The sequence below is a fragment of the Onychomys torridus genome, chromosome 17, assembly GCF_903995425.1.
Source record: "Onychomys torridus chromosome 17, mOncTor1.1, whole genome shotgun sequence".
Lineage (NCBI taxonomy): Eukaryota > Metazoa > Chordata > Mammalia > Rodentia > Cricetidae > Onychomys > Onychomys torridus.
The window spans coordinates 12,576,023-13,729,455 of NC_050459.1; the positions used below are offsets into that span (position 1 = coordinate 12,576,023).

General features: G+C 40.9%; 1 protein-coding gene, 1 long non-coding RNA gene and 2 pseudogenes across 2 annotated transcripts; 2 read left to right on the top strand and 2 right to left on the bottom strand.

Annotated features, from left to right (window-relative positions):
• Positions 1-271,135: 271,135 nt before the first annotated feature.
• Positions 271,136-871,953, bottom strand: Csmd1 (CUB and Sushi multiple domains 1). The gene is made up of 64 exons (XM_036209300.1): positions 871,842-871,953; positions 837,350-837,427; positions 772,483-772,570; positions 736,945-737,069; positions 722,706-722,827; positions 663,135-663,238; positions 644,104-644,216; positions 603,872-604,054; positions 602,907-603,233; positions 601,270-601,464; positions 596,969-597,107; positions 593,915-594,102; positions 586,662-586,850; positions 576,357-576,473; positions 574,233-574,448; positions 568,319-568,507; positions 562,036-562,205; positions 555,975-556,131; positions 526,974-527,165; positions 525,949-526,075; positions 505,935-506,137; positions 469,005-469,196; positions 463,157-463,295; positions 461,289-461,476; positions 457,230-457,424; positions 453,849-453,965; positions 450,678-450,791; positions 449,374-449,469; positions 442,477-442,680; positions 441,530-441,654; positions 439,957-440,053; positions 429,980-430,084; positions 414,262-414,380; positions 410,576-410,645; positions 405,775-405,891; positions 399,730-399,939; positions 388,049-388,237; positions 380,591-380,768; positions 378,551-378,696; positions 377,799-377,879; positions 376,745-376,858; positions 369,371-369,559; positions 365,475-365,621; positions 362,039-362,227; positions 343,622-343,807; positions 334,213-334,407; positions 323,924-324,097; positions 311,190-311,363; positions 309,606-309,779; positions 307,061-307,249; positions 304,366-304,539; positions 303,244-303,426; positions 299,715-299,891; positions 298,985-299,164; positions 296,225-296,398; positions 295,427-295,600; positions 294,210-294,283; positions 291,295-291,406; positions 289,429-289,608; positions 285,274-285,435; positions 281,957-282,069; positions 281,086-281,173; positions 278,310-278,442; positions 271,136-273,464 (listed from the first exon to the last, which is right to left on the bottom strand). Exons 1-64 carry the CDS (start codon positions 871,942-871,944, stop codon positions 273,305-273,307), a joined length of 9,822 nt encoding a protein of 3,273 aa, XP_036065193.1. The 5' UTR covers positions 871,945-871,953; the 3' UTR covers positions 271,136-273,304.
• Positions 645,201-660,023, top strand: LOC118597672. Its single transcript, XR_004946880.1, has 3 exons — positions 645,201-645,439; positions 656,656-656,810; positions 659,786-660,023. It is a non-coding gene; the product is annotated as an uncharacterized LOC118597672 (long non-coding RNA).
• Positions 796,614-797,005, bottom strand: LOC118568840 (annotated as a pseudogene).
• Positions 871,954-936,305: 64,352 nt separating the features above from the next.
• Positions 936,306-937,101, top strand: LOC118597671 (annotated as a pseudogene).
• The last annotated feature ends 216,332 nt before the right edge of the window (positions 937,102-1,153,433 follow it).

Here is a 1,153,433-nt window from a genome sequence, read left to right on the forward strand (position 1 = left end):
GGTACTTGAAGGGTTCTAGCAGACCTGAGCATGGCAAACATGGTGCTGGCAGGCCTTGCCCTTCCCCCTTCCCTCTCCCTTGCAAACCATAGATTTTATACCTAAAGCTATCCACCAAGTCCGATTCCCTTATTTGGACACTTTCTTATACCAGACTCATTCCTAAGGCTGATCACCAAGGTCCAGCTATCAAAGCATTAAAGTCCAGCAATCAAAAGCCCCCTTTTGGTTACCCTAATTGACATGTCCAATCCAAACTTACTGCATCCTAGCCCATTCTCATATGGACCTCCCTTTTGTCATCTTAAAAAATCATACCTTCAAGGTGTTTTGTGCTGTTTTCCGCCTAACTCAGAAATCACCCGCTTCACTTTTCTTTCCACTCAGTAAAGGATCCCTCCATGAAAATAGGTGTGTGGGTGTGGCTTGTGCCTAATCTGTGCGCAGGAGGAGCAACCTGCTGTGTGCCTGCGCCTTCAGTGGGAAGATCAAACCGAGGGCCTTGTGAATACAAGGCCCATGGCAATGACGAACATACAGAATACACAAGACGGTACCTCTTTAAATGCAAACACACCTTAAAGCCGATGTGTGTTGACCTCTTGGAGAATGTGAGCACAGATGGCCATATCCTACCTGTTCCTCTCAACACAGTGGTTCAGCAAGCACTATTCAGTGCTCAGGGCATATTCGTCTGGCACACTGGCAGGAATAATACATTATCAGCCATAAGTGCAGCCCACCACAGGCGCATATTGTTAAGAGCCAAGTGACAAATGCCAAGAAGGTATCTTGTCTGTGTAGGTCACATGACACCAAAAGCTTGTCCTTAGAAAGGGAGCTTGTGTCCCTCTTGGCAAGCTTGGAGGGTGGGGAGGGAGACAGCATCACTCTTTGTTGTAGCTGTGCTCAGTGGCTCTCAGCAGTTGAGAGAGAGAGAGAGAGAGAGAGAGAGAGAGAGAGAGAGGTTCAGGGCCTGTTCTGCAATTGTAGAGCTTGCTTCTCCGCTCACGCTGTCCCAATTGTTATTTTAAGTTTATTTATTTATCTTTTGAAAATAACACTGGGCAATTTATTATCATAAATTATATTAATGAGGTTTTTTTTTCCCAACAATTAATCACATGATGTTCTGGTTACATATAACAGTTTGACTTGAACTAGTCACTGGGCTTCAGCAGCAGTAAGTTTTATGGCAGGGACTTTGTGACAGATCAGCAGCGGAGCACAAGGCCCAGCTGGTCACCAAGAGAACCAAGAGAAGCTGTCCGAAGAGTCAGGAGCAAGGAGAGGAACCCCCCAGAGTTACTTTATATGGGAGGCCAATCATCACTTAAGGGCAGTCCTGAATCAGGGGACCTCCGACAGAGAGTGGGCATCTGGAATACCGGTGTTCAGTTCTGCCATTAGAGCACATCTGGAATCTTATAGCCTCATGCAGGGAATAGCTGTCCCTAGGGTGAAGACTGCTGGAAGCCGCATCCCAGAGAGACAACAAGGAAATGAAGAATTGGGATCCTGGATGCAACAGACTTAGAACACGTAGCTAGCAACATATCTTAGATATGTTGCCAAAGCGTGCAACCTTTATGAGCAAATGGAGATTCCACTGTGATTCAAATTTTAAAAGAGCAAGGCATATGACGTTAGCTATGTACTTACAGGAACATCCTTAAACTCTAATTTCAGGTGTCATAGAGGTGTGCTTTCAGATGTCTGTCTGTTTGTTGACAGTATTAGAGCCCTCCTCTAGATGACTCTCGTGACTCTTTTTGACATGCACAGGCACAGGCCCTTCTACTTCATACAATGCCTTCCATTCACTTATTTCTCTGCATAGGCAAATTCCCACGGAGCTTCGCCTAGAAGTATACACCCTTACTTTCTTAAATTCACAGGGAAGGTCGGAGGGTGATAGAAGTGTGTGGCCTTCTCTGGTGATCTGGAAGCATGCTAAATTGGAACAGGCAAAAAAAAAAAAAAAAAAGGGACAGAATGTAAAGAGGGTGACTTGGTGATTTAGATAGCCAGTGTGAGGGGCAAGCTTGGGCTATGTGAAACCCTGTGTAAAGAAGAACAAATACCAAACAAAATAAAAACTTACCAATACCAAAAAACAAAACAACTAACTAAAAACAAGGAAATCACACACACCTTCTAATCTGTCTATGGGTCTTTAAGCTCATGTCTCTCTTTACCATATTGTTTGAAATCACTGAGAATTTGAATATGATTCTTATCGCACTGCATTTCAATCTTTGGAAACCTCCGCCATAGAATTCCAATGAAAATATGTTAATTATTGGAAGAGGTATAATATGTTTTTACAGCATACTCTCTGAGATAAAATACCGTAGCCATGTCAGTAAGTTAGAATACATGCAACAGTAAAGGCAGAGTATAAAAGGATGGTTTATAGTCCTGTAACAGTTTTAGAATGCAGTTCTGTTTATTGTAACATTCACCACGTGGTTTGATAAAATCACCCTGTAAAGGACATTAGTGCCCAAACCCGTGGGATCTGAGACTACTCCTTTCTTAGTCCATGATCTCCAAGGGGCTTTCCCCTCACGGGGTCAAAAGGCTGCATGTTGAAGGAAAAGATGTTGAGATGGTGGCTTGTCCTAGATTATCCAGGGTCATTATGAGGTCCTCCATGGGAAAAAGATGAAGAGATCTAACACAGAGTGGAACATTAGAGGCACACAGCATGAGACAGTCTAGTGTCAGTGAGGGCTGTCTGGAACTAAAGAATGCACAAGGCTCTGGGAGCCAGAAAGATAGGGAACCAGATCTCTGCAACACTTGTAAGGTGAGGAAATCCTACCTACACTTTGAGGTTGGATCTCTGGCATCAAGGACAGGTTGTTCTAAGCAAACACATTTATAGCAGTTTGTCATAGGAGAAATAGAAATGAATGAAACACAAAGGAAGAAACTGAAAAGCTGCAACTCTTCAGAAATATAGCACACATGAGTTGTAAAAGCCTTTGAGTGTCTGTGAGTTGGTTAACCACTATGAAAAATCCCTTTACTCATACATTGAGACTTTGACCAATCAGAGACAGTTATGGATAAGAGCAATCACAGGACAGAGTACTAATCCAATAGTGTGGCTCATTTTTCAAGAGCTATCAAGTCCTTCTGTAGCACAAATTTTTAATTGGTCCTAATAATAAAAATCTGGAACCAGATATCTGTGTAAATTCTGAAAGATCAGAGAAGCAGAGCAGCCAGCCACTAAAAAGACTTACCTCTAGGAATACTCAGACTGAAAGGGGCTGAGTGCCTGTCTCCACCGCACCTTATATTCCTCTCTGCCCAGCCATATTTCCTGTTTCCTCCTCACAAGTGCTGGGATTAAAGGCATGTGCCTCCCAAGTACTGAGATCAAAGGCATGAGATCCTAAATGCTGGGATTAAAAATGTGTGCTACCACTGCCTGACCTTTATGATTAACTAGTGGCTAGCTCTACATTCTGATCTCCAGGCAAGCTTTGTTTGTTAGAGCACACACAAAATATCATCACATCCTCCTCCATTGCTCAGATGGAAGATGTAATCTGCAAGCTACAGAGGAGCCTCCTCAGAGCTGAATGATCACACACCTTGGCCTGGCGCTGCAGCCTTGGGGTATGAGGAGTAAGACCTGCTGTGTAAAGCCCTCTGGGTCTGTGATGCACTGTGAGAGCACCCTGAGCTAGCTAGTCCATTCCTATGAAGGCAGTTTTTCTGGGGGATGTACTTGATATCTTCCTATAGCTTCTAGAGCTCTGTTCTATCACAGGAACAGAAAGCAAAGGTGGGCAGATATTGACATTTCAACCTGACAAGGTTATTGCGATGGAAAAGGGCCAAAGAATGTGAATGTGTCAGTACTGAGAGGCCCTATTAATGTGTGATTAGTAAATGTAATGTATAGCTGGCAACTGAAGTCAGTGCTGTTCCTACATCCAGGGAACACAACCTAGCCCGTTACATTTTCTCACATTTAGTCTGTTGTTTGAGAAACCCCAACACTCTTTTAAAAAAATGACCTGTTGGCAGTTGTATTGTGGGATTTTTGTCTGCAGAGCACTCCTGACTTGTTTCTGTGCCTTCCTGACACGGAGGCAGGAGGGCTGCAGGCAGCTTTGTTCCATGATGGGCCCTGGAGAGCCCCCGGTTACGGAAATAAACCAAAGACACCTGGGTCGCCTCTTCTGGGAAATCATAGAAGGCAGTGCTGGCCGCAGGAGAGTGGCGCTTTGCCGAGCGCTACTTCAGGGTGAATATAGAACAGGCCCTGCAGTTGCTGCCACAGACCCTGGACCTGTAAAACTGAATGGCTGCTAAGACAGAGGACTGGTCTTCAGAGACCCACACATTCATGTGTCCCTCCATAATTATACCCTCACCCATCCTTTCTGCCTCCTCACCTACGTTTTGTATTATCCTGCTGCATGTCTTTACAGTTTGGTTTGTTTGCATTGTCACCATTTTATACGGGACCCAGAGTTGGAACGGCTTCTAGGACTGGGGCCGAGTGGCATAGTCGAGCAAAGCTTACCTATGAGTCGTTTTGGTGTCCAGTTGCTACGTCTGCCTCCTAACCCTGTCTCCTGTGGTTGATTTTCATATCACTTACCTTTCAAACTATACTGAAATATATAGTGGGTTTGAGATGAATCCACGTCACCCAAGTCTGGGCATGATGCAAGAAATGCAGGCCTTAGTTCAAGCTGCTTCTGGTGACTTGGTGGGAGAGACATTTCCTCTTGCTTTTTTTTTTTCCTGACAGAGTTTCTCTGTAGCTTTGGAGCCTGTCCTGGAACTCGCTTTGTAGACCAGGCTGGCCTTGAACTCACAGAGATCCACCTGCTTCTGCCTCCCGAGTGCTGGGATTACAGGTGTGTGCCACCACCGCACACCTTTTATTGAAGACAGTTTCCTTGTAACAGGAGTGAGAAGTTCAGTCTGGTTAGAAAAGAAACTTAAGCTACAGACACAGTGTGTCTGGAGATTGGGACCAGGATGAGAACTAGGAATTATGTGGAACATGAACTTTCAGGTGGGAAATTCAGAGGATACAGGAACCTCAGTGCTTAACGTATATTTGAAAGTCTGAAAAGTGGTGCACAAATACACAGTGAACCCACCATCAGGATTTTAAATAAAGCTGGGATTTTTTTTTTTTTATTATGAACCAACATCTGTAAAAGCACAAAACTTAGTCTTTTTCTCCCCCAGGAGTTAAAGCAAATCTGCTGTGTGCCAATTGAGAAAGCTACAGCAGGATGCAGACATCCCCTTAGAGCTCCTATATGAGTATAGCATTTGTGACTCCAATTTGTAAGTTTTGAACTTTTTTTTTGTAATACAAAATGAGCTACAGTCAACCTGCCCTCATTTAACTGAAACAGTTGATAATTAGAATTTTGAATTCACCACACACACACACACACACACACACACACACACACACACACACACACACAGCCATTAGCCCTGAGTCGCTGGGATTCTCATTACCGGTAAACAGCAGGTTGCTTGTCTTCCCAGAAGGGAAACAGGCTCTTCAAGGAAAGCAATCCATTCCCAGCACAAGATTGATGTCTGTGGGAACAGATGGATCTCAAAATTCGAGACTGCAACCTCAGCTGCACCTTGCCCTCACATACGTGGGGTGTGGGTGGGGTGGTGAGTGAGCAGAATGCGTATGTGTGAGTATGAGAAACAAGGAATTCTTGTGTAATACAGAGACAGACACTGAAGAAGAAAGGTGGGAGAAAAATAAAGAATAAAGGAGGAGGCTGTAGAAAGAGGAAGATGAGGACAGATGAATAGATGAGTACTTTGAGACCTATAGAACACTGACAGGACCATGGTGCTATCCGAAACTGAGAGCACGTTTCTGCTCTTCCAGGTAACATGCACTGTAGGAATACAGTTCAGGGAAATAAACGTGATGGATAAGGTGAGGGGCTTGACAGAGGTGATGCTGGGATGCTGGCCATGCCCCACTGCAGCGGATTTCTCAAATAGATGCACAGTGTCACCTTAAATCTGTTTTATGTCCTCATTCATTTCGGGAAACGAGGCTAGAGAAGATCTCAAAGGCTTGACTTCAGAGATGGCTCTTACAGTGGTGGTGTTTGCAGCTCACTGTAGAGACCTGCGGTAGTTTTAAGGCACCCTTATCTAAGAGGAAGAAAGCTTTGGAGGATGGGGGCATTGGGGTTTGGCTAAAGAGAGTCCCTGCAACTGACTCATAAGCACATGCTTTCATTCTCATTAATACTGAAATGATTTGATCAGACATGACCACACTTCTAATTAGAATTTCAGAATAATATTTAAGTAAAATCCTTCTTCATTATCAGACTGAAGCAAGAATAAGAAGTGATGGAACAGTTTCTATGGATGTCTGCAGATCCTAGCTTCCCCATGCAAGGGAGAGGGAGAGGGGCAGGATGGACACTGTCTGCAGGGTATGCAATGTCATAATGCCCTTCGAGTTCCTTTCAATGCAGGAAATCTTGCTAGCTATGATTAATATGAATCTCCTTCCTTTTCAGATTCAGTCTTCCAGCCTGGAATGGCTAACACACTTCTCTCTGAGCAGGCTGACTCTTTCCTCTCCTCCTCACTTAGCACAATGATCAGATTCTTCCTTTTGTAGTTAGTTGTCCATTGTCTCTAAGGTGATGCTTTGTGGGTAGGATCCTGGTCCTTGTTTAGTCCAGAAACCAACCAGCCTCATCAAGTGTCTTTATAATGAACATTTGCCCATGTTAACTATGCCTTTAGGAGTGTTTTTCATTCTCCATAGTATTTAATGCAAATGAGCCTGGAAGGAGGTATGTAAGAGTGAAGACACACACACACACACACACACACACACACACAGACACACACTCACACACTCTCACGCACACTCACACATTCTCACACACACTCTGATACCCACACCCTCACATACTCTCACACACACTTACAGACATACACACTCACATACACACAGAGTGCAAATCTCTATTAAGTACAGATGAGGGTGTGGTTCACAGTAATAATTAACCAGCACAGAATTCTCTATGCTCTTTAACTCAGATGGGTGAGTTCCTGAGATATGACACGTTGGAAGAAGAATAAGCAAGATATGTGCTTTTACTTTTTCATATTCTGATAAATTATTCAGAATTCCAGGTACATCTTAGGGATGGGATGGAAGAGCCAGAAGAAATTTCAATAGTACTATAAAACATAAAATAAATTAGTAACTTTCATTGAAGTAGGTAATAAAAATGAAATTACCAATAAGAAGAATGATTTTGAGTCTTTCAAAGGACGTCAGGGCACCCATAGAGGCAATACTTATGCATACTTATTGTGTTTATGAAGTTTTACCCATTCCACAAAGCATTTGAGAATTGTTAGAGAAGTATGATTAACAACAAAATAACCTTTCAGTTCAGAAAGCTGGTCACCAAGGTAGCGGAGAAATAGAACAGCTTTACTGTTGGATGAGTATCCTGCCAGAAGGTGAAGCCTATTGGCGGTTACACACCAATACTACATAGGCAGAAATAAGTCTCAGCGCTTATTACAGAGCAGCAAAACCCATTCCATCAGTGCTCTTAAAGTGAGTAGTAACTGGTCTTGAGGAGGAGATTCCAATAACACTGTTGATTACACTTGGATCACCCTAAATTTACCTGAAAAACTCGTAGATTGAGCTGACTGGCTTTATCTAAGAAAGACAAACTTCTCTGACCTTGACAGGTGGCGTTTCAGTAGGAAGAAATACCTGCACATATATGGTCATCACTGACCTATTCATGATAGAAAAGAAGAGATAAGCCTAGATGTCCATCAACAGATGAATGAATAAAGAAAATGGTAATACACATAATGAAATTTTATTCCACTGCAAAGAAAAATGCAATTATCAAATTTGCAAAGAAACAGATGCAAATGGCAAATATTTTATCAAGTGAGTTCCTAAGAAGTGACAGACTGGAAGAAGAATAAGCATGATATGTGCTTTACTTTTTCATCATTATGATAGCAAAGAAAAGGAATATGCCTATATGTCCAGGACCAGAAAGAAAAATACTGCATGCTCTTTTTTTATGTGTGGATGCTAGATTCTATTTTTTATGCATTCACATTTCAGTTAGAATGAGCATGCACAGAAACCAGGAAACTGGAAAGGGGCCCATGAGAGGACAGAAAGGAAGATTGGAGGGAGGAAGGTATAGAAAGTAATAGGGAACACAAGATAGCAGAACAGAAGCAGGGGTGGGGCAGTGGGAATGGAAGAGTTTAAGCTGGGGTGGAGAGGGCAAGAGAGATACTATATGCAGTGGGGGGAAGTGAAGTGAAGGATCAACCCAAACCATGTACAAAATACATAAGGAAACCTGTAACTTTATATGCGACTTAAAATAAACAAATAAATAAACAAGGCAATACAGGGGCCAGATGCTGACCCTAAGCCCACCATATGTTTAAACATGCACCATCTTTTCAAGAAGACCAAAGTCCTCACTGTGATGAGGTCTCTCCCAAGTAAATTATCTCAGAAAAGCAAGGAGATGGAATTCTTCCTTTACAGAAAGAAATGACCCTTGTTTTCAATTTGATTTCCCTTCAAATATAGAATGGGTTGTATGATTTCATGAAAATGCCAAGTTTAAATCACAAAGAATTGTGAAATTATTTTCTAGATTGTTGGAACATGCATTTTCAGCCTGTTGGGGGAAATAATGTGACTGTTAAGTTATCCTCAGGCATGAGGATGGGAACGAGTGGACTTCTAGGTTGAAAGACACCAGCATGCCATTCAACCCAAGTGGGCACTGGGCTTCTGTGGCTTCTCTTCCAGAGTTGCTTTCCATCTTTCTGACTCGCAGAATGAGTCCTGAGAAACATCTGGAAGAGCAGGACCCAAAGTATACAATCAGATAGAGTCAAATCATCTCAAATCTATGCAGCTGCAAGAGCCAAGCCATGGAATTAGCCAAGGTATCCAGCAACAGATCCGTGATGTGATGGAATGTTCCATACATACCTAGTGGAGCTGCATTCAACCATCAAGATCATTTAAGGATGCCGCTTGAAGTAAAGTGGATGCAACAGGTTTCATCAGGCCAAGTGAACTACCTGAGACCCAGAAAGACGAGCTTTCTCTCCTGTGGAGCCAAGAAAGCAGAAAGGAAGTGGACTTAGTTTTTGTTTGGGGTGGGTAGGAGAGTGTATTAGAAAATGTATATGGTCAAAATGTGTATTATGTGCCAATAAAACATCATTAGAAAACCCTTCTCATTATACCAAGACTCTACAGTATAAATATTTAAAAATATGTCCCTGATTAATCACACCCAGGGATTTTCCTGCATTTACTTACTACAATTTAGAAGTCATAGAAATTACTAGTTGACATAACCAGGCCAGGCTGAGGGAGGAATTTTGCGGCCTTAGCCTTCACTGCTGAATGACTGACAATCAGCACGTTCGGGGAGAGGAATCATTGCCTTAGGTGTGTAACCACCGCTGACCCTACTCAACGCAGTGATTGCACAAACTGGCTGGTGGGGCCGTCTAAATATCACCAACCAAAACCAAAAGTCATGAACATGAAGAAGGGACTGAGCGAGGAGGAGCATGAGAGGGATGGGAAGGAGATGAGGAGGGGAGAGAAATCACAATGTGGTAAATCCATGCAAAAAATTGTCAGAGAACTAAATTAAAAGGGGGAAAAAACTTACATGTTTTGCTTTTAAACCAGTTATCTAAAATTGGCCTTCCCTCTTTTCCCTAGAGTAGTGTGATTCCTGAGCAGGTTTTAAAATGAAAGTTCCCTCCTGTGGTCCTGAACCAGCGTTGCCAGGCAACCTGGGCTGGGCCCCTCCCATCACTGACGCTTGTAGGGTTCCTCCAAGAGCTCTCACTCCACACCTGGGTGCCAGGCAGGTGAGTAGAAGAGAAGCCTTCTTTGGAGAACATTTGCCTTTAGGAATTCGTTATTACTATTTAGAATTTCAGTTTAATCAAAGCATATAAGATAAGCTTTAATAGCCTTGAAGGTATAATTATAGCTTTGTAAAGTACAGGCTTTATGGAATTGGATAATCAGAATGGAGAGAGGATTAAATCTAGACAAGAAGACAGCAAGATGCTGGTGTAGAAGGCCTTTCAACTAGCAGTTTAAGATAATCACTTTTGAAATTCAGCCCTTGTGGAGTCTAAGCAGGAGTCTAGGTGGCTCTGATGCAGACAAGCAAGATGCAACAGAACAGGATATGCTTTTAATTACTGTGATGTGAAAAATACAAAATACTTGGGTGAGCTTTTTCTTATTGAATTATGAATCTTTGCCCAAGCTGTCTAATTTAACTTTGGTAACTTAATATGATAATTGTATGTCATGAATTAAAAGCAAATTTAGCATCTCAGTAAAGAAAAGAGGTTGGTTAAATATTTTGTACTAAAATAAAATAAGGACAGCGATTCGGGCAAATTTAAAACAATTGGCAATGTGAGTTGTTTTTTTTAATCTAAATTAAGAAGAAGCTGATATTTTTCCTTCTGTTCATCTGACAAATTTAGAAATTAAAAAGCATGTTAATGCAATTATAAAGCAAATGTGAGAAGTTAATGTTTAGCTTCTGAAAGTGCTTAATGAAATAGTACCTCAGTTAACATGCTTCAGAATTAGGATTCTTTCTCATCCTGGTCAGGCTGCAAACCTGACAAAGGCACATTGACACCCTTCTGCCTAAGGTTTCGGGAATTGACCAAGGAAATTTGGAGAGGCAATCACACCACATGAGTAGGAGGGGCCTGATCTTACATGAGTGAGTAAAATCTTCATTAAGACGGAACATTAGACTCAGGTGTGCGAGTGTGCACAGCAGGATGAGCCACAGCAAAGGCGAGTACAACATGAGAGCCCCTGCTGTGGAATACCCAGTGCATGGGGCTAGGAAGTTGGAAGAAGGAAACACCTTTCACTCATGTGCTACATAGAAGGTGTGCTGTCCTGCTGCCTTCTTGATCTGGAACTTTTAACCTCAGACTGAACCAGCTGACTTCTGGCCTAATCTGCACACTTTTATTTGCACTAGCAACCCTACTTGCCTCTAATGAGATAGTAAGGCATCTTCTTAGAAGAGCATATCACTATAGAAATAATCCTGGCACTAACAGCAAGAGGAAAAGAAGAGTTTTCACAATGCAGGGGCCCGAGAAAAGCCTGTTCTGGTGAAGACTGACCTGTGTGTGGATTTGCACAATCGTGAAGGATGAAGACAATCTAGAAGGTCTTCTATCAAAAGCACGGGATGGAACACTTCCCCTCAGGATGTGTGTGTATTTCTTCTGATTCATATAATACTTGTACTTCTGGATCCTCAAAGCAAGTTCTAAAGATATAAATATTCTTATATTAGACTCACATTCCCTCATTATAAAATTAGAAATCGGGCTGGAGAGGTGGCTCAGTGGTTAAGAGCACTGGCTGCTCTTCCAAAGGTCCTGAGTTCAATTCCCAGCAACCACATGGTGGCTCACAACCATCCATAATGAGGTCTGGCGCCCTCTTCTGGTCTGCAGGCATACATGCAGGCAAACACTGTATACATAATAAATAAATAAACCTTTAAAAAAACTAGAAATCTTTTCCATGAGGCTAAACACCACTACTTGAGTACAACGGTGTTGTGATGTCCAGAAAATGCTGTTTGAACTCAGTCTACCATCACCTATGGTTAACAGTTTTCTGTCCCTCTTTCACAGTGACGCCTGCGTTTTTAAAGGAGAGGTGATAATATTGATGTCCCATTTGAGGTTGAGCACTCCACAGTCTCTCATGCTTTGTCCAGTGACTTGTCCTTACTTCCTCTATTAATCTCTATCGACTGCCAAAACAACTTTCCCTGTTGAGGGTTGAGAGATCTGCTAATCTATGGTTTCAAGAGAAGAACTTTGGGGACAGTTTCTTCATTTAGCAGAATAACAGTGGTAGGTTTTCCCCCTAGGGACTATCACCTACCCAACTGAGTGACTGGGACCATATGCACAAGACCCACACAAGATCAAGCCAGTATGGATTGAGGAAGGACTTACAAAGCCCTACACCTAGCTGCGGAGCTACTGGAAATGGATGGTTGTTGGGGAAGGGAACGTCAGTTTCTCTCAGGGATGCAGTCTCTGATGGGATGCCCAGTTTCCAGCGGACGGCTCTATGCTCATGCACATTCCTACAGCACTAAATTCGGTGGGTTTAAAAGAGAGGACATGGAGTGGGACGGAAAAAATGATGAGAGGGTACGGAAGGGTCTGAAAGGGGGAGGGTGGGGGCTGCACTTGCCCCAAACACGTTATAGTCATCTATGGAGTTCCCAAGCGAAAATATAATAATAAATCAAATAAATACACATTTGAAATCAAATACTTAGAGCTTGTCAGTTCTGACAAATATCCAATGGGACCGTGCAAAGGATAGTCTTGAGTTGGCAAGCATTTCTGGAGGAAGAGGGAAAGGCCCACTGTGTGGATACAGCCTCAAGTGGCAGGAGTGTGAGCAGGCAGCAGCTGTGAGTCAGAAGCAAGTCACCCTGGGACACTCTCCATCTTGATGGGAGTATTGGGGGTTGGCATGAGTGTGCAGCTAGTTTGCAGTCTGCCGTGGGCAGTGCCAGGTCAGTTGGCAATCCTCTACTCTGTGTGTAAGTGCTGGGTCTATTTAGTGAGGGCATATCTATTCAGTGTGAAAATTTCCTTTTCTACTACTTTTTATTCTACCATTTCCCCAAAAGTTTTAGTATTTTGACTACATAGTTAAAAAAACTATACCTTTAAAATGTGACATCCTAATTTCTGTCCTGATTGCTTATTGATGCAATGCTGGTGAGAGGAACCATCCTCTGAACCCCTTCTGTGTAGGTATGGCAACTTGAGCATGGGAAGAAGCTGTGGGAAGAAGCCCTGTCTTAGAGGAGCCCCCCATGCACTCTTGCAAATGTATCATAAACACCTGCTCCTGAAATAGTACATCGCATTTGCTATTCAGTAATGCCAAGAAAGTATACAGTGGATAAAGAGGAGAGAGAACATTATGTGTCAGGTACAAATTGTGATTAAACCTCATAAAAAAAAGTGAGACAAGAAAGTGGGCTTTTTTTTGTAGCCTCCTAATGAACTGCGTTCTGAACTGCATTGATCACCCATCACCAATTCCCTCAGCTTGGAGTTAATGTGCATTTGTTTTTAGGACTAGAAATGGTTTTCTAAATGCACTGCACAGACAGGGAGCTCAAAGCTGTTTTTACTCAACAAATCATTTTGAACAGCCACTTTGGACAGACTTTGGGTGACAACCTGGAAATAAAAAGAAGAGAGCAGAGTCGAAGTTCTGCCTTCCCTCATGTGTGACAGCTAAAGATGTCAGCTAACTGTCCCAGCTCAAGTTGTGCCAAGTTACAGAGTTACAATGCCTGGAGATGTGCTGCAGAAAGTCTCAACCTGTAAGCTGAGCACAGAGCAGGCACACCTGTCTGCTGCTGTCAGGCCCATGTCACAAAAGCAGAGTTTTCCCACTAAAAATAAAGAGGTCTGGTAATCAGTGCTTTTGACCATTCACCGGCCAGAGGCTCTGTCTTGCCATTATAGTTTTGTATGTCTTAGCACCCCCAAAGAAAGAGTCACAGCTTCAAATCTGGGTTGTGAAGTTGCCAAGTGATTTCAGAAAGCATGGCCTGAGGAGAGTCCAGTTTTAACATGCTATTCCTATCACCAATGAGGGCGATCTTAATGCATGCACGAACATGGTGTTCAACTCCCTTCTAGCCATGTTGAAAAATTCAAGAGGAACAGGTGGGGTAAACTTTAACAGTAGATAACTTTACCCAATGTATCTGAGACATTATGATTTCCACAGGAAATCAGCATAAATTATTAATGTCCATTTTGCATTCTTTACTCAGGTCCAAGTATAGGAAATGTCAGGTACATTCACACTCATGGGGACTCTCCCTGATGCTAATTTTTCCTACATAAATATTTTATCCAATTTAGATTTGTGGAAATTTGTAGTTGTAAAGCAAATTCACAAACTGGTTGTTCGGCCCCCCTCGAAAGTTATAGCATACTGTAATTGGATATACATTATAACATTTCATTACAACTAAATACAATTACGATTTGGCTCCCAGTACAGTTGCTTAATAATTACATGTGGTAGGGGCTGTCCTTCAGACCTGGCCATTCTACCCCAGCATATGCAGAGCTGGTGTGATTTAAATAATTTAAATATTTTTAAAGCTACACACAGCTTCCTAGTGAGCAGATCTCCCATGTCATCTGAACGGTCCACCTGCCACCCTCATTGTGAGCAGGAGAGAATGATTTTACATTGAAAAACAGGTAGATCCCAAGGTAAAGAGACATATTGCTACTCAGACTTTCAGCTTTCTTCTCTGATTCCTTGTTTATTTCAGGACAGCATCTTGCCCATGTGACCTCAGATCTCAGGGACACAATGACCTAGGAACTCAGGGTCATGATGTTCTCAGAGCTGGGGGACACAATGGTTTCAGACGGGGTTGCTGTGTTTGGTAATCCCACATGTTTTGGTAATGTCATCTTATTATTTCCATTTAGTTCAAGATATTTTCCAATTTCCTCTGTGGATTCATTCTTAACCCCAAGGCTGTTTTTCAATACAACTTTTCCACCACACATCTGAGGGTCTTCTTGATGTCTGTTTCTATCTGATCCTAACCAATTCCTGTGCTCCTGGCTGTCAGAGTCTTTGGGCCCAGCATGTGGTCCATCTTCCTTGATAGCCATGTGATCCTGCAAGGAACATGCACACATTCCTGTTTACCGAGTGAAGGAGTTTATATAGCCATGCAGCTGGATTAGCTGGTTGATAGTTTGTTCAAATGGTTTCTCACACACACCCCCAGTAGTTGTTATGTGTATTAAAATCTCAAATTGTGGTAATGAATTAGCCTCCTCAGGTTTCTCCATGTTTGATTCATGTGTTTTAAAGCTGTATACAACACATATGTATTTAAGACTCAGCTATGGGCCTTAAGATAATTTGATCTCTTTTATCATTATGGATTGTCTCTCTCAGCCCCTGACTGTGTTCCTTGTCCTGAAAACCATATTATCTGATGTTAGTACAGATGCTTAACATTCCTGTTCTCTGTGCTTCCAATATATATTGTTCTTTTATAAAATATAGGCATGACTAGTTTAATCTGTGTATTCATTGATTACTATTCTTGGTCTTTTTTTTTTTTCGGTTAGTTTCATCTTTTTGTCCAGTTTAATAGTCACTGCCTTTTAATTACAGTATTAAATCCTTTTAAATTTAATGTATTTCCTGTTAACAGTTGGTTTAAATCTTCCTCTTAGTGTTTACTGAGTAGAGATCTTGTGTTTTGTAGCTTTTATTTTTCTAAATTGAAGATAGTTTTGAGACTTGTTCTCTGCCATGTAGCTAGGCATGCATGTGCACATGTGTGCATGTGTGTGTGTGTGATTTATGTCCTTTGGTATTTGAACTTACACTTTATATCAGATTGAGGAAGTTCAGGACTGTCACTTTCTCAAATATTTCTTCTCATTTTCTTCTGAGACTTCCATTCACGTGCCTAGGAACATCCATTTCTGCCTCAAGGCTCTTAAGTATTTTGTTCTCCTTTCCAGTATTTTCTTTTCCTATTAAAACCTCTCTGGTATCTATCTGGGAACTAGGCTGGGGTTAGGTGGGCTTCCCAGAACTTCTCGAGGGCTTGTGGCTCTTGGGAGGAAGGACTTTCCCCCAGTCCTTCTTCATCATGTGAAGATCCAGTAAGACCCTTGGGAAAGCTGAGAGGTGTGTGGAGGGGAGAATGGGGGGGGGGGGAGTAGAGCTTTAAAGATATGGAAATGAAAAATGTCCAGGACACTTGTTAGAAGAATATTTGCATTTAACATGATGAAGTCATTAACCCTTGTGTTATTGGGGGTTAGGCTATTTGTACAAGTAAGAGAGAGGTGAGAGAGAACCAAACAAGCCTTCCTGCACAGACTCTTGACCAAGTGGCAGGACGCAGCAGGGGCAATGAGTATTCAGGAGTCATGCCTAAGAAAGTGTTGGCCGCACCCTGGTCTGTGAAATTGGTGACATTTCACCTCACTCTCCTTTTGGACATTTTAAGAAAGGCTGGTGAAATCTGATTTTACTTGGTGGTATCCCTACTCCACAGCAGAGTTAGACTTGATCATTAGAGTATCACCAAAACACAGGAATGTGACAACACTCCATCTAAAGCTTGCTCAGAATGTCAGTGGCAGTCACACATGGCTACTGAGTACCTGTCCAAAGCTGACACAGGTGGAGATGCCCTTAATGCTTTACATACACACTCATGTTCAAACTCAGGATGAAAAAGGCAAATATCATATTAATTTTCATGTGGGTCACATATGAAAATGATATTTTGGCTACATAAAATGAAATGAAAATATATTATTAAATCATTTATTGTAATATTTCATGCTATTAATTTCACATGTTTCTTTTGGTGTTCATAGCACTACTAGATGAAACTAATTGTGTGGCTTACATTGTACTTTTTTATTATAGAACATAGTGACCTTTGTGGCTTAAAATGCATTTCTTTTCTCAGAGATTTCCTGTATATAAACCATCCTAGCTTGGGAAGGGCTCACCACCTCTGTCTGTAAATGAGTGGCCTTTTCCAAGGAGATCATATTACCTTTGCCAGCTGGCTTTTGCCACCACACAAGTCCCCTTTCCACTTCCCCCTGGGTTTACCCACACCCAGAAGTGTCTATCTCATATGATTTATGTTCAGGCCACTCTTATAGGATGGGTCTTAGCTGTGGTTGTTTATCCACTAAGCTATCTTTGAGGACCTGTGTCCAGGACCTGCTGGGCACCAAGCTGCATGCCATCCACCTCTCTACCCCTGTTGTCAGAGTTCTTACCAGTGGAATCTGCTCCTTCTCCCAGATCTCTTCCTGACCCTCTGATCCATGCAGCATTTCAGCTGCTCAGTATTTCCTTTTCCACTCCCTTCTCAGTGGTTCTCTCTGCTCACTCACCTTGCTGATGCCCCTGCCACAGCTGACGTTTCTTCATCAAGATTTCTGTGGCTGCCACAAAACACCAGGACCAAAATGCAAGTTGGAAAGGAAAGGGTTTATTTGGCTTACATTTCCATATTGCTGTTCATCATCAAAGGAAGTGAAACAGGGCAGGAACTGATGCAGGAGCCACGGAAGGGTGCTGCTTATTGGCTTGTACCTCATGGATCCCTCAGCCTGCTTTCTTTTTCTTTCCTTTCCTTTTTTTTTTTTTTAAAGATTTATTTATTTATTATGTATACAGTGAGTGTTTGGCCTGCAGGCCAGAAGAAGGCACCAGATCTCATTGTAGATGGTTGTGAGCCACCATGTAGTTGCTGGGAATTGAACTCAGGACCTCTGGAAGAACAGCCAGTGCTCTTAACCTTTGAGCCATCTCTCCAGCCCTCAGCCTGCTTTCTTATAGAACCCAGGACCATCAGCCCAGGAATGGCACCATGCACAATGGGCTGGCCACCCACTATCAATCACTAATTAAGAGAATCCCTTGTGGATGGATCTTATGGAGGTATTTTCTCAGTTGAGGTATGCTTCTTTCAGATGACTCTAGTTCTGGTGTGTCAAGTTGACGTAAGAATAGCTGGTGTGTGGTGCTAAGACACAGGCACCAAGCACACACAGGGCAGTTCTGTTTTCAGTCCATCTCACAACCCCTCAGTATCCAGTGCTGGCTTGCTTGCCTCTTTGGTTTGCTCTGCCACTATTCTGCTTTCTCAACTAAATTTGCACAAGTCCTGACTTTCCATTGGCCCCACAGGAAGTGGGGGCCAGTCTATAAAACCTTAAAGCCTTTCCCCAATCACATACTTCCTCTGGCACCTTGAAGGTTCCATAACTTTCCAAACGTTCAAATCCAAGAGCCTATGGGGGAACATTTTCACATTCAAACCAAAACACCGTTCAGTCCATGCCCTGCCAGGCCATCCACCACTGGTCTGCTCTCAGCTGTCCACTGTTGATTTAACAGTGTGGGAAGGACAGCCAGTCATTGAGAAAGACACAGCAAGCACAGTGTGTGAGAGTACAGCCAGGCTGTATATTCCTGATTGCAGTGGGAACCAGGTCAGCCCCAGAGTGGTGGCTACATCGCCGGCTCAGGCTTAGCAAGTTCCTCTAGTTCAGAACATCTTTCAGTGTGTTTTCAGAGACTTTCTCTGACTTTGAACTCAGTCTGCATGCTTCATGTGTGGTCCGCAGTGAGAAAACTAACCCATTTTAGCCCTGGAAAGACTTTAAGCCAGGCAGTTGCCAGATTTGTGGATGTTGTAGAGAGCACCACACCAAACCAGCTCTCTTCAAAGGCCTTTCTTTCAGTCCCTCTAGGCTTGCCCTTCCACAACACCTTTCTCAATCCATTCCCACTGGAGTCAATTAAGTGATTTGACTGCAAAAGTTCCCCTTCTGCCTACTGGAGTTCAGCAGGTTATTGAAGCACACTTCAGACTTCTGAGCGAGCGTCTGTGCCTCTCTGCTGCCTTCAGTCTCCACAGAGCTGCTGGTTGGCTACACTGAGCAGAACTCCTGGTTTGGATTTCTTATTTTCTAACTCTGCAAACACTCCTCATTGCTCCAAACAGGGGGTGGAATATTAAGTATTAATCGTCAGTAGTCTAGATCAGCTAAGCCTCACTGAGATGCATGGTTAATGTCAAATGCTGCAAAGCAGCATTCTGTTTCCTGACCACAACTATGATGGGTTTTAAAGCCAGTGAAAAATTCAGAGTTGCATGTGTTTCAATGTTAAACAACAGTGAAGGATCACACCCCCACAGCTGTGTCTAAGCCTGTGTAGCATCTTCTTTCAGAAATTTACTATTATCTTGTCCTATGTTCATGCCACAGCTACATAGCTATTCCTTAGCTAAGATGGTTAAAAATTACCCCCCTTCTGAAGAAATTTCCAAGTATGTGTAGAGCAGTGATGGATCTCTGTGTCTGATTTTTGTGATTGTGAAGAATGATTACCCTGCATCGTCTTGTGACCCTGTTTTCTTCACTTTTATTAATGACTATAAGAGTTGTCATCACTATTTGGCTGGCTGGTTTAAAATCATATGACCACTGTAAGTTTACAACAGTGAGCTTCCATTCTAAAAGACATGAAATATTATGACAATATCCTAAATCTCCTTTCTTGGGGCATGAGGAAATGAGTGTGACAGAGTCCTGGGAGCTCACCTCTAGCTACACTCTAATGTACCATTCTGTAAAGAGGCTGAGGAGGAAGGAGAGAATGAATTCTGCCACAACCAAAGTGTGTGCTCTAGACTTCGTGACAAAGGTCTGGCTTGTAAAAAGCAAATGCAGTCTTCCTCGGGATTGAATTCTAGTGACTTGACGAGGTAGCATGGCTCCTCCTGGGTGACCCAGGGAGGCATCAGGTGCTATATGCATACGTCTGCCACCTGGACTCTTCGAGCCAGACGTTAATCACTGGGTAAAATGGAAGAAGCTAGTCAGAAACATAGATATATCTGTATGACAAAGTCATATACCCACCAAAGGGTTTTCGCTTCAGACTTGTATCTGTTCATGGTAGACTACCTTTTAGGCTGCTTTGTGTTCCCCTCCTCAACTTCTGCATCCTCCCATCTCTCCAGGACTGCTGGACCATGATGGCCAACATCCATCATCTGAACAGTCCCTACCTGTGTCCCTAAGCTGAGCATAGTACCAGAGTTAAGCTGGAAGATCCACAATGCTCAACACTGGGTTTTTCAGTGATCTCTTATCTAACTCTGTCTGTAGCATGAAAAAGAGAAAAGGTCTTATTAATAAAAACAAACCTGGAGCCCGGTATTGGGGTGAATGCTGAAAGTTCAGAGAAACAGAACAAGCCACATCCAACCTCACCTTGCCAACTTCTCAGCTGATCTTGTTTCCTCAAAATGGAAGCTTCTGAGTCCGCCACCCAAATGGATCTCAGCTAAACTGCTGCTGCTCAAAAGCCTAAAAGCTTAACCAGGCTCTAGTTACTGGCTTTTGCGCCTTATACACCTTTCTGCTTCCTGCCATCACTTCTTGGGATTAAAGGTGTGAGTCACCATGCAAAGTTATTTCCAGTGTGGCTTTGAACTCACAGAGATTCAGATGGATCTCTGCCTCTGGAATGCTACAATTAAAGGCATATGTGCTACCATTGCCTAACCTCTATGTTTAATATTGTGACTGTTCTGTTTCTGACCCCAGATAAGTTTATTAGTGTTCACAATATATTGGAGACACAATATCACCACAGAACTCTACATTGAGACCCTTCATTAGTGAGTCTTTGCTCTCCAGTGTGAAGCTCAGACTATTCAGACTTGGAATTCCCAGTAAGACTGTAGATACAGCAGAGGTATTTATTCAGCCCCAGAGTATGTTCTTACAAGATAACCATGGCATTTGAGAAAGAAGGAAGGACTGTTTGCAGGAACAGAGAGCTCATAGCTTCAACCTGGTGGCTCCACCTGGGTGATGATAAACAGTAGGTGAGCTGTTAGTTCCTGCAGGCACAAATCCCAGCCACTCCAAACTTGACCATAGGCTGGAGCCCCTTGACTCCACTCCCCTGAATTCTTTGGTCCCCATGGCATTACCTTTCACTCTGAGCCCTTCCTTCCTATAGAGGCTGGATCAGAAGATCCCCCTAAAAAATATTTGCTTGACTAATCATCATTCAAAGACAAAAGTCATCAAGAGATATTTGAGAGTCCGAAACAATGGGTTTTATTTGTACTGTGTTTTGTTAAGGTCTTTCTGAGTGGTCCCAGTTTTGGGAGTCTTAGGAGAATCCTTTCTTCCCCCAGGAGGGAATGTTTCAATTCATAGGACACAGCCAACACCAGGGACATTGTAAGAAAATTGTGTTCTGACAGAAACTTCTGACAGTGGAACCTCCGCTTCAAAGAGAAGATGTCAACCAAAGATGATATAACACTACTTGGAGGCTTATTTGTGCCACCTGCTTCTGATAGCTCATCCCCTGTGCTCCAGACTGACTAGGAACCCTGCTTTCTCTTTAGCACTGAAGAAGCATCCTCCACAGGCCTGCCACTGAGTAGGAACAGACATGGACTGCCCAGGGTGTCATACTCTGCCCTTACTATAAAATAATTCTTCCCCCTTTTTAATAAGCTATGGAACTCAAAAGAAGGAAAGCAGAAGTTGATGTATGATTTATAATTATTTTGTATGTTCTCAGTCATGTTAACCACTTTTAAATATTACTATCATCACCAAGCCCATGCCTATGCATTCATGGATATATTATTTCTTTCTAGAAATACATAATGATACCAAGAAACACTCAGTTTCATTTTTTATGAAAAGAACTGAAAAAGGATATAGCATTTTTAGGTCTAGTCTATATTTACTATTAATAATGACTATCCTGCCCTTACAATACAACTTCTGTTGCTTTGTGCCATTATTGTATCTCCTAATAAAATCAATTCCTCCTACTGGTAGACAGTTTTCCAATGCTAATTCTCAAAATACTCACCTTGAAGTTTCCTGAGCATTGCCCTCCGAGGTAAACAAGCCAGTAGCCATTGCAACAATCAATAGCATCTAAACTGCAAGTAGCACATTTTATGACATCTTTCTTAACTTCATTGCTTAAATTCCTGTAAGAACAAAGAAAACACAATAAAGCTGAATTTTCCAGTGATGTTTTCAATGGTTAGTTGGCACAAGGACCAGCTATCCATGGAAATACACCTAAAGATTTAATTTGTTTTATTTTAAATTAAATAACAGCCTAGGACCTCAAAGCTTTAAATCACTAATGGCTCTCTGCAGCCATTTGGAGGGGAGGGGGTGAAGTAAGAATAGTCTTCATAATAAAACTAAGGCATGATTTGCTTTTCTTTCTGGTTTGTACATATCTTCAGTGGAGATTCCCAAGGCTTCACTCAATGACCAGACACTGAGGGAGGGTGTTATCCATCAAGCTAGGACTTAGAAAACAAAACCACCCAAGCAGTTAGTAATTTTGCCTTTGTTTTGAAAAACAGGGTCTTTCTTAACAAAAGTATCTTTAGATGTTCTGTTAACAGGTGAATTAGTAATGTGAATACAATGGCATGCAAAAGATAATATACCAATCTCAAACTTTCCTGGTGTAACTTTCAGTCTTGGATGATAGTTACGACTCACATAAATGGAAATTGGGCACACCTGTAATCCCAGACCCAGAGAAGTGGGCACGAGCAGATCCCTGGGGCTTGCTGGCAAGACAGTCTAGCTAAATAATGAACTCCAAGGTTATTGAAAGGCCTTGTCTCAAAAAATACAGTGGAGGGTCACTAAGGAATGTATTGACATCTAGCCCCGTGCACACTCACACACACACACACACAAACCACACAAAGGACAACAATTACTGCTTGTTACTCTTTGTATGGTTTTATTTCTTGGATTTTAACTTGCTCCCTTACTGCAAAAAAAAAAAAAAAATGGTATAATGAATCCTGTGTCCTTACCTGATGTTCATGTTAATTACTCATGGTTCTTGCTTCACCAAACGAAAACATGTTCAAATATCCTCCCGGCTAGCTTCAGCTATCAACTTGATACAGCCCAGAATTACCCGAGAGTCTCAGTTGGGGGATTTCCTGAAGCGGACTGGACTGTGAACAAGTCACTGGGGATTTGTCTTGATTGCTAATGATGGAGGGCCCAACCCAACTGAATTGTACCATTCTTGGGAAGGTGGACCTGGGCTTTATAATGAATCTAGCTGAACTTGAACCTGGGAACAAGCCATCAGTGTTTCTTTATAGTTTCTGCTTCAAGCTCCTGCCTCAGGTTCCTGACTTGGCCCTTTCCTTTCTCAAGTCATGGTGTTTATTGTGGCAACAGAAAGCAAACTAGAAGAGAGGCCGTGACATTCCATTCCCACATACTGCAGCACATGTTTTCTATCTCCTACCTCAGCCCAACGTTATATCAAATGCCATCAATTTAATACCAATACAACATTGGGGCATAGACAATGTGCATGATCCAGCTGCCCAGGTGAATGAGTAATGATCTCTACACATTCAAAAAGGAAGTATTTATGTTAGGAAACGTTCTTAAGAGGAAAAGTATTGACATGATGGTTAGATATCACAAAAGGGTATCAATAGATATGTTTGCAAAATAGTGTCTGAGTAGACCAACAATGTCTGTCTCTATGCTAAGAGAGGCTGAGAATATATCAGCTGCTCAGCCGTGAGACTGGATGCCCCAGCAGTACAGATCTAACCCTGACAGTGTGGAGAATCCCAGAGAAAGCCACAATCAAAGGCTGAATCACCTGGGTTCTTTTATCAGCAGAAGCTACAAGAGGGATAGCAATACTCAGCATCAGGACATGGGGTGGGCTGGCAAAGCCATGTATCCTCATGCCTCTTTCCATTGGGGTCACCTGTTGGAAGGTGCCACCACATGCCTACGTGTAGGTACTCAGCCCCTCAGGTAATCCTTCCTGGAAAAGTCTTCACAGACAGTCCTGAGGCATGTCTCTCAGTTGATTCCAAGTCTTGTCAAGTTGACAGTCAAGATTTATCATCACGTTCTCCATCCAAGCTGAGCTTCATGGTCAAATGACTTTCACTTCTTGATTCTCTAACCTTGCTTCACTGGCACTTGGGTTTTATGACATTCCTTATCATGAAGACAATTTGTCTAAGTTTTTCACAAGTCTCTTTTTCCATATATACTACATATATTATATATATTTCTCATATAATATATATATATATATATATATATATATATATATATATATATATATAAAATTGCTTTGTAAAATGTATCCAAATATGAACTCTAACAATTGACAAGTTCTCTTTATATATATATATATGTTGCAACATCTTTCTTCTTAATGTTTTTCCTCATTTTACTATGACCATTCTTATGGGCAATCTTCAATTTTAAAAAATCATTTTAGCACAGCATATACATTTATTTAAAAAAATGAGTCACAGGTAGCTGGGGCAGCTGGTACCTAGCAGTGGGAAGACACACTTTTGTGATAACATGGCATCCAACTTTCCAGATGTTCTCTATGGTACAGGTAATTGAAGGGATTTTCATTAGTGCTTTCATAGAAGAAAGTGAAGAACATGATGCCAAAGGCATAGAAAATATTTTCACAGGTGTCCTATCTGATGTGTGACCAAATTCAGGTAGAAAGCTTTAGAAATGATGCTGTGCAGCACTTCTCTGTAACACGAATTGCTAAACGGTCTTATTAATAAAATACCTGGAGCCAGATATTGGGGTGATAACTGAGAGATCAGAGAGACAGAACAAGCCACATCCAACCTCACCTCAACAACTCCTCGGCCAATCTTGTTTCCTCACACTGAAAGCTTCTGAGTCTTCACCCGAATGGGATCTCAGCTGAACTGCTTAAAAGAAGCCTAAAAGCCTCTAGTTCCTGGTCCTCACGCCTTGTATACGTTTCTTCTTCCTGCCATCACTTCCTGGGATTAAAGGCGTGTGTCTTCCCCAAGTAAGACACGAGATCTTAAGTTCTGGATGAAAGGTGTGTGCTACCATGTCTGGCTCTGTTTCAGTATGGCCTTGAACCCACAGAAATCCAGATGGATCTCTGCCTCTAGAATGCTAGCTGGGATTAAGGGTGTGTGCTTCCACTGTCTGGTCTCTATGTCTAATCTGGTGGCTGTGCTGTTCTCTGATCCCCAGATAAGTTTTATTAGGGTACACAATATATTGGGGGCCACAATATATCATCACACTTCTCTTCTGCTCAGGCCTATGTAAGAGACTTGCGGAGTCTGAGTTTCCATATGATGGTCGAGCTAAGGTTGCTTCCCAAATACTGTACCTTCTGGCTGCAGTGAGGAACTCAACAGCCATGTTAGATGCCAGTGAGTCATGACTACTCCATTCTCAAACCAACTTTCATTCAATGATTTTTGCATCAGTTGAGGATAGAATCTTTAACCAGTCAAGTGCAGTGAGGACTGGAAATTTAGGAGGTAGCTAATTGCTTTTATTTCTTCTTCTACCAAGAAAGTATTTCCCACCTCTCACCCTACCCATCAGGCTTCCTGAGTTATTGATGTCATGATGGACATTGGCTGATGCTCCAGGCCAAGTTTTGGTCACTTGACAAGACTATATTGACAAGCAACCCCCATACTTGAACTGGGCACAGGGCTGACCACCATGACTATCACCTGCAGCACCATGATGACGATGATAAGGATGTAACTGAGCAAGTCGGGAAGGAGCACAGGGAGACTTGAGAGACCAGATATAACTCTCTGGTGGAGCTAAGTTTGTATTGGAAAAAATAGCTTTGCTTATTCCGTGCTCTGGTCCCTTTACAGGGATGTGAGAGGAGAAAAACATAAAAATGTAGAAAAACAAAGGGAAACTTGTCCTTGGGAAAACCCCAGAAAGTTCTTCACATGCCCCAGAGCACGTGAGAGTAAGTGGAAGACTGGAAGAGGGACCATGCAGAGGTGGCGGCAGAATTGGAGCCCTTATCCTTCCCCTTGCTTCCCTGTCCCCATTCATAGGAGATAAGGATCTAGAGGAAAGAAGAGGAAGAGCAGGCACCTATGTTTGCTGCTTTCCCACCCCAGCATCTGCTTATCTCCATGGCAACACTGCAGCTACTGTCTCTGTCTTTGAACAAGAATCTTATTGTCCTATGTCATAAGGTCCTGGATTAAATATGACATACTACCAAACTAAAACATTAATTTTTTGATCATTTGAAATGTACCTGGTACCACAGTATGTGTACATAGACTATCACGATTTGTCTTTTATGTGAATGCCAAATGCTGACATAAAATACATAGCAATTTGTAGTCGCAATAACTATCAATGTGGAAGCTGTTCTTGGTCGGTTTAGCAGCCATCAATGTGGAAGCTGTTCTTGGTCGGTTAGTGCTTAGAACAATTGACCATCAATGTCTGTATTTTAAACCAATTGAAGCTATGGTTCCATTTTTTTTTTTATCAGACACTAGACTGACATCATCTGAATATGTGTATGGAATATTATCAACACATGTCAGCATCACCTAGATTACAGCAACATCTCACATTTGGATCATGAAGTTCTACACCTGGGAGGCTGATAGGCTCAGTCTACATTGTGGAGAAGCACCACACTTGGCCACATCGAAGCACAGATAGAGACATGATGCTGAGGCTGACTGGAAGATGCCAACTCTGTTTGTACATGTGTCCACTGTTCTCAGCAAAGCCAATGCGTGTGAAGCTTTGACTTCTCTTTCTCCAAATTCAGTGTGTAAATGCCAGACAAAACTCACCTCCAGTTGCGTGGAGATTGTTCTCCAGCAGTGCCAGGGGGAAGAGAAGGTTCTGGCAAGGTAACTTGAGCTGATTGCACTGAGAGATGAGGGTCCTGAGATCTCAGTGAGAAGCAGCACATGAGATGGAAGGAGAGAGCTGTGAGCCCAGGAGCAGAGCAGTGGGAGCGTTTAATGAGGCAGGGTGTCCTAAAGTGGCTATTGGAAGTGATTTTTAAAGTGATTTTTAAATTGCACAACTTAAAGTTTCAGAAAACTCAAGCCATTTTGAGAGAAATTGAACTTGGGAGCAGCACCTGCCCCCACTGCTCTTTCTGGTGCCAGGGAAGACTGTCTTTGCTGGCTCCTCATGCTTGATTAAAAGAAGGGGCCACTGCTATCATTCAGGTAGATGAGATGTAATAATAGCAACAAGCACTGCTTCTTTAAGAAATGCATCTGGGGAAAATATAAAATATAATGAGAGTCTCACTCATGTTATCAGAGAGAAATGGAGTTTACTGACTGAAGATGTGCATGGCATTCTGGGGAGCACACGTGGGCTCTCCTCTCCAGAGCACACACATGATTCCATATTGCCAGCCTCACACAGCACACAGTAGGATGGCACACCCATCACAGTTTCCTGAGGACATTGGGGCTGGAATTTTGCTTTCTGTGTCTGCTTTCAGGCTAAGAGTAGGTCGTGTTGAATAAAGCCTGAACTTTGAAGTCCTTTGGGCTTTTCCTTTACTCCTTCTTTTTATTCTTACGCTCTTCCTGGTAAGCCCCTGCATTTGATTGGCTTTGTTGGTTTTTCTCCCCTGTTTTTTAAACACCAGAACTGTACATTTCATGTATAAGGACAGAAAATTACTCCTTTGATAATTACTGATCCTGTTATGTTATCTACTTGTCTATTGAGTCCCCTTAGAATATTATGTCAATGAGGATGGAGTCAAAATCCATCTTATGTAACCACTGCATCATCAGTACCCAACCCAGATCCTCAACATGTCTGGTGGTACCAGGACCATGAGCACCCATGTCTTGAGGGAGGACAAAGGGCAAAGGGGTGTATGAGTATAGTATCCTGTGAATCATGGGTTTGCAGGATTATCTAGCACAGAGAAAATCTGAGCTGTCCAGTGAGATGTGAGATACATCATGCTGCCAGGTTCCCATGCTGTTCCATAGAGAGCACCCTGCTTATAGTTATTGACATTGGGAAACCGGGAAGGGCTGGCTCCTCTGTGGGCATCTGCAAACCTCCTCTTTCAGTGGAAGGAGACTGAAGTGTGGAGATGGCATTTCATCAGCTTCTCCACTGTTGGATTATAGGTGCAGCTTCCTGTCTACAGATGCTGCTCTTCTGAGAGATGAGCAAGTTGGAAGAGAGGAGAAAACTGGAGCCACATAGGTACAGGCAGTAGGGTTGCCAGATGGGAATGAGGGAATGAGGTGTCCAAGTTAATTCATGGTAAAAATTCAACAACTATTTTAGCCATTGTGAAATTAGGAAGTCTTCTTCTAACCGTCCTTTTATACAACATTAAGCAGAAAACAAACAGAAGTTTTAAAGGATAGAATTCAGTGACGGACAACACACTATATTCTAAAGCAAAGCATAGTAGAAGAGGCTTTGGTGTAGGAAATACGCTGAAGTCTCCCTGCTGTTAAAGCATATCAGAGCAACTTTGCCAGAGGGATCCGAAGGGAAATAGAGTAGAAAATGGAGATGATTTCAAATTATAAAGTGTCATACCAAAATATAACTAATAAGAACATATAAACCTGACCTTTAAAAAGAACATTAAACAGATCATTCAAAGCAAGAAAATATAATTAGGGATGAGAAATACATTACAATACAATGTCATGCATTGTATGCCAGTGTGCCTGAGATTAAATACCCTAGGCTGGAGTCACTACCACTCTACTGTGTCATTGGCTTTGAAAGCCTGGACAGAGCAGTTCATTTTCTACACATTATCAAATTGACTGAGAGAACTACTGAAAATTTAGGAGCAGTGATTGAAGATAATGTCATTTGAAGAAAGATAGATTTATCACTAATTGAAACTTACAGCAGCTCGTTGCCCCTGCTGCTGCAGGTGCTTGAAAGGTGGGACAGTTCCAGAGTAGTTCTGTACCACAAGAACTTCCTAGGGACACAATCTAAATAACACACCTCCCCCTCCACCCCCCAAAAAAAAACAATTAAGGAAACTCAAAGAGACTGGTCTCTGAGGGAAATCCTTTGTGTAACTGCTGTGTGGGTGTTCTTAATCTTCCTGAGCTACACCGACTGCTCACGTGAGATAGACACACTATCCCACCCCCAGGAGCACCCCCTCTCTATATATATATATATTATATATATATTATATATATGTGTATATTATATATATGTATATAATTGAAAAATAGAAAAAGAAAAAAGCACTGAGGCACTTGTGTCTTCGTCACACTGTTTGCGGGCCATCCAGCAGCAGGTGACCTGAAAACGACTGTAGACCAAGAGTCACATGTGTGCCCCCTTGATGTCACACAGTGGTAACCTCGAATTATGACCCTGGCTGAGAGCTCTATATCCAAGCCTACTCATGTAGCAAATTATAGTATCTAAAATAAAGCACCCAGGAGAAAAGGGGCATTGTAGGTACAAGAAAATGGACACTTAATTCATGTTCTTACTGATTTATCAGAAGCATCAGGGAAGCCAAGGGATGGAAGCTGGAGTTTGAATGAAAACACAATGCAGAGATGATGCTGTGGAGATGCCGAGCCTGGAGGCAGAGGGATGCACACGTGCTGCCCATAGGCAGTCAGTGGACTGATGGCACTGGTTCCTGAATAAGGGTGGAGTCAGTTTCTTCCCCACTCCCACTCCCTTCTTTCTCTTGTTTCCTTCTTTGCAGTCCCCCCTCTCTCTCTCTCCTCTCTCCTCTCTCTCTCTCTCTCTCTCTCTCTCTCTCTCTCTCTCTCCTCTCTCTCTCTCTCTCTCTCTCTCTCTCTCTCTCTCTCTCTCTCTCTCTCTCTCCTACGTCCTTGGCTTCCATCCTTTTCTTGCTCTACTTCAACTATCCTAGAGACAGTAGCCATACACAATGTTTAAAATCATTTCATCAGGCAGGCATGTGTTGGTCTTTGAAAAATATTATCCTCTTCTCTCATGATACTGAACAAGAGAAGGGACTTTCTAAGAGCTGCTTCCACCTTTTGATTTATGCAGGCTTTCCCCACAGACACTGTTATTTATAATTCCTGTGATGGCATACATCATTTTGAAGGTCAAAGAAGTTGGGGGCCTAACTTATACTCTTTACTGTTCTGGTAATACATTATATAAGCCCGGTTCAAACTATTTTAAACTCAAATTGAATTTCTGTCAAGTGATTCCTGTGATGTTTAGTCTGACTTATAAACCATCAAGTCTCAACAAGTATCAGCTGTAAAAAATTATATTAAAAGAAAACGAAAAAGATGATTTTTATCAGTTAATTTGGCAATTATCACATGATGATAGGAAATAATACTTTTCATTAAAATTTCTTAGAGTGTTTATTATTTCCTGTAGATGGAACATAATGTTTTGCTTTTATGTGAATCACACTGGAAATTGGAAGAAGTAGAGAGGGTATTGACTAATTTCACTGTTATATATATATATATATATATATATATATATATATATATATATATATTTAAAACAGGAAATCAAATTCAATTTCTACATAGGCAAATGGACTTTTGAGACAGAACTTTCAATTTTGCTAATATTTTTTGTCTTACTTAGGGCAAGGATAATTTAAAAAGAGGCATCGTATAAGAACTATAACAGGTTAAAATGAGGTTAGAACAGACCCCAGTGCACACATGTTAGAAAGGGTAGTCTCCAGCACAGGACCAGGCTCTGATGAGGATGTGCAGGGCTGAAAACTAACTGCCAGACCAGGCAGAAGGACTTGACAGGACAGAAAACACTCCAAACAGCATTGTCATGGTAGATACATGTCTGTCCTGACACAAGCTATAAACAACATCAAAGGGAGCATGCTGGATAGATAGTCCTATGTCAACTTGACACAAGCTAAAGTCATCTGAGAGGTGGGAAACTCAACTAAGGAACTGCCTCTGTGAGATCCCGCTATAGGACAATTTCTTAACTAGTGATTGATGTGGGCAGGCACAGCCTATTTTTAGTGGTGCCATTCCTGGGCCGGTAGTCCTGGGTTCTATAAGGAGGCAGGCTGAGCAAGCCATGCAGTGGGGGAAGCCAGTAAGCAGCACTCCTCCATGGCTTCTGCATCAGCTCCTGCCTCCAGGTTGCTGCCCTGTTTAAGTTCCTGTCCTGACTTCCTTCAATGATGAACAGTGATATGGAAGTGTGAGCCAAATATACCCTTTCCTCCCCAATTTGCTTTTTGGTCATAGTGTTTCATCACAGCAATAGTAACCCTAACTAAGATAGGAACCCTGTTATAAAGTTAGAGCCAAGGGATAACCCTGTGCTCATTGAGGCTGTCAGCTCTAATGGATGCACTATCAGGGATGTGCTCGTATTCGGGGCTGCTGTGCCAAGGTAGTGCTGGGGCCCGGGGTTGTCCAGATATTCTGCTTGGTTTTGCTGTGAACCTAATTCCTGAATTTGTATTGGCTTTTCAAAATGAAATCTATTAAAAATTAAAACTACAGCAACTGTTAGGGGTTGAGAGGAGAAACAGGTTCTTGACAGAACTCTGAATTGAGTCATCCTCTAGGCAAGAGCCATATTACTGGAAATGCCAGAAAGTAGATGATGGAGGTCTAAAGAAGTTTCCAGCCTGCCTACGGAGAGCACAGCCCACTCTTTTAAGGTCCCTTGTGAATATGAAAGTAGGGGTTAGGGAAGGGCCAGGCATTGTGAGTTTAACAAACAGATCCAAGCTTACTGTCTAGGCTAGAAGATACTGTATTTTCTTGTATTTTTAGCTGAAGCTGGTGTTTGGAAAGTCCTAAGGACATTCCTGGATCAGGGACACCTAGAAGAACAAAGGGACTGGTTAATATGTTGTGTGACCAATATCATCTGTCCTGCCTCGATTCCTTTCCTATTTAGGGCTTTGCAGTCCATAGAATAGGTCCCCGGCCTCTGTGATCTCACAATATTATACATACTTACTTCGGTAAAAGTATTAAAAGAGTAAGCATCAGAAAATGAGATAACATTAAAGGTGCTGACATGGAGAGCTACTCTGGGGCATTTAGGAGGTTTTCACAGCTCTGGTTCTGTGTGTGCCTTGGCCTGTGAGGTCTGTGCTGATCTGCTTTTCTGGGCATTACCCTGCACTTGAGCATTGTAATCTGTTATCTGCACATTTGGATCTGTACACACCGTGGTGTGACGAACAATCTACATGCTCATCACCTCCTATGGGAACTGCTGTGAGCAAGGAGATTACGGGCTACATTGTAGAGTCATGCTTACCGCTGAAAACTAAGTCCATTTTAACATAGATGCTTGTTTCCAACTGTAGCCCAGGTTTGAAACTGTGCACAGAAAAACCAATGAGGGGAGCCCTGCATCATTTTAGACAACATTAGAAATGTATTCTCAAAGCTCACTTGAAAATCATCAATAAAAGGGAATTTATGACATAGGAGGCATGTGTCCACTGTTGTAATCTGAATTTAACTAGTAGGCTCTGGTCCTCACCTAAAAGGAGCTTTACATACCATTGTGCCATTTTTAATAGAAAAACTCTACATAGTTTCTACTGTGCCAACATGTAGGGTGGTGGAGGTTTTATTTTAGGATAAGTTACTAGAAAATTTGCAAGCATTAAGTCAAAATGTAAAGCAGGTATAAGCCACTTCACATTTTATGAATCAACTGACAAGCAATCATGCCTTTGGTGTTTCAGAAGGTCTAGGGGGCAGGCTGCAGAACCTGCATGGTCTGTTTCAGTGACCAAGGGCAAAGGAAGATGACCCATTCACACTGTTTGTGATGTCCTAAGTCAATGATGGAATGAGGCCATGAAGGCAAGGTGTCCAAGTCCCTTGATTGGTATTCAGTTAAAATTTGGAGGACCTGTTGGTTCCCTGTGTAGGTTAAGCTTCCCAAACATTGAAAGTGTAGAAGAGTGCTAATTCAGGCTCTAAGTGCTGCTTTTGAAGATGTTCCTATTTCTTAGGGTGTGCTAAAAATAAACAAAAACAAAAACACCTGGAAATGGACCCACCTAAATGTCAAACAGGCATTCTTGGTGCCCAGGTTTTACTGTGAGTTCAGAATCCTTGTCTCTGTTCCTCTTTATTCAGAGATCTCAGCAGGGCCATGTGTTGCTGTCCTTAAGCAACATGGGGACTTGTGGGCACAAAGGGTCACGGCCAGATGTTCTTATTTGCTTGACTTATGAAAGACAGTTCTTGGCTTTCTGCGTGATGTCCTCTGACTTGATAAAGGATGATTTAGAACTCAAATCAGCATGCTACTCAGAACAGCAAACAGCTCACACTCCTATGAAATGTATTTGTGAATTGGTGTAAATTTAGCCAGCATTTTGCAAACCTCATAAACCTTGTCTAATTTTCCTCTTTGGCATTTTAAATAGGGAATAGATTCACAAATACAAAATAAAAAGATAAATTCTACTATATAAAAATAATTTTTCAAAGCAAAGAAATTCTCCAAATATCCTTTTGTGATAAAAATATGAATATGTATTTAAAGTAGCCATCCAACCAAGACCAGTGTTCTCAAGATCACCCTGCACCCTGCGCATCATCTTTGAAGGTGAGGAGAGCAGAGCATTTCGAGATGAAATGGATGTGCAATTTTGGGTTCAGATGTGATATTGATTTCTTGGTTTTGTGTTGATTGTTCTCATTTCAATTTTGCTTCTATTGTTCTCAGGTATTTTCTGCCCATTGTGAATGCAAAATGCTGAGGCACCCCCGTCCTGGGAGCTTACATGGTGAAGGATTTTACACCACAAAGTCAGAAATAGACTTTGATGAAAAGAGGACAAGAGGCAATTAAGTGTTTATCTGGGAGAAGTGATTATGAACTTCCAACTTTGCTACACACATGCCTTTTGTATTTGTGTGTGTGTGTGTGTGTGTGTGTGCACTGTGTAGAAATGTGTCAATAAAATATGTTGCATATTTATTCTCATAACCCAGTCATTTAATAGTTTCTCATTCATGCTTCTCTGCCACAAAAAGTATAGTTTTATAGGAAATCCAAAGTGATATTTCCAAACAGAAAATTAATTTGTATTTTTCATAACCGGGAAAGAGTAGTTAAAGCAGTTTTAAAAATCCATTCTTAATCTCAAGTGAAGAAGCCATACACATTTAAAGGAGATAACATGAGATAACTGACATGACACTATTTTTGCTAATTATTGACTTCAGCGATTAATTAATTCCCTTACAACATTGGTTCTCAACCCTCCTAATGCTGTGACCTTTCAATACAGTTCCTCATGCTGTGATGACCTCCAACCATAAAATTATTTTCATTGCTACTTCATAACTATTATTTTCTACTGTTCTGAATGGTAATCTAAATATCTGATATGTAGGATCTCTGATTTATGACCCCCTGTGAAAGGTTCATTTGACCCCCAAAGGGGTTGAGAAGCACTGCCATACAACAATGTATTATGAAATCTACTCATTTAAACAAGCCATCAACAGAAGACCATGGTCCATCTCTGTGCTTCTCACTGCATATCTGCACATTTTTTCATTGCCTTGGAAATAAAGGCATCTGGTAATTGTCTACAGTTCATAAGATTCATGATATTTAAGAAACTAAATTGATACTTACTGATAGAGCTAGAGCCAAGTGTGGTCACACACACACACACACACACACACACACACACACACATCTTTAATCTCAGATACTTGGGAGGTTAAGGATGGAAAATCACAACTTCAAGGCCTCACTTGGCTGTGGAGTGAGTTTAGAATCAGCCTGAATAAATTAGTGAGACAGTATCTCAAAAGAAAAAGTCCAGAGTCTGAGTCTGATGACGTAGCTCAGTGATAAAGCACTTGCCTTGCATGTGGATAGATATCCTAGGCTCAGTCCTCAGAACCACACAAGAAAGGGATGCAAGCAACACCCCCCCCCCCCCAGTTCTCATATTAGTTTTCTTTCTATTGCTGTGCTAAACACCATGAACAAAATCAACTTGGGAAGGAAAGGTGCTGAGACTACATGATTGTTGAGAGGTCAGCTCTAACAAGGATAGTTATGCTGATCTCTCTAAAGCTCAAGGAACATTGGAGAAGAAGGAGCAGAAAGACTGTAAGAGCCGGAAGATGGGGAGGAGGGCTGGAAAATACCAGTTTCTAGTCACGCCACAGCTGTCGCAATCATGAACAAGACTGGCCTTGTTAACCATCAGATGTGGGTGGTGGAGGGCTCGTGGGACTGTTCCCCTCCCCAAAGTCATTGGCTGCTGATAGATTTGAAAGAGGAAGAGACATTGTTTTCAGGTGTGTGCCCATTGGTGAACTCCATAGATGTTTCAAAACTCATGGTCACTCAAGCACCCCTGGTTAAATTGAAGGGTTTATAAAACAAAACAAAAAGACATGAACACAGAAGTGGGCGCTGCAGGGAGGAAAGAGGGCTGATAGTAGGAGAAAAAAAGAGGGAAGAGCTGAGAGCAACTGGAATGCACATATCCATGCATAAAACTGTCAAGGAGCAATTTTAAGTAATATAAACACCATTTACAAAAAGACATTAAAAAAAAATACAACCAAAATGAACTTAAAATTGACTTAAATTGTTGTTGTTGTTGCTGCTGCTGCTGTTACCCTGTGATTGCTTCCTTTTTATTAGCAGTTTTTGAATTAGTTCTTTGAGAATGTATACAATATATTTTGATCGTATCTATCTATAAACCGCTCCAACTCTCCCCAGAATCCCCTTGCCATGTCCCATTCCAGACTTAGGATTCTCTTTTCTGAACCCATTGAGTTCAGTGTTTTCCACATGGGCATAGGCACAGGGCCATCCTCTGGAGCATGGGCATCCAAAGAGGGCCATTTCCATGCAGAAAACTGACTCTCCTGCCTCTAGAAGGAAACTCAGCAAGGGGTGGAGTTTCATGAGCCCACACCACCCCAACTCCATATTTATGTTGGATTTTTTTTCTGGCTTGACCTTGTGTAGGTCTTATGTAGCACTGAAAAACAAAATAGATAACGTGTTCTTGATGCTGTTGAGTAATTCTTGAAACCCTTGGATGCTTGACTCTGATGGCTTCATGGATGAATGGGATTTTTATTCTCCCTCTGGCTCAGCTGATGCTATCTGAGTAAATTCTGTGCTGTCTCTTCAGTCCCCTCAGCCCTCTCAGGACCTTGGGGACAGGTAGGCACTCTTTAATACAGAATGGGACTTGGGAAGCCCATGATCAGTGAAGTAGATTCTCTCTGTCTGTCTCTCTCTCTCTCTCTCTCTCTCTCTCTCTCTCTGTGTGTGTGTGTGTGTGTGTGTGTGTGTGTGTGTGTGTGTGTGTGTGAAGTGGTTTATTTGGTACACCACAACAGGGCAGCAGTGTGACAGTTACATATGGCACCTGCAGCTCACTGTGATCTTTTTCTCCACATAAATAGAAGTAAGGAAATACTCTTCAAGTTAGCTGCTGAGGAGAAGGGAGGAGGAAACAGATCCCTGACTAATTTTGGTATTTCTTTAAAATGGACCTCGGTAATGATAGAATATAATGAGGCCAAAATCATGAGGACTGAGTGTGGCAGACAGAGGCATCAGTGCAAGAGGAGCTGACATAATTACACATTTTTATCTCTTGCAATGTCAATGCTGAGGTCAAGGCTAAGAATGCTGATGACTTACTCAGGACATGTTCATTATAATAAATGCAACTAAAATTAACAGACAACATTAATGACAGCACTGTTAGTTCAATTCAGCCAAGTCATACTGGCCAAAGAATTGTTGAAAGCAGCATACTCTCTTCTTTATTTGCTTTATTCTATATTGGCTCTGCAGTGGAATGTACCTTAAGGAGAAAGGAGATGCCCCGTTCTTCCTGTCCCTTTGAGGCTCTCCACCTCTGAGCATGTTTCCCACACCTGCTCAGGGTGACCATCATTCAGCAATTTACCTTTATCCCTCCCTAACTTTAGCACCTATAAAAAAAAAAAAAGTGCCTGCCTTACAGCAGATTAAACCACTTCTGTGATGAAACCACACAAGAAGGCTACCAAAAAAATGCACTAGCCTAGAGCAACAGGGGATGCATTAATTCAGTATGCCGAGATGAAAAATGAGCTGGGGAGTGTGTCGTTTATAACTGCTTATTCTGAGGCACTGACTAAATTATAATTTGTTAAATAAATTTGAGTGCATCTGGGAGCTTCTAGGTGACTTGATTTTGACACTACAAAGTTCTGTTAAACTGGCAAAAAGCACTTTAATTCATCTTGAGTTCTCTCTTAGCAAAGCTATAAAACATTGAAAAATGGAAGGATTGTTTTAGGCCATAGGAACCAGCGTTGTATCTTAGGAAATAAAGCATCCTGAGAACAAGAGAGAATAGATGAACCATAGAGCTCCCACCACACAGGAGCTCCTGGGCATCTCTAAGCTCTGCTGCCCCTCCTAATGGAGGGGCTAGCCACACAGAGCACCCAGGAGGAATCCACTGAGGAATACTGGGGTGGGGCTGTCATCAGGATGACAGAAAAGATGTGGGAGGACCCCCGTGAAAGTTGACAAACTCCATTGATCATGAGGTAAAGGGTATGAAGACTAACTCAGTTGAAAGGAATTGCTTATAGAAAAGAGATCTGGGGTACCTTGGTTGTAACAGAATATTTAGGAAAGAATTCAACAATCCATGCACTCAGGGGCCACTGGTACCATGTCCAAGTTCTTTGGTTACTACCTGAGCTAGTGTCAGGCTTCAGTGTTGTTCACAGGATGTGGGCAGTACAGAGACGAAGAACATAAAAATTGTGGGGGAAAGAAGTTTTAAACCAGATTTCAAAGGAGCGCCTAGGAGGCCAGGCAATGAGTAGCAGGGTCAGAATCCCTGTGGGAAGCCATTGTAAGGAAAGCAGAATAAATGAAGTTCTGAAGCTGGTTTCAGTCTAAGCCTCTGTCTGGGCATTTCATGGGAACAGGACAGAAGGACAGCATGCAGACTTTGTACACTGGTCATCAATACTCTACATTACTGCTTTTCACATGAGTGTTGAATATACATCAATTCACTCCTCTTCAGTTGAAGGTGTCATCTATACATTTGATAGATCAGCGCTCCACAAGAGGATACATTGCATTATAAAGCACACTGATAATAGAAAATCACCTTTGGTTATCCACAAAAATGACTTAAGCCCTCCTTTGTCACTGCCACACTTTAGAGTTCTTGTTGTGGTGTGTTCTTGCTGCACTTTGTGCTTTTTAAAAAATACATTTAAGTGTGTGTGTGTGTGTGTGTGTGTGTGTGTGTGTGTGTGTGTACATGCATATATGTGGGCACATGCACATGCCACCACACATGGAAGAGTTCATTGGATGACTGTAGGTGTTCATTTTTCTCTTTCTCTTAAGACACTAGGAATCAAATTCAGATCCTCAGGCGTGGCAGCAGGTGCCTGTAACTGTTCTTTCTTTGGATTGCCAGCTCCCAAATAATGACACAGACTTCTTTTTAAGTATAAAAGCTTTGCCTTAACTTAGGCTTGTTCCCAACTAGCTCTTAAAACTTGAGTTAACCTGTTTATATTAATCTACCTTCTGCCATGTGGCTCATTACCTCTTCTCAGTACCATACATCTTAATTCTTCTATACCTGGCTGGTGAATCTTCCTCCTCAGATTCTTTCCCAGCATTCTTATCCTCTCCTGCCTAGCTATTGGCCATTCAGCTCTTTATTAAACCAATCAGAAGGTTCCTTAGGCAGATGAGGTTTAAACAGACACATCTTCACAGTGTACAAAAAGATTATCCCAACAGGTGCGTTGACACATTGAGACATCGCTCTTGTTCTGTTCTTGTTCTAGCCAGAGATCCTCCAGTAGTCTAACACTATGATGCTGTCTTAGTATGTAAATAAAGGTGGAATATATATAACAGGTTTCTTTTCTCTAAGCCTCTTGACTCACAATGAATTCAGCTTACATAAAACATATATGTAGAATCAGTTCTATGTGGAAAAACAACATGTTCTGGGCTACAGACTTGATTTCTTAAAAAGAAAACAATGTCATGGAAATTTGGGGCCAAGTGCACTTGGAATAACCCCTGAGTGGGGAACTTCTGTGTTCCCACTCAGAAACACAGTGGTGAGCCATCACCATGAGCCATTTCTGATCCGAGATAATAAATTAGAACAAACTATATAAATAATTTATCTAGTTAGCCTCAGAATAGGCTTTTTTATATAAGAAATTTATTCTTTAAGAAGAATAAAGGAAAAGATTATTCTGGAATCATTTGATGTTTCAGTTGTCACAGGAGCACAATGGTTCTATTTAAGCCCTGGTTATTAAAATTATATGAGCAGAATTCAAAGAAATATATTTTGATATCTGCTATTACGTAATAAGGTATTTATTTTTCTTCTTGACAGAAGAAAAGCTCTGTTTTCACTGTGAGGCAGGTAGGTCAGAGAACCAGAGAGAGTCTGTGTCCTAACTTGCTTCTGATCATAGCTTTGGCTCACTGCCTCATACCAGGCCAGCTGCACTAAATGGTCATTGGCTTCATAACTCTAACAGAAATTCTAAACATAGACTACAGAGGGCTAGAGGCTCTTTAAACACTGGGGCACTTTGTTCCAATTATGGGGAGATTTCCAATTTTGTGCATGGGTTCAGTGTTAGTACTCTTATGGCTTTTCTCTGACAAAATGCTTTTCATATACGTTTGGTCTCTCAGGATCGATTCCTTTGTTTGAAAATAGCACCTAACTGAAGCCCTGCAGAAAGGGGAAAACGGAGGAATCACAGGTACCTAGCTGGTCTGTAGTGGTGTGATGGACCAATCAGTGACCCTGGGTTTGACAAAGACAAAATAGGCTTCAAAGCCCAGCTGATAGGGAAACATAGCTGAAAAATCAGCAGTCCTGTCTACTGTTGTGAGAACTGGTATACTTTTAGAAAAAAACACACAATACTTACACAGGAATAGTATATTATATAGATTCCTTCATCCACTATGTGCTTACTAAACATGCTGCGATGAACCTGAATTGATGCTCTGCTAATTGGTTAGGGACCAGAATGGAAAGAGGCAGGAATATTCTAGAACAACATGGAAGGCACCCAGGAAAGTGTTGAGGATGTGAACTATTTAATCAACAACAACATTACACCCCTGCAGAGAATAGTTACCAAGAACACAGCATGTAGTGCCCGAGGGCTCTGTGACCATGGTTGGACCTTAAACAAGACACAATTTCATGTAAGAAAATAATTCTATTAAAGAACAGGGAAAACAGTGGCAATAGCTGTCACAGATGTTTGGTGCTGGCTGGTCACTGAGTTTCCCTCCATCCTCCCTGACTCTCCTAGCACTAAGAGTTTTTCCCAGGGTCATGTCCCAAACAGCTGCTGGCTTTCAGCCCTTTGCCTTGGAGAACACCATCCATAGGCAAACTCAGTATGCTGATGATGAATCATTTATCCTGTGTGAGAGAGAACAGCAGGATTAAGTCTCTCTGGGTACCAGATTTGAACCATTAGCTTCAGGGCACTGAGAGGGTCCTGGGATAATCTTTACAGACTTTCTGGGGTCATTACAATTGAAATCTCATGTTCTAGTTGTTTACGGGATTAGGAGCTGACCTGCTGACCCTGTCTTTGCATCCCAAGGAATGTCTTCCTGATGGTGAGGATGTTGGATTCCTGGCATGTCAACTCCCTCTTTCCTTTCTGAAGAAGCTGTGGAATATTGCTCTGGGCTATTTTTGAGGGGTAAAACTATATTGTAGTGTCAACAAAGCTTCATGCTGTCTCTAACCTTGACTGGTGACAGAGCCCTGGGTTCAAGTCAAAGCCCCTGAAACATGGATGGAAAACATCCACTGGAGTGTCCAGCAGAGGGAAGTGTCCTTGATGCTGTCCCTGCATCTCAGCACAGAAGAGGCATGTTTTCAAACTTTGGCATTTATGTTAGTAGCCTGATAACTCTAGGTTCTGTACCTGTAAACAGCAGAACACTCAATTACTTTATGTGGTGAGAACCAAATGTTCTCATTTAGTCCAGATATGTCAGTCCAAGGAAAATCAATAGGTTTAGAATAGGAATGATTAGGGAAGTAGTTATGTTTGAAGCTGCTTCTACTTTTGATCACTGAAGTCATTACCGGTACCAGGCTATTACTTAACTGATAGCTTCATTCTTCTGTTTCCTTAAGTAAGGAGAACACTGACCCAAGGAGGAAATACAGACTGGACTGGAAAGTTCTGAAGAGAGAGGGTTATCAGAAAGCCACTTACTAAGTCTGACTATCCAGGAAGGAAAAGGGAATGTTCTTTCAATGGTGTCTGTAAAATATTAATTAATAGTTCAAAGTAAGAGCATCAATGCAAATTTCTGCTTCCTGCAGGCACCTACAAGTTTTCATTGTGGTAATTTTACAAAGGAAATATGAGTTTATTGATTAAAAAAAGGTTTCACTAGACAACAATGCTAAAAAGGTTGGCAATAATAGAGAAACTGTGGAGTTAGAGATTCTCCAATTTGATGAATTGCATTTTAGTGAGAGAGAGAACATGAACAAAGAAAGTAGGTAATGATTTCTGGTCAGATGGGGCTGTATGTGAATCCTCTGCCACCACTGCTCTGTCCTCAGGGAGGCCTCAGAGCCTCTGCCCAGGGTTGACAAGTGGACTCCAATGTTGGCTGCTACTGCAGTGGGAAGAGTTTCTTCTCCTTTCTTCCATATTTACTTGCTCTTTTGCTTTGTTTTTCATTGAAATGAAGAGCAAAGGAAGGCATCTTTTGGTCCAAATTCAGTACATGTTTACATTATGATTTCCTTCCTGCGTCCCTTTCTTTCTTTTTTGAGATAGGATCTCTCTATTAATCCCTGGTTGTCCTGGAACTCTCTATGTAGACCAGTCTGTCCTTGAACTCACAGAGACTCTCCAGCATTTGCCTTCCAAGTGCTGGGATTAAAGGCATGGGCCAACACACCTAGCTTACATCATGATTTCTTCTTAAGGTTTACTTGAACTGAGTCAGTTTGAAATACATTAAGAAGAAAGAGAGAGAGAGAGAGAGAGAGAGAGAGAGAGAGAGAGAGAGAGAGAGAGAGACATAGGAAGAAATACATCTTGTCTAAACACTGGCCAATATTGACAATCCACTCCCAACAAGCCATCCCTCCAACCTTCCCAGCTCCTTAATGAATGTTTTCTTGAGTTTTTTTTCTCTAAGCTTGTCATCATTTTGTTTGATTCTACAAAACACAGGAGTTATTTACCATTTAAATATTTTGCTCCATTAGAAACCATTTTGTAATTTTTTTATCCTTCTTCTCCTAAAACCAGAGTAAGTAATCCTTTATCCAAGAGTGTCTAATAAACCTTGTCATCAAACCAATTTCTATGTCACTTAAATTACAGCCTTGTTTATTGGATTCATAGAGCTTTTCCTGGGATTCTTGGGATATTTTTGTTCCCAACTTAGGTCACAGGAGTGATACAGGTATTAATTCTTCTTTTTTTTTAAAAAAAATTGTAATTAGTTTAATTTTACATGTCAGCCACCAATTCCCCTGTCCTCCCTCCTCCTGGATCCCCTCCCCCAAGTCAACCCCCATTCCAACCTCCTCCAAGGCAAGGACTCCCCTGGGGATTCAGCTCAGCCAGGTAGATTCAGTTGAGGCAGGTCTAGTGCCCTCCTCCCTTCATCTAGGCTGAGAAAATTCTTAAGAATTTTGATGACCTTCTCCTCCAAGGCTGATATAGAGCACCTTGGCATTCATAAGACTATCATAAACTTCAGCTCTCTGTTAGAGACTCCAGGAGCCTTCAGATTCACTCAGGGGTAGAGTGAGGGTCAGCCTCCCAATGCCTGATTTGGAGCAAATTTGTCTTGCCATATCTCACCAGGGACTGGGGCTCACGGACAGGCATTTATTCTCTCATAGTACTGGAGCCTGCAAGCTCATGGCCAAGGTAGAAATGACCTCTAGAGGATGCTTTCCGATTCTTAGTGCACATTCTCTGTGTCTTCACATGGTGCATGGGCTGAGCTCTTCTTTCTTTTTACTTTTAATTTATTTCAGTTCAAGTCATACCATCTTACAGATGTGTCTCAAACTCCTTGACTATAACATTCCTCCTGCTTCTGTGTCCCCATCTGGCTTGGAGGCTCTTTAACAAGTGCTAGAAATCCAGTAGAGGCTCCAACCTCATGAGCTCATCACCTCTCAAAGATCCCCAGCTATCTCCATTATAGTATGGGACAGGATGTTGGAACTTGGGTCTGGAGGATACAGCACCAGGCCTGTTCCACTGTTATGCAAAAAACAAGTTACATAATGTAGCAGGCTTACTTTGGGGCCACCAACCAGCTCCCAAATAAATAAAGACACAGAGACTTTGTTATGAATGCTTGGCCTTATTTTATGCTTGACACACTAGCTCTTGTAACTTAAATTAACCTGTTTCTCTTCATCCACTTTTTTTTGCCTCAGGGCTTTTTAGCTTTATTTCATTCTGTATCTTTCACTGCTTCCTCTATGTCTGTCTGTCTGTCTGGTCCTGTGCATCTCCTTTTCTTTCTCTGTCATTCTCTCCTCCCTTCTCTCCTTTCCTCTCGAGCCTAGATTCCTCCTCCTACATATTCTCTCTGCCTGCCAGTTCTGCCTGTCCCTCTGCCTACCTATTGGCTATTCACCTTTTTATTAGACCAATCAGGTGTCTTAGGTAGGCAAGCAACAAATCTTTACATTGTTAAACAAATGCAGCATAAACGAGTGTAACACACCTTTACATAGTTAAAGTAATATTTCACAACAACATAATTAATGACAATTTTAGAATGATGTATTGATAAGACCATAAGAGTGTCATACACCAGCATCAGGGGGTTTATTTCCATGAGCATACTTTAATGGTATATTTTTGTATGTAGGAAAAAAGCATAACTATTTAGCATGTTTACACATCTTGATATCTTTGTGTGTAAGATTGGAATAGTTGAGTTTTCTTACTTCAAATGTCAGTAGTGAATATTGTAAATTAATGGCAATGAAAGTAAAAACAATTCAAACATTGGTACTCAGCCTCTATACTGATACTTGAACAATGAGTTAGGAATTAGCAGACAATGAATAGCAAGAGTCTGATGTGTTCTACATTCAAGAAGACTTAGTATGGAAGAGGGAATGTTTTCTAGATTGTTGCATGGGCTGTGTACCCTTCAGACACAAGAAGGTATGTGACATAGATTGAGTGTAGACAACACCATGGCTCTAGACAGAGGGTGCTGAGTAGGGGTTGTGCATCTGGGGAGAGCAGCTATAGAGTACAATAATATGGGGATGTAACAGAGACCTGAGCATGAGACTTTCAGAGGGGTAGGGTGCAGGGGCAGTATCAACACTGATAGTATCATTCCCTGCTCAGGGATGTGAGGAGACAGAGGCGTAGCTATATTGAAATGATTAGCTGAGTAATGTCTATGTTTATTGGTTTGTTTGATTTTTAAGGTAAGTAATGTAGATATAGTAGTCCAGTTCAGCTAGGGAGGGATGAAGCATGCCTTACATGAGATAGATGGACAGATACATGACAGTTGAACTATAGAGAGATAGATGATAGACACATAAATGATGTGGATGTCTTGGATAGTTTTATGTCAACTTGACACAAGCTAGAGTCATCTGAAAGGAGGGAATCTCAATTAAGAAAATGCCTCCATATGATCCATCTGTAAGGTATTTTCTTAATTAGTGATTGATAGGGGGGGCAGCCATTGTGGGTGGGGCCAACCCTGGGCTGATGGTCTTGGGTTCTATAAGAAAGCAGGCTGAGTGAGCCATGAGGAACAAGCCAGTAAGCAGCACCCTTCCATGGCTTCTGCATCAGCTCCTGCCTCTAGGTCCCTCCCCTGTTTGAGTTCCTGTTCTTACTCCCTTTGATGGTGAACAGCTATGTAAGTATGAGCCAAATAAACCCTTTCTTTCTCAACTTGCTTTTTGGTCATGGTGTTTCATTACAGCAATAGTAACCCTAACTAAGATAGTGGATGGTAGAGAGATTATAGAAATATTATAGATGATAGATAGATAGATAGATATGATATGATATGATATGATATGATAGGGATAGGCAGATAAATGATAGATAACAAAGAGCAAAAATATAGAAAATTCATGGCTGTAAGGATATAGTTGAATTTCTTGCTCCATATTCTGTTTTTACTCTTATTTTAAAATTGTGGGAGGGAGAGATAATAAAGAAAGCTTAGTAAATAAAGATTTGAGAGATGATTCTAGAAAAAAATAGTGTTGAGTAGCTGCTTACCTAGGAAATTGCATAGGAGACAAAGCACCCCAATTGGAGACATGTTGTCAACCCTCAAATGCCAGCAGTGTGAGCCTTCTGACCATAGGTGCAGCAGGAGGCAGACTGGCAGCACCATGCCCTGTGAGTGAGGCTTCCTCCACAGTCCCAGAATTAGGTTCCCACAAAGAGAAATGGGTGCAGGCACAGTGTGAGGGAGTAGAGACTCATTCCACAGGACTTGGACAAGGAGTTACCCCCAGGGTGGAGATTCAGAAGACCATCCAGGGTCCCATTATGAGGCTCACAAGGCAGCCTGCTTGCCAATCTATTAATGCACATTGGTCTTGGGAGGACAGACATCTTGTCCAAGAGTGCCAGACAGCTACATGTGTACTGGGGAGGCAGGCAACAACTGGAAGTTTTAGATGTTGGGTTGGATGGTGTGCAGGATGTAGTTTCTCACAGTTGCCCAGAGAAATTACAGAATGGCCTGTGTGTGTAAATGAAACACATGCGGGGGTTCTTGGGGTGGTAGCAAGCTGCTACCTGGTCCCCAGTCCAATCTCCATAGCAACCACTGCAGTTGAGTTTCAGATGACCACAAGATCAGTCAACAAACACTGGCGTGTCTGCCCCAGCCCTGCAGTGCTATAGAGTGATGATGGCTCAGTCCTCCAGGTTGGGATGGAGCACTGAGGGTCTCATTTTCTCTTTTAGGATTAGGAAATTCAGTGGTACAGATCCCTTGTGACCACAGGACAGCTGCAAATGTCAGGAGGAAACTGTGTGACACAACATTGACCTTAACAGGTTTCCTCACTGGCAAAGCCCAGATGGACATACTGAAAGCACACAGGTTCTAATCTATATATCTTTCTTATCTCCCCTGTGCCAACACACCTGATCTTTAGCAACAGTGTGTCTGGGTCAATCATGGCAATTTAGCACCAGGTCTCTTCCCCCATGGCTCCAGAGGCTCCTGCATCGAGGACAGCAGCACCATGGACAGATGCACAGCTCTTTGGGGGTTTCTGACACATACACTTATCTCCTCTGTGATGAACAACAGAGAGTTTAAGCGCCTGAAACTAGGATGAAAACTCAGCTACTCACTAGAAAATCCCCACATTCTCGTTTGCTTCATTATTATGGAAATGGCCGCCATAAAAACAATCGTGTTTATCATCTCACGCTATTCCAGAAATCTCTTCATACTGTGCCTGCATTTCTATAGGAAATTGTTTAAGTCAGCCAGTCCATGGAAGAAACTTAATGATCCATTAATTATGCAGAAAAAGATGGTGGGGGTGGGGTGGGGGAGGCGGGATGCTGAGACAGGAAATGCCTTCGTGATGAGGGCTGCCTGAGCTGATTAGGTGTAATGGTTATGTCCATTTCCCTCCTCACACCTGAGGCAAGTCTAAGTGCCTGGTGAGTTTGGCTTTGTTCCTCTGTCATCCCTGTAGTGGGAAGGTGGGATATTTCTGGGTTGTTTCTGTTTTGTTTTCAGTGATTGTCAATGTGAGGGGTGGAAAGTGCTAATAAAAGGCCAAGTTTAAGGTGATTTGAGACAACTGGATAAATTACAGCTAAAGGAAGACTCTGTGTTAGCATGGACATAGCCGCCCGATCAAAGGCCCCACTCTGCATGTTTACACACACACACACACACACACACACACACACACACACACACATGCACGCACGCACGCATGCAAGAGCAGGTAAATTTTTGGAACTTTTTTTGTTCGTAGTGTAAGGAGAGACTTAATCTGACATGATTTCCCTGCAATCATCACGTGTGTCACATGAGGATGGCATCCAGGAGAGAACACTCAGTCGTAAAGTCTGTGTTCTCTTTTTCCCTCATTCAAGCATAAATTTGGGGCTTGATGTTGGTGAGCTGGCTTTTAGCGACTTCAATTTGTTGGTGGTAAACAGCTCAGATTTTGTCACCCGCCCCCCCAGGCTTCAGGATCCTGCATCACGTTGGTGTTCAGGCAGAAAGGAAGAAGAGTTTGGGTAATTACTGTCTCTAAAAAAACTCTTTTCTAGTACACGGGACAAGTATAGAACAAATCCCCACAAACATTATTTAATGAAGAAATTTAAAGGCACAATTTGAAACACCTAACATCTCTAATATTCCGTAATTGCGCATGATGTTATATGAATTCCTTCCAGATTATCTCCAGAGATGGTGCCTATCTTGCCTGGAGATTGGGAAAGTGAGCTGTGGGTACTCTACTTATTTAATTGTTGCCGTGACCTTCATCACCAGCACTATTTTTGCTTAGTGTGTCATTCGGCCTCAGTGCTCCATCCTCATGCAATTTGGTCCGCAGAGTTCTGTAATCTCATTTCTGCAGACACTGAGTAATTCTTCACTTCCCCTCTCCCCCTGGGACTGCTAAGGGCATAATCATCTGCTACTCAAGCTATTTTCCTGCTTTAAGCTGAGATGTAAGGTGTTTGGGGTCAAATCCCCCTAGGTTGTTGACTCCTGGATTATCCAATTCCATGTCTTTGGACACAGCAGTGAGATAAGATGGGCTGTGTTGCATGAAGCCTCAGAATAACTATTTGGATTTACCTGGGAAAGCGAGGGCAATTACAGATAAGCAGAATTAGTCACAGCATAAGCTGTTTATTTTTTATTTATTTATTTATTTTATTTTCCTGTGGGGGTAGGGGACTTTATCCAAATGTAACTGCAGAGCCCCTGGGAGAAGCAATATGGCCAGCCATGCCCAGGCAGATGAGGACTTTGACGGCAGGGAGGTGATTATACTGCTGCAGTGTTTGAAAGATCAATAAATGATTCGTTGTTGTTTCAGCTAAAAAAAAAAAAAAAAAAAAAGACTCTAAAACCAGGCCCCAAAGCAGCTGAGTCACACAAGCATTCATTCGTATTTTCAACCAAGTGATTGAGGATCACCCTGCTTACCAGGGGCCTTTTCTTATTTCTCACAGAGTGATTCTGGTTCACGGCAACAATGAATCAATTCTAAGATCCTCAAATGGAGGTATGAGAGCCTAAGTACCTCATGTGCCTGTCAGGGAAAAAAGGCTCCATGTCCCGTGTATTCCTTCCTTGGGTGCACCAGCTACCCTGATCTTGGAATATGTTACCGGGCTGAGGGACTCGATGTAAATCCAGAGTGGTGGCCCACTAAGTCTCTATGTGGTCAGATGCACCAAGTCTCTGGATGGGGTCTCAGTTTTCTCAGCCCCATATGTGAATTTAATGATGTACTCTGCTGGCTAGCAGTTTCGGGGGAAACATTTGAAGAGAGAAAGATCGTGTGCATCATGCAGAGGTTGGTAGGGCCTGTTCTCACAGAGCTGACTACTGAAAGTCAGAAATGAACTCTCTAGCTGGAAGGAGACAGAGGTGGGTGGAGGTGGAATGGGGCAGGGAGTGGCTCCACTGGTAGTCCTCAGTGCTCTTGCTTCACAAAAGTGCCTCAGATTTGCATCTACCTTCTCACAGGGTACTTGTTTATCTCCATAATTCCTTCTAGAAACCACTGCATTCACCATTTCATAGGGGCTGCCCAGTGTCACAGGACCTCACCTAAACCCCGCCCATGATCAGGACTCATTTCCGACACAGTCACATTTCTGGGAGTTAGGATTTGGCAGAGGGATACGTGGTGCGTGGCAGTTTGTTGTGGCTGATTTTCAGTGGCAACTTGACTGGATTTACAGTCCTCTGGGAATTCTGGGCGTTTCTTTGAGGATCTTTCCACAAAGGACAAATTGATACATAGGCATGACCAGCCTAAAATGGGGCCAAAGTATCCATCATACGAGATGGGGCCCCAGACGGAAAGAGAAAAAGGGGCCAATTCAGGTGGGATCCTGTGTCCTGCAAGAGAAGGCAGTTTAAGAAAGAGGCTGTGGGATTTAGCAGGCTACACTGTAGCAAGGAGCCGGCCCAAGCCTATTGGAGCACAAGTACACAGCACATGTGCAAGTAGTTAGGCTCTTTCCTTCTGAGTTTTGGGTTTTCGTGGGTCTCAACCCTTCTTTTTCTGTACTCCTTCTTCTCTTTTGAGTCAGGGATGTTTATTCTATAACATTGTATATAAGGAAGGAGTATAGAATTTGTTTTAGGTTTTGCAGTCACACCTGATAGTTTCCCTTGAGTCTCAGAAGAGACTTTGGACTTGGAATTTGAACAACGGTTGGCCCTGTGTGTGTAAGGTGGGAGTAGTGAGGTGGACTGAATGAATTTTCCCCTGTGAGATGGACACTGTTTTGGGGTGTGTGTGGAAGGATTATAGAGCTAGGGATTCGTTTTTGTGTTAAGTTAACAGGAAGGGGAATTGTGATGTTTAATCTTCAGGGTGGATTTGATTGGATTTAAAATAATTTAAGAAATGGAGGCACATGCCTGGGAGTACCAGTTAGGTGTTTTCAGAGGATGACCGAGTAGGAAAGAGCCATCTTAAAGGTTTCAAAGAACAAATAAGGACAAAGGTTGTGCTGATATTTTGTGTATGCTCTAACAAATAAAGCTTACCTGAAGATCAGAGGGCAAAGCCAGCCACTGGTTAGCCATAGTTGCCAGGCAGTGGTGGTACACACTTTCTATTCCCAGCACTTGGGATCTCATGCCTTTGCTTGCAGTATTTGGGAGTCACACACCTTTAATCCCAGCACTAGGGAGGTAGAGACAGGAAGTGATATGGCTGGGCAGAGAGAAGAATGTAAGGCAGGAGGAGAAAGGAGCTCAGTCCTTTTGGCTGAGGAGTTGGTGAGGTGAGAGTTGGCTATGGCTTGTTCTCTGATCTTTCAGCATTTACCCCAATATCTGGCTCTGGGTTTTTATTAAGACCAATTAGGATTCTTGCAACAAAAGTAATGAACCCCATGTTCTCTGCTAATGGTGGTGTTTTCTTACCACAGATGGACTGACCTCTTCCAATCATGTGAACAAAATAATCTTTCCAGTTTTAAGTAGTTCATATTTTAGACACAGAGACAAGAAAGTATAACCAGTACCCACTTTAACCCACAGGGGTGTGAAATTTAATATGGTTAAGGCCTTTTTCTCTCTTTTTCACAGCTTAAATTCTATTAAGTTTGGTACAAATTATTTTATCCAACTAGAATGAACACTCTTCTTCTAAGCAAAATATGCTTATTTTCTTCTGGAGTAGACAAGTCCCCCTCACTGATAAAATACACTGTCAGTATGCCATTTGTTACCAAAACCCATTTTCTACCTTTGTTTATATTTAGAATGTTGATTTTTGGTATTTAATATATTTGCTAAAGGTTTGAACAGTGCAATGTTTGTTTTCTTCAGCACAATGAAAAAATATCCTGTCAGACTTCTCTGTGCTATAGAGAGGCTGTAAGCATGTTGACAGCTGTTCCTCTCAGGGAACATTGCACATTCAGAGCGAAGCCTGGGAGAAAACTGAGAAATCATATTCACATGTCATGAGATCACATGCTCATTGACAGTGGCTTTTCATAATGCCCATGTGTCTGTATCACAGTTCTTTGTTGTTGTTTTTTGAAGCAAAATATAAACTTAATGTGTATACTTGTAGGTATCTCTAATTTTAATTTTATGCAGCAAACAGTTTATTCTTGACCACATGTTATTTAAAATCATGTTCACACTGGTCTTAGTAACTGTTGTCCTAGCTACTTGGTAAGCTGAGGCAGAAAAATTGAAAATTCAAGACCTGCATGGTACAAAAATAGATCAAGGGCAGACTGGGCCTCAGGCTTTAGTCTCAGAATAAACCACAACATTAAAAAGGGATGGAGATAGCACCCAGTGTTGGTTTACTTGTCTAACGTGAACACAGTCCCCAGTGATGTGAGGAAAAAATAAAGTCATGATACATGTAATAAACTAAAGAAGAAAAATATACTATTTACTTCTCTATAATTAACCCACCAAAGAACACCAATTAAAAGGATACCCAGATGTAATTTTCTGTGGATCCACATGATAATTAATATTTATTATTTAAATTCATGTGTAAAAAGTATCTTCCTGTGAAACCATATACATCATATCCAGGACCCCAGAATAGCCATGTGACCCTTCCTTCTGCTTCTGGAAGAAGATAACTTCTAGGATCCTTCTTCATGCTGTCCTGGTGTGTGTGTGTGTGTGTGTGTGTGTGTGTGTGTGTGTGTGTGTGTGTGTAGTATAGGTGTGAGAGTGTACACAGCAGTGTAATTATATGTAGAGGCCAGAGATTGACATTGGTTTTCTTTCTTTGTCACTCTCTACCATGTTTGTTGAGGCCAAAGTCTTTCAGTGAACCTGGACTTTGCTTACCAGCTAGACTAACTGATGGGAGATCACCCAGAACCAACCTATCTCTATCCCCAAGCACTTGTGTTACATTCTCGTGCCACTGTGACAGGCTTTTCCTTAGGTGCTAGGAGTTGAAATTTGGGTCCTCCTGCTTATATATTTTGCCCACTTGGCCATCTCCCAGGGCCCTGCATATTGTGTTGATGGAGCATCCTGTGTGGCTTCTTCATCTTTTCCCATGAGACTATTCTTTTAAATCTAAGACCTTGTCACTGATTCTGATAAGAGTCCCTGACGTTACTCCATTGAGCATATGTAAGAGTCAAGTAATACTTTATTCATGGATGGTGGCATTCAATGGATAATAAGGGATAAATATGTCTTCTTTTACAAAAGAAGCCTCTCCTGGCAGCAAAGCCAGGGCACTGACACTTACATGAAGGGCCACAAAGGAACACAGTAATTTTGAAGTCAATAAGAAAACAAGCAGCCAGGGTTTTGATTTGCTTGGGCAAGGAGGCATGTCATGCATAAATACTTATGACTCCATGTGGACTAGACCCTTTTCCTTTGAAACAAATGATAGAAGTCACTGTGCAGAGACTTCTGAAGTTGAAACAGGAACATATGCTAATTTCCTACATGCTTGAAATGACAACACCTTGCTTGCCCTAATTCTTTCTGGAGTTTTCATGTCAGCCATCTTGTTCTGATGTAAACCCCATCCTTCTTGTTCTTCAGGCAAAGTGGCTTGCATGATTCTTAAGCAGTCAGCTGGAGCTAAAGTGTGGGCCAACTCAGAGAGAATCAATGGGCTAGATTTACAACCTCAGGGCTGTTACACTGATATGTATACCTGGGTTCTATAAGCACTGATGGGAACATGACCCATCAAATGCTTGCATGTGGGCTAGCATTTTCATGTACGCTGTCACATTTAGTTATTTGAAGCATCAGAGCAGACAGGTGGCAGAGACCTTTGGTGTGGCTTAACATTCTTGTGTTTGCTCAGTAAATATGCATTGGATCTATCCTATGTGTTTTAGAAAGTACAGGGAAAGCAAGGGTCAGTCTGCAGGACCTTTGTACTGGATTTGGGCTACTCCATTGTGAACAACTAAGCATACTCTATTAGCCAGTTCTCTGCTACTGACTAATTTCAGTAACAGATTTCAGTCCACAGCCCCATGGTTTTTAAACCTAGATAAGGCTGCATCCTGTTGTAGGAGCACATGGCAGAAGAGTAATGCCATGAAACGTCAGGAGGCAATACATTTGGTTCTGGAAGTGGTTTCAGAGGGACACTAACAGGAAGTAGTTCTTGAGCTGAATCTAGGAGAATGAAACAGTTGGAAGAAAGAAAGTTGTATTCACAGTTAGTGGTCCTGGGTATTTTAATGACATAACTGAGATAAAAAGATCTGGACCTTGGGCCATGGTGTCATTCAGGCCAGAGCTGCTGCCTAGGGTCATAGCTGCATCCATGGCCCACATCAGCCAGGGTCTGTGTTGATGTCCATGGCTCTTGTTACCACCTGAGACCATGTTGGTGTTCAAGGGCCATGCTGCTGCAAGGGCCATTGCTGATTTGAATAGCCTATGCTACCACCTGGGGCCATGGTGACATCTGGGGCCAAGCTGCTACTGAGGACATGTCTGGGTCTGTGTTCCTGCGGCAGTTGGGGTCTGTGATGATGTCCATAGCCCATATTACCACAAGGGATCATATGATCCATGTGTGTTGAAATCTAAGGGTCATGCTGATCCAGGCCCACCCCTCACTGGCCATGGGATACCTGACCCTGTTTCTCTCTGGACTCTGCAGCAGAGAGCTGGTCCATCCCTCATGGAGAGCTATCCCCTGCACTCAGGAGAGATGGCCCCAGTCCTCATTGTGGGCCTGGAAGAGCTGGCCCTAATGACGGACCTAGAAGAGCTGGTTTCACCCCTCACCTGAGAGGGGCAGCCCAAGTGGCCTGGAGTAACCAGCTCAGCTATCACACAGACCCATATCCTGTACCTTGGGTTAACCACCCTAAACATCTACCCCATCTATGACCTACTGGATGGCATGAAGGGTAGTTGCAGGATCTTCATGACTCTGGCCAACAACAGGATTTCCTAGATGAGTCTCCATAGGAGTTCAGAGAAGAAAATGTGGGCAGAGGCCGTGAATTAGACCAGTGTCTCATTGCAATGAACATTTGCAGGTGGGGCTGACTAGACAGTAGGATATACTGCCTGATACACCACAGCTCTCAATGCCATCAGGATGAATGAAGAGGTATTGGAGAGATGGGAAAGATGGAGGAGACAGGTGGTTTTGTTTTGTTTTGTTTTTTTGGGTCTCTCTTTGGAGAGTGATACAGGGGTGAAGGGTGGATATGGAGAGACTGGGAAGTGAGTGGGATTGGGATGCATAATAAAAAAAATTTTCCAAAAATTCAATATAGAAATTTTTTTAAAGAAAAAGATTTGGACCTGTAGTCTTATGGGGTGGGATGATCAGTAGAGAGAGAATCAGATACAGTTCCTGGTTTTGTGGAGATGGGACGGTCATTGGAAAGACCTGGACCTATGGTCACACAAAATCATAATCCAAGCCTATCTTTGTGTTCTAGTTTCCTTTTGGTTGTTGTGAAAATACCCTGAGTGCTAGAAACTCAGGAGAAAAGATTCATTTTAGTTCACAGTTCTAGGCCACAGTCCATGATGTTGGTAAGCCAAGATAGTGGGAACTTAGCTAGTCATAGCACACCCAGAGTCAAGAACAGAGAGGAACGAATGCATGCATGCTCACTTGATTGTTTGTTTGTGCTAATATGGACTCTCCATTTTTATAGTGTTCAGGACCCTCTGCCTGGGGAATGGCACCACCCACAATGAGCTGGGTCTTCCCATGTCAATTAACTTAAGGAAACTCCCAACAGATATGTCCATAGGCCAACCCAGTATAGGCAATCCTTCATTGAGACTCTTGGTGACTCTTAGTTGTGTGAAGTTGGCATAGCTAATAGTAGTTTCTTTATGGAGAAAAATGGAACCCTGGAGATAAAAATGTGGAGATACACTGAGGAAATGAAACAGAATTGATGAGCCTAAAGCATCATTTCGATAAATTAAAGAGAAAGTGGAAGTGGTCCACCTCATACAGAGGTACCCTGCTTCCTATGCTCAGGGCCCAGCAAATCCAGAGCTCCGTCACCAGAATAATCTATGGACAGGTTTTAGTAATGAACACAGATTTCTCACAGATTAACTTACTTTCTCAATTATCAAATGGATGCATGATCAAGTACTAATTAAAATTTTAAATTATCAGGGCTTTAGTTGTCCAGTGACATTAGATGGTAACTATACAGAACCAAATGGCAGACACAATGAACTAACTATCCACCAACAGGTAAATTGATAAACAAAATGCTTTATACACATAAAATGAAATATTTTCAAATTACATATAAAAAGAGTAAAAGAAGACCCACAAAGCAGTCCAAATAACTTTCTAATCCTTTAGTGAGAAGTAGCTTCCCTTACTACCCTAGAACACACCTTTCTTCCCATTGGAAGATCTCATTAGCCCTTCTAGGATGTTGAATTGTGTGTGCAATAAAGGCTGCAATCTATGCTGTGGACAGACCTTGGAAATTCTACAGGGGTGCTGATGCTAAATGTTGGTTGGAGATAGAGATTTCTAGAGCATAAACCTAAGACAGAAAAAGACATGGAAACAGATCTGCCACATGTCTAGAAAATTCTTCCCCAGTGTCTTCTTGCCTCCATGATCAAACCCAGAGAAAGCAGTACTGCTCATTTGTTTTACTGGGCAGTGAAGGGCATTGTTACTAAGACACTTTGCAATTCCAAGATCAAATGGCATGATAATGTCATTTAACTTTAAAATTTTTTAAATTAATTTAAAAGAAGGTGGGGAATACCAACTATGGTGTTTTCCATGGGTATTACAAACATTAGCAGTTCACTGCCACCTATAGGAAAGAAGTATTGTGTAGGATAATTCATTAGACAGTGGCAGACTCTTCCATTACTCCATAATTAAAGTTGCTCTCCTTTAAATATCTGTATATGGTCCCCAAGTCACAGAGAAGCTAAAGGACTCTGACAGAGGAAAAAGCCCATGTGTTAGAGTAGGTGGTGTCTAATGTTTATACACACATAGATTTTATGATCTCAGCATTAATACTTACCTCACAAGAAAAAAGACAGAGATCACACACAAACATGTAAAGATCTAGTTTCTGTATGGATCTGGCTTGGCAGAGCCAGTGGAAACCCTGCCTCTAGTGTTTCTGTTTCTCAGAATCTGTGTCCTGTTCTGCTTCTGTGAAGCTGACAGTCATAAAGGGACCATGTGTATGAAATACTGAAATATCTACACATAAAAAAATAAGACTTTCAATTGTCACCAGGGACCATGCACTACAGAGAACAGAAGTCTCCATTCAGCCATTCAGAACAGTTTCTGATGCAGCCGCATTGGCTGCTTGGCTGCAGCCTACATATTATCAATAGAACATTGGCCTTGGATTTTGAGAACTGTCAAAAGGCTGTTTTGTTTTATATTTTAGTTATTTTGTGAATTTAGCCAATAACATTGCAGTACTCATTAAGTAAATTATAATACAACTTAGTATTTTGGCAATTGTTCTCTTTTGGAAATAAGCCATCCTTCTCAAAAGCTCACATTTTGAAGGTTTGTTCCACAATGCAGTATTCAGAGAGGACTCTAGAGAGGTTGTTGAATAATGACAGCTCCCATCAAATTGAAGGGTTAATCCATTGATAGAGTCCTGATGTGTTGACATCGTGGGAATGAGGAGGTCCAAGTGGGTCAAGTGGTTGTTCCTTTAAAGAATATAACCTGTCTCTCATCCTTCTTCTCTCTCTTTGTGCTCCCTGGATGATAATTGGGGAATAATCATACCTTTCTACCATGAGGTATCTACCTGTCTCAGGTAGAAAACGATGCAACCCGCTGAGCAGATATTCAACCCTCTGAAACTGTGAGCCAACTTAGATCCTTTACCCATTAAGTTGATTTTTCTCAGGGATTTTGTCTGAGTGACCGAATGTGAGTGTAATTCATGTTTTCTAACATACTATTAAAATACAGAGAGGACGAGTTCTTAATGGGTAAAATAATTCTAGTACAGACATGAGGACCTGAAGTCCATCTCAAGAACTTACACACACACACACACACACACCATACACACACATACACATAACATACCAACTGCATGCTCACCCCCCTCTCTTTCTCACATACATACCACACACACACACACACACACACCACACTCAAAATCCTCCATACACAGAGGTTTTTAAACAGTAAATAGAATAAAGTAAGTCGTCATTTCTCAAATCTATAGTTGAGAAAATAATCTCCTGGATAAGGGGAGGGCATATGTGTCTTCTAGAATCTTCTGGTCTGTTATCAGGGCATATGCAAATAAAAGCCAGACAGGGCATGATTTCCATATTGTCTAGATTATAAACAAATGATTTTTGCAAGATACATACCAGCTTTTCTAAAGTTATGAAAAGTCTGGTATTGACAGTGCTTTTATCTACTAAGTATTAATTTGGTATGTAATTCTAGTAGTTGCTAACTATTTCTATTTTATAACTTCTATGAATATTTAAATAAAAGAAATCTTTTACAATTATTGAAATATTTTAGCTAGTGGTGGGCTTATGCAGTTAAGATATGTGACTTAATAAAGGTGGGTAAAAGATACAGCTATATAAAATTAGCCTTGAAGATTTATTTATTATTATTTTATGTGTATGGGTATTGTTTCATATATGTGTGCGTATCATGTGAGTGCAGAGCACACAGAGGCCAGAAGAGGGTATTGGATGTCCTGAAACTTGGGTTACAGATAGTTAGAGTTATCACATAGGTGCTGGGAACCAAACCACAGTGCTCTGGAAGAGCAGTACATGCTCTCGCTGTTGAGACTTTTCTCTATAGCTGAGACTGGCTTTTAAATGACTCATTATCACCTATAGCAAAATTCTGTGGATAAGAATTGGGAAAATATATTACCTTTCACTTTTAATTTCTCTTCATTGTTTCTGGAAGTCTTTTGAGCACAGTAAGAGTATTTTTGCCTTTGCAATGTCATGACTTTAAGCAATTAAGTCGTTTTAATCTATTATTTCAGAAAAAGCCAGAAATATGCCAGAATATAGTTGAAAACTTTAGAGCCAAGTCCAGAGTGTTAAATTTGTAAGTTTTTGCAAATAATGCTTGCTTGTACTGAAAACAAATAATCTACTGATTTTCAATAGCTATCCTTAATAAATAAAACATGTATATATTGGTTGTCTAACAATAGCTTTATGAATAAGTCATAGATAAAGCATGAAAAAACCCAAGAAATGAAATGTTGGGGTTGGGGAGACAGCTCAGTGGGTTAAACACTTGCCTTGCAAGTATGGTAGGACCTGAGTTTGAACCCCCAGAACCCATGTAAATCCAGAGGCAACAGTGCACACCTGTAATTCTTGTATATAGGGTGAGGTGGAAGGCAGAGTCCAGATCCCCAGAAGCCCATAGACCAGCAAGTTTGGTGGGCACAGCACCAAACAACAGGAGACCTTGCCTCAGATGGCTAGAAGGTAAGGACCAACATCCAAGATTGTCTTCTGACCTCCACAGGCTCACCATGGCACATATGTGTCCATATGCACATGCACATATGCACACACACACACACACACACACACACACATACACACACACACACATACACACATATACACACGCCTTTAAAAAAGACTTGAGATCTGAAAAGGAACAGGTTCGAATAAAACAGAATCCCTCAAAGAGCAAAGATTGGTATGGTTTGGTCTTTAACAGCCACAGAATGAAAGCATTTTTCAATCTAATAAATGATGCCTATAGACCAAACAAAGTAAGTCAAGGCCTCGCAATTCAAAGCACTCTACTCTGACAGTGTCCCCTTAATACACATGCTGTGGCTACAGAACTCAGTGCTCTGGAAAGCTCCTTTATCTTGCTCCTCTTTTATGACAAGTGGTGGGGACACTGGACTTTGAACATAACACTCAGTTGACAAGAAACAACTAGTTTTTCTAACCATTAAAACTTTTTCATGATGGGTCATGCATGTTGAATGCAGCACTTTAAAAATCCCTTTTTTTGGCTTTCTTTGGGGACCTGCACCTTAAAATTAGGCAATATCAAATGCCAATCAAGAAGGTGGATGCAAAAATGTCATTTATGTTCATAACTCAAATTCTAGTGCAGGGCACCATGGATTAAATTCTAAGTATAGATTTCAGCTCTTAGTCATCCAACAACATTGGGACTGTAATTTATTCCCCATGAGCATGTACTTTATCATCTGTTATATGAGTCATAGTATATTTTTATCATAACTCATAAGGTTCTGACTATGAAATTACAGTCACTTGGAAATTCTTGTTCAAAACTTTACAAATAATATTTACTATTGCTGGGAATTATCCTTTGGAATTGGAAGTTTTTGTTGCTGCCAAGAAGACATGGGGTTAGAGCATTTAAGAACAGTTGTCAAGAACGCTTACAGCTTTTCCAGAGTGCCTAAGTTCAATTCCCAGCACCAACATGGCAGCTCACAAATATCTGTAACTCCAGCTTCAGGGGATCTGATGCTTTCCTCTGGCTGCTATGAGTACTTGTACATACATGGTGTACACACACACACACACACACACACACACACACACACACACACACAACCACAGAGAGAGAGAGAGAGAGAGAGAGAGAGAGAGAGAGAGAGAGAGAGAGAGAGAGAAATCGTCATTTAAAAGACAAAATATAAAGTAACTGCACACCTGCCTGTAATCTAATCACTTCACAGGCTGAGGTGAGTTCTAGGCCAGCCAGGGCACCATACTGAGACCTTATCTTTTAAAACACATCAGAATTGGACAAAACAAACAAAGGAAAGGAGATCAAGAGTAGGCACGAGAATCAGAGACCCTCTCATTCTCACTCAGGAGTCCCATAAAAGCACTAAATTCTAAGCCATAATTATATACACAAAGGTCCTGCTATAAGCCCAGGCAGGCCTTTGCTTACTGCCTCAATCTCTGTGCATTTGTAAGACTTTTGATTATGTAGATATAGATGCCCATGTTATCTTGGTGTCCTCCATCCCCTCTGTTTTTAAACTCTTTCTGCCCCCTCTTCTGCGAAGTTCCCTAAGCCATGAGGGGAGGGATTTGGTAGAGACATCCTATTTAGAGCTGAGTGTTCCAGGGTGTCCCACTCTCTGTATAATGTCTGACTCTGGGTCTCTGTTTTTGTTCCCAACTGCTTCAGGAGGAAGCTTCTCTGATGATGGCCTAGCAAGGCACTGATCTAGGAGTACAGCAGAATGTCATTTGGAGTCATTTTACTGCTACTTTTTATTTTTTTAGTATTTATTTTTACTAGTATTTGGTTTGACCTTAGGTCCCTCTACCTGGGCTATCTAGTCTCGTGGGCTTCTTTGTCACGCAAGCAGTGTCAGACTGTGGAGTGTCATGACTTCTCCCTAAGGAAAGAGACCAGATGACTTGACAGTAGAGAGAGAGCTCCCATCATGCTTTGCTCGTGTTAAGTGTTTTCTTCTCTGGATGAAGGAGAATGTCCTGCTGTCTATACACCTAGGCTACCCTTAGCCTTGATAATTCCCACACAGATTTTAAAATCACATTGTCTCTTGGCACAAGCCTTCCTGCTGTGATCTCTGACACGCAGTGCAGTGTCTGTGGATGCTCATTTGAATCTGCCAACCCATTAGAGTGACAGCTGTCTTGGTTAGGATTTCTACTGCCGTGATAAAACACCATGACCAAAATCAACTTTGTGAGGAGTCACAATGGGCTGGGCCTTCCAACATAATCTCTAATTAAGAAAGTGTCTCATAGGTTTGCCTGTAGGCCAATCTTATGAATCATTTTCTCAGTTATGGTTTCCTCTTCTCAGATAACGCTAGCTTGTGTCAAGTTGCCAAATAGCCAAACAGGATAATATATCTCCTCATTGAAGTTATCTCCACCCAATTAAGTCTTGTACAATTGTTTTGGCATGTTGTAAGATTTGCCATGTTGGTTCTTCTATGTATTTTGCTGGATTTACTCTTAGCCATATTAATTGCAAATCATGCATTTAAATTTTGTTTCATGATTTTTTTGTTGCTAATATATTGAAAAACACAGGTTTTTGTGTATTTTTATGGGGCGGTATTTCATGTGTGTGGTGACTGTGTGTATCTATCTGCACATGCAAATAGGATAGGACAACCTCTCATATCGTTCCTCAGGGGCCATTGTTGTTGTTGTTACTATTATTATTTGACAAGGCATCTTATTGGCCTCAAACTTGTCTAATAGTCTAGGCTGATTGGCTAAGGAGCCTCCTGTCTCTACCTTCCTAGCTATCATGTGTAGCATGAATTTTAAAGAGTCTTATTAATAAAGTCAAATCTGAGCCAGGTGTTGAGGTAAATGCTGGAAGATCAGAGAAGCAGAACAAGCCAAAGCTTCCTCACCTGCCAACTTCTCAGCTGATCCTGTTTCCTCAGACTGGAAGCCTCTGAGTCCTCATTCAGAATGGATCTCAGCTGAACTGCTGCTCAAAAACCTGAATGTTTAACCAGCCAAATGCTTCTAGTTTCTGGTCCTCATGCCTTATATACCTTTCTGTTGTCTACCATCACTCCCTGGTATTAAAGGCTTGCTTTCTGGGATTAAAGGCATGAGTCACCATGTTTGGCTGTATCCTTGAATAGATGGACTTCTGCCTCTGGAATGCTAGGATTAAAGGCGTGTGCTACCACTGCCTATCCTCTATGTTTAATATTGTGGCTGTTCTGTCTCTGACCCCAGATAAGTTTACTAGGTGCACAATATTTCAAGGAACATAATACCACCACAGTCATGCCTAGCTTTCTAAATGAATTCTGGGATCAAATTTATATCCTTATGCTTGCAGGGCAAGCACTTTACCAAGGGAGCCATCTTTCCAGCCTTAGTTCCCTTCTAAACTTTTCTGGAAGAATTAAGCTTAATAATATATTGTTCTCTGATGCTCTGAAATGTACTGAATAGACAATTTTCATTTAGCTTCTTGTACAGGTGGACTGCTCCTAGGTCTTGGCAGTAAGTCCTCAGAGGTCATGAACATAGGATGTGAACTGAGCACTCAGCATATGGTTGTAGTGTAGAGACATAAGAACCTGAAGAGGGACAGTGTGGAAGCTGGAGGTGTCTTCAAGAGGAGATGTGTTTGCATCTGGGGATTTCAGCTGTGGTCCTATGACCTCATAAAGAGCTCCATGCTTCCTCGGAGTGTGGAGGACTCAGAGTAGCAGTATTAAGATTTGCTTATTATCTTTGTAAATCACAACCACATGAGTGTGGGGTGTAGTATATGGCATATGCCAAGTAATAATCAAATCTCACCCCATGGTCATCAATTTTTGTCAAAGAGATTAAAAGTTTCAAATAGGTGAAATTTTCTGTTAACCACCATCACCCTGTATGACTGCATATCCCAGCCCTCCTAGGTACTTGCAACTGGGTGCTGCTGACCCACAGACAGACCTGCTATGTGAATGTCCCAAAGTCACCCAAGCAGAGGTCCCATCAGCAGAGGGAGGGCTACAGGGAAGAACAGAGGAAGAAAGAAAATCAGTTGGAGGTAGAGGTTTAAACAGCTGTCCAGGAACCACATTAGTTCCTTGAGACATTTCTGGGTCACCTGCTCCTTCACTGTTAGTCTTTTAACTGGATTCCAGAAAGTGTCTCTGTCTTTGCAGGGCCTGGGTACCCTCTTGTCCTTGTATATGTTTTTCTTCCATATATGGTCATTAATTCACTTCCTAATACCATCCCAAATAAGGGAAACTTGTGATATTATCCACTCTATATCTTGAGTAAAGTCCAGTATTCCATGACAGCATCTGAAGAGTCCAAGTACCAGATGCTGTACCAGGAATCAAAGCAAAGCCACACAGCTCAGTGCTTCCCAGTGTAGCAGTAATTCACTTGTAAAACAGTGTCAAAGTGTGTTATCCCAATTTCAGTCATTATGTCTGCATTTCCTATGTAATGGCAACACCCTTAATGGTGAATTCAGATATATAAAGGCTTCTAATCCGCTGAGCATGTAGTGCTTACAAGAGAACAAGCTATGAGTGTGGAGGAGTCCTCTGATTACCTTGCCTTGTGTCAAAGACAAGGCTCATGAACTGCAGCTCATTTGGTAGAGTGCTTCCTCTCATGCACCAGTCCCTGGGTCCAACCTCCACTACCACATAGACCCCGTGGTGGACACCTGTCTTACCTAGGTGGAGACAAGAAGATCACAGGTTCAAATTTATCTTTGGCAATATATTAAGTTAGAGGGTAGTATGAGATATAAGAGACCTTACTAATAAAAAACAATGTTATCCAAATTGAAAATGCAGTGATTTATTAAGATAATTTTTTAATACTTAACAGAAGCTTCTCACTTTTTTAAATTTAGGCAACTGTGGGATGTCATTAAAGAAAAGAAAAATTGTCACATTAATGAATGGTTACTTCAAGCTCCATGTGACACCTGCTAGCAGACCATAGCAGTTGGTGCCAGAAGCACACTCTGGAGCCAGTGAGATAATTCACAGATGATGGATGATCACAAACACTTAGTGAGTGTGTAAGAGAGGGGGGACCCTGCCTCAGCCTTCGCATATGTGGCTTAACCTTTGTAACTGTCCTTTGAGTCAGGAACTATTACTGTTCCCATTTATAGAGGAAACTAAAACTTCTGATGGATGACTCACACAGTGTCCTGCAGTGACCAAGGGTCTGGGATGTACTGTAACCCACTGCATCTGACTCAGTTTCCAGCTGTTTTTCCCAGCTGCACCACAGCTTCCCAAAGACTAGGATAATGAGGCACCTTGCGGTTCACCTAGAACCTACTCACCACATTGTAAAGTGGACGGGGCCACAGGTCAAGAGTCAAAGGCCTGTACATCAGCAGGAAAGCCTTTGCATGCTCCTCTGAGATACCTGGCATGGTTCCTGGAGGACGTTGTGCTGGCGGCTGGCATTGGCCTTTGGACAATTCCCCACTGAAAGAACAGAAAAGCATGTGGTGACCATATGGTGCTAAGTGAGAAATTACAGACAAGTGAATAAAATCACAAGGCAAAGCTGTTTGCAAACAGGAGTTGACAGGTGGCCAAGACATTGGCTTATTCTCCAAATGAAAGATCTGAATGTAGAGTTGGATGGAGACAGAGGCTCAGTGGCCTTCGACCTCCACTAACTTGACAGTTCCTCCCCTGGTAGGAAGTGGCTACAATGTGTCCATTCTGAACTCTCAGCCCACAAGCATGACTGTGGTGACAGTAGTTGTCAGAAGATGTGGGGACTCGGAGATTCTGAGCCTCGTGCAAACTTTGAGTACAAGTCTTGAAAGTCAACATTTTTAACAAGCCACTTCATTAATTGGGTGGCCAGACACCACACAATGATGCACAGGTACATAGGACCTGGTATTAACTACGATTCAGGGAACAGCATGAAGTCACATTGAGAAATATTACTGTATACAGCCAACCATGCCATGGCAAGGGATTTAGCCTTGTCAGTAAAATAATTGGAGCACATCCTCTGCTGCAGGTGTTCAATAATTGGCCCTCCAGTAGATAAGTGCAAGCATGAATTTGCTTAGATAACTGGGTAATTTTAATGTGTAATGTGACTTCATTTCTGATGCCTTGACATCTTTTAAGCCTGGCCTTTCCCACCTTTCTGCCTGCCCTTTGTTTAGTTGAGATACTAAGAACACTGGGTCTCATTCCGTTGTCCCCCATGGAAGAGTCACACCATGAAGCTGCTCACCATAGCTTCTGTTTAGCCTGACGCTATAACCACTACATCCAGCTAAGCTGCACGGCCATGGGAAGGCTCTGGTCCATCTAGGAGATGGGATATTATTCAACAGCAAAAATAAATGAGTTCTCAAGCCAGGGAAAAATGTGCATGGTGGTGGTAGAGATGCTTATTACTGTGTGAAAGAAGACAATATGAAAAGATTCCATTTGCCTGGTTGCCAAATATTTGGCATTATAGAGCATGTGACAGATACAGCTAGCAGGAAGAATTCACAGAATTTTGAGGATGACTACATCGTCTTCTGTGTTCTGGTGAACAAATCATCATGTACTTGTACAAACACCGGGGATGCCTCTGAGTTAAGGACTGTAACAGGAATTGATAAATGGTCTTAGAAAGAAATCTCGAGCCAGATACTGGGGTGAAAGCTGAAAGATCAGAGGAACAGAACAACCCAGCCATGTTCTTACCTCTACGAAATCTCAGCCTCAAGGGAGAGACTTCCTGTTTACCCATATCTTATGTACCTTTCTGTGCCCTGCCACCTTCCTTCCTTCCTAGTGCTGGGATTAAAGGCATGTGCCACCATTTCTGGCTCCATTCCCAGTGTGGCCTTGAACTCACAGAGGTCCAGATGGATCTCTGCCTCCTGAATGCTAGGATTAAAGGCCTGTGCTACCACTGCCTGACTCCTATGTTTAATATAATAGCTGGCTTTGTCTTTTGATCCCTAGGCAAGTTTTGTTGGGGTATACAATATGTCACCACAGAGCACTGTCTGTTTAGGAGTTTCTTTGTCCCCAGCCCCTTTGGATTTTACTTGTTTTGAGTGAGAGCTGTACCTTCTAGGCTGGGTGGTGTGGGCTGGGTCAAGCCAAGCTCCCCATGATGGCACCTGCTGTTCTAAGTAGATTTCTTTTTCTATCTGTTGCCATCACTCCCAGACCAGAGGCTACAGACAGAGGTCATCTTGCCTCTGACTACCCCAATTCTGCATTTAACTAAGTGCTTTCTCTAATGCACTGTATCTCATAGCTCTATCAACTGAAATCCTGCTGCTGTAGTGAATGCACTATTGCTCTGCCTTGTGACTCTGCAGTGTCAGGGAGAGTGGGGACCCCAGGTCAGAGGATTGCAGTTAGTTACACCCCAGCTTCTCAGTAATCTACTGTCTATGGCTAAGGACCTGCACAGGGTCCTTCTGTCATAGGTGATCTCTACCCTGCCCTGTACAGGGCAGAAAAGTATTGTCCTGAATGCTATCCAGAAGGCTCTACCCAGTCCTTCACCTGAAGGGGGGTTGTCTCTTACTCCCTAAAGGCAGATGGAGTGGAGAACCTCCTCCATTATCCAACATTAAAGTGCATTGCAGCTTCTCTATGATGAGTGCCAGAAGCATGATTCCATCAGGTATCAAGAGTCTGTCACTGGCTCATGCCTTCACTCAGCCTACACAGCAGTGCAACCCAACACCTATGGCAATGGGTGGCACCTTTTGCTTCTCCCTAGGGACTGTTTATGGTGCTTGTATGTGTCTCTGTCTCTGGGTGTGAGGCTGGCATTTAACTTATGACTTCATTTCTTGGCTTGGTAGGAAAACCATTACTGACTTGAGTTTTTTCAGACTGGTCTTATTGATAGAAAAAAAAATGGTGATCTTTAGCACATTTATGTTGAACTCAGAAGTTCTTATTTGACTTTGGATCAAAAGAAGTTTTGTTTTGTTTTGTTTGTTTTTTCTTAAATGGTGTCAATTGGGCTGGATAAACAGCTCAGTTGGATAAGTGCTTGCCTCATAGGCATGAGGTACCTGAGTTCTTTCTCCAAGAGCCCATGTAAAAAATCTGGGCACAACATGGCAGGCCAGCCAGGGAAAAATTCTGGGGTGCTGGAGACAGGAAGATCCCTGGGACTTGTTGGACAGCCAGCCTAGACAAATCAGGGAGCTTATGCTTAGTGGGAGAACCTGTCTGAAACAACAACAACAAACAAACAAAACGAACCCCCCAATAATAAAACACAGAAGCATTCAAGAAAGTCACCAATATCAAATCAACCTCTGATCTCCACAAGGATGCATATTCATGTGCATGTAGATGAACACACACACACATCACAGTATCAGCTGAAAATTCATTCTTCCTCTATCTATCCTATTGTCTTCCATGTAATCAGTGGTTTCTAGGTTTTTAAAGTCCTAGTCAATCAACTATCTCCATCTTTATTATTTTATAACTTAATTATGATATATAATTTGAATTGGATTTCCATGATAACAAATATTGCTAGCCAGTATCAACACAGTGGCTATTGCTTTTTAATTTGAGAGGAATGTTAATAGATTCTGAATTAAGGCTCTAAGAGCAAGACTTTGATAAGTTAGGGAAATCAATGTTCAATGCTAACTAAGTCTCTTTACCTCCAGGCATTGGAGTACCACTTTTTCTACACAGAACAGGATGAATCTATTGTTAGGGACTTCTCCTTGATGTTTGTAGTATCCAGGCTAGGTGTCCATCTGCTGTAGAGTTCTGCACCTGACTACCCTGTCTGTCTCTTGTCTTTGACATTTAACTCAAAACGAAGGTACTACCATGGATGGTGTGTGCGAACCTGTCCATGAGATCTTCCCAGTGGAACTTATGGAGCATGTTTGTCTCCTGACCTGGCTAGTCCCTGCATCTCCAGGTGTGCTATTTGAGCTTCTATGTAGCCTTCTAATTCTGGATACAGCCTGGCAGCTTTCCCATAACCTGTGCTGCTATCCATCTACGTGGGCTGGGACCATGGCACAGAGCCGCATTCTTGCTGCATGCCTCAAGGCTTTCACGGAGATGTTCATGTCCTTCCTGTAGTACTGGTATCTGCCTTCACCTGCTCTTCCTTATTCTGTTATTGTACAGGAAAAGCTAAGATTTACCCCTTGAGCTCTTGAACAGATTGTTTGCATTTAGTTTCTGTGAACAGATGGGCTCTTTTACATGTATCGCCTTTCAAAATATCCGAGGAAATGAAATACACTATCAACACACAACCACTCAGTTGACTCAATTGTACTGAATTTTTATAAAGTGATGTACATAGATCACCTGGCCCCCTTGTTTTTATGCTCCTGAAAATTTTCTGTTGATTTTTGTTCCCAGGTGTACTCTGTAAATGTGTCCCTGACAAACAACCACCCACTAAAAATGTAATACTGAGGAAGAGAAAAACCACATAAACTCTGATTCTGGCAAGAGGCATTTCCTGTGAGTCTCTATCCACCATTTCTGGTGAAGCACAGCAATCAATCACTGACTGATGGCTAACACCACAGACCTTGCCAAGCACTTACCCTCTTCTTCATAGTTGTCTGTGGAACCCCACATATCTATTCTGTGGCTGACAGTGCATATTGCATTGCCAGAGAGCCAAAAACCCATCTTGATAGTTTTTGTAAGACATTTTTCCTTCCCACAGTGGAACTTGGACCATTAAATGTGGATTTTTGCCTCTCTACTATCAACAATTTTCCCCGATTGGACATTAAACCAAATGTTTTGTTTGTTTGTTTGTTTTTTAATACTTGAAAATCACTTTTGTTATATCATTAATAAAGAACTGACATTTACATTTTAACATGAACAAGGGGCCTCCTTCTATAGCCAGATGTGAGGTAGACTTGTGAAGGAAGTTAAAAATAATGAGCTTAGGGTGGGTACGGTAGGATACTTGGGAGGCAGAGGTAGGCAGATCCCTGATTTCAAGGCCAGGCTGATCTACAAGATGAGTTCCAGGCTAGCCAAGGCTACATAGTGTGACCTTGTCTCACTCTCTCTCCTTTACACACACACACACACACACACACACACACACACACACACACATGCTTGGTCTCTGTAAAATCCCATCTTGCAAAGACAGAGGACCACACTTTGAGTGACACCCAAACTAAGAGAAACCATCACCTACCAGGAATTTCCATGTCTTCCATTAACACTTAAATAATACCATGAAAAATGTTAATTCCAGAAACATAAACTCCCCAGAAAGTGTTATTCCTTAAAATAATATATTATTATATGACCACTTAATAAATACAATTTCTTCATTCATTCATATAGCCATGTATATAGATATTTTGTGAGTATATAATACACACTATAATATTGATTAATAATTATATTTATAATACTTATTTAAGGTTTATAATGTTAATTATAGTAAGTTATTTCACAATAGTGCATCATATAAAAAGTCATTTGTGACCAAAACCAAACTAAGTTCTTTGAATTTATTGAACTTTCTGCTTTGGCTAAGTTCCTCAAAACCTGAACTTAAGTTTCTGTAGGTATTGAATTTGGGACACCATAGCTTGTAATAAATCATAGTAGTGAAAGGATTTATTGTACCAGAGATTGATCTTGTGGGCAACTGCCATTTTTCTCCAAGACAAGTTATTTTGAGTGCCAATACATTGCACCACACACAAATATAAAGTAGTTTAAGCTCCACAATTCAGAATTGATTTCTATCAACTTTTCAGTATCATGTAGTCATAAAGACAGTTTTTGAACAATGAAGTACAAAACACTGTGAACAGATATAATTAAAATAGACAATAATCTATTTTAATTGCTAGTTTGTGAAAGCATGTGTATTTGTTTTAACCTCTGTCTGTTGGTAGTGGATACTTTACTTCTATGAACTGACTTACAGAGTCACCTATTTTAAGAATTATCCTGTTTAAATGAGTCCTCAGGGGTGTCTTGGTCCTGGAGGACATGGGAATGGAGGGGAGGGGCTGGGGGGAAAGTGGGGGTTGGAGCAGGAGGGGGGGAGGACAGGGGAACCCATGGCAGATATATAAAATTAAAACACATAATAATAATAAAAAAAAAAACCCAGTCTACCACTAAAAAAAAAAGAAAAAAAAGAATTATCCTCCTGAAAGGATGAATTCTAAAAGAACAGGAATCAATAGAGTTGTGGGCAGGAATGCAGGCCTGCTCCAAGTCTTCCATGTATTCAGGAAGTTGCCTCCCTCTGTCTGAACCTCTGTCTGCTCTCTGTCTGCTCCGTGCTTTCTTTAACTAGTAACTGTTTAGTCACACACTAAACAGAACCTGACATGTAAAATTATTGGTTCCACGAAGAGCTAGTTTCTTGTTTATTTTATTTTTTTATCAAACCCAGTTCTTTCCTAGAGTCATATTGAGGTCGTAAGTTCCTCTGCTTCAAACAAAACATCTAGGACCACCCCTCCCCCTCCTCCTCCCTTCCTGGGAGCAGAGGAAAGTCCAATGAAAACCTGAACAAGTACGTAAAATACATTTGGGATTTTATTTTATTATTTATGCTGGTGCTTAACAGTGAAGGATATTGATGCTAACATCCATGAAGCCTGCAGAATCATTCCCTCTATTCTCAAGCCCACCATCTCTGGACCTTCTTCCTGTGACCCACATAGTCCTCTGAGTCTGTGGTCTGAGTCTGTGACTTTTGTGGAGCACAGTTGCAAATGTCCTTAACAGGACTCATTCAAAAGACAAAATGAACCAAAAGAAGGTCAAGGTAAGGGGACAGTGATCTTAAACATTCACTAATGATTAAGCCTGAATGGCCAAATCAAAAACAAGTGAATTGGAAGTATCAGCCATGATTCCCTGTATGGCTGACTTGGTCTGGGAAGAGCATGTGGTATTTTGAGCACATTGTTTTCCACACCAACACTTTACTAAATCTCTCTGAAATGTAGAGTCAACATAATTCTTCGTTTTCTTTTTACTTCTGTAGATTGCCTATAATCTTATAGAAGTGCTGGCATAGTCCCCTCTTGAGCAAGCATGGATAATAGAGTGATGAACGCATGGTTCCCTTCCTTGTCTACCACTGTGTTGCCCAGGAACCACATTGATACAAAATCCTCCCATAGCTCTTTAAATAATGCCAACACATCCTACTATAACTATGCTGTAACTTCCTTGACATTTTAATTTTGGAATATCTTGAGAGTAAGCCTTAACAGGTGCGTACTTTGCTATGTAATTTTCCAAGTTCTGTTTTAATAATACTTCAGTTCTATATCCTTTTTCCTGCTTAATAATAATTCGTATGAGCTTCATTCTGCACACATGTATGGAAATCATGCTTTTCCAGTGATATCCTCCTGATGAGAAAATTTCCAACACCCTACATTTTAGAATTGACAAAGTGAAGGTGGGTACTTTTATTAGTTAGTACAGTAGATTTTCCTTGGTCAGACCAAAGCCAAGAAGCACAGCCTAGAGGCAAAAGAGTGAAGAGAGGGAGGATAAATGTGTCAGTGGGATGAAGAGACCTGGGGACCATTCTCACAATGGTGTCTCCTCAAGCAAAGCATCAAAGGGTTTGACTCAATTCACTTTCACTGCAGGTCAGGCGGTATGGTATGTTCTGAGCATGTTCTGAGGCCATGTCACGTGGTCATATGAAGGCAGATGAAGTTCCCTTGGGTAGAGAATGTAGTTTTATGATGAGCAAAGTTAACTTGACCATCTAAAAACAGAGAGCAATGTTAGTCAGCACATTTGACTGGGCCCTTGCAACAAGCTCAACTCTGAAGGAACGTGAACAGTCAGTCACTCAAAATGACAGCAGATGACGAGTTCCCTGAGGAAGCCATTATTTCCTTTGTCACATGGCTGTACTATTTTAGGAGACTGCTTTTGGCATCTGTACTTGTTGGCTTCTGTAGAAGCCTGAGCACGTCTTGGAAGCTGGTTTTCCCTCTTCCTCATATGACACTCTCTTGTTCGTGACCAGACTGGTAGCCTTATTCCTGACCCCATCCCTTTTGGAGGCCATCCTGACCTTCTGGTCCACATTACATTACTCTACAGCCCTGCTTAGTGTGGGGCAAAATGTTTTTGCACTCAGCTGTCCTTTACCACATTTAAATACACAGAATACCCTTTCTCCTTCCTGTCTCAGCTAATAGGAAGCAGACAGGATTCTCCCATACTCATATTAGCACGTGAATTGAAAGTACACATGGTGATTGCTTTTACACAAATGCCCCCAAATCAGACATAATAAGATTAGCAAGAGTGATACAAAGTTAGGCAAGATCTCTATGGGTCCATTGCTGTGGATTTACACAGCTCTCAAGTAACTTCCTGGCAAGTCTGCAGAAAATGCTTCTTTTTCTCATGCGCTTTTGAGATTTCACTTTAAATTCCAATGTAGTCTGCTAAGCCATGCTGAGAAGTATAATATTAAGATACAGCTAATTTGAATCTAAATATAATATTGGCTAGGTTTATAAACTCACAGTTGCCAGATGGGACTTCACTACCAGGGCAGCAAAATGCTGACTTTACTATCTTTGGAGGTAAGAGGAGGGTTTGATTGCTTTAAGAAATCGAATTTCACACACACACACACACACACACACACACACACACACACACTGTTAGAACTCACAGAAGTACAAATTTCAGATTTCAGAACTGTGCATGTTTGTACACAAAATCATGTTTTGTTTTGTTTTTTTAACACTAACAATGAACAATTAGGACAGGGAATTAGAAAAAAAATAGTTTAGATATTCCTAGAAATATAGTACTTTGCAACAAAGTTAGCCAAAGAGGTAAAACATTTGTATAATGACAGCTACACAATACTAGTAAAAGCAATTAAAGAAATCACAAGCAGAGGTGCTTGGTTGTAGATTAGAGGAGTGAGTGATGTGAGGACCTTGATTTGATTGTCTGTAGAAAATTCACAAAATCAATGTAATCTCTGTCAAGAGCTGAATAAAGTCTGCCACAGAAAGAAAATCCTATCCTTGAGTCATGTAGAATCTTGAGGACAACACTGAAAATGGAGTTGAAAGTTCAAGGTCTCATCTTACTGATGGAAAGTTACTGTGAGACAACAGTATTAAAGGTGTGGTGATGACAGACAGACTCAGACCTGCAGACACTGGAACTGAACAGAGACGCTAGAAAGAAAGTCTCACCTATGCAGCCAGATGCTTTTCATCAAGTTCCAAGAAACTTTCATTGATGACACTTCTCAAGAAAAGAGCAAGGAGAATACTGGAGAGCCACACGCCACAGCATGAGGTGAAGCATGTCATCGCACCATATGTAAGCATGGCCTTAAAATGGAGCAAACTGTAAAATAGGGTCTATCATAGAAGAAAATGTAGCACAAATGCTTTATCCAGTTGTTTTTGTTGATAGTTTTATGGATACAACATGAAAAGTATAGTTAGGAAAAGAAAAGTCATGTGTGTCTAACCTCGATAAAGTTAAGCCTTGGTTGGGTGTAGTGCCATGCACCTGCAGCCCAACACTTAGGGCTGAGTAAGCAGGATGGTGAGTTGGAGGCTAAAGTAAACTATGTATGGAGATCATGTCTCAAAAAAAAAAAAATATTACCCGACAAGGAATTCTATTATCTGAAGGAAAAGGCAATTTGTAGATTCCGTGCACATATTTGTAAAATGCATTAAAACATTTATACTGAGGATATGTCAAGATTTATATTACATCAACTAAAACACACTAAAAGAAAAGCATTTGAATGAACTTTATCAAATCCAGACTCATATAAATGCATGAAAAAAGATCAACACCTTTAATTACTAAGAAACGTAAAACCACAATGTGCTATCTCTATGAATATATCATGACTATTAAACAAAGCATGCTTATTTATTCTTTTGAAAATTCTCTGTTCAGATCCCAGGCATTTTTAAAAACTGGGTCTTTTGTTTCTTGACTCTTTCATTTTTTTTAATTCTTTGTGTATTAATCCTCTGTCAGATGTAAAGTTGGTATATATTTTCTCCTGTTCCATGCCCCTTCCTTTTTACTTGATTGTTTATTTAGCGGCACAGAATCCTCCTCCTCCTCCTCCTCCTCCTCCTCCTCCTCCTCCTCCTCCTCCTCCTCCTCCTTCTTTTTGAAATGAACTTTCACTTGTCAATCATTGGCCTCAATTCTTGGGAAAAGTCTCTTCATACACCTATACCATGTAGAGTACTGCCTATTTTTTTTTCCTCTTTTTCTGGAAAAAGTATCACTGTTTCACATTTAGGGCTTTGATTCATTGGGAGTTTTCATGCAAGACAATAGGTACAAGTTTAATTTCTTTCTTCTAAATGTGAACATCCATTTTCTTCAGCAGCATTTGCTGGAAGATACTCTTTTCTCCAGATTATGTTTTTGGAATTTTTGTGGGACTTTCAAACAAGATCGACAACCAATACTGATGGAAGTTTTCATTTTGGTTAGTTGGGTCAAGAGGCTATCAATCTTGTTTATTTTTTCAAAGAACCAGCTCTTACCTTTTGTTGATTCTTCATATTATATCCTTTGTTTTTATTTCATTAATTTCTGCTCAGATTTTTATTAATTCCTATCATCTATTGGATTTGGGTTGTATTTGTTCTTATTTTTCTAAATTTTTCAGTTACATCAGTAATTCATCTATTTATGCTTTTTCTGATTTTTCTTTTTGTTATTTAAGTTTTTATAAACAATATATTTTGACCATATTCTTTTCCTCTCCCCTAACTCCTCCCAGATCCTTCCCATCTCTCTACCTGCCCAACTCCATGCTTTTTCCTGTGTCTCTAAAAAACAAATAAGCAGTCAAAAAATAAAAACCAAATGTCAAAACAAATAAAAGACCAATAAGACAAAACATAATAAAGCAAAACAAAAATTAAACAAAATCATGAGTCTGTTTTGCGTCAGCCAACAACTTCTGGGCATGGAACCTGCCCTGGAGTATGGTTGATATACCCAGTAACACTCCACTGAAGAAAACTTATTTTTCCTTTCTCTTACTTGCCCTGCCCCATGTGGGCCACTGAGGCCTTGTCCAAACTGCCACCAAGAGGGACATTGGTCAGTTGACTGCCTCCATGCACCTTGTGGCTTGGGGACATCAAATGTAGACTACCCTACAGCCGAATTTCTAGGCTTGGCCATGGATGATTGAAGGTGCCCAGGCTCTGGCCCAACAACTGTCATCTCCCACAAGGAGCCTCAGATAGCCATTACAGTATTGGGGTGATCCATTCCTTCCTTGTGTACCCTAGGGCCACTTACTTGGTCCTGGCGAGTTTTAGGGACCCACCTCTCCTTCTCATCTCCCTATTGTCAAGTTAGGAGTATAGCCTTACCTACCTCATCAGACCCCACCACTTAATTGTATTTTTAGGGGTAGCCCTCTTACTCACACATTTTTGATCATGCCAACTTGCTCTGTGCCCCTAATGCAAAGAGATTTTTTTAAGCCAAGGTAGGAGCTTTGATTTCATTTGCTCCCCCCATTTGCCTAACCCCAGACTTGCCAGAAACTCCTCTCCTCTTCCTCCTAGCCATTTACCCCCCCCCCAAGCCAGGGGAATTCTTCCTCATACATGATGAGACAAACTGAGCCCTGCTCTATTAATTTCCCAAGTACACCAAGATCAACTGCCTTATCTCCAATTCCAGAAGAGTGAGGTTTCATCCCAACAACAATACACAATCTAATAGGATTGGAAACCTCATATGTTTTTCTTCCTGATGCCCCCTCAGCATTCTCCTGTTTCTACCAACCACATTCTGATTCATCAGTTTCCCTATGTGTTTTCTCTAATAACATTCAAATTTCTAATTAACTATTCAGCTAACTGTTATAGGACCACCATCAGCCAGAGGTGCAAGGATCATCAAATATACCCAGGCAGTAAGAAACAGTAACATGCCAGAGGTATTCATATCCCCAGACTCAAAAGGGTCTGGACTCTGAAAAAACAGACTTCAATATAACAGCTTATTACTGTCAAATGCCCTCATCAATCAATCACCTGTGTCTCCTGGATGCTGAAGTGAGACCATGATAATGAAAGGAAACAGGTGCCTTAAGGTTTATATCAGGTGAAGATAGGAAGCCTAATTGACAATAATAGAAAAAAGAAAGCATGGTCCAGATTTCTCTCTTGCTATATGACTCCATAGCTTTAACACTAATCAATAACATTCTGATAGCAGAGTACTGAACACTATAATATCATAGTTACCAGCTCAGGATTTTAAATTCTCTTTGGTTTCTTCCTAATATGTCTAAAATTTATCTCCTTCATAAACTTAAAAATTCTTCTGAGCTCCAGGGAGTTGGCTTGTACCCACCTGGACAGGTCAGATCCACTTCAGCTTGTCAGGTCCAACCTGTCAGATCCAAGCAGTGTTGGATGACTCCACCGGGCTCAAGACAGCATCGAAGATAATCAGCTACCTCAGAACATCCAGCTACCTCAAGAAAAGCCCCTCCCCATTATTATCCCACCCCCCAAATTAACCGATGCCCACCAAGTCAGCTGAAAGCAGTTCCGAGAGACACAGCACCCTCATTCCTGTTCACCTGCCACTCCTAAACCCTTATTTTTTACAATGACAAAGAGGGTGGGATGTTATTCTAGCCACTTCTGGAGTCATGTGACTGTGTATGCACTGTCAGTAGTTAGGTAAAACGCTTAGTCACTCCAGGACCTTATGTCCTGTGTAATCCGTGCAGCATGGAGACATAATCTGCATGCAGTGTGATCATGTAATCTATGTGCATGCATAGTGTAGCTAAATAAGCCAACATACACATGCATGAGGTGACCTATAAAAACAGCCTCTACCCACTCCCTGCTCTCTCTCTCCCTCTCACCAGAAGTAACATGCACCTCTCTCTCTCCCTCCCCCACCCCACACCTTTCTTTTCAGTAAGCCTACCCACTTCCATGCTTTCCCTTCCCTAATAAAAACCCTTATAGTGGGTTCCATTGTACCTTGTGTTTTCTTGAGCCAGGTTAATAACACCAACAAATAAATAACATATGTGCTCTCTTTTCTGGAGAACATTGTTTCCTTTGGAATAATTCACCACTTCTGACTCTGGAAATCTTTCTGCCTTGTCTTCCATGAGGCAGATTTCTGAGCTTTGAGGAGAAGAGTTTGATAAAGATATTCTGTTTATGGCCAAGTGCTCCCATGTGTCTCACTGTCTACAAATTGGTGAGTTGTGGATCTCTGTGTTAATTTTTATCTTCTACAAGAAGCTTCTTTGATGAACATTGGGTAAGGCACTGATCCTATGGGTTTAGCAGTATGACATCAGAAGTCATTTGGTTGCTATGTTTCTTTAGCAGAATAATAGTAGTAGATTTTCCCCTGGGCCCATGATGTATAGTCACAGGTTATTGACCGCTTCAGCAGTGTTAGCTGTGGGTTCCATCCCATGCAGTGTGCCTTAAATCCAACCCCCCACAAAAATGATTGCTGACTACCATGACATTTTGAGTCACTGTTACACCAGTATAACTAACAGGCAAGCCACTGTTGTAGATTGCAGGATTTATAGATGAGTGATATTGATTGTTACTTCTCATCTGGTAGTGTGTACAGGACTTTCCTGCACCATGAATGCTATCCAATAAGGGTAAAGATTCTAATTTATGGACCAACTCAATTTCTCTGTGTTCAATTGACAAGAAATAAGTGTTATCTTCAAAAATAGGGCTTTACCATCAGGTTATGGATAGTAACCAATAGCTTTGAAAATAGTCAGTGGTATTTTTTGATTTTGTGTGTGGGGGACATCTATAGGAACTGTGTGGCCCCCATTCCTGGCACTGGATGTTTTACTTGGTGTCTAGTTGAGGTATTGTCTCTCCATTATAGGGTGATTCAATTTAAATTTCTTTCATGTGTGTACATATTATAGGAAGTCTCTACAGTAGTAGACTTCCATATGGCTTATCTAAAGACTTTTAGTGTTAGTTGTCCCCATATTCTATTCTTTCCTCTGTCCTCCCATCCTCCCTTACATCTAATCCTTCCCTTTATCTGTTTATACCACTATATTCTACTTTCTCTTCCTTAGAAGATCCCCTCCCCACTCACAACTTGATCCCTTACTACCTAACTTCTGTGGTTATTCTAATAGACACACACACACACACACACACACACACACACACACACACACATCTAAAGCTTAAACACTATCTTATACACATAATGGAAAACATGCAATGTTTGGTTTTTAGTGTAGGAGCTTAGCGGAATAAATTCCCTCACAGGGCTGCTTTAAGTGTGTCCCAGAGCTTTAGTTGTGTTGTTTTCATTTTCTTTTAGGTTAAGGGAATTTTTAAATTCTTTCTTGATTTCTCCTTTGACCTTCTTTAGCAATGAGTTGTTCAGTCTCCAGGAGTTTCTGCATTTACTAAATACTTGTTTGCTGTTGGTTTCATTTTATTGCATTGTGGTCAGATAGGAAACATGGAGTTACTGACATCTCTCTGAATCTGTAAAGATTTGTTTTGTGTCCTAAAGTGTCATTTGTTTTAGAGACGCTCCCATGGGCTGCTTAGTACAATGTAGGCTCTTTGATGTTTGGGTGAAATACCCTGTGGATATCTGTTAGTTCTCTTTGAGTATGTTGTCATTTAAGTTGATCTATCCTTTCACTTTAAGGTGATGTGGATTCGTTTTAACACAGAATATGGATGTTTGCCAGCCATCCAGCCTGTAACAGATTCATTTAATCATTCATTTTTATCAATCCCGTGCAGATCTTCACAACCTGAGTCATCTAATAAAGGCCGGGCAAGTATTTCTACCACACCAGCTTGCTCACCCACTCTCCATGTTAGTGGAAAAGTGTTACTGATTTAGTTCAAGAAAGACCGTTTTAATTGTGATTATTTATAAAATTTTGAAAATAATACGGAGGAAAAAATGGAAGCACATGGAATGTTTTTCCAACTAAAAGGTAAATAGAAGTAAAATTCCACATAGATAGAGGAAGATGAGACAGTGGGAAAAGGAAGAGGTGTTGAAGTTTTTACATTGCTCCATGGTGTTGTGGTCACCAAAAATATTGGGCAGCTTTCATAACAATCTTTGAATACCCATGGCACAGTGGATATAAGCTAGGTATGCCCAGAAAGACTGTTCACTCAAGAATAAAGAGTATATTGTTACAAAATGTCAAAAAGTAGACCATAAAAAAGTGTTTAAAATGGAGGGTATAAAAGATACAGATAGAGAGATAATGCATTCAGAGTTACTGAATAGAAAGGAAAGGGGTGGAGATCTTCAGAGATGGTAAATTTTACATAATTATATAGGTACAACATACATATTATTGAAGCATTAATTTTAGTGGGGGAGGAGTTATGAATAAATAAGTCCTTAAAGAGAATTCTAAACCCAGAAAGATGCTTTGAAAATATTTAAATGTTTTATTTAAAATTTAAATTTCATATGGATTATTAAAATATTGAAATAAATCACATTTAAGCAATTGAGGGTATGGAAATAGAATTCAGATGACTGAATGATAGACAAGACATTATGAGGGAAAAATGTAACTAAGATTCAAAGGAATTTTACTGGGTAGAAATGCAGCAGTTTGCTTTGTGATAATAGAGGGGGCAAAGTGTGGCGATTACAAAGGATGACTTCTCAGTTAGTCAAGTGCAGAGTGGGGGCCTCAGGAAGAGCCACACAAATGAGAATAAATATGAACCATTAGATATGGGTCAGCAACTTGATGAGAACAGGGCAAAGTACTCCAGGACTGAGAACAGAAACAGGTTACCAACCCATATCAATGGTGTCAGAATCTCAAGAGTCAAGGAAAGCACCAGACAGTTCATCCATAAATGAACCGACATTCGAAGGACGTTTACAAAGCAGGAAGCAAACAGCTGAACAGCAGGCCTACGTCACTCAGAAACAAAAGTCAAACTGGGATCTACTGCAGAGGAAACTGAACGGGGAATAGCTAGGTGGAAATTAGGGACTCAAAGGAATGATAGGAAACTTACCTCTGTCCATACTTCTGATGACAGCTGGATAGAGGAGCCATGACAAAACCTGGAGTTGAGGGTCCATGCATCTTTCTGTCGTCGCCATGACAAACTGTTCACATGGGAGATTATTATATAATTACATTATTTACCCCTTCCTTTTCTTCGCTTCACCCCCACCCCGACCCTGCTCACACCCTCTTTTAAATTCACAGCCTTTTTGCTTTATTGTTGTTGTTGGTGGTGGTGGTGGCAGTGTGTAAATGCAGCTTGCTCAGACTGTGTGGTGTTACTTGAATGTATGTGTTTTCAGGCCTGACCATATTAGATAACCAATTGATGTGCTTGTTTGTAAGGAAGACTCTTTCTCCAGCTCTCAGCATTCCTTGTTTTCTTGTAGTTCCTTTTTCTAGGGCTGAGGTGCCATGAGCATTCTCCTTTCCATGTTAGTATGTCTATTGGTATCATGCTTGTTTAGATCATATCTAGGTAGCCATGTTAGTGAAACTTCATGGGTTTAGCTTCTGACCCCTCTAGGAGACATGATCTTGTTGGAAACTTCCTGTTCCTCTGGTTGTTTTGATCTTTCTGCTTCCTCTTCCACAATGATCTCTGAGCCCTAGGTCATGAGTGATGTTGTAGACTAGCTGGGAGTAGGCTCCACAATTGCATTTTTTATTTGTTGTGCTTTTCTATAATGGTCTCTATTTGTAGCAAAGAGAAATTTCCTTGATGAACAGTAAAAATTATACTTATTTGTGGATATAAGGATAAATGTTTAGAATGTAATTAGGGATTATACTGGTTTCAAAAAGTAGCACTTATAGGTTCTCTTCCAAGATCCATGATTCATTAGCTCTGGGGTAGCTGACTATGTTTCCAGTACCAGGCATGCGTTCCCTCCTGTTGAGAAGCCTTGAGTCCAATTAGAGAGTTGTTGTTTACTGCCAGTGTAAGCATGCTGCTATTGTGTCATGATGGTTGTCGTTATGGTTCATAGACATCATAGTTAGGTAGGACTTTTAGTTGCCCCCCTCCACTGAAAGCTTACAGAGATCCTTCTAGTACTTTAAGAGTTGATCTCCTTCAAGTTAGATCCAACTCAGGTCCTCTGGGCCCCGTGTCTGAAGTGCATGGTGTAATCAGCAATAGGGACTTAATTTACCTCTGGGGGACAAACAAGGGCAATAGCAATAAACTGTCATAATTTGGGAGTACCTGGAAAACTCTGACCAATAGCTCAAAAAAGAGTTTTACATGCTTGGTGTTGGAAGTGGTCTATGGCTCTTGTGGGGAGCATTGTCAACCCAGATGTGACAATTTCATTTAAGATTAGTATTTTGTACATGTATGTATGTGCATGTGTACATATATGATGTATATATTTACTTATATGTATTATAGTCACTTAAAATATATAATCAATTGTATAATTTGTGGTATTCACTTCTCTATCCCCAGCCATACACAATGGTACCTTTTTACTTTCCTGGTTTCTGAGGTTACTCCAGTATATGACTCCTATTGAAGATTTGGAGCTAGGACCTCAGATAAGAGAGAATATGTGACATTTGTCTTTCTAAGTCTGCATTACCTCATGCAATTTGATTTTTTTGGTTCTATACATTTACCTGCAAATCTCATGATTTCATTTTACTTTATAGCAGAATAGTATTCCATAGTGTAGATATACCATGTTTTTTATTATCCATTCATCAGCTGAAGGACATCTGTGTTGTTTCCATTTCCTAGCTATTGTGAACTGAGCAGCAAGTATCTATGACCAAGGGTCTGTTGATTTTCTTAAACAACTGACTCTTGGGTTTATTGATTCTTTGTATTGTTTTCTTTGTTCCTATTTAAATAATTCTGCTCTGATTTTTATTATTTCTGGATTTTGACTATTTGATTTGTTCTTGATTTTTTAAACTTTTGAGTTGATTTATTAAGTCTTATTTGTGATTTCTGATTTTTTTTTAGTATAGGCACTTATATCTATAAATTTTCCTTATTGGACTGCTTTCTTTGTGTTAAAGAAATTTTGTTGTTTTGATTTTGATTTTCATTTAATTCCAGGAAACATTTTCTTTCTTTCTTGATTTATCCTTTGACATCAGTTTGTGATGAGGGGCTCAATCTCCAGAAGTTTGTATATTTACCAGAGTTTTGTTGACTGTTGAGTTTAAGTTTTATTGTACTGTGGTCAGATGGAAAACATTGAATTATGGTCAATCTGTCTGAATTTGTAAAAATTTGTTTTGTGTTTCAGAATGTGGTCTGTTGTAGAGAAGCTTTTGTGTATAGTGAGTAGGAGGATCAGAGGAGCTCACTAGGATAGATTCTGGAGAGGGGGTATAAGATCTGGCTGGGGAGAGAGGCTGGATATAGGATGGGAGGGACCTACAGGTCTGGAGCAGGCAAAATGGACCCTGCAAGAAGGTCGAGCAGGGGTGGCCAGACTCCAGAATTTTAAGTAAGAAAAAAAACAATGTTTTAACTTACTGTGTTTTTCTTGAGAATAAGAAACATTGCCCACTGCCTTTGCTTGTGTAAGTGGCAACGCCGACCAGTTCCAAGTCTTTGGTCAGCCTTCCTACTCAAGAAGCTCCCACCATTGGTAGAAGTCAGGCAGACGAAGCTCACTGTACAGAGAGCACTCATATGTGTGTAAAGGGTCTGTTCTCTTTCCCGGGGGAGAAGTCAGTTGAAAAGGAAGACCAGAGGCTGATGAAATAATCTGTGATTGTCCAAACACAGCTTTAAGCTGAGATTTTCGGGGTTACTTGCTGATAATTTCTGTCCCTTTGCTGAAATTCTTCATTTCCTTTTTTTTTAGGGAAGGTTTCTCTGTGTAGTTCTGGCTGTCCTGGATCTCACTCTGTAGCCCAGGCTGGCCTTGAAACTCACAGAGATCCACCTGCCTCTGCCTCCTGAGTGCTGTCATTAAAGACGTGCACCACCAATGCCTGGCTTGAAGTTCTTCATTTTTTAAATCTTTGTCTAGTAGCGTTTGTTCACAGCTACTTTCGAATCTTTATCAGGTGCTTCAAATGTGTAGTTTCATCTGGATGCTATTATGTACTGTTTGATAAAATCCACCCTAGGAGCTTCCTGGATTTTAGTTTTTGTATGACAACAGTTAACAAGACTCTAAGTATTTTCATAGTGTGCTATGGGCTCTGGACTCTATTGGAGTCTTCTGTTCTTCTGGCATTGCCTGACTCAAGAGTGGAAGTCACACTTTACTAACATTCAGTAGACATGGAAGTCAGGTCCCACTAGCTTCTGTTCACACCCAAGAAGGGCTGTTCCATTCCTGCTAGCCTGGGCTGTGACCTGGGCTGAGCCTGTGGGCCTGCTGGCCATGGAGAAGGTTATTCTCCTTACACTAGTATGTTATGAGCAAACTATGTCAGGAATAAAGACAGACACTTCTGTGTTCTTCCACAGTGTCGGGATATGTTTAAGAAAGTTCAATTTACAAGATACATCAGCTTCACTGGCTGCAGTTTGCCAAGTTGTCCCAATTTGTCTTGATATCTGCCTGTTGGCAATCACGGTTCTTTTATTTGGATCTTCGGGGATGGTGTTAACTCTCGGATCACGCCTTGCACATCATCTGTCTCTGTCTGTGTATATGGAGGTTACAGAATGGCTACAAGAGGCCCCAGCAGAGCTCAAAGAGACTGCATTGAAGGAGACAGAGAGCTGAGGGATTCCAAGGAAACCTGTGTGGGGGTGGGGGTGGGATAAGGAACCCTCTTAGAGATCTGTTGGAGGTTTTGTTGCAGAGAAGAGCCTTGGGGCTGAGTCCAGTTGTAGGAGTGAGGTGTGGGGCATGGGAGCATTGAGGTAAAGTATAGAAGCAGGTCCAGACAGATGAATGGGAAGATGGACAGCCTGCATCAAATGGAAGTCCACAACAGCATGGAAGTCTGCAACAGTAGCGACTGTTATCTCTGTGGGTAGGAGAAGCATCCGGCCCTGCCTGGTGGGCTCTCAGCCCAGTGTGCCACAGGCCCCCAGTGGCTGGCGGCTAGCAGCATCCATTGGTGTTGTAGCTCCCACAGTTGTGGAGATTCGAGGTACTGAACATTTCTTTTGCTTGCCCAACCTCTTGGCTTTCTGTTGGCCTTCACAGGCACAAGGCTTCAGGACAGGCTCTCAGAGGTGTCCTGTTCAGCTGACTTAGAGCTTCCCGAGAAAGTTTTCCTTCTTTCCCAGATTATCCTCTCCCTTCCCTTAACTGCCTAGATCAGCCATCTGTGGGACTGTGTTCCTCTCACTGAACCCTGTGATGGCTGTGTTCTTCAGTTCTGAGTCTCAGATGTAAGAGGGAAAAATCGAACCACTGGCCCTTGGTTCCCAGCAGCTTCCCCTTCCTGAGCTGGCTTGACAGTCACACACCCGACCCAGGGCAGTTGGTTGCACTTTGTGGAAGAAACAGAAAGCAGTAGTGGATGTTGGAGGGATTGATCTAAAGTGAAGTGTTCAAGCCCTTTGGCTCGGTGTTTCTGCTTCTTGACGTGTTTGCTTGGCTTTGTCCTCCCTAACCATTCATCTGCTTCCCCTCTACCTGTCACCACCTCCTCATACCCCTCATGCCATCTTTCGGCAACATGCCCGCCTCTGGCTTTCTTCTCTCAAATGGCATTTCCTTCTGGAGGTCTCCCTGGCTTCCAATCTTTTTGCCCAGTGTCTTGCTTATAGCCTCTCTCAGGGATCCTCGTGAGCACTCCCCTCTATCTGAGCTCAGTGTCCATCAGTACATACATCTGTCACATGTGTACATCTCCCCCGTGTGGCACAAAGTCCAGGGTGGAGCAGGTATGAGCTGTGGACCTTGGTCAGGGGCAGCAGAGTGAACTCCTTTGCCCCCAGCTTCAGTTTGCAAAGAGGATAGGCACTTTTAGGTTTTTCTTGGTAGGCTGCATACACTCAGAGTATGCATAAGTCAGTTCTCCAAATAGACAGGTTTCTTTTTCTTTATTTATTTAATGATTTTGCAATCAGAAGTTACTTCCTCCCCTCCATAAGCTCTTAAACTAGGAAACCCGCATATTACAGTCATTTGGTTTTATTTTAGACAAATATTTGCTGCAATAAAAAAGCTACTTACCAGTAAATATAACGTCTTTTTCTCTTTTATTTCATTTCAAATCTTTAATCATTGTGAGTCAAACTGAATTATTCATAATTCTTAAAACAACATAATGTTAGGCATGTTTACTATAATTTAAAGTGGCAATTTAGACTGGAGGAAAATACTGCTATTAATTCTCCATTTCCACATGTAACTAAGGAATTAATCTCAGTTCAACTTGATGTCACTGCTGGGTAGTAATACCTTCCTACCCATTTCCATACTTCATGTGCATTCTTGAAGCTTGATTTTTACTTGTTTTTAGTTAGAAAAATAGCCCTTGGGCAAAATAAATGAAATTATTCAATTTTTTTTTGGAAATGCTGCAAACTGTAGCTCAGAGGATGTTCTGGGGACTTCCTCAGGGCTGTGGATCTTCAGTTACTAGCGTTCTGCTCATCGCCCCATGAGACCCTTATGCAAGAACCAAAGCACTAATTGAGTAACTATCATATGTCTCATTTTAATAAATGGTCTTATAAATTCATTATCACTGAAGACATGAGTTATGAGAAACGTGCAATTGTGAGCTGTCCTTTGATAGGTTGGCATCTAAATGCCTGACTTGAATAAGGTATACAATTACAGCCACTGGTATCTAACCATTAATAACAGAGTTATGGACTTGCAAAAATAGAAATCCTACTTTTAATGGGAAATGGTCGTTTAAAACCTTCCCTCAGGAGACCTCCAAATAACTCTAAATTTAGGTTCTCTGTGTCAACCTACATCAGAGGCACCATCCTCCTTCCACATGCCAGGATTGAAAGCAGAGGGCTTGTTGCCATAGCAATTCGGACCAATGATTTTCTAATGAATTTTTTTCATTGTGGTTAAATTTACTTGGCTCCTATAACAAATATGATTCAGAGCAGAAATGCCCTGAAGCTTTCACCTGAAGACTAACAGCCAGCTGATAGCAATATCTTAAGGCCGGCAGTACTGAGAGCAAAGACTCCACCTCAAGAATCAGGGATGGAGAGATGGATCAAATGTTAAGAGCACTTGCTGCTCTTGCAGAAGACCAGAGTTCAGTTCCCAGCACCTACATAGGGCAGATCATGCCTGCTTGTAACTCTAGCTCCAGGTGGGAGAAACAATGCTCTCAACTGGCTTTTGAGACCCCTAGAGAGCAGCTGCCTGCATTTCAATGAATGCCTCCTGCTGGAAAGAACTTAACTGAATACAGATACATCCTCAGGAGAGTCAATTTCAGAAGCCTCTATAACTTGATGTAGATCTCTAAGCAGCACTCCTGGTCTACCCTGCCCCACCCCCAAAGACTTTCGTCTCTCTAGACAGAGAAGCAGACTGCCAAGAGGTATCAAGTTCTGTTGCCCCTCTGTGCCCTTGCCCCTAACTACCCTGGGATCTCAGGCTACATGAACCCCAGAAAGAAGCATTACAAGTCTTCTTAGCATTTGCTGGTTCCATAGAACAGGTTTCAGAAGTGTGTTCTCTCTTTGTGCATGAGAATCTGCAAAAGCACTAAGTAGTGGGGTTTATGGTACACAGACTTTCTGCTGGTTCTGCCTGAACTAACAGGGTGGCTTAAGAGTCTTCCACTCCATATACCAGCCCTTCCAGTTTCCACCAGGAATCCAAGTCTGGCCCATTCCATTCCCTAGTGCTATTGACTTACATCCATTCTGTAAGAAATATTCATAATTCTGAGTCATTTGCCAATCATGGATATTCACAATATATCAAAGTTTATTTCATAAATAGGAAAAAATATTAATGCAGCCAGTATTTGTCCTATGGATCTGTCTTTAAGTGGGGTGACTTTTATTTGTCTGTTTTGTGGCTCATTTATCACATCTTAACCGTTTAAGTCATTTCTGAGATGCATCTAACTAGGTTATCAAGGATGCCAAAAATTCTTCAAAATTCATACTTCATATTACCGTGATGTATTTGAAACATTTAAGATGAAAAACATTAATAAAACATGACATTTTTTCTTTCCTTTTCTTCTTTTTTTTTTTCTCTAAATGGAATTTGAAGTCCCCCTTCTTCCCATTAATTTACCAATGGTGGAAAAAAAAAAAAAAAAAACAGCTCCTCAGAGGTCTATCTATTCGTAGCAATTTTTCTGTGGTGCAGAGCTTTGGGCGCTTAAAATAAGAGCCTTTGGATAACACTCTTTCCCAGACTTCATGGGTATGTCTTTCAAAATTGAAACAAGAGGGTTGGAGATCGAACTCAGTTGTAGAGCACTTGCCTAGCAAAAGTGAAACAAGAGGCAACATACAATCCCAATGAAGACTATGCAGAGTACAGAAGACTGACTGTTGTCCTGGAGATGTTCCTTCACATTGTATATCTGGCACCACATCCCGAAACTTGAGGAATCTTTATTTGCTACTTTGGTAGGGGGTGGGGATTTGTACTTTTCAATTCAGTCCCTCATCATCTGTTAGTTCAGCATGTCAGGTTCATTTGCAGATATTGTATGAGTACTGTCTTTGCTCTAGACCAAGAGGTTTAATTCCACGTACTTCTTGATGGTTCTAGATAGGATACCATCTATTGAAACATTTGTTCAAGCCTGCCATATTCAACAGAAAGGATTTATATATGAGCATTTAAATGTTACCTTTGGAGAAAAGATGGGGAGCCAAACATCAGGACTCTCTCAATATTGAAATATTCCTGCACGCTGTGAAATCTAGGCATGCTGGAAGTAACACCCACTGTTCTGTACAGCACACCTCCTGATTATTTCATTAGATGAATGACAACTTATCACTTATTATTCAACTCAGATCATTGATAGGCCTAGCTCCTTTGCATACAGAAAACATATGGAGTGCATTTTAGATTTATGTCTCTGTGCTTTCTTCTAAGATCTCAGCGTCCAGTGGAAATCACTAGACACATGATAAATTTCCCTTTAGATACAGCATCTAAAGCAGGCATCATTGTAGAAAGGAAGTTGAGGAAACATTTTTCTTAAGCTAGCATTGTCTAGTTTTTCTTAGATATAGTTCCCAACGGGAAATATACATGTCAAAACAAAGCAGGTTGGAGTAAAAGAATTCACATGGAGAGAGATTTAATTGCAAAGGGATTCGGCACTGCCCCGGGCCCGTTTGCAGTGGAGTATTAATGATGGAATGAGACACATGGATGAGAAATATCAGATGTTGCTCAAGGAATAATAAAAGACTCACCAACCTGCCTTAATTCAATACCAGGAATAACAGTGGCATACTTTTATTGACTTCCATAAATTCTTCTCTACTGCAGCTCAGACTAGGAGACTCAATACTATAGAAGAAATCAGTACTGTAGGAGAGACAGGCCAGGAAAAGGGTACATGGATTGGAGGAGAACACCAACATCCTTGAATACAGCTCCCTCCTGAAGGCTGCACTCCTGTTGATGGACTTGTGGATGGACAGATCCTGGGCCCCACCCATACATATCCTTTAGTTTAGGATTACATTGTATTTTCTAAATCTAAAACCTGAAGCGCGGTTACTCACTTCAGATTTTCCTTCTGTATCATTGGACTTTGCATTTCCTGCGGCTGACACACAGATGTTTCTGTCTCAGTCCCCAGAGTCTTTGGGAATGTGAATGAACATCTTGGGATCCCTGCTCTGTCTTTCTAAGGGGACAGTGAGTGCAAGCTGTAAGGCTCTGGCTGGGTTTTTGATTCAAGAAAGACTGGATGAGCTGGGTAGACTATGGACCCCTAACCTTAACCAGCAGCTCCTGCACAGGTCACTCATCTGAAAGGTTGCCTCTTTCAGGCACAACTCGTATATGTTATTGATCTGTGTGGAAACTAGAAGGATGGGGCATTGTGCTAAGTACAAGAAGATTCTGAAACGTTGTTGTAATGTCACCACTTCTGTTGAGTTTGAGAATGTTGGGTAATAGATGTGAGAATTAGCTCAAGCTTGCTTGATGCTTCCAGGGGACCTGAGTGAGTAGAACTAGTGGGAGTGGTCAGCAAACATGGTGGCAATGGAGATGAAAGAGAGATGCCTGCCATGTGGAAAATAGTCAATGTTTCATTTAAAACTCCAGATGTACAATCAAGGGAAATAACAGCTGGCACCACTTGCCAAAATCAGGCCAGCCAAAGAACCACAAACTATACAGAGCAGAAACTACAGTGGAAGATGTGAAAGCAAGCCACAGAAGATAAACACAAACTAGGCCTGCCTCTACCCCACCTGTCTTCAGTATGCCTGACCTCTCCCAGAGGGCAGGGGCACTAGCACTCTTCAGAGTTTTAAGGACAGTTAGATGGCTACAGTTGACAACACAGGCAGATGGAGGAGGGAGGGGGACATGGTGGAGAGCATCCTCTGAATCCTGGCCTTTGAAGTGTGTGCAAGTATACAGGAAATGCTGAAAGCCAGAGTAAGGACCATCCAGAAAGATCAAAGGGAACATTCTGTGCTCCCAGGAGGCTGGGCATGATGCGTGCTCCTCTGCTGACTTAGAGAGCAGTTGAGGCATCAAAGCATGTGGGGTGATGCTGGGAAATGATGATTCCTAAGTTGTCTTCTTGTGGGTTGACCACAAAAGGATCAAGCTCAGTACAGGTGATTTAATTGCACCTCTCAGAGCCACTTGGACACATTTAGAGAAACATGAAGCACACAATGGAGTGAAATCTGTGGAGAAGAAAGGGATTGGGGAGCAGGAAAAACAGAGATAAGAGGAGTCGGGGCATGGATAAAATCAAAGTGTTCTATGAGAATGTATGGGATTGGGGATTTAGCTCAGTGGTAGAGCACTTGCCTAGCAAGTGCAAGGCTCTGGGTTCAGTCCTCAGCTCTGAAAAAAAATAAAAGAGAATGTATGAAACACCCATGTGAACCCGTTTTTCTGAATAATTAATATATACTAATAAAAACCAGTGAAATTAGATTATTAGACATGCCCCAAATAAAACATATTCCAGAAAGAATAGAAACACCAAGTAATTGGGGCTCATACAGAATTCACACAGCTGTAATTTAACACAGTAGGGATATTAAGATAGTGAAAATAGGAGGCCAGGGAGATGACTCAGTCAGTAAAGCATATTCCATGTGAGCATAAGGACCTGAATTTAGATTTCTAGCACCCTTGTACAATGTTGAGCTTGGTTGCATGTGCCTGTAATACCAGTGTTGAAAAAGTGGACTCAGGCAAAATACTGGAGCTTGTGGCCAGCTGGTGTAGTCAAATCAGTGGGCTCTGGATCAGTGTGAAATCTTAGAATAATTAAGGTGAACCCCATGTTGTCCTCTGATCTCCACAAACATGCATGTGCACATACATGAGAACATTTACAGCTGTGCACACATAAGATATTTTTGAAAACAATCATATACTATGTAAATTGAAACGAGTTAGAGACTTGGTGTATATAACAAGGAAGTTCCACTTGCAATTTAAGAGAGAAAAGCTTCAGTTGTGTAGAATAGAAAATCAAATAGCATCAACATCTGTCAGAAGAGACGTTGACGAAAAGGCCACTGGATACAAAGATTCAGTAGAACATGAAAGCTAAGAACAGCTTGGCTCTGAGAGTGAAAACCTCTATGAGGCAGAAAGACATGGGAAAAACCACTTGGAGCAATCCATATGTGGCCTGACCTAAGAAAACATGAGTATTTAGATCTGTTCATCACACATCTATGAACAAATATACATGTGAGAGATGAATGTGACCATTTATGGGTTATAGTCATCACAGCAAATTTAGGAAATTGACAGGAACCAGAAAAGGGAAAGCGGAAGAGTGAATGACTGTGAATGTGTTGAGACATTGTTCTGCCTTGAAAACAATGAGTGTGTCAGAACGAGGAGGCTGTTTCCTCTAGAAGGTCGGATGCACATGAAGGTGGACAGTGTAAGTTTAGGGAGGGAAAGGAGGGATGGGAGGAAGAAGAGAAGGAAGAAGAAGGAAGAGAAGGAACAAAGAGGAAAATGTAGAACAGAAAGAAGAATCCAGAGGGTAAGCAAGTACCCCAAGGTGCCTTGCACAGGGATGCCTACAGAGGGAAGCTGGAGGCAGAGTAGCATCCTCTTGTAGCTTTATCTGTGTGCTGTTTTATGATTTTGGAAGCTTCCAGTAATAGGAAATCTGGCTGAAAAATATATGTATATATACATGAGCTTGATGTTTGTGTCTGTCTTCCTACTTACATCTATGGAGCACCAGTATGGGGGAAAAAATGAAGTAGAATACTGTTTCTGCAGTAAGGGTTTAACTATGTCTACTACTAAGGGCCAGGGTTGGCAGATGCCAAGGAACAAATAGCCACTCACTAGCTTTTCTGTTCTGGAGGGGATCACTTCATATACAAAGGAACATCTTCCTGTGTTGTCTCTAGGATGCACTGGACACATACTCCTCAGCTTCTATGTATGTTGACTATGATATTTAGAGTTGCTAATTTGGTGAGGAAAACCCTCCAAAGAAATCAAAACCCATAAAACTGTGCCATACAAAACTATAGAAAGTGTGTGTTTTTCTCTACATGCACTATGAAATATAAATGGAGGCAATTTGTGCACATCTTGTGTATTTACACAATCGGTAAATTACCACCAAACAGTTAAATTACGTGTGATGGCTAATCTTAGTTATCAGCCTGACACACCCGAGAAGATGGGATGGTCAATTAAAGAATTGCTTCCATCTGATTAGCCTGTAGGTGTGTCTGTGGGACATTATCTTTATTGATAAACTGATGTGGGAGGACTCAGCCCAGTGTGGACAATGTCATTCCTAGGTGTAGCTAGAGTTTTCCTGCCTGGCCCAATCAGGACAAATCTCTCTTACCCGCCAGTCCCACAGTCGCTCAGACCCAACCAAGAAAGCACACAGAAACTTACATTGTTTACAAACTGTATGGCTGTAGCAGGCTTCTTGTTATCTACTTTTTCTATCTTAAATTAACCCATTTCTGCTTATCTATACTTTGCCACATGGCTTGTGGCTTACCAGTGTCTTTACATGTTGCTTCTCATGGGGGCAGTTGGCGGTGTCTCTCCCTCTGCCTTCCTGTTCCCAGAATTCTCTTCTCTCTTGTCCCGCCTATACTTCCTGCCTGGCCACTGGCCAATCAGAACTTTATTTACACAGAGCGATATCCACAGCACCTAGGCAAGTAGTCCTGTGCTGTGTTAGACAGACAGGTGAGAACAAGGGGGTGGGGTAGGGGACAGCCAAGAAGTCCTGTTCTTCCATGGTCTCTGCTTCAGCTTTGGATACACATTCTTGCCTTGAGTTTCTGCCTTGGCTTTCCTTAGTGATGGACTATGACCCGACCAAATTGCTTTTCGTCATGGTGTTTACCAAAAGCAACAGAAACCAAATGAGGCATCAAGGGTATGTTTTCTTCTGTGAATTGAATTTTAACTTAACATCTTGTAAATTGTGAGCTGCTACATTAAGCACACATGTCCACACCATTGCCTTCCTTTATGTGAGCAGGGGACACACTTGCTACATTTTATTCTCAGAGGGAAAGAATGTTTTATTTTCAGTTGTTAATTTTGCTTTTATTGTTTTTTATACATTTCCTGAACTCTACCACAGCACCTCCCTCTCCCTATTGATTAAATAAATGTGTAGTTTCAAAAGAAGCTGAGAATTGATTACCAATGTACAATTCATCAATGATCTGACTTAGCCTTTTATTCAGTTACTAATTACTTAACAGTAATTCTTGCTGTTTCTTGGGTGTGTTCAGTTTGTGTTTGACACACATAGGATTCTGATTGGCTCTATCCTCACCTTTGAAAATGGACCATTTTTGTCTTACACACTTATAGCTCAGTCAGTAATTCACTCAATGGATATGTGGTTTTACATCTACCAATATTTTGCCAGGCACAGTGCATAATCCTTTCTGCAATAGTGATGGGTCAACAGCACAGTTACATGGTATGCTAACTGCAAATTGTGTGAGAAACATTCCAATGTGACTAGAGAAATGGAATAGAGGATAAGAAGTGAGCTTACAGGAGCCATGAGGTCACCGGGGGTGGGGGCAACAGGCAGTCTAGCGTACTGTGTTGCTTTCCTTAAATGTTTTGTGAATGAATTGAGTTCATGATATATTTTATCTTCTGCAAGTCAATGAGCAACCATATTTTCATGGGGAGCCAGACCCTGGTCTACCAGGCAGAGTCAATGAGAAAGTACTAGGAATAAAACAGAATTAGTTCAAAGAGAGCAGAGAAAGGAGAAAAATGGGTGACCCAGAAAGAAAGCAAAGAGCAAGATGATAAATTCAAATTGAACTCTGTAGATAATAATGTTTGATGTAAACGGTTAAACACAGCAACTTATAAAAAAAAAGGGGGGGGATTGACAGCCAGGATAAAAAATATTCAGTTGACTTTCATGTATCAAAGACATGCACTTTACTTGTTGATGGAGGTAATAGTGAAAGGACAGATGTGTGAGTCAGTGTGAACAGATGTGAGTGTTTGTGTGTACGGCAGAATCGAACAGCAAAGGAACGTTGGAGAGGCTCTGCTGAGATCAAAAAGGATATTACATCCAAAGATATAAAGACATATATCACCTAATGATAAAGGAGTCAGTTCAAAGACACAATAATTCCACATGGGGGTACAGAAAGAGAGGACTTCAAAATACATAAGAAAATGGTCGTAATGAATGGATAAATAATGGAATTCACATTTGGGTAGTTCTGAAATAGTGTCATCCATAATTAATAGAACAACAAAGCAGAAAATAACATAGAAGGCCTGAATATTAGTATTAATTACCCCCAGTCATGTGACTTCCACGCACACAGGTGAATCCCTCAGAATGGTTTCTTTCAGCCTCCAGGGACCAAATGGCTTAGCTCAGCTTCTGCCAATTAGAATGCTCCTTCTGGAGATGTGGCTACAAGTGGGTATAATTAACAGGAGATGCCACAGTGGGAGAACACTGTCTCTCGGGTGAGACAGTCGTGGGGCCTGAAATGGTTACCTGTAGTTGGGGTTGGGAGTGTATCTAGGGCTTGCATCCCTTTCTGGAGGGTGTAGTGGGTAGCCATCCCAGCATTGGCCTGGAAGTTCCAACCCCCACTGAGGCTTTGGTAATGGTCACACCCACAAGGCAGGGCTGAGGGAGGAAGCAGAAGACCCAGGATCAAGAGGAGAGGTCTTACTTGGTTTTGGGACCCTGGACGCTGGAGGTAGACGGAGCAGAGTTCTCCAGAGAACACCGCAGGACTGCACCATACCTTTGCCAGACCCTACAACCTATCCTTTCTTTTGTAAGTTACCCCACAAAATAAACCTCCCTTTTAACTACGTGGAGTGTCCTTAATAATTTCACCAATATCTGGCACCCAATGTGGGGCACCAGATGTAGTATGAATCTTAAAGGTACTTATTAATAAGAACAAACCTGAGGCCAGTTATTGGGGTGATTGCTAGAAGATCAGAGACACAGAACAAGCCACAGCTATCTCACCTTGCTAGTTCCTCAGGTGATCCTTTTTCCCCAGGCTGGAAGCTTCTGAGTCCTCATACCAATGGCTCTCAGCTGAACTGTGCTGCTCCAAAACCTAAATGCTTATTCAGCCAAAATGCTTAACCAAATGCTTAACTAACTACATGCTTTACTCACTCAGTTCCTGGTCCTCACGCCTTATATACCTTTCTCTTTCTGCCCCCACACCCTGAGATTAAAGGCTGGGTTTCTGGGATTAAAGGCATGGGTCAACATGCTTAGCTGTTTCTAAAGTGGCCTTGAACACACAGAGATCCACCTGGCTCTGCCTCCCAAGTGCTGGGTTTAAAGGCATGCACCACCACCACCCAGCTTCTGCTATGGCTTGTTCTTCCCATTTTCTAGCCACCATTTGTGACTCTGTATCTAGTGGCTGTCTGTTCTCTGACCCCAGATATGTTTATTTTGGGGAACACACGATATTTTTTGGGGAACACAATACCACAGGAGGGTCTGACTAGGAGCCTGTTCCTCTATGTCTTAGTCACTGCCTATTGCTCTGAAGAGACAACATGATCTAGGCAACTCTTATGAACAAAAACATTTAATTGGGGGTTTGCTTCCAGTCTCAGAGTCTTAGTCCATTATCATTGTGATTGAGAGCATGGCATAGTGCTGGAGAAGTAAGTGAGATCTATATCCCCAGTGACATACTTCCTCCAACAAGTTCATAATTTCTAATCCTTCTAGCCCTTTCAAATGGTGCCACTGCCTAGTGACAAAGCATTGAAATATATGAAGAAGAAGAAGAAGAAGAAGAAGAAGAAGAAGAAGAAGAAGAAGAAGAAGAAGAAGAAGAAGAAGGCTTTTGGGGTCCATTTTTATTCAGACCACCACATATATATTTCATGACCATGATTCTGTAAGCACTTGCTAGTCAGTCAATGTCTCTGGTTGACACAAAGGCAATTAACTCCAGAAACCACTGGTTCAAGAGAACATCCAGAAGGGAATGCCATAAAAGAAGACATCCTAAAACCTAAATGAGGATAGAGAAAGAGAGAGTGATCCACAGAGAAAGATAGTGTGTGTGAGAGAGAAGGAGAGACTGTTTACCATATTAGTGAGGTAAATGTAGTTGCTGGGTGAGTTAACACAGCAGGGGACAGAGAATCAAGTTCTAAAAGAAATGACATCTAATATACACTTATGTATAGTAATGTTCATTGCCTTGTGTGATCTTTAAGTCAGAAGGGTATGGCTGGCTCAAGAGAGATGTCTGTTTTCATATAATTGGCTGTAGAAAGCATCAAAGCAGCTGGAATTGTTCATGGAATCTGTGGGTACTGTAAGGAGAGCCCAAGATATATTTGAGGATGTTTTCCTTTACACGTGTTCATCAGAGGGGAAACGTCATAAGTTATGAAAAGTGTCAGTGACCAGAGGGGCTGGAACAGCCAGAGGCTTGTCACAGGGGTATGAGAGGAGCTTACTTCAAATTTAGAGTCACTGAGGGGAGTTGATGATAACCTTGGTGGAAGGGATGGAGCCAGGAGGCAGGTTGTTCCTAATGACATGAAATGGATACATGATAAATGTGGGCACTTTTAAAGATGTTCAGGTACAGGGGCTAGGTAGATGGTACAGTGAGTAAAATACTCTCTATGCAATTGTGAGGACCTGAGTTTGGCCCCAGAAACCTTTTTAAAAAACTGGGCAGGGTGGGCATGCACCTCTAATGCTAGCAATGAGGAGACTAAGACAAGAGGATATCTAGAGCATCCTGGCAGGCCAGCCTGCTGAGTCAATGAGTTCCAGTGAGACACACTCTGGGTCAAGAAAAGAAAAGGAAGAACAATAGAATATACCAAATTACATTACAAACCTTAAAAGTTCCTATTAATAGAAAAACCCAGAGCCAGATTTGGGGTAACAGCTGAAAGGTCAGAGAGACAGAACAAGCCACAGCCCACCTCACCTCGCCAACTCCTCAGCTGATCCTGTTTCCTCAGACTGGAAGCCTCTGAGTCCTCACCCCTGAGGGTCTCAGTTGAACCGCTGCTAAGAAGCTTCTAGTTCCTGGTCCTCATGCCTTATATACCTTTCTGCTTCCTGACATCACTTCCTGGGATTAAAGACATGTGTCCTTTCCAAGCAAAGACATGAAATCTCAAATGCTGGGATTAAAGGTGTATGCCACCACTGCCTGGCTCTGTTCCCAGTGTGGCCTTGAACTCACTCAGATCCAGATGGATCTCTGCCTCCCACTGTCTGGCCTCTCTGTCTAATCTAGTGGCTGGCTCTGTTCTCTGATCCCCAGATAAGTTTATTGGGGTGCACAATATATCAGCCACACCAAATCTCTACCAGTGGCCTCCACATACACATAAGCATCACACATGCATACACACACACACACACACACACACACACACACACACACACACACACACGCCAGACATTTGTTTGCAGAGGTAATAGAAGAGGTGTACCAGGGGTGGTGGAAGTGAGAATACTGAAGGTCTATGCTTCTTGATTCTTTTCTTTCGAGGATGAGACAGTCTATTTAAATCCTGACTGAAGACATCCACCGACAAGGAGGGGGAAATGTAGAACTTCAGGAGAGAACAAGTGATCGTCTTGCACCCTCTCTATAGTGCACATTCCTTCAGCACACTGCCATTCCTGTTCACATGGCCCATAATGTGCAGACACTTAGAAGAAAGACTTAACAATTAAATATATTTGTCTTAAAGCCCCATAGAAATGTCCTAAGAGATAAGAGCCATCCATGTCATAGAAACAGAAAATAAACTTCAAACGACAGTGCTGGTGAGCTATTTCAAATTGTCAGACTTCAGAAGACTCACATAAAGAAACAAAAGCTGTATTTTCAGGCTATAATTAAAATTTTATGACATCCAGTTGGGGACTGTAACTGTGAAGATCTTGTAGAGTTTTTTTTTCTTCCAGAAAGTCTGAACCTCGAAGGCATCCTCTAAGTTTCCAGAAGAAGCAGACTACTCAAACAGAAACTATCACATTCCACAGGAGCGTGGGGACCAAGGCTGCAGCAGCCTGATAAGGGGGACAATGGCAACTGAAGATGGTTCCAGGGAATATGAACTACTTAAACTGAGCACAATATGAACCTTCAAACTCTGTCAGCACATCACAAGGAAATTATTTTAGAATGTGTATGAAGAGGAATTTAGGAATTAAGGCTGATGTAATAGAGGTAGTAACAGAATTCAACGGCATAGGATGAGGTTCAAGGATGTCCAAGTGATGGATCTATTGTCCAGGTGCTGCTGTTGTTGTTAAATAACTTGGGGCGGTTATGTAGCTGTGAAATTGGAAGAGAAATTGAGTCTTCCCTTTTTATAAAGAAAATATATTCAGCAAGGTATATTGAGCAACCCAAGGAGTGTGCACCTGGAAAAATAGTGAGATATGGGAGTTTAGCTGAAGACAGTGTTTTGAAAATCACTCTGATTTTAAGATGGAAGTATTTCAAGTGTGAGTCGTCTGCATTGAGTCAGAGTTTCCTTGGTGGAAGTTTTAATGAAACACTTAAAAAAAAAAAAGTAATCCTGAAATATTTCTAAGCCCAGTGCAAAACATAATTGAGAGTTAGTTCTCAGAAATTTATCTCAGATAAGTATGCTAGATGTAGGCAGTCCACAAATAATTCTATTTACAAAGAGTAGAGCTAATTATCATTTACTATTATTAGAGTAAAACGTGTTACTTATTTGAGACCTTACTAGTGGAGCTTATGAAATAAGGCTTGGAGTCTGGAATGTGAATTTTCGGCAGGAGAGGCTGAGGACCCAAAGAACATTGTGGGAGCTCTAGGAACTCTTCCTGTGCTGAGCTTGTATTAGGAGCAAGTGCATGCAAAGATACTATATAGTCACTCAACTGTGTTTATAAGGACTGAAAGGTAATGTTTAATACATCACTTGGGAGGACAAAGACAAGGGAGTGTGGATAGAGGACTATATGGGAATAACAAGTCTTTATGTCTTAAGAAATAGCACATTCTGCTCTTCTAGAGGTGGAAACATCCACTTTACAGATCATTTCCCTCTGTCCTTAGTGTGCTAAGAGTCACAGTGCTCTCAGATGCAGAACATTTCTTTCTCAGTAGAGGCTGTTGGCAATATCTTTGGGTTGAAAACTCTCTCTCTCTCTCTCTCTCTCTCTCTCTCTCTCTCTCTCTGTGTGTGTGTGTGTGTGTGTGTGCGCGCGCGCGTGTGTGTGTGTGTGTGTGTAAGAGGCTACACTCAGAGCATTGACCTTACTAGGTTTGCATTCTACATACCCCCTGCCTTTGAAATTTTATTTTATTTTACATGTGAAATGGCTGGTTTAAAGCATGGCTTTGTAAGCCTGCATGCTCCTGCTTTACTAGTGAGATGACAGGGGAATGGTGGAGTACAGACATGTGGGGAGTTTTGAGAACTCTGACAACTAGAGAAAAATCATGTTGGCAGGATCTGACAGCTAATGAGGGTATGACCCACTCGGTCAGCACTTACCAAAGAATGGCTGAAGCCTTTGGAATTGATTTAACTTGTGTTTCCTCCATCCTCTCCCCATGCCCCTGATACACTTGAAACCCAGGTGCCAACTCTACAAGAGTAGACAGAGTTGAGCCAAAGAACTTCAAAGGTCCTGTTTCCAGAGCTCTGTTGTCTACTTGCCTGGAGCCTTTCTGGGAAACTTCCTTACAAAGCCGGCTGGATGTATGACCTAACTTACTTTCCCTGTGTGAATGCCCTTTTCCTTGGTGGGGGAGGATTTGCCAACCCAATTACATATATTTAACATTATATCTGCTTGCATATGACATACTTGTTGGGAGTAAGGGACAAGCTAAACAAAGCAGTCTAATGGAACAGCTGGCATATGAGGTTCCCAAGAGAACACTATTGGAAAACTTGGGCATACCCAGAACTTTGGAGACTCTGTGTAGGCAAAGTGCAGCTTGCATGCCCTGGAATGTGAACAGCTTTACAAGGTTCCAAAAAGCTAGTACCTCTGGCTAAATGTGCAGGAAGAAAGGACAGTTGCGGTTGCCTATCTGAGTATCATGGTAATGCCCAGCATAGCAGACACCAGCATCAACACTGGGAGATGTATCAGCTTTGGGAATTTGAAGACAATTACCTCAACCTTAGTTGATTTCTTTTTAACTAGCTAAGCAGAGTGTTCCACTGCCATATACAACAGAGAGTGCAGACTGTGACATTAGATTTCAACGTTCTCTGAATAGTTGAAGAACAGCAATACACAAGTAAAGGGTTTCCTTACTTTTGGTTTTGTCACCTGAACTTGTGGGGTCAATTTTTTTTTTTTGTTTTTTTGTTTTTGTTTTTTGTTTTTCAAGACAGGTTATCTCTGTGTAGCTTTGTGCCTTTCCTGGAACTCACTTGGTAGCCCAGGCTGGCCTCGAACTCACAGAGATGCACATGGCTCTGCCTACTAAGTGCTATCCCTATCTCCCTATCTCCATGATGTCTTCTTCTGTCGTGGTATCTCTTTCATTGCTCTTCCATTCCATCCTGTTCCAGATTGACCATGCCATTCCCTTTTATTCTTATCCCCCACCCCCTACCCTCCATTGCTCCTCCCCACCCCCAGTTTACTCATGGAAATCTCATCTATTTCCCCTTCCCAGGGAGATCCATGTGTCCCTCTTAGGGTCCTACTTGTTACTAGCTTCTCTGGAGCTGTGGGTTGTAGTCTGGTTATCCTTTGCTTTACATCTAGTATCCATTTATGAGTGGGTACATACCATGTTTGTCCTTCTGACTCTGGGTTATCTCACTCAGAAAGATATTTTTTCTAGTTCTATCCATTTGTCTGAAAATTTCATGATATCATTGTTCTTACTGCAGAGTAGTACTCCATTGTGTATATGGACTACATTTTTTTTATCCATTCTTTGATTGAGGGACATCTAGGTTGTTTCCAGGTTCTGGCTATTACAAATAATGCTGCTATGAACATAGCTGAGCATGTATCCTTGTGGTATAATTGAGCATTCCTTGGGTATATGCCCAAGAGTGGTATAGCTGGGTCTTGAGGAAGATTGATTCCCAATTTTCTGAGAAACCACCATACTCATTTCTAAAGTGGCTGTACAGGTTTGCACTTCTACCCACAGTGGAAGAGTATTCCTCTTGTTCCACATCCTCTCCAACATAAGCTATCTTCAGTATTTTTTATCTTAGCCATTCTGACAGGTGTAAAATGGTATCTCAGAGTCATTTTGATTCACATTTGCCTGATGACTAAGGATGTTGAGCAATTCCTTAAATGTCTTTCAGCCATTTGAGATTCTTCTGTTGAGCTCTGTAGCCCATTTTTTAATTGGATTGTTTGGTATTTTGATATCTAGCTTCTTGAATTCTTTATATATTTTGGAGATCTCTGTCAGATGTGGGTTTGGTGAAGATATTTTCCCAACATAAATCCAGTTACACTGAACCTGATAGAAGAGAATGTAGGAAGTAGCCTTGAACACATTGGCACATGAGACCACTCCCTAATATAACACCAATATCACGGACACTGAGAGCAACAATTAATAATTGGAATCTCCTGAAACTGAGCAGCTTCTGTAAGGCAAAAACACAGTAAATAAAACAAAATGACAGCCTACATAATGGGTAAAGTCTTTGAATTTTTTTTTTTTTTTGGTTTTTTTGAGACAGGGTTTCTCTGTAGCTTTGGAGCCTGTCCTAGACTATCTCTGTAGACCAGGCTGGCCTCGAACTCACAGAGATCCACCTGCCTCTGCCTCCCGAGTGCTGGAATTACAGGCGTGCGCCACCACCGCCTGGCCCAAGTCTTGAATTTTTAATGACTATGGGATTTTAAAAATTGGAATGTTTATATTGATGTGTGGTCTTGGGGAAGAAAAGAAAGGAAAGGTTATGGCTTAACAGTGATATGTTTACGTGTTGGCTGGTTTTGTGCTAGCTTGACACAGATGGGAGTTATTTGAAAGGAGGGAGCCTCATTTGTGAAAATGCCTCCATAAAATCCAGCTGTAATACATTTCTTAATTAGTGATTGATGGTGGAGGGCCCAGCCCATTGTGTTCAGTGCCATCCCTGGGATGGTGGTCCTGGGTTCTATAAGAAAGCAGATTGAGCAAACCTGATGAGCCATCCAGTAAGCACCCCTCTATTGGGGTATTTATTAAGGCAATTCCACATAGTTAAAAGGTTTATTTTTGGGTAACTTACAACAAGTAAAGGGATAGGTTACAGGATCCAGGAGAGGTAAAGTACAGTCCAGCGGTGTTCTCTGGAGAACTCTGCTTTGTCTACCATCCAGCATCCAGGATCACCAGGAACCAAGAGAGCTGGCACTTCTGGATCTTGGGTCTTAAGGGCTCCCATCTTGGCCCTGCCTCAGGGGCAGGTCATAGGTGGGTGTGATAGTTACCAGAAGCCTCACTGGGGGGTAGTACTTCCCAGGACCCCCAGCCCAAGGATGGCACTGAACACAGTGGGCTGGGCCCTCCACCATCAATCACTAATTAAGAAATGTCTTACAGCTAGATTTTATGGAGGCATTTTCATAAATAAGGCTCCCTCCTTTCAACAGGCAACACCCCCTCCAACTGCCCTGAATATGTCCATCAGAGAAAAAAAATAGAGTTTGATTCCCTTCCGGGTCTGAGGCCTTGAGTGGCTAAGTCTCCTTCTGGTGGACAACAAAGTCCCTGAAGTCCATTATCTCTGGGCCTTGAGGGAAATGCCACTTGAAACTGGGTTGAATTCCAAAGTGATTCTCTCAAACCCAACACCCTCTGGGTTGAACTTCCTGCTTTAAAGTATTGATCCTTAAACCATTTGTGCATGCTTAAAACCACCTGAGCATTTGCTATAGGAAACATTGGGTTCAGTGGGCAAGGTCCACTCAGGAGAGGGCTCCACTGCAGGTGGGTGTGGCTAATTGTGCAGCTCACAAGAACAGCTCTTAGTTAATCCCTGCATTGGTTCTTTCAGGAATTATCATATAATATGTTTTCTTTTTCTTTCTTAAAACATATTTTAAATGGTTAGACTTCTGGATAATTGGGTGCTAATTTTGTGTGTGTTTGTGCTGGGGTTATGCATGCATGTGGGTGTGCATATAGAGACCAGAAGATTGTCACTACTCAGAAACACCATCTATACCAGTTTTGGTATGATATCTCCATTGACTTAGAGCTGGCCAATTAGGCTAGCCTAGGTCATCTGTGAGACCCAGGGATTTGTCTGACTCTACCTGCTCAGTTCAAGGGTTTCAAATACACCGCCATGTTCAGTTTCTCTTATGTGAGTTCTGAGGGTCTGCATGGTTGCTCAGTCAGCACTTTATTGAGCTAGTCATCTCTCTAGCCCCAGATGCTAATTTTGAATCCATTGATGTTGAGTAGAACTTGAGTTGGGCTGGAGGAGCTACTGAAATCCAGGCTTGCCATTCACATTCCTGTCTAACAACACCCCAGGAGCCTTGATCATACCGCCATTTTTTTCTTCCTCCTTAAGTTTCTCCAAGATTTATAACCGGTGGCTTTCTTACCTAAGTTGTCAAAATCATGGCATCTTGTAAGAACATTTTCATAGTTTATTTCAATGTAAGGCTATTCGTTATGTTCTTCCTGGGCATCATGACAGCTTCAACTTGTAATAGAGGTTGAAGTCTGATATTTATGCATGACTCTAAGCACCTGGTCTGTGGACAAGTTGTTGATCCAAACAAAAACAAGGCAAAGCCAGCCCTGAAAACCCACCTTCTTTCCCTAGGCTGCCATAGGTACTGTCCACAAGGGTTTGACGGAGTGTTGGGTCTATTTAACAGAACCCCAGAGAGCCTGTGAAACAGGAGCTGACTGCCAGAAGTTAGTGAAGGCTAGATGCAGCCACTCTGGCCCTGACCCTATGACAAGTGGGTGAATAGATGCATCGTCCTCACATAGAACCAGCGCAATGAATCACCTCATTGCTAAACTGAGGGATGGTATTCCAGGGGATGGCTTGACGATTGCCAGTTGTCTTGTGTCTGAGACATCCCAGCAAGGCAGCATCCTTACCTCTGTGTAAATGTTCCTCATGGAGTTACTTGGTCCTAAGTGTTTAAACACGAGGAAAAATTTAGCCAAGAGACTCGTGCATGCCATGGTGATTATAGCCCAGCTTCCCTGGGATGCTGGGTGATCCTTAGATACTTATCTACCACTCCTATGCACATTAATGCCATATGGACTACCATTCCACTGTCACTGCAATCTCTTCAGAGGGGATTAATTTTTATAGCTGTAAATGTTTGTTACCTTTCAAAGAAAAATAGCATGGCCTCAGTACCATTTGACTGAGGAGATAGGGAACTGGGTAGTGCAAGGGGTAGGGAGATCCCAGAGCTGCTGTCAGGAACCCAGAGATGCACAGTTATGGAACATGGTAATCAGGAGTAAGTCTTACAGAAGATGTGAGCTTCTGGTCCAACTCCATATCCTTGTCTGCAGAATAGCTATCCTAATGATGGGTGTGTGAGAACTTCTGTTTTCTAGTACAGTGATCTAAATCAGCTTAAACACTAAACTTCTAACTAACTGGAAAGAAAGATCAAAAGAGCAAATTTAATGCATCTGGATGGGGAATAAAGTTTAGGGTAGCCTTTCATCTTAGCCCAGTGAAATTTGAGTGGAAGAACTCGCCTATGCCTCATGTTTCTTAAAAGCAGAGTGAGCGTCAGTCTTGTGGCATTCTGGTTTGGGGGCAGCAGGGACTGTTGGTCATTTTAAGAATTTGGGGGGACTTTCTGACCACACATGCTTCTCTCACTTCTTTTTGTAGAGTCCTTGTATGTCTTGACTCTGAGACACAGCCCAACTTTAGGAAAGAAAAATCTCTTTCAATGGTTAGAATGAATGAACTGCATGAGTCCTTGCTTCAGTGACACTAACTACCCACAGCGTACATGGAGAGCTCCTGGCCTATGACACAACAGACCTGTGCAGGCATGGTCTGAATCAGCTTCAGATCCAACTTGCCTTTACCATGCTCTCCCCAGAAGTGGATTCTCCAACCAGACCTCAGCCATCTCTTTGTAGTCTGTGATCTGAGGATAACACTTCAGCATATACATGTCTGCAGAGGGAGAAATGAAGAGATCTTCACCATTCACATCAGGGGTATTCATCATGTGCACCCCCCATCCCCCATTTGGATAAGGTTGGGCTTCTCTGACATTCCCAGTGTGTCTCGGGTCTGTGGTTTCAAACACTGGCTGCTCCACTTCCCACCATCCATTAGCCAAGCTGCACCCCCCTCGTGTTCCCATGCTGTTACTTACCCTGTTCCACTGAGCAGGAATGGAGCTTAATTGGCAGAGTTGAGCTCTTTCCGGCTACTGCAAGCTTTTCTTTCTTGGACCATTTTACAAACACCCAATTCCGTCAATCCTTGGAGCTTAGCTATGTTCCTTGCTCATGGGCCAATTAGTTATCTGTGTCTGATACTTATTTATTTATTTTTTTTCACTAAAACCTTTTGACCTTTGTTTAAAGGTAAAAGCCACACCTTGGGAAGAACTGTGGAGGGATAAGCCCACCAGCCCCACCTTCCTCCAGAAACTGCCAATAAGAATTCAGAAGTGGGGCAGCCCTGGATGTTATGAGTCCTTAGTCTCAGCCCATGGTGGTATCACCAATGTATGATTTCCAGAACTCGAGCACATAAGCTCAGTCCAGAGCAAAAAGGAAGACGTGGGTTGTTGTTGAAAGACAGTTCTTTCTTCTGTATTCACTGTGGCATAATACAGACTGAAGGCTGTTCACATAGCAACAAAAGTTCTCCCTATGTGGGGGCTAGGAGTCGACCGTGAGGGCAGCAGCCAATTCAGCGTCAGGTAGTGTCTTAGTTAGGGTGACTATTACTGTGATGAAACACCATTAAAAAAGCAAATTGAGGAGGAAAGAATTTTTTGGCTTATACTTCTGTATTGCTGTTCATTACCAAAGGAAGTCAGGATGGGAACTCAAACAAGGCAGGAACCTGGAGGTAGGAGCTGATGCAGAGGCCATGGAGGGGTACTGCTCACTGATTTGCTCCTTGTGCCTTACTCAGCTTGCTTCCTTATAGAACCCAAGACCACCAGTCCAGCATGGGCACCATCCAAAATGAACAGGTCCCTCTCCCATCAATCACTAATTAAGAAAATGCCCTCCAACCAGTTATTATGGAGGCATTTTTTTTCAACTGAGATTCCCTCCTTTGAGATGACTCTAACTTGTGTCGAGTAGACATAAAACTAGCCAGGAAAGGTAGGAAGCAGTTTCTATGGACAGTGTCATCCAGGCATGACTGAAGCCCCTCTATGAGGACATGGATACCATTCATAACCAAATCCTCCTCACTGAAGCACTTTCCCAGCTCTTAATACCTTTGCCTTAGAGCCCTGGCATCTGAGACCTGTAAGAAGCTTGGATGGCTATACCTTCAAACTGGTGAAGCCATGACAACCTTGATGCTCTTTTATAGTACTCTTTCCTTTCTGATGAGGAGGGCCAGAGGGAAGGCAAGGACCCTGCAGCCTTAGGAGGAGAACCCTACACAGGAAAGAAGTGAGGCAAACTCATAGATGAAGCCTTGAACTGTCCACAGCTACCTTCTTCAGCCTGGTACAGATTGTGACCTCTAACTGGCACTGGGAAAACCCTGGGTGCTCACTGTGTGCCTGGGCCTATAACAGTATCCAGAGGCTGTGCTGGGGAAACAAGACTCTGGAAGTTGGAGAAACTTCACAGTTGAGCATGAAAGTACCATGACTTCAGGCAGCACAATCAGCCCCATGTTCTCAGGGCAGACTAAGAGGCTTAGGAGGAACACTTCCTATAATCCAGCCTGGCTAAACACACACACAAAATTAAAATAATTTAAAATATTGAATTTGCTGGTTACCCTAAGAGCACAGTTTTCCCCCAAACTCCCTGGTGACTCTAAGACATTAACAGTTTCATTTGGTCCTTCTGTCTTCAAAGCTGTGGTCTCAGAGAAACACCTTACCACAAGATCCCCAACAGCTTCTACTAAGACCCACAGGCTCTGGGGACACTTGGCTCCTTAGCCCTGATTGAAAGGTATATGTGCATGTCCATTGTCCACCAGGAAGCCCCTCTGCTACACAGTGCCTCCCTCCTACCTGTTCCTTCCAGGCAATAGATCCTTATCAAGAGAGCAACACTCCTTAGGGGTAGAAGAGAAACATTGAAAATACATTCTCAAACACATTATTTTACAACATTGACCCAGAGGACAAAATATAGGCATGAAAAACATGCCAGAAATATTAGGTGGAGTAATTTATGAAAACTGAGGAAACTTTACTGCCTGAACAGTGTTTCCTAATATACTTCATGTGGTGTCATTTGGTACTTATAAAAGCTGCTCCATTTGTATCTTGGAGAGATAATACATAATTGAATGCCTTCTAAACATCAGCCAAGAAGAGAATCTTAATGTGGTTTTAAGACTCAGTTCAATTTTATTACCAATGTCAGTGGCAAACCACATCTTTTCCCTAACTAGCATCATGTTTCAATGTTTAAAATTTGATACTTTAAAAGTATTTATCAAATGGATTTAAACACAGAACACACACAGATAGGTTGATAAGTAACATGTTTAAATTCACAAAACAAAATGAAAGTTTAAGAGGCAGCTTGGCCCAAAGATACTACTATTTAGTATCAGAACTTAAAAAAAAAGGTGTGCAGTTCACAAGTATCACAGTGCACAATTGTGCTGTTGTGCATTCCCACATGGGACGAATAAGATATGCCTAGGGAAAAAAACTGCCATGCTGACACAATGGGAGTTATTACAATTTCAAGGTTTAAAACACAAACACAACCATAGACACTTCTCTAATAAAAGCATGTGTGTGTTGATTGCTTTTCTGCTTCTGGATGAAAATGCACTGTTTACTGGCTGGTTGTTGTCAACCTGACACAAACCTAGACTTGCTTGGGAAGAGGGAATCTGAATTAAGAAAATATTTCCATAGGACTGGCCTGAAGGCAAATCTGTGGGATATTGTCTTGACGTGGAAGGTCCTGTCTCATGTGGGTAGATGTTATTGAGTTGTATTAAAAGTCAGTAAGCAGTGTTTCTCCATGGATTCTGGTTCAGTTCCTGTTCCAGTTTCTTGCCTTGAGGTCCTGCCCTGACCTCCCTTGATGATGGACTCTGATTGGTGCATGAAACCCTTTCCTTCCCAGGTTGGGTTTGGTCAAGGTGTTTTATCACAGCAATGGAAACTTAATTAAGAAGGTGTGATAGAAGCAACTTAAAGAGAAATGAGTTTATTTGGTTCAGAGTTGCAGGGTTCAGTCTGTTCCAGTGAAGTCATGTAGCAGGAGCTGAAGGCAGCTGCTCACGTTAGTTCCACAGTCAGGAAGCAGAGAGGCAAATGCTTGTGCTGAGTTTTCTTTCTCCTTTGTCAAGGACTCCATTGCATGGGATGGTGCTACCCACACCTTTAGGATGGTTCTTTCTACCTCAACCTAACCAAGATAATCACTCATAGGCAAAATCCTTTGGAATAGTATAGATACCAAACATTTGAGTCATTAATGCCCACTGAAATGGGAATATAGATCCACTAAATTTACTTTCATATCATAACCTGTGAACATCAACTCTCCAGAATCAGCACTGATTCATACTCATTTAAGCTGTCTTCATTGGGGCCGGAGTGACGTTTCAGCAGTTGAGAATGCTTATTGCTCTTATAGGGAATGTGAGTTTGTTTCCCATCCACATGGTAGCTCATAATACTTCGTAATTCCAGTTCCAAAGGATCCCCAAGAGCCTTGGGGCTGGGGAGATTACTTAGTGGTGAAGATCACTGGCTGCTCTTCCAGAGGACTTGAGATCAATTCCTAGTACCCACATAGTGACTCATAGCCATCTGTAGCTCCAGTCTCAAGAGACCTAATACTCTCTTCCGGCCTCCACAGGTATCAGGTATACACATGGTCCACAAAAATACATGCAGGCAATACACTTATATACATAAAAATAAATGAATCTTCCACAATCAAGTAAAAATAAAACATGTATACAGAACTTGGGTGGACAAGGCAATAAATCACACACTTTGAATTTTTATAAGAAATTTTAAACAGAAAGAAAAATAAAGCTATTTATGATCAAGAGTACTGAGCACTCATTTTTTGTTATGCAATCATGCTAGACTTTAGTGTCCGTATCACACTCACAGTCTTCTCACAGTAAACTTCATGTTTTATAATGCTGCAGATATGCTGAATTGGGTGTCATATTTCTTACTATTGAGTAGCTATTTTGTCTGAACTGAAGCATTCTCTCCTGGAAGGATCATCAATGTGACTGAGAAAGTAAACCTTTCTCAAGAAGTTAACACAAGATGTCACAGGAAGTTCCTGAAACTTGTAAGATTCGTGGATCCCTTCCCTAAGGCTACATAAGCAGTTAGGACAGCCAGGTAGAGATAAGACTCTCTGACTAGCCAAACTGTCTGTACAGGGTACTCCTGAGCTGATACTCAGGCAGGGGTAGGTGGTCATCCAGCTACCGCTCAGGCCTCCTGTATGTAATCCCAATACACCAGGCTCACTGAGCTCCCCTGGTCTGCTGTAAGTGCCCCATCTGCAGTGAGTACATATTTGTTCACTTTACTCTAGGTAAAGTCTGGCTACACCTCAAACAGTATTGGGCCTGATCAGACAATCTGTTAAGTGGAAAACTGACCATGCATACCATACATTATTATGTTTCCTATTTGATTCATGTCTGTGTACATGGAGCTCAGTTCTCAGATAAGAGCTAGCACAAACACTGATAAATATTTTCAAATTAATAGATATCTCAAGAGCCTAAAAATGTCAGAAAATCAATATATCATCTTGTAAGACATTGGATTCATTTCCACACTTTGATGCTTGGGTTATACAAAGGATGTTTGGGTCATTATTTTCTGTGCAGTGGTAGCGACACACACAAATTTCGTGTTCATCAACATCTCCCTGCTCAGAGGCATTCCAGAACATACTTCCAAGGCTGGAGTCTGTCACCTCCCATGGTTGGTGCAGTCATTTTAGCAAACAGGGTAGACTGTTTGGCTTCTGCTGCCACATCCAGATATCAGTAAAAAGCTTGATATAGAACATGGGATGGGATGTTCTAAGAGCCAAAAGCAAGGTAAGGTACCGTGGAACCTGCTTAGCCAACTGGAGACAGGTTGTGGGAAAAGGCCAGGCAGGAGATTGCCCTGGTTTCTCCTTCAGCTCATGTGCTCTGAGCAGTGCGTTTTCTTTGCTGGCTAACAATTTGTGTCTCCAGTGATTTATTTATAAGCAACTGTGGGCACAGCTATATATTGCTTCACAGGACTCTTTTAAAAATTGCATCCATTCCCTAGTTGCTCATTCTTGCTGCTCAGAATTGGCAGTTGCCTAATGACGCCTTAGCACTTAATCAGTGTGCCCGTCTGTGTTGTGGAGAATCTACAGCCATGATGATTAGTGTTGGGAGAGATTCCAGAGACAAGCGCCACTCTGCGAGCTTAAGAATCTATTGATGGTTATAAATGAGGTGTTAATAAACTTTGGCATTTTATAGCATAAAAATTTCCTAAGATGTAGTTAATTAGCCATAATTACAGGTGAAAATATAGAAGGACCCTTCGCTTACATAAACACAATGATGGCTTCAACACAAGAAAAAAAGAAAGAGGAATGTGCACAGTACTGTCAATCTTGAAAATAAAATGAGTTCATTTCAGTTAGTCGCAAAATAAAAGTAAATTTAAGAATACTCCAGGGCCATTCTGAAAGGCTTAACAGGGATACATGTGTACTATGGCTGCATGGACCCATGCCAGAGATAAGGCTGATGGTCTGATAACAGGCAGATCGAAATTGTAAAGGGCATCAGATACACACACACACACACACACACACACACACACACACACACACACACACACTGGAAGTATATGCAAGGGATTCTGGGTGTGCAAAAGGCATTGGGCATGTATATGCAGAGAAGACTATGTGTGTGTGTGTGTGTGTGTGTGTGTGTGTGTGTGTGTGTGTGTAGACAGTGGAAATAAATACAGAGGAAACACTGTGTATATACAGGGCACACTTAGCATATATGTGCAGAGAACATTGGCTATGCTACATAGATGTAACAGTCCCTTTGTAGATTCTGGAAAATCATGGAGAACACAGGAAATGTCTAAATAGAACAATTAAGTTTAATATCCTCATACATCCTCATCTATCCTAGCCAGAAAAAAAAATTACCCTTTTGCCCTCCTAGGAGGATCTACCTTGGGTTTGAATTTCAGACCGAGCAGGCTATTTTCTTCAAACCTGGGGATGAGAGCTGCTTCTCCTACTGCGTTATGATGGAGGGCAGAGGCATAATGCTATCTCTGATCCTTATTAAACTGGCAGTTTTCATTGACTGCACATGACCCTCAGACTGATCATATAATGTCAGCAAAATCCAGACAAAGTACCATAAATGGCCATTCATATCAGGAGGCTGATGCTCAGGCTCCAGGCCGCTAGGTGGCTGTTTATTTAATCAAGTGGTAGTTCCCTAAGTCTACCCTCATTTTTCCTCTACCCTGGAGTCTCATGGAATCCTCCTAAATCCCTTGAAATGATGCATTGTGGAGAGCTTATCAGATCCACGGTGGTTAGCATTAGTTGTCTATTTGACAGGGTCTAGAAGCACCCAAGAGGCAAGTGTCTGAATTGGGTTAACTGGAGTGGGAAAGACCCACACACACCCAAATACACAGAGCACTTGGCCTAAGCTTGAGTTCGGACTGAACAGGAGAAAGCTAACTTACTGCTCAGAGCCTCATCTTTGTCTGCTTCCAGATCATATGGCTAGCTGTCTCTCCCTTCTGCTGCCTCGACCTCCCTACTATGACAAGCTACTCTCAGAAATTATGAGCTAAACAACCCATGTATTCCTTAAGTGACTTCTGGCAGGTCATTTTACCCCAGGAATGGGAAGAATGACTAGCTCAGGGTACCCACCAGTTTAGAGTGTTGTGGGCAGATCAGAGTGTGGCGTGGGGGCCAGCCCAGCTAATCTCATCCCCACTGTCTAGAGGAGTGGTATTCAAAGTATGCCATGCAGCCTGGCTGCCAGTTTCACTGTGATCTCCAGTGGAGCTCAGCAGCTGGGTTGATGAGAATATGCAATATAAGGCAAAAAAAAAATGTTCCCGGGTAGCTGTTTAAGGGAGAGTTGCCAAAACATAGACTAACTGGTCAATGATATCTGCATGCACAGAAGTGAAGGATACTGCTAGTTCTGCTAAGTGGAGGAAAACTTTACAAGAGTGGTTACTATTGTGTATTAGAGGCAACAAGGCCAACTACAGCTCTACGTCAGTGACCCAGGGCTGGGGGACTGTCCTTATGAGTTGGCACAGGTGAGACCACCTTCTGATGACACTGTGTCTCCTCTGGCTGGGCCCACAGCCCTGGTGTTCCTGTGCCCAGCATGCCTTCACCTACCTTCCCCAAAAGTGAGTGGATGCACTGTACCCTGTGCCCCAGGGCTGCCTACAAGTGGTGACCATATGATTCCTGTTGGGGGGCAGGATTTCTGTAAGCTACTGTCCTTGCAGAAAGGTGTGCTGGCTTCTCCCTCATTTTCTGTAATACACATCACTTCAAAGGCCACTGGAACTTGAAATTACCATAGTAACATGTCAGTGGTCTGCAGAACTGATGAACAGCTCTGAGTTCTAATTCAGCCTTGGGCCAAATCTCCATTGATCTCCTCATCACGGTGATTCTTTAATTTGACTTTGTGCACCCTGAAACAATGAATATCACATATATACATATGTGTCATTGTGTACTTGTGCATGTATATATGCATGTGTGTATGTGTATTTCTATATGCATGTATTTGTATACACGTGTATATAATATGTATATGTATTTTTCCTTCTTTAAGTTATCTTCAGATGGAGCAGTTGGAACAATTAAATATTGTGGTGAGAAAGAGTACTGTATATCTTAGAGACTATCAAATATGTCAAAAAAAAGTTGGTGTTTGTGTCCAGTTACCCAAAGACCATGAAAGGGCTAATAGTGGTCAGAGGCAAATGGAATTTTCACCCCATTTTGTGGTTCTCATTAGCCTCAGCATGTAAGAGTAATTTCATTTTGAGTAACCACAAGAGGATACATGTAGGGTCACCCCAGGAGATGACTGAGCACCATTTTCTAGCAGGAAGAGTCTCTGTGCACATTAAAGACCAAGGATGACTGCCAAAGGCTGGCAGCATCCTGCCTTTTAGAGCTGATATTTCCTGCTGATGGGAACAGCTGCCTTAGCAACTGTCCAGCAAGATGACAGAGGCCACCAAGGACCTTTCTCTCCACAGTACTTTTCGGAGAGGACAGTACAGGGGGAGAACTTGGGCTGAAACAACACTGGGGACCACCACATGTCCGCAGTGACTCCTGAAGGAGTCTTTCCTCAGTAGAGTAGCTAAGAGAAGGCCAAGAGCTCAGAATAGCTCAGCTGAGGGTGGAGCACCTGGGGTAAGACCCTCACTTTATCCCTGGTTCCCTCCTCAGAGGAGGTGAGCCCACCTATGTAGCTTGTAAGCACTAAGGGCCCTAAGGAGGAAGAGCCAAATATAAGACTCAGGGTCTACACAGCTGCTTTTGATGATGTCACTCTCACCCCCAATTCTAGATGACTCAAAAAAAAAAAAAAAAAAAAAAAAAAAAGCTGGACTCTGCCAACAGCTGGCAGCATTGGGACTGTGGCTGCTGCCATGTTTTAGGAATGCAAAGCAGCACTACCAAAAAGGATCCTTTTCCTATCTGCCACCACACCTTTTCTTTTAATAGTCAGACACTCCTTGAGGACTCTGACTTTGGGTAAAGGTGGTCTTCAGGGGACATTGCAGAACTCCTGCATGCAGGCATGTGACTCTGGCTGCAGGAACAGAGGTGTGTAGTCAACAGTGAGCTATAATACATTTCTATCTGTGAGAGATCCTTGTGACTGCTGCGTGGAGGAGGGTGAGATGTAAAGGACAAATGCACAAGACAGAAGACTGCCCATTCAGGTTTTGCATTTATGAGACAAGCTCCTTAGTAAGAAAAAGTTAGCAAAACGTGGGAAGGTCATTATGAAATCATACAAGAAATAACATTTTGGCAAGCAAATTTCTCGTGGAGAAGTTAAGTGCATGATAACAAATTGCCCCTGTATTGCCTCTCGTAACTTATTAATGAAAGATCATGATACTGAAAAATTATCTTTGTCATTTTAACAATGAGAGAAATCTGAGTAATGTCCCCCTGGTGAGGTTAGTTTGGTTCTGTTTGTTAACGAGGCTGGATGACAGATAGGGCTGCATTACAGATCCTTTGGTGAACCAGAAGGGAAGTCATATTTATAGAGAAGGAATCTGATGCTTTCCCCAATAACTGAGCTCCTAGGAGCTCAAGCTGCTCTCCTGGGAACTCAGACCTGTCTACAGCAGCCATCATTTGGGAAAGGGGAGAGTGTGGCTCTAGGGACACGCTTCCATAAGAAACTCAAAATGACTTGTGACAAAGAGAGACAAATCCAAACCTAAAATTTTGACTCAGTAACAGTGACTGAAATGATCTGAGGTCTCAGGTGCTGACTTTGTGTTGAGCATTTTGTGTCTATTATTTTATTTAGTGCTTACTGTTCGACTACTGCAGCGTGATAGATTGACCCTAAGAGAGAAGAGAAATAAGGCTCAGGGAGTTTGAATGGTTTGTGCCCAATCACAGTTCATAACTGTCAGGGCCAGACTGTGAAGTGAAGCTGACTGCGGGTCTTAGCTGTCGCTGCTGGACAAGCCAGTAGAGTGTGTTGCAAAGCTGGTCAGTCCCTCCTTGCATCCTCACAACAAGAAGAACTGAGGCACAGAGTCTTTTTATGTTAGACAGTCAGGCAACAGCAAATGTGAGTAAAGAACGGAGATGCTGGTGCAGTGGAGTGTGCCTCTATACTAGACGGCTGAGTGGGGGAGTCATGCCAGTCCTCTGGGAAGAGACTATGGCTGCCTTGTACTCTAGCCATCAGCTCACAATATCCAGAAATGAGTGGTGAGCCACCCTTTTCCAGCCAGCCAGCAGATATCTCACTAGCTGGCCACAGGCCCACAAGCAAGCCCAGAAGAGACCAGGCTCTACGGAATAGAGGAGGCACATGATCTCCCAATGGGACACAGAAGACAACACATAGCCTCTCCAGAGAAGACAGGACAGAGGCAGAAGACATCGACAGGCCTAGGTTCATGAGGCACCTGAAACAGAAAGATAAACACACGTGAAATGTCCTGCAGATTCAAGGAATTAGTCACTCCCATGATGCAACCATTAAACATGGATTAAAACTAAAAGACTATGTCAACATTCTATGACTATGAAAATGGTTAGAGAGAGTTATGCCCACATGGTGTGACTCTAAAGCACAAGTGTGTGATACGGCTACAAGAGACCTGAGTTCACACCTATGGTATGCTGTTTGAATGTACAAATAAAAAGCATAGAGGAGGACATGTATATGACCTCCCCACCTAGGGATTGACAGTAGAGTAGGACATTGGGGTACCCAAGGTGTGACTGACTGGGGCTCACTCCTACTTCTTTGTGTTGGGAAGTACCAGAAAAAAGCTGAACCATTGGTGGCTTGCCATAGAGAGTCTATAGGATCTGTAAATGGGATCCAGCTCAACCATTTCATCATTGCATTATTGAAGTATTATAGAAATTGTTTAATAAGATGTGTAGACACTTGCACTACATCAAGTAAAACAGGTCAGGACCAAACTAGATCTTAAATTTCAGGTTCAGGCTATTGCCTTAACTTAGTTTTCTGAGGGTTTGTCGTCTGCACTAAGATTTTCTCATCTGCACACTCCTCTGACACCCATGTTCACTCTGCCTCAAGTGTGGTAATGATGCCTTGGTGCATAGAATACAGAGTTAAGGTCACCCAGGGGCTGGGGAAGAGAGGTATAAGAAAAATAACAAATACATAGCACAGGTTTTGCTAATATCCCTACTGCTTGTGTGCACAAGGCCAGTACTTACAACAGAGCAAAGAGGCCCTCTGCAGAGGTGCTGGGAAGGCCATGGACATTAGCATCACCAACATTGTGGAGTTTGTGGGACTCTGATGCAGGTTTCCAGAAGAATGGAGAAGGTCAACCCTCATGGAATTGTCTCTCTATGCCAGGGACACAACTTCCCATGGCAACGTCTTAGGCACTGCAAAGGTGCCTTTATTTTACACAATTTAGATAGATGTGATAATTATGTTTTAGAAGATTGTTTGACGACTCAAACCCTAGCCGTCAAAGTTCAGAATGTGAAATGTCAACATGCATGTAGAAATTTTGAGTGAAATTACCTTACAAGGCCTAACGGTAGGAAATATAATATTTATAAACTAAATTTACATAATGTGACAAAATTTATGGGTAACCAAATAGAATGCTAAGCAATATAAATTGACATGGCCATTTCTGCCATGCTCACAAATATTTATACATTAGAATTGCTTGTTGTGTGTTTTGGGTTTTACGGTGGTGACTTTGAGTTGTCAAGGTGACTGGAGGGAGGGATACTCAGGGAACTGGCACCCCATACTTTCCATTGAAGTGTTTTCAGAGAATATTACCATGTGGGTGAGTGATGTGGCGGGAGGGGGGGGGGAGAAACCTGCTACAAATGTGTGAGGCACCGTCCAACAGACAGGAGAAGGGGGGCTATGCCCCCTCGAACCCTCTGGAGCTACTGTTTCTGGATGCTGGCATTGTGAGCCTTGGACTCTGGGCTCTTCAGCCTTTGAAACCAGAACAGCACCTGGGGCCCAGTTAAATTGGGAAACAGTGGAAGATTCTTCATATGCATCCTGCTTATTAACAGGAAATATTTTTCTTTAATAATCAAAAATCATTATCACTTTAAGAAAATTTGTAGCAATGTTATTTTTAAATGCTATTAAAATAAGACTGACTCTGTACTGATTGCCTGGTTAGCCATGGTGTACTTTGTATATGTGTGAATGTAAGTGTGAGTACGGGCATGTGGAGGTCACAGGTCAACCTTAGGTATCTATATTCCACAAGAGACTAGGAACTTGCTGAGTAGGCTGACTGGTGAGATGTCTCCACCTCCCTGGTCATGGGATTAAAAGCATGCACCATGACACTTGGCTTTGTATGTAGGTCCTGGGGATTGAACTCAAGTTCTCATGCTTGAATGACGATTATAGACATAATATCACTAATAGAGACATTCCCTCAGCCCTGCATGTAATGTTCTGTGTTCCCTCAACACCGAAAATGCCATTCAGGTGTGGAAGTGATTTGCAGATGTGGAAGTGCAGATGTGGAAGTGCAGATGTGGAAGTGCAGATGTGGAAGTGCAGATGTGGAAGTGCATTGCTACCTGACCTGTGCTTATCTGACACAGGGAAAATACAGTAGGGAGGGAGGTATAAGGAGAGCAGCTCTCACACTCAAAGCACCACAAAGAGAACCCTCAGCCCTTGGGCTTCACTTGCTCTTAGCTGACTTTAGGATCAGTAATTTGGAGGTTAGACCTCAGCGCAGAGCACGATTAGTCCCCTACCAGCATCAGAGACTCTCCACATGAAGATCACAACAACACTTGCCTAGGTGATTTCTCTGGGACCTAAAAGCCTGCAGGTGTCTGATGTGTGCCTGAAGGAGATGAAATGGCGTGGAGTCTCTGTCCCCACATTGCAGCTGTCTCCTTTGCTGCCTTAGCCACTGGGTCAAATTCTACCAAACTCTGCATCTAAACATGTTGGTCCTTTGATAAATGTCTTGTTCAGATCTGTGATGCAAGGCTGGCTTGCCCTAGACTGGCCTAGATGCTCTCACTCTGTTCAGTGTGAAAGACATCTATCAACTGCCCTGATCTGGAACAAGGGACCTAAAAAGAAGGGAGCAAAGGTGGTACAGAGCTTCAAAAAGATCCCCACAGATCCTTAAAAGCCCTGCATCTCTCTTCTCTGTCTGAGCCCACCTGCCCCTCATGATTCTTGTCCTGTGCCTGAGGCCCCTCAGCCTAGACAGAACTGATTTGTGGATGCTGCCTCTCTTCTGCATTCTTGGTCCGGTGAGCAAAGCCTGCCTTTACCCCAGTGTTCTTCCCTCAGATGCTGGTCGCTATGTGAGATGAGCATTTAGACCTGTGTGTCGTCTAAGAAACTGGATTCCTCCTTGTTTAAGATCAAAGAGATGGGAGTCTTCCCCCAGCTTACCATGTCATGCACAGGAGCGACCAACTCTAATGAGTTTTATCATCTCCCCATAATCAACTGGAGTTGTGAGATAAAACAATTCCTTCTGGTTCCTGTTGTGCTCTGGTGTTCTGTTATCACACAACTGGTCTTAGTCCCCTATCATGCAATGGAGTTGCACCCTAAAGACCTTTCTGGGCCCCCACCTCTTTAGCTACTTTGGCCATGAGTGCCAGACAAGTGAGGTCTTTTGATAGCATAGGATTTAGACTGGATCCCAGTTGAAGACCTCTGCATCTTGCGTGTGTGTGTGTGTGTGTGTGTGTGTGTGTGTGTGTGTGTGTGTGTGTCTGCTTCTCTTTTCTCCTGCTGTTTCTGTTTCCTCCAGTTGTCCGTGAATAACTCCAACTTTTTCTGTAGTCAACATCAGCCGTTAAATCAAAGCAGAAGTGAACTAGCTCCCTCAGTCAATGAAGAAGTTTTCATATTGAACTCTCTGCACAAAACAAATGTGTGGACAAAAAGTCCAAAATAAATTTGTTCTGTAAACTTCCCAGTCTCTCCTTCCTGCTAGACCTTTCACAAGTTAACGTTTGCTAGACAGCCTCCTAAAGATGGTAACAGGCTTCCTGCTGCCTGAGAAAAAGAAACAATCCATTCATGTGTCATGAGGGTGACAGGAGTCTGCTATTGGTGAAGATCGAACTGGATGGTGGTTAACAAAGGGGAAAGGAGCAGAATGGAGTTTGTTTGGATTGATTTATGGTGGCAAAGGCAGACCCAGATGTAAATGGTTCAGCAGAGAACAGCAAATGCTGATAGGTCAGAAGGTATCAGGTTGCCTCCTTGCAAGGATAGCTGCCCACAGCAAAGGTAAGTATAGTGTGCGAGCTTCACTGCAGGGTTCTCTTGTGTAGCCAGATATACTGCTGAAGGAAGATCAGAGTTCATGGAGCACTTGCTGAGGTGCCCATCCATTTGTAATGCACACATTAATGGTGGATAACAAAAGGAAACATCCATGTTGTCAGAGGAAATGCCAGTCTCTTTGAAGCTCAGTGCTGTACATCTGAGCTCAACAGGGTAGGGCAAAGCTCACACTTTATTATGCAAAGTACCTAAGAAGTAGTTGACTGATTTCCTAACTGCCTGTTTGTGTGTGAAAAATAGAGACATGGAGGGAGACACAGAGACAGAAACCCACTAGAGAGAAGAGATAGAATGTGTCCGGAGTATAGAAGGCTGAGGTTTGACATGCTTTTATGAAGACAATAACCATCAGGAAAAAATCAACTGTAGAATCTCAGTATGGTGAAATACTAGAAATTTCTCACATTTATATAATCAAATTTGCATTAGGACAGGGGAAGTGGGAAAGCTATACCAGTAGAGTAACTCAGGGACCTCAGCTCCTAGAGGTGACATCTGTAACAATGGTTCAAAGTCTTCCTAAAAATACAATTCCTTGGGGGAGTGGTAGAAGAGAAGGACTACAAGAAAAGGAAGGGTTGATGTTTGTTTTATTTTTGTGCCTGATCTGCAAATATCGCAAGTTACCATTTGCCCTTCCACCGAAAATCTGGTCCATAGGGAAGCATTTACCTGTAAGGACAGCAGGGCATGCATGAGAGCTGTGTCCACAAGGAAGGATGCACAGCCATTATCGAGGGATGTCAGGGTCCCAAGGACTCAGTACTGTCCACTGTGGTCTGCCAGAGCTGAGGTAACCTGTAGATAGCTGATAACTGAATTGAAATAAGTATTGAGTAGAGGAGGGGCTAAAGAGGGCTTCAGAGGCACTGGAGGAAAATGAAGTCGATACAAACGTATTTCTATGTATTAGATTCATGGGATAGGAAACCGTATGTATCATAAATATCCTAAGTTTTATAGATGCACTTTGTGTAGTCCACTTTCTTCCCTGGTATGAGGCAACAGGGTTTCAAATGTTAGCAATTATGAGTGATACTCCTCAGAGAGAGCCTAAGGATGGTCTGTCCACCAGCAGTAACTAACCCTGAGGACTAAGAACACAGTCTGGGCAGCTGAGAACTGTTCAGCCTACTCTCCACACCCCAGCATATTGGAGGCCATTATGTCAGGGAGGCTCCTGCCACAAAAGCCAGCCTTGGTTTCTTGACAATTGAAATTTTTGAAAGACTTTTTTTTTTTAAAGAAAAATACACAAAGAGTCTTGTTCTAGTTGGATGAGATGAATCACCCTTTGCCCAACAAGCCAGTCCCCCACTCCCACCCCTTTTCCCATTGTCTGGAAGGAAGCTAACCTGGAATGCACCCACAAGTGGTGTTGGGAGCTTGCTGTTATGCCCAACATACCCAGGGGACAGGGCTGGATTTGCAGTGACTCTGGACAGGCCTTCACTTTGTGTACACTAATGTTTCAGCTTTAGACTTTCCAAATTGGATTTTTTAAAAAAGCATTCACCTATGGTGATCTATTCTATAGATTGCTAGAACTAACCTCCTGAGCAGTTCATTTCCCTTTACTGTTCATTCAAGCCTCATGTGTGTGGGGTGCATGCATGCCTGCATGTGCCTACTTCTGCAGGTGTATGTGTGAGGACAGAAGGCAACCTCAGGTGTCATTCTTCAGGGGTTATTCACATTTTTTTTTGTGCCAGGATCTCACTGGGTCCTAAAGCTCACCTGATTTGACCAGTGAGCTCCAGCTTCTACTTGTCTTTACCACCCTGGCTCTGGGATTATAAGTATGTGCATTTATTTGTTGGTTTGGTTTTTTTATTTTTTGTTTTTGTTGTTTGCTTTTTATAGATTCTAAGTATCAAAACTCAAGTCATGACACTTGTATGGCTATTTCCCTTGTTCCCTACCCCCCATTCTTTTCAATCCTTTTTTGAAGATTTATTTATTATTTTTATGTGTAGATGTGGGTGATTGCTGAAGTTTATGTGCACCACATGTGTGAAAGAGGCCAGGGAGGTCAGAAGGAGGCATGGTATTCACTGGAACTGGAATTAAAGGCAGTTGTGAGCTTTCATATGAGTATTGGGGACCAAACTAGAGTGTTCTGCAAAAGCAGCAAGAGATTTTACCTGCTGAGCCATCTCTCCAACCTCTTCATGCTCGTTTTTGCATAATGTTTTTCCTTCAGGAATTCAGCTCATTCCAATGAGTTCACCAGCATATATAAAATACCATGATGATACACTAATATTCTAGCATGAAAAGAGGAAAACTCCCATTGTCAAGGAAGTTGAGATTTGGGAAGATCAATAATGCCTTGGTGTATTTACAGACTTGTCTGAGAGAGGAGCAAGGTAATCCTCTTTCATAAGAAGATGAAGGTACCCTGGAATGGTGACTTATATCACATTGCTTTGGCCCCATAAAGACATCCCAGGGCTCCTAGTTCATGGACCCCACAGTGAATGCTCTTAGTGAAAAGCTAGACTAGTAAAAGGAAATTGGAAAAGATGACACTCAACAGTGAGGGAAGGCAAAGCCATAGTGTGCTGTGTACATATGCTTTATGGGCTTCATTTATCAGGCTGTGGGAGCCCTTAGAATTTCACGAGCTTGGAAATGTTGAGTTAAGAAGTATTTGCTTGGGCACAAAAGATCTTCAAAGCCTGAATGACTCACAGAGCTATCTATTTCCTGGTTTAGATCTTTTAGAAGGAGGTGGGTGGTGGGTGGTGGGTGATTCCCAAGCCAGGATTGGGCCATTATACTGTTCCAGAGCCAGAGGGACTCAGGTTTCAAAGCTCCATCTGCTTCATCCTTCATGGAAAGCTGGAGAGATTATAAAATACAGAATGACAAAATACATCTTAGGACTTCAATGGGGGTCCAGCATGTCTAACTTCTCCCCCCTGACCAAAGCCCTTTGCATGTAAACTCAACATTAATGGTAGAGGTAAGGCCTGCTTCCAGGTCACTTGGAAGGGACATAGATTCAGGAGAGTGAAGAGAAGGACCCCAGTGACCTTGGTAACTACAGTGTGATGAATTAAGTTTGCCTTAAGAGTCTTTGCTTTGACAGAAGTGTGATTAACCCATGGTTAGAGCAAAGGGCCAGTGGGATTCACAACTATAGCATAAATGGAAGATTCCATGAGGGTAAAATGGTCTCCATCTAGTTCCACCTTCTTCCATTATCCAGGGCACTTCTCCTCATCCATCCGTCATGATCTTATCAGTAACTGTGGACTGCATCAGATTCTTCCCTGTGTAAAAAAAAGTACTAGTGACCATGACCTTCAGGCTGTCACTGCTCTGCCCTGTCACCAGTGTGCTGTGGGATGTTCTGTATGCTGTAAATGTGTTGCTCTGATTGGTTGGTAAATAAAATGCTGGTTGGCCAGTAGCCAGGCAGGAAGTATAGGTGGGATAAAGACAAGAAGAATGCTGGGAAGTGGGAGATTAGTCAGGAGACGACAGGCCACCGTCCAGGGAGCAGCATGTAATGGCACACAGGTAAAGCCATGGAACACATAGCAACATATAGATTAACAGAAATGGGCTGAGTTTAAATGTAAGAGCTAGTCAGTGGTAGGCTTGAGCTAATGCCTGAGCAGTTTTAATTCATATAAACATCTGTGTGTTTTCTTGGGTCTGAGCAGCTGCAGGCCAGGCAAGCCATAGGAAAAACTTTCAGCTACACCAGTGGAGGCATGGAGATGGAACCTGGTGTCACCTGCTGTGCACCCTTCTGAGAGAGGACACATTTGTGAGGATAATTCCAAACAAGAGACCTGCCAACTATAGCTTAGATTTCTGGACCACTTTACCACAGGCATTTTCATTAGTGAAGCTGCTGGTTCAGCCCTCCCTCCCCCTCAGCCTCCTTCCTCCAGCTGGGAAAGATGAGATGGGCAGAAGATTTTTCCTGTTCAGTTTCCTTTATACAAAAGGGTTCATTCACAGACTGGCTTTGTGGAAAAGTCACAGAGCTCTTAAAGTTGTCTGTACACATCTATCTGCCTCTTTTCAATTGAAATGCTTTCCTCTGCTTGCCTGGCCCCACTGCCATAGAAACAGAGGGAATTAAATGTCCATGCAGACAGTCTAAGGGCAAGGTGTTTAGCAAGAAGACCTCTCAAGGTAAAATGAATGAGCATGTGCTCTCTGGCTATTCATGCAGTGATTTGGCAAAAATGAATAGTCACCTAATGGATAGGCATCATTTATTTCTATGACTAGTCATGGTAAATGCAGGTTATAAAATATAACTACATTTTCTAAACATTGGTTTCCAAAATTAAAAACCTACATATATTTAAGTAGAATGCAAAATTAAGTAAAAATTATTTAATAATTTCTCAGAATTGTCACACACTTTATAATAAGACAATGGAACTTAAGAGACAAACACAGTGTGCAAAATAGGAATAGGGTCTGTGGTCTGCCACTTGCAGAAGAGTTCCAAAAGAGTCCTTGAACCCTTGGTACATCATCTACCATGGCCACAGGAAGCTTCTCTTTCTGTATTGTCAGCTTCCCCACTCTAAGTCAAAGTTGGCCAAGGACAATAGTGACAGTAGTGACTCTTTCACCATCATGAGCTCCATGTAGCTCATGGTTTCATCTGGCTAATCTCCAGTCACCTCTTCAACTGAGATACACCAACCGCATGATAGAAATGGGTTGCCCTTCTCTGTGAAATGCTGTAGTACTTCTAATTCCTGTAGACATTCCCAAACTATGCAACTGTCATAAGAGCAGCTCATGGATATGGGGACTTGAAGCTCATCTTGAATCCCTGAAGTCAGCTACTAACTTTTGGTTGTCATGCTATGAGAGTGCTTGGGTGTGGTCTCCCTCAGTTAGTGATCTTTGAAGCGTCCCTGGAGAAGTGTAGTTACAATGTTTTAAGGGAGAGAGAGAGATACACTCAGACTTTTGACAGCTTAAAAGAAAATCCAGGGGAACTTCTCAGAACCTAAGAGCACACACTTCCTTTCCAGAGGTCCTGGGCTCAGTTTCAAGCACCCACATAAAGTGGCTCATAACCTCCTGAAACTCCAGCTCCAGGTGATACAATGCCCTCTTCTTGCCTCTGGAGGCCCCTGCTCCTGGCTGGATACAGACGCTCAGACACAGATACACAAATATACACATAATTGAAAATAAAACTATAGAGGGCGGGGAGTGGATCTGGAAAGAATTGGTTGAAGGGGGTGAATATGAATTCTCAAGGAACTAATAAAATGAGAAAAAAGTTAAAACAATAAATGCTGCCTCATTTCTTAGTTACTCATGACAGACTGAAAAGGATTGTTGACTTTAGGGTGTGCTAAGTAAAGTGACCCAGAATTCCTATTCTAGAAAATTAGAAAGCTGATTATCAAGTATGTGGATTTTGAATTCCAAAGCAATTGACCAAGTTTACCATGAAGGTCTGAACCATGGCACCTGAGAGAGGCATGTTAGGTAGACAGCCATGATGGTGCCTGGGAAGCCCTGCTTCAGAGACCCCATTAAGCAGCACCACCTGGTGGCTGCAGCAGCAATAGCTGGTGGATGACCCAATTCCTAGAGGATAGAACTTGGGGTACCCTGAGAAGCTGGTGATCAAGCAGAAAATCAAAGGATATATCTATAGTTCATAAAGGGTCTGGGAACATTTCACCCATTTTGGATACAAATTCCCCATTGAGTGGCCTTCCTTCAACTGATGACTAGTACTGAGGAACGCATTTCAATACAGTGGTATTCTAACCAAGCATGTGATGCTACAAGTAGGTGAGTTTAAAAGCCAAACACCTCTAGCTGCAAGACCTTTTCAACCAGCCAGGAAGAAATGTTTTGAATGCATTTCATAATCAAATTTAATGAGAGCATTTATTTGGAGCCTAATGATAATCGTTAATGGCAACTGTAAGACAGATGCAAAATTAGCTTTGTATTAATGTGTTAGAGAGCAAAGTGTTTTCTAAACAAGTCAGCTAACTAGGGGAAAATGCCTAAAGTACTTAGGCTAGATGGTGGCAAGATATTTGGATTTGGTCTTCCTCAAACAATTCCTTCCCTAGTAATTTTTTAATTCCATTATATGGATTCCTAAAATGTCTCTATATTAATTTCTACCTTTGGTGTTTGAGATGACTTTCAAAATCCCATTGGTGAATATATTCTTCCTAGTGTGGGGCTGTTATAAACAGAGATCTGAACATTTAAATCCATGTGTTTTTCTTGGTCACATGGTTTCATTTCTCCTGAATAAATGCTAAGAAGTGTGATTACAAGATCCTGGGTGAGATGTGTGTTTAGCTTACCTTCATATTAGCATCACACAAAAAGTATATGAAAATACCCATTACTCCTTCCCAAATTCTGTGCCACTTACAGATTTTGTTTTAGCCACTGTAGTAGATATAAGAGGCTGCCTTGTTGTGGCTTTAATTTACCCATTGTCATTGATATTTTAGCAATTTTCAATTTGTTTTATGAAGTCTGTTTCTGAGTCATTTGCCCACTTGCTGTTCTAGGGTTTTCTTTCATTGACTTGGGGTTTAGGGGTGGTGGTTGTTTTGTTCTGAGACAGGGTCTCACTCCTTTGCCTTCACTGGTCTGGAACTATGTAGACCAGGCTGGTCTTGAACTCACAGAAATCTGCTTGCTTCTGCTTTCTGACTGCTGGGATTAAAGGCAGTCACTATCATGACTGGCTTTACCATTAACTTGTAAATATTCTTTAGATATTTAGTGTGGTGGTCTCTTCTAGATAGATGACTTGCTCAGATAATCAAATGACAGATATCTTTTCCCAGAGTCCTTGATGTCCCTATTTCTTTCTTAATAGCTAAAAGCAGAGTGTTTTAATTTGATAGGGATAAGTTAACCCCTTCTATGGTTCTATATGTATCCACACTAACATTTTATTTTGTTTTTGTCAGAGGTAAGCTGTGTTTTTCTAAGTTGTTTATTTGAATGCTTAGATGTTCATTGATTCCCAGTGTTGTTCCATGAATGGGGTAAGGTAAGTCTCGGTGACTTGTAGTTACAAGAATGCAATGGCATGGCAGCATTTGTTCTGAACCCCTCCCCATCCTCACAGAGTGCTCTTCTCCACTGTGTCTGTTTTTACAGTACCATTGGATACTGTTGCTGTGGCCACAGGAGGCCCACAGCTCTGCTCTCCTTTCTGCAATGATTCTATGTAGTACCTTCATTTCTTATGTGACTCAGAAAAGTCTCCCTGAGTGGGAGTCCTGTGTCAGTTGAAGGAGAACTGACTTTATTCTTCAAAACTACAAAAATACAAGTAATGAAATAACATGATTACCATGGATTTACTTAACAGTGTCTTGACATTACAGTGGTAAAAATGGTAGTTTCAATGTTCTCATGTCCACTCTGGCAGACTAAGGAAGGCAGCACATATTCAGCAGGACTCAATCTTTCAACTTACATTTTGATTTAACCATAGGTAATCATGTTCAGTGGGATAGTCTTGTGAGTTGGAACAGTGCAGAGAGCCATGGATACTGTCAGATGCTTGTGACCCTGAGGTTGAATACCCATTGAAAATTTTGCATTGCTCGACTAAGCCCTCAGCAGGCTCTTCCATATTACTAACAGCTGCATTCTGTCTGCTAACAGTTACCTAGGATTATGGCTTCTAGGCTTATTCTTTAAGTATCAGTACTATACTGTTCTCAGAGAGCCAGCTGAGAGTCAAACTGCCTGAAGGATTTTCGTAACCTCAAAAGTCATGGTGGAGTATTCCTAAGAAACTTAGCACACCTCTTCTTCCTGTGTGACCCAGAGAAATTAGAGCTTCGATATACTCAAAACCTTGACAACGTTCTCCACTGCAGCTTTATTTCAACAACCAATTTGGTCTGTTAAAAATAGCTAGGTGAGGTTCAAGCATTCCTACCACAAGGTACCACTTAGCTCTCAACGAAAACATCTGCAAGGCTCTGTGGTATGGATGGATCTCATAGTATGTTGAGTGAAAATGGCCAGTTTCAAAAGGTTTCATGCCCCGCTATTCTGTTTGTATAACATCCTTGAACTGAAAAAAAATTACAGAGAGAAAAAAATTGGTGGCTGCCAAGGTCTGAAATCGAGAAAAGGAGTTCAGGTATTTCTATAAAGTGGCAGCTATAGAGTAGTATGGCTGCTTTCACAGATCTTCACAGTGTGAAACTAATGTTGTGGCCATGTTGGTTTCCTGCCGGGTCAAGGCACCTTGGTCACATGATCATGTGGACCTACCTACACAGTGGGTTGATGGGACCTCACTTCCTTATCTTTGCAACTGTTTTTATTAAATTTTATTTATAACATTATTTAAAATTGTATTATTAAAATAAGCTAATTTTTTATAAAAGTAGGGTAAGTAAAAACCCTATGACTTATCTCAATACCAATTCTTTATTCATTAATTAATTTGAGAAAGAGTCGTATTTTTCCATGCTGGCCTCAAATTCACTATGTAGACAAGGATGACCTTGAGCATCCTGACTCTGTTGCCTCCATCTCCTAAGTGCTGGGATTACAGGTACGCACCCTCACAGAAGGTGATGGGTTATCTCAATCATGCAAGTCAGCTACAGACTGAAATAAAGTGACTTTTACATGTGACCCAGAAGCTTCTGAGAACATAGCAATAAAGGATACTGTATCCTACACCACTTGCTTTTGTGTAACTATTTGTACCTATTATCCAGGTTTGATTTTTTTGTCACTTTGTGAATGAATGTGATATTGAATTGCTTATACCCGTTTTCCAAAAAAGAACTCAATTCAGAAGAGACTAATGAAGTAGACACTGTGAAAAGATTTCACCAAGAAAAAATGGAATGAGCAGAGGCCTGAGATCCATCCCATCCACGTACACATACATACATAGACACATATATGTGGATGCGAATATATAAATTATTCAGATACATAAGAATATAGGCTAACTTCAGAAATAGCAAAAAGCTGTGTCTACATTAAAACCTGTCAACAGCTACATAGCTGGAAAGGATTAGTCATTGAAATCCCTTGAACAACTATCTCAAAAGCTTGGAGTGTGTTCTAATGAGAACTGGGCAGTGGTGGCAGAAATAAAAAAATGTAGTGTTGGTGCACACCTTTAATCTTAGCACTCCAGAGGTAGAAGCAGGTGGATCTCCATGAGTTTGAAGCCAGCCTGGTCCAGGACAACCAGGATTACAAACAAAACAAAACAACAGAAAGAACAGGAGTAGTTGGGTAGACAGAGCAGGATATTGGGTTTGTATTGTGAAGTATTGTTGTGTTGGACAAGGTGAGGTGTGGTAGAGAGTACTGACTCTCTTGCTCCATTCCTGGTGTGTGTGTGTGTGTGTGTGTGTGTGTGTGTGTGTGATGGCTTCCACAGATGAATGGTAGGTAATCAGTCAAGTCAGAGAAGAGCCCCATCCACTCCATATTTTGATAAGAAGGGCATACTAGGAAGCCCCTGTTCCCTACACCGAAAGAAGAATAATTATATGATTGATGTTGATCAACCTGAGACCCAGAACCTGATGAACTGAGGAGCAAAGTAGACCACATTTAGTGACCTCAGGCAGTTGATGCTTCTCTATGACACGAGTCAGAAAGGGGAGAGGCTTTCTGCTCAACAGATCTCAACCAAGCTTGGCAAAGAGCAGTGGTATACTCAGAGTTTCAGGACAGAGATGCTTCTTCAGTAGAAGCATCACCCATGTTAGAGCAGTAGGCAGGCCTGTCTAGGAGTAGAATGTAAAGAATGTCTAATAACCTTGTTAGGCAGTGTGCACAGCCAGCTGCTTTTCTGCATGCATCCTGTACAAATGAGCACAGCCTTGTTCCTCCAAAGCTCCAGATCTGTCATGGTCCCTGGGGTGATCTGCCATTGATTTCACTAAACACTGGGTGTCACTGTTGCTGCTTTATGACAGAAAGTAATGCATTGAAAAGAGCTTCCCAGTCAACCTCAAATGCACAATAACTCCTGTTTAATTCTTGTCATTGAAGAGAAAGGGGTGAGCTTTTCAGGCAGGCTAGTTTCTTCAAGATGTTTTAGGTTGTCTAATCAGTACCTGGTGGATTCCCAGGGATCTTATCTGAAACTTTCTCTGGACAACAGCAACCAAGAGAGATGGTGCCTTGCTCTCTGTGAAACTAGAACTGCCTCTGTGCATTAAGCTCACAGTGACCCTTTCTGCCACCATGACCAGCATCCTGAATCTGTGCAGCATCTTCTGGTTGTATCTCTATAATGCGGGAAGCAAGCTAATTGCTGGCCACTTTCTGTCAGCTGAGATAGAAAGTTGTGTTACATTACCACACAGACAGAAACAGAATCACCTGACCTGCACAAAACTCAAATTGCCATCTCAAGTGTGGCACCAACGCAAGACAAAATGATGCATTGTGGATAATCGAACTGTCAAAATGCATTATGACATTCACATGGTTCTATCTGTTAATTAGCTTTTGTGTGGCAGAGTGCATTTATGAAGTAAATAGTAATAACTCAATACTCACTCACCTGTGAGATCGTTGCTGTTAGAGCTCTAGAATCTGATTTTCAGAAAAGTAGCTTGTTTAAAGTGAGGTAGTGAAAACATCACACACTGTAGCAACATCCATCCACATAATTAGCACTTGCATAATTGAGATTTTGTAAACATTCTTACTATAAAATGCAGTTGAAAAGAAATGATCCACCTGTATTTAGTTAAAGCTGCAAAGAAGTGTGTGTAATGGTTTTCCCATGACCAGGAACCATCTCAACACTCATTAGGCCTGAGGAAACTGGTGTTTGCTGCAATGCCAAATGTGCATTTCCTGTTCTAACTGACTTTCTGTCTCTTGGCTGAAGCCCCAGTTGTGAGGTAGCAAACGTGTGTCAGAGACAGTGTCTGGTAAGAACTCCATATCCAGGAAGTGAGAGATAAAACTCCCCAAGACCATGTGAGGTGAGACTGGGTCAGGCTGGATTTCCTTCAAGATTTTAAAATGGAGCTCCTAATTTGAAAGTGCAATTGAGTAAGTCTACATAAAGGAGGCATTGATCTCGCCTTCAATGAATAATAAATAGACCTTCACAGAACAGAAGACAAAAACCCCTGTGAACAAAAATGGAGGTGGGAAGATCATGTGTGGCAGTTCAGGGCTTTTGCTGGTGATTGTCTCAGATCAGTGCAGGTGGGGAGACCTGGAAAAGAGAAATGGAGTTGGAGATCCTCAGTGAGGTCAGGCTGGACCAGTATTCTGTGTGTTAAGGTCTCCTTTGTTCTTCTGTAGTTCCCATCTAACAGTCACATAACAGCACCATATATTGGTGGAATTAATATGTAAATGCATCAATAGCTAGCAACACCCCTTTTTTTTTCATTTAAGAAATGGGTTATACAGTTTCCATGCTAAATTTGAAGACCGCTGGCCCCTTTTGCCTGTAATGAGAGTCAGCTCTTGGGGTCAGTTACTGATCCTCAAGAGCTATCAACTAAGGAAGCTTCAGAGATTGAAACTCGACACTTAACTCATGCCGAAGAAGCAGACATTTTCCATTTCGACTTATAAATAATGTCGAGCAAATCTGATGTTTAGAGATGTGTCTGTGATAAATCATCTCAGCAAGCTCTTCATTGTGAGAAAGGAATTCAAGTGGAAACCCTTCTGTCACCTTCCTCAACGTCCATACAAAGTTGAATCTACTTCTTTCTTTTTTATTTATAGGGTTGGATTCAAAATAATGCAGAAGCTAGAATCCTCTCTACAATATAGCGTGAGCTTTCTTCTGTGGCCCATGGATATCTCCTCCCTATCACAGCTGGGAAAGCAACACACTTTCTAATGCTATGTGGGGTGTTAGCTCAGGACACACACAATTAGGGTTTTGTTTTTTTTTTTCTTTCAAATATGTCTTTACAACAGCAGTTGAAGTTCTAAAATCATTTGCAGAGTTCTGACTCTTTGTAGATGGATCCATCCTTGGACCAGGACCAGACATGTGATTTCAGGTGCATTATGGGTAAGACAAGTGAGTGGGCATAACATAGCCCTGAAGGTGGAGGAGGTGGAGTGTCCAATGCTTTTGGAGACCTGTTCTTGGTCTCTATGGTCCTCTTCTCTGTCTCTTATGCTCAGAGACACTTAGTGATGTACCTGGGACTCAAGAAGGGGAAGCTATTACCCTACTGCTTTGTTTCCAGCTTGAGGAGCTCCAGTGAGCAATTTTTCAGTATGGCCTAGTCTATTCCATAGGCTCTGGCTAACCTGAGTCTCAAGCGGATGCCCTCCACTGGATTTAGAACTTTGAGCAGGTAATATTACACTGTGTGAACCACGTGTTTACAACATGTGAGAAAGGAGACCTGCAAACCAGAGCCATGCAGAGGAACATTGCATGTGTCTTGTGAACTTCACCTTCCATGGCTCCTCACCTGTAATGGTCAAGCTTTCTTTCCAAACTGATACAGGGCAGTGATGATAGTGACTTCTCTGTGTTAGGGAAATGAGAAAATACCAACCCCTAGATGAGAGCTATTGACAGTTTCTAGGGAGAGAGTCAACTTTCTTTAAGGATATGATCTGTGGTAGGTTGACCATTGTCATGGTTTTAATGAGCTATCTCCCAGAGTCTTGGGCATTTTAGTGCTTGGTTCCTGATTGATAGCCCTATTTGGAAAGTTTAAGAGGTATAGCCTTATTGGAGGAAATCTGTCACTGGAGGTGGGTGTTGAGAATTTAAAGACACAAGCCGTGTCAAGTTCACTCTCTCTGCCCCATGCTTGGAGTTCAAGGTGTGAGCTCTCAGCTTGTTGTTCCAGCCAGCATGCCTGCCTGTTGCCATGCTCCCCACAGTCTTAAAGCCTTGGAGCCTTAAGCTCGAATGAACCCTCCCTTCTTTAAGTTGCCTTGGTCCATGTGCTTTATCACAGCAGTAAAAGAACAACTAACACAACCATAACTCATACCCATAAATATATGACAATCAGAAATCAGACTTCATAAGATTTTTTTATCTTACAAAGTTGGGAGGGGATAGAAAGTTGGGGGCAGATCTTGGAGGAGTTACATAGAGGAGTGGGCACGAATAGGATCACAATGTGTTATAGTCATGTAAAAATACCATCCATATACATATAGGTTTGTATTGCTATGGCACATACAGCAGTAACTGCGTGTATAGAAGATCTTGGAAGAGTTATGTAGAGGAGTGGGCATGATTATGATCACAGTATGTTATAGACATTTTAAAATACCAGCCGTATACTTATGATTTGTATGTGCTATGGCACATACAGCAGTAACTACATGGGTGGAAGAGATGGGATGAAAGGCATAATAAAAGTCCACACAGGCCCACATGTTTCTGTGGTTCCTCTATGCTTATCTTCTCATAGCAAAGCTTCTGGTCCAACTAGGGTCCTCATCTCATTTTACATTTGGTAGCCTAAAGGGAATGAAGGGAGAGGCTGCAACCTCCTGGTCAGCTTCAGAGGTATAGTCCAGGGCTCAGAGGAGATGAAGTGAAGTATTTGTAGGTGAAGCAGCAGGCAGGAAATTCCAGGAATGCATCCTTCTGCAGGATGCGGATTTTTGGGTTCTGCACTGAATATTCATAACACTTGATTCCTGATGGCATCAGCCTCTGTGTGTTTAGAGTCTAATTATAGGAGTTTCCACGTACTGTTCAGTCTTTTTGTCAAAATCAACACAAACTAGTGTCATTAACGAAGAAGGAACTCAAGTGAGTAGTAGCCTTTATCAGATTGGTCTGCAGACAAATAGGACATTTTCTTGATCTATGCTTGATGTCAGTGGGCCTAGCCCACTATGGGAAGTGCCACCTCTGGGCAAGTGGTCCTGGGTTCTATAAGAAAACAAACTGAGCAAACCAGGAAGAACAAGCCAGAAAGCAATATTCCTTCATCATCTCTGCCTCAGTTCCTGCCTCCAGGTTCCTGATGTGGTTTCCTTTGATGACAGACTGGGATGGGGAAGGGTAAGCCAAAGAAGCCCTTGGCACTCCAGGTTTCTTTTTCTCATCGTGTTTGCCACAGCAATGAAAGTAAAGTAGGGCATACCACCACATCAGCCACTAGACAATTTTCAAAAGAAAATTTAGGCAAATAGCATCTGGAAGTGGAGGGAGAAAGGGAAACTTTAAACAACATCGATGGTTAAACCAACTACAAGTTTCCTGCTGAAAATGGAGCTGAGACTCTGCAGGATTGCACAGTGATGGGAATATGCAAAACTCCAGAGCCTCTAGCCTTTAGAAATAGCTCCCCAGGATCTGGGCTTCTAGCTCCTCTCAATGCCATTATGCTCAGAGAAGGAAGCCCTCTTACCATTCCACTTGCTGTGTCCCCATCAGACTTAGAACTGCGGGTTTAGCAATCTGCTTCTTCTTAGGATGGGAGAAGGATCCTAATAAAGAATACTGCTCTTTGCAAGCAGCTGCCATTTAATGGCACTTCTAAGAAGCACATATGATCAGGGAAAGCCCACCAATAATTGAAACTGATAACAGTGATATAGGGAAGGCAGTGTCAAGACCCTTTCAAAATGCAGTACTAGTGGGAGTGAGTCTGTGCTGTCTAGGTTCTAGACACATACCCTGTCTAGGTCAGACAGCAGGTATCATTTATGTTCGCAGCTTCAGACTCCTGCCTGGAGAAGGCTGCTAACTGCAGCTCCTGCTGTCTTGTTCTCCTGCACATACGCTCATCTCTGGATTAAGCATTAACCCGGCAGAGTGCATTGTCTTTGGTTTCCCAGAGGTGAACTGCAGTGAGAAGCATGGACTTGAAAGTGTGTATTCCTTAGTCCCCAGGAGATTCTCAGTGCAGGCAGTCATTTGCCTCTGAGTTAGGTGAAGTGATTTTATGAAGTAAATAAAATGAAAACAGAATTTAGACTATGAAGTATTTCTTGTTTGTGTCTAATGTACCAATGGGCGCTTTTGAGAAAAATCTCCTAAATTTGATGGTTGCTGATCAATCACCAAGAGTAACTGGTGCATTGGGTTTTCATGCTATCCCACCTGGAAGCTGTGCATTTTAGGGTTCCTTTCAGAGAGTTGCCATCTATAGGAGTGCATACAATACTCATCAATAAAACTGGGAGGTTGTGTTTCTTGTTTTGTTTTCTGAGGTGACTTGTGACACTTTCTGATTTAAATGGGCACTACAGAAGAATACTTGATCAGTCATTATAGTGAATGTAGTTCAGATCTAAATGTCTTTGTGGGGGGATTCATGAACCATGTAGTCTCCATCTGGAATGGGAGGAGAGTGAACTTTGTGAAGAGGAAGCAAGGAAATGGAGAAACAGCAGCAAGTTGACTGCATAGCAGCAATGCCAGATTGGTTTGGGGGTCTCAGGGGTGTCAATAGCACAGGGACTTTCTTACAATCCTGCCTGACTCAGGGAAATGGAGTCTCTACAGGAAATGCCCAGTTGCTCCAGGGCGTGTCTGCTTCCTTAAAACTTCAGTGTAGAGATATGCCGCTGAGCCTGAGGGACTCTACTTGGCTTTGATGCAGTCTTTGAGTCCTAGAGTCAATCCATAACGGTGGCCTCCACTGATTTTGTTTAGCAGCTTTGAATCAACCCTGATTTGAAAAGCACCAGCACATGGTAATGGGAAGACTATGGTAGGGGATACAGATTAGGCAGGAGGGTAGCAGCTTGAGTGGGGATCCTGCCTCCAGGCCCACGGGAGTTAGCAAGGGACCTGCTATAAGGGACCTATGGTTCTAACATCCATAATCCATGTTTGTCTACACTGGATATCACCATGCCCATCTTCACCAAATGCTTTCCACCCTTCTGCCATAGCCACAGTTTTCTAAGAATGTCACTTTGATCTAAGGGAGATCATGGTGGTATCCAATATTCATGCACAGATAGAACTTAAAAAAGACAGAGTTGGGGAGATGAGTAAGACATAGTATGGACTAGGAAGCAGGAAGACTGCCTGTTAGGACATCACATAGCTAAGCTGAGCTGTGAGAAGAAAGGGCATTGAATCAATGGCACTAGAGGTGCCAGGGCACAGAGAGTATCAACCACAAATCAAGAATCTAGAGATGCTGGGAAGATGGGAAATAATGGTGAGGGACCTTGTCCATAGGAAAGTGGCATTGAGTTAGTAATAGTTTAAGACAGACCTCAAACAGATTCCTAAGAGGATTTGGAAGGCTGGAAATGAGGAATGTGATGAATATATGACCGAGGGACTTTACTGTTTAAGTAAGAACGCGTGCATTCCAGTCCAGCAAAGAGGCAATGGCATGTTGGCTGCATTGAAGGGAGAACTGTATAGTGCCATCGAAGTATCATATTCCAGTCTGACCCTGTTCAAAGGACAGCTGACTTGTCCTACTCTGTCTTATCTGGGTATATTGATAATTCCTTGACCCTCCTCCACAGTGGTTCTGGAGGGCTTTGTGGTTACTTCGCATCTCTTTGAATAATGAAGAAGAACTTTCAGAATAAGAGACAGACTTTTTCAGTGGCTAGGTGTCCTTTCCAAGGACACTACCTGCCATCCCTGCTTTGAATGACTTGTATCAAGATCTGGGTGCATGTGGCATTCTCTTTCTTAGTTGAGGTACCTCTTATATGACTTATTTTGAAGGTTCCATAGAGATACGTCTTACCACATATGAATAAAGAAGTAAGCCATATATATATATATATATATATGAAATTTACTTTAATTATTGCTATGAAAAAAGCAACTTAAGAGAGAAAGGGCTTGTTTTGACTCACAGTCCTAGGGTGCAGTTTATCATGGTGGATAAGGCAAGGTTCCTGGGGTTTGAAGCATCTGGTCACATGGCACCCACAGTCAGAAATGATTAGAGAGTAATGAATGTTGGTGCTCCCTTTCTTTCTCCTTTTATTTAGTCCAGGAACCAAGCCCAGGGTATAGCACCACCTACATTCACATACCTTCAGCAAGGGTCTTCCCACCTTAGTTAATCCTTTCTGGAAACACCTTCATGGACACAACCAGAGTTTTTTTCCATAGTGATTCTAAATCTGCTCAAGTCAACAGTGAGATTAACCATCACACTACAGAAAAAAATGGAGAACTAATACAAGGTCTGAGAAAAAACAGATTCCTGGAGGGACTAAACAGTCTGTGGTACAAACATGGGAGCTTTTATCACAACCTCTGGCAGGGAGGCATATTACCACTGGCACTGGGACTCCATCGAGGCAAGTTCACAACAGCTGATGGGCATCTAGAGGATGAGAAACCCAACCCTAAGCTCACCCTTGTTTCTTCAAGACCAGTCTGTGGAGATGATGGAGACAGACAGTGAAGCCTGGGCCAGAGGGCTCTGGAGGCACACCAGGTGTCAAAGCTCATTTTCTTTGACATTTCTTATGATTTTTTCTTTACAGTATGTGTTAGTCACTCAGCAAGGACAGAAGGACTGGGTATTTACTTTGAAACTTAAATAGGCAGAGATTTCACAGAGATCCAGGTGACGGCAGAAAAAGCAGTGTGGAAACTATTGGAACTGAGGGAACAGATTGAGCACTGATTTCTAAGGAAGAGAATTATGTCAAATTTAAGACTTCAAAAGGTAAAATAGATTAGAAAGGAGTCACGCAGTAAAAATGACATTTTCTTTTCTAACTCAGTTTGAGGAACTCTTAGGGGTCATAAGCTTTTTGGCAAGGATGTGACTGTCTTGGGTTTTTACTGTAATTTTGGGCTGATCAGCTATGCTCTTTAAACTTTTCCTATTTTTTTAATGTGTCTGTATGAGTGTGTGAAGTTATGTGTGTGAGTGTGGCAGGGTGTGCATACCAACACACACCTGGAGACCAGAAGCATCATATATTCTTTATCACCCCCCACCTGTTCCTTTGAGGCAAAGTCTCAGACAGAGCCTGGGGTCCATGTGGAAGCCCACAGTACCCAGTGGTCCTCTTGTCTCTCATCCCTTCTTGGTTCTGGGGTTATAGGTGTGTTCACAATGTCTGCCTCATTATGTGTGTGCTGGGGTCTAAACTGTGATCCTCATGTTTATGCACCAAGCACCCTTCCTTAGCCACTAGTTTATTTTGTTGAGACCACACGGGAGAGAAACAAAGCAATTGATAACATGTGTCCAACAGAGATACCCTGGGGTGACAAGCAAATAAGTCCGTCCTAAGGTGACAATGTGAGGTGAAGATGATTGAATGCACCTGACCCACCAAGCATTCTGGCTTGCGCAGAGTACACTGGGCAGTGGGACTGCTGCCCTTGTGATTGACTGCATCATTCATACTACTGTCCAGCTTCAGGAGGGAGTATTGTACCCCACAGTTCAGCCCCAAATTCCAATGCAATATGAGTCATATGGTTTGTGCTGAGTGGATAGTACTTTCATGTCAACATCCAATCTAAAAGTCCTTAGTGGCAACATCTAAAGTCAGTGGCCATATCGGAAGATGTCTGAGTCCCATTTCTGTTGCTGTGATAAAACATTCTGACCAAAAGCAACACAGAGGAAGAAGTGTTTATTTGGATTACAATTCTACTCAGCATGTAGTCACATCATATCCCAAGTAAAGACCAGAAAGAAATTAATGCACCCACTCAGCCTGCTAGCTTGCTGTGTATACTCTGCTAGCCTTCTCCTGTTTCATCTCTTAGGACCCCATGCCTAGGGAATAGTGCCACCCACAATTGACTGGGTTTTCCTATATCAATTAAAAGGCAATCCCCCAGGAACATACCAATAGACCAACCTGATCTAGGCAATTTCTCAACTGAGGCTTTCTTCTCAGATGACTCCAGGTTGTACACATTGACAGTCACAGAAGAGATGTGAGACACACACATGGTGACTTCTGGAAATCCTAAGTTGATTCCAAATGATGTGCACCCCCAGGCCAGTGTTCCTGTCACCTGTGTGATGATGTCAGGAGGCAGGTACATGGTGAGGTCTATAAAGGTATCTGTAGTGCCATCATTCTTGGTTCCATTACTGCCTTATCAATCTTACTGTGTGGTTCAGTATCATGGAAGCATTATTTTTCTCTTTGCATTAGAACACAGTCCCATTCTTCACATTTTACAGCATACCTCTCTAGCTTGTGTTCCCTAAGTGCAGTTTTAGTAAGTTCAATCCCATCCAGGGCAAATTCTATTTCCATGGAATACTGTGCCATAAGTCAATCTATCATTTTATATTCATACTTCATAATGATGCTCAAAATCGTGACCCAAAAAACATTGTTCAAAAGGAAAATAAATCATACTGTTTTGTTTCTACTTGACATCATGGAGTAAATAACATCTCAAACTTTCATTACAGAGCTGATAAAAAATTGTCAAGTGGTCAAAAGGAAAGAAAGGTAAATGTTCTGTGTTGGATTTTCAGTGACTTTAAAACGTCTATTTGCTCCAAAATATTTGAATGCACTATATCTGTGGTTCACCATCATTTAGGCTTTAAATTCCTAAGTGGACATTTCAAAGGCTGGCTGAACACACACTAAGGAAAACACTTGATGGAGGGTACATATCTGGAGGTCATGGGAAAGTGACAAGGGAATCCCCAGAGAAGCTGTACAGAGGAGGTAGCCATGGTCAAACCTTCACACAGTCACATGCTGCCATCACACCTGAGCTTTGTTTTCACTTTCACTGTTCATGCAGATCTTGCAGAATAGAAATACCAAAATTGATGGTCTGTTGTTTATTGTCAGCCATGCTGACTTTTTCTGGTGCGACACAAAGGAATTGTTAAAGAAACATTTTTGTACATGTAACGTGGTGCACACCCAAGGGAAGACAGTATTTTGGCATGCCCACTGGTCTGCCTAGGCCACACATACTGGAAATAACAGTGATATAAACCTAAACAATGGCTACAACCTTAGACGTTTCAAGATAGAGTAAATAATTATGTTTTAGCAATTGTGATAATCCTTGAGAAAAGTTAAAATATTTCAGTTTAATTCTCATGAACCCATATCACCCTTTCTCTCTTGTGGTACCATCTCTCCTGGCTCGATTCTATAGGGTCAGTAGTGGCCCGCCCCATGGGGGAGACCTGGCCTGCTTTCCCTGTTTTCCTGGAAAGGTGCCATCACAAAAACACATCTTTGATCTGAATTTCATAGCATATTCATAGATATTGACTTTGTCTAATTTCTGACCCTTCAGTCAAGTCAATTCAAGAATATCTACACATAAATTTCCCCTAGATTCTCTATTGTGAATGTGGTGATAGTCTGAGCAAGAAAATGAAAGATCTCAAAAATAAACTTGCAGCTGAGAAATAAAAGAGATAAAAGGGTTTTTTGTTGTTGTTGTTTTTCTGTCCTGTGTTACAGCAAGAGTCAGATCCAGCACACAGAGTAGGTTGGAGGGGAATTGTTGCTCCACTCACTGACTTTTAAATCACAGTTCTAGAACAAGTACCCTGCAGGAGTCAAAGTCACCCAGCAGCATGGATCAGCTCAAAAGTCAACTCCACAAAAACCAGGTTTGAGAATTTATTTTAGTATATTTTAAATGGACTCTTTGAGAACTTTAATCAGGTATACAATGTAGTGTGATCACATCTACTTTCCACTCCCAACTCTTCCCAGACCCCCTAATTGCATCTCCCTTCCAACTTCATGTGCCCTCTTAAAAACAACAACAACAACAACAACAACAAAACCCGAAAACAAACAAAAACACTGAGTCACTGAATCACACTCAGTTCTGCTGGCATGCAAGGTTGTGGGGCCATCCTATGGAGAAAAGAGTTATCTCTCAGGGACCACATGCCTGAAGAAGACGGACTTGCCCTCCCCGAGTAGCTGTCAATGGCCAGTGTTCCTCAGCTAGGGGTGAGATCTGTGAACTCCTCTTCCATCCATGTTGAAACTGGGAGGACTCAGTCTTGTGCAGGCTTTGTGCGCTCAGTTTCAGCTGTTGTGAGTTCACGTGTGCAATGGTCCTGGCCCTGTCATGTCCAAAAGACATTCCAAGAACCCACTTTCAATCCATGATGGCAGCCTGAAAATTCCAGAAGGTACCTTAACCATAACACCAGGGTGCTAAGACTGCTGGAATGCTTAGATAAGGAAGCTAGAGACCCCTGAGGCATCATGCACAGCGCCACGGGACAGCCAACCTGAGTGGGAATTGTTAAATCTCCAGATTCTTGTCAAGCTGTCATTCAGAAACCTGTGGTTTATGAAAAGAATACTGTTTTTCTATGCAGTCAATATTTCTATGTTTTGACAGACAGAATCAATAAGTTCCATCTGTTCAGCTGGGTCCAAACTATCATACTGCCACTCAGTGTTCAGATATTCTTGGTTCAAAATAATATTGTAAACCTAAGATTTGTAAAACCCCACTTAGTATGTATCCTCCACATCACCCATGCATGCAGAACCCAGAGCAGGCATGGAACCTATGGATGCTGTCTCCAAGGTCTCTTCTACCCTCAGATGTGAAGGACTTGGATTCTGATGTAGCACCATGACTTTAGGCCTTAAAAATGTATTTTTATTTATATCCACTGTGTAGACTTAAAGATTTACCATTAAAAATAGCTATCCTTTTTTAAGGTTGAAAATCGGCTTTGAAAGTAGCTTATTGCTTCCAAAAGTACCCTGAGATTATGCCTTTATTTTAAAAATGTATTTTATTCAGATAGGTATTCTGTACAAAAGTCATCTAAATGCCTCAGATTAAAGGCACCCTGAAAAGGTTTATCTCTTGCAATCTGATCCCTCCACATCACTCCTGACGTTTGGGGGGTTCAAAGATTATATATATAAATCTAATGTCATCGTGCTGGGCACATTAGAAACTGGACAGTGGAAATAGTTCTCTAAAAGAAATGAATTTGTAGTGGTGCCAGTGAAGTTTCTGTCAACCTGGTGCAGCTTAGCTCATCTGGGAAAGGGGATCTCAAAGGAGGCACTGTCCCCATCACATTGGCCTGGAGGCATATCTTGAATCATAATCGATGTGAGAGGGCCCATCCCACAGTGAGTACTGCTATCCCTGTGCATGTGGTTCTGGATTGTATGAAATGACCATTGAGAGCAAGGCAGTAAGCAGTGTTCCTCCATGGTCTTGGCTTCATTCCCTGCCTCCTGAGTGCTTCCCTTTCCAAGTCCTGCCCTGACTTCTCTCAGTGACAGACTATGACATGGAGGTGTAAGCTAAATAATCCTTTCCTTCCCAAGGCTACATAGAGGCAGTGTTTATCACAGCAACAGAGAAGCAAACTAAAACAGAAACCCAAGACAGGAGTGCATTAATTTCCATGCCGTTCCAGGCCTAGATATTAAAGCAGATTATGGCTTCTCCCTGTTCTGAGCAGAAGAGAGACGTGGGGTTTGTGCCAGTGCTTCCAGGTTTCTGAAGCTGAGCGCAGAAGCTCAAAGACAGACGTGTAGAACCAACACAATTAAGACAAAAGGCCCAGAAACAAACAGCCATGGCCCTGTGATCTTCAACAAAGGGTAAAATACAAGCATTGTGTTAAAAGACTACCCTTCAACAAATGGTGCCTGTAAAAATGGATTTGCATGTGTGGAAACTAGATCTGTATGTCTCACCCTGGACAATAATCAAAATAGATCAAAGACCTTGATAGAGTTGAAACTGTAAAACTGGTACAGGGAAACACTTCAAGATATAGGTCTAGGTGTGCCTTCTAAAGGAGATGACCCTACTATTTCCTGGGATGACCTGCAAAGAAAATGGATTTCTCTAATTACCAGAGAAAATGGACAGCCCCACAGGATAGGAGAAATATTTTCTAATTACACATCAATGAGATTAATATCTAGAAATATAATTTTTTTAAAGAAATGTAAAATTGAGATTCTTAAACTACCACTAAGTCATCAAATTAATCAATGGGTAAATGAACTGGACAGACTATTCTCCAAAAAGGAAATACAAATTGCCAATAAATACATGAAAATTTATTTTAATAACCTGAGCTATCTAAGAAAAGCCAACTAAAACTCTCTTGAGATTTCCTCTACCTCTGTCAGAATGACTTCCCTCTGTAAAATAAATGACAGCAGTTACTAGGGAGAGTGCACACAGGTGCAGCCACTGTGGAGGTCAACACAGAAGCTTCTCAAAAACCAAAATACTGTCTAACTATATAATTCCTCCGTACACACCTAAGGACTCTTTGTACTACCACAGAGAAACTTTTACATCCATGATCCCACTGCAGTATTCTTTTTTAAAAAAATCTTTTATTATTATTATTATATTTGTTTTAATTTTACACATCAGCCATGGGTTTCCCTGTCCTCCCCCCATCCTGCCCCCATCCCCTACCCCCGCCCCCTCCCATGCCCACCTTCCCCCCAGTCCCTCCCCTCCATTCCCATCTCCTCCAGGGCCAAGACTCCCCTGGGGATTCATTTAAACCTGGTGGATTCAGTACAGGTAGGTCCTGTCCCCTCCTTCCAGACTGAGCAAAGTGTTCCTGTGTAAGCCCAAGGTTCCAAACAGCCAGCTCATGCACTGTGGGACCGGGACCTGTCCTTAGTGCATGAGCTGCAGTATTCTTAACAACTAAGGGAAAAACAAAAAACAAAAAACAAAAAACAAACAAACAAAAAAACCAGCCCAAATGTCCATTTACATATGCCTTATGGGCATATGTGTATGAGAGTGTGTGTTGTGGAATATTAACTATGTAAAGATGTGTTACATTTTTTTATGCTGCATTTGTGTAATTATCTAAAGATGTGTTGCATTTGTTTAACCTTGCCTACTTAAGGCATCTGATTGGTCTAATAAAAAGCTGAGTGGTCAATTGCTAGACAAGATAAGAGGGGGATAGGTGGGGCTGACAGGCAGAGAGAATAAGAAGGAGGAGAAATCTAGGCTCAGGAGGAGAGAAAAAGGAGGAGAGAATGAGGAGAATAAGAGGGGCATGCCCAGGGCCAGAAGGAGGCAGCTCCCATGCAGTCATGAGAAGTGGTGAAAATAAGATACACAGACGGAAAGAAAGGTAAAAGCCCCAAGGCAAAACACAGATGAAGAACAAGTGTGGGAATGTGTGTGTGCGCGTGTGCATGTGTGCGTGCGCGTGTGTGTGCGTGTGTGTGTGTGTGTGTGTGCGCGTGTGTGTGCGCGTGTGCATGTGTGCGTGCGCGTGTGTGTGTGCGCGCGCATGCGTGTGTGTGCGCGCGTGTGTGTGTGTGTGCGCGCGTGTGTGTGCGTGTGTGTGTGCGTGTGTGTGTGCGTGTGCATGTGTGTGTGCGCGCGCGCGCGTGTGTGTGCGCACGCGTGTGCGCGTGTGTGTGCACGTGCGTGCGTGTGTGTGCGTGCGTGTGCGCGTGTGTGTGCGTGTGAAAAGCGTGTGTGCATGTGTGCGTGTGCATGTGTGCGTGCGTGCGTGCGTGCGTGAGAGAGAGAGAGAGAGAGACAGAGACAGAGACAGAGACAGAGACAGAGAGAGAGAAAAGAAAGCATGATTTTGAGTAAGGAGGGATTTGGGGAGGAACAAGAAGCTGGATTAACTTTTATACAAGTTCTAATAAAAGTATTTATAAAAGCCAGACATTCTGGCATATTTCTGCAATCCCAGCACCTGGGAGGGAGATGCAGAGGATTAGAAGTTCAAGATCAGCTTGAGTTACACAAAATTTTATCTTAAAAACTTAAAACCAAAGCAAAGCAAGGCAGGGTGGAGACAGGAGCTTGGACCCCTTTTCAGGTGAGGATTCAGCAGAGGTAAGAAGTCTCTCTAGTGGCTGGCTCCTTTCCTTCTCTGATCTTTCAGCATTTATCCTGATATTTGACTCTGGGGTTTTATTAAGACCAATTAGAATTCATGCTACATTTGTCAATAGTCCTGACGTCTTTGTGCTCCTATTGCTCTGACCTTTGGTAATGGTCCTGAGGTCTTCGCTGTCTCTTCAGATTTTTCTGCTTCAAAAACTTGAATTGAGGATGCTTGTTAAGTTTAACTTTCTTTGATGCTAATTTTGGAAACCTGGGTGAAAATTGAACTGCTGTATTTGTTCCTTGGATGGTTTGTAATTTTTGTGGCAAGATAATAGAGGGTATGTGACCATAGATTTTCATTTGAGACAAAAATAAGTAAGTGAAATGAATTAAAATCAACCTGTGATCTCAGACGACTCCAGTCTGTGAATATGTTGGATAGAAGTTAATTTTAATTAAAATTTAAAACTTTCAAATGTGAAGGTTTTGTTTCAGAAAATTTTAATGAAAGTAATTAAATTAATTATACTGACTAGATTTTGCTTTATTTTTTTAAATGAATAGTTCCTAATTTTTCAGACAATTATGTTCTCCATGCAAGACAAAGGATCTTGGCCAGAGTGTCCCATTGTTTTAATTGATTAAAAGCTTTGGTTTTGCCTGGGGATTGTAGTACCCTCTATAAACACATGTGTATGAACAGGACACTGAGGGAAGATCTGAAAAAGGTACAATCTAAGGCAACACACATTTCTAGCCCAGGAAGCTTGCTGAGTCTACAAAAGGAACTCAGACCTTATGGATGGATCCCAAGGTCTGGTGAAGCCTTGGAGAAGTCTAGGACTCATACCCACAAACCCACAAACCCACAACAGCCTAAACAGTGAATTCCCCTTTAGCCAAGAATTGCTTTGCATATACGCACCAGCAGCACACACAAGTCCTTTCTTAAAGTAGATAGTGGTGTGTAGTTCCAAATAATTATCTGGAGAAAAACAAAACAAAACACTGTAACAATTTGCATTCAATACTCTTCCTTTTCTGTGACATGATGCCTGATATCATCTTATAGGTCAGAGGTTTATTTTGGCCCGAAGTTTAGTCTACAGCCCATCACAGTGGGATGGTATAGCAGAAGTATATACTGTCCATCACAGCGGGATGGTATAGCAGAAGTATATACTGTCCATCACAGTGGGATGATGTAGCAGAAGTATATACTGTCCATCACAGCAGGATGGTATAGCAGAAGTATATACTGTCCATCACAGCGGGATGATGTAGCAGAAGTATATACTGTCCATCACAGCAGGATGGTATAGCAGAAGTATATACTGACCATCACAGCGGGATGGTATAGCAGAAGTATATACTGTCCATCATAGCGGGATGATGTAGCAGAAATATATACTGTCCATCACAGCAGGATGGTATAGCAGAAGTATATACTGACCATCACAGCGGGATGGTATAGCAGAAGTATATACTGTCCATCATAGCGGGATGATGTAGCAGAAGTATATATTGTCCATCACTGCAGGATGGTATAGCAGCTGGAGCATGTCAAATGGCCTCTGACATCCTGGCATAGGAGATAGAGTCCAGCCAGGCAGAGGGACAACCTAAAATATTCAACACCCACAACACTTCCCTACCTCGGCTCACATGCCAATGCTTTTCTTTTCTTTCTTTCTTTCTTTCTTTCTTTCTTTCTTTCTTTCTTTCTTTCTTTCTTTCTTTCTTTCTTTCTTTATTTATTTATTTTTTGCCAGAGCTGAGGACTGAACCCAGGGCCTTGTGCTTACTAGGCAAGCACTCTACCACTGAGCTAAATCTCCAACCCTTTTTTTTTTTTTTTTTTTTTTTTTTGCCAATGCTTTTCAAACAGAACCACCAGCTGGGGACAAGCTGCTGAATTGTTTTCAATGGATTTATTTTCAGTCTCCTAAGAATCACATTTTCCTGCATGCCGTTCTTCATCCTTCAGTTCCATCTGTCCTTGAGGACCACCCTCACCCTGCTGTCTCCTTCAGCCCTCCTGTCCAGCTGCATTTCTTGTAGACAGTCTATGAAGCCTGGCTTCACCTTGTGGACCGTTTTCTGTCCTTGCTTGAACCGTTGCTTTGTCGGTCTCTGTGTGTGTGTGTGTGTGTGTGTGTGTGTGTGCGCGCAGTATGTGTACATGTGCATGAGTGTGGGGTGTGCATGCTAGGGTGCTCTCCTCACGTTTTTTGACGCAGGGTTTCTCCTGGGCCTGGAGGTATCTGGTTCAACTAGATTGTCCAGCCAACAAGCTCCAGGTATCTATTTTCCCAGTGCTGGGATTACAGGTGTGCCATGTCAGCTTGACTTTTGTGTGGGAGCTGGGGCTCCAAACTTAGGCCTCCATGCTCACACAGACAGCACTTTGTCACGAGCTGTCGCCCCAGACCCCTACAGAGTTTTTCTCTAACATAATCATCAAAATTAAAGTATATTATCGCTTATATTCCATAATTATTGTTGTGTGTTTTCTGCTTATCCAAAATGGTTTTGTTCCTTTTATCCTCTCAAGGTCTAACTTCAGATAATAATATGCTGCTTTTATGTAAAACAGAAACGCAACAATTTAATTTTACTTTCCGTCTCACAATGTGTATGGTGTAGCTGAAATATTTTATGTCTCTTTATTTTCTTGGCGTTATAAATTAACAGCCATAAATTAGCCGCAAACCACTTTGCCATCTGCATACATACCCTGGTGACTTGTTTCGGCTTCAATTCATCTCAGAATAATTTCAAACATTGTTCTGGTTTGTTCTTTGATATACTGATTGCTTAGGAGTATTGCTATAATTTCTACATATTTGTGAATTAAAATTACTTCTGTTGCCTCTTTTTAACTTTAATCTGTTGTGATCAGAAAACTTATTTCATAATAATTTTTCTTATTTTTTTTGAGATTATAATTACCTCATTTCCCCTTTCCCTTTCCTCTCCCCGGCCCCTGACCTGATTTCTTCTTTCCTGAGGACTAGATTTCATTGTACCAGAAGGCACCATGCCAGGTTCCAAAGGACGGGTGCAAACAACAGTCCTATCCAGCTGTGACACCTACAAACAACCACCACAACAAGCACGGCACGACAATCCTAAGGATGCAATAGTGCCATGCATACCTTGGCAGTGACCTACATCTCTTCAACTGGACGTAAGGACTGCTCAACATGTAGGAAATCGTGCCTGGTATTGGAAACATAGCCAACTACCTAGAGATATTAAAGTCATGAGTCTTGGTTGGCAGAGAACAACCACCACCACTTTACTAAACCAGCACAATCCCTAACTAAATTCTAAATATTTATCCTTATACCCACCTTGTTTTTAAGATCAATTGTTGTTTTAACTTTGGCACAGTGGCTGTGCCTTAATTTAGTGCTATCTCAGCCAGCAATTATAACTCCACACTAACGGGCCTGCTTCTCTAGTAGTGTCCTGACAGACTGATGGGAATTCTAATCCTGCAGTTACCAGCTCCGTTGATGCCACTAAAGGCAGCTGTAACTAAATCATTCTATTTATTAAATAAGTCTCAATAGTCAAAGGCTGGGTTGCAATTAGCTAACCTTCCTTCCTTGCTGGTATCCCTGAAAGACCCATGCATCTGCTTCACAAAACCAAAAAAGGCTTTGCTACTCCAGACCCCACTTCCAGTGCCTCTCTATCCCAGAGGCCTTCTGATGCTCTATGATTACTTTCTGTCACCTAGTTGCTAACACAGCCTGCTCACCCAAGGGTAATTTTAATGATTGCAAAATAATTATGTTTTTAAGGTTCTTCTTACATTTTTAGTGTGTTTATATGTGGGTACTTATTTGTACTCGTGTGCCATAGCATGCATGTAGAGGCCATAAGTCCGTTCGTGAGAGTCAGTTCTCTCATTCCATCGATGATTTCCAGGGGTGGAGCTCAGGCCATCAAGCTTGGTGGCGGGCACCTTTACCCACTGAGCCATATCTCTAGCTCATGTTTTCAAGTTTATTGAAGCTTGTTTTATGTCATATTATTTCTATCATGGAGAATGTTCCGTATATGTTCCTATATTACTGTGGTTTGGGGTACTCCTAAATGTCTGTTAAAGATCTTTTGCTTATAAGGTGGATAAAATACTTATCAACTTTGCAGTCATGTGTATAATAAAACTGACTACTAAAATCTCTCTTTTTGTTGTACTGTCTGTTTCTCTCTTCAAATTTGACAACTTTTGCTTCTTGTGTTTTGCTTCAGAATAGTTTATCGTTGCTTATATATCTATAATTGTCTTTTCAAGATTCATCTTTTTATTATTATGAAACATACTGATACAGAATCCTTAGTTATGGTTTTGATACAAATGTCTATTTTGTCTGATATTGGAATAGTTTGATCAAATCTTATAATTTCTGTGTAAATGGCACCCCCACCTACTTACTATACTAAATGTATTTAAATATTCAAATTTAAAGTTGATCTCTTTAAGTAGCATGCCATCTAAATTTTTGATCCTGCTTGACAGCCTGTAGGTGGCTTAATGTCCCGCACTTCATCAACCTTGCTGCATCATCTCAGCCGCTCACATGATTCCTTTTCTGTTTTTGTAGGAATTGAGGTGGCAACTCATAAAACATCTGTTTATAATTCCATACCATTTGCAAACACTGACAGAATAAATGATGACAGGGGTGTATTTGTAGGATTGACTATATTGGCATGCTTACTAACCATATATAGTTTATTCTCTTTTTCTAAAACATAATTTTTTTTTTATTGATTCTTTAGGAATTTCACATCATGCACCCCAGTCCTACTCATTTCTCAGTCTTTCCCTATCTACCCTCCATACTTGTAACCTTCCCGCAAAAAGAAAATTAAAAATTAAAACAAAAACAAAAACAAAGAAAGAAAGAAAACAACATATTTTGCAGACCCCTCTGGGCACCGATCTGCTCCTCTATAAATCCCAGGCTTCTTTTATACCAGTCACAACTGTCTTGTCTCCAGCTCCTCCATCCTTGCATCACTCCACTGCTCCATGTGTTCCACCTCTCCATCACATACTCCTTCATTGTAGTGGCCTTGGGAACTCTGTTGAGTCATGCACAGTATACCCTTTTGCCCAAAAAGCTTTACTTGGCAAATGTTCATTGCAGTGAGTTGCTGGTCTGGTTCAGGGCTTCCAGCTTTTGCTACACCATCAATACTGCACCCTCACCAAGACTCCTCTCAGATATCCTGCTGTTGCCCTAAGTCATGGAGAGCCTGTGACTAGACCCCTCTCCCATTCTAGCAGTTCATAGGTGGGGTAGGTCTTGGTGTAGGCTGGCTTAAGTCTCTGGATCTGGACCTGGCTGATAGCTGAGTTGGTTAACTGGGATCCCTGCTTCCCACATGGGGTAGAACCAGCTCACTGGAGCCCACTCCACTGCCTAAGCCATTGCAGGTGTGTGTGGGGGGGGTTCATGTGCATGCATGTGCTTATGTGTGGAGGCCAGGGTAGAGTCAGGTATCATGGGGCTACACTTTAAATCACCTAAGAAGGGAGAAGAAATTTCGTCATACACAGTCTCCTGGGATTATTTAAGTAATTACACATGCTAGTTTTCCTTTGTGAGTTCATCTTCAACCTAGCTCACTGCTTTTACTATTTCTGTCAAGGCAGATTGCTGACAGTTTGTTCTTTCAGTTTTTGACCAGCTAGAAATGTGTTTATTTTGATTAATTTTTAAAAGATGATTTTTGGTGACTATAATATTCTTGATTGTAAGCCAAAGCAATATTGTCTGCTAATACTGACTACTCAGAAATCCAGAAGGAACTCACAGGAGCTCAGAATGGTGAGAACAACCTGGGCAGCATGAGGAGATTGTGTCTTAAAAATAATAAAGAATACAAGATTTATTGGTTGACAGTCTGAATATTTCTTCCATCGCCTTATAGATTTCATTGTTCAAGATTACAAGTCAGTTGTCAATCATTTTGGTGTTACCTCCTCATGTGACAACACAGACAACATGCTCTGCTGTGTTCTGTTTCCAGCAGCTGTTAGCTGGGGCAAAACTCCCCTCAGAAGGAGCAGAGATTGGTTGAAACTTAAACCTAGCCAAGACACTAAGAAAATATGCTAAGTGTCTTCTGAATGCATTTCTTCTCATCCAGAGATCAAAATGATAATTTGTGCAGATAGAGAAATGGATCCCCAGCCACAAACCCCAAACAACCATGAAAATTGTGAAATGCAAACAATTGGATTCTCTCCGGAGCCTCCAGAGAAAGTCCTGGTACCAACTTTCCTCTCCACTTAAACTGACTTCAGCCTTCATGAGAGAATAAAAGTATTATGATTTAAGCCACCCAGGTTTATGGCAAGATGCAAAGGAGTCATTGGATTAAGACTCATATAGGACGCTATGCTGAAAGTCTATCCATTGTTAATAGGTTATTTATTTCTTATCTCCAAACTCTAGTCTACATAATGAATGATTTAATCATTATTTGTCTATCCACTGGAGATGAAATGGATTTTGAAATGATTTTAATTGTTTTTTTGTTTTGTTTTTGTTTTTGTTTTTGTTTTTTAAATCACCAGAACAAAGAGCCTGTGAAGGTTCAGGTTTTAGTGGTAACAGTCTTCACCATCTTATGTGCTTTGAGGTCACTGTTGCTGAAACAAGCCAACTTGGGGACGAAAGGGTTTGTTTGGCTTACATTTCCACATCACAGTCTATTATTGAAGGAAGTCAGGACAGGAACTCAAACACAGCAGGAACCTGGAGACAGGAGCTGATGCAGAGGCCATGAGGAAAACTCCTTACTGGCTTGCTCCTCATGGCTTGCTCAGCCTACTTTCTTACAGAAACCAGGACCACCAGCCCAGAGGTAGCACTATCCACCATGGGCTTCAGCCTTCTCCACCAACCATTAACTAAGAAAATGCTCCACATCTGGGTCTTATGGAAGCATTTTCTTGATTCATGTTCCCTCCTTTCAAACGACTCTAGCTTGTGTCAAGTTGACATGAAAGTAGTCAGGGCATTGGATAAATATCAAGTAGTGAGATTGCTACCTGGCAGAGTAGACGGCATTTAGGAAGCCCGATAAAATATTGTATAATTAGCTCTATCCCTCTTCCATCCAAAGTAACAGGGTTATGGATGCCAGCCACTTCCTCCCACAGCCTGGATAACATCAATTCATCTCATTTTTAAATTTTGTATCCCAGAGTTGATCATTTCATTGTACCTGCAGAGAAATATAAATTTAACTTCATTCAAGCTGAAGACATTTCTAAAATGCTGACTTCATAGCCATGGGATCTGGAGTCCTTTTAAACCAGTTGCATTTCAGGGCAGTCAGGCTATGAGATCACTTGGATGTAGCTACAGGAGTAAAGCCAAGTGACAGAGTTCTGAAGTTAGTGCTAGGCTGGGAAGGCAGCTGAGAGACTGGGTTTTTGCCTAGTGTGGGAGGCCCTGGGTATGAGCCCTAATAGCATGACTGAAGTTCTGCTTTGGTGGCATAGAGAAGGATTTTACAGATCTAATTCTGTTTGTTTGTTTGTTTGTTTGTTTTGTTTTGTTTTAAGTTATCAGTGTTCCCATTGTGCTGTGGTTGACAGCATGCTTATCACTTTACATCTTGTGCTGGCTAGTTTTACGTCAACTTGACACAAGCTGGAGTCATCTGAGAGGAGGGAGCATCAATTGAGAAAATGCCTCCATAAGATCAGCCTACAGGAAAGTCAGTAGGACATTTTCTTAATTAGTGATTGGTGGGGGAGGAGCCAGCACATTGTGGGTGATGCTGTCCCTGGTCTATAAGAAAGCAGGCTGAGCAAGCCAGGGGAAGCAAGCAACATTAACACTCCTCCATGGTTTCTGCATCAGCTCCGGCCTCTAGGTTCCTGCCCTTTTTGAGTTCCTGCCCTGACTGCCCATAGGTGATGGACTGTGATCTGGAAGTGCAAGCCAAAATAAGCCCTTTATTCCCTGAGTTGCTTCAGTCACGGTGTTTCATCACAGCAATGATGACTGTTACTAGGACACATCTTACAAACTGAAAACAGCCCTGCTCCTCACAGCCCACTGGGACTTGGGAACATCTAAAGCTCCTCCCACCCTCAGCTCCGTAACACATTCAACTCCTGCATTTGGTATTCTACGAGATCAACATCCATTATCTGTGAGCAGGTGGAGGGTGTGGTTGTGATTTCCAGGAATGTTATAAAGAGTCTTAAGTTGTGCCAGGACAGAAGTATATTTTAAACCCCAGGAAACAAATGTAGTATTTCTCCAATACTTTCTCCATGACACACAATGTGCCAGGTGCACACAGCAATCATTTAATTTTTATGAAAACCAATGACATGTAACTGTGCATTACCCCCATTAAACTGACAAAGAAACCAATATTTATAATGGTGTCCTGCCAATGTCACAAAACTAGTAGAATAATAGGATTTCTGCCTTATTAAATCAAAGCAAAAGGGACGGCATTACTGAAAGTATTGAGGCAGATAAACTTTCAAGGGGTCCTTATTACTTGTAAAATGGCTTTAATTTCAAATGGCTACTTCCAGGAATTGTATTTGTATGAAATGATGAGGACTGGAATTTTTGTGGCACCACATAAAATGTGCAGCTGAGGGGCTATGATTTGTGTAGTCGTGCCAGGAAAATGTATTGAGGATGGACTCAACCCCCAGGTAAAAAAATTGTTTTGTTAATAAATGTCAACAAGAAGACCAGCAAGATGGATCAGTGGGTCAGACTTCTGGTGGCCAGGCATAATAGCCTGAGTTCAATTTCTGGGATCTATCTGACAGAAAGGGAAAACTCACCTAAGTTGTCTTTTGATCTCTACTTGTGCTATGGCATACCTGTCTCCCTCCCGTCGTGCTTGTGCATGCACATATATGCAGGTACACACACACGCACACGTACACGCATATGCACACACGCCAAGAAGAGCCATGGGCAAAACTAATAGACTTTCATCCCATTTTCCACATATGATTATTATCTTACATCATCCTCATAGCGTGTTATGGGGATTATTCCTGTGAGCTCAATAATTCAGGGGAAGAGATGGAGTTGCAAGATTGAAGGCTGTGCAGGTAGGATAGTTCTCTAAGAAGGGAGCCTGCCTTGGAAGTCTAGACTTTCTGCACACCTGCTATGTGCATACTGCTTCATTATTTGCCCAAAGCTCTGTCTTTGAAGTCCAAAACACAAGAAATGGATTTAAACTGTGCACCACATTGACCTCTGGTGGGTGCTGAGGCAAAGGTGTCTGGGACCAATGAACAGGAGGGAGGGATGTTTGTGCCCATGAGGACTGGATTGGGGTTCTCACAGTTTTCCTGAGTACTGTGAAAGAAATTACTCTCTTTTCAGGAAAAATGGATGGAAGTGGAGACCATTGAATTAAGTCCAATATGCTGAGTGCCCAGCTTTGCAGGAAACTAGGAGCGTCAGAGAGCTCACTTTGTCCTCTGAGCATTGCTGAATCTTAGAGGTGCTTTAGCATATGCGTGGCATAAAACTGCTGACTTGCTCCCTTAGAGATCTCTGTTATTTTCCCAGAATGAACATGGGATGTGTCTGAGATGCTGTGAGTACAGTGGATATTCTAGGTGCACAGGTACCTCAGAGTGGGCACCCAGCTCATGATGGTGCAGAGTTTTCTTTACTATTTTCCTTTTTACCTGAGTACAGTGAGAGAGACAGAGAGGATTGTTGGTGTCAGAAACTTGGAATGGAGAAAAGAATGGGTCATCAGGGAGAGACATGAAATCATTCACATCTGTATAGGATTCTGGTGCTGCTGTATTTATCACTTGTGTACTACTGTCGCTAACCTGGGTTCTATTTCAAAGCTGTAGAATTCATAGAACTGGTAGACCCGGACTATGAATCCAGTGTTTACACAAATAATTTCTAGAGGTTTTCATCTCCAGATTCCATGGTATGAAAGAGGAATCTTGGTTGCTGAGGAAAACACTAGGTTACAAGTGTGTAGAGAGGTACACGCTGAAGGCAGAAAATTTCCAGAGGTAGAAGCCACATCTTGATGACTTTTCTTCAGATTTCTCACAGAAAGCCTCACTCAGGCAGAGAATAGACTGAGTTCAGTACCTCTTAGCCTTTGGGGATTCAAGGCAAATTAAATCTAAATAAAATTGAAGATGAAATACAGTGTTCACATCTCTGCTTTCAGATCTGTGGCTTCAAACTTATAAGTCAAAAATAATAAAATTAAATGTTAATTATGCAAATATGAAAAAGGATAAATAGCAAAAAGGTTTATCACAAACAAAAGCCCATTTTGCTAGTGTTTGGTGCATTTATCATGCACAGGTCATTTATCCATCCAATAACCAGAACTGCACATGAGCACAGAGGCTTTGTACTTTTCTCCCATACCCCAAACCTGAGAGTCATATAGCAGGTAACTCAGTCATAAGGTTCCTTCAAAGGTATAATAAAAAGTAATTCATGCAGGAGAATGTCTTAACAATACTATAAACTATAAACTAAGACATGAAACCCAGGGAGGGTATGCAGTAATATATTTGTAGTAATGAAAATGTAAGATATGGTTTTGCATAATTATAATTTTCATTTACTCTTTGAAAATGCACCTATTCAGGGTATTTTGGTTATATCCACCCATCATCATCTCTCTCCAACTATTTCAAATGCTCTCAATACCATCAATCCTCCAGCTTAATGGTCTCCATTTATTTTTCTTTCTTGTTACCTCCTAAGTCCAACCTGTGATGCCCACTGGGTAGATTAGACAGCAGATCTAATCCCCACACTTCTGGAGGCTAGAGGTCTCAGGTCAAAAAGCCATCAAGGTGAGGAATTAGAGGGTTCCTGTCCTGGTCACCTTGTCTCTTCTTGAGGCGAGAAGAAAACTCTGGTCTCTTTCTCTTCTTGTAAGGACATTAATTGTATCATCTCAAGTTACCTCATGACCTCATCTAACCAAGTTGCTTCTACAAGACCCACCTGCGAGCACCATCAAATAGGATGTGAGAATTCCAGCCTGTGGACTTTGGAGGCACAAACATTCTGCTCACACTAGGAGTCAAAGTGCTTAGGTGTGAGCCAAGAGATGAGCTGGGGCCACAGCAAGATGCCCCAGGACTGAGGCACCTTCTTTGGCCTTGGCTGCTTTACCTCTCACTTGAATCTAACCACTGCCAACAAGGTGTGGTTGTGTTCTCCTGACAGCAGTAGCCCCCGGGTGGCCTGGAGGATAAGGGTTACTGGCTGCCCAACACCCGGCGTGCAGTCCTTCTGGATTGCTCATCATTCCTAGTAATCCCTTTCCCATAACTACTCCTTTCCTCTGAGCAAAACAACCTCCATTCCTCAAAACTCACTGTTGATTTTTCTCATCAGACCGATGAACATGGATGGGCTCATGTGTCCTCTACAGCTACCTTTCCCCATTTCCTTCCAGCACTTTCTGGCTCCTCCAGCTAAGCCTATATCTGGCCAGTCAGGAGTAAGCTCCCAAGCTGGGCTTTGTGGCACACTTGTATTCCCAGTATTCAAGAGGCCTAAGGTAGGAGGGTTATCTCAAGTAGAGGACCATCCTGGACTACCTACCAAGACCATCTTTTGGAAAAATAAAACAAACTGAAAAAGAAAATTCACTGCCAGCGTTGTGTACCTGCTCCAATCTTTCTTAGCATCTGTGGGCATCTGCTAGCCACAGACTGATGTTCCAAACACTGTACAGGGCTTGCATCCCATTCCAAATTCTGAAGATTTATATATAATGGAAATCACTAGACTCTAACCCCAAATAGTTCATAGTACCTCATTCTATGCATGCTTTTATTCCCCGTTCAGCTTTAAAGCATGCAGGTTAAAAGCTGGTTTTATGTATCTCAAGTTTATGAACAGAGCACTCACTTCCAAAGGTCAAATATCAACACGAATCTGACAGGCTGGAATAGCTCATAAAAATAAACGAGGTAAATAATAATAGAATCTAAACTGAATGTACGTCTAGATACAGAAAATGGCTTGGCATCAGACATCATTTTAGGATATTAAATAGGCTACTATACATTTTTTTGTAGTAAAAGCTTTGACTAAAAGCTTTTCATAATGCAATTATTGAGCAAGTGATAAGATATAACTCCAGGGCTAAACATTTCATCCATGTTTTATTTATATTTAATTTTTGTTTTTAAAGGTATGATTTGAAGTCTCTTGGACAGAACCATGTTTTTTTTTGTTTTTTGGGGTTTTTTTGGTATAGGTTGTTTTGTTTTTGGTGTGTGTGTGTGTGTGTGTGTGTGTGTGTGTGTGTGTGTATACACTGCATTGCTGGTAATGCTACATAAAAGTGCTTAGTGACTTTGAGAACATCAGCTGACTCAGACAGACCAGCACTGGCACCAGGAATACAGAGCTAAACCCATAGGGACATACATGGGTATCAGACATTACTAAACAAAACTAGGAAGGATCCAGGGCTTGCAGTCAGCTGGTGATCAGTTACTCAGGTTTGCCTTCAGCAGACTTGATGCCCAGGTGTTGAGACAGGTTGCACTTGGTGTCACAGAATTCAGGAGGGGACAGACAACCAGCCGTAAGCAGGTACCCTCGGGAGGACAAGGTCAGGAGGGACATCATGGAGCTGAGCAAACTGCACCTACAACAGATCCTTTAGTGCTCTGCCAGCCAGAGACTCAAGTTAAGAAAAGAGCACTATGGTGGTATTGTGTTCCCCAATATATTGTGCCCCTTAATAAACTTATCTGGGGTCAGAGAACAAAACAGCCACTAGATAGACCTAGAGGCCAGAAAATGGTCGCATACACACCTTTAATCCTAGCATTCTGGAGGCAGAGATCCATTCAGATCTCTGTGAGTTCAAAGCCACACTGAAAAAAGCCAGGCATGGCGACACATGCCTTTGATCCCAGGAAGTGATGGCTAGAAGCAGAAATGTATATAAGGTGTGAGGACCATGAACTAGAGGCTTGGTTAAGCTTTTAGGCTTTTGAGCAGCAGTTCAGCTGAGATCCATTCTGGATGAGTTCACAGAGGCTTCCAGTCTGAGGAAACAGGATCTGCTGAGGAATTGGTGAGACCTTCTAAAGATCCGTGCTACAGAGCACCATAACACTACTCTGCTAACTCATAGCCATCAGGAGCTGCACAGGGGACTATGCTTATAGAGATGGTTAGTGTGGTTATCTCAGAAGCTTCCAGAAGAAAACACATGGACTGTCAGTTTGGTTTGTTTTGTCAGTTTGACACAAGCTAAGGTCATCAGAGTGGAGGAAACTTTAAATGAGAAAACGCCTCCATCAGATTAGCCTGTAGGTAAGTCTGCAGGGCCATTTTCTTTATTAATGACTGATGTGGGTGGGCCTAACCCATGGTGGATGAATACAAGCCCTGGGCAGGAAGTCCTGGATTTTATAATAAAGCAAGTTGAGTGAGTCTGTAAGCAGAAGTTCTCATGCCTGCTGGTTTCAATGCCTGCCTTGACTTCTGCCCTGAACTTTCATCTCAACTGAAACTGGAAGATGAAATAAACCTTTCCCTTCTTAAGTTGTTTTTGGTCACGGTGTTTATCAAAGCAATGGAAAGCCAACTAGAATGACACAGAACCCTAGAATTATATAGGCTCCTCATGGGTACAGTCTCATTTAGTACCTTGGTAGATGTGATAGGAGAGAAGATACCTAAATGCCCTTAGGATCCACCCTTAGGATGGAGCTTTCTAGGTCACTAGGCAGCACATCTTTAAAACCCATTCTGGTGCATTTCTCTGGAAGTCTTTTGAGCCAGGCTGGACCAGCATCTGAGAGAGTTGTCACCAACTTGGTTCCCTCAGTCCACAATGGCCCCACCACACAGGAGGTAGTCCTCAGGCTGGCCTTTACTGCTCAGCACCCAGCTGCACACTATTCATCTTCCTTCCTGTCCATGGAACCATGTGATGAGTGATGTCTTAATTACCCAGGAGCCTCCAAGTCAGGTTTATCTGTAATATAATCTTATTTTGGTTAAAAATCTTTTATCAAGGAGGCACACAGCTTAGTGATTTATTCTCCAGTTGATGGCAGGGCTGTTTTGTGTTTCTATGTTGAGTTTGTGAATATCTGTGTAAATCTGTGAGGGATGGAGGAGCATTACCACATGTACTTTCTATGCTTTACACATTTGTTGGCATTTTTCTGGAGTGTGTGTTATCAGGAGGAGCAGCTGAATTCCTTCAGGAACTGAGCACTGGTTCTTTCCCTCAGCCTGGTGGTTTTTCAGCATTCAGGCCACCCTGTCACCACGTCCTCCCTGCCAGTTCCTGATTGATGACTGTGGTGGTTTGAAAGAAAGTGGCCACCAAGGGAGTGGTACTAATGGGAAATGTGGCCTTGATGGAGTAGGTACAGCCTTTTTGGAGGAAGTATGTCACAGTGGGAGTGGGCTTTGAGTTCTCCTTTGCTTAAGCTTCACTCATTGTGACTGACACTCAGGCCACTCCCCGTTGCCTACAAGCCAAGATGTAGGACACTTGGGTAATTCTCCAGCACCAAGTCTGCCTGCACTTCACCGTGTTGCACCATGATGATAAAACTTCTGAAAATGTAAGCCATCACAATTTAATGTTTTTCTTTTATAAGAATTGCCATGCTCATAGTGTCTATTCACAGCAATAGAAAAACCCTAAGACAATGACCTTAGTTGAATGGTTGATTTTAAGTTGGGCCTCTCTTTTAGATGCACATATAAACATAATCCACTTCCATTCCCATACCCTTGGTGTATAGCACTGGTTTTCTCTCCTTTTGTGCTCCCAAGGACACTGGGATACTGCATTTATTTTTGATGTAGTTGGTCTGTGGTCTAATTCTTTTTTAACTTTGGTTTTTCTATTTTGATTTATATACATTCTTCACATATCCTTTGCACAATCTTCTCAGAACCTTTCACACAGTAGCCCTGCTTCTTCAAGGACCTCTGGGTCCTTCAACTTTACCTCAGGAGGGTCTCTCTGCAACCTAGGTAGAACTCTGGGGTTACCATGGGTGCAAGTCACTGTAGATAATGATGTTGACCTAGATTTTTCCTCTTCAGTTTACTTCTGACCCAGAAAGAAAATAGTGGAAAATGCACATGGTATGACATAAGGGACAATACAGAGCTCTGAATATGACTGCTTTCAGCTGTTTCAGGGGCCATGACTTTGTGGCTCTTGGTGCTCATACAAAGGCTCTGTCAGTGGCCCGGGTGCTCCTGATACTGAACCTCATGAGATAATGCCCCCATCAATAGATTTGGTACTGAGATATGACCCAGAATACATTATCTTTGGCATTTTTTGAGTAAATACCCACTTCCTCAGATTTACTTTTATTACTAAAATGAAATGAACACAAATAGTCAATAGTCTTGATGCATTTAAACTGGAAAAGACATTTCTTAATTTTTTTCACATACAAATAGTAAATAGTCTTGTTGCACTTAAACTTGAAAAGACATTCCTTAAATTTTTTTCACACAAGCACAACATGAAAAATAATTCCCATCCATGTGTGACAACCCCAAAGATAATTAAATTCCTCACTGAGGAAATTATTATGACAAAAATCATCTCTTAGACTGGTTTCTAGCTGCCAGTGAGTGAGACAGTTCCCTCTGTGACCTTCTTGGTTTCCTCCAAAAGCATTTCAGCTATCATGGAGGATATTAGTGTAACTGTGTTGGCTATTGAGTCTAAAAATATGGGAGGATTTACACAAAGAAAGCAGCCCACCTGAATGTTACACAATGGTTGATATCTTCTAGTCCCTACCTATGTTCCAAGAAAAAAATTGGGGGTGAAATGAAAGATCCCCCAAATTTAACACAAACAAAAACAAGCTAGTATGTTTTCAAAAGAGGTCTGAGAAATCCAACTTCCTGTGTGTACTCAGTCTATTTTATGTGTCTTAAATCCAGCTAATTACATCAGGTAGTTGGTATCCTTCCAGCACCAGGCTTACAAATAGAAGGAGAAGTGAATTCCATTCATAGAATTGTGCCTCTGACTGGTAGGATGGATTAGCCTCGAACTAATGTGAGGTGTGGGTGTGCCTCTAGGTCTTCAAATATGCCTTTGAAATGTCTACAATTTTACTTCCGTATTTAAAAACAAGAAATATGCACTGAAACACTCAGCTCACCACATTCATCCTGTCCAGGCAGGAGTCAGAGAGCAATGCAGATGGACACTGGGAAGATCATATCTACGAAGAACAAAGAACTCAAAAAACAACTTTACATAGATTGTGCACTTGCTACATGAAGCATGTGGTGTTGGTAGGCCGTATGATTGATATGTAAGCTATATAATTGGTATGTACATTGAGTGGTCTTATTTCTTGAAAGGCATTAGCATCACCTAAGAGCGACACTTCTGGATGTGTCCATGAGGGCATCTTCAGGGCAGTGTTAAGAAGCACCCTGATTGTGGGTGACACCATCTGCGGGGGTGGGGCCCTGAACTGAGTGGAAACGGAGAAAAGTTGCTTGCAGAGCAAGATTGTGGGCACAATGTGACCAGCCATCTCACACTCTCACCAGCATGATCTCTCTACCACAGTAGACTGTATCACCCAACACTGCAACACAAATACCCCTTTGTCCCTTAAGTTGCCTTTATCAGGTATTTTGTATCAGCAACATGAAAAAATCATTAATGCAATATATACACATCAAGTTTACATCTCCCATTGTAGAATATCAGGCCTCTCCTCCATCACTCCCTCTTTCCAAGAATGGCAAGAGAGGTCAGAAGTTCACTTCCCAGAGAGACCTCATTACACCTCAAACCACACTCTGTGACTCTCCAGTGTCATCTAGAGACACGGGTACATACTGACCCATACAAATGCTAACAAATATTCCACCTTTAGGTCTTTCTACTTTCTCGTCAATACCTAACATTGCTTCTGTTATCACAAAAAAACAACATTAAATGCAGTTTTTCTAAGTAATTTTTGGATTGCAATATAAAATGGAAATTATTTTGTTAAATGTACAAATGTTTTGAAAAGAATTCTTTCTGCATTGAGTTTAGTGATAAAACAGATTTCTGACCCCTATTTGAGTTCAGATTCTAGCACATAATAGGTGTGGAGGTTTGGGGGAGAGGGGCATATCTATACAAAAGTGCTTACTGTTTGTTTGAGAAACAAGATCTGTGTTTACCAATCAATGTTGCCAAATATTGAACATGGATAAAGAAGACATCAATGGGGATCAATTGTTTATGAATTCCTCTGCCTGTGGGCTCTAGAGCTCTGGGCCTCTTCATGCAAGTCACTTAGGATCACATACAGATGCAAGGACTGGTAGCTGAAGAAAGCAATTAATGTGAAGACCTTACATTTAGAAGGTTAAAGAATATTAAAAAGGTACTATAAATCAGTTTAATCCAGCAGTAAGGAAATAGCAGGTTTGAGACCCTGGATACTATTTGGGGTAGCTATAATAATATTTAAAAAGAATGAACAGAGTCAATAATCTATAGTTGAAGTGGAAATGTGTTTTAGAAAATAAAATGGAACACTTCATTTAGACTAAAGGCAAACTGAGGCAACCATACAGAGAAGTAGCTTCTTGAGCTGACTAGCAGTGGGCACTGACTCTCTGCTAGGTCTTAACAGTGCAGGGTGTATAGGCACCCTTAGTGTAGAAGGATACATCTACTGAGCCATTAAGTCCCATTGTGACTTCTGAGAGTTTTTCTCAATGCCAGTGGGAAAGATCATAGATGATCTTTCTTCTTAGTGAGTTTCTATAAGCCTACTGTATGAGATCGCTCAGCAAGACAAACTTTATGCTAATGGCAGAACTGTTTTTCACACTATGATAAAGACTCTAAGTCTGATTGACAAATTACACAGTCATGTGGAGAGTAAGAATACTGCAGATGCAGATCCAAATTATCTTGGACTTCTTTGGCTCCTTTAATATCCATTCACTTTCCAGCATCCTGTGACTATCAAGATCACCCTCATTCTGTGTTTCTTCATTGTGATGCTCATCAGGTAGCCTGAGTGATGACTATTAAACTGTTTCAACACTGAAAACAATGCTAGAACAAACACCTAATGAGTCAGAGATACCAGTGAGAATAGTCCTTGGTGACCCCACCTTGGTGGAGAAGCTGAGTTACATTAGGACCTCTTGTTAGTTTCCTGATTCCTGGAACGTTCAAATGTAAGCAAGTGCCCACCCCCATAGTCAGGGCTGCTCCAATCACTATACCTTCCCCAACACAATGGGTTGCACCCTTAGCTCCTGAGCCACAATGGACACTTATTCCCTTGAGTTTCATTAACCAGGCATTTTATCACATCAACGAGTGAAAAAACAAAACAAAACAAACAAACAAAAAAAAAACAACTAACCTGTCTTTCCCACAAAAGAAAGCCAATGCTTTTCAGTGATCAATACTTGTAGAATTAGAAAAGCTGGGCGTAATTGAAAATATTCCAATAAAGAATTGCACCCCAACCAAAAAAGAGAAAAAAAAGAAAAAAGAAAAAAAAAAGAAAGAAAGAGAGCTGGGCCAAAAACCCGCCAAAGAGGAATGAGGAAACCATTGCTTGACTGGCATCATGGAACACGCAGGTTCTGGAGCATAGCTCTGGGATTCCAGCCTGAAAGCAAAGACTGTAAAGGTTTAATTGGCCTTTGGGGATGGTCCTGATGCTCAGAGGAGGAGACAGAGTGCTGAAATTATGGAAAGTGTATTATCCCACAATACACTTTCCTCCAGGGGAAATTCATGCAGTTCTGTGTAAGAGATGAAAACCATACCCTAGAGACACAGTATTTTTGGTTTATATGTAATATTTTAGAAATAGAAAACTGACCCCCACCAAACTTCTAGTTTTGTGTTTTTATACAACATTAGGAAATTCTGGGAGCATCGAGCAAGGAAGTCAGTTAATATCCCTGTTTGGATGTATCCCTCTCTGTGTGGGGATAATACTTCTTGTTGTTAGTACTCATCTTTCTTTCTTTTATTTATTTGTTTGTTTGTTTATTTATGTATGTATTTAGTTAAATGTAGAGAGAGGCAAAATTGAATTAGAAATTGAACTGACTGTTTTTAGTGGAATGTATCATAAATCTGATATTAGGGGTACCTGCAGAGAGTCAATTGTTACAGAGAGTTGTGTCTTTAATCTTATCACCAGACTTTTGTAAGCAAAAAACTGCCACTAAAGATGTCTCATACCTGACCTTGCTTCCACAATTAGACACCTGGGAACTTGTCCTTGTGCATTTCATTTGCAGGGGCAACTAGTCTGCTTTGACTTGGCTCTGAGGTTTTAAATCAGCTAATGGTGTAAAAAGCTGTCTTTGTAACTGAGAATATTGTTACTTTCTTATGTTAGTCTGAGACATAAAAAATATCCTAGTATTCTTTCTATTTGCCAAAACTGTACAGCTTAAGAAGAACTCATCTTCCTAACCATCTGCAGATATATTGTGCCCAGTAGAATATATATATATATATACACACACACACACAAGATAAACACACAGGCAGTAGGAAAAATACTCATAGCTGGTTTGGGGGAAGAAATGTAGTGGCACATGAGAAAATTACAGACAGAAGCAACTAGATTCCACAGCCAGTAACCTTACAGACTTTACCTAGTGGGACTCTCTCTCAGAAAGTTATTCATCTGGTGGTTTGACCTGTATTATTAATTGTCATCTGCTGTATTTATGTTATGGCCTATGACACTGAACCTCTGAAACTCTATGGGAGCCACCCCAATTAAATGTTTTCCTTTATAAGAGTTGCCTTGGTCATGGTGTCTCTTCACAGCAATAGAAACCCTAACTAAGATAGTACCCCACGTCTGTGGTGGCACACGCCTTTAATCCCAGCACTTGGGAGGCTGAGACAGGTAGATCTTTGTGAGTTCAAGGCCAACCTGGGCTACAGAGTGACTTCCAGGAAAGCTACACAGAGAAACCCTGTCTCAAAAGCCAAAAAAGAAGAAAAAAGAGGTATAGACAGTAATTTCAAGGAGCATTTAACAAACAAAGAAAAGCTTTGCAAATATTACAAACTAAAACAAGTGAGGAGCTGAGTGCAGGCAATTGGATTTGAGAGTTAGCTGTGGACACACACAAAAACAGTTGTTTGAATGCAAAGGAAGTCGATTAAAATGCAAATATTATGCATGTTCTCTATTAAAAGAGCAAGGAAATTAAGAAAACAAGCTAAGGATTAAAAATTGATTATATGTTTTAATTAAATGATAATTTATGAAGTTCACCAGTGACAGTGGGTTAAAAGTTAATGCTGTATAAAGGTTATAGAGGATGGTGCTTTAGAATACTTCTGAAGCATTTTAATGCATGCTCCAGAAATTTAATGTTTTAATTAATCCATAATAACTTCATCATTATCAATAATATAAACTCACTATACCTTGTGTCCATTTGGGAGAAGCATTTTCTCATCTGGACAATGCATTGCTTTTCAGAACCTTTACTTTGTTGGGGATGGTCAGGTTTTACCTGCTTTGAAAGGAACCAGATATGAGCCTGTGAACCCACGATTTCTAGTCTGGCCAGAGGTCAGACTTCCTCATTCAACCTTGCTCCATTCCAAGGTTTCCCATCCCTTTGTCTTTGGAAGCATGTAAGTCGGCAAGAAAGCCCCACTTGCCAACAATGATCAGCCTAGATCCATATTTCCAATGAGACTTGCTCAGGAAATACAGATGGTCCAGGCTTCAATAGGACCCTCCCTCTCTCTCTTTTGCTGTGGTCAGCACCTGTGGTAATTTGAATGTCATGGAAGCAAGCCAGTAAGCAGCAGTCCTCCATGTCTCTGAATCAGCTCCTGCCTCCAGGTTCCTGCACTGTTTGAGTTCCTGTCCAGACTTCCTTCAATGATGGACAATGATATGGAAACACAAAACAAACATGTTCTTTCCCAACTTGCTTTTGGTCAGGATATTTCATCACAGCAATCAGGACAGAAATTGATACCAGGATAGTGGTGTATAAGTGTAACAGACCTGACTAAGTATTTTTTGGGCAATTGTGGAAGGACTTGAAACTTTGGGCTAGAGTGTTCAAAGCTTGGTAAGCTTTTCTGAAGAAGCTTGGAAGATAAGAATGTTGAAAGCAGTGCAGAGGACAGATAACTGACTTGGGAAGTGAAGATTATACTGGGCCATATGTGTGAAGAATCTGTGGTGTCTGGTCAGTTGGGGCTGAAGAATCAGCTGTGATTAAGAAGAGAGCAGCATCACTGAGGTGAAATTTTCTGCAAAGTTGTTTCCTCAGGGTCAGTACACAGAGGCTATGTTCCAGACTTGGCCAAGGTCCTGCCATGAGCTGACAGCTTGGTAATGTGCAAGAGTCACCTATGTGGTGGTATTGTGTTCACTGAAATATTGTGCACCCTAATAAACTTATCTGGGGTCAGAGACAGAACAGCCACAATATTAAACATACAGGATAGGCAGTGGTAGCACATGCCTTTAATCATAGCATTCCAGAGGCAGAAATCCATCTGTTCATGGATACAGCCAAGCATGATGACTCACGCCTTTAACCCCAGAAAGCAAGCCTTTAATCCCAGAGAGTAATGGTAGAAAACAGAGAGGTATATAGGCGTGAGGACCAGAAACTAGAAGCATTTGGCTGGTTAAGTTTTTAGGCTTTCGAACAGTAGTTCAGCTGAGATTCATTTGGATAAGGACTCAGGCTTCCAGTCTGAGGAAACAGGATCAGCTGAGGAACTGGCGAGGTGAGGTAGCTGTGGCTTGTTCTGCTTCTCTGATCTTCCAACATTCACCCCAATAACTGGCCTCAGGTTTGTTTTTATTAATATGAACTTTTAAGATTCATGCTACAACTAGGTTTTACTGGTTTTGAAGGCTTGAAGAGTTTGTGAAGAGTAGCTGAAGCTTGGCACTGGGAAAGGCCAGGTGAGGCTATTGGTGAAGGTGCAGCCTCAGTGGCAGTTGAAGCCCTAGGATTGAAGGGGTCATGCAGAAGCTGGGGCTGGGCATCATGAAGGGAGTCCAGGAGAGGCTATTGGTGAAAGTGCAGCCCAGTTGCAGCAGAAGACCCCAGCATTTTGGAGATGCCAGTACCATGACCACCAAGAACAGCTGTGGGGTAAAATGGAGCCTGCCAAAACTTAGAAGATAGGCTATGTGTGCTGCAGAAGGTGGAGCCAGAGAAGTGACCCAAGACCCTTAGAGAAGCCCAGATTATCATAAGTGGATCCCAGACATTGGACACTGAGTTATTTATACTCTTGGAGTTTGTTGTTGTTTTTTCACATTGTGACTTTGTCCAAATTGGTAAAGACTGTGGGACTTTTACATTTGTAATATGCTTTATATTAGATATTTATTAATTGGGGATGAATAAAAAAGAAAGGTTATATCTTCTGTTATTGTTTGTTTTCAAGAGAGCATTTCTTGTTTTTGTTTGTTTGTTTTTTGTTTTGTTTTGGGTTTTTTTTGTGCAGGCTTGGTTGTTCTGGAACTTTGTAGACAAGGCTGGCCTTGAACTCATATGATCCAGAAAGGTTATGTCTTAATTAGTGTAGTATTTGTATATCAAGATGACAAGAGGTCAGTTGCGTTGGCTAATTTTATGTCAACTTGACACAAGTGGATTGTCTGAGTAAAGGGAACCTCGATTTGAAAATTCCTTTCTAAGATTAGGCTGTAGGTGACATGAATTCACAACATGCCCCCATGGTTGGGCATGGTCACACATGCCAGGCAGGACCTAGTCACTTCTGCCTAGTCAAACGTCTTGTATGACCCAGGACCTTGGCTTTACGCAGTTGCGTAAAGTGCACCATGTGATCTATGTTCATGTGTAGAATAGCAACATTGGGCTGTGTGCGCGGGCACAGCCCAGCCTTTGCAAGCTGGCACCATGATTCCCAGCCCCCCTTCACTCATGTGTCTTTCCGCAGGTCTGTGCACATCTGTCCCTCTCCCTTAATTAATAAAATTCTTGTTAGTGGGTTCTGTCGTGTTTTGTGACTTTTCCTCACAGGGTAAGAGCACCGCAGAAAACAGCAGCAACCCTGCCGATCGTATCCCTAATTAGTGATTGATTTGGGAGGGGCAAGTCTATTGTCAGTGGGGCCACCCTTGGGCTGGTAGGTATGTCGACTCTAATCCCAACACTCAGGAGGACAGTTAGGAGTTGAAGGCAAGCCTCGAGTACAAAGCAAGACTTTGTGAGGAATAAAGACATCTTACTACCAACCCCTCAGCAACTTGAATAAAGTCTGATACCCCCTGGAATTTTGTGTCTTGCAGTTCTTATATTCAACAGGACGCTGAAGTTAACTCTAAGTTATAAAGCGTTCCAGGAAGTGGTAACATTCTCTTGTGTCATGTGTAACTTCCAAGGCTCTAGTGGTCACAGTGGTATTCTCTAATTTACCTGATGCACACTGTAGGATCCAGGGTAGGTTGGGCTGTGGAGAGAGGAAACACAGACAGGGAAACATGGAGACAACTTCTTTGTGACATTAACTTTGCAATGGAACACATTGGCACACTTTAGAGTCTGACTTAAGTGCTCTTGGCTGCCATTTCTTTGACTGGTTGGTCCCATCCCAGGATCACCCATCATTCTGCCATCCCCACACCCATCACATCTCTATAAGGAAACAGTACGGCAGGACTAGCTGGAAACCTGCCTATCATTGAGTAACGTCTCTTATGCTCCTCTCTGACACTGGGGCAGCTGTTGGCTTGTCCCAAGCCAGCCAGAAAGGAAAACACCTGTTTTTATCTCTAAAAGCAAAATGTAGCATGTTTATGAGGTCCTAAATCTCTCTCCCAACAAGCCAAGCTTTTTAATTCCGTTCTTTTCCACTTGCCCTGAAGGAATATGGTTTAAAAGCAACATCAGCTTTTCGCTGCTTTGTTCTGTCTGTGGAACTCATCTTGGGAATGAAAAGCACACTGGAGACCTGCTGTGAAATGGAAGCCATGCTGGGTTTATTTGCTGAGGTTGTGTTGACTCTAGGGGTGATCCGATTTGAACTGGCTTAACGTCATAGGGCCAAACCCTACGTCCTAATAGGCCCCTCTTGTCCTTCTGCCATGGAAGGCCCATTAATTAGACCCCATGTTGACCCTCGGTCTCTTCAGTACAATGTAAATAATACTAGACTGTATCGTACTTGCCTGTTACATAGATTGTGTGTGGGGCTTGTTCAGAGGGTCAGAGCACTGGGCAGGGGGTTCAATCCCCAGCACCCTACTTGGAGGCTCACATCTTCTGTAACTCCAGTCCCAAAGGGTTGTCATCTTCTTCTGGACTCCAGGGAAGGTTGGCCATGGAAGAAAAAAACATCCACTTAAATAATGAAAAAAAAAAGGGTTTTTTTTTGTTTGTTTGTTTGTTTTAATGTATCAGGTAGTACTACATATTAACACACTAACCCTTGGAAGTCCCCAACTTGACAAAATGGAAGAGGAGAGCTTTCACCTTTGTTTCTTGAGCCCAGCAATGCTGATTTGTCCCTGGCTTGGGTGTCCTGAAACCATGATGAATGAGAACCTGAGGTCACCAGGCTCAGGACACCATCTCTCCAGCCGCACACTGCCTTCTCTCTTCCATGAGTGTGGTGGATGTTTAGACACCCGTCGGTGGGATTTACAAATAAGGATAACAGATTTCCAGACACACGTAGTGATAGACGGCTTCCTCTTAGCGGGAAGCAGGGTCACACAGCTTAAATTGCAGTAATCGTGGCAGAGGCGTGTGAGTATTCCCATTCAGGCTATTAGAGATTTGTTGGGCACAATCAAAAGAAATTACTCACGGATTTGGAAGCGGTTGCCTCTGGTGGAGAGAGCACTGATCTGGGAGCCTGGCAAAACTCCTGTGTGCCTATTCCACAGGGATGCGTTGTAAAGGAAAAATAAAACAGTAATCACTCTGTGAATTTTAAAATGCTCATTCCTAATGAAGACCAACATGTAGAGAAAATGTCAGGAGCAAAGCAAATTTTTAAAGAAAGGGCTTTGAAGAAAATTACCCTTTCTAAATAATACTTTAAAATACATATATTACCCATTATGACTGAAGGGCTTCAAATGCTAGAATGCAAGACATGTTTATTTTATAATAAACCCATCATAAGGTAAACTTCCTGAGATCGCCACACAGGCTCTTGTTTTGCAAGTTTTCATGAACTAATTTAGAAACTAAAGCAAAACTGGTAGAAACTCCCATGTCTAAAACTTTGAAGGAAATAACTTTCTCTTTATATTATGATTCTCTGTCAAAATGTTGAATCTTCACAGCCCCATTGAAGTGGAATACACTGGACTGTGAGTGAATTCTGAAGAAGCAACTGTTTCATTTTTACCTGAAGTTGCCTTAGACTTGAGGTGTTATCAATTTTCACGAGATGGGAGACTCATGGGGGAGCCACTCGGGGTCCAAGCAAGCATGACAGATGCATCAGAGTCTAGCAGGGCTCAATCAGAAAGCAGCACAGATGAAATATGGCTCTATCGGTTCAGAACAATGCACACTTCCTATGTTCCCAGGGTGCTCTGCTGTTGACTGCAGGCAGAGCCCTGTGTTAACCTGGTCTACCTGCTCAGGAACCTCACAGTCAGAAGGTGTCAATCAATGAGGCCACGAAGGATGGAAAGGCAGGAAAGCTGGAATTTGTAGGAGACTGTCTTTAAACTTTGACTATGCTCTGTGAGTCACACCAAAGGAGCTTGTAATCTCTCTTGATACAAAGATGCCTTCCAAGTTACCTCTGATGATGTTTGTCCAGCCTGGCATAGGCAAAGAAAGGTCCTTCTGCTCAGAATCAGGAGGAGGAAGGTAGAGGACAGAAGTGAACACAGGTGGCAAAGGCCAGAATCTCTTGGGGGACAGTTTTCCAGTGGGTAATTATTCAAGTAAAAGATTCCTGTTTGATGATGAGAAGAACCATCAAACAGAAAGGTGTGACAGGAATAGGAAGTGCAATTATTTTTTGGGGGTGGGATTGAGACAGGCTAAGAAAAACAAAACTGTAAGAGATGATATTTATATACCCATAATTTGCCAAGACCTGCACAGCTCTGGATTTGATTTGGTGGGTGTGGGAAGGGAAGGGAGGAAAAATAAACACAGAGACACATGTACAGAAAAACTGGCATCTGGTGAGCCATGGGCTCTAGTGGAGACATAACAGCATCTGGTAAGCTCAGCACAGCTATGATAAACTGACTGGGGAGGTTGGTTTATTGTGGACAGTTGAACAAGGAGGAGGAAGGAGAATTAAGCTTGGTATGAGGTCTCAGTATAGAAGCAGTCTCAGGTGTAAGTCATCTGGAAGGAAGATGCTGTGGTTGATAGTTTCTCTACACACTGGTTTTAGTTTAAGGCCAATCATTTAAAACATCTGTGCTTGGGTCAGGGGAAGGCTTTGCCATTCCAGTGGGTCTGAGGCATTGGGATCCTCAACATGGCTGTGCTCATGCCAATAATATACATTCACCCAGAACTTCGTCCACTACTCACAATAATCCAGTCAACTTTTCCATGAAACTGAAATTAAAAGAGGAAACAAATTACAATAATTCTGTGATTTTTATTGATGTGTTATTAAAATTTTAAATAAGTTAACACCTACATAGCAACAATTTTGATTGACCTTCTTCCTAAAAAGGCTAAGTAAAAAAAACTAGAGATTTGTACTGTAATGGTTAAAGTGAGGTGATTTAACAATGAGGTCTAAAGAATTTTGGGTTCTGACATGATTTATTACAGACACCTGTGAAATAAATCTTACAATTGAGTTAAGCTCTTATTGAGAACACATGTCGTTGAATGTCATACTACCTCAATTAAACATATCTGGGCAATCTCCTTCATTGTTGTATGTGACTCTATTAAGCTTAAGTTTGGGCCTTTGGAAGATGAACAGAATCATAGCCAACACTCTCTGTGGGCCTCTAAGCTGGGGCTATCCTGGTCCTCAGAGCTGCTTGCAAAAGAATCTGAGATATTTAGCTGGGAGAGAATTGAGCACATAGGGCTATGCTTCATCCTCTACTGACATGTTTACATTTTTGTGAGAAGCAGGAAGTGAAGAGGGGATGTCTACTGCTGCCACAGTGGCAATACACCTAGCTGATCATCAAAACAAGCAAGACTTGCCTTATCTCATGAACAGCATTTGGCATGGGGTCCACTGGCTGACTCCTGTTAGTTTAGGCAATGGGTGTAAAATATGCAGACCACCGTCTTCCACAAAAACAGCCATAATTATTAACTATGTTTGGTAAGCTACTCTTTCAATTGCTGAGAAGAGCATTTACTTTGAAATAAAAAATGAATTCTTTCCTTTTTTAAGACCTTTGACAAAAATTCATTGTAGGTCCTGTATAACCAACAAGCTGTTAATTTTCAAACAACAAAGATATATTAATATGTACATGGGTAATTAGAGACAGATGGTAGAGTACAGAGATAGGTAGATGATACATAAATAGATGATAGATGATAGTAGATATATGATATAGCTAGATGATAGCAAATAAATGGGTGATAGATATAGACAGACATACAGAAATATAATTAAATGATAGAAAGTTGAGTATATAGAAAGATAGGTAATGGATGGGTGATATCTTTTGTTAGCTTATATTAATTATTAATTAATTAATTAATTAATCCAAATACATAAATCTATTCTATTTTTTCAAATATACAACAATGGATAGTTTTTGAAACAATAATTTACTTTTAATACAACACAAAAATTTACTTGATAGAATAGAATGTAAAATCAAGGAAAAAGAAACCCTTCAATTGGTGCAGCCACACCCAGTAAAAGATGGAACATGAGGGTAGAGATGTGTCATGATTCAGGAAATATAGTCAGGAAAAGGGCTTACAAGCTCACAGTTTGTGTTCTGCTTCTTTGTTCTCCAACTTTGCCAACTTCATTAATATCTGCACATTTATCTATTTTCTAATTTTAAAATCCGCTGACAACAGCCAGTGGACACCCCACAAACTTCTCCTGTGGAACCGAGCACATTCTCCTCCAAAATGCTCAAAGAGAACAGTACACAGCAAAAACATTCTTAGCTCTGTAGGAAACCACTAACTGTCATCTACAGTAAATGCACACTGTATTCCCACAGCTGAGTGTGTGTGTGTGTGTGTGTGTGTGTGTGTGTGTGTGTGTGTGTGTGTGTGTCATGTCTTCTACAGCTGATGCACCCTCATGCATTCCCACAGCTGAGAGTGGGGGGTCTCAGTGCTCCATAGCTCTTCATCTATTGCTGAGAGTGGGCTCTATGATTTGTCCTCCTGGGCTGAGTTTGTGTACACACTATCTCTTTGCTATTTTATTTTGTGGTTCCCCTACAGCATGAGATGCAAAGCATTTATCCCATCTCTGCTTATCTAACATCTGAATAACTTCTGAGGTAAAGTGTCTGTTGAAAGTGTTCCCTCATTGTTAACTAAGGCTGTTTCTTTTCCATCTCTGAAATTTAAAGGACAACTGTGTAGTTTAATAGTCATCTGATCCAGTATGCTGTCTGCAAATCTTTTCTCTCAGTCTGTGGCTTTTCTTTCGTTTTCTTGACTGAATTTCACAGAATGTACTACTTCAGTTTGCATAAACTCTAGCTCATTTGTCCCCTCACTTGTGGATATCTTTAATATTGCATCCAACCAGTTCATTGCTACATTGTTGTTCAGATCTTCTCCCTTGTTTCCTTCTAGATCTCCAGAGTTTTGCATTTTGTGTTAAGATGCATGGTTCTTTCAGAAAATTACTTGTAAAGATTGAAAAGTCCATGTCTGAATTCTATGGGAAAGGGTGGGGATGGGAATGAGGGTGGAGAAAGGGGTAGGGATGGGGGTGTGGATCTTACTGTCCCAGCACATTTTGTTGAAAAAAATGACCCATTTTCTTTGCACTGCCTTTGCTCAGTGTAGTGGCATTTGTCCCTTGTCTGTCCCATTGATTCATTGATTATTCCCAATATTGATCACTTGATTATTATAGATTATTTTATCTCCAAAATTGTGTCATGTCAGTCTTTTTTCCCCTTCAATGTTGTGTTGACCATTAGGGACTTTGATCTCTTTATATAAATGGAACAAATAAACTGTAGATATCTGTGTCTTAGTGAAGGTTTCTATTGTGAAGAGACACCATGACCATGGCTACTCTTATTAAGGAAAAACATTTAATTGGGGGGACTTACATTTTTAGAGATTCAGTCCATTATCTTGGTGGGACATGGAGGCATGGAGGCAGACATGGATCTGGAGAAGTAGCTGAGAGTCCTACATCTTGATTTGTAGGCAAAAGCAGGCTGAGAGACTGGGTGTGGCTTGAGCATATATGAGACCTCAAAGCCCACCTTCACAGTGACACACTTCCTCCAACAAGGCCACATCTCCTAATAGCAAATCTCATAGTTTGCTTTCATTTTCTGTGATTTTAGTTACCATTGATTAACTACGGTTCAGAAATGCTAAATTCAGCATGCTATAAATAAACAATTCATACATTAAGGTTGCTTGCCATTCTGAGCTGCAGGACAGCACCTCACACTGGCCTAATCAGTTCCTCCCTGGTGAGTTATGTCTCCATGCCTCATGAGGTATTGCTCTGGAGTTACCTGGATGGAAGTCATCTCGGTTAGTAGGTTGTCAGGACATTGCATTATCTTCTGTTAAAGGGAGCTTTGTTCTCAGTGCTATAGAAATTCTGTGAGTGATCAAATGACCAAAGAGAAGCCACTTACGTGCTTCCTTTAGTGAAAAAGTAAAAGCAGTTGACTTAATAAAGAAGAAAAATTGCATGCAAGGTGGCTGAGATCTATAAGCACAAATCAACTATCCATGCCATTGTAAAAGAAGAAAAAGAAATGTATGAGAGCTTTGTTGTCACACTTCATACTGACAAAGCTGTGACCAAGGGTGGGGCAAGGGATTCATTAAGATGTAAAAAACAGTACATATTTGTATTGTATTAGAAAGTGCTGAATATCCCAAATATTTTATTGACTGATCCTCTGAGAGAGAAAAGCAGAATGGCTGTGTGGGTATACTTTTGTAAATTGTAAATACTAATGTAAAATAAATACAAAATTACTATCAAAAGTCACATATTATCTGTAATTGAAAGCAAAACACCCTGACAGGGCTTGATAATTGAATCCAGAACTCCAGTCCAGTTGAATTAAAAATGACACAGAACCATAATGATTTGACTCTTCTGCTACACAGTGTAGCAGACTACCAAAAGGCTGAATAAATGAACATAAGAATAAATTTGACTATGTATGGTAAATAACCAATTACGAGAAGCTCACGTAACTATATCAATAATGGAAAAATATACTTATATAGATGAAGAGAAAGAAAGAAGTACTCTCTCTTCCCCAGAGTGTTTTGTCTACTTTATGGCATTTGGAGTTCCTCATTAATTGTACAGTCAGCTTGTCAGGCTCATTGTGCAAAGAAGCTGCTGGAATTTAGTCTGGGAATAAATTCACTCTGTATCAATTTGAAGGAGACTGACATATTAAGAACACCACATCTCCTAACCCATAAAAGTGGCATGTTTTCTTTCATACAGACTTTCAAATTTTCTCTCAGAAATATTCGGCAGTTTTCAGCCTAAAACTTTTGCAGGCAATTTGTTGGACTTATTTCTAGATATTGACTTGTGCATGTAGAGATGGCTCCTGGACAGTATTGCCAACATGAGGGGATGTCCCTAAATTTTCCATCTGGCTTTAGTTCAATGGTCTTCCTTACCTATACAAAGAGTTCTTTGTATGTCGATTTTATTTCATGCGTGCTGTCATATACTCTCCTCATTACACTGTAACTTTTCATTCTGATTCGTTTCCTGTCAATGGCATGCAGTAAATATTGCCTGTAAACAATGATACCAAACACCCTTACTTAGGGCTTCAGGATGAAGTGCTCCACATTTATTTCCCAGGTACCACAGGAGCTGCCTCTTCTCAGCCAGACCTTTGTTTTGATTGTTTTCTTTGGCTGTAAATATTTGGACAGTTTTTACTGCATGGGATCACAGCATTTCATCAGTTCCTATCTCAGACCATTAAAGTCAGCATGTATATGTGTTCCCATTTTATCAGGGGGTTGTTTGTAAGGTAGGTTCTATCAACTGTCTATTGAACAAGTTTATACTTTCCAAGACTTACACTTGCTTTGTTTTGCTGGTGTTTAACAATTGTATGCACAGTCTGTGAGAAGCCTTCTCCTCCTAGGTGATAACTTTTGAAAATGTATCTCAAGATTGTGCTGGTTCACAGAGATGCATTTTTTGAGCCTCATTATGTTGCTGTGATAGTGAGATCACTGTCATATACACAGAATGAGGTAACCCGGAGATGGTGACAAGGGACATGCATGTCTTTCTTTATGTTTATTGATTTATGTGCATTTCCCCCTGGGAGGATTGACTGAGTTTTGTTCTGGAAGGTGGTGAAATTATCCAGAAATAATCTCTTTGAGACTTTGGAAGGCTTGACTAGGGCCATCGAGTGTCCACTTTGGACCCATCCTGCAGTTTTATTTCAGATAACCAGTTCCTTGCAGAGCCTCCCCAGCACTCTCAGAATGGCCCATGCTTTCTGCTTCCAATAACCCCCCAGATGATTGTCCAAGTGGACAAAAGCAGACATAAGTTCTTATCCTGTCATTTCCTGTCAACAGTTTGAAACCTCTCTCAAGTAATCGGCAGCTGTACACTCTTCATACATCCTTGGTTCCTCCCCAAAGCACTGCCCCCTGTCTTCCCAACTCTATCTTCTGCACTCTAAGCTCTCATTCACAGCTTAGTGTGACCCAGACCCAGCCCTGACCCACTGTACCATCCATATCGTGGGATCAAATGGCTCACTCTACCTGGTTTAGTTTTTTATATTATTGAAATATTTTCATCTATTTTTTCAAAATTATTTCTCAGTGCTGGTGATGAAACCCAAGTCTGGCATGTGTTTGATAAGCGTCCCCCACTGAGCTGTAGCCAAGCACAGACTGATGAAATCTTATCCCTCTGGATCCTATGGTAGAGGAATGGTCTCTCAGATTACCCTTCATCTCTGAGAATTGATACTTCCCTGGGTCTGATCCTCGGCAGCAAGAGCAGTAGTTCTCAACCTTCCTAAGGTTTTGACCCTTTAATACAGTTCCTCATGTTGTGGAACCTCCCAACCATATTTTTTTTTTGATGTTACTCATAACTATAATTTTGCTACTGTTATGAATCGTAATGTAAATATCTGTGTTTTCCAATTATATTAAGGTGACCACTGTGTAAGGGTTGTTCAACCTCCAAAGGAGTCGACTGTAAGGATTATGTCCTTAATTACGTCACCAGCCTGCAACCCAGTCCCAGCCTAAAAAGCAGGCGTGTTCTGTCTGTGTTCTCTCCCTGCCCCCTGCGGCCCCCCACTCTCTCCTTCCGTATTTCTCCCCACTCTTTGCTCTCTCTCTCTCTCTCTCTCTCTCTCTCTCTCTCTCTCTCTCTCAATAAAGCTCTAGAAAGGTAACCATGGCTCGTGATTCTTCTGCCAACCAGCACTCTCCTCTGTTGGCCTGGCTGCTGCTGTAGTGCAGCTTAACCAACATTGACACCACAGGTTGAGAACCACTGAACAAGGGTTTTTTTCCTCAGCAACCTGGAACACTGATGCAGTAGCACCCATGTCCTCTATATGGAGCTGCAACATGAGACCCTAGCAGGGAGTGGGCTCAGTATCTACCACCATTTCCTCCGAGCCTAACAACCTTTACACCCTCTGCATAGACAAATGTCTCTGGCTCGGGAGCTACTCCCCACTCACCCTTGAAAGTGTCATGAACATCTCTCCTGGGGGAGCAGGGGCAGGTCTGAGTTTACAGTCCCTGACATGCTTCTACCTTCATCTTCCCTGTAGGAGAACTCAACCTCAGGGAGATGAATTGTCACCTCCCCAGTGGGGCTTGTCTCTGTCCCTCATCTCAATAAAATCCTTTTGGAATTTTCTTCCCAGGCAGAAACAGCAGCAGTCCACTTTCTGACAGGTAATGTACTTTGTGTTCCGCTACCGCCAGCGCTCTATCTTGAGCATGCTTGGTGCCTGATTAGCCAAACCTAAGTAGAGAGTGGAGGTAGACTAGGTTGGGACAAAGCAGAGATGGTACCTTCAATTCAGTGGATGGTGTTATCACCAAGATTTATACCTCCTCTTCCTCTTCCTTCTCATTTTCTTCTTCTTCCCATTCACCCTCCTCCTCTTCACTTTTTTCTTCTTTCTCTTCCTCTTTCTCCTTTTCCTTCTCTTTATTCTCTTCCTCCTTTTAAATTCTGTCTGCCCTCTGTCTGTCTATAGGATGATGAGACACTCAAAATGACAGTCTTTGTACTAATAATTATGCAATTACAAATTTGGCAAATACCAACAATCAGCTCAAAGACATTTCACATGGAACTAGATTCCTTGTTTTGAATTGCATGGTTTTTAGATTAGTCTCTCTTTTCCCAGTCAAATATCACACTCCCTTTCATGCCTTTTAATGAATCAAGGCTTCTTCACAGTGACTCAGTCTTGAGGTCTGCAGCAAACTGTAAGTTATAAAACTTCTTTGAACTTCTTTGAGAAAAATTCAAATAGAACCGAATAGAAGGAATTTTAGGAACATCTGCCAAAGTGGATATTCAGATAGTCTGCCATGCATTTTAAAGAGGTTGATTTCTGCATTTTCAGATGAAAGACTTTGCTCAGGGTCTTAGAAATATAAATAGAAAGAGAGAGAGACAGAGACAGAGAGAGGAGAAAGGGGGAAACTTAGTTAAGCTGATTTCCAACAGAGATGAAAAGGGAGTCACAGACCCTTTCTGCTCCCTGCACTTCCCAGGGGTTTCCTCTACTTGTTCTAGTGAAGAAACACTGGTGTGTACCCTAGGAAGACTCCCTTTGATGGCAGGAGGTGGTTCACAGCTTGTTTGTGGGCTCTGGCTTCAAAGTCCACAAGGAGAAAAACAAATCTGTTTCTAAACACTTGTGATAGGCTGAGGGTGCAGCATGCTCCCTCCGCAGCACTGACATTGCCTGTGCTGACACCAGACTCTGCTGCTCACACTTGCTCAACACAGAAGTCACCACAAAAGAGATGCTGAGTGACTTGTGGAGAGCTGCCCTGATTAGAGAGGTGGCTGGTAAAGGTAGGCCCCTGGTTGTCTGCTTATTGGAGCTGAGACAAGTTGCTGCTGTGGTCCAGCCAGACAAACCTGGTAACCCTTCCAGCTGGATTCCTGAAAGAATGTAAGCCAACAGATCAGTAGGGAACACAGCTGGAAACTTGGACCCTGAGAACAAGATGAGAAAGGGTGAGGAGGAGAAGGAGGAGGAAGAGGGTGAGAAGGAGGAAGAGGGTGAGGAGGAGGGGAAAAATGAGGAAGGTAAGGATGTGGAGGAAGAGGAGAGTGAGAAGAAGAAAGTGAGAAGGAGGAGGAAGAGGAGGAGGAGGAGGAAGGCAGGAGGAGAAAAAAAAAATGCAAGTTTGACCCAATGGTGCAGGCTTTTGCGGAAAATGTGGCGCTGTGAACTTCCTGGAACAGGACATGGAAGACAATGTTCCCCTCCCCCAAAAGAAAGAGACTTTCCCATCCTGGACAAGTAAGTGAAAACATGCACATTACAGTCAGGCAAATCCAAGAACCTGCCTTCCTGGCATGTGGCTTCATTCCTGCAATTCAATCCTGGTGTTCTGAGCTAGGAAGGAAGGGTCACCTGCCTCCAACAACAGCCTCTTTTGCTGTGGGATAATGCTTTTGTACTCTGATAAATAAAATGCTAATTGGCCAGTAGTCAGACAGGAAGTGTAGATGGGGCAAGCAGACAAGGAGAATTCTGGGAAGAGGAAAGGCTGAGTCAGGAGTCGCCAGCCAGACACAGAGGAAGCAAGCTGACAAGGCAGAACTGAGAAAAGGTACCAAGCCACATGGTTAAACATAGATAAGAATTATGGGTTAATTTTATTTTATGAGAGGCTTTGGGACTGTAGGTGACAGATTTGTCCCGACCAGGGGCCAGGCAGGACACAGGAAAACTTCCAACTACACTCCTTGTCATATAAAACTGGGACATTGAAGTGTTGAGTGTCTTTTCAGCTCATGGTGATTTTTGTTTGCAACCCCCAACCCAAGTTCCTGAAGCTTACACCAGTTTGGTACCTGTGACTCCTTGTTATGAGAGCAGGAAAGTGAGTCATCACATTTACCTTCCCTATTGAAGTCAAGGTATCTCTGACTATGCTAGCTTACCTGGTGCTTGGGAGACAAAGGCCTATGTAAGTATGGAATGACCTGTCTCCAGAGAAAGCCACATGGCTGGTCTTCAATCTGTCCCCCTTTCCCCACACCCATTGGCTCTTCTTCTGCTGGATCTCTGGTGGCAGCAGCCATCCTTGGAGCCAGAGCTCACTTACATCCAGCTCGGCCTTCAGAAGTAAACTTAGCCAGCTGGCTTTCCCCTTTCTCTTAGGTCAAGCAAAAGGAGCCCCCATTTCCAAGAGAAATAAACTCTATTTAGAACCACCAACTCCTTTGATTTTTCTGCTCCAGGGAACAATAGCCTCTTTCATTTTGTTTTAGCATTAAGAGAGGAAACCCAAATACCCAAAAAGACATGTCTCTCCTTTTTAAGACACAACGATAGCCTAACACAGAGAACTGAAAAATAGAAATGGTTGGTTTTATTGCTGGTGTCCATGTTGGAGTTGGCACCCCTAATATCCTTAGGCTGTGTATGTGGTAGCTGGACCTGGAAGAAAGGCCTTTGCATATGGGTGGTGAGAAGACTCTTCATACCAACTGCTTTCTGAGTGCTTGCACACACACACACACACACACACACACACACACACACAGTGGGGGGAATACATGTGCACACACATGCACACATTCACCTGTTCATAGACATGCATACAAATCATATGAGCACAAACACATATACATACACACATTCACACAGGTATTTACATGGACATGTGTGCAAACAGACATTCATGTGTACACATATGTACTCTTGCACACATCCACATACAATTGAGTTTATGGCAAACCACAACTTACTAGAGTCCACTATGTATGTGTATGTATGAACACACATGAGCAACTATGTACAAGTTGAGGTGAAAGAAGATGTCAAATATCGGGTGTCTTAATTAGGGTATTTAGTGCTGTGGAGAGACACCATGACCACAGCAACTCTTATAAAGGAAAACATTTAACTGGGGCTGGTTTACAATGAGAGGTTCAGTCCATTGTCATCATGGCAGGAACATGATAGCCCATGGGCAGACATGGTACTGGGGAGGCAGCTGACAGTTACAGAAGCAGATCAGTAGGCAGCAGGAAGAGAGTGCCACACTGGGCCTGGCTTGAGCATCTGAGACCTCATAGCCCTCCCCCTAGTGACACACTTCCTCCAATAAGGCCACACCACCAACAGTGCCACTGCCGATGATTCTATATATACAGAGAGGTTGTTTTTATTCAAACCACCACATGAGATATCACTTTTATTTCCTTGAGATGAGGTCTTACTGGACTTGAAGGTCGAGTGGCAGCCAGCAAGCTCCATGGTTCTCCTGTTGCTGCCCCCTCCCTGTCCCCACCTCAGGCACTGGCGCTCATACGTACACAGCACAGTCTGCTTTTTATGTGTGTGCGCTGGGCTTTGAACTCATGCTTACAAAACATGCTCTCACCTGCTGTACCATTTCCCAGTCCTGGGACTCACTTTTAATAATGATTGTAATGGACGTTGTTGGAAATGAGATAATAACAAATTCAAGAGATTAGTGGAAGCAAAGCCATTTTTAATCTACAGTTCTGCAGTGAGGGATGCCAGCAGAGAGAAAAATCAAAATACAACAACAACAAACAGGCAAAAACCTAAAAACCTGGCTAGAGTGCTGAGCCCCCCCCCCGTCCCCCCCCCTTCCCCCTGCCCCATCTCAAGACATCCTGTCTTCATTTCTTCACCTACAGGGTGGTATTTGCCTCCATCCAAATCCCCCATATCATTGGTTAGGACACAAAACCTTATCTAATAAATAATTTGGGGCTTGAGACCACCCCCTTTTTCTGACCCTGGGCTCAATCACAGAGCAGACACTTGTCTCAGACAAGCAGGTGCCAGGTAGCAGCTAAAGGAAAGATGTCCCTGGCACATCCTGCTTGCCTGAGACTCTGATGACTCTCAACACATCTCATTCTGAAAATGGACAGTCACAGAGTGTCTTACCAGCACCTCCTGAGATGTGACAAAGAATTCACTGAACAACTGAGATGACTTGCCTGGGAGATCACTGTGTTGGGTCCTGAGAATATGTGAATAACAGGGACCAGACCACTTGAGTCTGTTAACCAGAAGCAAACTTTATTCCAAAACACCATGGGACACCAAAACTTCAAGCCAGCTAGGGCCACGGGCAGAATTTGGGCTTCTGACACTGTGACACTGAGAGGTCTCAAGCCTCTTCTTAGAGTCAAAACCAAGCACCAGGCAGTGGTCAAAGGGATTTTTATAGTCTTGAGGTTAGACCTTGAGGATAGTTAGAGGAATTTTTACAATCTTGAATTTAGGCCTTGAGTCACGTTATGAGATTTACAACTTTTGATTACAGGGAGTTAGTTCAAGATATTTGCAAAAGTCTGTGGCTCTCTTGACACTGCTGCCTTCCCCTGTAGCTGAAAGGAATGTGGAGTGGAGGGTCAGGTAGAGGCAACAGTTAAGGGGTTAATCTTTGTCCACAGCCTTGTCAGCTTCTGCTTTCCAAGAATATGTGTATAGGTTATGGGCATACAAATTTTCAGTCCTGGACTCTTCAACTGTTACCCCTGAATCCTTGTGTCAAAACCCAAACTAGCAGCCCAGAGTGCTTGGTGACATCTGGCTGTTTGGAATGCTCTTTCCTTGCACTTGTACCAGGAAAGAGAGTGCTGGCATACCCTAGAACAGGCCTCAGTTAGTCAAACAAAGTTCAGTCTCAAGCTAAGTTAACACTTGCTATACTTTGAAGAACGTGAAGAATCACCTTCTTGTTCATATTTCATTTTCAGAGCTTTGGGAAAAGTACATATTTAAATGATAGGCTCTTTCTAGTACACATGATGGGAATTTATTACAGTGACTGATATGGAAGTTTATTTTCATCTTTAAGTCATGCTCACAAAACACAGAAAGAAAAACAAAATTATGATAGTCCTGATCCGTGATCTTGGCCCAGGAAGCTGTGTCTTTATGTTACTTGTTTAACACTCTGGAGTTTCACTCTAAGAGCATCATTAACGGGAGATGAGACACAGAGAGATCAAAGCGTTGAAGTCCTCTTCCTCAAAGAAATGTCAAACCTAAGGAAAAGAGAAGTCAGCAGACTTAAGGCAAGTGTGCCCCACCCCAGAGGCAGCTGAGAGGAGATCTGCAGAGAACAGGCCATGGGCTGCTACCTCCAGCCATAATGGCTTTAATGTTGGCAGTGTGTTGAGATGTCAGTCCAGGACACACTGACTACAATAGTACATGTGGAAGACATAAGGGACACACTCATTGCACCCTGAACTCATGACACTGGATACACACAGACCGTACTCACAGCCTCTGGGTCACACTGACCACACTGACTACACCCATACCCTCAGGGGACACAAAGAACACTCAGCATCCATACCTTCAGGGGACACGAGGGATATACTGAATACACCCATAGCCTCAGGGGACATAGGGTAATACACTGACTACACCTATACCCTCAAGGGACACACTGACTAACCCATACCCTCAGGGAATACAGGGGTTACACTGACTAAACCTGTATTCACTACACAGGGTGCACTGCCTGGTTCTCATAAATAGTCAAGATCTTCTTGAGACAGGCCATCTTTTATTCTTCCCCACAGCCTACCAGCATCTTTCAAATTGCCAGGCATATAATGGGTAGGATAAGGCTGTGACTATGAAGTCCTCTGCATGCATTTAACAGAGACATAGGCAAGTAAGGCTCCTCATCTCTTACTGCAATGACTGTTATTCAAACATCTGTTATTCTACAGCACAGGGCTGAACATAATCAGGAAAGTTCCTATTTAACTAGAAAATGGGTGAAAACTAGAGATCATATAAAATCTATACATATATTTCCAAAACATAAATACACACACCTTCATTGGCCAGCATCCTTTTTTGGATAGGCTTGAGAGAGCTTGCATGCCAACAGTCACACATAATTTCATGGTCACTTGCATTTTCCATATTTAAAATTTTTGATGAAACTTTTGGATACATTCTTACATTCAATAGAAGGACTGTCTCTTTAATTATTATAGCTGGAATCTTAAAAGGTCTTGTTAATAAAATCAGGGGTTGGGGATTTAGCTCAGTGGTAGAGCACTTGCCTAGAAAGCGCAAGGCCCTGGGTTTGGTCCTCAGCTCTGGTAAAAAAAAAAAAAAATCAAATCTGAGGCCAGTTATTGGGGTGAATGCTGGAGGATCGAAGAAACAGAACAAGCCACAGCTACCTCACCTCAGCTGATTCTGTTTCCTCAGACTGGAAGCTTCTGAGTCCTCATCCAGAATAAATCTCAGCTGAACTGCTGCTCCAAAGCCTGAATGTTTAACCAGCCAAATGCTTCTAGTTTCTGGTCTTCATGCCTTATATATCTTTCTCTTTCTGCTGTCACTCCCTGGGATTAAAGGCGTGTGTCATCATGCTTGGCTGAATCCTTGAACACATGGATTTCTGCCTCTGGAATGCTAGGATTAAAGGTGTGTGCTACCACTGCCTATCCTCTATGTTTAATATTGTGGTTGTTCTCTCTCTGACCCCACATAAGTTTATTAGGGTGCACAATATTTCAGGGAACACAATACTACCACATTTCCCCTTTTCTGTCTAAAATTTTAAAAAAGCTTATAACTAATACAAGAGAAACTATTCAATAAGTATATACAATATATACAGTCAAGAATTACATTAACAATGTCTAGTCCATTAACATTTGACAGATTCAGATAAACAACTCCATTAATATATAACAATGTCCAGTCCAGTAATATTTGATAAACTCAGACAAAAATTTCATTACTTATCCTATTTAAAACAAGTAGTTCCTTTTTAAAAGTATTTGTCTTTTTATAATAGATTCAGTAATCTATCTTTTGTCATTTTTATATCTTCTCATTTTTCTTTTTACAGTAGATTCAATTTTCTACCCATTTATTCTATGATCTACCTCATATCTATATTCTCTTTTTCTTTATTTCTTTCTTCCTTCCTTCCTTCCTTCCTTCCTTCCTTTCTTTCTTTCTTCCTTTCTTTTTCCAACAGAAACTCTGAATACAATCTCCTTTTTTAACTTTTTTCCTGACTATTAACAGTAAACAACGTGTAACCAACCATTGTAAACAATGACAATATTCAAAACTCATTAAATGACCAAAAACCTCCCATCCCACCTCTTGGGAATGTGGGCGTTGTTTTCTTAAAATTACTTCCATCTTTAGGGGATCCTGAAAAGAAAATTTTGGGCTTAATTGTCAAGTCTTGTATCATTTGTCCAGCCACTACATAATGAGAAAGTGCAGGGCTTGTTTCAAGTCCTTGTTCAAGTAGTCTGTCCAGCTGGGTCATCTCAGCTAGCCATCTCAAAATTGTCCTAAGCAGTTTGTAGTCCAAAGTTGATCTTTCCGTTTTGTTAATCATGGCTTTACCATAGTCCATGTGGTATCATCATTGTGGAGTCTCATCACCTTTTGAAGATTTCAAAGCTGCTGTTAGGCGTGGTCATGGTTCCCTTTAGATTTTTTTTTCTTTCTTTTTTTGGTGCCTCCTCTATGTTTTGGTGCAATCACAGTCTGATAAATGTCTGTCCCTCGGAACCATGAATGTTCTTCCCTTGAAGAGAAAATCTTCCCAGCAATTTCTCCCCACCATTTGTCTTGCCAAACTTTTCCAAACTGACTTTTGCTGATGTTTTCTTATAACACAATGGTCTTGGCAATTCTCTGAACAAGGAACAGTAAATCCTTAGTCCCAGGTAGCAGCATCACCACAGTCACCAACATGATTAGTAGGAGCCAGAAACTCAGAGTAGCAGCTGCTGCCTCCATGGTCCCACTGCTACGGTTTAGCAAGCCTCCTAGGCCACCGGCCTCAACTTGGGATCCTCCTGCCTCTGCCTTCTTCAGTAAATCCTACCTGTGTGCGTCACCACAACTGGCCGAGTGTAGCTTGGGCCTGAGCTGAGGCCCGCAAGGCCACAGGCAAGAGGCTTTTTTGTGAATTCGTACCACAAACGTTGGGTGCCAGATGTAGCAGGAATCTTAAAAGTTCTTATCAAATAAAATAAAATCTGGCTGGGCGGCGGCGGTGCACACCTTTAATCCCAGCACTCGGGAGGCAGAGCCAGGTGCATCTCTGTGAGTTTGAGGCCAGTCTGGTCTCCAAAGCAAGTTCCAGGAAAGGTGCAAAACTACACAGAGAAACCCTGTCTCGAAAAACAAAAAACAAAACAAACAAACAAACAAAATCAAATCTGAATCAGAGGCCAGTTATTGGGGTGAATGCTGGAAGATCAGAGAAACAGAACAAGCCACAGCTACCTCACCTCAATTCAATAGAAGAACTGTCTCTTTAATTATCATTTTTTAAAGTCTGTAAAGCTAATGACAAAGATATGAAATATGTCACACAGGGTGGGACCTTCAGTCACAGGAAACAGGGATTAGCCTGGAGTCATGTATTCTCTTGTATCATGATATCCATCCAGACATTCTGCTATGGGATGTGGACCAACAATTGACTCTGTGAAGTCACATTCATCATCGTATCTCAAGTACACAGATTATAAATTATTCTGTCACCATGCACTGATTAAGAGACATCATTTCTCTGGAATTACTGTCAATCATATTAAAGGACACAATACAGAGGTAAACAGTTGTTCAAAGTTTAAAATCCCAACACCCTTCCCACTGCCCTGTTATCAAGGCTTTCTGGCATGAACATACACTGTCACTTACTATTGATGGCTACACTGGGCCCCACAGTTTGATGGACAGAATGCTAATCCTGTAATGGAATATTCAGTTTTAAAAGACTCCGGGTCTAAAGGGAATATATTTTTTAAAAAATACTCTTCACAGAAGATGTGGCATTAAATTAATAATTTAGGTGGGCATGTAAAATTAACAAAAAAGTTCTAGAAAGAAAAAGATGAGAGGGAACTGTCATTTCTAGACAGACACAGACTCCTGATCGCTAGGCCTTGGACTTTAGAATGTGATAGATCAGATGGCTCATCTCTAACTCTAGTGTTTGGCTAACAGTAGAACACTGTTAAATAGTACTTAAAAACCATTGATGTTAATACCAGACCTTTAATGTACACATCTTTTTAATGGTTTTTTTTTTTTTTTTTTCCCTTTAAACAGGGTAAGATGTTGGAAGTTGGGGGAAAATGACTCACTATTTCATAGACATCAGCCTTTTCCATACGGCCTGGATGTTCTCACCCAAGCTACTCTTCTTTGGTGGTGGCTGAACTACGCTCCTGCAGTCCTGTTGCTTTGCATATCCTACAGAGACATCTTTGCAAAGCTATACTCCAACAACATCTGCTAGATGCCAAAGCATGACTTGGGTTGCAGAGGGCAGTATCCCACCGATGGCTTCTTCAAAGAGCTTCTGCTGGGCTTCCTGTTAAGGCATCCTCTCTGAACTCAACAGCCATTCCACTCAAGCCACTGCTTGCCTTGATGACCCAACAGAAGGCCTATGATTGGTGCAAGCACAGTTTTCATTTGCATAAAGGCCCATGTGGTGGTTTGTGCAGATTTTCCTGTCACCCCGTTTTCAGGTGACTTGGTGACTCAGTGAGGGCACACTCCCCTGTGCTGTTCCCTAATGCTGCAGCATTAAATGCAATGAAAGGCATGGCTTGTGCTGGGAACTTGACTCAGTCTAAAGTAACCCTGAGAAAGAGTCTCAGTGAGGGATTGCTAGATCAGGTTGGCCTGTAGCAAGTCTATGGGGGAATTGTCTTGGTTATGAGGTGGGAAGACCCAGCCTGACAGCGGGTGGCACCATTCCTTAGTTTAGGATCTGAGTCTGTGTGGGACTAAGAACAGCTCATGAACTTATTGTTGCTGTGACTGCCTGCATGAGACTTCCAGAGGGTCAAGGCAGTCAACATTCCAGTATGGCAGGGAAAGGGATTCATGATCTCCAACTGGTAACTGAGGAGTTATAGGCAGTTGGTAGCAGTTGGGGAAGAGAAGATAGTTTTCTTTAAGGCTGTGGCTTCTGGTAGGTTGGCCATGCTCTAGAGGGTGGCCCCACACCAAGGCATACATAGACAGTACAAATTAGTCAATGAGCTTTCAAGAAAGTCATTGACATAAGTTTTTTTTTTTTTAAAGACATGAAGCTGGTGCTGTTGTCTCTCCTCTCCTCTGTCTATTCTGTGTTCTCAGCCATGACACCTTTGAGCAAAGTCAGCTTCTCCTTGGTTCTACTCTGTGACTTTGCCTCCCTGGGGAAACACAGATGTGAGAGGAGAAAACATGAATGACTAGATGAGGAAAAAAACACAGAAAGGATGGTACTCTGCTGCTGTCCAAGCCTGTGTCTCAAGTGTTCCTCATCACCTCCCCTACATCCTTCCTCATACATATGCTCACTTGGTCATTTTTGCAATTCCAAGTTGCCTCATGTGCTGGTCTGGGCTTTGGCTTTGTTGAAGAGAGCTGTTCCTGGTCCTTGACTATTCAAAACATGAGGATCTCTGTCTTAAATTTCTGAGTGGGACCCCCGCTTCCAGCTTTGCCCTGTGTGTTCCATTTCCTTTCTGCTTTGCATTTTCTGATGGAGTGCCACATGGTTTAAGGCAGACATACCACCTCTGTGAGCATATCAAGCAGGAAGGGAAAGAACAGAATTCAGTTCTGAGAGACGAGAATGAGGAGATTCAATCTTCCCCTGATCATTTTACTAGATCAAAGCATCAATTTCTTTGCCATTCTTAGAGACCTCCATTCATTTGCATTTTCAATCAGAAGCCTATATGTCATGTCTGTGGGGCTAAGACATGTTCGGGGTGATAGAGATTCAATCACCAGACAGATGAAGCCTTTGTGTATTAGGATACCATGAGCAAAAGTGAATGGAAAATATCCTCTTTAGGTATCTGTAGCTGAAGTTTTCTCCAGTCCTGCCCAGCACCACAGACCCTGCAACTGCTTATAAAATAATCACTCAGAAGCTTATATTAATTAAACTGCTTGGCCATTAGCTCAGGCTTACTACTGACTAGCTCTCACACTTAAACTCAGCCCATTTCTGTTCATCTGTATGTCGCCACATGTTCTGTGGCTTTACCTGTTGCCTTTACATGCTGGTGTCTCCTTACTCAGCCTTTCTGTTCCCAGATTTCTCTTCTCTGCTTTTCCTGACTATACTTCATGCCTGGCATTTTATTTATACAGAGCCATATCCACAGCAGGTATCTGTATTTGATCTCAAGTGCTGTGGAAGAGAAGATGAACTGCCCATACCCCCTCACTAGGGTGAAAGTCTCCAGGCTCGATAGTTACACTCCAGTTTGTCTTTCTCTTGCTTGTCTGACCTCCATTCCACACTAAACTCAAATGCAAACTGCAGTCAGCATTCCACATCTGCAGGTGCTATGTCCTTAAAATCCACAACGATAAATTGAGAATATCCGGAACAACAAAATTATGTCTGTACTGAGCACATGTTGCTGGCATGATCTCACAAGTATTCAGCCAGCATCTACACTGTGTTCATCATCATGGGTCCTCTACAGTAATTTAACATATGTCATAGGCTACATGCAGCTGGCCTGTTAAACCTATTTCATGTAAGTATCTATGGATCCAAGTATCTGCCTGGGGTGTTTGTCCTGAAACCAGTGTTACAGATGGACACTAAGACAACACATATATCAATTTTAATAACATGCTGTGTAGAATGTTTCATTGACATTCTCTTTGAATAAATTTCATTTGCAGAATAAACCTAGACACTTCTAACAGTTCATGCTTGACAACTCATAAGAGCATTAAAAGCCAACCTGGTATAAGTAACTAGCTGTCAGCATTTGCTAAGCTATTTATTGGATATTAATGTATAAAGAAGTTAACTCTACTACATGTTGCTGAAGATTTTATATTTGATTTTATTCATGATAATGTATCTTGAGAATGAATCTGCTTGAATAAAAAGAGAAAAAGAATCTTTTTTTTTGGTATCTCCTTAAGGAAATTCAAATGTCTCAGAAATGATATCAAATTCAACACAGTAGAGATCACACTGATTTACACCTGACGTTCTGGGAAATTATGACTTAATGCAATGACATTTGGCAAAGCTTCTTTTCTGCACATCTTTAAAAAAATAATTCTGTGTGATAAAAGTTAATTTGAATCTTGATTGACTACATAGCTATTTGAGGAGCCAGAAATACATGGAGCTAGGTTTCATACAATGTGTGTGTGTGTGTGTGTGTGTGTGTGTGTGTGTGTGTCCTTAGAATGATGGATAAATTCACTGGTCGCAGGAATTTGTATAGTCAACATCACTTATAGGATGCTGTTAGTGGTCAGGGTATCATGGTCCATGAGACAGACGATTCTTACCTATCAGGCCTCAGAGACTGGCCTCTTGGCAGCAGGTTGCTGTGGGAGGCTGCTAGGGTACACCAAATGAAACAAGTTGGGTGTTAGACTTTTCCTAGGTTGATGTGAACAAACTTTTGCTTATCTCAGGTGGGGCCAAAGATAAGCTAAAGACACTGTTCTATTGATGTTTATCTTTATATGGCTTTGTCATGATACATACAGGAGCGTGGGTAAGGGGTTACTTACAGAACTAAGGGTGAACCTGGCAGACATGTCATCCAAAAGCGCTACCCTGGCATGAGTGATGCTCGTTAAAGCTGTACCAGCATCCTGTCCAACTTGCAGAGCAAGTTTGTAGGCTGTGTGGAGTCTCTTGTTCTTCCCAATGGCTGCTTCTGTAACCTTGCAGAGGGCCTGATGAGTCCTATTGCTCTCTCTGCTTCCTGGGTCTTTGCAATTTGCTTTCTCCCTCCTCAAAGGGAGTGTTGCTATTTGAGGAAATAGCCACATGATCAAGTCCAATCCCATGAGATCTATAGGCAGGTATGGAGTGGCTGACAGACACTAACCTCCTTACTATGTCAGTGGAGAGAATAAAAAAGAGGTCACACTGTTAGAGAAACAAATTGCAAAGAACAACACATGCCAGACTCTGCCCTTCTCCATATGGATTCCATGATGCACGGACAGACATGTTCCCACAAAACCTACAGAAGCAAAGGAATGACAGGAGAAGTTAAGGAGGTGAAGGAGTAGAGAGGGAAACTGAGGCAAGCCTCCAGGGACCCAGATGTGGATGCCAGCCAGTGCAGGCATTTCAGAAAGACCAGAAATACATTTAGCAACTTACCAGAAAGGGTTAAATGGCTGTGCAATTATACGTGAGAATGAGAAGAATGGGCTGAGGTACAGTCTATTACTTAAAAATGCATTGTGTGAAATAAAAATAAAAATTAAAAAAAGCTCTCACACTGGGAACCAGGGGGAAAAACACTGAAGATCTGTGTCGGTGAACCTCGAGTGAGTTCAGTAAAAATCATCCAGAATGAAGCGCAAAGACAAAAAGACGAAGTTGAAACAGCTGAATGGCCACTGGGGGGGCCACGTCAAAAGCCAGCTCCCAAAGGATGGACAGAGAAGCCCGGGTACACATTGGAGAAATGCTGTGACGTTTACCTGTTGTCAGGTTCAAAGGAAACTTCAATCGCCACGCCCCCAAAGCAGTGCAAATATCCAGAAATGAGCTCTACTTGGACTACAGGAGGACGTCTGGTAGTTAGAGAAAAGCCAGCATTCCACAGAAACTTGTGAGATTGGTTCCCCTCTACCAGAGGGAGTCATTTCTCTTACCTTCAGCAGAAGGGACATATGGCTACCTGTGGCTCTTTGCAGTGTATCAAAGCCTGTCCTGGTATTACAAGTACCTGTTATACATTCCAAAGTCCATTCTAGCATCTTAGTCCTTTTCACCTCTCCAACCTAAACTCCCTCCAGCTCACAGGCTGCCCTCCCCACAGCTACTCCCTCTCCTTACAACCCTGCTGTTCTCACTAAATCCTCTCTCTTCTCTCCTCCTGCTTCTCCCACTGTATTTTCTCTGTCTTCTTGTCCTCTGCCATTCGCCCTCTCCCACAGACAACCCTGCTCATGTCCACACTGCTGGCCATGTTCAGTCTCCTTTCTCTCCCTGCTCTAGATTCCTCCATATGCCTCTGGCTGTTCCCGCTCATATCCTTAACCATATCACGGAACGGTCATGTTGTTAGATTATCCACCTGTAGATGAGCAACCTGCCTAGTTCATGTGAAGTGCTGAATAAGGCATGCATCACGTGGAACACAAACAGAAAGAGAAGAATCCCAGTTCCTTCAGCTTTACACTGGGACAGTTGGAGGCATAAAAACAACTAAGGACAAAGAGCAGAGAGAAGAAAACCTCGTTTCCTGACAGGCAGTTGGCAGGTTGATGAGGAGGTCTCAGGAGCAACAGTGGATGACAGCCTCATGCGCTAAAAGAAAGGAAAATCAACAGAGGAGCCAGGACTCATGAACACGTGATTTTAAATGAGAGAAAAACATTGTTAAATCAGGGAAAGGACCGGGAATTTGCCTCGAGGAGGCCTGTGCTATACAACCCTACTTACAAATTGTTCCACGTAAATCGCAGCCATTCCTGCTGGAAATGGGGATGAGGAGAAGGGGGCTGATAGGGTACAGACACAGGCTGTGAAGCATGCCCTATCTGCTCACTTTCTTTTCAGTTCACCTGTTACACAGGCATGGATGGATGCACTGCAAAGAGATGTAAATAAGGCAAAAGATGTACACCAACACAGCAAATACTTCTCTTTTGGTACTTTCTGTTATTTCCCCAGATGAATTTACCTATAATTTACTACAATTTTAAAATCCCAGGTTATTTAGCAAAAGGTAATGATGGTAACCCCTCTCTCTTCCTCTCTCCATCTCCCTCTCCTTTTCCTTCTCCCTCTTCCCCCACTTTCTCTTTGGAGTATACAGGTATGTGTACATGAGTGTACGGGTGTATGTACCCTTCGTGTGCAGCTACTCTGTCTATTGCTCTCTACCTTCCTCCCTTCGTAGACCCTGAAGACCACTATTTCAGTCAGGTGTGCCGGCCACTCAGTTCCTCCCACAACTGATCTGTGTCTGCCCCCGACACTGAGGTTACATGTGTGTATATCTATGCCTAGATTTCTACCTGGGTGCTGGGATTAGAACTCAGGTCCTTTGGCTCTCACGGCAAGCTCTCTTACCCACTGAGCAATCCTCCTGGCACCACTCCTTTAAATGATGAGGTGTTCCTTGTCTTTTCCAGACTGACAAAGCAGCCCTGACAGGAAGGCAGTAGGTTACCACTTCCAACGCCGTGATGTAAACAAAAGCCTTAGGGCATCCATCACCAGACACAAAAAACTTCCTCCTCTGCAATTTAAAGAAAAACGTGTTTAAAGGGTAATGCGTCTAAATTTGCCAGGTATCTTATTAGATTGGTATTAACGACTTTCTGTCTCAAGCTCTTAGAAGTTTCAGGTGGACAGCGTAACAAACAAGGGATCACTCATAAAATCGATTATTGGATAAGTCAAATAGTTTGAAGGAAAATGCCCATTTTCTGTGAGAAAGCATTTGTACAAGATCAGACACAGATCCATCATTTCTTTTTTGCACCAAGATCTAGTTAAATTTCCAAGGAACAGAAAATTCATGGTTAAAAAGCATGTGTCAGGATAATTACTATCGTTTATAACCCTAAAGATTGCATTATAGTGTAAAAGACGTCTCAGAAATCTCCTGTAGAGTTGGCACTTACATCAACATGTCATAAAAACAGAGAAAACTCTGTAATTGCCTCTCACTTCTGTCTGTCATGACTTATTAGTAATCTGATATTTGAATATTTTTCAAACTGTGATCAGAGGAGAGGAAATGGTCCTGGCTTCTAGAATCGTCTCCTGATCAAGAGGTAAGGTCTATGTTTCTGATGTTAGCGTGTGATAGGAGGCCAGAGAGAGCTTTACATCACTCTTTAGTGGATGTCAAAAGCCAATCAATACAATTGGGCAGAAAATGGTGGCTGAGAAATTTAATGTTTAAATTTTGTTGAAGAATTACTAGGGTCTCTGTAACCACCACAGCAAGCAGAGTAACCAGAGGGAGACAAGAAGGTCATTTGGGTTCAACACAGCTAAGTAGTCATTGTTCCTTCAAATGTCAGGAGTCTGAACCTGAGTAGTTTATTTTATGTAATTAAACACAACACAATTTGGTGAAAATGTTTCTGATGATGATTAACTTAATCCCATGTGCACGGTGAAGCATACATATATCACCTTGAGGAACACAGTAAGCTAAATAAGATAAGATGTGATTACATTGAAACTCTTTATAAAGGACAAATGACACCTTCCATAAAGACAGGTTCTACATGCTGACTGAGAAAAACAAGGTCATGATAAGGGTCTAGGGAAGAATCTGGTGTGCTTTCTGTCACACAGAGAGTGTGAAGGTCATCAGGCCGTTAACTTAGGCTGCTCCCAGCCTTCTGAGTAGAAAACAGGCTATGCATCTCTTCCTTTGGAGGAACTACTATGCCTGTTAACATTCCTGGCTTCCTTCCCTGGAGAGACAGAGAGGGGGGGGAGAGAGAGAGAGAGAGAGACAGAGAGAGAGAGAGACAGAGACAGACAGAGACAGAGAGAGACAGACAGAGACAGACAGAGAGAAACAGAGAGAGACAGAGAGACAGACAGAGACAGAGAGACAGACAGACAGAGACAGAGACAGATAGACAGGCAAAGGAGGAAGAAGAGAAGGAGGAGGAGATGGAGACAGAGAAGGAGAAGAAGAAAAGAAAGAGAAGGAAGGGGCAGAGAGGGCAGAAGATGTTGAACATGGATAAGTGAGTGATGTGTTTGAAGGAAATGGTTCCTTGGTTTTATAACGCTATATTTCATTGAGAAGTTAAACCAAGTCTAGATTATTTTACCCTGTTGTCAGCCTCAGTAGTAGAAGCACTCCATTCTGCAGAAGTGTACCTGAAGCCACACAGGTTTTTCTCCTGTGTTCACTGGCTCTGGGGTTTCCTTTTGAGGAAGCTTTTGTTATAAGGTGCTTACAACTCTTTAAGGAAGTACGCAGCCCTGGCTATGCAATTCTGGATCCAAAGAGACTCTACCGATGTGAAGCCCCACTCACCATTCATAGCCTGCAGTTTTTTCTAACCACAGTTCCCCAGCCCAGAGCCCCCACCTCTTGTATTCCACATCGTCCCCACAGCTACCAGTCACTGCTGTCCACAGCTCCCACAGCTTGTTCCCTGTAGTAGAAAAGCCAGTGGTACCCAGGGTCTGCAATGTTCCTAGGGACCTAGTGGGCTCTTCTATTAGAGTGCCATGGCTGAGGTCTCTTCCCATAAATTGCTACCCCAGGAGTATGGGGAAATGGGCAGAGTAGCAAGGCATGATCCCATTCCCAGGCATAACTCTGGCCTCCCAAGGGTAGGCGTTCATTAAGAAGCATTGACACAATACCTGGGTCATTCTCTCCATCATACTCTCTGTCATGGGGGAAGAGTCTATACTTTAGACAGTGTCTCAGCCTGAGAGAGACTGCTTACCCATGGACCTGTTATCTTCAGGGTTCTCCTTAAGTCTGACGTCAGGGTCTCCAAATCTCCAACAGTAGCTCCTTATGGTAAATTCATTCTTGTTACTCACCATGTGGTTTCTGTCTCTCTGTTCCTTCCTGGCTGATACATCAGAAGAATAATTAGGGGAACATGTTTCATGCCCCACAGGTACCTACAATATAGATGCAGGAGGACACAAAGGACACTTGCATTGTAACCCAGGGCAATTAGGACACAGTAACATTACTATATCACAATGGAAATAAAGTGAGATGAAACACACATGACCAGGTCAGGTCAGGACCAGCTACCAAAGAAGGCATGCGATGGTGAAGGAGATCCAGTCAAAGCGGAGGATCACCTGGTCTTGGGACCCTAGTTGGATGCTGGCCAGACCTTAGTGGGGACAATGAACACACATTTAAATGACCTCCTGTTGACACCACAGCAGCCATGCCTTTACCCTTGGGCAAACAGATCATTAAACCTGAAGACATTTTACTGTTTACACATCTGCATTTGCTATAAAAATTCCCACGAGAGGAATCATATAAATATTGAGGTTTTTCCAAAGTCAAATCAATTTTTATTGATCACTACTAAATCATTTCACCAGCCTTTTTTTCCCCTTAGAAGTGGGGGGAGGGGCAGTCACATTGTAATGAACACTTTGCAATCTTGCTCCCATTAGCTGTGCACAAGGTGCTTTTCCTGAATTAGTTGCCATCTTCTGCAATATCAACCCCTGCCTGCTGATGGAAGAGCTGAATCATTGCTTGGTAGAAAGCCAATCTACCATGCCTCCAAAACTAGAAGAAAATGTGTCTTGTCATCAATGCTGCTGGCCTTCTCCTTGACACATCAGGCCTGTGGCCTTCACACATTGCCAACTGAACACTGACTCCCATCTCATTCTCCTCACATGTGTCTCAAACTGGACCATTCCAATCAAAGTGCCAACAGAGCTGCCTCTGGAATCTTCTGCCTGCTGGTAGCTAGCTTTCCATTCTTGGCAATTATGTAGTGCTTGGCCCCAAGATATTCTCCCTACCCAAACCGTACAAAGTTCCTGGCACTCTTTGCTCTGAAAATGTAAGCACCTTAACCTACAGAAGTACACAGCTCTTATGATTTGGGGGCGGGGGTCAGAAAAGGGATGGGTAGGAAAGCCATTACTGGGGGTTACTGCCTGGGCTGGAGTTAGTCAAGGACAGACAGTGTTACTCTTTCAAGCATAAAGCCATGTGCTCAGATAGGTCCTGACCTAGAAAGAGAAGGGCCTCCTTTCCAGGAAGGCTTGCCAGTGTTTCCTTTGAAAAGTGGTACCCATCCCAAGAGTGTGGACACAGCAAAGGATGACAGGAAAGAGCTCATCCATTACCCCCAGGAAGCTCTTCTGCATCTTCCTTCTAGAATGCAAAATCCCTGTTATTTGAAACTGAATTATTCAAGTGTCTCATCCAGTAGGCAGCATATAGTCTGTTCTAAGGAAGCTGCCAGCTCATCCAATAGGCAGAGCAGAGCCTGCCATAAAGATATTGCTATCTCTGATTACAGATGCAGCTTAAACTTCAAAATGTTCAACTTCAGCAGACATCCCTTTAGTGTAAGAGAAAGAACAAAACATGATTCCCAGAAGACTAATTTGTTGTTACTTTCTCCAGTGTCCTTCTCTTTATGGAGAGAGTGAAGAGAACCTGGAGGAAGCAGAGTTGAGAGTGGAAACTACCCACAGGAATGAGAGCCAAAGAGCAGCAGCCAGAGGTGAACTCCCATCTGCAGGGTGCAGTGAGTGGAGGAGAGGCCCATCTCAGGCTTGCATCTGTCCTGGGCAACTACAGTCCAGGCAGCGGCACACAGCGACGGCATTCTTATCCCATCCTTGACCTGGCCTCCCTGTATCAGAAGAGCTGTGTGCTCATTCGTGTCAGGGTGTTTGTGGTTACAGAATATGTGTACCAGGCAGAGGGCAAGTAGGTAGAAAGAGGAGGAGGAATGGAAAGTGCCCTCAGCATTGGCTGCCCAGGAATCCTACCCTGGGGTCTCAGGAGTGAAGCGAACACACTTGGACATGTTTTGGTTTTCCTCTTAACTTTGAGCACTAGGAAAATGTCATAGACAAAAATCATCCAATTGTGTAATTATTGTGCATTGATAATTATGACAAATATCACATAGAAAATAAAAATAATTTGAACAGACAGGACTTGCTGGTCTCTTGAATCTGTAACATGAGCTCATGTCCCTTTCTTCCAAACACAATCTGCAGTGCTATAGCTTATCCAACCTAACCATAAAAATCAGCAGTTTCCCTGGATCTCTGAGTCTTCATTCTGAAAGAACCTTCACCTAATAATTTGCTGTACTTTTCTGGGGTTAAGTAGCCTTCCCTCAGAGTGGTGTCTCACAAGACTCTAGAGACAAGGGAGTATGGTGGTTTGAAAGAAAGTGGCCCCCAAAGGGAGTGGTACTATTTATTAGGAGGGGTGGCTTTTTTGGAGTGGGTGTGGCTTTGTTGGAGGAGGTATGCCACTGTGGGGGTGGGCTTTGAGGTCTCCTTTGCACAAGATATTCCCAGTGTCTTGGACCATTGTCCTGTTGCTTTGTGGTCAAGATGTAGCCAGCACCATGTCTGCATGTCTGCCAGCACGCTCCCTGCCACAGTGGTACTGGACTGAACCTCTGGACCTGTAAGCGAGCCCCACCGAAATGTTTTCCTTTACAAGAGTTGTCAAGGTCCTGGTGTCTCTTTACAACAACAGAACACTGACTAAGACAGGGAGGGACTCCCCTTCTCCTCCCTCCTGCTGGGAGCTTCCTGACATTCTGTGCTTTATCTCTATACAGGAGTGTATTAGTCATTGTTCGGTTGCTGTGATAAAACACGGCTGAGGCAATCTGTAGAAGGGAGGGTTTGCCAGGACTTAGTGTTCCAGAGTCCCTCACGGCATGGGGGTGTGAGAGCAAGACAGGAGCAGGCTTCTGAGAGCTCACAGCTTGAACTGCAAGCAGGAAACCTAGAGGGCAAAATGGAAGCAGATGAAGCGTTTTACTCTTAAGGCCCCCACCCTTGTAACATCCTTTCTTTTACCAGGTTTCCCTCCTAAACATCCCCAAACAACGACTGGGCAACAAACACTCCAAGGCCTAAGATTCTAGAGACAGTGCTTACTTACAAAACAATAGCCAGATCCATGTTATAAAAATGTAAATCTGACCCCTCCAGTGCCCATTCTAAATAGCATGGAGTCTTCCAGTAATACTGGGAATAAAACCTCAGATTCTCCTCCTGACTCGAGAGAGTCCACCCTGTCTGACCCATTACCTCCTTGCTGCTCCTGGGAAACCAACACAGTTTGGTCTTGAGCCTTCCAAGTTTCTGTCCCCCATGCCCACCCCTGAGTGTCTCCTTCAGCTGCAGCAGGACAGCATTCTACAAGTCTTTGCTCAGAAGTAAAGGTTCCAAGAGCCCTCACGGTGGCTGTGGACTAGCTACCTTCGATCTTTTGTGATGAAATGCTAACCACACCATGTATTTGCCTTACCCCTTCACAGAGGTTTCTGTTACAATTCTCCAGATGTTATTTCTAGCTGATGCCATCAAGGTGCCATAATTAAAAGTGTCATTTGTTTCTCTCCCTAATTGGACAACTTTCCAATGTAAGATGTGAGCTTACATTAATGTGTGCTCCTGCATTTGAGAACGTGCCCACACTACTCAGAACAGACATTAAACCATCATGCTCTGGAAATACTGAGTAAACAATACAGCTGAAGCTAAAACGGTTGGTACCCCCTAGCCTCTGTTGCGAGGTCACTGCAGTCTCCGTGGGAAAGCCTGTCTTCATTCTGACCCGTCCCTAAAGTTCTAAAAGTACCAAAGGAAGGCCCCCAGGTTGCATTCTGAAATTTAGGCTGAGGATTCATCAGGCTTTCAAGTCTGTCCTGATATGTTGTAATTGGTCCATGTCATGTGCCTTGAGAGAAGGAGGGACCAGGGATGAATGGACAGCTGCTGATCTGCTCTCAAATGATGGGCAGTAAAGACATTGCCTCCATACAGCATACTCAGGCTCCTTTAGTTCCACAGGAGGCCCAAAGAAGAGCTGCCTGAATGTGGAGTAATGTGTTCACAGACCTGATTATTCAGACACCCCTCTGTGCCCGCCCCCCTGCAGGCATTTTCCCAGGGTTCTCTGTAATGAGGCATAAAAGCCAATTACATCCTGAACAGATTTCCAGAGGCCACTCTGGAGGCTGGGTCAGGAAACAAAGACCACAGCTCTACCAGCCCACAGAACTGCTAGCCCAGAGGGCAAGAAATGGAACTTAGGTTCAGTGACTTGTTTACACCATGCCTCAGTGGGTTCAGCCAGTTAAAGGAGACATCTCCACCACCTAAGTCCTCAAACCATGCAGTGTGGACAGGCCTGAGGCTGGAGGGGCCCTGTGTCCTGCTGCTGGGTTGCGGTTCTCTGCATGCTTGGTGAACTGAAATGACAGTGACCAGTTCAAATTGGAGTATACCTCCTGCCATCTGCCGTCATCGGGCAGGTGCTCCCTTCATGAGCCTTCTTTGCTAATGCAGTTTGGTTGTTTATATAACCTCTCTGAAGGAAGATTCTTTTTGTGTGCTGTGAGCTGCAGAGAGTTCTCAGATGCCCCAGGGGCTCCTATGGGAGAGGGAAGATCGATCATTTCTGAGATGTGCCCTAGGTCCCTGTGTCTAACTCCCTTGTCCGGGCCTTCAGAGTCTTTATCTAGTATGCATATATTCCCCACGTCACTCAGATAATGAATCTTCTGCCTCTAAAGCATAAAGAGAAGGATTTTTACCAGGTTTGATGACAATCTCAAGGGTCCACTTGCTGCCTGGCTGCCCAGTGTGCTAGTCTCTGGGGACAGCACATGCTCCCTGTTCCTGATGCTATTCACAGCCTCACGAGTGCATGCTCCCTGTTCCTGATAGTATCCACAGCCTCACGAGTGCATGCTCCCTGTTCCTGATACTATCCACAGCCTCACGAGTGCATGCTCCCTGTTCCTGATGCTATCCACAGCCTCACCAGTGCATGCTCCCTGTTCCTGATACTAATCCACAGCCTCACCAGTGCAGGTTCCCTGTTCCTGATACTAATGCACAGCCCCACCAGTGTATGCTCCCTGTTCCTGATGCTATGCACAGCCTCACCAGTGCATGCTCCCTATTCCTGATGCTATCCACAGCCTCACCAGTGCATGCTCCCTGTTCCTGATGCTATCCACAGCCTCACCAGTGCATGCTCCCTGTTCCTGATGCTATCCACAGCCTCACCAGTGCATGCTCCCTGTTCCTGATAGTATCCACAGCCTCACCAGTGCATGCTCCCTGTTCCTGATGCTAATCCACAGCCTCACCAGTGTATGCTTCCTGTTCCTGATGCTATCCGCAGCCTCACCAGTGCATGCTCCCTGTTCCTGATACTAATCCATAGCATCACCAGTGCATGCTCCCTGTTCCTGATGCTATCCACAGCCTCACCAGTGCATGCTCCCTGTTCCTGATACTAATCCACAGCCTCACCAGTGCAGGTTCCCTGTTCCTGATACTAATGCACAGCCCCACCAGTGTATGCTCCCTGTTCCTGATGCTATGCACAGCCTCACCAGTGCATGCTCCCTGTTCCTGATGCTATCCACAGCCTCACCAGTGCATGCTCCCTGTTCCTGATGCTATCCACAGCCTCACCAGTGCATGCTCCCTGTTCCTGATACTAATCCTCAGCCTCACTAGTGCATGCTCCCTGTTCCTGATACTAATCCATAGCATCACCAGTGCATGCTCCCTGTTCCTGATGCTATCCACAGCCTCACCAGTGCATGCTCCCTGTTCCTGATACTAATCCATAGCCTCACCAGTGCATGCTCCCTGTTCTTCATACTATCCACAACCTCACTAGTGCATGCTCCCTGTTCCTGATGCTAGCCACAGCCTTCGTTATCTTCCACAAGGGACTGTATACCCAGTTGCACAGGACAGGTCTGTCTATTGAACACTGGGAACTGCTTTGTCTTTGCTTCTCATCTTGCAACATTCTGACCCTTAATGGTCACTCACAGTGCCTAATTTACAGGTCAGCTAGTCTCAAGTGGTCCTCTACCTACCAGCGAGAGCAAAGGTTTCTGTTGTCCATTGTTTCCTGTCATTCTTCTTTGTCTTGTTCAGGGTGACTTTAGTCCTGAACTTCCTCTTTTGTCATGCAGATGGAAGAGACATTCATGACCCTCAGCCACAGGAGTACTTTAGCCTCTCCCAGAGAAGCTGGAGTCTTTACATAAGAAGGAAGGAAAGAACAGAAGGAAGGAAGCAAGAGAGGGAGGGAGGGAGAGAGGGAAGGAAGAAAAAAGGGAGGGAGGAAAGAAAGAAGAGAGGGAGAGGAGGAGGGGGAGCATCTAATTTCTGTGCAATTACTGGATCCTTGTTCACATAGAAGCAATTCAAAAACATAGTAAAGTACCAAGCATAGGAAAGAGAAATCACTTTCAGGCAGTACCTTGGACTGGGGACTTCTGGACTCTGTCTTCAGGTTGTGCAAACCCCTGGTCACTGTAGGAAGCCATCGTTTTCCTATTCTCTAAGCAGAGTGCAAGCTCAGGTCAAGACAGAGCAGAACTCTCCCATCACATCAGGAAGCTTATCTTGGATGCAGATATGGTACCAGCTAGAGGAGATTGATCTCTGTGCTGGTGTGGTCATAGGCACAAAGGGGGAGCGAAACCTCACTGTGCACTTCCTTGGCCTGTGGAGAGCTTTGACATTCCCCAGCACTTCAATTCTTCCAAATGAAGAGTCTGAGCTCTCAGCTCTGGGAATTGTGGTCTAAAGGAGGGGATCTTCCATGACATTCTCAATCATCATCCTTATCATTATTGACATGGGGCTCTCATCAAATCTGGAGCTGGCAGTTCTGGCTATGTTGGCCAGCAAGCTTCCAGGATCTTCCTTCCTGGGCCCCACACACTAGAGTTGTAGGTATGTACAGCCATACCTGGCTTTCATGTGGGTGCTGAGGATTTAAATGCAAAACCCCTTGCTTGCCTAGCAAGCACCATAACTCTCCCTGATTTTAAAAGATGATTTTATTTAAAGCTATTTGGTGTTTTCTGAGTGGCACAGACCATCATTTGCCTTTCATATGTGAAGTTTTGTTCAGTAATAGTTCCTCAAACTAAATACTACTCGTTAATATCTATATTATTTTATTTTATTATAAAATCTTGGGACCCATCGCAATTTCCAATGAATTACAAGCAAGGCAAAAAACTAAATGTAGTTACAGTGACTCACTCCTTGCGCCCCTAGTGGATGCAGGGGAGAACAGCAGGGGTTTGCATATGCAAATGACTTCCACAGCATGGAACTTAGATATGGAAGGCTCTTAGGGAGGATATCAAATATCTACATATGTAGATGAGAGCTTGCCAGGTGAGTGCCCTTCTGGCAGAAAGATTTGCATTTTGCTACGGTTAAGCAAGCATAGCAAGCTGATTTAAAGGATTCACCGAAAACAGAAAATGTCAAAGCTGTATTTAGGGAATTGAGTTGTTTCTTCTAAACCAGTATTAAATCAAGGGGAAATCAGCAACAGAATGAAGTGGTGCTATATCTATGGATCTAATTTGAAATTTTACATATGGTAACAGCTATTGTTAAATTATCCATAGCTAATTGGTCTTAAACTGGAAAAACAATTAAACATGTTCTGGGCTATTAACCACCCATATTTTAGGTGTTTGCCTAATTAGACATTTCCAAAATTTTTCATTTGCATTGGTTAATTTTTCTGGAAATTAGCTTTCCTGGTTTTTTTTTTTATTTATTCTTTTTAAAGTTATTTCTGTAAAATCCTTTGGAGTTATTTCTACAAAGACACGGACTTGATATATTATATAATATTTTATAACCACTGCATCAATCTTTGACTTTTATTCTATACAGAAAAATGTTATACAATAAGAAATGGAATATATGCTCAAGTACCAGGCACTTAGTCAATGTCTTGATGTTTATCACATATGTGAACATGTGTGTGTGTATATATATATATATATGTATAAATCATATATCATTGTATGTGTATATATATGTATGTGTGTATATAAATGTGAGTATGTGTATGTATATAGAATATATAAAAATATACATGTATACATACATCTATAATTTTTAAAAGGATAAAAATAACTTTATTCTTGTCTTCAAGTAACACAGGTTAAAATAAGCCTTTATAATCTAAGGCACTTTTATTTTATTTATTTATTATTGTGGGCTGAATTTAAAAGGAAAATAGCTCTTATCTATTTATTCCTCAGAGCTGATTTTTCTGCAGTGTCATAGAAATACACAGAGACAAAATTCAGCATAGCCTGGAAAAGATGGGACAAGCAGAGACATGTCACAGCAAGCCTTTGCCCAAGAAGGACACTTAGTCTAAGTTTCCATACTATCTCTTAGATTCTATTTTATTTTTCTATCAATTAGATATATTATAGATCAAGTTTTCCAGTGACACATATGGCCCATTATTAATATCCATTAGCATGTTAGATCTTTTAGAACTAATAATCCATACTAATGGTTGTCAGTGAAATTTCTGGTTTACTCAGTTTCCCTTCATGTCACCCAGTGCCCTTCCCCACCCCAGGGGATGGATACATCACATTTAAGTTCCATGACCTGGAAGCTCCTCAGAATGAAACAGTTTTCACTCCTTCCTTTTCAGTGGTTTAAAGCAGCAATTCTCAGCCTCTGGGGTGGAGTGACCCTTTCACTGGGATCCCCTAAGACCATGAAAACACAGCTATTTACATTACAAAATCACAGGGATGAAGTAGCAACAAAATAATTTGATGGTTGGGGGTTACCACAGCATGAGGAACTGTATTTAAGGGTTGCAGCATTAGGAAGTTTGAGAACCACTGCTCTAGAGTTTAGAAAGAAGTCCAGAGTCTGGTAGGAACTCCCCTGCTGGGATCTGCCAGATAGCTTTCTTGGGATTTGGCTGTGGTTATTCACTCCAACCTCTGCAGAAGTGGAATTTCCCAGACCCCATTCTCCATCTTGTTCTTCCTGGGAGATGTTGACACACACAGGCATACCTGCAAGGTAGGAAGACGGATTACTCTGTGAAACAGAGAAGCTGTTACAGAGAAACTTATACTCCAAGGAAATGTTTCTATTGGTAATTTTTATATAGTTGAGATTATTTAGCTCTTGGTGAGCATTATACTTTGGATTAGATCCTAACACTGCTTTATTTTTATTTATTTGTTGTCTTTATTTATGTGTGTATGTGAATATATTCCACATGTGTGTGTAGTTCCTGTGGAAGCCAGAAGAGGGAGTCAGCTTCCCTGGAGCTGGAGTTACAGGTGGTTGTAGGCCACCTGGTATGGTTGCTGGGAAATGAACTCAGGTCCTCTGGAAGAATAGGCAACATTCTTGAACAGTAAGCCATTTTTCTAGCCCCATATTACTTTCTGTTGCTCAAATTATTCCCTTTTTTCCCATTTGGGAACTTACAATTTTTGATAAATTCATAATGTCATAATGACCCAATTTGTCATAATGAGGACTATGAAGGAAGACTATGAAATATAATTGCATAATTAGAAATCAAAAGCAAACAAATAAAAATGAACCAGACCAACATCAAAGACGAAATCCCTCAAATGTGTTCTATATGAGGAGATGAAGTCAAAGACATAGGGGCCTTTGTGGAGTTCCACTTTGTGGTAATACCACCACAACCACCGAGTCTGGCTACATCTATGCTTTGGAGAAAACACATTGCCAGGAGTCTCAGGCATCTTTAGAGTACCAAGGACTCATCAATGAACCATAGCCTGTGACTACTTCTGAGTACATCTCACATATTTACCCTGCAACTCTATGTAGAGTTAATTGTTCATTTGCTTCTGGACTTAAGGTTAAAAAACTTTATATCACTAACTAAAACTAAACTTCCAAGTCATCCAAAAGACCCCTGGTCTCTTTTGGTTGCATATTTTTAAATATCCTTGAAATCTTAGGTAGAACAATGAGGGACAAGAGAAGGAGATATGGGGGATACAAAAAGGGAAGATTGGTGCACACCTCGGCTTTGGGGAGGCAGAGACAAGCAGATCCCTGGGCTTGCTGCCCAGCTGCCCTCGCCAATTTGGAGAACCACTGGCAGTGAGAGAGACCTTGTCTTAAAATAAGGTAGATGCAGCCTGAGGAACAACACCTGAGGTTATACACTGCTGTTCGTACATTGCATATCCTCATAAGCGTGAATACACACACATATCATATACGGGTAAACTCATAAACGTAGCCCACCCATATATACATGTGCACCCACATACATGTCACACACATCTGCTACAATGCACATATACAACAGGTACCCTCACACATATCATACACATTGCAGACCCCAACACAAGAACCAAGGCAAGTGCCTGACGAGCTGCACTCCACAAGAAAAGAGGGCCAAACCCTTCTCATTCACCAGTAAAATTACAAGGATGCTATTTATCTCACATTTGGATTAGCAAATTGAAGGCTTCAGGGTTCTTGGAAACTGTGTCACACCACACACCTAATGAGACACAGAACATGTCCTGTAGGTTGAGTGCAGTTCATTCAAGCTGGGGTTTGGCAGATTTTAAGATTTCCTTTTGGAGCTGACAATTCACGAAAGCTAGGGAGATCTGGAGCGGAGGTATCACCGAAAGTTGAATCACAAAGCACTTTGCTCAACATCAAGATGAAGTAGGGAAAATTCCACTGGGTAGATGAGGACCGATGTCTTGCTGGTTCTAGTGTAATTGGAGAAACTCTCCATTGAGCACAAAACCCCCTCTCAGAGGTCTTCAGGCAACATCCAGAGGGTTCACTCTCCCAACAGGTCTTGAACATCTCAAACTAAGACGAAGTTTAAGGACTTCTTCACGGTGATTCAGGAAACAAAACCATATTCTGCCTAGAAAATTGCAGTGTGAGCCTCAAAAGATTCCTACAGACGAAAGTCTGCAGAAATTGAGCAGCAGAACAAAAGGCAAGCCAACAAGACCTTACCAGTCAGCAGGAGACTGAACACAGATACACATCCATGTATATTGCCTAGAGTAAGGCCAAAGAAGCTGGCCCATAAAGGAAGCTGCAAAGATTGGGGCTCTACATTGGAAAAATAGTCAAATGCAGCTTATTTCAGAGTATAAAACAATGCTTAAAATACATTGTGACTAAATACAATAGATGGGACCAATTTTTTTGAGTTAATGAACTAGAAACCTGATTTAGGAATATGAATGTAAAACTATTGCACCGGCAAAAAAAAAAAAACCCACAAAAATAATTAAATAATAATTATTACTGAATAATAATTAAAACTGAAAATATGAAAGATGAACATAGAAAAGCCTGAAAGACGTGAGGAGATCAAACAAGTAGAAACCAGGCAGTGCTTTAAAACGCAGTCATTCATGATATTCCACAGTTTCCAAACAGATTAATTTTATATTTAAAACACTAGAGGAACCAGCAACATACTCATTAAGAGAAAACCTCACCTAGAGAGTGGTGTAGTGAAGCTGAGAAACATCAAAGAAAATGCAGCCAAAAATGTACACAAATGAGTGGCTAACCTCCCTGGGACATGGGGACCACAGGTGAGAAGCATCAATGGAAAGGACCTCATGGCAATGCAGACAGAGACACAAGATCAGGTTGCAATTAAGACGACAGCCAGCTTTCCCATGTTGCCAAGGCTAACCTATTTCTGTGAAAAGTATAGCATTAAGGTCAAAAGATCTAATTAAAATTTTCTAAAATTATTTTTAGTATAAGAAAACATTTAAAATGGAAGTATAGAGAATCTAAATTAGAGCTTTCAATATGTTACCTAAAATACAATATCTGAAAAGAAAAATTACGATAGATATTAGGATGCTGAGGTAGTCTGAGTGAGAAATATCCCCCAGGGGCCCATGTATTTGAACACTTTGTCATTAGTTGGTGGCACTGTTGGGAAGGTTCTAGAACTTTTAGGAGGTAGAGCCTTGCTAGAAGAAGTGGGTCGCTGGGCAGTGGTGGCGCACCCCTTTAACCCCAGCACTTGGGAGGCAGAAGCAGGTGAATCTCTGTGAGTTCAAGGCCAGCCTGGGCTACAGAGCAAGATTCAGGAAAACTACACAGAGAAAACCTGTCTTGAAAAACAAAAAAAAAAAAAAAAACAAACAAAAAAAAAAAAAAAAAAAAAAAGAGGAAGAAGAAGTAGATCATTTGAGGAGAATTTTGGGAGCTGATGAACTTGCCCACTTCGGGTTTGCTCTGGGCCTTCCCCTATAGACCTTGAAGCCAGCGTAAACTCTTCTTTGCATAATTTTTTCTGATCATGATGATTAATCACCACAATAAAGGGTAAACAATACAGACGTACTGATGGTATGGAATTTACAAAGGATTAATAAAAATATATTTTAAAAAGCTGATTTTTCTAATATCCTTGTGCTGTTTATGATGTGAGAGAAGTAAAGATATTGACTAACTTCATGCAGTATGAGGATATTATTTATTTTAAATCTACAGGCAAGCCATAAATTACTCAGATGATTACTAAATTATAGGAGAGAGAGCAAAAGCTACTAAAGGAGTTATATAAATATGAAGACTTATTTATTTATATTTGAGTAGCTGTGGGTCTATGTGAGGGTGTGTACATATGAGTGGAGGTGTCACAGGGGCCAGAAAGAGGGTTCTGGAACCCTGGAGCTTCGGTTGTAGGTGGTTGTGAGCCAGTCACCTGACTTAGGTGCTAGGAATCCAATTCAATTCCTCTGGAAAAGTAGGAGGTGCTCTTTCCCATTGAGCCATTTCTTCTGTCTCAAAATATTGTTTAAAAAAATATCAACTTCAAACCAACAGTGGTAAGGAAGTGATAAAGGAAATCTACCAACATTGCACTATTGATATAAATGGGAGTCAGTTTTCAAGAGAGTATTCATTTTTAACTGAGCCAATGCTAAGAAAAAGATCATTAGGATGAAGTTGAAAACTAATAGATGGGTGACTAATGCTGTTTTGCTATATGGAAGTGATATCAAATTGCCTTCTGAATATTTGTTTACATCTGTAGATAAGTGTCACTGCCAGCCTTGGCCAATGAGGAATGCAGACACTCTCAATTTGCCCAAGTGCTGAGAATAAGTGACAAGTGGATGCTCACCCCTAAACAGAACATGTATATCACTTCCTTGAAGGCAACATCCTGGAAGAGGGGTAAACATAAGCTAACAGCTGGAGGATGGGAGAGTGTTGGGAGATGCATCACGACATGGCATTGCTCTCTGGCACTCATAGTAGCAGTGGCTACCTGCACAAGGTTGAGCCCCTCAGCATTCCATCACAGATGGGGAAGCAGCTTACAAACTGCCTGTGATGATTTGAATAAGAATGTCCCCCAGAGGCGGCTCCTCACCAGGAGGTGGGACTGTTTGAAAGGATTAGAAAAGTTAGGAGGTGTGGCCTTGTTGGAGGAAGCATGGCCTTTTTGGTCTCACCCCAGTCTCCTCTCTCTCTCTCTCTCTCTCTCTCTCTCTCTCTCTCTCTCTCTCTCTCTCTCTCATTCTGTGGATCAGGATGTGAGGTTCTCAGCTTCAGGACTGTACCTGCCTGCATCTGCTTTGTACCCCACCGTGGTGATGATACTGGACTAAGCCTTTGAAAGCATAGACAAGCCACCAACTAAATCTCTTCCTTTTATGAAAGTTGCCTTGGTGAGGATATCTCTTCACAGCAATAGTAACCCTGACTAAGACAGTGCTACTTCCTTCTGGGAGAGGGGGAGTCATATCCCTCAGTGGTGTAGGCACCTGTAAGTTGTCTTTACTCCTACCCATCTTCATGCAAACAATTCTCATTAAATACAGCAGGGACACACACCACACCACATCACACACACACACACACACACACACACACACACAGAGAAAAGAAGGAAGGGTACTTGTTAGGAAAAAGAAGGGGTCCAGAGGGATTATAAGAAAAATAAAAGAGGGTAATAAAGAGGGAATAGAATCAAAGTACATTATATGTGTGATTAATTATCAAAGATTAAATACATCTTAAAAGTTAGAATAGCTATAAGTGTGATAAAATCTTGGAAATAAAACAACTAAGTGTATGGATTAAAAATATTTCAGTTACATATACAGATACATAAATAGCCTGAATTATAGACTTTAACATAGATTCAGCCTTCATGGATACATAACATACATATTATGTTGTTGTATAATAAATAAATTACTGCAGAGGATGTAGCAACAAAAGTAGTATGAATTTCCCATGCAAAATTCCAAAGGAAGGAGGCAGCCAACAGTCCTATCCACTCATGATACCTGTGAACTACAGCATTGACTAGTGTGGCACTATAACTCTAAGGTGCAGTAGTGGCACACTTATCTTGATGGTAATCAACAGCTCTCTAATGGGATTTAAGACCTGCTCAACAAGGTGGAAATCATGTCTAGTACTAAAAACTTAGCAAACTACTAATCATGGACCCTAGAAGAGAACCTGCAACTGTTTCTTCACTAAACCAACACAATACCTAACTATAATTTTAATAGTTGTCTTTATCCTCACAGATAAGTGTAATTCTCATCCCTCAGCAAGGAAATTTCAGTTTGCAATACACTAAGATTATTATAGAAAACCACAGCGGATCAAAAGGCAGAGCTGTGATGCCCAGTCTCCACTGATACATCTGCATCACAACTTTGTACCTAAGGCCCAGAGATCTTGAAAGATGAAGTGGTGGAAAAGCTGTAAGAGCCAAAGGAACAGTGGGTTTGCTGTGTGACTGTATCTCCTAGAAATGTCAGAAGCTACATTCATGAAGTTGTGTCAACATAGCTGCCTACACATGCCCTGAACTATGATGACACCAATATACATGTTAACATGGATAGGGGAAGCTCACAAGGCCTCAACACAACACAAAGAACTTTAAGCAACTAAGGAATGCTGAGAGCAGAACAAATAGTCTTCTTTGGGGAGGAACATACCAGTTGGTTATCCAATATGAACTGGTCATCCCTGAAAATATACACATACTAGCAAGCAACATTATATAGGATGAACAAGTTTATAAATTTATGAATTCATGCACACACAATTAAAGAAAAAGGTATTTGTTTGAGAGAGAGGAAGGAGGTGTACATGGGAGGTCTGGAGGGAGGAAAGGGAAGGGGTAAATGATTTAACCACATTATAATCTCAAAAAATACAAAGCATACATTTAAAGATCATAGACAAGGGGGCTGGAAGGATATCTCAGTGGTTAAGAGAGCATGTTGCTCTTCCAGAGGACCTTGGTTCAGTCCTCAGCACCCACAGGGTGGCTCACAATCATCTGTAACTCCAGTTTCAGTGGATCCAATGCCCTCTTCTGGCTTCTGTGGACTCTGCATGTATGTGGTGCAGTACATACACACAGACAAATACTCAAACACATAAAATAAATTCTAAAAAAAAATCATAGAACAAAATAGAAAATCTTCAAAAACAATAGAATTAGCAAACTTGAAATTTTGGGGGGTGGGTGGGACATTGGAGGTTGGAGATGGAAGAGTCTCACACAACCTATGCTCAAACTCACTATTTAGCCAAGGATGACCTTGAACTCCTGATTCTACAGCCTTCACCTCTGGAGTGCTGGTATGACAGGCATTTACTACTTTACCTATTTTCTATGGTGTTGGCAATGAAACGCAGGGCCTTGTGTCTGCCTGGCAAGCCCTCTAACACCTAAGCTGTATTCCTAGTTCTCTAAATTCATATTTATACAGTTTTTAAAATATACTTATTGCTCATGTAGATCTCATCCATTTCTCTGTCTTTGGGTGATCCTTGGGTCTTTCCTAGGGTCCCATTTTCTAGGTAGCCTCCCTGGAGTTGTGTAGCAGTGGGAGTAATGAAGGGCAAGATTTGACGGAAAGAAAGCTTAGGGGAGCAGTAGGTCCCAACTGGATCAAGAACAGAAAGGGAGAATGAGGAACAACAGACCATGATAAATGAGGACCACATGAGAACAGGAATAGGCAGAGTACTCGAGAGGTCCCCAGAAATCCACAATGATATATCCTCTGTAGTCTGCTGGCAATGGTCGAGAGAAAGCCTGATCTGACCTAGTCTGGTGATCAGATGACTAAACACCCTAACAGTCGTCTTGGAACTCTCATCCAATAACTGATGGAAGTGGATGCAGAGATCCTCTGCCAGGCCCCAGGTGGAGCACCAGGTGTCCAACTGTCGAGAAAGAGGAGGGTCTGCAAGAGCATGAACTGTTGAATCCAAGATTGGAAAAAGCACAGGGACAAATAGCCAAACGAATGGAAGCACATGAATTATGAACCAAAGGCTGTGGAGCCCCCAGCTGGATCAAGCCCTCTGGATAAGTGAGACAATTGAATAGCTTGATCTGTTTGGGAGGCACCCAGTCTGTGAGACCAGGATCTGTCCTTAGTGCATGAGCTGGCTGTTTGAAACCTTGGGCTTACACAGGGACACATGCTCAGTCTGGAAGGAGAGACAGGACCTGCCTGTACTGAATCCACCAGGTTTAAATGAATCCCCAGGGGTGCCTTGATCCTGGAGGACATGGGAATGGAGGGGAGGGACTGGGGGAAAGGTGGGGGTGGGTTCGGGAGAGGGGAGGACAGGGGAACCCATGCCTGATGTATAAAATTTAAAACACATAATAATAAAGAAAAAAATTAAAAAAAAAAATATATATATATACTTATTGCACATGTACCAGGAAGACTAAATGTTTAGTAAGGTAGAAGATATTTGAATAACTCAACACAATCAATAGAATGTACCAAGAATCCAGTAATTACAGAACACATATTATATCCAAGTGTACTGGCCCTCCTTATGGAAAAAATATTTCATATTGAGCCCATGACAAATCTCAACAATTAGAAAATACTTTGTGTTCCTCAACAACACTGTTTAAATAGAAATTAATATGAGAGACATTCCTAGAGAAATTTCATGTTTAGAAATTAAACTTACATGTAAAACCATATTAAATAAATAACTTGCTTATAGATCATGTATGTACTAATAATTCATAAAGCATAATGGTAACACAAACTAGAAAGAAAATGAGAAAATATCATTAAGGTAAAAATAATGTTATAGTAACATGAAAATTGAGCTTAAAATTTAAGGGTCTAGAATAAAATAAACAAAGAGAAAGAAGAAATTAAATAACAGAAATAATAAAACAGAGACTATCAGATCAATGAATAAGTCATTAAGATATATAAATGGGTTTTTATATAAATGGGTTCTTTTTTATTATTATATTTGTGTTTTAATTTTATACATCAGCCATGGGTTCCCCTGTCCTCCCCCCTCCCGCCCCAACCCCCACCTTTCTCTATCCCCTCCCCTCCATTCCCATCTCCTCCAGGGCCAAGGCTTCCCTGGGGATTCATTGAAACATGGTGGATTCAGTACAGGCAGGTCCAGTCCCCTCCTTCCAGGCTGAGCAAAGTGTCCCTGCATAAGCCCAAGGTTGCAAACAGCCAGCTCATGCACTAAGGATAGATCCGGGTCCCACAGCCTGGATGCCTCCCAAGCAATTCAAGCTATTCAATTGTTTCACTTATCCAGAGGGCATGATTCAGCTGGGGGCTCCACAGCCTTTGGTTCATAATTCATGTGCTTCCATTCATTTGGCTATTTGTCCCTGTGCTTTTTCCAATCTTGGGCTCAACAATTCATGCTCTTACAATCCCTCCTCTTTCTCAACTATTGGACACCTGGTGCTCCACCTGGGGCCTGGCAGAGGATCTCTGCATCTACTTCCACCAGTTGTTGGATGAGAGTTCTAGCTCCACTGTTAGGGTGTTTGGCAATCTGATCACCAGGCTAGGTCACGTCAGGCTTTCTCTCGACCATTGCCAGCAGTCTACAGAGTGGATTTCAGGGGACCTCTCCAGCCCTCTGCCTATTCCTGTTCTCATGAGGTCTTCTGTAGGGAGCTGCCATTCTAAGATGGTGCCGACTTCCTGACAGCTTTGCTGTAAACAACTCCATATTTGGCTGTGCTTGTTGGGCTGCGCACCTCGAGGCTTGAGCATGTGTGTATATGGTAATTTGGCCTTATGTCCTCAGCCTATCCCGTGGCTCCCTGTGCTTGCATTCTGGTGGGATCCAATCACAGATTGACCCATTCGCTTGGTTCCCTATATAAGCAGCTGCCTTTTGGTTCTTGGGGCCCCTCACCTACCACTCTCCCTTAATCAAGAGGCGCTCCAATAAAGTGTGATCTGAGAAGAATCCTCGAATGGTGGTCGTTCTTCCTCGCTGGTCGAGGAGCTCGCTGCAGCTGGTGCCGAAACCCGGGAAACTTGGACACCGGGAATCTTAGACACCGAGTGAGGGGTCGAAGGGGATTCAGAACTCAACATACGGAGCGGCGACGTCATTATCTTCTAGAGTCAGAAGTCAGAAGATTGTTCAAGGTTCCTGAGTAAACTGCTGAAAGAAGAGCCTGGTGTTGCGTCTTCCTTGAGGCGGGTCACAACAAGTGGTGGCCTGTACGGGGGATCTCAACAACGGCTCAGAACTTTCTGCAGTCAGGGTGGTGCACCGGTAAATCCCAGGTAAATTGGGAACCCGCGACAAAAGCAGGGTTAAAGGAATTCCGAGGTGAATTGGGAACCCGCGACAAAAGCGGGGAGGTTTTTGCTCTTCTCTGTAAAGAAAGAGCGGGAACAAAGGGATAGTCGATAGACTTTTGGAACTGGTTTTTGTGTTGCAAACAGAACTGTTTAAATGGAAAAGTTTGGGTTTTCTAGCTAGGCTTGAGACTTTGTTTAAAAAAATTATAAAGAAAAGGGAGAATTAATATTCTTTAGTCTATTTAATTTAAACAAAAATTTTCTTGTTTGAGTGGATTAGTGTCATTTTGTTAGTAAGACATGCAAATGGAGTATATCAAGAGACTACTTTTAAAGTGTAAAAAGTTTTATTAAGGAACTGCTTTTGGATGTTTTGCTAAATGTTTGCAAAGTTAATGGTTAGATTGAGAATATTGCTTTTCAATATGGGTTTGTAGGAATTGTATAAGTTTGGGTTTTTTCTAACCAGGTTTGAGATTTTGTTTAAAAATTATAAAGAAAAGGAGGAGTTATGAGTGAATTACGGTTGAATGCATGTTTGCAGAAATATTTAAGTTTGATGTGAATACATCAGAAGTTTTTCCTATGTTCTGTTAGCAAGAAAATTCAAATGGTTCTATTAAGAGTTAAAGTTGTAAGACTGAGAAAATTGTTAACTATATATATCACCATACATGTTAATTCAAATGATTCTGTAAAGAGTTTGCGTTGAGTTGTAAGACTGGGAGAATTGTGACTATGTATAGCAATATTTATGTTAACCTGTTAATGGTAATGATGAAGCTAAGGGATTCTTTAAGTTTGCAATTGTATTAAGTTTTTTGTTTAGAGAGGGCTTGATGCAGCTAAAGACTGCTGTAGTCACCTTGGACCAAATCCAAAAGAGAAATGCCATCTTTATCATCCTCTCCTCCCACTCTGGGAGGTATAAAAGCTATGGAGATTGCTGTAAGCTATTAATAATGAGTTATTTTTTTATATATTAAGAAAAGGGGACCTGTGGGAGCCCATTTTTGGGTTTCTCGTGGCTTTATCCATCAGGTCCACATAGAGAATGATTAGGGCCAAGAGCCTGAGTTCAGGTGTCTGTCCTGATTGAGTTTGCTAATGAAGAGGCTGCGGCCAATAAGAGCAAATTGACACCCTTTGGCAGATTGCCCAGCTCGGCTGTCAACGGAAATATGCTGGGTTGTGTGTGACTAGTATCCAGTATGAAAACTTTACCCATGCTGTAAATCTGTCTAAACAGTTGTCCAGTTATCTTTTAGGCAATTGGATGGGAGAATTCGACAACCTGTTGGAACAACTGAGGGTGGCTATCGTCAAGGTGAACTCGATCCACGTGGACACCAGACTGGCGGAGGGATTAACTTCCTGGATTTTTTCTGCCCTTTCCCTGTTTAAGAAGTGGGTGGGGGTGGGTATAATTTTGGCATGCTGTCTTGGAGGGTGTGTGCTTTGTCTGTGGTTGGTCTGCCGTTTGCGAGCACATACAAAAAAGGACAAGGTCATTATCACTCAGGCATTGGCCGCTCTGGAGTGTGGCTCCTCCCCTCAGATCTGGCTTTCTGCCATAAAGAACAAATGATAAGTTCACATAGCCTTTGCACCCCTAGGACTAGTTAGTCCATTGCACTCGGGAAGGTATGTGGATAATTATCTTGTTTACTCACCTTCGATCAGTCAACACATCATGAGGTGGGGACCTGATTGGGTGAAGTATTTGTATTGGGCACAGGATGCCAGGCTCGTGCACTGCACTTGGAGAGTAGGATGTTTTCCTTCCTTCAAGGAGAGCAAGTCCAATTGCATATGGGTCAGTACCAATATCCCATCTCTGAAAAAAGGGTACTTGAAGGTCTTATCAGAGATCGGACCTCTACTCTCTCCTGTTGCTTAATTAATAAAGAAGGGGTAGATGTAGGGAGCTGCCATTCTAAGATGGCGCCGACTTCCTGACAGCTTTGCTGTAAACAACTCCATATTTGGCTGTGCTTGTTGGGCTGCACGCCTCGATGCTTGAGCATGTGCGTATATGGTAATTTGGCCTTATGTCCTCAGCCTATCCCGTGGCTCCCCGTGCTTGCATTCTGGTGGGATCCAATCACAGATTGACCCGTTCGCTTGGTTCCCTATATAAGCAGCTGCCTTTTGGTTCTTGGGGCCCCTCCCCTCCCGCTCTCCCTTAATCAAGAGGCGCTCCAATAAAGTGTGATCTGAGAAGAATCCTCGAATGGTGGTCGTTCTTCCTCGCTGGTCGAGGAGCTCGCTGCAGTCTTCATTTATCATGGTCTGTTATTCCTTGTTCTCCCTTTCTGTTCTTGATTCAGCTGGGATCTCCTGCTCCCCTAAGCTTTCTTTCCCTCAAATCTTGCCCTTTATTACTCCCACTGTCATCCAGGTTGTTCATGTAGATCTCATCCATTTCTCTCATTGGGTGATCCCTGTGTCTTTCCTAGGGCCCCGTTTTCTAGGTAGCCTCCCTGGAGTCGTGTAGCAGTCTAGTCATCTTTGTTTTACATCTAGTATCCTCCTATGAGTGAGTACATACCATGTTTGTCCTTCTGAGTCTGGGTTACCTCACTCAGGATGATTTTTTCTAGATCCATCCATTTGCCTGCAAACCTCATGATGTCATTGTTTTGCTCTGCTGAGTAGTATTCCATTGTGTATATGTACCATATTTTCTTTATCCATTCTTCAGTTGAAGGGCATCTAGGTTGTTTCCAGGTTCTGGCTATTACAAACAATGTTGATATGAACATAGCTGAGCAAATGCCCTTATGGTATGATTAAGCATTCCTTGGGTATATGCCCAAGAGTGCTATAGCTGGGTCTTAGGGGAGATTGATTCCCAATTTTCTAAAGAAGAGCCATATTGATTTCCAAAGTGGCTGTACAAGCTTGCATTCCCACCAGCAGTAGAGGAGAGTTCCCCTTGCTCTACATCCTCTCCAGTATAAGCTGTCTTCAGTGTTTTTGATCTTAGCCATTCTGACAGGTGTACGGTGGTATCTCAGAGTCATTTTGATTTGCATTTCCCAGATAATTAGGGATGTTGAGCAATTCCTTAAATGTCTTTCAGCCATTTGAACTTCCTCTGTGGAGAATTCTCTTTAGTTCTATAGCCCCTTTCTTAATTGGACTGCTGGGGATTTTGTTGTCTAATTTCTTGAGTTCTTTATATATTCTGGATATCAGCCCTCTGTCAGATGTGGGGTTGGTGAAGACCATTTCCCATTCTGTAGGCTGTCGCTTTGTCTTGTTAACCATGTCCTTTGCTCTACAAAAGCTTCTCAGTTTCATCAGGTCCCATTGATTGATTGTTTCTCTCAGTGTCCGTGCTACTGGTGTTATATTTAGAAAGTGATCTCCAGTGCCAATGTGGTCAATACTTCCTACTTTCTTTTCTATCAGGTTCAGTGTAACTGTATTTATGTTGAGGTCTTTGATCCACTTGGACTTAAGTTTTGTGCATGGTGACAGATATGGATCTATTTGCAGCCTTCTACACATTGACATCCAGTTATGCCAGCACCATTTGTTGAAGATGCTTTCTTTTTTCCATTGTACATTTTTGGCTTCTTTGTCAAAAATTATATGTTCATAGGTGTGCGGGTTAATGTCAGGGTCTTCAATTTGATTCCATTGGTCCACATGTCAGTTTTTATGCCAGTACCTAGCTGTTTTTATTACGGTAGCTTTATAGTAGAGCTTGAGGTCAAGGATTGTGATGCCTCCAGAAGTTGTTTTATTGTATTTAAGATTCTTTTGGCTATCCTGGGTTTTTTGTTTTTCCATATGAAGTTGAGTATTATTCTTTCCAGATCTGTGAAGAATTGTGTTGGTGATTTGATGGAAATTGCATTGAATCTGTAGATTGTTTTTGGTAAGATCACCATTTTTACTATGGTAATCCTGCCTATCCATGAGCATGGGAGATCTTTCCATTTTCTGACATCTTCAATTTCTTTTTTCAGGGACTTAAAGTTCCTGTCATATAGGTCCTTCACATGCTTAGTTAGAGTAACCCCAAGGTATTTTATATCATTTGTGGCTATTGTAAAGGATGATGTATCTCTGATTTCCTTCTTAGCCTGTTTGTCTATTATATATAGGAGGACTACTGATTTTTTTGAGTTGATCTTATAACCTGCTATATTGCTGAAGGTTTTTATTAGCTGTATCAATTCCTTGGTTGAATTTTTTGGGTCACTTATGTATACTATCATGTCATCTGCAAATAGGGGAAGCTTGACTTCTTCCTTTCCAATTTGTATCCCCTTAAGCTCATTATTTTGTCTTATAGCTCTGGCTAGAACTTCAAGTACTATATTGAATAAGTAGGGGTAGAGGGGACAGCCTTGCCTTGTTCCTGATTTTAGGGGTATTGCTTTGAGTTTCTCTTCATTTAATTTGATGTTGGCTGTTGGCTTGCTGTAGATTGCCTTTTTTATATTTAGGTATGTTCCCTGGATTCCTGATCGCTCCAAGACCTTTATCATGAAGGGGTGTTGGATTTTGTCAAATGCCTTTTCTGCATCTAGTGAGATGATCATGTGGTTTTTTTTTCTTTGAGTTTGTTTATATGGTGTATTACATTGATGGACTTTCATATGTTGAACCACCCTTGCAACCCTGGATGAAGCCTACTTGATCATGGTGGATAATTGTTTTGATGTGTTCTTGGAGTCTGTTTGCCAGTATTTTATTGAGTAATTTTGCATCTATGTTCATGAGGGAGATCAGTCTGTAGTTCTCTTTCTTTGTTGCATCTTTGTTTGGTTTAGGAATCAGGGTAATTTTAGCCTCATAGAAGGAGTTTGGTAATAACCCTTCTGCTTCTATTGGGTGGAACAATTTAAAGAGTATTGGTATTAAGTCTTCTTTGAAGATCTGGTAGAATTCTGCCGTGAAACCATCTGGTCCTGGGCTTTTTTTGATTGGGAGACTTTTAATGACTGATTCTATTTCCTTAGGGGTTATTGGACTATTTAAATGGTTTATCTGGTCTTGATTTAACTTAGCTTTGTGGTACCTATCCAGAAAATTATACATTTCTTTTTGATTTTCTAGTTTTGTGGAGTAGAGGTTTTTGAAATATGACCTGATGATTCTCTGGATTTCCTCATTGTCTGCTGTTATGTCCCCCTTTTCATTTCTGATTTTGTTAATTTGAATGCTCTCTCTCTGTCTTTTGGTTAGTTTGGATAAGGGCTTGTCTATCTTGTTGATCTTCTCAAAGAACCAACTCTTTCATTAATCCTTTTTGTTGTTCTCTTTATTTCTATTTTATTGATTTCAGCTCTCAATTTGATAATTTTGTGGCGTCTGCTCCTCTTGGGAGACTTTGCTTCCTCCTGTTCAAGGGCTTTCAGGTGTTCTGTCAAGTCACTAGCATGAGATTTCTCCAGCTTCTTTATGTGGGCATTTAGTGCTATGAATTTCCCTCTTAGCACTGCTTTCATAGTATCCCATAAGTTTGGGTATGTGGTGTATTCATTTTCATTGATCTCTAGGAAGTCTTTAATTTCTTCCTTTATTTCTTCCTTAACCCATTGGTGATTCAGTTGAGCATTATTCAGTTTCCACAAGATTGTAGGATTTCTGTGTTTTTTTTTTTTTTTTTAAATCTAACTTTAAACTATGGTGGTCTGATAGAACACAGGAGGTTATTCCAATTGTTTTGTATCTGTTGAGATTTGCTTTATGGCCAAGTATGCGGTCGATTTTAGAGAAGGTTCCATGGGGTGCTGAGAAGAAGGTATATTCTTTTTTGTTTGGGTGGAATGTTCTGTAGATATTGATTAAGTCCATTTGATCCATAACATCAGTTAAAACCATTATGTCTCTGTTAAGTTTCAATTTGGCAGATCTGTCCAGAGGTGAAAGTGGGGTGTTGAAGTCTCCCACTATTAATGTGTGGGGTTTTATATGTGACTTAAGCTTTAGTAATGTTTCTTTTACATATGTGGGTGCCCTTGTGTTTGGGGCATAAATGTTCAGAATTGAGACTTCATCTTGGTGGATCTTTCCTGCAATGAGTATGTAATGTCCTTCATCATCTCTTTTGATTGATTTTAGTTTGAAGTCTATTTTGTTGGATATTTAGGATGGCTATACCAGCTTGCTTCTTAAGACCATTTGATTGGAAAGTCTTTTCCCAGCCTTTTATTCTTAGGACGTGTCTGTCTTTGAATTTGAGGTGTGTTTCTTGTATGCATCAGAAAGATGGGTCCTGTTTTCATATCCATTTTGTTAGTCTGTGTCTTTTTATAGGTGAATTAAGTCCGTTGATATTAAGGGATATTAATGACCAGTGATTGTTTGTTCCTGTTATTATTTTTATTTTTTGGTGGTAGTGTGTGTGTACTTCTCTTCTTTGGGGTTTACTGCTGTGGTGTTATCTATTGCCTGTGTTTTCATGGGTGTATCTGCCTTCCTTAGGTTGGAATTTTCCTTCTAGTGCTTTCTGTAGGGCTGGGTTTGTGGATAAGTATTGTTTAAATCTGGTTTTGTCTTGGAAATTCTTGTTCACTCCATCTATGATGATTGAAAGTTTTGCTGGGTATATTAGTCTAGGCTGGCATCCATGGTCTCTTAGTGTCTGCATTATATCTATCCAGGTCCTTCTGGCTTTCAAAGTCTCCATTGAGAAATTGGGTATTATTCTGATGGGTTTGCCTTTGGGGCAGGGTGTGGAGAATGCAGGGTCTGCCTGCAGTCTTGGAAAAGGGGAGCCTGCCTGCAGGGCCTGATGATTGGCAGGAAACTGAGGCCATGTTGGGCAGGTCCTCCCAGGATGGCTGGTGCCCATGGGTGGGACCCAGAAGTGGTTGCATCGCTGACTACAACCCCAGGCACTCACCTCTGGTCCAGATGGGAGTTCTGGGACAGGATGAAAGCTGGGGGCTGGTTTCTAAGTCTCGGGAAGTGGCTGGGGTCTCTGGCAGATGGGTGTGGGGGCAGGGCGTGGAGGTTGTAGAGTTCACCAGAGGGTCTTTTAGAGGGGGAACTTTCCTGGTGGGGATGGGGGCCTGCCCTATGGCTAGAACCTGGGGCCAAGTTGGGCAGGTCTTCCCTGGAGTGGCTTGTGCCCTGGGCTGTGACCCAGATGCAGGCCTCTCTGGCTGTGACCCAGGCACTCACCTCTGGTCCAGGTGGGATAAATTGGTTCTTAACAAGCTTGAAGAAAAAGATAACTGATGTTAAGAAACAAATGTCTATGTAAACTAAGTTCGGTACCTTATAACTAAAGAACAAATCGTATATTAATTGCCTTAAGATCTCTGAGCAAATGAGATCAAAAGTTAAGATCTTACCAGAAAGGAAATACATGTAGGGTGATTTTGAATGCTAACACACCATTTCTGAATAAGAGATCACAGGAATGGTAATCACTTTTTAACAGAAATAAAAAGAGCAAATAGAAGTCAATTTTTCTTATAAGGCTAACATAATCTTTATGTCAAATTGAATAGAGCAATCAAAGTAGAGACTGTAGACTCTGTCCAATGATAAATGTAAGTGCAAATTCTCAGCAAAGACGAGATAAAAACCATTGACCTACTGGTAAACCAGGAATAAAGATTAATGCATATTAATAAACTCATCACATGCAACTTGAAAAACATCCATATGGTAATTAGTAAGATTTTATATTATTTGTGGAAGAAATAAAGAAAGCAAACCTGTTAGGAAATACTCATGACATGAAACTAAGTGAAGCACAGGCGCACTCTCTCTCTCTCTCTCTCTCTCTCTCTCTCTCTCTCTAAGAGTCATGTTAGTTATTAGCTGCTATCCATCTGGAACAATATGGGGAGAACAACTAATATTACAGCTTATATTTTACAGGGCTCTGACTGACACTGTTTGCCAGTGTTACTAGACAGAAAGGGTAAAAATGGAGATTAGTTATGTTCCTCATTTCTATGACCAAATGCTGGACAAAAGGAACCTAGGGATGGAAGGATTTGTTCTGGCTTGCAGTGAAGATGTGGTCCATCATGGTGCAGAATGCATGGTGGTGGGATTCTGAGGTCCCTGGTCACATTGCATCTGCAGACCGGAAGCAGAGAGACATGGGATGCTGGAGCTCTGCTCACCTCCTGATACTCGGTCCAGGACTGCCCACATTTAGGATCAATCTTCCCACCTCAACTGACCGAATCTAACAGATCTCTCAGAGACATGCCAAGAGCTTTGTCTCCTGGGCGATTTTGGATGCTATCAACTTGATTGTGTGTATTAACTATCATATACAGGTACTGTGAAATGTCATTATATGAAAACGTAAACTTTCTGATAGTACTCACAAAATCATCTGCACTTTCAATTACCAGGAAAATTTGCAGAAAAGATAAATTTTCCCTGAATATCATAAATTATAACCTAGAGACATGATCTTGAGAGTTAATGATTTTACAAAAAGAACCCAAATAACTAAGAATGAAGAACACCTCACTCTAAATTCACATTTATCATGAGTGAAGTTTCCCATTTCCCAAGGAGCTGGCTGATAAACAGTCTTAGCTTCTTTACTGTCTGTGGAGCTGAGGGAGCAAATACTGAGGCAATGGACTTCTGAAAGAAGGGGAATTGATAAGCTGTGTGTTTGTTTGTTTGCATTTGTTTTGTTTTTATTTTTGAGACAGAGTCTTACTATATAGCCTTGGCCTAAAACTCACTATGTAGACCTGGCTGGCTTGGAACTCATAGAGATCTGCCTGCCTCTCCCTCCTGAAAACTGAGATTAAAGGTATGCACCAGCAAGCTCAAATATTATAAACTTCTGATACATTGAATTTAGATGCCAAAGGCCCAGACCATGCCTGTTACTTCTTTGAATTGCTGTGGCTAAATACCTTCTAAAAATAGCTTATAGAGAGAATGGTTCCTTTTGGATCACAGTTTCAGGGATATTTCAGTCCACCATGATAGCAAGGCATCCTTGGCAGTTACTTCTATGTCACGGGGAAGCACAAGCAAAGAACAGAATAGAGCCAGGGGTGGGTGCAACCTTCAAAAGGCCAACTTCTGTCAAGATACTTCTGCCAGCTAGACCTTACCTCATGAGGTTCCACAGTCTCTCTCTATAGCAACCTCTGCTGGAAACAAGCTTTGAAAACATGAACCTGTTAGGGAACATTTCAGATTTGACCCATCACTATGAGTAGATATAAACAAAAATATACTGTCCTTAAAGAAATAGTCCTCATTTCTTTAATAGACAGGATTAGGGACAGTCTTGCTTGCTGGCACCTCTAATCACGTGCTAGAAGAAATGGCATGGCTGGAGGATGGTAGTATCAGCTGAAGTAATGAATTCCCTTCATTTGTTCATCCAGTTACTAGTGTGCATTCAAAATAGCCAGGTGCATTAAAAACAAATGCCAACACAATTTAAAACAAAATTTTTTTTTCTAAACCAAGTTAAATTTATTTCTGACACATAGAGAGCTAGAGAGTCATTACTCCTGTTTTACAAGAAGAAAGGGGAACAAACTGAAAATCAATGGAATTTCTTGGTCATCTGAGAGAACTGAGATGGGAGGGCAAACTGCCAACCTGAAATCTGAAGTGATGGAATGCAGAGACTCATGGTGAAGATCTATTTGCTTGTAATGGAAGCCACTAGAGGCATCCATTGTGTGAATGCCTAAATGATGATAATGGTGAGTTTCTGGAGGCTAGGAGGTCAATAATAAGCATAGGAAGCTCCTGGGATGTTGAGGTTAGGATTCTACCACATGTGTATGGGTCACACCTCCAGAAACACTGACACACTATCACAGAAAGAAGGAAAAACCACAGGAAACAAATCATTGCAGCTATCCCAGGTGTTTTCTAGGATAGACTCTATCTTGGAGAAGAATTCCCTCAGAGCCTTATCCCAGTTGGGGCAATAGAACCCCTAACTTTGGCTGCTGTGAGTTTCCTGTCTCAGAAGGGTGGAAGAAAGAAGCTTAAAACACAAATGTGCCATGAGGGCCATGGGCCCAGGGAAAAGAGAAACTGAATGATAGATTTTCACTATGAGGCAGGTAGACAAGGAACATGGTGCTTAGAAAAAATGGTAGCATCTGGGAGATATATAAATCTATAATCTATGCATCTATTGTTGATTTTTCTATGTCTAGGTAGATATAGACAGATAGATGATAGATATACAGAGAGAGAGATAGACAGAGGAAATAGTTATGTATTTAAAAGTGTATAAGTTTTGCCCAGCAGTAGTAGCACATGACTTTAATACTAGCCCTTGGAAAGCAGAGGCAGGTGGATCTCTGTGAGTTTGAGGCCAGCCTGAGTTAGAGAGTGAGTTCCAGGATAGGCTCCAAGGCTACACAGAGAAACCCCATCTCGAAAAAAACAAACAAACAAGCAAACAAGTATACAAATACATAAATTTAAAAAGCCAAGTTAAAATTAAGTGAACTCCAGTTTTACCTTTTAAAGTGAAAGAAAAAACAAAACAAAACAAACTAGTAACTTTGGTAAAAAAAATTAACATCTCAACTATTGTAATATAAAACAAAACATAAATAGAAATTAATGTAAAATTTTGTTCTTTCAAAGAATTATTAAAAATGAACCTATGGCGAAGTCTTTCCTAACAAAGGAAAATTGAATAAACTAATAAAACCATAACTAGGAGGGAAAAGATGCAACAAGTCCAAAAGGAAGGGGCTGATTGGCTCAGGGCTGTACCAAGAGAGCATGGTCTACTTGTAAACTTCATGGCATGTTTGATCCTGGGCATCAACAAGACCAGAGAATGCTCCAGTTTGGTTCATTTCAGGCTGATGTGGAGGGTGTGGAGTAGATCCTGATAGCACCAGGATTCAGCCAGAAAGCAGTAGGCAGCATGCTAACACTCTCATTAACTTAACACGTACTGGGAACCTTTACAAGGAAAGCCCATAGAGTTCTCAGAATCTGTCATGGCAGGTAGGACTCAGATAGCTGCACCCCTTCAGCCTGTATTCCTGGTCCCCAGTGAGTACTCTGCAGGGATGGATATGTGCCATCTAGATATACAGTATAGAGATAAGGCTAGACGTCACAAATGCATAAGCTTGCATGAAAGAAGAAAGAAATTAAGCAATATCCATGCAGTCAAATACATCTATTTTATGTTATAAGATAGACAAACTATTCTAATTTATAGGGTGGGAATATTGATCAAATCAAGGAGTTATGTGCTTAGTCTCATGAAGAAGAAGCAGAGATGGTTCTGTGAGAATGAGATGTCTGTTTAGAACCTAGGGAGTTCATGAATAGATTGGGCTTTCAGATAATTAAGCTATCTCAGTTCTGCACATTTATTTTTTTTTAAATTTTTTTAGTTTCCAGTAAAAATTATATATTAACAGTTGAGTATTTCAATGGAATCTGTTAAAAGGCTTAAGAGTAGTATATATGCACAAGAACTATTTGAATGGAACATAGGATGAGATTAAGTATTATAGCAAAAATTCAGGAGCAAGAACAGAATGTAATTGGTCTGGGGTGTGTGTGTGTGTGGCAACATAAATAGGAGAACCTATCTGAGGGAAGTAAGGACATTGAACCTATTAAACCTATTCCATATGATGAATGCAGATAGTGTCAATCATCTCTTCACCAGAATCCATTGCACTGGGAAGAGAGATGTCTCAGTGAGACAGATGAACATGTTGTCCCAAGGGAAGTCAAACCCATCTAGATAGACAAATGAAACAAATTTTATTTAGATATAAAAATGATCAAAAGACAGATGATAATTGAATGGATAAATGATATATGGATGGATAGATGACATCTTGATGGAAAATGATGGATGGATGATGATGGATGGATAGATAGATGATACATTGGTGGATGGAGTATAGATGGCTAGGTAGATAGATCACACATAAATGACAGATGATAAATAGATACATGATAGATGTGTGCTAGAAGATGGATGATGAGATAATGGATAATAGGTAATTAGCTGAATGGATAGACAAGGGATTAGGGAAATGGATAAGTGGATGGATGGGTGGCTAGATCATACTTGAAGATCTTGACAACAGCTTAGCCACAACAATCAAAAATTAAACATACTTTGTCAGTTTTCCACCAGAATACCTGAGATAACCAACTTCTACAGAGGAAAGGGTTTGGGGGCTCACTTTTTCAGAAGTTTTCACCTCAGTGCTGGTTCCCACATTGCATTAGGCTCTGTAGTATGGCAGCATACCATAGTAGAAAAGTATGACAGGAGGTCTGTTCACTTTGTGATGGTCAGGAAGCAAAAGGAAAGACTGGAGAGGACTGGGGTCTCATAAACACCCTCAGGAGCATGCACTCTGACCAAGCTCTCTGTTGACCCCTATATCCTTATTTCCATAACACCCAAGTAGTACCATGAGCTAATGACTGAGGTGTCAACTCTTGGGTCTATGGGAGAGATATCCAAAGAACAACATCTACAATCTACAAATTCATGTAAACAAAATAAACAAGCAAAACCAAAAACAACAAAACAAAATAGGTCCCCCGCTATTCTTTAAATGTTTCAATATAATATGGAAAAAGAGACAACATTCTTTTCATGCTCTGAGAAGAGGCTAGTAAAGATGGAAATTATCCACTTATAGGAACTGAGAGGAGGATTCAGAGAAAATGTAAAGAGCAAAACATCAAAGCATGATTGGGTTCTTTGTAGAAGGCAAGCATCTGAGAAATTTACCTGTGAATCTAGAGTTGATTCTATTTCCCATAGTGTAGTAAAAGAGATGGAGAAACAGATAAGGGAGGAAAAGCTAATACTTTCAGTAGACCAGTGCAAGGTCCAATATCTGAGATGTTCAAGGCAGAACAGTTAGAAAAGTGATTCCTGAATTAAGGGACTCATGACATAGCCATTACAGCCTGAAAGGGGACCCAGTCAAGGTCCATCACCTCAAACTTCAGAAGATGGACCTGGGAGGTCCATGATAGTGATGAGGAAAACTATGTGAATTAAGGGAATCTGAAAATCAAAAAAAAGAGAAGACATGGCCTTTAGGAAGGGAGCCCAGGGAAGCATGTGAGAATTTGACCCAGGCAGAGCCTGTAACAGGTCTGTTAGAGGTCACACACTTCATGAAAGAGTTTCTGTACAAATAGACCAGGATCAAATGTCAACTTGGAAGACAATTTATAGTGTATGCAGTAGGGGCTTGTGGTGATATATTGTGTACCCTAATAAAATATGCCTGAATATCAGAGAGATGAAGGAACAAGCCACAACTCATCTTAGAAACTCTACAAATCCTCTGAACGAACATCTCTTAGTCTTCACCCAAAAGGGCTCTACCCAAATGAGCTTCCTCAGTCAAAAAGGCTTCAGCCAAAAGAGCCTCTAGCTAAAAGGGAAACTTCTGCCCAAAGCCTCTAGTTCCTGTCTCCTCATGCCTTATATTCCTTTCTCCACCCAGCCATCACTTCTTGGGATTAAAAGCACGTGTGCTTCCCAGTACTGGGAATTAAAGGTGTGTGACACCACTGTCTGCCTCTGTTTAATCCCCTAAACTGACTCAACCTCATGTAGTCCAGGGCAGCTTTAAATTTACACAGATCTGGATGGATCTCTGCCTCCCAAGTGCTATGATTAAAGGTGTATGCCATCACTGCCTGGCCTCTATATCTAATCTAGTAGCTGGCTCTGTCTTCTGATTCTCAGGAAAGCTTTATTTGATACACAATTTATCACCACATCCGCCTTTTTTGTCTAGAATAATAAAAGGATATAACTAATATAAGAATAATTATATATAAGTATATATAATATATACAGTCAATAATTATATTAACAATGTCAGTCCATAAATATTTGACAAATTCAGAATAAATACTCCATTTTCTATAATATTTTGGTGAGTCCAAAGTGTTGTATACCTAATTCACTTTCTATCCTAACTTGTATTACCCACTGAATACTATCTTTTGGTGTCTTTCAAACTTATACACTTTACACCTCTTTAGTGAGTTTCTTTTCTGAATTTGTTAACAAGGAAAACTATAACTATAACTTTCTAGTCTTCACCTCTCTCAGAGACCCAAGAAGGAAATAATATTACCTAAGTAAGCAGGAAGTGCAAGCAAGCAACTTCTAAAAGATGTGAGAAATAACAGAAACAGCTGGCTATGTGGACAGACACCCAAGATTTCTCTGCAGTGCTGGGGCATCCATCTTCAATCTTCAGCCTAAAGGTCAAGTATATCTAACAGACTCATCAGCAAAGCAGAATTTTCTAAAGGGACTTCCTACTTTGTCTTGGCAAGGTTCAACAGTCCTTTCTTTTATGTCGTACTTGTCCATTTGGATAGCACACTATCAGCAGTTGAGGCAAATGCACTTTCTTGCTTAGTGACTAACTTTTGTCATAAAAGTAAACTCCATATGGAGTTTCTTTGATGCCCATAATCTTCTCTGAAGTAGATTGGTGCTTCCAGGAGCATACATGTCTCATAGTCATTAAAAAAAAAAATCTATGTTATTAAAACATTTTAAATGTCATATTCTGCAGATCTCTGAAGTATTTGAAGATGACCTGTCTACCTAGAATATATCTGTTTGACCTTGGAAACATACCTAATTTGACTACAAGTTCAATTGTAATAGGTGACTAACTACTAACTTGTATTTCTTTATATACTCATTAGTTGGTAATAATTACTTTCAAGGACTAGAAATTTGCATTACATTGGTAAATGAACTGTATAGGTATGATACCTTGAACAAGAGTAGAATTATATGTACAATATATTCCAAAAAATATTCTCAACTTTGTATCAATATATAAAATTTGTATACAATACACAAAAATCCAGTCCAATATAAAATATTTGAATTTAGTAGTTACGGTTTTAAAAGTAGATTCAATAATTTACCTTTTTATCTTATCATATCTATATCCTCCCTTTTTTCTTATCAGAGTAGATTCAACAATCTATCCTTTTATCCCATCATTTCTATATCTTTTTTTCAGAGTAGATTCTAAAATCTACCTCTTATCTAGATCCTCTTCTTTTCTTTGTCTTTCTCTCTCTTTTTTTTCTTTCAAACAAGAACCCTGAATCTAATCTCCTTTGTTTATCTTTTTTTTTCCTGGCCATTATCATTAACAACCTGCAAACAACCATCCTAAACAATGACAATTATCTATAATCCATTTTATTTTTGGAATATGGGCATAGTTTTCTAGGCTACTTTCTGCTGATTGGGGGCACTGGTAGTCTTATGGGGACACAATGAAAATTTAGGATTATAGTCAAGTCATGATTGGAGTAGTCTGTGAGGCTGTATCATTTCAGCTAGCCATCTACTAGTAGTTGCTTTTTTAATAATCTACCTTTTAATTTTGTATCTATATTCTTTCCTGGTTTTTCTTTCCAGAGTAGATTCAATAATCTACCCTTTTATCCTATCATATCTATATTTTTTCCCTCAGAGTAGATGATATAATCTATCCTTTTATCTTATCATATCCATATTCTCCCTTTTTTTCTTTTCAGAGTATAATCAATAATTACCATTTATCCTATCATTTCTGTATCTTTTTTCAGAGTAGAATCAATAATCTACCTCTTATCTACATCCTCTTTTTTTTTCTTTTCAGAGTAGATTCAATAATCCACCCTTTTATCTTATTATATATATTCTATTGTTTTTTTCAAACAAGAATCTGGAATCTAATCTCCTTTGTCTAACTTTTTTCCTGACCATTACCAATAACAACTTGTAATCAACCACCAAAACAATGACAATTATCCATAACCATTGAATGACCAAAAACCACCTACCCCAGCTCTTGGGAATGTGGGCACCATTGTTCTTACAATTACTTCCTGCAAAGTAATCTTTAGGGGGCAAAGGCATCTTTAGGGGACCCTGAAAAGAAAAATTTTGGGTTAATTGTCAAGTCCTGGGACAGGTAGTATATTATTTGTTGTCCAGTCTATGCATAATGGGATAGTTCAGGGCTTGTCTCAAGTCTTGGCTAGAGTAGTCTGTGATGCTGGATCATCTCAGCTAGCCATCTTGAAATTGTTCTGAACAATGTGCAGTCCAAAGCTAATCTTTGGGTGGTATTTGTCAGCTTAATGGTATTAACATCATCCTGATGGAATCATTGTTGTGGGGGGGCCCAACATCTTTTGGAGACTTAAAAGTCACTGTTAGGCATGGTTATGGGTCCCTGCAGAAAATCATTTTTTTCTGGATGATTTGTCCTGTTTCTTCAGATGTCTCATTTGTCCAGTGTTCTTCAGATTCCTTAGGCTTCATTCTACTGAAAGACATAAGCAAAACCCTTCCCCAACCCTAACTTTGGGGAGTTTCCAAATCTAATTTTTATCAATTTTGATTTATTATTTCTCTTGAATTTTTTGTCCTTTCTTGATAGCTGTTATATCATCCAGAGCAGTATGTTTTTTAACAATAGGCATTAGGTTCTTTAATTGTTCTGGGAAGGAGTTTCTTCCATGATGACAGAAAAAGACTGAATGAAATTTGACATGGAGGCCTGCAAGAGGTCCCTCAGGACATTTCATGATGGTAAAGGCAAGTGATTACCTTGCCTGACCCTTGTTGATCTACATTTGTTAGTCCAGTGTCTGCCTTTGCCACACCTTCTGCATAATCTCAAAGGGAAGAGAATTCTGTTGGGATTATTCTTTGAAAAAACTTGTTTCTTGGAACACTCTGTTTACAGTCCCTTTTTAAATGACCTTGTTTACCACATTTGAAACATTTGACATTACTAGTTTTCTTCAAACCTCTGGAAATCACCTTCCTATCCAAGTATCATCATGGTCATGAGATTCAATATTAATTGCATCTCAGATCCATTCCTCCAAGGGTGCTGATCTTGCCTTTAATGGCCTAATTATCCTTTTGCATTGTGTATTAGCATTTTCAAAAGCCAGAGATTCAATTATTATCTGTTTTGCTTCTGAATGATTTGGTATCATTTTATTTACTGTTGATGTCAATCATTATAAGAAATCAGTGAAGGTTTGTTTGGGCCCAGTATAACTTTTGTAAATGATTCAATTTTCTTTTCTACTTCTTCAGTTCTGTCCCAAGTATTCAAGTCTGCCATAAAACATAAAGTTAGGATATGATCAACATATAAAAATTGTCTTTGTATATCAGAATAATCACCTTGTCCAGGAAATTGATCTTAGGAAATTTTCATACCTCTAGCTCTAATTCATTGTTCAATAATCTTAGTCTCATCCTCCTACCAGGTCCTCCATTGTAATTGGGGACCAGCCTATAGGACTGCTGTAACCAAATCTCTCTAGTCTTGAGGGATAATTCTATTACAAGTTGACCACAAGTGTAATATCTGTTTCATGAAAGATGAGTGTATGTCATATGAAACTATTGCTTCTTTGAATTTCCTCAAATATAACATTTGCACAGGAGTCCAATCATCCTTGAGGATATTTATCATCTGGTAGTTTCTGTAAGGTTACTGGATAGATTATGGTTTGATGTTTGAAAGCCTTGGGCTATTTCTCTTATAATGTGATGCTGAGATTGTTTCTCTTTTAAATTCTTCTGTCTGGGTCTGACTATCTCTAAGATCTGTTTTAATAAGTTTTTCTAAAACTTTTATCTTGGCACTCATACCAACCAGCTTTTTAATGATAAAACAGAAATGATCAAACAAATAATATTCACAATTGATGTTATGTAAATCCCATCAACATTAGTTATCCTCTCATTTAATTGTTCCATTTTCAGACCATCAATTGTATTATCAAACAGAGACCAAACTTGCTCCATTGTAAAAATGTTTCCCAATTTTTAATGTGGTAAAAAACTTTCTTTTAACTTATTCTGCCCTTTAAGAAATCCCAATGGACTCGCCAAATCTGCTGGCAATGATGATTCAGGTGACATTTTGGCAGCAGCCCAAGGAGGGGGCCCAAGGAAAGTCAAAACCTACCAGGAGAGGAAAGAAGCAAAAGAACCAGCCATCTCATAGGGGAAGTGTGCAAAAGTGGCTAACTCCTATGGAGTTTGCTGTAACAAAATTTAGGTGGTGGGACTCTTGCCTAGGTGGGGTGGAGATTCTTGCTGTGTGTAGCAGGTGCCTGAGCCAGGGAATGCAAGGCCATAGGCAGGCAGCTTTTTTGTGAATTTGTGCTCCACAGGCTGGATGCCAGAGGTAACACAAATTTTCAAAGGTCTTATAATTAAGCATAGAGGCCAGGCAGTGGTGGCACACACCTTTAATCCCAGTACTGGGAAGCACACTCACCTTTAATCCCAGGAAGTGATGGCTGGGTGGAGAAAGGTATATAAGGTGTGAGGAGACAGGCACTGAAGACTTTTTGGCAGAAGCATCCCTTTCACCTAGAGGCTCTTTTGGCTGGAGCACTTTCAGGCTGAGGAGTTGGTGAGGTAAGAGGTGGTGGCTATGGCTTGCTCTGCTTCTTTGATCTTTCAGCTTTCACCTCAACATCAGGCTCCAGGTTTTTATTATAAGACCAATTTAGAATTTGAACAACAGGGACTAGAATCAGACCCTTGAGATCCATAGGCCAGTTCAGGAAATGCTCAATGGCCAGTTACAAATGGTATTTCGACTGTTTTGGCCTCGGCAGTAGCACTGCAGTGGGTGTCAGTGCTGAACTCAGAAAACCTATGCCAAGGAAGATGAGGAGAAAAGGAGATGGATTTTACTGTAGAGGAAGAGCTAGCCAAGTGAGCCACCATTCCCCATAATTACAGTGCAGTAAATGCCACAAAGAGGAAATGAATGAGCACCACTGAAGTATCAGTCAGGGCACCTAACGATGTAGAATACTGAAGGCAGGCTGCACAAAGTAAATGCATGTTTAATTAATAGTTTAATGAGAATGCTTGACAAACACAGTCCTGAGTCAATCTCAGTTTCTAATCCATTCAATGATTCTGGGATATGAGTTTAAGGAGAGAACTGTACATACTTGATGTAAAACATAATGAAATCACACAATAATTACAGTTTGTTTCTACTGAACGATAGAGCCATTTGGATACCTTTAGAGTTAGCAATTAGAGTTTTATGCGCAATTAAGTCCTGTGGCTAATTATGGCACTGTGAAACAAAAAAGGTCAGCCAGTGAACAATGGAGAGTTACTTTTGAGTTGTGAACCCCATCATGAGGCAAGGGCTTCCACAAAATGTCATACAACCATGCAGCTATAGTAATAAATCACATTTACATTTCTAGTCTCAAAATGTTCATTTATTCCTAATCAGCTAATTAGATAGTAGTTTTGCAAGAAAAGGATTAGAAGTACTTTGTTCACATACTGAGGTTCTCAGCCAACAGCCACTACTTGGAAGGATCTTAAATAGTTTATAGCACATCACAAATGCTCAACATTTATGAGCTATTATAGTCACTGCTTAGTCTCATGATGCAACTGCCTTACAATAGGCTTGCACAAGTAAATGTTACTATTTAAGAAGCTACACAGAACAGAGAGTGGAATTTCTTTATTCACATGTATCTCTCAGTGCTCTCTAGAGGAACAAAACTGATAGGATGAAAAATATCTATCATCTATCTATCTATCTATCTATCATCTATCTATCTATCTACCTATTATCTATCTATCTATCTATCTATCTATCTATCTATCTACCTACCTACCTACCATTTATCTATCTATCATCTATCTATCTATCTATCTCTATCATTTATCTATCTATATCTATCTGTTGGTGAAATTATTAAGGCCACTACATGTAGTTAAAAGGGAGGTTTATTTTGTGGGGTAACTTACAAGTGAAGGGATTGGTTACAGGGTATGGTAAAGGCGTAGCACAGTCTGGTGGTGTTCTCTGGAGAACTCTGCTCGGTCTACCTCCAGCGTTTAGGGTCCAGGAACCAAGAGAGCTGGCACATCTGGATCTCGAGTCTTCAGGGTTCTCTCTTGGCCCCGCCTTGTAGGTATGACAGTTACCAAAGCCTCAATGGAGGTTGGAACTTCCAGATCAAAGCTGGAATGGCTACCCACTACATCTATCATCTATCTATTATCTGTCTATGTATGTATGTATGTATGTATGTATGAATGTATGTATGTATGTATGTATGTATGTATGTATGTATGTATCTATCTATCTATCTATCTATCTATCTATCTATCTATCATCTGTCTATCTATGTATCTATCTTATGGTAATATTGTGTTCCCCAATATATTGTGCACTCTAATAAACTTATCTGGGGTCAGAGAACAGAGCAGCCAGCCACTAAATATAAAGGCCAGAAAGTCGTGGCACACACATCTTTAATCATAGCATTCCAAAGACAGAGATACGTCTGGATCTCTGTGAGTTCAAAGCCACACTGGAAACATCCAGGCATAGTGACACACACCTTTAATCCCAGGAAATGATGGCAGGAAGCAGAAAGGTATATAAGGCATGAAAACCAGGAACTAGAGACTGGTTGAGATTTTAAGCTTTTGAGCAGCAGTTTAGCTGAGATCCATTTGGATGAGGACACAGAAGCTTCCAGTTTAAGGAAACAGGATCAGCTGAGAAGTTGGCAGGGTGAGGTTATCTGTGTCCTGTTCTGCTTCTCTGGTCTTTCAGTGTTCTCCCCAATACCTGGCTCCAGGTTTGTTTTTTATTACTAAGACTATTTAAGATTTGTCTACATCAGCTATCTACCTATCTATCCTCTAACCATCATCTATCTACCTACCTATCTGTAAATCATCTATCTATCTATCTATCTATCTATCTACATATGTGTATGTAAAGAATTTACTAAATCAAGCTACTATGAAATAGTGACAATTGCTGACTTATGCCCTAGGGCCTGAGAACCTGGTAGTTGCTTGGTCCTTGTCGTGGGTGCCTTAGTGGTTCCAGTCTGATGCCAACTACCTGAAGGGTTCTTGGAGAGCAGCTGTTCCTTAGTCAACAATGGAAGTCTGAAAATGTTGGTTCTTTCTAACACCAGCAAAGGAATCGCAGAAGAATCAAGTCAATGTCAAGAGAGAAAGTCAAATGAGGATTAATCTTCCTCCTGCCACACTCCTTTTTATGTGGATTATAAGCAGAAGGTTCCACCCACATTGGGCTGAATCTGGCTACATCAGTTACGGCAATCAGGACAATTCTTCAGCTGAGGCTCCAGCTCAGGGGATCCTAATTTGTGGCAATTTGACAAAACCAACCACCACACATTTTGATGTCATAAACACTATCTTACTTGTTTCTGAATTATTTAGTGACAATTACACTTTGAAACAAGCTCCAGACACCTCCTAAATCCAAGAATTGCCAGCTGTTTCCTGCTCTTACAGTTATCTTTCAGCACAGAGTTCTGTACTAACAAAGATGCCTTCTGTTTCCTTTGTAGCTCCATCTATTTCTTTCCCCTGGCTCATTTTTCTGAGATGGCGCTATGCTGTCTGTGTGATGGATTCCATGCTAGGATTCTTCTCACACTTTAACTCATCAAATGTAAGACTAATTTCCTTCAAAATGTCATCAAACTGATGAAGACTTAGGTGACTTTAATATGTTACTATGCATAGGTAATGTGAAATTTGAGAGACACAAAAAGTGGAAGCTGAAGGTATGGGATTTTGTGTATTTTGTTATATACTTTCTGCTCTTAGTTTAGCAAGCTGAAAGCTGAGGTACATCTCCCAATCACAAATGTTCATTATCATAATTAGCATCATTCTTTTCTAATTTTACTTTTTAGAAGTACATAAAATGACAATGAATTTTAACACTGATTTTTTACTTGGATACCCTGAAGCATAAAAGTCCACAATATCATGCTGAAGATTCTGCTTGCTGATGTATAACTATATATGCTGCTAGAGCATTGTATGTTCCACACATATGGTAAATTAATAGGATTATATTGTTAGCAATCTACAGAGTCTGCTTAATGATAAAGGAATTTATTTGGGGGTTAACTCACAAGACAGAATAAAGAAATTTGTCATAGGATCCTGGAAGGGCAAGGCATGGTCCAATGCTGTGCTCTGGCTAGCTCTGCCCTAGTCCATCCCAGAATACAAAACCATGAGGTAGTGAAGAGAGCCAAATCTGTGCATCCCAGGTCTTAAGGATTTCTGAGCAGCCATGCCCCAGGGTCCTGTACCTCAAGGTCATGTGCAGGTATAACAGTTACCTGCTACCGCACTAGAGGTGGTGCTTCAGGGCATGGCTCAAAGAGCTACCCACTCATCCTGTCCTTTTGTCTAAATAAGAAAGTTCTAACCTAACAAAAAAACTATATACAATAGAAATAATTAGTAAGTATTACCCAGGAGAAATAATGGGTAATGACCTAAGCAAAACAGAACTACAACTAACAAGAACAACATCAAACAAAACACATACTAAAATCCAGAGATATCCAGAACATAGGTAAATGGTTACGTTAGGGAGATTATTCCAAAAGCTGCCCTTTCCTGAAGAATCTGAATCTAGTATTTAATATGTTCTAGGTAAGATACAAGAAGATTGTAACTGTAATTATTGGTCTTCAACCCCATCAAAGACCTGAGAATGAATATAATACTACCTGAGAAAATGGGAAAATGGACACAATCAATTTTCAAAAATCTTTTGAGAATAGACAGAGACAGCAGCCTGGACAGCCACCTAAAGTTTCTCATCATCACTGGGGTATCCAATTTGGCTACAGACCTAGAATATCTGACAGAACCTTTTCAGAAGCAGGAATTTTGAAAAACCATCTTACCCTGTCTTGGCAGAGTTCATTAGTTGCTTTACCTTGTGTCCTGCTCATCCAGAAAGGACAGCATGTGTACAGTTGGCAGTGGAGACAAGGGCAATTTTTTGCTCAGCAGGCCATTATGTACCAGGAAGAAGATAAACTTCCAAATGGAGTGTCTTAGAAGCCTAACATTCTCTCGGGATCAGATCAGTGCTGCCAGGAACAATTTTGCCTCATGTCAACCGAATTCTAAGTTATTTAAATGCCATATTCTCTAGGTCTATGAAGTGTTCGAAGATGTCCTGTCCATCTGACCTATGTATCTGAAAATCTGGACAATGTAACTAACATAACTACAGAGATGACAAGCATGGGTGACTATAAATCTGTAAGTCTTATCTACCTAAATAATCTAAAGATTAAGGCTTCATATAAACAAGGTAAACAGTCTATAAACAGATGTACCATAGAAGGACAATGACCTCAATATTGTGACAATACACAAAATATCTTAGATGGAGGTAGAAATTATAGTGCATTATGCAATATGACAGTAATCTTAAATATGTATCAATATACAAAATACCTTAAACAGAGGTAGAGCATACATATGGTATGACAAATATAATTTTACATTTGTATCAATATATAAGATATTTCAAATAGGAGTAGAAATATATGTACAATACAACATACAGTTTTGTATTTTTCTCAATATACAAATTACCTTCAATAGGAATATAAAAATAGTTTACATTTGTACCAACCAACATATAAGAATCCATAGCTGTGCAAATTATCTAAGGCTGATTATTTCACTAAATTAGTTTACTAGTATACACAATAATTTACCTTAACACTATATACCTATCCATTCCCATTTTTCTTTTCTTAAGGAGAATATTGAGTCTAATTTTTGTTCCCCTCCTAACCCTATATCCATTATCCATAACCCTGAGAAACATAAAACTTTTGAGAGAGGGGGCATTTTCTTTTCAGAATTGCTTCCTGCTGGTTAGGGATCAATGGTATCTCTGTGTAGCCCTGTAAGAAAGCTCAGATAATTAGGTCTTAATAGGGCTAGCTGTAGATTCTGCAGCCAGTTTCAGAGTGATGGGTTAGGTTGTCTGAGATTCTGGCTAGAAGTGTAGTATGATGAACCATCTCATCTTGGAACTACCTTGGATAGTTTTCAGTCCAAAGTCGGTCATTAAGTAATGTTCATGGGTACCATGCAACATTCTGGATTGGGTAGAGTTATTGTTGTGGGGTCCCATCTTCCTTCTGGAAACTTCAGAGATTATTGTGGGAAAGACTTATTTTTTACTGTAGAAAACTTGAACATTTTTAATATCAAAATGGATTTATTCTGGATAGAGAAAAGATTCTCCAAAAGCAAGGACAAGTATGGAAAGAAATAGAATCTTGATGACAATGGTCCCTAAATTATTGATTTTCTTCTGTCCCACACCAGGTGGCTCTTCTGATATGAAACAGAATCTCTTAATTTTTTCGTTTAGCAATGTGCTTGTGTTTAGAGAAGGAGAGAGCCACATTCCAACTACAAAGCCAGTTTAAGTTATAATTGAATCAGAATCAAAGCTTTTCTACAGTTAAAGAGATATAGATGTTAGGCAGTGAGATATTACCTGTGTATATTGGTACCAGTAGGTTCTTTCCTTCTTTTGTAGATGTCTGGGTATCCAAGGCCTTATGATTTCTGAAAGATGGGTATTTCTATTATGTTGTAAAGACAGAAAATAGAACCCTGCTCCAACCCTTGTTTGCTAAGTTTTTCTTATAACTTGTGGAGAGGTCATATAAATGAATGAGCTATTACTTTTTCTTATCAAGAGGTTTCTCCTGTTCTAATCAAATTTTTTATTAATTTTGTTGGTATCCATAGCTTTTCTTCTCCTGCAGAAACAAAAGCAAAATCTCTTTCCCAATATATGATGTATCCTGGCTTCCATTCTGAGGTCAACACATCTTTGAAGTAAACCGGATGGTTTAGCTCAGGAGTTTTTTTCTGTTGTCCAATGTCTTCCTGTAGCTGTTGTTCCTTTCTCATCAGCATTGAGAAAATTCAGGGTTAATACAGCATTATGTAATCTATTTCTATGGGTCATTGTTACCTCTTTCTGATTATTTAGCATATTCTTTAAAGTTCGACTAGATTTTTCTATGACTGCTTAGCCTGTAGGATTGTGTGGTATAGTTATAATGTGCTTTATATTGTAATATGCAAAAAAAATGTCTCATTTTATTTGAGACATATACTGAGGTATTGTCAGTCTTAATTTGTACAAGTATTCCTATGATGGCCATAACTTCTAATAGGTGTATAATCACAGAATCAAAAAGTTGCCCATTGAAATCCTGAATAGGTGTCAATGGCATGGTATACGTATTTTAATTTTCCAAATTTTGTGAAATGAAACAGCTACCCACTACACTAAATTATACTTTTCTTTTTCTTTTTTTGGCTTGGGAGCATGGAATGTGTCCCTGGAGCCTAGGGGTTAGGCACCTGGTCTTCCCAGTACAAAGATGGGACCTTACCTATTCCCAATCAGTTCAGGGTGGGCTTATGTCTCTGGTTTTCACTGGTGTCACAGGGGGGATGTTTTCTTGGCAAGGTGGCAGGAGAAGGGGCATCTGGCTGGTCCCTGGGGCTCCAATGGCTTGAGGAAGGGGCACAGGATGTGCCCCCAGGGCTTAGGGGCTAGGGACCTTGTCTGCCCAGTCTAGAGATGGGGCCTTACCTGTTCCCAATCAGTGCAGGGTGGGCTTGTGACTCTGTTTTTCACTGGTGTCAGAGGGGGCTGTTTTCTTGACGAGGGGATGGGAGGAAGGGTGTAATTATTGTTTTATCTTTGTTTTTTATTCTTTCTCTCTCTTTTTCTGTGAGTATGCATGAGCACATGCACACACATTCCATATTATATGTATGGAAGTTTGAGGGCAAGAATCATGGTGAAGTTTACCGTTCCATGGGGCAGAGTAGCCACCAGCCACAGCAGCATAGAGGACACTGGTTTTATCTTGTGGCATGTTCTACTGTCTAAAAATCCTGTCCAAGACTCCCTTCAGACCAAGTAGTGATGTGAACCATCTCTAATCATGGGCATCACTGTGTGTAGCCCTAGCTGAAGTTCCCTAGCAACAGAACTACCAGAACTCCCCACTGGCCATCTTCCTCCTCAGCAGGGCTGAACCTGAAGTGGAGGAACAACAGAAAGGGACAAGAAGCAGGCTTTGTGGAGTCCTCATCATCCCAACCCATCATGTCTCAACAGGACTGCTCTTGAAGCATGGATAGGCTTTTACACCCCCAAATGTGCACAGGGGCCCACATCTTCTCTCACCTGAAAGCCATGCATCTGTCTACATTCAGTCTTTTTCCTCAACTGCAGGAGTTCTCAACCCCCTAATGCTGTGACCCTTTAATACTGTTTGTTCTTCATGTTGTGGTGACCCCCAACCATTAAATTATTTTCATTGCTACTTCATAACTTTAATTTTGCTACTGTTATGAGTAGTAATGTTAATATCTGATATGCTGGATATCTGATATATCTGATATGTGACCCCTGTGATAGAATCATTTGACTCCCAAGGGGGTCATGACCCAGAGGTTGAGAACCATTGTTGTTGTCTCAGGAACTATGGAAGTCTGTCTATCTTTCTTCTATTTCCTCTCTACCATGTTTGTCTGGGAGGTGATATCAGACTCCATGCTTAGAAACAAAGAACTTGATCACTCACAGTGCATTCAGCTGTCAAGTGCCATGCATGACTCTGTATTGTCTGGAGTTCCTCCTGACCCAAATCCCAGGGGTGACATGGGCACATCCAGGAGGAAAGATAGGTACATGTCATATCAGGGGAGTACTTCAGTCTCTTGGGGACCAGTGGGAGATGCTGATGACACCCTGAGTGGATGCATATTGTTGACATCAGCATGGACATGTCAAGGTTCCCAATGCCTCAGACCCATGGAAATAACAAAGCCTTTCTCTGTGGGTCTGTGTGCAGATGTTCACAGTGTGTGCAAAAATTGTCTACAGTAGTGTTGTCCTCCTCCCAGATATTTATAGCCAGAGTCTGCTCCCCTACAGAGACCTCCTACTGAGAGGAGGTAAACCCACTTCCTTCTTCAGATGTACAGAACAAATGTGCTATAAGGCCAACCTTCGCCCAGCTTTTCTCTTTGTGGGTCTGTCATTTCATCTGTACCTGATGCCTCAGCTAGGTCAATGCTTATGCCATGCAGATCTTGGCAGCCTTTTTTTTTTTAGAATAGCTGTCTGCTATTCTAAATGCCTAACCTTTTTCTCTGCTGGAGACATTAGCTTCCAAATGCTATCTACTCTATAATAATTTCTGAAATGACTTTTCTGGAACAAATGCCAAGCAACACCTTCATTCCAACTACAAGGATGAATATGCGAAGCCCCAGAGAGCCATCACCAACACTGAGGTGCCACCTTCTGCTGAGAATTGCAGTGCTGCACCTGTCAGGGTCCAGTGCTTGTAAGCAACTGTTTTGTTTTTTTCCATCCAGGTTTTACCATGCCTTTAGCAGAGGCTAAATTTACTCACAGGTAATTTCTCATCCCTAGGACCAGAAGTCTCTGAGATAATTTTTAAATAAAACTTATTATGCCTGTGCTAGACAGAAGAGAGCACAGACTTAGATATAATTAAGTTATAAGAGCCCCTCAGTGGGGTACTGAATTCCTGGTAGAAATGGCCACATCTCCATGTAGTTGCTATGGACACATCCCTATGTAATCACTATGCAAAGCAATCAGTATCATAAGAGCAAGAAAGAGACTTGCACTGCTAATCTGCAGGAGAGGAGTCACAGCTAGAAAAGCCTGAGCCAAGCCCCAAGGTCAACAACAGTGTCCTCACCACATTAGAGGCAGGTTGTCCCAGTGGAGGATGAAGGGCCACAGGTGCACACAGCAAAGATAATGTATGTGATAGCTGAGATAGCAACATGGCTGAAACGCTGTTGGCTTTCACTCATGTACAGTTTTGTTTATCCATGCCTTGGTGCAATCATCCATATGAACCCCATAATTGTCTCTGCCTAGAAAGTTCTCATTCACATGCTAAGACAGTGGTCTCAAATTGTCCTTATCAGCACTCTGTGAATCATGCTGATTTCTAAGCAGGAAGACTGCAAGCTTCCTGTCACATCTATTTTAATTCACCAGCTCCAGTCTCTCAGAAGATCATCTTCATTCTACATCTTCAGTATCTTGGACTCTTGAGTTTCCAATGTAACATTCTCACAGTCAATGAGAAGATGAAGTATGAGGAGACATTCTAAAGGCAAGGCAATGGAGAACTGCTGGAGGATTATTCATTCACATGGTTTATGTGTGTATATATGTATATGTGCATGCACATATGCAAGGTATACATCCATATGTATGTATACATGTCTGCATGTGCATATGTGTATGTGTGTATATATATATAGATAAATATGGACCCAGGGTTTTTTGCAGGCTGAGTACAAGCTCTGTCTACTGAGCTACAACAAATAGATGAATGAAGGAATGGTCTAGTTTGGTCTACTGAGCTACAGTGAATGGATGAATGAATGAATGGCCTCAGCTTAGATTTGTATAATCACTGCATTTCAGTTCTTTTTTAATTTAAATTTTTAAAAATGTATTTTTTATTTTTTATTTTTGTTGTACAGCCTGGCTGCGTTCTCATCCCTCCTCTCCTCCCAGTCCCTTTCCCCTAACCCCTGCCCCTCTGATCGCACCCCCAATCCACTCCTCTATTTCTGTTCAAGGGCTGGTCTCCCATGAATACCAACAAAACATTGTGGGTGAATTTCTAAACGGTCTTATTAGATAGAAAACACAGAGCCAGATATATGAGTGAAAGCCTGAGGGAGATCAGGGAAATAGGGAAAACCACAGCTAACCTTACCTCAACAACTCTGCAGCTTCCAAATTTGAGTTACTTCCTGTCTACCCACGCCTATATGTCTTGCTGTTCTGCCATCTGATTTGCTCTCTCTGTTCAGTTGCATCACTTCTTCTTCCTGCCCAGCTCTGTTACTTCCTGTCTGTCTGTACAGACCTCCCAGTGTTGGAATTTAAGGCATGTGCCTCCACACCTGGCTCTGTTTCCAGTGTGGCCTTGGACACACAAGAGATCCTGTCTGGCAAGTGATAGGATTAAAGGTGTGTGCTAACACTGAATGACTTCTGTGTTGTGCCTGGCTTTTTTCTCTGATCTCCAGGCAAGTTTTGTTTATTAAAGCACAAATAAAATATCACCACAAAACGTGGCCCATCAAGTTGCAGGAAGACTAAGCACCTCCCCATGTATTAAGGCTGGGTAAGGTGGCCCAGTATGAGGAGTAGGGTCCCAAAAGCCAGTAAAAGTGTCAGAAACAGCCCCTGTTCCTACTGTTAGAAGTCCCACAAGAGGACCAAGTTGCACAACTGTCACGTAGATGCAGAGTAATCGCTGCATTAGAACAGAGAGAAGCTATGGAAGGACATGATCACAGTTCAGAGACAGATAATGAAATGTTCACACAGGTGGAGCTGGTGGGTTGAGTGGGGAACAGTGACAACAGGACCGGGGCAGCGGGGTGGGGTGGGGGGGTATCAGATGGCAGTTGTGGGAAGGAGGCATCCCTTTCTAGGCAATGCTGGGTGTGAGAACTCTGCTGGCTTGCTTGGCAGGGCAGGAGGTCTGCTGTAGCCCAGGGGGAGGCAGTGGCCTCAGGCTTGTCCCATGTTCCTCCCTGGAGGTCAGGATGGAAATGGCTGTGTCCTTCTTAAGCTCCTGAGCTGAAATCAAGTCACCAACAGAACCTGGCCTCCAGTGCAGATGAGAGGAATCAATGCCCTCCCCTTCCATTGTCTATCTCTCCCTAGGGCACAGAGAGCAAATCCCACAGGTCCCTGCCTTCACTCTCTGCTTCCAACTTCTGGAACCGTGAAGAATGAATTTTTATTATTGATAATTGCTTTGCCTATGGTATTTTTTAAATTACTGATAATTGCCCAGTCTGTGTTATTTTTCCCACTACTATTCTGGAAGATTGAGAAAATTGGACTCCCAAAGCACAAACTAAGAATTTGCATGGCATTTACCTATATTGAGTATTTTTCTCATATTTCTTGGTCGATATTTTTGTTGTATTTAAGCTTAGAAAAAGGGATGTTTTTACTAGATGTGAGTTCCAAAAGGAAACAACCATTGTGTGTGGTGAAGGTTTGTTTTCCCACTTGAAACAAGGATCTGAGCCTCAATCTGCCTGTGGAAATGACCTTTATTAGGCAGCCCAGATAATGAAATCATTTTGTAGGATAGTCATGGTTTCTTAGTTAGTGTTTCTATTGCTATGAGTAGACGCTATAACTATGGCAACTCTTATAAAGGAAAACATTTATTTGGGGGCTGGCTTACAATTCAGAGGTTTAATCCATTATTGTCTTGTTGAGAAGCATGGTGGGGTGCAGGCAGACCTGGTGCTGGTGCTGGAGAGGTAGTTGATAGTTCCATATCCAGATCAGCAGGCAGCAGGAAGAGAGTGCTACATTGGACTTGGCTTGAACATCTGAGGCCTCAAAACCCACACCCAGTGACACACTTCCTCCAACAAAGCCACACCCACTCCAACAAAGGCCACACCTACTCCAACAAGGCCACACCTACTCCAACAAGGCCACACCTCCTAATAGTACCACTCACTACGGGCCTATGGGAGCCATTTTATTCAAACCACCAAACATGGCTGTTGTGGAATATTATTTTAAGATGTGTTGCATTTGTTGATGCTGTGGAACATTTGTTTTAATGATGCAAAGATATGTTGCATTCTTTTATGTTGCATTTGTTTAACTCTGTGAAGCTGTGTTACTCTGCCTGTCTAGAACACCTGATGGTCTAATAAAGAGCTGAATGGCCAACAGCAAGGCAGGAGAGAGGGATGGGCGGGGCTGGCAGGCAGAGAGAGTAAAGAGGAGAAATCTGGGAAGAAGCAGGAGAGTTCAAGGAGTGAGAAAAGAAGAGGCCAGACACCCAGACACTCAGCCAGCCATGGAGTAAGAGTGAAAGTAAGATTACAGAAGTAAGAAAAGGAAAAAGCCTGAAGGCAAAACATAGATGGGATCAATTTAAGTTAAGAAAAGCTAGCTAGAAATAAGCCTAGCTAAGGCTGGGCATTTATAAGGAATAACCTGTGTCATGATTTGGGAGCTGGGTAGTAGGCCCCCAAAAGAGCAACGAGCCCTACACATGGACTGTGTCTTGGAGCTTCTATATTACAATTAGGTGTCACACTGTAAAGAGTCTTCTGCTTCTTAATAGTAACAGTCTGCACGTGGTCACCACTTGTTTCACAGGAGGTATATGGTCTTCAAGAGATAGGTTAAGTGATGTGCCTTCTCCAGCATTGCCTTGTGTTTAGGTTGCTTTATCTAAGGCAGACAAGGAACTGGATTTTGCTATAAACACTTCCATCAGAGGTGGAATTTAGTTGCCTGGTAAGCATGCACTCAAGTATTCTAAGATATAAATGAACAGAAGCCAGATCTGCAGTCTGTGGAGTTATTCCCACAGGGTTCATTTATCTTTCCCTGGCAAGGCTGTGGGCACAGGCTGCACAAGGGGACTGGAAGGTATGACTTGTCATAGCCCTAGCAAAGGTGGACAAGTGGCTACTTTCACCAAGGTTCTACAGAAACAGTTCATGTCATAGTTTCATAAACATTAAAAATATAGTATGATGATGACAAAGTCCAGCATTATAATTCCACAGGACAGGTCTTTTTGGAGGGCGAGACCTATAGTGATACCGACAGGTAGACGCGCTCTCCCCACCTGCTCTTCATCCTCTGCTCATATTTGTCTCAGCTTCCCTCTGCTGCAGTGACCCAAGCTAGCTGAAGTTGCCTGGAGGTTACTCTCCAGACACCTATGCAGAGAAGGGAGAATGTTTTTAAATCAACATTTAAATTAAGAGTTTGAAGCTCCTTTTCTTGTTTATTCCCTTACCTCCAACTGAACCAATGACGATGTATGAAGGTCCTCATGATAATGAAGGACTGAGTCCTATGCTGTGGTTTTGATCTAGATGTACCATTCCTGACCCACTAAGGGACACAGAATTCTGGGGAATGGGCAGTGAGGCAGCATTAATGCAGGAGAGGGAAGAGAAACTGGGAAGACCAGCTCAGAAGTCCTCCACTACAAAGAGCAACTGATTAATGAACCCATAAATTGTGTGTCTGGCAGCACAAGGGGCCACACAAGAGTTAGTTTCTTTCTGACTGTGTCTTAGTTTTGTTTTTACCACTGTGATAAAATACTCTGACAAAAACAGTTTCAGGACAAAGGGCTTATTTTAGTGTCCAGGTCCAGGTTATACAGTCCATCATCACATAGAAGTCAAGACATCAGGAGCTCAAAGCAGCTGGTCACATCCAAGACAAGAGTAGAGAGAATTACTGCATGGAAAAAGATTAGCTCATTTTCTCTACTCTTGCACAGCCTAGGATGCTCTCTGCTTAGGGAATGATGCAGCTCATAGTCATGATGGGTCTTTCTAATATAGTTAATATACTCTCATGACAATCCCCACAGACACACCCAGAGGCTACTGTGATCTAGACAACTCCTCACTGAAATTCTCTTTCTGGGTGACTCTAGATTGTGCCACAATGACAATGAATATTCGCCATCACAAACTGTCATACGGTTTCTGAGCTGCATGGGAACATACCCAGGATGCCTGTTGCTGTAGACAGTTGAGTTGTACAGCACCATGATTTGAATATGTTTACATGATGAAAGGTTAAGAAATGAAGTAACTAACGCATCCATTGACCCACTTAACTAATTACTTGATGCCTGCTCTCAGAAGTAACTGCAAATATATACTAGAGCATTAGGGGGAATATGCTTCAGAATCCTCTCTGGTGATGTACTGGTTTGTTATCACATCACTTGCCTTACATGGGAAGGTCATGGCTATACCCTATACCCATGGCCATGAGTTTCTAGTAGACAAATAGAGAATACCAGACTCTTGCCACAAATGTGACTTCCTTCCACAGGTGCTCATGGGGCCCAGGAGGCTGGGTATCCCCAAAATCAACCACAGATGGCAGAAGAAGTAAAATAGCAGAATCAGGGATGCGATATCCTTGCTGTTATTTCTCTGTGGGGCACAAAAATGATAGGAGGCTTGGGAAACTAATACTGAGTGTTTCCTTGGAGCCTGTGTGTGTCAAGATCAGTTACTAGGTAGAGGTGGGAGGGCAGGGGGAGCAGGCATAGGGAAGTGGTGAGGACAGCCTGAGTTCCCCTCAGGGCATTTTGCGCCTGGACATATAGGAGCTATGGAATGTGAACTTGCTCAGCCTGCTTAAGTTTTCATTTGACACTAGTGTTGACTGCATAAAAGAACAGGACAATAAAACTTCCAGTAATCATTTAGAAATTTGGTTTTACTTGCATTGGAAGGACACCAAATGAGGTGTGAAAAGACCCTTTCAAATTGACCTGGGTAGAAAGGGGAGAGCTACACAGTCAAGCTCTTGAATAGCACTTCAGTCTTGCTCCCCTGCAGGGCCTTGCTTGGCTGCTATTACTGGGTGGGAAAATAGGGTGCCTAGCACAGCAGGAGGTGAGTGACATCAACCCCATGAAGCCATCAGACCTCAGCTTAACCCTCTAGGGCAGCTGTGGCAGGGCTAGAGTGTGGGGGAAGGGATGGACTGATGCTGAGAACCAGCTTTGGGGACCCACACCTCAAACTCATCTTTCCTTTTAGTTTTCTCACAGTTCATAATATCTGAAGTAATACTGTATCTGCGCCTTCACTAATTTATATCCCAAGGCCATCTGGTGGGTTAATCACAATGGTAGCTAGCATGAAAATTATCTTTCCCTTTCAGGATGTTACCAGAGGAGAGCCAGGGATACAGGGTTTACACAGAGGGGACATTTATACCAATTCTAAATGACAGATTTGCTTTCGCTAAGATATGATTGACAGGCAAATGAAATTCGGTCTTGAATAAGAAATTTGAGCCAAGTAAGTGAATCATTGCAAAGCTGAGGACCTGTCAATATTTTACAATACATTCTTAGTATCTTTCAAAGATCCATGTAGAACTCTCTGGTTTTCAGCCCTGGTTTCTTTTGCCTTGCATTTTTGCCTTAGAGAATTTCTTAACCATAAGTTGGAGCATTTTCTGGGTCTTGCTGATGAGCAGCTACACACATATCAGCCACAGCAAGAAAGGTAGTGAAGGTCTCCTACGGCCTGGCTCTGAGAAGGCACTTAAGTGACCATACAGCACAGGCCCCACAGGCCCCACAGGCCCCACAGGCCCCACAGGCCCCACAGGGGACTGTCATGGTGCTCGTAGACCACACAAGGGTTTACCTGGGAGACATGAGGGTGTTCATGTGTGACTGTGAGTTATACATGTGTGTGACTGCATTCTTCTGTGATTTTATAAACCACTCACATATCCAGAGAATCCTTCCTCGTTTGTGACATGAACTGTACACAATCTGTCCTGCTTGCCGTTCAGACTTTGACTTTAACACACCTTTACCTTCAAATGTCCTACGTTTCTGTTCAGCCTAAGTCTTCAGTCTTTTGTGGATTCTGGCAGTTGGAATTCCTGGTCACTCCCCCAGCTACATGACCACACATGAGCAGTTCAGTAGCTAAGTAAGGGTTCTTACATCCTATGTAATCCGTGCACTGCATGATCAAATAATTTGTGTACAGTGTGATCACGCAATCTATGTGCATGCATGGCATAGCTCCATTAGCCCATATGTGCATGTACAGGGGAATCCATAAGAAGCTTGTCACAGACTCCTCCCACTCCTGCTTCACCCCCCTTCTCTCTCTGCACACGTTTTCCACAGGCCTGGTCATGCTTTCTTTTGTCCCTCTCTTCTCCTAATAAAGCTATGATAGTGGGTTTTGTCATGCCTAGTGGCCTTTCTGGCACGGTAACAGTGCCACTTAATGAATAACACAGCACTGCCGCATTAAAACCAACACTTGCTATTGAACAGTTGAAGGAAATATGTTTCTTGGGCCTGAGGAGATGGCTAGGTGGTTAAGGGAATTTGTGGTTATCACAGAGAGCTTGAATTTGGCTCCCAGCATATATGTGGGGCGCCTCACAACTGCTCACTCTAACTCCAGCTACAGGAGATTCAATACCCTCTTCAGTTTTCCATACTCCCCCACACAGACATGCACATGTGTACATGTACACAGACACATGATGACACACAGATATGCACACATATGCACACACAGACACATACACAAACACACAGATATGCACATGCATATGTGCACACACATACATACACATGTACACACACATACATGAAATGTGCCTTTTCACTTATATCAACATCAAGAGTATTGTTTTCTCTTCCTTTCCCCTCTTATTTTCTTACAGAAACCCCAAGAGGATGTGTTTACATATACATTTTTAAGGTATTCAGAATCTAGCTGTGTGAGCAGGCCAAGCATTATTTTTCCTGATTTCTCTGCTTTAGTGAAATTTCTTCAATGTGTGCCTTACTGCTACGATTCATGTCCCTTTTTCCTATTTTAAGTTTCTTTGGACATAACACCATCTCTGTTTTCTTCCTTTGTCGGATGTACTCAAACACTGCACTGTTATGCTTTCATCAACATGGTTCATAGTCTAGTTTAAAATTTGATGGCTCTAGCCTTCACTCCAAGTTCTTCCTTTTAATATTTTTTCTCAAAAAGTTCCCTAGTTTCTAGTTTCCATATTTCTGGTTCCAGAAAAAAAATATGTTTGCCCATTCATTAGGTTCATGACAAATTCCCAAACGAGCAGTTTTGAAGTATTCTTGATGGCAAATTTTCCTGTGTATTACTGTATTCATCTTTCTTATGCATCCCTCTCCTCTCAGACATTTCCAAGGTCTGTTAAAAATATGACTGTAGAGGTTTTTATCAACTTTATTGGTCCATCATTTCTCAGGAGTTTATATTTTTGATTGCTACTGTAAATGAAACATTTTGTTGTACTTTATCTCCTAATTTTTCATTATTCCTACTCAGGCAGCCCATAGCATGTCTATCCTTACCACAAATTCACTTCTACACAAAACTGTCTTTTAATTTCTTGACTGAGCTGCCTAGGCACATTGCTTCTCACTTCACATCTTTCCTGTTTACCTAATTGCACTGGCAATGTGTAGCCCGAATCTTAAGGAGTCTTATTAATAAGATCAAACTCAGAGCCAGGTATTGGGGTGAATGCTAGAAGATCAGAGACACAGAACAAGCCACAGCTTCCTCACCTCGCCAGTTCCTCAACTGGTCTTGTTTCCTCAGACTGCAAGCTTCTGAGTCCTCATCCAAACAAATCTCAGCTGAATTGTTCTGCTCAAAGCCTAAAAGCTTAACCAGCCAAATGCTTAACCAGCCAATGCTTCTAGTTTCTGGTCTTCACGCCTTATGTTTCTTTCTACTTTCTGCCATCACTTCCTGGGATTAAAGGCTGGATTTCTGGGATTAAAGGTGTGAGTCACTATGCCTGGCTGTTTCCAATGTGGCCTTGAACTCACAGAGATCTGCCTGGCTCTGCCTCCTGAGTACTGGGATTAAAGGCATGTTCTACCACTGCCTATCCTCATGTTTAATATTGTGGCCATCCTGTTCTCTGACCCCAGATACGTTTATTTCAGGGAACACATAATATTTCGAGGAGCACAGTACCACCACAGCAATGTCCCTACTAAGACCAGCAGCAAGGGTCACAGCTCAAGACCCTGTATCATTGCCAAATGTGTCCTGAATGACTGCCATTCTGTGTAGGGATGATAGTGGTGTAGGCTGACATGTCACATCTTGCCTTCTCTGCCATGGGAACACTTTTTGGGCACTTCAGGATGCAGGAGTGGATGTGCCATACCTAGGGGGCAGGAAGAGGAGTCTTTCCCTGGAGAATATTCATAGCCAAGATTATCTGGCTGACGTGGGCCTCTTAGAAATGGTCCCCTCCCAGATAAGTCTGTTTCACTGACAGTAGGGTCTTCTTCCCTGCATCAGGTGTACATAGCCGGTGAGCAGATACCATCTCATGGGAGTAGCTGTATTTGCTGAACCTTTCCACCTTCCTTTCTGTTCAAAGAGCAGCTCACAGCTGCACAGCTATGTCCTCCCAGGCAGCTGAAGGAGAGATAAGTCCATACTCTGGGTGACCAAGAGTCTGCTTTCCACTGGCAGCAGAATTCAAGCTTTACTCTCACTGGGCCAAGACACAAGAACAAATATGCAAGGGAAGATGATGTGTGGCATCTGATAAAGTGTTCAGATGGTTGCCTGTTTGGTTGGCTGCTTAATTAACTAGAACTCTCCAGGGGCATGGTGTACTCACACCAATAACCAAACTACCAATAAGTGTTCAACTCTTCCTGTTAGAAGTTGGAGATATTAGGAATAATTCACATCAGACCTTACTGTTAAAGAAAGCTGGGATATCAGAAAGATGCTAGGGGATGAGTGACTGGTAAATACTTCTCAGTATGACAGCCAATTGTCCCCAGTCACAAAATTCACAAGTGGGGACAGAATATTGAGTCAGATGACACTCATACTGCTGCTATGGCCTTGATAAATCATTGCACCCAACAGTGGAGTTAGATCCACTTACACCTGCTCATATGTTATCCTAAAGTGTTGGGAGCTTTCCTGATGGGCAGATGAAGGCATGTTTCTGGTCTTCCATTACAAAGATGGACAGTAATTGGTGATAGACTGGTAGCAATGCTGAGACAAACAGACTTGCAGAAGAGAGATACATGGTTGAGAGTTTCTGACTTGGCTTGACACAGGCCAGTACATTCTATCCTGTGGAATTCATAATTTATATTGGAAAAATCTAACTTTATAATCTGCCAGGCTGAGGTTTAATGGAAAACCCAATGAGACAAAGTCTTCCAACTTGGCCGCTACACTGCTGATTAAATTCTCTCCCTGGAAGTACAGACCTGCTTGATGTTTATAATGTGTTTGGGAGATGCCAACTCCATTGGCCCAGGTTTGACAGGTCCATTTGTCAGTGTCGTGCACCCCACACTCTATCGATTCCAGCAAGGTCCCCTCCTCTCCAGAACTGCAATCAATCAAGCCCAGAGTGTAGACCCAGAGAGGGAACTCCATTACAGGGGCTGCCTTCTTTCTCCATGTCCAGCTTAGACTGAGATAGTGATGGCGTGACTGCTCTCCTTCTTTCTCTGTGGTTTACATCAGGGGCCTGTCACCTGTTCTTGTCAAGGTTTCCTAGATTTAGTGCCTCCAAGGACCACATCTGGAATGCCTGAATACTGCATCCAGAAATCACCATTGAATCTAGGATGTGTTCAGATAGATGTATCTAACATCAGGGAGTGTCATGTGGGAACGTCCCAGACTTGCTGTTCTTATCATGCTGACCCTGTATTCCTGAGGAGGACTCCATGGTCAGAAAGATCAGCACAGAGTAGAGATGAAGACCCTTACCTAGGAGACATAGGGAGAATAGATACCAAAGGACTCTCTGCTGGCCCAGATCACAGAAATTATAACTTCTAAGGTCACTGCTGGCAAAGGTCTTGTCACTCTTGTGCTCAGACTGCTGGGAAATTCACTGGTTCTTTTTATGTCAGTGCTTTTGGAATGTGGCTTGTTCACTGGTAAGCAAACTCTTGGTTGTGGTTGCTGATATTCCAAAGGCAATTTGTTAAATCTCAAGCATGAACAGGCTCTGAAAATGCTCCCAGCTTTCATTGCACCAGGGAGATGCTCCAATAAGACAGCATTCATCCCAGTCTCCATAGCAGGAAGAGGACGATTTCTGTTTCTCTCTTCGAATCCATGCTCCATCATGAACTAGCCACACTTCAGATGTGATGGACTTTCTAGCCTTTTCATGAATTAGTTTTTATTCTTATAATTTAGGGGGTATTTTTCTCTTATCTATTTTCATGTCCTTTGATAGTCCAATAGGAACCCAACCTTTAGAAAATTTAGCAACAGTAGATGTGAATGGAGATACTTACATGAAAACTCATTTAAAGTCCCTCTGTGTTTGTTACATTTTCTCTGGACATTGATTTAGGCCATTTTATCTAGACCTTATATCATTTCAGAAATGCAAATTCTGTGAGTCATGGAGGAAAAGACTAGCAATTATAAAGGAACAGGTTGACTCCACTCCAGCCCTTTATCCTATCTAGCATCTTGCTTTGGTTCTCAGAAAAAAAACATTACCAACAAACATGAGCACTTTCTGACTCAACCCAAGACCTCCTTCAGAACCCTAATACCCCAAGTGATATTGGGGATAATATGCTACACAAAAGCAGTTGGGATCCTGATTTACCTATAGTATATTCTGTAAACAATGACACTGGAACACTTGAGGAGAAATTCTGGCCTCAAATCCCCTACCATGGATTCTTTTCCTACCAGCCCATTTCTCTCCTATCAGTCACATCATTTGTCTAAGGCAGTTTCTAAATAACACAGAATACTAAAGAGTCGATGGCAGACACACAAGCTCTTGAAACACCCCTCTCTTCTAGGTCCAGGCCAATGACATCTACATCAAGTCCATGGCTTTCTGCTCTGGTGCTGACTCTTAACACATGTCAGAGAGCTACAGGCTCATTCTGTTCTGGAAACTTAGAATCCAATGGCAATGTGAGTGTTCCTTAAATAATTGCCCAATCTTTCCAAATTAAAGGATGGATTTTATCTAATCGTGTTTAACTCTGATTAGAAGTTTTCTTCAGGGCTTAGAAAAATCAATCAAAATAAGTACTCTACAAACAGAAGCGGATGAGCCCTTCTCCCAAGAGGGCAGAATGAAGAGGTCAGAAGTTTTCTTCCTCTCCCCAAACAAGAATAAACATTGACATAATGATAAAACCCAAACAATTCAGTGCTCTAGAGATGGGCTCAGAGCAAACAACAAATTGAGAAATGTTTGTCCAAGATGAGCTGCTGGACTGAGAGTCAAAATGATAGGAGAGTGTGGGCTCCTGTCCAGGACCACACTGCCTCCACCTCCGCCCTATCCCAGGCATTTACTAGGAATTACTGGCTTGGAAAAGCCAATGACCTGGAGCCTGAATGTGCTGAAACAGAACAGAAGGTAGGGAAACCAATGGCTCTGTACCAGAGTGAGCATGCATTAGGCTATGTCTCCTATAAATTGACCACAATAATGGAAAGAGAGCCAACACAAACATCAGAAGAGGGAGATACACAATTACTGATTTACAATCTACTTCAAAGCCTGAGTCATCAGAACTAATGTGACAAAGGAATACAGATATATTCTACTTTAGTAGAAGAGAGAGCTCAGAAGTAAACTTGTGCATATATTGTTACATGACTATCTCTTCCTCCTCTTCTTCCTCCTCTGCCTCTTCCTCTTCCTCCTCCTCCTGTTTTTTTTTTTTTTTTCTTTTAAAGATGAGACCACACAGTTGGGTCAGGAGAGCCTTTATACACAAAGCTGAGAGAACCCACACCAATGCACAAAAGTGCGACATGGCCCTTATCTTACCCCATATACAAAAGTAGCACAAACAGATGAAGCATGTAAAAAGTGAAAGTAAGACACTCAAAAGTAAATGTAGGGGACAATTTTTAGATTATTGATCTTCATAATGATTCTTTCACTGTGACACAAAAGCACAAACAAATGACTCATAATTAAGCCACATAAGTGACTTTGGGCATCAAAAGGCATCGAGAGATTGAGAGGATGAACACAGTAGGGACAAAAATTATGTATCAGAAGAGAGATCAAGTTTTAGAATGTATCAAGGATACCTGTAATTGCACAATAAAAATAATAACCTATTAAAAACTGCTCAGAGGGGCTGGCTAGGTAGGTTAGGAGGTAAGAGCACTTGCTGCTTTTCTAGAGGCCCAAGTTTAGTTCCCAGTACCCAAATCAGGTAGGTGACTCACAATCACCTGTAACTCTGGCCTCCCCTGCACATATGTGCTGCACATACCTAACACAGGCACACACATACATATAATATAAAAATTGAAAACCAAATAAGCACCAGAGCCTCATACTTTTTAATACTTAAAAGTTAAAAATCTTAAAAATGAAACTGACAAGATTATTTGCATAAAAATTTCTCAAAGTTCACACACAAATGATGAACACAGGACTTGGAAGGATCCTTGTAATTGAGACCCATTGGGTTTGGGGTACATCAAGACCACAATAAGCACCTTTCACACTGACTAGGATGATCATCTCCAACAAAATAGAATCCATCTCATTTAGCAAGGAGGCAGAGAAACTGAGACCCATATGACCCCACATATAGGAATGAAAAATCAAGTAAAGTGTAAACTTATCACCTGACCTCCCCGTTCCCCATAATTCTCCAGCACAGATTCAAAAAGAGCTGAAAAAGAACTGGAACAGACATTTACATCTTGATGCTTACACGAGTGCTGGTCACAAAAAGCAAAGGCAAAAGGCCCTCAAATTCTATAGAAAGACTATACAAGACAGTGGAGCAGCATTCAGCCTTGAAGATGGCTGTCTGATAGAGATGAACCTTATAAACGTGAATAAGCTGGTTACAAGAGGACAGATGCTGCATGACCTAACACACAATAAATTCACAGAGTCAGAAAATAGAATAAAAGTAATAAGAGGAGAAGCTTAAGAACCTGGGGACTTGTTCCATGGACACAGGATTTCTTACTTTGGGAGATGAAGGGCTTTGGAGAGATGGTGTTGCTTTTGTAGCAAGGCAGATGTGGTGAAGGCACGTAAATGATTAAAATATTTGTTTTTATGCTATATATATTTTTCCATATAGACCTATCAGGGAAAATGATAATTAAGAGACTCTAACTTGGCCCAGATGTTTAATTTTCAACAATAATTTTGCAGGATAGCTTCATAAACTGTTCTTAATGTGTTCCAAAAGATATTAAGACATAACAAGTCTAATTAATTAAAGGAAAATGCAGTCCTGACTCAACACTTAATTCTCTTGTCTTCTGTATTTTGAAATTCTAATATCTGAGACAAATGATCCACTTTGAACTGTGGAATTCTGAGTGAGTGAACTCTGAGGTGGATCAGTAGGACAGATCCAGTATACAGAAGAGAGGGATGTGTACCTTGAGCCTCTCACCTTGCTCGTTTTGGTCACAACTGCATTGGATGTTCTGGGTCTTTTGGGTTTCTATGTGAATTTTAGGATTGTTTTTTCAATTTATGTAAGGACTATCATAAGAGTTTTGATTGAGCATTTAAATTGTAATAATTGCCTCCAAACCATCTCCCTCCAAGTAAATCACTCTCATATAAAAGCATTTGTGTATCAAAATTACATTTTCTATCTATATATCTATGCTTTTATATTTTTTTTATTCCTGGGATGAAAAAAATCACACTGTGACTTTCTATTCACTCTAACCTTCATACAGAAAAGTGCATATACACTTGCTGCAGTATCAGCTACAGAACTGAAATGTGATGTTCTATAGAACGTGTTACAGAAGTTCTTGTATTGTTTTAGTGTTGTCACCTTGGATTTTTGTTTGGGGTTTGTTATGACTGATGCTTTATAAATGTAGTAAGTCAATGTGTATTCACCATATAGGAAGTTTTGCATAAATTTTTTTCCGAGTAAAAAGGAGGATCTAGAACCATTTATTGGTATTATGACTCCAAAGTCCTGTAGAATCTAAGAGAAGGTAAAAAGCATAACAGTTAGGATGATCTGAACTCAACCTTTCCCTAGCAGGTGACCTGTGGGAACTTCTCATAGTCACAACTTCTTCTTCTTCTGTACAAAGAGGCAATATAAATACATCACATGATGGTTGCATTGTATACCAATTAAATGGAAAGTAATTAAGACAGCATATAAATCACTCTGGAACATATGTCAACTAAATAGTCTGAGAGCTCATTTGATAGAAACACTGTAAACTAAAGGTGACAGTTCTTTTGTGGAAGATTTTAAGAGTGGTTTGGGTATTGCTTTTAATTTTTTTAATTTATAAACTGTATTATTTACAAAACAGCTTAGAAATAAATAAAATGTTACTATATATATATATATATATATATATATATATATATATATATATATGTGTGTGTGTGTGTGTGTGTGTGTGTGTGTTTTAATATATCCACAAAAAAAGAGTTTTGATTGACATTGAATGAAATTCACATACTATTCTTGGTAACACAGACACAGCAACAGTATTTGTTCAGCCAATCCAAAACATGATGAGGGTCTTTCTATCATCTCACGCCTCCAGAATGTCTTTGGTGCCTGACTGTTTTCACTGTAGTGATATTTACCATTATTTGTTAAGTTTAGGCCTATATTAAATGTTTAGGAGCTATTTTGATGGGGGTTATTTCCTTTAGACCCCTTTCAGGGAGTTGGTATTGGTACATAGAAGAGATGATGACTGTTGAATATTAATTCTGTATCCTGATACTTCACTGTAAGTATTGAGCTGACTTACAAGTCTTCTGAGTCTGTTAAGTATGGATCATAGCATCTGTGAGGATAAATTGGCTTCTTTCCTTACTGTTTGTATCTCTTTTAATTTCTTTTTCTTGCCTTGTTATGCTAGCTAATATTTCAACCACTACACTGAGTAAGAGTAATGAGAGTAGACATTTGGTCTCATTTCTGACTTAGGGAAAATGCTTTTAATGGTTATTTATTTCATTATAATGTTGCTATAGGCTTGTCAAACATAGCTTTTAAATTTGTTCAGGCTTATGCTTTCTTTGAGTTTCTTCGGGGATTTTTATCATGAAGGGTTTTGGAAGTGGATGGTCTTTTTCTGCATTTATTGTGATGATTGTGTTTTTTTTTGTCTTTGATTTTGTTTATTATGGTAGATTATGTTTATTATTTAGATGAATTGAATGATCACTGCATTCTTATAATTGAATTTAGTTTGTCAGGGTTATATTGAAGTTTTGCACATATAGTAATCAAGGAAATGAGATTATAATTTTTTGTTAATCTTATCTATTTGGGGTGTTAGAGTGATCCTGGCTTTGTAGATTGAGTTTGGGAATGTCCCTTACCTTTCTATTTTTTAGAATGAGTTGAAGAGGACTTATAATCAATATTCTTTAAGGGTCTTTTAGATTTCAACAGGGAATCTGTTTGATCTTGGGCTCTTCTTTGTGAGGAAGTTTTCTTTATTAGCATTTTATTCTCATTTGTTACTGATCTGTCTACTTTGTTGACATTTTCATTGTTTAACTTTGGGATCTTAGATGTGTCTAGACATTTATCTTTAAACAATTCTGCAAAGGCATGATAATAAAAGCAGCATGACACTGGCACAAAAGGCAGACATATAGACCATTGGAATAGAACAGAAGATCTCAACATAAACCCAGGCAACTCCAATGCAGTTGATTCTTGAAAATTACATAGTGGAAAGATACCACCTCACCTGAGAATAGCTATCATCAAGAAATCTGACAATGAATGCTGGAGAGGATGTGAGAAAAGAGTAACTCCTATTCATTGTTTATGGGAGTGTATGTAAGTACAGCCATAATAGAGGTTCCTCAGAAAATGAAGAATTGAAGTACTATATGATCCAAACATACCACTTCTCGGCATAAACCCAATGATTCTATATCCTACCATAGGAGGAGTCAAACACCCATGTTTGCTACTGCTATAGTCATAATAGCAAGGAAATGGAACCAACTTAGATACCCATGAAAAGATGAATGGATAATTAAAATCTGGTATATATACACTGTGGAATTTTATTCAACTGTGAAGAGAAATAAAATCATAAAACTTTTGGGGAAATGTGTAGGTGTAAAGAACATAAAGTTAAATGAGGTGACACAAACTCAGACCAAAAACAACAACAACAAAAAACAGATGTTCTCTGTCCTATGTGAATCACAGCATATACCATATCGTGAATATGTATCAACATGTATAAGTGTGGGTGGAGCCTAAAAACCTAAACAGGAAACCAAGGGGGGGTGGTAACACTGGACAATGAGGAGTGATGGGGAGGGGACTGGGCTGAAGGACACATGAGACATGAGGAGGAAAAGAGTTTGGTGGGTGAAGACACAAAGGTGAGATAGGGGTAGCAGAGGTGAAAGAGACTAGGTAGAGAAGAATCATAGCACATATCTTGTTTAAATATATCACAACTGTGTCTAACACTCATCTATAGGTAGTTACAGGCTCTATAAGAAAGCAGAGAGTAAAAGCTATGAGGAACACCCATTAGTAGAGCTCCTCCATGGCCTCAGCGTCAGCTGCTGCCTCCAGGTTCCTGCCGCGCTTTGCCAAGAGTAATAAAGAGTGTGTTCACTTGCTGGAGTCACCAACCTGCCTGCACCTTGATTTAAGCTAGGGAGATTCACAGTCCTGATTTGTGAAGCACAGAACTACAGAAGTTCACGCAGTTTCAGCCACCAAATACCTGGCAAGTCACAGCAGCAATGGGAGCCGGATGCAAGCATTAGTCGTTATCAATGCGACATGGAAATGATTTCCTGAAATGCGTCTCATGGCCTTCAAACTTATTTATACTAACTTTAACATTTCCAAGAGGAATGTCTGCTTCCATAGAAATCATATTTGACACATTATTGTTTTTTTTATTATTATTTTTTAAAATGGATTCTGCAGTGCTAAAAGACAAATACAAATAGTCTAGGGACAAGCAAGGGGATGCTGGGTAATGGGGTAAAGAGAATAGAATAAAAATGGGTTGGGGATTTAGCTCAGTGGTAGAGCACTTGCCTAGCAAGCGCAAGGCCCTGGGTTTGATCCTCAGCTCAAAAAAAAAAAAAAAGAATGTGTAGAATGAGGGTAGACAATGGAACAGTGAAACTCAGTGTTAGTAATTATAAAGTAAGTATAAAATGGATTCTGGAATTTCTTGTTTTCTTTTCCTTTTTTTGTTTTGCTTTGTTTGTTTTTCTCTGTGAAGCTCTGGCTGTCCTGGAACTCACTATGTAGACCAGGCTGGGCTTGAACTCAGAGACTGGCCTGCCTCTACCTACCAAGTGCTGGGATTAAAGGCATGTGCCACCATCTACTGAAATTTCTTAAAACACTTTGAAATACCAGCTAAAACACTATTGTTTTTGTTTATAGTCTGCCTTTTTCAGTGTTAAAATTTATCTTTATTTGGAAACAAAGGTTTGTTCAAAATGTGTCTGGGCTCTACTACCCCATTGCCTGACTCAGGGTGGGACAATACATGTAGAGGCGAGGCTTTCTTATACTTAGTTCAAACATGTGGGTGTGATGCACACACTGCAAACCATGGTGGCTACTGTTCCAGATCCCAAAGCTGTCTCTTTCTTTGCAATGGAGATATGGTTCTAGCCCTCAGTCTAATGAGATATTGGAGAGATGTCAGAAACTGTAAATAAAAGGAATACACCTCTACTACAAAAGGAACACTTCAGCAATCCAAAAATACTGCTGTCAGCACTGCTGAGAATCAATGTACAATATTCTAAATGCATTACAGGATACTCTTCTGATAAAAATGTCAGTTATCCCTGAATCAGTATTTAAAACTCATTTATTGTTACCCTCCATATGAATCCAAAATGAAGTACAAAAGGAGTCAGTGGCTATATGTTCATTACTATTAATAATTATCCTGTGTGTTCTTGTGTTTATTATTTTACTATCCTAAAACAGGTCGAAAAGGAAGTTTCTAGACACTAATCAAACAACACAAATATAGTGAGTACTGTGTTTTCATATTACTGTAAAATTCTGGGAGGGAGAATTTTTCCTGCTGAACCATTGCTCTATAAATTTACATAATTTCACCACCGAGTATTAAATAGATGATCAGTGCACAATAAACCTGTGATGAAAAGGAGCCCTTCCTGGCAAATGAAGCCAGTAGAAAAGCTTGAAAACTCCTGTGAATGATTAGTTTCCAGCCCATGCTGTGCTCTGTTGGTACCTGTTCTATTCCAGCACAATATGTCAGAGAGCACATAGACCCCAAGGAAGAAAATTACGAGTAACAGAGGCCCAGGAGGGCCACTGTGTGAACCTGCTACCCCATCACTTGGGAGGTAGAAGCAGGAGGATTGCTCAAGGTCAGCCTAGGCTACATAGGAAGTTCCAGGTCAGCCAGTGGTATATAATAAGACCCTGACTCTAAAATCAACCAATAGTTTAAAAAGGAAAAAAAGAAGGAAATTAATTCACCCCATTAAAGAGAAAAACAAACCATTCCCCGCCTAGATAACCTACATGTATCATAGATGAGGTTGTATTTAAGTACTCCTTGATTTAAATAAAACTTTGAAATGGTACAATATTTTTTTTTCTATGTTTCTCCTGAGGAAATAATTTTTAGAAATCTACAATTAGGTTTTATGAGGTCATACTTTCAAAAAAGAAAAAAAAAACCTTGCTAGGCATAGGAAGTTGTTCTGCAAACATGCCAAGGAGCTGTGCTTGACAGTCACCTGGACTATCAGGTTCCCTGGATGTAGATGTAGAAAGATTAGATATAAGGACTACTGCAGCAATGCATATGCTTAAGACTTTGAACAAAATCTGTAACACAAATTGCTGAATGGTCTTATTAATAAAAACCCAGAGCCAGATATTAGGGTGAAAGCTGAAAGATCAGAAAAATAGACCAAGCCAGCTACAAGTTCTTACCGCTAAGAAATCCTCAGTCCAAGAGAGAGCTACTTCCTGTATACTCACGCCTATATACCTTTCTGTGTCCTGCCATCTTACTTCCTCTTTCTGCCCAGCTACATCACTTCCTCTTTCTACCCAGCTCTATCACTTCCTGTCTATACTGACCTCCAGACCTCTATGATTAACTAGCACTGGGATTAAAGGCATGCCTGGCTCTGTTCCCAGTGTGGCCTTGAACTCACAGAGATCTGGATGAATCTCTGCCTCCTGAATGCTAGGATTAAGGGTATGTGCTACCTCTGCCTGACCTCTATGCTTAATATAGTAGCTGGCTTTTCCCTTTGATCCCCAGGCAAGCTTTGTTTTTAGAGCACAAATAAAACATCAGTACAAAAACCTGTTTCTCTGTGAGCCCTGCTCACACTTTCATCCCTAGGCTCTAATGAGCTCTATGGGAGAGAGGAGGCTGTATACACTTTGCTGGCCCAGATTAGGACATGGCCACATGCTTCATTATCTTGGGGTTTCCCAGAAATTGGGCAGAACAGTGTTTCAGGTTATACTTTCATGGGGCCTAATTTACAAAGAACAATGCCAACACATTACCCAGAGTTTACTCAGACGGTAACATGTTTTAGCATTGAGGTATTGTCACTCAGTTAAGTAATAGTAAAATAACACTAGCATAGAATGGACACCAGGGCTGGACATAAGAGAAAACTAGAAAACAAAAGGTGAAGAACAGTGGTCCGACCTCCCAAAGATAGTTCACAGTAAAATGACATGCTATCAGTGGTAAGTTCTAGTGCTATGCTCAAGTACTCTATATGTCATGAGTAGGGAAGAGCTGGAAGGCTCCATGCAGAGAGCAATGATGAGGAGACAGCAATGTCAGTCATCAGGTCTGATCAGAGCACCCTACTGTATTTGTGGACATGTCACACTGATGGACTGGGCAGTAGCTCAGTGCTTTATTTAGCACTTGTAGGTACAAGATCCTGGGTTCTGTCCTCAGTACTGCCCCAAAGTCCCACTGTACTCCATGAATATGCACAGCTTATTTTACAAAAGTAAAATAAATTATGGTTCAAGTAATTAAGAAGGCAGAACTGTTACAATTAGGTTTTTCTTCTTTTGTATCAAACATGTCACTATTCCCTCACATCTTATTGCTCTTTGTTTTGAACTATAGGAACAAGGCAAGACTCTTACTTAAAAATATATGGATATTTAAATCAAGGATACCTTATGATTTTATAATTATGAAATAACAACATGAATCAGGGTGGCTGGCACGTGCATGTGTGTGTGCACGTGTGCGTGTGCGTGTGTGTGTGTGTGTGTGTGTGTGTGTGTGTTTTAGAAATTGACATTAAATGTCTTCCATGTCTTCCACAGCCCCACCATCCCATGTTCACTAAATATGGCCCATAGTTCCACTGGACTAAGTGGCCATCACTCCCCAGGATCCTCTTGTCTCTGCCTTTCTTATACTTGGGAGTACAGACTGGTATTGATGTGTCCTGCAGTTTCTTAGGTGGGTCCTGGAGATTTCTTTGGGTTCATGCTTGTATGACAAGGGGCTCTGGGCACTTTCTCCCCAGCGCTATTACAGCTTATTCTCATATATTCTTGACTTACCAACTTAATCATGTAATACCACATTAAGGTCAAGGTTGGTTTTAACAGCCAAGGACACAACAACAAATGGAGAGACAATGGCCATGTTCCACAAGAGAGGAGAGACATCCAACATAGTGCAGAAACCACTGATAACCACACAGGCTGGACTGAGCTATCTGTATGAGGTGAAATCCACAGCCAAGTTGGACAACAGGTTTAAACATACCTCACATGACATTTAAGTCAGAAGATGTGGGAAGACCATATTGGGATTATAGCATTACTCAGAGGCCCCCAGGAGAACAAGGAGCAAGACTGTGAGTGAGTTATGGAAGAAATTCCAGGTGGAAGAGCAGGGAAAGGCAAAGACAGCACCATGGGGTGTGTGTCCTGTTGCAAAGGTGGAAGGACACCAGGTGGTGAGGTGACAGTGACCCAGTGGACAAGAAGCATTTACAAGACACAGCCTGGACCTGCATCACACTGGGTCTTTCAGATGACAATGTCAGGATGTACCATTACCCTGAAGCACTGGGGACCCCCTTGACTATTCTAGGCATGACCATTTAACTGGCTGTAGTGACTCTTGGATGCCCTGATTATCCTATGGCTGTCACTTTCTGTTTAAGAGGGCAGGTTCCCTCTCACTGCCAGGATGGGTAGGTGTTCTACTTGGAGGCAATTTGGATGGCATTGGACCCTTATCTCTCATTACATTGCTTGGATAGGAATCATGTTTAAAACCATAAAATGTATCTGAATAAGTTTATGAAAAAATGAAATAGACACGAATAAAATTGCTACAAAATTTTAAGGCTTAAATCTCACTTTTTACTTTTTTTAGCTTTTCCACTGGAATCTGTGGCTGCAACTTAGGAGTCAGAGGAAGATAATCTATTTTCCTAGTGGTAACTTCTGCTGACATGAAGGTTACCACAGCAACTGCTTCTTGTAATGAAATGATAGTCATTAAGGCTTCATTGTCTATATCTATATCCATCCTGAAAAACCCAGGCCACATGCCAGCATGTTCAAATGGTCACAGGGACATGTGTGCTTATAAAACTTCTACTTTAATTCCAAAGCAAACATCTGCTCTAGTGTTCCAAGCAATCAAGCAAGCAAGCCAGCAAGCATTTACACAGGCATGCATAAATGCATGTGGGCACCCTGCCCCCTCCCCTGCAATAATGCAGCTTAATCAGTTAAACACATGTGGCCATCATCATTTCTGCATTTCTGTGTCCTTTCATTTCAAACCTCAAACAAAGAGGCAAGGAGATGATACCCTGATGAACTAAGCCATGGTACTGAATCAGGGTTAAATGTGGATAGGTAGAAATTTTTCCAATGGAAGAAAATATTTTAAAGTAAATCACCTCCTAAAATGCAAATTGTAACTGGGGAATTCCTGGCTTTTCTGCAAGTGGAGAACCCTGATGCTATTGAGCATTTATACTCCACAGCTTTTTCTACTCCCTTTGCATTTATGGGTGGCCTGTGGCTACATTGTAGTTGAGGAGATGAACATGGGAACCTGCTGGAGGTGGGAGAGGAAGTGGGAAGCAACCTTGACACCATGGCTTCTATGGACATGGGAGATTATGGGATGGCTGTTGCAGGTTTCCCTTGCTTCTTGCTTGAACTGTCCACCTTTTGTGATGACCATTGGGAGCTAATCTCAGCCATGAGGTCAATTTGCACTGGGCGATTTGTCCCCTTTAGACAATATATAGATCATTCTGAATACCAGCGATTTCCAGAGAAGCCAGTAATATCTCAGGACCTAGCAAATGGAAGACCCGGGGAAGCTTATACTGGGCTGCTGTGGGGATACAAACTACATGGTGTCTGCGTTTTTATAGAAAGAAATGAGCCATAAAGCTACAGAAGGGAGCTGCTGAGTTGAAAGGAAGAATTGAAATTTGATGTCAACACAACCTTCGTTTCATTCACCAGCTGAGGTGGCATGGGGCTGTTAGGGTCATCATGAAAGTACTGGTTCAGGATTCTTCATACCATAGCCATCCGCTCTATCCACACATATATTTAGGCATCATTTCTTCCTGGTCCCAGGATGCATTTCTCAATGCAAATATGGAAAGGAGTGTTCAGCACATTTTGTTATACCTGTTTGCACAAGCAACTCTCCAGTTGGGTTGGGGTTTCTAAGAGGCTTGTCTCTGTGTCACTCACTTTGGGCTCTGTGAGCCTCACCTGAGACTGGACATTGGGTGGCTGGCCTATAAATACCCGTTAACCATACTGATTTTTACAACTTACAGGATCCCAAAGGATGCTTGCTGCAGAAAGCTAATCAGGGGGAGTTATGTCATGTCAGGAAAATCTTCTAGGACAGATTTATCAGCACCCCACAGAGTGCAAACCTTGAAAGTGGATTAATTCTTTACAACCTTAACTGGCCCAATTTCTGCTTACAGTGACTGAAATGGACTGGTTGATGCTTACCTCTTTTTCAAAATTTCCTTTCGATTACTGCCTTACTTCTAAGATACACAGCACGAAAAGCAAAAATTAATGCAGTTCAGCTTGGCTTTGTCCAGTTGCTGTAAAAATTCTCAGAACAACTGAACAGACACATATGGGACTCTATGAAAACAGATGGACTTCTGTGGCCCCAGGCCCTTCAAGGGGTGCAGAGCTTACCAATATGAACTGTAATGCTCTCCAAGTCCTACATGGTTCAGCTTGTTCCTAAGATCAAAGACACAAGGCAATATTGGATACAGAGTCACAATCATCTTACCCTACTAAGAGTGAATGTGTTTGAGGTGGTACAAATGTCCAACATCTAGCATAGGTTATATATTTGTATTTGAGTTAGTGTATGTATTCAATTCCTTGAGGAGGTAACGATGCAAATTATAGCCTGTACAATTTTACAGAGGAGGATGGGAGACAGTCTCATCTTAGATTCTCCCAGCAGTGAGAGCTAATGCTTACTTCTTCTTAGACATTCTTTTATGTATATGCACATTTTCTGTATATGTGCACACATGCATGTACATTTGTGGGCATGTGCATGCCAGAAGTTCACCTCAGCTATCATTCCTCATGTGCTGTCAACTCTACTTACTTTGAGACAAAGTCTATGGTCACTTGAATGAGAATGGCCCCCATGTGTTTAAGTACTTGGTCCCCAGTCAGTGGAACTGTTTGAGAAGGATTACAGGATGTGGCCTTATTGAAGATGTGACCTTGTTGGAGGTGGCCTTGCTGGGGGTATGGCCTTGCTGGAGGTGTGGCCTTGTTGGAGGTGTGGCCTTGTGGGAGGTGTGACCTTGTGGGAGATGTGACACTGGGGGAAGCTCTTGAGGTTTCAAAAGGTTCACACCATTCCCAGTTAGCTCTCTCTCTCTCTGCCTCCTGGCTGTGGATCAAGATGTGAGTTCTCAGCTGCTTTTGTTCTACTATTGTGGTCTCCAGTCCTCTGGAACTATATAAGTTGCCTTTGTCACAGTGCTTTATCACAGCAATAGAAGAGTAATTCATACAAAGATCTCTCAGTAACCTGGGACATCTCGAGTAGGCTAGGCTGACTTGTCAGTAAACCTCAGGGATCCTCCTATCCCTCCCTCCCAGCACTGAGATTACAAGCTCAGGCTACCATGCTCAGTTTTTTTTCCCAATAGGCTTAGAGGATAAAGTCAGACTCTTGTAGGTGAGCGTTTTACCTGCATGACCTGCCTAGACTGGAATCCACTAGAGATGCATGTCTACCTCCAGTTTAAGTTCTTCCCCAGTTTAGCAGATTACAAGAGACACATTAAAATCCCTGCTACCAAATTCCACCAAGTCAACACCAGGTATGAATAGGCTTCCCTTCACTTACATTCTTCCTCTAATACATCTCCTTGAAGGCAGAGGAACTGCAGACAAAATAACCCACCTACTGTCTACTTCCTTGTTTTATGGCTATAATGATACCCAACAATCTAGTTTATAAGTAAAAGAAATATATGTACTCACAGCTCTGGAGGCAAAGACATCCAGGGTCAAAGAGCCAGAGTCTGCTTGGTCCAACATCTCCTGACAGAGTAATGGATGCTCTCCCAGGGATCTCTCAAAGCTGTACAGGACTGATATACTATACATGTTGATGGGTAGGTCAGGAAAGGGCCTGCAGCTTGTCTCCAGATGAAGTCCTCCTTACTGAGCACTCATGTGGAAAGAAAGGACAAAATCCTCAGTATGTCCTCTGTAAGGTCACTGATCCCATCCATGCTCCCCATTCAGGACCTCATCTGAGCCTGAGCACCTCCCACAGGCTCATCTCTAATACCTCTGTACCTTGAACATCTTAAGACATCTGCCACTGAGCAAGACTCCAGCACTCTGTCCAACATGGGCTTAGACATCCAGCCTATCCAGGAATGATATACCAACTACAGGGAAACATTTGGATACAGAATACTGACCAAGCTCAGCAAAGGTATCTTCAAACCTCACTGAGATGGGAGTATTTCCAATGAATTTACAAAAACCCTCATAAGTTGATGCTATTGACAAAAGGACAGAGCTTTGTAACTAAAACAAGATACTGTCATGGCCACGGTTTACAGTTTAGAAAAGGCTAGCTCAGAAGAGGAGGCTTCTGTCTCTCAGAGACGGGACAAAGGAGAGATGGTTCAGAACTCTGCCATGTTTCACAGCCCATTATTTTAGGATGTAAAATAAAATATACTTAGAATTAGTTATACAATACAATGAGTTGGAAGCATACAATGAAATTAATATACAAGAAACTGAAAAAGAAGTACAAGGCAATAAATAATTGGTGAGGATTGCTTCAGATTGTATTTTTAATATTGATGACAGCTATTCAGGTAGAGATGAGTGAAGATCCAAGGCTGATAATGTGAAGACTGGCAGGTAATGTAGATGGATGACAGACAGGTGACTAAACTTTTGTGTGCACAAAACAAAACTATAGTTTTTAATATGTATTGTCGCATATTTTCCTCATAGCTGTGTGAAAGAGGGCATGTTTTCAAATCATGATAAGTACCACAGTGGGACTGCGCCACAGACTCCACTCAGACCAAGGGGGGTGTCTGCTCTGACCTGCCTCTTAGTTCCATTTATCCAAATACAACATTTCAGTCCCTCTATTTCTACTAATTTTACCAAATGTGGAATCAGAGTGATTTTAATCATTTTACAGCACAGAATCATGTGGCCCATGTTCTATTTCTGTACTGTATTCACAGGACCAAATGATTGTACATATAAGCACTGGAATATAGCCAGGTTATTCCTGACTGTTTATTAGAAGATTCTGGGAAGGAAAGATGGCATTAGAATTTGTCACAGACATCAGCAGGAAGACACCTAATATCCTCTATGCACATCCACACAGCCAGGGCTGACAACACAGGTGCTCTGGGACTTAAAACCAGTCTTACATCCATGAACTTTCAGTGCCTGTACATAGGGAACATGCTCAGATTGGGAAGGAATTCTATCTTAATTTCCTTGGTATAGTTCTTGGCCTGGTTACATTCTAAGTTTAGATACAATCCTCTTACCTGTCTATTATGAACAAACAGGACATCATCTGAAATAACCATGGTAGTGATGCTGCACTCTTTATGTTGGGATAATGTAAACAAAACACAAAAGCCTTCTGAGAAGGATTATAAAATTGGTCTGGGTTTCCACTTTAGGCAAATATTTGTCCTCATTGGAAAGCTTTACCGTGAATATCATCTTGCCCTTCAAAGATCCAAAATATTTCTGGGAGTCATTTTCCTCTCAGGTGGCTGCACACACAAAGGAATTATGTTCTCTGAAAATATACAAATTCAATGTTCTTGAATGGTGCTGGTGACTTCTTAGCCACAAGAGAAGCAGCTCTGTCCTTACAGGCCTAATATTGGGCAGCTCCTGTACATGTAGACACCTGAACTGGGCCTCGGTTTGGAATGGATAGACCACTTTGAGGGTCTCTCTCCATCTCTGTCTATTGCAGGTGTTGTCTCTTAAGTTAAAGCACAAGTAACAAAGCCTGCGAAGTTGGAGAAAGAGAGAGAACTTTGTGAAGTATAGGCACTTGCTCTAGAATCCCAACTAGCAAGTAGTGGGTGAAATGAATGTTGGATCTGGCTGGGCTGGGTGGGTATATTATTCCGGGTTCTCTACAGTAACAACTTATAGAATGAATACCTCTATATACATAGAAAGGGGAGTTATTAGAATGACTTATGGGCCTGGAGAGATGGCTCAGTGGTTAAGAGCATTGACTGCTCTTCCAGAGGACTTGGCTTCAATTTCCAGCACTCACATGACAGCTCACAACTGTAATTTCAGTTCCAGGGAACCCGACACACCTGGCAAAACACCAATGCACATAAAATAAAAAAGTAAATAAAAATTTTTAGAATGACTTACAGTTTGTGGTCCAGCTAATCCAACAATGACTGGCTGTGAATGGAAAGTCTAAGAATCCAGAAGTTGTTCAGTCCATAGGGCTAGATGTCTCAGCTGGTCTTCAATATACACTGGAATCCCAAAGAAGTAGGCCCTAATGCCAGTGAAGGAATGGACCTGATGGCAAGGTGAGGCCAAACAGGCAAAGAGCAAAAGTTTCCTTCTCCCCATATCTTTAGCTAGACTTCCAGCAGAAGGCATGGCCCAGATTAGAGTTGTTTTTTTTTTTTTTTCCAGCTCAAAAAATGCAGATTAAAGGTGTGTGTCTTTTGAGCTCAAAGATCAAGATTAGAAGTGGATCTTCTGACTTCAAAGAAAGCAAAAATCTTCCATTTTGGGGGTTTAGTTCCAGATGTAGTCAGGTTGACAATCAAGAATAACCATCACAGTTGGCATATCAAGGTAAGTTCAGCTAGACATGCTATGCCTACACCATGTGGCCTAGGGTCTGGTTCAAGGACACTGCTCTAGTTATCACAGGTGAATGTCCTATTACTCCTGACCTGGGACAGGTAGTGAATAGTAACAGACATCCATCTAAGCTGATTGTCATCGGGGAGAGAGACTCCAAAGGATTAATGGATTCTGTTCATACCAAAAGGAGGGGACATGCTGGGTTTCCAAAGCCACATCCATGCTGTGGATGTTATTATGGCTTGCTTTGTTCCAGTTCCTATCATCACAGTAACCCTACAGTCCTATAAAAACAGGCCCATGAGTGCAGAGAACAATCAGATGACACTTTTCTCTGAGGACCATGGCTTCAGAAAGTCTGTGGTCTCACTCTTACAGGTACAACCCAGGCCTAGGCTCTCAATCTGAAAGTGCTTTGAGAAAGTACACAGTCGTAAGTACAGAGCTGACAATGTACTTGTTTCAAGTTCCTCAGCTGTTAAAAGACCTACCTTGTACAGAGAATCCTGCCCCGGAAGATCACCCCAGAGGTAGGAGGCATTTGCTAATTCATAGGCAACTTCTGAGACGTACTGGTAGAAAATTAAGTTAAAGATAGAGCTATGCTGTGCCTTCCTTCTGGAGACTCTCACAGGTGCTGGCAGAGCCGCTATGCTCCAACCTCAGCCATCAGATGGCCCTGGAAGGCACATAAGGAATGACAATTTTAAGAGATATCTGAACTCAAATAGTAACAAATACGTGTTTCTCTTAGGAGTCTTAATTTGCAGTTACATCCAGCTAAATGAGGGAAAGATTTACAGATAGAGTAACAGAGACACTCAGGAAAAAAAAAATGCCAAAGAATGGGACCATGATATTAACAGTGTTATACCTGTGGTGAGAAATGAGAATGTCACAGCTAGAGAAACCTACCTTTAACTGGGTCTGGCCATATGCCTATACATGTGTCTGGGGGCGAATGGGATTTCTCTGAATTCTTGCTTCTTTACGTATCTTATCGGAATGGCAAAACCTGCCTCGCTTTGGTCATTGAGTGTCATTAACAATCTCTACAAGCCACTCAGGTCTCCAATGCAGCCAACTCCCAGTCATTGGAGCCATGGGCCATCAGGGGCCCAGAGAGCCTGGGAGTGGCTGGATGGTGGCAACCCAAGCTTCTCACTGAGAAACTGGAGTGGGGGTGTTTTTTATTATAGGTTATTATTTATTTTTGTAATAACTTGATTTTCAGGGAAATTATTACACCCTCCTCCTTACCTGGTAGACATTCATTCAGAGAGGCTATTAGTGAAGGGATAGGTGTATTCTTCTGATCTCTTAGCCCAGAAGCAGGAAGACAAGGTTCTCCCTGTCTCCCTGTCAACGAAGGTGGTTCTCTGCTGAGCTTTCCTCTAGAGTGGTACTGGATGAGCTATTATAGACATCTATAACCGTCTGACATGCCACCTCTCAGGGTTGTAAAAGTTCACGAAAAGACTTCACAACTGAAGAGGCAAAAACATAACCATTCCTTCAGCCCCATCGCACTCACCATTTTACAGGATGCTGGGGACTGAACTCAGGTCCTCATTCCATATGGCAAGCCTTCACAACCCAAGCCACCGCCTCAGCCCCATGTGCTAACTACTCTTGGGGACCCTGATGGACAGTCTGGCTGGGGAAAAGATGGAGCTTCATCTCAACGTTGAAAAGGCTTCCTAAAAAAAAATCCACTTCTTTTCAGTTCCGCTCCTGCCAGAGACTTCCCTGCATATGGTCAAGTTAAAATAAATCCACGCAAAAATAGAAATCTAAAATTAAATATTTAATTAGAACTCTGATTTGCTTTAAAGATAGGTGGCATTACACAGGTTATGTTACACTCTCTTTATAATTTTTTCTTTGACAAAAAAGATACTGTTCATTTTAACAGGCCGTTTTAATATTAATACATGTCGAATAGGATTGGAACTGAAAATCGGCTAGAGAGGGTAATTTTACATTATCGGGAAAATTACAGTTTTGTATTGTAAAAACATTTATTTTTTAACAATTTACCTACATGAATCAAAAAATTACAGCATATTTAATAATTTTACAAATTCTTCATAAAAAATATATCTCTGTACAAAAAGGTCTTCCGCACCTACGTTGTGACAGCAGCGTGTGGAGGGAACAGGAGGGGGGGGGGCAGCGACGATGGATGGTTTTCCTGATCATAATGCCAGCTTTCTTTTTCCCCTTTTTTATAATAGCTTTTGTTGTTGTTGTTGTTGTTGTTTACAAAATATTTTACAGAAGAAAAAAATTATTGCAGCTAGCCTGAAGGCAAGATGGGCAAAGACAAGCAACAGTTGAACAGCTTTGAAGCACATAACCTGTCACACATAGCGTGTCTCCTCACTGTGCTCTGGGGGCTTCAGGGAAAAGTCTTTCAGACCTCACTGAGGAAGGTATTCTTGACTGCCCTGCTGGGTCTTCAATGCCTCTGAGACCTGGTGAAACACCACACACAAAACACACACACACACACACACACACACACACACACACACACACACACAGATGCACGCACGCACGCATGTGCGTGCACTCATACCTTAGGAAGAATTGGGCCAGACTCTCACCTGAGAGTGCCACTCAGTGTTGGTGTGTTGGTTTGAAATACCTTGATGCAGTCTGGTAGCTGTAAGTCAGTTTTCACACAAAGGAAAACGACACTGGTCTGATAATGTGGCTCCTTGCATGTATGTATGCCCTGTCTGAGTTGTCTTCTTAATGTAACTGGCCAGCAAAGAGGCCAAGGATGTGGGGACAGAGACGTTAGTTTAGACTCCAAGATCAGCATTTTGCACCTAGTCAGAGTGACTCAAACTTAGATATGTACAATATATATATATATGTGTGTGTGTGTGTGTGTGTGTGTGTGTGCGCATTTTTCTATATACATCTAATATATATATTTATATATATATAGTGACCCTGTTCTCCCTTGTGCACTACAGTCCTTGGACCTTCTGACATTTTCTGTTTTGTTTTGGCTCAATGTGTAGTTAGGAGCACATTCTTGATGACATCATCTGAATTTCCCAGGGAGCCAATGAACCTCTGTGGACACAGAAGAACCCCAAGGATGTCAGCTTGGCCAGAGGAACCTGTGCCAATACCCCTTCACCTAGGACACAGACTCTTGCAACGTGGAACTCAGTGGACTGAGTGTCACCAGAAGCGGTCAGGAACCCTGACATACAATAGACAGCCCTTGCAACAAGGCAGGCTGGAGGGAGCCCTGGAGTACCCAGAATTCAGACCTTCCAAAGCAGCAAGCTGATATCCTAGTTGGCTCCTTTCCTCAGAGGTCCTCTGAGAAGTCCTGCATTTAATTATCATGTAGATAGACAGATATTTCCGTCTTAAAGCTAGGCATGAATGTAGTCACCATAGCAAACAGAACATCAGCATGACATCCTGACCCATCTATCAGTGCAAATCTGGAATGTGCAAAGGGGAAATTGTTACCAAGTTGACTGTGCATGAAACATCAAATAATAAAATAAGCATTATCTTTCCAAAAATACTTTTATCAAACAAATATAAATAAAAATAAACATGATCTTCTCTTTGAATTTCTTACAGACATTTCTCTGGCCCTGCCTTCTCTATAGACTGTTTATTTTATCCTTGTTGGCCATGCCACCTGTTTTATTTATTTATACCATAATGGATAGTCTATCAATAAGGAATTTTAGGTTTGAAAAATCATTGCAATGAATTCTTTTTTTTTTTTTTGCAAGAAAGGCAAATAATCTATAAAACAGATCATCATGAGGGTGTGCGAGCAACGCTTGCCCTTCCGATTCTGATTTTGACTTTGATTTCCTCTGAGCTTGGGTGTGGCTGTGAGATAGACTTTCAGTGCAGCACAGAAAGGTGATGCTACAGAACAGAGAAAAAAGACAACCAGAAGGAAAGACTGCCCTGTGAACTGAGACCCAGGAGTTCATGAGCTACTTAAAATAAATTACTATTCACATCTGTACATGGAAAACAGACATTGCTGGAGACCCCCTTGTTGATTAGTGTGGCAGAGACAATGCTTGTATGCCCGTGAGGAGGGAAAACAAGGGAGAAGGAAAAGTCTTCATGTCAACCATAGGAAGTTGGCAATGAATTTGACACATAAACCTGGCTAACAGAAACTAAATGATAAGATAACAACATAACTTCTTCAGAGTACTATCTCCTTTTCAAATTCTGTGCCGCATCTGGGGATATTTTGCCTTAAACCCAGCTTAACTGATGGTGGCATCTTTTGCTTGACAATACAGTATGAGGAAATGCTTATGTACAATGTATCATGTATATAAACCCTGTGTAAATAGTTTGTTTAAAAATCAGACTGAGTCATTCTTAACACACTAGTGCAAAATGTTGAGAATCAAAAATTCTGGGATGGAACAGCTGACTTGTGAGATCTGTGAACATCCCTCGTGATTGGTGGATGCCCAGGGGAGCCCAAAAAGCCTCAGAGCTTGCTTGTCATGTCTCAGGCAGGGCAGAGTGAAGCAAGTGTATGCGTACACATTTTCCAGAAGGAGTCTTCTCCAGGAAGGTGTTTCTTTTGTAGAGAACTCACATCCAATGAGCAGGGTTAGAAAAGAAAAGAGAAACACAAAACACATATCAAGTTGCTACCATTTCGTCGCTGCACCTGAAGGATGTATCCATGTGCTCAGAAGACTACATCCAAAGGCATCCTGGCCACACAGAGACACAAAAGTCAGAGGCATTAAGTACCACCTGTCTGTCAGACCCCACGGTCTTCTTTTCCCTCACTGGGGTTGGCATCTTGATTTCTGGTGGAGGCAGCAAGGCTTTTACAATCCACTTTCCAGATGAAGATGTGTTTGCAAGTTGATCCTCAAAAGACTTGGTCATGACTGAGAAGAAATTTCCACTGCGTTATGCCAGCAGATGATGGCCAAGGTTGCTGCAGCAAGGCAAGAGTAAAAGGGAAGGTGGTATATGGCACCAAAGGATTTTACTGCTTGTCCATCAGAGGTATGGCTATGAATTGGTCCTAGGGGGCACTGAGGGCTATACCACTGTACACACTGTGTTCAGAGTCGTGTCAAACCTCACAGCCTTGGCCTCTGTGGGTTTTAAGTTTGTATCATACATGGGGTTTTCAAATGAAGCTTGTCCATTACTGTTCTCGTGGCCAGCATAGCCATTATACTGAACTTTTGGTCTTGTTCTAAAGAGAAAAGAGAGCACACAGTCAGATCCTTAACTGCAGAGGCACAGGTTGGTTTCCTAGCCTCCACTCAGTCTCTAAGACTTCCTCAGCAGGAAGTATTCCTGTAAGGTTAGGGAGAGGGTAGGGGGCACAGCAGCTACTTCACCACAGTTGACTCTTTAAAAATTGGTAGTTGGGATTATAAATAGAACATAAAATTGTAAATAATTTCCAAAATTAAAAAAACAAAACAAAACAACTCTCTATGCACTGAAGGACGGTTTGGTGCACCTTCTAAGGTGGCAGACAGGGAGATGTTGGATCTGGAAAGCTATCCATCACCAGCAAGCTCAAGGACTTGGTGAAGCCACCGTGAAATTCATCCTCACCCTATGAGGTGGTGTCACTCAAAGCCATGTCAACTTCAAATAAGTTCATCACCATTACCACAATTCACTGAGTGCTGATTACTTTTGCAATGTAATTTTTTTCTCTTGTGGGTTGAATATAAGCCAGTTTAGGGCTGGAGAGAGAGCTTGGCAAGTTCAGAGCACTTGCTTTGGGGGGTCCAGATTTGGTTCCCAGCACCCACATGGCAGCTCACAATGGCCGGTACCTTCCATTGTCTTCTCCTGGCCTCCATGAGCACAGCACACACATGGTGCACATGCATACAAACAGGCAAACACTCATACATAAAACAAAAGAAATAACTATTTGTGAAGAGCCTGTTTATTGTAATGAAACTCAGCATTAAAATGTTTCTATACTTTGTAGTTAAAGGAGACCCCTCTATCCTAGCAATGAGGAGACAGAGACAGGTAGGTTGCTGGAGCTCTCTGGCTTCCAGTCATCCTGGCCAAATGGGTGAATTCTAGGTTCAGTGAGCAATTGTGTTTCAAAAAGAAAGTTGGAGATCTATAGAAGAAAAGACCCATTGTATACCTCTGGCCTACATATACAGATGAATGTATGCCTAAGCACCTGTATGCATACCTCTACACACTAAAAAAGTACATATAATACCTATGTACCAGAACACACTACCCAAGAAAGAAAATGGAAAAAAATAATCTAAATACATCTGGTCATCTTCCCCCTCCCTTTATTTCAGAAGAAACCAGATAAGAACAATATGTCATGTGAGAAAAATATCACATTCATGTAAATAAGCACACATTTGTCACAACCACCTGAGAACAAGTAGAGAAAAAAAAAAACCAAATATTCATCCCTAATGACTTACTCATTGATCATCTCAGGTTTTAATCTGTTCATTAACAGAATGATAAATAGAAAGTGTGTGTGTGGTGATGTATTGTGTCCCCCAACATACTATGTCTCCAATAAAATAAAACTTGCCTGGAGATCAGAGGAAAAAGCCAGCCACTATATAGAAATCAGGCAATAATAGCACACTCCTTTAATTCTATGACTTGGCAGGCAGAGATCTGTCTGGATCTCTGTGAATTCAAGGCCACACTGGGAACAGAGCCAGGTGTGATGGCACACATCTTAAATTCCAACAATAGTTAACCATGGAGGTCTAGAGATCTGTACAGACAGACAGGAAATGACAGAGCTTGGCAGGAAGAAGAAGTGATGTAACTGCCAGAGAGAGCAAATCAGAGGGCAGAACAGCAATAGGCATGGGTAGAAAAAAAGTAGTTGGCCTTTGGAAGCTCTGGAGTTGGTGAGGTGAGGTTAGCTGTGGCTTTCCCTAATTCCCTGATCTCTCAGGTTTTCACCCCTATATCTGGCTCTGAGCTTTTTATTAATAAGACCATTTAGCAATTCATCTACATGTGTGGTTTTCAGAAAATTGGTCTCTGTCAGTAGAACACCTCTCTGTAGCTGCCCCAGGAGTCAGAGACACCAGCGACATTGAACTTGGAAAATGCTTGAGGAGCACTAGTCAGCAAACAAATCTCATTCAGCATTAATGAACAAAAGACCTGTCTGACATTTGGACCAGAGTGACCCTGTTCTTTTTCTGCTAGAGAGATACAGGGACAGAGGAGGAGATGCAGCCAGAGTCCAGGTCTATCTCATTGAGGCAGGTTGTGTCAGAACCATGGGTTCTGACTGAGAACCTCTTCCTAATATAGAAGAATGAGGGAAAGGAACTCCAGCCTACTGGGACTTTGGGGGGTATCTGTAAAGCAATGTCCAGCCACATCATTATGGAATGTCTTTGTCTGCTGGAGCTGAAAGATGAGCACTATATGAGCACTAAAAACTTGGTGCTCATAGCAAGAACTCAGAAGAAAATCACCTGGTGAAGGGCTGGGACATTGACTCTCCACATCCTTTCTTTCTCAAAAATTTTCATTTTGTTAATATGGCCAGGAAGTAGAGAGAGAACAGATCCTATGGAACTGCTCATCACAGTGGCGTCACTCTATCCCTGGTGAGCCTGAGAGAAAAACCTGGCTTCTTCCTATATTCACCATGCAGCCCTTTCAGTTTATATGGATTAAGGGGGAGGGATCCACCAGTGTCACCAAAGGCTCCAGTCACTGGAGAAGGCAGCAGTTCATTTTCTTGCCAGCTGGTGTCAGTGTGGGAGCCATCCCCCACATCCCTTCTTGGAAGTACCTGACCACTGAGATTTAAAGATGAACACTGTAATGTTCTAAATACACCCTACGCTACCATGTCTAGGACTTCAGATAGAGTCAGAAGAACTTATTTAACTCACACATGAATACAGATGATTGGACAGTATTGTCATTGGCAATGACAATTGATTCTGATCCACAGAGGTGTCAGCCTCTTAGGGACAGCCTAAGGACTCATTCTCTGACACACAGGGAATTGTCCATCTGGTCTCAGGGCTGAGAGAGGACCAGAGTCTCTCACCTGACAGGGTCAAAAAGCAAGTAAGCCTTTCTAATGGTGCAGACCTGCGGTTGGGGTGAGGACACTAGATGGGTGAAAAATAATTTACAGGGATTATGAGTTCTTGTTTTTGCTGTTAACACCTAGGGCATTCTGAAAGCAGCAGCATTTTAATTTCCTCATCTTTAAAATAAAAGTGCCTCCTGCTGTGGGACACATGGTGGCTGTAACATCAGCAGAAAGAGAGATGAATTCTCCAAAGACTTGTTGTCTAGGGTATATTTTCTTCAAAATAAATAACAATGTGGTTATATGTCTGTGGAGAGCAGAGGGCGCCTTGTATACATGTGTATTTCTTTTTCACATGGGCACAGCCATATTAAGGACCCAATGACTCAGGCACATGGGTGTGGCAAAGCTTTCCCCATAGGAGTCAAGTTTAAAGAGATGGAAAAGCCTTCATTTGGTCCAAGTATGAATGTTCACAGTGTGTGCAAAAGTTAGCCGCTTCCTTTTCCAAAAACTACAACCTGAGAACGCACCCCACCATAGACCTCCTTCCAAGAAGAGCTAGCCTCTCTCTGTTGTGCTGTGTGTAATAAATATGCTGAGGTTCTGGGTTATTTGATGGTTGGTGTTGTTCCAGGTAAGCAAATGTGAGCCAGCTTTTCTGTGCATGGATTTTCATGTCTGTTCTTCCTTCATTCCCTGATCACCTTAGTCAGGGTTCCAAGACCAAGCTGTGCAGGAAACAGCCAGTATCTGGGACTTCTTTCATGTGGTTGTGTTTTTACAGGAATAATACTGAGAGCCACAGGCAACTGAAGACATAGCTGCAAACTACTGAGAGTCTTAGAATCTTGTGTTGTCTTAAGTAGAAGGCAGTATACATTTAAAGAAATTCATTACATATCTTATTTTAAACCTCACTTCAGTTTTGTTTGTATAATAAAGATTGAATGGAAAATAGTGTATTATATAAACAAATATGTGATACACTTAAGAACTAACTAATCTTGTTTCAGGGGGTTATAATTGTGCTATTTTTATAAAATGCTACTAATCAAAAAACTCAGCATTTTAGAGTGATTTGGCATATAACAAGTTTTCCCAGAATTATATTATCCAAATTGAGAAAATGCACACAAGGACTTTGAATTCTCCACAACCAGTGTTTGCTTGTCTATTTTATACAGGGTCTTGTGTAGCCCAGGCTAGCCTCAAAATATCTATGTAGATATGTTGAAGATAACATTGAACTGCTGGTCTAACCTGCCTTCACTTCCCAGATGCTAGGATTACAGAAATACAATGGGAATAGGACCCAGGGTTTTGTGCATCCTACACAAGTTCTCTGTCAACAGAGGTGCATCCCTATCCTGGCTAGAATGTTCCTTTTGTTTATTCATACATACATTTTTAACCCTAAATAAAGAACCCATTTATTCAATTTCTCCCAAAACCTCTAAGTTCTGACATTTTCCCATTAACAAGGATTTTCAAGTTAATAGATATCAATGCGTCTTTCCAAGAGATAGAGCACAGATAGCTACTCAGACGTATTAAGAACTTTCTAATTTGCTGAAGGAAGAAAGCCACCACAAATATATAAACCTTTGATTCATAGAGTTGAAAGGGCCAAAGAAACTTTTTTTTTTTTTTTTTTTTTTGCCTCTCCTGCTAAAAGGTTGCAACTCTCCCAAGGCTCTGATGTCCTTTGGGCTTGCTACCAGCATACGCTTATATTTAGACCAGTCATTCATTCCTTTAAAGCTGATTACTTAGACATGTCCTGCTGACAAAACAGATGAAATCAAACAATGAAAAAAAAAACAGAACAAAACAAAAATCATCCGCAGAAATTCTGGAGTCTACACGTTCCTATCTAAGGAAGCATACCTGCATTCTGTGTCACCTGTTTGGCAATATGAAACCTATGTGCATGTGAATTCAAGCATGCCATTGCTCAAGTCAACACACCACACCAACAACCCTTGCAGGGCACTCACACCTCTGCAGTACCTGTGTTTGTAGAGGTAAAATGCAAACCCTGATAAAATTAGAGCAAAGAAGGGAACAAGGATCGCAGCTGCCACAGAGCCGCTACTGGTGCCCTGGTAATGATTTGAAGACTCTGCATCAGAGTTGGAAGGATCTAGAAGACAAAAGGAATTGGAATTTGAAGTTATTATATATTGCTTAGGCAAAAGAAGAAAGGTGTCTCTGACATATATTAAAGATGAACACAAGAATCAGAATTTACATCCCAGAGGAAAGCCACCCAGTGTCCTTTCCTGAAGTCTGCTTGCTCTTCAAGCTTGCTCTCTGGGGCTTTTCCTGTGCTGTGTTTGCTATGCAAATGGAATCTTCTAGACCTTTCACTTAGGTTCATGGCTCACAGGTCACCCTATCCTATCAAGCATCAGTGTTTTACTACTTTTCTGATGCTGACTGATATTCCATAGTATCAATGTATGCACCACATTTTCCTTATTTTATTCCTGGACTTTTCATGAGTTTCCTCTTGAGCAATGATAAAGAGGATGCTAGAAGCATCTGGAACATAGATGTAAGGACGTGCATTCTGTTTTCTTTGCAGGGTAAGTGGGGTGCAGTTTTCTATGACACTCTATGTCTAATTTTGATGAACCTCATTTTGCATACCCAGCAGTTGTACTGTTGTGTCACATTCTACTGACAGAATCTGAACCCCAATCCCTCTGCCTCTTTGACAAAACTTATTTTGATTTTGTCTCCCCCTATAGTAGGGCCTACAAAGTAGTGTCTTGGTGTAGTTTTGATTTGCATTTCCGCAATGACTAATCTTGTCTGGGATGTTCCTCTCAATGGTCAGCTTGATGAGATCTGCAGTCATGGGGCAGATAAGGCTCTGGGTATGCCTGTGGGGAATTATCCTGATTGCATTAATTGAGGTGGGAAGGCCCACTCCCCGGAGCTGATGGTATCATTCCTTGACTGGGACACTGGACTGTATAAGTGGTAAAAACAAACTGAGAACACACTCATCACTCTCTGTTTTCTGATTGTATATGAGATGTGATCAGCACCCTCAAGCTGCCACTTGATTTCCCACCACAATGCACTATAACCTGAACCATGAGCCAGAAGGAAGCCTTTCTCCCTTAAGCTATTCCCGCCAGAATATTTGATCCCAGTAATGGGAGAAGAAGCTAACAAAATGTCCAACATCCTTTGTGGGCTTGTTGTCTATTTGTACATAATCTGGGAAACTTATGCTCCCCACTTCCTATGTTATTGGCTTGGTCATCAACTTCTATGATACAGAGCCAGGAGTCCTTTATGTATTCTAGATACAAACAAGTGTTCACATCTACCATGTTCAAAGATTTCCTCTCATTCTGTGTGTATTGCGGGAATTATTCATTTTTTCCTGTGGAAACCAATTCATACTAAATTTCTTGTGGATGCTTCCACATTCAAGTTATCTTTCAGATTAACTTGATTTCAGTATCCATTCAACCATAATCATGTTTATTTGGTTTATCTACTGGAGACAATTAGGAGGTTGTTATTCTTATCCATAAAAAACTTAAAAAAAAGTTTTATCCAGCATTCTTAAATGAATGATGGCCTCTGGGGCATCACTAAAACATTGGCTTTTCTAATTAGCTGAAAGGGAGGCTCACTTGGGATCCAAACTATTTTCTAAAGCAAATTGTTTCTTTCTGACAATAAGGTCACCATCCCAGGAGAATAAAGATTTCTTGCTAATACAAGCTGTTCTTTGGTTCTGTTAAAAAGAATGGGGTAATTTGAAGAAGACACACCAGAATCAATGATGGTTTCCATCCTCCAATGGATGGGTAAACACTGACATGCCTGTGTTCTCTAGAGCAGCTCCCTGGTGTGTGTGTGTGTGTGTGTGTGTGTGTGTGTGTGTGTGTGTGTGTGTGTAAGAGGAAGAGAGAGAGAGAGAGAGAGAGAGAGAGAGAGAGAGAGAGAGAGAGAGAGAGAGAGAGAATTGCCAGAGGGTGGTAAACAGAGAAAAAAGGAGGACAAATTCAAGCTGGATTTGGCCTAGAGCAAGAGAAAAACTTCAGCCATGGCTAGTGTTCCGCTAACACATTTATTTGGTTCCATCATGCCCAGATAATACAATCCACTTTGAAAGATTGTCTCAGCCTACTGACACTCATTTATGTTCTTCTGATTAGGAGATTGAGGTTGGGATGGCAGAAAGATAACATTTTACAATGGCTTGCCCTTACTGACTATTTTTGTTTAGTTACCTACAGGTAGGTGACCTCTTTCCTTCCCCGCCCTGGGTATCTGGCTTCCTATGTATCCAGGATCACAGTCTACATAGCAATATTCTTCTCCACACAAGTCAATGCCGTGATGACAGTATGTAAGTAAGGAAAGCAGTTTATTCTGTTCAGGGAAAAATATGGCGCTAATCTCATTTCACTAGTGTGTCCGCTTTCTTGTTGGTGAACACGGATAATGGCCTCCATGTGAGCAGAACTTGGAGTGCACAAAGCCAGCACTGTTTGGAATCTAGCCTAGTGAGTCACTCTAAAGTTGGGTGGGTAGGGAGGTAAGGGTGGATCTGGGAGGAGTTGGGGGAGAAGAGGTGAATGTTATGTATTAGATGAAACTCTCAAATAATTAATAAAAATCTATTTATAAGACTTGGCGGGCACCTTGATCACTTCCATTCACCTTTTTGAGTCACCTCTTTTCAGTTTCTCCAAAGGACCATTTAAAGGACCAATTGATCTTTGCTTTAAACAAACAAACAAAAAGGAAAGCTTACCTTGTCTTTCCAGCTTGAACTTTCCAAAGTCTTTTCCATGTATATCACCCTGAAAGGAGAATCCTCCTCTTTCAAGTCCCGAGGACACCTGGTTTGCAGAAAGGAGGGCAGAGCAGAAGAAAAAGAGAAAACTCAGCTGTCACTCAAACATCACTAATACCACTCAGACTTAGATAGTGCATGCCCAGAGTATAATTTCCCCCAACTTTCTTTAACGACATATGTAAACTGAAAATCAGTATAGAGTTCAATTGAAAGCAACATTGGAAGGGGCATGGTCCCAGTTTTACCCCTAACATGATCGATCATCCATTCTACAAGGTCACATGGCAATGGCATTCCCTAATGAGGAACACTGTGTATTAGCACACAACTCTCATTACGTGAATTCACTTTAACCATAAGATCATTCCAGGATTCTGTGTAACTTTGTTAGACAGCAAACTGGAACGCAACAAATGTCAGACTCGCAGAGAAGAACACCAAGCAGAACATGCTCACTTTGCTTTCCACGTTTAGTGATCATGACTCTTGGAACCTTCAGATAATATTCTAGGTGGTCTTGAAATATCCACAGTTCTGATGGGGAGGGCTGTGCTGTGGTGTTAGCAGAGCACAGCCTAGGCTGATGAACCTATTTGCCCTCAGCAGCAACAATCCCTTCACTCTGGACCAACTTATTTCTCATCTCAGAGATTTGGTTACTGCCAGTATCAAATGTTGTGAATGGTGGCTATACTTCAGGGGTACCTTCTGAGTTCCAGAGGTATGGACAGTGTTTCCCCTGCCTAGAATTCTCAGTGGATCACAAACTCTTCTGCCCCACCTCAAAGTGTGATGACCATGTGAAAAACTTCTTGACAGTACTTACATAACCATCAAGTCCCCAGTTGTCATTTTCAAACTTGCTTACAAAAATATCTGCTGGGCCTTTGATATGAAAGGCTTTCAGAAGTAGGTGGGCCTCTTCCTTCTTGTAGACCCCTGAAAAAATGTCACAGCTGTCAGTCCTGAGGAATTCGGAGTCAGTGACTTGACCATTCACCCATCCAATAAGGACCAGTTACAGTGGGGAATCATGTCACAGACAACAGAACATTTAAACACAAGTTTTATTTTTAAGATTGAGCCTTAATATTTTTTACCTTTGTGGGGTTGGAGAAAAACCACTTCTTACCAAAGTCCTTGAATGGCTCTTTCTCAAACAGATATATCATTGCACTACACTCAACATCGCTGTCCAATAAAAAAAAAATTAATATGAGCTTTAACCTGAATTTTTCATTCATATTTTATTTGCTTCTGAAGACAGGGGTGTGTAGAAAAAACAGTCCAACATCCTAATTCAAAACACAACTCCAGGGAAGCTACCTAGAAAATGGGACCCTAGGAAAGACACAGGGATCACCCTATGACAGAGAAATGGATGAGATCTACATGAACAACCTGGACGAAGGTGGGAGTAATGAAGGGCAAGGTTTGAGGGATAGAAAGCTTAGGGGAGCAGGAGATCCCAGCTGGATCAAGAACAGAAAGGGAGAACAAGGAATAACAGACCATGATAAATGAAGACCACATGAGAACAGGAATAGGCAGAGTGCTCGAGAGGTCCCCTGAAATCCACAATGATACATCCTCTGTAGACTGCTGGCAATGGTCGAGAGAAAGCCTGATCTGACCTAGCCTGGTGATCAGATAGCCAAACACCCTAACAGTGGAGCTGGAATTCTCATCCAATAACTGATGGAAGTGGATGCAGAGATCCTCAGCCAGGCCCCAGGTGGAGCTCCAGGTGTCCAATAGTTGAGAAAGAGGAGGGACTGTAAGAGCATGAATTGTTGAGCCCAAGATTGGAAAAAGCACAGGGACAAATAGCCAAATGAATGGAAGCACATGAATTATGAACCAAAGGCTGTGGAGCCCCCAGCTGGAGCAGGCCCTCTGGATAAGTGAGACAACTGAATAGCTTGAACTGTTTGGGAGGCATCCAGGCTGTGGGACCTGGACCTGTCCTTAGTGCATGAGCTGGCTGTTTGGAACCTTGGGCTTATGCAGGGACACTTTGCTCAGCCTGGAAGGAGGGGACTGGACCTGGCTGTACTGAATCCACCAGGTTGAAATGAATCCCCAGGGGAGTCTTGGCCCTAGAGGAGATGGGAATGGAGGGGAGGGGCTGAGGAAAAGGTGGGGGTGGGAGTGGGAGGGGGAGGACAGGGGAACCCATGGCTGATGTGTAAAATTAAAACACAAATATAATAATAATAAAAAGAAAAAAACCCACAACTCCTTTTTAGAGACAGCTTGCCCTGTTCATAGGAAAAGCATCATGGTGGGGGATTTTGAGGATAGCATGAGAGACAGGCAGAGGGAGCTAGTAGCTCCACCTCTCAGCTATACCTGCATGGGGCTGACTGTCATGCTGCCCAAAGAGATGTGATAGGAACATGCCTTGCACCAGCAATTAGGGCCCCACCAAAGGAGGAATACACACACCACAGACATTAACAACTAGTACTGAGTCTGTCATGTCCCACAGGCAGAGAGGATACAGGGCTAGGGGCCATGATTTGTAAAGTTGCACAGTAAACACAAGAATCCACTACCAATTTACTGGAGAAGCAAACTCTAACATCCCGTGAATGAGTTCCACAAGCAGACACCCAAGTGGGCGGGACCCACCGCCAACTGACCAGAGTCTCCTTTCCTACCACAGGCAATGCTGTGATTTTTTTTTCATGCATTTAGCTTCTAAAACGTTGAACTTGGACCCCAGTTCTACAAGCTGAAGGGAGAGATAACAAACCTATCTTCATGATATTTTTCATGGTTACAAAAAAAAATCCCTACAAACAAAACAAAACAAACCAAAAACCACATCCAGCAAGTGCTCCATGGATATCACTTCCGTCCTCTGGCCACTCCTCTTTAGATATCCCACTGTGGGAGGCCTGAGTGTCCCTGGATTCAAACACCTCCCGGTCCAGACCATTGGATTCCCAACAGCAATCTATGGAGACAGAGGCCTTAAATCCCCTCCCCCCCCCCTCTCTCTCCCTCTCTCTTCTCTCTCTCTCCCTCTCTCTTCTCTCTCTCTCCCTCTTTCTTCTCTCTCTCTCCCCCCTCTTCTCTCTCCCTCTCTCTTCTCTCTCTCCCCCTCTCTTCTCTCTCCCCCTCTCTTCTCTCTCTCCCTCTCTCTTCTCTCTCTTCTCTCTCTCCCTCTCTCTCTTCTCTCTCTCCCTCTCTCTTGTCTCTCTCTCCCTCTCTCTTGTCTCTCTCCCCCTCTCTTCTCTCTCTCCCCCCCTCTCTTCTCTCTCTCTCCCCCTCTCTTCTCTCCCTCTCTCTTCTCTCTCTCCCTCTCTTCTCTCTCTCCCCCTCTCTTCTCTCCCTCTCTCTTCTCTCTCTCCCTCTCTCTCTTCTCTCTCTCCCTCTCTCTTGTCTCTCTCTCCCTCTCTCTTGTCTCTCTCCCCCTCTCTCTTCTCTCTCTCTCCCTCTCTCTTCTCTCTCTCCCTCTCTCTTCTCTCTCTCTCCCTTTCTTGTCTCTCTCTCTCCCTCTCTCTTCTCTCTCTCCCTCTCTCTTGTCTCTCTCTCCCTCTCTCTTCTCTCTCTCCCTCTCTCTTCTCTCTCTTCCCCTCTCTCCTCTCCCTCTCTCTTCTCTCTCTCTTTCCCTCTCTCTTCTCTCTCTCCCTCTCTCTTCTCTCTCTCTCCCCCTCTTTCTCCCCCTGTCTTCCTCTCTCCCCTCTCTTTCCCTCCCTCTCTCTCTCCCTCTTATCTCTTTCAAAGGGTATATGATAAAGTTATTACACCACAGCATCCATGTAAAAATGAAAATGACACTGCATGAGAAGCGCTTGAAGTATGTCTGACCCATAAACCAGAGCTTCCTGTGTTACTTGGGCCTCTTTACCAACCTATGATGCAACTCATAAGGAACATGCACGTCAAGAAACAAGACACCCAACCAGCTTAATTGAGAGCCATGGAGTTCTGGATATAAATGGAAGATTTCTAATTTACTATGTTATTCACATAATTAAAAAAAAAAGTTCCCTTTCTGTGTTAGCTCCACAATCCTTGGAAAGAAAAACTGGCAGGAACAGACCATGGTGGCTGAGGACTCCAACCGCATTCAGCATAGGCAAAGCTGGAATGGTTTTAGTTAGATGTGCTGTGAGGTGCCATGGCACATACCTGTCAGCTCCAGCTGCACCTGTGAGGATGTGGTGAAGGTCGCATTCACCTTGCTGCTGGTTGCATTGAACCAGTCCACAGTGAGGGTCGCAGGCTGTCTTTTCCCCAGATATTCGTAATACCCCTTCCACACCGAATTGATGGAAAACACATCAGAAGGAACTGTTGGTGGAAGTGGAGACAGACCCACATTAAGACAGGTGCAGAATCTAGACATTTTCAAAACACAAGAAGGCCTAAGATTGCCCAGTGAGGAAGTACAGCCAAGGGCAACCACGAGAACTTGCTCCTAGTATGTGCAAAACACCAAAGGAGCAGGAAGACCAAATCTGTGGCTGGTGGTGAGGCTCTCACTGCTCTTTGGGAAGTTAGTTAGAAGCATGGCTGTGCTGGATTTGATGGACATGCCAGGTACAGAGGGTTCAGTGATTTGGTTCTACCAGTGTTATATTAGTTTTAGCCAGTAAGAAATGCACTCTACTGACCCCTGACTACTACTGCTAAATCACTGTCTTCCAGATTTACTCTTTGACAGTCATGGAAAATCTGGAGGAAATGACACTAGCAGTCTGTCAGGAGCCCCTGTTCCCAACAAATTGGCACTTTCCAGTACTTGATGGCTCCTGCCTTGAGAAGACAAAAGGTGTACCCATAGATTGTACTCTATGCTAACTTCTATGAGAAAATAATAGTCTAGTGTTAATTTTGAAAGGCAGACATGACAATATCAACTGTCACTTTTATATATGTTGGTTAAATATGGATATAAAGAAGCAGAGAGTCTTTGTAACATGACATTCCTCTGTGACAAGAATTGGTATAAAGGTAATTGGGATATTTCCTTAGTTTTAATTTGTCTTTTATATCTCCCTGGCAATGGTCATATATAAATTACTGTTCTACTGATGATATTAATATAAAACTGAACAGTACAACACCCTGTAAATACCCACCAATGTTAGCACTGAGACTCTCAGTATTTCTACCGTATAACATGTTTCTATCATTTAATTAGACAAAATCAACTGTAGATCGCATGGGTCTCAACAGTGTTGGAGTTGTTGGGGAGAAATATTTATTTCTCTGTCAATACAGAGCCTTTGGCAAACCCGACGATGTGATAGATGGTGATGTCAGAGCTACATCCATACTTCTCTTTCACTCCAAGTGACCATCTTCCCATCTTACTAGACCAACGAAGCCTACAGAACCCAGACTAGCAAATTAATCATTATGGACAAATCTAGTCTCATAGCTGCCTATGGCTTGGGTACACCTAACTTACTGATAAAGTTAAGAATGGAATAAGTTAAATTAGTAATGGGCTGATTAGTTATCAGCACAAGTATTTAAGATACTTATCAATAACCAACATTCAACATTGCTAATGATACACAGAAATTTTAACCCAAACCCACAAAATATCTTACTTTAGGTTACAATTGCCCCTAAAGTAACCATTTACCCATTAGAATCTACATGCTTGGCTGAGTATTTTGCTGTATATGGTACAACCACTGCCCTGAGCCACCACTGTGGATACATCACCATGACAAGCCAGCCTGGCTGTGTAGGATTAGGAAGAACCTAGGGCTTAGATCATTTCTCAGTCTCTGAGTTGAGATGTGATCATTGGTCATGGAGGAGACACTTTCATCTGGGGTCCCTTCTCAACTCACTCTCTTGCTGATGATCATGTGTAAGAATAAGGCAAGGATTAGGTCACTGAGCTCTATTATAATATACTGCCCTGACCAACATCCATTTTAATTAGCACTTCCCTTTCGAGGACATGATCAAAAGGTATATATTTATGTTTGTCCCTACCAAGGTGTTTGTAACTATTTCAACACCTGTAATACAAAGTTGGCAAATAAAAGTCAGGCTGAAAGTCTACAGTAACAAAAGCATATTCTGTTTTGTTTTCCCAGGGTAAATGTTGCCTTGCAAAGTGTTGACTTTGTCATTAATTTAGAAGTTATAGTTAAATAAGATAACTAAAGATCGAAGCTTATTTTCACTACTTGTGTACAGATTGGGGAGAGCCCCCTAACCTCACTGGCAGGCTTCTTCCTCGTCTGAGAATCAGAGAAGTAGGTAGCATTTTGAACTATCTAAATTGCAAACTGCCTTCCAGGTAGCTTCTGAAATACAGTTTTATATCCAAGAAACTAGGGCTAAAACTTGAATAAGGAAAGTACTAGTCAAGTATTTTGTATTTTTACAAAGTTTTCCTGTTTTTGGTTAAAAGCAAAGTCAATCATGGCTTCAAACGGAACTTTGGATACATTTTGTTTACTCAGTGCACATTTAAGCTTCTGACACAGATCTGCTATGCAGATGTTTCCAGCTGTGACACCTTTCCCTGGGAACAGCACGGCATCTATTGGATTCTCCACATGAAATATTATCAAGGGGCCGCATCTGATGGCAGGCTAAAACCTTCATTCTAGAAGACAGAAGATGCCTGAGTTATGGAGATACTGGAAAAAAATAGGGCTCCACATTTGAACTGCTCAAATAATGACTTTGAAGCTGTCAAATGCCTTGAGTGTGCTAACTCCCTCAAGGAGGGGGATTGCAACCCTATTTATAAGGCTCTCCATCATACCACATGTGGGGCCAAAATGCCCAATGTGTCTTCTAATGAAGCCTTGTACAGATCACACCAAAGGCTTCCTTTTATGTGGTGACATTCCACTAACAAGCCACTAGGGTGAAGGAAACAGAGGTGTGTGCAGGTGTGGTGCTTAACGGGGGAACCGACAGATTCAGAAATTTAAATTCAAAAATCATTTCACTGTGCAGGGCTGAGAACACATGAGTTTGGTTGAAAGCTAGAGCTCTTCTGGTATACGAACCTGGAGTTTTAGTAACTGTTTCATTAACTTCTCTCACTCCTTTACCTACAAGTAAAAAGACACATGATCATTTTAAAAAACATTGATGTTTTGGAATCAGGTTGAAAAAAATTGTCAGATTGAAGCGATTCTCCTTCCTCTGGATTTATAAAAATGTACAAGATAAATATTGTATGCGTAAACACTTCCGACCCAGGTATTCACAGCAGAATCTCCTTGCGTTTGCAGCAATGCTGAGCTCAGTGGTGAGGCCCGTGCTGTGCCTCTGGAATGGAGGTTTGCACTAAGGGTGCTACAACAGAGAGCCTTGCAAATGAGGGTGGCCAAGGGGGAGATCCTGACAGCCTCTGAGCGGCCATGACTGATACCAGCAAGAAATATCCCAAGTGAGGAAAACGTCACAGTCCCTTGTTAGTCAATCCCACTACATCTGTGTATATATAGGATAATATTGAAGAATATCAACTTCCTTCCCCAATACATTATTGAGTTTGGTCAAAGTTAGATTCCTAAGCCCTCAGCTCTTATAGCATTGTACTAAACTGCAAATTATTTTATAAATATCTGTTCTCCTCTACTTATGATAAGGAATGAGACTCTAACTTGAGAACTGTGAATGTATGGGCTCCAGGAAATTCAAGATGAAGTTGGGATGCCTTGGTTCGCTGAGATGTCTGCACCCATTGCCAATGATTGTCACACTGGGGGTCCTGGGTCAGATGCTGGTGGCATTTCTCATCAGATCTGGCCCAGACTCAGTTCTCCCTTCAGTAAACACACACATTTGTGAGTGATTCAAGGCACTGTTTCCATGCTGATTGCAATTTTGCAGTAGAACCAATATCAGTAGTAGAAAAGCTGGTGTTTCACCACCCATTGCCTTGTGATCTTTAAAACAACACTGCTCATTTTATATATGCTCAGATTGCTGATGACATTTATTGACACTTCTTATTTCTAAAGATAATACTATTTCCCAACATCATAGCGTATATTGTTCTTTTAACACAGAGCAGAACACGTTTTTTCAGCCAAACAGCTTTCCTCTGCAGCTTAAAATTCAGTTAACAATGAAGTATAAACATCCATCTACTCTTGGCCCTTCTGTTGGACACTTTCTCTGCACACATCTAAGCCCACAAAGCCCAGGCACTGTGGAGCATTGCCTATGGGGCATTGATGCTCCATCACAATGTCACATGAGGATCCCTTGACCTGCACACTAGCCTGACCACAGGGGCTACTCTTTCTGGCTCTTCAGAAGTATGTTTTCACACCTCAACCAAAGACTTACTTTTACAAACAGGTGATTTCCCTGTCCATTTCATATCTGCTTTACATGTCCTGTGTTCGGATCCACCAGCAAGGAAAAATCCCGGATGGCAGGTGTAGACTAAAGTGTAGCCGAAAGCTGGAAGATCGATGGCTCTCACATCTGCATGGGCTGGGGTTTCTGGCTGCCGGCAGGCATGGGCTGAAAAGGCATTTACTCCGTTAAAAAGCTCTGGGGCTCTCTGTTCATTGCTAAACTGCTACATTACATGTATTCATGGGGACTAAAAGAGGAAAATTCTACAAAGGGTTATGAATTAGGGATTATATACTTGAGAAATATATACCACATACATACAAACACAAACATATATATGTGCACATATAATTGTAAAATTATGTATGTAAATTTAGAGGAGATCCCAGCTTTCATAAAAACAGAATACACTGGTATAATACAAAAAGAAATGCTATGTTAAACATCCCTAGGGTGGGGTGGGAGAGATGGCTTTGTGTTTAGGAGCACTTCTTACTCTCCTAGAGGACCTGAGTATGGCTCCCAGCATCCATGTCAGGGGGCTCACACCCTCCTAGTACTCCAGCCCCAGTGGACCGTCTTCTAGCCTCTGTGTATACTGGCATACACATAGAACATATAGATGTGCAAAATAAAAATGAAAGTAAGTCTTTACAAATCTGTAATAACCACCCCAATAAGCTAACATAATCAGATATATGCTTGGATTCTTGGCAGGCATCATCAAAAATATTTATTGCTTATCTAAATAAGTGTTAATTTTTGACATGTTTTGGAAGTTTAGTCATAATTGTAAGTTATATAAGCCACAATTATAAGTTCTTATATCTTTTAAAATTATAATTTGGGAACAAATAAAGTTGAAATACTAGTGTCCTACCATAAATAAAACCCATGCATTTTATAAAAACCATACATGTCTTTAGTGAGGACTTATAAGCCTCTAATTTTACAGTTGTGAATTTTGTTGCTTTAAGTATTATCAATAGTTTGTATTTTGGCAAGTTTTCAATCTTTATTCCTGCATGATAGCCACCTTCATAATGCACATATACACACTTGAGTGTGTGAGTGCATGGCCATGTGTAGGTATATACATAGCTTCTCCACATGGTTGAGAAGTGAGATAGATATATCAGCTTTGAAATTAGTGCATATCTGATCATTCTGACAAGGGAAGACACAGTAAATTATACCTTACCTGCCATAACAATAACTTTTCACAGCATTCAGCTAATGCTTTTATGCTCAACATAGCAAGGTATGGGGTTGCCTAAGATAAGCCGTGGGTGACATGAATCATTCAGTCCACATTCCCACAGCACTTCCTCATTCTCATGATTGAATCACAAAGTAAATGTCAATCCATCCATCACTATTCCAATGATCAGTTGTTATACACTTCCAGTGAGTCTCTAGCTACAACTCCATGCTGAGTGCATATACTGAGTGCCTGGTTCATTCTTTGATACAGTAAATGGAGTGTAGACAGTTGGAAGGATGGTTGCATGCTCAGGGCAGTGCTGAGTTTGAAGTCACTCTGTGTCCTGGGTTTCTGGCATTTGCCTCACATCAGCTGGGAACCTAGTTCCCTGTCACCTGCTGCCTCTTCCTATCCACCTGATGCATTGAATCTTGGGGTTGAAGACCATCATTACGATCAAGCCCTCAGTCTGGTTGGTTTGACTGGTCTAGGAACCTTAAGTGCATTTTGAGAAATGCACACATTTAGAATTAGAGAATGAAAAACAAACAAACCCATTGCTCTTCACAGTTTCCCTGGGAACTGTGACTTCTTTGCAGACACTCGCCAATGGTTCTTGCAGCTATGGGGGAAGAACCTGGACTTACGTATGCATTCTGTCTGTATCCCACTCCATGTGAGGTTTGCAAGGCAAGTTCGTGTGGTCGAGCCTTGGATATGGTAACCCTTCCTACATCTGAAGAACACGGTGCTTCCAACCTGAGGAAAAAAGCAACAGGGCTGCAGAGGAAGGACAGCACCCCAGAACCAGGGGAGGTGGTCCTGAACCTCCACAGGGATCAACACACCACCTCTATATGCATCGCAGAGCATCACACTCAAAACAGACTACTTGCTGAGTAATGGCAGCTGAAGAGTGGAAGAGGGTGGAGGATGATGTTAAAGAAGAGAGAACAGGAGCGGGATTGGACAACCAACATGGTTGTTTATTTGTGTCAACAGAGTATGCTTAGCATCATGACAAATGCCTGTTACAGGAGGCTAAGACATGAAGATTGCAAGTTCAAGGCCAGCCTGGACTACATCATGAGTTTCAGGTTACCCTGGGTTGTAGGTTGTAAGCCTGGCTCAAACAACAAATGCACACACATGTTTGCATTTTAGAAGTCTCCTTCTTTCATTTATGCCTTTTGGTGTATTTTCCTTCCCTCTGCTCCTTGTATTTGAAACCCCAGACAGCACCAGGGGACTGCTTTTATTAGGGCTCTGGAGGCTGGCCACCAGCTGTGCTCTCCTGGGATCCCTCACAACACAATGTGTCAAGATGTGTGAACTATGTGGGTTTGCTGAGTCCTGCTTCATCTGCAGACTTCCCTTCTGCCTGGGCTCTGTTTCTTTGCTGCTTTCTTTCCACACAGGAGCCTTGCCATTCACAGGCCTTGGTCTGTGCCAGAGTCACTGGCCAGTCAGAGCTACAGTTCCCTCCACAGTCGTCTGTCTCCTGTTCCTACCCTAACCAGGGCAGATTTCTAGAAAGCCAGATTTCTTTTAGACAATTACCCGTGGCCATGATGTATGATCCCACACTTGAAACACAAACACAGGCGAGGTGGAGAGAAGAAACAGCTGCCTTGAGAGGGCTGATGGTTGAGGGCAGCCCTGCTGGGGCGTGATGCATCCACAGCATTCTGTTAGCACCAAGCAAGAGTCCAAAGATTCAAAAACCCATCTTCACCCAGCTTGGAGATTTCCAACTGTTCTTCGTCTTCTTGAGAGCACTAGCCAACCTTATTCCTTACTCCACCCTCACCCCCACTGGGGGATTTTAGGGAAACTATAATTAAACCACAAGAGCCCAGCTTGCATGTTGAATGAGAGATGCGATGTGGTGTGCTCTGATCATGTGATAAAGTAGAAGGGGATTTATAATCCAAGAAAACCAAATGTATCTAAGGTTCTAATCAAGAACTGGTACCAAATGGAGAGAAATAATAACCTGCTCCCTTTCTGGCAGGGCTGACTTCAATCAGACATGACCTCTCAGACTTCTTGGTGACACACTGATAGGATGCAGTGATAGGAAGAAGAAGAGAGTCCTGCCACTTCCTGGCACAGGAAACCACTGCAGCACCCTGTTCGGTAAAGCAGTTTCAGCCAGATGTGCCAATTCATGGGATGTGAGTGTGCCTGACCTAGACTGTGACTATGTGATAGAGTGGATGAGACAGGCACCAAGCCTCTCCATCCATTTATGCAATTAGCATAGTGCAAATGGAGCATTCCAGAACTTAAGAGGGTCCCTTCATGGAGGTGGTGTTTCACAGTGCAGCTCAAGAAGACACACATCAGGTTCTAATGAAGAAGAAAGTAGACTTGGGGGAGGCTGTATCTCCCAGTTCTAGCCTTCACTTTCAAAGGTCATGCCTGTGTCTTTTAAATGATAGTGAGTCACATTGTTGGGTGCTGTCCTTGGTTAATTCTCTTTGAAGTGGGTGAGTTATTTCTCTAACTTTCTCAGCTCCTTGTGAGGAGACAAGGACTGTGGTGACTTTGCCATCTCTGTGACTGCAGGCTGTGCCCACATAGGCTAAGAAATTCTGAAATCTGTGGTGACCACCAATAGTAATCATTTTCCAAGGTGAGCCCATGAGAACAATATCCATTTGCCCAGAAATTTAGAACCGAATATTGACCTGTCAGAAGGCATTTATCTGAAGCCTGAGGACATACATGGATCATCATCCACAATGCGCTAACCCATCTACTGTGAGAATTACTCTGTGGTACTCCAAAGAGAAGTGACAAAATGGCAAGAGAAGATGGATAGGACCAGTGAAAATAGAAACCCTCCAGTGCTCTTGAGAGCTGCGATGAAGTGGCTGAGGGAAAAGACTTTAATTCTAAACTGGTGGGGCTATTAACTTGAAAACAGCAAACACATCTAACTTTGGGTGTCTGAGTCATGTCACAGACAGCCAGGTGTCACCTGGGGGAGTCACACTAAGGATGGGTGGTACTTGCCATATCAAATTCATCATCTTCCATTTGAAGTATTTCTCCATTAATGGTAGCAATAACACACATTGTATTAAAGGCAAAAGAACATTCCAAAGTGATACTCGTGTGCCAACAATTCAAGGTTCTTTACAAGATCATATTGAGAATGGATATCATGGCAAAGCTTGGCGTGGGGCTAGAACACATTTTTTTTTTCTTCTGGTTTTGCTTTTCTTTCTGGAAATGTGTGCCATTTTCTATTTATATCTAGTCGTCACGTGGAGTTTTTTATGTATCAGTAACAAGTCACACTGACTTGGTAATTGTTGTTTATGTCACTAAATCAAAAGTACAGAGTCATATGTGCTACTCAGTGAAAATTAATACAGCCATTGGCACAATGCTAACAGATAGGGAAACTGGTTCCTGTGTAGACATCCTGGTTGAAAGAATTTTCTGTGCAAAAATGTAATATGAATAAGTTAAGGAATATAGCAATGTACACATATGATTGCTATTGGCTAGGTCTCATGCCTCCAGAACATAGAAAATGAAAATGAAGTACCTCATATCCTTTAGAGCTATTCTGTATTCCAAAGTGGGGAGTGCCGGGGTCTGGGCAAGCGGTGTGTGCCGGATCTGCAATTCACAATTAAAAATAAATTATAACACCTTTTATTGAAAGATCTTTTGAAATTAGGAAATGTTTTCAAAATGCCTATGATATTTTATATGAATTGTTAAAGTAAGTGGCTGCCTTCATCTCCTGGGACATCTTTGATGCTTTATCAATTTTAAAGTAGATTTGCATATTCACACCTGATCTGCATGCTCACATCCAATCTGCATATTTGCATCTATTTGAGAATAAGCCATTCTTCCTCACTCTCTGGTGTATGTCTCTCTGCTGACAGATACTTGTTCCTGAAAATTAAAGTCTCTCCAGTCGTTTTTGATTTTTTCTTTTTTGGTTTGTACAGATTTTACTATCACAGACGCTCATCCAAATTAGACTCTTTTTTTTTTGATAATTTTTCTTAAGTTTTCAAAGTGAGAAATATACACTATTTCAATGGAGGCTTCTGGTAAAATATCAGGGCCATTTTCAAATGCGTGGGATGTAAACAGAGAAATGGATGCACTGCTGCTGTCTCCAGCTGCTTATACAGAATAACATAGATAAGGTCTTCAAAGCATTTTCCTAGATCTACTGAAGAGTCTGGGGAAGGAAGACCTGTTAATACATAGCAGTCTTCCGTGGAGCAACCACATTCAAGCCAAATCACAGGAAATAGTCCTTAAGCTAGAATGAAGAGTTTCATGGAAATTATTTGTAATGCTACCTTTAGTTTTAGGTATAAACAATTTGATTGCTGAGAAAATTGCTGAGACTAAAGCTCTTAATTATTGTAAATTTGCCCAGGAATCTTAGTGAAAGTGGGTGGTCAATATTAACTCACAATAAGAACAGCCTCTTTGCTATGGGGACGGTTGCTAGGAGATGGTAATAATTGTCTCATCCAGAACACCCCTTCCCTATTGACAAAGCTGTAAGCTGAGCTGGTTGGAGATGGAGATGCTCAGGTGGGGAAGAATCCATCAGGTTTCCAACTCAGTTTACATGGTTTGAAGGAGGCTGAACTTCCCTTAGCTGTCCTGACTACATTTGACCAGGTCCTGGAACAGGACGTTATCTAAGACATAACCGCAAATGAGCTTGAGCCTTGTAGGAACATCATTCCACAGTTGCCCCCCACACCTTCAGCTGTGCCAGCGCATTACCTATACAGGTGGGCTGGACTCCACTCCACATTCCGTCCGCCTGGCAGGTTCTCCTGGAGGAACCCACTAACACGAATGGGGGTTTGCATTGGATGAAAACCTCAGACTTAAAGGTGAAGCTTTTCCCACTGAGCCGCCCCTCTGCAGGAGTGCCGGGATCACCACAGAACACAGCTGGGGAAATAAACAGGCCATGTCAGTCCTCAGCATGTCTAGACTGGGCTAGCTTATTAAACCTGCTTAGATCTTATAGATTCTTCAGATTCTGCCACTAAACCAGCAAACTCCTAAGGAGAAGGTGCTGTGATTGGCTAGTGTTATGTTGATGGCTAACTTGATCTTTAAAAGTTTAAAATCTCTGTGTTTAAGAGACATATAAAGCAAAATCAGACTTCCAATTAAGGGATGTTAGGGATTAAATGTTTTTGCTGCTCCTGCTTCTGTAAACAAGCCTGCTTTGTAGGAAATGACCTGCTTGCTAGAACAAATTGTAACAGTACTCTTTGCCTTTATAAACACCTGACTGTGGTAGCTGGGCTGGGTGCTGTATTTAGGAATCTTGAGTCCCTGGTATGTAGACTTGGCACCAGTGTCTAAATAGAAGCCTTTTCTTTGTTGCAATTTATTCATGGTAAGACTGGTGAATCTCTGAACCACCCCAGACCCATAATAACACCTGCCTTTGGCCACACCTGCTCAAGTCTGAGTTTACACAATCTGACCACAGCTACACTGTGCTGCTGAAAGTACCCCCTTGAGTGTCTGCCGTCACAGGGCACACTCTACCCTAGGACTTACGCAAGCACTGAGGGACTTCTCCTTTCCAAACTCCACGCCCTTCACAGGACAGGATGGCCGAGTGGGAGAGCTGGTAGCCGTCCACACAGCTGTAGCTTATGCTGGCACCCCAGTGGAAGTCTGATCCCTCCACCTTCCCGTTTGGCACTGGAGGAGGCTGATTGCATAGGACAGCTGTTGCCAAGAATAACAAGTCAAATACTGATGGACACACCACTGGGGCTGTTGTTCTCCCCACCACATCTCTCACGGTGGTTCTTATCACAGCTCTGACCACAGCTTGTGCCATAGCACCCATCCAAGAGCTTGCCATAAACCATACCACCATAGCACCTGCCATGTCCCCCCGCAACTACATCTCTGACTCTGGCCCCTGTCATGCCCACCCCCCTCCCTGCATCACTGATGCCTTTTAAAATAGAAACAATGTCTACAAAAACATTAACAACACGAGGGTTTTCCTCCAGTTATTTCTTCTTTAGTCCAGACCAAATATGTAAGAGTAACAATGAAGTCCATCTGCAAGGCTCTGCAGGATGGAACAGTATTCGATCCTCTGTGCTGGTCACACACATGGCCAAAGGGAAAAAAGTCCTAGGTCATTTCATTCCTGATACTAGGAGCAAACCTAAGGAGAGCTTGATCACACACCATCAGTGAAACCTTCAAATACATGTTACAGCTGGCAAGACTTTCTCCCGACATCCACGATTGTATTTATTTAAAGATAGCATATGATTTATCAAAGATACTCATGCATTCATGAATAATTATTTTCTAAAAATTTTAATTACATGTATTTTTGTGTGCATATGTGCATGTGAGTGCAGGAGCCTGAGGAGAACCGTCTCCCTAGACACCCTGAGTGACTTTGAAAGAGCTAATCCATAAAGGGCTGAACACAGTCCTATGAAATGACACTTGCAGAGTTTAATTTGAGTTTGGGGGTTCAACATTCATTTTCTGGGATACTGCAAAGACAAAGCAAGACCACTGGGCCATTCTGTGATGATGGCTCATGGGTCTGTCTATCATCCCCACTCCAGAGATTATTATAAAATGGGAAAATTCCCCAAGAAACATGTGAGAACCCACTTTGAATATGAGAAACTTTCAGACTCAGAGTCTGTCAATGGCACTGTGGAGGGCAGAAGGCTGCAGGGGAGGACATGTTTGCAAGTGTTCGTTCTCACCCATGCCAGCTCATGGGGGAAGCACCTGCAGGGCACACAGCAGCCACCACATGCACCTAGCAGGTAGAAGAGGGCCCTGGCTCTGACACTCAGCTGTGGTGATATATTGTGCACCCCAATACAACTGATCTGGGGATCAGAGGACAGAGCCAGCCACCAGATTAGACATAGAGGCCAGACAGTAATGACACACACCATTAATCCTATCATTCTTGAGACTCTGTGAGTTCAAGGCCATACTGGGAACCCAGCTAGGCATGGTGGCATACACCTTTAATCCCAGCATTTGAGATCTCATGCCTTTGCTTGGGAAGCACACATGCCTTTAATCCCAGGAAGTAAGATGGCAGCTCAGAGAAAGGTATATAAGGTGAGAAGAAGCAGGAATTCAATCTCTTTAGGCTCAGGATTTTGTAGGGTTAAGAACCACTGGCTGGCTTTCTCTGCCTTCTGATCTTTCAGCTTTCACTCCAATATCTGGCTCTGGGTTTTCTATTTATAAGACCATTTGGCAATTCATGTTACACTCAACCCTCTGCCCATTTAGTCATTTGCTCAGCAAATACTTCTTGAGAAATTCTCAGAGCTGATGATTGCGGCAGGGGGTGGGGGGGGGGGTGGGGGGGCTTCCCAGCACCAGCCTTTCTTTCCCCTCTTGTCTCATTCCAAGTCAGTAAGAGGAGAACATACCGGGATGATTCATCTTCTGATTATGGGACATCCTGACCATGAATGAAGATCCCTTGCATCCACAGCTTCCCTGTGACTGCACCAAGCTACCCTACCTCATCTGGCCAGAACCTGCCTATTTGCTGAGTGTCAGGCTATGTAATCCACAAGCCTTCCTGATCCTTCTAGGGTATATCTGTCTTTCCTCTGACCCCAGAACATTCCAGTGCTAACCCTCTATCTGTCATTGTCAGATGGCCAGCTGGGTGTGCTTCTTCCTCAACATTCCTGAAACTATACTCACCATCACATCAACCATCTATGTACCATGACCACCATCAGCTTATTTATCAAGAGTGCCTAAATTTGCCATATCCAAACATACTCCTTAGAGCAGTAGTTTTCAAGCTGTGGGTTATGACCCCTTTGTGGGTGGAATGACCCTTTCACAGGGGCTGCCTAAGACCATCAGAAAACACAGATATCTCCATTACATTCAAAACAGTAGCAAAACTACAGTTATGAAGTAGCAATGAAAACAGTTTTATGGTTGGGGGTCACCACAACATGAGGAGCTGTGGAAAAGAGTCACAGCATTAGGAAGGTTGAGAATCATTGTTCTAGAGGTTGGATGAGTCACATAGACCTCACTTTTTCCACTCAGGGAATTCTAATATTGAGCCATTCACTGTAGCCCTCCATGATCCAGTTTCCCCATCAGGAAAACTGTCACCAATTGGTCAGGAAAATAAAGTGAGTGGATATTTACAAACAGGTTGGGAAGAATTCCTGAGACTTCCTCCTGGCTGCTGGAACTGCTTTGTAAGCACAAAATGAATGCAGCACAATCCTGTAAAGACTTCTAAACCCATAGCGCCAAATAAATGACGGCACACACCTTTGCAGATGGGCCTGCTCTGATTCCATGTGCCATCTTTGGTGCAGCGGATGGTCGGTGATGCTGGGGGTTCCATCAGGTAGCCGGGGTTGCACTGATAGCTCACAGTCTTATTGAAAGTGAAGTCTGTCCCGAACTGGATGCCATTGGGCAGCGTGCCAGGATCCCCACAACTGATGACTAAGAGGCAGGTAGCAGAAAAGAACCAGACAGATGTAAATTATCACAATAGGAAGCAAACTGTGTGAGCACTCTTCTAGGATACAGCAGGGAACCAGAGAGGTGCCAGGAACCAGAGAGCTGCCCGGCTCCAGAGCACCGATTCCACCCACCTGCTGCCAAGGGGCTGTGTTTGGCATTGTGAACTGCTGTTCTATCTGATAGGTGGTGGTGTGGTTGCCAGCCCTTGCTGTTCCTAATCAAGACACACCCAGAGCTATAGACAAGAATATATCTTATTTCTCTTGAAACTAGGCTGTCTGGAGCCAGAGAAGCCTTGCTTTTCTCTATGGTTCCTCCTTCACTGCACAGCCTAACTGACCCTTTAATTAGCTCCAGCTGTGTACATCAAAGAAGTAGGCTCTTAAAGCTTCCAAGAAAACAGAGCATCACACCAAACTTATAGTAATCTTTTATGGTGATTTTACAGGATCAGTAGATTTGGAAATTCCACTGTCTCTGTTGGGCTTCCTGGACCCCGACCCCTGGCTCCACCCAAGCAGGTACTGACTTGTACAGTCAGGTGCTGTGCCTGTCCATGTCCCGTTGGCTGTGCAGTGCCGAGTCATGAGCCCCGAGGTTTTGTAGCCTTCCCAGCAGGCGTAGATGACTGAGCTGGAGAAAAGGATGCCATCACTGCTCAGGATCATCCCATTGGTGGGGGTGCCTGGGTTTCCACAGGACACGGCTGTCAGGAGGCAAAAACAGTGGCCCAGAAGGGAGTAAGCCAAGACCGAAGCTTAAGACAAAGGAGACCCATGAGCATGAGTTTCTAATGGTATTAGAACATTTGTATAGGATAAATTCAGCCTTTGTCTTACATGACCCTCAGATTTATTTGTTAGCCACAAAAGTAAAACCTGTATTTTTACATCTTTCCTCATCAAAACATGAATTTGAAACATTGAAAATCCAAAGCTTTGTTTATCTAAGCTTGAACATACTTTCCAGCAATGCAGAATTATCATGAACTTTAAAATGTATTATATGTTATTAGAGTTCAAAAACATCTTCCTTTATAGCATTCTTTATTTGTTTGAAATCTGGAAAATTAAGGCCATATGTTCTATCTCCAGCAGAGTTCACTTGGGGAGTAGAGAATACCTCAGGAATGCAAGTAACTGTACCTATCAGAACAGAGTCTCCCTCATATTATCAAATATACCCACAGCTATATAATTAGTTGTCACATGGTTTCACTTTACATTGTTCTCAAAAGTATCTTAATGTTCCCTACAGTCCCAGAGATCTCAGCTAATGGTGCTCAGTGCAACAGGGCAGGACTCTTATTCACTGTGTGCACCTTAGCCACCAAGAAGAGGAAATACCCCCTTCTACTGGGGACAGATCACAATGATGGCCTCAATGTTGAATATTTTGTCATTTGTATTTGAGACCATTATCAGAATAACTGTTGTATTTTCACATCAGCCCTGTCACAATGATGTGTAGGAGAAGACAACAGGTCATGAGACCATTACTGGATAATAAACAGGAAGACTACAGCATGACATTCTCTGAGTATTTGAAAACATTCTTGTATATTTAGTTGTTCCACTTTTAAACCTAGTTCTGAGAACAAAGAAAGATGCATTTCTCTTAAAATACAGAAGAAAGTAGTCAATTCTTATTTCATGTAGAATATGCACATGAGCTTAAGTTGAGTTTATTCTTGTTTGCAAAACAAATACAAAACACAAATATCAGTGTTTCTCTTCTTGTGTCCATGGCAGGCATAACTAATCAATAATAATTCACTTCTACAATGAATGTGATTCTGAACCTACAGTTCTTCCTAAGGCAGACCTTTCAACAATATCCTGTTTGACATTTATGTTGAACAGTGTTTACCAATTCACCCGTTTCCCTAAAATACAAATTAAAATTTCAAAGTGAAAAGACAACAGTGTTGGACTATTTGGAGCAATTGCTCATTCAATACACATTTGTTTAGCAGTTAGAATATTGTAGCTGCTGATAGAAAGTCTCTCAAAGAAAGGGATCACATGTAGTCCAAACTAGAACCTAAGAATCAACAAAGAATGGTAGTGACATTTCTACCTGATAATACTTGATAAAATACCCATGTGTAGAGCTTCCTAAGTCACCTATGCAGGACAAAATTAATCAACTAATTGATGAGAATCATTCACTTTATCTTAGAAGCAAATATATGTTAGTGAGTTTCTACCATGATGATGCTATCTGAACACTGAGACATTTCTCTTCAAATATTGCATTCTATAAAGTAAGACTTATAATTACATTTCTCTATTTCACAGTAAAAAAACACATTTATTGCCTGTTATACCAGGGAAATACAGATAGAAGGCAGTGTCAGCTTGTGTTTTTGAAGTGACTTTGATGACACACAACAGAAGAGGATGTGATACTTAAAGCAATAGGTTCTATTTGTAGTTACCAAAAAACAAAGATAATTTGTAAATTAAAAGGTAAAAATTAATCATAGTCTATGTTTTCAGGTTTTGTTTTTTTTAAATACATCTTCTACTTTATATTTTGTTCCTGTGTTTTGTTTTGCTAAGACACAATTTTATCTTACTTAATTTACAGTAAGATATTAATAAGATCAATAGAGCCCACTGAGGATGGTACATGAGACAGATGGCAGCAGCATTATACTGAAATCTGTGATTTTTTTTTTTCTGAGTTAATTTATAAAGACAATGGCTTCAAACTCTACCTGTAATATAATTAACTGTAAAAGGCTTGTTAAAGCACACCCCATCACTGTAATGTGTGGAATGTCACATGACCTGGCTATTAGTGGCAATGACAAGGTTGTAGCTCAGGTTATCTCCCATCAATACCACACTTTTATGCCTTTAGTTGAATTTAGGGTTTATCAAAATTATGAGGAATCAATAAAGAATTGTCCAATGCAACTGAAATAAAATGACATCATTATAGTGAATCAACTTCCAGAATGAGGGCCTTGGAAGCATTTGTTAATAAGCCTGTATTCAAAAGATAGATTACTAACCAAAGCCAACATAATGTCAACAAAATCTACAGGCATGTACTATTAAAATATCATAGCTATATAAATCATTTGATCTTTGTGAATGTTTTAAAAGCTTTTCTTGTTTTGGTTTTCATGACTTGTAAGTTCCTTTTACAATTCATTCCAGTTTCTCCTGGGGCTGTAAAGTTTTTAGTAGATTAAGAAGAGGCAATCACATCAGGATGGAAATAATCCCGACTAGGGAACCTGTGCTTGAAGCCTTGCTTAACACTTCTAGAGATCCAGTCCCCAGTGGTTGACACTGTAAGAGCTTTTTCAAGCATTTCAAATTGCATAGAAAAAAAATTTATCCATATATCATATATCAGCATAATCTTTTTGAGACCCAAAACTTGAGAAGTTGGCTTACGTGGGTATCTGTTAGTTAATGGCATCTCTGCCTACATTCTGATGCTATTTTATGAACTTTGAGCAAATCATTATCAAACACATCTTGGTTCATCTTTGCCTAAGGCAGACTTTACAATCACCTAGCCTGGTACTATAAAGGACTCATGATGGCCACCGCTGAGAGTTGGACCATCCTTACCTCCTATGGAGATCAGATATACTCATTCTGGAATGCCACACAGATTATACTCTTAGATGGTTTGCAGCTGTTGTGAATGGAGGCACCAACAGGAGGGAACCTGTCGGAACTGAGATACTCCTGCCCATAGAGATTATGTCTTCTGATTGAGCTGCTTCTCCTCATTGCCTCTCAGCCTCCACTCACCTCAAGGATCCATACAACAAGGCATCAATCATAGGCTACCATAAGATTAGAAACCTACTTTTGTGTGATAAACATTCAAAGGTTAAGAGCTAGTGTGATAGGTCCTTTGGACAGTCAGGACATCTTTAGGGCTCACTCATAACCTGGACTGATGCTCTTAAAACTTTTGGGAGAAGGATTCAAGTGATAAAATCCTCTAGCGATCCCTCCAGGTGGTCCCAGTCACTTAGGGATGAGTCAGTGGTTTGAAGAGCCATTGGTTGGGAGGACTTTACTTACCCTCGCACACAGGCTGTACCCCTGACCAGGACCCATTCACCAGGCATGTACGCTCTGCAGAGCCCCGCAGCTGGTGGCCCATCTCACAGGAGAAGCGCAGGAGACTCTTTGTCTTAAACTCATCCCCAAGACGAGACCCATGTGCAGGGGTCCCTGGGTCGCCACAAAATCCAGGACTATTTCCTGGGGAGAACAAAACCCAGAGAATGCATGGTTTGTTTAAATCAAGTTGTTTCATGTAAAACTTCTTAATATGCCTTTAAGACAGTCTATGCTTTCACAGTACTGTGGGATCTGGGAAGAAATATTATCTTCATCAAAATAAAAAGTGTGGTTAATGAGAAAATGTGATTCTTTGAGAAGAAGTGAAATACTGAGATGTGATCATAGAAGCATCCCAGGGCAGGTAGTGTGGGCAGCAAGTCAGAAATGGGGGCTTAGGTCTACCAGCTACACAGGAACCTCAAGGTTTCTACTCTTCAGAGCTTCATCCCACGTTAATAAGTGTCATATCTTACTTAAAGATCACCCATAGAGAAATTAGGACAATTGGTGACAGTGACTACTGACACTAGAGGTGAAGTATAGGAAAATAAAGTGGAAGCCTATAAAAATTCAACCAAGGTAAGCAAGAGCTCCAGCAGAGCAATCGGAAACCCCTGCAGAAGGAAATGTAGAGATGAGTCTGTGAGGACAGGGCAGATGCTACTACCAATTGAGTGGTAAGAATCAGGGGTAATGACAGAGATGCTGAAGCAGATGATACAGACCTATGTGATGTGGCTTAGTGATGAGATGAGGTTGAAATCATAGTGATCTATGTGGTGGGGACCATTTATACTGGTGAGGATGATGCCGATCATGACTTACATAATGTGGCCTGCAATAAATGGATGGTGCTGATGATGGGGATGGTGGTGGTCTATGTCATGGGGACCAGTGATGATAGATAGTTAAGATGATGCTGATCTATGGGGTATGGACCAAAGGCTGTGGTGAAGATGTCAATGCTCCCTATGGTGGGGACCAGAGATGATGGCAATCATCTAGATTAGTGGCATATTTTGCATCATTACAAGCATGCACATGGCTGTCCAATATTCTGAATGTAGGGCTCCTCACCTGAGCAGTGGGGAAGGGTTCCACTCCAGTGACTGTCTTCTTGGCAGACTCTTGTGCTATTGCCTGTGAGGATCTGGCCCCCTTTGCAAGAGTACTGAACAGTGGCTCCATATGTAAACAATTCTCCAGTTAGGACAGCATTAGCAGGGACCCCAGGATGCCCACATGATATAGCTGAAGATAAGATTAGAAAACATGAAGATATATATTTTGCATAGTAAGGCTCCCATTCAGACCACCCCCCCAACACATACACACATTACCCATTAAGGAACAGGACTTAACTGTGTCCTCTACAGATAAGAAATGCCTTTTTCCAGATGGTATTTACATATCTAGTTATTGAAAAAAAGGAAAAGTAATGGTGATGTAATTTTTTTTTTTTTAACTAAGAGAGCTTTGCTTAAAGTTGGAATTTCCATGTCAGCCTTCAAGGAGAAAAACATCTCCCTGACTTTATTTGCCTGGCTCTTATTCTGTGTGAGCAGAATGGGGATTTTTTTTCAAGTGAAAAGCCATACAATTCCATCAGAATGATTTCCATTACTTCGTCAGTTAACATGATAATCATACAGTTTGCTCAGAGACAAGATTGTATTAAATTTACCTAATTAAGCTCATCTGTCTAGGAAAACAAGTCTAGTGAGCATACTTTTAGTGGGCTGTGATCCAAAATGTGTAAGTAAAAATAACAAATGAAAAATTGACTCCCCTTCAGCATAGTCTAAAAAATTATCTCAGCATTTTCATTCATATCCTTAAAATTATACCAAACTGAGTCCATAATCTATTGTCAACATCCTTCAAAAAGACAAGTTCCAAAAAAACAAACAAACAAACAAACAAAGACAAGTTCTAGGATTCAGATGAATAGAGTACTGAGTACTGAAAACCCACTCTCCACTTGCTCATGAATTACAAATACAGCTAGGGACAGATAAACTGCAATGCTTCATGCAAATGACTAGCTAGGTGGAAGCCTCCAGGTACTTATTCAAAGGCATGGATTCAGCATCGAAGACTAACTCCCTTTTGATTACTAGCAACACAGAAGTGATATGGACCAGAGAGGAGGGGCTGGAGCTGGACCGCAGAGCCCTCCCCTGGGTCACCCTCCCCTGGGTCACACTAGCCCTCATTATCCACCTAGCATTAGCATTCATTCAGTGCAGACCCAAGTTTCATCCAGAGTCCTAAAAGAAAAGAGCTAAAAGGAAGCCAATTAGATCCCAAACACTGAAGTGTTGGGTAAATGACCAATTCTGGCTAAAATAAGAGAACAAAGGAAAACAATCCAAGAAACAAAGCAACAGCAGCAAGGAGACAAGGCGGAACCTCTCTGGAGCATGTGAAGCTGTCCTCTGAGATGCTCCTTCCCATGCTCTCCTTGTTAAGGATAAGCAGGACAAGGAGGGATGGGGACCAGACGGTCAAGGGACAGGGAATTGGTTAAGTCCCAGGGCCTGCAGGTGGAGCACTAAATGAGCATCAATCAGTACAAAGGCTGGTGGGAATTTCCCAGGAGTAGGAGAGGACCATGTAAAAGGGAAGGAACGGAGACAACCAAGTTCCCTGGAAAATTCCCCAGCTTGGAACTGCAGAATGCCCAAGGCGAGAGACTGTGGCCCATTCATAGAGGAGCCAGCCCTGTCTACAGTCACTGAGCACTCAACACTCCTGGAAGCTATCGTTCACTTTCTCTGTGGAAAGAAACCATAGTGTCAAATTTAGAACTGAAAGCTGTTTCTGTGCAGGGCTGGGAGGCTAATGCCCCTGAAGTGGGGGTGGGTGCAATTCTCCCCTACCTACCCACCCACCCGCAAAGCCCTGCAGCCCAAAGGGATAGAGGGCCCTTTGTAGCGAGGAATCTCCTGCCAAGGTGCCACCTATTTTCTGGGCATTACTGTGAAGGTGGCATTTTGATTTTAAGGACTGCTTTGCTTCTGCCTGACTTGAGAAGCCCAGACAGCGATGTTTTCTAAATGCACAGATTAAATTTGGAAGATGATCTTTCTGTGCTGCAGGATTGTTTTGTTTTCAAGGGGAAAACACCACAGTATGGGGCACGCATAGACAGATACATTCATCTTCTTCTAAACGGAGAAGAACAGATTCTTTGGGACCTTGGGGGCCATTTGCATCTTTATCTGTGCCGAAGAGCACCTCTACCCTTCCCAGAGCTGTCCTTTCTGCTGGCTCATATGAGGTTTGTCTGAGGCTGTCTGCCAGCTGGGGTCACAGCTGGCTGCACTGGAAGGGCTGTGGGAGCCAGATCCATTCTCTGCGGCAACATCTCCCTCTCAGTCATGGATGCTGGGTGAGCAGGTCAGAAGCCTACCTCAGAGCCCTTGGCTGATGTTTCAAATCTGGAACTTCAGAGAGTGAGGCTGGGGTGGGGGAGATGGGGAGACACGGATATGATGGAAAGTAAAGAGTAAGCCCGTCTCACAGACTAAAGCAGGCAGAGGTGGTCATACAGAGGCAGAGGTGAGAGGTCCGTTTCTCCCATCTTACACTCATGTAAGTCATATTTGGTGATTTCTGTCTGACCCATGATAAGGACCGGCACAAACAGTGATAGGAGAGGGAGAAGGAGCTAAAATTTTGTGTTTACATGACTATGTAGAAATGCATGTCTATTGCTGCCATTTCCTTTGGCTCTGTGGCCAGGAAGCCTGGGAGAAGCCTCGCTTACCTAGACACTTGGGTAAGGAGCGATCCCACAAGCCATTTGCCATACAGCTCAGGGCAGAAGACCCCAGCAGGTAGAACCCCTTCTTGCAGTGATACATCACACTCATCCCATATTCGAAACTCTCAGGAAAGTTCTGTTGCCCATGGCGCACTGCATTTTCCACAAATCCAGGATCCGAACAGTTTACCACTAGGAAATGAAACATTTCATTAGAGATAAAGCTTCCCCCCCCCCAGCTGAAAACAAGAATAAAGCTACATCCTTTGCAAGAGAAAGAAGGCAATGGTAGATTGTCATACTGGACAAATCAAATAAGTCTCTAAAAGACAAACATTATCTTCTCTCATTTGTGGTCCCCATATTTCATATGGATATATAAAATCATATATGTATATAGGACAGGAAAATATGTGTGAAATTGTTCAGATAACAAAGGGGAACAGAGGGTGGGGCTAAAAAAGAAGAGATACAGAGCACGGGGAAATATGCTCAACATATAATATATAGGTATGTGAGAATGTCCTTATGTAAACAGTATCTTGTACAATGAGTACACAATGAATTAAAAAATAAATGCATAAATTACAATAGGAAACAAACAAACAGACAAATCCTATGCCAAAGTATAAAAGTATAAATTTTAAATCAATTTAGATAGTTTATGAAGGGAGAAGTTGATCTGGGAACTTACGCATGAATTCTTGATTCCTCTGCTGTGGAGAGAATTCCCACAGAGCTATACTTGGTTTGACTCCAGAGTATTAATACCTAGCCTTAATCCACCTTTTGTTTCTCTTTTTACCCTCTATGTGAATCTTGTCTGAGAGTTTCTAAAAGGTACAAAGCCTATGCACAACTCAGTTGGGAAAAATCCAGCACACTGTGATATTCCTTAATTGAGAATTTGCATTTGGCTTGTCCCTTTGGAAGCTTAGTTAAGATGTTTTGGGGATATGGAAATCTACTTGCTACAAGTGTAAATTGGAGAACAATAAAAAAGGCCCTTGGCTGAGGGAGGGTGTCTCTGTCTGAGAGGCTCAGTCCCCCTGTAACCAGGAAAGACTAGAATGTCTGCCTTGAGGTGCCTCTGTCTCTTGATTCCATGGACCCTCGTGAACACCCACCCTGTAGATTGTATTGTATTTATTCTTTGTTATAGACATGTCAAGCATCAGATTGACTACTACCATAGTTCTGAAGTTATGGGGCCAATCTACTATTTCCTAAAATTATGATTCTTCAATATAAATTCTAGATCAATTTTCTTCATTAAGTTTTTACGTTCTAAAAAAATGGTGAAATGGAACTGGCTGGCACTGGTTTGATTAGGTTTATTCAAGGATAGTGTTTGAGATCTGGAACAAACTTTATTTAGCCACACCCACCTATACATATTTATGTGTGCCCCTAAGGGAATACTGCTGTCAATACACCATCTATGCAGCTGAAAATGGCAGTTCTTCCATCAACACCTCATGGAAATGTAGATTAGGCCACCTCTGATGGGACTCCTCTTGCCTCAGGAGGAGAGAGGAAGGCATTCTCAGCAGTACAGGACACGCTCTGGTTATGCTGAATGGCTTCCATTAGCCCAAAGGCCCATGGGCATCTTGGGAGAAATTAGCAGCAGGCATTCTCAGGTGCAGAATAGCAAATGGCCTGATTACCTCGTACTTCCCCTACCATGCCAGTGAATGGGACAGCTGTCGTGGAGCACCCTCTTTAGATTATTTCTGGCTCAGAAAAGAGCTGTGCACTGAATTCTCAGCAGCCACTGCACACAGTGAGTTCTTGAAACTGAAGGCAAACCTCTCCCCCTGTATGGATTTGATTCCTTTGCTGGGATGGGAGTGGGGAGGTCCAGACAGGGATGGGGTTCATCAAGACCTTTTTGGTGCAATGTTCTCTGAATTTCATGAAACTCTTGAACTTATGTATGAAAGCTTTGATTTCCCTGAGCTAAAAAAAAAAAGTTTATGGATCTGAGGAGGATATTTTTTAAGGTTTCACAATACTTTGTTTCTATAACTAAGTTGTAATCCAAACTCTAACCTAGCAGGGATGACCTAGCTGGAGGCAATCAAATAAACCTGAAAAATGATTTGTAAAACCTGGAATATCCTAGGCCAATGCTTGGCATGGCAAGCCTAATTTTAGATGAAAAGAAAAACGGTCCCTTGAATAGAGAAGCACTACCTCTATGTACTCTGAACAGACAAAGGGCAATTAAAGTATCCTGTGATCCATAGGGCACTGTTGACATACTGTGAACTCCTCAGTGGAGTCTTTGGGGCCTGTGCTAGACAGGACATTCCCTCAGTGTGACCTGTGCTGATGTACAAAAGTCTGGAATCCTATGTTCTGCACAGTGCTTTGTGAGCATGTACTGAGTATAAGTTATGACTCCCTGCATAGGGACAGGGTGTGTGTGTGTGTGTAAGCCTTTTCCTTTGCCTGTACCTCAGGGCAAATATACCCTTCCTAGACACGTGTTTGGGGTTTTTGTTTGTTTGTTTGTTTGTTTGTTTGTTTGTTTGTTTTTTACCTCGACAGGTAGGCAAGGAGCTACTCCACTGGCCATTGCTCCGACATTGAGCCCTGGAAGCACCCTGCAGCAGGTAGCCCGTGTGGCAGGTGAAATTCACAAGGTCGTTCAGGTTGAACTCGCTGCCATTGGTGAGCCCGTGGGCAGGATTTCCTGGATGTCCACATGTGATGGCTGTGGGAACAAGGTCTCTATTACTACTACCCATGTTTAACAAGGCACCACGCCCACCTGGAGTCCCTGGGAACAAATGGGTAGACCTGATAATGTGTGGAAAGGGTTGCTAGAGACATTGAGGACCTTTAGCGCCTTTTGTTGTGATGGTAGGAAGTGACCTCTACCAGCAGAGGCCTCACCCATTGTCACCTCAGTACTAGTGCTGTTTATTCAGACCAGCAGAATGCCAACTGACTTGGTAACAAAGCAGCCAAATGCAAGTTCAAATCTTTTTCTTATCAAGGATTCTGAATATTTCCCACTTGGTACACACCAGCTGATGCCCTGAAGCTTTCATTTGGAACCACTCTGGGGGTCTGTGTTCAGCTTCAAATTATAAATTACTCTAGTATTAAGTTAATCATAGACTCAGTATAATAACTCTACGTGTACCAGTGTTCTCCTTAGCAATCCCTATTGTGTGACCTTAGGAACTGCTGTGGTGGTCAGGCTCTACACAGCAGGCGTGCAGGGCAAGGTGGGGTCTGTCACAGCAACTTTCAAAGGAACATGTAGCAGACACCAACTCTCCTTTTCCTTTATCTTGTCAGCATCTTCTTCCTTTTAACTGAAGCTGCATTCCTGACTCTATTATTATTTCCAGAGCACTGTCAGAGACAAAGCCACTACTACTCAGTCACATCTACACCTCTGCTTAATTCATGAGAGAGTAAAGGCTCTCTGAAGCGTGTCAAGCAAAGGCTTGACAGGAAGCTTGCACTGGGAAGGGGGAACATCTGTAAACACTCAGTGTTCACTCCTGAAGTCCTGAGTTTTGAGAACAGGTACAGCATGTAAACATCTTTTTTGAGTAAATGAAGAGTTGCTGATGCAAGGCCCTGGGTTCGATCCTCAGCTCAAAAATAAAATAATAAATAATAAAAAAAAAGAGTTGTTGCAAAACTTTTCATTCTCCCTGAAACCAATGACCTAATACCTGACAACACGTGATAATAAGGGAGTGTCCACATCCTCCTCCAATCAGCACTGTTTCTCATGCTGAATGTCCTATGAATGAGCACATGACATCAGTCACAAGGTGCCTTTTAGTGAATTGATGTGAGAACTTAATGGAGGGCTGGAGTCCAGGGGGACAATATAGAAGATGATGGACAGGGAAAGCCAGGAGGCCTATACTTTAACTTGGAACTGCAAGAGGGACAGATCACCAGCCCCACACGTCACTGACTTAGAAGGTGGAACATTTTTGTGAGCCACCATGTGGGTGCTGGGTATTGAACTCAGGACCTCTGGAAGAGCAGTCGGCTCTCTTAACCTCTGAGCCATCTCTCAGGCCTGGTGGAACGTTTTTGAACAATGACCGAACTACACCGGAAAATGGAAGACTCCATCACAAACTCTACTCACGGACGCAAACAGGGGTCTGCCCTGACCACTTGTGGTCCTGCAGGCAAATCCTCACAGAAGTGCCTATGAGCCGGAACCCAGGGTTGCACTGGTAGACCACTGTGTCCCTGTAGCTGAAGCCATCACCACTGATATGGCCATTCACGATGGGGTCTGGAGAGCCACAATGGCCCGCTGAGGACACACAAAACAGTGGAAAACTCATCAGGGAATGTGTCAGCATGAGCCCATGGTATGCACAATTCACTTACCATCATTGTCAAGTTAAGAACAGAGATGAATGCATAAGTAACTGAGAATTTCCTCACTGGCATATGTCCTTTTATTCCACATTATTGGTCTTTTCTACTTGTTCATATTTTTTCTCAACCATCATGGGGAAATCTTGTCTCTTATATAAATTTTTTATAGTCATCACCCCAATTATAGTTTTGCTGATTACGTATCCTATTATTTTCTTACTTCTATCGTCATGAGCAAAAATCAAAAGATAGAGATGGGTTTCCTAACCCATAGGTCAGCAGAGAAAAGAAGAAAGAGAAACACACCCAACCTAGGAAAAGGGACTATGTAACTATTCATGAAATTCCAGAGGGAGATGCAGAGATCCAGAAAATGTGTTCAGTTTAAGACATGTTCACTTGAGTCATCTGAAAACCACTGACAGAAGGAAAAATGTCTCCTCACCAGTAGGATGTATAACTCAGGTCATATTGAAGGTGCTAGGAAATGTGGAGGAGCAAGCTTACTGATACTCAAGTAAGCAAACCAATGTCAGAATGTGCCAATAAACTGTACATGGGAAAAGGCAGGTGGATGGAAAGGGCAACTGCAGGGCTTGCTGAACACACAGGTGGGAGGGCCTGATCAGGAAGGTACTGTGTAGTCAGGGAGAGTGGAGAGGCAGTTGAGGTTTGCTCTGCTCAGCTATGACCCGTCTCCAGGTACCCTTCTCTCTGGCCCCTTTTCTCCCTCCATCTCTCTCTCTTTCTCTGCCTCATTTCCTTACATACCTTCAACTTATTTTATTTCTTTCCCCATACACACAAATAGGTTCTTACTAACTCGTTAGAACAAGAGAGGAGAAAGTAGAGGACTCTAGAAACCTAGGTTTTGGATTGGCCAGTGTGGGGGAGGCTGTCACTTCCAGTTCTCAAGTGTAGAGCCTGTGTAGGACACATGTGGATGGAAGTGGATGCATAAGTTCAAATGAGTCTTCCTCTAGCCACGGTCCTTCCAGCAGAGAAGCCAGAGACCATCAGAATTGAGAAAAAGTTACACAATTATTGTCATGCTCCATGGAGTTTCATTTTGAAGAATTTAGAATAGCCATCGGTATTTCTGCTGGAAACAACATTCTCTTAGTTTTCATAACCAAGTTCATGACCAGGAAGTGGCATCACAGAGGCGAGGGACAGCACAAATGGAATAGGAAGGATAATAAACAATCCTGATTATCAGACTGATCAGGTTTAGAATCACTATGGAAACAACCTCCTGGATGTGTTTGTGAGGGTTAACTGAGGGACGACCTCGTCAGTTCTTGTCCAGCAGATTACTTCCCATACACCCAGACTTACTGCTACCGGCAGGTTTTCAAGTAAAATGAAATGTCCTTGTAGGTGGTGGAGGGGCCTCTTTGTTAGCATAGGGGAAGAATATTGGCTGCAGAACTGTCACCTGAGACACTGCCACCAGTACAGTATGCTCTCATGATGGCCAGTGGAGGCATTTCCCCATTTCCAGCCACAGGGACCAGAGAAAGCACCACAGGAACCATAATAGGACTTCACACAGGGTAGCTGCTGCTATGGAAGTGATAGATATGATGCCTAGTTTCCAGACCCATATACAAAAATTGCAGTCAGATTTTTAGAGATTATTAAGTCACTTGGGTCCTAGCTATCATTCCAGATAAGTCATTCTCAACCTGTGGGTCATGACCCCTCTGGGTCCCATATCAGATATCTACATCATGATTCATAACAGCAGCAACATTACAGTTATAAGTAGTAACAAGATAATTTTATGGTTGGGGGTCACCACAACATTTTACAGCCTTAGGAATGTTGAGAACCAATGTGCTAGATAGTTTCAGATGCTTTGGGGTCACTTATATGAAAGGCATTGAGAACCAGGCACGGCTTGCTAAAGAGGGCATATCTAACAAAATCCCAAAACCTTCAAGTGAGCTTTTCTCATCCCTCTCAGTTAGACAAACTTGATTGGGCACACTCATTTTCAAACTCCACACATATCCATTAAGCTTCTAGTTCACACATAGCTTGAAGTGGCACATGCCTTTAAATCATGTATCTATCCCTTAGGAGACAGGTGACAAGGTGTACTATATCTGCAAGGAAAATTCCCAGGACATTGTATCTCTAACTTGGCTACCCTACTCTCTGAGGAAGTGGCTTACATACTTAAAGGAAATAGAGGACATACTTCAAAAATCACTGCACTTTAGCCCTGTGCCAAATGGAAGGAAGAATCTACATGATGATGTGGTACTTTACATTCCTAATTTGAATTGACGTAGACAAGGTGTCCTGGTTTCATTTCCAACACTGGGATAAAACACTATGACCAAAAGGAACTTCAAGGGAAAAAAAGTTTCTTTTAGTTCCCAATTCCAGCTTCTAGCCAGCCACTATAGGAAGTCTAAGTGGCTGGAACTAGAAACCAGTAGTCACATCATGTTCACAGTCCAAAGCAGAGACAAATAATACAGGCATGATTCCAGCACCTAGTTTGATTTCTCTACTCTTGTATAGTTCAGGGCTATCTGCAGTGGACAGGGTCTTCCTATGTCACTTAACATAATCAAGAAAATCCTCAATAGCCATGCTCATAGGCACATCTGATCTAGACATTCTTCCAAGGTGATTCCAGTTTGTGTCCAGTTGATGATTAATATTGACCATCACACAGTGTGATCCCTGATTTGAAATAGTCACTCATTTCTCATTTCATTTTCCAGTCTCAGTACATTTCTCTCTTAAAAATTCCAGGTATAAGAATATAGGCTCTTCACATGTACAAATTTCCACAACAATGTCATTTATAGTATTTAACCTAAGTATCTGTAATAGCATGTCAAAATTGTGAGTAAGAAATTGTGAGGGAGTCCTCAGGTGAAACTTGAGTTAAATGTACTCTGAGTTCTGTTTTGGATTTAAGACACCATTATTTTGTAGTATTTTGCTATATTGTTTGACTGTGAGAGGCTTTTGAAAGTCTTTACTATAGTTTTGGATTTGAGTAGTAGGGAAATGCAGGTAGAAAGGGGTTCTCTGTCTCTTATCATGTGAGACATTGCTCCTGGGGGTTATCTAGAGTCCTATTGAGATTTTGGTTCTCTTGTGGAAGTAGATGCTTCGCCATTCTGCAGGAAAGGCTGTTCCATCTTTGAAGCCCCCAGCCCATGGTATTGTCTTCTCTGCTGCCTTTGAATGATTGGATATAAACTGGTATAGTAGTTACTTGTCTCCTGCTGTGATATAACACCACAACAAAGACAACTTACGTAGTAAAGGGTTTATCTGGGCTTCTGGTTTTGGAGGGAATATGAGTCTGTCATGTCATAAAATGTAGGCAGCAGTAAGCAAAGTAGGCAACATCTGGCGCGAGGAACAGCTGGGAGCTTATATCTTGAACCAAAAGCAGGAAGCAGAGAGAGCTCACTGGGAATGCTGTGAAAGCCTGTCCCCAGTGGCACTCTTCCTCCAACAAGACTACACCACCTAGTGTAAGCCTTTCTCGGTAGTGCCACCAACAAGTCTTCAAATATCTGACTCTCTGGTAGATATTCTCACTTAGGCCATCCCACCATGGGGTGCCTTACCTCACACAGGTAATGCTCTTAGGCTGGGAAAGAAAAGAAGAATCATATGTACCCCAGAGACTGACCACAGATAGACAGACAGACGTGCAGAGCTCATAGGGTTTGGGACTTTGCGTGCTGGAACATCACAGAAGGGTGGTTATTCTAAGTCACAAGGAAATGAACTATAGGACACAAGAGGATGTGTACCACGTGCAAACACTGCACACTTTATATAAGTGACTTTACCTTTTTGGATTTTGATTTTGTTATCTACAGAGATCCTGGAACTATGTCCCAAGAAGGATAAGCAGGGGAAGGACAGGTGAACATAAACCTCTGGAGTTTGGCGTGTCATGATTTGGAAATTTAAATTCAACAATGTTATGCTGATTCCAAGGAAACTCTGACCATGAATGTACTGTATAGAATCTTACCTGTGTTGAAGGGTAGAACTGGCAGCCTTCCTGGAGAGAGGAACACTGTAGAAAGAGGGGCAGAGTGGTCCCCTTTGCTATGGCATATTTACTTCCTTCCCTGAAACCTGCCTGCCTTACACTCACCTGCTACTCTGCCATTTTCCAACACTGCAAATATTCAATATTCTTGGGAGAACCAGAATGTAACCATTTTTAGAAAATCTACAAACCAAATGTCCAACCTTAGTATTTGTCTTGTGATTATCAGTCTTTTGGCCTGACAATGAAATACTGAGTATTACAAATATCCTGCCTCTTAGGGCAGTCAGGAAGACAGGCTGCATGACATGATGCAATCTGTGTGGTGAGTGTCTTTGAGTTAAGCCAGGCTTATATGGACAGTGAACACCAGTGAACATTTTGCACACCCTTCTTAAGTATTAATAAGCAGTCATAAAATGTCAGGTGGATCAGATCCATGAAAAGCATGAGAGCTAGTGCTGGCATTAAACATCCATGGATATTTTTAAACCTGTGTATCTGTCCGTGTTAAAAGAACACTGTAGAATACTGATGCCTGAGACTGTTTTACTTCTAAGTGTAATTTGCAAGGGGATGCTGAACAATTTTTCCATGCCACACAAAGGCAATGGATCTTCAGAACATGAAGTCCTGCTGAGGACAAGGGTTTGACAAGCTACACCCTGAGGCCTCCAGTGGAGATGGCCACCAAGGGCCTAAGTCCTCTGCAGCAAAATGTTCTTTTGCCAATTCTGAATTGCATAGACAAAATTTAAGGGTTGGTGTTAGAAGATTCCAAACCATTCACCTTCCCTAAGACACCATGCACACTCCACAGAAATACAGCAGAACAGACAACTTCAGGAACAATTCCTCTCTTCTAATGAAAACATGTTTTTTTCCTGTAATTTCACACTATCCTTCTCAGCTATTTTATTAAACATTTTTACATAGACTTTTCAAAATCTACAAGTTACTTAAAGAACAAATTCCAATTTTCTTCCCCTCAATCTACAAAAAAAAATCTAAAATGGAATTTTGAATTATGAGATCTAGCTATTTCAGTGTTTGTAAATGTCGTCATATTATACTCACAACAAGATTTGTGTCTTTATAGTCATTATGGTTCAACAAATGTAAACCTACTTCAAAGAACAATCCATTGTACTGGAAAATTGATGTTTTTATGTAGAACTCCTTAACAGAGGCATCTTTGACAGAGAGGATTAAAAAGGTAACCTGGTGGGAGAGCTGACAGGTCATTCTGTGCTAGAAAAATCTACATGCCATAAGTGTGTTATCAAGAGATTAATGAACACTTTTACAACAGGGGCCCTAGATTACAAACATACTACCTCCTTCTAGGTGCTGTGTTCACTGTTGGGTTCAAGGGAAATTACTACAAAGAAGACAAATACAGGAAAATAATTAAGAGAACACTGTGATCATAAAACTTCCCTGATGGGCTAGAAGGCACCTGGTAGGGGAGATAGTGGGTCTGTGTTCTCATGGTTTAATCCTCAAGCCTAGATAGATATTTAGCACTGCACTTTACAGAAGGGAACACAGAGGAAGTCCTCAGTAACTTAGAGAATACTAGAGCCCCCAACCATAGTGCAGAAGTGTGATCCTACACAATATGTTCTTTGAGCTAGTGTGAGGCTGTACAATAACACTCAAGTGCATGCCTTCACCTTAAACTCATTTGTAAGTTCACTTCACACACACACACACACACACACACACACACACACACACACACACACACACGGTGTGCACCTTACTCAGGGGTTCAGGCTCAGAACTCAGATTAGGTACTTCCAACAAGACCAAATTCCATTTTCCAGTATGAGCCAAGAGCATTGCCATTCATCTCCTTAAATGCAGTTTTTAATATGGAAAATTCCACAAGCCATGGTTGGTGGTAGAATCATCCTTTCAATTACTGATCTATTTCTTCTCAATGACCAGAAATATTCTTTCCTTATGGACATCACTGAACACATCTAGAGTACCAGATGCAAGATCCCTCTTCCATCAAAATCAGAAGGACCATGCCAAAGCAAGATGCTCCTCTGGGTACTCCTCAAGATAAATAGAAGATTCCCGACCCGGGCCAAGCATCCATCATAGTATCTTATACAATGCTGGAATCACATGGTCTGAAACTCAGTATAGTTTGGAGTCTGCAGAAGCCCTGGGTACAAAGCACAATTGGGCAGCTCTCTTCTGAAATGAGACTCCATTATGATGCTGGACAGATCTGTCATCTTAACTTGATCTGTCAAGGAGATGGCTTCTATACGTGGTCTGAAACCTAATTTTCTGCTGTACTATGTCTACTGTTACTAACCAATAGAGAAAGATCCACATTGCTGACACCAGCACAAACCCTCATCCCATCCCCAGCACATGAACTTAATTAGTTTTATTCCTCCCAACACAGGTTTTCATGGTAGCTCTACTGTGGTAGTTTGAAAGAAAATGGCCCCCATGGAGAGTGGCACTATTAGAGGGTGTAGCCTTATTGGAGGAAGTATGTCACTGTGGGGGGCAAGTTTTGAGGTCTCCTTTGCTCAAGCTATTCTCATTGTGACACAGTTGTTTCTGCTGCCTATGGATAAAGATGTAGAACTCTCAGCTCCTTCGCCAGTACCATATCTCCCTGCACACCACTATGTCCTGCCATGATGATAATAAACTAAACCTCTGAAACTGTAAGCCAGCCCCAATTAAATGTTTTCATTTATGATAGTTGCCATGATGATGGTGTCTATTCACAGCAATAGAAAGTGTAAGATACCTACCTACTCATCCATGGCTGGCAAAGATAAGAAGAACTAAATGCAACCAGTTCATTACATCTTTCATCCCATGGCATTTCATATATCTAAAGTTATTTATTATTCCTAATGTTCCTCTTGTCCAAAATGATGTTAAAATGTTCCCAGATATTCTTCATAAATCTAGATCACTGAATCCATTAGCATAGGGGCACATCTAACCCTAGTATCCATCTGGGCTCTTTATAGAACTGGAATCAAGATGCTAGGTGTCCTGGCTAATTTTATGCCAATTTGTCACAAGCTAGAATCTTTTGGGGAAAGGGACTCCCAATTGAGAATCAGAAGATTTACATTTAGGAAAGCCTGTATTGTATTTTCTTAATAAGTGATTGATGTCGGAGAGCCCAGGCCACTATGGGTGGTAGTGCTACTCTTGAGTGAGTGGTCCTTCGCATATAAGAAATCAGACTGGGTAATCTACTAGAAGCAAAGCAGTAAACAGCACTGCTCCTTGCCCTCTACATCTACTGCTTTCAGGCTTCTGTCCCGCCTTCCATTAGTGACAGACTGTCATGTAAGATTATAACCTGAAATGAACTCATTCTTCCCCAAACTGTGTATGATCATGATATTCTAAGAGAACAATAGTAACGCTAACTAAGGCACTACATATGGACTATTGAGATGCATAAAGGATGGGGTGGGGTAGTACAGCTCCCTGAGAGTGGAACCAGCCTATCTAGAAAATATAGAGAAACAGCCAGGGTGTGGGCAATGTGGTATCCATGTTCCTTGGCACTGTTTATCAGCAGAAGCTCATGATATATTTGTGCTTTAAGATGTTGTTTGTCACTCTGTCACAGACCACGTTCAGGGAAACACACCTGCTGCTCTTGAGCTTCCTACCTAGTACTCTTCTCTTGCCTTTGAGTACTTCCTGTCTTCCTGTGTCCTTCTCATTGGGGCGGCTTCTTTCTCAAAACCACCAAGTTGAGGGTTGTTATTTCAATTTGTCAAGAGGCAATATCTCTTTGACTTGAGTCCATGGTACTACATAGATTGTTTTCTGAATTTAAAAATATGTATATTTTATTTAGAAAAAAAAATATCTTCACCAAATATCATGACTGATACACCAAGGAATCAAGGTCCTCTGGACACAATGGGGCTGGTATACATGTGAACTCACAGAGTCTGTGTCAGCATGCACAGGGCCTATGTGGGTCTGTATCAGATGGGATCCAGAGCTGAGAGGAGAAGTGGACACATGACCCCATCTATCTCAGAAGCCGTCTCCTATTGATAACCACCTGCAAATGAAATCTTAGTTTTCTCCAAGGGAGTCTCACTGGAGAAACAAAACACTCTTAAGGGTAGGTCCCATGCCTAACAGTAGATGGTCAAATGAACTCAATGGCATCTTTGGATGTTCTGTATCTCATAATATTAAGTTGGGACTTCTTTTCCCTTATATGTTCTTTGCATATATATCATGGCATCTGGTTTTCTGTATTTATGGGATTTCTGTGTCTATAAATGTGTGTGTCTCTGCCTCTACATGTGTTTCTTGTGCTTCTTTTCCTTTGGCCCTTTTTCTTTTCTTTCTTTCTTTTCTTTTTTTTTTTTGTTTTGTTTTTGAGACAGAGTTTCTCTGTGTAGCTTTGTACCTTTCTTGGAACTCACTCTGTAGCCCAGGCTGGCCTTGAACTCATGGAAATCCACATGGCTCTGTCTCCTGAGTGCTGGGATTAAAGAAGTGTGCCACCACCACCTGGCCTGGCTCTTGTTCTTGTTTGGGTGTTTTGTCCCGCTCTGACTTGTTTGGTTTTGTTTTATCTTATTTTGTTATTAGAAGCCTGCCTACTTTCTAAGAGACACAGGAAGGGGGTGAATCTGGATGGGAATGGAGATGGAGAGGAACTTAGAAGGGCGAGGGGAACCATAACTAGATTATATTGTATAAAAAATATTTTTCATTAAAAAACATTCACCAAATTCCATGATTGATGTTGTGTTGCCTAATAATCTTTTTATGCACTGTGAAGATGTGTCACTTTGATTGGTTAATAAAAGGCTGAATGGCCAATAGCTAGGTAGGATTTCTGGGCAGAGAGGATGCTGGGAGAAGAAGGCAGAGATGCTAGGAGATGCAGAGCAAGCAGAATGGGCAATACGGAGATGAGGTAATAAAGCCATGAGGCCATAAGTAAATTAATAGAAGTGGGCTAATTTAAGTTATAAGAGCTAGTTATAAACAAGCCTAAGCTAAGGCTTAGCTTTCATAATTAATAATAAGTCTCCATGTCATTACTGGGGAACTGACAGTCCCATAAAAAAGTCCAAATACAATACTGAAAGTCATTTTTCCAACTGTGACCATTGAGTTAGATGCCATAAGGGCACAGTAGTACTGCAGGTCACTCAGAGTCACTCAGCTTGGTAGAACCCCATAGTTTTCTCAAGAAAACCCTAGCAATGGAAACAGATGATACACTGATTCAAATGTCAAATAACAATCAGGAGAGGGAAGAAAAGTAATAGCCACATTGATCAGTGAGAGTACACAAGCATGTGGTGAGGTCACTAACCCTCAGAGCTGGGCAGGTGGCCTTTTCTTTGGTGTGTGCCCTGGGAAGGGGAGAGGACTTATTGGTATCATAGTTCAGGTCACACCTAGGTCATCTGCCAAGCTCTCCTTGGGCTCAGTGTAGGTGTGAGAGTGCAGCTGTGCTCTCCACCCACATTTTGAGAATTAACTTATTCTCAGTAGAGCACTGGAAGTCCTTGGCCAGGAGCCCCTGATCTGTAACCACACTGCCTACATTTAAATGCTGTTTTTATTACTGGTGAGACACACGAGGATGGGCAAGCTTGTCACTTCTCTAAGCATTTTTCTTTCCCAGTTAAGAGTAACCGACACTTACTTTGTGTTCTGATGAGAATTCAATACAATAAAGCTTAAAAATGCCATAATGGTGTTATTGTTAAAGACAACATTCACAGATATTGTCTCCCATGAGGCCTCTAGTTAGCATGCCGGTTCTGGAACTCAGTAGCATTTATGGTGCCAGGTACACAGTATCTGTGCCAGGTTTAGGAATGTGCCTTCATTGATCCATCTGTCTGAATATCCCACAGACTCCCCTGGCAGCAGTACAGTTCTGCTTCCTCTTGCTCATACATTCACACACATATTCCATAGCTGCACACCTGACTGCAGTTTCCCCTGGGCCTACATTCTTGTTGGGATAAATTGTGAGATCTACCCATCAGCAATCTGTTACTCTGGTACAGGGATACATTCTATTACCATATTAGGCAGATTATAAACCTCAACCTTCAGGTCTCAATAGTCACTGTGAAACTCTATTTGCCCAGCTGAAGAACCTTTACACTAAATTTACTGCCATGTGTGGCTATGTGACAGCTCAATCTTTCCCCAACTGTTCACCTCCCTGCTAAATGCTCTGCTCCTCTAATTTTATTAGTTTTTATAAACTTCACCCAACTTCTCACCATTCACATTTTCTTCATTATAACCTGGAGGTTTTTCTTTCTCCTTATGTTCAGTTTAAATTTCTACTGGGCAAATGAACATACTTCCAAGTCACCAAGCCTCCAAAGGTTTCCAAGATGGATGACATCCTATAAAGACCACATTTGTGACAATGTAGGACCATCAGTGAACCATGTGTTTCATTCTGTGGGCTTCAAGCTTTTACTTTAGAGCAGAAGGATAACAGAATAATGAGATTATTTGGGACTTGTAGAATACAAAGTGACCCTAAGTCTTAACAGTTTTAGAAGCAGAATCATCTAAAGTCTCTAAGCTTTACACACAGCCTAGCCTACATACTTACCTATCAGTCCAAAGCAGAAGAGGTGTGTTTTGGATCACCCACCCCACCTCCACCCCTTTGGTGCTAAATTCCACTGAAGTAGACAGAGAAGACCTTGTCCCTATCAGTACTGCCATGCAGAGAGGGCTTCTCAATGGACACCAAGGCCTTAAGAACATTCATGAAAGCACAGAGACGTTTCTGGAAGACTAGGGACACTAGAACAGATCTGGAGACCAGGTACTAGAGTAAAGGATGGTTCTAGAGAAATGTAAGGCAATAAAAAAGGAGGGTATTGCAAAAAGTTGGAGTAATAGAGAGGGGTAGGGTACTGGAAGGGTGAGGTAATAGAGGGAAGTGGGATACAGGAAGGGTGGGGTGATGGAAGGAGATGGGGTAATGGGGGGTCAGGATGATGGATGGAGGTGAGGTGATAGAGGGACAGGATGATGAAGACAGGTAGGGTGATGGAGGCATAGGATGATGGAGGGTGAGGAAGGGAGGTGAAATAATAGATAAGATGGTAGAAGGAGATGGGACGTTGAAGGGTGATGAATGGAGGTTGCCTATTAGAAGGCTAGGGTTATGGAGAAAGATGGGGTGCTATACATGGGGTAATGGAGGGGTGGGGTGATGGAGGGATGAGGTAATGGGGGATGGAGGGTTGGGGTGATTGAGGGAGGTAGGGTACTGGAGAGTGGTGGGTTAATGGAGGGAGTGGTGTGCTGGAGGGATAAGGTGATGTAGAGAGGTGGAGTCCTTGAGAGATTAGGTAACAGAAGGATGGGATGTTAGAGAGAACTGGGGTACTGGAAGTATGTAGGATATTGGAGGTTTGAGGGGAGTACTGGAAGAAGGTAGGGTACCAGGGATAGCTAGGAAGTAGGAAGAAGGTAAAATACTGTAGATGCATGTGGTATTTCAGTGATGATGCAGAGATGGGTTGGAGTAACACTGAAACACTGGCTTATCTGAATTGCACAGTCAAAGCTTTGTCCACATCTATGCAGAGAAATCCAGTGGAAACATCATCTTCCCTCTTCTGTTTAAAATTATCAAAGGACAGCATTGGAAAAACAAAACCAAGATATTACAGATATGTACCACTTTAAATAGCTCATAGTACATCCTAGTTTTAGATGACCAACACCTCAACTTCATGATGGAATTTGAAGCTATTAAACAATGTAAAATGTATATAACTTTTTGGAAATTCATATTTCTTTTTTTTTCAGAGCTGATTACTGAACCCAGGGCCTTGCACTTGCTGGGCAAGCGCTCTACTACTGAGCTAAATCCCCAACCCTGGAAATTCATATTTCTATTTGCTAAGTTTGTGAAGGTCTTTTAGAGTCATATAGTCTCAGTCCTCTACAAGATAGCAAGTTTTATTTTAAAGATTTTATTTTTATTTTTCATTAAGTATGTATGTGTGTCTGTGTTTGGGTGTATGGATGTGAGCACAGTGCCTTCAGGAGTAAGAAGAAATCCCATGAAACAGTAGTTATAGGTGGTTATGAGTCAACCAGCCTAAGTTCTGCCAACTGAACCTGGGTCCTCTGCAAGAGCAATCAGCACTCTTAACCATGGAGCCGTCTCTCCAGCCCCTCTACAAAACAGACTCTATTCCACAGAATACAAGCTATGGCCATCCTTTATTTTTCAGACTAGACAAAAAGAACCTTCAGACACTCTGAAAACCAGAAAGGGACAGATAGCCACGGCAGTGGCCAGTTTCACCAAAGCTGTCAGAGGCTTAACCAGAAGCCTTGCACTTTCTGCACTGTGCTCCATTTTCAAGGATTATTGAATTATGCCATATGGGAACTTACGAGTAGCTTACCCAGACACCTTGTTTCAGATCCACTCCAGAGACCATTGGCCAGGCACTCCCGGACATGGGAGCCCACAAGTGTATAGCCAGTGTTGCAGGTGAATATGGCGGTGGCTCCATACACAGTGAGTGTCCCTATCTTGTTACCATTTGGGGGAAAGGACAGGCTTCCACAGGAGATGACTAGAAGAGAAAAACTGTATTAGTCCAGGCCTACACTTAAAAACAGAAACGATGGGTGTTGGTTTTCATAAAGAGCATATGGCAAGGATGTCTGTTGGCAGGGAGGTCTGGTCTGCTAGGGCTTGATAGGTTGGTTGTCTTAGTCAGATTTTCCTCCTTTATTGTTTTTAACACAAAACCTCAGAAGTTCTACCATATTCCAAAGCCACTAAGGTCCCTGCAGTAACCCATTGCTCTTTAATTCTCACAGACTGATAACCCTTCCTTCAAAATCCATACAGTATGCAATGTAAGAACCTATAAGCCCATCTACCAAACATGCTAACTATCCATTTTTCTATGCCTATTCATACTCTGAATGATGTGATTATGGTGACAATCACATGTCCCTGCCAGGAACATGAGAAATGTCTTTACCAAGGGCCAACAGCCAAACCAAGCATGGTGGGTTAAAACGCAGCACTTTTGACTTTAACCTAGTACTAAGATCATTTTTCTTCTAGTTATTGTTATGATTTGTTTCAATGTTGAGCACTGTGAAACTGCTGACTGCATAGGATACAAGGAACCTTATAGATAATTATAATCAGTACACACATACTATCCTGTCTGGGCATAGGCAGGGTAGTTGTAAGTCCTAAGTATATTCTTGCTGTCCCAACTATGATGGAGCATGGCTGCTGTGACCTCAAATTAGTCCATTCAGGGAGGTAAGTTAAAGGTCTCCAGAGTAGAAATATTAACCACACCCATATGTTGACACATCAGATGCATAAATACTCGAGGACAAAAACGGACTGAATCTTATGGAAAGAAGAAAAGCTCTCAAACCTTCAAGGATGGGTGACCAAACAGAGGCCCTAGAAGTGTTTAAACAAAAATGGAAGTCTTAGGAAGGATAACCAAGGAGAAATGTTCAGACCACTCAATAAGCTGGGATATACTTAAGGTCATGCCAGCAAGTGGCAAAAAGACAGTTCCCAGCCATAGAAAACTGGCCAGAGATGGGAAAAAATAGCCTCATGAAGTTTTCCTTAGCCAGATGAGCATGGCCAATCTCCTAAGACTCTCTAGTGGGGCTGAGGATAGTGAAAGTCTATGCTGAAGACCATTAAAGAAACAGAGTCCACAGTATGAATATCACGGCGGTTGGTGTCTTAGTTATTTTTCCCATTGCTGTGACATAATACTTTACAGAAGTAACTTCAAGGAAAGGGATTTCTTTTAGCTCACAATTTCATGGCGGGAAAGGCATAGTGGTTTAAAGCAGTAGAGATATCTCATGGGTATGTCAGGAACCTGAGGCATCTTGCTCACCTCTCCTAGCCAACAAAGAAGCAGACAGAGATGTGAGCCTTCAAGGTTTAACCCTCCTATGACTCACTTCTTCCAGTAAGGCTCCACCTCCTAAAGGCTACACACCCTCCCAAACAGCTTCACCAGGGGACTCAGTATTCTAAACAGAAGTCTGTAAGAACATCTCACATTTAAACCACAACAGCTTTGACCCTAGAAGGCCAGCATATTGATGACTTGGACCCCAGCCAGTGAATCCAATGATTTGACATGGGAGCCGACCATGGATATTTTGACCTCATCATGGGATGACTTCACTAATGAATTAAAAGTCCTAATGAACTCTTGGGAGGTGATGGAGACTCTGGAAAGTGAGGTCTGGCTGGAGAGGGGTACTTTGAAAGGCACATCTTTTTCAGGACCCTCCTTGGTCTCTCTCTGCTTTCTGGCAACTTTAGGTGAAAAACTGTTTTTCTCTCCTGCTTAGGAAGGTCTCATTACAATTCATAAACAAAGAAACACAAGTGCCCAAGCCACATGCCCTTGGGAACCTCTGCAACTTTGATACAATAGAAAATGTCTCTTTTCTAAATTGCTTTTTTCATCCAGGTAGGGTGACTCTTGTCTATGGTCCCACTCACCATTTGGGACCCTCAGGCTGGAGAACTTCCATGAAGTACCAGGAGGCCTATGAGATTCTGTCTCAAATTATAAAATGAAACCAAATAATTTAAAACCATTTTCTTAGTTATTTGTCACAGTGATAAAAACAATAACAAAACAAAACAAAACAAAACAAACAAATAAAAACTAATACAGAATCCTGCAGATAATCAGGGGAAGCAAACTTGTGTGAATGTAGCATTGAAATAGCACCTGACCACCCCTCCCCCGCCCCCACCACGCTTAGTTAAACTTCTTTCACTCCAAGGTATGACTTCCACTCAATTTCAAGTGAACAGGCAGACTTGCAGGCTAGATATGATCTATAGGGGTCACTCGCCAGAAATCGGGAGTCTACTTCTAGAGAACATCTTGCTGAGAGAGCCTTCACGTTCCTCGGTGTCTGAGACCGCTAAGCGAAACCTTCACAGCAGCAAGTGTGAGCTTTCAATAATTTGCTACCATGTACCGTACCAAATGTCAATGGATTCAAGAGGGATTTAGGTTTTGATAATTTGCTGTGAACTTTTCTCTAAGCCTTTTTCCAAACACAGTGTGAACCCTACCTTGAACTGTGATATTTAGCAATGCGTGTTGAAACTTCAGCACTCACAAATGTGTTCAGTGACAAGGCTGAAGGCTCAGCATGCCCTTAGCAGTGGAGCAGGGAGAAGACTCACACTGGATTCTGTCCTCCCAGCCTTGGTTCCCACGCCCTGGTGAGGAGACTGTTTAAAGTCTATCCTCTAATGAGCTTCATTAGATCACCAGGAACTGACGGAACAACAACTGGGCTTCTGGGAAACTGGATAATGGGATTCTGAGCTGAGAGTTTCCTTTGGATTCAAACCCTACTCATTAATGATGGTGGCAGAGCAACTTACAAAATTCTAATTGGGAGAGCCCATCATTGCTAAAAATAACCTTGTCACAAAACAAGGAAAAAGCCTATCTCCATGCTAGTCTCCCAAAATGGATTTGTTGGCTTCGCTTTTGTCCCTACTGCTGAAAACATGTCCACACTCACAATCCCCAGCACCCTCAGAACTCATGGGGGGGCCTTCACAGCCCAGATGCTAAGTTGAGGGCTCCCAGAAGACAGCCTGTGAGTGCTCTCTGTGAATGCTGTCCATCTGCTGTAGCCATGAGTGTCAACCCATTCCCCACAGGCAAGCTTCCTTTTCCTCTCCACTAGAATTCACAGGGAAACCTACTTTGAAAAGGGAGCCTGAATAGTTCAAGCTCATCAACTGTCTCACTTATCCAGAGGGCTTGGTCCAGTTCCATGGGGGCGCCTCAGCTATTGGTTCACAGTTCATGTGTTTCCACTAGTTTGGCTATTTGTCCCTTTGCTTTTTCCAATCATGGTCTCAATATCTTTTGTTTATATACTCCCTCCTCTCTGTCGCTGATTGGACTCCTGGAGCTTCACCTGGGGTTTGGCCGTGGATATCTGCATCTGCTTCCACCAGTCACTGGATGAGAGTTCTATCATGACAGTTAGGGTATTCGGCCATCCAGTCACCAAAGTAGGTCAGCTCAGGTATTCTTTCTACCATTGCCAGTAGACTATAGTGGAGGTATCTTTGTGGATTTCTAGGGACCTCCCTAGTAGCACTCTGCTTCTTCCTATTCCCATCTGGTCTTCATTTATCATGGTATCTCTTTCCTTGTTCTCCCACTCTGTTCCTATTCCAGCTGGGACCTCTCGCTTCCCTAAGCTCACTTTCCCCTGACCCTTGCCCTCCATTACCACCCTCCCCCTTACCCCCAGTTTGCTCATGTAGATCTCATCCATTTCTCTGTCACTGGGCAATCCCTGTGTCTTTCTTAGGGTCCTCTTTACTAGATAGCCTCTCCCAGGCAGTGGGATCAGGACCTGTCCTTGTCATATGAACTGGCTTTTTGGAACCCAGGGCCTATGCTGAGACACTTTGCTCAGCTTTGGTGCAGGGAAGAGAGGACTGGACCTGCCTCAACTGAATCTACCAGGCTGGGCTGACTCCCCAGGGAAAACCTTGCTTTAGAGGAGGTGGGAATAGGGGGGTGGATTGTGGGGAATGCTGGGGGGTGGGAGGAGGAAGGACAGGGGAATCCATGGCTGATGTGCAAAATTAAATTAACTATAAAAATAAAAATATTTGTTAAAAAAAAGAAAGAGGAGCCTGATGGAGCACGTTGTCTGTCTCATACCATGAGGCCAGCCTTCCTGTCAGCACCATGGGTACTTACAAACAGGCTCAAATGTTGATGATTTCCACAGCTATAGTCAATAAAATCTCCATGTTCACATATAGCTCACGGTGACCATGAACTGTTGAGACCAGTGTACTCTGCCATGTATGAGAAGAGGCAGGGCATGCTCAGAGACATGGAGATGGTTGTTTGTAAACACTCAAAGGTATGCTGCTAGACTACAAGCCTGGACCACTCTGTGAGGTCTAGGGCCCCACAACTATGATCTGTCACTGAATGTTAAGTCTGAAGGCCTCATCCCAAATGACAATGCTCAGTATGAAATTGGCTGTGCATGTAGCAGAGAGTAGACACTAGAGATACAGAAGTGTCTCTCAAGTTCAAGACCATGATGTACCATGTCTATTCTAATACTAGATGGAGGAACAGTGCCACTCAAGCAGGAGGGAGGAAATCCTGTGCTGATTTCTGTGGATGGGTCTGTGTCATGTGTTTAGCCTCTAGTCCACACATGTCTCTGGTTAGCAGCAGGAACCCACAGAAGCCATGCTTCACCTCAGCTTGGCCATGATCAGCTTTCAGAGAACTCTTAATTAGTAGTTAGGAACTAGGGGCAGTCTAGAACATGGGCAATGTTCTCTATGTACCTTTTAAAATATCTAGTTTGGCTTTTTGTGTATATATACATTTTAAAATGTAAAGACTTCTGATTCGTGGGTCACCACAACAGACATGTTTCTTACTTTTAAATTTAAACAATAAAAAGTGTGAGAAAAAGATTGTTGGCTTCTCTGTTGTGTAGGTATCCTGCCTACACTACAAAGGGTAAGTCTACAGAGGGAGAACTCCTGTGGGAAGATTTCTTCCTGTGCTGTACAGACCCAGATGTTCTGATAACTTGAACCCCTTGGGGTGAGAATGTGAACCTCCAGAAACTGGGGAACTCAGCTGATCTCAGGGTGCTGTGGATGTGCTTCGGGTGGCCAAGGGTCTGTTCTCTCTCCTGGGTTAAATGATCAGCAAACCAGTAAACTTATCCTGGTTCCTGAGCAGAAACATAATGGAAAATAGTAGCTCCCTTTACATCTCATGGCCTGGCCATTCTGAGATAAGCTACAGGTAACTAACTGATGCTTTATAAATTACAGTTTCATTGCTATGCCAATGGTTTCCATGACAACACACTGGAAGATGCTGTTGATTTAGTCCCAGCGCCATATGGAAAACAATTGTTTCTTCTATAGGGAAGCAGGCATAGGCTGGCAAATTGGGCTTAGGGAAATGTGTCATTTTAAGTAACATTTTTATTATTTTTGTATTTTAATTTTACACATCAGCCATGGGTTCCCCTGTCCTCCCCCCTCCCGCCTCCACCCTCACCCCACCCTCACCCCCAACCCCATCCCCTCCCCTCCATTCCCATCTCCTCCAGGGCCAAGACTCCCCTGGGGATTCATTTCAACCTGGTGGATTCAGTCCAGGCAGGTCCAGTCCCCTCCTTCCAGGCTGAGCAAAGTGTCCCTGTGCAAGCCCAAGGTTCCAAACAGCCAGCTCATGCACTAAGGACAGGTCCTGGTCCCACAGGCTGGATGCCTCCCAAACAGTTCAAGCCATTCAACTGTCTCACCCATACAGAGGGCCTGATCCAGCTGGGGGTTTTAAGTATTTTTAATGAAGACATTAAATGGTGTTTGAACTTACTGGGGTTTTCATATACACATTTCAAAGAAAAGTATATCAATATCAGCATTGATCTTGTATTTTTCTGGGTATATGTGGGTAAAATAAAGACCATGGGAAATAGAGAGAATTTAAGTTACAATAAACTGTAACTTCATAGGCAATGGTAAATTAACACATTCATTGATTTCTGTAGAGTCCAGAAAATGAACATCATAAGGTCCTTTTTTCTTCATTCCCTTCCCTTTTGGAGGAGTAATACCTAGGCAATCTTTAGTCCTTCTTAATAGCCCCTTGACTCTGTTTGTTCTGAGAGTTTAGACTGGCTTTTGAAAGAGGAGATGGTTGTCAGACTTAATTCCCAAAATTTGTTATAAAGAGAAGTAGTTAGATACTGAACAAAAGCTGGCTGTTGATGATACCCAGTGACATGGATACCCATGAGAACCCAAGGACACAATAATTGAAGGGAAACTTGAGACAAAAATTAAATGAGTGTGTTCATTTCTGTTTCTGCATCTCTGTCTCCTGTCCTGGGTCTGGAATGCAATGCCTGGACCTTTGGACACTGTGCTCATGATAAAAGCACCAGAGTCCGTCTTTAGTACCTCTTCAGAGTCCACAGACATCCCTCTATGCAGCTGCTAGACTATTAACTGCCTGAGTTTTTATATCACCACTAAAACTATATACTTAGAGAAGTTCAGACCAGGCTTGGAGGACCCAGCCACACCCACCCACGCAGCCATGTCACAAGGAGACTCAACAGAACACTCTTAGAGATATCATTGTGCTTGAAAACAAATCCCTATTGCTTATTTTAAAAAAAACCCATGCTATTTATATTAGCATTGAAGAGACTTGCCATCATTTTATGCAAATTAATGTGCATTTATTGAAGTCTCAGTTTTCATTAAAATTGTTAAATCTTTTAAAATAATTACTAGCTTCAATGTATAACATAGGAAAGGATAAACTCCCAAGAATTCCTCAAGTTTTCTTGCCTGGACACAGACTCCCTATGCAATCTCAAGGGCTTTATTCAGACAGAGCTGTGATCAGTTTATGAGTGGGTTCATCTTTGATTACAAGGGTGAGACTGATGGGGTGAGGCTATCCTAGTGAGGTGAGCCTTTAAAGAGGCCATGTGGTTCCTGTCGTTTGATAAATGGAAACCATGAAGCTTGGGAGGGTGAAGGGCACGTGTTAGAAACTAACATCTTGTTACCTGAGACTATATATTGAGACCCATTATAACCACGAGGATGTATGTTCTGCCTGTGAGTATGAACAGACAGCTAGACTTGACCAACCTTAGATACAGACAGAACCCCAACAATATCATGAAGGCAGCTCTGGGAGCCCTAGCCAGAGGAAAGACACAGACCCTATTGATCCATCTAATGTTACATGCTAAACCTGTGAGTCCATCTCATGTCATGTGCAGAACATGTGGGGCCATTCAATGTCAGACAGAGACCATCTGGACCCATCCAATGATACATAAAGAAACTGTGTGCCCATCTAATGTCACACATAGAACCTGTGGGCTCATCCAATGTTATTCTGAGATCCGCCAGGCCCCTTTCAATGTTACATGCAGAATCTGTGTGCCCATCCCATGTCACATGCATACAGAACCCCTGGGCCCATCCAAAGCCAGACATATCTCATCTGTGTCACATGGACCTACTACATTTAGATAGCTGTTTGCTCAGCAACAGGTAGGTATAGCACCTCAGGTAGAACTGATGCACTGTAACCCTGACAACAGATGCTTTTCAAGTTGGGTACCCTTTTCACACAGGGCCTGTGGGAAGAGGCTGGAGAATATTCTGAACTCCTGGGCTCTGGTGCCATTTTCAAAGGATTAGTAACAGCACACAAGTTCTAGAATCCTCAACGATACCATAAACTGTCACAATGAGTCAGGAGTGTCTGCTCTGGTACATCTATGCTTTTGTTTTGTTTTGTTTTGTTTTTTAAAAGGAGTTTCCAAAACTTTACAAGCTCTTTTGCAAACGCAGAATTTTTTCCAAAATAGATAAATAAAAATAAATGTGATAATAACTGTGATAGTTTGAATGAGAACGGCCACCATGGGCTTATATAATTGGATACTTAATCCCCAGTTGGTGAAACTGTTTGGGAAGGTTTAGGAGGTGTGGCCTGGTTGGAGGAGTTGTGTCACTCAGGTGGGCTTTGAGGTTTCAAAAGCATATGCCATACCCAGTTAGTTCTCTGCCTTCTACTTGGCAGTCAGGATGTGAGCTCTCAACTGCTGAACCAGCACCATACCTTTGCTCCACAGTCATGGGCAGTAACCTGCTGAAACCATTGCCTAATTAAACTTCTTTTATAAGTTGATTTGATCATGGTACTTTGTCACAGCAATAGAAAAATAACTAAGACATTAACAGTATCCACCTTTTCAGGTAAGTGAAAAACTTTCAGCTGGCTCTCAAGAGTAAGGACATAGTTCCCTGGGAACTTTCCCTTTCTGGACACTGCTTTGTCTTTTTCACACACAGATTCCAAAACATGCTTGCAAGGCACTTTGGATTCCTGACTGATGTCTGGGTAAACACCTTGTCTTTATAAGACAGCAAGAGTTTCAGAGATGTGCAAGAGATAAGATGGAGACGTAGCAAAGGGATTGTCCTGGCCTGAATGACAACCTGAAATTCAGACATGCATAATAAAACCAAAGCAAACCATGATTTCAGGTGGATTCTCCTGATTCTAGAAAATACTATGCATCTGTGGTAGCATGCAAGAGAGACACGCTGCAGCGCGTGGCACAGGGCTCATGCCCAGTCACTTGTGACAATCAAGCAGTTGCCAGTGTGCACACCATATATGCATCTGGTGGGAGGTGACTGCAATTGATGTGTGGCTCCTGGCATGGGCCAGATGGAGTTAAAGAACAAGGGTACTGTGTGTGTCAGGACAATTGATTTCCAGATCCTCAGGACAAAACCAGAAGCACAATGCCAAGGCATCAGGACCTGGAGAGAGGGGCACCTTGAGGCTTCTAGGTTTGGTTCAAGAATCAAGAGAACTCTGAGTTTGCAATGATTCACTTGTAGGTTTGAAGTCTTCTAGAAAGGCAGTTTTAGGCAGTGCCATCGAGTTGACCCTGTCTATCAGGATCCTGCTGCAGGCAGACAGACACAGCAGACATCCTTAGTTAGAAGCTGGTGCATGAGGGTATATGTGGGGCCTGTTGCACCTACAGGAGCCTTCTGTGAACCCCTCATGGAAGCTAAAATATCAGAGCCTCTGTACTAACCTCATCCCTTCCTGACAGCCCCAATTCTGCAACCTCAAATCACAAAATGGCTCTAAGGAGTTAGGGGATGTGGGTGAGTGGCGTGAGTGTGGGAAGATTGTGGCAGGACTATGGCAGGGCAAAGTAACTATGGGCTCCAGGCCAGACATTGCTCACCTAAACGAAGGAGCCACCAGAGCCGCCAGGAGCCATCACAGGCAAACCGATAATAGTTTGGGGAAAGGTGTCTCAGGGAAGCAGGGCATTTAGAACTTGAATGTCTTATGCCACCTTTCTTCCTTACTTATCTCTGGGTTCCTGGGCGGAGCTTGTATTACATGAAGAATTAGCATTTGTCGTATTAAATGTTTAATTAAAGTTATTATGTAAAACAGCTAACTACACATTCTTTTGTTTTTCTCCTTTTATTCTGCTTCCATTCTTCCTAAGTTGCATATTGCATAAATCTCACACAGCCCAACTGCTTGTTTCAATGTCTCATAATTTCCTGTGAACAATCAGTCAAGATTGGCTATCAGAGATGTGTAAATCAGAACACTCTCTGAACAATGTCAGCTCTGTCTTTTTTCTTATTTATTCCTATTTAATTGTTCATCATGTACCTGAGAGTAGAATAATCCCCCTTTCAAGATAACAATTGTGGAAGACAGATAACTTCAGCATAAATACTATTTCCTATAACCCTGATGCGAACTTTGTCATGGCTTTCACACAGAAGAATAGTTAGCTCTTTGAACACAGGCTTTTACTTGTCTTCAAGCTCAAATGTGAAATATTTGACTATTCTAAAGTTTATAAAATACTGCCATTAATAAAGAAACACAGTGTTGGATGTTTGACCCTGTAGCACCTGTTTGAGTTTGCCATGCTAACACACAGGCTCTACTTGAGTCAGCATGGCTATGATGGCATCTTCCTAGGAGACCCATTAATGCTGCAGCCTGGAGTTGTGTACCCTCTGTTTGTGGGAGGGTCCACCATCACTCACCTTTGCATCTGGGTCTGTCTTCCTCTGTGTTCCAGGTCCCATTGGCTTGGCACTGCAAGAGCCTCTGACCCTGCAAGAAGTAGCCAGGGCTGCAGCTGAGAAGAACTTGAGCTCCATATTCGTTCAGTGACCCCGAAACCAGCCTCCAGAGCACGTGCTCTGACAGCTGGCCTTCGATGCTAGGGCAGGGCACCGCTGTAAGAGAAACACCTCAGAGTCAGTATGGCTTTCTGACAGTGCTTGCCATAACTGCTTCTAGAAGGTAGGGTCTGCTGGTCTGTGGAACTCACTGTGGTGTGCGACCTGGAAGCCTTCAACTCTTATTTCAGGACTTATCTGTTTCCTACATAACTATACAGGAGGGCATCCCAATCTCAGCCTATGTGCTACTATCTCATTGCAGATGTGAAGGGGATCTTAAAAACCAGACTGAGATATAATGGTAGAAAAGCATTCCTTTTCTGTGCAACACACACATGCACTTATTCACACATGGGTACGCGAGAACACACTAACTCTCACACATGTACACTTCCATATACATGCACACATGTGTGCAAAACCACATGCATATTTAAATGTATGTACATGTCAGTATAAATGCACAAATATATACATGTGAATATATGCACACATACTAGAGTTGTATATTACTAGATTTGCAAGCACACAAAAATAGGCACAACTTAAGGGAAGGATTTTCCATGATCCAAGGTCAAGAAGACAGGATCTCCTGAGTGCAGAGCCATGGAAACAGTTGTAGGCTCCGACGTAGCCCCATGGCAATAGACTCCAGAGAACTTACAGACAGATGGGAATACATGCACTATGGAGACTCTGTAAGTATAGGTTTGTTTATGAAAAGGATTGTAGGATTTTAAATGAATTTCACAAGTTAAAAGCAAGAACCAGCCAGGTGTACTATAACCCACACCTTTAATCCTAGCAAGCAGAGAGGCAGAGACAGGCAGATATCTGTGAGTCCAAGGCCAACCTGGTCTATAAAGTGAGTTCCAGGTCAGTGAGGACTGTTGACTGAAACTCTGTCCTGAAAAAGCATAGCATTAATCACAAAGATTCCTGTGTTGACATCTGTCACCATCAGCTTGTTACCAACACAACTTATGGGGCCAGGTTGATCAGCCTTGAGTTCAAAAACCATAGCTGAAATTTCTCTAGAGTGATAATAATAAATGCATTTTGCTTTTAATTTTTAGTCATAGTCATTATAACTCAATCTGCTGTGTGAAATGCTACAAAATCTCTCCTTCCTATGGCGACTTTCAGTTCTATCCTCAAATAAAGTACAATGAATAGGTGTTTAATTTAAGAGTAAAAACAATGAGGTTAAAAATATGAAGGAAGATTTGGTAATTTAAAAGCAATTCTTTTTTTTTTTTTTTTGTTTTTTTGAGACAAGGTTTCTCTGTAGCTTTGGAGCCTGTCCTGGACTAGCTCTCTAGCTCTGTAGACCAGGCTGGGCTTGAACTCACAGAGATCTACCTGCCTCTACCTCCTGAGTGTTAAAAGCAATTCTTAAGCTTAGGTCTCTTAGATATTTTTAGATGTGGCAACCATTCTGCATAATCATGGAAGTACAAATGGTGTGCTTAACAGTAGAAACTATGTCTTTCTGCAGCTAGGATATGTTTAGCTTCTTAGGCAAGACAGCCATCTCTATAAAGCCTTCAGCCATATGAACCCTGAACTCAGCTGTAATGTGACAAAAGGCTTTCCCTCTTGCCAGTGTGTGCTTCCGAACTAACTCGTACATTCTGATCAACGAATCTATCCTTCACAAGCTCTGTTTCTGCTCCAAAGTAAGAGAGTTTTCATATGGTTAATTCCATCCTCAGTAGCAATCCCACAGGTCCTTAGTTGTCTTGCTTCTTCATGAAAACAGTATTTGGTTTGCTTCTTAAGTGTCTTCTGGTTTGTTTGTTTGTGTTTGGTGTCTCTTTTGTGTCTCTTGCCCCTGTGCTTGGCAACTTTTTTTTTTTTTTTTTTTTTTTTTTACTGCAACCAGTATGTCTTTTCATAGTTTTCCAGTAAAGTCAAGTACAGGTCACAGTTAGCTACAGCTGTGTGAGTGTGCATGCATGCACGTGCACAGTCTAAAAAGGAACTTGCCAGGAAAAAAGGATGGCAAAGACATCAACCAACCATATGTGGGAAAACAACAGAGGTTATGCCTCTCTTGTCACAGAGGCAATTCTCAGGGAAATCACAGACAGCGGTGAATAGTATTCTATGTATATGATAGTCAAAATCAATCTATACATGATGCATGTAAGCCATCAATAATGATTCTAAGTGATAAACACATAAAACAATGATACAGCATACTGTAGGGAGTCGTGTGAATGGTCTCTGTCATGAAGAGTTGCCCCAAATACGAACACTCTCAACCTGAAGTGGACCATGATCCTGACCCTACAGTAGGTCACAAATAAATGAGAGAGGTCCCTTAGGAGGAAAACTGAAGACTAGGATAGACATGAACAGCAAAATCCATCCTATCTTTTGTTTGCTGAAGGAAGAACACATTTTCAGAAACTGGTTCACACTGTGGGCTTTATGTTTTTAAAGCTATAGGAAAGACTGTGCAAAGTATAAATCAGTTATGTCTGAATAATCCATGACATACTCGGGTGGTGAAATCCTGAATGATATAGTCTGGCTAATGGGAAGAAAAGCCCCTGTGTGTAATGGTGAAGGAGGCATCCTCTGTGAATTTGCCTGTATCTAGCCCTGCATTCCTGCAAGAAGGAGCCATTTTCACACACATGGGTTACTATGTGAGGTGACAAGAATGACTCTTCTATGTGGACCCCAAAAGCCACGAATATCCATGAATAGGCAAAATAAAAATAATTTAAATAAAGAATTGGAAACCAATTCCCCAAAGATATCCTTGCTCATAAATGCAATACTCAGTAACGAATATCTTAAGAGCCATGCTTTCTAGTTCTGAGTAACTAACTGCTCATAGAGCTTTCATCCACCTGTCCCTGTGGGAATGCAGAAGGCCACCCTACTCAGCAAACCTCTCTCCCTGCCATACCCCAGCAAAATCTTAAGAAAGTAAAGATGAAAGGATAAAAAGTGTAGGGTGAAGGTGGAAGATACACAAGTCTGCTCCGAGTGTGACAATCGAGTTGTGAAACATAGAGTTGAATATTTTACTAAGATTTTTTTCCTTCCTAATGTTGGCTCAAACAGATTATAATAGAGTAAGGCAAAACTGATAATATTGTAGCACAGCAAAATTCGTGAAGCTCAGGTGCAGCACTGGAACAGAAGACTGAGAACATTCTGAAACAAAGAATGTACATCATCTTATAGCCTTGGGGTTGAGGGAGGTGAACTGGGGCAGTAGTGATCTGAGTCTCAGTTTACCCAAGTAACACGTGGAAATCTGTATCTCACTGAAGGCTTACTACCAGAGGCACATGAAGCCATCACATGCTGTGCTCTCCAAGACTGCATGCCTTCATCTGATAGAAATGTCTTAGAGTGGGTTCTTCCAGCAGCTACCCACATTCCATAGTCACCTGAATGTCCAGATGGATACTTCAGAGGGCAGCTGCTGCCCAGATGTGTAGGTCAGTGCTTCTAACCAGAGTTCCCTTGTGTCTGTGATTAACTATTGAATTATAATCTAAGCTGAACCTCACTGAGATGAGAAAGGAGAGTAATCATCATCATCAACACCACGATCATTGTCATCACAGTCACAGTCATCACCATCACCATCACTATCACTACCACCATCACCATTATCCCCACCACTACCACCATTATCATCACTATATTATTTATATTTCACAGACTACAAAGAAGCCTAAGCTCAGTCAATCCAGGCAAAAATTCCCACTTGTGTAATATCTCCCATTGAGTCTTTCTGATCTCTACTTTCCATGATGACATAAAAAGCAAAATTCATTCCACTAATTACTAAAAATAGACAGCCAGTAGAAAAGACCTTCAGAAGTTCATCATAGGGGATACAAATACCACAACAGACAAATACAAAATAAATGACAAGGTCTTTGAAGGAAGATGCAAATATTTTTATATCTGAGAAATATAGAAAAACAAGTCTATGTTATCATGAGTTTACTCCATCCATATTTTTTGACAATTATGAGAGAATTTTCATGGTTGAGTCTATGATGACTAAGTATGGTGCAACTTGGTAGAGTGTGCCAGCTTACCTACAAACCTGACATTCCTTCTGTTTTCACTTTTGTAGAAATATAAGCTCCCTATCACATATATAAAATATCAATCACAGAGCCATTTTTTTTTCTCTTTCAACTAAGGGAGCATCTGTAGTGGCCCACCCCAAGGGACTCAACATGGTGACTGCCACTCACTACTGACATAGTTGACACCATTGTTGCACCAACCCTAATTCTACCTCTCAAATTAAAGGAGAGGGAATCACAAATAATGAGTAGTTTCTTTAAACAGACCCATTTTCCTGCCTGCTGAACATCATGGAGACAGAGAAGACACTTTTATCTGACTTGGGAAATCTTGACTTTCATTAAAAAAAAGTTTAGTTTATTTAATTGGTTATTTATTTATTATTTGGATATTATTTATTTATTTATTTGTGTGTGTATGTGTGTGTGTGTGTGTGTGTGTGTGTGCTGCAGTACATAAGTATCATTAGATACCAGAAAAACTCATCAAGTCCCTTTAAGCTGGAGTTCTAGGTGGTTGTGAGCCGACCAACATGGCTGCTGAGAACTGAGTTTGGGTCTTCTGAAAGAGCAGAGTATGTTCTTAACTTCTGACCCATCTCTCCAGGCCCTGGCTGTCAATTTTACAGAGAGACATTTTTGGTGTCTTGAGCCAGGGGCAAAGCAGAAAGGCCAGCTGTTCTCTCCTTAGAGGCATTCATGCTCTGATGAGGCTGCCACCTTGAACATAAAGCATCCTCTTTGGTAGTTATAGGCTCTTATCATGAATCTTCCCTGTTAGTCTAATCAGCCCCTAAGTGTGGAATATAATTGATTTTTTTTATTATTATTATTTTCTTTTAGCGGAGTTTCTCCACTTCATACTCACGTAGGTAAGTACTTCTTATTACCATGTTTAGTTGGAGCACATTTAATTAGATTTGTAAAATTATGATTAGATACCTTTGGAGTGAAATAATTTAATCATCCCTGTCTTCACTCTCACAGCTAAAATGGAGCCTTTGCAGACCTCTAGCAGCCTGCACTGATGGGGGTGAGGGAAATAGGCTGAGCTGGGGAACTTCAGAAGCCTAGACAGCAAGACTATTAGCTCAGCAAAAAGCGAATTGACTGAAGTTATGATGTTCTTTTAAGTTCTGTGTCTTGCGGTTCATCTAGGTGATTCCCAGTGAGAACATTTCTACAGGACTGGTGGATGTGGACTTAGGGGCAGAGACCTTCTTCGGGTCTTTATGGTATTTGTGTTTTATGATTAGATCTTGGCACATGGACTTTATTCATTGATATGCTATTCCAGGCTGCCCCTGTTGAGCTCAGGCTTGGTTTGGTTTGTTTCCTAAGCTTGGTTGCTTTTAGGTTGGATTTGAGGAGTTGGTAGGTCAGTCCTTCAGGTGTTCAGTGTTGATTTTGGAGTGGAGAAATTGGGGTGGGGATTCCAGTGGGTGGCAACAAGACACGGGGTCTCATGGAGGAGAGAGGCAAGGCACCTCTGCAGCTATGTTTTTCTTCTTACTGTCAATCTAGTTTATAACAGATTCAAGTTTAAATGTCCTGGTCATAATTCATGAGATTAGCTGTTCAGACAGACATTAAATACAAGCCTGGTTTTAAAAACATGAGTTTTGGTTGGGGATTTAGCTCAGTGGTAGAGTGCTTGGCTAGCAAGCACAAGACCTGGGGTTCAATCCTCAGCTAAAAAAAACAAAAAAAACAAAAACAAACAAACAAACAAAAAAACCAAAACCAAAAACAAAACCAAAAAACATTAGTTTTACTGCTACTAACCAATGTCAGCCCTAGGGCAAATACCAAGTAACTAAATCTAAAATAGTCTGCAGTTTGCCTGGGTAATGATGGCAGAGCCATCCTTGGTCTCAGTTCCCTGGTACTCATGCTATTGGTATTACAAAATACTCTAGAAAGACCCTCAGGAGGTTCTTGTCCCCAGAGGACACCCAAGGCCCTAGAGGCCTAGTTCTCTTCCTTCTCTGAGCACAGTACTAGATGGTTGGTAAAAAGAATTCACTGGGAATGGGAGTGGGCTTGTCATGTTCTGTATAGTTGCTGCCGGGTTTTGACTTTTCTTGGAGACATTATGTTTCTTTGACTCCTGTTGAAAAGTGATAGGCAAGCCCATGACCACTGGGGCAGGTGCTGTCTGGTGCACAGATGGCTTCCTCCAGCCTAGTTTCTTGGCACCTTCTTGTCTCCTGCTCAATGACTCCCCCACAGTGTGAAAGCAGCTAAGTTCTTTATCAAAGTGTAACTTGAAGTGTTCAGTGTATCTAGGACTATTTCTGCTTTTCATTTTGATTATTTACAGTAAAAAGGGAAAGAGAAGGCGATAAGCAATCCAGTGCATACACATTTTTAGTGTAAACAGCTATTGAAAAAGACTGATTTATTATACTATGTGTATTTTCTGTGTGCCCAAATATATTGTAAGTGTTCTGTGTGTATGTGTGTTGGTGCCATTGGAAGCCAGAAGAGGGTGTCAGATCCCCTGTAGATGGATTAACAGATGGTTGTGAGCCTCTGGATATGACTTTACCTTTCTTTCCTGTCCTAATAAAGGATTTGCATCTCATTTAATCATGAGACAGTTTGATGGTTTGCTTGGCATGGTAGTGTACACCTTCAATCCCAACATTTAGAAGAGGCAGGTATATCTTTATGAATTTAAGGCCAGCTTGGTCTACATAAGCTAGCTGGAGCTACATAAGTGAGAACTTATCTCAAAAAACAAATGAAGCAAACAACAACAAAATCTGGTGCTCTGCACATAGTAGGTCTACATAAATGATTAATAATTAATGTGACTCATGAACAGCATCAACTGAAAAAGTGCCCACAAACTGTCTCTGCAGATTAGATAACTGTTTCAAGAGATGGTTGGCTTAATGCCTTCACTTCCATCTAAACACACAGTGTACAATGCAAATCCATCCATCATTTTGTCAAACTGTCAAGTCCTACACATTAATATCACTGGCCCCAACTGGTAGCACTGTGGCACCAGCATGAGTCTTATATTCAAACAACTAGATCCAGTCTCAGTAAATAATTAAAATGGAAATAAATGAGACTTGCATCTGTTCCTAGGAGATCTGTACAGTTACAGGCAGATACAGATAGAAATTGTTCATTCCAGCCTTCATCCAAGCCAACCTTGGGGAAGAACACAGTGAAGGTGTTTACAACTCATCTCTAGTGTTTATCAGATCTGAAGCCTTTCTCTTTTATTGACTTTATTCTTTTAAAGATTTTTATATGTATAAGTGTTTTTGCCTACATATGCCAGTACTATGTTTGTGCAGTGCTTGAAGAGGTCAGAAGAAGGCATTGGGATACCCTGGAACTGGAGTTACAGATGACTGTCAGCTTCCATGTGGGTGCTGGGATTCGAACCCAATCCTTTGGAAGAGCAAACAATGCTCTTAACCTCCATGACATTACTCCAGCCCTTGCTTATTTTATTTTGAGACAGGATCTCACTATGTAGCCCAGGTTGGCCTTTAATTCGCAGAGATCCATATGCCTCTACTTCCCAAGGACTAGGATTAAAAGTGTTCTCCACCACACCAGGCAGAAATCTACTGCAATTTACTACAACTGCTCAGGACACTTAAAAACTCCTTGAGCCCCAATCAGGTACAATGGAATTAGCTTGAGAAATACATATGACTGTATATATGTGTTATTATATATATGTGTGTGTATACACACATATATATACACAATTGTTACCAAAATTTAATACTCATCCATTTTTTTTTCTGACTAAGGATAAAAAGTTTTGCGTTTAGTATGCCTGATTTCTTCAGTTGAATTTAAGTTTAGGAAACATCCCCTCCCAACAAAAATTAAAACAAGTTTTTCTCACACTCATCTCTGCTTACCGTGACAGTTTTTTATTGGCTAACTGTCCCTTGTTTCTGAAAAGGAAACTTTAGTCCATACTCCAGCACTGAGCAGCACAACCCAACATAGATCTTGGATGTCCCAGCTAGGATAGTATCTTCATTTACCATAGGTTTAAGTAATCAGGATATAAAATGACGTCTTATTTAAATGGAGAATAACCAAGAAAAATCAATAGTTTTCAATATCACCTAACTGACTTAGAACATGGACTTAAAATGCAAATGAAAACAAGGAAAATAAAACTGTAGTGAGCTATTAATCACTTTCCATAAACTATGTAAAGAGTTTAAAAATTTAACATTATCAAAATATACAAAAAGAAAAAAGCAAACTAATTCTATAATCAAAGGCCAAGGAAACTTTTTTTAATTGAAATATCATTAAAGCAAAAATGACATTTTGTATTTCTAAGTTTTGAAATGCTGGAAGGGCAGATTAACTCCAAGTAAAAAATTTCAATATGCCTGTGATAAAATTCCCATTGTATGAATTATGTTTGCATGTACGTGTGTATACATATGTATGTGTTCATGTGTGTACATATGTGTGCACATGTGTGTGGGCTTTTAACTTCTTTTAAGCTTGTTTTCTCAGCATGGCTTGTATATTTGTTAAGACTATGTTTGACACTGGATTTAAACTTTTCATTCTTGAATCTTTTTTATTTTCATAATACTATTTTTAATTAAAATATAAAGATATCATTTCCCCTTCCCTCTACTCCCACATGTTTGACTCTTGTAAGAATATTTCTGTGCACTGAAAATAGCTTTCTAGAAGTCTTACTGTGCTTTACAAATGAAATTGGTGCTTTCCTTGGCAGCCAGTGATATGTATGAAGAGTTCATGGCATATATGCAAATTAAGCATCACCTCTAATTTTTAAAAACTCAAACATGAGAAATGGAGGGAAGAACTCACACTGCTTTATGTTTTCACACTCTGTGTTGAGTGTTGTTGTTCTTAGGTTCAGTAGCTTCTGACCACACTGAAAATGGCACCAGAATAAGATTTGGTGGGGTAAGTTACGTGCTATAGATTGTGACAGAATTCACAGGATTTACTAGGCTACCATCCAGGAATACACAGTTCATTGTAAGTGGTTGGAGTTGTCTCTGTGGAAGTTGTTTATGTTGTTAGGATGAAAGGTACCAGGTACTCACAACACTGGGAAGGGACTGCCTGCATTCTAGAAGCTAACTTCACCCCTGCTCCCAGTGAACACAGGTCCTTGTGAAAACTCCAAAGATGTGCAAGTGGGCAGGAACACTTACGTTTGCATGTGGGTGGCTTCCCTCTGTTGCTCCACAGGCCATCCTCTTGACACACAGCAGTGGCTTGCTGACTGGCATCCAGCTTGAAGCCTTCATTACATTCATATGTCACTTTACTGTCCAAGGTGAACTCATTGCCCATGAATGAGCCATTTCCCGGAGCCTCTGGAATTCCACAGGACACAGCTGAAGAGATAAGGAAGAAAACCATGGTTATTCTTAAAGAACTTCACTAATTTTTATCTTTATTTTTCATCTCAGAGAAAAATTTATTGATTATATTCTTCAGTTTTGTCAAAAGTACACACATTTTCAGAATTTTAAGAATGCAAAGTGTTCAAGAGCAACACTGGAAAGCTTATCAAAATGGAATAAAATGATTCCAGGTAAAACATAGCACCAAAGGGATACTGGAAATACTGGGTGATGACTCTCATATGCAGGTTAGTCACAGCCTGATTGTTTTGTTGTGTGTTAAAGTAATATGCTACCCAGGGTGATTTTGGGCAGAAGAACAGAGGGTTGGCTACTTCCTTATCATCACAATAATGGCTTTGGATACCAAGACCCACATGAATTAGCCATGGGTGCAATAGTCGCCCATTTCCCTTTTGTCTCCACCTTCCCCAACTCATTTTCTTCAACACATAGGAAGTTCTTTTTAAAGGATCCCGTGCTTTGTGTGATATGCCCTTCACTAGCTCCTGAGTTGGGAATGTGGTCTCTCCATTGTGGAAATAAGGTATGGCATATTTAAGAGCTGGGGGCTTTGTGGGGGTTCTCATCCTGAAATTGATTGCATTCTCCTAGCTCCCAGACTAGTTCTAATGAGTTAACAAAGCTCTTGAAAGAGCAAGTCAGAGCTGGGTGTGGTGCTGCATGCTTTTAATCCCAGCACTTGTGAGTCAGAGGCTGCAGATCTCTGAGTTCAAGGCTAGCCTGGTCTACAGAGTGAGTTCCAATATAGCCAAGGCTACAAAGAGAAACTGTTGTCTTGAAAAACCAAAAAAAAAAAAAAAAAGAAAAGAAAAGAAAAGAAAAGAAAAGAAAAGAAAAGAAAAGAAAAGAAAAGAAAGAACAAGCCAGGCCCCTCCAACCCTCCAAGTTCACTGCCTTCTTGACTCACCAGGTGATTAACTTCTCTCAAACAAGGTCCTCTACCATGATTCTTCCTGATGTCTAGGGGACCCTCACCACACCACTGGGACATTTTAGAGTCCAGAACTATGAGCTGGTTGGCCCTCTTTTTTCATAAATTTCTCAGCCTTGGGAATTTTGTTATATGAATACAAAGGAAGCTGGTACAAAGGGAAACAGATTGCCAAAGATCACCAGTTCACCAGTGAGTCTATCAGCATCAGGGCTAACATTTTCTGAATTACCTGGAAATTACACACACACACACACACACACACACACACACACACACACAAATGAATGAATAAAAGTTATTTTTAGATCTTAAACTTCTAGAAAACTCAAGGTCTGAAATTTCTGTGTTTACCTTTGCTTATTTTTGTCAACTTTATACATGTGCACAATGTGTTAAATCTCCACCCCATTACACTCTCATGCTCCCTCAATCCTTCTGAAACTCTTCTTCACAAAGAACCTCACTTTTTCTTCTTTTCCTCCTCTTCTCCTCCTTCTCCTCCTTCTTCATGAACCACTGAGTTTCACTGGGGTTGGCATAAGTGTAGGTGAAGGGATATTCACTGTCAGGGCAACTTGCCAGTGGCTACACCACTGAATAAATTCTCTCCCTTTCTCCCAGCAGCCATTAACTAACAATAGTCACACAGGAAAGAATGGGACCTCATCAGCTCCTCTCCCATCCCTTGTGAAATACACTGAAGGACCCACTCTTGTGTAGGTCTTGTTCAGGAAGCAATAGCTGCTGTGGGTTCAAGGGCTCTGTCATGTCTGGGGGACAATGTCTCACAGAATTCCTCCCCATCCTACAGTTTTTACACTCTTTTTGCCCTCTATCTCATGATTCCAACCATGAAATATTTGTCACTCCTATAATACAATATTAAAACTTTGGTAGGATATTAAAAATTAACACCATTAACTTATGTGTCACCATCACTTTGGGAGATGTGTTCAAAATAGCAATAACCCAAGTTTTTCCATAGCCACTGTTCCATCAAGGGAACCTATCAGCAGACAAGCTATCAACTGGAAGCCTAAGGGGCTTTTGAAAAATGGCCATATTTAATGAATCCAGGAAATGTCACATATTGTCCTTTTTTAAAAATTCTCTTTATAGCCTATTACGTTACAAGTCTTTGTTCCTCATCATGTATCTCTGTTTCTCTCAGATAACTATGTATCTATCCTTTACATCCTAATTATCCCCCCATGTCACTATCTGTACCTTAAGATTCTTACTTAGGGTTAAGCATGGAATTAAATGATGTCTCCAGCAGGTTAAATGGGAAAAGAGGACATCTCACAAGCTCATAGAAAATGCTCCCATAAAAGGGGTTCTTACCCAGGGTGCCAAAACAGACAGGCTTACAGATGATTCTGTGCCACCTGAAATCTTTCAAATAAAAGTGAACTCCATTTTGGAGGACTCCAGAGAATCTGCCCTACATGGCCTGTTCCGTAATGAACAGTCTGCTCTGAGATTTGAGCTATAGTTTCTATCCCTGGGAGAGTGTTCATTTAAGGAGCTGGGGTGAGGGGCACTTCTGACTTGTACAGTCTTCAGTGGTTCTCTTCAACCCATGGGATTTTATGGCTAAGACTCTGAACTTAAGCCGGCATCTTCTTCCATATTTAAACCACTAGTTAAGAATAAATGTTCCTACTCTATGGATCTTGTGAAAAGACCTACCACTGATTCAGGATTTACTAAAATGAACATCAGGGAAGATTTGATGGTGAATATCTCAGCATCCTCCTGCCATCATCAACAGAAATAAGAAAGATCTGGTCCTCCAATCCAGAGGTGTGAAGCCTAACCCTGAGCATTCCCAGAGCCAGCAATGTTCTTGGTCCTATCACCTTTCTAAACTTCCACAGATGAGACACTGCAATGGTGCTGGCAAAAGACTCAAAAAATTGTCTGAATGGAGAAGATTTTGGACCTCACATTGCTATATATCAACATTGTTATATTTACCAATAGTATATTGGGCGTCCCCTGATAAGGACCTTGGGACACTGGAAATATATTTTCTATATGTTATCTCATTCAACACTTAACACATACTGAAAGTCAGAATCAATCACTAGTGTGCATTACTTCTGATAAGCATAGATGATAGAGATATTACGCCCTTATCTCAATTCTTTTGTTGTTGTTAAGGTTTATTTATTTCTTTTATGTGTACATAGGTCTGTGTACCATGTATGTACCTGGTAGCCATGGGGACAGGAAGAGGGTGTCAAGGCACCTGGGACTGGAGCTACAGATAGTTGTGAGCTAGCATGTGGGTGCAGAAAATCAAACCTGTGTCCTCTGGAAAAACAGCCAGTGTCCTTAACAACAGGGCCATCTCTCCAGCCTCTCTTACCTGAATTAAAAACTGAGACAGTGTTCAGACCTCAGGGAGTAGATGCCCCTTGGTTACTGACCCCAGTATACTACCTTAAGATGCTCAGGTTTATTTTCCTGTCTAACATCCAGACAGCAGCAGTCCACCCATCAGCTGACCAACAGCCTAAAAATAAGCTTTCAAAATGCAAATTCTAAAAACAAAATGCAACTGATCATTTTTGCTAATATTCCAGAAGCTCCTTTGCCCATTTCCTCTGATGTGATGTCTTAGATTCTTCAAGTCTCTTCTGTGAGTAAATATTAACGACTCGCCCTTATACTTCAAACTTAACTGCATCTCATGTCCAATCAACATCAACGGAGAGTGAGGTCCAAACTAAAATCCACAGCAGGTAAAGAGGATAAGACACAAGCCCCGAAGGCTGGTGCTGGCCTAATGACACCCACTGCTTCTACTCATTTGCTGAGATGCCCAGGAGTCTTCAAGGACACAAATCTTTGTTATGAAGGCTGAAGGTAGTGTCTGAGAGCAAGGACAGATAGAGGGAACCAGGAGTGGGGTTTGAAGAACCTACATTAAGTAGGTGAGCAGTTTAAAATCACAGGCTGTGCAAAACTGGTCAGCTATACAGGAGGATAGACGAGAATGCAACCGAAAAGCCATTCAGCTATTCTAAACCTCTTGAGAAAATTCAGCACAGGACAGACCAAAGACAGAAGGAAAAACAAACAGAATCTAACGGAAATGTCATAAATGTGCCCCCTTAGTGCCGTCTTACAAATGACTAACTACAAAGACTTGGGCCTCATCTTGCAGCCTCTGGACATTTGCTTAGGGAGCCCATGGCTGTAACCCAGCTGTTAACCACAGCAGCATCACCCACCTTCCTGTACAAAGCCACCAAGGAGGTACGGGTACCAAAGTTGGAAAGTAACAGTCATTTCTTTGGAAATGACCTAAAGAAGGTCTCCCTAAAGAAAGATGGCCAGAGGAATTTAACACACAGGTGGACATTCTGAGTTCAAATCCTGGATCTGACATCTCAGGGGCTGTTTCACAGATCTCCCTGCCCCAGAAGAAGTAATATCTCATGTAGGGGATACATGTATGGTGCTGGTAGGTGGTTTCCATGAGGTAGTGAGATGATCAAAATCTGTAATATTGATCACCCAGGGGTACATACTGGCTCTGCTAATGCCTAGGTGTCTGAAGCTATTTATCTCTTGCTTTCACAAAAATAACAATAAAAACTGTATTAGAAACTGAAAAATAACAAGTGTAATTGAAGATGGCAGTGCACAGGCCCCCTGGTGGTCATGAGCTATGACAGTCACAGTTAGAAACAGCATGGTGGCTACTCAAAACTGAAAAACGTAGGCCAGCAAAATGGCCCCGAGGATAAGAGCACCTGTAGCTAAGTCTAACTACCTGAGTTGTGTCCTGGTGACTTCAGTCAAAGGAGATAAATGATGCCTGCAAGGTGTCCTCTGATCTTCATATCCATACTATGGCAAACACACACACACACACACACACACACACACACACACACACACACCACACCACACCACACCAAATAAATATCTTTTAAAAAAAATACCTAGAAATGGAACCTTGGTGATGTTCCCTAACAATTCCACTTCTGACTTTATGCCCAAATGCAGGGTTATATTCTCAGTAGCATTGCTTACAGTCACTAAAATGTAGAAGCTGCTTGGTTTTCCACTAATGGATGCATGGATAACAAAATGTCATTTACATAGACAGTGAATAGTACTCAGCTTCGAGAAGGAAGGGTGTTGTTGAATATATCTCAACAGAGATGATCCTGCAGGCACTGTGGTGAGTAAGGGAGCCAACAACAAAAGGGGAAAACTGGGTCATTCTGCTATCACGAGGGACCTAAGTAGAATCTTAGGAGTAGAGAAGAATTTTAATTTCCAGGGCTAAGGTGGGTCAGGAATTGTCTTTCCGTGAGACAGAATTTCTTCATGAAGAAAACATGCTGGAGTCAGATGCTGGTAATGGTTGCACAACATTATGGATGCATTTAGTATCATTAGTCTGGAAGTTTATGCCATGTATACATTACTATGACAAAAACATCCATAGCGTTTCCCGGATGCAGGTGCATGGGCAAGATGGTAAAGGTCAGACAGGGAACAGTATGTATTTTCACTTAATATGTAATCAATCAGGACTACTCAGGTTCCTTCCCTTTTTATTGACAAGTGAAACAATGATTCAGCAGGCATCATTCTTTTTTTTTTTTTTCTTTTACATGTATTTGTGCTCTGCCTGCACATCTGTCTATGCACCAGGTGTGTGCCTGGTGCTTGAGAGGCCAGAAGAGGTTACCAGATCCAATAGAACTGGAGTGGTAGACAATTCTAAGCCATCCTGTGAGTGCAAGACATTGAACCTGAGTCCTCTGGAAGAGCCACTTAACTCTGGGCGCTCTTAACTACTGAGCTCTCTCTCCAGCCCCACTGAGAACAATTTAAAGATAATTAACTTTGAAGGACATGATAAATTCTCAAAACCATTTGCCCTTGATATTTGTCTACATTTTAATAAAATAACAATTAGGGAATATAACATGGACACTCCAAAATTTGAAAGGCTATTGTGATTGACAGTAAGCTGAAAAAGACTCATATAGAAAGGAGTGTTCCCATACTCTGTTTTGTATTTCCTAATGGCTGTTACTTGCAAATCATGCTTTTTTCTTTCCAGAAAAGCTTTACTGATTCTTTTAGAAAATGTAATTGTCATTCTTTGAAAATATACAGAATGCGTTTAAGCCACTAACTTAGGAACCCAATGATGGGCACTAGTTTCAGAACAAAGAAATGAAACTATTCATTGTGTTTTTCTCATATCTGGAATAATAAGCATCTATAAAAAGACAATTTAAAGAAGAGTCTACTCTGATTTTGCTGAAATCATGTCTTAAGGCTACACCACTGCTCACTTCTCCGGTGAGTGAGGCCCAATGGGAAAAAGTAGCAGATGTTGTCAGGCCAGAAGAGAATTCCCAGGATGTTGAGGGAAGACATAATGTTGGGCAGTCTCAATTCATAAACCAAAGCAATAGATGTCTACCAGAAAACAACAGCAATTGAGGAAATGGAGAAAACTGTAGTTACACATGTATACAGTGATGGACAGATGACAGGTAGACAGATGTATGAATGTGCAAATGAATAGATAAATAGATGATATATAGATAAATAGGTGATGATAGATAGATAGATAGTAGGTAGATATTGGGTAAATAGTAGATAAGTAGATAGTAAATAGGTAGATGATTGATAGTGGGTAGATAAATAGATGATAGATAAATAAATAATGTTAGATAGATAGATGACAGATAGATAGATAGATGATAGATAGATAGATAGATAGATAGATAGATGAAAAGTAGGAGACAATAGATACATGGGTAAATAGTTACTAAGATATGATTGATAGGTAATCAGTAGATGGAATCAACACATTGATAGATGGGCACAGTGGTTAGGTGTGTGAATGAGAGATGGATGAATAAATAGATGGATAGGAAGGTAGAGGGGAGACAGGTAGGAAGATCAATACCTTCAAAGCTTCTCATGAAGAAGTCTACAACCGAATTAAAATGTAATGACACAATTGAAAAGTCATACTCATTGGTGACAGAAAAATAACAGAAATAATATGATTCGACATTGAGGTCTTGTGATGGATGGGAAGTAGAAGATGGTTTCCATAATTTCAAAGGCATTAGACACTTGCACCACCAGATTCTCCCATAGATCACTAAGTGAAGAAAGTGGGAACTGGAAAAATCACCATTCCACTGTGTAAGCCTCCAAATTCTGTCATTGTTAATGGACAACTCAAATCATGTGGGCCGAGGATGGCAGTGGTTTCTCTTAAACTAGACAAAGTCTGTTCAACTGAACATACATGTTTCTCTTAAACTAGACAAAGTCTGTTCAGCTCAACAGTTCTGTGAAAATCCTCGACCGTTAGTTTCACTTGAACTTTGCTTCAGTCAGAGAAATTGGGATGGCACTGCTGAGTGTTTTCCTATGTGGTAGAGACACACTGCACCACGTAGCCTCGCCAAACCTACCCTGTTCCAGGGAGCTGGAACAAAAGGGAATCACACAGTCTCTGGAGGTGCCCTGACCCTGGATTAGTTTTGAGTTTTCTGTATTTTTCAGACCTAATTTCCAAAAGAAATACTCAAAAGCATAACAGTAAAGCAATTGGCTGTCTCTCCCTCACAGACACCATTTCGGGGACAACATGCATTGTACACAAACTGGAATCTGTTCATCAAGATCCCAGCAGCAACTAAAATTCCCAAGCTCTGCACAATGGTAGAAACGATGTAGAACCGAATATCCAGCTTCACAGAAAACTGGAAACGCCCATCTAAACTTATTTATCCAATAGCCTCTGGCCTCATATCTGTGGAATGAAGGGTTGGTTACTAAAAGTTCTCTGAAATGATGACTTTCTGTTTCATGATCAACCTCAGTAGGAGATACTGGTGAGGCATTGTTGAGGACATAATTAAGATACTAATAAGGAGGAAAGGTATGAAAATAATTCTATAATGTTGCCTGGCCTGCCCAGTGTCTACTCCCTGCTCTCTTGCTTGCTCTGTGTCCAGTGAAAAACCTAGAAGTTATTCCAGAGCACAAAGGCCACATACAACACACACCAGGACAGCCTCTATCCATCCCTGTGAGGGACATTTGGAATAATCAGAGATCATTTGCCAACAGTGGACATGGCAAAAGCCTTGACCATGTGTGCATATAAGAAAGTTATCAAAGCTTTCTCTCCTTTCCTCTCATGCTACTACCCCATTCAAATTCCTGCAATACCCACTCAGCTTCATAGACTCCCATGCTCTAACTCCTGTCCCCCAAAGCTAGTCTACTTGTCTCTGGATGACCACTACAGCTCATTTAATGGTCAGCCTTGATTTAAGCTGTAGGAAGTGGCAGAGGCCATCAAGATAATCCAGGTTTTTACAATTGAAGAGACATAGTTTTTCATTGCCAGTCAACACATTTTAACAGTTAATTGAGAGTATGCCTCAATAAAATGAGCTCATGCATCTTTTTTTTCATAATAATGTCAGTGTAACATTAGTCAATATTATCTGCTCATTAAATCATAATATCTTTTTAACAAAAATCTCACTGTACAAGACCCACACAAGCCTGGGCTCATCAACACTCTGAGAAGCTATGGGAAATTAAGGATTGCTAAAGGTTGGGGAGGTATATTCCTCAGTGAAGTAGCCACTAGTACATTGTCCTCACTCCGATAAGTACCTGCCATGCTCATGCAGGCAACTGTAATACTACTTTTATGTAGGAAAATGTAAAAAAAAAAAAAAATAATACAAATTTTATTAACTGACAAATTTATCACCATACACACTTTATAATTGTGAAATATTTTTAAAGATTTACTTTGGTGTGTGTGTGTGTGTGTGTGTGTGTGTGTGTGTGTGTGTGTGTGTTTGCCTACTATATGTATGTGCATCACATGTGTGCAATGTCTGTGGAGCCCAGAAGACGACCTGGGATCCCTTGTAACTGGAGGTTACAGAGGACTGTGAGCTATCATGTGGGTGTTGGGAGCCAAAGCCATGCCCTTTGTAAGAGCAGCCAGTGCTCTTAACCACTGGCCTATCTGTCCAGCCTCTAATTATAAAATCTTAACATAGATATTTTATAATACCAATCCTATGATTTAGGTGTGTTTTCTTTCCATTATTCAATTAACTGCAGTGGTATGAGTTATCCAATCCTTACACTAAGTGTGTAAGTCCTTCCAATCTTCTTCATTTTGCAAGGCACACTCAAACCCTGAATGCATTACCCTATTGCAAGCTTAGGTGATATCAAAATAGCCTTGACCCTAAATTCCTAGTGCTGAATTTTGCTCCTTCACCTACGGCATGGTTCTTCCCTGCCACCATCTCTCTTCCCCTAATCTTCTTCATGGGTGCCTAAGTTCCACATTCCCTGATTGTCATATTCGCTATACAAACCTGAGCTGAAAACATGCTACCAGGACCTTATGGTATTGGCTGAAGAACTTCAGATCATCTCCTCTGACTTATGAAGCAGAGTTTTCTGATTTTCATTCATTAATTTAAAAATGATAGTGGTAATGGCTTCACTCTTTGTCATTTATGTCTTAAAACATGGGAAATATGACTTTTCCTATGGATATCAGGCTTCCTATTTTGATCATTTCCTGGGCAGCCAATTCAGCCATTGTTAATGTTTAGGCTAATTAAGCTCCATATCTCTGAGCGGTAAAATTTCAACTTTATTTTTACTAAGAGTGTGCTCTGCTTTAATGCCATTTTCCTATGGGTTCTTGTGCTCAGGATAACTGTTGATTTCATATAACAGTCATCTTGTGTATTGCTCTAACAGTTAGTCTGTCTCAGAGTTAATGCCTCTTTCTCTGTGTGTATTTACATATGGCTATATGAGCAGCTTTTACATTGCCTATTTGTATTTATTTCTGCTCTTGCCTGTTCTTAGGAAACTGTTTATTAAAGGTTGCTAGCCCACACCCATCCTGGCTCAAATACAGACACTGAGTTCATTATCATACTCCCGTGAGAGAAAGAAAGCCTACCAGGAATCGACATCTAAAAATCTAGACAACAGCTAGGTTTACTTAGAACTTTGAAAAGCAATAGCAGAAGGTTTTAAAGCAATCTCCCAGGAGTTCTCTACCTCTCATCCTCTCAGCTCTACCTAAAAGAGAAGGAGGCAAAAAGACCTCGATGCTGTGGCTCAGACAAAGCAGACAGCCAGCAAACCCACCCCTGGTAAAGTACTCAGAAACAATTGGCTAGCAAATCCACTCCCCAAAGTGTGCCTTCCACTGGAGGTGTGCAGAAACCTCCACGTTACAGGCTCGCACTGTGGCACTAATGAAATTCTCGACTCCTGTTCCCCTGCCTGATGTGAAAAATGCTCAGGACTTCAAAACAGATTTAGAGGGCTGCTAAACAATACCCACCTGTGTGCCAGGCAAGCCAGATGTATAGCATTATGCCAGAAGGTACCCATATAGCTCACTGCACATGTAAAACTTACCCCAGAATCCATAGAGGGGAAACATTTCTTTCTCAAAAGACATTTCCTCTTCCTCCTGTTATCCTGAAAGTTAGATATTTTCCCCCCTGGGGTCAAAAGTTAACAAAGTCTATGAATTTGAGTGGAAAAGCAGGGCCAAGAATCAGGTGTTGGCAGATTTTACATTTTCATGTGTGAATTTTTAATATAAATGTGGGATGTAAGCATTAACACAAGTCTAAATGTCTCAAGGAGCATGTCTCAGCAGTTCAACTTTATAGTGATTGTAAATGAACCTGTGAAATTTTCCTGGACAATGCTAGTAGCATTTGGATTTTTTTTTTTTCAAAAAGTAAGTTAATTTCCTATTGGTTGTAACTGGATTGCATGTGTGCTGTTTTTTTTTTTTTGTTGTTGTTTTGTTTTTTGTTTTTTTAAATCATAGAGTAGATTTCAGCCAGTCACTGTACTTTTTTAATCATGCTGTCCCACAGGGACACACACACACACTTTTGTTTTTCCTCTGTCTTCCATACTGTCTCTATAAGCGTGCTATTGAAATATATTAAACTATGAAAAATACAAATAAACAGGTGGCCTTGATCTATTTATCTGGCTAAGGCTCTAGACTCCATATCTTCTTTTGAGGAAAGCATAGTTTGATGCAGGATGCCACATGTCAGTCAGAACCTTTCAGGTGCCAAGATATCTAGGGCTAAACCCAATCCCAGGGTCCCGTGGGCCCTGCTGATAGGCATGCCTGTACCTCTGTAGTGATTACAAATGGGAAACCATCACCATGACCTGGTTTCAAGCTGCTTCCTCCCAAAAGCACCACATATGTTAGAAAACACATCGACAAAAGCCCTTGTGGGCACCAAAAACCACATCCATTTACTTGAAAACTTGGCTTGATGGTCACTAGGGTCCAAGCATTGTGTTACCACTGTAGCATCAACAGTAAGATGGAAGCTCTGCCTTTGGAAAGCAGGGAGTCTCCCAAAGGGGCTAACACAAGTCCTCCACACCAACCCCATCCTGAGCCTGGGAACTTGTAGAGCACAATCACCAAGGGACCCACTGAGTTAGAATTTAAAATTTTCCTTAAAAAAAAAAAAAAGATAAACTTAATTATTTTTTTAAAAAAGTCTGCACCCTAAAGGGTCACATGGATCACCCTGGGAAAGGGAAATAGATGAGATCTCCTGAGTATACTGGTAGTTGGGGGTGGGCAATGGAGGGCAGGGGATGGGGAATGAGAACACAAGGGAAGAGGATGGTCAAGCTGTAACAGGGACAGAGTGGGAGAGCAATGAAAGAGATATCTTGATAGAGGGAGACATCATGGGGATAGGAAGAAACCTGGTGCTAGGGAAGTTCCCAGGAATCCACAAGGATGACCCCAGCTTAGACTAATAGTAATAATGGAGAGGGTGCCTGAACTGGTTTACCCCAGTAATCAGATCAGTGAATACCCTAACTGTCATCATAGAGTCTTTCTCTAGTAACTGATGGAAGCAGGGTCAGAGATTAACAGTCAAGCACCAGGCTGAGCTCCAGGAGTCAAGTCAAAGAGAGAGAAAAGGGATTCTATGAGCATCAAGATCATGATGGGGAAACCTACAGAAACAACCAAACCAAGCTAGTGGGAACTCATGAACTTTAGACCAACAGCTGTCGAGTCTCCATGAGACTGGACTAGGGCCCTTTGCAGTTGTGTAGCTTGATCTTCTTAAGGGGCCCTCTCACAGTAGGATCTATTGCAGGTGCATGAGCTGGCATTTTGGAGCTCAGTGCCCATAGTGGGTCACCTTGCACAGCCTTGATGCAGTGGAAGGGGCTTGGACCTGCCTCTATTGAATGTAACAGGCTCTGCTGACTCCCCATGGAGGCCTTACCTTTTCAGAGGAAGGAATGGGGGTTGGGTTGGGGGGGAAGGGCTGCGAGGGAGCTGGAGGAGGGAAGAGAGTGGGGGGAAATCTGTCTGTGGTTAGTATATTAAATGAATAAAAAATTCTTAATAGAGGGGAAAAAGGCTTGCAAATAAATAAAAACATAATATATCAAAATTAACCAGAATTTGAATTTTCCTTTCCTTGGTTGTCGTGGTTTATTTGTTGTTTGTTGTTTTATTTAGGTAGCCCTTGTTATCCCGGGAAGTCACTATGTATACCAGACTCTCCTCAAACTCACAGAGATCTGCTGGCCTCTGCCTCCTCAATGATAGGATTAAAGGTGTGTGCCTCCATATCCATTGGCCCTGAATTTTCCTTTTCAAGTACTCAGCATATGTAAACATTGGAAGATTAAGATTCTCCTGATCAAGAAGTCATGGAAAGATGAAAGGGTAAGAAATAATTCACATATGTTGAGATGGAATACAGGATCCCAGAGTAACTCCTGGAGAGAGAGGATGGACTGTAGTGGGGATGTGATGAGTTGAAATGAAGAGAATGTTTCTTCACATCACCATGACATAGTCAGATGGAAAACACACATGTGACAAAGCACATGCTTGCTTATGTAGAAATCTCTGTGTAGATACCCACATCCTCCTGACAGTGTCAGGGGAAGCCACAGGTTTCCAAAAGGACAATGTCTGGTAAGATGCCTTGTCCTGACACCCTATCACATCCAGCTCTCTGCGAACACTGGACAGCATGCTTGTCTTGAATGTTTCAACTTTCAACCCTTCAAGAATCTTCCCAAGCCAGGTCCCTGACCACCCCACACTCATTCCTAGGTACCCAACAGGGTTTGTCCTCCAGTCACCTGTGGGGCTGTCACCCATTCATGTCCCAGTATAATAATTTCTTATAGAGGGCATGGCATTTGTGAACTGTCAGTGTTGCAAGTAAAGACTGCACTGTCCCTTTAGTGAAAAGCCATCAATTATTCTGTGTCCGATTTACCCAGGATTTTGACTGTCTCCACCTTGGTCTTTCATTGAATTCAAAGGCATCCTTATCAAAGTCCTGCATACTAGAACAAAAGTTCTGAGATACTCCTCTCTTTCCTGTCCATGCCATTCCCCACCCTTTCCCATCCCAGAAATGGAAGACAAATGCCAGGTTCTATCACTAGCTTTTACACTATAATATACATGCTATATAACATGCTTACATCCCCATTGCAAGCCCTAGTGATATATCATAGAATTTTCTTTCATGCCAGGGACACAGATGATCTCTGTGGCCATTCTCAACCTGGGGTCTCATAACCCTCTTGTCCAGCTACATTATGGGAAATGAATTTGCACATACATCCTCGCTATTACTTTAATCATGAGCCACATTTTATGGTACTTGGTCTGCACTAAGCATGGACAGGGAAAATTTATTATTTAATTTGTTACAAGATACAGGGAAATGATGCCCCCTTGGGGAAATGCCTGACATAGGATCTGCAGTCTGGTGAGTGATAGAACTGTGCTTGGAAGTATGACCTCAGCTTGACTGACTAATCCTATCTCTCCAAAGGCTGTCAGACACAAACTCATCAGTCAGAACTAGTCTGCAGCTGAATTGTTCACAACTCATACACTAAAAAGGATGGAAAAATTAAGGACAAATACAACAGGATAGACTATATATGGCCGGAGAAGACAGGATTTATTGTCTGGTTCCTATAAAAAGCATTCAGACCATACAGTCTATTACCACGAGGAAGAGGAAGCTGCCACCTGCTCAGCTCCTTTAATGTGCTGTCTTTAGACAAGTTAGCAAGTGCTCACTGAAAACCCAATGACAATAATAAATATGAGTTGGCATCATATGGGAGTTCCTTTTCAACAGGGACCTATTGGAATGTGCTATGGAAGGACTTCATGCCAACATGTTCATTTACTACTTCAAACAAAACAAGTGAGGGAGTGTCTGTTCTGGAATTTTATAGATAATGAAACCACACCTCAGGCCAGAACCCCTGCAGGTCCACATCCTTAGAAAGCCTCCCTCACTAAATCATGGGAGTAACACACTTGTCTCAAACTTGTAAGATGAGTTGGCTCTATCCTGATCCAAGGCCACTGGAATGAACCACACTTTACAGTTTGCTTGATGCCATTTGGAAGTCTGGATTAAATAGGCCTTATGTATTCACATGTTTGTAGTTTAGAGTGTGGCTCACATACTGCCTAAATCTATCTACACACACACACACACACACACACACACACACACACACACACACACAGACACACACGGGGCTGGTGAGGCACATATTCAGAATTCCAAGTCATCATGTGTAATTTTTTTTTTCCTTTGGTTTTTTGAGACAGGGTTTCTCTGTGTAGCTTTGCACCTTTCCTGGAACTCACTTGGTAGACCAGGCTGGCCTTGAACTCACAGAGATCTGCCTGGCTCTGTTTCCCGAGTGCTGGGATTAAAGGCGTGTAACAGTATTGCCCAGCATTTTTTTTTTTTTTTCATCATGTGTAATTTTGCATTTAAATTTCCACTAATTTCTATATAAATTTACATTTCTAGAGCTACTGAGTTACTCTCAGGACAGAAGAGTTTTATAGAAGTAAATTTGCAGATGAAAATGAAGTCAAGGGTCACAATTAAGCCATGTGATTCATGTACATAATTACAAAATGCTATGACTTAATGAATATACCAATTAATTGACCAGTTGATTAATACTCTAGGGCTCCAAATATAATTCCTTAGCTTTTGAAAGGATGCTTTGTTATTAATTTTTTTAAAGGTGGAGTTCCTGGGCCTTCAGGAAGATGCTAGCTCTGGAAATAGGCAGTGTTTGGGAGACAGGTCATGGAGGTCACTGATTCTCAAATGTTCTCACTCAGGACTTTTTGGATAGCATCATCCTTAGGTACTCATATTCACACACTTAAAGAGCAGCATAAGTAGAACCTTAGAAAACACAGCTCTCACCCATCCATGTTTTTTGCTTCCTCCACAGCCTTTCTGATACAATGAGCTAATGTAGAAGTTCATTGAGATACATAGATTTTTGGGTCTGGTTCATTTCAGTGTGCATTTTAAAAATCATTCTTTAAACAAATTAGAATTGAAAAGTATAGCATGACTTATTAAAGATATGAAGTCATTAACTGCTCAAGGACATTAATATACTCTCAAGGTCAAACTCTTTCATTCTACTGACTAGAGCAATCACTCCAATCAAAGATGGTCTGTTCTTCATATTTCTCCATCTTTGAATAAACTAAGCTCTGGCAACAGACCACAGTGGCCTATGTCTTAAAGGCTTGATTTTAAGAACAAAAGCTTAATTGTGTAGTTTACGTGCAAGATCCTTTTCCTACTTTGTTGCCCATGGAAACGCTAGCAAAGAGCAAGTAGACAACAAACGGAGGCGACCCCCTACCAAAGCTCCAGCTCACACAGGGCTCCGAGCATGAGCTTTCAAATAAACAGCTGTGTGGGCACTGCTCTGTGTAACAGGGGCAGCTTGAAAGCGTGCTCTGTGATGCTCCCATTTAACTGCATCTCCAAGATAGTGCAGGAAATCTCAGCTCCCGCGCAGGCTGCTCCTCAAGATGAAGATCAGTGTATTGATAATGAAACAGCTGCTTGGCAGAGTTTCTTGCTCTGAGGCAGGAAATGAAGGCTGCAGGACAGGAGATATGCCTGGCTTTATCAGGGAGGATAAAAAACCAAGACAGCTTTGCTGAGAGAAATCATTTAAAAGGTCAAGCTAAGAGAGAAAAACAATCCTTACTTCTCAGAAGCCCATAGAATACATCTGGCCTGATGCTTCTACCCGTCCAGACCATCAGGATGGAAACAAAGTGAGTGAGACACTTGTTAAAGACAAGTCCTCATGGACAAGGCTGGGTCCCAGCCCTGCCATGTGGGATCCCAGGATCCAGAGTGAGCCTGGAGCAAGTGCCCTGTGAATCACCTTCCAGCCTCAGTGACATTAGCTACCTTCCTATCCTATTGGAAGGTATAGTGTACCTCTGTGCTTAAGCCTTTCAATAATTCTGAAACCAACTGTCAAAACTCCCATTTTACAGACCCGAAAAGGTATAAGGTCACTAGGTATTCTTTTGACATCAGGAAACCTACACTTCCCTGTGTCTCCTTGAGTCTTCATCTAAGTTAACATTCCTATCAACATACTGGATTCACTAAGACTAGAACCAAAGCAAAGTCAATGAAAACAGCCAAAGATCCTGACACAAGATCAATCTTCTTAAGGGAATTATATGATTTCAAATACATATCTTAGGAAGCCACACATGTATTCCTGTGTTTAAATTTGCTGAGTGGACAAGTGTGCAGCTGAGTGACCTCAGTGCCACTTCATGCACTGACAGTCGTAAAGTAAATAAGAAGTATTATTGTTCCTTGTCAAAGTAGCTGCCTTTGAAGGAAAACCTTTAGCACTTCTAGTAGGACAAGCTACTGGGAGCTACTTAATGTTTATCTTTTATTAAAGAAGAATTTCTAGAGGTGAAAGCATAAACCAAGGTAAGGTTCTGATAACGGTGGATGTGATTAAAGACATACAAACATGATGTGCATCGGTTACTCCTTCATACAGCAGTTGTAGAAAACTGAAAAGCTCATGTAGAAAGGAAATGAGGCAGCTGGTTTCAAGATTCATCCATATCTTATTACTGACTGACATTCAGAGGCTGAGCAACTTCATTGTGAATATAAACCTCAAGACAAAACTGAAAATGTGGCCACCTCAGTCCCTTGAGTCTAAATTAAATTGCTTTATATGAAAACTTAGTTTCTATGCATCTGTTAGATAAAATTTTAAAATGGAATATGGAAATGAACATTTATAAGCCCTAGATTAAAATGGTCAAAGAAAATTAAAAAAAAAAACATTGTAGCTTAAAGGAAAAGTGTTTAAAAAGAAGAAGCAAGTTTTTTTGTTTTGTTTTGTTTTTTTTTGAGGGGGTAGGGTTATTTTGAAATCATACAGTGATCAGGAAAAGTTATTTTGAATGTTAATGGGATAATAACTTTTTTTTTAAACTCAAGATAAAGAGCACGTTATAATTAGAATAACTGTAGCCACAGCCTAGGGACTGCTGTTCATTTTCTGAATTCAGGCAGAGAAGATTCATGGGAACCTTCTGCAAATGTTAGCAATGTTTGCCTTATCAATCGAAGCTTAACTGTGCCATCAGAAAGCTGCTGTGACGGTAAGTCTCAGCTGTCAGCCTGACTGGATTTACAATCCCAAAGAGACACACACACTGGGTGTGTTGGCAAGAGTTCTTGCAGGGAGGATTGACTCAGGGAGTAGGACCCATTCTGAATTTGAGTGTCCCCCCACCCCATCATGATTTGGAAGCCTGGATGAATGAAAAACAGAGACAGGTCAGAGGTAGCTGAGCACTTAGTATTCCCTTCTCTCTCCATGTTTGTCCAGAGATATGAGCAAGCAGTTTTGACTTCTCCCCATCACAGCCTAGAGCCAGCACACCATCTTGCCAGGATGGACCGTACCCTCAGACCATGAGCTGAAATAAGTGTTTTTGTTTGTTTGTTTGTTTTGTTTTGTTCTTTGAAACAGGGTTTCTCTGCGTAGTTTTTGGAGCCTGTCTTGGAACTAACTTTGTAGACCAGGCAGGCCTTGAACTGACAGAGATCTACCTGGCTCTGCCTTCTGAGTGCTGGGATTAAAGGCGTGCATCACCACCTCCTGGCCAAGTGTTCCCTTCCTAAGGTGCCCTTTATCCGATATTTTCTCATTAGCTCTCATGCACAATCTCTTCAATTTCTGGAGAACAATTAAAATCAGAACAATGAATGGAATCCCGGCTTAGGTGGGAAACTGTCTCTTACCCTGGCAAAGTGGTGCAATCGAGTCCCACCGGTACACGCCCCCTGGGTTCCGCCGGCAGGTGGCATTGCTGTGGCCAATCATTCGATATCCAGGCTTGCAGAAGTAATGTACCTTGCTCCCCACTGCCCCCGTGGTTTTGTTTAAAATGCCACCATTCTTCAGTGTAGAGGTAAGGCTGCAGTAAGGAGCTGGGACATAGGAAAAAACACAGTTTACAAACCAACATGGGACAGAGGCATGCTGCCAACAAAATATCTCTAGAAGCTGGGAAATGAGCAGCAAGCGCAATCTTTTAAAATAAGAATCTAAAAGCCCCACAAGGTTTTCTTGTAAATCTCAGGGACCTGATGCTGTGATTCAGCACTAGGTAGGATGCTGACTTCAGCATGGCCAGAAAGTAATAGATTTTCACAGTGGGTTCCCCATGAGGTACCCTCAGGCTCCCTCTCCTAAAGACAAGGGTGAGAAGTGATGGGGCATTGCTTAGGGCACTACATCTGCAACAGAAACATTCTCTACATCTTCAGAAAGGAATGATTAGAACAAAGACAACAGGCATTGAACATTTTTTGCAATCAAGAACATAAAGTTTTGTTTAGTGGTCTGATGGACTGTGCTATGATATAGACATGAAACTTCTTTTATAATCCATGAAATTTGAATTAAAAAATCTTTGCTCAAATGTAGAAAATGTGGAACTTCAAGTAACAAAAATCTGTGTTAGCAATGAAAGTATCCTCTTTGTTGGGAGACATTTTTAAACTCATAGATGGCATCAGGTTATATTTATTTTATATGTATGAGTGTTTTGCCTGCATGTATGCCTATGTACCATGTATGTGTTTGGTATACTTGGAGCCTAGAAGAGGAGGTCTGCTGTGGATAACACTATGTATAAGTAAAATACTGGCCAGTAGCCAGGCAGGAAGTATAGACGGGACTAACAGAGAGTAGAATTGAGAAAACAGGAAGGGAGAAGGACACACTGGAGCTGCCGCCAGGACAAGAAAGATGTAAGGTACCAGTAAGCCACAAGCCACGTGGCAAAGTATAGATTAATAGAAATGGGCTGAATATAAGAGTAAGAGCTAGACAATGGCAGGCCTGAGCTAATGGCCAAGCAGTTTAAATAATATAAGGGTCTGTGTGTTTATTTTAGACGTGGGTTGTGGGACTGTGGGGGCTTGGTGGCACCTGGAGAGAAGCTCTCCAGCTACAGGGGTCAGATACCATGGGACTAGAGTTGCAAATGGTTATAAGCCACCATATGGATGCTGGGAAACAAACCTGGGTCCTCTAAAAGATCAGTATGTGTCCTTTGTTCATAAGCCATTTCTCCAGATTCCTAGGATTAGTATTTCACACACACACACACACACACACACACACACACACACACACACACACACACAATTTTTATGGGCCTGAGTATTTGTATGCACATCACATGCAGACAGTAGCCCTCAGTGATTGGAACACAGGAACTGGAGTTACAAGCAGCTGTGAGTCTTGGGAGCTCTGGGAACCAAACCAGTATCCTCTACAAGAGTCCAAAATGCTCTTAACACTGAGTAATTTCTCCAGCCCCAACAGGTATTAGTTTTAAAGCCACAATCTGCTGCATACATTTGGATGAATGAAAGGTCCTATATTCTATTTATGTATTTAGTGAAACACAGCTATTTTGTCTTTACTAATCTGTTTTTACTATATTGTATAATCCCATGAATGTCCATCAATAAATGAAAGTAACAATACAGTCAGAGTTCAGTGCTAGAAACCCCCAGTTCCTTTTCTGAACAACCCACTTTCCCATCACATAGAGCAAAGCCCAGGCCTGTACTGGGAAGATCTACAACACGTGTACCAGGCAAATGTAATGGGCAGATATGTAGGATGTGGTCATGTGTACCATATATTATGGGCTGGAGCACACTAGCCCACCTCTTGATGAACTCCTAACAGACAACAGAGTCTCTCTGAATTTTAAGGGAAAGTCTGTGTTTATGTATATTACACATATCATATGCATGAGTGTATATGCATTACGTATATACACATTAATACATGACACATGCAGGAACATCTCCATGGAAAAACATATCATTTCATGGCCTCCCTCCTGATGTGGCTGGATTAAAGAGTCTGTTGCCCCATGGATGGAAATATGCTTTGGAAGATAGAGGTTATGTGTTTCATGTCAGTGAGCTAAATAACTCACCACATATGATATGAGATATATTCTGTTCACCATGACCTCCTCTGCCCTATTCACTCTGCACATGGGAATAAACTCAAACAGGCTAAAAAGTGTGATCATCCATTCTTCAGAACAAGGGTGCTAATCCAACCCCTACTCAGATGCTGTCTGTAAAACTGGCCTGATTTTTTTTTTTTAATCACACCTTCAAGAGAAGAATGTCTGAATCCCCTGCTCATTGTCCCCACACCACATCTCCTGCTGTTCTCATACCATATTCCTTGGCTATATCACCACATTTCAAATGTCAAAGCCTGGCTGCTGGAGAGGCTTTCTAATCTCTTTTAACTAGAGACGGCTAGAAACTCCCAGCCCCCAACACTCATCTTGCTCCTCCAAGGTTGATCTCTGCCCTGAAAACACAAATCACCAGTGGGAAGAAAAGCCCTTCAAAAGACCCTGCAACTAATATGCTAGATGGTATCTTTCCAAGGACACATCTCCAGGACTTTCCCACTTACGGCCAACTAAGAGGAACTTAGAGCTTGTGCTTCATCACTAATCTGTTCCCAGGAATTAACCTCCCTGTGCTCTCAGTGGGTAACAGAAACACTGGTGTATGTCGGATCACATTGATCATTGTACATGGGGTTTAACATTCCATTAATGTGCTTGAAGATTCCATCAATTTAACACAGAGAACAACTTACAGACAATGATTAAAGAATATCAATTAAAGATAAAATAACTCAGATTTTAATATGGAAGTACACATATATGTATGCTAAATGTAAATGTTCATACAAAATATAGACTAGTATATAAAGTGTATGCATGCTGTAATGATAAAGAAATATATAGAATGCAATATAGATAAAGTAACATGCTAGGGACAACAGCCGATTACAGTTTTTACCATTTATGGCAATATAACTATCATTTTTTCCCAATGTTAATGCTAATTTTGACTACATTACTATAATTTGAAGGAAATGTCTTTGTTGTCTATGGTATAAAATTTTAATATTTACTCTCTCATCAAGATGTTTTAAAATATTAATCAAGTTTGCTTATTAGTTTGGGTCTCTCACTCAGATTAATTCTCCTCTATGTTCTCCCTCTTGCTGGCCATTAATTGCCAGAAGTCAGATGTATACCATAATCTACACCTATTGTTAATGAAGACATGTGGTACTGAAAACCCTTTTAGTTGATGTCCAGGCCCTACTAGTCACCTGCATAGCGGATCTTGAATCCTTTCTTGGTGGTTGCATGGTCCGTAGACCAGCGAAGGTATAGATGGTTACTTCTGCTGGTAAAATTGGATTGTTCCGTGTGGTTCCCACTTAAGACCACTAACAGAGGACTTTGCCCAGAAGAACCTAAATAAAGCAGAAAAACAAAACATTTAGATGTGAGTGCCTACAAAATGCAGATCATTCATAGTTGTTGATTAAACATATGTACAATATATAGCTGTTTATTTCCAAAGTTAACAATAAAATTCAAATGAAAATAACAACAAATGCACTACATAATTAAGGAAAATAAAACTTTGGGGAGGGGAGCCAAGTACATAAGTTACTAATGACATACTCTGGAAATGAGTCAAATACATCAGTGAAACAGTGGCATTTGAAAATGTGAACATATTTTCATCATTACAACTTAGAATATAATGCAGATATGGAAAACCAAAAGCTTTCTTGCAATATCAGTGAAGTATAAGTTAGGCCAATCACTTTGGGGAACAAGTTGGTGATATATAGTAAAATTGAAGCTTTAATTCATCAACTCTAGCACATAGGAACAAAAGTTATTTATAGAGCAAATATGTATATTCCAATATTATTGATCTTGATAAACCTTGGAGCAAAACTTTCTTTAAGTGCTGGAAATATCATGAGGAGAAATTAAATTTATATAGTATCTGAAATTAATAAAGTGAATATATGTATATACATATAGATAAATCCAAGTATAGCATAAAGGTGTCTAAAAGTACCCATTTGTAGATTAATATCACAAAATGATTGAAACATTCAAATGTGTTCAACATAAGAAACATATGTGCAGAGAGATGATAGATGGCTGAGTGGGTGGATGGGTGAGTAGACTGATTGGTATATGGGTAAATGGATAGATGGATGGATAGATGGATAGATGGGCTGGTAGATGAGTAGATAAACTGATAAATAGATGGGTGGATGGATAGGTAGCTTGGTGGATAGATGGATGGATGGACAGATGAGTGAAGAAATGAGTAACTATAAGAACATTCACAACATTGGCCCATTTAACTCTTTCTTTGAGTTACTAGTCTCCACAGTAGAGCTAGAAGCAGACATGTGCATCAGTGGACATTCTAAAGGACTCTCTGGGCTTCACTTATGTACAAGCGCAAGGCCCAGTAAGTGTAAAAATCAGATAAAAGTTAGGTTGATATATATTCTGTATATTCAAAAGTTTTCAAAATGTTTATACAGCAAAGTTATTAAACATCCAGTGTAACTTCTTATGACTGCATCTTCACATCACTTGGGAGAAAAACCACTGTGTAGAAACAAGAGTTCTGTTCAGCTCCTTTTCTATTAATGGATGCAACAACATTGCCTTGTCTTAAAAACATTACTGGCTTTTCTGCATTTCACAAGTTTGTGCATAGGAAACATAAGCGAATTGGTGAATGAGCATCCTGTGGCTCTTCATAATCTAAAGTTATCAGAGCGAGTGACACCCACGTTTGAATCACACATAGAATTTCCATTTGTGGAAAAATACTGACAAACCACAGCTTTACTTCCTCTTACTCCCAAACCATTTCTAGTGACTTTCCCCAAATGAAACTGTGCAAGGCTCTGTTGGACTCTGCACAAACATGCATTAAATTCCTGTTTCCAAGAACTCAGAAAGAGACTGCCCCTGGAAATGTGTTCTACATAGAGAGAGCTAGGTTGAAATGAATTTGCAGGGGTGGGCCTGAATCCAGCCTGAATGGTGTATTATAAGAAGATTGGGACACAGACATGCAGAGAACAAGCACATGATGACTACAGGAAGACAACATATCTGCAGCTAAGGAGAGGCTCAGGGACATCAGCTTCCCCACACTTGGATTCTTGATTCTTATTCTCCAGGTCTGAGAAAATATTCTCTATCACAGGGACTTGGTTATAGCAATTGCAAGAACATGCAAGGAAAACCAACCAAGTATAAACAAGTGTGGAGATGGTATAGAGGGTCCCCAGAAAGGATTCTTCTTTTTATGAAAGATAGTCTCCTGTGATTGTTTGCTAAGTGACAGAAGGGTGATAACCCCACTTTATACAGAAGAGGGCAGAGGCATGAGCTGTGTGGTATCTGCTCATGGCTGTTCAACAAGATCATGTATCCTCAGAAACAAAATGCCTCTGGGAAATTATCCTGAGTTCACCATACTTTAAATGTCATTTTTAATGACAGAATGCAAGAGTCATTTTCAAGAGCTGCTCATCTCCCATCAAACCCCTTACTGCTCTCCATCTGCTCTCTGTCTACATCATAGTGAGCTTGCCTCTACCTAGCATGCAACATAAATAGCCCAGAAAGGAGAGGTGCAGGTCCCTTTCCCAGGGCAGCCAACGATGTGGTCTCCAGCAACCAACCATGATAGGAATTCAGACACCATTCTTCTCTGAGTTCTATGATGATGAAAAACAAAATGTGGAAAAGCTACACATGAGCCATAGAGAGTAATGTACTCTGGGCAAAAGGTGCTCATAGCCAGTGTGTTCAGCCTACTTCTGCTCAGGTCACCAAGTATAAAACAACACCTGTGTCATTCAAATAAGATAGGAATGATATGTAGTGCAGAAATGTCATCACTTGCAGAAGTTCTCCATATAGAGCGCTGACTTTTCTCTTTATAGAGAAATACTTGAAGTCAGAGCAATGCAAGTCATGAGTCTCTGTTAGCTTGACAGAAGCTGTGGTTGTCTACTCTCTAGCCCTTGATCTTGGTTGTGGTCTGGCCATATTGAGACAATACCAGATTGTAAGCAATTAATGCAAAACTGTTGATAAGGATTTTGCTCCTGAAATTCAGAAGCATGAAAGTATTGTGTTCTATATTCCAGTTGAAGGAAACAGAGGACACACATAAGCTTGCAACAATCCCATATCAGCACCTACTTATGATTCAAATAGGTGTATACACCTGTACTTGTGTGAATAAATACAGAGACAACAGCCTGTGTGGTACTGTTTTCCTTTGTGTGTGTTTTGTTTGTTTGTTGTTTCTAGGTATAACACTGAGATTTTCATTTCCAGTACAGCCACCTGTAGAACTTGACTCCTGTGGGTCGATCCACACAAGTGATTTACTTCTCACGGTCCATCAAGTGAGTGATACTCATGGAAACACACAAAATCAATTAAAGTAACTTTTATCACCATATAGATTATGGTTAATCTGAACCCAATGACAAATCTATGGAACATAGAAGACCCTGTGATCTTGGACACACATTACTGGGTACAGCTCTACTCTGCTTGGAAATGATGAAGACACTGGCCTGGGCTCCATCTCAGCTGATTATCCAGCTACCTACACTGGTATATTATGGTACTTGTTAGAGCTGCATAAAACCAAGACACTGGTGCCCAAAGCACACTGGTTATCAAATTTACCCAATTTTGCTATATAAAATAACTCTGTAAAGACATTGGCAACATTTACCACTTAGGTGTCTATATGAGCCACTCATTTCTAGAAAAGTAGACATTTGAAGTGATAAAAGTCTTCTGAAAGAACTCTTAATTGTCCTGCAGTACCTAGAGACTCCATCTCTCTCTCTCTCTCTCTCTCTCTCTCTCTCTCTCTCTCTCACACACACACACACACACACACACACACACACACAAAAAAAAAAAAAACCCAAAAAACAAAAAACACCACCAACATAATAGTATTGTTTGAAGGTCACCTGATATCTGAGAAAGCTCAAGTCCTATCATGATTCATTTGTGCTGTGGTTGTGGGAAGATGTAATTAGACAAATCTGACCCATCTTGGCACTGAGACATTAAGATGGTGTTTTGTTTTCATTAATGACCCTCATGGCGCTGAGACATGTGAATTGAAGAGGCTTACCATCAAATACTTCCAATGCATCAAATTGCTTTTCACTTTGAAATGTGTCCACAAAGAGAGTAATGTTAAAGTTTGGCTCCACTTTAATACTCCAAGCACATGTCTGGGAATTAAAATAGTTGCCTGGATACCCCGGACTGAGGATCACTCCGGAAGATTCTGTTCGTACTTCATTTGCTGGACATTGTGCTAAAGAGAGAAGAAACAGTTAGAGGTCTGCATTAACACAACAAATCCAACATTGATGGGATGGATTCTGTCTTTCTACACAAAATCGCATGAGAAAAGACAGTTTATTGAGCTCTGACTACATTTAATACAGGACAAAGACACTCCAGAGAGAGGTAGAGTCATAATGAGCAGTGTGTGCTTTCTACTGCCTCTACACAACACTAGCCACAGCACCTCTGGACCACCCCAATGAGGCCTCATGCATTTTATCACAGCAATCCAAAGCCATCTCAATGCAAAAGTAAAGACAGATATCTCATCTTCAATACAATATAAAACAATATCGCTCTTTATATATAAAAAATGTCCCATTTCTATTCTGACCCTTGTTATACTTAGATAAATAAAATCTAAATATTTGTTTCCTTTTTTTTTTTTGAGCTGAGGATCGAACCCAGGGCCTTGCGCTTGCTAGGCAAGTGCTCTACCACTGAGCTAAATCCCCAACCCAAATTTAAATATTTGATGTGACCATTTAGGTATGAAAAGAATCAGAGAAATACTGTCAAAACCACCTTGCACTGTTTGCTATAATTTTCAGCAGGACCCATGATTTCTAAAGTAAAACATCTGTTACTGAAACACTAAGATAATACAGTTTGGTGACACATTTTTTTCCCCCAGCCTTCTATTTTGATCCAGCTACTTCTAGGCTAATTAAAAAAAAAAATTAATGTAAAATCACCAAAAGAGTTCCTTAATACTCTCATTGCTGAATTAAGTTATATTACAGAAATGCTTTCTTATAGAGCTACAAAGAAACGCCCAATCAGCCATAGCACATAAAAAGTGATGCACTAGCATTATTCATAGACTTCAAGCAGATCAGTAGCCAGATTTTCCCAAAGACAATGAGAATTTGTCAAAGATGGGCATCTCATTTGGTGGGTTTTCCCATTTTAATGAGTTGACTGTGTGTTATTATTTACACATACATTTCACCATGAAGACACTTCTCAAACAGGAGGGAGAAGCTTATAAAGAGTCTTTCCTAAATATTGTCTTTGAAGTTTGTCCATTCAGTTGGAGAGTTCCTTACAGTTCAACAGACTTTTAGACAAAAAAATAAACAATTAAATCTAGCACAGAATCCTTTAAAAATATTATAGATCAAAGTTCTAAAGTATTCACAGTATAAACTAATTACAGTAATGCTGCTGAAAGCAATTCCAAATGGAAGTCATAGACAGCACTCAGTCAAAAGTCCTATTTTCCGCAGTGATGGTGATGATACAGTTAGCTCTCAAATGGGACTGGCACCTTCCATGCTTAGTGTTTTCAATGATAAATGTTCCCACGGGTTCAGGCATTTGAACATTTGGTCCGCAGTGGTGATGCTGTTTGGGGAAGCTAAGGAGGTACAATGTGCTGGAGGAAGTACGTCACTGAGGGTAGGCTCTGGGAATATGCAGCCATGCCCTACTTCCCTTTGTTGCTTACATTGCTTCAGGTTTGCCACAAAGGTGTGATCTCTCTTCACTTTGATCCCTGCTGCCATGCCACCCCTCCATGATGGACTCTTCTGCCTCACCATGGTGGACTCTTAGTCCTCTGGAACCATTAGTCAAAATAAGTTGTTTTTTTTTTTTTTTTTTTCCATCAGTTGCTTTAGGTCTTTTTTTTTGTGTGGTTTTTTTTTTTTCCCACGATGACAGAAAAGGAACAAATAAAAAGGAGAAACTCTTGCACTGACATATTAGCTGAGTTCTATCTTCTCATTTCAGCTAAGGCAGAAGAAAATGGAAAGAACAGGCTCAGGTCAGTGAGCACTCTAGTTTACTCTTCTGAGAAAACTTTGTTCATTATAACATGGAATCCAGCACGCCCAGTAGAGCTGTGTCTTCTTGCTAAGCCTTTGAACATATACTCTATGACTTTGAGCTAAGCATGCCCAGTTATCTGAAGTGTTAATCTAATTAATCTCATCAATAAAAAAATCTTGAGTCAAATATTGGGGTAAGAACCTGAAAGACTGGAGAACTAGGAGCAGCTGCCAGTTGCTTTTCACCTCTGGCTAAAACGACCAAGATCCTCTTTCAGCCCCATATTACCATTTCCTGTCTATAGTCAGCTAGTGGCTAGCTCTGCCTTCTGACTCCAAGCAAGCTTCATTTGTCAAAACACAATCAAAATACCACACAACAGTTATCCACCTTCCAGCTTTCTTCTTGATCTATAACCTCAAACTGAGCATGCTCCATAATGCATGCTTGTGCTAAGTATACACAGGAATGTAACCATGCCTCATATCTTTCTTATAGGAATACAAATAGGTTCCTGCAATGAAAACCCCCTATGATTCTGTCCTTGGGGGATACCTTTGCTTTGGAAATATTCCTACTGTCCTTCTTGCTTCCTGTAGGCAGTAAATTGTTCTACTATTTTGTCTTCTGTTGTACATTTAGTCTTTGTGCTTACTAAGATGCAAATCCACTCATTCAGTCACAAGGTCACTTGGTAAAATTTACTTTGCCCATTGGATATGTTGATATTTTTTAAAAAGAACGTGGCACATAGATTGGGTTCTGTGTCTGTGCACACCTGAGTGGGTTTGAGAATACAGTCCCAGGGATTTCATGGGCCTGCTTTCATGTTGCAGTGAGAGCCAACACTTCTCCTGTCTCTGCTATAAATAGAGGGTTGTAACAGCTACCCCTCAGGGTTAAGCGAGATGTGGCAGATGTAAATGTCTTTCTTAAATAGAAGGTGCCATATGGGCAGAGGTATTATAGAAACTGAAAATGTCCTGGCTACATACCCTCCTTTTCTCGACAGGCAGGTGCTACCATGTAGAGCCTGTTCTCTGTGTTTCACTGGGGAAATATTCAGCCAGGCTTCCACCATGTAGAACCTACTACTGCAACTAGAATTTTAAATGGCACCAAACTTCGGACCATCTGGAATTAGGAAACTTTGCAATGAGTTGCTGAATGCCACCTGGAAAGCCATGGTCACCTCCAGGGCTGGGGCACAGAGCAGCTATCCAAATCGGAAGCAGCCTTGAGCAGACTCATTCTTACTCCTTCTGTTTTTAAAATGTTTTCTTTTGCTTAGCAGAGAAGATGACATGAAAATAGAAGTAAAGCCATTTTATCAAGTTCCTTGTAACACTTAATGCTTTATTTCCAGGCACAAATATCAAATATAAAATATATACTTGTACATATTTCTCAATGAGCCCAAATGTCCCTGTTTCCTCCTGTCAGCCCTGCTGTTTTCTGAGAACTGACTCCTTCCTGGAAGCTGCTATAAACTGTTACCAGGAGCCACTCAGCTAGCATGAAGGTTCCCACTTTCTCTGGAGGCTAAGCATCTCAGTTCTCCAGCAGCAATGGTACCATTAAAGCCCCTGCACCTCAAAAGACATTTGACAAAACTTCTGCTACTGGAGGGGCCATCAGAGATACCTCATAAAGGAGTTTGCCTGCAACTGGAGCTAGCTCCTCTTGGCACAGACATGGCACACTCAGTTATTTTTATTTATTTATTTTTAGGAAAGATCAGTTGTGAGGCTTAAAAACATTAAATGCTTTGTTTAACACATCTTGCAGGACATTCAGCAAAAATACTTTAGGATTTAGGAACGTGAACTACGGTTTCTGGTCATTAACTCCTTTGTGGGGTGTGGTGGTACATGCCTTTCATGCCAGCACTCTGGAGGCAGAGGAAGGCAGAATCTCTGTGAGTTCTACCAGTCTGGTGTACACAGAAGTTCTAGGATAGCCAGGGTGACATAGAGAGACCCTTAGAAAAACAAAACAAAAACAACAAATAAAAAATACTCATTCCTGCCAGGCATGGGAGTGCACACTTTTAATCCCAGCACTCTGTGGGTTGCTGCAGGAAGATTTTAGTGCACTCAAAGCCAGCCTAGTCTAAATAGTAACCTTCAGGTAACCGGGGCTACATGTGAGACACTGTCTCAAAAACAATCATAATAAAATAAATAAATAAATGTAATTAATAAAAAAATTAACATGATAGACAAGGTCATGAGTTTGAGAAGGAGTTGGGGGAGGGACACAGGGAGGTGGGGGGACTGGAAATGGTATAAATACAGAAGTCATGTTTGAAATTCTTAAAAAGTAATTAAGAAAACTAAAAACAACAACCAAAAATGTCTATGGGATGAGAGAACCGTGAAAACCAGGAAGGCCCTAAGAAAAGGGGAGACTCTGTCACCCGAAGCCTATGGGGGTAGGGCTGTGGGCATGGGGAAAGAACATTGCAATCAACACCCTCCTAATTGCCCTCCCTCCAATGCCTCCAGAGGAAGGTCATCACCAAACGCACTTGGGATCCTTTCAGTGAACCCTGACCAGTTAAGTTCCTATTTGTTTTGTTTTGCCTTTTTGAGACAGAGTTTCTTTATGTAGACCAGGCTGGCCTCATACCTGTTTCTGCCTCCTGGGTACTGGGATTAAAGAACCACTGACCCAGATGTATGTTTCTAAATTTAAAAAATAATTTCCTTTGTGTGTGTCAGAGAGAAAGAGAGATGGAGGGATGGGGAGAAGGAGGGAGAGAGACACATGTACTAGAGCATTGTTGGGTGGAGGTCAGAGGACAAAGACCAGGAGTTGATTCTGTCCTTCTACCTCATGGGACATAGAAATTCAACTCAGGTAGTCAGGCTTGGTGACAAGTACCCTTAGGCACCGAGCTATCTTGCTGGCCCAAGTCTATTTTTAATGCACATTCTAAAGACTACTGTGAGCTCCTAGTGGTCTGTAGGATGAGTCCACTTTTCAGTTAAGGCCTTCTAAATGCCAGGCTCTGAGAGAGCCAGCTCTCTTACCACCTTTACCCTAAAGTACCCACAGGGCAAGCTGCTCCTTTGTCTTGGGTACCATGTACCTTTTCCTGCTTCTGATGCTTTCTTCATTGTTCAGTCTCCTTTAAACACCTTCCACCCCCAACTCCGAACATGGGAAGTCCTAATGTGCTGTCATCATGTCTCACTCATTTCCCTGAATTAAGGTGGAGTTTGGACATGGTAGTATAATCTCAGCACAGACTGCAACTTTCCAGAGCTCAGCCTACAGTCCTCCCCGTTACCCTCCCCACAAACTGTTGGCAGCTTTCAGGGAGCTGTGAAGAGCGTGTATAACATTTGAAGAAGTGAGATTCGAGGTGAGCATGATTTCCCATCAAGAATTTACTGAGGGACTGGCCCCCACTCAAGCCCTACAAAATAATTAGAAAACAGAGAAAGATTATAGTTAAGTGCTTAAGTGATCAGGGTCGGGTAAAAGACAGGCATCTGAGCCCTTTCCAAATAATGAGCTGCTCAGAGAAACACAAATAAGACTGCTCTCATCTCTTTTTAATGGATTTGCCCCAGAAGAAAAAAAAAAAGAACCCAGGGCTGTTGGGAACATTAGTTAGAGAGTTGGGCGGTCACAAGCTCCTCACCTCCAGACAGAGCCAAAGTTGAGACTGTGGAGGCCGTGTGCACAGGTGGCAGCTGTGCACAGGGAACTGAGATAATGGCTTCACAGTGGTGTGGGCTTACTCTGTTTTGGGGATAGACATGAGTTAAATTTCATTTCAATAGAAACCGAGTTAATCCGGACAGGACAATGTAACAACGAAGGAGTGGTCCTCATTCTGTGAGTGGAATATGAAACAAATACATGTGCCTTTTCTGGGCTTTTTTTTAAGCCCTCCATCCTAAAAAGCTTTTGAAGTTAGAATGTATGTTTAAAATGTGAAGGTTTGCCTATAAGTATAAAATGGCAAAAGTTCAACAGTGTAAGTTCTCTCATCTTGAGAAGAGAATTCCAAGGCCATCAACACCATGCCAATATAGTAGAGATACCCAGTTTACCCAAGAAAATGTCAGGTCTCCTAACTCTATGTCCCAGCTTGGCATCTGAGCACTTAAAGGATGAAGATGCATCATGGTTTCATCTACTGGTCATAGAAAGTCACTCTGCCTGGAGCAGACTGGGGTGTCTGCTCTCCAGTGCAGTAGCTTTCCAATCATGTGAACTCTATGTTTAGTGATTCTGAAATTAGATTTTTTTGAGTGATGTAAGGCATTGTGAACATTCAGTGGTTATTCATTCCTAAGTGCAGCCCATTTTCTAGGTTGTGGGAGATGGTGTTTTGCTCTCAAGAGGACATAGGTGCTCCCTCATCAAGTCACAAGACCCTGGGTGTTATTAGACAGCCAGACACAACCCATGTGTGGGTGCATTCCACAGTGCAGAGAAACAACATGTGAGGTACACACATGAGAAAACTCACCAGATATTCACAAGTACTTTTAGCCTCTTCAAAAGCACATAAGTAGCTAGCACCCTTGTGTGTGATGGGCAAAGAAGAGAGACATGCCAATCACTTGAGAAGCCCTCCCTGGGGCTCTGGTCCCTTGATGCATGCTCTCCCTGTTGTTTCTTCTTCCTGGTGCATAGCATAGCCACATTCCAGAACAGGGTGAATCCTGTTCTCAAAGGTTTCCTATCAGAACTGTGATTATTTAGAATAAGTTGAAAACAATGGCAGTGAATGAAATAGTATATTTGACCTCCTAGGACCATCTAAGGCTGTTTCTTCCCACTGTACTTGAAAGTAGTCCCTACTAAATTATATTTCTTAAGTGAACCAAGAAGCACAGTCTAGAACTCTGTTCTTTTATTGTAAATTATCTAAGTCCCAGTTAGATATGGTCAGTTTATGTTAGATGCATATACAAAACCTAAAGTGGATATATTCCATTGTTTATACATTTTCATACACAAAGGATTCAACACCAGATGCCTAAATCCAGATGAAGTATTGACAGGGAAATCCCAGGATGCTCAGTTTGCTTGAGATGGACCCAAACCATGAAGCAGATTACAGAGATGGAGAGAAGTGCTACAACATCAGGAATGGACATCAGCTCCTCTTTAATATTTATTTTTTATTCAATATTTAATAATTCAATTTTGCTGTACTTGAACATTCCCATGATGCATTGGTTGAAAAGAGTGTGACTTGGATTTATTTTTGAGGGTGGGCTAAAGGTCAAAGAGTCATCCAATACCTCTGTTGGCAGGTGGTTACATTGTGAGACTGACTTGGCACAAACCCGGGTCAAATTCAAACCCATCCTCAGAGACTGTCAGAGCAACTGATACAGCAGACCTGACCTACCTTCACAGGTGGGTGGAGAGCCTTGGAACTGTAGCTGTGAGCTGAGTTTGCATGTCAATGTGTCGCTCCCGGACAATGTGTATCCTGGGTGGCACTGGTACTTCACAAAGTCCCCTGAAAGAATCAACCCAACACCCTGGGATTGACATTCCTGGAACATTTGACTGCTGTGACTGCAAAATGAACTATATTAGTTAGCAAACCATTTCAGAAAGAGTGCCTGCATTCACTTTAGGTATGTCTCTAAAAAGTCCAATTTTCAGCTCTTAGTTTATAAAATTTAATATTACTAAAAAGAGACCAGTCTAGCTGTCCTTTTCCTTGGCCAATACAACCATTTGTCCCACTTTCCAAATGTCTCCCTAAATAAACAAAGGTGCCACAGTTGTTTGGGATCTAAGCAAGGCTGTGGAGTAGCATGTGAGAATGACTTTAGCAGACGCAGCAGGGCTTGCTCATGATCCTGGCCAGGGAAACACCATGGTTCTTTTAGCCTAGCCTTCATGAGTAGAGCAGGAACTGGACAATGTAAATTGGCTAGCATTCTGAAGCAAGGTATGACCACGGGGATACGATTTGTGATTAAGACTGAGAAATCCTGGGTTCTAATAATTACACTGTCACCTATGCAGTGGCTGGGTTCCTAAGAGGACCAGATGATAACCAGCTAACTAATGGATGAAACCATGACTAAAAACAAAGCCACAGTAACATTTATAAGTAAAAGCTTCTGAATAAAAGATTTATAATAATTATGATTAAGTACATACTATCAGACTTTTCATTTGAAGATTATTACTTACAAAACTACCCTCTACAACAGACTCTGAGAAATTAAAATAAAAATAGTAGCAATTCCACAGAGCAAAAGACTTAAAATGATAAGATCAAAACCTAAACTAAGCCATTTGGTCCATAGTCTCTACACAAAACTCAACAGTGTCTTGGGCCAGCTTTCCCATATGGTTACCCATTTACCTAAAGTGTAAATCAGAAGAAACTAAAAGAAGCCACATCCCATGGTGTAGAACAAAGGAAAGCAGAGACATATTACCTATTTCAAAGTCTTCATCTTCTGTAAGCAGGTCAGCCTGGGGCACTGCTGGGGGAGGTGGGCACCGTTTCAGCTGAAATGCTACCATGGGTTTATGAAAGAGGATAACAGCTGTGGTTACCTTTGCTGAATGATCAAGTTACAAGGCTATTTACATGTCTAAATAACTCTCTCCAAGAGCTCATGTTGACTATTAAATGCCTAGCAATACCTGAAGCCCAAGGGTTGAAAGAATCCAATTAGAATGACATCTACTCTTACTCTTTGGGAAGCCACCATTGAAATGATCCCATCACAGCCTGGTTTGGTTAGTAATATTATTCTTCTCTTGTCCTGAGGAATGTCTTAGGGTCATGGGAGACTAGGGGCTGATGACTTTTCCCTACTGCTCTCAAGGACATCATGAGATTAGTGTTGCCCCATTGGTCATTATATGATGGTTTCTATGATATTTCTTTAGAGTTAGGGACATGCAGACCTGCACAAAAGTCAAGTACATCACTATGGTCTGTACAACCGGGTCTCACATATAGTTATGTATCAATGAATAAACCCCAACTAGTTACCAACATGACTTAATGAAATGAACTGACAGCAGTGGTACTGTCCACCGCAAAAGGCTTCCAGGACACTCTGGCATCCACGTGGGACACTCCAACAGTCTCTGAGACAGCTGGAGATAAAGTGTGTGGACATGATGGGGAGCTTTCCTGGGACTCTATGCCCAGCCACTGAAGCAGAAATAAACTGACCATGAAAATTGAGGACAAAGAAGCCTCCATTGGAGAAATCACTGTGGAATTTGAGCAGGACCTGGTTGGTGGAGCTATATGCTGTCTCGAGGGCAGTGTTTCCACTGAAGACTCCGAGCTGAGGTGAGTTCTGGTCAGGACCATCCCTGGGAAAGAAAGTGGGCCACCAGAGGAAGAAGTTCAGTGTTATAGTTGAAACTGTGGAGCCAGCTCACCCATATGGTCAGGAAGAGTACAAGGCTGATCTAGAAAAGCCAGTGCACACTGGCCTCCTCAGAGACCCTCCTGCACTGTCACTGACCAACAACTACATTTTAAGGTGCACATGGTGGCCACCTCCTTATGACTAATATGTATAAAACAGTTTTACAGCTGAATTAAAATATTAAAAAATGAAGTAAGACACTCCCCTGGCACTGACCTCAGTAATAGGATGCGTGATATTCAGGAGATTCACCACCCTACACTTTCTTTCTCCTTCCTTTTTTTTCTGATTGTGGACAATGGACATGCATGAGTGGCTAAGACCAGAATTCCATGCAGCAGGATCTACATAGATCTACTGCTTGGTGGGACTGCTGCTCTGCTGCCTTGTTGTGGAGCAGCAACCCTCGGCATCTCATCTCCACAGCCACTAGCTCAGCGTCTCAGAACCTCCCTCCCAAGCCTGTCATTGCAGCCTGAGAAGGTAGTTTCCCCTGGGCCCTGCAGCTGCACCGTCCACAGCGACTCTCCTGCTTTAATCCTGTATGTGGTTCCCCCTACATTTTAGATAAAAATGTTAAGGCCCTTCTGTTAAGGTTCCTTCTGGCCTAGGCTCCTTTCCTTTCTCCTGGAGCTGTAATAAGAATTTAGCCACATCATATATCACACACAGGCAGATACACATAGGCACTCAATAGGCACCTACATTCACAAACAGACTATACACACACACACACACACACACACACACACACACATACACACAAATCAGTCATACAAACAACACACACATATGAGAACTATATATTCATATACAAACACAAGTAGACACATGCATGCAGTAAGTATTCATTTATAAACACACACACACAAGCATGGACATACAATGCAGTTGTACACAAACACACATAGATAGACCACATATGTAGAGACATACACATACAAATATATACACATCATTTATCATACATCACACATACACATGTACAGGTCACCTGTAATTTCAACGGTGCTACCTTCCTGGTAACCTAGGGATATCTTCTGGCTCTCCCATCATAATACTAATTTCAGCCTCCCCTTTGAACTGCACGTGAGATCTCTAAGGTGTAGCTTGTCATTTCTCCAGGTCCTACCTAGCAGGTTCATGTTCATCATATTCTGGCCCAGGTCCCTCAGCAAGGCTCATGGGAAACCAGGCCTGTGCAATCCAGGTTGGAGAATGCCTTAAGGAAACACTTCTTAGTTTTCTTTCATTTCATGCATTCATTCAGGGAAAAATACATTACAGCTTTTCTTTAAATGTATACATATATGTATATGTATGTATACACATACACACATATACACATACGTATATAAACACACACATATATATGCACACACACATACACACACATATATACACACACACATGCACACATACATATATCCTTTAAAACTATGGGATAAGACAGGTGCAGTGGCATACACCTATACTTCTAGTACTCAAGAGGCTGAAACAAGAAGACCTCCATGAGTTCAAGGCTAGCTAGGTTGCAGAGGAAGATCTTATTTCAAAAAAAAATTATCAATAATGTAATTAAAAGCAAAATTTGAAATGAATTAATCATGACTGTTCCTATACATTCAAACAATCTGTTTATTTCTATCTTATAGCAAATTAAACATATGCCTTGGAATTTCCTCAGTATAACTTGATTCTGTTGGTGAATTCTATCTTCAAGAGCTACCTGGACAGATCATTTATAAACAGGCAACCCAACAAATTAGAGGCAAGTGCTAATCCAGAACATCCTACCACCAATGGGGACTTCCATCTCCTGGAAGGAGTCATACCAGACAGCGATGTAGTCGTTTACAGCTTCCGTCTGCAGCAAGGTGAAGTTGATGTACACTCCATGTCCTGGAGGGACAGTGACCAGCCACAGGCAATCCTTCAGAATTGGGTACTCATCCGGAAACCCAGGGGAATAAATGGTACCATTCTGTGATGTCACATTATACCCACAGGGAGCTGAAAAGGGAGACATTGGCATGGTTGGTTTTCAGAAGTAGGTAATGATTCTGGCGTCTAAAGCCAAAATTTCCCCTTGTAAGAAATAACTGAAATATTTCTCACACTTCTTTGTCAAACTTATTCCTCTGAAATCTGGAAACTCCAGGACAATTATACCTATAAGTTATCTCAGTCTCATTTAATATATTCTCCAAGTCTTTAAAATCCCTCAGGATGGTCATTCCCATACGATTAAAGAAACCCTGCCAGTCATTGCCTGTAGCTGAGCTGATAATCCATTGGGCTGTCCACTGCAATGGCTTATGCAGAAATCAGACATAAATAGGGAACTAAGTGGTTTCGTTTTCTGTCACTTTGCTAAAGCCTATTTAAGTCCCCCAAAGAGTGGCAGTTAAGCCTATTCGCCTCAAAACAAAGACATTATCAATTCTTAGCAGATCTGTACCCGAGGAAGGAAGATAAACTTTCTTAAGTACACTTCACAAAAATGTGGCCAAATCTAACAGTGTTTGTTTATGTGGAGACACACCTCCTGATCTATTTTGACTGTCCTTAAAATTGATGGTTACTGTTGCCGAAGCAATTATTTCACTTCTGGAAAAGTGAGATGACCATATAACACAAGAGCCCAAAGTACATGTGTTTGCTTTCTTTGGCCTTGATAAAGACCGTGACTAAGAGCAACTTTGAGAGGAAAGGTTTTGTTTGAGTATACAGTTTACAGTCCACCATGATGGAAAGCCAGGGCAGGAACTCAAGGCAGGAACTGAAGCTGACAATGGAGGAATGCTGCTTATTGGATTGCTTCCCCAGGCTTGCTCAAATTAGTTTTTATATAGAATTCAGGACACGGTTGAGGGATAGCACCACTCACAGTGGGTTAGGCCCTCCACATCAATTGTCAGGGCATTTTCTCCATTAAGATTCCTTCTTCCCAGATATGTCTAGGTTTGTGTTCAGTTGAGCAAAACCAATCACTATGCTTCATTCAAATGAGAGTAGCAGTGACAGGCACAAGCTAACTCTGAAGCCACACCAAAGGCAGGAAATTTGGTCACCATCAAGAATTTTTCATGACTATCAAATTTTTGTCACAAAAATTTTAGAATTGAGGTGCAATGAAGACTTCACACAACATACACACACACACACACACACACACATAACGAGAGAGAGAAAGAGAGAGAGAGAGAGAGAGAGAGAGAGAGAGAGAGAGAGAGAGAGAGAATCAGACAGATAGACAGAACAGACAGACACAGAGACAGAGAAAAAGGTTTATCTCAAGATGATAGTAGACTCAAAGTCCCAAGATACCCTGTCCCTGAGCCATCATAGCAGCCACATGCTGGTTTCAATAAAAGTTCAAAGAGACTGAAACAACTCAAGATGTTGATAAACCCACCACTGGAGAAGAGAAAGAGCCATGCAGAGCTTTCTAGAAATTTGACAGTGGAATGATTTAGTGGGTTTTGGAGTCAGACAAGCCATAATTTCAAACATAGCAGAGCAAACATCCTTCAGTGCCACAGTTTTGACCATCAGTGGGTGAGGGCTAGAGCCAGCTGAGACCTGGGATCTATAAATGTGCCTCACACCATGCAGCCCTCACCAGCCACTTACTGTCCCTAAGGACGGAGCTCCCTCTCCCTCCAGACTCCCATATTGAGCCCTGCTCTACATGGGCAGCCTGTGCATTTCTCCTATCTAGCTGTCCAAGCAGAGTTGGCTTTTCCTTGCAAATCCAACTCTCTGTCACTGCATCCTTTCAGTCTTCTCTGCAAATCTTGTTGGCTTATCTAGGATGTGGTTCCAGGATCTTCCCCATAATTCTGTTGGACATGGAAGGCACCCCTTCCTGCTCCTGACAGCCTCTCTCCACTGGCCTTTGCTCTGTCAAATGACCTCTCTTCTCAGTGGACAATAAGGAGATGATGATCAATAGATGACTCAGCACTGCACACACTGCAGGGACTGGTGCACCAGCATACTTACGTGTTCATGGGTGTTACCGACTGTTGACATATAACTCAATATCCCTGGTACACTTTTGCTTTCTGATTTTATCCTAACATTATATTATGACCACTCAATATATAGGATCATTTCCCATTGGATACATAGATAGTACACAGATATTATGCAGGCATATCACCCAGACATATAAAATAATAATAAAATAAATGTTAAGGTACTGGCAAATGTGATGATATATTGTGTCTTCCATTATATTGTGTCCTCCAATATATTGTACACCCTAATAAAACTTATCTGGGGTCATAGAACAGAACAGCCACTAGATTAAACATAAAGGCCAGATAGTGGTAGCACATGCCACCTTTAATCCTATTACTCGAAAGGCAGAGACCTGTCTGGATCTCCATGAGTTCAAGGCCACACTGGAAACAGACAGGCATGGTGATACACACCTTTAATCCCAGCATTTGAGATCTCATGCATTTGCTTGGGAAGGATATACTCCTTTAATCCCAGGAAGTGATGGCAGGAAGCAGAAAGGTATATAAGGTGTGAGAAGCAGGAAATAGAGAGGCTTTTAAGCTTTTAGGCTTTTAGCAGCAGTTCAGCTGAGATCCATTTGGGTGAGGACTCGGAAGCTTTCGGTCTGAGGATTCCTGGAAACAGAGTCTGATGAGGAGTTGTCCAGGTGAGGTTGGCTATGGCTTGTTCTGCTTTTCTGGTCTTTCGGAATTCACACCAATACCTGGCTCCAGGTTTTTTTTTTTTTGTTTTTTTTTTGTTGTTGTTTTTTTTTTTTTAATTAATAAGACCATTTAGTAATTTGTGTTACTGGCAAATTTAGACTATGTTTGTAACTACAAATGATACCTTTACTATTAAGTTACATGTAATTTAATAAATTGCAGTTTTAAAGCATATATTGACAGTTGTAACCATTTTTGAACTGATTTCTATGCAATTATGTTAGTGGTAACAAAAAAAAATTCTCGACATACAAACAATCATAGCTTGAGCTGGGGTGGTGTGAGAGGCTGCAATCCCAGCACTGAGGACGCAGAGGCAGGAGAACACTTGGAGACTGAGGGCAGCCTGATTTATATAGGGAGAGAGAAAAAGAGAGAGAAAAGAAGGAAGGAAGGGAGGAAGGAAGGAAGGGAGGGAGGAAGGAAGGAAGGAAGAAAGAAAGGAAGGAAGAAGGGATGGATGGAGGGAGGGAGAGAAGGAGGGAGGGAGGGAGAGAAGGAGGGAGGGAGGGAGGGAGGGAGGGAGGGAGGGAGGGAGGGAGGGAGGAAAAAGAGAGTTGGGAAAGAAGGTAGGGAGGGAAGAAAGTAATCACGATGACCTAACATGTAAAGGTCCTTATGCAATCCTGACCTCCTGAGTTCAATTCTCAAAACCCAGGTAAAGTTGGATAGAGAGAACCAACTCTAAAAAGTTGTCTTCACATAAGTGCCATGGCACATGTACACAAATGTGTTGAAAGGCCCAGGAACAATAGTAAAAAGCAGGATAGAAATGCCTTCAGTTTCTTATTCACACATTTTTCATATATGTGCTTTGGTAGGTAAGACTTTAGAGCACAGTTTATACTCAGATAAACTAAAAGTATACCAATTGTATTTGGCAGATTCTTATGCAACATAACCTAGAAATATTTTCAGCATATTAATATTAATTAATTTAATGTATTGGAGAGAGTGGTTTCATTAACATCTAGCACTATTCAGTAGGGTGGTCTGAACTGGACAATTTTTAATGCAGATACACAGAAGTCACTTGAGTACCTATATTTTCCTTCTGAAGTTTTTTGAGCCTCACGGGATTGGACCTCTGAAGACAGTGTTCAAAGTACCTGCCCTGCACAAACAAGGAGAGTGTTCCTGCTCTGCATGGAAGTGGAGCCTGGCTGAAGTGGATGGATGCTGAGGATTAGAAAGGGCATGTTGGGAGAGGGTCAGGTTATAGGATGCTGTGTTCTCTGTGCAGGAAAATCCTGGAGCCTTGCAGAGAGTGAGTGACATTGCAATGTCTACAGTACTTAAGAAACAAGGTCTCTAGCTTTAGCTTTAACAGTTCACAGGCAAAGTGACTTTTGTGTTAAAACTCTATGCTAATTACTAAAAACTTAACCCAACATGGAGAGGATGTTAAACATACATTGAATGTTTCTTAGAGAACCCTGTATAGACCTTCTAATTTAATTCAGTTGTTGCATTATAATTTTGTATGGCTGGTACGTTTCAGTATATTTTAAAGTTCATGACATTATTTCTAGGAAATAACATACAATGCTGCATTTGATATTAGCCAGAAGGTAGAGATGTGCAGAACATCCTTGTTCAGTGAAGAGTTTGGCCAGGGAGCTAGGCCTCCTTTAGGGAGGCAGCTCAAGAGCATACAGTAGTTTCTCTGTATGAGCAGTGCACAGCTAGCTTGGTTCAGAAGGACAAGCAGGTGGAATTAAGGCAATAGAGCTGTGAGCTGCCCAGGTAGACATCTGTCAGTCATGGCTATGTGCATAGCTACATCAGAAAGGCTTGGCACTAGAACTGGATGGGTTTCCCAAAGTAGGCAGTCAACAATGCATTGACTCTGGAGAGCCATCTAAAAGAATTTCATCTTTTCCCGGTCATAAGCTGCACTGACAAACTCAGGTTCCCCAATCTCTTGGAAAGAGCTTTGTGTGGTGGCCTCTATAGCCCCAGTGTCAGGAGAGACAGAGAGACTTAGAGCCAGCCAGTCTAGCTCTCAATGAGCTCTGGGCTCAGTGAGAGATCTTGTTTCAGAAAGAAAGTTGGAAAAAATAAAGTTGAGAGCAGCAAAGGCAACCAAGTCTGTCCTCTAAGCCCCATGAGTATTTCTTCACACAGTTACACACCCGCACATGTACACTACACTCAGATGTACATAGATATGCATTCACATACACTTGCATGCACATGCATACCACACTTAGATATGAACAAAGTTAAAATATAAAGAGAATGTCAAAAAATATGGCATCATATTTAAACTGTGCCAAACAATACAGACCATTGATTCTCCATATGGAGAACCAAGCTTAAAACTAATAAAATAAAATATAGGGTACTTAATTTCCCTTTAACATAGTATAAAAATCAATGAATTGACCTCTTATTTGTGAATTAAAAGTATTCAAGTTAAAATCAGAAATCAGAAAAGATTAAATCCTTGTAATTTCAAAGTAATTGTCAGCTCTCCATCTGAGAGGGTATTATTGCTGGTTCAACCTTTGGTTTATTTTGGTGAAGATGGGGTTGAATACATGGCCTTCTCCTGTTCAACATCTGCTGCACCCTCATCCCTAAGTAAGAGTTTTCAAATGGAAAATAGATGCAAATATTATTTAAAATATCTTAATGAGAAACAAAAATACAGACACATCTTAAAAAAACTGTTTTATATGACATTAAATAAGTGTTTGAATTTTTAAATACAGCTAAGAGGCTTCTTAATTTTATAGTTGTTTTTAAGATTATTAGAATGAAAAATATAGGTGAAATAGGTTTTAAAAGCATACCACATACTTTTTTTCTTTCCTGCTTCAGGAAAAATTTGCAGCTAGGTACCTTCCCTTTCCCATGAGATAGAGGTTTTTAACATTTCAAAGGCCCATGGAGTTGGAGATTTTATTATTATTCATTCAAAGGTGTTGCATGTGTAATGCAGGATCCAGGCTTGACAGTAAGCTCTGTGTTGCTGACACCTCCTCATAGATGCCATGCCTCATCAGTTTGTTTTACCTTGACATTGCAGAAATGCCTAAGTCATCCTAAACACCAGGAAGCCACAGTGAAGCAGGACAGTGTACTTTCTGCTCAGAGGCAGCACAGGCTGTGTGGGTACCCAGACCACACTCTACCACTGCTCAGCATCCTAGGAACTCAAATCACTATGTCACCATCCTGCCTGGCTGATGGAGGCAGTCTGAAGACAGGGCTGTGCCCCTCCCTTTGGCTCTCAGACTGCTGAAATAATGTGGGGGCAAGAATTTGACATTTCCCCAGGCATCTCACACTGAGAGAAGTAAAGTCTGAAACTGGGCTCCAGCCAGAGTGTCACAGTTCCAATAACTTGTAAGACCCCCTTTTACAAGGGGGTGGAGCTGAGACAATGATGGCACAGTAGTGGTCAGAACCACACCTTTGCAGGTACTATTAATCACCTATACTTCTAGCCTTCTGTGTAAAACTCAGCCTCATGTCAGGACCTCAAGGATGGACTTGGTGGTTGGAGGTCACTCTTCTTTTATTCCTCATCCCAATGTGACCTCAGTGAACACAAAATTTTTAGTTACTTGCTTCTTCAGTTGGCCTACTGAGAAAGGGTGTCCAAGCCTAGCTCCTTAGAGCTCCAAGGGCTCAGGTACTGATCCTAACAACTGGAGTCACAACTCACACAGTTAGGCTTCAGTTCTCTGGAAGAAACCCTACTGTGTGCTGCTCCTTCTGCTGTGTCTTCCACCTAAAGTGCTCTGAGCAGCAAATACTGTGAGCTGTTCAAGGTCCCCTATGACAATGAACTATTTTCTGCAATCCAGATGCAAAATGGAATTAATATAAAAGTTGAGCAAACAACTGTGTGATGGTTAATCTACACTGTCAACTTGATGAGATTTAAAATCAGCATGGGAACAGCTCTCTGGGCATACCTGTGTGGGGGTTTTCTAGATTAGGTTAATAGGATGAGATCTACCCCAAATGTTGGCAGTCCAATCCCATCGGCAGGGATCCTGGACTGAATGAAAAAGAGAAAGAGAACTGAGTGCCAGCATTCATCTCTCTGTGCTTCTTGTCCAGATGCTTCGTGACCAGCTGCCTCGTCTTCCTGCCACCGTGACTTCCTCAGCAGGATGGACAACACCTTCAAACTGTAGTCACAATAAGCCCTTCCTTAAGTTGCTTTGTCAGGAAATCGCCACAGTAATAAGATGAGTAACTAATAATAAAAAAGACTTGCCAGGACTAAATCCTGTATCATCGATGTCCCCTATAACCACTGTGAAGGTCAAGGAACCTCATCACCTCCCATTTTCTTTCGGTGTTTGCATCTAATACTTTGTTATCTTTATAGTATCCTCAAGCATGGACTGTACATTCTTTAAACTTCCTATTATGTGATATCTTTCTGAAATATATAGTCTATTGTAGGGAATCTCAATAAGCAAGGAAATCCCCATGCTGACTGATCTATTGAAGTACTACATATTCACTAAATTGTTCACGCCCTGGGTTTCCTAGGAAAAGCTCAAAGGTCCCCGGGGGAGATGAGGAGCCTACCGTCACACCGTGGGAAAGGGTAGTTCCAGTTCCTGTCAGTGCCATGCTGGCAAGTGAGCACAGGATGGCCCAGCAAAATGTAGCCTGGGTAGCACTCGAAGGAGATGGACTGGCCCACGCTGTAGTCTGAGTTGATCATGAACCCATTCTGGAAGGTAGGTGGGTCTGGGCAGTTCTGTAACTCATAAGCTGAAATGACAAACAGATCGTATCAAATTCTCAGCAGGTGTCAGGCTCAAAAGGGCTATAGAGGAGGCGTATAAGTGCAGTAGGCTCCTGAGGATATAAATGTCTAAAAAATATCTCTTTCGAGTTTCAGCGGCCATCCTGAATGAGACAAGAAGTAATTAGGAGGAGGAGAGGTTATAGCCACGTGCACTTAGTAAGCACCTAGTGTGTGCATCCATAGAATCACACACACACAAAAGAAACCTGAAAAAGTTTGTTCCCTTGGCAAGAAGTCACAGGCACAGACTAAGTTAGAAAGCAAGAGAAGCAATATCCAAAAGGCCTGACTAGAATGCTGAGTGAACAGGGATCTGGTGTTTCTCTCTGAATATAAGGGAGACACACCACCAATCTCCGTGTTTCCAGATGCACAGTATGCTCTGTTTTGTTTAACTTCATCATTCGTGACAAATAATACAGGAAATCTCCTTCACTTTTTTACTTTTCAAGAAAAATAGAACTGTAGAATCATGAAGCTAGCAATTACTCTTTGCACAATTGCTATAATAACTATTTATTGTGGTTTAATCATTAAAATAATTATGTTCTATCGGGTGTGGTGGTTTGTGCCTTTAATAGAGGCATGGAGAATAGAGACAACTGGAGCTTTGTGAGTCTGAGTCCACCCATCGCTTCATAGTGAGATCCTGCCTTAAATATACCAATATTTCCAAATGAAGATTCTAGCTAGAATGACAGCCGGTGTGTCCTGCTCCTGCGCCATTGTTGCAAGATTAGCCATGAATCAGTAATATGAGCTAGCCCACACATCAGGTACAACTCCAGCTATAGGAGTCTCAGAGACAAACAAAGCCCCACAGACAGCTCCTACCTATGTTCCTGTCTTTCCATCTCTGGCACCACCAATGCATAGAAGAATGTCCTAACCCCCTTTGCAAAGCCACATGGATATACTACAAAAGCAGCTGTGGAAAAGGGTGCTTAGTGTCCCTGGGATAAAGAACAAAGGTTCCTGTGTTGAATGTAGGTGGAAAGTTTGAGAGATGGGGCCTAGATAGAGAACTGGCATGACAGTGATGACTGTACTTAACTCAGGTCCTTCCTCACACACTGCTTCCTCTCCACCATGATGTACCTAAGGAGCTAGGCTTCTCCACACATTCTTATCACCATGATGTTCTGTCCAAGCACATATGGCCTAGGCAACCAAGAACTGAATTCTCCATAGCTATGAGCCAAATCAACCCTTTCTCCTACAATCCTGCTGCAATCTGACCATCTGTCTCAGTGATGAAAAGGTAATTAACATAGAGACCAGATGAGACTCTCAAACACTGTTAGAAAGCCTGTGATTCCCTGTTAGCCTCTCACACACAATAGAACATTGAATGATAATGAACAAAGACATGAGGGGCTCACAGAAGTGTGACGTGGAAACTGAATGGACACATATACCAGCTATTCATTCCACCATTTAAGACGAAAGTATGGCTTGACATTCATAAATAAATACTCTGGGCTGGGATGCCTACCTGGTGCATCAAATACAAAGACTTTCCATCTTTGTATTAACTACCTGAAATCAAGAGGCCATAGGAGAAATGGAACCAAAGGCTCATGGCATGCTTGGGGAAATGAATGAGCATACCACATGGACACTCATAGAACAGAGCCACAGCATTAGAATGGGAGGCAGATACAAGCAGAGACCTAAAAGGCAGGTCTGAGTACCTCCTGGGTTGTGTTCTGTGCTCAGGGTCTCTGCATTCCTAGGGAGGCCCTGTAGGAAGATGTCAGGTGGGTATATCCAACAGAGACTGTATTCTGAAAGATCTGTGCACTTTCTGTGTAGAGGGTCTTCAAGAACATTTGTCAAATGGTAAAATGTCATTACTGTCAATAGTTTATATTTATTTAGGGAGGTACTAAGACGGTATACTTTCTCTTTGAGATGAGAGCGTGCAATAGTCATAGGTCATTGGCTTTCTCATTTAAGGCAAAATAATTTGGCCATAACCCTCCAGGAGAGCAATCTGAATAGTTGATGGGAAGACTGTGTTCAGTACTTTCTCTAGCAGTACTGTTTACAGAAATATCTGTCTTGAGGATAATTTCAAGGGAGAAAAAGCTAAATGTTTAAGAATGTCAAGTGCAGCATTATTTACATTAAGATAATCAAAAGTCTAGACAAATAACAGCTGATATCTGAGATGGACTCATAAATACTAAACACACACCATGCAGGGCTCACATGTAAGAGCATTTCGATTTTGCAATGGTGTGGAAGGGTTACTACAGTTGCCCTTGTTAAATTGGTTCTTCTCCTGGGCTAGTGATGAGCAGCACAATCCTCTCCTGTGATTATGGGCAGTGATGTGGAACTCCCCATCCCAGCCAGCTCTGCCGTTGCTAGGAGAAACCACCCACGCTCTACAGTGTGCTGCGATACTAATCTGGGATGCTCCACGGACCTGTGCATTAAATACATCTTTAGCTTACAATACTGTCAACTTGTCACAGTTTCAATATGAAACCCAGCCAATGGCCTATTAGGGGAAGTTGTGGAAACTTCAGGAAGGGCTAAATGTGCTGAGAGAGTCAACATTTCAGGTCACATTTGAGTGTTACACTAGCCCTCCAGTCTGCTTCTCTATCTGCTTTCTATCTTTTTTTTTTTTTTCTCGAGTTTATTTGTTTTTAATCATGTGAATTTGTGTGTCTCCATGAGTGTATACCATGTTTGTGGGCATAAATGGAGACTAGAGATGTTGAATCCTTTGGAGCTATAGTTATAGGTGGCTTCACCTATGCATGGTGAGCCCGACATGGATGTTTGGAATTGAACTCAGGTCCTTTGGGAGAAACATACATGCTCTCACCACTGCCAAGCCATCTCTCCAGGTTCTACTGCCACTCATTCCAGCCCTGATGTTCTTCCTAAGCACATGGGAGCAAGTTCTCGTGGACTGAACCTGTGCAGCCACCCTCCCACTAGCTGTTTCTCTCAGGCATTCTGCCATAGACATGAGGAAAGTAACCAACGGGCAGCCTACAGTGGGATTCTGATGATGGCCCAGAGATGAGACAAGGTATAGCTGTATTATCCTGACACATTTCTACCCACTCATCTTCAGTATCAGGAAGATGCTACACAGATGGCAACCTGACTCCATCATTGAACCCAACTGTGGGTGGCAATGGAAAAAGCCCTAAAGCTGAGCCATCAGCCTCACCTGGCTTTAGTCATTATTATAGATGCGCTTGTGCCGTGTCTCTAAGGAAGAAGCAGCTTCAGTGGTTGACAGTGGGATAACATGACCTAGAAGACATTCTAGAGCCTGAAAGTCCTCAAAAGAACCCTTGGCATTGTATCCCACAGGGACTAGAGCTGGAGAAAGGGCTCCATCCAGACAAACTCCCCAGAGTAAGGTGAGAACACGTGGTCTAGTAGAAGCTGAGTTCAGCTTCAGGAGCCAGAGTTCTGCCCTGCACAGGAAGGCAGGTATGAAGAAAATGAGCCCGGGTCAGAAAAACACATATGGCATGTTTCATCTCTTATACAGAACATAGATTTAAATATAAATATTATAGTAGGAAAAAACTGGCCAAAATACTAAACCCTCTAGACTGGTGGAGACCTAACATTCCAGCTGAGTGGGTCAATTACTTTGGCTAAGGGCCACCTCTGGGGAGGTGAGCTCACTGTAGGCCATACTAAAGAGATGGGCAGAATAAGAAGTCCTTTAATGAAGTCTATACTTTTCCTTCTCAAAAACCCAACCCTGGTGTAGAAGCTTGTAACTCATAGCCATATAGAGTTTTAAGTTTAGCTGCTTTTCTGAATTATTCAGAAAAGCGTAACTTCCCCTTCTTCCTTTCTATCTGTTTTCTAAGCCTGCTTTCCTTAACACCTTTTGCCCAATATTTTGGGTTTCCTTACTCTTTGCTAAAGCTCCCTCCCTTCTATGAGGCTGTTTTGCCACCAAGTGTGTAGCTTAAAAGGCATGCCCCCTCACCCCACCCCCTCTGCCTCTCCAGACAGCTGCTGAGATTTACAGCTTGCCTGACCTGAGTTTTTTTTGTTGTTGTTGTTGTTTTTTTCTTTTAAACTCTGATAAAATGGACCTAAAGCTTCTGTATGTTCCCACTGGAAATACTCATGAGACTAGGAATCCCAGAAGGAGACCTGATCTGCAACCCTCCACACCCATACCTGGAATCCTCAATCCCTTACAGTGTCTCTCCTGAGACAGCTCTGCAAGCCACAAACCCCAGGGCCACCTCTGCCTCTCAAGGGCCTCCCCATGCTGAAGGCTGCAGAGGTAGCCTTTTCCTGAGAACCAGTGTTCTGTATCCCACTGTGGCTGCCATTTACCCTTATAATGTTGCTTGAGCCTCAAATGACACTGTAGATGCATACTCTCCAAAAGAACAGAAATTCCATGCCCTGCCAACTAAGGACAAAACTTCTTTTTCAATATACTTTTTACCTTCTCTGACTCTGCTTTACTTTGGACACAATGAAAATGATGGGGGGAAAATGCACCCTTCAATGCAGTCAGTAAAATTGCTAGTAACACACCCAAGGAAAAAAGCAAAATGAAAGCTGATTGCCCATTCTCAGGAAAGGAGAAGCGAATGAGACTACCTGCAAGCGTCATTCAGGGTTTAGTGGTGCCTTGGAGGCTTGACACATAAGCATCACTCACAGGGGAACAAAATAAACAAGGTCATAGTTAACATATATCCCAGTGAACACACACACACACACACACACACACACACACACACACACACACACACACATGCACACATACTTGCATGCACGCATATGCACTGCACTTTATTAATTTTGTTGTAAAGTCTGCTGGATAATTTAAGAGCTATAATTGGGTTTTCTTTGGGGATGGATAAAGCTGGGCTGAAGGCAGCAGCCATTTCTACCCACATAATCAGCCTCTGTGACAGGCTTGAATTGGGGAATTAAAGTGGCCTTTCAGCTTGAAACTCACGATTCTGCACTAACAGCCGCAGGCTATTATAATAGTTGGAAAAAGAGGTTTTTCTTTTCCTTAATAGCATCTAAGCTACAGATGGTGGCCCACACAATTTCTCATTCAAGCACACACATAAGCATGAAAGTTATCCAAGCTGGCTGTTCTCGAACACCGGATGTGTGTATACCCTCCCTCTGTAACCATTATGGATCTCAGGAATACTTGCTATGTGAACTATCCCACTGGTTATGTGATTTCTAGTACCAATATCTACTGATGAAATCAATCAGGTTACTACACAGTTACAACCCAATCCAGACATTGCCTGAGGCCTTGGCTGGGGCATCTTTAACTAAATAGCTTCCCACAGCCTGGACTATGATAGTGTCTCATGTTTTGATTCACCAAAGGGTAAATGAAAAACCTTTATGGCATAAAATACCTTCTCCTATGTTGACCCAAAGGGTCTTTACTCCAGAAATGACAAAGGAGGTGGGGATGAAGAAAGGTGAAAGAAAGGGTCCCTTTTCCTTCAGAAGAGCCACAGGGAGTTTCCTTGAACCCTTGGCTCTCCTCTCTAAGAGTCTAGTCTAGAGTGAAGGGAACTTCTTCCAGCATAATGAAAGGCGCCCTATAGGAGAAGGGAAGGATGCAACCATTTGTTGCCCACAGTTGGAAGCATTCTTCTTCAGCCAAGAGCCTCACACTGAGAGCAGGACTCATCAGGCATTTGGGTGAAAGAGAACAGGGTAAGTCCCTGTCTAGCTTTTCCCGGGGGAACTCCAAGTTGTTTACAATATTGCAGTGGTAGAAATAGACTGAATTTCAGAAACACATCAATGTCCTTTGTGAATGACAGCTGTGTCCGTAGAACAGTTAGTGTGTCTGTGTACCAGAACAAACTCTTCAATCCACGTTGTACAGAGAGGCTGTCACTGCCAACTGTACCCTCCTACACATAAAGTTAACTCACACAGAAACCTCAAAGCATTCTCATTGCAATTGTGAACAAGCAGATCTTCCATATCCCATGGTCTTTAAAAGTACATCTATTTAGCATATGTACATAATACATACACACATTTTATATATATATATATATATATATATATATATATATATATATATATGAATGAAAATATACTCGGTGTATTTTTACTTCTAATGGTTGAAGTACACAAAGTTATCTTTAAGAGAGAGAGAGAGAGAGAGAGAGAGAGAGAGAGAGAGAGAGAGAGAGACTGGCTAAATATCTCTGAAAACTACCTCTAAAGGAAAAGGAAGTTATGTATAAGCAAAATTCCATAAGCATTTTCACAATCCAAGCATGAATATTCACACCAGCACCACAAAGACTATACAGTGCAGTACCCAGCCTCATCTTGTGTGTGACTCTGAACAACAGACACTAACCACAACCACGCTGAGACTCGGTGCTTTATAAGTGCTTTCCATGACAGCCAATGGGACCAGCAGTGATTGTTCTAATGTCTCTTTCACTTTTGTATTGATACCTAGCTCAGTGACAAACAGCTACATACCCTCATCCTTCCCAATGCTTCACTTAGACATGGGACGCAAACACTTCATGTTACTTAGCAAAGTCCTTTCTCTAAGTCATTTAACTTCAAGACAGCTCTAACCAGCAGCAGCATTTTTTGACCTTTAAAAAAGCCAAGAATATAAGATGAAGCTGAGGAATAAGATATGCACAGCAGACATCACTGTGAATGACAAGGCCTGTCCTCATGATATATGCATCTTCTTTGGAGTTATTGATTGTACCCAAAGCTTATAAATCTTGTGTAGAAACTATGGGTGCCTCTGCATCTAACAAATCATTGTCAGTGTCCGTTTGTCAATTTCTACACTTTATACAATGACAAGCACTGGTAAACCATCGTATCGCCACCTCTGTTACATATGACAGTCTATGAGAAATGAGCGTGTCTCAAGTTCATGCTGTCATTCTTCATTATAGAACTGATTTCCATGCTTTCTAGTTATGAAAAATGAATTATAATAAATCGTGCTTGTTAGTGACACCTTTAATGTGAATATTTAAAAGCCAAGTGTCAAGTGGATAAAATATTTTCTCAGCCAACTAGAAGCCTAGATGGTTCTCCTTCAAGAGTATTCACAGGCCCAAATTCTAGAAGGTCAAGTAGGTGATATCACTGAGCACAGATACAGGGAGTCATAGCCTGCCTGCTGGCTTGCCTCCACTAAAAAGTGGAGAGCCTTCCCTGAACCCCATGGAGAAACTTTCAAATTTTAATCTGCAAGAAGAAGGGAAATCTGACCCATGGGTATCTCTTGAACTGTTGACATCTAATTGCAGACATCAACATCGGTAATTACTAAAATCATAAACCATACAACATGTGACCACTTGTATAGGTGATTCCTACATAGGCTTCACCTGGGGTTAACTTGTTTAAAAATCATTCAGTTTGGATTAAGATAATTATTAGGGACCTGGAAATTATAAAAAATAAACAAGCAAACAATAAGATCATATGAGATGAAGTAGTTGGAAAGCAATACAGAGGTGGGACTCTGTATTTGAGGTCTTGCACTTTCAAGGAAACTGAAATGTTGGATACTCAATCAGGGGACTCAAGAGATACCTCAAAAGTCCTGCATATGCTGGAGTGGGCCAATGGTTTGAGACATAACTATGTAATAGTTTCCTTATTGGCTCAGCTATTAAAGTCATGCAAATTAACACCAAGATTTACTCTAGCTTAAAAGAGCATGCAGATGTTTTCCACGGTGAAAGGGTCTGTCAGCCCAGGAAGGGGGCCATCCTCTTCAGTACTGTGACCCTCTCCTTTAGAAAAGAAAACCGTTGGTGTTTTCAGAAGGCTTCTTTTCAACAGCACAGAGTATCAGGAAAGGTAAGCCTTTAGTCAGAAATGTTTCGCATAGCAACACTGTAAGAGTTTTGTCCTTAATTACATCATCATCCTGGGATGAGGGCCAGCCTAAAAAGCAGGTTGACCCTCTGTGTCCCCTTTCCCTCTTCTCTCTTCCCTCTGTGCGCTCTCTCTCTCTCTCTCTCTCTCTCTCTCTCTCTCTCTCTCTCTCTCTCTCTCTCTTTCTCTCTCTCTCTCTCCCCTTCTCCCAAGAAAGCTCTAGAAAGGTAACCATGGCTCATAATTCTTCCACCAGAACGCTCCTCCGGCTGGCCGATGCAGGTGGTGGCCAGCCACCAGCAGCGCCGCTTTAACTAACATTTGGTATTTAACCAACAAACACCTTATGGAGGAACTTTAAAAATGAGGTTAATTTCTTTTTAATGATTCTTTTTTGGTGGGCAGTTCCCACATATCTTTGGTTTTATATTTTTCAGGAAGGAAACTCATGGCCAAATGTATGTCCTGTGCAAATTCTGATTGTCAAATCACTTTCTAGGATCCAATCAATACAGAGTAATCATACAATCTGTTTTAAAGGGGGGACTAGGCATGGTGGCATACAACTTTGATCATCCCAACACTTAGAAGGCAAAGGCAGGTAGATCTCTCCAAGTTCAAAGCCATCTTGGTCTGTATACTGAGACTCTGCTTCAAAATGGGAGTCAGTGACATGAAAAAATGGCTCCTTATGTAAAGGCACTTGCTGCTGCTGTGGCTTATGACTGGAACTCTAACTGGGAAACCTACACAGTGAAGGAGAAAAATGACTCCAGCAAGTCATCCTTTATCCTCCATGTCTGTGCTGTAGCATACACGCCTTCCTGGCCATAAATTCTAAAACAAGAAAAAGTGTTTTTTTAAGAGGTTTATTTATTCTTTATGTGTATGATTGGTTTGCCTGCCTGTGAGTCTGTGCATCACAAGTGTTCACTGCTTGAGGAGGCCAGAAGAGGGCTTTAAAGATGTGAGCTGCAGTGACTGTGCTTGGACCTGAAGCTGGGTCCTCTGCAAGAGCAGTCAGTGCTCTTAACCACTGACCCCCTTCCCCGACTCTTGCCAGAGATTCCAGAAGTATTTAAACATAAGTCTTTGGCTCTAGTCTGGGAAGAGTTTAGAGATCCTACAAAGATGCTGGATTTGCATATCTTCTAAATGAACACCCTTATGTGGAAACTACATGTGAGGGTATGACAGAAAAATCCAGTCTAGACACTAATGTTTTTCAGGGAATCAGCTTTAGAATTAGATTCTAGTCAAAAGAATGAAATGTAATTCTGGCTCTGGGTAGAGATACTATACTCTGATCCACCCCCAAGATTAAAACATTGTTTTCTACTGTCTTCTCCAATGGCCATGAAACCAACCTAAGAGTTAATTGAGCTGGGTCTACCAATATTGAAGTAGACTTCATTTAAGAAACAGTCAAGAACATAGAACCAGACACAAAGAACCTGCATTCTGCCCTCTGTTCACTTTAGCTCCCTCCTTCTTTATCACTGGGGAAGGTACAACAACAAGTACAGAACTCATGTGTTACACTGGGTTGGAACCAGCCTGAGCCAGATACCAGGCTATACTGGAGCATGGAACAGATCTGCAGTGGCCAACATTCTTCTGTACTGTTCTTTTTGGTAGAATGTTTATTATACATGTGCATAGGGAATTGATTCCTGACTTTGAGAAGACACAGGATATCTATTGGTTTAGGTTTAGTCTAATTCTCACACAGTAATAAAAACTATCCCAAATCTCATAGGCTTAAAGTAAGATACTTCTCCATGGGCATGCCAGTTCTTAATCCTGTACTTGCTCAGAGACCCAGTCTTATCCAAAGGCCATGACAACAAACTAGACTCTTGAAGTTTCCATCCCAAAGGATCTTAGACTATCATCAAAGCTAGTCATGCCTGCCTACTTGATCACTCAGGAGCAGTGAACCTGAGTCCTGACGGGGGCAGCATTAATGATCTTTACACACCGAGAGACTTAGGTAAAACCCACCTCACTCTAAAGCATTCACCATGGTTGAATGACAGACACACCTCTGTGGAGTACACATGATCTGAGTTCTACAGGAGTCCTCCAAGGAAAAGGAAAAGGATGTGTCCCCCTGTTTCCTCCTAACTTGATTCTTCTTTTTAGAGGTCCAAATTCTGGAAGTCCACACCGACATTTTAGATGAGAATTTAAGTAACAGCACCAGAGAATCATTCTTAAATACTAGCATGTTACTGTGATAACATGTCAGTGCCCTGTTTCTGAGGACTGTTCTAAAAAAAAAAAAAAAGGTAGCAAGTGAGTCAACCATGGGCATTTTCAACTCATTTAATGCAACAATATTTAGAGAAGGCCAACAAAATGATTTCAGATGTAATTAAAAGCTCTGAGTTTTTTTGATCATTCAAGGGTACTTTGGGATAAAGTGATGGGAACTTCTCTCAGTGATTTTGTGTTTGGATGAGTGAGAGGAGAATGCTTTGATGCTTTGCTTCTGAACTGCTTCTCTCTGTCTCTGTCTCTCCGTCTCTCTCTGTCTCTGTCTCTCTGTCTCTCTGTCTCTGTCTCTCTGTCTCTCTCTGTCTCCCTCTCTCTTGACAGGGTTTCTCTGTGTAGCTTTGTGCCTTTCCTGAAACTCACGCTGTAGCCCAGGCTGGCCTTAAACTCACAGAGATCCACCTGCCTCTGCCTCCCGAGTGCTGGGATTAAAGGCGTGTGCCACCACCTCCCGGCTCTGAACCACTTCTCTTAACTGACTGTGGTGGTATGAATAAGAATGTACCTTAGGCTCATATATTTGAATGTTTAGCCACTCAGAGAGTAGAGCTGTTTGGAAGGCTTATAAGGATCAGGAGGTAGAGGCTTGTTGGAGTACCCATGGCCTTGTTGTAGAAAGTACGTCGCTAGGGGCAGGCTTTGAGATTTCAAAAGCTCATGCCAGGCCCAACTGCATTCTCTCTCTTCCTGTTTCCTGTAAATCAGGATGTAGGCATCTCAGCTATTTCTCTAGCACTATGTCTGCCTGTGTGTCACCATGATAAACCTCTGAAACTAGAAGCCAGCCCTAATTAAATGCGCTCTTTTATAGGAGTTGCCTTTGTCATGGTGTCTCTTTGTAGCAATAGAACAATGACTAAGATACTGATGTAACTCAAACAAGGTTCAAACAGGGGAGAGGACATGATGCTGAGCCGAGAGAACGTACAAATGCCAGTGGCTGCCTGTCTTACCTCTGATACCAGCTGACTCTTCCAGTCCAGTCCATGTCCTAAAGGGACAAAGGTGATAAGGAACAAGTGACAGAAGAGAAGGCCTTGTGACTGGAGGTGTATGATGATGGCAGGGTAGAAAGAGTAGATATTAGGCTGAGGGCAGGGTCTAGATGAGGTCTTCACCTGGCTAAGCTTTTTCCTCTGTGTTCTTAGCCCCATGTTCCAGGACTATCACGATTCCACAAGTCAGAGGTAAACATGCTTTGGGAGTCTGTTTGGCTAGACAAGGCTTTAACCAATCAGGAATATTTAGGATTAAATGCAGCATAAGAAGCATCTGTAGCACCATTTGTCTCAATGCTTACCTTGGTAACTGAGTTTAAATCCTTGTCGGTTCTGTGAGTGGTCACTATAGAAGCGGATGAGGGTTTCATGTGTAGTGCTCAGCAGTGATGCAGGCAGGTCAGGGCCACTGAACTGGCCCATCATTGGACTGCTGTGGTAAGGTCCATTTTGGATCTCCAGATAGTCATGATTGGCTTCAGTTGAGAAATTCATAAACTGGATATGCGCACCTATGAGAAAACACGCAATCTTCAGAAAGTTCACAATAAAGTATCCAAGATCATGGCTGATCAAAGAAAGTATCATTTCATTCTATAAAAAGAAGGGCTTGGTGGAGGAAACACTGTATCTTTGAAGAATATCTTGGCTTAGCTTAACTCTGTGTGATCTTTGTCTGCAAAATTCATACCCACAAGTCAACTTCTGTGAAATATGAGTACTGCCAGCACCATATCGCAGAGAGGCACAGACACCATTTTTAGAATAGTAATTTAAGGACATGTCACTACAACCATGATTACAACCCAGACAGAAGGCTGGCATCATACATGATATCATTCACATATTAATCACGATTTTAATCAAAGAAGTCAATAGTAAATTAAAAATACAAAACAGACTTTATAACATATTCGAGGGTCTTCAAGATGAACCATTAAGTAACAGCACTGGTTTCTAAGCCTGATGACATATAATCAGTTCCTGATATCCACATGGAAGGAGAGAGAGAACCAGCTCCTATAACCTGACCTCTGACCTCCACACATATGTAGTGGCATGTGAGCACACTTGTACATGGATACAAAAACCACAAAAAAAATGAATGTAATGATTTTTTAGAGGTTCATTCTTCTATTAACTGGGTTATTATACTATTACATAAAGGATGTTTTAGATAAGCAGGGATTATATTTAATTGCATCACGTGCAAAGCAAGTTACAGAGGCTCTCAAGAAACTCAGTCTGATAAAGGTCAATGTGACTCTCAGAATCAAGGCTAAGATCAAGACACAAAAGACTGGCTCAGCTCCATGTACCAGGATATTGTTCTCATTGATTTGTGTGGACAAGCTATGGTCAATAATGGAGAAGAAAGCCCAAATCAAGACCGTCGAGAGCCTCTTCTGTGGTCCATGGCCTTTGGATGTTTGAATGACGGCTCTAAACTGGTTTTAATTTGTTTGAAACTTTAAACAGAACCCCAGTGACATTAGTCTCTGAATAAATCCATGAATGAGCTTGGCAATGGAATCTAAACTATGAATATTAACAATATAATAAAAATTACCTTCTCATTGTTTTTCCTTTGTTCCTCCCTGAGGAGGGTGTCAAGAGCAAACCCAGTGTCTCCTACATGATAGACCAGTGTTCTGTTGTTGAGTTACATCCTAGTCTCTCCTGATTTTGATGGTAAGGAGTTGATTTTCATCAAATATAATATGTTAAAAATTAAATCCATTGCTTACATGAGCTATCCTAACTAAGAGTAGATACAGAGAAAAGAGCAGGTATCCAAGGAAGGGGGTTATAAATGTCAGGTGAGTGGAGAACTATGAAGAGATAAGGAAGGAGATATGGGGAAGAAAGAACAAAATGATTCTGTCAATTCAAAGTCTTACAAGGAAAACTTGCAGGAGCGACACCCATCAAACTATTGTCCTTCTAGTTGGCTTAGCAGAAGGCCAAGTACCCTGTCAGAATCCCATTTGCCATTCTCTCTCCCCAAATCACTAAGCAGGGTGATGCTTACTGGCACTGTAATTTTGGAGGTGAACTACAGAGGCCCAGCAGTATCAGGTGCTATGCCCACTGTCACACCAGGAAGGTCACAGTGAGGTTTACATTCAGCCCAGATTGATGCAGTCCTTGCTTCCTGTGGATTATCATGACCTAAGCTAGACCATAGCTAAATCACCTCATGAATCAAGTGCATTCTGCTACTTCTTGGAGAAAACTAGTTTGCATTAAATTTGTTCAGCTTGGTTCAAAGGAGGAAGAATGAGAGAGTTAGCAGACATGAAACTTTAGAAAGAGGCTGGAGGGGCAAAAGTTAGAAGAGAAAGTAATATCTTTAATTAGAAAGCCAACATTGGAGAATTTTCAAGTAAGTAGTGGCTTCCTCTTCCATTGTCTTGGTGAAGACACACTATCTTATTAGGAGGCAGGTAAGGGATGCCTGATCTGCTGTTCTGGGTTACAACAATTCAGAGAAAATTCAGACTATTCCAAAAGCCAACCCCATGAAAGACAGCCAACATCTAAACAGAGAGGGTGGAGAAAAGAGGCTTTCTTACTCCTATGGAATTAAACTTGAAAGGGAAGTAGGATCACGACAATTATAGTATTGTGAGCAAAACTATAATTTTAAGAGGGATAAAGAATCCAGCCACACATCACATTACCTAATACCTATCAGCAAATGAAACTGGGCTTGGCTTTAATCTGGCTTAAAGTGGGATTGTATTGCTATCTAATTTCTAACAAACTTCTTCCAGTTTGACATTACAGATCCCAACTGAAGGGATTAGAACAAATGCAGCCTAGTCATCCTTTTATTATCTCACAGAATATTCTAAAACTCTATGAATATAGCAAAAAAGGCAATCGAAGACTCCATCTCTCCTGAAATTTACATAGCACACTTTCATCTGGTGGTAGTTATGATGTGAAGATCAAGTGCCTTTGTGGAGTCCACTGCACAAAGGATTTGCCTTCCAACTCTGATGAAGCTTTAAATAGTAATGTGGTCCTGACTTTGCAGCAAAGTCCTCATTTTCAGCCAATGGAATTTATTAGTATTAACTGCTATGTGTGTAGCAAATTATCTAAAAGCCCCTTTATACTTTCCTCATGGTAAAAGATGGTCCAAGCATTTTATAATTCAGGATATCGTTTTGTGAGATCAGAGTACAGTGGTTTATGGAGAAAAGGATCATGATAAAACAGAAAGAAAAACAAAACAAAACAAAAAAACCAATAATATAGCTAGATTACATTTCTCTTAACTGCACCTTTAGATGTATTCTAGAAAATGGACCTAGAGAGTCTAAGTAGATTCTAAGTGGATTACACTTCACCAAGGCAGCACACACAGAAGCTGAAATCAGTGAAAAGGAAGCAAATAATCCCAAAATATGAAGACAGTGGCTGCAGAGACAGAGACCATTTAAATGATCCTTGATGCTTAGTCTAGGCTGGCCATAAAAGGTAGAGAAGTAGAAAGTCTCTGACATAATGCTAACCTTTGAGTTTCTCATAGGCTTATAAAATCTCCGTGAAGAACAGGAAAGAGCTGTTAAGGAGTTTAAATGAAGAAACTGCAGGTAGGAAAAGACACTCTAAGAAAGCATGACCGTTGAATGAAAATCCTAGTGTTAGCATTGGGCTACCTACCTAAATGTTTTTGGCCAAGGGGACCTCATAAGTCATAAAGCTATTGCCATTGCTGCTGGTTGCATGGCAGACTAGATGAGAATTTGGTGTTGCCGAAGACCCTTGCATGGTTTAGCTTCAGGACATATGGACGTCAGACTGTGACTTACCAGGAAACTCTTTCCTTGCTGGCTAGCTTTCACAGTGCTGGAAATGAGATGCCAAGGGAGAATTTTCACTAACTGCCCCGCTTTGTAATAGGACTGAATGCTACAGCAGCAACATATTGTAAGTCAAGGCATGCCTTCTAGTTCATTCATGGCACAACTGTGATGGATATCAATTGCTTTCCAATTGGATTGAAGGCCTGATCCATAGGAGGGAATTTAGCTCTGGTAGTATAAGTCAGTCCTGGGAAGAAATAGGCTTCAGTGCAGAAGCAATTGCTATTGTTCATTAAATAGATGTGATTAGTCTATCAAGTTGCCGTTTAATCATTTGTGTTTGCACACAAGTTTACTATGCTGTCAGCTTCAATTATTTATACAAGGGAACTCTTTTATATAAGGAAAGATGTGCTAAGCACACCTGTTCAAACTCCTGAGACTAAATGACTATTGATGTGATATAGCAGCCTGATAATCTGGCAACTACATCATCCAATCTTCCTACCCAAGGCTCAGAGAAAGATGCCCAGAAAGGAACAAAAAGATACAAGACTCAGAGGAACGAGTAGAGTATTGTTCTCTAAATCAAAGTACATCTTGCTTTGGGAGGTACAAAGCTGTTTAAAACTCTTGAAGGAAATGGAATTTACAGGGCTCTGGAAATAAATAAAACTCAGAAGTCTCAAGAAGTTCCTGAAATTACAAGATGCACGTGGACCCTCAACAAGATTACACATAAGCAGCAAGAACTGCTAAGGACAGGAGGCCTCTGAGTGACGAAACTGTTTGCAAGTGGTGTAGGGAGCTCCAAGGATGCAGCCCTCAAGAGTTGTTGTCCTTGCTGCGGTGGGATTTTTGGTGAAGAAACTGCACTGAGACATCTATGCATCTGTAAGTAACTCCTCAATCATACTCCCCAAAGTGACCCCAACAATTATCTGATTCACTAAGTTAGAGCTGGGTGGAATTGGTTCTTTGATGTGCCATCAGTGCCCTATAGAGTTATATCTTCCAAGGAAAAGTTACTCAACTCCTAGCCAAGGGCTTTGTCCTCCACCCTGTCCTTTCCCACATGACATTTTTATGGCTTCTAAAATCTCCTGGGTCAAGACTCCATGTGCTGGCCCTCTTGGACTGCCCTGGTAAGCCCTCTACTTACCATGTCTAGCTGACCAAATGTTGGCTGACAACATTTCTTATCATATATATATGATATATATACCTGGCCAAGCCAGGCAGGGTCTTTATCCCACTGCATGGTCCCAGTGTTTTCTTATGAGGAAGTGGGCCAGTTATGTATTCTCTACAGCTTTCTCTCTACATGGTACTGTCATGGGGCATAGCTCTTCAAGGGAAATGCTTTGAAAATGCCATGATCATAGGCAGAAGTTTCTGTCCTGCCAGAAACCATCAAATATCCAGCAGCCACTTCTCAGATTACAACACAAAGGCTTATATTAATTATAAATGCTTGGCTGATAGCTCAGGCTTATTATTAACTAACTCTTACTGCTTAAATTAACCAATTTCTATTCATCTATATATTGCCACATGGCCCTGGCTTTGCCAGTCTGTTGGCAGGTTGCTCCTTGGGTGGCTGGCAGGCATCTCCCAGACTCTGCCCTTCTTCCCCTATATCTCTGCTTGGATTTCCCTCCTGGATCTATCCTGCCTTGCCATAGGCCAAAGTAGCTTTATGTATCAACCAATGAGAGCAACACATATTCACAGCATACAGAAAGACATCCCACAACACATGACCTTCTAGGACAATGATTTATATATATAGATGTTGGTCATGTCTCATTGATGTATCATGTGTTTGGTATCTAGGTGTCCAGTTACTACTACCTGGGACTGCTACTGAGTTCTTCCCTTGGTGCACCTATAATGTGGCTTTAGAAGAAAGAGAGCAGAAGCCCATAAAGTGGTTGTAGTGAGAGTGAAGGTACAAGGTAGGTGAAGACTGGCATTGAAGAAAATTAGAGACTTGCACAAAGATCATGTGCTTCTGAAGTCAGGGCAAATAAGATGTTAGTGTTTGTAACAAGGCTACAAATGTTCTAAAGCAGATAACCTGAAAGTCAATAGCTAAACATATCTTAAGATTTCACAAATAATAATCAACATAATACATAATTAAACAGTTAATAAGACACTATATTTCCAAATTTGTGTTATATTGCATTTAGTATGTGTCCTAATATGGAATCTCTAAACAATTTCCACAGAGTTGCCACTCCTGAATGTGAGAAGCAGACAAGAATAGGCAGAGATATGAATGAAGAGACTGGCGACTTAGGTATGCTGTGTCATGGCATCATTCAGCTAATTAAATTTGCCTTGAAGAGAACCACATGGCTGAATGGATGTTTTAGAATAACTTTATGCTCTCAATGTTATTCTGTCAAAGCTCTACTTAAAACTGTAATCTACTTTCAATGAAGGACACAGTTAAGACAATGAATGGTCACACATCAGTCACTTGGGGAGACTGCTGGGTGGAATGATTCCCAGTTCACTTACCATAGCCAATGGGCAGTGATATCTTCCAGGTGCAGTCCAAGTTGTTGGGGTATGAGCCTGGGAACCCTGGGCTCAGGATCACTCCACTCATGCTAGTCAGTGTCCCTCCACAGGTAGCTGTTAAACAGAAAATGACAGGAGTCTCTTAGAGTTTTGTGTTCAGCAAAGATCCCTAACCTAACACAATTTAATGGACCACACTAGAAAAGAGAAATCCCACAGGGTGGTACCTAGGAATAGTCTGTCATGCAGAGCATGGATGCTAGTTATCCAGGGGCCTAGCTTCCTTCTGCTCTGTGGGATACTTGGGAATAAAGATTCTTCTCTAGTTGCCTTCTGGCACTATAGGCCCTTAGCAAAGGTCAGCTGTTTTAACAGCGTATTTCAAACAGGCATCAAGTTAACTTTGACTTTTTAGCTGTTGATTGTGGTAGTACTGCTATCTATCCATTGGTTGTTCACTTGTGCTCCTACTGTGTGGAAACAAATGGGTACCTCCCTGAAGCTCCACAGTGGTCATAAAGACCGTTATTCAGATGTTTCCCCCAGCCTGCCCCCCTCCCCCCACATGACAGATGGAACATGTCCATGGAATAAGACTTTGGCCTGAAGGTTCACAACTGGAAAAACCCTTCTCTTCTCCAGGATGCTCCAGCTCTGTCTGGTTCTGGGGTCCCAGTGTCCTTTAGTAACCCTGGTACTCAGAGTCCCTTTGTTTGGAGAATATAGCTCTCTGCAACCATGCATCTCAGAAAATTCCATGTCATGAAGATAGAAAGTCTCTGTATTGTAATTATGCACATGCTGTGATACTGTGTCTCATGTTTGCCAGTAAAAGAAACACAGCTGATTTTATAACAATGTAAACATCTGTTTACATTAGCCACAGGCTGGTTCACTAGGAACCCCAGGGGTTGACCATTTGTGATGGGTTAAAAACACCATTTCATGTATTTTCAACTAATGAGGCAAATGATGTCATTTCTTATCTAGAGGACAATGTGAAAAAATTTCTCTTATTCTAAGCACTCAGTTCATCTTTTCAAAAACCTCTGCCAGAAAGCCCTGAGCATGTACCCTAGGGTCTTTTAATTTTCAAATTATTTTCAATCATCAAGATTAGATAACTTTACCCAACAAGGGCAAATTTTATGTAAGAAAATATGTAAAAGCCAACTCTGGTGACTATAGTTAGTTGCTCAAGACAGGCCATTGCGACCCGGGTTTAAACATTCTTTATATTCAAGAAATATCCTTGAAAATTTAAAGGTATCTTCTTCTGCTATGAGTTATGATTCTAGACACTAGTGCAGATGAATTGGCATGCCTGTAGCTTAGAGAGTAGCCCAGCAGGGAGCTGTCAGCAGATGAGAATCATGTGTGAAATGCAGGCTGCTTGGGTGTGGTGTCTGAGCCTGCACTGGGCTGAAGACATGCCAGTATGGTGGCTAAATCAAAGCACCTCTCCACATAGGACCCAAGCTGGAAGGAGGATGGATGTGGTGTCCATTCACAGGGAGGAAAAATGGAAAATAGGAAATGGCTACACAGTCAGGAAGATGAGTGTCCAATAATGGTTACATTTCTAAGAAGGCCCTTCTAATTTTAAGTTTGACTAAAAAAAAATCCAGTGTCATGAAATATGGACATCTGTTACAGAATTTCCACCCCTTCAGAGGAAGTTTGGCATAGTTATCATGAGCAGGATCTGGCACAAGGCTGGAGTTACAGGTGCCATCCTCAATATTGTTATCCACCCTGAACACAGGGCAGGGACAGTGTTCTGGATCCCACAAACATCTAGATACTAGGTACAGGATGACTTCTTCATGAAGTATGAGCTACCAGCACAGGTCAGCCTTGCATATATAAAAAGAATCAGCTGATGAGCCTCAAAGCAGAACTCCCTAAAAGTGTGACCACATCTACCTGCCTTTAAGATACCCAAAGAGCCCCACTGCCAGCATGCTGTGTTTTAAAAATGTTTTATGCATATGGGTATTTTGACAGTATACATGTCTGTGTAACACGTATGTAGCTCATAAGCTCTTAACTACTGAGCCATCTCTCCAGTCCCAGACTTGCTATGTTCCCTAATGGCCAGAGAGAAGCTACTTCTTAGAGTTTCTGTGAACCCCTTTGCCCTGACCTTCTGCTGCTCATACTTCACTCATGCCATCTCCTGCTTGGTAAGTAGCCTATGTGGAGACCTACCAGCAAATGCTATGTTCAAAAGGACAGGTGATCCTTGCTACACAACATCAGGGACTTAGTATTTTTCTGCATTTATATATTTTGTGCAGATTTTTCATGTTCTGGAACCAATAGATGAATTTTTATTTTATGACACAGGTCACATACTCTTGAGTACCCCACAGTGCAAGAAGTCCAGTCCCACCTGCCCCAGTACAAACTCAAACTTTGCTGAGGGACCTGGCAAGCTGCCTGGCCCCTCCAAGGCTTGATGGGATATTAAAAACAGTCAGCATTAATTAAGCTCTGAGTTAAGAACAGAGCCTAATGCTCAGCGAGAAAGTGGCTTATGTACCTTGACTCCATTAGTTCTGCGATTATAAGGAATTAGGACATGAGGCTTCTCGGAAGCCAGTGAGTAAAATATTATCTTTCTACAGACTGAGTAAAATATTATCTCTCTACAGACTCCAGCTCCTGACTTCCTCAGCTCAGATAAATCTGGAGCTAACAGCTACAAAATGCTTTGATTTCTTATGTCAGTTTTCAAGGCTCATCGCAGTCATATGTGAGTTTTGACAATGGGAGATCTCTCTTCACGCCTTGCCAAAAAATGTAGAAGTTGATGTAACTTTAGTATTTGCTAATATAAAAACTCATTAGAGGGCATGTAAAAGTCATATGTCCTGCTAACATAAGTTAGTTATTCAAACTCAAATAAAACAATTTCTTATAAAGCACAGAGCAAACACAATGGCCCTCATCTGAATGTGTAGGCTGGGAGTCAATTCCACTTTAGAGATGAAAGAATGGAAATGGCTTAATGTGGGAAATGGTAGTTCATAGGAAGATGAGTGGTCTGTGTGGAGAATCTGCAGGCTCCTTGACATCCTTCAGCTTCTTCCTTCAGGCCAAGCCTGGGATACAAGCCATTGTTTTACACAGGAGCTTTTTGTGTGGAAGGCATGTTAATAGAGAAATTTATGTTTGTATGTCACAAATAAAATACTGGCCTCTGAGGAGAAATGCTCCCTTGAAAGAGAAAATGATGGTGAATACAGATGGGAATTATTTCCTGAGCAAGGCCACTATAGAGCATGGAGTTCTGTTTGCTCACCACATTTGGGGCCATATATTATCCATTGTATGCAGTCAAGCCAGTTAAACTGTGTATTCCTCAAAATCACTGTATAGCTAACATTTGTTTGGGAAGCAGGGAAATCAGGATGCCAGTGAAGCATACAACAGTTATCATCATGTTGACCTCGTGGACCAACACACTATACGATCATGGTCAACAGAGTAAATCCTGAAACTGGGACCAGCCCAGAGGATAATACACCACAACCTTGGAAGTTGCTTGATTTGTGGACATAGATGGTCCTTTCTCTTAAAGCAGTCTCAGACAATAGAAGCTGCCTGAATGGGATGTGGGCATCAGAGATCTGAATGTGACAACAATCCCAGTGTGGGAGGACCCTACAGACTCAGGAAGAGTCAGAGAGCCTCTGCCGCAGCAAGCCAGGTTCTTAGACAGCTATTGATATAGCTCTTATTCTGGAATACCAGGGTGATAAACTGGGTGATGAGCCAGGCATGCCTGCTGTCAAAATCCTCTGGGATGTGAGAAGATAATGTAAATGATATTAATGGTATTAAACCGCATGAAGAGCCAGCTAGCCCAGGCACAAGGGGCAGAGATTGAGAATAGGAACTGACAGGTAATGTTAAGGCTTATCCAAACTCAGGAGCACCCAATTTCCCTCCGTACTATATGACTGCAACGTGTGGAAAAAAATATCAAAAGTCATGTTTAAAAATTGCATGGTAAATAACTTAAGAACATTTTATATAATGACAAGCTCAGTGTTGCTGGATTTGTTGCTGACCACAGGCTCTGTCATGCCAGTTGAGAAGTGGTGAGAGGAAGTTGGGGGCTGTTTGGAAGGGTGAGCACCATCTCCAGGGGAAGGCCAAGAAAAGAAGACAGGCACTGGTGGTGTCTGCAGTGTAGTGATGTTACCTACACCCTGAGGACGCTAACCCTATGCCTCTGGTCAGGAGCTGGATACCTTGTGACTTGCACTGAGATGCCTTGGGCCTCAGACATAGGTTCTTACCACTCAGCAGGCCGTGGATTGTCTATCACTGGGCCCTTCAATGTGAAATACAAACACGCCAGTTTCTAGAAATTCAATGATTTGCTTGTAATACTGAGATCTTTGCTCCTGCAAACATGCTTTTCCCGAGGCTAACAGCATGTTCAGAAACACCGCTCAGCCTGTCAGAGTTGTTACCAACTTCCTTCATACATTAATAAATGAGGATTTGGGCATGGATTTGAACTGTTTGGCATCTTGACCTGGAAGACTCAGAGCTTCCATGTGTAGACTGATCGAAAGTCCCCCCAAAAGCTGAACTTCTGAATTCCCCAGGGAGGGAGATGCTCATTGCATTCCCGTGACTTTACCCCATAAGACTGTGCTCTCTAATAATGTGTGCTTTGAGAGGTACAGTGTGTGCCTTGAGTGGGATCTGGAAGGGCATAGGTTGAAGCAAGCTGGCTGAATGAGGATCACTCAGCAAGGCTATTGTAAGATGTACTTACCAATGCACAAGGGGGAAGGATAATTCCATCGACGAACAGTTCCCGGCATACAGGAAATATGTGAGCGGCCCTGTTGAAAAGAAAACCACCAAGCTTTTTTCTTAACCATAGCACAGTGTTTGGAGATGAATAATATGGGGACCTTTCTGTGGACCTTTCAAAACCATGAATCTGACTATTGTTAATGAGATCCATTTGGAAATATCAATCAAGCAGTTAACACAAACATGATCCTATTCACTAACAGACTCTTGACTGTCTAAATAGTCGACATTTCTGCTGACTTTTCACCATGCCCAAGGAGGACAAGCAGAACAAGGCAAAGGATGTCTTATGACCCCAGCAAGAGCAACATCACAGCATTTGGCTTGAGAAATGAGAGTGATTGGTGACAAACGGTATGGAGTGACAGGGTGGTATGCTAGAATTTGCTGCCAGCCCATTTGGGGGCAACTTTCCTGACTTTGTACAAGCCACACATGTTCACTGTCAGTCTACCTTTGCAGTGTAACAGGCAAATCAGTAGACTCAGCTGGTCTTCTGGGAAGCAGCTCATGGCTGCTACTTGTCTGTCCTGAAATGAACCCTTACAACTCAGGGTCTTGTAATCCCCCAAACAGCACCAGTACACCATCCACTTTCAAAACCTGAACTTCGCCTTCGAAAGATCCAAACAACTGTGGAGAGATTTGTGAGGACGCTCTGTGCTGAACTCTCTGGACTATAACAGAAGGCTCCAGATCAGTGGTTCTCCACCTTGCTAATGCTGAGACCCTTCAATACAATTCCTCATGGTGTGGTTGGTGACCCTGAGCCACAAAATTATTTTTGTTGCTATGTCATAGCTATATTTTTCTACTGTTATGAATCATAATGTAATATCTGATAAGCAGATGGCCTTAGGTGATCTCTGTGAAAGGGTCTTTGACCCCAAAGAGGTCAAGACCTACAGATTGAGAACCACTACTCTAGATGGTCCCTTAGTAGTGTTCTGTTTTTTCTTTTCTTTCCTGTGACTCATTGACCATCTCTGGCATCTTTCCTCACTTTGTACATTTCATCTACCATGTATAAGTGGCACTAAGATGACCGAGGAAAACTGAACTGGAGTCCAGGGAGGCATAATTTGCATTTATAGTCAACAAAGATAAGGTGGTTAATTTCCAAAGCTAATTATTCTGCCACAAAACTAAGTTCTTTTCTCATTCTTCCTGTCATTTTAAAAATAGTTCTAAAGGAAGAATATGTTTGCTTCTTAGATCTTGTCATCAAATGGATGCTAAGCCATTGTCTTTACTATAATGTTTGGTTTTGAGTTAAGGTTTTGCTCTGTTACCCCCTGGCCTCAAACTCACAATTTCTCTGCCTTGGTATCCCAAAGTATTAGGATTAAAAGCATGCACTAGCACATTCAGCTGAAAATATATGTTTTTCAACAAGACAGTCTGAGGCTAAAGTGAATATGTTTTTATATTCTGTGGCCCATTAAATTACATTTAATATATTTCTTCCTGAATTATGGTTAAGCATAAAGTGCAAAAGCCTTTAAAGATATTTATTGAAGATTATTGAAGATTGTCAGTAAATTGGTCACTTATTTCAAATCTAGAACATATTCTGCTATGGACAGTACCATAAACACTGTGGATGATTGATTTCAAACAAAATTTGTATAATAGATCAAATACAAAATTGGATTCTGGAGTTTTTATCTTCAAGTTTTTACCTAAAGAGTAATTTTTGGATTTTTATGTTTTAAAAGAGCACGAAAACACATTTATGTTGTGTTAGTCTCAGAGGTCACTCAGATATTCAGGATTTATTGGCAGTACAACTGTGAATGTCTACCAGTTTCACTGTGTGTCATAGATGTCTCTGTGAGAACTGTATCAGGAGCAGAGCTTTGCAGGACTGTGTGTGATCTGTGTGTGTGAAGTAATTAGTGTGTTAGTCAAATTGTGTTAGCAATAAAAGCATCTCAGCATCCATTTCTGTTCTTATAGATATTAACAAATTTCTCTGCCTCCCAAACTCTGTTTTCAGTACTGTTTTCAGTAAAGACAATGGCTTGACTAACATTTGGTGAGCAGGGCTAGAAAGCAATCTGATGTGTTCATAGGATAGTGTATCTAAGAAGATGATCAACCCTATGTTATAGGAAATCCCTATTTGAAAGAGGATTTGCTCTCCAAGGTCTTAAACTATCACTTTGAAGATGAAGCTAACAGAAGCTGCAAAAACACATCTTCAACCCAGAAGAGCATGGACATCAGAAGAGGATACAGTGCAGGAATGTATAGCTCATAAGAGAAAAGTAGACTGCATCTATTGTTATAACAAAAGCCAATAGAAAAAAGATCACACAAAAAACCTGTGGAAGTAGACCAGGAGCCTCTACATGTGGAACTCATGATACAGGACACAGAATTCTCTCTATTATAATAAGTGCAAGTACAATGCTTGTCTCAAAGAACCACACTGATTAGTCTCCCTGTGCCTGATTAAGTACCTGTTTCTGTCACAGAGCTACAGAACTTTAAGGAGGAAACTCAATTTCTACAATTCTCAATGTGGGTGTGCAGAGTCTATATGGTTAATGCTACACCAGGCAAGATCCGAGGACTGTGAACTACAGTCTGGCTTTTGCGAAATTAACTACATGAAGTTATTTGCATATATTAATTTTTTTAATACTGCTAACATTTACACTTTCCATGTACTGAAGCATGCTGGGGGGTTAATAGACATTTTCTCCAATCATAGAGCTCATAGCTCATGTCATGTGATTTATGGGGACTGATGTGAACTCTTATATTCTGACCTAGTATTTGCCAGATGCTGTCCACTGGTACTTGGTATAGTTGTTTACCCAACACATATAGAGAGATTAATTGTACACAGCGTTATTATTTCATTGCATGTTATCCCACCTCTTCCTTGATTCTCACTCAATCTGTTTAATGAAGTTAGGTGCAGAGCTTATCTCAGAGACACACCTTTAAGAATACATCGAATTCAATGTCACAATAAATGTGAGAAATTACTTCATGATATGAATTGCCTGAAGAGTACAAACATGAATAGGGTCAGTTTACTGCTTTCTGTAACACATGATTAGAACAGGAAACACAATAGAAAAAGCATTCATCTTGCTATTTATCCATTTATAATGTGTTCATGGAAATGTCTACAAGATTTTGTTTAAAAAAAAAAACTAAAAATTTATAGTAAAACTTGTCTATAGCATTTCTTGAAAATCATTGAATGGTTCTTTGTGGGGAGATAACCAAGGTATCTGGTAGTAATATACTGAATGGAATCAGGGGAAATGCAAATGGGTTAATACTGATGCTCAAGGCATAGCAGCATATCCCATCACTGGGAGCCAGGTGGGGGGTTATAGATACTCTGATACTGCTTTGTTCTTTAGTGTTTCTGTGCATGATTTTGGGAAGAACACCCAATTCTGAAATAAAATCATTATGAAAAATACAATGGTGAGGTCTGCTGAGGTGCTTCAGCTGACTCTGGTGATGGTGGGTTTATAATCTGCAGTGATAGCTCTTCCACAGAACAAGGAGAACAAAGCAAACTGGCTGCATAGATGTGACATGGAGCCTGAACACTGGGTGTGAGCACTAAAGATGACCATGGTGAGCCTCCCTCACAACCCTAAGGGGGCCTACCTGCAAGGTGTACCCGGGCTCGCACTGGAAGGAGAGCACATCGTTCACCATATACCGGTCTCCTATCTTGATTCCATTGCTCGGGAGAATAGGTTCCTGGCACGCAGCCAGACCCACAGCTAGAAGCACACAAAGGCAGAGACTGGGGTCAGGGAATACCAACAACACTTCTATCATCAACAATGGAAGCTTTGCTTTCCATCACTTTCTGTAGAGACAAGCACAGGGTTCTGCACTTCCTGCTGTTTGACTAGAGGGCTTTACATAACTTTAAATTCAAGTCAAAAGCTGATTTTTATATATTACCTTGATTCATTTCCATCCTGTAAGGGAACTAGGTTTTTCTTAGGTTAAAAAAAATGGTCAGTTCCACATTTAGCATAAAGCACCCCAATTTCAATACGGATGCAACTAAGTGACCTTTTCCTGTTGCAGGAAAAGCCTGCAGTGGTGTTCTCTTACCATCTCTTGGGCCTTCTGAGGAGACTTTACAAGTCTGGAAATCTGGGAATTCCTACTCTCTAGGAAAAGGCATACAAGAACACATTCATTCTCTTCTTCCCCTGCTCCCCAGTCCCATGAACAGGAACCTCATGGATAGTCCAATCTTGGATAAACAAGACCAATATTTGCAGCCATGGAATGTTGTAACCTGGGTTTCCTTCAAATATATTTCTTATAATCATATTATAATTATAAAATATATTATACAATAATATGATAATAATAATAAATATATTATAATATATAATTTGAGGACTATATATTCCTTATAATTCCCTTCATTACAGGTATTCACAGATTGCAATAGAAATTTATCATATACTATTTGAATCCAGACCAAAATATCAGAACAATTAACTTTCTTATTTAACAGCCACAACATTCTTAAAAGTGAAAAAAAATACAAGAATGGTATTTCATAGAATAAAACACGTAATTTTTTTTTCAACAAAAAGATTTGAGTGTTGTAAGATTGGTACATTCTGATGATAGATTGTGTACAGCATAGATGATGGCAACTGTGTTAATTTAATTAAGACTGTTTTCACAGCCCAGAGCTGTCTGTAGATGCATGCTGGCTTCCATTCATCCAGTGTTCCATGGGAGAGGAGAAGAGCTTCTCCAGGTGGTGAGTCTTCCTGTAATTGTGGACTTTTTCTCATGTTCTGGAACTTGACAGGAACACATCATGTCACGTAGGAAGGAGTCTTGGGTGGAGGGAATACCAGTTAATTTAGAGTCAGACAGTCTTGGTCCAGCAGTGTCATAATATTCTTGAGTTTCCCTGTACTGTGAAATGTGATGATATATTATGTACCCTAATAAAATTTGGCTGAAGATCAGAGAACAGAACAAGCTACTAGATTAAACATAGAGGCCAGGCAGTGGTGGCACATACCTTTAGTCCTAACACTTGGGAGGCAGAGATCCCTGTGGATCTCTGTGAGTTCAAAGCCACCTTGGACTACATGAGATTGACTCAGTCTATGAGAGAAACAGAGCCAGGCAGTGGTGGCACACACTTCTAATCCCAGCACTTGAGATCTTGGGAAGCACACAGCCTTTAATTCCAGCATTAAGAAGGAAGTGATGTCTGGGTGGAGAAAGGTATATATAAGGCATGAGGAGGCAGGAACTGAATGAAGGCTTTTCAGGATGATGAGTCCTAGAGGTAAGATGTGGCAGTGGCTTATTCCTTTCTCTGATCTTTCAGCATTTATACCCTATATCTAGCTTTGTATTTTTTATTGAAAAAGCATTTTACACTTTAGCTACAGTGAGCATACCTACTGACTGTCCCAAGTGCAGAGCTTCCCACTCTGGGCCAGCTATGCTGCATCATCCCTTGGGACTTCACGCACATAAATACACAAACAATGACAAGGCAATTGATGAATTTGAAGGGCAACTTCAATGGCAACCCATGCCTGCCTCCACCCAGGGTGCACTCACATGGGCACAGGGGCTGGACCCCAACTCGAGACACCAAACTCTTGGAAAAAACAAACACCATCAAAGAAAGTACTGTAAGTGTTCAGCATAGCCACTGAGACTGATGCTCCCCACTCAAATCCCCCAGAGAGCTTTCCAGCTGATCCCACTAAAAAACCTAAGAGAAGTCTTTGGCTGATCTAGCCATACCAGGAGATGGTGTAGCCTTTGCCTGTGGCTTCCACAGGGTGCCAGTGTGTTTCCTCTTCTCTGTGAATCTGAGGCTGCAAGTCATGCATCCCAGACCATCCAGAGATCAGTGCCCCCTTTCCTTATCCTGAGGGGAGGGCCGTGTTAAGTACCATTCTTCCTAGTAGGAATGTGCACCTGAACCCCTGCTGTTGAGTTTAGGCTGCTCCATGAACTTGTTAAAACGCTTCACACCACAGCCAGCAGCCGTTCCATGTGAGAGAAGCAATAGCTATGAGATATGTCCCCAAAATTTCCCAAGTTAGATTTTTCCCCTAAATAGCTGTTTTTAAGCATAAAACACAATTTGCGTTAAACTGCAATATGCTGTATTTCTAACACAGATTTTTAAGCCATTTAAGGTTTTTCATAGAAGATAAAACTGCCAAACATAAAAAGACAATTACACAGGATACCACAGCTGTATTTAAAATCCACACACTACAGATTATTAGCAAGATCGTTTTCTCTTTCTCTCTCTCTCCCTCTTGGTGTGTATGTAGCTTCATTTTTAAAATGTCACTAAAATATAATTGTTTTTGAATATTAGATATTGAAAAATATCTAATGAAAGTTTGGAACACTGTGAAGTATAATTTTCATTCATTTGACAACTGCATCACTTTGGAGCAATTCAAATTTTCAAAAGACAGGGCCAAGAACCAAGTCTTCAATAGCAGAATGTTCAAAATCAAAAAGGAAAATTTACTGAGATCAAATTGGTAAATATTTATTGAGACTCAAATGGTAAGGAGTAATACCAGACATCAATAGCTGAATTGCCTCCTCTTCTGCATGCTGTATAATGTTTTTCCCTTTTAATGTATTTTTATTATATGTGGATTTAGATGCAGTTACTGCATATTAATTGGGTTTCACTGTCTCTTTCTTTAAATTCTATACTGTAATTGAATTCGTCCTCTGAAAAAGGTAATATTGATATCCATCACCACAGGAAATGTAGCATGTGTTTTCTAATTAATAACAAAACACCAAGACATCATTTTAGTCAGGGAATAATATGATGAGACTGAGAATGTTCCACAAAGATAGCATGACATTTGAAATGTAGAAAGAAGCACCACCATGCTTTTCTTCCATCTCAGCACCTCCATGCAGTTATGTATGTTAGAAACTAAGAATGTAAACTCTCAGTGTATGTAGGAGTGGTTTTCAGTTCTCACATTTATCTGGATATTTTTTAAAAATATATAATTAATAATCAAAATATGAAATAAAAATGGTATGACAAGCATCAAGCAGGGTGGTATGCAGTGATGACTTTAAGCCAGCATGAGCATATCAGTCTACATCAGGTGAGGGACAACACACTTTACCAAAGCTATCTTGCACATTGAGTTGGGAGAGAAATATTTGCCTGAGGTGACTGGACTGTATCTCACATTAAGCCTTGAGTAGATGCATCGCAGGAGTGATGCAAAGCCATACTGCTGTATGAGTTTCTCATTGAGACATACATATGTCTAGGAAGATTCAAAAACATGGAAAGGACAACCTAAAGACTGGCTAAATGGGGCGTGGTGTTGGAACATGACTGGAAGTCCAGAACTTAGGAAGATGAGGCAGAGGTATTGAGTATTTGGGGCCACTAGGTTATATAATGGCACTCTGTCTCACAACCAGATAAATACAATATTAATTTTTTTAAAATGTTGATAAATTTAAACATAACAGATTGATAGGAAAATTCTCCACTAATGTTTCAGAGGCAGCAACATCTAGGAAGAGGAGACTGGAAAATTATTTGCAAGATTTTTGACAGAATTTCTATACCTATCTAATCATGGTATACTCTGAACTAACATCATATATGATGATGTGGAACACCTAGTGATGGATTTCACTGGAAGGTGATCCATGCACAGACAGGTTCCTTGATCTGTTTGAAGACAAAGTGAGGATTGTTCTCACAAATCTGAAGAACATGTAACCATTTGTATGTATGGGGGTGGCCAACCCAACATATTATGATGTTTTATAATTTATTATCCATGAATATATTTTCTGTTCACTCTGATGTTAGCATGTGTACTTTGAAAATGTGCTAATACATGAAGTTTTAATTTGATTTAGAATGTAAGAAGGAGATTTTTTAACTCCCATGAATCTAGCCTATAGAAGCAACGGCCATGAAACAAAGCCATTAAAAAGATAAGTGTCGTAATTTGATCAAAAGTAGAGTTTAATGACTTGACCTAATGCTGATCATAAAGTGTCAATGTTGTGTACCAGAGGTGAGCAGATAGCCCACCAGGTCTCTGGAGTACACTGTGACTGCTAAAATCCCAGCAGAATAAATCCAGAGTGAGTTCACTTGAATCTCAGAAGTGAAAATTATGGAAAGCACATGACAGCCACATGCTTTTAAATCAAACAGAGTAGGATTGCTGTGGATATCACTTTGTATGCTGTGAATGTGTTGCTCTGATTGGTTAATAAATAAGTGCTGTTTGGTCAGTAGTCAGGCAGGAAGTATAGGCAGGACGAAGAGAGGAGAATTCAGGGAACAGGAAGGCTGAGTCAGGAGTTGCTAGCCAGCCATGGAGGAAACAAGATGTGAAAGTAGAACTGGGAAAAGGTACCAAGCCACATGGCTAAACATAAATAAGAATTATGGGTTAATTTAAGTGTAAGATCTAGCTAGCAAGAAGCCTGAGCCATTAGGCCAAACAGTTTTAATTAATATAAGCCTCTGTGTGTTTATTTGGGTCTGAGCAGCTGTAGGCCTGAGCAGGATGGAAAAAACATACAATAACCAGAAACTCTGCCGAGGGTGCACACCCAGATGCCTTCAAAGGATTTTTCTCAATGGAGCATTGCTCCCCCTGCCGATGTTGTAGCCTAGAGTCTACAATTCACAAGTTAACGTGAACATGTTGCTCTGTTCGAAGAGCTCAAAACAACAATAAATCTAATAACAAAAAAAAAATGTGGGAAGTAGATCTAATTGGAGAGACTCAGAGTTGGAGTATTTGGCAGAGGGAATGCAAAGTACAATCTTCTAGTTTTATTCTGGTGCTGTGAAAACCCTCAGACCAAAAGCAACTTAGGGAGGAAGCGAACTGTTTGGCTTATGCTTCTAAGTTACAGTTTGTTGTTGAGGGGAGTGAGGGTAAAGAACTAAGGCAGGAAATTGAAGCAGAAACCATGGTGAAGTGCCGCTTCAGGTTCATATGGGCTCATGCTCGCCTAGCATTCTTGTAGAGTCCAGGACCACCTGCCCAGGGAATGGTGCTGCCCACAGTAGACTGGGCCATCCAACACCAATCAACAACCCAGACAAGCCCCACGGACTTTTCCACAGGACAATCTGACCTAGGCAATTACTTAACAGACGTTTTCCTCTCAGATGACCCTATGCTATGTCAAATTGAGAATTAAAGCTAACTAAAACATAAACATTTATGCATGCACACATCATATCAATATGTGAGTAGATCATCATTACACTATGTGGACACAAAAAGCTATCTTTTAATTTTGAAAAAAAAGAAAGAAAGAAAATATCAGCCATGTGTTGTTGTTGTTGGTGGTGGTGGTGGTGGTAGTGGTGGTGGTGCACACCTTTGATCCCAGCAATTGTGAGGCAGAATCAGGCAGATCTCTGTGAGTTCAAGGCCAGCCTGGGATATAGAGCAAGATCCAGGACAGGCACCAAAACTACAAAGAGAAACTCTGTCTCAACACCCCCCCCAAAAAAAAGAAAAGAAAAAAGACAATGTCAATGTTGCTATGCTATAAATACAAATGGTCTCTGTTGACAATGTTTCAACAAAGTGACAGTTTTATGAGGTGGTAACCAATGTGCATTGAGTAGGAACCACACTGTGAACTTTTCTTTTTTATTTTTTTCCCAGGGCTGGTGATACAAGGTAGCACAATTTTTGTAAAGCTGCACAGCCTCTAGCTGCTAGTAAATCAGAAGGATGGGCAACTGGTACTAGGTCATAGGTATTGCATGCATTTTAGATCGACAATATATCCAGTTGACAAAAGCTTGTGGGATGTAACACTTTTGTAAAGAGTAGAACATCTGTAATTAAAGAGCAGTTCTTCTGTACAATACAAGGAGATATGAATTCTAATTTATTAGTTGATTATATGTTTTATTTTGAGGCAGTTTCAATCACTGGAACTCTCACTCCTCTTATCTCAGCCTCCCAAATGCTGGGATGTCAGGTACACATTATCACACCTGTTGAAAAATTATATAATCTATGTCAGCTATGTGCATCCTAAAATAGAACTTTTGCTGATAATCAGTGATATCTCTATCTTACTTAGGGTTTCTATTGCTGTGAAGAGACACCATGACCATGTCAACTCTTATAAAAAAAATTAAAAAACCCATTTAATTAAGGCCAATTTACAGGTTTAGAGGCTTAGCATTTTAATGACATAGAGTAATGCTTCACAGACAGGTCATTTTCCACCTTATTCAACCCTGAGTTTCTAAGGTTTGCTTGATCTCAGGACATGTGTGGTTTGTGCAACATCATAAACAGCACAGGGAGGACAAGCTCTGCACAGCACTCAGGAAGCACTGGTTAGCCCAACAGCCTCATCTGTAGAACCTTGGTTAGTGATTTATCCAGACAGTGTTTGTCTACACCCAAAGCCAAGTTGCCGTAAATAATGAGTCACCAAGCCCTACTTTCATGTTGAATTTACAGTTGATGCTCCATCAACTGCCTCAGTTTCAGACCAAGAACCTATGGGAAAGCATATAGTCTCCTCTTCCTCCACTTTCTTCTCCTCCTCTACCTCTTGTTCCCTATTATTATGGGACAAGTGTCTATCCCACTCACATGCTGACATTTTAACTTCCAATGTGATTTAAAAGTGGGCCCTTTAGAAGGGGACTAGAGTTGGGTAATAATGACATTGATCCTGTAATGAATGATATTGTAGGAAGGAAATGCAGAGTAAGTGCCCTGCACAGAACCTGTAAACCCAACATGTGGGTCTTCAACAGGAGAAGACTCTACCAATGCCTTAACCTTGGAATTCCAGCTCCAGGATTGTAAGAATTATAATTAGGTTGTCTGAGCTCCAGCCTGTGATGCTGTGTCACAGTGACCAACATTAATGTAAACAATTAGCACACATTTGTCATGAAACACACTACCAGGTGCAGAGTAGTCCACATTTGTCATTTAATAGGAGATAAAGAGGTGATAAATTTGGCCTAAAGAATCTCCGTCATTACTTTTCCAGCTAGATAATTCACTTCTGTGTTTTATGATTAAAGAGCCAATGTTATGAAACCAGGTGTTTTTTTAGTGACAAACAATACTTTAACAAATGAACCAAAATAAACACCTTTGCAGCTGCAAAGACATACCTTTGAACATGTCCCTACTTATAGCAGAAAAGGAAGCATCCTACTTTCCACAGGGCCACTAGGTAGGCATGCTGGTTAAATTTGTCACAGCCTTGCACGAAAGGGGAGGACTGCTAAAAATCCAGCCTCGCCAGCTGTCTTTGCCACGGAGCTATATCCATCACAAATTCCGGAATTGCTCCACTTAAGCTTACTAGAGCGACAGCTGGTTCAGAACAGTGAGACCATTAGACTCGGCTAGGGTTGTTAAATGTCAAACACCACACTTGAACTTTTCCTCAATTACACAAAAATAAATCTACCCACGTGTACACTTACTGCAATGTCAGGGATTCTGAACAAGAGGCCCAGGCTTTGTCTGAAACCACAGCTGTAATAAGTTTTTGTTGAGGGTTCCAGAGTGTGTTATATTAATAGGGGGGAACAAAATCAAATACAGTGTAGGCATTTGAGAAATGGGCTTAATGTAAACAGAATGAAACTATATTCACAAGTCTTCTCCATCTATTTAAGTAAAAGTAAGCAACTATGAGACATTTATATTTGACTGAAATCCCCACTACTCAGTAGACCCATTGGTCAGGCAGCGACACAGAGAGAAGTAAGGTAATTCATTAAAATAATATCTTCTTGCAAAAATCTATCCAGAATTCTAATACATTTATTTTGTATTAGTGTCTTACAGTGTCTGACATGCCTGATGCTTTTATTTATTAGCTTTTTGGTTAGCACATTGCACTAGTCACTTTTCTATCGCTGTGATAAAACACTGTGACCAAAGCCAGTAATAGAAGGAAGGGTTTATTTGGATTTATGGTTTTGAAGGGATCAGAGTCCATCACAATCACATGGGGAAGTCAAGCATGGCAGCAGGCAGACATGGCAGGCACCACCGCAGCAGCAGCAACTGAGAGCTCACGTTTCCAGAGGCAAAGAGGAAAAGAATCAAGCAGAGACATCAAACTGGAATAGCAAGAGTCTTTTGAAACTCCAAAGCTCTACCCCAGTGACATACCTCCTTCAGCAAGGACATACCTCCTAAACATTCCTCCAGAGCCACCAAACAGGGGCTAAGTATGCTCAGGCCTTGGGGACAGCTCCTCAAAGCAACCACACAGAGTCATTAGAGCCTTGCTAGATGTGTCCAATGTACCTGCTTATCTCCAGCCACCCGGGAAAGCTTCCCTGAGGCCAACACAGCTGTACACACTTGCCCTAAAGATGAGTTCCTGGCCCATGACTTATAGTGAGGCTTTGTACCCTCAAATTGTGATACTGAGTACTTAAACTACAAACTTGGGGCTCGAGAGTTGGCTCAGAGGCTCAAGAGCACTGGCTGCTCATCCAGAGGACCTGAGTTCAATTCCCAGCAACCACATGGTGGCTCACAGCCATAATTGATCTAATGCCCTCTTCTGGCATGTAGACAGAACATTGTGTTCACAATAAATAAATAAATCTTTAAAAAAGCCTACAAATTTGACCGTGTCTGTGTTCATATGTAATATTTATTGTTTTAGAGATGTGAGGAAACCTGATGGTAGCTCGTTCCTGCTTAGGATGCAAGCATCTATACTACTAAGAGTATGGTGATGAATGACATTTGGTTAAGAACATATGTATTATAATAATAGCACACTGGATTCTGAAAATACTCAAAATTTGATGAGCCTATTAAAGAAAGTTTTGATTCTTAACACAACTTCAAAACTTAGGCTATGCACATTCAAGACAAGCTTGTTAATTAAACAACTAAGAAGTTGGTAGGAGAGTAATGAAATAGAATTATTGGGTTTTAAAGCTACTTTGCATTTTGAATGATGTTTATGAATATACCCAAATTTTCAGTTAATTAATTTATTTACTATTGCTTTTGAGACAGGGTCTTATGTATCCCTGGCTGGCCTCAAATTCACTATGTAGCAAAGAAAAGATCTTGGACTCCTGGTCCTTCTCTTTACCTCCAACTCTGAGGGCTGGGATCACAAGTGTCAATCACCCCCAGCTAATTGATGCTATTTGAATAATATGTTAGATCTGGGAGTAATCAAAGTAGGAAGCTTCGACCTCTGCTCTCTTTAAAGATACCACCAAAACATCCGACGTGAACTGATTTCTTGTTTATGGTATCCAGAATCAGACTTGAGGTCCTTGCATCTCAGGCAATCATGAAGCTACCACACTTCAGTTTGTGGGAAAATGTGTGGTGCGACCTACCAGACACCCCCACCTCCCCAGGGCATCATCAGTGGAAGAAGACTTCAGAAGCCTGGCTTCTGGCTGGGAATTAAAATAAAGGACCAAACATCAATGTTCTGACTTCTGGGGTGTCTGACACAATGACTGGTTTCTGTTTTCCTTGTATCTAAATGTGACAGGAACAGGCACGACATGGTAGACACTGGAAATATTAGCTACAAACATGGCTGGGCCAAGCACCAGGATGGACAGTGTGGGAGAAAGACAGGAGAAAAGTCTGAGTGACAAGTAAAACACTTTTTTTCACTATTTGCACAAGCACAGAGGATGTGTCCCAGAGGAGGTTCTAGAACTTCCCAGAACATTACACTGCCACACTTGGCTAGAATCCTCTCCATTGTAGATGGACTCAAGATGAGGGGGAAGTGGTTATTTTTAAAATCTTAAGGCCCAACCACATACGACAGAGAAAGAAATGGCTGGCCCAAATATTAGTTACTAGACAGGCACTTTAAAAGCTGTCACATGAACATTAATCACCTTCAAGAGTATGTGAATGAAGAGTTACACATGATCAGGTAAGCAAAGGATGGGCTGAATTCCAGGACTGAAAAATAGAATAAATGATCGGGAAAGCTCACTGGAGGGACAAGTGTGAAAGGCTGGACGGAAGAGAAGGAAATACTGGGGAGTCTGAAAACAAACCATAAACTCACTAAGGCAGGAATAAAAAGAGAACATGAAAAATGACCAGAGTCTAAGATATAATTCAACATACAACACAGTGATCCTAAATTTACATTAGGAAGATTCCTGAAGGAAAAGAGATGAGAAAAGGGGTGGGAATCTGGAGATGTAACAGCTGGCAGCTTCCTAAATATCAGAGGAATAAACACTTGCATTCAAGAAGCTCAAAGGCCCAAACTAAGGTAAATATATAATGGTCTGCACTCAAATAGCTCATAAGTCAACTATCCAAAAGCTGAGAATCTCAAAAGTGGGCTCTGCCCTTCTTCTCTCAGACTTACGAGGTGTCATTGGATTGATGCATTCAATATTGGGATAGTTTAAAAAAAAGGACATGAAGCATGGAGAGGTTGTGTTGGGGAGATCCAAAAGGACTCAGCTCCCTTCCTTATTTTTATGCAGTAGAAGATTCTAACTTGAGGAATGATGTCATCAACAGTGAATGGTGTCATCTACCCACCTCAATTAATTCATTACAATAAATCCTCACAGACATACCCAAAGGTCCATGGTCCAAGCAATTATGGATATCACAAAGTTGACAACCAAGATTAACCACCATACTGAGAGACCCCCAAGAATAGGTAAACCCTTGTTAAATAAAGTTTCAGATACTCCATGCCCTCTGTACACTAACAGGAGACCCATAGCAGTTCCTACATGTGTAAACCCCCAAACTCACTTGCATTTTAAAATAATTATGTGAGATTTCATTTAAAATAGAATATTAGGAACAAAATCTTACCAAAGTGTCTCTTTTGATGTCTTTTGAAGCATTTACCACAACTGGACATTATTATGTGATAATAACTTATATGAAAACAAACCAGGAGTCAATGCCATTCACTGAGTTCTACAGATTTTTAAAAAAGAAGGTGTTGTGGCATGTGTCTGTTCATGTTTTTACTTTTATTTCAGCCTGAAGTATATATCATTCTTCATCCCAGAAACTTGTATGATTTCAAGATGCTGACAGAGTCAGTAGCCAATGAAGAGGTTCAGGAACCTAAATGTGACAGAAATAGGGGACATATCTGTCCTGCCACTCTCTATGGAGCTGAAATAACAATGGCAGACAATGAAGATGTGTGCACATAACAGGTGATAGAGGTGAGTACGTACAATAAGGGGAAGAATGGTAAGGCCGGGGTAGTCACCATCTCCTAGGAGAGGTGGAAGAAGGAATGGAGCATGTTCTGTAGAGGTCAAATAAAAATGGTCAAATAAAAGTTGGTGTCTGATGAGTCACAAGAACCTGTTCAGCTGTTGGTGTCCAGAGAGCCACCTCCTTGTGTGGGCAAGCTCTGAGGCAAGAGCAGAGGAGAGGGGAGCAGATTTTATCCTGGAGCTGAAAGTTTCTGTAAGCATTAGTCAGGGTCCACCTTAGCAAGAATATAAGGAACTATGTCTGGGCCAGCAGGTGTCTGTCCACAGATGTTGAGGAGGAGGGCTCAGTTTCTTAAAATCTATCCTGCCTCTTGCTCTTTTCAAATCTGCTGAGACCTGAGATTCTCAAAGCATAGGGCGGGACAGTGTGGAAAATTCCAGTCCCTTTGCCCAGAAGAGCAACTGTGGAACTGGTTTAGATGGTCTTTTTGCATTGAACTGCATGTTTTTTAAATGTCCAAAGATCACAGATAGGAACAAACCTTTAACTTGTCAGCAATTCTTTGGGCTGCATGTAACACACACAAAAAGTATCAAAAGCCTATGATTATCTGGTAGATCTCACGTTCTTAGAAGCTTCTCCAAAATTCTCTGGGATGTGAGGAAGAAGCCAGAATTTACATTACTTAAAAGATGCCAAGTTCCTCAAAGCAGTTAAGATACAATGGAGGCTGGGTGGTGGTGGTGCATGCTTTTAATCCCAGCACTCGGGAGGCGGAGGCATAATGACTGACTGAGATTCAGGAAAGCATTTCTGGTAGAAATAGAGGAAGACTAAGAGAAGGTTGTAGGGAAATTTTGGGTAGTAACAATTGTTACAGAAAACCTTATAAACCAGTGAATGATTAAATAGAGATAAACCTCTGACAGGTGAGATGGGCAGGCATAAAGTCAGTTTACCAGACTGTGAGCAGATGCTTATTGATAGCCTTTCTGTGGAGAAGGGGTGCAGAACTCACCATGGGGGACACAAAGGACTCTCTAGTGTGCTGGCATACAGTGAGATTCTTGTCCAAGCTCCCATTTCATGGGTACTTAATCAGGCTCACCATGACATTGGGGTGCTCATGAGTATTACTAATATGAGACCGTCAGAGTTAACCCAGGTTGTCAATTTGCCAATATTCAATTATGATACCATCCTGCTAAAAGGCCTATTACTTTACTTCAAAAAGTTTAAGATCATTTGCAAAATTTTAAAGCTTCCCTGGAAGCCTTAACTTTTTTGACCTAGAGCAATTTAAGCACTTAAAACTCCCAAGTATAGTTAAACACACACACACACACACACACACACACACACACACACACACACATACGCACACACGCACACACATGTGCGCGCCCCAAAAAAGAACCCCAGCAATTTTAAAATATCTAAATCAAAAATACCCCTTGACTGAGAACAATTTGGAAATCCCATCCATTTGAGCTGTACAAATCTGAAAAAGAAAACACTCCTTTTATTTTAACAATCAAAAGTTGAAGTATAAAACAAAAACTTTTCTGGAGCAATAGCAACACTGAGATACCTTGGTGACCTCAATTCTGATGGACACACTCCCTCAAGGGGACAGGAGGGACAGACACTGTCTGCTACAGACACAGGAGAGGTAGAGCCTGGGGAAACAGGTTGGTTTCACCCAAGCAAACCGCTCAAGGCTTGGTCCAAGTCTCCAGTGTCTCAGGGACAAAAACAGGAGTTCTGACCTTCCCAACACAGGCTCTCCATGGTGGGGTAATACAGAAGCCCCCCGTGCATCACTTTGAAGAAAAGCAGGAATGAAATGCCTTATGGCTCCCAGATTCTTCACTCTTAGAGACTCAATCCTCAGAGATGCTGAAGGTCCATGTGCATGTGCTCCCTATGTTACACACACTCAGATGTTCTGGATCATGCATGTCAAACCATGCACTCTTGGAATAAAATGTGCCACCCCTTCAGAGGCAAGTGGTTTGAGTTTAAGAATTCTGTAGTGTCCCTTTGGATTGATAAGGCTTGGTCTTCATTCACACAAGGACTGAGGAGTCCTATCTGGAGGCAGGTATGTAGCAGGTACTGTGGCTCATGTTTCAGTCTCAACAGGCTTCTTGGTCTTCCTCACTTTAGACTTGGGCTTGTGTGTGGTGTGAACATTACTAAATAGGGACATCTGTGACATCCCTTCCCAGTGGCAGTTGGAGCTCCTGGCCCGAGGAGCTTAGTAAACAGTATTCCTGGCAAAATCCTTGCTGTGCCTCTTCATACTCGGTCATTATTGCGGTGACAGGTTTTCTGCTTTTATTTTTTCACCTCAAAAATACAGCACTGCCTGAGGACAGACAGCACCTCAAGAAGATTGCTCGGCATATGCTCTAGAAGCTGCTTTCTTCTTTTAAACTTACAGATGCACATTTTACTAAAAACATGAATCTAGAGACTTTTACAGAGATTTGGAAATAATACATTTTAGAGTGCATGCCTAAATATATCAATGTATTAAAATATTAGAGATAATTGGCAACTTAGGTCAACAGTCTTCAGAGTAGTAAGGCTAACTCAATGAATATAATACCCATTTATAACAGGTAGGAAAAATAAGAGCAATGGGCTGAATTCCCTTTAGTGCACAAATGATGTGAGTTTTCAAAACAGCCACAAAGACAGCCACCTGGCGTAGCCCAAGTCCAAATGTAACATCATGTTTGGTCCAATGAAAAGCAAACACATTACTTAATTATGGTCTTGGATTCTTGCACAAGGTTCTTGAAGAGGCTGCATTTCCATGGGAGATGGAAGAACATTAGTCTCTCCTTTACAGACTCATACTGACTAAGAACATTGTGAGATGGAGACAATAGAGCTACAGTGTGTGTGCAAAGTAGATAATTATCCCCAATAATCACAGGGTAATTGTGTTACCAAAGTCTCCTTCCCCAAAAAGAGAAGGAAAAGCCAGAAACTATAAGACAGTTTCTCAAGGCCTAAGAACAATGGTGAGTTCCAACAGGGCAAAAATATTAATGGATTGGTTAACACAGTCATAAATAAGGGTTGCAACTGTTATTTGTGGAATCTTCGCAGAATGTATCAAAGTAGCAGAATTTTCCAGAAGTATTCTACATAAATAACATTCACAGGATCACTTTACAGTCACTAGAGTAGTCCTATTCACATAAATTGGAACACACTTGAATGCAAATGCCTGTAATAAGTGGGGGGCTCAGGCAGACTATGAACAGGGCCTGTGGTTGGTGGCTGGTGATGAATATTTATCATCAGCTGGAATGTGGCCTTTTGAAAACACATGCATTACACTCCAGCAAACTGTTTATCTCAATTTTAAAAATCACTTATTGACGCTAACCCACGTATTTGCTCACTTGCAACTGCTTATTAAAGGAGATAATGCCAACATCAAGCCATTTCAGAGCCTGAAAACAAGTCCCAAATAAACCTCGCTTTCCCTGGAAAATTCATGCTTTACTTTCATGAAGTTTACCAGCAGTATCCACCACTGCAGTGGGCTTGTGGATTTGACCTTTGTTGTCCTATTTATTAGACCATTAATGCAGCCTCACATCTGCTTTTTATAACAATTCACCTCTCTTCTGTGGTGTCTCTTTCCAATTAAAATGAATAACACATAAACATGGGCTCTGAAATGCCTGCTCTCACTAGTTCTTGTTTTAACACCTTTGAGAGTCTGTAAGGAAAGCCCCATGGCCTTATCTGTTGAGATGACCATACTCTATATTTTGGGATGTGACTGTGAGTATCTTTTGTCACACATAAAGTCAGTCTTGTCACAAATGGCTGGCTGTGTTTCCTAAGGCAAAGAGCCTGAAAACACAGCCAGTTCATCACATTATTCCAGATACCAACTTCAGCATTTGCTCAGTAGTCTATAGTTTGTAGAGAATACCCTTCATGTAGCCTATGCTTAGTAAAACTCAATTTCATATAAGTATTAGATGAGTTTCACAACAGCAACATTTCATTGTTTAACACATGTAGCTTTGGTTCCTTTAGGAAGGATGGTCCTGGAGTCAGATAGAAGCAGCAGTTTATCTTACTTTTGTATTCCAGGTGAAAACCAGCAGCAGCAACACTGATGTCTGACTGGAAGTGCAGGCAGAGCTGGTTAGAAGTGCTGTTCAGCAGTGCAGGCACTGTGGTCCCTGTACAGGGGAGGGGGGGGGAGAAGAGCAGCTTTAACATGAAACAGGCAGGCATTCCACATGCCGAACACAGAACACCATATCCCAGGCTTCCAAGTGCCTAGAGCTTGTCTGATCATCTGTGTTTAATCTGAGTGCTGGAGCTGACCATTGCTTGCCCAGTCATTCCATCTTGCAAGACACCTTTAAACAGCGGTATGGTGATATTTTATTTGTACTGAAATGTGATTTTATTTGTATGTTAAATAAATAAAGTTGCCTGGGGGTCAGAGCTAATAGCAATCCATAGCAGAAGCCAGGTGGTGGTGGTGGTGGGGCACACCTTTAATCCAGATCATGACAGACAGATCTCTGTGTGTTCAAGGATACAGCCAGCATGGAGACACACGCCTTTAATCTTAATACCAACCATAAAGACCTGGAGGTCTGTATAGACAGGCAGTGACGAGGAGGTCATGTGGTTAGGTCTACAACCAATGAGAAGGCAGAACAGAAAGTCAATAAAAAGACAGATACACAGGAAGTTGGTATCTTGCTGAGGGGAAGGACATCAGCGGCAGTGAAGGGTAAGAAGGGTTTTTAGCTCTTAGCTACTGCTCTGACCTCTTGGGCTTTTAACTCGGCATTTGGCTCTGTGTTTCTTATTTAAAAATGACTGTTACATCTACACAGTGGTTCTCAACCTATAGGTTGCAACCATCAGAAAACACATAGGAACCAAGACACCTCTTAGTAGCAAAATTACAGTCATGAAGTAGCAACCAAAATAAATTTATGTATGGGGGTTTCTAAGACCATCAGAATTATGTGTTTTCTGGTGGTCACCACCCAGAGATTGGGAACTGCTGCCTTAGAGGGCTCTTGGACCTCTTGCTACTTCCTCCAGATTGCACACAGTCAATCCCCTTGCCTTCAGTCTGGCCTAGATTACCTACAGTCATTAGTCTGTCTCCACACAGTTTCCTCTCTCTATGCATTTATTTTGTATACCCCCAGGCTAGAGAAATCCTGTATGTTACATTTTTTAGTAAAATCTAGGTCCACTTTGGAGAACATGAATAATGAATTCTGTAGACTGAGAAGGACTATAGTTAGTATTGGGATTACCTCAGGCTAGAAAAGAGTCTTAAACTGTAGAGCTCTTGTCTCACATGTACTCCTCCCCAAGCTCCTTAGGACTGTGAGATCTAGTAATTCTAAACAGTGAATACTGGTACCACCTTCAATTCCTTCGCCCCTTAATTTAGCCTCTGCTGGTGCACTAAGCCACTGTTATTATTCTGAGATCTTCCACTAGTTTTATTTTTCTGTAAAAGTCATGTCAGGAAGCTCCACAGCCTTCCTATTGATCTGCCCTCATCCTTTCCCACACTGAGACCCACCCCAGCATCTCTGGTTTTAGAAGCTGAGGGTTTGGAAGACAAAGGCTAAGAGATTTACAGAGGCTGGGACACCTGCTGGTCTAGAACTGGCTGTCTCCTGTGGTAAGGTTGGAAAAGATGTGAATGAATGAGATAGTTGGTATCAGGGATAGACATTTCCTTGGGCAAGCTCACATGAGCTTCTGATAATGCTAAGAGTAGAGAGTAGAGTAAAACCTTCATGCTAATCTTGGGCTGCCATCTATAATCTATCATTAGCTTTCCAGAAATTCACCAATCATTTGAACAAGTGTTTTATCCAATAATGTACATCCATTGGCCAACTGAGACCAAAATTATATTATTTAAAATGTTCTAGAAGGTGAATAGTAAGAAAAAGAGAAACCCATATCCACTTGTCCGTGTGTGTCCGTGTGTGTGTCCGTGTGTGTGTCTGTGTGTGTGTGTCCGTGTGTGTGTGTGTGTGTGTGTGTGTGTGTGTGTGTGTGTGTGTGTGTTAGACTTCAGGAAGTTAGGTTGCCTCTTTGAGATCTGGGGTTTGTGCCTCCATCATTTTTCCCTAGAAGACAAAGGGAGTTGAATTCAGGAGGTGGGAGTTCTTTAGGATAAACCAATAGTAAAAATCTACAATAAGACCACTAAGGATGTGTGAGGAAAAGTCTCTTACAGAATGCTTGCAGAAACAGCCCTTTGCTGCTTGACTCTGAATTTGTAGAGTAAAGAGAAAAAGATAGATGGATAGACAGACAGATGATAAATCTAAACAGATTGATACATGATAGTTGTTTAACTCTGACTAGCTGTGGAGGAATTGTCTGTTGGTATGTCCTTTTTGGGTAATACATTTTCCTGGTTCATCTTCAGCAAAGGAAAGTGTTGGAATAGGCCTCCAGTAGGGTAGGTACCCCAAGGCCTCAGAGAGGGACAGAGATATCAGAGAACCATGGAGGTGGAGGGTGTTAACTGCTTTGCTCATTGTTCAGTTTCAGACTGCTTCTAAAATCCACAAAAGAAGACATTGGCTAAAAGGATGCACCGTGCCTTATTTCATGGAATTCCCATGATGTATGCCATCTTTTGTCTTGCATACTTGTTATCTGGCTGGCATATCAAGAGGAATGATGTTTTCTGTGGATCTAACAGCTTCATTTTCCGATTTTTCATTGCATGGTCTGATTTCATCTGACATTTGGGGGAAATCTCATGGTGTCTGTTGATAGCGTCTGCTTAAATAATGACTGATCCTAAAATAAAACACTCTTCTTTGCTTTCTACCTGTTCTTGTTGCATTTCTGTTACTGCAATAAAATACCCTGATAAGAGACAATGAAGGCTAGGAAGGGTTTATGGGGCTTATATGTCCAGAATATAGCCCAAAATTTTGGGAAAGTTAACATAGGAATTCAATATATCATGTCCACAGTCAAGAAAGAAAAGAAACAAAACACATTAAAAAAAATCATGGATCCTTGTTTACTTCTGCTTTCTCTAATCTTATATAGGCCAGGGACTGGCCAGTGAAATGGTGTTGCCCACATCAATTACCAAGTCAAGACAATGTCCAGCAGTCATCCCCATAGTCCAACCTAACCCTTGCTACTGGAATCACACTAGGCTACTGTGTTAATAGTGACACATCTTTTTTTTTTCTCCCATACTTAAACATAGGAATTCACTTTGCACAGCCTGGGTGTCCTATATCCATCTTACCTAAGTTATCCCAGAGTTCTTAGCTCCCAGCTTAGTAACTTGCACATAAGCATTATTTGATTTTTCAATTGTACAGTAGACGAAGAAAGCCACTTCTGGCTCAGGCTCTGGGACTGGTTAACTCCATCACCCCATGTCATCTACAAAAACGTGAGTGCATTTTGATTCTACAACATGAAGATCATGGTAAGTCTTTTACACAGCTAATGAGTTGTGGATATGGCACTGGTTTGTGAATTCACATGTCTTTTTCAGATTAAAAATATGTCAGTCATCAAATCTAACAACTGTCTGTCCTATGCTTCAGGAGGGCTACATATGGTGAGCCCCTCATCACCCAGCCACCTCTGGACAGACTGCCCTGCACCTGCCATTCACTGGAGTTAACTTTGGGTTTTCTCAGGGTAGTCTAATATCAGGGGCTTATCCTCTCTATGCAAAATGCAACCAACCAAGAGATTTTTTTTAAAATGTTGCCATAGGCAGAATATTTCTGATCACATTGTTTTACTGTGACCCAGATAGAATGACACATGACAAAGGAAGCCGCGAAATTTTATTATTGTCCCTGCAGAGTGTACTCTCAGTATACTGATATTTGCTTTCCTTTAATACCAACTGGCAGATACAAGTCTGCATGAATTCTGCTCTATTTTACTCATTTATAATTTATAACCCACCTGCTTCCAAAAGTGATTTTTCAATGGCTCACTAAAAAAGATCTACATACATATTTCTACCCAAGCAGAAATGAAAAAACCAAAGCACTGAATTTATTAAGGATGTCAATCATTTTGTTTTGAAATATGTACTTCTTATGACATCTCATTCTTATTTATTTTTATCCAATAGTTAAAATATTTTAGAATCTGCTTTATAAAAACTTTAAAGGATCACAGGAACAAAATCCTTAAATATTGATTGTGTTCTTAAAAAATCCAAACTTTGGTCTGAGATAGCATTTTTCTTCATATAACTTACGTTTTTTATTGAGAATTTTATACATGTCTACAATGATAAAGGATTATATCCTATTTAAAAGTTATTTTTCTAAGAGAGCTGGCATGATTTCTAGCTGAATAGAAAAATTGTTGTAGTTTAAAGATGCTCTAAGGAATCAGCTATCATTCTAGACATATGACATAGTTATTTCTATGTCCATAGTGCATATACATGTAGATGTCATAGCAGTATTAACCTGTATGGTCCTCACTGCATAACTAGTAACTAAACCACAGAGCTTCTCCTCAAAATCTGGAGAATATAGATACCACAGCACAAGGAGTTCTGGGCTTCAGGTGAGTGTCAACCCTCTTCCAGCAAGGGCTCTGACAGCAAAGCACAGAAGCCATCATCACAAACAGCATTGAGGCTGCAAGTCCTTTGCCCTTGTTTTTCGTCTTTTTTCTTGAAATTTTAGAAAAAAATAAAAACAAGCTAGGTTTCATGGACTATCTTTGGACTTTCATTCAACACTGTTCACTATTCAGGCTATGGATCTGGGGCAAGAATAGTGGTATGATGCTGTGCTCCTCTTCCTGGTTCAGCTTGGCTACTGGCTGTTTTGTGTGGTACTTGGGCACTGGCAGCACAGGCTTGTGAGAGCTGATGGCAGTGCCTTGGCAGCATGTGATGGCCAGCTTTGGGAGAACAGGTACAGAGTAGCACTGACCACAGGGCAGTTAGCCAAGCCTTGATTTGTTTTTCTCAGAGCAGGCTCTGAGGTTGCCAATTCCCGGTCCCATCTAGCACTAAGAAGGGAAGTCTAACATGAGCACCACTCTGCTGCTTTGTTACTTTGTAGTGAGTATGTATTTGTGGGGTGCCCCAGTGTCATGCACACTTTGTCTATCAATTCAGCATATGAGACTCCAGTTACAATCTGTTATTTTTATTATTATTATTATTATTATTATTATTATTATTACTATACCAAGAATGCCCTTTGTGTTCATCACACTTTTCCATGTATCACTCAGGATCTACAGAGTGGGGGAGATATTCATTCATCTAATTAGACTTTGAATTTCACAGACATCAATTTCACTCATTATATACAAAATGCTTAATCACATGTTGTATATGCATGTATGTTATATACAATACACATCTTGTATTAATATACATATTATGTACATTATTTATAACACATACATTCTACATATATCCCAGCCTTGCTTCCTTTTAGGTAGTGGTTCTCAACCTTCCTACCTCTGCAACCCTTTAATACAGTTCCTCATGTTATGGTGACCCCCAACCATAAAGTTATTTTTGTTGCTACTTCATAGCTGTAATTTTGCTACTATTGTAAATTGTAATGTAAACACCTGTGTTTTCTGATGGATTGCCATAGGCAACCTCTGTAAAAGGGTCACTCAACACCCCCAAGGGGTCATGACCCACAGTTGAGAACCACTGCTTTAAGGTTGAGAATGGGATTTAGCTTGATAATGCTTAGGGTGATTAAAAGACAGAAGTTGCATTGTTGGTGCATTTGTTGTGATTGAGCAATCACTAATCAACTTCTCTCTCAACAGAGAGAAAATCAGAGAGAAAATGAAAAGACAGCAAAAGAATTGTACATATGAACTCAAGGTGATTTAACCATATAATGTGAGGTGAAAACAAGGGTATACCTGGGATAGCCAATCTTAAACAGAAGAAAGAGGGAAGACAGACAGAGCCTGTCTAGTCTATTCAAGGACGAAGGAACGAGAAGAGTTGATACTTCAGTTTTAAAGACCTGCCTTTCACTAGTCATCTTATCATCAGATTCTCAAGTCTGTCAAAGTGAGAGCCTGATCCATCACAAGGGGGTTCCCCTCCCTTTGGGAGCTAGTGAGTAGAAAAGTTACCCAAGCTTCCAAACACAGTTGCGTGGTAGTGGCACTTGAGTGCACCTCCTTCTCTTGCATATGACATGACACACAACATTGTGTTGCACACAATATTCCAGAGCCATTTTGATTATTGTTTTTAATTATTCATGCAAGTGGATGCTTGATGTTTATAAGATGGGTCTAAAATATCCCAGGTTGGCGGACATACATTGGCCCATGCATCCTTGCAGGATGTGTAGGTGGTAGTGATGACTGTCTGCTGCCATGAGTCTGGTGAGTAATTGGTTGTAGCTTGTAAATGCTTTAGAAAGCTATAAGTCACACTTGTGGCAAGCATCCCCAGGATGTCCTAAGATGCAGCCACTCCTGAAAGCCAACCCTACACAGTGTTCTATACATGTTGGCCCACATAGCAGTATATGCTTTAATGAAATAATCAATAATGTAATATAAAGGTTCTGTATTTAAATTAAATGTAGAGGATTTTTGTTAATCGTTCTTAATTGCTTAGAAAAACTATTACATAAAGCAAGCTTGTTCCATGTCATGAGGGTTATTTTAATTAGACTTGTGTCTTCCAGAATACTTTTTTAATTTGATAGTATTTGAGATTTGTTTACTTAGCTTTAAGTTAGTGTGTGTTCAATACTGCGTCTATGCCAGGTCCTTTCCTTTATCACCCACCACACTGTATTTTTGAGGCAGGGTCTCTCACTGGATCTGGTGCTCACTGATTCAGCCCCATTGGCTACCAGTAAACTTCAGATACCCTGTTGCCATCTTCCCTGCACTGATTGTAAGTGGGCATAGCCACAGTGACTGCTTACATGAGTTGGAGACTAGAGACTGAACTCAGTCCCTCATGCTTACAGGGCAAGTATTTTACCAACTGAGCCACCTCCCCAACCTCATATTCACTTTAGTTTGATATTCGTCATTGAAAATGTTTGCTAATTTTCATTTCCTACTAATTAATTTGAAAGCAACAAGCTGCATCTGGCTGCAATGAACTACAAATGCCCAGTTATTTTTAAAAGAGGCATTTCTTGATACAAGCCCAGAGACCTGGTTTGTTAATATCCCTATTTACATTTTAGGAAAGAATATAAGCTGGGTCTCAACTAGGACTTCAAGGATGCTTCAAGTTTAGATAACTGCATCATCCCCCTGTCTCAAAGCAGTTGCTTCAGCCAGCATGGATCAGAAGATATTGTAATTAACATCAAGTATATAAGAAAAGGGGAAAAGATTACAAGACACATGCTTGCCTTTTCACCTGTGTTTTCTCAGTATTTAATTGTCTCAATATTTTTTCATTCCTTATATATCTGAAAACTTAGAAAAGTCATAGTTTAAATTCAGATCATATGGTTGGTAGACAGTAGTGTCACATATCCAGGCTACCTCTAATCCCTGGACATCTTCCAGTTCTCTCAATATTCTGGTAATTCATGGAAGGGTTGATGGACCACTGACTTCGGGGTAACCACAGTTAGGATTATGCCATGGAAACTCTGGATGAGGCTGGCCATACTGGGGATATCAGTCGAGTGGCTAAGGGTTGGAGCTTGACCCATGAGATACTAGCCCCACTTCCAGTGGTCTTAGATAAAAAGGGCAAGATATTAAGCTCTGTTTTGCAGCCAATAATACAGTCATTCATGACTATGTAATTAAAAACGTCCTGAAAATCTGTACGTCACAGCTCAGGCGAGCATCACAGAGGGGTAGCACATATCAGTGTGCCTAGAAAGTGACACATTTTCAGGAACAAAATTCCAATGCCTGGGATTCTTCTCATACTCATACTCCAAGTGTCTCCATTTGAACTTGTGTTCTATTCAACACAAGTTACATCATGCGTGTGTGCTTCTGGAGCACCATGAACTACTCTCGAGGCCCATCAGCATTGAGGGGTCTTCAGAACCCTTGATTTACAGCTCATTTTCAATATTATAGGTGGCCTGAGATTCTAGCTCCCCACTCGTGTCTGATGGGGTCTGTCAAGTGTCAGCTCTGCCTCCAACCAACTCCAGGCAATAGGTATCAGTACTGTGCTGCTGCAGTAACTATGGCAAACAAATTTTTAAATTAAATTATTTTATGTTTCCTTTATGTATATAGGTGTTTTGTCTGTGTACTATGTGCATGGCTGGTGCCTATGGATGACAAAAGAGGTCATCTTATCCCTGAAAATGAAGTTAAAGATTTTTGTGAATTGTGTGTTGAGATTCAAACCTGCCGAGCCACCTCTCCAGCCCAGTGACAAATAACTTTAAAGACATTTTCCTTTTGTTAACTAAAAAACAAAAATCCCAAGTACCTCTGTGCAATGTGCTTAGGGAACAGGACTGGTTCCTTTCTTTGGAATCATTAAGTGAAGCAGAAGTGGAGGTAAGAGCATAGTTCTCATTATGGGAGCACAACTCCAAACCTCCAGTGTGTGGGAGTACACCTTTAGCACCCCTCCAATGTGTAGGAGCAACCTCCACTCCTCCAAAGTGTGGGAGCACACCTTCAACCTCCAGTGTGTGGGAGTACAACTTCACCTCAGTGTGTGGGAGCAAACCTCTACCCCCTAGCGTGTCGGAACACACCTCCACCCCCCCAGTGTGTGGGAGCACACCTCCACTTCCCAGTGTGACTACATTTCACTAATCCTTTCCACATCTTACAGAAGTACTGCTATCCCTGCTCCCCAGAACAGCCATAATCTCCTGGCACTTCCTGCTTAGATAAACAAACGTCATAAAATTGATTTGGGATTCTCCATGTAGATGTTAAATTGTGGGCTTACTGTTGTTTTTAATGGCAGGGGATTTCTACTTCATTCGCCAACTCTGTCAATTACATAAACGTGTCTGTAAATGTCATAGTAAATAGGACAGTGAAAAGAGATACCTGGCTAAGGAACTCAAGTTTCCTCTGTGGAGAAATTCCAGACCAAACTTGTTTGGTGATGGGCCACTGTGTGTAAAATTCCCAAAGTGTAAATAGCCAAGTACAGACAGAGATAAGCAATGGGTGATGAGTGACAGGAAGTATTTGGTACTTTACCATCCAGCACCTGTGTGTTTGGCCATGCAGAAACATTTTACTTTGCTGACAGCCATAGACACAATCTCTCCATCATTTAAAGACACAATCGGTCTTGTGGCCAGCACTGTGAAAGCCCCATCCTTCCTCCATTTCTTATTTACACAATTAAAAAAAAAATCAACAGAAAAAGAACATTTCAGTTGAAAAAAAAACTCTCATGTGATATTTATTGTGTCACACTAGACAACTCTATCTATGAAATTTAGGTCTTAGTCTAGATGAGCTCACATAACACATACAAGTGGGTTGGACTATAGTGCACAGATGATATCAGCTTTAGGGACCATGGTGACAAGGTGGAGGTAGAAAGTGATGCTGTCAGTGGTTCTCTGAGAGGACAAGGCCTGGGGAAGGTGACTCAACACATGTGAAACTGGAAGTATAAGGACGGTTTGCACTGCCCATGACCATAGCTCCAGGACCCTGTCTTTGTGAGCTGGGGATGTCTGGGCTTGGGTGTATGATTTGTCACCATTCTGTCACAGTGGAGAATGACAGATTATGAGCCCCAGTGAGGCACATTACACAGGGCCATTTCCAGGTTTCCTACCCTTGGGCAAGCCTCTTCTCATTCTTGTCCCCTTTCACGTGCCTGTCAGTGGTGTCCCTATCCATGGCCAGCCTCACAATCCATACTGCTAATTGCTGAGTTGCCTGGCTCCTTCAGATGGCCACCTGCACAGGACCCCCTTGCCACCTCTCTCTTGGACCTTCCCCACTGGCAGCCATTATGGGGAAAGAAAAGCTGTGGGGCACTGTCCACAGACTGTTTTCTGTACCCCCTTTGGCTATGGTTCTGGCTCCAAAGCAGAGACAAAGTGAAGCACAGCCACTTCCCTACCTGAGAAGCTGCCCAGTCTTGGGGCCGTCATGTCTCCTCCGTCATGGATCTCCAGCGAGTCCCAGTTCTGTTCTGTGGCGAAGCTGATCACTTGAATCTACCGAGTCACAAAGCAGGGTTACTGGGTTTTGTTTTGATCAAACTAATCTAAACTCATGAGCTTTTCCTAAGATAAACACATAAAAATAACTTGGCTCAGGGGGTTATGCAGTAGATGAAGAGGACAAGAAGATGGGGGGGGTCATATTGGAAGAGGGTGTCAACGGTGATAGGACAGGCCAGTGGGAGTATATATATGAAAGAAAGGAACTAATCTATGACAGGACATGGGAAAATTTCTATAAATAGTACCTCCCATAACCCTTATTCTAAAAATTAGTTATTGAGCTGGAGAGATGGCTCAGTCGTTAAGAGCACTGACTGCTCTGCCAGAGGACTTGAGCTTTGTTTCCAGCACCCATGACACAACCTTTTGCAACTCAAGCGCCTGAGATTTCAAGGGCCCCTTCTGGCCTACTCAGGCATTGCACACATGCATCCTTCCCAATTAAAAATAATAAAAATAAGGCCTTAAAAATAAGTAAATAAAAATGCATAAAGAATTCTTAATAAAAATAAGTAAATAAACATACATTTTATTGCAAATATGGAACATGATTGGACAGGTGCAAAGGAGTAGAGTGGGGAAGAGGGGACCAGAAGGAGGGGTGGGGAGAGTGAAGGAGGGGGGACCAGAGGGAGGGAGGGAAGAGTGCAGGAAGAGGGGACCAGAGGGAGGGGTGGGGAGTGTAGATGTTAAATAAAAAACACAGAGACAATTGCAGAGTTAAAAGCCAAGAGGTCAAAGCAATAGCTGAGAGCTGAAAACCTTACCCTTCACTGCTGCTCTGTCTTTCCTCTCAGGAAGAGACCTACTTCCTATGTCCTGTCTTTTATATAGACTTTCTGTTCTGCCTTCTCATTGGTTGTAAACTAGTCACTGTCTGTCTATACAGACCTCCAGGTCTTCTATGGTTGGTATTGAGATTAAAGGCATGTGTCACCATGCTGGCTGTATCCTTGAACACACAGAGATCCGCCTAGCTCTGCCTCCCAAGTGCTGGGATTAAAGGCATGTACCACCACCACCGCCCAGCTTCTGCTATGGCTTGCTCTGACCCCAAGGCAACTTTATTAATATACAAATAAAATCACATTTCAGTACAAATAAAATATCACCACAGGGGAGAGTGAAGGATGGGGGACAAGAGGGAGGAAGGAGAGAGTGCCAGAGGGGGTCAGTGAAGCAAGGGGGTGAATGAAGGCAAAGTGTGTGTGAAAAAGCCAGAATGAAATTCATTATGCTGAATCCTAACTCAAGATAACTCAAATAGATAAATAAATAACATTTTTTAAATATTTAAATAAATAAAGAGGAAAGAAGAGTAAGTGAAGAAGAAAAGGAAAGAAGAGAGATAGGGAGAGAGGGAGGAAGGAAAGAAGAGATGAGGGGAATGAGGGGAGGAAGAGGCTGAAATGGAAAGCTGGGGGACACCAGCCAAGCTTCCTCAGTGGCCCTGGTCTGAGGCCCTACCTGGATCCCTGAGCCCTCCGTTACGATGATCTTCCACACGCAGTTCAAGTTGTTGCCATATGGCTCAGGGTAGCCTGGGGACAGAATTGTCCCTCTCCTCTGAGTGAAATTGCCACTGCATGGAACTAAAAGACAGAGTCACACGTTAAGTAAACACCAAGTGAATTTATGGGAATTGATGTCTTGTTTTCCTTGGCTGTGATCAGGAAACTTTCCTTGGTATTTTAAGTGGCATTTTTAGCCAAGGTAAAATTTAATCTCTTCTCTTTCAAATGGGCAACATCAGTGATGTAACTGAGTTTTAAGTCTTAAGTAAATTTTTTTTTTGGGGGGGTGTTCTAAGATGGGACTGTCTACTACAATGGTGTCTCTGAAGTGAGTTTTGTTTGGAGCTATTTTTCTACTTTAATGTAAGGGTGTGTGTAGAGTGTTCCCTTCCATCTGCAGGCATGCAATTCCAAGTCACACTGGTGAATTTCAGAGCAATCTAGGGAGAAGAGATGCTTAAAATGTACCAATAAATTCAAGGGATAATCACCCTTTCACTGAAAGTTCCTTTGAAAAATGTTGCAAATAACACCTAACAATGCCTTTGTTATCCCCAAGGCTTTTGCAATATTCATAATCAACACAAATGCATTAAAAGGGCACCATGCACATAATGCCACAACCCACCATCCTAATGTTTTCCCCACAGAATGAAATTATACTTTTTGTAACTTTAGAGTTGATGGCTGACTTAATGAGCATCAAGAAGAAATACATGTTTTGCACATATAAATCTCCTGTTTTATGAAGCATTAATTTTAAGGTTGCTGCTATTGGGCGACTGACATAATTGATCTTCATAAAGATCACTTTGTGAAGACTGACAGCAGGTCTCTAACCCTGACATGAGGTTCTGATCCAACCCCGGGTAATCGTGTCATCTCATGGGCCCCACTTACCTACACAGCTTGGGATGGTGTCGTTCCACTGTGCCAAGGCGTTTGGCACAGACTGGCAGCGGATGGCCGTGGAACCTTGTAGCAGGTAACCCGGGTTACACTCAAATCGAACTATGGAACCTGCGGAGAACTCGGAACCGATCCTCCTCCCATATCTGGGCTCTGGGACAGAGCTGCACTGCGTGTCACTGGTGCGTGGAACAGCTGGGGAAGAAGCGGATGCAGAACCGCCGTGTCAGAGTGGAGTGTACCGGGAGCGAATGCAGAGGTGATGGGAGCAGACGCAGGGTAGATACTGGTGTCTCTAAACCTCTCTGTCAGGAGTGGCCCCAGGGGCACTTCTGTGTCTACATTTCTTCCTTTCATGTCCCTGGGGCCACCAAGAACTCTCATTGAGATGGGAAGATGGGATCGAAGGAGAGTTAGTGCCTGGGATGGCTCATTAGCATTCAAGCAGTTCAAATTAATTAAAAACTAGATGATAGTGTTGTCAATTAGAAGGCAATGACTACCACTTTTGCTCTTCCTCAGCAATGTTAGAGTCTGGTGGGACAAGAACTCTGTAAATGACTTGTTTAGATATGGCCCTTGTGATAAATCATGCAGTTAAAGATAGGACCCACCACATGACCCATCGTTCCAGTTCTAGATACTTATCTTGAAGAGCTGAAGTTGAGGTCTACTAATAATATTGTAGCCAAGATATTAAACAAACTACGTACTCAATCTAGTTTGTTTTCTAATGCTGTGATAAAACACTCTGGCCAAAAGCAACTTGAGGATGAAAGGATTTATTTGGCTTATACCTCCTGATCATAACCCGTAACTGAGGGGAGTCAGGGCAAGAACTCAAGGGGGAGCTTGAAGCAGAAACCATGGAGGCATACTGCTTGCTGGCTTGATTCCCACTTCACTCAGGCTCATTCGAAGTTAGCTTTCTCATACAGCCCAGGACTACCAGCCTAGGGATGGTGCCCATAGTATGCTGGACCCTCTGGTGTTACTAATAATCAAGAGAGTGCCCTCACAGACATGACCAGATCACATCTAACTGTGGCAGTTCCTCCATTGAGACTCTCCTGTCAGATAACTGTGGGCTGTTTCAAGCTGACAATTAAAACTAACTAAGACAGTGTCCCTCAGAAGATGTCGGTATAAAAATGTGCGCCCTGTAAACTCATACAAGAGCATTTTATTAAACCTTACAAATGAAGGAGGTCTTGCTATTCACAATGGCATAGATGCATCTGCAGGGCACTGTGTTAAGAGAGATGAGCTGGTCTTGGCAGGAAACATATTGCACTATTCCACTTACATTGAGGATCCAAGACAGTTGAACTCCCTAGAGCAGAGAGCTGGATGGTGGCTGCCAGGGACAGTGGGGAATTGCTGGGCTTTTAATTGTGTGGATGAGGGAAGTTCTGTAGATCTGCTATAAAATGCTGGGACCAGAGGTAACGATAGTCAGGCTGTTAACTCATCAGGAAAATATATTTCATGTCATCACAGTGGAAAAAGGTAACACTCTACAATTATAATACATGCTCCAGGAATTAAGGTTTTTTTCAGAATATTCTACCTGGAGTGCAGATGACCACCTGTAGGAAGAGCCTTAAGGCCTAAAGAAAGATTCTCCCAGGAGAGAGAGTCTAGACTGTGTACAAGCACCAACTCCTAGCATGTGGTTCTTTACTGAGAGACACGACTCAGCTATGGGCAAGTTACAGATGAAGACCTTCTTTCTACCCAGTTGAGGGAAAAGTATGAACAAATTTGTTTCCATTTCTCTACGCATTATGGTGTTTTCTTTTAATGGGGGTGAATACCAGGTTGGGGCCAGGCTTTATGGCCAGCAACTCAGATGACACTAAGGAAAACAGTAAGTTAACATGATCATGCTAAGCAAGAAAACCTTGTAAAAAAAAAAAAAAAAGGAAGATCCACCCTGCAGCCAAGAATTCAACCAGCCACATAGTCCAAGGAAAACTCACTACTAGTGGAGAGAAGGAAAAGCAATCAGGGCTCTGTGACTGGACACAGAAGAAGTGAAACTCCAGAACCTTACTTTGTTTCTCCTAGTCTACCCTGAGGGACAACTCCAGTTCTCCCTGACAGGGTTGGTGGAAAATGCTATTCATGTAAATCAGCCACTTGGTACAGAGAGATAGATAGTTCTGGAAGCTATCATCAAATGCTATCACTGTGTGCTTTGGAAAGAAATTAGGAGGTAGATTAAGCCACAAGGAACAACCTGAAGTAGAACATTCCAGTGGAAGACCACCATGAGGAAGAACAGCCATAGAATCCGTGTCTTAATGCTGAGAGGCAGGGTACCTCTTCTCTTATTGACCGGGAGCTACATCCCAGATAGCTGGGTGTTTGTGCTGTGGCAGACAGCATGGATAGCACCATGGGAGCCACAGCAAGATCAATGACCCCATGGAATGAGTAGGGGTTCTTCTCTACACTGGTGATTCCAGTTAGGAAATTAGTAAACATCAGTGAATTACACACACTGTGTTATCAAAAATGTTCTTGGTAAAAACATAACAACAACAAAACACTACATTGTGTAAGCTCTTGATGCAAAACGTGACTTCCTTAGTTATGCAAAATCAACTATGCTTTAAGCTGATAGTGTTTCAGAGAAGCTAGCAAAGGAACAACAACAGTGTGTGGCTTCAGCATTTCCTGCAAGGAGACTCTTGGTTTCCATTGTTCCCGCCCAAGCTCGGAGGAGCCATACTCCTGCTTCTAGCTCTGAATGTTTTTCAGCAGTTTTGTTTGTTTGTTTGTCAATGAACTGTGTTAACATCTGTAAAGAGCCTAAGACTTGATAGTAAGTTGGCTAAGGCAGGACACTGTCTGGATGGGGCTGGGATAGCTTGCTGTTTCAACATGGCTGAGGTCAGGGTGCTGTCAAGATATTAATGCTGAGGAAGAATGTTTTTTCCTGTGTGGTTGTAAATGGTTATGTGTTGTTTTAGTTGTGACCCAGGTCTAGAGGTGGTCACTTGAGGTTAGTTTGTGACCCAGAGCCATAACTCAAAGAGACACAGCTGAGGTCAACTGCCACTTTCGAGTTGAGTACCCTGGAGAGCCTGAGAAACATGCCTCTTCTCTCTCAAAAGTAGATAGTGGATTCTGCCAGCTTCTTGACTTAGGTGATAGTGGGTTATCTGGAGGTGACTGAAAGAGGTCCTCAAATGCATGTTGAAATGGCGAGGCATGAATGGAAGACAATATAAAACAGTATACTGGGGACTGGAGAGATGGCTCAGCAGTTAAGAACAATGGCTGCTTTTCCAAAGGATGTGGGTTTGATTCCCAGCACCCACATGGCAGCTCAAACTGTCTGTAGCTCCAGTCCTAGGGGATCCAATGCCCTCTACTGGCTTCTAAGGATAATGCACACAGTGGTGTGTAGACATACAAGTATGCAAAACACCCACACACATAAAATAAAAATAAAGGTACAAAAACAAACAAGCAAACAAACAAAAACCAAACAGCATATTGGTGAGAATCTCAGCCACCAACTTATCTTGGCCATGATCAGTCACATGCAGCAGACGATAGGTATGTGAGGATAGGGGCAGGTGGCATTTCCCTATGCTACAGTTAAGTCCTTTATAAAATTTCATTTCTGTTCTGTGATAAAGGCACCTTGATCGAGAGTGACATAGGGGAGGAAAGGCTTTACTGAGTTGACAATCCTGGTTAATGAAGGGAAGCAGGAGAGGCAAGAGCAGAGGGAAAGGAAAGCATCTTTGCTGCTGGCTTCCTTGCTAACTTTCTTCACTTTTACACACCTCAAGACCCTCTGCCTCAGGACTGGCTAACTGCAGTTGACTGAGTAGTAAAGCATTCTTTAGTAGTCAAGACAATCCCTCATAGATGTGCCTCCATCCCTGTGTCTCCAGTACAAGCCGATCTGAAGTAACTCCCCACAGAGATGCTCTTCCCAGGTGATTCTAGGCTGTGTGCATAGACAGCACAACTAACCACCACTGTCTGCATTTTGTCAGAAGCTTGGATGATGATGACAGGTTTGTTCTCATTGTCTCTCCATTCGTTCTCCACCAAGAAGCAGTCACTAAAGGCTGGGAAGGGAGGGAGCTAGCCAGAACAGCATTTCACACCTGAGTCCCAGGCACACTTCTCTGTTCTTTCTCTTGCTGCATACAGCTTTGGTTGGCATCTCCAATGCTCTTCATAACGGCCTGTCTGCCTGCTAACAGGGGTCAAGCCTCCTTTAACCTCTGGCAACAGAGTCACGGAGCAATCCAAAGCTTTAATAACTTAGGGAGGAGTGAAGCTGCCCAGCTGTCACTGGTGCAGGAAAGCACAACCCAGAACATCTGGGTTCAATACAATAGAGTTCAAATAATGGCTAGCATCGATGTTACTATCTTTTCAGAAACCAGTGCTTGATTGAACTCCCCCTCTGGGTTGAAGATTTTCTTCTTGCCTTTGAGTAGTTTATAAACTGGGTTTACAAGCCTCTCGTTCTTTATCTCCCAGAGATTTAGCTTTGATAAAAGACTTATTTTTGCATAAATCCCTAGTGGAGAACGGAAAAGTGGAGTCCTGAGTTTTATAAGACATTAAATATGTGAGATTTATTATTATACAAGGAAAACAGATTCCTTCTGTAAATGTTCGCTCTCTAGCTTCCTGTAGCTTTACATATGTTTAATGATGATGCATGACTTTATATACAGAAACCATTTTTTCAGTACTGGGAGACAGCTCAGCCAGTAAAGTTCTTGCCATACAAACATGAGGAGCTGCGCTCAGAGCCCTATGTTAGTTAAAATGCAGGGGTCAGAGGTTGCACCTGCAATGCTAGGGATAGGTTTGTGGATCTCCCCCCAACCCCCGGAGCTTGCCACACAGTTGGTCTGAATAAATTGGGGAGATTTATGTTTAGAGTCAGACCTTGTTTTAAAATACAAGGAGGAGAGAGATTGAGGAAGACGTCTATATCAACCTCTTACCTCTACTCAGATGTACACACATGCATGTACACACATGGACATGCACTTAGACAAACACATAAACCACAAACCCAGACTCCACTACCCAGACACACATCCACAGGAATGATTTAATTCTTTTTCAAAATATGCCACTTGAGTGTGAACTTGAGGTAACACAGGCCTGATCCATGATCTAATCTTTGTCAAAAGCCAGAGAAAGCAGCATGCAAAGACTCATAGTGTCAATAACTCCAATGCATTTCCTAGTGTTAATGAGAATTTTCTCAGGAGGAAAAAAATATTTAAAAGAATTAGCCTGTTTTGTTACAGAAAAAAAAAATGTGAATTCTGAATAAATGTAAAATGTATCTTCTTTGATAAAGTAATTCCAAACTTATTTGAAGAAACTTTTAGTTAGCTTGCCTAAATTAGTCATTCTGTAGCAAAGTCAATTAAAAATATACTGGTCATTTACGTTTAACCAAAGCTACAACCTTAAAACAATGTAACTACTTTTAATTCCTTAACATCCTTGCTGAAACAACTGCCACGTAAGGGTTGGATACAGTCCCGGGGTGCTGCCAACAGCTTCCCAACCCTCTGCCCAAGACTGTGGATATGATTTTGATAATGAAAGCTGAAGCTTTTTATAGCGAAATATTTGGAGCACATCACTGCTGCTCTGTGAGACTTTGAGAATTGAAACACGTGGCCTGATTATTATCCTCAGTGGTTTTCTGAAGAGCATAATTTTTCTGAGATAATTTCTGGAGAATTCCATATCAGGGGAAAGGCCCATTGGGATATGCAATTTTCCTGGAACTGTAAGGAAAACATTTAAGGATAGATGGTGATCTTCTGGCTGCCTGAAACCAGACAGAGAAAAATTAAGAATTGACAGATTCTTCCATTTTTTTGGTTGTTTTGAGTGTATCTTGCTTTACACCCTGGCAGTTCTTTCTGCCTCAGCCTCAGGTGCCTGGATGTGAAGAGAGGGCTCCAGGCCTGGAGGAAGGGTGCTTTCAGGTTTGGACTGAGTGGAGCCCAGGAGTAGAGCCCAGAAGCAGCCCTTCGCTGTGCCTGAGGCAATTCTGGCTCCTCTGCTCTCTAACTTCAAGTCTGTGTAATGACTATTCAAGGTCAATGAGAGTGTAACACCTTTTCTACTCTGGGGGACTTTTAAACAATCTCAGATTTATTCAAATAACATCCAAATTAAACAAACAAACAAAAACAAATATAAAGGGGTGGGACATCGTAGTTAATTTTGCAGAATGTTGTTCATCCAGAGGAACAGGCAGGGAAGTGCTTTGTTTGGCTTTGTTAAATTATAATTTCTGTTACCTTTCAGAACAAATATGTTTCTTTTAAACATATGTTTAACTATGTTTCAATATATGTAGATCTAAATTATTATGAAATTATTTATATGGTTAGATAAAATACTGTATTTTATGTCATTTTTGTAAGATCTGAGGAGCCATACATAGGTAGTTTAATCAATCACTGTATTTTTTTAAATAGCAATAGAAGGTAAGATAGTATGTCTTTGAAGGTAGAAGTACAATTTAATGTGCCAAAATGAAACTTAATTATTCTCATTAAGTGATTTTACCTCACATATGTAAATGTCCTCAATTCTTTAAACATCACAAGAATGAAATTTGTTGGTTTTTCCTCAGTTTGAAACCCAGGGAGCCCACTCCCTTTGGGACACAAACGTCCCCTTGGCACACAAAGTATATTGCACCAGGAGCCCCTCACCTTAGCACACAAAGTGTGTTGTACCAGGAGCCTCCTCATCTTGTCACATAAAGTGCACACACCAGGAGCCCCTCCCCTTGGCACACAAAGTGTACGCACCAGGAGCCCCCTCCCCGTGGCACACAAAGTGCATGCCCCAGGAGCCCCTCACCTTGGTAGACGAAGTGGAAACCCCGCGCAGATGCGCCACTCTTCGCGCTGAATCGCAGCAGAATCTGATTGGATGTAGCCAATGGCAGTGTTTCACCTGGAAAAGTCAAGCAGAGGCAAGGCTATCCGATCGATCTGGCAGTCACACTGGGCTGAGTTGATGGTGTTCTCAGAGAAGCGTGGACTTGAGAGTCCACAATAAATTCTTCAAATTAAATAGAGCAACGCTTGATTTAGGGGTGTAAGACACAAGCACCTTGCTTTTATGAACATTTTTAAAGCCCGTTCTTGCTTTGTGGAGTCTAGTAAACTGGATTGCAGTTGTGACGGAAGGCTATCTGTAAAGGACAGGGAGCAGGACTGTGGCTGACCACACAGGGGGTTTAACTACTGACAGTCACCGGAGGGGCTGGATTTACCATTACCTGCTAGGATCACTTTTAGTGGGAGAAATTTGTTTATTCCAACACCATTTTAGAAATATTAAAGGAGTCACCAAAGACTTCAGAAACAAGTGCTTAACCTTTAAAGCAGACAGCAGATATAGCACCTTGGGAAGCATCTCCCAAGAGCTTGTAAGGATCCCAAGACTCCCGACCCACAAGCCACTGGAGGAGAATCTGTCACTTGAGGCATTTGTAGGCACGGCATGATATGGCCTTGTTAGAATGCCACAAAGCTGAATTATGAAGATTTTGATGAATCAGGAAATAGAGAGGAACCAAAAACAAACAAACTTTAACTTTGATGGATTAACTAACACCCATGTTGCACACAATTAGCATTTTGGGAGTAAAGTAAAAGTTTGCCCAATTCATATAATCAATGCTAAAAAAATATGAATGATTGAAAATATCAGTAAGGGTTTATCCACAGATGAGGGCTGGTAACTGTGCTGAGCTGGCCCAGCAGGATATGAGTGTCTGAGAATCTATGGGGGCTGGTGTGAAGGGCCAACAAGGAACCACAAAGTCCATGGATGTTTACTACATGTATAACATATATGCTTGGAATTAAAGGAGAATATGATAGATTTAACCCCATGAGGAAGGGGAAAAGATACACAGAACAGAAAACAAAATTTATCATTTTCCTTCCTTCTCCTGAAACATACCACTTTTGAGATGAATGTAATTCTTCCCACAATCTTAGTGAGTAAAATAATGAAGACTTCTGAAATCTACATACTTGTAGACTCGGAGGTGATTAAATTTCCTGTTCGTCATAATGGGCAGTGGACAGGAGTTTAAAACAATCACTATAGCTGTATAGTGGAACTCGGTGCAAAACCGTTTGAAGTTTTACCTGAATGGGACCCAGAGAGAGAGCTGAGCAGCCTGGCCTGTGGGTGGGTTCCATCAAACAGCTCGGCTAAGTCATTCAGCGCAGTCTGGAAGTAGGCAAATTGTCCAAACACCACTAGCAAAAGAGGGGAGGGTGGGACATAGTCTTACTAGGAGCAAAGAAGAGCTTGTTCAAACATATTTATTGTCCCCATAGAGGATTTTCATTTCAGGAGTCTTATAAAAATAAGCACAAATTGGGCTGGAGAGATGGCTCAGTGGTTAAGAACAGTGGTTCTTGCACAGGACAGGGGTTTGATTCTCAGCACCCACATGGTGACCCACCTGTCCACAACTCCAGTTTCAGGGACTCTTATGCCCTCCCAGGCACTGCATACATGTGGTACATAGTCATATCTATAGGCACCCCCTCGTACACATAAAATAAAATAAATTTTAACAAGCAAAAACAATCCTACAAACGTATTTTCTGTTTTCTTAGTTTTTAGTGATTAAAACAGTTTTATTTCACTTCTTATTCTTTTGATACAGGAGAGGAATTATTATTTTATGAATAATTTGAATATTGAGTAAAGCATTTTTAATAAATATAGTGTTAAGATAATATAAAATATTGATTAAAGCATACTGTTTTTATCATTTATTAGATATATTTTGTTCCATAAAAAATATATAGGTAGGAACCAAGCTCCATGATATTTTGATAAGGAATTAGAAACATATTGGAATCCCTTGTTCACATTAGCACACTGCCAAATGAATAAATACTTGATTTAGAACCCTGTTTCATGGACTTCTTTGGATTATTCCATACATTTTCTTTTAATCTTATAAGATACGAAACTCACAGGATATCCCACCTTCAAGTAAAACACAGCAACATTGGTTGCAATTCAAATTAAATCAGTGTTTATATGTTAAAATTGATGAAATAAAGGAGCTTCACAATATTTTGAAAAACCAGTAATTGGTTTAGTATTGACATATAAGCCCCAAGCGAATTATCCTTTATTTGTTTATATGCTAAATAATAATGAACAAGGTATTGATATATGCTAGTGTTTTTGTTTTTGTTTTTCCAGACAGGGTTTCTCTGTATAGCTTTGGCTGTCCTAGAACTCACTCTAGACCAGGCTGGCCTTGAACTCAGAGATCTGCCTGCCTCTGTCTCCATTGCAGGGAATAAAGGCGTGTGCTACCATTGTCTGCAAAATATGCTAGTTTTCCAGGGTAAAAATTCTAGTAGAACAAAGTTAAATGTTTTAGTAAGCATAATGGGGCAGTCTATTATGAGGGTGTATTTGAAGAGGCAGACATATGTGTTACTGTCCAGGACAGGACGGACACACACACACACACACACACACACACACACACACACACACACATACTGAAGCTTGCATTTTGATATTTTAAACTTCTAAAGAGAAGCACAAAGCAGGCTGGAGGGCTAAGTAGGTTCTCTCAGTCGATGAGGCTCACTAAGGACTTCATGGTTCAAAGGTTACAGCAAGGGCAACATCTCAGCTCCCACCCCACCTCCACCCCCACCCCCTCCCTAATGAACTGAATCCTGTTACATTAGGTCTGAAAGCTTGAGTTTCTTGATTATGAAAATAGTGAGTCACGCACACTTGATTCCTATTTTCCATCAAGAATACTTTGGTAACATGAACTTGATGGTGGAAACTACCAGAATAATAAAGAACTCACTAACACAGTTCTTAGCTGTCTCACTCAATAGGGCAGCAGGCTCTGTAACAAACACAGAGGCAGAGCCTGTGGTATCAGCAGGATTGGGACAATCAAGTCATCTAGGGAAGGCCATGGCATCTTCCCTGACCAGCATTCCTAAGCCATGATCTCTCTACCCAGGTGAGCAAATGGACCCGACTCATCTGCTGAATGAAGGAAGTCTAGGAGCTTCCAACCTCAGCAAGCTGTGTTGCAAACCTACCTCAGCGATGTCTCTGGGAGAAGATTAATACAGTGTTTCAACATCAGGGTTTAAACCCATGTGTCCGGATGTGAAAGTGGGTTATATGGAAACTCTCCCAGCATACAGAAGCATTGTGAAGATGGCTGTGTAGTTAGTAGTCTGGAAGTGGGGGGCAGCTGTGAAGTCCCCAGGCAGCTGCAGCTTCAGGGCCTGGGACAAGAGGAGCTGAACATGCACACTTTGCTCAGCAGGGAGACAGGAGTGGAAGAAGCATTCACCCAGTTCCGGATCAGGCTTAGGTTATATGAAGGGAGCTTCTAGATCCCAAACTCGGGATCTACAATGACCTATTTTTTTTCTTTTAAGATTTATTTTTATTTCTGAAATATGTATCTGGGTTTGGGTATAGGCACATGATTGAGGGTGCTTGGGGAGGCCAGAGATGTAAAATCGCCTCAGACTGGTGTGGGCTCAAATACATATCCTCAGACATAGATCCACAGATACATATAATTTAAAATAACAGAAAACCTGTTAAAATATTTTATCTCAAGTACATTCTCACATTAAAACTTATATGCTCCATTTCTGAGTATATGACTGTTGATTTAATGTAAAGGAAAATGGTGGCTTTTGGATTTTGTTTTTCTCTCTCTCTGTAATTTTTTTTTTTTTTTTTTTTTTTTTTGGTTGACCATTGAGGAAAATGGAAATACCTTGTAGGACTGTAAAAGTTACTGTCTGGCTTTCTCCAGAAGAACCACACATGATCTATCAAGCTCACTGGTCAGGAGCCACAGTGGACATCGCATAAAATACATTGTGAGCGCAAGGCAATCAGGACTCCTCTGCCTCTGCATCCCACAGTCTCCAGGATGAGGACTCCTCCAGCCAGCTGAGCAGAGACATGACTCATGCTCTCGACCTGCATGTGCCTCTGCTTCCTGCCTGACATTTACAAACATCTGACTTCAAAGCCATTTCTGAGCACAGCATGGAATGGGGCCACATTAATGGTTGAGAAGCAACAGCCTCCTAGAGGGAAACATGAACACATGGCGCCCCATTGGTTAGAAGGGCATCAGGGGGCACTGTGTGGGGTGGGTTTAGAAAATCTGTTACGTTAGTGATCAGCATTCCTTTTTGTAACATTTTGTCCTAATTTTACCAAACAACAGATAAATTAGCTCTAAAGTGTGCGGCAATGAATTAAAAACTATAGCAATTTCTTACCAAATTCCTTGGGCACTGTGATGGAATAGATACATATCTGACCAGCTGTGTAGTTATGAGGGTAGTTCGGCGATAAAACAACCCCTTCCGATCCCGTGTACTGGCCTCCACAGGGAGCTGCAAACAAAGCCAGCCAAGAATGGTGAGCTGTGTATGCGACAGTGGGTGTTGCTGCAGGTGACAGGTGAGCCCTGTGGACAGATCTGGACATGCAGAGCCTGCTCATCTCAGAAGCAACATAAGCACCCTTGTCAACAGCCAGCCCTGCACTGTCAGCTGGGGTCGCAGGAGCACCAAGCAGAGACCCACACCAGGAATAAAAGCTTTCCACTCAAACAAAGACTGATGTTATTATCAGGAGCCTTCTGAGGAATGTTCAAGTAACAGTGAAAATTGTTGTACTGTCACTACTGAAAATAATCATAAGTAACTGAATAAAAAAAAGAGGCTCCCAGCATCGTCCAGGGGATCAGTCATCAGCCTTATCTAAGAGATACAATGATCCCATCCATTGTTAAAACATAAAGACGTGACCTTCACCTTTTAAAAGTTTTGTTTGTTTTAATTTTGTCTTTCATGGATACCCTCCTGTGGCTGCTTTACATGAGTTCAAGACAAAATTAAAGACCATGACCAGACAGTGAGGGAAAAGATAAGGGGGAGAGAAAGTGAGCTTATCATGGAGTATTTGTGCATGTGTATATGTGCATATATGTGTGTATGTGCATGTATGTGTGTGTATTTGTCTGTGCATATGTATATATGTTCATGCATTTGTATATGTATATGTGTGTATGCATGTAGGTATATGTGTGTGTATATGCATGTATGTGCATATGCATGGACATAAGCATGTGTGTATGTGATTGTATATGTGTATGAGTGAGTTTATGTGTATGGTGCATATGTATGCATATGCACATGTGTGTACATGTGTATGCATTTGTATATGCGTGGATGTGTGCATATATATGCCTGTGCGCATGTGTGTATTTGTATATATATGCATATATGTGTCTGCATGTGTGTATATATGTGTGTATATGTGCATGCCTGTGTGTGTGTGAATATATATATATATATATATATATATATATATATATATATGTGTGTGTGTGTGTGTATATATGTGTGTGTATAAGTGGTTGTGTGTATATACAAGTGTATGTGTCTAATAGGGATGTGTATATACATGTGAATGTGTGTATATATGCATTTGTGTGTATGCATGTGTCTATGTTTGTATGTGTGTATATATGCATGTGGGTGTGCATATACTGTGAGGTTATATGGACCTTTTCCTCCTCCTGATGATCTTACTGACTTGGCTATTCCTTTTTTGGGTAAACCAGAAATCCCTTTAGCTCATGTGGTTAAAGCTAGATTTAAGCATCAAGACACTGGCATCCAACTGAGCCCCAGTCACTTGTTCAGGTTGTGACTTAAGTCATCAACACTGGCATCTTGCATGTGACATCAGGAAGGGCTGGCCCTGTTCTGCCTTTCTGCTGTGTGGCTGGGGACCAAGGCACCAGGACCAAGCTTCCCATAAACCCCTGGCCCTTTCTACTGTCCTGTACCATATGATGGCTCTTTATCTTAGAGATACCACTGCTGACTTGAATTCACAATTACTTCTAGGATGTGAGAAAGTTCAGTTTCTTACGAAGATCCTTTTCTTCTTTTTATTATAAATATTGGCTTACACTTAATGTGTAAGTTAATAAGTTTTGCTACATGCACATATCATACTTGGTACTTTATCAGAAACCCCCTCCCCACTCCCTTCCTCCTGGCCTCCTTCCCATTCATGACATTATTACAGTTCATTTATTCTTGATATGGCAATTTTCAAGTGGTTTAAAAAGAAGAAATTAAAGATAGCATGTTTAATCTGTTCAGTGTTAATTAGCATACTGTTCAGTCCTAATGGACAAACAGGACATTTTCCATGATTAATAAACTCTGTAGAATGTGGTAACATGAACGGGAAGGCACTTGCTACTAACCAGAGAGTTAATGACTGTCAGGAGACTTCCCCCAATCCTGCATTGCATGACTTGGCAGGCTCACTGGTTACCACAGGACAATAGTTCACATTTCTGACAGCTTCAACACATTCAAGGCCAACCAGGAAAGGCTTAACTAACTTCAACAAACCACATCATTCGTTCCGATATTTTCTTTCAGAGTAGTTTTATTGTCCCAAAATATCTACCACTACTCTGGTGCTGGCCAGTTAACACAAGCTCATTGAGAAGAGGAAACTTGGATATGCAAAAAATCTGCCTCCATCAGACTGGTCTGTGGGAAAGCCTGTGGTGAATTTGCTTGATTGATGGGGGAGGGTCCAGGCCACTGTGGCAGTGTCATCTCTGAGAGCATGGTCCTGGATGGCTAACAAAGTAGGCTGAGCAAGGCATGTATAGAGTTCCTCCATGCCTCCATGCCCTTTGCTTCATTCTGGTTCCAGGTTCTAGCCTGACTTCCCTCAAAGATGGAGCATGGCCTGAGAGTTTGAAGCTGAAATTAACCATTTCCTCCCCAAGCTGCTTTGGATTCTAGTGTTTTAGTACCAAAAATAGGAACCCTAACCGAGACAAGTATTTTGAAACGTTAATTCCCCTTTAGATAGAGGGTATATGTGAATAATCTCAAAGTAGAAGTTTCCAGTGAGCTACTGTGACTCTGGCCATCAATATTGACAATTGACTGTCTGTTTCCACCTCAGCTACACCAATTCAACCTGGCTATTTCAGAAAAAGATTTGCTTTCCCAAAAGCTTAGGAACCAAATTTCTAAAATTAAGTATAAAGGATAGAAATCTATTTTATTTTAGCTCAGTCATATGAAATCCAAACAGCCCATTTTGCGAATACCCCATTCTTCTTATATCTAACTATATCACCTACGTACCAATCTGTCAATCTGTTCATCCACCCACCCACTCACCCACCTATCTAATCATCTATCTATCTATCTATCTATCTATCTATCTATCTATCTATCTATCTATCTATCTCTACCATTTATCTATCATCTATCTTATTTGTCATCTATCTTCATCTTTTATTTTTATTTTTATTTTTTTTATCTTCATCTCTTTACTGAGAAGTTTCTAAAGCATGTACCTCCTGTGGATTAGACAGAAAAGTGAACAAAACAGACACAAAAGTTTCAAACCATCCAAATAAAATAAAAACATTGCCTTGTCAAACACAATGAGAACATCTAAATGACCAAGGACTATCTTAAGGACTTTGCAGTAACTGCCTAAGTGAGTGGCCCCATCTTGGCTGGGAATTATATCCCTGGACTGTGAGACTGTATTTAAAGTAAAATATTTGACAGAAGGAAGGAGTGAAGTTGAGTGAGACATACCTTGGCAGGCAGGTAGTGCCCGGTCCCAAGAGGGCTTCCCATCAGCTCCTGTCACACACTCAATGGATGAGGGATCCACAATCTTATAGCCAGAGTCACATTGATAGGTAACTATGGAACCCAGTTTGAAGTCAGTCCCAATCCTTGTCCCATTCATTATGTTCCCAGGATCAAAGCAAGCTTCCCGGGGCTTCTCTGAAGAAGAAAGAACATATGTGTCATGATTGCATCCATAAGTACTTATTCTTTTTGTTTATTTACTTACGTCACTCATGGACCACTACAGTGTCCAGCATGGAAAAACTGCTTAGAAACACTTACCCATCAGCTAGCTAATGACCATGTTAGCTTACAAGTTCACAGCTGGGAATTTTTTTCCAATAAGTAAATGATATTTACTCCCTTAAAATGACAATTTTATTACCGAGTGACATAAAGTTATTTTCACATAAGCAAAGCCAGGGTGTTTGTGTGATGTGCAGTTTGTAAGTTGTTGAAGGTCTAATTGGTGTGCATTTTAAAACGGATTGAGGAAGATTTGAGGCTCATATTCCAACTTATTCCTGACCCATCCCACCATGAACTTGTTGCACACTTTTGAAGACTGATAATTTGGTTTTGCAAAAGGAAAACTGCCGATTCCCTGAAAATCAAGTGCACCTCCTCATGGTAATGCAGACAGACTCAAGTTAGAACCTCAGAAAGTGCTCTGAATTATGGTTCTTGGGGCCAATACAGTACACTGAAGACTGCAAAGCTTAGCAGGCAAAAGACATGAATGACAGATATCAAAGGGATCATCTGGTGTGTGACAGTCGCCCCATGATTTCATCTTCGAGACTCACTAAGGGTGTGCCACATTCCAGCCAGAGCTGAGCTCAATGCCAGTTATTGCCACCGTTCTTCATTGTAAGTGCTGACAATCTGGAGACCAGATCCAGGCAGGGTACTCACAAGGACACACTTGTGAGCACCAACCCTGTAGCCACTGACTACAAGGCCCAGCCTTGGTGTCATGTAAACTCTGTCTGGACACTGTAATATTTTTCACTTTCTTCTTCAACAGGTCACTCATAATATCAATAAATCAATGAATATCTGTCTATAACCACGTGTTCTGTGAAATTTTAGATTTGATTCATGCTTCATTTATTAAACATATCTTTATTTTTACCTCCCCATGAAAGGGCCTAGTGAGGCCAAGGTCTGAGGAACTGAACTTCACAGACTTTCCAGTGGGTGTTACAGAAGGTAAAGAATACTATTCAGTTAATGTTATGGCCATCCCTTTGGTGGTTTAGGAGGGATGGGGCATAATGAAGTTATTTGCATTGATTTAGGCTCTGGGATAACTTCAAAGCCTAGAAAAGCATCTAGGCTCTTTTTCTTTTGGTTTGAGAACTCTGCCTCTGTGCAAAGTTTATAAATGCCATTTCTTTTATCTACTACAGAAATTCAATTGTCAATCATATATGTAAGGTGCTTTGAAACATACAAGTGCAATGCTGAATTCCATTTCGTATTTTTTGTCTGGGATCAAGATTGATGATGTTACTTTTATTTCTTCCTGGTCACGGTCAGCATGTCGTTTATCACCCAACTGAGCAATTGCATGTATTAATCTCAATAGGAAGAGTGATATGGAGACTGTTAGGTGTGCAGGAGAGAGAAAGGGACTGAGTAGGCTTAGAAATACACCCAGGGCATGGATGACATGTAGTTGGTGGGAAAATATCAAACAAACATTACATCTTGGGGAGTCTTATGGGAAGTACAAGAGATACATCTCGCTATTTTATTCATTAGTTTTCAAGATTTTCAGTTAGACTTTTAACACTTTGTGGATCAACACAAAACAAGGGGAGATTACCTGGTAGACATTCTCTCAATATATATAATATGTTATAGCTGGATGTACCATAGACACTGAGGCTGTTAGGATAATTTATTAAATTTAAAAGAGCAATTCATGTTTACATACTTTAGTCAACAACATCAATTTATCCGAAAACTGTTCCCTGCTATCTGTGGTCGCTTAGCAAGCAGTTGATAGGCAAAGATCAGTGTCTCTAATTTGCCTCATTGAAAACATATTAGGATATTCCAAATGGTAGCTAACATTCTCATAAGTTTTTAAATTAGCCTTGAACCCCATGTAGACCACTAAATATTTAAGTGGCTAAGGAACAAAAAATAAATAAAACTGCCTATTTTTCATTGCTTGTTTGCTCATAGATGTTGAAGTTGCCCCATTTCATTGTTTTTCATTGAAGATATGGTAAGCACAGATTTGTTTGCAACCATCATCCTTGCTTCATTAAAAGGAGAACATTTCCTGTTGTGTCAATCAATGTAGACCCCATGGCTTTGCTTTTCTTTCTGATTCTCTTTTGCTATAAATCTCTTTCAGACCCATGTGTGGCTTTGTAAGACGTGGCTTACACAGCTCTCTACTTCACGCTACTGATTGAGAGTTGGGTAGCTGGTTCATCTTTAAATGACTGCATCTAATCTTGTGGTTCTATTTACTGATTGTCAGTTCCGAGTGCTCAGTGATAAATCACAGACCCCTCTCTGGCTTACATTTTGCTATGTTTTCTAATTAGATGGCTTCGTCCTGCTGTGTATTTTTCTGTTGTTCCTGTCCATTCCACTTAGGAATACCTTTGCAAATTCCTGCTTTGTATAACAAATTCCTGGTACATGTAGGGCTCCTGGGGTGGCTGCATGGTGAGGCTGCCCTGGGACCCCTCCTGGCTCATCATATCTAGCAACTGTCTCTGTGGTTTGTTGCACTCCAGCTGAGATTGCTCCCCCTTGACCATGCAGTCACAGCAATTCTGTTGGCCATTGGTGAGTCTTTTCCACTGACTCTTCAAGAAAATGTTTCAAACATTAAGAACTACAAATACCCAATTAAAGGGTGACTGTTTGGAAACAATGAACCCAAATAAAGAGGACTCCTTCACTTCTGGCTATTAACTTTATATACTTGGAGTAGCTGTTTGGGCTGTAACTATAGTAGACCAGGAAAAGGCTTGGTGAAGGTCATCTAGAGTCTTCTGAATATGAGTGCCATTTGATGAGGTGCTACTGCATAAAGGCCAATCTCCTCACTCCCAAACATAGCTGTTTCCACTCCAAAGGCAGAAGGCTCAACTGTCCGATTTTTACCATGCATTTTAATAAAGATCCTATGTTTGTGCATTTTGAGATTGTAAACATTTTTTTTAAGTTAGAGCCTTATAAAGCAATACAAATCCATTAAAATGGTGACTGAGATAAAAGGCACCTTCATTTTACTTTATAATTTTCAGTACAAGTTTATTTACTTATTTTCACCTAAATCCTCATTATGATTGATGATATCAGGCTAACTTCTGTCTAATTATTGCTGTGTCTTAAACTCTCTCTTCCTTCAGCCACAAAGGAATTCATGTTGCAGAATGGCATTTGTGTCCATGGACTCCACAGCAAAATGCTCAGGTTGGGCATGCTTTTGTGTGCAGCTTTTTATGTTTTCCTTGGATTGGATAGATCAAAAATCACCTGTGGGCTGTGGATTTGAGTTTCAGACACACGAATATCTGTCTGGATCAGAGCTTCTCATCGAGTATGTGCCCATGGGTGAGGAAGACATGGTGGGGGATGGATAGCGCCCCAGTGGGAAAGATTGAGGCAAAGCTATCTCAATGAATTTAAATCTAGGCATCTTAAGAAATGCTAACACATACCAAAATAACTCTTAAATGTCATCGAACCAGTTATTGCACATGCCATAATCTATCCTCAGGTGACAATGCACCCGGAAAAAACTTTTTCCTGCTATTTTTTGCCTCTTTTTCTATCAGAGATAGGGATAGGTTTTTTAACACATAGAAGCTGTAATTTTCTCCTTCCAAAAGACCCCCCCCCACACACACACACACACATACCACACTCGTACATGCAGGTTAGGAGCACATGTGTTTGAGATATAAAATCTCATGAAGAAATGTTGACAGCACATATCGCCCCTGACACAAGGTAACTTTCCCACAAATCCATCCTGCCACATACCTTTAAATTCAACAGCAAACCCTGACAGGCCAACTGAAGCATCGCTCCTGAATGCCAGGAAGAGGCTGTTACCACTGCTCTCAATTCTCTCTGGGGCTTGAGAGCCCTGGAAGCTCCCGATCAGGGGGCTGTTGGAATCCTCCCCTTCATAGATATGCAGGAAGTCGTAACTAGGTTCCATGCTAAAACTACAGGAAAAGAGAGTGTCATCTGAGTCCCCAACACAAGCCCACCCTGTGTCTCAGAGTAAGCTTTTGCGAACACATTATGGTTTAGTTTGCTTTGATATAATAATTTAAATTACTACAACCATCAAACTTAAACACAACCCAATCACCATGCTAAATTAGAAGTATCATTTGTAGTAAGCACTATCAATGTTTTGCATAATGGCTAACATATCTAATAGTCTACATTTTTAAATGGAGCTAAAAGAAAAAAATTATAGTAATATGGATGTAGCACCCCGTCCCTGTCCCTGTGACTTGCTAAGGAAGGGCAATTTGAAAGAGACTGGACTCAAAACAGATAGATGCCAATGGGATCTTGATGATTAAGTGGACATTTTGAGATTTAAAATGTATGTACTTTACACTGCTGTATATTATAAAAGTTAAAAATTAAAAACCTCTCACTGTTTTTTTACATTAAAAACTGTAATTATCTTTGTTTGCTTGGGTAAGTGAGCCAATGTTTATGGTTCCTGCCTGGGCAGAGAACAAATATTTCTCACCATGTACCACATTGAATATTCCAACCAATCTCTCTCTTATTCCTTCATTCTCACCCTCTTTCCCAATTTCTCTCTTTCTCTCTCACTCTATATTTTCTTTTCTAATATCAACATCCACTCCAAGTCAAGACTTGAGTCATCTGTTACCAAGAGGCACAATGACATCACTGATATCCCAAAATATCTATTTGTGAATTTATAAATTTTTAAACTAAATTTTATAGGCAAATTTGCTGCCATCAGACATAATAGAGGAAGAGCAGAGGTCCAAAGCTCAGGGAGTTAGTAGAATCATGAATGCCATGTGGGATTTTATTGGAAGAATAATTTTAGTCATTGTCATTTTTATGGATAATTCTAGAAGGTGCTCGTGTGCCATCTCCAATGTGTAGCCAGGCCTAGCTGGATGCAGGGCTATACTATACCCCCAAGTCCCACCTATATGACTATATGTCAATGAATAAGGCCCTGTGTATAAAAGGTTCCACACCTCCCCAAACATCACCATCACTCAAGGGTCCAAACATGAGTAGGTAAGGACATTTCATGTTTAAGCCATAGCCACAATGGGATGGACTTTAGTAAATCATTATGGTGCTGAACTTTTATCATCTAGTGTAGCAGGAGTGAATGTCCATTTCTTAGACACTGATATCTAGAATTCAAACCTTACAGCAGGCAAAGTCTGGGGAATCTTTTGGTTTTATGTCTACTTCATCCCAACAGTTTTAATGATGGTAAGAGCATTGCCCTGAAGACTGTTGGACAGAGTGTGCTATGGAAATGAATCAGCTTTCACAGACTGCAGTGAATGGAACATTGAGGAGGCACTCCTCTGTCAAGCATCTGCACAGTATGGTTTTCACCACTGGGCAGAATATTCTGCAAATGAAACCTTGATGTACAGAACACAGTGTGGGCTGGACAAGCAGTGTGCGAAAGAAATTCATGCATGTCTTACATGCAGAGTGCTGCTCATCAAGGCAAAAATCTCTTAGCTCCTGCCACCCTGCGTCTGACTGGGTAGCTGCTAGACTTACTACTTGTCAAGTTGGACACTCTGAGGTGACAAATGTAGTGAGTTGGGCATGGCATTAAAATCCTACTGAAATGAGGTAGTCTGCACCAGACGTACCTTTTGAATATCAAGGCAATGACAAAGTCCGGGTTCACTTTAATTCTCCAATCACACTCCTTCCCGGGAGGATATGGCTGTGGGTAGTTAGGGGATAAAATCACTCCAGCTGGGCCTGTCAGATTCCCACCGCAAGCAGCTGTCACAGAACAAAGTCAAAGGGGGAACGTTAGAGCAGAGATCCAGAATGCTGAACACAGGCAGGTAATGCTTTCTTGAAGGGCTGCAATTAATTGTCAGCACAGCCATCTAAGACAGTTGGCCTACACATGTTGGGACCAGTTATTAAAACCCACAAAGTCTGTACCTTTCAATTGTGATCCTTGAGGATTTTATACTTTATTTATTTATTTATTTTTGAGGCAGGTTCTCGTTCTGCAGCCCAGGCTATCCTGAAACTCACCCTATATCTCCAGCTGGCCTTGAAAACACTATGATTCTCTTGCCTCCCAAGTGTAAGGATTACAGGTGTGAGCCTATAGCCCCCAGCTATGCTTTATATGCTTATAACTGACAAATAAAATGTCTTTTAATAGCTTAAATTTTATTTAAATTAATTGAGCAGTCTACTTAATCCTCATATCCTCTACAAGTGCACAAACACACACGTTCATGTATATACTTAAACTCAAAACTATATAAAACCCTTCTTGAATGTCACCATATAATACCAATGATTCTGCTGTCATTTCTCATCCATTTATGAAGTCAGTGAACCCTCTAGAACACAGGGTTTGAGTGACATAAGGACCAGTCTGTCCATTTTTTTTTTTTATGTCTAATATCCAGGAAACTTCCTTCATCACAAGCACTCAGGAAACAGCTGTTTAGTAAGTGATTGCATCACATTTTAAGTTCCCACAGTATGGGCCTGGGGTTCTCTCCCCACTGGATCAAAACAACCAAGCAAACAATGGTTGGTCATATGATATTTCGGGAAGGCTGTGATGGGGGCTGAGCTGCAACATTTGCCCCTATAGAGAGTGTGTGATCCTATATAGCACTTAGGTATTACTGTTGAAACTCCATACGGTAAGGATTGAGTGAGCCCCGCAGCCGCTGGTTGTGACCTGCCTACACTCACATTTATTCCAGTTGGCTATTGACCACATAGCTTAGTATTATTATCAGGTGGGATAATCTGGTTCCTTGAATCTGAAGATATTTAGTATTATTTAATTTACTAAATAAAATTTCTGTTAAGTCTCTACACCATGGGCATTTATCAAACACTGTAAATATTTTAGCTCAAATATTTAAGGTGCTGATGTCATAGATTTCATGGTTATTTAGGCAGATTCTGTGGTTGTGACCAAGTTCTTTCAAAATATCGCTCTAATTAAGCCAAAGCACTCCTCCTAAATTATAGACATTTCATATCATTGACAATATAAATATATATGCATATTTAGGAATAAATAAATAAACAAAAAATATCCTTATTGGCCATCCCTTTTTCCCCTCCACAAATAAAGATGTGCTTTGTGTAAATAAAATTAAAGAAGCTAGAAGAATGTAGTGCATAGTTTTCAGTATGGCTAGGTCATTAAATAGTCACTTAACATTCCTGAAAATCCAATTTCTCAAAACAAGAAATACAATGAAATCATCATGTTTTGCAATAAACTCAGTTTGATCGACGCAAACTCTGAGTATCACCTGAGTACACTCAAGTTACATGAGATGTGTTGACAGAGTATGAAGCTCTATATCTGCTGCTATGATGTGGTCATCATTGCATGGTCCCTTCATTGCCCTCTTATTGAGAGTCTTTCCCACAGCACTCATAATGGATGCTTACAGCACCTGAGATAGGAAGCCAAATCTGATAGGGCAGCCATACTGACTTGGAGGTGTAAAGGTAGAGGTGCCTGAAAGCTGGGAAGATTTTTGTTCTACATAGGACCTGGGAGATGAAAAGTGACAGATTTGGGACACTGTCACAATGGGCTGCTCAGAATATGATTCAAATATTGACTTAAAGGAAACACAGGGTATTCTGGTCCTTCCTGCTGGTCCCAAGAGCTCCACCAAATGAGAGTATTAATGCTGAATGTGATGTTAAGTAGAACCATTCCCTCTAGTTCAGGAATCCTTCATTTGAGCTTCATTAGGCTTTAATTAGAGAGCTCATAAAAGCTTTTAGGTAGAATTAGAGTTTAGAAGATGTGGTTCAGAGACTCTAGCAACTCCACCTGGACTGGATCCACAAAGCTTGCTCAGTTCCATCTGTATCAGAATTGTATCTACACAGGTCAGCTCCCATGCCAACCAGCTCATGAGCAGCACTCCACTCTACTCAGACAACCAGAATTTCTGCGTGAAACACTGGAGAACTCATACAGTTCAGTGAGAAACTTAGTCTTTAAATAGCCATCCTGCAGGTTGGGGCTAACTCTGGCCATCTAATAGTGTGTGCAGATCATAGATAAATTTACACTTTTTAGAGTTATGTAGAATTTTGGACCCTAGGGGAAAAAGACTAAACAAAGCAAAACTGGAAGGTTTTGAGGGGCAGAACATACTATTCCAATTATGAAAATTCAGTGTCTGGAGACCTCATTCCTTAGGATTCAGCTATATTGCTGAATAGAAAGCTCATGAATAAAGTGTACAGTGTACAGGGATTAGGACCCAAGTTTGCTCCCCTGGTACTCATGTATAAAGCTGATCATGGCCATAACCAATGTAACCCCAGTGATGGTGTGAGAAGGTGGATATGGGTGGATTTCATGGGCTTGCTATCCAACCTATCTAGCCAAATTGGTGAACTCTGGGCTCAGAGAGACTCTCAAAAAATAATATGGCTAAAGAAGACATTGACATTGATTTCTAGGCTCCACATGCACAAACATTTATGAGTGAGCACAACTGAACATACACGTGTATTTCCCCATGCCCACATAACATACATTTTATATATATTCACACACACAACACTCATGCATACACATATAACACCCCAAACACACACAAAACTCATACAAAGGCATACATACAAAGACTGACACAGAGATGCACATATAACAGACACATATACACGCACCATAGCTAAGCTATAAAAGCCCAAAAGAGAAGTTCCATTTTCAGGGGGCTTTCTGAAAGAAAAAAAAAAGAGGGATAACAAAGCAGATCCTGAGGAAACTAACATCCAATCCTGGGAAATGTATGTGTGTTAGATGTGTCACAGGAGCTGGTGGCATGTCAGGAGAGCTTGAAGAGAAAAGGAGCACACTGAGGATGAGGGAAAGGATAGGGAGGTAGCTTCCAGTCTGCAAACAAACAAACAAACAAACAAAAAACAAAGCAAAATAACGAAACCCACCAGCAACAACAAACAGACAAAAAACAGATCACACAATCAGGAATCAAATGGAAAGATAAGGCTCAGACCTATGTCTAATCTAAAATGTGAATTAAAACAAGAATAATGCATCACTTTCTGCCCATACAATACAGTTAAGAACCATCCTAAGTTGTGATTTTTCTGATTAGAGAAAACAAACAAACATGGCTAATGGCAAGTGGAGTTGGTGGAAATAGTCAGCTACATTATTTTTGGGTAGTGGGGGAATGGAGAGTCTTAAATCAGTCTGACGAAAGACATCCTTCCTTTACAATCATGGATGTTTTACAAGGCTGTTTTTTATTATGGTTGACTTCATAAGAGAGAACTTCCCCGTGCACTTGTACAGAAATAATGGGTCCAGCACTGGTAGGCTACACTGATGAGATAATAGATGGTGTCACTGGTGTCATGAGCAAGGAGCTGTGTTCAAAGATACCCCACGGTCACTAAAAATCTGATGGAAAACAAAATAGCATCCCAAATACCTTGTACTGCTAAGTTAGCATTTGGGCAGTACATGTCTAAAGTTATTTTAAAGCAAAAATCTATATATACGCTTATGAATTGTATTGATGTATGTTTATGTTAATACCAAACGCCTCCAGGTGAAAAGACAACATCTCTTTTCACTTCGTGCATTGCCATAGCTTATAAAACATTTTCAATAAACATGCATTATCTCCAAATAAGAAAAAAAAGTGTTTTTTTTTTTTTAAATGCTGCCTGTTGAGTAAAGGATTTATAGGGGAGCTAACCCACAGTCAGCTGAGACATCACTCTGGAAATGTGCTGCAGGGGACACAACTCTCACTTGTGAGAGGCGAAAGTCACAGTAATGAAGAGATAGCATCTGTCTTTCTGTCACTGACATCTATATGGGGAGGCAGGTCTAGTCCCTCAAACACCTGACTCTTCAATTGCTGCAAATGATTTCCATGTGCCCTTGGAAGTGCTGCTCAAGGGCCAGAAGGACAATGAATGCTTTCTGCTGAGCTCTGGGTTTTTCAGCTCCTGCTAAAAATTAGGTAACTGAGAGATGGTTATGTCAAAGGTACAGAGGACCAAGGAGAATGGCCAAATTTTACAATTACCTCTTGAATGTAGGAAGGATAAATTGCCTTTAAAAGATTAACTTGAAATTGCTTTTCAAGATTTTCCTTCATGAGATTAAAATATAAAATAAAAGAAAATTAAATCATTTACACAACACAGACACACCCATACAATATATATGTACATGTAACAATGCATAACATACACAACAAACACATGGACACATAAAAATACAGGCACAGAAATGTGTATACAGCACACACAAATGCACACATAACACACATACAACACATATATGGACATTCATACAACATAGATACATGTGTCACAGCTGAGACATAAAAGGCAGAAGAAGCAGCTCCATTTTCAAGGTCCTTCACAGTGTTAATTAAAAAAAAAAAAAGACAGCTGCATCTATTCTATTTTGAAAAATATCCAAAGTGTCAGGAGCCTCCTGTTAACAGGGTGAGTGATGAAAGACTAGGGGTGCTCTCAGGGGAGGGATACGAATTACAGAGACGCCAAATAAACACAGAGGGCTCTCCTCCAGACCAGGTGCTGATGAACACAGCCCTTGAATCTCATCAGTCTTCAAGGCAACCAGGGAGCCCCACACATCCCTGCCACAGTCTTTCGTCACAGATCAACTTAATTTTTCCTTCTTCAAGCAGAATATCTAGAAGTGGCAACTAAACTAGTCCATTAAACATATAAAGTTTAGTTAAATTTCCATTTTGGAATTAGGACTGAATACTCTAAATAGATATTTAAAAATATTTAACAGAATGAAGGGAATTTACATATGATTCTTAGATGTTATATGAAAATCTATTTCCTGAAAATCGTATTTGTGAACGATCATCTCAGATGTCTATTAAGATGATAGCTGGCAAAGCCATTTATTGCTACATTAATAAGTTGGACAGTGAGTTTCAATTAATGTCATATACAATTTATTCTCCATTTTTAGTTTCCCCAAAGGCAATGTAATTTCTACTTTTTGGGATTCTAAATGTACTGATACTATATACCAAAAGGATAGGAAAAACATACTTCTGAAAGGATAAAGAGCTTTTCAGTTGTAGGTTTTGCTTGAAGGTCTGTTTTATATTACAAACAAGGCCAGCAGTGGTGAGCTTATAAATTTTGAGCCACATAAAATTTTAAGTCACACTGGTTTGGTTGATATATATTTACACAAGAACTCTTAAGGACAGGAAATGTTAGATAAATGTCAATTACTGTACATTAAGGAAATAACATCCCTTAGTTCATCTAATAAAATAAAGGTTTGCAATAAAAACTCAGGATTGTTTCAGAGAGCCCAAGGCCATTTAAGAAGCTCCTAAAATGTCCTCCTGAAGAAATAAAACATTAGCAAGTCAATTCAAAGGGTAGGCTGCTTTCATTTCCAACCATGACATTTTCATTTCCCGGGCCCAGTACCTATGCATGAAGGAGGGTCTGGCTGCCAGAAGAAGCGGCTGTTCAGCTGTACACAGGTGATCTTGGCTTGTCCTTGGAGCTGGTATCCAGGGTCACACTGGAAGGTGATGGTATCTCCAGGTTCCCGGCTGTCACCATAGCGAGTACCATTCTGAGGCATTCCAGGGTCATTGCAGGTGGATGCGATGGATGCTGCAGAGGAGCAAACAACAGCTGGTCAGGTGACTGAGAACCAGGTGTCCACACATGCTGGGGTGGCTGCTGCCTCTAGGAGGAAATGCTCAGCATGGGTATAGTGCACCCAATGTTTTCAGGGAGCATAAGAAAAGGGGTCTGCCTTGGGAGAGGGTTCAATGGCATGTGCTTTGCTTCCAAGATCATGTTGAATAAATCCTAGCAAAATTGTATTGAAATATGGCCACTTACATAATTCTAAATATCAGCCTTACCTTATTATATTTAGTACACTTTATACACATATTCCCTTCTAATCTGCCCTTTAACAATAATTAACACCATCACATATATCAAGTTAAATGATTTAATGGAAGAACTATAGTTTCAACCCAAACTATGGTCTCAAAATGCAATTGGAAGATTTCCCTGACATGACCCCTTACAGCAACTGGGGGAGTGGACCAAACAGCAACCTTATCAGGGGCATCAGGGATCCACAGTGTACTGTCCAGGAAAAATGATCAATTATACTTTCATTTTTTTAAAATAAAAGAAACCTTATGATTTAGTCACTTAGTCTTTAATAAAACACTGGAAAACATGTTATAGGAAGAGAGAGAGAGAAAGAGAGAAACAGAGAGACAAAGAGACAGAGAGAGAGACAGAGAAAGAAAGAGGAGAAGGGAGGAAAAGAGCAGAAGGGAGATAAAAGAGGGAAATGGAGAGAGAGAGTGAAGAGGAAATAAGGAAGGAAGGAATGCAGGAATAAAGAAAAAAGAAAGAAAAGTTAAAAAGGATGGTCAAGTGCTGCCTGTCCCGGCATGACGTCTCATTTCTGAATCCCCAGCACCCATGTAAAAACCGAGGTATGTAGTAGCACTCGACACTAACTCCAATACCAGGGAGGTAAAGGCAGGAGGATGCTTGCTGGTCACCCATTCTAGGCCAAAAGATCATCCTGGGTTCAGAAAGAGGGCATATCTCAAAAAATTAATTATCCAATACTAAATGGTCAGTCCTGAAAACATATTCTTAAAAAGAACATTCAACAGACTGAGCAGGTTGTACTTATGAATTTAAGAACACATATATGTATATGTACACACACACACACACACACACACACACACACACACACACACACACACAGAAAAGAGGAAAGAGAAGAGAGGGGAAGGAAATGACCAAGTGAAAGGATTTCGGTGAGTTGTTTGCAAATGCACTGCTCATACCTAGTGGTTGTGGAAACACTAGGCAGGGCATCCTTTTCCTGCTAGCCATCACTAAAGCACACTCTTGAAATCATGTCATGTGGGCATCTGCCTTCCTACTCAATCCAGGGAAGAGGAACACCCAAAGGCCCACAACTCACTCTCAGGTTCTGAATCCCATCATCCCATGGAAGTTGATAGCCCAATGAAAGAGTGACTGTGTCCCATCTCTATAGCAGCCATGGGCTCTGTACCATACTTAAAATCAGGAGATAGACATAAGATCCAAAGCTTGAAATTCCTTTAAGTCCTTTGAGTTCTTCCTTTTCTGCTTCTGCCTAGAACAATGGAAGGTTACCATTTGATATGAAGAGCTGGGGTGTATTGACATCTCCATTCAGTACACAGGGTGAACAAGGAACAGGTATGCACATCTGCCCTGCCATCCAAAAATTTGTGGAGTTAATGAGACGCCTTTGCCCATTTGACTAGTGAATTCTATAACAGTCTTCTGTATAAGCATATACCTATAGTGTCTGATATGCATTTATACATGTGTGTGATATATATTATTATATTTATTCATGACTAGTTAAACTCACTTAAATAAAAAAATTAGAAAATAAAACTTTTAAAAGGTGGTTGGAGCTGAGGAATGTAACTAAGTTAGGGGGTACTTGCCTAACATGCACAAAGCCATCCATGTGATCCATCCTCAGCACCACATAAATTTAGAATGATGGCTCATTCCTGTAATCCCAGCACTCTGCAGGTAAAGGCTAGAGGGCCAAAAATCCAAGGTTATCCTTGGCTTCATGGTGAGTTTGAGGTGATGAGGCTAGCCTGAGATCCAGGAAGACATTGTCTCAAATATATAAAAATGAAAATAAAAATAAAGACCTGTGTGGTTGAAGAGTTTCTAAGCTGATGGAGCAGCGCTGGTGAACAGGAGACCAAATGTGTGTCACTGTGCAGTCACAGACGAGAGCCCCAAGAGACAGAAGTGGAGGGGAGCGCTAGAGTCAACATCAAGGACCCCATGGTGTGTTGGGCTGTGTGGGATGACAGGCCTGCTCAGTGGGAGGCAATTAGAGCCTAATGATCTCATGCACTGATCTCTACTAACTACTCAGTGAAAGCAAGGCTAATAACCAAGTGATTAGATAAGGCGGGAGAAGAGGCACTGTGTGAACTGCCCCCTGGCTGGTTCTGCTTCTTCTTAGAGTCAGGGGAGGGCAGCAGCTAGCTGTGGTGCCTCCTCACTTCCATCTCTCCCAGGGTTTCATTGCATATTGAATTCCAGACTCATGGGCATCTCCAGAATGCCAAGAATAGCATAATGCAACTGCTCCTGCCATTATGCACACACCAATGGGATCATCTTGCAGCTGTGACCACCCTCCCCAACACTTGCCTACACTCCAGTCATGGCTTTTCTGAATGTTTTTCTATAATTCCTTGCTGTCCTGGTTGATCACCAAGAGTTTCTGCCTTCCAATAGTAAGTGCCCAGAAGGCTGGGTGCTATATGCTGGTGCAAATTCTGCACACAGGCTCATACCTACTCTGTGCATCTTTCTCTCTCCCTTTTCTAATTGTTAGACTTCTGAGGGTCATGTGTGGGTATGATGTATAGTGTCTTAGTTAGGGTTTTGTTGCTTTGAGGGGATGTCATGATCATGGCAACTCTTATAAAGGAAAACATTTAATTTGGGCTGGTTTACAGTTTCAGAGGTTGAGTCCATTATCATCATGGTGAGAAGCATGGCAGCATGCAGGAAAACATGATGTTGGAGAAGGAGTTGAGAGTTCTACATCTTGATCCACAGGCAGCAGCAGAAGACTGCCACACTAGGCATAGCTTGAGCATAGAAGACCTCAGAGTCTACCTTCACAGTGGCACATTTCCTCTAACAAGGCCATACCTACTCCAACAAGGTCACACCTTTGAATAGTGCCACTCCCACCGGACCAAACATTTAAATACAAGTCTATGGAGGGGCATTCCTATTCAAACCACCTGTTAGATTATCCTTCTCAGTGTTCTCTCTCTCTCTCTCTCTCTCTCTCTCTCTCTCTCTCTCTCTCTCGTGTGTATGTGTGTGTGTGTGTGTGTGTGTGTGTGCCTGTGTAAGTTAATGTGTATGGGAGTGTTTATGCCTTCATATGTGATTGTAGAGGCCAGAGTTCACTTTCTGCTATGTATTTTGAGACAATGTTTCTCACTAAACTTGTAGTCCAATGACTGGTTAGACAGGGTGGCCAGCAAGCCTCTGGGATCATCTTAGCCCCATTTCTAGATGCTGGGGTTATGGGCACCCAGGATCACACTCATCTTTTCGCAGAGGTGCTATGGATTTAACTCAGGTCCTTATGCTTGCTCAGCAAGCACTGCACCCTTAGTTTCCTGATACATTATCTATATTGCAAGCTCCCCATTCTCCTCTGATTGTATTTATTAAAAATCCAAAATCTCTTATCAATAGGCTCATGTAAAAACGTAAGTTACACATCTTCTTATTCCAACAGGGGAAAGCTGGGGCATAAAAGAGTCAGATGGAAGTAAAACCAAGATCTAGCAGTACAAGCAGTACCAACTCCAGCATCTCGGTCTCACTCATGATCTTCTGGGCTCCAAAAGCTTTGGCATCCTTAGATCTCCAACTCTGCCATCTGTAGCACACACAACTTGTCTCATAGGATCAGGCTGCCTTCACTCCATACCTGCTGCTTGTGTCTTGTGGCCCTGGCATATCCAGTATCCTGAGGTTTCCATGGCAACTGAGGTTGCAACTTTACCAGTGGGATCCTCATCTCCCTTTAAGGGTTCTAACTCTGCTATATGATGTCAAGCCTCAGCTTTTCCCCATGATCCCTTCAATGGTTTTCTGCTGCAACTGAGGCTACACATTTACCAATGGGGTCCTAACTCCTCTTCATGGACTCCAACTATGCCCTACAGTACCTGAGCTCAGCCTTCCTCATTGTCCCTGCCAACCCTGTGTCTCTCATGCTGTCAAAAGTAGTACCAGGTAGGTGACTCTTACCTACTGTCAAGTTCAACTATCATCTTGAGATTCAACTTTCCTGTACCTGAACCAGAGCTTCTGTGTGCAGAGTCTGAGGAACGACTTGCCAGAAGATAGTTTACTCCAGTGATGCTGGTCTCTTGTGAACCACAGCATATTCTTTAGCCTTAGATGACCAGGATTCTTTTTTTGTTTATTTGTTTTTTGAGACAGGATTTCTCCATGTAGTTTTGGTTCCTGTCCTGGAGCTCACTCTGTAGACCAGGCTGGCCTCACACTCACAGAGATCCACCTGGCTTTGCCTCCCAAGTGCTGGGATTAAAGGCATGTGCCACCACTGCCTAGTGATAACCAGGATTCTTAAACCAAAACACCACATTAAAAGCCTCAGTACCATATTCATGTACCACTGAAACTTAACCAGGCCTTCATAGTCTGTGCTACTCTCAATATTGTCTTCCAAGATTCAACAATACTAGTTTATTAAGCTTTGTGTATTCACTGACTTTCCCAGCCCAAAGTTCCAAATGCTCCCACAATCCTCCCACAAAAAGACATGGTCAGATCATTATACTCTACTTCTCCAATTCTGTTTTAGCTGGTTGTCTGTTCTTGTGATAAGCTCTATAACTCAAATCAACTTAGGAGAGGAAGTAATTATTTCAGTTTATACTTCCAGATCACAGATCATCGTTGAAGGAACTCAAAGCAAGAAGTCAAGTAATACAGTGTTGTTTTCTAGCTTGTCTTCTAGCTCATCTCAGCTTGCTTTCTTATACAGTTCAGGGCTACCTGCCTAGGGATAGTTTTGTCCAGAGGGCTGGGCCCTTCCATATCAATCATCAGTCAAAACAATCTCTCACAGACCTGGCCACACAGGCCAATCTGATATAGGCAACTTCTCAATTGAAGTTTTCTTTTTCAGGTGACTCCAGGTTGTATCAAGGTAACAATAACACTTCCTAAACACTGAAAGAATCTGGTCAAATAAGAAGAGCAAACACTGTCTGTTAAGGTTTCCTCTGAGAGACAGCCCCCACCCCACCCCCAGACAAATGTCTCTGCAGGACTCAGCTCAGCACTGTCCTACAGTAAGATGCTTTTATCACTGTCGAAACCAGCATATTCTAAATACACAGAACCACAGAACGTAGCCCCTCTACCCCAATCCTATAAAAATTCTTCCAAAATAAAGACCCACAGAGGATACATGTGTGAAATATTTGCTCACACTGACCCTTGAATGCCCTTTAATAGTAAGAGGTTTGACACATCCTTTAAGGTATTCATTTTTTGTTGTTCTTTGTTAAGAAATTTTCTACTCACTCCACATACCACCCACAGATCTCCCTCTCCTCCCTCCTCCCACCCCAGCCCTCTTTCACAAGCCACCCCACATCCCCACATCCCCCAAATTGATGTCTCCCATGGGAAGTCAGCAGAGCCCAGCACACTGAGCCTAGGCAGGTCCAAGCTCCTTCCCACTGCACCAAGGCTGTGCAAGGCATCACACCACAGGCACCAGATTCCCAGAAACCTACCCATAGACCAGGGACAGATCCCAATCCCCCTGCCTGGGTACCCTCCAAACAGTTTGAGCCAAACAACCATCTTCCATACCCAGATGCCCTAGTCCAGTCCCATGGGGGCTCCACAACCACTAGTCTACAGTTCATGGGCTTCCACAAGTGTGGCCGGTCATCTCTGCACGTCCTCCCATCAAGATCTTGATGTCCCTTGACTGCAGAATCCCTCCTCTCTCTCATCAATTGGATTTCCAGAACTCAGCCTGGTGCCTGGTCGTGGATCTCTGCATCTGCCTCCATCAGTTACTGGACAAAGGCTCTATGATGACAGCTAGGTTATTTGCTAGACCGGTCACCAGAGTAGACCAGTCCAGGTACCCTCTGGACTACTGAAAAAATTACAGAAAGCCTACAATCTCATGGAAACTGAATAATGCCCAATTGAATCACCAGTGGGTCAAGGAAGAAATAAAGAAAGAAATAAAGATTTCCTAAGGTATCTTATAACAATGATTATGCAATAACATGCAATAACAATGATCATTAACAGCTGAGGGCTTGGAAAAGTTATAAAGTCTGTGTTACACAATAAACAGAAATACTGGGTCCCAAATAGCTTTCAACACTTCCAGCTTCAGAATTATAATATGATATGAATATAATATGAATTAAAATATGATAGCAACAATTGTGCCTAAGAGGATGTTCCTACTATAGGCACACCTTCAAAGATTATTCAAGATTACCAGTTAACCCACCACTGAGGCTTAGTCAAATTGAAAAGAAATCCCACTCGGGAGATCAGGCCCTGTACCTTACCTGGGCAGCACAATAGAGCCAATGCTGTTGGCTGAGGTGTGGGTGAGCCAGCCTGACATTGTGATCATGAAAAAGCTGTCCCCATGTGGTGGTATGGGCAGATGCCCACCCCCATCAACACCTGAAGCAGGTGAGGGAGCTGTCTCAGAGGTCATAAGAGCAGGAAAGTTAGCCCTGACTCTTTCCTGCTGCAGCACTTGGAGGAATGGCCGCTATGCCACACTTGAACTACACAGTAGAGTTGGCCCTGAAGGTGTAGGTGTGGGAGATCTGACCCTGAAGACCTGAAAGCAGGAGAACTGGCCCACCCCTTGCTCATCACTGCAATGGGTCGACTCATCAGGGCAATGCAGGAGAGCTCACCCTGGTGGTGAGGACAAAGGAGAGCTGGTGGGCTAACCAACCTTGCAACCACCCTGACCCAGAATCCAGGTTAGAGGTTAGCATCCCATTATCTACCCCATTTGTGATCTGCTGGAGCATGTGAAGGGACTGGTTCTGCAGACCCAAAGCTTCAGGATCTCCATGCCGTAGGACAACAATAGGATAATTGGAGGAGTTCCAGTGAGGGCCCAGCACTGATAGTGCAGCAGAAACCAGAAGCTTGAACCAGACTAATGACTCTTTCAATGAACACTTGCAAGTAAAGATATATGGACAAAAGAGTTTACTGCATGACTCACTGTGTCATATTACAGCTTCCTTGACAAGATTCACCCTCCTTTTTTTCTTTTCTTTTTTTCTTTTTCTCTTAAATTTCATTGGGGGGGGGGGGTTCTGTAAGGGCAGAGGGTGCATACACAGGGATAGGAAATGAATGGGATCCAGATGCATGATGTGAAAGACACAAAATATAAATATAAAGAAATTTAAAAACAGACAGGCAAACAAACAAAAAAGAAATGGACTCCCAACTCTTTTGGAATTGTAAAATTAAAAAAAAAAAAAGGTTCCCAGGGTTATCTAGATTTGATTTAAAAATAAAATAAGCACACTTGAAGAAAGAGGAAGGAAATGATTTTTTTAAATGCTGGAGGGAATATGTGAGTTGCACTTTTTCAAACATTTCATTTTCTTCTCCTTTATTTTTGAATTGAAGATAGATGTTCCCTGGGAAAGGCCATAAACTTTATTCACAAGTTTGAAAGCCTCCAACCACAGATGTACTGGGCAGGAATTGCTTCTGTATCTCAGGGTCATAGCCCAGTTGCCAATGATGGCCTTCCTCTTCTGTACTCTGTTCCTGTATGTGCTCTGACGTATCTTTCACTCAGTGTCCTTTTAAATATTTTTGGTTCAGATGGGAATTGGGAATCTCTCAATTTTTAATCTTCTCACCAACAAAAAGGAAGTGATGCTTCCGGTGGTACCCATCCCCCAACAGTCTCATTGGTAAGAGAGGCATCCTGAGCTGACTGATGTTCAGGTTCCTGATTTGCCAGGATCCCTAGAATGCTCCAAGTCAGAGAGACCCTTCCCTGACTTTTTTCTATGTAAAAGACACTCCACTAGCTGCCCTGCAGAATCCAGAACCTCCCCATGCATTTGAGCAATGACTTCACAAGTACGTTCTAAGTCCTGGCAGCACATCTGACATTTTGTTGATAATTCATAGCAGTGACATATAGACTATCCCATAATAAGAAGGGACAGTGATGTTAGTCTCCAACTAGGTGGTCAATTTCTCACTGGGGGACTTTATGGAATATAATTCTTAATTATATAAAAGTAATTTTCCTGTTTGACTAGAAAAGATATTAAGAATTTAAGCTATCATCTGTTAAATGATGTTCTCCATCCATGATGTTACATCATCATTTAAATATATATTTGTTGTCTAAATCCATAGACTAGGTGGCCCTCCGTGTTCATGGTTTCTGTATCCATGAACCTGAACATTGTGTCTATGTTGGATATGGACAGACATGTTTCCCCTGCCATTCCTTCCTAAACGGCACAGTGTGCTGGCTGCTTACAAATGCCTCATTGCATTGGGCACTGTAGGTATCTAGGGAAGGTATAAAGGGCACATGAGAGTGTACAGTTATTTCAGGACCTCCATCATGCTGTGTCAGGGGCTCAAGCACCCATACACTATGGTATCTTGGGCAGGTAGAGGAACCAATCCAGCTAGAGGCTGCTGAGGCATGGAAGGAAAAGTCTACTTGATGTGTCTGGGCTACTGAAAACCCCATGTACAGTACACCAAGAAGATGAGATGCTCTGACATCTGCATGGGCATAAAGCAGTGTCAATGCCCGCCACCTCCAGAAGCACACACAGACAAAACACAGTTTCCAACCTGATTACAAAGTAGGAATTTTATATCTCCTAAGTGAGATGGCCACTGTACAATGGGCTGAGAGTGTGCAGTTTACAACATGGGGGTTATGAGGAAAGTGCATGGAAGAAAATTCTCTCTATGTGTGCACATGTATATGTGTGTGCATACATGCATATGTGCATGTGTGTGTGCTCACATCTCCACAGGTATTTGTGTATGTATGTATACCTGTGTGGTCATATGTGAGTGTGTGTGCATTTATGTGTGTATATATGTGCATATATATATATATATATATATGTGTGTGTGTGTATACATATGTGCACATAATATATGTAGAAGTGTGCATATGCATATTTATGTGTATATTCATATGTCATATGTATATATGTTGGTTTGCACATACTCATGAATTTGTTTTTGTTTGTATGTGCATGTGTGAGTATATACAAGGATATGTACATGTTTATTTGCTTATATGTACATATAAATATATAGGTATATGTGTGCATGTATGTGCATACATGTGCATGTATAAGTATGTATCCGTATATGTATGTATGTATGTGCATATAGGTAAATATGAGTGTATATGTGCATGTGTGTATGTGATTACATGCTCCTATTCATATGCTTCTATGCGCATTTCTATCCTGCATCATGACAGGTTCCTTCTTTCTGCATGTGTCAGGTTGATACAGCCTTGGGACTGATGCAACATTAGAGTTGTCCTTTTTGGTATACAGATGTAGGTCAGGTCCTACCCATGTCCTAGGGGAAGCACCAGCTTATGTTTCCATGGAGACCATCTTTTTGTAACAGGCTAGAGGACTACAAAAGCATAAAAGTATTTGTTTTTTGGAGATGGAGATGGAGATGAATTTGCAGCTTATGGACCCAAGGATTTACATGGGAAGTTATGTCTGGGTCACCTCTGGCCTGGAAGAGGTTGGTTCCTCATGGGGAAATCCAGCATTTTTGATCCTGGGTGGACACATGGGCAGTAGGGATTCAGTCCCTTCCCTTCTCTGGCTGAGGATCTGAGCATCAGGATCTCACAGGATAAATGAGCAATTGATTGTTCTTTGGGAAATGACGGTTGAGTACACACACAGGAAGTATGAAATTGGTGATTAAAAAGGTCAGAGCCTAGGTTGAGTGTCATAGTGAAGATGGGTGCATGATCAGCCTTCACTAGTGACAGCACTCACAGAGGAGCTGTGTGTCCCTGGAACCCACACTTGCTCTGTCCATCCTGGGCATGCAGATCATAGCCAAGCTCCCTGGGAGAGTGTGAGCCCCACACTGAAACAGAGATTCCTCTGGAGAAGACTGTTGTTTGTCAGAAAATAGAGGCAGGAGTATCAGAAAGAGTCACTGTAAAGGACCAGGACATGCCAGTACTGAGTCGCAAAGCAGACTGGAAATTCTGTAATTTATCACCAGGGTGAACACATTGTTAATTTACCACCTTTGCATCTCTGTCCATGGCTCCACCTCCCCAAATTCTGGCTGTTGTCCATGGCTGTCTCCTTTCTGCCTCACACATTCATCCAAGTGTGACCTATCCCTATAGGAAAACAGCTCTCATTCCCCACTTGTCTTGGCTCTATGACAGAAATTAGAGCAAGGAGAGCTTTCATCTTGCTGGAGGATAAATCAGGTACTCAGCTGAGGGGCTCACATGCTTCAGCTCTCAGAACATGCAGGTTGAATGGGGTGTTGATTACGTGTCCCATTATCATTACTGAATAGTCACCAGGGAAGCTTGAGACCACTACAACAACCAAAAAATGCACTTCTAAGCAAAGATGGACTATTCACGCGATTAAACATGAACAATTGATTCTGATGATAACCAGCACATATACAACCAGTACAATATAACCCTGGATAAGCATGACATAAAAATTGATTTAAATAAAAACAGGGGTGCTAGAGAGAGGGCTCAGTCATTAAGAGCACTGGCAACTATTGCAGGGGACCAAGGTTTGGTTCCCAACACCTGTAGACTAGCTCAACTGTTTATAACTCTAGTTCTGAGGAAATCTGACACCTTCCTCTGATCAATGTAGACACTAGGTACACTATGTGGAGTGCACAGAAATATATGCAGGTAAATTATGCATACATATAAAATAAAAATTGCTTAAGCAGACCCCATTACCAGGCATGAGAAATCTCCTTTAAAGCCATTGGTCAGGGGAGTCCAAGTGACTCCAAAGCAATGCAGGTATTGCCCTTGTCCTTGGTGGCCTCCCAGAAGTTAAGGGTAAGTCGGATCACTGAAGACACCACACACTTAGGACACAGGTCTAGCAAGTGTCAAGCTGTGTCTGGCCTGAAAACATCCTTCCTGTAATCTACGTTCCATAGTTTCAGAAGGTTCTATGAAACCTTCCAAGGGAAGAAAGCATTCAGTTATCCTCCCCAGCTGTGATGCCCATGAAGCACAAAAATGAGCAACATGGCAAAACACCCCCAAAGGTGCAACAGTGGCACTTATATCTTGGCAGTAACCAACAGCTGTCTAATTGGACTTAAGGCCTGTTCAACAGGAGAGAAGTTATGCCTGGTATAATCTCATCAACTACTCAATGATCATGGATCTCAGAAGAGAATCTGACTTTGCTAAACTGGTATAATTTCTGGCTACATTCTAAAACTTATCCTTCTATCCACACACATGTGTAACTCTTATCCCTCATCAAAGGAGCTTCTTTCCCTGTGTGTGTTTTAAAGAATTTTTGCTTAATATGTGTAGTATGTGGGCATGTGCACACTAGCACAGTTCAGAAGGCCAGAGACGGGCTGTCTTGAAATTACAGAGTTGTGAGCTACCCGATGTGGATGCTGAGAGTTGAACTTGCACCCTAGGCAAGAGTAGTACATGATTTTAACCCCTGAAACACCTATCCAGATGCAAAGGAGATTCTCTTCATAAAAACAGAACCCATTGCAGAAAAGCACAGCTGCTTTAAAATTCAGAGATCACCTGATCATGCACTCAGATCCAGTGGATACATCTGGACATAAGGATCAGAGAACATCTTGTAAGGGAAAGATTGTAAAAGCCAGAGGATCAGGAAATTGGATGAGATTCTGTTTCCTAGAAATTACATGATATCTCAACAACATGGCTGCCAAAACAAGACCTGAGCAATGACAACACCAACTAACATACTAACATGGAAGGATGGAATTTCGTGGGACATCAGCCCTAAACAAAGAACTACAGGCAATTAGGGAATGCTAAAGGAGAGAGAAATAGTATTCCTTAGGGATGAGCCTCCTAATTTATTATCCACCAATTGGTTAGCCCTGAAACCACTTACATACAATTAACACTAAATAAACTTATCAGGTTGTTTTTATATATTTATGCATATAAGCACACACACACATGTGTGTGTATGTGTGTGTGTGTGTGTATGGATGTGAGAGAGAGACTGTGTATACATATGTGGATAACAATAATAATCAAAGAAAAAGAGGCCTTAATATGATAAATAGTTGGATGACATGGGAGGGATTAGAGCAACAGTTCTCAACCTGTGGGTCATGACCCTTTTGGGGGTTGAATGACCCTTTCATGCCAGTCACCTAAGACCATCAGAAAACTCAGATATTTACAATTTTTAGCAATAGCAAAATTACAGTTATGAAGTAGAAATGAAAATAATTTTGTGATTGGGGTTAGCACAACATGAGGAACTCTATTAAAGGGTTGTAGCATTAGGAAGGGTGAGAGCCACTGGATTGGAGGGAGGGGACATGGGAGAGATTTGAAAGAGGGAAAGAAAGAGGAAATGTTGAAATTATATTTTAGTTAAAATTTAAAATCCTAAAAATAGAAATAACCATTTGCTTTGGCACATGGAAGAGGGAAACATGCTGTTTATCCTAATTTTCTTAATCTAAATGATTTCTGGATCAGTTTTATGATTTTATTTTATGCTTTTCCCCCCCAGATGGTAACTAACCTTCATTTCTGTAACAACCTTGGTACTATATTAAAAGTATTATTGCTAAGATAATTAAATAAAGTTATTTTAAGTTAAAATATAGCAAAATTTACAAACCAGACATAGATTATAACTAAAATTACATTATATTATAGATTACTATTGCAAAATACAAAGCATGTTGTAGGTCACAGATTATTACATAAGACGTGATTGGGCAAGCAGTGAGCACACACAACTCTGTATCCAAATGTTACACATCTCAGCCCCTGGGAGACTAAATGTTCCTTTTCCTGTTCCAGTGTTTCCTTGCTGCTTCCAGAACAACCTATCACACTTGTAAATAAGATAACAGCCTTTGAGATTTAACCCAGGCATTAGGAAACACTTTGTCCCTGTCTGTTCATACTTTCCCATTCATTTGTTCATTCATTCTTACCTCATTCATTCATTCCCTTCCTGTTCATTCACGACTACAAGAAATGATCAACACTGTGGCTCTATCTTGCTGTCTACTCCCAGACACATTTGTTTCTGAGTATCAACCATACAAGACCCCACTTCCCTGACCACTCTTGTACTAACAACACCCAGGGAAGTGGCATCAGCTGAGCGTATTTTCTAAATTCCTCGCTTACCAAAGCATAGCTTTGTATGCTTTTCAACCAAAGTCATCTTCGATGCAGTCACAACCAGAGGAACAGGATTCTTATCTGCAACATTTCCTTACAACATTTGACAAATCCAAAAACAGTATGTCAGCTAAGAAGATGTGTATATTTCTCAAATCTTGTTAACTTACCCAAAGAAAATTGGTCTATTTTAGAAGCAGGCTGTATTTTCATCCATTCACCTAGGCTAGGAAGACATCAAAAATATTATTCTAAGAACCCACTGTGTGCTAAGGTATTTTATAACTAAGAAGGAAACTAGGAATTTTCTCCTTGTGGAGTTGAGATTTATGTGGGGAAGTGAGCAAAATAAATTAAGATAAAATAAAATAAAGCTGAGTAAAAAATAAAATCTTTTAAAAAGTGCTGTAGAAAGTTAGGAAGGAAAGAAGGAAGGAAGGAAGAAAAGAAGGGTAAGAGGGAGGGAGGGGGAGAGGGAGAGAGAGAAAGAGAGAGAGATGCTATGTGGGGGACACCAGGTCTGTAGCTCCTTGGGTTGAGGACAGGACAGCCTGTGAGCTGCAACAGGGCACAGCCCTCATGCTGAGTTAACATTATATCAGAATCAGTCATATTACCAGGGCTGTCCTGTTCCCCAGGTTCTATTCTGTTCTTCAGCCTTTATCATGGGGCAGCATGGAGACATTACGAGAAACAAGTGTTATGGCCTTAACTTTTGCAGCCTCAGTTCTAGAGCCTCTGTTCATTATAAACTATCGGGATATCGTAGGAGATGAGAAAACAATGCGTCAGGACCCAGGGCCCTAGGACATTCTGGAACCTCATGAAGAAATAAGCCGTGTAGAGCCAAGACAGTGGCACAGAGGGCATGTTGTAACCATCCTGACTCCAAATGGTAAGTGGGCTTCACTCCCTACAGAGTGGAATGGCACCTGGAGCTGGGCACTGGGGAAGGTGATTGGATGACAGGGAAGAAGCTTGCCGAATGCTGGAGGCAGAGGTGGGGTTGTGCTCTCAGCTGGAAGAGATCTGGATTTCCTCTGAGCTCTGAGCATTGTGTAGGACTAGTGTTTATGTGTGAGAGGGACAAATACATGGTCAGGAGTCACCATGGAGGGATTATGGTGTGACAGAGAGTCGGGCAACTTTGAGGGTGACTACAGCAGAACCAAGAGAAAGCATGGGAAAGATGAGAGCTGTGTGGACTGGAGAGGAGAGTCCCCTTCTGTATTTGGTTTTAGGAGTCCTACAAAGTATCCTGAGAGATCACCACACATAGGAAATGAGAAATTGAGAAAGACTCTAGTCTGCCTTCCATCAAGTTCCACATTCCAGTCTAAAAACAGAATAACATCAGTTGGTTTATTAGAATCTGATCTTAGGCAATGTCACATACACAATGAAGGTGATGGCTCCTGAGAAATGAAATAAGAGTACCTACAAATGAGAGAGATACATGGGCTCTGGGTGCTAATTGTTCAGAGACAAGCCAACATGTCTGGAAGCTTCAGAGAAATGGCCAAGGTCACAGGAGATTCCAGAACAGAAAATAAGCCACATATTCTTCACTGTGCATGATTAAAATATGAAGAAGCAAACTGTTACATCCCCTGCATCAAGCATTGCAAAGCAATCAGCTGCTCACTACTAAGACCCCATGGTCAGCTCTGCAGAGTTAAACAGGGAATGACGTCAACCCTAGGGTTGGATGCTACTTGATCCTTCTCCAACATGCTGAAATAATCAAAATGACAAAAGAGCTGATTGCAGGTTGACTGGGGTTAGGACATGAGAGGAGCTGATGGGTCTTGAGAGCAGATTAAATGCTTACCTGGGGGACCCTAATTGAGATAGAGATGATCTGCCTGCTCATGACCTTGGTGTCCATGTCTGGGTAAGTCTGAAAACAATACTGTGTAGATCCCCACACAAAGGAAACATTCCTTAAACCACCATTGAGGCTCAAACTACCTCAGAATAAAACATATTTAGAAAGCTACATGTGCCACATAATGGGACCTGCATGGCTGTGAAGTCAGTACACAGTGTTCTCTCTCTCTCCCCTCTCTGTCTGTCTCTGTCTCTGCCTGTGCGTGTGCGTGTGCGTGTGCGTGTGCGTGTGTGTGTGTGTGTGTGTGTGTGTGTGTGTGTGTCTGCTCAGTGGGACTGGAAGGACTGCACAGTGAATACATGCTTTGCCTCATCTAATATTGTTTTCATTACAGGAAATCATGTGCACATACATATTTAATTTCAAAATTCAAAGTTGCCAGAACTTGTCACACAGATCGTGCATTTCTGAATGTTCTTTTGTGACAGATGCACTGGTGATTTCATGCTGTAAAATTCCTGTAACCGTTGACAAATTTGAAGAGGCACAAACACTGCTGATAGTAGCATACACTGCAGGTCACGGTGGCTGCTTCCTTTGGATAATGAGCATTTAACGAACATCAGACCACACAAAAGCCCATTCCAGTTAACACAATTCCTATTACCCAGGAGGCTGGTGCTGTAAGCCGGAAGACAGACAAAGTGTATAAGTAAAAGGACAAGGACTCCCCAGACAGATGTATACAATATCCTAGAACACGAAAGGGTTTAGCTTGTGAGAGAAGAGACAAGTGTTAAGATACCTGTGTAGACAGGAACAGGGACACTGGCACCAATGGCACTAAACAGGCTTAGGACCTATCCTCACGGTTCTTTAGGCTGATATTCCCCCATGGTAAACTCTCTTCTTCTTTCTTTTTCCTAAGATTTATTTTTATTTTTATGTATCTATGTGTGTGAGGAGGTGGGTGGGTATAGGTATGTATGTGTGTGTGGTGGGGTTGTGGTTTTGTGTGTGTGTGTGTGTGTGTGTGTGTGTGTGTGTGTGTGTGTATGGAAGTGTATGTGTGTGTGTTTGTGTATATATGTGTATGAGAGTGCATGGGTATGTTGGCATGGGTGGGTGTCCATGGAGGCCAGAAGAGGGTGTTGGGTCTTCTAGAACTGTAGTTACAGAATGCTGCGTGCCTCCTGACATGGGTGCTGGGAACCAAACTCTGGTCCTTCATAACAGCAGCAAAGGTCCCCTTGACTGATAAACGACTGCTCTGGCCCTCTAAATTTGCATTTATGATTTCGCCTGTTGCTATGTGCTTCCTGGCTATGAAAATATGCCTTGTGGTATTCCTACCATATAGATGTGTATATCGAGATTTACATCTGAGAAAAGTTCAAGAAATAAATCAACCACTTTGATTTCATAGTACAGTCACATGGGTTTCATTAAAGGCAAGAACCCAGTAGGAATCCCACAAAATGTTTCAAGATTATTAAGTGAGAATAGACTATTCCAGAAGGTTGCTGATACAGCTGTTAAGATAGGTTGTACCTCTACCCCGACCTGGACACACACTTGTTTTTACTTTGGCATTCAGCTGTTCTTCTGTCACTTAACTTCTTTTTAGCTATCCTTGCAATTTCCCATAGTTACATTGTAATGCTATCATTTATACATTGTAACTTTAGCTCTTTATTTATCTCAAACCTGAGACTTAATAATAAGCTCTGGCCATGCTGTGGTGGTAGTGCACGCCTTTGATCCCAGCACTTGGGAGGCAGAGGCAGGTGGATCTTTGTGAGTTTGAGGCCAGCCTGGTCTACAGAAGGAGATCCAGAAAAGGCGCAGAGCTACACAGAGAAACCCTGTCTTGAAAAACCAACCAACCAAACGAACAGAAAAAATAAGCTCTGGAAAGCCAATGTAGTGTCTAGGGAGCAACATATGTAAGTCATTATCTTTCTAGTCCTACACATAAATACAATGATGCTCTTACATAGGATACTATGTGACTGTTCAAATTAGATCAGGTCAAACACTGGGCACATGAGATTAACATTTGATTTCTTCTTAAAGTGGGTTTCTCTATGACATGTTCATAAGCAAGAATCATTATGCTTTATGAACTAAAGCAAACTCACAAAAAGGCAGCTATAAATATGCAGAGACAAAAATTAATTAGAAATTTTCATTTCAGCACATCAAAAATAAAGGATGTTTGAAAGCCAAATACCTTTGCTCTTTGGTGTTTAAAAACTATATGTTATTTAAGCTTATTTCAAAATGCTGTATATCCAATAGAAATGCTAATATTAAAACTTTTAAAGGTTCACAAATTACAAATTTCCATATTCATGAGCTACAAGGTCCTTTGTTCATTTACTTAGATTTAGTTTCTTTTAACAAATAAAATCAAAACAATTGGAAATGTTAACTCTTATCCTGCAAAGACCCTCTTGGAAACATTTGTTCACGTGTCTGACAGTAGTTAAATTGATTCTTGACTTTCTAGTTGCTGCTAGCACTAGAAATGCTTTTATTGAAAGAGGCAGACTAGAGGTGGGGACATCATTAAAGGCCTCCAGTAAGCATCCTGTAATCTGCCTGTGTGTCACTGGCAACAGGTGCTTGGTTCCTGATGTCAGGAGGTCCATTGCCTCAGCTATAAGCAGCATGCAAATATCTGCCCGCCCAGTCACCCTGGCACTGCAACATGGTATTCAGGCGTTTACTACTCCTCCTGCTTCACAGTCAGAACTGCAGGATTTTGGTTGTCCTGCCAAGCAGGCGTCAGGAGAATCGCTCTGTTGTCTGTTTGAATTGAGTGTTGTGAAGCAGGAGGCCAAAGAGAGGGGAAAATCTAATTTGAGAACTGCAGACTGAATCGTTTATCACATAATGCTTCCCTGGAGTCAGTGTGCCTCCAGAACCAAGAATAAATAATCACTATCCAGTGTTTGGAGGAAACACATCAAAGTGCCTTTGTGTCCTCACCTTTGTGGGCAGGCTCACTAAAACTGTGCAGCAGTAAAAAGAGTGTTAACTTCTATTTAGCCTAATTAACTAGGAGACAGATGCTAATGGAATCTGGTATACATACTTGAGGTTACAGAACTGTGGCAAATAAAGCCATGCCCAGCCACCAAGTGTGGGCTCATTTTGCCCAGTCTATCTGAAAACTACATAACTATGAGGGGTGTGCATCTATATCTGAGATTCCTCTGCTCTCACAGAGTTCATAGTAAGTGTGAGTTGTATTATGCTCATAGTTATATGTATACTGTACATGCTACTCAGCTGTATATACATGCATATGCATTATACATGCACATATTCTATTTTCTTTGCAAGTAGTGATGGAACTGCTAATATGTGAATGTTTCGTGGTCTCTTTAATAATGCTGTATGCTGCCAAATCATCACTCAGGCATGTATCCCCAGTGATTTTTAACCATCTGAATAGTCTGGGTAAAATGTATTCAAGCCCTTTAAGATGCAATTCCACATACATCTCATTAAGGGGATTCTTGGGTGATCAGAGCTCTCTAAGAACTGTGAATATTAGAACAGACATAAAACACCCACTTAGAAGATGCATAGTATCACCATAACCAATAGCTGAAAAGTAAGAAAGAAGCAGAAGCTAGCCCAAGAAGGAGGACTGGATGAGAAAGTGAAGACAAAATATCATCAGGTGTCAGGCAAGAGGCAGGTGGTAAACAGGTGCCTGGGTGCCAGGTCAATATTCTTTGAGCAGAAGGATGGATGGATCAACTACAGTTGTAATAATCACCACCATGATTGTGCAAAGGGTTAGGATGCTTCACAAGAAGCAGTCTCCAACTGCTCTTAAGTTTCCTCAAAGGAGTAGTTGTTATCTGCAACTTAGAGGTGAGCACCCCAGCAGGAGGAAGAAACGGCTTCGTGATGGAGGAACAATGAATTCCATTGAAGCTACAATGCAAGCTGAAAAGCTAGGAAACAGGAAATGGAATGTGAGTGAATGTAGACTAAGGAGAGAGAACCGGGGCTCACCACTCTGAGGCCACATAGCAGACTCAGAACTTCTTCTAGACAGAGGAGGGCTCTCAGTGTATCATAACTGGCAACATGGAGGCTGCCCCAAGCAGGATTGACTTGGGTTGATTTGCTCTCTGAAGAACAACAACAACAAAATGTTTTCCTTAAACCAAACTCAGTGTGATTAGACTCAGTGCCATGAGCTGATGCTCTTTTTGGCAGAGGCCAGTAGAAGGTAGTTGTGTAACAGAGACCAGACTCTTAGACTTGTTGGAAATTTAGGCCATTGGCATGGACAGTCTCCAGTGAGAGTCATGTTCCTTTTGAGATAGCTGCAGATATCCAAATGAAGTTAATTAGCCTCCTACAGGTTGACAAAGCAGGCGTGACTGTAGCTACACCTCTTGTTTATCTCTGTTGAAGCTTGGTGAAGAAGTCAATGACTTTATGACAGTATTAACAGAGAAGAGCAGGTGGCTCTGAGCAACTCCTCATAAGATATGATAAGCATATATCCAGGGCAGGGGAGAGAAGGGACCCTGTGAATGATCAAAATGGAGCTGGTAAGGCAAGGATATCTGCAGACAGTAACACAAGTGGAGAGAGTGTCCCAAAAGGGAAGAAAGCATAGAGGTTTTGAAGGAGGCTGTTTAGGAGCCTGGTTGACAGGGATATACTGGGAAAGACTTGCAGGTTGTATGTGACAAGGTTGGAAACCATTGGGTAATAAAGATGGAACCAAGAGTCGGAGGACTGCTGAGTGAATCATTTCTCACCTCTCACTTGCCACAAACACTGCCAATTAAAAAAGAGCATCACTAAGACTCCAGCACCACACAGAATTATGACTAAAAATTTCAGCATCATTGTCTCCATCATTCAATGCACACTGTTAGGCATGTATATTCAGAGGCTGTGTGACTAGGCACATCAAAGATGACACTGGGCAGAAGGCTAAGAGGTTAAGACTGCTTGCTGCTCTTTCAAGGAATCAGGGTTTGGTTTTCAGCAACCATAGTGGCTCACAACCACCTGTAACATAATTTCCAGGGGACATGATACCCTCTACTATGCAGGCTTCTGCCCACATGTATGCATACATACATATCCCCTCTCTCACACACACATAAATAAGTATTTTAAAAAGGATGATGCAACTCTTCTTAACCAGGACTTTTCAACAAGTAATGAGGCACTATTGTGTGGTCTGTTTTCTACAAGACTCTAGAATGTTCTGAGGAAGCAGGCAGGCTCAGTGGTTGCAGAGGCACTTGTCACAGGCTGTTTTTGCCTGGATCTTCACCTCCAAAGCCTTCAGTCTCTAATAGTTTCTCTCCTATAAAAACAGTCCCACCCCATTCAGCAATTAGCAGGGCCAAAGGCTCCCCCTTTTGTAAACAACCAATTACTTTTAAATGAAAACATGGCTATTAAATTATCTTTCAATAAAGTAAATTAGAGAGACCAGCCACGTAGCCCTCGGCCACTACTGCTAGCTATCAAGAAATTGATCTGGCAGAGTCAGATCTTGTAAAGCTACTCCCATCGTTTTCCCCAGAGTACAAAAGCTGGTGGCTGTAGTCACCAATTGGAGAAACAGCCCAAGTTGACTTAACACACGAGCGAAGGTCAGTTTTGGGCGACGAACTCCATTTTCTTGTGTTTCATGCATGATTAAATGGTAATTACACAGTAATAGAAAGTGTTTGGCTGATTACAGTGGACATAATTGCAGCACTCAGTGTGCCCCCATTTTACACGCTATGCTAAGCAGGCAAGACAATGGACATTTGATGGGTGATATCTTCCTAGAACCCAGGGTTCATCTTCCTGGGGAGGGGTTTTGTCTTACAGGCCATTGTGTGACACCTTCTTGTTCCTTTGAGGCCTTGAATCCAGACACCACAGAAGCAGAAGCAGCTATGGGGACAATGTTCCTAGCTCAATATTTGTATTTTATCTTATTTTACTTTTTTATTCCATTCTATCCCATCCCACCCAATTCTATTTCCTTTCTTTTCTTTTCTTTTTTGGTTTTGCGAGACAGGGTTTCTCTGTGTAGCTTTATGCCTTTCCTGGGACTCGCTTTGGTGACCAGGCTGGCCTTGAACTCACAGAGATCCACCTGCCTCTGCCTTCTGAGTGCTGGGATTAAAGGCATGCGCCATCACCGCCCGGCCCAATTCTATTTCTTTTTGGGATGGGGTGTCTTGTAACTCAGACTGCCTTCTAATGCTCTAGGTAACTGAGGATGGCCTTCAGCTTCCTCATCCTCCTGCTCCCACCTACAAGTGTTACAATCACAGGTGTTAACCATCATGACCAGTTTTTACAATGCGGAGGCTTGAACCCAGGCCTTTAAAGAATGACAGTCAAGCATTCTGCCTACTGAGCCCCAGACCCTGAGCCTTATTTTAAAGTGGGTGAAATGATCATTAATAAGAATTGATCATTAATAATAATTTTTAAAGTCTATTATTGATAGGATAACTTGTGCTCACTTAAAAATCACAACTTTAGAAAATGAAAACATTTTGCTGGGTTTTCAACTAGCCTCAATGAGTAAAACAAGCACATAAGAAGCCAGGCCATGGGAAAGTTCAACACAGGCCCATGCCCTGCATTAAAGAACAGGATGTATTCCTCAGCAGTCAAAGCTGAGGAGACACAGTAGGAACTTGTGATAATCAGCCTGGGGCAGAAAACCCTTCCTCACAGCTGTTTAGGACTGAGTCATCACCAACAAATCTGCACATGAGTATTTATTACTAAGGAATCTGTGGAGATGTTTAAGGGAGGCTGAGTTTCCTGGTATGCAGGAGATGGAGTGGCCACATCACACACTGAAGTCCTTTGAATACGTTCGACAGGAGCCATTCTGACTAGGGTGAGATGGGAACTCAAAGAAGCTGTATTTTGAATTCTCCTCAAAGCTAAGGATATTGAACATATTTTACTGTATTTGTTGGCTATTGGTATATCTTCTTCAGAGAATTGTTAAGTTCCTTAGCTCATTTCTTGACTGGATTCTTTTCTAATGTAGTTCTTTATATTTTTGAGGTTAACCCTCTGATGTGTACTTGGTCAAGAATGTATTCCTGTTGTAAGGGTTGGGTCTTCATTTACTGGTAGCTATTTACTTTGCTAGGAAAACTCTTTAAAATTCATGTAATTCCATTTGTCAGTTCTTGGAACTAATTCCTATGCTATTGGGGTCATATTCAGGCAGTTCTTGGCTATGCTTACGTCATGGAGTCTTTTATTTGCCTCTGTTTCATATATTTAGCTCAGGTCTTTGATGAATTTTGAGTTGGTCTCTATGTGGGCTGAGAGGTGCAGGTCTGTTTCATATTCTACCACATGTAGAAAGCCAGTATTCCTAGTACCTTTTGTTTAATAGGCTATTCCCCCCCGCCCCCAGCACATGTTTTTGACACCATTGAACTTGAATAATTGCAGTTGTGTAGGTTTATTTCTTGGTCTTCTTTACTATTCGACAATCTTCTCTGCATGTTGGTTTCTATGCCAGCACCTTACTGTTCTGTTACTATGGCTCTGTAATATAGTTTAAGATCAGCTACTACCCTATCTCCAACATTGCTTGTTTTTTTGTTTGTTTGTTTGTTTGTTTGTTTGTTTTGTTTTTTTTTTAAACTAAGGACTGATTTAGCACATAGTGCCTCTTGTTTCCCATTTAAATCTTAGTATTGATTTTTCTACTTCTGTGGAGAATGCCATTGGAATCCCAGTGGGGTCTGCAATAAAAACACAGATCACTTTAAGTGTATAACGATTTTCACAACAGTTATTCTGCCCATGTGTGGTCATTAGAGATCTATTCATCCTCATCTTCCAGTTTCTTCCTTCATTGTCTTTAAATTTTCATTGTAGAAGTCTTTCACCCCTGTGGTTACATTTATTATACTTTATGGATGTTTTAAAAGCTGTTGTGAATGGGATTCTTTTATAATTTCTTTCTTGCTGAGTTGGTTATGCGTATGTAGACGAACTATTGATTCTCTGTGTTGACTTTAGTTTAAGTGTTTAACAGTTTTATAGCGGTTTATCCTCTTTGGGACCTCTGGAGTATAGGATCCTGTTATCTACAAATATGGATAATTCGACTTCTTAATTTTCTACTTTTATCCTTTATGTTTTTTTTTTTATTTCTGTTTAACTAAGACATTGAGCGTTATACTGACTAAGAATGGAGAGAGTAGGCAGCCTTGTCTCAGTCAACGTTTCTTCCATTTAGTACAATGCCCTCATATGTAGCCTTTCTTATGGTGGGGTTTGCTCCTTCTGTGGCCAGGTCTTCAGGACTTTTTAATCACAAATGGATGTTGAGTTTCATCAAAAACCTTTTGTGCACTGATTGAAATGATCATGAGACTTCTTTCCTTAAGTGCGTGTGTGCTGAAGCATACTTACAGATTTGTATCTGTGTAACCACCCTTGCATCTCAGGAATGAAATCAGTGTGGTCATGATATATAACCTTAAGTGTTCTTGAATTGATTTGCAAGACTTTTATTGAGAATTTTTCTAGCTATGTACATTAGTCAACAGCTTATTTCTTTGTTGTTGCTGTTGTGGCTTTAGGACTATGCTACTCAAGAGTTGGCTGTGTCCCTTCTCTGTCTGTTCTGTGGAACATTCTGAGGAGCATTGCTGTTAGGTCTTCTTTCAGTTCACCAGGCAATCCAACTGTTCTTGGCCTTTTCTTTGTGAGGAGACTTTTTATTACTGCTTCAATTTCACTGATTTTTATCAACCTGCTCCAGTTATTTATAACATCTGGGTTTAATTTAGGTTAGTCCTATGTGTCTAGACATTTATTCATTTAGTCTAGATTGTCCAGTGTTTTCAAACTGTGCCCTAGAGTTTCTCTGGATTTCATTTAAATCTATAGTAAGCTCCCAAATTTCAACTCTATTATTGTTGTTGTTATTATTATTATTATTATTATTATTATTATTATTATTATTATAACCATCATCTTCTTTGGTATTTTCTGTCTTTCTCCTCATCAATTTTCTTAGACTTTCAATCTTATTTTTTCAAAGAACCATGTCATTCCATTCTTGATTGACTCTATATATTGTTCTTTGGTCCTCAACTCAAAGGAGAGATGGAGATTTCCATTCAATAACAAGATCTAAAATCTATTGATCCCAAGAAAAACATCCCACAGTTTAAAACACCCACAGGCTGAGAGTCAAAGGATAGAAGACTATCACATAAACAGAAACCATTGCAGTTACTTCTGACATCTGATAAAGTCAATTTCAAACCAAAATTACTCAGAAGGGACAAAGAAACAATTCATCAAAAAGATATGGCAATTGCAAAAGCATCAGGGCTCCTATGGGGGGTTTTCTTGATTAAATTATCTGAAGAGGGAAGACCCACCCTAAATATGGATAGCAGCCCAGATAATAGAAAATGGAGAAAAAAACATTGCTTTTTGTTGGATCACCTTTGTGCCTTCTGGCAACATCACTTAATCAGTTGTAGCTGTATTTCTTCACTGACTCTAGAGAACAGCTTGTTGGGAGCCCAAGGCACCAAAGACCAAAAGCCCTCCAGTAATCTCCCAGTCTGCCTGTACCAGATTGAAACTGCTGTCTCACATATTGAGCAACTACCACATTTCTGGTCTCCCAGTGTAAGTAAGGGGGTCATTGTTGGACTATCTGGGCCATATTTTGATATTGTAGAGGCTACTCTAATTAAATCCTCCTTGAATGTATAATTCATTCTATCAGTTCTATTCATTTAGAGGACCAAACTAACATAGTCAGATCATTGTTTGTTTCTTAGCTTCTACTGGCTCTCTTGGATTACTGTGTTGGACATGATAGATTCTATCTTAGCTCTCATTGGCTCAGACACTCTACTCATGAAATTTGCTCTTTCTTATGATTGTGCCATTGAAACTATCTCTTCTTCTGTGAATGATGTTCCTTAAATATCTTCTGCAATACAAGTTTGATGGTCATGAATTACTGGAGTTTCTGCTAGATTTCTCCATCAATTTTAAAGCTCTCTTTGATAGATATGCCATCTTGGTTGGCAGCTACTTACTTTTGGGGCTCAGATTACATCATCCCATGCTTTCCAGGCTTGGAATGTTGCTGATGTTTTTAATCTGAAGTTATTCTGATGTTTCCACCTTTGTAAGTGAGGTGGTGTTTTTTTTTTGTTTTGTTTTGTTTTTTGTTTTTTGTGGTTTTTTTTTTTCTTCTATGGATTTTAGTGTTGTCTCTTTGCTTTGTACTTTTACATCTTTTTTTAGGGGGAGAGATTCTTTGCTTGTCATACCTGTTTGGGGGTATTTGGATAGACAATTCTTTCTCCAGATTTGGGGAATTTCATTGAGTAGATTCTTTGCACCTTTAACTATTGTCTCAGCTTCTTCTTGACCATAGATTCTCAAGTTTGAACATATCTCAAGTTAGTAGACATTGGGAACATGTTCACTTATTTGATTCTCATGAGTGCTGAGATACTCAAACCCTGGAATTCTTTCCTCTTGATGCTTTTCATAGTGTTTATTGCTTGGGTCAAAGAGACTTTTGTTTCCAAAGATTCTATTTTCTTTTAATTATCAGTTGTTTTGTTGTTGTTGAATTTCCTTTCAGGTTTCTGACTTCTTCATCCATCATTCTGATATTCTTGGGCATTTTGCTGACTTCTTCCTTTGTTACTGACCTTCCTATCCAGGCCTTTGATTGAATTTATCTTCTCTCCAGAAACCTTTTTGAGATTTGCACTTGGTAATTTCCCTTTGTTGAGATCCTTGCCTGCAGTAGCTGAGGAATTAGGGTCTTTTAAAAGTGTCATTGTGTCATGACACTTGGCCTTCTCATGCTGTGTCTCTGTGTTGTGACTTGTGTGTCTATTGGTCTGGATAGCTCTTTTGTTGTGTTTGGTGATTTTCTATGCAACCCAGGATACAGAGCAAGGAGAATCTAACTGATTTTGGAAGTGACATTTACCTCCCATCCTATGCCAGGAACAAGGCTGAATATCTATCTATGTTCTGCTTCTTATTGCAGCATTCAGGTGTCTCTTTACATTTGTTGTAGATTTCTAAAGTCCCCCTCTTTGTCTCTTTAGAATTGAGGGTTTTCTTTCTTTTTCCATTTTTACTGTCTCCTTTAGAATCTCACAAAGAGGCAGCTACCAGCCTAACATCTTACCCACAAGTCCCTGCAGCAAAAGCACCCATCTTATTCCATTCTGGGCTCTGAGGTACATGCTGCTGCTCACCAACGGGTTCTGGTCTTCTGGATGCTTCACCTGTGTCTCTTGTGTCTCCCGTGCTTGTTCGAGCTCCTTGTTGGTTGTTTATGTTCTTGTGTGCCTGTGTTCTCCTCTATATGCCTCTTCAGCTACCTCTGCTCTCCTGTGTGGACACTGCTTCTGGGTGTCCTGTGACTCTGCTATCCTGACCCTTTGGTGCTATCCCCACCCTGCCCTGCTGTGTCTAGTCCTGGAAACCACACTGTTCTCTTTAGGGAATGCAGCCTTGAACTTGGCAACTTTTTCTGCCATTCTAAGCCAACTAAGCCACAAGCATAGAGACAGAGGGTCATACTCTCCTTTCTGCAGGCCAAGAAAGGAGACCAAATTTCCCAAGTCACAGATACCATGTTTTTATCCTGATTTTTTTTTTCCTTTCTGTGGACTTGAAGATGATCTTACAGAGACTCATCTAGAGAAAGTCAGAAGCTAAGTGCGGAAGCACCAGCAATCCTAGCACTGGGAGGCAGAAATGGGAGGATGGCATGTTCTAGGCTAGCTGAACTACATAGTGAGATTCTGTCTCAAAATAAAACAAATGAGAGAGACAGAGACAGAGAGAGAAAGAGAGAAGAACATAGCATTTCCCCATGCACATGACACATCTGGATATTTATTGATTAGTACAGTAGGAGAATATGGAAAGATTCTACTAAATTATGAGGGATTGACAAGATTCAGGTCACTGTCTATAATTCCACATGTTATAAAGTAATATACCTAGGGCCACTGTGGAATGACATCATAGTTTCTTTTCTATAGAAACATCTGTAGGTGTATTCTTCCTGGCAATATATTAAATTATTATATGGAGGGAAGAAAAGTATCAAAAATTCCTTTTTCTACCCTGAATTAGGAACATATTCTTTGAATATGAAGACTCATGAAATAATATAGGAATATTAGGGATCTTGGGGATTATATACTATTTTTGAAATGGAAACAGTTTTAAAAATTGAGGGGACAGCTATAGAGCTAAGTACCTTAACCATGTGACTGAGGACTGTGATCTTTAATCAACTGCACTGAAAATTTATGTCTATACAAAACCTTCATATAGAAGTTTCTATCAGCTGTATTCATAGGTGACCAAACTTGGACACTGTTGAGACATCCTTCAGCTGGTGGGTGGTAGATAAGTGAACTCAATGTTCCTTCCACAGTGAGCTACTCTCACCTCTTAAATGAAGTGTGGTACCCAGCCTCTAAAAGACATGGTTGGGATTGAACTGTGTGGCGCCAAGAGGAAGAAGCTCTATGAGAAAAACTGTGTGATGTGCCATGGCAGCTCTGTCACATTCGGGAAAGGCAAACTCAAGGTGGGGAGGTAATCAGGGATGTTCAGGGGTCGGGGGTGGGACAAGAAGGGGTGGAACAAAGGTATTGATCTGGCTGTGTTTGTTGGGTCCTCTAAAGGGACAGAATGGATAGAATGAACAATGCATTCAAGCAGAGTTTAGTTAGAATGGCTTCCACAATATTACAGCATGGCCTAGATAATCCAACAATGGCCATCTTACACTGGAGAGATCAGGAATGTGGTAGCTGTTCAATATGCGAGGCAACGGTTCTAATTTGATATTGGCAGCCTGGGAGACTCCTGGATGGCTTCTAGTCTTTGGTAGCTGGGACCCCCAAAAAGCTGTTTCTAGCATCAGTGAGGAAATAGAGCTGCAGCAGGTTAAATGGCATAGTTAGAAGGAGCCACTGCAATCAGGCAAAGAGCACTGGTTTTTGTCCATTTTCTAGCATCTGGTTTGCTGGGAGGTAATTACTCTTTGGAATGACACTGTGATGGCGGCTATGTGTATTTACACCCTGTTCTAAAGCCAGGCCACAACAGCCAGAGCAAGTGCTGACATGAACTGGGGAGTCAGGAGAAAATGATGTGTCAGTTGAACTCATAGATTGACAAAGTGCTGGAGGACAGTTGGGAAGTCGGCACATGAGGAGCTGAGAGAAATCTATGAGAATGCTGTACTTCTCTTTAACTTTTCTGTGAACTGTGAAATGCTGTAGAAAACAAAGTCTGCTGAAAATGTAAAAGCTGAAGTGTATGCAGAAGGGAAAATGACCTTGTCTGACTTTCTTTTTGCTAAATAAAGTGTACCGATAACCAACTTCCCCAAACAAAGGGTGATTTTATACAACAGAAAACCAAAGGGGCACAATCCTGAACTAAAGGACTTACGTATTTATCACCAAGCTAGGACGGCCACTGAAGGAAGCGTCTTCAGACAGGTCCATTGCCCAGCAAAGACACTTCTGTACACAGTTGTGGCTCCATCAGCCATGGATGTAGCTCTGTCTATAGAGTACATGTTAACATGCATGAAACCCTCCCTTCAATCCTCAGCACCACATAAACTCATGCTTGTAATCATAACACCTGGAAGCTGGGGACAGGAAGGCCAGAAGCTCAAGGTTATCTTTGGCTATATGGGAAGTTTGTGGGCATCCTGGGCTACCTGAGGCCTTGTCTCAAAAGAATGATAATCAAAATAAAAGTAAAGGCATGTGTCTGCAAGTTATCACCTCAAAGCACAGTGCCACTAGAGTAAGGAATTGTGGAGACTGTAACCTTGATTTCATCAGTGACATTTTAGGGCATTCATGTGGTGATATTATATTTGTAAAATATGATTTTATTTGTATATTAATAAAGTTGCCTTGGGGTCAGAGCAAGCCATAGCAGAAGCTGGGTGGTGGTGGTGGTGCACGCCTTTAATCCCAGCACTTGGGAAGCAGATCTCGGCAGATCTCTGTGTGTTCAAGGACATAGCCAGCATGGCGACACACACCTTTAATCCCAAAACCAACCATAGAAGACCTGGAGGTCTGTACAGACAGGCAGTGATGAGGAGGTCATGTGGCTGGGTTTATGCCTATTGGAATAAACCAGGCTAATCAGAGTAATGGAACAACTGAGACAGAGAGAACAGAAAATTCAGGAGAAACCATAAAGAAAATATTTTGGCAAACTTCTATAAATGAACAAAGACCAAAATTAACAATAAATAGACCAAAAAAACAATAAATAGTGTTTTGTTATCTAGTCTGGTAGACACAGGTGCTGATGTGACCATAATTGCACCAGAATTTTGGCATCCATCTTGGCCTCTTCAGGAGGAAAATATTCAACTGTTAGGAATTGGAACATTATCTCAAGTGAAACAGAGTGCAAGATGGCTCAAATGTATAGGCCCAGAAGGACAGAGAGGCAAATTAAAACCATATGTGGCTAACATAGCTATGAACCTGTGGGGTCGAGACCTGTTACAACAATGGAATATGCAGATTAACATCCCTCCAACCTCAGAAATAAATCATAAATTACCACATGTTTCTGAGAGAAATATTAGAAGGTATTATTCTAACAAGTGGTCACCAACCATCCATATTATATAAGAACAGGGCACAAAAACTGATGATCTTCCAAAGACACCAACAGCTCTACCTTTAAAATGGTTAACAAACAAGCCTGTATGGGTTCATCAATGGCCTTTAACAACAGAGAAACTCCAGGCTTTAGAAGAGCTGGTAGAAGAACAGTTAAATGCTCAACATATTGAAGAATCTACCAGCCCTTGGAATTCTCCTGTATTTGTTATTAAAAAGAAATCTGGTAAATGGAGAATGGTAATAGACCTTAGAGCAATTAACAAAGTAATTCAGCCAATGGGCTCTCTATGATCTGGAATTCCTTTGCCTACTCTGTTACCTAAAGGATGGTCTCTCATAGTTATTGATTTAAAAGATTGTTTCTTTTCAATACCCTTACAAGAAAAAGACAGAGAAAGATTTGCTTTCACGGTGCCTACTCTCAATAATTCTCAACTGGTTAAAAAGATTTCAATGGAGAGTCCTCCCACAGGGAATGTTGAATAGTCCAACCCTGTGCCAATATTTTGTGCAACAGCCCTTGGAAGTGATATGTAAAAAATTTCCCAAATCTATAATTTATCATTATATGGATGATATTTTATTAGCTGACTCAAATGCAGATACTTTAGAAAAAAATTTTTGAAGAAGTAAAGAAAATATTGCCAGGACTTAAATAGTCCAAAAGAATTATCACCTGAAGCTGAGAAAGAATTGGCCTTGGTAGAAAAGAAAGTACATGAAGGACATGTGGATCATATTGATCCAAAGCTGGATTGCATTTTGGTTATTTTACGTTCTAGGCATTTTCCTACAGGAATATTAATGCAGAGAGAAGATATTATATTGGAATGAATATTTTTACCAAATAAACCAAATAAAAAATTAAAAAACTTATGTGGAAAAAAATCTCTGACTTAATTTTGAAAGGAAAATTAAGACTTTGTCAATTAGCAGGAATAGACCCAGCACAAATTGTTGTACCTTTAACTAAAGAGGACAAAAAGTGAGCCTTGGCAAAGAGCTTGCAGTAATTTTTTGGGAGATGTTAACAGCAAATATCCAAAAAGCAATAGAATTCATCTTATAAAGAGAGCTGATTGGATCTTGCCTCTAATTGTACGTGAAAAACCCATATCTGGAGTTCGGACATTTTATACAGATGCCAACAAACAAGGAAAGGCAGGTTACAAATCAGAAATTTAAGTAAAGTGGTTCAAAGTCCTTATAATTCGGTTCAAAAATCAGAAGTGTATGCTATTCTGTTGGTATTAATGGATTTTTCAGAACCTTTCAACATAGTTACTGACTCTCAGTATGCTGAAAGAGTGGTATTACATATTGAGACTGCAAAATTTATCCCTGATGCTTCAGAATTAACTTCACTATTCAATTACAAGATACAATCAGGGAAAGGAGTCATCCTTTATATATAACTCACATCCGATCCCATACTGGTCTGCCATCCCCTCTAGCACAAAGTAATGATGAGATTGATAAATTATTGATAGGAAATGTGCAGGAGGCCTCAGAATTTCATAAAAAACACCATGTCAATAGCAAAGGTTTAAAAAAGGATTTTTTCCATAACCTGGCAATAAGCCAAGGAAATTGTAAAGAAATGACCTACTTGTTCCTTCTACAATCAGACACCATTACCAGCAGGATATAACCCAAAGAGTACTCAGAGGAATGAAATCTGCCAGATGGATGTGTTTCACTTTGCAGGATTTTGGAAAATTGAAATATGTACACCATACTATTGATACTTATTCAGGATTTCAATGGGTGACTGCTTTGAGTTCTGAAAAAGCTGATTCTGTAATCACTCATTTGCTAGAAGTTATGGCCATCATAGGTATACCTGCACAAATTAAAACTGACAATGCTCCAGCATATGTCTCTATTAAAATGAAACAGTTTTTTGCTTATTATAATATAAAATATATTACTGGTATACCACATAATCCTACAGGCTAAGCAGTTATAGAAAGATCTAACAGAACTCCAAAGGACATGATAAATAAACAGAAAGGGGTAACAAAACCCCCAGAAATAGACTGCACAATGCTCTATTAACTTTGAATTTTCTCAGTGCTAATGAGAAAGGAACAACAGCTGCAGAGAGACATTGGATAATAGAAAAAAAAAACTACAGAATTAAATCAGCCTATATACTTCAAGGATGTGCTGACCTCAGAATGGAAACCAGGATATGTGTTACATTGGGGACGAGGTTTTGCTTTTGTTTCTGCAGGAGAAGATAAGCTGTGGGTACCATCAAAATTGATAAAGGTTCGATTTGAACAAGAGAGACCTCTTAGAGGAGGTGATAGTTCATCAACCAACCTGACCATCCAGTTTAAACTCACTTATACCATTAATACATGCCTTTTCATTTAATCAGATATAACTTGCCAAAAGGGAACCTCCCCAAAATTAGTCTTGGGGAAGGGTTTTTGTTTTGGTCTTTTAGGAGAATGAAGGCTGGGGAATCTGAAGAATACTGGACAAATGAGACAACTGAAGAAAAAGGACAAATCATCTGTCCCAGGAAAAAGAGTAAAATGGCCTATTGGTATATCATCTACAAAATTTCATAAATCTTCCTAAATGTTTGTTTCTACTCTTCTCTAAAAAAAATTAACATTATTGGTCTTCTTGTAGTCCCAGTTCAATTAAAATTTAAAGCTGACTTTGGAGTTGGAGAATGCCTCTCTCCTTCTTTAAACTCAAGCATGTTGTTAAAAGGAAAATACAAATTCCCTATATCATACCAGAAGAAAGAGCCATCTTCTGACATGGGACAGGAGAAAAACCAAATTAATTAAGGGACTATTCTATTACTAATCTCAATTATTTGATTCTATTCCAATTCTTTAAACTTTTCTAAAAGTATGAATTTTATGTCAAAATTTACAAGATATATATATATATATTAATTATACTTTGTTAAGATAATAATGGTCATATAGAGTACTAATTAATTCTAGAGAAAAGGCTTCCATTAGCTGCCTATACATGTCTTCGTGTTTGAGTCTCTTATCAGTTTTCTGGAGGGAATCATGGCCAGGCCTAACATCAACTGAAATCTCCAGGAAGAAGATGGGGCCCCACAACGACAATTCCACGTGGAAAATAATATCACTAAGCTGACAAACATCATCTACAGATCAGCTTTGGACTACAAAGTGCTTAGAGCAATTCTGAGATGGCTAGCTGAGATGATCCAGTTTCAAAGTCTACTTGAATAAGGACTTGAGATAAACCCTGAACTTTGGCATTATAGGTAACAAAGAATATAGTTACCTTTCCTAGAATTTGACAATTAACCCAATTTTTTTCTTTTCAGAATAAAGATACCTTTGCCCATACCCAGCAGGAAGCAATTTTAAGAATACAACGCCCACATTCCCAAAGGGGTGGTGTGGGGCAGGTGGTTTTTTGGGTCTTTTTATGGGTTTGGGGTCTGGGATAGTTTTCATTGTTTAGGAGGGTGGGTTACAAGTTGTTGTTAAGGGTTAGGAAAAGGGCTAGGCAAAGGAGATTAGAGTTAAGGTGCTTCTTTAAAAAAAAAAGAAAGAAAGAAAAGAAAAAGACAATTACTAGTTTTAAATACTTTACATTGGAGTGGGTTGTTTTATATTGTATACAAATTATATACCTATATTGAGATTGAAATTGTTAGAATATGCCATACACATTTTCTAATCTTGCTCGAGATATTGTACTTATACCATTCATTTAACAATGTAATGCAATTTGCTAATCCTTGAATGTTATTATTACCAACTATTTGGATATATAGAAATGAAAGTTAGTAATTAGACATTACAATTGAACTTGTAGTCATATTAGGTGTGTTTTCAAGATTGAACAGATATATTTTAGATAGACAGGCTATCTTCAAACCTTTCAGAGATCTACAGAATATGGCATTTAAAATTTTTAATAACTTAGGAATTTTTATTTTTTGCTATGACTATGAGACATGTCGGCTCCTGGCAGTACCAATCTACTTCAGAGAAAATATGGGCATTGAAGAAACTGCATATGGAGTTAACTTTCATTGTGGCAAAAGTTAGCCACTGGACAACAAAGTAGCCTCAAATCAACTGCTGACAGACAGGACATGAAACCAAGGACTAACAATTCTTGCCAAAACAAGTGTGGTTATGGCTTTTTGTAACAAAAGGCATCTTCTGAAGCCAGGACAATATGGCACCATCCCTGAAGTGAGTGGACTTTGCCAGTGGAAAAGGTGCCGTGCCCTTTTCTTTGAAGGCAGCTGAACAGGGAGTGGGCCGATGGCTTCTGATGTGTAATGGAATAGCAGATGAAACAGTTATTCTTGAAGAATAACTAAGCTCACTCCTCTCAATAGCAGACTGGCATTTAATAGAGGGATGTGAAGAAGAACAGGATGCCAAGATGAAGCCACATACACACAACCAAGAAAAATGGACAGCTGAACTTAAAAAAAAAAAAAATTCCAGAATTTAAAATCCTGAATCGTGACATGACACTAATGGAATTCAGGTGTTTCTGGTACATGGACTGCTCTCACCAAATGTGAGGTCAAACTGCTGACCTTGTATACATCCTAGTTCACAAATGAGTCTGTCAGATACACTAAACCTATAGGCTGAAGATGATGCCCCAACACTGTGAAGAAACCTCAGGTGACTGTCCAGGCAGCTGGCTGTTTCTGTCAACTCACTTTTTTTTTTTTTTGGAAGCTGCTTGCATGCACTTCCTATTTTATTTTTATTAGGTAGTATTATTTCCTTCTTGGGTCTCTGAGGGAGTTGAAGATCAGTTAGTTACAGTTATAATTTTCTTTGTTAAGGATTTCAGAAAAACTCACTAAGAGATGTAAGTGTATAAATTTGAAAGATGTTATAAGACAGTTCCATTAATAATATAAGTTAGGATAGAAAGTGAATCATGTACATTTTGGACTCACCAAAATAGGATTGATAATGGAATTATTTTCTCTGAATTTGTCAAATACAAATGGACTAGAGATTTTAGTTATAACTTTTTTCCTTTTTTCTTTTATTAAAATAGAAAAGGGGAAATGTGGTGACGTTATATTTGTAAAATGTGATTTTATTTGTATATTAATAAAGTTGCCTTGGGGTCAGAGCAAGCCATAGCAGAAGCTGGGCGGTGGTGTGGTGGTGCACGCCTTTAATCCCAGCACTTGGGAGGCTAATCTCTGTGTGTTCAAGGACACAGCCAGCATGGCGACACACGCCTTTAATCTCAATACCAACCATAGAAGAGCTGGAGGTCTGTACAGACAGGCAGTGATGAGGAGGTCATGTGGCTGGGTTTACAACCAATGAGAAAGCAGAACAGAAAGTCTATATAAAAGATAGGACACACAGAAGTAGGTTGCTTGCAGAGAGGAAAGACAGCAGAAGCAGTGAAGGGTAAAGTTTTCAGCTCTTGCTCTGACCTCATGGCTTTTAACTCTGCAAATGGCTGTGTTTCTTATTTAACAAGACGGTTACATCTACACATTCACTTGACCTCAGCCTTATAATCCCTCATGCAAATACTGAGCATGGCTCCCCACCAACCTGCCAAGAGACAGGCTCTGTGGGTGCAAGTTTATTGTCAGGATTCTTTGGCTGACCATGTATGTTACCAAATTATATGGCACCTCTGTCTGCTGCTCTTTGGAGGGTACTAAATGTTTGAACTGCCAGAGAATGTATCGTTCCACCCTTCTGAGGAAGCAATTTGTTTGAATGGGCTGGGCAGTGTGGATGTGACTATCTTAAGTATGTAAGAGTTAAAGTGTGGGAATGTGCCTCTCTCAGTAATAGTTCAGCTAATATATTAGCCATAGGAAGGACTCAGACACTTGTCAAGTGGAGGTAGAAAGCACAGTATGAGTAAGCCCTGTCAGCAAGTGCCTGAGACCCCAGACAGACTCAAACCAGGGAACCCAGAGTCAATGCCAGGTATGGGAGAACCCCAGACACAAGCGCCACTTTCCCATATTAATGTCATTTGACATCTGCCTCCTACTGCTGCCTAGAGAGTCGCTGTCCAGGTGAAAACTTTGAAGTCTTTCTTTTCCCTACAGAATTCCCTACCTGGTAATATATACAGTTCCCAAGCCAACTCGACTCTTGACAATGATGAACTGAGGACATACCACCATAAAATACAGCCACTGACATTTGAGAAAAGCAACTCTGTGACCTCCTGCCTCTACAGCTCTTGAAGCAAGCACATTGAATCTTCTATAAGGTTAGTCATGTGACTTTCCTGCCATAACAGACTTTCCCATGAGCAGAGGAAGGCATACAGTGATGTGGAGAAGACTCTACTCCAGCAGGGCTCACAACGATCACTGTTGATTGCCATTGGGTCATACCATTTGCCCTCATAGGCTTCCATCTGAACTTTCCTCTCTTCCCTTAGGTCTTCTCTTATAGATGTCCCAAGGTTACACAAAACCAATAGTAAGTAAAGTTGGCAATGTTTTTCTTGCGTTCATTTGTCCTTTGTTGTAAGGACCTTGGTTATGAACCTGTTTCCAGATGGAGAACAGAAATCTCTGTCCCCTAAACGAAAAGGAGAAGAAAGAAATTTCTTCTCCTTTCCAATAAGTCCTTTCCAAGTCTCGATTTATGCTAAGCACATATTGCCCAATCACATATGAACCCAGCCAGAGCTCTGTGCCCTGGCACACACAAAAGTTGAAGGAAGAAGCCCGTATTTGCACCTACTGGAAAACTGGATGGAGAAGCCGGACTTGCTGATGAAAAAGTCACTGTCGAACTGCAGTGTGAGTGAGTTGAAGGTGCTGTGGATGTCCTCAGGCAGGGCTGAGCCGCTCCACTCCTTCAGCAGAATGTTGCTGTCCACAGGACCGTCCCAGACCTTGAGGATGTCATGAGCTGTCTCAGTGTCAAACACGATGAAGTGGAGGCTGCAAAGAGAGAGCAGAGTTTCTGTGTTCAGTGGGAATCATACGTGCCCTCCACAGAGGGTCGTGTCCTAGCCACGAGGTCATACTGACCACCGGCTCATTTCACATTTCCATCAAGTATGTTCTAGCACATCTGTCAAAGAAGAATGAGGGTCTGGGCCATTCAAAACACAGTACAGTCCAAACACATCAGTCACTAGTGTAGAGAGCCATGGTGTAGGCTAAGCTGCTGTCCAGAGACACAACATTTCATTCCAAGACTGCTAGATGGTTTTTATAATTCCAGCCAGAGTACACACATCCCTAACAAGTTTGGTACCCTGGCTTCTTCTTATCAATGCTGTCCTTAATATGCCACTAGGTGGCAGCACACACCCCCAAGAGAAAGACTCCAAACCCAGCCTGTTTGCTTGATCTGTTCTGATGTCCTTTCTGTACATTTCATCTTCAGAGTTAGTACATTATTTGAGACAACGACACAAAAGCAGAACTGCCCGATATAAATTCTCTTCTTTATAACATTCCATCCACTTCTGTTAGACTTAGAGGTATTTCCTGGAACCATCTTTACACTGGAAGAAACTCACAGTGATGATGGACAGATAGAAGAATTTAACTAAAGGTCGGCAAAAAGTCAATAAATGTTTCCTCAAAGTTCTTTATAGGTTTTCATTTACTGCTTATTGCTTGTGGATTTTGCCTCAGATACAATCACCATAGCTGACCTACACAGAACTGTTCGTGAATCTCAGCCACATCATTTTCCACATATTACATACACAAAGGATTAGCACATGTCTCCTAGGTAAAGCAAAAAACATGTAGTGTACATTTAGACATTTGGTACAGAATAGTATATATAAAGTACAGAATGTAGTAGAATTTACTTCTCAGCGTGTATTTTCTCAATAATTTGTTTGTTTCAACTCTTTTCAAAACTAAATTTTTATGGGTACATCTCCATATCCCCTGCACACTACTAGCCAATCACCTGCTTATCCTAATACCCCTTATTGTGTGTTATGATATTCCCAATTAGATTTTCGACACCTCCAGATGTGCTAATGTATGAACTCCCCGAGTCCCTGGATCTCCTATATGTGTTTAATGGGAAGCACAAAGGTGGAACCTTGTATACCGCCTATGCCTGTACCGCTATCACTTCAGTCTTACATTTGGGATCATGAGTCTCCACAGGTAAAAAGTATAGTCTGTTAATTTACTTCAAGATTTAATTTATCTTTTATTTATGTGAATGTGTGTGTGTGTGTGTGTGTGTGTGTGTGTGTGTGTGTGTTGCATGCATGCACATGAATTGAAGGTGCTTGCAGAGGCCAGAAGAGGATGTCAGAGTAATAGGCAGTGGTGAGGAAACTGATGTGGAGACTTGCTTTATTCTTCCCTCCCCTGATTGGACCCCAGTTGTTCTCTCTCTCTCTCTCTCTCTCTCTCTCTCTCTCTCTCCCTCCCTCCCTCCCTCTAGCAATAGAGTACAGTAACACAGTGGGCATTCTAGAATGCCCATCCCAGGGGATTTGGAGGGCTGGCATTACAAACAAACATCCAGCCATTCTGCTATCCCTGTGACTCTACTTCTAGTCTCACAATAATGTGCTGAGGGACGTTCTCTGTTGAATCTTTGCCAATCTCCAACACTACACTTAATACGTGTGCAGGCAGAGACTGACAGATATGGGTGCCTTGTTTAATCATGGCCTTTGACGATTAATGAGATTGACCTGTGTGTGTGTGTGTGTGTACACATCAATTTTTCCTCCAAAGAAGCTGAGCAATTCACTATTTGTAGAATCCCAGCAGTGAATGAAGAGCACCTCTGAGATCCTGGAAGAAGTCACTGAATTGCATAAGCAGTCATCACCGTTTGTATTGGGATGGAAATGCACAGCAACAAGGGTAAACAAAGAATGCCACATTCTAGTAGACAGTGAGTAGGACTGGATCAAAAGCAGAAATGGACCGGGGTTGGGGAGTGGGGTGGGGGACTCTCAGGCACTGGATGGGAGAGACAGATGGCATAGACTGTTGAGGATAAGCCACACAGCAGGATGAGATGGGTGCAAAGTCTGGAAGAAACCCGTGGAGTCTGAAACAGTCACACAAAGGGCCATTCCACCAAGCAAGGGTCTGTTACAGAGGACTTCAGCCTTGCAGAAAACCCAGGAACCCAGAGCAGAGAGAGAGCAATAAGTCATAAGACCATAGAAGAAATGAGAGATAGGTAATTGGGAAGAAGAAGAGACAAAGGAAATAGGACCTCTTAGAACATGTTAAGTATTTTGTCTTTTTGGCTGGGTGAGATATCAAGTCCAGTGATTGTGAAACAATTATCTCACACTCAGTTGCAAAAATATGCTTATATACTCTTCATGCTATAGACAAAGTATTGAAGATGGATAGTGTCAAATCTGTGACCTTCCCAAGGGATGCCAGAAGGAGATCCATGTTCCTTATGGAAGCACCACAGTGCAGACCCTGAGGGCTTAGGAGATTCTGGATGTACTTTGTATAGTAGCAAAATCAGGTGGAGGGCTACAGGAAAGAGGGTGCAAGGAGCTTTAAATATTTTTAGCTTCAAAAACAAAAAGACTGGAGTAGCCATCAACCCAGTTGAGAAAGGGAGAAGGCAGGCACCTCTGACTTGGAAGAGTGGAATCTCTGGGTTGGACCTCAGAGCTCAGACCTATGCAGAGGGAAATACAAAGGCGGTTCTAACATGGTGAGGGGCTCCAGAGGAAGTCTGGATGATTTTCAGACTCACATGTTTCCCACTGGTGCATGATTTTAAACCCGAAGACAGGATAAAGGCACCAAAATTCATGGACATCAACAGAACAGGACCATGGGCAACACATGACCTGATCACAGGCATCTGCTCATTTACATATTGTGTCATTTCTCTTTCCAATTAGGATTGATGTTGAACGATTTAAAAAAGGGATGAAAAGTAAAGGACATGACATGGTGGAGGAGAAAGTGTATTGTAAATAAAAGGGGGAGCATAGTCAGGGCAAGGACATCAGGGAGAGTCCAGAGTAGACATGACCCTGAGCCCTGTGGGGAAGGGAAGGGAGCAAGGAGAGAGAAGAACCAGATGTAGCAGCCAAGAGGGCAAAAGGTAAAGACAGGTGGGTAACCAAAATGGCTGAATTATATATGAAGAGCCTCTGAGGATAGGGCAGCCTAGCCCAATACCTTGACTGCAGAAGTTCAGGGTAGGGTATGCCAGCCAGGAGGACCCTGCAACAGCTAGGAACTGAGGGATGCAGGAAGAACCTGGCAGCCAGATCCACTTTAGGATGTTAAGTAGGCACCTCAACCATTTGTCCTAGGGGTTGAGACCTGTCCTCTATCTACTATCTGAATGCAGCTGTCTACTATCATCTTGCTGAATTCTTTGCCACAGGAAAAGACACCTGCCACTTAAACCATGGACACGTTTGTTGCATTTCCTGCTCTTTTGATTCTCATAAAAAAGACAGAAATCTCATGACATTATTCCTCCCCTCTCATTTGGATAAGCACACGTGTTTTTACCGGCACGAAAATACGACGGATTTTAGAGTTCAGCTAAGGTTTTCTCTCAGCTTCCTTCCTCTTTTGATGGATAGGCTGCTTTTGACTCTTAGAAAATTAGACCACTTCCTTCTTTATTGATTTTTCTGATCTGGAATCTATTTACAACCTACCATTATAATATAACATATATTATAATGTATTATATCTTAAAGTTTCTAAAGAGTGATTTTGTGTGTGTGTGTGTGTGTGTGTGTGTGTCCACTTATGTCACGTGGATGTCAGAAGACAGTTTATGAGTGTCAAATCTGTTTTCATAGTGTGGGTTCTGGGGATGGAACTCAGGTTGTCAGGCTTGACAACAAACACCTTTATCCATCTCACTGGCCAAACTGGTGGGTTTCAAATTACCTTCACTGAATACACAGCCCCTGCTATCTATCAACTCTAGAAACTAAGGTAAAAAAGGAAAAAAAGCTACTGCTTGTCACCAGCAGCACTGTAGCATGAACTACCAATTTGTGCTGTATGTATGAGTCTTAAAAACAGCAAAGGAAGGAAGGAATAAGGATTTAAGGAATTAGCGCTCTCTGTCTCTCTCTCTCTCTCTCTCTTTCTGTCTCTCTGTCTCTGTCTCTATCTCTTTGAGATAGGGTCTCTCTTCATAGCCCTGGTTTTCCTGAAACTCCTGTCCTTGAACTGCCTCTGCCTCCCAAGTGCTAAGATTAAAGGCATGTGCCACTTATACTTGGTAAGGAATAAATTTTTGACACTGCATTTTAAATTATGTATATAATTTTTTTCTATAAAAATTAAACTACTAAAACTGACTTGAGAAGATCATTATAGGTAAACAAAGAAATATGTATCTCATAATTATGATTTGAAAATTGGTTATACATTTAAAACAAAATAAGAGTAAAAAAATAAATATTAATGTATGGATAAGTATTTAAGAAATAATAAAAACTTTTATCCATGAGATTAATAATAGGATCATGGCCTTTTAAAATTTATAAATTTATTTTGTTCCTGCTCCCTACTCCAGCAGGCATTCCCTGGAAAGCCTCATACCAAGCCACCAGCCAGGGAAGCAGGTAGAGAAACTGCAGACCTTCACCTCTCCCTTCTTTCTTCTAAACCCAATACCCCAGCATCACCCCAGCTTTATAGCAAACTACCTGCTATGCCCACCCACCCTTCCCACACCCATCTTCAGTCGATTACACAGATCTGGGCCTCCAACTATCCTTCCCCCTCCTCCGATCTTTATCCCAGTCCCCAACTCCAGCAGTTATCTCTGGGAACCCTGTGGCCACTCCTACCAAGGAAGGAAATAAGGCCAGCAGAGAAGCAGGTAGGGAAGCTTCAGATCTTCACTTTTCCTCCTTCCCTCCATATTCATTCCCCAGTTTCATGCCCAGCTCTGTTTACTCTCTGTTTACTCTCTGACCCCATTCCCAGGGAGCTAAGCAGATTCTGAAGGAACATCTTCCTTTACTCACCTCTATAGATTCACCCAGCTCCCCCTTCTAGCCCATCCCCATTGCTAAGTATCAGCTCCCAATACCTAGAAACACATTATACCGGTAATGTCATTTGGTACCACCTGGCAGGATCTCAGAATTCTCTACCAAGCAATACACAGCCACTATACCTTCCTAAGAAACAGAGAGGGCAACAGAAACCAAGGGAAAAAAAATGCCTACCCAACAAAAACAAGGCCAGATATCAGCACCTAGAATTACAATAATTTTAAACACAGATGCCTAAATACCAGAGTAAAAACACAATCAGTAACAGTCAAGACACCATGTCTGCCCTAAAACCCAGCAACTCTACTATAGTAGGTATAACAACAGACATGTTGATCAATGGAATCAATTTCAAGATCCAGATATAAAACCACACACCTGATCTTTGATGAAGAAGCCACAAATTCACAATGAAAAAAAAAAAAAAGAGTATCTTTAATAAACGGTCCTGGTAAAACTGGACAACTGCATGTAGAATAATCCAAATACATATAGACTCATCATTTTGCACAAAAATCAACTCCAAATGTTTCAAAGATTCCAACATAAAACCAGATACACTGAACCTGAAGAGGAGAAAGCAGAGAATAGCCTTGAACTCATTGGCTCAGGAAAAGTCTTTCTGAATAGAACATCATTAATGCAGGCCTTAAGATAAAAAACATGAACAAATGAGAGCTCACAAGATTGAAAAACTTCTGCATCACAAGGAACACAATTATTGTGGAACATTTGTTTAACTAGGCAAAGATGTGTTACATGTGTTTATGCTGCATTTTGTTTAATTATGTTAAAAATGAGTTGCTGTTTCATCTTGCCTGCATAAGGAAAGATTGTTCTAATAAAAAGCTGCATGGCAAATAGCTAGGCAGTAGAAGGCATAGGCAGGGCTGCTGGGCAAAGAGAATAAAGAAGAGGAGGAATCTAAGCTTGAGGGGAGAATGAGGGGAAAAGAGAAGGAGATGTCTGTGGCCCAGCAAACCAGGCATCCACCAGCCAGTCAGACACAGAGTACCGCATACAGAATGAAAGAAAGGTAAAAAGCCTTGAGGCAAAATGTAGATGAAGAGCAACAGGTAAATATAAGTTATAAGAGCTAGCAAGAAATGAGCATAAGATAAGGCTGAGCATCTATAACTAATAAATAAGTCTTTGTGTCATGATTTGGGAGCTGGTTGGTGGCCTAAAGGAAAGCTTTGTTACATTTGGCACTCAACATGGGGCCCTAAATTTCCACATAGGACCTGATATGGCTCCATTAATAGGCTACATTGTACAGCAAGCATTTGCATAGCATATTAAGTAGAAACAAAAAACTAAATAAAAATGTCTTCCACAGTGCTGGTACTAGCTTCCTAGAGCTGGGGCAGTTGAGAGCCTCTTCCAGTTAGATGCAGCTCCCAGTTAAATGCACTCTTGGCTAGGTCTGTGGATTGTAAAGGTCTGCTTTTATGGACTCAAGTGGGGGGGAGGCAGCCACCAGCACAAAGTGGCTTAGCAGTTTAAGGTTTGGCTCACATCGTCAGAAAAGGCTAGAGACACACAGTAAGACAGGCCCAGATGGCGGAAAAAAAAAAAAAAAAACTCTAAACAGGTTATAGTGTGTTTAAAAATGTGTGTAGGCATAAGAAAGAAAAGAAAATGTGTATAAACAGTCATAAGAAAAGTAAACAGTTTATAAAAATAAAGTCTTTAAAGAGTAAGTAAAGTAATATAAAAAATAAGTAAAGATGAGAAATACACCAGGCCACAGTGGTGCACACCTTTAATCCCTGCACTCAGGAGGCAGAGCCAGGTGGATCTCTGTGAGTTCAAGGCCAGCCTGGTCTACAGAGCAACATTGAGGACAGGCACCAAAACTTCACAGAGAAATCCTGTCTCAAAAAATGAGAGAGAGAGAGAGAGAGAGAGAGAGAGAGAGAGAGAGAGAGAGAGAGAGATGGGAAATGGGAAATACACAGGGAGTCTCGATCCTGTATGGTGTTGTGTTGACTTTGAATTCTTTGAATGTTGATGAGTGAATGAAAGCTGCTGAGACACACGGTATTGTAAAAAGGGACTGCTAAATTAAATTAAACCAGCCTAGAAACTTTAGGGTTGTCTTAACTTTAAAATGATAGTCAGAAAATGTATTGTGCTGGGAAAGAGGTTATGCTTTTGTTTCCAAAGGAAACCAAAGGCTGTGCTTTCCTTGAAGGTTAACAGAGATCAGGTTTGATTGGGGGAGACCTCCTGAAAACCTTGGCTATAGACATAATGAAATAAACCAGAAAAACTACAAGACATGTGACATATATACTGATCCCTCTGCATGGGAACAGTTCTGAGACACGACAACAAATGTTACAGCTAGTTTTCCCAGGACTTGACCATTATCTCAATTTTCTCAGGGTCTCCTAAAGATGCCATCACCCCCCAAAAACAAGAAGTAATTTTAGAAATATGACACCCACACTCCCAAGGGTGGAGGGGTGGTTTTCAGTCATTTAGTGGGTTATAGATGCTTGTCATTGTTTAGGAGGATTATTTTCAAATTATTATTGGTCAGGATTGGGGAGAAACTAAACAAGGGAATTTAGAATTGGGGATCTCTTTCTGAAAAGAAATAGGAGGATATAGAAATAGTAGGATAAAAGGGTAGATTATTGAGTCTACTTTAAATGAAAAGGCAAGTATTAATCTCAAATACTTTACATTTGTATAGATTTTTGTATATTGATACAAATTTAAGGTTATTTCTTGCTATAACTTATTGTATATATGTTTCTGCTCTTATTTAAGGGATTTTTTTATATATTGATACAAATTTAAGGTTATTTTTGTTACCACATAGTGTATATATTTTTCTACTCTTTTTCTAAGGCATCATACCTATGCAGTTCATTTAAAAATGTAAGGTAAAGTTCTAGTTCTTGAAAGCTATTATTATAAGTTATTTATGATAATTAAGAAATGCGGACTAGTAGTTAGTCATCTACAACAATCATACTTATAATTATGTTCGGTATATATGCACAATCATACAGAGATATATTTTAGATAGATTGTCTTCAAACACTTCAAAGACTTACAGAATATGACATTTAGAATCTTTTGTTAAGATAAGAATTTTCATGACAGTGAGACATGTTTGCTCCTGGCAGTACCAATTTACTTCAGAAAGGATCATGGGCATTGAATAACTTCCATATAGAGTTTGCTTTTCATGTTGAAAAGCTAGCCATTTTGGCTAGAAAATGTCCTTGCCTCTACTGTTGACAGTATACCATTCAAACTTGACAGTCAGGACAGGACTGTTGCCAAAACAAGGCAAGATAGTCCTTTAAAATTCCTGCTTCATAGAAAAATCTGCCAGATATTCTAGGCCTATAGTTTGAAGATGAATGCCCCAAAGTTTCAGAGGAAATTTGGGTAACTGTCCAGGCATCCAGATGTCTCTGTCATTTTTTTAGCTTTGGAAGTTGCTTGCTCTGCACTTTCTGTTTACTCAGGTAATATTATATCCTTTGATGGTGTTGAAGACTAGATAGTGATAGTTGCAGTTTTCCTTAGTTATGATAGAAGGTAAACTATATAAAGAGCTTTGGACGCATCAAGATAGGATAGATAAGAGAGTGATTACTCTGAATTTGTCAAATGCAAAGGACTGGATATTGTAAATGCAATTCTTACTTGCTAACTGATCTTGCTATATATAATTTTACTATGTTAAAGTTAAAACCTTTCCTTTTATTTGGACAAAAGGTGGAAATGTTATGGGATATTTGTTTAACTGGGCAAAGATGTGTTACATTTTTTATGCTGCATTTGTTTAATTATGTTAAGATGTGTTGTTGTTTCACCTTGCCTGCCTAAGGCACCAGATTGGTCCCATAAAGAGCTGAATGGCTAATACCTAGGCAATAGGTGGACAGGCAGGGATGATGGTTATAGAGAATAAAGTGGAGCAGGAATCTAGTCTCAAGAAGAGAACAAGAGGGGACAATGAGGGAGGAAGAAAGGGAGACATCTGGGGCCAGGCAGCCAGGCAGCCAGGCAGCCACCAGTCAGTCAGATACGGAGTGAAAAAAAGGTAAAAAACCCTGAGGCAAAACATAGACGAAGAGAAACATGTTCATATAAGTTACAAGAGCTAGCAAGAAGCAAGCATAAGATAAGACCGTGCATTCATAACTAATAATAAGTCTCTGTGTCATGATTTGGGAGCTGGTTGGTAGCCCAAAGGGAAGCTTGCTACATACCATCATTTAGAAAAAGCAGCAGTCTACAAGGTGAAAAAATATTTTACCAACTCCATATCCAATAGAGAGCTAATAAGCAAAATTTATAAAGAACCCCAAAATTTAGAAATCAAGAAATCAAAACAAAACACAATTTAAAAATAGGTACTGATCTAAACAGCTAATCCTCAAAATAGGAAACTAAAATGGCGAGAAACACTTAAAGAAATGTACAATGATTAGTCATTAGGGAAATGCAAATCAAAACTACTTTGTGATTTCATCTTACACTCTTAGAAAAGCTAAGATCAATAAAAACAAATGACAGCTCATGTTGGTAGGGATATAAAATAAGAGGAAAAATCATTCATTGCTGGTGGGAATCCAAACTTGTACAGCCACTATGGAAATCAGTGCCATGGTTTCTCCGGAAGATAGAATCAATCTGCGTCAAGATCCAGCTATATAACTTTTAGGCATATATCCAAAATATGCTTTATCCTAACACAGAGACACTTACTCAACCATGCTCATTGCTGCTCTATTAATAATAATTAAAAATTGGACACAACCTAGATATCCCCCAACAGATGAATGGATAAAGGAAATGTGGTGCATATGCACAGTAGATTATTACTCAGCTATTTAAAAAAATTAACTTTGAAGAAACTAGGAAAAAATAATCTTAAGCGAAGTAAGCCCGACTCAGAAAGACAAATATGGTATGTATTTACTTACATTGGATATTAGCTGTTAAGTCAAGAATAAGCAAGCTACAATCTGTAGAACCACAGGGGTTAGGTGTAGAGTAGGGGATTTGAGGGACAGATCTTCCAAGGAAATAGGAATTTCAATAGAATCATTGACAGCTATAGATGGATGGAGGAGGACGACTGGAATGGAAGGATCAAATTGAGAAGGAGGATAAGGGGATAAGTGAAGGAAGGAACTATGGGAAGAAATGGCATTTGATCTAAATAAATCACCAAATAATGGTGGATACAGAGCCCCAACTGGATGTCTTTTGTCACCAAATGAAGCTTCCAGTATTAAGAATTGCTAACATCTAATTGTCTGGTTGGCCATAGAGGACCTATGGTGACATGCTGGGAGGATGTTACTTATATTTTATTACTTATAACACAGAAAAAACAAAAACAAAAACAAACAAACCTGACAACAGCTCAAATATTCCCAATAAACATCATTTAAATAAATTCTAATATAGCTGAAAAGTGGAATATTTTTCAATAATTTCAGAGATATAGGCATGTCAATAAAAACAGAAATATGATCATGATTACTAACTGAAAAACCCTCAGGATAAAAGAAATCTGCTATCTCCCTAAATACATAGATAGTTATGAAAATAAAAATGTAAGTATTTGCATTTTCACAGAAAAATATATTTTCAAAATCCTAGGTTTCTAAAATTTTAGAAAGCATCTTTTAAATTTTCTTGTTTTTTGTTAAATAATATCTCATTATTTTAAGTTAAATCCAGTCAAATTAAAACATATGTATGATTTGACAAACAGGCAAATACCCCAAAGAAGGATTTGTATTAAGGCATATGAGAATGCTCATACTGTTTAATTTAGTAAATTATTCCCTGGGATTTGTTCTAAGGAATTAATCATAAACATGGGTAGCGATTTTCTTGTAAGACTGTTTGCAAATCAGTGTGGGTAATAGCAAAGCTAGCAATATAAACGTCTGATGAGAGACACAATGTTTAATTATGTATGTTCATAATACATAGTACAGAAACACAATCCACCCTGTCTTGTGGGTTATAAACCCACAGATTTAATGAAATTAAAATGGAAACTTTTAAAATTGCTTCTGTGATATTCATGCACATGTTTCTTTTTCTTGCATTGTTGCCTGTCTACCACCCCAGCTGTTAACACAGCATCTATACTGCACTAGGTGTAGACACTCCAAAGACCAGTGAACCATCTGAGAGAATTTGTGAAGGGTATATGCATAAAAGGTAGACTTAGGTATCTATGAGTCTCCTGGATCCTAATCACCTGCAGTTGCAAAGGACCACCTGCACATATAGATTCATGTAAGACATTTGTCAATGTGGAGTGGTGTAATGACATTTTCTCAGGGATCTGCCCTGAGAAGATTTCTCCCAGAGTCCTGGGGAAGATTATATGGCTGGAGCTGGGGTGATCTGGGGGGAAATAATATAAGTACACCAGGCTCTTTTGTCCGTCCACTTTATTTCTCTATAACAAAATTCTGTTACATAGTTTCAGCTCCATTCTGACACTCAGTGCTTCCCTGTCCCTTCTTTTTCTGTCTTCTCATAGTCCTAGTAATAATTAACCTCTTATGCTCTCAACCTCATCCTCATCCTCCTGTTCCTTTGTCCTCCATCTTTCCTTCCTTCCTCTCTTGATCTGACCCAAATCCTTACTCATCCAAAAAACTCTGCCCTGTCTCTATTCTCTGGTCATGCAACTCTGCTCAGACCAGGAAAATTCTACCCTAGCCTTCACCTGGTTATGCCAAAAAAAAAAAAAAAAAAACAAAAAACCAAAACCCCTCTTTTGTCTTGAATCAATAGCTCTGTAATGCCACTAGGCCTGAAGGAAAGGGAAGGTCCTAGCTTCATTTGCACAAGAAACAATGCTATACATCTCCATACCTGCCTGTTTCCTAGGCTCTGTAGGGGTGTTTCCTAGTTCAGATCAGCAGTAGGTCTGAGATATTTATGCTGTTTGCTGTTAAGGCCTAATAGCATATGCGCATACAAGAAATTCACAGCAGAAGATAGCTAATATATTAAGAGCCAAATGTCATCAAATATTCCTTGATATTTGACTTTTCTCTAGAAGAATTTCTTGGCCCTTCTAGGTATAACTTTATTATATACAGTTGAATCTCTATAACATATTCTTGTGGCTTGCAGCAGTGGTGATGTCTGATAAAGAGCTAATGTACGCTTGGCAAAAAGCTTTACAAAATACATGTGCATTAGTTGTTTAGGTATATAAAATTAAACTTTAATAAATAAAATTAAATACTCAGAGTGTGAAAGGCAGGCTCTGAGAACTTTGCAATTTCCAGCGAGGAGTTTTAACAGGGATGGGAAGCACTGTCCAGGAGGCTTCAGTTACTGAAGGGACAAAAGGAACTTTCCAAAGGGAAGAGACTCTGGGTAGGACCAATCAGGAAGGTGGAAATAGATTATGGGAGGTGGAGCCTATAAAAGTTCAACCCAGAGCCCTTGGGTGGATCCCTAACTGGAGCCCCTCCCTTGCTCTCAATGATTTTTTTTTTCTCTCTGTGGCTGGTGCTTCTCCATCCAGGCTGGAGCTCTCTCTCTCTCTTAATTTCCCACTCTGACAGACCCACAATCTCCAACTGTCACTCTGAGTCCCTTTTCTCTTCAACTGTCACGTCACTTTTTTTTCACATTCTCACCCTCTTCCTTGGTCTATTTTCCAGGATGTGCAATTCTTTATTTTTTTCTTTTTTTTCTGTGTGAACTTGGTAGTTCCCTGGACAAATACCCCTCACTCAAGACCCCTGTAACAAAAAGTAGTTTGAAATGGTCTGGGCTCAACTTCTGCCTTGCAGAAAGACATTGCAACCAAGACAGGATGAGAGAGACTAAAGTCAGTAATACAACCATTTTCCTCTTAATAGTGTACATTAGGCACAGTATTGACAATGTTGATAATGTTCTGTTTGTAATGTTAATAATGTGCAAGCTTGTTAAGCATTTCCTTCAACTGTACTACCCAGTACAATTTCCCACAGACAATCAGGAACAGAAAAACAAAGAGCTCTCTGGACCAGTGTAGAAGGGCAGTCAAGGTTAAGGAACAGTGTACTCATGTGGTGATGTAGAGTGTAGTCCTTGGTCTCCTTTACTGGTATGTACATCTTGTTACCTTTACAGTATAAATCACAGCCATGCTCAGCACTGAAGTACATATAGTATCTCAGAAAAATATTAGTCTACCACTCTTAATAGAACCAAATTCAGTACAGTGTCTTATTAGACTGTGGAAGCCCACAAAATTTTCCAAGTGAGATCTGAGCTTGCTTTACCCAGCAGAGCTACATTAGAGGATTGATTGACCATGTGCATGATTTCTTGGCTGAGCTAGGGAGAGGTTTTTTGCTTGATACCTTGGCATTCCTATAAATAGCCCTTTAGAAAAAACAGGAGGGGCTGGTGGATAAGGATCCAGGCCCTCCCAAGGCTATCCTGTGTTTCTATCTTTCTCTCCCCCTCTATTCTTCTGTCTAACTCTCTTATCCCTCTCTCTTCAAGAGTACCTTGGGGTAAAATGTGGGAGCCAGTCTCCCAGCTGGCCTCCCACAGATGGTGCTAGGAACAGGGACCAGAGACTTGTCAAAAGGAGTGTCAGGGGGCATTGTAGGTATGAGGAGGTATGCCTGATAAGGAATTAAAAATAAAAGTGATGGTATTTTATTCTCAGGAGTGAAGGTTAGGCATCAGAATGCCAAAGTTAAAAGTGAGTGAGGCTATTGCATATATTTCTCTTTGTCTAGGTTTCTTTCTCTTTTGTCTCTCTTAATTTCTGTCTATAAAAAATATGAAAAAAATATAAGGTGGAATATAGGAATATAGCGTAAGAAGAAATTTAGAATAAGAGTAGAATTAGGAATATTGATTAAAAAGAAACTTAGGATAAGGTAGAATAAGATGAGCAACAAGACGGAGGAAGAATTTTTTTTCAACTTTGGGACTATGAACACAAACTCCTGAGAATTGGAGTCATGAAAAAAAACTGAAAGAAAATGAGCATAAAGATATTCCTGTGGAAGCTTTTGGCCCGAGGACAGCTTAGATCTAAGCCCCAAGTTACAGGGAAGGAATTTTCCTTCAGGTGGATGTGGATGAATTAAAACTCTTCACTCTGCAGGCATCACCACTGTATGAAAACACCGTACAATCAAAATTAGTTTCCATTTGACCATGAAGCCAAATTTTAGAGAGCAGAAGTCTTAAGAACAACTTAGCAGTCTCTCTCTCTCTAAAACATTAAAAGCTTTTCAGACCTTTCCTTCTTAGATTTTTTTTTTCCTCTTTCTGGAAAGGGCAAAAAGTTAACTCACCAGTAATTGCTCTTGAAAAACAAAACCAAACCTCTGGAACATGGCAAATCCTCTTTGCTAGTCCTGTCTCTCCTTCAAGTCAGTATTAGTAAAAACATCAGCCAGAACCCCTTGTGGCCAGAACTTACACCCAAGAAAGTGCAGGTGGAAAGCCAAGCAAGGGCAGCATCCCCCAAGGTGGTGCCATGGCAAAGATGGTGCAAGACGCAGGGAGGGGCTTTTGGTGTGGAAGCAGTTATCAGAAAAACTGAGCCTCAGCTAAGACATCAGGGACTCTGTATCTGGGGGAGGAGACAAATCAGGATAAGACAAAGATCTATCTGGGAGGGAATCTCTCTGAAAAATCTGAAAAAGCTTTTATTTCAAGTACTTTTATCTTCTTTCACTGTTCTGGTAAGGCAGGGGAATAAGCCCCAAGGGGTTTGCTTCTGGCAACAATCACCTGTCTGAGTGTATGTGGACAGGCATGATCCATTCCAGGGATGGTGCCAGGTGAAAAGTTTAATCTTGACTTAAAACTTCCCATTATAAAAGAGTGGAAACTTGACTTTGAGCATTTGAATGGAAACTGGGAGAGTAACAGCCGCCATTGGCTGCAGCTGAGTTTTCTCTGAGACTCAAAAAGGCAACCTGGGAAATGTAGCTTGAAAAATAGCTTGAGAAATGTAGAGATGATATAGAGAAAGGCAGCTTGGGAAATGTAGGGTATAAGTGCAAGGCCTGGAGAAAAGGCAAATGGACTGAGATAAAACAAACAAACAAACAAACAAACAAAACACACACACACACACAAACCCTTTCAAATATTCATGGTAACTTATGAGAAAAATGCCCAAGGGAAATACTGCCAGTATAACTCACCCCTTCATCCCCCCCCAAAAAAAATAAAACCCTACCATTTTTCCCATAAACTTTGTTAGTTTGTCTCCAGAGAATAAGAAAAGGGTGAACAGCTTGTCTGTCATGTGGGAATTATTTGCTATGAAAAAGCAAGATGGTAAATTGAACATAAAATAGGCATTCCTGATAATGCTCAAGGACAAGGCATAGTAGAAGAGCCTATGCCAATCTTAAGAAACAGCTTTAAAAATTTAAGGAGGGGAAAATTGTACCCCCAGAAGCTTGCTGCTGCTTGAGTTTGGTATGATATGTGGGACAAAGAAATATCAATTCCAATGACGCTCCTCCAGAAGAACTGGAGTAACATTCAGAATGATATCAAAGCTGACAATGAATTCCAAACTTTCAGAAATAAAGTAGTATTGAGTTCACTTATAATTTTTAATATAGTAACTCGATTTGCATACTCTCTGTCTTGGTGAAAGAAAATAAGTTAGTTCTGTTAAGAGATTTTTTCTAGATGTTTGCTAATAGAGTTTCCTCTTGAATATAAGTTTGGTAAATAGTTTTAAGAAATTTCTCCTAGATATGTGCTAATTTTTGTAATATAGTCCTATAGAGTTTTATTTTGAATATAAGTTTGTAAAAAGTGTAAATGTTGAATGTAAGTCTAAATGTTGAATGTTAATCTGTAAAAAGTATAAATGTTGAATGTAAGTTTGTAAAAAGTAAATGTTAAATGTGAGTTCATACTAGAATTGTTTTTATTGATCCATAAATTTGTCTAGTCTGGACAAATTAGATAACACCATTTTTTTTATAGGCTAAACCAAATCAATCACATTAGAAGCATCTTGAAGTTTTAACTACTCTTTTACCTTCAGATATACTTGGATATTTTTTATGATAGCTTAAAATATAATTGTATGATCTCAGTGGCCCCTGGAAAACTTATGTGAAGGTATCATAATTAGGGAAGCTTTTCTGTCTTTTTCCTAGAAGTTTTCACTCCATCTGTTTAGAGAGGAGTAGGCCTCCCACAAAGGGATAAACCTCCCACAATCAAGTTAGTTTGTAAAAGTGTCTTTATAATTAGCATGGATTTTTATGTACTTGAGTGGATACTTTGAAGTGATTTGAGATGACTTTTCTCCTGGGAGTCAAAATAATCTCTTGAAAGTTTTATTGAACATCTGTTAGGAGAGAGTTTTTAACCAAGAAAGGGGCTTGGTGCAGCTAAGACTGCTGTAACCACCCTAGACCCATTCCAAAAAGGATATTCTATCTTTATTATTCTTTACTCCTTTAGTGGGACATGTGACAGCTATGGAGATCACTGTGATGTCTGCAAGCTCATAGTAGGGACCTGGATCAGAGCTGAGTTAAGCACTGTACCCCCTCTTGCCAGAGACTGGTAGCCAAAGATAGGCAATTTTCTTCTTGATAACTTCCTGAATGTATGAATGTAAAATTAATCAAGAAGGATGACCTAAGACAGGCACAGTATATCCAATGGGCCTGGGGGGCCCTTTTTTATATTGAGAAGGGCAAATTGTGGAGGTCCACAAAGGTTTCCTAGTGAGATCTGAGCTTGTTTTACCCAACAGAGCTACATTAGAGGATTGATTGACCATGTGCATGGTTTCTAGTTGATTGGAAGGGTCTACACTTGGCTGAGCTAGGGGAAGGTCTTTTTCTTGATCCCTTGGCATTCCTATAAATAGCCCTTTAGAAGAGGCAGGAGGGGCTGCTGGATACGAATCCAGGCCCTCCTGAGGCTATCTTGTATTTCTATCTGTTTCTCTCTCCTCCATTCTTCTGTCTAAATCACTTATCCCTCCCTCCTCAAGAGTACCCTGAGGTAAAATGTGGGAGCCCATCTCCCAACTGGCTTTCCACATTAGACTTTTAATTAAATTCAGACCAGGTAACTATACCATAATATTAAAGTTATAAACAAAAACTCCTGCAAAACCCTCCAACAGAATTTAGAAGAATAATTTGGGATAGGAAGTTATGGAGAGAGGGAAAGCCAACATATAATCTGTACTTGTATTATATATCCAGCATAACACGGTACCATGTATGGTGGATATGTACCATGAAAAATGCTAAAAGTTATAATCTCTTCTAGAACAAATATCCCCTGATAGACATCTTTATATATTCTCTCACCATTCTTGACAAAACACCATGCAAAAAATAGTCTGGGATTCAAAGGATATCCAGCTATGGGTATCTCAGAGAATACAACCACCTTTTTCTCATTTCCAAATGCAGCTGCTTATTAATATTTGCAGCATGAAAACTATCTCTATCTAAAAGTCATACATGAATGCATGACAATGCTTCCACCTACAGTAGGACAAACTGTACTTGTGTTTACTGGTAATTTTCAGGTGGAAAATGAAGGTTATATTGACTATGTCCCCAGTGAAACCATTAAGGCTTTTTAAACTCCTAGCAGATATTAAAACCAAGATCAGGTTATTTTTTTTGTAAGTGTAGTGAAAAACAGTACAATGTGTACTTCTAGTTACTTTTCAAGCCACCATTTTCAAAAGTCAGGTCTATTTTCTGAAATGAGTTACTTCCTCAGAATTATGAGTAGGTATCAATTAAGTAAATTATTTATAAGTACTTATACCTCTCTCTTTGCTTCTTTATTATTTAATTTCTTTGAATTAAAAAGATGTGCAGATAAATTTGAGAATGCTGACTGCCAGGGAGGGATGTAGATGAAGAATTTTCTAAATGGTACAGAGGTGTTTACAATTGCCTCAAGACTGATGACTACTAAATGTCAAAGTTAGATTATGATGGAGAAACTGTACACCCATGGGCTGTGGAGAGAGACAGTGATGTGTTGACATGCCAGCATGAGGATCTGGGCTTGATCCTGAGAGCCCACATAAAAAGGCTGGGGCTGAGGGCACACACTCAGCACTTGGGAGGCAGAGTCAAGCAGTTTCCTGGGGTTCTATAGTTAACCAGCATATGCCGATTGGTGAGTCCTGGCCAGTGAGAGACACAGATTCAGAAAATCCGAACCAAAACAAACAACAACAGGATAGAAAAAGCAGTGAATGGCTCTGGGAATGACTCTAACGTTGATGTCTGGCCTCTATACATCCATATACTTTCTCCACCACTACCACTACCACCACCACACACATTCACACACACACACACACACACACACACACACGCACACGCACACGCACAAGCACATGCACACACACACACACACACACACACACACATACACACAAATTAAAAATACAATAAAAGCTATGTATTTATTAATATTATATAACACCTTTGTTGATTCCATCTTTCTTTTCTTATTAATATTTAATGGAGGCTTATATTCGCCTGCAAGCTTGACCTAACACCTACTCTGATTTACGGGGAGACTTTGCCCTTTTTCGAAGAGGAAAACAAACTACATGGGGAATTCAGAGAAAAGTAAACATTGAAGTCCTCTGAAGAGACAGAAAAATTGTTTACATGGAGTCATTCACAATGGCAAATGTTTTCCACTCCTTAGAGTCACTTGACTCATTTTTCTTCTTCTTCTTTTTTTTTTTTAAAGACAGGGTTTCTCTGTGTAGCTTTGCACCTTTCCTGGAACTCACTTGGTAGCCCAGGCTGGCCTCTAACTCACAGAGATCCGACTGCCTCTGCCTCCCGAGTGCTGGGATTACAGGCGTGCGCCACCATTGCCTGGCGTGACTCATTTTTCTATCACTCCAGCCAGGCACTCACCATTCAAGGTATTACTATTCACTTTTATGGTGATATATTGTATACCCTAATAAATTTGCCTGAAGATAGAGAACAGAACAAGCCACTAGATTAAACACTGAGGCCAGGCAGTGGTGACACACACCTTTAACTCGCCATAACCTCGTGATCACAACAGAAAGCTTTGGTTTAATTATTTCCCTGTTTTCTTCAGTTTTTCCCAGTTTCATTTCATCAGTCTAATTTCAGACAGACATCTTCTTTTTTACCTTCTCCCAGGACTGCAGGTTAATTCCTGTTTATTTGCTTGTATCCTCTGTTTCTCTTTCCCTAGCAGAGAAAGGGACTGCGTTGATTTTGTCACACTGGAACCCTGGTTGGTCTCTGAGGCCTGATTTGGCACATGGCTTACTGGTTAACAGAAAGCAAGCAGAAGATAGACTTTTTCTTCTAATTCTAAGAATTCTCATGCTAAGACTCTTCCACCATGACTCATTCTATAGGAACAGAACCCAAGAAGAGCCTCTGGCCTTGTCAGACCACCCACTTGAGGCTGAACACCTGTGAATGGCCACGGAAGCCTTGCTCAGCAAAGCCCATGCACATGTTAGACACACACAGACAACTCACAGAATGAGCACTCAGTGTTGAGGGTACTGGATTTACAGCAGAGCTCTCTGACACACACAGGTCCTTCTCACTACCATAGACAGCTGGACATGTAACTCCAAAGCATAGAAAAGCACATGAGGAACAGTTTAGCCACAGATTAATGTTCAGTCCATGCCCTACTGCTGTCAAATGACTGATTGCACACAGCCAGTACCTGATGGTCTTTCCAGGATCGGCTTCTATGGTCCAAGTGCAGTGGAGGTTGTTGTCATATGGGGCAGGGTAGCCAGGAGACAGTATGCGCCCTGATGTGGCTGCATGAATTAGACCTCCACATTCCGCTGCAAAAGACACAGAGAAGAGAAGTCTACTTGCATATCTGGGCTTCTACTTAGCTAGTTCTGCAAACAAACCCTAGCATGCCTGTATTAATTCATATAGGAGGAATCAGTCACCTGTCCATCACTTTTCTTTTACCACTTTCCAAGCTAAAGCCTCACTAGTAGCACACATCTCTAGAGCTATGATAGCCGAGCATGCAAACATTATCTCTTGCCCTGGTTCTAATGATAATTGTGCATGCAGTCAGCACTCCCCAGCACTGACTATCTGTCCTTCATTCCTAGCATGTATACACACAACTTGGGAACTGCTGTAGAGGACTATCCTCCTGGCCACCATGCTGTCATTTTCAGGAGTTTAGATGGACCTACTTGCAAAAGATTATTATAGCTGGGCTTGTTATCTGTTACCATACCCTTATAGAATATGGGGCTGGGAGGGTGATGAATCTCACTGAAGTATCCAGCTTCCCTTCTGCCAACCAGTTATATACAATTCTGCTCTAATTATACACAGCCTTGGGGACCTTAGGGAAAGGCTAGAGTATGTAGGTGGGGAAGGACTGTAGATGGGTCTGGAGAGCTCCATCTACAGACCACTAGGGAGTCATAACGAATTCTGGTGCACACCTTCCAGTGTGGCTGTTGTAAAGCCATCCTTGCCCATAAGTAAGCCTAGTAAGCTCATTGGCTGTAAGAGTTAGATGTGGTAGAATTGAACTTGGGATCTTAGGAGGGGTAGATGGTGCTATGACTCCCTTGGGGATGTAATTAGCCTATATGCAAACAGAATAAATGATCAATGAGACCCCTGCTCCTTTCCAAGAACAAGTCACATGAATCATGAGCTCTGTGACCTGACTCATGACAGGAGTCTGTCCCAACTTTCCCAACTCACCCACACAGGAAGGCATAGGCTTGTCCCACACCCTCCGGTCCCCACTCAGGCAGGTCAGAGTACTGCTGCCATGCATTGCATATCCTGGGTTGCAGCTGTAGAGAACCACAGTGTCTGTGAAGTGACCATCATCTCGAATCCTGTAGCCATAGTTAGGGATGCCTGGGTCCTCACATTTCACTAGGTCAAAACCTAGAGGGAGAAAAGGGCAGGTGAGTCAGCTCAAGAAAGAAACACATCAGCCTTTAAATGGGAGACTTTGAAGTACTGGAAGGAAAAGACACAGTATACTTTCAAAGGAGAAAGGAACTGTGGGTCTTTAAGGTCTATCTGCAAATGGCTTGTGTTTTTAAGAGTAGGGTTGCCATAGTCACTCCTCTCCCTGTCTATTCTCTGCCTCACAGGGCTGTGTGTTTCCACCATCCCATCCACACTTCTGGTCAGCAAGCTGCATTCTCCAGCTCAAAGTTCCTTACACCACAAGTTAGAGCCTTCACATCTAGTTCCTGGTCAACTCAGACCTCAGTGCTGTCATAAGAACACTGTGCAGGAAAGCTCACAGCAAGAGCTCAACAGCACCCCGCATCATAATACCCCCCTCCCGACAACTTCCCCACCTCCAAGATCTCAGGCATCATGGGAGTTACAAAGCTGTTGTTAGGCTTGGGAAATAGCTCACTCCATTGGATAAGAGCCTGCTGTGGAAGCTCTGGGTGAGTCTGGGTCCTCAGTAGCTACATAAACTGCCTGCTATGGCAGGAGGCAGAAACAGGAGGATCTCTGGAGCATGATAGTCAATCACTGAGCTCGAGGTTCAGTGTCAGACCTTGTCTCAAAAGTTGATGGAGAGCAATTAAGGAAGACACCCATCCTCCGCCACCCACCTTCACATACACATAGGATGGATGCATAACCACAAAATCATTCATGCCCACCCAAACTGGTTTTCAGGAGATCCCGCCTGCCATGGTTCTGTAGCCTAGTCTCCAGCCACCTGAGGGCCACAGAAGCTCAGACTCCAGGAGGAATCCAGAGACATCTTACCATGAGGCTTTACATGGGTAGATGACAGAAATGAAGATTTAGTGGCTGGATTCTGAGAGCTGTATATTGTTTTCATGAGAGGCAGTACTTTAAGGCTGTCTGTGGAGGCAGCTTTGCACGAATATATTTCTCTGCAGATCATGATGCAAATTTCAATGATTATAAAAAGTGGAGCTAAAAAGTTGCAGGGCCATGTGGTCTGTTTGCTTCCATTCCCACCTAACATTCCCTTCCCAAATTAGATTAAATTTGAAAATGGATGTGTGACTTTCCACACTGTTTGCCTGTCAAACTTGCACGCCTTTGAGGAGAATTGCTCTTTCCATTTACAATCTGGTTTTACTCGAGCGAGCTTTCAATAAGCAAGACCGAATCTTGCTACTCGGTAGGTAGAAAGGAGAGAGCAGGCTGCTGGTTCTTTCCTGGGAGGCACCACAGCTTCCTTTTGCCACGTTCCATGCTTTGCAATATCAGACTTCACTGGCCATGAAATCATTATCTTTACAGTAACTTTGCTCTATTCTCAAATGCTAACCATAGACAAACAAACAAACAAACAAAATGGATCGCAAGTGCAGAAGCACCTAACGCATTGGTAAAAAAAAAGGGACAGTTTGAATTTCCACAGCTCAGGGTAGGAATAGGGAAAGGACCTCCACCGCATGCAGCTTTGAGGCTGTGCAATTCTACCATATCAGTAAAATACTGAGTCCTGTGCAACTCGTGAGCAAGTCCTCCAGGGCCTGAGTGCTGCATAGGTGTCCTGAGTGATGATTTCAGCCTGAATTGCTTTGATGCTGTTCCAGCTGGCTTTGGAGTTTGGAAGGGATGTCACCTGAGCTGTAATTCAGAATGCAATTCTGCCAAGGCCTTGGGAAGACTGGGGGCAAAATGACTAGCTAGGGTTCAGTAACCTCATACCTAGAAGAAGGTTCCATTGGTGAGAGCAAATGTTGTATACAAATGTCCCATTGTCTTAAACTGGGTATGCTAAGTAGCAGCTCAGGGGAACATACACTTGGGAACCAGTCAAACAGACGAAGTCTAGGTAGACAATCATTAACACCATAAAGACAAGGTTGAACCTTATTGTCAGTACCTTTATATCAGGACCCCAAATCAAATAAAGCATCTAGTTAATATGACACTCCACAGACAATAAGCCACCCAGGTCCTGTCACTGAGGGACCCAACTGCAGGATCCTCTGAGACTCTCTCTATACTGCATCTCCTAGGCAGCCAGTGCCTACAAAGTCCCTGAAATTCATCCCACTGTAATCCAAAGTCCATCCATGGAGAATAGCTGGAATCTGGATGTTGTAAGTTCATAAAAATGACACAGGTGGATCCCTCAGTGGAATTGCTACAGTAGGCTATTGACAACATTGAGTGAACTGAGGTTGATCAGGTTTTTTTTTAAACTGTACACCTGCTTGGAATCTTTTAAAGTTGCCTATTTGGTGTAATGGTTTCAATCACAGTTGGAGTAGGGTAAATTTTCCTGTTCCACTAATGCATGCCAAGTAATTATGCACACACATATGCATCCACACACATATGTCTACATGCAGAGATATAACCAAACACACACATACCAGCTTTGGAGGAAAATGAGAATGAGAATGTATATCAATGGTCCCAGTGGCCATTCCGTTTCACAATGAATCATGTCTTCTATATAGAGAGGACACAGCCCCAGAAAACTTTCTTCAGTGTGGATATATGCTTGCCTTTATAGATAAAGGGCAGCCATGCTCTTGGGGTCCCAGTGAATGGTTTCAGTAGAGCACAACCACCACTGCCCAGATGTCCAGATGTGAGTGCTTATGACATAGAACATGTGTCTCTTATGCTGAGCAAGTGTGTTCTTTGTGGGACCAAATCTCCTAGGTCTATAAGTATTGTTATTCCACAATTATCTTAGAAGAACATTTTCTTCTCTCTTAATGGCTTGAGGTCTTTATTTGAAACAAGGAAGAAAGAACCATTTAAAACAAAGCAACCAAGAGAGATAATAGCACATATCAGTAAAAACATGACTGGATTTGATGTGGAGGAAGGTTTTAAAGAATCATATTTATTGCCTTTTCTATCACTTTCAGGAATTTGTTTGTACAACATGTCAGGCCAAGCAGGGAAGATGGTTATTGATGGGGGTGGGGGGCAGACAGTCTTCCTAGGCTGTGTAATATTTCTTCCTGTGCTTTTATTATTTCTTCAAAAGGTCACATGAAATCTGTTGCATTGTAAAAGTCCTGCACTCAATTCTGCACCCCTGTAGGCTTACCCAGTGTCTTCTGTGAAATATACCCTTCCCCACTGGAAGGCGATGGGAGAATTTGACCATTTCAGAACTCATTTGCCCACTGTCAGTCCATCAAAGAGAGCTTTGTCCTCCTAAATGTCTAATAGTTTGCTAATTTACACAGTTAGGCAGAAATCAGAGACATTTATGCCTGGGGGATGCAAAGAATGTGACATTGGTTGATATTTTGGTGGGATGAGAGGAAGGTATTTAGTCTTTGAGAGCTGAGGCTGCAAATATCACTTGTACCACAAAGGAGCTCAGTCATATGCCATAAAATAAGGTACTGGCTTTATGGGTACCTGGGTTGACCAGAACCTGGCTAGGTCTCCAGTCTGGGAGTCACCAATGTTCTAGCTTCCCCTGCAGACAGGAAGAGCCCTAAGTTTGACTTTCTGGGTCTCCATGAATGCAGGTCTACAGTGGTGCAGGAAGACCAGTCCCCACTATCTGCAGCTAGAATAACTCAACACTACGTTCAAATATTGAGGCATTAAGTTTATCTGTAACTGCAGAGGTCTGAAATGATGCTATATCTTTCTATGATATGTCTTTTTTGTTTTAAGGGAATATCTTTTACTATAGGTTATTTTTAATTCCAAGTAATTAGAAGACATTTTATGTGAATCTGTAAAAATATTTCTCTGAATAGATATCCCCAATATAATGTGTACTTAAAAAGCTTTCTAAATGGTTTACCTGAAGCCCACTAAGCAATAAAGGCTAAAAAATACAGGCAAGTAACCTCTCCTATGGTGAAGCCAAAAGGGTACCAGGAATTAGTGTGGATACTGCCTGTGTGTTTTCTTTTTATCACAGAAACTTGGAAAAATAAAACAAGTTATTTGTGTCAAAACATTATGAGGAGCTATAGTCTAAGCCTGAATATTTAGTCATTTTGCTTCTGTTTGTCTTCTAGAGATTTCTTCAAAAGTCATCCATACTACAAGGATGCTGGGAACAAGAAGTTCTAGTCAAAACAGTATCCAAACATCAAGTAGATTAAAATTACCCCCCAATATTTTTGCATTAATTACCCATTTTGATATTCTTTATACCATCTCTTTTGTAAGACAACTTTTTCCTGCATCTCTCCCAAGTCTAATGAGGACATAATGATAGAATTGACTGGATTTATGTCCTTTAATATTCTAATTAAAGCTCCACTCTTCATGTATCCCCCTGTTCAGCAAGGACTAGGAGTTGAGTGTCATTAGCTCTGACTACAGCTACAGAAGCAGGTTAGAGGAGGCACCTATCACCTGTGGATCCCCAGTGTCTTCTCCTGTGAGCAACTGAAACCATCAGACACTTATAGCAAGCCCCCACCACACAGCTTTACATAAGGCATTTCAACATGGACAATGTTCTTGCTTTGACAAAGTAATCCTTTTCTTCATAATCTCTGAAAACTTCCCGTCTCTAAAATACAGACAATAATTTCACATATCTGACTTAGAAAGGAGAAGTATACTAAAAAAAAAAAAATCTAAATACCCTTTTTGTTAACTCTATTTACAGTTGTATGACATAAAAGAGAGGTTAGTATGGGGTCACTTGCTTAAACTAATTTTTGTGTCTTACTTTAGAAGGAGAGTTAATTAATGTTGAACTTCTTGAAGTGGTTTATTGACCTGTGTTTTCAAATATAACTGATACTCAAGAATAAAATCCTCTAAGTGCAGTGTTTGTATTTATTGAAAATATTGAGTTATAAATCTGTGCCATTCCTTGGTCATGGCTACTTTGATTTATTAGCTGAGATAATTTTTCACTGATTATTTTCATTTTCTCCATATATTGTTTTTCCCACATATTAACTTTGAGAGTCCCTGTGTCAATATATTATAAATTTTCAGTAAAATAACAACAGTGAACATGATATTGATGATACTCAAATAAAAAAATGTGAATTTCTGAGCTCCAGGGAGTGACAGAAAAGCCAAAAATGTCAGATCTGGGGACCAAATTCAGGTCCTTATGTTTGCATGGTAAGCAGTTTACTGATGGAGTTATCTCCTTTAGCCAATGTAATTTCTTAATATATTTTCTGGATAGAATACATTAATGGATGGTAAAAGTAAAGAGCAAGAGATACAGATAAGAGACTGAAGCACAGCCATGACTCCTCTAGTTATCCAGCTGATGACGCACATCTAACGTAAACTATCTTTGTTGTACTCATTGATTACTGAGACCATGCAGATTTAGACCTATATAAAGCACACATTCTCTATTCCTGACATTTATACTGAAGAAGAAAATTAGATGCCAAAGAGACCAAAAAAAAAATCCTTGTTCATTAGGAGCTTGAGGTCCACACTGGCTAAAAACCATCATGCAACAGTTAATACATTGTATGTCAGCAGGACACAATTTGCTCCCTCAACACACACTGAACACATAGTATCTTCATTGGATACCACATGATATTTCAATGCACAGCCCCAGTCATAACTTCCAGGGCCCAGCCTAAGGAGAGGTGTCACAGATCCATCAGCGAATAAATGCCTAAGGAAGACACAGAGCATCCACGTGTTGGTGGCCACCAGTAAAGGAGGTCACATGCTGAGCTGCATGGCTCCTTCCTTGAGGGTCAGCGCCAACAGGAGAGGAGCACAAGATAGCCCATATATAGGCAGCCACTCTCTGAGTGTATGGCTGCTTCTAAATGAGCCACCTGTGCTACCCCAGGGACAAGCTGCTGAGAAGTCACACAGGTGAGCCTGAGGGTGGCTCTTCCTTTAGTTTCACAAGTGCCCACACAAACAAATGTTCATGCAAACATTTGTATATAGGAATACCCAGTAGTCCAGCCATGAACTTGGCTCACAACATTCCATGTTTCATAGCATAGAATACTAATCTCTAGAACATAACACAGGACAAACTAGTAGTTTACACACAGGTAACAATTTAACATGTAACTTCCCTCTTCAAGGTTCTGTTTTTCTTTCAAATTTTGTTTTGTTCATTTGTTTCACCTAGGAATAATATGTCCAAGGAATATATAACTCGAAGTATTATTTTTTCACACCCTGGAATTCCACAATTTCTTAAAATACTTATACTATTTCAAGCATCTGGTTAGCTGGTGTGGGAATCTGTGTAACAGCAGACAGAGTTTTCCTGGACAAATATGAGTGAAAATTTAGAAGATAAAAACAGTTTTATGTAATTCTCTAATAAATATTCATTTTACAAAGTGAGATGAAATTAAAGCTAGGTTGAAGACAGAGTTTAAAACCTGGAAATGTTAGCACCAATGGAGCCAACGTGCAGAAGAAGAGGGCAGCAAAGACAATCTACTAACACAATGCAAATGCCAAAATGAGACATAGAGAAATTATACTGTGGCTTCAAGATTTTCAATTCCCAACATAAACTTGCAACAATATTTCTAAGAATCTTCAGCATTTCTGTGAAATTGAATTACATTATTATTTTTAAAGGCAGCAACAGCCTCAACATGAAATCCTTTAAATGCAATTGTCAGTGGGACAGTTAAGGAAACATTCAATGATATATGTATTTCTCTTAGAAGTATAGCTTTCTCAGCATTCAACTTTGGTACCCATTGTCTAAAACCCAGTAATGCCAACGTTCATACTTATTTGACTTTCTTGATAATATCTAAATTGGTGCCTCTAAAAACATTTTCTGTAAGCTCTGATTAATAGATTCTTTTCACCCACTTTTGCCTTAGGAGCCTGGGGAAGTGGTGGGGCCTGACCCTGGGAGCTTATTTAGGGACAGTTACTGGCAGTAATTTGACATGAGGCTGAGTTCACAGAATGCCAATGCAGAGTGCTAAGATTTATACAGTCAAATTAAATGCTCAAAGTCTATGAACCTTCAGGTTCCATGGGGCAGTGTGAGGCTGGGGGATTCCTAAAGAAAGAGACTTCATCTCCACTTAGGGACTCTAACCCAAATACTGGGAATAGGGAGAGCAGGAGGGCAGGGCAGGGGAGGTCCAAGCTCTTTAGCCTCCTTGTGCTAGCCCTGGAGAAACAGTCTACCAGAAGGTCCCATTCCATGCAGCTCCCAGAGGCTTTGGTGCATGGGAATGACATCCTGCCACACTTTTGGATGCTGGACCACAGCTCTCCTCACTTGCTTAGGCAGAACCATGTGCTTTTGTTTATCACTCAACATCACGCCAAGGGTTTCATTGGTTGTCTGTTATAACTGTGAGATTTCCATTTTTTCCAGAACTTGTTCAACTTTGGATTGATCAGTGTAACCAGTACACCCCATGTCAAGTTTCCCCACCTTAGCTGCCCCACACCTGCTCCCCTTATGCCTCTGAGGGCAGTTCCTGGCACAATTTCTAGCAAGGCTTAGGATGCCTTGGATACACACCCTCGATGCACATTTCCCTCTTCAGTCTATGCCTGTCCTAGAAGAAATCAAAGTCTTTCAAGGCGGGAGTATGAGGACTCTGAGCAGGACTGAAGAAGGCAGTAGTCTACCTGGAGAAAGAGGCTGAGAGCAACTTAATGAGATGTCCCAGGGCCCAGAGAAGTGGGAGGTGGGGAAAGAGGAACTAGGCAGCTGAGCTCTGCCTGGCAATGCTCTGGCCTGAGCCCTGGAATCAGGGGACCTGGTCTGTCTTGTTTCTTGGGGTTAAATGTGATTGGCATGTAGAGAATTTTTAAGAAGGAGGAAAGGCTTTATGAAAACACCTTGAGCTCTTCAGAAATAAACTATCCATCAATATATGTGATAACCTATAATACTTGAATTTATTGCTGCCATGCTATATTCTTCAAGAACTAATAGACACAAGGGAGTGGCTGTACCCTGTGTGAGAATGGGTCACCTCAAGCATGGAGTAAAGTCATCAGTCACTAAGAAGTGTCAACCATAGCTGAAGCACTGCTGATACCACACAGTGTTAGGAAGCTACATACAGGTCCACAAGACCCACATCTCACTCTTCATAGAACTGCTGAGTGACTGACAGCTGTCAGTCTGACTGCAACTCCTGAGTGCCAGGCAGCCATCCATCTCTCTGCTGCTTCTTCAGTCATGTATGAACAGCCACCTGCTCCATAGGTGGCTCTGCATTGTCTTTATGGACAAAATCTAAACTCAGGTAAAGATTAATTTCACAACACAAAGTGCCACAAGTAGAACAAGACTATCATATTTTATCTCTTTTTCAAAGTTGCTCTCCTGTCTTGTGAGATCAGCCATGGCAGGCTCGCATGCATACTCCCTGGAGTATGGACCCCCATGCTTTGGAAGCTCCTCCACCTTGGCCAGGCCCTTTCCATCTGCTGAAGGACTGCCTATAAGCTGGAGTCACAAAGAGTCTCCAGTTTAAACTTCAAGTGATCTGGATGGCCATTCAAGAAACTCCCAGAAGCTGGCTTTCTGTCTTACTGGGTCAAAGAATGGCTCACCACTGTCCAAGTCAGGTAGTGCCCTAAGATGCAACAGAATCCTTTTGGAGCATCTTACATTGCCCCTTGCAACTCTCCAACCATTGAGGATACTTGGGAATTTCTTATGAATCCTGCCACAAACACAAAGACTAGTGTTATTATTTATTCTTTTATTTCTCATTCATAGTGTCTGTCAGTCCATGTAGGAGGTGATATTCTTGAAAACAGATGCAGGGTTACTTTATCTACACAGTCCTGGTCCTTAATGCATAAACCATGACATATGTTCATGTCATCACACTTAATTGACACTCTAATCTAGACAATGAGTTTACTTGCTATTGGCTAAACTAAAATAACAACCTTCTAGTGATTTCCAAATTTAGTGAAATATAAGCTCCACTGCTTGTCCACATAAAGCAACTAGGAAACAGGCTTTCAAAATTAAGAGGATAAATTTGTGCCCTGCAAATTTTAATACTTATTAATTTCCTCTGAAATTGGAAGGATTTAAAAATAGCATTCAATCAGAAATATGCAGCAATTGAAATTTCAAAATGAGTTTAATAATAATAATTCATGTGGATAGAATAGAAGCTGGAAAGTTTCCCATTCCTCCACAAATTCAGTTTCCAAAGCAGGAATCCCACTGGCCCCTTGCTGTACCCTCATAAGGATGCTCATGGCACATGCACATATTAAGACAGATACAGACATGGATTATTTTACATCACATAAGTTTCAGCACAGGCATCTTCATTAAAATACAAAGGGGTTTTATTTTGCTCATAGCAAATTCAGTTATAGGACAGAATACAAGCTGAAAGCCAATCACATACTCTGGTTTGTGAGAGCCAATGACCTGGGTAGCAGAGTAGGCTAGCAACAGAGACAAACAATCCTCTCCTGTTCTTTCTTTTTCAGGCTTTGTTTTGAGATTTGCTCTCCCCTCGCCAGCCAGGCTATCTTGGAACTGGCCATCCTTCTGCCTCACTCTATCATTTCTAGGCATGTGAGAGAGAGTAGCCATCTAAACTGTCTGCATTTCTTGATGAATGATTTTCTTATTTCTATTTTCTACAAAAAGCATTATACGACTTCATGTCTGGATGTGTCTTTCATTTAAAAATATCAGTGAAGCAATGATTACCTTTTCAACTCAACAAGGAATAATAATCTATAAATGAGCCATTTCCAATCAATACCTTCCATTACTTTATTATCTAAGAGGACAGATCAATAATCTCTGGTCCTAAACAAGACCTTACTTCAAACTGAAGTTAATGGTCATCAGTGGAAGATTCTAAAAAGGATAGTGATTTTCAGTCCATAGATGATCACCACAGGTATTTTACTATCTTACTTTTTCAATGTATATTTCATTAGTCAAGATGCATAATGTACTGGGTTCTAGTTAGTTACTCAAAGCAGAAGGAATGCACTGGAGTACTGGCTTCCAGGTATAGCACATTCCCAAAATACCAAGTTTTGTGGCTATGGAGTTCTCCATAAAGGACCAGGCAGCTTACCCAGGGGCAGAACAAGGCTACTTATACTTCATTCAAAGGCTTCAATCCACCACAGGGGCATTTTTTCCTGTGCAATTTTTCACATAACCACTGCCATATTTCTGAAAAAGGGCATGGTTTCTGATCAACTTAATGTCCAATCTGACTTAGGAAACTGATTCTTCACTGAGGTCTGTATTTTCCTGTGGAGTATTAAGGCTCAGAAATCCCAGTCAGTTTGAATACAAGTATCAGGCCTACAGTATGTTCCTTCCTTGTTTTGTTTACCATTGCCTGCCACTGAGCCCTACCCATTAAGGGTCTTTTAAAAATGGCATGTATGGCCCTTGGAGTCCTCTTCTTTCCCTGGATACTTCTTCTTTTCTTCCCAGATTTCTTCCTTTATATATTCTCTCTGCCTGCCAGCCCCACCTATCCTTTCTCCTTCCAAGGGCCAGCCACCCAGCTACATGGCATGCCATGGAGTAAGAATAAGATTTACAGAAGTAAGAGAATAGGAAAAGCTCAGAGGCAAAAGGTAGATGGGATAATTTAAAGTTAAGAAAAGCTGGTAAAGGGTTGGGGATTTAGCTCAGTGGTGGAGTGCTTGCCTAGCAAGCACAAGGCCCTGGGTTCGATCCTCAGCTCAAAAAAAGAAAAGCTGATAAGAAACAAGCCAAGGTAAGGCCAGGCATTTATAATTAAGAATAAGCCTCCGCATGTGATTTATTTGGGAGCTGGGTGGTTGCCGTCCTAAAAAGACCAAAAACATAAGATTATAAGACCATATTGACTAGCTATATTGACAATAGCTTTGTATTGCAAGACATTGAGAAATCAAGCTGTATCTGAGTGGAAGTTCCTCCATGTTGCCAACCTTTGATAATTCTGCAAGGCACTATATAAGCTGTTGGGGGAGAAAAACCATCAATGATCTTATCTATCTGTAGGCCACACAGATTATAATAATGACCAGCAAGGCAAGATATGTCTACCGATACAATAGTTGCATGGCTTTTATGGAAATAACAAAATATTTGATTGGATTTGAGACCTATTTCATAGGAGTGAATTAATACTGGCATTGTAATTTTGGTCATGAACCCAGGGCAAGGGAAGCTACAGTCTCCAGAGGAAAACTCACTAATGTTGCCTTATTAAATAGAAACAGTTTAAAACAACAAAACAACAACAACAACAACAACAACAAAAGAAGGCCTGCACATCCTCCTGTAGCCCATGCTATTTTGCTATTCCTTCTGGAATAGGTTGTAAAATTGCCAGAGAATGACTTCTGACTTGCTCATTTCCTACAATTTTTACATGACAAGATTAAATGCTTTAACCATATTCCACACTATGTCAAATTCATCTAACAATAAAGCCTCATCTCTCTTAATGTTTTGGGAGAATTTCATATATAAGTACTACATTTACACCATTCCTATCTATCTTGTCTCCCTCTAACTCTTCTTTTGTCCTCCCAACTGCCCCTAATATTCATGGCATCTAATTCTTTAATTTTTTTTGCTATACATACAAAATATATATTTATTTATATTATATATATATATAAATATATGTGTATATATAGAGAAATATATATACATATATTTATACATATATATATATATATTTATACATATATATATATAAACTTCCCAGGTCCCTTTAATATTGCTCGTCTGTACATGTGTTCAAGGCTTACTACTTTGGTTAGATAAAATAACGGGGGTGGGTGGTTCATCCACAGAGAGGACTGGTTCTCTTTCTCTTGGCAGCTGTTAACTGTCTGTAGCTCTTCTGAGATTTCAGCCATCTGCATTTGCAGGTGGTGTTATTACTTGGGTCTTGTTTTGGTGATCATATTGTTGGAGACTTCCTAAGTGTAGCTCCCTGTCATATACAGAAGACACTATCTCACAGGAGATATCCTGATCATCTCTCTCTTCCTGCCCTCTCTTCTGCAATGTTTCTGAATCTGAAATATAGTAGTTGTATTGTCGGGGTATCGGTTTGGGTTGGTACCCCATGGTCAGTTGTTTTCCATAATTTGTCCAGTTATGGATTTCTGTAATTGTCTCCATCTACTATGAAAAGATATTCATTTGATGAGGGGGGAGAGCCACACTTTCTTTAAAAACCCACCCTTTTCTGTTTTGCACATGAATAAACACTGACCAGGGCTAAGAACTGGAGCCTTCACCCCAACTGCTCTTTCTTTCCCATTCTATGGCCCAGGGCCTGGGATACAGCAAAAGAAGGCATTTGTTGGGTATTTGAATTGTAGCAATATTGCCAAATGCTTTTTTTGTGATTAAATAAACATTTCTGAAAGAAATGCAACAAAAGAGATAGTAGGGTGACATTCTTGATCTCTTTGAGCACTGAAATACTCATTGATTTTTTTCTTCAATTTCTTTGAATTTTAAGACCCCCCCCAAAAAAAAACACCAAAATTAATTGCTTATTTCTAGAAGGAAAAATAGGTCATGGCATGTGACAGTTCAAGCAGCTGGCCATACCTACATTGAGGAATGCTTCTGGTCTCTGGATACCCACATGCACATCCTCCTCCCACACCTGGCCCCTGAGACACAGTCTCAGGAAGCAAGTGTGATTTTTGGCACTCACTATTGGTCTTGGTTAGTTCAACAACTCTAGATTCTTGGCCTGCTTCAAGCTCCATGTTCCTCAGTGATTTGGTACCTGTTTCATGGTTCCTCAGTCCAATATCCCCACAGTGGATTCTATTGGAAGGCTTGTTTGCAGATTAGTGCTTTCAGTAATGTTTATTTAATCCAAAAAAGCATTTGGCAATATTGCTACAATTCAAATACCTGCCAAATGCCCTTATGCCAAAGTGTGTGAAGTAGGAAAAATAATAATAATTTTGAATGTGAATGAATTATATGACTTTTATTTTTAAGACATTATGAAGGACAATTTAACATAAGGAAGAAAAGTCAGTCTCTATCAAACCATGACCCAGTGCTGCTTCCTTCCTGACAAGGGGTCCAGGTATTTGAGACTTTTACTGATCATGGATGACTCTGTCCAAGTGCAATGTATTGACAACAGATGAAGACAATAACTTTTTATTATCCCTAAGAAGAGGGGGGAAATTCCATCATCACTGCCCCCATAAAACTTGACATTTTATAGTGTTTGCTGACATCATCTGCTGGCATTCATTTTATTTCTCCCTTAAGTCATAAGCTTTGACTGTAGTCTGTGTAATTAAACTCTTTAAGCACCCTTCTCTGGGTCCTCATGTCTTCCTCCAAATCCTGCTGGCCATTAGTACATACACCAGTTCTGAATGATGAAATCACAGCAAAAGAAATTCTAGTTGTGAAAAGTAACAAATTGTTTATATAAGAAAAAAAACCCCTAGAAACCAAAGAAAATCTATCTGAGGAAATATACAAAAGACTACAAAGAATGGTCCTGAGTTAATCCCAAGGCACAAGAGTGCAGGTGATTTTGCGGATCATTAGGGAAGCCCAGGACCTGACCTTGGCAGTTGTACATTAGCTCAGAGTCACACATCTGGGAGAGTGGACTGGATGCCCACTTCTACCTCCAGTTTGCCTCTTTGACACTGAGTTAACCAGACAGACATTATCTCTGTCATTTGCTTCCTTAACTAGAGTCATAACACTATCCATCCCCGTCCCTCTGAGATGTGAGCAGACATTTATCTCCTGTTTGCACTGTGGCCTCACCCCAAGGCAAACAGAAGTAGTGTGGACTACAAGTTCAAGGTGAAATACATCCACAGACACAGACCAACATCTTCTTGGGAACATTATCAGATTTGGCCATGATTATTTTTAATGGCATCCTATAATTTATCAAAACGGTACTATGAGAATTAGGCAATATAATGCAAGCCACAGACTGTAGGTCAGACAGGGTCTTGTCTCATACAGAGAACAGAAGTCTCAAGGGTGGAGATGCCTCACCTCTTTATAAAATATCCATTATATTTCACAATAAATTTTGGAGTTCCTTTTAGGTCCTTTGAGCAGCCTGTGTCTCTATTGTATTTGAATTGCCACTGTGACATTTCCCCTGGAAGTCATTATGTCAAGAAATGGATTATACACACACAGGTTTATGGGTCGACTTTTCTCATAGAAGTGGAGTGAAAAGGGGGTGTTGTGAGTTCCAAGAAACAGACAGACATGTCTCTGTGTGGCGATGGAAAAGGTCACAATGATGCAGTCACAGAGGTTGTGTATCACACTTGTCACACCCCTGACATTCAAGCTGACCCTCTTAACAATATTATTTTTGCATAGCACAAGATATTCTGGGCATATGATTTCTCTTTCAAATTACAGAATACTTTGTATAAAACATTCAGTTTGTAGTCCATTAAAATTAGCTTTTTTTTTTTCTCCAAAGTTGGATGTCACTACATTGTTCTCTAAAGAAAATTCATTGGGCAACTGTCTTAATGGTAACCTCCAAATTAGACTTCATCAAAATAGTGATAACTAGTCAAAGATACATAATTAATTATTGGAACATAACTAAATACTGGAGGATGTCAAGGTAAATTTTTGATAAAAATAAGAACTTTGTTGCCGTTTATAAGTGCCCAGAGGTTAATCTGTTTGCTTCACTTATAAAGAACTCATTTGTATGATTGTGGACCACCTCACGAGGACCCATCCCCCACTCCACCCCATTATTCATTCTCCCAACCCTTTTTACTCCCTTGGACCCAGCTAACTACTGAGAATCTTCATGAAATCCACTGATGTTCTACATGGGTTCTCTCAATTTTGTACTTGACTAATCCTTAACTAGCCCAAGCCCAAGATGTCCCTTTCATTAAGGGGGCTAGAAGTCCCAGTCGGAGGAAAACTCAGGTTCTGGATTTTGCCCTTATCTCCTGTGGGAGGTAAACTTTGCATGTTGTCAGGCTCACAGGAGGCCTTGCTGCTATGGGGTTAGCTTTGTCATAACTGGAAGACAAATCTAAATTACCTATTGTCACTACACCTAGGTCTCTCTAAGGACTCCTGGGTAGATGAAATGATTCTCCTTTCTTTTGCCCTAGTCTCTGGCTTAACAGTCTCCCAGTGTCCTGAACAGCTATAACCACAGGCTCCAATATGTCAGTATTCTGTCACATCCTCTCTCATCTCCTCCATCCCCCAGGGTGTGACATTATCCCTGGGCTCAGTCCTGCCTCCTAGTGCTTCAAACACCTCTGCCTCTTCATAGACTTCTTCCATATTACCTACTTGATGGTGTGAAAGTGACTGATAATGGACACCTTGCGCCTCATATCTTCCTCAAATATATTGTCATGGATCATGTGCACATTGTCACTTGACTTTTCTCAGAGATGATTGCTTGGTAATCAATATAGAGACACATGATTGACCAAATAAAGGTGATTTCTTGGATAACATGTAGATGTACTGATAATAAATATATAGTCTACAAAAGCATACAAATTGGTACCATATAAGCTGTAGATACCTGTTGAGGTATCAAATACTTTGATCCCAGACATTATATAGCAAGATTATTTGTCAGGGGCCATAGAATAATAATATCCATGTCAGTGAGATTCCAGCACAGCAGAGAGAGGGCACTCAAGGAAGCACAGAAGTAACAGCTTGGGAATATAGAAATGACTCAGTGTATATGAGGGCTTGCTGAGTAAGCACAAGGACCTGAGTTCAAGTCTCCAGCACCCATATAAAATCCTTGATGTGTCCATTCTCATATATAATACCAGAACTATGGAGGGAGACAGGAGGATTGCTGTGGGCCCCTGGCTACCAGCCCAACTTCAAGTTTACTGAGAAAGTTTGTATCAAGGAAACAAGACATGGTGATAGAACAGGATGCTTAGTATCCTCTTCTGGCTTCAGTGACCACATGCACATAGGTGTGTGCATTATCACAGACACACCATACTCATATACATGCACCCATGCAAAAAAGATTTAAAAATAAAAACAAGAAAACATACAACACCAAAAATACCAGAGCAGTATTTATTTTCAAAGACCAACATCATGACCTTAAGACCTGTTTTTGGTGTCATTTTTTATTAGAATATGGCACACACTTCTAATTCTTCTTAATTTGGGACATCCTTCCAAGTTCTTTGCTGATAAAAACCATGTTGCACAGGCTAGTTCTTTTGTCTGGGTTCTTGTTTCTATCTCAGTCTTACTGGTTATCCAAAAGCTTCATCTCCATGCTGTTATACAGTTCCCATGTGACCATGATGGACCCTAAGAGACCACCCTACTATGCTGGGGTTATGCCTTACTCTGTAATAGGAAAGGCAGTGACCCAAAGTGAAAGTTGCTACGGGCAAGAATTAGAAATCAGTTTCTCAGAAAAAATACTAAGAGTCATTTTAAAGCTGGGCGGTGGTGGCCTTTAATCCCAGCACACGGGAGGCAGAGGCAAGCAGATCTTTGTGAGTTCGAGGCCAGCCTGGTCTACCAAGCAAGATCCAGGAAAGGCGCAAAGCTACACAGAGAAACCCTGTCTCAAAAAACAAAACAAAACAAAAGTCATTTTAAGATTAAACCCTGATGACAAGCACATTCATTGCTCTTGCTTTATATCTTTCTTGTTTTTATTACATTTGTTTAGTGTGTATGTGTGTGTGTGTGTGTGTGTGTGTGTGTGTGTGTGTGTGTGTGTGTGTGTAGGGGACACATATGTGCCACCACATATATGTAGAGGTCAGTGGACAATTTGAATTTTTCTCTCCTATCATGCTGGTCTGAGGGATTGAACTCAGGACTCCAGGCTTAGTGGCAATCACCTTTACTTACTGCCATCTTGCAAGCCCCTGCTTTGCATCTTTGTGGGCATTCCTAGTAGTGCTGAGAGGGCAGCTGGACCTGCAGAGGGTTTGCCTTGAGATTGCAACCCACAGCCTAACTCAAGAGGCATCTGAGTTGGATATGAAAGACCAGAGAAGAAATGTTTGGAGAGAGAGACAGAGCCAGGGGCCAGTCAATGCTTTCAGAGATTTGTGCAAATCAAACTACTGTATTGACAACATGGAATACAACTTTATAGTCTATGTATTTTGGGCAAACAATATTTTCAAAATTATTTAAATTTATCAAATTATTCAATTATTTTATTTAAATTATAAAATTATTTAAAAATGAGAATATAATTTATACCTATGGAGCATATGACTATGTATGTATCTATTCATACTACATTTTTATCAGTTTATGGAACCTTGAGCTTCAAAAGGGCCTCAGTCCATATGGTAGCCTGTGAGACTCTGAGGACAAACCCAGTGACTCATGGGCACCATGGGTGAATGAGTGTGGGCTGTTTTGTTGTTGTTGTGTGTGGCAATTTGTTTAACACCAATAGAAAATCAACACATGAAGAGCTACCTATTATTTTTTAAAATATTTCCAAAGAATTACTTAGCAGGCAGCCATGGGAAAACATATCATGTTTAGGACAGTTTCCAACAGTTTTCCCAGCTGCATTAGTGGCTACTTGGGAGCCAGAGCCTGTTTGTATGAATAAAGCCTGAGTAGACATGACTGTGTCTCATGGCAGCACTCTAAGTCAATGCCTTATGTTTATCTCAATTTTAATCTCCATTGAAATTAAATAAAAGTCCCTAACTGTTTGCATGGATGGCTGTGGAGGCTGATTTTCTTGTTTTCCTGACTCTGTTCTGTTCTATGCTTCATCTTGGTTCATTGTACAATTGTAAACATTTTTTAGAACTACTCTCTGCATGGTAAGTTGTCCTGCCACAGTTCCCTAGACTATAATTCACTATAAAGTCTGCAGGAGAGATGACTTAGTGGCTCAGAGCACTGGCTGATCATTCAGAGGATCTGGGTTTGAGTCTCAGCCTCTACCTCAGGCAGCTCACAGCTATCCATAACTCTAGTTTTTATGAGGTCTGACACTTTTTGATATTCACACATATAGGCAGGTGAAGTACTTATACAAATTAAAGATATTTTTAAAACACTAAGCATTTAGGGATGCTGTTCTTTGTTCTTTTAATAGCATGGCCCTATACATCCTTAAAAGAGCAATGCTTACACATAACTACCAAGAAATATTTGCAAACTCTGTCTTTGTTTTTAATGAGGTTAGTTGCTAGAATTTGTTTTTGAGGACTAATAGATTGTGCAGAATTTCCAGAATCTAGTTTTCAATGATAATCAGTTATGACAGGAGAACACTGCCATGTCCTTGAGTCTCATTAATGTTCAGGGAGGTTAGTTGGTAATATCTCTATGAAAAGTAGACATTGACTTTGGATATGTATGGGAGAGAGAGGGGGAAGAGGGCTACCCCCAAAAAATACATCAACCTCATCTGGCCACCAATCAATCCTATAAAGTATTATCTGTCAATCCATGACCTCAAAGACTATAAATATAGAATGTGCTGTACCCTCCTGCTCTCAGCCTTCTGGTGTGTTTTGGTAATTGCACAATGTCTATATCTGTGTATAGTTCAGGCTCATTATATTTCTTTTGGGGGTAGGGTTAGGGAATGGTCAAGCCTGCACTTGATTTTCTTATGTAGCTGAGGATAACTTTGAACTTCCAACTCTCATGCTTCTCTTTCTTAGTGTTCAGATTGTAGGCATATGTCACCATACCTAGTTTTATGTGGCCAGGGCTCAAGCTCAGGACCTTGTTTATACAAGGTAGGCATTGTACCCAACTGGGAGACAGCCCCATCCCATAACAACATCTCTGACGTTTTATTAAACACAAAAGTGAGACTATTTATTGTGGCTTTGTTGTGCTTGAGGTGACATTCACACCAGGAGTGGAGATGCATGGTCTACACTCTTAGTATAAGAAAGAATATCCATATCCTCCAACTTCACTATGAGAATTAACCCTTCAAGCCAGTTATCCCAGGCCCTAAACTAAGGGCTCCAAGACTATACATGAATGGCTCTTCTGCTGAATGGACACCAGCTATTGTCACTAATTCCGTTTGTTTTAAATTACAGTTGCAGGGAGCCTTGCTAATGTCTCAGGGCTTCTTCAAAATTACTTATCACCAGGCAGCCTTCCCAACACAAGTTATTGAATATACAGTGGAGAATACAGACTGGAAACTTTGGATGGCTTCATATTCTCCATGTATCTTACAATGACCATGGAGTGTCCACCCTAAGGTGTCTTTTTCTCCCTGTGTCAAAAACAGCAAAGGAAGGCTAGGAGGTAGGACAAATGTTCCTCATTGCCACTGACCTTCTGAAACACACCCAAAGCCCTACATGGCCCTTTCAGTAATGCTAAGTCAGATGGTAGGAGTACCCCAAAGCTCTTGCTGAACTAACAGGAATGCCAACGGTAAGCCTGTTCCTTCAGTAGACAGACACCACTCCTGGCTTCTTCATCTCCTTTTCTTAATGCACAGTCAGAATCTTCCAGGACAGAGAAAAGAAACTATGAAAGCACACTGAATTTAGTGAAGGAAGTCATTTGCTACCATGAATGACATCATTATCAAACATTTTCATAACTACTCAATGAATATTATACCTTTGGTATGAGACAGTATTTTCCCTGCCATTGTACTCTCATATCTGACCCTTATCTACAAAACTTTGTTACAGAACCTGAACTCAAGCTTGGGTTTACTTGGATGATATGGAAATCCCTCTGGGTCTGGGAATTTTCCTTAGTGATAATATCATGGTTTAGATCTTGAGCACCCAGAAGGGCATACATGTTAAAAATTTAATCTACAGTGCAACAGTGTTCCAGGCTTTGGGATGTGATTGGATGGTGTAGGATCTGACCATTTATGGGATTCACCTGTTCATGGATTCAAGGTTTAATGGGCTCCTGGGAGGCAGTGGAAATTCCAGGAGGGAAGACTTATCTGGGAGCTACAGAAGCCTTTTCTTAGGGGAAATATCTCATCCCTGCTCAGCCACCATCAAGAGAGCTTTCTTCTACAACATGGTTCTGCAATGATGCACTCCCTCTCCAGAAACCTGTAAAGAACTGGACAAACTGAGCATGGACTAAAAGCATGAGCCAAAGTAAACCTTTGATTTTGAACTGTTTTCCTCAGGTGTTTTATCACAGCCACGCAAAACTGAACACAGACAAGGCACACAGAGAACATCAGTACAAGCTCTTGGTAAGTAGTAACTGCTTTTCTGATGTCAGTACCATGTCTAATGCTAAGGACACAGGGTGAATGTCCCCTAAACCAGATCTGGGAAAGACAAAGTCAAGGCCTCAAGTTCATGTTCTTATGATCCATTCTGCTACAAAAACCACATGTCCCTCTCTGACCACACACTGTAGGCATGGAAACAGTAAGTACCTAATGACCAACTGTTTTCTGTCATCAAACAAGAATGTCTCTTTGGGTGCATCATTTACACACCTAAACCTAATGCTTGTTACACTTTTCCTGCAGAGTTCACACCTCTCCTAGTGTTCTGTCTCTTGGGACATCTTTACAAGGCTGTGAGAAGGCAAATAGAGTGGATGGGTTCTTATGTGCTTCAACACTGTGTCTACATGTGGATGTCTCCCCATCTTCCTATGCACATAGCTGCTTTTATTTACCAAGTTCCATTATGTATGAAACATAATGGTAAGTAGGAATTATGGAATTAGGATTATATCCAAAATACATGTAAATAAAAAAAAAAGAATCCCCCTTGAGGAAGAGTCTACAATCCATCTAAGAATTTGAATCCAGCTCTATGACACCACAATAGGCTTTTCTAAATGCAGCTGTTGAGCTCAATTGGTAAATCTATAATTCATATAATATATAAAATAGCGCTCTCTCTCTCTCTCTCTCTCTCTCTCTCTCTCTCTCTCTCTCACACACACACACACACACACACTTACACACATGCTTCATGACAAACCAGAAATGTAAGCTATAACTTCTTCTTTGACACATACAAACAGTTTTATCGTCTACTCAGTCAATATCATGGAGAAGATCCGAGAGGCACCCATGCTTTGAGGTACCAAGGAGCCTCTGTGATGTGAGAGCTGGTGGTTGAACAGGGACAACAGACTGCAAATAACCAGGTAAATTAAATAATGGCCGTTTTGTGAAAGAAGATACCACTATGCACAATAAAAGATGGCCAGAGTCAAAGGCCAGGACACAAGAAGTAGTTTCAGGGACCAGAGGATGGACACCATCCATCCAGAGAAAGCTGGCTCTTCGATGGAAACAGTATGAACCAGTGACTTTCCCCATTTCCCCATTTCCCCATTCTTTCCAACTAAACAGTGACCTGCACCCAGGGATCTTCTTGGGTCCAGCTTGTAAATTCATCTATATACCGAATCATTTAGCGATGTCCTGGTAAGGGGCCTCTCAGGCAGCCCTTACCTCAGACATGTTGTCACTCTGCTTTAGAAACCATGGTGGAGAGAAGTCCTATGAGAGCCCCGCCCTGCATAACTGCTCCTGCAGCTCTGAGGTGACTTCCACAACCTTCTTTCTGTGCTTATCTGTTATGGCAAGCTTTTAAGTCCAAGCATTTCTCTATAACATTTTGGAAGCATCCATGATTTTGGGCTGCCCATCCTACTGCCTGTCCTTTTGAAACAGGAAATAATAAGTAAAACTTCTAACAGTGGTATGGTGCCATGCTAAGGAAAGCAAGTGGCTTTCAAAGGCTTCTTGGGGTAATTTTGTGGAATCAGACATCTGGTTCTGTCAGAGTTTCCCAAAACAGCATCGCTTCCTCCTGTGACTTAATATGCTGGCAGGATGCCAATTTCCCAATTTAAGATAACTAATGGAGTCAGTCCATGGATTTGACTCCCCATGTCCACATCAATAAATCACCCTCTTTCTACAGGGAGAGCTGCCTTGACATCCACACCATTATGAGGGTATCCCTAGATAAGTATGGAATCAGGGAGGAAGTTAATTCAATAAAGGCAACCCTGAAGGGAAGTTGGCCTAGTTACTATACCACCATGACAGCATGTGTGCTCACAATGACTTTGAACTTCAGTTTCCTCTGGCTCAGGGCTTTCCTCAGAGACATGTGTCTGGTCGTCCCTACAAAGCTCCCATATGGAACATGAATCTGCCTGTCTGCTCTTCTACTTCCTTTGAGTACACCTATGTGATCAAGGCAGTCCTTTGGGGGAGGTATAAAACTTCACAATTCAACTACTTAACTTCTAAGTACCGATGTCTAAGTATTGATGCTCAAGACTATTGCTTATGAGTGTGAATCTAGCAGGCTGACTTCATTTATTCTCAGGCCTTCGTGGATGGTGGTGGCATGACATGTGCCATATGTAGCCATACCCATCCTCTGAATAGTGGCATCTGGGCCACTGTGAGCTCACCCTTGTCAGACTCCCTGGGTTCTGTGTGACTTCTCTACTCACACACTGTGTACCACACCTCGATGGGGACAGTTTTAGATGCCTCTGTGATCAGCTCCTCACAAGCCTGCTTGCCTAGTTCTTCTTGCTTCTCCTACATACACATCTTCTACTCTACTGCACTTTCCTACATGCTCTCACACACTCAAAGGCCATTTGACTCCACATCCTTACTAGACTCTGAATTTCTCTTCGGAAAAGCCATTTTGGTTTCGGCCATGTTTCCTTTCTGCTAATTCTAGGCCAGCTGTGGTGGACCAGCCCCCACAATTATTTATCCCAGGGACTATTGAGGAATGATGGATAAAAGACTCAGTTAGAAATAAAGAGGGGAGAGAAAAAACAGGATACACTTAGGTGGGCCTGGATCCTTATCCACCGGCCCACAACTTTATTTCAAAGGTCTATTTATAACAATGCCAAGAGGCAGAGCAAAAGACCTCCCCCTTGATAGTTACAGTCAAGTGTAGACCCTTATAAACACCTGGTACCCAGGCCCATGGTGCAATCAACCTCTTATGCAGCCCTGCTGGGTACAGCCATTAGAAAACCTAGTTGACTCCAACGGCCAGCTCTACTGATTCTTACTGAAGTGTCTGTGTCAGTGACATGAGGTTGACTGATATAATTCTTAGTTGGATCATATCCTATTAGAGAAAACAAAAGATGTAGACAAAAACTTTGGAGCTTTTAGGACATAGAAGGATATGCAATATTCCTGATTAGGAAAATAAAGAGTGGGCAGCTTTTGTATAGAGATATCTAGCACCAAGTACCTTTTCTCATGGATTATTCTATTTTTAAATCATGCTTTTGTTCCTGGAAGACTCTGTCTGCTATCATCACACACACACACACACACACACACACACACACACACGCACACACACACACACACAGAGTAGCAATTTGACAAAGATCAAACTCAAACAGTTGGGTACAATGATGAACACCTTAAACTACATCATTCTCTAGGAATTGGAGCCATGACCTTACTTCTCCCAGATCTGCATACACACCTAATAGCTGAGCATATCATTATATTTATCTCTGCACACAGATGACAGCCTCATTTCTACTGACCAATTTCACGGATACTGAACATGACCCTTCCCCATCAGGTCCCCCTAGCAGGAGCCACAGTTGTGGACTGACTCAGCACAACCCTAAGTGCTCTTTAGTTACACATCATCTGTGTAGTCACTGGTTATCAGCAAGAAGGATTTCCCACAAGCTGCTGGACCCATTCCTTGGCACCGTGGCTCTTTGTCCACTTCCAGGTAGGAACTGCTTTTGATAAACTGTGGTAAGAATTTGTTTATTTCTTCTTATTTAAACAACTAAGGGTGCACAAGGCAGCAGGAGCCAGCTTCTTCTTCAGACTCTGCAGCAGGTTGTGTACTGAAAAGTATTTGTATGTGTGTGTGTGTCTGTGTATGTGTATATGTCTGTCTGTATATGTATGGAGGTGTGTGTTTGTGTGTGCATGTATGAGTGTATCTATGTGTGCATATCTCTGTTGTGTGTATGTGTGTGTGTGTGTGTGTGTGTGTGTGTGTCTGAGACTGCATACCTATGCACATATGGAGAAAATATCTAGGCTCCTCCCTTAGTCATTTGAGATGAGGTTTCTCATTGAACCTGGAGAAAATCTGACAGCCAAGAGTGATCCTTCCGTGTGTCTGCCTTCCAGAGGTACAGAGCCACAGGCATGTAGCCATGCCTGGGTTTTAACATATTCTGGGAATTTGAATTAAGGTCCTCCTTTTTATGTACCAAGCACTCACCCTCTGAGCCATCTCCCCAGCCCAGTGAATAGTTTCTTAAGAGTGGCTATTCCAGGTGTGTGCTTACAAAAATTTAAAAGACAATACATTTCAAAGATCGTTCTGAATTCATTATAGGATTTAAAGATTTTTTTTTAGAAATTTTCTTTGAAATGTATTTTTTCAAATATTAAGAAAACAAAACAGGCTAGGGTCAACTGCAGTTCTTGCTGATACCTTGTAAATGCTGTCAGAAAGCAAGACAAAAGCACATGTCAAGTGAAGCTCTTCCTCTTCCCTGCCTGTTCCAGATGCTGGGTGCACTCAGAACTCCACAGAGCTCAGCTTGGAAATGAGGAATGGACCATTCTGTACCACGTTTCAGAACACCGTGGAGAATGGATGAAGTCCTGAGCAAATGTGTACTGTTGGTATGAGCACAGCTGTGTCAAGAACCCCTCTGCCTCAGACCCATGGAAATGACAAAACCATCCCCTGGTCAATGTGCAGATGCTGACAGTATACACAGAAAATATAGACTGCATCTTCCTCCTCTTGGATATATACCTGCCTCCTCTTTCAACAATAAACCTATCTCCTCCATTCAGGTGTATAAAACACACACGTTGAGTTCCCAGGCTGCAGCTTGTGCATCTCCATCAGAGCACATGACCAACTCAATCCCAGCTTTTCTGCACACGTGTTTGTCTTTTATTATTCCCTCTTTATCCTAGTCAGGTCAAAGCTTCACAAGTCATGGCAGATCACTCAGCCCTGTAAGGTGCAGAGGGACACAAACTGGACACTGGACTCTGTTGTCCCTGATCTAAGAGATTATGAGAATCAGATCCCAGACATGGTGACATCATGGGAGAATGCCATCCGTAAGGCCAGAGTACACCTGCAGAATGAAGCAGTGTTTCCAATTCAGGTTTACTTGCAAGTGCTGCTTCGGTTCCCCCTTTTACCCCTTAATATTAACTACTTAACATGACTAATTTATGTATCTATTACAAATTGGACCAATCTTGATCTTTTCTCTATCATCATGGCCAGTGTCTTTGTCTACATCAATACCTTTTGTATTTTAAATTTTCTTTTAAATTTGCAGTTATATAAAAATTTGCAAGTAAGTATGCCAGCAGTTCTGGACTTTGGTCATACATTGAAATTTGGGGCACCACCATATCATTCCTTGTGTGAAACTTTAGAAAATCCCTTTAAGATCTGGATAAATGCTCAACTTTACTGAAGGAGAAAAAATAATGATTTAGCAAAGCCTTGGACCCAAAGAAAATGTGAAGAGTTGCATGAATCTGTTTTAAAGGACATACAAATACTCTGTGCCTATTTCTAAACACTTCACTGTGTTTACTGAGTGTTGTATTCACTCTCTGTGATTAGTGTAATCCACCCACATGTGTACATTAATGGATCCAAAACCTGTACATTCATGATCTTTCCCCTGTAGTGGGTATTCCTTCCACCTATGGCATTGGGATACTAGCCCCTAGGGCATGGCCTCTTGGCTAGCTTAAGACTTGGGGAGCATGTATGCCAGTCTCTTCTCTCTCTCAAGCTCTTGGATGGTGGAGACCAAATCAAGTGGCATGAAGCAACATGGCACCAGTGATTAGCCTTCTAGGACTCTGTGAATGAATTTGCCATGTCTTATATTAGTGAGTTGTTCTCCTCAATATAATTCTTTAGTAAATAGTTCCTTTATCTGTAATCCAGGGGCTTTCTGCATTATTTTGCAAATGATGAAAACCTAGCACAAAGTGATTACAGGTTTATTGAAAGTAGTTAGGATCACTTGTGATCCTTGCCTCAGGAATAAAACTTTGTTTCAGGTATTGGGTTGCATTGTGGGAGCAGGGATTTCCTAAATCTAATTATGATGTGCTTAAATCTAGGGTTTAATGTGGAATCAATACTGTTTTGATTATATAGCCATTGTCACTATCCTGTCTATATTATTGCTATATTTCCCATGTCATAGAATGACTGTGTTCTGAGACAATAGTACATACAAGATTCCCAGGCTTGTGCTTCTGCAGGTATTAACAAGGACATGTAATCCCAGGTGAGTGGGAAGAGGTCAGCTTTCTTGTCAGAAGAACCAAATGAGAGTCCAAGACAAACTATTGACATACCCCTTTCTTCTGTTTATGGGATGTCTGACTTTCTATGTCATTAAACAGATCCTATTATTCATTATGCCCCAAAACAGGTGGGCAATAGATTGATGCATTCAGAAAGATCCTCAGCAGAGTGTGAGGAGGTAACATCTGTCTCTCCACTGTGCTGATGTCAAAGAGAAACCTGGAATTTCATTATTTACATGGGCAGGTGTGATCTGGGAAAATCACATTGCAGAAGCCTTGTCAATGATGACAGTGGTCACACAAGACAACACTCTCCCGTCAATACCAACTCCAGAGATTTAGAGCCCAGGGGATTCTCTAAATGCTTTTTGAAAAGTGGAGGTAATATTAAAAAGTCTGGGGATGGTTTGTGATTTCCTCATGATTCCACAGCTAGTCACTTGAGGTTCCAGCATGGGTGAATACAGATGCTGCATTCACACCCACAAGAACACATAACTGGATGCCCATCCATAAATAGTCACACCTACTGGAGACAGGAAGCAGCTCCAGTGTTTGATAAGCAGTGACATAATCTAAGTCAGGCTCGATGCCTTTCCTAGGACAGTCTTTGGAGACAAATATAGGAGCTTAGCCACAAGGCTGAGAGCAATGTGCTTGGCAGGTAATGGAAGAGCGGGCATCACTCAGGTGACAGTTTCCTGATCTTCAGTAAAGACGCATTACAGGAGATGTGGATGATGAGAAAAGGTACCAAAAAGGTGTTCCTTGGCAAGAGAACTAACGGGCCACCCAGCCAAATGTGGGCATGTTGTCTTCTATGCTTTACTTTCAGAACACTATTGAAAGAGTATCCCACAAGTTTTCCACAATCAAACTGTGTTCCTCCAAGATGAGGAGCTAGCAAATGGAGATGAAGACACCCAATAAGGAAAGAAAAGCCATCAAACATGATGGAGAACATGGGGTTGGAAAAGGGTCACTCATGCAAGTACCCCACATGTACACATATCCATATCCTATCCACAAGGGCTTCACAAGAACTCCCACGGAACACTCTGACATTGAAATTTTTAAGTGGGATTCACCTAAAGAGATTTATAACCACAATTAAACCCTGTGATATCCATTGTGACTTACTACATGTGTGAATTAGTTAACAACCCTTCCCGTTCACTGAGTCATTTCAACAGCATTATTCACAAACAGGAAACAGTGGCTTTCTCTTACAATTGAGCATTAACTCCACTTTTGTCTAAAGCTCTTCAGTGCTGCAACTGTGATGTCATGTACAGAGTAGGGTCTGAGGTGGTTCAACTTCCTGTTAGATACTTGCACTAGCTCAGGATAGCAGATGTGGGACTGTAACCTTCCCTGTCCCCCATATGCCTAGTCTTCAAACAGAGGCATAAGCTCTGACAAGCTCTGCATGATTAAATATGAATTTTTCAAACTTCTCAAGCCCCAGAGTCATCACAAAGCCCCAAACCTTCGGATCAATGAAAATCTGGGTTGTCTTAGATATGTCCAGATCTTAATTGATCAGCGTCCTTAACTGATAAAAAGCAGCAGGGACCCTTGTCTTTACCACAGATAACAGCCCCTCACATACATTTGTGTATGTGCTTCTACAAATAGATGTATATGATTATATGCATTTATGAACACACACACAGAGTACTGAAGAGATGGCTCTGCAGTTAAGTGTGCATACTGCTTATACAGAGGTCTTGGGTTTGGTTCCCAGAACCCACATCAGGTGATGCAGAACTGCCTGTCACTTTGGTTCCAAGGACTTCAACACCCTCTGGCTTGTGCAGGCACTTACACTCACATGGTGTACATAAACTCACATGGCCACACACACATACACATAAATAAGCACAATAATTCAATTCTAAAAGAGAACATACATACAGATATGTATATATACTGTATATCAGTCATTCAGGGATTATTATAATTACATCAAATATTCTCTCTAAATATTTCATATGCCCAGTTGTTATACATTTTTATATGTGTTTATATGCATGTGATTTTACACACACATACACACACCATAATCAGTCCTTTAAAGAGTTAAAGAGTACTGGTAATTATATCAAACATTCTCTCTAAATCTTCCACACACATATTCATCAGGTTTTGAACATATTCACTATACAAAAATCTGTATTTTTATACAAAGTCTGTCTTGAAATGTTACAAGATGTTTTCTTTTCTGGCCAAGCTGTTTTATTCTTAGAGTAGGATGCCTTCTATACAGATCAGTGTAAAGCTATGTCCTCTATTAAAATGCCCCAAATATGGCCTCATCAACAAAGGAGATAATTAAAACTACAAGTCAGTGCACAGGGTTCAGTGTGCAGCCAGCAAAGATATCCATCACATAAATTCACTGTACAGATAGATAGTAGGTGTGCCCTAATGAAATAGCCAAGATAACATGTGTGGCTGGCCATGGGCTACTCACTGGTGTAGGTGAGCTGGAAGCCTTGGGCGGTGTCTGACCCATTGGTGTTGAACTCCAGCCTCAGGTGGTTGGAGGTGCTGTTCAGCACCAGCCCCATCAAGTCACTTTTTGTGAAGACTCCCAGTGACCTTGAGGAGCTGTCCTTTCCATCGTAGACCTGGTGAAAGGATGCAGAGTCAGTCCACAATTTTTTTAATCTGTGTTGTTAGGCAGCGATTTTAACAAGCCATTCCAAGCTTTAAGGATGCAGCTTCATGCAGAACTTCAAACTTAGTTGACAGAAATACAGGTGGATGATGGAACTAAATAATCTATTTCCTTTCAATTTTACTTTTCCCACTAACACCATAGACAAAAGATTTCTGGGCCCATTCTTGTTCATATTATTTTTCATTCACTGCTTTGAAGACCAGTTTTTATCTTTTTTAAAATGAAATTTCTGTGCATTTCCTGGTTCCATTATCCACTGTTTTCTTCTTCTCATTGACTGTTATTTACAGGGTTTCATTGCAAAGGCACTGGGAGCAGCATTAGCCACAGCACAGGCATCTCCCTCTCCTTTCACTTCTCTCTAATGCATTGAACCATGGCAGTGTTGAAACCATCACCGTTTGTAAGTATGGCATGTGAGTGCACAGCAGTAGAAGGGTCCTATCACACAACAGCAGAACTTGCCGTGAAATCCTGTACATGTGATATTGTTTATGAATGGTGTGAAGTTGAGAGATGTAATCTTTAGGAGAAAGAGACCCCAGAGCTTGGCTCAGAACAAATATTTAAGGTGAGGGTGCAGAACTGCAGTTTAGGGTGCACAGTGCATTCTCACCACTGGGGAACCAACACCATACCCTGGATTGGTAAACTACCAGACTACTGCAGAGCCTGTGACACATACCCCTCTTCTCACAGCACTCTTTCTGCTGACAGTCTGACTCTATCTTGGACATGTGATCACACTGAGTGTGGCAGCCTTTCCTTTACCAGTGTTGGTGGTGTGCTGATTGGGAATGGTGTCCTTTGCCTCCCTCACCAAGAGATGAAAACCTTGTGGGTAAAGGTCTCAAGGAAAGAAAACTAAATGTGCATTAGATTCTTTTGAGGAGAATTCACCTATTCTTAAAGAACCTAATTACTGTCTCCAGAGACTTCTACAGCTTCTGATGTCAGATCTAGCCCCACTGTTATCCCCTCTAACAGACCTTTAGTTTCTGAAAATGTACCATCTAGAGCAGTGGTTCTCAAACTTCCTAAAGCTTTGACCCTTTAATACAGTTCCTCATGTTGTGGTGACCACCAACTATAAAATTATTTTAATGATACTTCATAACTGTAACTTTACTGTTGTTATTAATCTTAATATAAATATCTGATATGCAGGATATCTGATATGTGACCCTAAAAGGGGTTTAGACCTGTAGGTTGAGAACCACTGATCCAGATGTTTTAATCAGGTCCATTTCTCCACCAATTGTAGAACTAAAAGGCAGGAAAAACCTCAGGCACAGCAGACAGCAGCAGGTAATAAACTTTATTAAAAGGGAAGCAGCACATACACACATACAAAGAAGGAAGGGACAGAGACAGAGACATAGAGGCATAGAGATCCACACAGAGACACCAAGAAAGACAGACAGAGAGACTCCCCACAAAGTAGGAAGAAAATCCAGAAATCAAACTCCATTTTCCCCTGAAGGACTGTGGTTTTAAATGTTTCCGGTGGGCTGGTATAGGTCTTCTTTCCTGCCCCTTATTTTGGGTTGGTCAGTTTAGACAAAGAAATGGGAACTGATAGGCCCACAGCTTCAGGTGAACGTGCTCATTTCTTGAACATACCTGAGCAGTCAGGACCAGTCAGCTGGAAGGGAAACCTACTGTCAGGAGAAAAGGCTCACCAGACCTTTGTCCTAGGTTGGGAGGATGAGGAAGAAAGTGGGAGCATCTCATCTTTATAATTTATCTCCCTTTCCTTGTGTGTCTGATTGTGAAGGATCTGCCTAACTCCTAGTCTGTCTCAGTCACCCCCTTCCACTAATGGATAAATCATATGCTGCTTGACAGGCTGATCTCACATACATGTGCTCATAAAAAGAAAATGTGTTCAGAAAAATAATTAAGTTGTTATTTTAGTTCACTGCAATTAAGCATGCAAATATTGAATTGTCTGATAAAATGCCATTTCCTTACTGAAAAGGCTATTTTTATAGGCTATTGTTCTAAGAATAAACTTTACTTTAAAATATGGCTCTGTCAGATGTCAGAAGAGTTCTGACACTCAATATTGGGTTCTATGTCCAAGAGAAAATATCCAGGTCTCTCTGAAAGTCCCTGGGTCCCTCCATATACCAGGTCATTCTCTATCTTATGGGCATGCATGCAGAAGGATGCATGAGGATGTGGTATTGTGTTCCCAAAAATATTGTGCAAGCTAATAAACTTAACTGGGGTCAGAGAACAGGAAAGCCACAATATTAAACATGAGGATAGGCAGTGGTAGCACACGCCTTTAATCCTAGCATTCCAGAGGCAGAAATTCCTCTGGATCTCTGAGTTCAAGGCCACATTAGGAACAGCCAAGCAGGTGACACATGCCTTTAATCCCAGAAACCCAGCCTTTAATCCCAGGGAGTGACGGCAGAAAGAGAAAGATTATATAAGGCGTGAAGACCAGAAACTAGAAGCATTTTGGCTGGTTAAGCATTTGGCTGGTTAAGCATTCAGGTTCAGGTTCTGCTTCTCTGATCTTCTAGCGTTCACTCCAATAACTGGCCTCAGGTTTGATTTTATTAATAAGACTCTTTAGGATTCATGCTACATGAGGACAGAGAATAAGTTAAACACAGATGAGCCCTTTGCTCAGTCGTGAGCTCCTGTCTACACAGGGAAGGATGGAGCCCTTGGACAAACTCTCAGTGGTTCTGTAGACAGTAATTGATGCACAGTGGAACAGTCTAGCCAGGAAGCTATTGAAGAAAGTCCTTAACAATTATGATAAAGATGCCTAAGTGTAGCTCTTTCACAGTTGATGGCATCTGATGGAGGTACAGTAAGGAAGGACTCAGTTATCTTTAAGGGGCAGGCCACTGGGAGTTTGACCATGCTCTAATGAGTATATGAGCACAAATTGGACTTGGTGTATCTTTTTTTCTTTTCTGCAGGGGAGGTCACTAGAGTATGATGATGATGTCGTTCTATATACTGTGAATATGTGTTGCTCTGATTGGTTGATAAATAAAGCTGTTTGGCCAGTGGTGAGGCAAAATGAGGTTAAGTGGGACATTCTAACTAGAGAGAGGGAAAGGAGAAAGAAAGAGAGCAGAGGAGATACTGCCAGCCACCACATGGTGTAAACAAGATGTAATATAAGCCTCTGTGTGTTTATTTGGGTCTAAGTGGCTGTGGGACCGGGGGGCTGCGGGAGCTAGGTGGGACCAGAGAAAACTTCCAGCTACAAGGGTGGGAGGGTAGACCTGGAAGAAATGGGAGGTGACTGATTGGGGTACATTGTATAAAAAATTGCCAATTAAGGTATAAAAATATTACATTGAAAAAAAAAAGAGTAAAAATCTTGTGTAAATATCTCCATTCCCAGGATAGCAGGTCTTCGAGCCATGTTCACGTCACCAGAGCTTAAGCTCTGTATGCAGCTGTGACATCCTTGAAGGAGCTCTCAGAGAGTGAGCATGCAGCTGACCCACAGTGAGTGACTGGGGCTCTGTGATTGCAGAGTGAAAATGGGGCTCATAGTTGCATTCATTCACAAAGAAAGAAAGATGGGTTATGCTAGTTCTCAGGGTATTCTTGGCCAGGGCCCCTCAGCCACCAGCAACCAATACAAGTGTGGCTGTCAGGGGAAGCAGCTTGGGGTCTCCTGTTCCACACTCCATGATGAGGATCTATGCTGCAACACCCCCTTGCCCAGGCCTGGCATTCAATTGGTTCTTAGAACCACAGGGATGTACTCCCATAGGTCACAGCATATTATGTGACATCTTGAGTCACAACTGAGAGTTTTTGGGGAGAAGCTTTCCTGGCTTCCAGAGCTGGGCCCTGGAACTCTTCCCAGGACACCTGCTTTCTTGCATACATGCATACGTAAAAACTGAATTCTGTCCTTTGTTCACATTATGTGTACCTGTGAGTGTGCAAATGAAACCAAAGTCCTTATGACTAGGCCATGGTGGTGTGGAAGATGAGTGTGAGCAGCCTGGGCCCCTAATAAGATGATTTAACTTGAAACAGATTATTTCAATATGAAGGTTTTATCATAAAACTCAACAAAGTCTAAGGAAAAAAATGCAATGGCATTTCATATGTTGGGCAGTTTTCCTGCAATTAAATGTGGTAAACAAAATTGTTTTCTTCTTCTTAAAACTTTTTTTACTTATTATTTATAATGAACACATTTCCAAATGGAAATGATTTCCTTCTTTGTGCCCCAATAATGTTTCCCAGCATTCATTTCATTCGGTGTTTCTAATCACCATCTCTCCCATTACACACAGAACACATTTAAATTTCACCTAAAACTTTATCTAAAAGGCATACTGACTTCTAAATTTGAGGTTATCAAAGAATCTAGAAACTTCCTACTTGCAGTCTCACTTTTGCTTTAGTGAGACTGCTTGTTTCCTGGCTTAATTATAGCCCTTCATGCTGTCAGCATGGGACCGTGAAAGTCTATTGAAACGAAAAAAAGTGACACTGTTAAATTATGGCATTGAAAAATAGCCCATCTTGAGCATGGGAGGCAGGAAGGCCGGTGAATATAGAGGAGTCTCTGACCCACACAACACTCCTTGTGAGGTTGAGTGGAAGCACAGAGGGGCACATTCAGCCCCAGGTGAAGGAATGCCAGCAGGGAGGTGGCCACTCTTTCCTCTGAAGTGACTCTTTAAATCCTTTCATAGCTTAATGTGAGTTGAAGCCACTGCATAAGAGAGGTGCCCTTGCTGTGTTCCTGTAGCTGATTCTGACTTACAAAATCTGGAACTTTAGAAAGAACTCGAGAATATGAGCATAGTGTTCCCTTGACACAAGTCAGCCCCATGACCTGGAGAATTGCTTCCTTCTCCCTGGAAGGGGCAGGGAGTAAGCTCCACAGTTTATGACTTTTTATCTCAAAGCCTTCTTTTTTTACTGTCTTGGGGCTGGGTCTCCTAATGTCTGCCTCCCTTTCCTAGGACCTGGAAAGTCTTCAATTTCTTGAAATAGTTACGGAGGGTAAGTGAGTCACTGGAGAAACATTAGCATTAAGGATGTTTCTGCTAGAGCTGGGATCTGACCAGATAGGACCCAGAATCCCACTGTTCTGTGCTGAGACTCTAGCTCTTCCAGTGCCTTGTTTATGTATAAGGGGTAGGCTCCTTTTATCACTGTATGAGATCCTTCCCAATCTAAGTGTGATAACCACATTTGACAACTAAAAATAACTTGGGAAAAGAGTGGGTGAGGGCTCTGTCAGTTTTAACAACTATTATTATGCATCACACTAACACTGAAACAGCCAGAAAAGTCATTTTCATTGCATGCTCACAGGAGGAAACCAAGTCTCAAATTAAGTAATCTTCCCACGATACATGGCTTAGCAGTGCTGGTCTACTGTTACAGAGAGTATTTCCAAGTCTACACAGTCTACTATGTTATAATCTCTCAGATAAATCGGATTAAATAATGTAAATAAAGGTATATTAATATGTCTATGTAAAATGTTACATAGATAAATGGATTGATCAATGAATACATAAAAGAGATGATAAACATATACATACATGATAAATAGGTGATAAATAGACAGATGATACATCATTCATAGATAGACAGGTGGTAGATAATAGAATACAGATAAATCCAGATAAGCACACAGGCATATAGATAGAAGATATGGACAGATAATAGAGAGACAGATGGTAGATAGATAATAGACATAGAGATAGACACAAGTAGACAGGCACATAGATAAAGAAATAGATCAAATATAGCTACTAGATAACAGTTGCCAGGTAGTCTGGTGATGGATTCCCTGGATTGAAAAATCTTGGTTACAGTCTACAAAGTATTTTACCTTTAAAGTGTCTCCTTCAAATAGCTGAAAGGTCCGGGCTCTGAGATGGATCCCCTTGCCAGCTTCCGTTTCTATTTTATAGATACACTCATGGTTATTATCATAATTGGATGGGAAATTTGGAGACAGTAATGTTCCTTCATTTCCTTTGACACTTGCTCCACATTCAGCTAAAATAAACGGGACATTAAAAAAGAGGATTCAAAAGTGGAATTATTGATTAAGGTAGATTAAAAACTCCAACAGAATGACTACCCCAACTCTATCAATGTACACTTGCTTTCCAAGGATAGTCTCAAAAGTAGATTAGTGTTTTACAACTCAGTAGGAAACACATCCCATTCATCTCCTTTTCAGGTTTTTCTTATATACATTAACCAAATGATTCTTACTACAGAAACCCAGCACTCTGCCAGAAAGAGGTTTGAGAATAGAATCAGGATGCTCCAAGTACCATGCCTATGTTACCATCCCTCCTTTCTGACTCATCTTTTGCCAATTTGTCAGTTTTACTCCTATATTGATGTAATTTTCCCCTGTGTAGGCTGTGTGGTACCAAAGGGGGGAATCTAAAGGCAGACAAAGTCACCAAGTTATCTGGTCACATGGCATAGAGCTCACATTTCATCTGGGGATAGAAGAGCATTAGGTAACAGAGATAGATTTCTCTGCCTTTTCTTAATGGAAGAAAAGGGCCACTAACTTCCAGCACCAAATCTGCATGAAATAAAATACCTGAAATCAAGGTAAAGCTGACAGTAAATGACACCCAACTTTCTAGGAAGCCCGAGGAAACCAAATGAGTATGTGTTCTCATCTATGGAATTGAAGAATTTCAGTCAAGAACTCACTGAGCTCTAAAATGTTGAGGGGAAAATAATCATTAATCAAAAGAGGTAGCACACTACCACCACCACTCCCACAGTCACTGCCACTGCCATCATCATCATCATCATCATCATCATCATCATCATCATCATCATCTCTGCAAGGGCAGTGTGTCTGGGGAGCCCAGGCCTCTGTGACTTCAACTTCCTGGAGCTCAATTAGAAGTAGTTTGTTTTCCTTTTTTAGTCATGATGGAACAGGATTTCCTTGGCCTCCACACCCTTCACATCATCAGGTTTTGAAGAGAATTTTGTTTGCTTGATCTGTTTTTCCTTTTCTCCTCCATGATGAACTTGCCAGTTAGAGAATTTTTATAAGCTGAACAGTAACAATCTTAGGTAGGTGCAATCCATCATGCTAAGGTCCTTTAGGCAGCCTGTTTGAAAATTAAGCCTGCCAGGCAGTGGTGGCACATGCCTTTAATCCCAGCACTCCAGAGGAAGAGCCAGGAGGATCTCTGTGAGTTCAATGCCTGCCTGGTCTATAGATTGAGATCCAGGACAGGCTCCAAAGCTATACAGAGAAACCCTGTCTCAAAAAAACAAAACAAAACAAAACAAAAAGAAAAGAAAAGAAAATTAAGCCTATTCAGTCTTCAAAGATAGACACAACAAATAAAAATGGAAATATGCCAAAGAGCCTGAGAAGTTCTGAGCCTTGGTGCTTCATCCCAGGGGTGGGGAGGCAGGGGAAACGCTACAGAAAACAAGGCATCCACATTTAAGAAGCAGTGACTCCAATTTTCTCTCTGTAGAGGACTGTTTGACCCTCCCTCCCTCTCTGCCTGCCCCCATCCTCATGGGTATTTGTGGGCTGCAGCTTCACAGCTGGCACTGATTGAATAGACTTAGGCAGAACCTACTCCTCTGACCTGTGGGGTCTACCCAGAAAGCACCAGAAACATGGAAAGTATAAAGCATCTCTGCCATTCGTTCACATTGGCTATGTACAACTAATATCCAAACAGTACACTGGAAAATTAAGCTTTTTAAAATGAATAAATCTTTTGTTACCAGTTAAATTTAAAAATTTGTTCCTTGTTATATTGCTGCTTTCAACTATGTTTCTGTAAACATAAATGAAAACTAATTATTTTTCTTTTTCCATAATAGTAAAAAAAAGCACATGGAAGATAAAAATTAAAACAACACCACCAAAAGCAGGTGCCCAGAAAATTGCCGAGTTAATTGACCCAAGTGCTGAAAATTCCTTGAACTTTGCTTAAGGGATCCACATGACCCCTCATCATCATTGCAAATAAATGTTTTGCTTTTTAAGTCTTTTAAAATTCTTTCAATAGTTTTTTTTAAATATTTCTCTAAAGTGCTGGGATATCATATCCCTTAAGACAAATCACTTTCTTCTTTACAGAGAAACTAATAAACCAGTAATGAAAAAAATTGAACTCTTTTTGAGTTTTAGAATTCAATTAATTAAAATTAAATCAGCTGTGATGTGATGGGATCAATTGACTCTGGCCTTCCTTCTTCTATGCAATGGGGTCAACCTGTGAAGTCAAGAGTCTTCCTACTCAGATCTCCTGCAGCATATGACTCATACAAGGTCAAGCGACAGAATCCACAGACCCACACTGCACAGCTGCAGGTTGGAAGTCTGACACACAAACACTAGCCACATAATCTATAGGGATTAACAAATATCCAATGATAGAAAGGTTATTTTGTTGGAGATGCTGATTCCTTAGCATTTGGTTATAAGAAATTTAACCTTTCAGTATGCCCGTGTGATGCTTAAAGTGGAGACAGGCTTAAGTCACCTCAGAGACTTGCCCATCTGCACAACATTGAGGCCACAAAAGGTCATACAGGTCACAGAGGTTTGGAGATATAATCATTGGGAGAAGATATATGTGCCTGCAGCTAGTATGATTTGGTACAAATTATGGTGGGGCCTCTGAAACTGTTGTGAAATGGACAAGACTAATAACTCGCTTTCATTTACATAGACACATGCTTTGGAGGAAAGGTATGGAGAACCAGAAGAAGAAGAAAAAAAGCCATAAAATAGAAACAACAAGATCTACTTCTTAAAGCAAGCTTAACCTGATATTCACATAAGCTGCTTACCTGTGCCTAGAACATAGAAAGCCCTCCCCAGTGCAAGGCAAGTCCTATATTAACTCAAGATATCTAGGAATTGCATAAAAGGAAACTGTTTAATCAGTTTGTTATATTAAACTGATTTTCCTAATCAACACTATCATTGGATAAACCATTAAGAGTAGAAATAAAAATTTATTAATTTTTTTATAATATTATGAATGAAGTGGTTGGAAAGATGCTCAGTAGCTAAGAATAGTCACCACATAGAGTGGCTCAAAATTGTAGTTAATTCCAGCTCTGGGAGAGCTGTCACCCTCTTCTGGCCTTCCAAGATATCTGCACACATATGTTCATATACATATAGACACAAATAAATAAAAATAATCAAAATAAGCCTTTTAAAATTTGTAAACAATCAATTGAAGAAATAGAAAGGAACTGGAGAGTCACGGGGTTAAGATGATGATATCTACAAAGAATGTCAAATGATTTAACACTAAACTTAGTGGTAGAAGAAATGCAGTCAGTCAAAATCCAGGTAGAATACTTCACTTTATTATGTCTCTCTAAAGTATTTGCAACCTTGGACACTAGAGAACTCTGAGTCTTTGTATCCTTATAAAAGACCCTTTGGTCAGAAAGTGCTGTTGAATGTGTTTTCTCATTAGAATATACATCTCAAGTTCATTTTAAATATGCCTTCACCATATCCCATATAGTACATATTTCCTAGGATACTCAACCTGTGATCACTGAGGTGGATTGTAACTCTTGGCCAGGAACAAATAAATTGTATTTTCATAAGTTTAATGAAAGCAAGAGAGGGTGTTCATGGACCAAAGTTTCTAGGACCAGGAAGGGTTTAAGGAGGACTGTTATATCCATCTGATGGAGAGTTAGCTCTTAGGGTTCCAGAGAAGGAACTATAGGTCCAAGGGGTGATAATTAATCCAAGCAGATTTCTGACCCATGCCAGCCGCTAAAGAGGATCTGAAAGTGAATCGTGTGTGTGTGTGTGTGTGTGTGTGTGTGTGTGTGTGTGTGTGTGTGTGAGAGAGAGAGAGAGAGAGAGAGAGAGAGAGAGAGAACCTTCATAAGTGACCAGTATGTGTTCAAAAAAAAAAAAAATACACCACAGGAAACCAACCAACTTGACAGGGCAAGCTTCCTCCATTGGAATGCAGGAGACAAGTAAGGGTGAGTGTAGAACACTTATGTATTGAGATTAGTGTACCCAATATCTTTTTTTTTTTTTTTTTTTTTTTTGGTTCAGGTAAAGGCATATTGAATGAGAGCAGAGTAAGGCTGGGCAAGTCTAGCATGGCCCTTACTGTGGGGTGGTTCCTTTTGAGTACAATGGGAATGACCTAGCAGGTTTCTATAGAGAGGGGATTATGTGAATTCCCAGACTGTAACCAAGGTTTCAGGAGCTGGGGGGGGGGGGGGGGGGGGGGACGGACCCAGGATCTTCAGTGCAGAGACAGCAGAGTCAGCAGAGGCAGAGCTGAATCCCAAGCTGCATGGCTGACAAATTCATAGGAACCAGAAGCCAATGGGTGTGGACAACTTCAGACACAAAGGTGGTGCCAGGTGTGCTGCATGCCTGTTGGATTCTGTGTAGTTTGTGGCCCTTTATCAGAGATATCTCACAACCTGCTGTGCTAAAATGAAATGCAGGAAGTAGCAGGCAAAGTGCAAAAGGCTGACTAGAGGAGAGGCCACTGCAAGGCTTTTTCAGGCTCTTCCCAAGGGTGTAGGATGTATAAGAGCCAAGGGCATCTGCTGCCTGGCAATCCACAAGCTATGGGGTTTCCTGATGAGATTCTGCCTCAGTTGTCCTACCTTTAAGATAGAGCCAGCAATACAATACTTATTGCATAGACACAGCACTAACTAAATACAGGCAAAGCTCATGGTACCCTCCAGGCAGAGCTCAATAAATTATTTCACATTTTAAGACAACAGTGTGCATTCCTGACTACCAAGAAAAACAGAGTTGTCATGATGAATGGAAGAAAAACAGCATAACAACTGACTCTCACAATCTCTAGGCTAATTGCTTGATTTTATTCAGGTGGATTTTCCCACAACTCAAACTGAAACTGTTAAAATATTTAAATATGGAGAATGCATCCCAGAGAGCTCTGGGAAATCCTCAGAACATCAACAGAACAATGTCCAGATAGTCTCTGAAACTTGAGAGAGGTTTTCAACATGGGATGGGAGTGGGGGAAGATGAGAAAGAGGACGAAACACATTTGATGTTGATAGTTTTGTCTACAGTTAAGGCTTGACTCCGTGGCTCATGAGAAGCCAAAGGCCAGCACTGATTGTTGGACTCAAGAGCATCCCTGAATCTTGCCTAGAATAGATGAGAATCAGAGCTATGGAGAAATGTGGCCATATTCTGCCAACTTTCTGGCATTTTCTCCTTATTCAGTTTATCTCAGGGATCCTACACCTTCTTCTGTTTTGTGACCTGGAGGCTTGGAATGACTCTTTGATCCACCTCTATAAACCCAGAAGTCTTGGGGAAAGCATGGTTAATCTCTTACATTCTTTTCTCTTTTTAGGGTGTCTGGCTGCTTAAAGAACTGGTCATGAGCAGACTGCTGCTGAGTGTTGTGGCTGGGTGACAGGTGCCACACTGTGTCTCAGGAATAATGAATGACCAGGTGGTCAGGCTTCACAGAAGTCTTGCACTAAAGCCAGGATGGCAATGGTGGCTCTACATTTCCAGTCAATGCCCAAGAGAAGTACAGTACCACTGCTCTGAACTACTGCACTCAGGTCAGCATGCCCTGAGAACCTCCTTACAAATAACCCAAATGAAAATCTATACTCCACAGCCTAGCAGAGCAACTGCCTGACTTCTCATAGATGACACTGCTAAATCAACCTCTGATGCCAAACACTGGTGATGCTTCTTTGCTGGAATGCACAATCAACACACAATCAAGGGCTCCAAGGGAAACAATGGCACTATTCTGGGCTGCCTTTTGTCATCACAGGGAGTATGGGTCTCAGCAACAGTAGAGTTAGCATTTCCCCTTTCCCCATTTGCTAAGTATTATTATTATAATTTTTTACACTTACTTTCCCCCTTCATATAGACCCTTGGCACATACTCTGGTCTCCCTTTACCATTCACAGAACCTTCTAATTGACAGAGACATAGTTTATAGATGAGACAAATCAGGCTCTGAAATTGAGGGAGCTCCCCACAGTCCAGGCTATCCCAATTCTAGCCTCTGCCCTTCCTGGCCAGCCTCCTCTCTGTTTCCTGACCCACTGCCCATGGATGAATGAAATGAAAGCGTGTGGCCACCTACCCACACACCTTGGCAGAGGTGCACTCCACACTCGGCGTCCCCCACCCAGGCACGTAAGCTTGGTTGCACCTTCTAAGCGGTATCCCTGGAAGCAGGTGAAAGCCAGCGTGTCACCCACACCAAACTGGAACCCAATTCTGCGGCTGAAGGCAGGGACTCCAGGGTCATCACAGGGCTCCAGGTCATATTCTGGAAACAAAAAAGAGAGGGTGCATAGCAAGCTTTCTCATTGGAATTTCTTTGGACTGCCAGCCCCCCTCGCCCCAATAATGACACAGAGACTTATTATTAATTATGAAGCTTGGCCAAAGCTTAGGCTTGTTCCCAAATAACTCTTATAATTTAATTTAATCAGTTTCTATTAATCTAGGTTTTGCCACCTGGATCTTTACCTCTTATCCAAACTGTACATCTGACTTGCCTCACATCTTGCTGGCCAAATCCACTGTGTCACGTTCTAAATCAGAGTTCCTACCTCTGCCCAGAAGTCTCGCCTAACCTCTCCTGCCTAGCTATTGACCACTTGGCTCTTTATCAAACCAATCAGAATAAAACAGCGACACATTTTCATACAGTGTGATCAGATATCCTGCATCAAGGGTGAGGATGTGGTGCTTGGGGAGCAAGAAAAAGTATTTAGCTTAGACTAGGAAAGTGAGAACACTGAATGAAACCTCCCTTTATCCTTTCTCTCTCTCTCTCTCTCTCTCTCTCTCTCTCTCTTCTCTTCTCTTCTCTTCCCTCCAGCTTTTGTCATATGAATTCCTATTGTTTGTCCCATAGATTCTAGCATAGATCTCGGCAGTTTACAATATAAACATATACATGTAATAAGGTAAAAATAAGATGAACCATCTCCCTTTGAGAGGATGAAATCAATTTTCTGATATTCACAGCTGCTAAAACCAGAAAGCTTTGCATTTTCCTTGAACATAGTTTTCATGAGAGAGGCATGGGGCAGAAGGCAGAGTAGGGCTAAGTGTAGTGATAGCAGTCAGCCCATTAGGGCCAAGTCACATGTAAAACAGGTGTGTCTGAAGCTAAACAATTCTCAATTTATGAACCATGTTTTAGTGATATACAATGGAAAATATTTTGTTAACTAGAGATTTCTCTAAGCTCCTCCAGAAGCAAGTACTAAATAAGTGAAGGAAAGCAACACTGCATGGCATGCAGCTGCCTGTGTGGAGAATGTCTTCAGAAGGTTGGCACCACTAAGGGTCTTTTGTGTCAGCCTCATGATTTCAGCAGCTTGTGGGGACCACACTATGTGTGCAGGTTGAGCACTGTTTGCCATTGGTCCCCCTGTTTATCTTTGGAGAGGACTAAGAACCGGTGTGTCAGAAACACAATGAAGGAGAATAGATGCCCATGCTTTCGTTTGTTGCTGTTTGCTCCATCTCAAATGCCCCATGTCCAGGACGGTCATGTTAGCACCAGGCCATAGGCCAAACAAACATCCCTAGAGTGTGGAGATGAGCAATGGTATAAGGAACTGATCTAGTTTTCTTTCTGTTGCTGTGATTAGCAGCATAAGGGAGGAAGAGGTTTTATTTGCCTTATACTTCTGGGTCACAGTGCATCAATGAGTGAATCCAAGGCAAGAACTCAAGCAGAGAGTGAGGCAGAAACCATGGAGGAAGACTGTTTACCTGCCTGCTCTTTGGCTGGCTCAGCATGCTTTCTTATACAGCCAGGACCATTTGCCTAAGGATGATCACTTAGAGAGATAGGCCCTCCTACATCAATTAGAAAACAGGACAGGACCACAGGCCACTATTGATTCAAGCAATTCCTCAACTGGAGGTTCCCTTTTCCTAGGTGACTCTGTGTTTTGTTATGTTAACCATAAAAGCTAACCAGAAGAGAAACAATGAAAGATTTACCAAGGAGGAATGATCTTTAACTGCAGGAAGATGGGCCATTTCTTCAAGGGGAGGAACCTTGATCACTTGTGTGATCAAGAGGGAGCCTCGACTTTGGTTCTATGCAAATGGTGCTTCCACTTTCTGATTTCCAATTTCTGATTCTCCTATCTTTAAATTTTACAATCAATATTGTCATGGAACATACAGAGAGATTCAATCCCCTGGTGGTTTGCTTATTATTTTTTTTTTCTTTTCAAGCTCAACCCCTTTGTCATTGTATTAGAGGATTATTAGACTTTTACTAAAATCTCACTGTAGAACCCTCAATGTAAGTTCCTCCTTTATTCCATCAAGCAACCACTTAACCTCTGCCTGCTCTGTTCTACATTTTGGACAAAAATCTGCTTTAGAGCAATGAAATATCCAAACTCATCTCACCGTTCTGGGAATGCACTTACTAGTTTGACCTCAGTTTACCATGCTCCAGGGAGGGAAAAGATAGAAAGTGTTATCTATTGAACTCAACAACCACTCATGGCAAACTTCTAAAATGCAGATGTTATGACACATTCCCTTCTGAAATTGTTTTCTTTCTATCTGAAAAATGTGCCACATACTTTCTGAAAATAATGTTTTTTCTGTCCTTTTAAAAACAATTAGAAACTCTTTGCAAATATGCTAATGACACCTATGGTACACCTACCACTTTTTGGACAAAGGCACTCCATACCATTAAGATTCTTTGCTTTGTGTATATTTTATTTTGTAATATATTCCTTAATTTTTTAAATATTTATTTTATTTTTATTTATGTTTGCGTGTATGTGTGTGTGCATATATGAAAGAGTAGCCATAGAGCTTAAAGGAGGGCATTGATGCCCTCTAGAGTTACAAGTGATTGTGAACTGCTCCACTTGAATGTTAGGACCCTAACTCAGATTCTCTGTAAGGGGGGCAAGTGTTTTTAACCACTGTTCCATCTCTCTGTCCCCTTATTTGGTAGTTTAGATTACTTACTATGTGCCTATTAGAACAGAAAGGGTCTGATCTTATCCCACAGGAAATGGGGGCAGGAAATTAGTTTCTATCATTTATCTACATAGGAGTGGTTTCTTATATTAGCTGCCATTTATTCACTTTATCATGGTGTACACTTACACTGTGCATTCCCCATATTTTTTCTATTATGAAAAACATATTCATTTTAAATTTATTTGTATACTCATTGTGCCTGCATGTATGCCTGCATATATCATATACATATTTGGGGCCCATGGAAGTGAGAAGAGGTCATCTCATACTCTGGAGTCAGAATTATGGATATTTGTGAGCTGCCATGTGGGGGATGAGAACTGAATCCAGGTCCTCTACAAGAACGAAAAGTGCTCATAACTAAAGAGCCATCTTTCCAGGCCCATTCTTTATAATTTTTACAACAGAAAAGAAATGTATTGCTCTCAAGGTTTTACCTTCATTTTAACTGAAAGGTTTTAGTTTGAGATATTACCTTTCTTATTTTTCTTTATTTACTATCTCACCGTTCCATGTTAGCAGGGACATGTGTGCGTCAGGGCCTGCATTATGTGGAGCATAGGAACCAGGTTCCACAAAGACAGTTTACCTCCTGATGCAGGGCCACATCTCAGGAGGGTTACCATGCAGCTGCTCTGGAAGTATTTGTTGAGTGATTAAAGTCCAATTAAAAAGTGAGCTCTGCTCTGCATCCAGCCCTAACAATTCAACAATGGAAAGAGACACCATCCCCTAGAGACATGTGCGGCAGAGTACAGTAGATGAAAGGTGTTGAAATATACACTTTTGAAGGTGCTATGATTGGAACACATCCTTTAAAGGTCATGTTGGAATTCATTGTCATTGTGACAGTCCTGTGCGGGTGAAACTCTGAGAGGTGAGAGGTGGGGAGGCCTCCCCCTCTCAAATACAAGGTGGTTTAGGGGTGCTATAGCTGCAGGGAGCACCTCACAACAAGGATGTGCTCAGCTCCACTTATCCATCCAGAAGCCTCCTTGCCACTTTGCCTGGCATCATGAGCTGAGACAGCACAAAGGACCTCTTCTGGTATAAAGGTTACAAATCTTACATTTACAGCCATAGAACTATGAGCCTAAGAAATTACACTTATCTAGTAATAGATTTCCTAGAAGAGCCGCAAAAACAAACAAACAACCCAGAACCAATGCTTTGCTGTGCAATAACCTATGTGATAGTTAAAGTGAGTCATGAAAAAAAAAAAAAGTTCTGCAGTTCACTAGAGGTTTAATTTCTGAAGTTTGTAGCTTTGGTCTGAATGACTGGCCCAAAGTATTGGGCACTACTTTCCTGAAAGGGTTAAAACTTGGGCATTTATGACAAGGATGCAAGGCAGCCAACTGCCTCACATCCCTTCTACCATGTGATGATACAGCTCAGAAGCAACAATAGATGTAAGAACCTAGGTCTGGTACCTCCCAGCCAGCAGAATTTGAGAATGGAATGTTTATTCTTCCCCAGAGTCTCTGGTGCTCTGTTAGAGCAGCACAGATGGACTGAGGCAGACATCCAAAGACTCCTCTGTCAGCTGTGTGCTGGGAGCCACAGAACTAAGAAACAGATGGGGAAAGATGAATCAAATTGCCTAGACTCCCGGGTAACTTCTGTGGAAGGCAGCCATGGGCCTCACTGCCATCTCCTTCTCTAGAGTATTCCATTTAAACTCATTATAGATCAGGATGCAAGGACATAGAGGGGATAGAAATTCTCATGGTGATCATGAGACAGCCTCTAAGGAAACTATGAGACAGGGCTTCAGGCACCAGTGTGAAGAGGCTGGAATCTCTGATTGATAAAGTGGCCAATATAAATATAAATATTCTTATGACTACAGTAAACTTTCAATACAGCATGCATTTGAGCCAGTCTTTGAAGCCCCTTTTATGCTGAGATGTAGCAAGACAACTAACAAAGTCAAATTAAAATAATTGAAGCTCTTTGGAATTAGAAAACTCCCCTCAAGGAGACTGTTATAGAGGCATTCCATCTTAGATAACAAAGCTTTATGTCATGAGTGCTAGAGCCCCTTCCACATGACAAACAGGGCTCCAAGCGGCTGGTGGGAGCCAGTAGGAAATGTCTATCTACAGGATATAAGATGAATAATCGAATATTACAACAATCAATAAGCGTCCCAATAATGTTTATGGAATTTGACTCAAGGAGATCTACACAGAAGAAATCACAGACAATTAAAGTTCTTGTAGACCTTCTTATAAAATTGAATTATTTCTTCACCATGATGAATGACATTGGGGGTTTTGGTCAGGGCATTGAGTAGGTCAGCACAAGGGAGTGTAACTGTTCACACCCATTAGTGTTTGGGGTTGACTTCTAGTCAGGGGGTGTGTAGATGACGGAAGAAGAGCAAGACTGAAGATGAGTGCCCTTTATTTTGATCAGTATTTTTCTTATATCTAAGCAGACTGCCTGTGTCAAAAGCAACACAAATTATGCAATCTCACCTGTGTAAATGCAGCAGAAAGTCTACACACACTACATAACATAGAAAGAAAGAAAGAAAAAATGTTTCTTAACTCTGTCAGGATATTGTCAACATGTATAATTCTGATAAAGGAACTAAGAGTCTGTCCTTCTCTGGGTGTAGGTGATTCTCTACTGAAGGGGTAAGAGTCAATGACAGTTGCCCCTGAACACTGATGCCAGGGAGTGGGGTTTTCTCAGAACTGGTAGAACTGATAAGGAGAAGTGAGCAAGGAAACCTTTGCAGGAAACAGAGTTTTATTCATCAATTGCCAAGGAAGAGAATGTATGTGTAATGTAAGACTAATGGCACACCTGTTACCAGACAGACATGGTAGTGTAGCCCTCAGTCTCTACATCCAGTGGATCAATAATTTGCTGAGGCGAGAGAGAGGAACACAGAGAGAGGAAGAGAGAGATGGAGAAAGAGAAGGAACTCAGATATAGGGCAGACACACACACACAATCACACACACACACTCTAAGAACAAAACAACAAAGGACTAACATACCTGCAAACGTGATGTTGAAGCCTTCATAGGAGATGGAGAAGTCGGAGATGAACCTGAGTTGGGCAGTGAAGTTCCCAAACAAACCAGCCTTAATGGTGTGAGGCAAGACTGACCCAGTGAGCCTGGCTACTGGCTCTGAGAAACTTCCATCCTCCGTGATCAGCAAATAGTCGTGGGAACTTTCAAGATGGAAGGTGTGGAAATTCATCTGCACTCCTGAGAGATGAGGGCGGGACAGTCGATTTAACTGCAGCTGAAAAGAATCTCTTCTGGGCATAATTATAGACATCAAAGGTTCAGATCAAAATATCTTAAATTGTTAACTATTAAAATTATCTGTGTGACTCTAACTTTGAACTTTCAGAGAAAAATTAGACAGAGGTGGTTCTAAAAATGGAAAAAAGTGGAAGAGTTAAACAAAAACAAATGTTCAAATAGTTATAGGATCAGTTACAGACAGATGCTGCCATGGGTTTTGGTGTAGATATGGACCCAGATATTGATACAGAGGAGCTAGATGTAGTTACTTATACACTCATGGCCATAGGTGGAGATGTAGAAACTAATTTAACACCAGCATACATATGATACTGATGTTCATGTGGACAAGAATGAAGACACATGTAGATATCACCACAGGTGTGTGCAGATGGCTATCTGTGATGAGTGGGATGTAAGTATGGCTATACATGTAGATAAAAACTTAAAGGAAACTATAGATACAGGTGTGGATTCATAAGTACAATAAATATGTTGATGTTTGACTGAATTCACTAATGGGGGAGTGTTCATCCCAGAGAAACAAAACACTGAAAAATCTCTCCATTTCCATTTCCCCAGCTTTATAAATAGTAGTTTGGAGATATCATATGGAAACATGCATTGCTGAGGGCAAATTCTCTTGAAATTATAATTCTGTAAGCCTCATGCTGTCTTCATAGAAACTAGGCTCAAATGCACTATTTCTGATTTTTTTCTACTGAAGCAGATAATTTTATCTATAAATGGATTCCTTTAAAGATTTACATTTTTTAATTAAAATACCTTAGCAACTTATAATCTGTTTATTCTTAATTTACTTCAGGGCCACATTCTTATTTCTTACAGATTTATTATTTTCACTTATATGTGTATTCATGGGTCTCTGTGTAGGTATGTGAATATGAGTGCAGGTGCCCTCAAGAGGCCAGAGGCAGCTGACCTCCTTGGAGTCGGAGTTACAGGTTGTGAGCTGACTGATGTGGGTACTTGGATTTGAACTCAGGTCCTCTGCAAGAGTAGCATGTCCTCTTATGTGCCTAGCCACCTCTCCATGTTTTTTAGTATGTGCTCATAGAAAAGTGTAAAATGTATCTACAAGGGCACTGTAACATAAAGGTCACTGTAACATCTAAGTCAATTAAACATCAAGTGGAGTTCAAATATATGTTGAAAAGCAAAGTCTGTTTAACTAAGTCTCTTCCAAGGTCATCCGCGAGAGGAGAAATTTCATCCATTGTAGTTGGGAAAATTCAAGACATAAAAGCCATCTATGTATATTGCAATGTGATCATTGCATTTGTATTGCATCTGTTTTGTACAATGATAAAGACTGGTTTTTGTTTTGTTTTTAAAATTAAAAGGCTCTTTAGAAATGACAGACAATAGTTATAGATATAAGACCATATCCAGGTTACTTTGCTAAATCCAGTATTTATAACCTGTATTTCCCACATAAAATACCAATTGGCTTCTTTGCATTTACTGCCTGTCTAAGGCCTGGGTTATCATAAGGACAGTGCCAAGCAAATTGAGAGCAGAAACAGGAATGCATCTCAGACATAAATCTCCTTTTCTTATATTGAATCAATATTCATGTTTTATTTAATTAAAGCTCTTTTTCTTTCTCATTACATCTAATTTCCAAGTTTCTATTCTCACACTTACAGCCAGGTTACTGAATGGGGAACAAAGACAACAAAAGTGACTTCTGCTTAACTCTTTAATCTTATCAAAAATTAAAAGGGAATATCTTGGAGCCCATGGAAAATCATTCATCTTCTTGTTTTTTTCCTTACTGTTCTCTCTAGCCTGAGCTCCCCAGTGTGCATTAGTCTTTGTCCCAAGGCCTGCCCTTTGTCTTACCCTTGCCATGAGAGACTTCGATGGTCCACGTACAGTTCAGAGAGTTTGGATAAAAGTCTGGAAATCCTGGAGAAAGGACAGTCCCACTCTTTCCATGGATGTAGCCTCCACACAGGGCTGAAATAACAGAAAACATGAATGGTCTACAATGATTGCTAGAATGGAGTGCTTCTAATGAACGGTGAATTTACATGAGTACTGACAGGATAAAATTGAAACTTAGACATTGCTTTACTTGCAGTTAGGAGATGCCGGTTGACAAGCAGGCATCTACATCACAGCACATCCATAAAACCCAACATAGAGTACAGTGGGGCAGAGAACTCCAGTGTCAATATGCCAGGAACATTAGGCATACATTCAGCTATAACTCCTACCCTCCAGGGTAGAACTTAACAGTCCGTTGGTGAGTTCAAAATCCTTGTAGTATAATATGCCATGTTCAAACAAACCATAAGAACCATAAAGTTACCTATAATACTTGAGCAGGAAAGTAATAATAGGCAGCAGTACAATATTTTTAGGATTTTAAGGATTTTTGATAGACATGACAAAATCATTGAAAACATAAAGTCACAGCAGCTGTGTTTGCATGCACATGATCTGTACAAGATCAAGCTACCTGAATTCTAATATGGATGGGGAGGGACTTATGAAGTCCCACCCCTAGATGAGAGCTATTTATTGGTAGTAGATGGCTACTATGGAAGGAGAGTCAATTTTTTTCAAAGATGCAGGCCCTGAGAGGCCACACATGTTCCAATGAATGGCCCCATAGCCAAGCTTACAGGCAGTACTAAGTGGACTCGAGTTTTAGAAAGAGAGAGTGCATGATATTTGAGAGGGAAAAGTAGAATGGGGACAGAGAAAAAAATGGACAGAAGAAAACAGAGATATGGATTTGATTAAAATACTTATATGAGCAAGAAAAAATTAAAATAAAAGTATATCATGTATATGTATGAATTGTGGGAAAGACATATTTTTAAAGAGAGAAATATGTTTCTTTTTCCTCTGGTAGTTTGCTTTTAAGGCTTAAGAACACACTCTTGTACCTATATCCACATTTGTATATAATACTCTTAAGATTTAACACCCTAGTGACTTTTTCAGTGACACACACTTGTAGACAGACGTGGAACCTCCATACTTGATAGTCAGCTATGGAACATCTGTACTTAAGTGTAAGGCATAATGGTCAAATTGAGGTCATTGGCATCCCTGTCCCCTCACACATTCATTGCTTCTTTATTCTGGGAACATTTGAAGTTCCCTAGGCTGGTTATTTTGAAACAGTCAACTGATTCTTGTAAGCTACAGTCACTCCACCTTGCAATGGAACAGTATAACTATCCCTCTATCATGCTACATCCTCAGCAGATTTTTGTGCCCGGTGTTCTACTGGCTGCAACTGTGAGACAACCCCTTTTGTTTTCGATGCTGTCAAAGTTGTGGAGAGAAATCTAATACACTGTGTGTGATGGCTAGTTTTGTCCACTTGCTACACTCTAAAGTCAAATGGGGAGAGAGTCTCAACATGGGTCTAGATCAGGCTAATCTATGAACAAGTACAGGGAATTTACATAAGTTGGGTTAATTGAGGTGAAAAGACCCATCATGGATATGGGTGGTATTGCTTCATGGGCTGGGCTCTGAATTTATGAGAACAGAAAAAACTAGCTGAGTGGTAAGAATGTGTGCATTCAGTTCTCTCTGGTCTTGACTGTGGGTTTGACTACCGGCTTTAGGTTCTGTCACTGTCTCTTCCCTGCTATGATCAACTATCACCTGGAACTGTGAGTTGAAATCAACACATTTCTCTCATCACTTGTCATTTGCTTTCTGTCAAGATATTTTTACAGCAACAGAAATAAAACCAGGACATGAGACGGAGCTAAGAATGTAAACTAGTTCAGCCCACAAGGAAAGTATCCTGATGATGTTCCCTGAAAAGGGGCTGAATACCATTCACATGATCCAGTCATGGGTTCAGAAGGAAACAGTGTATTAGAGAGATCTTGTCAACCTCCACATTGACTGTAGGAATCCTCATGACAGCCAGCACATAGAAACAACTAAGGTATTCACATACAGATGAAAGAATAGAGACTGCACGCCATCTCCACACACTGGGAGGTCATTGGGCCAGGAGAGAATGAGGTGCTGTCACATGCAACAACAGGGGAGAGGCTGGGGGAGGAGATGTCTGGAAGTGAGCCAGGCAGAGAGACAAAGCCTCAAGTGTATCACAAGAGGAGAGTTTGGGAACTCTCACCCCAGAGTTAGAGTTCAAACAACAGTCCCTTAACCTGGTAGCTCAGTGACCCCCATGAAGCTACCAGCCTTTGGTCTTTCACATAACTGTGTGATGGAAATGGACAAAGTGATAAATTTCATCTCATTGTTACTAAATTATAGATGGGACTTCTTGGCTGTCCTTGTTATTATTCATAATAAGTACTTTTCTTTCTCTTCCTCTGTATCTGTCTGTCACTGTGTGTGTGTGTGTGTGTGTGTGTGTGTGTGTGTGTGTGTGTGTAAATAACACTCTACTCACTACTTTGTGACACTGTGACAGAGAGCAGTTCACACTTACCTGTGTTTCCCTCCTATGGCTAAAAGTCTAACAGTCCCTGGCTCTCTGCATGCTGGAGAAGGAGGTGAGCCACTTAGAAGGACTACCTGCACTGTTGTAATAAACATTAACACTGGGTCAGTGTGGTGCTCTCCTGCCTGTTCTTTGAGAGATCTTTGTGGTGTCTGGGAGAAGCTCATAAACCTGAGCTTGCATGCATGCATTCATCAATCTAAATGGAATGAGCCATTATTCTCTAACTCATCCCTGGAACAATTTCTTCTCAGTATGGGACTTACAAATTGTTTCATGGACACTACTTTCAAAATTAATAATTGCATGATTATTAGATAATTTATAAAAGACAGGCTGTACTTCCTCATTCTCTCTGGTCAGTATTTGAAGGGAATTTTACACAACCCAACACATAAACTTAAAAACAATAGCCACATGATAACCAACTGAACAGAAGCTTTTGAAGGTCATATCTACAATATTTTAATAGTTTATCATCATATTCTCTCATCATAATGTTCCACTGGTTCTACATTTCCCCTATGAAAGATAGAACACTAAACACGAGCTTGGAAGTCAATTTTGTCAATAAAGAATTATGTGGAACCTGCTGGTGGACACTGTCCTCAGCACGGAAGGAGATCACAATAAGGAAAAGTGACAAAACCACTATCCTTGTGGAGTGGGTGGCACACTGAGGACTGACTATAGCTGTGTGAACCTTGATGACAGACTCTGGAAGATGACAGGTGCCTATGAATGGAGCCAAGCACAGAAAAAGGAGAGCAGAGTCCCAGACTTGTGTGGAGTTGGAGGCACTGACATGAGTGGTCAGAAGCAGCTCGGAGAAAAGGCCCAAAGAGGCTGAGCTGTGAGGCCCCACGTGATACCTGAATGAGAGCACAGGTGGTGAGAAGGGACAAAAGAACCGGGGCTCTTGACTAGTATGGGCTTGTTAGAGGCAGCAGGAGAGAGGGGGCCAATCAGGTACTTGCCATAGAGCATCACAACTGTCTGCTATCAAGACTGGTACAGCAAGTGGAAGATAACAAGCCTGACGCCTAAGCTTAACATGGGGAGGGGATGGAGATCTTTGGAGAGGAGAGCAGAAGTCAGCTTTGGAATTCCGAAGCTTGATGCTATTGGGCATCCAGGCAAATGGCTGGGGTTGGGATGGGGCATACAAGTCAGCTTCTCTTGGGAAACACTGACTAGGAAACAGGACAGCACAGTGGTGGACAGCCAGTACCGTGGATGTGAACAAACAGTAGAAAATGGTGCCCAGATATTTACCATGTGAACAACACAGTGGAGATGGAAGATTCTAGAGAGGAACCTGAAGCAGAGTAGCCAGGACAGGATGGGAGGAAATAGAGGCCTGAGGTCCTGATTGTAGAAGATGTGTACAATTAATTTTAATCTATTGCAGGCCAGGCATATATCAGCACAATGAATTCTGAAATTTTATGAAGGATTTAACTGTAAGAAATTAAAGTATTTTATGTAACAGTGAGATGCCATATATCCAATGTTTCAGGGACAAAGTACTCTGAAGACTGTCTGTGCTCCTTGACTCATGAAAAGTAGTTCATATCCAACTATATTGAACAATTAAAAAATCCATAATTCATTGTGTGTGTGCATTGCATACAGACTAACCTGTGTATGCAAATGTGCACCTGTGTGGAAGACAGAGGTCATCCTTCAGTGCCATTGCTTAGAAGTTGTTCCCTTGCTTTTGAGATGGGGTTCCTCACTGGGCCTAGAGTACTCTGACTAACTCGGCTGCAGGGCCACCAAGCACCAGAGATCTTCCTGTCTCTGCCTCTCCAGTGCTGTTCAGTGACATCACAACGTACTAAGGAAGGCTGAGGCTGCTAATCAACTGCAGGGTGTTTCCATTTGGAGCATGTAGGGAGAAATTTGCAGGTGAGGTAGATCCTCCTGTGAATCTTCATCCCATGGATATATAGAGTTCTCTCTGACCCACTCATTATCAGCGGTCTAAATAAAAATAACTGCACAAAGCCCACAGGCTTAAGGAGAGGGGTATTTGATATACAGAGAATGGAATTGAAATTCTCAGCTAATCTAAAGAGAGAAGAGAATAAGATAAAACCCAGACTTTTACTTCAGGGTCCCTACTGGACTTGACTATTCATAGATGGTCATGTCTCTGTTCCCCTGGCAGAGGCACCAAATGAACTGCATAGAATTTGAATTACATGAATCTATTTCTTCATGCATTGTGGAGCCTTTTCTGGCTAGTTATAAAGCTAAAGTAAAAATTTACTTCTAACTTCCTTGAGGCTGCCACTCTATGAGTTTGACATTTGTATTTCTAATACCTGCTCGACTGTATAGGACCCAGACAGGTTTTACCAAAAAGCCCCTTGGACAGATGACTAAAATATACAGAGAAACAGAAAAGGGAAGATTAGGGGAAGGTTGATGTCTTTTCCCAGGTTTGCTGAGGGCAAGCTTGAAGTTTGCTGTTAACCTCTGCTTGGATCTCAGTCTCCATTACAAATCATTTACTGATGGCCGTACTCCTGCCAAATTAACACCGCTTTATATTCTCAGACATACAAAATAAATATTTAAGGAAGTCCCTAATATCCCCAAGATATAATTTATTAGGAAAAGAAAATACAATTACTTAAAAATACATATAACAAAGTGGGGGTTATTCTGCAAGTAAGATTGCCAAGTAGCTTCCAAACCTCAAAGGCAGCCCAGGTGTGTAGTCTATAAAATGTTGGTAAGATGGCAAATAAGAATAAGGCAAGCTGCTGTCCACAACCAGGAAGGTGGATACCCTATAAGTGAGGACATGTTGGTAGGATGTGGAGGAGTAGCTCTTTCTGCATTTCCCTGTGGAATGTGTGCTCATGCCATTTCTTTGGTCTGTTCACATCAGCAAGACTGGACAATGCACATCTTCCTGTAAAACCTACAGACCTCCCATGGATACTGTAGTTACTCTTTTCCAACATTATCACCTCCTTTCTCCATGCTGGTCATTTCTAAGATCATGACAAGAGTTGTGTAATGCACTGAAGATCACAAACTCAATTTTCACTTCTTAGGGATTTAACAAATTCAAGAGTAGGTGTCTGTCTTCAGTGAGAAAGACAGGAGTTGACATATGGGGACTATACGTCAGGCCAGAGTCCTTTTTCATGAGAGTCAAGGTTACTAGTGAGGGAAGAATAAGGTTCTATAGATTCTGCTCTCTCCCTGTTAGGTACCTCACAAACTGAAAACCATCAAATTTGCATAGTCTCTTCCTTGAACTATTTCCATCTTCCTACATGCTTTGTGTCTTTACTCTGTTCTATACCCCCAATGTCATGCTTCATATGTGGCACTTCTGCCTATCCCCAGTTCAGCTTTTCTTTGTGTCTTTTGCTGCAGAAGGATTCCAGGACCTCACATGTGCTAGACAAGTGCTCTACCATCAAGCTCAAGACTTTGCCTTGGTCTTCATGCTTTAACTGGTATACGTTGGTCTTTCAGTGTAACTTATTTCTATGTTCTTGTACTTGTACTAGTGTCTTCTCTGAAAAAATTGCATGCGAGACACAAAATCTTGTGCTTCATTTCTTTCTTCATTTTCTAGTTTTCATTAGTTTGTGGGGGTGGGGTTGTGCTTACTTTATGGGTACGGTACTAACAAGGTAGAGCTGTATTTCAGTTTCTCTCTATTGCAGGGTGACTCCTTGCCTCTTTGTGGTGGACCAGAAGTCACTGACTATATCTCCTTCTTTCTTTATTTATTTGTATTGGACTCATAATCTCAAAAGAAATATTGGACAAACACCTTGCAGTTTAAGGAAGTGTTAAATTATGACTGTCCAGATGTAGAAGGTAGGCTCTCTAAGACACATATCTAACTGTTTCCACTCTCAAAGATGAAGGACTCTGGCTGTGGGGTCCTGAGATTGTTGTCTCAAGTTGAGACATGCCTACAGACACCATGAACTGTGTTTCACACCTTCACCCTCAGCAACTAGTGTTCACTCCAACCCCCACATCCTCCTATTCCCTTCTTTCAAATGATTTTTCCAGAATCAGGTCTCTTTAGGAAGACCGACCTTGAATGATGCCTCTGGGGCCTCTCAAGAATGCACACTGTAAGTCTTATTTATTATGTTTTCATTTCCCTATTTGTAGCCATTTTTCTTTCTTCACTTGCTTCTATGTGTGATTTTTTTTTTTAAACTCTATTTCTTCTCCTTATGCTGATGTTAACTGTTAGGCACAAACACAATTGTTTTGCACTAAATGTTTGTGGAAAGAATAAACAGTTTATAAAAACATTTAATAACTACAATTCCCAAATGATCCACGCATTTGCCCTTTACCAAATGAAAGGAAGACAATGACTCCAGTGCTCAATTTCTTTCTTTGAAACTGCAGTATGCTAACAACAGTTTTTAAAAGAACCAAATGTAGTACTGGGGAAGAGAAACACTAGATTTATCTTCTTTTTAGGTGAGATAAAATATTATAATTAATTCTAATTTATGTTTTCTTGCAGAGAACTATGAATTTTTAGAGGTTTACATTTCCTATTGATGTATGGTTTATTGCAATAAAAACCTGTGAGATTTAAAAGATTGTGTGAGATTAGAAAGGGCAAGGAGAGTCTCAGAGCTCAGTGCAAACAGCCATGACTAAATAAAACTCTCATGCCAAACTCTAAACTCTCCTGAAATGTGAAGATTTATTAATAACCTTTCACTGTCGGCTTTTTAGTCCTGGAAAGGTGCTACAATGTAGCATAACAAATCACGTTAGGGATCCCCTTAGATGGATCAGATTTCAAATTTGCATAAATTTGACTTGGAAGACAAAAGACAAAATGTCTAAGTTTAATGCACTTTCATTTTCTCTAGAAAATGTTATTTATAAGCAGCACATAGGCCATTCTAGTAGAGCTGGGTCCTATTCCGTTTCTATGTCATTTCTTGTTTAAGCAATCATTTTCCACTGACTAAGACTCTGGGAATTTGTAAATTGTACCCTGTGTATGTGTATTGTCCCCTGCTGTTCTCCCTCATTCCTGCTGCCAAGGATGCCTCCTCGTGTGCTAAGCACCTTGGAAAACTTCAATACTCACTGGATCTAAACTTCACTCTTCTGTTTTCTTAAATATATTTTAGACTGTTTTGTCTGCATGTTTGTATGTGCACCACATACGTGATTGTTGCCTGTGGAGGTCAGAAGAGTGTGTTACATTCCCTATACTTGAGTTGCAGAAGGTAGTGAGTCACCTTATGGCTGAGCCACCTCTCCAGCCCCATACTTTCCTATTTCTTTACCTTAGTTCTTCCTCTGTCCAAACCCTACTGAAACCTAAAACCAAATTACAAAACATGCTCTCAAGTATGTACTGTACATATATGTGCGTGTATAAGTATGTCTATATATTTATGTATTTCTATGCAAGTATAATTAAATATGCATATTAGGTATGTTTTAAATATATAATCTATTATGTATAATAGCACTGGGTGAAAATTTTTAAGTTAAATTCTATGGTGTTAATGTTGGCATAAAGGTCAAAAAATGTGGCAGTGGTGGTCAGGTCAAGTCAGTCAGAATTCTGGAGAAGGCTAAGGTTGGTAGTCTGCAGAGGATGTGTGTAACTCAGATAGCTTGGTACTCCAGTGCACAACAGGGAAATGAATATGCACATGTCTGGCTGAGGGTGAGAAGAGGCAAGGCCATGGACAGATAATTCTATCTTCTAGATTGTTTGTGGGCCTAAGTAGGATGTCATTCTCCTTCAGGACCAAAGCAACAACATGTTATTTTGTTATGTCCACCCCAGGACTCCTGGGAACATAAGATACAAAGATTGGTGAGAAGAATCTACCTCAGAATGCCAAACTCATATAGGTCAAGCCAAGTCTCCCACTTGGAAGCGTCATTTTCATCACCCAGACAGGTGCCTTGACCATGTGGCAACTGTCCACTGCTGAGCCAGACCACAGCAAGACCACATAGTCCCAGTACTTCACTCTTCAAATCCTCACAGCTACAGTGGCAATGTGTGCAATAAAATCAACTTTACCCAGTACACTGAAGGCTAAGGCAGGAGGGATCCAGGATTTGGGTGGGCTGGGCTCCACAACAAAATTCCTGTCTCAAAAGAAAACAAACAACAAAAAATAAACAGTGTGGGATGCTTTCCACAGAGGCTGTCTCAATGGACACTTCTTCCTTGGATGTACAGTTTCCTTCCCCACATTTTACCAGCACTCATCTTTCATCTTTTGATGACGGACATTCTAACAGGTGCAAGGGAGACCTCCTCCTGATTTTGTATTGCGTTTCAGCTCACCACATACATTGTACACATGCCCAACCTGCCAGCCACATGCAGCCAAAAATAAACAGGCCACAATATAAAAATCATAAATTAATTTAAAACACTAATTTTTTTTTTGTAACTTGATTACATGGTACTTGAAGGTGAAATTTTTAGATGACAATGTTGTGTTAAAATGCTGAGGAGTTTTCTACCTCATAGTATATAATTTATGTCACCTTTTATATCAAATGTATTGACATTAGAGGTAGATGACACTATAATTACAATATACAGCATCAAAGAACAATATCTCAGCTGCTTTCTTCCAAGAACAAGCAATGTTTGATCTTCCTGAAGAAGGTCATCATGCCCAGTTGCCCATCCTTTGTACCCTCCTACCAGGTAACCCCATGGGTGCTTAAGTACCAAATTTTGCCCAGAGTCCAAAATCTCTACTGGTTCTATGTGCTTGCCTGTGAAGGCAATCATCTACCCTGAGTGTTCCACCTCCTATATGCATACACCAAGCACTGATTGAGCTAGTACTCCAGTAAAAAGACCAAAGGTTGTCAGTGGTTGTCAGTTCTGCAAACACAACCTTTCCTAGACCCTGCTATTTGCATCTATTATTTTGAGGAAACTAAGGTGCTTATTACCCATATAACATTTTAAAAGAAATACCCACAGTTTAGGAAAAGGAATGAAAGTGGAAATTATGTGTATATATAACTCCCACTTAAGTATTTATTTTCCATATACCTATATACTTTTCTAAAGAAACAGTGTTATAATGGAGTATATTCATGACTAAAGAGAACATGCCAAAAGTGTTTTCCAAATGATCACAAGTAACACATCCACCTAACTTTTAGTGTAAAACTGAGAGAGAGACAGTGATACGCAGTAATCAAAAATCTCATCCTCTATCTGTATGTCCACAACTGGATAAGGAGCCTAGTGACCCAGAAGAAATATTCTGGAAGAGGTCAGATGTCACTGGGACAAGATGTGCCAGCTTTGAGGAAACTACTGGTGGATCTGGGTTACTTGAGTCAGAAGAAAATGATACTTGACTAACTGGATCACAATGTCTCCCAGGCCTTCTATAAATACTTCTACAAAGATACATGTGTAATTGAGCTCTCTAAGTCTCAGGGTTCAGAGGCAATGCCAAAGGAGAGATCACAAATTTTCATTATTTATAAGGCATCATCCCAGCTAGTAGATAAATACTGAACAACTTTCAAATGTGTTATGTTCAAAGAATACATTTTGTAAAGGGAACCCATTCTTCAGTGACCTTGTATCATGCCAAGCTCTGTGCATACTGGCCCATGTGTTGGCATGTCCACAGGTGTACTAACTTAGCCTTGTCTGCATAAGCTCCACCTACCATCACAGCTGGGCAGGGCATGGTTCCATTGATGGTTCTTCTCACAGATGAGAGGCTCATCATCACTTAGTGTATATCCGGGATCACAGCTGAAGGTTACTGTAGACCTGATACCAAAGTTACTACCATGCCGATGACCATTTACAGGGATGCCTGGGTCCAGGCAGGAGTCTGATTCCAGAGTTACACCTACATATACAGAAAAAAAATGTGACCAAAGGGCTTTTCTTGGTAATTGAAAAAAATCCATTAAATTATAAGCTATAATATGTTTCCACATATGCACAGATCCAGGGAATTATCCAAGAGAACTCTCCATTACTGAATTGATTGTTGAATATCCAAGAGTCCATTAATGTGAAAGCAATGTCTGCAAATATTTGACCTTGTTTTTCAAATTAAAAACAGTCATCTTGATGTGTTCCTCTCCAGGTCATAGAGAAATGTGCAACCTTGAATAATTCATTGACCTCTCTGAATTTTACCTTTGTTCCTTGGAAAATCAATGAAGTGTTAAGGGAACATTAAACTAGATTCCACTCCACCTCTTCTCTTTCCCCTCTCTCCTTCCTTTTATATTCTGCATTCCAGTTAGGTCTAGGCAGCTGCACTGCAACATTCCTATACATGCACATATACACACAAGCGCACACATGGAATGTGATTAAAAACTGCCTAACAGTTGGTTTTCTCAAACGATGTCTATAAATTACAGTTTAAAATCTGCGTACCATCTGCCATTTGCCTGTGCTTCAAGATAAGCTGGTATATAAAAGGAATTGGGTCATTTCATCATGAAGTGCTTTATATTTCTCTTTTCTAGAATCATCTATTCAAGAACATGAGAATCAGGGAAGTGAATATCATCATGATGTTTGTGTGATTGGAGAAAGGAAAACTCTTTTATAGTGTATTTTGCTGGCAGGAAGCTCAGATGTGGACTTTGATCTGAGGCTGCTCACCAAATGTCATAATGTTTTGGCAATCAGATTTTCCTAGCCCCAACAGTGACCCCCTGGAGGCTGGGGCTGAGCATTTGCACTTTAGTAGAGTGAGGTGACTTATGGGTAGGTTTCCCATGCTGAGGTCAAACATGTGATTTATAAAATCCAGGGTGACTTTTAAAACAATAATAAAATGTCCCTAGTAGTACAGGAGACTGTGACCCAAAAGTGGTAGAACTGCCAGGCCACAGAAAGCTGGCTGCTGAAAGACAGTATGTAAAAGTACTGGGCCTTTCTCAAGGCTCAGCAGCATTCTGATATCCTTGGTGGATGTTTCTTGGGGGTTGGACCATCCTGATTATACCCCCTGGGTGTTTCATAAATTTAAGCATTGCCCCACAGTGGGAGTTTCCTGAGGGCAAACACCATCCTGGTTATCTACGGTGAACATTTCCTGACCATGGGAACCATCCTGTTTATACACCCTGGGCATTTCTTCAGGACTGTCCTGTTATTCACAGTAGGAGTTCCTAGCATCTGGATCACTCCAGTAGGAGTTCTCCAGCATTAGGACCTTCAACCATGCCCATGTAGACACTACCACCTGGAGAAATTCTCAGGCCTCCATGTCCTTTGCTGAAGCACACTGTACTCTGGATCTCTCCAAGTTCATCCTTGTGTTTTCCCTGTCCCAGGAGGAGTGGGGTGTCCTCACTCTCAGAGAGCTCTTAGAGTTAACAACTATAAACAAATGAACAAGTCCAGGGCAGGCTGGGAACTCTATGAGCTTACAGAGGTTGGAGGAATCTAGAAACCACAGGGCTGTGACCTGAGCCTCCCAGAGATCAGCAGCACATAAAATCCAACATGGACTTTCATAGTCACAATTTTAAAAAGGTGGAGGTAGCTGAACCATGAGAGGATAAAAAGCACATTAAAAAGAATTGCATTATTTTTACCAATAATTATTGTCCTTCAGTGGTCATTCTACATCCTCAAAAACGAAGTGTCAGGATTCCCAGGGATGCAAAGCACAGTAACACCGGATGCCATGCAGTAGGTGCTGTGTGGCTGGGGCTGCCAAGGGTGAGCACCAGTCTACAGAATTCTACCCTCGTCTTGATGCCTTTCCTCCCTCCCTGCCTGCTCGCTCTTCTCCTTTCCCCGCCCATCTACTCCTTTCTAAGTCCCCCCTCCTTTCTCTTCTCTCCTCTTTTCTTCCTCCTCTTCCTTCATCTTCTCACTTCTCTCTCTCTTCCCATCCCTCTCTTCTCCTCACCCTTCCCTTCCTCTTCACTTCTCCTCCCTTCTTCTCCCTCTCTCTCCTTTCCCCATTGCCCTCCCTTCTCCTCTCCTCTTCACTTTTTCTGTTCTCTCTCTCTCTCTCTCTCTCTCTCTCTCTCTCTCTCTCTCTCTCCTTTCTCACCATACACACATCCATTTCCTTGTTTTTGAGTTTTGTTTTGTTTTTTTCTTCTGGAGTTGAGGACCACACCCAGGTTCTTGCGCTTGCCAGGCAAGCGCTCCACCACTGAGCTGCACCCCCAACCCCTCACCCATCCATTTTCTATGGAAACCGTCTTGACACTCCTCACCTGAGCAACATGCTCCCCATGGCTGAGGCAAAAGCAGCCACAGGACGATGCTTCATGCGACACAAAGCTGTGTGCTTGTGAAGAATTTGTACCCTGGAAGCCACAAGTTATAACAAACCCCTTCACATATAAACTTTGCTTCAAAAATAGAAAATTGTTAAGGGGAAGCAAAACAGAACTTTGTGTTGGTGGTTCTTCAAAAGTATGTCTAGAGACACCTCAGAAGTCATAATGGGTGACCATAGACAAATTAGCTTTAAGAAAAAAACAAACAAACAATAGTGCAGATGTGAGCTGAGAGATGTGCAAATACTGTGTTTTAAATGTGGTGTGTATGGGGGGATGTTGAAGTACAGTCACGAATTTAGTCATTAATTAGCCTAAAGCAGGGCTGGTCTAAGAATTCCTACAAAATCCAGGAGTGGGAAAGTGCAGAACTGCACACATTGTAGCTTGTGTATTGACACACAATACACACACACACACACACACACACACGCACGCACGCACGCACGCACGCACGCAAGCACGCATGCACGCACAAAGGCACACATGCATACACTCAAAGGCAGAAGAGCCAAAGCAAGTCATACAATAAAGCCGGGCCTGCAAGAACAAACAGTGCTAATCAGGCTTCCAGGGAGGGCATACACAGCAGTGTCTACTGTCCGAGCTGCCCCTCACCTGCCCTGGCCTTAGCCTCCCATCACAGGGAAAAGACAGATGAATGAATGGCTTTTGTGAGGAAGGATGCATTTCAGTGCTGTTCTGTTTCTCAGATGAAGCATAGGCGTGCTGATATTTGACCTAAATATGATACAAACACTTCTTTTCAACACATGGCCTCTAGGACCAGGTGACAGTGAAAGGGTGAGATTGTTTTCACAGTCATTGTTGTGTTGTTCACATTCCTGTATGTTTGATGTGAGTCTTTCTGTCAGCTGTCAATCTTTATGAAAGCCAAGTGTTGGAAGAGTGTGTTGACTTGAGCATCACAGTCACACTGGCACAGTCTCCTGACGGGTTCAAGTTCCATGGGGAGTTTTTACTGCAGAGGAAGGAGTCTACCAAGGGCTTCAGCAGACACATCTGTCAACTGTGTACTGTAAAGCAGGTATGACTTGCCTTAGCTCTCCTGCCTTTGACTATATGTGTATATGTGTGTGTGTGTGTGTGTGTGTGTGTGTGTGTGTGTGTGTGTTAGTATACAAGCTATCATGTGTTTGTGTGACAGAATATTTGTTTAATTATGTAAAGATGTGCAGCATTTGTTTAACCATGCAAAGATGCACTTTTTAACTGTGTGAAGTTGTGTTGCATTTGTTTATGTTGCTTAATATTTGTTTAACTACGTAAAGATGGGTTGCATTTGTTTAATTATGTAAAGATGTATTACTGTTTTATCTTGTCCATCTAAGGCATGTGGTTGGTCTGTTCAAAAGCTGAAAGGCTAATAGTGAGAAAAGAGGTATAAGCAGAACTTCTGGGCAGGGAGAGTAAGAAGGAAGAGGAATTTAGTGAGTCACTACCATGCTAAGAACTGGTCTGAAGACATCAGGGCATGCTGGAAACAAACTGTTCCTCCAGACCTCTGCAGGTCAGGGTGGTCCTGGGATGGACTCACGGCTCTCAGAGAACACTTAGTTCTGTGTCCCAGGGATGCAGTAGCTACAGCAGCATCTGCGCTGGCACAGACCACCTACTTTCTCTGAAGACTCTGCAGGTAACTAAGCTTGAGGCAGTTAATTCTGGGCTTTGTTTGCTTTTCTTATTCTTATCCACGGGTTTGGCTTCCTCCCCTTAGTCTCTTTCTGTACTCAATTGGGACAAATGATTAGAGGTGGCAACACCCTAGTTTAGTGTGCCATCCTACTTACTAAGGGCACCACCCCCCATAAAGCATTAGTGCTCCAGCACAGAGGACTACACAAAAATGTGGAGTACTTCTAGAAGGGTTCCTAGTACATAGTATTGATATCTAGATGCATATTTTAGAACATCTAAATAGAGACCTCTCTTCTATGGCACAGGTCCACTTCCAGCTTGTCAATAAGACAGGAAGGAAGATTCTAGATTCCTAAGTATCAGGACTTTAGATATTCAGACAAATCTCTTGGCTACAAATACATCATGATGAAGACAGTTTTATTTCTCTTTCCTGCTGAGACAAGGAAGGAAAACAAAACAAAACACTGTGGTAGATCTATGTCTTAGAGATCTATGCCATATTTGTAAGCCTATGGCAAACTAAAAAAGAGCAAACTGTGTGTGTACCAACGAAGATAGTGTGACAACCACCACTAATAGTGACACTGTGTGCAATGTTTTAGTGAGAGTAAGAAGTGGAACAGAGACTCACAGGCACACTTCCTGTCTATTTTCCCCATGGAGAATAAGAACGACATCTTGAATTTCAGTTACTCAGGTAACCAGATGAACTCCATTTCCAATCCTACTTCAGGAAAGTGTTCCCCAAGTGCAGTCTTTGGAACACAAAAAGGGGGACAGAAGAAGGGATGCTGGCATGCATCTGCACCTGCCCGGGTCCCCAAAGATCACTTTTGTTTCCTACATGTATACAGGTCAAATCTCTCCATTCCAAGTTGGGGCAGGAGGTGACAGCAGGGTCAGTAGTACTCAGTGCATCACAGATTGGGATAACTGTGGTGTCTACATGCATACCTTCCCTCCAAGAAGATATATACGGATTCCAAGAAGAAACAAGTTGGCAAACATCTGATCTCTTAAATGTACTTGCTTTTTTTAAGATTTATTTTTATTTATATAGATGTATAAATATATGTTAATGTATTATGTGTGTGTAGATATTTGCCATATGTAGAGGGTTCCCAAAGAGTTCAGAAGAGTGTTTCAGATTCTCTGTAGCTAGAGTTACTGACAGTTGTAAACTGCCAGATGTGGGTGCTGAGAACTGAACTCCAGTCCCCCGCAAGAGCAGCAAGTGCTCTTAACTGCTGATCCAGCTCTTCAGTCCTAACTTAATTTTTAAAAAGTGCTACTTTGAAATAAATGACATATATAGGATGTGATATATATATATATATATATATATATATATATATATATATATATGTATATATGTATATCACAATTAAGTTTTAATTAAGCTTGAAATTAACCTGTTTTCTTTAGTTGTCAATCTTTTAGTAGCAGAGTTGAAACTTACTATCATTCATTTTTAATAAAAATAACCTTACTGGCATATGTTCATAACCTTACTTGAACAAGCGTTTCTATGTGTAAAACACAGGGAAATATGTTCTGAATACTGCTGCGGCTGGCGAGCAGAGGTTCTGGGCAGGGGTTAGCAGAGCCCATGATGGAGGAAGAGGGGAGGTCAGAATAGATGAAAGATGACATATATTCATGCATTGATAAAAGTGTGTGCATATGCAATATATAGCTGTCATTAAAATGTAAGCACTTTACTTTTGAGAAGTGGCACAAAATAGGAATGTCCTTGTAGTTAGAGTTGTCCTGCCTGGCCCAGTCAGGACAAATCTCTCTTACCCGCTAGTCCCACAGTCGCTAAGACCCAACCAAGAAGGCTCACAGAAACTTACATTGTTTACAAACTGTATGGCCGTGGCAGATTTTTGTTATCTACTTCTTCTATCTTTATTAACCCATTTCTGTTAGTCTATACTTTGCCACATGGCTTGTGGCTTACTTACACGTTGCTTCTCATGGCGGCGGCTGGCGGTGTCTCTCTCCACCCAGCCTTCCACCTCCCAGAATTCTCTTCTCTCTTGTCCCGCCTATACTTCCTGCCTGGCCACTGGAACTTTATTTATACAAAGTGATATCCACAGCATGTCCTTAAATATCCTGCCCAACAGAAGTGTGGTTCCTTTGGGGCTGCAGCAAGCCAGGTCAGTCTCCCTCCTAGGTCTGTTTTCTGGTGAAGGCACTTTCAATGCGGGGGCTGCAGCAGCTTCCTTCTGTTTTGTTTTCGGTTATCTCTTGTTAAAAACACAGTTCTATAGGGAAGCCCCTCTCCCCATAGGTCCCCAAGTATATTCATATAAATATGGCTATAAAATGATACAGCTTCACTTTAGTACTTCAGAAGCTGAAACACGGAGCCAAACTGGAAAGAAAACTGAGGCTGGCCTGCTGAACGCACTGCATCCATCACGGCCTACCAACTGTTAACTGTTCTCAGCAATCACTTGGCATTCACTAAGCACAGCTGGGTTTTAATTCCTTCTCACCTCTGATCTAATGTTTGCCACCCTGGAAAACCCATTCACATGATCTCACAGACCAGGGTGTTCTGCACAGTACCCTGGCAACTGACCCCACTCAGCACTCAGGACACAGCTTCAGTAAAATGCTCTCTCTATATGTATGCATAATGTGTACTATATAATATATGAGGGTATAGGTGTGTATAATATAATAATATAATAAAATAGTACTATAATAGAATATATTAATTCATTTTGCACTAAAAATACAATTCATCATTTAATGATTATATCATTTTACTTTGTAATAGGCAATTGATACTTATTAAGGAGCCTAAAGCAACCTCTCACCCTCCAAAACATTCTATAGGAGATTTCTTGAAACTACTTGACAGTCAATTATTCATGGAATCAGCCCGTTTGTCTTCACACTTGAAGACACAGGTATGTCTATCACCTGAGATATAGTGTATTGCCCTGGGAGCTAGCCAGGAGCTACTTACTTTCATAGTGGATGAGGAAGCCAACACTAGCCCGGCTGCTGTCAGTGGTGAAGAGCAGGTACATGTAGTTGCCTGTGCTGATGAGGAACTGTGGTGCCTGGGTGCCATGGTACTCTCCAATCAGTGGGGATGAACTGGCTGGCCCGTCCCGTACTTCCAGAGTATCATAATTGACTTCTGTCTGGAACCTGAGGAAAGGCATGCAGGGTCACGTCAGCTTGCACACCTGTCCAACTGTGTCACTCCTAGTGAAAACTTCAAGTGAATGTGGTGATCGAAATATATACTATATATGTATATTTTGTATTGTTTGTGGGGAAAACACAGTACATTGTAAATGCTCTATCCTATCTAATTCTGTGTGTAAAACAGGCAATAAACAAGGTCATTATCTACCACTGAAGGAAAACTATTGTGAACTACCTAAGTTCCCTTAGATAAGTAGATGCTAAAGACAGATAAATGATGATGGACAGATGTTGTTAGATAGAAGATAAATGAAAAAATAGATTATATAATATATATTTATATACATTACATATAATAGATGCTGGTCATGTAATTTGACGATAGGTTATAGATAAACAGGTAGGTGACAGATGAAGAGGGACAGATGATGTGTAGATACAACATTCAGTAGTGAAACAATCATTGATTGTGAACTTTACACCATTCTTCCAATTCTGTTTAACATATTGTAGACGCCTTGAAATAGACATACAGAAGAGGAGTGCCCCCTTAGGGAGAGAGGGACCTCACAGCACACGGCATTTAAATATCCTTCCCAGAAACCACACTGTGCTTTTTTTATTCACACCAACTCTTGAGGGACCAACACTGAGAAAGCTGCTACTTCAGAAACTCAGTGATACCATAATGATTCGGGAAAGCCAAAAATGGCTTCCAGACAGATTTTTAACTCTGCTCGTACTTCCAGTGAACCCAGCCTGCAATTATATTTACATAAAGCTGAGGCATCCAGGTCCCCTCGGTGCAATGATGGCACCATTCTGGGCACTGAAATAATTTCCTAAACAGGTCCATCTTGTCCTCCAAAGCTAACTCAGATTCCAAATGCCTCTTTTGGCTCTGAGGGAGCGTCTCAGAATTTCATGCCTCTGACTCACTGCGTAACTGAGCCAAATGTGTCTCTGAAGCCATGCCACGATTCCCCTGCTGGGTTCAGATTATTGCTAGGAAAAGAAGCTAGACAAGGAGCTAGCTCAGTTTATTTGCACATCTCCATAACAGCAAAAAGATGCTGAACCTCATTTAACAAGACTGCCATGTCCATCATCAATGTGGATGTTCCTCTACAAAGGCACAGTAATGTTATGTTTTCCAAGCAAACTAGGCTACACTTTGCACTCTGTTCTTCTATACAGAGCAATGCAAATAATGTGTCTCAGATGGCTAGATCGGAACAGGATCTAAGGCTGGTGGACTCGGGCCTGGTGGAGCCAGCTTCGACTTTATTACTTTTAACACCTGTTCTAAAGGTGCTGTGATTTATCAAATATTTGAGTTCAAATTTCAGAAGTCTGCAGAACCATAGAATCTTACATTTGGATCTTGAATATTCATGGAAAAATTTGCACATTGTTTTTAGCTAGGGTAGTGAAGACTGATAAAAACACACATTAAAGACTGTAAACTCTCAATGCTTATCATGACTTGGCAGTCTGGAAGCTTTGCATGGCCAAACCATCTGTGGAGAATCCAAACCTTATTTGCACAGATCCACTATCAGCTCTTAACTGAGAACAAACTAAAACTGTGCTATGCAGTTCATCTTTGAAGAGCTAAGTTCTGACTGCATCTAGGCTGAATGTCTAAAATTTCCAGGAATATTAGCTACTCAAATAGAACTTACTCAGATATTATGCCAAATCAATACTGAAATAATCACACTATAGAAAATATGGCATGAATCTTCCTTTAAGCAACAGAAACTAGACAGACAATTGGGCCATGAAATTAACACTTTTACTAAGTGATATAAATCTGACCTGTTTCTGGGATCATGGGGAGTTTCATTCAGTTTTTCCCCAATTCCAGAAAGAATAAGAATCAGTAGGAAATCAAATTTCCTATATTGAACACTTCAGTTATTTTTTAATGATTAATGTTATTTAGGGATGGTCATTCACCAAAAGATACTGAGCATATTTTGTTGTTTGGAAGGATTATTTTACTAATAAGTAAGGCCATCCAACAGAGGTATGGATAATCAAAAATTAAATATCTAGTAGTGATTGTTCCACTTCCTCTTTAAAAGTCCCTAGTCCTCATTTTTTGAATTGTTGGAAAACAAGGAAGAAAATGTCACACATCTCAAGACAACACATTAGGAATATTGCAACTCAGAGTACAGTCTTGTCACATCATTCAGAGATTGAACCTGTAGTGTTAACCAAAGGTGCTGCTTTATTCAAGTACAAGATTTTTGTACAACAAAAAAATAGTTTTCAGTCATAAAATTGATTTCAATGTTGAGAACAATGGCAGAGCACCTCATGCTAGAGATCAAACAGCATCCTCATTTTCACAGATTATTAAACATGTGTTCATATCACTAAGTCAGACTTTGTCCCAGTCACAGTGGCTCCCAGGCACTGGAGAGGCTCTTCATCTACTGCACTAACCCTGATGCTGGCTCTGCAAGCTTTGGCTGCCTTCAGGTGCTAGCAGCCTCCCCAGAACTGGAGAAGTTTTTTTCTGTGCTGTCATGGAGGGTGCAGAAGGTTCCAGCAGGGTGGGGAGCTGCTTCCAGGGAACACCACATAGCAAACAGATTTCTCCCAATTTCAGGTCCCAAATCCACACTCAGGGTAGGTCCTGGACAATGACCATCCAGTGTGCCTCCCCATCTGCAGCCCAGAGCTGAGATCACATTGTGCCCATGGGATAGCATGGGTGTGTCAGCCCCTGGCCCTTGGTCCATTATCTTCCTTGGGGCTTGAGAACGTTCATGCTTTAAGCTTTATTTACTTAACACAGGAAGTGTAGCTGTAACTCCAGGTGCCAGAGCAGTGGGAAAGGGTTTGATCTCACCTGTCAAATGTTATTTTGATGGAATGTCCTGGCTTTGCTTCAATGATCCATTCACAATTTAAAGAATCTTTGTAATATCCTGGCCATCCTGGAGGTAAGATGACCCCACTAGAAGCTGTCAGGTGCCCGCCACATGGAGCTGGAAGAGGAGACATAAATCTGTCAAGAAAAAAATCAAGTCTAGGAAAGCACACCACAGCAGCCTAGCACTAGAGGTAGGAACTGTGTAGTCAGTCATTCATGGAATCAATGTTTACATCAAACCAAACTCATTCTTCAGGAAACCTCATCGGATGAAGCCAACAGGTATATTCCACCTTATTTCTGGACTTTATCATGAGATTCAGCAAGGTTTTCCTACTATAATACTCCAGATATATGTGAGATATTTGTGTTAAGTAGATGTACAGGGAAATCACCTGCACCCTGCACAGGTGTGTGCAACCATTTATCCACTTCTCACACAAGTATCTGCTTATTTACTTTTGATCATCTCAAGTCTGAATTTGAATGTCCTGAGATGGTGAGCTACTATGCCAATTCATGTCAGCGTGTGCACTCATTGTATTAATTACTCACAGATGACATCTAGTTATTACAAAACACAACCAGTGCTGTCAATCAAATTCATTAAGCAAAGTGCTGCTCCTTTTGAGCAAAATGACCTGTTACTACAGAGAAAAGGGCATTTGAAAAAAATACACATTAAGATTAGAAATCTTTATGGCCTAAAAGAGTGCTTCAATGATACTTTAATATCAAATTTTAGATAATACTTTAATATTCAGTACAATAATATCTTGGGTAATTTATTTACAATCCCACTTTTTGTTTAGGTCTTTATTAATATTTTACGATTTTGCTGGAAAAGCCATCGATTTCATAAGGACTTTAAACTTTATTATTTAGCTTTATTTTTAACTTTATTGTCCTAGAGTTCGTGTTTTTTGTGGACAGTTATTTTCCCCAGAAAATATTTCACAAATATCACTGTGCCACAGAGAAGGATACAGAGGAGAGGCTGAACTAATATAGAGAGATCTGCTTAGCTAGAAGCTACATAGTTTACAACAGTGATAGTCTTGGCATCCAGGAATGTGCCAGAATGGTTAGAGACTCCATCTGCCTGAGGTTGTATTGTCACTACAGTAACACTTGTCTCTTGTGAACGTGTCACTATTACATCTCCTTCACTAGTGTTTTCCTTGGAACTGCTGGGGCTTCTCCATTGGTGACCCCAACAAGGGACTGCACTTACCTTGAATTACTTTTTAATGTTGGCTATTATTAGCATAAACCTCTCATTGTTTTTTTTCTTTCTTTTGAATTATTAGTCAGTTTCTAGATTGTTATCTTTTTTGTCCTTCTTTGGATGCCCCAAAATATTACAGTTTGAGCATGGACTTAGGTGTGCTGCCTCAAATCTGGGTGTGCTCTGTCACATCTGGGTGTGCTTTCTCACATCTAAATGTGTTTCCTCAAATCTTGGCATAGCCTTCCCATTTGGATATGCTCCCTCACATCTAGGTGTGCTTTCTGCATGTATTTTCTTACATTCAGGTATTCTTCACTTCTTAATGTACAGCCTCACATCTGGGTGTATGGCCTCACATCTGTATATGTGCTTTGTATTCTTCCTGAGATTTCCATTGTGCATCGTTCTAGGTGGGCTGGGACTTGGGGTCTAAATTTCTCTTTCATTCACAATTAATTAAAGGGCACCTTTACATTTTTACATATTTTCTTCTTATTATTATTCATGGCACTTTAATTCCAATATGGAAAGCCCTGTGGCTTACATTAATTTTATTTTGTTTATTTTTGTTTTGTAGCTAACAATGTGAGTTATTTAAAGAGTCAGTCCTTGAGAAATACAAGGAACAGGAGTGTTCTATGAGACCATGGGATTCGTTGTACTGAACTATTTTGTACGGGGCTTGACACTGCTTGCACAGAACATTCTGTAAGGGGCACAAGAGGATGCATATTCTGTAAGGCATGAGAGAGTCCACATCTTGTAAGGGGCATGGAATTCTTCTTATCCCTCTTAGGCAACTTGCTGTTCTTGCTCACTTCCTCCTGCCTTGCCTTTTCTTCCTTCCTGGTCTGCTTCCATCTGAATAAAGCTGTACTTTATTAGCTTTCAGCAGATGCATCAATTGGAGACTCTCTTCAGCTGTTATCAGAGTATCCACCTACCCTGCCAGAGGCTCATTTGCAGTCACTTCTTGGGTTTCCTTGAGTAGGGAATCTTCCAGCCTCTCTCACCTATCACCATTTCTCTCTCTAAGATTTGCTTTGTTAAACAAACTCAGCTAGAATGTGCCTTCCACTTCATGGGGTTAGGCCTGGCTCTTCCTAAAGGAGGAAGAGTCCTTCACCAACTTTTAATATAATTGACAGTTTCTCCTTTTCCCAGGCTTCTCATCCCTGCCTTGATCCGGCCCATTTACTCCCCTTGTCCTCTCAGGCAAATGCTCACCTAGCAGCTTACAATGTATTCCTACACAGTCTATTGCCCATGGAGGCACAAGGATAATTGTGGGCATACAAGAGCAGAGGCTAGAGCCTTGTTATCTTAAACATCCTTCTCAATAAATCATTCATGCTTCAAAGTCAACAGAAATGCTTGGCTGGAACAGTGTCTGCAAACAGGATTGCCCATGTCATCAAACCACAGTACATGCTATGGAGGACTAAAAACTGCTATGTCTCAACATTCTATAAAATGTGACATTCAAAAGTTACATGGTATGTGTTTGATAAATCAAAGTTCTTTTATTCTGGTGAATTTTGTTTTGAGTTCTGTTATTTAGTGTTGTTCATTTATACCTATAGGTCGTATCTGTAGCTCACCAAAGTGGTAGACAATTTATGGAAGCAACTAGAACACTGTTCTACATTTCACCACAGCCCCAAAAGGCAAAGACCAGGACCTAGTTAGACACATTCTGCCGTGGACTTCAGAAAAGGAGTAGATGAAGTTGGGAGGGAAAAGTGATAGGTGGTAGATAGAATTGTAGGGGAGGGAATAAGAAGTGGACTTGATAAAAATGTATTACATGCATAGATAAAATTCTCAATACTTTTTATTTATAAAGCAACAACTATGGAGGTGACACAAGCACAGGATAAGTCCACCCTGACTAGACACACCCTCAAAATATCAATGAACAACTATGGAGGCGGGACTAGGGCAGGATAAGTCCACCCTGACTAGACACACCCCTAAAATATCAATGAACAACTCTGGAGGTGGGACTAGGGCAGGACAAGGCCACTATGCTATTGGCTGCCATTCAGAGCTTAGTCTTCATACTGAGTCAAGTTCAGCTTAGACCTCCTGCAGGTCACAGGACTGGTGACAATATGCCATGCTTGTTTCTGCTTTGTAGAGTATAGGTGATGGATTTGGATAGGATAGTAATCCTCAATTTATATAACACTTTCTATTTACTTATTAAAAAGAAACACATATTAACATTAGAAAAACAGGAGAAATAGAGATCAAGGGGAAATATTTACTCATAATATTAATTAATAAACAGCTCTTAATACCTTTTAGCATTCTGTTAATTTAAGCTACTACTTATTCAAATGTTTCAGCCATGGTACATCATGACTCATTTGAATTATATGTTTGGGTGGTATTTTAAGGGGCACAGCTATATTTTAAATGGTTTTCTTAGCACCCATGGTTTTGTGACATCCATCCTTTCACCTGATAAGATTTCATTAATGTTATTTAGATCTTACAAAGTTTGCAGTGGTGGATGAGCCCTGGCATTTAGATACAACCTAATTACCTAAACAAACCTCATGGTTGAGCTTTTCCTGTTCTAAGTCTTTGCTCTGACAGTTGTACAAATGACATTCATTGGCAGCACCATTTATTGTTGATAGACTATTTGGTGGTATTGTTCTATTATTCTGAAAATACAGGTCATGGCTCAAAACACAAAAGGATTTGTAGGGCTCAGCATAAATTTACTCTGGGATGCTGTCATCAACTATTCTTGATGGCACAGCCAGGAGACACCAGGGTTTCCCCCACAGCCTTGCAAATAATCTACCTCATTACCACTTTTTAAACCTTCGATCATAATCTCATATTGATTTTGCTTTTGAATCTCCTCTCAGAGCTACCAGCCTGAGTAAAGCCTTGGTCTTAGATGTCCAGCTTATAGACACAGATGAAGGGAGTTCCACATTTGAACCACCTCTGTGAGTCTTTGTTAAGGAAGCCTGGGAAAGTGACAGTCTGTTTGCTATCCTTCCGAAGGGCTGAGTTACAGGCTCACCTTCACAGCGAGGGACAGTTGAGCTCCAGACCACATTCCCATCTTGCAGAATGCAGGTGATGGACTCAGAACCCTGGGTCTTCACAAAGCCATCATCACAATGAAAAGATACAGAGCTTCCCAGCAGAAACCTGTCTCCAAAACGCCGTCCATTCACAGGAATCCCAGGGTCGTGGCACTCATTCTGACCAAATGCTAAAGCATGAGAGAGAAAAGTCAATAAAATAAAGATGTTTAAATACTAATTACATGTCCTGGAAAAGGAAACATCATATTTATAAAACAACAATGTAACAAAATTTCATATCCATTATTCATAGATGGATGTATCAAGCCAATTGGATATCAGTGTAAGAGAGGAGAGGAAGAGGGAGATGTAAAGTGATGAAGCCCTGTGCCTATCATCTCCATGGCATGTTGCTAGTAGAACTGGAAGAACACAGCACAGGTGGAAAGTAGGGAGTTCAGGAGAACTCTGACCTGTTAGAGCTCTTCTCTTAGCCTAGCCATGTGATAAGAGGCAGAAATCTTATGATCTAGACCTGTCTATTTTGTTTAAAACATGAAAAATATTAAGCTTATATCCCACAGTTACTGTAACACTGATTAAAATAAATATGGATAAATTCTAAACAATGAATAGCTCAGCATTACCTCATACTTACTTTCATAATTTCAAATGTTTTACAAAAAACTGAAGCAAAGGGAAGTTAACTGCCAAATAAATATTTACAAAGTCTCTCCAGGCACCATTATTCTTATCCCTAGTGCTTGATATCTGATACACCAATGTGTTTCTATCACAATGTATTGTTCTGTAGAGCATGCATTTATAGGTAAATATATTGCTTGATGAATGGGAGGGTGGATGGATTGAAGGGCAATTAGATACAATGAATGATGCGTAAACAAACGGGTAAAAGTATATGGATAGATGGATAATGAAGGATGAATGGTTAATAAAGAATGAATGTATAGATGGATGAGTGTTGAAGGACCCATAGGTAATAAAGGATGTATGAAAGTATGGATATGAGAAGAGATAGATGGGTATGTGGATAGATAGATGAATGGATGTATAGTGGGTGGATGGAAGGATAGATGGATGGATAAATGAATGAATAAATAGATGGGTTAATGAATGTATGAATAATGAATAATGGATGGATGAGAAATGACAGATGGATAAATGAGTGGACAGATGAATCAATAAGAGGTGGCTGAAAGGACAGACAGATAATTGAGCATGGATAGATGGTTGCATGGGAAATGAGTAATAAATAGGCAGATGAATGGATTGATGGAGAGAGAGAAAGAAAAAGAGAGGGTGAAGGAGCAAAAGAAAGAAAGAGAGAGAGGGAGAGAGAGAGAGGGAGAGAGAGAGAGAAAGAGAGAGAGAGAGAGAGAGAGAGAGAAAGAGAGAGAGAGAGAGAGAGAGCTATGTGAAAGCTCCAACCTCTACTCTAGGTGTCTAAAGCACAGCCCACATAGAGCGATCCCTTTTTTGTGTATCAGGATAACATATAATTTTGCTACTTGGGACATTTCTTTATCGTCCTGAGGTATCAGCCTTGAACTCTTAGCTCATGTACAGGTGAACACTGGGGTGTGAAGAGGCGCTTGTGTGGCCCACTCACTGGTGTAGGTGATGTTGAACCCTCTGCCAGTTGTGGAGTGATCTGACTGAAACTCCAGGCGTACTATGTGTCCACTGCTGGCCAGCTGTGCAGGCACCTCATTGCCAGAGAAAGTCCCAAGGACCGTGATGTCAGAAATTCCATCATCTTTGACAGCAAGGAAGTCAAACTGAGGCTCCACGTCAAAATCATTGAAGATGAGGTGAATTCGGCTCCCGGGCTCAGATATAATCAACCAGACACAGTTCATGTTGTTGCCATATTCCTCAGGATAGTTTGGTGAGAGGATAATCCCAGAGGATGCCGTGAAGTTGAAGAAACACGAAACTGTGGGGCATGAAGATAATTTCATACAGTTTCACACAGACCTAAAGCTCTGCCATATGAACCTGACTACAGAGAACTTGGAATGACCATCCCACTGTTGGGGGCTCACAATAGTCCAACTACTCTGAGCTCTATGTGCTGAAAGAAAAATGTGTTCTCCTTCACAACTGTAAGAAAAATGTTCAATTCCATAGCATAGCTAGAACCCATAGATAACTGAGTATCAGTGTATCTAAAAACAATTCTATCGGCTCAGCTAAAAAAATGTTGTTGCTATGTTTATTTATAAATGAAACCAATTCCCTGTGGATGTGGTACTTAAATTGTGATGTCGGAAACAGTACAGTTGACTCTCTAACTGAATTTCAAATATCTACTGCCACCTGGCTCATACAACCAACTGATATTCAGGTGCTGCCTAAGGTGACCAAGTCCCTGTGAGTTCTTGATGGAGATAGTGGTAGATGTCTTATCCTTTCAAACAAAAGGCTCAGCTATTCTTAGCAGACAGGATCAAGACATGAGCTGTTGTTTGCAGGGTGAGGAAACAGGAAGCCCTGAGCTGCCACCAAGGCTATCTCTCTGGCACACTCCCCTTCCTCCATAACTGATGCCAGACCCCTATGGGTGGTACTCACATACGCAGCTCGGCTTGTTGCCCGACCACTGGTTGTTCTTCTGACAAGTGATCACTCTTTCTCCCACCAGCTCAAAAGCCGCCTGGCACTCAAAGGTGAGCGTGTCTCCATGCAGAAAGCTGCTTCCAGTCCGCTTCCCATAGGCTGGGATGCCAGGGTCCCCACAGCCTCCCTTCTCAATTTCTGAGGAGAGAGAAATAAACAAGCCACTGAATACTTCTTAAAGAACATGGTGGATGGACGACACAAATTCACAAAAAAAGAGCTGTTTCCTTTGGCATTTAAACATTGTTTGTATAAACAGTTTCAAGGAGATTCTCAATTCTTCTAGTGTTTTATTATAAAATCCAGGATAAAAGGGGCACATGGCTGTGCAGATGTGCCAGACAACACATGCCTCCTTCCAGCATGTCCAGCCTTCTATCTGTCATGCTCAGACTAAGACACAGCCATTAATTTACTTTTCATCTATGCTTCTAGCTATGATCAAGGCGAGTAAGATCATTCAAGACCACCAGGATATTTAAATCAGTCTAATCTATTTGAATATTCTTCCTCTTAAGTGAACAGTAAAACAACTACTGGTGCAGAGTGAACCTGCTTACAATCTTAGAAGGAAATATGCCTTTGGACCTCTTTCCTCAAAGCATCACTGTATGAACACGGCAGATCTATTCAGAGTTTACAGACATTATCTCAGAGGTTAACGATACAGAAGCTATCAGCTGAGGGGTAGTCTCCATTTATTAATTTGCAAAATAGTCTTGAGAGCCAACTGCTTATGAGCCCCTGCACTAAGGGTCAAGGGAAGTCTGCCTGTAAGCTCTTTGTGCTAAGGGTCAGGGCATATCTGCCTGTGAGTCACTTGTGCTAAGGGTCAGAGGATATCTGCCTGTCTCTCCTGCCAAAAATACAAAGGATCCTATCTAGAGGCAGGCCTGATGAGCTGCCCCCAGAAGAACCCATGTCTGACACACCCTCTGCAAATAGTTAACAAGGTCTAGCAACTACCAGTGAGGCAGATTCCAAGGAACTTCAACTACCACAATGTGAAGTTTTCCTTCTGTGGGGACTTGGTTAGTTCAGTTTGCATTGTTACCTTATGCAGAACCTTGCAACGGTGCCTCAAATTAGTGCCCCTGAGGACTGTGTCATACTCAGGAGGGAATCTTTGCTGCTTGATGAGATTATTTGAAGGAATCAAAAGAAAAGAAGAGGAACCTGGATGCACTGATTAACACAGCATCAAACCTCTGCTTCCAGAGATGAAGACGAACCTCTTTCTACAGATATGGTGTCAAACCTCTTTCCACACAGATAGAATCAAGCCTCCATCCAAATGGATTGTAACAGGCTGGAGACAGCTTTGATATGTTCTCTTGGAAATATAATTCACACTTGAATAAAAGATTCAAGTCCTTAGAGAAAACAAAAGCTAGGAGCATATCCTTCCCTGGAAACGTGATTACAGAGTGAAGAGCCATGGGCTAGTATGACTTCAGTGGTTTGCTGAGATGGCTCTCCTGTCTCCTGAAAATATCTGTGCCCAAGTCTCTTGTGGTCTCCATGATAATCTGTTGACATAATTTTTAATAATCACCTTTAGCTATGCTAAAAATTTTCCCCACTTTCAATTTTCACCTGATTTTTTTCTAAATGTTTTAAGCATTTATTTGGGAGCATCTTTGTATCTTTTCTATAAGATATTTCAGGCTTGACATTCTTCCTACTAAATTTTATTTTTCTTTAATACTTTACATTGTACCTATAAACAGTCACATAATAAAACACCAGTGGGTTTCGCTACTCCCTGAATGTAGGTGAGCATTTCTGAAAGCTGATATAACAGTTCTGAGACACAAATAAATCAAAACAGTGAACTGACAACTGAGTTTGTCCTTGCAGTTCCCATTTCTCCTGATCTTGGGTGGAATCTGGTGAGAGCAATACATTTGTAGAAATGAGATGGTGCCCTCAGACAGCATTCTAGAAAGCGTATAAGAGGAACCACAAAAACAGGTAGGTGAGGGGGACTGAGAAGGAAAACCTCTGAGAAATGCTATTCCAAGTTATGATAACCTCTGATAATTAGTAGATTAACAGGTTTTGAACTACAAAATACAATTCTACCCAAATAAACTTATACCCCCGATCCAACCAGGCCACAATTATTACTTTGATACAACACTGCTGGGCATGTGTAGCATCCATGTAAATCTGGTCACCAGTGGGAAGTATGACCACCCATCCTGCTGCACAGTCTCTGTACCTGCCTTGACCTCCTTACCTCTCAGCCTACATCAGGCAGATGAAAGACCATTTCGGTGACATCTGTCTCCACCTTGTATTCCTTATCATATGCTCTCCATTCAGCATGATCATACCAGGGCCTCGTTGGTTTAGAGGCATCCCTGTTCCTTCAAGTTGACCCTTTAGGAGTCTGCCAGCTGTCTCAAACCAGGCACCTGCAAGTGGCTACTTGCTGACCTGTGTGTATTGCTCATGTTTTCTGAGTCAGAATCTACCACTATGGACTGACTCTCCATTTGAAGGTCCTCATCCCAGCCAAAGGTGACAAGGGTTAGCTGGACATTACAGACCCTTCTTGCTCAAACATACCCCCTCTATTCTGTCTAAATGCCACTTGTCTTTGTATCTGAAGTCTACCCCCAAAGCCAGCATTGGCACCGATGATCCGATTGGCTGACTAGAACTTCAAGAAGATGGGTAATCTGAGTACCACAGCTGACAAACCCAAGTCCCCTCACACTGTCTTTCAAGCCCTCAGTAGCCACTTGTCACCCACCCCTGCATCTGACCTAACATCCTTGTGACTGTTAGCTAAATTTTTTGGCATGTATCCTTTTGCAAACCACAAACTTTTACCAACCGCAGAGCCAGGAGTACCATCACACAGCACCGAGAACCTCTGCCAGAGTCCCTGCTTTGCTGTAACTTGCCCACATTTATTGATTTGTTACTTTTAAAACATTCTGTGGTTATAAAAATTCAGCTAATGGCTTTTACAATGGTAAGTGATATACACAGAAACTGGATCATGTTCTACATCACTGTCACTCATATTTGGCTCAGAGTGAACTGGGGCAAGTGCTGTGTTTGGGCAATTCTGTATGCATGGCGTCCTTCTTCCTAAGAATGGAGATGTCTCAGAAGCTAGATGCACCTCCTTCTTCTCTCTCCATTCCTTTTTACTCCCCTCCATCCTTCCCATCCTCTATGGGGTTTGTAGACTGCTCTTTTTTAAAGGTCTCCAAAGGTTTTAGAACTAATCCAGCGGCATGCAGATACTCAGTGAAACTCATCACTGTGAACCTGTCCTTTCACACTACCGGGAGATACACTTTCAGAATGGCAGCAGAGCCACACCCTTTCTGTTTTGAGCACTCCTCTTGTCACCTGCCACTGTCTATGTATGAAGATCTCTGAGAAGCTTGGCCAGGCATAGCCATGGTCTTGCTTATGTGTGAGGTGCACTTTTACTCTAACAAGATTCTAGTCCTTGCAGAATGTTCTAGTCTATTACAAACATTTTTTTTAATTTCATTAATTTAAAATTTTATTATATTTATTCTATTTTTTATTATATTATATTTGTATATATGTAATGGGCAGATGGTGGTGAATGTAGGTGTAATGGATATGGAGGCCAGAAGAGGACATCTGGCCCCTTGGAACTATAATTGTAGGTGGTGGTGAGCCTCCTGCCATGAGTACTAGGAACCAAAGTCAGGCCTTCTACAAGCATAGCACATAGTGCAACACTAAGCCATCTCTCCAGCCTGTTGACAATCATTTTGCAGTAGTATTTGTTAAGGTTTCAGGGTATAGGATCTGAGCACATAGACCAGGCTCTGCCCTCAAGGTGCTTGTATTTAACACACCCAGCAGCCCGGTTAGTGGGGCAGGTGTGCGATCCAGAGGAGATGCCTGGCCTGGGAAGCTACCATGCTACAAGTTGGTTTCTCTAGCTGTCTTGTCTTCCCTTGTTCATGAGTGAAGTGTCCCTTATAGGGCCGTTCCACTTGCTTTCCTCATTAACTTCAACCATCTAGTCTTACACCAGGAGTTTCTGATTCTTTGTATTGAAAATGAAAACCTAAAGAGGAAAGGATTTTTTCAGATAAGCAAAATGCCCCTTTCATCTGACTGTGAGTTACTGAGAGGGAGCCAGTGGTGGAGAACCTATAAGATTGTTCTGGATGCTGAATCTTTCTGCTGTTGGTTAGGAGATTGAGAATGAGAGGTGACCTGCATTGGGGGACAGCCACTCCTCTTTCCAGTTAAGAAAGAAGGCTCTTCTCCTCTCTCCTCCTCTGCACCTCTCTGAGAGGAGAGTCTGCAGAGTTACATGTGAGGAGGGATCTGGACAGATGCTCTGCCCCTGGCAGTCAGGGACTTTTTAGTGCAATCCAAATGAACCATCAGTCTAGCACTGAAAAGCACAGCTGAGATGAGAAAGTGAAGAATCTCTGGGCAATTTAGAACCTGAGTCAGAACAGAGGGATCTGTGAGCACACAGGAAGTGAGAGAAGCAGGCTCTAGAAAGTGGAAACCTACACCATGATGAGCTTCCACGGTCTATCCCCTTCTCTGGGGACCCAAGGGAGTGAATATTGTGTCTGATGTGCACACATGGCGGTGTGAGAAGAATCTATTCTTCCCCTGAGAATCCATCTTTTCTAGACCATATGAATACTGAATTTCAGTACAAAGACTGTCCTACAAAATGAATGTATGAATGAACAACTAATTCAGATGACCCCCTGACCTCTGTCAATAAAGGTTTTGATAAATATGTAATGTATGCAGGATCCAGGGGGAAGCTGAAAAGCTTCTCAATTACAGTCTCTGATTCAGATGAAAGCAAAGATTTATGCACAAAAAAGACCAAAGTTAGTTCATTACACACATCCCTCCAAAATAACCACAGAGGAATGTCTGGAGTTTGCAAAGCATATGATAAACATGCTGATAAAGTTCACTAGCTTAAAATACCTAAGTAAAATCACAGGTGAAGAATTCACTTTTACATAGGTCATGGGTAACATGTCACACAGAACTCTGAATTTGATTTCCCATGAGTATCAGGATTTCATTTGGCCACAAGTCCACTAACACGCCAAAAAAGTCCACAAATGCTGCCTTAAACAAATGTATTACACTTTTCTCACATAGAGGAGGCTGATGAGGGGAAGGGAACAGAGCTCAGGGATGCAGGTGGGAAGCCAACACTAGTGTCTTCCTTTCACCATGACATACAGCCTTAGAAGGTCACACTTCAGGAGTGCAGGAGATGCCACACCTTTAAGTAGGCAGATGGTCAGTGTCCATGTTCCCCTCAAGGGCAGCCCAGCTTCATTAAAATGTATCAATGTATCTTTTATCACCTCCATATTTTCTTCTACAGAATTCTCAAGGAAAAAAGAAAAAAAAAACCTTTACCAGTTCAGGATAATCTTCGATTCACATAAGCAGTGGACATACAGTGCAGAGTTCCCAGCTCTACTTGTCTGCTCACAGGGACAATCTTGTTCCATTGTGTCCCCCACCAGAGTAACCCATTTGTTAGAGTGGGAAGCCACATTCTGCATCCTCACCACAGAGACCCACAGGCTCTTTCTGCAGCCCATTTTGCCTTCTCACAATATGATGTGGCTGGGATTACATGGCCTTTATGGGGCTGAGTGATGATCCATGCTCCAGGTACCCCAGCTTCCACATCTATCACCTACTGGAGTGCATGTCCATAGCTTCCAAATGTGGAGAGTGAAGGGTAAGTCCACTAGACATTCTCTTGTAGATTCCTGTGTAAACATGTCTCTTCATTTACTGTGTGTCATTTGCCTGCAGTGCACCTAGGCTGGGCCAAAGGCCAGGACCCGAAGACTGGTGGTAGAACAGCCTGGTCATTTAAAGCTGTCAGGCATGACTAGATGAAGGTATGATGGCATGTCACTAGCATCACTGTTTCATAGGAAGCCAATACTCTGCCTTATCAACACAGCTGGGCCTTTTAAGAATCCCAATATATTCCCTGATCTGCTGTGATACTGCAGGCTGTCAGAGACAAAAGGACACGGCCTTTGCAAATAGGTCTCTCACCAGCTCAGGCAAAACACATAAGCTATGCCTGAGTTCTTCGTTTGCCTTTATTTCTCCAGAATTTAAAACTATAGGGATGTATGTCAGTGGTGAGGCTTCCCCTTTATGGCCAAGGTCTTGGATTCCATTCCCAGCACACACACACACACACACACACACACACACACACACACACACACACACACACACACACACACACCAACCATTGCCACCACCACCATCACCACCAAAACAAACAAATAAAAAATATTGACAAGAGCTGGCGAGATAACTCACTAGTAAAATGCTCACTATGCAAACTTCAGGATCTGAATTTGGATCCCCAGCATGCACACTGGAAAAGCCAAGTGTGGGATCCCACAATTGTGTTCCCAGCACCAAGAAGGTGAAGACAGACATTCCTTGGTCTTACTGGCCAACAAGTCAAACCTAGTCAGTGAGCTGCAGGTCAGGGAGATACTTCACCTTAAAAACCAATATGGATAGCTTCTGAAGAACATGCCCAGGTTGACCTATAGCCTCCACACACATGTTAATTGATTTCTTTCTAAAATAGCATTTAGTCTATTGTATTCAATACAATACTACCCCACACCTGTTACATCCAGAATGACACCTACCCCACACCTACTATGTGTAGTAAGATGCCCACCCCACACCTACATATGTAAACATGTGTGCACAATTCCCCAATATAAACACATCCACAGAAGGTGCCAAACAACTGTACTAATCCCCAAAATTTCCATGAAAAAAATATGCCTCCAACTTTTCTAGAAACTCATTCTAGGTCTATCTACTCCCACCCCTTCCTCTATAAAGGCCATTCCTGGTCCGTCCCACCTCTTTAAGGGCCTGGAAACATAATGTCAGAGCTTCACAGACCTGGGGAGAGAGCAAGAAGGGAAACAGCCCTTCTGATGGACTTTGTGTGATCATTTATAGCTTCTACCTCCAAGAGTTAGTAAAATAAATACATAAGTGAATGAATAAGCGAATAAAAAATAAATAAGAAAGACCCAGAATTTAAATTCAATCAAAATTAACATTCAATGGGAGGGAAGCTTCTCAGATAGGAATGCCTCCTAGTATCTCAGAAATCTTCAACCACTGTACCTCTAATGCATGTGGTAACTTGTGTTTAGGTTTTTGGAAAGAACAGAAATTAATGTATTATTCTCCTTAGAATCAGTTGGAAGATAATTCATGGCAAATAAAGACAAATGCTAGTTTAGAAAGAAATCCATCAACATAACTGGAGGGATTTTGACATAGGCAGATAAAAATACTACATTTGAAGCAATAAAAAGTAGAGTGAGTCAGAGAATCATAAATAAAAACAGTCACCACTTCTTCGTGTTTTCCTAATTCTGTGGTAAAACCAGCTAGGGCTGAGGCTGTCCTTGGAACCTGAATGACAATTCTGAGGCAGTGTTTAAGTGGTTAACCTGCAGTACATTTGTACTGTCATGGATCCTGGGACAGAGAAGAGAAAGACAAATGTTACAGATTTAAAATACCAGTTTTAATCTGAGGAACTAGTTTGATACACCACTTCCTGCCATTCCTGTTCTGAGCAGAGGGAGCATCACCTGCCCTGCATAGAGGCATCCACCCTCCATTGCTTTCCCAGGCTTGGAGAAGCATGGATCCCTTCCTCCAGGTTTGTTTCTGACCCACCCAACCCTCTGCTTGTGACGCACATGAAGAACACAGGGCTTCATTTAAGGTAGGACCAGTGTGTTCACTGACAGAGGAAAGTGTACTCTCTTTTTTTCCTGTTTGTTTTTCAATTTTTACAATACAGGGAAACATAAAGCCATCGTTGAGTGAGTACATAGTGTCCCTTGAGCACCCCATCACCTCACTGCCCTCCCATTTCCTCTGTGCAGTTCCACTCAACTCTCCTGTCACCCTTCCACCGATGATTTTTATGTCTCTACAAAGTCAATGACACGGGGATAAGAGAAAAATGTAGTATCTTTCATTCCTAGACTGACTGAATTTGCTTAATGTTTTTTTTTTCTATTTACTAAGATGACCACTGAACATACACTTTATTCATTTGCAGAGCCAGGTGTTATGGGATTACTAAGACAGTTTTACATGTTGCCTTCTGAACATGTGACTAAAGCAGCACTACTGAATATTCTAAAAACATTCCCTGAACCTTATGCAGGAAACCGCCTACCTGGAGTCTACTGTATTCAATATGATACCTACCCAACACTTGCTGTGTCCAGAATGATACCTACCCTACACCTACTACATATAGTAGGGAGCCTACCCCATACCTACTCTGTGCAGTAGGATGCCTACCCTACACCTACTGTGTGTAGTAAAACACCTACCTCGCACTTACTGTGCATAGTAGGAGGCCAAACCCACACCTAGTATGTGCAGTAGGATGCCCACCCCACACCTACTGTGTGTAGTAGGATGTCTACCCTATACCTACTGTGTGTAGTAAAACACCTACCTCACACTTACTGTGCATAGTAGGATGCCCACCCCACACCTACTCTGAGCAGTAGGATGGCTACCTGATGTCTGTTGTATTGAAATAATGTCATGAATAAAGTAGGAATGTAGTCACACAGAATTTAAACATTTTTCAAGGTTAATGTTTTTCAGTTTTTCTCTGATACCCATTGGAGCACCAAACTACACAATTGTCTATGTATCTGAGCATGCCTAGATGATTTCCAGAGAAACAGCTTTGTTGGTCTGCCCACAGGGGCTTCATCAGTCTGTGTCTACAGAGCTGGGGTGGTTGACTTTTCCCACATGTATCCTTTAGAGATGTGTCTTCATAAAAATGTCATCTTATCCAAGCATATTGCTCTCCACTCCCCTGATAACACAAGGCACCAGTACAAATGTCTCTCTGGGAGTGAAGTTCCACACTGCCTGATGGCCTGGAGGGTCGGCTAAACCATGCTCCTGGCATCCCAGGGTTCCCATGTGGACATTCTCCCCACCAGGATCTTAGAATAAATCAGTATTTGAAAATAGAACATTTGCTCTTGTGAACTGGTTAAAATGAGGCCTTCGGGCTCACCCTAATCCATTTGGTTAGCATCCATATGAGCTGAGGAGGAGTCCCCAGGCCTTGTGCAAACAGCAAGGAGCTCTTAAGGCTGCAGCTCAGCAGGAAGGAAGTCAACAGAGGTTGACTGGGTCCACAGATGATCCCTTCTTGCTTATATTCTAATCACTGCCATACCAACTCAGAGCCCCAGAAAATAAGAGTTTGGCTCTCAAGAATATACATACTATAACTTCTTTAAAATGACATCCCAGCAAACTGCTGAAAGATTTAAACAAAAGACAGAGTGTTTATGGACAGCAACTGAAGGCCAGCCTGTGCCATGAGCTGTTCTTTCTCACACAGGAGCCCTCACCAAGCTTGGGGTGGATCCTTTTCATAAGCGTCCTGTTTGACAGGCCTTTCCTAACTGATATGCGCTTCTGGATAATGGGACTGCCCTGTGGGGAGAGCTGTGAGGAGACAGTCTCCTGACAAGAGCTCCCTGAGCACACCATTAGAGGACTGCACATTTTACTGAAATATTGTTTTATGTATGACAAAGGGAAGCAGTGTTCTCTTGTGCTAGTAGTGAGTGATTATTGAGATGCTGGCATGTGTCTTTATCCTGTCAACTTTGAGGCTGTGATGCCTGCTTTTGTGTGTCACTCTGACTGGACTGTGAAATGCCATATAGCTCCTTAGCTAGTAAGAAAGAATGGTCCTCAATAGCTGGGAATGCTGGGAGTAAAGAGGAGAAAATGGAAATTGGAGAAGTTGGGGCTGAGTACCTACACTCATAGCCTTCAGACAACTGTAGCAGAAGGATATTTGTGAGTTTCAGGAAAATCTGGGCTGTAGAGCTGAAACTTATCTAAAAAAGAAAAAAAAATAAGGAGAAAGAAGACTAGAACAAGGTGGAAGAGGAAGATTGGAAATATGAAGAGGGAGAGGTAAAGAATAGGAGAAGGAACAAGAGAAGAAGGAAGAGAGAAAGAGGAGGTCTGTCCATGCTATTATGGATGGACATCATGCAGTCCACAAAGGGACAGAATATAAAAAACCCATATAGAACTATAACTCTCTTTCTTAGAGCCAGGACCTCCACCATCTCCTGCCTTTGCTCATCAAGGCTCCTGCCTCTTAGATCTTTAAACTTGAGAACTTGAAGCATCCATTCTCCTGTTTTTAGGCCTTGGATTTCATGACTCTGGTGGATTTTCTGAGTCAACAGCTTGCAGATGAAGGTATAGAATCCCTCATGAATCAATCCTCCTGACTCTCTTCTTCCTCATCTATGCCCAGGCATCCTATGGTTCCAGTGCACTGCAGAGCCCTGGCAAAAACAATGGTTATGGAATACCAAAAGATACTAATTGGAAGAGATGATAAAAGTGAAGTGGGCACTGTGAACAGGGCATGAAAAATAGTGGATGATCATATAAGAAGATGGATGTGAGACTTTTGAGAACATCAGGCTCAATGGTGATTCCATGGTCCTCGGCGGGGCTATGGAAATGAATGAAGTACAGTCAGTCTCTTGTTCATCAAAGGCTCTCACTTGATCTTTTCCTTTCTTGCTTTCTAAGTAGGAGGCTTTTCTTGGACTACTTTTCCACTAAGAAGCATGTGGCTGGCTGGAAGGCATGAAATGTGTGGGTTATAAGTGGCTATTTTGTGGCCTGATGCTTCACCTAGAGGACAGAAGATCATTGATCAAGCTGTATGGTCTGTACTGATGTCACTCAACACACCTACTCCACATTGGGTCACAAGAAAAGGGGCCCTGTTTCCCAGGAGCTGAGCATTGGCTACAGCTGGAGCAGATCAACATTGGCCATGCTTCTTCTTGATCAGCCACACTAGAGGCATGCTGTTCAGAAGATGACATTGTCTCTCTTCTCAAGATCTCTTGTCCTATAATACATTGTCATAGAGGGGACTCCTGAAGCTTGCCCATGCCCCTTGACTGGTCAGCTCTGAGAAATGGCCTCTACATGAAGCCCCCGAGGGGTCATGGAGACCCACACTTTCCCTTGTATATCTCCTTCCCCTGGCCCCTTCTTTCTCTTCAGCTCAGGTACTATTGTAGGCTATGAGTATTTCTGATTACAGTCAATATAAAATACGATTCCCATTTTCTTTCCATTTTTTACTGTTCTTAGCCATGGGTCTTTAATCAAAAGTGTGCCCTGTTTTTTTCTTAAGTCAGCCACTTACTTGGGAATTTGCTTCTGTACTGACTCAGGACAGTTTAGCTTGAGGTAAGGAGTGTTGGATTTGCAGTGTTTCAACTTGAGTGCTTGATTCTCTAACAAGATTATGCATTGAATGCACTTTGACTTGCAGTACTTTGCACCTTAAAGTGGATTTATCTGTAGGTAACTATACTTAGGTTGAGGAGTGTTTATAGTTCTGTTATTTTCATTAAGAATATAATATCTCAAAGCATGAGCACCAACATTTGTGACAACACAACTGATTTCCCACAGCTCTCCATGAAGCAAAGGGATCAGCTCCTTCCATGTTTCTTCATATAGCTTGCATTTCCCAAATGTAGGATAAATATCTGAAATCACCCTCTTCTACTTATGGGGACCTCTGGCAGTGGTATAGATGAGCCATCTGTGAGGAGGTGGAGGCATTGGTTCCTCCACCAAGTCTGGCTCCAAGCTGCTCTAAAAACCAAAAGACTTTAATTAATATTGATACATCCAGAGAACAGATTGGGATTAGACTAGTGACCTTTCCAATTTTATGTCCTTGGATTCCTGAAACTCCAGGTTAAGCCTTCATTAGCAGTTGTATGTCTCATTCATTTTAGCTTCCCCATGATTAATACATGCTAAAATGATTATTTGAAACTTTTTAAGAAGCTTGTGATATCCAATCATAGGACACCAAGTCTTATCCCACTGCTTCAGAACACACTACATAAGATTTGTCTACAGCCGTGACAGTCCCAAACATGTTACATTGCTTCTTGTCTCAGGTCTAGGCCATTCCCCAGTCCTAGTCCATAGTTTTCCATCCTCACTGTGTCCACACAAATTGTTTCACCCATGTCCTCAACCTACTCCTTATGCTATGGCCAAAACACCAAGGATGACTCTGACTGGAAAGATATGCTCGTGGCCTTTCCCATCATCCTGGCTTCACATTTCTCACAGAATGTAAGCCCTCTGTTCTCTGGTTTCTGCTGTCGCCTTCTGCCTGTATTCTAAGCTCTGTCCTTTCCTTCTAGGTGGAGGTGGGGAAAATGCACTTCAGACCCCTACAGTATCAACTCCCCTCAGACCCACACTATCTGTGAACAACTCAGCCACTCTACCTGTGTCATGAACACTTATCTATGGAGATTCTACTTGGATGCCACTTGCTCAGGTAACTGGAATCTCCTGTGGCTACAGCTCACACTCATTCCTGCCGTGATGGTTTCTATTTTCATTGTCTCTGGCTTTGCATCCATTCTAGTTATACAGGGACTTTGTCTTTGGAACTCACATTTTTAGCACCTACTCAAGACAGTTGGAACATAGTAGGTGCTCTTCAAGACCATTCTCCACTAATATTTTTACCATTACCTACATTTTATCTTTAGGTTATCTAGAATCTTATGATTATGTGTGTATATATAAATAAATATATGTATGATATTTTGAAATACATGAACTTCATGAAATGGCTACATGAACATAATTTGTATATGCACAGTCTACCATAGTTTTCATTTTATTTTGTGATACAAACACTGACCACATCTTTCTCAGCAATTTTTAAAAGCATGAAGCAAAGAATGGTCCCTGCTCTTCCTTTAAACTGAAACCTTATTTCCTTTCATCAGCACCTTTGTATCCCATGCTGTCTTCGAAATCATTTTAACGACCTCCACAGAGCTCAGTGTTTGCATGTGCATATTAACCACATCTCTCTCTTCTGATGAATACATACTCACTTGAGAGAGTGGTTCTCCAGCCCAAGTCATGGAAGACTCCAGCCTGGAGTGGCATATTTAAAACAGTATTTAAAATAATGATTCTGTGTTTTGCAACAAGGTTAAAGATTGTGTTTATCTGCAGATTTTATCATGTTCATTCTATGACACATAGTAAATTTTATCCTATTGGCCCAGATTGACACTTGGACAAATTGAAAATTTTCTGACAGATGGGAAATTAAAATACTCATTTTATTAAATAAATCCAGTTGTTGTATTTCGAGTGTACCCTCTAGTTTTCATGTGAATAGTTTTGAAAAATGCCAATTACAAGTCTAGCTTTGATATATAATAATATTTTATTTGAGGGCAGTAGAAATCATTGCCTCTTGGCATCAACTGATTTTAACACCTGTCAATTCTTCTTTAAAAAGGTGATCTTTATAAGCACTTCAGGAAATCAGCACCTTGTTGTTCATGCGAGAGGACCAAGTGCTATGGAATAAATAGAAAGAAAACAACCCAGAAGGTGCAAATAAATAAAGAGTCTGGGAATATGATGGATTCCTGAAACCACTTCTATAAAGGGGGGTAGTTGTTACACACTTGAATTTTAAACATCATCCAAAAGATGACAGGTAAGGATAATATATAATAATGCTTGCCTATGCACAGCGTGTTTGGGTTCTACTGACTAGTCAAACATTTGCTGTCACTATGGATATGTGGAAATGTGGCTGACAGCTGTCACTGTCATGGTAAAGCATGGCTGTGGGCTGTCACTATAGTTAAATGGAAGCATGGAATGAGGGCTTTTACCCTGGATATGTAGAAATGTAGCCAGAGGAGTACCTATCCCATTAAATCATTTCCTGCCCTCACCCTCTGTTGATTGACTTCCTTTGTCAGTGGTAGGGTGGGACCAGGTTAGGTGAACTTAACTCTGTGCTGAGGGCCCTCCTTGTGTGGTCAACACTATTGTGTGACCTATGACTAGTCTCCATTGTCAGTGGAAATATCTATCCACAGATTTCTTGGGTGTCTTTGATTCCAGAAGAACTTGGGAAAGTTACTTGAACACAGGTGATACAGGTGTTCAGTAAAGGAGAGACAGTTTGGTGGGTAAAGCATTTTGTGTGAAGCATAAAGACATTAATTTGGATTCCCAGAAATTACATTTAAAAAAAAAAGTTATGCATAGCAATTCACATTTTAATCCTGGCTCTGAGGATGCAGAGACAGTGGGCCCCAGGGAGTGTGATGTTCAGCTAGCCAAATTGGTGAGCTCCTGGTTCAATGAGATACCTTGCCTAAGAAAATAAGGTGTAGAGATATGGAGAAAGACACCAGATTTTTATCTCTGGTCTTTACTATGCACATGTACAAGTAAGTACACCCACCCACATATACACATATACATTCATCATACACACACACATACACACACACACACACACACACACACATACACATGCACGCATGCACACGCACATGCACAGACATACACACACATTTACTACACATACACACACAGACATATACTTACTTGTTTTTAAGTACTGAATGAATGGAACTAAATCTTAAGATTACATTCAATCATGGTCGTATATATAATTAGCTATTCCTCTATGCTCCAGCAATATCAGATAACCTCAGATTGTGTCCTCAAGATGAGGGGGATTTGCAATTAGAGACTCTTATATCATGCCACACCCTCATCTGTCCATTCTTACATAGTAACATAATTTCTGCATAACATGGGGAATATAGTAGGATGGTACCATTTTAATCACCACAAACAGTTCATCTAGGGCCTGGCCTGGTACCACAGACCTGTATTACTAGTTACTTGAGAGGCTGAGACAGGAAGATCTAAAGTTTATGAGCCATTTGGACTGCAGAGCCAAGTCAAAGCCAGCTTGGGTAATGTAGAAGATTCTATCTCAAAACAAAACATGAAAAGAGGATCATAGATAGACCTCAGTGGCAGAGCACCTGTCTAGCATTGGTGGCATCCTGGGTTCAATTCCCAGTACTGCCTAATAACAAATAAACAGCAACAACAACTTTATTCATGTGGGTTTCTAACTTATAAAAAAAAAATCATTACATTTAAATGACATTCCCTAGATGAGTCTTAAAATTCTACCCTTGTTGTTACTGGGTTTTAAATTAACAGGCTGCAGAGACTACATTGCTTCAGCTGCTCAGCAGGTATTTCCTTAGAGAGTCAAGAATACTCATTTCTTAGAAGGCTGTAGCAACTGTCCCCTACTCCAGCAGAGCAAGGTGTTTCCACGCTGCCAGGAGCACAGCTTTGCACCCTCTCGCTTTCTGACACAAGCGGTGCTCTGCTTACTTACTACTCAACTGTTGATGTAGAGTAGATACGTCATGGATGCTGCTGCCTTTGCCCTTCAACCACAGTGGATGGAGGGTGCTACTGAGCAGTGAAAAAAACCGGTCACAGCCAGCTTCAGTGTCCTGGTGGGAGAAAGACTGAACAAACCAGAAGCTCCCTGTGCATTTGCCCACACCTGCTCTCAGATCCACATTTTCTGGCAGCTTTAACTCAAAAATTAATCTCTGCATTTCCTCTCAACATTTTCAGATAACCGTTCCATCGTTTGGTTCTTGGATAACTGTCCCATCTTTTGGGACCGTTGCCTGGTCCTTTTGTCACTGTATGGATGTGGTTCACATTACTGCTGCTGCCTGTGCGTGAAGCATGACAGTGTCCCTGAACCAGCATAACCCTCCCATAGCAAAGACCGTGTCTGTCATGACAGTAACTTCACTGGGTACAGTAGATGACTGTGACAGTGGCCTGGGCTTGCTAAAGTGTCATGTAATTGTGCTTAAGTATGGTGTTGGGGTGGAGAATTTGGCCACAAGCCTAGAATGCTGCATTTGCTTTTCACAGGAGTATGCTTTGACTAAATCAAAAATGAGATGCTCTCACTGGTGTGGTCGGGGCTCAGGTCAGTGCAGGGTTGTATCTGCACTGCTTGTCTCCTCCAAGGAGCACATGATGTCCTGCTGGATCACAGAATCTCATGTGAGTTGTCTATGTCTTCAGTATCATAGACCATGAAGGCGCCAGCTTTCAAACACAGTTTCTGCACCCACCTAAGCAGGCACAAGTATGTCTGTAATAGGGAATTCTGTTTGTGTTTCAGCCCACTGAGGTAAGAGACTGGTCTGCCTGGAGCATGCATCACAAAAGCTGTGGCTGGATATACGACAAGTGTCACCCTCTGCAATGGGCCATGTGAACTCCACTCCACTCTCTTTCCCCTGTTGGTCTGGTAATCTGGGTAGAATCTAAGGAGACTGACTTCAAGTTGTATGTTCAGATTCAACTGTGCCAAGTATCTCAGTTAAGGAGGTTTGACCCAGTATAACCTTTGACCTTCTGGAATGCAGGCCTTCCACGGTGCTACAGACAAGTGTGAGAGAGTGATCACATAGCACTATACAGTAATCTTAGCAAGTTTTGTGCAAACCGTAACAGTTTGTATGAGCTGTCCATTATACCACTATAGGCTGTGGCATTTGAATTCTTGGTCCTCAGTCACTAGGCTCTGTGTAGAGTTTAGGAGATGTGGTCTTATGTCAATGGGGTGGGCTTTCAGAGACTGAAGACACATCATTTTGAATGTTCTCTCTGTTTGCTATTTGCAGTAAAGATGTGAGCTCTCAACAGACGGCTACAGCACCCACGCCTGCCTGCTGCCATGCTTCCTGGCTGTGATAGTGATGGACTCTTGTCCCTCTAGAACCAAGTAAACCCGTCCTTCTGTAAGTTGCCTTAGTCTTGGTGTTTCATCCCAGCAACAGAAAGTAACTAAGACACAAACCTAAGCTAAAGTTAATCTAGATTTAAAGAAAAAAATTGCTTTGCTTTTTTTCTTTTTTCTTTCTTCCTCCCTCCCTCCCTCCCTCCTTCCCTTCCTTCCTTCCTTCCTTTCTTTTTTTTCTTTTTTTCTTCCTTTCTTTTTGTGACAGGGTCTCCTTGTATAGCACCAGATGTTCTCAAATTCTCCATATAGACCAGGCTGGCCTCAGTCACACAGAGATTGACTTGCCTCTGCCTCCTGAGTATTGGGGTTAAATATATGCATAACCAGGCCTGCTTAACAAAAATCTTACTTTCAAGGCTATAAGTACATTTACTGTGCACCGATTCTGGCTGGAATGTTTTCCATTCTAAAATATTAGGTCTCACTCTTTTCTCATGGTCTCAGTGATTCCTTGGAGGCACAGGCTACAGTGTTCAGACTTTGGGTTTTAACCTCCATGGTGCCATGCCCAGATAAAATCCTTTATTATACTTGAAGACGGCTTCTGTCCTCTGCATATGGCCCTAAAACTTCAGTCACTAACACACATCCCATGATTGAGAACATTCATGGGGACATCCTGTTTCCACAGCCACTTCTTTATTAATTTGATTTTATATTGCATTAAAAAGACCAGTACCAGCCATTTGCAGGTTGCTTCTGTGCTGTACTTACAAAAGGAACACTAAACTCTATGTTAAGTTTTACTAGGATGGTAGGCATTTTAATGTAATAATTGAAAACAATAAAACTGCCTTTGGCTGCCCTTGTGCTCATTTTCAGGATAAAGACAGTGAAAATTATATGTTTAAGATCTTATGGAAATTGCAGTCAACTCAAGAAAATATGAAACTCATAATACAAAGGATCTGAAAGCCAGTTTCTGAGGGAGAGACACATCAAATATAAATCTTTGGAAACTGGTGCCCAGAACTAGCCAGGGAGATCTAGACGGGCATGCTGGTCATGAGAAGGAAGTAAAGTTTGGCTGAAAACACAGAGCCTAAGGAGCCACACACCTGGTAAGCTGAGGGAAAGTCTACTGAAATGGAAACTGAAAGAACATGAATGACCTCTGGTTGTCATCAGAAAAGGGGAATGTTCTGGACCCTATTGGAAACACCTCTACCATTTTACTTATGCAAAACAGTGAGTAGAGGAGGCCTCACTTTGAAAATAGTAGATTTGCTGACTCCAGCAAACAACCCATTCAGAACCTTGCATTTTGATTCCATCCTAAAGTCCAACATAAAAGGTCTCAGATTTCTTAACCATGCGCTATGAGTGTCCTTCACATCACACCTGGTCAGTGACATATCACCAATGCCCTCATCACCATCAGCTGCTCTTTGTTCCCTGGTTCTCCCTTGTTTTTGGACATAGTTGACTTTCCCCTGTAAAGCGGTATGACATCCTGCAGAGCCAGGTTATATCTCAGTGAATGTTCAGTATCCTTATCAGGATACCGTAAGTCTGATATTATTAAATAAAATAATAAAGGTGATGAAAAAGTCACTTTGCTGTGACTGACTTGTAGGGTGCAATTCTTAGGATCAGTTCGAGCCTCACTGACCAAAAAGCAGAATCCCTGGAAACAGTAGAAGCCCCTGCTTTCTGAGAAGTGTCAAAATCCCACCTTCTCATTTACTATTATTTAAATGGGATATTGCAGATTAGATAGATGCATAAGTGTTTGAAGATATATCTTTTGACAAGTCTCAAGTGGGTCAAGGTGATACAAAGATGCTCTGAGGATTTGGAAATTAAAATGTCACAAAGGAGTGAACTCAGTTGTCAAAACTCATCACATTGCATAGTTTTAAATATGTGCAGTTTATTGTGAATAAAATACCTTTAAATAAAATTGTTCCAATGGATTTTTGGCATAAGGTTGGCTACAAGATAAAGTATGTGGACTGTCACTTATTTACTCTCTATAACTTATAATTTATACTTTGTATATAGTGACTTACCAATAGCATAGGCCCTTAGTGGATAGCAAGTCTAGTCTCACAGCAATGCTGGCTGAATTGTATTTTTCACTTATTTATAATGATATGCACATGGTTATGGGTCAGTGTCCCTTGGGTGAATGTATGCATGCATGTGTGTGGGGTGTGTATGTGTGTGTGTGTGTGTGTGTGTGTGTGTGTGTGTGTGTAAATTGATTATAGCAGGGAAGGAAGAGAACTGGAATTTCACTGTTAAATGTGTACAGAAGAGCATACATAAACACACACATATACCCTAGGAATGTATGTATTTAATCTTGAGTCTGCATTGGTCTTCCCTAAAGATCTGGGAGTGCCTGTGCCCTAGTTAGGTGACTATTGCTGTGATGAAACATTATGGCCAAAGTACTTGGCAAGGGAAAGTTTATTTGACTTATGCTCCATATCACTGTTCACCACTGGGGAAGTCAGGACAGAAACTCATACAGAGCAGGGACCTGGAGTCAGGAGCTGATGCAGAGGCCATGGTGCTATTTACTGGCTTGTTCCCCCTGGCTTGATTAGAGGGGTTAGATGCATGGAGTATAGGAATACTTTCCTTTCCTGATCTCAACAAAAAGATGTTCCTCATCAAAACCACCTGAGGAAGCCACTTCCATGCCCATGTCCAAAGCAGAGTATTTTTCACATTCCCACATGAGAGCTAAGCATTGGTAGGTTTACCCCAATGAGATGTGCAGGTAGCTATTGACATGTGAATACCTTCATCCTGCACTCGTGATATGGTCCTTAAATGAACTTTGAGTTTCAATGACTATAGTCATGAGCAGCTGCTGTAAGACTCCACACAATGGAAATAGTACAGAGATAGCCACAGGTACACAGCCCTAACCACTGGGTATCTGCAGCCCTCTTGCTTATGTTCCCAACCCTCCCTACATCCTCAAACCTCTGGCTACTACCATGCTGGTGTCTCTTTCTCTCATTTCATCATTTCATAAATTATGCAAATGTATCTTACAGCAAAGAACCCTTTGGCGTTGGCATTAGTTTGGTCAGCAACTCTTGGGTGTTCTCTCTTGGTATTTCAAGCTTATTCTTTTTCATTGCTGAATAGTGTTCTTTGCAATGGGCATGCTTGGATAGTCTTTCAAATGATGTGGGTAGATTCCAGCCTTCAGTCATGAGTGAAAGTACTACAAACCTTGTTCTAAGTGGGAATCTGTTATGTGATCACAACTGCTGGTTTTTCTGAGACAGATATCCAGACTCCAGACGGCAACTGTTGGTTTTCAGCATAACTGAGTATTTAGATTGTAGAACAAATTTCCAAGTTGCTTCCAAGAGCAGCTGTTCTACTTTCCCTTCAGTACTGGTCAACTCATCTTTGTTGTTGTTGTTGTTTGTTTGTTTTTTTCCCTGCATGTCTGGCAGTATCTTGCATTCTTGCTTTTGTTTGTTGACTTACTAGTTACTTATCTCATAATATCTCACTTTATTTCAACTTACATTCCTCAATAAGTAGCCATATTGACCACTTTTTCATACAGTCATCACACATTTTCTTTTGTGTTTCTATCATTCACCTACTTCCTGTGTACTCGGTCTGTACTTACCACTGAGAATGCAAGTTCTTTTTAATTTTTTCTAAAATTTATCTTTTACTTTTATGTATATGTGATTGTGGTTGTATGAGTTTATGTGCTCCACATGCATGCAAGATACCTCAGAGCAGAAGAGAACAGCAGATGCCCTGGAACTGGAGTTATAAACAACTTTTAGTTCCCATATGGGTCCTGGGGATTGAATCCAGGTAATCTGGAAGAGCAGTCAGTGCTCTTAATTGCTATATCATTTCTCCAGCCCCAGATATCAAGTTCTTTCATATTTATTAGACACTCAATTTACAAATACCTCTTTCTAGTATATAGACTGCCATTCTACATGTGCATGTGATCTTTCATGCATCAAACATTTCTCATTTCTAGAGTGTGCTTACCTATTTTTAGCAACAATTGAATTTGGGAGGACAAGTCTAGGGAATTATTTCTTAGTGTGAGACAGATTCCCTGCTCTCTACAAACACTCAGCTTGATTATAGGTTTAAATATTTGTTGTCTGAGAAGAGATATTCCCATTCGGCCTGTGCATGCCCATGGTTCCATCTTCAGTTATGAGACAGGCTATTCTTTGTCCTGGACAGTTTCTGTACTGTTAGAATCTCAGGGTGTGGGGAGCCTGCTACTAGTTCCTACTGAGGTCCCTATTCCAGTTCAGGGATCCAATGTCCCCTTCTACCATTGCCCCATTTGTGACAGGAACCATGAGGTAAAACCAGATGGAGCTCCAAGAGTCCAATTGTCGAGAAAGAGGAGGGACTGTAAGAGTGAATTTTTGAGACCAAGATTGGAAAAACACAGGGACAAATAGCCAAACTAATGGAAACATATGAATTATGAACCAAAAGCTGTGGAACCCCCTACTAGATCAGGCCCTCTGGATAAGTGAAACTGTTGATTAGCTTGAACTGTTTGGGAGGCACCCAGGCTGTGGGACCAGGACCTGTCCTTAGTGTATGAGCTGGCTGTTTGGAACCTTGGGTTTACACAGGGACACTTCGCTCAGCCTGGAAGAAGGGGACTGGACCTGCCTGAACTGAATCCACCAGGTTGAATTGAATCCCCAGGGGAGTCTCTGCCCTGGAGGAGATGGGAATGGAGGGGAGGGACTGTGGGGAAGGTGGGGTGGGGTTGGGAGGGGGAGGACAGGGAACCCATGGCTGATGTGTAAAATTAAAACACAAATATAATAAATAAAAAATGAGAAAAAAAATCTAATTACATTTGGAAAACCTGAAAAAATATCCAAAGAAAACACAATAAAATATAAAATATGAAAAAAAAACTCACATTGGGCAGACACCTTCTCCCCCCTAACCCCCCCCCCCCACACTTTCCCCCCAACATCACTTTAGATATTTGGTTTGTTCACATTTCCAAAAACATTTAGAAATAATTGGGTCCATCACTCTAAAATTGTGGAGGAATGTTTGTGAAGTGCTGGGGATGGGACCCCAGGATTCAACCATGCCAGGTAAATACTTTGCTACTGAGTACCCACCAATCCAAAGTGGGGTGTTCACAGTGGTCACATTAATCTGAGAGTTGGAGTCTTTTAGTTGTCTGAGTCCTCTAGAGAGCACAGAGGCATCCCTCTGTGTTTTCATCCTCTCCTTCCAACAGAATTTTACAGGTCCCAGTTAATAAAAAAGAAAAAAAATCCCATTTCCCTAGAGTAGCAAAGGTTGATCTGAATGACTGTGAATGTCACACATTTGCTGTTCATTGTTCAAGGAAACACAACCACATTTTGTTTACTCATCTAGTCCCTAATGAATCCAGCAAACAGGCTAACTGGTTTCAGGAGTTTATCTGGTAGTCCTTTTCAAGTTCTGTTAGATCACCATGAATCCTGTGAAGAAAGTCAGGCTCATGGCCTTCTTCCCATTTAGATACTGGTTACTGCTTTTTCTTGCCATTAAATGACCAGCCTCCAGCAACCAGTTTGGAAAACACTGGAACTGATTCAGGTGGAAAAGGCCAATGATCCACTACTCAGTTCCCTTATTGTTGTATCTGTTTTGGGGGACCCATCACTTAGTACCCTTTGTGCTATGTCCATTCATGGGGATCCATCATTCATTTCCTGTGTGTACTGTGTCTGTTTGGGGCATCTACTATCGAGTTCTTCTATGCATTATGTCTTTTATAGGTAGGGCTTGCTCACTCAGTCCCCAGTGTGCTACATCTGTTCATAGGAATGTCTCTATTCACATACTGTCCTGCACATGCTGTGACCACAAGCTGAGGAAAAACATCTCAACTCCTGCCTTACTGAGAACTACTCATAAGAAGGTTACTGAGGTAGTTTGCATGGTGACCCCAGTATCCACACACCCACCTTTCTTCCCTAATTGATGAATGTGACCTTACTTGGAACACATGGTCTTTGCAGATGTAATTTAAGATCCTGAGGTTCAGAATTATTCTAGCCTGCCCAGGTCGACCCTCTGTGAAACAATGGCATCATTATCAGAGGTAGGAGGGGGCATAGAACTACAGTGTTGATTATGTGGGCACAGCCTGGGAAGTTTTGGGCACGTTCTAGAAAATGAAGAGGATGGGGGTGGAGGCTCTGCCTGATACCTCACTTTGTTCTTCTGGCATTCAGAACCCTGAGAAAATCTGCTTTTATTGTTTTCTTTCCCTAAACTGGCACTGACTATATCCCTAGCAAGCTGACTCCGGTGAGTCAGTCAAAAGCATCTTGCACATTATTTGATATGATCATATCCATTTTACCTCCTTAATTGCTAAGTCATAAGATGTCCATAATAGTTTGTGTCTCTGTTCACAAACAATATTTCTCTATATTTTCCTTTATGATGTCTTTGCATTTTGATAAAAATAAGAGTCTCATAAACTGTCAAATGTTCTTACTTTAGTCTCTGAAGGAGATGATACAGTTTGTTTTAAATTTCCCTTGAAGAGACTTGTTTTTAATTATTAAAATGGTATTTTCCTGTAGGAACCCACATATTTCCACTTAAATTGATAACTATTATGAATAGGTATGTTTGTGACTATTGTGGGAAACAAACCAAAGATGTACATTCATGATCATGCAGCCTTATGAACAAAGAACTACTTGGGTCTGCTCTGCATGGATGTGTACACTCTTGGGATGCTCTCTTTGTGGACACACACACTGGATCCACTCTCAGTGGATCTGTACACTGTACACCATGCTGTGGCCTCTTCTTGTTTTAAAAGTCCAGCAAGACAACTGCACAAAACTATTTCTGACAGACTAATTTTTTAAAGTAAAGGCTGGAAATTTAAACTCAAAGATTTAGTAAACTAGTTGAACAATAGTTTCCCATCTGTCTCTGCTTCAGAGTACTTGCCAGCTGGGGGAAAGAAAAAAAAGGGATAAAGAGTATGGTAGACAGAGAAAATTATGAAATGGTAGATGAGGGGGATCCTAGAATGAGCTTTATAATTTATTAAATAAGAAAAATAATGAAGAGTTTAAAACAGTATTATTTGTGTAAATTGGGGACTGAGGTGATAAGAGCGTACGTAGATAGATAGATAGAATTTTTCTCAACAAATAGAGTTAACCATAAAAAATTAAATGCTTACTTATATAGGGAAAAGAAAAATATGGAAGGAGAAATAAGAAGATTGACATTTTAAAAATAATTTTTGTTTATGCAGCTTTGGCTGGAGAACGATGGGAATTAGCAAACATTTGACATTACTACAAAAATGTGTTCTCTGAGCATTCATGACCATTAAGAAATAAAATCAAACAAGAAACTCTAATTGTGAATCCAGAACCTAACTGTTTCTAAGATCTTAAAATACAGTAATTGAACTGTGAGACATCAAGTAAGTAAAACAAACCCCAAAGCAAACCAGGTTGTTTATAGTAGGGTACATACATTGAGGCTGGCTTTGCTGCTAGGTGAACTCTCTTGTGCTACAAGGCAGATTAACCAGGAACTTCCCTCCACCACCACCACTCTTCCCGGCTTTGTAGGGAGGGACTTGATACATTGAGCTATGAGGAAACAGCCAGCATAGGAACACTGGGGTCTCTATCTCTAATGTGACTTTCCACGCAGAAACAGGGGGCCTTGGCCACAGGACTGACTGCAGGTACTACAGAGATTACCAGGACCCCAGCTAGGCAGATCTTTCAGGGTTTAGCTTTAAAAAGATTCCCAAAGGCAGAGGCTCCAGCAGACTATAGGCTCCATAGACCAGACATCACCAGATGTGTCTAATCATGTGAGCTCTACACTACACAAATACAAGCTAATCACTTTGGGGCAGATGTCCTCAGTGGGGATGCAGCAGGACACAGCTGTGAGTGAAAACACACTGGATTCCACTGAGTAGAGACCACAGATGCAGATAAACATGGTAAGATGCACAGCCCAGCCCTCCTGTGTTGCTATTCCAGAAAAAGTAACCAGCTCCAGCATCAGTAGCTCTCAGGTTGAAGATGCTATAAGCACCTAATCTGCAATTATGGTAAACACAAAACAGTCTACCTGGTCAGACCTGTAAACTTCATCACTATACAGTTACATGGCACACTCATGTCAGGAGGTCCTAAGGAAGGATATAGGAATGATGGAGTTGGAATGCTTTTTATCAGTAGCCCCCACCTGCAGCCCCTACCTCCAACCCCACTTGCAGCCCTTACATGAAGCCCCCACCTCCAGTCCCCATCTGCAACTTCTACCTGTGACCATCATGTACCATGCCCATAACAGAGGGGTACACTTGTAGACACGAAGCTCTTTTACCAAAAAAAAAAAAAAAAAGAAAACAAAAAGCCACAAACAAGCCTCTGAACTCCGATCACAGTTTAAACATCTGCCCTCAATCTCTATACACATGTGATCAACAGAGTGAAAACTCTTCAGGACAATCCTCCCTTCTCAAGAATATGGAGAAATAAAAAAAGTACCGAAAGAGGTTTGCAAGTTACATCTAACAATCACAGTCACCAAGCAGGGGAGCAATAGTAATATTTTAGCACATACATTGGAATGATAGAGCAAAAAGTCTCACATAGTCTGGGTCATGTGTTCTGGGTCACAAGGATAGATTAGGAAGGGGTCGTTGTCCTGTGGGACACAATGTAAGGATAGCATTATGGGATGAGTGTATCTCTGATCCCAGAGCCTGCCCCAATATCAACTTATTTCATATCCCTGAGCCTGAGGTATGCAATAACTTATCTCACTCTTATGGAGTTCCCACGAGGCAAATGACAGGATTCCTCTACCAAAGGTGGAAATCAGGGAGGTACTGAGCTTCACACTGCCCACCCCAGGTGCCACCTCTAGCTTAGTGCTCCCAGCTCCTGTACCAAGAAGAGTTATGTCCCATCAGATACCCAAGAAGGAGGATGGTGAATTGTGCATTTCAGACCAAAAACTATAGATCGAGATGAGGGGCAGGGATGTACCACACAGGAGTCATCTTCAGCAACACAAGTGGGCAGGCATCAAAGCTGGCCGGGACAGGCGAAACAGCCATGTGGTTTGGAGCAGCTCCACAGAAATAGGGGCAGAAACAGGGCAAGAGTTAGAGGATAGAACTTTGAGGAGCAACAGGAAGAATCACACTCAAATGTGGCCCAGGGATTATATCCTGGAAAGGAATGGCATAATTCAAGTTGATTGCAACGGGGAAAGGAAGCGGGTGAAGTGAGGTCCATCATCCTGACGCTGAAGGAGATTGTGGCGGCAGGAATGACTGCTGTTCTGAGCATACCGCTGGGAACAGGAGCGTAATGAAAAGTCAAACCCGCTGTCCCAGGCCTGGGCGGATAATTATATTTTTGACAAGAAATTGAATAGTTTGGAAAGATAACAGTAAAGTTGAAATGGACTAAAAACTAATTTGAAAAGTTTGTTGTCATGAAATTGACTGCAAGAAAGAAAGGGCATATAGCCAGAGCCGTGGGGGCAAAAATGAAAGAAGGCTGCTGCGTTCTTTCTAATGCATTCTTAGTCCCAGAAGAGGCAGAGAGCGCCAGCAACTAAAAAAAAAAAAAAAAAAAAAAAAAAAAAAAAAACTGTTCCAGGTCATAGGGTGTGAGCTATTATACAATTAGTTTTATTTTCCTTTCTAGATGACTCTCCATCAGGTAAAACATGTATTTATGCAGACAGTTTGCGGAAACACACAAACACAATTACAGCTTCCAGTTGAGGGCCCTTCATAGGCTTCAGTGAGCTGCTGTATCTATTTATGTAATTTATCCTGACACATACCCTGTTATTAGAATCCCACCTCACCCATAATGAGACAGACAATCAGAGAATTAGGGAGTATCTAACAGGCATGTGGAAAGCTAAGAGCAAAGTAGGAGTTGAAGCTGAGGCCATTGTAAAATGTAGCACCATAGAGAGCATGATGGCTGGTGCCCTTGCCACCTTCACCAAGGTGCTCTAGGCAAAGTGCACTTACCACAGTGGCCAAAGGTAGACAGACTATGTGCACAAAGCAGGCAGGGAAGTGGAAACAAGCCCACCACAATCCTAAGTCATTTTCATTTTCATGAGAGGAGGCAACTTAGACCTTCAAACTCTGACACCGGTGAGTTAGAACTTGCTGGAAAGAGGAGTATGTGCTGATACTGCCCAAGTTATTATTATTAAATTATAGCAGGCTGCCTTCATAAACGGTCTTCTAACTTCAAGAACATGGAGAAATTAGAGCATTAATTGACTGGAGGAAGAAAGGGCAGAGTTAGCACACCGTGTGCTTGCACATAATGACTCTTTAGCAAAGTAGCTGGGGATGCGAAGCATCAAAGAACCTGTGAGATGCGCGCTCATTTGCAGGAAGGTGGAGTGCTCTTAATACAATTCAAGCCATGTGTATCCTCAGCTATTATGTTCCCACATCTCATGTCTGAAGGGATTAAGCAGACATCAAAGAACCCTGAGTGCCATGAAGGGGAAGAAAAGCATCTCCCAAAGCCACCACCCCAGGCCAGTTTCAGCCACTCCACTCTGCTCTTACCTCATGGTCATGCTGTCCAATGACCATCCTCAGGTCCACCAACATGGTCACCCACCTACCTGTGTGTCCCACTGAATCACCCAGTCTCACAATTACACTGTGCAGTGACCAATATACACCAGCCTTTCCCATGTCTTCCAACATGGTCGCCTACCCATGTGTGTCCCACACAGTCTCATGGCCTCGCATCTACTTTAGCACCATTTTGTTCCATCCAGACAAAGCAAGGAAATAGCAGGAGACTTTTCTTCCTGAGACAAATTTAATGCATTAATGGTTTTAATGAAATATATATTAATTTTATTGATATGGTGAATAGCTGAAGCAGAGAAATAGGATGTGCAACAATAATAAAGAAATAAGAGATGCCTAAATTTTGCCCTTGGGGAACCTATTTGAAGATTTTTTTCAGAGGAAATGGACAGAAGGTGCTGAGCGAGAACCACGCTGTAAAGGGACTATGAAGCCAGATGCTTTATTTGCAGCACCACTTCCATGGAAACCACAGGTCAAGGTTTGGAGAAGACAGGCGCTCGGAGTGTACACTGGGCCCCGGCATTTAGAGAATGGTTTCTGTCCTTCATGGTGTTCTGCTTAGAGTCCTTGTGTTTCTGACATGGCACTGTCCACTACGGCTGCCTCAGGAGTAGATGGGCATTCAAAATGCACTGCTAGGTTCTTTCTGCCTGGAGTGCCATAATGGTGAAGAAACAGAGGGGCTCAGCTATTCCTCACCCATCCTGGACATAGATGTCTCCAGAGGTGTCCTTGCTCTCTTTCTGTAGAGACTGAAGGAAGAACATTTTGAAGCCAGTTCCTCTGGAAGCTGTTTTATGTTCCATGTTAAGGAACTCACTGAGGATGAAGCCAGAAAGAAAGGAAGGAAGAAGAGCCAAGGGAAGAAAGAATCCCAGTGGGTGCCAGTGGAGGCTCAGATGGTTGGTGAGAAGGGAGCTATTTGTAACAGACCTTAATAAACTAGGCAGAATTTAAATGTCCTGTTGAAGGGCTGGGCAGATGTCTCCACAAGTAAGCACCTGCTGTGCAAATGTCAAGAGTAGAATTTGAATCCCCAGAACCAACATAAATGGGTGGACATGGTAGATCATCTGTAATTCCCGGTTTCAGAAGCCAGTAACAGGGGATTCCCCAAGCAAGTTGGTTAGTGAGACAAACTGTATCAGTGAGCTCCGCATTTGATTGATTGACCCTGACTCAATGAGTGAGTTGGAAGGATTGAGTCAACCACAGGTATCCACAAGCACATGTGCATATGTGTGCACACACCCCCCCCCAACACATTGGAGTGCCCACACAGATGAAAAAAAGGAAAAAGAGAAAGGAGTTGGGCATAAAAGTGGTAAGAACAAAGTTGCTAATCTGGAGAAGAATAAAGAGAATCAAAGAGAGCAGAGCATCTGTGGATGGGCTGACTCTCAAAAGTCTAAGAGGATGGAACTCTAAGTCTAAGACTGTCCTTGGACCACTGGGGTGCCCATGACTTTTTCCGGGCAGGTGGAAGAGAGGGAGAGGGGAGGGAAACCCCCCCAAAATACAGGAAGATGTTTAACATGTGCATTTAAAGATGTTTTTGGGGAGGGCAGAGAAGAAAGTGTGAGCCTGTGAGACTCAAGTTGCTTCTTCCGGGGGGAAAAGGAGTATTGTGGGATTTATTAATGAAGGCATTGACAGAAGTCAATGGCTGGCAGGGGCTGCTAAATGTTTCTATTTCTAAAATTTCACTATGGTGCAATCAAGAAGGAGGTCAGACAGGAATGTCTGTGTATCTAAAACCTAGCAGGTGTCATCCACAACCTCCAGAGTCCTCAGCAATGGAAGCTGTCCCAGGACAATGCTGGCCAGGTGCCTACTCCAGCAAGGGGGACTTAGCATAGAGATAGTCTCTACACAATGTTCCTTAGATCATATCTCAGAAACGCATTGCTTACATCCCTTTCTCAAATCTTCACTAGTTTTTAGAGCACTAAATCAAATTCTGTGTTAAAGGAGGAGCAAGTACATATTGATCAGTCCCCTCCCCTAGGACAGAGCAAAAGCAGGGTGAGGACCTAGTACAGTAAGTGAGCAGGCAAAAGCCTGTCAGCCAGAGGGTGTAGTGCTCACTGCCTGCACAGAGCAGGAGGGCATGGCAGAGGCTGTACTTCATCCTCCCTCCCTCCCAGCACCGAGCTCTGCACAGCAGAAGCAGCAGAAGACAACATTAATTATTAGAAGACAACGATGCATTAACTCCAGATCATGCCTCCAAATAAGAGTGTGGGGGTCCTGCTCTTCAAACTAGTGGTGTAAAGATGGTAAAACCAGAAGAATTTTAAAAGTTAAAATTAAATGGGCTGATCCTGAAGAAAAGGTGAGACGTAATTTCCTTGCTTTTAAAATACTTAAACCCAAACCAGAAAATCTGCTGCATGTTGCTGCAGGCTCCCCACACCTGTATTAGACTATTCAACAAGCCCTTGGTTGGCTTGACTGAGTTCATATACAGCCTGAGCTTCTAGGATGCCCAAAAATCTATAAGCTGGGAAGTGGATGTTTTCTGATTCTAGCTTTTTATAACCAGGGCTTCTTGATTCCCAGGTGAGCCTCCTCTACTTTGACATTCTGTTGCTGTGATAAGATCTTGAGGAATAAAGGATTTATTTCAGCATATATGGTGTCCATCCAAGTTATAATCTGTCAATGAGGGGAGTCAGAGCAGGAACTGAAGCAGAAACCACAGAAGGATGCTGTTTACAGATTGCTTCACATGGCTTGCTCAGTGATGTTCTTATAAAGCCCAGGAACACCTGCCTAGATATGGCATCATCTACAGTGAGCTGGATCCTCCCACATCAACCAGTAATCAAGAAAATGCCCCACAGACAAGCCCTCAGGCCAATCAGTCCAGGCAGCTCCTCAATGGAGCTTTTCTCTTCCTGGGTGACTCTGGGTTGTATGAAGTTGACAAAAAACAACTAGCATGGCCTGAAACAGGGAACCAAAATTATTTTAAATATTTGGATATTTTAGAATAAAAATTTTGTTCTGTAATTTATATAGCCTTGAAACCAAGCTTTCTAACAGGATTGGGGATGGCACTTAGCAAGAGGATACTAGCCCTCTGCCATCTGTGCCTTCCTTGAGGTCTAAGCTTTTGAGCTTTGAAATTTATGAAAGGCAGGTGTGATTCTGGCTGCTTGCTGCCCATCCCATGCACATGCTCTGCATCATGGCCATAATTCATCTGAGGCAAAGTCATACTCTATACCCTCACCCCAGCCTCCCCCAACTCCAGCCCCATGTCAGTCATGACCTAATGTAGCCCAGCTGAAGATCTTCCTGCCCAAGTGCTGGTCACAGCAAGACACCCACTTGTTGATGCAGTTTAGGAAATGCTCAGCCTTTGTGGGTCCCTGGGGGGCTTTGCCGGGAGTTCCTGATGCTAGGCTCTAGGTAGAGTTTCACACTTCATGCTTTTGCAGTTCTCTTAGCTTTATTGAAAACACCATTTTGTTCTTTCTCTCTTCCCATCTTGCACTGGGGCATGCGCAGTCCAGTATTCCCATTTCTCCAGATAGTGTAGTCCTACCCCATTCTGCACGTTCATCTCCTATCTATGGTAATACTTGTGCTGAAATGTGATTTTATTTATATGGTAATAAATAAAGTTGCCTGGGGGTCAGAGCTAATAGCAAGCCATAACAGAAGGCAGTGGTGGTGGCACACACCTTTAATCCCGATCACATGACAGACAGATCTCTGTGTGTTCAAGGATACAGCCAGCATGGAGACACTCACCTTTAATCTCAATACCAACCATAGAGACCTAGAGGTCTGTATAGACAGGCAGTGATGAGTCATGTGTTTAGGTTTACAACCAATGAGAAGGCAGAACAGGAAGTCAATAAAAAGACAGATACACAGGAAGTAGGTCTCTTTTGGAGGGGAAGAACAACAGTGGCAGTGAAGAGTAAGAAGGTATTTTAGTATCAGCTCTTAGCTACAGCTCTGACCTCTTGGGCTTTTAATTCTGCATTTGGCTCTGTGTTTCTTATTTAATAAGACTGTTAAATCTACACCTATCCAATCATCTTTGCTGGGAAACAAGAAGTACTGATTTCTATCTTTTTCAGAGCTGTGGGTAACGGCTGTTGGACGGTGAGATCTACAACCATATTCCCCTTCCACCTCTCACCATAGAGGAGCTGACAACAGTCATAGACACTGAGATGTCCCCTCCTCAGGAAGGCCTCATCTCTCACACTCTTCCATGATGCCTTCTGCGTGTAGCTAAAGACTGGGCAGCCCTTTCCCACCATGTTTTCTCCCTTGTAGTATCACTCCATATCAGGCTACTTCTGTTTGATTCTATCTCCCTGTGGAACAGCCTGGAAGGTGGAGCTCAACTGGCTAACAGGTCAAAGAAATGAGTCGCAATGAAAGCGCCTGAGCTGATCACCAGAGAACCTATGTGACCCAGCTCATTATTTCAGCTGAGAGATGGAACCGCTGCGGGAAGCTTTGGTTGGAGTTCATGCACACAGGACAGCGCATCATTGGCAGGATGTCTGTACCTACACTGTCACTGCTGTTACTGCATGTGCTCCATGAGGGTGAGAACACAAATCACATCCTAACCAAATGATCATTTTGAGATAACAAAAGAATTTTACATTCTAAGGAAAACAGGAACCTGAAATAAAACAAATATATGTTCATGTAAAAAAATAAAAAATAAAAAAGGACAATGAAGCGAGAGATCTTTTAAGGGAAAAAAAAAAAGTGTCTCCCAAGTGTCAGGCCAGCCTGTTTGTATGCAGAATAATTATCCAGCATTAGCTTGATCCCTACAGCAATAAAAGCCCACTGCCCACTTGGTTCACTGGACAGGCTGGTCGGTGGCAGCCTCTGTCAGCCCCACTCAATAGTTGCTGCTGAGGTTCCAGTACTCAATTATCTCCATCCTTGCTCATCACGTGTGACTTGGCCTCATTTCTGCTATGTCCCTGCTGAGTGAGGTCCATGCACCACCACCACTGTGCTATTAATGACACTATAAGATATGAGCAGTCCTGAGATTTCTGAGTCTTTCAGCATCTAGGATTCTTGATGGCATTTAGTGCTTTTAATAAATACATTTTCTCTCTCTCTAGTTTTCTCCCATCTTTCCCTCCCTCCCTCCCTCCCTCCCTCCCTCCCTCCCTCCCTCCTCCCTCCCTCCCTCCCTCCCTCCCTCCCTCCCTTCCTTCCTTCCTTCCTGTGCATGTGTCTGTGTATGCCTAGAGGCTGGGGAACAACTTGCAAGGTCTGGTTCTCTCTTTTCACTCTGTGGGTCATCAGGCTGAGTGCTCTTCCAGCTGAGCCATCTCTCCAGCCCCAGCACATGTTTATGAACAGCTCCTTCTGCTAAACTCCCCCAACACATTTTTCTCTATAGTCTCCAGGGAAGCATCTGTTTCTAGGAAGGAGCCACCTGCGATAGATTTAAATAAAGCTTCTATAGGTTTTCAAAAGTCCACCTTGGGCCCTGCTGCTTTGCAATGCAGCACTGCGAATCTTCACAGTTTAAACAAGAGGGGATACACCTTCACTACCCAGTCATCCTAGGTTCAGGAATCCGTCATCCTAGGTTCAGGAATCCGTCATTCTGGCAGGGCACATGTCTGGGTTTAGGAAACATGTGAGCTTCATGCTAATAGCCCAGGGAAGAGCCATTTTCTACATGACCTGCGAGCCTCTCTCTGTTCAGTGGCTACCCACCCCCAATCCCACCTGCTCCCATAGAAGATGAGGCACGCAGCCTGTAACACCAAGTGCAGCACAGCCTGCAGCACAGGCAGAGGAGCTGAGGTCACACAGCACCTTCTGTCCTATGGGACTCTCCTCTGTCAAGTGGGTGTAGGCATTGTTCTTATTGAGTGGTGATTTCCCTGTCACCTGACTCTGGGTCACACTGGGCCTGGCCTTGCACCCACCACATATGCAGAGCTCCATGGTTCCTGGGGCCTCAACAATGGTCATTCTGCTGTTGACTGAAGCAGGGGTGTTGGACATGGAACTTCCCTGGGATGATCCTTATTGGGAGCTGGAAAGAGGTTGTTTTTTTTTTTTTTGTTTGTTTTTGTTTTTTTTTTTTATTTCACAGCAGCCCTTTCTGGGAAGTGTTTCCTCTAATTTACCCCATACTAAAATACAACTAGCCATGGAAAATGGCATGCAACATGATTTGTGAAAATGCAGCTAGCTATATCCCCTGTGTGGTAGAGTGTAACTAAATGTGAGTTTCATGACAAAGAAGAGGTCTAGAGGTGACTCCCAGTATTTTACTCAAAGCAGTGAAAAAGCAGGGGGGCAGTTAACCTGTAAGCCCATGAATATGTGTGACATATGGCCACTGAGGCTGCCACCACAGTGGTCCCCCAGGAGCTTAAATGAACGGTAGGTCCTTGTCTTTCCTCTCTTCTGCTGGCTGGCAATATCTGCTGTAACACAATCCATGTTTTCTTTTAAATGGGTATCACCCACTGTAATAATTCAACAAGAATTCTGGTATTATGAAACTTTAAAATGATTTAGACATATCAAAATTACCTTAAGGATTGCACCTGACCTTTGAAATTTTCCTTAGAGCCTGTTACTTTCTTAAGGTGAAGTATCAGCATTCTCCACATAAATAGTGAGGCATATGATCGATTAGATAGATACTGATGAATAGACAGAGATGATAGTAGATAGTATGTAGATGGATAGATGCAGATGGACAGACTGACAATGGGCAGACTGAAAGGTATATAGACAGGTCCTAGCTAGCTGATGGATAGATGGGTAGATGATTGATTAGGTGGAAGATGGTGCCTATCCATGCCTATCCTGGGATACCTGCATGCTGACAGATGTCTAGGTAGACAACTTGTTTACAAGATTCCCTGCTTGTGTTGTTGCTCAGTCTGAGTGCCTTCAGCTCTAGACTACTCCATGCCTTGGAGCCCAATCCTTTCCTGGTTCCCTCTGAAGCACTGGTGCTCCAGAATGATGCCAGGCCCTCCAAAGCTCCTCTTAGAGGCAATCTTCCACTAAGACTCAGTTCCTTAAACACACTCTGGGGATGGTGAGGAGACCGAAGAGAAGGGAGGGTGTTGCAGAGGCAAGAAGGTGTGCACATGGAAGAAACTCATATATCCCTAATCTGTGAGGGTCCAAAGTTCAGGTCCCTGTTTGGGAGCCAGATATAGTGGACTATGGGGCCTCCTTGATAACCCTCTCCCAGGATCCAGAAAGAATCTATGACCAGCTGAATATCTAATCTTTGATGATAATAAATGGAACTCTTTAGTCCATTCACTTTATTCTTCTGAGTCAGTTCTCTCTTTGCACAGCTCCTTTTCTGCCCTCATGCTTCACTTTTCTCTGTCCCTTCTCTTTCTGTCTTCTTATACCCTAACTAAGCTCTTCTGACATTGATCTCATCTTCAGCCTCAGTTCCCCCATCCATGCTCCTTCCTTCCTTTCCTAGTCTCCTGACCTAACCCAATCCCTACCACCTACAAAAACTCTGCCTTGTTCTTTCTTCTCCAGCCACATGACTCTGTTTGACACTAGGAATTCTGCCTCAACCCTCCTTCACTCGCTACGCAAAAAAACCCTAGTTCTGAGTCAATTTCTCCGGAATGTCATTTGGCCTGTCAGAGAAAGGAAGGTCTGAGCTTGATTTGCACAAGTAGCAAAGCCATGCACCTCAGAGCCAGGTTGTGTCTCAGAAAGGATGTTTTACATTAATTCAGGGGCCTCAGGCACCTAGTAGTTGGTCTGGCTAGGTTACTTGTTCTTGGATGCTTTGGAGCTGGCAAAGAAATTGTGGGGATTCTTTGGTGACAGCTGTGTCTGAAGTCACTGAAACTGTGTTACGATGTCTCTGTAGCTCATTCGAGCTAATTTTGAGGTGGGATTCTGGGACATCTCATGACTACTAGAGTGTCCTGTTGTAGATTATTTTAAGATGTGTTACATTTGTTTATGCTGTGGAACATTTGTTTAATGATGCAAAGATGTGTTGCATTCTTTTATGTTGTATTTGTTTTAACTCTGTGAAGTTGTATTACTATGCCTGTCTAAAACACCTGATGGTCTAATAAAGGGTTGAACAGCCAATAGCAAGGCAGGAAAAAGGATAGATGGAGTTTGTAGGCAGAGAGAATCTGGGAGGAGGAGAAAAAGAGAAAAAGAACAAGGAGAGGAGAATGCAAGGGACCAGCCGCCCAGCTATACAACTAGCAACACAGTAAGAAGAAAGATGTACAGAAATAGATAAATGTAAAAGCCCAGAGACAAAAGGTAGATGGAATAATTTAAGGAAAGCTGGCTGGAAATAAGCCAGATATTTATAAGTAATAATAAGCCTCCATGTGTGATATATTTGGGAGCTGGGTGGTAGGCCCCAAAAGAGTAAGTGTAAAACAAACAAACAAACAAAAAACCCAAAAAACAAACAAACAAACAAAAACAACAAAAAGCAGTGTCCTGTATCTGCTGTATCTTCCATGTCAGGTATGAAGCTCCAGGAAGATTCTGAGAAGACCGTCAAGGAAATACAGATGCCATGTGTCCTGCAGACATTCCCTGGCCAATCAGGAAAGTAAAGATGTATGGGGGACACTCTCCCAATTCCATCTGATGGGTCATATGTTTTGTAATAAAATGAAGAAAAGAAGGGGCAGGAAATATGCTCCCAATTAAAAATAGAAATGTAAATGGTTCATAGTTCATGTGTTTCCATTAGTTTGGCTATTTGTCCCTGTGCTTTTTCCAGTCTTGGTCTCAACAATTCTAGCTCATACAATCCCCCCTGGAGCTCCACCTGGCTGTGGATCTCTGCATCTGCTTCCCTCAGTCATTGGATGAGATTTCTAGCACTACAGTCAGGGGGTTTGGCCATCTGATCACCAGAGTAGGTCAATTGATTAGCTTGATCTGTTTGGGAGGCCCCCAGGCAGTGGGACTGGGACCTGTCCTTAGTGCATAAGCTGGCTGTTTGGAGCCTGGGGCTTATGCAGGGACACATAGCTGAGCCTGGGAGGAGGGGACTGGACCTGCCTGGACTGAATCTACCAGGTTTAGCTGAATCCCTAGGGGAGTCCTTGCCCTGGAGGAGATGGGAATGGGGGTGTGCTGGGGGGAATGTTGGGGGAGGGCGGAAGGAAAGAGGACAGGGGAATCCATCGCTGATATGTGAAATTAAATTAAATTAAATTAAAATTTTTTTAAAAGTTGAAAAAAAAGAAATGTAAATGGCATTTATATCTGGTGTTTGTTTTCTTGGGTTCTTGAAGTCACTTCAGTTTTTAACAGCAAACCTGTCAAGCAGATGTTGCTATAATCTCTCCATCTTGTTATTAAAAAGAAGGGTGTATGATACAGAGATGAAATGACTGTACCTAAGTCACACTGTTAAGGGGCAGAACTAGTGCCCAGTATGGCACAGCTTAGAGCCTATGTCCTTGGCTCTGAGTCAGCTAAAGCCATGCCGAATCAACATCTGGAAAATTAAATCCTACTCGAATATCAGTGGTATGTGATTTCTGATAACTCATGAGCAGCTGAGCGACACAGTGAGTCACTTGTGTATTATCTTCAATTATCAGCTTGGCATTGCATCCTGGAACACTGTCTCTCAGGCCTGTGACATAGCTCAGTGGGTGTAGGTGGCTACTACCTAACCTGATGACCTGAGTTTCATCCCTAGAACCTGCATGGTAGAATGAGGGTGACACCTATGAGCTATCCTCTGACCTCTACACATGTTCTGTGGCACACCCAAGTGCATATACATACCAAATAAAGAAGTAAGTGTAATAATTTTTAAAAAATGCAAGTTTCTCTAAAAAGTCTGCTTTCCCTATATTCTCTCACTGTTCTAAATTTTCAAAGTTATATAATTTTTTAATCTTTTGGATGATTGATTTATCAGGTGATGATGCATTGTACTGAAGGGTCTACTCCAACACTGTCATTCTTGTTTCCATGATGTCTTAAGTTGTAGCTATTAACAGACTATTGACATTGTTAACAGAGTGATAGTTAAAGGTAGTTACAACTAACATTGCCTGGTCATCAAGCTGAACACAGCATGGGTATTCATGTTTCATTTGGGAATACTCAGACCCTAACAGTCAGACATGTACCCTCCACCTCAAGGTTCACCTCTGCTCAAAAGCTCAACCTTGTAATGCTGTCTTCAAACTGAAGGAGCAAGTCCTCTGCAGCCTCTCCTGGTGGGAAGCATTTGGTATTTCCCTGATGCTCTTAAACTCTAGCCATGGTTGTAGTAACTATAAGTCATATAGAAAATATTATACCTCAGCTATGCATTCTTGGGGAAGTAAACACCCATGTAGAAGATCCATTCAAGGTCATATCTAGAAATTTAAAGGTCATGATCAGTAGTAAGTGGTCCCAGGATTAGACTATGAATGGGGAAGGAATATCTCTACTTTTTTTGTATTTTTTTTAAATGATGTGGAGTCATTAAGTCCGACCCTATTCTATGCTTCCCACAAGGGAAATCTATTTCCTACCTTATAGCTAAGGATGCCACTTCCCCCACAGGACATGTTCACATTCTCACTACCTCCACTTACATGGAGAAAATGGAGTTTTCCAAGACATGCTTACTCATGTGCACTTGCAATGTGTATCCTCTGCACTTCCTGTCTGGGGTTGGTGGGTCCTTCTGTATTATCTGTCTCTCTGACTTCATCTACACAACTTCTTGGTATGTTTTTTAAAACTAGCAACTATTCTTATGGCATATAGTTGAAATTAAGAGCAGACTTCAAGTGCACACACATCTATGGTGTCATACATCTTAAACATACTGTAGACAAATTTTAAAAGGTCTTATTTATAAAAGCAAACCCAGAGCCAGATATTGGGGTGAACAGTGAATAATCAGAGAAACAGAACAAGCCACATCCAACCTCGCCTTGACAAACCCTTAGCTGATCTTTTTTCCTCAGACTAGAAGCCTCTGGGTCCTCATCTGAATGGATCTCAGCTGAACTGCTGCTAAAAGCTAAAAGCTTTAAAAGGCTCTAGTTCCTGATCCTCATGCCTTATATACCTTCTGCTTTCAGCCATCCCTTCCTGATATTAAAGGTGTGGTTCACCATGCCTGGCTGTTTCCAGCATGGCTTTGAACTCACAGAGATCCAGATGGATCTCTGCCTCCAGAATGCTAGGATTCAAGGTGTGTGCTATCACTGCCTAAGCTCTATGTTTAATATTGTGGCTGTTCTGTTCTCTGACCCCCAGATAAGTTTATTGGGGTGTACAATATATCAACCACATTTCCCCTTTTTTGTTTAAAATAAAAAAGTTATAACAAATATAAGAAGAAGTATATACAATAAGTATATACAATATATACAGTCAAGAATTACTTTAAATGGCTGGCCCTTTTCCCTTGATCTCCAGGCATGTTTTATTTATTAGCACCCTAACAGTCATCTTGGAACTCTCATCCAATAAGTGATGGAAGTGAATGCAGAGATGCTCAGCCAGGCCCCAGGTAGAGCTCCAGGTGTCCAACGGTTGAGAAAGAGGAGGGACTGCAAGAGCGTGAATTGTTGAATCCAAGATTGCAAAAAGCATGGGGACAAATAGCCAATTGAAAGAAAGCACATGAATTATGAACCAATGGCTGTGGAGCGCCTAGCTAGATCAGGCCCTCTGGATAAGTGAGACAATTGAATAGCTTGAACTGTTTGGGAGGCACCCAGGCTGTGGGACCAGGACCTGTCCTTAGTGCATGAGCTGGCTGTTTGGAACCTTGGGCTTACACAGGGACACATGCTCAGCCTGGAAGGAGGGGACAGGACCTGCCTGTACTGAATCCACCAGGTTTAAATGAATCCCCAGGGGTGTCTTGATCCTGGAGGACATGGGAATGGAGGGGAGGGGCTGGGGGGGAAGTGGGGGCGGGAGGGGGGGAGGACAGGGGAACCCATGGCTGATGTATAAAATTAAAACACATAATAAAAAAAAAATATTGGGAACTCCAGTTATCAAAAAAAAAAAGAAAGAAAATATTACCACATTTCAGCACAAATAAAATATCACCACAACAGACAATAAGTGGAGAATCTCAAGTAGGAGGAGGTTAATGAGATCTAACAGGTTCAGAGTCAAGTGGTCAGAGGCCACAGGGCCAGCCAGCCCTCTGGGAGGAGAAAGTCACATGCTGTTAGGATTCAGGAACCATTGTCAACAGCATAGTTCTTTATGGCTACCAAAGTTCTAGCACCATTCATCAACAAAGAAAACAACAGACATTCATCGCAAATAAATGGGTTAGCTCACAAGAATCCTCAAAAACACAAATCATAGCAAGACAAACAGATTGTTCATTTTACTTTCAACTTTGCAATATCAGATATAGTAAGGAAAAGTTTCAGAAAAAAAATGATCAAAATGTTATTGCCAAGAGATCCACAAGTCTACCCATGTTTCACAGCTGAAGTTTGTATTTCCTGTTTTTTTATATTTTGACATGATAATGCCATGCCACTTGTTCTTGTTTCAGAGACAGGCCATTTAGGCAGGGCTCTAAACCAGTTACAGAGCACTAATTTCATTTATGAGCAGTATTCTAACATGATTTTTTCATTTATCTCTGTCATGTACAGAATGGTCTCTTCACTCTTGGAAGCCTTCCATTTAAACACTACGGTGATTCAGGCCTACCTTGGTACACAGCTTTGAACCCTGGTGAGCCGATGCTATCATCTGACTGCAGGTGAAGCCACATCTGATTGCTCATGCTCACGATGAGGTCAGGAACACTGGAGCCTGTGAGCCTGCACAGGAGGGAAAGGATCAGACTTTTACCACTGGCTACAAATACATTGACTTTTCCTCAGAGCAGGGTCTTGCTACTGGAACAGTCAACACACACACACACACACACACACACACCTTTGTAGCAGATTCTCTTTCAAAACTCTGTAACAACTTGCCACTTATATAAATATTTAAATATTATCATTACGGGCGTTTTTGGTAACTATCCAATCACAGTAAACACATAGTTGGTTGTTTTTTGTTTTTGTTTTTGTTTTTGTTTTCATTTTTAAAAAATCAGCTAGAAGGGACTGGAGATATTGCTCAGTGGTTATTGATCTCACAGAAGACCAAGGTTCAGTTCCAAGTACCCACATGGTAGCTCAAAACCATCTGAAACTCCAATTCCAGAGGACCTGGCAGTCTCTTCTGGCACACATGTGGTACACACATATACACACAAGAAAAATAATCATACACATAAAATAAAATAAACAAACTTAAAAAAAGACCATCCCATTTATTGGAACTGACATGCCCCCTAGGTACAATATTTACAGGGATAAATCTATACAAACCTGAAAAAGCAAAGAGCCATCTGTGCTATGTGGCAGGGAGATGATCCCTGTAGCTGACTAGTTTATTGTATGACACCATCAAAGGCAAACCTCTACAAGGTGAGAAACCCTACAGATTCATTACTTCATCTAGTCTAGAATTTTGTACCTTGTACACAAAATCTCTTTTAAGATGTATTAAAGGTAATCACACACTTTAATGATATTGAAAAGAACAGTGTATGTGGTTGAAATAGATGGTACAGAGCTTAATGAGCATCCAGGTCAAACTACAAGGCAGTTTCCAAGAAGCATTCAGCGTGCATTCACAAACCAGTCACATCGCCTGTGCTGTCAGCCAGTGAAAAGAAACACCAAATCCATTGACTGAACTCACCATGCCGACAGAATAGCATGTTGAAACAGGAAAAGTACAGGAAAGAAATCAATTCAACCAAAACAAATGTCCCTAATCAAATAGGAAGCTTTGCTTTCAGCAAAGTGGTTTCGGGAATGTGAACACATGATTTGCACCATCAATCATAGAACCCGTCTATCAACCCAACATTCTCTCTGCAGACGGCCTCAAAAACCTGCTTCTTCAAAGGAAGATGAACAGCAGTCATTACATGCCAAGTAACTCAGGCTGCATTACACTCAGGTTGGAAAAGGAGCATGTTCCGGTGAGCGATGTATGCTTGCTACACATGTATGTCTGAAGATTTGTCTTTGTTGGGAGATTGTTCTTTTGTGTTTGCTTGTTTGATTGTAAGAAAGATTTGTTTGCTTTTCTGTGCATGCATTTTGTTGAAGTGTAATCAGCCAAATAGCACATGGATCACAAATGCCTTAGCTCTGTGACTCCTTAGAAAGGGAGCCAGTCTGCAGGTCCCCCAGAATGGCTGCCTCCCGGGCCCCTCTCTGCTCCCTCCTCTTCCTTCTTGCATTGCCAAAATATCTACATCTGTATCTGCCTTCCAAAGCCTCCGTAAGTGAAATAAGACTTTGTAAAATACTTTGCTTAGCAGACCTGAAGAAAAAGTACTCATGAGCTTCCTTGTTTTAATTTCTGCTTAGAATTCATCTTTGGATATATATATAGGGGGGAGGTGATTAATGCTGGCATTTTTACTTTTTTCCTAGTAAAATATCATATTAATAAAGCTGGTAGAAGTAACACAAAGAGCCACATGTATTTTTTTTTCTCATCTCCTCCAATGCTAATATTTTAGAGATCTATTAAGTACTGTCTCAGCCAGGATGGATGACCTACCTGTCTTGGGAAGCAAGTGTGTGTGTGTGTGTGTGTGTGTGTGTGTGTAACTCTCTACAACACATGTGTAGTCTTGGGAATCCAGGCTGTAATCAATACAAAGAAATTCCCCACAGTTCATCTTCAAAGACTCACCCTCATCACACCCCTCTTACCACTCATCACCAGCAACTATGAGTCTGTCTCTAGCTCTAAATTCACTCATTATGCTATCACATAAATGAGACTACAGTTTGTCTCTTTTGGGATTGACTTTGTCCACTTGGCTTAATTCCCCAGATCAATCATATGATTTGTATACCATCAGTTCCTCCCTTCCCATTGTTGAGTGGGACTCCATAATGTAGATACATCATGACCTGCTAAAATGCTCATCTGCTTGGCAGATGATCCACAAAGCTAGTATAATGGATATGCAGGTTTTTCCACAGTATAACTCTTCAAGTTACTGATATGAATTCCTAAGAATGCAATTTGTATTTTCTAATTTCTGTTTCTATAATTGAAATTACTGTTTATAAGATTCTAGACTGAGCATTCCATTTACATTCCCATCAGCAGTATCTGAGCATGAAGATTCTTGGTATCCCAGTGGAGATTTAGTGTGGCCAGTGTATATTTTAATTCCTCTGCCAGTTACATAATGATCTCTCAAGGGTTTTGCATTCCTGTGGCTGATCACCAATGGTGTGGCAAAGCCTTCTCTGTTTCCTATACATCCTGTTTAGGAAAGGCCTTCCGGTTCTGTGCCCCTTTCTAATGCACTTGCTGGTCTTCCTTTGTCTCTTTATTGCAAGATTAGAAACATCCGTTATCTCCCCAAACACGTTCACTGAGCAAAGGATTTACATTTGACCAAGAATCAGAAAATGCCCTTGAAGGGGAGAGTTTGCAGAATGAGAGGAAAACACCTCCCCTGTCCTGTTTGTCTTTGAAAAAATCTCATGTGCCTTCCATTTCTTATTGTGCTTCATGGGGTCTTCTTGTACATCACCATAGCTTCAGCTCTGCAGCTGTTCTCAACCAGTCAAGGCTGCTGTGTTTAGAGGGGTGAGGGCTCTAGCTGCTCCTTTTCCACTTGCTTAGTTTATTTTCATTTTCTTCCTGTTTTTATTCCGCAGGTGGTCTTTCCTAAGACCATGTGAATATGCAACAGGAAGATCATACCTAATCTTAAAGGCATTTCTTTGAATAGGAGCAGAGAGAAGAAAGAAAAGACAGTGCTGCTGTATCCTAAAGTTAATGTAAACATCCCAAACTCTGAGCATCCAGGGTTCCTGCAGTATCAGAAATGGTATCCACATCACTCTGCAGTAAATGGTGGCTCTGTTTTTCTGGACTGTGCTCATAGCAACTCTTTGCTGGCATCAAGCCCTTTTACCTCTGATATCACTACATGCTCATCTGCCTGTCTATGACAATGTATGGGCTACTGTATCTCCTCCATGGGAAGTTTGAGCTTCATATGGATATAATATGATATGAGATGTCTCATGGTTTGTGGTGGCATTGTGTTCCCTGAAATATTGTGCATGTTAATAAACTTATCTGGGGTCAGAGAACAGGATGGCCACAATATTAAATATTGTGCATGCTAATAAACTTATCTGGGGTCAGAGAACAGGACAACTACAATATTAAATATAGAGGTCAGGCAGTGGTAGCCCACGCCTTTAATCCCAGCACTTGGGAGGCAGAGCCAGGCAGATCTGTTAGTTCAAGGTCACATTGGAAATAGCCAGGCATGGTGACTCACACCTTTAATCCCAGAAAGTGAGCCTTTAATCGCAGGGAGTGATGGCAGAAACCAGAAAGATAAATAAGGCTTGAAGACCAGAAACTAGCAACATTTGGCTGGTTAAGCATTCAGACTTTTGAGCAGCACAGTTCAGCTGAGATTTGGATGAGGATTCAGAGACTTCCAGTCTGAGGAAACAGGTCCACCTGAGGAATTGGTTAGGTAAGGAAGCTATGGCTTGTTCTGCTTCTCTGATCTTCCATCGTTCACCCCAATAAACTGGCCTCAGGTTTGATCTTATTAATAAGTACTTTTAGGATTCCTGCTACAATGGTTCCTTGATTCTTTCAACACAGTGACCCCTCATTGCCATGCCTTGGAGGATCTTTGCCTTCTTTGCTATCTATTCAGGATTTGTTGATGTTCTCAGTGAGAGTTAACAGTGATGTTTCAGAGGTGAAGCAACTGCTCTAGCTTATACCCACCATGGTATGCTTTAAAACAAATGTCTGAGCTCTGAGCACACACAATCCTGGTCATTGTGCTCCCCATGGAATTGATGCGCCAACTTCTTAGAGACAATTGCTGTTGGGTGTCTTATGTTTTACTAGACCAGACAACTGGTGTTGGTCCATTCCACCAGTCTCTGAAATCCCTCAGCTTCCTCACTCATTTGACAAATCCAGAATGTGCATAGGTCTATTTCCATGTTTGCATTTGTTTGGGCATACATGCACATGCATATAAGTACATATGGAAGTCCAAGACTGAATGTCAGGAATCATCCTTCTCCCTCATTCTTTGTGGCAGTTTCTCAATCAAACCCATCACTTAATGGGGCTAGTCTCACTCGTCAACTTACTCTGGGGATCCTCTTCCTCTGTTGCTTTCCATGCCTAGAATGATAGGCAGGCCATGCACCCACCCATCATGTCTGTGGGTTCTGAGTGTCTGAACTTCAGTGTTCTCATTCAGACAGCAAGCCCTTTATTAGCTTATTGGTCTCAGCCCAGTAGTATCCCTTTACCGGGGCTGAGATCCTTGTCTCTTCTTCAGTTTTCTCTAATATTGCCTGTGATATCTGCTTTTCCCTCACGTTCTTTCTTATTCTTTATTCCCTGCTCTGAGCTGGCACTTTCTTCCTCAGGAAAATGAGGGAAACAATGGTAATGATGAAGGCTGGAATCTCCTGCCTCAAGTCTCCCCAGTTCCCACTGAAGCTTGCAGTTGAGGAAGGTATGGCCAGGGACGACTTCCTGACAGTGGTGACCCTCAGCCTCCCAGACACCGACCCCTTCCTTTGCTATGGCTTGTGTTGAACAGAGGCCATCCCTTAGCAGCCCACTGGGGTCTCTCCTCACTTAGCCCCTTCTCTGGTTACTTTCTTGCCAGGAATTTAATTTAAGTTGTTAAAAACATAATTATCATGTAGAAAATCCACACTCATTGCAAAGACACATGCTTCCAAAGTAACTAACTACTTCAGGCACACCCTGAGGAGCATATTTGAATTTCTTTTATTTGCCCACTGCACTTTATTTTAATCTAGTTTTACTCTTCTGAATTCATTCAAAACTGAATAGGCAAGCATACTGGCAGCTACTCACACGGCTCACTCAATCAAATGTCAAATCCCTTTCCTGTAGTCAGGCCCATTTTAGAATTTATTTTAAGCTTCCAAATTATTTGATTGGCATGCATGCGAAAGAGTTGTAATCATACTTTATCACAATTAATTATTTTTGTACTAATTAGTTGAATGTTAATTAACTTTATAAACCAGTTGAAAAATTCAAAAATATTTTATATAATGTTTCCAAGCTTGAAGTAGTTAAAAATAATTTAAAACAAAAGAAAACATTCTCTTTGAGATTTATAAACTTAATTTAGTTTGATAACACTAACAGAGAGAAGAGAGAGAGAGGGAGAGAAAGAGAGAGAGAGAGGGAGAGAGAGAGAGAGAGAGAGAGAGAGAGAGAGAGAGAGAGAGAGAGAGAGAGAAAACAAGAGAGCTGTTTGACACAGAGCAAGCCCACAGTCTCCTTGCAGCTGCTGGGGCATTTGAGATAGGATTTATTTGTTTATGTACCTATTTATTTTTACAATAATTCGAAACCAGAATTAAACCAGTTGTTAGCTTTATTAGAATACTTGAATGTGAACGAGATGTCACACTTTGGAAACATTTTCTTTTAAGCAATCACAGTTTTGAATAAACCAATGATGATTGATCCTGTGTCTTAAAGTTAAGAACAAAATCATCCTAATTAAACCTATCTGAGAGCTAAAACTGGGGTACACTATTGAAGCTGCCAGACTCTCTATGCTTCCCCGTGATTTCAACCCGAGGTCCTCTCTCACAATACTAGCGTACTGGTTTTTTTCTGCTGTGCTGGAGATGGAAGCCAGGGCCACTGGTATGCTAGCCAATGGCTCTACATAGAGCCACAAATCTGGCCCTAATATTTGTTTTTTCTTATATTAAAAAGATAGATATATAAGTACATGTATACACTTATTCATCAGCCTCCAGGTTTCAGCATATTGTAGTCAAACATGTAATGCCCAGGTCCCTAGAGCAGAGGCTAGCCTCCTTTGTGACTGGATGCATTTCATGGAATTTAACCTCCCTAGGCAATGTGATTCCTTTTCCTCTGGTCCCTCATCCCATCTAAGACTGAAGCCCCAGCATCCACCTTGGTATTAAAACAGGGGAGAAGAGAGAATGAGTAAGGATCAAACAGTTTCTGAGGACATCTTCCCTCTGTTCCTGCTGAAGAGTTCAGCATCTTACATTTGACAGAGAAGAGTGACTGAAAGTCAGACCTGACTCCTTCACTCACAGCCACCCCCAGGAAAGCCGGTTGAGATGGTACACCAACAGCTCCTTAGCTGTTCTTTGAGGTGCTAAGCAGCCACCCTCTCAATCAGCATACCACAAATTGGCCCACTTCTCTGCTGGACAACATTTATGTTTCTCCTAATTTTTGATAGTTATAGTCAGAGCAGCCAAGGTGTTCATGCAGGAGTTTATTCCTCCAAGGTGAGGTTACTGTCACGATTGATGCCTCTTTGCCTTTGCATGAACCTGCTCACTTCTTTTTGAAAATGGTTATACCAGTTCTCACCTGATTTGAACTCTCAAAAGCAACTAAGGATGTAGTTGCACTTATGTGACAGTCTCAAAAGGATAGTGCTGTGGTAATTTGAATATGGGTTGGGGTAAACCTGGGCCTGTGACAGGACAGGGACAGATGCAGGGACCCAGTAGAGTCCTGGGTGCAAAGGAACTGCTCCCTACCTTGACTCAGGTGGAGGTGACATAGGTCTGCACCTATGTTAATGTTACAGATGTAGGCACAGGACATTTCTGTTATACTCTATGCTAGTTTTAAGTTGCTCAAAGTGGGGGCAGGGGGAACCTTATCATGTCATATAACTGTCAAGACATGACATTGATGTCCTGTAGCAGCACCTGCTGTCTATCCTACCTGCTTTCCTCCAGAGAGTACCTGGAGGGGAAGCGGAACTAAACTTTAATACACTGATTGTAATTATAAATTAGGTCACTGAGAAGGAAGTGCTGACCCCGCACCTGAACCCCTTAGCAGTCTTTACAGTTCTTCATGCACGTGTGGTTTATGAACTCTTTGAGAGGCTAGCATGCACATATGATTTAAATAGTGAGATTTGAGGGAACATGTGCATGCATGGGGTCCATACAGTCTTAGGTGCAGATTCAACCCAGAGATGGAGCAAATTATCAACACATTAAGGGTCATCCTGGTACAAAAGGCTAGAGTCACATAGAAGTAGGAGACTATGTAGTTACCCAACAAATAAAGGGGGAAGAACTCTAAACTCTTTCCTTAGGGGAGTCTCTATCCCAATTCATACATATTCATGCAGATGATAGTGTCAGCACTGAGGAGAAATGAAGTGAGCTATGACTCAGTACACCTGTCATGAACATGGGATCCTGCCACTCAGAATGACTGGTTATGTGTGAGGTGTACCACTATGTGAGCTGGATGGGTGGGAAGGGATGAGACTCGAATGTGGAAATCAAGATGACTCTGAAAACTAACCAAGTGTGTAGGGTCTAGAGAATATGTCATATGTAATGCTATAATGAGGAATGACTCGCCCGTGCTCCAGTGTGTGTGTGTGTGTGTGTGTGTGTGTGTGTGTGTGTGTGTGTGTGTGTGTATAATAAAGTTAAAATCCTGGAAACAGTCCAGGAGGGAGATAGAAGGCATGTCTACAAAAAGGAGCAAAGTAAGCTGAGCTATGGTCCCAAACAAGCCAACAGTTGAGTATAGAGTGTTCTGTAGGCTCTCTCCAACACAAAGACACCTAGAGCCTATTTAGCTATCCCTGGCCTGGCAGCAAACAGTCCAGACCAGCTCATTCCTCCCATGACACAATATGCCCTACCTGACCTCCAGCCATGCTGGTACCAGTACATGTATAGATTATAGAGCCCTTAATAGAGGGCAACTAAGATCTCCTCCTTCACCATGGCTACAAAATCCCATTTCCCATTTTATCCATTTTATTTTTAAAAGTGTGTGTGTGTGTGTGTGTGTGTGTGTGTGTGTGTGTGTGTGTGTAAGGCCAATGGTCAATCACAGGTATTGTCTCTCAGGGGCAAATCACCTTGTTTTATAAGGCAGGGTTTCTCATTGGCCTGGATCTTGCAAGTTCAGCTAGACTGTCTAGGCAGCAAGCCCTAGTGATCAGCCTGTTTCCCACTCTCCAACATCAGGTCAAAATGGTATATCATCATACTTGACTTTTTATATGGATTTTGGGGCTCAAGCTCTGGTCCTCACTCTTTCAAGGCAAGCACTTCCATGACTGAGCCATGTCCCTAGCTCTCAAGGCTCCATTTGCACATGGAAGAACAATCAAGGCAGATGTTCCCACAGACAGCCTGGCCAGGGGATAATCTACCTGCAATGTGAGCTTGATGCCTCCTGCAGCAGAATCAGACAAAGCGAGCGTCAGGTGTGTGACACTATCAAGGAGATTGCAAAGACTGATAGTTCCACACCCCATTGGGTCATTACAGCAAGCTTTGAGAGACCATGTGGTCCATTCCCTAGTGCCATCAGTGAGCGCCTGCCCTCTAAGCAAAGCAGTAGCACAGTGATAATTAAAATTGTTCAAGGGACCAGCCACAGCAAGAGGACAAGCCCAGCACTGATGCAGAAGGCCCACCTTCTGAAATGAAGGACTCACCCAGTCCTTGGCACATCCTAACCAGATGGAAAAGATCTCCAGGATGCAATCCTCAAACAAGGACATGAGAAAATCACAATCTGAATGAGCAGACATGATCTATTGACTACCAAAGTGAATGGGCAGCAGGAAATCAAAGCACACACATTTGAGAAACGATGTATGGCCTTTACAAATTCTCTGCAAACATGTGGAACATGATAAGAGGAGGACATCGTAGCAAAGAAATGCAAGTTGCTTTCCAACAAAATCTGGAGGAAGAGTAGACCTAACACTAAGCAACAAATGAAAACAAAACTTGCTCACTGGGTATAATTTACAGGGAGGAGTCAACAGGAAGGTGAAAGGAGCTTGAGAACAGGGTGCATTGCACAGGGGTGGGACCGACAAAGTGGAGTCTGGAGCAAAGAAAAAGAAGTTGACAGAGTGTTACAACAAGTAACTTTTGACATGAAATTTATCAGATTTGGTAAGAAACATATACTATAAATCCCAGAACTGACGTAAACTCAATAATGGCAAATCCACTAGAAGACAAACATAATTTATTTTTGAAAACAAAAGAAAGGGGAAATTTTGAAGACAAGAAGGGACCTGTGATGTGGATGGCAACAGATTCCCATCTGGGACCTCAGAAGCCAGAAACTAAAATGCCAGTCACAAGTACGGTATTCCAGGCCACACTGTATAGCTTAGGGGATCCTTTAAAAAGAGTAAAATTCTCAGGCCAAAGTTCACCACAACAAACTAAGGGTTGGTAGCTCTTAAAATTTTTTTCTGGAAAATTCTTTAGGAAGAAGAAAATGGTAGCAGCAGGGAGCTGGAAGCTTCCAGGTTGAGAAGGAACTGGGCATGGAATGGAAAGATGGCCACATATAATATGGGCTCATCTCTTTATCATGAGTTCTGTGAATCATGTTTAATAATTAAACTACACCTTTAAGATCAGTTTGGTATTTATAACACTGGCTTGTTGATCTGGTAGATGGACAAAAAGACCTGGGAGTTTGTGAGTTTTCCTGAGTCCTTTGACATTTTACTGTTGACCCCAGCTGCAGAGGTGAATGACAGCTTCACTCACACCCATGCCTCAAACCTTTGTACCAGTGCTTGGTACTATTAAAGTCCAGGATCTAACTCAGTAAACAGCTTAGGTCCAGATAGGCTGCAAATGACATTTAAAATTACTGGATAAGGGATGAGCAGTTGGAGCCATTAGAGGGTGGAGGCCAGGTGAGCATGGACACAGTAGTAAAGGTAAGAACCCAGGCCTGCTGCAGCCACCAGAACAGGAAGAGGACAAATGGGCTCTTCCTAGAGCCTCTATGCATAGCCTAGCTCACAGCAGTGCTGGCCCAGGGAATTCCATTGTGACCCTCTAATTTCTAGAACTAAGAGAGTATGGATTTCTGCAACCTACCAAATTTGTAGAAACTTTCTAGGTATGAGCAGGAAATAAAATGTAGACTACCACAGGTCATGTGTTTAATACCTGTCACACCCATCATGGTATTACAAAGAACGAAATTCATGACACTAGCAACAGAAGATGGTAGATTTCAAAACAATAATGACAGACCCATCAATAACTTGTGTGCTGTGGCTACTGCTCTGTACGCTGTGAATGTGTACTCTGATTAGTTAATAAATAAAATGCTGATTGGCCAGTAGCCAGGCAGGAAGTATAGGCAGGATAAGCAAAGAAGAGAATTATGGGAACAGGAAGGCTGAGTCAGGAGATGCTGCCAGCTGCCACCACCAGGAGAAGCAAGATGTAAAGATAGCTGTAAGCCACAAGCCACGTGGCAAGGTATAGATTTATAGAAATGGGTTCAATTTAAGATTTAAGATCTAGCTAGCAAGAAGCCTGAGCCATTAGGCCATACAGTTTTAATTAATACAAGCCTCTGTGTGTTTATTTGGGTCTGAGCAGCTGTGGGCCTTGGTGGGACTAGAGAAAACTCTAGCTACACCTGTGCAGGTAGGTAAGGACAAAATCAAAAGTTAAGAAGGCACATTATATTGCACAGAAGGCAAATTATAATGTGGTATAGCCCCATATTAATTATTACTTCAACTTTACATGGTTAGAAGCTAGTGTGACGGTGCCTTATGAAGCCTAGGATTGCTGTGGGTTTGAAGCTGCATGGACAATTTAGGAGCACCTGGCTAGCCAAGGGCAGAAATCATATAGAACGTGTCCTGTGACTAAGATGGAATCAAACTAGAAGTCATTAACACAAATGTGATAGGAAAAATCTGCAAACATACAAAAATGGATTATCCATGATTTAAAGTAGAATTTGCAAATGGAAATGTAAACAAATAAACAAAACAACACAAGCAAAAAACCCACTAGAACTGAATAAATGCAAGACCCAACATAAAATAGGAAGGAAACAATTAAAGCAGAGCAGAGGAAATTTCCCCAGTAAACATAGTTGTTAGATACAAGGAAAAGGTTAGAAACAGCACTGAAGTCCCTGGGAGAAACAAGGGAAAGTGGGCCTTAGGGAGGCAGGCTCATGGGCATGATGGCGACAGATGTCACAGGATGGTGACAGAGAAACAAGAGGAGCAACTGAAATGGACATGCTTCTTATAAAAATGGGTTTTACTGCTCAATCCATATGAAACCTGGCAGGGATGGGGCAGGGTAAAACCAGCACCAGAAATGAAGAGATGGGGATGTCAACACATGCCAAGACTATTGCCAAAGCAATGAATGCAGACAAATGTGGGCATATAAACCCAACAGACTTATGAATATTGTAAGTCCCACAGGATCTACAAAGTATTAAAACTCTGTCAGAAGGCAGTGGCAGTCTGAGAAACCTTCTAACCCTTAAAGAATCTGACTCTAAGCCAGAATGTTCCCTCTCTAAAGCCCCCAGGCCCCGGTGGCTTTGCTAGACAACTGTGCCTTTTGTGCCAGAATCCTAACGCTGCTTATTCACTCTTCCTTCAAGCAGCAGCATGCATGCATTGCAGCTCATTTAGTAATGAAGTCAGGCTGAATCAGATGCAAGACAGAGGAAGATGAGTGAGGGGAAACTTCAACCAAATACTGAGTAAATGAATGCAGCATCACAGAGGAAGATTATACTGGACCATAGATCAGAACTTGCTGTCTGGACATGAACGGACCAACATGTACAATCTGATAATTGAATAGTTAAGGAAGGGAAAATGCACAGTCATTAGATGACACCAAAACACATGATGGAACTCCATGCACAGGGACTGGGGGATTCCACACAGGGAGCACACCAGTTCGCTCCAAGTTGTAAATTAGCCATGTCTACCTCAATTCCAAAAAGTTTTTTACAATATTCACAGCCACTCTCAAGCTTGTAAGGAAGAGAACAGTCCCAGGACAGCAAAACACTCTTGGAAAAGAGAACAACAGTAATAGCACTGAAATTAATATTTCTACTTGCTACGTATCTTGTGGTGGTTTGAAATGAGAAATGTTCCCTGGAGGCTAATGCCTGTGAACATTGTTTCCCAGTTGGTGCTTTTTGGGGAAGTTATGGAAGTTTTAGGGGACACAACCTTGATGAAGGAAGTACCCTACTGTGGGGCAGGCTCTGGAGTTTTATAGCTTCCTCCTGTTTCCTGTTTGTTATCTTTGCTTACTGTAGGCAGATGAAATGTTACCAGCCAGCTTCCTGCCCCTGATGGCATCCCATGTCTTCCCAGCCATGACGATTCTGTACATCTAGAAACCTGAGCTAAAATGAATCCTTTTCTTGCTTAAGACACTTTGGTCGTGATATTTTATCACAGCAACAGAAAAGTAAGTACTCTTTTGTGGTTCTGGTAGAGAGCTAGATACATAGATGGATGATAAAGAAGGAGAAGCCCCCAAAACAAACTCCTAAGATCATACACACCAGGTTTCTGACAAAGGCACCAAACAGAATGAACAAACGGAAGAAAGGTAGCCCTTTAATAAAGTGCAGAAAAATCAGACATGCTGAAGTTAAGGCAGAACTTGAACTCGTGTCTTCCATATCCCACAAAAATGAATTTAAATTAGAAAATACCCTAAAGATAAAAGCTATCTTCACTTAGGGAATCACATTTCATGCATCCCCAAGCTCCAGGGCTAGGAAGTCCATAGACTTTACCCCTAAAGAGTAGGACTTCATGTCCATCCCTTTACCATCTCAATACAAAGCCTTTACTTTAAGACAATTCATGAGAAAAAACATAAGCTAAAAAGATGGGTGAGAGATATGGCCATATGAAGCATTTGTTCTACAGAGGACTAACACCATGAACATGCAAGGAACTCTCAAGTAAAACGTAAAATCCAATTAGAAGATACGAAAAGGCATGGTGAGTACCCTGCAAGAAGGGAAGCTCAGATATTGAAGAAGCAGAGGAAATGATCAGCATGAACCGAGAACAATGCAATTTAAACACCACAGAGACAGAACCACATGCCCACTAAGAGGGACAAACGGTGATGATTCCAAACGCAGATGGAAGTGTAGAAACCGGGCTTTGCACATGCCAGTAAGAAGGTGGCCTGACAGTGCCACTCTGGGAAACTGCCTGCAGTGTCTCAGAACACTGAGCCAGCAAGTAGTGCATGGGCCAGAAATCACATTTATGGGTGTGTATGTGTGTGTGTTTTGAAGGAATAAAAGTTTATGTGTACACACCATTCTTTACAGAAGCATTCATCACATCCTTTATAGCAGTCATCAAAACAGGAAATACCCCATGTATTCGTTAGTGAGTCAATACTAAAGAAGTTGTGGGATGTCCATATTAGAAGCGCACAAAACCAGGAAGAAGGAATCCCATAAACCATCATACACTACAGCATGGTAAAATGACCATGACCCTGCAATGACAGCATTTTTAGAGAGAGTGCAAGACAGTAGCTGTCAGGGGTTAGGGGTATGATTTTCAAAGGAAGAACAAAGAGACAGTTCTGTAAAATGTCTGCCATACAAGCATGAGAAGCTGAGTTTGGACCAACAGCAACCACATAAAAGCTGCCAGGAGTGGTGGTTCACACCTGTAAGATAGTGGAAATGGAGAGAGAGGCAGGTGGATCCGTGGAGCTTACTGGCCAGCCAAGCTCTGAGCTCAGTGAGGGATCCTGTCTCAAAGACTAAGGTGGAGAGCAATAAATGAAGATATGCAACATCAACCTGGCCTCCATGGATACACACACACACACACACACACACACACACACACACACACACACACATACACACACACACACACACACACAGACTAACAGACTAAGCAATAACTGGCAAAAATAGCATAAGCTTTAGGGGGCTGGAATAGCCCAACAGTCTTTACACACTTGACAAGTACAGCCAACTATACTTAGATGTGTGTAATAACTGAAACCAAACCATGTGAATGTTTAGGTATGTAGATTTCTTGATACCTATTGCATTTAAGACAAAAACAAATCAATAAATGTACACACAAGGAAATATGTTTCCTATTCTATAAGACACAATTGAAAGCTGTCTTACTGCTGGTGGGGTTGATATTTATAGAGATAGTCACTTATAATTACTGAAGTAAGGGAAGTACTCCTTTAACTCAGGACCACAGTTACTTTTCTTTCTTTTTCCTGCCAAGTCATGTCCCAACTTTTTATGCTTGAAAAATTATTTTTCTTAAAGACAAAAGGCAGAGAAATAAAAGCTAATGATGGACCAACTTTGAGTACAGAGCAGCCCTCTTATAACAGATCAGAGTGTCCTGGAAGAACTCCAGGGAACTGGGAGCTAGTATTTTGAATATCATGGATGTGAGTTTTAGATCACATGAGCTGCAGGCCACATTCATTCAGTGCTAATTGACTTGATTTCTTAGCATGATTTATAAATATGAAAAGTGAATTTTTTTTGGACAACATTTAAATTGACATTTTCCTGTCTTTACTCCTAACAGAACTTGCCCATGTCCTCCATCATGAAGGGATCATATAAGATACCTGACTGGCACACCTGGGCTATGAGAATCATTTTCTTTCTTATCTTCTCACTCTCCCTCCTTTTCTCTTTCCCCCATTTTCTCTCCCCCTTTTTTAGGAGTGCCGGGGATTGGCCCCAAGGCCTTATGCCTTCTGGGCTTGAGCCATACTCCTGGTGCCTGGTTTTCTTTGAATATAAAGAGAATGAATCCTTTCATCTCAGGCCAGCAGGGAGATGCCAATCATAGCCACAGCAAGGCAGGGGCTGTAACTAGAAGGAGGTTGAAGACAGGGTGAAGCTTCCCTGGGGATCAACTCATTTCCTTATTATCTAATCCAAATGTCTAGCTGTATGGAGGCTGCAACTTGCACACAGATTCCTTCATGCCCACAGAGGGGTGGGCATTTAAAAAGCCATATCCTGTCTCGCAATCCTCAGGACATCCAAGTTAACGCAATCTCCTGTTACTGCCAGCTAGAGCGAGGAGCAAGGCCAGGTAAAGCAATATCTCCCCTTGCCAGTTTGCAATTTAATTTTGAGAAAATTGTCAATATATATTCTCAGAAAGAGCTCAGCAGAGATCTGTTAAGTTAGTTATTTCATTTTCTTTTGAGTTTGCCATGCTATACAAATACTCTGAGAAAATCCATCCTTCTTTGGGGAAGACTGGGGTGACAGATGAATCCCTGAACCCTTAGGGATTTTGCATTGTGTTATAAAGTTTGAGAAAATAAAATCTATGAACAGAAATCAGAGCTCTAAAAACTACATTTAGGATGTGCCCTCTCCTTATTATGTAATTTTTCCTTCCTAGATATCTTCCAAGTTCTGAGTAGAACCCACCTGTCACCCAAGAGGAAGACCAATGAGATAATGGGCCCAATGCACTCAGTACCAGCCCAGCATACATGGAGCCAAGTCTAGTGTAGTTGGAAATCTGCATCAGGAGCTTTTGTGAGTCTGTAGACTGCCTACTATTTAAAGGGTCTTAGTGCATCTGTCATTTGTTGGGGATTTAGCTCAGTGGTAGAGCATTTGCCTAGCAAGTGCAAGTCCCTGGGTTCGGTTATCAGCTCTGGAAAAAAACAAAAAACAAAACAAAGCAAAACATTTGTCCTAATAGATTATAAAGCCCATGCTGAGAATAATGCATAGCACATACTTACTCAAGTTGGGTTGTTGGTGTTTAATCTGGATTTACCTGAAGCCAGGGGAGGCCCCAGCATCTCCCTTCTCTGTAACTCAGGACCAGATACTAAGGAAGTATCTCCATGGCACTTCTTCCTCTGCTTCAGCTGATTAAATGTGCTTTGCTCCTTGTTACTTTATGTTTCCCAGAGGGCACCTCAGTTTGATTCAGTTGGCCATTTAGATTTTCATTTATAGATCTGAGCTATTATGAAGAAGTCCTAATAACACTTATGTCATTGTAACATACAGTTTACCATAGCTTTCTTAACAACAAAAAGCCTTTAAAAAATGAGAGTGTGAACCTAGATCCTTAATAGCAACCCATGGGATGTTCTAAGGCATTCCCTTATTGCATTTATATTTTAACTTTTGCATTTATTTAAAAACCATTCTCATCTATTTGAGTGGTGTCCTTTTAAAAATCAGATGTTATGGTAACAATTAAACCATTTCACATGTGGTTTACATTTATTATCTAAGTTTATTGTATATATTTTATAGCCATGAAAACAGAGGGACACAGAGGTAAAATGACTTCCCTCAGGGTCACAGTGGCAGGAAGTCGCACTGAATCAGAAACTTCATCTTGGATTCCTAGCCCATGTATACCCACTATCTGTTTGTAGATAATGTTATGCAACACAGGATGCTAGCTAGAATCATTCCAACAATACAAGTGCCCAGTGTTACCCTAGAGAACTCTGTGCTTTTAAAGGCAAAAAAGTAAAAATTGGAATTTTTGGTCTAGCCACTTGGCAAATATTATTATTAATATGTAGTCATAACTCATATTCATCACCTGCAGTTAGTTCTTCCTAATTCCCTAATACTTAGCCTTTCTTGTTCTTTTTTCTACATCTTATATTACACCCACATGTATACTTGTTTACACAGTTACATATTACTGGCTAGATCTAATCTATTATGGGGATATGTGTTTTTTTTTTTAAACTGAGAGTATGTGACCTTGCTTAATATACATTCTATGACTGTCAATTTTCCTACAAATTTTGTGATTAGCTTTTTCTATAAAGTTGAATAATACTCTAATATATATCATACAATATTATATATGTAAAATTTTTATTATCCATTTATCTGGTGATGGACAATTAAATTGATTCCGATCCTGTGATATTGTCAATAAAGCTAATTGTTTTTCTGGTTCTAGCTGTCATGAACTTTTCATTTTTGGTGGTAGATAAGTGTATAAAATGTATTTGGTGTCAAAAGTATAAAATACCATATGGAGTGCCACAGCTTCCACTTTGAATGGCTGCTCAAACAGTATAAATATTTCCTAAATTGTATAGTCTACGGGTCTGATTAATTTTAGTATGTGAATATTTTGTTTGCAATGGTTTTTATAATAATGATTAAAATAATAAATGTATAATTATTTACAAACATGTGGGTGCATGTATGTGTGTGTAGGTGTTGAGTGTTAGGGGTTTGGGCAAATAAATACTTCATGTTCCACTTTGGTGAAAATGTAAATTTTCTAGAAAAGCTGGACAAAGAATAACATCCTAAAGGTTGACACTCTGCCCCTTAAAGTTCTTTGCTAGACAATTTTCTTAAAGGCAAGTGAATTGACTACACATTGAGTGAAGAGTTTCGCACTGTCTGACTGCTACAAAAGCTAAAGACAAGGGTGTAGGTGGGAAAAGGAGCCCCACACAGTGGCCGTTTAAGATCAGTGGCATCTGCATGACCGAAGTGGAGACCTAGAGTACAGAATTTTTTTGGAATTACCTCTTCAGCATCCAGTCATCTGGGAGCCAGGAGAGATCTGTCACTAATGGAAGTATGGCACTGTGTACCCAGAACTCACAGAATGAAATGAGAATGACTACATATTAATAATAATATTTGCCAAGTGGCTAGACACTAGACAGCTCAGGGTGTGCTGGGTAACACTTGGCCATAACATCATTCTTGCTGCCATTATACCCATTGGAAAGTATGAGCCAGTCATGTGGCATTAATTATTGCCAGTCATAGTGGGAATGAGCAATGACAAAATGGACCAACATAGATGCTCATCTGCTACAATGCTGACAACAGAAAGAATGAAAGTTTCAAGTCCCCATGTTGCCCAGGCAGGACCACCAATAGACTCAGCCATGCACAGCGTGTCCCACCATGGTGCTTTTAAAAATGTGCATCACTTCCTTAGGAGGTGATGCACAAAGGGAGAGGGCAACAGCACCCCTTTTCTGTCCTATATGTGTGCCCATGCCCAAGATAAAAAAAAGAGAAGCACATAGTTACATACACACTGACTGAGAAAAAGGAGGTAAGTCCCTTAGCATCATCATTCCATGAGTGATAGAATTTTTCAGACCAGTACTTTCCAGAGTTACTACCTGAAGCCATCTGGTAAGAAGATGATTTTTTTTTCTCTCAGCTCAAAATCTACAGAGATGGGCATTCCCAGATCACATATTTTATTTTGATGAAATCAGATCTGATGAAAACTGACAAGAACCCGGAGCTCAAAGTACCTGAAGCGGACTTTGCTATGGGTTAGAAACACTGAAGCTTCAGGCACAAGAAGGAGCCTATCTATGGCAGGGCTCCTGAAGACAGCCTTGAGCCTAATGGGACTCTGATCCACTTATTCTGCAGTCTCAGCCTCTTTTATTAGGTAGTTTTATAGTGCATGATAGTTCCCAGAAAACACACAGCATTATCTCAGAAAAACTACTATTCCAAAAACACCTGTTCACACTGGGGAGGGAAGAGACAGGACCACAGGGATGCCTGATTTGAGAAAGGCATGTTTCCTGATTTCTGTCTTTTGCTGTTGCTCTGTTTCATACAGGAAAAATGTAATCTTCAGTTAGTCCTCATGCAAAATCAGAGTGATCATCACTAGCATATTCAGGGAGGGCACTTATAAAGGTAAGCCAACAAACATCTACCCACATAACTGCATATTGAGAAGAAAAGTGAAAAGGCATACTCACACATATAAAACAGATCTGGTGTCCCCCACCTTCCCAGCATCTCCAACTGTCAGGGTGTCATATCCTCTTTCCAATTCAAACTCTTCAAAAGCAAGCTTGATGACCTAAATCCAAAGGGAAAACATAGTTAATAACATAATACAGACCTTCCATGGCAATGCACATTTATAGTTTTGTGGTTAGCTTTGGCTCCTTAATTCTGATGGATACCAAATAATTCCCAAGTTGCCTCCAGTTGCTGCATGGATATTAGAGGTTTGGTGGGCCTGAATTTCAGAATTTTGTGGAATTAAAATGTTCTTTTTGTCTCAATTTACTATGAGCTCTAAAATGAGATTTATCTGACCTCACTTCAAATTACATGTCTATCAACTACATAGCATAAAAATTCAGTTGAGCAAATTAACCAAGAATAAGCCAATATAAGCAGGAAAAATACTGCTGTAGTTAATGAGGCATGATTTTAAGGATACCCTATAATGAATCTTTTAAAATTTGCTAGTGTAGGTCTCATGTTATTATTCCCAATAACATAAGAACTTTCTGAAGCTAAGAGACAAATGATCCAATAGCACACTTAGCTGTTCAATACCTTGATGTTTCTTCTTTTCTCTTTTATATTTCTAAGAATTCCACTCAAGGCTTTACCCACACTAGTCAAGTTCTCAATCCATGAACTGTACCATCAGACTTCAATTAGATAACTGGATGGATAGAGGGATGCATGGATGGATGGATGGATGGATAGGTGGGTGTGTAGATGGAGGCAGGAAGGATGACTAGATATGGACAGACAGATGGGTAGGAAGGTGGTTGACAAAAAGATAACAAGAAGATGTATAACCTAGTGATAAAACATAATTTAAAAAGAAGCATAACACTGAATTAATTTCCATTTTGGCATGCATATAATAAAAATGGCACACATATATAATATATGCCACAATTAATCAATACTATATAGAGAACACATTCACAGATATATAGCATATTTAGATGTGATGATTAACATTATGCTAAACATTAGACAGATTTCTTTTTTAATCCACCAACAGAATATAAGCATGTAAACTCCCTTCTCTGTAGACCACAGGAAATTTTCTCCTGAAACAAACAAACAAACAAAATACTCCCTTTGTTGAACAATATTGTGATCAAGAGGCAAGGTGATCAAAGGTTTCAGGAATTTATGATGCGTCTTGAATAGCCAGGTATACAAAGAAAATATCAAAAGATTATCATAGATGATAGATAAATATAAATATGGATAGGCAGATTCAGTACACAGATAATAGATAACAAAGAGTCAATAAATAGTTATTGGTGATTAGAAATAACAGAAAGTATATGATTTGTTAATTAGATAACTGGATGAGTGGATTATAGATCAGTGAACAGATAGATAGTTAAATGGACGCATAGAAGGATGGATAGATTATAAGTATGTAGACTGATAGAGGGATAGGTGGATGGTGGATAGATGGTGGGTGATAAATAAGTAGATTGATAGGTAGATGGGTAGATGATAGATAAGTGGATGGATAGAGGGATAGATGAATGGGTAATAAATAAGTAAATACATAGAACAATGGGTGGATGACAGATGGTAGATAAATGGATAGATGGATGCTAGGTCAGTGATATATTAAAGTATGGGTGAATGGGTAGATGATGGGTGATAGATAATTGATGGACAGATGATAGTATAAAATGATGGGTGGATGAGTGATGGAGTGGCACAGAGAGGTAGGTGAGGAAGGGAGGCAGATGGGAGAGGGGGAGCAGGAATTGCTACTTATGACTGAGTGTGTGTGCCTTGTAAAGAGAAATCAAATGCTTGCCTATTAGACCATTTTTATAAAAAGCAAATGGTGCCGGGAGTGAGGTCAGTGTTCCTAAGACTTATCTTAACATGCACAGGTTGAATACTCTTTAGATGGCTGCTTTTCTCTAACAATGCTAATAAGGGACACATTGTCTATATTATCATAAATTCTTACTAACATTAGTGACAGGGCTATTACAATTTATTTTAAAACTACTAATTCAAATTGTGGTGTTTGTATGAATCATTATTCGTACTGAAACAGGTGTGGGTTTGACAGCTGTCACAACCTTCTTTGAATATTTCATATTAAAATGAGGAACTGAGGAAGCTTCTTGTTTCTATTTTCCTGTCTCTTGACTACAGGAGAAAAAGGTCGCAGAGTAATGGGATAAAGAAGCTAGAGTTCACATCCTAGGCTTGTGTTTTCCATGACTTTCCCATATGTTCGATGTTAATGCCTTTTGAGGCTTGCTAGAGTCAGTTTAAGTCACTTATCACATCACATCCCACAGTGCACTCCCCAGAGAGGCTGAGGATGGCACACACACACACACACACACACACACACACACACACACACACACACACAAGATGGAGACACTCCCAAGTCCTAGCTGCATGGAGAAGCTAGGGCACTGAAGCCAGCCCTGCAGTTCCTCTGTTCCCCGTAGAGGGCACACCGGCTTCTGACTGACTGCTTCAGTGTGGATCTTACTTCTCTCCATCTCCTTATTTTCTCTGATCAATGCTTTCAGTTCCCTATCAGTGTTCCAAGAAATTCCTTTCAGGAGATAGTTTTCAATTTGGAGAAAGTACTTCATTGTCACCAAAATGTCCTGAAATGTCTGGCATCCACTCCATGTTAGGGCCCCTGGGCTAATTCTTCTGTCTGTGTCTGCATACTCACTAGACTTTGGATTCTGTAGTTTGTTAAAAACTTATTATTATTACTTTAGCATATTGTATTATAGAAAGACCATCATAATGCCTTCATATGAATGACAGATACAGTTCCTCTTTCTCTTTAATGTATAATAAACATGAATCTCTAACAACTGAGATATGGAGAGTGCATGCATGGAGTGAATGCACCTTTAAATGTATTTATTTAGTTTAGAAAACATGCCTATTTACATAAATAAAAGTTGTCATACTCAATAATATAATATAGAGATCATCTTGAAAATTTATGGAGATGTGTATGTCTGTGGCTCCCTAGTACAATGTATGTAACAGCTTCCTTGTCTTTTATGTAATTGTTCCTTATAAACTGGAGGATAGATGTAGTGCTAACAAACATGTGGCACATCAGAACTTCAAGCTCATTTTGTTTGGAGACCTGAAGTTATCTCAGTACATTGTGTGCCAAACTAGAAAAAAAACCACTGTAGATATAGTTGTGATATGGGCAGGTAATTAGCAGTATGATCGTAAAGAGTAGAAATAAGGATAGTAGTATGTCAAAATTCTTCATAACCCTCAAAACGCTGGTGGGGCTAAATCACAGACACCATAGCTTGAATAGTAGAGCAGGTGTCTATCTCTCCCTGGTCAGTCATTAGATGGGGTGCAGTTGACACTTTGGCAATGATGTACAGGTGGGGATTTATGAACAAACATATTAGCTTTGCATATGTTTACTGCATACCTGTGTAAGTGCAGTTTTGAGCTCTAATGCCTCGGTTGGAAGAAAGAGCAAAGCTTTATGGTTTTTAAAAATGCAATAGAGAAAAATGAAAATCAAAGTAAGCAAAAGACCAATAAGACAAAAGAATGCCAAAAACACGGCAAAACATAACCCAAAGCCCACAAAAGTACCATTGAGTTTCATCAAAAATATGTTGTCTACAATTTTTTCAATTGAAAAAAATCTTAGCTCAAAAACAAAAAAAGCAAACAAACAAAAAAAACCCCACCACAATTGACAGATTGGTGATTCATGTTCTTTATCAGGCTATGTAGAAACCTTGCAATAATAAGCAGCCATTAGTGGTGTTGGCCTTCTGATGGTATCATTGTGGATAAACAAATCATGCAGTATTTACAAAAAAAAAAAAAATCAAAGTTCTTTATTATCTCAAAATATGTTTTGCCACATTTTGCTCTATTTACTGACTAATCCAAACACGGAGGGAAGCCCTCCAAATGGAGTCCAAACACCATGAAAGTGCTCAGAGGACATTATCTTAGAGACTTGGGGATGAGGGGGGCAGGGAGGGTTTGTGGGAGGTGAGAAAAGAAGGAAGGAGTTGAAAGGAAGGTAAAAGGGAGTAGCAGAAGAGATAATGGGAGTGAGAACAGGAAGTGGGAATCTAGGAGAGATTTTTCCAAACATTGATGACTATGGATATTCATGAGTAACCAAGAGAAAAGCACACTTGTACTTATTGTAGGATAGGGCACGTTCTTTCTCAGGTTTGCTGTGACCTTCTTAAAGGAGGGAAGATCTTCATCTTTCCCCAGGTCCTAAGCACTAAAGGACAATACATAATAAACCTTAACTGGGAAAAATGACAGAAAATTTTGCCTCTGATTTAAAAAACAAAAAACAAAAAACAAGAAAACACACACACACAAAAAACTATGATAAAAATCACCACCTAAACACAGCCCTTTAAATATGACAGAGAGGAAATCGACACAGCCATGCTATAGTTCTATTTTAATTTTACCATTGTTTTTTATTTTTCATGTCATATTGAAAGTACACTTCTTTGTCTTTTTTAAAAATATTTGATTGTTTTTATTTTCTCTGTGTGAATGCTGTGTGTGTGTGTGTGTGTGTGTGTGTGTGTGTGTATGTGTGTGTGTGTGTGTGTGTGTGTGTGTGTGTGTACCACATATGTGCTTGTGGAGATCAGAAGAGGGCATTGGATCCCTAGAATTACAGGTCGTTATTAGCCTCTATGTGTATATGTGCTGAGAACTGAAACCAGGTTCTGTGCAAGAGTAGCAAATGCTCTTAAATGCTGAAATCTCTCTCTAGCCTCAAAGGACATTTATTTTTCTAATATGATTGTGTTAGAAATTTTTTAAAAATTTCAAACATCCTCATGAAAAAAATTAGTAAAAATCCCTATATCTTGGAAATAAATAATTCCTGAGTGCCTAATTAAGAACTGTGGGTTTGTCCTTTATCCTAAGTGTTGGGTTGAGGACTTAGGACACACAGCAAGGGCCTCTGGGAACCCAAAGCTTCCTGCCATCTGACACATTCAGTTCCAAGCTGTATTTTAGAAGGAAACTGCCCAAGTGTGAATTTCCTCATGAGAACTTAACAATCGACAGCTGGCAATTATTAGCTCTGTTGCCAATAGCAATGCCTTACCCATTTGTAAAAGTTTGTGGTTTCTTATCAAATGGTAATTGTCAAATGTTCTTAGCAGTTCTTCATGCATTTACTCGATTGAACTCATAATGACCAGTCATTAAAAAAAAAAAAATGGAAAAGTTAATAATTGATTAAAAAAAAAAAGTTACCTGTCTAAGTTTGTCTGGCCCAGAGTTTTGAGGAATGCCCCATCTGAAGTTCCTATTATATCAAGTTCAGGCATGGCCATATTGCTACCAGGCTGCAAAATGTTAGTGTCCTTAGAATACACTTTGGCATTTTCTTATAGAACTAGACAGACTCTACCCATACCCTACACCGCTGTGAGAAGAGAATTCTTACATCCCTCCAATGTAACTATACCTTACTCACCTCTGCTATAAAAAGCAAAGTAATGCAAACAAAAGCAGGAACATCTGAGGTGAGAGGGAAGCCAGACCTGCATGCTTCCTTATACAGGAGAGCATGGATCCTCTCCCAGGCTGTCTGTCCTCAGCAAAATGAGAATTGTGGGTCCCTATGGGGTTCCGGGGACCCAAATGGCACACACAGACAGGTGTGCATGGGAGCTGGTGTTCAGGACACCATCTGCCCTGCCCTTCTTGTAGGAATTCACTCCACAGCTTCAGGTTCTGATGTGTTCATTTCTACACATCTGTCTTTATTTCCATACTGTTTTGTCTCTCTTGTGTATGGATGAGAGAAATCTATAAATCTATACCGTAAAATATATCTCTCTAACATAAACTGCAAAAAAAAAGGTCAGTAATCCTGTCAGGGACACAGAGTATTTACAGAACAGTAGTAGAGATTACTCAGCTCAGCAGGGAAAGTTTGAGCTAAGTATGGGAGTGGTTGAAGATTAACATGACTGTCACACAGAGGGGCAGCTGCAGCAGAGAGACCCAAGAGCCTCTCCTAAGCTTCTGCCACCTAAGCAAGCGGAATCCCTGGCAGAGCCCAGAAACTTATTAAAATGTGTTCTCAAATGTGTGAAACTGCAGAGGGTATTTATTAAAACTGAGAGACTGGGAATTTAAAAGTCACAATACAATAACTGCAAAAGAGAGAATCAGAACATCATTAGAAGTTGGCAAAACACAGAATTAATGCTCACATCAATCAAGCAGGGACTAGAGGCATATCCTAGGCGGGACTCTGAAGAAATAAAAGATGAAAGGGTGGTGGGGAAAAAGTGACAGCTCTCGAGATAAAAGTGAGGATATTGAAGTTTGTGGGGCGATAACAAAGGGTGCAGGATCAATAATTAGGAAAATCATGGGACACGCATTCTACAACACATTAAAGAGTTGAGACTAGAGATTAAAGGTGGCTCATTATAATCCATGCGAACAAAACACAGCTACAAGGGAATGTGGAAATGATGTCACCTCAAAGCCATTTAACTCTAAGACTCTCCAAAGGATTCTCTTTGCACACTCAGGAGAATTACGTGGATTGTATTTGAAGACATACAAATCAAAGTTGCTTTCATTTTTTAGTGGTACATCAGAACAGGTGATTTACATGGTCCAGATTAAAAGATAATGTATGCCTTCCTAGTGCACTTATTCAGCAGAATAAGGGAAGGGAAAAATCTTTTTTTAATGTCTCGGGTATATTATTTAGATGTCTCACTATCTTCAGCTTGGCTTAAGGGTACATTGCCAACAAGAATAATGTTTAAGGGGATGAAGACCGGGTGAAATACACATAAACTAGAAAAGGCCAGCTGATACAAGTAAAAACATCTGCATTTACTATAACATAGTAAACAACATATTTAAGTATAAAGAATGGTATGGAACTTTGCAGTTGAGCTCTGAAGCCCACACTTTCTCACTGGAAATGGAGTATCAGCAAGAGGTGATAGGTTGGGAACGCCCTGACACAGATAGCTCCAGGCAGCTGGACTCAACTACAGCTCATGCCAGAGCTGGGCAGAACCTTGGGGAGCTTGGGCTGAATACAGTGAATCTGCCTCATGGTACATGCTGTCATGGTCATTTGTAGTGGTAAATAGCAGCTGTCTGCACCCAATGAAGAGAACCATGGGCTTAATAGAATCCTGATTCTGAAAGACTCTAAAAGGAGTTAGGAGATCAACATAGTTGAAGAGAAGAGGGAAATGAAAAAGTGATTATTGATTCTTACCTTTCAGCTATTGGCTAGAAGTTGGGAAAGTACATTACTTACAATGTTAGAGAAAGTTCCAGAAAGTAGTAGTTACAGACAGGGTCTCACTTTGTACCCTTGGCTGACCCAGAACTCACTATTCAGACAAGATTGTCATCTAGCTCATGGATTTACCTGCCTCTGCCTCCCAAGTGCTTGGATTAAGCAGAGGTTCTCAACATATGGGTCATGACTCTTTTGTGGGGTCACATATCAGATATCCTGTATATCAGATACTTATAATTTATAACAGTAGCAAAATTACAGTTATGAAGTAGCAATGAAATAACTTTATGGTTGGGGATCACCACAACATGAGGAACTGTATTAAAAGGTTGCAGCATTAGCAAGGTTAGGAACTGCTGAGTTAAAGGCATACACCACCAGGCCTAGATGGTTATTGGTCCATCACATGGCCATTCACTTTCCCCTCACCTTCAGCAACATCTATAAACACCTCCATTTCCACAAAGCTGGGACACGCAGATACTGTGAATGTGCACACATAGGAAGTGCCTAGGACAGAACCTCCAGCATGGGAACCCCATAGATAAAGAGATGCAGTCTACAAAGGTGATGCAGGGGCCCAGTGACAGTGACTCACTTCTTATTTTCACTATTTTTTGTTTATTAATCTTTGCATTTTTAAAAAGAATCTTAAAAATCTTAAAACACATATAAAATAAAATAGCATAAAGTTACTATGAAACCATTTTATGTCAAACCATACTCCTTGAACTTGGCTAAAGCTTCAAGTTTTGTTAAAATATATGCTGCTAGTATTAATAAAAAAAATATAGAAATTGAATTAGCAAAATCTATACAGTTAAAATAAATGATTAAAATTTTAGGGGCAAATTCAATCATAAGACATAATGGATGAAACCTATTTGAAAGATCATGGCAAAATGGGAAACCATGGAAGGTAGCTTTGCTGAGACATGCATAATGGGTAGGTGTCTTTCTTTACTAATTTCATTCACAGGAATGCTTTTTAAAGTTGTGATAAGATAAATCTAAGACTGATGCTAAACCCAGTGAACTAAGACCTATTATATACCATTTGAGAAAAAAAATAGTTGAAGTTACTTGATCAATTTTGTGTATATTTATAGTATATTTATTGTAGAAAATGTCTGCAAGTTTTATTATGTAATAAATATTTCACACTAAAAAAATTTAAAAAAAGCATGAAACTAGTATTTTGCCTAAAACGAATAGTGAGGAAATTCCCCCATGTGAGCCATGAACCATAGCTTTCTACCATGGCATCTTCTAGCAAACACAGCAGGTATGGTGCTGTTTTCTAGTGGAGGAAGCCTGAACTCAAACAGCTCAGAATTTAGAGAGTTGTGGCCATGGAAACATATTCAAGACAAACTAGTTTTCAAAGCTTCAGTTATTCTCGTACCTGGTATTTATGAGCCTGGATTGCAATGATGGGGCTGGCCACAAGCCCCTGTTCCACTTGTCACCTCGCATTTGACCTTGAGGGAGATACCACTTCCTTGCTCATTTTAATCCCCTTTCCTCACTTCATCCAGGGGCAGAGTTCCTATTTGCTGAGTGGGATTGCTAAGTGCATTGATGTTAAGTGTGAGATAAAGTCTGAAGGTGGGGGAGAGCTGGGATGGCAGGCCTCTGGATATGACACGGACACTGCATACATGAAGGCATGGCAGTTGTGGTTACCCACACAAGATCTCTAAAAGATCAAGAGACTTTAAATTTTAGTATGAAGAGGGCAGGGTCTCCTGCTGCCTTTCTGTAACTGGAGAGCTAGTGGCAATTGATGGCTGCTGATGGAGGAAGAGTAGTTTCCTTTGGGGGCTGTCACTGGTAGGTCGGGCATGGTCCCATTGATGATGCCACACATAACAGTGTATGGACAACACTAATTGGATTTAGCGAGTGAAAAGAAACAAGTCCAAAAGGCGGATACAGAATGCAGATGGAAGACATGTATGCGGGGGGGGGGGGGGGTGGTGGTGGCGAGAAGCTGGAGGGAGGAAGTAGGAGATAGCTATGGCCATGTACCCATGTAGGAAAATTTCAAAAAAATAAAAAAATAAACAAAGAAATACATTAATTACAAGTTACTACCTCAGGGGGGGGGGGGAAGTAGCATTCATGTTAAGAACATGTTCTCAATTGCAGAAACAGAGACTAAAGGATATTAAAAATGGTCAGTGACAAAAACTACTTTATAAATCTCTCTATACTTGGAGGAAGAGCTAAGCCCTTGATCACCTTTTCAGGTCTGGGAATGATGACTTCCCAACCCTAGGCCTGTGGTCTAGAGCCATTTAGCAATGTATATTTTAGCTCCCTCGTCATTAAAATGCAGAAGTGGGGCTACTAAGGTTTTCTCTAACACTTAACCAGCTCTGATAATTTTTATAGTTCTCTCTCCATCACAAGCTAGATCTGATGGTTCTGAACCAGAGCTGACTTGTTTGAATATATTAATGGAAGCTTTGTGGCTGCAATGGAAATGGTAGACTAGGTGTGGTGTTGAACACATGCAAGCCCAGCTAAGGCAGCTCAGGGGAGGTGATGGTACAGGGAAGGGTAAGAAGTTCTAGACCATCCTTGGCTACACAATTTAAGACCAGCCTGAGCTACATGAGACCCTGCCTCAAAAACAAACAAACAAAACAAAAACAAAACCCTCCCTCCAAAAAACCAAAACCATAGGAAAAGGAAAAGAGGGGGGAAAACAAGTTAGAAAATAGATTATAACTAATAGTCTCTACTTCCTGAGAGTGAGGCTATTGATGTGAACTGGAATCTGCCTGTACCTTGCTTCCTGAGCTGGATGGAAGCCTGCCAGCCCAACAGCCAGGTGTGAGGTTACCTGGTCAGGAAAGCAATTATCAGGTTGGTAGATTCTGTAGTCATGGTAACAGGGTGAAGCGATAAGGCCAGAGCTCAGCGTCTCTCCCACCTGCAGTTTCTCATTTCTTCAGAGTGTGAAGAGAAGGTGTGAACTTGTCTTCTCACTGGTATGCACAAGCCCTAGATCACCTTTCCCTCCCAGTCATTAAGACACCAGAGCAGATTAAGAAAATTGAGAGCAAATGAGAGAACAATCCTCCACAAGGACTACACAGGGATGTTTGCACTCAGGTAGTGGATTCTCTGCCAAGAACGAGGAAAGGGCTGTGCTCTGCAGGCCCAGAGGGATACCAGGGTTGTATGGAGCTTCTGGCACAGCCTGCCTCCTGCTTCCTCCCTCTTCCAGCCTCAGCCCTGGCCCCTTGCTCAGTTCTGTATTTTCCCTGTTTTTCTCTACAAACAGCAAGGAAAGAGAGAGAGAGAGAGAGAGAGAGAGAGAGAGAGAGAGAGAGAGAAGACAATCAGATGAGAAGGCATCTTTGAAGTGAAAATAACTTTGGATGCATACTCCACGACTTACTTGGCTCAGCATAATGTAAGTTGCTAGCCTAGAGTCCCAACTACCAGAACAATATCCTAGAAGAATTTTGAAAATCAGTCATTGAAAATCACCATGTATAGAGTCCCTGGACAAGTACAGTGAAGTGACATTACCCTGTCTTGCTTTCTGGCACAAAAGTATGCCCTGGAGATGCTCATTCAGCTTTTGGGTAAAAGACTAACATGGGATTGATTTAAATACATGCTTTTCCTTGGGAAAAAAAATATCCTAGTACATCCTCCAAGTGATGGAGTCAGGACTCAGCTATGGATTTTTTTTTTAATTCAGAAAATATACCTCTTAAAAATGATTTCAATTTTTGATTTCTTAAGTCAAAGTTGGACCATGAGTCTGTGGATATGGTTCCTAAAGGTTGGCCTAACTCTGTGTGATTATGTGACTGTATGATTTTGTAGTGTTGAGATTCAAAACCAAGGCCTCACTCATAAGGTAAACACCTGTGAATGATGCTACATCCCTAGCCCTGTTTATTGCTACTAAAGCCATGAAGATGTTTGTAAAAGCAAATGTAGGCACACATGTGAAGTTGTCTATGACCACAATGACCATGAAGACACAGGCATACTTCACAGAAATCGTCATAGCTAACAGCTAGGAATATCTAGTTTAGAAGTCAAAAACTATGAAAATCTAACTGAATTTAGAAATGATCTTATCTGCTACAAGCACATATTTGGTCCACAGTAGACATCTTTGGGTCCATGCTGTGACATGGCTGATCTGCAGTTTGTCTTGCTTCCTTGCAAAGCTGTGCTCCTGGAGGAAAAGGCGTGTTTCTCATAGTGCTGTGTTCTAATCCACCAGCACAGTGGCACACTCATTCACTTATTCATTCATTATTTCAAGGCCAATGACTTCTCTACCAAGTTGGATTATGCCCTGGAAGCATCCTCCAAATAAGCCTTTTCTCTTTTGCACGATTTTTGTGAGGTTATTTTGTTATAGAAACAGGAAAGGTAACTAATGCAACAGCTTAGGTAAAAATGCTTGATTCCACATTTGCTGCTCTTAAAGTTCTGCACAATGGATATATTCCTGGAAGACTCCTCTATGTCTTGCAAAAGATGGCCTGTACCCAGAAACTCACTGACAACCCCACAGATGATTCTCCACGAATATGCCAACTGTTCGCTATGGCATGTCACCCAAGTCTCTACTGACACTCAGGCTCTAGTTTCCACATCTAATCCACACATAAAACTGCCTTCTGTGACTCATGCCAAACTAAGGCTTTCACTTATTTTTATTATAAATTGAAGGATTTTCAGGTCTTTACCCCTCCCACCATAAGCAAGAAGCTAAATACAGGCCTGGCTGACAGTTCACCTATAATGACAGGTCACCCACACATAAAAAAGACATGATTCTAAGCCACTGCACAAAGAAATCCTGGATATATTGTTTAAAGTTATGTACAAACTCATTACAGAGCAATGTGGAGAAAAATACATTCTAACCAAAGAGAAGAAGCAATACCAAAATAATTATATATTACGGGGCTGGTGAGACGGCTCAGTAGGAAAAGGTGCTTGCCACCAAATCTGATGACTTCAATTTGATCACCCAGCCCCATATTATAGAAGGAGAGAAATGATTCCTAAAATTATCCTCTGAGTTCCATATGCTAGGGCATGCATGTGAGTGCACTCATGTACACACACACACACACACACACACACACACACACACACACACAATTATAATAAAATATTAAAAAATAATTCTATAGTGCATTTATAGTTTGACTGTGGCACATAGGAGTCAACTTCAAGTCTAACAAAAGCTTGTCTCTGCTGTGTCACAAATGATGCCTGCTGTCATAAATAAATAAATAGATAGATAGATAGATAGATAGATAGATAAGGAGCTGGATGACAAACAACAGAATGGAGCTCACAGCTGTGATCACAAGTGACTATCTGACTGTCCTGTGCAATGCTATTAGTGAAATAGGCTCATTTTGTCCTGCAGCATCCCAGCATCTCCCTGTGGGCATACACCATTGGATAACTGATATCAGAAGGGGCTTGGTTAGTGTAACATGGAGAAGACTCTAAGGAAGTATAACATTGATTGCATTAGCTACTTTTCTGTTGCTGTGATAAGACGCCATGACCAAGGCAATGCATGGAAGAAAGGACTCAGTTGTGTTTATGGTTTCTGGTGGTTAAGAGTCAATCATGTCAGGGAGATGTGCAATGAGAAGCAAGAATGGTGGTGGGAACAGTAAGAACTCACTGTCAAACCACCAGCAGGGAGCAGACACTGCACACTAAGAATGGCAGGAGGTTTTGAAACCTCAAAGTCCATCCTTAGTGACAAACTTCCTCCACCAAGGCCACATCTCTTAAGCCTCCCTGAACAATGCCACCCACTGGAGACCAAGTATCCCAATGTCCAAGGCTAATGGGAACAGCTCATGCAAACCACCGTATGGACCAACTCACCTATTCAAAAGATAATCTTGCAGTGCTGTGTCAGAGTTGGTTTTGTCAGGCTCAGGGACCTGATGAGCAGGCAGGATGGGACAGTGCACGGCCACAATTAAGACTTTTATAAAATAGGATAAATGTTCTTTATCTAATCAATTTACCCAGGTCTATCTATTTGCTTATTTTACACATTAACAAAATAAATTCACTTCAATTGACAGCTATTACTGCAACATACAGGAGGACTTGGTTTTAAATGCCATTTTTTTTTAATCCTAAAAGTGAAACCTAACAGTCAAACATCTGTTCTACCAATTATCTTCAACTTTTGATTTTTCAATATAGTCAATAGCTCTATGTTGAACACACATTTAAAAATCAGTCATCAGTGTTACATTCATTTTGAATGCATATCAAGAATTGCAATGGGACCATGCAAGTTACATTTTCCATGAAATTTTAAAGATCTAAGGAAATTAAATGTCAAGTGCATTTGACAATCCTACTTCCTTTATTATAAATAAAAGCACCATGCCTGGGTTATATCTAGTGTGCCCAGTGACTGATGGCACTAGAGTGATGCTGGCATGCTAGTCAACACACAAAAGCAGCCAGAGCAGCCACCCTGAGTCAGAAGAGCCCTAGACTTTTGCAAACGTTTCTAGGTATTACTATGTACATTTAGGAGACACAAGCCATTTATACTGTCCTATTTCAGAAATATCAGTGCAAATAAAGGAAAGCAACTGGCTTCCAGAGACAAGATGGGGAGAGGGCAGGATTCTTTAGCCACATCATCATTGTAGGGATGGGGAGTATTGCATAATAATTGGTAGTCATTAACAAACCCCATGTTCTACTACAACATGAAACTTTCTTGTATCCAACCTTGGATGTGACTAACTTCCTCAGTGAATGGCAGGGGTCGGGGTCTTTTGAGTATTAGAATGGTTTCTTGTCAACCACAAAGCAGAGAGTGAACGGTGATGTGAATGAAGCCACTTCTCGGCCAGGGTTGGAAATAGTTAGTGTCTGATTAAAACTTGAGGCTAAAATAATAGTCAGAAATCAGAGTAAGCCTCTGTTCATCATTGTCGTCATCATCGTCGTCATCTTCTTCCTCCTCCTCCTCCTCCTCTTCCTCCTCCTCCTCTTCCTCCTCCTCCTCCTCTTTCTCTTCCTCCCATTCTCCCTTCTCCACTTCCTGCACCATAAAGCCATTGAAATTTACAACATGCTTGCTCTGGAGTTTTTCTTTTTAAGCTCTAATAAAATTGTCCTTGAAATTTCTTCTGAGTTGGTGTTTCAGTTCTTTTATTGAAGGACATTAAAGACTCCAAGAAGCAACCCAATTTTCCCACTAAACATGATGGAATCCAGGTGGATCTCCCTGATATTTGCAGTAACACAACTATAAAACAAGCATACTATAAATTATAACTACAGATATTATTTATACAAAAAATGAATTAAATACTAAAATGCTTTATGATAAAGTTATGAACCTATGATTGTTTTTCTTTCCTTTATGATATTCTGAATTTTTCTTAATGTGCATGAGTATTTGTATTTTATATATGTAATATATATACAAAATACATAATTTTTAAATTAAAGAAATCATTTTAAATAAGTTTATTTAGCCCAGAGAGCCAGCTGAAAAAAGGAATTACATGCAAAACTCTTTATTATCAGGGTGCAGGAAATGCCCATTTAATTTCCAGTTCTCATTGAGATGAGGATGAATGCTGCAAAGGTAACATATTCTTCAGTATGGTAATATGCAGAAGCAACATTGTTCTCCTTCAATATGACTAACAGATGAGACAGGATCAGAAAGTGATGAGCAGGATCAGCCATCTCTATGAAAGAAAGCACACTAGCCACATGTGGGGAAATTAGAAGGCAGTGGCACAGCATTCCAAAACAACTTGGAAAGTTGAGTTAATGTAGGGCATCAAAATGAAAAGAAGAAACAAATGAAACAAACAAGAAATAAATAATCACGCCCCAAAGAGTAATTTAAATAAGTGTTTGGTGTGGCACTCAAGCTCCTCCAGGGCCCCAAACTAAGCACTTCATTAGACATTCTGTTCATTAGAATTAATTATTAGATGGAACTAGACACCATAAAACTTCAGAAAAATCACCCTCATAAATACAATTCCTCTCTCCAGCTAGACTAGGAAAGAGACAGCAAGAATATCATGGAAGTCCATGGGACTCTTGTCCTGTGAGCTGATTGCTCCCAGTTGACCCCTTATCTTCTTTCCAAACAAGAACCTTATAGACCACATTAAACTGAAACATTAATTTGCTGCTTTGAAAACAGTTGCCAAGCTAAATGTGGTGTCCAGTTCAACACTTAAAAGTGTTTTTAAATTAAACCTCTGGAGCTGGAGAGATGGATCAGCAGTGGTGAGCATTTGCTGCCCTCACTGGTAGCCTGGGTTGGATTCCCAGCACCCACACAGTGGCTCATAAACTATTACCTGTAATTCCAGTTCCAAGGTATCCAACACCCTCTTCTCACCTCAGGGGGCACCAGGTACACAGGTGCTGTACTGACATACATGCAGGCAAATAATAAAAATTTCAAATAAAACTTAAAAAGCCAAAACTCTAGAAGCTGACATTTTTGCTTTCCTGTCCCTAGTTCAAACATTTAGGCCAAGTACAAATTAGAAAAAAAAAAAAATCGTATTTAATAAGCCGAACATTCCTTCATTTTGCATGTGACCAGTTACCCTTGAAGGGCAAAATTATCTACAGGATTCTCCCCTGCATATGGAAATTATTTTGGATCAGTAGTTGCTGTTTGGTTGTTGATTTTCCTAAAAATAGGTGTGTCCCCTCATTCAGCAGTAGATTATACTGTTTGTCCCAGTTCCTCCTGTTTTTGATAGAAAGACCTCTGAAACACTGTCTCTTCACCGGCTGTTTGGGGCTCATTGAGTTCCTGTCCTTAGAAGCACTCCCAAGCCTGGCTGTTTTCCAGGCCCTTGACTTCCCTATGGGTTCAGTCTCACTCCATGGCTGCCTCTTCAGCATCCTTCCTTGTTTTCTATTCATGGCTTTGCCTCCAAAATTGGCCACTGGACGGTCACTCTACTTTCAGACCTTGTTAAATCCACCCAGATGAGGAGGCAGCAGAGTTGAGAATGTAGCTAAGTTCTGCATATTATGGAAACTGGGAAGTCTCCATAGGGAAAGGAGCTTGCCAGAGCAGTTGAGGGGCATGGGGCTGGGAAGCAAGCTAATGCAAACCACTGGCAGTGTGTTGCTTTCTTTCAAGGATGATATTTATTTTTATTTTTGACTATACTTCCTCTATAATTAACATCTTTACTCAAAACTATCTTTATTTTCTCCAAATCATTGCAGTTATATTGGCCATCACTGGTGTTCTCATGCCCCATGGATGGGACTGGTTCAGTACCCACTGGTGGTCAATCTGCAGGATAGGTGTTTCTCTCTCTCTCTCTCTCTCTCTCTCTCTCTCTCTCTCTCTCTCTCTCTCTCTCCTCTTCCTTCTCCTCCTTTTTTCTTCTTCCTTCCTTTCTTGCTTTCTCCCTTTTCTCCCTCATTTCTTCTGCATTCTTTTAGTACTGGAGATGAAACCAGGATTTTTCATATAATAAGCCAGCAGTGCCTAAACCTTTTTACACTTTAATTTTTTTTAAACCCTTGCCCTTTTTATACTTCTTGAGAAAGAGTCCCTCTAAACACCCTAAACTGCCTTGAGCTATTCCTTAGCTAAGGCAGATCATGATCTTGTTATCCTCCTGCCTCAGCTTCCTAGCTCCTGGGATGCAGGTCTGCACAAGTTAGCCCGGAAGGAGGGGAGTTTCTCCTCTTATCTCTATGGTTCAAGATACCTGGGATATCCATATCCTCTGCTGTGAGCCCTCACTTGGATCCTGTGAACTTATATTTTCCCAGCTCCTGAGGACCTTATCACAATTAAAAAAAATATTTTCCTATTTTCCAAGTAAAGCCTCTTCTTCATCACCATTTATATCTTCACATATATATGCATGGGACATTCTTGTTAAAAAACCCACAAGTGTACAAAGACAGACACTTTTAACTTCTGGTCTGCATTCATGTATGTCTAACTGCTTGGCATGTGTTCCCTAAAAATAATAAAATTGTGATTCTGGAGCTTTGTTCAATTTGAATTTCATTCATCTTGATGTGTGGTGAAGAGTATTTTTCAGAATATATTTTAAACTGTGATTGCTTTTGATTATACAGTAAATGGAAATGTTGAGCATAAGACAGCAAAGGAGCCACAAGAATTAGGGATAAATTGACAAGAAAGGATTCAGGAAATCCAGGAAGGGGCTGGAGACATGGCTGAGCAGTTAGGAGCAAAGTCTGCTCTTCCAGAGGACTTGGGTTCATTTCCCACCACAACCATCTGTTCTAATGAAATCCCATGCCCTTTTCTGGCCTCTATGAACATCAGACATGTGATGCACAGACATATATACAGGTAAAACATCCATCCACATAAAAAAATAAATGAATACAAATTTAGAAAGAAAGCCACAAAGATCCCACTAGCAAAATTTCTACCTATGTTTTGAAATAAAAATCGAAAAAGCTGCTGAGAGTCAGAATTTGCTTAAACTTTTAGTCAGATTCTTTCCTAAAATCGACTGTCTTCACATATTGTTATCCCCATAGCCTTGATAACAGCAGGAAAAGTAAGGGCTCTTTCCAGACAGTAACATGATAGAGGACACTGGGTGTTGAAATATGATGTGCGAAATTTGTTACATGTCCATGCTGTACAGACACTGTTATTCTTTATAGGTAAGTGTATAGATGGGAAAAAACATTGGATATTGTATACATAATGTTATGTAATATAAGCAACAGTATTATTCATATCATATATGCATAGTTATATATATTCACATATAATTTATAACAGATTATAGAAAATATATATGTTAACATACATATTTATCTGTATCACTTTTCTACAATCTATTAATCACATATGTCTACACATCTTTCTTCTATCTGTCTCTAATTTTCCAGCTACGCTCCATCTCTAGCTCTCATTTATCTCTATCGGGACTCTAGTTGGGGTCATGAATTTCTTAATTATTTTTAAGATTAATTTTATTATTTTTATAATATTTTTGTGTATATATCTCTTTGTGTGTCTGTGCACATAAGTGCAGGTGCCTATGAAGGGCAAAAACATTGGATCCCCTGGAGCTACCACCAGTTACAGGCAGTTCTGAGCCTCCTGACACTGAATATTGGGGATCAAACTCAGATTTTATAGAAGAACACTGAGATCAGTCTTAGCCCCAAGCCATCTTGCTGACTTCTGCTTGTGTTGGAGTGAAATAATGAACAATAAATACGCATCCTTCCTATACCCATACATTGTCTTGGAAACCCCTGAGGACCAGTACTTGAGCCATCACCTACAGCTGAACAGTAGGTACCCTACTTTCCAATGTTTAAAGCCCAACATTGAACATTTTTGGGCTCACTTTCAGAAGACTTTAAGACGCCATCTAAGGAAACAAGCAGACAATTGGAGATTTAAGCATATCTGTATCTAGTTTCTTAGAAGTTTCCAAAAGACAAGACATGTTTTCATCCCTGAGCTGCTCATGTGATACAGCAGTGTTTTGTTCTTTATGTCCTATAGGAAGGCCATCATGAAGACACATCTCTCCTGATACTTCCACAGTGCAGACGAAGGCTCCTGTCCTAGGACTTGAGAGGAACATGTGTGATAAGCTCTTATTTGCATAAAATTCCACAACCATTCACAGAGGTAATATTATTGCATTTCTGAAATGGTTTCTGATGGAGGTATAAAAACAAGCTAATTTGGTTAATACAAAAATGTTCATGAAAAAAAAATCATACTGTTTCCCCACTGAAAGCCCAAGAGAAATGGCATCATGGGAGGGGTCAACTTGGCCCCTTTTATCCTCCTAAACCCTCGTCCTACTTGTTATGTAGTACTCTGTCTGCAGAGCTGGGGGACAACCTTGGTGTCCCCACACACTTGGGAATGCAAGATGGCCTTGAGGCTGGATCTCTGAGTGAGCAGAGCTTTCTAAACTGGCTGGGACTCAGCCAGTCACAAGCTAATCAGAACTTGACCTTCCATGACAAGATGGCATCTACAGGGGCTGAGGGTCCTAAATGGCACTCAGGGACCTGAACCCTGGGCCAGGTTAAAAAGCAATTAGCACTCCCAGTAGGGGCAATGTCGCACCAGTATACTCAAGGGTCAGGATAAGGATCAGAGTGTATGGTGGATTTAATTTTAAGGTAATCATAGTAATATCCTAGGCACTGAATTCACAGAAAAATGTACAAGTCAAGCTATATTATAAATGACAGCAGGGCATGAGAAGCCATCCTCAGATAAGAACAACAGCACCCCACATTGATTTTGCTCTGCAAATCCAGGAGGACTCTATTGGCTGCCCTGACAGTTCAGACAGGAGAAGGATAAGCCTGTCACCAGGGGGCTTTTGTGTCTGCCAGGCCTCTTTGCTGACACCCTCTCCATCTCATCGGGACAGCAGTCAATGGATTAAGGGACGCTCTGTTTACTCGGCTCCCCAGGACCTATCTCGATTTAACACCTACACAGGGGAGGTGTTTGAGAGGAAATGAATGAGAAAGAAGCTTGGTAAGAATGTCTAATAGGGCTTGGCTACTTAACACAGGCCAAGTCAATAATGCCCGAGTTGCCAGAAGCTTTCTCAGAGGAGGCCATTGCCTAGCATGCATAAGGCCTGCACACTGCACCATTCACAGACTTTCTTTTTAAGTCTCACAGCAGCTGTGGTTAAAAATCCACCTCATTTTAAGATGAACAAACATGTCATTGGCTAACATAATCTAGTCTTTGTTACACACTTGGTGATCTGGGCATGTCTTTTTCAAAGCTCTATTGAGATACTTATAGATTCAGAGACTGACATTTGATCTCAATTTAGAGGTAGAAAGTGGCCAGGTGTGTCTAATTTGTATCATCAGACAGCAACTGTAATCTGTTCCCTTCCCAATTTGTCTTTGTTTTGTTTCTTTCTTAAAAAACAAACAAACAAACAAAAACTAGAAGAATTTTTTTATTTACTTATTTTTTCTCTATCCTTTTATTTATTTTTTTAATTTAATTTAATTTTACTTATCAGCCATGGGTTCCCCTCTCCTCCCCCTCCCGTCCCTGACCCCAGCCTCCCCACCCCCATCCCCCCCAACCCCGCCCCATTCCCATTTCCTCCAGGGCAAAGACTCCCCTGGGGATTCAGCTCAACCTTATTTACTTATTTTTTAGTCAGGGTCTCATGTAGCCCAAACACACTATATACCTGATGACCTTGAACTCCTGATCTTCCTGCCTCTGACTCCTGGCTCCTGAGTGCTAGCATTACTGATGAGTACCACCATGCCCAGTTGCTACAGTGCTGGCATGAGACCCAGGGTCTCCTGCATTTAGATAAGCTCCCTGCCAGCCAAGTTACACCATAACCACTTACCTAAATTTTCTCTAGCATGTAAGTTGTCCTAAAATATAAAATAATCATGGTGAAAGGGAGTGGAAAGGATAATATTGTTTCAAATATAAAATATATCCAAAGTATCATTTGTGTGTACATAGATTCTCCAACTCCAACCCTCACCACCACTAGTGTGAGAACAGAGCAATGTAGCCCTCTGCCATGCTAAAACTATTAAGCTCTCGTGAGACCAAAATGAGCCATCTTAGAAATAAGACCAAAATGCTTTCACCCTAAAACTAAGGCCTATGATTTTTCCTTTTAGGTATAGGCCATGAGTTACTGGAATAGGCATTGAGTTACTGAGACCAGTTAGTCCAGATTCCAGAGACCAGGAAGTATAAAAGTACAGAATCACAAGGTAGTCATGAGGTAATGACTGCCGGACTATGGGATGTCCTCTCCCTGGTTTCCAAGGTAACTGACCACAGAAATGTTACCACCTGAGTTCAGCCAATGAGAAATAGTGGCTGGCAACCACTCCCTTAGAAATGAGATTAAGCCATGATTTCTAGAAAGTCCCTAGAAGTGAGCCAATCAGAACTGTACCCATACTAGCACCTCTAAATGATGTAACGTTATGGTTTTTTCCTTTAAAAACTGAGCTTGCAGAGAGGCAGGCACTTCCTTCAGCCTCCACTGCATTGGATCTGTTGGACGATGTCCCTGCCCAGGCTTGTATTGCTTTTGGATATCCCAAATTAATCCTTGCTTTTGCATTTTGGCATGCTTGTCTTCAGTGGTCTCTCTGGGGGTAGCAATCTGGGTACAACAATCTGTAAGTTGTTGAATTGCTTAAGCAGGTGACCAGCAGATAGTTACCACAGCCTGGTGCTCTCTGGACCAAGTCCACATGAAACATTCAATCAAATGCCTATGAAGGGCAACATCCCCACAGAGTTACCAAATGTACCTATCACCGTTCACTCATAGGCCCTGTGTTAGTCCCCACACATGGCTCTTAATTCTCCCCATGCAACTTCCTAATCACCCAGCATGCATTTGACCCTGACATAAATAAAAGCATTGTCCCCCTGAGCATCTACCTAAAAGGAGCCTAGCCATTGAAGGAACTTTGCAGTAAATGGAAGCCTCACTCCAACAGGAAATAATAATGAGGAGAGGTAAGAAAGAAAGGAATTCTGCCCAAAGTAATAAATATCAGCACATTTGATATCATCTATTCTGACAGGAGAGTAGGGTGACCTTTTCCACTCAATGCCTGTTGCATTCTGTGGCAGTGTATGAGAACCTTGTCCTTAGCTACAATTAAAACTGCCTGAGAGGACCTTGGAACCTCTTTTTGTCCTTTCTCATCCCTGCCATATTATGGTGGTACCCACAGACATCACCCTAATCTACACAACGTGGTGACTTAAAGAACTGATGGCAAAGACTGGGTTTGCACTATGTCAGGCATGGAGAATCAGGTGGCACACATTCTCCTAAGCACAGAGCTCAGAAATGTTGTGTTCGCGGCGTCAGATCACCACGTTCAGTTAACAGAGGGACAGGAGGATGTTGGGGCCAGGCTAGGAACCTTCAGATGTTTCCTTTAGAGCCTATTACAGTTACTATAGCCAACAATGTCTAGGTCAAATCACCAAGGACATTGATTTTCAATATTTTTGTCATTAGGAATTGATGGCATTTAAGATGATGGACATGTTAAATAGTTTGAATTAATAATTCCACACTGAGCATAATAAAAACATACTAATTATTATCTATTAATTAAAAATAATGAAGCTCATGCCTGTAATGCTAGAAAATATGAGATTAGCCTGGGTTATATAGTAAGAGGGTGTCTCAGAAAATGAAGCCAAAATACTACTCACAATAACACTAAATTTGTCAAAAATCTCGGCTTCAGAGTATAAACTATGCCTTACCAAGGGCTCTACCTTATTCATTGAATTTCTTCATTTCTGTTGTGCTCAGAGTGTGAAATGTTCCTGTAAGCTCATGTGTTGAATACCTGGTCCCCAGCTGGTATCTCTGCTTTGGAAATCTGTGGAAACCTTGAGAGGCAGAGTGTAACTGTAGGAACCAGGTCACTAGGGTATGACTGGAAATGTCTTCACTGATCTTAGTCTTCTCTGTTTTCTTGATTCCAAGAAGCTACACAGCGATAAACCTGCCTTGCTCCACCATTCCTCTTCTTCATGATGCCGTCCTGAGACCTAGTGTTTTCCACTGTAAAGCCCATTCAGTGGCACTTTCCCCCATGGAACCACCTACCTAGTCCCTGATGTTGTGTTTAGGCATATCCCTCCCTCTTCCAAGTCCAATTTGAAAGGCTGCACATTGCACGCTTTCATGTATCTGGCAGTCTTAGAGCAGCAGACCTAGGGATACGGCAAGGAAGGAGGCTGCACAGGTGCACAGCCCCCCTGGGAAAACCAAGGTCTCTGTACTGATGGAACAGGTGTGATCTGTGTGATGGTGTAAGGAGGAGTATAAGAATTAACTCCCCAGAGAGCCAATGAGCAGTCACACACATTGTCTCCCAGGAATGCCAGAACCCACGGGTCTGTCCAAGCTCCTTGGATGATCCTGCTGCCAAGTTCCTGACTACGACATTGCACAGAAGTCACTTGGGCCATTACCATGGGGAGTATGAGCTGGAGAGGGTCTCAAGACTGTTCTAGACTACTTTTTCAATTTCCTGTGAGTACATAATTATCTCAACAAAGTTACAAACAATCCTATTCAACAAAAGCCATCATGCTCATCTTGGTTTGACAAGTAGGTTCATTTCCTTCAGCCCCAGATACTGACATTCTCAGCAGGTTCTTCCTACCCCACGCATGGATCTATACATGTATTGAAGCATCCTGTGTTTAGCAGCATCCTCAGACTCTACCCTACACTTGCCACTCGATCTTCTGTCCTAGGTACGATAGCCAAAATTGTCTCTAGAGAAGCCCCTGCGTGGTGAAATCACCTACCATACAGGACCACTGATAGAGGGGAATATTTAGACTACTAATACCAATACTAATAATTTATCTGACACAAAGATAGTTTTCCATAGTTAATTAACCTAGAAATTTTACTTTTCTGCCTAAACATTTAAAAAACATTTTGAGAAAAGTACAAACACTTTGTTACATATTGGGGTTCTTGTGTAAGACTAAGGTCTTTTTTGAAGTTCAGGAGCAAATGGCTTTTCTTCCACTAACTATTTATATAAAAATTGAGAATAAGCAGAGAAAATAAACCTTCAGGAGCATTTGGCTGGCAGAACTCCTGGGGTTGGGGATGGTCCTGCCCTTAAGAACTTGCATTTCAGAAGGCAGGCTTGGAGAAGGAGGTGTATCCTGAGGACTTGGTATTCCCATATTCCTTATGATGCACACTGCAGTCCCTAAGGTTTGCAATACATAAGGTTTGGGTCAATAAGCTATATATAGTATAGACTTTGAATTCCAAACTTCTAATTTACAAAGATTCTTTAAACTTTCGGCTGTCTAAACTGAGATAAAATAGCTGATGTGGTTTATAAAGCCAAGGTACCACAGTAAAGAATGAACATAGTTATGACTATTTCACCCCCTCCCCAAAGATGAAATTTGATGGACAGAACACACCTGGATAAGATTATTTCTGGAACCAGTTATCTTTGTAAATACAAGGATCCTGGCTAATTGAAGTTTTAATACCATGCATATTATACATGTACATCTTATTTGCATTTATCTAAAAATGATAAATAATATACACCTCAGATAATTGCATGTCAGAGAAAGGTTTGATATTCAGTGTCCTCCTACTGTGACAGATCTTCAGGAACCCCAAACATTCCCTCTGCTATCAGGGGCTTTTGAATGAGGCTCACTATACTGAAAGCTATGATTTATAGTCCCCCAAAACATAGCAACATTTTTGAAAACTAGACTTATCATTATTTCATTAAAACATTAAAGTAGTTGAGTTGATTTATGAAACTTTGATTGAGGTTTGCCTGCTCAAATCACACTACCCAAATCAAGAAATATATTATTAGAGTACAAATTGCTACTAGTTGATATTTCAATATTTCCATCATTTCTGGCAGTAATAGAGGAATATATAAAGCCATAGTTGTAGCTTGCATGTGTCCTATACTCTTAAAAGATCACACAGTCATACCAAATAAATTCAAGACAAAATATACACACATACACACACACACACACACACACACACACACACACACATATATATTATATACACACCTGTGTGAGGGTGTGCCTATACCTGTGCATACACATGCAGAGGGCAGAGGACAATATCACATGCCCTTCATCAATTTTGGTTTTATTCCTTTAACACAGAGTTTCTTACTGAATATGGAACTAGGCTTCATGCCAGTGAGTCCCAGACATTCTCTTTTCTCTGTCCCCCTCCACAGCATGAGGTCAGAAGTATATGTGGCCTCACGTGGAATTTTCTATGGACACCAGGGAACTCACTTCCTTATTCTTGTGCAGCAAGTGCTCTTACCCACAGAGTCCTATCCTGGCCCTTTCAGGTAATTGGCTTATTTAATTAGCTGGAGATGAAGAACAGAAACTGCAGAGCCCAATGGGCATTCTAAAACTATATAATCACAGATTTGGGTAAAAGGAAGCTAGGGGGTCGTGTCACTCAGTCCTTTATTCTGGAGATAAGGAGTGTGGCTTCAGGAATGTCCCACTGCCTTCTAAGACCTGACACTGTCATGGTGGAGCCAGAGCAGACACACTCAGGATTACTTCACCATGGGTCAAAAGCATAAGTGTTCGCTTTGGAAAACTGCCAGCTCATTAACCCACTCGACTTTCCCAGAACAACAGAATGTCTTCTCAATGAAAAAAATATGATGTTAGATTTGCAAAATACATCGATGTATTACCTTTTCTTTTCCAAGGAATCTTCCTCAATTTCCATAGCTTTAATATTCTGTAAGTGTAAACTCCCATGGTTAGGAAATAGCCAGGGAATTAGGGCAAAATGCAATGGAAATCAATGCCTTGCCCCATTACAGACACATCTGTATATATACAAAATAGATTTGTATATCCAATAATGAGGTAACATATATCTGTTTTGTTCATTTTCTCATGATGTTTGAATTTATCTATAAAAATAAGAACGAGACAATAACACTCAGAATGTTTGCCTGATGTGTATACTTTATAATCAATCTCACTAAGGGCTAGACAGCTAGGGGATCTGAGAGCTAGGTTGTGCCCAGTTGTGAGGGCTGTAACTAGCTTATAGGTGGATAAAGATGACTCTGCAGGGTGATGGGCTCCAGGTCACCTCTCTGTTGGCACACATGTCTGTTGTTTCCAATCTGTGTGGTTACAGGGTAGAATAGGTGGATGTGCCAGAAAGATGATGTCATAGAATCTCCCCTCCTTCCTATTCTGAATACAGTCTGGCCTTCGACTTCCTCACTGGTGTGGTCTTCTCCATAGCCTGATATTCCCTCAGGAGAGCAGGATTTCAGGTCAGCTCAGGTGAGAACTAAGCATGGGCATGGAACTGGAAGGGAAGAGCAAGTGCCCTGACATGCCCTGTGTCGCCTTAGGTGCAATGCCTCCGAGGCTGAGAATCTATTGCTCTGAAACCACAGACATAAAAATATTCCCATTCTTATTCAAACTGAGGAATTTGAATCTTTCCATTCAGCCAAATGTGGGCACTGTGCAGTTAGGCCTGTGGCAGCTGCAGCTGTGCTAAGTATGAGGCTGCTTTTTATTGCCATTAACCCTTAACAAATACTAGGGATCAATAAAAATTCACAGGAGAAGGCAGCTGGGGAAGATGTCTGTAAAGTGGCTTTCATATAAGTATGAGAATCTGAATTCAGATCTTCAAACTTACATAAAAAGCCAGGTGCCCCAGCATGTGTTTGTATCCCCCAAAGTTGATAGGCCAGTCAGCTTAGTCAAATAGATGAGCTTCAGGATCAATGAGAACCTCTGATTTTAAAAGTAAAGATGGAGAATGTGATGTTGACCTTTTGTCTCCACATACCCACAAGCAAGCAAGTACCTATGTCACACACACACACACACACACACACACACACACACACACACACACACACACCCATACTCCCTCCCCCCCACACACACTATTCATGGCAAGATCCACTTAGATTACATGTAAATACTGTACCATTTTAAATAAGGGAAGCATCAAATATTTGTGTCTTAATTCTGCATCATTTATGTTCCAGAAACAATCCCCCATGAACATAGCAGAAGGCTGTGACTTATTTATGATGTCACACCCAGCACATCGGATTTGTCCATCTATCTGCCAGTCATCTGTAGATCCACATGAGCATGTTGGAGATGAAAGCCTGTCTTCTATGTAATTGATATCTGATTAATATTTTAAGTCATTAGAGCACTTGGTACATTCCTTATATAAAGCTAGATTTTATTCTTAGAAGTATATTTTCTAAAACATAATTCTTTTAAAAATTGATTCTTTGTACATTTATTTATTTTTGTGGGTGTGCTTGTGTATGTAGGCATGTGCATGACATAGCACACATGGGAAGGTCTAAGAACAATATGCCAGAGCCAATCCTGAAGTTGGATATTAGGGGCCCACCACCCAGTTCCCAAATAAATACATGGCCTTAGCTTGGCTTGCTTCTAGCCAGCTTTTCTAGCTTAAATTATCTTGTTTCTCTTTAACTACATTTTGCCTCTGGGATTTTTACCTTCCTTTATTCTATATATCTTTCTTTCCTTCTTACTCCATAGCTGACTGTGTGACTGGGTGGTTGGTCCCTGGTGTCTTTCTCTCCTCCTTTTCTTGCTTCTCTCTCCTTTTTTGAGCCTATTTATTCTCTCTCCCTGCCATCCCCACCTATCTCTCTCTCTCCTGCCTAGCTATTGGCCCTTCAGTTCTTTGTTAGGCCAATGAGGTGGTTTAGGCAGGTAAAGTAACATAGCTTTACAGAATTAAACAAATGCAACATAAAAGAATGCAAGATATTTTTGCATCATTAAACAAATATACCACAGCATAAGTGAATATAATACATCTTGAATTAATATTCTACAACACAGTCCTTTCCTACCACTATGTGGGTCCCAGAGTGGGAACCAAACTTGGGTCCTCAGTCTTGGGAATGTATGCCTTTACCTACTACACCACCTTTCCCTCCCCTCAGATATATTTTTAATAAAATATACTATGAGCTACAATGTAGCAAGTACGCATGCAAAAATGTGTTCATAAAGGAATTCATCATAACATCTTATTGTATATAGAGACTTAATTAGTCAAATAGCTCAAGTTTTAGTGGTTAAAACTTTTATAACACTTTGATATTAACTGGCAGTTCTTCCACCATAACTTCACATATCTTTCAGTATGGAAGCTGGCTTAGGTGAGGAAAAGGTTGATTTTACAGATGAGAGAATCTGGAGATTAAATTGTGTGCCAACCTTGTATGCAAAGGAAGAACAGACCTGAAGCCAGATATCCTCAGTCTTAAATCTTCTTATTACTTTTTTGGTAAGAATAGCTTTCATGAGACCAGTCTCCTAGGGAGTATTGAAGCTGGCTGTCTGGTGTCTTTAACCATGTCCCCACTGTGTGTCATAGAGGTCTGGGATTCCCTGGGGCAGAAACTTTATGCTCACAGCCAGAACTTCTCCATTTCCTTTTCCCATCCTAGTAACTGCTGTCTGCCATCAGTTCTCAAGCTGATCAATCTAGGGTCTGCTTCTCTCAGTGGAACTGTGTAATATCTACCTACTCTAACATGACCTGACAGCATTTTCCATGAGTGTGTCTGTCAAAGATCAGATGGTTTTTGATGAAGACGAGTTTCTAACAAGCATAGCTATTGAGAGCATCCACAAGCCACTGTGGCCTGGGCCTCTGTGTGAAGACTGTCTATCTGTGAACTCCCCTCTTCCCCAGCTCCTTGTGCATCTGGGACCCCAGCTGCTTTCTTCCCTGTTCTGTCCTAACCTCTGCACACACCCCAGCAATGGTGAAGGGTCACTTTCCTTCTTATGACACCACATGTGCACAGCTGAGACTAGAGACGGCCACATTCGAATCATTCACATTTAGCAAGGAAATGCCTTTGTCTCACAAAGCCAAGAAGACCCCAGAGGTGAAGGAACATTAGAAAGACTTCTTGGGAGATACTTACATTGCAAGCTCATATTTCCTTTTCAACAAGAGGGCAGTATTGTGTGGATAAAGCCAGCTTTTTAGCCTGCTGCTTTCACCTCCCTCACATTCTTATTTTAGATCCAGAGGACAGGAGAGATCTCTTCCTCTCACACAGGTGTCAGAAAACAACATTGCACCCAGTTCCTGGGAGTCCACACATCTGTTCATATTCCCTCTGCCCCACACCCCAGTGGTGGAGTAACCATCTCTTTGTTCCCAAGTTCTACATTCAGCCACAACTCATTCTCTCTACTTTTCTCATCAATATCTTGTTCCTTCATCTTTAACATGATAATACATGCCAGAAAAGCACATTTCACACCTTGCTTCTCTCCCTTCATTTGAAGACTGTTTGTTTGGGGGAATTGCTTTTTGTATTCATCGTGGATAACCTTGGTCTTCCTCCATCTCTGCCTCAGGTAAAGTGCCCTACCAACTGAAAGGATAGCCTTCTAATCCCCAGGGATGAAGTGTTGACTTTGGGAATCAGAAGATAAAACCCTTTCCGAGCTTGGAACATGATCCTTTTCTTTGAAGGTCTAATCCAAAGCCATCTTCCATAAAGACCTTTGTCCTGGGGCCCATCTGGCATCTGGGGAAACAGTTACCATAGCAGATCCTTTCTCAGGAGGGTTAATTTACAAAAACTTCTTACTTCTGAAGTGCCCAGAGTCTTTGCCTTCCATGTACTGACACAAAACCTCTGAGTGACAGTTCATGGCATCTTTACTAAATCGACACACAGAGTAATTTTTTTGTTTTTGTTGTTTGTTTGTTTTTGGTGAGGGGGAGGGAACACTTTTTAAGAAATATTCCCCTCCTCCCTAAATTTGTTAACCAGAAGCCACCCACTTAAAATGATGCAGTCTGCGATCTAGTGAAGCATAGCCAGGATTCCTGCACAAAGACAAACCAAAGCCATTGGTGTGGCTTCTCACACTTTGGGCTGTGCTAAAGGTCTTCAATAGATTATCCTGAGTCACCTAATGAAGGAACTTCAGCCAGAGGGCAGGTGGGAACATGGTGTCACGGCTCACAACTGAGCCTTTTGGCTTTCCCTTCAATCTGAATATACTTAGATTTAAATCTTCAATTGTATAGTCAATATAATGGTTAATACTGATTGCCCACATGACAAATTTTAGGATCGCCCAGGGAAGGGGACAGCAGAATGAACTAATGGGCATTTCTATGAGGGAGTTTGCAGATTGGGTTAAATGAGGCAGGGAGACATCCTAAATATTGGTGACACCATTCCATGAGATGCTGCCCCAGATGAAATAAATGAGAAGTTGAGTTGGTTTGGTGCCAGCATCCATGTGAACAACAACTTTACAAATAATGACTCCTGTCATTATGCCTCTCTACAGTGATGGACTTTATCCTCAGACTGTGAACCAAAATCACCCCTTCCTTCCTTAAGCTGTGTCCACCAGGTATTTTATTGTGGCGACAGGAAAGGAGCTCACACAGTCTTAAGTTTTTCTGCTCTCTTTGAAAATCCCCAGGGGCTGGATCCCTGTTGGTTTTCATGGCTTCTAAGTCTTGACATGTAGAAATGTGGTCTCTGATGCTGTTGTAAGAAGCATTCTAAGACAGCCCTTCATCCTGGTGTCTTCCTCGAGGCCATCAAGAGATCTCTTCCAATAAGGTAACAAGCAAGGAATCATCATTAGGATAATCCTTAACTATAATCCAAGCAGCTTTGCCATATAACACAGGCTGGCAGACTGTCCTGCCGTAGGTCCTAATGCATGCATATGAGGTGTTCAGTTCTGTCCCTGTCCTTGGTAGCACAGGGTCTGATATCTAAGCCCCAATGTCTTGCTACAAAGAAACATAGGTTTGCTTTCAAACCTGATGTATCAATACCAATTCTGATTCTGTAATATGGAATCTACTTCCACTTAGAGTACCTAACTATTTTACAACAGATTTACAAATATAGGCTTTGGCTTCAAGTTCTAACAACTAAGTGATATTGCTATAATTTGATCTGTGTTAGGTTTCTCATGGGCCCAGGTGCACAGAATGTAGGCTCAGCATCAGAAACCAGGTGCACTTTTGGCCATGATAAGTTGGCCAAAGTTACCTGGAAGTAAAGGATCTACATGATCTCAAAGCTGGGCCTCTTTGAGGGTCAGCATTAGTGTGAGGTAGGCTCCTGGCTCCTGGTAGAAATTGAGACATGGTGGCCTTGGTGGAATGAGGTCTGTGCTTTACAAGCGTGAACTGCCACCACCATCTAGTGGCAGTGGTTGGAAGTTAGTGATACAGTGACTGTTTCTGGTTCATGATCTTTTGCTGTTCACAAGATTTCTCCATTCATGGGGAGCATTTCAAATCTCATAAGATGTCGTTTAATAAAGCATAAATATGATGCCTGCTGTGTTCTGTAATAGAGCACACATATTATTTTGGATAATTATAATATAAAATAGCCCAAATTAAATCCTTAGGTGCTTAAGATGTTGGATAATATAAGCATGGGCAATTCTGGTTTTTGTCACTAAAGAACAACACAGATAGCACCAAGTTTGATCTAGAGAAGTCCACTGTCCTCAGGATGAAATTGTGGCATATGCAAGTTTTTTGGTTAGATTGTGTAGCCTCATTTATTTCCTATAAATTTCAGATTGATTTGTAATGCTTAACATCTGCACAATTTATGTGTCGCTTCACACATTATCAACAATGAAAGGGTTTTTAAGCTGTAAGCTATAGCTGGAAATTTATAAATAAATAGCAAAACAATGTAAATGTGTCTTACTTTGGCACACGTGCAACCATCTCTCATAGATTCAATAAATACTTATAAATATCAATTTAGTACTACCTCTCCCATATTTCATAATAGAGACTCCCTTTATTAACCTTGGGTACAGTATATTTCAATAAATATTCCTCAATTGCAGTTATTTTTTTCATCAAGTTCATTGTTTTCTTCTTCCATTTTAGAGACACAGAAAGCATCTTTTCTTCAAGAACGTGTTGTGAGCCATAATGCACACAGTGGTTGGGATGACCTTTAGAAGCTTATGTTCTGTCCTAAGCATACCTCTTTATAAAATGCAATTATAGCATCTCAATGAAGTTAGGGTAAAATCCAAACACCTCAGCCTAACAAGAATATCCAAAAGGGCTTCCTAATTTCTTCCTCACAACTTACCACCCCTTGTACTTTCTCTCAACCCCATTCCTGATGCCTGTCAATGACAAGGCAGGAGACAATGCCTTGGTCTCCCATGCATGAATCATGCCCAGCTCTTCTAGCTACAAAGCTTTAATATTTCTGGCCCTCAGGCCCAGAATGTCCTTCTGGAAGCTGTGTCTCCTGAGTTGTTAGCCCCCAGCCTTTTTGTCACAGAGGATGCCTGTGGCTATGTCAAGGTACCAGTCCTCTCCCCCAGGCACTTCCAAACATACATTATCTTCTGGAGGTACCAGTTATAAATCAAAACATCTGTCTCCAGGTTTGTGTCTCCACTCACCAGACCCAGACTGTGATGTGGTGTGTATGTGTGCTCTACAGTCCACAAGTCTAGGCCCAAACATGTGTAAGAGAAGCTGGAATGCATTAGGTGAGGCGAACCAAAACATCTTATTTTGTACCTGTAGGTGACATGGCTCGAGGTGATCATGTCAGACATTAGACATCCTGTCTGGGGTGTTGATATTTAAAATGCATAGTACCTTGAAAGTGAAACTCTGGATATTTTAATACTGAATTAGCATGGAAAATAATGGGTTACATTATGACTTATTTTGCCTTTGTGTTTTGAGACAGGGTCTTGCTATGCTGGTAAGATAGTCACTATATAGCCCAGGCTAGTCTTAAATATTTGCCAGCTCTCCTGCCTTGCTTCCTGAGTGTTGGATTGCAGGAATACACCACCACACCTGGCTCATTATGAAATTTTCAGACATATATATCGTTCTACTTTATCCATGGCTCTTTTATTTATGCAAAGAGAAAAATGAAAAGAAAAGAAAAAAAACCAACCCTAATAGATCCAGAAAAAGGAAGGAAAATCAAGACTCGCTGAGCCACCACGGAAATCTGTAGGTAATTTTCCTCCACATAAGGACTCAGAAGAAAATTTTTCCCAATTCAGACACAATTGCTCCATGAATCAACCATAACGATTCTGTTTCTAGTAAATTGTTCCAATCGAGAAAGTCCTCCTAAATTTCTTCTAGGCACACAGCATACATGGAAAAGAGTGGTGATGTAGTGACCCAGTACTGAGCCATGTGGCTGCCTCTGCTCCCTAGCCCTTCTGATTCAAGCTGTTGGTATCTGTGTTGCCCACAGTCAAGTTTGTCTTACCTGGAATTTAAGTGGTGTTAAATGTAGCACAATGATGGTCTGGGACAGGCAAAAAAAAGAAAAAAAAAAGCATTTCCCCAATGTGTGGGGCTTAGTTAACTTTGAATTTTAACCAAAGTGTGATTTAACTTCCACCCAAAGAAATGTTCTCAGGTAGCCACGAAAATCAATGAGCTTGAGCAGAGCACAGACACTTCCTGTTAGGAAGATCCAGGGCTCTGACATCCCCATTATACTACAACAGTGTACCATTTCTTACTCACTGAAGCATACTGATTATCCTGTATTCCCGTATGCACACACAGGCTCATTTTGCCATACCAGGTTTCTCTCAAAACTCCAACTTAGACTCTTACTTCCTACGAAAATTTTCATTGTTTTTTTTTGAGGGGGACAATACAGCTTCCTGAGTAATCTAGGATGACCCTGTACTCACTATGTAGCTAATGATGACCTTCTCCCTGCCTTTGTCTCTACCTCTCTCATGAGCACTTTGATTATGGGCATAGGCTATCACATCTGCTTTTGTTTTTGTGTCTGTTTTAGGATTTGTGTGTATGTGTGTGTGTGTGTGTGTGTGTGTGTGTGTGTGTGTGTGTGTGTGTTAGTAGAGAATCAAATCCTAGACTTAGTGAATGCTAGGGAAGTAGTAAAACAACTGTCCTATGTCCAGAGATCTTAGATGATTGTAAATGACTGTAAAGTTGTATCACTGCAGAACTTACATTATAACTCAGGGCTCATTAGAAAGATCACAATTCTTACTTCCATCTTTGTCCGCACAGTTTCCAGGGTGATTCTATCCTAGGTTCTTTTGGGTGCCTGATCTAACCTGAGATTAGTAGGGATTGGGCAAGTTGGGAGTCAGGATAGGTAGGCAGAGTGCAGAGGTCTGAGGCATGTGGGGCAGAGAGAAGGTGGAAATGGCCATGACCTTTCACCTAGTAATTAGAATCAAGAAATCTGTATTTTCCAAGAACACATTGGTAAAGACAGGTTATGGGGCTAAACCCAGTCTGTATTCACTTGAGACCACATGAGGCATTTACATGCAGAGGCCAGCTACACAATTAACTGCATATGGCTGGGCTTTAGGAAAGTCGCCAGAGAGAAATCCTGGGAAATACTCAGCCTGCAACTGTGTTCTAAACTTCCAGACCAAAGTAATAAAAAGGGGAGGAAATGGGGATGGAGGAAGCCTCAAGTAACCCCTTGTTCACTATGAGGGCGAGAGAGCTGATACAGTAAGGAAAACTAGGAAGCTGTTCCCAAGGACGCGTACCAAGAGCTATGTGCAGGCCAGGGACCAGAGCTGAGAATGGTCCTCCCAATATGATAGCATGGAGATTGGACACAGCTGCCCAGGGCAACTTTGGTGGTGACAAAGGCTTCAGCCAGCTGAGCTCAAGGGAGGTGTGGGCAGGGTGTAGTGACAGAATACAGCCAGCTTTTGAGAGTCAATTTCCTAAAGAGAAATAAATGGTTGGAAGAAGGAAATGGCTAAGTCTGATCATCTAAGTTGCTCTGCCCGTCCAGAAAGTAACTGCTCAATGTAAATACAGATGCTCTGGGATTTACTGACTCATAGTTCATCTGAGTTACAGCACACTCCCCTCTAATGTGTCTTCTTGTTCTTGATTTTTTTCCTTCATTTAAATTCAACAGGTCATTATAAAGTTAATTCCAAAATATACTGTCACCTGGAAGTGGACTTGTGTCTGATTTGACATTGGACAAAACCTGTGAATGAGGTAGCAGATTCTGTTCACTCTTACTGTTATAATACGTGTTCTAAGGGTGACATAGGAGGGGTCTGGGCACACTGTCTGTCTGTCTGCTTAAGAGTATGCATGCATATGTCTTTGTGTTTGCAATTAAGCTTTATTTAAAAGAAAAGGGCCACCTTATTGATTTTCAAAGTTCCTCTTTTTCTTAGAATGCTCCACTCTATCAAATAGTGTGGCAGTAGTGAATACATTCTTTGACAAAGAAAAATTTATAAAACACTTGGCCACAAGCCATTTTCATCAAGAAGTAATATTCTCATGATTTATGAATTTGCCAGCATATACAAACTTCTCATTTAAGAATATTCTGATGTTAATATGTCCTGATGCTGACACTGGTAGTGATGAGTCAGCTCTTCTGTCCAGGGATAGCCAATGCCCATAACACAGGTCACTTGGCTCTGTGCATTCTCTATGTCTCATATGAGACAGGGAGGTTGGGGACAGATATCAGAGCTATGATGGCATTTCCATTCTGTAATATGTAGACAAATGACACACAAAGGCAAATAAGCTCTACTTTTCAATAAAAATTAAGAGATTTTTTTTCTTTTGAAGAGGGAATTATTATGTCCTTTCCCAGATTCCTCCTGACACTTAGCTGCCTCTTGTCCCAGGCTTCTCACTGTGCACTCACTGTAATTTCACACACTGTGTTATTAAGTGTGCACCAACTGTTTGAGTTTGCTTTTTTCGCTCAATAAACTCTGCTACTAAATAACTTGCTTTGTGAGCCTTTTCACAGAATGTGACTTTTTTTCAACAAAAGCTTTACCCTCGTTGAGACTCCAATAGCCCTTTAAAATAATCAGCCCCATTACTTGTCAAATGGCTGTGATTTGCCTTTGAGTGTCTTCAATTTTGCCAAAGCCAGCATCCTCTGAAAGTCATTGCCACTGACGGCACATGAATAGCACAATGTGAATAACAGCCTGTGGAAAGCCTGTGACCAGCTGTCCCCTTGATGAGGGACTTCTTTGGGTTCTGTGTTGCTTTACCACACTGAGGTGACACAGGATTGTGGCTCCTCATCCCCCACCTCATCAATTGTCAGGAGGCGTAGCCCCAACACATGCATCAATTTCATGCTCCATCTCTGGAATTTTGCTGTGATGAGCCATTGAACAACTTGTCTGGATGACATAAATGATAAAACACTATATAGCACAGGGCATTACGTATCACCGTGCTAGTAGACAGTGAAAATGTGAGAAGTACCAGAACACCATTCCCAGTCAGTCTGGGACAACTTCCACACATCCGTATGTGTAGAGTGAGCTAAGAATCCACAGAGTAGATGGAAGTGCTCTGCGAACAGCAGCCAGTGGCAGGAATGAGCTCCATGTCTAGCTTTAGAGCAGCCATAAAGAAAAATCAAATGTGAGTCAGGGTAAATATAGGAAAGCAACAGAAACACCCATGGAACATGTAGACTAGTTGAAGACCAAGTGAGAAGGGGGAAAAATAACTATAGACACATTGACAAATGCATGCAATGGGCAGCCCTGGGTTTGGGAAGGTGGCCTGTGGGAAGAGCCTAGAGGTGGGAGGGTGGGCAGCAGGCTTTGTAATGCAGGACTGGGTTAACAGAGCAGAAAGGCAAGGTGGACACAAGAATTCAGTGCTTACAGGAGCGGGTACTGAGCCTTGTCTTTGGCATTCTGATGAAAACCAGAAGTGTAGATCATGCAACCACATCTATGGTTTGCTCAGTCCAAGGGCCACCTGAAAGGCCAGGATCATGGTGGCATTTGGCCTCTTTGTAGTTTGTTACATTGCCTATATTAACTGTTTTAAAACCCAAAAGTGTCTGCTCCATGGAAACCATTAGGGCATCGGTTACAGAGTATGAAGATGTGGGTGAACAACAGTATGTGAAGGGGACCTTGCCCAGTTCGGGGAGGGGTAATGCTTTGCATCACAAAAGTCAGGCCACCAGTAAAGGTAACATCTTCAGGAGGTGTGCACAGAAGACTTCCACAACTGGGTGGCAAGGAAAACAGGGCAACCAGGACACTTCAAATATCCTCAGAAGTATTAATCTCAATGATGAGTGGCCAAAGAATGTCTGTAGGAAGGGGAACACTATTGGATGTCAACAGTGGGGTGCTTAGACCTAGAAGAAATGAGCCTTGGCAAGCATATGGATTATGCAAAACTCAAACCAGGAACCAAGCACAAGGGTAGAGAGAATGCTGGGCAGGCAGGGGCCAAGTCAGGTTCTGCACTGGGGTCCAGGAAGAGTCTGGGAGTCTAGATCTAAAAGGACTTGTTGTCTTGGCTCAGTACATTATTGCTGCTGACTGCATTGGGTTTTCTTTCTGCTCTTGAATTAACCAGGGCATATTTGCATGAAGATCAGAGTCCCAGTGATTCCAGTCTTTTAGCCAAATGCCTTCAAGTACTAGAGTCAAAAAGGGGCCAGAAGAGAGCAAAGTGGTATCCCAATGCTGGTTTGACTTCCATGCACTGAGTCTCCACTTAAAATCCCTCATCTGTTAGAAGACATCAAAGACCTAGTTTGCTCAAGTTTCATGTATTTGTAGATTATCTTACTTACTTTTACCTCAAGGCAAACTGTTTTACATATAAATATAAAATCCACAGGTATGTGTTTACCCAACTTTGTATGATAATTTTTAATTGCAATGTGAGGGTTTTCTATTTGTTTAAATTTGTAGCAAGCATGCTTCAAAATTCCTCTTCCTTCCCATTCTCATAGCTATACAGCCATCATAATATATATAAGCATGTGTGCTGGTGTGCATGTTTGTATGTCCAGGCTGTAACAGAATGCTGGCACAGACAATCCACAAGGAGGAAACTCAGTTTCTGCACACAATCACCCGACTCTACTGATGCAGAAGGCATGTGGCATAGGGGCCTGTTCATCTCAAAGCAGACAGAAAAGCAGAGAGAAAAACAGGAAGAAGAGGCCAGGAACAGTGGCCATCCTTTGTGTGAAGACATGCACATCCCCAGAGACCCACTTCTTCCAATCAATCTTACCTTCCATTTTCCATCACTTTCCAAAAGTTTATCTGACAAGGAATCCATCAGTGGGGTTCATTGACTAGGTCAGTGCCCTATTACTAAATTCTAACCTCTGAACTTTGCTTTGGGGGGGTAAAGCCTTCAATAACTGAACTTTTGGGGGACATTCAAACCACAATTGTGTAGTTTTTGGACACAACTGTAGTATCTGATGCTTCTCCAGGAAATACTTAGAGCTGGCCACTGTATCATACTGTATGGGGCTCTCCAAGTAGTCATACATGGCATTCTGACAGCTTGTATAAAGCAAATATTTGAATGGGTTGCATTCTTCTGATGTTAAATGAGAGAATGTTAGCTCTTCAGTTTAACCCCAGCCAAGGACACAACACTTAATACATGAATGCAGCTAACAATAAAACAATACTCTAGATTTCCATCTGTGTTATTCTATACATTGACATACTGCCTAAAACTGATGATAGAATCCAGTGACACAGACACAGGAACTATTCAGTACTAAATTCCTAACTAGATTCACAAACAAAAAATGCTAAAAAAAACAAAAACATAAAACAAAACACCTTTGTTATGTTAGGAGGTAGATATGATTCCATGGGTGTGTGTACAATGATTGGATCTATCCTTTAGTAAAAACTGTCAATCAAAACTCATCTCTTCTATATACCATAAAAAATTCTATTACAAATAGCAAAGACTCAAATATTTTAGTGACTTCACAGTTACCGCAGACCTGAGGAAGTGGGTGCCCTGTGTGTCTTCTTGTCAGAAACCATGATAATTTTATTTCTCTTACTTGAGGGTCTATGAACAGAAACTGTGAGTTCACATTGGGTGGCTTCTATCATAGTCAGCTTTTCAGTTCCAACTCAGAGTTTAGCATCTCATCACAGAATGGCATCAGTAGCATAAAATCTCCACTTTCCCCTTCCTGTAAAGGGGTTCTAAGCTTAGCTGACAGCCATGAGCCACTTCACCATTTAGCAGGGAAAACAACAAAAATAATTACTGGTTCATTAATGAGGCATCTCAGATGCTTCCAGGACAACACCTCTTAGGGAATGGCTGCACTTGGCAGAACCCATATCCACCTAGCAGAGTGCCCTCCATTGCCTACCTTGTAAATGTATGTGTTGGTGAGAACTCCAGAATACCAGATTCTATCAAAAGTAGAGAGCAGCTATTTGAACAATCATATGGTATGAAGAGACCAATGTTGTATAGAATATCAAGCACTACTGAGTTTCCTACTGGCAAGTGTACTATAGGTGCACATTTTTATGAAAATAGTGATTTGCTAAACTAGGAACATATTAGCGAACTATCCTAGTCAATTTTTATGATCTAAATAATATCCAGATGTGTAGAATTTGTGACATGGAGACAGCTATGCTCCTACCTTAGAGAAATATCACCCCCTCTTAAGTATGGTGTCCCGTCCTCTGCCACCCTCATGGGATATAAAAAATCTATAATGGGGGCACTTGGTCCTTGTGGCAATCATATGTTCAAGAAATACAAGATTATGTTTTAAGCCAAAGATCAAACCATACATAACTAACAAAACAAAACAAACCAACAAAAACTTTGTTTTACTTCATTGAGACATGATCATGCTTTATATTCCAGGGAAGCTTTAAGAAAGACTATGATGCTCCTGCCTCATTCCCCAATGGCTAGAGTTACAAGTGCCCAGACCTAAACCAAACTATCTGCAGAAGCAGCCAATGGTTCAGTATATTTTTCTTGCACTGGGGCTTCCTTTTCTTTGCATGGGCATCTGGCTACAGGTGACAATCATGGAGAGTGAGGTTATCATTGTCAGCTATAACACATAGCACAGCTTCTTCTGCTCAGAAATATCCCCCCTCAGGGTGGAGTGACATGGCCCCTGAGACAATTTTGATTTTTTGCTATTTTCCAGTTTCTTATTGTCACCCTTTCCTCCAAAATCACTTTAGTTCAAGATAAAATTTTCAAGTCCAGCTTTGGTAGACAGTGAGCTTAACACCAGCCTAGATTACATGAGATCTTTCTTGTCTAAAAAAAAAAATATTAAAAAGAAGTTCAATATTTAGTTTCACTTAGTGCAATATCCTCCAGCTCCATCCATATTACCAGAAAGAACGCCCTTTCTTTCTTTAGATGGCTAAGTAGATTTCTACTGCATAGGTAGAACACAGTTAGACCATTTTCATTTGTTACTTATATCCCAATGAAGCTGGGGAGGAAATGCAAACCTTTAATACTAATGTAAAGACTTTGAGAAACTTACATTACAATCAAGTACTGAGAACATTACCCTACAAATATGTTACAAATATATGAACATTTCTCTCAGATTCCCCAGGAGATGGGTCAACACTCCCAGTACACAGATGCTCAGGTGTTTTATATAAATAGATGAACTACAGGGCTGATGAACAAGCCCAGCAGTTAAAAACAATTGCTGTTCTGGCAGCGGACCCGTGTTTCATTCCCAGTACCCACAGGACAGCTCACAGCTGTCTATGAGTCCAGCTCTGGGGGATCTTACACCTTCTTCTGACCTCTGTTAGTACCTGGACACATGTAGCATAAACAACCCCCCACAATAAATGAGTTAAAATAATCATGAAACATGTAAACATAATCCACATTTGTCTCCTGTACATTCAAGACCTATCTCCTCTATATCAACTTATATTAGTTAATACAATGTACATTTTAGTCATGTCTTTATTACATGCAGCAATACAATATTACTACTATAAATTGCTTTAGTGCACTGTTCTGACAACAATATAAGGCACTTCAATTTTAATACAGGTTACTGAATTGAGACACCAGCTATATAAGAATGCATGCATGTGGGAAACCTCCATTAGACCTATTGTCAGGAGAGTCCAAGACCACTCAAACTGTATCAGCTATGTCCATCACTCTTGATTTGTCCCAGAACTTGAAGGTAAGGCCCTAGTGTTGCAGCTAACATATGCTTCAGGTCTAATAGGACTTGGAGGTATCAAACTGGGACTGACTTGGAAGGCTTCTCACTGAGACTAGCTCTCATCATACCTAGTGGTGCTATGTAACTTGTCTAGGAGGAAAAGGAACCAATACTCCCATCAAGCTGTAAAATCTCTGAACCACAACAATGACCAGGCTGGCAAGTTATCCTCAGTAGTGCAATGCTAGCACTTCTATCTTGTGAAGGATAACCATAGCTGTCTAATTGGACTTCAGGTCTGTTGAATAGGAGAGAAATCATGCCTGGTTCTATAAACACAGCCCCAAACCCATTGCTGAATGTTATAGTCCCTACCACCATTTTCTTAAAACAGTATAATTCCTAACTATATTCTAAATATTGAGCACTATCCCACAGATAAGTGAAGCTCACATCTGTCATCAAAAAGGGTTTTTTTTTTGTTGTTTGTTTGTTTACAATAGACAGAGACCACCACAGAAAGACATAATTGGGCAAATGCACAGAATAAGAGACTGGGGAGCCCAGCCCCATTTTATACATCTACTATACAACATCGACACCTAAAGCTCAGAGAATATCACAGAAGAGGGGACTGGAAGACTGTAAGTGCTAGAGGACCAGGATGAATGCCAGGTGAGAGTATCTTGTAGACATGGCAGGGAAGTTATCTATACCCATGAAATGTCAACAATGTGGTTGCCTACATACCTGCACAATGACAACAACACCAGATGGCATGTCAATATGGAGAAGGGAAGCTTCACAAGATTTAAATGAAGAGCTACTGGCTGTCAAAGGTCCCTGAGATGAGGTGTGTGTGTGTGTGTGTGTGTGTGTGTGTGTGTGTGTGTGTATGTGTGTGTATGTGTGTGTGTATGTAGCAATAATAATTAAAGAAAATAGGGTCCTGAATTTAAAGAGAGTTGGAGGAAGGGCATAGGAGTTGGAGAGGAGAGAGGAGTGTGGAAATGATGTAAATATAGTATACATGTATGAAATTTAAGATAAATTAAAATTTTTATATAAAAATGTAAGTATGCATGCATAGGAAGTCAACTGTATATGAATGTGTATGCATGTGTGTATAAAGTCAACTATATATGAATATATGTGTTTTAAAGTCTGGGTAATAGACATTTTGAACTTTAGTACACCTCACATTCCAACTAATACCTATGTGTAGATATAAGCATGTGCATATCTTCACATACATACATTAATACATGTATAAATCAAAGGACTCCCCAGGACTCTGATCTTCTGAGATGGTCTGTCTTCTCAGAGAGATTCTAGTCATGAACTTTTAGACCAGTTCCTTTAAATTCCTACAATATACAGCTAAGGCATGCACATTGATTTCCAGAAACTGATCACAGCCCCCTCAAGAGTTTTACCTGCACCTTGTAGGACTCTTGGCTGTGTCTATGTGAAATCTGCTTCCATGTTTACCACCTCATTAGTTTTATTGACTTTCAGTGATGGCACCCCAGCAGGAGCAGTGGTAATTGAGTTGCTATAAGTCTCCTTCTGTGCTTAATTAAATTTTCTTGAGAGATTTTTATGTTTTATACTTTTCCACATGGAGCATGGTATGTAATAAGCACCCCTAATAGTTTCATTTATTAACGGGTGTTTTCTAGCATTCCCTTGAAGTTGACATTATAATACATTGTATATGTTGTTAATTCCTTTGGGAGGCTTTAAACTCCCTCCACTCATTCTCTTGTACCAGTGACTTTACGTAAATACCTAGTAGAAATAGACATGTTGTTCTACAACAACCAAACAAGAATAAAGACCAGGGAAGAAAATGCATCATGGAGAGTGAGCTAGAGTCTAAAAACTGGTATCTCCAGTGGGCACTGAAAATTCGCTTATCTGTTGCATCTTAGTTTTGAAAGCAACCTGACCAGGTCAGACATCCCAGGTCAGTCATTCATGCCCACTGAGGCTGACAGACTTCATAGACATTTCTCCATCCAATCTCCTCCAAGTTCCTGCCTTGGAACACCTCTTTCATGCGCACGCACTAGCTCACTTGCTTGCTCAATTCATAATATACCTTCATCACCACACACTTTATTGGGAAACCCACTTATTTGGAATGTCTCCCAAGGAATCAAATTAAGTCTAATTATACTTAATGGCAACGACTGGTGCTTAATTTGGATGGTAATTCTGCTTAATTGAGATGCCTTCAGGTGCTGAAGTAGCACTCTGAGAGTGCTGGTGTGTATGAGTGTATCAACCTGGGATCCTTCACTTCTTCTCTCAACATTTCTACTAAATGAGTGATGCAGGGCAAAACATATTTATGTTGTTAATTATTGAGGGATCTGCACAACAAAACTCATATATACTATTAACCAAATCTATGTAACAGAACACAAAGCTAAAGGAGAAAAACTGAATTTCATCAATAATGATATGGCTGAACCTCAGGTAGATTCATGGCATCTGCCCTTCCTGGTTTAAATAGCTTTAAGGCTCAACTTCAAGATGTCCAAGAACATACTTCAGGAGCTGAGCTAAGGGAGATGAAGGGATTTAGTCACATCCGAAGCAGATGATGAGCAAATCATCTCCGTAATCCTGAACCTTGGTCTTCATTAGTCTGCTTGTGAAACATAGTAAGTGACCCCCCAGGTCACCTATCCTGGACTTCCAGTGTTTCTCCCTCAGTTTCCTAAGTAAGGATGGTCTATGTCCATTGACTTAATGGGGACTCATGAGAGATGACTAGGCACATTCTAGAAAGCCTGAGTTCAATGTTTAGGTTAAAAATCTCAATTTCTCCATTTGACATGGTTGCTTGTAACTGAAGTCTGCTGAGTTAACATGCCTGTGTCTAGAGAGAGATGCTGTCCTTTATGTATGTCACCAAGCTGTGGAATAAAATCTGTATTCATTCTGCCTTGGCACCTTTGTTGCATAAATTTTTTTCTGTCATGATTTTATCTTAACTGGCTCTTGTGTGACCTATACCTATAGAGCATCATGTCAATGTCTAGGCAAACCAATCGTTTTATTTTCTTACCACATTCTTCCAAGAGGTAACAGGATGGAGACCGGCTAAAAGACAGCAAACTGCTCCTTCTCTGTACCTCTGTACAACATAGCCTGGATTTAATTCCCACGATCCCATAGACCATAGGACCTTCACACAGTCTTTTAATTAGGGTCTTCAATAATCCTTGTATGTTTGGGAAAGAAGGATTAACCAGATATGCACAGGTTTGTAGTGAATATAGGGAATTATCTACCACCATTTGTATGCATTTTGGATTTGAAGGGTCCTATGGAAAGTTGTAATAAAGTCCCTGGCGATGGTATGAGGTGCTGTCCTCCACATTGGGGCGCTGCTTAAGCAGGGGCTGAGCTTTTAAAAACTCCACAAGCTATCTATTATTGTCTCACTCCTTATATTTGAAGCCAAGTCCATTCCTGGTTAACATCGAGAGAGAAGTCAGGGCTTTGGCAATAGCACCCTTTGACTCTGTTTTTTTCTTTAGATAATTATCCTTAATTTTGATTCCTGCAGCTAAGGAAAATCTCAAGCATGTCATCATTGTTCCTCACCAGGCTTACCAACTCAGTTGGACAGCAGTCATCACTCTGCCCCTGTCCTGAAAATGCATCCTAGCCCATGGAAAAAATGGCTCATAGGACCACACGTCTCATTAGCTCATTGTTGTGGTGTATTACTTTAGCTATGTAAAGATGTGTTTTATTAGTTTATTCTGTAGAATATTACTTTAACTGTGTAAAGGAGTTTTACATCTGTTTATGCTGCTTTTGTTTAATGATGTAAGGATGTGTGTTTATTTACATGAAAGTGTGTTGCATTTGTTTCACCTTGCCTGCATGGGGCACCTGATTGGTCTAATAAAAAGCTGAAAGGCCAATTGATAGGCAGAGACAAGATAAGCATGCCTGACAGGTAGAGAAAATAAAAAAAGAGGAGAAATCTAGGCTTGAAAAGAAGAATGGGGAAAGAAGGAGAGAATGAGGGACCTGCCCAAGGCAGAAGCCAGGCAGCTGCCAGAAACAAGAAGAAGAGAAAGTAAATTATACAGAAGGAAAAGGTTAAAAAAAAACCCTGAGACAAAAGGGAAATAACGAGAAACATGTTAATTTAAGTTAAATGAGCTAACCAGAAACAAGCCTAAACTAGGCTGGACTAGTAATAAGTCTCTTTGTCAGGATTGGGGAGCTGGTTAGTGGCCCCCCAAAAAGAAGAAAGTCTGGTACAGCTCATGAGGCAGAACATATAACCTATTGTTCCTAAGTGGAATGATCTGATGATAAAATGGGGGCATTTGTTGTGTATGTATACAGATATACAGAACATGTACATGAGTGTTGTGTGTGCATACACAACAGGACTTTAGATACCTTCCTTTACTGTTCTCTATTCATTCAATATCTCTGAGTAAGGGTATCACTGGAAAGCACCTGTTTCAGGCAGGCAGGCTGAGCAGTGAGCTCTTGGTATCTACCTTTCTTTACTCCTTGAAGCTGGAGTTATGGACACGTGCAGGCATACCATGCTTTCTATGTAAGTGATGGGGATTCAAATTCAGATTCTCATGTTTGCAGAGTGTATACTCTCATGCAATGACCTATCTCCCTTGCCTAGAAGTATAAAGACAGCCACTATATACTAGGACTTCTCTGGGGAGATAAACACCAAGGTTCATATGTGTAAGTGTTCTGTACCTAGCCACAAAGTTATCATTTTAAAACAACAATGTATGTTAATTATACAAAACAATGAGTTTCTTTTTGATGGTCCCATATACACTTCGCTCATATTCACCCCCATTGCCTCCCTTACTCCTCCATTTTCCCTGCAGTCTTCCTCCTTCCTTCCATCCTCTATACTTAGGGTCATTGTTATATTTTTCTTTTAGATTTCTCATGGCAGAACACATGAGATACTTGTCTACTGAGTGTCTCTTCATTTGTTTCAAGTGATCTCTAGTTTCACCCATTTTTCATCAGAATGATAGAACTTTGTATTTATTTATGTCAGAAAAATAATTTGTTGTTTACATACAGCACATTTTCTTTATCCAGTCTTTGGTTGATAGACAGTTAGTGTGTTTCCACAGCTTAGCTGTTGTGAACAGTATCAAGATGAAGATGGGTGTGGTGGCATCTCTACTGTATGCAAATTCTAATTCTTTTGGGCATATCCCATATCTAGGACTAGTAGCATTAATTGTAGTTATTAAGGAAATCTACACTGATTTCCACAGTAGCCTGACAAGTTCACATTTCTATGGTATATAAGGTTCCTTTTCTGCATGGGAATTCCATCAGGATGTGATGCCAAGCAGGCATGGCACTTGGGACATGTTAACCTATCAACGGCTCAGATTAATGGGCTTGATCTTGCCAGACTGGACCATGTCATTTCCTCTTCTTCCCACATTGGAGCACGTTCATTCCATCCCAAATCTGTGTCCTCTGCCAAAGAGGATTTTTGTCTTCCTAATAAAGGAGGACTATTTTACAGTCAAGGTATTGAGTCAGTAAACTCTGTTAGAACCCCCATCAAGCTCTTAAGATTCCATTTCATCTTCATCAGCATTTGCTGCTTTGGGTTGCCTTGGTGATTGACATTTTGCCTGGGTAAGAAGGAATCTCAATCAAGTTATGCATTGAATTTTCCGAATAAATGAAGATTTGAAAGTTCCTACATATAATCACTGACTGTATTTTTTTTTTTTTTTTGGTTTGTTTGGTTTTTTTTTTTTTTTTTTTTTTTTTTTTGTGATACGTCAACTTTTATTGCTTTGAAGCAAACTTTGAATTTCTTTTTTTTTTTCACTTTATTTTTTTATTATTATGTGTTTTAAATTTTATACATCAGCCATGGGTTCCACTGTCCTCTCCCAACCCCCCCCCCCCCCCAACTTTCCCCCAGCCTCTCCCCTCCATTCCCATGTCCTCCAGGATCAAGGCAACCCTGGGGATTCATTTAAACCTGGTGGATTCAGTACAGCCAGGTCCTGTCACCTCCTAATTTCTTAGGAAGACATTTTAATGTAGATTTAACCTTAAGCATTGGAAAAACACAATATTCGACAAAAGCCATGTGCTGTTTTCTTGAGAGTCACCCCGCATTAATCCTTTAAACAAATTTTTTAAAGTACTTCACATGTACAACCAAAAGACTGCTACTTATGTGACATTCATAAAACCTATTTATTAATAATGTTATTATAGCCTATTTATTTGTGCTTTACAATTATTATAAAAAGCAAAATTTGTACTAACTTCTACTTTAAATTTTTTTATTAATTTTTTTTATTATCATTATATTTGTTTTAATTTTACAATCAGCCATGGGTTCTCCCATCCTCCCCCCTCCCGCCCACTTCCCCATCTTCTCCCCATCCCCTCTCCTCCATTCCCAACTCCTCCAGGGCCAAGACTCCCCTGGGGATTCATTTAAACCTGGTGGATTCAGTACAGGCAGGTCCAGTCCCCTCCTTCCAGGCTGAGCAAAGTGTCCCTGTGTAAGCCCAAGGTTCCAAACAGCCAACTCATGCACTAAGGACAGGTTGGTCCCACAGCCTGGATGCTTCCCAAACAGTTCAAGCTATTCAATTGTCTCACTTATGCAGAGGGCCTGATCCAGCTGGGGGCTCCACAGCCTTTGGTTCATAATTCTTGTGCTTCCATTTGTTTGACTATTTGTCCCTGTGCTTTATGCAATCTTGGATTCAACAATTCACGCTCTTGCAGACCCTCCTCTTTCTCGAAAGTTGGATACCTGGAGCTCCACCTGGAGCCTGGCTGGGGATCTCTGCATCCACTTTCATCAGTTACTGGATGAGAGTTCCTCCACTACAGTTAGGGTGTTTGGCCATCTGATCACCAGACTAGGTCTGATCAGGCTTTCTCTCGACCATTGCCAGCAGTCTACAGAGGATGTATCATTGTGGATTTTAGGGGACCTCTCCAGCACTCTGCCTATTCCTGTTCTCATGTGGTCTTCATTTATCATGGTCTGTTATTCCTTGTTCTCCCTTTCTGTTCTTGATCCAGCTGGGATCTCCTGCTCCCCTAAGCTTTCTTTCCCTCAAACCTTGCCCTTCATTATTCCCACTGTCTTCTAGGTTGTTCATGTAGATCTCATCCATTTCTCTGTCATTGGGTGATCCCTGTGTCATTCCTAGGGTCCCGTTTTCTAGGTACCCTCCCTAGAGTTTTGTAGCAGTCTAGTCATCTTTGTTTTACATCTAGTATCCTCCTATGAGTGAGTACATACCATGTAGGTCCTTCTGAGTCTGGGTTACCTCACCCAGGATGATTTTTTCTAGATCCATCCATTTGTCTGCAAACCTCATGATGTCATTTTGTTTTTCTCTGCTGAGTAGTACTCCATTGTGTATATGTACCATATTTTCTTTATCCATTCTTCAGTTGAAGGGCATCTAGGTTGTTTCCAGGTTCTGGCTATTATGAACAATGCTGCTATGAACATAGGTGAGCAAATGCCCTTGTGGTATGATTGAGCATTCCTTGGGTATATGCCCAAGAGTGCTACAGCTGGGTCTTGGGGGAGATGGATTCCCAATTTTCTAAGGAAGTGCCATATTGATTTCCAAAGTGGCTGTACAAGCTTGCATTCCCACCAGCAATGGAAGAGAGTTCCCCTTGCTCCACATCCTCTCCAGCATAAGCTGTCTTTTGTGGTTTTGATCTTAGCTACTCTGACAGGTGTAAGGTGGTATCTCAGAGTGTTTTGATTTGCATTTCCCGGATAATTAGGGATGTTGAGCAATTCCTTAAATGTCTTTCAGCCATTTGAGCTTCCTCTGTTGAGAATTCTCTGTTTAGTTCTATAGCCCATTTCTTAATTGGACTGTTGGGCATTTTGGTGTCTAATTTCTTGAGTTCTTTATATATTCTGGATATCAGCCCTCTGTCAGATGTGGGTTTGGTGAAGACCTTTTCCCATTCTGTAGGATGTCACTTTGTCTTGTTGACCATGTCCTTTGCTCTACAAAAGCTTCTCAGTTTCAATAGGTCCCATTGATTGATTGTTTCTCTCAGTGTCTGTGCTACTGGTGTTATATTTAGAAAGTGACCTCCAGTGCTAATGCATTCAAGACTAATTCCTACTTTCTCTTCTATCAGGTTCAGAGTAACTGAATTTATGTTTTGATCTACTTGGACTTAAGTTTTGTGCACGGTGACAGATATGGATCTATTTGCAACCTTCTACACATTGACATCCAGTTATGCCAGCACCATTTGTTGAAGATGCTTTCTTTTTTCCATTGTACATTTTTGGCTTCTTTGTCAAAAATTATATGTTCATAGGTGTGCGGGTTAATGTCAGGGTCTTCAGTTTGATTCCATTAGTCCACATGTCAGTTTTTATGCCTGTACCAAGCTGTTTTTATTATGGAAGCTCTATAGTAGAGCTTGATGTTGGGGATTGTGATGCCTCCAGAGGTTGTTTTATTGTACAGGATTCTTTTGGCTATCCTGTTTTTTTTTGTTTGTTTGTTTTGTTTTTTTCCATATGAAGTTGAGTATTATTATTTCCAGATCTGTGAAGAATTGTGTTGGTAATTTGATGGGGATTGCATTGAATCTGTAGATTGCTTTTGGTAAGATTGCCATTATTACTATGTTAATCCTGCCTATCCATGAGCATGGGGGGTCTTTCCACTTTCTGACATTTTCTTCATTTTCTTTTTTCAGGGACTTAAAGTTCTTGTCATATAGGTCCTTCACATGCTTAGTTAGCATAACCCCAAGGTATTTTATATCATTTGTGGCTATTGTAAAGGGTAATGTATCTCTGATTTCCTTCTCAGCCTGTTTGTCTATTGTATATAGGAGGGCTACTGATTTTTTTGAGTTGATCTTGTATCCTGCTATGTTGCTGAAGGTTTTTATTAGCTGTATCAGTTCTTTGGGTTTGTGGTCACTCATGTATACTATCATGTCATCTACAAATAGGGAAAGCTTGACTTCTTCCTTTCCAATTTGTATCCCATTAATCTCCTTATGCTGTCTTATAGCTCTGGCTAGAACTTCAAGTACTATATTGAATAAGTATGGGGAGAGGGGACAGCCTTGCCTTGTTCCTGATTTTAGTGGTATTGCTTTGAGTTTTTCTCCATTTAATTTGATGTTGGCTGTTGGCTTGCTGTAGATTGCCTTTATTAAGTTTAGGTATGTTTCCTTTATTCCTGATCGTTCCAAGACCTTTATCATGAAGGGGTGTTGGATTTTGTCAAATGCCTTTTCTGCATCTAGTGAGATGATCATGTGGTTTTTTTCTTTGAGTTTGTTTATATGGTGTATTACATTGACAGACATTCGTATGTTGAACCACCCTTGCATCCCTGGGATAAAGCCTATTTGATCATGGTGAATTGTTTTGATGTGTTCTTGGAGTCTGTTTGCCAGTATTTTATTGAGTATTTTTGCATCAATAATCATGAAAGAGATCGGTCTGTAGTTCTCTTTCTTTGTTGCATCTTTGTTTGGTTTAGGAGTCAGAGTAATGGTAGCCTCATAGAAGGAGTTTGGTAATATTCCTTCTGCTTCTATTGTGTGGAACAATGTAAAGAGTATTGGTATTAAGTCTTCTTTGAAGATCTGGTAGAATTCTGCAGTGAAACCATCTGGTCCTGGGCTTGTTTTGGTTGGGAGACTATTAATGACTGATTCTATTTCCTTAGGGGTTGGACTATTTAAATGGTTTATCTGGTCTTAATTTAACTTAGGTATGTGGTGACTATCCAGAAAATTATCCATTTCTTTTAGATTTTCCAGTTTTGTGGAGTAGAGGTTTTTGAAGTGTGACCTGATGATTCTCTGGATTTCCTCATTGTCTGTTGTTATGTCCCCCTTTTCATTTCTGATTTTGTTAATTTGGATGCTCTGTCTCTGTCTTTTGGTTAGTTTGGATAAGGCCTTGTCCATCTTGTTGATCTTCTCAAAGAACCAACTCTTTGTTTCATTAATCCTTTGTATTGTTCTCTTTATTTCTATTTTATTGATTTCAGCTCTCAACTTGATAATTTCCTGGCATATGTTCCTCCTGGGAGACTTGCTTCTTCCTGTGCAAGGGCTTTCAGGTGTGCTATCAAGTCACTAGTGTGAGATTTCTCCAGCTTCTTTATGTGGGCTTTCAGTGCTATGAATTTCCCTCTTAGCACTGCTTTCATAGTGTCCCATAAGTTTGGTTATGTGGTTTATTCATTTTCATTGATCTCTAGGAAGACTTTAATTTCTTTCTATATTTCTTCCTTAACCCATTGGTGGTTCAGTTGAGCATTATTCAGTTTCCATGAGATTGTAGGATCTGTAGTTTTCTCTTGTTGAAATCTAACTTTAAACCATGGTGGTCCAAAAGAACACAGGAGTTATTCCAATTGTTTTGTATCTGTTGAGATTTGCTTTGTGGCCAAGTATGTGGTCGATTTTAGAGAAGGTTCCATGGGGTGCTGAGAAGAAGGTATATTCTTTTTGTTCAGGTGGAATGTTCTGTAGATATCAATTAAATCCATTTGAGCCATAACATCAGTTAAGACCATTATGTCTCTGTTAAGTTTCTATTTGGCCGATCTGTCCAGAGGTCCCACTATTAATTTGTGGGGTTTTATATGTGATTTAAGCTTTAGTAATGTTTCTTTTACATATGTGGGTGCCCTTGTGTTTGGGGCATAAATGTACAGAATTGAGACTTCATCTTGGTGGATCTTTCCTGTGATGAGTATGTAATGTCCTTCATCATCTCTTTTGATTGATTTTAGTTTGAAGTCTATTTTGCCGGATATTAAGATGGCTACACCAGCTTGCGTCTTAAGACCATTTGATTGGAAAGTCTTTTCCCAGCCTTTTATTCTTAGGAGGCGTCTGTCTTTGAATTTGAGGTGTGTTTCTTGTATGCATCAGAAAGATGGGTCCTGTTTTCGTATCCATTCTGTTAGTCTGTGTCTTTTTATAGGTGAATTAAGTCCTTTGATATTAAGGGATATTAATGACCAGTGACTGTTTGTTCCTGTTATTATTTTTATTTTTTGGTGGTAGTGTGTGTATACTTCTCTTCTTTGGGGTTTACTGCTATGGTGTTATCTATATCTATTGCCTGTGTTTTCATGGGTGTATCTGCCTTCCTTAGGTTGGAATTTTCCTTCCAGTGCTTTCTGTATGGCTGGTTTGTGGATAAGTATTGTTTAAATCTGGTTTTGTCTTGGAAGGTCTTGTTCACTCATCTATGATGATTGAACGTTTTGCTGGGTATATTAGTCTAGGCTTTCATCCATGGTCTCTTAGTGTCTGCATTATTGCCTTCTGGCTTTCAAAGTCTCCATCAAGAAATCAGGTGTTATTCTGATGGGTTTGCTTTTATAAGTCACTTGGCCTTTTTCCTTTGCTGCCCTTAATATTCTTCCTTTATTCTGTATGTTTAGTTGTTTGATTATTATGTGGCGAGGGGACTTTTTTGGGGGGTCTAGTCTGTTTGGTGTTCTATAGGCTTTTTGTATCTTCATAGTCATTTCCTTCTTTAAGTTGGGAAAGTTTTCTTCTGTGATCTTGTTAAATATATTTTCTGTGCCTTTGAGTTGGTATTCTTCTCCTTCCTCTATCCCTATTATTCATAGGTTTGGTCTTTTCATGGTGTCCCAAATTTCTTGGACATTTTGGGTCATGACTTTGTTGGTTTTAGTGTTTTCTTTGACTGATGAATCTATTTCTTCTGCCATATCTTCAACACCAGGGATCCTCTCTTCCATCTCTTGCATTCTGTTGGTTATACTTGCATTTAAAATTCCTGTTTGTTTACTCAGATTTTCTATTTCCAGCATTCCTTCTGCTAATGTCTTCTTCATTTTTTCTATTTTCCTCTTCAGGTCTTGGACTGTTACCCTTGCTTTTTCATCGTTTTCTTTCAGGGACTTATTGTTTGCTTCTGCTTTAATTGTCCTTTCCTCTAGTTTTTTTTTTTTTTATAGTTTTATATAGTTCTGTATAAGGCTCTAGCTTCTTCATGATGTTACTTATAAGTTTGTTTTCTTCTTCTTCTTTGATTCCATGATGTTTAGGTCTAGCTGTTGGAGAAGGGCTAGGTTCTGATGATGCTGTATTATTCTTTATTTTGTTGTATGTACTTTTGCCTTGTGGGTTTATTCTTGGTCTTATCAGTGTACTTGGTCCAGACAGAGCTGACAGATTTAGGGAGCCTCTCTCTGGTCCAGATGGAAGCTCTGGGCCAGATGGGAGCTCTGGTCCAGATGAGAGTGCTGGCCAGACAGGAGCTGGGGGGCTGGACTCTGAGTCTCAGGAAGTCCCTGAAGTCTCCTTATCTTGTCCAGATGGGAGTTCCTCTTGTCCAGATGGGAGTTCCAGGGCAGATGGGAGCTAGGGGCTCTCTGGTCCAGATGGGAATTCCTGGGCAGGATGGAATCCTGGACACTGGTCTCTAAGTCTCTGGAAGTGGCTGGAGTCTTCAGCAGATGGGTATGGGGGCAAAGTATTGAGGTTGTAGTGTCCACTGGAGGGTCTCTCTGGTCCAGATGGGAGTTCTGGGGCAGATGGGAGCTGGGAGCTGGTCTCTAAGTCTCAGGAAGTGGCTGGGGTCACTGGCAGTTGGGTGTGGGGGCAGGGTGTGGAGACTGCAGTGTCTGCCTGCAGTCTTGGAAAAGGGGAGCCTTCCCATAGGGCCCACTGAATGGCTGGAAACTGTGGCCAAGTTGGGCAGGATCTTCCCAGGATGGTGCCCAGGGGTGGGACCCAGGGGCGGTTGCCTCTCTGACTATAACCCCAGGCACTCACCTCTGGTCCAGATAGGAGTTTCAGGGCAGATGGGAGCTGGGGACTGGGTACTTTTTAGTTTTTAAAGTGTTCATTCAGTCTCTATGTCCACTTATTGATCAAATTGCTCATTATTTTGTTCTAGTATTGTTTGTGTTCTTCACATATTCTGGGTATTAATCCTCTGCCAGGTGAATATGTGGTCCATGTTTTATCTCATTCTTTTTGCTGTCTCTTTACTTCATGGTCATGGTTTCCATCTCCTTTGATATACAGAAGGTTTGTTTTTAACTTGAAAAAATTACATTGGTAATTCTTGGTGTTGTTTGTTGTCCTTAGAGTCCTGTTCAATAGCTATCATCTTTGGCAATGACCTGATGTGTTTGCCAAGCTTTTCTAAAGAGTTTTTGAGAGTCTGATACAGTAGGCTATTGATTGGCATAGTTTATTTCTGCATGTAGTGACCAGGAGAGGCCTTTTTATGACTTTCTATGGAATGTGGATGGTTAGGTTTTTCTAGGTACTATATGATATATAGATCATTAATCCTTCATTGTCTGGGGCTATGTTGCCAAGAAGCAGATGACTATCTCAATGTAGGTTTACTTCTGAGCCTTCTGTTCTATTTGTCTGTTTTGTTTCTAATCCATGATGTTTTTGTTACCATGGCTCTGTAACACATGCTGAAGCTGATAGTCACGATGCGTCATCATTTCTATCTTGCCCAGAGTTCCTTAATCAATCAGGGCCTCATGCATCTGCACCAATGTTTAGTGGGCTTTACTAGTCATGTCAAGAATATAATTGATATGGTTCTGGGAATTGCATTCAATCTGTATATTGTATTTCATCATTTGGCCATTTTAACATTAGTCCTTTCAATCCTTATAATGCGATTCTTCCTACTGTCAAATATCTCATTCAGTTTTGTATTTTAGAGTTTAATGGATCTTATTTAGGGTTCTTTCACCCTCATTGCTAGATTTATTCTTTTGTTATGATTTATTGTTTTTATTTTGTGTGTTCAGGTGTTTTGCCTGTAAGTATGACTGTACACTATGTGTGTACAGTATTAAAAAACACATTAGAGGACATCATATCTCCAGGAACTGTAGCTACAGACAATTGTGAGCTAACATGTAGGTGCTGGGAGTTAAACTTGAGTCTTCCCAAAAAGCACAGTCAGTGCTTGTATTCTCTTGAGCCATCTTTCCAGCCCAGATGTATTAAGTATTTAAATTTCAAAGGAGTCTGTCTTAGCCACTGTTCTATTCCTGTGAGGAGACACCATGGCCACACAATTTATAACAGAAAGCATTTCAGTGGGGGCTTGCCTGCAGTTTCACAGGCTTAGTTCATGATCATCAAGACAAGGAGTGTGGTGACAGTCAAGCAGGCATTGAATTTGCAGCAGAAGCTGAGAGCACATATCTGTTCAGCAAGTTGCAGGCAGAGAGAGAGGATGAGAGAGAGAGAGAGAGAGAGAGAGAGAGAGAGAGAGAGAGAGAATGACTGGGCCTTGCATGTGCTTTTTCAATATCAAAGCATACTTCAGATGACAAATGTCCTCCAACAAGGGCACACACAATCCAATTAGGCCATATTTCTTCAGCCTTCCCAAACAGTTCCACTAACTGGGACCAAGCATTTAATATGTGCCTATGGGGCACATCCTCATTCAAACCACCACAAGGACTATTGAGAATGAGATGGCTTTCTCAACCCATTCCTTAGTGAATTCAATATTCATCTCTATGAAAGCAAATGATTCTGTGTGAGGATTTGTGTCCTGCTATTTGTCACATTGATTTATCATTTTTAATTGCTTTCTGGGCATGGGTTATGGTCCTTTAGTCACTGTATCATGCCATCATCCAACAGAGAAATTCCACTCCTTCCTTGCCCATCTGTATTCCTTTTCTTTGTTGTGCTTTATCATTATATGACAATTCAATATTGTACTTGTACATAAATAAGTACTATATTAAATAGAAGTGGAGAAAGTGGATATCCTTCTCATATCCCTGATTATTGAGGAAATGTTTAGAGTTCCTGAAGTCAGTGTAATATAGACTAAGGGTTTGTCATATGCAACCATTGTTGTGTTAAGTTGTAATCATTAAATCCCTAATTTGTAAAGACTTTTCGTTATAAAGACATATTGAACTTCATCAAAGGTTAATTATGCATCTATTGAACTGGTCTTGACTTTTACCCTTACTTCTGTTTCTGTATTTATATTTTACAAATTGACTTTCATATGATGGGCCATCTTTGCATTCCTCCAGTGAGGCCAACTTGATCAGAGTGAATTTTCCTTCTAACAACAATCAACCAAATTCCAAACCAGCAGAAGAACAGAAATAAATGAAGTTTAGACTCAAAGAATGACACTGAGACAATAAAACAAAGAGGTATTCTTTTCAAAGATAAAGAAAATTGACAAACCTCTCAACAACCTAACCCAACAAAAAAGAAAACTCAATTAAATAAAGGAGAGTCTCAAAAATTCTATTACACTAGGAATCACCTAAATTCAGAAAAGTGTTAAGGAAAATTCTGAGCAATTATATTATATTAAAGTTTAAAATTCAGAAGAAATTGGTATGTTCCTAGACATGCATGACTTATGATAATCAAAACTGGAAGATACAAAAACATAAACAGATCAACAATAGGTAATAAGATTGAAGTGATAATAAAAAGTCTCCAATTAAAGTAAAGCCCATGACTGTATTAATTAACTACTGAATTTTATCAGACTTTTAGAGAACTGACACAATTGTTCTTCTAGCTGTTTCATAACACAGAAAAGAGAGAAATGCTCCCAAACTCATTCTCAGGAGCCAGTATCACACAGACAACAAAATCAAGTAAGGACACACAGAAAAGAAAGCTGTGGATCAATTTCCCTGATAGACACAAGTACAAAACTCCTAAATAAAATACTTAAGTCAAGTTCAATGTCATTCTTGGTTTTTCCTCTCTCCAGTCACTCAAGGCACCTGTTGTAGGGAAGATGTAGGGCAAAGCCCTGGGGGACAGAGAATACTGAACAAGAGACTCAAGACCTGCTCCCTTTCAGCATCCCCCACCTACTCTTAACTGGAGCTGCATCTTGCTGAGTCTACAGGCAAAGACACATTCTTCAGTGCCTTTAGAACCCTTCTTTTTTTTTTTTCACACTTGCCTTTCCCCAACAGAAGAACTATGTATCGTTTAGTCTGTTCCTTCATGGCCTCCTATACACAAGTGGTACGTGCACATTTTCTCTTTCTCCATGGAAAGGCCTTTAAGGGAGGCTTGGCTATAGCTGGCTGTTTCTCATGTTTTGTTATCCAGATTGCTGTCAACACAGATTTTTTTCTTATAGGCCACTCATTGTCCCAAAAGCAGTGAGAAATAGGCACAGGTGTTCTGCCAGTCATTATTAAAGGCATGGTTCTTCTGTAACTAGATTCTTACATGTTTTTCTAATGAAGGAATGCTTAATTAATTGATTCATTCAATGGTTGAGAGATGGTAGGACCATCATGCACATAGTTTAGGCTGTGTGTGGATGGAAAGGACCCTGAGAGTCCTCTTCAGCCAGTGATGTAGCACCAGAGAAGACAAAGGGGACTGACGTAGTAATTGAAGGTGTTCAAGAATAGAGTTGGCAGGGGACAAGGTGTACAAATGCAACATTGGGCAAGAAGACCACATGCTGGCTGGGGTCACCACTTCACTTCTCAGGAGGGGCTCCCCACTTTTGTGTGAACTTCCATGCATTTCTTTTTGCTGAAACATAGGGGATATGTAGACACTAACTAACCCATTCTTTTGATTTATATTGATTCATTCACTTTAGTTATATTATTGCCAAAATCAAATCCAAGAAAAGAGGTTGTCCTACCTCCTTAATTGCAAAAATAAAACATTTTATGCTTTATAAATGTCACAATAAGACACTTTGGGCTGCAATGGCATCTCTTTAGAGAGAACATAAACATGTATTTTTGCTTGTACTGCATGGCAGTAGAGGTAATATATATTTGCCATTAATTCAATTCTACATCTAGTATACCACAAAGCAAGCAAACACAATTGTTTTCCATTTCTTCCCAGAACATTTCCATCTGACTTTCAAGCCTTTGCTAAGCTCTCAAGGTCAAAAGACATTAACTTGATAGAGACAACACTGAATATTTCACAAATGTGCAGACGTGGAAATCAAGGAAAGCAAATATAGATGAGGAACATGGTATGCATGTTAACACTAGTTTAACTAAACTTGGTTTGATAGATATTTGATGAGGCACCCACCCTACTGACTCCTTGTTCAGCTCTTGCTGGGTATTTTTGCCATTTCTAATTCTGATAGTCTGTAGTGGATGGTGCTTCTATGGTAACTAGGTTCATGCAGCAACTGTTTCTTCCTAGCCCCTAGAAAGGAAAATGTTCCTATAGTCTCTTCACAATGCATGCTCAGAGGCTCAGAAGGTCTACTAATGTACTCAAGCCCACATGCCTTCTATGTATAGAGCTGACATCTACTGTGTTGATGATAGGCCCTGGGACTAAGCCCCATCACACAAGAATTCTGTATGCTTTCCTGGGTGTGGATGCTTTCCTGGGAACTGCAAAGCACCAGCATGTTGAGAGGTTCCATAGCAAAACCTGAGGCCTTTGTGGATTACCACAGCTCAGTAATTCCTTCAGGCTTACAGAGAAAGCCCACACAACTCCCTGCATCTTTACTCATTTCTGTTTATCAAACTGAATATTAATATAAACAATAGCTAAGGTGTTATGACAGAAGTAAGCAAACCCAAATCCAACAGGAATCTCATGAAAACATCACCAGATATAAACCAGCCTTTCTCTGCTGTGGGGCAGTAACTCAGTAGTGAGACAAGAAATCTGAACAGAAATGAGGGGTTTTCAGAGTGCAGAAATGGACAGGTGGCCACTGCAGAAACAAAATGTCAGGACCACTCAGAAGCTGGCCCAGTTACAAGGCCCAGTAATTTTACAATACCAGAAAAATATTCCTTTAACAGTGTTTCTTTCTCATTATTGAAATCTGTGTCAGAATACTTTGTTGTCAGTTTCTTAATGACAATGATGTGAAGCCGTCCAACCGTTGCAGTCTGCTCTGCATTTTGTTGAGCTTAAGCGTGCATTGAAGACAATTCTTTTCATAGCAAATAAAACAATTATGAGTCCCTTCCCCTCACCTGTGGTGTAAGAGATGGTCATAGAATTGTGGGAGACACACGCTAAACTTACAGAGAATGCACACAGTTTCGCGTAGCATGGATATGGGAACCGTTTTGCCTAATATATTATCACAAGATACTGGGGAAGGTCAGAGACTTGTTAACTTTCAGAGGAGGGAAAAATAACAGTCTTGTTTTGACAACCACACTGGAAAGTCAAAGCTGTGACTCTATCCAGCAGAAGAGCTTCCAGCAAAGGGCAGACTCCAGCTAGAGGAAAGGGTTGATGGAGCAGGGAGGTCTGATGTGACAAAGATGCCCAGCAATGCCCACAGGGTACCCAGTGGAAGGAATGCCCTCCTCTCCTGGCCTGCTGGAAGGGGCAGTGCTGAGTCCTGGCTGTATTCCATGGCTAGGTGGACACTAGCCATTGTCAGCCATTGGCCAGGCAGGTGGCTAACCAGAGACAGTTGCTGATAGCACCCATGTGGGTGGAAAAGCCTTACCTTGTCTGGATCCGTGGTCGTGATGACCCACACGCAGTGAGCATTGTCTTCATACTGCACAGGGTAGTTAGGTGAGGTGATGATACCACTCGGCCCACGCAGGTTTGATCCACATGTCCTGGCTGGAAACAGATGGAAACAATACAATTTGCCCAGTAGTTCATTAGCGTGAAAAGGACACCATGTGGAATGCCTTTTCTGAAGTTCTTCTTTTAGGTAGCAAACAAAATAATGGGTGTCAATCTGACATTTTCTTAAGTGTGTATGATTGTTCATATTTGTCCCTTTCTGCTCCCTACTGGTCCCCTTCATACTCCAACACACCCCATCTGCTTTCATGTGTATCTTCTTTAATATAGGTTCCACATGTGAAAGAAAATAAGCCACATTTTTTCTTTCCCACCCACTCTCCTCTTCCCACCTGACCTGGTTCTACATTAATGTCCTACAGATGTATAAGTACACATTTGTATTTAAATGTAGATTATTTGCATGAGAGAAAAACATGACATTTTATTTTTTTAAAAAAAGATAATTATATCATTTCTTCCTTCCCTTTCCTCCCTCCAAACCCTGCCACATACCTTTCCCTGAATCTCTTTCAAATTCATGGACTCCTTTTCTCTAATTGTTACATAAATGTGTGTGTATATACACATATGTTCCTAAATATATATCACTGAACCAGCATAACCCTTAACTATATTCTAAAAAGATTTATTTTTAATTTACTTGTATGTGCATGTCTGTGTGAGGGTATATACATGTGAGTTCAGAGGAGAAGGTATCTGGGAAGCCCAGAAGAGTATATCAGATCTCTGGTAACTAGAATTACAGACAGTTGTGAGCTAACTATTGTGAATGCTGGAAACTGAACCTGGATCCTCTGCAAGAGTAGTAAGCCATCTCCCTAGTCTCCATGAAGTTTATTTTTAACAGGCCATGTTATAAAGTTGTCAAGTGTCTTTTGCTCAGCCCTTAGGAACCTTGCCTGATATTTACAATGTGGGTGAGGGTACTTGGTTAGAGGACATTTGGAATGACATTGTCATTTGTGGTTAGATTAATTCTGTAGAAAGATTAATATCAAACCGGTCAGTTTCAAATGCCACTGTGGCACAAAAACCCATTTTCTAGGTGCTCATTTATATGCAGAGAGTCTGTATGTCTATCCATCTGTCCACAGATACAGTGAGATGCATAAAGGAGCTCAATATGTGGGATTTGGAATCAGTGCCACACCTCACACAGAATGGACTCTCTTTTTTCCCCATGTCTTATTTATGATTCTTCTTTTTATTATTATTAAGAAATGTTTTATTCATTTTACATATCAAACACAGACCCCCTCTCTTACTTTCTCCCCTACAGCCTTTCCCCCTCATTCCCTCCTCTGACAAGGTAAGGCTTCCCATGGGGAGGCAGCAGAGCCTGGTAGAATCAGATGAGGCAGGTCCAAGTCCTTCCCCATGCATCAAGCCTGTATAAGGTATCCCACCATAGATAGTGAGCTCCAAAAAGCCAGCTCATGTACCAGGGATGGGTACTGATCCTACTGTCAGGGGGCCTCTTAAATAGATCAAGCTACACAACTGTCTTGCTTATGCAGTAAACTGAGAGTAATGGAGGACAATAGACGGTAGGGGATGGGGGGTGAGAACAAGGGAATGGGATGGTTGAGCTGGAACAGGAACAGAATGGAAGAGCAATGAAAGAGAAAATATGATAGAGGAAGACATCATGGGGATAGGGAGAAACTGAGTGCTAGGAAAGTTCCCAGGAATTCACAAGGATGACTCCAACTTATACTACTAGCAACAGTGGAGAGGGTACCTGAACTGGCTTAACCCTGGTAATCAGATTGGTGAATACCCCAACTGTCATCATAGAATCTTTCTCTAGTACCTGATGGAAGCAGATGTAGAGATCCACAGCCAAGCACCAGGCTGAGCTCCAGGAGTTCAAAAAGAGAGAAGAAGGATTCTATGAGCAAGGGCATCAAGATCATGATGGGAAGAACTACAGGATGGACTTTCGATGTAGTTTCATCTCTGTTCAGCTTTGTCCTATTTCTCTCAAATGAGTACAGTGGATGTTATGCTAAAGTCTCATTTAAGGTTTAGCTTCTACCTATGCCAATTTTAATAGCACAATAAATAGAGAACCTTGAGTTTATTGTGCAGTTGAAACCTTAAAGAAAATAGAAATGATGACTACAAAAGCAAAGGAAGCCATCATTGTCTTTTTCTTCATCTTCAGGCTGAAATAAAAAAAACAACTTGAGCCTAGAAACCATAAACCAATGAAAATGACATAGTTTGTGATAAAAAGAAGTATTTCAATTACCCTCTCCTTTCTCAAAGTTTTATTTTACAAAATCAATGGAATAACTTCGAAATCTAATATCAGTGTGGGGTCTGGGCTGAATATTAATAACTCAGACTGAGTTTGGAAAAAAACAAAAAGGCTACTTTTATGAGAAAGTACATGCAAAGATATGCACTCCATTATCTTAGATGCTGTCATTCAGAGAGTATACCAGGCTGTATGCCAAAGATGGATGCCCCAACAATGCAGGAGAACCTTGGGGTGACTGTCCAGGCTGCCAGATGTCTCTGTCATTTCTTAGTTTTGAAAGTTGTTTGTTCTGCACTTCCAATTTACTCAGTTAATATTACATCCTTCTGAGGTGCTTGATGGAGTTGAAGACTAGATAGTTAAGTTTTCCTTAGTTTTAATGGAAGGTAAATTAGGTACCAAACTTTGGACTCACAAAGATAGGATTAATAATGGAGTATTTTCTCTAAATTTGCCAAATACAAAAGGACTAGACATTATGAATGCAATTCTTACATGATAATAGTTCTTATTGTAATACAGTTTTACTATGTTAGAGTTAAAGCCCTTTCTTTTTCATTTAGACAAAAAGGGTGAAATATGGAATATTCCTTTGCACTGTGTAAAGGGATGTCACCATGATTTGTTTGTTAAAGATGTGAATGGCCATTAGTTAGTTAGGAAGAGGTTAGGCATGACTTCTGGGGACAAAGAGCTCTGGGAAGAATAAAGGAGAGGTCACAAGATGAATGCAGGAAGAGCAAGACATGCAGGAAGAGAGAGAAAAGCTACAAGTCATATGGCAACATGTTGATATATAGAAGTGGGTAATTTTAGTTATAAGAGCTAGCACCCTGGGTGGTGGTGGTGGTGGTGGTGGTGGTGGTGGTGGTGGTGGTGGTGCACACCTTTAATCCCAGCACTTAGGAGGCAGAGCCAGGCTGATCTCTGTGAGTTCAAGGCCAGCCGCGTCTACAGAGTGAGATATAGGACAGGCACCAAAACTACACAGAGAAACTCTGTCTCAAAAAAGCAAAAAAAAAAAATATATATATATAAAAAATCCAAACAAACAAACACAAAAGAGCTAACAGGACAAACCTAAGCTATAGACTGAGTTTTCATAATTAATAATGTCTCCATGTCATTATTGGGAAGCAGATAGTCCTGATGAAAAAGCTCAAATACGCCAGGCCTCTCAATGGATTATTCTAGACACCTTCATACAGAGAACACATCTGGCCATCCATTGGATTAGTCTAGACACCTTCACACAGAAAGTACACATGGCCACCCAATGGATTATTCTAGACACCATCATACAGAGAGTATACAGCCAACCAGTAGATTAATCTAGACACATCCATACAGAGAACATCCCTGACCACCTAATTCATGATCTGTTCATTACCTGTTCATAACTATACTTTCTATCTTCCCACTGCGCCTTGGCTGATGCATATTTAGGCCACTTGTTTTCTAGGAGACTCAACTTCAAGGGTTAATAATGTAGGTCTCCTATCCTGCAAGGGCTAGCTGGTAGGGAATTCAGAAGCCTCCACTGTCCCCAGCAGGAATATACAGTCTCCTCTCTAGCCTATAACCATATTAAAATGGTTTAAAATGTGACTATTCTGGAAGAAATACTACTCCTTTGTAGAAGTGATTTTTTTTTCCTGCTATTTCTATTTCTCCACAGCTTTCTTTGTCTTCTCGAGCTGTAAGTCTAGAAATTCTATTTGCTTGATGGTACATACTCAGCACCAAGAAAGCATGCTGAAGTCCTTGACATGAGATGAGAGACACATCAAGCAACTTAGAAGTTGCTGAGTACTCACTACAGATAATATTAACTAAAAATTAGTCAGCTCTACATTCATAAATACATTTAAAATTATTTAAAATACCAGTATTTTCTGCCAAAAAATAGCATGGTTAACATAAAGGGTAAGAAACCATATTTTAAATCCTGGTAGGCATCTAGTAGCTCCCCAGGTTATGTGTAAGAGCTTTCTGAAAGCATAGATCTATTCTAGATGCTAATCTTCACTCTGTGATACATCTATTTTAGGAACATGTTTTCAGAAAAGATCATGAACTTCCAATGTGAAATTTATCTAAAGCATTTTTGACATTGACAGCATTAGTGACAATGTCTTCAGGAAAGGTAACACCCATACTCTTGAGAAATAATGCCTTTATATTGTGTTTCAACTTTGTTATACTTCATAAATAACAGCTCTTTTAAATACAAAGTTAATCACAAATATATATGGATTTAATTGTGAATCAGGATATTTAAGTATTTAAAAATTTGAGAAGACATATCTAAAGACATAGGAGCTATTTCAGTATATTCCACTGATGACTTGGCATCTTCCAATCATTAGGCTCTACTATCCCCAATAGGAAAGTCCACAGAATCTAGCCCTTCACTATCTACTGTATGCCTCTGTGATCTGTGTTGAAGCCTGGCCCTACAACTGAATTACTAAAAGTTTGCTTTATAACTTCATAAAATTCATCTCACTCAGTTTTGAGGAATGATTTTTACAGGGAGTCTGTATTTTTATTGTTGAGCTGTCTCAAAAAAATAAGTTAATAAATGACTAAACATATAGATCAGTAATAGAGTCCTTGCTTGGCACATTTGAAGCTCTAATGTCCATCTGAAGTGCCATAAGGATGGAATAAATAATAAATTCAGTGCTTAGGAAGAAAAACCAGACAGGGAAGAAAAGAGAGTCAGAATAGAGGATATGAAGCAAGATGGAGTGTTCCACTGAGTAAGAGCCAGTAATGGAGCATCACCAAGTAAAGGAGGCTAGATAACTACCATCAGTGTGTGCTACTTCCCTTCCATTGGACACACATAGCCAAGGTGATGCAAGAGAAACCTTGCTGAAGACAAGGAGGAGGAGTGTGCCTAGACCCAATTGAGGAAATGAGTGGGAAGTAGGGTGGTAGGAACTTGACCAATGGTACCTGAACAGGAGCAGAGATGGGCTCTGGGAATTCACACAAGACAATATAATCTTACTCAAGTCCAGAAGTCTGAAGCTCTGCCTGTGTCCTCTGCTTTTCACCCAGATACTGCACTTTCTCACTCCTTCCTGTGAATGGGTGGTGAGCTCTTATGGTCTAGGAGAGCTGGACAGGCCTATCATGACTGACAGTGGGAAATCTTACTGTGTCCTTGAAGGTGACTTCTGAACTTCTAATTACTCTTTTACTAATCAGGCATTCAAACAGTTAGCAGAGTCTTTAGACAATGTAATTGACCATAATCTAAGACTGTTGAGAGCAATATTTGTGTTTCCTGTCACCAACACGCACAGATGTGTGCTCATACACATTGTAGTTCAGTGTTTCTGTCACTCTCCTAAAGACCTGGACCCTGTCAACATCTGACAATATTATATCTGATTCAGATCAATGTCCAGTTATATGTTAAATGTCTGTGGACAGTAACTGTGTCATAATTCAGAACAAAGGTTATGCCCTGAAGTGTTTCCTAAGCATGTGCACTCAAGTTTCACTGATAATTTATACATCTTCTAGATAAAACTGGAATTTATAAAACAGTGTATTGAAAATGGAATAAGAAGAAAAATGAACTCTACAGTCTCTTATCCTCTGCACATTGACCAGTTTTAGAACCCTGTATTAATCAGTATCTACTGCAAAAAGAACCTACTCTAATGAAGGCTGAGATATGCACTGATCTATGGGCATAAAGATAATAACATTAAGGGCAGTTTAATATGGTGTCTGTTGAATCCAATGGTAGGAGGTCCTCCCCTGGGTTTTATGACACACCCAGCTATGAGAGTTTACACAAGTTAATGGTACTAGGCATTAACTCTGACTTGTGGACCAGCTTTTAGCCCACTATAAAATGGTTGGTCACTCCCATAACATTCATGCCACTATTATACCAGTGGGCATATCTTGTCAGATCAGTTGTTACTATAGGTCAATTGTGAGCTCACAACACAAGAGGCTATGGTTGGGGTTAGAGTTAAAGTTAGGGTTAGGATTATCACATTTTTCCCAAGGCTAAGAAGTCATCATGGAAGAGCTTGTAGAGAGATTATAATAGCCAGAAGCAGTGGACATCTACATTGAAACATTATTTGCTGTACATGACAGGACCACTGCATATATAAACTCACAGATATTGTGACTGCAAACATAAGATTGTGCAAGATTAAGCCAACCATGGATGAGGATGCAACTCAGGAAGTGTCACCCTAACTCAAGAGCTGTTGGTAATTGGTGACTGCTGGGGATAGGAGTGTAAGTCTTCTTCAGGGTCCCCATGATTATTAGTGAGTGGTCCTACATCCATGCACTTACAGGTAGCACTAAGCAGTCTCATGTTGAAGAAAAGGAGCAGATGAAGTTAGGAGGTCGAAGTGGCAAGAGCAATAGGATAGATGGGAAAGGAATGGGGGGGGTTAGTCAACACATTACAAACCCATCTGTTTCTAGAGGTAGCATTGGGCATTTACTGTTTGACCAAGTAACATATATTAAATGAAAATCACATTTTCCTCACGTGAATGAACTCACTGAAAGAATTGCTGGGTTTCATAGTTAACACCTGAAATTTCATCACTTATGAACATAAGTCAGGGGTTTACCATGTGTTTGAGGGCAATATGGGCTAAGAGTGAGACCATGCTTCAAAATCATCATCATCATCATCATCATCATCATCATCATCATTGTCATACTAATAATAATAAATAAAAATATTTATTTACTTAGATCTTACAAAACCTTTTCTGTTTTATAGTAACTAGTTAATCAAATTAGCTAAAGGGTGAAAATTTTGACTCAAATACAGTTAAGTTAGCACAACAGCAGGAATCATATGGGATGCTCTTTGAAGGAAATCACTAGATTATATATGATATATTTAACACACATCTGTACAATACATATAATATATAATTAACATATATGATATATAATGAGCATTATATTTCTTGAAGTTTTTTTTTTTAAATAATAAGTCATTTTGAAGTGTCCTGATTATCAGCTGAAGTGGGAACAGAGAGTAGGGCGTAAGCCCTTGTCACCTGGGGTCCAGGACTGTCTCCTGCAGTTACTAAATGGTGCATCTTCAACTCTTTTGTCTTAAGCCTCTTAGTGGGTTTAAGTACCTACCTAAGAGTCATTTGAGGATTGAACTAAAGGACACAAGGCTTTTCTCTCACATGGCTTTGACTTACAATGGTATGTGTGGCCGATGATTGCTGACTGCCTACACTGAGGGTGCAATAGAGAGAGAAATTAACTCGAATATTGGTGAAATTCTTAAGGCCACTCCACATAGTTAAAAGGGAGATTTATTTTGTGGGGTAACTTACAAATTAAGGGATTGGTTGTAGGGTCTGGCAAAGGTATGGAGCAGTCTGGCGGTGTTCTCTAGAGAACTCTGCTCGGTCTACCTCCTGCATCCAGCGTCTCAGAATCAAGTGCGAGCCCTCCTCCGGATCCTGGGTCTTCAGCTTCCTCCCTCAGCCCCGCCTTGTGGGCGTGACCATTACTGAAGCCTCAATGGGGGTTGGAACTTCCAGGCCAAGGCTGGGATGGCTACCCACTACACTCAATTCTTTACGTGAATTGAGACACAAGTGATTTTTTATTTTTCTTTTATATTTGGTTTTGTTTGGGGGGAGGTTGGCAAGGGTAGTGGGCAGATGCAGGGGTTGGGGAGATAAGTAGGACTGGGATGCATGATGTGAAATCCACAAAGAGCCAATTAAAGTTAAAAAAAAATGTTCACCTGAATTGAGAAAGAAAGAAACAAGTAAATAAATGCTCAGGCACACAATGCTATCAGCAAATGAGGGAGACAGGGAGGAGGTCCCCAGAGAGGAAGGCTGGCGATGGAAGAGGGTGGGTAATAGAGAGATTTCAGATGCACTGACCGCTGACAAAGGTCCAGGATGTAGAGTGGAGGAAAGCAAGGCAGAGAGCCTCAGATGGACATCCCATGGCTCCCAGATGGGGTTAGCACCAACTCTGCTCATTCCAGGCTAGTGTTTGTCAATGGGATAGACACGTGCTATAAAATCTGGACCCATCACTTCCAGAAACCCTTTGACAAAGCAATATCCAGAAAAATAGTTTTCTCCAATGCCCCTCAATTATACAGCTCAAGAATCTGCACTACTTCCACTAATTCAATACAACTAAGGAAGCTATGGTGTGTGTTCCTTTAACTTTCTGACACAATAGCAGCTTGGACAAATAACCACAATATGAAATATAATTCTAACATTGACACTAGCCCTGTGATCCAGTAGCATGGAGCTTCTCCCTGGTGTAAATAATCTTTTCATTACCATTTAAAAGGTCATTTCTGCGTCGGCATAAAACATGGGTGGAAAGAATAACACATAACAGCCTCAGAACATGACAAGTTAATACGTTAAGGATAATTCTCGTTAACCTCACCTGGAATCCTGAGGTAATAATAACTTTATTCTACGACCCTGGCTGCCTCCAATTAACTTTTGTGTAACTAGGGTTACAATTGAAAATAGCACTTCACTTTTCTTAAGTGCCCTTTCAACTCATGGAACTGCTCAAGCCCTCAGCTCCACCCATGGATGGAACATCAGCAGTAGAGGACGCTCTCCACATCCATCTCCCCTAAGCCCCGAGAGATGAAACACCAGCCTGAACATTTAACTTAAATAAAGTGATATCATCTCCTTATCTTTTTTGTTTGCTTATTTTTCTACTGCCAGTTAAGGATGCTTATGCAGTTTTAAACAGCTCGTAATGTTTTACCCTGTGGAAAAAAAATCATAATAGCTGTTTTCATATCTCTAAATGAAGTACGCATAATTTCAAATGGAATATGGAATCCCTTGTGTAATTACTGAGCTGTGACAACATTCATCTGTTTGGTAACTGAAGGGAAAGGTAATGTCCCCAAGCCTCCAGGCTAATTAGATAATGTAAGCTTTGGCAAACCACACCAGTTTCTAGACTCAGGGTCACTTCTGACTCACTGTGTGTTATCAACAGCTTCAATCAGACACTCCCCAAGGAGAGAAGTCTGCATAATAATCTAATAGAGACCCCTCATGGAACTGGGAACATTGAGAACCAGGCCTTACTTGATCAATGCCCTTAAATACCCTGGTCTCAATGCTCAGAGCAGTGATTCCCCTATCTGATTGAAGGTTGGCTTTAGAATATGTGCTTGACATGATTAATCCATGGCCTTTCATAACATCCAAGAATGGATTGGGAGAATCCACACCAGGTTGTTATCTGTCTATAAACTACTTGTAATGGTGGCAAAAATGTACGTGAGACATTGCACTCCCTGTAGGGAAGTGCCCACAGCTTGCTTGCTAAATGTCCCCACAGTTAGCATTGAGTAGATTGCACCCCCAGTAGGGGACTCACCCATACCTTGGCAAATGCTTCTACAGTCTATTTTCAGAACTATTTGAAACTTTAAGGGGTGTCATATCCACTTTTTCTGTATGTGTTAGAGACCAGCATCATCCTTTTATAGAAATAGAGAGGAGCCTGTTTCTCAGCTCTTCACCATCGGTGAGTCAGACTGTCATCAGGAGCCCGTAAGGGGCCAATTCAGAGAGAATGAGGGCATCTTCAGACTTGAAAATGGACAGTCTAGAAGACCTATGGACTTTAATCGAAGGAAGTACTTTGTGCTGTGGGGATGCCAGCTGGAAAAGGGATTGTGAATCATTTAGATGTCTCCTCTCCATACCCATTGGGTGTTGATGACTCTCTAGGGCTGGGAAGGAAATGGGGGAGGTAGATATGCTGCTTCTAAAGCATTGCTGACCAACACCTGAGCCACTGGGCATGGACAGAAATGTCAGAACCCATCCATCCATACACACTGTATTCCCATGAGACAGTGCCAGTGAAAGTATTGAGAATACAGACATCACATTATAATCTTTATGTCAATGTGTCGATACTATTTTCTCGGTACCTTTGTCCAATAAAAAACTATTAACAAAGCTAAATTCACCCATTTTGTTTTTCTGGTTAGAGATGGCTGTTCAGTATCTGTAAAATGGTGTGTGGGGTGTGAATTTTATCTGTGGAGGGAAGCAAAAAGCTGTAGTTTCTTCAGAACAACCCTAAACAGGTGCGATCAACTGACAACCATCATGCAGCTCCTCCCACCTGTCCAAAGATGGGAGAAGGAGTGAAATGATTCTGAATCTAACACTTTTGGCTGCTTTTCCTGGTTTGTGCCCCCCTGCTTGCTGTAACTCTGTGAGTCACTCATGTTCCTGGAAGCAAGTCCAGTGAATCTCTGCTTCATCCTGCTGGTCTTGGGCTCAGTCATTTCCTTGGTCTGGTCTGTGTTTGGTACCCTGTCTGGAGAGTTGTTTACATATCTTCCCAAGAAGTTAAGCAACACTTTCTAGTAGAGAAAGACTTCCATCTGTGGCTAATAAGGTGATTGGCCCCTGGGAGTCCAGCCTGGTTGCTGACACTATGCTTTCTAACCACACAGCTTTCAGTCATTAGGCAGGTAGCCAAGCCAGCAACTCTGTGATCCAGTACCAGGAGCTAAACCCATAGACTCCTCCCCATCCACCTGGCATCATTTTCTGCCACACAGAGTCTGCTGTGTGGTCTGAGGTGCTGGAAGACAGATTTAAACACTGGAAGGTAGATTCAAAAGGGCTGGGGGCGGGGGCAGCAAGAACTTGAGAAGACAAGTGGAGAAAGCCTCAGTGGCCTTGAACTGGTAGAAATTAGTGCTTAAAGGGTTCTACAAAGTTCAGAGATAGAGGGACCATGTGGGAAGCAGGGTCTTGCTATGTAGCCCAAACTATCCTTGTTTTGAGATCAGGAGGCCCAAGCTTCTCAAGTGTTGAGCTTAAAGGACCACTATGCCCAGTTTAGGAAGCAGAACTTAATCAACAAACTTGGATATCTAGCTGAGGTGTGCAGACCATGTGGGAACTTGGTGTTTCATTCTTTTTACTGCTTATAATAAAATGTGTGTGTGTGTGTGTGTGTGTGTGTGTGTGTGTGTGTGTGTGTGTAAGACACATACACACAGAATGGTGGGGAGAGACATTTCATATCTGGAAAAAGCTGCTGGAGTCATCAGAAGGAGGACAGTGTTAGTGTGACCAAATGATCATTGACAAGTGATCCCCTCCTCCCACCTCCTTCACACACACAAAACAGGCTGAGCCAACCTCATGGCCCCATAAAGCCTGAACACTCAGCCACTGAGAAGGTCAATGCACAGGACTGAAGAATTTTCTCAGAGGATGTCTCATACTCTCCAGAGAGGCTCCAGAGAAGTTCATGAACTCCTGCCTGTCCTTTCAGTAGATGGCAAGGCAGAGAAGGATTCTGCTACTTCTCTGGATGGAGCTGGAGGAGACTGTGATAAGGGAAATGTATCATGTACAGAAGCACAAGGACTAGGTGTTTCTGCTCATACCTGGAGTCTAGGAAGAACTGACCTCATGTGGGGTCAGGGAGGGGGAGGCAAAGGGGAGGATACTCAGCAGACACTATGTTTTACTTAGGAAGTTCTGGTAGATAATGTGTACAATAAATGATGACACTGTGTTACATATTTTCAATGGTATAATGGTGGGAATGATGGGGTATCTCATGCCTGTGATTGATCCCAGGACAGAGGAGGCTGAGGGTGGAGGATGATACATCTTTAGAGAAACCAGTATGCTAACCATGATGTGAATGTTACTCACTCACAAAGCTGGGTATAGCAACATCCTAGCACTTGTGCCAATAGGTACAATGTTATATTCATTAAATACATGAATAAATAAGTAAGTGTAATTAATTGGATGCAGGGAATGAAAATTAAAGGGTTAAGATGGATTTCAGATCATGAATTAACTTAAAAGAGAATCAGTATGTAGTTGATTCTGAAGGAATTTTGTATCTGGACTTTCTATTTACTTAAAAAAAAATATTTTTGAGCTGAGGATCGAACCCAGAGCCTTGCGCTTGCTACGCAAACCGCTCTACCACTGAGCTAAATCCCCAACCCTACTTAAAATATTAAATGATTTTACAACTATGCTCAAAACAGATGTTGATTAGAAATTTACATTGAAATAGAACAAGAATAGTCTTGTTGAACTTTTTCCCCCCTTTTTAACAAGATGACATTATCTCAGAAGTATTAAAGACATTCTTGTCTGCTGGCACAAATGCCAGCCAACTACATCCTCTATGAGAAAACTACTCTAAAAACTATCTCAAGTTAGAAAAGTACATTATTTAGACTGTTAAAGGGAGTTAAAGCAGGAGTCATGGATGCGTCAGAGAAAATCAAGGTGTCTCTAACTGAAATGTATAGCAGAATACCAAACAAAACCATAGACTAAACTCCTTGACGGGGTGTTCTCTTCCAAACCATAATCAAGAAGGCCATGGAAGTCCATCAGGAATAACGTTAGAGGGGTTTCTCCTGAAGACAATATTCAGGATAGGGCCCCTTGCATATTGTTGGTGTGACTGCCAATCAGTGCAGCCACTGTGGAAAATATTAAAAATCTAACTGCATGTGTTTAAAGGATCAGGGACTGGGGAGATGGTTCAGTGTTAGCAGTCCCCTTGTACAAGGCTTGAGGACCCCGAGCACCCATGTAAAAGTCAGGCCTGGCATGTTTAGAACTCAGCACTGAGGGACAGAGCCAAGCACATCCCAGGGCATGGTGGAAGCGGGGCTCTAAGAGACCCCATTTAAAAATTAAGGTGAGGAACAATTAAGAAAGCCATTCAGCATTGACCTCTGGCCTCCACATATGTATGCATGGGTGGACATACCCATGCACACACATGCACAAAACTAACTGAATGTCTATATGGAAGGAGAAGATGTTATACATGGAACTTTCTGTGGTCCACTTAGTCCTTTATTTTCCTTTAAAAACTATCAGTTTGTACAGGTTATTATGAAAAAAATGCAAAAAAAAAATCATATAAAGCCTAAATGTAGTTTTCTTTTAATTTTAAAATATTCTCCTTGTAAAGAGTTGTCAATTTTCTGTTGGATTTTATGTGATTTTGAAACTTCAGGCAAGATTCATGTATCTCATAAAAGTGGGACATTCATATTTCATTTCTGTCTAATTTCATGTATATCCTTTGAGTAAAGCTGGCAATGGTGATGGTGAATATTTTCTTTGGTAAATGATGTCAGAATACAGTTTAAGGTAAAATACAATGAGCTGGTGAGATAGCTTGGCCATTAAGTTATCACACTGAAGACCTAAATACCACCATGATGTTGGGAAGAGATAATCACCTCCTCAAAGTTATCCTGGAGTCCACAGGTGCCATGGCAGGTTTATGGGTTCATATACATCCACACACATGCACACATAAATAAATAGAAGTTAAATAAATCTGGGAACCATGCTGACAAATTCTTTTCATCATTAATTCTATCTATGCCTCAAATCCAAAGTCAGTGCCACTGAAGGACTAGGACTTTAAATTTTGCAACATATTTTTATGTACATACACACTGTGCACATGTGAAGAAGATTACCAACTTTGTGGGGGGAGTGTACGCGCGCGCGCGCGCGCGCGTGTGTGTGTGTGTGTGTGTGTGTGTGTGTATGTACATGTGCTTGTGTGTGTTTGTTTGAACTTGAAGCATCAGCCTTGCTCAGAGCTGCCTGTGTGGGAAAAGCAGTAGACTTAGAAGAATTACCTTCTAACAAACTCTGAAGAACTTTATTTGACCCACATTATCATGAAGACACACATATTACCAATTCCTTCCCCAGCTATAGACCCTGCTTCCTGTTAAACATCAACCTGTGTTCAGGAGAACATCCTGTCCTGGGGATAGTCTAGGCCACCTTACTGGGCACCTTACCTCGGCAGATGGGCCGGTGATCACTCCATGCTGCAAGGGTTTCAGTGACTCTCTGACAGGTGATGCCCTTGGCCCCTTGGAGCACATAATTGTCCTCACAGGAGAATTGCACATTTGCACCAACCCTAGACAGTACCAAGCCAAAAAAAAAAAAAGTCCAAATTACCAACAGAAGGAAAACATCAACAAAATGACTTTTATGGTTGTCACCCAGTCTAAATTAACAAAGGAATATATGTAGCAATCCACAGGAGATTACATATCAGGTGTTAGTAATAATGGTTTCAGAGTAGGTAGGTCTCAGGTAGCCCAGGCTAGCTGTGAACTTCTTACACAGACAAGGCTAAGTTTAAAATCTCTAAAGATTATGTCTAGAGGCCACCTTGTGAACCTTAAGGGTTACATCCCATAGAGTACCCTTGACGTTCAGAAGAAAAAGTTGGGTCCTCTGGAGCTGCAATGACAGATAGCTGTGAGCTGCCATGTAGGTGCTCAGAACTGAACCTGAGTTCTCTGCAAGAGCAACAGGTACTCCTAACTGCAGAGCCATTGCTGCAGCCTCCAAGGAAGGTGATATCATGGAATATTGTGGCTTGCATAAGAATACGTATGTGAGAAAATTTTGCAACCTGAAACCAAAGCCAAGTTGGACATTGTCTTATTGAATAAATATTTTACATAGCAAGAACTGAAAGAGTCCAAGTTAAGAAATTATCTCCATAAAGGGTTGACATTTTTGCTGTCAACATTCACCATACCCCCTAGAATGTACTGGTTTTACATGTCAGAAATATGTCTTATAGGATCAGAAGCATTTATCACAGAGAACAACAATACATTCAGCCGAGAGTGAGATGAACGACTATGTTAGATCCAGAGTTGCATCTGCAAAACAGAAACCTGATGATTGAAAATAACAACAGGACACTGTCCCAGGATGAGTTCGAGAGGTGCATGAGGCAGTGTGAGTTGGTGCATGAGGCAGTGTGTGAGGCAAGCAGCAGCCTGAGGACGCAGGGCTCTTCCCTGCCTGCACAGAGTGGACAGTGGGTATTTCACTGCCTCTCAGCTCAGTTCCTACAGGAAGCAATTCTACCTGAATGGATGCTGAGGAAATGTGGGTGAAAGCATAAATCTCTGGGGATGAGATGCCAGTCATCCACACAGATCCATAAAGTTGATAATAAATAAAACATAAGGGAAGAAATAAGCATGCTTCCTTTCCAGCTGATTGAACCTCACAGGGGATATTGGGATTAGGATTTCCCAAGCCATGTGATAAATTAGCTCACACTTACATGGCACTCTTTCTGGGTATGGTGTTGCATGTGTTGAAAAGTCATTAATTTTGAGTCAATCCAATTAGGAAAATCTTGGGTTAATGAACCTAAACACTTTTCCTTTCTGAAGGAAAATCTCAGCTTCATAAAAATTAATATGCAAACTGGTTGTCTATTGAAGAATATGTGAAGTACATAGAATTTCTAATTTTACTTGTTCAAAAAGCCATCTTTATACCATGTGCCAAGAACAACTGGACTTCTATAGTACAGACTTTGAAAAAGAAATGCCATAGATATAAAATTAGGGTTTTTTTTTTAAGATAACACATAACTCTGTCTATTTGTCAGTACAACTGTCACCAAAGACAGCTATACTTTGTAGACATCCCCCCACAGCCCCTGGTAATCAGGCTTTGTTCAAACATCTGAACTATAGTGAACAGATGATGGAAATCTATGAATTTTATTTTAAAACCAACATTACATATTTGCCTCATCTACAGTTTCTTCTCTATCTACCTGACTTCCCTTGAATTTCTGCATTTCATCACCCTTTCTGAACATTTGCACTCAGCATTTACCGTGTCATACTCTAGTAGTCAGATATGCAGGAATAAATAAGACAGCCAAAGGCACAAACTCAAGCAGACATTGGAATGGCTAAGGAAGAAAAGAACAATAAGTAAACATTAGAAATGAATGAATGTGAAGGAACCAAAACAACAATGATTAGAACTGGGTAGCTGAGATGGAAGAGGGAAGGAGAGTCAGCCAGACATTTTATGGTCTTAATGTAAGAGGCTGATTTCTAACATGCTCTTTCAAGGGTGGGAGACTGGAAGGAGGGGAAGTGGAGTTCATGTATCTGCCTGCCACCTGTTGCATTGCAATCAATATTAGAAGTTAATTTGTCTGTCAGTGCCCCCGCTTTTCTTTTAGATATTGAAACCAAGCTGGAACCTGAAATTCCCAAAGCACTGACAAAATAGACAAATGATGTTTCAAATGCCGAACTTTCAGTATAGAAAAGGAAACATTTGCAGAGTGAAGAGGCAATCTACTGAGAGGGAGAAAACATGTGAGACACAGATATAAAGAACACAGACAGCTCACAGTGAGAACAAATCAATGTCAGATTGAAAAGTGGAAGAAATGGTGAAGCAGCTATTCTCTAAATCAGAATATGCCAATGGCCAGCAGCCATATGAAATCTCAATCATCCTTGCTCTCCTTTAAATGAATGCAAGTCTAAACCATAAAGGAGGTGCAAACAGACTTCAAGGTTAGATGGCCACTCCTGTGCATCTACCCAAGGGATTGTACCTTACTAGAGAGATGCATATGCTCAGCTATGTTCATCATTTCTCTGGCTTTAGTAGCTAGAATATGAAAACAGTTTAGATATTCATCAACTGATGAATGGATGATGAAGTGTGGTGCCTATACACAGTGGAATGCTATTCAGCCATAAAGAAAAATGAAATTTGCAGGAAAATGATGGAACTAGAAAAGTTACTTATGGAAGTAACCCAGATCCAAAAAGAGAAATATTACTATTTTATCACTCATAAGTGGATCATAGTATCGAATCTTTAACTTTGTATGTTCAACTTGGAATCCTTGTAGAATCCAGGAAGCTAGAATGTACCATTGATGGGGAGTGGAGAGAAGGATCTTAAGGAGCAGGGAATCATAGAGAGCAGGTGATATGAAGAGAGGGGACAATGGAACAGGAGGCTTAGGTGGGGATAGTGTTGGGCATGTGGGGAAGAGGAAAGAATGGAACGGGAATAATGAATATGGAGGATGTTTGAAAAAGACAAATGAAAGCCTACTATTTTATAAGCTTCCTAAACGCATGTGCATGAACACACACACACACCACACACACACACACACACACACACACACACACACACACACACACACCACATATCTTTTTTCATATACAATTATTTAGCTAGCATTATCCTACACAGGAGATAATGTTCTTCCCAGAAGCCAGATTGATAAATAAAAAGCCCCAGTGTTGGTGTGGTACTTCCCCTCCAGTTGTTGGCTGGGGATGTCCTGGAAAACCTCTACATACAGGCCATTGCCATTATTCCTTGTCCATGAGAACTTAATAGTAATGATGGGGATGGTAGCACACAACTTTAGTCCTAGCACTTGAGAGGCAGAGGCAGGTTGATCTCTGTGAGTTCCAGGCCAGCCTGGTCTGCATAGGGAGTTCAAGTCAGCCAAGGCTATACACAGAATCCCTGTCTCACAACAAGCAAATAACAAACACATATTGCTGAAGACACCACACTCAATTGTCAAAGGTCCCAGAGAAATCAGGTTTGCACTTATCAGGAAGCTTCATCAACAGTCTTAGGCAACAGCAAACATTATGAACTGTAATCCTGAATGACAAATGCTAGAATATGGCAAGACATGCCACTGGATAGTCCATGGGAGAAGAGGCACATATGTTATGAAGGGGACTAACATCTCTCTGCTTGGATTCAAGGCTTGCACCAATAGAGGAACCATGAAACATATATCTAGTGCTGTAAATCTAGCAAAGAACGGACAACAGGGAATTTCACAGGCCCTACAGGGGAACCTACTGTGATTCCTTTTCAAATGGACATAGTGTCAAACTTGCCCCTAAAGTGAATCTCTGGGGTAGCTAGTGCTGCTGTCAGACCTCATCAGAGGCATTTCTTTGTATAGTGGCAAGTGGTTGATGCAGGAACTTACAACTCATCAGCCTGTAGACAATACGTTTCAATGGCATGCTCAGCCACAAATGACACATCTTTATCATTTTCCCCCAAGATTCAGGAACAATCATGGAAGAAGGGGTGGACACATTGACAGATCTATATATCATGGAGGCTATGAACAAAATGGTGTCTTCTGATAGGACAGCTGCACTCATGAACTCATGGTCTGTACAAGATGAAGCCAGTAAGCATTTCAGCACAGAGGGAGGAAAAGGTCATGAGCTCTCACACCTAACTCCAGAAGCTAAGGAGAGTTCATAGGTTCTAGGGGGAGAGAGAGATAGTTTTCCTTAAGAGTGGGTAACCTAGTATGTCAATCATCTACCCATGGATGTCTCCAAACCCAAGCATATATGAAATTGGGAGGGGTTGAGAAGTGAGGGAGAGAATAAATCTAGGACAAGGAACTAGTGGGTAAGTAGGGATGATTATGATCATAAATATTACAATACATTATCAAAGTATTAATAAAATATAGTTAAAGAACCATGAAAAATGTTGAGTCATGTCATAGCACAGATATAATAAGAAAGGAAGTAGGGATTGGTGAGGATGCAGAAATAAGGGAACCCTTGTGCACTATTGGCAGAAATATAAGTTAACACAACCACTGTGGAAAATGACATGGAAAGTCTTCAGGGCTTTAAGAAAGAACTATTATATACTCCAGTACCACAGCCGGCCATATAGATCAAAGGAGTAGAAATTAATATCAGTATGATATGTGCATTTTCAGCTTTGGAAATCACAAGCAAGATACAGAACCAAGTGAATGGTGGCAGATCAATATGGACAAATAAAGTGTGGTGTATACACAGAGTGTAAACGAGAGGGACCTCCTGTTATTTGCAACATCAAGGACAAATTGTGAGTCCACTTTGCTCAGGGATAGAAAGACACTACATACCCTACTTATACTTGCAAAGTTACAGACTAGAAGTCACATGGGCAACAGAGAAGAATCTCACCAGGGACTGGAAATATTGTCCATAGAACCATAAATTCAGTTAGGAGGAAATTGAGTTTGGGGGTCTCATGCACAGATAGTGAGTTGAGATACAAAATACAAGAAATACTATTGTTTGAAAATTACTGACCCACTTTTTAAATATCATCAGAAAAAATTATGGCCATGTGATATCAGACAGGCTAATTAGCTAGATTCTGGCACCTGCAATGTGTACACATTTCAAAATAAATTGTATACCATAGAATATACAATTTACATTTGTCAGTTTTGACACTGTGATCCATTGATCTCATTTGTGGCAGGGTAGTAGGTGTCTGTCCTAATTATGAGGCAATGCTTCTAGAGGTGGTGTCTGTGAGGTCACAAGTAGTAGCACACACCCTTAATCCTATCACTTAGCAGGTAGGATCTCTGTGTGCTCAAAGCCACAATAGGGAACAGAGCAAAGTGTGGTGATACTCACCTTTAATCCCAGTACCAGGTCTGGTGGTCTGTACAGACAGAGAGAAAGTGACAGAGCTGTGTAGGAAGAAGAGGTGATGTGGGTGGGCTAAGAGAGCCAATGAAAGAACAGAATAGAAAAGGCATATAAACGTGAGTACACTGGAAGTAACTTGCATTTGGAAGCTGCAGAGTTGGTGAAGTAAAGTTGGCTGGTGGCTTTCCCTAATTCCCTGATCTCTTTAAGGCTTTCACCCCTATCTTTGGCTCCATGTTTTTTATTTAATAAGACCATTTAGAACTTCATCTACAGTAGGCACCCAACATGGCAAGAATTCATTTAAAACAACAACAACAACAACAACAACAACAACAACAAACGCTTGTAGGCTTACAAGGGTCCCTGGCTCAGGCCCGGTTGCATGGCTCTCTTGTTTACAGCCATGCTTGACTGAGATATTGTCAGAAACATGACAGAATACAAGAATAATGAATAAGGATTGTGGTACTTAGTATAGACGTGTATCAGAATAACAAAAAAGGAAGCATGACTCAGAGCTGGCCTGTGTCCAAGGCACCAACTACTGATCAGTTATAGTTGAATCTATACAATTGGAAAACAGACAATCAAGTATTTTTCAGTGGAACTATTGTAAGTATCTCTTCTAATTTCTGGTAATTGTGCTATTCTGACTCTATGGAATTAAAAAGAAAACTTTTAAACTGTCATCCCCAGACCATCTCTGCCCTCACTAATGGGAAGCACTGGCAGTATGTATATATATATATATTTTGCAGACACCTTCTGGGCACATGTTCGGGAAACCTTTTCATCCTGGAGTGAGGACTCTTCCCAGAACTGGCCAACTTCCTATGGAATCACTCTTTCCCAGATGCCTCTGCTTCTCTGCTTCCTCTGCTCCTGGAAACCACTAGTTTCCAGGACATTGAGGGAACCACACAGAACTTCACTGCTATTGTGAACGTTTTTTGCACAACTCTGTGGAAATGGCATCAATAGATGATGGATCTATTCTGACTTTAAAACACTAAATTTATTAACAACAACCAGCTCTTCATCTGCAGGTCAGAAATTAGCCCAAGGGGCAACCCACAGGCAGAGCTGAAGCCAATTGTCTCAGTAATGGATCAAGATGAGATGGGAAAGAAAGGTGGCTTGGCTTCTAATTTATTGACTTGAGCTTTTTTTTTTTTTTTCTTTATTCTAGCTCACAAATCAGTTTAGTTTCAAAACCATGTGTACTTTCTACTTCAAAGACATGGCAAACCCAAGTTTTCACTGACTTAGTATCACTCCATTTGAGATACTGTATATTAGATCTATCAGAGTGACTAATCTTGTTCTCATAGATATATTCTTCAAGGATGATTCCAGAAACAACATCTAGCTTTCCATTGGCATCTAACTTAAAATAATCATGTTTCATAATGAAGACAAATCTTGGTAGTGGAGACCTATGTGGAAAAGTTGTAGAGATGTTATGGACTACTAATACTTACAGGGCAGATTTAAGTGGAACAGTGAATGCAGGAGGACTTTGTCTTTCAAATAGAATACAATAGAAAAAACTAACTCTCACTTCAATGCTCACTGCTTCTAAGACACTCATCCCCCAACTTTCCATCTGTGGAAACACTTTATTCACTGACGTTTATTTAACTTTACCTACTGTGGTGGGAAGAGTCTTCTGAGGTGAATGAGCTATTTTTAGATAGTTAGAGCTCACACAAACTGCTTCTAAATATGGGGTTCTTCAAGAATGGTTATTTATGGACTTTTCAAAAAATGTTGGTTCAACCAATTCTGAAAAATAATCTAGAATGATTTAAGGATTAAATTTGAGTTCCAAACAGGATGGGTGATGATGTGACTGTGAACCTCACTGTCCTAGCTGCACAAGAGAGGATGGACAGAGGAACTCATCTTATTCACAACCACAGTCACCATCTGCAGAATCTACTGAGCCATCCAGGGAGACATGAGTTCTATTTCAAATTTATTTATATAGTTTTATAAGATTTATTTTATTTACATGTGTATGCATGCATGTGTGTGGGCATGCATGTGTGGGGAGGTATCTGCCACATAGATGTGCAGGTGCCTGAAGAGTCCAGAAGAGGGCATCAGAATTCCCTGCTTCTAAAGCAGTGGTTCTCACCCTTCCTAATGCTGAGATCCTTTAATGCAGTTCCTCATGTTGTGGTGACCCCAACCATAAAATTATTTTCATTGCAATTTCATACCCATAATTTTGCTATTTTGTGAATTGTAATGTAAATATCTGATATGCAGGATATATGACAGGCTACCCTTATGAAAGGGACATTTGACCCTCAAAGAGATTGCAACCCACAGGTTGAGAATCATTGATCTAGAGTTACAGGCAGCTGTAAGCCACCTGACATGAGTGCTACAAACCAAACTCCAGTCCTCTGCAAGACTGCTCTTGACCACTGAGCCATCTTTCCAGCCCCAATTTTTTATTGTTAATAGATAATAATAATATATTTGAGGTACAGTGTGGTATTTCAGTACATGTTGACAATATGTTATGATCAGATCAGAGAGCCAGTGGCACATCCATCTGTCACCTCAAGCACTTCCCATCTCTTTAGGTTGGGGACATTTAAAATCCTCTCCAAGCTATTTTGAAATTCAATTAATTGTTGTCAACTAAAGTTATGCTGCTGTGCCTTAAGGCATGACAAGTTATCCCTCCTGACCAGAAATATCCCTGTGTCTGTTAGGTATCCTTCTTCTGAGCTGTAAATGGTTGGAGTGTTATATAAGATGGCAGACAGACAGGGATAGATAATAGATGCAGAAAGATTGATTATTGATTGATGGATATAAATGAATAAATTTATGACAGAGATAGGTAATAGCTAGATACAAGTAGATACAGAATAGAGAAATGAAAGAAAGATACATGAATAAATGATAGATGGCAGATAAATGTTAGACAGATGATAGATAGATAGATAGATAGATAGATAGATAGATAGATTAATAGATGGTAGAAAGATGTATGATAGATAAGTGATAGATAGACATAGATAGTAGATAGGTAGATAGTAGATAGATAGATAGTAGATAGATAGATAGATAGATAGGCAGACAGACAAATAGATAGGTGATTGTTAAACTGACAAATGAGAGATCACTGAAAGATATATGATAGACTGAAGCATGACAGATACATAGATGGTAGCTTGGTAGGTAGTAGACACAAATGAAGATCAGACTGTGTTCAAACATCATACTAAGCTGTGACTGGCAACTGTGGAGGCCATTCCAATACACACCCCTCCTTCCTATTCAGCAATAGAAAACACAAATTTTTGAGCTAGCCTTGTTATCAGTGTTGAACTCAAGCCAGGACTTGTCACATCCTTCATAATGAAATGGACACAGGGGACACAGGAACAGAGTTTTTGTAGTCGCTTCCCAAAATATGGAGAAGCTGTGCTTCACTTGAAACATTTTCACAAAATGAAGTAAGAGGGTATATGAACACTTTGGATCATTCATGAATGTGCACTCATGACATGAGTATGCTTATAATGCATCTACCATGCACATATATGTATACAAATGTGTATCATGCATGAGTGTGTATCATGAATGAGTGAGCATGTGCATACAGATGAGTGCATCTATGTACATGCAAGTCTGCACTACACATGAGTGTGCACATATGTACACATTAGTGCCTACGTCATGCATGTATATGCAGAGGTGTAGATGATTGCATGAGCTGTGTGTGCATGTGTATAAACATGACTGCATGTACTATAAATTTGTGCACAGGCACACATGAGTAAGAGGGGCACAGTGGAATAGGGGAGCCTGAGGGGACCAGGCTGAAGCTGGGGTGGGAGCTTCAGAAACTCTGAGCCTTGTTTATCCACCATTCCCTAGACCCTCACTTTTCTGTATGTTTGGGGATCTAGGACAATAAAATACTGTCCTACATCCCTGCTAAGGAGTCTGTGGAGGGCAAACAGCAATCAGAGACCACAGAAGGTAGAGCCCTGTGGTTCTGGCTGGATGTTCTGCTTCACTCCCACACCAAGTGGCTCCCCACACTGCTTGGCTGACTGAGAAGACCCAGATCTGGTGCCAGCAAGATGGCTCAACTGGCAAACATTGCTATTAGCTAGTTATTTGAGTTATCCATCGCTGTTAATTGAGTTTGAGTCTCAGAATCTACATGGTGGAAGGAAAGAAACAAGTTCTACAAATTGTGCTCTAAATGCCACATGCACACACACTCCCAACACACACACACACACACACACACACACACACACACACACACACACACGCACGCGCATACACATGCGCACACACGCACATGCGCGTGTGTGCATGCACAACTGTAATAAAAACACATTTTAAAAAGGAGCCACAAACATGGAAATCATGTTTCTGTCAGGAGAGAGGTGACCAGGTGAGAGGCAGAGGGAAGATGGTGGGGGGATGTAAAGATTACAGATAATGGGGGGTCTAGATGTCTGCCCCCACCCTGGTACATACCCTTTTCTAGACCCAGTATTTAACATCTCATAGAAGTGATATTCATGAACAATTGGCTGAGAAATATCCATTTTTAATCCTCAAGAGTGACTGAGTAAAATGGGGTTATTTAAAGTATCAACCGGAATCTTGATATTCTGAACCACTGAGAACTGAGGACTTGTCCCTGGAGTTCAGTTCCTACTACTTACTGGTCTGTCACACTGCATTTACCTTTCCTGAGTTCCCTCTGCTTTTGCCATTTCAATCTTTCTCTCTTTCTCCCTCTCTTTATTCCTTTCTCTTCTTCATCCATCTCATCTTTTTTCAAATCATTAAAACTGTTTTCCTTTTTCTAACCAGAATTATCTATAAGTTAAAGGTGTTGAAAACTTTCCTGAAATCTATATAAGGGCAATATTGAAGGTAATTTTCAAGAAAAAGAGAAATGACATTTGATCCAAGAAAAGAAGGGGGAGGAAAACCTGTCAGGGACATGTCGATCATTCTTCAACATCTTCAGAGCATTTGAGTCACCACATCATCCTACACAGAAGGTACCCAGTGCCCTATCTGAGCCTGGCACACCACAGGCACCAAGAATACATGAGGCATGAAGGCTCCATGTAGATACCTTCAGTATGCACCCATGTTACTGTTGGTAATGTAGGGGTGAAAAGGCATAGAAGCCCACCTGCTTTTCTGTCCTAGCCTTCGCTACCCTTACATTCACTGGTCAGTTCTGCTCTGGACTGTGATCCATCAGGACAGCATGCTGAGCTCCTAGTATCTAATACCCTTCATTTTAGTAGATATTGGGCTGTATTTTTCAAGAGCATCAACTGTTATTGTGAATGTTAGCGAAGAAATAGCCCATCAAAAATATAGTAAAGTATCTTCCAGAAACTGCAATTGGGTTTGGGTCTTGATAGATTTGAAGGAGGGGTTAAGGGATGGGTGGGGGTTGGGTGTGCATGCATGCTTGCACACATACATTCTATTTTCATTTTTAAGTTATTGACAAAGTGAATGAGTCATATCTCAATCACAAGTTTAGCACAGCAAAGCCTGGTGGGTGTCAAACCTTTGATTAGTTGGGTTATCACATGTAACCAAGTCTTGTAGCCCAAAATGTCCAACAGTCATGCCAGTGACCAGAGTGTTCAGCCCTAGGAACCTTGGGACTCTTTTTCCACCTTGAGACTCCAAACACTGCTCACTTACTGTTCCACTATAGGTTTAGAATTGAATTAGGTTAACCTTGATCACAGGGGTATTAAAGGGCAAGAGAATGGGAGAAATGGCCATTGGATTTGGCAGGGTCTATTCATCCTGATGTCTTTCCATCCCCAAGCCCATTCACTAAGCTGCAAGCCCAGAGTGTACCTCTGAGGTGGTCAGATCATGTCGGACAAGTACAAAGAGGTATTTCATTTAGGAGATGAACACAGCACAGCCTCAGCTCTGCACCACACCATGATAATCATATCCTGTGATCATTCATATCATATCAATGCACTGCTGTCCATCACCTCAAGATTCCCCAGCACATGAGTCCTATGACTTGGGAAAGAAACACACACACACACACACACACACACACACACATACACACATGGAGAGAGAGAGAAGGAGAGAGAGAAAGAGAGAGAGAGAGAGAGAGAGAGAGAGAGAGAGAGAGAGAGAGAGAGAGAGATATTCTCCAGTAGCCATAGGACATGGCCTTGATAAATGAGAAGGACAGTGTCTCCAAGATCATCCCAAGCAAATTAACCATACACTGGGAAGGCTGAGCTCAGCATTCCAGAAAATACCATCATCTGAAAGACAAATGTGTATGGCTGAGGATATCAGAATGCCTTTTACGAGTCTTGTGATTTCCTCACATAAGTCATTTCTGGGTCATTTTTTTTTTCTTTATAGAGTGATGGCTTCTACACTCATCTTCTCAAGCTGCCAAGGCAATTTGGCAGCACTGAACACACGTCTGAGAGTAGATGGCTCTCTCCAGCCTGCGAACAGAAAGGGAACAAATATTTCATGTGATTTTTAGGTACTGCAGGCTAACAGTCCTGAAAGGCCCTACAGCAATGCAAATGGAGCATTGTAAGGGTTCAGCCAGTACTGAAAAGGTTTCATCAACTGACCAGTGATTTCCACACTGTGACCAGCTCTCACAAGTGGCACACTGAGAAAAAAAAATGTGTGACTTTTCATGTGAGGAAACTGAATTTGAGTCTTCCAAGTCTATGTAAGTTTATGGGATCCTGGTATTGACCAAACAAGTGTCTTCATCGTGCAAACCCTTGTGTTAAGAACTCAAGACTCTTAGAAAGGCAGAAGTCATTTCCAGGCAATTTTGGAAGGAGCAGGAAGGGAGAGGGTGTGTGTGGGTAAAGCAGGTACCAAGAGGAATTACAACAAGGGGAAGAAACTGGGTTACCTGAATGGCTCAGTGTTCATGAAAGTCCCTCAACTCTCTCATTGTGACTCTTCAAAAGGCCAGATGTGGCAGCTTTCCCACTGGGCTACACCTGGCTCCAGAGAGTAGCACCTTGTCCTAAACCATCTTTTGTTTAGCAGAAACCTTCTGTTTCTCTTGTCACCCTATGTGAATCTTGCCTGTGAGTCTCTCAAGGATACAGTCTCTGCAAAACTCCATTCAGGAAATCTGGAAAACTGTGGTACCTGATGAATTGAGAAATTTGTAGTTGGCATTGTATTTTTTGGCAGCTTCTTTCAGGTTGTTTTGAACATATGGAAATCAACTGGCTAAAATATAAATATGGAAAAAAAATAAAAATGCCCCAAGTGAAGGGAAAGTCTTCAGTCCTGAGAAGGTGGATCCCCCTCCCCTGCAGCCATGAAGGCTCTACTCATTCTTAAGGTGTCTCTAGGTCTTCATTCAGTGGTCTGGTCCTGTGTGAACCCATGCACCTGTGCCATAACATTTGGTGCCCAATGTGACAACCAGAGGCAGAAGCTCCTTTTAGGAAGGTGTCCAACACAGGGCATGACAACTTCCATGACACATGACACATCTCCATGGAGGGATCAGGAGGCCATGGAATTTGGGGATCAAACACTGTCAGGTATCTTGATCAGAGGCTGAGAGACAGTGAGGATAAAAGATTCCCCATATAGCCAGATCCTAGAGGAACATCTGCGATGAAACCTAACCAGAAAAAACTTCCTCTTCTCAACAGACCTCATGGATGCCAGGAGCTGACCATGTCCTGGACAGCACAGAGGGAGACATGCTGTTGAACTCTCTGCTGGGGCAGGTGTCCAGTAAAGACTCTACCATCTCTTGTCAAAGTGCCTGCCTCCTCCTCATGTCATAGTTCATAAAATCCAGACACACGAGTTCATGTGCTCAAGACATCAGTGCCTGGACCCAAGATTTTTTCACCCTGAAATTAATCTTTTCAAGGTATGATTGATCAGCAAATGGTTATATGTGTACAAAGACTTTCTGGTAAATATTTTCTCTTATGCTCCTATCTACACAGTGCAAAACCTTTCAATATTTTGATTTGTCTTTCACTTTGTGTTGCTTATAATTGGCCAACAACTGCTAAGGCAGATATAAGATGGGAAGGAACCAGGAGAGTAGGGAGAACACAGCCCTTGTGGGGAATATACAGTATATATGCTCATATTCATGTTCGCACACATATAAGCACTCAACTATGGGAGCCAATCATAAATTTACTAGCCATTATAAAAGATACATGTATCACTGCTGGCAAAGTAGCCAACATACAGTGTTTACTAAGCTAACATAGGCATGCTGTGCTCAGTTTACAAGTGCATCTGGAATAGCCCATGCACTCTGTTCTTCCCTTCAAAGTCTCTATGTCACTATGGCCCTGTGGCTCCAAATCCAGTCATGTTTGCTTAAATCCACAAGAGCCAGGAACCCAGAGAAACCATCAGCCAACACAACAGAACCATCTCTCTGAAGCATGATCTGAACTGGGCCCATCAGTCTGGGCCCTGCATTCAAAGCCACTTAGAATGGAAACCAATGCTGTTTGGGTTTTGAGAGGTCAGTCTGGAAGGTCATGTTCTGTGGAAGTCAATTACCTGTGGATCAAGATGACAATACCATACATGGTTGACAGGAGATTGACAATCCACATTTAGGCCCAGTGATGGACCTGGCTGCAGAGGGGCTGATCTGGTCACAACACATTGCCTATCTGCCTATTGGGCTCTTGTTTGATTCAATTTGTATCACCTCCTCACTGGAATTAGAATGCACCAAAGTGCCTTACACTGGTTTTTATGAAATCTCACATGAAGCTTGTACCTCTGATCAGTTGCTTATGTGGAAATGTAAATCCAAGCACTTGTTCCACAGGGCAGCCTGGCTGTTCAATAGCTGTGAATAGAAGTTCAGCCTGGTTTCATCATCAGCTCACATCCTTACCGCACTATGGAGTCCTGTTGCCAAGAAAGAGGATTCCTTGCTAGACTTCTTCAGCCCTGAGTGCAGTGTTGTGCCTTGCATTTCTCTCTACTCCTTATTGCTTGCCCTATTTCAACCCAGCAAAATAATCTCTTGTATTCCAGCTTCTCCTCTATATTATATTAACCCTACATTATTCTTAAAAATAATGTCTTCAAGTGCCTCGTTATATTTCAATAAGAATCCCCAGTCAATCTGAGAAGAGGGACAGAGTGGCTTTAAGTGGCCATAGGCAACTTGGGTTTGTGGATGTCAAAGTCTCACCCTGCTGTGTGGATGTACAACACCTGACCCGAACTGTAAGAATGACAGGCTCCTGACTTCCAAACATCTCCTTACTATGCCATGCAAGACAGGGTATGTCTTCTTCAACACCTGTCCTCCAGACAAGCCCTTATTATCCCTTGTAGCATTAGGACAGTATACGAAGTCAGAAAAATCACTCAGCTTCTGGACCTGTCCTCCCTCGGCTGGATGCACTGTGTACCTTTTGTATCCTTTGGACCCCACTTTTACAGTGCCCTGGGGAATCTTCCAAACACCATCTCCCACACAGCGGTCCTTTCCCTATTCTTTGCTGTGTCTTATTCTGCAAGGTTGATGAGGTACTTGAGGACTCAGATCATTTCTGTAGGGGAACTTTTGAAGTATCTGGGGGAAAAAGAATACCTTTATTCCTGGACCTCCTCCCAGAAATGGCCAAATAGAGTGACTTGCCTTTTCTTGTTTTCTTTCCTTAGTTAGCAGAAATGCAATATAAAGAAGTGTGACAAGATGACCATGGCTTGGATCCTGTATGTGTGTCGTGTGGAGAAGGGTTTGTGTTATATTTAAGGTTTTTGACATCCTAGGGTTACGGTAGCTCTAACTACATTTCCTGTGATGCTTTGGTCAGTACAATCCAGCAAAGGTACATTCTCCTCCTTCTATAGTTCTTCCTATGTATGGTGAGGCACCTGAAACCAACATGGTAAACAAAACCTCAGGCAGACACCACCACAAGATGAACTGTATTCCTTTTCCCCAACATCACTGTCTCCAGCCCACCTCACACACATCTGCATGTCGCTAGATACCAGACTTCTGCTTCTTCCATGCACTCTATTGCTTTGACATTCCCATGTGAGTGAGGTAGGACAGCATTTTCTCTTTGTCTAACTCAAGCCTTAGTAACTTCCACAGACACTCAAGCTGTGAATCCTTCTCCTTTATCCACAGTGGTCCAACCTGGGCTTTCTTCCTTCTAACTTTCATTAATATCTGCATAGAGCAAAAGATCTAATGAGCTGATCTCTGCACTTCAAGATAGATCAAGAGTAGGTGTTTTACTGCCAGTCCCTCACAAAGACAGCTCCCATTCAGCAGAGCATAGGTCTCCATGCATGAGGGCTGGTCTCCAGACGTCACCAGCAGTAATTCAAGACAGTGCCATTTGTGATTGTGAGGACATGAACATCTTGTGTATTAGCGTAAGAAGCCACCTTCCCTGTTTATTATGGAGCACATAGTCAGTTCCATGTTCTTGCTAAACACTTACCAAAATTCCGCATAGAGACACTAGTACTCACAACTGTGGCAGCTTTACTGCATGCCAGAGTAGTCCTAGGGACCCCAGGGAAGACACTGCCCACCACCCAATAAATTCCTAAGTCTGTCCAACAACCTGAGTGTACCCCACCCCCCACCCCATGTCCCATATACCAGGCAACTACTTTGCAGGAAGTCTTTGGCTCTACCAGAGACCAGGCAAACCCCTGGTAAGACATTGCCCACCACCAGCCCACACTCCTTAAAACCCTCCCCCAAACCCCAGACTACACCCCTTCCTCCACAGTACTGTCCACAGCCCAGGCAGCTGTACCAGATACCAGAGTGGTCCTAGGTACCTTAGGGAAGACACCTCCCACTGCCCAATAAATTCCTTTAAGACTGTCCAACAACCTCAGACTATACACCCACCCCTGGGCCCATATCCAAACCTACTACTTTGGAATAAGTCTTCAGCTTTACCAGAGGCTAGACTGGATCTAGAGACCCTAGGCCTACAGCTTCAGAAGCAGACTTCAGGTTTAACAGAGCACAGGCTGGATCTAGGTACCCTAGCCCCAGCAGCTGTACTGGAGGCCAGGATGGTCCTAGGGACCTAAGAGGCCAGACTAGGGACCTCAGACTGTACCCCCTCATCCCTGGGTTCCACATCCTTGCTTATAACTTTGGAAGAAGACTTTGGCTTTACCAGAGTCCAGGCTGGATGTAGGGATCCCTAGGTTCTAAAACCACAAAGGAGACATCATACTGGACCTGTAGGTGGCCATTTAGGCCAGAAAACCAGAGAGAAAAGATAAATCAAGAAACAAAACACCTATTCAACAAAGACAAATGCAGGAGTCAGCACATACACCTATAATTATTGTCAATATTCTGATCTGCCCCTTGAAATCCTGCCCTCTTTGTCCTGACATGAGGGCCTCATTTCAAGGAAAAATTCCTTTCCCTTCCTCTCTCTCTTTCTCTTTTCCTCCCATGAGGTGTTCACCCTTGACTTCTCTCTCTTCCTCTCTTCTCCCTCTCTTTCCTATCTTTCTCTTCATCTCTTTATTATAATAAACTCTCCTCATAGATGCACCACCTAGCTGTGAATGACTTTCCACTCACTGCCACCCCTGCTGCATCTGCCCAGCATGTCTTCCCTCATGTGTGGGCCCTGGTCTGGCCAGCTTTGGGTCCAACATGTGCATAATTCATAATAATCATCCCAAATCCAGATGCCTAAATGCCAGTATAATAACACAATCAATAACAGAAAGGGGAATATGGCATCAGCAGAGCCCAGCTATTCTACCACATCAAGACCTTAGCAATCAAACACAGCTGAAACATAAGAAAACAACCTCAAAAATGACTTTATGAAGATGACAGAGGTCATTGAAGAGGATATGAAAAAAATGTCTTAAAGAAACTGAGGAAAAGACAGACAAAAGCTTGGAAGAAATCTAATTCCTAAAAGAAAGCCAAGGGAAAACCAAACAGAAGAAGAAAACTGTATGAGAGCAGAAAATTGAAATAGAAGCAGTAAAGAAAACACAAACTGAGGGAATCCTGGAAATAAGAAATCTGAGTAAGTGAATAGGAGCTAGATGCAAGCATCACCAACAGGACACAACAGATGAAAGAGAGAATCTCAGGTGTTGACGACACGATAGAGAAGTAGATTCATCAGTCAAGGAAAATGTTAAATCTAAAAAATTCCCAACACAAAATATCCAGGAAATCTGGGTCACTATGAAAGGATCAAACACAATAATAGGAGTAGAAAAAGGAGAAGAAACCTAGCTCAAAAACTCAAGAGGATATTTTTAACAAAATCATGGAAGAAAATTTTCCCAACCTAAAAAGGTAGGACACTTATGCAATGATCTTTGTAGCATGCCATTTACCTATGCTCTAGACTTCTCTGGATTTTAGTATGTGTTTCTTGCTTGATATTGTTCACATCTGTCGTAGTTCCATCTTACCTAGGTCATTATCCCTCATTACTCCTGGACAATATTTGATAACCATTCCTTTGCATATAGTCTTGTATTAGGTTAGAACTTCTTATTTAGACAAAAGGGGGAGATGTAGTGGGTAGCCATTCCAGCTTTGATCTGAAAGTTCCAACCCCCATTGAGGCTTTGGTAACTGTCACACCTACAAGGCAGGGCCAAGAGAGGATCCTGAAGATCTGAGATCTGGATGTGCTGGCTCTCTTGGCTCCTGGACCCTGGAGAGAATACCACCGGACTGCGCTACACCTTTTCCAGACCCTATGACCAATCCCTTCACTTGTAAGTTACCCCACAAAATAAACCTCCCTTTTAACTACATGGGGTAGCCTTAATAATTTTACCAATACATGTCTATAAGGTACAAGAAGTTTACAGAACATCAAAAAGATTGGATCAGAAAAGATACTCTCCCTGCCACCTAAGACTCAAAACACTAAACAAACAGAACAAAGAAAGAATATTAAAAGTGGCAAGAAAAAAAGGGCCAAGTAACATATAAAGGTAGACCTATTAGAATCTCGTCCAACTTCTCAATGGACTTCCTAAAATGCAGAAGAGCCTAGACTGATGTCCTGCATATTCTAAGAAACCACAGATACCAGGCCAGACTACTATACCCAGAAAAACTATCAACCACCAAAGGTAGAGAAAACAGGATATTTTATAAAAAATTCAAATTTAAACCATATCTATCCACAAATCCAGCTCTACATAAAGGACTAGGAGGAAAACTCCAACCCCAAGAAATTCATTACACCCTCAAAAACACAGGAAGTAGAAAATCTCACATGAACAAAACCCAAAGAAATGAAACGCAGAAACACACACACACACACACACACACACACACACTACCATTACCAATAATAACTATTAACAATCCTTGGTCATTAACATCCCTCAAAATGAATGGAATCAATTCACCAATAAAAAGACACAAGCTAGAATGCCTGCCAGCACCTGATTGGACTAAGAGAGCCTTTGTCCACTGACTAATGGAGGCAGATGCAGAGATCCATTGCAGGAACCAGGCTGAGCTCTGGGAATCCAATCGATGAGAGAGAGGAGGGATTCTGCAGGCGAGTGACATTGAGATCATGATGGGAATAGTGCAGAGATGACCGGCCACACTAGTGGAAGCCCATGAACTGTAGACTAGTGGCTGTAGAGCCCCCATGGGACTCGACTAGGCCCTCTGGATATGGAAGATAGTTGTTTATCTTGAACTGTTTTGGGGGGCACCCAGGCAGGGGGATCAGGATCCATCCCTGGTGCACGGGCAGGCTTTTGGGAATCCAGTGCCTGTGGTGTGACACCTTGTGCAGCCTTGGTGCAGTGGGAAGGGGCTTGGATTTGCCTAGGCTCAGTGTGTGGGGCTCTGCTGACTTCCCATGGGCGACCTTGATTTGACGGATGTGGGAATGTGAGGTGGTTTGGGAGGGAGGGAGGAGGTGGGATCTGTGGGTGGTTTGTACACTGAATAGAAAAATTCTTAATAAAGAAACATTTTTTAAAAGTTCATTTGAATGTTGACTAATTAAATCAAACAAATAATAATGCAAAAACCCCATAAAACTATAGGCCAGAAGTATTAAACAGAGAACACCAGTTTGTACAGGAAAAAAAAAAAAGACACAGGCGAATGGAATGGATACAAAAACAGGACTCATCCTTCTGCTGCATACAATAAACACACCTTAACATCAAAGAGAGATATTACCTCAGAGTAAAGGATTGAAAAAGAGTTTCCAATCAAATGGGCATAAGAAGAAGGTTGGTGTAGCTATCCTAATATCTAACAAAATAGACTTCCAACCAAAATTAATCAAAAGAGATGGAGAAGGGCATTTCATATTCATTGAAGGAAAGACCCACCAAGATGATGTCTCAATTCTGAACATCTATCCCCAAATATATGGGAACCTACATTTGTAAAAGAAACATTACTAAAGTTTATATCACATGCACAATAATAGTGGGAGACTTTAACACCCCACTCTCACCAATGGACAGGTCTGCCCGTCAGAAACTAAATAGAGAAGTAACAGAGCTAACAGATATTATTACTCAAATAGACTTAACAGATATCTACAGAACATTTCTCCCAAACACAAAAATATGTACCTTCTTCTCAGACCCTTCTCCAAAACTGACCATAGAATCAATGAAACAAAGAGTTGGTTCTTCAAGAAAATCAACAAAATTGATAAACACTTATCCAAACTAACTAAAAGGCAAAGAAAGAATATCCAAACTAATAAAATCAGAAATGAAAAGGGGGGACATAATGACAGACTCTGAGGAAATACAGAGAATCATTAGGTCATACTTCAAAAATCTGTACTCCACAAAACTGGAAAATCTAGAAGAAATGGGCAAATTTCTTGATAGATAGATACCACTTACCAAAGATAAATCAAGGTCAGATAATTCCTAGTTTTCTGAGGAACCACCACATTGACTTTTAAAGTGGCTGTACAAGTTTGCACTCCAACCAGCAAAGGAGTATCTTCCTTCTTCCACATCCTCTCCAGCATTACTTGTCACTTGTACTTTTGATATTAGCCCTTCTAATAGATGTAAGATGAAATCTCAGAATCATTTTGATTTGTGGGCTCACAGAGACTGAACAGACAACCATGGAGCCTGCACTCTGCATATATGTTACAGTTGTGTAGCTTGGTTCTCTTGTGGAACTTCCAAAAATGCAACAGGGGATGTCTCTGACCCTTTTACTGGTTTTTGGGACCCTACCCCTCACACTGGGTCACTTTGCTCAGTCTTAATACATAGGGAGGTGCTTAGTCTTACTGCAACTCGATAAGCCATGTTTTGTTGATATCCATGGAAGGCCTGCCCTTTCCTAAACAGATATAAAGGGGGAGTGGATTAGGGGATGAGAACACAGAGAGTTTGGAGGAAGGACTGGGAGGAGAGGAGAGAGAGAAAACTGTGGCCAGGATGTAAAATAAATAACTAAATAAATTTATTAAAAGAATTGAAAGTTAGAGCCAAGGCTTGTGCTTGTGTTAGAAGAGGCCTGATTCATATTGGAATAAAGGGAGGGGTGTCCTCAGGACAAAATTCCACTCAGCTAAGTTTCCAACCTGTGAAAGGAAAAGGCCTAATGAATTTTTTGTTACTAAAAACCAACAACAAAGAAAATCTTCTGTAAATGTGATTCATGGGGGGCAGGGTCCATCCCAAGTAGGTAGCCTAACTGGCAGCATCACTACATGGTTCTGGCTTTAGGGTCGTGATGGATACAGGAGTAAGGAGGCTGTAAAATCTTCCTCTAAGCTTAAGGAGAGCCATTGAAGCCAGGCTCTGAGTGCCAGGGCTGGCCTTTCATGAAAACCCTGAGAGGATTAGAGGCCCTGGCAGGTCATTTTGTGAAGCTGTGAAACTGAAGCCTGGGTTGTGTTGGAGACACAAGATGTTGATTGCTAGAAGCATGAGATATCTGCCAAGGAAATCTGCAGACAGGGAGTTGAATCAGCCTAAGAGAGAAAGAAGTATGTTGTCTTCAGCAAAGCTGGAAGGAAAGAGTCATCTAAACCCTTTGATATCAGACATGAAGATACAAGATGCATGGTTTACCCTATGGGGTTTTGGTCTTGTTTTGGTTCAGTATTTCCTCACTATGTCCCATCCCTCCCTTTTGGAAAGGTGGCATATAGTATGTGCCATCATATTTTGAAGTGTGCAATTTATATTTTGATTTTATAGGATGTTACAGTCAAGAGCTTAGAAGTCTTAAGAAATCTCAGAAGAGACTCTGGACTTTTAAACTGTGTTGTGACTGAAAGCCCATAGGGATCTTTGAAGTTGAACTTAATGCATTTTGAATTAGGATATGACCATGAGCCTATGGGGGTTAGGAAATGGAATGTGGTGATGTGAATGAGAATAGCCCCCATAGGTGCATATGCTTGACTACTTGGTCCCTAGTTGGTGGAAGGAACCACTTGTGAAGGATGAGGGGCGTGCCCTTGTTGGAGGAAGTGGGTAACTAGGGGTGGGCTTTGGTGTTTCAAAAGACTCCTGTTATTTCTAGTGTGTTCTCTGCTTTCTGCTTGTAGATCAGGATATAAAGTCTCAGCAATTCAGGAAGTGGTGCCACAGGAGCACATAATGCAATCCAAGAGTGACTTGGGCTCATTTATCTTCTATGAGTACTAGTTAAATCTAAAAGCCACCAAGCCCACTCCCTTCTCTTCACTCACTAGATAGAAATGTAGAAATCAGACAGCCATATTTTATAAGAGCTATGTATAACAGTCACCTGTGGCTGTTCAAAAGGGCCCTATCCACAGTCACAGCCATCACCCAGATACTCTGAAATGTCACCTAGAAAGTCGGTGCCTCTCATGCTGACCTACCCATCCCAAATTTGCAGCTGTTCTCTACAGTGGTCAGGAGGAATTGCTACTAATGGAAATTGGTTTCAGAAGAGAGATGAGCACAAGAAATAAAAGCAGTACTCTAGTTCAAGGCCAAAGTCAAGAGTGTGGTGAGTTATGATCCATACACAGATCTGTACTCCATTTTTACCCCCATCACCTACATCAGTTAGAAACATCTTCCTCTAAAACAATGAGTGGGTCACAACCTGCGGGTCATGATCCCTTTTTTGGGGGAGGGTTCACATTTTAGATATCCTGCATATCAGATATTTATATTATGATTCATAGTAGTAGGAAATTCACAGTTATGAGATAGCAGTGACGTAATTCTATGGTTGAGAGTCACCATAACATAAACTGTATTAAAGGGTACAGTGTTAGGATGGTTGAAAACCACAGCTCTAAACATTTGCCAAATCAGTATTTCAGTAATTAAATAGATAATTTCAATACAGAGAAAAAATAACACTTGCCATTAGATTGAAAATACAGGTGCCTGGAAAAAGGTCTACACTGACACCAATACCTGAACCAGTATGGTTTTTGTGGTGATCTCCCTTCCAGTGTCTGAAATTGAAGTGAGCATTGACTCTCTTCATCCACCCAATCCTTGGATAGCAAGCTGAGACCAGGCCACACATTCTAGAACCCTGAATGGTACCTGTGTCTCTGTTTCAGCAGGTAGATGTGTGTTCCATAGCACAGGCAGCATCATGATATCCCAGGGACTTCTGCACATAGAACTGCTCACAGCCCCAGCTCTTTGCTTCCTTATTGTTTTTCTCAGGACATTATCTGAAGGAGGCCAAGAAGGGCTAATGCTTTTGCACAGGGAACTAAATGAACCACCCTTATTGCTCTCAACTTCTGCTTATATACAGAATCTGTAGTAATCAGACCACACGGAGAGGCTTCCAAATATGAATTTTTCACATTACAGAACACTTTAGGTATCAGACACTGATTTTCAAATATAAGCCCTGCATGATAGCATGATCATATGTTCCTAATAACTTCTTATGAATGACATAAACTGTGTATCCAATGATTACCGATGTTGCTTGCACATCAGATACTTATGAGGGCTTAGCCTACTGATAGTTAAGGTATATGTAGTAGTCACATCCATAGACACAGAAAGTGGGACAGTGACTGTGAGCTGTATGTGGGATGACATTTTTGTTTTAGGGGTACAGTGTCAATTTTGCTAGAGAAAGGGGATTCTGAACAAGAGTGTTGGTGAGGGTTGTGCAGTCCTGGGAATAAATTTAATGGCACACACTTCAAGAAAATGGTGAGCATTATATTTACCACAATATTTAAAACTTTCAAAACCCTTAGTACCCACACCTTCTCCAATTAAGCTAGACAGTTGGCAATTGGATTGTGTCTAACTGCAAGTACAAAACGCTGAGAATAAGTTAGGTCCTTTTCCTGTGAAACACAGAACAATGACCACTAACTCTGCCAGACTCTTTCATAATTTCTGGCAGAGGAATAGAGGAAAACAGAATTTATAATCAGAGACCCTGAAGGGTTTTAAGAGGAAACTGAGAATCAAGAAGATTGGCCCTAACCAAATTTACTGAATAGTGATGTAGGAGTCCAAGCTTTTATACTATAAAGTCAGTACCACTTCTAGGTGTCCTGGAACCTGATGTCACACATGCTTCCTCTGGCCTCGAAGGTCCTTGGTGTTTCTGAATAGCATCATCGAAGTTTTATAGACTCTTATTCTTGTATAGATATGGAAGAATAGCTAAGAGTTAGGGTCCCATCTGAGAAATGATCATGTTTTCTATTTCACCTCATTTTTTTACATGATGAACCCAGAAACAGAGACTACTGTATATTCCCATTGGAGTTGTTCCTGGACTAGGGCTTCTAATGATGATGATGGAATCAAATAATTAGTTTATTAGCTGTCCTTTGCATTTCAAAGCTAACAGATTAATGCATGCCTAAATAATAGTTATACACCCCCACATATATACACAAAATAATGCCACTTTTACAAATACCGAAAGGCAAAGAACGTCTGAGAATCTCCTCACCCTCAGTCACTGGAGCAGCCTTTGACCGATGAATTACATCTGAAACATTCTCAATGCACCCTTTGTTAGAGATACACAAAGGTTTCCCAGGGCAAGGAGGACAACATGGCAATGGTACCTCTCCAAGCAGTCCTTAAAGATGGACTGTCACTCTTCAGAGGAACAGCAATCTTTGGCAAATGCTTTCCCTAGGCTTGTTTCGTTTCTTAGCAACCGCAAGTTTCTAGAAAGCTATATGCTTGCCTCCCAGGGAGGCCATAGAAATGTGTTGTATCCTTCAATTATTTTCTAATCCTGAAGACATTTTGGAGCAGGGAAGGGGCATTCTTGTTGCAGACTCAAAAGCAGATTTTAAAGTCTACAGACACCTCTACAGACCTGGTTTTATTTGCGCAGAATGATGAGCCAGGCCCCACATCACTTCCTTTTCTGTTCCACTAGTTAACAGAGTAGCACAGGAACCATTTGCTGACATAGGCAGTGGCTGGAGCAATAACACTTGAGTTTTGAAAAATAAGGACAGCTCTTTGACTGAGTCCTCCTTCCAAACACCGAGTGAAGACGGATGAGAGAAAAGGAGGCAAATCTCTTTCAAGCAGAGCTGGGTCCAGAGATGAACCAACCCAAGGCTTCCGAGTTTTGTTAAGCTTTGAAAATAGTCTTAATTGTAACCTGTAAGAGTCTTCTTTTACTAGTAAGTTGATTTTTTAATTGATAAAGATAATGGAAAAGTAGTCCAAACTATCAATGTCCTTTAATGACAGTATAGCATTACCTTTCCCCTCTTGTTATTAAGATGAACAATGGTGTATGTAAATAATCTGCAGATAGTGTGCAGGTGCAGAGGCCCATCATCTCTGTGTATCCACATGGTATCCACTTTATTCTTTCATACAGAATAAAGATGGTCCTGAAAAATTACCCATGGATGAAAAGTCTGCATCCTGTGCTGACATTTATCACTGCCTTACAATATGTAAATATGTAACTCGTTAAAAAGTGAAAGTGAATGATTTAATAAGTAATTACCAAATGTTCACTCTGAGCCCCACGCTGGGTTCCACACTGAGAAAGTGATAATGAATGACAAAGCTGTCCTTTTTATAGTGGTTACACCCTTGTTAGGGGAGAGAGGCCTGCACCATGCTACTTAAACTTGTAAACAAAAGCACACATAGACTTGTCAATGGTGGCCAATGATAGGATGGACCTGGGGAGTGTAGAAGAGGTAAAGAAGGATGAAGGGTTATCCTCAGGTGGCCCAGCAGGATAGGACCCTGAATGGGAGCAAAGGATACAGGGCTTGTATCATGAGGTCAGATAGGAAACCATGTCCCTTTGCTCTTTTGGGAGGATAGGGAGGGAACAGCCACAGGAATGCACAGACATTAAAGGGATAATAATGATTACATAGCAGACAGAGATTCATCTGTGCATTGCTCCTATCTGATAAGTACAACTGGATTTTTCCTTTATTAGAAGTTAAAATGGGAAGACATAAAAAGAATCAATAGATAAACAAGTAGGAGTGGTAAAAAAATAGAAAAAATATTATGCCTGTTTATACAAAGCCAAGGCCCTAAGCAGGGCACAGGGGCTCACGTCTATAACCCCAACACTGAGATGATGAAATAGAAGGATCACTGCAAGTTAAAGGCCAGCTAGAAATATATAACAAGGATGTCTGAAAAACAAACAAAACCAACACTAGGTCCTGTTTATGCCTCTCCAGATTCACTTCCTGGAGGGAGAACATAATGTCTCACAGGACAAGCAAACAATAAGAACAAGAGGATTTTGGCTCAGTGACACTTCTCCCATACCCTCACTCCCTTACTTAAAAATGATTCTAGGACAGATTTAGTGGGAATCAGTGTTCATTGGAAGAATGCCAAAATTGTCCCCTGGCTGAGAGACTCTATGAGTTCTTTACAGAGGTGCAGAGGGAAGAGAACATCATGGCAATGCTAGAGTTACGCTAAGCATGATCACTATATGCCACATGGAAAGGAACACAGCCTTCTCTGGCCACAGAGAAGGGGTTGACTTGTTTCGTTCTCATGGATCATGTCAGCTCTTCTTTACATGCCTCAATTTCTCCTTCTATCTGATAGCAACAGATCCCATATGCTATAGACAACTTTGTAAAGAATAGTTACAAAATAAAGAGAATACTCGAAGGTATACCATGGGGTTAAAATAGTGCTTATGTATTGGAAGAGAAATTATTAGCATGTCAACACATTCCCATCAGTTCTAAATCATATATGACCTTTGGGTCATAACTTCACTCTGCCAATCCCAAACATCTTTTCTAGTATAGGTCATAGTTTTTTTTTTTTTTTCTTTTTTCTAAAGAGTCATTAATCCATTCCCTGACCAGCAGTGGCTAACTTAATTGACTTAACACAGTACTAATGAGGCTGTGATCACATATCCCTAGGGACAGGCTTGTTAGCTTCGGTTTAATCCAATTCAACAGAAAATAAAAGTGTCTACCATGACTTGGGCACAGCAATAAGAGATAAAATCAATAAGGCCTGTCCCCTTCCCTTCGGGACCTCATGATTTAACAAAACTCTAGCAACACAAGTAAGTGTCATAGGCATGCAGATGCTGGGAAGGCTGGCTGGGTAGACTGTAGAGAGCGGTTGAGAGTACTTTGAATCATGGAGGGAATAGCTGAGTGGGGAGGGAGGGCAGGAGCCTGCACAGAGCCATGATACATTTTATGAAATGAACAGCCATCCTAAGAAAAGCATGGTGGTATTTTGAAATTTCGTTACTCTGAGATCCTTGTCTCTCTCCATGTGAGTTGGCTCTATACTACATGTGGCAAGAATCATGGATACAGGGGTTGTGGGCAGGGCTGTGAGGAGCTACAGACAGCCATGCTGGGTAATTGTGGGACTCTGAAATTAAAACAGGAGAGGGAAACTGAAGAATGGTGATTATGCTGGACTGTGAGCTCAGGAATCTGGTTCCAGGTAGCCAGATTGGTGTTCACGAGAGTTCCCTAGGTGAAGTACTGGAGTTGCTGAGGAGCTGTGGGCTCAGAGCATTCAGGGAGATTCCTTTGTTCAGTTTTACTTCTTTAACCTATGATAAACATTTTCTAAAATTTAGATTAGGAACCATATATACAAATAACCTGTCCCACTGTGGGAACCTAAAGCCCTGCTCAGGTGGCAGTCACAACAGTGTATGCTATCAGTAACTCTTCCCTTCCAGTACTAAGTGTGTTTGTTGCTTGAGATACAGGGCTGAAGGTAGAACCACTTCCCAACATGACTGCTTTGTGAAATTTACACCTGTGGGACACAGTGGTCAATCAAGGTCACTATGAAAAATAAAATGTAGTCACTATAGTCATCATTGTATAGAAAGAATTAATATTAATAGAGGCTTGCCATCATCAAGATCCAGCAGCAAGTCCTAAATAAGACATGATCTTGCCACAACAATCCTTAAAGTTTAAAGATTCTATTTGTAAAGGCCGGGGTAGAGCCCTTAGTGGGAGAGCACTTGCCTTGCCTGAGTCCCGAGGTATCAATCCATCTCTGTTACAACTGAAGAAGAAAAAGAAAAGTATGCACAGAAAGGTAGAATATAGTAGCTGGGACATGTGATCTCTGTACTTGGAGAAGCTGAGGCATGAGAGTAACTACGAGCTCAAGGAAAACTTGGCCTTTACACCCAGACCCTGTCTCAGAAACAAAACAGCAAAAATCAAGGCTTACCCTAATAGTTGCAAGTTAACTTGACTTATTCTGAAAGGACCTATTCACTGAGCTAGCCTAGGGAGCTCATGCACATCCCAGTACTGCAGAGGATGAGGCAGGTGAGTGATGAGTTTGAGACTAGTTTGGGCTTAACATCAAGATTTAATCTCAAAGCAAAAAAAAAATCAAACAAATAAATTAAAAACAAATAAACAACTAACAACAACAGCACCCAGGGACTATGGATGAAGCCATGATAAAGTGCTTGCCTAGCACATGCAGAGTTCTAAGTTTTAGCCCAGCAATGGGGGAAAGAGTCGGGGTGGGGATGGGAGCTGAGTGTAGTGCAGTTGGTAGAATCCTTGCCTAGAAGGCATGAAGGCCCAGGCCAAATTCTGATCAGTGAAAATGAAATCCTTTTAAAAAGTGATGGAAATTGTGCTTGTGCACATACAGGAGGTATGTTCTCCTCAGGACAGGATCCTCCCCTAACACAGCTCCTTCTTTCCTATATCCATCTTACTCATAATTCCTTGTTTTTAATGAAGATACTTTGTCTTTTAGACAGTGGTCAATGCTAACAAATAGTTTGGAAACTTTCCTCCCACAGACTTAATTCAAACAGGAAAGCTTTGTGTTAGGCTCCATTAACTGAATAATTTACTTATAACACTGGAATTAATATTTAGATTGCCTTAAGAAAACCACAAAGGTTTCCAGGGAAACAATAATAATTCAAACAAAACTAGAAGGCAGCTACTTTATCAACTTAATAAAGTAAACCCTCTTCAAACAAAAAGCAGCTCCAAATTACATATAATTATAGCACATTGGCTACAATTGAGCTCATCTTGACCACATCAGGCATTCATCTGTATTATATGATAGTCATTAGTATTGATTATAGGAATTTAGAAAGAACTGAACTGACTTCCACTAAAAGAGCTGCTAAAATTATAAAATAATAAAAAAATCCCCTTTCTGTTGTAAACATCAGCAGTATAGTAAACCTGTGGACTATCTGCCTTCACATCTCACTTCATCCAAGACTCAAGGCATCTTTTCTGGGCCAGGGTGCATCAGTTTGTGTGTGAACACACATGGGTTCTCCAGACGCATGGAAAACAGACAGCGAGTATCATCAATAAATACAGGTCATGTGCATCTAACGCCAGTGGTCACTGTGCAATGAAAACTAAGGGTACCGATGACCTTCAATTGAATTCCACCCAACTTTCCTTACAATGGAACACACCTCTGAATAGTGACTTTTCAGTCCTGGGCTGTAGAGATCCAGCTTTCAGGCCTAGGCATCTCTTTTCATGGAATGACCCATTGATCCTCGAATAAAGACCCTTTCAAGGGATCTGTAAAATCAAAGCTCTTGTAAATCAACATAAAGACATAACAGGGCCTTTCCATTGTGTTGCCAGATGGTGAATGTAGCACTCAAGCAAGGACAGTGTGCCTTACACAAAAAAGGCCAAGGCCACCTAAGAAAGTCCCCTGTAAAGCAAGAATAGTTTGGGATTTTACTGTATATATCATTTGAATCCACGGTGCCTCTTCAGTGCAGATTGAGATCTCAGGGGTGTCAGTCAGGAGGACAAAAGACATATGTGATTGACATCCGAGCTAGTGACCGATTGCCTATCCACAAAGTGCCTATTTATCTGGATGACTGACAAACTGTGATTGATAAGATTATACTTTTCATCAGAAATTTTCATTAAAATGTATCTTTAACTTCAAAGAAAACATTATATTTGTTGCCAATGATGAAGTAAAGTTGTCTAACATAAACTGAGAAATTCTGAAGCCTATCTATTACCATTAGTTTGACAGATTCCCAGTGCTTAAAGATATTTCCAATGAGACATTTCAGTATTAATGAGTGTGATTTCAGAGTGGGAAATATTACTGAAAACTGGAAACAGGGACAGAGGTGGTGGGTGGTACAGAACTATGTGGGAATGCATAACCCTCTATTTTTCTCCTAGCACTGGAAACAACATGTTTTTATAGAAAAAAATATTTTCAAGGTAATTTAGAAGGAATGCTTAATGGAAATTAACATATTCTTAGCAATAATGTAGTATTAATAAATTTACAAATGTATGTTAGTGTTTTGCCTGTATGTACCAGGCAAAACACTAGAGGGATATATATATTATATAGGGCAACATAAAGAATGGTAACAGAGAGGAGAAGAAGAAGGATATTAGATCACTGACCTTCTCAACTCTGAAATGAATGAGACAAAAGAACAGCAGACATCCCAGGGTTCAAAGGGTGGGGGCAAACAAGAAGAATCATCGAGCAAATGTTGACCCAATCTACAAAACTGCAGCCAAAGAAGCAGAGAAAACTCAGTGGAAGCAGTGTTACTGCCATGTTAGAGGATCAATAGCACCACCTGTCAAACCACTAAATCAAAACAGAAAATGTGAATAAAAGGAAACTGAGCTGTGATATCACTATTGATTGAAAAGATTCTGAAATGGAATCAACACAGATACCCATATCCCAAAGAATGGATAAATGGAAATGTAGTACAGGGGCTGGAAAGATGGCTCAGTAGTTAAGAGCACCAGTTGCTCTTGCAGAGCTCATGGGTTTTCAGTTCCCAGCATCCACATAGTAACTCACAACCATCTGCAACTCCAGTTCCAGAGGATCTGACACCCTCTTTCTGAGTTCTAAAGGAAGCAGACATGCACATGGTATAAATACATATATGCAAGCAAAATGATCATACATATAAAATAAAATATAAGTAAGTTTAGAATTTTAAATATGGCACATACACATAGAGAATTTTATGAAGCCGTAAAGAAAAGTTAAATTATAAAAACTAAAGTAAAATGGAAGCCATTAGATATGATTACATTAAGCAAGATGTGTGTGTGTGTGTGTGTGTGTGTGTGTGTGTGTGTGTGTGTGTAGTTGTAAAAGTGGAAAGGGGACCACAAAGGCAGATAAAGAGTTGCCCAGAAAAGAGAATGGTAGTAATATAACACTGCAACATGAAAACAAAATTCCTCTGAGAGGGAAGGTACAAAGGGGTATTGAAGAACAGATGTAGAAGAAGACAGGAGATTCAACACAAAACAGACTATGATTGAAAACTCCATAACAAAATCTAATATGTTATATACTAATTAAAAAATGAAAATTACTATTTATAAAAATGCTAATTGGACACGTTTTAAAACCTCAAGGTAAAACTGTAGAAAGTACTATGGAAAGTTTTGAGTCGTATTTTTGTCAACTTGAATGAAAACTTAAAATCTTCTGAAATATGTAAATTATAAACAGTTAACAAAGGGAGATGTGTACATGAAGAAACTGTTGAGTCTGTGGCTGAAGACCTTTCTTGAGAAAACCCCTTTCCTGGTGGCTTCGTTGGTAAATCTCCTCAGCATTTAAGAAAAAGCCATTACCAAGTATGCACAAACTGTTCTAGAATATTCTAGAGGAAAGATTTCCCAATTAATTTTTATATGATAAGCATTACTGTGACAGTACAACCAGACAAAGTCCGTATAGGAATATACATCATGAAACTGTGTGTCAGAGATGTGTAAAGCTTTAGAAAGTGAAATCTAACAGCATGGAAGCAAAATAATGTCAAGTGATGCACGTAGCCTACAGGCAGATGCTTGTCTGGCATGCATGAGACTCCCTTTCTCTCCATAACATCAAAAGAAGACAGGATATTTAAAAGTCTAACACCTTTGGCCACATTAATTTTAAGCACCAAGTCTGATATTGATACATTAGAAATCAATGTATCAACATGTTATATTAACAATTTAAGCAGGTAAGCCAAGATAATCTCTATAGATGTAGAAGAGAGTTTTCACAGAATCTTGTATTCATTTGTGTTAAAAAAAAATCCAAATGAATACAAAATGGATCACTACATCCTTGACCTAATAAAGGTCACCATGGAAAACTTGGAACTGATATCACACTCACGATCAAAACCAGAATTCTTTCCTCTTCAACTTGAGAATAAAGAAGCCATAGACAGTGCTCATTCCCAACCAACCTTGTAATAAGGTTCCAGGCTGCTCATTCAGGCAAGAAAAGGAAATATACAAGTGGAAAGCAAAAGTCTTTTTCCTTGAAGAACTGTCTGGCAATAAGGTCCTATGAAATCTCAAAATAAAATCAAAACACTCTTCAGATTTCATTTCTAGCCATTTCCAAAGTCTTGGTTGTTGCATACTTGGAGAAATGTGAACAACACAAAGACCTGGGGAAACTAAGACACTAAAACAGAGGACTGTGGGTGTCTTCTAGAAGCAGATTCTGTCTTTCTTCCCTGACTGCCCCAGCATGCACACTGGCGTCCCACTGGCCCATGTCACAACATAAAACATAGTCTAATTTTGAAATTTGAACACTTCAGAAGTTCAATGTATTCTTAAAAATCCAAACTGGGATTTTTAAATCTTTTAACTATGACTCTTCTGTAAAGTAATAATAATCATGACAATGATGATGATGATGATGGTCATGATGATAATGATGATATTGATTTACATGCATTCCTTATCTAAGACAGAAGAACCAGGACACATTTACAATCTGATCAAACAAAAATGAACCCAATAGCATAAACAGCCCACTGTGAAGCATCTGGGACTCAACAATCGTCTTCTGGGCTTCAGAGAGGCTGGGTTGATTTGGTGCTCTCCATCTCTGTCCTCTGCAACAGACACAGCCTATCATGCAAGCTTAGGTTGACTTCCCTCTAAACCTTGTCTTTGGAGATGTCTCATGACCCTGGCATCTCCCTTTTGCTGGAGTCTCTATGGAAATGGAGACTGCCCCTCTATCAGTGGCCATTCTGGCCTCTATTCAGAGAAATGCTGACCCTGCCACATAGGGACAAGCCTCAGCTACACACACCATGACCTCTTTACGCCTTTAAACCAGTACCATAGGTGGCATAGTATCTACCACGTTGCTGCCTCAGGCCTCTCTGGACCACAGCTTCTTTTTTCTGACCTTGAAATGCTTGTGAGAAGATGTGGCCTCAATGATGCATCTTATTATTCGTAGGTGATTATTCTATCTCTACCGACAAGTGCCTATAATCCCGTTGAAGCACAGGTTTCACTTCCACAGATTGGTGATACAAAATAGCACACGAACAGCCCTGGCAGAGTCTTCGCTTACCACTGAGCCTCCATAAGCTAGGCCTCAATCACGTGTGCCTCTTGGAACAATCGTGTATTCTGAGCTCCCGCTGTTGCTCATGAAGCTCTGAGCACTCCATACCCTTTTCAGGTCAAAGTTCCAAACCCTTTCACGACACTCCCTGTGCTGGCTAGTTCTATGTCAACTTGACACAAGATAGAGTTATCTGAAAAGAGGGAAATTCAATTGAAAAAAAAAATGTTTCCACAAGGTAAGGCTGTGGGGCATTTTGTTAATCAGTGATTGATGGGTAAGAAAACCCAGCCTGTTATGGGAGGTGCCATCCCTAGGCTGGTGATCCTGGGTTCTATAAGAAAGCAAGCTAAGCTTGCCAGGGGGAGTAAGCCAGTAAGTTCCTACCTCCAGGTTTCTGCCCTGTTTGAGTTCCTGTCCTGACTTCCTCCACTATGATCTGGAAATGTAAGCCAAAGACACACTTTCCTCCCAACTTGGTTTTTGTCGTGGTATTTCATTTCATCATCACAGCAATAGAAACCCCAACTAAGACACTCTCCAAAATAGCATGGTCAAGTCCAGCAAACCAAAACCCCATTTTTTTTTCTTCCATGGTTCCCTTTTTGTTGATGTGATAAAACACTGACAAAATCAACCAATGGGAGTAGGGGTACAGGATGGTTGAGGAAAGGGTTTATTTGGCTTATGGGTTATGGTACATGTCATGAAGGTAAGTTGGGGAAGAAATTTGAGGCAGAAACCTGGAGGAAGGACCTGATGTAAAGGCCATCAAGGGGTTCTGCTTACTGGCTTGCTTCCCATGGACTGCTCATCTTGCTTTCTTATATAGACTACCAGCCCAGGAATGGCATCATCATTAGTGAATTGGACCCTCCCCCATCAATCATTAATGGAGAAAATACCCACAGACCTGCCTACAGTTCAAACTGATGGAAGCAATTGCTCTATTGAGATTCCTTGATCCCATATAACTCTAACTTGTATCCAGTCAACAGCAACAACGACGACAAAAACCCAGCAAAATATATGAATAAAAATCACTATCTCAGTCTCTGCTCAGAGAAGTGTTATCTAAACCTCCGAGAGAGGGAGAGACAGAGACAGAGACAGAGACAGACAGGATGGGAGGAAGAGGCCCAGGTACCCTCATTCAATAAGGCTCCCAATTTCTCCTTCAACAACCTGCACCACTTTGGGACTTTGCTAGATGTGTCATCTTGACCTTAGATTTACCGGACTGGTACATGAAATAAACCTTTCCTGAAAACTCACCCAGTCTTCAGCACTGTGTAGCTGGCGACAGAAATTCTAGTGATACCATCAACTTTGTGACAGCCACCCCACAGACAAGCATCCTGCTTCCCCATCCTCTTTAATGGCATTGTTGCTGTGCTAGGCTCACTGAGCATCCATGGCCTTCCCTCTACATGACTGGCACAGCTTTTCAGCCCATGTTAGTAGCTTTAATTCTGTCTGTCTCTCAAATAAATGGGCAGATTATAGGAAGGAAAACCCCTTTCTTGTGCCCTTCACTCTTGATTTTCTTCAGATTACTCTTGTTTACTAGCCCTCCACATAAGGTGAAAAAGATAGGTTTCTAAGAGACAGGAAGAAATGCAAAGCCCTGGAGTGTTTGTAATCACAGTTGCATCATGGTAGAGTAACTGGAGAGGGGTGTCCAGCTTTACATAATCCTATTTGATCGGCAACATCTTGGAGTAAATGACACTGAGGACCAGTAAGTAGCATTTGTCACTCTGAAAGCTTATTTGAGGAAATAATCATGAAGCCATAATACAAGTTTTGTGTTATTTATTTTTAAGCATTAGACTATCAAGTTACACACACCATATACACAAAAACATGTGTACACACACACACACACATATATGAAAATCTGAAGACAATTTTTTTATATACTTTGAGAGTCAAAGTTTTAGCCTTACTCAGTTTCTGAAGCCATCAATTCAGGGTACCTGGAAATTATCACCATACTATGTCCAGAGTTATGCAAATACTGCAGCTTCTTAATTAATGACAAGTTATGTCTTTCCATCAAGAGGACAAATGAGATGAAAATGACAGGCCAGGCATATATGTTAGAATATAACTATGTTTCCAAGCCATTGTTTTGTTTCCTACCTGAAGTCAGAACCTGCTCTTCTGCCATTGTCTGGAATTCCAGGATCTGGACACATGTCAGAGACCAGAGCCACACCTCCCTGGGTCACTGTAACAGAGAGAAATGGTGTCAGAAGATTGCCCAGGCATCGAGGACATACTCAAAAACTGTATGCAAGACACACTCATGGCTTCAATGATCACGATTCAAAGTGAATTCTCTTATACTAAAGACAGCTCAGCTACATTAAAGTGAATCTTTGGTCTTGAAAATCAAAGACACCATTGCCCATGAAATGATGGTGATGTTCTTTGGTTTAGGTCTCTCTGCTATTGAAGAGGTGAACATTTAATTAGCAGTTCATTTGCTTTTAATGATTGCTCTTGTGTTGGGCCAGTTTACAGGACTAGGGAAAAGGCCTGTTCCTATGAAGAAGACAGCTTTGTCTTCTCCCCATGGATAATAATGCAGATGATAATCATTAAGATCTATAATATATATATGTCTAATAAAATTAATGCAAGTTTAAATGTTGAATGTGCTTTACATTGAACTGGCATGGGAATAACCCTTTGTACAGGTGTGCAGTTTCCTTTCTGAGTCTCCTAAGCCTCTTGTCCAGTTTCCAACACCACAGAGCAGTCCCTAAGAACCATGTGCATATGGGATAGAGTGGATGGCACTCTAACATCCATCTCACACTACATAAACTGTCTCATCAAATCAAGGAAAGTTCTTTGTATCTTGTCAGAAATGTGTTGAACTGAGGGCTTGTGATCCAGTTCAATTTAGTGAGACATTGGTGTACACCCATGGCGATGCTTCTGAGAGCGATCCCTGTGTGATATTAGAGCCCATCTGCTCTGAACTCTGGAAATCGCCAGGCCTGGGATTTGGTGGCATCAGTCGCTGCAGCACAGCATAGAAGCAAAAGAAATGTGTTGACAAAAACCAGGGGAACACAGAACAAATGTAGCACAAATACCTTCTCGGTGGAGCATTGTGAGAAACACACACAGAAACAGCCATGGGGCAAGAATTGTGTATGCTGTAAATCTATTCCCCAAGAAAGAGAAAGAATTTAAGGCATTTTCAGACAAACCAAAGGCAAAGTAGAGCATTATAAATGGAATTTTTCTGAGTTGAAAAGAAAGGACTTTAGATATGATTTCAAACCACTGAAAATGAGTTTACCCATAAAAGTAAACACATAGAAAAGAAATATGAAAAAATAGAGACACACATACTTATGTGTGTATATATATATGTATATACAGATATGAAAAATAGCATTATTTTGATTTGCAACTTCACTTTTTGTTTTCTGTACTATTTGAAAGAGAAATACATGAAATAATTATAAATTTATGTTGATGAATATTAATGTATAAAGATATAATTTATGAAATCAATAGCATGATCCTAGGGGTTGAACTCTAAGGAGAAAAATCTTTGTATGTAAGCAATACTAAATTGGTATTGATTTCATAATTCGGGTGGTGTGTGTAATTCTTAGATAAGTACAAAGGAAATAGAATATTCATGTAAGAGTGAATCAAACTTTGTCAGCATAAAACAACAAAAACTAAACAGACATTAAGAGAGAAATGGAGGAAAGAAAGAACAGCAATCAGATGGTCAAGCTGGTGTCCTCCTTGAAGATGTTAATTCAAACATAATTGGATCCCACATCCACGTAGAGGCTCAGTGAAGCCCACCCAAACTAGGGGCTGAAACCCCAAACCCTAGTCCTTCAAGGTGCAACTGTATTTGGAGATAAGTAATGTGAAGTGATGTTTCAGTTAAATCCTAATACAACTGGTAGTAGAGTTGGGAAGGTGCACATGTGAGGCCATAATCACAGAGAAGCCTATGGCAGGAGTCAGGAAGACAGCTTTCAACAACTGAAAAAGCAGCCTCAGTGTAAAACAGACCTGCTGATTCCCCCCACACATCCAACCAGGAGAGCTGTGGAAAACATGCTCTTCTGTTGCCTAAGCAAGAAGGGTCCACAGTACAGTGCCACTATGGTCCTAAATGATCAATACCCTTCCTACTCAAAGATGGGTGGGAAAAAGAGTTAAACAATAAAGAAAAAGAAATGGCAAAGGCCTACTGAACCCTGCTCAATGGAGGCTGAGTTTTCAACTTAGGACACAGTGAACTTGCCAAAGAAAAGAAGCTAAATTCAAAGGGAGAATAGGATCTGTGCAGTGCTGTGGGCAGGGGGGTGTGTTATTGCTAAGTGTTTGGAAGCTCGAGTGGGTAAGAGAGAAACATTAAAAAGTTGATGATGACAGATGATTTGGGGTGTGAATATACTTAATGCCTAAGAACTGTGTATTTAAAATGCCTAAAAATAGTAAAATGTATGCCATATATGTGTGTGTGTATCTATATACAGCTCTCTTCACATATAGATAGTAGATGTAATTGCAGCTATTGTTGTAAATACAACTATAAACACTTCATATAGATATTCATGCATACAGACATAAACATAGCTATGCATATAATACAGATATATACCTATAGGTATAAATGTAACTGTGGATGTAATTCTGTAATTACCCATAATTCTGAAAGGTCTTGTTTCCTCCAGCCTGTGGTTTTATTGAGTATCCTGTGCATATTAACCAGTATGAATGGCTCACTAGTTATTCTCTGAGCCTATTTAGTAAAGTAGTTAGTGATTTCAAATCTTGAGGCCATGTGATTTCCATCATATTTTTCCTCTAGTTAAGTCCCTCCTACAGAGTCCCTCTTCACTTGAGTCCCTCAACTAGAATAGCTCTGGCTGGTCCCAGGATGAAGTAATCCCACTGGGAATAGAAACCACAAAGTTTTGCCAGGAGTAGATCACATGTCAGGATCTTGCCTCTGTCTGAGGTTCTCTAACCTGTCAGAATGTCCTTCATAGGCCTTGGTACTCAAATACATGGTCCTCCATTGGTGACTCTGTTTGGTGAGGTTATGGAGTCTTTAAAAGGTGGAGCCTTGCTGGAGGAAGTATGTCAATGGGGGCAGGTTTTGAGAGTGTATAGCCTCACCTCACTTCCCAGTTTACCCTCTCTGCTTTCTTTGTGTGGCTGACGGTGTGATCTCTCAGCTTCCTGCTCTGACTGCCTGCTGCCATACTTCTTCCATCATCATAGACCTTCCCTTTGTAACTATAAACCAAAATTGGCCTTCTTCCTTGGGTCATTTTTGGTCACAGTATTTTATCAGAGCAACATAAAGTAACCGATGAGCCAAGGTTTATAGAAAGTGTATTTTTGGTTCTCCATTCAGTTTTTAAAAATTTTTATGTAGGGCAGTAATAAGAAGCAATGGGAAGAATGGATGTATGCATCCAACTTAGGTGAGGACCTTCTTGATTTTCCAGTGACAACCCAGAAAACCTTACTGAAGAAGAGAGTCTTCACTGAACTTCTCTGAGGGCACTGGGTGTAAACAAGGAAATGTGATTGTGGATGGCAGAGGGTTACACAGATGGGGAGGTAACCTATATGTGATTGATGCAGAGGCAGATGTTTGTTATAAGGTGACAGAATATGCAGGGCACAGCCAGGGTATGGCCAAGCCAACAGTAAGCTCCACACTTTCTCTGTGCATTACTAATGGGTAATGCCTCTCAGACTAAAGAGGGGATATGGCAGTGACAGGGAGATATAGGGATAATCCTACTTCAAGCAGAGGCCCCAGATCTTCAGAGAAACAGTTTCAAAGGAGAACAATCAACTCCATATATACCATTTAACTAGAATTTTTTTTAGACCGTATCTTTCCAAGCCTCACAGGATGCATGCCAGAGATGTTAATAAATATGTTAAATTATAGCTGAAACAGTTAAAACTCAAAACTGAAGTACTGAATAGAGGGACTCATTACATACATTGACTGTATTTTTTTTTTTTAAAGGAAAAACTTGCTAGTGAGTGATCAGTTACAGATGAGAACATTTGTACAAATTTTGACAGGAGTTGAAAAATTAAAGGTAGAGATTATGATAATATAAATAGTTATTTGCAATTCTGCATTTGGGGAGGTGTATATGGATGTACAGGTGCACGGGCCCCTGTGTGTGCATTTGCATGGACATTGGAGGATCACCTCTGGTATTATCCTTTATGCCTCCTCAGGTATTGCCTACATTGCTCTTTCTTTCAGAGACAGTGTCTCTTACTAGCCTGGAATTTGCCAAGTAGACAATCTAAATGACCAGTGGGCTTCAGAAAGCCATCTTTACTGCCACTGAGATTACAAGCAAACACAACCATCTCTAACATTTTTTTTTCTTTTTATGTGGGTTCTGGGGATCAGATGTAGGTATTCCTCCTTGTAAGGCACTTACTTCACTTGCAGAACCATCTCACAGTTTGCTGCATATATATTTAAATGGCTTTTTCATAGCTTGTTAATGGAGAGTAAAACATTAGCTGGGTATAAAAGCACTATGAGGTATGCAGTGCAGTTTAATATACTTGTACCTTAAGTGTCCTGCTCTTGTGAATGGCAGTTAAGAACAACATTGAACTTATCTGGAACAAATCACAAAGTTAGAGTTGGGGCCCAGGCAGGGAAAGAGCCACTGAGGATGCCATGGTTTAGCTACATATAATGAGGCAGGGTAGAGAAAAGCTAATGGAGATGAGGCTTATACTAATGAAATAATAAATAACTAAGAATAATAATTACGACAGTGATGATGCAAAAGTCAACAGGTGCTACTGTGAGAATCTACAGGTACAATTTGCATGACTTGGCCGTTACTCCATAGAATTACCCCACACAATTTTCACATTGAAACACACTTGACAGACACTAACAGAATTTCGATGCCATTCACTTTATTCTAGTTTACCTTTTGTTGCTCTGATAAAACACTGACCAAAAGCCACTTGGGAAAGAAAGAATTTATTTGGCTTAAACATCTTGGGGGCAGGACATTCTCAATAGGGAAGTCAAGGCAGGAACTCAGGGACTCAAGACAGGAATCTGGAAGCAGGGCTCCAAGTTATACAATGCAAGGCTACCATAAGCAGGAAGTTCACTCACCCTAGGAGCACAGGGCAAACTATGGTGGATACTGCTTGCTGTCTTACTTGCTCGATCATGCTTTGCTAGATTTTTATACAGCCCAGGAGAATGGTGCCTACCACAGTGGGCTGGGTCCTCCCATGTCAATTATCAATAAAGACAACCTCCCCCCATCCATAGGCCAATATGATCTAGAGAACCCCTCAATAGAATAGCGACTCTAGGCTATGCAGAGTTTACAGTGAAAGCTAGCTAGGTCAACCCTGAACCTAGGTTCCAGACTGTGCACACTGAAGTGATGCAGGGAACTTTAAGTATTCAATCACTTTGCAAGCTAAAATTGAACTATTCATGAAAAATTACTTCATTTTCAATAATTGCATTTCTTTTATACCAATTATAACAATGATAAAATGACACTGAGGGTAAAAAATGGAAGTAGAATGGTGTTGACATCTCATCCCCAACCAAAGATTCTCCCGGGATTCCTTCCAGCCCTGTGGCTGTAATTTCCCTTCATTTAGAACCCTGGGTTTAAAGGAGATACACAAGAAGCACAACCCTTCTCCCCATGACCATGGCAAAGAAGGGCCAAGTCTTTCTGTGGGGCATCCTTCCAGTTAAAATTTCATTTATCATGGGAATAAATAATCCAGAATAGGAGCCATTTTCATAAGTTCACATTGTATGGTCATGGTGAACTTTATGGCTTGTTATTATTGCTTTTTTTAAACCACTGACCTTCTTTTCTTTAGTAGCCCTCAGATATATTTCTGCTGGATCAACTTTGGGACAAACTAACCATTTGAATCCTTCAGGGAGGCGACACCATCAAGAATGTCATACAAAATATATCTCGGTTCAGATTTCTTAGCAGTTATGTCCCCACTCTGTCCCTGCCCTTTTGATGAGTGATAGCCTGTTCCTGGATGTGTGACAAGGGGACACTATAGACCACAGACTTTGCAGTTTGAAATAAATAAGCATGCACAGTTTTTTTTTCCTAAGGCATACAGAAGCCTTGGTCTTCCTTCACCAACAGGGAAGCCACTAAAGAATAATGCCTTCTCCTTCTTATTTAGGACTTTATGAAATTTCATTTCGTCAAAGGGATCTTTAGTTGGCTTCTTCTAGGACCACCAATGGTGATGGGTTTGAGGATAGTACAACTGTAGCCCAATGATGTTCATTAGAACATAGCAAGGAATGAATCTATATCATTACAGGGGGCACTGGGTTTCCCTTTGTTCCTGTGGAATATTTGAAACCGACGGCAAGAACTGTTGGCATTGGGTGAGGAATATTTATTAGTACTGGTCAGGTCGATGGGGTAGTTTACACAGAAATAAATTGTCATAAACCCACTGCTTTCCTGGGATCCTTACGGATTTCTTATTGATATTAATGGATCTCCAGTCAGACCTAGAGAACTGGCTGTCAAGGGCTGGGTTTTCCAAACATCTAAATTATGAAAATATGTTCTCTCTAATCAAATATATTAATGCCATGTTTATTAAACCCATTTCCCAGTGAATATCTTTCTATTAATTTTATGTCTGAAAATTTCCCAAGTTCTCTTATCTCAAATTCTGCTGATATGTATGTGCTTCAAATAATCTGTTAGCTTATAGCGGTTTATGAATTTAAGATATATTTTCAATTTTAAGGTGATTCCCTAATTACATTACTTAGAAGCACAAAAGAGAACAAAAAAGTTCCAATGACATAACAAAGAAAGAGACTGTTTGGCTCGCACTTGGGTTCTTGCTCTTTCTCACATAATTGCCTCTGCTTCTGTTTAGCTGCCAGAAGCAGAGGCAAGCAGCGTACTTGATAAATGCCGTCATAGCAATAGTTACCCTTCCTGTTTACAAATCACCCTGGCAGGAAATTCCCAAAGAGGACATATTTTCCTTATGTATCTTCAAATTAAACCACAATGTTTCTTTACTGTTCAAAGGAAACGAGAAAGTAAGCTCAGTCAAATATAAAATTCCTGTGAGTTAATGGAATTAACACCAGGGAACACTTCAGGAGAGCCTGGAGAGTGACCTGTCAACAGCCTCTTCAGGCCCTTGCTGCACTCTGACGTATGTATTTCAGGACCTGGAGACAGCCTGTGCCCTGCGCTGACCCGTGGGAGCAGGTCAAATCCACAAGGAGAGTGCAGGGGAAGGATACCGCCAAGGGCCATAGCCTGGACTTTACCCCTAGTCTTTGGACATTTGAAACTCTGATTTCAGGATTTGTGAATGCTTTTCAGGGCTCGTGCAAAGAGACCCTTCTCACAGTCTTCTCATACCAATGGCAAGATCACACATACATACACACACACACACACACACACACACACACACAAAAAAAAAAAAAAAAAAAAAACAAACAAACAAACAAAAAACCAGATTTCTTTGCATGGGATCGGAGATGCCAGAACATAAATAAAACAAATATATAATTATTTTGGGAATCTATGTGTGTGTTTGTATTCATATGTGTGTGTGCCTTTATACATGCATACATGTTTCATTTTATACATGATATAAAAAGGTGAATATTTAACTTCACAATAGATACCATGTAATTCATATGCATATGTGACATATTCTCCAAGCATTTACAAATATATATAACAATTAAATGTATATATTTACTTAAATACATATTTAATTGAACAATTATAAACTGTATGTGCATTAAAATGCTAATTTAATGCATCATATCAAATATACCGTCATAAAATCTCAAACCTTCCATTTGTTAATTCTTTGACTTAAAAAAATGTATTATTAAGATTTGGGGGATTTACTTTTCTTTTATGTATATGAGTGTTTTGCCTACATGTGTGTAAGTGTGCCATGTGTGCCTAGTGCCCTTGCAAGCCAGAAGATAGTGCTAAATCCCATGGATGTGGAGTTACAGAAGGCTGTGAGTCATCATGTGGATGCTGAGAACTAAACCTGAGTCATCTGCAAGAGCAGCTAGTGATCTTAACCACTGAGCCACCTGTCCAGACTCTTATTATTATATATGCTTTATGTCTTTATGTGTGTGTGCATGTGTGGGATGTGTGTGTGTGTGTGTGTGTGTGTGTGTGTGAGAGAGAGAGAGAGAGAGAGAGAGAGAGAGAGAGAGAGAGAGAGATCATGTGCATGTGGGTGCTGGTAGAAGAGTATGGGCTCTCTTGAAGCTGGAGTTCATTAAGTGGCTGTGAGCCACCCAACATGGGTGCTTGGGATCAAAAACTCAGGTGCTTTGAAAAGCAGAAAACACTCAACTGATGAACCATCTCTCCAGCCCCAACTCTTTGATTCTTTTTTTGTTTTGTTTTGTTTTTCAAGACAGGGTTTCTCTGTATAGTTTTGCGCCTTTCCTGGAACTCGCTTTGTAGACCAGTCTGGCCTTGAACTCACAGATATGCACCTGCCTCTGCCTCCCGAGTGCTGGGATTAAAGGCATGTACCACCAACACCTGGCCTCTCTGATTCTTAAAAATAGGAAATACTAATTTTAAATATCAGAAATACTCACTGCCATCTTTTGATAGTAGTATGTAAGTGATTTTAAAATATTTTATTTAAGAACATGGCAATACATTAAAGGATTATTACTAGCTATCTACTAGCTATCTATAGTCTATCATATATATCATATAAATATGAAAATAATGAATTATTAAAACCTATGATATATGTGAATCATTATAAACACATACAGAGGCAAAATGTCTGTACTCAGCTGTACAGACATTCAAATATGTTAATACCACTATTAAATGTCATGTGATATGGATCCTTGTTATGTGTTTTCACTTCATAATTTATAATGTTTAACATAGCACAAAATATAAAATGAAAACTTAGAAATTTTTGTTCATTTCATTTTAATGCTTTCATTTATTTTGCATACCAACCACAGTTTCTCCTCCCTCTTCTCTTCCCGTTCTCTCCTCCCACCTCCCATCTATCCTGCCCCCTTTCATTCCTCCTCCATCCAGAAAGGGCCAGGCCTCCCATGGGAGTTAACAAAGCATGTCTTATTGTGTTGAAGCAGGACCAAGCTCCTCTCTCTCTTCAACTGGACTCCCGGAGGAGCTCTGTCCACTGCTTGGCTGTGGAATCTCTGCATCTCCATCAGGTACTGGATGAAGGCTCTATGATGACAGTTAGGGTATTCACCAATCTGATAACAGGGGAAGGCCAGTTCAAGAACCCTCTCCACTATTGCTAGGAGTCTAATCTGGGGTCATCCTTGTGGATTCCTGGGAGTTTCCCTGGCAACAGGTTTTTCCCTAACCCCAAAATGGCCCCCTCTGTCAAGATATCCATTTCTAGAAAACAGGACCCTAAGAAAGACACAGGGATCCCCCAACAACAGAGAAATGGATGGGATCTACAAGAGCAAACTGGACATGGAGGGGGGATAATGAAGGGGAAGGACTGAGGGAAAGAGAGCTTAGGGGAGCGGGAGATACCAGCTAGATCAAGAACAGAGAGGGAGAACAAAGAAAAAGAGACCATGATAAATGAAGACCACATGGGAATGGGAAGAAACCAAGTGCTAGAGCGGTCCCCAGAAATCCACAAAGATACCTCCACAATAGACTACTGTCAATGGTTGAGAGAAAGCCCAAACTGACCTATTCTGGTGATCCAGATAGCCAAACACCCTAACTGTTGTGCTAGAACTCTCATCCAATAACTGATGGAAGCAGATGCAGAGATCCACGGCCAGGTCCCAAGTAGAGCTCCAGGAGTCCAATCGGTGAGAAAGAGGAGGGAATGTATGATTCCCTAGTGGAGACACACGAACTATGAACCAATAGCTGAGGAGCCCCCAACTGGATCAGGCCCTCTGGATAAGTGAGACAGTTGATTAGCTTGATCTGTTTGGGAGGCACCTAGACAGTGGGACTAGGACCTGTCCTTAGTGCATGAGCTGGCTGTTTGGAACCTAGGGCCTATGCAGGGACATTTTGCTCAGCCTGGGAGGAGGGGACTGGACCTGCCTTGACTAGGACTCCTTGCTAGACTGCCTTGACTGAGAGAGGGCAAGAACTCCTTGCTCTGGAGGAGATGGGAATGGGGGATGGGCTGGGAAGAGGGGGGCTTTACATCTAATATTCACTTATAAGTGAGTACATACCATATTTATCTTTCTGGGTCTATGTTACCCCACTTACAATGATTTTTTATAGTTCTATCCATTTGCCTGCAAATGTCATTAATTTTTTTTTAACTGCTGAATAATATTCTATTGTGTAAATGTACCGCATTTTCTTTCTCCATTTGTAGTAGAGTATTATTTTAAGTATGCTAGTTTTGTTTATGTTGTATTTATTTAATTCTGTAAAGCAGTGTTTCTGTGCTTATGTAAAACACCTGATGGGCTAATAAAGAATTGGCCAGCAGGAGCAAGGATAGGTGGGGCTGGCAGACAGAGAGAATATATAGAAGGAGAAATCTGAGGGAGAGGAGAGATATATCTAGCATACAGAAGGAGGAGGACTCCAGGGCCCAGCCACACTGGTACACAGCAAGCCATGGAGTAAGAGTAAGAGAATGAGAAAAGCCCAGAGGGATAAGTTAAGAAAAGCTGGCTAGAAACGAAGCCAAGCTAAGGCTGGGTATTTATAATTGAGAATAAACCTCTGTGTGTGATTTATTTGGGAGCTGGGTGGCAGGCCCCTCAAAAGAGTAAAAAACAACATCCACTGCTATAGAATAATTCGTTTGTATACTGGTTTAATAAAACACTGATTGGCCTGTAGTCAGGCAGGAAGTACAGGCAGGATAAGCAGACAAGGAGAATTCTGGGAAGAGGGAGGCTCAGTCAGGAGATGCCAGCCCGCCATCTAGGGAGCAGCATGTAATGGTACACATGTAAAGCCATGAAAGGTGACAACATATAGATTAACAGAAATGGGCTTAGTTTAAGTGTGAGCCTGAGCTAATGGCTATAAAATGTTAATTAATATAAGCCTCTATATGTTTACTTGGTTCTGAGCAGCTGCAGAAAACTTTAGCTACAATCCACTCTTCAGTTGAGGAACATCTAGGTTGTTTCCAGGTCCTGGTTATTACAAATAATGCTGCTATGAACATAGTTGAGCAAGTGTCCTTGTGGTATGATTGAGCGTCCTTTGGGTGTATGCTCAAGACTGGTATAGCTGGGTCTTGAGGTAGATTGATTCCAAATTTTCTGAGAAGTTGCTGTAATGATTTCCAAAGTGGCTGTATAAGTTTGCACTCCCACCAGCAGTGGAAGAGTGTTTCCCTCGCTCCACATGCTCTCCAACATAGGCTGTATCCAGCTACATTACTGAAGGTATTTATCTTCTGTAGGAGTTCCCTGGTAGAATTTTTGGGGTCACTGATGTATACTATCATATCATCAGCAAATAGTGAAAGTTTGACTTTTTCATTTCCAATTTGTATCCCCTTGATCTCCTTTTGTTTCCTAATTGCTCTGGCTAGAACTTTGAGTACTATATTGAATAGATAGGGACAGAGTGGACAGCCTTGTCTTGTTTCTGATTTTAGTGAAATTGCTTTGAGTTTTTCTTCATTTATTTGATGTTGGCTGTGAGCTTGCTATATGTTGCTTTTATTATGTTTAGGTATGTCCCTTGTATCCCTACTCTCTCTAGAACCTTTTATCATGGAGGGGTGGTGGATTTTGTCAAAGGCTTTTTCAGCATCTAATGAGATTACCATGTTTTTTTTTTTCTTTCAATTTGTCTATATGGTAGATTACAATGACATATTTTCATATGTTGAACCATCCCTGCAATTCTGGGATGAAGCCTTCTTGATCATTATAGATGATTTTTTTGATGTGTTCTTGGATGCAGTTTCCAATATTTTATTGAGTATTTTTGCATCAATGTTCATGAAGGAGAGTGGTCTGCAATTCTTTTTTTGATGCATCTTTGTGTGGTTTTGATATCAGGGTAACTATGGCCTCATAAAAAGAATTTAGAAATATTCCTTCTGTTTATATTGTTGGAACAATTTGAGAAGTATTTGTATTAGCTCTTCTTTTAAAATCTAATAGAATTCTGTGCTGAAACCATCTGGCCCTGGACTTTTTTTTTTTTTTTTTTTTTTTTGGTTGGGAGACTTGTAATGATTGTTTCTATTTCCTTAGGTGTTTCCTTAGAGTCTATTTAAATTGTTTATCTTGTTTTGATTTAATCTTCATATGTTGTACCTATCAAGAAAAATCATCCATTTCTTTTAGATTTTCCAATTATATGAAGTGCAGGGTTTTGAAGTATGACCTAATGATTCTCTGGATTTCCTCAGTGTCTGTTTTTATGTTTCCCTTTTCATTTCTGATTTTGTTAATTTGGATATTCTCTCTCTGCATTTTGGTTAATTTGGATAAGCGTTTGTCTATCTAGTTGATTTTCTCAAAGAACCAACTCTTTGTTTCATTGATTCTCTGTGTTGTTCTCTTTGTTTCTGATTTATTGATTTCAGCCTGAAGTCTGATTATTTCCTGCTGTCTACTTCTTCTGTGTGATTTGTTGTTGTTGTTGTTCTAGAGTTTGCAGGTGTGCTGTTAAGTGAATAGAATGGGATTTCTCCAAATTCTTTATGTAGGCACTTAATACTACGAACTTTCCTCAGTTTGGGTATGTTGTGGATTCATTTTCATTGAATTCTTAGAAGTCTTTTACTTTTTTCATTATTTCTTTCTTGACCCAGTGGTGAGCTGTTCAGTTTCCAAGAGTTTGTAGGCTTTCTATAGTTTTGTTGTTGTGGTTATTGAACTCCAACCCATATTGATCCTATAAGTTACAAGGGGTTATTCCCATTTTTTGGTATTCATGGAGATTTGTTTTATGACCCAATATGTTATCAATTTTAGAGAAGGTTCCATGAGGTGCTGAGAAGAAGGTATATTCTCTTGTGTTTGGGTAGAATGTTCTATAGATGCCTATTAAGTTTATTTGAGTCATAACATCTGCTAGTTTCCTTATTTCTCTGTTAAGTTTCTGTCTTGTAGACCTGTCATTGGTGACAGTGGGGTGTTGAAGTCTCCCACTATTAATTTGTGGGGTTTGATGTGTGGTTTAAGCTTTAGCAATGTTTCTTTTACAAATGTGGGTGCCCTTGTATTTGGGGCCTAGATATTCATAATTGAGGCTTCATCTTGATGGGTTTTTCCTTTGATGAATATGAAATGTCCTTCTCCATCTCTTTTAATTAATGTGGTGGTATTATGTTCCCCAAAATATCATGCATCCTAATACATTTATCTGGGGTCAGAGAACAGACAGCCACTAGATACAGAGGCTAGAAAATGGTGGCACTCACACCTTTAATCCTAGCATTCCAGAAGCATAAATGCCATCTGGATCTCTGTGAGTTTAAGGCCACATTGGAAACAGCCAGGCATGGTAGTGACACATGCCTTTAATCCCAGAAAGCAAGCCTTTAATCCCAGGGAGTGACGGCAGAAAGAGAAAGATATATAAGGCATGAAGACCAGAAACTAGAAGCTTTTGGCTGGTTAAACTTTTAGGCTTTTGAGCAGCAGTTCAGCTGAGATCCATTTGGATGAGGACTCTGAGGCTTCCAGTCTGAGGAAACATGATCAGCTGAAGAACTGGTGAAGTGAGGTAGCTGTGGCTTGTTCTGTTTCTCTGATCATTCAGCATTCACCCCAATACCTGCCTCAGTTTTGATTTTATTAATAAGAACTTTTAAGATTCTTGCTACAGATTAATTTTAATTTAAAGTCTATTTTATTAGATATTAGGATAACTACACTGGCTTACTTCTTAGGTCCTTTTCATTGGAAAATCTTTTCCCAACCCTTTAATCTGAGGTAAAGTCTGTCTTTGAAATTGAGGTGTGTTTTTTGTATGCAGCAGAAGGATGGATCATATTTTCATATCCATTCTGTTAGCCCATGCCTTTTTAATGGTGAATTGAGTCCATTGAAATTAAGAGATGTTAATGACCAGTGATTATTAATTCTTGTTATTTTTTGTTTTGGGTGTGTGTGGTGGTGGTGGTAGTGTGTGTTTCTTTTATTTGGGTTTTTCTGGTGTGAAATTGTCTATTGTCTGTGTTTTCATGGATGTAGCTAGCTTCCTTGGGTTGAAGTTTTCCTTCTAGTATTTTCTGAAGGTCTGGATTTATGAATAAGTATTATTTGAATCTGGTTTTGCCATGAAATATCTTGTTTTCTCCTCATAGAAGTCATGGCATGTCACTTCTAGTTCTTAGGTCATAGAGATTCAAAATCACTAAAAAGAACTTTAAAAATACGTAGGTCATGGAGGGTCACCCAAGGTCACTAAAGTCACATATGGTCCTGCTACAGCATTTATTAACTTAACCCTAAATGAATGTATTACATTGTCTTTGCTGTGTTCCTAATCAGCAAGTTTTAAATCGGTAAATGTAGGAAAATGATTTAATACTCTGATTTATCTGTTTCAAAAACTGTATACATTGTTTTTGAAACCATGAGGCATTAATATTAAATGAAGTGGTAAGAACCTTGCATATGACCCACAGGTGACTAGCACATGCATATGCATCCAAAGTATACAGACTTCTGTGTCTCAATTACTTTTGCAGCTTAGTAAATGAGGAAATAGGAATGCGTGGGTCAACACATTGTGCTCATTTAATTAAAGACACCAGGGTTTGGATTTCCAAGCCCCTGTTTCTTTCCACATTATCCTATATTCCTGCCAAAGAGCTCTTCCAAGGAAATGCAATTGTAGAGGTGACACCAACGTGGAATGAGCTGCTCCTCCCACCCTTCACCTCCATTAGAGAGGATGCTCATTATACTTCAGACAGGATCCTCAGTGTAAAAGATTCTAATTACCAGCATGATTAAAAATCTATCAGAAAATAAAACAGATCATACTATACACTTCTTGATAAAACAGGGGTATATGAAACCTGAACGTGAGTGAGGTTGCTCTCTGAGTGCAGCATGAGGTAGTTTGGGCTTCAGCATGGATCTTGCTGTTGCTACAGGACCCTGGACACATAAAATGGAACTTGAATGTGGCCATTTTTCCCACTGCAATATCTGTAGGCAACACTACTGTAGAGACTGTAAGGTCTCCTGTCAATGTGCCACATAACTGCTGCTTAACACAAGCTTTTGCTGTGAGCATCCACCCACCTCTCTTTTCTCCTGGGGACAGTCAGAACTAAGAAATCACAGGGGGCCCTTTCAGCTCTCAAATAACCTCAAGCCTACATCTGCAATACTTGACCTCGAGGGCATTTTATCTGGGGATGTTAGCATGCTTGTGGCTACTTTATAAAAGATTAGGGAATGGAAAATATCACCAGACCAACACAGAAAGACTTGCAGGAAGAAAAATCTTTCTCTAAAAGCAACATGCATTTTACATTAAAAATAAAGAAATAACTTGTATAGCATAGGCACAGGCTGAGAGAATAGTTCTTGGAATTTTCATTCCAAAAGGCACAGAGTTTAGTGTCTCATAACTCAAACCCGGGTAGCTAGCTACACAGGAAAGCATGCTTTTCCACATCAGAAACATAGCTTCCCTTCAGATCCAAGATTTCTAAGACTTCCATTTTTACAGTGTTTGTGTGTATAACCTATAGTCATTATAGTTAAACAACAAAAAGGATAATAACCTTTTTTGACAGACCATGCATTTTTATTGGTAGGAAACTAACAATTCAAATGATTTTTTATATGTTAGGCTAACCAATATCAACATGAAATTAGCATTTGAGAAAAGGAATACCATGCTAATTGTGGCTGATATTTCCAATTGGTTCAATATCTATGCAGCTAACAATGAACTCGAGGCCTGTGTAGACTCTATAAGTCTCTGGCAAGCTCTAGCTTACACAGAGTCGAACCAGATCTGATAGAGACAAATAAAAAGTACTCCAAGAGTCAGCTGATGGTATTTATCATGCAGCATGAGCTTGAGGTTAAGGCTGTAGTGGTACAACAAGAGTTTGGTGACAGTGCTTTCTGAGAGGACCACTGGCATTGTGGCTGAAAATGGGAAGCTAGATGGCTGTCAGCCCCGATGAGAGGGAGCTGATGAGTGTTTTACTGAGTTAATAGCATTATTGGGGCCTCAGCAGAAATATGTATTTAACATAGCAGAAGTAAGGATATTTGTTTATTCCTACTGAAACATGAGCCAAGTGGTAGCAGATATTCTCTGTCCCATTTCCTTGTCTACCTCTAGAATCTTGGCAGTGACTGACATACACTGGCACAACCACATGCCTTAGCTGATGAGGAATCCATCCAAACTCAGGCCAAACTGAAGCAGAAGGAGCCTGTGAAGTTGGGACTATAATGACAACATGGCTGGGAAGGAACAGGCAGGCAGGTGGTATGTAGTGGATAGCCGACCCAGCATTGGCCTGGAAGTTCCAACCCCCACTGAGGCTTCAGTAATGATCACGCCCACAAGGCGGGGCAGAGGAGGGAGCCAAAGACCGAGGATCAGGAGGAGGTCGCTCACTTGGTTCAGGGACGCTGGACGCTGGAGGTAGACCGAGCAGAGTTCTCCAGAGAACACCGCCGGACTGTGCTATACCTTTGCCAGACCCTGCAACCTACCCCTTCATTTGTAAGTTACCCCACAAAATAAACCTCCCTTTTAACTATGTGGAGTGGCCTTAATAATTTCACCAATATCTGGCGCCCAATGTGGGGCACGAACCCACGACCCTGAGATTAAGAGTCTCATGCTCTTGGTGAAATTATTAAGGCCACTCCACATAGTTAAAAGGGAGGTTTATTTTGTGGGGTAACTTACAAATGAAGGGGTAGGTTGCAGGGTCTGGCAAAGGTATAGCACAGTCCGGCGGTGTTCTCTGGAGAACTCTGCTCGGTCCACCTCCAGCGTCCAGCGTCCCTGAATCAAGAGAGCGACCTCCTCCTGATCCTCGGTCTTTGGTTCCCTCCTGTGCCCCGCCTTGTGGGCGTGATCATTACTGAAGCCTCAATGGGGGTTGGAACTTCCAGGCCAATGCTGGGTTGGCTATCCACTACAGTGGTATGTACTATAGGGGAGCTCAAATAAAAGGACTTTTCAAATAAAAAGGAGTTGCAAAGAGCTTGAGATGGTGTCAAGATGTCACGTAGGTGTAAGAATAAGAATCATTCCGTGGACAGCCACAGGAGGAACATGTGGTGAGGTCAGCAAGTACACTTCCAGTGAAGACATGAAAGAGCAGAACCCACAGGTTACAGGGGCAGATGGAACTCTTCAAGCAAAGCATAGTGTGTTGCATTTGATTCAATAAAGTGTCCTGATGATTTAGGCTGAGGTGGCTTGAGATGTTACTTAAGTCTAATTCAGGTTAATCAGTGACCTAAAATCATCCATCTGCCTTCAAAACCCAAAGTCTGAGAAATCTTGGGTCCAAAGCGAACCTATGTTTCTGTGTGGCAGACTGGATTAGCTGCCTGTTTCGTTGCCGTGACAAAGTACCCAGTACGCACAAGTTGGAGAAGAGAGGCTTTATCCTGGCTGACAGTTCTAGGGAACACAGACTATAATGGCTGGTGGCTTTGGCAGAGAAAGCAAGAAGAGGCTGGACACACTGCACCCATAATAGGAAGCACAGGCACAGTGCACACACAGGAGGGAGGGAAAGATAGATGAACGCTGGGTCCAGCCCCCTTTCCCTATTGTATTCTGTCAGGATCACAATCCAAGGAATGGTGCTGCACATATTTATGGTAGATCTTCCCTCCTTGATTGAACTAATCTACATTGTCCCTCATATGCATGCCTGGAGATTTGTTTCCTTGCAGATTTAAAGTCCATCCAAGTGGAGACTAACCATCACACAGACCTACACAAGAACCCACCAGAAAGCCCTGCCTGCCTCTCCTGGCAGCACCAACCACACAGCACTGATTCTATAGCTGTAAATGAATTTGCCTTCCAGTGTCCATCTTTCATAAAACAAATACTTTTATTTCTCCACCCAAGCTTTGCTATTGTTGATGTTATTGTTTTACTTTTTTTTTTTTTCTGGAGCTGAGGACCAAACCCAGGGCCTTGCGTTTGCTAGGCAAGTGCTCTACCACTGAGCTAAATCCCCAACCCCTGTTGATGTTATTATTATGGGGAGAGAACTCATCATATATTGTCTTTAAGTTTCCAACAGAGGGGAAAAAATCAATCTAATTTTAAAAATTCTAAGTTATATAAGCAAAATGACTTAGGCAATGTTTAATAAAGCCACAATTTCTAACCCTATTTCTTTCCTGCAGGCTGCTATGGCTTTTGTTGCTGGAAGAGCATAACTTAAGTCAACAGTTCCTGGAGCTCTCATTGATGCTGACACTATGTTCTCCATCATTTGTCCCACACTGCCCACTCAACTCATCTCCACTTAAATATTGAGCCAACACTATAGACTATCCCAGGTCATTTCCATTTTATAGAAATTGTAGATATGTTTCTCTTGAGAGAAACATGAGAGCTAACAAGATACCTCACTAGGGGAGGGTAAAATAATAGATTTTAGATTATGGGTTAGGTTTGAGTGCTGTTTAGGTCCATGGTATTCCGGGCTTTTGTTTAATGCATGGGAAGATAATTTGAGTTTACTTCTTCATTGTAATTTAAATTGTCCTCAAATAATTTCTCTAATTATAAAAACTAATGCAACTGCCTGAAACCCTGACAAGTTCATTCATCAATGACATTTATACATGGGGATGGTTTTGGTCAAAATATGGTGGTGCAGGCATTATTACTCGGCCTTGTTCCACATCCTCTGCTTCTCTTCCTGTCTGTCTTCCTTTGTTGCCATGTACTGGTGAAGGGCCTTAGTGTAGGAACAGACAAGGAGCCTGTGAACCATTATTTACAGTAAAGTCATTGTCATCCTGCACTCATCATCAACAAATTACTTCCTAGTTGACAATGCCTTCTTTTTATGCTTTTCAACTGCTTTTCTTCCACTGAAGAAATGTAGGGCACATTTCTTAACACAATATATACTGGAGGAGATGGGAATGGAGAGGAGGGGCTGAGGGGAAGGTGGGGGTGGGGGCGGGGGGGGGAGGACAGGGGAACCCATGGCTGATGTATAAAATTAAAGCACATAAAAAAAATACTGAAGCAGTAAAAAAAAATGTATAGTGAAGACTTTTCCTCACACTTATCAAACAAAACACAACCTAGACTACTTCCAGCTAGTAAAATACAACCCCAGTTATAATCAAATAGAAAAGACACCTGTCCCCGTGTGTTTGGGGAGCAGCCTGGAGGCTGCTGCCGGGTGCTCAGAAGGACTCTGAGCATCAGGCATCTTGGAGGTGCCATATTTTGCTTTAGACTGACAGGCTACCAAGTGAGTAGAGATGACAGTAAACAAATTCTGCTCTCTCTAGAATGATGCAAATGAAATCTGACATAGGTAAATCATAAGAAAAGTCATCCTTTCAGAAGTCAGGGAGGGATGAGGAGAGTTGCCACACAGCCAGTGACTGTGTCAGCAGGAGATGATACAACAATTAGACTCCCTATTTATCCAATTAGTCATGTATCCACTCTCATTTAGAAAAGGTGAGCCAATCTGTCTTAATTTAAAAATAAGTATTAAGGGTATATACTTTTCAGACATAAGATGTGAAAATATTGTAAACATATCAGAAACTATGTTATTACCCTTAAGTTAAAAATGAAAATGTCACAGACAACATAAGCTGTCCCTCCAGCCACCATGTGCACTGTCTTATTATCATCATATTCCATTCCTTAAGCATCCATCCCATGCCTAGTGTGTAACTGGTGACACATTTTTAAATGCCATGCTGTGAAAATTGCAGCAACAGAGGGGAAAAATAACTTGGGTTCATTTATTTACCATTGTTTAAAGTATCAGAACCACTTATTACATTTCAGGAGGATTCAATAGGAAATATGAAGGTAAACATGATTGTTCCAGTGAAAGCAGCTGTCCCAAGCACACCTCTGCTGACAGCTCAGTAAGGTGAGGCTGGGCTGTGTCCATTCTGTACACTGAACCTGTGCTTCTTGGTCTCATTTAGAAGGTACCAGCCTAGGCCTTGGGATGTCTCATCTGAGGAAGTTCATTGCTAGGAAAATGGTTGATAAATCTCACTATGTTGCTAAACTGTGTAACTGGGCTTAATTCACAAATAATGACCCGGGTGTTAGATTCAGCATGAGACACAGAATGCAACTCTCTGTAGTTTAGGGATATGTGGACAACAAGGGATATTTTGTACAATCTGAACAAATCTTAAAAATCACTTAATTGCTCTGAATGTCAATTCTTGATTTGAAAATTTTTCTACACATAAAGTGAATATGCATAAATATATTTACATATGAAGATATAGATATGATAGATAGATGATAGTAGATAGATAAAGATAGAAATAGATGTGTGTATATATCTCTGTGGTTGCACTTTTAAAAATCCTGCTACAAAACTGGCACTTAATGTTGGTCACTGTATACCAAATTTGCCCTTGGATGTATCAGATAAACATAAAAAACCTTATTAAAGTTTTTAAAACTTGTGCCCGATTTTGGATCCCATGTTTAGTTTTCCTGTACTGTCAGCACCCAGTTTTCTGTTTGCTCACTTGCCTCTGTAAATAGTAGCTTCAGACACTAAAACTAAATAGTCTCTGAGAAGCCTGGGGGATTTGCCCATCAGTGGAGGAGGCTGAGCAGCCCTTGGCTGTCTGTGAAGGTAGCAGCTAACATAAGTCACAGCATCTAGCCAATGGCCTTTCTTTTTGGCTTTTCCCTGTAACTTACTAGTTTCTCCAAGATCCAGCTTGGGCACACAGAATGTGCATATAAAAACAGGGAGTCACTCATATTGAACTTGAATCTCCAGCCTGGCTTTTTAGTCATCAGCAACAGCAGTAACTGCATGAAGCTGGACCGAAACTCAGCAATGACATCTTGCTTCATCTAAATCCATGTATTTCCCATTGCATTAAGTGGTTTTATTTTATCTGACAGGATACACAGGTTCTTACAGTAAAGAATGAATCTGTGTCTTGAGTAAATTTATTTATTTCAATGCAAAAAATTGAGTGTGAGAAACAGAAAATCCTCTCAAGAGATTCTGAAATGTTTCTTCTCTCTCAAGAGGTCATCACAAGATTCCTAAGATTTATGCTGGCACGGGAATAACACACATAAATTTTGCCTGTAAAGTTAAATACAGGAAGTCCCACATAGGCATCAGGATGATGAGTTCCTAAACAGGGGCTCCAGTCCCACATGGCCATACCCTGAATTTTGTTAGGGATTCACTTCTGACTTAAATTTTCCATTTAATTTCAACTAAGATAATTTATACTTGTGGTTTACATCTGGGACCTCAGTGAGGCTAATTCGTGGATTATAGGAAAGTCCTGATGGCTTAGAAGGAGGATATTGGTACAGCTATAAATCCGAAATGTGACATCACATGGGTGAGAGTTTGAGAATCAGGGTGTGGCAATGGAGGACTGTAGCTATATCTCAGTCCTTTCTACTTTAATTCTTATTTGGGGACAGGGTTTCTCTATGTCAGTGTTCAGACTGGCACTTATCACATTCTCTGGCACAGTAGTGTAGGGTGAGGAGCTGGGATTACAAACCTGCCCCACCCACTCTGGCTAATATATTTGTCTCAAACTAGGAACACTGAGAACAGATAAATCCTGGATATTGAATATTCATAGATTGTTGCCCTTGTTGGCAAAAGACATGGAGGAAAAGGAATGAAGAGACAAATGGAAAACTTTCATTGGGAGCTTCCCAGGATGAGAAAAAAAAATCTGTCTGCAGACCAATGTACCCTCTTCTAGAAAATCCAGGTGCGCAAGGGATGAAAGTCAGGTGTTTCTCTTAGTATTTTTTTTCTTTCTTTTTTTTTATTTTCTTTTTTTTCTCCTTTTTTTATTTATTATATTTGTGTTTTAATTTTACACATCAGCCATGGGTGCCCCTGTCCTCCCCCCTCCCGCCCCCACTCCCACCTTCCTCTAAGCCCCTCCCCTCCATTCCTATCTCCTCCAGGGCCAAGACTCCCCTGGGGATTCAATTCAACCTGGTGGATTCAGTACAGGCAGATCCAGTCCCCTCCTTCCAAGCTTAGCAAAGTGTCCCTGTGTAAGCCCAAGGTTCCAAACAGTCATGCACTAAGGATAGGTCCAGGTCCCACTGCCTGGGCACCTCCCAAACAGTTCAAGCTATTCAATTGTCTCACTTATCCAGAGGGCCTGATCCAGTTGGGGGCTCCACAGCTTTTGGTTCATAATTCATGTGTTTCCATTAGTTTGGCTATTTTTCCCTGTGCTTTTCCAATCTTGGTCTCAACAATTCACACTCTTACAGTCCCTCCTCTTTCTCGACAATTGGACTCCTGGAGCTCCACCTGGGGTCTGGCTGTGGATCTATATATCCACTTCCATCAGTTATTGGATGAGAGTTCCACCATGACAGTTAGGGTGTTTGGCCATCTGATCACCAGACTAGGTCAGATCAGGCTTTCTCTCGACCTTGCCAGTAGTGGATGTATCATTGTGGATTTCTGGGGACCTCTCTAGGACTTTGCTTCTTCCTGTTCCCATGCGGTCTTCATTTATCATGGTCTGTTATTCCTTGTTCTCCCTTTCTGTTCTTGATCCAGCCGGGATCACCTGCTCCCCTAAGCTCTCTTTCCCTTGAAACTTGCCCTTCATTACTCCCACTGTCGTCCAGGTTGTTCATGTAGATCTCATCCATTTCTCTGTCTGTGATCCCTGTGTCTTTCCTAGAGTCCCGTTTTCTAGGTAGCTTCCCTGGAGTTGTGTAGCAGTCTAGTCATCTTTGTTTTACATCTAGTATCCTCCCATGAGTGAGTACATACCATGTTTGTCTTTCTGAGTCTGGGTTACCTCACTCAGGATGATTTTTTTCTAGATCTATCCATTTGCCTGCAAAACTCATGATGTCATTGTTTTTCTCTGCTGAGTAGTACTCCATTGTTTATATGTACCATATTTTCTTTATCCATTCTTCAGTTGAAGGGCATCTAGGTTGTTTCCAGGTTCTGGCTATTACAAACAATGCTGCTATGAACATAGCTGAGCAAATGCCCTTGTGGTATGATTGAACATTCCTTGGGTATATGCCCAAGAGTGCTACAGCTGGGTCTTGGGGGAGATGGATTCCCAATTTTCTAAGGAAGCACCATATTGATTTCCAAAGTGGCTGCATAAACGTGCATTCCCACCAGCAGTGGAGGAGAGTTCCCCTTGCTCCACATCCTCTCTAGCATAAGCTGTCTTCTGTGTTTTTGATCTTAACCATTCTGACAGGTTTAAGGTGGTATCTCAGAGTCATTTTTATTTGCATTTCCCAGATAATTAGGGATGTTGAGCAATTCCTTAAATGTTTTTCAGCCATTTGAGCTTCCTCTGTTGAGAATTCTCTGTTTAGTTCTATAGACCATTTCTTTTTTTATTTTACTCTTTCACAACTGAGACTTTATGGGTTGAGTACACAGACATTTCAATTCTTAAAACATGGACCCAAACTCTAAAAGTCATACATTGTGTTCACGTACCCCAAAGAGCCATGTGTTGTTTCTCCTTGAACTTATTCCAGTGATGTTCCATCCTAAGCTTGGCAAGTTTTCCCTAAGACCTCACATAACAATCAAATGCTCACTGACTCACAATTTTATCCCACATACAGTACATATTCAAAATTTTAATCTTTACAGCACATTATCACAATTGTTAGGAAAATGGACTGCCATGACCAGAGACAGTTCTGACAGGGCAAAAACCGAGGAGTGGTCTTTTTAGGATATACAGTTCTACTAGAAACACGAGACCAGAAATAACTGAAAATATTCCAGACACAAATGCACGACCAAGACTCCAAATTACCATTTAGCATGCTTTGTGTTGTAGGATATAAAAGTAGCCCCCTCTACGGAATGTTGGTGACCCTGAGACAGTCACAGCCTCTCCTGATTCAGCATCCTGCTATTTTCTGGTTGTACCAAAAAATAAACAACCAGCAAGTGATTTAACCTCTTAAAAAAATCATTTGCACTTAAAAAATGGGATGAGGTGGGACTTTCTCCTACCTTTTAAAAATGTTTCTAGAGCTACTAAAAAACTCGCATTTACAAAATAGTTGATAATAATATTCCTCTGGATTGTACAAGAAGGGAGGCGGGGACACTGAGTTGGACTTGGCTTCTTTCTCTTCTACTGCAGAGGCTGGACTCTTGTTCTCAGTCTCTCCATTTTCTGCAGGCACATCTGTGGTTTGCTGGTCCACCACCTCAGCCTGTTTGCCCTTTGCTCCCCTCTTCACTTTGGTTTGCACTTTTGTGTCTGATGACTTATCCTTTTCCTGCAGCCTTCTTAGGCTTCGCGTCCACCTTGGCAGGGGCAGGCTTGGCTGACAGCCTCTCAGGAGCGTCGCTTGGGCTCCGCCACTCTGTCCCCGCTAACCTTCCTCTTGGGCATCATGGCAGAGCTGGGTGGGAGGCGCATGTGAGGCTGAACCTGTCACGGAGCAACACCGCCTCGGCCGCCACTGCACGAACTACTCTATAGCCCATTTCTTAATTGGACTGTTGGGCATTTTGATGTCTAATTTCTTGAGTTCTTTATATATTCTGTATATCTGTCAGATGTGGGGTTGGTGAAGACCTTTTCCCATTCTGTAGGCTGTCACTTTGTCTTGTTGACCGTGTCCTTTGCGCTACAAAAGCTTCTCAGTTTCAAGAGGTCCCATTTATTAATTGTTGTGCTCAGTTGTCTGTGCTGTTGGTGTTATATTTAGAAAGTGATCTCTGGTGCCATTGAGTTCAAGACTACTTCCTACTTTCTCTTCTATCAGGTTCAGAGTAACTGGATTTATGTTTTGATCCACTTGGACTTAAGTTTTGTGCACGGTGACAGATATGGATCTATTTGCAACCTTCTACACATTGACATCCAGTTATGCCAGCACCATTTGTTGAAGATGCTTTCTTTTTTCCATTGTACATTTTTGGCTTCTTTGTCAAAAATTATATGTTGATAGGTGTGTGGGTTAATGTCAGGGTCTTCAATTTGATTTCATTGGTCCACATGTCGGTTTTTATGCCACTATCAAACTGTTTTTATTACTGTAGCTCTATAGTAGAGCTTGAGGTTGGGGATTGTTATGCCTCCAGAGATTGTTTTATTGTAAAGGATTCTTTTGACTATCCTGGGTTTTTTTGTTTTTCCATATGAAGTTGAGTATTATTCTTATCCACCATGATCAAGTAGGCTTCATGCCAGGGATGCAAGGGTGGTTCAGCATACGAAAGTCCATCAATGTAATTCACCATATAAACAAACTCAAAGAAAGAAAACCACATGATCATCTCACTAGATACAGAAAAGGCATTTGACAAAATCCAATACCCCTTCATGATAAAGGTCTTGGAGCGATCAGGAATACAGGGAACATATCTAAACATAATAAAGGCAATCTACAGCAAGCCTACAGTCAACATCAAATTAAATGGAGAGAAACTCAAAGCAATACCACTAAAATCAGGAACAAGGCAAGGCTGTCCTCTCTCCCCATACTTATTCAATATAATACTTGAAGTTCTAGCCAGAGCAAAAAGACAACATAAGGAGATTAAGGGGATACAAATTCAAAGGAAGAAGTCAAACTTTCCCTATTTGCAGATGACATGATAGTATACATGAGTGACCCCCAAAATTCAACCAGGGAACTGATACAGCTTATAAACACCTTCAGCAACATAGCAGGATACAAGATCAAGTCAAAAAAATTAGTAGCCCTCCTATATACAATAGACAAACAGGCTGAGAAGGAAATCAGAGATACATCACCCTTTACAATAGCCATAAATGATATAAAATACCTTGGGATTACTCTAACTAAGCATGTGAAGGACCTATATGACAAGAAGTTTAAGTCCCTGAAAAAAGAAATTGAAGAAGATGTCAGCAAATGGAAAGATCTCCCATGCTCATGGATAGGCAGGATTAACATAGTAAAAAATGGCGATCTTACCAAAAGCAATCTACAGATTCAACGCAATTCCCATCAAATTACAAACACAATTCTTCACAGACCTGGAAATAATAATACTCAACTTCATATGGAAAGTCAGGTTTTTCTCAGTGCTCTGTGGATTTGTGGTCTCCTCCAGCTTTGTGGCTAATTCAGGAAAACCTGGCCCCTTGTTTATAGTGTTTAGTTGCCTGTCTCCTTGTTGCAATCTGCCTAGTACCAAGCACACATTTCATCCTGCATTCCATTATCTAGGATAAAATCACCTGAGACTCTCCCTACCTCTGCTTAGTCATGGACTTTCAAGAAAAGAATCAATCAGCACACAGTAGGATTAAAACCTCTAAGACCCACAAGGCAGAATGTGTTAACCACTTTGTCTCAGAAGCCACACTCAATGTGATGGTGTGCTCTCTGAGAAGCACATACACTTCACAGGTGTTTTCTCTGAGAAACCACAAAGAAATCATCAAAGACCAAGCCCAGCCTACAGAGGAATTGCTTTGAAGGTTGGGACATTAGCTGAGCTCAAGGGTCTCCACCTTTGTCCTCTGAGGAGTCAGAAGTCTCACTGGAGTCAGAGGGACACAACATTTGCTGCAGGTAGTTAAGCGACATAGGGGGCTTTGTGTTCCCATCTGAAATTTGGAGAAAATCAGGAAAGATATGAGCCTTCACAGTCACAGAAGTTACAGAGAGACTATGAGATGGCCATAGGCTAGGGAATCACATTCTTAGACTTAGAACTTAGAGATTTTAGAAAGAGGTGTGAAGGTTTCTACAGGTGTCTGGAAATGGAGACAAGGTGAATGTTTGTTAAGAAAAACAAAATATTCTGGAACTGGGGACCTGGAACAGAGATTGAGCCTATGTACCGAGACTTACAGAGACTATGTAAGGCCATGAGTTCAATCCCCAGTACCAACAAAATAAATAAATACTAAAAGAACAATATACTAAATTATATTATTCTAGAGTAACTCTGTTGGGGGATATTATTTTAAGGTGTGTCACTTTTGTTTCTGTTACATTTGTTTAACTCTGTGAAGCTATATTACTTTGCTTGTCTAAAACACTTGATGGTCTAATAACGAACTGAACATCAAGGCAGGAAAAAGAATAGGCAAGTCTGGTGGGCAGAGATAATAGTTAGAAGGAGAAATATGGGAGGAAAAAAGAAGGAGCAAGAGAACAAGGAAAAGCCAACTTCTCAGCCACATAGTTAGACATAGAATAAGAAGAAAAGAAAAGATACAGAGAAATAGATAAAGGTAAAAGCCCAGAGACAAAAGGTAGACAGGATAATTTAAGTTAAGAAAAGCTGGCTAGAAATAAGCCAAGATAAGGCCAGGAATTTATAATTAAGACTAAGCCTCCATGCATGAGTGATTTATTTGAGAACTGGTTGGTGGGCCACCCAAAAGGGTAAAAACAACCAACAACATTACTTTACCCTATAATAGATCTTTAAATATGTATAAAACAATTTGGATATGATGATTATCATCCTCAAATATATTTCTATTTAATTCTTGTATTGTAGTTTTGTTATAAAAATTATCACAAATACGTAATTCAAAGGTTGGTGATGTGCCTCTATATTCACACCACAGCAGAGCCTTCCAGGTAGGAGGGTTGTAAATCTGAGAACCAGCCTAGGCTATCAAATAGTGTTCTCTCTCTCTCTCTCTCTCTCTCTCTCTGTCTCTGTCTCTCTCTCTCCCCTATGAATAAAAAAAAATTTAAAAGCTAACAATAATTACATGTATTTAAATTTGTGATATACCATTAAAAGATCTGTAAAATTTCTAATTTTTCCAGACAAAGAAGCACATTAACCACTGCATTGTTGAACAATGGAAAATTCTTCAGTCATAAATGTCATTAATTTAAGGAATGTTTTTATAGGAAAATCTTCTCACTGTAGCAAATGAAAACAGTAGTATAAGCAGTTAGTGACACCTGAACACATTTGCAAAGCTTCCTGTAGTGTACATGCATGGCACAGGCCAGGCTGGAATCTTGGTGTTAACTGAACATTTTTGAGTTATTAAAATACAGATTTTTATCAAGTATTTTTTTCTGTTTTGTATTTTCCAATATTTTTCTATGCATTTATTACTTTGCAGTAAGAAATCATAATAGCAATCCATTCCAATTAGAACATAAATCCCTGTGTGAAAATAAGAGAAAATTGCATCTACAAAGATAATTATCATTTTGTCTTAAAATGTAAGTAACCATTTGTCCATTTAGAAGTTGTGAAGGAGGGAGAATTAACATTTCATCAGGAAGGAATTCTTTTCCCTGGTACTCAGCAGCACTGTCCAGAGCAGCAGTCACCTCCTTGTCCCTGCCTCTACCATCTCCTGGGTCACAGCTCATCAGGACTTCTCAACTGGCCTTCAAACAAGTGCACCCCCTTTCTCAGGGGCAGGGACTGATCTCCATGGAGACCATTGCACATCTCTCTCCACCTCTCCATTGGCTCTGTTGTCCCTCATGCACTTTCCTCCATGCTGGGTCCATTCTTCCAGCTCAGTTTGGGATGTGAGAAGGTGAGTGTTCCTCTTATCATAATACAGCAATCATTATACTTTGCCATCCATACTCCCAGTCAAGGGCCAGACATTCATCTGTCACCACTCTGTTCTCTCCGCCCTACTCTGCTGTGACTTGTACTCTTTGGTACAGATCTCATGTGGAACTGAGTGAGTGAGCATCCTAAGACTTCAAGTGAGCAAACACATGTCCAAACTCGCTAGGAATATCTATGCTATGAAAGGTAGGTAACAGGAAGGTACATTTAGGCCCAAGAAGACTCATGCTGCAAGAGCAATAAGGGAGCCTGGGTCCAAACCTGGTGGGGCTGATGAGCCCCAAATGACATTGTTGATGTATGTTCTTACATATCTTAAAGTATTGGTTAGGTGGAAAGACAGAGAAAGAGAGAAAGGCAGAGAAGAGGGAATACAGGAAGGAAAGGGAAGTGCAGGGCAAGGTGAGGGCTTCAATAGAACAAGGAAGAAAATATATGAAGTTGGTAGATTTGGAAAATGCACTTAGGCTTCATTCAAAATTCAACCAGTTTGTAATGATTCCAAAATAACTATTTTAGAAATCCATAAATACTTCATAAAGCATGACTACAGTCAACAACAGAAATGGTGAGTATGGTTTACTGGATACCTGTGTGTTGCATGCTTAGTGTGCAAATCTGGTTTAGTTCAACCTAAGAAGTACAAGGGCTGTCTATTTTTTACAGATTTATTTTATTTTATTTATGTGTGTGTGTTTGTGTGTGTGTGTGTGTGTGTGTATGTGTGTGTATTTGCCACATGAGTTTAGCGCCAGTGGAGGCCAGAAAAGGGAGTTAGATTCCTTATAGCTGGAGTTACAGGATGTTGTGAACTGACCTTTATAAGTGCTGGGAATAGAACACAGATCCCCTGGAAGGGCAGGAAGGTTTCTTAACTGCTGAGTTCTCTCTCTACCCCCCATCTTATTTTTCAAACTGATGTTATTGTCCAGTGATATTAAAATCATTCATGTAAAATTTTGAGATTACTTCAGAGCATATAAGTTGTCAGTTTGGGGATGTATTTCTACATATCATTGTCTAACTTGCCTGCATCTGATTGACAGTTAAGGAGGTGAATACATTAAAACAGGTTCCCAAATGTCTTTCCTTTGACCACAGGGAGTCAGAGAAGTATACTAGATAGTGAACTGCTAGGGTGCTGAGTTCTGATCTAAAGCCAGGACCCATGAGCCAGATGGTACATGACTGCCTAAGCTCCCTGTCTTCAGCTTCTCACATACACCATGATTCTATTTTGAATATTATATCTTTTAAATATATAGAATATCCCTTAAATTATATGAATATAATGACATAAATGCAACATAACCCATCTGTGTGTAAACCAAGGTATTGGCTAGCTCCCCAGTGCCAAGCACAAACCTGTAGGACACCAGAGGAGAGATCACCAGTCAACCAGCCAAGATGACTCAGTGGCAATTGCTAGGAAGGAATTTTAAAGTTATATCTTCCACTGACAATCACTTGTAACTCATCATAGGCTTATACTCTACAAGTTAGCTGTACTATACAGAAGCCTTAGATAGCATTTCCCTGTTTACAAGGTAGGATCAGGAACTGCCAAAGGTGAGCTATCCTTAGACCTCAGCTTATGAGTGAACATACCAGACATGACCTCACTTACTGTGACTTAAGGGTCAGAGGGACCAGCACATCCATGCTCCAACACTTGCCACACCATATCCAGTCCTGCATCTTTCAAAAGCCAGTAAAGATGATTTTGTTTGCTACCTGTGGATGACCTCTGAAAAATGTAACAGGTAAATGCACGTGCAACTTCTCTGCAGCACAGATGTCTGGGAGGTCCTGGAGAGTTACTGGGGTGGATCTAAGTGGAAAGGTTCTTGTGGGAAGGCCGTATCTATAGTCCTGTGATTATGGCCCTGCCACAGGTACTTAGAGTGTCCTGATAGCAGGGCCATGGGGGCAACAGGCAACCAGAGTAAGTCAATTTGCTCTGGACTCATGAGGCCCAGGGCTTAGTGCAGGACTTTCTGAGCTGTGGCATTAGTGTTACCCTGTGGCTCATACCTTTTCACACTGTCTATAGTCACCTTAACCACAGTGAGAAGGGAACAGAGGTCAGACTAAAGAGATGTTTACAATGGTGGTATGGACCATACACAGAGGTATGGACCATAAACACATGAATGGAGGCATGGAACATGAATGGAATCATTAACTATAAATGAAGGCATGGCCTATGAGAGACCATGAGCTTCTCTCTCAGGATCCCTAAATTGAGCTCTCTGTGCTCAGTTGAGCTCAGGCTGAGGTCTTATTCCCATTCTGAACCTCCCTCTTTCTTTGTTAAATCATCTTACTTCCCATTCAAAATGCTTCAGCCTTCATGGTCTCTTGCCCATCTAGCTCAGGATGTGAGCACATGATCTATCTGTACTGGTCACATGAATGGGTTGTCTGCATGGCTGGGTATAGGCATCCTTCTTGCCATGATCTGGTTCTGCTTCCTGTTTGGCAACCTGGTCTAGTAGATGAGAACTACAAAGCCTTCAGTCTAGAGCTGTCAGTGAAGGATATCTCACAATACTGGCTGCCTACTTGATGCTGTGAACCATTATAATAGCTCAGGACTTCTTAACATGAAGAATAGTAAGTCTCCATTCCTTCCCACTTTAGGTGCATTATTCTGCCACTGGGCTGTGCAAGCGTGACTAGAGGAGATGCAGGGCAAGTACCACTCGTGCACAGCCTGGAACTCTCAGCAAACCTCAGCCTTTCACATGCATCCATAAGTGGGCACAGGCTAGTTAGTGTAGGGTGTGTGGAGGCATACCACAAACCTCATATTGACCATCATGGGCTCATGTTGAATGTGTAGCCTCATACTGGGAAGATGTTTTGGGCCATTGTAGAATGGTTAGGAAGTGGGCTTGATCTAAGGAAGTAGGTCACTTGCAGGGATGGGGGTGGTCCTTGATGGCATCTTATCTCTGATGACTTCCTGTTTTTCTTGTGCTGCATCCTGTTCTGCTTACAATGGTGATATAGACCATACATAGGGCTGTGAGCATATAGCTCCATCTATACTGGAAATGAACAGGTTGTTCATGCTTGCAGAGCCCAGGGTCATATTGGAAATTAATCTGAAAAATGCAATTTGTAAGGAAGTATGTGACCATAGGTAACAACCCACTGAGAACATCCTGTGAGCAGTAAGTGGAAATCAGAAGAGAAAGAATAAAACCATTACAGAGCATCAATCACTGAGGGCATATGTTCACTCCACAGTACCTCTCAGAGATGTGTATTGCCATAAATCACAACTGTGATCTGCTTTAAGACATTTAATGAAAGAACAAATGAAACAAATGGAACAAGCTGGATAGTTCTTTGAAAGATGCATGTTATTTTTTTATTGTGTGTGTTTGTATGTGTGACCGAATATGTGTTTGTGTACAATAAATTTCCCTGGGGCTGGAGTTACGGGGACTTGTGAGCTGCCAGTTGTGGGTGCTGGGAACCAAGCTTCAGAAGAGCAGTAGATACTCTTCATACTGAGATTTCTCTCTACTCTCAAGATGGGAAATTTGTAATTATTGAATCTGTATGGCATCGCTATGCACAGAGGGGTATGGAATTTCACCATTAACCATCTTAATTGTATGATATTAAAAAGTAAACATTATTGATAGATCTAATAGTTAAACAGCACTGGTTGGTGGTGCTGGTTACCGGCGGAAAAGTCAGAGGCCACAGCCATGACTACCAGAGTTATAAAGAGCTTTCTCAGAAAGATGCGAGGCCTGGAGAGAAAGGAAGATGGTGGGAGCAGAGGTGAAACACAGAAAGAGAGTGTGGGGATCCGCTTTCGGCTTTCTAAGTCAGGAATTGTGTGACCACACCACAGGGGTGTAGTTGCATGCACCCAATGATGATGTAAGATGTCAGAACCCAGATCCTAACAAGATCTACTGTGGAATATAGCATGGGAATACCTCAGAAAAAAAATATGAAAGAAACTAGAACCAAAGTGATTCAGTAAAAAAGGCATTGGATAAATATCCCAGAGAATGGATGCCATGCATTGAGATTTCTACACTCCCTTGTTCATCTTAGCTATGCTCACAATGACAAGGCATGGAAGCCACAAACTTTGTAACAAATATTATTTCTCATGGAATATTAGTCAATGCTAAACAAGGAAATCTTTTACAACACAGGGCTGAAGCTAGATAGCATTACTCAAGGCAAGATAAGCCAGGTGCAGAGACAACAGCCATTAAAAGTGGGTCTGAGGATATATCATTGTGGATTTCTGGGGACCTCTTGAGCATTCTGCCTATTCCTGTTCTCATGTGATCTTCATTTATCATGGTCTATTATTCCTCGTTCTCCCTTTCTGTTCATGATCCAGCTGGCCTCTCCTGCTCCTCTAAGCTTTCTTTCCCTCAAATCTTGCCCTTCATTACTCCCACTGTCGTCCAGGTTGTTCATGTAGATCTCATCCATTTCTCTGTCATTGGGTGATCCCTGGGTCTTTCCTAGAGTCCCGTTTTCTAGGTAGCCTCCCTGGAGTTGTGTAGCAGTCTAGTCATCTTTGTTTTACATCTAGTATCCTCCTATGAGTGAGTACATACCATGTTTGTCTTTCTGAGTCTGGGTTACCTCACTCAGGATGATTTTTTTCTAGATCCATCCATTTGCCTGCAAACCTCATGATGTCACTGTTTTTCTCTGCTGAGTAGTACTCCATTGTGTATATGTACCATATTTTCTTTATCCATTCTTCAGTTGAAGGGCATCTGACTGCTGGCAATGGTCAAGAGAAAGAATGGTCTAACCTAGTCTGGTGATCAGATAACTAAACACTCTAACAGTTGTCTTGGAACTCTCATCCAATAACTGATGGAAGTGGATGCAGAGATCCTCAGCCAGGCCCCAGGTGGAGCTCCAGGTGTCCAACTGTTGAGAAACAGGAGGGTCTGCAAGAGTGTGAATTGTTGAATCCAAGATTGCAAAAATCACAGGAACAAATAGCCAATCGAATGGAAACACATGAATTATGAACCAAAAGCTGTGGAGCCCGTAGCTAGATCAGGCCCTCTGGATAAGTGAGACAATTGAATAGCTTGATCTGTTTGGGAGGCACCCAGGCTGTGGGACCAGGACCTGTCCTTAGTGCATGAGAGGGCTGTTTGGAACCTTGGGCTTACACAGGGACACTTTGCTCAGCCTGGAAGGAGGGGACTGGACATGCCTGTACTGAATCCACCAGGTTTAAATGAATCCCCAGGGGTGTCTTGGCCCTGGAGGACATGGGAATGGAGGAGAGGTGCTGGGGGGAAGGTAAGGTTGGGAGCGGGAGTGGGGAGAATAGGGGAACCCATGGCTGATGTATAAAATTAAAACACATAATAAAAAAAAATGAGAAACACTAAAAAAAAAAAAAAAAAAAAAAAAAGTGGGCCTGAAAGAGTTAACTCACAGAAGCAAAAGAAGGAGCCTGACTACAGGGCTGTGAGAAGGACAGGGTTTGATAAAATGACAGAAAACTTCAGTTAGACCAAGGAATTGGTCCGAGATGTCAGCTGTCCAACCTGCTGACTATGTTTAAAAACAGAGAGCTGTATTCTGGAAAACTGCACACTGCTCCCACCATCAAGCAAGTCTGGGGGTGGGAGATGGGTGTGTTAGCTTGAAATAGCCACTCCAATATATATACCCCCTCGAATACACGAACATCTAATATACACAAACGTCACACTAATACACATAATTTTTTTTTTCAATTTTTAAAACTTCAGAGCTGTAAAAATGTGAGTGAACAAAGAGGAAAAGGGAAAAGGCAGTAGCATGTGCAGAGGCTCAGTCCTCCAGGGAGGACTCAGGACCAGAAGTTCACAGATCGAAGATCATATGAGGTGGCACTGGCCAGATAGAGAGACTGGAGCCCAGTTTAAGGTTTCTTTTTTTTTTTTTTTTTTTTTTTTTCTTTTTGAGCTGGGGATTGAACCCAGGGCCTTGTGCTTGCTAGGCAAGTGCTCTACCACTGAGCTAAATCCCCAACCCTCAGTTTAAGGTTTCTAACTTGCCCTGGAATGACACTCACTTTGGAAGAGGAATTGGGGCTCTCTCCTGTGGCTTTGATTGAGTTTATGAAAACACTTTAAAATGGCCATTTTTCTTCTTTTTTCTTTCCCTCCTGATTTTATTGGCAGTCTAGTGCTGTAATTTGTTGTTGTTTCGTTGCTGTGTAAAATGTTGACTCTTTGAAAGGCATATCACTTAAACCTGCATCGGGTAAATAAACAAACACATCTTCGTCAATGAAAAGGCAGTAATTAGAGTCTAAAAAGCAGAAGTGTTTGCCTTGGGCTAGAATAAACACACAGATATCCCTGCAGGATTTAAAGCCTGCCTCAGGTTTTTGTAAAAACTATGCAGTGATGGTGTGATGCAGTGACATCACCTTTCCAGCTACTGGGCATGCTGGGGTGGGGGGACCACTTAATATCAGCTTAGGCAGCACAGTGAGACCCCTATGCCCCAACTTAAAAATACAAAGCAAAACATACAAAAATGACTAATTCTGTGACTGTGATTTCTATGAAAACAGAAGTGCTGGCCCATAGTGATTGGCTGACAAAGATTAAATGTTATTCTAGGGAAGGTCTACAATCTCCTTGGGATCCTTATTCAATTAAAGGATGGCAAAAAGCTTCACATTCCCATCAAATAGCAGACAACTTCTGGGATAGGAAGAGTTCTTTTGGCTCATGATGTCCAAGGTGCAGTTCATCACAGTGATAGGATGGGGCAGAGCCAGGTCCCTAACTCACTACAGAACAGGATGCAGCACAAGAGAAACAGGAAGTCATCAGGGACAAGATGCCATCAAGGACATAACCCCCTTCAAGTGACCTACTTCCTCAGGTCAAGTCCTACTTCCTAACCATTCTACAATGTCCCAAAACATCTCTCCAGTATGAGGCTACATATTCAACATGAGCCTATGGGCACCTTAATACTCCAACCATATGATTGATACCTTGGGCCACATGAGGATCTGCTCTCAGTTGGCTGTCCCCCACGCCACTAGAGACGCTGCTTCTGGTAAAATGTCCATCAATTGTTTTCTCACAAGGGTACCATCAGGGCCCCTGCTGTTCACACAGCTCTCTACATTGAAATTGTTCATCACAGGAGCACCCTGTATATCAGGACAATGGCACAGACACTATGTATTTCAATGTACAACAATTTCATCTCCACCATGCATTTGGGGGTCCAGTTAAATAACTAAATGCTTTAGGTATACTTCAGAACAAACAGTGTGGTGGGTTTTGTTGTTGTTGTTTTTGTTTTTTTTTTTACAACTTGTACATTCTCTCTGATATTATTTTGGCAATTGTGCATATTAAATGGGGTCCCAGTGGCTTGACCTTCTGTTTGCCAGCCCCTGAGAAAGTGAGCTCTCGCATAAATATGCTTTAAAAACACAAAAAGAAGGCCCACAACTGCAGGATGCCCTTTTTTCCAGGGAGGCTGAAAGGGAGCTCCCTGGTGGGCCACAGAGGGGTTTAAAAAGAAAAATGGTATTTTGGCTCAAAATGTAAATTTGCCCTTTTCTGCTCATGCCAGCTCAGCTGGCCTCTCCTGGATGTTAACACAATCGATCTCCCTCGCGGTTGGCACTTCCACATTCTCCATGCCTACTGTTCCCTTCCTGGACTTTTTCTGACATTATTCTCTTCACCTCCTTCATTTCCCTGACTGGATTTCTGTCATCTCTGCTATGGGAACTCTGAACATCAAGCCTGTCTGTCTCCTTCCCTGTTGCTTCTTCCTCTCTGGATGTTACCTCTGAGTACCACGAAAAACACTGTCACTCACTCAGAAACCAAGTGAAGGGGCACAAGTTCCCACTCCAAACCACACCAGCTCCTCGACACCAACAAGTTTTCCAACAAAGTCATTTCTCCACCTTTCTCTTACTTCTTTTAGGAAGTATGTTACGTGACAATAATAAATACTAAGAGCACTTGAGCTGCAGGACCCCAACCCTAACCCTGTCCTTCCAGTGTGCACACTCTGACACACCCAGATACTTTCTGTTGCTTCACAAACAGATGCACGTTGATTTCCTTGAAGTTCATTAGACATTCAAATTATTAAGTAAGGAAATACAATAAAATTAAAAGTAAAATGTTGAGAGCCAGGCTTGGTGATACACACCTATCATGCCAGCATTTGAGAGACTGAGGCAGGAGGATGGATACAAGTGGCACAAGTTTGAGGTATGAGAGATGCTGTCTCAAAAGAGGAAAAAAAAAAAGAAAAGAAAAGAAAATGAAAAATGAGGAGTTTATTCCAACAGGTAATTAAACTATTCTTTCTCACTTTTTTTTCTATTTCCATTCTTTTGTTCTTTCTTTGGCTCTTTACTTTCTTCCTCTTTCCTTTCTCTTCCTTTATTCCCTTCACCATTCTTCATTATCATTATATTTTTTCAGACCAGGACTTCTCAACCGCTGGGTCATGACTCCTTTTGGGTAGGAAGTCTGTTTCACAGGGGTCATCTAAAACCATTGGAAAACACAGGCATTTACATTAGGATCCATAACAGTAGCGAAATTACAGTTATGAAGTAGCAATGAAAATAACCTTATAAGGAACTGTACTGAAAGGGTCACATGAGGAAGGTTGACAACGACTGTTTTAGACAGTCTTGCCGTGCAGGCCAGCCTGACAGGAAACTCCTGCCAATCATCCTGCTTTGGCCTCCCCAGTGTTGAAATCCTGACTCAAAACCTTTATAATCTTAGTTTAACATGAAGATTAACTAAACTATACTGTACTGAGATGTAACTATACTTAGGGAGATGGACTTTATTTTTGCAGCACTGGGGATTGAACTGAGAGCCTATATGTAGTAGGTACCCAGTTTCTTACCAACGAACACTTCTAGCACTTGCTGTTCCAAAGCAGGTAGCCCACTGCAGCTCAAGCTGCCCCTAAACTTGGCATCTTTTGCCTCTGTTTCCTAAGTGTTGAGGTTAGAAGTGTATCCCAGCATACCCAGTGATAAATGTGTATTCCATGAGCCAGGGCCACTGCTGTTCAACACAATGAAAAGCACCTTGGCAGCGTGCTACACTTCTTAAGTGGCTTCCATGGAATAATGCCTCATCCATTCATTCTGTGACCATAGTATTCTACCAGTTCTGTTGCTTAAGAGAGCCTTGGATAACACAGGTCGAAGAAAAGAACAGTGATTAGACCATTAATAGTAAATGTGTCAGTTGTGGTCTGAATTTAGGGGAATAAGCAGCTGGCATGTAGAGGTTCTGACATGACAATATCATCACCCAAGAATTTAGCCTTGAGTGTGAAGGGGCAGCCCAGACTGTTCCTGTGATAACATAGATTCTCTTTTTCTCTGAGGGAGGGGACATAAGAAGGTTGGAGGGAGGAAGGGGGAGGTAATGTAAACATATGCTAAATTTTAAAAATTTAATAAAAAAAATTCTCAAACCCCAGTGGTCATCATTCTTATAGTTCTGTATAAGAAAATACTTCCATGAAAGCTAATAGCAGATAGAACACCTTTTTGTCTAAACTAAATGATAGTTCATTTGAAATATCAAATTGGAGTATGTTTGTCTTATAAACAGTTGAATGTAAGCACAGAAAATATTTCATAGATATACTTCAGTAATTACTGAACTTTATATAAAATTATTTAATAAGATTGACTATTATTTTATGACACTTTATTTTTATCTGTGTGGGGTGGGGGTTTTGGGGGAGGTGTGGGTGGAGCACAAATGAAGCCATCAGAGGACAATGTTGGTGTCCTAAGCCCCCACTGTCTTGGAAACAGTGTCGCTTGGGTTCTACTGCATATGTCAACAGACTGGCTAGCGATCGTCCAGGCATTTCCCTTCCTCCACTTCCTGTCTCCCAGGAGGATTACAAACACTGGTGTGTCTGCCTTTACCTAGAGCCTAGGCATCCAAACTCAGGTTTCCATGATTGTAGGATAAGGGCTTTACCCACTGAGTACTTCCACAGCCCTCAGTCACTCTTAACTTTAGCAATGTTTGAGAAACATGTTGATTTTAGTTCAATTTTTTTTCTGTTACATTTAAAACTTCCCAACACACTTCTTTGAATGGCTGTGTTATTTTGTGCACATCTGAGCATTTCCCTACTGGGGATCTTGGTTAGAGTACTTGCTTTGTTCTCTTATCTCATCCTCAAAGCCTTAAGCTATCACTCAGCCCATTCAGAAATAAGCCCCTTCACCTGTGAGGCCTGCCAGGCTATCGACAGTGTGTGGATACTAATAGGGCTTTTAGTCTTCAGAGAGTTACCATTTAATGCAACATGTTGTCGCTGTGTCTACTTAAAATTAGTTCTAATATCATAAATGCTAGCCTCATTATTTCAGAATAGTTTACATAAATAGAACATAAATCCTTAAAATGAAATAGAACATGGTTCATAGCCCTAGAATCAGCCTTCAAAACAAAACTGTATGCTTTGGCTCAGCATTGAGAATGGGAGTGAAATTATGCACATTTAGTCCTAAATCTGTTCAGAGACTGATAATAAAAACTTGTAGGTAAGTTATGTGGTCACTGACACAAGCAAACAGCAATAACAACACACAGAAAAGAACAACAACCAGTTGTCTTTGGAGGTCTCAATTCACTCCCCAGTGCCCTAATAGTGATAATATTGATTTAGACACAGGTCACCTACTAACCTACAAAACTATGTGGGTACCACATAAGACAAACACTCCAATTTACCACAGACTAGGTATTGTTCTCTTTATGTCAGTAGGGGAGGGCCAGCCAAAAAAATGAAAAAAAAATGCAATTTTTTTTTTAGAGCTCTACATTGAAGGGGAAAGACTGACCCAATGACCACCATGCAAAACCAACAGTGGCAAAATGAAGCATCTTTTATCAATGGAAAGAGCCTTTCAGACATACCCATGTCAACTTCAGACTGCTAGAGTAATTCCCCGAAGGCCTCTATGAAATATTAGTAATGTTTTTAATTCCCAATGTGTTTTAGACCTAGAGATTAAAATCACATGGCATAAAATAGTATTCCCAAACAGACTATAAACATTTAGCTTCCACTGAGAAATGATTTCATATAAACCTAAAATCTGAACATGCAATTTTCAAGGAATACTGCATTTGACTGAACAGTTGAAGGCAAGGGCAATGATTTCAAACTCTTTAGAGTAAAGCCAACTTGGATTTCTGGTTAGAAAGAATGCATCTCTCACCATCAGGTTTTCTTCAGTGTTGGCTCTGACCAGGGGTGTGTCTTGAGACATAAGATACAATTGTGATATTCCTGCCTGGCATGGAGCAGTCTATTTGGTCACAGCACCTGCGTTAATTCTTGTGAAACGAGACTGGCACATGGCTGTGGTGGAGTATAGGAGTCCCAAGTCATGGCATCTCAGGACACAAATCAGTACATATCTCCTCTACATAGAAGAGAGTACATTCTCACTACACAGACCACACATGAACCATGAGTTAGAATCTAGCTGTAAACCTGGTCTCAACTCAGGTGACAGTCTTTTAACTCCTGTGGTTTGGCCAAACCTTGAGTTCATTTTCTTGGCCTTCCTGGGAGGGAGACATCTTTTCAAACGGAGCTGCTTTTCACAGGAGTATCTACAGGTTGCAAAGGATAGGATGGACAGTGAAACAAACACTTGATGGACCTAGGTTGAGCACCCAGCTCAACCTCAGCAACTTGACACGTAGACACTGACCATTAAGCTAAGCATTCTCAGTGAAGGAACAAACAAGGACTGGGACAGGACAAAATCTCACAGTTAGTCATGTGGACTTGAGAAGCTGGTCCACCTGCAGAGAAGAGGAATGGCAGGATGGGATAAAGGTGTCCACACACACATGCAGATGTGAGCCACACTCCAGTGCTGCAAGGGGGAGCATCCCAAGACAGGCCTTGGTTGAAGCAATTGAAAGATATTTACTCTACATACTGGAAGTCACTGAGGAGAGCCATTTCAAACCTGTTTTTAAACATGTATCAGGTATCCATGATGAGCGCAGTAATATTTTATCAGCAGTTGAGACAGGAGTTTATCTCTAAGGGAGTTTATCCAACAAGAGTTGTATTCACCCTGGAATTTTAAAAGGAGTTTAAGGAAATACCTGATCAATTATTATCAATGCACAAAATTAGAGATCTGAGATTTGTGCTTTAAAATAGTTTTTACCTCTTGAAAGAGTTGACTCTCTTTACAATATAAATCCAACTCTCAGTTCTCTCTAACTAACATACTTGGAGTTGACAATTCTCTCAATTATTTGGGCAGCCCTGATGGAGGAAACTATGGAGTTGAGCAAGGGGAAAGTCTAACAGAGCTTAATGAAGCCAGCCTGGATCCTGGAGCAGTGACCTCAGAGGAGGTTCAGGGTGAGAGGAAAGAGAATGGCTAATGGAGATCAGCCCCAAACACAGGGGAGATGGGGCAGTGGGGGTGAAGGGAGTCTGCAAAGAGACAAGAGAAAGAGGGGGATGCAATTTGATGGTAAACAAAGGAATGGGAAAAGAGCCCACACCTGTCATGGGCAGGGATCAGACATCCAGTTTGGGCACTGTGAACTTAGTTTTTTAAGTGGGCATTTCTGTAAGTATTTTTGAAGAAATTTGGTGGGTTGTAGGGACAGAATAAAATTGAGATGCATAGTCCACAGTCCAGGGGAAATGGACTTTGGTTGAGACTCAGCAAACTGGCCAGAAATCTCCAGCTACCAGGTAGGTTCTGGGACAGAAAGCTTTTCATTTTGTTTTGTTGTTTCTGAGGTATGGCCTGCTATGTAGGTCAGGCAATCCTTGTGGTTTTCCTGCTTTGACCAAAGAATACTGAGACTGCATATGAGTATTACCCTGCCCAGGACCCAAAGTGTGTGTCATAAAATTAAAATGCTTGTGTTTATATAAAGAAGGGCTTTCTATCTCCATGCTATCTAGTCATCAGAATCAACCATTTTCTAGGAGCATGTCCTTTTGCACAAAGCAGCTCTTAGCAAGAAGTCACAATTGGTGGAAGCAGACCTCAGCAGCACCTGTGACATCCTACAGACTACAAATTGATGATACACTGACGATGTCACTCTCCCTAGCAAAGGAAATGCAAGAACGGGAGAGATAAGGACTCACATTTCTTGTGGTATCTGAGTCTGCAAGCATCAGGAATATCTGCTCTTGTTTCCATGGTATCAAAATGCTAAGAATGTCTGGCCCATCCTCTCACTGGGGTGTGGCAAACCAATAGTCACTTAAACATCCTCACTAATATTCCCAGCAAAAGGCAGAGTATCGTATCATGGCAGAGCCAACCAGGGCTCATCACAAGAGTAAGCTAGTGAGACTACAACCCCTGTTGTAGAGGCAGGGGACTCCTGCTCACAATTCCATGGAAAATATTACACTTTTCCCGGGTTTCATGTTGTCTCTTTGCGCCTCAGAGTTTTCAAGATAATTATGGAAAGTTATTTTCCTATTTGTGATACTGTATTTCACAGATGCATTATTAATGACATAGACTGATTAGCAGGGCGGTAGCAGTAATAACTAATGTTTTCTTTTCATCTCCTGTTAATAGATGGAAAGAGTAATTGATGCACACAGGGGACAGATCTTAAACCACAGATCACTCAAAGAGGCTACGGAGGCGGAATTATGGGCCCTTTGGTAAAAACTGTACAAGAAGTTGCTCTAAAAAGATGTGGGCTTACATTTGATACTCCTTGCTGGTGTGTCGAGAGACAAGGCTTACTGCTCCAAGTGTGCAGTGACACCCTGTTAGCTTGCGCTGCACGGCCTCACTCTGTTCTGGGGTATGTGGAATGATTATTCTGACTTCTCTTCTGGGTGACTGTTTCCTTAAATCCCACATTTTAATTTACTTCATTCTCTTGGAGACTCTGAAGTTGTACAGGATATTTCTGCCTGCTTTCCACGTTCCACCTAGTTTCCCAGAGAATTTTTTTCCTACTGGCAGGAGCCCCACCATGGCCTGATGTGTGTGTCTGCTCCCTTACTCTGCTTCAAGTACTTCCAGAAGTGTTGTGGGCTCAAATCCAGTGCTCATGTTAGACAGCAACCTGGCTGACTGATTGCCCATTAAAAACAACTCATACCATCAGTATCTTCTATGAGGTGTCTACTAGGTCAAGCGAGCAAAGGCATTCCAGTTAGAATCCACTTCCAGAAAGAATAGGAACATGTGGAGCACATGTGCTCTGAGGATGCACTGTGCTCCTAGCTAGTGCTCCAGAACTTGACAGAAGCAAAGTGACAAAGAAGAATTTAATTGAGGTTGAGCTGTATTCAGATGCTTTGGAGAGACTATGCTGTATTACCTATCCTGTATTCTTGCTAAGTAGTGGTCCTGACTAAATAACACGGCATCTCTGTGCATGCCTCACTGCCAGCCCCATTGTGAGACTGCTCTAGGAGCAATGGAAAGACAAACATTTAATAAGATTATGCATGTGAATATTAGTCCTAATTCATCTATATGTCCATGTGAGTCAGAAAGGCCATCCCCACCCTGCCTTACCCTTCCTTTCCAGACAAACATCTCTGAATCCTCTCCCTCCCACCTACTATCAGGATATGAAGTCTTCATATCTTCTAATTTGCATTAACTTACTTGCTTCTGATTTACTAAGAAAACGCTTGTTGAACATCTACAGTATGTCACAGTGCTGGACAGATTGATAAGAGGAACATTAAAAAAGTAAACAGCAAGAAGGAGTGGAAGCGGGAAGGTACACAAAATCAGGGGGGAAACATCACTGATCCTCACAGTCTGGAGTGCTCGGTGATTGCCTCTGACCAAAGCAGAAGGAGCTACTCTTCTGCTGTTCCTCCTTTTTGCCACCATGAAGAAATCCCTGGAAATTACCACTTCATCTGCATTGAGGTTTTGGGACAATGTAAGATCCTAAGTTATCTTCAAAACTATAGAAAGTGGATTGGTGTTAGGGTTGGCATCATTGTGGGACCTGTAAGTGGTCAATATGAACTAGTTTCAAATTTGTCTAACATCCTGCTTTTCCCACAGAGTGGCATGAAATATTCTAACCTACCCAGTAGATGAGCTGATTGATACCTGATGCATAGAAACTACTACTTTTCTAAGCAGTTCCCACTGGAATTAGGGATTTGCAAACAGAAACTAGCACCATAGTGATAATGAAGATGATTATAAAGAAATGAAAACTGGTAATTGGTCTTTAAAGACCACTGCAATTCATTAGGTGATAGGCTGCCCTGTTTGTTAATCAGCCTGGTCAGTACCAGCTCCCATAAGCTCGAGTCTACAATTTCAGTTGTGTTTCCAGTGAAAAACCTCACTCTGTGAACTACAATAATGACTGGTGTGGCAAGATATGCCTATGGGTGCAATAGTTCACAAATGTTATGGGAGTAATCAACCACTTTCTAATTGAATGAAACTGCTGAATAGGAGAAAAGTACATACCTGGTGCTTCCAATTTGTCCAAGAACCTATGATTTGGGAGCTCAGAGGTTCCAAGGGTAAACCTACTCTATTATTCCACTAAATGCACATAGGGTCAAACTCCCCTTAAATTCCCATCTCTGTAACCATACATTAGTGTGGCCCTCAGAAAAGCTTTCCTGTGCAGTGGAGGATGGTTAATGCAGCAAGCCACAACTGATCTGTAGCTGGAAGTTTCTCCAGTCTCACTGGGCCCCATGGTCTGAGCAAATCTCTCCCACCCCTGTCCTGCAGCCGCTTGGTCCCAAAGCAGCTTATTTATTAGCCAATGGGAGCAACACATATTCACAGTATACAGAAAGACATCCCACAGCACTGGTCAAAGTGTAGAGAATAAGTTTTCAGGCAGTACTCAGCCATAAAGAGGACATTTTCATCATATCCCTTACCAAGGTTCAGAAGCTACCATAGAAGAGGGAATGGAAAATTATAAGAGCCAGAGGTTGGAAAGGACCTGTGAAAAATAAGGTCTTCTGGCCATGTCAGGGTCACTGTACTCATGAACTCACAGATGCTATGATTCTAGCACAAGGCCTGGCAAGATCAAGGGAGTCAACATTCTAGTGTCAAGTAGAAAAGTGTCTATGAGGGATCCCCCCGCCCTCAGCAACTGAGGAGCTATGGACAGTTGATAGATTATGGGAAGAAATAACCAGCTCTCTTTAATGGAATGTGGCTCCACATAAGTTAGTCATATTCAAGTGGATGCCTCACACCCAAAATTATATGAACAGCACAAATTTGAGTTGATGGGTTACTAAATTTTTAATGAAGACATGATTTTGGGTATGGGGAGGGAGATGGATGTGAAAGTGGGAAGAGTAAGGGTAAATATATATAATATATATTATGCATATATTTATATATACTATGTAAATAAAACATACTGTATGAAATTATCAAATATTAATTAATGCAGCTAGCTTCATGGAACATCATAGCATGGAGGTGGAAAGATTTTAAGAGCCAGAGGACCAGGAGATCTACCATATGACTGTGTCTTCTAAAAAACACAGTGAAGTTATACCCATGATGCCTCAACATTATGCCTGCCAAAACAAGATCTGGATAATGACACCAGCAGATATACTAGTGTAAAAAGGGGAAATATCATCGGGTCTCAACCCTAGACAAAGAACTAATATGTGTGTGTGTGTGTGTGTGTGTGTGTGTGTGTGTGTGTGTGTGTTATGTAATAGTAATTTCATGCAATAATAATAATCAAAGAAAACAAGGCCATGAATTTGAAAGTGAGTAAGGTGAGTATAAGAGGGGTCTTATGAGGGCAGGATTGGGGAATGAAAGGGAAGGGATAAGATGATACAATTAGATTTTTAATAATAAAACATTTTTAAGCAAGTATTGAATATTAGTCATATTTGTTCACCCTATAATCAGTCTCAGTAATGGGGAGGCTGAGGCAAGAGATTTACTGAAAGTTCAAGGCTAGTTTGAGCTACATAGTGAGTTCCAGACCAGCCTGGGCTACAAAATCAGTAAGACTATGTTAATTAGTGTTATTAGGTTATTATGCTTCCTGGCTTGCTTTTCATTCCTTACTCAGCCTGCTTTCTTAGGGAACCAAGGACTATCATCAGCTCAGGAATGTCAGCACCCACCATGGTCTGGGCTCACCCCCATTCATCACTAACTGAGAAAATGCCTCCTAGCTTGATCTCATGGAGGCATTTCTTCAAAAGAGGCTCTTCCTCTCTGATAGCTCTAGCTTGTGTCAAGTTGACACACAAAACCAGCAAGTACAAAGAACCTATCTAAAAGACAAGAATGAAAGGGCATTTCTTACATAGATATTCAGAAACTCAGTGATTTGCCTTCTTAGAAAAGCATGCTCACCCTGAGTGCTACACTGGAAAGCAAAGGATAGGAGGCTGTTACTCAATATCAGTAAACTGCCTGGAGTCAACAGGACAGAAGCAAGGAAGGGGACTCGACAGTACCCCTCACTGGTGAGGAGGAGAAACAGCAATCATGGAGGATCCTCAGATTGACAAGCATTGGCTGTCCTGGAACTCTCTCTGTAGACCAGGCTTGCCTTAAATTCAGAGATTCAGAGATCTGCCTCCCTCTGCCTCCTGAGGGCTGGGATTAAAGGCGTGCGCTCCTTGTTTTAATCTCAGCACCCAGGAGGCAGAGGCAGGCAATCTCTATCAATTTGAGGCCAGTCTGGTCTACATACTGAGACCCTGTCTCAAAAACAAAACAAAGCTCTTAACTTTGAAAAACCGGACTACATATTTTAATCCAAAATATGCCCATATTTTTTAAAACTACAGGATGATATAAAATTTGATGTGCCCATAATTTTTCTAATTTAATCCAGCCATGCTTCATCTATGTTTTATTCTGTCCTTTGACATCTTGTCTCTATTCAAAGAGAAGTCATGAAGGCCTTGAGAGAAGAAGCTTGGTCTGAAGAGCTGCTAACATGCCAGGGTTTTCTCCATGGATCCTGCCAATACCTAAGGCAGGGAACCACTACTTCTGAAGGCATGGGTCAAGAAGGATGGCCCATAGATAGGCTGTTTTACATATTCCATTGGTCATTCATCCACAAAACCACAGCCAGCTGCTTCTTCTGGAAGGAATTTTAATTACTGAGAATGTCTTTTCTAGAGTGATATTCTTAATGTCCTGAAGTTTTCTGTGAAGATGGGAATGCAGGGTGATAACCCACGTGGGAGCATGGGTGACTGTCAGAACTCTGAGGGACATTTAGTATGGTGAAACAGGATTATTTTAAGCTCATAACATTGGAGAAGTGGCTCAGTGGATAAGACTTCTTGCTGTTCTTACAGGGGATCTAGGTTTGTTCCCTGTTGGTGAATATTATTTTAAAGTGTGTTGCATTCTTTTCCTACTGCTTTTGTTAACAGTTCAAAGATGTGTTTGATTAAATAAAACTAACCTGCAAGCAGGAAGCTGAGTCAGAAAGTAGCTGACAGGAAGTAGTAAGGAGGAACCAGTTGTAGCAAGGGTTTTTTAAGTGGAGGCTGGTTTTTTTTGGAAGACACCAGTAAAGCGATAAGGTTAGCTACTTGCTATTCAGCATCTCTGAGCAAGCAGAATTCCACCTCAAACCTTGAATTGTGAGTTCTTTAGATTTAGATAAAGTTTCCCTTAGTAGTTTTGAAAGAGTCAGTGCCTGAGAAAACAAAATCCCCTCAGGTGCATCCTTCCTGGTGGAAGCCATTGTTTAAGGGGCAACCACTGTAGATTAAAAAAAAAAAGTTAAAAACAGTTCCCCAGCACCAGTATGGCAGCTAACCAATGCCTATGGCTTGGCAGGTATTCAATGCTGCTGTCTTTTGAACTCCATGGGCATCACATACACATGGTCCACATACATACAGTCAGGAAACATGCACAGAAACATAAAAACACAAATCAAACCTTAAGCTGAAACAAAAAGAAGGAAAAGAAAATGTTTCAAAGGGCTTTGCTAATTATCATGTTTGTGTCATGATTCCTGCTCAATATATATTCACATACATATAAATTGATACCTGTAATCATCTCATGATGTTGTTGCCTCTCACTGTGAGGTACAAAGACAGTTAACCATTCAGCAAAGTTCCACCAAACAGGAGAGGGGAAGTCAAGCACAGGACTTCAGATCTTAATTCCATTTCCTAGAACTTTGGCTTTGTCTTAGCTCTGTGTTGTTGGCTTTGCCAATGATCTTAAAATGTGAAAGGAAGCCAGTGGATCAGTCTTGTGATCCCATCTGCTCAGGAAGCTGAGACAGGAGCATCACAAGTCCAAAGCATATCTGAGCTACAGTGAGTTCAAGACCAGCATGGTCAATTTAGTGAGACTGTGATCAAAAAGTAAAAACATGGCTGAAGATACAGATCAGCAGTGGAGAAATTTCTTGTAGGTAGCAAAACCTAGGCTCAATCCTCTGCATCAGAAACACACACACACACACACACACACACACACACACACACACACATGCATACACACACAAACACACATACATACATAGACAAACACACAGGCACTCATGCACACACGTACACACACACCAGATAATTCATGACCATTTAATGTTATTAATTGATTTCAAAATGATTGTTGGAACAATAAATTTAAGTGAATTTGCAGAATGGCAAAGTTTTTAGCTTTATGTAAAGACAGAGTGTTACCTCAGCTCCTGAGCACATAATCACATTACTGATAAATTGACTCCAGATGCACCAAACCTGTGTGTTCAGGCTTAGTGATAGTCTATTAGCACAGGAACTTTTAAAAATAGATGTATGTTTCATTTAAATGACACTAAATGTCCTCTTATTTGCATGTGTATTTCGAACATTTTCCTTGCTTTCTCAATTATGAACACATACTTCATCTCCTACACAAGCCATCAGAGAGCATATCATGGCTCTTCTTCCTACAGTGATGTCAATTAAATCCCGTTTCACATACTACACAGGAAGTAAAACATCATCCCTGACCTCACTACAGCATCATGTGACCTGCCTGCTTCTGAATGCTACAGATTGTATCCCAAGGCCAGCATTTTCCTCCAAACACTCACGCCCCTCCCCTACCAGCATATGTCAATACAATTCTGCTGTCTACACTGCAGCAATGCAGAGGAAATGATCAGAATTAACCAGTTAACAGCTTCTATGACAACATCCCGGGAACAAATTAATTCTAGAACTAACGTTTTGAAGAACCAAAGCACCCCCATTTCAAGTAAGCCCCTCACCCCAGCTTGAAACAGGCCTGAGCTTCAAAATTCTCAGAGCTGCTGACATAGGTTCCAGGACAAAGTCAGGATGTTTGAAGAACCAACGGGTAACAATTGATTAACCACAGAATGCCCCAAATGCTGGAGGTAATCTATAAAGTTTTACAAACAACCGGTTAAAACTACAAAGTAAGATAAACATAGAAATTCTGAAAAGCCCCTAAACCTTGAGCCAATCAAAATTGTACCTGTACTAGCACTCCTAAATGACATAACCTTGTGGTTTTTGCCTTTAAAAACTGAGCTTGCAGAGGGTTGGGCACCTCCTTTAGCCTCGGCTGTGCCGGGTGCTCAACTGAGGCCCCTTTCACATGACTTGAACTGTTCCAATAAACCTTGCTTTTGCTTTTTGGTGAGTTCATGTCTCCAGTGCTCTCTTTGGGGGCTCGTTCCCAGGGCACAACACAACAATTTTGAGAATTCAGCTGAGCCTCATCTAGAAGGAGTCATGTAATCCTTAAAATAAAAACAAGAATTCTATTCTCTAGCTATCAGTTTTCTAGGTTCTTATGGGAACCTTGTGAGTAATCTTAGGAGTGATTACCTTGATGCCACTGCACAAGCAACATTTAAGCTGATTGACAAAATCTGATTCTATGTTGCAAAACAGAAGCAATTCTCTTGTTTTATGTCAAAAGAGGGACTCCAAAGTAAAGTAGCCTGGGGCCCACTGTAGCCAGGATGCTGAGTTTAATGACTCCGTGGTCTAATTGTCTTTTTCACTGAAGAAATCCTTTGAATCTTCACCACACATCATCAAATTGCCATTTGGAGTTCAGCTTGGGCTCCTTTCTGTAAAATGAGGCTGGTCTATTCATTATAATGATGGCTTCTTGGGTAATGACAGTATAGCCTCATCCTAGCACAGAAGGAGCTGTCACGAATGTGCCCTTCAGAAGCCACAGGGAGACTCCAGTGAAGGACCCACTTTGTTAAGCAGACTTGTGTGTTTGTTGAATACATAAGCCACCAGTCCATCTGAGATCTGCTTTCAGCCTTGGGACTGTGAACATCCCATTCCAGAAGTACACCACTGACTAGTGGGAATCAACACAGAAAGAAATAGAGCAGTCAAAAGAAAATCACTCCAACCTTCATTGTGTCTTTAAAAATTTGACAAAATGCCCTTGTAAAGGAAGTTGTTGCAGTATCATGAAGGAAAGGACAGTCTCCTGCAGATGGGGTGACAGAGAGCTGAGGGAACCTGTCACCCGGTGAGTGACTCCTTATCTCCATGCCATTCCTCCCCCCACTAATCACCCCATGAGTCCTGTCCTATTTACATCTATTATATTTTTGTCTAACTAAGAATGCAAGGGGTTGAATCACTGCTTCTGTTTGGGCCTCCTGATAGGGCTCATGGACCAGATGAGAATGTATAATACACATGTGAGTGTTTTAATATCATTTCTAGGTAGATAAAAAGGGAAAAGAAAAAAGGTGACTACTTTGACTCTAAAATATATTGGTCACGCACAGACGAATGATGGAAATCTTGTTGCCCTGATGGCATGTGGGTGAGCAAGTTAAACATGACTAGGAGAACATTCACCACCACTTCTATTGCATGATGGGAGCTGATTTCCTCTCCCCCCCCCTCTCTCTCTCTCATTGGTTTTTTGAGACAGGGTTTCTCTGTAGCTTTGGAGCCTGTCCTGGACTATCTCTGTAGACCAGGCTGGCTCGCCTCGAACTCACAGAGATCTACCTTCCTCTGCCTCCCGAGTGCTGGGATTACAGGCGTGTGCCACCACTGCCTGGTGGGAGCTGATTTTTAAAGTAAATTATGTAAAGACAGACATAACAGAAGAGAAAGGGCCAGAGGATCTATCCACATCCACCGGCTCTCTCTTTTAATCTCTAGGCTTGTTTCTGGTATATTCTCTGAGGGGGAAAAAAAAAAAAGAAAAGAAAACATTTTTTTTTTCTTTAAGTCTGGGTTTTACTATGTAGCCCTGATTGACCTGGAACTTCCTATATTGACCTCGGATTCAGAGACCTACTTGCCTCTGTCTCACCAGAGCTGGGATTAAATGTATTTTCCACTTGCAAAGGGAAGCTGGGGAAATAGGTCTTTGCAACATGAATGAATTTGTGACCTTTTTAAATGTGAGCTGGAACCTTTAACAACTGAGCTATTTAATCTCTGACTAAATTTTGTTTCTCTCCAGTTGTCTTAGATGTGTATCTCTTGGAAGACTGAGTAATGTTTCTTTGCTCCCTGGCTAATATCCATATACTGGCACCACAGCTCTGTCTCCCACTCTAGCTAACGGCTACAGACTGGGGAAAACCTCAGCCACCATCAGGACCACAAGGCCTTGAGTTGTGGCAAAGCCCAGCTTGTGAAAACATTTGATCTTTGCTCCATTCTGCATTGAGGGGAAATTCTTGCCCTCCACCATGGCCAGGGTCAGCTCATCTCCATAGGGTACTAGGAGTCCCACAGCTTCTGTGCCATCCAAAGTCTTTGCTTATCACTTTTCACCATGTTTACCTGAGCCTTTCTGCTTCCTTGAGTGTTGAGGACCAACCCACCTGGACCCCCTTTTCAATGTGAAAATGTGCAGTACACTCAGGTGATTTTCTCTCCCGCTCATGTGTATGTAAGTGTATTCTGCATACAGCAGCTACTGAGCTTGGTCCATTTGTCTGCTGCACAGTAATGGTTTTATCTTCTATTTAGACACAAGGAAAATTACCCAGGAGCACCTCCATGACAAGGATGCAGTAAACACTTGTCTTGTGAAAATTCAATGAATACAATAGTATAATTCTTACGAAAAGCACAAATATTGTCTATTCTATCTTGGAACAGAACACAGGAGAGTTATGAGCCACTCTTTGTGTAACTCATGAATGCCAACAGAACACCGCGTGGAATGGTATTTATAAAGAAGTAATAATATAGTGTGCAGAGGTGACTTTCATAGAACTTACTATTTAATGTTTCTTTTTAGTTCAGACAGCTTTACATTTCATTTATTTATTTTTATTTTTCAGCTCATGGCTTGAATAAAGGGCTTCATTCTCTCTACCTCTGAGCTGTAATCCTACCCCAGTATTTTATTTAACTAATTAGCTATTCATTTACTTTTTGTAATAGTAAGGGATGGATATAAGGCTTGGCACATGCTAGGTAGAACACTTCATCTTCAGCCCTTTTTCAGTTTTTTTTTTTTTTTTTTTTTTTTTTTTTTTGAGACAGGATCCCTTAGGCTCACCTCCAATTCACTCTGAAGGTCATTCTATCCTGGAATGTGTAATCATCCTGCTTCACCCTTCTAAATGGCCAGGATTACAGGCATGTACCAGGAGGCATAGTGGCATTTAGGTTTTAGATGCTAGAAGAGCAATGTGGATTTCAAGGCATCACTGGCCCAGATTGTCTTTCTGAGGTATGTGGAGCCAGCAGCCCACTCAGAAATCCTGTGGAACTGCTCTCTGAGTTATGTGGGAAGCATTGTGGCAGTGTATGTGGATAGCATGTTTCTCTACACCAATGATTCTCAACCTGTGACCCTTTAATACAGTTCCTCGTGTTGTGTTGAGCACTGACCATAAAATTATTTTCATTGCTACTTCATAACTATAATGTTACTACTATTATAAATCATAATGTAAATATCTGTGTTTTCCAATGGTCTAGGTGACCCCTGTGAAACAGTCACTTGACCCTCCCCAAGGGGTTGTGACCCACAGGTTGAGAACCACTGCTCCACATAGTTGTAATTGGCATTTTTATAGCAAAGTACTGGGGAAAAGAAACCAAAACAAAACAGCCATTTAGGAGAAACATGAATTTCATGTTTTCTCATGAATAGAAATGTAGTGCCTTTCCTACAAAATTTTCTAGGCTGAACTTCTGCCTCCAAGAGTTCTTCATACATTAAAAGTGTTCCTCATTCAATTTTAGTACAATATATATTCTGACATCTCAGGAAACATGGAGATCACTCTAATGTCACAGAAATCTAGTTAGCCTAGCATCACTGCCAAAAAAGGACTCATGGAGCAGGTGAATGGAGAGAGTCAAGACAGACGTGCCAACACAACCTACTGAGCAGTGACCAAGGAGGAAAGCTGGTTTCTTCAATGTATGTGATGGGACAGCTCAGGGTCATACCCCACAGAAGGAAACCTAGACATAGACCTTACACTTCTCCCCAAAAGTAACTCCAAATAGTCACATGTCTGAGCATAAAATGAAAAGCCCTTAATCTAGAAAACCTCAGAAATATGCTAGAATGTATTAAAAGGAGGATGATCTCTGCTGAAGACTAGCTTGGTGCTGTGGAATAGAGACTCCGATACACTGTGGCCCCAGCATGTGGGTCTTAGCCAGGGAGCAAAGAAACATTCCTAAACAAACAAACAACCCTCTGACAAAAAACCTCTTAGATCCCAATTAAAGAGCAATAAATAAAAACGGGGAAAATCTAGACACATATTTCACTGAAGATGACAGGCAGATGGGATATAAATATACAAAATGTTTTCAAAACCTTATGTCATAATGGAAATGCAATTTGAAAGCACAAAGCTGAGCTCCCCCACACCCCTCCCAATGGCTCAACCCAGAAGACTGACAGCAGCAGATGCCAGGGACTCTGGGAGGCAACAGCAGGCTCTTGCTGAGGAGAGATTTGGAGTTTCTCACAAACCTGAACTAGTAAGTAACTAACAGTAGCCGAAAGCAACCATGGCATTCTGCAGTGAGCAGAGAGATGAACTATGGGTTCAGAGACATCTGAACCAAGGGCAACGATTCCACAGCAGAAACCACATAGCCATGGAGGAAACTTAACACACACTTCTAAGTAAAAGGTATTGATCTGGAAAAGCTGTGGGCGACATGTTTCTAACTGTGGAACATTCCAGAAAGGACAAAACTTTGGAGATTTGCAGACTTTTGTCAGCCAGGGTTTAAGGCGAAAGAAAGATGTAAGGACAGAAGCTGGGATTTGAGAATACAAAGACTACATGGCACTACATTGTTCCATACAGCACAGCACATTCCCTCAAACCCATGAGACATCTAGCAGTAAGAAAATATCCTAATATAAACTATAGATTTCAATTTCAGTGTAGTCTAGTCATGGATGTGTCAACAGTGGGCAAGAGGCTGCTTGTGTACCTGAGAGGAACACAGTGGGAACTCTCCTTTTGACCATGGTGTGACAGTGTACTTGAAGATGCTCAGAATATTTCCCTAATTAACTAGAAAAATGAACAGAAGAGCAGCAAACAGAAGCCAGGATGACTTCAGTCACAGACACCACTGACACATGAGCGGGAATCGGATCTTGTTCCAAGGCAGAAGCAGGTGCTGAGGAAAAGAAACATTTTCCTTTCTTCAGCAGTCTAACCCCTGGTGAGTTGTCCATGTGACTGTAAACAAAGCCTGACACATACACCTGTAAGGAACCCTAATTAAACCCATGGTTACCAAACAAAACCAAAAGCAAAACAAAACAACACACAAAAGGAGATGGAACACAGGTTGAGGAGAGAAGAGGATGGTGGAGATGAGAACAAGACAGGAGAGGGTGAATACGATCCAAATGCAGTATGCAAATACGTGAGAGTGTCATAAGGAACTCCATTATTATGCATAGTTAACATATGCTAATAAACAACCCCAGTGGTCTAAGGTAGAATTTGCAAACTCTATCTTAAACAAAACTTTTAACTTTGCATAGAAGATGATGAGCAACACAAACATAAAATGAATTTCTCATTTTGCTGCATCCTCAGCTTCATTTTAATAAAGTCCACTATAGTTAACTCTCTTTATACATTGAATATTAATGCAGACATCATGAGAAATACAAGTCTGTTTCATGATAATTAGTATGTCAGAGATATAGAATGTTTGCTCATTTGCTCTCTAGCAGATGAAGGGAGATTGTCATGTTGGAGCCTGGCAGTACTAGAGGAAGCCATCCTGTTGTCAGAGACACACCAAAGGAGAGGGTAGAGGGAGTCACATGCAGAGTGAAGGGAGACGAAATGCTGGGAACCTGCATGGGACTGAACAAGGCCCGCTGAATGTGGGTGACAGTTGTGTGGCTTGATCTGTTTGTGGGGTCCCTGGCAGCAGGACCAGGACTTATCCCAGGTGCATGAACTGGCTTTTTGGAACCCATTCCCTGTGGTGGGATACCTTGCTCAGCCTTGATACAATGGGGAGGGGCTAGGGTCTCCTTCAACTTGGTATGCCAGACTTTGTGGACTACCTTGGGAGGCCTTACCTACTCTGAGGAGTGGATGGGGGTAGAATGGGAGGGAGATGAGGAGGCAGGAGAAGGGGAGGGAGGGGGAACAGGGGTTGGTATATAAAATGAAAAAAAATTTTAATAAATAAATATATTTTTTAAAAAATGAAATGCTGGAGCTCAGCAAGGCTAGGCTTAAATATACCACAGCAAAGCAGATTGGAAGGGATGCAGATAATACAATACCTCTCTTTGCCCCCTTGCAATGAATAGTGGTGAATGTGAAGACTTAATGGCAGCCTGAGATGAAGAGAATAAAATAAGTAACTGCTGTGGGCTCAGCACTAAACAAGACATGTGAGGCAACCCTTTAAATTTCAGGGATCATTTCAGAAGAGAGAGTTTGAAATACATAAGAGCCAGAAGACAACAATGAACAGCCATGAGATGCCATTGTCTAGGCTCAGTACAACCACTGAACTCAGAGACTCAGAGAAACTGTAGTTACCTGTACTACGCACACACAAAACTAACCCTGTCAAGGATCAATCAAAGAAGGTCCAATTCACAGGGTCCTACTGTTTACCTATGAACTATTGGCTAATGATGGATTCTAAGAGAGGGGAGACCACTGGATTTATTTTTGCACACTCTGCTGAACCTATCAGGTTTCAACAGATGGTTCCAAGCCCAGGGTCATATAAAGAGGGCTCTATTTAATCTTAGTGGGGCATAAAATAAAATGAACAGATATAAACATGAGAGATTTGTGAGGAGCAGAGATCACAAGGGTGGTAGTGAGGTAGGAAGTGGTCAATATGTATTGCATACATGTGCATAAAATAAAAAACTAACGTAATTAATTGAAGTAATGTTATAGATAAGTTTTAGATGTTTCCTGGACCAAAGTAAGAGGACAGTTGGCTAGAATCAACACTGTCAGTAAACCTTGCCCTAGATAGGGTTATACCATCATCAAATTTGTCCACAATTGATAGTTTCTAATCTCATAAATGAAATAATATGTTTCTAATATCACATTTAATATTAATATTTTCTTTCTTCTTTTTTTTGTTTTTGTTTTTTTTTGTTTTTTTCGAGACAGGGTTTCTCTGTAGCTTTAGAGCCTGTCCTGGAATTCGCTCTGTAGACCAGGCTTGAACTCACAGAGATCTCCTGTCTCTGCCTCCCGAGTGCTGGGATTAAAGGCATGTACCACCACCACCTGGCAAGATTTAATATTTTCACAGGAGATAGTAATAGATTGCATAGGACATTTTCCCAATGATATTCAATAATTTTAAGAATTGTATACAAATCAGCCCTTCTCAAAGTACCATTCATACATGTGGCTATTTTCCCCCAAATCAGAAACAGACAATTTCAGAGTGCCTGCTACGACCATATCAAAATAGAAACCCAGCATCTTTTGGTGGAACTTGAGTACTCAAAATTCTTGCATGTTCCAGAAACTAAATTTTTGCTCAAGTTGTGATGTTCCCAGATAGACATGGCAAGCAGAGCATTTGAATGCTACCTGGTGTATGTCATTTTATATGGGCTTTGAACTCAAGGGCAAATTCTCTAAGGGATGATTTAAACAGGCAGGTTGAATGTGCAGAATTCTAATGTTGCCTATAGAGAAATGCTTGCTAACATGGCATTTTGACTCTTCAAAGAACATCACTTTTTATCCAGTCTTTGAATCTCCGCTGACTCTCTTCTCTCACCTCCACAGGCTTTCTTTCACACACCTTCAAGCAAGGCTTAAGTTTCTTCTATCACTAAGATTTCCCTCTGTCTGCTTTCTCTACATGAGAATATCAACTCATTGTACTTAAGGGGCATGACTAAACAAATATTTTAAAGAATAAATAATCAATTGTTGGAATTAAATTGTCTCATTTAATTCAAGTAAGATGCTAATTAATAAGGGGGACATTCTGAAAACTTAAAATTGTCATTGTGTATCTCTGACTAATCGATTCTTTTCGGAAGTCAATTAAGAAAACAACTGTTAGCTGAATCCCAAATTACAGGGACAGATGGAACGTTAAAAATCAAGAATATTGAAATAAGTGAATAGGGATCTAAACTCAGCTCTTTATCACCTGTACTCACGTTTCATGATATAAATCCCCTCATTTCTAGATGACTGTAGCTCTTCTGAGCTCCCATGGAAATAGATGTGTGAACAAAGATAATGAGCAGGGTTCTGTATTTGGTGATCTACAATATCAGGTCAATGAGCTCAAACACCCTGCACAACAGGTCACTGGCTTCTGGGGGCTCTGGCTATGCTACTGCTTAGGGTATATGGAGTGTGTGGTTCTTCTTGACCCATGGTCATAATACTCAAAGTCGCTAAGTCTTCTTGCTACCAAGAGAAACTAGATCTATGTCATACCTTGAAATCTATTACGTAAATGAAACATTAGTTCTCCCAAAGAATCCTTGAAAAAGATGAAAAGACAACATGCAGACATGGAGAAAGTATTTGTACTCCTTATGTCCCATAAAGGATTAGTATCTATACTATATAAAGAGTGGCAGAAAGTCAACAAGGAAAAAAAATCTGAAATTGTCTCTGGAAAAATATACACAGAAAATTTGGAGATGAATAAATCTTACATATCATTAGTGATTAAAGAAATAGTAATTAAATTATCACCATAGTGAAACATTATTCCCCTTCTACCAAAATGGATGAGGCAGAAAACAAAATGTAATAACACAAACACAGGTGAGAATGCTCTGGAGGGGATTGCACATTTATTGCTGGTTAGGCTGTAAAGTGGGACAATTATTGTAGTTTTATAGTTTGCTGCAAACCTAAACACATGATTATCACAGGGCATAGAAGTAATTCTACCTCTGAGCACCTATCCAAAAGAAGATAAAGCCTGCATTCATGCAAAAACCTGCTCACAAATGTTAGTAGCATCCTTACTCATAGTAGCTCATACTGGACCCAGATCCACTATCTTTCAAAGGGTTAATGAGTAATTCACCTAGTCTGTATCTGGCTATGGAAAACTATGAAGCCAAAAGTAAAGCTGGAATGACTAGGGTGGAGTTTGAGGAAACTGTGATGAGTGGCAAGATCTATCCAGAAGATCACATGCTGTATGGTTTCATGTACATGATAGTCTAGGACTACACATAGCACTCAAGACAAAAACAGTAGTCACATAAGGAGGGTGCCTATGAGGAAGGCCTTACAAGGGAGGCACTTGGAAGTATACACACATATGTGCAAGTGCACATGCACACCACACACACACACACACACACACTGGGGGGCAAGCATGCCACTATTGGATCTGACTACATTCTCTGCACTACTCCTTATCAATCTCCTAACTTCTGCTCTATCTCTATCAGTGTGTAAATGTCACCCAGTGAGCACACCTTGCCAAGTGAAGGGTACAGAAATGGCTTCTGATAACTTTATAGAATGTCTTGTGAAATCATAATAATTTCAAAGTCAAAAATGAAAATCATCTAGCAGAAATTTAATGGGTTTTAAAAATACAAACATATCATTATGTTGGAGGCACAGGAGAGGGGGCAGAATTCAGAGCAGATTGACTCTGTGTGGTACATCTATTCATTCCAAGGTGACCCTGGATGATCTTGGGCATGAAGTTTTCTGAGAACATTGAGAAAGTTAGACATGTTGTCTGCTTCTTAGCCTATATCAGCCCCATCCCTGGGCCCCTCCTTCCATGTTCCATATCACAGAGCATCTACCAATTTCCTTAAAATTGGCTATAAATAATGTGCATGCTCACTGGTTATTAAAAACTTGCAATGTTTACCTTGAAACTTCTCAGAGACTGAAGCAAAAGGTATCAGTTATGGGCAATCTGACTCCTTCCTCCCTGGGAAAGAGAAGTCAGTTTGATTGTATATATACTTTAATTCCTTGTCGACAGTAATGAATGCGATGCCTTCATGATGATTTCCAGTGTTCTCTCTGAGGCTTTAGAGCATGTTCTCAATGAAATGACCTGGCCTACAGGATTGGCCTCTTTTCTAGATCCCCTTCTACCCACTTAGTATTTCTTGATTCTTAAAGCTCCCTTCTCATCTACCTTGAAAGCCAGCCTCATTAATTTGCCAACTTATTATCTGTGTGTCTACAGTTGACAGGCTGAGGGTGTAATTGAGGGAAGAACTTCAGGGATGGATCAATTTAGCCTTTAAACCCTCTGACTGAACTCCCGATGTTATAGTCACATAAATAATTTACCTATCACTAAAGGGGCTCCCTCCTCTGACAGACATTAATGTTCTCCCTACTCTACAGACACCTGAAAATGGAGCAGTCCCACAGTCATTCACAGATCCCACAATAAAAAGGTGAGGTGATTTTCTTTTACACTATTTGATGAAAATGTATGTAATAGGTTGAGTCCCTTGAATCTGTCATGAGCATGCTAAGCCACACAGTGGTCCTTCAGGCCAGTGGAGGTACCTTTTCTAGGCTTCTATTTCAGGTATTAAGAATAACATGATGAGGCCTCTGGTCATTTTCCCAAGTAAATTCTTCCCTTTAATCAGTTAGGCTTAGGACTTGGTTGCTTGGGATGCTCAAAGAATCTTTTATTTTCCACTAGGTTTGGACTTCGGTTTCACCATCTAGAGCCCAATTGAGTCCCATTTTTTTCATATCTTAATGGATCTCACTTTCCTGGTTGCCTTAAGAATTACATGTATGTGAGTGTCCTGTGGAATGTGATGGACCACCTTGCTTTGCAGACAATTTCTTGTTCGGCTTTTCCTTCCCCAGATGTATCTAGACATCAGCTTTCACAGCAAGGTTTTCCTGGGTATTTGCGAAGATATTTCAGTTCCTGCAGTGACAAAAGCCTATTCAGCTGCTGCATAATTTACTAACCTGATTTATAAAGCGCTACATTAAATCTAGTACTTTCATGCAATATGAGGATAGAGCTTTCTGAGGAAAGCAAAGATCTGTAATGATCGAAATGCACCCTGGAATTACATGTGATAGAAGAAAGCAGATTGGGGCAATTATCCCTCTTTTTATTATTAAACCTTCGGATGGCTGTTAGAGGTTAATGGAACTATTATTTTTCCTTCTTTCAAAATCTGCCTTAAAGCTGATCTGGCTGGCTCCTTATGAGGAGCCTGGCTCTTGCAACTGCAGGCAGAGTTTCGATTAAGCAAAAAGAGAGATCACACACGTGTGTGCTATCACTCAAATAAATCCTAGAGGATCTGTGTCCTGGAAATAAGCCCTGATGATGAGAGGTGCCCCTGCACACTTAACCACAAGCATGGTATCTTTGGTAACATATTTATAAGACACAATATGATTTTTGTAGGTGGGCAAAACAAGTCATGTTAATTGGAAGATTCTTGGAGGGAGGAGTGATAGAACAACCATACCTCTCACTACCCAGTTACAGCCTTTGAAAATGCTGCCTGGTGATGAATTCCAGACTGAAGTGTCAGAACATGAGTGCAGCCGCCATTGTCTATGGCTGATACACTTCTGGAGTGAAGGGTGGAGGTTTCTGCTCTAGGCAGAGAGGTAGGTAGAAAAGGCTGGAGTCACTAGTGAAGTCACAATGCCTTCCTCGGTCTACTCTCAAAGTGAGTCACATGAAAATAATTTTCTAAAACAGTAAAAATGTTAAGTTGTCTTCTCTTCCCAGCCTCCCAGAAATGCCCAATTAATGAGAATTAACAGTTTCTTCCCTTCTTCCCTCCTAGCATCTGCAGATCTGTTTATAAAGAGAAGACACAGGCCAGAAGATCTCTCTGGTGAAACCTCTTGCTAGGGATTTGGGACCCAAGTCATGGTGTGCCAGGGGAACAAGGACTGACTCAAGATATAATGCTGAATTTTTGTGAGCATAGTTAAGTAATCAGTGACTCTGGCCACCAGTCTTTTTATTTGTTTCCTATAGTTACTCCAAACTTGCAAAAAGAAAAACTAGGAAAATGAGAGTGACCATGCTGGATAGGTCAGTACACAATGGCCCAGGGTAGAAGGATGCATTTTCCCAAACTGTCTGTTTCAGGAAATGGTTTTGCCAGTCAGGATGTTTCAAGAATACCATGCAAACATTCAGTAGTTCTGTCACACACATCCCTGTGTGCTGAATGAAGCTCCACTCTGAGGCAGAGACATAGATTGTGTCATTCACCCCATCCCATATAAGTCAATGGAAAAGCTAGCAGCCAGTGTAGTGGAAGCTATCATAAACACAATAAACAACCAACTGTTGTCTGTCAATATCTCAGTCTGTATGCAAAGTTGGAATAAATTTGCTTACACTTCAAGTGTGTTTTTCAAGGTAGGTAACATTGATTATAAAACAATAAAAATGTTGCTTATACAGAAAGGATACAAAGAAATAAACTAAAAATGGAAGGTCTGGAACACTTGGGGATGTTTATTTCATTTTCATGTTTGGTGGCTATTCTTCCGAAGACCTACACAGCAATGCATGATGTTACCAAGTTCACCTTGCATTTAAAGAAAGCTTTAGAATGAGCAAGGCTCTCGAACCTACTCTCCTCTCAGGATTGGCATAAACAGCTGCAATCTGACATTCAATAGCTACTCAGAGTGTGCTGTCAATTCCCCTGAGCAAATCTACATTGAATTTGTAAAGTATTTTTTTTATTTTTTATTTTTAAATATATTTTTTTCTTCATACAGATATTTGTGTTTTAATTTTACATGTCGGCCATGGGTTCCCCTGTCCTCCCTCCTCTTGCCCCCACCCCCTGAATTTGTAAAATCATTTGTCAATAACTTTGCGTGGGGAAATAATTCCAACAATAGATATCTGTGTTTCTCCTCCCCCATAGCTATTTTTATGAATGAACTAGAAAGGCATTTACCTGTCCATCTTCCCATGGAAAGAATCTAGGATGGACTTGGCCCTGAAGAAAGCCCAGAAGAGGTGGAGGAGAGATTGTATCTACCACTGTCCTCTCTAAAACTCTAAACAATGGCAGGGTCTGGTGATGTATGTACACATGTGGTCTCAACACTTGCCAGAAGGACTGTCACAATACACACACACACACACACACACACACACACACACACACACACTCAAGAAAGTGAGTGTATGACAAGTGTCAGATGAGCAGGAGTCTCACCAGACTTGCCTTGTGCAAGTGCATTGACATGAAGACCTTTGTCAAATCTTTTCTCTGTAAGGACTCTCAAGAAGAAGAGGCCCAATTAGGGCTGAAAAATGCAAAGGGTTGACCTAGGATAGTGGCTCACAGCTCACACTCCATCCTGCACTTCAGTTAGGTGCTTTTAGAACATATTTTGTCAATCATCATCAAACCTTATTTGGGGAAGCCTTTAGAGTACCTGTGTTAGGAGGTTGCATTGGCTTGAATGTACAATGTAGTCAGAAAAGGGGCTGTGGTCTCCAAGGACTAGGACACTGGAGCCTGAACTTCAGTGAAGAACTTTAGAAGAAATAAGGCCCGTGCCAAGGGCACTGGCATTTCTCTATCGGTATAAAGTACTTAGTCCTATGGAAATCCAAATGAGGCTGGTTGCCACTGTAAGTGTGAAGAATGTAAATTGCTTTCTCATAACTTACCTTCATAAAGATGGTAAGGAATTCACAGAGCACAAAGGGAAAATGGCCATCCTTGTGGGCTCACAGTAGGCTGAGAGCTTGTCCTAATAGGCCCAGCTCTAGCCATCAGAACACAGATACAAGTGAAGCCAGTGTCTGCATCTTTCCTGGCATCTACAGAGCAAGGTCCCCTGCTGCTAAGCCCTGGGATGACTTACTACAATTCTGACTCCTCTTTCTCAGACAGAGAAGCTCCACCTGGGATAACTAATTGCTCAGTGCCCACTGCATAACATAGATGGGGAAGGGCCGCTTAGACTATTCTGGCATATCTTCCTGATAACCATGCATAAATGATTACTGGTTTAGCATTATCGATAGTGAATCTTGGACCTGATCATAGCAAGTGTCTCTACTGCCAGAGTCTGTCCCCCAAGCTTCCTCTAGGAAACACTTCCCTATCCTCAACTGTCCCTTCAGGGTCACATATTTCCCTCACACACTGATCCTAGAATGCTCTTGGTTTCTTCAGTTCTTCCTTTTCCTCACTGATGAATCCTCAAACATGGCACAGACAGTTTCGTACTGCCTGGGCATGGGAATGCACACTTCCTAATACTCAAAAGGAAATTGTGCTAGGCGGTGGTGGCGGTGGTGGCGGTGCACCCCTTTAATCCCAGCACTCGGGAGGCAGAGGCAGGCAGATCTCTGTGAGTACGAGGCCAGCCTGGTCTACAGAGTGAGATCCAGGAAAGGTTCAAAGCTACACAGAGAAACCCATCTCGAAAAACCAAAAAAAGAAAAAAAAAAAAAAAAAGGAAATTGTAAGGTCACTTTCTGTATTGATAGGGACAGGGGAGAGAGTCTTGCATGTGTCACCCAAGCAGAAGAACATGTACCCAGATGGGGCCTCAGATCTAATGCTGAATTAATACAAGTATTATCACCTGGCAGGTGGCTCTGTCAAACTGTAGATCACCTCTTCAAGAATATCAATCATAAAATTTATTTTTAAAAAGTATTACCAACACTTTCTTTTCTATCTATAAGACACACAGCTGAAAGTAACAAAACCCAAAACTTTATATTGACAAACAAAATCCCTTTCTTCACATTTCTATCACTCAATCATTTCCATCATTTAAAAATGTATCCCCAATGAAAGACATGGGCTGTGGTTATCAAAAAAAGTAACAGAAATATTCACAAGGTACCAGTTTTGCATATCACCCCCTGAAATCACCCAGATATGGGATACCCAGTGAACACAGAATGAGGATAATATGAGCAGAAGTCTGGGAGATAGCTGAAGAAGGTGGCCACAGACCAATACAATGTGTGAATACTCAGCATTGTAGTACAGTCTGTTGTCATAATCCGTGGCTAGAAAATCCACAAGGAACATCTATAAAATGTGTGTAACCATCTAGATGGGAACTCAGCTCTGGGCATACAACCAAGGAATTCTGAACAATCAGACCAGCTGTGAAGGCTGAGCCCTTACAGATCAGTCAAGATGCCATTATTGAGTGAGTGAACACTTCATCCAACACACAGCTATTGAGAAAGCACAATGCTTCTCTGGGTACATCTGAACAGAAAGGGATGCATGCTCTGTGGCACTGTATTTCTCATAGGAAGGACTGACACGCTGCCCAAATGTTCTACTCTACAGGCAATAGATGATCAGAGATATTGAATAAGAAGACTCAAAGACCCAAATCCCCCTTTCTAGTGTTTGTTGCAGGGGTGAAGGGTGAAGAGAAGAGAAGACAAGAGAGTTTTAAGAAAGAAATCTTCAAGGTCTAGTCTTTTACAGGGAAGAAAGGAGACAGATATGGTATGTTTCAGGGGTAGGATAATATGTCAACAGGTCAGGTCTAGTCTTTCTCCTAGAAAAATCTTTCAAAGTAGAAGAGATGAACAGTTGAATTAGAAGCAGCATCTCACAGAATGAAGTTAGGGACCATTCAGTCCACTCCTGTTTCCCCCCTAATTGGTGCATCCATCCTCACAGAAAAAAAAAGTGACTCACAGACAGAGTTCTTGTGGCTGCTGTCCTTGCTTGGTAGCATCTTGACTCCCCTGGACTTCAGTTCGATTGCTTTTTTCACTGAAAGAGAGACAAGTAGATTATCAGATGAGACTTGGAGTTCACAAAGTCGTACTTTAATCTCACAGCAAATTCAATCTCAACACCCTTTTAGCAACCCCTGAGAGGGGCCAGGATCTAAGCGTCTAATGAGACGAAACAGATAGAAAATGGGCTACAAATAATTAAGACAGGCTTTTCTGCAGCAAAATGTATCTCACAATCATGTATTTAGAGATGAAAATAATAGACAGTGGGGGGTCAGCTTTGACAGCCAAACCCACTCACTATTAGGACACACGACTTAGACATACCACCATTGTCTCACCAACTACACAGGGTAGATTGTGCTTTCAGATTTCCACAGTGACACTGACACTAATGCTTTCCAAATAATTTGCTATATTCATGAAATTCTTTCAGAAAAAAAATGGATGTTGATCAATCATTTATTCAACCACTTAAATTTTATCAAGAGATATTAATGGGCGGCAGTATGAGAATGCTATGCTCAGAATACTGTAGGTGAAAAGTGAAGGATCCAACCTCTTTCCTGTCCCTTCCCTTCTCTTCCCTCCTCTTCCCTTCCCTCCATCCCTTCTTCCCTTCCTCCCTCTGTCCATCCCCCCTTCCTCTCTCCCTCCTTCTTTGCTTTCCTAGCACAGCTTTCCTATCTGTGATATGTAAGAATGTCCACTGTAGTTTCTTCTCTCAGATTTAGATAAGCGTCTGAATTTTCTCAGTCCTGAACCAAACAGAACTGGGTATGAGCCAAAGTCTGTAAGAGGAACCCCTTGCATTTAAAAAAAAAAAATGAGAAAACAAGGGAAAGAACCAGGGTGGGCGAGTGTGTGGCCTCCTTCTTCCTCTTCTTTGACTGCCATGGGCTCCCCTTTCTTGCCTTTCCTCTCAAAAGCTCCTACTAGAGTCTAAGTATCAGTCAGTTGGTTTATTTCTCTGAAGGAAACTACATAGAGCAAGGCAAGGTGGCCAGGAGCCCACTACTCATTTGTTTGCTCCTGCATCTCAGTGCTGTCAAATATTTCAGTCCAAGACATGGCAAACCCAAATAAAACCCAGGCCAGTTGCTGCTTATCCCCCATAGCTCCACCCCTTATTTTGTGCCTCACCCATTTGTGGAAGCCTGTGGCGCCAGCTTCCTCCTTCCCAGGATGTCCAATGAAAGAGGAAGCCTGAGACCCTACATCAAGACTAAACACAACCCCACAGGAATCACTGAGAAAAGACCAACTGAAGTTTGTGGTCTACTCCTGTGTTACCTGGCCTTCCCTAGAACCAGAGAAAGAAGGGAGGCTATGGATGCCTCTAATTCTACTTCTTCTTTACTTTTTAAAATTTTTTTCTGGAACAAAATGAAAACAGTTATCTGCCAACTACCACCTCTCTCATAAAAAGTGACCTTTGTCAATTGTAGAAAAGGATGGATCTTTTTGGTGCTGTAGTTATCATCTGTGTCTGAGGCTCCACTAGGAGAAAAACCTTTCACTGAAGGGACTTCACAGAGTGACAGAAACGGAGGGTCCTCTAATATGACCAGGGAATGGCCTAGACAAAGTATCAGGGGCCAGATGTCTGCTCGCCTTGGTATCCTAACAGACACAATATCATAACTCAGTCTGTGTGCAGGAGTCTGGACTGCCAAATTGAAGCCTTGTGCTAGTGTCTCCCTGTGTTGCTGGGACAGCAAGAGTAAGATGTTAGATCAGCAGAATACTGTGAAAGCATTTGACATTGAATTATTTTTCAAGTTGTTTCTTTTTATATGAGCTTCATCACTCAGAAGGCCCTATGCTGTGTGGGTGGGGCTTCTATTTACTTAATACTTGGCATAAGATAAAGAGCTGGTCTTGGATTTATAATCTTCTTTGTTAATCTGGAGCTGAAATGTGTTGACTCCTTTAGCATCACAAACCTCAAAGGTGGGATAGGACAAACACAGACGGTGCTTGCTTGTGAGATTAAGCAGGATAACAGAAGAAAGCAGGACCGGGAAGGAAATTTCTTATCTTCTAGAGTTCTTCCCAAATACATAGCTGACAAATGATGAAGTTAGGCTAGCCTGGAGTCCCAGTGCTAAGGTTTCTCATAGGAACGTTGAGGCAGGCATCTCAGATCCACTGCAAGAAAGTAATAGTCAATACGTAGTTCTCAGCCTTCAACATTTCAGAGCGTCTTGTCACTGAGCCGCTGTGGTTCTGACCATTGTCTTTAGGGCTGGCCCACCCCATCCATGGATCATCCAGTACAAATAGAGAGAAACCCAAACAGAGATGCTCTCCAAATGTGACAATGACTTAAGCACCAAGGATCCTGTGGTTATTCATGGTTTAAAATAGCTCTACCACTACTCAGCTTTCCCCTCTGTCTCTACAAGGCTTGCTGTGGTTGATATATTGTGCACCCCAATAAACTTATCTGGGGGTAAGAGAACAGAATAGGCACTATATTAAACATAGAGGTTAGGCAGTGGTAGCTCACGCCTTTATTCCTACTATTCTTGAGGCAGAGATCCATCTGGATCTGTGTGAATTCAAGGCCATACTGGAAACAGCCAGGCATGATGACTCAAGCCTTTAATCCCATGAAGTAATGGTAGGAGGCAGAAAAGTATATAAGGCATGAGGACCAGGACCTAGACGTTTTTAGACTTTTCAGATTTTACGCTTTTAGCACCAGTTCAGCTGAGATCCATTCTGATGAGGACTCAGAGGCTTCCAGTCTGAAAAAATGGGATTGGCTGTGAAGCTGGCGAGGTAAGGTTAGCTGTGGCTTGTTCTGTCTCTCTGTTCTTTCAGAATTCACCCCAATAGCTGGCTCTTGAGTTTTTTTTTTTTAATTAATAATACCATTTAGGATTCATGTTACAGCTTGCCTCAAAGGTGGAAACTGGTTATTCAGTATCCATTCACAGAGAGCCTAGCCCCAAATTTTCTCTGCTTTGATTTCCCTTCCTGTGAATTTAGTCTGATATTTCTCATCTCTATTGCCGTGCGGTGACCAAGAACAGCAAAAACAGGAAATGAGAGCAAGGAGCTGCTCTCCTTTAAAACAGATTTTCCTGTCTGCCCCCAGAACCATGTCTTCATTTACAATTGCAAGTGCCTTGATGTGAGTTCCTCATCATCTCCACTTTCTTCTACAGAAGCAACTATATCTTGATGGGACTCAGGGGAGAGGAGATGAATTTGCAATGAGAAACACAAAGGAGAATCAATGGGAAGATTAGACATCACGTTAAACTCCCAGCAAATTCCACTCAGTGTAAACAGATAAAACAAAACAGAACTCAATGCCTTCAGAAAGTAAAAAGAAAGACTGAGAGGTGTACAGGGTGCCATAAGAGTGTTTGAATATACTGGACCTCTCTGAGAATGTGATGAGACCATAAATTCTACAATTCTACAAATAATTGTTTGACGCTCAGTGAAGCTAAATTTCCACCAGGGATACTTTATTTATTTTTCAATATGATGATATTATTCTTCTGTTACTCTCTGAACCACTGGGTTCTGATTTATTCCAGGTTTCTTTAGCCTCTTATTGAACAATAGTTTGGGACAGTGTTGTCCAGAAAGAGAAGTTGACACATACATCCTTGGTCTACCAGTTGTTTGCACCTTTCATCTGTGTCTTCCTTAATATTCTTCTCCTTCCACCCAGAAGCATTTCCTTTCTTCTTCTTCCTCCTTTTCCTCCTCTTTGTGTCCTCATTTCCCTCTCTCCCTCTTCTCTCTCTTTTTCTCTCCCTTATTCTTTTTCACTTCAGCTCCTATTGAGGCTGACAGAGAGATACTGATTTATTAAAAAAAAAAAAAAAGCAGCAAGAAGAGAGTGTTGTAACCAAGCTCAAATGTGCAGGATTCAGGGAAAGATACTGTCCCCCCAACCCCACACCCAGCAATAGCCTGCCCTTCATCAAAGGGTGGGGAGGTACTGATCTTGTTCATTTTAAGCTCTTAGAAGGAATGATAAAAATGCCCCAATGACTGATAACAACCCTAAATCTTATGTTTAACCTCAGACCCAGACAATGAGAATCTCTAATTTCAGCTAACAAGTTTATTTTGTTTGCTCTTTTTAGCTTGGCTTCTGAGATACTATTGAGTTGAGTTGTAAATTTATCTTTTGGTGGTCACTGGCTTGGCTTTCCAAAGTAAAGGCAGGTAAGACATACTGGGGCTGTGCTAGGGACTTTAGCCTGACCTGGCTAACTTAACTCAGTCATGTACTTAGACAGATAGTGATAACTAGAGGATGGACATGGTACCACAGAGACAGTAGGCCAAGGACACAAGAGCTCAGTTTGGGCCGCTGAGTCTATGGGGTCTATGGTACAGCATGGTGGCTGTTGTTAGTGGTGTGTGCAAGCTTGAGGTTAGCTAAGAGAGTTGGTTTTAAGTCTTATCAGAAATCATTACTTTGAAATGTGGAGAACGGATGCAGTCCACAGGCATTTGCATGCTTCTGACTCTGCTGCCTGCCTCCATTCTTCCCTGCTCTGACCCAGGCTTATCCCTCAAGAACCATAAGTCAAATAAACACTTCTTTCTAGAGTTGCCTTGATCAAGGAGCTATGCCGTAGCAACGGAAAAGTAACCCATGCATCGGCACAGACTACGGTGCCATGAAAGCTGGCAATGGCCATGAATCGCCTAGATAAGAACTAGTCTTAGAAAAAACAACAAACAAGCCAACAAAAACCCACACAGCTTGAATTCCAGGAAAATCTTTGCACACACACACACACACACACACACACACACACACACACACACTTGCTTCCTTTACTATGTATCTAGACACAGAAGTTGATTTTTCAGTTTATCTCCCTCTTCGATTATTGGCCAAGAACGAATATCTTTGCAAATAAAAAAAGTAAAGTGTAAATGGTTTCAACCAAATTTCATGTTCTGAATATGAAGATAAAACCTATTGTTAAACCCAACCAAAAGAAGCAAACTGTCAAATCTGTAAGCCAATCTCTGTCCATTTACAGTCTCAGCATTTGACATAGATCACTCAAAATATAAATCCTGTTTATTTACCAAGAGACTAATTATAATTGTATTAATGAACTTCTAGACTAAAAATATTCAATTTAAGTGTTACATCCAAAGACTATTCATTCTTGGAGGGCAGCTATGCTCACTCACCCTTATACTACCAATGTTGCCCCAAACTGTTCATTCTTATTAAGGATAACAGCAGGGAAATTATTGACTTACATAATTTTTTTCATATATTTATGAAATACATAGCATACATTAATTGATGAGTTGTCTCCCTCTTTGCTCAGAAACATTCTTGTCCCCAAAATGCCCTTCTCACACAGTCTGTCATATATTTAATTAATATAATAACTACAACCAACCCTTTGTTGCCTTAATTTATATCACAGAGGATATTTAATTTATTTATTTTCCTATTATTCATTTTAAGTTTTTTGTTGGATTTTGTTTCCTGGGACAGAGTCTCTCTATGTAGCTCAGGCTTGTCTTCTGCATGAGCTTTCTAAGTGCTGAGATGACAAGTGTTTATCAAACCCAGCCTTGTTAGTGTTAATAGATCTGAATTGAAGAGGCAATGGTATATTTTAGAACTATATTTTCTACTTATAGATGTATCTGGAAATTTTTATGTTTCTTTCATTGTCAGAAAGTAAAAGCTCAGTTCATTTTGGAATATTTGAAAGTCTTGTGTTATTGTTTAATGCAAAATTAAGCATTTAAAAAAAGTAGCATGCCTTGAGGAATTGCGGTTGTTCACACTTCTTCACTCTCCACAAAACTCATGTTTTTCTGGAAGCTTTTCCACCCCAGTCCTTCATAAATTGTTTCAAACATTAAGAGGTAGGATTGCTTTAAAATTAATCAGTTGCTTTATTACTAAATCCAACATCATGATCCCCCCAATTAACACTAATTTTATTGCATTTTATATTGAAAAGGCCATAAAAATCCAGATGATTTTATATTTTAAACACATTTAATGATTCAAGCCCATTGTTAAACAGTCTGAGACTTATGAAATGGCTAAATGTTGCCTCAGTTTCCTAGTGTCTGTCAGTCAGTTATCAGTGTTATGTCCACGTGATGGTAGATGCTGGCACAATCACAGGGTCTCAATTGTGGCTTCTCTTAGGTCAAGGAGCCATACTCCCAAGAGAACTGTCTCTTCCACATCTTCACATGAGTTTATCATCTTGAAAACATGATCTTTCACCTTTCTGTTCATTTGTTTTGCCAAGATATATTTCTGATATATAACCCAGGCCAGTCTCAGATGCAGGGCTATACTCCTGCCTCAACCTTCCTGTACCAAAACTGTAGACAGAGGTCACAAAACCCAGCTTGGCTGTTGTACTTTCTCCTGTGTGATAAGCTTTTTCTTTTCCTTTTTTATTTCTTCTGCTTGAGTGATCGATTTACACAAGCATGTTATCTTATTCCAATTTCTCTCAGAAGACTCAAAACAAAAAGGTATAAAGCAGAAAGAATGTAACCAGAAAACAGATGGTAGAATCCTTCACTCCCATTCTCATCACTCACTGCTCTGAGAGCAGTGGGGGGGGGGGGGTTAGAGTGCCTCTTCACACCTCTTCCTTTCCCTCTTGAGTCTGAAAGAGATCCCTCCAAAGTCAGCTCCCACTTCCTTGTGGTTGATCCTTCTCCTCAGTTCTCTCCTCAGCCACTACCCCCTACAATCCTTTGATTGGTGTTCACGAGCAATAACTGCATTTGACACATGTCTTACAAAGTCAGGGCTCATTTGAGCTGGAAAAGCAGCCTGCTTACTTTACTGGGAATCACTCCTGGCTTCCCTCATTGATTATTACTTAAGCATAATTTACATTTAAAAAATTACCTTCCTCCTTTCTGTGCTGGGGATCAAACAAGGGGCATGTTGGCAAGCACTCTTCTGTTGAGAAGGGTCCCATCCCTAAAGATTTCTTTTTAATACTTTATCAGATTGCATGACACAATGTGGAAAGAAGTATCAAGCTATACATATACTTTCCCACAATGCCAAGATTTCTAAATTCAGACATTGACTGAGTCAGTAAATTACATTTTCTAAGCATACTTTTAATAAATTTAAGCATTAGGTTTTAAAAACTTCTGTTAAATGCCCTTTGATGTCAGCCACATCATGATAAAGATAGAGAGGTGGAAACTTAGAGTCTGCTTTTATAAGAAAGCACTGACTCCATAGAAGTCTCCAGGCTACTAAAAGCAGCAGGGAAGTCTGATGTTTCGGCTTCACTTGTGTCTCTCTTTCTCCTTTGCTATAGATGAAGGTACAGAGAGAAGTCATTCTCCCAACCCTGTACCTTGAGTTTAAGGACAGAAAACTTGACAGGACAGGTCTCTGAGGTAAGGATCCATCAGGATGAGCCTACAACACAGATTCAGAAGCAATCATTACCTGAGAACCTTGTCCCATCAAGCAATAAGGACTTGTTCAGACCTCCTTACAGGACCAGAACTGAGAAGATAATGGGTGGAACTCTGTAAGTGCCTAGTTATGAGTTCCTTTTGCCTGGTCCTACCACTGCTTCAGCCTAATGCTCACACCATTACCAAAAGGTAATTATCAAAAGGAAAGCAAAGAGAAGCAAAAGAGCTCATTTCCCAGAGGTAACTACTTGTTACAATTTTGATTCTTTTCTTCCCAAACTCATGAGAGTTGTGTGAGTTAATAGAGGAAGTTGGTAGAAACACATATGGTTTTTTCGGAGGAAAAAATAAAGCTTCATTTTTATTCTGATTCCATTACTTCCCATATTTTTCCTTACAATGCTCTTAATGGTGGTCATCTTTAGTATGAGTCAATACCTCTACTCACTCCTGGGCTTCTGCGTAACAATGGACACCTGTTGACCATGTGTTCAAACTCTGGTCTGTTTCTCTAAATAAACAGCTAAAATTAGGCTGTCACTCCATCAGACTAAGTTGATTTATAGAAAAGCGGTGTGGTGTCAGCTACCTCCCCAGTTATACCCAGGAATATCTTAACTAACCCTCACCTGTCACCAGCCAGTTTCGGCCTAAGAGAAAACACTAGCCAAGCAAGTAGCCGACATTGGATCTCAGTTTTAACTGCATTTAAAGTAATGACTGGCTTACTTGCTGATATATGTCGCACAGTGGCGCCTCGTCCTAGTCCTATGCAGGTTATTTCACAGGGAGCTTAATTGTTGCTGTGGCAAGTCTTTTTTAAGTTCTAGAAATAACTGCCGTGTTGTTTCCACAAGGTCATCTCTCCCGCAGTTCTCATTATACAATTACACAAATGCAGGCATTCCTATGTTTCAATCAGATGCCAGCATGCCCTTGAACAACAACCTTTGCAACAAACTAACATCTGTGCTCCAGGAGCTAGATTATCAGATTTCAGCTTTATGCTTAAATCAGCCAGTCTGCTCAGTCTGTGAATCAACCCGTGAAACCCAATGTAGTAATGACACTTGGTACTATTACCAGTGCTGTGGCTGCATTTCCTTGCCAAGTGATCTTTGGAAACCTTTAGCCTAAGGTTCACTTAAGAAATTAAATGGTCATCTTACTTGCATATGTATATGTGAGAAAATTACGTAGAGTCATGCATGTGTTACATCAGAAAAACAGACCTTTGCATCTTTCCAGAATTTCTGAATTCCTTTAATAGAAATAAATTCACAAGCTGTGTCAATTACATTGACTATAAATTTCCAAATTGACCCTTTCCCCTGAGAGCTGGCTGCTGGTAAACAAACAAACAAATAAACAAAACCAAAAAACAACAAGAAAAACCACCTCAATTCCATCTTACTTATCAATAATAACGCTCACATATTATACTGCACACAACATTTTATTATTTACTTATTTGTTTTAAAATATTTATTTGCATTTTTGTGTGTATGTATGTACATATACATGCCTATGGCAGCTAGAAAGGAGCATTGGATCCCCTGGAGCTGGAGTAGTTAGCTTTGAGTCACCCAATGTGGGTCCTGAGAACCAAACTCCAGTCCTCTGTAAGAGTAGCAAGTGCTTTTAACTTCTGGATCCTATCTTCAGTTCTAACATTTTAAAAACAGTAAAAAAAAAAAAAAAAAAAAAAAAAAAGCATTGTCCTTCAATCATATTAACGGTTTTAAGTAATAAAGCCAACTAAAAAAGTATATATAGGACAGCTGGTAAGATTGCTCAGAAGTTAAAAGTACATGTTGCTTTTCCACAAGACCTAAGTTCAGTTCCCAGTACTCCTGTCTAGAAGCTTCAAACAGCTTGATTCCAATTCCAGGGGATCCTATGCCCCCCATGTTGTCCTATATGGATACAGTACTCTGTGTGTGTGTGTGTGTGTGTGTGTGTGTGTGTGTGTGTGTGTGTGTGTGTATACACATATGCATAGATAAAACCAAAAAATAAATCTTTGATAAAACTGTGTCTATGGCAGGATGGCTTCAAGGATTAAAGAGGCCCAACATAGCTCAAGAGTTCCAGGGACTCACTGGAGGCAGATACACAGCCTCGATAAAGATGCAGGCACAAAGGGGGCCAATGCAGTGGTTAGACAATCAAGAACCCCCAGCTACATCACAGCCAGTGGTACAGAGTAAGCTGAAGGCTCCCAGGGCTGAGGGTCTAAAGGTTGCACTGAGTTACAGAATTAATTCATAAGACATTGGGCATTATGGAGACAAAGTGAATGATTTGGACTAGACGGATAAATGTGGAATGGACAGAGAGAAGTCTGAGTAAGTGATGCTAACAGTGGATATGAGCTGAGCTCAAGCCCTCGGGACAACCGGAAGTCCTCTGAGTGTCAGTCCTTACAGAGTGGTCACATGACAGTCAGTGGGTGTGTTGCTATTTTAATATTAGGCAACCTCTTCTTGGTGGGATCCAGGTGGGAGGTATATACTTTCCTCAGTGTGGACCAGCTAGTATATTCTCAGACCTAGTTTATCTGACACCGTTTTCATATTCCTGTGTGCCGAATGGTCAGAGTTTGATATGTGCTGAGAGGACCCCCTTTCACTGTCAGGAGTAAGCCGTTTATCAGATTGTGTCTCATGGGCAGCCATAGGCAGGGACTTGAGTTTATATGAACAACAGGGTATTCCACCTGTGTGGCTGCCTTCCCAATGGAGCCAAATGCTTTTCGTGAAATGAGTCTCCCAGGGCAAGACACAGTCAGGAGACCATTGTTTCTTATAGTGGAGTTACTTAGAGCAGAACACAACCTAGTTGTCTATCACCTATTATCCAACTCATATCTACCAATCATCTATCACCTATCTCTCATGTACCTAACATCTATCTATCTCTATCTCTATTTATCTATCTATCTATCTATCTATCTATCTATCTATCATGTATCTATGGATTGATTTATATCCTATCATCTGCCTGTCTTCTCCTTCTCTACCTACCTACCTGTATGAGGTTACATCACATACAAATAATGGTGTCCCGTTGTCTAGGCAATGCCTATGGAAATTCCATTGACACACCGATGGGATTTTTCACTAGCTCATGGGGAAATCACAGTAAAATTCTTGATCTTAAGGAAGGTAATTAACTTCTCTCGCCCCTGTGTTCTGTGCCACGTGAGACCATCTAGATAATATATTTCCTGTGATTTAAGTGTGCAGCCGTAAGTTCAGTCAGGATTTCAGTTGTAACAGATGAGATTAAAAGATCATTTTACTTGCCCTTCAGGGATTTATTGGTTCACTCTACAGAGGTTATTTTAACCCCCTTTCCCAACTAGAGGGAGAGAGGAAGGAACCAGGAGAGGATGGGAGAGAGGTATAGGAAAGGGATGGGAATCTGCCTGGAGATGAAAACCCTTCCCAGAAGCTGGTAGAGTCATCCCAGAGAATTCACTGTCCAGTAGAGACTGGGTTTCCACTCCTTCACACCTAGGAGCTGTCTTCTGGTTCAGTCATGTCTTCTGCACTCCTCTCTCTGGGTAACTGGAAACCATTGTCCTGAATTACTCACTAGCAGTGTTTCTATGTAAGGGCAGGTTTGGACAGAGCCAACAGCCACAAGTCCAGGAATCCCAGAATCATTCCTGAATTTCTCTGAAACTCAGAGACACGGCCTTGTTTCTGTGTTTTCTCTTCAACTAGGGGAAAGGCTTAGATTTTAAAAACACTAAGATTCTATCTTCTCATTTCTGTTCTGAGCAGATAACGTCATCTGGAGGGAAAATGTTTCAGAGTGAGCTCAATCTTTCCTTTTTTTTTTTTCTTTTTAATGTGGATTCAAGATATTGAACTGGGGTCATCAGATAATGTCGATCGTGTCTTTACCCACTGAGCTGCCTCATCAAGCTCAGGCTGAAGAGCTCTTTTCTGAGACTTACACCAGGTAAAGCCAACTCTGCAGCTATAGCACAGGAAGGAATTTCAGGACCAGTTCATGTGAAGCAGAGCTGGAATTTATTTAAAGGGTTTAAGCACCAGGATGAATAGAAAGAAGGGGCTCAAAGAGAGAATGAGACTCCCCGAAGGTGAGGTGGGGTGGTCCTTAAGGTCTCAATTTAGGGTATCTTCAGTATCCATGATCATAGACCCTGATGGCATCTGCAGTTGTATCTCAGAATGTTATTAGGAAAATAAATGAGACTATTGGGAGATCCTGAGGTACACCAGATGGGATTACAGCTTATCAGGTAAACCACTAGGCCTCTGAAAATCCAGGGGAGTTAAGATATTTGTAATCTGATTTGTGAAATTCCCAGAAAACATATAGGAAAGGAGGAAGACCTACTGAGAGATCAGATATGCTCAGGCTTAAGCATGGCATTGCTATATTAACACTCTTTAAAAAAGAATGTATTTTGCTTCATATATATGAGTGTTTCACCTACATGTATCATATATATGAATGTTTCACCTGCATGTATGTCTGTGCACCACATGTGTGCTGGTGACCACGGTAGTCAAAAGGAGGTGTTAGATCTCCTGGAACTAGAGTTACAGATGATTTTGAACCACAGTGTGGATACTGGAAACAGAACCCATGTCCTCTGCAAGAGCAGCTTATGCTCTTAAACACTGAGCCTAATCAACAGCTCTGATTTTAACTTTCTTATTTGAAAATATCCCTGTATGGAAGGAATATATATGTGTCTATGGAGGCAATTTCCATGAACATTTTGTTAATTGTGTTGGAAAGCTTGACTCTCAACTCTCAGGCAAGTTGAGTTCAACCACAGTTCTGAGACAGAGCTCCTTTCTTTTTCCATGTTCAGGAATTTTCCCTGACTCTCCTGTTATGTACCACCTTTCTGTGTCATAGATGTTATAGCATAGAACAATATATTGCATAGATGATTACATTATAGATCGCTCCATAGGGAGTGCCAATAAAGACAGAACATGTGCTATATGCTGTTCAGAATACTCAATAACTGCCAAATACATTACAGGTTCATATATTCACCATGATACAATTCTTATTATTTATACCGCATTCTTTAAGAATTATTTTATTTTTATTAATGAGCATGTGTGTATGTGTACATTTGTGTATGTTTGTATATATGTGTGTGTGTGTGTGTGTGTGTGTGTGTGTGTGTGTGTGTACATGCACACATGAATAAGTCCTCAAGTGGTTCACAGGAGTACAGGGTCCAGAGAGACAGAAGAGGGCATCAGATCTTCCAAAGCTGGAGTTAGAAGTGGTCATGAGCTGTTTAAGTGAGTGTGAGAACTGAACTACAGTCCTCTGCAAGAGCCCCAAGCATTCTTCATTGCTGAATCATCTCTTCAGCCATGGAATATATTTATTTCACTTATAAAAAGTTTGTTATGAATCATTAAGTTCTTCATGGTTTGACACTAGCAACAGCCCCATGCCTTTTTGGTTTACTGTATTCTGGACACATGGCTGGTCATTCTGTACTATTCATACAGTGAAGGGATGATCTAAAAACAGACTAACCAAATGTATCCACTTTGCTAAATGATGTGCATATGTACTGCAAAGAGGCCTTTGGGGAAAATTTACTTCACTGAATTCTCCTGAAATATAGGAAATTAATTCATCTCTTGCTAGATACTGCAAGAATGTCAAAAGATGTCCTGTCCACGGTAGAATGGCCATACTGAGCAAGACAGTGAGATTCTGCACCTTCAAAGCCTTACTTGTTCTTAAGCTGTAACATGAATTGCTAAATGGTCTTATCTGGAGCATGTACCCCATGCTAAATAAATAATGATTGATCTTTAGCTGCCCCTCCATGGAGAACATTTCCGCTTTTGTTTATCTACCCCTCAGGTAGAGTGTCTTAATGGGAAAAGCCTCCTGGCACTATGGTGTGAGCTTTGGATGTAGCTATGACACATAATCTGTGTCCTGGGTCTCATTACAATGTCACCTGGCAGGTGAGCAATGTCCCCAGATCACAGGTTCCTTCTATGGTTAATAAAGATAATTATCACCTGCTTTGCAGAGGTCTGTAGCACTCAAGTGAGATAGCAAGCAAGCACCTAGCCGCTTCCTGGCCCTGCTACATGTGAAAAGTGCTTTAAAAAGTCTCTGTGCTGGAACAGCTTTGCATCCACTGGTTCAAGAGGGTGTGGGACCCGTGACTCTGCACTTACGCTTTTCTCATTCACTTTATTCAAGATGCTAAGGATGGATTTGCAACTGAGTCAGCTAAGCATAGGAGGTGTTCCAGCCCAGGCTCCTATTTGGTTTTGCATACTTCTCTTGTAGTAACACACTCGGTGGCCTAGTTCCTTCACCTCATGCATTACTCACTGCACACCCCTCTCCAAATAACACTTGTCATTTAATACAGCCAATGAACTTGATCAGAGAAAAACAGGGAGTGAGAACCAAGGAGGAGAATGACTGGGACCTCACCCTGGCAACTTCTATTATCCTTACTGTGCTGCTCCATCCCACCCTTCTATAGGACAAGGAAACTTTTATGGTACCAGGGGCTGAGTGCAAGCAAGTTATTTCCATCAGATCCCAGGAAGCATATGTGTCCCAGACCACAGGACAACCTGGTAGCAGGGACCTCATATACATGCATATATACAAGCTTTCTCCTCTTCTCCATGGCCTTTCCTGCCTCCATTCAATGAACAGGATTCACAGGGCTGGTTTTTCAAAGGAGGTGACATTTCATAACAGGTGAGTTCACAGTGTTGATGGCTCAAGTCCTCAATCATTATTTCAGGAAAATAATTGCAGCATATTTCTAACCTAGGAGACAATAGAGGCCTCAGTGCTGCCTGGTAGAAAGCAGTAGAGGAAGGCTGGGGGCCGGGACACGGGCAGGTTGTGGGGCTCTATACTATATAGAGCAGTGAAGCCTATGGAACCAGTACTGATCAAGAGCTATTAGAGATATGATGGTGGGTACAGATGAATCAGCCTGGGCTGGGAAGTCATTATTATCACCAATAAGTAGTTTTATTTGTAAGGCAACCACTTTTCTTGTAAGCATCTCCAACCCTTAGCAGCTGCAAAGGCTGAGCATATGAGCCTGGTGTATGAGAGTGAAGCCCTGAGTGAGTGAGAAGTCAGGGAGAGAAGTCAAGGCAGGAACCTGGAGACAGGAACCATGGAGAGCTGATGCTTACTGATTGACTCTTTGATACCTCAGTCTCACACTCAGTTAGTTCCTTGTAAAGCCCAGGACTACCTGCTCAAGGATGGTGCCCACCATAATATGCTACACCCTCCTGCCCCAATTAATAATGAAGACAATCCCTCACAGTCCAGCCTAATGAAGGCAATTGCCCAACTGAAGACTTTCTGGGCTGTGTCACGTTGACAGCTGATGCTAAGTAGGACAAGTAGAATGAAACCACACAGAAATAAATCTAGTAACATTTAGTTTTAATTGACATGTTAGTTAAACTTGCCTTCCCAGTTTTTGTAAAGAGTACTTTTGGGGGCCTGAGCCACAAAACTTTGGGAAAGGTTCATTAATTTTATTAAATAACATTAAATCAAAATTAATGCGGTGGGAGAAAGGAACAGAATTGGAAACTCTTTACAGGAGTATAATACATTTCTAAATGAGCAACCATCAGAAGCTAATTTTGAGAAAGTAATTACAGGAGATTTTCTGAGAGGGGCTATATGAAGAAATAGCAAAGAAGGAAGAGCTGTGATGAGCAGGTGGCAGTCTATGACGTAACCCACTGATGAGACATGTGTCACTAGCACATTTCCTACCATCAATGAGGAAAATAGAAACCCTAGAAAATGTTTCCAACTTGAGCACATAAGAATTTAAAGGTAAATTACCCACAAGTGCAGCAGGCACACACACATTTATGCACATATCTACGCAAGAAAACATACATGCACATATACATACATGAATACAAAATACACACAGATGCACATGCATACATACATGCTTACATGTATATACAGGCATATGCATGCATATTCACACACATATATGTGTATATATATATACACACACACATCTGTATACAAATATGTATGTATAAACACATATACACATGCACATATACATGCATATATACACACAAACACATGACAAATGTACATATATAACATACATGTACACATGCATGCATATACCCTGAGCTTCTATAAGCACTAAGATGAAAAAAGATTTTGTTAGACTGAATCTGCAAAAGCATAGACAACGTGTTTATTAAACTACTTGCCTTGTTTAAATATTACACATAATCTGCTCCAACACGGCAGAGTTGATGCCATTACCTCCTGAAAAGAGGAACTCTCTGATCTGTGAGCTGCTCTCTGGTTTATAGCCCATTTTATTTCTTGCCAATATTTATAGGATCCTGCCATTAATAAATCACCTTTAAAAGTACTGTAGTTAGAAAAGTCTCCATTAGTGACATTACTTGGGCCTAAAGTCTACACGGCCCAGGGCTCTGAACACTCGCTGTGGTGTTGCTGTGTGGTGTGTTACTGTCCTCTGTGTCACCCATTATTGATTGCATCATCATTCATGGTGCAAAATGCTTCACTTTCGTCCATTTTCTACCTCCTGGAAGGAGAACTGTTGTACATAAGGATGTTGACCATCAAGATAATACAAGTCTGCAGGAGTCTGACAACCGGAACTTGATAAATTTGCTGTGTCTACTAGACACAGATATAAACATGCTGCAGAGACTGCAGGATGCTGTCCAGTGTCCCAATCTAAGGCTTTCTACCTCATTCTTTTGAGACAGGATCTCCCAGAACCTGGAGCAAGGCTGTCAGCAAGCAACTCCCAGGCAAGTCTTCAGCTGCTCTAAACCACCAGCTCTAAAGTACAATCACTACCTTCTTATATCCAAAAAAAAATCCTCCTATACAAAGAAAAAAGTCATCAAGCTTCATGTCTTCACTGTCTGGCAGCACTCTGTATTTGGTCTCGTCTGTCTTTAGGGGGCTACCGACATGGATATCATTTCTGAACACCCCCTTTGGAGGAGGAAAAGGCATCAATTTGGGTGGGGTTATAGTCCAGAGAAGGAGGTTCACTGGTGTCTTGGTCATGGTATGGGATTCTGGCCAGAGATTAATAATGATAACATTGGTCATGGCTTCTTCAGAACACCTTGACCCTGCCCCATTTCCAGGGACTGGTCAGGAGTGTAGCTGATGGGCAGGGCTGATTCAATTTCAGCTCTCGGGAATTTAGAAAGGATTTTTAAAATGAAAGGAACTATAGGAACAGATGCTGTAGTAGAAAGATTTACTGAAGGAAATCAGGAATTAGATTCTGAATTATGAGTCAAGCAGAGAGGGAAGAACTCAGAATTGTGAGTGGAGAGAAGGAATGAATCCCAATATGTGCCTGCTGAGCACTGAGAACCAGGGAGCTGTAGGCTCTGGGTGTTTAGAAGTACATAGACTGTTAGATTTGCCTTTTAATTCCTACAAGTAAATTCTCTATTACAAGTTCTTGATTCATAAGTAAAGGAGAGCTTAGGCCCTTTTAGAGTTGTTAAGAACTTTTCTCTAATGGGACAAGCTAAGTTTTGAGAGCAGACAGTTGGCCCCCAGACCTCAGGCTTCTCGAGTTCAGCATAAGAACAACACAGTAGACAGTCTGAAAACATGCTGCTCCTACAAATTCTCTTTTCTTAAAGTTGCTGAATGAGTTTCTGTCCCTGTGACTGTATGAACTTAGCACAGTATAGACTATCAGAAAGGAAGAAGAGGCCTTGCTGGGAGCATAGAAGTCCTTGGCAAAGCCCTGGGCGAGCCTTAGGTGGGGTCAGAAGAGGTGGTTGCCTTGGGAACACAAAGCCTCCTCCAGGAGCCCAACTCTATCAGTTTAGCCCTTTTGCCTAGGGCCACCTCAGGGCAGGTACTTGACAGAAATTTGTGCTCTTTAGGAAAGCTCAAAATTTCTCTGACATAAATCCAGGGTCACCACAATAAACCAAGGAGGTCTCCTTTTCAAGCACATTTCCCAGTTGGACCTCACAATGAAGTTACTATTGAGCAAGCTGTATAGGAATAGCCTTATCTCAACACTAGCAACATGCTAATCCAAGCATGGGAAACTTCACACCCAAGAGGGACAGAGAAAATATCTCTAGAAGACATGTTCCTGCCAGAGACACCAGCCCCACACCTGGCCACTGCACTGTGAAAACCTTTTCAAGAAGCCTCATAGTGACTCTCTTCTTTTTGCTCCTTTGATCAAAGTTTATCCCAAGTTTATTTCAAATAAATAGAAATAACTTTAAAACGATGAGAAAAATCACAAAAACAACCCCAGACTAACCTAAGCTCCAAGAATGGAACCTGAGAAGCCACCTGTCTACTGGTGTCATTAAAGTTCTAAGTTCTAGCTGTTGTATGAGACACTACTTATTAATATTACTGGATTGCACCAGAGAGGGAGTCAACAAAAGGATGTAAACTCCATTTGAAATTTGTGCTTAAGCATAGTACCTATATGCATGTTTCCTATAGTGAAAATAAAAGCAGCCCCCAAAGAAGTAGAAGTTGTCAGGGGATAGAGATAATCATAATAATTGCACAAGACCACTGGCTCAGTGGTTAAGAACATTTTCTGCTCTTGCAGAGCACCCAGGTTCAGTTCCCAACACTCGCATGGCAGCTCACAACCTTTATAACTCCAGCTCCATGGGATCTGATGTCTCATCTGATCTGCATAGACTCCTGAACACACATGGTAGACATATAGATGTGTGGGCACACATGTACACATATAAAATGAAATAAATAATTTTTTGAAAAATACATTGCACACATTATAAAATGCTCAATGAATAATAAATAAGCAATATTTTTAAATGTGAAAAATTTGGAAAGGAAATGTGTTATCACTGGGACGCAATATGCTAAATTAGTATTTAACAGAGCTATTTCATGGTTTAAAGCTATTAGTATTATTTATATGTGACTTAAAATATGTAATTGATTGATTCAGGCAATTAGGAGGCTACATTTCAGGAGGAGAAGAACCTTCAACTTTATACACAGCTCAGTGCAGAATCTACATCCCATCTGATATCTGCCTAATATGTACCACATCTTATTCCATCATTGACTTTTTGGGGATTGGTAGGGGCTGTTTGATAACATCATGTAACAATAGATTTGATCCTGACAAGAAATACTGTGATGCTGCTCAGTTTAGAAGAAAGAAACTTGAGCCAGGCGGTGGTGGCGCACACCTTTAATCCCAGTACTTGGGAGGCAGAGCCAGGCAGATCTCTGTGAGTTCGAGGCCAGCCTTGTCTACAGAGCAAGATCTAGGACAGAAGAAGGAAACCTGGTGATTCTATGGCTTTTTGGAGTAATATTCCACCAGGCAGCTGTGGTTGCAATAACAATAAAAACACGGTATACATATTTTTCCAGGTAGCTTCCCTGGAGTTGTGTAGCAGTCTAGTCATCTTTGTTTTACATCTAGTATCCTATTATGAGTGAGTACATACAATGTTTGTCCTTCTGAGTCTGGGTTACCTCACTCAGGATGATTTTTTCTAGATCCATCCATTTACTTGCAAACCTCATGATGTCATTGTTTTTCTCTGCTGAGTAGTACTCCATTGTGTATATGTTTTTCCATCGAGTTAGAGACATACCTTCTTTTGTTGTTGTTTTTTCTCTTTATTATTATATGTTTTAAATTTTATATATCAGCCATGAGTTCCCCTGTCCTCCCCCCTCCCGCACCTACCCCACCTTTCCCCAAGCCCCTCCCCTCCATTCCCATGTCCTCCAGGATCAAGGCACCCCTGGGGATTCATTTAAACCTGGTGGATTCAGTACAGGCAGGTCCTGTCACCTCCTTCCAGACTGAGCAAAGTATCCCTGTGTAAGCCCAAGGTTTCAAACAGCCAGCTCATGTACTAAGGACAGATCCTGGTCCCACAGACTGGGTGCCTCCCAAACAGATCAAGCTATTCAATGGTCTCACTTATCCAGAGACATACCTTCTTAATTATTTTATTGAAGATTCCATAAAGACCTCCTGTTCCTGTTCTAAGAACTATATACTTGCCACCCAAAGTAGTGGGTGATATGGAGGAGTGGTTCTTAAAATAGGTGGTATGATTGTAAACATAAGGCAAAATAAGCTATGAACTATGGTCTCACCTAGGCTGGCTTGGAAGTTGATTTCCTCTTACCTCAGCTTCCCTCCTGGGATGACAAGTGTGTGCCTCTATATCAAGTGTGTGCGAAAGTCTCTCCAATGAACAACATTCCTTCAGTTAACATGCCCTAGCCAGATTTCCCTCAAATAGCAAATATGTTGATTGTTGTTTTGCCTGGGGCTCCTTGTTTATTTTCTACATGTTCTGGATATTACTCAATAAGTATCATGAACTCACTCAGTTTGCCCAGCAGAATTATGTCAAGCTTTTTAGTAGGTTTGTGAGCTTGAAATGAGCATTCTAGTTTCTTAGAATTTATTAAAGGATTCCATTTACAAGGTCCTTTGGTGATTCTGAAATGTACAGAGCCATGCATGGTGGTGCTCAACTGCCATGTAGCACCTTCAGGGTCTGAAGCAGGAGGAGAATGAGTTGCAGGCTACTCATGACTACATAAAAACAAACAAACAAAAAGGAATCTAGAAAGCATCACTATCATGCAAGATATTTTAAGAATACAAATATATTTATGTGATTGGAATGTTCATGCATATATGAGTAGCAGCTAATGACAAGTGTTTGTGTGTATAGTAGCTACTAATTCTGTCCAGCTGGACAAGGAAAAGCAATTTTTCATTTGTAAAGAAAATCCCAATTGATTCATAAACACTTTACACGTGAATGGAGTGGTGTGCTTCATGAAACCATGACTGACTTCCCTACTTGTTTACCTCATGAGCAACACTCCACACCATGACCCATAGGCTATGACATGGGCTACAGTATGGATGGCTCACTGTCAGCATTGCCTACCTGGTCTAGAAGAAAGCATTTTTGACATGGCTAACCTTCATCATATGATCATGGACAGCACCTGTTCCAGCTCCTTGCCAAGCTTGCCAGTTAGATTTCCTTCCACTATTCAGAAAATGGGTATTGGCTTATTCTGTTGGGGATATAGCTATAACAAAGACAGAAGTTCCCAAGTCCTATAGCTTTCAGACAGCTGGATCAACAAGGGATGAGTGCATGGTTAGAGGTGTTTTGTTTTTGTTTCTTTACAGTGGGGAAAAATGCCGCCCATGAAGAGTAGACAGTTATGTGAAAACTTCTGCATTGAGTGGAGTCAGATCAATAAGACAAATGGGCCTAAAGAGATTTTACATATACACAAGCCTTTCAGTGCCCATGACTATACCCTGATAGATTTCACACCTCTCCCTAGATGCACGTAGGATATGATCGTGTCCACCGAGAAGATGCCTGTGTGGCCCACAGCATACAGCACAACAGCTGCATGTACAGAGCACTTCCCCAAAGAAGTACTAAGAAAAATAAAGTCCCCATTATTCAACAATACAAAATCAATATCTAAAATAATAACAACACTGAGGAACTAAAGGTAGTATTGTGGACACTGCTTATTCTTAAAGTTGGAGTACAAGACTGTCTTTCCCTGTGGAGGAACAGAGCAGGTATTCCCCACTGACAGCTTTAGGTCTCACAGAATCTGTAATCCAGCATCAATGTTTTCTGCAGAGGGAGATGGGAACAGCCCACTATAGCCTCATGCCATCACACTCCCCTTTACCATTTAGTAGTGGCAGCAGGTACCACTAGGCACAGCCCACCCACCATAGTTTCTGGGCTTCGTATTCATCCTTATCACTTAGAGCTGTGTGACTTGTCCGAGTCCCTCACTTGCAAGTGTTCATAGCTGCATGAACCCTCTGGAAAGTGGTGCAAGTCTATAAACGGAGATTAGTCAGGATTCTGCTGGCTGCTTGGTACATAGAAAGAGCTCCGAAGGTAGATCAGATTCAATGGAAAGTGGTACATGAAGGGGATCCTATCAGACATGTTTGCACAGGATCTGCCACAGAGATCCCTCAGCCCTGAGGGTTAAATGATGAATAGTGAGTATGAACTGCTGAAAACGGATTGGATAGTTGGTGATACTTTATACAAAATAATTATATAACTACAGAACTCATATATTATATTTCTACATTAAACTTTATGGGAATAGAGGCTATAGCACTAATGAAAACTACATTTTCAATCCTTATATATGCAACAACTGTCTGAAGAAATGAGCATTGATTTCTTTTGCTTTTTAGAGATAAGCCGATTAGTGTAATGCCCTCTAAGTTGTTCTTGCTAATGTAGGATGGTGTGTCTTATTTTAAGTGGCAAAGATAGCTGGCCACAGACCTAATTTCCTAATATAATTTTCCTTTCTGTGTCTCATTCCTCCTTATGGAAAAAAAAAGCCTATATGTCAGAAACCTTAGAAGAATAATGAAAATATTGAAACCATTTCAAGAGTAAAGTTTTAAAATACTGTATTTAAGTGACAGTTTTGTTGGCTGTGAGGCTCCGTTGCTTCTGTGGGGTCTGCCATCTCCTGGCACTGTTATTGGCTTCTTCGGTTCTCCTTTCACAGAGTGGTGGATCTATTTCTCTGTCAGCTAAGTGCTGCCACCTGAAGCCTCCATTGTCTTGCTCTCCCTAAACTGTCAGGTACCTAGCCATCTGTTTATACAGCCCAGAAGAGTGAATCACAACCTTTCCTCTTCAGATTCCAGCTTCCAAATTTGAGGAGTGACATGTAGAAGCAGACCCTCTGCCAATGTTCACTGGCATCTCTGTATTTGTCCATCATCTAGCATTGAGGAAAGATAAAGGGCTCAGCCAGGGCAGTGGCATTTAAAACTCTGGAACTTAATCTCCCTGATGTTGTCAGCTTTTGGCTAAGCTCTTCAGTGCTATGGTGGAGCTGCAGTGCTCGTAGACCTATTATGCGTTGGAACACCGAGATGGAAGTGGATTTATAAACTTACAATTAGTTTTATAAGGAAGTGTATATTGAAGTGAAATGTGAAAATAATCAAAGAAAGAAAAAAAAAACAACAAAGATAGATTTAATTAAGTTAGAATGCTGATGCATCTAATATAAATTGCTAGCACTGAATTTGAATATACCTGGGATGTGAGTGCCTATGTGTGTGGTTGTGGCCAGTGTGTTTATGGGCCTTGGCTTACATGTGACGTGTGAGTATATTCCTGTGTTTATATCCAGTAGGTGTATTTATAACAAGTGTGTAGCCATGTGATGTGCTGGTGCCTGATGTAGATATATGCTTGGTATACTTATTTATTAGCATATTTTGTGTTTTTGCCCTATAGTACCACTACACAGATTTCTCAGAAAGCCACTGGTCTCAGCCTTGGTACTTCTGCCTGAGCTGCTGGTACTGACTCAAGCTATGAGGGCTCAAATTTTTGCCAAATAACATGTTAACATCCATCAAAATGATCAATTTGCTAAAATTTAGAGATCACTGCTAAATCTGATAAGGTTATTAAATTCTTATTTTCTATTATCACTATAATATGTAACATTAACTTTAGCTCATAGTATAATTTTAGAATTATTCGTGTGTGTGTGTGTGTGTGTGTGTGTGTGTGTGTGTGTGTATGTATGTGTGTGTGTGTGTGAATGAGGGTATGTTTATATGAAAGACACCTGATGACACCAGAGGTGCCAGATGGCCCTGGACCTGGAGTTACAGGTAATTATAAACCACCAGCTGTGGTGCTGGGAACAGCTCTGGTCCTAGGTAATAGCAGCATGTGCTCTTAACACCTGAATCAACTCCAGGTCCATATTTATATATTTTAAATGTTTGATCTGAGCTTTGGATGATTCTGTGCTTTATTCTATAACCAATAGCTCAGGCTGGTCTCAAGATCTTGATGTACTAGGCTGGCCATGAACTTCTGGTGATCATCTGGGCTCCACTTCTCAAGTACTGGAATTATATGCAAATTCACACACACACACACACACACACACACACACACACACAACCTTAAAAGTCCTTCCTCTGTCTTTGTCTCTGTTTCTCTCTTTTTCTTTTCTTTTCTTTTTTTTCCAGACAAATTGTTCCTGTGTAGCCCTGATTGGCTTTGAACTAGTTAAGTAGTTCAGACTGGCTTCCAATTTGAAACAATCCTCCTGTCTCAGGCTCTTGTACTGTAGGATTAAATGTCACTATACTGGACTCCAATATGAATTTTAGCTTCCCTTTTTAAAATTGTTTTTGTTGATGTTGTTGATGACAAAGTCTTTCTATATAGTCTTAGCTGTCCTATAACTTACCATGTAGACCAGTCTGGCCTCAAAATCCATCTGCCTCTGCCTCCTGAGTACTTGGATTAAAGGAGTGCATCATCATACCCAACTATATTTTCTTTCCCTTTTTAAGATTTATTTACTTTTACATTATTTGTATGAGTGCTTTACTATCATGTATATATGTGTACCACATGTGTATGGTACCCTCAGAGTCCAGAAGAGGGATTCAGATCTCCTTGGACTAAAGATACACTCAGTTGAGAGCCTACATGTGGTTGCTGGGAACAGAACCCAGGTCCTGTGGAGGAATAGCAAATGCTTTTAACCACTCAGCCTTCTCTCCAGCCCACCCTGGTATTTTCTCCTTCCTTTTCCCTTCATGCCTTTGCTAAAGTTCATGCACTGTCAGTACACTGAGGCACTGGGTAGGGGAGAGACAGAAGAACTGGAATCAGACAAACTGAAGGCTTTCGCTGGGGAAAGAAAAGTGTTTTAATAACCCTAGCACTGTTTTGACTGTAAGATGTGGGATTAATTTATGTATCACAAGGGCAGAGGAGACTCTGCCAAGTAAATCATCTCTTTTGGAGACATCACAAAAAAACATTTACATCTTTGATTCATCATAATAAAGCACCAGGGTTCATCCATCAGAGCAAACATAACAGGCCTTTGTGGCATAGAGATGTTCTTGTTAAAGAGAGGCTTTATTACATGTGTTTCCCAGAGCTGACTTTTTTAAGCTAATCTTTTTTGAACATGAGTCTAAATTTGATATAAATAAAGTTCATGTTCACCATCTGCAGAACCTGACTCCGGCTATAGAGAACAAAGCCTGCAGCACCCACCCTTCCTAAGAGGAGAGGAAGAGCTGAGCATCCAGGAAGACCCCTCCCTTTTCCATAATTTTCAACACTTGCCACATAAGCTCTGACTAGCCAATAGCACAAAGAACCTCACTTTATTCTATGAATAATGTAGATAAGAAAACCATATGAACATACAAAGCTGAAAGCTTTCTGCCTAGAACAAGCAGCTGAGATCTATGGATAGCCCCAACTATACTACTTCTGGGTAGATACTCCAAGGACTCTAAGTGGGCATGCTTTTGAGACATGTGACTGCCATGTTCAATACCCCACTATTCATAGTAACCAAGGTATGGATACAGCCTGGAAGCTCATCAGCATTTATATGGAGATAAAACACTTTATAGAGAAACAGTGGAGTTGATTCACCAAAGAGAACCACCACACTATGCCATTTATAGGAAAATTGGTGGGATTGGAGATAATTGTGTTAAGTGAAATAAGCCAGACTCAGAGAAGTATCCCATGCTTTGTCTTAGATGGGGACCCTGTGCATGCATATGAGACATGGGGAAAGGAAGAGGTTGAAAGAAGGAAGAAATGAAAGAGCTAATGGGGTAAAGAGATGCTGTTCCTCATTAAGAATCTAAGAGAGAAAGAAATAGAGAAAAAAAAACTAAACAACTATTTGAGAGGGTGTTCCTGGGGAAGGATAAAAATAACATGTAAAAAGCTGTTATAATGAGACCATCATCTCATTATATTAACTAAAAATAACTTAAAAGTTAATTTTCTTTCTTTCTTTCTTCCTTCCTTTCTTTCTTTTCTTTTCTTTTTTTTTTTTTTTTTTGGTTTTTTGAGACAGGGTGGTTTTTCTATGTAGCTTTGGCCTTTCCTAGCACTCATTCCATAGCCCAGGCTGGCCTTGAACTCACAGAGATCCGCTTGTCTCTGCTTCCTGAATGCTGGGATTAAAGGCGTGTGCCACCACTGCCCGGCCAAAGGTTAATTTTCTTATTGATGACTACTATAGACTTTTCTTTGTGTATTTTTGAGGAGGTGTGTGTATGTGGGTACATGAGTGCATATACCTGTGTGTTTATGTGCAGAGGCCCCAAATTGACCCGGGGTATTGTCTCTGATGGCTTTCCACTTTTATTTACTGAGGTAGGGTCTCTTGCTGAACCTGAGCTAGCCCCAGAGACTTCCTGCTATCTCTGCCTCCCAAAGGCAGAATTACAGGTGGCTGCCACACCCGTATGGCTTCTGTGTGTGTCCTGGGATCTGAACTCTAGTCCTTAGACTTGCAGCACGAGGACTTTAGCCACTGAATCACCTCCTCAGCCCCTAATGCAGACAACTTTCCCTGAAGAGACATTCAGCAAGGATGCTAAACAATCTCCCAGAGAGATAGATAACTGTGACATTTATCTTCATGTAATGTTTCATTTTATTTAAAAGCACAGACAAACAGAGGTCAAACTTCTGTCCTTCATTAATATGCTCATAATTAAAATCCATGTTGTCTTCCCTGTTCATCAAATACGAAGACAGTGAAATGCAAAGCGGTGTGTGACAAATACAACCATTTGTAATATGCTTCTCTGTGGCTGTGCCCCTGTCTGTGTGGGTTCCAGTGTGGATGAAGGAGTACATGTATGGGTCACAAGACAATCTGGGGAGTCAGGTCTCTACTTCAACCACATGTAAAGCAGGGTTTTCTTTTGTTTGCCACTGAGTACACCCAGCAGGGCTATGAGATTCCATTTCGATCTCCCATCGCACCAAGGAAATGCTTGGATTGCAGGTGTGACCTTCAGTGTCACCATGGGAGTGCTGGGATGGCAGGTGTGATCTCCCATCTCACCATGGGAGTGCTTGGATTACAAGTGTGTGCTGTCTTCTCTGGCCTTACATGGGTACTGGGGATCCAAACAAAGGTTCTTATAACAAGCCTATTGAGCCATCTCTCAGCCACTGTTTCCTTTAGAGGAGTGGAAAAAAATGCAAAGAAGGAATTCAATTTATTGAATCTAAATGTTGCTTTGTTTTAGTTCTCTACAGCACTTGTCTTTTTAAAACTTTTTTTTGGCATAATTTTTATTCCACTTTGAGTCTATGGATTTTTTTTTCTTGTAAATTAAGAAAGGGGGGACAAGATGTCTATAGCAAAAGATGGCATTTACCAGACACAATAGCACCATTACACACACAAACTCATAGAGACTAGAATGTCATGCACAAAGCTTGCACAAGATAGCGCTAGCTAGAATTCCAGTATGGATGAAGGAAGGACTCAAATATCCCCACCTTTGGCAGCCGATGCCTTCTGGGAGAGGGAGAGTCAGTTTTCTTCAAGGATGTGGCCCATGAGAGGCCAAGCATGCTCCAATAGATGGCCTTGTACCCATTCACATACAGGCAGCACTAAGTGTATACAGTGGGTACTAAAATAATGCAAAGCAGAGAAGACTTGAGCTTGCTATTGGCAGTGAGAAAGGAGGAACTGACTCTGGAATCACATCATGCTGAAGTGGGGCAGGAAATCCACATCTCTAACTGGAGTATTCCTGTGTCCACCTGGCTCCTATAGCTGTTTAGGCCCAATTAAACACACAGAGACTTATACTACTTATAAACTGTATGTCCATGGCAGGCTTCTTGCCATCTGTTCTTATATCTTAAATTAACCCATTTCTATTAATCTATAAGTTGCCATGTGGCTTGTGGCTTACCGGTATCTTACATCATGCTTCTCTTTGTGGCGGCTGGCAGCATGTCCCTGCCTCAGCCTTCTACTTTCCAGAATTCTCCTTTCCCTGTCCCACCTACACTATCCTTCCTGCCTGGCTACTGGCCAATCAGTGTTTTATTTATCAATCAATCATAACAACATATATTCATAGCATACAGGACATCCCACAGCACACATCTTAGAGGAGAGTGTGGTGGCACACACCTGTAACCCCAGCTCTGAGGAGACACATCTACTATGGGTAGAAATGAATGCATGTGCTGAGAACTCTAAATCCAACAGACTGGGAAGCACATTTTATTGTCTGAAACACAGGGTCAACCTGCTTTCTGTTTTCCCTTCTGTTTCAAAGTGTTCACAGTGACACCATGAACTTGAGGCTCTAGGTTGAAACCCATCACCCCACACCCTGGCCTGTTGTGGAATACTATTCTCCTGGCCTCTCACTCATGATTCCTCAGCTGTACATGCCTTGCCTAGTTCAGTTCCTGTGTTTTGGGTGTGTGTAGGGGTTTACAAAATGAGAAAACTTAAACAGGAAATGACCTTTTCAATTTTTAGAAAAGGAAAAAAAAAAGAAAAGGAAAGCATCAAAGAAGATGATACAGAACTAAATAGTGGAGTCGGTTGCACAAATAGAGGCTACACAAGTGTCTGGAGACAGGGATGTGTCTACCTACTACACTACAGCCGGTCCAAACCTAGATGCTCTTCTGCAGCTTGAGTTATTAGGGGTTCAATGAAGATAAGTTAAAAACATTCTGTTGGAAAGCCCAGAGCTACTGTGGTGAGGCACTTGGGGTGGTGTGCCAACAGGTATTTACCATACGCTAGATCTTTGATGTCCAGCAAATATAAGTAGCTGAATATAACCCAGGTATGGGGGCTGACATAGGGCTCAGCACAAAGCCATCTTCACTTCTCAATTTGCAGTGCTTCTTTCTAAGGTTCATAAACTGCTTGTGATGCCTCCTCATGGTCAAGAATAAATACAGTGTCTCCTGTGTAGGGAGACGGCCATTTGAATGGACCAGAACATCACAATGCTATTCATGGAAGCACCAAGTTCAGCAGAAAGGGAGACCTGGGAGGTACTTTCTGGAAATTCTGTGGTTAAGAAGGACTTCCCAATGAAGGGCAAAATGCAAGTTTGAAGAACACCGACTGTTGCAAGAGAACCGGGCTGCCTGTGTAAACAAATTCACTCACCTATATCCTGTTAGGTTTTGGTTGGGCCATGCATTTTGTGCTGTATTATTCTCTAACCTATGCTCTATGGGAGACAGATTCCATTCCCACTTTGTGCCACTAGCGGCACCATTCCAGAGTTGCCTGGCCCTCCTTCATAACCAAGCAGCCCTGACGTGGAGTAGGTGTTCCATACATATATTAACCAGTGTTACACGGTCCTGACCTGACCCAAAGAATTAAGAGAACAAAGGTTCCAGGTTGCTGGGCAGCTGGGTTAAGCATTGGTCCCTTGGAGCTCTATATGGGAGCAGCTTAGGTGATGCTGACCCAGGCAGCTTGCAGACCTAGAACCAGCATCAAGATGTAGACCTGGATGTGTTAGGAGGGCAGAGCAGGACCAAGCTCCCTACAGGGGATGATGCTCTTGTATTGAAGTTGCCTCACAGAGCCTCAGCATATACTTCCTTTTATTTCATGTCTGAGAAGTAGATCTGATTAAGCTTGTTGAATACAGTAGAAAAGCGAAACATAGGTAACAGGGATGTGGGTTAATAGTATGTGTGTCACAAACAAACAAACAAACAAACAAGGAATTCAGAGCTTGGAGCATACAGCTGTTCCTGGAGTTAGCAGTTGCCAAGTCTTTTGCATTGAGAGAAGTGAAAGCATATATGGGGGAAAATAGTAATGTGTGTCTAATTTGAGTGAATTTATGTTTATTTCAAGACAGTTTTTCTTATAAAGGTTTATGTTTCCAGAGTAAATTAGAAAGAATAAGATTGACTTTTGCTAGGTTATTTTATTAGAAAATACTTTGCCTGACATCTCACTTACCTAGTAGCACCCTAGGTGGCAGTAAGTAGTCAATCCCCACCGCCATATGGCCAGCCAGGGCACCCCCAGCAGCCTGCTTTCCTCTGTAGGCCAGTGGTTCAAGGGCGCTGAATGGATGGGGGCCTTTGACGCCTTCATTTCTTAAAGGAATGCCAGCTAAGTACCTTCTTGGTCCTAGGTAATGCCTCTTACACCTTTGCACACTTAAGTGTTCTCTGGGGACAGGCAGGTGCATATGATACTAGGACCTAGGGTGATTCTGTCTCAGAGATCTTGTCTACAAAAGACTCACAGGGACTGTGTGCACATGGGAGAATGGGTAACATACAGGTTTTATAAATCTGGGCACATGAAGTTTCAATTTCCCAAATGTATTTTTAATAACCCAGAAGTCCCCATTTTGTATAAAGGTCTTCATTTTAAATAAAAGGAAAATCAATACTTATATAGAGCTATAACCTAAAAAGCAAGCTAATTATTTGTGTCAACACAAGCTTTCAAGCTGCCATCAGATTTTCTTTTGATTTATGAGACAGGGTGTTTCCTACTTAAATTGGAACTTTATTACAAACACTTTCTTTCAAAATGATTTATTCATTACAGAAATCAATGGGGGTTGCATCTTGTGAAAAACCGAGATTTTATTGATAGCCAGGTGAATATGTTGAGAACTGGAGACCAGCTCAGAGATGCCTACTCAGGACATAGGCTTTCAAGGTTCAAGATTAATGTGTTTTTTAAAAATTCATCTTGTAGACATCAAAAACGCCCAGATGATGGATAGTGCTAACGAGGACCTTATTTAATTATAATTAATGGTGGAGGCAACATATAAAGAATGGGCTCCATTTTCAGCTGCTTTGGAGAAATAATGTGTCCTACATAAATCTGTCATACACTACGAGGCCAATATGTGCAGATCTATCAGAGGGGTCTCTCTGTGCAGCAGCTTCTGATCATAGCACTGTCTTAGAAGCAACTGTACATCCACAGCAGCAGCAGCAGCAGGGCAGGGATGGCGTGCTGATCATCCTTCCCTCTCCTGTTGGTGTGACGGGATGCCGTGGGTGAGGAGGGGAGGGCTAAGGAGAAGCCAGATGACTCCATGAAAGAGGAATTAGGAGGTGACAGTTGAAAAGCACAAGACAAGAAGTGATATCTCATGGTTGTGGCTATTTATTTAGCTAAGAAAAGTCTGAAAATTAGAAAAATGTTTTCTTTGTATCTGTGAAACCATCTCCTTTGGGAGCATACAACAATCATCCATTGAGGAAGATCATTGGAATGTGAAGGGCAGGTAGGAGCTACCCAGGGCTTCTGGGAGATCCTCATGTCTCTTAATTCTCAAGGAGGGCTGACTGCAAGAGGTGGGTGCACCTACCAGAAACCTCAAAAGGATAGCAAACCTACAAATGTGTCTTCAAGTTTATTTTATATTTTAAATTGGCTTACAAAGTAATAGGTTTCGGTGTGGGTTTTCCTGCACAGTTTATTTTCATTAATTCCTCTCTGTTCCCACTTCTCATCTCTCTGCCCCTTTCTCCTTGTTTGCTTTGCTCCATTGTCTATCACACACCTCCCCTGAAAAGGCTTAGTCTGCTTAAAGGGCCCCTGGCAGTAGAATCAGGATCCATCCCTGGTGCATGAGCTGGCTTTTTTGAGGGAAAGCCTTGAGGCAGGAGGAGGAGCTTGGACCTGCCTCTATGGAATGTACCAGGCTCTGCTGATGCCCCATTGGAGGCCTTACCTTCTTGTAGGAGGGAATAGGGGGTGCCTTGGGGGTGAGGCTGAAGGGGCCAGGAGGAGGGAAGAGGGGGATCTGTGACTGCTATGTAAAAATGAATAAAAAATTTCTCAATAGAAAAAAAGTCTCCTTTTTTTTTCCCCAACCCCATGGGCTCCTCTATAGTTCCCTGGCCTTTGAGCATATTCACACATACCCAGGACTAAGTATTTAACAGCTTCTAACTGTCAAACCTATGCTTTTGAAAATTCTCTTTTCCTGTCAAAACAAAAGAAAACACCCCTATATCCTGAACCTTTGACAGAGGAGCATTTATAAAGTGGAGTGAAGGCATTTGGTAAATTCTGCGTGCATTTTGACTGCTATGATTGTTGACCAACTATGTTGATAATTCCCCTTAGTGTGTTAGGTTTGTAAAAAGAAAATCTGGATGGGAGCTCTTTGGTATGCAAACCAGGCAGAGGGCAAAAGGCTGATGTAGGACACATTCCCCAAGTGACAGTTTAGTGAGCCTTAGGCTTCTCCCTAGTGATCTGAGGATAAGTTCAGCCAGGGCATGGTATTGGTGGCTGATGAGGACTCAGGGAAGATGGCATCCCAAGTCACTGTCATAGCGCCTTATCTCTGGTATTCTTGGGTTTGTTATAGAACCAGCAACCTGCCAAACCCCACAGTGTCCCTTCCCTGGTGACAGGTCTACCTTGTAGAGCTAGAAAAATTAAACACAGGCTTTTCTGCTTGTCCTAAATTATCCACGGTCCAGTTTGGTAATTCCTGGTGTCATTGGTGAAGGCTCTGTTAGGTCAATGTTGTTCTTAGCTGGGTAAAAGCGTGTCTGAACCAAGCCTTTGTAAAGGACCTGCTGAGAGGTCATCTGAGGATGAGGACCTAGTTAAGAAAGCCCATGAGCTCATGGACAAGGAGGTGGCTTCATCTACCCACAGCACCCTGGAACTGAACCCACAGACAGACTAAAAAGTTTCAATATACAGTTGTTCCTTCAGCTAGGGCTATGGGGCCTTACACTTTGACATTGCTTAGAGATTCTTTTCAACCCTGATATAATTTTCCCTCATCTCTTTTCCCTTCTTCCTCTTCTTCTTCTTCCTCCTCTCCTCCTCCTCCTCCTTGTTCGTTCTCTCTCTCTCTCTCTCTCTCTCTCTTTCTCTCTCTCCCTTTCTCCCTCTCTCTCTCTGTCTTCCTCTCTCACCATCTTCTCTGTGTGTGTCTGTTTCTATATATGCATACATATAAATAATTGAAGTTTAAGTAGTTCACCCATATAATTAAATTATATAACATTCAAATGAAATACGTGCTTAAATTAGACTTTAACTATGTACAATTCTTAATTATGATTACTTTATACTTTGTATATTTGTAAATTTTAGAAATGTAACTTTCATTTTTACAATTCTGAAATTGTATATATTTCATTTTCCCCACTCTGTGTGTTTTTTGTGCCTTCCAGTCTCAGTCATTTTAAGCTGAATATTCTGTTTTCCACCCTTCTTCCAATCACATAGAGAAATAATGAGGTCTGAAGGATGATCTTGAAAATATTTTCCACTGCTGAGAAAATGACCAAAGCTTTAAGAAAAGGTTCTTGGGAACATTACAAGCCACAAGCCCACCACACCACATGACCAGCCTGGGAGAGTTCTAAGGACCAAGTGCAGTCACTTTAACTTAGTGCCAGGTCCTGCCACTCTTGTGAATGAACACAGAGATGCTGCTGAGATATTTCCCACCAGACCTGGGGTCTTTTTCTTTGCTCTGTCTACCCTCTGTCCCTGTGACAGGGCCTCCACCTGCTGCCAGGTCCTTCCCACACTTACTTCATCACAGGACATGTGATAAAACAGATGACCTTAAAGACAGGTCAATAGAGGTAGCTATGGTTACAATAAAGTGCTTCACATTACCTATGACCCAGGGGAGGTAGACCATAGGATGTTCCTATTCTAAATGTCCAGTATGGTGGACTGCAGCCTATATGTCAAGATGGGAACTTATGACACTACATGGAGAGGCAGTGAGATGGACCATGACCCCCAGTGAGGACCCAAATTTACTATGGTGAAGCAAGATACCCCTAGATTTCAGGTCAGATGACCTCGGAGGGGTCTGCACCCTGCCCAAGGCCTGGGTGGCCAGCAACAAGCCTGAGCCCCACAATCAACTCAGCAACACCCAGATTTCATTCCCAGAAAATTGTTCTTGTTCTACTTGATCAGACAACAGTGGCATGGTCATACATGTGACTTCCTGTGCTTTGAAAGAACATGGTTTTTCTGGGAGCTACATTCTCAAGCTCATATTGGGGTGGGGAAGCATATGGAGTCCATTTGGGGTGTTTTATTTTTTATTATCAATTGAATTTATTCTTTCATATTTTTGTACATTTATAAAATTCATTTTCATCAAATTCCTCTCATATCCCTGTCATTCTCCCCAACTCCACCTGCTGACATTCACACTTTTTTTTTTGGTCTTGGTTTGTAAGCAGGAGTTGAACCAAGACTATGTGAGACAATGGGGTAGAAACTATCTACTGTAGCATGGTGGACACCTGAAGACAATGACTCCACCTCTCCCAGAGAGAAGGGGGGGGTCCTCCGAGTTCTTCCCCCATGCTGGGTTTTTTTTGTAAGTAGAATGATTTTATGTAGGCCACTTATCAATGGAATCCCTTTGTGTTGTGTTCATAAGTGTTCCTGATGATTGGAAAGGCTCAGGATCCAGGCACAAAGGGTAGGAATTAGAAATCAAGAGAACATTTCAGAACCACACCGCTAAGGACAGCTGTGTTTGGCTAAATAATAGCATCTTTATTTCAAGGCTCATGATCTCTAAATCACTAAATCTGGTAGCTCGGTTTCTCAAGTATAAGGATGTTTTAGAACTAAATATTAGATCAGGATTCATTTGAATTTTTAAGTACAACCTGTGTACTCACCCACTCTATAAACATGTAAATAATAGATAAACTGCTGTGAAAGTATATTTGTTCTGTGGAAGGCAAGTACTGTGAATGCTAATATAAATGTTTTAGCTAATACTTAGTTGCTCCTCAGTTAAACCTGTAACCCCTGCAGCCTGTCTGAGGGCTAAAGATTATTAAACAGTGGCAGCCACTCATTCCCAAACACCTTCCAAAGTTGGTTGCTTCTAACTAAATGGTGTATGTGTGTGGGGGCATGGGGGGTGGTATCTTCAAACATAAGTTTCACTTTCTTTCTTTAGGAATGCCCCAAAATCTCAGGATGAAGAAAGACCAGGATGTCACATGTCATTTACTTATTTCTTTTTTGAATTTGTTGAGTTGACACTTTCTTACCTTGGAACTGAGCATTGAACCCCTTGCGTCGATGGTTGCTGTCAGATGTGAAATGGAGACGGAGCCAGTTCTTGCTGCTGATCACAGGAGATGGGAGGTTCATGCCTGTGAGCCTGGAGAAGAGAAAGAGGAAGGGAATCTCCTTTAAAACCAACAGATCAAGTGTCCCATAGCACCATCACACCTGTTTTAAAAATGCATCACTGACAGTCTCCTGAGATGCTTCAAGTAGAGGCTGATGGTTATATACTTTCACATCTTAGAATGATTTCTGTAAAACATGAATACCCTATCCTGAAAATATTCAAGAGTATTTGACATTTCTCCTCTGCATCAGAGATAGATTCAGGAGATGTGGTTACATCTCTCATTACCTTCTCTCAGGACTTTGACCATAATGAATCATAAATAGAATCGGGACTAAAATTATACAGCTAAGGTTGCTTGCTGCTTATCAAAGTGGACTACTTTTCCACAATCCATCTGTAGGATTCATCATAGTGACCCTTTCCCATCATAGTAAGGAAGAACAACATTTGTGAGACTAAGGAGTGTCAAAGGTACTTGAAATGAAAACATGTGGAATTTTTTATTTCAGCTTGCCATCCAGGGAACAGCATGTAATGGCACACAGGTAAAGCCATGGGACATGTAACAACATATAGATTAACAGAAATGGGCTGAGTTTAAGTGTAAGAGCTAGTCAGTAGTTAGCCTGAGCTAATGGCCAAGCAATTTTAATTAATATAGGCCTCTGTGTGTTTACTTGGGTCTGAGTGGCTGCAGACTGGGCAAGACACAGGAAAACTTTCAGCAACAGTGCTCAATCTCTCAGAACTGTTTACAACACCTCTCTGTTCTCCAGTGCTCATTCAACCACCTAGACAGTGATGAGTTTCACTGTCCACTGCTGAAACATGGTTTTAGTGGCAAGGAGGAAACACTGCTCATGTCATAAAGATCCTTTCCAGAAGGACTGGAAACATACTCAGCAAGCCTGGGGTGCAGTACCACTGGACCCCAGAACTTCAGACACACTATTGTGTGCTGGCTAAGATTTGGAAAGTACCACAATTAGGTCATGATTTATAAGCTAGTTTCATCATCTATAAACTACAATGTTTCTTCAGTAGCCACAATGGGTTCCCACCCAACAAGGCTCAGAATTCACAGTGGCTCAAGGTCCTTATATCCTATGGATAATGTCTGTGTACAACCTCTGGGCATAGTTAATGGATGGCTCATAACCTAAAGGTTAAGGTGACAGGTGTCCTGCTATTATTGAGGATATAACAATGAAGAAAATGTTTTAGATGTTCAGTGAAGACACAATCAATTTTGACTTGTGGTTGACTGAATCTATGGATACAGAGTCAATAAAAATGCACATGGACATGCACCTAATGTGTTTTCTCTGGCTCTGGGATGAACTGTGGCTGTGCATTATGTAATTGTTTTGCATCCTGGTTGCCAAATCTAGTCTTGAAATGATGCTTATTGGTGCCACTGGTTTGTGAAGGTTTAGCTACTTTGTTCAAAAGTCACCTGTAATACTCTACCTCTGTGGTCAAGCTGAGTACTTTGTCTCCAAGCACAGGGAAGCAACTGTTTGTCTGTATGGGTTGTTGCCTTATTTATCTACTGCCTGTGGAAAAGCAGCATTGGGGACACCTGAGATCAAGCCCATTATGCCAGGGGCTGAACTTTGGTGACACACTTCAGAAATGTGCATGATGGACTGAAAGTTAGAAGTTCCACACTGACTGTACCGATTCTAAGTGTCTATGTCACAGAGTTAAATAATCTCCCACCCCCACTTGGATTCCTGAAATACAATTCAGGGATCTTGAGAAGACTAATTCCCAGACAGGTTTCATCTCTCCTCCCTTTGCTCTGGAAAGGGTATCCTACAAACTCTTATCAACCACATACCTCCTGGTAATATTGAGAATACCCAAATGAAATGGGAACTGTTGATTAAAAATGCAGATCCCTTCCAGATCACCTTTATTTACCTGTTGAGCTTGGTATAAAGCTTGCCGTAAAACATGTTATTTTAATGATTCTAATCTCCACAACAAGTTGGAATTGCATTTCAATTGCATACCAACATTTATAGCCTTCTTGAACAAATACATTATCAACCCTGTTGTGTCTGGAAACATCTGTCTATGTAAAGTTCAGGGTTGTATCAATCAGCAAACATATCTGTAAAGAGTATATGGTATTTTTTAGTCTCATTACAACTAGTAAGTTTGTTTTCATTGGAAAGCTGCCATAGGCTGCTTTCTGTTGATTCAAAAATAAAATAGTGTGTCTATGGATTCTGACATCCAAATTTCATATAATTTATTTTACAATAAATAATGACCCACTCTTAGTCCATGGTCAAACTGAGTTCATGAGAACAGTGTTGACTTCTGTCTTAGAATAAGAGGGACAATGTATCAAATCACTTTGAGAGGGCTGGAGAGATGGTTCGGTGATCAAGGTGATTATTTCTCTTCAGAGGATCAAAGTTCAGTACCTGGCAGCTCATAACTACCCATAGCTCTAGTGACAGGGGATCCAGTGCCCTCTCTGGCCTCCATAGGCTCCTGGACTCGCAGAGTTTCATAAACTCATATAGACTCACACACATACACATAAACTAAACATTAAAAACAAATAAATAATCTTTTGAAGACTATTAGCCAGGAAGAACTAATTAATCTATTTTTAAAGGCTTACTTTTTTAAGTGTGTGTGTGTGTGTGTGTGTGTGTGTGTATGTGCGTGTGTGTGTGTGTGTGTGTGTGTGTGTGTGTGTGTGTGTGTGTGTGTGTGTGTGTGTGTGTGTGTGTGGCAGGGGAGGTGACTTGGACCTGAATTCAGGTACCCATGAAGCTTATTTAGTGGTGTCACTGGAAAGAGAACAGCTTGATGAGCTATGTCTAATTATATATGTTAAATATGTGTGGCTTTTCTTCCTAGGAAATATGGTCTCATCATGTAGACCAGGCTGAAATCAAATTTGTCATCCTCCTGCTTCAGTCTCTCAGATGCTGGGCTGACAGCCATGTCATGGATTTCTTCACATAAAGCTCTCTGTGTCAGCTGCCCCTCAGAGAAGTGCTTCATGACAAGACAACAGAGTACATGCATTCTGGTTTTATTTCTGATGCTGTGATAAAATGCCTGACAAAGAGTAATTTAGGGGGAAGAAAGGTTGTGTTTGCTTATTTGATTTAGTTCACACTTGCAGGTTATAATGCATTACACTACAAAGAAATGAAGGAAGGGCTTGAGGCAGCTAGTCACCGCATACCCACAGCCAAGATTAGAAAGAGAGAGTGGGATGTGGTTGTATTGTGTTCCCCAAAATATTGTACACCCAAATAAATTTATCTGGGGTCAGAGAACAGACAACCACTAGATACAGAGCCAAAAATGGTGGCTAGAAAATGGGTCAGAGCAAGCCATAGCAGAAGCTGGGTGGTGGTGGTGCACGCCTTTCATCCCAGCACTTGGGAGGCAGAGCTAGGCAGATCTCTGTGTGTTCAAGGATACAGCCAGCATGGAGACACATCCCTTTAATCCCAGAAAGCAAGCCTTTAATCCCAGGGAGTGATGGCAGAAAGAGAAAGATGTATAAGGTATGAGGACCAGAAACTAGAAGCATTTGGCTGGTTAACCATTTGGCTGGTTAAGCGTTTAGGCTTTGAGCAGCACAGATCAGCTGAGATTCATTTGGATGAGGACTCAGAAGCTTGAAGTCAGAGGAAACAAGACCAGCTGAGGAACTGGTGAGGTGAGGAAGCTCTGGCTTGTTCTGTGTCTCTGATCTTCCAGTATTCACCCCAATAACTGGCCTCAGGTTTGATTTTATTAACAAGACCTTCTAACAATACATGCTACAGGAAGACCCCTCCTCACTCTAAGCAGCACTATTCAGATAGCGGGGTGCCAGACTGAATAAAAGGGGGCTGAGCACCAGCACTCATCTCTCTCTGATTCCTGACTTTGGAAGCAACATGACCAGCTACTTCCTCCCCCTGCCACCTTGCCTTTCCCATTAGGATGGAGCTTGCCCTCAAAGGTGAGACAAAATAAATGCTTCCTTGCTTAAATTGCTTCTTGGCAGGTGTTTAATCACATCAATGAGAAAAGCAACTATTGAGCCCAGTGTCCTTTCGATGTAACTGGGAGAAACACAGGAAAATCCATGTTCCTTCAACGTCCTCAACAAGGTTCTGCTTTTGCTGAAAGTAAAAATAAATGTAGGACTCATGGGACTGCTCAATTTAAGATGGCCTGCTTCGAACCAAAACAGAGCAGCCCAATTTGTTCCACTTTCTCCAAATAGTTTTGCCATAAAATCTGGGATTCTATTTTTAAGGTCCTCATTACTCATTTTTCACTCAGCCTCCCCTCAGCTTGGCCTTTCTCTTACATGATGGTAGGGGCTGGCCATGTTGGATTTGAGTTCTATGGACTCAGGTCTGTGACTCAGGTTTTACTTATGTAACTTGAAAAAAAATGTAGAGTCCACATATTGAGATCATTTCCTAAAATGCATTTGGAAACCCTAATGGTTTTCAATTTTCCTCTGTTTGGGTACTTCTGACTCAAAACCAGATTTCTTACAGTTTTAGAAAATCATTATAGAGATTATGTGGGGGATCCCTCTGCAGTTAAAACCTTTTCATGATGATTAAGAAGCCAGAACCTATTAGAAATACTGGGAGATACTTTAAATGATCTGCTCCATCTATGCAGACTAAACAGTTTAAGAAGCCTATTAGTTCAAAAGCACTGCTTATGGATTTGGGGAGAGAAGCCTATGGATGATACATGGTTTTCTGCTGTGTTCTCATAGGCATGCAGTGTGGGGCTTGTGTATCTGTTTCACTAGAGTAAAATAGAACAATCTGATCACCCATGGAGCTTGTAAAATGACATATTTCTAACTTGAGTTTCACATTGCAATTGAAATAAATTCTTAAGAACTTGGGGTTAACAGAACTATATCAAGCTTATAGTATGGTTAGGAGGGCAATGAAAAGGAACTGTTCACCTTGAACTGGTGTAGAAAAACCTGTCTAAGTATAAGTGTGTGTGTGTGTGTGTGTGTGTGTGTGTGTGTGTGTGTGTGTTTTGCATATGTATACATGCCACACACATATATGTAGGAGTACATAATGCACATTACACCCATATTTATAAATATTGTAGTAATTTAATCCAAAACTTATGTGTACACATATATGCCTGCTGGAAAAAAATATGACCAATAAGAACAATGCAAAATCAGTGTTGCAGAGAAGTCTTTTTCTCAGGAAATCACTTTTTGAATAAGATCAAGTACTTTCTACAGGAGGCTTTTCCTTGTATCTTCTGGACACAAGCATACCCATGCACAGGACTCTCACATCTGCATTTTCCTGGTAATTCTGCCTTTTCACTCATGTTATATGAAGCCAGATCTATCCTCCCAAGTTACAATGCTCCTATGTTATATATTATCATGACAAGTTGAGTTTCCCTTGTGCAGACATATTCCAAGTAAGAACACAGTTCACACCAGGTGGTGGTGGGGGCGGCGGCTGCCTTTAATCCCAGTACTTGGGAGGAGGGCAGAGCCAGGTGGATCTCTGTGAGTTCGAGGCCAGCCTGATCTACAGAGTGAGTTCCAGGACAGGCTCCAAAGCTACAGGGAAACCCTGTCTCAAAAAAGCCAAAACAACAACAACAACAACAACAAAAACCCATAGTTTACTTGCTAACTTCATATAACCAGAAACCCTGCTAGCCCTTCTGTCTCTTAGACCTACATAAAGGCTAGGTATGTGATAGACAGTCAGAGTAAAGAATATAAAGATGTAGATGAAACAGATGAATAGATGAAATGAATGAGTTCATATATTCTACCAGGATACTCATCACAAAGTGAAACCAACAATACAGAGCACTCTTTGCCATGGTGCAAGCTGCACTGCGCTTGTAGCTAAAAGATGACGATGTTAGATAAACTGTATCTTCATAACACTGAGCAGAGAAGAACAGGGAGCAGCTAAGTGGCTGGGAATGACAGGGCTCCCCTTCAGCAATAGGCCAAGATCTCCCCAAACTCCATGCACACCGGAGGATGCTGTCCACCAGGACATGAGGATACTGACCTTCCTCTGAATGGCCAATAACCCTGACCAGACATCTAGTCTTTTCTTATTGTCATGAGTTTCAAGGGAGTACAAGGAGACTGGAACTCACTCATTCCAGGGAATGTCTGTGGTCCATTTGCTTGGATCTGTCCATAGTTGGCAGGAAGCAGTTTGTCAGATGTTTAGACTGAACACCCAAAATGTGTTCTGAACACCCAGAATTGCTGAGTTTCACTAGCATTTGGGTATATATTTCTAGTGCACCAAAGCAGGCCTGATTGCTGAGACCCAGAGAGGATACAGAAGCAGGAGGAGTACACCCAGCTTACAAATCCCCCCTACCATGCCACCTACTCCCACCCCTATAGGCTTAGTCACAAGGGGCACTGGGTCTCCAAGTTGATCATATTCAATTATTTGTCATCACTATCTTTCTTATGCTTCATTTCATCCATATTCCTCATCCTGATGCTATATAAGTTCCTCTCTATGCTGTGTAGCAACTAGTGTTTGGAACAAATGACCTAGTTACTAAACCCACAGCTGGGGAAGTCAAGGCTCTCCCTTGTCATGTTAAGAGGGATGTGAAGCTTGAAGAACCATAGGCATGGTCACCAGACAGGACTACAGACTGCTGCGCATCCACAATTTGTCCCTACAGGGAGAGTCTCTTGGAGTGTGATGTCAGAGCTGTGGGCTGTGGGATAAATGAGTGGACTGGGAAGCATCTCCCTTAGAAAGTCATTGCCGAGATGAGAAGTAGGAGGTGAAGTCCACATTAAATCATACCTCCTCTCCATATGGTTTGGTCACCTGATCCCAAATGCTCCATCTTCTACCTCACAAAGCTTGAATTCTGTTCCCATGAGCTTGATTTTTCCATAATCCTGTATGGAGCCCTGTGTGCTTTCCACACTTTCCCTGTTTACATCCTTCTTAGAGTTCGCATCCTAGGCAAAGACCTTTCCTGGCTTCTCTTCAGTAGACTGAGCCACCCTTTTGCTCACAGTCTTTCAGTGCTTGTTCTGTATGACTCAATGGATACATGGAACTGGATGCTCCATGCTATGGAGTGTGTATATATCTGCTTAGGTCAGTGGGCTAAGATTCTGATGAACACACCACTGGCATCCTTTGTCCCCACTCCATGACAGGACTCATATGTACTGCAAATCTCAATGATCATTTCTATATTCCTCCCACATAAGCTATTGAACATCAACGACACCTGTGACTGTCATTGTCTCATACAGAGTGACTTCCCACCCATCCTGCTACCATTCTATCATCTATCTATCTATTGCCTTCAGTTCACCTATGTATCACATCAGGAAGCAACAGTATCCCAAACTGTCTTCACATCCCTTGTCACACTAGAAGGGGAATGCTGCCTTACTGTCTGCACACGCTGTAATTTCACAAACAGCAATATGGCTCCAAGTGATACACGATATGCTGAGTGTGCAAGGTCTAATAAAACTTTGACCTTGACTCCAGGTGGCTCACAAGCCATGAGCATGCTGACAGAAGCCTGCAGGTGCAGCAGCACTGACCTCCCGAGGGAGAATCGTCTTCGAGGTTTGTCTGTGGTCAGTTCATTGAAGAAATGCAATCCCAATTGGAACTTCCCACAATTTTCTACTTGTGAATTAAATATGAACTTAAGACAGCCTGAAAGGATGTGCATGAACGTCCAGGGAGCTCAGAACAGCCATGGGCAGTGGGACAGCTCCAGCGATTCACATGGAGTAAGGGCAAGGATTAGCTGCATTTTCATTTTCACTTGTTGCAAGGACCAGAAATGTCAAGCTGTCCCTGCCCCATTCCTGCCATTCGGGCAGCTCGTGGTAATTTTCCTATTAGTGAAGAGGCAGACTCAGCACGGCACAGTTATTGGTATAACCCTCAGAAGCAAGGCTTATCCTAAGCTTGCTCCCAATTTTATAATCCTCTGACTGTTCATCTAACACAAACTCAAGCAGGATTTAGGAAATGTAGATCCTAACAAACAGCCTCTGTGAAGGTAATCCCGCCATGTGTTCACTGCTTGTGGAGAACCTGCCAGGAACTAATGCGGCCAGTGAGAGCAGAAGGAACCAGCAGCTTCCCATGGAGCATGCATACAGAGGCTGGCTGGGAGGTCTAGCCCACAACATATATAACCACTTCTGAAAAGAAGGGCTAGCATTCATCTAATCTGAGCAAGAGAAATAGCCTGCTCCTTTCTGTGCAAGTGGTCTAGCCCATACTGATTTTGACAAGAAGGTCTAGCCTACACCTTTCGCTTTAGCAGTAGGACTAGCACATGCTGCCTCTGATCAGACTTAACCAGGAAGCCTATTCTGTGCCCCACTTGACCAGGAGGCCTAGGAGGGGATAGTCTGTGTCTCGTCCAATCAGCAGGAGTTTAGTTATCTATATTCAGGCAGGTACATTTTGTTACAAAACCAGTCTAGAAAAGCCAGATTTGAGAGAATTAATTAAAGATGTGTCTTTCCTTTATTAATAATGGCAGCTGAATTGATTAAAATCAATGACCACCTGCATTATCTCTCTCCATTTTCCATGAATTTTTAATATTCACAAAGACACCAGCTGGGTGTAATGCCCCTTGACAGCAAGTGCTGTAACCATCTTGATCATCATTAAGTATCTTCCACACAAGTCAATAACAAGATAAATTTCAAACCGTGGTTTTTAGTTACAACTGATTTGCAAGAAAAGTTTAAGAATTTCTTAAAAGATAGTGTACCAAGCTGGAAAAAAAATATCCATTACATGTTATATTGAAAAACAAAATAAACAAAGAATAACAAAAACGAAAGCAGGGCATCTCCATTCCCTGAAACTTGGTCTTGTGGTGTGGGTTCTATGTCTGCTGGTTCTTGCTTACTGCCATCCTTTGCCACCCCTCCTTGCCTCTAACTCCATTGTGGCTACTTGCTGACTCATAGAACTGATCTCTACCAAGGACTGAACAGCCTGCTTGACTGGGAGCAAGATAGGCTAGTGATGCCCTCCTTCTCTTCATCCATCCTGTTCTTCCTAGGGTACCTGGAGTCTTAGCAACTGCTGAAAAACTGAACCCATTCTTCCATCTCATTCCTCTGGTCCACAACTTGTCATATTGGGACACCAGCAAACAAAGAACAAATACCCACCCATATACCTGAATGTGAGACCATATATCTAACCGAGAAACACCACAAATTCCTCACTCCAGCTGCCTAGATCCCAGTGCAAAAACACAAATATGAACAACTAAGATAAGACAATATGCTTCTTTCAGAAGCCAGAAATCCTATTTTAATATGCCCCAAGAAAACTGACTTAACTGGAGAACAAGATGATAACTTCAATATAGTAACATTGAATATGCTCAATATGTTAATATCTTCCAAAATCCTCAAAGAAAACTATGGAAACACAACACTTGAATGAAATAAGGAAATCCCTTCAAAAATAGAAAATAAAATTTAACAAAACAGAATCACCAAATGAAAAACTCATGAAGTCAAAAAGCTCAGAGGTTAGCCTCAACAGCAGATTGACAGATACAGGAGAGAAAATTTTGTGTGTTGAAGACAGAATAAATAGGTAGTTTAAAAAATCCAAGAAGTCTGGGACACTCTGAAAGATCAAAAACTACAAATAATAGGCAAAGAAGAAAGAGAATAAGGTACAGAACGCATTTCTTTAAAAAAAAAAAATCAAAGAAGAGTATTTCATAAATGTAAAGAAAGAGATGCCTATTAAGGGGGAAGAGGCGTACTAAATCCCAAATAGAGAGGAACAGAAAGTAATTTCCCTGTGACACATAGTAACTGAAACAAAACATAGAAAATATATTAAAACCTACAAGAAAAAAAAAAAGAGCAAAACACTTAGAAAGGCAGGTCCATTAGAAAAACACCTGACTTCTCTATGGAGACTCCAAAAGCCAAAAGGGCCTAGACAGATAGATGTTCTGCAAACTGTAAGAGACAACAGAGGCTAGCCCAAACTACTATACCCAGCAAAACTATCAATCACAATTAAGGGAGAAAGAAAAAGTATTCCATGATAAAAATAAATTTAAATAATTTCTGCTATCAATCAAGCTCTATACAGAAGGCACTAGAAGACAAACTTCAGTCTGAAAATCAGGTTAACTACACCAAAGAGGACACAAGGAATAAATAATGCCAGAACAATTATTCAAAATGAGGGACCCCAAATCACAACAACAAAAATAACATGACTTAGTAGACACTGTTGATTAATGTCTTTTAATGTTAATGCTCTCTATTCCCCCAATAAAATTATACAAACAAATAGATTTGATTAGAAATTAGGATCCTTATTTCTGCTGCACTTAAGGAACCTCCATCAAGGACAGCTATCACATCAGGGTAGAAGGATAGAAAAAGATTCCAAGCAAATGGAGCCAAGATACAAGCAGGTGTATCCATTTCAATGTTTGACAAAATAGACTTCAAACCAAAACTAATCAGAAGATATAGGAAAGGGTACTATATATTCATTAAAGGAAAAACTCACTAAGAGGATATCACAATTCTAAGCATTTATGAACCAAACACAAGGCCACTCAAGTTCATAAAAGAAATACAACTTCAGATAAAATCAGATATTAAACTTCACACAGTGATAGTGGGTGACTTCAATATCCTACCTCATCAATAGATAGATCATACAGACAAAAACTAAATAGAGACACTCTGGAATTAAATAATGTCATAAATCAAGTGGACCTAACAGATGTCTACAGAACATCCCCCCAATCCTAAAGAAAACACTTTCCTCTCAGCATCCCATGGAACTTCTTCTAAAACTGACCACACATTAGGGCACAAAGCAAGTCTCAACAGCTATATGAACACTGAAATAACATTTTACATCCTTTTCTTCACTGTGAATTAATGCTGGATATCAACAACAACAGAAACAGCATACAATACACAAACTCATGAAACTAAAAACAAAAACAAAAAATAAATCTCATTATTAAATTGAATTTGGAAATTTGGTCAAGACAAAAATCAAGAATGAAATTAATTTGTTTTTTGTTTGTTTGTTTGTTTGTTTGTATTTAAAGGAAATGAAAACACAACATACCCAAATCTATGATACACAATAAAGGCAGTTCTAAGAGGGCAAGTTCATGGCATTAAATGCCTATGTAAAAGTCTGGAGACATATCACAGTAATGACTTAATGATTCACTTGAAAGCTCTAGGGGGAAAAGTGAAAAGAAAAAAACACCCCAAAGAGTAGACTGGAAGAAATAATAAAACTCGGAGCTGAAATCAAGCAGATAGAAATACACCAACCATAAACTACACAGACTCAATGAGATAGAGTAAGTTATTTAAAAAATGAACAGTATTGAGAATCTTTTAGCCAAATTAACTGAAAGAGAGAGAAAGTGGATCCAGATTAATACAATTAGAGAAGAAGAGGGAGAGATTACAACAGACCCTGAGGGAGTTTAGAGAACCATGAGGACACACTTTCAAAAGTCCATACACCAACAGACTTGAAAATGTAGAAGACATGGATTGATTTCCTGGTCAATATGGGCTAGGGAAGTTAAATCAAGATAAAATGTTTAAACAGACGCAGTGTCCAGTGAAATGGAGGCAGTAATTACAAATCTACCAACTAAGAAGTGTTCAGAACCAGATGGATTCAGTGCAGAACACTACCAGAATTTCAAAGAACTAATGTCAATACTCCTGAACTTACTCTGCAAAATAGAAACTGAAGGAGATTTTCCAAATTATTTTCATGAAACCACCATTAGTCTGATATCCAAACCATGCAAAACACATTGAACAAGGAAATGATATACCAATATCCTTTATGAACATGGATGCAAAATTTCTAAGTGAAATACTTGCAAACAATTCAATAACACATCAAAAAGTTGTAAGATCAGATTAATTTCATCCCAGAGATGCAGGGATGGTTCAATATATAAAAATCAATAAACATAATGCATCACATAACCAGAAAGACAAAACTCACATGATATCTCATTAGATGCAGAAAAGACCTTTGACAAAATCCATCACCTCTTCATGATAAAAGTCCTGGACATAGCAGGGATATAAGGGATATACCTATATAGAATAAAGGTAATTTACAGCAATCCCACAGTCAACATCAACTAAAACAGAGAACTCAAAATATTTCCACCAAAAACAGGGACAAGATAAGTATGTGCACTGTCTCCTAACCCTTTCAAGATGACATTTTAAGTTTGAGCTAGAGCAATAAGACAATGGAAGGAGATAAAAGGGGGTACAAATAGAAAAGGAAGAAGACAATACGGTTTTTTGTTTGTTTGTTTGTTTTTTTGACAGGGTTTCTCTGTGTAGCTTTGTGCCTTTCCTGGAACTTGCTTTGGAGACCAGGCTGGCCTCGAACTCACAGAGATCCGCCTGCCTCTGCCTCCTGAGTGCTGGGATTAAAGGCATGTGCCACTACCACCCGGGCAATAATATGTTTTTATTTTCACACAATTTATTGTATACATAAATGTCCTAAAGAGAACTGAGAGGTGGCAGAACACGCCTTTAATCCCAACACTTAGGAGGCAGAGGCAGGTGGATCTCTGTGAGTTTGAGGCTTATCTGGTCTAAAGAATGAGTTCCAGGACAGCCAAGGTTACACAGATAAACCCTTTTTTGAAGAACAAAACAAAACAAAACACCCTAAAGACTCCACCAGAAAACTCCTACAAATAATAAACACTTCCAGAGAAGTAGCAGAATACAAAATAATAATAATAATAATAATAATAATAATAATAATAATAATAATAAAACCCAATCAGTAGCTTTCCTGCATACAAATGAAAGGAGGGAAGTAGTACTTTTCAAAATAGCCTCAAAAATATCTTGGGATAAGTAACCAAGCAGGTGAGTGACTTATATTAAAAATATTTTAAGTCACAGAAGAAATAAATTGAAGAATGTATCAGAAGACTTTGAAAGATCTCTCACACTTGTGGATCAGTAAGGTTAATATTGTATAAAGGGCCATCCTGCCAAAAGCAGTCACAGAAATAGAAAAAACAGTCCTAAACTTTATAAAACCTAGGATACTCGAAACAATCATGAATAATAAACAAACCACTGGAGGTATCACCATTCCAGATTTCAAATGGTATTAAATAATTATAGTAATAAAAAATTCATGAAACTGGCATAAAAACAGAGAAGTTAATCAATGGAATAGAATTGAAGTCCTGAGCAAAAATCCAAGCATCTACAGACAGATGATTTTTGACAAAGAAGCCAAAAATACACAATGGAAAAAAAGACATCATCTTCAACCAATGGTGCTGGTCAAATTAGATGTCTCCATGTAGAATGAAAAGAGATTCATATCTATCACCCTGAACACAACTAATCTACAGAAGCTTCAAAGACTTCAACATAAGACCAGGTACTGAACCTGACAAAGGAGAAAGTAGGGAATAGACTAGAACTCATTGGCACAAGAAAAGACTTTCTGAACAGGACACCGAAGGCACAACACTAAAACCTACCAACAGTTAACAAACTGGACCTCAGGAAGCTACAGAGTTTATGTACAGCAAAGGACACCATCATTAAAGCAAAGTCATAGCCTCCAGTTTGGGCAAAGATCTTTGCCGATTATACATCTGGTAGAGGGTTAGTATCTAGAATATATAAAGAACTAAAAAAACTGACCATCATGAAAAACCAATTAAAAGTGGGATATAGAACTAAGCAGGCAGTTCTCAAAAGATAAAACACAGATGACTGAGAAACAAGTAAAATAATTCAATACCCTTAGCCATAGTGACCTCTATGGCTATTTTCTCTCCTCCAACTGAGTAAATAACAGACCAGGGGAAAGGGAAGACAAAAGCTCATTGTGGTTATTTGTTAAATATGCCCAGTATTAGAAATGCTTTTCTACAGAGTTGGTTGCAGTTAGATATAAAAATTGAGCATTAATGTCTGCATCATTAAAAGCTACTTCTTCTAACTGAGAGGACATTGTAACTCTTTCCTCATCAATCCATCTAAGCCGTGAAGTATGGAAAATAGCACATTGAATAACTATTCCTACTTAGAGCAACTGACATCCTCACACAGCAATTTGATCTCATTGCTAATAGTTTGATAAACTGTACATTAAATGGTCTTATAGGCGTATTCTTTGAATCAGCATATTTGTTTCCAGGGATCAATTCCAGGAAATAAAATTTATGAGCCAGAAGGAGACACTTCTTCAAGGCTTTTCGAAAAGTCCTTACTGATGAATTGCTCTTTCAATAAAATCAGTGCAGGGAAGGGGTTTGCAGGCAGGTACTCTTCATGGACTTTCTTGTGAGTCTCTGAATTCCTTTCCTTCACACTTGGCTCAATGGCTTCCTCAGCTTGAAACACCCAAGGCACAGGGACTACATCTCTGTCTCCTTTCTCACATGAGAGGACTTCTATGCCTGTCTGCCACAAAATTGAAAACTTCCCAAGGCCTTGGTGAATACTTGTTCTCATGTCCATCTGTCAAGCCTGCCCACCAGGCTCACCCATACCCTCTCTATACCTAGAAAGAGTAGGAAGCACAAAGGAGGTCCCATCAGAACAAACAGCCTTTTGAACTCTTTCCCTGACACAAGTATCAGATACTCTGTTACTGTAGCCACGACACTATCCTGCCCCACTATGCACCCACCCCCAACCTGTCATCAGCTGTATTTTCCTTATACTCCCCAAAGCATTACATAAATAGTAGATCATCTAAGAGAAAAAAAATAATTATTGTAGAATATTTATAAAATACATAAATATTTTTTTTTCTAAACCCAAATCAGTCATTTTTAGATTACCCTATGAATGTCACATGTAACTAAGGGGTGAAGTAATGTTCCATATATATATCTGCTAGGCCATTCGTTCCCTTTTCAATATATCAGAAAATCTATGCAAATTATAACCAGACAGTACATGGGAATAATGGCTTGGTACAGTTTTGGGAGAAAAATGTCCATGGCTTCACACCCAACCTCTTCTGGGTTTGAAATTATGTAGATTTTTTTTTGGAACCTTCTCCAGTGAGATTTGGGTCCATAGATTTACCACCAAGACAGCTAGAAACTGTTTCAAACACTGCTCTTGGCCTATAGTCCCTCGAGGGTTCTGGACCACCTGCACTTTTAAATTCAGGCTACATTGCTTTCCCACTTATGCAAAGACAATGTGGAAGGGACATTTGTGCTCAAATGTTTTTCAGAATGAAATTTCATTTCATTTCTTAAAAGAATTTTTACATGAGTATTGTATTTGCTTTACATCATCTTCATGTTCTCTCTGCCCCCATGTCTCCCCTGCTCACTGTCTAATCCTGCCCTCTTCTTTTATAATTACTGTTTTACACACACACACACACACACACGCACACACACACACACACACACACACACACACACACACACACACACACCTTACTGAGCCCATTTCGTGGTTCCTATGTACATGTGTTTAGGACTGATACTTGAGATTGGATAACTTATCAGGAGGCTTATCTCTGGAGGTCTAGCCTGTGCACTGCCTTAGCAGTAGTAAGGCTAGCCCATGTTGCCTCTGATCAGAAGGACTAACTTGAACCTTTCTCCCTCTCTCAGCAGCTATTGCTAGCCTGTAGCTCTTCACCTAAGGGCAGGGCATTGTCATGTCTAGAGGTCACAGTATAGTATCAGGGATCCTGGTCCTCTGAATTCTCTTTCCATGTTCCTAAAGTCAGAGCATACAGCCTAATCACTAGTTCTTCACACTCAAAAGTGATTGGAGCTCTCATTTTTCTGCTTTCTGGGCGACCATGTCGCATCATCAGGACAGAAATGTGGTCCCCAAAGTGCCATGGAGCTGCTGGGCAGGAAAATTCTGCTGGATTAGAGCAAAGAGACAGGATGGGACCATCTCTGAAGTCTCCTGGGGAACACAGCCGCGCAGGAAGCCCCATAATCAAAGAAATTGAGCATCAGATGAGGAGCATATGGGAAGCATGATCAGATCCCACCCAGATCCTGTTGCTTCCCATATGCAGTAAACAGCTCTGAGAGTTCTAGCAGAGGTAGAGCCAGTGTTTCTACACGTTCCTATCATCTGTCCCTTTTACCCATCTTTGAATTCTCCACATCCCTAATCTGACCCAGATCTGAAGAAAATATAAACATGAACAGGCAACTCAGCCAGCTGGATAACATCCCCCAGTATTCCAGAGTTACTGTGTTTCCTCACTCCAGAGTAAGATCGAAGGAGGAGTGTACTCTAAGCCCTGAGTCTTCCCATTTATCAGCAGACCAGGCAGTTGATACCCCTGGGAGAGCTGTGTGAGTTTCTAATTCTCTGTTTTATTTTTATGTATGTATATTCATGTGTGTCTTTGTGTATATGAACAAGTGTACAGATGCTATCCAAATCCTCAAGAGGGTGTCAGCCTGGAGCTGGAGTCAGGTGTTTGTGAACCACCTGACGTGGCTGCTGGGAACTGAAATCAGGTTCTCTGGAAGAGAAGCAAAGGCTCTTAACTGCTGAGCCATCTCCCCAGCTGGACACACCGCTCCCCCCCCCCTCTCTCTCACACACACACACACACACACACACACACACACACACACACATCTCAGTCTTAACTGCTGAGCCATCTCTCCAGTTGGGTATGCGCACCAATCCCCTGCCCCCCCCACACACACACATACAAACCCCAGTTTTAACTTCTAAGTCATCTCTCCAGCTGGGCACACATATCCTGCCTCCCCCTCACGAACACACACACATCAGTCTTCTACAAAAACATGAGAATTTTCTCTCTTGACTCTGTTTTCAGGAGAATATAGAGACCTCAAAGCCATCCAAACAATAGTGAGCTTACTCCTAGCATGCAGTCCCTTCACAGCCTCTGCAGCCCATGTTCATACAGTGTACTCTATAGCAATGCCAGCTCTTTCCTCTTCACTAGATCCCACTTGCCCACAGTCACACTAATCAAAGTGCCATGGTGGACACTGAACATTAAGAACCACTGGCCTAAAGCATTTCCCTAAGAAGGCATTTGAAAGTCAGCTGGGGACAACAAGGTAAATGTGTAGTGTGGATCAGGAAAGACAACAGGGGTTTGACGAAGGCTCTCAGTCTACCTTGTGGAAGTAATCAAGAGGTTTTTTCTTACTCTGGTACCTTCTCTCATGACCTCATTGCTCCATGGTTTTCTACTTGTTAGACAATGTACCTCATAATATATCTGCAGTTAGGGAACGTATAGTCTCCAAGGAGGTGAGGACTGGAATCGACATAATGGATGCTGATGGCCAGCTTTCTTTCAGAAGGCGCCTTCAGCCAGCAGTGGCCCTTCAGTCAAGTCCATCACTGCCTTCTGCCGAGTCATGACTGGAGGGTATACCCTCTGCATCTGTTGTCAACTTTCTCACACGTCCTTGATACAGTGTGCCTGCAGCTTCACTCTCATCTCGTACCCTCTGTCCTTTGTTCCAGACTGAAATTACCTCCAGTTCAGAGCTGTCCATAGCCTGTATCCAAGACACATCTTCCTGTGACTAGGGCCTTTGAAATTACGTTCAGCATTGGCTTGTAACGGGAATCGGTGCCATGTACCACACACTCAGCACATTTCTCCCCACTGCCTGACAAGTTTACCATATCTCCTTGAGTACATACATGGTTGACAAAACATGCATTTGTAGGAAAAGTTGGACAGGAGTTCTCAGATCCAGAACATTAAAAGTGCAAGCCTGTGGGGGACAATCAGGCTTAGCTTGTTGCTTCTCACTGGGAGCATTTCTCTTGGAGTTCAGGGATGTCAGGACATCTGTGTGAGCTACATTTTCATAACAAATTATTGATCTTGTTCTCTCTTAAATGTATTTTATATGAAAAGATCCTCTTATGTAACTTTGTAAATCCATCTTTCAGATAAATAAAAGACCCTGCTGCTTTTTTCTGGGGTGGGTAAGTATTTAAGGAGGTATGTATGTGAACCCATATGTGCTTTTTTCTCCTGACATATGAGGAAAATTAAGAGTAGTGGCTCAGCATAGGTTTTTAAGTTAGACTTGGATGTTTTCTTTTGATTTCTCAGTGTGCTTATTATTTAAACGTAGCAGCATAGATAACAATTATAATGACTGTAGTTGGAAGAGGGTTCCAGGCCATCCCAATGACAGAAGCAGCAGACAGAGAGATTAAGCAGCTCTCTTTCTTCTCTAATATTATATGCAGTAAAATAATATTTTCCATTATTCATTGACTTCATTTAACACAATATAAAGTCACCTGACTAAATGACCCCCGTGAATGGCGTTAAAATGCCTAACATCAATTAGTCAAATGAATAACATGATATTTTGATAGAATATTGATGGTGATGGGGTTAATATTTTAGATTTCACTTATGACATATAAAAGTGTGGAAAATCAGGTACAATACAAGTATCTCTTATATATGCAGAAAACCAGACTGTTCATGTTCCTTGAAGAAGAGCCTGAACTAAACCTTTAGGATTGCTCCATGTGAAACATCAATGTGCAGAAATGCTGAGTGGAGAAATATTGAGATATATTATTCTGAGAGAAGAAAATGTGACTGCTTAAGCTAGTCTTTGATATTTTGGAAAATGTTTATTTTCTGAACTTTAGCCATACTTGAAACTAAGAAATCTTAATCTAAAAGCACATGAATGGAATGTGAACTATGGTCAGTTTCCCAAGGCAGTGTGTTTTGACAATTTGTACACTGCCTTTCACTTGTGAGAAACACATATTTTCATATCAATCTAACTCCATTTGCATAACCACTTGCTATTAAACAAGGAGGGTTGTATGGAAATAAACTTTGCCATCTGCATAAAAAATGATATGCACCAGTGGGATATCCCAAGTTCAAAGTCAGCGGCACCCCATGTAAGCACAGCAGGACTCATCAAATCAGTATGTGCTGCTCTTTTCACACTCAGAAACACTCCAGATCAGGCAAAGCTCTTAGTTGGCATTCCACAAATGACTAGGCTGAGATAACAGTTGTCCATTAGAATAAATGTTGGAAAAACTGCAAACAATCAAGAGGCTGCCTGGCCCTTCATTATCTCCTCTTAAGAACATTGCAAACACTGCTGAGTCACAAGGAAAATGCGATCGCACAACTTTAATGATTTGAAATTACATCCCGAAGCCAGTATCAGGGGCCATTCCATTAAGTCAATTTTTTCTGGCAATATTGGGCAGAATGGTAATGAACATCCACATACTACTATTATCAAATACACAAGTTCTAATGGGCTTCTCATCAGTCTTCAAACTCTCCAGCCTGGGCTGCGTTCTCATCAGGCCCCTCATCTGCTTCTAACCAGTTGGGTTTTCAATAGAACAGGCATAGCCCAGAAAGGACCAGACAGGTGATTTCCCCATGAAGCCAGTTTAATCTTGAAGTGATATTCTTAAAGACCAATCCATCAAAAAAGCAATTCCATCAGCTTGTGCTACCGTTGTTTTACTGCAGAACAATGTCGTCAGTGGCTTTCTCTGCGTGTTGGATATGTTAAGGGCTGCAGAGCAAGCCATGGTGTTTAGGTAACCAGGCAAAATTAGGTAACACTACAGTTTCTAAATGTAAAGGAAAGGCTTTAAAACATTTGTCTGCATTTCCTGGAATATCTATGGCATTTTGCTTGAGGTGAAGTATTTTATAGAGAGAATTTAAACCAAAGCAGAACAAACCAAGGAGGCAAAGAGTTATGTTTTATTCCAGGCCTGGTCCTAAGAAGTCAAGGGCAGAGTCTTGGCTATCTGGGATTTCATAGTGTGTATGAAACTTGTAGTACAAGGATAATAATTGGGAAATTTTTCTTAAACCGTTTATGACAATTACTCATTTCCAGGAGTCAGATGAATAGCGATAAAAATACACTCAGTGTCTATACTGCTCACTCCCTCGACCCAGAGTGTGCTCCGTCTCACTCATGCAGATCACCCTGTGGAATTAACATAGTCTCACAGCATGGGCCAAGCTGAAGGCCAGCAGCATAGCCCACAGAGAGCCTCAGACAGTGGAAGAGAGCAGTGTGACCGAGTCCTGTGAACCTGTGGAGCTATGGCCCGGAAGCAGAATTGCAACCAGCATGGTATAATGGCCTATCTGCACACAGCAGCTCCACAGCATATCTGCCCATACCACAGTGCTCACTTACAGGAAGAAGCTCTGGGTTACACTGCTGCCTCGCAGCTCTATCCATTACCAGGACACTGCACTGATGTCTGTCTTCAAGGCATGATTGGCAGGTGCTTGAGGCCCTATCATGTATTCTACAATTGGAAGTCCATGGTGTGATCTCAGAAACAGTGGTAATCCTGGAGCACAAGGCCGGGCTCAGAGTCTGGGGAGACTGTTCCCTTAGACAAACTTGTGTCTTCATCATTTTCTCTCTTGTGCTTCCTAGATCTAGACTCAGCAACATGTTTTCTTTTAATTTTTCCTTTTATGGACAAAAAAAAAATGTGTATGAGTGCATTGTGTGCACATGTTTCTACAAGTATATGTGGTTTATATATGTATGTGTATGGTGTATTCATGTGTGTGTTTGTGATATGTTTATATATAAAACGTGTGTGTATGATATGTTTGTGTGTACGTGTGTGTGATGCACATACAGTATGCCTGTATATTTTGTATGTGGGTGTGTGCATGTTGTATGCACATGCTCATGAGCGGCTGTGAAGAAGGTAGGATTGATGTTGGGACACCATATTCTATCATTTTTTCCACAGTTTTTTGAAGCAGGGTCTCTCAGTGATGTGACAGCTCACTCTGTTCACTAAGCTAGCTGGCTAGTGCATAGTGTGTGCCACCCATGCCACAGTTAGAGGTTGTGAATGACATAGTCATGGGTTGGCTAGATTGGACCAGAGAATAGGATGTGGCACTTGTACTAAGCCTGAAGGGTGGATGTGGTGGAGGTGGAGGAAGTTTAGGCAGACTCAGCAGACTAAGCTGGCACACAGGAGGTAGAGAACAATGCCAGTGGGCTTGGACAGGAGAGAAATGGGACCAAAAACATTCAACTGGCTCATTAGATCTCAATAAAGGTTTTGGAATCAAATAAGGGTTGCCTGGTTATAAACAAAGGTCAAATGTTTTCTGGCCAGAAAAAAGTGGGGGCAGAGTATGAGGGGACCTAGAACCTAGAGAGATGAGAGGACAAGATGGGAGAGAATCTGTTGGGGGTGGCGAATACTTATTTTTATTAGTAGTAAATGTGTTGGGAAGCAGACACTTACAGAGAGCTCTTCTCTAACCACGAAAATCCGCAGACCCATTGGAGGAGTGAATATAGAGTATGGCCCACTGCTCAGGATGATGAACACTAGGTTTGGGGACAGTCAAAATCTGAAAACAGGTTTTCATCCTGCACATTGAGACCTCAGTGTCTCTACAGCACCTGGGATGGACATGTCAGCATGGAGAGCAGAGCTTTAGAGACAAACACCATCTAAGCAAAGGGCATAACACTGAGTTTGGGGATGGAAGATAGAACGTGCTCATAAAGATAAGAGGGAGGTGCTGGGCAGATGGCCCATCAGGAAAGGGCATTGTCCCTGAGTCTCATGACCTGAGTTCAATCCTAAGGACCCACATTGTAGAAACATAAGACTAGCTCCTCTGACCTCCATAGGTGTGCTAGGCATTTGCCATGCTCAATAACAATAACACATTTAAAAAATTAAAGACCTGAGGGAGGCAGAGAGAGGTTACAGGATCCTGCCACAACCAGAAAGGTGAAGCCAAATGCCCTGAAGTTCCTTCCTTATAGTGCAGAAAAGTCCAGAATTACATTAGGGAAAACAGCACTCAATCACCTAGTGAACTGCTGCCTTAAGCCATCTAGGTTGCTGTGACTTGTGGTGTCTTTTGGAGGCAGGAAACCCAAGTCAAGAATGGAGTGATGTGTTGTTTAGGCAGTACTCTTCCCGTTTTACATATGTCTACCTTCCCAGCAGGCCAGGAGAAAGAAAGCAAGCTCACTGGTGCCTCTTCTAATAGGTAGTAACTCTCATCATGATACCCTACACTCAGGATTTAATCACCCCACATGCCCAACTGATTGAAGTTGCATTTCAACATGCAGTTGGTAGGGAAACCTAGTCTTTGCCCCACAGAATCCAGATTAGAAGGACATGGAACATGGGGTCCCAACAAAACTGTAACTCACAATCATACATTGAACACCCTCTGCTGACTAACTTCTGTAGTCTCTGAGTTCATGTTATAAATATGAAAATCTGCTTCGTTTTGACAAGACAGCTAATAAACAGGCAGCTGGGACTAAATTCTAACATCTAATCAGATGGCTACTCAATCATGAAAGAAAGAAAAGGGGTAGAGATGGGAGGAGGGAAAGAAGGAGAGAGGGAGAAGGGAAGAACAGAAGGAGGGAAAGAGGGAAGAAGGAAGGAAGGAAGAGGATGTGACATTTCTATGGGAAGGAGAATGAAAAAGAAAATAATCGCAAAAGGCATGTAGATCATAAAATGAACTACACTAGAGTTTAGAAAATGAACAAGGCTTAGAGACATTTGAATATCAAATCTGCAGGAAACAGCCCCATGATGCTGGATGTCATTTTGCTTTCAAAATCAATTAGGCAGACAACTGGGTTCTTACATTTTGTGGGCAATCCATGAATTTTTAATTATTTGTTTTTCTAAATGATTTACAAGTGCTCCTGTGGAAAAAAACAAAATAGTGATTAATCAAGTAGAATTTCAGCTTATCAGAGAGGCTTAATGGCAATTAAGGAACACTAATATGAATATGGAGAAAGTATGTATTTCCAGGTATATTAATTAAACATGTAGTTATTACAACAATTAAAGCTCTATAATTATTTTTATTCCAAGGAAAAATGCAGCAGCCTGTTCCTAGTGGTGTGGTATCAGATACACATTACTGTGGCTTTCAGCTAACAAGGTATCTAGACTATAACTAGAAAAAAACAAAAGATAGACTCCATAGGGAAAATTAAAAACTGTCATAGGAAGAATGGGGATTTACTATGACTCAGGACTTTGAACATGCTAGAGTATATGGCATAGGGAAAATTCTAGAATAAACTGGCCCTTGCTTAAAATCACCCGAGAGCCCTCACATTGGGAATACCTAGATGAATTCTTTGGCTCTTCTCGATCATTGTTCCAAATGTTGTTCAGAATATCCTGAGAGCTGGCTATGGACACATTTCTAAGAAGAGGGATCAATGTTGTGATATAGAAATGCTAGAGACAGAGAGCACATTTCATTGCTTAAACAATGGAAGACATCTAGCATTTGAACAGGACTAAATGATGAGTGGTTCCATTTCCTAGAGACAGTAGAGGAAGCACCCCAAGGTCCTTGGAACTGAGCAGCTTCTGTAAGGTTGAAACCAGGAGCAGTCCTGACTCCACATCAGAGGAACTGACTAGCACTGGAGGCAGCTGCTGAAAGAGAACTCAAGGACAAAGAACTAGATGTCAGCTGTGTTCTCCACCTTACCACTAATGCTCACTTGCTCTCGAAGGCCCAGATAGGATTGTAAGGATGATTTGCCCTCTCCTTGAAGCTGATCTAAGATCCTCAACTTCTTATTGCAACTTTCTTATTGCATTTTCCTGCTGTGGGGTAATGTTATGGTTTTAATATTCCTGTCTTTCCCCAAACACATAAGCTGAGAGCTTGTCTTAAAGGAGATGGTGTTATATGCTTGGGCCACTGGGACATGATAAGATTTCTTGCTAGTAATTTGTACCCCAGAGGGAGGCCTTGGTCCTGTCATTCTGGGTCCCAGCATTCTGGGACCCACAGCATGAAGACAGCAACTATCATCCTGACTCAGGGTCTTCCCAAAACATTAAAAACGCCTGGAACTTGGAATTCCCATGTCCAGAATTATGTCTCTGAGCTGCCTGAAGATTTGTACATCATTAAGACTGTCAATCCAACTAAGCGGGAGTAAGCAACATGACTCAATCTTGCTCATGTGTACTGATTTTTTAAAAGGAATAAATAAAATTTAAGTAGGAAAAGGAAAGAAAATTAAATACTGCCATTCATGTTTTATGCAAGAACTCTATTGCTCTCTATTACAGACACATTCTTACCACTTGCTAAATAAAGTGCACATAGCTAGAGAAGCTGAATAATCTTTACCAGCCTCTAACAATACCCTCTGAAGATTCAATGTGGGTTACAGTGCAAGGCTGCCTGGTAAGGCATATATAGTCTTGTACATTCAGTATTTATTCTGTGTTAAAGTCATCATGATTAACAGCAATGCAATTACCTGCTTACCACTGAGGTTCTGGCATTGTGTGTGGAATGTACTAGGCAGCTGATCATTGTCAAGTTAGACCATAAATTAAATCGTCTCATCCCATTTGCCTTGGTGCAAGCCCATATGCAGATCAGAGCCCTCTTGCACCATGTGAATGGAGGCTGCCTATGAAGTCCCTTCTTAGGGGAAAGCACGCAACTATTTAACTAAGACCAGACAAGGGAAAATTGATGGGAAGGAGTGACCTGTAGCTTATGGTCCCAGTGTCCAACTGCACAGAGATGTGAGTGACAGTGCTGGCCAGTGCAAGGACAAGTGGGACAGGGCAGGGACAAACATCCAAGCATGAAGCCACTTGCTTTGCTGACAGACCAAACACACATTATGGTGCTGGACTATTAAATACAAAGGGTCAATAACTGTGAGGATTTTAGCCAATTGAGTTGGGTTTAACCCTTAGACATGTGCACATCAGAGTGGACAGAAGGCATCCAGGTTTTTTTTTTCCATTCCAAGGTTCATAATCATTGGAAATAGCTATCAAGAAAGAGAAGCTGTGGCTTAATACCAAGAAGGCCATGAATAGACCTGAGAAGGCCAGCATCCTAAGGCCTGAACACCTGGCCAGGCAGCCACCTTTTGAAGCAGAAGTGTCTTTAATGAACACATAAGCCAAAGTAGGCAGGCCTGAGAGTAGCAACTCAGACCTGCCATCCTAACTCACAGGTAGGCTACTCACAGATATTCTTCAACTATATAGAGAAGTGCTATTGACTCACCACATAACTTGGTGCTGTTTCTGGAGACTAATTATTGTATACAGTCAGCCAGGAGGCCAACCTTGCGACTTTGAAATGTTGAGCTGATAGTGAATACCTGCTTCTAAACAATTATCACGTGGGAGAATTAGAGCGTACTTAGAACTAAAGCTTTTCCAGATGATACTGTAGGTCAAACATCTCAGACAACAGCATCTACAATACAGCAGCTTAATTAACAGAGGGAATTATGTGCTTCTATTCAAGTCAGGTAAAATTGCTTAGGAATCATACACACATCCTCATACATACATATACACATATGCACACATGTATCTATAGCTTTATATTTGTTTATATGTCTCTCTATATATGTATATATGTACATATAAACACAAACACACACACACACACACACACACACACACACACACACACACACACACACACACACGGTAAAACCTTTCCAGAGCACCTAATAAAGTGATATTTCAAATTTTCTCTGGTGCTTCTCATGGCATCTTAATTCAGTAGTGCTATGAAGAAAATAATTTTAATTAAAAATTTGAAGAGTCATTTCCATTGCTAAGGAACTGGCAATTTTAAACATTAAAAATTCCTTCATATTTTATCATCTTTTGGATCAGCCCTCTTCTCTGATTCTGAATCCTTCAATTAACTTCTAATCTTCTCAACATGTATGTGTTTGGGCAACCCTCAGGGTCTAGTCTAGAGCTTTCTGAGTTCCTATGTGGATATATCTTCCTGGGAGATGTGGCCCATCCTCTCCATGCATACCTGCAGAACTGTGTCTTAGCCTATATCTTCACTATGATCACTATGATGATATCTCCTACCTTAGTCTTCAAATCACACTGTAGCTACTTAATCAGAAAGCATGAGCTCACTGAGGTGCATGTGCCTAGCAGATGATGGCTCGGTCTGTCCCTTAAATATAAGTGCATGTCCTCATGCTCCAAGGCCAGGAGTGTGGACAACGGAGGGCAGCACTGGGAAAAAGGGAAGGGAACTTTGAAGTCTCCTGAAGTCCTTCCGTGTCACCATGGTGGGGGCAAGAGCCTCCTGCTGAGAGACATTCCTCTCTAGCATGTGGTCAGAATCAGTTCCAGGTCTATGTAAGGGCATGAGTCTTGCCCCCACAGAAGCACCCCCACCCCCCATTTTTGGGCTGTGGTTCCCAGCTAATACTCAGCTGGAGTATCATCAAAATCATGTCACTTTCTGTTTTTTTCTTCTTCCAAACAAATCCATTTCTCTGTTCTCGGAAATTTTGTCCATTCTTCTGATTACTTTCCTGATTATACCCTTCTTGGTGTTCTCTCTGTAAGTGCTAGCCATGGACAACCCCTGAAACCTCAGAGAAACCCCACTTTGTGAGCCCTCCTGTTCCTTCTCATGATTGCACAGGTATCTCTATGGACACCTTCCCTAAGGTTCCCAGGCCCTCAACTCCACTGCTCGATATCGGTGAGTCTTCACAAACTACTTATGACCCACATGTAGAGTGAGTTAATATGTTTACTGTTTGAGGGATCTTGATAAAAATATACATATTCAACAGACTTCTCTCTTTGGAAATACAGTTAATTTGGAGACAGACCTAGGCTTCTGTTGTCTTCTATATTCCCCAGGACACTGAATGTCAGGATCCACATAAAGGAGTCACTCAATAAATATTGACCTGGAGCCTGTGATGGGCTGGTTTTCAAACTGCAGCATGCCCCTTGGAAATCTGATGTGAACAATAGTTCCTGTGCTGGCCTCTGAGCCCTCCTGCTCTCCTGGAGCCGGTAGTGACAAAGGACTTCCCATTCAAAGTGTTGAATCATGGGGCTGCAGCAACAGCCTGCCTGGGGACTTGTGAACAAAGAGAATAATCCTGCCTGTATCTAACCTAAGGGATCTGTATTTGTGACTTCATCCTGTGCATCCCTCCCAGGTGACTTTAGATGATGCATCTTTGAGAGGAATGGTCTAGAGGAATGTAACAGGTACTTTTCCTATCACTGCTTGAGGGAGTACTACATTAAGGTAGAGGAACTTGAGGTGGCTGGTCACATTGCATCCATAGTCAGAAAGCAGAAAGAAATGATTGCAGTTGCTCAGCTTCCTTCCCTTTTTTATTCAGTCTGAGATGTCAGCATCTAGAATGGTACCACCTACAGCTAAGGTGGATTTCTCCCTTCATTAACCTAATCAAGATCATCTCTCACAGGCATGCCCAGAGATTTACCTACTCTGGATAATCTCTTACAGACATACCCAGAGGTTTGCCTCTTGGTGATGATTCTAGACCTGCCAAATTATTGATCAATACTAACCAGCCTATCTTCTCCTCATAATCTGTATTCTGTGCAGCTGCATGGCCAGCAATGACTGTCCTTAGGACTCTAGAGGTAGTGCCTGAGATCATTTAATCCCAAAAATGAAGAAATATAAAATTGTAAATAAAATTATGCTAGGTCATAGGATTACACTCATGGCATTCTCTGTCGCTTGATGACCTCTGTCTGTGTTACACACAGTGGACCTTGAATAAGCACTTGTAAACCTATGGAACCAGCTGCCTGTATGATCTTCTGCTGACAGCATGAAGCTGTGTTATAGAATAGCCTCATTCACCTAAGGCGGCAACAATTTTCATGGCATCAGAGTGTTTGCATACCACTGCTCTGTACCTTATTTATTTTATGCTAGTAAATAAATATTACTGCTTTTCATTTGCAGAAATGAGTGGATAGAAATTCTATCATTATCCTCATTATTCATCCTACAGGGAAGATACCCTACCTTGCTCCCATGCCTGTTAAAGCCTGTCAGTTCTGTGACTGTCCCTTCCAGATGAGAAGTATCAACGCCAAACAGTTGATCAGTCCCAAACTCCAGTGGACTCCAGTTCTGAATCAAAAGATTTATTCAGGTATATATATATATATATATATATATATATATATATATATATATATATATATATCCTGAGATATCCCCAAGAACTGGAGCTACAGATGGTTGTGAGGTCCCAGATGTGGGTGCTGGGGACTGAACCTGCATCCTCTGAATGAGCAGTAGGGTTTTTAATTGCTGAGCCAACTCCTTGGGCCCAGTTTGGAATTAAGAACAAACAAGGATGCCCTTCTCCTTCTCAGCATCTCTTCATAGGTATCCTGGGCCCATTTATCTCACATCTTGCCCTCTCCCTATTAATTTCCCCACTTTCATCTCCTCATCCTTCTGTGGCACAAGCCAGCTACACCTCTTTGAACCTTTCCAGTTACCATGGTCTCAAGGCCACTTCAGCTTGTTTTCTAGGCATTAACTAAACTAAGTAGACTGCACCTGTGGAAATTCCCAACCTTCCATGGTGTGTGAACTCCTAAAACAGCTAGTCCTTGGGGTTCAATCAGTAACCCCTGGTGGATTTTGCTAAGCAGGGGTGAGGAAGTTACTTCAATCTTATGTAAAGAAGATGAGCTGTAGTTAATTAACTTATTATCATTAAAAAAGGTTGTTCAGGTTACCATGGGATTCATTGTGAGAGGCTCTACAAGCGCTTGAGATGAATGTAAACTTACGTAAGGATATAATGTGTCTCCCATTGACAAGGTCTCTCCTTTCATCATGGAAAACTCAAAACAAGATTAAAGTCAATAGTGAAAAAGAAAAGATTCAGTCAAATATAATAGTCGAATCCAAAGTCAATTCAAACTGAAATGCCCAAGGATGTGAATTCTCTCTATTTGCAAAGCCTAAGTGGCCACTTGTCTTCAAAACACAGGCAAACTTGCTTTGTAGTACACATCCTAATTGCGTTCTCTGATGATGTTTATCCTAACAATTGTAGTTAAAGGCCTAGATCAGAATCAAGTACAGAATGTGTTGAACTCCACAGATGGCCCACTTTGTCCCTGACATTCAGCTCCTAGACCCTCTCTCCAAGCCTAGGCACTAGGAGCTTTGTTACCATATACTAACTACATTTGATCTTTAACCTCATAGAACACAATCACACACTACACAAGACTGTCTCTGAATGGATGCTGCAATACAGTGCTTCTAACACTCATTAACATGAGTCCCCATGTCAGCACCTTGTTCTTTGTATTATTAGGTTGTAACCCCAGTCTGCGTTTGGACTGTCCTGTGTCTGTCTATTCCCTGCTAATGAACATTCAGAGCATTTCAGTTTGGGAATGTATAAATAATTGCAAATATTTTATGTGACACATTTAGGACATAGTTGTTTTCATCATACCTGGGTACAGAACAAAGAGTCGGGTGTCTACTCTTCCATTCTTTCTTTCACTCTTCCACACATAGTACCATTAATACGTGCGAATAAAAGAATGAATCAGCCTAAGTATGCTACTATATATGTGTAAGTACATGAGTGCATGTGTAAGTGTTATATATACAGTTTCATATATATGTATACATGTGTATACATATATATATAAAGCTAGTCAATTTACTTTATGTATAGATGTGAATAATATGCCATATAAATATAAAATTTCTCTTTTTACCTAATTTCTGAAGAGAAATTGATAATCTATGTATTATATGGCTAAATAATCAGGACACAGAAACACACAAACACCTTTTATATCACCCTTAATTTGTTATATGCTTTTAATATTTGTGCTTAAACCTTTAGCAAAATTATTTCTGATCTGTTTATGTGCAAACTATTAAAAGGTTTGGAATGATGATAGCCCAGAGTAACCTATCAAAACTCTTTGACAGTTTTAGCACTTGAGGAAATAAAACATGCACATACTAGATTGTAATCTGGAGCTTCAGATCACATTACTGAGAAATTTTGTCTTTATAAACTAATTAAATTATTTATGTTGATAAAAGTGGAAGAAATGATCCAGAAGGTATTTTACTTCTCACACTGTAAGAAACAAAAACAAAAACAAAACAACAACAACAACAACAAAACCATGTATTTGGGTGAAACTTTGCTTCCTCATATGGACATGAAGGTTATTTAAGCTTCTAGAGGCACAGGACAAAATCTACAAAAAGCCACATTCTTTGCCTAATTAAATGGTTACACCTATGCAACCCCACAGTGAATAGGATGAGTCTCTAACCTTCCTTGGTAGGGAAAGGCCTCCGGCTGCATCTGAGCCAAGACACGGATTTTCGAAATAAACAACAGACATTCCTGTAAGTTTCCTGTGTCCCATGATTCTTCATCACTGATGATAAACAGAAGGATGTATACCCTAAGTGCTATGCTTCGAAATTTACTAGCTTTGAGACCCTCAGAAAATCTTTTTTTCTTTTCCTTTCTTTTTACTTTTTTTATTAAGAAAGTTTTTTTTATTCATTTTACATACCAACCACAGCCCCCCCTCTCATTCCTCCTCCCTCTCCCCACAGCCTTCCCCACCTCACAACCCACCCATCCCCTCCTCTTAAAATGTAAGGGCTCCCATGGGGAGTTAGCAAAGCCTCATACATTCAGTTGAGGCAGGTCCACCTTCAGCTTCCATTGCCTTCTCATTGAAATATAGGCAGAAATATTTGCAAGTTAAATTGCAGACACTGCTTGAGAGTCCAAGATCTATGAAACCACATTGACTTTGAGGTGCTCATGCCTAAAGGCCACCCGATGAATGCTGTCATCCAGTACAAGCTGGGGAGCACAGAGTAACATCAGGGCCATGAGGTATGGTTGGAATAACACTGCACATTAGAAAAACAGTAGCTTTAATATCATCAGAAGTGACAGTGAACAAACTGTACAGCCTTGATCTCATAACACATCAAAACATCATTGTTCTGAAGCTGTTTAGACAAACAAATGAGGTACGGCACACTGGAGCTGGTGCCACATCTGACAGCCCTCACACTCCCAAGTGAGAGATATGAGTTCTGAATCAACTAGTTCTGTGTCAGTGGAGTCAACCAACCATGAGGCAAAAGTATCTTTTTTTAAAACTGCTTTTAGAGCCATGCATGATGGTTTATGCTTATAATCCCAGTCCTTGGCAGGTTGAGGCAGGAGAATGCCAGGATCAATGCCAGTCTGGGCTACAAAGAAAGATTGTTTCAAATATAAGTATTGAGCCAATACTAAATGTGTAGATACCTTCTTTTTCTTTTATCTTGATTCTGGACAATGTTTAAAACAGCAGTTTACAATAGCATTGCAATTTGCACCACATTGATGATGTTGTGTAGCAGTTTTCTCTGAAACTGGAACATTCCATCCTGCAGGGAAGCTCTTCAAATAGGAAGGTGAATAACTCAAGACAGCTTCAGAGAGTCCCTGAAACTGACAACTAGATTCTCTAGGTCCCTCCCTGCTAGAGTCAACCATAAAATCTGAGAGTCTCTCCCAGACAGAAGGAAGTTGAGCTTCAAAGAAGCTTCTCAGATAAGCCAATCTGCTTAGAAGACTCTGAGACTAGACAAGCTGCTTCAGGGAAGCAGAAACTGGCAGAGGGGTATGAAAGAGGTTTAGACCAACTGAGGCACCCAGAAAGGACACTCTCCAGCCTATTGAGCTGCCTGCGGTTGTGCAGTGTGCTCCAGGCTTCTGTGAGCTGTCAGTAGTGAAGGGGTGGACCCTGGTGATGCAGCCATTCTTTGAGTCATTTTTGATCCTATAAAAACCCTCATCTATACTCCTCTAAGTAACTATAAAACTCATTATTCACCAAGAGGGACTCTGATAGTATCTGTACTTTGGTCTGACATGGGATCCCTGTCTGGGCTGAGTGTATATGTGTGCTGCTTCACCCCAGTAAAAGTTATGTTATGCAGCATTTGTCCATGGTCATTTATGTGGAGCTAATTTAAATGCATAGAGGGATCTGTATAGATTATATGCAAATACCATACCACTTTATTTGAGAGGTATGTGGGGGTCCCAGAACACTGCCTGAAGGTACCAAGGGACATTGTCTTGACATTAAAGAAGCTGCTGTGACAAATGGAATTTCATTAAAAAAATAAATTATTCCTGTCTCATACCATACACAAGAACTATATCTAAACAGGACCTATAAATAAATTTAATAACTACTATCATAAAACTCTTTAGAGAAAATACAGGCATAAATCCTCATAAGCACAGGACAAGGCATCACTTCTTTGATATGACACCCAAAATATCCCCCAGCACCAGAAGAGAACCTGTGGGGGAGGTGAGAATGTTGATGCCTTTGAGCTGCAAAGACTGGAGGTGCCAAGTATCTTGAAGATGTTACTTGACAAAGATCACAGTACTTGGGTATCTTGGACTGCCCCTTCACTGCCCTTGGTGGAATTTGCTGCACAATTCTTTTCTTTTTTTATAGTCCAAGCAATATTTAAATTTATTTTTTTTTTACTTTGTTATTATCAGTAAGAGATTTTATATTTATTTTACATACCAACCACAGATTCCCCTCTCCTCCCTCTTCCAATCCCCTAGCCTCACCCTTACCCCTCATTCCTACCTCCTCCAAGGCAAGGTCTCCTGTGGGGAGTCAGCAGAGCCTGGTACATTTAGTTGAAGCAGGTCCAGATCCTTCCTCCCTGCACCAAGGCTGCACAAACTGTCCCACCATAGGCACTAGTCTTTGACATGTTTAATGCCTGAGTTCCTTGCTGTTACGGACCCCTCACTGAAGGCTAGAACGGGACAATATAATGATTCTGGTAGAAGCTGATGTTAAGAATAAAACTTATAATGATTCCCTGGAAGAATTAGCTATGCAAGAAATTGAGTCTGCTATAGAATTTGTTACTTAAATGGTATTAGTAAGCATAAGATAGAGGTTCTGGAACAAATCATTAAAGAAGAAAAACTTAGGCAAATTTTAGAAAATGACAAACTATAACGTTTTTGTTTTGCCTCAGAAGCATGGAACTAGCATGGACAAGAAAAAGACTTTGATAATAAAATTAATGATAAGACTTGGGACCTTCCTGAAGGCAAAGTAAGCAGTTTTAGGAATCTTGATGTTCTTTTTACTGTTTGTTGGATTATAACAAAGATTGAGACCATACTGAAACAAGAGTTTTTGACAGAGACACAAAAGAGAAACATCTTGGCGCGGTGAACTGCTTGGCTGCTGAGCAGACTTGTCAGAACAGGACTTCTCTGAGTGTAGAGAGAAGAAAGAGCAAAACACAGTATTTCAGAACTTAAGGGAAAGGATGGTGGTCTTATGTCAGATATAAAAGAAAGAATTTAAACAAGGTACCAAGGAATGAGATTTCTATAGAAAGATCAGATCTTTGTTATAGTAGATTAATAGAATAATGCAAGAGAAGCTTGATGTTACAGGTAGTAGGAAGTAACTTCTGATCTATTAACTTAGTCAAACTTAAATAGAGACACCCTGTCTGGTAACTGCAAGGCTTTATGACACCAATTTTAAGGAAAAAGATATTGAGCTAAAAGAATTGATTTTATCATAAAGTTAGATTTTAGTTCTCATGAAATTTGCCATTTTGTTTCTTTTACTTTGATATGCTTATGTAATCACAGAAGACTTTAGAAAAGGTATGTACCATGAAAATACTTTGTAATCAATGATTAAAGTCTATGAGGAAATGGCTTTGTATATAAATAAAGCCTGTCAGAGATACAGGTTGTCAGAATAGGACAAGCCATACAGAGATGTGCATCCTCTCTGTCCATCTCTTGTAAAATGAAACTCAGAAGTGTCCCATGTCTGATTTCTCCCTTGTTGCTCTTGCATTCACCCACTTCAGATCCTTTTCTCATCCAAAGCTGGACTCCAGCGAAAGAACATCATCAAGCAAGTGGAAAGACAAACCCACAACCAGAAGGCTCAGGGGTTAAGAGCACAAACTGCTCTGGTAGAGGACCAAGGTTGGAACCCCAACACCCAGAGGGCAGCCTAAAATCCACCTGTAATTCCAGCTCCTGTAGAGCCAATACCCTTTTCTAGCCTTCACAACCACCTGCATGTATGTGTCATGTACACACACACACACACACACACACACACACACACACACACACACCTTTTTAACAAACTAAGAAAAGAAAGGCAACATTATGCCAAGTGAAGTAGAAGTCACAGTGTAGGATTTTCAGTGCCTGGGGAGGAAGGCAGAGAGAAGAGGCAGTAACTTGTGTAGGTCTTGCCTCCTTTCTATGGTGAGGCATAGTCCAAAGTGAAATTATGGTGTGGCTGCATCATGGTATAAGTACAAAAATCCAGTGATTTGTATGCCTTAAGTGGGTCAGCTTTAGGAGTCATAAAGTATATCTTTTAAGATGCAATGTGAAGTATCTTGGGATGTTGCTACAGTCAGGATTAAGGTGAGTATAAGAGGCTGGCAGCAACTTCTAAACCCTTAAATGTTAGCACTAGAGAGAGGAAGTGGGGGGACTTACAAGTCAGGGATCTGCTATGCTTTTCCATTTTGAAATGGCACCACCATTCATCATGATGCTATGCATATGCATGTGGGTGTGCATGTAGATATGCTTAATGGAAACATTTAAAGCTTCATTTCAAAATAAATTTTCATCCCTTTATGAATGCATTCTCACGAACACCAACAGCCCTGACCATAAGCATCCACTCTATTTCTATGAAATTGCTGTGAGGTCACTCACGAGGCCAAGTGGGGCATGTATTTGTCATCATCATTTTCTCATCTGCATATGGAGAAACATGGGGTTATCTCAGGGTGTATTCATCAGTTATTTATATAATCTCCAGCCCTCAGTGATAAAACAATCAGGAGTTGTCACTTTACACTGTTAATTGTGACACTTCAAAACTCAATGAAGCGAAGCTCTTGATGATTTTCTTTAATTTATTTTAATTAAAAGATACCCCAAGAGGGCAATTCACATGCTTGGAGGTCGCAAGCTTCACTCCTCCTGCTAGGGCTCAAGAAGCAATTGCTCATTTCTTTCTATACTGAAGTTCACTTCTGAGAATCGATGTAGCCAGCTTCAGATGTAGGTTTCAAAAGGGATGGCTGGCTATGACCAAAGAAAACAAGAATGCTGGACAGACAGCACAGAAAGAATGAAAATAGAGAGAAAACAGTTAATGATAATCTAGTGATTATGATGATTCTTTCGTAATGAGTAAAGCCAAGTCTAAGAAAATAGAGAATGCTTAAGAAGAAGAAAACACTGCCAGGGGCAATTATATTTATCTCAAGCCATAGTGTTTCTCCTGACAGATGGAAAGAACTCTATTCTAAACATGCCCAGAAAAATGCAAGGTAATTTTTTCTTTAAGGCTTTTTTTTTTTTTTTAATTTTAGCACATGCTAATAAATGATCTAGTGTCTGGTGCACATCGATGTACAAATACTTCTATTTTATGAAGCTGAGAGTTTAACAGGAGTTGAAAATCAGAATACAGCAAACAAAACAGACCAGAAAAGATTTAGATGAGAATTGGTCATGAAGACTGAAAGGGAGAGTGAAGATGTTGGATGCTCTCCATAGCTGCAGATCAGAAAGGACTGGGCAGAGAAACTTTCAGGCCAACAGAATAGTGCTTGAGAGAAAGTTCTAATTAATGGAGGGGGTATGTGGAGAACACAAGGCCTCCCAGGACCACTAGGGCCAGAGAACATGAACCTGGGAGGAGAGTTGATCCAAAGAAGTGGTATAGAATAGTTTAGGGTTTTGTTGGCCAGGAAGAGGCACTCAGATGGGGTTCAACTTGAGACTGGAAGTCCTTGGAGAGTCCAGGTAAAAATGGGTGGGGCATATCAGATTGACATTTGCAAATCATCTTTTTGCTCCTAAGCTGAGAAGAGCTCTCATAAAAATCACAATAAGCATGAAAATCAGTTTAAGACCATCTTAAATATCCATTAAAAGCACTTAAGTAGCATTAAAGATATATACAATGTTGTGTTTTGAGTCTAGCTGAAATTACATTGTTTCTTAAAAGAGAAAATATCAAAAATGCATAGTAATTAACAATCACAGACAAAATGAAGGGTATTTATTCAGGATTTCTCAGGAAAAGAAAAGTAATGCATTATATAATATAAGTGACCCAGTATAATGGATTTTGAAATAATAGACTTGATCACTTTATTAATTTTAACACTTATAAAACAATTACATGCCATTTGGCTATGAATAAAATTAGCAAAGTACAATCAAGGACCCAATTGCTCTCTTTCTTTAATGCATATTTTATAATCTCTTTTTCATAAAAATGCAATCACTTTATAGTAAAACACACATAATTCAAAAGAGACATGAAAGGCAAATTAAGAGGAATGTAACTAAGAATGGCAATGTATTGTAATCTATCTGTGAAGGCTTCACTGTCATCATTGGCCCTTCTATCTCAGACCTTCTAAATGGCCTACAAGCAAAGGAAAGCATGTCTGCTCGCAGAATCTCCAAATCTGCTGCTGGAGAACAACAGAATCAAAACACAGCACTTCCTCCATAATAATCCATAATAAGAAAGCAGAAGATGGGTACAAAAGGGGATTTTAGTGTCTAAGAGCACTGGCTGCTCTTCCAGAGGACCTGGATTGGATTTCCGGCACCCATAAAACAGCTCACAAGTCTATAACTCCAGCTCCATGAGATCTAGTGCCATCTACTGGCCTCCACAGAAAATGCATGTACATGATGCATGAGCATACATGCAGGCAAAAGACAAGCACAATTTTATTAAAGGGGAAAAGAGAAGGATTTGTGAAAGTGAGCACCACAGAGCACAGGAGAGTGTGCAACCAGGCTAATCCGCCATGGCAGGTAGGGTTCAGAGGTCCCAGCTCACATTTGCCTTGAAAAGCTGGCTCATTTCTTCCCAGAAGGGCAGCAGAGAAGAGGCAAGAGCACTGTAGACACCATGTTGATGACTATTATGGAGAGGAAACTTTTGACTTGACACTGTTGTCTCCAAGACACCAGCATCTTTTGGGGGAATGGTACTCATACCTCCATGGCAGTTGTCCAAATATCAGGGTAGTAGTAAGGAATTGCATATGGGAGGAGGATGATAAGATATGATTGTAGTTGGAAGTTTTTCTGTGTCCTGTCCAGTCCCACGGCCACTCAGACCCAAATAAACACACAGAAGCTTATAATATTTTTAAACTGTGGCCATAGCAGGCTTCTTGCTAGCTAACTCTTACATCTTAAATTAACCCATTTCTATAAATCTATACTTTGCCATGTGGCTTTTGGTTTACCAGTACTTTACATCTGCTTCACCTGGCAGTAGCTGGCAGTGTCTTCCCACTCTCCTTTCTTCTCTCCTGTCTCTCTTGGATTTTCCTGTTTGGCTCCATCCTGCCCTGCCATAGGTCAATGTAGCTTTACTTATCAACCAATCAGAGCAACACATATTCACTGCATACAGAAAAATATTCCACAATATACAATGTTGGTCAGGATGCCAGCATTGGAGAAATAACCATCATTCCTCCAATTCCTACCATCATCAAGAGCACGCATCAGCTCAGCCTGCTGTCTTTCTGCTGGACTTGACTCCCCTCCTCTTTTCCCTCCTGCTTCTGAAGAAAACCCTGCAATTGAGGAAACATTCTCTGTGGTGTAAAGGAGTTCTGGCTTCTCCACTTTAAATGGAGAAATCATCTCTGATCAGCTTTTCAGCTGAGTATGATGTCTACTTAGGATAGAAGGGAAGCCAGGGCAGCTCAGCATGTATTGATACCTTCCCAGTCTCATTCTTCTTTTGTCTTTGTAAAATTTAAGTCTAACATGTTGCTGCTAATCTCAGAAGCCATCTCGTGAATTCTGCACAGGCTATCTCACTGTGTGGATCAGCACTCAAGACTTTCCAACTCCTGTAAGATCCACTTCTCTATGCTTCTGTTTCATGGTTTGCATTCTAGCACACATGCAGGTGCCCTTGCAGAAGGTGTTTTCTGCAATGAGTACCCAGAGAAATCCTGTAGAATTGTTCGTTTTCTTCTCTCTTATTTTGGGAGAATTTTTCTCAGGCAAACTGGTGAGACATGGGGTAACTGCATTGCATATAAACTGGAGGAGACATCGGATAAATTCATTTCATATAAGAAGACTCATTGGGTATTCATTTGAGTTAAAAAAAAAACTGTTGGTTTGTTAGTGTCCAGTATCTATTTTGGTTCTGGTCTTTAATTATGAAAGAATCAACACAGTACAATTCTACATGGTGATTTTCCCCCCCAAGTTGCACTGGGTCTCCAAGACACATTCTTTAGGTTCTATGACCATTGATGAACAACAGAGGTTATATTCACAGTGGTAATGGTATGCTTACTTTACTTCTTTGGGGAATAGTTCCTTCAGAACAGGCCTGAGAGAAAATAATCATGAACATGTCTGAACTATGTGAATGCCCAAATGTTCTGGAGAAGCCAGAATCTTTTTGTGGCTGAGATGATCTGAAGTTGCCAAGTATAGTATGTAGTCAATCCATGGTCAGCAAGATGGAGTCTTCTTCTTGAGTTTCCATGTTTTCACATCCAAACATGCACATCTCCACATGCATGTTTGTGGATGTGTATATAAATATGCTCTTACTAAAATCCTAACATGCACAGAACTCCCTACTACCACAGCAACATTAATAACAGCAGTGACTGACATCACACTTTGCTTCAAGCTTGTGTCAGGGAAGAGTCTGAACACTTGAATAACACTATTGAATCTTTACATTCACCCAATGAGAGGCCATCTTTCTGTTCCTGTTTTATGTGTTTGGAAGTCAAGATTCAGTGATGATGCTAAGCACATAGGAAATTGTCAGCTCCTTCCAATGCTAAATACTTGGACCTGGAGAAATGGCACAGCAGTTAAGAATGTGTGGTAGTCCTTCAGAGGATCTGAGTTTGGTTCCTAGCACCCAAGTGGCTCACAACTATGTACAACTCTAACTCTAGGAGAGCCAAAGCCCTCTCCTTGCCTCTTTGAGCAACTGCATTCATGTGAGCACACACAATCATACACATAATTAAAGATAAAATAAACCCTTAAAAATATTAGACACTAGAGACATCATACTCCATAATTATCTGTCTTTAATCTAACATGCAGGAAAATTTAAATCTAGTGGCAGATTATCAGCAGTTAGATATTTACTGTAACTTATCTAGCAGTAGATACTTATTCCAATCATAAGACAGGATGAGTTCTAATTCTTTAAATCAATAATGTAACAGAACCAATGTGTCAGGCACAGTAGGTGAGATGCCAAAGCTGAGTGTAACAGCCAAGTGCCTCCAGTCCCAACAGATTAATTGTGGCTCCCTGTTGCCTTTCTCAGGCACTGGGTAAGGTTACTGTGACTTTAATAGATCACATCCCCTAAGGGAAGACTCAAAATTTTCTCTCAGCCTGTAATTTTCCCTGTGACCATGACCTGTAAATTTTCATGAGAAACTGGAATACATATAAGGCCACGTTTCAAGGTCATGGTGATTTTTATTCTTTGATCAACAGAAATTTGTCGAACACGACAGCAAAGTATGAGTAGGCCCTGTACTGAATCTAATAAAGGTCCCAGAAGTCAATGAGGCTGAGAACATCACCAGTCCTCTGTAGGAATTTACATGGAGTTTGATGGAGAATGTCGTGTTAGTTTTATCCATCTGAACAATGGCAGACAAATATCATTTTGGAAAAAAAAAACTGTCAAATCTCTAAGACAAAAATGCATTGTACCATCACCAGACTGGAAAAGATAATGTTATGTTAATTAGTTAATTGCATATTTTAATAAGAAACTTTCAAAGCCCCTGTTCTGTTATGCTTAAATAATATAGCCACCTGTCACTGTGCTTTCAGTAAACATGAGACTGTTACATCACTATGTAATTACACTTGGCTTTACTTAAGAAGGAGTTGATACCTGCATACTTTTTCAACAGGAAGACTGGAAGTCTATTGCAGATCCCTCTCTTTCATGCCTATGTTTTCACTCTGGCTCACAGAAAGACAGACACACCTTTGCTGCAAACCCAGTGGAGTTAGTAAGTGGAATTGCTCCTGCCTCTGAGTGTCACAATGCTCCAACCCTCTCCCCCATTGCCAGAGTACTCACATAGAGAAAATAAATGAGGATGCTTGAGGATTTTCTCTGAGGCCACCAAGCCTGCCACACTTTCCCATCACACACGCAGCAGTCTATTCTCATTCCACTTAAATGTTTTAAAGTCACTACACACCATGCTCTGTTTTTAAGTGGCCTTTTCTACAGACATGATAGCAATTGTTGCAGAAATTGTCCGATTATAGAAACCTGTTAGCCTTCAGCCACTTCAGTCAATCTGGACTCATCCAGCATTTCTCCAAAATTGAAAAAGTACATCAGCTTATTAAAGCTGCCTTAACAAAGATATCTGCTTCATGAAAGACACCAGAGAACACATGATGATGTTTTCGTGGTCACCTCTGCTGCAGGAACATAAGAGGCTTGTCGTTTTCCCTAGAGGCCCTCCTATGTAAGGGTAGACATTAGGAAACTCAAATTTTGGTAAAAATCAGAGATTTAAAGGCAGAAAATTTGCATAATATATACACTTTGATCAAAGGATCATTTTACCTACTCAGGCACACAAGCTAAAGTCTCATGAGGATGACTCTGTAGAAAGCTCCCCCTGTCCTCAAACAGCTCACAGTGAAAGACATTCTCCTCTATGAACAATAGCTAAAAAGAGGCCATGTTGGTTTGTGAGTATGCTATCCATGCCTTGCTTCAGGGCATGGGGAGAATCTCAGCATGTAGAATATCTGTGTTGCATTTTTCTATCCTGCCACTAGGCTCTACTTAGTCAAGGTCATTGTGAAGCTGGGGTTGGGGGGGTAGGGGCTTATATCTCACTCCTAGGGATTCTCTGGTTTGGAGATTTGAGAGCTTCAATTCTTTCTAAGCATACAGTGGAAAGAACTTGACAGTTGGTTGTAAGTTGTGTCAGAATTGTACATTTTGTATGAAATATGGGACAAGAGTGTGTAGGAAGCTACCATACTTGCATCTAATGCCAAAGCCTGGTCCTAATGCCCCAGAAAGGAATCCAGATGTCAGAGCTTGAAGGCACAGAGCTGAAATCTGCACTGCACTAGTTCTTGGCTCCTCTTCTGAAGATGAGCCATACGTGTCAGGAAATGACCCCACATGAAGCTGGTGAATAAGGAGACACGGACAGGGGCAGTGCTCAGGACTCAGTCCATGTGCCATGAGAGATACTCACCTGTGTTTGTTAGGTCAGTTAGCTTACAGGTAGACCCAGGGTATGTTTCTGGAGCTTTGGTGCAGCAGCCTGGAGACCTCTTAGGAGTGTGAGTGATGGAAACAGCAGACAGAAGGTGCTGAGAGTGAGGTCATTATACCTGAGCAATCTGTGTTGCAGAAGCTGAGCCTCTGTCTGTCTGTCATCTGTCTGTCCTCCCTCAGTCTCTCTCTGTCTTTATTTCTGTCTCTCTGTCTCTGCTTCCATCTCTGTCTCTGGCCTGTCTCTCTGTCTCTATCTCTCTGTCACACACACACACACGCACACACACACACACACACACACACACACACACACACACACACACACACCCTGCAGACACCTCAGGACCCTGTCCCAGGGTTACTTTTGTTACTGACCAGACTCTTCCTGCACAGCCTCCTGCATATTTACATCTCTGTAGGCTTCTCAGCTCAGCAGCCTGACAGGTTGTTCTTCTCTTCCTCCTCCTCCTGTCCTCCTTGACCTCAGGTCCTAACTTCATGTTCCTCTGCTAAGCTATTTCTCATACATCAGCTCTCCACTAATATTTGTTTCTGAGAAGCTGCCAGTAACCCACAGGGTCAGGTTTGCTCTGCAGTCAATTCACAGAGCACAGTGAAGATTTTTGATCATGGTTCTTGTTCATCATTTTTCTTGGCTTGCATTGTTTTAGTTGATCTTGCCATTTTTTTTTTTCACATTAGCCTTTATTTCACGGAAATAGAGTATGTATCTTTGCTCATCTCTACATTGGAAGTGAGTGGTAAAAACCACCTGGTTCTTGGGAAAGGGATGTCCAGACATATGATCTTAAGGTCATGTTCACGGGAATCATCTAGGACTAAGCTGTTTTGATTAGAGCAACTCAAGGACTGTACACACAGGTGTGAGCTAAGGATCTCTTTCAGTCTTTCTTGGCAGGGGGTGTAGTTATCTCAAACAGGTGAGAGCAGTTCTGTCACTATGGGAGAGGGATCACACTTTGGACCACAGTCCTCTGCCAACAGGTTATTTACACTTACTGGTTCATTCCAGTAACCCCATGAATCCTGAGGAAGAAGTAAGTAGTTCATGAATTTAAGGGTGGTCTGAACAGGTACTTTCATTCAACACACTTTAAAACACACACACACACACACACACACACACACACACACACGTTAGCTTATAAAGTAGTAGGTGTATAGGTGGCTTTATCAACCATTCTTGATAGTTGACCCTGCCCTCTCCAATCTATTGTAATTATTTTAAAGGAAAAGGAAATTATGTAAGTGGGGACATTGAGGTTAATTAAAAAACAAGAACAAACTTGCTGCGTGGAGGTTCGTGAGCACTGAAAACTGCTAACCTGTCAAAAGTTGAGCCCTATTACTTAATTATAAATATAATTAAGGCTTTAATTCTTCATGCATCTGTGAGTTTTCTTATTCTGATCAAGTATTTCTTAGGAGAGAGTTTGTTTCATTTTAGGCTTTCTCATAGTGGATTTATCCAGAGGGGACTTCTGCTTATTCCCTGGTGGAGTGTTGGTTGGTGGTCTCAGAAGTACAGCATCACAGCTTTCCTTAGATGATTCCCTTCCCTCCCTTGTCTGTGTCACTGGGCACCTTTTCACACCCTAGCCAAGGCCTGTTCCAGCCCAGTGCTAAGAATCAACAGTCAGAGCCTGGGACTGATTTCTTAGGAAAATGGCAGGCTTCCTCTTTTCTGGTGGATTTGCAAGAATATTGGGTTAGCTGCCATGTGAGTGGGGCTGAGGGGGGGCAGTTAAGATGCTAAGAACAGAAATGATATTCATAGGCAAAAGCTAAATTTTGACTTTATCAAAACAAGGCTGTTTCTGCAGCTCTCATGCCCTGAGAGGTGCCTTATCCACCTCTGCTCACAGTTACCAGTTTGCTGAATTTGAGCTATTTGGGACTATGTTTCATCAGACAATAAGATGTCTTAACAAGGTACACTATGATAAGTGAGAGACACATAAGTTCCTGCTCTGACATGCTACAAACCAGTGATTGGTCAACTGATAGATGGATGGACTATCTTGCTCAAATGCTTACAGGGAAAAGATTACCTGAAAAATTTCCAGGTTGCATTCATTCTGGGGTAAAGCTGTGAACCTTGAGCCCATAATTTCTTTCAAGGGATATATTGGCTTACATTTATTCTTTTTACCTCCAACTTATGGTGATAAACATGTGGGCAAGGAATTGTCATATAAAGCACCACACACAATCGATGATTTTCATATACATAGAAGACATAGAAAAGGATACCTGAGCAAAGGCACAGAAATAGTAATGCATTTGTGATGTGCTTGTCAGCCATGTAGCCAATTTAATTTAATTCAATCTAATTAATTTTTTACTTGTTGGGACCATTGTGATTTCAAACATCATTTTTATTTGACAACTGGCTTCAGACACATTAAGTGCTGGGAAATTTTATGACTCTCAAATAAAGAGAAATGAAGAAGCTTTGACAATTTAATATTAATTAAAACTCTAGCAGGGATGTGAGGACTGTACAAGGAGACACAGTGTCTTCAGGATGGCTTACAATTTCCTCAGAATAGGAAAATAACAACCTGTGGGCAAGAGTTCAAAAGTGAAGTCGTGGTCCTGCTTATGAGCCAATAAATACTTAGTTTCTAAAGGCCCCGGATGGAAAATGCATTAACCTACAAATCTGCATCTCAGTCTGTGCAGAATTAAAGAGGAGACTGGGAACCTTGCAAAGGACAACAGGAGCAGACTGCTCTTTTTGGGCTCTGTGCACACCACACCTCCCCACACTTGCTATTTTAATTAACCACAGGTCAATCAATAGTAGCCATTGAATTAACTGTCTTCCCTTCGAGGTGGCTGAGACTTTTGAGGCATTTATTCAATCAGTTGTGAATTAGCCAACGAGGAACAGTTTAGTGACATGCCAGTGCTTTGGTGGCCACAGTAATGTGTTTGTCTTCTTCAATAATGTCAGGTATCTATTATGGTAGAGGGAAGAGGCAGAGCAATTTCTTGGGAGGAAATTTGGAATTAGCTCTGTAGTTATTTAGCAGAGTGTGAAAGCAGCACTTAAAAATTTGGTGTTTCAGGGAGGCTCAGAAACAGCAAACTCCTATTTTAATCTAGTTTGGTTTACTTGGAGAGTTTCTCAGATATTCCTGTAAATTAGTAACACAACTGTATCTCAAAGGAATCTATGCCATTGGTCAACTAAGAGAAATGTTTTCCTAATGTGTGAGGGTAAGACTGCCATTGTTAAGATGATAAATCAAGTTGCAATTCTATATAATGTACAAAAAAATTGATATTTTCTTTTTTGTGTAGTTCTATCATACCGTGACTTTTAATCACCTTCACCCATCTCCTAATTCATGCCAGATACAACCTCATCTTCCTACCCATACAACTTTGTAACCTCTTTAATTTCACCTATGAAATCTAATTTGTGTTGCCCATATATTCACAGTGTGTGGCCTTCTACTGGAGTGTGGTTGGTCTACCAGTACCAGTAACAATACTCTTAGAGAAAACTGACTTTACCTCTGAGAGCAGCTATCAACTGTCAATAACTTCTTGACTATGGGGTAGGGTTTTATGTCTACCTGTCCTCTCCATGTGCAAACAAGTGTATTTCCATAGGGCTGAACTGACATGTTAAAATAGCACTTGATGCATTAGTGCATCTGGGTACACAACTCTTGGAACTAAATGCTCTAAGAGTTGAAAGGAGATCCTATTTTCATTAGAGGCCTGTGTGCAATTATTCTTCTATTTCACCTTATAAGCACTGCATTCACTGCTCTCCCAGGTTTAGGGATATCACAGTTGTTCACAGATGGACCACTAAAAATTATAAGATAGCTCAGTGTACCGAGAAGATCAACAATCAGGTTCAGAGAACGAGCTCAACATTTCAAAATGGAACTGAACCAGCAATGCAAATTCATAAGAACTTAATTATCTTTTTAAGATAAAGAGGAAAGACACACCCTTCCAATGACTTAAAAACTGCTTACCAGCAATATACAACTCTTCTTCACTCTTTGTCAGTAAACTGGAGCAGATAAGGTGTTGAGAACAGAAAATGTCTCTTCATGCAGATGTGTGCTACCTCTCACCAAAGAAGACCCATCTTGTCTATTGTAAAGCTTGGGGATTTCTGTTTTCAATCAGACTAAGGCATGGCATTTCCTCCTTCCTATTTGGGTTCACTTAATAAGCTCTATGCCTGAGAACTCTTCTTACTCTGACAAGATTAGGTCACTCTACCTGAGAAAAGAGGGTGTTTGAGAAAAGCACAGAGCAGAATAGTGACTGCCGTGAGGCTATACTGAGTGCTGTTATCTGCAGATCCTTGCAAGTGCTCCAAAGAGCAAGTGATGGGCCAGAATGAAGACACATCATTGAGTAGCCAGAGTGGACTCTGGATGCAGTTACTGTTATAATGTAAGTTAGGCTCCAGATCTCATGAACCATGGGGTTTGACACCCAGATATCAATTCACTTACATCTGGAACAGAAATTAGGTTCTGCTTATTTTTAATTCTGCCATTCTGCATTTGAGCTGTGAGTCATTTGCTCTTTCAACTTAGTTGTGCTCATAAACCAAATTCCATTATCCAATTGGGATATTTTCCCTCCAGGAAGGTCTTCATTTTATAAACTATTTCAGAATGACTGTTGGTAGGAACATTTTTCAAACTGTCACAGAGTCATGGAATCATTGTGGGGTGCTAACTTTGCACATTCTATGCTTCTCAGTGTTAAGTAACTTTTCCCCATCTATGCTAACCTTAGGGACATTTGGATATGTTTGAAGGATATTTTACTTGCTTATGGGTTGGTGTCACTTGTACCAGGTATTGACACTACCACTACTGCAGGATGTATCATCCTAGACAGGACAGACCCAAGAGCAAAGAATGGCCCAGTCCAAAGAGGCCACAGCATAGAAGTTGACACACTTGATTCAGCCTGGTGTACTTGAGGATTCTGATGTACAGCTCCTACCCTTCATGCAGGTCTATGACTTTTCTTACAATTTTCATTTGCACAGCCCTTCTCTAGTTATTAACCATTCTGTCTTTTTTTTCCACACTGACTCTAACATTATGAACAAATGTATCTCATTGGGCAGACCCACTCATGTTAATTATGTTGAGCTGTGGTGAAAAAAAAATAATTAAAATTTCCCAGCACTTACTGCTTTTCAAGTGAGTTGTCAAATAAAAATGATGTTTGAAATCACAATGGTCTAAACAAGTACAAAAATAAATTGGAATGAATTAAAATAATTTGACTACATAGTTAAGAGAAAGTAACTGGGATGGTGCTACAATACAGACTAAGAAAAGGTGAAGGAAACAAAAGACTGGATGATTTATAATATTTTACTGGTATGTTTTCTAGAAGATAATCAAAAGCAAGAAATATCTAATATTCTCTCAGATGTGTTGGGGAATGGCTATGCTTACTACATATATGCAAACATTGTTCCTGATGGAGCTCTCCCATTGTAAAGTCATAGAAAGATCTGTAAAATGCTCAGTAAGTGCTGCTCATGAGAGCAGAGTCATCCCTGGAGCATGGGCAAACCCACTTAGTACTAAAAATAAAAAAGGAGAGCGTCTGGCATTGCAAGATGGATGTATTTATGGGAAACTACGGAGATTGGGAAGAAGAACTGAGTAGGGATATGATATTTAATTATGTACATGTAGAGATTCTTAAAAAATAATTTAAAAAATTAGAAAAGATATGCAGAATGTGTCTGAGGACATAAGGTCAATGCCAAGCTGTAGGAAGTTCAAGGATTGAACATCTACATCAGTCCAATCCTGAGAAATCATGTATTTTATGAACATATCAGGGGTTAGAGAATTCCATTAAAACTTACAAGTGAACATAAATCTGCAGTGGATGAAAATTAATTATATTTATGAAGCAATACATGGACAGATATTTGCCAGTCCCTGGGTGTACAGGGCTGAGTATAAAAAGGAAAAGCACACTATAAAACATATGTGTGGTCATGTTCAAAGACAATGTCCATCCAAACCAAAGGTATAATGTCTGTTTTTGGAAAATCAAATTGTGTTTTAAGTGATGCAAGAATCTGATTCTGAGAGGTCTGAGCAGCTCTACTTGATTTAACAAAAAGAAACTCAACCTGGGCTCTTCTCTGGCAGGCTCTTATCTAGGATGACTACTCCTCTTGCATTCTGGATTCGTCTGATGAACTCTATGTCTTTGAACTAAGAGATTTGTGCATACAGAAGATGGAAGGTCAGCATACCACATTGTTCCTTTGATCTGCAGTAGCAGCCAGTGAATGTGTCTCAAAAGGCTAAATTCTAGCCTTTGAATCACAGTATGTGGCAGCAAAATTAGAACCAGCTTGGCTCCACACTTATTAAACTAAATTATCATCAAGAGTAAATGGTAAGAAGGAAAAGTGATTCATTGGACCTGAAATTCCATTTATCCCTCCAATAGGTTTGCCCAATAAAAGCATTATGGAATCAAACTTGAAAAAACTCAGTGAGATACTGTCTGCTTTTTCAGGTCACGTGGGGTCACTGCTCTTCAAGAATCATCTTGTCTTTCTGATAAACTTTCTTGTATTATTTTCTCTCCTTTGCCTTTGAATTTTACTTAAGCAAAAGTAACCACAGTTTAGATCTGTGTTCAGCACAAAGGGTGTTATGGCAAACCAGTTGCCATGGCAACATGTAGCCCAAGCTGGACACTCCTCCTATTCCCTAGGTAAGACTAACAGCTGATGGAATTGGGGGGGGGGAGGCATATTCTTCTTTGAGGTTCTTTAAAAATGAAAAACAAAAAAAGTACCGTGGACATAGCCATCCAATCATATTACCCAATAACATTTGAACAACCAATGAACGTGAGCACTTATTGCAGTGCATCTTTTTCAAATCAATTAAAACATGAGCCGAGGTGAAATTCTCAATAATGTGCCATGTCTCCATCCTAGAGATCTCATGCCCTGTTCACAAAGCACTTGCACCTCAATGCTCTGTCTTTCGTGTTTGGGTTTCTATCTTATCCATTCCGTTTCAAAGAGAAGACAATTTGAAGAGTCCCTCCTTGAATCAGGCCTAGGTCACACTGATTTCTGATGCTAGTTATTATGTCTTTGTATCCATGATATGAGAACTGCATTTCATTCTCCCAATGCAGTGAGTTCTGTGAGACCCTCTACACTACAGGCAGGGGACTCAGAAGAAAGACAAGCGATAAGTACATTCACGAGTGCATTTCAGCCATCCTTCTAACTGTTAAGTAGGGAAATATTGAGGGGAAAAGGAGAGAAAGGACATAGGTAAATGGGCTTTAGACATGTCAGGAGGGGACAAATGAGGTACAGACCCTAATGGTAAGCGCCCTGTGAAAAGGAGCCCACTGCTCCTAATGGAAATGCCCAGTGATCCTACAGTGAAGGATGTCCACTACACAGCTTCATCCAGAGTCACAGAATAGAGAGGAGGGAAAGGATACTGATATTTTAGGAAAGCACCCCTGTGTTAAAAAACAAAAAACAATTCTTTACTGAAAAATCTATGTCTTTAGGGAGGTTTCTTGAGTTTCAGAAGGCCAATCATTTCTTAGCAAAGAATATTTCCAAAGCCCCAGTGCAGGGCTGTGTTAAGGACACTCAACAATCATGTTCTGTGGTCAGCCATGTAGATACAAAGCAAGCACGCACAATCAAACACACATTCTCCTAGAGACCTGGGAGGCATCCTTGTACCCATCACCTGACAAGAGCTGGAGTTGGTCCATCAATTCCTTTGGGTGGGTTTGGCTTACTAATTTGTCTTTAAGGCAACAAGTTTTTTTTTGTTTGTTTGTTTGTTTTATTTTGTTTGTTTGTTTGTTTGTTTGTTTGTTTTTAGATCTCCCACTGAACCCCAAAGCACAGCACTGGATCTGCTCTGTGTGAAGCAAGGGAAACATCCAGGTTTAGCCAGCTTTCCAAGTCCCCAGGTTTAGCCAGGTTTCCAAGTCTGAAAGCCCAGCATTGCAGCAGCTATGGACAGGGCACTACATCCCTTGCTTCTTTCATGATCCTGACTGTAGCTCTCTGGAAGTGTGTAGACTTCCCTGAGGCACAGGAAGCTGAGCTCCATGCCCCAGAGGCTCCTTAAGGTTGTCACACAGAGCAGGAGCTGCCATGACAACGGATTTATACTCATGGTTTTGAAACCCCTCATTTGCCAGAGCCAAAGCCCTTCCTTGATGGATACTTCTAGTGTCTGCACTAGCCCCTTTGTTCAATGTTTCACTCTATATGGATTCAGTTACTGATAGCCAGCAGTGATCCTAGTGTATTAAATAGAAAATTCCACAAATAAGTAAATCCATCTGTTTTAAAGAACTCGTTACAACAATACTATTACAGCTATTCTCCTTCATGGCTAGTTATAGCTAATTTCTCACTAATTTATAAACTAAACTTTATCCTATGTATGGTCAAAAGTTCCAAGAGTCTACTCCATAGATCTTGGGGTTCATCCTTGGGGATAGGGCATTCTATTTAGGAAACATAGCAAACTCTTGTTAATTAACCACTCCTGTGTCAGCAACTATCTCAACTTGGCATAATATAAATGGCAAGAACCCTGTTAGTACAACCAGCTACACAATAGCAAATGAGATGTAAGTTCTGTCATTGAGAGGTCTATAGCACCACAGAAATGGAAATGTTACTGAAGTGAAAAAATATGAGATGTTCTGAGAAAAGTGAGAAGCCAAGATACACTAGAAAGGGGGCTCAATGTCACCTGTCAGCAGTGATGACCTTCCCAGGGACAGACATACTGTACAGTGAGACAGGAAATATAACCAGAGCACTCTTACTATCACAGACACTCAGCATGAAATCATACCTCATGTCCACTAATGACCCCTAAACTTGTAAGTCACCTACTTGATTATGCATGGCTTAATACCTGGGTTCACATGCACTGCCTTTTAGTCAAGGAGCTTTGCTAACATTGTGAACCATGTATGAGCAAGGGCAGAAAGCAGGCAGGATGGGTATCATTCCTTCTTTTCAGGCTCAAGTCTGAGAGTAAGTGCTGGCTCCTGGAGAGGGGCCTGGATTAGTCTCTTGAGGCTAAACAGAGGAAAAAGGGTGGGGGAACATTGGGTTAAGATGGCAGGGGGGAAAACTACTCATAGGATTTGTTCCACGGAGACACTGAGGACTTTTACACTGGTTTCACTAACAGACCTTCCCCAGTTATCCTCTAGATGTACATGCAGTATGAACAGTTGTCAGAATGTATTGTTCAAAGAGAAAGGTCTGTATGTGTTTGCTGCAGAGACTTTTATGTCTATCCACAGTTGGTTGAATGCCTTGATGCAGAATCCAACAGTCCTGACTGCCACACACTGCAACTGAAATCAGTAGCCGTGGAGATTTTGCCTAATTTAGTCTGACAGAGGTGTTGATTGGTTTGACAGAGACATTCTAAAAGACCTGCTGACTCTTTTCCTTAATTACATTTTTGCAAGCCAGAACAACAAAAGCAAGTGAGCAGTGGAGGCTTGCAGGTATTCTGTGAGGTGTTTTCTAGATGACACAAAACAATTTTGTCTCAAAGCCTGGCACTGTGAGATGCCTGCTTGGAAATATGAGCTGCTTTGCACCTCTCTCTTTGGCCTGTCCCTCAACAACTAAGGGCCACATGGTCCAGCAGCATGGGCACCAGCCACTTGCAGCCAGGGAGTGGATAGCATGATATGTGTGAGCTGATTAATACTCAAGTTGCAGATTGAACTTTGATGGCTTTGTAGGGAAAATGTGGAATATTTGATCAGTATGTTTTTCTATTGATGTATGTGGAAATATTTGTTGCACACAATTTGTTATATACATTAATGATTTAAAGGAAATTCAATAACAAGGCATTATAATTCTGTTTCCTTTTAATTCCTTTAATTTGGCTACTTGAAACTTAAACATGTGGCTTGTGTTTGTGACTTTCACAAAGCAAGTGGCTTCATTTGAATAATGATTTTAATGAAATGATAGAGTTTAAATTAAAATACATGGATTTAATAAATGGTAAGCTTAAAGAATGTTACTAATTGGTGTTACTGATGTCTTAAAAAGATGGATCTGACTTTTTAACTGTTACTTCATACAGAAGAGGGCTTTATGGTTTTCAAATATGAAATGCCATTCTTCTAAGGTTGATAGAAAGGAGGAAATAAGAGCTGGACACACAGATCCCTGACAGATAGGCAAACTGATAGAGAAAGGAGCCACAGACTGACAAGGAAAATGGCAAACATCCAGCTCTTCTTCACCCTCCTGACCTAAGACAAGGTCATGATGAGTTTTGTCTCCCACCAGCAGGGTCCCCTATGCCACTTCCTGGGGTTGGTCCACATTGGTTAGATTGTATAAGATATAAGGCTGGTCCTGAGCAATTTTTGTCAAGCTATGGGACTATCAGCTCTCCATTTTTTGGTGGGGGAACTATGCTATACCACCAAAAGCACTTCAAAGACCCAAGTTCTCCAGGGGATTTGGAGTTTGGTCGATTCTCTGTTCTGCAAGGAGACTTTCTCTTTGTGATCATCCACCACCCCTCTCCCATGTGTGTGTGTGTGTGTTTCCTCACTTTCAATAAAATGTGTTATCAGCTGCTACCTATTATTCCTGAGATTTTTCCTACCTTTAATTGTTGGAGAAAGCTAATTTGACCAAGACTCCAAAATGGTATCAATACCCTTCCATGTTTAGAAGGACCCTTGTAAATGGAACAGAAGGTACACTTTTGTCTAGCAGTCCATTCTCTTAAATAAGTGGACCACCTTGCTATGGGACCTCCTCTGTGGCTGCTTTGAAGAATGCTTCTTCCAAGAGGGAGCAGTGAAGCTACAAACTGGTTCAACTAGATCAGAAGCACTGGAGTTGGGTGGATCAGACCTGACTAGGGTCTATAGTGGTTCTTCACTGCACTGAGGAGGGAAGAGAGCAGCAGAATACAATCCATAAAGCAGAGATGAAGCAAACTATTGAGAATTATGGAATAACACCTCTCATGCTCAGAGTCCACAAGGTCCTCCATGAGAAATGTAAGCTGCCTAGGGCAAGCCACCTCTAAAAGAAATTTAAGGCAAGTGTAGCTGCATGAAGTGTTGAAATATCCAACATTTCCAGGCTTAATGCATATTATGTAGAATTAGGAGACTTTAAAATAAAATTTTGATATGTCAAAGACATGTAATTATAGAGTTACACAGTAGAGCAAGATCTGAAATCAGAGTCACAAAGTTGGAAACACATGAACAAATTAATTTTGATGAACTTAGAGTGAGATTCAATCCATCATCATAACAAGACAGTTGGCATATATATATTCTTCATTACTGTGTGGCTCTTACTCTTCTGAAAGCCATTGTCTCTCTCCTGGGTGTCCTAACAGATATCTCTGTAGCCCTCCAGCTGCATTTCACCTTAATGCACCACACACTGTAAACAGCCAGTGGGGACTTGGTTTTGATAATGACTAAGACTAATTTTACATGATGACCTGAACTTACCACAGGAGGAGCTGCCAGGCTTTTGGGAGAGATGCAGTCACAGATGTGGCCAGACTGGGTAATGGTCACAAACAATATCATTTTAGGTTTATAGTGTCTCAAAGCTGAGCTGGATGTGAGTTTTAAAAAGAACCACCACAAATTAAAAATAGCCTACAAATGTACAAATGTAGAGAGATTTTCCAAAGATCTCAGAATTGCACAGAAGCAATAAAACTCAAGTTAACAGAGAGATCGCCCACCCTGTAAGCAGCAGTCACTCTCCCCACAGAATTCCCTTTAAACTTCATGTGTTAGGGTGCTTGAGAAATATTTGAGTTTCTCCCCTCATGGCAGTTGGGAGTCTCAGGGATAGCAGATTCTGGCTATATTGTGTTCTTTGCCTTCATTTCCTGTTCGAGCCATTTGCATCTGGCTTTTTTTTAAAATCTATAGGTTGGATGAGAATCTTGGTGAACAACCAGTGACTATGTCCTTGATAGGAAAAGTCTTTTATTCAGAAGACTACCCATTGATCCTGTATCAGGCAGCTCACAGCCCGTGGGACTTTGGGTTTGAGAATGATTCTGACCACAGAGAGAAACTAGGGATGATTCTAACCACACTTAACAGTATTTACTCTGCCATATTTACCAGTTTTAAAAACAAAAGCCTGTATCTTCCATTTCCTTGTGACAGGATTGTACTGTTTTGCCAAGACTGGCTTTAAACCCCTGACAATCCTCCTGCCTGATCCTCTAGAGTGCTGAGATTTAGAAATGCCTATCTATTGACACAGTTTGGAACTCAAGGTCATTCATGGTATTCTCTTGTCTCTGAACTCTTAGATATTCTTTAAAGAAATAGAAGCAAACTTGCACTTCCACCTGAAGGTTTCGTCAGTAACAAAATAATGTGCACATAGTCTTGGAAAGATAAATTTGGATCACAGGTAACAGGAACAGAGCTTTCTGTATGAACAGTTAACCACACAAAAGCAATCGAAGAATTAATCATTTAAAATGCAACCTGTTTCAGTAGTAGCTCTACTTAGAGATCATATGGGCATTTTATTAAGCTATTATTTTGGCAATACAAAACATGCCTGGTCTGTCACAATGTGATTTTTAACTTGTAATTCCTCAGTGTCACCTAGATTTCCCCAGGGCATTGTCATTTTCCTGAGATGTTTTCCACTGGATCAAAGCCCAAGATGAAATTTCAATTACATTAATGAAACGAACTATTCATATGGAACTAATCTTCCTATAAAAATCTCTTCAAATAAAACATCAGTTTTGAAAGGCAGATAAACCCAATTTATTGACATGGTTGTGAATTTTGTTAGGATTTATGCTAATGGCATCCCTCTACTTCTATCATATACAATAATGAAAAATTGAGTGAGAAAAGTCTGCTTAATAAATTGCAGTCACACAATGATGTGGCTGTAAATGCTAGTCCACTAATTACCTGTGATACACATCACAGAACAGTAGCTCTGGTGAAGCCTCACTTCTGTGGCTTCACTCAAAGTAAACAATATAGTAAGGATCACTTATAAACAGAAAATAAGCCTCTGCATTGACATTGCTTTCCAAATAAGGATGTTCATACAAAGGAACTGCCTCACGCATGGCAAGGCTTTACAGCTGTAGGAATCTGTGCCCCAGACACTCTGCTTCACTGAGCAAAACTTATGCTACCAAGAGCTTAATTACATCCCATATAGCATGCTAATAGCCCATATGGCAATGCCTGGGAACATCCTAGTTGAAAGTCACTTAACATTTACCAAGACAATTTGAGTTCAACCAGTACTTCCTGACATTCCTGGCTAGAAGGGACACACTTGCTTTCACACAAAGTAAATTACAATGCTACCTACATTCTGATGACTCTTTCTAATTCACTTATTTTCATCTTTGAACACCTATTTCAGTTTTCGTTCAGTTATAATGAATATATAATTAAGAATCTGATAGGATTTCCATAGAATATTCAGTTTTGAGGAAATTGCATTAACATATTGACACATTCCAACAGTCTATAAATTGAAACTTCTATGAACATGGAACAGACTTCATCAGCTTCTTTCAAACACCAGCATTCATGGCTCCTCTCCTCTGCTTGCTTCTGTCGTCCACACCTTGCTAACTGACTCTGTCTAAAAAGCATCCCCCTTCAAACACTCCTCTCTCTGACATGGCTTTTCTCCCCTCCATCTCTCTCTTGTCTATCCAGAACTTATCTGCAACATCCTTTGTAGCTGAAAGTTTTCATGTGTCCCTCCCAGCCCAAGGTCAGGACAATTCTCTACTATGTTGAAGTTAAAACCTTCCTTTAAAATAGAAAGAATATGGGAAAATGATGGGTGATAGAGCTCTGTATGCTGTGAATATGTTGCTCTGATCGGTTAATAAATAAAATGCTGATTGGCCAGTAGCCAGGCAGGAAGTATAAGTGGGATATACAGACAAGGAGAATTCTAGGAAGAGGAAGGCTGAGTCAGGAGACAACATCTTGCCGTCCAGGGAGCAGCATGTAATGGTACACAGGAAAAGCCACAGAACACATGGTGACATATAGATTAACAAAAAAAAAGGGGGGGGGGCTGAGTTTAAGTGTAAGAGCTAGACAGTGGTAAGCCTGAGCTAATGGTCAAGCAGTGTTAATTAATATAAACCTCTGTGTTTTTGTTTGGGTCCAAATGGTTGCAGGACCAGCGGGTGAGAGAGAGAATTGTCCTGACCTTGGGCCTGGTGGGACACATGAAAACTTGCAGCTACAATCCATTCCCTCCCACACCTATCTCCCTGATCTCTGATATCCCCAAGCTTATCTCTAGACTTCCTCTTTATTCCAGCAATGATTTCTATCTTCCATTCTCCCTAGAACTCAATCTCCATCTCTTCCACCTCAACCTTGGTCCAAACTCTCTTCTCTTCTTTGTGGACCTCAATAGAGTAATTACTTACCAGTCTCCCCCTAATTTCCTCATTGCCTCCTGTAAATCCTCCCTCCATTATTTGACAGAAAGACCTTGCTGTGGCCCAGTTGGTTAATGCCTCTTTCTTCCACCACAAAATGGTATCCCTGTGAGGTTTAATTTGTCTCAAGACTGCCTTGCATCACTCATCTCTTGACCCTCTGCAAAGTCCTCCACCTTCCCATCAGGACACTTCATTGGTCATCTCTCTGTCAACCCTATTTATTCCAACTATTTCTACTTTATGCCATGATCAACTCAGGCTCTTAATACTCAAAAACATAACTGAATGTCACCCCTACCTATGTCACCCCTACCTCGGACATTTCTGGGGTGATAACAGGTCCATGTCACTCCCCTCTAGTACTCCAAAGTCTCCTAGATCCCTTGTCATTATCCTTCAGTCCCTAGTGTGAACCTCAGACATCCTGGCTTTTACTCACCCAGCATTATATTGCGCCTATGGGATTGTTTTCTCTTAGAAAACAATTCTACTTAGAATAATTCTTAGAATAATATTCTACTTAGAATAATGACAGCTCATAATAAAAGCTGCATGAAATATAAAATAATCATAAATAAGACTGTATGGACTCAATGTCCTAACACCTGTTTGAACAATGTCTTAGCTGCTTTCTTCAGCAATTCTCAGAACCATTAGCATGTAGTTATGGACAACATGTTTGCATTTTAGTCTCTAGCCATATCCATGACAGAGGCCTCAGGAGATGGAATTGCCTGGGGACATCAGAGTTCTCTTCATTTATGTAAGGGCATCCTATGATATTTGCATTATGACAACATTGTGTAATAACACACTTCTCAGAATGTGTCTGTCAGCATCTCATGACTATGGAATACGTTCTTCCAGAAACTGTTGACCACTGGTTAGTTTTCTTTTTAAAGATGGGCTGCGAATTGTGTATGAAAATCATGAATTTATCAAACATGGGAGTGTGAACATGTACCTTTATTGTCCTATTAACAACTTTAAGGTTTTGCTCCTTAAAAAAATATAGAAAGAAAATAGTGTAATTTATTTCCTGGCTTTTGTTTGTTTTTCTCTGGTGATTTGACTTGAGTTCTTACTCTCCTAATGACTTTTCATGGTGACATTTGATGAACCATTTTTTTGTGTGGGTGTGCTTCTATTTTTTGCCTCTATTTTAAAAAGGAGAATTGTTTCTTTAGATTCCAGATATCTTACAATTTCCTTTCCATAAAATCTAGTAATAAAGCTGAGCTAAAATCACAAGACATCAACAAAACAGAGAGGAGCCTAGGCACCACTGGTGGGGGCCTGCCTTTGTGAAAAATGAGGCTTCCAGCTCTGCTTGGCTTCTTACCAACCACCAGGCCCTCACATCTCCACTCAGGCTTTGTTGCATCCCTAATGAGAGGTTACCTGGCTCCTACCAGCTGCAGGATGCCCGGTTTCTAATAATACATTGATTTCTCTGCCTGCTTTCTCTTTCACTAGCCTCTTTCTCCAAGCTCTGAGGTGGGTGCAAGCTAGCATCTGGATATCATGAAAAGGATTACATCATTAGGACTTCAAAGAGTGCCTGGCCAGTTGCAGGCTCTCAGAAAGTTTTTCTTGAGGATCAGGAGTTTTCAAAAATACTTGATAGAAAATAGCCCCTTAATTCTCTTTTGCAGCCAAAATCCAATTGCCTAGGAATTTGTATTCCTCTCACATTGCGATGAGTCTGAAATTTCCTCCCGATTCTGTTCTATTTTGTGTTTGTTCATATATAATAATTATTTTAAAGTACATAGTCTCAGAATGAATAGACATGCACACCAGGAAAATGCTAATTGAGGTAAAATAACTAGGAACTATTAAGCACTCCTTTCATGCATGCCTAATGGAAATTTCCAGATTGTTTCCACAATGGAGGGGTTCACAGTGTTAACGAAACCCACTTTCTGCCTATCTGTCTTCGTACTCTGAGTTCTTTCTCAGAGATAGTCTATATCAAAACACTTGGTCATGGACAATGCTGTCCTTTCTTCTGGCTCTGAAGGGAACTTGGTATGTGGTCCAGACCTAAATGTTTAATACATCCAAGAAAACCACCAGCTCCTGAGCATATAGGCCTACCAGGATCAATAGTTGATAGCATTTCAGAAGGGATTTTCCATTTAGAGGAAAGGTTATTTATGGAAACTACACACTGACGCACAGGTTTTGGTTTTTGTTTTTGTTTTTTCCCCCACAACTGCTTGTGAAAAGTTAAGTTGGAAGTAAAAAGCTGTGGAAGACACTGTTCTTAGCTTTTGGCTCCTCTGGGACTGGCCTGAAGAGTGGTAGGGTGTGGCATTCAGGTTTCTCCTTCTACCTCCCCACTAGGATTATCAACATCATGAAAGCTGGCCTGTGTGACACACACAAAAGTCCTGCAACTACCCTACAGTGGCCAGAGCTGGATTCAAATTCTATGAGAACAGATCTGTAAGTCCCCTAATGTCTGCTATTAAGGTACAGAAACATGCAATGTCTAAGGTTGAGATTTATTTTTGCCTCTACTCTTAGGACTAGAGAATACAGCACTCAGAGTGTGTTGTGACTCTATATTTTTCTGCTTATGGTTTCCTTTTAAAATGAGCCCATGAAAAATTAAAATCTCTCCTAGCAAAGAATATGCATAGAATAGTAATGCATCTGCTCTTAAAAGGAAAATACAGTGTTCAGAATACAGTGCTCAGATATGAAGTGCCACACATAAAAATTGAGATCTGTGTCATCTCCAGAGGGGAGGTGACACACTTGCTATGTGTCAAGAAAGGCCACTGCTATCATCCCTTCAATGGGGCAGGCCCTCTATAGCTGAACTCCTACCATCAATATTCAGGAAACATCAAAACACTGAAAATGTTGCAGAGCATTCATTTGGGAGAAGTTTGTAAAATTCAGTAAGTGTTTCAAATTCAACTGTCTGTCTTCCTCATTTGTTGAGAGTTTCTGCCATTCCTACCCCTCTGTCATGCTGTTGTCATTGACAGAGCACCTCATCCTGAGCAGAGAGCCTGATGTGTGTGATACCTAGTGCCATGTGCAGGAGAAGCAGCGTCACCATCTCCTACTTCCTATGAGACAACATCTGAAGGTTACCCAAGGTAGTACTCAGTGCACTATGATCCCCAGAGAGCCAGGTTGGTGTTCCTTCTCCGGCCCTAGCCAACTCTGTATTCCTGAGCAGACTGGGTGGTTTTCTGAACTCTTCATTTTAATGATTTTTTTTTATTTGCATGCATGTGAGTCTGTGTGTGAAGGTGCCTGCAAAAACCACAAGAGGGTACTGAAGCCTCTGGAGCTGGTGCTATAGGTAGCTGTGAGCATCCTAGCATGGGTGTTGGGAACTAAACTCCAGTTCTTCAGAAGAGCAGTGTAAGCTCTTAACTCAGGGCTTCTCAACCTCCCTAAGCAGCAACCCTTTAATACAGTTCCTCATGTTGTGGTGACCCTAACCATAAAGTTATTTCATTGCTACTTCATAGATTTAATTTTGCTGTTGCAGTCTATCTGATATGTGACCTCCTAAAGGGGTCACAGGCTGCAGTTTGAGAACAGCTGTTGAGCCACCTCTCCAGCACTAGTTTAACTTTTTTCTCTCTTTTTTTTATTATTAAGAAATTTTCTATTTACTTTACATACCAACCACAAATTCCTCCCTCTTCCCTACCCCCAGTTCCCCCCCAACCACCCCTCATTCCTACCTTCCCCAAGTCAAGGTCTCCCATGGGGAGTCAGCAGAGCCTGGCACACTCAGCTGAGGCAGGACCAAGCCCCTCCCTGCTGCACCAAAGCTGTGTAAGGTATCACACCCCAGGTACTAGGCTTCCAAAAGGCCCGCCCATGCACTAGGGATAGATCCTGATACCCCTGCTTGGGGGCCCCCCAAACAGTTCAAGCTAAACAACTATGTCACATATCTAGAGGGCCTAGTGTAGTCCTATGGGGGCTCCACAGCTATTGGTCTACAGTTCATGCATTTCCAGTAGTGTGACTAGTCATCTCTGTAGGTTTCCCCATCATGACCTTGACGTCCACTGCCCAGGGAATCCCTCCTCTCTCTCATTGATTGGACTCCCAGAGCTTGGCCTGGTGCTCTGACATGGATCTCTGCATCCAAATCCATCAGTAACTGGATGAAGGCTCTATGATGACAGTTAGGGAATTCACTAAGCTGGTCACCAGAATAGACCAGTCTAGGCACACTCTCGACCATAGCCATTAGTCCAAGGTGGGGTCATCCTTGTGAATTCCTAGGAACTTCCCCATCACCCTGCCTCTCCCTATTCCCATGATGTCTTAATTTATCATGATATCTCTTTGTTTGCTCTCCCAATGTGTCCCTGTTCCAGCTCGAACCTCTCAGTTTAATCTTAATTTTAAATCAAAATACTGTTGTTTGATTATTACAAAACTCCTGTTTTAAAATGATGTGGTCTCTTCTATGTACATTTCATGAATGCAGTCATTTTAAAGTATTTCTTGGAATTTCCTTAATCATGCTATATTTGCAAACTCTAAGAGTTTGCTTATCATTCCAAATACAGAGCCACATTTCTGTCTTTGACTTATTTCCTATACCTTTTACTCTTTGTTTACATTTGAAGCAAATTTCTTCTAAGATAAGAAACATTTTTTTTTTAAAGAGCAAGCTACGAAAAGTATGATGCTTTTCAAGGGTCTGAGATTTCAAGTGCTTCAAGGAAATGGAGATTCAAGGGCCCTGAACACTACAGATTGATAGCCATGTTTCAAGAGGAAACAGAAATAGCACTTAGGAACTGACAGCTACTGCCTTCTAGAATGGATTCTGGTTCTAATTTCCCATCTGATCCATGTTAGGAAATAGATCTCTTTCACTAAAGGTAACAGGGAGTCCAATATGCAGAAGCAGAGAAAAGCAGAGGTGTATATGCAGAGAATGCAAAAGGAATCCCATTCCACGTAAGGTATATAAATGGGGTTTCAGTGTTTTCCTTTAGTAAGCTAATTTATAATATTAATAAGTAAGTCTGGATGAGAGGGGAGATTATGCAATGCTTTTTGTTCAAAGGTCAGCTGATTAAATCAATTTATAACTGAGAGAATTTGTAATTTGGTAGGTATGTATATCTAAACTTTCTGATGATTTTAAAACAACTTTCCACTGAAGGGGGAATGGAGTTTCAAATGGCCAGTTTCTTCTTGCTTCTCGGTCTTCTGGTTTTTAGGATAATGACTGTAATTTACCAGAACTTCCAGTCAAAGATGCCTTGTTCATCCTGAAATGCAAACCTTATGATACCTCTTGATAACACTTGCATTTATTATTATCATCTGTTTCTATTTTTCTTGGTTTGGATTTCTGATTTCTGGGTGTAGAGTTATCTACATGTCAGAGCAATTTTATTTATATCACCCAATCACCATTTAAAGCAATTAATAATATGCAAATTCTTTATGTCCTGTTCTATATTACAAATATATTTACTGGTTATTCATGCTGTCTTGTTCTTCTGCTGTAATAAAACCCATCATTCCCATTCAGAATTATTTTCAGTGGATGAGCTTCTCATATACCTCATGTTGATTTCCTGAGTTCTCATTGATCTGATCGCTTGAGTGACAGTCTCTCAAAAAACAAGACAGTGGCATTATGGGATAATTATGGCTATGGGGAACAACTTTAATGGAAACAGACCCTGTTGGGCAGCTTTTCCCACATTACTACACCTGGATATGTGTTTGACCTCTTTGCAGCTCAGGTTGGTTATTTAAAGAATGCAGAAACCAAAGCATTATCATTTGATGTCCCCTGGGATTCAGATGATTCTTGACATTGAAACACATACAACCCAAAAACTTCATCAAAAACTTAAAATATCCTAAATTGAAATTTTCTTAGGCCACCTATCCTGGAACATCACAACTCAGCAGCACAGTGGTGCCCCTTGTCTCTTCTGTGGCTATCACAGTCAGGAATTACTGCTCATTGCCCCTGCACAGCATTCCAGGCAGGATCATGGGTATGTCTGAGAAAAAAAAAAAAATTCGCAACTCAAAATGTAGTTTTTCCCACTGTGTATCACTCTGTCATTGTACCATTGTAAAAATAAACAAACAAAAACAAAAATCAAACAAACCCCAATTCACGGCACTACAACTTGGGGAAAACAAGGCATTTCTGTTTTGAACTGCTCTGCACATGCCCAGTGTCCCATGCGCATACATGGGTGTGTGCATGTCTCCCTGTGACTTGTTGCTATGTGTCTACAGACTGCTGTCTTCTGAGGACTCCTCTAGGCTTCCCTACTTCTGACTCGCTGGTTCTTCAGTTATTTGCTGCTAACACTCTTTCTGACCCATCTCAGGCATGGCTTCACTGTGGCCAGGATGGGTCCTGATCCTGCAAAATGTCAGTGGTATACATACAAGGAAAGCCAAGATGTACTCCAAATGCCAAGAGCCACTAGGAGCTTTCTGAACTGGTAGTACTTGGAGTGTACTTCCAGGCATCCCCCCACTCCCCCGAACATGACTGCAAGCTGTTCTTGCAGACTCCCTCAAGACACTTCCTGTGGGGCTCTCCCAGGCAGACTTATAGGTCATCTTTACTACATAACTTACAGAGTCCTACAGTCCTGAGAGTCCAACAAATTGTCAAGTCCAGAATGGCTTGGGTACACCTGGATGTGTAGTGATACCAGGATTCTTGGTATTTCTAAGCAGGGCTCTGCCCTCAACCCCCGTTGAGCTGACTGGGATGTCTGTTCTGCTTCCTTTCAACCATTAAACTTGATCTCTATATTCCTCCATTCCCACTCCTAGATCACAGGATACTTTTGCTGTTTTCCTTGTGGTTTATGAAGTCTCTGATGACTTCATTGTGTCTTCTGCATTTCTGTCTCTCAGCTTTTTTTCTCTGTTGTTGTTGCAATTTTCAAGGTTTCTTCCTCCCCCATATTTTATTATGGTAAATCACCGTATATTTCATACTGTATATTTAAAACACTTGAAGCTTCTGTCCTCAACACTAGTGATTTCCTGGATTATTACTTCTTTGTTCTCCTGATTGACTTTTAAAGGGCTAAGACACCTCCTCCACACATCTGCTGGGTTCCCTGCCTACACTGTATAGATGGAATTCCACAGTCCACTGAAGCATGCAATAAGGGCCATCTGCCAATGGGGTGTAGGATATACTTTATCATGATGATCATGAGCTACCTTTGATGCTAAGACAACCCTGAGTATCTAAACACCAAGATATTTTCTCAGGAGATAGAAAGTTTCTCTGAACAAGCTTGCCTTCTTGGTTGGTCATAGGTTTTTTTGTTTGTTTGTTTGTTTGTTTGTTTATTTGTTTGCTTATTTGTTTGTTTTTGAAATCCAAGCACAAACCACTGCCATGTACACTAACACTAGCCACTTCTAACCCAATAGAGGAAAAAGAATAGAAAGATCCAGAGAAGAAAGGAGATGGAAGCTGGGTAACTGAGGCATGTCTCAGCAGTTCACATAAGTAAATAATACATATATGAATATTCACTACATGCCAAGTGAGTCCCTACAGTAACATTAATTCAATTATGATTAGAAATTGTTTTCTAGTCTAGATACAGTAGATGTCCAAGAGGCAATAAATAAATAAATAAATAAATAAATCTATTTTAAAAATGTGGCCACCTAAGCATTTTATTCATCCTTTCTTATTATTTGCTAATTGTTTTAATAAAGCCAATTAAGATGATAAAGTTGAATTTTTGACTATTTTAAGCAACCTTGCTAGAGTAGTTAGTGTCCCTTTTGGAAACTCTACCCTTCCTGACATCAAAGCGGGAACACCAGGGAAAGAACCCTGTAAGAAAGACTCTAATTATCATCCTGTCCTAGGTTGCCTTAGAGGAAGTCACTGTCTCCTTGGCATCGGGCTGGCTTGGTATCAACACAGAACTGGAAATATGGGGACTGAAGGAACTGCCTGATCACTTCCGTTTTACAGCCTATGGTCAGAGCAAGTATCACACAGCTATTCCAGAAGAGAACAGAGAGAAAATTTATTTAACCCTCAGATAAAGCCTTTGGAAGGATATATGGGTCTTTTCAACAGAAGCAGAAAGGAAGATTGCAGCCATCCTTCATCTCTTTTCGGGGCCTCAGGCTAGAGCTATATTAAGCCATTGGAGGGTGGAAAAAATTGAAGCAGCACGCACCCTGATCTGGAATGACTGCCCAGGTCCCCAAATGACATGCTACCTAGAAGATGTCTCACTGAGACCTGATGCTGAACAGAAAACAACAAAACAAAAACAACAACAAAAACAACAACTTAAAGTGCTATAGAGATAGGGACATTTAAAAACAGAGTAGTTTGGGTCTATGGTCTGGCTCATAGCATCCAGCTTCCTAGGAATTATCCCCTGATAATCTGAAGATGGCTACCTCTGAACTAGTAGCTGAAATTGGTGTCAGTACCTACAAGATGGTATATTAGGCCCAAGATTCCTACAGTGGCAACTTTGTGACCATCAGGTGTGTAAGAATTCCTAACAGAAGGGGAGCTGGAGAGAACCTTCCCATCAGCACAGTTTATGAAGTAGCCTGACTGAGGAGGCTGGCGGCCTTTGAGCATCCCAGTGTGGATTGGATAATGGATACCTGTGATAGTTCCTAAATTGACAGAGACATTAAGGTTACCCTAGTATTTAAACATATAGACTAGGATCTAAGGGCATACCTGGACAAGGCACCCCAGGCTTGGCCCTTGAGATCATCAAGGAACTGATATAATAAGTTTCTAAGCAGCCTAAATTTGCTTCGTGCAAATTGTAATAGTCACCAAGACCTAGAGCCAGAGGCCATTCTGGTGACAAGTAATGGAGCAGTCAAGCTGGCTGACTTTGGCTTAGCCAAAATCTATAGCTACCAAGTGGCTCTCACGCCTGTGGCTGTCAAGGTACCATGCTCCTGAAGTTCTTCTCCATCTACATGTGCAAAACTTGTGGACATGTGGTGTGTTGGTTGTATCTTTGCAGAGATGTTTCATGAATGAAACATCTTGAAGATGTCTGGCCTCAAGATATATCTGTACCCCCAAAAAGCCTTTCCCCTAGAGGGCCTTGACCAATAGGACAATGGAGTCAATGGTGCCCAAGATGGAGGAGTATGGAGCATAATAGCTGCTTGAAATGCTGACTTTTAACCCACATAATCAAATATCTGCTTTCTGAGTCCTGTAGCACTTATCTACACATTGAAGAAAATGACCCAGGGTAAGAAGTAAAGTGGGCTGGCTGCCTTTCCCTTTTTCTAGATGCTTGAGTGGACAGAATCTTACTGAAAGGCAAGCCCTGCTTCCTCTGAGGCTGTGGTGACTCCTCCAGTTTTTTATAGAGAGTATTTTAAGCTTTAAATGGCATTCCTCACTCCTCCTTACAAGGCTTACCCTCTTGCCTTCCCATTTCTCTACTCTAAAGGTTGTGTGTGTCTTGTCTTCTTCCTTCCCTGATTTATATTGAGATCCTTTTTTTTTTAATAAGGCAACTAAACAAGACCACCACCACCAACAGCAGCAGCAACACAGTTGGGTCCCAAAGTAACATTTCAAATATTAATGTCTGAAATGATTGACAAGATAGAAATCCGGATAGAAATCCTAGAGCATCTGGAATTTTCTGTGTACATGAGAAAAGTTTACATATACTCACAAGGACCTTTCTTTGACCAAGGAGTCAGGGTGGAAGCAAACAGTCAGCCCAGCCCTCACCCTTCCACAAAGTCTTGTCATCTTATCATCTATCTTTGTTCTTCCAACTGTAGCCTCCACAGGCAATGAAACCACTGTGTTCTCTTTGATTCTAAGGATTATTGTTCTCAAGATATTCATTCTAACTTGATTTGTTGTTTATTTTCATACCACTTGAAAACTGGCCAAATGGATACACCATTGTTCAAATCCCAGGGATACTTATTATTGGCTATTCATGACTGCCATTTTATAGATGTTGCTATTAGTAGTTGCTTGTAGTCAGGTTTTTCTTTGGGCCACCAGCCCACGAATAACAACAGGGAGACTTATTAATCATGAAAGCTTAGCCTTAGCTTAGGCTTGTTTTTAACTAGCTCTTATAGCTTAACTTAAGTCATTTCTGTTAATCTGCATCATGTCACACACCACCCATTCTGCTTCATCTGTGTCTCCCTGAGTCTCTCTCATGCTCCTAGATTACCTCTCCTCCTTTCTCTCTCTGCCTGAAGCCCTGCCTATACCTCCTGCTTACCTGTTGGCCATTCAGTGTTTTATTGTATCAATCACAGCAATACACCATCACACAGTGTATTAATATCCCCCAACACTTACTCTTTTGCCTGTCCCTCTCAAATCTTCTTCATTTTCTTTGACTTTATGACTCTCTCCCTCTTCTTCTTCTCACTCTCTTCCTAGATTTCTGTCTTATTCATGTAAGCCTCTTTATTGTATTTCCATAGCAAACAAAACAAAACCCAGAGTTACCTAGTACTTCAAGGCTCATGATGTTGCTGTAGACTTCTGTGTGTGTGTGTGTGTGTGTGTGTGTGTGTGTGTGTGTGTGTGTGTGTGTGTGTATGTATGTATGTATGTATGTATGTGTGTATGTGTGCATGTTTAAACCTTTTATTCTTTTCCTTGATAGTTCTTGGATTTTCAATTCATTATTTGATAATTTCATACACATATACAATGTGTTTTGATCATGTAAAATTTTCCCTCCAATGCCTCCAAGAACCCACTTCCGCATCCCTTCCTGACTTCTTGTCCTTTATCCATAGTTCACTGATCTTTTAATTTTATGTTTACATGTCTTGAAATCCTATTGGATTCTTGGCCTTCAGATGCCCTGCTTAGCTAATTACAGTAATTATTTATGCACATATTAGCTACTGTGATTTGGAAAAAGTGGCAGAGTCCCTACATTAGGTAGGAATTAGCTGCCAATGGCAGTCTTGGGTCCCAGGCACTACAGGCACAGTGTGACATAGTCACCACTGCCTTGTGCATCAGCAAGCATGGCAGAAGTAAACAGAAAAGGGTATAGCAAGAGACATATAGAGAAGGGAAGCTGGAGGAGGAGCAGAGAAGTCACAATGGTTACTGGTGCGGCCTGCCTCACTGACAAGGGTGAAGCTACTCTAGGAAGCTGTTAAACCACAATCAGAGTCTGGAAAGGTGAGAAGATACTCAGTCTGGAATTCCAGACTCTCCCAATCAAAGGAAGAAAGACAGGACACTCATGTATCCAAATGTGGGCAGAAGTAAAGTACTGACAGACAGCAAGCCTTATCTCATCAATCTTTGCATGGGTTCACAGGACTTGACATTCTTCAACTAGCCCCTGGGAAGGTAAATGGAATAAAATGGCAAAGACAGCATGCCCCACCCCACAACTATTTCAGTATTCTGAGGCTTGGTTTATTTGGGAATATCAGAATAGAGTTGGAATTGAAGTGGTGACTGTTATTTGCTTTCTAACTAGTTTGCACAATATGATGGTGCTTAGCTGAGCCTGGTGGTATATGCCTGTAATTCCAGCACCTGGAGGATTGAGACAGGAGGGTAACAATGAGTTCCAGACTAGCCAGGGCTACTTAATCAGACTTTGTCTCTAAACATAAACTAACAAAACAACTATGATAAGAAAAAACACTGAAAACTGCCTTGGGAAAGTTTAAATTTTAGAAGTTCTATTAAAAAAATAAAGGCCATTGCTGACATAATAATTTATTGTCTTCATTAGGCATGCAAATATCATGACAAAGTGAAACAGAAAATATAATTATCTTTGATTAGGGTAAATAACTATTTTTTTGAATCTATGGATCTTTCTTTCTAGCTTAAAACCTTGCATCTGAGTGGATGAATCCTTCTTCTGCTCTATGACTATTATCATAAATTCACGTGAAGGCTGCATTTAGTTACGCAGATTGTGTACACAGATGAGAACTGATTTATGTGTTAATCTGGCCAGGCCCACAGTGCTGTAATATTTCTAGATGGAATTTTTTTGAAAATGAGATTATGTTAGTACAGTTTGAGCAAAGCATATTATCTTCTTGGTAGGGGTGGTTCACATCCAATCAGTTGATAACCTGAATTAAAAAAAAAAAAAAATATCTGTCCTACCTCCAGAGAGAGAAATTCTGCCAACAATAGTCTTAGGATTCACAATGAAAATGTTACCTGAGCCTTTGGCTGATAGCCCACCATCAGGTTTTGTTTCTAGTGAGTTTCCACAATACCTGAGCCATCTCCATGGAATCAATCTGTCTGCACATAATTTCATTCTAGATAGCCCTCTTTCTCTGGAGAACGCTGACCAATTCAACTTGACATAGGTCCATATCATTCCTGTTGCAAACTGATCACTGAGCTTTAATAGTTATGACTATTATCTTAAAATTTTTGAGCTTGCCAGTATGATTTCATTTGGAGAAATGATAATGAAAAATATTTGGAAGTCCAGAGTCTACAGTGTTTTGTGGTGGTATTTTTGGAGCTCTGGGTTGTGGTGATAATGTGTTCCCCAATATATTGTGCACCCTAATACACTTATCTGGGGTCAGAAAATAGAACAGCCACTAAACAGACAAAGAGGTCAGAAAATGGTGGCACTCACACCTTTAATCCTAGCATTCTGGAGGCAGAGATCCATTCAGATCTCTGTGAGTTCAAAGCCACACTGGAAACAGCCAGGCATGGTGACTCACACCTTTAATTCCAGGAAGTGATGGCAGTAAGCAGAAAGGTTTATAAGGTTTGAGGACCAGGAACTAGAGACTGGTTAAGCTTTTAGGCTTTTTGAGCAGCAGTTCAGCTGAGATTCATACTGGATAAGGACTCAGAGGCTTCCAGTCTGAGGAAACAGGATCAGCTGAGGAATTGGTGAGGTGCGGACACTGTGGCTTGTTCTGCTTCTTTGATCTTCCAGCATTCACCCCAATGCCAGGCCCTGGGTTTGTTCTTATTAATAAGACCATTTAAGATTCATGCTATACTGGGTGCGAAAAATACAATGAAATTGTATACTATAAGAACAAATAAATGAACTGTTTTCATAAGAAAGTAAACAGAGGACTCTCTATACATTGTGAACATATAGCATGCTGCTGTGGGTTGTCTTTCTGTATACTGTTAATATGTGTTGATCCTATTTGCTAATGAATAAAGTTGTTTTGGCCTATGGCAAGGCAGCTTAGAGGCAGGAGGAAAATTCAAGCAGAGAAACAGGAAGAAGAAAGGCAGAGAGAGATATGAGCCAGCTGCCCAAGGAGCAACATGTAATGGGATGCATGTAAAGCCACAGAACATGTGGCAATACACAGATTAATAGTTATGGGTTGAGTTAAGTTACAAGAGCTAGCTGGCAAGAAGCCTGCCATAGACCATACAGTTTGTAAATAATATAAGCCTCTGTGTGTTTACTTGGGTTGAGTGGCTGTAGGACTGTGGATGAGAGAGATTTGTCTGGACTGCAGGGGGCTGGGCAGGACTGGAGAAAACATATGACTACAGCATGCCCCATGTTTCTAAAATTGGACATGCTGAGAACACCAGTAACTGCATCACAGAATTAAGAGCAATATGGAGCCTTATTCCCCACCCCCAACCCCTGCACACACATACAACCCAATGGCTTAAACATCAGAAATTTATTTTGACTTAAATTTAGTTCAAAATCAAAGCTTCTGCCCTATGGGGCCTACCACAATGCTCCTATGAGCAGTTCTAGTGACCTGTGGTGAGGGAGGGACTGAGATCTATGTCTCTTGCCAAGTTCTTAGAGGTAGAGACAGGCATACCAACTACCATTGTTTCCTAACACCCCCCAGGGAGGGAGAGAAGCTTGGACTTACAATTTAAATCTATTACTAATAAACAAATCATTTACAAGTCTCTGCAGGACCACCAATAATATTCTGTGTCTTTTACTGTTCACCTTCTCTCAGAATTCAGCTTCTTTGAGAACAAAAACTACCATTTTTATCTCCAGAGCCTAAAAACTTGAGCAGCACCACAAAGTCGCTGAATAAATATATACTGAATAAATGGGTTTGTTCTAGATTTGAATTTTAATAACATCAAGTAAACAAGGCAGGAATGATTATTAAGCCAGAGAGCTTAACTTTAATATTTTATGTGGTGTAAGCTGGGAGACCAAAGCCTATTGGTGACACAGATGGTGCTGGATAATTGTCTTCTTCTGTTCTATTGTCCTTTGTGTGTGGATTGCTATAAAGAACAGACAGAGTGTCTGGAAGCCATGATATTCTTTTAGATGTTGCTATCTATAAGAATCTTTAAATTGGTTCCAAGAGAATCTAGACCAAATTTTATGACCAGTTTAGTGTCCAATGGGTAAAACAAAGAGAAGGCAGGTACTTGAAACTTTCTGAAGTTTCCAAGGATGGAGGTAGTTCTCCAGGTTTCTGTGTCTTGCTGGAGGCATCACCAACAAACACGATGACTATTTATGCCTTGGGCATTTGGAGTTAAATAATGGAATGAACCACCAAGAGAGATACATTTCATGGCTAACCTTGCCTGAGGTCCTTACTCTTTTGGCTCTCTGTAGGTGTTCATTTCATGCATTTCTTTGTAATGGTTAAAAGGATATACTGAGAACAGCTTGATTCCCTCTTACTGTTTTCTCAATATGCCTAAACCATAAAGGTGGCTTCATGAAGTCACTAAATGTGAATGTATGTTTGCATCTTAAAACAAAACAAAACAGAAGAACAGGAATCAGCACATATTAGCCAAACAGTTAAGCAGATGTTTCTGATGGGCTGTGCTAAAGAGACAATTAAAATACCAAAGAGCATCTCACTGGCCTTTCAACAGAAATGTTGCAGAACATTCTGCATAAGCACTCACACAGAACAGCCTGAAAATAAGCAAAGGAAGTCAATTGTATATTCTCTAATATTAAGAATGTCTGTTACCATGAGTACAGAGTTATTCAATAAAATATAGATTGAATGAAAAACTATACTAGTGACCAAATTGACAGAGGAAGTGTATTTATATATATCAACAAAAATACAAGCACTTCTCCTATTACTTTAGGTTAAAATATGTGAGTGGTGTATATTCATATGTATACTTATGCCTCTGTGCATTTGTATATCTGTGTGTCTGTGTATGTATGACAATTGTAACATAGAGGCCTTCAACTAGTATGTGGCAGGGATAAATTCCAGAAGTTCAATCTGTACTGTGGAATGTGGAATCAGGAATTGGACTATGTTTTTGGGGCAGTTTGACCTGTCTCATTCTAAATATAAAACACTACAGCAAGATGGCCTTGACTGTATGTGCAATGTAAAACAGAAACAAGTAGTGGAATATCAGTGGAATTTCAATCCCTTCCTTAGAAAGGTCTATATTTTAAGATTTTAAATAGCTCATGAGTTTGAATTTGAACTAGCCCTAAAATGAGAGAAAAATGGTGAAAATAAACTGTCCTCAGAAGTATTCTCTATCTTTAGCTGCCACCTTGACTTTCTGGCTTCCATGGATAATCAGGATTTTACTAAATTGGACAGCCTCAGTCAAGTCCTGGCTCCTGGGTTGGCAAAGACTGGCTAAAAGGAAGCTTTTCCCAAAAGACTTCTCTAATTTTATCCTGGCTCATCTAATGGAAGGGGCATGGGCATGTTTTTAAGAATTTCTTTCAAATATTGTTTTACAGCATTATTTTTATATCCAGCTAAAAATCCTTCCATTTAATTTATCCAGGGATGGTGCCTGATGTTATACAGCAGAAACCAACACACCCTCTCTTACCAGACCAGCAAAGCTTTCTGTAAGGTTTCTATATGGTGTGATTCTAGTGCCATATTCTCCAAGCCCATGACATGAAGTTAGTAATGGTTTGCAATGTCTCTGTTAGACACTAAGAACCAATTACAAATCTTATGAGATTCTTCTGACTCCTCTACACCGAGTGCTCCTGACCAAATGATGGCCTAGAATGCTGACTCATTCTTAAAACAATTGGCTGAGAATGTGCTATAGTTCACCATCACTGTTTTAAGATTATTACTGGTATGAGTTTTATTTTTATTTTTTGAGAATTTGATACATGAGTCCTGCATTTATATCATCTGCTTCCCTCCCTCTCCAACTGGAACTGCTTTCACAGCCCTACTCTCTCTCAAATTCATGACCTGTTTTTTAATTACACACACACACACACACACACACACACATACACACACACACAATCCCCTGCTGATTCCATTTAGTGTTGCTCATATCGGACATGTACTTAGAGCTGACAGTGACTGTCTATAACTCTTCATCTAGGGGTGGGGCATTGTGAAATTTCCAGATCTACATCAACAAGTGAACTGGCATCTTATACAGGAATTGTTTAAAAGACCATATTGCTGAGACTTTGTGAGTGCAACATTCCTATCAGGTATAGCTCATATCATCAAGCAGAAAGCATAAGAATGACCCCCATAGGCTCATAGATTTGAATACGTGGTCACTAGGGAGTGGCACTATTTGGAAAAAATTAGCAAGTGTGGCCCTGTTGGAGGAAATGTGCTGTCACTGGGGGTGTGCTTTGAGGTTTGAGAAAGCCCGTTCCAAGCTTTTTGAAAGAGTTTCTTTTCCTGCTGTCTGTGGATCTGTAGGTGGAACTCTCAGCTACTTTTCCAACATTATGTTTGCCTGCATGCTGCCATCCAACCTGCCATGATGACAGTGAACTAAACCTCTGGAAACTAAGTCAGCCACAATTAAATGTTTTCCTTTGTAAGAGTTATTGTGGTCAGGCTAGAGAGATAACTCAGCAGTTAAGATCAATGTCTGCTCTTCTAGTAGATTTAGGTTCAATTTCCAGCACCCACATGGTAGCTCACAATTGTCTGTAACTCCAGTTCCAAAGGATCTGACACCTCACATAGATATAAAGGTAGACAATACACCAATGCATGTAAAATAAAAATAAATCTAAAAAAATAAATCAAAAAAAAAAAAAAACAATTACTATGGTCATGGTGTTTCTTCATAGCAATAGAACACTGACCAAGTAACATAGTATTATTTTTAATTCCTTTCTAGGGCAAAACTGTATCTCAATCTTATAAGAAATTGGAGCAGATGCCCATACCAAGAAGCACAAAAAACATAAATGTCACACCTTGATGGAACTTACTCAAAGAAAATGTTATCACCAATGTTTTCAGTTCCTGTTGCCATGTGTAGACCACATCAGAGTTCAAAGATAATTTGAAAATAACCAGAACCTTGCAAAACATGCATTGTGTTTCTAATTGTGAAAACCTACAGAAGTTAATTTGGGATCTCAAACAGTGATGTTTTACATTACATTTAAAGTTTAGACTTACTATGCTTGAGAGACCAAAAAGCAAAACATGCTGGCAACATGTACGTCCCTGACTCTTATAGGCTGTACCCTACCAGCCTAATTCCTTTTTTTCCTCAGACATTGAAGACTATTCTTAAATTGACTAATCTTGTAAAATTTGCTGTTCTGGTAGGATAGAAGATCATAAGACTGACTGCTATTTTTGCTTTTGTAATCAAATTGGCTTAACTCTGTTCAAAAGGATACAGAACAACTGTAAGACATGTATGTTAAAATTAGACCCTGCCTACAAGTAGATAAAACACATGTAATCTTGTGGGGTTTGCCTTTATAAGCCTTGGACTAATATGGCTATCTGCTGCATATTGAGAGCATAGTCAGGTGTAGTCATCGCCCCACATTGGATGCCAGTACCTAAATAAGAAGCCTCTTCTCATTAAATTTATTTATGGTCATGGTGAGAGCCATCTCAGACCCATAACAAAAGTAGTTTTCTAAAGTGTGAAATATGAACCATCAGTAACTAGGCAGTGAATGGCTGTGTCCACAGATGGGAACAAGACACAGTTAGTATTCATTTCATAAACTTTATGTCCAAAGTAAAAATGTGAAATTTCTCAGATGCCTAAAAGGTTTTCTCAGAGCAGCACACCTACTAATCAACACCACTGATTAGTTTTCTCAGTTTGATTTTCTCAACTGTGTTCAAAACAACTTTGTTCTTCATGTTTTACAGATAAGGAATGTTGTCGTGATCTAGCAACTTCACTGTTTTCCTTTTCCAAAGAGTTTGTACAGTGACCCATCCAGGACTCTGGGTCTCTACCCTCTCTCAGCTATCTGGTGATTCATCCCTTTCTGTTCTCCCCAGAAACCCCACTTTTGCTATTAGCACTAGAACCCATAATGCACTGCACCCAACTATACTATTATTACTTCCTATTGACCTGTTGATTTTTAGGTGTTTACTTCATAGGATAAAACTCCTTTGATTCCTTCATTTATTTGGTATTTATTTTATACCTATTATGTACAATTCTAAGTAAAGAAACTCAAGAATTTAAAGTCAATGTATGATAAAGGGCATCCATAGGATGGATAGCCAAAGATAAAGAGAACTATTTTCACTCAGATCCTATGTATAGGGAGCATGATACTAGTATAAGAAATGCATTAAAAAACAGGTGATATTTATATGAAAAATTAAATTACCATCTACCTGATACTTCTTGATAATTATATAATAACCAAATCATGAGGGGACTTGCATGCCAGCACATCAAGTAAAATGCTAAGCAACTGAATATTTCTTTAAAAATTATCATGGAATATTATGGAATGTAGCTTTGAAGGAAGAGCCACAATAACTTACAAGAGCCCAAGATGGGGCAGGACAGGTTGATATAATCTCTGACACCAAATGCTTGATCTTGGGAAATGCTTGAATCTATGACCATTGTTGTTGGTATTTTGGCTATTTTGGGTGGGAGGGATACCACCCATCTCCCAAATAAATCACACACAGAGGCATATTCTTAATTATTAATGCCCAGCTTTTGCTTAGCCGCTTGCTAGCCAGCTTTCTTTAACTTAAATTATCAGGTCTGCATTTTGCCTCTGGGCTTTTCCCATTCTCTTACTTCTGTAAATCTTACTCTTACACTGTGGCTTGCTGTGTAGCTGGGTGGCTGGCCCTTGTTACTCTCTTCCTTATTTGGCTACTTCTTCTTTTCACTCCTCCATCTCTTTTTTTCTTCCTATATATTCTCTCTGCCTGCCAGCCCTGCCTATCCTTTCTCCTGTCTCGCTATTGGCTGTTCAGATCTTTATTAGCCCATCAGGGGTTTTAGACAGGCACAGTAACACAGCTTCACAGAGTTAAACAAATGTAACATAAACAAAAGTAACATACCTTAAAATGATATACTATAAAACAGTCACTTGCTCCCTAGTTCCCACAGCAGATAGTTCTAGGACCTTTACCAAAAGCTCTTGGGGATACTCAAGTCCCTCCCATGAATGAGAAGTACTTGCATCCAGCCTGTGTATCAATCCATGTGCTCAAATGGTTTCTAGATGGAGTATATAATGTGAACACTATGTGAATAGTTGTCATACTATATTGTTTAGGGAAAGATAACAAGACACTGTGGCATGTGTTCTGAGTAGATGCAATATATATTTTTTTTCATTATGGATAGAGTCTGCAACTGTGGAACCACAGACACAGAGATGACTCTACGGCAGCCTCAGATGCCATTATCTATGAGACCAGAGAAACAATAACAGCTACAACAAGTGTTTAGACATCAGATGTAGAGTAACTTTATGGGGGAATATTACTTTAAGGTATGTTACTTTTGTTTATGTTGCATTTATTTAACTCTGTGAAGCTGTGTTACTGTGCCTGTCTAAAACACATTATGGGCTAATAAAGAACTGAATGGCCAATGGCAAGGCAGGAGAGAGAAATAGGGCTGTCAGGCAGAGAGAATATATAGAAGAAGAAATCTGGGAGGAAGAGAGCCAGTAGGCGAAGAAGAAGAAAGACATCCATCAGGAGCAGCTACCAGCTACACAACCAGCAATAGAGTAAGAAAGAAAGGTATACAGAAACAAAGAAAGGTAAAAGCCCAGAGGCAAAAGACAGGTTAATTTTAAGTTAAGAAAAACTGACAAGAAACAAGCCAAGCTAAGGCTGGGCATTTATAATTAAGAATAAGCCCTTGTGTGTGATTTATTTGGGAGCTAGGTGGCAGCCCCCCCCCAAAAAAAAAAGAGCAAAAATTAACAACAACAGAGCTTAGTACATAGTAGGCAGCACTTTCTGTTGCTTCCAAGCATAGCTATATAGAATTCATTATAAAGTTCTAACAAGATACTGGGGTGCTCAGCTGCCCCTAAGCACCCAACACATTTTGTGGGGGTTATGGCAAAAGTGCTCCTGTCCTGTGTAATTCAAACCAGTCAGTCTACATTCAGTTCTTTGTAGCCCATTTAAATACCATGTTCATTATATTAAAATAACTATCCTGTGGAACACTTAAAATACCACAGTTAATTTAAGAAAAGTCTATTTTTAGTTCTTCTCTTTAAGAAGTGGGCTCATGAGTGAGCCTCGCTGGTGCCTCAATCTAAGGTGAGATTATTATCATGACTGACAGGCAGATGATTCTCAGTGAATCAGTGAAAATTAATAATGACTTCGGAGGATCAGATCCCAGCCCTTATGTAAAAGAGGATGACAAATCCTTGCACAGAGTCCCAGAGGCTCCATTTGGTAGATATACATATACTTCACTCCACAACAAAATTATTAAAAAAGAATGATTTCAGAATTCTACACCATGATCCATGGTTGGGGCTCAGAGATCTGATTTATGAGTGTGAGTGTACAATCTGTTTGGCAATGGGACCAACTGTTACTTGATCATTTTTTTAGCAGAATTGTCACAGGGGAAAAATTGGATTTTTAAGAAAGTAATAACTAGAGACCAATGTCATTTTTAAAGGCACACAAGGAGCACTCCTGGCTCCCAGGGAGTATCCACTAGTGAGCACTGGGGATTGTGTGTTTGCATTCATCACTGGCAGAAACAGGATAGACTCACTATTTTTATTTCTAGCAGACTGAAATACAGATCTTCTCTGGCAATGAGGTCAAGTGACCTTGGTGGCTTCAGAGCAAAACAGCCTCTGCCTTCTGGGAGAACCAGAACAGATTTCTTTTAGAGTGGAAAAATGCCTCTTAAAGGTTAAAACTGGCTTAAGGGATAATGCATCCTGAATTTCTAGTTGACATTCTAGTGTGCGTTTGAGAATGAAACACTGAATGCTTGGTTTTAATTTCTATTAAGTATCATTTTAAGTAAAATAAATAACTTGCACATAGGGTACCTATGTCAAAAGTTAAGAATGCTACAAGTGTGTAATTTTGTAAGGCAGCTTACAAAGGCTATTTGTGATTCAGCCTGAGGGGTACAGAGGTGTATTGGGGGATTCCCTGAAAAAAGAAACCACTATGGTTAAGAGAACAGTCCACGTGGTACATTAGAACATGTAAGTCCAGAGAGGCCCTAGCTGGGCAGCCAGGTGACAGACATGTGGCCTGATCACTTTGCTCTCTCTGTTAGTTCACCCATGAAAGGACAAGGACTGTTTCTGCTTCACAGAGTGGCTGTGTGGATGGTTCAGGTCAGAACCTATCACTTGCTGATGTGAGCATTGCACTAACAGAGAGTTTCCCCAAACTTTAGCAGTTATGATGTCAACTTGCCAAACTTCTTTGGAAGAAGCAGATACCTCTGGTAAGGTAAGATGGCTTCAAGTTAATCAAACTGGGTTTGTTCAGGGCAGCCTGACCTACTCCTAAGAGCACTCTGAAACGGTCTTGGATCTAAAAGAGAAAGGAGTAGCTCTCTTGTGCTGGCCTTGAAGACAGCACTGTGTGCAGAGGTGCTGTAGCCAGGTGTTACAAGCAGCCTTTGAAAGTTGTGGGCCGGAATCTGTCAGCAAAATGGGATTCAGCTCCTAGACAAGATCGCCAACCAAGAAAGTCACATTTTGAAGCTTCTAAAACCCAAGAAAAACCCAAGTGTGTGGGCCTCAGCCCCCCAAACCTGCAGGGCCCTACACACTTGTTGGTGTTACTCTCTCTTAACCCAGGCAATGTCAGGCAATCATGCAGGAAGGATGTTGTAGCTTGGAATCCTATTGCCTTTCCATTATGGATATGCGGAAACTCATTTGCATATCAATACTCCCAAATCACCTTCCTGCTCTGGGGGCAGCTGCCAGTCCCTGTCTCCCCTAGAGCTAGTCAAGGATCCTGGTGCCAGCTTCATTTTCCTACAGCATCTGTTTCCTCCATGAACAAGGGGCCAAGTATGTTTCTTTGGGTTAAAATAAACACATGCAATCATTTATTTTGTTGCTTGGTTGTATTTCTGCTACTGTGGGAAGCTTTTCTGGACCATCTGCCCCTGTGTTCTTTTCTGGTCTCTCCAATTTATCACAGTATCAGAGCTATTCCCTTTTCTCTGTATCCATCAGAGTTCATCCTGAATTTCTTCTTATGCTCACTATAGGACAAGGTGTTATTTCCTACTGTAGAAAACCAATGACAAAGAGAATCAAAGGTTGAGAATCTTGACCCTCCCTATCACCAACCCTCTGCTCAGTCTAGATGTCATAAATAGTGTAGGTGGCCTCTCACTATTTCCACTTTCAGCACAGAGAAACTCAGTGAATCTTTATTACACACAGTAACCAGGAAATGATTCTTTTCCTACCTTTTCAAACATGATTGCTCTCTCTCTCTTTCTCAACATTTAGGTGCTATTTTATTTTCTTAGTACTTAGTAACTAAGTATGTTCTTAGTAACTTAGTAAGTTCTCTGTATTTTTTACTTGATTAATTGATGGATTAATATAGTTCTCAGTACATAATAAAGTCTAAAGCAATTACTCTCTGAATTTACTTAGCTCAATTATTTGTTGTGTACCCTTCTTTGTACATGTGTACTTTGATTGTCCAATGTCCATCATTTTAACATGAAGACAAAGATAGAATTTAACTTCAAAGGCATGGTTTTTATTACAAGTTTTTATAATGTGTCTAGTAATGTATATGTGACCAGGTGTCTGAAAATCAGATGCTGTTTCCAGCGCTCCTGAACTACCTGTGTCTAATTACAGTCATTCAAGCTCTAACTCCACAGAGTCATTTATTGGCAGTGACATAATGAGAAGCTGCCATCCCCTGAAATGATGTTTATAAAGCATGCACTTTTCAGTTTAAAAACACTAAGAAGTGATGTGCAGAACAGACATACACAAATACAGACTTACAAACGTGTCCATGTCTTTGTAGAGTCTATATTTGCACAAACATCCACCAAATCAGCCTTAGAACACTAGAATTCGACACTAAATCCTCTCCTAGAGATGGAAACAGATTTAGTGGCAGACATTCTTGGCCCGCTATGTAGAAGACTGAATTTACTAGATGAATGGATACTATCATATCTGAGGACTAAATTTAGGGACAGAAAAAAAAATCTAGATTTATAAATTTAAGTTTCTTAAGAGGTAAAAGTTGAATTTTGGAAGAGACACCCTCCCCGTCCTGGAAACAATTGCTGAAGAATGGTGGGAAGAGGAAAGTGGAGCCTAAGAGCAAGGGTAGGCGATAGGGCTTCAAGGACACAGGGCACCTGGAGTGAGGGTTCCACAGAGGGACTGGGGATATGCTAATAGGAGAGTTGGGCACCCGGGCACTGTCACAGGCATCTGGGTTGCTCTTGCTTAAGGAGCACATACAGCCATCTGAGCAAGGTACTAGATTGTCTTCCCCTAGAGCTGGAGGTCTTAAACTAAGCAAGCAGATAAATAAGTGAAAATCCGTGATGCAAATGGGTACACACCATAAGGGAAGAGAGAATTGACTCTCAGGACTATAAAATGCTACATGCCTGCCAGCTCAATAGCCCAACACTCTAGGAGGGGGACCCCAGTTGTGTACTACTGAGAGAATTCACAGGGGGAGTCCAGGGGCCAGCTCAAGCTTTCTGATATTTTTTTGCAAATATATTTCAGGGTGTTTTAAAGAGAAGACTTAAAGGCCCTGGTGGGAATATCCTGGATGGAGGAATGATTGATGGTTATCTGCTTCACAGTGTGTAGACCTGTGTAGATTAGTCCCTGCTCTGTGCGTTCTCAGCACACCACACGGATACCTCTCCCTGTGTCATTAATTCACCATTCAATTGTCTATCTCCATAATCCTAAAATATCTTCCTTTAACCCAGGTCTCTTGCTAAATACAACATTGCCCCTTCCTCTGAACTCCTCTGGAAGCACTCTGTGGGCTTTCACCAACCAGAACATTACAGGAACTCATTCACATCCTGCAAATGAAAACCCCTCCCACATTTCATGTGTTCATTCCCTCCACCATCCGAATCCTCCCCAGTGTCAACAGGCTCTCCCCTGTTGTTCAATCCAATACCTTTCTCTTTGATCTCATCACTCTTTGCCAATCAGTAGTGACAGAAAACTACGCCTTGGTTTTCCTGGCTGGCTGGTTAGTGGTCCAGTCTCTTTTGGCTCTGTCCTCTGAACACTTGTCTTTGTGATCTTCCTAGCCTGTCATCTTTGCCTTATGTTCAGACTATATCATGAGATGCTGCATAGCTCCTACTAAAAAGCCACTGTTTCCCTGTCTCCTCCTGCTGAAATGCAAATTGCATGCAGTCAGGGATGGACCTTGGCTATGTTCCGTGACATTTCTCAACTACTGCTTTAGTGCCCATTCTTAGTTAATCTTTCTGGAAGGAAGCATAAAGAAACTAGAGCAAAGAGAGGGTAATTATTAAAAAGGAAGCCACAACGGGCCACCACAGGCCATAGTCTTGGGTAGATGTCACTGGACCTGGCAGGAGGCAGGTATCCAGCATCAAAAGCCTTGGTCAGTATCTCTTTGAAATGGGATTGTGAGTACAAACTACCTGAATCATTTGGAAAAAGCTGTAGGTGGCAGTGGGCTGCTCAACACTGGACCAGTAGTTGACAGATTGTTTCAGGCAGGCTAATAAATTGTTCTTCAGTCTATTCGAACTGTGGTGACCAGTTTCTCTCAATGAGCAAATCATCTGGTTGTAACAGAAAAAGCAAGTAAATTGAATTTGTTGACTCATTCCTTACTTATTCACTTACTCTCAGAGAAAGTCTCTCTCTTTCTCATTAACAATTGCCTTGTTTCTTTCTCTGTCAGCTATCAATTATTTTTGTAATCACCAAGGAGTACATAGAAAAACAACAAAATTTCCTGTCTTAATACAAAGGTGTGGGGTTACAAATGATTACAGGTTCAAAAAAGTTTTAAGATCCCCAACAAAAACATATTAAGCCCCCAAACAGTAGGTCAATCATTTGGTAAAATTAAATATTAATAGCAAGTGCTGCATCTCCTTGCTGTTTTCTTTGAGATAAATGTATCTTTTAGCTACTTTGATTCTTAGAATTCTAGTTCTTTTAATGCCAGTGTTGCAGAATACTTAAAGAAAAAGACATCTAAAGTTTTTGGGTAATTATTAGAGATGTGTGGATTGTTGCGATATCATGGACTTAGGTGAGCAACCTCACTGCTGGTTTGTGCTAGATCATCCTGTGTTTCTCTTTACCTCCATGGCACTTCCATGGTCAAAAGATGTTCATATGTGGAGTTGAATACATATGGCATTACGATACAGAATCTGGACAATAGAAGAGAAAAAGAAGAGAGAGAGAGGGGAAAGGGAAAATTGGCTGAGAAAGGAATGGAAGAGATTAAAGAGTAAGAGGAAAGACCTGGAGAGGACAAACATTGAAAAGTGGAGACCTGATGCAGACTGAAATTCCAGTCAATCTGCTCATGTCATCGAAAATAATATTACCAAGGAATGGCTCAATATCCTATAATTTGTTTTAAGATAAGAAATTTGGGGCTGAAGTGGTAGCTCAGTAGTTAGAGAACTTGTTCTTGCAGAAGACCAGAGTTCAATTCCGCACTGAGTACTCAAAACAGCCTATTACTCCAGCTTCCAGAGATACAGCACCCTCTACTGGCCTCCACAGGTATATACACGTATGTATGCATATGTATACCTATACATACATTTTTTTTAAAAGCCTTAAAAATAATTTCTATAGGCATTGTGTTTTAATCACAAAACATTTTCATGAGAAAATGTTAAGAATGTGTTACTCAGGGAGGAAATAGCACATCTGCCCACAAAGCGCACATCGTCATTCCTATGTGCAGCCCCACACACTTATGAACAAGCACCATGTGTGTGCAAGCAGGTAGAGCAAGTACACCATAGCGCAAAGTGTGGTCAGGTGTTCTTGTTGAAGCCATGCTTTACAATATCTTCATTCTGTATTTTTGTTGAATTACATATTATTTACCTATGGGGGCATGTGTACATGCGTCTGGGTTTGTGCATGCTACAGCATGCATTTGGAGGTCAGAGCACAGCCTTGTGGAGTTTGACTTTTTTTCATTTATCATGTGAATCACGTAGGATAAAAGACAGGTGGTCAGGCTTGGTGGAAGGTGCCTTTACCTGCTGAGCCATCTCATTGGGTTTCTCCTTTCTTCCTTCCTTCCTCCCTCCCTCTCTCCCTCCCTCCCTCTCTCTCTCTCTCTCTTTTTCTCTTTCTCTCTCTCTCTCCCTTTTCTTTTAACTGAGACAGGGGTTTCTAGCCCAAATTATTCTCAAACTCCCTATGTAATAGAGGATGAACTACTGGGCCCCCCCTCCTCTGCCTCCTGAGTGCTGGGATTATAGACATGGGTGGCTACACCTAGTTATATCCTGATGGGGATGAAAACAGGATATGTCAGGCAAGTACTCTACCAGCTGAGTTACAGACTTAGTCCTGTATTCTATTTTATATATATATTTAGTTAATTGATGTTAATTACTTTTAGTAAGATATTAAAATTCTAGGGGACTTTTTCCTGAAACTAAAATGCACTTATATTCCAACCCTTAGTTTTCTGTCCTAGAAAACTGAGTGGCAGAAAGGGGAACCCCAAGCTGAAGGGACAGCATATGTAGAACAAGATTCAGTCTCAACAACAGTTTTCATCCAGGCTACACAGTGGAAACTTAGACTTACCTTTGGAAAGACTTAGTTGGGATTGTCTCTTGCCACTGTAGGCAATAATAAGGTCAAGGGGAATACTGTTCAGTCCTGTTCTCAATGGGAGGACTTCAGGTGGCTGAACACATTCACTCTTGGGGAACTTTGCTGTTTGACATATACCCCATGTTGCTTATACTCTAACCAACATTATGATTTGCCACTGAGCCTGCTGAAGTACTTAGGTGGTAGACAGCTGGCATGGCTGGGGATTCCAGGGGATGAGCATTCATGAGTTGTCACCCATGCCTAGGTGGGGGTTTTGGAGATACAGCTGTTGAGAGACACCAACTCCCTTGTAAGCAACTCCATCCACTCACTAAGACAGAATAGAGCTGTTCCTATGTTCTCTTTGTATCCTAGATGAGGGAACATCGTTCCCATGCTTGTCCCCAGGAAATGTCAAACAAGGACTGGAAATTGTATTTTTTTGCTTGCTTTCAAAGAAACATATTCATTGAAAGCACATGAGAACTGACATGATTATAATGAACAATCTTGCAAAAATGTCCTGCCATTCATTAATAAGCACACCTATGTATTTATGCACTGTCCCTTATAAATTTCCTTAAACACATGTATATTGAGCACTGGGAGATTGTTTAGTGGATAAAAGTTATTTGCCACAGAAGAGTGAGAACCTGAGTTCAAATCTCATTAACCTAGATAAATGCCAAGGGTGTGCTGTTGAGTGCCTGTAATTCCAGAGCTCCTACAGGAAGATAGATGGGAGGTCGAAATAGAAGACTACCCAGAGACTCTGGGGATATCTCACCTAGAATATGCTGAACCTGGCCCCAAAAGACAGAAGATGAAGACCAACACCCAAGGCTGTCCTTGAACTCCCACATACATAGAATAAATGGCTTCTTCACACTTGCACACTCACATATAATGATACACACACACATACACATACACTGTGGTATGTCTTTCTGTACACTGTGAATATATGTGCTGCCCCCACTGGCTAACAAATAAAGCAGCTTTGGTCCATAGCAAGGCAGCTTAGAAGCAGGTGGGAAATCCAAGCAGAGATACTGAGAGAAGAAGAGTGGAGTTGGGCAAGACATCAGCCCCACCATCCAAGGAGCACAGGTAAAGCCATGGAACACATGGTGAGTCATAGATTAATGTAAATGGGTTGAGTTAAGTTATAAGAGCTAACGAGCAAGAAGCTTGAGTCATAGGCCATACAGTTTATAATTAATATTAAGCCTCTAATTGATTATTTTATAAGGGACTATGGGACCACAGGTGGGAGAGAGTCATTTGGACTGCGGGACCAGGTGGGACCAGAGAAACTTCCAACTATACAGGCACACACACACACATACACACACACACACACACACACACACACACACACACACACACACACACAATCCCTATAGATGACTTCTTACAGAGTCTTTTTCTTCCCTTTGTATAGAACTTTAAAAAAAATGACTAACATATAGTTCCTTGGCCAAAGTGAAAAAGACAAAGTTGTCTACTGATTTAGCACAAAATGATGAGATAATTACATGAGGCTCATGAACCAGGTGCTGGAATTGCTAGGGAGCAATTAATTGATTCAACCTAGGTGGTATCATTAGGAGGAAGATGCACACACAGAGTAATGATTATACCAGGCCTCTAATATCAGGAGGATTTTTCTAATTATGGAGGTAGGAAGGAGCTCCTTCCTTCTCATCTCTACTTCCCATGGGTTGAAAAAGACTACTGTGTGAAAAAGCTCCTTGATTTTCAGACCTGGGTCTATATTTAGAAGAGCAGTGAAGCAAGTCTGCACATAGAAGTGCTGCAGAATCTGTGTGACATCCTAAGTCCTCCTCCAGGGGCTAGTGACAACCTACTCTATCTATGGATGCTAAGTCCTCCAGCCAGGGACTAGTGATGCCCTACTCTATGGATGCTAAGTCCTCCAGCAGGGGCTAGTGACGCCCTACTCTATGTATACTATATCCTCCAGCAAGGGGCTACCTGCCTGCCTACTGCCCCTGGGAAGTTCAAGCTGTCTTTTACCCCTGACGGTCCTGTGCTGGATACAGGTGGCTTCTAGGTAGGCTCAGGTAGAGCCTGCTGAATAGAGGGTGTCCCTATGGCTTAGCATAGTACTTGGATTCTTCATAATACCCAAGTGTTTGCTGCTGGATGGTTTATTTACAAAAGCCATCAATTTTAACATAAACTTTAAGCATAACAAAGGGGGAAAGAGAGAGATTGGAGAGAGGACACCCCATGTTGTAAGGAGTTTTCAGGAGCCAGGAGTTTGTTCTACTACAAAATGACTACATTCATCTATCAATTAAGAAAGTGTCAGGTGTAGAACAAGGACCACAGCCTTGAGAAATAGCCGGCTTTTGGTTCTCTCAGCAAGTGCCTCCAACAGGACCTGCCTGCTCCACCCTCTATAGGCAATTGCCCCTCATAGGAAGTTGCATAATTTTTTGTGTATATGGGTCACCACATTTTAAAGTTTGCCTCTGTGAAACATGGCTGTCTGAATTTTAATAGTCTGGTGGTTTGGTTGTTTTCTTTCCTTTTTTTTTTTTTTGTCAATGCCATGAGTTTTGGGACCCTATAACTATTGCTGCAGTCTCAACCCACAGTTCAAAGTGAAAGTTACACCGTGCTTTTCTTTAATGAAGCCTACAGAATGGGGTGAACTCTGTCATACCCCCAGGACTTCATGAATATGAATAATCACTTCAAAGGGTCTGCTCTTTAGAAAAATTGTTGGGCTATTTCATGCTTGACCTCGATTTCATAACAATGATTTAGAAAGCACCCTACACACTGCCTTCCTCAGCACTGATGATCTCTGCTTTACTCCACCCCAGGTTATAGGTGGGAGAGTCTCTGTAGAACACAAGTCTAAACACTTGAAAATATCAGTAGCATACTTAATGGGAATAAAAGCTCAGATATGTGCATTGACATACTATTAAAAGGCTGATTTTTGCTAACTGCTACAATATCTAGTTAAGAAACTACTTTTCTTCACACTTGATATTAGCCAAAATGCCAAGAAGCGATATAAACTACTTTCTTTATGCATTCTGAATATTCCTCATTCTCATTATTATTATGACAGGATCTGGAATTCCCTGTTCTGGGTTGTGCCTTATGGCTACGCAGCTGCTTTTGAGTTCTTTTTCTAGTAAGCAGCCATTCACTCACTCTTGTTAGTGACCACAACAACAAATCTCTGGAAATACCTGTATAGGGTTTCTAGATGAAGCTGACTGCAGAAGGAAGAGTCACCCTAACTGGTATGTCCCACTGCAGGGACTGGAGTCTACACTGCATAAACTGCAGAAAGCAGGCTGAACAGCAGCGTGTATCTGCTTTCTGACTAGAAATGTGAAGTGAACAGGTGCCTCATCTTTATGCTACCTCCTTCCCTGCCAGGACAGACTACATCCTCTCAAACTGTGAGCAAAATCACCCTATTGTAGCAGGAAACTTAAAAGTTCTTATTAATAAAATCAAACCTGAGTCAGTTATTAGGGTGAACAGGAAGATCAGAGAGGCAGAACAAGCCACAGCTACCTCACTTCTCCAGTTCCTCAGCTGGTCTTGTTTCCTCAGACTGGATGCCTCTGAGTCCTCATCCAGAATGGATCTCAGCTGAACTGTGCTGCTCCAAAGCCTTAAAGTTTAACCAGCCAAATGCTGCTAGTTTCTGGTTTTCACACCTTATATAATCTTTCTACTTTCTGCCATCACTCCCTGGGATTAAAGGCTGGATTTCTGGGATTAAAGGCGTGTGTCACCATGCCTGGCTGTTTCTAATGTGGCCTTGAACTCAGAGATCCAGAGGGATTTCTGCCTCTGGAATGCTAGGATTAAAGGCCTGTGCTACCACTGCCTATCCTCATGTTTAATATTGTGGCGGTCCTGTTCTCTGACCCCAGATAAGTTTATTTTGGGTAACACACAATATTTTGGGGCACACAATACCACCACACCCTATTTCTCCTTTGAGTTGTTTTTTGTCAGATATTTGGTCCCAGCATCAGGACGAGTAGAATAATGGTGTGAGACTTATTTTTCTATTGTTATGTATTACCCCAGCTACAAGAGTTCATAGTTAAACCACATTTCTAAAGCTACTTTTTATGATATGACCTGGACGGGTGATATACATGTCACTGTATTTCTACTTATGATAAGGAATATGTTTCTTAGGATGAATTGTGTTTCTTATAAAATAAGAGTTTCCAGGAACATCAGGTGCATGCCTGACAAGATAAAACTGTGTATGGTATGAGGAGCTTGTGAGACAATTATAGATAGGGTAGACAGAGAAACTAGATAGAACACCCAGCATCAGCATCCTGTCTATGAAACAGCTTCATAATATCACAGCATCTCCCCTGAAGACTTTGTCTAAGGGAAGCTTTTTGTAGTCCATGTGATCACAGGATTGAGCCACACTTGCTCACATGCACTAAACCATGAGCACTGAGTAGAGTGATTAATCCTGTCTACACATATATATGACTCAGTATCCCATTGCTGAGAACATCCCTAAACCTTTAATAAGTGAGTAAATGAGCAAAAGCAACCATTCAGCCATGCTTTCCCCTCTTTCCTTCAGTGTGGTGGTATTGTGTTCCCCAAAATATTGTGTGTTCCCTGAAATAAACATATCTGGGGTCAGAGAACAGACAGCCACTAGAACAGAGCCAGAAATGGTGGCTAGAAAATGGGAAGAGTAAGCCATAACAGAAGTTGGGCGGTTGTGGTACACACCCTTAATCCCAGCACTTGGGAGGCAGAGCTAGCCAGATCTCTGAGTTCAAGGCCACTTTAGAAACAGCTAAGCATGGTGACCCACGCCTTTAATCCCAGGGAGTGGGGGCAGAAAGAAAAAGATCTATAAGGCGTGAGGACCAGGAACTAAAGAGAAAAAGGCATGTAGTGAGTAAAGCATTTGGCTGGTTAAGCATTCAGGCTTTCGAGCACAGTTCAGCTGAGAGCCATTGGGATGAGGATTCAGAAGCTTGCAGTCTGAGGAAACAAGACCAGCTGAGGAACTGGTGAGGTGAGAAAACTGTAGCTTGTTCTGCTTCTCTGATCTTCCAGCAATCATCCCAATAACTGGCCTTGGGTTTGAGTTTTATTAACAAGTACCTTTAAAATTCCTACTACACTTCAGCATGGCATTCTGTATTCACTACTAATAGTTCTTGTTTTCTCTATATAACATTGTAGGATTAAACATTTCTTGTCAAGATCTCTAGAAATAATACCATGTTTTATTTGTAGGCATGCAGAAAAATTGGCATTAAACACAGAGAGGTTTTGTTTTAACTTCTGGGAAGGGATCATTGTCATATCACATAGGGGCTGGTTTCTTTAGAGAATTGTCTAGATACACCAGGAAACTTACCATGAGGGCTGGCTGCATCTCCTTGGCAGGGGTTGGCCATGCTATAGAGATCAACAGTGTGAGTTGAGGTAGAGGATTATCCGTGTACTGTCAGTAGGGCTAGAGACTTGGAGCTCAACAACCATGTGGCATGGAATCAAGCAGCCGTGTCCCTATAATGAGGCTCCAACATAATCTCTGGACACTGAAGCTTGGGCGTGCTTCCCTGCTTGGAAGAACTCCATACACTTTGTCACACATCTGTGATGGGAGGTTAATGCATCCTGGATCCATGGTGTGAGGGCCAGAGGAACTTCAGATTTGGAAGCTGCCCGAGCCTGGCCTTCTGCATCCCCTTCTACCTGATTTTAATCTACACTCTCTTCATAGCCAAGACTTTAACAGGTTTGGGGAAATTTTGTAAGGACTCCAAAAGAATTATAAATTCTAGGTTTATGTGATAGATCACTTTGATTATAGACTTGATTGGATTAAGTAAGGCCTAAGGAATGAGTGAGGCACATATTTGAGTGTGTCTGTCAAAGTATTTCTGAGAGATTTGAGTGGGGACAAAACCACCTTGAATGTTGATAGCACAATGGCATGGGATGGGATCCAGGACCAAATAAACAGGCAGCAGGCAAAAGCCAGGTAAACACAGCCATTCATCTCTCCCTACTCCCTGACTACAGCTGAAACATGAGCAGCTGCCTCTCACTTCCCCTTCCACACCTTGCTTGCTGAGAGGGACTACATTCCCTAAAACCATGAGCCAAATATTCTTCACAGGTATTTGGCTTCAGCCATGAGAAAAGTAACCAGTACAGGTGGATTTGGGAAAGTGCCCGGATGACAGATAGGACAGGAAGTGAGGGTGGTCACAGGAGGACTTTTAGACTCCATGCTTTGCTAAACCCTGATATAAGTAATGCTTCACAAAGTGATTTTCACACTGATCACAACTGAACCTCACTGATCCTGGACCTGAAGAGAAAAGAGAACACAGGTGAGGTGTGTTCAACTTAGATAATGGCTAAGGCTGACATCATCAGGATGCCTTCTCTGGCTGGCTGCCTGTCCTTTTGCCCCAACCCCTGACTCCAGACCATTGTGAAGTTTTTATTTATTCTAAGAATCTTATACCTCAGGGAAATGTCAAGAAACAGGGATCTTTCAAAATTACCCCACAGCACAAAAGCACAAGGCAATTTAAAATATTTTCTATCTGATGATATTAATAAAAAATGACCAGTCAAAACTTGATCAGTGGTTATGTATCACTTAAGCAGTAAAACAGCACTCTTTTAAATTTGAGTGTAGGTGTTTCTAAACTAAGGACTTATTTTAAGGAGGAATTAAATTATTTCATGCATGATATTGTATTCATAAATTGCTACTATGGTGGACTTCAGTTAACAATAACAGAAAATATTCAGATGCATCATTGACCATGTGATTCCTTGTGTAAACTGTTGTATGTTTTTTATCTGAAAAAGGTATTTTATTACTATTTTTAATTTTTACAAAAAAAAAAATAATGTAGTCAGGACCACTGAAGTTTGCTCAATGAACTAAATGGTTTTTATCATAATGGCCAAACACAAGTTAGGCCACCACTACATGAACTTGAACTCAGAGAGAAGACCCACCTGTTCCTGAAGTACTTCCCCCTGCACTTAATTCTCAACTGAATAACTAAGTTCCTGGAGCAAATGACCCCATCCTGAAAGGACTCAAAGCTCATCTCCATCTAGCTTGGCATTAGAAATCTTGTCTCTATACAGAACTGTTCATCTGATCATATTTCTGGTTGTCCAAATGAAATGAGAAGAGAGTCATTTAACCCAAGACAAATTTTTAACAATCACAGAAAACATTCAAGTTTTCTGTACATGATATGGTATGTAGCTCATGACTAGGCCTTCCATCTTCTTTTTCAGTACATCACGACACCTTTTCTCAAGCTTTGGAACAGGGTGTGGCTCCCTGTGTGTGTGCACTTCCACAGCTCCTCACTTATTTGTTCATAGTACGACCACTGACCTAATTTGACTGCAATCCCCAAAGGAAACTCAAGGATCCCTTAGATTCATGGAAGCAATACTGTGGCCTTAGGTGGATGTAGAACCTCAGCTCCAAGTGTTAGTCTTGGTTGTGTCAAGGTTCAGGCTCTGAACCCCTAGTAAAAGTAAAATTTTGGTTGTATTACCAGACAGAGTCACGTTGGGTGAAAATGGCCATGGTGAGAATATTGCCGACAAGGGAAATGTGAATAGGCAGCAGCAGATTTCGGGAGCGTAGCTTTGAGGGTCTTAAGAGGCTGTTCCTTGGTCTCAGGTACTCCCACTGGGGACACTGTGAGGCTTACTATTTTTCCAGCCATTGCTTGAAAACAGTTCCTGAGAGTTCTTTTATAGACCAATGTGATCTCGGGCCCCCTTTGTGACCCCTGCTGCACGTATATAGTACATATGTTCACGATTACCCCATTCCTGAGTAGTTCAGGGAACAACTTTGTCTGTCTATTCCAATAATTGTATTGGGCTGGTGTGATGGCTCAGTGGGGAAGTACGAAGCCTGACAACTGAGTTCAATCCCAGAACCCACATAATGGAAGGAGAACCAACTTTGATATATTGTCCTCTTACCTCCACGCATATACCATAGGACCAAAGGGATCAACATTCTGGCAGTAGGATCCATCAGCTAGTGACCCATGTCTTATCTTCCTAAGTAATGTCATGACAACCTTGTCCTCTGAAGCCCTGAGCATGGATGCCTAGTAGAACCAAAGAACTTACTAACAGAAGTTGGGTTCTGGACCCAACACAGATATTTCAGGGCTTCAAGGAACTTCAGAATCCTGTGTGTGTGAGAGAGGCGGGGGGGTCATGTGATGAACAGCATCTAACCCAGCACCCTCACTAAAATCTCACCTTGTTTACCCAATCTGGATTCTCTTTCCTGCATCTTTTTGCAATCAGTCAAAAGTGCTGTCCTTCTTTCTCAAGTTTTAAATTTCCCCAGTGACTCAATCAAATTCTATATCATCTTCACTCCAACTACATCATAGCAGACTTTCGTAACTCTTCCAACTCAGGACATGTCACCACCGACTGCCATGTGAGACAGAGCATCTGCCATAGAGCCTGGGGTACCTCACTGCCCCAGGTCAGACCAAACTCACACGGCTCTGTGTCTCACTGTCTTCCATCTGCAGACCTCAGTGGTCACAGTTTATCCATCCAGGCAGCTGTTCATCTCCTGTGGAATCCTCTCTAGTGCCTCCATTGTCCTGTTCTTCAAAAGTTTTCTTCCAGAACTGTGGACTCCTCTCTCATCAGAATGAAAACAAGTTGCTGTCTTGAGACCCACCCCATTCTTTATACTTTCAGCATCTTCTTTTTGGTATATATACTTTTTTGTGGTGGTGCTCTAGCTAGAACCCAGACCTTTGTGCATAGTGATCAAGTACTTTACCATCACACTGTTTCTCTGGCCCTTGCAGTATATCTCAATGTAAGAATTTGAGTTTTACAAGGCCTTTCTGTCTCAAGTTGCCAAAGGAATCAAATCATATAGACTAGTCTGTGAACAAGCACATTTCCATGATCCCCGGGTACTCTGTGTGGCCCTGATGGGTTGAGAGGTTAGTCACAAGTACTGGGAGAATAGATTATAAGAGACAGAAGAAACAGGAGAAGAAGGATTAAAATGGTAAGAGAAGAGAGAGAGAGAGATGAGGAACCAGGGCAATGGGAGTGGGAAGAAGGCAGATGCTCCAGAAACACAGAGGATGCTCTACTCCTTCCTTCATGTCTTTGCTTCATCAGCAGAACTCACTGAGTCCTATAAAGTGTCAGGCCTTTGAGGAGGCATAAATGCAACAGGTACAATCATCATCAATGGCTCTGCTGCTGATAGTTTGATACTAGGGACTACATTGCTCTGATTCCCTGAAAGAAGTACTGGAGTCCCTTTAGCATAGCAACCATCTTATTACTTATATTGGTTACTCTAACATTACTGTGATAAAACAATTACTAAAAGCAATTTTCAGAGAAAGGGGTTTATTTGGCTTACACATCCCAACCACACTCCATCATCTAGGACAGCCAAGGAAAGAACCTGAGGTAGGAACTGACAAAGAGACATTGGGGGAATGCTGTTTATTGGCTTGCTTCCCATGACATACTCAGCCTGCTTTCTTATAGAACCTAGGGCCATCTGCTCAGTAGTGGCGCTACCTGCAGTGGTCTAGCTCCTCCCAGATCAATCATCAGTCAAGAAAATGGCTTGTCTACAGGATAATCTGGTGGAGATATCTTCTCAATTGAGGCTGCCTCTTCACAGATAAGTCTAGTTCATGTCAGGATGACAAAAGCTAACCTGCACATTATCAGTAGTAAAATTCAGTTAGAAATAGAATATGATGGAATTGTAAATAGAAACATTTATTGGTATAGAAAAAACCAAGTTAATTAACTCTTCATTTTTCTCACCTAAAACTGTGGTTAAATGATAAAGGCAGAAGGGAACTCTACCATGGCCTGTAGTCACAGTCCTGAGACAAATCAGTCCCACAAAGTGAGTACTTTTGGAAAACAAGTGAAGTGTTTTTTAAAAATTAAAACTATGAACTTTCTTTCACACAAGGGCCTTGGCTGATCCATGTAAACATGCTTGTAAATTTACTGAGGACATTGCATGAAGGCCTCCACATGCAAATCCAAGCCTAAAGGGATAAACCAGCATTCCAAATTCTATTGTTGCTATAGATTTTGGACATTGTTTCTAATTACCCAGAAAAACATTTTCTTTTTTTTTTGATGAATACACCATAAGAGGAAACTGTTGAAATAGGCTGGCTAAGCCCTCAGGATTCGCATTCCCCTTTGCTAAGGGGAAGGAAACTATATTACATTTCACTAGCAACACTCAGCGACTCTGGTGGCTAGTTAACTGACACTTGACTTAACCCACATTTGCAATATTTCTCAGTCTACCTTTGAACAACAAGGTTGTTAAGAACAGCAGGTGCTAATGGGATTTTTTTCACTTTCTTAGTGCCTTTAACCACTGGAACATCCTAGCAAATTCTGCTTTCTCTCTCTCAACCCTTATATTAGTATTAATAATCAAGATAGAAATAACAAGCGTGCAAGGCCTACAGGGGCATTGTATAGTTGTCCTAAAAAATACTCTTGATTATAATAACCATGTTGATTCTAGACTTCAATTTTCAGGATGATGAGGACCATTGGCCTAACCTTATAGTTTTACCCCTAACTCAAAGTGTTTGCACCCTTTGACCCTAAGTGACTCCAAGATGAACCACCCTGTGTCCTTCCTTTCTCTGTATGTTTATATGGAATACTCAGAGTTCTCAAGTCACACCTATCCAAGTTCTCACCTCGTCCATCCTGTCAGATCAGGCCCCATACCCCTTCTGTTTCCACTATAGACTGACATATGTATTTATCATGATGACCTATCATTTACATACACACCCCCTAATGTTCATGGTTCTATACACATGACAAAATGCCAGATTGTGATTTATTCAACCCTGTGCCTACTCCATATCTGTTTCACTGCAGCTTTGAACAACAAGGTTGTTCAGCTTATGTGTTCAGAGCAAAACCCAAGACAAGCAGTGGAGACTTTACCTCCTCTGTCTATTGGTGCCCCTAAGCAGGCTCCTGGCCATATCACAGTTTCAGGTGTATTTTCTTTTTACCAGGAGTAGTAGTATGTGGCTTTCTCTCTAGTACTGATATCTTCATGGAACATAGGTGTGTGGACAGGCCTCCATACATATGAAGCCAAAGGTTATCAATGGCCTTATCTAGTGTCCTGTGTTGGCCTAGAAGAAGGATGCTCCATCCAATGAGAGTCCACTCCCACTATCAAGTCCCAAATGCTGACCTCATCCTGGGGTGACAGCATCCACAGGGGATCCAGACATCCTAAATCATCCAACAATCAAGAAAATGCCATATAGACCTGTCTACAGGCTAATCTGATAGAAGTATTTCATCAACTGAAGTTCTCTCCTTCCAGGTAAATTCACAAAAACTATCCAGAACACCATATCATTTTCTCTGCTCAATAGTAACAGTTGCCTCCAAGCAGGTATCCCTTCCACAGCAATGGGGCACACACCATCTCCTGTCAACAACAATAGGATATAACCCTGGCAAAACTTAGGACATCAAATCACCCTTTTGCTCAGCATCCATCAATAACTTTGATCTCTTCAAATGAAATCAGTGGGTGTACACTGCTCCCACCTCTCCACAGGCCCCCAGGAACACTGTCTCTCAGGTCAATTCTTCAAAGTTCTTGGCTCCAAGTACAATTGTTATGTGACTATATTATATCCTATACAACAGATACTTGCCATATAAGTATATTTTATATAAATTTGTTTACTTTTCTTGAGAGTTTCATAGCTGAATACAATGAAATATGAACCTATCTAGTGCCCCATTTCCCCCTCCAACTCTTCCCATTGCTCCCCAAAACAGAACCCCCTCATACCTTGATATTTTATGATAACCCACAAAGTTCAGCTCTAACTGAACTTAGTGGGTTAATCCCAGCAGAAGCATGGGTGACCAACACTGGACCTGAAGATTCTGTGTGCAGGGCAAGAACATGAGTTGCTTCCAGGTTTCCTATCAACCGACAATCTAATTTATCTCCAGATTTTCATTAATTAAGCTTGCTATTCTCATTTTGAAGGTAAAATTCCCCAAATGCCCCCAGGTAGATAACAAACAAAAGACAGAGGGAGAGGAATCTTGTATCATGTGGATATACTAACATTTGAAAAGTTAAATATAATATCATGGAAGATATGCAATAATACTCCAGGCATGGAAGTCTCTTTTGGTGAATTGTAAGCCTACTTCCTCAATAATGTTGGGTTTTGTTCTGTTTTCAGACATGATCTCCTGTATCCAAAGTTGGCCTCTAACCACTGTGTATCTTGAATGTTTGAGTTTCTGCTGCTACTTCTCCAGTGCTATGACTATGCTTGTGTGTGATAGGACCTGTTTTTTGCAGTTCTGGGAATCAACCCCAGGACTCTCTGCAACCCAGGCAAATATCCTAATGACAAAGCAATATCCCCCAGCCAGTACATTGGTTTTTGATAGCTACTCTATAGTCACATCTATTCTAAGACTAAGAATATATGGGCCCCTCCAAAAAGAAACAAACAAACAACAACAAAAAATCAGATGTCCAGATGGCTCAGTATTTAGGAAAACTTGCTGCTTTTCTAGAGGGCATGAGTATTGTTCCCAGCACCCACACTAGTTGTCCTACAACCACAACAAATGTTGTGCAATAGCTTAAATAAGAACGGCCCCTACAGGCTCATAGATTTGAATACTTGGTCACCAGGGAGTGGCTCTATTTGAAAAGATTAGGAGGTGTGGCCTTGTTAAAGGAAATGTGTCACTAGGGGTAGGCTTTGAAGTTTCTAAAGTGCAAGCCAAGCCTAGGCAGGGTCTTTCTCTTCCTGCTGCCTGTGGATCTAGATGTAGAACACTCAGCTACTTCTTCAGCAACATGTCTGTCTGCATACTGCCATGCTTCCCTCTGTGATGGTAATGGACTAAACCTCTGACACTGTAAGCAAGCTCCAATTAAATGTTTTCCTTTATGAGTTACTATAGTCATGGTCTCTTCCCAACAATACAACAGTGACTAAGACACACCTGTAACACCAGCTCCAGGGGATCTGATACCTTCTTCTGTCCTCCACAGATGCCACACAGACTTAGCACACACAGGCGCATATACACAAATAGGTCAAAGAGGGAAAAGAAGAGGAAGAGGGAGAGAGAAAACTAAAGAAAAATATATGTATAAAATAAAAAGATGCCTTTACATGTTGTTCTATAATGTAAGATATTAAGGTTTGTTTTTGTTTCATTATTTTTTCTCTCCAGCCAGTCAAGAAATGTTGATCTCTCTCTGTCTCTCTCTCTGTCTCTCTGTCTCTGTCTCTGTCTCTGTCTCTCTCTCTCTTTGTCTCTGTCTCCCTGAGATTAGCAGGGCACAAATTCTATTTCTCCAAGTTGATATGTTTGTTCTATTTCACTCTTTATACCTGGACATCCTTGCTATTTTCTTAGGCTCTGTGGTATGCTACAGCACAGCTGTGAAATGGCCAGTCCTTTGGGATGTGTTGGGTTCCCGGCTACCCACCAAGCACTGGGAAGATATTTTAGATGTGAGCTGCTGCAGCATTACCAGTCCTTCTGTAGAATAAGTTCTTTCCACTGGAGTTGCTGGGCTCATGCTTAAGGAAAATTTACTTTTGAAAGGCATGACCATATCATACCCCTGGAAGCTTGTCCTGGGTCCCATCTAGCAACTATAATGATTTGTTTCTTAAATTTCTTACAACAATTTTGAGACTTATAAGTTATATGCCATTCATAATTTTAGTTTGTAGTCACCTGCTGTTAGAGTTGGTAAGAACTGGTTAATCTGTATTCCTTTATATGCTGTTCCTTGTAAAAGTTTCCTGGCTTTTCTTTGACCCCATGTTAACATATATTGATTTTAACCCCTCAGGTAATATTGTGGCCCTCTCCTTACTGCAAAATATAAACATAAAGACATGAAGCATCTGATATACCATTCTTCTAAGCATATACTAACAGTTTCATGTTTTGTTTTCAAGGTTTTGTTAAATCATGTGCATTGCATTATATACATTTATAAAGTGCAAAAATATATTGCATTTTAAACATTGATTTTCACTAAATATTTTTAGTAGGTGTTTCTTTCCTAATACATTAAATCTATATTATTCTTGTGCTTCTGCAGAATTGTCCACAATAGGGATGTATTTAAATAATTATGTAATAATTTTCCTTGATAAAAGACATTTCAAATGTTTATGGTTTTATTATAAGAAGTAATGTTTCACTCAGTGTCTTGGATCTCTGACAGCTGAACTCATAGGCAGCTGTGAGAATCCCAGGGTGGGTTCTGGGAACTGAACTTGGGTCTTCCCTAAGAGCAGCAGGCACTATTGACTGCAGAACTCTCTCTCCAGTTCTTATCATGTATTTCTTAAAAGCTGGTCTTTGTGCATCCAGAGGTAATTCCTTTTCATGCAGACTTGTCTTTTGAATGATTGCTTTTGAAATCCATATTTTAATATCTGAGAACTGTGGTTGAACAGTAGCTGGTAGAGAATTTAAATATGACCTGTGCACTTTAAGCATTAGGCTTATTATAGCTCTACAACTGATACATGAATGTGAGTTGTTTTCTTACAAAAAAAAAAAAAAAAAAAAACAATTGTCTAGTTTTAAAGACAAAGAACCAAAGTCCCCTGTGCCCTTGTGCTCAGTCTCATGAAATGTACAGTTAAAGTGTGGGACAGGCTCCTCTCTCTCTCTCCCTCTCTCTCTCTCTCTCTCTCTCTCTCTGTCTCTGTCTCTCTCTCTCTCTCTCTCTCTCTCTCTCTCTCTCACACACACACACACACACACACACACACACACACACACACATACATACACATACACACACAGCTGGAGGCTGAAAGCATTGTGTCTTAGGTCTCTCTAATTGCTTCAGTATTCATTTTCAATTCTGCACCCTGGGCACAGGGCCAGGCACTGTGTTGGCAAGATGCCCCCTTCTCAGCTGCTTCCACACCTTTCCTTGCAACCTTTTCTACTGCCTGGTTAACAAGCTATTCCCAACCTGCTCTGAACACGAAAAGCTCTGGACAGGCAAGTGAGATGTGTCTCAGATGACCTCCCAGGTGACCTGTCTGGTCACTTATACAGTGGCTTCTAAGGACCTGGATTTTCTATTTCAGAATCTCCTGGTAGGCGCTGATAGAAAAGTGTTAGCTTCACAGTTGAGTCTCCTGCATATATTCACTTGCAATTTATTTAGTGTGAGCTATATTCCTTCCATCCTCCATTCACTCATCTCTCCTCTTGTCAGAGGCTTAGTTTTACCAATAGGGAGTCAGAGAAAGCAAGATGATCTGAGCAAGTGTGATGTGGTTGGAGCATGCATGAATATCCAGGATTGTGGGGCTGGAATCTGATGGGAATTTGGCAGTTCATTGTGTTAGGACAGCAGACACATTCATTAAAATTAGAATGAGGATAGGCAGCTAATGATCTTGGGCACAAATAGATCTAACCAGGAGAAAATTTGCACTCTTCTGGAAGCACATCTGTGAGTTGTGTGTGTTGAGAGGCAGGGTATGGCTACAGCGAGTCTCCCTAGCACAGCCTGCCAGGTCTGTTTCTCACACTGAGAACTCCCTGGGGGCATCTTGTTACCAGGTCCAGTCCATCTTGTTTTCAGGATTTCCTGCCTCCCTGTGAGTGGCAGCCAACCACTCTTCCTCCTGTGAATGTATTTGTCCCATAGCCAGTCCACAGACCACCCTCATCTTCCTACAATTTAGGGAAGGATGAAGATAGGTTCATTTTATTCCTAGGGTGACACTGGTCCTTGGCCACCTGAGACAAAGAGACAATCCCACCTACTGGGATAACAGGCAGCTTACTTTGGAACCAAAGTGTGGTTTAGAGACATCATATTCATAAAGAAGTCCCTGCTACATGCCTTCTACTAGTTCCTTTTGTGATTGCAGATTTCCTTCCTATGTCACACCGAGAAATCAGGAAACACAGACCTCATGCCTTTTGCAGATTTGGTGTGGTAAATTAGGTGTCAGCTCATCATTTGTTTTTTCCTGAAGACAGGCAACTAGCCCCTTATGTATCAAGCTTTGCTGCATCTCCTGAGGGGGCATCTTAGAAACATCACCAACAGCTTAATTCCCATGGGCACAATTTACTTTGTAGCTTAGCTCAGAAAAAAAAAAAAATGGACTCCAAAGGAACCTGCTCTTTCTCCCTGGAGATCTGTAACCCCCCCACAGCTTCTTCCACAGCAGCTGTTGTGCACATATAACAATAAATACTACAGAATTAATAACACAGTGCTCCCATGGGTGGTGGAATGTGTAGGCAGTGAGCGAGGGGCAAAGGAGAGCCATTTGCAGAGAAGAGTTTCAAAGATGTGCCAACTAACTGATGGTTTCAGGCAGGATTCAGGGAAGACAACATGGGATACATTTAAACTGAACCTTGGCTGCAAGGGAGCCCTGAAGGTGGAGACTTGCCCATAGAACAGTTCCTGAAAGGCTTCAATGCCAGATTAGCCTGGCTATATATAGGAGGAGCAGAATAAAGACAGTGAGGCTCCTAGGGATCAAATCTCCAAAGGACTTTCAGAGTTAGCAAGGAAGCAGCCAAATGAGCAACACTGGGAAACATGCTACAGAGCAGCAGGATGGGAAAAGAAGCTGGGAGCCACACAAGTGCTCCCAACTGTTTGGATGGAGACAACAGTCACAGGAAAGAGAGAAAAGGGAGGTTTATATTACCTTGAGAACTCTGAGCTCAGAGCACCTGCTGGTGCATTGGATGACGGGAGCTGAGACAGGCAGAGCACATGGTTACATTTTAAAGTCTTCAAACATACAAGGTATGTGAAGTTATGAGATGATCTGAGTGCACACAGGAGGGAGTACGGTGAGGAGATGAGCAAGGTGGAAAACCAGAACACAGTTGTCAAGCCATTAGGAGGCATGTTCAAGGAAGACAACAGGGGAGGCAGCTTATTCTATAGAATTCACAGAAAAAGCCATTGGGAAACTAACAGGTGTGTGATATAGAATCAATCTGAACTTCTCAGGCATTTGTCATCATTTATTGGTGCACTTGGTGGCATGTATGTTGTCAAACGGAAGTGTAGAAGCATAGAGCTGCCAACGCAGTCCTTGTAAGGACAATAGCCAATTGCAGGGTCCTAACAATTATGTCAACAAGATTTCAGTACAAATTTCTAATGAAAATATATCTAGATGATCATCATCTCTCTCAGAGGATTAAGAAGGAACAACTGTATCATGGATTAATGCAATTAGAATATGGAGCCAGATGGAAACTTGCTGGAATGAACATCTACTTCTTTGATGGTCAGCAGGTCCACCCACTAATTACTCCACTCCTTATCAACTTCTTCCCTGGTTCTAACTCCTTCTTTCTCAAACATAGATAGGCATACATGAGATCATCAAGTTCCAGGCACACCTCACCTTCTCCTTCTGTCACTCATGGGAAGTAGTGGTGGGGACAAAGCTCATTTGCATCCAGACACTGACAATTTCTCCCCTGGCTACCTTGTATATCTGTGTGTTCTTTAGTTGGTGTTTCAGACTATGACTGAGGTCTGTTGTAGCTGTATTACTCTGAGCCTTATTCTCACCAGGGAAGATACTTTTTATCATTTCTTTTATTCTAATTAGTGTAAAGCATCATAGTTGCTTATGTTCTTCTGGCCATGACTACAGTGACCTAGAATATTAATCCATTCAGCAACCTTTTTCTGGCAGGACAGATGAGGCATAGTGAGGTGGGCTACACAGATGATCCTCAGAAATGCTGGGGAGGTCAAACAGTCAGATGCAGGCAATACACTAATAAGTAGATGCAGCTGTGCTCAGTGGGACCAGATCTGGCTGAGGTTTTAGCATGCTGACTGCCACTAATGATCAGTACTGCTGATTAAGGCCACCTGTTAGATACTCACTAACCACCCAAGTGGCACTTTGAGGCGGCTGGCTTCATTCCTACCGTCTGTAGAGGACCTAGACTTAGAGGCATAAAGGTGTTTCGACAGAAGTCTGGGTAGGAAGAGCAGAGATTCCTGTGTGTGCGTGCGTGTGTGCATGCATGCATGCTTGCATGCGTGTGCGCGCGCGTGCGCATTGGAATAAGTTCTTGCAGTTAGTTGGCATCTGTTGATTCTGGACCATAGCACTTCCTTCCAGATGCATGTCAAAAAAAAATCATCTGCTCACAAATACCAAGGCTTATATTTTGCCTGACTAAGTAAGAACTTCTGTTGGTGAGGACATGGAAACAATGTCTTAAGCTTTGAAGAGGGACTCTATCCTGGGGGCCATTCTAGACCCATCCAAGGTTATGTGAGTCTGTGATTGAGGTATGTGGCAGCCACAGCTAGGGCAAAAAGCAAGGGTTTAACAATCAGACCTTTCCCATCTTCTTCATGCCTCTGTATGTTAACTGGTTGTAGCTTAGGAGAAACTCTATTTCTATGTGGTTTATTTCTTCATTTGTGCCAAGAAGGAACAGAATGGAGCATCTACATTCTCCTTCATGTTTTTGTGTGGGTCTGATAAAGAAAATAAGCCAGGTAAATACACTTATTTTAATTTTTATTTTTAATTATGTGTGTGTGAGGGGGTTGTATATATGAGTGCAGGTGCCCATGGAGGTGTTGGATTCTCTGGAGCTATAGTTACAGGTGGTTGTGAGCTACCTGATAAGGGTGCTGACAACTGAGCTCTGGCTCTTTGCAAGAACAATACTTGTTGTTAACCACTAAGATATTGCTCTGACTCCGAAAATAGTCCTCCTAAGGACAATACATACTTAAGAAAAGTATTCGTTAGGAACCTGACTGTCTGATTCTAAAGTCTAGCATAGAAATCAATGGAGAATAAAGACAAGACAGAACTGTAGTAATTAGCCATCACTGTCCTAAAGCATCAGAGCATTAAAAACAAATGGTACTTTGTCTGCAGGAGGTACCCGGATAACTAACACTTTTGCAGAGAATACTTGCCATTAGACGCAAACTGAATCACGGCTAACCTGAAACCTTTAAGCTGAAGCTGTATTTAGGATACTAAAACTAAATGTCACCAAACACACTGAAACAAAGGCTCTAGTTAATACAGCCTTATTGGAGAATGTTACCCAGAGTACAGGGATGGTGACTCACACTGGGATGAGTTGTAACCAGGCTGATGGAGGGGCTCATTCTTTTTTCACCTTAATAAATGGTTCGTAATTAAAAGGGTGTGCATAGAGAAGGTCATCATCTGCAAATTCAGAAGGAACACAAAGAGCTATGTGAGCCCCCTCTGACCTTGTCATGCCTCGCCTTGGATGGAGTACCAGCTGGAGAAAGCTGAGCTGATAATGGCCCAGCTGCATATTCTAACAAGATCTTTGTGATACAGGCAAGGTCAAGTGCTCTCCCATGTTGAGTATTAATGTCCTTGTGCACTGAGAGAGACAGAGAGGCTGCCAGGATGAAGATAGGATTGTGAGCTGGATGCCCAAACCAGTCCCAGCCTCCAGGACAACCAGCAGAGCTGTTGCGTGTTAAAAAACAACTTTTCAAATGTAGCAGAAGCTGGGGTGGTTTGACAAAAGAGCACCTGTGCTCATAAACAATGCTGTTTCAGTAGTCACCCACATTGATGGGGATTTTTATCAGAGGTAAACTCAGACCTTGAATCCATTGATGCCAATGTTCGTGACAGAATTCTATTTAAATGAAAGTTCATCTTCTTTTACTTCCATTCCATGCAAATTAAAGTTGGCCTATTGTATTATAAACCCATGCAACTGCCATGATCAGCATCTTCCCTAGCATCCTGCCTGGAGCTAAGGCTTCAGCACATTTTATATTCTGGCCATCAGTGAATTACAAGCTGCATCTTACAAGTTTTATTTTCAACAATTCATAAATTAAAAATTGGATTATAAATGAAATAAAGATTATTAAAGATGGATATTTTTCCAAATTTTGTTCATAAAAATAATCAATTAAAATGAAATATCAATTATATTGAGTGTCAATTACTTTGAAGTGTTGTTTTCTAGACATGATGTCTACAAAGACTGTCATGCTTTAGATTCAAGGAAAATGTGTCATTGTCAAGTTTCATGATGTTAAAACAAATTTGATTAGATTTTGCTTTTAAGTTTTGCCAACAAATAGCACATTCTTAAAATCTCATAATATCCATGAATTTAATTAGAATATGAGTCCACTCAGCTCACAGGAGGGAGGGTCTGGTGATGACTGTGGTCTACATGAGGCTATCTACATAGTCTGGAATTGGTACTCATGAGTCCACAGGTTGTAGAATATGGTTAGATTAAGTATGAACAGTGTCTCTTTAAGATCCAAAAGCAGAATAAATATAGCTGCAGCTGCCTTCCCATCCCTTTTGAGTTCTCATGTCTTTGCAACCTTGCATTTTTTGGGGGGACTACCCCCCACTTTTATGACCAGAGTACTCTTGAGCAGGGAGAAGTGGGAAATATTTAGATAGAAAGAGATACCTAGACGACTAGAGGAAAGACAGAAACACAAGATAGCCTGGAGAGGTTCTGGGTCAAAACCAACCATCTGCTTCTGTATCTTCTAAAGGGCTTTTAAAGGAATGTCAAGGGATGGAACAAAAGACCTCCCCTTAGCACAGCCAAGTGCAGACCATCCCAAATACCCAGTAACCATGTACATGGTCAATCCAGCCCTTTATGCAGCCCTGCTGTGTAAAGTAAGCTCAGATCTCACTAGGAAACCTTTGTGGGCTCCCACACATTTTTCTCATAGTAAAGTATTAGCAAAGCTCAAAGTATTTCTAAGCTAATTTCCAAATTGCTAAATTATTGTTGCATCTTTTGAGGTTTTATTTTAGGACAAATTAGATGATGTTGATAAACTACTGTCATTATTTTTCATCAGATATATGGACAGTAACTTCCTTTATGGTATTTTGAATCCCTACGAGGGACTTGATTTTACTTTCAATAAAGACAAGAAATACTGTTATTGATCCAAGCTGCAAAGAATCATCAGACATTTTCCTGGCTGTTAAACTTAATCTACTTGAGAAATCTAACCCATGATGGGGAATCGCACATTAATTCCACACATATACCAATGGAGTGTGGGCCACTTGGCAGGTGTTTTGACAGCTAGTGGAGATTGCCTCAGCATCAAGGTGTCTTGGTTGTGAGTCTCCTCACTAAGCAGACAAATTGAGTGTAGTATCTGCTTCCTGTGAGAACGTGGGGTCTAAGAGAAAGTTGGTGTGTGTGGGCAGGATGGGTGCATGCACATGCCTAGTAGTGAGAGCTTAAGAAATATAGCCAGGTATCAGGACAGGGCTTCTCAAACTTCCTATTGCTGTGCCCCTTTAACACAGTTCCTAATATTGTGATGGCCCCCAACTATAAAATTATTTTCATTGCTAGTTCATAACTGTAATTTTGCTACTGTTATGAATCATAATGTAAATATCTGATATGCAGGACATCTGACATATGACCCCTTGTTGAAAGTGTTGTTTGACCCCCAAAGGGGTCACAACCCACAGGTTGAGAACCACAGTATCAAGAGTATCTAGGGCAAGGCCTCAAAAAAGACTTTATGCAAAATGTTATAGTAGATATCATTGCAACAACATAATGACACAAATGAGATAAACAGAAAATAATTTAAAAAAAAAACTGATCCTACATTTCTGGAGGCCAGAGGTCCAAGATGAAGGCTGGATCTTCCCAAGTCTTCTCTTTGGTATGCAGTACAGAGTGGCCTGAGTTTCAGGTGGGCATGAGTGCAGAGTGGTTTTTTTGCACCCTTACTTGGAATCACCCCTGACCCTTACCTGGCTTGATTTGGATTGGTTCTGGGAATTGACATCACCTGGGGCTCTGGAAAGCACTGACTGTTTCTGTGAACTGTAGCTCAGATCTCTCCAGGATAGGACTTGAATATTTAGTACTAACCCTACCATTATGGCAAAATGCAAAACCCAGGAATAAAATAGCTACTTCTCAATGGACAAAACTTAATGAGGAAGATTTTCATAAAAAAAAAAAAATATATAGGAAAGTAGGGCCTGGTGCCATTCCCCATATCAAAGAGATCAAGCCGATCTTCAATACTACAGTTTAATCGTGACTCTAGATGAATACTCTTTTCTCTTACTACTGTTGGTGTTTAGTGTTTTGTTCAGGGCTGTGTTAGTTGTTGTTCTCAGACAGGGCTTCACCATGTAGCACATGCTGGTCTCAATATTACAAACCTCCTAGCACTGCCTCCTGAATGGTGTGATTTTAGATAGTCTCACTGCAGTTTTGTGTAGCACCACTATCATATCAAAACAATAAAATGGGAGGTTTAGCATACACATGAACAGAGTGTCTCATGTTTACATGCTGGAAATCTTTGTTCTCAGAAGTTTGCAATGAGTTGGATACTGTGGTCTCTGTACTGTATTAGTTATACATGTTTTACAGCCAATAAATGCATAAACTAAAAAGTGTTACTATTCTGAGTAGCTGCATATGAGGAGTAGAGGGGAAAGATCTAAAAAATTTAAAGCATTCAGTTTTATTATTTTTGATTTGCATATGCGTGGGATCATGTTCATGTCAGTACAGATGTCCAAGGAGGCCAGTGGCATCAGATCTTCTGGAGCTAGAGTTCCAAGCTACCAAATGTGGGCCTGGGGAATTGAACCCAAGTCCTCAGGAAAGCAGTGCATACTTTTAAGCCCTGAACTATCATGCACACTTTTAACCTCTGAGCTATCTCCAGCCCCACATTTAAATAATTTGGAGACAAGTTTCAAGTTACTTGAACTTGTGGTCTGCCTGCTCCAGCCTTCCAAATGACTGGAATTATGGGCCTGACAACGTGAGGAAATAGTTTTTAGATGTCATTTGGAATGTTGCTGTGGATATCTGTATGCTGTGAATGTGTTGCTCTGATTGGTTAATTAAAAAAAAAAAAAAAAAGTGCTGATTGTCCAGTAGCCAGGCAGGAAGTATAGGCAGGACAAAGAGAAAGGAGAATGCTGGGAATTGGAAGGCTGAATGAGGAGATGCTGCCAGCTGCCACCATGGGAACCAAGATATAAAGGCATAACTGGGAAAAGGTACCAAGCCATACAGCTAAACATACATAAGAATTATGGGTTCATTTAAGCGTAAGAGCTAGTCAGTAATAAGCTTGAACAAATGGCCACAGTGTTCATAAATAATATAAGCCTCTGTATGTTTACTTGGGTCTGAGCAGGACTGGTGGGTAAGCGAGATTTTGTCCTGACCACTGGCAGGCTGGGACACAGGAAAACTCCAGCTATAGAATATGGCTGTTATATGCCTCTCAAGACACAGTTGTAACAAGTGCATGCATGGATACTTCCCAGGTTAGGAAGTTGAAGGATGTTGCATAGTGTAGTAGGGTGCGGAAACAGATCTACCCAGTTCTGAAAACCATTGCCTTTTCTCATTGCTCCTTGCCTCTGTGACTTGGTCAGTCCAATTTCTCTAAATCAACAACTATGAGATATGGGAATATCACTTATTTCTGCAATCTTTACTTCCCCTTGCAAATCAACACACAGTTGCTTAACAAAGGTCAGCTAGTCATATAATTGACAATTTCTGAAGTCCCATATTGGCAAAACTTCAGGAAGTATTTGGATACGAGTGGGAGAGTTAGATAACTCAGGCTATACATTTTTGGGAAAGCATGGATACTCTTCCTTCTTCATGCTGAGTCAATGAAGACATGTTTCCTACAAGACAATATTAGAAAAGGGAAAACAAAACAAAACGGCCCAAGACACAGGATGCATTTATTTTGTTCCCAATGCTTAAGATCCATTTTATACCACTAACCCAAAGCTCTGAGGATTGGCATTTACTCAGACCTCTGGACATTCAGTGGCCTATGCAGTTACTCTCCATGGCTTACCATATTCACTGGTAAAGGAAGTACTCCAAACATACTTTTTAGAGAAGGTACAGGAGGAATTGTGTTCTAGGCTAGAACACCTAGGAGCCTAAAGGTGTGATTCTTGGTGCATATGAGGTGTTGGCTTCAGAGCCCCACTCCATAAAGCCTTGCTCAGCTCTGCAACAGTATATTTCAGGTCAATTTTTGTGAGAGAAAAGAAGGATACTTTTAAACACAACTGATTAAATTTCTCTCAGCAGTAGGACTTTCCCATCTGGAAAAAAGAATTCACTACTTTTTCTTGGCAAATAGTAGAATTTGGAGCCTGAACTAAAGGGAGAAGGGTGTGCTTATCAGAAAAATTGTGTGTGTGTGTGTGTGTGTGTGTGTGTGTGTGTGTGTGTGTGTGTGTGTGTGATCTTGTCTTCCATCATTATGTGTATAGCCAGTTATCCCCCTTCATCGTGGCAGAATTTCTTCGACTACTTGCAGACTGCATACAATGTCGATGCTCAAGTTTGAAGCCAGAGGTGGTAGCATGTGAGAATGTGTTCTGGGAGGGAGGCGGGTAGAGAGAGTTGATGGGGGCAGAGCCAGTGGTTCATGTGTGAAATTAGCTTCACAGACTGATTACAGTGTTAAAACTATACACGGCATTGCATTCCTCATTCAGCTGTCACCCTGGAAATAACTTGTCAATAACAGTGGCATGGTTAAACAGGTTAGCTCAAGAATTCTGGGTAAAGCCATAATGACCTGTCTATTATCTCTGGAAAAGGTACAGCGAAGCCATCTTCCGTTAAGGATATAGGGGACCAAGTTGTGGGAAATGCTAAGGGGTATCATGAATAGACATTTTCAATTTTTCCTACATTTCTGATAACATAGCATACATAATAAGTTTCTAAAGATTTTAATCTTCAGATCTTTAAATAGGTGTGATTTATTATGACTTCTAATTTTTTATTTAAAAATATTAGTTTTCACAACTACTGTGATATTTATATTTTTTGAAGGTTCCCAAATTGTATGACTATTAGGCTTAAGAAAATCTTCAAAAAAATCTATGATAACCAGGATAACAGCATCAGTTCTCTCTGTGGACGATAAAGCAAAAAGGTTAATCAATTGAAATTATAAAATGTTTTGGAACCAAGACAGGCAGCCCTCCTTTCCTCCTGTGTGTGTGACCTTGATTTGATTCTCTCTCCATGCCTGGGAAATTTGGCCATGCATTCATTCTACTTCTTAGAGAAACTGGATATTACATGGTGGTACGAGCACACTCCTTATGATTTTTTTAACCTTCCTAAACAGCAGCATACATTTTTGTCCACTTATTAAAAGTAAATGCATTTTTATTACCTCAAGCCCCCTGTCTTTGAACTTGAGACATATTTCTAATTTATCTACTTACACATTTGTCAAAGGCATTTCCCTTGCCTTCAAATGCACCCAAATTAAGTTTCTACTTCTTATCAATTTGTTGTCTTTGTGGGGCTATTTACAAGGCAATAAATGCTCAGTGCTCTGGCCTGATAAGTCTGCAGTGTTAGTGGAGGAGAGACTAATCAGGAAGGGCCCAGTCCTTCTTCCTATCTCCCACCATATAAATTACTTTCCTGATTAACTGGAACCGCACCACAGAGGGAGCATCCTCTGCTTCCTGTATCAATTAGAAGTTCACATGGCTAATAAATATTTAGGCACCTTGGTTTAGATTCCCTGGCAAGAATTTGCTCTGGTTCTATTTAAAAGGAACATTATTTGCACACCTGTCATATAAATACTAGAATTACAGTGGGTTGCTAGCCCACAAGTGTGCTGTGTATTGCGACACAAGTTTCATAATGATGAAACTCTCTAGTGACTCTTCCATTGGGTTTAAGCCAGCATCAGAGAGACCACTAGAGATGTCAGTTAGCACTGGCATCCTGGAGACTGCATACCAGTTCAGGCACCATTAGATGGCCAAGGCATTGCCCAATGACCAAGGCAATTTATAAAAGCAAACATTTAATGAGGGCTTATATTTTTAGAGGGTTACAATTGATGATGGTGGGGCAAATCACAACACAGGCAGGGACAGCTAAGAGCTCACCTATTGATCTACAAGTTCAAGGCATAAAAAGCGACTCGGAATGCAGTTCTTGAAACCATAAAGCCAGTACCAGTAACGTATCTCCTTCTATAAGGTCACACCTCCTAATTCTTCTCAAACAGTTCCACTGACTTCAGATCTAGCACTCAAATATGTGAGCTTGTGGGGTCATTCTTATTCAAACCACTTAAACACTGCACTCCTATTGTGTGACAAGACATGTATATACCCACCAAAGGTAGATTATGAATCTCTCACATTAACTTCATTTCAAAGTCACAAATTCACAGATGCTAGGAATATTTCTTTTATATTAACAGAATAGCCTTAATTAAAAAATTGATTTTTAAATTATAATTTTGGATTATAACACACACACACACACACACACACACACACACAAAATCTGCTGCCTAATAGTAAAATTGTGTTTTGTGATACTAACTTGCATACTATTTTATTACCATGGATTAATGATTCAAGTTATAGGTGCTGATGTGAAACACAAGGTGGCATGAATGTCTTATTTTATATGCTACATGGGACACTCTGTAGTTGCCTTGTGTTTTCTTTCTGTGCTTAATGTATTATACGTCCACATGATTTCAGTCTCAACAGAATGAAAACAGAAAATCAGTATTATTAGTCCTGTATCTTTTCTTGTAAGACAAATTTGCTCCCCAAGGAACATAAACCCATCTAGTGTGAATTCCCAGGGCTTTTGTTTCGGGAAGTAAAAACATGTTTCATCTGGCAAAGTTACAGAAAGCAATCTATGGCAATTTTTAATGTTGTGTTTTATACGAACAAATGTATAGTTTAAAATTTTGTGTTTCTCCCTAGTTGGTCTACTTGATTATTCTTAGTTTATTAATTCACAACTCATGTATTCAAGGAACATCTACTTCAATCTAGTGCTTCACACAAATTATTCTTTCAGTGAGAGCCATGGTTCCAACTCCTGAACTCTACGGGATCTCAGGTTTCTCCATCGCTAAGCTGGATCAGAATTAACAATTCACCTTTTGCCCAGGTAGCCTGAATGTCAGTCAGTTCAAGGTAAAGATGCACCTTTGAAAGATGAGTACTTCAGGTGAGCCCTATGTAAAATAGGATACACCTTATATCCTGGGATTGGTACACAGTGCTGAAGAATGCCTACTCTTCAGAACACAGGGGATTTTATGACTGGAGTAGAGTAGACTACCAGGAGACTTCTGGTTAGATATGCCCCATGGTGCACATAAGAAAAAATTATCTTTACATTGTGTGCCTTATTGATGTCTGCAAATAGTCATTCTAGAAATTCATCTCCCAAAACTGCAGACAGGTTCTAGATTCTGCCTACTCTTAAGGACAAAATCTAGAGCAACTATAGTCCCGGGGCTGAAGATCATGGTGATTCCATAGGTGCTTCCTTTGGAAGCACTGAAGAGTAAAAAAAAAAAAAAAGTTGGTTTGGAGAAATATGACCACATAAGCTATTGAAGGATTTGCTTTAAAAAATGGATACATGGTGATCCTTTCAAGAGCAAAAGATCACCTAACAAACCCCCCAACACCAGACCAGACATGTTAAGTCCTCTTTTTAGTTGTTGACCAGGCCTAAGAGACTCCCAAAGCATACAGCCTATTGCTGTTGCCATTGGTTACCACCCAACGATGGAGAGTAAGTCCCTATGCTGAAGACTCTGTGTAATTCAGGCACATAATCCAGAGCCCTCTGATCTGGAATGAACCTGAAAGACCCCTCCATGAGAACTAGAAAGCACCTTGCAAGCATTCAAATAAAAGATGTAACCAATGGTCCTACCCATACATATGACATGTATGAACCATATCAGTGATCAGCATAACCTTAAGGGTGTGCAATATAGTGGCACACATACCTTGGTAATAACCAACAGCTTTCTAACTGGAATTAAGACCCTCTCAACAGGAAGGAAACAAGGCCTGGTATTAGAGACCTAGATAATTACTCAGTGCTAGTGAAGTCATGGTTATAGAGGAGAATCTATAATCACTAATTTACTGAACAAGCATAATCCCTATCAATGATCTAAACACTTGTCCTTATACCCACAGATAAGTGTAGTCTTCATGCCTCATCAAAGAAACTTCTCTTTGCATCAGATGGAAACCATGACAAGAAACCATTACCAATCAAAATGCAGACTTGTGGAGCTCAGTCTCAATGTATACATCTACAAAACACCCCCGAACCTAACACTCAGGGGACATTGCAGAAGAGGGGGTGGAAAGATTGTCAGAGCCAGAAGATCAGGGCATTTTCTGTGAGATTGTGTCTCCTAGTATCATGAGAAGCTACACCCATAAAGTCTCACCAACATGAATACCCAAATGTGAGCTGAATAAGAATGACACCAATGAATGTGCTAACCTGGATGGGAAGAAATCCACAAGGCTTCAACCCTACACAAAGAACCATAGCCAACTGAGGAAAACTAAGAACAGGAGATCTTTCCCAGGGAAGAGCACGAATGTATACATACATACAAGTATATATATATATATGTATATGTATATATATGTATATATATATACATACCCATTATACATACACACACATATATGTATATATACATATATATGTATATATACACACATTATATATGTATATGTATATATATGTATATACATACATACCCATTATACATACACACATATATATGTATATATACATATATATGTATATATACACACATTATACATACACACACAAACACACACACACACACACACACACACACACACACACACATATATATATACTTATGTGCACACAATAACAAACAATTAGTTTTTTAAAAGCTTTGTGAATTTGAAGGAGTTCAGGGTTTAGAGGGAGGAAAGAGAAGGGGGAAATGTAATTAAATTATAATCTCAAAAAGAAAAATAAGTAGAAACATCAAGTGCATGATCAGTCTGAGAGTACAGAATTTAGCACTTACTATAGTGCTAAATTAAAATGGGAATCTTTTGCTTGCCAACTTGCTAATTTTTTTCTCCAACTTGCTAAATAATTATAGTGCTAGATGATTCCACCTGTACTTTTCATCATGGCACCTGAATAATGGAGTCTTAAATTTGGCATGTAGTTTGAAGGCACACCCCGACTTACAATGGGACCAACTTTAGTTAGAGGATGCAGGTAGAGATTGAACAAAACAAGAAGTTAGCTGAGTGAAATGGTGCAATAATCAGGCTAAGTACTTTAGGGCTGCTTAGAGTTACACATCAAGATGCTCTCTCAAGAATGCCAAGGACTTGAGATCCAGCTCAATGGAAGAATGTAATCCTAGTTCCTGGGTTCCATCCTTAGCACTCCCCTCCTATGTAAAGAATGAGAAAATAGAAGAGGAGGAGAAATGGGAACAGAAACAGGAGGCAGGGGAGAGGAGACAGATGAGGGGGAAGAAGAGGGGGAAGAAGAGGAAGGAAGGAGGGGATGTGGAAGAAGCAGGAAAAGGAAGAGGAGGAGGATGGGGAGGAAGAGTAAGGAAGCAAGGGGAGAAGGAAGAGGAGGAAGAAGAGGAGAAGGAGAGACAGTTAGCAGTGCTGCCATGACCTGATGGATGGGATTCCATATGTTAGGGTGATGACTTTCATTATCTGAGCTTAAGAGGAGCTGTCAAGTACCCTTTACACCAATTCTTTCATGGTGACTCCTAAATTAAACACCATCTGGGTCTTATCTAAGAAAAAGAAGTGTATGTCAATGATCCCCCTGAGTAGTAATTATTTAATTTATAACCCCAAAGTCATGCAAGTATAAACTCAGGAATGCTTACAGATTGTACACCATAATAAAATACACAAAGGCATACAAAAATATGAGAGTAATAAACTGATGAAGAGCCAGAGAGATGTCTGTGTGGGGTAAAGTGATTGATGTGCAAGCATAAAGACCTGAGGTCAGATCTCTAGTATTCACGTACAGATCAGCTGTAGGGCTTTATATGTGTAATCCCAGGGCCAGGGTCAGTGCAAGACACGTATATTCTTTTCAGTCTGACTGGATAAAATTGTGAGTTTCCAGGTTTACTACAGACCTTGTAAAAAGAAATTCCAGTGGAGAATGAGGGAGATTCTTGAAGTTGACCTCTGACTGCCATATGTGAATGTACAGGTGAGTGCAAACACACACACACACACACACACACACACACACACACACACACAAGATAAAAAGTAACCCTCCTAAATTGTCAGTCTTAATGGACTGCTGTACTGCACTGTCATCAGACTCATTATAATAATACTATTATCAATACCTTCAATCAAGCTGATGATCCTCCCCTGAGAGTCTATCAGTGTTGCAGAAATCCCTTTCAGGAAAAGCTGTGTGATATCATTTGCCTCCCTTTGTCTCAGATGTGTCATTGACAAGGCATATTTGCCTCCATTTCTTTTCTCATTAGCTTGAGGATATTAAAACAGTGTCTTTCACAGCCTGTGGGATCTTAAATGCAATACAAATAAGGCATTCACGCTGACGATATGGTATGTGGTCACACAGACTTATATAATCATGAAATGAAGACATAAAATCCAAATCCAATCACACAGGACAGGAGAATTCCCCCTGGTATACAGTTCTGCTCTACAAATCATCTTACCCATTGAATGACGAATTTACAGACAAGGTCCACATGGGAGAAGGACACCACCATCCTGACATCACTGAGGCCTCTAACTACCACAAGCCTAACTAGCCATTCAGCACCACACTGTGGAGAATATGAAGACAGAGGTCAGATAAAACTGTTGTTAGCAATATAGACATAAGTAGGTCATCATCTGAACACTAGAAATATACTCAATCTGAAGGGAGCAGAGCCTGAGTCTGCCAACTTTCCATGATGCTATGTGGTTGAGATGATTTTCATTATGTCATAACTTCAGAATGGTGTTAGAGGAAAACTAAAGACCTATCCTAGTTAGGGTTACTCTTGCTATGATGAAACACCATGACCAAAAGCAAATTGGGGAGAGAAGGACTTATTTCACTTGTAGTTCTATTTAACAGTTCATCATCAAAAGCAAGTACTCCAGTAGGGCAGGAATCTGGAGGCAGCAGCTGATGCAGAAGCCATGGGGGGTGCTGCTTACTGACTTTCTCACCCACAGCTTGCTCAATCTGTTTTCTGATAGAACCCAGGACCACTAGCCAAGAAATGGCACCACCCACAATGGGCTGGGCCCTCCTGCATCACTCATTAATTAAGAAAGTGCCCTACATGCTTACCTACAGCCTGATCTTATGGAGTCATTTTCTCAGTTGATACTCCCTCTTCTCTGATGACCCTGGCTTGTGTCAGGTTGACAAAACTGGACACCACAAGGTCCATTAAGGGATCCCCCCCTCAAGCCAACTAGATAGACCCTATGTCTTGGATAGAGACCTAACATTCCAGTGTGGCCTCATCACTGACACTGCTAAGGGAACACTTTCCAGGAAGGCAGGTTCACTGTAAGTCTTGCTAAGGAGATAGAATAATTATCCCTTTATTGAGATACTGTGTCTTCCTTCTCTAAGCTCCTGCTCCCAGCACAGACTCTATAAGCCAAGCAGCCATGAGTTTTGTCTGGGTCTGTCCACATTTCTATTCTGTCTCTTTCTACTGGATACTGGCGAGAACCTAAACATTCTTCTTTTCTGATACTTTAGGCTTCCTCACTTTCTCTAAAGCCCCCCTCCTCCTTGAGACTGCCTGCTGCCATGTGGTGGAAAGTCCATGCCAACTTAAAAGACATCATTTGTCCGTCCTTTTTGCATTTCCCCCGCTGGAGAGCTGCTGATATTTATATCTCGTCTGCCCTGTACTGTCATTCTTTTAAACTTGTTCTTGAGAGATTCTGTTCGAATCCATGCTTAAGTTTCTTATTAATTAATGAATACAAAAACTCCAAAAGGGAAACTGTTATCATCTGGCTATCGTGAAGGGATTCCCCCAGATTCCAGTAACAATGGGACAAATTTTAAAAACTATGTTGTGATAAGAAGAAAAACATTAACTTTGAACTTGTAGTCCAAGTAATCAAATCTCTGGGATGCCTCTGTCAAAGAAGAAGTAAAGGCCTCAACAAATCTCTCTAAACCATGTCATCACCATGCAGAAGTGGCGGCACTTCCAGCCCCTTGCCCCATAGCATTTGATTCTCCCCATAGTGACTATTTCCCACTCTTCCTTATCCTTCAATGTCTCACACTTCCTTTCCTTTCCTCTTCATGAGTGGAGCTGAGTCACTCCACCCTCCTGTCAATACCCACTCAGTCTCTAGATTGACTTTCTGCAAGTTTGAAGAGAAATGAAGAAGGCCATCTCCATTAGCCATTCTTCTGCCTGGCATTGGGGTCTACATCTCTGCTGGCTTTCTACTCTGAACTTGAGATTCTCTTTACCAGATACATCTCAAGTGTGAGCTATCAGTTCTGAACCCAGACAGGCAGGCTTAGGAAAGTACACACCATCCTGCAGCTACACCTTTTCATTGATGCTCTGCCTCTTTGGTGATCACAGGGTAGATAGCTACTGAAAGTCACTCAAGGTCCATGAGTGGTTCCTGTAATTTAGAAATGCACCATGTAGGGGCTCAACAACTCTGACAGGTCTTCAAATGACAAAGAGTTGGACAAGTTCTTAGAGGTTTGGTGCTTTACCAGGTGGGTGCATTTTCAAAGATCTTGAAGTACTATTACACAAAGGTGATCCCATCGGCATAGACTGTGTGGTGGCGCCACTGTAATAGGTGTGAGCTCACTTGTCCTTTTTCTGCAAGGCATGGCTATGGTTCCAGGCTATGGAGCACAGGCTTTGGTGGCTAAGGCTCTTTTTCCTACCTGCCTCCTTTTCTCTCGCCCAGGTAGTGTGTCTCCTACAGTAACAGTGCAAGTACTACTGCTTCTAAAAGTAGCACATTACTTTCTAGAACCTTCCTTTCTGTTAATAAGTTAACCATATTGCCGGTACTCGCACCTCCATTCTATGATGTGCGTCAGGATGATCCCCCAAATAGCATGCGAACCCGAGTTTCACATGACTCCTCCCTGCATCCAATTTTCAAGAAATATTCTTCCTCATAAGCTCCTATCCCCAAACAAGAATCCACAAAGGTTTTCTCTGTTTGAACCTCAGCATTTCCATGAATCAAAGTGTGTGATCTGGAGCAAATAATTGGATCTCCCTAAAGCACACATTTCTTATCAATAAAGAAGACTTATCTACTTTTCAAGGTTTTGTGGGTATTAAATTACATAATTCACTGCCTTATCACTGTGCATATGTAAGAAGCAATAGCTATGACCTTCCTTCCTTCCTATCCATACCAATTGCCCCTATCTCAAATCACTCATGTCTTATCTGTTTCCAGCCCTTCTGACCTCAGTGGCACCCAGGAAACTGAAGCTCCCTCAATGCAAACCATTTCACTGTACATAGTTCTCCAAAGACTTTGAGGTTCTGTATCTACCTGGATGTGATAAATGGCTGATGACTTTGAGGTTCTGTGTCTACCTGGATATGATAAATGACTGTTGGCCGTCACCCCTGCTTTCTTCCTCTGCTTAGGCAGAGTGAGAACCTTCCACAGCTATTTATAGGAAACTTACATGAGATGCTTAGACATTTGGAGATCTAGGATTAGGGCATCTGCTCAACATTAACATGGCTATATTTTCTTTTTAAAATTTTTTTATTTTATAATTTAATTTAATTTTACATATCAGCCACGGATTCCCCTGTCCTCCCTCCTCCTGGCAACCCCCCACTGCCCTCCTCCTCATGTCCTACCTACCCTCACATGTATGTTCAATGTTCAATGCTGATTTTTTCTTTCTATGTCAAGCCCAGGTGTTTTCAGACTATTCAGGATAAATTAACCTGTAAGAATGAGACATGAATAAACTCAACCCTCAAAGCTTAACATATCAATTGTGCTATGGCTATCAAAAGCCAGTGTATCAATACCCAGGGACATTATAATTTATGGAAACTATTAGTCTCAAGAGATTGGGACAAACTATCCTTAGTAGCAGAGAGCTGTGGTCTTCACATACAGATAAGCTATTTGATGGCATTTGATCCCAATTCTGAAATTCTGGTATGCTTTTCTTCACTCTGCCATATCCTTTTTCCCCTGTGCCTGTGATTAACCACTGTGTTTAGCAAGTTTAGGCACTGATTTAGTTAATCACATTTTCCTGCTCATGACAAAACCCAAACATATATAATGGTGACAACACCTGTGGGTTCCAACATCCTGGAAGAGAGCTGACAGGGTCTCTTGCTGCTTCTCAGTTGAGTCAGTGATTACATATGTTTATTGTGCTTTTTTATTGTTATCTTTGAGGGCTTCAGTGACTTGCTGGTCTATGTACACTGTAGTCATTGGGCATTCTTTTATTGACAAGACATGGACTAATAGGGCAGCACCACATACCTACTTGTTTCAAGTAGACCATGGACTACTGTACACCATCCCCACTGTGGATAATCTCCTGACATTCCAGCTCAGCTCTTGCATCGTGAGTATGGCCTGACTTCTTCATTGGCATGATATCTTCATTCCACAATTGTGTGTGGTCTTTTTTCATGACTAAGAAAGCAGATCTGCCTAATATTTTCATAAAAAATATATTACTTAACAAAAATGTTTCTGATGAAACAAAACATTATGTTTCATTTTAAAGATGCACACTCGAAATCAGAGATAAATTATTATAAGTATTGAGTTGCCTTTCTTTTTCAGAATTCTGTAACTCCTCTGTGGAAGAAGGCCCATTGCTTCCAGGAAATAACTGAGCTGACTGTGGAGACAGACTAGCATTTTTTTCCCCAGCAATAGGCCATGCTTCAGACCTGAAAGCATGTAAAAAAGGCCAGAGAATTCAGGAGATCAGATTTGCAACAGAAGGCATGGTGGGCTTTGTGCTTTTGCATGGCTGAGCAGCTCTGAGGTGTATCAGAGTCACACACTTTGGAAACGTAAAGGTTAAATGATTTCAAAGTTAATGCTTTATGAGTGTTCTCAATATGTGATGCTGCAAGTCAAGGAAGAAGCTGGATCATGTCTAGAAGCTTCTATCATCTGTGTTCCCATTGTCTCAGGGCCCATCCTCATTTCTGTGGCAAAAGAGAATCTTAAAAAAATATTTTGTAAGGTATTAGGAAAGAGTCATTCCATTTAAAGAATGAATAATAGTGGATAAAGCCAACAATATGTTCATGCCAGCTTCTTCATCATATAAATATTTTCCACCTCAACCAGTGTACCTCTGTGTTATCTTTTCTTCCATGTAAGTAGAGGAATATGCATAGCAAGAAACTAAGAGAAGAGTAATGTCATATAACAGATCTTAACTCCAGCTAAGAAATAGAATTAGTCATGGAAAACAAAGTTCTCTAGATACTTGGTTGGTAAATAGATATACTGTCAGGACCACAGTTAAACAGGCAGGCATATAGAAGTCCCTGTGCAGTATGTTGGCCCTCCAGGTGGATGACAGTTGTTCTTCATGTTGGGTGTTTGCACCAATGCCAGTATCCTCAGCATTAAGTGACACTTGAGTCTCCTTTAGAAGATTCCTTAAGACACAGGCTGCTTGGACTTACCCTGAGTTTTCCATTCAAGACAACTAAGAATTTTCATTTCTAGTACGCTCTATGAGAAACTCAGAGAAGTATGTGAAGGACATACTAGAAATGATGTGACCTCCTTCCTCCATCCTCCTCAAGGACAGCAGCTTTATCTTATAGTTGGGTCTGGAGTACTTTACCACCATCTCAACATCCTTGTAACTGTCCTTTTTTGTCCCTAAAGACCAAATAACTTGCTCTGTTCAGAGTCTTCCTGACTTTGGGTTCCCATTAATTACACTTGCTGAATCTTTTAATTTACTCTTTCGCAATGGGTCAATTGCAAAATTTTCAATGTTCCCTAAATTTGCTTTTTGCTTTTTTAAAACCTGTGTCTTCTCTAAGCAGGCAAAAAGATCACATGCAGGCCTGGGGTGGTCTGCCCCAAGCTCCGGGAAGAAAACACTGGTCCACAAGCACTTTGTAGTACCAGGCAAACAGGCATTATTATGGTGAGCAAATGTACGGAATGATATTGAAAGAGAGAGAGAGAGAGAGAGAGAGAGAGAGAGAGAGAATGGTTCATGTCCTGTGGACAGAGGCATATCTGAAGAGGCAAAAGAGATGAGGAGTGGGCTGAGGTGGGTGGCTTCATGGCCACCCAGGGCCATGGTGATGTCTGGACCTGGGATTCTGTTAGGGCCCATGTCTGGGTCAGGCTCTGAAGCAGCCACAGTCTGTGTTGATGTCCATGGCTCCTGATACCAACAAAAGCAGAGAGGGTAGGGCTGTATAGAGTTGGCCTTGACATTCACTGACTGCAACACTGGAGGAAACTGGTCCTGCCCCTCACTGACTGAAGCCCTCAGGCAGAGTGTCCTATATCTCTCCTGGGCTGCACAATAGAGCTGACCCTGTTTGCAGGAGCATGGGCAACTAGCCCTGAGGACATGAGGATGGGAGAGCAGGTCACACCCATCTCATATGCCATGTGGTGGCATGGGTGAGGGAAAAATTCCTTCCTCCCCTTGTCCTTTGTCACCTGCAGCAGCTGGGGAACCTGGTCCAACCCCTCACCAGCTGCAGCACTTAAGAAAGCAGATGTTCTCTCCTGACCCCCTCATCAATGCCTGAGGCAGGTAGAAGAGCTGACCCTAAGATCTTAAGAATAGGAGAACTGTCCCTGCTGGGAGTGATCTCTGGTGGTGGGTGGGTCCTCTAGAGGGTGTAAGGAGTTGATGAGAGAAGGAAGTGAGCCAAACCATGGTGGTCAAGAAAATCTTGCAGCCTGACTGACTAGCAGCCAGATTGTTTCTTTATTTATACAGAATTTAGTTAGCAGGGATTCATTCATGATGTTTTAAAACATAGATTATATTATTTTTGTTTTTGGACATGTGTTTCACTTCCTTTTGCTTATCTTTTAGTCATCATTAATAAACTATGACAGAACAGAGTTATCATTTCCAATAATTTTCCCTCAAGTTTTGACATCATTAATAAACAAGAGTTATCATTCTTACTCATAAACCCATAACCCAATTTTTGAGAATCTAGAGGCATATGGCAGCCTGTGCTCAGGATGGTTGCCTTGGTTGCTTCAAGGACACTAGACCAAAACAAAATCTTCAACCATCCTGGACATTTTGCCATGTCTCAAGCAATGTATTATTAACTCTTAGTGGTCAGAGTATCCAGGAAAATTCGTCAGGCTAAAGCTGCTATAGTTATTATTCAAATTCTGGCATAGTACAATCAATGTTCACATTTATACCTTTATAGAATTGGTCTATATGTCTAACCCTGGCATTCTGTTGTTCCTTGGTCATATGACATTATAGTGGCTCTACATGGGCTAACTTCTAAGAGAGGGAAGTCCTAACATCTTGTACTTTTATCATCTTTCCTCTCCATATTTTACTTATCAATATGTCTCTATATAGGGCAGAGTTGTATGCCATGTAATTGTCTGAGTGTACAGTGGGAAGAGGCTTGGAATCTGAACTGTGGACAATTCCTCTAGCCCACTGAATCTTGTTGACCTTTTAAATTTTACTTTGTTTTAAATATCTTGTTCCAGTGTAAATACAGGGAAAAATGTTTCAAGAATGTCTCATAGCCTCATAAAGAGACCTCTAGCTTCTTTATGCGTCACAACTTCCAAGGCAGAAGGAAGACCTTCAAGTAGATAAGGATATCTCCCTCAGAGTGGTGGTGGTGGGGCAATAGTATGTTCAGGACTTTCCTGGATAAGCTTAGAAGGCATAAATGATTCATAAGGAATTTTCCATCAATCCAATATCCCCAAATTGTACAAATATTAAAAGTGTTCCAAGTATGTAACAGGTAAAGATGAAAACCAAAGGTGGCATGGCAGCCATCATGTGGCTCATCTCTGCTGGATCTTTGTCAAGCAGCTGTGCTGGCTTTATGACTTCTGCCATTCAATTCAGATATGGCTGTGCCATCCCCTGCTCCTCATCAGCTGCAGCACTCCAGAGAGAGAGTGGCCCCTACACCTTGCCTGGGCAACACAGTAGAGCTGTCCCTGAAGGAATAGGTGTGGAAGGACTTAAAATCCTGAGAACTGGACCCCCTTTACTCATCTCTACAATGGGTGAACTGGCCAGGACAATGCTAGAGAGCTCATCCAGGTGGCCAAGACAAGGGAGAGCTGGTGGGCTCACCAACCCTGCAACTACCCAGGCCCAGAACCAGGGTTATGTGTTGGTCCACCCCAACATCCACCCCATCTGTGATCTGCTGGAGCACATAGGTGAGGGGGTGGGGGGATGGGAGTGTGGAATGAGGGTAGGGGTGTCCTGTGGTCCCAGGGCTACAGGATCTCCAGGACACAGGGCAGCAACTGGATATCCAGGAAGAGTCCTGGTGAGGGACCAGCGTAAATGGTGCATCAGAGATCAGGGACCCTGAACCAGACCAATGACTCTTTTCAATTAATGGCTGCATGTAAAAATATATGGCTAAAGGGGTTTATTGTATGACTCACTGTGTCACACTGTGGCTTCTATCATTAGACTTTCCTCTTGTTTTTTTTTTCCCCTCTTTTTCTCTTAAATTTTATTTTGGAATAGGAGGGAGATGGGTGGGATCTGGAGGCATGATGTGAGAGAACAAAGAATAAATAAACAAACAAACAAACAAATAAATAAATAAATAAATAAATAAATGGACGAATGAATGAATAAAAACTAGTGTCTTCTTATTTAGTTCATAGTCTAAAATGAGTTTGGTTTTCTCAAAACTCTCAGCACTGACAGGTGATGAGACCCAGACATGCTTTCTTTTTAACCATTCAGTCAACAATAGACAGAGATGTTTTTCTTTACATTCTAGAACACAATACATTGTTACTGGTATTGATAGAGGTGCTGTGACTCTTAACAAACCAAGAAGCATCCTTTTTCCTGATTTGAACAAAAAACATCATAAGACAACTGTTAGAACATAGTTCAAGAATGGAGTTGTTAAAGGGGAATTCTGAGTGCTTGTGAGAAAATTCCAAGAAACAAGGCAAGAGTCTTGTGATCTCAGTTCTTCAAAAACAGGGACTGTGTTTTCATGTTCCTCCCAGGTGTGGCAGATAAGAGTGAGTTTACTTCAGGTTATTCATTACAACTGGCTATTGTTTTTTTTTTTTTTTTATGTGCCTTATGGAAAAGCATGTTTTGCCATGTGCTACTTGTTCTTGTGACTGTACACTTTACTCAGAGTATAAATTATCTAGTGCTCTGAGTAAAGTTGGCCATTGCATGAGAATTTAAGTGGGCCTCACTTTTAGGCTTCACTATCCCAGGTCCCACTGCCAGCTAGAGAAGGAAACAGATGACATAAAATTGCAACACACACCTGATTCAAATAAAACCTGCTGTTGTCAGAAACAACTGTGAAACCACAGTTAGACACACTAATTCAAAATTGCAAGGACTTTCTGGGAAGTAGCCCCCTAGTTGACATATAGTAAGAACAATGTAACTTTCTCATCAACCATGAGTAGGGCAGACTGCTTTAGAGTGAGTCAGATGAAAGACACAGTGAACAAACTGTGTCCAATGAGGGATTTAAAAGGAGGTTATGGTAACAATAGTGGGTTAAGGAAAACTTTAGGTCCCGGAGATAAAATTGCATTGGTAAAGTGCATACCCTGCAAGTATGGGGACCTGAGTTCGGATCTCAGAATCCAGAATATATGAGTATAATAGCTCCTATTCACAATTTCAAGGAAAGACAGGTGATGACAGGTAGACCCATGGGGCTCATGTTCACTCCATAGCCTGATCCAATCAGTGAGCTCCATGCTAAGGGGAGACCAGGTAGCAAAACACAGGAGAACTTCTCCTGAGGAGTAACAACCACAGTCATTATACACCCCTACACACCACCATCTCACCTCCCCCCCCCCCCCCACAGGTTGGGTTAGAGGACATGAGCTCTACCATAAAATGTACTAAAACAAACAAACAAGCAAACCAAAACTCTTAACATCCCAACATCAAATCATTCCTTCTTGTTCTGATCATATTTTCAATTTTTTCTTTATATAGCAAAGAAAAATCTATTGTGTTTTGTGGAAAGGTAGCCAAGCAAGCCACCGACTGGCAAATTTGCCACCTTAATGAAAACTCCCTGGAGGAAATTTATACTTTAAATGTGACATAGTCAAGTACACAAGGTGTCTAATGTGTGCGTAAGGAATACAATGTGTGCTTAAGGAAACACGGCATTCTAAGTGCACTTATAAACCAAAGGCATCAGGCCACAGCCTCCCTGTGCAGTCTAACAGAGTCATAAACTCATGAGGGGGCACCTGATCCACTAAGGGCAAGCTACAACTCTTGGTAGTGGGTGATAAACTCCCCAACACTTGATGCACAGATCTTGTTGTTACCATCTCACAGATAAGGAAAGTGGTTGGGAAAGGTTAAAAACGTTCTCAAAGTTCATTAGTTAGCAACAAGCCAAATATTATAGAAATCTGCATCCCTTAGAGCCAAACCCTTGCTCCTATGTACCCCACTCTGCAAAATAATAACTCTTTGTATTTGTGTGCTTCCATAGTGATTTGTCCATCATCTGGCCCAGACATCTGATCTTGTACAGCAAATACCAAGTTGACAATTTGTGTTAGAAACAGCAAAAAATATTCACTTTGATCATAAGCCTTTAAAAGTTAATGCTTTCAGTCAACATAGTTTATATGCATTTTGTGACCTTAATGAGCCATTAAATGTTATAAAATACATATTTAATAAAATTATAATTGGAAATAATGTCAAAGTTCAATCCTATGTGATTGCTTTAGTGTGATGGTAGTTTAGGTCTGCATTTGTTTATTTCCTTTGTAAGTAATATTTGTACCGAGAGTACAAGAGAATCATTACTAGCTCTTCATTTTAGTTTTATTTGTGAGAAATGTCTGCCGAGTATGACTTAGCAGTGTGGGCTGTACTAACATCTCAGAGAAAAAGTTCTCAACAGAGAGTTTAACAAAAAAATCCCACCTACTCATTTCATTGCAATGATTTAAGATACAGTATTTGTGAGAAGCATAGATCCGACATTTACTACCAGAGCAGAGGTGTGTGAAGGACTGCATGTGCCTGGGTCAGGTGGCATCAGGCAGACTGTAAACCCTTGGGTACTACTGATAACCAAACACCCCAAGATAATCCTTTCCTTATCTAATTACCAGTTCTGGTCTGAGGGACAGATAAGTAACCTGGTCTCATTCTGGGACATTGTAGAAATTCTTGACATTCATTCATTCTTTCTTTCATTTATAAGGTGAAGGTTTTAGGATTCTTGGCCAAAAAGAACTTTTGGTTTTGCTCTGCTCATGATTTCTCTTCCCAGTAGAGGTCTCCCAAAGAATAGGAGATAAGTCTAACACAATCTTGAATGAAATAGGGTTAAAGCTTCAAACAACTATTCAAGTATGTCCCCCGAGAAGGACAACACAGAAGGTGCTCCCTGCCTGTACTTGGAAAAGACTATGATCAAGGCTAGATGCTAAATGTGATATTTACTATTACATTTGATTTGAAAAAAAAATGAAAAGAAATATTCTATCTTAGATTTGTTATGAGATTTGACTAATACCACACAATTACAGGCAGCATCAGGAAGGTACAAACCAAGGCTTTTACTAAGGCTTCAAGTGTTCATGTTACTCACATCTGATATTTCCTCCACAGTTACCGGTTGAACACTTGGGCATCTCCCTGTGGGAACTGTGTAAAGCTTGGCTTGTAGCTTAGGCAAAGGCCTTGACCCTTGGGTACTCAATGTACCAGGGAAGAGCTTTTTAAACAAAGGAAGAGTGTTTCCTTGGCTCTCTGTATTAACTTTGGTTTGCTTTAAAAAGCATGTTTAATTTCTCATCAAGGTCTACTCTAGTCATACAAGACAACTCTGCTAAAGCAAGAACTTAGCTTCCAGCCAGATGTCTCAGAGATGTTATAGCCACACCTGTAGCCTAACTGAAAAGAGAATCACTGGGTGGGGGTGAAGGCCATTTAGATCTTTTAAATGTCAGTCCTGGAGGTGACACCACAGTTTGGTTCATCATCAAAAAGGCTCTTTTTGTATCTGGCTACACTGCAGGGCCTGGTGAGGAATGAGGCACTTTGCTACCTCAGAGACTCTCTTCCATTATGAAGAGAGATGGTGCGAGCATCTAAGAAACCTCCAGAATTTCCTATGTAGCAGTGCACTAATGTTGCAAAGAATGAAAGTGGAGACTTCATAGATGCTTGCCTAGATAATGACCCGATGACTACAGGTAGGGTCAGCTTTAGCTAATGTCTTCTGAGGTGTTGTCTTAGTCACCCCTGCTGGGCACGCCAGTTAGTTCATCTGTAACTTCTTTGTTTCCCAGAAGGATCCCATTAGTTTGCTATGTTTGTAGACAGAGTCAGAACAAAGACACAAGCACAGGGGTTAAAAGGTGACCTAAGGCAAATTCAGAGAAAATACCTGGATGTTCAGCAACAGAAACAGGAATGTTTCCTCAGAGTACACACGTTCCTGGATGCTGCACATCCATAGACCATGCCTAAAGTCTCATTCCTAGAATTTTAACAGCCTGTCTGGGTTGATAAACAGATGGATCCTTCTTTAGGTATACTCAATTTTCCATCCTGGACCCAGAGACAGATGAAGTCTCCTTCAGGTATATCTTGTCTCCTCCCTGGTCTCAGGGGCAGATGGGGGCTCCTTTGGCTATGTCCCTGTTCCTATGACCTAGGATTTGCTTTCCCAAATTCCTGGTACATAGGAACCCAAGACAAGGATCATGAAGAAGTTCCTGATGTCAGACCTGTAGGTTTTACAAAGTCCTGCTGAGTTTTCCCTGTACTATATTTGTAAATGCCGTGTATACCTGTATATAACTGTAAAAATTGAAAGAATGAGCACAAATCCATTAAAACACTTATTGATACATCGGAGCTACTTGGACTCCAGATAAGAAGGGAAATGGCTTTAGGACTAGTGTTCAAACTAGGTTGGGTAGTGACAAATATTTTTCCAATTATTATCTATATTTTACTCCTAAAAACAAAGTGCCACTAGAGGAAAGTCAGGCTCCTACAATACTGGGGAAGGAGAAAGAACACAAAATAAAGGTGAGTTTTGAGATTTGCTAAAGACACATTAATTACACCATGAGACAGAAAGTTGGATAATAAACTGAAGATAATTTTCATGAGCTTCTACTCATCTTAAGGATGAAAGCATGGCCAAAGTCTGCATGAGGCTCAATGCTCAGAATCCTTTGCTATATTAGAAACTGGATGGAATCAAACTTTATCTTTGCTTCACAAGAGTGCAGGGCTTTGGGGAGGGCTATGTCACAGAGGAGCTCAGAGCGTGTCTTTCTGATGGCACCATGAGCTCTGGGACCCTTTGAACATCACGGAAATTAAGTTTGCTGAATGTTGCCCCACCATATTATATATTTTTAAAAGGAACTAAGTAAGCAGCATACCAATTTTGCCAACGTGTGGGATTCAAATGATGTATTCTGAACCATTTGAGCAGCCACCATTATGGATGCATTACTGTTGGGTTCTAATACAACAAAAGACAGATGATTTTAATATAAAGCTATTATGGTTAATAAGAAAACAGACTGATATTGCTAATTATATAATTTATTTGCTCTTTGTTATTGGGATGTGCTTTTTCAGACTATTAAGGGTATAAAAACAGAGGAGAACTCCAGCTTGTCCTGGTAGAATACAGTGCCTTCTCCCCAGAGTCAGTCACTAGGCCAGTAAGTTGTTACTGCAGTTTGCATTTAACAGGCTAAATTCCTATCTAATTTCTACCTCTGGTAGGAGATACAAATTCAAGAGAAATGGAAAGATAAGTGCTGTCGAGCCAGCATCTACACTAGACCATTTCTAGCTTCATGGCAACAGTCCCGCCTTCTGTCTAGGGCATGTTCCTGGAGCTATTTCCGACAGTCCCTGCCAAGTCCTGCTTATTCAAGGCTGCCCAGCCAGCCCTTCAGGGACATTCCAGTGTTCTAGAATTTCAAGATGGCCAGGGCACATTGTCAAATTGTCTTGGCAATGGTTGTTTACTGGACAAGATGCCAATCAAAGGTCTCTTAGGGCTTTGAGAATATTTTATAATGCCAGTGTCTGTTCCCTGGGAGATCTCTGGGGCCTGTATGTCACAGACTCTTGAAAGCATATTCCAGAATCCAATCACATCTGTCTTAAAGTCTTCTTCTCACGTTTAATGGGGCGTCTCTATCATTGTAAATGCTACCATTTTCTCCATAATAAAAGGAAATCATTTCCAACTTGTTTCCCTGTTTACAGAATGTCTCTGATACAATCCAGTCAGTCACCAGAAATCTACATCAATCCTGGTTGGAGAAACAGTGAGCACTCAGGGAACTCTGACATCAACTTCTAAACCCTTTGCTTCATCCTAAAAGCTCTCCCATCATGTACCTTTGGTATCACCAGCCTCCTTTATTAATAATCTGAAATGACACATTCTGTTCCCTTAACCCACAATCTCTTGACTTCAGTGGTCACAGTTCCCTTCACAATTGATTCGTACCCATGACTGTCTAAGAGGAAAAACTTTTCATGGTAAATCTTACCACCTTCTCTAATTACTGCTTTCAAAATGTATTACTCCAGGTTTCCCAGAATACCTACTTCTGTTTTCTCCAAGTGTCAAAGGGCCGGATACCATCATGCACAAGGTTTGTATGCTTTCCTAACTGCCTGCTATGCTCACATGAGATTCTTAAAACACAGCTTCAATGAAGATAACAGGTTGCCCAATTCAGATAATGGATCTGGAGTCCTAAGTCGTCAGTAAAATGTAGTCTTGACATTTCTAATGAATGAAGGATGACGATGGCAACAACTCACTCGAACTCTGATATCACAGGAGCCTACTTGGAAATGTCACCATGGTGAAAAGCACAACATGATGAGGATGAAGATTCCTATCTGACATTGCTCCCTGAATCTCAATGAGTCAAAACACAAATTCAACTGAGTGCTGTACCACACAGAACACTGCAGTCAATGAAAGACTACACAGAGGATGGTGGTCCCTAGACACTTCCATGGAACAGAAAAAGGTTACACCCTCATTGGCCTCTGAGCCATCCTAACGTCCTAGAGGAAAATGCTACTTCAGGAGGATGATGCTGCTGAGCAAAAAGACCTCCTGCATTGCTGGCTGTTTCTAGGGCATATGCACATTCTATGATGTATTCACAATACTAAAAAGACCTACTGCATTTCTGAGGTGCGTCCCCAGTGAAGGAATCCATGGCTCTATTTACTACATTACAAATTATCACAATGGTGGCACACAGGATATGGGGGTTTCTTCCCAAGCAAGATACATCTAAATAAAGATGTATACATGTCCCCAAAGTCATGGAAGGCAGTGGAAATGATGAAGTATGAAACAGGGTGCTTGGCCTTGGCTTCCCTCCCAAAGTTACTTTATTTGTGTGTTTGTGGGGAGGAGGTGTATGCATTTTAGGAATGGGTAGCAAAACACTTAAACACTGAACAAGAATGCTAAGGTTGGGAGGTAAGGCTACAGACAGAAAAAATAAGAGATTATTAGAAATATTCGACAATGAGAACTCAGGATGAAAAGTCCCTGGTGAAGCAGAGAGAGGAGTCTAAGGTGAGCTTTCATAGGCCAAGTACCACCTGAAAGCCATTGCATGCCACCTAGGATAGAAAAGGCTTGATTTATTTATTAAATTGTCCACATGCAATGGGTCAGTCAGATGGTATAGAGGGTGATGCTAAGCAGTGGTGCTCAACCAGGTGAGAGATTGGCTTGTATGTGGAGAAAGATGGTCCAGAGTAGAGAGAAGTAACAAAATTTAGAGTTGATATGAGAAAACTTACAAATTCATTCATTTCACTTTTCTATATCCTTAAGAAATTTTATTTGATGCGAGTGTGTGTGTGTGTGTGTGTGTGTGTGTGTGTGTGTGTGTTGTGTATGCATTTGTTGTAGATTGGTCTGTGCTTGTATAGTTGAAAAGACAGCTTGCAGATAGATGTCTGTTAACATTTTCTATAATGTGGGTCTTGCAAGAGATTTAACTTGGGCTACCAGGATGTGTGGTGGAAAGTCCCTATATCTACTGAGCCATTTCACCAGCCCTGGTGACGTTTTCTAATACAGATGCCACAGATTGGCTTAAACCTGAGATCCTCCTGCCTTGGTGTCTCTAGCTACTGAGATTACAGGGGCGTGCCCCTATGCCAAAGGCTTATTTGACAAGTATATTTTAGTCTGTTTAGGCAAACATAGCTAGGAAGGAACAATCGACACATCAACCATGTGTCACTATGGTTGGTGTTTTGGGGTCTGAGCAAGCTGAATTATGTTTGTAGCCCTCAAGAATGCTATATACTGGTAGGAGAGTTAAACAAAAGCATTTGGAATTTCCTGGAATATTAATGTAAATAGGAACTTTGGGGCAAATTTTCTCACAAGAGTAACAGAACCAAACAGTTACTAGATGGAGAAGTGGAATATGTCCAGAAGACCAAAGTTGAGGACACTATAGAAGTGCTCAATGGCAGGAAAGCAGACCTAATTATGCCCCATCTGCCATGAAGCCTCTGAAAGAAGATTCACATAGACTGAGACTTACACAGGTCAGTCAGTAGAATTCTAGCTGTAAGCTTTGGGTCGGACGCCTTCTTATAATTTATTTTTTGAACATTAAATTGTTGGCAGCCCACATTATAAAATGTCCACAGCATCTGCTCTGAATTTAAGATCAGTTATATGGTTGTCACTGAGAATTTCTTCTAAGCCTTGACATTTTCAGCACCATGCCACCTGGAACCTTCTTTTTATTGTGTTTTAGAATTAAAGAGAAATTAAACATCATATGGGCTGTCTGACTGAATTATCCAAGGAAAATAATGGAACAAGCTCCAAGACTGAGGGAAGTGGCTGACAGCCATTTGTTGAGGTTTGGAAGATGGATACGAGGCCATTAGCTTGGAAAAGTCACTGTAGACAGGAGACAAATGAGCAGTTTAATCCTGTACCTTTCAAAGTGTCCGCTCAGGAAGGTATCTGACTGAATGAGCCTGTCACACGGGATAACATGCTAGTAAATTTCAATTTAAGAAAACACTGAATGCTCTGTAATTCAAAGGCCCAGAAACATTACAGTGTGGGAATCATGGCTCCCAGATGTCACCAAAGAATTCACTAGGTAAAGTACAGAAACCAACCACAGAAGAACTCAAAAAACTGTAGGGTGCCTTCTTATAGGATGACCTGGCTCTCAGAAATAACCTGGGACTCTATGGCATGAAGACCGTGACTGAAAACCATGCATGTGAGCTACTTTCATGGATCAGTACCTCCCAACTGCTTAACTGAGTGAGAAAGTGCTTGTGTTAATTTTGTTATGTATTGATATCATAAAGACCCACATTCTCCAAATTCGACACTCAATGAGGATTAAATACCTTCAGAAGTATCTGTTTAAACTGAAGTGGCAAATATCTAAGTGTGCCTTAAGGGTTGATATGGCTGTTAGCATAATCAAGATGACTGGAAAATTGGTTGGTTTCTAAAATGTATACACTGCCTGAGGTGAACAGTGGGCTAGCTCCTTCTGTGATCTTTGTAAGGACAGGAAGAAGACAGTGACTACCTGGGTTTTAGAACTGGAGAAGGTGGAATAGACAGTGCTTATAGCTACTGTGGGTGGCAGATGAAGACTCTGTATACAGACCACAGACTATGAGATTGAATTCAGGCACACACAAAATATTAATATTGGTCTCCTGTTTCCTATTGTTTTCTGAGGCCAAAGAGTAGGACTCTACTTTTCATTACTCAGTGTGACTGATGGAAACCCCATAATTCTCTCCTTTACCTCCAATAATATGGTAAGTCTTTACTAGGAACTTGGTGGCCACTCTGAATAATAAAGGTTTCTTTATAAAGCTATTCTGAGAGTGAGTATTTCCTTCCCACATCAGTACAAATAATTACAGATGTCCTATGGTACCTCACTCTCTGGGCTTTTTTTTTAATCTTTACTCCTACCAACAGTGTACAGGAGGTCCTCCTGCTTATTGAGCAGTTCCCCCATGCCTTAGATTTCCATGTATAGATTGTTCACCTTTCAGAAAATTCATCCCTTAGCTCTTTATATGTTATAGCGCTGTGGTAAAGAAATTTCTCTTGAGTTTTTTTAATCTGCTTGGTTCATTATTAGCAGCAAATGAAAATGCAACTTATTTAATTTGCCTCAACTTTATTGGTGTCATTTATTTCTTCTAAGGTTTCACACAAAAAAAGACAAACTTTTGTGGGTTTTTATAAGTTTTCCCTGTAGAACTTCATGGATACTGGTAGATACATATTTATTTGTTTGTGGTCCTTATTTAGACATTTTTATGAGAGTAACACAGGCTTTGTAAAATGAGTTTGGGATTATGCCATCTCCTTTTGGTAGAGTTTGAGGAGGGTTGCCACTTACTCTTCTTATAAAGTCTAGAAAATTTGCCACTAAATGAATTTTGTTGTTGTTGAGGGTGACCTGCCAAATTACCTCCTTCCCTTCCTTTCCTTTTCACTCACTCTCTCCTTTTATTCTAAGTCCCTGTCTCCTTCCCTCCCTCCTTTCCTCCTACTTTTCTTGTGCTGGGGATTAAGACACAATGCCTCAAGTATGCTAGGCAAGGGCTCCACCAGTGAGCCCACCCCCACTGATCCAGGAAAGTCCCAGTGACCGATTCAATCTGCTTTTGTGTTGGTCCTTACAGTCTATTTCTCATGGGCCATCCATGGACTAAGACTTAAGTTTAATATTAGCTTTGTGACTATTTGTGGTTCTGTGATATGAGTTATGTTTTTCCTCTCCCACTTATAATCTCGTTCACTCTCTACTTCTAATCCCATTGTTGCTTTAATCCTTTAAGAATCCAACTTTCCGCTTGGCTGATTTAGTCTATCTTCTTTCTAATCTCTAACCAATGTTCTAAACCTTGACAATTTCCTTCCTCTGTTGTCTTTGAGTGTAGTCTGCTCTAAAGCCATTTGCAGGGGACATGCAGTGCTGTTGCTTCTTTGAGATTTGACTTACTTCTACAAAGACTTGATTGATTCCCTATTCCTTTACAATGCCCAGGCAGCATCTGTATCTGGTGGTATTTTGTGTTTCAGTTTTCATTTGCCTGGAGATCTGCTTTGGCTCTTCTTTGTCTTTCTTCTGGACCCACTGGTTGTTTAGAAGTGTGCTGTTTAATTTACACACACACACACACACACACACACACACACACACACACACACACAATTGTTTGAGAATTTCATACACACAACCAATGCATTTTTATCAAATCCACCACATTCCCTCTCATTTAACCCTTCCCTATCCCAGGCCACATTTTCCTCCCAGAATCATCTGCTCTTTGTTTTCAGCCCACTGACTCTCCTAACTGCTGCCAGGGTGTGTGTTAGGCCACCCCCTGGAGCATAGCATGCATCAGTTGCAGATTACTCCTCAGAGTAGGGATAGAACTTCACAAACACCTGCCCCCACCCCCATCCATGCTGGGATGGTGGCTAGCATGACTTTGTGCCCTTCTGGAGTATCTTTTTATCTTATTGCTGACTTTTACCCTCATAGAACACTTACTGGATGTTATTTCAATGTCCTTAAGAGTGTTCACTTGTTTTTAACATAATTCCCATTGATAAGAATTATCTGGGCACACTTGTAGGAAGTGTCAACACCCTTGTTTCTTTACAGAGTATTTAGAAAATTTGCCTGGATAGAAGAAATGTCTACTGTAGACAGCTTGGCATTAGAATGTATCATTGTTGAATCATACAATTCTGTTAATATTTACTATACAGTGAGCTTGGGGAGTTTGGGTGTGGTGCGTACATGTTGATAATTGTCATGCCTTCTTGATACAGCATTTCATGACTTTGCCTCTTGTGGCAAGCTGCAACTTTCCATTTCCTCTGATATAAGCACAGCTACCCCGTTCTTCCATGTCTCCTAAGCACATAGGAACTTCTTTCTAACCTTCGTGCCCATCGTGTGTCCTTAAAGGGACAGTAAGTCTCTTCTTGACAACATACAACAGATCTCATCCCTATGTTCATTTCTTTGTGTGTTTGATGGTTTGGTTTGGTTTCTGTTTTATAACCAATTCCTCATCCTCTGATTGGAGAGTTTAATCCATATATACTTGAAGTAATCATAATCAGAAAGGGCTAATTACTGTCACTGTATTAATTATTTTTCTCTATTATAAGGTTCCTTTGTTCATTCTTTTTTTCTGTCATGATTTTATGGTTCCTGTTATCCTGGATCCTTCTCTTTCATTTTGTTTTCTACAGACTTTATCAAGCGTTTACCAAATAGTTTATGAAAACTACTGTACAGTAAAGTGATAGGTTTTATATAGATATCAACTTATTTTCAGTCAGGTATAGACACTCCTCATTTCTATTCTTTCTCTTAACTTCTCTTCTCTCATTCTCAGAAATGACCCAGGGCAGAGAATGCCTTCTCATTGTCTACTCAGTTTCCTCCTCTATGTAATCCATGGTGCCCATGCGGAGTGGGGTTGTACGGGTGGAACTTTTGTCTTCTTCCTGAATTTCAACCTATACTCATGCGAGATTAAATAGCAGCTAGACACAGTGATTAATTTTTTAATGTTTAAATCTTAATATTACGAGCCCTGTCTCCTCTGGACGGAATTTCAATCATATTCTCTCACGACTTACCATAACTTATATACGATATATTTGATATTACCAGCTTTCAGTTTTGTCCATATAGTGGAGTTCTGTGAAGACAGGATTTTGCTTTTGTGTTTTGTTTTCTTTGTTATTTACTAACAGCTTTGAGATTGTTTAGTGTAAATATTTTCTGAGTGGCCAAATAAACATTACATTGTGTTATATTGATTATCTTCATATATTAAGTTCTGTGTTTTTGTTTTTATTTATTAAAAACAATGGTTTTCCTTTCTAATATAGTAGAATAATACATATTATAGCAATTATTTTAATTAATTTTTATCTACAGCATTTGAATTTATATAACACAAGTTGTTTAAAAGAAATACTTGACCTTTAATTGTACATAAGAAACATAATGCAGTGGAGGTCCAATTTGGTTAATATCATTTAATATACTTCTTAAGCTGTGCCTACTTTACAAGAAACAATTTAATAGTTGCTGCTAACATGATCCAGTTATTTTGTAGCTTTTAAATTGTTTGAGAGCATTAATGATTATTAATAAAAGATGAGGCTATTGTTAATTTGTGAAGCTGTAATTTATTACAGCCTAGATTTCAACCAACTTTTAATAAATAACATTGGATCTTCCTTGTAACAAGCCAATAAGAAAGTGCAGGGGAAGGATCCAGACCTGTCAAAGTGCCTGAGGTCACCAAGTGTCCTTGCTGTATCTAGGCCAAGGTGATCTAAATTTTCAATTGCAGAGAAGAGGGCAGTCAGCCCAGGAAACCCAGTGTGGACTTTGTTCTTTATTAACCATGGAGACAAGGGGAGAGTGGCCTGCCACGGAAGGATCTGAAAACCATGAAAAACAGCAACATGGCCCAATAATGTTGGCTTCACTTTTACAGGTTCAAGCCTAGTAATTCAGTGCTAAGAAGGTGGCTTGGAGGGTAAGAGCACTGTGGCCAGTCCTGGGGACCGACGTTCAGATCCCTGTGTAAAAAGCCAGTGTGGATATGTGTGGGAATCTTTATGGATAAAGCACTGTGACATCAGTGAAATTGACAGGGAGGAGATGCCACCAGTGGGCAAGAGTCAGGACACTTCCTGGAAGGCCTCAGTGCACAGTTTTCATTCTCTTTTTACATTCTAAAACTACAAGCGGGGGCGGGGCTAAGCAAGCAAATGAGATTTTACAGAGGAATCTATGGCAGTCGGCAGGTTGTTAGGGGCAACTACCTATTGTTTCAGGGATTCCTCCAGGTCATTCTGTTCCAGACAGCAAATGAACATGCCTGGCATATGGGCAGTAATAGCAGCACTTTAAACCAAGAAAAAAAAATCAGTATGTATCGAATAATTGGTCTTTCCTACCTTAATCCCTTTCAAATACATTTAAATCTGAACATCCAGCACTGGAGGGTTAGTCAGCGAAACTTGGATCCAGGGTCACTGGGATACTGTGTCCCAAAGAAATAAGACACACCACACACACACACACACACACACACACACACACACACACACACACACAAAACACAGACAGCAAGAGGAGAGAGAAAGAGAGAGAGAGAGAGAGAGAGAGAGAGAGAGAGAGAGAGAGAGAGAGAGAGAGAGAGAGAACTGGACACTTGCTACTCTTGCTTTTACAGGCTACATGCATACATTCATACACACTCACACACTAACATAAGTAATTTTTATAAAAATGTCCAACATGTATCAACTTAGAGTGAGCACCCTGAATCTATCATATTCATGCTGTGGAAGCTCACTCGTGTGTCTATAAAACAGCAACAAGTAGGTCCCTTTTAAATCATGAATGTGGTATGGAAAACAAAAACAAATGAAGAAAAACATCACAAAGGTATAAACACTTCCTTACCTGGCATTTAAGCTGAATTCAAAACACCTTACTGAACACAGTTGGTTATATCACACCTAACTGCTGACTCATTTACTAGCTTACTCAATCAAAGCTTAGGTTTTACAACAGTATCTTTTATGATTAATAGACAGCTAGCAGTCTTGTCCAACCTGATCCCATTATGATGTAGTCATCTATGCAGTTAGCCCTGGATAAATGGGCAACCCAGTTGAAAAAACAAAACTTAACAGAAAGAACCATAAGTGTTTTTAGTAAATTTAGGACTTTGTGCTGGGCTGTACCTTAGCTCCCCCATGTGTCTTGCTGGTCTACCCCGACTGCAGCAACTGAAGCTCTGCCCTGAATGGCGTCCTACATAAGGACTCATGCTGCAATAAGATGGGCAATTTAGGAAGGGAATAACTTGAATATTTGGGGGCAAAAATTATGGTGGCAACATTATAATTGTTTCTCTTTTTGATTTGTTAGGATTTAGATTTTTTTCATCGGTTTAATAAAAATGTAGTTACTGAGTACAACAGAGGATGCCAGTGCATACATACATTGGGCAATGTTTCAGTCACATTAGATGTATTTGTCATTCAAACCTTTATCTCTTCTAGAGTTGCTGACCACTTATGTCCCATAGAACCTCAAACATTGCAGGCCAATGTTCTTGGTTACTCTCCATAAGTTAACAATAAAACCCCATTTCTGAAGGTTCCACATACTTAAGTTCTAGAACATGAAGAGATCAAACTGGCTCCAATTGGAAGCTTCATCCCTACTGGCTAGCTTTCACAGTAAAGTACTAGAAGATTCTGTGTACACTAATGACAGAGAAAAGGAATCATAATCTTACCCAACTATGAGTTCTGAGAACTACAAAAATGATAGTCCTGACAAGACATTCTCACTGAAGCAACAGTGATAGGAACACCATGGGAGTAACTGACTACTTTCTGATTGGACTGAGGGTCTGGTCTTCTGGACACAGTAGGTCATCTGCACACATGTGACCTCATAGAGGTTGTGACAGCATGCACAAAGCCTGTGCAAGCCTAAGTCAGACCAAACCCCAGCATGGAGAGTGGAGGTGACCACAAAGTCCCATGTCTGGCTAGCTAAGGATCTATTGAGAAATGATAGCTTCTGGGAGAGGGACAGTTTTCTTTAAGAGTGTAACCCCTGATAAATTGGCCATGCTCCAGTGGAAGGCCACACAGCAAGAATACATGGGTCTCACAAACTGCTCTCCATGGGTAGACAAAAAAAGAAGGCACAAAGTTGATGGGTAGGAGGGGATTGGTCAGGGAGGCATTGGGAGATAAATGACTATGATCAAAGTGCATTACACAAGATCTAGTATCCCCTTGTGTGCATGACCAGGGCCTTACCTCCTGGGAAACTGCATCCTTTCAAGCTGATAATCATTGTTAACTGCCACACTACCCTTCTAACATCATACACCATGCACATTTACATAGATATCAACACATACATGCACATGTATGTGTGTGCACACATGCATTCACTACAGCACACACACACACACACACACACACACACACACACACACACACACACATATAATTTTTCCTGTGTTTTTTCCCTCTTTTTATTAGGTCTTTGAAAATTTAGTGAAATGCATATTGTTCATATTTTGAAAACCCCCTCAAATGAGATGTTTTTCTATATCTGTCGCTTCTTAGAACTGCTTGTACCTTAACTCACTAATATTCATTCCTCACTCGAAGAGTGAATCTGTGAAAATTATTGTACTAGTTAATTTTCTGTTGCTATAATAAAATAATCTAATTAAATGTCAGTTAGAAAAGAAGGTTATTTTAGCTTACAATTCCAGGGCACACAGTCCATCAGACAGCAAAGATGTAGCAGCTGGAACTTGAGGCCAACCTCACAGTAAAGAAGCAGAGGAACCACATTTCAACCATGCAGAGCAAGTAGAGACAGAAAACATGAAGTGGAGGCAGGTAAAGCCTGTTCCCAGTGACATACTTCCTCCAGCAAAGCTGCACCTTATAAACATCCCAACCCCTTCCCAAACAGTACTACCAACTGAGAACCAAGTATTCAAATGCATGATCAATGGGGGACATTTCATTACTATACCACTGCAACTATTTTTCCAGCAAGCATGAAGGACACAGGTAACATAACATCTCTGCTCACAGATGCTTAAACAGGATCTCTCTGTGTCCCTTTCTGCTCACCCTACAATAAAGTAACTACTGTGATGCTATGAACTGCATCAGTGAGTAGGAAAAAAGTAGATTACACTTGTTTTCTCACTAGCCTCAAAGCCATTGGGATCCAATCTATTAAACATGGACTTGAGAAGCCATAACAAATGACAAGTGAAGACATGAGAGGTGGAGCAGCTGAATTCTCTGAAAGAAGCACTCTGAAGGCCTCCCTCTGATGAACACACTCATCCAGTGAGAGGAAGACCTAAGAAAATGCAGCACACTGAGTATCATTGTTCCTCTTACATGAAGAAGGCACCTGCTTCTACACAAACTGAGATAGGATGGGTGATACACTTTGTCCGGAATGTTCTATTAAGAGCACAAATATTACAATTAGAAATTGTGAGGCTGGAGAGATGGCTTTGCAGTTAAGAGCACTAGCTTCTCTTCCAGGGGACTTGGGTTCAATTCCCAGGATATACATGGCACCTCACAACCATCTATAACTCTAGTTCCAGGGGACTGACACCCTCTTCTGGTCTCTACTGGTTCCAGATACACAAGTGGTGCATAGATATGCATGCAAGCAAAACACCCACATGCCTAAAAGATAATTAGAAAATCATTTTCTGCATGTAAGGTGCAGGCATCCTACTTGACAGTCAATATTGTTTAGGAAAATTTAAAGTCTCCATTATGCTCTCACGGTTTCAGCTTCTCCATGTGACAGGTGGGTGCAAGAGACAAAGACAATTATAGCAGTGATCAGCACTTGGCAACACACAATCACTTAAACATTGGACATTAAACTCCATTGCCAGTCAGTCAGCTACACCACTGTTCTGATACACTCTTTAATATAAGATGGAAGAAGACAGATTATGCTTCATCAGGAAAAATGTGTAGTTGGACAGTGTTATCATCCTTCTGAATGGGCTCCAGGACCCAGTGGATATCAAAATCCACAGCTGCATCTACAGTGGAAAGACCTTGGACAGAACTTCACTCCTCCTTTTTACACCTAAGTCATCTCTGCACTACACCCTGGGGCTCATCCTTAGCTTTGCCTCCTGCTCTTCACACTTAGGTAATTTATAGATTAAAGTATAGAACTTATATAGAACTCTCATTGCTCCCTTTTCACAACTAGCTCATCTTTATCTTTAACAAGGGAGCTTAAAGAGAACTACCCCTCCTTTGCTTTTGCCATTAGTCCCATTCTGAGCCACTTAGAATGACTAGTCCCAGGGAAATCTTGTGGAAGTCATAGCTATTGAGTATTATCAAGGAAATGAATGAATGAATGAATGAATACTATAATTTCCTATGTATTTGTGGTTCTTTAAATTTAATGCCTGATAATTAAGTTAAAACAATGATACGTTGCATTTTTAAAACTTTTCTACATCTCTTGGAATGTTCTTGCACTGTGAATAGAGAAGTACTTGTCTAAGGGTGGCTCTGTCATTCAGGATAGTCCTGAAGCTATGGACCCAGCAAGAAGAAGGTTTGAATAGCTTTTCTTCTGAGATCCTTTGGTCACAGATTGATTGCAAAGGGTCTGGTGTTAGTCAAAATGGTATTGAAGGCAGAATAGCAATGAGTATTCTAAGAGTTAACCTAAGTTTCATTTTATTTTGCAAAATATATGCACATCATAGAAAATTAAGTCACTGTGCTTCTAAACATTAAATCATCTCAATTCATACTAGCATTGTTAAATACCTAAAATGTCCAAGTAAGCATGTGGGCTTACATTACTGAAAGATGCTAATTGGGCATCATGCTAGTCACCCCAGGGAGAATCCTCATGATGGCATGATTTATCAAGGAACTTTAAAAAATATCTGTCATCTCTCCTCAGTCTATCTTTAAAGTCTACCCTTTTATTTGTAAGTTTACCATGTAGGGGTTTAACTACATTAAAATGCCCTCTTGCATTTATTAAAGAAGGCACTAAGAAAATTAAGAGTTTAGTAATATATTATGTTAGGCTCTAGATGTATTTGCATCTTGAATTTTAAACAATTGGTTTTCTTAAATATAGAAATATAGGAAAGATGTGCTAAATGGAAAAATCATTGAACTCCCAACCCCAATTCCTGTCTCATATTTGAATGTCAGGCTTACTTTTTCTATCTTGGGCTTTCTGGAAACCAATTTATCTAGATTCATAGTATCTTAGTCACTTGTTCTACTAAAGTCATATACCAGTCCCTGGCCCCATGGGTTCCTAGCTGTATCATAATGTAAAAATACATTCATTACAACTTCAGAAGTTCCCATCCTCTATAATAGTCTTAGCACTATTTAAAGTCCAATGTTCAAAGTCTTTTCTGAGACTGGAGGCAGTCTCTTAATTGTAATCCCTTCTAAAATCAAAATAAAAAAAAAAAACCAGATCATGTATTTCCAGCATATAATACCACAGAATGTATATTACTATTCCAAGAGAGAAGAAAGGGAGCATAGTGAGGAAGCACTGGACTAAAGTAAGACCAAAAACCAGCAGCTCAAACATCAAATTCTGCATCACCATGTCTGGTGTCAAGGTGCGCATTAGATCTGAAATTCCTTTCATCTCTGTTGAAAGACTGGTTTCACACCCTGTCTGAAGTTTTCCTTAGCAGGTTTCCCATAATTCTGGCATCTCTGACATCTCAGGCTCTCCAACACAATGTAGGCTTCCCCTTCACATTTTCATGCACTGGCCTCTCAGGGCCTTCATGCAGGAACTCCCCTGACACATAACCCCTTTCTTGTGTCCTTGGCTCTAAAGTCAAAACCACATCATTGAAGCTGCCAAATTCTACCCTTTGTTGAAATATATTTGCATCAGCTCTCTGTTGCTGATGGTTTCCTTCACTGCTTAAGCATTTCTTTAATTACTTTTCATAAGCAGGAAGCTTAGCTGAGTAGGGTTTTACCCTGAGATTACTACTCACTTTATTCCATTTAGCATCAGGCATATGTTATCCCCTTAAGCACTGGACTTAGCTTTATTACACTTCCTGGTGCTCCTTTTCTCCTCAAATTGTACATTTTGTATTTCTCCTTACCCCAGTTGCTCCTTTTCATTTTAGATCTGCATAAAAGTGGCAATTAATAACCACATGATACAGTCAGTACTAGGCTGTCTTGAAATCTCCTCTGCCAAAACCATTAATCCTAAACTCTCTGGCAAATATTTAGGACAAGGGCAGAAAGCAGTCACATATTTTGCCAAAATATGACAAGAATGGTTTCTAGGTCAATTACTAATATTCTGCCTTCTGAAACTCCTTGGGTTGGCTGTCATAGCCTACATTGCTCTCAGCACCACTCACTGTCTTACATGCTTCTACTAGTATGACCTATTAAGTTACCTTAAAGCATCAACTGCTTTCCTAATCTAAGGTCTCAATATTGGCATTCTGCTAACAAGCAGCATGGGCACACCCTTGTGTGTTATAACAATACCCCAGTCCTAGTACCACTTATGTATTAGCCACTTTTCACTCACTGTGAAGAGACATGATCAACTCTTATGAAAGAAAGCATTTAATTGGAGGGGTTGCTTAAAATTACAGAGGTTAAGTCTGTTATCAACATGGTGGGGAACATTGCGGCACATGGATAGGTGATGGAGTGGTAGATGATAGCTACATCCTGATCTATAAGCAGAAAGAAGGACAAAGAGAGGCTAAGCTTAGTATGTGCTTTTAAAACCCAGTACTTCTAACCTTCCAAATAGTGCCATTCTCTGGTGAACCTATGGGGACAATTCTTATTCAAACTACCACATAGTTTTCAAACACGAAGAGTCAATAAGACTGGGCCTCAGTCACATCTAAAAGGTGCCTGAGTTCAAGTCCACTCTCACTGAGTGAGAATCCACATGCTGCAGAGGTTTTCCCAGGAAGGCCAAGATTAGCCTGTACCCCCCAGCTTAGCTCACTGCTCACTGCTCCAGGAGAAGTAGCTAGGGAAGGGTGCCTAAGAATGTCTGTCTAACTTGAAGATCTGATTTCAAGAACTATGCCAAGAGAGAATGCTGCCTAAGGAGGATTTCACTAGAGCTTTCTGGAGCAAGAGATCACGAAATCCTGGACAGGATCAGTACTCAACAAAGATTCTAAGTGGACAAGATGATATTTTGGTACAATCAGAGGACCCGGTCCTCTTCCAGGAACCTCTTCCAGGAATATATACACAAAGGAAGAGAGTTTTTATTTTATTTTATTTTGTTTTGTTTTTGAGACAGGGTTTTTCTTTGTAGCCTTGGCTGTCCAGGAACCTAGTCACTTTGCAGACTAGGCTGGCCTTGAAATCAGAGATCTGCCTGCATCTGCCTCCCAAGTGCTTTGATTAAAGGTATGTGCCCTGCTTTTTATTTATTTATTTATTTATTTATTTATTTATTTATTTATTTATTTATTTTTAGTGATTCCTTTTATATTTTCTTTTTTATATGCATCGGTGTTTTGCTTGTATGTATGTCTGTGTAAGAGAGTCAGATCTCCCGTAACTGGAGTTACTGAAGTCGTGAGCTTCCATGTGGGTATTGGGAATTGAAGCAACATTCTTTGGAAGAACAGCCAGTAGTCTGAACCTCTGAGCTAGCTCTCCAAACCTGGGAAGAGAGTTTTGTTTGATGTGGACCATAGGGAAAGTAAAGAAAATGGGGGGGGGGGTGGTTACAAAATCCACCTGGTTCTATAGAATCAGAAAAATATACATTAAATATTATTAAAACTGTGGATTTAAACATTGAAACAGGGACAGTTAACATTTCTTTACTCCATTATTGATTGCAACATTTAACAAAAACAGATCTGTTTACTTTCCCCAAAATCAGAATCACAACACTTAAAACTCAAGTATAGTTTTATTTATACTGAGGATAGCTAGGGAGTGAATTTAAAATTCACCAACTGTAAATGTTATTCTAGCTATAGTTGATCCCAGCTTATCTCACACAGAGGAGTCAAAGTGAGCAGAAAACACCTCCCAGAGTACTGGGTGATTGGGAATTCTTCAGAAGTTTCACTACTCAGCTGATCATGTGCCTGAGGTCTTTATTGAAGCACAGTTGCCCATTTCTTTGAAGATAGGAGGAACGAGTGTAGACTATTGGGTATTCTGTTATGCTTGCAGCATAAGCTTTCTGCATTGACATTTCTTATGGTACTTGGTTCTCATAACCCGGCATAAGCTGGGTAATAAGACCTTGATGTGTAGGATCTTATTGCTAAGTCTGGGGAAGGCAGCAGATGTTAACTTTATTAAATCAATCAAAGTGCACAATTAAAGTTCAAGCACTGCAGTTTAATTAGGACTATGGCTAGTTACAGATCTACACACAGGATGGTTTTCTACCAAATATCCATGTTGACATTTTGGATGTTGTTCAGGCATTCTCACAGAGCCTGTCTAATGAATTAAACCACCAGCACTCACTTTGATATATTGAGTTGTAGTAAAACTAAGCACCTCGCCTTGTATTAAGGCTAGGCAAGGCAACCCAGAATGAGGAGTAGGGTCCCAAAAACCAGCAAAAGAGTCAGAGACAACCCCTGCTCCCACTGTTAGGAGTCCCACAAGAAGATCAAGTTATACAATTGCCACATATATGCAGTTTAATTTTTACAAATGTTATTTCAATGTGAACCCATGTCTATTTACATCTTTAAACAGGTGTAACACTTTCCCCTAAGTGTTTTCTAAAATGCTAAAATTGTCTAAATGTTTGGTCTGCCAAGAATATAAAAATTATTTTATTTAAAAATGTGACAAAATCAGGGAATAGAATTGGGGTTCACATTTAAGAGCACTCGTTTTTCTTTCGGAGGACTTGGATTCAATTCTCAGCACCCACATGATGGCTCACAACTATCTGTAACTCCAGTCCCAGGAAATCTGACACCCTCTTCTATCCTCCATAGAAACTGCATGCAAATTGTGCATATACAGGCACACAGGACAAGGACACATGTAAAATAAAGATGAATAAATCTTTAAAAAATAAAAAGTTACAAATATGTTATTAAAAAGCAAATTAAAGTTGCATTATTTCTTTCCTTGTACATCTAGTCTATATGTTGAGACATTTGTGTAATAATAAATCTATGAAATTATACCTTCATGGCAAATTCAGTTCTCTTCAAAATATCTTGCTGAATAAAAAATGAGATGAAGCAATGTAAGAAATAAAATCATAGTGACTTAAGTCAGCTTAAGTCCAGCCATAGATGATCAGAAAACACTAGATCCTTACAAAGCCTTCTTCTATACCCAAACTCTGCTAAATATCCCTGACACACAACCAAACTGGAAGTTAAGAACAGAAAGTTACTGACAGTCAAGCTTGCATCCGAGGTTATGAAGCTGTTTTGTTTGTTTGGTTTGGTTTGGTTGGTTTGTTTGTTTGTTGTTTGTTTTAAAGAAAAGACAAGGATGTAAAATTTATGGATAACCTCATGGACGGTTTTGTTAAGAAAGAGATAAACTCAAGTGACAGAGGGAAAAATAAGAACTCTATGGCTCATTAAAAGGGGAGAAAAGGCACCACTAGAGGGTTTATAGATTATCCTTTGTGCTCAGTCAGTGCACTTGCTGATGTCCCACTCCATAAAGTTGTAAAATTAACTTTCTTACCTTTGCCTCTCTGTATCTTCAGGGCTCTTCTCACAGGGAAGATGAAGACTATGTGTTCAATGACGGACAGTATTTTTGCTTTATTTGCTTTTAAGGTTGATTATGCAAAGACTGAAAATGTTGTTGAATCTTATGATCTAGTTATACTGCTTAGCAGGCCTGTTAGCGTGGTCCTTTCTAAAAACAGCATGGGAGCTCAGCCAATCAACTCTGTGTGTGTGTGTGTGTGTGTGTGTGAGAGAGAGAGAGAGAGAGAGAGAGAGAGAGAGAGAGAGAGAGAGAGAGAGAATAAAGGACAGCCTTGTCCATCTGCACCTTCACTCCAGAGACCTACCAGCCTCTGTCTTTTTTCAGGGTAAAGTGTCTCTTGGCCTTTGAGAAGATAGAACACAGGCTGTGGCATGAAATGCAATAATATGGGAAAACATATGACGTCCAGGATTTGTCAGAAAGCATACTGTGTGACAGCCCTGCTACTTCCTAAACTTAAGAGATTTCCACAAACCAATTATTTTCAGCGTTTGGTATTTACTTTGTGCTCCTTTTACAGGCAGTGGCATATTGAAAAGTCCTGCAGGGAAATAATGCGCAGTTCATCCAGGTCTTACACGCTTTCTTATTTCATTTTTCTTTGTAAAATGTAGGTCTTAGTGCAAAATGGACCTCCCGCTGACTCTGCACCAATTTTTCTGTTTGACAGAGTTTACTGGATGCTCTTTGTTAGGCCACCTGGTAAATGTAGGTAGAATGTAAAGAGGAGAGAGACACACGGCTCAAGATTCCTGCACGTCCTCACTCATCTAGGTAAGGGAGGGCCAGACCTGCTTGGTTGGCCCTTCAGCTCCCATGCCTATGGGTGGTGGATCAGATGTCCTCAAAAACACAAATTTGTATCTGGGTCTGTACTGATTCTTCATGGAAGTATTCCTTGTCATTATTCCTTAAACAGTGAGGTGCAGTGAGCATTTGCATAGCATAATTTAGCTTTGAGATTCTAATAATCTGGAGATGAATCAAAGTACTCAGAAGGTAGGTGTGAGTACTATGCAAGTACTGTGTCATGAGGGTTTCGGCGAATGACTCAGACACCATCAACTTTCACATCTGTGGGGTCCTGTGATCAGTCTGCTCCCATGAGTACCAAGCTTGGGAAGTCACAGTCACCTCAATCCACGCCCACAGGGAACAGGACCAAAGCTGAAGACAGTGTGAAATGGTACACATCCATACATTCTGTTTTATAATTTTTTTTAAACTAAATACCCAATTTAAAAATATATCACTAACTGTGCAGTGAAGATCTTCACTGACCCCACAGTGACAATTAAACAGAATTTCCATTGTATCAGGCTCCTGACTCCATTACACTTGTGTCTACCAATGACCAGCAGATGGGTGAGTCTGCTTAGAAGGACCAAAGAGCCTTTATCACTGAACCAACCTACACTAAACCCATGCTGTGTTTGTGTGACAACTTCTCTGAGTTAAGATTTGTCTGAAGGCAGGAGAGTGATACAAGGCATTGACTGGCTTTTTTTTTTTTTTTTTTTAATTGTCATTAAAAGCAGAAGATGTGACTAAAGGCCACACTGATGAAAGACATTTCAGGATTCTCTAAAGACAACAAAATTTATAATTATCTTTTTCCTCCATTATTTTCAGAAGCCAAAAGAAACATACTGAAGCCAGAACTTAATTGATACTTCTTCAAACACCAGACACATGGTCACATTCTAGACACATTGCTTATGGCTGAATAATCAGTAACTTCATGGGTTTTACCAAAAAGACTTACAATCAGGAGAGTGGAGAGAGGACAGAGTCTCATCCATTAAACCTCACCACATACACACACACACTTTGAGACTCGAGAATCAGGGTTTGAACTCCAAAGAGAGTCTCATTATCCATCTTTCTGCCTCTGTGAGAACCATATGCTTGGGCTGCCCTGCAGGAGTCTCCAACCCAACAAAACACATACCAGCTCCTCTGTGTTACTTCATTTAACACATCGTCACATACACTCATAACTCATTAACTCTCCATCCACTTTGTAATGCAGGGCAAGTTATTTCTGACTTGGTTGTGTGATTTACTCTTGACTACCAGGACATCCTGCATCCTACAGAATGTACTTGATTTACAGGCTACATGCGAAACTTGATGGCTTCAGGGTCACACAGCTTCAGTAGGTCTCAGACCCAGCATTAGTTACAAAGTCACATGGTCCCAACTTCAAAATTGACAACTGTGAGACACACAACTGTAAAAGTCAATAAGAACACTTCTCTCAATTATCCCCCAAATACATGGTGATAAGGACATGACATTTTGAAAGTATATGAAGTGCATTGAACATGAAATGAAACTGAATATTCTATTTATTTCTGTTAACTGGATATAGGAGATAAGACGATGGATTTATCCTATCTCTCTCTTTTAGGCTTTATGGCTTTTCACTCCAGTTTCTGAAAAGCCTCTTTACAAAGTTTTATTCTGGATTTTTCCTTAATTCCAGGAAAAATATACATATCAAAGTTCTCAAAAAATGTATTCTCCCCAAATTTGTTTGTGGAACAACATGTAACTTAATATGCATCGATCAGTTGACTTGAATGTTCCTACCTCAACATGATAACAGTGGTTTGATAAAAATATGTTTAAAAATGTAAATGTATCTTTAAAAATGATGTTTAAAATTATAGATTGTAACAAGAAAGTATTTGTAATATGCACATGGCCAAGAGGGACTATAAGCAAAATATTTACCGTGTCCAATAAAATTTCTGCTTTGTGCTGATATTTTTGTGTTTTGCTTATAAAAGTGATTTTTTTGTGTGAATACTTATATATCTTTAAAAACAAAACAAAACAAAACAAAAACTATGTAGGCCACCACACTGCCAATTACCTGGTAAGCTTTCTTTTCTTCATTTCAATGTTCTCAGAAATATCTATGCTCTCCATAAAATAAAATTGCCATCCATTAACCATTTTATAAGCAGCACATGTTACAGTTAGAAAATGGGCTTGAATCTGGATTACTGAACCATAGATTCTCAAAACTAGCATTTGTAACCAGATACTACATAACTGCTTCTTATTTCAGATAGTGTGACTAGCAGAAATTATTTGTAAATGACTTTTGATTTCCTAAAAGGTTTGAATTTCTAAATATTGCTGCCTTTCAAACTAAAATGTATCTGGTTCCTGAACTGCTGAGTTCCTATGAAAGGCAAACCTGAGGTATCTAATTAAAAGGATCTGCATTTAAATGAACTTGACCTTAATGCACTTCATCTTCTAGCTGTGAGTCTCTCTGGATATCTTACTACCTATGCACTGCTATTAATGGGAAGCCCGTGGCAATTCATGACTGTAAGACTTAAGAAGAAAACTCACCAGACCCACTGTAGACTCACACAGATTTTGATTGAAATATAGTGAGAGATTTTCCCAAACCCTATTGATGGTTTTTCTTTTTAACAACACAGCTAAATCTGCAAACTCAGTTCTCTGATTAAAACACTTCTCTGTTGCATTAAAGTAAGGAATTGTGCAAATTCTGGCCAATCTCCTCCTAAAGGACCTGCCAAGAAACCCCAACACCAGTCCCAGCAGGAAGCCACAGGCACAGCTCTGTGTTACTGTCCTCAGCCTTCCAGCTGTTTAACATAACTGGTAAAATCAAAAGTTTGAAGCACTGCCATCTGAAGTGATGGGAATGTGTTATCACATCTGTCTTCCTTCTCAAAGCTACACTTTTGCTGTAAACCAACACAAAACCCCAAAACTTACACTACCCTCAGTAAAGAAATAGTAAGACCACCTTACTCTGCTGAATTTCTTATTTCAATGACAATGATATTTTTAATTAAAACCACAGAAATGAAGCAACATTACGTCTTCATTTGGTTTTATTAGTCTGTGACATCAGTTTGTGGAAGAGATTGCAATGGACCGCTGGCCTGGTGTCACAGATGGCAGAAATGTTTAGGGCTAGAAGGATAATATACTGCAAGGTGTCGCGTGTGGGCCAGCATGAGGAACATGCTTTATCTGAAGGCCAGGGCAATGGAAGAGTGTTTCAGGCGGAAGGAGGCTGAAAGTCACCATTAATCCACAGAGGGAATGATGGTCAAATATGCCTAGCATGGAATGATGGTCAGACCAGCACAGTATGCAGACAAACCAAAGTATGAACTGTTGTCTGCCTGAGAGGATGTGTGCCCTTCCCTCTGTGACTCACAGTTGTGGTGGCCAATAGCAATGTCTCATCAGGGATTCTGTGACCAGTGACCCTGATCAGCTGGGCTAGTCTCAAACCTAGAAAGCCAGTTTTACCCTTACTGTTTGCTTTCCAGCTATAGTTTCAAAATTAACTACTAGGAACTCTATAACATATTTTTGCCAAAATGCTTCAGTTTGTTGTGGCTAGACAAAGGCCTCTCTCTAGCATCCTGTGCCTCCTGCACTCACAGCTCACCAATGACTTTCTTTTTGGACTTTACGTTAAAAAAAAATGCAAACTTGGCTGTTGGTGGTAAACACTAAAGAACTATGGATTTTTAACTATCTAAAAACCATGTGGGTTGGGTCTTATGCAGAAAACACTAGAAAATTTTATTTATTTTTTTCTTGCTTTATTGAGTGAGTATATGGAAGCTAATACCTCTCTTTCTGGGTGCAGGAAGGCTATGAGGTTCTGGGTGGTCAGTAACTTACTGTGTGGGAAGATGGTAGGTACTGGGCTAAAGAAGGTCTGAGTGCATCTTAGAAGCTGGTTTGAGGAATGGCCCTCAGAAACTGTCATTGATAAACATTTTTATCTGAGACTAAATTTACAGGGTATAAAAGTAACTTTTACAAAGGCTAAGAAATCTCTCAATAAATCTCTCATTACTCACAGGAAGGAGTACCTGGCAAACACCATTAAACTCAGAGAGCAAATTTAGGGGGCAAGTCAATGTGGGACTCCTGCTGGGAGGAGCTTTGAAGCAATCAGTGACAGTTTAGGTTTTTGTCAGAGGAGAAATGTAATTACAAGTTCCCATCAGGCAAATGCAAAGCTGAGGGCAGCATCTATGACAACCAGCCGGGTCTCATGGGAAGTGTCTGAAGTGATAGGCAAGAGAAGAAATGTCACAGTAAATCAAGTGAAATGAGAGGACTCCAACAGCAGTGTCCAGTGTGAGATACTGCACTGGATGATGGATCAGAAAGGCATCTGTGGGATGGATGTTGGGTAAACTCTAAGATAGTTCTATAAATCAGACCACAGTATCAATCAGTTGACATCTTGGCATTCATAATTCCAATGTGGTCACAAAAAGGAGCATTCTTGTTTTAATTCTGTAATGTTTTGGGAAAACATCACAAGCAAAGAATAATAAATAATTCAGTCATTATACATTTTTTTTCCATACAACCAAACTCGGTGAAGGTATAAAGAACTGAGGAACTGAGTGTAGTGTTAAATACTTCCAAAAAGTGTGAAATTATTTGAAACTGAAAATCTAATGTTATCAATTTCTAAAAATTATTTCCCCTTTTTTTGAAGAATGTATAATATAAAAGCTATATCCATCACCCTGTGTTTTTAAACAATTAATGTCAACAAGTATCTTTCAACAATATACATGTACATATGCCTTAGTCATTAGAACATAGTTTTCTAACAACATTGGGTACATTCCTGCCAAAAGGGGACTAGAGAATGTGGGGGCAAACACACTTCAGACCCTGTTGGTGGTCAAGGTCTTTTCTGGTGATTTGTTCATTTTATTTTTTCTAAAGTGTGAATTCCCAGGTATGCAAGAAAAATCACTAAGATATTTCTTTTCCTATTAAATTTGTTTTTTGAGAAAGTTAGAAAAGAGAAAAGTCTGGGACTAGAGGAGACTCAGTGTTTCAGATCACTTGGTTCTCCTGCATAGATCCCAGGACTAGCTTCTGGCATCCACATAATGATGCATATCCTTCTGTAACTCCAGTTTCCAGAGCATTCAATGCCCTTTTCTGGCTTCCTTGTGCACCAGGCTGGTGCACAGCATATTTAAAGTCAAAACACTCAAATACATGTGTCTCTTGAAAATTTCAAATTAATTCCATCCTCTGGAGTGTATTTTTTAACTATTTTCTTACAAATCCTGTCAACTAATCTTTTTTTTTTGCCCCAAATTCACAAAATATAATTGTTTGCCAGGAGGCGGTGACACACTCCTTTAATCCCAGCACTCAGGAGTCAGAGCCAAGTGGATCTCTGTGAGTTAAATGCCAGCCTGGTCTACAGAGTGAGATCCAGGACAGGCACCAAAACAACACAGAGAAACTCTGTCTCGAAAAAACCAAAAAAAGAAAATTGTTTGTGATGGTTAGTATTGACTGTCAGCTTGATAGGATCTAGAGTCACCTGGGAGGCAAGCCTTGCATATGTCTATGAGGAAGTTTCCAGATCAGCATAAGGGAGCTGTGAAGACCCACCTGATGGTGGGTGGTACTATGCCATGTGTTGGGGCCTGGAATGAATAAGGAGAAAGGAAGCTGGGTATCAGTGCTCAGGGCTCTCTGCTTCCTGACTGTGGACACAAAGTGACCTACTGCCTCACACTCTTGTCTCCGTGACTTCTTGCCTTGAGGACTGTACCCTTGAACCTTGAGTTCAAGGTTCTTCTGTAAAATTACTTATGTCTTGTTGCTAGAGTTTTCCTGCCTAGCCCACAGTCAGGACAAATGTCTCTCACCTATCAGTCCCCCAGTTGCTCAGACCCAACCAAGTAAACACACCGAGACTTATATTGCTTACAAACTGTATGGGTGTGGCAGGCTTCTTGCTAACTGTTCTTATATCTTAAATTAACCCATTTCTATTAATCTATAAGTGGCTACATGGCTTGTGGCTTACTGGTATCTTTACATGTTGCTTGTCATGGTGGCGGCTGGCAGCATCTCTCTCTCTCTGCCTTCCTGTTCTCTCCTTTCTCCTCTCTGTTAGTCCCGCCTATACTTCCTGCCTGGTTACTGGACAATCAGTGTTTTATTTATCAATCAATCATCCTCAGCAGTGTCCGGTAATTTTTCACACTAATGAGAAATATAACTGACAAAATGACTTTTGATCACACCATTAATTTGAGTTTCCAAATGGGGTATGGAGTATAAGTTTTCAAACTTGCTTCTCTCATGTGTATTCCTCTGCATTATCTCAATAACAAGAGAGGTTCTTCCTGATATGGCCATATTCAAATTGAGAGACTCTGAAGTGTTCTGGAGGCTTACACTGTCCACTTTCTCAGTGTCTAATGGTCTAATTCTGGGCCCAGAAATCATGACTGGCTAGATTCTAGGCAGTGGTAAAAATGAAGTCATTATAAGTCATACCCAATGGAAGAATGATCTCCAATAATTCCAATTTGATAAAAGACCAAAACCTAAAACCTCAGCTTAGAAAATTGCCTTTCCAAATGAACAATATAGGAAAATAATCTGAACAATAAATGCTATATCTTGTAGGCAACCTGTAATAATCACTAGCTTAAAAATGACACTGCACTAGCTACATTTGAAAGCACAAATCCATGTAGTGGGGCTCACTCAAAGGTTGCTTATGAAAATAAGAAACCCATACAGATAAATTAAGGACTACCATTTTTGTTTTACAGAAATGGCACAATTTGATTGATGTCAATAGTAAGAACCTGTCAATCTTTTCCATAATTAGCTCACTATCCATTTCTAATACCTCAATTTTTTTAATTGAAAATAGCCAAAGACATTGATTCAGAGGACTTTGAGAGACAAGGCGAGTTGTAAAAAAAAATCTATTAAAATAATTCAAAATTAATATCACCATTAGGCAAACTAATGTACTGGCTAATCTGTGGTATTAAGTAGCCTTGATGTATTATGCTACTTAGGTGAAATGACTGCAGTCTGTCTCACTCATCAGCATTTAAAGCTAATTTTCCTTCCTTAGAGTACTAGGGGATGGAAAAACAAGAAATGGGATGGAACAGAGATATAAAATTAGATGAGAAGCAATTTTAAACTCCACTGGCCAGTGTGCATATGAAGCAGTCTAAGAGGTAAATACTGATTATAGTTGATAACTCTTCCAGAGTTTGGTCATGGCAAAAGTCTGAGTAGCATTGACTTATTCAGTTGCTCCTACCAGGAACACAACAGTGCCGTAGTAAGATTTGTACATTTGACACATCTGAGGAAAAGGAAACTCTATGGAAGAATTGACCCCATCAGATTGCTAATTGATTTAGGAGGGCACAGCTCAGTGTCAGTGATTGCAACCATGGGCAGGTGGAACTACATGAATAAGAATCATGGCTGAGCAAGGCAGATGGAGGAAATGAGCAAGCAGCATTCCTCTACATCTTTGGTTTCAGTTTCTGACTTGAGTTCCTGCCCTGACGACCCTCCAGAATGGACTATAACATGTAAGCCAAATAAACACTTTCACCCTCAAATTGTTTTTAGTCACTGTTGCATCATCTCAACAGAAAGCAGACTTGAACAGGTGACCATTGATATCAAGAATTTCTAATAGATTAGAAACCTCTGCTCTGAGTATTCTACAAAACACACTAGACCAAATCTCTGGAAAGCAAAGTTTCCTGTTGCTGTGCATCCCACTTTTACTTAAATTTCATCATCTGTACAAGCTGTTTCTATCACCTATATAGGATGCCACAGCCAGCCCTGTCACTGTTCACGTGTCTCACCTTAACTGATCCCATTTTACTGTGGAGAAAAAAAAATGGAGAAGCTGAGCGACATTTCTGAATTGTTTCAAGTTAGAAGGTGTAGAGATAGCTAGCGAATCTTGATCTCATTATGTTCCCAAATGAGAGAATGCAATGAACAAGCTCAATCTGTCAAGGCAGACTGAAAGGGGCCTTTTCTTATTGAATTCTCCCATGTTTTTATCAAAAAGTAATTTTACCAGATATGCATGGGCTTATCTTGAGACATCCTTCTCTACTTCCTGGAGCAATCCCATACTACCTACACTGCCTTCGCTCAATGGTAAGCCTTCAAATCATGTAAAACAGGCCCTTAGGTCTATTCTTTTGAAATTTACTTGGGATATATAAGCCCTCTATAATATGATATAAATTTTACCATAGAATGTCAATCTATAGATCTTAAATAAATAAAGCTCATGGAACACTTATATTGTGTTGATTCTATAGACCATGGACAAAGGAGTACATTTACATATCAGGAACAATGATTCTCCATATTATTGGCTTGGTATACTGGTACCATGGATTACTATATTTCTTTTCTTTCATCTTTGAGTTTTCAGAATTTTTGAGCTGTTTTATTATTTTAACATAAACTCTTTTATACACACACATAGCAGCTATATATAGTGGAATATATAGTTAAATACATGTATATGCATAGTTCAATTTAAACCTGTTTCTTTTTATTTTTAAGTAAAATGTTAGAATTAAAATATTCTTGGTTTGGAGAGACAGTTTAGTTAGTAAAATGCTGAATGACTTGTTACACACCTGTAAATCCAGAGCTGGGGAGCGGGAGATAGGGAGATCTAGTGTAGCTGGGATGGCAAGCTCCAGTTCAGTGGGGACCATATCACAGAAGACAGAATGGTAAGGAACTGAGAAAGGCACCCTATATCAACCTTTGGCCTCCAGTCATACATGCACCCACGGGCACATGTGCATACACACACATGAACACTTAACTGTGCTCATTCATGGCTGCCATGAATTTAATTGTTCTTTTGTATTAGGCAGCATTTCTTCCACAATCATTTATATATATGCATGTGTTATGTAGGTATGTATATATGTATGTATGCATGTATGTATATATTTAGCTTCATTTTCCTGTCTGTTCTAGAGTCACAGACATAGACATCTCCATCTTGCTCTCAATCTTAGGAGGGATGCTTAACAATTTTACTCTTAAAAATTAGCACTGAGATTTCCATGGTAGATCCTTCCTGCATTCAGGAGGCTCCTTCAGCACCTAGACAGTCAAAAGTCATCAGCATGTTTGCAAAAAAATATTCATCCAGCACTATTAATCTTAAGCAAAACAAACAAACAAACAAAAAGTAGATTCTTCCAAGAGCATGGTTTCCAACCATGAGCTATGGATTTGGTTAGTCAGTGTAAACACTGTCAACTATAGCACGGGCAAGGACACTGTACTATGGCTCTGAACTGTGTAAAATCATCCTATGAGAACAAGGAGCCATCTCTCCATCACTGTGTAGCCTCAGAGACTGTTTGGGTATCAGTAACATGCACACTGTCAGCTCTGCGGACCTCCAGTACTTACTGCCACTGTTCTTGGCAAGCTGAAGCTCAGAACACTGTCTTCCCAGAAGTGATATTTCGTGAAGTAACTGAGCTTTCACTGAGCTGTGGCTCATCTGGCGCATGTTGGTTCTTTTTCTTCATTGTAGGTGGAAAGTTATTTTCATTCTTACTACTCAGTGATACAGTATTGGGGACTGGATAAAATATTTCCCTCAAAATGTAATTAAGATTTTCAATATTTCATCACTTTCCTCATTACTAACAAACAATACACTTTATAACTTCATTTGTAGGAGGTTTAACAATACTCAAATACTATGCCAAATAGAAATCTTGAAAATGATTAATTTTTAGGTCATTTGTCTTTCAGAAACCTCTTAATAAATTCCAGACTTTCTAACTTTCACAATAGAGACTGAATTAGATACCCAAAGTCTGCTTTTGATGACAATTACAGTAAGAACATAATTCATTTAATCCTCAGGTTGAGCGTCCTTTATTAAGGGAGATTAGCTTTTGAGCTTCATAATTATTTGGAAGTAATACTTGCTGTATCATAAATTTGTGAGAAATAGTCCTGTGTTTATAGGAAATGTTTAATTTAAAATTGTGCCATTAATATCCAAGTGAAGCCTTAGGGACTTGGCAGATATACATATCTCTGAGATATAATAGATGTCCTCCATGGTCCTGAGCACCCTAACAGCATGAAAGAATGACCCAGTGCCATTTGCACAGTTAGAAGTCAGTGGGTGTAAATCAACTCACTGAATGACCATAGGGGAATAGGAAAGGTAAACATTTATTTTTATAGCAATACCAAAGTTTAGAATTTCTCCCTTTGCTGGATTCTACCAACTTGGATAATAAAAGCTTGACCTGAGCCCTAGAAATTAAGCACATAAATACCAAGATGTGTCTAAATGAACCCATGGCCAAAGGTAAGACACAGCACATAAAGCATGGAATGAAATACAGGTACTCTATCTAGATGTCTGACTTTGGCACAGGTCTGCCAGTCCTCCCCTCCCCCCGCCCCGTGCCTTTATCATGACACTGGCCCCACTCTGGGAGACATATGCTAAGGAAATAATTTCACATATGATGTCAATAAACTGCTTTTTCTAATTCAATTGAGTACTGCTTAGGCACGAGCTCTGTATGTAAAGAGTATTTGCTATCCAGACAATAAACACAAGTGAATTCTATAAAAAGCAGTGGTGACATTTGCAGGCACATTCACTCTGCACTGAATGAAGCATGGCCCCTTGTGCTACACTCTGTGGCCATCAGTCCTGGAGACTGGGCTTTTAAAACTCTCTGTTGGAAACACCACTGAATAAAAAGTCCATTGTGAAAATCAGAGGAACTGTGTTTAATGTCTAAATATTGAAAGGTTTTCCAATTTTGATGGGAACTAGTAAAGAATAGTTTTATGTATTTCTTTAGCCAAATAATAGATAGTTTTTTCTTTCCTAAGAAAACAGTGCTGCAAAGCGTCACTAAGATGTAACAGGAGGTCCCATGGCTTCCCTGCAGTGGGAGCATTTCTCTGTAGTTCATCAAAGTTAAGGCATCTTAGAGGCATGATTCTGCAGAGATCTTTTGAACTTGTGTTAACAGGGACCATCACCTTTTCTGTCATCCTCTGTGAGGACAGTGGACCTGGTCAAGCCCATCACAATCTGACCTAAGAACATTCTTTAGCTGGCTTAGGGTTGGTCATTGGCAGGATCTTTGGTCATGAAATCACCAAGCAGGAGGGTCCACTCAAGCAGGAGGACCCTGTCAGAAGTACCTTGTTGATGGATCCACGTTCAAAATGTGGGGGAAAATGTCTTCAGCGATACAAGAGGAGGCTGTTTGCATGCTCCCTACCCCTGAGGGATCAATCAGACATTCTTCCCATGGCTGAGACATCCTGCTACAAAAGCAGTGATGGCTGCAGTAGCTGGCCCTTCTTTGAGTGACACGAGGAGTCACAGTTTCCTGAGAGTGTTGACAAAGACATCCATGATGTAAGGAGGGAAGAGCAGCGAGAGTGAGCAAGCTATAAAGGGACAGAGGGCGAGCCAAGAAGAGCTATGTGAAGACCCTCCTGCTGGGAATTGTGGGAAATGGGTGAATAGGTGCAGACTATGGGCCAGGGTCAGGGGTCACTTGGGTAAGCTTCCTGGGGCGGTGACAGCATTCCAACAATATCTGTAATTATTTACATATTGAGCTCCATATGATTCTTTGTATTTCACATGCTGTGATACAACAGGAGGGTTTTTCCTCGGCATGTAAGACCTTTGAACTCAATGTTTGTTTTTAACATTGTTGACAACTCCCCCAAACATTTGGTTTAGCATTTTGTATACTACAAAGTTTTAGCAATCATTATTTGAGTAAATAAATGAATGGATGGGACTGTGAAGATGGGAGACACGGCCCTATGTAGTTACGCCAGTGAGCTTATTTGAAAAAAAAAAAATGTTTACTGTCTCGTTGGTAATATGTCCAGTATCAGAATGATATCCTAACTCCAGGATTCCTAATGAGCTTGAAAATAACTTGAGTCTCACAGCTCAACCTGAGGTCAATGCTTCATAATTTAAAAGCTTGCAATAAAAATATTTTTGTGTTTGCCTTTTAAACTTTAGAAAGTTTCTGTTTTAGAACTTAAACCTAAAATATTTCAAGTTGAAAATGCTAAGATAGAGTGAGTGAATAAAAGCGATTTCCATTTAAACTTAGCAGCATATATTATAAAAGTTGTCAATGTCCATATATAAAATTTGTGTATAAATATTAAGTTTTTTTATTTGTTGGTGCATGTGCCTATATATTGATTTATTTCTAACCACGACAATAATTTTGATAGCAAAAATTGCTTTACAACCTCTGTAATTGATACCATGCACATAATAACATAAGTCAGACAGAACCCAGTATTTTGACACAGAAATAGCATAAAATTCCCTTTAAAATATCTTAAATGCAGTATAAACTCCTGTTTAAGAAATGGAGATAACATTTACATTGATTTCTGAAAAAAATTTTAACTCTTTTTCCCTGCTTCTTTTCCTCTAGAAATTTGTTGAACTCCAAGTAGTTGGAAAACAGAATGCCCTGAAATATTCCTGAATATAGATCCATGTGCTTTGCATAAGTTATTAGCCTAGGTGCTGGCTTAAGCGACTTCATCACCTGTAAGAAGAACCTGATTTTAGGGAAGTTATGCATAAATTTTCCAGGTGAGTATAAGGAACATTCCACTGTAGTGATAGATAGATAAACCACAGGCCTTCTGCCTTGGAACAAGAATAATTTACTAAATATTACTTTTGCCCTGGTTTTCCCTTAAAGTCTTAGCACTCACCTGGTATAAATGGTGTGTGTGTGTGTGTGTGTGTGTGTGTGTGTGTGTGTGTGTGTGTGTGAGTGTGTGTATTATACAGCCCTGTTTTAATGTGACCCTGGTGGAACATAGCACATGCTCATTTGGATGCATTTTCCAGAATCTCTATACCCAACTCTTCTGACCAAGCTTTGAAAAGAATGGTAGTGATGCACGCCTTTAATCCTACCAATCAGGAGGCCAGCCTTGTCTACAGGTCTACAGAGTGAGTTCCAAAACAGCCAGGTCTGTTTCACAGAGAAACCCTGTCTTGAAAACAAACAAAAACAAACAAACAAACAAAAAAAAGGACGCTTCCATCTATCCCTGCCTTGTAACTCCTGCTCAGTATGTGGGCAGTGAGCCTCCCCCAGAATAAAGCAGAGTGTACCCAGATCTCAACTGTGACTTCTTGTTGTCCTTGTTTTGAGTGACAAAGAAAAATACTTTTGAAACTTTGCTGTGAAAACAATTTTTATTTTAATAAATGTTTCTACTTTAAATATATTATTAAATTACATACTACATTAAAATACTCCCCCTAAACATTTCTATTTTAAACATGATATCATTATTATATATTATATTAAAAATATATATTTTAAATATCTTTATTTTAAAACTATCCACAATTACTAGCAAAATTGAAGGGCTGAAAGCCTAATTTCAAGTATTTGCTGACTCACCTGGCTATTCCATGCTGGATTTCATCTTTCCAAAAGCCACTTGGTGGGATTAGTAAAGCTCATAGAGTAGATGGACAGTGTGAGATTTCTAGTGACAAGCCCTACTTGACTTTAAAATGAACATAAATGTGATGCCAGGATTATGACTTTGTTAAAACATTCCAATAGTTGTACTTTTAATAGCCATTGAATTTCCCAAGAACGTTTTGAGAAGAGTGGAGAAAAGATAAAGGGGGGTAGGGGGTCAGGGCTGTTGAAGCGGTGTCGAGGAAGCCAAGGAAATCTATGTAGACAAGGGGATATGCCACTGAATGAGACTCTCCTGCAACTGCACTGCGGACTACCGTGTTTTGAAGGACATATAATTAAAATATTTAATATTAGCATGATATGCTATACATTAATATAAATATTTAAAATATATTTACTATATTAATAAATATTAAATTATATGCTATTAAATATATATTTATATATATATTATATTTTAGTCCACATGTTGTGGGTTTTGGTTTTGTTTTGTTTTTTGTTTTGTTTTTTTTCGAGACAGGGTTTCTCTGTGAAATTTTGGTGTCTGTCCTGGATCTCTCTCTGTAGACCAGGATAGCCTTGAACTCACCAAGATCCACCTAGTTCTGCCTCCCAAGTGCTGGGATTAAAGGTGGCCGTCACCACCGCCCGGCATTTATGTTGTGTTTTAAGGGACTTTCTATGCAGCACACAGAAGTGCTGGGCAGGCTGCTGATGCCACATGTTCACTCCCATTAGCAGTTCTGGGAATTCATGATAAAGAACAATTTATCTTGTATTTTAATCAGCTCCATACAGATATTAATTTAAGCCATGGTGAGTTGTGTGCACCATGCCTGGTGTGTCTTGTGTCTCCAGCTTGAATTAAAGGCCAATGAGTTTCGAACTGAGTTCAACTCACAAGTTCGCCCAGTTCTCCAGTGGAGAGTGAGGGGCTTCTCAGGGTGGCGCCTGGTCATCAGCTGCCCTCCTTCCTGCTCTGCAGGCATCTTACAGAGCTCCTTTCTTTGTGACTGCCCCTCTTCAGACTCTCAAGTGCTTTCATCTGTTGCTAAGGGTATTGGCGCTTTTGCCAAGAACGTTCTTTTTAGGTGTTTGAACTTCCTTCATTGTAGAGACAAACTGGGCTTCTGGTCTCTCTGCGTGCGTGCACATACAGTATGCTGTGTGGAGTGTGGGTCGCCATGTTGCTCATTGCAGAGTCTGGGTGTGCTCAAAGGGGAGATGCCGTGAATACTGCCCCAGCTTTGCAAGCACTGAGATGGACACAGGCGAACTACTGACACTCACAGGCATCCATCTATCCACCACACATGAGCTTCTCTTTCAGGAAAGAGTCACACTAGGAATGAAGACAGATCAAAGCAGACAGATCCAGCTATGCTAGGGATGGGGTGGAGGAGAGGCACCGCTGGTTCCAGACTCCTGATACCTCGCTGGTTCAGCCTCACAGGACATGGAGCATTTAGGAGATACCCCAGCTCTCACTGCCCCTCCCTGGGGCTGGGCATGAGGTACCTCAGGCTTGAAAGCTGGTGTTGAACCCAGAAACCTGCCATGGAAATAGTAAAGGTACCTACTCATAGGTGATTTTATGAGGATTGGGGAGGGAGGGACGATGGTAATGGAATTTTCCCAAGGGCTTGCCCTGAGAAAATCCCTCCCAGGGTCCTGGGGAAGACTCTATGTCCAGCAGGGGGTTATCTGAGGGAAAGGAATCTATATTACACCATACTCTTTCATCCATCACTTATTTCTCTAAGACAGAATTCTGTCTATATAGCTTCAACTCTGTACTCACATACAGTTCCTCTCTGTACCTACTGCCCTGTCATAGACCTAACTAATCTCCTATGCTTTCAACCTCATCTTCATCCTCTGCTCCTTCAACCTCCATCTTCCCTTCCTTGCTCCTTACCCCAGGCTCTGAGAAACTCTGCCCTGTTCTCTTCTCTCTGGCCACACAGTTCTATCTACCATCTACAGAAACTGCCTTGTTCTTTCTCTTGCCACCTTGCAACTCTGTTCTGGCCAGGAATCCTGTACCTGGTTATGCAAAAAGCCCTATTCTCCTCTGTCAATACCTCTACAATGCTGTTAGACCTAAAGGCAGGGGAACGGTCTGAGGTTTGTTTGCACAAGAAACAAAGCTGTCCATCTGCAGCCCACTTGTCTCCTAGGTACCGTAGAGGTGTTACCTAGTGATCAGCAGTAGGTCTGAGAAGCTTAACTGTTTTCCATATGGCCTACTAGTATATGGCCACACAAGAATTTCATAGCAGAAGACAGCTGAATAATACCAAATATTTCTTGATAAATAGCTTCCTCTAGAAAAAAAAAAAGCCTTGACTTTTCTAGGTGTAACTTTAATATACAGTTGAATCTCTATAATATATTCTTGCAGCCTGCTACAGGGCCTGGGGGGGGGGGGCTGCACTGGAAATGTGGGGCTCTGAAAAAGGAATCTAACAAGGAAGATAAAGAGAAACTACTTACAGTATATAGAAGCCATTGATGCTCATGACTTAGTTCCTATAACTACTAAGCAATTGAGATTTATATGTTTAAAAAGGATATATAAATATTATCATAAGTAAATGAGTATACATATGCACTCAGTGGTGAACATGCATTACTCTATATAAATTACATACATGGGATTCTTGCTCATTGAGCATAAATGTGTATGTATTCATGTATATCCCATACTGAGAGTATCTACACACATTCCCACAAGGGAAGTATGCTTATTTGTTGTATATTTGCATGTCAAAACTGCTAGGAAATTTACAATCTCTTTCTCCATAGAAATACCCTTGGTGGTCCTCCATTTACGATTGATCAAATTACGCAAACACTTTTGGGAGAGGCAGCTGACTCATGCTTTCCAAGGAGGCTCCTGTTGGCTGGCATAGGTTTCCCTGAAATCCATGAGCATGCTTCACATGGGAGATATAAGTGGGACTACCAGGAAAGGGGACTCAGATTTGAAGCAGCCACATGAGGTGACAAAATTCTGGTTAGTAAGAAAACAGACTCAAGTCCTAGATTGACTAAAAATTTCCCAGGGTCAACAGACCCTGAGTTTGCAGGCCTGGAAAGACCAAGGTTGTTTTAATGCAGTGAGAGGCCATGGAGATATCACTCCTGTACACTGTGAATACTGTGAAGAGGGGATGTGAAATCAAGAGATGACTCCTACCCCTGCTGTCACCCATGAGGAAGCTACAATGCATTATGCTCCCAACTCATGCCTTCATTGGCTTTAAAGAAAATATTTAAATAATGAAATTGTTCTTTAATCTCACTTAGTTGTCCAATTTGATATTGTGATGCTTCATTTCAATTGACAACTTGAGATGTGAAAGCACTTAGTTGATGGACTCTGGACATGTCTTTGGGGATTATGTTGATTACATTAATTGAAGTGGGAAGTCTTTCCACTGCGGGCAGCATTATTCCCTGAGCTGGGATCCTGGACTGTGTAAAGAGCAGGAAGTAAGCTGAACACAAGTATTCTTCTCTGGTCTTTGATTTTGTGTGCTGGTTTGAATGGAAGTGGCTCCCATAGGCTCATAGGGAGTGGTGATATTTGAAAGGATTAGGATGTGTGGATTTGTTGGAGGAAGTATGTCACTGGGGCGTGGGCTTTGAGGTTACAAATGCTCAAGCCAGGACCTGTCTTTTCTTCCTGCTCCTGGGGATATGGACATAGAACTTTCAGCGAACTCTCCAGGACCATGCCTGCCTGCATGTCGCCATGCTTCCTGCCATGGTGACAGTGAACTAAAAGCCAGCCCCAGTGAAATGCTTTCTTTTATAGGAGGAGTTGCTGTGGTCATGGTGCCTCTTCACAGCATTAGAACAGCGACTAAGAAACTGTGGTTGCAATGTGACCACCTGCCTTGGGATCCTGCTGCCGTGACTCTTGTTTTCCCCAGATATAAATTTCCATCAGCCTTTACATCAGGCACCCTTGGAACACAACAATGGTCACTTCTGGCCATTTCTTATCACTGCTCTTCTGTTCTTGCTACCAGAATCAGAAGCCACTGCATCAATTGGTGGCGCATGTGGGGTCCAGAAGATAGCTGGTACTTAGAGAGGCTGTCCTGCTAATACCCATGCCTGAAGATAGATAAGAAAGAACTTGGAAAGAGATCTTAATTACATGAAGAAAAGAGTGTTTTCACAGCACTAAACTTTCACTAGTATTGCCAAGGGTCATGACTGATATATTGGAACACAGTCTTCAAAGTACCTAGTGTAACAAGGGAATCACTCATATCACCATTTGAATTCACTGAGGAGGGAAGTTGACATCTTCTCAGGAAAGATGGGACAAGACCAATGTGCACAAATGACCATCTCTAAGGCAGAATTCAGAATTGGGGGCAATCTGCAAACCAATAGCACCTCCCTGCTGTATTCAGGGAATATTGTCAACCAACTTTTGACTTTTGGACAGTTAATATCTTTCCACCTTTATGGGCTCATCTCTGTGAACTAATAACCATTATGTATTCTGTATCATACCCAGCCCTCTGATATTAAAACATTTTTGAGTGATCTTAAAGTGATCAAACTTTGCATAAAACTTTATGCAATATTTAGGTGTTGTACTGGAATTTCCATGTAGTAGGTTTCTTTTTTCCAGAATAAATTTATGCCTAGAAGAAACTTCTAATTTAATTGGTTGAAATGTCCAGAGTCCAGCAAACTGAAAATTTCACTGATGTTCCTCTTCAGAATGGAACTACTGTGGTGAAGAAAAGGAACTCATGGGCAGCAAGAGGGATAAATAGACCTCATTTTTGTATATCTAGATGAGGTACAGGCCTAAGCAAATATGGCAGGTGTAGCGTACAATGGGTCTTAGTGTCACAAAATCAAAGCCATGAGATACACTTGTCTGTGTGTTTACAGAAGGAGACATTGTAAAATGTTTTATAATGGTTGACACTAGGGAATCCCAAAGGTCAGTTTGAATCAGAAGCCAGATTTTGGTGTTTTGCTCAGTCTAATGTCATGGACACAGAGAACTATGAGCTACAGAAAGGAAACATTGAAAATGATATTGAAAGACAGCAAAGGCCATCCCAGGTATAAGGAAACTCTTAAGAAATTCATTTAAATCCCCTGTGTGGGATACATCCTATTCTTCATGTTGTATGAAATCATGGTGCCTATGAGGAAGCTGGCCTTTGAAAGCAATGGACTATGAAATCATAGAATGTTGAATACCCAGTAGGTGATGCCTCCTGACATATGAGGGACCATGCTGCATTTCTTTTTGATGCCAGAGGTGGGGCTGAGGTGCACACACCCATGCCTGGTCTTTGCTGTCTCCCTCAGCAGTGATTTATATTCTCCTCATGTCCACTGGGGCTCCCATGAGCCCTGCAGCTGCCTGTTAAGATGTATTCTTTCCTGAGTAACATTCTCAAAACACTGTTGGCCTGTTCCGCTGAAAGACCTTTTCCAAGATGTTTTTCCCCCTTTAAATACGTGGAGTTTGAAAAATCAAATTGCAAGTTGAAGATTTAAACTCTCTACTTGATAAATCACAACTTAAAGGTTTAGATTTAATTTTTATTTTTGTCAATGAAGCTCATTAAAAAGTTTAAAACACAATAACACAATTCTACATATTTCCCTCTTTGGGTATTGTGGTGGTATTGTGCTCCCCAAAATATTATGTACCCTAATAAACTTATCTGGGGTCAGAGAACAGAACAGCCACTAGATATAGAGGCCAGAAAATGGTCGCACGTGCACACACACCTTTAATCCTAGCATTCCAAAGGCAGAGATCTGTCTGGATCTCTGTGAGTTCAAAGCCACACTGGAAACAGCCAGGCATGGTGACACACGTGTTCAATCTTAGGAAGTAATGGCAGGAAGCAGAAAAGTATGTAAGTTGTGAAAACCAGGAATTAGAGCTGGTTAAGCTTTTAGGCTTTAGAGCAGCAGTTCAGCTGAGATCCATTTGGATGAGGACTCAGAGGCTTCCAGTCTGAGGAAACAGGATCAACTGAGGAATTGGCAAGGTGAGGTAGCTGTGGCTTGTTTTGCTTCTCTGATCTTCCAGCATTCACCCCAATCCCTGGCTTCAGGTTTTTTTTTTTTTTTTTTTTTTTTTTTTTTTTTTTTTTTTTTTAATTAATAAGACCCTCAAACAATTCATGCTACAGAGTACTTTTAATGGTGTTTCCAAGTGGAACTCTCATGGCAAATACATTCTACAGCAAGAGAGAAAAGGGCCAGAAAGTTTAGAATTCTTGTCTTCATGATGTAAAGAATCTGAGTTTTCCATAGCTTCTAGATAGTTACCCTGTCTTTAGTGGCATGAAAGGGATTATGGACTTGGAGCATAGTACCGAATACTGGATGACTTCTCCACTAGGTATAGGAGTGCTTTGGGAAATTCACCCACTGTTTCCAAGGCTATGGTTTTTCTAGACTTCCTTAATACAGACACCACTGATTTCATAAAGCCAAACTCTAGGGTTACATATTTCCTAGGTCATTGCTTTATTGTACAGCCTAATTCAAGGTTTGTAAAACTCATTTTTAAAAACACAAGCATGTTAGTAAATTGAAGAATCAACTGATTTTCCAGTCTCTGTAGCCAGTATCTTTTTGGCTCCTTCTGTTTGTGTTTTATCAGAATAATTGGTTGTCTATGACAACAAGACGTTTATTTTTAATTTATTATTGTAATTTTCTTATGGTGCCTCATGCATAATAATAAAAGCAATAACTAATTGTAGCTAGTGTTGGCATGGATATTGCAAATTAGATCTTTTAATAAAGTACTAATGAGAGGACTGAATATACAATTCTAATCAAAGGTATTAAACATGTGTGTATTCAATGCCCCAGTAAAGTTTTCAAACATACAGTAAAGAAATACTTCTGAAAATTCATAAACATAACTGACATTACATTAGCATTTTGTAAAATAACAATAAAAATTTTAACTGAAACAGGAAATGAGAAAACCAGCTAAATGATAAAAACAGGAATTATAAAATGAAACAAAATCATGAATAAAAATTTATGAAAATTCTTCACAACCTTTTAAATGAGAAAAAATTCATGTGCTACTTTAAAATTTATTTTCACCTCCCACAATGTTTGCAGATAAGATTGTACATAAGAATTATTCATAGATGTTCTATGTTGTGTTTGCTAACTCTTGCAAGCATATTTTGTAGGCATACAAGGACTTAGGAAATAAATTCTAAAAATCCTGTGTTTTGCCCAGAAACATATAGATCTCATTTCCTGAAGCATAGAAGTGTCTCCATCCACTGAGTCCCATGCATGTTGCTCCATGGTGGCTTGGGCAAAGCTATGCCTGTTCAGAGTCTCTAGAAAATTTCTCACCACTCAGGCATGTTTGTCCTAGTTGATTGTCTCCACTCTGCATGGTGTTAGATAAGATACTTCAAAAGGATAGTTAACTTTATTTATCTAAAATACAAAATTGCTTTTATGGAAGTTGAAATACTTCTGAAAGTCTTTTATTAAATAGTGAACATGTTAAAAATCATTACTATCTGAGAAGAAATTTTTCTGAGAAAGTGCTAGGCTCTTCTTTTTACATAATAAAAAAAGAGAAATAGAATAATTCTGTCTTTACCATTCTTTACTGGCTCAGGCACTAAGATTGTGCTAGAAAACGTCCATTAGCTTCCAAGGTCAATAGATATTATACATTTATAATCCAGCCAATTTGCCATAATTGAGATAAAGTAGCTTGTTCTAAGACACCAGATGATCTTTCATACACTTAACAGATTGTGCTGCCTGTGTGTGTGTGTCTCAGGTCTGCTGGTGAGTCAGCATACACATAAGCACATATACACAGAGACACATGCAAGCATGTTCACACACACACACACACACACACACACACACACACACACACACACACAAAGAGAGAGAGAGAGAGAGAGACTGTTGGACTGTTTCTCTCTCTCTCTCTCTCTCTCTCTCTCTCTCTCTCTCTCTCTCTCTCTCTCTCCTGTTATTAGATGAAAGTCCAATGTCAGGAAATTTTTCCTAAACCAATCTCTTTTGTTATAAAGACAGCAGATTTAAATCAAATCACTCCTCTTATCTGCCAAACATTAGCTGTCTGGCTAGGTGAAGGAAGTGATATCAAACACATTGTTTTTGAGAGTGGCCAAATTAAAGACATAGTTTTTTGCCTTTTGGGATATTCAAAATATGAATGCACTGAACTGCATTTAATCAATTACAAAAATGTTATGAAAATAAAAAGTGAGTAGGTAATAAAATCTTTCATAATAATTACTTGCTTTCCCAACTACTGATAATCTATGTATTTCTGCAATGATAATTCCTTGTTTTTTCTTGAAAGCAGATTTTTCTCTCATACAGTACATCACACCCACATTTTCCCCTCCCTCCACTCCTCCTAGCTGCCCCCACCCACCTCCCCTCTTCCCCAGATCCACTCCCCTTCCATTTCCCCTTCAGAAAAAAACAAGCCTCCAAAAGAGGATAGCCAAACAGAACAAGACAAGATACAATAAGACGAGAAAAAACCCTCATCTTGAGGTGGGACATAGCAATCCAAGGAGAGGAAAAGAGCCTCATCATAAAAATAATTACTAATTATCTGATAAGAGTGCTTTGAAAGTAAGACATTCCGTCAACATCTTGGTGGTTCCCTCACATGTGATCAAATGTATAGAATGTCAACAATACAATTATGTATTTTTCTACAGTTGACATCAATCAGCTTATGCCACATGATACTATTCAAAAATAATATACCAGATCTGAGACTATTGCAGGGAAGTTGTCTTGACTTAAACAAAGCTCAACAGCACATGTTAAAAATACAGCATTTTTTCAGGAATAGGCAGAGTGCTGGAGAGGTCCCCAGAAATCCACAATGATACATCCACTGTAGACTGCTGGCAATGGTCGAGAGAAAGCCTGATCTGACCTAGTCTGGTGATCAGATGGCCAAACACCCTAACAGTCGTCTTGGAACTCTCATCCAATAACTGATGGAAGTGGATGCAGAGATCCTCAGCCAGGCCCCAGGTTGAGCTCCAGGTGTCCAACTGTCGAGAAAGAGGAGGGTCTGCAAGAGCGTGAATTGTTGAATCCAAGATTGCAAAAAGCACAGGGACAAATAGCCAATCGAATGGAAGCACATGAATTACGAACCAAAGGCTGTGGAGTCCCCAGCTGGATCAGGCCCTCTGAATAGCTTGATCTGTTTGGGAGACACCCAGTCTGTGGGACCAGGATCTGTCCTTAGTGCATGAGCTGGCTGTTTGAAACCTAGGGTTTACACAGGGACACTTTGCTCAGTCTGGAAGGAGGGGACTGTACCTGCCTGTACTGAATCCACCAGGTTTAAATGAATCCCCAGGGGTGCCTTGATCCTGGAGGACATGGGAATGGAGGGGAGGGGCTAGGGGGAAGGTGGGGTGGTGGTGGGAGGGGGGGAGGATAGGGGAACCCATGGCTGATGTATAAAATTTAAAACACATAATAATAAAGAAAAAAATATTAAAAATACAGCATTTTTTTCAACCACAAACCTTTAATGAGTAAGCATCTTTCAAGTGTTTAAAACAAAAATATGCATTTTGAACTATTTTAAATATTATTTGACAAATAATCACCTTTTTATTGAAGTTTGTTTCTGAAAATGCTAAAAAAAATTTTAGCTAGTTTCAATGATTTTTAAATCATTATTCATGTTCTCTGTAGCTGCCATAATTAACCTTGCAAATTTGTGAGAATACACCCATTCTTATGAATTGACAACTGCTCAGGGTATCATACTGATTCATATCAACAAATCTTCTTAATAAAAGAGAACCAATAATTAAGTGAAAACAGCCAGAGAATTATCAATCCACAGAATAATTTTCTTGTTTCCAAGGAACATTTCCATACTCTATGAACGGCCACTCTATTAGTTCCTATTCAGATTTCTCTGGGAAAAAACCTCCCAAACCATCCCAGCATGGTCACTCCTCTGTGATTCTGCAAGCAGGACTTGAGAACGAAGAAAATGAAGATGAGACTTTGGTACAGCAGTTTCCAGAAGCAATGTCAAGAACCACTGGCAGGGCCTGGGCAATCCACTAGTAACTAATCCATCCCACATTTTCTCACCATCTCTGAAGTTGCCTTATAGAATTCACATCTCCCTAAAGTGTTTATAAAAATGTCACACATTATATCAGGATGTATTAAATCGAATACACCATGCTTTAGAAAACAAGTTTCCAACGTATTGCTTTTAACGCAGCCTGCACTGTTTAAATTAGACCAGCCTGAAATCAGTTGCTGGTAAAAATCCCAAGAGGGCTGTTGTGTTCTACCAGTGTGTGGAACCAGGGTGCCGCCAGCTTGGAACCATGCAAAGCGCTCTACAGATGAGCCCATTACCTCATCCTACACCCTCCTGAACCCTGAGAGGATGCTGGTGGCTCTCTGTGTACTTGGGAGACAACTCCTACATGACACCCTTCCTTTGGTGCTTCATCAGTGCTCTCAGGAAAAATATGGCTTCCTTCCTCTCCTTCCATACTATGCCCTTTCAACTGCTTGGGTATGTACAGACACCAATTTCAAAGCAGTTATTTTCCATTCATTCTGGATATGTAACCCAAATTGGGCATTTTAAACTATGAGTTGCACTCTATTCAAAACCCCTGTATAACTCAGTTATGAAACACAGAAAACAACATTGGTATAACTCTGACTTTGGGGAGCTGTATGAAGAATTGGACCCCGTCTGAATAATGGTAGTGTTATATAATAGTGCATGAACTTGAGGGGCAACTACTAGAACAAAAAAGGGCTGATAGGCAATTGACCATCCTGGTACAGACAGGTGATTGACTCAAAAGCCATGGGTACCACTACCTTTAATTACATGTGAATTTTAACGGGAAAAAATAAATCATGTCAGTTCATCACAAGTATCCTCTGATTGCTCATTAGTAAAGATATTTGTATAGTTTTATTTAAGAACATTGTTCCTATGAAATTTTTAGTTACTATTTTTTCCTTTGTTATTTCAACAATAAAGGAATATCATGTTTTCTCTGTTATCAAATAAATGAACACTTTTTCACAAAAGTTGTTTTTGTACATTTTAATCTATTGATGGTAAAATTAAAAACTATATGAGAATGAAAGGGGGTGTTTATTAAATTTTCACTGATAGGAATCTATATTTGAAATTCTCAATTTCTTTGTCTGAATCTGGTAAAGAAAAACTCATTAACTGAGATACACAGCAGCTGAGCATAACACAGACTTTGAAAAAGATGCAATTTGTGTTTATTTTTAATCATGCAGGTACTGATTTCATGAATATTTTCAGCTTTCCTTTAGTCTGTTACTTTGAGAGACTTTTTCCCATAAAAGTGAAATTTCCCCCTTTGTTTCTTTAGTTTTGAAAATGGGAAGGTGAGTCCTGCAGTGAAGACAAGTTGGGGGAGCCAAGTGCTCTTCTTGGCTTTGCTAAGCCAGCTGTCTCCAGGGTCTTGAAGAGCTACCAACTCATAATAGTTAAGACAAAGTTTTAGGTGAGTTAGAATACACTCTTAGCAATTCAGAGTTGGTAAACTGGGAAGGAATATTACACTCTATCTGGATACTTGTTTTCAACTGGTCTCATAAGTAAAATATACCAGACTGAAAAATTGAGTGTTAACTGTTCCATGACTTTATGGCCAGAAACCATGAGGTATCCTTTTTAGCTACTCTTCTACTGTAGTGGAAAAATAAAATACCATGACCAAGGTAGCTTATAAAAGGCAGCATTTAATTGTGGGCTCCCTTATAGTTTCAGAGAGTTAGTCTGTAGTCATCATGGGAGAATGGTGACAGGAATGATCTGTAAGTTGCAGGAGGAGAATGAGAGAGAGAGACTGGGCCAGGTGTGGACTTTTGATGCCTCAAAACCCTCCCCCAGTGACATGCCTCCTCCAACAAGCCTACACCTTCTAATCCTTCCCAAACAGTTCCACCAATGGGGACCAAGCTTTCAAACCTATGAGTCTATGGAGCCATTCTCATCCAGACCACCAACCACATTTCCCAATGATACTACAAAACAGGGAGGCTCTCTTTGGAGTAGCACCCTATAGATATAAGAAGGGGTCCCCAAGGCTATTGTAATCATGATAAAAGTAACATGCCTAGGGGGTCTTGTCCAGGAATTTAAGCCTAAATTTACTTTCTAAGGAGAAGGCATAGAGCAGAAAATTAAAAATGCAGATATATGAAAGAAATGGAATTTCTTCATGAATAAGCAAGGTCCCATATGGATGGTGTCTCAGACTTGAAGACAGAATGATCTAGTTCTAGCCCTAATGTTGCCAGAGACTAAGCTGCAGACTGGCTTCAGACTTGTGTCTTACCCTTCCTCTCTACACTGGGACAGGAAACATTTTCATGGATTAATTTACCTTGTACCTTGGCTTTCCCTTAAAGTCATGTATTAGTAAGCAAGAATTCTTAGGTCTCTGGCTCAAGTTGGAAGTTACATGACCATGACTGACATGTTACTTATTCTTTACTGCCTTGCTGCTAATTTATGAGTGACTTGTTACTAATTGTTTGGCCTCTATTCCACACAAAACAAAAGGACCTTCTGTGTGACCAGTGCAAACAGCTTCAGCACCTAACATTCCATGTGTAGACACACCTAGAAGACAGCTAGAATCAAGGTGCTTACACATAGGATGAACTCAACAGCAAGTTCTTTCTTGAGGGCCTCTGATGGAATTGTGAGGATCGCTGCCATATACACTAGGAGCTTTTGGGGGGTTTATATAGGTGAATCCTGATTTAATGGGGATTTAATCCTGTCAATACAAGCTGCCAGTCTGTGTCATTGGTTTGAAAAGCTCTCTAATTGACCACATGAATTATAATATTAGTGGGTCACACTTGCACATATAATCAGCATAAATGTAGTAGTGAGGGTGCTGGGGGTGGGTGGGTTGGGAGATGCTGCATGGGTGAATTGGGGGGAGGGTCATCACTGTCTTTCCCTCCAGTGTGTCTCCACTTGGGTGTTGGTTTCACACCCTTTTATCCTAATTGTCTGCATTACAAAGTGTTCTGATGACATTTTATGCTGAATTAGTCCAGTGCCTGAGAGGGAAATGGCAGCTGCTGGTAGGCACAGGCCTGTAATCCTTACTCATTCTTCCCTCTACAACAAGCATTTCTGATTATCAGAATGAGGCCTGACCAGGGCCTCCTGAAGATCCCACCCCAGTACTTCCTGGTTAACCCAAACAGCAACCAAATACACAGGCAGCTAACTCAATATTGTTGAAGGAGATGCAGAGAGCTCTTGATTGGGTTGTCAATTTTTCTCAAGTTTTTCTCCTTCCTCTATGGATTGTCTTGCATGCCATGGGCTCAACTAAAGGCATGCCTTAAAGAAAACCATTTGCTCTGAATTTTCTTTCACAATTTTACATTCTTCTTTTAAGATTATCAGCATTTTTCATTACCGTTTGATTCATAAAGCCTCATCTTAAACTTTATTTTCATATTTAATGCAAAGAGAAAAGGTGACATTCAAGAGAAATTTGGAAGCAGCTGCGGTCTGCTGATGGGAGCATGGTAAATGGCCAACTTCTTGCACTTTTGGAATTAAAAATTAAATATTGATTTTTTTGTCTCTCCCATTCTTTTAATCTCTATTCATGTAATTAATTTCCTCTTACTGTCTTGTGTTTTTAAATTCCCACTTCTGTATGTTTTAACAGTTTACTAGAAATAATTATAAAACATCCAAAAATGATTATGAATGAATTTAAGTAGATGAAGGCATGCTAACGAATCAATGATTTCATGTCAGCCATGGCCATGCATGGCAGACTTGTGTGGAGTTGAGTCTCTTGCTGGCTGATGCTGTTTCATAGCCTCTTGGCATACTATACCATAAGGACTAGGTCTAAACAAATCAGCTGCAAACTGAAATTTCTGCAACAGAGGACTCCACCATCCAAGAACACTAACCAAGAACCCGTAGACACAAAAAAAGGACCAACAAGCCTTGGACGGAGGAAATCACTGGGTACACGAGGACAGCTCCAGTAGCTTGTTGCCTTTGGCCAGGACCACCAAGGCTCAGCAACTTAAGGACCCCTCACTGAAGCAGACAGAGACAAGGGCAGCCTCAGCCACGCCTATAGAAGCAAGCTGAGCTGCCTGAGCTGCACTCCCAGAGGGAAGCTCAGCCACGCCCACAGAGGCATCCTCTGCTCCGCCCACCGTCAACCATTCCCTAAGGAGCAACTGCACACAGGCTGCTGCTCTCTTTATTTCACCATTGATTTTTCTTGTAAGCACAATTTAAAAATCTCATTTATTAAATATTCATAATTCACAGATTTATTCCTCTCATATGCCTTCTATCTATTCTCTTGGACTCCTACCTTCCAATAAAGGGCATGATTGCGAGAAATTCCTGGATGTGTCTGCAATTTAAACATTTCAATACATGCTAAAATACAGCCTGAAACACACACACACACACACACACACACAGGAAAGGAATTTGGCAGAGTCTGAAATAAAACAGATCCTTCTAGGAGGCATATTTGAGGAGAGTAATTTTGAATAAAAAGTGTGGTTGGCCTGTATCTCTTATCCTCCACGTGGTGGTGTTGAAATTACTTTTGCCCAGCTGGGCTCTAATTACCACTAATTGAATGCTCTGATATTGGTATAAAAGACACATTGTGAAACTATCTCATCAGTTCACTGGTCGCTATTGCTCTAAGGACAGTAGGTACTTTGGGGAAGCATGTGTCATTTCTGGAATTCTGTCCACAATCTCTCCCCAGTGCTCCCATTAGCTTTAATGAAAGGAACAAGAGACAGGGTGAGATGGGCAGGGAAAGCAGAGGAAGTGAATATTAAGGAAAGTGTTTGATTGCTCGCCACAGGTCCCACTGCTTGGAAGCCACACTAGCTCCTTGAAGTGAGTACTTTACAGCAATTAGATGATAAGAAAAACATCTCTGTGACCACCTGAGCACACAGAGTCGCCTCCAGATGTGCACAGCAGGGTCTGCACAACGCCAATGACCATGTGGCTGGACTCTGGAATTAAATGTGCAGTCTGCCCTCATCGTTTCTGATAACAGGGGTCATTGTTAAGTACTCTGGAAACAACAACTGTGAAGTGGCCATAAAATACAGGACATGTTAGGTCAGAGACTTGGGACGTCATCTTCCCTGGAAGTGGAATGTGAAGGCTTCTGATGCCTTCTGCCTGCAGTAATGGATGTCCCATGCTGGTGTCACTCATTAGCTTGCTATTATAGGGTCTGAAAGGATGACTAATGAATGATGCAGCAGGCTTTGGCAAGGCTGAGGAGGCTACAGAGAGAGAGGACTGCAGTCAGCAAATCTGTATTTAACTCACATGGTTTAGTGTGTGGTGTGGGATCACTCTCATGGGGCGAGGGGTGGCTCCATGAGAAGGACCAGCATCTGCACCAGGATCGAGGGCAGGGGAGTTGCCAGGCCTGGAGTGAACAGATAGCTGTGTAATCCTAGATGTCTAAACTCCCAAACTGTAAGAAACATGTCTGTCCTTTCAGCTCTTTAGCCTACCCGAGTCTGTTATATAGGCCTGAGCAGCTCATGTTCCTGGAAGGCAGAGATGAACCTAGTGTACAGAAAGGTCTCCTCCAAAATGACTGACTGCCTTCAATAATGTAGCACCCAGATACAGCCTGTACCTCCAGAGTTCAAAGATTAAAAGCAAAGAAAGCACCTCCCTTGTACTTTAAACTCTGTATGACCAAAGATGTTGTCATTACCTTCAACAACCAGCTCACCATGATAGCATGTTTTCCACTTGATTACTGGTCTATTTTCTGACACTTTGTACAGGGATTTACAGGGTATGTTTTCAATATGTGACTGACAGTCCTCTTGACCATTGTGTGGACTATTCACACTATTAGGACCGGTGACACAACCAGGGACTGACTGATGGGGGGAACTGAGTCCTTGTTTTGCCTGCAGGATATATGAGGGCTGTCTTGGCACACTGCTATTAATATGGGTCTGAAAAATGCAGTGGAGTTTCCAGAGTGTCAAGTTTAACACAGGGTATATGCTGCTAGATTTTAACAGCATTACACTGTTGCTATCACTTGTGAGTGGGGTATCATACCATCACACTCTTTATCTAAGGCTTTTATGAGAGAAATAGCTAACAAGCAATCCTGCCTTTCTGCTCATGTTTTCTTTATGTTTTTTGAGGCCACTCCCTTTACTTTCTCATTTTAATCCATGGCTAACCTCTACTCCCTCATAAGTAATTGACTTAATTTTCTTTGTATCAAAGCCATGTTTCTCTCTTTGGCTCAGGTGCTATACAGTCTTGGTACATGTACATTCAGTCCTTTATATCTGGTCTCTTGAATTGTCTTATGACTTCTCTCTTGGAGTCTTATTGTGCCTCAGGAGAATACTGTTGTGCATTCAATAACTGTGCTCAAAGAATGTCTGGCCCTCCCTATGTTCTGCAAGGTCAGAAAGAAATTGTCACTGTGGGAAAACATGACCCATTCATGCTTTCATTGTGTCAGAATGAAGATAATCCTCCAAATGAGGATCCATCCTCTCTACATGTGGTGACGTCTTTGATAAAATAGGACTTGAAGTAACCATAATGATTGCCAAGTTATATGGACTCAACTCAACCCTGGCCTGAGGTCATGGCCATTTATGGCTAGATTATTTATGTGGCATTTCTATATTTTGGCTTTCTTATTTGGAAAATAGGGATAGTCGTGATCAAGGGTTATGGGCAATCAAATGGACTCATACATGGTTAGTTCTTTGAGCCATGTTCTGCTCATGGACCAGAACCTGGCATTATTACTACTACTACCTTATTCTCTTAAAGAACAGGTAATTTGCTGAAGAAAAGATTTTCATATACTCTCTAGAACAGGAAGAGCTATTCAGAAGTGTATCAGGTACCTAGAAATATTACTAAGAAAGAAGACCATATTTATTATGTGCCTCTCAGTGCATCTAAACTTACCAGGACATTGGAGCATTGTAGAAGGTCAAGGAGACAGGGACTGAGGAAGAGGAACTTAGAAGGAGAAGGTAATAGAGAAAGACAAAGGGAAAAAGGAAAGAGACTGAGTCATATGAAGGTTGTAGCCTCTATTCTGTTGCCTCTTCAGCCAACAATGACACAGTGACACTTTGAACCCTTCCTTCTCTTCCTAATGATAAACGGAGACTGACACCATCTTGTCTCTTTTGCAAATAGAGAAAGGTGTTTGAGAGTTAGTGTACTAAGATAGCACCTGATGCTAAGTGGTGGGAATGGACCCGAAATCCAGGTCTTCCAGCTCCTTTCACTGGAAACTCAGTTTCAAGTATTCTGAGATATCTATACATTTCCCATATCTAAAAACCACATATATTTCCCCTACAAAGACTATAATCCATCCAGGAAATGATGGGTGGGATATGGAGAAAACTGCCCATAATATACACAGATGGTAGGAAGATATTTTAGATTCTTAACATCTCTTCTGTTTCCTTTCCTCACATGCTTCTCCCACTACAGGATGCTCCACAGCCCATGCAGTGCCTGGCTTGGGTCACACAGAGCATTTTGATAGCAAGCCCCATGATTAGAGCCATGGGCATGGTTGGATGCTCCTTGAGGAACATTGGTACAGTTGGACAAAGGGAGTCGATTGTAGCTCCAGGCCATGGAGGTTCATAAATATCAGGCCAGGCAAGGATCAAAAACTATTGTATAGCATGGGCTGTGCAGGGGACTACCTCATGATGTCAGAGGGAGAGGTGACTAGTGGTTTGAAAGAAAATGGCCCAAAAAGAGAGTGGCACTATTAGGAGGTGTTGCTTTGTTGGAGTAGGTGTGACCTCGTAGGAGGAAGTGTGCCACTGTGGGGGATGGGTGTTGAGGTCTCCTTTGCTCAAGCTATGCTCAGTGTGACACACACAGTACACTTCCTGTTGCCTGTGGATCAAGATGTAGAACTCTCAGTTTCTTCTCCATCACCATGCACATCGACATGCCACCATATGTCCAGCCATGATGATAATGGACTAAACCTCTGAAACTGTAAGCCATACAAATTAAATGTTTTCCTTTATAAAGTTGCTGTGGTCATAGTGTGTCTTCATGGCCATGGGAACTGAAGGACAGTGACACTAAATTGTGCACCCTAGTATTTCCACTGAAATATCACACAGGGGCCCCACACACTGCATGAAATTCCAGCCCACAGCAAGGAGCAAACCAAGGCTCTGGCTAAGTAGATATTTCGCTGTGTAGTTTTAGCTTCTAAAGCACTCGTGTTTCTGGCTCTGAGCTGATAAGCTTGGACAAAGAGGCATGTATGTCTCCTGGGTGTAGTATGTCATTAAATATTAAATAAGTTATTTTGAATCCAGTACTAAGTACAAGGAAACACTGTAGCCAAGCATAACATTTTTTTTTTCAGTTAAAATAAGAAAAGCTATATCTAGAAATCTGATTGAAAACATTGAGAGTTGTTTCCACAGTGATAGAATGATTTATTGATTCTGGGCTCAGTGTCTGTACTGAACACATATACATTCATATACATATGTGTGATATATGGTGTGTGTTTATATATGTGCTTATACATATGTGTTTCATTGGTGTACAGTGTGAATATATATTTATTTATGCACTGTATGTATGTGTGTATAACTACACACATGTGTGCCTACATACATATGTGGAGCAAGCAAGCAAAAGAATATAGAGGAGACAAGGGAGTGGATCAGAAAGAGAAATGTCAAAGACAGAAAATTTATTTAAAAAATGAGTCTTTCTCTCAAGAGAAGCCTTTTAAAATAACACAGACTAGAATTTGATAAGGATTCGGTGGGGTAGAGTACTGCTCAGAGGTGGTAGAATAATTGACCCCACAGGTAGCTCTGCCAACTTTTTTTCTCATTCTGATCCAGTTATTAACTTTGGAAATGCTGTGGCTTTATTTTCCTTAGGTAATCACAGAAAGGCATAACACAGACCCCTCATTTCTGGAGAAAGTGGGATGACTACGAGTGGATTATTCCTATCCCTTCACACAGTTTGTGGTACAGTAGAAAGTACCTAAGAAATACTTATCTGTTAAAAATTAAATTTCTATTTTTGAATTAGAAAATCTTACATCATGTACAATGAGAAATTTTCTGAGAATACAGTTTTCACAGCAGGAATATCCATTTATTTTCATTGGGGGTACATAATATCTTCTCTCTAAATAAAAAGTAAACAAACCACACACACACACACACACACACACACACACACACACACACACACACACACACATGTCTTCTTGTCCTGTCTCTCTACATCTTGACCATATAAGCATATGTGTATTCTCATATAGGAATACACACACACACACACACACACACACACACACACACACACACACACAAGCTGATTTACTCCTTAGTTAGAGGCAATTTGCACAGGACTGCTCACCTTACTGCTCTCCTTTGGTTTGATAAACTTTGTGCCTTCTGTGGTTGATCTTTCCTGATCCTCATCCTCAGCTTGACCTTAAGATTCTTCTCCTTTGCTGGAAGAATCCAGAAACTACTTGTTGTTGAGCTTAATTCCTGGGTCAGCCTGCTCATCAAATAGATTTTCTTCCCCAGAGTATCATGGTCTCTGCCATCAAAAATATAAACAATTCTATATAAAGCAGAACATTTGGGGTTCTAACCCTATCCCCAAATTTCTGTGACCAGATGCCAATTTTTTCTCTTTTCTTTCTTCACTACTTCTTCCTTCCTTCCTTCCTCCCTCCCTTACTTCCGTTCTTTCTTTTTGCTTCCTTCTTTTTCCTCTTCCTCTTTTCCTCCTCCTACACCTCCTTCCTTCCCTCCCTCCTCTCTCTTGCTCTGTCTCTCCCTCCTTCCTTTTCCCCTCTTCTTCCCCCACCTCTCTCTTCCTCATTAAAGTTTTTCTGGACTCTGATTTATTTCACATAGTCATTTCCTTGTATCCTGACCCCACTTCAAAGTCAACACACATAAATAGGAATCTCAAGTGAAGTGAGCAGGCTCCTTGGCCTGTGGAAAGGGGACTACACATTGACTTCATACCACCTTCCCATCATCCACTGCTCTTACATGGAAGAGGGAGTTTTTAGTCTGAAGAAAGTTTTGTATTTCACTCTCCTCAAGCGGAGGTTGTTGACATTTTCTAAAATTTCCTCATGCTCTAAGAGTACAGGGAAATCTTCCTAGGGTGTGGTTTACATGTAGATCCCTGAGCACAGTCAGACATCTCCAGTCACAGATGTTGCTCATATGTTTGGGAACATGACTATGTAAGAACTTCTCTGTGAAAGGCGGCAACAAACTTTATTGCCACACGGCCATCCATGTAGCCAGTGGCCTTTCTGACTAGTCACAGCTCCAAGCACCTGCTTCCTTTCCTGCTCCTGTGGCTATCACACTCATCTGCTCACCAAAATATCCCATCGTCCAGCAGCTCCTGATCTATGCTACTGCCAGGAGGCACAGCCATTTCTCCAAAGTCCCATTTTCCTTATACCAGGAGTTATGGATCACAGTGAATGTTGTATCAAGATAAAAATAAATCTCATTGTGTTTGAGTTTCATTGCAGAGCTTGCCTTTAAAAAAATGTCTGAGTGTGTTCTATTGCTCTGTCAACACAGTGCATGCCTTCTTTCTGGTACATGGAGAATTTGTGACTTTCATATGTGGACCTTGCATTCTACACATAGCTAAGATTGCCCTTGCCTTTTCCTGCTCTGCACTGTTCTACTCCCAGGTCCACTGGCACCCTCTCTTTTAAGTTGGAGATTCTGTGGTGACCTCACTGGCAGTCTCCAACTTCAAACTTTGCAAGCATCTTTGCATCTGTGCTCCTGGCTTGCCACTTCACTGGCCCTGCACACCTTCCACTGGAGGGATTTCTGTTCTAAATTCTAATCTTTACCCAGAGAAGGCAAGTATCATCAATCATGCTTTATTGTTGGTAATCCAGATCATGGGGGAGTATGACCATTTAAACCACCTGGTCTAACTATTTACGGGAGGAATATGATATTTAACCTTTAGCCTTGTAGGACCAATTCTCTTCAGACAGCTTGACTTTCCTCACCAACTAGAAGACAGACCAAGGGAATGGACTGACAAAGCAGAGATTCAACAATAACAACAAAAACGGCTGGTCAGATTTGGATCATCTTCAGCATGGCACAGAACATGACTGTGTAGGAGCTCAGCCCCTGGCCCTGTGGCATAGGAGAGCCTTGGTGGATCAAAGGATGCCAAGTGATTATGACATTCTGTCCTAAAGAAATGCTTCCTGCTAAGATGTGTTTGCACACTAATACCTCCCATCTGACCTTCAGAATTTCACTTAGCAGTCATATTAAGAGCCTCGAAAAGGCAGGAAGGGACTCTGCTCAACCATGAACACCCATTCTTCAAAAGAGCTCAGAATTATTTGGATTTTTGTCCCTCACTTGTTGGCAGGGAAGGGTCCACTCACTTTGCATGTGGAAAGCTACTGGAATCTTTTTGTTTCCTCCCTTTTCTCTGAGTCTACCTGGTAATATGTCCCACATTTGAGCTGGTTTATCTGAGGAGGAGATTGGAAAATCTAAATCTGAAAATTAATGGCAGATCCCATCTGCATATTCAAGATTGATACCCCAAGAGCTTATTATAAAGGCCACAGAATCTTGTTAGTGCTTAAATTTAGTGTTGAAACAATATAAAATCCAAAATTTGCTTCTCAGGAAAACTTGAAGTGATTGGGTAATAATTAGTTACAGTATTAGCTCTTTAATTATGTGCAGCCAACAAAGATGCACAGCTCTCAGCAATTACATCCTCAACACCTATGTCAGTGGCTCTCAACCTGTAGGTCACAACCCCTTTGAGAAGTCTCTATCCTCCAAAATATTTATGATTCATAACAGAAGCAAAATTACAGTTATAAAGTAGCAATGAACCTAATTTTATACCTGGGGGGATCCCCACAACATGAGGAACTGTATTAAAGGGTCTCAGCCTTGGGAAGGTTGAGAACCACTGCCCTAGATACTGGCAAGACTTGAATCTCAGGACCATTCTGGAATCCTGACACAATTTTCATGAGAGGCATATTCCTTGATGGGAATGTCACACTGCACACACTATAGCTCTGGATCAATGTGTGCATCAAGCATAGATCAAAAGACCTCAGAAAATGAAAAAACAAAACAAAACAACCCCCCCCCAAACTGCACTATATATGTACATAAATTTTCTGATAATTATTTCCTTAATAGTACAAGTTTATAGAACATTTACATTGATTCAAATAGTCCAAGTAACACTGAGTATAGGGAGAGTATACAATAGGTTATATGCCATCCTTAACATATTTATATGAGGGAATTGGGCAGCTTGGGTTTGGATGTCTTCAGGGATCCTGGAAGTGGGCACAGTTAAAGTGGTAAATTATAAATTTTATTGAAAGAACCCCCTAAATATATAAGGAACTGATTTTGTGTTCTAACTTTCAAAATCATATTAATGTTTTTTTCATTTTCAGAGATAATATTGATAAATATAAAATAAATATTTTAAAGAATGAATGTAGAAGAACTGTGTGAAATTGAAAACATCTGAAGGCTGAGTGTGAAGTATAAGTGTCTAAAACTGTAGGCAAATTAAACCAATTTTATAAAAACATTAGACTTCAAAAAGATTACTCTGCATTTAGGGCAGAAATCTGAACTCTGTCCATCAGATTCTTGATGCAATAACTCACACCTAGTTACAGCTTATAGCTGATGGCAGCAATCTTCTTAAGGTAAGAGGCTGCAAGCACTGTGTTCAGAGCTTTATACATGTCCCCTAATAGCTCTGCTTAGAAGCACACCATGATTACTTGTAGGCTCCAGACAAGCACTTGGGGCTTAAAGAGCAAATCTGGAAAACCAAAACTAGATCTTAGGTCTGGCTCACAGTCTGAGGGAGCAGTCCATGCCCAGCAACTGTGTTACAGTGCCTGGAGAGAGGAACAAGGGAAGTAAGAAAGAGAGGTAGCCAGCTCTGTCTGTGTGGGCTAAGAAGTTCTCACTGTGCAGCAGACCCACTTTAGGCATTTGATTCAGAAAAAGCATTTTGTTCTGTTTACCTCATTGGTATTATTGGGTTTGGGAGAAAAATAACTTTAAAACATATTTAGGATGTAGTTCTTTTCTTCCCCACGTTTTATTGAAAATAGACTTTTTCTCACATTACATATATATCAGGGTATATATATCCTGATTACCCCTCCTTCTACTTCTACTCCTCTTAGCTCTTCCCCACCTTCCCCTCCCATCCAGATCCATCCACTTGGGGTATCTCAATAGAAAATAAACAGACTTCTATGGGATAATAATATAGTAAAATATAATGAGATAAAACAAAAACTAAGGGGTATATTAGAGATGCCTAAGTGCCACCTATTCTGAAAAAAATCTATCTTTGTGAGATGACAATGTACTCGTAATAATAAGGGAAACCAAATCAGAACAATATAGGTATTTTCATTTAATGATGTCAGAGCTGAGAGGTGTCAGTGTTTCAGGCTGCTGTTGCCCAAGGGACCCACCAAGCCTTGTGGCCTGAGCCCACAGGATGGAACTGGAGTGATAAATGAATATGAATATATATATATATATATATATATATATATATATATATATATATATTTCACAAATTACTTTATTCTCCTAAGCAGTCCTCCATGAAATTGTGTGAACTTTTGTAAGACGAAAATTTGATATCCAAACTTTAGAGAAAGAGTTTAAGTGATGATATCAAAGCCTTCAAGAGTGACATCTCATCACTGAACACTGACTTGGGGAATGAAGGTCATGGCTGGTACAACATACCTTGGAAGGACAGTGTGTTCCCTGATGGTGAATTGGCTCAACAGCACCAACTTAACTGAACTTGTTCTGTTGTTTGCTTGTTTCCAGAATAAGGGACCATGTGCAAGGGAAAGAGAAGTGTGACCACCAAAATAGGTGTTTAGGTGTGTGTATATGCTTGTGTGTGCGCATGCATGCTGTGGTAATATAAATCCTGGTCTGGAAGCAATGTAGCAGGTCTTTATCTAATCCACTAATGTAACACTTAAATGGTCAAGGTCATAGGGAAACATCTGCTCACATTTAGCTGCTAAGTCTAAGATAACTTCAGCCATTTATGTTCTATTTTGGAAAATTTATTCTAATATGTGTGTACATATGTATGTATGCATGTATGTAATGTATATGGTATGTATGTGACACTTGTTAAAATTATCACATAGTTTTATAGCTGATCCTATCAGGAAGATATAAGGTGATGTTCATGGAGATACTGCCTTAGAAAAATGGGGCTAAGCCTAAAGTCCTTTCCTGGTGATTCCTCTGATGTCCACCAGGACCCAAAGCTCCTGAGGGAATTTTTGGGTCACATCAAAGCATAAGCATATGGCACTGACCTTTCTGACTTAAAGCTGGTAATAAGGTAAGACCCCAATATGTTTAAATGTGGAGAGAGGCAGTTTGTCACTGACCATGACGTAGAGTTTCAACCTCTCTGGGCCCCACTTTTCTTACCTATGCCATGGGTGTAAAGGCATCTGTGGGCGCTGTGGCCAGCAAAGCTTGCTCTTGCCTGACAAGAAGTGCTCTGCCAGTATGATCATTGGTATAACTTTTAGAAAAGTGTGCTGCTCAAAGAGCTTTTCAAAAACTACATACATTGGTTGGTAAGTGTAGAATAAAGACTGCAGTGATGCAGTGATACATTAACTATATTCTTACATGAGTAGTAATGTGTAGATGCCATGGAAGAATTCACACACACACACAAAAAAATGTGTGCATCTTTATAATATTTATTTTGCTTACTTCCATAAAAAAAACTAAGGTGCATATACACAGTCCTATATGTTTGTGGAGTAAAAGTTTTGCAATCAAAATTTTTTTTATTTTGGATCTTTTGGAAGAAAATCTCTCTATGTGCCTCAGGCTAGCCTCAAATTCACTAGTTAGCCAAGGCTGGAGTGATTCCCCTGTCTCAGAACACATGTGCTAGGATTAAAAATGTGCACCATACTGATGAGTCCTGAATTAAAATTTGTAATAAAAACTACAATATAAACAATCTTATTTTTAGTGGAGGGCATAGATCCATAGCTATTTGAGCTCCTAAGGAACCCTCAGTGATGCTATTCTCCAAACAGCCATGGCCAAATTGGTTCTACAAGGTCATAGAACCAAGAAATATAAATAACTTAGGTAGGTTTGGGGAGTCCAAATAAATACAACTGAGTCTCATGCAAGTCCCTAGATGGACCACTGCATAGAAAACAGGCTAAGTACAACAGCTAGAAAATTTCAAGTAAGAGCTGCCCATTCATTAGCAGCCAGGTGTTAAGTGCAGACATTTTGGTTTGCTCAATTACCCTGTGGCTATGTTATGTTATGCTATGCGATGGTTACTTATGATCATCAGATGGAAGGAATTTAGAACCAGCCAGAAGACACACCCTTGGGAGTGCCTTTCAACACTTTTCCAGGGAGGTTTAACTGAGGTTTATCTTTCTCAACATGGTGTCTCTGAGTGAATAAAAACATGAGAAAGTGTATACAAGATTAACATCCCTTGCTCTGCTTAAGGACTGTGGCCTCTTTGCAAGCAGCCACCTCCCACCCCTCCAGTGGAGGGACAATTGCCCACCTTGCAATATCTTCCTAACCACCATGCACTACCCAACAAACCTTTCTTTCTTAAGTTTCTTTGTAACTAATGTGGGATACTAGAGGAAACTAGGTTGAGAACAGGCAGCACCTTTCTCTGTGCTACCTTGTGACTTTTCTCTAGAATGAATTCAAAATATGTAGTCATAATACTATGGATAGGCATGGATGGCAAACCTCCGTGGGTTTGGAGCAGGTGAAGGGAAGGGTTCATTGTGGGGATTCTGCTGCTCACCGGAGCTCTGTAAACTTCCTCATTAGAAATTAAACATACACCAAGTCAATTACCAATTAAGTGACAAGTTGGATAAACATTGTATGCATTAATTGACCCTTCAAGTGTTCTTTGATGCCCACTGGGCTGCTTCAGTTTCTTTGAAGTCTTGTTTTGGCTTTAGCCAGCTACAGATTAGATTGATTTAATAGTGAAATTATGCTGGGTTAATGGGAACAAAATAAGTACATTTATACAGTGTGTTGTTTCTCCATGGAGGGGAATCACACCTAGGCCACGGCAGGAGAGGGTATTTGGTTAGTTTCCTACTGGCCTTTCCTCTTACTGTAGAAAATAACAAATTGAACCAGGGAAGTTCTGCCACACAAATTAGTGATGATTGCTGGAGGGTGATTCCATAGTGTTTCCTCTGCATATCTCCTAAGAAATTCTTCATCTATATACCTCTCTAATCATTTTGATAACTTTGTAAACATTGGCCAGCATGGAATGGCATCATGGAGGCAGCTAACTGTGTAACCTTACAAAGAAACAATAGGGGTTGCAGGGAAATGGGACTGAGTCTCTGAGTGGGGATGTGGCCTGTGGCTAAGGCAGGGAGACTTGAGGGAAGAAGATGGTAGAAGGATTTATGACCCTGCCTAGGAAGGCCTGCTAAGGTTGCTGCATTCTTCCTGTACATTTTGAGGTGGGAACACTCTACTTGGGGCAGGGCAAAGTCTCCATGCTTGTCTTTGCTCATCCTTTACAATTCTGTACAGCTGCACACATTCCCTGACTCATAAAGAGAGCACATATCCTCTCTGTAGTCCCCTACCAAGAAAACACAGTCCTCATTCTTCAACCCTTATGTCTGAAGTTGGAAACTGCAGCTGACTAACTCAGAAATAACATCAACTTTCATTATTGGTGTTTTCAGAGCCATAGAATACACCATCAAATCACTTCAAGAGGATAAAATCATAGTTTTGCTGCTTTTAAATTTTTTTTTTGAAATTTTATTTTTATTAGATGTATTTATTTTATATGCATTGGTATGTTGGTGCACCATGTATACAGTACCCACAGATGTAAGAAGAGGGCATCAGCTCCCTTAGAGCTGACGTTATAGATGCTTGTGATCCACCATATGAGTGCTTAGAATTGAACCCAGGTTGTTTGTCAGAGCAACAATGCTCTTAACCACTGAGTCATCTCTCCAGCCCAGTTTTAAAATTTATAATAAAAACTATAGCTAGAGCTTGTTGCAAAGTCAACTATAAACAATCGCTCTGTTCTTAAGTGTCACTAAGAAGTCTACCTGACTATATGACAATCTATGATAATAATAATGATAAATTAACCCGATTCAGTGTGCATACAGGTAGTGAAGTTTAAATCCCCAGCACTACCCTCGTTTAATTCATATACGAGTTTGGCAAATGAGATTCACTTCACTGAGGCTGCCTCTACTGTAGCCATGACAACTTAGAGCAAAGAAATTTTAGTGGAGTTGGTAATTTCACTAAAAATGTAATGAAAGTAAAGTTAATCCCATTATTATTCTCAACAATTTTCCATGTAGTACCCTCTTACCATGCCCTTGCCTGTTCATCCTGTCTTTAAAAACAGATTATTGGAAAATTGCACATGTGTGCCCTCTCTGCACTCATAGCCATTAGCACGATCCTCCTGCCTCTGAGGCATAACCTTGTTTTGGAGAAGAGGCGAAGTTCATCCTCCTCCCTACTTTTCTTGCAATCCTGGGATGGATAAATCTTCTAAATATACCAATTTGGTCCATTAAACATTTCAGAGTCTGTCACTAAAATTATAGTAAAATAATAGTCTTTTTAAAGATAAGCCAGATAATACACATTTGTATAAATCTTGAAAGCATGTTCCCAATTATTCTATTTTAAATTTGAAGTGTGTTCATGTGGGCTTGATGGTTATTTAAGAAAACCATCTTTTTTTCTTTTTTCTTTTCAGCCTCCACTGATGAATATCGGCTTGATGCGAGTTCCATTTAAAGTAACACTCCATATGGACATGTCAAGATAATTCCCTCTGTGATTATAATAAGCACTGAATGTCACCAAAGTAAAGTAAATAAGAAAGCCCTTTGTTCCCTATCGTTCAGTATACAATTGTACATGGTTCCTAAGTGGACCTGTCTCCTCAGCAGCCGCATCCTCTGCAAGGCACAGAAGGACTGTGCAGGTGAGTAAAGATGCATCCCAGTCAGGACACAGAGGCTTCCCAGTGCTGTGCAGCTGGAGGCTGAGGCTCAGTGATGAAACCAGGGTAGACTCAGAACCCAACCTTGTGGCTGTTTTCCTGAGCCCTGATCTCTCTGCTCTCTATTGTCTTTTTTTGTTTGTTTGGTTTTTTTTTTGTTTGTTTGTTTTTTTGAGAAAGGGTTTCTCTGTGTAGCTTTGGAGCCTGTCCTGGAACTCAACTCGGTAGCCCAGGCTGGCCTCAAACTCACAGAGATCTGCTTGCCTCTGCCTCCCGAGTGCTGGGATTAAAGGTGTCCATCACCACCTGCTGGCCTATTGTCTTTCTTGTGCCCCAGTCTTTTGTTCATATAACAGATGAGGTGATAAGAGTCTGTGGTGGATTGAATAGGAATAGTCCCCATAGATTAATGTGTTTGAATGCTTGAACCATAGGGAATGGCACTATTGGGAGACATGTCCTTGTTGGAGGAAGTGTGTCACTGTGGAGGAGGGCTTTTAGGTCTTACATGCTATAGAAGTCTCAGCTCCTTCTCCAGCACCCTGTCTGCCGGCAGCCACCATTTCCTCACCATGATGATAATGGACTAAGCCTCTGAAACTGTAAGCCAGCCCCAGCTAAATTTTTCCTTTATCATAGTTGTTGTGGTGACGGTATCCCTTCACAGCAATAAATCCCTAACTATGACAGAGCCCATAAGGACAAAACCATCCTGCAGGGCTCTTGCATTTCTGAAAAATGGGGACCCCATGAGTAATCCTCATAATGAGGGGTAGGATTGCAACTTCATACAGTCTATATAAGCCACTCGTGGGGACAGGCTGGGCCAATATGCAGCACAGTTTGTAGGTCAGGAACTTGCAGGGACAAAATCCTTCTACTAACTTTCCTGGAAACTGTCTTTGGGGATCTCAGGGAGCTGAAGAAAATCTCCCCATCCTAATCACAGAAATTGGGTCTTTATCAAAAGCTGGACAATTTCTACCTGAACAATGATGCTCTCCACTGTTGCTTGTTGCCCATGGGTTGTGGTAGCTGCACTGGGGAATGGAAGGGAGTGGAGAAGAGTGGAGCAGGGAGGCACAGGAGAGGACAAGAGAGGGGCACGGGAAGAGGATAACTATCCTTGATGGAGAAGGAAGTGAATAAAGAGCATGAGAGGTGTTGAGAAGAGGGAAGGAGAGGAGGAGAGGGAAGAAAAGAAGAGCAAAAGTGAAGGGAAGAATGGAAGAGGAAGGGAGAGGGCAGGGGACAAAGGGAACGAATTTATCTGAGATGAATAAAGAAATAAGTGAAGATGAGTGGAAGGGAAGAGAGAGCTGGGTAATGGTGGAAGAATATTCACTTGGGATGAATAAGGAAATGCAGGAACCCTGGTCCCTGTGCAGAGCTGACTTGGGGCACTCTGTCCCCTCAGTGACACCCACACAGGAAGGAGCTGCTCCCCTTACTGAGGACACTATTATTTCTCTTGTAAGTTCTTTGACTCCCCTTGGACTCATGCCTCATCTCCCTGGCAACTGCCTTGGCTTCACTTTATCTTTCTGTCACTCATGTTGACACCTGAAATCCCACACTTTCTCCTCTTCTTACATCAAATTTGTTTGGCAAAAGCCATCACTAAACTCTATAAACACTAAGTTCATCACTGTTTTCCAATCTCTCTCCCACCCTGACACCTAATAACAAGGCCATCAGTCAACACCCAGCATGTCCAGATTCCCACAAATTAAAGATAACCAAGTAATTTCTGAGACTCATTCACCACGTATTGTCCATTCATTTTATGAAGTTATAAAGTAGTTTTTCAATAAATAATATATATGTAGTTGAAGTTAGAATTGTTTGTAGAACAATGATTGGCAAAAAATTAGGCACATGATTGGTGTTTAATAACTGATTTTGTCTCTTATGAAATTACAAGGCATTTAAATATGGCCCCCTAAGGCATGGTGCAAGGTCAAAGAGTGACTGGTAATGTGACTCAGGATGGAATATAGGACAGCAGTGAATTTTCAGTCAGCATCTGTGTTCATAGCTTTGATTCTAATTGTAGTCAGAATGTCTCTCAATCACACCTGGCCCCAAGGTCCTACAGATGGTTATAAAATAATCACACATAGGCTTATATTAATTTCAAAGTATATAGCCTATGTCTTCAGCTTCTGGCTAGCTAACTCTTTTTATTTTAAAGTAACCCATTACTATTAATCTATATATTGCCACATGGCCATGGCATTACCAGTCTGCTGGCGTCTGGTTGCTCCTTTGGTGGCAGCTGGCATCTCTCCCATCTCCACCCTTCTTTTCTCTGTATCTCTGCTTGGATTTCCCTCCTGGCTGTGAGTTTTCTTGCCATAGGCCAAAATAGCTTGTAGTTAATATAAGCCTCTGAGTGATTATTTTATAAGAGTCTGTGGGATAGTGGGACTAGGTGGGACTGAGAAACATTCCAGCTACATTTGACCACTCAACATGGGTTAAGAGTTTCCCTGTAAAACCTAGAGAACTTTAAAAGAAACTCTAAAACTGAACTAAAATGGCTTCCTAGTTCTCATGTTTGATGGGGGCTATGGTACTGAGATGCTACAGTAACACAGAGACACTGAGACATTCAAGCTTGAGCACAACATGGCAGATTCCAACCACAGAACACAGAAGTGGCTCCAAGCCATGCAGCACACTGCTTGGTGTATTTACCTTTTGCAAGTACAGACAAAATAAAAAAGGTTTCTGGGCTATATGCTGCTTGATGGAGGCATAGACCCACTACTTCCCAGAGTTGGCAGTGAGTATGGCTCCCAGAGCTGGCAGTTAATGTAACTTTACCATGCTGGGAAACTGAATGGGGTGGAGTAAACAGCCAAAGTTGCTACACAGCTTAAGTTAAGTTTTCTAGATATATGTAGACATATTTCTATTAGGTATGTTATCTTCAAACACTTCAAAGACCTACATAATATGGCATTTAAAATGTTTTAAAAACTTAAGACTTTTCTAGAAAATGAGATGCAGCTGCTCCCTGACAGCACCAAATGCTTCAAAGAGGATGATGGGTATTGAAGAGACTCCATATGGCAAAAGTTAGCCATTTGGGCAAGAAACTGCTCTTGCCTGGACTCCTTGATAATATGTTATATAAACTGGACATACAGGACCCATAGGAAAAAGACTACCAAATTTTTCAAAAACAAGGCAAATGGTCCTTTAGGTTTCTGCTTCAGAGAGGAAAAGTGACTGAGAGATTCTAGACCTATGAGCTGAAGATGGATGCCCCAACATTGCAGATGAACTTTGGATTACTGTCCAGGCAGCCAGCTGTCTCTGTCATTTCCAGAATTTTGGAAAACGCTTACAATACACTTTCTGTTTACTTAGGTAATATTATATCTTCTGGGGTCTTTGATGGAGTTGAAGACTAGATAGTTACAATTATAGTTTTCCTTAATCATGGTAAAAAACAAATTAGATATGAAACTTTAGACTTACAAATATAGGATAGATGATAAAATATTTTCTTTAATTTTGCCAAATACAAATAGACTAGTTATTGTAACTGTAATTCTTGCTGGATAACTGTTAGTTATATGTAATTTTACTGTGTTAAAGTTAAGATCTTCCTGTTTGATTAGACAGAAAAGGGGAAGTGTTGTGAGATGTCTTCTGTATGCCATGTGGTTGATGAATAAAGCTGTATGGCCAATGCCGAGGCAGAATAAGGTTAGGCAGTACATTCAAACTGAAGAGAGGAAGCAAAAAGGAGAGAGATGGTTCAGTGGTTAAGAGCACTGACTGATGTTCCAGAGGACTTGGGTTCAATTCCCATGCCATCTGGTGCCTGATCATACCAGGATAAAATGGGGAAAAAAGGAAGAAAGAAACATATGACCCCTCTTTCCTCTCCTTTTTCTTCCTCTCTCTTCAGTTTGAATGTACTGCCTAAATTTTCTGGCTTGCCATTGGCCAAACAGCTTGATTTATCAATCCATCAGAGCAACATATATTCATGGCATACAAAAAGACATCCCACAGCAGTTGATGTCAGTCTTCTCAAGGTTAATAAAATGAAACAGTTCATGAGAATGGCTGTATAGTTTGTTTAAATTAGTGCACAGTGACAGGTTTCCCCAAGGCATTTTGTACTTAGTCTAGATTGATCCCCACACCATTCTTTCATCCAGCTGTCCCCTTGAAACTTTCCATATCCTCCTCTCCCCAAGTTCTTCTTTATACTTTCTATCACGTTACAATACCTTCCCAATATCTTTCTTTAAAACCTTTTATTCCCATTACGCCCCCATTTCTAGTCTCCTGACCTCTGCATTTACATACATACTATATATATTCATCTTATTGTTTTATGTATACGAGCATTTTGCCTGCATGGATGTCACATATGCTTAGTACACACTGAGGCCAAAAGAGAGTGTCATATCCCCTGAGACTGGAGTTACAGATAGTTGTGAGCCACCATGTGTATACTGGGAAATCAGCCCAGGTCCTCCTCTGCAAGAGCAACCAGTGCTCTTGACTAATGATCCATTTTTCTAGGCCCTCATTCTGATAAGCACATAAACACACACACACACACACACACACACACACACACACACACACATAAATGCAGAATTTGTCTTTCTAAACCTGAATCACCCTAGTGTATTTTTTCCAGGTCTTTTCATTTTTCAAATTTCATTTTTCTTTAAAGATGAATAAAATCTCACTGTGTTTATATTCCACCATTCCATTATTCATTATTTATTCACTCAATATATGTTGATGGACATTCCTTTGTTGCCTCTGTTTCCTTTGTACTGAACATAGAGCCACAATAAACATGGATGTGAAAATTATTCTAGTAGGATGCAGTCTTTTGGGTGTATGCCCAGGAGTCACATGGCTGTGTTAGAATGAAGTTCTATTTTTATCTTTACTTCTCCAATTGGAATAATATTTAACATAAGGGAAATAAGACTCAAGAGAAGAAAGTACTTATCCATTTGTGTAAACAGGGAGCTTCTGGTTTTAATAAAACAAATATTCAATGCCATATTAAGGATTGATATGTAAAACAGGATCTTGTAATGGCAGTTTTCAAGTATAGCATTATCATCCTTTCAACTTTGAACTGAAGTCACAATTGAAACCCATGGAAATACTTTAACATTTCCTTCACTGCATGCACGCATATGGCCAGTCTTTCCTGTGAATGTATATTCTCAAATTAATTCATGGTTCAAGACCCAAGTTAGGCAATTGAAACAACTTTCAAGTCCTAGAATCATTTAAATAATTAAAACAAAATGAAGTCCAACTCGCAACACGTAGCTTAAAAACATGAAGCAGGAATCAATCCCTTTAACATCTGTTAATTTTAATTTTCCATTTGGTAAACTGCACTCACAGAGACAATTTGACTCTGCTGCAAGCAGCTCTGTACCTCAGAACAATTGTAAATGATCAAAATGCAATCCCCAGTCTCTTCTCTGGCACACACCCAATAGCTGACCTCCAGTTGGTCAGTCTTGGTCACACATCAGACTAGCGTCCATGCTAACTCTTTGCGAGGTGTATCCTCACAGGTGTTTCTGCTGCTGTGTCACCTTGTCCACAGAGTGGCAGGAACATGTGTTTCCATGGCCAAGTTCATCACCACTTTGCAAAAAGAATGAAAATAAACCTCAAAGCTGAGCAACATCTGCTCAAATGGAGTCAACTCTAGATGAAAGCCAAGTCAAGACCACCGGGTCTGCTAAGCTCCTTCCAGGTAAATTTGATTGTAACATGAGAGAAGGAGAGGACATCCAAGTATATACATCTCTTCTCCAGCTTCAAATGCCGGAACAGAGACATCTCAGACACCAAAACCAGTTATAGCCAAGTGTCAAAGGACAAATACTATTCTCAAGTTAGCCAGTAACTATTCATGGTCGGCAAGTGATTCTCTTTCTCTTAGAAGCAAAGATGCCCGAGAAGTCATGTGACTTCTCCAAACTCACCATATGGATGGTGCTTCTGTTCCACTGATCTCTAAAAAGTCATATCCCTCCTCCAGCTGGAAGTCCGTAAAAACAAGAGCAATGGTATCCCCAGGCTCAGCCAGGATGGTCCAAGTGCAGTCAGCATTGTTGTCATACTCTGAGGGGAAGTGAGGACTGGATATGGAACTGCTGGTTCCCCGGAGGGTTCCTCCGCAGGCTCCCTCAGCTGTAAGAGCAGAAACAAAAAAGCAACTCAGTTCTCAGAAACCTTTCACACACAAGCATGTTCACAAATGCTTTTATTGACCAGAAACAAATACTTTCTAAATTTTAAATGGAGATAATTTGAAAAAGTCATTTTTTTAGGTAATTAATTTATCTTCACAGTTGGTGTACAGAAAGCTAAGAGTTAAATTCCATTATCAACCCAATGTCATAGTGGGAAAATGAATAAAAGTGACAAGAAAATGGATTTAACATACAAATAAATACCTAATTATGCACTTAAATGCAATTAAGCTCTTCATATGGTGATGCAAGACAGAACTTTATATTTACTATATACTGTGTATGGAAATGCACAGTATGTTGACGTGTGTAAATATTAATATAAAACTTTCATTTTTTATGTATGAATACATTATACAAATAAATGATCATAAACAAACAACATAACTTTACTTAATATTTAGAATTTATTCTTCTCTGTGGTTTACCTGTATACTACCAAAATGAATTGCTTGAATGCAAAAACAGCAATACTAGTTAATTACACTAACCTCACCAAACACTGATCACTACTGGAACTGGAACTAGAATCCAATGTCATAGTTGAAGGACTGAGATATATTCATTTAAATTCAATTTTTTAGAAGCACATCCACATAATCATTGTAATTGTTTATAGGTCTCTCAGAGTTTAGAATGAAAATTACTGGTACTGATCCTAAAATTCTCTTATGGTGATTTATAAGCCACAATTTTATGACAGCAAACTCTGAAGTGGGCATATTTAAGAAGAGTCCAGCAGAAGTTAAACTAAAAATATTCAGAATAAACTTTACTGGATTCTCCTGGTAAAGACCTCAGTAACCAGAGGCGATATGCAAGCTGTGTGAGAAGACACTACAGTGCCATGCTTATGGCAAGCTTGTCTGCTGAAGCTGTATGGGAGCCCAACATCCACCTGCAGCCCTCATGCATGATCTCCCACTGCTAAGAGCATTAACCATGTTCAGAGTGGAGCTGGTGTAGAGTGATGACTTCACGGCTTTGTGTACACACTGCGATAAGAACATTTTACTATTTTAACATCCAGTGAGAGCTGTTGTGGTGACAACTGATAGAGTGTTACCCTCTGAAATGACCTCAAATTTCAATCATGCTTTTTATTTTCATGTATGAAAAGAGTAGTAGCTTCTAAAGTCCCTGTGTGCCTACTATGTGCTCCCATGTCTAAGAACTCAAACTTGAATGAGCTATTTATTCTTATAATACCACTGAATGTCAGATTACAGTAGCCCTTGGGATATTGGACCAGAGGGCAATCTTTGTGGCCTTCACTCCTTCAATGGGCAGAAAAGAGGCATGGTTTTATGGCCACAGTGATGAAGAAAAATGCTATAAACAAGACAAAAGTTAGAAAATTAAACAGAGGAAGAAAATATGAAAGAAGCTGACAGAGATGAAAACATGCATCATTTTCTGAATCTATACTTGTGATTGACATTTACATGCTAGATATTTCAAAAACAAGAGAAAATTTTAAAATCACTTGTAATTTGATTAATTTTAGGCTAAACACATTCAAATCTATTATAACCATTTTATTGTGTTTTATTCTTTTGAGACAGGGTGGGAACATGTAGTCTGAATTGACCCCAAATGTACTATGTAGCTTTAGTCAATTTCAAACTGTGCTACCAGTCTGTAATAATGCTTAACCTGATGAACTGCAGAAGTCTAGCAATCTGATTCATAACTATTTTGAGAATTTGACACAAGTCCACAGACATAAGTGTTTATGAGGAAAGTTTTCTATTATTCCCTTATCACATTTGCCAAAAGACGGAGTTTTGATTGCTGGTATAAAGAAAAAAAATCTATCAACTATGAAATGTTAAGTTGTAAAATAGAATAATAAGATCCACCAATTAATGTTAAAAGAGTTTATTGCAAAACATAAAAAGCAGAAGACATCTGCTGTTTGAAATATGGAGACAAACATGTGTTTACAACATTTCAATTTACAAATAGTAGGCATTAGAAGATCAGAAAATGGTAAGTATTGTGTTCTCACTGTGATATGAGTGTTTGGATAATTTAAATTTAACAGTGTAGTCAAGCATTTGTTTAATTATAAAAATAATCTTCAAGATCAGTAAATGAATATTGGGGAATGATATTTTTAAGATGTTGTTCTAATTAGAATCGACAATCTATTTTACCTTAAATTTATGAGTGAAACAGATGTGACAAAGCAATAGCTCACATTCCTTTTTTTCAAAATCTATATGTATAAATGAGGATGTCATAAAATTTCATTTCCATTAAATGAAGCATGAAAAGAAATTAGTAACAACTCCCAACTAATTTTCATGGAATATATCATGATTCACATTTCCTGGATTGTTTTCAGAGCCCAAGAATATTCCTATGTTTTAAAAATCTGTCAGGCCTTGCCAAACACTCTTCTCAGTCTCCTCTGACACACGTGTGTTAGGATGCTGTAATGTTATTCTCCATCATTCTATAAAATCCAGGGCCATGACCAGCTACTAATCGTTCAGCACCACGGACAGCTCCACGTCTCCACTTACTGATTTCTGCTTGAGTCATAGGCAACCAGCTGAGAACAACCTAGTGAAATCACTAGGAACAGCTAGTGAAATCACAGTGAACACTTCTTGATTGGCTACAACTGAATGCAGAAGTCAAAACTTCACATGGTTCTCAAGCTACACATGTAATTGTTTTGAACATACCTGATAAAGCAGTAAATTAAATTCTAAAACAGCACAGATGAAGTAGAGACTTTAAGATTAAAAACTCTAGGTTTTAAATCTTAGCACCACTGGTATTTGGGGCCATGGGTATATTTGTTGTAAATGGCTGCCCTATGTTTGTAGGAAGCTCGCTATCACCCAAGATTCTGATAAATAATTGTGACAGGTCCCAGTTGTAATAAGCGATAATTCCAGCAGCATTCAAAAAGGTTCTATAAGTTTAATTCATGCCCTCACCAGTTCTGTTTGCAGACATAGACTTCCAGTCATGAGACATAATACCCTATTAAAATGGTTTAGTAACTTTGAGTGAAGAAGTGCTATTAGTTAGGGGATGTTTGACTTATTTATAGTTATTAAAACAGGGGTAATATTCATAGAATTTCCCAATGATCTGTTTATGTAAAGCAATTTGATTTAAGAAAATGCAATATTATTTGAAAACTGTCTCAGTTTGATCTATTTCACACAATTGTTTTCTGTAAAAAAAATAAAAAATAAAAACTGAAGAGAACTGAATAAAGAAATATAGTTATCACATTTTTCTAAACTAAATTATCCTTTTTTTTTTGCTTTAGAAAGACATAATGATCAGCACAGTTATCAGAGTCCTGTAGTGCATAGTCCTCACTAACTCATCTCTAGCCCTGAGAAATGCATGTGTGGTTGAAAAAAGTTAAAGTCCTTAACAATGATAATTCAGGTAGAGATGTGTCTCTTGGACAAAGTGTATTCTCAAGAGCTGTCTGGACCTATAACAGAAAACATAGCTCTATATTGAAATATGCTATGTTTTAGTAAACATTTGATGCATAATTATTATAAGTGAGATACTACACATTAAGGATGATTATTTTACAATGCTAAATCATTGTTGACAATATTTAGATATATGTTAATAAATCAAAAGTTTCTTTTGTCCCTTAAATACTGATAAACAATAAAAGCACCATCAAAAATTTAGGGATTTATTAATAATTTTGTTATATTTATAGAAATTTATACTTAGAATGTAGAAAATATGGGAACCTAATTAAATAACTCTTATTAAAAATTCATCCCTTCTTTTCTTACAAAAAGAAAAACTTAGCATCAAAATTTCTGGGATAATATTTTACTATGAAATTTATTATACAACATGTACTTCTTAAATGAATGAAGAGCGTGGACATCAATTACTTAACTCAGTTTTTTAGGAACTGTCATCATAAGATTCCCATGTGGATATGTGACAGCAGAGCCAAGGGTGTGGGCATGGCTCCCACACAAGATTTCTACCAGGGAAATAACTTTTTAAATCTATGTTGAATTCTTGCAAGATCTTTCAATTTAAGAAAAGGTTGACCACATAAAGTAAGTCTGAATGTGTCTGAGTTAATCCAGGCAGAAGGCAATATTTTAAACGAGAGATGAACCCAACTCTATTGCTTTCTGTGAGTGGAAAATGACTCTGGATGTCAACAAAGAACACAGATTTTTATTTTCCCTCTGAGAGTTTTCACCTTCTGAAAAGTCTTAGTCTCAATTTAAAATGTCCCTTGATAGCTAAAATCTATTTTACACATACAGTTCAAAACATCACACAGAACATGATTTAGAAGTATAAATTTGCCATGTTATAAAGAACTCTTTAATGAGTCATTAAAATAAGGTGGAATGTAGCCACTTTTTACAATCATTGCATGTGTGTCCCAAGGGTCTGTGATTCCTGAAACCAGTCCAGGACATCCTATGTCAGTGTTAACATTATAAAATTAAATATTTGCAAGGGCAGGCACTGTCTCTCTCCTACTTAAAACATAAAGGATGCCTGCTACTGGATGCTGTCTTCTAGCCATAACAGAGAAGCTGCAAGAATATGCGTGCCTAAACAAGACCTGCATAATGACATCACCAGTTGCCATGCAAAGCACATAGTGTAAATTTTACAAGACTCTACTCCTACACGAAGAGCTACATTCAATCAATGCTGAGAGAATCTGTTTTCTTCAGTGATAAGTCCCCCAAGAGGCTATCCAATCCTAAATAGGCTCTAAACACATATATAATAGCAGCATAAATTGAATGGGCTCACTAGTTGGTTGATTAAAATATGTATGCATGTGTGCAATAATAACAATAATGATTAAACAAAATTTATGAACTTGGGAGTGAGGGGAGGTACCTGGGACAAGTTGAAGGAGGACATGGGGGAAAGGATATGGACATAATACTCATATATGAAATTCTCAAAAACTATGGCTCCACAGAACCTGAAGTCAGATTGCCTAGGCTTGAACTAAGTAGTACCACTTACTTTGGTGGCAGTTTGGGGGAGTTTGTTACTTTCTCAGTGCTCCACTTGGGTTTACCCTGCAATAGGAGCACCCTGTATCCATTTATGGCTTATTGTGAGGAAAAAATGGATAATAATGGTGAAGCATGCATTCATGGTTATGCAAATTCTAACTGCTCTTTGTGAACAAAGGCTTCTATTAGTCTCAGTAAAGGTGGTCACATTACCAAGATTCCTTACAATGTGTTGAGCCTTGTGCTGACTGGTTTCCATGTCTACTTAACTCAAGCTAGGGTCACTTGGGAAGAAAGAATATTAATAGAAAAAAATGCCATCATAGGATGTACCTCTGTAGAGTATTTACTTGATTATTGAGTGATGTTGGTGGGTCCAGCTCACTGTGGGTGGTGTTACCTCTGGGTTGGTGGTTCTGGGTGCTATAAGAAAGCAGGCTAAGCAAGACACTAGGAACAAGGCAGTTAGCAGTACTTTTCAATGGCTTCTTCATCAGCTCTTGACAATTGGTTCCTGCCTTGAGTTCCTGTCCAGCCTCCCCTTGGTGATGGACTAAAATGTGCAGCTGTAAACTCAAGTGATAAATGGAGATTCCACATATTAGTAACTCCTGAGAAAAGCTGCTCATCCTCAGAATGGAAGATGATGTCATCTTTAGATGGCACAGGTTGAAGCCCTACTGTTGTAGGAATCTTAAAGAGTTCTTATTAATGAAACCAAACCCGAGGCCAGTTATTGGGGTGATTGCTGGAAGATCAGAGAAGCAGAACAAGCCACAGTTTTCTCACCTCACCAGTTCCTCAGCTGGTCTTGTTTCCTCAGACTTTAAGCTTCTGAATCCTCATCCCTATGGCTCTCAGCTGAACTGTGCTCGAAAGCCTGAATGCTTAACCAGCCGAATGCTTTACTTACTACATGCTTTTTTTCTCCACTAATTCCTGGTCCTCACGCCTTATATACTTTTCTCTTTCTGCCCCTTCTCCCTAGGATTAAAGGTTGTGTTTCTGGGATTAAAGGTGTGGGTCACCATGCTTAGCTGTTTCTAAAGTGGTCTTGAACTCAGAGATCCAGCTAGCTCTGCCTCCCAAGTGCTGGGATTAAAGGTGTGTATCACAACCGCCCAACTTCTGCTATAGCTTACTCTTCCCATTTTCTAGCCACAAATTTTGGCTTTGTTCTAGTGGCTGTCTGTTCTCTGACCCCAGATATGTTTATTTCAGGGAACACACAATATTTTGGGGAACACAAAACCACCACACCCTACCAAGGCTGTGTACTACCAACCTGTAGGGAGATATATCCACCTCTGTGGTTGACACCAGCATTTCTAGATCACTTACATCTTTCATCTATAGATCTGCAGCTCTGGATCTCCTGTCACTAGAATACAATAGCTTTTACTTTTGAATATCTAGAAAGTTCCACATGTGTCATTATTATTTCTGGAACACTTTAACTGCTGGCTCACTTCCATATTTTCCAGATCTTGCATCCAAGAGATTTACCTCAATGCTTATTCCAGTGCTAACCCAGGTAATCTTCTGAACAATGAAGCCCCTTAGTTCATTCATTCATCTTTTAACTTCTTGGCCCCAGCTCATTCATTCACCACCATTATCACCTTCTCCCTCCCTTTCTACAAAAGGTGATAACTTCCCACAGCTGTTATTTATCATATCACATGCTTTCAGTTCCTAGTCTTGTATCCCATGATCATTCACTCAAGTATCTGAACATGATAAGTTACTGACCCCTAGGCCCCAGTATGCTTTGATCCTGACACTGATGCACTTCCTGCCTTCAGCCCTCCATGTCCTCACCTCTCATTTCCACTTGGAGATTACCTCGACATTTGAATTATTCACTGTTTTCCTCCATGATGTTGTCATCCAGAGCAATACTGGAAGATACATCAGACTCAGGTCTGAAAGAAAGTCATGCTTCCTACCATGCTGTTAAAAATAGTTGGAGAGGAGCTGGAAAGATATGAATACTGTGAATACTCATTATTTAAATTATGTGGAGGGAGATCGCTAACTTCAATATCCAGAGCAGACTCTGTCCCTGGTACCTGGGATGATTGTGATAAACAAGGGTAGGTACTCAAGACCTTCTGAGACTGGAGTCCACTGCCTTCTGTGCTCTCTTCTCTCACTTTTCAGTGAATATAACACCAGCAATAAGGCAAGTGAGGAACTAGAGCATGCCACGGGCCTAGTCCTTCCTGAAGGATCCACCCAGTGTAACTGATATGGGACCTGAGGCTCTCCAGGAAATTACCCATTCAAGTTACATTAATTAGGTGGGGTGATAGTTAATCTTAAGGGTAACATTCTTGCTATTAAATGCCCCATATCACTATTGGTCATGGTGAATGGAATATGTTTGGGCATGTATTTATTTTGTAATCAGACAAATGGAGCTTCATGGCTTGTTTAAGACATACCATGGTCTATACCCAGAAAGAAAATAATTGAAAAACATGAAAAAGAAATGCATTAAACTGAAAATAACTGCATTTTTATTATCCTTTAACTTCTTTTAACTAAGCATGTTGTGAGATTGTATTTTCTCTGTGTGTTCCTATGAATTCTCACATGCACATGGATTTCAGAGATCAAGTTTAAATCATTATTCAAGTGGTATCCACTCTGGTTTTTGAGACAACTCCTCTCACTTGTGTGACACTCCCTCAGCCATCTAGGCTGCTGGCCTGTGAGCCTGAGAGATCTGCCAATCACCATCTCCCCAGGACTGGGATTACAATGTAGCATTACCTGGCTTATCGTGTGGATTCTGAAATAAAATTCTTCTTCTTCCTTTTTTTTTTTTTTTTTTTTGAGACAGGGTTTCTCTGTGTAGTTTTGCACCTTTCCTGGAACTCACTTTGCAGACCAGGCTCACCTCGAACTCAGAGAGATCTGCCTGCCTCTGCCTCCAGAGTGCTGGGATTAAAGAAGTGTGCCACCACCACCTGGCAAAAGTCATCTTCTTACACTTTACTGAACCCTATCCTCAGCCCCATAAAACAATACGCAATGAAATAGAATGAGTGGTATGCTTCATATCCTGCAGCAGACTCAACATGTCAACCTTGAAGACAAAGTTTAGTATGATTTCATATTGGGAGATAGTTCCCATACTTCTTTCCATATATTTTCCCCAATTTCAGTAAGAATTATATATATATATTCCACTATGCAAAATATGCATAAAATGAAATTGTCCAAAGCAATTGTCTTAATGTAAAGCAAAGCTTTTGAGATCAAGTGTGTCCCATGCAGTTTTCCTCTGGGACACCCACTTCTGACAGGACAGATCACTTCTGGTGGTGCCTTTTGCAGCAGGACTCTGTAATACAAGTGACCAAGCACAGCCAATTTCAGAGCATCACAGGGCGTATGGGCTCCATGAAGCAGGGCAGGTCTGTGATGCTCTTTTCCTGCTCCATTGTCTCAGTTCTTTTTGCACCTTCGTCTTCATTATCAGAACATCTGCAGTTAGATGTCTTGACTGACAGTTCATACATCATTGGCAAGTGATACATGTCACCATAGCCACTTGGTACAAGGTTAATAAGTTGAAGATATCTTAGCAATAAACTGTTTAAATGAAGCTCGACATGCATTGTGGAATATTAGTTTAAGAGGTGTTACATTCATTTATGCTGGGGAATATTTGTTTAATGATGCAAAGATGTGTTGCATTCTTTTATGTTGAATTTGTTTAATTCTGTATAGCTGTGTTACTTTGCCTGCCTAAACCACCTAATTGGTCTAATAAAGAGTTGTATGGCCAATAGCTAGGCGGGAGAGGAATAGGTGGGGCTGGGAGGCAGAGAGAATAAATAGGAAGATAAATCTACTGAGAGAAAGGAGTAGAAAGAAAATAAGGAGAGGAGGTCACAAGAGGCCAGCCATCCAATCACAAAGTCAGCCACAGAGTAAGAAGAAAAGAAAGATATATAGAATAAATAAAGGTAAAAAGAGCCCAGAGGCAAAACATAGTTAAAAAGAACAGGATAACTTAAGTTGGAAAAGCTGGCTAGAAACAAGCCAAGCTAAGACAAGGCATTAATAAATAAGAACAAGTCTCTGGGTATTTATTTGACAAGCACCCAAAGAGAAAAAACAAACAATTACAGGCATGCATTATTTAGCAGATTTGATCAAGGCACCTTGATAACATTTCTGGTCTTTATTTAATAGTATTTTTCTCTCTGAGAAAGAAAATCTTCTAAGGGTCTTCACTCTCCTTAAATGGATGGAGTAAGTCACTTCTGAAAATACCAAAACAGCTGCTCTTTTCTGTACTCCCTAAAACTGTTTTTAGCAGTGACATTATGTTTTGGCGCATTTGTGTGCATATTTATCTTAAATACACATATTTAAACAAACAGAAATGAGGATAGTCCTTCATTAAATAAGCACAGCATTACTACCAATGATCTGTTTTGCTGATTTACAGATCAAGCTTCCAAACAATACAGACAAGCAACCACCAAATAAAATTTCTTTCTTTTACTTATACAAGAGAAGGTGAGTGTAGAGGAAAATTAGAAAAACTAAGAAGTCAGAACTGGCCTTAACCTCATCTTTGTAGAGTTTTAGACACAATGATGACACTTCAGACATTGGGTTCATCATTACAAATTCTATATCATGAACATGAGACTTGACTGTCCTTGTTGTCTGTGGGTGTTCTCTGGCTCAGAAATAGAATGAACCCAGTCCCCCAAGTGAGTCACTTCTAAGACATGCATACATGTCTCTTTCAATCTCTGTGTTTACATTTATCCTATTGGTTTAATTACTCTGGAATGTTCTGACTTATATACAATGCCTACATTTGTTATCTCCTTAATGACTTTGTTTGTTTGCCTTTTTCAGTAATTCACAATTATCAGAGAAAATTTTCAAGTCTGTTGTGATGGCTCAAACCAGAAATTTAGAAATAGGAGTGGGAATTAGTATGAGTTCAAGGCCAGGCTGGGTCATTTAGAGAGAATCTGTCTCAGTAAATCAACTAATCTATCAATCAAAATTGGCTTCATACCAGGAATGTAAGGATGAATCAACTTATACTAATAAATAAACAAATATAAAACAATGCATTAAAAGAGTCATGGAGAGAGGAGGTGACAGGACCTGCCTGTACTGAATCCATCAGGTTTAAATGAATCCCCAGGGGTGCCTTGATCCTGAAGGACATGGGAATGGAGGGGAGGGAATGGAGGGAAGGTGGGTGTGTGTGTGGGAGGGGGGAGGACAGGGGAACCCATGGCTGATGTATAAAATTTAAACACATAATAATAAAGAAAAAAAAAGAAATTAAAAAAAAGAGTCATGGAGAGAAGGTGCACAGCCATTTCCATAGGTGAGAAGTCTTTGATAAATTTCAACATCCCTGCATGATAAAATCCCTAAAGAAAGTAGGAACAGAAAGATTATATATCAATATCACATATATAAAACATATATATATATATGCATATGTATATATATAAGAAAGATCATATTTCAATATCACCCAAATATATACACAAGATACCTATCTATATCAGCATCACAGTGAAAGAGAAAAATGGAACACATTGCTTCCCAAACTAATGACAGCACCAATCCCGTTTATTGCATTATTCATGTTCATTATAATGCTTAAAATATTATCTTGATCAAGAAAGAATAGAAAAGAGATACAACCAGGAAACACAGAAAGTAAGATTAGTTTTCTTTTCAGATTATATATGTTCCTTTTCTTAAAAAGCCCTGAAATCTTTACCCAACACTTTTAAACACAATGAACATATATCCCCAGCAAAGTACCATATAACAAAATCAGCACACAGAAGTAAATATGACAATAACAAGTACATGAAAAGGAAACACAGGAAAACAACATTATTAAAATTAGACCACAGACAAACAAATACACAAGTCAGTGAATAAAGAAAAACTAAATCCCAAGCATAAACTTAACTAGTAATATTAAAGATTTATACAATGGAAAGCATAATGCACCAAAGAAAGAAATTAGAAGATACTAGAAGATAGAATAAAAACCTCCCATCTCATGGAGTAGAACCAATATTTTAAAATTAATGTATTATTGAAAGTGTTTTATATATATTTTTTCTGGTTTTAAAAGAAAAATAGATTTATTTATTTTCACTTTATTTGTTTCTTTTTAAATTTTTTCTTTTATTTTTTCTTTATCATTATGTGTTTTAAATTTTATACATCAGCCATGGGTTCCTCTATCCTCCCCTCTCCCGCCACCACCCCCACCTTCCCCCCAGCCCCTCCCCTCCATTCCCATGTCCTCCAGGATCAAGGCATCCCTGGGGATTCATTTAAACCTGGTAAATTCAGTGAGGCAGGTCCTGTCACCTCCTTCCAGACTGAGCAAAGTGTCCCTGTGTAAGCCCAAGGTTTCAAACAGCCAGCTCATGCACTAAGGACAGATCCTGGTCCCACAGCCTGGGTGCCTCCCAAGCAGATCAAGCTATTCAATTGTCTCACTTATCCAGAGGGCCTGATCCAGCTGGGGGCTCCACAGCCTTTGGTTCATAATTCATGTGCTTCAATTCATTTGGCTATTTGTCCCTGTGTTCTTTGTAATCTTGGATTCAACAATTCACACTCTTGCAGACCCTCCTCTTTCTCAACAGTTGGACACCTGGAGCTCCACCTGGGGCCTGGCTAAGAATCTCTACACCCACTTCCATCAGTTATTGGACGAGAGTTCCAGCATGACAGTTAGGGTGTTTAGTCATCTGATAACCGGAAGGTCAGATCAGGCTTTCTCTCGACCATTGCCAGCAGTCTACAGAGGATGTATCATTGTGGATTTTTGGGGACCTCTCCAGCACTCTGCCTATTCCTGTTCTCATGAGGTCTTCATTTATCATGGTCTGTTATTCCTCATTCTCCCTTTCTGCTCTTGATACAGCTGGGATCTCCTGCTCTCCAAAGCTTTCTTTCCCTCAAATCTTGCCCTTCATTACTCCCACTGACATCCAGGTTGTTCATGTAGATCTCATCCATTTCTCTGTCATTGGGTGATCCTTGGGTCTTTCCTAGGGTCCCGTTTTCTAGGTAGCCTACCTGGAGTTGTGTAGCAGTCTAGTCATCTTTGTTTTACATCTAGTATCCTCCAATGAGTGAGTACATACCATGTTTGTCCTTATGAGTTTGGGTTACCTCACTCAGGATGATTTTTTCTGGATCCGTCCATTTTCCTGCAAACCTTATGATGTCATTGTTTTTCTCTGCTGAGTAGTACTCCATTGTGTATATGTACCATATTTTCTTTATCCATTCTTCAGTTGAAGGGCATCTAGGTTGTTTCCAGGTTCTGGCTATTACAAACAATGCTGATATGAACATAGCTTAGCAAATGCCCTTGTGGTATGATTGAGCATTCCTTGGGTATATGCCCAAGAGTGCTATAGCTGGGTCTTGGGAGAGATGTATTCCCAATTTTCTAAGGAAGTGCCATATTGATTTCCAAAGTGGCTGTACAAGCTTGCATTCCCACCAGCAGTGGAGGAGAGTTCCCCTTGCTCCACATCCTCTCCAGCACAAGCTGTCTTCTGTGCTTTTGATCTTAGTCATTCTGATAGGTGTAAAGTGGTATCTCAGAGTCGTTTTGATTTGCATTTCCCGGATAATTAGGGATGTTGAGCAATTCCTTAAATGTCTTTCAGCCATTTGAACTTCCTCTGTGGAGAATTCTCGGTTTAGTTCTATAGCCCACTTCTTAATTGGACTATTGGGCATTTTGATGTCTAATTTCTTGAGTTCTTTATATATTCTGTATATCATCCCTCTGTCAGATGTGGAGTTGCTGAAGACCTTTTCCCATTCTGTAGGTTGTTGCTTTGTCTTGTTGACCATGTCCTTTGCTCTACAAAAGCTTCTCAGTTTCAACAGGTCCCATTGATTGATTGTTTCTCTCAGTGTCTGTGTTACTGGTGTTATATTTAGAAAGTGATCTCCAGTGCCAATGCATTCAAGAGTACTCCCTACTTTCTCTACTATCAGGTTCAGAGTAGAAGGATTTATGTTGAGGTCTTTGATCCACTTGGATTTAAGTTTTGTGCACGGTGACAAATATGGATCTGTTTGCAGCCTTCTACACATTGACATCCAGTTATGCCAGCACCATTTGTTGAAGATGCTTTCTTTTTTCCATTGTACATTTTTGGCTTCTTTGTCAAAAATTATATGTTCATAGGTGTGCGGGTTAATGTCAGGGTCTTCAATTTGATTCCATTGGTCCACATTTTGGTTTTTATGCCAGTACCATGCTGTTTTTATTACAGTAGCTCTATAGTAGAGTTTGAGGTTGGGGATTGTGATGCCTCCTGAGGTTGTTTTATTGTAGAGGATTCTTTTGGCTATCCTGGGTTTTTTGTTTTTCCATATGAAGTTGAGTATTATTCTTTCCAGCTCTGTGAAGGATTGTGTTGGTGATTTGATGGGAATTGCGTTGAATCTGTAGATTGTTTTTGGTGAGATCACCATTTTTACTATGTTAATCCTGCCTATCCATGAGCATGGAAGATCTTTCCACTTTTGACATCTTCTTCAATTTCTTTTTTCGGGGACTTAAAGTTCTTATCATATAGGTCCTTCACATGCTTAGTTAGCATAACCCCAAGGTATTTTATATCATTTGTGGCTATTGTAAATTGTGATGTATCTCTGATTTCCTTCTCCACCTGTTTGTCTACTATATATAGGGGGGCTACTGATTTTTTTTGAGTTGATCTTGTATCCTGCTATGTTGCTAAAGGTTTTTATTAGCTGTATCAGTTCCTTGGTTAAATTTTTGGGGTCACTCATGTCATCTGCAAATAGGGAGAGCTTGACTACTTCCTTTCCAATTTGTATCCCCTTAATCTCTTTATGTTGTCTTATAGCTCTGGCTAGAACTTCAAGTACTATATTGAATAAGTAGGAGGAGAGGGGACAGCCTTGCCTTGTTCCTGATTTTAGTGGTATTGCTTTGAGTTTCTCTCCATTTAATTTGATGTTGGCTGTTGCCTTGCTGTAGATTGCCTTTATTATGTTTAGTTATGTTCCCTGTATTCCTGATTGCTCCAAGACCTTTATCATGAAGGGGTGTTGGATTTTGTCAAATGCCTTGTCTGCATCTAGTGAGATGATCAGGTGGATTTTTTTCTTTGAGTTTTTTTATATGGTGCATTACATTGATGGACTTTTGTATGTTGAACCACCCTTGCATCCCTGGGATGAAGCCTATTTGATCATGGTGGATAATTGTTTTGATGTATTCTTGGAGTCTGTTTGCCAGAATTTTATTGAGTATTTTTGTATCAATGTTCATGAGGGAGATCTGTCTGTAGTTCTCTTTCTTTGTTGCATCTTTATTTGGTTTAGGAATCAGGGTAATTGTAGCCTCATAGAAGGAGTTTCGTAATATACCTTCTGCTTCTATTGTGTGGAACAATTTAAAGAGTATTGGTAATAAGTCTTCTTTAAAGATCTGGTAGAATTCTGCAGTGAAACCATCAGGTCCAGGGCTTTTTTTGGTTGGGAGACTTTTAATGACTGATTCTTTTCCTTAGGGGTTATTGGACTATTTAATGGTTTATCTGGTCTTGATTTAACTTAGGTATGTGATACCTATTCAGAAAATTATCCATTTCTTTTAGATTTTCCATTTTTGTGGAGTAGAGGTTTTTGAAATATGACCTGATGATTCTCTGGATTTCCTCATTGTCTGTTGTTATGTCCCCCTTTTCATTTCTGATTTTGTTAATTTGGATGCTCTCTCTCTGTCTTTTGGTTAGTTTGGATAAGGGCTTGTCTATCTTGTTGATCTTCTCAAAGAACCAACTCTTTGTTTCATTAATCCTTTGTATTGTTCTCTTTATTTCTATTTTATTGATTTCAGCTCTCAATTTGATAATTTCCTGGCATCTGTTCCTCCTGGGAGACTTTGCTTCTTCCTGTGCAAGGGCTTTCAGGTGTGTTGTCAAGTCACTAGCGTGAGATTTCTCCAGCTTCTTTATGTGGGCATTCAGTGCTATGAATTTCCCTCTTAGCACTGCTTTCAAAGTATCCCATAAGTTTGGGTATGTGGTGTATTCATTTTCATTGATCTCTAGGAGGTCTTTAATTTCTTTCTTTATTTCTTCCTTAACCCATTGGTGATTCAGTTGAGCATTATTCAGTTGTCATGAGATTGTAGGATTTCTGCAGTTTTTTTCTGATGTTGAAATCTAACTTTAAACCATGGTGGTCTGATAGAACACTGGAGGTTATTCCAATTGTGTTGTATCTGTTGAGATTTACTTTGTTGTCAAGTATGTGGTTGATTTTAGAGAAGGTTCCATGGGGTGCTGAGAAGAAGAAGGTATGTTCTTTTTGGTTTGGGTGGAATGTTCTGTAGTTATTGATGAAGTCCATTTGAGCCATAACATCAGTTAAGTCCATTATGTCTCTGTTAAGTTTCAATTTGGCCAATGTGTCCAGAGGTGAAAGTGGGGTGTTGAAGTATCCCACTATTAATGTGTGGGGTTTTATATGTGATTTAAGCTTTAGTAATGTTTCTTTTACATATGTGGGTGCCCTTGTGTTTGGGGCATAAATGTTCAGAATTGAGACTTCATCTTGGTGGATCTTTCCTGCGATGAGTATGTAATGTTCTTCATCATCTCTTTTGATTGATTTTAGTTTGAAGTCTATTTTGCTGGATATTAGGATGGCTACACCAGCTTGCTTATTAAGACCATTTGATTGGAAAGTCTTTTCCCAGCCTTTTATTCTTAGGAAGTGTCTGTGATTGAATTTGAGGTGTGTTTCTTGTATGCAACAGAAAGATGGGTCCTGTTTTTGTGTCCATTCTGTTAGTCTGTGTCTTTTTATAGGTGAATTAAGTCCATTGATATTAAGGGATATTAATGACAAGTGATTGTTCATTCCTGTTGTTATTTTTATTATTTGGTGGTAGTGTGTGTGTGTACTTCTCTTCTTTGGGTTTTACTGCTGTGGTGTTATCTATTGCCTGTGTTTTCATGGGTGTATCTGCCTTCTTTAGGTTGGAATTTTCCTTCTAGTGCTTTCTGCAGGGCTGGGTGTGTGGATAAGTATTTTTGATTTCTTCTATGTAAGGCTCTAGCCTCTTCATGATGTTACTTATAAGGTTGTTTTCTTCTTCTTCTTCTTCCATTCCGTGATGTTCAAGTCTAGCTATTGGAGAAGGGCTAGGTTCTGGTGATGCTGTATTGCTCTTTATTTTGTTGTATATACTTCTGCCTTGATGTCTGCCCATCTCCTCTTATGTTCGTTCTTGGTCTTATCAGTGTACATGGTCCAGAGATAGTTCACAGATTTAGGGAGCCTCTCTCTGGTGCAGATGGAAGCTCTGGGCAAGATGGGAGTGCTGGTCCAGATGAGAGTGCTGGCCAGATAGGAGCTGGGGGGCTGGACTCTGAGTCTTGGGAAGTCCCTGGGATCTCCTTATTTTGTCCAAATGGGAGCTCCTCTTGTCCAGATGGGAGTTCCTCTGGTCTCTGGTCCAGATGGGAGTTCCAGGGCAGGATGGAAGCTTGGGGCTGGTCTCTGATTCTCAGGAAGTGGCTGGGGTCTCCAGCAGATGGGTGTGGGGGCAGGGTGTGGAGACTGCAGTGTCTGCCTGCAGTCTTGGAAAATGGGAGCCTTCCTGCAGGGCCCGCCAATTGGCAGGAAACTGGGGCCAAGTTGTTCAGGTATCAGTGTACATGGTCCAGAGATAGTTCACAGAGTGAACTGGAGTGGCCTGTGTCCAGAGGTGGGACCCAGGGGTAATTGCCTCTCTGGCTATCACCCCAGGCAGTCACCTCTGGTCCAGATGGGAGTTCCGGGGCAGACGGGAACTAGTGTTTTATATATTAAATGGGATCACAAACAAAACTGCAATTACTTCCCTCACAGGAATATTTGAAAGCATCTTAATACCACAGGGAAACACAAACATCCCCCAATAGTCAGAATAATACTGACTAAAAGAGCAATTCTGGAGGTATTGGAAGGCCTGATTTAATTTATTCTTCAGGGTGATAGTGATCAAAATGGCTCAGAGATAATGGAATGAAATAGAGGACCCAGAAGTGAGCCCATAGAGATACAGCCATAATTTTCCACAAAGTCATCAGATTCCCAAGGGGGAGGGCTAGTCTCTAACAAGTGGCAATGGGAAAACTACACACTCACAAGTAGAAAACAGAAACTAAGTTCTGTTCACTGTGTAAAAAATAAATTCAAAGTGGTTCGAATACCTCAATATAATTTTAACGTTACTAGAAGAAATCACAGGGCTAACATGTAAAGGTCCATGGATAAATAGTGGCTGTCATGGCTCCAAAAATACTTAACAAGGATCACATTTTGGATTGTGTAAAATTAAAAAATTCCTGAAACAAACAAAAAAGAAACAACAAGAAAGCAAACCTACAACAACAATTGACAATGAAGGGGACATCTGCAGAATCAGAGATCTACCAACTCTGTAAGTGACACACCCAGAACCCAGAGAGGAAGCCACACCTTAGAAATCAGGAAGAACAAATAATGCAACCAAGAAACATGCAGTGTTTAAGATGAAAAACAAATAGCCAGCAGGTTTGTGAACCCATATGCACATCTGGGGTCCAATCGGCCAAGCTGTCAAAAAGGAATGCTGCAAGTCTGTGTCATCATGGACCAAGCCCTGCCTCCCAGTCATGGTGCATTATGCCCTCTGACATTGAGAGCTAAAATTAACTAAAAGACAAAGACAAAAAGTAGATAAATCCAAAACAATACCTTCTAGAAACTAATAAGATTCCATCTAATCCCAGTCAACATGGCTGTCATAATACAAAGAAAAGAAAATCAGCAGATGTCAGGAAAGGTGTGGAAACATAAGAAGAGTCCTCATATAATGTTGGTAAGAACATTAATGAGTACTAAAGAATTGAATATGGAGGCTTTCCCAGGAGAAGACGTTCATATCGCCTCCCATCAAGGGAAGAACACTCTTACGTTTAGCTTTTGGCAAAACTAATTTTGAAGTAGATACTGCTCTCTGGGCCTTTTCAGCTAAAACATGCTTCTTCAGCAGTCTCTCAGAAGATAAGAAAGAATCCTTATCACATGACCTCTTTGTTATCTCAGACCCATTTTCTTATTGAATTTTATAATTAAGCTACATCTGTGTGTGGAACCAACTGTGCACCATTAATTGAGAGCATCAGAACTCTACATGAAATAAATACAAGTATAGAAGACTCAACAAGGTAGCTCACACTTGTAATCCCAGGAGGCTGAGACAGAGGGATTTGATCACTGCTAGGTAAGACCAGCCTGGGCTATGGAGTAAGATCATGTGTCAAAAAAAAAAAATAGAAATGATGAAAGTACTTAAATTAATGAAGATACTGACTAAGATGTTCAAAGTAGCAGCTATTGGCTTAGGTGTCCCTGATAACTTGAAATGTAGGTATCATATTTTGCATAGATATATGCATTCATTGTAAAATGTATACTGAATTTTGACATTAACATGAAGAATAATATAAAACATCTAATAAGTCATTAATATTGACTGTGCATCCCAGTGATAAAATATTGAATGTTTTAGGCTAAAACAATCTATCTTTCAAATAAATTTCATCTGTTTCTTTGGTAGAAGAACTGCTTTCAATGTTGGGTCTCACTCATGTGTAAAGGCAGTGCATGGTCAGTGAACAGGCCACTCCACACACTGAGGCAGCTACCAGCAGCCCAAGCAATGTTGATGTGAGTCACTGAATGTTCCCTTGAGCCCATTGCCAAATTCTGAGTCTTGTGATCTCTGTGGCTTTAATACAGGTTGATACCAGTTGCTATCATTTCCCTTGATAAGCCATGTCAGTCATGCTTGCCTGGGACCTTGTAAATATCCCTGTCTAAATTTGAAGACTATTAATAGGAAATTCATTGGTCTATGTATTACCTATCTATCACCTGTCTGTCTATGACCTGTCTATCAGCTATCTATCTATCTATCTATCTATCTTCTATTTATCTATATACTTACTTATTTATCATCTATCAAGTATTTATAAATATGTATAACTGTATTTCCAATCGTATCTTAAAAGATATATTCACTTTTATTTATGTGTGTGCATTTGTGTGTGAACCTGCACAAGAATATTTACACCACATATGTACATTATACAGAAGAGTCAGATCCCCTAGAACTGAAGTTAGAGGCAATTGGAGCCACCTTGTAGGTGCTGGAATTCAAACCCAAGTCTTCTACAAGAGTGACTCATGCTCTTCACCATAAGCTATCTCTCAATCCTACCCCTCAATAGCAATTTTGTGGATAACTAAGTTCCTCTGTTCTGGCATCTCATGTGCTTCAGCTCTCATAGGAAGAACACAGATGATACAGCACACTACTGAACATAAGCCAAGAATACACTTGAGAAAATTAAACAATGCTGTAAATTTCAGGGAATATGGTACAAAACCTAAAGGTAAAATGTGAAATGGTAAAACTTCTGGAAAGAAACAGAGTAAACATCTCAAGACATTGGTACTGGCTAAAATACTAGTGGTAAGATCTCTAAATTACAGGCAACACCTACAGGAATTGACAGATAGGCTATCATACTGTGAAACTTCTGCATAGGAAAGGAAACAATAAAGTGAGATGTTCTGAAGAACAAGGGATGTTTCCCTGTCAGCATGCATGTGAGAGGAGAAGAACAGTCAGAATCCATACACCACTCAAGTCACAGAAAACAGTCACAGCTATGATGAAAAATGGTAAAGTGAAAGCTGAGCTGGTGACTTCAATGGACATTTCTCAAAAGAGACCACACCACTAGCCAGCAGTTCAAGAAATACAAATATTAACTCCAAGGGGGTGTAATTTTCACCTCACTTAGAATAACTGCTTTCTAAAGACTGTGTAAATAAATAAGTGCAAAAAAAACTTGCAAGTAACTAGTGGTGATAATGCAGAGAAAGGGGAATTCTTTCTGGATGATGGGTGATTGTCCAGGGAGTAAATTAACAAATTTACTATAGAAAAGATTAAGCCTCCTCACAAAAGCAACAATGTCATCCAGCCATCCAAGGAAGAGACATTTAATAATCTCATGAGAGAGATTATTAGGTGGACAGTTTTTCTGTAGTACAATTTACAACAGCTGGGATGTGGAATTATACATGGTGACCATCAGGTCCTCTGGTGTCCATGCATTGCCTAGGTGATCACCCATGTAGGATGATGCCATGATAAGAGACCAGCAGCTTAGTTCTTCCAAACATAGGATCCATATGATTCTTTTCCTATGAAAGATTTTATGAGTAATGCCTTTACCTGCTTTCTTTCTTCTTGTTAACCCTGGACTCATCTGGACAGCCAGGACTGTCTTTAATGCTTCATACTTCACAATGTACTTTGCTTTGAACATGAGGCTCTTTTGTCTTTCAGGATCCTTGAGATCAAAGAATGCTGGATACAGCAACATCTAACATCATGATCTAATAATTTATGAAGTAGGGAACGCAAGGCAAGTTAAGAAAGCATTTGGTTCATAGGCCAATGTGCCCTTCATGGACTGCCTCTGAGCCTCATGTCCACCTTTACTTCTCTCCTCTAAAGATCCACCAGTTTATGAAGAGCGAAATGGTCCACCTGTCAGGGGTGATGAATAATGAGGGTGATGATGGACAGTCATCAAAGTTGAACTATGGAAGAGAGGAAATTGGTTAAAACTTCTGGGAGGAGATGTGGTTGGAAGATGGCTCTGAAAGGAGAACCCTGAGCTCATGTTCTGAAGAGCTTCTCCTTCTAAGCTGCTGTAATTCCCCACTTCATCATGAGTTGACTCCACTAAAGTATGACCACAGATGTTACTGTGAAGAGCATCTCATAACTATATATGCTCCACACACTTAGGTGGAAAGGGAAAGAAGGATTTGATAGTGCTAGCCTGAAGTCCTGTGAGCCAATACTGTGTTGTTACTGGTAGTGAGACTGCTGGGAAGGAGCCTCCAACACTTTCTGGAACTAAAGAACCAGAGCTTTTGGGAATCAGAAAAGAAACTCATTTCATTTTTAAAGCTCAGCTCACCCAAATTGCCAAGATTTTTTTTTTAATATGGCTCCTGGAGATGCCACCTCCACACATTTATCAGCATTACACCATTGACTTTTTCTTTATTATTGAGTTATCTCAGTCAATAAGAAATGGCTTGTCTCTCAAATTATTTTATTTTATGAACTTTGAATTGTTACCAGGCCACGAATTAGAAAAGGAAAAGTATGAATACAAATGTATTCTCTGACATAGAAGAATGTGTTTGTTAAGTTAGGACTTAATAAAACTTGATTAAAGAACAAGAAAGATCATTGAAAGATTGTTACACCAACTTTGACTTTATAAAATATATAATTGCAGAATTGGTGAAGATCTTTAGCTTAAGAAAAGATGCAGCTAAGGACAATATAAGGGAAAAAAGACAAAAAATTCCAGTGGGTTAGTTAAGTTTTCATGCAGAAAAAAATGCAAGGATGTTGCAACTCCTGGTTCTCAAGACTGAGATTATGTCCTGGAGGTTACAGACCATTGTAGGAGAAGCCTTTAGACATTAACTGACTATACAAAATAATACAATAGGCACTTCAACTTTGTCTTTTTAGTCGTTGAAATATGATACAGTGTGGGTGAGAAGGGAAGCAGAAGAAACAGTTTGGAAGAAATAATGAAGCTTGAGGTCTACATGGTACAGGTAATGACTGCATGAGCAACTTAGTAACTTCCAGGTCACCCAAATAAGCAGCCCAGGACAGGCAACTATAGTTGGAAGGAGGGAGAATAAAGAAGGGCACTCTGGGACACCTCAATGGCACTGTCTTTCAAACACATGGATCACTGTCCTTCAAATGGGTCCATTATTCCAAAGAACTGTGGGAAAGCAGGGGAGAAGGAATCCATGCTCTGGATGATAAGGACACTTCCATTGTGATAACAGAAAGACAGGGATAATGACTGGCAGCAAGAATATAAAACGGGATATGATTATCTCTAGGAACACTCAGAGAAAATGAGCATTTGGAGAAGATTGATAGCTATGTGGGAGAGAAAACAGTGATAACAGAAATTTTCCAGGAATAAGAAAAAACATTAAATGTGCTGACCCCATAGCTCTGTTCTCTGAACTTAAATCTGGGCCTGGACCCCTCCTACCTAGCCCCTCAGATTCCACACCTGTGACATGGATCTTATATCACTCCTTCTGTTGGAGATTCAATGAGAAAGCAGTCCTAGGCCATAGTATCTGACCATTCCAAACTAGATACACAGCTAGGGATCTGTCATCATAAAAGCATTAGTGTCACAAAGAGCTCATGAAACATCAATATTTGAAAGAAGATCCAGGCAATAAGATGCATTAAAATTTAAGTGTTGATATATCGATTGGCAGACCAGCGTGGACGAAAAGTCAGATTGTTAATTACACTTTTGTTTTGTTATTTTCTTATTTATTTTTGAGACAATAGTTTCCTATAGCCCATGCTGATGTCAAACTCACTATGTAGGAGATGAAACCGTGATAGTCCTGTCTCTGACTTCCAAGAGGTGGGATCACTGTAGTGAGCCACCGCACCGAGCAAACCACCTAGAAAACTTCTCTTGTGTTATCTGAGAAATGAATGTCAATATTTACACCAGTAGGTGAGACTTGAATCATATGGATTGCTTAGCTGCTTTTCCAACAGCTCATTAAAAATGCAACAAATATTTACCTATTCTTTTATTTCTAAATCAGTAAGATGAATCATTCTTAAGAACACAGAACCCAAGATTTGATACATGCTACCTCAAAGACAACAGTAGTAAAATAATCCCACCACAGAGGTTGAACATTCCAGGGACTGGGGAAAGGCATCAACCCTGATTGGACTCCTAGGGACATAGTTCATTCCACAATGGTTACCTCATTCCATATGCTAAAGCATTGGGAAAGCCTTTAGGAGATGGCACTGAATTGTCTAATTATGTTTAATATTTTAACATGGAAGGGTTAAACAAGGAAACATAAATTAATTTTCCAAAAGCCAGGCATAGTGGCTCGCACCTGAAATTATAGCTCCCAGGAAGCTGAGGCTGGGGGAACACTATGAACGTGAGGCCACAGAGGGAAAATTATTAAGAAAAAGATAGAAGAAAAAGGGTAGTATAAATTTATGAACTGTCAAGACACTGTGACAAAGGTGACTCTATGAAGAGAGATGCATAAAGCCTGTGATGGGGAGAGGAAACACAATACGGATCTGAGGTCTAAGAGCACCTCTAACATGCTGGTACAGCTAGGGTCTTAACATGGGTTCTTTCACGCTGTGTCTTACTTCCTTTGACAGCACGGTTGATGAAGGGGCACCCTGCCCAATGTTGCCCTCTTGAAGTAAGTGGAAAATTACCAATGCAAGCTATAAGTCATTCACTAGGCTCAGCCTTCACTTCTCAGGTACGTAGGAGATAAACACCTACCTCTGCAGAAAGGAGCTGGGAAGTCCCAGGAAGCACCATTCCCAGGGCTGACAATGCAAGTCAAAATGGCATGGCCTTCCAAGATGTAGCCAGAGAGACAGCTGTATCTGATCTTGTCGCCTATGTTGAACCTCGTTCCATGAAGAACTCCTTTCAATATTTCCCCAGGGTTTCCACAGGTGTGACTAGGTAAAACTGTTGGAAGAAAAAAAAATGTTCTATGAAGAAACATACTTATCAGAAAATAAGTAATACATTTGAACTATTAAAATCAGCACATCTCTGCAATAGGAAAATAAGTCATCGTTCTTATGAACTGAAAAGAGAATGAATTTGGGGTTTAGAAGATCTGCTCTGGCACATTCTTATAATGATTTTTGAAAAGTGTAAATAAATGCATTTGGTTAAAGGATAAAACTATATAGTTCTATTCAAAAATTCTTACAGAGAAGATCTAGATTATTCTGATAATAATGACATTTCACACAATCTAAGAAGAACCAATAAGCTGAGGAAATAATGTCAGAGCTGGCACATGGATACATGCCCTTGTGGATTTTACCTAGACATCATTATTACTAACATGCCTTATACAGAACATTAATTGATATCGAATCTATGTTTATCTTTACACCTTAGCAGTAGTACCATGTCTGATGCACATCAATAATATCCAATCCATGTGCACTCCCAGTCTTCAGCATCAGCACCATAACTGATATACCACTAAACATCATTGAGTGCATATTTGTTCTCAGACCTCAGAATCAGTACCACACCTGATACACACCGCTAAACAGTATTCAATACATGTTTACCCTTAGACATCAGCATTAGCACCACACCTGACACACATCATTAACCAGTATCTGATGCATGTTTATCCTGAGCATCAGCACCACAAAACTGACACACATTATTAACCAGTTTCTGATGTCTGTTTATCCTGAGCATCAGCACCACACCTGACACACATCATTAACCAGAATTGGAAGCACATTTATCTTAAGTCCTCAGCATCAGCACCATACCTATTACATACCACTAAATAGTATCCAGTGCGTATTTGTTTTCAGACCTCAGCAGCAGTACCGCTCCTGATGGACATCACTAAGTAGTGTACAATCCATGTCTCATAGATAGGATTTGCACTAAAGAATAAATAAAAGAATTTCACTTGAGCCACCAATTTGAGAAATGCTGCTGCTCAGCCCTAGGGTCAGTTCAGTAGGCATTTACAGCTGCCTTTTCTCCATTTGTGTTGCTAAGTCAAGAGCTATAATGATTTGCAGCTCAAAGTTGGGCTCTTGATTCTGTTTGTTCTGGAGCTCTCTCTTCACCTTCAAAGATTCTCACCTAATATACATGCATGGGGAACTCTCAGGGTGATGAGGTCCCTGGCCAAAGAATGCAATTCGGGAAGGAACTGATCCAGCACCCAGTTGAAAGGAGGAGAGACAAACATCTCCATATTTCTGCTCTACACTCAGCATCCTACTAGCAATTCAATGGTTTCTATGAAATAGTCAAATATTCAAAGAAACATACTATTTTATAAAATATTTTCAAATGAAAACCAATTTCCAAAGGAATAAGTTATTTGCTGTCTGTTCATTTCGTGTGTGTGAAGGGTGGTTCTTAGAGATTTTTGTAGGTATGTCTATGTATTATTAAATAATACATTAATTAGGCCCTCCAGGAAGATTTAGAAAATGAAAGTGAGTTCATAGGTGGTTAATATTGTCTTTATGGTAGTGAAGCTGCTGCTCACAAATACTGTAGTGTACTTTTAATTAAACAATTCGTAAAAAAAAAAAAAAACAGTCTGTGAAATGTTTTGAAGCTTAGATAACATAGTTCAGTAAGTTGTTGTCCATTTTACTGTCCTTCACAGAAAGAATATTATAAATTGATTCCCCTTTGCATTTTTTAGGGACAAGAAATATTAGAAGAAAAGGTATAGCCTCAGGCATTGCAAAACTATAAATCAAAGCCATAGTGTGATGTCACCTTATTGAAGTCAAGGGGCTTCTATGGGAGACAAAAATAACTACTATTGGGAGGAGGCATAGGAATGACACTCTTTTTTGTTTGTTTGTTGAGACAGGGCTTCTTTGTGTAACTCTGGATGTTTTGGAACTCTGGCCTCTAATTCAGATATCCTCCTGCCTCTGCCTCCCAAGTGGCAAAAATGAACACTTTATCCACTGTGTGTATGGATGTGAATGAATGAAGCCATTGTATTAAAAACCATGACTTTCCTTGAAAATCCAAATGTAGAGTCTACCAGGAAGCCAACAGTGGCATCACTGGACACGGAGGACATGGGAAGAAAGAGGAGGAGTCAGCGTGTCAAGAATCACCTTCACATCCTCTCTACTGCAACACTGTTCACAGCATCCAAGACACAGAAGCAGCCCAGGTGTGTACTAACCAACAAGTTGGTAAAACAATGAAGGATGGGCTGGCGCAAAGGAGTGTCAGGTAAGAGTACTTGTTTCATAAGCCCAAAGAGCCAAGTCAATCCCCTGGGACACAAATGGAGGTGGAAGTAGAGAATAGACTCCATGAAGGTATCCTCTGACCTCCATATGTGTGCTTGACATGTGCATGATGATGATGATAATAATGATGATGATTTTAAATATAAAAGAAAATGTGGTGCATATACTCTTTAGCCAACAAGTATATGGCATCCTAATGCCATTTTGATCTTTGTTCCTGCTCAGTGCTACTGAGCCGGGAGGACTCAGATCACAGAAAACAAATTAGGCACAGAGACAAGAGTCAAGCATGCTTTCTGAAGCCTTCTCTGTAGAAAACTCATGGTTTGCTGCTAAGATAATTGCTATTTAATTAGATCCTAATAGTACTTCTTGCTATAACTCACATGCTTATTTACTCATAGACTATGCCCAGATACATTGTTTTCCTAAGCACCAATGTTATCCATGCAAGAATATTAACATTTCAGACCTGCTTAGAAGCATTTCACCAGGAATTGCTGCCCTAAGCAGTACAATCAACAAACTCACTCTGGAGATGGGTGCAGTCTGCTCAACATTTGCATAGGTTCTACTGTTGAAGATAGTTTTTTAGCTGGGTGTGGTGGTATACTCCCTTAATCCCAGCACTGGGGGAGCAGAGGCAAGGGGATCTCTGTAAGTTCGAGGTCAGCCTGGTCTAGGAAGTGAGTTCCAAGACAGTCAGGGCTGTTACACAGAGAAACCCTGTCTCAAAAAATATTTTTTCTAATGTACATTGATACAGGTACTATTGTTGTCTAGTATAGAAAAAATATGTAGCACAATTCTTCACTGAATGATGGAGAGAGAAGATTTTGGGAATGTACACATACTTCACAAGCCTCAGAACTCATATGTGTGTGTGTGTGTGTGTGTGTGTGTGTGTGTGTGTGTGTGTGTGTGTGTGTGTGTGTGTGTGTGTGTAATATATATATATATATATATATACATATATAAATATGTATATAATATACACATGTTGGTAGGGTTGAGCGTTCGGATCAAGTATATAGGGGCAGTGTGTGTGTGTATTCTTTGCTGTCTATGGAACTGGGGAGTTCTGAAGGTGAACTGGATACCATTGATGCATGTGGAGTCAGGTTGTTAAGTAAGAAGTTGGGTAAGCACTACTTTTCCCACACTGGAGACCCTTCTATATCATCCCCTTTGTTCCTTTTGATGAGGGTTGCCTTCACCTTAACACCTTAACACTTGATTATGGCAGAATTCAAAAATCACATATCAAGCACCGTGTATGTGAAGCAAGGCTTCATTTCGAAGGGCAGGGAATATGGGAGATGACAGTGGCCTCCAGTCTATTTTGTAATTCTTAGTAGCTGTTTATTCAGTGAGAAGGACTTGTCGGTGTTTGTTTTACAAACCGGGTGTGAAGATTGGAGCAGATATTTTAGACTCCAAATATTGGTTCCCTCTGACCCTATTGTGATAGTGATTGTAAACAGCTAAGAGGGAATCTGCTGGCTGTAAATTGATTGACATGGGGGAAAGACTTTTGGTTTCTATATATGACATGACTAGAACAAAGACAGGCCCTCAGCAGGCTCTTGCTTTGCATACAGTAGTTCAGGTAAATGACAAATCCAACAAATAGCATAACACAGAGTACATGTGTACATGTTCTCAGGCCATAAGAACTAAGGACTACATACCTCACTGGCTGTGTGAAAACTCAAACAATGTTTTAAAAACAAACTGGGGAGCAGGAAAGACGGCTGAGTGGTTAAGAGCACTTGCTGCTCCTGCAGAGGACCTGAGTTGGATCTTAGCACTCACAGAGTAGCTCACAAGCATCCATAACTAAGTTTCTGTGGAGTTGACACTTTGTTTTAGGTTCCATCAGCACCAGATAGGCATGTGGTACAATCAGACATGCAGACAAAACATTTATACACAAAAAATAAAAATAAAAGTCAATTGGATAGAATATCATCTTTGAAATACTGAATCCATTAGCAATGTATAACTTTAAGTCAATTCATTCTAATGTTACACACACACACACACACACACACACACACACACACACATATTTAGGCATCAAGGAATTAAAATGAATTTAAAATATTTACAGTAAAAATAACTAGAATGATTGAAATTAAACTCTTTGATAAGTGAACAAATTTATATATTTGCAACTTGGTGGTTGAGAATTCTTATTTTCATCTAACCTTATTTTATTTTTGAGTACTGAATTTTGAGCATCTATCTATCTATTTATCTATTTATTTATTAACTTTCTGTCTGTGTCCGTCTGTATCTATGTGTGTCATGTGCATGCAGTGCCAGTGGACCTGGAAGAGGGAATTGTATCTCCTGGAACTAGAGTTACAGGTGGTTGTGAGATACAACGTGGGTGCTGGGAACTGAACCCAGATCCTCTGGAAGATCAGCCAATGCTCATAACACTGAACCATCTCTCCAGCTTCAGGATTCTTTTACATTTCTCAAATTTTAGTAGAAGTAACATCAACAATCAAAAAGATATATTTGAAGATGTAATAGGAAATGTATTATAGGCTACAAACAATGAGAATGCATGTTATTCTCAATGAGAACATCCATATTATTAAGCCACTGCCAATCTTATAACAGTTGTGGAATTGTGAAAATGGATTAATGATCACTAGTCTGTGCAAATATTCAAGACTTAGATGAATAAAAGCTGCCAATACAGAGAAATCTAAGGTTGGAAGAAAACAAAATTAAAACAATTATCTTCAACTCAATTATTATTTCCACCAGTTTGCTTGAACTATTCTTTTGAACAATTTCCCTGAAGTTGGTAAAAGTTTTCTCACATCTCCTGCAGGAACAAGTACACAGTAAGCCTTTAGCAAACTCTCACTGAATTGACTTAACTCTTCATTTAATCCTCTTCAATCCTTGCTTGAATAAAGCGACCCCTGGCCCATAGGGAGACCAAGAAAGGAGTTCTTCTTGTATGAGAATTCTGCACAGAGTTGGCATTCGGTCATGTGGAAGGATTTCCTTAAACTTTAAGGCTTAATGCAGTATAAACTGTGGGCAAAGTCTTTGCTCCCAGGGCAAGGTTCCATCAGACAGCAGGGTAGTTACCACCCAGGGCTGGGAACATGGACTGTCACCCTAATTATGCTACAGAATTTCGCTTGGCAAGTCTTCTGATTTGGCAAGTACTTATGGTCACAATTCAGTGACTTAATTGGCTATCACATCAAACCTTTAACCCAACTGCTTAAGTGATTAAATGGATGTCATATTAAATTCCTGCCCAAAAGAAAAGTGAAAGTATGATAGTATACAAAAACCTACCATTAATATTCATTAATGAATGGGACACAGGGCTAATGAGTAGAGTTTAAAATTCTCCAAGGAATGATGGCATTTTCAGCAGACTCTGTACAATGAGTGTGGCCTTATTAGAACATTAGATGTGCTTATCCTGAAACTGGGTCCCTCTGGATTCACTCAGAGATTTGCCTTCCTGATAGTCTCTGCCTTGCTTAAGCCAGATAAATAAACAAGTAAAATATCTTCAAATTCCCACATAATATAGGGTGCAGCAGATATTGAGTGTTTGCCTGTGAGCAGTTTATAAGGGAAAGTTCTTCACCCATTTCCTTTGACCCTTTGGAAAAGATAAATGGAATCTGATTATGTAGTCTTTAGGAGTACCAAAAACAAGATTTTCAAACCTTAAGACCTGGAATCTCTTCATTTATGACTAGAAAAGGGGAGATGCTGACAAGGTGGAATTATGACAAGAATGTTGAGGTTTCTGAAGTGTATCCTCAATTTTTTTGACCCCAAAATCTTTCATCAGCCAAGGGAGGCTGGGGGGGAAGAACCATGTAAATAGCAGCTCCATGGAGAATTAAGAGAACTAAGTGGAAAACACAGTGATGAGCATGTCCAAGTGGAAGGGTGAAGTTTACTCAAATCAGAATGAAAAGGTAAATGTTGAGTGGGGTGAATAGCTGAGGTCAGTGTTTATGGTCAAGCAATCAGCACAGGGTGCTGGAGGTATCAGAGCTGTCAGTCACTTGTGTTTCTGCTCCAGAGACCCACTGGGTGATGTGGACAATGGTACAGGTCTGATACAATGGAAAGCCTACCACAAATTTGTGTGATTCAGTCAGCGGCTAGCAGGTACTCTGGTTGGTACATTGCTCTGTATATTCCAATAACTCTTAATTCCAATAATTCTCAACTGTTAAGCATTATTCAGGTGGTAAGAAAATGAGATACATAAATTCACATTTCCAAAAGAATAAAACTGGGAAAAATAAAAGGAAGTCAGAACAGGCTGGCTTTTAAAATTGAGTATAGTTATTAAAATGACTGAGAATATGTAAAAAAAAATCTGTGTATTTTTCAGTATCAATGATTATGTATCTCTTTGTCTAATAATAACTAATAATATTTGTAACACATTATTGCTATATACTGTTTTATGAAATACATATTCATGCATATATATGTATGTGGAGTATTACTATAATGAGCGGTTTACTGAGAAAATGCTGACGCAGAGAGGTTCTCTGAAGTTCATTGCCACACAAGAGTATGCAGTGAAGGTAGATGCAGAGAACGTTTGCAAGCACCACCCTGTAATGTCTTTCTTGTAGATGATTGCAATCTACTGGGTCTACGGTGCCCTCCACAGTTTCTTTTGACAACAAGATTATATAGACTCAGGATAACTGCCACACTTTCTCATGTAGAAATGAGGTCAAAATTACTGCATAGTACTTTATAATTTTGTTACCAGCTTTCCAAGTAAATTTGCTTAATGGGGCATAAGGTTAGAACAAAGTGAACACAACAGAGATTGAGCAATGGTAACTCTGAATGCAGCAGACAGACCAGGAATAAACTGATCCAAAATCTGCATTTCAAGATAGTTTTCAGTAGTGATTGGAAACTTTTTTTTTTTTGAGCTGAGGATCCAACCCAGGGCCTTGTGCTTGCTAGGCAAACGCTCTACCACTGAGCTAAATCCCCAACCCATTGGAAATTTTCTTTATCTGAAGATAAAGAACACACATACACACACACACACACACACACACACACACACACAGCAAATTTTCTTGAAAGAGGCATTGCTCTAGTTTGTACCAGAAGTGTCCCCAAGTGGCCATGCATTAAAGTTTGGTCATACTCTATGTCGCTATCTGAGGTGGTGGAACCTTTCAGGTGGATCTCAGGGAGAGGAAAGTGGGTTATTGGGGTTAAGCTTTGATTCAGGAGCTCTTAAGCAGCAGCAGGCTTCTGTTCTCCCTCAGCTTCGAGAGAATAAACATTTTCCCCACATCACCCAATCACACCATGAAATTCTTACTCCCTGCTGGCTCAAAGCAAAAGGCTCAGGTAACTACAGACAGACACCTCTAAAACCACCAGCCCAAACGACCCTTTCCTCTTCATAGGTTATGCCTGTCATGTGTCATGTAACAGTGGCACAGAGCTGGCTTACAGACTGAAAGCACATTTTCTGGCATAAATGGTGGGAAAATGTTACCCTGGACTCTGTTTTTGCTGGCTGGTTCCTACATGAACCTTCATCTACCCCAATTGAAGACACAGGCTGTCTGGGTGGCATGAAACTGAAGCTAAGTGTTGCTTTGCTGTCCCTATCACAAATGCCATAGAAATTAATCTAGATGAAAGTTATTGCAAAAACCCCAATAAAGAGACACACAGAATTAAACACCAAGGAGCACCTATATCATTAATGCCCTGCCCTCCCTCCAGCCTTAGAAACAGTATCTGTAAAGTATAAGTGCTCACTGTTCCAAACATGGGGTCTCATCCAAACAACAGGTTAAGAAAATGTGAGGGATACGAAATATCTAGCAGTCATCCAAATAAATTCCCCACATTTCAACTAAAAACTGCAAACATGCAAAGAAGAAAATACATTATGACAAAGAAACAAAAAGGCAAGGACACCAAAGCAGCTCACACTAGAGCGGAGGATGACGTGGTAAAGATGTAGCTGACTGTCTTCAAGTAGCAACACAACAAAATCACAGGTGATGAAAGAGCAAAGGAGATACATGCCTCCATCAGATGTCCTCTGTGCATCTACAGGAAAAGGTGGAGGAAGAAACTGACCAGAGTAACCAACACAGATCAAAGAGAATGCGGGAAGGGTTAAACAAACTGTCTTGACAGATAGTCATAGGAAAGGTAAACAGCATAACTATTTCAGTTGAGATGCAGAGACTGGACTGCAGATATGACCTGGAGGCTAAGAACATGTATCCCTGCAAAAGACCTGGATCTACTTCCGAGCACCCTTATCAGGAAGCTCACACCCCCATGTTATTCCATTTTCAGGAGACCCACTGCCCACCACAGGCCTCCTAGGGCTTGAATACACTTGATGTATATAACACAAAGATTTGGATAAGTGCATAGAACTATGCTGCATTCAACATCTACATTCTAAATGTAAAGACATCAGTGGGTGACAGTGCAGGAGTGGGAGAGGCGTCTTCATGCATTAACTGAACAGGAGGAGCTGTGTTACTATCACCCAAAAAAAGTTTAGTGCAAAGAACATGATCAGGAATACAGAGAATCACTTAATCGAGACAAAAGTCTTCAAAAATCTACAGCATTTATATGCCTAACAAGATTCCAGCAGACACCTGTATGAAACAAACAGAACTTCAAAGAGAAGAGATAGAAACAATTTATGCTTATAGATTCATTCCCAAGTAATCTCTTAGTAATTGACAGGATCATGTTGGGATGGTCAGGGTGTGGGGTGCTGGAATGGCTTTACACACCCAATTCAAATCAAACAACACTTAAAACTGAGGCCAAGAGGATATTAGAATGTAGTTGTGTCAAACGGAAAATGACAGAACAATGAATCAAAGTTGTGAGAAGCATTGAAAGTCATGCTTAAATGGGACTTTTGAAGATAAGATGTAAAGATTATAAAACAGATACTAGTCAAGTCATTAGAATTGCTCTTCCACAATAAAATAGAAATGGCAAATAATGAGAGAGGAAGAAAGGGGAGGAAGGAATAAGGGAGGGAGGTAGGGAGGGAATGAGGGACGGAGGGAGGAAGAGAGAGTGAGAGGGATGAGGAAGGAAAGGAAGATGAAGGAAAGGAAAAGGGTTGGGTAAGATATTGAAGACAAGGTCAGGCATTGTTCTCCATAAAACTTTGCAAATCATCAATATTTTTTTCTTGTACTTCCTGCCAAGGATTTCTCTCTACATTCCGAGTCCTTTTCCCTGATCAGCCCAAAGGCCCTCACTTTGGGATGGTTACTCTCTGGAGGGAACAGTCATACCAACTCACCTAACAGTCTCCAGAGCCAACTCAGTTATGTATAAAGAGCTGTGTCCATATGAAGAGGTATATGGAATGTTGCAAAAGGGGATAATCTGATGGCCATTCTGAGAAGGTGAAACAGAAGTCAAGGAGCCCCAACAGGAATCTCAGAAGTCCAAGTGTTTACCTAAGTCTAACTCTGTAAGATCCATAGGCAGTAGCATACAATTCACCTCTTCAATATTACATAAATGACACAGAATCAGAAAGAGAAATATCTAGCATTTCCTAAGTTTCACCGTGAAACATCAAAATACCACATGCACCTTCTTGGGTGTCCTCAATGTTCCTATTAAGGCACCATTATTCTAATTTAACATTAAATAAGATGGTTTTGGGGATCAGGGAGTGAGGATATCAGAGAGGCAGACACTTCTGTGGAGGCTACATCTTCATCGTGCTTTACAGTCAACTTTTGTTCTGATGTAACTGCAATGCAAATTGTTTTCAATGAAGTGTTATAAAAACAGACTTAGGGGCTAACTAGACAGAAAATGGACCAAGGTGCAAGCAGATAAAATTGTGACATTTGCTATCCAGCTGTTGGCTGTTTCCCATACTATATAGGGAGGAGGTAGTGAGAGGATTGTAAACCTGTGGGATTTCACAGAGAAGGTGTAGATGCAGGTAACTTCTGGCCTCTTCCTCAAAACTTGAAAATTAAACAGTATAAATAGTAAAGAGAAATTGGAGAAATACCTTTGAAAATGAATGCAACTCCACCAATGAAATGTAATGTGTGTTCATTGGGTTCTTTGAAAGCCCTGATTTCCCATGAGCTGTCATCACGCTTAGCCTTTCCTCTTACATCCCAAGATCCTAAGACTGCTTACAGGGGTAGAGTGTGATTTAACTCATTGACTTGGGTGTTTGTTGAGTCCCCAAATGACACTGGATTGACCCATGCTATGTGATTTGAGATCACCAGATGCAACAATGAAGCAAAATTCAAATTCTGTACTTTTTTTAACTTAAAAAGTTTTTTTTTTCCCAATTCTCAAAGCTAAGCAGGTCATGTTTTATGCAAAAACAGAGAAGAAAAAAGCAAACCCCACTTCGTTGTCTTAGGCTTTGTGCTTCTTCTGTCATTTGTGGAATTGTATTTATGTATTATTGAAAAAATAATTGTCTAATTTTTGAGGACCTACAATCAACTGTTGGCTTTCCATGATTCCATCAAGACAAAGGATTAGGGTGTTTATTTAGCTAGTATATATATGTATAGAGAGAAATATAGATATAGATATGTAGATATAGAGATATAGAGATAGATAGATAGATAGATAGATAGATAGATAGAGATAGATAGATAGATAGATGATAGATAGATAGATAGATAGAGATAGATAGAGAGAGAGATAGATAGATAGATAGATAGAGATAGATAGATAGAGAGAGAGATAGAGATAGATAGATAGATAGAGATAGATAGATAGATAGATAGATAGAGATAGATAGATAGAGAGAGAGATAGATAGATAGATAGATAGAGATAGATAGATAGAGAGAGAGATAGAGATAGATAGATAGATAGAGATAGATAGAGAGAGATAGATAGATAGATAGATAGAGATAGATAGATAGATGATAGATAGATAGATAGATAGATAGATAGAGATAGATAGATAGAGATAGATAGATAGATAGATAGATAGATAGATAGGTAGATAGATAGAGATAGATAGATAGATAGATGGATAGATAGATAGGTAGATAGATAGAGATAGATAGGTAGATGTTACTTGAATGTGGTTTCAATTTTCAGAGATTTTATAGGTTGTGAAGGTTTTAAAGTCGTCTTTGTCTCACCATCTAATATATAGGCATGGTGTAATCATTTTCAGACGGGGAACAAATGGACTGAAAATCCTAAATTCAGGATGGAGCACTTCTCATAGATATAAAAGGACTGTGAGCCAAGAGCTTGGGAATTCCACGCTCCTCTCATTCAGATGAGCACTTATGGAACTATAGTGAGCATAGAGGAAACTACTATGATCCATATTAGTGCAGAATTAAATATATTCTTTAAAATGGGCACATCCATATTATGAGATAGTTTCTTTGACATTGATGCAAAGTGGACCCAGACTGAGAAGAAAGCCACCCGGATTCACAGTCTCCTGATCTCCAGGCTAGCCCAGCTAATCACTGCTCAAGGCTGAGTGTGATTTATTTAATGCCAGTCTGCCCAGAGCACAGCAGTGACAACCCCAACAGCAGGAGTGTATGGTAGCAGTCAGGAGTGGAGGGGAGAGACAGGAAAGTGCATTCTGCACACAGCACAGCCTTCAACACTAAGCCTTTTCTTCCATTCACCTCTGGAGGATATGGGCAATTGGAAAATAATGAGATTGGTGTGCAAAAGTAGGTTTGGTTCTTAAGCCTCATTGCCGCCAACACAGACTAAGAACATGACCACATGAAAGGGTGCCATTGCAGTGTGTGGCTCCATTTATGCAGGTCCTCAGCAAACACTAAAGGCATGTGATGGATCAAATATTTCTGTAGATATTAGGGTTGAGATATAACCCCTGTTAGGTTTATGTTGGGTGTAGGTAAGAAGATAGGATATAAGGAATAAGAAAAACATGTTTTGAGTCAAATGATTTTGAAATTGTATACTGGAAATATGGATGCATAAGAAAATCATGTATTTTGAATTCTTGAGGATTTAAATTTTGTATTAGATAGCTAAGGATTTCATTAAAAGGTGATATTGAATAAAAATATATGGTAAGTAGAGGATCAGACAGAATTATAATATCTGCAACTCTGAATCTAGTTTGTATTAATGTATTATTGAAAAAAATAGTATTTTTCCCTAAGATTATCCCTTACAGTCAGTGTATCTTTTAATTTCTACTCTAAGATGTCAATCCCATTCATTTAGGAGTAAATCTCACTTTTTTTCATGAAGAAGATGTAAGACCTACAATTATTCCTCAACATTTTGTATATTTCAATCAGCATGTATCCAGAAAGGCCCAGATTATCATCTGTGTACTTTTAACACATGTTTTAATATGTAGAACACTTTCAAATATTGAAGAAACTTAAAAAGTATCAGAGAATTCCCATATCCAGCCTCTTATTATTAATGCATTAACTGGATATATTTACAAACCATTGTGGGGTTGGTCCTGATAACTCCGAAAACTCAAGGCAATTTGCTTTTCCAAACTGTTTCTCAATGCCTTGTCACCCAAGGGCCAGTCTGCCTACATGTCACTCTTATTACTGTGACAGTTTCCCAGATTCCTGTGTCTTACAAGTCACAAGGGTTCTCAGGGCATCAGTCACGTGTTTAGAAGAATAACTGCTAGGTAGAATTTGACTTAATCAATCTTGTGGTGATCTGGGCTCCAGTTAGCAGAAAGGTCAGAGAATCCTGTACCTGTGCCTGCATAGTGCACAGAGGATACCTACTATCCTGAGGGGTGAGTTTCAGGGCAAGTTTGTGGCAATGGTGTTGGTGTACACCCTGGATGATGACACTCTGAAATTGCCCTCCACTTTACAATCCAATCCAGATGGAGTATCTGTGAGAAGCATTTTCATCAGAAGTGGAATTAGGTAGATCATCTCAAAATATACTACCATTGGTAGAGACTTCTCATACACGTGTTATGTTGGGAAGAGCCTGGCTGACCATGGCTGCACAGTCCTGAATTAATTCAATCCCCAGACATGGAAGTCACCACCTTCAACAAGGAAAGAAATGCCCTGGGTCTCAGGAGGGACTTCAAACACTCCAAGGTTAACTTTAAACCCATGCTCACACCAATCCTAAACTGATCCACAACTGTATCCACAGGGACTCCTTACCTGATGAAGAAAAGTGAGCCACAGATAGAGTAGGACTCATCTACCAGGGACCTTCCCTGTGGGGGGCTGAAGTGGACTCCACTTTACTGTGACATGCACTGCCCTGAGTCCAGCAACTTTAGGGCAAGGAAAAAATGACAAGGAAAGAAAGAAGCCAGCAAGAGAGAGGAAAGGGAGGAAGGATGGAAGAAAGGAGGAGGAAAAGAAGGAGAGCAAGAAGAAAAAATGGAGAGGGAGGGTGAGAGGCAGGAAAGGAAAAAGGAAGAAAGGAAGGGAAGAGGGAGGGAAAGAAAGAGGAAAGAGAGGAAGAAAGAGATAAAATCAATCGAGCTATTACCTAGGCTAGGCATCTTTCCCTGTGTCTCAATTCAGCCATGCCTTGAAGGGCAGATGCAATCCTGTAGCGTAATTTAGTGAAATGAGACGCCAAGGTCAAAGTCACTTTTCCAGCATTCTTGGCTCTCACAGTTTTGAAGTGAATGGACTGTAGTTGGAATTCTGCATCTCTGCAAACCAGCACAGAGTGCAATTTTGAATGGGAGAGAAACTTGATCCCAACAACAATCTGCTACTGTAGCTAATACCGCTACTTTTTCTCAGAAATGCTCAGCTTGCATGACTGGGGAGCACCAGAAGTGCTACAGTGGAGTCCGCTAAGATGGAGAGCAGGGTTTGATTTTAGTCTTCTGACGACCACCAGCAGATTTTAAAAATGTCAACAAGGAAGGCAGGTACATAGCGATTGTTTTAAAAAGCCATAGCTGGTGGTGTGATGGGTCTTCACAGGTGTTGAAGAGAAGGTACGATTGAGAATTCCTGGTAATATGGTGGCAGTGTGCCACAGATTACAGGGCAAGACAGGCAATGATATCAGTGAGCATCTGTGCTATGTACAGAAACAGCTCCATTTCTATGGACTTTTTAATCTGATCATATCAAATATCTGTATAGTCTAAACTCTCATTTATGGTTACCAGCATCTGAGGATGGTAATTTTGGTCACCATGGGACCCTGATGTCCTTTATTCTTGATCAGGATACATGGGACAGAGGAATCAACCACTGTTCAGTGGTGTCTTCAAAGCTAGTTTTCTAGAATTCTGACATACCAGATTTGAGGAAGTTTGCCTATACATCAGCCATGTCTGATATTTATGTCCATACCTGGTATGTAGTTCAACCATAGGAAGAAAGTGTCACAGGAAAAATCTCCTGAGATGGTCACTACCTCATAGTTAGATGGATCTTAGCTCTTGGCCAGTCAAGCAGTTTGCTCATCACTACATTGTATAGGAGGAATGGTAAAGAAAATGGAATCCGAAGTACTCCAGAGCATACTAGATTCTCGGATTCAGCAGTTTGGAATCGAGCCACGCACATACATCTACATATTCAACATCCCTGTGATTCCCATGCAAGTTCCATAGGCCTCAAGAAGATACTTTTGCTATGGTGGAGGTTATGAGAAATGGTCAGTAGCATGTAGAGGGGAACAAGGTGGACTACAATAAAAAATTCTAATCTCTATGACAGAGAAATGCTTGCATTCTCTAGAAACAGATACAGTTAGTACCATTTAGGGAAGGCACACAGAATAGTAAACAGGACAGGATGAGGTGAGAATCATGAAGAGAGATGCCTAACTAGGGCCACAGGTTTGGGTAGTGTGGTCAGTAAGAACCTGGACCATAGTGGCCTCTATGAAGCCTGTGTACAGGCCACAGAAGGCCAAATCTGTTCAGCTATTGTTGGAATTTAGACTGAACAGAATCTGTGCAAGGGGTCTTAGGAATGCCACTATTCATAACTGCCTTTGCCTGAGTGAAATATGATTAGTTTCATTGGTTTAAATAGTGTGATATGCCAATGACAGTGAAACAATCTTATGAGCACAATTCTTACAAATCACAAAATAATTGATAATTTTGCCTTTAAATAAAGATATAAACAGATTACCTAAAATGTGCATGTACTCTTTCTTGATATCTCCTCCTGAAAGTTCTGCTCTTAGCATTATAATCAACAGATATTTCTTTATACAAGTGTTGAGTTTGAACATGGGTCACGCTGTGATGAGGATGACTTTCTTACCGTCCTTGTCACTTCTAACTGAAAGGACAGAGCTGAGATTTTAGAATAAACTACAAAGAAGGTATCCAGAAAGAAGAGGGATTCTAGAACATAGAAGGTTATGGGACACTAGAAGAGTCTATCTTAGCATTAGAAGTTCTGAATATGTTGGGATAGATGGTGGGTTGGTTGTCTGGAAAAACAAAGAAACAAAAAACAAAAAACAAAAAAACAGGCATCTGCCCAACTGTAGTATCAGTTTGAGGTATCTGCTCCTCCACTTGAGACACTGTGGATTCAGTCATTTGCCATGTAGTTGGAGGACCAGGAAGAAAGACAGAAAGGAAACCTCTTAGCATTCTTGCCATTAGAAAGAAAACAGAAGTATAATCTTTCTTATTGAATTTGCAGGAGAAAGATGCAGAGCTTTTAAGGAAGAAGGAAAGAGGAAATAAAAATTATTTGCACATGTCCAGTGATTCTTTTAGGATCTGCAAAATGCCATCAGCATCTGACTTGTTTATTGATGACCTACACTGCTGTACTAATGTGAAAAGAAACACAGGAACTGGGCTTCTGCAGGCTCAACTCTCTACTGTTCCCATGTTCTCTTTGGAGACAAGACATCCTCAATCACACATCAACTGTAAGTGCTTTTAGGAGTCTCCTTCCTCTGATTAAGAGAAGTGATTTTAACCAGTCTGTAGGGGTATATCCTAGGCACTGGGCCTTTAAACAGGAAGACTTACTCTGAAGAATTCTGAGCACTTAAAAGCACAGTACACACACACACACACACACACACACACACACACACACACTTAATTCAAAAGGAAATCAAAGTACAGAATCCATCAAATTGGATTTGCTGTGCGCTATCAGTCTGTAAGGTTTCTATAGCACTGTGAAAATGCATGACCTAGGAGAGATTGTGAGGGGTTGGAATATAATAAATAATACAAAATATAGAATGAAGGTCAACCTGAGATGCCAAACAGGTAGAGGGATGTCCTGTTGCTCTTGGCAGTCATAGAGTTCTATTTTTATAGACCAGATCCTGCCTTCCAAATGAATCCCTAGACAGTGAATTCCTGTCTTCATCTTGACAATGTGAAGATAGTATTGTTCTAGAATTTTATTTTATCATCTCAGACCTTAGTCCATTATGAATTAATTATTCTAATGACTACCTGATCTCACTAGGGTGTTCAATTACTGAAAAGGAGTAATCTGTTGATTAGCTGTTTGCCTGTCAAATCTGTATTAAATAGTTGTTTCCTCCAGAGAAATACACAGTATATATAAATATGATATTTTCTTGACTTGCCAACACATGAGGAAACTTGGAAAGCTTACCCACAGTCCATTATTAACAAGAATAATAAATATTCTTCATCACTGTTGACCATCTTAGAATGGAAAATGCTTGCCTGGTGACTGACAGTCCCAGGGGGAAAAGGCAAGAGATACAGAGTCTAGTAGATCTGCACTGTATCATATGGCACTACAACTCAAAGTGCACTCTTGCTCCTGTTCAGTTGCTTATCATGTATTTTTTCCCTTGGAGATCTCCAGTCTTCCTAGGAATCATCTCAGTCTTTATTTATAATGAGCCCCTCCAATCCTTAGTGTTTGGCAAAATGATACTGTCAAGTTAAGGGCTTGAGTTAGAGTTGTATGGGATAATACAGGCATGGTGAAAAATTACCCCAACAATTTATCTGCTCTGAGGCACTTGGGCCAGGAAGATGTGAGATGTACCAAATGATGGGCATTTTGGTTTCTAATAAGGTTTGGTGGTCTGATGTGCTGTGGATAATCATGAGATAGACTGTTCAACAAGTTCACAGCTGTTGAAATCAAAGTGTCCCATTGGAACATCTATGTGGCATGGCCATAGAGAGTTTGAACAGAGCCCTTCACTTGACAGTAACATTTTGCCAAACACTAAGGACTAGGGAGGCTCATTATAAATAAATTTTGTGATGATTTCTAGGAAGGCCAGACATCTCCAAGAAAAAAAAAAAATACATGACAAGCAACTGAATACAAGTGAGCCATTCCTAATAGAAGAAAACACGTTGGGTTGCATTGACATAAATAGCCTGCCTTTACCAAGGTACCTCATGTCCTAAAACATTCTCAACTGTCTTTTCACCAAAGTCTTGGACCCAACCAAGAAGTAGTTCATCAGATCTATGGCCAGTATTCATGGTCAAGCTCAGGAACTAGTTATTCATTTACTCCATGTGCATAGTACTCACAGGGGAAATAACAGGCTATGGACCTGAGCTAACATCCACCAAGGTACATAATGATGGAGCTAGGGCTCAGCTGTTTTAAGTTTTAAGCACCCTCATCCCTGATTTTTCTCCCTCTCAGGATCTATGGGCATCATAAGCCAAAGACATAAATGACTGGGGTTTGGAATTTCCAGATCATTCACTGTGAACATATGTCTTCCTGTAATAGCCATTTCTCTTGGGACTGGAATATGTTTGTATTTGTCTACCTCATGGATAGTTATTAAAAGTTTATAATCCTAACCTTAATAGTGGTATTTGCAAAGTTGCTAGAAAACAAATAAATATACCCAATAGTTCACTCTTATTTCATCGTTTGTTTGTCTGTCATCTATTACAGAGGCCCTTGTGCTACTTTAAGGGCACTTATCCTGACTCCATGTTTCTTGATTGTGGATGTTTTTCCCTGTTGTCCAGTGACCCTCTCTCCTGCTTAAATGAATGGATGAATAAACCTATAGGGGAAAACCACACAATTCCTCTTGTCTTGACTGTGCAAGTGATGGTGCTTTTGCCTGCTAAAGGCAGGATTCCGTGGACATTTGTGATCCTATATATGAGTTAGAACAAAGAAACCAATCAGTTAATATCCTTACAAAAGAAAAGAATGGGCTTCACTCGTTGGATAGTAGCACTTCATTGACTAAGGCACTAAAGATAATTTCAGAGGCACCAAAATGTGTCAGTGTCACAGTAAGTAAGGAAAACAGAGACTCTTGGATTTATTTGATTAAGAGTGGGCCTAAATTTGTTGGTTACTAGTCTATCTGTATAGTCCATATGGGATGTGTGCAAGTGTGCAAGTGTGTGTGTGTGTGTGTGTGTGTGTGTGTGTGTGTGTGTGTGAGTATGTGTGTGTGTGTGTGTGTGTCCCAACAAAGGGTCTTTGCTTTGTGTTTACTGACCAGCATAGAAAAGATGGTATGGGTGAGGGATTGAGGATTCCTTTTTAAAGTATTTATTCATTTTTAATTTGCATTGATGGTTGTTTTGTCTCCCAGTATGTAAGTGCACTGCATATATACAGTGCTCTCAAAGACCTGAAGAGGGCACCAGATACCATAGATTTGGAGTAACAGGTAGCTGTAAGTCATGATGTGGGCACTGAGAATCCAATCTATGTCCTCTGGAAGAACAGCCAGAACTCTTAACTGCTGAATTAACTCTCCAGTTCTGTGGGGGTTCCTTATAGAAATCTTTAACAGACTTTTATAAAATAAGAAATTTTACTGACCTAAACTGACTCAGAATAGCAAACAACACTACAAAGAGATGTGATCACTCTATCACTCTATCAATTACTCTGTCAATATATGCACTCCATCAATCAATCAATCATCTATCTATCTGTCTATCATCTATCTATCTATCCATCTCTATCTACATTGTGGTGTGTGTGTGTGTGTGTGTGTGTGTGTGTGTGTGTGTGTGTTATGTATTTGTTTCATAAGTTTGTTTTCTACCTATTGGCTATTTTCAACAAACAATTACAATATACCCATTCATCATTCTGGTCAGAAGAATAAAAGAGTACATAATTTAAAAATTAAAGCCATGCATTGACCTTTGGTTGTAAAAGCTGATTGCATGGGAAATCCAAAGCTTAGTAAGTATGGCCATGTTGTTCTCTTAAAGTCAGATTAAACCAAGACAGGCTAAGCACACAGTAAGATAGACAGTTATGTACAGAGTTTCAAATGATCTGAAAGGATATTAACTGTGCTGTGAAGTATGAATACAGTTCAATCTTTTGAGGGTCAAGAGAATTTTTCATAAAAATGTGTTACTATACAACACTTTAATCACTATCTGTGTGGTGTAGAGAGAATGACAAAGTTTTCAGTGTTTAACAAATTCCAACAGGAAGGACCCATCTCATGAGCAATGCTAGAGAGTAATCCTTTAAAGACACTGAGAAGATATTCTGGGACTAGCTTCTCCAAGTTAACATGGATATAGTTGAGATGGGAGAAAATGGTTCTGCCTTCAACTACACACATGTAAGGTCTGGGGATGTGGAGCCAGGTGGAAGTCTAGAACAAACTGGATTGTTTAAGGATTGCCTTCTCTAGAATGTATTTTAAGACATGGAGATTCCCCGCTCTCTTAGCTGCTTTTCCTATGAATAAAAGTCCCAGCTGGGTAGTGGTGGTGAACATCTTCAATTCCAGCACTCTGGAGGCAGAGGTTAGCTGATCTCTGAGTTCAAGGCCAGCCTAGTCTACAGAGCAAGTTCCAGGACAGCCAAGGATACACAGAGAAACCATGTCTTGCAAAATCAAAAATAAAATAAAGAAAGAAAAAATAAAAACGCCCTAGCCCCATTGACTACCTTCCCTAAGAATAAGTGTCCTGGAAAGAAAGGAAGTGGCATGTGGAGATGGGAATCAGACAGAATTGGCAGCTCATCTGTCTGCTCTCCTCTGATTTTCCTGTCTGAGACTTCCTTGTTCTCAGCTTTGGGTTTCTGCAAGAGTCTCTGGATGGAGCTATGGTTCTTAACAAGGCCATAGAGAAGCAAGAGATTGTCTTGCCCATCACTAGAATTGTGGGTAAAGTAATAGCTGGCCATCACTCCTCTGAGTCTTTGTTCCTTCGAGGCACTGTTGACCTTGTCCTTTCTATATGGTCAAACACACTTTTATTTGCATACTTGCCAGTTGTCCATCCTAGAGAGTCCCCTTGCCTGCTGGAAAGGCTAGTTTCATTGTCAGCTTCATATAACCTAGAATCACCTGAGACAGGGACATATGAGAGAGACAATTGAGATTGTTTCTTACGTAGAGACTATCTACAGTGGTAGGGTCTGTGGATGGATGTGTATGGAGGGTTGTCTCATTTTCCTTGGTTGCTTTGGGAAGACACATCTCACTGCAGGCAGTACCATGCCTAAGCAGGGGTAGCCGCTCATTTGAGAAAAGTAACTGAGCACAAAAGTAAGTGGGCAAGCAAACTCACATTCATTCATCCCTCTGCTCCTGAGTGGATCTCATGTGACTGGTTCCTGCTGCCTTGGCTTCTCTGCTGTCATGGACTCTAATCTGGAATTCTAAGTGAAAATATATCCTTTCTCTCATAGTTTCTTTGTGTATGGATATTTTAGCATAGTAATGGAAATGAAACTGAAACACTCACTTTTTGCCTATCCCCACCGATCATCCCTCATTGCAGAGTCACCTCGCTCCCCTCTCTACAATCTTCACAGTGTCTGCAACTGTGCAGGGGAGTTCGGCTTTCTATCTCATTGTCTAGTTGCATCTGTTTGCTTCCAGGGCCCATGGGTGTCAAAGTGTGTGGTATGCCCCTGTAACTTCATAGAGGCAATAGAGTGCAGTAGAGTGCCTTGGACATAATAACTAGTAACCAGAACTTCCCAAATAAATGGGCTAAGCATTAATTAATCCATTGACTTGACAGACAACACATTCGATGAATTCCTAAATTGACTAGCAAGAAATCTTACCATTAAAGATTTCTTCCATGAGGTGGTAATTGTCATTTTCAACTTCATTATGGCCAGAAGGGAAATGTACTTCATTAGTAAACATTAACAGCTCTGCAATTTGGCTTTGTGCTCTTCTTATTATGAGCATTTTCATTATTTCCAGCATGAAAATACATAGTAGGATGTTTTGACTTGGTGAAGAGTTAAGACAGAGGGGTGATACCAAAGATAGACATGGTAGTATCATTTTGGATAAATGAATTCATTAATTAATTGCTAATATTTTCATCAAAATTGTTCTTTTACTATGTATGAAATTCCTCACTATGTAGAAATTCTACTATGTAGAAATATCTTTGAAATGCACCTAAAACATTTAAACCCTTTAAATTAAAAAAAAAAAAACCCTCAAATTTATATTATATATAGAAAAAGCATAACAAATGTAAATGTTTCTGGTAATCTTTAGTTCTTTGGGAACATTAATTTGCCTAAGAAACTCTATTTTTATAACAAATCTACTTTAATTTATAACCAACTTGAAATTCCCTAAATATGTTGTATAAAAATCTTACTTAACAAAAGTTCACAATGTTAAGAATTGAAAAAAAAAAAAAGTTGTACTTGGCTGGCTCCTGAGTTCTTGTGGCCATATCTTTTGTATACTCTGCTTCATCCCCAAAGATAGAAAGAAGAGTGCTAACTCCAAGTCACAGGGTAATGTCACCAGAGTTCCTGTTCCTGCCTTTTCTGTTTCACGTTTGAGAAGAAAGAGCTTCTATGCCCTTCTTCTACTTCTCTGCATGTGACCTGGAAATCCTAACCCCAGGATCATGCCTGTGTGACATATGTATGTGCACATATGTGTGTGTACCTGTGCATGTATTCATGACTGTATGTGTCATACACATGTGTGTGCATGGTGAATGTGCCCATGTGCACATGTACAAAGGCTGGAGGATGATGGCAGGTGTCTTGTGCATTCACTCTGCACCTGCTTTCTTTGAGACAGAGACTCTCTGAGGCAGAAGTTCACTGTTTCAGATTGGCTGGCTGGGCTGCTCCCAGGATCCATCTGTCTCTGCCTGCCACACCAGGCTTATAATAGGCATGTGTAACCATGCTGGATTTTTTTCATGCAGATGGTGGAGGCTTGAATTCAAATTCTCAGGCTTGTGCAATAGGCACTCTTACTCCTCACCCTAATCTTCTAACTTCATGCTATGTTTGTAGTGACTTAAAGAGTCTTTCTTTCTTTCTTTCTTCTTCTTCTTCTTCTTCTTCTTCTTCTTCTTCTTCTTCTTCTTTCTTTCTTTCTTTCTTTTTACTCTCTCTCTACTCTTTCCCTCTCTCTTCCCTCTCTCTATTGCTTTCATACACACACACACACACACACACACACACACACACACACACAGGAGAGAGAGAGAGAGAGAGAGAGAGAGAGAGAGAGAGAGAGAGAGAGGGGAGAGAGAGAGAGAGAGAGAGAGAGAGAGAGAGAGAGAGAGAGAGATTTCCTTCTTGGAATTGGAAACATAGACAATTTGATTGACCTCTTGACCATGGAACCTCTACTCCTGGAACCAGGGTTTTCTGAGGGGAAGGGTGGTAAAATCTCAGAGAAGACTTCCAAGCAATACAAACAGCAAAAGACAACAAAAGTAATGTGTTAGCATCTGCAATATGGAGATTTTTGGAGGGTGCCTGCAGCTGTAAGACTACTGAGCCTATGAAAACAGGAGTCCAGTGGGTACAACAATACCACTTGTCATCCAGAGGGGTTTGATTTTAACCTAGAATGAACACATAAGGGACACAGGAAACAAAATCTTTGGAAAATTAAGTGTATATTTTAGGAAGAAATGGTTCACGGTACCATGCCTTAGACAAAGCAATGACAAAACATGTATCCCTATTCTTCCAAAATCAGACTATAAACACCTCAAGTGTGCCCCCCATCCAAGGAAGACTAGTCTTCCTAAATGAGGTATGTACAAAGACTACAAAGAACACACCTCAGGTGTTATTAAAACCCAGAGTAACCATGAGTTTTTAAATAAAGATAGAAAAGAGGATTATTCACTCAGGTCAGAATATCATCTAAATGATGTGGTATACAGAAAGGAGCTGCCATCCACATTGTCCCTGTGTGGTATAACTCCATACTATAAGACAGTGGCATTCTGTCCAGATTAACATTTTTTCATACTACAATGGTGATCTGAATCCACAGTGTCCAGTTTGGGTGCAATATCACACTGAAGGTTAGATGCTGCAGTTTACATACAATAAAACTCACACAATAAAATGTTACAATGTTGTTGTTGTTGGGAACTCCTTTTGCAAGATCTGTAGCAGTCAATCCTTATTTCAAACACTGAATGACTTGGGGGAAATGACAGTTGATTTCTTCTTATTTTTTCTTTTATTCTTTCCCTCTACAGACAACTTATTTTCTGAAAATCAATCTCATTGTAAAGAGATACTTACCAGAGGAAAGTAATCTGACTGTCCCCAGGGGACTTTGCAGATACAAGTGAGGACAGGCAGCCACAAAGCTACCTCCCCTGCTACAGGAGTGTGACATTCTCTCATAGTGGAGAAACAAAAGATTTGGTGACTTTAGCATTAGTTATTAATGCATAAAAAGTAGTCAAAACGAGATATATAAAAGCTGAAAAACTTCATTAGAAGGTTTTCTTCCCTCCCTGCTTTCTCTGCCTCTACCTGCCCTTTGCATTCCAACTGAAATTAGACAGAAAATAAGGATGTCCACCCTCTCTAATCCCTCTCAATATGGGTCTTGAACTCTTAGAGCAAGAAGACAAGAGATATAGCTGCAAGGGATGCAAATTGCATTGCATTTTCAGAGAAAACATTTGCTTTGCCTCAGAATATGCTGATTGCTAACATTAGTTTTGAGGGTGTGGCTAACAAGTTTGATTTGTGTGTAGCACCACATTACATAATTACACCATTTCAGTTCTTGTTAATGTAGGAAATAAATTTTATTATTGCAAATATATATTGGAGAAATGAGGCTGTACCCCATACATTTTCTGAAAACTAAATAGGACTGAAGCAGCTTGACTTCAAATACCAGCTCATTTCTATATATGAAAAAAAATTGAGTATTTTAGGGTTTAAATGGTGGTATTTCTTGCTTAAATGTTGTGACCCCACCATCTGTATGAGTGAGGAACACTCCTTTTATTTCTTTTCGATAACAAAAATAATACTAACACTATGAGTTTGGAACACAGGGACTGGGCTGATGCCAGAAACTGTCTCACTCCATAGGTACTCATGAACTTCCTCTGGATCTAGATCCGTAAAATCCTATTTTCTCTCACAAGTTATAAGATTGAAAACAAACTCAAATGCTTTCCTAGAATAGCTATGTCAAATAGGCACACTCTTGGCTCCATCACCATGGTGCTGTGAGGGACTCATTTTGTCTGCAGCATTGTTTGCATTTCCCTCTGTTACCCACATCTCCCTTCATTATCCATAGTCATCATTATGTGGAATTTGGTGCAACACAAACACATTAGGGCCTCCACTTCTAGAAAAAAAGTTTAGATTGAACATTTCAAAGAAAGATCATAACAATTACTTCAAAAGAAATAGCAATAGGTACATTAGGTGATGAGAATGTAAAAATAGACCAAAATAGACTTAAAAGAACAGTTAAGGGAATTGGGCTGAAGGTGCAAAGTAGAGAGCCATGAATGACAGAGGCTTAGTCACAGGAGGGCAAGGTCATGTTTAATGAAGCTAAAAAAAAGTGAATTTGGAAGAAGCTGAGGAGGATTTGGGGAACTATTTGTTATTTTGTGCAACCGTGTTACATAGATTCTATTTTCTCCTCATTTTTTGCCTGTCCTCATCCAATATTCTTTCCTGGGTCCTGTTACGTCTTAGAGCTAGATTGAACAAAAATAGACAAACTATTAATCCTACAGTGTGAGGGTTATGGATACTCACTTTTGCTGTTTGAATGAATATGGTAAAATGAATTTTAATGGATTTGTTTTGTGAAATTATTCCATAAAATACAGTTATATTTAGATTATTTCTAAATAAATTGTTAACATGTAGTTGTTGATGTGCATACATGAAAGCCCTATTTTCCATCTCAGGGATTTATACAGTTGAAAAGGAATTCAAATACAACTTGCTACATTATTTATTTTGGTATCAATTGATTTGAAATTGCTTAAATAGTAGATATTTTAAATAAATTAAATCCACTAATAATTCAACACAAAATCTGCCTCTATACAAATATTTTAAGTAGCCATGATATTTAAAAATGCTATGGATAACTTCCTCCTCTGATAAGACATAACAGTATATTGTTTACTGTTGGTTTCAGAAGCTGCAGGTATTTTAGGAAAAATGCTTTTTGTTTTCTATTACTAAACAATCTGTTTCATTATGGCACTATGTACAGTAGGACAATTTTATAATCTACTTTATTACGTTAGCTTTAATTGATTTATCTTAATCAAGTCCATATGGATCTTTCATGGTACAAATACCTCATGCCATTGTGCTAAATCAAAACTAAATTAACGCTCATTTTTGCGCAACCGAAAGCAAAAATCAGATGAATTTTTGGAGAAAGTGATGCTACCAGGCTCTCTCAATTATCAAGGAATGTAAAAATATACAGATTAACACAGTTTATATCATGCACTTAGTAATCAATCCATAGCCAGGTCCCCAGTGACTCAACAGTCACAGTGGGACATTAAAAGCTGACTAAGCATCATCTCAAAATCCATTTGCCCAAACAATGTTTATATCACATTTTACAAATTTGTCAATACTTTATAAAATGGCATTTGGGAACTTAGTGACTATCCCTGGTTGAAGCTCAAGGACAAGTATATATTATTTAATGGAATTATCTCAACTACTCTCTTGAGCAGCATCAGCTCAGAATTTTAACCCAACTGTCCATCATCAACTGCTTTCCATTAGCCCCTTTTGCTGGCAAGTTGAATTTCTGTGGTGAAATTAGCCGTTGAGATTCCAAGGCTTCCACCTTCATTGATTAAGAAAAGATGACTGGCACCCAGAGGTCTCCTCAAATGCCATCGATGCACAGAGTCCACCAGAGTCTTGAGTGCCTGTCTGGACATCCTCTCTTCCCCTTAGCAGGTCTTCTCTGATGGCCTCCTCGCAGCCCTTTCCCTTTGTGAGACATGGCCCTGTTTAGTTATGTCTGTTTCTCCCACAAGCTGGAGTCTGCCTTCCCTAACAGGTTATCCACTGCACAAAGGGACACTGTCTACTCTCTCCTTAGAGAACCGATAGTCTGACCTCTAAGTCAATGATACCACTAGAGCTGAGTACATTGGGGACAGTGTGAGAAATTTCTCAAACCTCCAACAGCATATTCTAAGTATGGAAAATAACAGGGATAAAATTATGCTAAGCTGAAAATTCTCCCCTACAGCGCATTAAAACATATAAAAGATAGCTAATACTAGTATTTATAGTTTGGAGATTAAGACTAATCTAAAAACACATAATCAAGTATCACAAGGAGATTCTAAAATAAAAATAAATTGCTAATGCATATATATTCACACACAAAATGAAAGTATGCATGGTCCTTAAAGATAAAGTGCCTAAGTGCCTTTTTATGCCAAGGAAGGGATGAAAATGAAATCCCTATTATTTTTTAATACCCAAATAAGTTTTGTACCTTTTAACATCTACTGATGTAAATGGCTCTTAGTGATAAAATAAAGTGACAGATGAATTTTATAGGAATTGATAACAAAAAAAATGTCACATGTCCTTTAGTGAATATAGGTGACTGATAAAATGTTCCACATCAAATCATTTCCTGCTCACTAGGAACAGTAGGAATAATGTAGCAAACCCCATACCACCTTAGGGAAACTGCCTAACTTCTGAGACATTGAAAGCTCTCACTTGTTCTATACCTGCATATTTCTATCACACATGGTATCTGCAGGGGTCCCTGTTCAATGGCTCATTCTTTGTGAAAATAAACAAGAACTCTGTCCAGACAACCAAAGCAAGTTTCTTTTCTTTTCTTTCTTTTTTTTTTCTTTCTTTTTTTCTTTCTTTCTTTCTTTCTTTCTTTCTTTCTTTCTTTCTTTCTTTCTTTCTTTCTTTCTTTCTTTCTATTTTTATTTTTTTGAGCTGAGGATCGAACCCTGGGCCTTGCACTTGGTAGGCAAGCTCTTTACCACTGAGCTAAATCCCCAACCCCCTAAGTGAGTTTCTTATTGGTGTCCATTTCTATTGCATGAAAACAAATTAATATTTTCCCAGTACATAAGAACTTTGTATGACTATGAAAACTAGTTTATTTTTCTATTCTAATGTTATAATTGTTTCCACCTTGACAAATAGATGGGGGTGTATTTTAAGTGCATGTGAGAAGTCTATCATAGACTTCCTCTCCTGTGTCAGAGACAGTGATTTTTGTTTTGTTTTGTTTTGTTTCTTGAGACAGGGTTTCTCTGTGTAGTCCTGGCTGTCCTGGAACTCACTCTGTAGACCAGGCTCGCCTTGAACTCATAGAGATCGTCCTGCCTCTGCCTCTTGTGTGAATGATTAAAAGTGTATACCACCACTGCCTCACTAAAGACAGTGATTTTTTTGTTTGTTTGTTTGCATTAAGTGGTTAAATATATATATATATATATATATATATATATATATATATATATATATATATAACATTTTTTTTCTTTTTTTTAATTTAAATTTTAAAAATTACACATCAGCCATGGGTTCCCCTGTCCTCCCCCCCCCCCCCCCCCCCCCCACTTCCCCCCCAGACCCTCCCCTCTCCATGGCCAAGACTCCCCTGGGGATTCATTTAAACCTGGTGGATTCAGTACAGGCAGGTCCAGTCCCCTCCTTCCAGGCTGAGCAAAGTGTCCCTGTGTAAGCCCAAGGTTCCAAACAGACAGTTCATGTACTAGTGATTTTAATCTCAACAAAATGTAATGTTTTTGAAATTAAACAATAGAGATTTGTCTACATACAAATAAAGTGTCATAAAAGAACCCTCACAAAAGGGTTTACTTATTTATTTATTCCATTAAAAAATAATAAATCATGATTCATCTTCATGATTGAAATCTGATGTCTGTGAGCCACTAGTGCAAGGAATCTTCCCAGGCTTCCCTTAGCCTTCCACACACTATGTGGTCATCATTACCAAACCTGCTTCAGCCAAGAATCAGTTACCAACACGCACTCATCACACCAGCCAATCAGAATACAATGGACAGGTGTGAGTGATTTCTCAGCTTGAACTCCTAATCTACCCTTCTGTACTCAGAGTGACAACCCAGTTTCAAGATACATGCATGTGTGTCCAGAGATAGACAAATAGGTGCACATACCTATACATCTGAACCTTCTAAACTGCAGTCTCTGGAATATCTCACACATGGACAGCAGGCTTCTCTGAATTACAATTTTACAGTAGAGAATACACTCCAGTGAACAGTAGGATAAAATGCAGGTCAAGATAATTTTATACTGCACTATACACAGCACTTAACCTTGACCCTCAATACAAGTTAGCCGCATAAGACATGTGCTACACCCTGTGCTTCATTTTAATGTGGAATGCAGAGAAGTCAGGGAAAACTAAATGATGTGTCTGGTCATACTCAGTGGGGAGCAAGGGCACCAAGGAAAGGACTCTGGGTTTGACTAGAGTTCAGCAAATTTGCCTCCTCCATTCTGGTCCTCTAAGGAAACCTCTGAGCATAAAATCAGTTTAAGCCACCCTTTACATGTGTCCACTATAATTTCTATTATCCCAATAGCAATTACTTTCAATGGCTGCCGATCTTAGTAGCCAGCAGGTGTGTCTAACTTAATTACCTTGGGTGTTGCCAATCATCATTGTTCAATGCACTTGCTGAGACCTGATTGTGTTCCAATGTTTTCTTCCACGGGGCAACCTCATGCACCCCTAAAACAAGCCTAACCTCCTGCTCACCTACAATTCTTCCTCTTCCATGTCTGGCACATCTCTTGGCCTACCCTCCATCCTTCCTTATCACCTAATATATTACTCACTTATTCGGTCTTCTAGATTTGAGACTTTACCCATGCTTATACTTGGTTACATATATATGTATACACTATAGGCTAGGGTCAGCATATGAGGGAGAGGGGGAATATCTTTTTTTTTTGTCTGAGTTTGGGTTACCTCACTTAATATTATTTTGCATATCCATCCATTTTCATGAAATTTTTATTTCTCTGCATTCTGAGTCCAAACCATGAGCTTTTGCCTCTCCCCATCCCCCATTAGGTTGTTCATTCTCAGCTTCCTAAGCTTCCATTTTTTTTTTTTTTAGCTCATTACAAACATTATTCTCATTTAATTCAATGGAATCTAAGAAACATAAACTAAAGTGATCCTATATAAGCCTCTTCTCATTGATTATTGGTGGTTGCTTCCTACCACAGCAATGCCCTTGAAGATCTGGCTTTGGTCATACAGCCTTTTACAGAGGCATGACCATTTAGCATGTGTCCCTGGGTTCCAAGATTTCTGTTTCATCTCTAAGTGGGAGAAAGCAGTATTTTATCAAGAATGGGGTATCACTACCAGAGACTAGAACAAAGTATGATTTGAGAAATACCCACACATCAGAGTAAAATCCTCTAGACTTCACACACACACAAATGCCAGAATAGATTTACAATCAACTCACTTACATCAATGCAATTCAATTCAACATTTTCAACTCTCAGACATGTTTTAATATATTTTTCTTGTCATTCAGCTTCTATGATATCACCTTTTCACAACAATGAACTGAGTACTGTGATTTTTTTAAACATAAAGTCTTATGTGTGGTGTGCAGTATTTTTAGTTTTTCTTCTATAGTTCACATGCATTTCTAATTATAGCTTATGCAAATACATTGCAAAACTTCTTGCTTACAGAGGACATTTTAAAACCATTTAAATTGACTGGGTGATGTCAGTTCCATAGTGACCAGGTGACCTCAGCCTACTGGCCAGGTGATGTCAGCCCTGTATTGACTGGGTGACATTAGACTAATTATGTCTGTGTGACATTAGTCTTACACTGGGTGGATGGCATTTGCCCTATACTGACTAGAGGGCATCAGTCTCATACTGACTGGGTGATATTAGCCCTTATATTGCTTGGGTAACATTTGCCTTATACTAATTGGGTGATATTAGCCCCCATACAAACATTTACATTTCATTTCGCTGGAAGCTTCATGGTCCACAGACTTTCTTGCCAGGATTTTGAATGCATCATGGATTTCAGGTCTAGTGGTCATTCCAGGAGGAAGCCTGCTCTTTCCAAATAAGGCCAGTTATATCCTGTTACCAAATTTTATGGAAGAGAAAAGGGAGAGGTGCTAACTGAACATAGGCTCACACTTGGGCTTTAGAAATGTGTTCACTTTTGTGTGCTGATTATACACATAGCTGTAGGGAGTCAGGTACAGGAATTCACTGGACAATGGAACTGGAGTGGTTGAAGTGTATAAAGGCAAAGCCTGGGTGTCTGGATTAAATGCATCTGCATAGGCTTTGTAATCAAGAATTCTCTTCTGTATTACTCAAAACAGAATACTGAGAGGCTGTCCCATTCTTCTACTGTGTCACCTTAACAACAGGCAGATGATCGCTGTGGCTGGTGAAGCAACAAAGCCATCTTGAAGACTGATGTCAAAACACTGGAGATGTTTATTGGGTATTTTATTTTAAATTGACTGCATTAAAGACTTCATTCAGAATTAGCCAGTTGATGCACACAAGCAGTTTTCCCAATTCTCTGTGGATTTCTATGGTTTATTTCTATAATAATCTTAGTTGATTTTTACAGTATATATTTAGCATTTATATGATGAACACTTTAAATTTAGTGTTGTAGTAAATTTGTGCATTTATGTGACAGACAAATGAATATTTTCATAAAGTAGCTAAGGCCACTAATAGCCATAGTCTCTTTTTATCAATTCAGTAGTTGGAGGCAATCCCATGGCGGAGATGGCAACAGGGACAATAGTCCTCACAGACTAGAATATGAGGCCACATTTTCACTTCTTTTACCTCTCTACCAGGTGTCCCCCTCAAAGAGTTATCTAGAAAAATAGGAATCATATAAAGGTGAGGGAAATTCTGTTTGCAAATTTTTGGTATTCTATGCTAGGTGGGCTCCCATTGTTTGCCTCCAAATCCATTCCCTTTCCTTTGTTCCTGCATATTAATTAAATCTATAGAACCATTTGTCCAATCTGAATGTAAGGAAGCTGTGTTCCAGTTCGCTCTAGTTCCTGGGTAGTAATGAGATCTATACTGCCTTTGGCTCAGTCTAGCATGGTTCTTCATATTGCTATATTGGGAAGATGCAGGTCTCTAAGATGACAGAGCACACAAAGAAGAGGCATGGACAAAACGTTAGGTCCTTATGTGCTACAGTTCAAAATAGACAAAAGAAACACCTGCTCCTAGCAGTCCTTCAGAGGGTCCCTATATCGTAACATGCATCTCCAATCAGATATATACAATCGGGAATGGTTCACAATGATCTCCACCCCCCTTCCCATTTCACAAGGAAGACAAGTTGCTAAATGGTCTTATTAATTTAAAAAAAAAAAAAAAAAACCAAGAGCCAGATAATTGGGGTGAAAGCTAGAAGATCAGAGAAATAGAACAAGCCTCAGCCAACCTCACCTTACTAACACCTCAGTCTCCACAGCGAGACTTCCTGTTTACTCATGCCTTGTATATCTTTCTGTGCCCTGCCATCTTCCTTCCATCCTTCCTGGAATTAAAGGCATGGGCCACCATGCCTGGCTGTTTCCAGTGTGGCCTTGAACTCAGAGATCCAGACTCTGCCTCCCAGAGTGATAAGATTAAAGGTGTGTGCCATCATGCCTGACCTCTATGTCTAATTTGGTGGCTAGCTCTGTTCTCTGATCCCTAGATAAGTTTTATTGGGGTGCACAAATAAAATATCACTACAGGTAGCAGCAGTAGAGAAAAGTGAGGAAGTATTTATGCAGGTCATGAACAAAGAAGTAATCCCAAACTCCTATCAATCTGTATGTGCTCCAAACTAGTGACCCCTCTGTGCAAGATTATCATCTGAAAGAACGGCAAGGGGTATCATCCTGGTGGCTAATCTATGCAGATGTTTTAAGTAGTTCAGAGAAACCAAACCTCTGGTCTTGAGAGTGTGAAGCAGATTGTAAGGCCACAGAATATTGGGGAGGACATGGGCATCTACCTGAAAGAGAAGGCTGATATGTGTGGTCTACACAGAGGGAGTAGCGGTTGAATGGGTGAGCATGGCTCATGTCAGTGGAACAACATGTAGGTCCACTAAAAGCACATGCCATCCTGTGAATGGGAGTGTGCAGGAGCCAGTGCCATCTCATGGAGGCCCTTCATACCTAGATTTTCATTTTTTCCTGTCAGTGTTCCCTTGTCACATGACCATAGCAGGGTAACTGTGACTATATATGGCTGCCAATCACCACTTATTCTCTGCAAGTTCCTCCTCCGAGATCCTTATTTTCCCAGAATCCTGCTTATCTTCACATTACTGAGTACATTGCATTTTATACTCTCTTCATATATGCTTGACATGTTGTTGTTTATCTTCTTATTTCATTGGCAGCTGGAGGTCTGAGCCCACACCTTACTGTGTAATCATCTAGTTTTCAGTCCTCTGAGCCAGCTGGCAGTTTTGTACCTTGGGAATGGATACCCTATTTTGCAATGGAGGTGGCTTTAGTATATGATTTAGACTCTAATATTGAATGAGTTAGGGATGGCTCGTTTCAACAAATGACTACCAGCCAGCTTCTGTTCTAGAAAGTAGGAAATCACCAATCGTTGCATGTGGTCTTTAAAAGTGAGTGAGTGCCTATTCAAGTTTCTACTTCAACATTGAAATAGTGGCCAAGACTCTTAATAATTTGGTGATTATAGATGGTATTTGTTTACACACAGTAGAAAGAACAGCATTGGAAGCTGGATACTCTGAGCTCTGGCTGCTAGTCCTTCATTTGATATACATATAGGGGGTACAAGCTCTAGAGAACCTCAGCGACTCTGGTGGACAAAGGTCAGAAACCTCATGAACAGTCCAGCAAAAGAGCCCATCTAACATAAATCATGGCTTCTTCTGTGATCTATATTGGGTCAGCCAAGTAATACCTTTGTTTTCTTGGATGCTCTAATGCCAGACAACATACCTATTGTTTAAAATGACAAAATACTAATAAATCTTCTAATGATATTATCAAACGCTGGCATTATTATGAGAAAAAAAGTACTTGCTTTTTCCAATCAACTTCTTTCATAAATCCAGGAAGTTTCCTGCACCAAAGTTTATCTACAGAAAGTGAGCCGAGTAGAATGCTCTGAGTGTCCCATTAGCCTCTCCCTCTCTCTGAGAGCCTGCCCAGTCTGTCAACTAGCAATCAATCAACAACCATGAGATGGGGCTGAGCACAATTTGAGCTCCTTCTTTATTTTACCAGATAAATTGTATGACCCTGATCCATCATGGCCCTTGCTGAGAGGGATTCACTTGAGGACAGTATCTGCTTCTAAGCTGGGTTTGGAAAGAGGTGACTGGGGAGATGAACCACAACATGGTGTGTATGCCACAAAGCACCTGATTTGTGAAATCTCCACCAAGTCTTTTCTGTTATCAGATACTGTTTCTCCTAGAACCAGCACTCCAGGGGCAAGTCAATAATGCTTGGAGAGCTGCGTTTCTTAGCACCAAATTCTCCCAGTCTCTTTGACCATTTTTGCATGTAGCAATAGACTTTGCATCTGTAATTTACAAGGAGGGATGTGAGGTATTCCAATGTGCTGGTAGAAGAAAAGTACCAAATAGGAACCTTGACACCAGGATGCTCACATGATGGAGGGTAGTTAGAAACACGGAAACAGTCAGATGACTCTTGATTGTTGACTGTATGGCCTATGGCATGGAAACTCACAACTTGCCACGGCATTCATCCTGGACCCACCCCATACCACTTAAATACCTTTATAATTTGCCTCAACATTTTGTGAACTATTTTATACTATATTCGTAATAAACAGCAAAATGATGGTAACTAAGTCAAAGCATAAAATTCCTATGTATCTTTGCTATGAAGGCACAGCTGATCAGGGGAGGCCACATTTGCCATTTCTTGACTGGGCCCAGATTCTTAATGGCTTCCTTAAGCTAGCCTAGGCACCATCCCTCTGCACCACTAACGTAGGAATTTTTACTGAACAGATAGATATTTGATAAATTTGTAAAGTTTGATTGCTAGCCCAATAGAAAGGGCAAAAATTTGGTTTATACCTTTACCAGGTGTGCTAGGCTTTTGAAAGAAGACACAAAGGGCCACGTGAAATATAATGAAGAAATAGATACTTGTTGGTAACTTCAAAGCACAATTGTGCAGATAAGATTATTTCTCCGCTTCTCCTGAATTTCAAGTTCTATCTTGGAGCACAGAGCCTCCTAGAGTGCAAGAGCATTTGCTCTCCTAATGGCACAAATTCACCTTCAGTTATTGTGCAAAAGCCCCTTTCTAGCATTCCTTTTGACATACCATGTGCAAAAAATTTGTCCATTTAAAACTGGAAAGAGTAAGAAATAAAACAACTCAGGCAAGGGTGACCTTCCATCTGTCACAGTGTATAAGAGGGAACAAGAGAAGGTCTTGTATTCCTCAGTTATCACAGCAGCTGTTTATTGCAATACAGACTTTCCATTTACAAAAGAGCACATTGCCATGAGCAGAACATCTCTGGAGAGAGGTAGGCCCTGTAGATCCATTAGTTACCATGCTATGCACAGCAGTGGTGGGGTCTCTGGGCAGCCAGAGGAAAGAACATTACAGCCATTCTCAGGTTCCCCTATCACAGACTTAATGTATGCTATTTCAGCTTCTCTGGGGGAGAATCTCTGCATCCTCTCTCAGGATTATGTGTGACAGGTAAAATATCACTTTTAGTGGAGTAAACCCCACTAAATAAATGAAACCCATTGCAGCCCATTGAAGAACATACCTTTCATCCTGAATTTATGATTGGACTCTTTTATTTTTGTGTTCATTTTTATGATTTCATAGTTTAAGAATGTTCTCAATAGAAACAACCTCATATTTCTGAATGTAGAATCATATAGTAATTGTTCAGATAGGCTGCATTTGACAATTGCAGTCTTCATAGTAGATGTTTTGTTTATTATGTCCCAGGTACTTTGTTACATTTATCCCCTTCTAAGAAGACATTGACAAAGGAATGAAAGGTAGGAATAGCCACAGTTGTTTTATAACAGTCATTCAGTCCCATAAACACATACCCCAAATAGTTTTGAAAATGACTGAAATATACTAGGAAATATTAGTTCAATATTTCTCAGCCTTGTACCTTTATCTCCAGCTGTGATGAACAGTTATTAGTTATTTTCTTGGCTGTTTATTCACTGAACCACTCATTATTGACTTCACAGCACCAGATGTTTGAAGCCATCTTATATCTCCATATCTCATATAAAGGCCCTGCTCAGAAGGTGGCATGTTATGATATTGGTTTTTCATCATAGAATTGCATTTGCAAGCCATGAGGTACCATACTTATGTCATAGGTATATGGAGGTGTAGAGCTAACTCCCATTATCTGCACCAGAAGGCAACAGGATCCATGGAGAAGGCATGCTCTTAAACTAGGGTTGCTTTCTACAAAGGAGAAAAGTAATGGTTGGTTTAATAGGTCTGATGTGATGCTCATCTGAAAAACAGGTTCTCACATCACCCTCCACATTTTGTAAGGAGATGATTATCCAGCAAGAGTTGCTAAGTTTTTTATTTCCTGGAATTCCTGTCAGTACCTGAGATCCAGAGATAGCATCAAGAGATGGGCTCTTAGGAGTTAAGAGGCCATGGTGCTTGGCCTTGGGAAAGGGATTTACATATATGTTTATCACTGTCAAACAGTGCCCATTCCCTCTTTGCTTTTCTATGCCTTCTGCACATGAGGATTTAGCCTTTACCCCTTGCAAAGAACAAAACAACAACTTCATATCTTAGAAGGGGAAGGTATGAGAGTTATCAAAGTCTTCCCAGCCTTTCATGTGGGAGCACTACTTACCTGGTCTCAGGTGTTTGTAAAAACAGCAGGTGTAAAGACAGAAACTGTCATAGCCAGGCTTCAAGACATCATCAGTGATTATAATCTTCTTACATCCATTCCCTTCCATGGTTCTCTCCCTCCCTGTGACCCATTCAACAGTGAATACTGTGTGAGGGATCTGTATGTATGTGGGTTCTGTATATATGTCATAAATCACTGGAGTTTTCTCCCAAGCCTAGTAGACCAACTCCCCATTGGTCATCCAGTTACTACCTTGTGAACACTGTCTAGAAACTCACAGGAAGACTACTCAATATAGAAAGAGGCTCCTGACAAGTAAGGAAAAGGAAACTGAAGGGCTGGCCAATAGGCAGGTACTTATGTCACCAATGTTGTGGATCACCAAGGTCATGGGTCAACTAATCCTAAGTCAGTAGGTTGTGTCCCAGCCATAATTTTATTGCATGCACATCACAAACTTCACCACCACTAGCAATCTAAGGCACTGCTGAAATCAGAATTTATAGTAATGGAGAAAAGATGGGCATTTACCCTTATGTTTCTCAGTGAAGTTGCTATGCAACAATAGATTATTTGAAATGACAGAAGGGTCCTGAACAAGGTAGGAGCCATATTGATCCAGTTGAACAAAACATTGTATTTCCCAGCTGCTGTTTGCATACTCTTCAAGAACAAAGGAAAATAGTAAATTCAACATGCTAAGGCCATGAAACAAATCTCAAGAAAACACTAGATTTAAACACTAAAGAGCATTGTCTCTGACCACAGTGAGAAATCAATAACAATAGTGGCTCAGGTGTTTTGAAATTAAAAATGACAATGCAAAATACACAGTAGATAAAATAAGCAATTAAAAGGAAAGGAAACATTCAAACTGAATGATTGCAAATTTAAAATCTATTAAAACTTGTGTGACCCTTTTAAAATGATGCTTATGAGGAAATGCATATTTTTTTCTCTTTTAAAAAGATTTATTTTCTTTTTAATTATGTATATGTGTATATGCCTGTGTGGGGACATACACATCTTAGTACAGGTACCTTTGGAAGCTAGAGACCTTAGGTCCCTCTGGAACTGGAGTTATGGGTGATTAGGCCCTACCTGATATAGGTGCTGGGAACCTAACTTAGGTCCTTGGCAAGAGTTTTAGCCGTTGAATGCTTATACAAAAAGAAACATACAAAATGAGTTAGCTGAGGTTTTGCCTCAGGAAGTAGATGAGGAAAAGGAATTTAAATCTAAACTAAGGAAATGGAGGATTTGAAAGTTGGCTTAGTACTTAAGTGCACTTACAGAGGACCTGGTTCAAGTCTCAACATCAACATAGCAACTCATAATGGGTCATGTGTCCTCTCCTAGCATCCTTGGGGAACTGCAAGCAGATGGTACACATGAGAAAACATACATACACATAAAATAAGAATAAATAAACCTTAAACTAAAACAATGACATAGAAGGACTTAATAACATATACCCATGAATGAATTTAAAAGAAAACGATGTTAAAAGTCAAAAGATGTGTCCTTAGGAAAATGAAATAACAAACATTGACTGGACCACTGAAGAAAAAGAGAGACATAGGGAACTGCAAATAAGACATGTCCCCACTGATTGTGAGACATTGAACAAATATATAAAATTTCTATAAAATCTTCTTGCCCAAAACTAACTGGTTAGAGAAAATGACCAAAGTGGTGGTAGGAAATTACAGCCCACCAGAAATTTAACACATGGCTAAAAAGAATGTCTAAGTCATCTTGTAGGTGAGGAGAATTGAATTCTGTTGCTGCAAGTCCTCCTGGGTAAGAAACTCAGAGGCTGGCACTCCACTGTCCAATTTTGTCAAATGTTTCAGAATAACAAATTAAATTTTCCTATAGTTTTGTATAAAAATGGAGGAAAGGAAAAGATTTCCCAAACAGATTGTGACATTATCATAATTTAATAGAAAACCTGTCGAAGACTTTGCAAAATAATTTAATATAAAGAAGCAAACAAGGAAAATTATCGATTATAAACATAGAGACCTCAAAAATCCTTTACACCTAGCCAATAAGTTGAGCTCACATAGGAAGAACAGTGGGCGTCCTTTGTCTTTGAAGAACAGAACAAGGAGTCACTGTTTACCTTTTTATAACAACGAAGTATTAGACAAGGGAAGAATCAACTTTTGTTGAGATTGCCCTAAAACTCTTCTGCTAGTTTTATAATATAGATCAGTGATCCCTGACTTCTAGAGGACATTTTCTTTTGGGCAAAAATAAACCCCAAATTAGAAAATCATGAGCTTCTATGGGAAAAAAATATAAAATAGTTTTCAGTTGTTTAAAACAAATAAAAAGAAAAGTAAAATTGTTGGTTAAATCAATGACTTTAACCCATATAGGTTTTTAGTCATTTAAGTTCCTACGTTGAACTTACTTTTATGTCCTATTTTGCTTCAGCCTTCCATGTGACTGGTTTCCACAAACCATCTTACATGTGTAACTACATACCAGGTACACCATGGGGAGGCAGTTATATCCAATCTGCAGGTTTATTCTGTCCTGTGGTTTTGCATTTGGTTTTATTTGTTTGTTTATTTCTAACACGCCATTGAGTACATCTTCAATTTTTCAATAAACTTTTGTGACCAAGAATCCCTGTCTCCCTAAAAATTGATCCTAGGTCAGCAAGTGTGTCAGTGAGTGTGCTGAGGTTCACTACTCTGCATTCGATGCCTGCGGCCCTACCACCTACTTGCCCAACTGTGTGCCTTTAATTTCCCTTTTCTATTGACGTCCTAGAGACCAAGAATTACATTCTCTAAGACAGTTCCTAAAAACCTCCTAAGGAAGGTCTCCCACAAATTCAGGAAAGAAATCATGAACACGCCTTTTTAGGTCCACCAAGGAAAGAAGTATAGAAAAGAAGGCAGGTGGCCCACATGGCAAGAGCTGATTCTGGACAGGAGCCCTCACTTCGTCTTGAAGAAACTGTCTAGGAAATGCTGATGTCATTTTGCAGATTGCAGCAAAATGTTCAGAAACCAGGCAACAGTGCTTCAACACTTGAGCCTCCAGGACGGAAGCAAGCACTTTCCCCAGACTACCATATTCCTCCGACCTGTGCAGGGAGTCATCACCCTGCCTACACACAACTATGCATAATAGACAGTTCTGTATGGAGGAAGAGTGCCAACAGAAATCACCTGTGCTGACTTCCAGAAACCTCTAGAATACCTCGGGGCCCTTCCACTGTGATTTTGGATCAGTCATCCTTTAAGGTTTTTGTAGAGTTGAACCATAAGGAAAATCTGAAAGATGCAGACCAAGAATGCTCATAATGGCATGGATGATGACACAGTGGATGGAGCTCAGCAAGAAATACCAGGAAAAAATGTCTATTGGTTCTCCATTTTCAAAGAAGCCTACATTTCAGGACTGCAGTCTAGGAGTGCCAGTCACAGACATGGTCAACACATTGTGTTTTCTGGAGCTGAGATGGTGTGAACAAGAGAAAGTCTGTCTGACAGGAGGTTGGAGGGGAAAAGTGTGTTGTTTCCTCCATGGATGGCGAGCACTGGATAGGCTACAGGGGTTCTACCACATTATTTCTTTTATCTGAGTGTGAATCTCTAGTTCTTTATAAGCGAAGTTTTCTCTGAAAAAGGAGTTAAATGTAAATGCAAATAAGGCTTTTTCTAGAAACACATGCATGCACGCACACACACACACAATCATACACATGCACACTTACGCACACTCAGATACACATACACACTCACACACATGCATGTACACACACTCACTCATTCACACACACACATACACACTCATGTACACATGCATACACATTCAAAACAAGAGCAACCATCATAAACACATATATTGCTTTCTATACCACATTAGCAAAGTAGAATTTCAAATTCAACTCCTCTCCCCATCAAGTCAGAGATCATTTTGATTGAGGATTCTTGGGATGTTGCCATTGCTACAATCTGACTCCTTCTGTATTTTCTTGGTGTTGATGCCCATGTCGGTGTTGATGCCCATGTCGGCATTGGTCTGGGTAGTAGCTTACACATTTATCAAACCCCTCACATATGGGCCCTCAGAGATAATCCTAGTTTCTGTATCAATGCAGTTATTAATGAAGATATCCCAAAGAGAATGGTGATGCTGACTTTATGAATGAAGACATTCTTCTCAGCCATCCACCAACTACTTACTTAACATGCAAATACATGAAACAATGTTTATTCTCTCAGATATCCATGCTGCTGGGACCCTTCCCTCCTTACCAAGTCATACTGAGTTTGTGATCATTAATTCTTGTGTCTTTTCCCACTGAATATTTGAAGCACATAACATAGATGAAACACAGTGTCTGACCTTGTCTCTATTCTAGCCAAAGAGAAGACAATGAAAGAAAGCGTCGGTACCATTCAAACTTGAGAATACAGCTTTTCAAATCGCTGACTAACTCTGTAGTTTGGATGAATGACAAGATTGTCCTAAGCATCTCTTTCCTCATTTATAAATGAAGATAATGATAAATGCTCAGTAACCTTAAGCTTCTCCCAACTATGGCCCTTGTCTGGCCATGAAATCAGTGTTGCCAGGATTTTGTCCTCTTCTCAGGAAGGCTCTGCCAGTCTCCAGTGATGGGAGTGTGCCAAGAGTTATCCAGGGGTCTCTGCTGGGGACATCATAGCTCAAACCTGGAACCTCGTTCCTGGCTCCAAGCCCCTGTGAAAGGATGTAGCTGTTTCTGTGACCATCTCTGTTGCAGACCCCTATGGGTGATTCTATTGCTTGGTACAGATTCTTTCTCTCACTGGCAGGTGGTTTTCCAAGGAATGCCTGTTCAACTAGATAAACTAGATCCAATTAGATAAAGAGCCAGTGCCTGACTCTGCAGAACATGAATGCTACTTACAGCTTTCTTAGCAGAAGCCTTTGCCTTCCAGTTGTCAGAGGAAGGAGAAACTCGTCCCTTAGAGTTCCCAGTTTGCTGTCAAAGGGCACTTGTATTTCTCTCTGGCTGGGATTCTGCAGCAGATGTCATCCACTGCTCTGGAGTACACCTTTCTTATCAGACTCTTTTGCTGTCTGATCTCCCTCTCTCCTGGCCTGTTTGCCCTCATGCTCACTTTCTCCAATGTGCTGACTGTATCTCTGTTCCCTCTCACCTGCTGTTCTCCTCATGATCTTCCTGAGTCCTCCTCTAACATCCTACCACTTATTTCTATTATTTTCTTGCCATTCCTCATATTTTTGCCCACTATCATGTTCTGCCAACTCTTACATTTCCCAGCAGTCTTTTTTTCCAATTGTTCCTCTTCCCCCACTTCTATTTTCCACTCTTTTCTACCTTCCATGTAGCTAAGTTAAATCTTTCTAACGTTCCATTCTCTGCTTTCACACACCCTTTACCACCAAACCTACAATCCTCTGTTTCTAGCCCAACTTGCTCCCCTGATCCCTAACTCTCCTAAGACAGTGCTCACCCAAGCCAGTGAAGAGCTATAAATCCCAGTATTATTGGAACTCTATTGGTGAAATGATTAAGGCCACTCCACGTAGTTAAAAGGGAAGTTTATTTTGTGGGGTAACTTACAAGTGAAGAGATAGGGTACAAGGTCTGAGAAAGGTGTGGCTCAGCCAGTGTTCTCTGGAGAACTCTGCTCGGTCTACCTCCAGCGTCCAGGATCTAGGAACCAAGAGAGCTGGCATATCTGGATCTCAGGTCTTCAGGGTACTCTCTTGGCTCTCTGCCTTTTAGGTGTGACAGTTACTGAAGCCTCAATGGGGGTTGGAACTTCCAGATAAAGCTGGAATGGCTACTCACTGCAGAACTCACCAGATCCCATGTGGGGTGTTATCAGAATGCAGACTCATTCATCCACTCTGCTGCAGTGCCTGCAGTTGAAGCCCTATCACATCCAGCCAATGTGCAGCATCCCTGCTGCCTCCCTGACAACCATGCTGGGGTCACTGTCCCTGCTGTTTGCTATATTGGCACAGTCTAGCCTCCTGTGTAGTGTTCTAACCTCTCTCATGAGCCCAGGGATCCTGCTAGAATGAAAACTTCCAGTTGTTCAGTGAGAGCTTTTGATTAAATTGTCTTTTGAAAGCCAACATAAGCTTCCCAGGGTTGGAAACAGTGGAGTCAGAGCTTACCAGAGGCCCTGTTTGCTTAACACCCCTGTCACTATGGAGACAGTGCTCGACCATGCATTTTCCATAAGCTGTGAGTTCCATGGGACCCAAGCATTGCTCACCACATTGGATTAGGAGTTAGTTGTGCATATGTAGAGTTTAAGATATTTATCAAAAGTTCAGTAATCACACAAGCAAAGGATGGCTGCATGGATTGGAGGAGCTTCCATGAAAGGCTGCCATGAGCTCTCAATGGGGTGGCAGATAATCTTTCCCAATGCCTCATTCACAATTATCATGACCACATCAATCAAATACTTATCAGGTACAAATCATGAGTACCCATGACATCTGTGAGACTGTCAGGCCCTGTAGCATTTTATTAAATGTCATTTCCATCCTAGCCATGCCCACTCTCTTAAAACTAAATAGGGATCTAGCACAAGGAAATGCACACAGGTTTCAAAGTCCTTACTGCATGGAATAAGCTCAGAGAAGGAAGTTTTCCCATGGTTTTATAATTACTATTCACCTCACCTCATCCGTGACTCTGGGAGCATCTTTTGTGATCAAGCCATACTCTGCAGCATTCCCTTGGCAGAATTTCACATCCTTCATGCTCAGCAATTCCTTGCATTTGGAAGAAGCCACGTCTTCAGCATTAACCTGCTCTGCCAGGCTCTCTGAGAAACCCTGGCATTTGAAACTGGTTTACAGTAGGACATGGAAATACAGAAATGAGCAAAGCTCATCTCTTCGCTGCCCCTGCCACCCACTCAAACTTGTTAATGGAATCCAGACATAACAAGCTGGTGTCTCTAATGGAACCTCAGCTTCTGAGTTGTGATGTGCGGGACTCATAGGTACTTTGTATTTGTTCCGAAAAGTTATCATTTAGGCCTTGTGGTCAAGCAGTTCACATTCTCATTAGGGAACCTTTGAAGCTACCAAGTAATGCTGTTTCTAAGGGAAAACATTAAACAAAGCTTGTTATCTACTACACATTAAAAATAAATTACTAAGCACCATATTTCCCACTTTCTCCACTTTAATTAACACCTGGATCCTGATTGGTTTTGTGTAATTTTTTAAAAGGACAAAATTAGGAAGGCTTTGAGATACAAAACAAACAAGGAAAAGGTTCAAAATAGTTCTTGATGTCTCAGGGAAATTTCTGGAAACCTCCTCCACTAGATCATCTGAGCTGGACTTCTGTGTCTAACACACAAGTTCTCAGGATGCTAAGGACAGTACTTAGACTCCACAGTTGGAATTAGGAATTAGAAGAAAAAAAACCAACAACAGCAACAAACAAACTTCATGTGGTGATGCCCTCATTTTGTCTATCATGGTTTCTAGTCTATTTCTAAGTGGACTGTGTTTAACTATTAAACCAATTTTCATATAAAAGCATAAAATAGTGGATAAGGATACGCTGCTACAGCAATAGTTAAACAACATACATTTCAGAGGACTACAGCAAGACTAAGTACTGCACAAAAACTTCTGACTCTGGAGAATGACAAAACTCAAACACATTCTTTTAGCAACCCATGTTCTTGCCTGAAGAAAACAGTAAACAGCTATTCAGCTGATTTAACACAGTGTTGATTATAAAAAACTGACAAGGCCTAGATGCCATCAGTCAGAAATAGTAGCCCCTCACTTTTTTGCCTTGGAAGTTGAAGAACCACATCTTGATATGGGCTGGATTTTTTCCTACTTCATCAAGATTCCCTTATAGAAGCCACTTGGTGGCCCCAAGCAGTAAGAACCACCATCTCCTTTGTTAGCCTGTTGCTTTATAAAGATGGCTTACTTGTGTCAACATTATGCCTTCCAATGAACTTGGCCTGTCCTGCACTGAGCAGCCAGATTTGATACAAGTAAAAAGATGACAACATAGGAGTATTCTTAGAAGAGGTGACTTACCAACCAACAAGCAGGCATAATCTGTTATTATTCAACAAAAGGGAAAAAATCTTAAGAATAGAGTGGGGAGATATAAATTATTTCAAAACTAAAACAGCAAAATGAGCAATTGGAATTTAACAGGTTATAAACTACTGATTGATACAAATGTAGATGGAGGAACGATTTCACCATCGACACACAAAAAAAGTACCCTCGGAGAGCCAAGGAACACAAAATAAATGAATTTTATTGTATTTCTGAATTTTCATTTTCATTGAGTTATTATTTGTAGTTTTGTTACATGATATGACAGTGTCCATGTTCAACCCTCATCAGAGAACTTTTTTCTTGCAGTATATGCTAATTATCACAGAAAGCCACAACTGTGCCCTATTCAGAGATTAAAAGACTTCAGAGCATTCAGTACTTAATGGGATATTTGTATCAAACCCCTGCACTCAAAGCTCAGAGATCTATACAGAAGAGATGGAGATATTATAAATCCAAAGGTGGTGGATGACTCCAAGGAAAGAGCCTCTTTCAGACACAGCAGGATAGATGCACATATGAACTAATAGAGACTGTGACAGCATGTGTAACATCTTTAAAGATTCAAACCAGACAAAATCCTAGGGCTGAGAAGAGGAAGTGGACACAAAGTTCTACCCCTAACCAAGAAGCTAGTTGCAACTGATATCTGCTGGGAGAGGAAAAGTCAGTTTTCTCCAGTATATCAACCACACTCCCAGACAGCCTTCATGCTAAGAGTAGTTAGCCAACACAAAATGGACTTCATATTTTCTGTGTGCTTCTTTGTTTTGTTTTGTTTTTAATTTTGTTGTTGTGATTTCTTTTCTTTTCTTTTTCCTCATTTCTTTCTTTTCTTTTTTTAAATCTCTTTGGTTTGGTATATTTTGTTTTACTGAGTTTTATTTTTGCTTTAATTTTAATTTTGATTTATGCATATATTTTATTTGAGAGAGAGGGAACATGAAGTTGGATGGGTATGAAGGAAGGGAGGATCTGAGAGAAGTTGGGGGAAGGGAATAATGTGATCAAAATTAGTTGTATGGAAATTTTACAAAATAATAAAAATTAAAATAAAATGAACAAATAGGACACATTTTAATAACTTGTTTAAGAACCTAATACATTGAATTTTGATCATACTCATCCTCCCTCCTTAGCCCAACCTTGACTCCACTATCATGGGTATTTGGCTAATTTTACAGTGCCAGCATGAATTAGCTCCCATTGACTGGGCTTTAAGTGCAATTACATGGCAGTTGATTACCCCATAATATAAACCGCCTCTATTGCACCTTTCAAAATATGTAGCCACACCGGCCATTGTTGTGGTTTATAGACATTACAGCTAGATAGAACTATTGCTTGCATCTCTCCCTTTGTAGATTTCATGGCTTCTTCTGAGACTGTGAGATCTAGTCCTCAGGGAGAAGGCTTCCAGGTAAGATCCAGATGAATCCCTCCAAGTCCCACGCTTAAGTGTAGGTTGTTACAAGGGGAACAAAGCTATTGGCAGAATCTGTATTCTCAAAAATTTAAAACACATAATAATAAAAAAAAATGTCATCACTAAATGCAAGTATAGGACCGGTAGCACAGGCACTGAGATCAACGATTAATAAATGTGACCTCCTGAAGGGAAAAAAAAAGTGGAGTATATGGCAATGAAGAATAATAAAATTGAAAGAAAATTAGACTGTGCATCATAAAAGATGCAATTGCTTTCAAATATACAGTGTCCCCAATTATCATTTAAAAACTCACTCCCAGAAATGCTATACATTTTCTACATCTAAAAAGCAACTTACTGTTGCTCCATCAGGTGATTTCACAGAACACATTCAAATACGATTCATTTCAATACCTGTTATGTTTTATAAAACTATAATTAAACTGATAGTTATTTCTAGTTTAATAAGTATATGAAATGATAAGGATGGGGGAACAACTTTAAAAATATGATTATTTTGTTTTAATGCTAACAGTAATTATCTTCTTCTTCAGCAATTATCAGTTACAAGAACATGAATTAGGAAGAGCACATATTTAATTACTTTTAAAATCCAAACATAACTTTTTTACATATTTTCTAATAAATGTTTCTTTTTCATTTGGCTTTCAAAATCATCTTGACAACTTTTCCAAATACTGTAATTATCTTATATGACTTTTTTCTTTTCTTTTGCTACCTCAGAAAATTAAAACATTTAAAGTCAGACCAATATTTTTACTTAGCTTTGATACAAGCAATTGGTGCAAAGGCAATCACTTTAAGTGGAGTTTAAATCATTTTATTTTCCCAAACAGGTTTTTCTGCACATACTGTTCTTCATTCCTTTCTGTATGTGGGGAGTAGTTACTGGGGAGAATGGGACTCATTTACATAAAGAATCACCTGGAATGTAGTGAGGTTTCACATTTGCATGAGGGCTGGAAGTTGCAGAGTTTGAACAAGTTCTAGTTTGAATATTTTAACTGCATAGTTAACTCAAATGCCCTTGTGCCTAAATTCTCCAGCCATAAATTATGCAAGCCATATTGACTGTTTCCAGGTTTATATTAACAAGTAAACAGAAAATTTTAAATATTATATTATGTAAATATTTAAAGAATAATTTGCATATATTTACATAATACTTGCTAATTAAACTAAAATCACATTTACATGAAAAAAATAGTTATTTATCCTACACAATTTAAATTAAGCAGCTTTTAATTTCCATGAGGTATACACAAATATAAGATAATAGAAGTTGAATTTTATATTTAACATGCTGTTAATAAAGATAAATTCATGTTTAAAGTCAATGCAAGCATCATATTTTCAGCAGTTTATTGGAATCAACTTGAAATGGTAAGTAAAAATGGCATAGATTTCATAGTGGATTATAATTCTAAGTGTTATATATTGGGGTTTTCCAATTTCATAGTAATTTATTTCATACAGAAATATTAAGTTTTAAAAGACAAACAAAAGTGACAAGTTATAGATGTGTTTCTTTTCTATTTAAAATTTGAAAATTGGGTGTGTAGTAGTACACAAGTGTAATCCCAGAATTCAGTGGGCTGAGGAAAAATGAAGGTAGGTTTCATGGGCTGCATAGAGAGATCTCCCTTTAAAAAAAAAAACAAATAAGTCAACAAAAGTAAATTTTTCACTGAAGGCAACTATAATTCAGAAGAAAAGGTGGGAGTCTGAGAACAGAATCCTGGGAGAGCCCCCATCAGGGCAGTAAGAAATACCCCTGCTGCATGGCAGAACTCCCTGAAGGTTTCGAGAAAAGTTCCAGGTATGTAAGCATCAACACGTCTGTGGTGGCTCATCCTGAAGACACACCTTGTTTGAGTCTAGGAAGCACTGGTTCACAGATTAATCTGGATGAGGCAGTTACTTGTCAATCAACAGTGGTGTGTTAAGAGTAGGAATGCTGAAAGAAGATCTCAGAGGAGAGGTCTGTGTTGGAACATATCTGATGGTAGCCACCATAGTAGAGCTGAGACTTGAAACACAGGATGGATGTTCAGGCAAGGCAAAGCTTCCTTTTGCATGGGAACTGAGGATACATGGTGCAGAGTTAGAAATACATGCTGAGCATGGGTTAAAGACTGCTGCCTGCTAGAAAGCTCAGATCAGAAATAAACATGAAGGAAAACATTGGGGTGTGCACTGAAGGAGACTGGAAGAGCATGATGGGTGGATGTGGTGAAGTATGAAAGATTCTAATGGAGTCTAGGGAAGATAAAGCTTTTAATACCATGGGTGGAACAAAGAGGTACCATGAAACCATGATCTGTAGAATGTCACTGGACAGCTGAAGTCCATATTGAGCTTGAATTAGAGGCTAGAAAGTTGGCTTAGCAGTTAAGAGTAATGGCTGCTCATGCAAAAGACCTGGGTTCAGTTCCCAGCACCTACATGGAAGCTCAGAATCATCTGTAACTCCAGTTCCAGAGGACCCAATGTCCTCTTCTGACCTCTGCAGGTACTGCATGCACATGATGCACATATATGTACACAAACACTCATACACATAAAATAAAATAAATATAAAAAAAAAACAAGATCTTGAATTGGAGCAATTTCAGTAGTGGCAGCAGAAGTGGGAAGTGTTAAGATGGTAACATAGAGACCTAGACAGAGATGTACAGGTAACAGGAACAGATGTGAGGATACCTGTTTTCACCATCTTGACTCTGGCCAACCTTTCCTAGCCTCTAAGACAGTGGTTCTCAACCTTCCTAATGCTGCAACCCTTTAATATAGTTCCTCATGTTGTTGGTGATGACAACTATAAAATTATTTTTGTTGATACTTCATAACTGCAATTTCGTTACTGTTATGAATCATAATGTAAATATCTGATGTGCAGGATATCTGATATGTGACTCTTACAAAGGGTAGTTTGACCAAAAGGGGTCATGACCCACAACTTGAGAACAACTTCTCTAAGACTTTCCTACCATGAAATTAACATTTATAAATTTCAAGTGGTAGTCCCAACGTGACTGGTGTAAGGTGTCCCACATACTTGCCACTTTCCTAACATATTAATTGTACATTTGTTGAAACTCAATAAAGGAACAAAAAATCAACATATTTTAGAGGGGGAATAATAGTCCTGCTTTTCATTCTGAACATTCATTATGATTTTGGTAGTTATTTGATCTCTATTTTCTAAAAAATTGATGATAAAAAGAACGTTCCCACTGGCATCAAAGAAAGGATAAATCTTTGAAAATATTGGAAGTCAATAGTCACAGGCTCTAGGAAACCTTAATGACAAAAGTGATTTGATATCAGCCATAGAGGGTTCTTTTTTGAGAGCCGGGAAAGCCTCTGAATATAATGGTGGAGGGGGGCTTTGAAAATACAATCTACAGAATTACATCTAGACTCGACTTTGCTTAGGTTATGGACTTATAATTCTGTAAAAGAGCAAGGCCTGTGTTGTAAATGTGAGTACAAGTTGCATTTGCCAGCTCCTTGGCACAAAGGTTTATGTGGGTACTTTTAAACCTGTTGAGAAGAAAGCTGTATTCAAAATGAAGCCACAATAAATTAAGCCATGCATGAAAGAAAGCCCCAAAGATTCCCCAAGAAGAGAGCAAAGGCTATTGTCATGGCAAAGGATGCTAAGGTAGCTGCCTGGCTCCTTCATTTACAAGGGTCCTGACTTCTTTGCTCTTAGTTGATGTATAGGTTTCAGTAGTGGTTCTTTAGGAAATCCTGAATGTGGGAATGCTCCTGAGTTTTCCCAGCCGCCAAGTAAGAGAAGACAGACCTCTTGGGACGCTGTGGTATCCATGGCCAGAGTACTTTTATCACTTTGCATCCTGGGAACAGGACAGGCTGGATTTCTGCATGATACTTCTAGTCTTGTCCAAAAGCTATCTATGAGTCTGCTCCAGGCACCGAAAACAGAAAGGAAATGGAGTAGATGTGCCCAGACTTAACGGGACATTGAGTTAAAGTAGGTGGGCTCTGCTCTTGGCCAGACTCAAAAGCAAGCCTGGATTCGAGTGTCCACTCAGCACTGTGTGTCCTCTATGGCCCACAGATAGGCACATTTCCTTACATTGTGTCCTTTGGTAATTCAAAATCAGAATACTTTACTACAGAGGCTCTCAACCTTCATAATGCTGTGACCCTTTAATACAGTTCCTCATATTGTGGTGACCCCCCCCAACATAAAGTTATTCTCATTGCTACTTTACAACTGCAGTTTTGCTACTGCTATGAATCATACTGTAAATATTTGTGTTTTTCCATGGTTTTCAGCAACCCCTGTGAAAGGGTCACTCAACCCCCACCAAAGGATCACGACTCACAGGTTGAGAACCACTGCTTTACTGGCACATTGTGTATATACACAAGTCAACTGAGCTACTCACTGCACCAAAGTCTCACTTTTCTCAGTTTTACTCAATTTCAGAGGAAATGACCAAACACTGGAAGTAATTTTGGTGCCTAAGTAAGTGGACCAGTCCAAAGGGAAGAGGGACATGGGCTGCTTGTCAATCATTTCTTCCCCTCATCTTTCCCCTGAGTGAGACATGCATGATATATACTCCCACTTAACCATGTGATGAAGTCAGGCTGCCCCCCACTTCTGTGAGCCTGAGCATCATTGCCTGTTCATTCATGCCTTTCCATCATCTCCCAATACATGTCCTTGGTGAACCATGCCTGAGAGGATGACTTAAGGAGACTGGAAATGACACTTCCTGTTTAAGGCACATTGAATGTGAAAACTGCTTTCTGGTTTAAACTGTTTTTTGTTTGTTTGTTTGTTTGTTTGTTTGTTTAATGAAGGATCTTGGGAAAAATTATATTTATGTTAGTTGACTAACTTATAAAATCAAGGGAGGAAAATTGCTTAAATCAATTGTTAAAACACAAACTACAGATACTACACATGAAGTATACACACACATACATACACAAACACACACATATATATTTCCAAGCAGCTCTTTTTATAAGCGGCTATAATAACTGATATTGTTTAACACAGATGCCCACCCTCACTGCTTAAACTTTTATCCTTGTGGGGCCAAATTCAGCTCAAGGAGGAGGAGGCGATGTCATGAGACTATTCATGACATGGACACCCCGGGAATATAAGTGGGCAGGCTGTCTTAGGAAATAGCTAATGAGAACATAGAACTGAACAATTTCAAGTCTTGAATGTGGGGAATTTGAGGTACTAGAAGGAAGACAGACCATCAGAAATCAATATTAAAAAATATTTAAATACTTGTCAGTTCTGCACAAGTATCAACACTACTTTTGGAGTGATTAAAAACCTACACTGTCTGCCTTCACAGTGTTCCATGCCATATGGACACCACGGATTGGGATTGTTTTCCCTGTCTATGAGAGCTTATCAACTGATGTTTTTAATGAAAAGCACCATGATTTAAGGCAATATTCATTTGAAACACAAAAGGTATTTTCTTTTTCTTTTTCTGATAACTTAAGTCACAGCATTGGTTAGTAGTGACTCTTCTGTGGTTGAGGCACTTTTGCTCAGGCATAGAGGATGCTCACTTCAAGTTCTTGAATAAAATATCTCAACAACAAAGGCTGAATTAACATTTCTTTCACTAATCAGATTTTGTAGACAACGCTTATAAATTAGAATAATGTGTTTTCCAGCTTCAGAATGAAGCTAATTTCAACACAATCTCACTCACATTCTTTGAATAGAATCTAATTATATTACAATAAATACAATGTGTTTGAGATGTAATGGGCATTTCAGAACAAAAGGCAAGAAATTCTGAACTAACAGATTCTTCCTAAAGTATCACACTGAGAAACGAGGCATCTCACACAATACAGTTAATCTGGACTCCTTTTATGGTAAAATTTAACTTTCTAAAAACTATCATTTCCCCAGGGTCAAATGACAAAAATATGTAACATACACCCAACATATATTGCTGTATGCTGAAAGCTGTATATGTTCTGTGCTTTAACCTGAGGCACTTGCCCAGCTGTGAGGATCAGGATGGAAGCATAAGCAGGCAGACTCTCAAGCAATGTATTAGGAATTAAAAACGGGAAGGCAGTGTGTCAGGATGCACCAGGTTCTCTAAATTGGTGGATTCCCACTTTCTTCTTTGTGGAACATACCTATTCTTATCTCCCCTCCATCTTCATGTAGTAGCACTACCTTTCTTCATTTGTGTTTTTGGATGAGGGTGGAATCATAGCAGTTGTAAGTAAGAAGTGAATGTCATGAAGAACACTCCTCCTTCCTAATGTCACTTTATCAATTCTACCCATCCATCCACATTTCCGCATCCACAAAGCAATTGAGAAAGCAATACAGGTCAGAACCTGTACATATATCTGGGGCCCAATATAGAAAGAATCAAGTCTCCTTCATAATTTTCACAGAGATGAGAATATAGAACACTATTCAACACATCAAACAGCTGTGGGACATCCTTGGCTTGTATCTACCAAAAGGGATCAGCAAAACTCTTTGAGATTATGATCACGAGTAAATATAAATGGAGAAAGCGACATTTGTATTTAATATCAGGGAAGTAATATTGAGGATCTACAAAAGATGTCTTAGAAGGGCATACTTCTGTATTGATGGGGTCTAACATTTTCTGAGTTATAAAAATTTATCATGACAACCTTCACACAGGATTAGCCACATGTAAAACATAAATATGTGTAATGTATCTAAGTATGATGGTCTTCACACACAAATAGCCACAAGTAAAACATAAATATGTGTAATATATCTGTTTTCCCTCTTTGTGCTAGGTGTTATTTTCCTTAAGTGTTCCTTTTTTTTTTTCTTTTCAATATCTCAGGGCACCAGATGCTTCTTTTAGTTTTTAAATGTGCACAATTTGGCTGGGCTGTGGTGGTGCAAGCCTTTAATCTCAGCCCTCAGGAGGCAGAGGCAGGCAAGTCTCTGTGAGTTTGGGGCCAGCTTGGTCTACAGAGCTAGTTCCAGGAGAGCTAAGAGCTGTTATACAGAGAAACCCTGTCTCAAAAAAAAACAAAAGAAAAAATGTACACAATTCTCTTTTCTAAACATATGAATGCACATACTCATATGCATTCACCTGACACTCTTGTATCTTGTCGTTTCTCTTTCTGATGTTTACCTCATGCACAGTGTCCTATTCTCTCTACATGTCCTTACTCCCTCTACATTTGTGCACTCATTTGGACCTAACAAGGAAGCAGCATTGATACCACTTTTGGCCTAATTTGATCATGAAAGCTAATTAGGGTGAAGCCCGGTTAGAACTTGGATAGAAGACAAATAATGTCCTCATCCACTGGTCACCAATCTTCTGCTATTCTCTCCACTTGCTACCTATAGTGCCATTCACCATGCCTTGAAGCAACACGGATATCTCAAATAAAATTAGCATACTCTACAATAAGACTCAAAATGTTTGATGAACAAATAAATGAATCTATTCTCAAAATCAACTCCCTAAATGGAAATGATCACTTCCCTGGGGTCAGAATAAGCCACTATAGGCTGTTTGTTAAAAAACAACAAAGACATCTCTCCTGTTTTATTCTAAATTCCTGTTTGTTCTCCTTCTGCTCTAAAGATGGATCGGCCCCTGCATTAATCTCAGCTGTCACTGCCCATGTCCTACCTGAGGGCCACACCTCATCCCCTTAGGGATTTCTTACTTCCCACCAACTCAAATTCTGCTTCCACTTCTAGTTCAGACTCTTACCTAACTAACCCTAACCTTATTCATAGACCTTTCTTGACAAAATAAATGCATAGGGATATTTGTCCTTTACATCCTTAAAACCTTTACCTAACTGATGCTGTCCATTCATTTTCAGTGTTTCCTTGTTCCTTTATAAGATGAATACAATCAAGCATTTTGGGATGAGGTCACTGTGGGTTAAACCAGACACCCATGTGCTTAGAGAATCAATCACTCACCTGTCCCTGTCTTTTGTTCTTGTATGTGTTAGAGCCTTAGTGACTACCAACTTGATAAAGCATGGGTACAAATTGTAGTGCATGGCACATGGACAGGACATGGCAAGGAGATAGAAGATTTCAGCTGCTTTAAGCTCTCTGAACCTTCTTAGTATTCCCACAGAGAGGTCTAATGGCTTATATATTTATATATCCTACTAGAAGTCTTCCAGATCCATATTCTTCTACTGCTTCAGGCTCCCGTTATGGCAATATGCTCTGGTCCTTGTTAAAAAAAAAAAAAAAAAAAAAAAAAAAAAGCAACAAATTCACCAGCCATTTTGCTTTCTGACTGCTGATTCATCACTCCCTGCTTTAATCTAAATGGTAAGATGTACTGAAAGTGTTTATTTTTGAGAGTCATCAAAGGTGTTAGAAAAGGATGCTCAGATTGGGCAGAATAAAAGGCTCAAATGCCCCATTTCCATGGTAATGATGCTGAGGTGTTCATCAGTTTTACAGTGCTTGGAATTATCATGCACACCAATAGATTGTTTTGTCTAATAAATTTCTACATTGCTGTCCTGGGTACCTCAGGGTTGTGCATTAATAAGACATCAAACCTTGCATTTAGAAAATGGCGCAAAAGGCAGCAATATAAAAACAAGGATGTAACATATGAAGGAGAGTCTCTGTGATTGATCACTTTAGAAAGCCCCCTCTATTCCAGGAACTATGCAGATCATAGCAGAATGTTACTGTAGAAGGACATCTGCCCTAAAGTGTCTTCCTTGCCAGTGCTATCAGAGCAGGCCTAAATCCAGCTACCTTGAGGTCTGTGGAAAATCTCTCCATCCCAGGTCATGTTGTTAACTGCAAAGAATGAAGACAAAACCAAGGAGGTCCTGGAGTCTGGGAAAAAAAAAACCAGATAGTTTCCCATATTCATTTTTATACCAATGTATACATCACTTTAAAGGGCTTGCTGGTCAACCTTACTGCCAGTAAGTGCCTATCCTGTGTATCTCTCTTTGCACATCAATGTATTATGTGTATATATATATTATGTGTATGTATATATATATATATATATATATATATATATATATATATATACACACACATACACACACACACACACACACACACACACGTGTGTGTGTATATATACCTTTTTCATGCTCAAGATCCTCATTTACCTGAGGAAGGAAATTCATCTGGACCAAGCAGAGCCAAGGCATGTTGCAGCCAATCACAATAATCCTGTGTGCCAGGAGCAGGTGAGCGTACATTCTATCTTGAGACTATCTGACATTTCATGGTTCTGATATTAGTAGAAAGATAGCTTCCTTCTTTGGTCCCCTGTAATGCAGCTATATAATCCACAGCCTGGACTGTAGGTCTAAAAATAGGTAGACTAGTAAAGAGTGCTTTTTCATAAAAGTAATTTAAAAATATTCCACCAGAACACAGAAGACCTGCAAGAGCACTTTGGACAGTGCTGTCTTTCTAAATGGCTTTTGAATATTTGAACGTGATGAGAACCTAATGACTCAGTCATCAAACCACTTTTGGGAGGAGAGTATCAAGCTGGGCTCAGACAGAGGAAAGCTTTTGCTTAGAACAGCGGGTGCTGGGCACAGCAGTCCATAAGTTCAGAGTGGACTGAGAATCACTCTCTGCACACATCTTTTGAATGGAATCTGAACGTGACAATTGCCTCTGCCCATCCTCTGCCAGCAAAGGAAGATCTTAACAAAGTTCATTCGTTGCTGGCTGAAGTCTCTGACAACACATGTAGGGCTCTCGAGTCTCAGCACGTTGGGTGCCCATCATCAGCCTTCACATTGGATCCACTTACTATAAGCTTTGTGATTTTTGTTTTTGAAGAATCTCAGGGCAATTCCATGTTAGCCTCCCAATCTTAGAAGTTTTCTATGGCACTGCAATTTTTCTCTTGATTAATGATGACTTGTATGGAGGAGTCAGGGTTGTCAGAGGTGAGAAGTGAGGGTAATTAGGGCATATTTTAGAGATGTATGAAAATATCAAAGGACATATATAATTAGTTGTTAAAGTAAATAAAAAGCTCAGATCATTAAATGACTTCTTAGATATCTTTGCCATTCAATGACTTATTTCACTATTTTTGAGTTTAGAATAAATCAATCTCTCTGTCCTTCCATAATGTTTTACATTTAGATATGCCATTATTCATACATTTTAAGGAAGATCAGCAAAATGAAGTCTTGGTTTTTTCCTGTTAATTTACATGAAAATATGAAACAGCATCTTTCCCTTTATTTCTACAAGAGAAACTTGACATTGGCAAGTCCATGAGGTTAGCCCCTCTGGAAAATGTTCCCTGTGGCTCTGTCATGATGTATTTAAGGAAGTCCTTGGCCAGACCCAGGCAGATAGCAAATCTGTCAAAGGATGGACCAATTCTTTGAAAACCCAGTGACAGAAGGAGGACTGTGATCAGGGAAATGTCAGCTTCTCTCAAGGCACCTCTTCCTGGAGGAGCACAATGTACCCCACTCTCAGTTCTCTTCCATAAAATGCAAAGGGTACTCTACTGTTCAGGACACTTGCTAATTATGCCCTGGTAACTGTTGTAACAGATGACAAGGCAGTGTAAAGTAGATCTTAATTTCAATGGGTTCACGGCATCCATAAGACAGTGACCTTTCTCTCTCTCTTAAAGTCAATGAACCATCTTTCTTCAGGGCCAGGCTGGTATTATTCAGGGGCTCAGCTCTAAGTGCAATGTCCTTAACACCGTCTCCTTAAGGTGACAGTGGAATGTCGTCTGTCAGCATTACTAATTTACTTTAGAGAAGAATAACAAATTCCAGGACAACTTTAACAGGTGGATAGTCAGAAAATACATTTCTGTGTTCTTGAATGCTTACTATTTGCCATTGTCAGCTGATTCAATGGAAGTAATGATATTTGGCCATGAGATTAGGACTTGGGCTCTTGATACATCTGCACAGATACTGGAAACTGTTCTGTGTAGACTAGACAGGCCTGTAAGAGTTAATTATAGGCAGAAATAACACAGTATCTCCCAACAAAACCATGAATAGTGTAGCTATTTACCATACAGGAGACTTTGGGTTCACTCCCTCATCACAGCACATGTGTACATACATACATACATACATAAATACACATATACCACACACATTATCACCATTACCACCGTCACAGTCAACTTTATCATCTGTATTTTTTGTTTTGGTTTTGGGTTTTGTTTGTTTGTTTGTTTTGTTTCTTTTTGATTTTTCGAGACAGGGTTTCTCTGTGTAGCATTGTGCCTTTCCTGGAACTCACTCTGTAGTCCAGGCTGGCCTCAAACTCACAGAGATCCTCCTGCCTCTGCCTCCAGAGTGTCAGCTGTATTTTTTGAAGTAATCAAAACTTGTTTTCTATTACATGTTCTCCTATATTTTATTTTCTAAATTTTACCTTTTGTCTCTATACACAGGGTTCTCAAGGTTTCTTTGTGTGAATACTATAAAATAGATTAAATATTATATATGTCCTTATCTGTGGACTTTTGATATATTAGATTTCAAAACTGTTATATGACTCATATCTAGGTGTTTAAACATTTTCCCAGCCTAATAAGCTTGACATTTCATTGGACATGGGGTACTTCCTGTTCTTACAAGATTGGAAACTGCAATAATGTTTAATAAAGACCATTGTGAGAGGTTTTTATATCAGATATGGTGGTGAGACAAAGAAGTCACCTGTACTGCAAGTGATGCTTGGATAGATACCTTCCAGGACTATCTCTTTGTGTTATGATCCAACTCCCACACCCTGAGTTCAGAGTTGCTCCAGTAACTCATTCTTAGAGTGAACACTATATACATAAATTAAGAAAAAATTGCATAAGAACCATCTAACTAGAGGGCATAGAGTTTGACTAATCTGCTGAACACAAGAAGAAAAATAAGATAAGGAACAATAATAAAGGGACATTTCCAGTGGATTTTATGAGCTCAGAGGGACAGTCCCAGCAGTAAATAGGACAGAGCCTGAGGACACACTCAATCCAGCTTCCTAGTTCCTGGGAGCCCTGCACTGTAGGGATGACCTTTCTAATGAATGTCCATAGAAGTTGCTTTCAGTTCCAAGATTCTAAGTGTTTAGCCTTACATATATAGGTGTTGTTTTCTTTTGTGCCCAGCAGGATCAGTCCCACAGTACACGAGATTCACAGAGCCATAGTTTGAACATGTCTGCTTATAGCTGCTCTGATTCTGCCAAGCTGATCATAATAGAATACGTTCATAGGATAAAAAAAAGCAATTCAATTAAAAACTACATTATAGAAATGCTAGGGGCCCAATTTCAACTAAGGATGGTAATGAGATTAAAGTAAAGACCACAAGCCAGTGTTTTAATCCACTCTCGGCCCCCTGGTTATAGCGCACAATCACTAACAGTGTAGGCACTCAAATCAGACACACACTGTGTGGAGGAGGCACATCCCAAGACTTATGCCAAGGGCAAACTTCTCATGCAGCATAGAGGGGGATGTTGCAAATTTAACTGTTGGTTGTGTGACTTCGGTCTATTCCTGGAATTCCTTTGAAATACATTCTCATAGTGAACTTCTGCATACTTAGTGAGTAAACAATAAATAAGAAACTGTTTAGCAGGAAGACATTTGGGGGAAGTAGTGTGTCTCTTGGATGAGCTCAGGATCTATCTTTGTTTTCACTCCATAAACTCTTGACAGGTTTTTCTGTGCTCAAAGTCAGCCCATGCTTTGGGAACAGGTAGAGAATGAAAGCAAGTATGTCAAGTCAGAGTAATATTAGGAGCAGAATGAATTCTGAAGCATGCTGCTGACTCTAGTGAATCAAGCTTGGTCAGATTTTAGAGTGCAAGAAGGTGTAGCAGGTGACGAAAAGTTGCTTAGCAGCAATGAGATGTGGGAGGGAAGGGCACTATGCTATCTACTGTACAAACCATAATGAAGGCAACTTTCCCCCATGTCCCCTGGACAAGGAAGAGATGCAGGAGAGGACTCGAGGAAGAGAACTATCCATGAACCAACATAGCAGTCTGTTTTGTTTTTGAGACAGTCTTATATGTCACCCAGGTTACACTCAAACTTGAAATCCTCCTGTCTCAACCTTTCCCCCACCTGGGGAGGTAACAGACCTATGCCACCATGCTCATCTCTAATGTTTTACTGCATATATTTCTGATGAGGAAGAATAAACAAAACATTTAACATGACAGACACATAGATGTAGTGGATAGCCATCCCAGCATTAGCCTGGAAGTTCCAACTCCCATTGAGGCTTTGGTAATGGTCACGCCCACAAGGCAGGGCAGAGGAGGAAGTGGAAGACCAAGGATCGGAAGGAGGTCTCTCTCTCTTGGTTCTGGGACCCTGGACGCTGGAGGTAGACCAAGCAGAGTTCTCCAGAGAACACAGCCGGACTGCGTTATACCTTTGCCAGACCCTGCAACCTACCCCTTCATTTGTAAGTTACCCCACAAAATAAACCTCCCTTTTAACTACGTGGAGTGGCCTTAATAATTTCACCAATACATAATCATTCAAAAATATGCAAATACCTTCAATAGTGCTTTAATTGGGTACAGGTAGCTAAAGTCTACCACACTGCTCTCTGCTAACCATTTCCAATAGGAACAGAATGTGAACCAATGATTGTATTTTAAATGGAAAAGAAAAAAAAACTTTAAGAAAGTAAGATGGTGAAACTAATTTAAATAACGTATTATTTGCTCAAGTTTATGCTAAATTTGATGCAGACAGGTATGCATGGTAATAATTAACATATTTCACATTTTTCCTTCAAGGACACCAAATCATCAAGATACAGCATTCTCAGCATACAGCACATTTCCAGGATGGAAGGTGGTTGGATGCTATGACTTGCCACAGGAGCTAAGTGCTGCCTTCTTGGAAGCCCCGGTTCTAGACCAGTAGGTGCAGTGAACAGTTCAAGTAATCAGAAAAGTGGGGCTCCATCTCTTCATTCACTTTTTCTTGTGTATATGAAAGCAATGGGCCAAACCCAAAGAGCTTCTGGATTTTACTTGCACAGCTCTAGGCCAGAGAGTCTGTATGTGGGCGTCACATGGCAGTGATGATGGAGATGCAGGGAGACCCGCCACAGCACACTCTATCTGCCTCCATCTGCAATGCAAGTATTGTCCATAATGGCCAAGTCCATTGCCTCCACCACATTGACAATGGTTCGTCATATCCTTATTAGTTCCTTATTGCCATTCTCAATATACAGAAAATGACCGTGACAGACTATATGTAATATGTGCATGGCCACAGAGCTGAGGAGAGCTAAACCATAATAGGACCCAATTCTGTTCAGACCCAGTTCTGGAAAATCTTCCTATATTGTATACTGATTTGCTTGAATTTGGCAAAATCAAGAGAATTTACAACCAGGAATAAAGTTGCTAGCAAACAGCATCTGTAGAGGACAGAGTCTTCTCTGAGCAAACCTATACACAGCAGCAGAACAGCATCACGCATCCCACTGTTAAGAACTGGCTTAAAGCACAGGCTAGTGATGGCAAGTGAAACGGCCATTTCAAACACCTAAAAACTTTACGTGAGGAGAACTGATCGATACCTAGAATAATTTTTAAGCCACAAAGTAGCACCTACTGACTTCTAATTAGAAGCAACTATTTCATGAACAGCCAGGCTATCAAATATCCAGACTGCATGTACAATAATACCCCATAGAAAGCTCCTCTGGAGTAGCAATCCATCATCTGTGTCCAACGTGACAAAGGAGAAAGAGAGCAGGTGTATACACTCTGTCTTGGATGCTGTGATTAAAGTGAAGGGCACTGGGGCTCATCATGTGACCACACAGGCCTCTCCACTACCTGCTGTCAATAAGTGGCAAGTGATCTTATCTTGTGCTGGAGATATTTTAAATTTACAATGGAAATTTAAAAAAAAAATAGTTGTTCACGCTTGTCTTTCTGTGAGTTCAAAAGAATAACATTTGCATCAAACCTGTGGACACTGGAGACTGGAGGTTGCAGCATGAGTATCATTGATCTGGAAAATTGGAGGAGAGAATCAGAGGAGACAGTTAGGAAGGAAGGAGAGGGAGAGAAACCAAGAGTAAAAGTGTGAGAGGGGTTTTTCTTCACGGTTACATATGACTGTAGAGGAAATGAATCAAACTCATTGAAAATTGCCAGAGTACTAAATATGCCATTCATAAAAGTCCAATTGCTTCAAATGCGGCAGAATGATTCTGATCAAGTATAGTACAGGATCAAGTATATAGAGCTGGGTTGGGACTATTGATGTGAAAGATCTCTTAGGATCTGGAATTGGTCCTGCTGCCTCTCATCACATAATCTGTGGTTGAGGTCCAGTTTGGAAACACAAAGGGCTCCCTTTCAAAACATCTAAATCAGGGGCAAGCTTTGCTGTTATAAACACAGTTTTCATTGATAACCTACTTCAAACTCTGTTATTTGCAGAGTTCAATGCCAGCTCATTCATGGCCTCTTTAAATTCTACCAAAGAAATAACTTAGGAATCCAGCCTTAACATCATCAGAGGGCTGTGAATTGCCGGATAACAAATATTTGCCAAATCTGTGTTTCCCTCTTCAGACAATAAAATTAAGAACACATGCGGTAAATGAAGTATATGCACACAATTATGTCTGCATGCATTTTCCAGGCAGCTCATTGAGATTTGGGGTGGGGGTATTGGGATCCCACATACACACATCTCCTGAACACAAAGGCTATGGTGGGCAAGTCTATGTACACACAGCCCAGGCAACAGCTTTCTTGAAAGATTCTGGAGGATGGAAATGGACTGAAACCTCAAGAATACCTCACAGGAGGGATTCCATCACTTTCAGAAATTGCCCATTTATATGTGATTTAGAAACCATTTTATGTAAGTTCATAGCTGGCTATGAGCTTCATGAACAAATGGTATTTCAGTTTCATTGGGAGCATTACACAGTGCTCTGTCAGGGTTAAATAATCAAAGTTATCTATCCCTGGGAATTTAGCTTGTACTCTCACACATACCCACCTCTGACCCCAATATGTGGTGTACAGATCTCAGTGGAAATATCAGTAGAGGTTTTCTATTGGATCATGAGCAAAGCAGATTAACAGACAATGCTAGGGACTATGTTCCTGGGTGATGAATTAGAATATCTAGGTGACTTTGTCATCAGACTTATCACTGTCTTTATAATAAGACATTCAATAAGGCTTTGATATGTGTACCTTAATGAAAAAATATACCATTTCTATAGAACTATATGTAAAACAGAGCAAGCACAGGAGAAGCTAGGGATAAAGGAAATCATAATTATTTTTGTTTTGTTTTAATCGTAATTATTCTCAATAAATGCCATGTTTAGGGAAGGAGGTCCAAAAAATGAAAAAAATGAACAAAGGGTAATTGAGGAGATAATATGCCATAGAGGCTAAATAAGCAGAAGTTGGGAATGTTGCCCTGGGTCTATCAAAGTGTAAAGCCACCAAGTGTCCCCTGGAATACTTGACTCCTGGATGGGAGTAGTGGGAGTTCAGAAGCAAATCTTCCTATCACAAGGCATAAAGTAGGATAAGACATATTTTCTTCTGTCCCACAGATAACAAGTAAAATTTAATATTCAAGTGAAATAAAATAAAACAATAGGCAGATGGGATAAGAGAGCTTATATCAGAATAAGTCATTTCAGTTTATTTATTCATCATATCTCAAGCGACTATGATCTTTCAGCTGTGGGAAAGTCTTTGAATCTGGGCAGGACTGTCATCTGGCAGGAAGAGGGGAAGCATTCTAGAGAGTTCCATATGCACCATGCTCCTCTTAATGTAGTTCATCTCAAATACTCTCCAAAGAACTTTAACCTCTCAAAGACCTGTCATTCCTATGTTTGATTCATGTCTAATTTTAAACATGTCTTGTCAAACTCTATGAAAATTACATAAAGGTAGTACACTTTTCGCTCTAAAAATATGAATAAGTTGTCAAAGAAACTGCTTTCCTACCCAAGTCATGGCAAGGTTCATGAATTTCAGAGTATAAACATTGTTGTATGCCAAGTGTTGGGGCTCAGGTTTATATTCCTAGTACTTGAGAAGTGGAGGCAGGAGGATATCCACAAGTTTGAGGTCAATGTGCTCCACAGAGCAAGACACGGTCTCAAAACCAAACAGAAAACAAAGAAATGGGAAACCTGGTCCTTTTATCAGGGCTGCAATAAAAATATCTGTCAAAATCATCTTCAGGGTGGATTCATATGTTAGAAAGAGATACAATGGTAGCTAGTCATGTGTCAGGAAACAGAGAGAGGGGAATGCTGGTGCACAGCTCAACTTATTTTATATTTAGTCCAGATTTCTAGACTATGGAATAGTACCACTTACCCCACAACTTATGTGGGTCTTTCTATTTTAGTTAACCTGGTCTAGAAACTCCCCCTAAAGAACTCCTTTGTATTCTAGGTGATTGTAGAGTCTCTTGATGCATCCCTGTGTGTGTGGAAGAGGATGACCACCTAATACTGCTTCAGTGCACAAGGACACTAAACAAAGGAGTTATCAAGCCACACCTCTGTTTGCTATAAGGTAAAACAAAGTGAGGAAGGATCTGCTGCAAGCACAGAACAGTGATTGTCCTAGTAGATGATGTACATGGCATGAGACATAAGTCATCTCCTGGAAGCCTGTTATAAAGCTCAGTGATTGTGACTGCAAATCGCATCTGTAATAAATGAAAGTAAGAATTACTTTTTTACAAAGTACTTGCTGCTAAAGAACTGTGTGTTACAATGCTGAAACCCTTGTACTTCTGGGTGACAGACTTAACCTGTATTCTTGACATAAACCTTTGCAGAACATGTAACTCTATAACATATCCTAGAAGGAGTTAGGAGAGGTGAAAAAAAACACACCCTGAAGCAAGCTAGTGCATGGAG

Excerpts from the sequence above, each read along its gene's own strand:
- Csmd1 (XM_036209300.1), bottom strand. The coding sequence starts at position 871,944 with ATGAACCTCCCATCTCCTGTGATCAGCAGCAAGAACTGGCTCCGTCTC. Across the intron at positions 441,655-442,476 it reads CACCATCCCAAGCTGTGTAG|TTCCATGCAGTGGCAATTTC; the intron begins GTAAGTGGGGCC and ends TCTGTCTTTTAG. Across the intron at positions 304,540-307,060 it reads CTCCTTACCCAAGTGTCTAG|CTATATCATGTGGGCATCCT; the intron begins GTAAGCGAGGCT and ends TCTTATCTTCAG.